The sequence below is a fragment of the Myxocyprinus asiaticus genome, chromosome 38 (assembly GCF_019703515.2).
Source record: "Myxocyprinus asiaticus isolate MX2 ecotype Aquarium Trade chromosome 38, UBuf_Myxa_2, whole genome shotgun sequence".
NCBI classification, from domain to species: Eukaryota; Metazoa; Chordata; class Actinopteri; order Cypriniformes; family Catostomidae; genus Myxocyprinus; species Myxocyprinus asiaticus.
Genome location: NC_059381.1, coordinates 24,532,959 through 25,686,391, shown reverse-complemented (window position 1 = coordinate 25,686,391; position 1,153,433 = coordinate 24,532,959). Strand labels below are relative to the sequence as shown.

The window sequence follows — 1,153,433 nt, the reverse complement described above, 5'->3', positions numbered from 1 at the left end:
GCTTTAACTTTTAAAACTCTAAGATTATTTACATGTCTTTTGTCTGTTTCTTCAGTTGTCCTCTTGATGGGGCAGTTATGGACCACACAAAGCCAAGACATGCTTTGTTACCGAAAATCGCGCGCAGGAGGCAGAAATAGAGAATGCTTGGTGTTCGGGTTGGTTCTGACGGGGGTTGAATATTTGCGCACTGGGTGCGTTCCAGTGTGTCGCGCTCAACGAACATGTGAGCATTTGTGTGAGTGTTTCTCCCTCTCCCTCTCTCTCTCTTTACGAGACGAGGGTGTGCTGTTTCTTCAGTGTGGTACACATTCTTTCGATATGTGATTTAATAGCAATAAGACATATTTGTAAATATCCAACTTTCATTAATAAGTAATTCAATAAACGTTATATAATGCTTAACATTTTTATATGCATTTTCATACCGGCTACTAGAAAATTAAATCAAAGTTTCATTCCATTTCTGCATTACAAGACATTAGATTGACTAAAGATCTGTGAAGCAGTATATAATGTTATATTGCTATTATAATATTTTATCTAAGTTATAATTCTAAAGTGTTACATCATAATTGGACAGTCCCTGTTGAGTTCAGTTACCCTGTAATGCAATTCCCAGTGAAAGAGCAAATAAGGGTTACATGTATTATGTAGCATACTTGTGCTTTGGAGTAATTTAGAGGCTTAATTTTGCACCAGAGCTTTCGCAAATATCTTCATTTACTTTTAGTGACTTGGTCCTTTTTTTGCCATGCAATTATTAGGCCTGTAATTCTAGTGAATAGTAATCGCCAGTGGTAATTCATTGACTGTTTATCAGTAGATAATTAGCTAGAATTTAAGATGTCATTATCCACCTACACTCACTGAGCACTTTATTAGGAACATTATGGTCCTAAAAAAGTGCCCATCCACCTCAAGGTTCAATGTGTTGTGCATTCTGAGATGCTGCTATTCTGCTCACTACAATTGTACAGAGTGGTTATCTGAGTTACCGTAGCCTTTCTGTCAGCTCAAACCATTCTAGCCATTCTCCGTTGACCTCTCTCATCAACAAGGCGTTTCCGTCTGCAGAACTGCCACGCACTGAATTTTTTCTTCTTTTTGGCACCATTCTGAGTAAATTCTAGAGACTGTTGTGCGTGAAAATCCCAGGAGATCAGCAGTTACAAAAATACTCAAACCAGCCCGACTGGCACCAACAATCACGCCATGGTCGAAATCATTGAGATCACATTTTCCCCCATTCTGATGGTTGATGTGAACATTAACTGAAGCTCCTGACCCATATCTGCATGATTTTATGCATTGCACTGCTGCCACAGGAGTAGCTGATTAGATAATCACATGAAGGTGTACAGGTGTTCCTAATAAAGAGTCCAGTGAATGTAATAATAACATTGGATGTTTGTTCCAATAGTTATCCTAAAAATAAGAAAAACAGTGATAATTATTAAGTATTATTAAGGATTATTTAACAAAAATAAATAAATACAAATTGGGCACCAGCAGGGGTGTAAAAAGTACTCAGAAATTATACTTAAGTGAAAGTATGGATACTGAGTGAAAATTTTACTCAATTAAAAGTCCAAGTATCTAGCCACAAAAATACTTGAGTGAAAGTAAAAAAGTATTCACATTAAATTGTACTTAAGTATTAAAAAAAGTTAAAAGTAACTTTTTCCTAGCTAGAATGAAATCAAGAGAGAGGATGTTGTTAAATTCGATTGGTTTGAAAGTCGCCTTTTTACGGTCTCTGACAACTGTCATATTTCTCCCCCACTGGCATTCGCAGCCTGGACAAAGAATCATGTTACAATAACTATATTTTGCAAAATTATTTTTATGTGGCCTGTTGTACATAACACAGCAATTTCCAGGTGAAATGAACACTAGAGGCGCTAAAACAATGACTTTTATCCCCTTTCAGACAAATCACCAGTAAAACAGAAGATTATCAGTCCATAAACACTTATTTTTTGCCCTGTTCCTCACACAATGCTATCTTATGACATCTAAACACTTTTACTATAGCACATGGCTCATTTTAACACTTGCATTACATAACCAACAACATTTACAAGCTTGTTTAAGTGTGATCTAATTGCGTGGTAGCCCAACTGATAGAGTGTTGCATATGCACAGGGCTGGGGAGTAATGAAATACATATAACGGGATTATGTATTTAAAATACAAAATATAAGTAACTGTATTCCACTACAGTTACAATTTAAATCATTGGTATTTAGAATACAGTTACATTCAAAAAGTATTTTGATTACTGAAGAGATTACTTTGCATTTTATTGTCATTTGTTTCATTTAATATTTAGTCCTTTCAGATGGAAAACATTTATCCATATAAATGATGCGATCCAAAGTGCATTCTTTCTTATGATGTTACATTCATACGAGCAGACAGAGAAGTAAGTTTGAAGTAAGTTTGGAGTAGAAGAAATAGAAATAAACCTTGTGTAAATTGTCAGCTTTACGCTAAGATAAAATGCCATTTCTATTATCAAGAAAATTCATGTTAGATCATAATTTCTTTTCTAGTAAGACCTCTTATATTAGGGCAAAAATCGTATTCTTGATAACAATTTTTGTATTGTTTTCCTGTAAAAATATCTAAAAATCCTTAAAACATGATCAGTTTGATTGATCTTGTTTTGGAAACAACACAGCATAAGATATTTAGGTTTTTCAGAGAATGTATTTTTAACGTGTATTTTGTACTGGCAGAGTTTTTATAGTCAAAACAAGTGAAAAAATCTACAGTGCTGAAGAAGTAATCCAAAGTATTTAGAATACGTTACTGACCTTGAGTAATCTAATGGAATACGTTACAAATAACATTTTACAGCATGTATTCTGTAATCTGTAGTGGAATACATTTCAAAAGTAACCCTCCCAACCTTGCATATGCAATACAAAGGACTGGGGTACGAGTCCTGAAGAGCACGCGGATTGACACGTCAGCCCAAAGTGTTTAGAAGCACCACAAAATGACTTGGTTGCTTCAGAAATTGTGTTTTACATCTCACATTTGCTTTTTATGACACTATCAGTTAGGATTAGGTTTAAGGTTTAGGGTAGGGAGGTCTGTTTTGTTGATTTAAATCTTGATAGAACATTAACCTTAAAGGGGACATATTGTGCAAAATCCACTTTTTCCCATTTTTTTTAACATAATTATGTATCCCCAGTGTGTGTAGACAATCACAAAGTATGGTAAAAGACCATCCTCTCGTTTCTTTCCTTTCCCCATCAATAAAAAACAGTGTCTCCAAACGAGCCAGTCAGGTTTGCAGCCCCTTATGATGTTAAAAGGGGAAAGGTACCGCCCACAGCTGGTGAAGAGATCCGCCCGAGTAGCTTAGATAAGCCCTCATTAAAACCTGAGCAAGCAGCGCACACTCCGCCATATTTATCTCCTTGCTAGAGCCACTTGTGCTAACTTGAGGATGTCCCAGCTATGAGGTAAACATGCCAAATGTTCTGTTGTTGGCTGCAAGAGCGAACACAAGAGTCTTTATGTACTCCTGGCATCAGAGCCACTGAAGACCCAGTGGATTAGTTTTATTTTTGATGGCACTGTGCCCACAACAATAGGAAAATCCCTATATGTTTGTGCAAACTATTTTACGTCGAACTGCTTCATCAGCGAGGGTCAACACAAGGCTGGATTTGCTTCCAACTCTCTGTGACCCAACTTCAGATTTGCAAGTCATAAGTTTCACACTTTATACTTTAGGTTTGCAATTTGGCTTTCTGAATTTGCTTGTTTGCACGTTGCGTGAAAAATGCTTGTTGTGAAAACATTGTGCTTTGTGTAACGAGTTGCTACGTTTCACAGTTTCCACATGAGTACCTGTACCATAATTAAAAAATGAGTGTTACACTAAATGTATCATGCCACTACATTGTGCTTAGCAAACGTCATTACAGTACTTAGTGTGTGTTGCTTATTGAAGAAGTACTGTTCCCTACAATGGAAAGCAGAGAAAGCTAAAGTTGGCGTTAGACACCAAACAACACATCATCCATCGTAGCAAAACAGCTAAAATAACACTACAAAAAAGTAACACAAATCATCAAACATGTACAGCTGAACGCCGGTGTTTTCAGTAGCAGCCATATTGGTTCTCCTGCATTGTTGTCGCCGGGGTATCCATGGCACCAGCAGGACAGGCACAGCCCACTTCCAGAAAGCGGTGTGGGGAGCAGCAGCTCTTTTGCATTTAAAGCTACAGACACTTAAACAGCCCGTTTGGAGCAAGGCTACAAAACAGGAGTATAAAGGCATGGTAGAATAAACGATCTGTGAGAAATTTTGAGCTGAAACTTGACAGACACATTCTGGGGACACCTGAAACTTATATTACATAGTGTAAAAAGGGGCATAATATGTCCCCTTTAAAAACCTTGTCTGTTCGGGAAAAAATTTCACTTGCTTTTAGGGCCACACAGTGGACATTTCAGCTCAGAACTGCCCTGGTGTAATGAACCAGAATTTTTGCAAAATCATGCTAATTTTACGCAATGTTCATTGCATGGGAGAAGGCACTCACAAATTGCGATGTCAGAGCACCCAGCCCCTTGAGACAAAGAAAGATAAAAAATTTAAAAATTAAAAATAAGCTATGGAGAAAGCTAGTAACATTGTTGGTTTTGTGAATGGTTTTCTGAGGCTTGATACCAATCCTTGCTGTTGAGCAGATGGATTTTAATTCATATTAATATTTACTCAGATTCCATTATTTTTATCAATATTATCATCATTATCATTGCTGGTTTTATAGTTATTATAATTAATAGTTGTCTAAAAACAGCAATAATAATTCAGCAAATAGGAACTACAAATTCATAGATATGATTTAAATATGAAGGCAAGTGTAGAAATAAATAATATGTACACATTTAATTACGAAAGCCTTTTGATCAATTTGGTCAATATTTCTCACTTCATGCTCATAGTTTTGAATAAATTAAATCACATTCAGTCGGGTGGTCACATACGGTCTAGTTGCACAAATATTTCAATCCGAAATATTTGCCGAAGCTCAAATCAGATCCGAAATTCCGCCTCTGCAGATTGTCAGAACTGTCATTTGTCGAATGCAGTAAAAGGGCGGCTGCAGTGCAGTAAGACAAAAGAAAATGATCTGCAAAAAAGTAACGAGTACTTTAAGTTTAAATAAAATTGTAAGGAGCAAAAAGTACTATTTTTTCTTTGGAAATGTAATTACGTAAAAGTACAAGTATTCCATTTAAATTACACTCAAGTAAAGTACAAATCCCCCAAAAAAAATAATACTCAATATTATACTTAAGTATTTTTACTCAGTTACTTTAAACCCCTGGGCACCAGGGCTAGTTGTCACATTGGGAAGTGGTCATAATGGTAAAAACAAGAAGTTACAGAGGTTACAGTGAGGCATTTACAATGGGAGCGAATGGAGCCAATAATTGGAGGGTTTCAAGACAGAAATGTGAAGCTTATAATTTTATAAAAGCACTTACATTAATACTTATGTTAAAACTCATGTATCATCTTAGTGGTAAAGTTGTTTAAATCATTGTTTTTATGGTCAGTTTATGGTTTTAGTGTTTACCTGTTACATCGTCATGGCAATGAAGTTGTAAAATTTGCTATAACTTCACACAGAAAAGGTTAGTATGTGATTTTATCACTCTAAAATAATGTTAACATGCATATTGTTTACATTTTGTTGCAATACTTTTAAAACAGTGAGTATTTAAATGTTTACGGATTGGCCCCATTCACTTCAATTGTAAATGCCTCACTGTAACACAATTTTTTATTTTTATTTTTTTAAGAAAAGGAGGAACAAGTCAAGATAAATTTTTGTGGTAATCAACATTATGCCACAAATCCTGTCGATTGAGCTTAACTTGTATTTGAACCCGGAATATTCTTTTAAAATATTATCATATGTTTGTAATAGCAGCATTAAGGCAAGGTTCAACTATATTATGAAGATAGATTTAACAAACCAAGAGCCGGCTCTTGCAGGTGAACGTTGGGAGCCGGCTCGCATATCAGTAGAGCCGAATCTAGAGATAAAAATATCAGAAAAATTAAGATATGAATAATCAAAAGATTTAAATGAATAGAATTAACGAATTCAAAGAACAAAAAAAGAAATAAAATAATATAGGCCTAAATGCTCAAGCGCACACACATTCGTTCTGACTGTCTGCTCAGACTAACAGCCTCACCTGTGGTTCCTGTCATTCAGACACGCAGTGTCAACCAATGAACCAAAGATGCGTGAGGGAGGGCGGAGCCAACTTACTACTGTATGTTGTTCAGATTGTATTTGTTTTGAATTGTAACATTTATATGCACTTTGTTTATATACATTAAAAAAGTTATACTTTAAATGCACATGTGTAATAGCATCCTTCTTTTTTACATTTATTTCAGTCTGTGGGATGCTGCAGTTTTGCAAAATGTTATTTATTTTTCTTTGATATGGTGCAATATTCTGTTATGCTGTTCAGATTGTATTCATTTTGAATGGTTAGATTTATATGCACTTTGTTTATATACATTAAAAAGTTATACTTTAAATGTAAATGCAAACCAATGCATTTTTAAATACATTGTGGTTAAGGTAGAGTATGATTTCATTTAATAATTTAATTAGAATTGTTTTAACACCAATCATAGTCAAACTATCGCAAACTGTTTTACCCCTTAATTCTCATTACCGTAATGCATCTGGGCGTTTTGCTTGTACTATTCCCATTGTTTTTTTCAAACTTGAAAAAATACGAAACATTTTTATTTTTTAAAAAGCCGTTTGGAAGCCAAAAGAGCCGGCTCTTTTTGGTGAGCTGAGCCGAACGAGCCGGCTCACCGAAAAGAGCCGGAATGCCCATCACTAGTTCTCAGAATGGTATTTAAGGGTATAAATGTGGGGGCATGTCACATGTCGCAATTTTATACAGTTCATTAATAACAATGTAATAACAATTATGTTAGCCAAAACAATGCTTAGATATTTTTGTATGATTCCCTTGAGGAATTTTGTCAAAAGATCAATATGATCTGTATCTTTTTTTCTTGGGCAATAATGGTGGAATAGCTTGTTTTGTAGTCAAGACTTCAAGGACTTCATGATGTGTCTATACAGAAATGTACTTTAAAAAATAACTCTGCCAATAGAAGACGTCACTCAAGTGAAAAGTGTGACAACTACCCCTGGTCTTCCCTTATAACCAGTGTTGGGTAAGTTACTTAAAAACAGAAATCCATTACAACTAACTAATTATTTTTCTAAAATTATAATCAGATTACTTTACTAATTACTTCATTGAAAATTAATCACATTACTAATTACTTTTAAGTTACTTTATAAAACACTTTTCCACTCAACAATTTCAAAATAATTCTATATTTTTTTCTTGTTCATTGTTACACACAAGTCATACACTCAGCACCTCACATTTCTCCTTCACAATGATTCATTACAGGGCCATAATTTGTGTATTCTACATAAACGAATATTGGAAATAAGCATAACCCTATAATGTACAGTACTTAAAAGTAATAAATTAATTGAAAGTCAGTAACTGTAATCCGATTACAAGAATTTAAAATGTACTGTATTACACTACTTTTTTATTTTTTTAAAGTAATTAGATTACAGTAACAAATTACTTTGTAATTGGATTATACCCAACACTGCTTATAACATATATGAGTTTACAAGTAGAATTCATAAGTTGGCTGACATGCTGACCTATAAGTCGCCAGCATTCATCAAAGATAATGAGCCTCAAAGCTCAAATCAAGACAAAACTTTTGCCATGTAGTGTCAGAATGACTGAAAGAGTGCTAGCAGAGCATGGTGCTTAATTAACAAACTTCCATAAAGATACATGTTGTTTATAATGAAAATGGGAGGTGCTAAGTAACCATATTTTTCAGGTCAAATGTTTCCAGTGTGAGAGAGAAAATGATATGAAAGTGTTTCATTAAAGAGCTGGCGGCAGTGCTTGCTTCCCTGAAGGAGGCACTCCAAGCGTATACTGTTTATTATACTGTAAATGCAAACTGTACAGACTGATAACTGAAAACTTAACATTCAAAAAAGTCTGAGGATGTTCATTTATGTGCATGTTTGCTATTGAAAACAACACAGAATCCATGCATGTGTGTTTGTTTTTGAAAGACATTGGTATGGTCTGAATCATGCATTACTAAGGGCTGTGTGTGTTAACAGTAGACACTGATTCACTAGGTGTTAGGAAGGTATAATCAGCTGCTCTGTCTCTACAGCCTCTGTAGGGCAAATGTTTTGGCTTCAAAGTGCTGATTGATGCAATTACAAATTCAGCTCAGCCCTCTTAATTGTAATTCATGGAGTAAGTTAATATTATGTAGTAATGTCAGAAGAAGAGAACATTATCCATCAATTATAAATGATAGATAAAGTTAAACCATGTTATATCAGAAAGTGTGTGCTTCTAAGCGCTTATTAGTTTAGTGAATACTGGAAGTTTGCTGTTTAAACAGTGAAATGCACTAGATTCATTTGCTTTCATTTGGTTGCTTTGTTCACAGGAATTAGTGCCAGACCAAATATCTCTGTCTGACAGATGTACCATCACTGCTGTTTGCCTACGCAGAGCTCAGATATGTACACTTTTCTCACACACACATGTATGCAGTCGTCACACACACACACACACACACACACACACACACACACACACACATGTTGGTGCGGCTACCATGATGAGGACTCCCCATAGACATAATGATTTTTATACTGTACGACCTATAGATTCTATCCCCTAACCCTAACCATCACAAAAAACATTCTAAATTTTTACATTTTCAAAAAAAAAAAAAAAAAAAACATTATTTAGTATGTTTTTTTAAACGATTTGAATTATGGGGACACTAGAAATGTCCTCATAAAACACATTTATAGCATAATACCCTTGTAATTACCAGTTTGTAACCTAAAAATGTTTTCCTTGTAAATCACCCAAACCCGCCCACACACTCACACAGACACACACACACACGCACACACTTTTTTTGTGGAATGTCCCCAATGTCAGTGAGTTCCAGTGGTTTGTGAACTCTGTGATACTGAACTCCCTCAGTGCATGTAATGACTCGGTGGGTTTACCGGTGTCACAGCTGTAGTGTTTTATGATGTAATTTCCAGACGTGGCTGGAGAACGAATCCAACATGAGGTTATAAGCTGTTGTAACAAAACACATCCTTGACCTGGTTTCTGCTCCAACCTATTTGGTTTGTTCTCTGTTTGCCTTTCAGCTAATGAGCCTCCCGATTCGAAGCTTCAAAGGAAGAAAAATATCAAATATTTAGAAGTTTTATCGATCCATGATTTAGTCTATCATTTGTGTGTATAATAGTCATCCCTTCATGTGCTAATGGGTTTTTCCATTCTTAAAATCAAAGAGATAATCTGTAATTCATCTCAGATAATGTGTATAAAAAGAGAAAATGGAAAGAAGTTTGAATATGTCTGTGCTTTGTGTGGTTGAAGAAGTTCAGTTTAGAGGTGTTTATATAGAGTTATGTTGATTGTTAATGTTGTTTGTATTTGGGTGATTCTCATGAAACCTGTCAAAAAAAAATGTCCTGGCCCTATTTTACTCCAAAATCAAAAGAAAGAAGTAAAAAATTACATTTTGCATATAGACATTGAAGCCTATTTTAGGGTCATTCAGATTTTTTACATTGTGACATTATTATCACGACAGTTACACACATTTTACAAATACTTTACAATTCAAATTATATATATATATATATATTATTTGAATTGTAAAGTATTTATACATCATAACAGTACTTCCGTGGTACTGTCTCTCATTTTCGCTGATAATATAATTAAAAGTAATAAAAATAATTATACAAAAGCATATTTTTTGTAATGACAGTCATCATTGAAAACAATGGGAATAGTACTAGCAAAATGCCCAGATGCATTACAGTAATGAGAATTAAGGGGTAAAATGTGCTTTTGTGTCCTGAAAATAATGTCACAATGAAAAAAATCTTAGAGGGATAGTTTACCCAAAAATAAAAATTCTTTCATCATTTACTCACCCTCTTGCCATCCCAGATGTTTTTGACTTTCTTCTACAGAACAGAAATGAAGACATTAAGAATATTTCAGCTCTTTAGATCCTTTCGGTGCAAGTGAATGGTGACCAGACATTTCAAGCTCCTAAAAGCACATAAAGGCAGCATAAAAATAATCCATAAGACTCCAGTGGTTTAATCCATGTCTTCTGAAGTGATACGACAGGTGTGTTTGAGAAACAGATCAATATTTAAGCCCTTTTTACTATAAATCTCCACTTTCAATTTCACATTCTTTCACATTCTGAAAGTGAAAGTGGAGATTCATAGTAAAAAGGGACTGAAATATTGCTCTCACCCAAAGTGATTGCACTGCTTAAGAAGACATATAATAAACCACTGGCCGTATGGATTACTTTTATGCTACCTTAATGTGATTTTTAGAGCTTCACAGATCTGACCACCATTCACTTGCATTGAAAGGACCTACAGAGCTGAAATATTCTTCTAAAAATCTTTGTTTGTGCTCAGCAGAAGAAAGAAAGTCATACACGTCTGGGATGGTATGAATGTGAGTAAATGATGAGAGAATTTTCATTTAATGATCCTAAATGTAGGCATCATTTTCTTTATGCAAAATATAATTTAATATTTGTTTGAGTGTGTTGATTTAGGGTAAATATGACCAGGACATTTTCTTGAGAAGCATCCAATTAATCTACTAATAAGGATATAAGTGTTGAATAGAAGCACTACATTGGTGTTTTATAACATACACTGGCCCTAGCTGTCACACTTGTGTAGTAGAGATGAGATGAGAGGCAAGGATCTATTCGCAGGCTTTTAAAGAAGGTAATGATGAAGATATCAAACAACGAGGAGAACACAAAGAACCAAATAAACTCTAGACTACACACTAAAATACAAAATAACTGAGAGACATACAGGAACAGATCGAACATTCAAGACCTGACCAAGCGTGATAGAAACTAAAGGGTATATATACAAACTAGGGTAAAGACAAAACATAGAACACCTGGGAACAAAGATGGGGAACACATGGCTGTGATGAGGGCAAAGAATCATGGGAAACGTAGTTCGGGGAAACTAAAGAGAGGACAAAAATCATTTACAAAATAAGAGTCCTTGAAAACATAACAGAGATTAACTGTGACACTAGCAATTATTCTAACACTTAATCTACACTTAAAATGTATGAATGTCACTGCATTAGATAATGAAATACATTGTGTAAATTAATTTTAATTATAGATAGAACGAGTACACTTTTAACAAAAGATTGTTGTTACATTTTTGTTGTCTGTCAGCAATGGCTAAATATAGTAATAACTTTTATTTATATAGCACCTTTCAGGACCCAAGGATGCTTTACAGAGCAAGAAGGATCAAAAGAAAATTAGGCAGAAAAGCAAAATACAACAATAAACAGAAACAACAGAAAAAACAATACAACAGGGAAAATGTACAGGGCAACAATCTTGGATAACAGATGACGGGGGAGGTAATTAGACACAAAAAAGGAACATAAAATAACTTGTGAATAACAGAGTGCAAATAAATGGGTTTTCAGTTCAATTTTAAACTGTTGGATTGAGGACATTTCACTGAGATATTGGGGGAGGGAGTTACAGAGTTTAGGTGCAGTGACACTGACACTGAATGTTAGTACTGCTTATAAATTAGCATTTGAGGACCTGAGAGAATGCACAGGGGTGTCAGGGTGAATCAGTTCTGATAAATAAAGTGGTGCAAACCGTGGAGAGTTTTGAAAACAATAACAATGATTTAAAAATGTATACAATAGGAAACAGGTTGCTAGTGCAGTTGTTGTAAAATGGGAGCGATATGGGTAGACTTCCTGGAGCCAGTTGCACCAGCTATACGTAAGTTACAACTTAGCCTAGTTGTGGCATAAATGGGCTCTAAGTCACAATTTATGCACTACTAAATATGGGCGCATTGCACCATTAATATTCGGTAGAACATAAACCTATGTATGAACTAAATATTTACAGTAGCCTCCGACCAGGAGGAACGGATGGAATAAAAAAGCAGACTCATTTACTGACATCAATGAGCTCATGTTTTGGTTGACAGGCTTCAGTCCTTTCACCATATATGATGATGTTGGCATTTACACTCGTTTATATTACAGGAGAAAACATTATGTAAAAGAAAAAAAAAAAAACGTACTTCTTCAGCATAAAACCGATCTAATGGTACACTTTCCTGTGTATGCCGCCCGGTGTCAAGTTTCAACATACGAAATAGATATTAAAATGAATAAATGTCTATTTTTCCAGCCTGTTGTATTAGTATTCATTTATTGTCTCTTATTCATTTTAGATACAGTTATTGAATATTGTTATTTACATAGGCTAAATTAAATTTGTTTTATTACGTGTTGTATTTTAATGGGGATATAATTTATTACAGCTGACAGTTACGTGAGCAAACAAGGTTTGAACATCAACCGTAACAAGCCAATTCTTGGCTTTTTAACAGTTCTGTGTACAAATTTGAAGGCTGCTTATTGGATCAATACAGGTAAACGTCATATTATGTGACTACGCATTACTTTACAGAGAGCTTACGACCTACTAGTTAAGTCTTGTCTTAAGAACAGTTGGTGCAGCCATACTAAGCACTGACTTAGTTACAAATTAACTAGTAGTTAATAAGCCCTTAGAGTGAACTTTACATCTCAACTTAAGTGAGAACTTACACACAGCTGGTGCAACACTACCCTGGTGTGTGTTAGGATTCAAGCTGCAGAATTTTGCGCTGGAGTGTTTTAGAGGGAAGACCAGCAAGAAGGGAATTACAGTAGTCTAAGTGGGGGGTAATTAAGGTGTGAATAACGGTTTCAGAATCTTTAAAGCTGAATTAGGGACAAAGTTGGGAATATTGTGGAGATGTAAGAAAGGGACCTTAAGAAGGGTGTTTATATCAGAGACCATTTAGCAGAGAAGGCCCACTTCTAATAAAATTAACGGGAGAAATCGGAACACCCAATGGTCAACGGATGCACTTGTATGCCGCTTGTTTACATAGAAAAATAGCTGCCCTGGATAGTTCCAAAGATGGTGCAGAATGGACTGTTTATAAAGACTGTTTATATGTAAAATATACAGTGCATTCAGAAAGTATTCAGACCACTTACATTTTTCACCTTTTGTTATGTTGCAGCCTTATGCTAAAATGTTTTAAATTATTAAAAAAAAAAATTCACTTCAATCTACACTCCATACCCCATAATGACAAAGCAAAAAACTGATTTTTGATAACTTTGCAAATTTATTCAAAAGAAAAAACTGAAATATCCCAGTGACATAAGTATTCAATGTATCCCATTTCTCTGGATCATCTTTGAGATGTTTCTACACTTTGACTGGAGTCCATCTGTGGCAAATTCAATTGATTGGACATGATCTGGAAAGGCACATACCTGTCTAAATAAGGTATCACAGCTGAAAATCCATATCAGAGCAAAAACCAAGCCATGAGGTCAAAGGAACTGCCTGCAGAACTCAGAGACAGGATTGTGTCGAGGCACAGATCTGGGGAAGGCTACAAAAAATGTTTGGCTGCATTGAAGGTTCCCAAAAGCACAGTGGCCTTCATAATTCTTAAATGGAAAAAGTGTGGAACAACCAGGACTCTTCCTAGAGCTGGCTGCCCGGCCAAACTGAGCAATTCGGGGAGAAGGGCCTTGGTAAGAGAGGTGACCCAAGAACCCGATGGCCATACTGGTTGAGCTCCAGAGATCATATGTGGAGATGGGAGAAACTTGCAGAAGCACAACCATCACTGCAACACTCCATTGATTTGGGCTTTATGGCAGAGGGGCCAGACGGAAGCCTCTCCTCAGTGCAAGACACATAAAAAAGCACCTAAAGGACTCTCAGACTGTGTGAAACAAGATTCTCTGGTCTGATGAAATGAAGATTGAACTGTTTGGCCTCAGTTCCAAGCGTTATGTCTGGAGGAAACCAGGCACCGCTCATCACTTGCGTAACACCATCCCAACAGTGAAGCGTGGTGGTGGTAGCATCATGCTTTTGGGGTGTTTTTCAGCGGTTGGGACTGGGGGACTGGTCAGGGTTGAAGGAAAACTGAACGCAGCAAAAAATACAGAGATATCCTTAATGAAAACCTGGTCCAGAGTGCTGAGGATCTCAGACTGGTCCGAAGGTTCACCTTCCAACAGGACAATGACCCTAAGAACACAGCCAAGACAACACAAGTGTGGCTTAGGGACAACTCTGTGAATGTCCTTGAGTGGCCCAGCCAGAGTCCGGACTTGAACCCAATCGAACATCTCTGGAGAGACCTGAATATGGCTGTCCACCAACTGTCCCCATCCAATCTGACAGCGTTTGAGAGGATCTGCAGAGAACAATGGCAGAAAATCTCCAAATCCAGGTGTGCAAAGCTTGTCACATCATACCCAAAAAGACTTGAGGCTGTAATCGCTGCCAAAGGTGCTTCAACTAAGTACTGAGGTAAGGGTCTGAATACTTCATGTCAATGTGTTATCAAAAATCTGTTTTTTGCTTTGTCATTGTGGGGTATAAATTGTAACTTGATGTGAATTATTATTTTTTTTAAGCATTTTAGCATAAGGCTGCATGATAACAAAATGTGAAAAAAATTAAGGGGTCTGAATACTTTCTGAATGCACTATAAAACAATAGATTGTCTTATTTTTGAATAGTCTAAGTATTTGGACACTTACTGGTTGTCCAACATAGTGGAACATTTTATTCTGCTAGAACACCTGTGTGAACTTCAGGGGAACTGACATCTGTAACGTTGGGGCAGGCAGAGCAGGACAGGCAGACAGGAGTAAGTGAAGATGATGAAACTCAAGTGCAGTTTATTGACTAAGTATATCCAAAAAACGTAAATGAAACAAAATAAAACCTAAACATGAACCGAACAGGAACAGATTATGACTTGACTTGACTGAACTTGACTAATGAAAACAAAGACTATGACACAACATTACATGATAACACAATCACAATACTCGACAAAGGACAAAGGCAAACATGAGGGCTTAAATACATAGACTAGGGTTGACAAGATAACAAAACCACCAATGACAAGACTGATCTAATAACATAGGGACCAATGACAGAACTGAACTGATAAACAAGATAACAAGACTAATAAACATGAACCAATGAAAAGACGAGACTAATAGACCAAGAACCAATAAGAACAAGACACATAAAACATGAGGGAAACAGGAAACCACATGACTAACACACATGACCAGAAACAGGAGGCAAACTAAATAAAAAGACATGGAGTCGCGTGGCGCCATGTGATTGTCGGACGTTTGAACGGTGAGCTCTGCGCACTTTGCTAGTTTTTAATACTTTTTGTGTCATAAACCAGTGAGATTAGATATACCCTGTTCCATAACTGCTCTATGAAGACAATATGTCAAAGAATTCAAAATCCTTGGGCTCTGGAGACATTAAAAGACACTTATGTGCTCAAGCTGATACCCCAGACAGGGCCGCAGACCAGGGACTCATTTTGGACGGTGCAGCGGGAGAGATTCAGCGTCAACTGTCGAGCATGTCGGCAATGCTGGCGAAGGTCATTGCTGATTTGGAGGATCTTGCTGTAATACGTCGATCGATCACAGCCATTGAGACAAAATTCTCTGAGGTGGCTACAAGTGTTGGACGTCGAGAAACGGAACGATTATCTGGAATCATCAGAGAGGGAATTAGCTGCTAACCCGCTAGCGACCAAGACAGACTTATAACACATTTGGGAAAAGTTGGAAGACTTAGAGAATCGTAGCCGGCGAAACAGCGTCCGTATTGTTGGAATTACTGAGAACGAAGAAGGCTGAGATATGGTAAAATTCCTAGACAAGCTCTTTCCGAGTCTGCTCGACATAACATGACGCAAGCTGGAAATCGAGCGAGCTCAAAGAGTTCCAGCTTGGAGATCCACTGAGGGAGACAGGCCCGATCAGTTCTGGCCAAATTTCTGAGATCATCCGATAAAGGTCTCATGTTACGTGAGGCAAGGAGTAAAGGACGTCTTTCTTGGAAGAACCACAGCATTTTCTTGTTCCTATATTTTGTGAATTCGACAAGAGAGGAACGTGATTGATTCAAGGAATGCAAGAAACTCTTACATCAATGGAAGGTCGCTTTTGCACTGATGTTCCCGGCCAAATTGAGAATAGATACTAAGGATGGCCGCAAAATATTTACATGCCCACAGGAAGCCTTCATAAAGTCAATGGAATGAGTAAGTTATTGTGTGACACTGTCTATGCAGCCGAGTGGACCTGACTCACTGAACACTCACTTGACCATCCGAGGAACTGAGCGCCTTTTTTGTTTCTTTTTGTGCTGCTTCTGCCTAGCGGCTGGAGTATGTTTTGTGGAGTAACACTCCTTCGGGACAGTTTGTGGATGAATCTACACGTTTTTTGTGCTTATGCCTCCTATTGGTTGGAGTTTGTTCTGTGGAATATTTCTTGCTAAACATTGGAGTGATTAGGGTTTTTTTTGCACTCATGTAACAGCCGAGTTGACCTGACTCACTGAACATTCACTTGACTGTCCAAGGAAACTGGGCACCTTTTTTGTTTCTTTTTGTGCTGGTTCCACCCAGCGGCTGGAGTTTGTTTTGTAGAAGAACACACCTTCGGAACAGTTATGTGGATGAATCTACACGTCTTTGTGTTTATCCCACCTATTGGCTGGAGTTTGTTTTATAGATTATTTTCTGTTGTGTAATTCTGTCTCACAAATTTTGTACAGAAGCACTAGACTTGAGCAATCCAATGGCAAAGTTGTACATGGACATAGGCGTACATGGACTGTTTGAGTTTAGAGGGATGGACGCTTGTTGGAACTGTCGTGTGTGGGGTTAATGCGCATGTTTTTCTTTTTTCTGTTTGTTTGATTCGAGGGGAAGTTCGGGATTTGATTGTTGCATTAATGTTGGAATGTGGTCTTTATAATTTTATTTTTGACACACAGTCTATTTTTTCTAACATGTCAAAATGTCAAATGTTAATATGAGTGGATTGTTTCTCTCCACGTGGAATGTGAATGGATTGGGGCACCCCATAAAAAGAAGGAAGGTTATTTCTTTTCTTAAACGTAAGAAATATGATATTGTGTTTCTTCAAAAAATGCATCTTTCCCCACAGGAAGCTGAAAAATTTGGGAAGATATGGGGTGGGCATGTTTTTTTTAGTGAAGGCTCAGGTAAGAGCAGAGGAGTCATTGCACTGATTAGTAAACATCTACAATTCAAATGTCTCAAACAGATTAATGATAAATTAGGAAGAGTCATTATTGTTTTAGCAGAAATTCAGGGGCAAAGGTTGATTTTGGCTAATATTTACACATCTCACTTTGATGATCAGGGCTTTTTTAAAGATCTTGAAGGGATGTTGCAAGCCGCTGGCACCCTTCATGATATAATATTGGGAGGAGAATTTAATCTTTTGATGGACTCAATCCTTGATCATAGTGAAGCAAAAGTGTGTAAGCCCCCTAGAGCAACATTGACGCTTCACAGGATGTGTAAATATCTTGGTCTTACAGATATTTGGAGACTATTGAGCCCATCTGGTAGGGACTATAAAAAATTTTCATCAGTCCATAAGATTTATTCTAGAATAGATTTTTTTTTATATCTAAGTCCCTCATTTCATCTGTTGTTGATTGCTCAGCTGGAAACATCTTTGTCTCAGATCACGCCTTGGTGAGTTTAGAGGTGTTGCCACATATGGAGAAAAGAATCATATGGTTGGCACTTTAATGTATCCCTTTTGCAAAATCTTGAATTCCAATAAATGTTAAAGGCTGAAATCAATGTTTATATGGAGACGAACTGGTCCTCAGTATCCTCTGTGGGCATGGCTTGGGAGGCACTTAAGGCGGTTCTTAGGGGTCGGATCATACAGTATGCCTCATTCATCAAAAAATCCAAAGCACAAGAACTTGTGGAGTTGGAAGGGAATATTAAAAATGCTGAGGCAGGGCTGAAGCGCCAAATGTTGTCTGATGGCCTCAGAGAACTGACCTGATTGAAATACAGATATAATACTATTTTGTTGCGGAAGGTGCATTTTTGTCTGTTCAGGGCAAGACAGTCATACTTTGAGTTGGGGGATAAAGCAGGGAAGCTTTTGGCTAGATATATAAAGCAGAGAGAGTCTTTTTCTACCATTCCCTCAGTGAAAACTGCTAGTGGTGAAATATTTACCTTGGCCATTGATATTAATAATGCTTTTAAAGAATTCTATCTTGATCTTTATAGTTCCATGTCTTTGTCTACTGATGAAGATATTAGAAACTTTGTGGAACCATTAGATCTCTCTAAACTGACGACTGAGCAAAAATATTTCTCTTGATTCTGAGATAACCTTGAAGGAGCTTGACGAGGTAATTAAGGCCTTACCTACAGGCAAGGCTCCGGGGCCAGATGGCTTTGCCGCTTAATTTTTAAAATCTTATGCAACAGAACTGGCTTCACTTTTGTTAGAAGCTTATACGGAATCATTAAAGAATGGAAAGCTTCCGCCAACCATGACACAAGCCTGGATCAGTCTGATTCTTAAAAAGGACAAAGATCCAAGCGAGTGTAAGAGTTACCGTCCAATTTCCCTGATCCAGCTAGATGTTAAAATTTTGTCCAAAATTTTTGCTAACCGATTAAGTTATGACATCTCTTATACATATAGATCAGGTGGGGTTTATTCGGGGTCGTAGCTTTTCTGAAAACATTAGGCATTTCATCAATATCATGTGGTCAGTGTCGAATGATCAGACTCCGGTCTCTGCCATCTCACTTGACGCCGAAAAGGAGTTTGATATGGTAGAATGGGATTATCTTTTTAAGGTTTTGGAAATATATGGGTTTGGAAATACTTTTATTCAGTGGATTAAGTTACTTTATAGACACCTGGTAGCGGTGGTACAAACAAATGGATTCATTTCAAATTATTTTTCTCTGGATAAGGGCACCCGGCAGGGTTGCCCTCTTTCCCCATAATTGTTCTGTATTGCCCTGGAACCATTAGCAGCCACAATAAGAAAGGAGGATGATTTTCCAGGGGTGATGGTGGGAGGTGTGGCGCATAAGCTTTTGCTTTACACAGATGATATTTTGTTATTCGTCTCCGACCCCACTGGATGTATGCCTTGCCTCCACAGGATTATTAATTCCTTCTCTAAGTTCTCAGGATACAGAGTCAATTGGTCTAAATCCAAAGCTTTGGCTCTGACAGCATACTGCCCAGTAATGGCTTTTCAACCGGGCGCCTTCCAGTGGCCCAAACAAGGCATTAAGTATTTGGGCATTTTATTCCCAGAAAATTTGTGTTATTTAGTTAGAGTTCATTTTGACCCTTTAATAAAAAGTTTTTCGAGTGATGTGAGTAGGTGGGCTTCATTACATTTATCTATGATTGGGAAAGTTAATGTTATTAAAATGAATTGTATTCCAAAATTCAACTACCTGCTACAGTCTCTCCCTGTAGATGTCCCCATCTCTTATTTCAAGCAATTTGATAGCATAGTGAAGACATTTATTTGGAATGGTAAATGTCCCAGATTACATTTCAACAAGTTACATAGGCCGATTGACAAAGGTGGGCTAGACCTACCCAAGATTTTGTTTTACTATTATGCATTCGGTCTCAGACATTTGGCTCATTGGTCACTTCCACCTGAGAGAGCCCTTCTCTGGTTTTGTATTGAACAGGAAGTGATTGCCCCTATTTTGCCATTGCAAAGCCTTTCTATTAAACTAACCGAGAAGTTAAGTAACACCCCGTTATCTCGCATTTGCATGCGGTTTGGACAAAAGTGTCCAGAGTGTTTAATTCGGACATTTATTTAAATGTTGCCTCAAGCATATGGCTGAACCCTAAATTACGTATTAATAAGTCCCCTTTCTGTTGGTCAGAGTGAATTGTGAGGGGGGTTACTATACTCGGTGAACAATATGAGAGTGGAGTGCTGAGATCTTTTGAAAATGTGGTTCAACATCTTAAGATTCCTAGATCTCAGTTCTTTAGGTATTTACAGCTGCGCCACCTGTTCTGTACTATTTTTGGGAGTAGTCTACACCCCCCTAAAGTGGCAGGGGGTGATTAGTGCTTTTGGAAAAGGTCATGAGCCATCGGTGTATTACTCACTGTTAATTCAGAGTCTGGGGGACGGAGCTTCGTCTTCTCTCAAGAAATTATGGGAGAAAGATTTAAATTTGGTATTGGAGGAGGGAGTGTGGGCTAGGATTCCAAAAAGCATCAAGTTTACATCTAGAGATGCAAACGTCCGTCTGATGCAATTTAAGATTTTGCATTGATTCTGTTGGACCCCCTCTAGATTGTATAGGCTGGAACTTAAAGACACACCCACCTGCTGGAGGTGCCAATCAGAAGATGGGATACAACACGTTTTTTGGGGACGTGTTAAAATCCAAGAATTTTAGTTGAGGGTTCAGAGCTTTATGTGTGAGGTATTGGACACTCAATTTTCATTTTGCCCCAGACTCTGTATCCTGGGTGATGGATGGTTATTAACATTGGGGATAGATTTTTGGGTCCTAGCCGGAGTCATGATTGGCAGAAGAGTCATCCTCAGGGGATGGAAGTCGGCTGGGGCACCCTCATTTAGGGAGTGGTGGGAGGTGTTTAATGTGAATAATTGATTCAGTATTTTATGTTGTGTTTGTATGTTTTATGGTTGGAATCAATAAAAAAATTTTTAGAACAAAATAATAGACATGAAAACAAAACATGAACAAAAACACACTTAAACATTACAACCTCATACATCCACTCAAAAATTACCTTGGGACCAGTTGCTTAAAAGTAATTACAAATATGGCTCAGAAAGTGAAGTTATAAAAAAATATATATATCATAATGTTTTGCAGATACCACTTGGTTTGATTTTTTTTTTTTTTTTTTTTTTTTTTTTTTTTTTGATGCAATGACATTCATAAATTTCTAAGTGTGGCTTAAGTATCCAAATACTCTTTGGGGCTATTGTATTGTTCATGCAGGTTATGTAATGTTGCACTATTTATTAAATGCTGATTGTATTGTATTGTCTGTCTCGTACTGTCTTGATGAGTTTTTCTTAGAAAATGGAGGAAAAGGAGTCAGAGAGGAACTTGCATACCTGACAATCCAAAGTTTTATGACTTCTATATTTAAATTCATGAGGAAAAGTCATTACAAATGGTAAGATCTGAAGTAATGGCTCAGTGATTTGAAGCTAAGCATGACATTTGAGGGCCAATGATTTGAGGCAATGGCCTTGTGAGGGAACAGAATGATGTAAACCCATGGCAGGAGTAAATCATAGAATACTCTAAATGCTTAGCCTGTGTTTAATCAAATATGTGTCCATGTGGCATCCCGTCTGTGTCAGTCCGTCAACCGATTGGCTGACAAGGTCCAGAGGATGAGTAAATAGGGCATGTTGATTGGCTTTTCAAGTTACGGAGTTTTGGGGGAACATATATCATGGGTAGCAGGGCAAAGCTATATGTGTCCTATCTTGATGTGGTAACTGCAGTAAAATGTTAGTGGCATGAAAATGTTGTTTCCATTTGCAAACTGATGTGTTTTACATCAAATGTAATTTCTTTGATTACCTACATTGTTTCTCACTGCCATGGCACTTTTATTCCCAAAATAGCTTGTATACATTCTTGGCCATTCATGTTGTTATGCAAAGAGGTAAATGTAATTATTACATTGCTCTTATTGCTGGAGACGTGCTCACTGAAGGTGACAATGTGGAGGTGTGAGTGTGAGAATTGATCGGGGAGACACAACAAATGAAAGAAAAACCTTGTGTACCCTGCATTATTACACAAGAGGAAGAAAAGAAACATTACAGGCTCTGGGCAGTTAGGATTGTCACAGTTTTGTGTCATAGGTCAAAATGTGGCCTCTTGTTCCCCTGTGACAAATTCCCAGGCCAAGCTGGAGGGAACACCCCAGGGCACTCTGTTCATGATTCATAACCATAAGTAGTGTCTTTGTTTACTTTGGACTAGATTTACAGACCCGGCTCTTTCACAAATGCACGGGAGACACAATGAACTCTTTTGATGCAACAAGCTTGGACAAGGAGAATAGATGAAAACTTATAAAAGAGAGAGAAACAGAGAGGAGGCAGAGAAAGCAAGAGGACAAGAAAATAAACCATCTAATCTCTGCCTGAGCAGAATGTTGTCTGACAACATTCTCAGTTTCATTGCTGTCTGATTGTAGGAAAACTCTTCCCAATACAGTTACAACACAATTTAGGTCTCCTCCACAGTCCAAAAATGTTTCTTCAAACTATATTTGAAGAATAAACGATTCATTGTGTATAAATTATGTTAAATTAGTGGACATTCCTAATAAGGGTAGTACATGACTCAAAATCCTGATAAATAAAAGCATATATGAGCTGATTTTTGTGATTTTTTTAGAAACTGGAATACTGGCTTAACCTAGTTATGGAAATCAGGTTAATGCGGAATCGGATTTTGACCTAATTCTGATTAATAATGTGACCATAAAGTTGCAGGAAAAGTATGTGAATACATGTTTATACTACATTGTGGGGACCAACTGTCCCCACAAGGATAGTAAAACCTGAGATCACTTACCTTGTGGGGCCCAGCCAGCGGTCCCCATGAGGGCAATGGCTTATTAAACATACTAAACGATGTTTTTTGAAAATGTAAAAATGCAAAACGTTTTCCGTGAGGGTTAGGTTTAGGGGTAGGGTTAGGGTTAGGGGATAGGAATTTTCGTTAGTGTTACACCTGCGGTGCCTGCTACCTCTCCTATACTCCGCCAGAGGTCGCCATCCCCTGAGTATTAACATCTCACGAACTACATTTCCCATAATCCTCCGCTCAGATTGATTACTCTCACATCTGGTTCACATTAACTCTGGTTATTTAAGTTCCCTGTTTTCTCACATTCAGTGTGAAGTCTTGCTTGCCTTGTCAACATTTCTGAGCGTTATTTACCTATCCTGTTTTCCCTGTGTTTTGACTCCTGCCTGTTCCTCGTATTCCACAGCCTGCTTGTGAGTTTTGTGGATGTATTGCCTGTTTATTGGATTACCCCTCTGCCTATCGGATTTACTTAGTTTGCCTTTCTGGACTGTCTGCCTGTGTACCGAACCCTTGCCTGCCTTTTTGTTTACTATTGCCTGCCTTTTTGTTTTTCCTTATTTTGCTACTTTGTTTTACTATTTTTTCAGTTATTAAAACTGCACATGGATCTTAACACACCTGCCTCGGCGTCCTCGCTACAGTTAGATCTGTAAAAAAATCCATAAAATGCATGGAAGTCTATGGAGAGTCCCCACAATGATATGAAGTTAGTGTATCCTTGGATTTACCTGCATTTCTGCGTAAATTGAGCACATTTTGTCTTATTGTGTGAACAGCAAACTCAAAACTGTTGAGTGCTTTTTTTAGGGCCACACTATTAATGTTTACACTGTGTGTTCAACAAAGACATGAAAATGTATAAGTGTTTGTATCTTATCTGTGACTGTGCAAACTGTTTGTGTGTGTGTGTGTGTGGGGGGGGGGGGGGGGGTCAGGTTTAAGTGGTTTACGAGGACTTTTTTTTAGGTTATAAACTGGTAATTACAAGGGTGTTATGTTATAAATGTGGTTTATGAGGACATTTCTAGTGTCCCCATAATTTAAATCACTTACAAAACATACTAAACTATGTTTTATTGAAAATGTAACAATGCAGAAAGTGTTTTTGTGAGGGTTAGGTTTAGGGTTAGAGGATAGAATCTATAGTTCGTACAGTATAAAAATTATTATGTCTGTGGGGAGTCCTCATAATGATAGCTGCACCAACATGTGTGTGTGTGTATGTGTGTGTGTGGTTTGTGTGTGTGTGTGTGTGTGTGTGTAAGAGAGAGAGAGAGAGAGCGAGAGAGAGAGAGAGAGAGTTGGTTTTTGTGGTTTACGAGGACATTATTTTAAGTCACACACTAGTAATTACGAGGGTAATATGTAATGAATGTGGTTTTTGAGGACACCCCTAGTTCAAACAACTTAAAAACATACTAAATAATGTTTTTTTGAAAATGTAAAAATGCCAAAAGTTTCCTGTGAGGGTTAGGCTTAGGGGTAGGTGTAGAGTTAGGGGATAGAATATATAGTTTGTACTGTAAAAAAATTATTATGTTTATGGAGATTCCTCGTAAAGATAGGAGTACCAACATCTAACAAACCAACAGCTTTCACATACTTTTTCCTGCAACTGTAAAAGGGTTGTTGACAAATAATAATCCAAGAGGATAAAAAGAAAAATCTTTTAAAATCTAGTTTAAAATGCATGTATCAAGTTCGTTGAAATTAAATATTTGTGTCCATGTTGGTTTTATAGATTTTTGGAAAACATTTATAGCATTTTCTTCATTAAAAATAATAATAATTTTATGTCAAGTGGTGTTACTGTCAAGTTACTTGCTCCTTGAATACATGTGTACACAACTTAGTAACTAATTTCTTTTTTCAAGGTAAATAATATTTTACAGATATCATGAATTTTTAAGTCACGAATATCAAGAAGTTTTCTTAGCGTTACTCCATTGATTATTAATATCTTTTCATTTTCAAATGTCCCTTGTTTTATGGTTTTGTCGCATGGAAACAGAATGTCTGCCTCCACGTTGGGAAAAAAATATAAGCAAAAATTTTATTTATTTTTTTTTTTTTTAAAGAAAAAATAATAAAAGATTATTCCAAAAATACTTAGGCCAGTAATTCTTTTTCAAGAATTTCAGCTTTTAATGAGAAGTTTTTTTTTTTCTGTCTCCTTAGTCCCGACAGTTATGCCACTTAGCCTTTAAGCCACTGAAAAAAATATCAAAATGACTTTGAACTCAGATATTGAGAATATGTTCATCATAGCACACTGTAAACCCTAATGTTGTCATTACTGGAAAAATCAAGTTGTCTTCATTAAACATTACTTGAAATGTCAAGTTTTGGGCTTATAACTCAAATATCTAAGTTCCTTATACTTATTTTTCTTAAAAATCAATAGACTTAAGATTTTATGTGTTAATAACTCAAACTATTGAGTATAAAATTGAGACTATGGGGATTACCCATAATGCCTTGCACATGAATTATTTAATTATGTTTTCTTGGTCAAATGGAAAATATGAGGACATTTAAATAGTTGTTACTAAGAATTTATAGAGGTTTTAGTTCTTTTGTACTATTATTTATGTTGTTTTGTTGCAAATAGTTGTTTTGTGTGATGTCACCATTGGGGTGACCTGTCTCCCCTTTGGTCAATTTGGACCTTGTTGACAATATCTAAGATCTCATTGTTCATGTGCATGAAGTACAGGCATATATGCATTTCTGTGGAGTCCATTCAGTTAAAATTACTTAGTTGAAACAACAACATTTAAATAGCAAATTTGACTTAAGTCTACATGCATCTAGTTACCTTAACTTAAATATTTAAATTCATTCTATATGAACACAAAGTTATTTGAACTTAATTATACAAGTTTTGGAGACGCCATTACTCAGTTCAGTTGAGGGAATGAGTTTACTTAATCAGTTGAGTAAAGTCAACTTATCAGGGTTTTCACTGTAGAGGTGTATTCAAGTAATTTTTTGGTGTGAATTGAATTTTTAGTTTTGAATCACTTAAAATAGCCATACAAAACATGAGCATCATATTATTGAACCAAATATTGTCTCTTGTTCCTGACATTCACGGATAAGATATTGTGATAAGGAGGAGGGTGTGGCCGGGCCGTGAGGACGAATGCCCGGCACTGAATTGTCCTAATTAGCTGGGAAGGGGATAAAGACGAGCCGGAGGTGCCAGTTCGAGAGAGAGACACATGCAGCCGATGTGTCTGTCTGTGTGTTTATGTTTTTTTAAGTTAATTAATGTCATTAAAGTTATGTTGAATATTCTGCCGGTTCCCGCCTCCTCCTTGCCCATCGTGTGAACATTGGTGCCGAAACCTGGAATGGAGGAGGGATGCGCTGTCATGGAGTCCTCGCCGCGGCTGTCCGCCAGGGGATGGAGGAGACGTTGCTGGCCGCCAGGAAGGGGAAGAGCCATTACCGTCCGCCAGGGGTCGGAGGACTCGCTGCCTTCTGCCAGGGGAGGAGGAGCTGTCATCCTCCAGAGGGTGGAGGAGTGGCTGAGGACCAGGCGACGGCGTGTCCGGGGACTGGCGAACGAGTTTTTCTCTCTCTCTCCTCTCTCTCTCTCTCTCTCTGTCTCTCCCCCTCGCTTTTTCCCTATCCCTCCCCTTGTCTCTCCCAGGACTCCAGAGGGGCTGGGAAGACCTGCTGGCAGAAGGACGGCCGGAAGGGCAACACCTCCCCTCCAGGAAGGGAAGGGAGTATGTCACGCCGGAGGTTTCCCCAGCCTGAATCGGGCGGTGGAGGAGTGTGATGAGGAGGAGGGCGTGGCCGGGCCATGAGGACACATGCCCGGAGCAGAATTGTCCTAATCAGCCAGGAGGGGGATAAAGACGATTCGGAGATGCCAGTTCGAGCGAGAGAGAGAGAAACACATGTGGCCGCTGTGTGTGTGTGTCTGTGTGTTTATGTTTCTTTAAGTTAATTTCTGTAATTAAATTTATGCTGACTGTTCTGCCGGTTCCCGCCTCCTTCTTGCCCATCGTGAACCACGTTACATTGGTGCCGAAACCCGGGTAGGAGGAGGGATGTGCTGTCGCGGAGTACACACAGCGTTAAGAAACATAAACACACAGACACACACAGCGGCCACGTGTGTGTCTCTCTCTCTGTCAATCTGGCACCTCCGGTTCATCTTTATCCCCCTCCCAGCTGATTAGGACACTTCAGCGCCGGGCGTGCATCCTCATGGCCTGGCCACACTCTCCTCCTCGTCACAGATATTGAACATAATTTTAAATACACAAGACATCTATTGTCTGTAGCTGTATTTAGCACAAAACTATTTCATCAACACAAGCGCATTATAGAGATTTACACATTAAAGAATCTGTCTTCAGTAAGCCAATTACAAACAAAAGATGCTTAATTATCTCCGATTTGAACCCGGAGGAGTCTCTGTCAACAATAATTAACCTGTTTATTTTATTCATTCTGTTTATTGTAGGCTTTGTTGCTTTACACTGTTTGTTGATCATGGCATTTCAAGTGATTTTGAATACAGACCAATGACAATGAAGAATAACTTACTGGTAACATAAAGTCTACACACAACTTTGTTTGAAAATGAAGTTTCATGTTGTATTTATACAAGTCCTCTCTGTACATATACACTTTATAACTTTTTACACCACACAGCCTTGCATTGCACTACTAATCACATGAATATGAATCAAGAGTGAAATTAGAAATATGCTATGGAAGACTGAGATTTGGTGGGTAAGTGGAGATGGCAGTTATGTGTCAAAACACCTCATTACTCAGTCCATGAGCAGAGCTGCAAGTGCATAATGAAAGATTTCCTTCTTTTCTCTGTTACAACATTTCCTTCACCCTTGACCTTCAATCCCTTTTCATTAGAGAAAGGAAATTATTACATTATCAGACTTCTTCTCTCACTGCATTGAGATAATTATCAAGTGTTTGATTTATATAACCTGAGGTGTTTGATTGCTTGAAAACCTAATAACGCAGACACTCACATGCCATTGAAAGCCATTGAATAGCTTTTGGTAGGGTTGTCACAATCATGGCCATTAAAATGAATCCCTCATTTCAAAGCATGAAGCCATTGCATTGGAGAGCTCTCTGGCATGCATCTGCACAGTCAGTGGAAGTTGGAGCGAGATAATAGAAAAACACAAGATGATGGAAAATTTGACAAGCTCAGGCCGTGCAATGCTCAGATAAGTGAATGCAGCACAAGCATCTGTCAGATTTCAGTGGACGCACTGCTAAGATAAGGATGCTGCTAAAGCTCAAGCTTTGAATTTAAGTACGTTCTAATTGAATGATGTAGATTCAGTTTGGCACATGTGGATGATTAATATTTAGAATTATAGAGATAATTATTAGGACTGGGTAAAAGATATTAAATATATATCTAATATTGTATCAGATCAGTGACGTGCACAGACCTTAGCAGGGACAGGTGTCAGAATGTTGGCTTCTGCCATCAGTGTTTTCTGTCTGTCTGTGTCTCCCCTTTTTTGTCTGTGAGTTGGTCTGTTCCGGTGGCATGGCAGCTCTTCCCACTAATTACTTCTCACCTGCACTTCATCTCATCACCTGTCTGCTCTACTTAAACCCGGAGTTCTCAGCCATTCATCGCCAGATTGTTCAGTCTACTAGAGTGGTACTAACGCTACGGCCGACTAAGATTCTAGTAACTCTGCTAATCTCATTCAGTATTTGTTCTTGTACTCATTTGTGTTTTCCTGTGCTTCAGATCTGCTCTCCATCAAGCCTGCCATGCCAAATCATCCAGCTCACCTCTCTGTCATAGTATAACCATGGTATTTTTTTAAAGCACCTTGGAGTACCATAACAGTATCATGAAATACAAACATGATCAATCATTCAGTACCATGGCATTACCCTGGTAACATGGTGCACAGTGCGAAGGCGCGATGAGAGCGCGAGCCGATTGACTGTGTTCAGCAAATGCTACAGGGTCCTTGAATAATGTATAACATATGAGTAAGGGCAGCCGGTGGAGTTTCTGGTGCCTCCTAGGGTATGATGGTGCCCCCTAGGGAGTTGGTGCCCTACACAGACTGTGTAATATGCATTTAGGGAGCTGCGGTACTGTGGTAGCCTAATGGTATTTTTCTGAAAGTGATTAGTCCAATGGCTTATTAGTTTCAATAAAAATAAACTGACTTTGACTGAACCTGACAGCTCCTTCAGTTTATCTCAATATTCTATAAAAGACTAATTTAATTTATATCACTGAAAGCAATGCGACCGCTCCCATTATAATTAATAAATCTGTCTACACCAGTGGTACGTGATGTTGGAAATGCGGTAGCAATCGAGTATTATTCTTTTGATGAACTTCAACACAATACATGGAGTGGACTTTTTATCTGACCTGTTACTCTTCTGAGGTAATGGCACTTCAATGTTCTGGGGCGAATTCAAAACTGCATTTTTTGCTTCCTTGAAGGGCACTCTTGCGGGAGGGGATGCCACACGAAAGCTCATTCAAAACAAAAGTGAGAAAATGAATCTGTTCTCGGAGGGCCCTTCCACAAGACTGTTAGCGAAAGGTACATTCATACAGTAATGCCATGTTTCCTTCAGAGTACCTACTTCAAGGGCTCTGCACTTCGGAGTGAGTATAGAGCATAGGAAGGATCACTTACATCGATCTGCTGTAGCACGCGCTCTTAAAGGCACCTCCGCTTAACTTTCTTTAATACGCCCGCGATTTACAAAGAAATCTCATTACACATTATTACTGTTATTGCGAGACTATGATGAGATTTTAATTTTGTTTTATTAACTATTTTATTTTAATTATTAAAATTTCTCCCCTTTTTTGGATGATCTTTTTTCTGATTAACACTTTTTATTGGTTCACAAAATTGACAAAGAAAAGCAAAACATATATTCACAGAATCAGCATATAACCCCCACTATTACCCCTCCTCCTCCTAATCCCCAACCCCACCCTGACCCTCAACAAAAATCCCTGTGGTCACTCATGAGTATACATATAAAAAAAAAGAAAATATATATAAAAATAATAATAATAATCGCACACATTTAAAACTATACTTCTCTCTCCACTGCCCCTCCCCGAGAGCCCTCCAAGAAGGCCAAATAGCTGCCCCATTTCCTATCAAATAAATCTAGTTTCCCAGCCTTCTAAATTACATTTCCTCGAATGCTGCCACCCTCCCCATCTCTGTGCACCACTCTTGAAATGAGGGTGCTCCAGCCAACTTCCATCCCCTTAGAACAATCTGTCTGCCGATCATAACACTGGCTAGGACCCAATTTTTTATGTGTTTATCCCCAATATTAATGACCGCCCCATCGCCTAAAATACAGTCTGGGATTAAATTTAATTTGAGTGCCCAAAACGTCACACATAAATCTCTGAACCCTCAATCAAAATTCTTGAATCTTAACACACCACCAAAAAACATGGGTTTTGTCCCCATCTTCTGATCCAAAAGGGCATCTTTAGATTTGTGGAATAAAGGGGCAGGGGCTTGCGACCCTGCTGCCCTTGTTCTGTGCATGTCAGTGGATAAGATAATGTATCAATGACCATGCTTACATGCACATAAGTTTCTGATTAAGGTGCTTAATCTGATATGGAATATATTCTAAGAAAAAAATCATATTCATGAGATAGTTGTGCAATATATATTATTCACTTTATTATGTGGTAAATGTTCACCATGTCAATTTGCTGACCAGTTACAGTATGATGAATGAGTCAGAAAATAGACTTTAGCCTCACAATATAACTTAAGCCATTTGGTTTCCATAAAAGCATTGAGTCAATGATGTGATGATGTATTTTCATTTTACATGTTCCATTTACTTTTCTTTGTTATCCTGAATCTGATTTCAGTAAATAAAAGACATTTAAAACAAAAAGGTATTCTTCCATCTTCCTGTTTTAATGGAAATGAGGCCTCAACTTGGCCGCTAAGCTTTTAAACCTATTGATGTTCTTTCAGTAAAATGTATCATGATGTGGAAGATATGACTATGTTTAGCCCTTAGCAGGTGGGAGTGTGTTTGTGGTATTTTGCAGGATTTTCTCTTGACAGTTTCTGTGCTGTCACTAATTCGTTACATCCCACATTTCAAGCACAGTTTATTGAAAAAGCTGTATTCCTTTTAAATGACAGTGATGAATTCAACTTAGATATGATGTGAACTGATGAGCATATATCACTTGATTTCTGGTACTGTTAGAGGCCTATGTTGTGCAGTCATAAATGCATTGACCTCCTGGCTATAATCTTATGCAGTAGCTCAAAACAATCTGAAACAATCCCCCAAAATGAATATTGCTGAAGCATCTATAATTATTTTTAGAAAAACGCCAACATGTAATTTGTTCAACTGGAGTGTTTTTCTATTGTTATGGTAGTGTAATTATAATATAATTAACACAAAAGTACATAAGCAACATTTAAAGCTAAAGAAACTCTTTTCCCTCAGTATCTGTTATGATTTTGCAAATTGTGCTTTCTGAAATTATGAAAACATAAATATGCATGACTGTTAGAAACACAACATAAACACATAAAATAGGCCTAGTCGTTTTACTGCACTAAACTATTACAATGGACTTTTGTACACCACTATCAACAGTCCAAAAAGGTGTTGGAGAAAACTTTGCTCTTCGTTAGTTTTTCCACCACTACGTTGCTTTGCCCGTAAAAAGGCCTTCTTACAGCTGAAGTATGTAATTTCTGCAACACTAGCGCCACTGAACGGAGTTTACTCAGAATGGTGCCAAAAACAAAAAACATCCAGTGAGCGGCAGTTCTGCAGACGTAAAAAACCTTGTTGATAAGAGAGGTCAATGGAGAATGGCCAGACTGGTTCAAGTTGACAGAAAGGCTACAGTAACTCAGATAACCACACTATACAATTGTAGTAAGCAGAATAGCATTTCAGAATGCACAACATGTCGAACCTTGAGGCGGTTGGGCTACAACATCAGAAGACCACGTCGGGCACTTTATTAGGAAAATAGTGTTCCTAACAAAGTGCTCAGTGATTGTATGTTAAGCTATGTATTTGACAACACAAATGCTGAATTCAATACACATGTTAATATTGAAAACCCCAGCCAATATTTTCTTAGGTAAAATTCAAAGCAAGATTTGCATGTTTTCCAGTTCATTGGTTCTCAACCTTTTTGACCACAAGGCCTTCTATTGTCCAAGACAATATTCGAAGTTCCCCCATATAGGCAAAAGATATTTCCTCTTGTACTTTAGCTGTAATAATAACAGCAAAGCTGATTGTTTTCAAATATTAACAGAAATATGGAATGTCGATAAATTAAAATAACTAACATTAATTGTGTGATTACAGAAGTTTCAAGAATTATATGTTCTTCAATAAAAACAGTTTATGTAAATGTAGCAGTGGGGGGGGGGGGGGGCGTGGTCATGTGTCTGTCTGTGGGAGAGGGAAAGCAAAACGGCTCTAGTGGCCAACTCAAAATAGCTCTCTTTAAAATATAGTCTCTGTTGCCGGTCTTTCCTCCGCCACTGCTCTGGGCCACCCTCTCTCTCTCCTCTGCCGCTCTGGCGAGCCTTATTAGGTCTCCCTCCGCCATCACTATAATGAGAGACAGGTGTTAGAGTAATTACAGCCCAGGTGATGAGCATTACCGCTTTCCCTCTCCCACAGACAGACACATGAGCACAACACCCCCCACAGTAAAGTTGTTGAATTAAAAAAAGAAATATTTTGTCAGTTTGTACATCTTGTTTTGTTTTCTTTTTTTGCATTTTTAGATTTATTATAGCAAGTTATATTATTAAATTATAGCTCATTACCTTATTTTAAATCATTTTAAGTCATCTTGAGGCCTCTTTGAGTTTGCTGAGGCCCTCTAGTGGGCCCCGGCCCCCTGGTTGAGAACCACTGTTCTAGTTGATCTGTGTAAAAGCTCTTTAATGCCATCCAGTGTTCATCAAGTGTACTGCAGCTTATAAACGCATTTTAATTATAAAATGTATCTGTATTTTTGAAGATTATATATACAGGTGCATCTCAATAAATTAGAATGTCATGGAAAAGTTCATTTATTTCAGTAATTCAACTCAAATTGTGAAACTCGTGTATTAAATAAATTCAATGCACACAGACTGAAGTAGTTTAAGTCTTTGGTTCTTTTAATTGTGATGATTTTGGCTCACATTTAACAAAAACCCACCAATTCACTATCTCAAAAAATTATAATACATCATAAGACCAATAAAAAAAACATTTTTAGTGAATTGTTGGCCTTCTGGAAAGTATGTTCATTTACTGTATATGTACTCAATACTTGGTAGGGGCTCCTTTTGCTTTAATTACTGCCTCAATTCGGCGTGGCATGGAGGTGATCAGTTTGTGGCACTGCTGAGGTGGTATGGAAGCCCAGGTTTCTTTGACAATGGCCTTCAGCTCATCTGCATTTTTTGGTCTCTTGTTTCTCATTTTCCTCTTGACAATACCCCATAGATTCTCTATGGGGTTCAGGTCTGGTGAGTTTGCTGGCCAGTCAAGCACACCAACACCATGGTCTTAACCAACTTTTGGTGCTTTTGGCAGTGTGGGCAGGTGCCAAATCCTGCTGGAAAATGAAATCAGCATCTTTAAAAAGCTGGTCAGCAGAAGGAAGCATGAAGTGCTCCAAAATTTCTTGGTAAACAGGTGCAGTGACTTTGGTTTTCAAAAAACACAATGGACCAACACCAGCAGATGACATTGCACCCCAAATCATCACAGACTGTGGAAACTTAACACTGGACTTCAAGCAACTTGGGCTATGAGCTTCTCCACCCTTCCTCCAGACTCTAGGACCTTGGTTTCCAAATGAAATACAAAACTTACTCTCATCTGAAAAGAGGACTCTGGACCACTGGGCAACAGTCCAGTTCTTCTTCTCCTTAGCCCAGGTAAGACACCTCTGATGTTGTCTGTGGTTCAGGAGTGACTTAACAAGAGGAATACGACAACTGTAGCCAAATTCCTTGACACGTCTGTGTGTGGTGGCTCTTGATGCCTTGACCCCAGCCTCAGTCCATTCCTTGTGAAGTTCACCAAATTCTTGAATCGATTTTGCTTGACAATCATAAGGCTGCGGTTCTCTCGGTTGGTTGTGCATCTTTTTCTTCCACACTTTTTCCTTCCACTCAACTTTCTGTTAACATGCTTGGATACAGCACTCTGTGAACAGCCAGCTTCTTTGGCAATGAATGTTTGTGGCTTACCCTCCTTGTGAAGGGTGTCAATGATTGTCTTCTGGACAACTGTCAGATCAGCAGTCTTCCCCATGATTGTGTAGCCTAGTGAACCAAACTGAGAGACCATTTTGAAGGCTCAGGAAACCTTTGCAGGTGTTTTGAGTTGATTAGCTGATTGGCATGTCACCATATTCTAATTTTTTGAGATAGTGAATTGGTGGGTTTTTGTTAAATGTGAGCCAAAATCATCACAATTAAAAGAACCAAAGACTTAAACTACTTCAGTCTGTGTGCATTGAATTTATTTAATACACGAGTTTCACAATTTGAGTTGAATTACTGAAATAAATGAACTTTTCCATGACATTCTAATTTATTGAGATGCACCTGTATATATATATATATATATATATATATATATATATATATATATATATATATTGTGCAAAAGTCTTAGGCACATAAGATGCTTCACCTAAACATTTGTCTTAAGATGGTTATTTATATTTTCAGCTTTAGTGTATCAATAGGAAATATACATTTTAAACTCCCGAACATTACTTTTGCAAATAGAAAAGATTAGAATAGAAGAACAGGGAGCCCTGCAACAGATGACATGGTCCCCACGGAGCCCCCCACTGAACATTGAGTCAGTCTGGGATTACAAGAAGAGACAGAAGCATTTGAGAACAGCCTAAATAGATAGAAGAACTGTGGCGAATTCTCCAAGAAGCTTGGAACATCCTATCTGCCAACAACAAAGAAAAAACTGTGTCCAGTTGTACCTAGGAGAATTGGGGCTGTTTTAAAGGCAAAGGTGGTCACACCGAATATTGATTTAGCTTTTTTTTTTTTTTTTTATGTTTACTGGATTTATATGACGTTTATTGATAAATGAAAACTATTTATACCATTATTTTTGAAGACATCCTCACTATGCAACATTTTTCACAAGTGTCTAACACTTTTGCACAGTACTGATATATATATAATATATATATATATATATATATATATATTATAAATACAGCTTAATGTTAAAAGCATTAATTCTTATAAAAGGCCACACTGACATGACACTTTTATCAGATATCACACTCTGTGGTTGACATCTATACATCTCCATCTCATTGAGAACGAGCGTTCTGAAAATCATTGAGTGCCAATTGTCTGATTGTCAAGTCTACAGACATGCCGATACAATAAAGTCAATGAGGCCTATCTCTTTATTATTATTGTCACCATATAAATTATAACAGGTGTTCATAGAACACGCCCACATTTACTTAATGTACTTCCTAAATCTTTTTGCACGACCCATCTTTAACATAACCATTAACAGATCATAATCAATAGCGTGTTTATAACAAATGGCATCTTTGTTGTATTTTTCTCGTCAACATTCGCAGAATTGACCTATTTTTATGACTCCCATTTCTGGCCTGCCTAGCTGGCGTCAACTGTGTCTCGTTTGGAAGGATGCGTCCTCCGGAGGTCGCGTTTCTCGGCCGCATACGTCATAGAGGCTGTCTCGTTTCAGAAAAGCGAGTAGGACACTTCGAATGCGGCCTTCAAATGCGACCTTCTTTCACGTGAATTCAGAGGATGCATGAGGTATATCCTTCTTGGGCACTCACAACCCACAATTCTTTGCTTCAACGGAAATGTATATATAAAAAAAAAAAAAAAAAATGAAGTCATTTTGCCCGTAAATATGATGTTCAAACGCAAGGAATGTTAATTTCCAAGTTGAAGTACCTCAGTAGATGGGTGCAGAGTATATAACATTAATATATAATTAAAATAAAGTATTAGACTAAAAGTACCCCTGTAAAAATCTATTTTCTTTTCTCTTTACATCTTTATAACTCTCCTAAAATGTACCTCATACATTCCCTTCTAGAGGGACTTTGTTCCCTTCTCACTCAAAGCGCTCACGCTTGTTAAAGCGTGGCATGCTGTCATAGCAACCATGATACATTCCGTTTCCGTTTGTCCTACGAAGGCCGTCTCGTTTAAAGGAGGACGCTCAATATACTGCACCCTTCAAAGGACGCGCCCTACCTAGCACGCAGCCTTCGAAACGAGACGCAGTCAGTGTTGAGGCGTCGAGAGGACATGCGTACCAATCAGAGCGCTCGTTTCACGGCCAGCTAATGAAGAGCGCGCTTCTTATCGCGCCTGCAACTCTCACGGCCGCCATGATGATTGTTTGCCATCAGTAAGAAGAGCAGCGGATTAGAAACAAAGGAAACGCGCACTCGTCTTTGTGAACTGGTATGATCTTACAGGTAAAACGAAAACGTGTTCGGGGCATTTTCCACTCTGTTTGAAGGTATATAAACGAGTGAGTGCGTTTTCCTTACGATTACGTCGTCGGTCTAGTTTTGTAAATGCATAATCGCGTGCTAGCCAGTTAGCTATTTGATCAAAAAATGATTTATAGATTACTGTGTCATAATTGTTTTTATTATCTGTAGTTTTGCGTGCATACGCCGAAAAACTGAAAGATTATGGAAAGCATCAGTCACGCAGTCTCGAATGCTGAGGTCTATTTATTTTGTTATTATGTAAGCAGCCTGCTGTGCCTGTGGGGAAGCTAAATATGCTAATAATAATGTAATAATTATTTTTAAAACCCCATAGCTTGATTTTGGGGGTTCCATGCGATTGGTGTCACTCAAATGAAACCGTAGAGTGAAATGTTCAACATTTAGACTAGCGATTCCCTTCAGTAAACGGTTATCTCACATTTTAGGGAGTATAAGCAAACTAGTTCACTTCAGTAGTTAGACAGCAGATCTGCAAACACATATAACGACCTAAAGCTAAATTATTCCCTAACTACTTGCGCGTAATTTGCTCAGTAAGACTCCGAGGAACCTGGATCACACAGCTAGTAGTCCAAGCGCTGTAACGTGGCTCTGAAATAAACACGAGGTGGTTTTGTTTGGGTTGCATTGCACTGTGATTACGAAAGAGCAGAAATGACCCGCGTCTGGCCTGTTGGTTGATTAGTTGGCGATTAATTGCTTGCATTTGTGTAATGGAAACATAGTGGCACTGTACGTTTTAGCTGATGGCTGCAGGGATTTCAGCTGCACCTTTTGTTTCTTGGAACTGTAATATGAATGCCAGTCGATTTGGCAAGCGCTTTAGGTGATACCAATTTTAAAGAGCCAACTTTTTATTTTACCGTAACAGACTAAATTGTAGTCTTTACAGACATTACATTAAACTTTCAAGTTTGTTTCAGGAGAGTCGCGTGTTTCCTAAATTGTTGCCAGCTGCACGCGCTAGTAAAAAGGCACGTCAAGAGCCACGCCGCTATGTGAAAGATTAGTACTAGTCGCTTTCTCAAACTTAGCTCAACGTTTTCGTCTTATACCGTGCCGTGTTTTCGAGTGCTAACATATTGTAGTTACAGTTTCGAAATCTTACTTGTAGTTCGTCTTTTGTGCGCGGAGTTGTTTTATGCTAATCTGTGAAACGTAGTGCTGTTGAGCAGCTCGCGAGTGTACACTTGTCATGGGCATAATGGAAAAGTTCCCTCAGCTATTGATCCTGGAATTTCACTCTGCACTGATCCCCATTCCTGCTCCCATGCACATGTGTCTGCTTCCATTGGCTTATTATTAGGCCTCGCACCTTGTCTCTCAATTCTGTTTAGCTTATATTTTTACTAATTACTCAGAACTTTGAAGTCCCGTCAAGACCCTAAGCAGTTTTATTTATAGAAAGGGCATATCAAGTGGCATTAATTTACAGTAATAGTGTTTAGTAGTGAAAGTGATCATTGATGTGTTTCAGTATTACAGGGATGCCCAAGGAAAAATATGATCCACCTGACCCGAGGCGGATGTACACTATAATGTCCAGTGAGGAGGCAGCCAATGGAAAGAAGTCCTATTGGGCTGAGCTGGAGATTGTTGGTATGTTGGGGTTCTCAAAGGGTGTTTCTTGTTTTGGTAAAGTCGGCATAAAATCAAAGTTGACCCTCTTTTAAAAAGTCACTTCTGGTCTAATTTTGCATTAATCTTATTCCACAATTAATCCGTGCATGTTATTCCAAAGAAAAATGTTTGTCATCTTTCCTTAAAGGAATTTTCTGTGTTCAATACAAGTTAAGCTCAGTCGACAACATTTCTGATTTAATATTGATTACTACAAAAATGTATTTCGTCGACTCCTTTTAAAAAAAAAAAAAAAAAAAAAAAAAGCAAAAAATCTGGGTTCAAGTGAGGCACTTACAATGGAAGTGAAGGGGGCCAATCCATAAACATAAAAATACTAATAGTTTTAATAATATATATACACAAGATGTAACAATGTGAGTGTTAACATGATTTTAGTGTGATATTCACTTACTAACTAGGGATGTGTGCTACGACTAATTTGACTGTCATTTAAATGGAAGTTTTGTAACCGACTAGTCTAAAGAGAAACCAACCTACAGAAAACAGTAAAAAAAAGTTTTTATGCGACCCATTTAAAATACTTAATCTATTCCAAATCCGATGCTAAATTCCACTGAAAAGGGGCATTTATCTGCGATGAGCTCTCCTTGAATTATGATCATTGTACATTAAATATAGAACGTGACACTCATTCACCTTTAGCGAATACAGGTTTATTTATTGAAAACAATTGAATGAATAGTGCAGGATCAATGGAACAACCATTAAAAGCCTGTTCTAAATGGAAATCACAAAGTAAAAGTTACTTAACATAGTAAAACAGTCAGGACATTGTTGAAAATAATTAACAGGTAGACTAAGCCAAATCTATGAAAGAGAAAAAAAATGCTCTGAAAAATTGCGCGTATTTCAGGACGTGCAGTCATGCATTAACCGTTGATCTAATATGACAGCTGTTCGGTAAAGAACGTCAACCAATAACAGTTACGATGGAAAAATAAAATAAAAATAGCTATAGGATTGAAAAAAATAGGCCTGTGATGTAGCCTACAATAAACCTAATGTATTCTAAACATGACGTGCACACAGAATAAAATATAGTTTAACCCATTCAGCAGTCGGCACCTTGTTGAAAATAGCCTTCTTAATCAGCAGATTAAAAAATGGCATACCTAGCCTAAAACAGTTATTTTCTAGGCTGCTTACTCAAAAGCATAATTTTTTTGATGAGTAAAATTAACCCGTCGACATGGTCTGGTGAAAGACGGGATTTGACTCGCCTGAGGCGTCTGTCCTGCGCTTGAAAAAGCCTGAACAGCGGAAAAATAACATCCAAGCATGCACAGATTTAAAGAAGACTCAAATGTGAAAACATCCTTAGGGACTTTCAAACATTTGAAAAGCCGATTCCTGCGTTGAAGTGATTTCATAACTACTTTGCTGAGTTTGCTTGTCTAGTGAGAGGACATTTTCCTGCTTGTGCCGCGCGAGAGAGGGAAGAAGCATGCACAGCCTGAGGTGAAATTAAACTGTATCTGCTCCAGATATCCTCTTTTTATTTTTATTTTTTTTAATAACATTTGTATTATTAATTCTATTTAAAATATGTAACATTAATATGACAGTAATTTAAGTGCAGCCTCTGTAAAAATATAAAGCCAAATGTAAATGTGTAAAAATTATGATCAGTTTAATGGGGGGAAATATTAACCGACTAGTAATTCCAGTGTAGACTAGCAGCATCCGAACCGTTTAGTCGACTAGTCTCGCACATCCCTATTACTAACCTTTTCTGTGTACAGTTATAGCCAATTTTACAACTTATCGTCATGGCAACAAACACTAAAAACGACTGTAAAAAAAATTGATAAACAACTTCACAGCTCAAATAATACATGAGTTTTAACAGAAGAATTAATGTAAGTGCTTTAATAACATTTTAAGCTTCACATTTCTACCTTTTTAAACCCTCCAAAAATTGGCCCCATTCACTTCCATTGTAAGTGCCTCACTGTAACCTCCATTTTTGCTTTTTTTTTTTTTTAAAGAAAAGGATGGACGAGTCAACTTGTGGTAATCAACATTATGCCACAAGTTATGTCGATTGACCTTGTATTGAACCAGGAGTATTCCTTAAAAATATGTAATAACTTGCTCAGCCTTTGAAACAATCAAGCCTTATTGGCTGCTGTTACCTAGCCTGGAAATGAATGGTAACCAACAGCCAAATGGCTATTTAGGCATTGTTTTAGGCTACTGTTGTAGGTAATGCAGTCTCTCTAAAATCTTACCAATTGTTAACACAAGTTTAATGTGTTAATGTAATGGTTACAGCAATACTAGCAATTTAAAAAACAAAAACAAAGCACTACCACTGTATCCACATGTATCCACATCAAGATGCTCTCAGAGATTAAAATGACCATAAGTCTCCACATCCTAGTCAAAAAACTCCCTCAAATATGGATGCAGTGGTATTTAAGGAAGCGACTAGTCCTCCATAATTTTCAACATTCATGAAATATACAGTTGAAGTCAGAAGTTTACTTACACCTTAGCCAAATACATTTAAACTTAGTTTTTCACAATTCCTGACATTTAATCATAGAAAACATTCCCTATCTTAGGTCAGTTAGGATCACTAAGAATGTGAAATGTCAGAATAATCGTAGAGAGAATTATTTATTTCAGCTTTTATTTCTTTCATCACATTCCCAGTTGGTCAAAAGTTTACATACACTTTGTTAGTATTTGGTAGCATTGCCTTTAAATTGTTTAACTTGGTTCAAGCGTTTCGGGTAGCCTTCCACAAGCTTCTCACAATAAGTTGCTGGAATTGTGGCCCATTCCTTCAGACAGAACTGGTGTAACTGATTCAGGTTTGTAGGCACACACTTTTTCAGTTCTGCCCACTAATTTTCTATCAGATTGAGGTCAGGGCTTTGTGATGGCCACTCCAGTACCTTGACTTTGTTGTCCTTAAGCCATTTTGCCACAACTTTGGAGGTATGCTTGGGGTCATTGTCCATTTGGAAGACCCATTTTCGACCAAGCTTTAACTTCCTGGCTGATGTCTTGAGATGTTGCTTCAATATCCATATAATTTTCCTTCATGATGCCATCTATTTTGTGAAGTGCACCAGTCCCTCCTGCAGCATCATGTTGTGGGGGTGCTTTGCTGCCACACCCATGCTTCATGGTTGGGATGGTGCTCTTCGGTTTGCAAGCCTCACCCTTTTTCCTCCAACATAACGATGGTCATTATGGCCAAACAGTTCAATTTGTTTCATCAGACCAGAGGACATTTCTCCAAAAAGGATGATCTTTTGCCCCATGTGCACTTGCAAACTGTAGTCTGGCTTAATGGCGGTTTTGGAGCAGTGGCTTCTTCCTTGCTGAGCAGCTTTTCAGGTCATGTCGATATAGGACTCATTTTACTGTGGATATAGATACTTGTCTACCTGTTTCTTCCAGCATCTTCACAAGGTCCTTTGCCGTTGTTCTTGGATTGATTTGCACTTTTCACACCAAACTACGTTCATCTCTAGGAGACTGAATGCGTCTCTTTCCTGAGCGGTATGATGGCTGCATGGTCCCATGGTGTTTATTCTTGAGTACTATTGTTTGTGCAGATGAACGTGGTAACTTCAGGTGTTTGGAAATTGTTCCTAAGGATGAACTAGACTTTTGGAGGTCCACAATTTTTTTTTTCTTAGGTCTTGGCTGATTTTGTTTTGATTTTCCCATAATGTCAAGAGGCACTGAGTTTGAAGTTAGGCCTTAAAATACATCTACAGGTACACCTCCAATTGATGCCAATTAGCCTATCAGAAGCTAACTGCCTAAAGGCTTGACATCATTTTCTGGAATTTTATAAGCTGCTTAAAGGCACTGTTAACTTAAGTGTATGTAAACTTCTGACCTACTGGAATTGTGAATTGTCAATTAAAAGTGAAACAATCTGTCTGTAAACAATTGTTGGATAAATTACTCATGTCATGCACAATGTAGAGGTCCTAAACGACTTGCCAAAACTATAGTTTGCTAATATTAAATCTGTGGAGTGGTTAAATGAGTTTGAATGATTTCAGTCTAATTGTATGTTAACTTCTGACTTCAGCTGTACGTAAATATAAAAAGATGACATATGTCATATTTTGGAACTAAAATGGGTTTGTTAATGGCATTTCATGTTGATGTAAATAAAAGACAGATACTAAGTACTAGAAGCACTTAAGGTATATAAATAAGTTTAAATCTATAATTTAGATCTAAATGATAAAACATATAAATAGAACTCCATTATTGTAATTTTATGTCACTTTGCAGGTAAAGTGAGGAGTTTGAGTACAGCATTATGGTCCCTCACCCACCTCACTGCTCTTCATATCAGTGATAACTCTCTCTCACGAATCCCACCCGACATTGCCAAACTACACAACTTGGTGTACCTGGACCTCTCCTCCAATAAGATCAGGAGCCTGCCTGCCGAACTAGGCAACATGGTATCTCTCAGGTGAGCAGCTAATGCACTCTTCATTTGCACAATGTAAATTGCATGACTTAAGACATAAAGATCGTTGTTAGGTAGATGGAAGGCCATTGTGTTAGCTTGCAGAGACTTTTAACCCCTCTGAGCATTGCTAATTAAGATCCACCTTCTTCAGAGGTCTTAAGTTTGTCTCCAGGGGCCGGTTGCATATTTGGGTGACAGTGCTTTACTCTGAATCAATTTAATTTGTCACAGTTTAAATATGTTACCACTTCTGCTAGTGTGATTACTGCTGCTCTGTATGGTTATAAATCATGTTCTGAGTATTAAGCAGCTTTGAAAGTGGTTGGAATTTCATCCAACACTCAATGCACCAGGCTGCATATTAGGTTTTGTGTAGTATGGAGGCTGAACCAAATTGGCTTTGCTGTACCATTTGGCCTTTCATGTAATACTTGTTAAATGTGGAAAACACACTGTTTGCTCTCACCCTTTGTGCTTTTTGCTGTATGATCATCACATTATGGCATGCAAATTTTGTCTATTTCTGTTTCACAGGGAACTGCTTTTAAATAACAACCAGTTACGAGTTCTGCCTTTTGAGCTTGGAAAACTCTTTCAGTTACAAACATTGGGTCTGAAAGGTACTACTTCCTTTTTGAAACCTATACAACTTCAACTTCAGCTCTGTTATGTGCAGGCAGAGATGTAATCAGATGACATTTTCTATGCTAATTTTGGGGGGAATTTTTTCTGGAGTAGATTTAAACATGGTAAAATTTCCTAAACTGAGCTGAGAATAGTGTAGCTGAAAGCAAAATCAAATTAGTAAAAATATTTTATAAATACAATTGCAAGGGCCAGGGAATGTGTAGAAGTTTTTGAACGAGGGGTGTTCGTACCATGACGATCATGCAGTATATTTGTTTAGCTGCTCAAATTCTAAATGCATTTAAAGGTGCACTCAGTAAAATGTGTTCATCTTGCACTGACACCTAGTGAGAACTTCTAAAAACATTCATTGTAAATGTGATTTTACTGATTGCACCTTTAATCTTTTAAGACTAAAATTGCATGCATCATAGTGCATTCTAATTAGATGAAAGGTCTGATTCACAAAAGAGCAATAGTGTTGTCCCCTGCGATATTACACTGTTCTGATGCTTGCTGCCATGACATTTTCAATCCTCATGTTTGGCTCTGTTTTCTAGGAAACCCTCTTGCACAAGAAATCTTAAACCTCTACCAAGAGCCTGATGGGACACGTCGGCTCCTCAACTACCTGCTGGACAATCTCGCAGGCACAAAACGTGGTGAGTCGAGCCTCATACAGCTGCCCTGAATGGCTTCTATTCTCATGCATGCTCTTTAGAACCAGTTCGATTCATGCAATTGGATGAGTCATGACATTGTTTTGTATGATTGAACAATTTTTCTGAATTTCTGTGGGGATAATTGCTTGCTTTCTATTGACACTTGCTCTCTATTGAAAGATTAATTCACTTGAGTGTTTGATTTTTCTTTTTTTTTTGCCTCCCTTTCCATAGTATCTATAGAACAGCCACCACCTCGCTCGTGGATACCACTGCAGGAGCCAGAAAGGACACGGCCAGCAGGTGTGACACTTTAAGATTGTTACACAAACTGAACAAAACACCAGTCACTCTTTCAATGTACTTTTCCTTTGCAGTTGTGATGCACTGTACAGGGCTCAACCATAAGGATTTTGTGATGGCCCCGCCAGAGAAAATATTTTATTTTTAGCAACATTTTCAAATCAAATCACTTTTATTGTCAACCATATACACAAGTGCAATAGTGGGTGAAAGTCTGGGGTGCAGTTCCGAGCAACATAGCAGTGATGACAATAAACAGATTTACACATCACAATTTACATATCTAATATACACATAATTATGTATAAATATTTGTGTAACACAATATACAAATAGTAATATACAATACACACAATATAGAATATTTCAATATTTTGAAATATAAGTAATTAAATGTTGTTTTATTTATAAAAATGACCCAATTTACAATTGTTATTAGGTTTAATCAGTAGTAGCTGGCAATTATATAGCTGTGAATTCGTAAACAGACTTTTGCTGAAAAATGATAGCAAACAGAAATGTCATAATTTTCAATCCATTTAACTGATTTTATTTTCCCCAAGACTATCACACATCATTCTTGAAGTTTGACAACCTCTTCAGTTAAGTGACTTTACATTGGTGATTTAAATCGGCAGACTTCTTGTTAAACAGAAAACCAAATGTTACGTCAAGGCATAACAGTGCATGTTCATGATCAATGAACCAGTCCCTCCAAGATTTTATGCAAATTCAGCTACTTTCCACATATGCAATTTAGTATAATTTTTGCAATTTTTCGGCATTAACCAAGTCTGTAATCCAATCACTTTTTCTCCTTTTTTCTGCCATTGTATCATCTCTAAAGTAACAGATGGTGCATCTCAATCAGCTCCCTGTGTTGTAAATCAGTATATCGTGAACACCAATTCGGGCATTGGCAAGGGTGTTCATCCACTGAACATTGGGACACTTATGACTCAGATCACCTGCGACATGATTGAGCTCGCACATTAAAACACAGCTTGTATTAATCAACAACATCACTGCATCAGTGACACTTGTGCATTTTCTTTGTAGATATTTAAAGTGTTATTATGAAAGATACATTTAAATAAAGAAATAAAAATAAGTATTTTTAACCTTCTAACAACTCTAATATTTAAAAGATTGTTTCCCATTCATGGTAATTATGGATGAAAGACATGACAAACATCTCTTTAAAAGAGAAAATAAGGCTTTGACATCATATAATGTATTTACTCGTGCTCGTCTGAAGTCAGATGACTGCAGTCAGGCAATGTAGTCGTGACATCACTAATATTGAATCCTCATTTGTGTTTTTAGTTTATAGTTTCATTGTTAAAATAGAAAACCTACCTGCCTTACGCCGATCAGCCACAACATTAAAACCACCTGCCTAATAATGTGTAGGTCCCCCTTGTGCCGCCAAAACAGCTCTGACCCGTCGAGACATGGACTACGCAAGACCTATGAAGTTGTCCTGTGGTATCTGGCACCAAGATGTTAGCAGCAGATCCTTTAAGTCCTTTAAGTTGCAAGGTGGGGAATTTGAAGGCCAAGTCAACACCTTGAACTCTGTCATGTTCCTCAAACCATTCCTGATCAATTTTTGCAGTGTGGCAGGGCGTATTATCCTGCTGAAAGAGGCCACTGCCATCAGGGATTATCGTTGCCATGAAGGGGTGTACGTGGTCTGCAACAATCTTTAGATAGGTGGTACGTGTCCAAGTAACATCCACATGAATGCCAGGACCCAAGGTTTCCTGGCAGAACATTGCCCAGAGCATCACACTGCTTCCGCCGGCTTGCCTTCTTCCCATAGTGCATCCTAATGCCGTCTCTTCCCCAGGTGAACGACACACACCCGGCCGTCCACAGTATCATAAAGAAAATGTGATTTCATCAGACCAAACCACCTTCTTCCATTGCTCCATGGTCCAGTTCTGACACTCGCATGCCATTGTAGGCACTTTCGGCAGTGGACAGGGGTCAGTATTGGCACTCTGATCGGTCTGCGGCTATGCAGCCCCATACACAGCAAGCTGCGATGCACTGTGTTTTCTGACACCTTTCTATCATGGCCAGCATTAAGCTTTTCAGCAATTTGTGCTACTGAGCTCTTCTGTGGGATCAGACCAGATGGGCTAACCTTCACTCCCCACATGCATCAATGAGTCTTGGGCGTCCATGACCCTGTTGCCGGGGTACCGGTTGTCCTTCATTGGACCACATTAATAGGTACTAACCACTGCATACCCAGAACACCCCACAATACCTGCTGTTTTGGAGATGTTCTGACCCAGTCGTCTAGCCATCACAATTTGGCCCTTGTCAAAGTCACTCAGATCCATTTTTCCTGCTTCCAACACATGAAATTCAAGAACTGACTGTTCACTTGCTGCCTAATATATCCAACCCCTTGACAGGTGCAATTGTAACGAGATAATAAATGTTATTCACTTCACCTGTCATAATGTTGTAGCTGATCAGTGTAAGTTTACTTGCATTGTCTGAGGCAGAAAGTTGAGCCCTGCTTTAGAAAAATTAATTTTCTTTGAAAGAAATATCCTCCAACCACAGCCTTGAGACAAATATCGAGACCTCCTTTGATATGCCCTTTAGGTTACATCCTGAGTATTTTGGAGAGAGAACCTTACTGAAATCTGTCTACTTTTCTCCCTTCAATCCTTAGCACTGTTCTCTGTAATGTGCTACAACGTGCTGTGTGACAAGTATGCCACACGTCAGCTCTATGGCTACTGTCCCTCTTGGGCCCTCAACTGGGAATACAGGAAGAAGTCCATCATGCAGGAGATCCTCAGCTGCAGTGCAGACATCATCAGCTTACAGGTCTGTCAGCCGCACTTGCAGAAGTATTATATATATCTGTTGTCGTCGGGCAAAGTCATCAGTCTTGGACAGTCTAGTTTGGCATGCTTGCCAACAGCCAATTAATTGCCTTTACAATGGATTTTAGGATCTTAAGGATTTAGAAGAAAAGATGGACAGACAGACAAAACCAATGTCATTTGCAAAGAATGCCAGTACGAATTCAAATACTCTGGAAATACGACAAACTTGTCAGGACACCTGAAAAGGGAGCTGCTATGGGTAATGTGAGAGACCCCCTCGCCTGTTATTTTGTTGTGAATGTCCCAATGTGGAGACTGGATTTGCAATTTTCAGAGAGCTAAATCAAACTGTCAAATTAGATTTGGTTGCATTTGTGAGTTAATAGAAATAAAGCTGTGTAAAATAGGCACATAATATAATTTCATATCGATTGCAGGCCCCTGAATCGAAATCGCATTGAGGCAGACTGAGTTATCGGCAAACATCGGATCGCTGGTTAAAGAATTGATGTAAGATTGTGTTGTGATAACTTGTGATTTTCACCCCTGGTCTGAAAGGACACAAACTGTTGACTCAACACTCAGTCGTGACAAGCTAAAAGCCCCAATATACTTCTCCAGAAGTTCTTCATTTAGGGGTAAGAAGAAGTTTGAAAAAAACAGAGCAACGGTATGCTGTTTGCGAACATTTAGACACCAGCCATACCACTGTGGCAGGTGTTTAGAAGTACATTTAAATATGAGGACACTCCGTAAAACCAGTGAATTTATGCCTCATTCTATGAGTGTAATTCACATGAGGTCATGTGATGATTTAAAGTAATATATATATGCAGTAAAAAAAAAAAAATTGTCTTGTTTACTTTCTAAATTCATGGAGCTATTGAGCTAACAATGTGCTATATGCGGCCATAATATGTGCTTGTTACACTATTGTAAATTATGACACTGATACTATTGCTAAGATGGGTGTATAAAAGTGTTAATACAACGGATACAGACAAAAGAATAAGATAGCTTGCTATGAGCAGATGTGTGATGCCACATAAGTGAATGGGCATTTGAGAGTATTTGAGTAGATTTTATTCCTTTTGTAGACCAATAAAATAAAACAAATTGCATTACATGGTCTTGGAAAATGTCTCTACATGAGCGATCGTACAGATGTAGGTAAATTTGCACCAGCTCACTAATGACTCTTGCTTGCCGGTGTGTTCATGTTGACTGATCTTGACTGACTGCACAATGTGAACAAAGTAGGTGGAGCTCCAGGTCACACCTACAGATGATGTGGACCAATGGCAGTAAGAAGGTGTTTAGCAGCATTTAGAAGTTTTCCTTAAAAGTTAGCCCTGGTGGAGTTTTACGAACCACTGGAACAAACTCAAACAACAACTTTTTGGCCAGATTTTGTTCTAAATTAATTCACACCTATTCGTTCTTCGATTTCGTATGAAGGAAATATCACATTTTTGCACCCGGATTAACTCTACTTAATTCTGCTTTAAAGGCTATTATTTGTCATGTTTTTAACAGGAAGTGGAGACCGAGCAGTACTACAACTACTTCCTGGTGGAGCTGAAGGAACATGGTTACGAAGGATTCTTCAGCCCTAAGTCCCGAGCCAGGACTATGTCTGAGTCTGACCGCAAACATGTGGACGGCTGTGCGGTCTTCTACAAAACAGAGAAGTGAGTACAGTAACTGCCGACATTTACTTGCTATAAGACCCGCAGGAATCCTTTCAGAATGGCAAAAACCACCACAATTGTGCCAGCATGCCGGATTTTCAGGTAGCCTTTCGGACCTCACTGTTTGTGTGTTGAGCAGGTTCAGTCTGGTGCAGAAACACACAGTGGAGTTTAATCAGCTTGCAATGGCAAACTCAGAGGGCTCGGAGGCCATGTTGAACAGGGTGATGACCAAGGACAACATCGGAGTTGCCGTACTACTAGAGCTACGGAAAGAGATGATGGAGCAGTCTGGTCTGTTTCTTTTCTGGCTTTTTTTTTTTCTTTTTTTTTTTTTTCACATTTATATTGGTGACTTAAAACTAATTGCATTTTGTGAAGGATAGTTACCCACATGAAAAGGCACTGCCCACGTAATGACACTTTCAAAATGCTGTTTTGGTGATTAAGATTTAACATGCTTCTGTGATAAAGTACTTTATTTCTGTCACATTCAGGTTTTTGTTCAACAAATAACATTAAAAGGTCCTTTCCCCATCACTTGATCACTTGCACAGAATTGCTGTGTGTGTTTGTGGTATGTGTGTCAGTGTAATGAGCCCAGACACATCGCAAAGATCCTGCCCTACACAAACCAGTGTTAAAACTCTCACAGAGCTAAATAAAATGTCAGAATTTTGTCAAATTGGTAAATGGGTTAATCACATTAAAGAGAAATTTATGCGTTAAACATTTTAAATGAATTGCATGCGTTAACCCGTTCATTTTGACTGCACTAAAATCAATATAAAATGTGCTAAAAGATGTTAGTCTTTCCTTACTGTGATGGGATGGCCAAGACATGGAGGCTATAAGAGTCCAGAGTGCAGTTTACTGTGCAACCATAATCTCAATAACCCAAAACAAATACGATTTGGTGCATAATGCAGGAATTTAATTATAAATGAGGCAAGCCCAAAATACACCAGGGACAATAATTTATAATGTATTATATTATACACACAAAATGAACTTTTTCAAAAAAACAAAAATTAATGAACAGTAGATCATCAGTGTTGGCATGTCATAAATGTCTGGTATAAACTAAGAGAGAAATAACCAAATGACTTCAGAAGGGGACTCACCGACGGTTAATTTACAGTTATGATTTCCTGAGACAGTAACTCCAATTCAAACTGCTAACTCGCTACCGAGTTCAAAAGTGTTTTGTGAATCTTTTTTGGCAGATTCATTAGACCTAGTTCAAAAGAGTTATTTGCCCACGATTGGACATCATGGCTCGCGCTGTTTGTTGTTGCATGCAGCAAGTTCATCTCAACAGAAAGGGTGAAAAGCAGTGGAAAACACACGGGTGCATGCTGTAATATGTGATTTCATAACTCTCAAGATGATATCTTGCGAAACTGCATATGAATGCACAAAGTGTTCCCGATTGACGCCAATGGCGACTAGATTTTAAATTGTCACAGTTGTTTAGTTGCAGTCTGGAGCCCTGTTACAGCAACAAGATAACAAGGAACTAATGTTAGAAAAGAAAAAATTGAATTCCCATGCAGTCAGAAGTTTGCATACACCTTAGCCAAATACATTTAAACTCAGTTTTTCACAATTCCTGACATTTAATCGTAGAAAACATTCCCTGTCTTAGGTCAGTAAGGATCACTACTTAATTTTAAGAATGTGAAATGTCAGAATAATGGCAGAGAGAAAGATTTATTTCAACTTTTATTTCTTTCATCACATTCCCAGTGGGTCAGAAGTTTACATACACTTTGTTAGTATTTGGTAGTGAAAAATATTTTAATATTGTGTTCTGCTGTTTTCCAGGTCACATGGGACTGTTTGGTAAGAAAGCTCTCACTCTGAGAATTACAGACTGTCAAGTCCCACTATCAGATCTCAAACCCGTACTGAATATGTATACAAGTGCATCTCAAAAAATTAGAATATCGTGGAAAAGTTCATTTTTATTTTTTCTTCCATAATTTAATTCAAAAAGTGGAACTTTCATATATTCTACATTCATTACACATAGTGAAATATTGCAAGCCTTTTGTTTTAATGTTGATGATTACGGCTTACAGCTCATGGAAATCAAAAATCCAGTATCTCAAAATATTAGAATAAAGAATTTATAATACAGAAATGTCGACCTTCTGTGCCACCAACATGTGTTTTTTGTCAGACACCACTGTCTATAAAACACATTTTACTGGAATGTCCTTTTAATGCCTCTAGGCAACGTTTCTTTTTTTCTTTTTGTGGATGTTTTCAAAAATGTCTCGCCAGGGAAAATTTTACATTTATCATTTTGAAATGAAAGGTCTTATATAATGTTCATTGTGTATATTACTGTATTATATACTATATTGTGTATATTACCTTTTAAAACTACCTTGATCTTGCCATGAAAATAGCCAGTGATGCTGATATGGCAATAAAAATAAATAAATATTTGGTAGCATTGCCTTTAAATTGTTTAACTTGGGTAAACATTTTGGGTAGCCTTCCACAAGCTTCTCACAAGTTGCTGGAATTTTGGCCCATTCCTCCAGACAGAACTGGTGTAACGGAGTCAGGTTTGTAGGCCTCCTTGCTCGTACACGCTTTCAGTTCTGTGGATTGAGGTCAGGGCTTTGTGATGGCCACTTCAATATCTTGACATTGTTCATAAGCCATTTTGCCACAACATTGGAGGTATGCTTGGGGTCATTGTCCATTTGGAATACCCATTTGCGACCGAGCTTTAAATTCCTGGCTGATGTCTTGAGATGTTTCTTCAATATATCCACATAATTTTCCTTCCTCATGATGCCATCTATTTTGTGAAGTGCACCAGTCCCTCCTTCAGCAAAGCACCCCCATAAAATGATGCTGCCACCCCCATGCGTCATGGTTGGGTTGGTGTTCTTTGGCTTGCAAGCCTGAACCTTTTTCCTCCAAACATAACGATGGTCATTTTGTTTAATCAGAGCTGAGAACATTTCTCCAAAAAGTAAGATCTTTGTCCCCATGTGCACTTGCAAACTGTAGTCTGGCTTTTTTATGGCAGTTTTGGGTCAGTGGCTTCTTCCTTGCTGAGCAGCCTTTCAGGTTATATCGATATAGGACTCGTTTTGCTGTGGATATAGATACTTGTCTACCTGTTTCCTCCATCATCTTCACAAGGTCCTTTGCTGTAGTTCTGGGATTGATTTGCACTTTTCACACCAATGAAGACAGAATGAGTCTCCTTCCTCTGAGGTATGGTGGCTGCGTGGTCCCATGGCATTTATACTTTCGTACTATTGTCCGTTCAGATGAACGCGGAACCTTCAGGCATTTGGAAATTGCTCCCAAGGATGAACCAGACTTGTGGAGGTCCTCAAATTTTTTTTTCCTGAGGTTTTGGCTGATTTCTTTTGTTTTTCCCATGATGTCAAGCAAAGAGGCACTGAGTTTGAAGGTAGGCCTTAAAATAAATCCACAGATACACCTCCAATTTATTCCAATTAGCTTATCAGAAGCTAATTGCCTAAAGGCTTGACATAATTTTCTGGGATTTTCTAAGCTGCTTAAAGGAACAGTTCACTAAGTACATGCAAACTTCTGACCCACTGGAATTGTGATATAGTCAATTAAAAGTGAAACTATCTGTCAGTAAACAATTGTTGGAAAAATTACTCATGTCATGCACAAAGTAGATGTCCTAAACAACTTGCCAAAACTATATTTTGCTAATATGTGGATTGGTTAAAAAATGAGTTTTAATGACTTAAATCTTAAGCATATGTAAACTTCTGACTTCAACTGTGTGTGTAGTTCAGAGTAGTATTGTGATTTCATATAGATTATTTTTTTTAGGCCCACATACTTCATGTTTGGTTTGCCACTAGGAGGAGTCCCTCAAGTCTTTTAGCTGTCCTGTTGTGAGCTATCTTATCTAAGTGATTGTTTTGCTCTTTCTGCTCCACAGCTTGGAAGCCACTGCATGGGATGGAGAAACAGCTCCTCCTGGTGGCCAATGCTCATATGCACTGGGACCCTGAGTACTCAGATGTGAAGCTAGTACAGACCATGATGTTCCTCTCTGAGGTGAAGAACATCGTGGACAAGGCCACTCGCAGTCTCAAGCTGTCCTCTATCTCTGGAGAAACCAATGCCATCCCTCTCGTCCTGTGTGCTGACCTCAACTCTTTACCTGACTCGGGTGTGTATGTGTGTACCAAAAAGTTTAAAGATACCTTGTTTTTACCTTTTTGCTTGATTCCTGATTGGGATTTTCATGCGTGCACAGGTGTGGTGGAGTACCTAAGCACAGGTGGTGTGGACAGCACCCACAAGGACTTCAAAGAACTGCGATATATTGACAGCTTGACCAACTTCAACTGCAACGGCAAGAACGGCACCTCCAGCACCCGGATCACACATGGATTCAAACTGAAGAGTGCTTATGAGAACAGCCTGATGCCTTACACCAACTACACCTTTGAATTTAAGGTTAGATGGTCTCTCATACTATGTATTTTTCAGCCTTCTGTGCATATACTCAGTGACACAACGGGATGTTCCCTACTCGCATTCAGGGGAATACATGATTAAGACCAAACTGCTAATGTTATCAAGTAGTTTCAAAATGTTTTTAATGTAAAAAGTAAATAGATTTTACCTTTTTTAACAAATAGCATAAAATTCCATGCGAGGACTTTAAATGCTGCCTTCACTTACTAACGGAATTATCCAATGAGTTTCCTACTTGGAAGTTGTCCGTGAATGCCCTCTCAATTCATAATTACGGCTGGGATACTCCGATCATTTTGATACCTAAATTTCCAAGTTTGGAGGTGCCATAAAATTACAATATGGTAGAGGAGAATACGGTTTCTTTAGGGAATGATGGGTTTTACTTATTTTTCTAAATGCAGCTACCTTATTGCTTGATGTTTCAGTCATAAACATTTGCGTATATCAGTAACCATTTGATGCAGATCGTAATATTTTATTTTTCTCTGCAAATATTTGACAAAATCCTTTATCGTCAGCAAACTGACTAACTTTTACTATCAATAAGAATTCCCCAAGAACAGCGTTTGGTTTGTCATAATTTTAGTCTTTTGACAAATGTCCGTTTAAAATATATTAGTTTTTCGTCATGTTTTTTTTGGGGGGGGGGGCACATTTTCTGATACATTGCGATCTTCATTTAAATGATTGTGAAATCGATTCTCAAATCCCAAGATCGATCTTGTACTCTATGAGCATCCTTCCACTTCAATGAGAGGAAATCACTCATGTGCAAACAAATTTAGCACTATGCAGCTAAAATGTATTTATTTGGTAACTGGCTGGTAAATGTTTACATTTCTCTCACCAGTAATTGTGTAGTATAGTGGTGGAGAATTCAGCAGCAAGATTTTCACTGCGTGTTGAGGGTAAAAGTTGTTCCATGTAATGTGTGCATGTCCAAAGACAAGATTCACGTGACCCATTTGTCATTGAATAATGTTTCTTTTAATCTGTTCTCTACTGTCAGTTGTTGATCAAACAAATTGTACTGATGGCACAGATGAAAGTGATTTGAGTCCTCTCTCTTTAAAATGCGCTCATCTACAGATGCTCTTTACAAAAATGCTGATGTAAATACTTGTGCATATAGGTTAAATTAAGCAATTAAACAAATGTAACAAAATAATATGAAATAAAATAATATTTATTGATTGAATACATGGATTTGTTCATTTTTAAAAAGTCAAAATGTGACATTAAAAAAAACTTAAAGTATAATTAGTCAAATTAATATATTCTTAATGTACCTAGTTAGAAGGTCCCCTGTATAATTAACAGCATTAGCTGGGAGTGAATTTCATATGTAAGCACAAGGGACATTATAACTGAAATATTCCAGTATGATTTGATATCAAATCAAGAGCTTGTGAAATCGAATCGGGAAATCTGTATCAATACCCAGCCCTATTATTTTTAATTTTATTCAGTTTTACTCTGACAAAAACGGCATGTCATTTTAGTCAACGAAAAAAACATCTATAGTTATTTTATGGCAAAATTACAAATGTGTGTCGAGCTGTAACAGGCCAAACTTTAATAAAATTTGAATTTGTTTTTTTTGAAAAAATGTATAAACATTTTTTTTTTAATGTTTCAAACATGTAAATGATAAGCCACATACAAATAAACACATGCTTTTTGCTATGAAAACCTGAACTTCTGAAATAGTTATGTTATGATTAGTGCATAACTTGTTCACCTGTTCACTTGCTTCATTGTCTGCGCTGATATGTTACAGATATGTTGTGGGTATAGTGATTAATCTCATGTATAAATAGGATGCTTTTTAGTGAGACAATTAACTTGTTTAAAGCGGTTCCTTTTGCCTGTGTTCAATGTGTTCAACTCATGCAGCTGAAGCAGGATAGAAATCCCCAACATTTTGGATTGTTGAATATTAGATGAATCCATATTTTATAAATAGATGTTTCTCTACATGTTTTTTCTGATGTTTCTATCTTGCTCTGCACGTCATATTTTCATCAACCATTTGCTTTAATAAAATATTTTAATTATCATGATGCGTCTTTTTCGTCTCTTCGTTATCAACTAAATCAGAAAGCCCTTCGTCAACTAACGCTTTTGTCAGTGATTTCTTTGACGAGATTACACTGCAGAAAGAAAATTCTGGTGGCACATGAAGGCTGTATAAGTAACGAATCGTTGCTTAATGTTTTAAGGCAGATTCTTGAAAACGGATGGTTTGGAAAGCTGAATTATTTCTGCCACTCAGAATTATAAAAAATGTTGCTGCTAAGGACTGAAACGGAGATGCCATTAAAATCGACATTGCACTCCTACAACTGGCCAGATCAAAAGTGAATAAGATCACTGATACTCGGGATGTTGCGTATTGCCTTATCTTCAGCAAAATCACCACATATTCTAAATATTCCATACATCACCCAGCCCTAGTCAGAATGCCTCCATCTTGAAGTCTTAAACCATTGATGGCACAATTGTAATATTGTTTTTCCTTTTATAGGGCATCATTGACTACATCTTCTACTCTCAACCTTTGCTCAACGTGCTGGGCGTACTGGGTCCACTGGACCACCACTGGCTCCATGAGAACAATATCTCTGGCTGCCCCCATCCCCACATCCCATCTGATCACTTTTCCCTGTTTGCACAAATGGAGCTACTCCTGCCCTACCCACCTGCTGTCAACGGCATCCATCTGCCTGTTCGCAGGTAGTTCTCAGAGCCAGCAGGTGGAGCTCCAGCCCGTGCCTCGTTTTGCTTTGGCATGAGAGAGAACGAGGCAGGAGCTGTTATGTATAAATCTGAATCCATTAAGAGAAGGGGTATGGCAAACTTTTATTCCCATGGATTTTAACCGAAGCAGACATCAATGTCAGTTTTATCTATACTACATCCTAAATTTTGTTTTGTTTCCTTTTGGTTTTCCCCTTCCGTTTTTTGGTTGAAATTGTTCATTTTCAAACTGTATAATGCACCCAAGGGCCCTGAGTGATCATGTGAGTTTTACCTTGAGACAAAGTCAAAGCTTTTTTATAAATATATGGCAATATCTTTGAAATACATGCAGGGAGTCCAGATCAAGCAAGTTATCATGAAATTAATCCTTTGGTTCATGCTATTTATGAGACCAGTTAGGAGTGAGCAGCTGCATTTGGAAAAAAAAAGTATTTCACCAGCTCGGCTCAAGTCCCTTAATATAAGGGCTTTTAATGTATAAAGAGAGCAGGTCAAACTCTCATACTTGCACTCAGTGATGCTGTGGCCTCTCTACAGGCGTTATGCCTCACCCTCTAGCTGAACACACACATTGGACCAGGACTATCTCAACGGATGTCTCCATAGGATGCCAGTCGTACCATGTGCAATTGATAGTTTTATTTGTATTAATTATTTTAAGAAAGCAACATTTCAGTTAGCCAATAAATGGCCCACTTATGAAGTTGTCAAGCTTCATGTACCATAGTGCCCTCACTGAGCTGTGGTGCCCACACATCTGGTGTGTACAGCAGAGAGAAGTAAAGAGAAATAACCTGGAATGGGCAGATGTGTTTGTGGCAGTGACTGTAGCTTTTGTACCTGGAGTGCTGTTCCCAAACCTGTTGAGTTTGCTAGAAGATCATGTTAAGACACAGAAGTAAGGGTGGAATATGCAAGCACAGGCGAAGACAAGCACATCCAACTCATAAATGGATCAATTAACCCCTCAATGTGGCCAGTAGATTTCTCACCCAATGAAGACTAGTTAGATGCTTATTTTGTTTTTGTTCTTTTTTTTTTTTTTTCCTCTCTACATGATTGTATACAAGCAACATAAGTCCTTATCTACTGCATTTGTTTCTTTTTGTAAGTACACAGTTTAGATTTGAATGAAAATGATTGTATTGTAAATGAAAGCAAAATTTTTATCCGTTTTAGATGATCATCCTGATGAACATTCAAAAGACCAGCGTGTTTAAGATCTTTTTTTTTTTTTTCAGGTTTCTGCTGTGTAAAATTGCACTTGTCAAGGTTTTCCCCAATGTACCAGTTTATATTTTTCTTATATCCTTCTTTTTTGTTTTTTTTTATTTCTTTTTTTTTTATATATATTGTTCCACTGAGGCAGATATCTGGTGATGTGGTCCTGTTACTTGCATTGATGTTCAAGAACACGTAACATTGCGCCTCACTGATTCTTTTTTTTTTTTTTTTTTTTTTTTTTTTTTTTTTTTTTAAAAAGCGTACCGCCAGTGCTATCAGTGAACACCTGAAACGCCTCAGTCTCTCTACATGTTCACCGTCCTCCAATATCCTCATTTCCGTTCGTTGGTTTTGTGTGTGTGCTATCAAACATGATAATTTTGGGTCTCAAAAAAATCGAGACGTGAATATCTTTGTCCCTTTTAGTTGCTTTGCTATCTGCTCTTGTTAGGCCTGTTTCTTTAACCTGATTTTTACCATTTTGTGTAATCCATTCATGCCATGGTCAATCCCTCAATCCTCCCGTTTATCTCTCTTTACTGCCACTTCCTCTCGACTCAGGCAATTCACTTTAACTGTATATTTTCCTAACTTCTCTACTTGTTTGGTTCTCACTCTCTTTCACTTTTGCTCGACCACTGTTATCTCATCTTGTGTTGTGCCATCCGTTGCATTCTGCCACAAGGCCAGGTGTAAAGCTTAATTTACTACTGTAAAGCCTGCTCTGACCTAATGAAACAAACATGGTGGCGAGTTCGTCTGTTTGTTCTCTTTGTAAACGCAAGAGGTCTAATTTTTAATTTCATCTACAATAGCAGCTGCTGTCAACATGCGTGCTCGCAAAGCAAATATGTGTTTTCCCCCTCCCTGTTGAATATGTCATGTTTTAAAAATTGAATGGATTGACAAGCACTTCTTGTAGATAACTGGTGCAGCTACTCATTGCTTTTTTTATTTTTTTTATTTTTATGAAAACCTACTTTTGCCTTGAGGCAAAGGTCAATTTTAATTACTTTTATCAAGCAAGAGTAAATGGGTGAACTGGGGAGGACCATCTTAATGTTCTCCTTTTTATTCCTCACATCTAAGTCTATGAATTTTGTTTTGTCTTCTGGTTGTTTTTAATTGAAAGCAACTGGTTATATTGGATTGATGGTGTTGTAGTAAAAAGATTTTGTAAAGTGTGAATAAATAATGTATCATGTTTCCTATCTCTGACATGATTTGTGTTGATGTGTGTTATGATTATCTAATTGTTTTTGGTTTGTTTATTTTTGGTCATTTTTATTTTGTAATACTCAAAACCAAATTTTTTGTAATGATGTTGGCACACTGAATTATAGATTTATATTGTTGCTAACCTTCACTTCAAGATACTTTTAAGAAAAAAAAAAATACATCAAAGAGAAATAAAGAGCTGTCATTTGTCACCAAACAAGATTTTCTTCAACTTTGACCCTAAGCTTTGTGGCATTTCACCTGGTTGGAGAGCCAGTTTAGTTGCTTACAAATGTGTTTGGTTTGTGGGATGCATAGCGGACAATTCCTTATCCTGTTTTTCCTACTTTCTTAGGTGTTTTCTTGTCTCCAGAAGAAAGTAAGGTTTTGGGTTGGAGAGAGTCGTTCATATTAGTGTTCTTGTTTGTGCACTCTCTCTGTCTTTGACTCATTGCTCTCTGAAAGCCAGTCACTTTTAATAAATAAATTGTGCATGTTTATATATTGTTGCCATTGCCATATTGTTTAGGGATCTTTTTAATTTCCTTTGGGTCAAAGACAATGCTGTCAGGTGGTGTCTTGTGCACGACAAGCAAAAATAGCATAATGCTAATCATGTCAATGTACTCAACTTGGCAATAATGACTTTCACTACTGTTGTTTTGTTTTTTCCCCATTTCAAAATGACTGGGCAGATATTTCTGGTGTTTACCATTAGAGAATGTTCTTTCATTTCCTTTTTCTGTTTCATAGGCAACTTTTCTCTGTCAGTAGGGGTAGTAGTTCAATGTTCAGGATTGTGGTTGAATCAGCTGAGAGTCATTAAGTATTTAGGTAATGACACTCACTATATGATGCACTGGACCAAACCTGTTTACCATTTAAGGAATACCAGCATAACACTTGCACAATGTTTTAAAAAGAATGTTGCATATATATATATATATATATATATATATATATATATATATATATATATATTAGAAAAGAATATAGATATAAAAAAAAATCAAATAATGGCAGCTGTTTTTAATTAAATATAAAAGCGTTGGGGGATAAAAGCCTAATGGTAAACAAGGCACTTTGGATTTCACTGTTTCTCCAGTTCTCTGAGTAGTGATGTGTTTATAACAGGGTCTGCTTGTTTCCTTTACACCTATGTATTTTTTCCTACTCATGGTTAAATAAATTCTATATCTGTTTCAGCCTTTGTATTTTGTTTTTATTATGATAATTGTGTTGTCGAGAACGGCCAATAATAAAAAAAAAAAAATTGGTGTGATGCCGCTTTCTAAGTCAGGATTCGCACAACTTCTGACCAATGAATTTCCATAACTTTTCCTGTTGTTTTTGATTACTGGTTGTTTTAGGATGTTTTAAAATGGTTTTATAGTGATGGCACTCCCAAAGAATAATTTCTTGCTGATGGAATATTTTAGAGCTGTGCATAACGAGAACAAATTATATTCACTTGAGAAATTTCCAAGACTTTTAAAGATTTAATTACAAGAGATCACAGTTCAAAAATTCCCTTGTATTGACGTATTTTCCATCAATGTGCATATCAGCAGATAAAATGTTTTAAGAATTAATTTACTGAGCTATAAATTAAGTCATTTCTAGTTTCAAAATGTCCTTTTGTGTAAATAACTTCCCCCCCCCCCCCCCCAACCTATTGCAAGTTTTTTCTTAAGACTAGCTTTGGTTGCCCTGATGTGTTTCACCCAGCAGATGGAGTGCATGTTTCATCTGCTGGGTGAAGCCCCCCCCCACCCCCCTAAAATGGTCTACTTGTCTGTTAAAGCAAAAATGTGACAATACAGAGAAATTTCAAAAATAACCACGTGAGATTCCCACGTGTACAGTTGTAAAAGCTGTAAAAACTTTTCAGACAATTACTGTGCATCTTTACCAGACAGATTAATATGTATTCTATTGTCTTCAAAACCCTCCAATTGTCTATGAATATGTAAACAGACATTTCCTCACAGTTCCATTGTGATTTAATGCAATTACCATAGAGACAAACCCTCCTGCTAAACAATCAACACAGGCATCACAAACAGTCAGTGTAGGGTAGCAATGCGGCAAAAATCTGCAGCATCAGGATGAATAAATCATGTCATTTATAATTTGTTTAACTTTGTCAATAAGACATCCAAGTGCTACAAATTTTGAATCGCTGAGAATCTGAGACACATAATCATGTCCATATGCACACTGTGGAAAATGTCATGCATATCTACTCTCGACCTCAGATTAATGTTCCAGAGCTGTCTCCATACTAGGCAATAAGAAAAAGATAAAGTCCAGATGATGACCTGGGTGAAAACAGATCACATTACACTGTTGAGACTGAGACAAAAAGACACAAACAGATACATAGTACTTAGAACTTGCAATGAGCAATCCAAAAGTAATCCGATTAGATAACCATACAAGTATTATCTAAAAGATTATTCTTTACTTTTGATCGATTTTGTGTAATTTGTAATCAGTATCAGATTACATTTCAGTAGTCTAGCCAACAATGTTGACCACAATAGACTGATAGAACTTCTCTATGTTATTTTGCTGTCTTAAAGTCGTACAGTTGTTTAGAGGCTGGGTTTCACCTTGGATAGATTTCGTTAGTTCTGAAGGTTTGGGCCTCAGGGATTCTTTCCAAATTCTCTCTGTATTTCTCTCTTTGTATGTTGGTTATAATGACCCAAAGTAATGATCCCTGTTGAATCCTTCAGACACAATTGGCTCTAAAAGACAGATGCTTTTAGAGCCATGATCAGTTTAGAAATTGGTTGGACTTATATTCAGGAGGGTCTTAATATAGATTGTACAACCACATTGGAAAATTGTTGGGCCCTCTGCCAGCAGAGTCATTTTAACCAACTTTAGGTCTATGTCTGGGCCTATCTTTCTCCCCAGATGAATCTCAATCAAGTTTTGCACAAATTAGTAACTATCAGTAAAGATGTGATTTGATCGTAGGTACAACAACATCCAAGTTACCAATGTTGGGGAAGCTACTCTGAAATAACTTCCTAAGCCACAAATTACTCATAACTTAGTTAAACTCCAAGCTACTCTTAAAAAAGTAGTAAGCTACACAACAAGTTACTAACAAAAAGTATATGACTACAGTATATTGAAGCAATATAAAGAAAATATTTTTAAATACATAGCAGTTAGATAATATCCAATTTGGTGACAACTTAAAATTAATCATATACATTTATAATAAATATAAACTAATAAAACTTGAAAACACTATTTTATATAACTGCATTTAAATATAGTAATAAACAACAGCAATTAACTAAACATTTTGTTTAAAAAAAAAAGCATTAAATTAGTAAATCATTTTTGTGAACTAGTTCATTTACATGAACCATACGAACAAACTGACTCACTAAAATGAATCGGAGTTACCAACACTAAGTATAAGTAAATTGTTTATTATAGCTGGCTCATATACATGAATTGTCCGATAGAACCGATACACTTAAATTATTAGGATTTTAAATATGAGAGAGAGAGAAGATGGTTTAAGGTTTGATTACTCCCTCTGCTCCATTGCTGCGTGTGCAGTACAATGTGACAAATGTAGTGTTTTGTGATGCTAAGTAGCAATACTTTTGCAACATGATCATTGGAAGTTGGCATGTTGTTTCTGAGAGTTCCTGTACTCTAGGATTGGCCACATTATGCAGACTCACTGACAAACACCATCTCACATCAGATATTATCGTCTTCAGCGTGTTTACCTACCCTTGTGGTGCGACAGAAGTGTGTTGCATCAGCTGTGTGAGACCTGGGTTCGGATACCGCGTTGTGATCAGGAAGTAATCACATTAGCATAGTCAGTGACAAGCATGATTCAGAGGTTGCATTTTTCCCTCTAACATTACACTTTTACTCCACTGATGTTTAGGTTTGGGTTGGGGAGTTAATAATAATAATAAAAAAAAATGCATTCCTCTTCACTGTATTACAGCATGTACACAGTAAAACAACTGCTTCACAATTCGCTTTTAGCGCCCCTCTTTGGACATTTCACCCAAAAAAATGGAGCTCACTTATGACCATACACCCAACAACAATTACCACTTTGGTCACTGGGGGCAGTGTTTCGAATTTTGGTAAGCACAGACATATTTTAGCTTAAGAAAAGTCAACCTACTTTTTCCGATTTCACTGTGAGATCAGTCTGACTTGATGGAAAATGCAGCTTGTTACTGGAAGAGCTACACTACTGTAAAAATGGTAAAACTACTGCCAAGCTACTGAAAAATGTAGATAAGTTTGTCACGTCGCTACTTTTAATTAGTTACTTGGGGAGCTTGGGGGTGCACCATCTGGCCCAATCGTTTATCCCAGTTTGAGCAAATGGGAATTAAGTTTGCAGGCCGCTCTTCCAGGCATGAGCTCGGCCTTAATGCAAGCATGTGGAGCTCCCAAGTTCTGAGTGAAGATGGGAACAGCTCCTTGCAGCAAAAACATTCTCTAATTTGGACTTCTGCCAAATACATTGTTTTATAACACAGGTCTTTGGAATACTCGATTCTGATTGGTTAATGGTGGCATCTAGCGGTCTGATATTTCTGAGTAACAACTACACATCTGGGGAGTAAGACATATCAGACCGGTCAGCCAAGTATTGCAAGTCACCTTTCCTACTTCTCTTATCACTCTGCGATCTCTACAAGTAAGCTGATAAAATGGTTTCAAATCTTATTAATGTTTCATGTCCATTCATATATTTATTTCTCAAGTAGTCTTGTAATAAGCTGGACAATGAGTAGTCAGAGCAGTCATTTTCGCAAAATAAACACCACCAGAACACTGACACAAACCAGAGATGCAAATTAGCTGTTCAGTGATTTCTTTCTTCACATAATAACACAGTTTCAATGCAAATTAATATTCAATGTCCATTTACTTACTTATTTGGCTAGTAGTCTTGTAATAAGCTGGATAATGAGCAGTCAGACAGTCATTTTCGCAAAATAAACACCACCAGAACTCAGTTGCAAACAAGAGGTGCAAATCAGCTGTTCTTTCTTCTCACATAATAACGTAGTTTTAATGCAATTTAATATTTAATATCCATTTACTTTATTATTTGGCAAGTAGTCTTGTAATAAGCTGGATAATGAGCAGTCAGACAGTAATTGTCGCAAAATAAACCATCAGAACCGGAGGTGCAAATCAGCTGTTCAGCGATTTCTTTCTTCTCACATAACACGATTTCAATTCAAATGAATATTTCAGGTCCATTTGTTTATTTATTTGGTTAGTAGCCATGTAATAAGTAGCCGTTTAATAAGCGGCACTTCATGTTAGGTGTCATGATCATGCTGTCGGGGTTTATTTTGTGATAACAACTGGCTGACTGTACAGTACATTATCCATTGCTTATTTAATTAGGACTTTGTCACATCCTTTTACTGGTATTGCTTTTTTATTGATGGTTTGTACTATTTTGTTTTCTTCATATGATGCTCAGGATTGGTTAAGTGATTAAAACAGTTGAAAACAAGTTTATTGCTGAAAGTAGATTGTGTTTCCAAGCAAGATGTCCAGGCTATGTATATTTTGGTCCTTTGCTTTTAGCCCTATGGCTCATTAATAGTTAGTGGGTTTCATAGAATAAATTAAGAATCCTGATGTTCAAAATGAGCTACTGGTAGTACTGTATGCATGGATCTTGGTAATTTGGGATTTCATATTCTGCAAACAGATTTCAGCTCATTTGCTCATTGACTTTCAAAGACATGTTAGTTACCAAATTTACGCAATCTTTGGTAGTATGTCCACAATTTTTTTCAGCAATGCGATACTTAATTTAAAGTAATCCAATGTAGAGGATAACAGCCTAAGTCTTTAACTCAGACAGAGACCAATGTTTTTTAAAAGTTGCTGTCTTGCATCCCAGATGTGGATTACAGAGAAGGAATATTTTCCGTGGCAATGCAAATATCAGTGCTTCAAGAAAAGTGCTGCCACACACAAACACAGACATTCACAGATGGGTCTTGACTGCAGTCACCTCACTTGATGTAAATGTCTGTGGACAGCTCCCAAATGGATCTTCTACACTTACTTGAGTTTTGTGCTCCACTCACTATGTCGCCTGTTTTTTCCCTTTTGCTAAAAGCAAAAAAGTTAATTTCACAGAGAACACCCTACACTCTTTACCCAACAAATCCTATTGATTGCTTGTCACCTTGCAAGTTGCCTTCCTTACTTTTGTCACTTCATATTCTTGCCATCATCCATCTAAGGCTCACAAGGACCTGCACTACAGCAACAAGTTATTTAAGCAAACCCCCTCAAATAGAGTTGTTTATGTAGCCATGCTTTGAAACGAGAGATTTAGAGGACTGAAGCTAGACAGCAGCATCTAGAGCCGGGGAGAGGCGTTTGTCTCTGCCACAGTGTTGGCGGGACGTCAAGGACACTGGTGTTTGTTAGTGGGGGAGCGAGGTTCAGCTGGAGGTGCAGGTAGAATGAGGAGATGAGGGGTGACAGCAGTTCCAGGTAGCTGCCGCTGCTGAATCTGTGGGGAAACGCTGAGCTCAGCAGTCTGATGTGAAGTTAACAGATCAGGCAGCTTGCAAAAGTGCAGGGAGGTGTGTGAGGTGAGAAGGCAGAGCAAATATGACTGAGCAGATGGTAATTTTGTATTGTTTACCAGAATACGCGCATAAGAGAATGTGCTTAGTTTTCGAAAGAGCTCAACATTTTAAATATGCAGAGATCAGTGCATAACCTCAATTTATTACACTAAAATGAAGTTCCCTTGAAAGGAAAAGTTTTCAGGGCAGAACAACTATGTTCGTACCCAAGTTACATGCTGCAACATGTTCGTTATGGTCTGGATTTAGCAAGGTTTTTGGTTTAGAATTTTCTACAAGCTTTGATGTCCGTTGCACAGATCCTTAAGCAGCTTTACTCGTTTTTTGACAATCTGGAGAAAAGAAAGATGGGGAAGTTCATTTTATTGCCCATGTTGGGCTTGTAAAGTTTGGCCTTAGAATATCCACAGCATCAGAATGCAATGAAAAGGGTCACTATTCCACCATTAAAAGTGCTTCTTTGGGTGGTAATAAAGGTGATAAGAAAGAATACATGAGTGGGTGTGTTTTAAATTCAGTGATTACCGTTTACAGGGGAAATGCTGCTGTCAATGGAGGAAACAGATGAGTCATGTTTAAGCAATATCACACGAGCAAGTGTGCTGTGGTCCATAACACTGTAAAGCCAAGCAAATCATATTTGATACATGATTTTCTAAAGAATCCACAACAATTACATTTATTTGGAAAAATCATGTTTAAAGTGTATCAAATACAGTAGGCCTTTAAGGTAAATGTATTTGTACATCTCTTAATCATCATCATATTGCATTCCATTATATATTATGCCCACCACATCCAAAAATATAGAGCTTTGAAAATACTGCAATACAACTTTTAAAATACATATTTATATATTAATAGAGTGGGGACTGATATTTATATGCATTTTTCTATGTGCAAAAAAGTGAACCAAAATCACGCACATCCAATGGCAAACAGATGAGTCAAAAGATGCAATATTTGCCACCTGAAATGGATTTTCAGGCTCATTTTTTATATTTACGAGGGCATATATTTTCTTACATAACACATAGTGTCCTCCATTCATATCAGTATTTGACGTTTTGTTCATTCTGAGATGCTGTTCTGCTCACTATAATTGTACAGAGTGGTTGTCCGAGTTACCATAGCCTTTCTATCAGCTCGAACCAGTTTGGGCTGTATTTCTTAAAAGCATCGCAAGCTTTATCTGATCGTAGAGACCATTGGTGCCAATGGTTTCTATGTTCTACTTAGGCTTCGATGCTTTTGGGAAATGCAGCCCTTGCCATTCTCCGTTGACCTCTCTCATCAACAAGCCGTTTCCGTCTGCAGAACTGCCGCTCACTGAATGTTTTTTGTTTTTGGCACCATTCTGTTCTAGAGACTGTTGTGTGTGAAAATCCCAGGAGATCAGCAGTTACAGAAATACTCAAACCAACAGTCATGCCATGGTCGAAATCACTGAGATCACTTTTATTTCCCATTCTGATGGTTGATGTGAACATTAACTGAACTGTATCTGCGTGATTTTATGCATTGCACTGCTGCCACACGAGTCCCTCCTGCAGCAAAGCACCCCCACAACATGATGCTGCCACCCCCATGCTTCATGGTTGGGATGGTATTCTTTGGCTTGCAAGCTTCACCCTTTTTCCTCTAAACATAACAATGGTCATTATGGCCTGTAACGAACTCAGACTGGAGATCGGGTTAGAATCCATTAGCAGAAGAGTTTAATAAACAAATCCAAATCAGACGTCTCAAACGTCGTCAGTATAACAGGCAGTGCTTGATAACAGGCAAACAATCCAATCAGGCAAACAAGACAGAAAGGGTAATCCAGGAACGTAAATCCAATAAACAGGCAGAAGATCATAACATGAGGCAAAACGAGAATACTCTGTTTAAACCCTCAGTAAGGCGGGTGAACTGGCAATACTTTGCAATGTGCATAAGGAAGCACATGGCTTTTAAACCTACAAACAGGAAGTAACTGTAGAAGGAACAGAGTAGAATCAATATTCAGGAGAGGCTCCCTCTGGTGGTGGGATGCATGAGTCTCTGGTTGTGGCCTTACAGAATCCCCCCCCCCCCCTCTACGAACACCTCCCGGTGTTCTTCTCCTAGGGCGTCCCCTTGGTCTAGGTGTTGGGTGATTGGGGTGCGTTAGATGGAACTTGTGGGTCAATGAGGGGTCTAAGACGTCTCTGGCAGCTATCCACGATCTCTCCTCTGGTCCGTATCCCTCCCAGTCCACCAAATATTGCATCTGGCCCCCTCTCCTTCTTGAGTCTAGGATTTCTCTGACCAGGTATGCTGGAGCTCCATCAATCTCCAAAGGTGGTGGAGGATCCATTTCCGTGGTTTCAGGGTCAGAAGCAGGGTGGACCGGTTTTAACAATGATACATGATAGGAAGGAGAGATACGGTAGTTAGCAGGAAGCTCCAGCTTGTAAGTCACAGGATTAATTTGTCTCAGGATACGAAATAGACCTACATACCTGGGGCTGAGCTTCCTGCAGGGTAGCTGCAGTCGAAGATCCCTTGAAGACAACCAGATCCTCTGGCCTGGTTGGTAGTTGGGGAGGGGACGTCTCCTATGGTTGGCTTGAATTCGTTGAGCCCGGATGGCATGTTGGAGCCTGACATGAGTGCTGTCCCATACCCTCTCACTTCTCCTGACCCAATCGTCCACTGCTGGTACCATTGAGGGTTCACCTGACCAAGGGAACATGGGTGGTTGGTAGCCCAGAACACATTGGAAGGGAGTGAGTCCTGTGGAGGAATGGGTGAGTGAATTCTGGGCGAAAATCACTCCATTTTTCCTGTTCACGGCTTCAGTACGAAATGAGATAGCGACCGATCTCCTGATTGAGTCTCTCCACCTGTCCATTAGCCTGTGGGTGGTAGCCTGAGGTGAGACTAACGTTAATGTCTAGCTGTTTGCAGAACGCCTACCATACTCGTTAAGTAAACTGGGGACCCCGGTCCGACACAATGTCTTCTGGTATTCCGTAAACTCTGAAAACATGATGAAACAAGGCTTTAGTAGTTTCCATGGCTGTAGGGAGACCTTTAAGGGGAAAATCTGTCTATAATAGCCAAAACAGTAGTGAAACCGTTAGAACTAGGGAGATCCGTGACAAAATCCACAGATAGATGGGACCAGGGTCTCTGAGGTATGGGGAGTGGTTCAAGTAGTCCAGTGGGGAGTTCTCTGGGTTTTTTTGACTGTGCACAGATGGAGCAAGACTTGAAAAGTTAGTAACATCTTGAGTTAAACTTGGCCACCAGAATGAATTACGTACTAGCAGTATAGTTCATTGGATACCTGGGTGTCTGGTGCAGAGAGACGTATGGACCCACTGGGTGATGTGATGTCTGAGAGTACATGGTGCGTATTGTTTGGTAGGAGGACATGCTGGTGGGGTTGGATCTGTTTGTTGTTCACGCTGAATCTCTTCCATGATGTCCCATCGGATGGGAGCAATAATGACTGATGGTGGTAGAATGGAGTCTTGGTGACTAGGGGCATGTGAAGGGTCATACCTCCTGGAGAGGGTGTCTGCTTTGCTATTTTTGCTGCCGGGTTGATACGTGACTGTGAACTGAAATCTTGTGAAGAATAATGACCATCGTGCTTGTCTTGGGTTCAGACATTTCGCACTCTTAATGTATTCTAAATTCTTGTGGTCTGTTATTACCTGGAATGGGTGAACCACCCCCTCCAACCAGTGTCTCCACTCTTCTAATGCCGCTTTGATGGAGAGAAGCTAATGGTTGCCCACATCATAGTTTCGCTCTGCAGTGGTCAGCTTCCTGGAAAAGAAAGCACATGGATACATTCTGCCAGGTGTGCCGTGTCTTTGTGAGAGAACAGCTCCTATTCCACAGTCAGAAGCATCAACTTCTATAATGAATGGATGGTTAGGGTCAGGGTGTTTGAGAATAGGGGCTGTCGTTAACTTGGTCTTGAGCATTTTGAACGCTGTTTATGCTGAGTCAGTCCATTGCAACTTCTTGGGTTTACCTTTCAGGAGGGAAGTCAGCAGGGCTGCGGTGATACTATAGTTTCTAATGAACCATCTGTTGAAGTTTGCAAAGCCTACGAACCTTTGTAGTTCTTTGATAGTCATGGGACATGGCCATTCTGTTACTGCCTTGATCTTTGACATATCCATCTCCACCCCTTGCTGACTGATATTGTATCCTAAGAAAGTAGTACTGGTGGTATGAAACTTACATTTCTCAGCTTTAACATACAATTGGTTCTCTTGTAGCCAAGTTAGTACTGTCTTGACATGTTGAATGTGCTGTGCTCTGGTTTGTGAGTAAATAAAAATGTCGTCTAAGTAGGCGATGACATACTGGTTTAGGAGGTCACGGAAAATTTTGTTTATGACAGCTGGTGAGTTGCCAAGGCCATATGGCATGACCTGATTTTCATAGTGCCCCCATGTGGTGAGAAAGGCCATTTTCTACTCATCTCCTTCTCTGATTCAGAGAAGGTTGTATGCTCTTCGGAGGTCTAATTTGGTGAAAATTCGAGACTCACGCAGTTGTTCCAGGGCAGAAGGAACTAGTGGCAGTGGATATCTATACTTGACCGTCACTGAATTGAGGCCGTGGTAGTCAATGCAGGGTCTGAGGCCGCCATGCTTTTTCTCAACAAAGAAAAATTCTGCTGCAGCAGGGGACGTGGAAGTGTGTATGGAGCCTTAAGTTAATGCCTCCTCGACATAATTTTCCATAGCCTGAGTCTCAGGAAGTTATAGTGGGTACACCTTGCTTTTAGGAGGAGCTGCATTGGGCAGGAGTTCAATGGCACAATCCCAAGGATGGTGAGGGGGAAGTTGGGTTGCTTTGGTTTTGTTAAAAACCTCAGCAAACTCGGCATATTCCTCTGGAATCTTGATTTGAACTTGAACATTGGGGCTTTCTATGCTGGTGGAGTGACATGGCAGAGTGATTTCAGACTGGAAGCAGTTTTGCTGACAATAACTTGACCACTTGATGAGTTCACCTTGTGCCCAGGATATGTTGGGATTATGTACAGTTAACCATGGGTGGCCCAGGATGATTTGGTTCTTTGGAGAGGATATTACATATAATGAAATCCTTTCAGTGTGGAATAGACCAATTTGTATAGTCAGAGGTATGGTTTGTTGTGTGATGCCTGTTCCTAAGGGTTCACTGTCGACAGCTGTTATGGATGGTGTGCATGGTAAGGTAGGTATATTGAGTTCAGTGAATAGTTCATAATGGATCAGATTTACAGCTGCCCTGGAATCCACTAATGCTGAAACATAGTTAGGACTTCCATTAAAATCAATTGTTAGTTGTAGTTTGAAGCTTTGCCTAAAAGGAAATGGAGAAATCCCCTTACTCACTTCTTTGCTGGAGGGCTTGGTTTTATTGGGGCATGCAGCACATTGGTGACCTGAATATCTACAGTAGAAACACAGCCTTTCGCACTGACATCGGTGGCATTCTTCTGATGACAACCTGGTATATCCTATTTGCATGGATTCTGGTGGTTCTGGAGTTGAATGACTGACTGGTGTGATCGGTGGTGAAGAGGCTTGAGACATTTTCGATCAGGGATTATTTCGAATTAAATTATCCTTCTTGACAATATATGTTGATATAATGAGATAGGGTAGTAGTTTCTTCTCTGCATGTAAGTTCTGCTTGTAAATTGTGATTAAGCCATTCACAGAAGACTGATTTCAAAGCAATATCATTCCATCCGCTTTGAACGGCTAGTGTGCGGAATTGAACAACATATTCAGTAGCTATTGTTGTTCCTGGCGTAAGTGTAACAGTTGTACAGAAACATCCTGTCCCCCCCGCTGGATATTCAAACCCTTCTTTAATCTGTTTCAAGAAATAATCAAATGAGGTCTGTACCTGATTGTCCGTGTCCCAGACAGCCGATGCCCAATCCAGTGCTTTTCCAGTGAGTTGAGTCATCATAAACGAACACTTAGTCTTTTCCAGACGAAAAACCTCAGGCTGATTGGAGAAATATATCTGACATTGGCACAAAAACACCTTGCATTTATCAGCTGAACCATCAAACTTATCTAGTAGGCCAAATCTTACTGGTTCAGTTCTGGTAGGTGGAAGAGGTTGAATGTAATGAGTTAGATGTTTGTTAGCAGCACGCAGACTGTCGAGTTGAGTTTGGAATCCTTGTAAAACTTCAATCTGGTAGTGAAAGGCTGCTTGAATCTGTGACACTTCCACTGGATTCAGATCTGGCGAAGTATTCTGTAATGAACTCAGACTGGAGATCAGGTTAGAATCCATTATGCAGAAGAGTTTAATAAACAAATCCAAATCAGAGGTCTCAAATGTGGTCAGTATAACAGCCAGTGCTTGATAACAGGCAAACAATCCAATCAGGCAAACAAGACAGAAAGGGTAATCCAGGAACGTAAATCCAATAAACAGGCAGAAGATCATAACATGAGGCAAAATGAGAATACACTGGTTAAACGCTCAGTAAGGCAGGTGAACTGGCAATACTTTGTAATGTGCATATGGAAGCACATGGCTTTTAAACCTACAAACAGGAAGTAACTGTAGAAGGAACGGAGTAGAGTCAATATTCGGGAGAGGGCTCCCTCTGGTGGTGGGATGAGTGAGTCTCTGTTTGTGGCCTTACATGGCCAAACAGTTAAAATTTTGTTTCATCAGACTAGAGGACATTCCTCCAAAAAGTAAGATCTTTGTCCCCATGTGCACTTGCAAACTGGAGTCTGACTTTTTATAGCAGTTTTGGAGCAGTGGCTTCTTCCTTGCTGAGCAGCCTTTCAGGTTATGTCGATATAGGACTCGTTTTACTGTGGATATAGATACTTGTCTACCTGTTTCCTCCAGCGTCTTCACAAGTTCATTTGCTGTTGTTCTGGGATTGATTTGCACTTTTCGCACCAAATTACGTTCATCTCTAGGAGACAGAATGCGTTTCCTTCCTGAGCGGTTAGATGGCTGTGTGGTCCCATGGTGTATATACTTGCATACTATTGTTTGTACAGATGAATGTGGCACCTTCAGGCATTTGGAAATTGCTCCCAAGGATGAACCAGACTTGTGGAGGTCCACAGTTTTTTTTTTCTGAGATCTTGGCTGATTTCTTTTGATTTTCCCAGATGTCAAGCAAAGAGGATTGAAGGCAGGCCTTAAAATACATCCACAGGTACACCTCCAATGGACATTGGTATATATATTGCCATTGAAAATGACAAAAATGCCCCAGATATTTAAAATGAACTTATTGATGAATGAACTTATTACTGGGACTTTTATGATTTTTTCCCTGACGCATCCGGCATGTGCATTCTTTTCAAAGAGAAAGCTTTGACGTCAACTGACTGTCGCGATGGGCATTCGATGGGAATTTTAGCCTTGTTTAATTATATGTTGGGGTACAATTTTGTCATATGTTGGGGGTATGATTTTCATTTAATTTGAAATCAGCAACATTTATTCCCAGTGGTTAATGTTTAATCTGTTGTTTATCTGTCTATTTAATCTTTCTGTACACATCCTGCACAGCTGAAGTGACCCGTTTCATTTCGGGTGTATTTCAAGTCTTACAATCATTTTATGTGAAGAATAAACCTAAATGTACATTTTTGGTCACCGATCACGGTCACCTGGCGTCCACCGTAACACATCCTGCACAAGTTTCATTATAACACATTCCAAAATTGGAACTTGTCGAAATAAGACCATAAATAAACCGGTAAACTCCATGATTAAATGTGTTGTGCTTGTCGGGGTCTGGCTTTCTGGGAGAGGAGGATAAGTGGGACTGCTGGAGCAGAGGAGGACGTTTGGAAGAGCAGGTAAGTGAATCCGTATTCTTTGTTGGTCAGTCCTTCTGTAATGTTGGTTCAAGGAGTGGAAGAGGACAAGATGCAGGTGTGGAATCTTTTAATCTTTTAATAATAATCACTGGAGTGGAAACAAATGCTGGAGTGGAAACAAAAAATAAACATTACAAACTAACTACAACAACATAACACTTCAAGGACTGACAAAGGAGTGGGAAAAACTAGAGGATATTTATACAAAAGGAACTAATGAGGGAATGGAATACAGGTGAGGAAAATAAGAAACAGATGGAAGTGATGAGGGCAGTGCACTATGGGAAATAAAGTCCGGGGGAAAACTTCAAAATAAGAGTCCATGAAGAGAATGAGGGAGAACAGACTGTGACACGTATGTTTTGGAATATTGTTAAAGTGCATTTTTAAAAATAAATGATCGTGACTGTACTTTATCAGCTTGTTACATCTTTTCTATTGTTGAGAACTGGTTTTGTTTAGGCATAAATGTGCAGTTGGGTGCTTGAAAATATCTATAAATAGTGTAATATTTATCAAATTCTGTATATCAAAGTGTCTCTTTCATGTTTTATATAGTTGATTATTGATAAGGTTTAGAAATGGGGTTGGGTTAGGGGATCTAAAATATTATATACGATTATATAATGTACCATCACACTAATATATTTGTAAGTATAATAAAACATCGAGGTTTAGCACACAAAATAATATTAAAATATTGATAACTGATAACAAAATGTTCTCGTTGAAACAATGTGGTTTCTCACCACGTCAATGAGAGGATGCCAGGGGGCACCTTTGGCATCATCATGCAGAAGCGGACGAAGGGACTGAGAACGGGTTGGTGAAAGGGCAGTGCAAGCAATAAAAAAAAACTGTTCCACAAACACAGGAAAATTTCAATACTTTAAGCCAAATTTGATTGTGGCATTGGAAGCAGAAGACGTGCTGCGCATTTCAACATAGAGCCAGCAATGGAGGATGCTTCTAGTTAAACAGCAGGATTAAACATTACACTCATGTTTGGTGCACAGCCTGTTTTTCAGTTCATACATTCACATCATGAAAGTGTTACCAAAGAATGGAAAGGCTCTTTATAACACTTTATATAACAGTTCATTTCTGTCCTTTAATCTGATTGGACAAGATTGGGAGGCTTCACTGTTTGTATCACTCCACTTGTTCGAGTTTGTGGAGTTTCAATCTGTGAGTTGTAAGTGACATAAAAAGCTTGATGCTTTAGCTTATTTTGGAACTATTTCCGTTGGAGGAGAATAAAAATGTATCAATTAAAGCTGAAGTATGTAATTTCTGCCACACTGGCGCCACCGAGTGGAATTGCAAATATAAATTTTTTTTCAAAAGAGCTTTCTGAATACACCCTCTGCCTGCCATAAGTTAAACAAAGAGATAGTCCCACCCCAACTCAGGTCACTGGTTGAGTAATGTTGTCGGGGCGGGTCTAAAAGGTTCGCTCAAAACAAAGAGAGGAATTTTTATAGCGACTGTTTACAGTTTTCAAGAAAATTAGCCTATGATGGCTCACTTATAGTTGTATCTGCATATTAAGATGGGATAGGAGGAAAAAAAATTGAACACTAAAAAAGTTACATACAGCTTTAACTGGGCAATTTTTTTTCAGCCATCTTGATTCCGGAAGTATTTTTCTCATACATTTTTTCCATTGGGTTTTCATAAAATTGCTAACAATTCTTAAAGATTTCCAAGCCATGAACCACACCAACCAGCTCTGAGGTAAATCACAACATTACAAACTTTGATTTGAAGCAAAACATTTTTAGAAAATCTGATTAAAAGACAAAGGTACAAGACTGTGTACATAACATCTTTCATAAGGGAAGGAACTACAGTCCCATGAAGCATTGCGAATGACGTAATGGAATTAAAAACAATGTTAAGCATAAAACTACTGATTTAAAGTTGTTGATTATAAGTATAAAAAAAACAATATATTTCAATTTTATTGTAAAATATTCAGACATTTACAAATATATAAGTAGTTTGAGAGTGTAGAGAGAGCAACTTGATTACGTCATTCACAGTGCATCAAGGAAGTGGGCGGTCGCTGCAGAGTTCTTTTGCCACTTTTTTTTTATTATTTTTTGCTGCAATTCTCTGATTGGTAGATCTTTTCTCTTAAGGATCATGGGTAGTGTAGTTCTTCACCAGGAATTCCGCTATTAAACACAATTTTTTAAAATATTATGTAAAAAAATAAATTAAAAAAAACGCAGACTGATGGCTTCAACAGATTGATGGCTAAAACTCCATTCGAATCTTATTTTTACTTCCGGAACCAGACTTTTGCACTCTATTGTTCTGTTGTACTTAAAATTCAGTACAACAACACTATTGCATGTGTGATGTTATTTAAGCCTTGAGCATCAATAAAAAAAGAGCTACTCAGAGGTCCTTAGAGGACAAAAATTTCTGCGTCAAAAAACTGCCATAATAATATTATATATTAATATTATTTTCCACTTTCAATTAGTTAATTAGTCCTGATCATAACTACCAAATATTCATTCATTTTCAGGATTTTAACCCTTAAATGCCAGTTTATTTACAAAATGCCATTGTTGTTTTTTACACACACACACACACAAATTTCTCAATACACACATATAAAACACACTCTGATATCCATACCAACACACCCACACAATTTTAGCTGCATCATTTATTCAATTGGCCTGCAGTGCTCTATAATACAGCTAACAGAAAATAGGAAAAAAAGCATGTATTTGCTCCATAGGCTAAACATGAGAAAAATTGTGCCATCTGGTGGAAAATGTAAAAAAAATAAAATTTTGAAGCCAGGGCTCCGGAATGAAAGCATAATATCATAGAATTCATTATTTTATGTTTTAATGTCACTGGGATCAAATATTGCAGATTTAATGGGTTTCAATGGGGACATTTTTGTCCTTAAGGTCCTGAGTGTAACTATTTTGTGTACACAGTGTATTATAGATATTTTAGGAACTGAGGTTGAAATATCAAAATTCCCCAAAGAATACACACATTTAGCAATATTTATGCCAGCCAAAATAATCGGGGAAAAAAAAACATGAAAAAGACAAAAATGTCCTAAAGGTCACACAAGGGTTAAATAGCTCTCACTAAGTTTCAGAGCTTGTGAAATCCTTTTTTTTTATTTATTTTTTTTTTATATCATCATTGTGTAAAAGCTTATCAAGTATTTGTAATCTTGCAATCCTGTCCCCTCTGTTGTTTCTAATTTGATACCAATTCCTGTGTCTCTCAGCTGTGGTTGCGCATCGAAACGGAGAAGAACAGCTTCAGAGGAGGACACGTTTGCTGTAGGAGACACCTTGTCTAAGAAACACCCTCTAATGAGGAGCGCTGATGACGCTATGTGTATCCACTATGACAGCTTCTCTGGCCCACAGTAGAGACAGATTCCTGTGTTTGCTGTCACAATGTCTCAAACTGCCCACTCAGGTTTTACTTGGAGAACACAGTTCTGTATTGGTGAATTTTCAGTTAATGCAGGAGAAGATCCAGAAGACCCTGTGGTCCTCCTGGACCACAGTGTGCACTGCTGATTGGGCATATGACTGCGCAGTGGATTTATTGTGTGCTACAGCAGGGAGGTGTCCTGATCTTCTTTCATTTTACAGCAGGAAGGGTTAACCTTTACCTGCTAATGCATTAGATGCATTCCTCAAAAATCCCTCGCTAATATTCATAGTCAGCTGAGCACTGATTTATTAACACATCCAGATCTGCTCGTCAAGAATGAGTAAAAGGCAATGCATGTGCCCAAGCACTGTTTATTTGCATGTGCTGTCTGTGTTGTTTTAGCACCCGATTCTCTAAAGGAACTATGCAAATCAGATAACAGCTCAAACGGCTCAAAAATCTGTACTGAATGCAAATTGCACAGTGCAATTCCCCATCTTGCAGCTCAGTTCTGAGTGCTAGGTTGTAGACAGAGTAGAGTAAGTGTCTCAAAAAACGTAGTTGACTACAAATTACTAATTACTTATCTAAAATTGAAATCAGATTACTTCATCGAAAAAGTAACTACATTACAAATTACTTCTAATTTACTTTCTTGAAAAGTTGTAATTTTTCTATAATATTAGTAGTATAATAATATTTAAAAAGATATGTAACTTAAGCAATGTATTTAAAAGTTATTAATGTAACTGAAAGTCAGCAACTGTAATCTAATTACAAGAATTTAAAATGACCAAAAAGTAATTACTTTGTAATCAGATTACCCCAAACACTGGTTGTGGAGGATGCAACACACTACTGTGATCTGGTACACTTTACTGGGACTGTACAGCATTACTCCACCACTGTATTTGATATATTGTCCAGTTATAATACTTTTTTCCATTATTTGCTCATTATTTGATTAATTATTGTTACCCTGATCAATAGAAAAGATTTACAAACATCCTTTTTTATATATACAGGTGGCCAAAAGTTTGGAATAATGTACAGATTTTGCTCTTATGGAAAGAAATTGGTACTTTTATTCACCAAAGTGGCATTCAACTGATCACAATGTATAGTCAGGACATTAATAACGTGAAAAATTACTATTACAATTTGATTTTTTTTCTTCAGAACTTCTTAAACTACTTCAAAGAGTTCTCATCAAAAAAATCCTCCAAGTGCATCAATGACAGCTTTGCAGATCCTTGGCATTCTAGCTGTCAGTTTGTCCAGATACTCAGGTGACATTTCACCCCACACTTCCTGTAGGACTTGCCATAGATGTGGCTGTCTTGTCGGGCACTTCTCACGCACCTTACAGTCTAGCTGATCCCACAAAAGCTCAATGGAGTTAAGATCCATAACACTCTTTTCCAATTATCTGTTGTCCAATGTCTGTGTTTCTTCGCCCACTCTAACCTTTTCTTTTTGTTTTTCTGTTTCATAAGTGGCTTTTTCTTTGCAATTCTTCCCATAAGGCCTGCAGCCCTGAGTCTTCTCTTTACTGTTGTACATGAAACTGGTGTTGTGCAGGTAGAATTCAATGAAGCTGTCAGCTGAGGACATGTGAGGTGTCTATTTCTCAAACTAGAGACTCTGATGTACTTATCCTCTTGTTTAGTTGTACATCTGGCCTTCCACATCTCTTTCTGTCCTCGTTAGAGCCAGTTGTCCTTTGTCTTTGAAGATTGTAGTGTACACTTTTGAATGAAATCTTGAGTTTTTTGGCAATATCAAGCATTGTATAGCCTTCATTCCTCAAAACAATGATTGACTGATGAGTTTCTAGAGAAAGCTGTTTCTTTTTTGCCATTTTTGACCTAATATTGACCTTAAGACATGCCAGTCTATTGCATACTGTGGCAACTCAAAAACAAACACAAAGACAATGTTAAGCTTCATTTAATGAACCAAATAGCTTTCAACTGTGTTTGATATAATGGCAAGTGATTTTCTAGAACCAAATTAGCAATTTAGCAAGATTACTCAAGGATAAGGTGTTGGAGTGATGGCTGCTGGAAATAAGGCCTGTCTAGATTTGATCAAAAATGACTTTTTTCAAGTAGTGATGGTGCTGTTTTTTACATCAGTAATGTCCTGACTATACTTTGTGATCAGTTGAATGCCACTTTGGTGAATTAAAGTACCAATTTCCTTCTGAAACAGCAAAATCTGTACATTATTCCAAACTTTTGGCTGCCAGTCTATATTCAGTCAAATAGCACTAAAGTTTTGTGAATAAGGCACAGTCTATAATAGGTCTAATTAACTCAAAATAATGACATTGACTTAATATAAATATGCATGGTGCAGCAGTATACCTGCACATTTGACACTTGTTTAAGATGGATTGCTGGTGGTTTGTGAATATAATGCAGGTTTTTGTGCTGAAATTCTGGAAATTTTAGAAGGTGTTGCAACTGCACTGTCAAAAATGAATTGTGATGTGCTACATGTGGTAACATCTAAATTAACTGGTTTTATTAAAATTCAAAAATGGTTTTTAATCTGATTAAATTTACCTGAAAAAAATTAGGTTATGTCAACAAAAGTGATTTCTATTGGTAAGATCAGGGTTTCCTTCATCAAGACTCATCAGTGCTCCCTATGTGTGTGAGCGAGAAAAAGAGTGGTTCTTGTGCAACTGACAGTGAGAAAATGGCACTTTTCAATGCAAAAGTAAATTATGCGCTATTATCCATACATTCATGGAACATAATCACTTTCATTACCAAAAACACAATCAGTCATAAACCTGACATTGTTTGCCCTGTTGTCCTGAAAAGCAGTGGATTTGCGCTGCTGTAGATTACCGATAACTGCTTGTGCATTCGTTCAGTTCATTACCGAACCAACCGGAGGCCTCTGCTGGGTCTTAAAGGGATAGTACAGCCAAAAATGAAAATTCTCTCATCATTTACTCACCCACATGCCATCCCAAATGTGCATGCTTTTTTTTCTTCTGCTGAAGACAAACAAAGATTTTAAGAAGAATATTTTAGCTCTGAAGGTCCTCAGAATGCAAGGGAATGGTTACCAAAATTTTAAAACTCAAAAAATCACATAAAGACAGTATAAAAGTAATCCACACGACTCCAGTGGTTTAATCCATGTCTTCATAGGCGATATGATAGGTGTGGGTGAGAAATAGTTCAATATTTAAGTCCTTTTTTACAAGAAATTCTCCTCCCTGCTCAGTAGGTGGCGAAATGCATGAAGAATGTGAATCACCAAAAACAGAAGAAGAAGAATGTGAAATTGAAAGTGAAGATTGATAGTAAAAAAGGACTTAAATATTGACTTGTTTCTCACCCACAACATCATATTGCATTTAAATATAATGGATTTAACCACTGGAGTTTTATAGATAACTTTTATGCTACCTTTATGTCCTTTTGGAGCTTCAAAATGTTGGTACCCATTCACTTGCATTGTATGGACCTACAGAGCTGGAATATTCTTCTAAAAATCTCTGTTTGTGTTCAGCAGAAGAAAGAAAGTCATACACATCTGGGATGAAATGAGGGTGAGTAAATGATGAGTGAATTTATGGGGTGAACTATCCCTTTAAAACTGTCATTTTATGTTTAATTTTCTAAATATATTTCTAAAGGTAATGTCCCAGATTATAATGGCTGCTACAGCCCTGGCTTTGTTATTTCTATGAAAAGTCATTTTTAATTATTGAAAAGGTAAATTTTGGCAATGTTATTTCAAGATATCAAATGTAGCCAACGTACATGACATAAGTTTATAAGATTACAAGGGAAATGAACGAATGACAGATAAAATAGTCCATGATGTAAATTTACAACTTGAAATGCCAGTGGTGAATTAAATCAAATGAAATGTATAATTATTATAAGAAAATAACAATAGGCTGTATGTAGTAAAGGTTCATTAAAATATAACAAGAATTAGAAGTGCAATTCTTAAAATATCAGGGTATACTTCATATTAATAATTTAGGGCAAAGGGGTTCAGCTGACTAAAAGGTTTGGGAATCCTTGGGTTAGATCAAATAGAAAAAGATCCTTGAGGTAACAATTGCAGGTTACCATTTTTTTTTTTTTTTCTTTTTTCACTGTGTGTAGTGAATTCACCCCTAAATCAGATTTCAGAGAGCTGCACAACAGTTTTAATAACATTGCCAGCCTGCTCCCTTTACTAGCCTGCTGTTTTCTTTTTGGTCCTGTAAATGTCATGTGTGAATCAAGCTGCCCAGAAATAAAGCTTTTCTTGACTCCTGAAGGACTCCAAGGAAAACCTTCCAATAAAGTCATTTTTATTGTGGGCTGAACCACTGTATGAAATCATAATTCTTTCATCAAAGTGAGAGCAAAACAGTTTTTGTCATGGAAAATACACTGTTGAGGTAAAAGGCTCTCATGAGAGTTGTTCAAATGAGTAGTGACATGGTATTCTTTGCTCCATATGCAAATCTGTATCCACCAAAACAGTGTGATGTGTGCTTCAACTGAAAGGCATGGCATGATACTTCGCTGGCGTTCAGTTCCACAACATGGTTCTGGGGAAAGCCATAATGCCCTACTATTCAGTGTTTGTGCATTCATTCGTTGGACTCAACAGATTTATAGTTTCCTTAAGTTTCTTGTCAGTACTTGTATTTAGGTGTACTTGTATACCTTTAAAGGGCATGAAAGAAAGTCATATGTGTTTGGAACAACAAGAGGGTGAGTAAATGATGACAAAATGTCCTTTTTGGGAGAACTATCCTTTCAAGTGTCTGTTTGTGTTTATGTAACCTATGCGTCTGTTCAGCAGTGGCAGTTTGTGCAAGAGGAGTTTCAGGAGGAGAGGGGAGAGAGGGAGCGGAGGAACAAATGTGAAACACACGTCCTGGCGGGACACTCTGGCTCAGCCGTGGTCCGTTTGAGGGCCAGCAGTGACAGCAACACAGTTCCAAACTCTCTTTTTCAGTCAAGTCAAGTCATTTTTATTTGTATAGCGTTTTTCACAGCATACATCATTTCAAAGCAGCTTTACAGAAAATTATGCTTCAACAGAAAAAGCTATAATAATAATGTCTTCGAGTCATAACAGTGTGGTATAAAAAAAAGACATGATTGTAAATTGTACCTTAAAATAAATAATAGAAAATAATCATATTTGTATTTAGAACCCCAGTGAACAAGCTTAAGGCAACTGTAGCAAAGAACACAAAACTTCAAAAGATGTTGGTTAAAGGAGAAAAATAACCTTGGGGGAAACCAGGCTCACTGTGGGAGCCAGTTCCCTACTGGCTAAACAGCATGAATATAATGCCTATATTAGTTATTTATGTGTAGAACAAGTCAAGATTTACAATTGTAAACTAAGTAAGTGTTAGGGGCCAATGTTTAAACAAAAAGATATTGTATTAACTGTAAGATTAATGACTACAGTCTTAGAATTTACATTCTTAATTAACTGCGGAAGTGCAAATAGATGCAATGTCTTTTGTTATTTGGCTGATGAAGGCTGCAATTAATTTATTGTCTGTGTATTCCTTTGGCCAAGGTGATGCAGGCAGAGGTCAATAAGGTGCACTGCAGTTTGACTGTAAACCTGTGGCAGATTAATTTCTGGTGGAGTCCATCTTAAGTCCAAGTTTCAGGTGTCCAGTGAAATATCCCATGTCTGATGGTTGGTGCTGGCATCAGTTCATCCTCTTTGAAGTCCATCATAGAAGACTGAAGTGATATCTGGCTTTCACAGACTGCAGTTAGTCATCATCACTCAGCAACACATAGTAGTGGGAGTCGGACATCATGCAGGACCAGAGCTGGATCTGGCAGGCTCTGGCAACCTCAGGATATGCATCTTGAGGTTAAGACAGTGAAATGAATAGAATAATATTAGTGTAGACGCCATTCACTTTAAAACAGGATTATAGAATATGCCGGTTCCAGCAGACCTAACTAATGCAGCATAACTATGAGTTGATAGATACATTTGTTGTATTCCTGGCTGAAAAGATGAGTCTTTAGTGTGTCTGAGTCCCCAACCATCTTCGAAAAACTATTCCATTGTTTAGGAGCCACATAGGAAAAGGATGTACCTCCTTTTGTGGATTTTGATATTCTAGGTATTATTAACAGGCCAGAATTTTGCAATCTTAGTGAACGTGATGGAATATAGCTTGATAGAAGGTCGCATAAGTACTGTGGAGCTAGACCATTCAAGACTTTGTAAGTAGTTAGATGTATTTTAAAATGAATACTAAATTTAACAGGTAGCCAGTGTTCCGACGCTAAGATTGGGCTGATATGATCATATTTCTTGGTTCTAGTTAGCACTCTAGCTTCTGCATTTTGAACCAACTGAAGTTTATTTATGGAACCTGCAGGACATCCTCCCAGTAATGCATTACAATAATCTAGTCTTGAGGTCATGAACGCATGAATTAGTTTTTCGTCATTAGAAACAGAGAGCATGTGTCATAACCTAGCAATATTTCTGAGATAGAAGAATGCTGTTCTACAAACATTAACCAGTAACAAGTTCCTCTAACACTGCTAGACCTGGGCCCTATCCATGCTCTCTCGCAGTAAAACCTGAGGCAAAATAATACAGTAAAGTCATCATATCTATCAGCTCATTAATTTGTCCTCCTCTTCATGCTCTGGTCATCTCAAGACTGGACTACTGTAATGCACTGTTGGCCAGCCTCCCAGCTAGCACGATGTGATGAGGAGGAGGGCGGGGCTGGGCCGTGAGGACACACGGCCGGCCTTGAATAGGGCTAATCAGCCGAGAGGGGGATAAAGACGAGCCGGAAGCGCCAGTTCGGGACGTGTGTGTTTGTCTTATGTTTTATGTTGTTTTAAGTTGGCTTTTACATTAAAAGTTACTTTTACTGTTCAGCCAGTTCCCGCCTCCTCCTTGCCCGACCTTTAACTGTAACAGTGGTGCCGAAACCCAGGAGGGAGGAGAGATGTGCTGTCGCGGAGTCCTCTCTGCTGCCATCCGCCAGGGGAGCAGCCGCAGCCATCTGCCTGGGGCAGAGGGTTAGCTGTTGGACGCCGAGAGCCGGAGGAACTGCTGCCATCCACCGATGAAGAGGAGGTGCGGTTCCATCTGCCAGGGGTCGGACAACTCGCTGCCACCCGCCGAGGGAGGAGGGAGATGTCGTCCACCAGAGGGTGGAGGAACAGTTGAAAACCAGGGTGACAGCATGTCTGGGAACCGGCAAGTAAGTTTTTCTCTCTCTCCTCTCTCTCTGTCACTCCGCCTCACTCTCCCCTAGGGCTCCAGAAAGGCGGGGAAGACCTGCCAGCAGACGCCAGGAAGAGAGGGGAGGGGAGTGCGTCATGCCGGGGGTTTCCCCGTGAGGACACACGGCCGGCTCTGAATCAGGCTAATCAGCCTGGAGGGGGATGAAGATAAGCTGGAAGCGCCAGTTCGAGAGAGAGAGAGAGACGCACACGGCCGCTCAGCATGTGTGTGTTTGTCTTATGTTTTATGTTGTTTTAAGTTGACTTTTACATTAAAAGTTACATTTACTGTTCAGACGGTTCCCACCTCCTCCTTGCCCGACCTTTAACTGTTACACTCGATTAAGCCACTGCACAAGGTCCAGAACACAGCAACCTATCTGGTCTTTAATCAGCCAAAGAGGGCCCATGTCACCCGACTCTTAATTTCACTCCACTGGCTACCAGTAGCTGCCTGCATTAAATTCAAGGCGTTGACTCTGGCCTTCGATGCTGAAGATATTGCTGACTTTTGTATGACAAATATCTTATGTTCCTCATTTGTAAGTCGCTTTGCATAAAAGCACCTGCTAAAGGACTTAATGTAATTGCAAATGTAAATGGATAGTTCACCCTTAAATGAAAATTCTGTAATTATTTACTCACCTTAATGTTGTTCCTAACCTAAATGAAATCTTTTCCATTCTGATCTTGGGCAGAATGTCAGTCTCAGATACCATTCACATTCATTGCATCTTTTTTCTATACAATGAAAGTTAATGGCAACGATTTAGGATTTTGGTCGTGTCTAAGTTCAGTCCAGCTGCAGTATGTATGGTATATCTGTTGGTTTATGTATCTAAAGGTTGTGTTTAGCTGCGGTATGCATCTATTGGTTTTTCCCCTAGGCTCTATTACAGCAAGTTTGCTGACTCATCGTTTTGTCCACAGTGGTCTGTAAATTAGGAATAGCAATAGTCTATTGCTTCCTTGCAATATTGAGTTTGAAATTGCAATTTCCTATTATTTTGTAATTTAGAGTTAATAAACAATATGTATTCTACATTTGCTATTTCTAGGGACTACAGTACATTAATGTGTTTTCTTTGTCATTTTATGTGTGCTAGTTATCCAGTAGCTCAGTGTTATATAATCGATTCAACCTAGTAGAGGTATTGCGATTCTTAAAAATGCTCAGAGAAAATATTAATTTTGCAGATTGCCTCTGAGGGTGTTATTTAGACAAAAATTAATATACATGACCATCTGCTTTCAGACTCTTTTGCTACTTCTCTCAGTTCAGTGAATTAAAACTCAAGTAGCCTTTCCTCATTTGACCCACAATGTAAGCACAAACCACAAAACTCTCAACTCTCCACAGTATATGACCTTCCCCATAAATGCAAATTGCAAAAGCTTGAAATCCATCTTTTGGTGTAATATTCAATTATAAAATGCCGTTATCCCTAAAAAATTTAAACACTTTGCTCCTAGTTTACACTTTGGATGCCAACTACAGGATAGGAAGTAACTCGATCGCTTGCGTAGAGCGTGATAGCATGACCCATCTGGCTGAGCTATGGAGAAGGAATTTAGAGTTTCGATTAAACCACCGTCTGCCTTAACCACAGTGACAACCTCATTTCTTTACCTCATTCAGGGAAGCATGATAAATGGACGGAGTCCCAGCTGTACTAGTGCCACCCCCAACAGAAAGTCTCTCTTCTGCCCTGCACTTAAAAATTCCCACAATCTGAGGTCTCTTTGCAATTATGTCATAAACGTAACCACAGCCGACTTTCGCCAACTGAGTTTAGAGCTTGTTTACTCCACTGACTGTTAGGTTTAGGGTGGGGGTTTTGGTTAGGAGTAGAGCTAAAAAATATATATGCATTCTTGTTTGACTGTATTACATCACTTAACGTAAAATACAACTCTTTTTTGGTGCTATTTTGTGGACATTTAAACTGTAAATTGTTCAACAACACTTTCAGCTTCGGCCACTGGGGGAGCAGTGGTTAAAATTTCGGTAAGCACAGACCAATTTCAGCAGCACAACTTTCAACATCCTGTTGCCAAATTCACAGTGTGATCAGTGTGAACTGGTTGTAGATTAAGATGACTTAGTGTCTGTTGATCACAGTTACAAACTTAGAAGTAGCATTTATTCATCATTTCAAAATTGAAAAATTGAGGCAATTAACACTGCAGTTTATAAGTACGGGTATCTCAATAATCAAAGCAGTCAATTACTGGTACTTAAACCAGATTCAAAAGCCATGTGAGATAGTTAATTAATATTAAAATAAGGTTGTTTGCCCAAAAGCTCTATCCCATAGTAAATTAAAGCTCTTTATCTCATTATAAAAGCACTGTGGTGAAGGATCCTTGCATGTTATTGCTCAGTGCTGGGTAGATTACTTCTGAATTCAAATCAGGTACTGATTAAAAATTACATGATTAAAATTGTTGTCAGTAATTTAATATGTTGGATTACATATTTAAAATAATCCAATCTGATTGCTTTTGGATTTGATGTCACATGCATTTGAGTAGGATAAGCTTGTACCATCTTGACATAATATTGCTTAAATGCATTAAAGAAAACTTGGTTAATGGATCAAAATATGAGAATTGACGTGATTTTTTTTTTTTCACTGTTTGTCTTTTTCTGAGTGTAATTAAAAAAGACACTTAAAATGCTTTTACTCTGGTAATAATTATGAACTGCATCCATGTGTTGTAACAAATCAGGCCAGTTATATTTGAATCAACATAAAAAAATAGTATTTTTTTTTTGTTTTAATAGTTCGCAAAAGGGCGTTTATGTAAGCAATTTGCAAAACTAAAACTAACTTTACTGCACTAATGCATTCGGTTCGGCATTTATGTGTGCATTACTGCTCCATCGTCTGTGTAATTATGGCTGGTGGGTAATATCAGGTCTGTGTGTGCGATTCCATCCCCCCCTCTCTATGAGCTATGAACAATTTTCTGTCTCTGCCTGATTAATATGTAATCATGTAATCCATAATTTTTTTTAATCTGATTACAAGTATTTTGAAATGCAATTTAATATAATAACAAGTACTTAATGTTTGTAATCTGATTTCATAATACAGATTACATATAATCTGTTACTACCCAGCGCCGTCAGTGCACAACATGCACTACAATACTTTGGAGGCCTATCATTGTACTTTTAGAGTACTCGTCTCACAGAGATGGTTGTAGAAGTAAAGGTGTTGACAAAAAGATGGCACATGATCCATTTCCTCTTGTGCCACAGAGATGCATTTGTCATTCTTTTTCTAAGAACCCAGCATTCAATCTCACCAGGTGATTTAGTTCAATAAACCACTAACTTCACAACAGAGCTGTTTCTCTACAGCTTTGTGGTCCTGTAAGAATATAATGTATGATATTAAAAATACTGTACAACGCCGGCTGGACTTATTTTTGGATATAAGACTCGAAAAGGAAGAAATGAGGAATGATTTCTATAACACATCATCAAAAAATTATCCACAGCTTTGAACCTTGTGCTTTCACATAGAAATATTAATGTTACTTTGTCGAATGTCAGTAGATAATACTTACCATCAATCAAATACACAACCATGTGACAGTTTCAGAGAATTCTGAAATTTTTGCATTGGAAATGGACATCTAAATAATCTCTGTGTCCTTATGAAACAACATTCAACAATGAAACATACAGTAATAGCTCTCCATTTGTCTTTCGGGTTTCAAATCAGAAAATCGCCATTATGGTCATAGCCATGAACTTTTAAATCACTGAAAATGATGATTCAGTTCACTATATTGTATATTGGGGTGTCAAGATTTGAATGTTCTTGATTGATTGTTGGTGTATAGCAGTGGCCCATGGGGGTCCACAGCATACTTCCAAGGGGGGCACAAGAGGACTCAAAATGTAATGTAGGACTCAATACTATACTTCTAAACTAAATGTTTTTTGAAAATGTAAAAATGCAGAAAGCTTTTTGTGATGGTTATGTTTAGGGGTAGGGGTAGGTGATAGAATCTATAGTTTGTACAGTATAAAAATAATTATGTCTATGGCGAGTCCTCATAATGATAGCCGCACCAACAAGTGAGTGTGTGTGTGTGTGTGTATACAGTTGAAGTCAGAAGTTTACTTACACCTTAGCCAAATATATTTAAACTCAGTTTTCACAATTCCTGACATTTAATCATAGAAAACATTCCCTGTCTTAGGTCAGTTAGGATCACTAAGAATGTGAAATGTCAGAATAATCGTAGAGAGAATTATTTATTTCAGCTTTTATTTCTTTCATCACATTCCCAGTGGGTCAGAAGTTTACATGCACTTTGTTAGTATTTGGTAGCATTGCCTTTACATTGTTTAACTTGGGTCAAACTTTTTGGGTAGCCTTCCACAAGTTTCTCACAATAAGTTGCTGGAATTATTTTCCCATTCCTCCAGACAGAACTTGTGTAACTGAGTCAGGTTTGTTGGCCTCCTTGCTCGCTCACGCTTTTTCAGTTCTGCCCACAAATGTTCTACCAGACTGAGGGCAGGGCTTTGTGATGGCCACTCCAATACCTTGACTTTGTTATCCTTAAGCCATTTTGCCACAACTTTGGAGGTATCCTTGGGGTCATTGTCCATTTGGAAGACCCATTTGCGACTGAGCTTTAACTTCATGGCTGATGTCTTGAGATGTTGCTTCAATATATCCATTGAGCATTTATACTTGTGTACTATTGTTTGTGCAGATGAACGTGGTATCTTCAGGTGTTTGGAAATTGCTCCCAAGGATGAACCAGAATTGTGGAGGTCCACTATTTTTTTATTTTTTATTTTATTTTTTTTCTGATGTCTTGGCTGAGTTCTTTTGATTTTCCCATGATGTCTAGCAAAGAGGTGCTGAATTTGAAGGTAGGCCTTAAAATACACCCACAGGTACACCTCCAATTGACTCCAATTATCTAGTTAGCCTATCAGAAGCTAATTGCCTAAAGGCTTGACATCATTTTCTGGAATTTTCCAAGCTGCTTAAAGGAACAGTTAACTTAGTGTATGTAAGCTTCAGACCCACTGGAATTGTGATATAGTCAATTAAAAGTGAAACAATCTGTCTGTAAACAATTGTTGGAAAAATTACTCGTGTCATGCACAAAGTAGATGTCCTAAACGACTTGCAAAAACTATAGCTTGCTGATATGAAATCTGTGGAGAGGTTAAAAAATGAGTTTTTATTACTTCAACCTAAGTGTATGTAAACTTATGACTTCAACTATATCTTTACCATTGACAGTGGAGGGGGAGAGGGGGCTGGTCAAGGGAGGGGGAGAATGAGAGCATATCTTCCACAGTGCACTTTGCAGTCAGTCTGGAAGGGGAGGGGGGGAAGGAGGGGGCAGCGCTCGCTGCTGGATCGCTTATCTGAGATTTCAAAGTCCGCCTTTCGCCCGTGTGCTCTCCCCACTCCGCGGACCCGCCATGGATGTTTCTCCTGGATGTGCATTCTTTATTCTTTTCCTTCACTTTCACTATGCGGATACTCTTTACATCGCCGACAGTATAGGTACGTGGAGATGTTTTTATTGTCAATACTGGTCAGGGTTAGGCTACTTTACGCCGGAGATGCCAAACCGTTCAGATATCCACTGTTATAAAGCAGCAACTCAGTTTCTTTCTTTTTCTTCAATGTTTCAGCAACTTATACTTTTATAGAATAGATATGAATGAGTTTTGCGCCCAGAAGAATTTTAGTGTCATTAAAATTTTCCATGACTTTTAAATGTCTGGAACTTTTTTTCACAGCAATTTCTAAATGTAAATATGTCTAACTTTTGTTACAGTAAAAAGAACGCCAGAATACAAAGCCGTTATTTATACATTTATTACAAATGTATTATTCCCATCGTGTGACTGCGAAACTCAAAGTAAGAACAAAAAAAAAAATCCACGCAACCTGTCAATTAATGGAAAACAGCTGACGGATCTTGAGACTCTTGTTTGAAATCATTGGCTTAAAATTTAGACATTACTGTCATCATGTTTCCGAAAGGTATACAGATTGCCAAATAAAACAGAATAACCAAGCTCATTACTTTACTGTCAAATTTGACCTCATAAATAAATCACATTATCCTGGATTACTTTGCTGCAGTCTCTTTTCCTGAATAAAGTGAAGGACACTTTTGCATAGGACGCATAGACATAAAGCAAGCAGAAGTGTTACTGCTTCTCTCATCAGTATAATAGGAATGCATGACATATTATAACCATTTTCATATGTTTTCAAATATTTCCTGTGTTCATTGGCACTGGACTTCTGCTACCTTTATGGAATATGGCTGTACCAGTACTTTTTGAAACAATCTTTACCCCTGTAATCTTTTATGATTTTTATGTATTCTCAATTTTCATTTGTTTGGACAGCTGGACTGCCCGGATAATGTAACCATTGCAGCTAATTTAGAGATTGATTGAGTTTTGACAGTTGGTGCATGGGCTGTGAAACCTATTTACTTTGTGTTTGCCTCTGTGTGTTTGTGTGTGTGTTTGCACTTGCAAATGTGTGCAACTGTGTGCATGCCCTTGGCAGATTCCCTACAGCATGTCTTAAGGGAGTATGGGCTAGTGAGGCCAGTGAGCGTGGATGCAGATGGACACTTCCTCTCCCATGCCGTCTCTGCCAGCCGGCTGAGTGGGCAGTGGTCCCACCGGCGCTGGAGGCGAGAGGCCAACCAGCGTGGAGAGACCAATGAGTCAGAGATGAACTCAGACCAGGACCACCTGAGGCACAAGGAGACACTCTTTTATAACGTAACTATTTTCGGGCAGGAGTTTCACCTTCGCCTCAGGCTTAATTCAAGGCTCGTGGCCCCAGGAGCCAAAGTGGAGTGGCTTGAGGACAATAACCAAACACATTCGGAGCCCTTGCTGCCTAGTGACTGTTTATATGTGGGTTATGTTACCAATGTGCAGGATACATCAGTGGCAATCAGCAACTTCGATGGCCTGGTAAGTCCTTTGCTCTATTACGTAAGGCAGGGGTTCACAAACAACCATTTTAATCAACTGAACTCCATGACCTAAATTATTTTCTAGAAGTACCCCCTGAGATTTTGAGTAGTTTTAAGTAACTAAAAAAAAAAGTGTAATTTATGTTGCAACATTTTTTGCAGATGTGGCGCTGTTGAAGAAAGAAATAAAGAAATAATATATTTTCTTTTTCTTAAACTTGTTTTATGTCTATTATACAAGACAACAGCAGATTTTCATTTGGGAAATTCTTTCATTATTAAAGGGACAGTTCACCCAAAAATGAAAATTCTCTCATCATTTACTCACCCTCATGCCATCCCAGATGTGTATGACTTTCTTTCTTCTAAGATTTTTAGAAGTATATTTTAGCTCTGTAGGTCCATACAATGCAAGTTAATGGTGACAAGAACTTTCAAGCTCCAAAAATCACATAATGGCAGCATAAAAGTAATCCATATGTCTCCAGTGGTTAAATCCTTGTCTTCAGAAGTGATATGATATGTGTGGGTGAAAAACAGATCAATATTTAAGTCCCTTTTTACTTTAAATCTCCACTTACACTTTCATATTCTTTCACAAAAAAAAAAAAAAAAAAAAAAAAGTGGAGTGAAAGTGGAGATTTATATAAAACAAATGACATAAATATTTATCTGTTTCTCATCCAAAGTGATCAGGAGACATATATTAAACCACTGGAGTTGTGGGGATTACTTTTAAGCTGCCTTTATGTGATTTTAGGAAATTCAAAGTTCTGGCCACCATTTACTTGCATTGTGAGAACTTACAGAACTGAGATATTCTTCCAAAAATCTTAATTTGTGTTCAGCAGAAGAAAGGAAGTCACATACACATCTGGGATGGCATGAAAGTGAGTAAATAATGAGAGAATTTTCTTTTTTGGGTGAACTATCCCTTTAAGGTATGTTGCATTAAAGCCATTTAATAATTCTCATTTGCTATGCTTGGGTCTAGCCTGTCATCCTCAGTGTTAATCAAGGGAGATCTGGAGAACGTAATGCGCATGTGCAACAAGCGCTCAATGAAAACTTGAGGGGCACGTTTGAATTTACCCCTTAGCCAATCAAAAGCTTTGATCAGCTAGAGTGCAGACCTGCGTAGTGAACTTAATTAGTCAATTTTAAAAGCAAATTTTAATCTGATGTGTTGCTGGTTGGATTAGTTAAAGAGCATCACTTATCATTTCAGTTAATTGTATGCCATTGCTTTGAGGTGTTGTTGATGTATTGGTTTGTATTAGATTACAATAAGTACAAAATATTCGGTCTTTCTTTTGATTAGTTTTGGTTTGCTGTTCATGTGTGTTAGTGAGAAAATATGCACAGCCTTTGACGATTTGCCTATATCTGGTTTGCTTTCACAGTCACTTGAGCTTTTTGACGTGGATGTGTATGTTTTAATGGTGTTTTGTGCTGAGATTAAATTATTAGGGATGTTTGTGCCTGGCATCATGTTCAGAAGTCACACTAGAAAAAATCTTTATACATCACTCTGACGGACTGAGTTGTACAATTTCCATCATGATCTATTTTTATCTGTCATACTGGTTTTCATTGTAAGTACTAGGGCTACATCCATTATAATGGCATATACATGAAAGTGGATATGATATATGTTTTTGACTCCTCATGCTTGAGCCCGGTGAAACCAAGGAGATCTAGGGTGAAAGTTCTACCTGTCAATCAACCGTTGCGCTACAACAAGTTTTTTTTTTAAACTTGCGCATACATACATGCACAAATTTACTGAACTTTTTCAGTGTACCAGATATCAACATAAAGTGTCACAGATGAGAAGCACACACATCTCTGAAGTTCAGTTAATACATTTACTCCACTTAAATAACTAATCATTTAAAAGAATTCTGCTGTAAACTTAATGTTTGCACTTATATCAAATGCAAATATAATTGACACAAACAATGCACAGCTTTTTCTGTGCCTTCTTTTAGTCATTATACTTTCTTCTGCTTTATTATCATGCATTAACATGCTGACATAATGATTGATGTATGCAGTCATGAAATCAGAGACCCTCTGACACATCTGGTCAAAAGAGACACATTATTACCAGGTTTAAATGGATATGGTTCCTGTTAATATGCATCTTCACCAGGGAATAAATAGGGCGTGCGCACACACACACACAGCGGGAGTGTGTGAGACAGTGTGAAGCAAAAACTGATGCACTAGGTTAAAATGATTTTCTTGTTTCCTTTTTATCTCTCAAAATGACAGACAGCATTCCATTTAAAAAATCTGTAAATGACGTGATGAAATATTTTCAGTTAACTCAACCCCTGACCTGTTGTGTTAAATGATTGTTTGTGCCCACCAGAAAAAATTAGCCTGAGATGCCTCCGTTTATTTATTATTTTTACTATGCAGTTTTCTTTAAAGGTGCACACAATAATTTTGTCCTCATTATAAAAGTGTTACTCCTAAAGAAATTAATAGTACTTTTGAAACATATATATAAAATCATGACCACTCACATGAGATGAATACTGCAGTCATATAAGTAACTTCATAAAATCTGTTTTATTCTTCATGGAGAGGGTCCCCACATGTGGGCTTCCATGTTGGGATCACATTACAAGCCGAATACTACTCTCAGTAATCTCAGTAACCACCCTGTTATTGGACTTTTTCAGTCATGGATCAATAGTGAATTTCAACAATGACATCGGTAAAAAAAAAAAAAAAACTTCAAATATTCAGTTATGCATTGTGTCATGTATACATGGATAGACTGATGGAGACTGTCGCGACTAGGCAAAAACCTGCTGTAGCTCAATTATAATTGCACATGTAAACGTACAGACTGACGTAGGGTATTACTATGTATGATATTCTTCCAATGAAATGTACAAATAGATCAGTGTGTTTTCAATCAAGATTCAGGTCAGTTGTGTGTTGTCATCACCATTGTTGTCTGTGTTGAAGAGGTTATTTAGCAACTACAGAACTGCTCTTTTATTGGATGCCCCCCAGAGGTCCTTCCTGCAGGGCTGTACTATGTGCTTGTCCGTCAACTGGCATGGTTAATGCCATTATTAAAAGGAGGTTGCCAGTCACAACTTATTGACATTGCAAAAATGCTGCAAATGGTTTGCTGTACATTTTGTTTACATGGCAAATAGCACCACTCACATTTTTCTAAGGGATGACGCCAAGGATTTGCTTCCATTCTCTAATGTCAAAGCTCTCCCCACAAATTGCCCTTGAAAAACTATTCAGCTTTGGCAGTTGAACATGAATTCGACATAGATATTAATCATGTGTTTATATCTTGGATGAAATTGATGGAATTCTCGTACCCTTTATTGGTTTGAATGTGGTAGAGAAGGGTTGATTTTTTTATTCCAGCACAGTTCAACTCAGTTCCAGCTAGATGCAGTAGTTCTTAAAGGTGAAGTGTGTAATTTCTGCATCTCTAGTGTAACCAAATGGAATAGTAAAAATAGTAACTGTTTTCAAACAGATTTCCTGAACATTTCATTAGTCAGAAAAAAAAGAGAGCCCGCCCCAAGCTCACGCTATTGGTTAAGACAGTGTTACTATGTCAGGCTGGATGTGATGCTCAAACAAACAGAGCAGTGTTTTGATACTTTTTTGTGGGAATCAATCTACGAATGGCTTACTTATAGTTGTCTCTAAACATTAAGCTGGTATAGGAGAAAGTATTCTAAAATCAAAATAACTAACTAACTGACTAATGTTATTAGCTGCCTCCCTTCTAAAAACACAATATAGTCACACAGCTTTAATTATGACATTAGGGTGTCCCATTTCTCAATTTATGATTTGGAAGCGGGCTCCGAGCACCCCCTTTATAGCGGTGATGTGCCCTCAAGCATTTGTGACAGGGCCATGGACTGGGTTAGCATTAGATTTCCAGTATTTTTACTCTGAAATTAAAGGAAAATTCCAGGTTCAGTAGAAGTAAAGATCAATACACAGCATTTGTGGCAAAATGTCGATTTCCACAAAAATAATTTCATACTTTTTTGCAATAACTTGCAACGTTTCGACCATTTGGTCTTCGTCAGGCCTGATGAAGCCCAAATGGTCGAAACTTTGCAAGTGTAAGCCAATAAAGTATTTTTGGAGCAATAAATCAGTGTGCGGACACTTACATTTTTTTATTTTTGTTGCTTGCGTTGTGTCTTGCACCTGTGCCCAACTTGGGTTGGATGTGCATACCTTTTTTCTTTAAATCAACATTATGACACAAATGCTGTCAATTGAGCTTAACTTTTATTGAACACAGAACATTCTTTTAAAAATAAGTTCCAAACGAAAGCTTGTTCATCTAATCCTGACAAGGATATATAAACTCCACCTTTATTTCTAGCATCTCTATCATTTATTAACTATCTTAAAACTGAATTAACCAATGGTGTGAGTTTGGGGCGGGACTATCTGTTTGTTAAACAAATGAAAAACAACCATTATTTTTGTAAAGCAATACATTTTAATGTTTGCATTACATAACTCACAACATTTACAAGTTTATTTCTACTGTACTCAAGTTCCACAGTAGCTCAACTGCAATTCGAGTGTAGAAGAGCACACATGAGTCAACACTTGATTATAAAGTGTCATAGAAGCACCATAAGCTTCTATGCCAGGGTGTGTAAAGATGATAAAGCTGATGGAGCATTTAAATTTATACGTGTCCCAAAGACATTTAACCTTGGAACTGCTGCGATATGTGTAAGTAGCTACATTTTGAAAAATGTTGCCACAGACATAAATGGAAAAAAGTATATATATATATATATACTGTATATGAACTCAGCAAAAAAAGAAACGTCCCTTTTTCAAGACACTGTATTTTAAAGATAATTTTGTAAAAATCCAAATAACTTCACAGATCTTTATTGTAAAGGGTTTAAACAATGTTTTCCATGCTTGTTCAATGAACCATAACAATTAATGAACATGCACCTGTGGAACGGTCGTTAAGGCACTAACACAGCTTACAGACGGTAGGCAATTAAGATCACAGTTATAAAAACTTAGGACACTAAAGAGACCTTTCTACTGACTCTGAAAAACACCAAAAGAAAGATGCCCAGAGTCCCTGCTCATCCGTGTGAACGTGCCTTAGGCATGCTGCATGGAGTCATGAGGACTGCAGATGTGGCCAGGGCAATAAATTGCAATGTCCGTACTGTGAGACGCCTAAGACAGTGCTACAGTGAGACAGGAAGGACAGCTGATCATCTGTAAAAACACCTGCACAGGATCGGTACATCCGAATATCACACCTGCGGGACAGGTACAGGATGGCAACAACAACTGCCTGAGTTACACCAGGAACGCACAATCCCTCCATCAATGCTTAGACTGTCCGCAATAGGCTGAGAGAGGCTGGACTGAGGGCTTGTATCAGTGTTGTAAGGCAGGTCCTTACCAGACATCACCGGCAACAATGTCGCCTATGGGCACAAACCCACCTTCGCTGGACCAGACAGGGCTGCCAAAAAGTGCTCTTCACTGACGAGTCGTGGTTTTGTCTCACCAGGGGTGATGGTTGGACTTGCGCTTATCGTTGAAGGAATGAGCATTACACTGAAGCCTGTACTCTGGAGCGGGATCGATTTGGAGGTGGAGGGTCCGTCATGGTCTGGGGCAGTGTGTCACAGCATCATCGGACTGAGCTTGTTGACATTGCAGGTAATCACAACGCTGTGCGTTACAGGGAAGACATCCTCCTCCCTCATGTGGTACCCTTCCTGCAGGCTCATCCTGATATGACCCTCCAGCATGACAATGCCACCAGCCATACTGCTCATTCTGTGCATGATTTCCTGCAAGACAGGAATGTCAGTGTTCTGCCATGGCCAGTGAAGAGCCCAGATCTCAATCCCATTGAGCATGTCTGGGACCTGTTGGATCGGAGGGTGAAGGCTAGGGCCATTCCCCCCAGAAATGTCCGGGAAATTGCAAGTGCCTTGGTGGAAGAGTGGGGTAACATCTCACAGCAAGAACTGGCAAATCTGGTGCAGTCCATGAGGAGGAGATGCACTGCAGTACTTAATGCAGCTGGTGGCCACACCAGATACTGACTGTTACTTTTCAGTTTATGTCTTAGTTGTTGAATCTTTTTATGTTCATACAAATATTTATACATGTTAAGTTTGTTGAAAATAAAAGCAGTTGAAAGTGAGAGGACGTTTCTTTTTTTGCTGAGTTTATATACATACATTAAATGTTCAGGTGGGACTGGGGCTTTTAGAATCAAGGGAACGACACATTTTCTTTTCCATTAGAAGTCAGTCTCACAGCGATGGATACAGTAGCCCACCACTGTCTGTACTTGTAACTTTGTGGCATTCCTCACACAGAGGGTGTTATATTTCTGCTCCTGGAGCAGGTGGAGTTCAGAACATGTCTCGGCAGCCTCGGAAAACACTCTGGAGTGATCTCACAAGTACAAGCTCCTGCTCCTCCACTCCAGCTGTCTCCGTCACTGCAGGCTGAGAGGTGGGGTAAGAGTAGCCCCACAGTGAACTTCTTAGACCTATACAGCACCACAGGAGAGCAGGGCCTGGCTTTTAGTGGATTTCTGGATTATTCCATCTGACCCACAGGGATGTCACACCACAGGAGGAATCTGAAAGGAAAACAGTCACCTTTTTAGATTCCTCATAAAAGAGTGAAAAGGATTTAATGTTGCATTTGAGGAGGACTTCCTTGCAGCTCTGAAATGCAGTCTAATGCACTGCTTGTCCTTAGCAGTGCTGGGTAGTAATGGATTACATGTAATCTGTATACCTAATAGGTTACAAAAATGAAGTACTTGTAACTAGAATAAATTACATTTTAAAATGCTGATATGTAAAACCAAGCCTTCTCATGACGAATAATTATGCAAGTTACTAAGCACTGCTGATGTATAGCAGTGAAATACTATGTCTACACCATATCCAGTGACCTTCACTAATTATTGAAATGAAAAAAAAAAAAAAACCTGAAAGACGATAGTAAAAAAAAAATCCTCTTCTTAATAAGAATAATTCACATAGTCTTTTTCTGCTGTTTTTGCCAGAAATATTAAAATCCACAAAATCATTAAATTTCTATTTTTTTGATTAATTAATTGTTCTATAATGCAGTTAAGCAACATTTTGTCAAAATTGTATGGATTGTCCTACTCGAGTTAGGCCGAGGTAATCCAAAAGTAATTAAAAAATAATCAGATTAGATTACGTAAAAAAATATAATCCAAGAGATTACATTACCGATTGCAATTTTAGTCATGTAATTTGTAATCCGTACCAGATTGCAATTCTAAAATAATCTACCCAGCACTGGTCACTAGATAATTGTTTTGTTCTAAAGGCGTGGCAACATTTGCCTTTGCATGGCGAAATTCAGCGGGCGAAGAAGGCGTGGGCAGATGTTGAGCACGATTGAAACCAGCAAAAAAATTATTGCTAAGCAGCCTCTTTTTAATGCTTTATTAAGTTAAAAAGAATCTCGCCACTAAAATTATATCCTTGTTCATTGTGAATTTAAAGCGTAGCTGTGTATGAAGCACCACCCACACAGAGGTCACTGTCAAACCAAGCACTTAAATTCCTACAAGGTCAACATGGCGAATTCGCCTGTCAATATTGAACTCTATGCGAAATCCGCGAGGGGGAAAATCTTCTCCACCAGAAGTCCTTTGTGTGAATTGTGTCACATTTTTTTTTGTGGACATTGCAGCACACACTGTCCTCAGTCATTGCAAAATCACTACACAACTACACTCAATAATATGTTCAAAACATGTAACCTCTCAACCTAACTACTTTTGATGCAGACATGCATATTCAGTTCCATGCATATTTAATGTCTGAACCCATACACGCACACCTAATTCTAATATAATTTTGTTCTTTTACAAACTCCTTTTATGTAATTCCAGGGACTGTGGTAGTGGCTTAGTCACATGCTGGCCTTTATAAACTAATAAATAATAAATGATCTGGATATTCACATTAGGAATGTTCAAATATTAAAGGAGTCATGAAGTGCTATTTTTTGTCATTTTATTATCTTCCCTGAGGTCCACTGATAATGTTATAAAAGTTTTTTTGAACCAAAACAATCATAATTTAGTAATATATGATCATTTTCGACCCTATTTTTGGCCCTCTGTCTGAAACACTTGGTTTTGGCCTAAGCTCCTCCTTAAAACTTCAATGTAAATGCCCACTGTTATGATTGGCTATCATTGTGCAGCCCCTCAAATTCAGCAAACTCAATAAAAGGGAATGAACAAGCCACACAACATTATGAAACAAAATTGCAGGTTTACACATAACGCACATCCAACACATTGCATCTGAATATATTAAACCGGTCATCTCAAGCACAACTGTTAACACAATCAAACAGTCATGACATTTGAAATATTTATGAATGTTTACTTACGTTTTTGATCGGGTCCAAGTGTTTTTAACTGCCCCATTGTTCAATAACAGTTCCTTTGCAAAGCTTGAATGGTATTATGTTCGGTTCACAAGCAATCCACACTGACAGGAGCCAAAAAAACACACACACAGTCCAAAGCACGGTGAAATGATGCACACACATATTGTAGGCGCACTGAAAATGTTATTCTGAATGTTATTGAAAATGTTATTCTCCATTTCATTACCCGTTTAAGACCTCCTCCTTTATTTACTCTACATTCCTGCTGAGTTGAGTTCAAACCTAACTTGAGTGCTCTCACACACTTCCGACCGTAAAGGAAGTTCCATTGCTCATCAACTGGATGATGACGTATAAAGGAACAAATGTGATATTAGAATTTGCTTTGCAGGTGTTTGATTTTCAAAGAAGCCATTAAATGCTATTAAATAATGCTGTACAGTTCTAGTATTTGTTTTGCAAGTGTTTCATTTATCCATCATGATCACACGAGAACTCAATGTTCCAGAATACTCAGTGCCTCATTTTGCCGAGTTACTTACAAGCCCCATCCCCCATCAGAAATATTTTCATCAATTCAACTGTTTATCGTTTCTTGTGGCGCTACTGATAGAGTGTTGTTTGAGCAGCCTCAGTGACACGGGTTCTGGTCCCATATAAACAAGGAAGTAATCTCGTACAGATAATCAATGATAATCTATTCTGAGGTTGCATTTACCTTCTAAAATGACATTTTTAGGTTTAGGGTGTATGGTTAATAAAATATGCATTCCTGTTCACTGTATTAGATCTTTAAAGGTAAAAAGCAAGTACAACTCACATTTGGTGCCACTTTGTAGACATTTCACTCGGAAATTAGAGTTCACATGTGCCCATACTTTAAACAACTCCTCCAGCTTCAACCACTGGGGGCAGTAGTTTGAATTTCTTTAGCACAGTCTGATTTCAGCAGAAGAACTTTCAAACTACCACCACCGAATTCAGAGTGAGATCTGTCTGAATTATCAACAGAAAAGCAAATTTACAGTGTTTTACACAAACATGTCTGCAAGCAGGTTTCATCGTCATGTAACATTGAAATTATTTATGCATTTTATTAGCTTAAAAGTGAATGTGTTTCCAAGTTGGAAGTTGCAAATTCCAACTTTCCGAATTGAATGAAACTCTGCATTAAATCTGCAGGAAAGTAGATTTCAAGGAGTCATAGTTCATGACCGGCTGAGAGCACTTCCTCTGACCATGCCTATTCTACCCCTGAGCAAAACCCTGAAGTTCAGAATTGCAGTCTACCATACTACTCATATGATTCTGTTATGTCATTATACAACAGAAAATAATAAAAGTAGTATGGTAGTAGCCATTCCGAACTCATACATACATGCAATTGACATGATAGAACCTTTAAGTTTCCATAAATCCTTGGCTCATCACATGTATTCAGTGTAAAACTAAACATACTGAACATCTCTCATCCCTTAATATGGCCATTGTATTTTTAATTGCACAATCATTGTACAACCTGTTGCGCAAGTTTTAACAGTCTGTAATGGGTACCAAACATTGGTATTGGCATTGGTATCAGTGACTCATTTCATCCATGCGTTCCTCGTTGTGTTAACCCTATTTTACCCAGACTCAGTCATAACTGCAAAGAACTGCTGCCTCGCTGCCCAGTCAGTCAATGACTTAACAGACAGTGTTTCAGTATGAAGGCACCTTTTAAGGAAACTAGTTTCAGACCATATACAATGTAAGTGAATGGTGACTGAGGTTAAAATTATACCCAACACACACTTTTATGTTCACCAGAGGACAGAAAATCATACAGGTTTGGAAAAACACGAGGGTGATTAAATGATGGCAGAATGTTCATTTTTGGGGTGAACATCTCTCACAAGGAATCATCTTAAAAGAAAGCTATTAACAAAGTTATTGTTTAGGGAAAACATAACCTATGCTATTTCCACATGTGCCATTTGTAGCTAAAATTCGAACAAGGACAACAACCTATAAGCCTTGTTGTTTCCTCACTGTCACGCTTACGTTGTCTCCACAGCAGAGGATCAGGCTCAGAGCTCATTGGTGCAGAGCCTGTCATGGAGCTCAGTAGGGCAGGTGCGCGCTGTGAGGTCTGAACCCCTGCAGAGTGTGAAGTGAGTGGGAGGTGAACCACGAGTGTGTGCCTCAGTTCTCCAGCAGGGGCACAAGCTGTTGCTGGAGCCAAAGCTAGTTTGTAGCAGGAAGCCTGAAATTGGCAGGATACTCCTACGCAATAAAGCTTAGCTCAAAATACAAGGGGATTATTTGGGTTTTTGGGAAAAGTGCAGTGTGGTTGCCTCTGTAAAGAGGTGCGTTTTAGGGAATAGTTCACCTAAAAATGAAAATTCAGTCATAATTTACTCACCCTCATTTTGTTCCACACCTGTATGACTTATTCAGAACAATATTCGGTAATATTGTTTTTTTATCCCCTTTTCTCCCAATTTGGAATGCCCAATTCCCGCTACTTAGTAGGTCCTCGTGGTGGCGTGGTTACTCTTCTCAATCCGGGTGGCGGAGGACAAGTCTCAGTTGCCTCCGCTTCTGAGACCATCAATCCGCGCATCTTATCACATGGCTCGTTGTGCATAACACCGTGGAGACTCCTCATGCTACACTCCGCGATCCATGCACAACTTACACGTGCCCCATTGAGAGCGAGAACCACTAATCGTGACTACGAGGAGGTTACCCCATGTGACTCTACCCTCCCTAGCAACCGGGCCAATTTGGTTGCTTAGGAGACCTGGCTGATTCTGGCTGCCAGGAGTGGTAGTCAGTGTCAGTCCTCGCTGAGCTACCCAGGCCCCCCAAAAGGAAATGTTTTAATATAAATGGCAGTGGATAGTGTCTCACTTTAAAGATTAAAAAAGGAACCAAAAATATAATAAAAGTAGTCCATGTGAGCAAACACAGTAATCGTGAATACTCCTTTCAAAAACGTTGCATCTTTAAATTCATCCCCAATGAAATACCTCCGCAACAGCCATACACGTTCAGATGGATATCTCTGGCCATTGCATAACGTCTCACACTGTTTTTTAAGATGGCTAGTTTAAAATGTTTAGTGTCAAATTAAAAATAGTCCAACTTTTAAAAGCATGTCTTGAGGTCCCGGCATTCTGTTCCATTCAATTGTGGTCAGTTTAGCTGTTTTTGAACGCAAGAATGCATCTTCTGTGAACGTGTCCAATCAGGTTCAGGTAAACCTGAAACAAGCCTATTTGTCAACTTGGTCTCATGAAAATGACATGACTTTAGCAAAATTATATGAAGTAGTTCATTACACATATTGCAGCAGTTCCGAGGTGAAATGTCCACTGTGTGGCACTAAAAGTGAAGAAATTTTCTCCCAAAAATATTAGGTTTTTAAGGTAAATGGTCTATTGAGTTTTAAATCAAAAAACCTAACACCCTACCCTAAAACTTAAAAAAGTAATTCACCCAAAAATGAAGATTCTCTAATCATTATCTCACCCTCATGCCATCCCAGACGTGTATGACTTTCTTTCTTCTGCTGAACACAAACAAAGATTTTCAGAAGTATATTTCAGCTTTGTAGGTCTTCAAAAAGCAAGTGAAAGGGTACCAACATTTTGAAGCTCCAAAAACACATAAAGACAGCATACAAGTAATCCATATGACTCAAGTGGTTAAATCCATATCTTCAGAAGCAATATGATAGGTGTGGGTGAGAAACAGATCAGTATTTAAAGTGTTAGTTCACCCAAAAAGGAAAATTCTCTCATGATTGACTCACCTTTAAGCGATCGCAGATGTGTATGAATTTGCTTCTTCAGTAGAACCGAAATGAAGATTTTTACAAGCACATTTCAGCTCTTTTTGCCCATACAATGCAAGGTAATGGGTGCCATTAGACTGCAGGCTATTTGACGGTCCAAAAGGCATATTTAGGCAGCATAAAAGTAATTCACATTAATCCAGTCAATTAATGTCTTCTGAAGCAAATCGATAGGTTTTTGTAAAAAATAAATAGATAATTAAAACTTTATTAACTTTTTAAAAAATCGCTTCCTACCAGCAGTTGACGCATCAGTGACATAAGCGCAATGTCACGTTCATGCAAGAAGTCGGAAGCGCGCGCATTGTATTCAACAGAGGAACGAATGTCACGCGTGAGTTGGGTCATTTCAAACAGAATTACAGCTCTGGGTGGAAGCAACGATTAAAAGTTAAAAATGTTTTAATTATCTATTTGTTTCTTACACAAACCGATCGGTTTGCTTCAGAAGACATTATTTGATCGACTGGAGTCGTGTGGATTACTTTTATGCTGCCTAAATATGTCTTTTGGTCTGTCAAATAGCCAGCAGTCTAATGGCACCCATTATCTTGCATTGTATGGACATACAGAGCTAAAATGTGCTTATAAAAATCTTCACTTCGGTTCTGCTGAAGAAGGAAAGTCATACACATCTGGGAAGGCTTAAAGGTGAGTCAATCATGAGAGAATTTTCATTTTTGGGTGAACTATCCCTTAAGTCCTTTTTACTATAAATTCTTCTCCCTGCCCAGTAGGTGGTGATATGCACAAAGAATGCAAATAGCCAAAAAAAAAAGTATGTGAAAGTATGTGAAGGACTTAAATATTGATCTGTTTCTCACCCATACCGATTATATCGCTTCAGAAGATATAGATTTAACCACTGGAGTCGTATGGATTACTTTTATCTAACTTTATGTGCTTTTGGAACTTAGAAATTTTGCAACCATTCACTTGCATTTTGAGGACATACAGAGCTGAAATATTCTTCTAAAAATCTTTATTTTACTTAGTTGTTTAGTCTTTCTTATACCTGACTCCAACAGTCGATACAACTCTGTCTCTCCATTCTAACACATTCACCTTTGATGAAACCGAGTGTACATTATCTCTGATTCAGGATCAGACTGATAGCCTTTAATCTTCCAAACACACTCTTTTTGATGCCAGGTTTGTTCATTGTGGGTTTAGGGAGTGCCTTAAGAGTGCTGGTTTTGCGCCTTTTGCACAAGCTTAGCATGCTGAGTGTCTCAAGTGACCTAAGCTGTCTCAAATGAATCAAAAAATGCTTAAATTGGGAGACTAGGCACTGTTTTTTGGAGCCATCTGTCAGACTTAAGCAGCCTTGATGGCACTTTCCAGTGTGTTTGTGTGTGTGTGTGTGTGTGTGTGTGTGTGTGTGTGTGTGTGTGTGTGTGTGTGTGTGTGTCAGCGCACTGCAGCGAGGCATGAAAGGGGAGTACTAGTCAGGTGGGGTTGCTCCAGAAATCTCCTGGCACCTGTCGCCTGGGAATCTTTTGGAGTGCTTTGATAATGTCATTAACATTCCACCAGCAAGGCTCTCCAAAACATAAAGTGTCAGAGAAATAAATAAATAGTTAGAACAAAATGCCAGAGTGCATAGCTCAGTGTGCTGAAGTAATAGAAAAAATGAAAAGTTAAAGAGATAGTTCACCCAAAATTTTTATTTCTTTCACAATTTAGTCACCATTATGTCGTTATAAACCTGTATGACTTTCTTTTTTCCATGGAACACAAAAAGGGATATTATTTAGTTGAATGCTGTCCTCAGTCAACATTCACTTTCATTGTACAGGAAAAAGATTATATGAAACTAATTGGTGACTGAAGCTAACATTCTGCCAAATATCTCCTTTTGTAGCCACTGATAAAAGAAAGTCATATGGGTTTGGAACAACATGAGGGTGAGTAAATTATGACAGAATTCTCATGTTTGGCTGTACTATTCCTATAAGACTCCTGTGATGTGGCAGCTGTGAAAGAAAGAGAGTGGAAGAGTGGTCTGGGCTGCATCAGAGTAGTCTCCTGATACCTTAAACACGCGCCTCTCCTTCCTGAGGAGGGAATAACACAGACTGAACTGACACACACATACATACATGTTCAGGGAGGACTGTGAAGGGACTCAAAAGCTAGATAAGGAGTTCCTCCCTAAGGCTGAACTTGAACACACTTTGAGAAGCTCATACCAGAATTCTTAAAAGTTATTAGATGAATTGAATGGAAATGGTTTGTTGGAGACAAAGAGGTGCTTTCCGTTAAAATGTGAGGGGAATTTAAGAAAAGAAATCTTTGCTTCTCTCTCTGTTTTTTGTTCCGTTTCATGCTCTCTCTCTCTCTCTCTCTCTCTCTCTCTCTCTCTCTCTCTTTCTCTCTCTCTCTCACCTCTGTCTCTCTCTCTGCACTGCAAAAATCTTTTTCTTAAGCAGTATTTTTGTCGTTTCCAATAAAAACATCTAAACATCCTTTTAAAAATACAAATTAACTTACAAGTAGAACCGAATAGGATATTAAGACTTGTTTTCAGAGAATATATCATGAATTGAAGTTGTTTTTTTCTTGTTTAAAGCATAATTCAAACAAAAATCTAGCAAGGTTTATGCTTAAAACAAGAAAGAAACAATAAAACAATACTTTTAAAGGGGCATTCAGTGGTTCTCTAGCTAATGTTAGCCTTGTTCTTCTTTGTGTACTTTAAGTACCAATACGACAGTGGTGTTAGACGCTGTACTGCCATCTATCGACGTGGATCAGCATGATCGTCTCAGCTGCCCCTTCCAGCTCTGTGTAATTTCTAAAGTTATTTATTATTACTATAATATAATTGCTTTGCCTAAAAACAAACATCCGAATTCAAACCGAACAGACTTCCACAGTTAAGGACAGATTATTATTGTCCATCATATCAATAATCTTTAGAAACTGTCTATGTTTTACATCCATATTAAAGACAGTTATTACCTTTATTAGAGAACTGCTTAGTGTAAAATAAACCTCAATTATCTAGTGATACAGAATGTCATGTTAAAAGAAAGATTAGAATTGTTTTTGATGATCAAATTTAGCATGTCCATGAATACTGTATTTGAAGAACTCTTTTTGTTTTCAAGTTTTCAAGCAAACCAACGTCATGGTTTACTCAAAACCCACAACAATCACTGTGCCAAGCTACTAAACGAATTAAGATGTATGCTGTTTCATAGAAGTGGAGGTAGATGGGCCCCCCTTACTGTAGCTGTAATAAAAAAAAAAACGTAAAAAAATTACACGTTGCTTTCAGGTTGCATTTGTAAACTGTCCATTACTAACATACGTTGACCACACGTAATTTTAAAACGTTTGATGTAAACTTGTATGAGTTTTCTGTAAATTCCACTTATACTATTTTAGAGAGTGGTCTAAACAATTAATAATTTCTTACCTGTCCAACAAAACATAAGCAACATCGGCATCACTACTCACTATTTTCTCCGTCATCAAACCTTTCCACCTTGTGTATGCCGTATCGATGTTTACTCTAGTTTTTTGCCATTGCCGGTCTTTCTGTCTTCTTGCTTCTGACCTTTTTTGCATCTTCGGCAGTACAGCTACTGAATCTCCTGTTGTCTCTGCTTCTGATAAGTAATAAGATAATAAGTATGTTCCATTGTGTTCTTTTCGCTCTTCGCATCACCAAACAACACTGCGCTAAGCATAGACAAGTGTATCTACACAGGCGGCAGCCAATTGATGCGAGGATTCTCTTCTTCAACATTTAGTGAAACACAGCTGACCATGTCATTTCAACATGGCGAAACACATTGAAGTTGTGACCTGCACCATGTAGAATAAAGACACTTTTTATGGAAAACTATTATGAGTACAGTCTTCATCTCATGTGAGTGCACACCATTTAGATCACTCTTCTCATAAACACAATTCATTTGTTAATGTGTAAAACTTTTTAAATTAGCCCCAAATTACTGAATGCACCTTTAACTTAAATTAAGATACATTCTCTTACTAACTTACACAATTTTGCTTCTCAAGTGAACTTATCTTGTTTTAAAGATGTTTTGATATTTTAACCATAAAACAAGACAGGTATATATAAAATATCATCTTGGAAAAAAACACCAAGTCCGTTGTGCTGAATGTGTGCTGTATTACTGTTTTACAGTGATATTTTGCAATCTTTCTAATTGAGATTTCTAGTCAAACAAATTGGCTTAGCCCAGTTGATGAGAGTGTTTTTCAAATAAAAATCTACATAAGTCAGTAGACAAGGCCAGCAGGATTTAGATCAAAGGAGTAAACCTACATTTCCTCGTTCCTTGAAATATGACATCAACACAAATGTATTTTTTTTTTTGTGTGGCTTTGATTTAATCTCTTCTTAGAGGATATGTGCAGATTTAACCTTGTTTTAAGTGTGAAAGTGAGGTGTGAGTATCCATTTTCATTGTGTTTAAGAACAAGAGAGGAAAAAGACAATGAATTCCTCTCTGGTGATGATGTAGTGAAGAGCCTGTAAAATGAGATCATAGGTTTCAGTTACCAATAAAGAGCAGAATTCTCCAAAAGCCCATTGAAGTTTACCAGTGAAGGGTAACTTAATGGGAAAAGTTTTGAAAATCACAGTTCTGTTTAAATATATTTAGATTTCCATTTCCAAAGGGATAGTACACCAAAAAAAAAATGAAAATTCTGTCATCCTTTACTCACCCTCATGTCGTTCCAAACCTGTATAACTTTCTTTCTTACGTGGAACACAAAAAGGAGAAATTTTGAATTGTGCTGGTCGCTTTTACATGCAATAAAAATGAACGGGACTTCAAAAAGAATGTAAAAATCACTAAAAAAGTGGTCCATATATACTGTATTCTGAGTCTTTTGAAACAATATAGTAGCATTATGTGAGGAACAGACCAAAATATAAGTCATTATTCACTGTAAATCTTCTTGGCACATTTATGAGAGTTCATGAGAGAAGTACAATGTCTTATTCATGACTGAAACGCTCTTTGGAATCAGATCTGTTTTAATGATTCAGTTGATCCGGTTCATGAACTAGATCTGAATGATTAATTCATGAATCTGATTCGGTTATCACCAACTGAATGATCTGATCGCAGTAGAGGAGCACTTGTTTTTAAATCATCTACACTCACTTGAGATGAAAACTTCAGACATATCAGTGGCCTAATAAAAGCTTGTAAAATACTCCATTGTATTTTACATGGAGTGGGTAGCCTCATGGGGGCTGCCATGTTGAGATTACATGACCAGCTGAATATTACTTTGTTTTATCTCCGTAGCCCACCTATTATCAGACACCTGACTCACATAATAAATCAATCATGACTGACAGTGAATAGCACATTTATACAATGGCATCGTTAACCTAAGGGTGTGTTCCATTCAGAAGTGACCATCCCTATGCCCTATTCCCTTAGAAGACTTTACCATCCACTCTGAGAGCTTTGGACAGTTGAAAGGTGTGGAGCTAAAAAAAAACGTTTATTCTGTATGAAGCAATCGAACAGCATGGGCATCATGATTGTTCTCCATTCTAAGTGACTTTTGGAGGAAGTTTAAGTCTCTGCAGAACAATAATGGGCGTTTTCAAACCAAGATGGGCAGTTTTCAACTATCCAATGAAAGTAGGATATCTCAATGTAGTAATCAGCGGGCATCTCCGAACCAGGATGGTGGTTTCTAAAATATCCAATGAAAGTAGAGAATCTTAATGTATTAGGCAAATCGTGTAAAGTGGTTGAACAATGCTCATCCCGGTTTGAAAATGCCCACTGATTGGGAAATGACCATTTTTGTTCTGCTGAGACACAAGTCTCCCTCGGAGGCTGATCTATCCTGTTTGAACAACAATAGCTTTTACTTGATGCTGCATCCACACCACTAGGTGTCAGTATAAGTCCAAGACAACTGCCAGCTTACATATTAACAGCTTACATAAGTGAAGGATTATCAGTGAAAAATGACTTAAATGTAATTTTATGACCTGGAATAAAGCTCACAAGATGTGTGGACCACTTTTATGGTGATTTTGCATCCTTTTTGAAGCTTGAAAGCCTGAGTTTCCATGTGGACTAATTGTATGGAAAAGTGCAACATGTACCATTTTCCTGTTGTGTTAGACGGAAGAAATAAACTCACGGAATTAGGGTACATAAATAATGACAGAATCTTTATTTTTGAGTTAACTAGTAACTTTAAATAGGTTATAAGTTGTAGCCTAGAATTTGACTGGACTTCCTTATGCTCTTGTTTGCACTTGAGCAAAATGATTCTAAAAGGAATGATTTCCGAGACTCGACCACTGAGATTTGTCCAGACCTCTGACAGAAAACAGTGTGTGTGTGTGTGAGGTCTGACCTGTGATTAAATACAGTGCTTGTGTGCACATGTATATTAAATACTTTCCGGTGTTTAGCACCCGCCATCAATGCTTTATCGCATCAACATTCCCTCTAAAACTCTTTGCCATAATTGAGGATATCTGGCTCTCTTTTCATATTTTTCCTTCATCTGCCATACTTTAATGACATGGTTACCTCCAAAAACCTCAAAAAATCTAAGAAGCAGTCCAGAGCGCTTCCTCCTCTCTAAGAGCTGCCAATATTCCCTGTCAGTTGTTTAGTGAAGAGAATGTCTGTATGAAATACAGGCCAGCCATTGGACAGGCTATGGAAGAGCAGCAGCTTTGGCTCAAAGAATGTGGTTCTCTTTGCCGAGCTCAGGAGATAAATGATCAGATGGAACATGTAAAGCTGTGCCTGTCTCTGAGGGATGGCTCTTCTGGTGGCTGTTCCACTCCACTATGTGTCAGTTCATGCATGCTCATGTTTCTCGGGATCAAGGCCTGTCTTAAATCAGGATTCAGTAATGCTTGTGTAATCTGTCTTGAATCACTGGACCAGCACAATCTGCCACATTGGTAACACAAACTGGCATGGCTCAAACTGACATTCAAAATGAGAACCTTGCATTGTGAATATTAGCAAATGTGTATATAGCACATTAAAGTCTTGTTTCAAAAGAGAAAGGAAAATGTTGTTTATAATGATATGGTGCCTTTAATATATTTAAAAAGTATATGAGCTCAGTAAATGCAATTTTAGGATGTAATGTTATGAAAATATTGCACAAAGCACTGTGTGTCTGTCATTTATTTGGCTTAGTTTATTTGTATTTTATTTTATTTATTTTTTACAGTAGATTGCAATATTTGATATAGATGATAGAGTAAACAGATTTAAGGTAGATCACAGGGAAGAACAATCGGCACTGATGTCCCAACAAACACACACCTGAGAAAGCTCAGTACTTCATAAGTCTGATCTTAAATCTTCAGTAAATGAAGTCATGGATCAATACACTCAAATCCTCAGGCTTGGCGTTGCTTGAAACAAATATTATGAAAACACTGCAAATGATCTGTATGAATGAAAACATGAGTCACTGCTTTAGAAAAGCAGATCCTCTTGCAGTGAAGCAAAGCTTGTTTAAAAACAAGGTTATAATGCTGTTTTCCTGAACCAGGTCTCGTTTGGAGAGCATCCAGATCTGAGCTTGAATGAAACCTTAGCTACCCCTCTTCCTTCCCTAGGCTATTACTGAATAACAGACCATCAGGAACTGTGGAAAAATGGCTCTCATCTGGAAGCCAGAGGGCCAAGAATCATATGCAGCTGGTCTTCTGTACAATATTCAAGGGCATTGGAACAATCTGAAAAGTGTGTGGGGGGGCAGGCATTCTAAACTTTATCAGCTTGGCTCATAACTATTAATTAGGTGATGTAACATTCACTCAGAAGTAGTCATTCTAACTGATTTGATGAAAGACAGATGGGAGCTAGCCATAGTAGGATTACCTCTTACCACTTGTGGGTTCGTTCAGTCCGCTGTGGACACAACCAGTTGGCAGAGATGCTGCTGTTTGGTCTTTAAATCATGGTTTTGTGGGGCCAGATCAATTTTTTCTTTCGCACTATGGCCAAGCAAAATGAAACTCTTAAAGGAATAGTTCATCCAAATATTGAAATTTGACTTTCTTTATTCTGCAGAACACAAAGATTTTTAGAAGAATATTTGAGCTCTGTGGTCCCATGCAAGTAAATGGTGGCCAGAACTTGAAGGTCCAAAAATCAGATAAAGGCAGCGGAAAAGTAATCCATATGACTCCAGTGATTAAATCCATAGAAGAGATGTGATAGATTTGGGGTGAGCAACAGTAGTCCTTTTTTACTATATGTCTCCACTTTCACTTTCACATTATTCTTCTTTAGTTTTTTTGCGATTCACATTATTTGTGCATATCGCCACCTACTGGGTAGGCAGGAGAATTTATAGTAAAAAAGGGTCTTAAATGTTGATCTGTTTCCCACCCACACCTATCATATCAGTTCTGAAGACATGGATTTAACCTCTGGAGTCATGTGGATTACTTTTATGCTGCCTTTATGTGCTTTTTGGACTTGCAAAGTCCTAGCCACCATTCACTTGCATTGTATGGACCTACAGAGTTCAAGTATTCTCCTAAAAACCTTCTTTTGTGTTCAGCAGAAGAGAAAAAGTCATACACATCTGGAATGGCATGAGGATGAGTAAATTATGAGAGAATTTTAATTTTTGGGTGAACTATTCCTTTAATAACCTTTCTGTTCTTTACAGTCAGTTGTTGATAAAAAAAATAAAAAAAAGTAAAATAAACATTGAATTATAATAAAGAATCCATGCAACTTCACTCACGTTAATAGGCACTCAACCAAAACAAAACACTGAACTGCCAGTTTTCTTAAAGAGACAGTACCAGTTTAACACTTGCTCTACATACAGTATCAATGTAAATACTTGTTAACAGTACAAATATATAGTACAATATATATAATACTGAATACAAAAATAACCATAACCAAATTATTTTTTTAATTAATATTTCAGAATGTACCAAGTTAGAAGGTACCCTCTATAATTAATAGTCTGTTGTAATTGTGAATTTCACAGCTCATTTGGTCCTGTTTTGTATTTGTAGATGAATAAACATCATACTGGCAGCTTCATCTTTTCATTTTGTACATCAGGGATATAATAATGTTAATGATAACGTTAAAAAATATTTAGCCTTTGGCACACATCTTTGGTTTTGTTTTGATGAAGGGGTACTTAAGCCTAACTAATGGTGCTGTAGGGGTACTTACAGCAAAAAGGTTGTGAAACACTGGTCTAATCAATGCTTTACTCATCTGCCACAATAAAATAAAGTCTTTGAATAATGTGAATTATACTTATAAGTATTTAGATTTTTATATATTGAATTATCTATATTTTTGGGCATTTCTCAGTAGATTTGATACAGTTTATGTAATTAATTGCAATTATTTTGTTGAATTAATCATCCATTGTGCCTTATGTAATTAATTAAATTAAAAAAGTATTGTTCTAAAGTGACATTAAAGTGCCATGAGTCCACTTACAATATTAGTAAACGTTTCTTGCACCAAAAAGAGTCGGCATTTAGTTTTAAACTATCACATTGGACTTGACCCTTTGCTACTGTGCCTTTTATATTGTCTCTGTAAATTATCTCTGTTATGATAAGCTAATCTCTTTCCATGTAAAATGAGTATCAACGATTTTGTTGTTTTTGGGTTTCAGAGGAGCATTTTAATATCTTCTTTCACATTTGTCATGGTTCACACTCAGGAAATATCCTAGTGTCTTATGGGGCAAGTTGGTATGATAAGTGTAATCTGTATGTCATCACTAGTGTTTAAATAAAATTACACACACACTTTTCTTTTATCAGCTGTTAGGCACTTCTCTTTTTTACACTTTATAAACAGTGCCCCAGTGCTGGAGAAGGGCCGCACTGCACTTCCTCTCAGTATCAAGGGCTGAGCTCAGACTAATCCTTCATCTTTCTCTCTCTCTGTTTGTCTTTCCCTCTGTGTGTGTCTCTGTCTTACACACAAGCACTTTGTCTTGGCTCCATCTCTGTTCTAACTTGAATTGAATCAGCCAGCTAATAGGCAAGAGACTTTGTCTTATGTCTTGATGGTGCAGGTTTTTGTGTTCCAGTGTGAAACATAAATTCAAAGAGAAGCTTTGAAATTGATACTGATTGTATTTTCTCCCTGGTGTAGATTGGGTGTAAATTAAAAATATCTGTTTTTCCTCTTTGAAGTGGTAATTTCTAGGAGGCGAAACATTGAAAACTTCCTTTCTAAAGCATTTAGGTTCTCCTTTAAAATGTGAAAATAAGAGAAGTTATGTTGGAGCTGAATGTCCACATGGAGCCATGAAAACTTGAGCCAGTATGTAGTGGTCACAAGAAATCAGAAATTGTGAAATAAATACCAGCATTGTGAAGAGCCACAGACGTAAGCTGTTCACACAGCATCAGAGTACAGTTGTCAGTCCATCCCAGGCTCATGCAAGTTGTAATAATAGTAAGAGATGGCAAAATCATAAGAAATCGTACAAGTTGGCTCATACAAAGATGGTGCAGCTGGCCTGGCTTGTTCTATTGGAGGTGTTGTTCTGTGTTTCTGTCCAAAATGTCTCATTTTTATTTTTTCTTGTGGATAGACTGCAACAAACCAGAAAATGTAACTATAGATTGTTCCAGAGTTTCCGCTAAGAAATTTTGGTGCTGGCCAACGTGTCCGGGAATTATAACATTTACCAGACAAATTGGAAAAAATCTGGTCAACTCGTTTCAGTGTTAATTTTGCACTGTAACGCAATGAACTATGCATAATATGCTATATAATAATGGCACAATCAAGTCAAATGAACAATAAACGTTTTTTCATTATAGCTGCTTTTTCATTTAAAGGCATGATATGAAGAATCAAATTTTCCTTGATCTTTTGAAATATGAGGTCATTGTACTATAAAAACTTACTGTAAGTTTCAGAACTCAAAACTTCCTCCTCTCTGAAAAAAAAAGCATTTGTTTAAACCAAGTTGCCAAAACGACTCGTTCTCTGCTTCCTCCACATTGTGATTTCACTCTGTGGTAGACATTTGCATCTGACCGCCTCCACAACAACACATCAATGGCTAATTTACCTTATCACTTCCATAACCCCCCCAGTAGCGGTGAGCAGTGAGATGGCAAGGAGAGAGTAGGTCAGTCAAGAGTAGAGAGCCAATCATAACAGTGGGCGTTTACTGTCAAGTCTTAAAGGAGAAGCAGCACAAAATAACTGAGCATTTTGGACAGAGGGTCTGAATGAGGGTTGAAAATTCTCAAATATATGACTGCTTGTTAGGCAAAAACCTTTACTGATATTAAAAGTGAACCTCAAGGAACATGTTAAAATAAAAAAGGCATGTCATGAAAAAACAGCATACATAGAATTAGCTTCTAATTAAAAAAAACATTCAAAGCAAAAACACAGGGCAAAGAAAAAAGCTAAACTTCAATTTGCTGCATATCTTTTCGTTCACAAGAAATATATATAAATAACAAAAATCATTAGGTTATATCATATAATTTCTCACCTTGGCTAATTTCTTTCTCTTTATTTTTATGACAGTTTTCCTCCGATTTTACAGTACATAGCACAGAAGTGTTTTGCTGCCGAAGTGAAGTCAAATGTGTGCAGCGTTTCTCTACAGCTTCTGATGTGCATAAGCCTGGAGTAGTGGTGTGCTATTATCATTGGGTTGGCGGTCGCCCTGTATACTGTACTTGTGGCATCAACTAAAGTGTTACTGATGCTTCGTGTTAATATTTTCACCGAACACATTGTGCCCAAAAAATGTTTTATTTATCAAACATTGGGACATTTTAACGGTCAAAAACCTGTATTTATCGGCTAACGGAAACCCTGGATTGTTCATTCATGACCATTAGAGCCTAAAAATGTTAATGCTCTGCTTGAGAGGGCCAAAAGATAGGCATTAGCCATGGTTTTTCCATGAGGAAAGATTGGCTCTGATTTTAATGATAGGTTCCAATTCAGATTACTGGATCTGGAGATGTATCAAAGGACTCCAAATGGAAAAAATTTGTCAGTTGAAACAGACTTGTTCGATTATCCAGTAAAGCCTGTGTTGACTGGTTTATCCAAGTAGCTAGTGACACAGGCATAATTAATTTTCTGTTTTACATTAACATTCCATTGGAAACAATGTTTTGTGTATTGGCTCAGGACAGGAATCAGAGTTATACTATTGTTTCAAAAGTGCAGAAGTTGAATGTTCTTGTAACATGAACACATTTGAAGTCTGCTCAGATTTATTTATCAATTTAAATTAAAATCTGCGCTGAAATGTATATCTTGCTCAACATAAAGAGCAGACTACAATAATTGTTACTAATTTAAAAAGGAAACTTTAAAAATGATGTTTTATGCTCTCAGAGGGCAGTCTGGGAAATGAATTAAAGAGAAACAGAAATTGCTGTGGCCGAATAAAAAAAATCAAATATCACACCATAATGTTTATATGTAAAATAGTGTCATACCACATGACATGAAAAATTGACCATGAACTTGCGAAACGGTTAAAAGAAAAAACTCAACTTAGTCCAACAAGCCAGACTTTTTGAGTATCAGCATAAAGTCTAGCGCACATTTTATAGTATTCTGGCCAAGAACTGGTGCCAAAGTGCCAATGAATTATGTCAAGAGCTTTATTCCATATCTTTCTAGTAGCCTATCTATTTTTATTTTTAGTTACTACTAAGTATTCAAATAGGGATAAGTATCTTTTTAAATGTTACTAGTATTTATTCTTTGCGACAAATCATTATTCCATTAATGACCAATAACTATTCCATTGTTACTGGTAGCAAATTGCTGAATTGTTTTCATTGAATTCTATGGGAATCTGTGGTTCAGATATCAACTATTCACTTCTGACTAGTATGTATTCCAGTAGTGACTAGTATCTATTCCAGTGTCACAAGTACTAATTTATTAGAGACTAGTGTCTATTCCAATTGTTACTAGTAAGAAATTTTTAACTTAAAGGTGCAGTATGTAAAAAAATTTTTTTTTGCCAATGTGTGAACGGCTTGTAACGCAACTTAAAAAATGAGCCCTTCCCGGACTTTCTAGGTAGCCTATTAAAGCCTGTAGACTGATTTTCATGCGAAGGGAGCGGGTCGCTTTTGCCGGGAAAATCCAAAGGATGTGACGTTTATGCGCGCTCCCGTGAGCCTTGCCTCAGTGCTTCTCTTTCGCTATTCAACAGCGACAACAAACTGCAACACTAGGTAACGTTATCTTAGAGATGAAATCCAGCAAACGTCTGGCTCCCAGCACAACACCGACTCCTACACATCTCCGAGTAAGCCAAAAAAAAAAAATAAATAAATAAATAAATAATAAATTTACTGAATCCCGTCTGGCTAAGCGGGAACGTGAAAACTAGAGTGAACACTTCACTCTACATTTGACATTTGATTCCTGGAGGGATATTCGTTTGGTTTTGGGGTCAAAACCGACCCTGAATTGGCATTCTTCTTATTGGACAGGTAAGCTTACATAATTGCAAAGCATGTGAAATATAGTGCCATAAGGATTGATCTGTGTAATTTCACACTTGCTAACGCTGACAAATTGCAAGCTACCTTGCTTCGTAACTTTCAAATAATTTCAATGATCTTCTCTTTATACTAAAATTCAGGTATGCTGATTCACAGTAACTGACATAATGTTCATTTGTAATTATTCAGCAAGGTAAACTACAGTAACACATGAAATGAATGCTAGACAATGTTCAAGATAATGCAAAAAGACACATTTATTAGTGTAACGTAACTTGGTTATACAGAAAATATATACATTCTATTATTATAAAACAATAGCGCATCGATATATCAAAATGACAGTTGTGATGGAATCACATCAATACTGAATTGTGTCAACATATTTGTAATGTACAGTCTATTTTATAAACAGCAACTGTCATCATCCACCAAATTTAGCTAACAGCTATTGATAAAGCTGGCTAGCTAGCTAACGCCGACATAGGCTATCTTATAAATGCAGTCAATGTATCATGCAAAGAAAAGTGATTACTTCAAACTACAGTCTCGCATAACCAGACCTATATCCACACTTTGTTTTAGCCCTGTTCCAGCACTGGAGAGTCAAATATAATATACAGTCTCAAAGTGTCTAGTAAAACAATCATAACTGTGTAATTTTAATTATGCTACCTCATCTGTGATCATGATGCCGGTGAATCACGTTCAGTCTCACTTCCCTATGGAGTCATGCTCGCTCGCGTCCCTATACATTGTGTGTGTGCGATCACGAGCAACAGGCTGCAGTTCACTTAACGGCCACAGGTGTCATTAATAACAAGGGTTTCCGAATCTTACATACTGCACCTTTAAGGGATAGTTCACCCAAAAGTGAAAATTCAGTTATTGTTTACTTACCACTGTGTTGTTATAACCCCATATGACTTTCTATTTCTTAACACAAAGTGAGAAATTATGAAACAATGTTATGTTCAGTGATGTCATACAATACAAGTTTATGAGGTGACCACCTCTTCGAGCTTCAAAAGGACACAAAAGTATAATTCAGAAGTCTAGTTAATCAATGTATGCGACTCATGTCTTGTTCTGAAGGCATGCGAGAAGTTTTGGTGAGAAACAAACCGAAATTGAACTTATTATTTAGTGAAACTCTTGACCGACCATTAATCTCCTGCGCACATTCATGAGAGTGCACGAGAGCAACAGAATACAAAGCCCCGCTCGCAAGATGGGGCATTCAAGCAAAAACTCTAAAAACAGGTCTGCCTCAGTGATAGAAACAACTGAAAAGTTGAAGAATAGATGCTTCAGCCGTGACTATATTCACAATATAGTATGGCCTCTCATGCCTTTTTGCTTACATAAAGTTGCCATTCTGACTAAAAAACAAACAAACATAAAAACAGTTGGAATTGAGGTGAGAAATGGTCTGTCAGTCCCTAGCATTCTGCATCTCCTCTAATATGTCCTTTTGTGTTCCACTGAAGAAAGTCATATGTGTTGGGATAAAATGTGAGTAAATGATGTCAGAATTTACATTTTTAGGGTGAACTATCCCTTAATCTTTCTCATCGCTCACTTTTTCCCAGTTGTCGGATGTCTGGTAGACCTATTCAGGTCATTAAGAAAGAAACATTCTTTAAGCTATCTGGTGACAATGATGTTTCAGGCTGCTTCAGAGACAACACAGACCTGTTTTGAATGGATTTTGAGGAGAACTAAAGTATGTGGCTCTGCTTTGCTTTCAATCCGGGTAGCCGTGACTACGTGCAATGGCAGCCCTTTATGCAGTGGTGTCGATTTGTGCAGCGCGCAGACATTTCCTCTGTAATGAACTCTCAGGGGACACACGAGGGAGTGAAGGAGGTGGACATGACGGCTCTCTGTGTAATATTTCCTGGGAGACCGATCTAAATGACTAGGTCAGCGTCCTGGCCCGGCCTCTGCGGTCTGCTGGGCTTACATTTTGTGATGACTGAGGGAGCTCCGACGTTACTTTAACGGCCGCACTTGAAGTTCACATTTGACATTCCAGCACATCAGAGAAGGGGTCTAACCTTGCCATCAATTTGCACTCTTGTTGGGGCTGTCTAATTTGCTATGGAAGCAAAGGGAAAAGACCCCTCTTTCTTGCAGGGAAAAGCCATTAAGTCATAGGGACTGCTATGTGTCCCGTCCTTGCTCTTAAATCGATTAGCCCTGTGTGTCTAAAGCCCTGTAGAATCTCTCTCTCTTTCTTTCTCTCTCTCTCTCTCTTTCTCCCTCTCTCTCTCTCTCTGTCTTGTTATGTGCACAATGCCCCTGGCAGTGGATGCAACCTGTCACTCAAACAGAACGAATCTCAACTAGACACAGCACGAACTGAACATGAGCTGTCAAGTATATCTGTCAGTGAGTTTGTTCACTCTGGCAGAGAGATTCGTATTGATTTTGGCTCACGGTTTGAATTTCCCACTTTCCCCTCACGGACTATTCTAATTGTCAACTTTAAGTAGCCTAAACAAGTTTGGTCCATAAGAAACTGGTAGATTGTTCGGAAATACAAGAATGAGTTTGTTTTTGATTGTGACAGGCAATGCCACTCAGTTTTAGGGATGGCTGTGGCCTGAACACATGAATTAGAGACAGAAAGAGGATGGATCGATTCGGAGATCAGGTTGCCTGAGGGTTTTTTCCAAAGCTGATGAAAACATGATATAGCAGGCTTACAGAAATAGCCCTTATAGCTGATTCACTTAATGGACTTGATGTGCAAGCTTTGTGCTGTACCTGTCTTTAAAATACAGTGGTGTTCCAGAGTCCACATTGAAAATCTGTGAATAAAAATCTAATTTAGACCTGGAAATAAATAGATCCCTATCTGTCACTCACTCGATGTTGTGTCGATGTAGTGACACTAGGGGTCACTCTTGGGAGCCCGAAACACCTCTGATCTTTTGAAAAAAGGCCAATGAGAATTGGAGAGTGGAATTTGCATGCCACTCCCCCGGACATACGGGTATAAAAGGAGCTGGTATGCATCCACTCATTCAGATTTTCTCTTCGGAGCCGAGTGGTTGCATTCAGTGCACCGAATACAATTCCTCTAGAAGAAAAAAAAACTCACCTCGCTAAAGACTGCTGGATTTGTTGGCGCATTTCAGCAGCTTCTCCCCCTCTGTGCCTGTGCAGTGCAGAGAACACCCATGGGCACTTCGGCAGAGCAAAAAAAAAAGAGTATATTCTGAAAAGAGTATATTTTCTATTCATAAAAGAGCGACACACACAGAACGTCTTTTTAAAGATGACTTTCTGTTTGTGTGTTATTCCTGGTTGCGGTCGCTATCTCTCCGCTTCCGATGGCCACGATCGCTGTCTTACGTGTCTGGGCGCTGCCCACACGGAGACATCGTTCGTGGATGGATCATGTCCTCATTGCAAGAACATGACCATGGCAATGTTGCTGTCGTGGCTTGCATTCGTAAGAAAGCAAGCCACCCCAGCGGCTCCCCGCCTCAGTCCTTCTGCCTACGGGTATGAGGCCGTGCTGGTTAGCACTGGGGGCGATTTGGGGACCTCAATGGGACCACCTCCGCCGGGTATCCCCCTACGGACCTCCCATTCCCCAGCACTCTCGCTTGGCCCGATCGCGTGCTCAGATGAGATCGCCGGCTCGTCTCAGGGCAGGTTCGACATCTCGTCTGGCACCCCAGAAGATGATGAGTTATTGAGCGCAGCATCGGAGAGCGGGCTCGTCCGGTCTGACGCTGAGGCTTCGGCTGGGCTTCCTCCTTCGGGAACGGTCGCCCAGTCTCAGGCCAACGCGGAAATGACGGACATGCTTTCCCGGGCAGCCGCGAGCGTTGGGCTAGAGTGGAACCTTCCACTCTCCCCTGAACCCTCATGGCTCGACGATTGGTTCCTGGGCTCAGGGCGCCGCTCACAGCCGCGCCCCACCCCCGTTCCTTTCTTCCCTGAAGTGCATGAGGAGCTGACAAGGTCGTGGGAGGCACCTTTTACTGCCAGGTCCCGATCTTTCAGCTCCCCCGCTCTCGCTACCCTCAATGGTGGAGCGGCCAGGGGGTATTCGGTGATCCCCCAGGTGGAAAAAGCGCTCACAGAGCATTTGTGTCCGCAGAGCGCTGCCACCTGGCGTGGGTGCCCAAAGCTCCCGTCCAAGGCCTGTAGGTTTACGTCGTCTCTGACGGCTAAGGCCTACGGTAACCACCCCCCCACCCCCCCCCGGCGAATTCCCCTGAGGAAGGACCTTCTTTCTCAGGGACGGGGCACCATCTGGCACCCGCGACTAGACCTCTGGAATCTCCACGTCTGGCCCTTGGACGGGATGCGGAGGACTTAAGTGGCCTACCACCCGCGGTGGTAGACATGATCTCTCAGGCTAGGGCTCCCTCTACGAGGCGCCTGTATGCCTTGAAGTGGCGTCTGTTCGCTAAGTGGTGTTCTTCCCGACGCGAAGACCCCCAGAGATGTGCAGTCAGATCGGTGCTTTCCTTCCTGCAGGAGAGGTTGGAGGGGTGGCTGTCCCCCTCCACCTTGAAGGTGTATGTAGCCGCTATTTCGGCTCATCACGATGCAGTAGATGGCAAGTACTTGGGGAAGCACGACTTGATCATCAGGTTCCTGAGAGGCGCTAGGCAGTTGAACCCCTCTAGACCGTGCCTCGTTACCCCGTGGGACCTCTCTGTAGTCCTTCAGGGTCTACAGGGAGCTCCCTTTGAGCCCTTGGAGTCAGCTGAGCTTAAGGCACTCTCTTTCAAGACTACCTTCCTGACTGCGCTCACTTCCATCAAAAGGGTAGGGGAACTGCAAACGTTCTCTGTCAGCGAATCGTGCCTGGAGTTCGGTCCGGGTTACTCTTACGTGATCCTGAGAACCCGAACGGGCTATGTGCCCAAGATTCCCACGACCCCTTTTAGGGATCAGGTGGTGAACCTGCAAGCGCTGCCCCAGGAGGAGGCAGACCCAGCCTTGGCATTGCTGTGTCCGGTGTGAGCTTTACGCATCTATTTGGATCACAAGCAGAGCTTTAGAAGCTCCGAGCAGCTCTTTGTCTGCTTTGGTGGACAGTGGAAAGAAGCGCTGTCTCCAAACAGAGGATCGCCCACTGGGTCATTGACGCCATCACGATGGCATATCAGGCTCAAATCTTCAAAGGTGTTTTGCAGAAGAAAGAAAGTCATACACATCTCAGATGGCATGAGGGTGAGTAAATTATCAGACAATTTTCATTTTTGGGTGAACTATCCCTTTAATATCCTATTATGATTCTGATTCAACAATAAACTTTCCTTTTTGTATGTTTATTTTTAAAGGTGGATTCAGTAAGTTTTTGTTCTTATCATCTTGGGCTTACACTGACATCTAGAGGCCTGGATGCAGCATCATTCAAATGCAATATTTTTCAGTTAAAGGGATAGTTCACTTAAAAATATATTTTTTTAATCATTTACTCACTTTCATGCCATCCCAAATGTGTATAACTTTCTTCTGCTGAACACAAACAAGATTTTTCAAAGAATATTCCAGCTCTGTAGGCCAATACAGTGCAAAAATCACATAAAGGCAGCATTAAATTAATCCATACGACTCAAGTGTTATAATATACACTACCGGTCAAAAGTTTTGAGACACTTGACTGAAATGTTCCTCGTGATCTTAAAAATCTTTTGATCTGAAGGCGTATGCTTAAATGTTTGAAATTAGTTTTGTAGTCAAAAATATAATTGTGCCACCATATTAATTTATTTCATTATAAAACTAAAATTTAATAAAAAATAAAACAAAAGTTTTTGAAATTGATGATTTGGACCAAATAATAAAGAAAAGCAGCCAGTAAGTGCCCAACATAGATAGGAACTCCTTCAATACTGTTTAAAAAGCATCCCAGGGTGATACCTCAAGAAGTTGGTTGAGAAAATGTCAAGAGTACATGTCTGCAAATTCTAGGCAAAGGGTGACTACTTTGAAGATGCTAAAATATAACACAGTTTTGATTTATTTTGGATTTTGTTTAGTTACAACATAATTCCCATAGTTCCATTTATGTTATTCCATAGTTTTGATGACTTTACTATTATTCTAAAATGTGAAAAAAGAATGGGTAAGTGTTTCAAAACTTTTTACCGGTAGTGTATGTCCAAAGCAATTCAAGCACTTTGGGTGAGAAACAGATAAACATTTAAGTCCTTTTTACTATAAATATCCACTTTCACTTTCAGAATGTGAAAGAATGTAAAAGTGAAAGTGAAGATTGATATTATAAAAGGACTTAAATATTGATCTGTTTTTCACGCACACCTGTCACATTGCTTCAGAAGAAATGGATTTAACCACTGGAGTGATATGGATAACTTGCTGCCTTTGTAGAAATTCACTATTTACACTCAGTCTGATTCATTTAATCCACTAGTGAAAGTGTCCAATAACAAGGCGAGTTGTATACGGCTGGTCGTGTGATCTAACATGGCAGCACCCATGAAGGGACTCTCTCCATGTAGAATAAAAAAAGCTTTTATAAGGTTGCTGATATGACTGGAGTTTTCATCTCATGTGAGATTTCATGATTATATACATATGTTTATTATATGTATATACAATTAATTTCTTTAGGAGTAAAAATTTTTAATGGGGAAAAAAATTACTGAGTGCACCTTTAAGGCCTATATGGTTAACTCCCAGAGATATGGGTCTTTCAGTATGGTTCAATGCTTAAAATGTTAAATTTTGACAATTTTCAATGATCGAAAAACACGTGTTCATGTGGTATTAATCTAGTTTTTCCTGTCCAACAAAAAGTAAAAATTCTGTTGAAACTACAAGTTTACATTTATTTATTTACATTAAAACAATAATCAGAAATTTTACTTTTCACTCAAATTGTTATGCTGCAAATTTTTTTAATGAAATAAACTGTATTAAATTAGAAAAATGTAAAATAGGAGCATCTTCACCAGTGGAACCTACTGTACTGTAAATGTACATATTCTCTCCCATTACTGGCTATCTTTGCTAATCTCTATCTCCCTCTCTTTCTCTCTATTATTCCCTCTACCTGCCCTGCATTCTGTCAGGCGGGGATGATCCGTGCAGGTCAAGAGGAGTTTTTTATCGAACCACTGGAGAGAGGAGGCGATATGACAGGAGAGGAGGAAGGAGGGCCTGGGCGACATCACATTGTCTACCGCTCCTCAGACATCAAGAGGCCACCCGTCAATCAGCCTGCTGACTTTCAGCCAAGAGGTCAGATCCGTTCACCCTGCCTCTTTATAACACAACACTGGTCATGGAGCTCTGCAGTGAGTCCTGCACATGCATGCTGATGAACAGCGAGTGATGCTGAGGAAACGGATTGGTTAAGTTTCCTGCTGTTGAGTCTCATCTACTTTCTTGACAGTTATTAGCTGAAAATATAGTGGAACATCCAACAGTCTTGAGACCACTAGTGAAAATGCTTCTATTTTGCATTTTTCTAATTAAATACAAACATTTCCACTACAGATTGGTATAACGATTTGAGTGAAATGTTAAAACATTCACATGAATTTTAGATTTTTTTTAGTATTTAATATGTCCCCCTTTTGTTGATGACAACACTTGAGCTGGCATGGACTCCACAAGTTTGTGCAAAACCTGGTGATCCATGTTATCCCTGCGTGCTTTGAGAACGTTCCAAAGGGCTTCATTTCAGCGGAAGCAAAGAAATGTAACCTTTTGTTCAAAGTACTTAACATGGTCAGTGTCACAAATTTGATCAATTAAATACAGGTGCATCTCAATAAATTAGAATGTCGTGGAAAGTTCATTTATTTCAGTAATTCAACTCAAATTGTGAAACTCGTGTATTAAATAAATTCAATGAACACAGACTGAAGTAGTTTAAGTCTTTGGTTCTTTTAATTGTGATGATTTTGGCTCACATTTAACAAAAACCCACCAATTCACTATCTCAAAAAATTAGAATATGGTGACATGCCAATCAGCTAATCAACTCAAAACACCTGCAAAGGTTTCCTGAGCCTTCAAAATGGTCTCTCAGTTTGGTTCACTAGGCTACACAATCATGGGGAAGACTGCTGATCTGACAGTTGTCCAGAAGACAATCATTGACACCCTTCACAAGGAGGGTAAGCCACAAACATTCATTGCCAAAGAAGCTGGCTGTTCACAGAGTGCTGTATCCAAGCATGTTAACAGAAAGTTGAGTGGAAGGAAAAAGTGTGGAAGGAAAAAGATGCACAACCAACCGAGAGAACCGCAGCCTTATGATTGTCAAGCAAAATCAATTCAAGAATTTGGGTGAACTTCACAAGGAATGGACTGAGGCTGGGGTCAAGGCATCAAGAGCCACCACACACAGACGTGTCAAGGAATTTGGCTACAGTTGTCGTATTCCTCTTGTTAAGCCGCTCCTGAACCACAGACAACGTCAGAGGCGTCTTACCTGGGCTAAGGAGAAGAACTGGACTGTTGCCCAGTGTTCCAAATTCCTCTTTTCAGATGAGAGCAAGTTTTGTATTTCATTTGGAAACCAAGGTCCTAGAGTCTGGAGGAAGGGTGGAGAAGCTCATAGCCCAAGTTGCTTGAAGTCCAGTGTTAAGTTTCCACAGTCTGTGATGATTTGGGGTGCAATGTCATCTGCTGGTGTTGGTCCATTGTGTTTTTTGAAAACCAAAGTCACTGCACCCATTTACCAAGAAATTGTGGAGCACTTCATGCTTCCTTCTGCTGACCAGCTTTTTAAATATGCCGATTTCATTTTCCAGCAGGATTTGGCACCTGCCCACACTGCCAAAAGCACCAAAAGTTGGTTAAATGACCATGGTGTTGGTGTGCTTGACTGGCCAGCAAACTCACCAGACCTGAACCCCATAGAGAATCTATGGGGTATTGTCAAGAGGAAAATGAGAAACAAGAGACCAAAAAATGCAGATGAGCTGAAGGCCACTGTCAAAGAAACCTGGGCTTCCATACCACCTCAGCAGTGCCACAAACTGATCACCTCCATGCCACGCTGAATTGAGGCAGTAATTAAAGCAAAAGGAGCCCCTACCAAGTATTGAGTACATATACAGTAAATGAACATACTTTCCAGAAGGCCAACAATTCACTTAAAAATGTTTTTTTTATTGGTCTTATGATGTATTCTAATTTTTTGAGATAGTGAATTGGTGGGTTTTCAGCAGTCTTCCCCATGATTGTGTAGCCTAGTGAACCAAACTGAGAGACCATTTTGAAGGCTCAGGAAACCTTTGCAGGTGTTTTGAGTTGATTAGCTGATTGGCATGTCACCATATTCTAATTTTTTGAGATAGTGAATTGGTGGGTTTTTGTTAAATGTGAGCCAAAATCATCACAATTAAAAGAACCAAAGACTTAAACTACTTCAGTCTGTGTGCATTGAATTTATTTAATACACGAGTTTCACAATTTGAGTTGAATTACTGAAATAAATGAACTTTTCCATGACATTCTAATTTATTGAGATGCACCTGTAGTTCAGATTCTTAAATGCTTCTTGTTAATTTTACATATTGTCTTTTCTTTGTTTTACTTGTTTCAAAATCCTAAAACTTTGTTTTAAGTATTCTATGAATCCCAGATTTCAGTGTGGTCTCAGACTTTTGGTGCCCACTGTAGGTTTACTGAGTGAGCTGCTATATTGAGTTGCTCTCTGTGAGATAAATTGTTTTGCGAGGGTGTAAAAAATGATGTGTGAAGCACATTACATTTTAAAGAATGTTAAATGTACCCTCTTAGCCAAAGTGTGCAGTCTTTGCAAATACTGCTTAGTCTGTATCTGGTCCATTTTCAACTAGTTTAAAACCATACAATAGCTTCAATGTCTTCTGAAGCCAATAGCTATCCATGGCCTGCCTTATAGTTTGAAGGGTTATGATGAGTAAGAGCAGAGACATTTGACATTCTTGATTGAAATAATGTCGGAGCATATGACCATGAGCTTGGGGCAAAGTACGCTTTCAGTTTTGTTTTAGTTCAATTATTCATAAATAGTTTTTATTTCATTTCTATCTTTGGAAATGTATCATTTTAGTTTGGTTTTTATTTTAATTTCAATATTAGCGTATTCAGTACTTTTATCCCTTATAACACAGCAGCAAAAAAAAATTCCATCTGCCCCTGGACTACACATGCGTACTGTGTTTGGTTGTTTTACATGTCAATCAGACCGGCTGCTTCTTCTCTAATTGAGTGGTTCTTTTTTACAAAATAAACCAAGACTGCATCACGATTCGCCTACGTATACTGCACGTTAAAAGTATGTACTCTTGTTGTGATGGAAAAGTGTGTTCTTTTTAATGTATACCAAAAGAGTATGCAAATATTGAGACATTGCCTACTATCTTGTCATAAACATTTGTCTTGAAACCACAGACCCCTTGGTCCCATAGTTACGCTCATGAAATAGGTTCATTTATAATATTAGTAAAGTTGTTTTTTTTTTTACACAAAAAAACAGTAATATCATGAGTTCACCTCCTTGCCTGATCCTAGGAAGAGGTAAATATTATGATAATGGTAGACGTGTTTGGCTTGCTGTCCAAGGAGACGGAGGGCTTGAACGAGAGAGCAGGCCCGATCTTAGATCCCTAATGGATGATGAGAGTAGGGGGAGTTGGGGAGTTGGAGGGTTGCCGGAAGCGATGCGCGCTGGGAGAGAGGTGAGCTCTGCTTATATATGTTTTTGCATAATTGATTTATAGATTCAGATTAGTAGGCTCCTCCCCAACCTTTGTTTACAACTCCATATATTTGTAGAACATGATCATTTTCCACCCTCATTCTGACCCTCTCCCAGAAATGCTCAGTTTTGGTGCTGTTTCTCCTTTAAGACTGAACAGTACACGCCCACTGTTCTGACTTTTGACTGACCTGCTCTCTCTTCTTGCCATCTCACTGCTGCTACTGGGTGGGCTACAGAAATGATAAGGTAAAGAAGGTGTTGATGTGTTGTTGTGGAGGCGGTCAGATGAAAATGTCTATGACAGTGTGACATCACAATGTGGAGGAAGTAGAGAACAGTTTTGGCAGCTTGGTTTCAACAAATGCATTTTTTTGCAGTGAGAAGTAAGTTTTGAGTTCTGAAACTACAGAAGGGCAAGAAAAAAGTATTTTTTCTTTTAACAGCATTCAACCATTAAACATTTGTGACATTTAAATTGTTTAAACATGTGAGAACTGATGAAGCACCAGCGGTCTCACTGCCATTATTGCGGTTTTTGCACATTCACAAATGTACTTCTGAAGCAAACCTTATGTTGAGCAAGGGGTTGTGGGCAATATTAGCTGAAAAGTAATGCACGGATCCACACTTTGAAAATCGTTCGGAAACAGTAGACCATCTGTGCAATTTTGGCACACTCTTTAACTTTCATTTGAGACACACTAATTTTCATCTCACACACTAATTAGGGCGGATAGTATGACCACTGAGACACATGGCGGTAGAGCCCAGTTGTCCCCGCCCACTTTTTTAACCATCTTGGTTCTGGAAGTATTTTTCCCATTCATATTTTTGTATATGGATTTCATAAATTCCTTCATAAAAGAGTTCTAAGCCATGAACCAAACCAACTAGCTCTGAAGTGAATCACAACATCACAAACTTTGATTTGAAGCAAAAAAATATCTGAAAATTAGACAAAAAGACAAATGTACTAGACTGTATATGTATAAAAATGTAAAAACTATGGAAAAATAGAAAACTATTAATTTAAAGTATATAAACAACATATTTAAATGTATGCAAAATATTGAGATATACACAGATATACAGTATAAGTAATTTAAGACTTTAGGGAGACTCGATTGCTTAATTCACAGTGCGTCATGGAATTGTGCGGCCGCTGCAGAGCTCACTAGCTGTGGTTTTGCTGCGATCCATTCAACTCGAAAGTCAGAATATCCAACTTCCTACTAGTAAAAGTGCAATGGAACGTGGGTATGTGATGTCACGCGAACATGGCAGCACCCAGGGAGATGTACAAAGTTATAATCATTCACTTTTAAGCAAATAAAATGCATTACTGAATCAAAGATTCTTCTCTTCTCGATTCTCTCTCTATGTTTTTGCCTTTTTTTAATATCCCCTTTCTCTATTTCTTTCTCTTTATGTCTCTCTCTAAAACACGTTTATCTGTCTGTTTTCTCTATTCAGTTAAGTTTTTTGTTATGTGTGTGATGATAATAGTAATAAAAAAAAATGAATCAAAGTTCCTACAATACAAGATGTATGTTTCCAAAAACAGGTGTGTAAAATATGATAAATGATACTCTCTTTTGATAATTGTACAGCTGTAGAACAAATGCAATGATTACACAGCATTGTTTTTCCTCTGCAGTTCAGTTGCTAGGGAACTTCTCTGTTGATCTTGAACACCTGGTAAGCTAACTGGAATGTTGCAGTTTTGTTTCCTTATACGTCATCTTTCAAGCATCCGGTCAGAGATCGGAGATATCAAATAGGAATGTCCTACATCCGAATTTGAATGGAACGCAGCATTTGTTTGCCACAATTCTCTGATTGGTGGATCTTTTTTCCTCAGAATCATGGGTTGTGTAGTTCTTTACCAGGAAATCCTCTATTTAAACATGATTAAAATAACACAGAATGACGACTTCAACAGAAGCATATACCATTGATTAGCAACCTCCGAACTAAGTTTTTTTTTTTTTTTTTCTCCCAATTTGGAATGCCCAATTCTCAATGTGCTTTTAAGTCCTCATGGTCGCATAGTGATTTTGCCTCAGTCCAGGTGGCAGAGGATGAATCCCAGTTGCCTCCGTGTCTGAGACCGTCAACCCGCTCATCTTATCATGTGGCTTGTTGAGCGCGTTGCCACGGACAGCTTCACGCCATCCACCGCGGCAACCACGCTCAACTCACCACGCACTCCACTGAGAATGAACCACATTATAGCGACCACGAGGAGGTTACCCCATGTGACTCCACCCTCCCTAGCACCCAGGCCAAATTGGTTGCTTAAGAGACCTGGCTGGAGTCACTCAGCACGCCCTGGGATTCAAGCTAGCGAACTAGCGAACTCCAGTTGTGGTAGCCAGCATCTTTACCACTGAGCTACCCAGGCCCATGTTAGGTCTGTCTTTAAAGGTTTATACTTTATCGGCAAAAATAAATTTCCTTATGAAAAAAATGTATTCTTCTTTGGAAGAAAATAAATTTTTATTTCTAAAACCAGACTGTTGTGCTGTATAGTCTAAGGTCAGACTTGGGATATTGATTGAAAATATAAAAACTGTCATTGTCAGCAGTCAAAGTTATTTTCTCTAATTTTGTTTATCGTGTATATTCGTAATATTTTTGTGCACATTTCAGTTTAGTTTTTGTTCTGTTGCGAACTCCTGTTTTCGGGTTTATTTTAATTAACTGAGTTTTTTTTTCTCTTCTTAATAATTTTCATTAACGATAATAACCTTAACATAGCAGGTAAGTTTGACATTCATTTAACTTTCTGAATGGGTCAGAACCAAGATACGTGGATCAAGTGAGCACATATCTCCAGGGATGAGTCACTTCCCAGGCTGTACTTAGTTCCATACTCCCCTCCCCTACCTCTCTCTGTCTCTCCCTCTCTCTCTTTCTTTGTCTCTCTCAGCATCCGGTGTGTGAGATGTGTGAGGATGTGTGCACCAGAGTGACTGGATGAAGTCATAAACTTCTCTAAAAAGGATTCACATGTCACTTTGAGTTTGAGCGGTTGAGTTCAGCCAGGAGATGTGGGGCGGCTCGACATGTGACACAGTCCCTTTGCGTTTTCATTTTTCTTCTCAGGATGGTTGTTTTGGAGGGCTACATGAATTGCTTAACTGCAGTACCATATGACAGAACCCTCTCTGGTAATTTAATAGATTTTTAGTAATACTTTGGGATCATTACATCCTGTTTCTTTGACAAAATACTTAATACTTTCAAAAGGAATTTAATATAAATTTTAAATGTGAATATAGTCAGTTTAAATATTTAGTTTGAAGACAGCAACCCATGTTCACCCAAAAATGAAAATTAACTGTCAGTTCAAACCCATATGTTGTTTTTTATTATTGTGGGACTTGTGGGACAGTGACATTTTAAGTCATTATTCACTGATAAACTTCCCATCAGCAAAAGCGCTCTGCTTGCTTGCACTAAATTTGATGTCATTGACACCAAATGTCATTTGTTCTAACATGTGTCATATATAAAGCACACCAGTTCGAATATGCAGAATAAAAAATGAGATTTGACAGCTACAGCTGATGGAAAAAAATACAATTTCGGTCTATTCCTCACACAAACCTACTTTTGTGTTACTTTTTACGGTAGATTTATTGTAGCAGATGGTCACTATAAACTGTCATTGCATTAAAAAAGAGCTGCAAGAAGATTCTTGGAAAAAATAGCAGCATATAGGTTTTGAACAACATGAGAGTGAATAAATAGTGACATCATTTCCATTTTTGTGGGAACTATTCCTTTAAAGCTATATTAATCAAATGCCAGACGTGTGTGTCTGGTTAGCAGAAAACAATATGCTTCACAATTCACATTGCACTGTGGTAGAACAGATATGCCCAATACAAAAAAATAACAGGACAACATGCGAGCAGGTCTTTAGTGACATCATTTGGAGTGCGTGTGTGCGTATAAGAATGTTGAGAAGCTGCGGCTCTCAGTGAATTCTAGCAGAGGCATGCTGGACTCATGCAGTCAGTGTCTACGTGGCAAGCCTGATGAGAGTTTAAGCTCTACTTGGCAAACGTGGAACATGCAAACTTCAGAATTACTGTAAAAGTGATGGGAGGAGAGACACAGAAAGAACAGTGAGAAGTTTTTTCCTTAACAAATGGCCTGCAAAATTGAGTTTCATAATCAGACCTGCTGGAAAAAGAAAAAAAAACCCTCCTCTGCTCTGTTTACACAATTTCATCATAGTTTAGATGGTTCAGTTTCATTATAGATCTATTTTTGTGAATTGCCATGTGTAGAGCGAATTTGACCATAACTTACCCTGCTGAAAAGACCAGCCTAGTGTAGCAGGAATTTCCATGCTGACTCAGGCTGGTTAGTGCTGGTTTGGTGCTAGTCTAGTTGGTGGACCAGCATAGTCATGCTGTTCACCAGTAACAAAATGCTGGTCAACCAACTGTTCTAATTTAGGGATGCTCTAATAATTTAATGAAGCTCTCATTGTGAGGACAGTGGTGAACATGTGATTTATCAGATTGATGTCTGATATTTATATGACCTCAAAAGTGCACCTAAGCTATAGCAGCACTCATTCTAAAGACCTCTCATTCACAACTGAAAGATCACTTACAGAATCATAAAAGGACTTCCTGTTACGGTAAGCTGAGAAAAGGGCTATCCTTTACAACCCTGAATTTTCAGTCGTTTCTGCTTTGTCTTCTAACATGGCTTCTTGCATTTTTTTTCCACTAACCTAAGAGGATAATACACATAAAGCTAGAGGTTTCCTCTTCTGTGGACCGTTTGTCATTTGAAATCAGTTATTATTAAATGCTAATGATTAAAGTTCACCCAAAAAGGAAAGCTGAATGAAATGTTGCTTACTTCCTTACGTGGAACACAAAAGATGTTAGACACAATGTTAGCATCTGTCACCATTCACTTTCATTGCATCTTTTCACAATGCAATGAAAGTGCTGTTTGTGCTGTTTTTCAATTGTTTTTCTAAATAAACAAGCACCAGACGGACATTATTGACTGTTGCGCAAAGTTCCACTGTTTTTTCAGCATCTCATGCAAGAAGAACTTGAAATTTGAAAAACACGTCTCGAGACCTCCAAGTTCTGTTCCATTAGTTGTAATGCATCAAGCTTTTTTAGCGCCAGAACGCGTTTGGTCTGAACTAGGGCTGACAATCGATTACATTTTTTAATCAAATTAATTACATGACATGCCGATTAATTAGAGAACCTTATTGAGAACCTTTAAACTTTTATTGCAATGCACTCTAGTGTAGGTATCCATTGACTAATGAGAATCTCAGAGAGGCGGGACTAGCTGCGCTGTGAAATTGAAAAACTTGGCAGACAAGCTCAAACATGCGGTGTATTCATTCCTTTTCATCTATTATCTTTCTCTGTCAGGCTAAAAAGATAGTAATTGTGGAGAGAGAGCCTTGAGAAGAGATTCAATGTTTACTGGTACAAAAAGATATATTTTAAATAGCCATCCGTGACCACCTCTGTTGAGCATGCCTTCCAAACAGACCTTTCACAGTCCCATGCGTCCAACGCTCCGGCTGAGCTTTCCCTAGTGTGTAAGCACACTTAATTGTCGCTTATGTACATGCTCAGATGGACGCGTTTGGAGCATCTCACTGGTATTCAGCATCATAAACGCTTCATTTTTAGGATGCTGTGTCAAGTTAAAAGTAGTGGAAACTTTAAAAATCTCAAGATTCCTGTATTCTGTTGTGTTTCGCCCACCTGTTGTGCTTCCTCAGTGAGAAGTTCTCATTCTGTGGCTGCGCTGCATGAAAATTCATACATAATTTACGAGTTGGCTATTTCGTATGGTCTCGCACAATGTTGTTCACACAAACTCGTACGACTTCATCAAGTGCAAATTCCCGGATGTGTAATGCGGAAGCGTGAGTTCCGTGCATGAGGCGTTAAGGACATACTTATTAATATTATGCCCTTACCCAAACCCCTTATTAAAAACTTAACCAGTCAGTAGAGTGTGTAAACATGATAGGAAGCTGTTGTGTGTGACAGAAGCAAGTAACTGTCGCGTAGTAGATGGAAATGATGTCCAGCGACGTCATTGGCTGTAGTGAAAGTCGTAGGAATTCAAACGAGTGCAGTTGCACGATATCATACGAATTAGCCATATTTAGAAAAGTCATGATTTCGCCATGTGAGTGTGTTGCAACAGATGTACTTCAAGCTTGAAAAGGTCCAACATCGCCTCTACAACCGTCTCACATGTATTGAACATTGGAAGGTCTCTCCACCTACTTGTAGCTCGTATTGTAGGAAAATCTGTTATTTATTACTGAATTTACGTTCGCGTCAGGAGACATGATTAACTGCATACATTTTTGTTAATGCAATATTTTTATATAAAAAATCCCACAAAATTGACATATTAAATCGACCGCCCTTGTCTGAACGACCCCTAACATTCTTTTCCAGGGAAGATGGTAATTTGGAACAAGATGAGAGTGAGTAAATTATGACAGAATTTGTGATTGTAGATGAGATGGCTGGTGGAGTTCAGGGCACCCACTTGTCTGTGCTGCCCTAGGCAACTGCCCTTGTCTAAATCCGCCACTGGCGGCCACTATGAGGCAGCCCAGATACTGAAATAATAAAATAGCTTTTATTAGGCTACTGACTGGAGTCTTCATCTCATGTGAGTGGGCATAATTTTAAACATATTTTTCAAAGGTATTTTTCTTCTTGTTAGTTGTAAAACTTTTTGAAATAGGAAAAAATTACTGTGCACCTTTCAACATAACTGAAAGTGAAATGTCTCGTAATCCTTAATACAATTGGAGATGACCTTCCATTCTCTATACCTTCCTCACCCTTACATTACAGCCCACACATCACACCGCAGCATCCCAAATGTGCCATAATGCCTCCGGCTAGCTATCAGAGATCATATAAGTTTATGCATGTGGCTATGTGTGTGTGTGTGTATGGTTGTAGAATATGTGTGGACTGCATATGTTTTTCATTTAACGTTTTTCCCATCCCTGAAACAACAACATTCCGGTTATTCCACTGACTAATAGCTGTTGGCTTGTCCTTGCGTTGAGAAGGAGTGTTCAGCTTCCTCCGGCGCTGCAAATATCTCCATTTGTGCTGGGCCGCCTTTACAGCAGAGCTACTTTTAAATTAGCAGCAGAATACATTTGTCAGTTTTGTTTTAGAATGAAATACGGATCTGTGCACACTCAGTTCATTTATTAATCAGAGTTACAACTGCCTTCTTGATCCTTTGATTTTCATGTCATTTCACTCTGTAAGCCGACCCTGTAAACTGTTGTGTGAACAAGATAATTCAAGAGTCACACCTGTTAGTTAATACAGTTGTCGATCCCGATCCCAAACACTGACTGTGTAAACATTAGACAAGTAAGTAGGAGACTACTGCCTTTCATCTGGAGTGGTAATGAAGACTGATCTTTCCATGCCTTGGAGCAAGTGCTCAAATTCCGGCCTGTAAGACGAGCTAACAGAACAATGCTGGAATAACTCATGGTGCTTAGGTGAATAAGACAGTAACTGAGAGATTACAGGGTTTTCCTGACTCTTTGTTTTAAGATTGATGGGCAAAGTGACTGTGTGTGGTGTGGCGGTGCTGTTAAGATGGTGGTTAAGAGATGTGAAAATGAGGTCAAGAGGATTGCGGGCTGACATCTTCAATGGAGAGGCCTCAGATTCACGGTTTCGTCCTCCCCTGTGACCAGAGGAATGTGTGTATGTCTACATTTGATTGTGTGCTAGGGGTTGTAAGATAAATGCTGTGGTCCTGTAGGTAGCTCAACTGGTGGAGGATGGCGCAAGCAACACCATGGTCACGGGTTCAGTTATCAGGGAATGTAAGGAGTGATAAATGTATTTGAATGTACTGCAAGGGGCGATTCAGACCGAACATGTTCTTGCATTTAAAAAAGCTAGATGCAGTGCAAGAAATAGCATTTGTATTAAAGGGATAGATAACCCAAAAATGAAAATCTCTCATAATTTACTCACCCTCATTCCATCCCAGATGTGTATGACTTTCTTTCTTCTGCTAAACATAAATGAAGATATTTAGAAGAATATTTCAGCTCTGTAGGTCCATACAATGCAAGTGAATGGTGGCCAGAACTTTAAAGGTCCAAAATGCATATAAAAGAATCATAAAAGTAATCCATATGATTCCAGTGGTTAAATCCATATATTCAGAAGTGAAATGAGGTGTGGTTGATCAATATTTATGTCTTCTTTACTTTAAGTTCTCCTCCCTGCCCAGTAGGTGGAAATATGCACAAAGAATGTAAATCGCCAAAAACAAAGAAGAAGAATGTGGAAGTGAAAGTGGAGATTTATAGTAAACAAGGACATACAGTAAACTGATCTTTTTCTCACCCACAACTATCATATCACTTCTGAAGATATTGATTTAACCACTGGAGTCCTTGGGTTACTTTTATGCTGACTTGATATGCTTTTTTGACCTTCAAAAGTCACTTTTTGGGGCCTGGGTAGCTCAGCGAGTATTGACACTGACTACCACCCCTGGTCGAATCCAGGGCGTGCTGAGTGACTCCAGCCAGGTCTCCTAAGCAACCATATTGGCCCGGTTGCTAGGGAGGGTAGAGCAAATGGGGTAATCTCCTCGTGGTCGTGATTAGGGGTTCTCGCTCTCAATGGGGCACGTGGTAAGTTGTGCGTGGTTCGCGGAGGGTAGCATGAGCCTCCCATGCTGTGAGTCTCTGCGATGTCATGCACAATGAGCCATGTGATAAGATACGCAGATTGACTGTCTCAGAAGTGGAGGCAACTGAGACTTGTCCTCCGCCACCCGGATTGAGGTGAGTAACCGTGTCCTCTTGAGGACCTACTAAGTAGTGGGAATTGGGCATTCCAAATTGGGAGAAAAAGGGGATAAAATAAAAATAAAAGCCACTTTCCACCATAGGGCCGAACGGTTCTGAGCACGGTACGAAACGGTTACAGGAGCATTTCCACTTGAGCATGGTTTGGCAAGGAACAATTATAAACCATTCTTGGCCCGGAATTCTCGGCACGGTAAGCTACCACTCTCAACCATGCTGGTGGAATTGCTTTAGTACGTGGGACTCGTTTAGTGTATCGTCATGGTTTTATTATGATGGTTTTTAAGGAATAGTTCACCCAAAAACTAAAATTCTCTCATTATTCACTTACCCTGATGCCATCCCAGACAAATTAAGATTTTTAGAAGAAGATAGAGCTCTGTCAGGTCCATATAATGAAAGTTTATAATGAAAGTGCCAGCACTTTGATAGTCCAAAAGTCATATTTAGGCAGCATAACAGTAATCCATGCTACTCCAGTCAATCAATGAATGTCTTCTGAAGCGAATCGATAGGTTTATGTAAGAAACAAGTAGATAATTAAAATGTTTTTAACTTTAAATCGGCGCTTCCTTCCAGGGCTCTGATTTGGTTTGAAATAGCTGAACTCTCGCATGACGTTCGTTCTTCTGTTGTAAATAAGCGCCGCTTCCGAATTCTTGCGTGAATTCGCCGAAGCGCTTTCATCACGCTTGGAGTCAGCTGCTGGCAGAAAGCGCTTTTTAAAAGTCAACAACATTTTAATTATCTATTTTTTACACAAACGTATCGATTTGCTTCAGAAGACATTCATTGACCGACTGGAGTCATGTGGATTACGCTGCCTAAATATGACTTTTGGACCATCAAAGTGCTGGCACCCGTGTACTTCTAAAAATCTTCATTTGTGTTCTGCTGAAGAAAGACAGTCATACACAAATGGGATGGCATCAGGGTAAGTGAATAATGAGAGAATTTTCCTTTTTGGGTGAACTATTCCTTTAACTGGTATTGTAGCCTACATTTATTTTTCTAAAAGCCTTTTCCATCAGGGAAGTAGATTACTAGCTCTTTAAACTCAAAATACATCAATATATTCTCATATACTATTTTCATATAATACTTATATAATATTTTGTCAATAAATATCCTTTATAGCTTGTCTGAAACCTTTTACCTTTCTGCATGTTCGTGTCCGGTGGGCAAACCCTCAGCAAATGATGGTAAACCTCTCGCCTTTTTCTCTTTACTTTCTTTTTTGTGACATGGTCCGTGTCTTTGCTGTTTGTTAGCAGAGTAAAACTAGAGAAAAAAGCATTCCTAAAAAATGGGATATGCGATCATCCTCCATAGCGCACTCGCTCCAGTGTTTACATCTCACACCATCACCAACAGATGGATCTGTTGCATACATTCTTCTGATTTCACCGCACCACAGTGGAAAAAGTAACTGTAACCGTGCCAGCTGGCCCAGATCGGGAGGGAACTGTATGGTTTCAGACCGATGGTGGAAAAGCGGCTAAAGTTTTGGCCACCATTCACTTTCATTGTATAGACCTACAGAGCTGAGATGTTTTGAGTTCAGCAGAAGAAAGAAGGTCATACACATCTGGGATGACATGAGGGTGAGTAAATGATGATAGAATTTTCATTTTTTAATGAACTATCCCTTTAAAATGAATAGGAGAAATTGGAACAACCAATATCGGGGGTGTAGAAAAGGAAGTCCCGTCTCACAGGTAAAAGAGCCAATCACCTTTCAGATATAGACATTGCCTGTCAGTTAACTTGAGAACTAGCATGCGCATTTGCTGGACCAGCCTAAAAAAAAAGAGCGTGTTTATTGTAATCTGAGATAAAGAAGCACAATTTATGATACCACTGTTTTCAGATTTTACTGCTGATTTGAATTATTTTATTTGATTGTAATCTTGACCAATTGCTTTGGAGAATTCAGTCTTTCCACATTCAAGTAGATAGGAGCTGTACTTTTATGCCACTTGTATCCATAGAAAATAGCTGCCTGGAAGCGTTCCCAAGATGGCTGCCGAGTGGAATGACTTACCTAGAAAGGGGCTTTCGTTGAAGTTACACGGCATTTTAACAACGCTGCGCTCCTGCACGAGTTGCTGAAAAAACAGTGCAGCACTGCACATTGGTCAGAGACTTTCGTCTACCGCCTATTTACATAAAGAATTATGCAAAAGCACGTTTGATCTGAATGGCCTATAAGTTGCTTTAGATGAAATCGTTTGCAAAATGTTTTATATGTGCTCATATTTACTAGTTGTCCAGAAAAGTAGCCGCTGTTTACCTAATATACTGATTCAGCTTTCTATGCTGTATGTGAGATTTATGCCACCTGACACAGTCATGTCCACCTGCTTATCATTTCTGTCAACCTTTAGGTGACAACTAGCCCCCCATACTGTGTCACACATTCATCACTCTCAGTATCATGTAGTCAGACATGGAGAATACTTTTGCTTGTCTAACCAGGTGAACCCTCTTATGAAAGAAACAAGATATAACATTCATAAACAACCCAAAATTCATGCAACATTCATAATCATGGGTTTATTTATCCACGTATAACAAGACTGAGGTACAATAGTTGCATTAATGTGACATTGTGCCCAACTTTGTAGAAGTAAGTGCAGTTTGGAGTGTAAGGAACTTTCCTTACAGCTTCTGTTTGTTTTGCACGTCAAGTCCTGTAACTCACAGTGGTTTCATTTACTTTAGATTTCCATTGTTTTTCCACACTTATCACATCTTTATTTTTAAGACTTTCCAGTGCATATTTTTCCAGGGGTTGCCATAAAGTTAAATCTAAGCTAAAAAAAAGATTTCCACATGGAAATGTGTTTTGCCTCGCAGTGTGTTTTGCAATAATCATTTAGAATTTTGTTCAAGATTAACTTTACGATCAAGAATTTGAAAAGGGAAAACAGAGTTTCTGTGGTATATTTATACGAAAAACAAGTCGAAAGACTCTTCTAAAGTGTATCCAAATTTCCACTGCCATATTCAAAGAGGATTTCTCCAGTTGTTAGCAGATCTGAATGACTTTGATTTCATTTTCAAAGCAAAGATTCTACTTCAAAGATTTATTTTTCATTTTATACTTGCAGTTATTTGTGATGCGCCCATTTCCTGAAAAGGAATAACCCTTTCGAGCCTCAAATGTCAGAACTGACAACCCCAGCGCTCATTGATTCGAGGAATTATGATAATTGGCAACAGTTACTGACTGCCCAGCCTACAATTTAAGCAGCAGTGACATAGGTCAGGGCATAACTAGAAGCAGGCTTGATCTCTCTGCTTGGCAACCAAAAACACAGGATCTGCTTATTTGTAGCTTTCTATTTTTAGTCAATAGCAAAAAAAAAACTCAGTAGCACACTGAATGCTGTTACCCTTGAAATATGATGACTGTGGTATACAAATGGGAGTGAGCTGACATTGTAATACTCACTTGACTGTGGCAATGAGAGTATAGTGAAGTGATGCTGACTGACTGTTTTTTTTTTATTGTTACTTCATAGGTATACCTTAATACCAAACTTGACTCATCTTAGTTCTCAATGTGTATACCACTGTATTGCCACGAACACTTACTAAAAGTCATTACCCTTACTTAATTGAATTTAAGAAAGTTTTTACAAGCAATTACATTTCTTAGTTTTATTCAGCCAACATGATTTAGTTGAATTAGGTCAACTAAATTACCCTTATAGTAATTTTAACTCAACTTTATTAGGTTCATCAAATTAAAAATATTAATGTTTAATTTAATTCATTTTCTTATGTTGGTCCAACTTAATTTGATTTATTAATCATTAGTATATGCCATGTGAGCATGTGTAAGGACAATGAAACTGTTGCACTGTCAATTTAATAGCAACTGCTTATAGAGATGAGCAGCACTCAAATTAAGTATCACTTGAACGTGAAAGTCCATCCTCAACCTGAGCACAAATGCCAATCTTCACCACAATGGTAACCCCCAAAACTCCAGCATAACAGACACTCTTTTTAAATACCCAATATAACATTAAACATGAACAAATCTCCTCCTATTCTCATCTTGCTCAAAAATGCATAAAATAATACTTAATTTCAACATTTGTTCACCCCATCCAGTCCCGAGCAAAGTATGCTGGAAATGAAAATCCCCTGACCAGTTTCTTCAGTGCTATTAAAAGTTTGAATGTAGTTCCAACTCAAATGGAATGAAATCAAGTTGTGTAAAAATGTTCTAGAATTGTGTTGCTTTAGTTCATATAGGTAAAATCCCAACATCTGAAAATACAGTATGTACTTTCCCAATATATAGTACTGGTATGTATAAAGCAGTATATCAAATGTATAAGATTTACAAACCTGCATACGTGCATTTAGACTAGGGTCTACATCTTTGCTCATTGGTCTCACTAGCTGCTTCTTCGAATGACACCTAACCCTGGAATGAATTGCATGGTCAATTCTAATACTACTTAGACAATCATTTTTATTCAAAGCCAATGTTTAACCTTTTGCCATGACCTTTTGTCTTGATGTCCTGGTAATTGGCTTTTGTCCTTATCACTACAAAACTAAAGTCACCCTAACATGCTACAGTAGCTCTTGGTGTCTATTATATAATTTCACTTTATATAGAAAACTCTACAGTTTCAGAAACAGGGAATATCTTTGGTTTTGCTGTTCAGTTTAATCCAACTGTACTGTTCTATTAAACACACAATATGATGATTCAAAATAATGAAAAGCAGATTGCACAAGCAAAACCTGCTCATTTTAATTTTAATTTGTCATGTTAAACAAGCTAATACACATTGTCAATTTGTACCAAAATTTTGAAAGGTCCAAAAAGTATATAAAGGCAGTATAAAAGTAATCTATGAGTCTCCAGGGGTTAAATCCATATATTCAGAAGCAATATGATAGGTGTGGGTGGGAAACAGATCAATATTTAAGTCTTTTTTTACTATAAATTCTCCTCCCTACCCAGTAGGTGGTGATATGCACAAAGAATGTGAATTGCCAAAACAAAAGAAGAAAGTGAAAGAGAAAGTGGGGATTGATCGTCAAAAGGACTATTGATCTGTTTCTCACCCACACTTATCATATTGCTTCTGAAGACATGGATATAACCACTGGAGTCTAATGCTGCCTTTACATGTTTTTTGGACCGTCAAAATTTTGGTACCCATTCACTTGCATTGTATGGACCTACAGAGCTGAAATATTCTTCTAAAAATCTTCGTTTGTGTTCAGCAGAAGAAAGAAAGTCATACACATCTGTGATGGCATGAGGGTGATTAAATAATGATGATGGTGATGATGATGATGATGATGATGATGATGATGATGATGAGAATTAAAATTTTTGGGTGAACTATCCTTTTAAGGCGAAGGTCAGCTGTATAATGAAGGTATATTTTTATTGAAAATAAAATTTGTTCTCAGGACAAGGATATTTTTCACAAATGGAAAATCAGGGAAAAAATTTCACATTTTTATTGAGGCAATTTGTCACATGAATTAATTATTATATTTAAAACATGTATACAGTTTATTAATTCCAATATGTGTTTGCCAAAAATATGGTTTGATACATTTGTACATTAATTTTTAAATTGATGTAGCTGCTTCATAAATCGTTTTATGTTTTTTAATAATTGTTTTAATGTTTACATTTAGCTGAAAAGCCTATAATAGGCCTTTAATGGCAGGTTCCATTGTGACAACTTACCCCATATAGTCTGGCAACATGTCCTGGCATTGGAGTGTGTTGTCACAAACTGTCAGCCTGTGTTCTATGTACGTACTTCTTTCATTTAATAATCTTTGTTCCTATGTAATAATGGGAATGTTCAAGACCCTTTTTTGTGGCCAAAACTTTAAGGCGTGTGTCTATACAGACCCTGAGAAATATTCATACCCTGAGAAGTATAAAAAAGGTGACAACTAACCCTGGTCTCCCCTACATATAATTTGTAGTCAACTCTGTAAATGCAAGACTTTCATTACAAGTTCACCTGATTTAAACTAGATTGCTTAAACACAAGCCAGCTATAGTAGAAAAAGATTTGCTAAGAACTTATGAAAGCTCTAGGGGCCTCTCTTTATCATAATCAGAGAATGTACACTGCTTTTCCTCTCCCTAAACTAGAAACATTAGCCAAGATCCCTCAATTCTGAACCATAATAGACTATATTTACATAAATTACTCTAAAAGTGCTATACTAGGGGACTCCACTCTTAAACAAAGGAACTGAACATTTGTTTGAATTAGGCTCTACACAGAGAGAGAGTCTATTATTTGTGTTCACCAGGTACCAAGTGTACAGTGTCTAATTGGTGTGTATTGATCTGAAAATCCCAATTGCTGATCCCCAGAAAGAATGTCAGTATGAGTTTCTATTTAATTCATGTTTTCCCCGAAAAAGGTTGGTCCAGCTAGGTCCTACAGAGTACATGCATACAGTACATATATATTCATAATGTGTGTATATCTTATATATACACACATTATGAATATATATGTACTGTATGCATGTACTCTGTAGTATATATATATATATATATATATATATATATATATATATATATATATATATACTACAGAGTACATGCATACAGTACATATATATTCATAATGTGTGTATATCTTATATATACACACATTACAAATATATACAGTATGTACTGTATGCATGTACTCTGTAGTATGTATATATATATATATATATATATATATATATATATATATATATATATACACACCTTGGAGTATAAATACCATACTATATGAAAATGGTAATCATTCTGTACCATAGTGCATATCAAAGTGCCATGGTCATCGACATACCAGGCTGCCACCACAGTACTTTTTTTACTTATAAGGGGAGTCAAAGGCAAAGTCATGTTTCATCCGTTTTAGTTCACTCTCATCTCACTCTGTCCCTCACTCAAGCTGTTTTGGTCTGAGAGACATACCTCAGTGGTACCGCATCTGAACATGAAAGCTTTTTGAGTGGAGAGAGCGTTTGTGCTGTGTATAAGGTGACAAGAAGGAGAGCAAGGAAGAGGAAAGTGAGAAAGAAAGAAATATAGAAACAGAGAGAGGAGACTGCACATTTTTAAGAGATCACAAGGACATGTACTTTTTTCACCATTTTGTTTGTTTATTATTGCACATTTCCATATTCATTAATGGGCTGAATAAGGATCTTAAAGAGATAGTTTACCCAAAAATGAAAAATAGTTTACCCCTGTGTTGTTATAACCATATATGACTTTCTTTATTTTTCTTAACACAAAGGGAGAAAGTGTGAAAAAACTTTGTGCTCAGTGATGTCATACAATGGCAGTTTATGGTGACCACCTCTTCAAGCTTCAAAAGGACACAAAAGTATCATTCAGAAGTCTAATAAATTATTCCATGAGACTCATGATTGTTATGAAAGTATACGATACGGTTTGGTGAGAAACAAACTGAAATCTAATGTATTATTTAGTGAATAGGGCACGAGAGCTACAGTTCACATGGCCTCCTCATGACATTGGGGCATTCAAGCGAACATTCGTTTGTTTATCTAAATGCAGGTCCTCCACAGCGATAACACAGCAGAACACAACACAGCTGAACACAAAACAGATGACTTACTAAACATATCTGAAGACTTTATAGTAAAAGAATTGATGCATTTCTATGCCCAGCCTTATTTTTTTATGTTTTTGGACCTGTGTCAGTTCACATTGGACAGAGTTACCCATGCGATGCCGAAAATAGAAAACAAACGATTGATAGAATGTACCATCACTCGTCAAGGGTGGTTAGGACAAAAACTTTAATTAACATAGGAAAGATACCTTTTATCGTGTGTCGTTTTCTGTCAGGTTAGGACATGATGTAACTGTGGCTGCCTTTAGCCTCCTCTATGTTTCTGTTTGATTTCTGAGTACTCCATTCAAAAAAATAAGGCTGGGCATACAAATGCATCAAGTCTTCGACTACAAACTATTAAGACATGTTAAGTAAGTTCTGTTCTGTTTTTTGTGCAGCTGTGTTGTGTTCTGTTGTCATTATTGTTGTGGAGGACCTGTTTTTAGATAAACAAAAAGAGTTACAATAGCTCTCCGTGGCACATTCATGAGAGTTCTTGAGAGAAGTAGCAATGTCTGATTCATGAATCAACAGTGATTTTGAGTCAGATCTTATCAATGAATTGGTTGATGCAGTTCACAAAACTGGACTTTGATTAATTCATGAATTGGACTGATCTGGCTCTCGAGTTCAACTCTCTTACTCAATTATCCAGTCACAGCAGTTATTAGCTGACAAAGAGAGGAGAAGATTATGAGTGAAAAATGGCTTAAATTTGGTGTGTTCCTCCCACGAAGCTTTAGTATAACTTCAGAAGATTTGGAATATAGTGCATGAGGGTAAGACTTTACAATAAGGTTTCATTCGTTAACATAAATGCATTAGGTATTATGTACTAACAATCAACAATATTTTTTACAGCATTTATTAAGCTTTGTTGATGCTAGTTAGTGTTACTGTGCATGAGTCATATGGACCACTTATATAGTACTTTTATTGTGCTTTTTTGTGTGGTAATTTTGGGTTTTGACAGCCCTAGTCCTCTTCCACTTTTTATTATATAGTAAAGAATTTTCATTTTTGGGTGAACTATCCCTTTAATCTACATTCAAAGGCCTTTTGGCAGCAGTCATGATGTCACATTTGAATGATACTCTTTGATTGTAAGGATCTGTGTGTGTTCTGCTTTAAGGTTCTCCTCTGGGTGGTCTGAATGGAATGGAGTTCTTACCTCACAGTTTTAAGAAGAGAGTAAAGAGTAATACACGAGCACGCCGAGAGACTTATGAAGATGACATCTTTAACATCGAGGTTCTGCTGGGGGTGGACTGCTCTGTGGTGATGTTCCATGGCAGAGAACATATCCAGAAGTATCTGCTGACTCTTATGAACATTGTAAGTTTCCCTCAAACTATTATCTATTCACAGTGTTCACTTCTTCACAACTGGTGTTTAGTCATTGCATGACTATGTTCACCCCAATGGGATTTCATAAATATTTTTAGATCTGAAATTTGGGGTGGTAGCCTAATGGTTATTGTTCTAAGATATGAAGGCATTTCCAGGTTTGAATTCAGGTGGGGTAACCCATAACCATTTAACTGAAACAACCCTCCTACCTTATCACTATAGCCCTTTTTACACTTTGTATTACTAGGGTAATCTAATCTGAATACAGGTGTAAACGAGGTGCAAAAATTTTTGTGATCACATCACTCAAACAACATTTGGAAGTATGCTGCACCATGGTAATATCTGACCATGATTATATCAGAAACAAACATTTACATGGATGCCATAATTTGTCACAATTTAATGTTTGGTTAAACCTGGTGTAAGCAAAGTCTTTGGGAATAAAACACTTGGTCCAGGAAAGTAGCATAACTGTACACTTCAGGGTTGGAAACTGAGCAAGCTTAATGCGGAACCTCCATCTGTCTCCTTGACCACTACTCAAGTTAAGAAATTCCACCCACATCCCTGACAAGGTTTTCTACCTTAAAGATTGAAGTAGTTGAGATCTTGGACAAGACCTGACTTGGAAATGAACCTGCACAACCACTAAACTTTCCCTCCATTATTTCCTTGTTTTTCTAAAAACGTTATTTTCCCATTTCATTTCATTTTCCAATTTTAAAATGAATAGCTCACCTCAAACTTAAAATTTTGTCATTATTTACTTGCTCTCTCAGGTCATTCCAAACCCATATGCAGTTATTTTTTCTATGGAACACAAAATGAGAATTTTTGAAAAATCATCTCACAGCTCTTTTCCACACAAGCATAGTTAATTGTGACGACATTTGTCAAGCTTCCAAAAGCAAAAAACAAAAAAACAAAAACCAGAAACATCAAATAATGCTGGACAAAGACAGATTGAACACATGGGGTTTAAACACACAAGTACTAACTAGGCAACAACTGCATCTGGAAACAGTTAAGGGAGACACCAAGAACAAAGACACAACAAGAACTTCAAAGTAAAAGTCATACCTTTAGCGACCCCTACTGTCCACTAGGGGAAAGTCCCATACATTAGAGCTATATTGTGAGCCTTCAGAACCCATAGGATAACTATGTGACAAAAGAACCAAATGTAAGTCATTATTCAGTGATGATGTTTCCCTCCGCCAAAGTTCCGTTTCTTAGTGTGACAAAAACTTCATTGACATCTAAGGCCGCCATATTTGATTTCAAAGCTTTGTTGTATGGAAAACTTTGAAGATTTTATTTTTATTTTTATTTTTTTATTGTGTGCCATGACAAAAATATAAATAAAAATGCATTCAGGTTTGGAATGACATGAGGGTGAGTAAATCATGCCATAATTTGAATTTTTGGGTGAACAATCCCTTTAAACTGGACATGCTACCAAGGTATCAACTAAGAAAGCTCTTTGAATGTCGCTCCATGTTTTATTTATTTTTCAGTTTCTCTCCATCCTCTGTCCAACCGCATAATTCTTTCATACACAGTTTATTCTTGTTTGTGCGGTGGTTCCATTGCTAAGCAGAAGGTAAGCTCAGGTGGAAGACCTTGCTGAATTATTAATTTAGTCCTAATGATTTTCTGCCACTTTGGCCTCATGCATGTCAATTAGCTACCTGCCTGCTACTAGCAGACAACTGGACCAATAAAATACTGACAGGGTCCTGCAGAAGGCCAGAGACAGTGCTAATGAGCTAAGGGTATTAGTACTGTATAAATGTGTGTGTTTGTGTGTGTGTGTGTGTGAGAGAGAGATAGAGAGAGAGAGAGGAGGGCATACAAACAGAATAAAAAAGTCCTAATGAGAGACTTTGTTAAGCATTGCTAATAATAGTCATTTATGTGCTGGGTTAAAGAGCTGTCATTGCCTAGTGGCTGAGAATGTCTTGGGTAGAGACATAGCTTCAGGTGGGTACAGGGTTACCTAGCACTGTTTCATAGATATAGCTACTTACATTTTTTCACCCTTAGCAACAATGGTCATGAACTGTTATATTAACAAGTGGTACAAATGTCATGGGAAATAAGTATATTAATAACAGTGGTTCTCATACTGTGGTTCGTGAACAACTGGTGGTTTGATGAGTCTAACTACTTTCAATGAAATAAGAATAAAACTGGCAAAATTATGGATTGGTAAAAGTGAGGCAATTTCAAGATTTTGGTTGTAAATAAGAATTTATTTTTTGTTGGTAATTTGTTTACCCTTTTTTCCCATCCAGATTTGATGTGTTAGATCAGGGGGTTTCAAACTTTTTGATGCCAAGGACTCCTAAATTCGAAGATCCCCTTGCGAGTGACCCTCTGTGTGAGAAAAATAATAAACATAATATTAAAAAATTAAATAATTGGCTTTTATATTTTTATCCAACTAAAGCCAAAATAAATTAATAAAATATTATCTGGAAAATATTTACTTCCTATTAAGTTGACAGTGTATCTTTCTTAAGATGGAGTTATGTTGTATGTGTAAACATGATGGAATTTTTTTTCAATGCCATTCAATTAAAAAAATTATACAATAAAAATTTTAATATTTTTATATAACTGTTAGTTCCAGTTCTCGATACTGATTGGAAGAGTCACGTTCCATGAGAACTGATGTCTCGCACCATCAGCACTCGGAAGCTTTACTGTTTGTATTACTCCGCTTGTGTTTGTGGCATTCTAAACTAAAGTGTAAGAGCAGCGCAGATATGTAAAAGAGCTCTAGGTGGGTCTCTTTCATTTATCCCTGTGACATTAAAGATTTTAGCCAGCAGTTAGCAACAAAAGACTATTTTTATGTGTTATGAGCCAGTGAAGTTTGACATACATTGAGTCAGCGGCCAGCAAACGGTTACTTTGAAGTCACCTGCATTGTCTCTCACTCAATGATCGCTTGGATTAATACTACAACATTACAGCTGGGCTTATCACAGCTGAAATACAGAGTAATCAAAAACATACTTATGGGGTGGGGCCTGGGTAGCTCAGCGAGTATTGACGCTGACTACCACCCCTGGAATCACGAGTTCGAATCCAGGGAGTGCTGAGTGACTCCAGCCAGGTCTCCTAAGCAACCAAATTGGCCCGGTTGCTAGGGAGTGTAGAGTCACATGGGGTAACCTCCTCGTGGTCGCGATTAGGGGTTCTCGCTCTCAATGGGGTGCGTGGTAAGTTGTGCGTGGATCGCGGAGGGTAGCATGAGCCTCCACATGCTGTGAGTCTACGTGGTGTCATGCACAGCGAGCCATGTGATAAGATGTGTGGATTGACTGTCTCAGAAGTGGAGGCAACTGAGACTTGTCCTCCGCCACCCGGATTGAGGTGAGTAACCACAATCCCACGAGGACCTACTAAGTAGTGGGAATTGGGCATTCCAAATTGGGAGAAAAGGGGATTAAAAACATACTTATGGTGCTTACCTGATACCGGAGCTTCCGTGTTGTGAGGAGATCTAATCAACATGGTGAAGGAAAGAATGGTTTCTGTAGTGAATAACTCTTGCGCACCGGCTACCGTGAAATACTCAGGGGGGACCCCCATTCGGACGGCTATTTTTAACCAGAGAAATTGGATGTATTTGACCAGAATTCCCATTATTTTCAGAAAAAGACTTACACTACACACTGCTTGCCATTTTTGTTTTACTCTTGAAGTTGTCCACCACCTGAAAAGAGAAAACACTGCTATTTAATAATGTATCAGAAGTTATAATGATATAATAATACAATTTACTGAAAGTCTCCCTTGTTAAATTCTCACTGTTAAACAGTGGAGACTAGAGCAAGATTTAAATTCTCCTATTTTTGTCATTTCACCGTCAATTCCTCTCTTTTTCTAAAAAAAATTTATCATTTTACCTTGTTCATACTCTTTTTTTTTTTTTTTTTTTTTTTTTTTTAAATGACTTTTAAACAGATTCTAAAACAGCCCCTAGTCAAGCTGTCATCCATCTGTCAAGGTCTTGTGTGTGTGTGTGTGTGTGTGTGTGTGTGTGTGTGTGTGTGTGTGTGTGTGTGTGTGTAGGGCTTCATTACTTTTCTCTCACTCCCTGGACATCTACCCAGAGCCTCCATGCCTCCTTACAGATGTCTTTCCATGTTGCCCTAAGGCATTGTATAAATGAGTTAGGAGTTGAAGCCAGGTGTGAGCATAATAAAAATTATGTTTCTTTTCTATAGGACCATGTAATAGTGAAATTCAACACTATAGATTCAAAGGAATTGTTTTCATGGGTGATATCAAGTCTATCTTGTAAGAAGGGGGTTACAGATGTGCACACATGTTCAAGCAAAAGAAAATGATGATGAGAGTCCAGACTTCAACACCACATCCTTCTGAAGGTGACAGTGAGGTTAAGTGCTGTGCTTTTTAGCTCACTGGCAGTAAACTGTGTGAGATCTGTGCCTGTTAAACTCTTAAGTGTTCTCAGTTCACCCCTGGCTATGTTTTTCCCACATACTTGATTTTAGTAGCTGTGTTATTGCCCAGATGAATTACACATCCATCCATCACGTCCAGGCACCTAGAAGTAATTTCATGTTTATTTTTTTCTTTTCTCTTTGTTTGTGTTTTTTGTTTTTCTTATGAATTGTTCCACAGGTGAATGAGATTTATCAGGACAGCTCTCTGGGTGCCCATATTAATGTTGTGCTGGTTAGAATCATGATGCTCTGTTCCTCCAAGGTAAGACTGTATTCGATAGCCAGTTTTCTTTTCAAACATTGTTGGAAGACAATGGTTGTATTAACAGAACTTAAAAGTGCAAAAATGTCTCAGATATAAAAGATATGAAAATCCACTAGCTGTCCAGCAGAGATAGTATTGATGTTTCTCACATGTACAGTGGCCCCAAAACGTATTTGGACACTTAAGTGGCGTTGGGCATAATGCTAGTGTGACTGCCTTTTCAACCCAGGTTTGATTCCGTATTTGACGCACTCTTTTTCCCATTCTGTTTCTGTTTCTGTTTGTTGTAACCATGTTTTTTGGCAGAAGCCATAGATTTGATGCAATTTACAATGGTGTTACTATAGTAATATGGTGTTTATATAGTAACCATGTTTATTTTTTTGGTTACTTTGATTTTACTACAAAATACAGTGGTGATACTGGTTACTGTAGTAAAACCATGGTTAATTTGTGTAAGGTAGGGTTAGGTATAGGGGTAGGGGTTGGTGTAGGGTGTCTGTGGGACTCAGCATCTACCATTATTTGCACCTGGGTGCAGATAGCATCTGCCAACAAAATATCATAACAAGTGGCATATATTAAAAGAAAGATAGCACAAGCACACTTTTCAATTGAAATGTTTCAAAAAAAGAAGTTTGTTAGTTTTTAAATGATAAAACAGTAAATATTTATTTCAAAATTAAGACAAAAAGATATAAACTAAGACTCCTGTGTTAACTTGAGGAGGTCTGACTTCATACATCCCCTAAAATGACCTTGGGGCCAGTTGCTTTAATATAATTGCAAATATTAAAGAAAAGAAAAGTGTAGCTAGTACTGAGAAAAGGTCTAGCCTTATTTGTTTGCAGATGCCTCTTGGCTTGATAATGTTAATGTAATGACATTGATAAATTTTTTATTTTGTCTTAAGGGTCCAAATTGTTTTTGAGGCCACTGTATAAGTAAATGGTAGGATTATGGCCCTTTTAACAAACATTTAATTGATAGTTTCCAGGAAGTGGTTTCTGAAAATAAATGTTGTCACTTCACAGTGTTGTATTAACTTGCATTTTGTGTTGTTTTTTTCAGTCCATGGGTTTGATTGAGCTGGGCAACGCCTCTCAGAGTCTAGAGAACGTGTGTCGCTGGGCCTTCCTGCAGCAGAAAGAGGACAAGAATGATGCTGAATACCATGATCATGCTATTTTCCTTACCAGACAAGAGTTTGGGCCCACTGGCATGCAGGGTAAAATTAGTCCTTTGACATTCCATAAATTTACATGAAAACACTAACACCAGGATTTTCAACCTGGGACCTTCTGCAGACTCCTTGGGGCCATGAAGTTAATTCAGGGATGCCATGGACAGATGTATAAAACATAATTGATTCTTTTTCGCAATTCCGTTTGTTGACATTAGTGGCACAGAAATTACACACTTCAGCTTTTTTAAAGACTGTTTAAGTGCTTAAGAGAAAATCTAGTTTTGTATATTTGTTTAAGCTCCAGTCTGGCCTCAAAAGTCTAGTCAACATGTAAATACTTTTAGGTTTAATTCAGAATTTATCTTCCAACTGTTTGTAGGTTATGCTCCTGTAACAGGCATGTGTCATCCTGTGAGAAGTTGCACTCTGAATCACGAGGATGGCTTCTCCTCTGCTTTTGTTGTGGCCCATGAGACAGGACACGTGTGAGAAAAACTTGACCAGCACTTCCACCATAACATCTACCAATCCTAACATAACCTTTAATGTTGTATCTCATAACTTCAATTTGAATGGACAATTAGCACACAGTTCACTAACTTAAGTCTTTTAAAAATGTTTCACACTTTCAACACACACTTTGGATATATCAATCTTTAATGTGGATTAAAAGAAGCTATACAGTGGCCCCAAAAAGTATTTTGACATTTAAAGGGATAGTTCACCAAAAATGAAAATTCTCTCACCATTTACTCACCCTCATGCCATCCAAAGTGTGTATGCCTTTCTTTCTTCTGCTGAACACAAACAAAGATTTTTAAAAGAACATTTCAGCTCTGTAGGTCCTTACAATGCAAGTGAATGGTGACCAGAAATTTGAAGCTCTAAAAATCACATTAAGGCAGCATAAAAGTAATTTATTTGACTCCAGTGGTTTAATATATGTCTTCTGAAGCGATGTAATCATTTCTGGTGAGAAAAAGATCAATGTTTAAAAATGTTTGACTGTAAATCTCCACTTTCACTTCCGAATATGAAAGAATGTGAAAGTGGAGATTTATAGTAAAAAAAGGACATAAATATTGATCTGTTTCTCACCCACACCTATTATATCACTTCTGAAGATATATATTGCACCACTGGAGTCGTATGGATTACTTTTACGATGCCTTTATGTGACTTCTGGAGCTTCAAAGTTCTGATCACCATTTACTTGCATTGTATGGACCTTCATAGCTAAAAATATTATTTAAAAAATCTTCGTTTGTATACAGTAGAACAAAGAAAGGCTACCAGAAAGTACCCAAATATATTTAGTCTTAATTTTGAATTATACATCTAGTGTTTTATCAAATTTGAACTTGTGAAATGGTTGGATTGAAAAGTGTGCTTGTGCTATCTTTCTTTATGCTATACTACGTAATGCAATGACATTCATATATTTGAAAGTGCAGCTTAAGTCTCCAAATACTTTTTGGGGCCACTGAACAATACATAAAAGCACATTCTCACACACAATTTCTTTGAGTACAGAAAGTGACTATAGATTGAGTGAGTTATTTGTGTATGTGTTTTGTGTTCAGGCTGGGGATGGAACATGATGGCCAGGCGAATGAGTGTGGAGATGAGGTGCCCATGGGCAGTATAATGGCTCCTCTGGTTCAAGCAGCCTTCCACCGCTTCCACTGGTCCAGATGCAGTCAACAGGAGCTCAGTCGATACCTCAAGTGAGTTATCGGGCCTCCTATCAGCTGTAGATCTCCTATAACTTGTGGATCACAGGTCTGATGCGGTGTGTAAATGAACTTACACTCTTGATGTACAAGTTTTTGAGTGGTTCTTTGCAGCACCTTCTTATCAAGAAGCATTTTTTTTATTTTTTATTTTTGCATATAGTTGTCTATATGGTTCTTTGGAACTTAAAAAAGTTATCCTATGGCATCAGTTTGCAAAGTTTATTTTTGTTGTAAGCTATGGAACATTGTGGAAAATGTATAAGAGGAAAAAATATGCATTAAAATGAGTAATATCTTAAATATCTTTAAAAAAAATTGCTTGAAAACAAACAAGCAAGTTTTTATTATTGTGGTCTTTGTGGTCTGGATCCAGTAATATAAGTCATTTCCAACAGACATTTCCCACGACCTGGTTTATATTTATGTTTTTCTGCAATAGTTTACAGCTAATTACTGTGAGTAATTAATGACTTTTCAGACTTTTTGGCCATTTAGAATAGTATAATAGGAAATAATTCTGATTTCTTTTCACTACTTTGTACTATAAAAACATATTCTTTTGTTCCTTTTAACTGATTACAAACCCAAAAATAGTCATCTTTCTCCTGCAGTACATATGACTGTCTCCGTGATGACCCCTTTGATCACGAGTGGCCAACTCTGCCCCAGCTGCCTGGTCTCCACTATTCTATGAATGAACAGTGCCGCTTTGATTTTGGAATGGGCTACATGATGTGCACTGCGGTGAGTGAAAGAGAGACACCATCCCACTCACAATGTGACATGCCATGATTTCTCCATTTCACTCCACATAACCTTAATTTACTGTTTGTAAATCTGGTAATGCAGTATATGTGTTCAACATCTTCCCAGAAAGCATTAGAACAAAAGAACAGTGTAAATGTTTTAGGTAAGTTTGGGTTTTAGTGTAAAGTTAACTATATATGGTTAAATAGATGCAAGACAGGAAGATCAATCACAATTTAGTATGCAAATAGATGCAAGAATGAAAACCAGTCATAATTCATATGCGAATATTACAATTATATAATCACTGTCAATTAGATTTTGAATGGCGAACATTCTATCAACGTAAACCAATGGGAGATTTTTTTCATTTATGTTTAAAAACTTTCAAAATCTTACATTTCTTAAAAAGAGTAAAAGTTCCCACAAAAATAAATAAATAGATAAAATAAAATAGACAGCACACCTAAGGCTAAAATTATACAGAAAACAAAGTTTGAATGGAGTCAGTTAAGCAGTTACATTGAACAGTTGAGACTTAATTAATTGTATAACTGTAATACTAAATGTTAGAGGTTTATAAAAAAATCCTAACCAGAATGTTTGAGAAATATCAAGCACTGATATAATATTGTAAAAACAGGTGCAAGCAGAGATTTGACAATTAAGCCATCCATTTAATAAAGCAAACCCCCCCCCCCCCCAAAAAAAAATACATATTTATATATATATATATATATATATATATATATATATATATATATATATAAAATCAATAAGAGTGAAAACTTGACATCTGCTACTCTCTAATGTATCATACATCATGTTGTAATCAGTGCTGGTTTACTTTGCTTGGTAAACTTCATCACAGGTTGCATGTATGAATGCGAGCATGACTGTTTCTTTTAGTACAGCACCTACGACCCATGCAAGCAGCTGTGGTGCAGCCACCCAGAGAACCCTTTCTTCTGCAAGACCAAAAAGGGCCCTCCCATCGATGGCACTAAGTGTGCAACAGGGAAGGTTGGAACTGTAGAGTTCTATTCTACTATTTACGTTAAATATATTTGGAGGAACTAAAGCAGGAAAAAACACTTTTTTTATCTCTTACTATGTAATCTCTGTATCTCCAGCACTGTTTTAAGGGTCACTGTATCAAGTTGACACCAGACATTCTCAGGCAGGATGGCCACTGGGGTCAGTGGACCAAGTTTGGTTCCTGTTCTCGCAGCTGTGGCGGTGGAGTACAGTTCCGCACTCGCGAGTGTAACAACCCAATGTGAGTGTCTTCTACAATATACTTGGAAAAAAAAATTTGGAGTGGGGTTTACTAAAAAAACCTAGGAAACATTTTCTATGCAGAAATTGATAGTAAATTTAACAGACCATATTTTCAAGTAAAGGCTACAAATAATTCATGGTGGCTTTAATTAGGACTTACCAAGCAGAATTTACTTTGCAATACTATTTTTCAAGTAAATTTTATGAACTTTCTATTTGTACATTTTAATCAAGCAATCTAGCACTAAATTAAGCCATGCTTTTAAAAGTATACTAGCATTTCAATGCTTTTTTTAACATACTTAATAATGTACCACATGACACAGGAAGCATTTCACAGGGAAGTTTAATGCATGCTTTGTAGTCTATTAGACAACAATACCTTACTTTAATGGCGATAGAAACATGCTTTGCATGGGACTGGATCAGGAGAGTACATTTTTAAATTAAGTGTTATTTTAATGTATTTCTAGGCTAAATTAAATGAGTAGGAGACTTGTTAGTGTTTAAAGTTCTGTTATGTTGGTTTAGAGGAGATTCTGTCATGTTGAATTTGTTTGGAGGTTACCATTGTGGAGAAGAATGGAGCTAATGGTTAGGTCGAGGTTGGGTACATTACTACTGAAAAATCAGTGTGTATTACTTTTCTCATGAAGCAAATACTGGGGGATTGTGAGTATAATGACTGATTAGGGATCTGTAATCTCTCAGTAAAAAATATATATACTGGTATATAATATGCTAATGTGTTTGTTGTTAGCTAGTAACAAGCTGCAATGTTCAGTAGAGTTATTTGAACAGATCAAATATAAGTTAGGTTAACTCAGTTCATACATATTTGCATTAACTATTTGAGTAGAGTCTACATATTAATTTTCATATCAAAGAGACTTATTTTCATTGTAGGGAACCAGTGTACACAACTGAATTAAGTTAAACCAAAAAAAAAAAAACATTTCTGTGTACAAAATGAACTTCAGACTTCACAAAACATGAAGTTACCAAAAGTAACAAGAAAATCAACAATAAAATAGCTGTAAATCAAATTGCAAACTATTATTAGTTATTAAAGCCCGGTGCATGCTGGGAACACCTGCTAACATTTACTTATTTTATTTACCTTTGAAATTTACTCAAGGTAGCTAAAAAATATGACAAGGTTTTCCCCTTTAGGATTCATACATATCAACAATCATAAATAATAAAGATACAGAAACAAATGTACATAATATTTTCAAGTTCACACTTTAATTCAATGTAGAAAGCACTTATCTGCTATATTCACTTCTCCACAAAGTCATTTTTTTCCCCACCGTAAATCAGTGGTTCTCAGCTTGTTTTGCTTCAGAACCCAGATTTTACATTGGACATCAGATGACATTCCAACACAGTACCAAAACTGTTTAGATTACAAGAGTAACAAAAGATATCTGTTAAATTGCATATTAAGCCCAATATAATGCAGAATTCTTTGCACATCATAAGCTGAATTGGAAAATGGATGATTTTGGATTCAAAATGTCTTTAGAATTTTGCTGCTTTCTTGCTCTCGGCAGTAAGTATGTGAAACCACCCTAATTCTGCACAAAATACATTGTAGACTATACTAGATTATACTATTGCAAGTGAACTTCATTTAATGTAGTCTGGGTTGTATTTTTGTTTTTACCTTTTACGGCCTAGTCAGTGATGGCATCTGTTCAATTTGGATACTTTCAACCAAATGGCAGATGAGTTTGATTGGACGCACAGCCTTCAATGTCAACAAAAAAACACATGGAAAATATTTGTCATTTTAAAAGCAGATAGACTTTTTTCACGATTATTTAATTGTGGCAGCTCTAACTGTAATCTTGACAATTTTTTCGATTAATTGTGCAGCCCTACTATCCGTACGATTATATGGTTAGTTACATGTTATTAATTGCAGTTCAGCATTGCTTTTTCCAAGTTGAATATAACCCTATCAGAACAGACCTGCAATCCATATTTGGGTCACGAGCCATCAGTCGAGAGCCACTGTCTTACACCAGCTCTACAAAAACAGTACCATCATTCCTTTGCATTTTGCCTCTGTTGACTTGAGCAAACCCTTTTTATATTGTAGTCCGGCTAATGGGGGGCGCACCTGTTATGGAAACAACTATGAGTTCCAGCTTTGTAACACTGAGGAGTGTGCAAAGGCCCTGGCTGATTTCAGAGAAGAGCAGTGCAAGATGTGGAACCCCCACTTTGAGCACGAGGACACCAAACACAATTGGCTGCCCTACGAACACCCTGAACGTGAGTATTAACCTGGAGAGAAGCCATGGTTTTTTTTGTATTCCAAAAGCTGTGTATTATACTCTTATTATCTTGTAATTACACGGCCCATTAATCAGCAATAGATGTGAGTGGGTTTACTGTTTTATGGTGGTGAAATATATATTTGTCTGTAGCTGGCACACTCACAGCAGAGACAGGGGTAAATACATTTTATTGCCTCCTGATGTCCGCAATATGTCTTGGACCATTTTCATTCTGAAGGAATGTGCTTTTTAAAATATTATCCACAAGCAACTTTTTCAGGCTTTAATTTTTCCATTGCATAAGTAGATTTGCTATAAACTATATATATATATATATATATATATATATATATATATATATATAGTATATATAGTTGAAGTCAGAAGTTTACATACACCTTAGCCAAATACATTTAAACTCAAGTTTACATACATTTTGTTAGTATTTGGTAGCATTGCCTTTAAATTGTTGAACTTGGGTCAGACATTTTGGGTAGCTTTCCACAAGCTTCTCACAATAAGTTTCTGGAATTTTGGCCCATTCCTCCAGACAGAACTTTCAGAGTCAGGTTTGTAGGCCTCCTTGCTCGCACACGCTTTTTCAGTTCTGCCCACTAATTTTCTATTGAACTGAGGTCAGGGCTTTGTGATGGCCACTCCAATACCTTGACTTTGTTGTCCTTAAACCATTTTGCCACAACTTTGGAGGTATGCTTGGGGTCATTGTCAATCTGGAAGACCCATTTGTGACCGAGCTTTAACTTCCTGACTGATGTCTTGAAATGTTGCTTCAATATATCCACATCATTTTCCTTCCTCATGATGCCATCTATTTTAAGAAGTGCACCAGTCCCTCCTGCAGCAAAGCACCCCCACAACATGATGCTGCCACCCCCATGCTTCATGGTTGGGATGGTGTTCTTTGGCTTGCATGCCTCACCCTTTTTCCTCCGAACATAACGATGGTCATTATGGCCAAAAAGTTCCATTTTTGTTCCATCAGACCAGAGGACATTTCTCCAAAAAGTAAGATCTTTGTCCCCATGTGCACTTGCATTTGGCATTTTCATTGTGGTTTTGAAGCAGTGGCTTCTTCCTTGCTGAGCAGCCTTTCAGGTGATGTCGATATAGGACTCGTTTTACTGTGGATATAGATACTTGTCTACCTGTTTCCTCCAACATCTTCACAAGGTCCTTTGCTGTTGTTCTGGGATTGATTTGCACTTTTCGCACCAAACTACATTCATCTCTAGGGGACAGAATGTGTCTCCTTCCTGAGCGATATGATGGCTGTGTGGTCCCATGGTGTTTATACTTGCATACTATTGTTTGTACAGATGAACGTGGTACCTTCCAGCATTTGGAAATTGCTCCCAAGGATGAACTAGACTTGTGGAGGTCCACAATTTTTTTTCTGAGGCCTTGGCTGATTTCTTTTGATTTTCCCATGATGTCAAGCAAAGAGGTACTGAGTTTGAAGGTAGGCCTTAAAATGCATTCACAGGTACACCTCCAATTCAGTACACCTCCAGAAGCTAATTGGCTAATTATCTAAAGGCTTGACATAATTTTCTGGAATTTTCCAAGCTGCTTAAAAGAACAGTTAACTTAGTGTATGTAAAATTCTGACCCACTGGAATTGTGATTTAGTCTGTTAAATCAATAAAACAATCTGTCTGTAAACAATTGTTGGAAAAATGACTTGTGTCATGCACAAAGTAGATGTCCTAAACGACTTGCCAAAACTATAGTTTACTAATATTAAATCTGTGGAGTGGTTAAAAAATTAGTTTTAATGACTTCAAGTGTATGTAAACTTCTGACTTCGACTGTATATATATATATATATATATATATATATATATATATATATATATATATATACTGCTCATATTATGTAGCAAAGAGATTTTGATGTCGTGCTATAATTTAGACAGCAGCATGAAGCAACCAAAAGCCAAAAATACAGGTATATATAAATTACATATCACAATATGTCTTGGACCATTTTTATTCTTTTTAATGTTGAAGGAATGTGCTTTTTCAGGCATTAATTTTGGCTTCTGGTCTCAATTCAGTATTTTGAGATATCTCACGAGATTTATAGCACACTATCAAAATCTATTTGTTACATAATATGATAATTTGCAGCAAGGATGGAAACTACATTCCTGGAGAGAAAGAGAACAAAACAGCTGTCTTGAAAAAAGTTTTTGTATCTCTTAGCCGTGATTTTTGTGTCCTACAGGATAGTGCATTAATTACATATGGCTTTATATGGTGACTTTAGGAAGAGTAATAAGGTTGAAACTCAGTTGGAGAGCTGCTTGGAAACACTTGACTGAGTTGTTCTTAGAAGGGAAACAGGCATTAGCCAAGCATCGGACAGCAGTAGTTGGAAGAAAGACACATGGAAATGTGATTAAGCAGCAATGGCATCTCCAGTTATCCTCTGAGGCCAGATTATTCTTACATTAGAGAGAATGCCGTTAGCCAGTTTATAACTGTTCCAGCCTCACCCTCAACCACTGAGATCTAGACAGCTTAAACAACATTATAATATAGATACTGATCATATATTTAAATATTTGGTAAGACTTGACAATAAGGTTCTGTATGTTAAGATTAGTCAATGTAAAAGGTATCATGAATTAAAAAATGCACTATGGCTCCAAAGCAGGGACACCAAAAACACTAAACCAGAAAATATATAACTGAACTGAAGAGACAAATATTTCCCAATTATATATACTGTAATTATTGTATTGTATATGGTAATTAAAAAAAAACTCAAACAGCAAACAAACAATCTGCAATATTGAGTCAGAATGCCACACAAGGCAGTTTTCCGCTCAAACACTTTGTCTGTGGTCTTTTTTTTTTTTTTTTATTGTTGTTGTTTTGTTTTTTTACAGCTGAGGAGAGATGTCAACTCTACTGCCAGTCAAAGGAGACCGGAGATGTGGTGTCTATGAAGAGAATGGTGCATGACGGCACACGGTGCTCCTACAAAGACCCTTACAGTGTGTGTGTGCGAGGGGAGTGTGAGGTAAAGGTTATTCAAACACGCACACACACACACAATCCATCCATCACTGAAGTCCATCCTCCAAAATGCCATAGAATGAATAATATCAGGCTTAATCAGATAAACCTCAGTCTGCTCTCTGTCTACGTATGTATTATGATGAGCCCTTTCCAATTCTCTTTGCCATGTGTTTATTCGCTTGAATGTGAAGCTATCTTGCATGATTTGTTTATCTTTCTTTACTATTTTTTTGTAGTTATTGGTGGAATAAACAGGAAGAATGTCCTCATGTTAGAAAGGGTAGGGCAGATTGATTATGTGCATTTAGATACCTACGTTTTGCAATTGGGATTATGTGCATTTCAAAATGTCATTCTTTTTAATCTGAGAGGGATATAAAAGTCTAGAAGAGGACAGGTTTTATGTGTATTGGCAGTAAAGGAAAGACAGGATCTGGGATTGTTTCCATGCAGTTATATGCTCAAGAAGATGGTTTCCATGTAAATACGCAGCACCAACTTGGTCTTTTATTATGCCTACCTGATTGTATGCTGCTTTTATTGATTTTATTGGCAGATATGAGACCACATTCTCTCCAGTTTGTCTCTAAGACTTTAAGACAAATAAGCAAAGTTTAGAATTATCAAGGATTACTTGATGAATAGGTGTTACAGTACTTTAATTTGTTGCATTAATTACTTAATAAATCAGTCATTTAAACATGAACCTGTGATTTAAACCTTCATGATGGATGGCCCTAAAAAGGGCAGGAAAAAAAACGTCTATATAAACTAGCTAGATTATTTTGTCTAAATCTATTTTATATATGCTGCATCTTACATATTTTGGAAATGTAAAATCCTCAATTATAAAGTTAACCCATAATTGAACTTTAAATTTGAGTTTAAAGTAATAAGGAAACATGATTAAAGTTATTGTTATAAAGTTATGTTACTGTAAAACTAAGATCAAAAAGTTGGTGCAAAGGTAGGCCTTACTTTAATACAGGTTAATCCTTATTGGTGTTATCCGTCCTATTACAGCTTTATGTCTAATTAAATGAAAAGTCAGAATTTATTTTTGCTTGTAGTGAATAGACTTTCTGTGTCAGGTTAGGCTGATCTAAGATCAGCACCTTAAACATCTTTAAAGGTCCAGCCAGGTCTCCTAAGCAAGCAAATTGGCCCAGTTGCTAGGGAGGGTAGAGTCACATGGGGTAACCTCCTCGTGGTCACTATAATGTGGTTCTCGCTCTCGGTGGGGTGCGTGGTGAGTTGTGCGTGGATGCTGCGGAGAATAGCGTGAAGCCTCCACACATGCTATGTCTCTGTGGTAACGCGCTCAACAAGCCACGTGATAAGATGCGCGGAGATCTTATCTGAGATTCATCCTCTGCCACCCAGATTGAGGCGAGTCACTATGCCACCACAAGGACTTAGAGCGCATTGGGAATAGGGGAGGAAAAGGGGTGGAAATAATAAAAAAATTAAAAAAAACATCTTTAAAGGAATAGTTCACCCCAAAATAAAAATTCTGTCAGTCACCTCATATCGTTCCAAACCTGTATGGAAGTATATTAATGATAAATGTCTTTGAAACAAAAAAGCACACTGAATTGCACTAACTTAAAAATAAATGCATTGTATTAACAGCGCTTGCATTTGTTGGGGATGCAACTTCGTATGGTTGTAAATTTAAGCTGTGAATATTTCAACTGAAAACATTTAGCACAAAATTTAGGTAATAAATACTCCCCTTCCAAAATTCAGTTCCAAAATATTATTATTATTTTTTGTTTATCTGTATTATTTGACAGGTAATGTTCGGTCCATCATATTTTGCTTTACAAATTTGTCTGAATTTTCAGTGGTTCAAATTCGGTTGAAAATTCAACCTTGCTGCTACTAGTCTTCCTCACTAGGTGGTATAATTGGGTGTTGATGAATATCAAGAGCAACAGGGAGAGGTCCTCGCCAAATTGATCTCTCCTTGATCACAATCAAAAAAGTCATCACATTTTGCTCTGAATGTGACGTACTCGTAATTGCCACTTCAGAAGTGGAAAGTAAGATAATTCCAATGGCACATGTAGCATTATATCCTCCCAGGTTGAGTGCAGTGATTGGAAAAGCATTCCCTAGCAACCAAAAGTATATAACAAAATAAATGGCAATCTGAGTTTGAATTTGTTGGTCCTCATCTGATTTTAATGCAATGTAAATAAACACATACAGTATGTAAAAAAAAATTATAAAAAAAATAAATAAAAAAAAAGATGTAAGTCTTGGTATCTAAAACTGCATTATGCTTAAAATACAGAAGGAAGATTAATCTGACATGTAGACACAATGAAAACAATAACATTTAAAATAAAAGTTGATGTAAAACAGACTCTTCGGACTTGAGTTGTGTACATTAACCATTAGCCACCAGGAACACTTTGCCCTGACAATTGCCTCACTTAGATACTTTTATACAGTACATTAAAATGGAAGATGACACACATTATGAAGTGCCGTGTCAAACTAAAGAAACTGTTTAAAATTACTTTATTGTCAAGTTAGTTTAATTGATGTGTCAAAGCTAGCAATGTTCGTAGTGGTGAAGCCCATTAGCAGCAAATGAAGATTGTGTATCGGCACTCTACAGCTTTTTCTGCAATGCCAGGATGTACAAGGCTGAATTTCCCACCAAATTTTAACCACTGAAATTTTAGAAGCGAATTTACAAAATGAAATAATAATGGGCCTAATATTACCTGTGAAAAACTGACGATAAAATAAAAAAGAATATTTTGGAACTGAACTTGGAAGGTGAATGTTAATTATTGATTTTTTTGTGCAAAATGTTTTCAGTTGAAATATTCACAGCCATAAATATACAACCATATGAAAATACATCCTTAAAAAATGCAAGCACTGTTAATGCAATGCGTATTTTTTTTCCAAACAACTTTTGTCATTAATAAACATTCTTTCTTATGTGGAACACAAAAGATCTTTTAATGAATATCGAATTTCGTCTTTTCAATACAATGGCAGTGGATAGAGTCTCACTTAAAAGCTTAGAAAAGGACCCAAAAATTTCATAAAATTAGTACATGCATCATATTCCAAATCTTCTGAAGGCATACAATAGGTTTTGGTGAGAAACAACCTGAAATTGATGTCATTTTTCAGTGAATGTCTTGATGTCATGTTCACGAGCACTATGAGAGAAGCTCTTTTACAACGAGCTTCTCTCATGATGACTAAATTATGAAAGAATTTTCATTTTTGGGTGAGCTGTCCCTTTGAGATGGACCTACATATAAATAGATATTCTTAAGGGCTATTCTTGGTTCTGTTAACTCTGCTCTCTGCACAGAAAGTGGGCTGTGACAATGTGATCGCTTCAGAGCTTGAGGACGATAAGTGTGGGGTGTGTGGAGGAGATAACTCCACCTGTAAGATTGTCAAAGGCAACTTCACCCGCAGCACGAGGAAACCAGGTGAGCTTCTCTCCCTGGATGCACATGATGTATTGAAGTCTCCCTACAGTCTCAAACTCTTTATATTTATAAGCAATTACTATAAATCCATAGTTTTATATTGCATCATCATTTGTGATTCATTTATATGCTTTATTTAATGAATAGGATATCTTAAGAAAAAATATTATCAATGTTTCAGGGGAGTGAGCTAGTTGTGGGAAACCCAGTTTGAATTTGTGAAATTTGGAAGTACCACAATCTTGTTTTCAAAATGTTTTTCACAAAGGTTTTTTTCCCTTGCATTTACTACACTAAAATAAGTGGTAACCTGCAATTGTGACCGCAAGGATCTATTTCTACTTGATCAAACCCATAACAATTACTCTTGTTGGTGTAACCTAGTTTGTTGGGTTTAAATAGTCAGATTAAATAAAAAATTGTACTTGGAAGAAAAAAAAACAAAAAAAAAAACAGTTAATTTAGGCCTATATGTTGCACACATGAAGCACATTTAAGGTTACCTATTTCTACTTGATCTAACCTTTAAAATGAGTTTTAAAGGTTAAGCTTAAGGTAACAATCGCAGGTTGACATTGTGTACAATAGGCATTGGTAATAATAAGTACGATTATTAGACTTGTATGTTGTCCTGTCAGTCATTTTTATTTTGGGGAATTTTCTTGTTAGGTTTTCTGAAGATCCTGGAGATTCCAAGAGGAGCACGGCACATAATGATCCGTGAATTCAAAGGAACCCCACATATTCTTGGTAGGACCTTCTTCCTACCAGATGCCTGTGTGATTAATTACTCAGACACTGGCACTTATAACTCAAGTGTCTGGCTTCCCACTGTTTGTTATTGATGGAGAGTTTTGGACTCTTCCTGGCTTTGAGAACATTAAAAGCTCCAGCTCAGTGGCCGTGAAGCACCTTAGTTAGTTGGAAGTAATGCCTTCCAATATGATTGATATCATATTATTTTTACACTGTGTAACATTTATTTATTTCTTTTTCTGGGTAGTAAGTGTTATTTTCTAATTGCTTATGCCTCAAAAGTATAGAAAATGGCTATTATTCCCCACAAATTTTGTTTTTGTGACCAGGACAGTGATATTTTGAAATTTACCTATTTCCAATGAGAAAACGGGCGAATTTGTCATCACATAAAGTCTGAAAAAAACAACATATGAATCCAAATTAACATGTATTTATACTAAAGTAATATTCAAAGCTGTGCTGGTCCATAATGGTAACAAGTACCCGTCTCTTCCCCTGCCTCACTCGGTGCACCTCAAAGAGGATTACAACAGCATCAAGACCTTGCTGGACGTGTTGAAGTATGATGAGTATTATTATTATAGGAGACTTCAAAATGGTGGCATTCCTTATGGGTCTCCAAGGTGGTTTTACCAAGTTTCCCTGCTATCTTTGCCTTTGGGACAGCAGAGACACCAAGGCGCACTTCAAAAGGTGGGACTGGCCACAGCGGACCGAGATCTCTGTGGGGAGGAACAACGTCAAGTGGGAGCCACTCGTGGATCCCCGGAAGGTGCTGATACCACCACTGCACATCAAATTGGGCCTTATGAAACAATTTGACAGAGCTCTAGATAAGGAGTTGGCAGCCTTCTAGTACCTTCAAGACTTCTTCCCTAAGCTGTATGAGGCAAAGGTCAAAACCGGTGTCTTCGTTGGACCACAGATAAAGAAGGATTTTGGATACATATGCTGACTTTATGTGAACGAAAAGACACAAATTCCCCCTTTTTCTCATTGGAAATAGGTACATTTCAAAATATCACTGTCCTGGTCACAAAAGCAAAGTTTGTGGGGAATAATAGCCATTTTCTATACTTTTGAGGCATAAGTAATTAACACTTACTACCCAGGAACAAAACTTGTGTTACATAGTGTTTTGAGTTACACTGCATGTAGTGAAAGTTAAACTGTCCTCTCATAGCGGTGAAGAACCAAGCAACAGAACATCTCTTTCTGAACGACGAGGGAGATTTTCCAGAGTCACGTACAGTGATCGAAAAAGGTGTGGCATGGGAGTACACCAACAATGATGACATGGAGACGGTCCAGACAACCGGACCACTCAAATATGGAGTTCTTATCATGGTGAGAATGATAATTACATCTGCCCTCATACCTAACATGCACCATCTGGTGAGTATTACAACATTTTGACCAACTGATTGCTGAGTGTCAGTAGCAGGTGCTAACTGATAGATACTTAGTCTATGTTCATAACTGTATCCTACTAGAACTTATCCTCCAGTATGTAATACATAATTTGTTTTAAATAGTAGGCAGTATACAATGTATATGTTGCAGTATGCAATGAGCAATACGCTAGTATTAAATTCTGAACAAAGTCTGGGGGGGAGAAGAACCTCCGAATTAAATTACACTTGACCCAGCCCATTTGCACTTTGCGTGTGCAATTTCGCCATACCAACTTGCATCTTAGCGCATGCTTGCATGAAAACACCAAAACTTCCTTGCCATGCCCATTGACTTTGCATGTATCACTTATGGCATAGCACTGCGCTTAGCACTAGCGCTCTTAAAATAGGGCCCTATGTGTTGTGAAAATTACATAAGCAGACAATTAAGGATACAAATCCAATACTAACGCTTAACCTAAAAGGGATAGTTCCTTGAATTTACTGACCCTCATGTTGTTACAAACCAGTATGATTTTCTTGCATCCATGGAACACAAAAGGAGATGTTAGGTATAGTGTTTGTCTCAGTCACTTTTCAGGGCTTTAAGGGCAGATAAGACCACTAGTACTATTGCAGTTTTTAATACTAGTAGTAAGAAAAGAACCTTAAATGGTGTTAAAAAGGTTTGTCATTTCAAAAAAGTACAAAAAGTTCTACAATGTCAATCATCTTCACTAGGTTCACTCCCAGAGTACTTTTAAAGTCACACTTTCATACAAGTACATACTGGCGGAAGAGCCGCTTTCATCAATGGAGAATACCCTACCTCAGGATGACACGGTCTATTTTGAGTGGGCTCTGAGGAAGTGGTCGCACTGCTCCAAGCCATGTGGCGGAGGTACATTGCAATATGACACATAGATAAGAGCTTTGTGTGAAATCTGGATCGGTGGGACAGCAGCGTGTATTTTGGCATTGTGTCTGTTTGTCTGGCTTGTAGGGAAACAGTACACGCGTTTTGGATGCCGGAGGAAGTTGGATGGCAAAATGGTGCACCGCACGCTCTGCTCCAACATACCCAAACCTCGAGCCATCAGTCGAGCCTGTAACCAGAAGGAGTGCTCAGAACCAATGTAAGCATACAGGGTTTGCCATGTGGTAGTTTTTAAACCAATATCATAAAGTTAACCTCTAAACGTAGATGTCCAGATAAGAGGCAGAGAATGACACGAGGATACAGGTGAAAGATGATTAGTGTATTAGCTGTAATTTAGTCTTGCATAGCCAGACTTTTGAACTGAGGCAAAAAAGTATTTTCTTCAGTCCAGCTTATTCTGGTCATGAACCACCCACTTTGACAGAGTGACTGACAATAAAGCAGCCAACCACCAATTGTTTTGTGTTTTTGTGCCAGTTAGGGGCAGGGTTATCTAAAATACATTATACCACAATAATAGGCTGGTGTGAAAAACTGAATTCAAATATTGGCACGGCAGACTCTGTAAACGTTTATAGATTTGAGATCAGAATTTTTGTTCTTCCGAAAGTAAAAAGTACTCATTATTTAACAACCATAACTCAGAAAACAAAGCAGAATATAGCTGCAAGCAGCAATTATGGAGCGAAGCACAACAATGGCAAACATTTTTATTGAATTTAGAATTCTGGTGATTATTTTAAGCAGAGTGGTGAAAAAAAGACATTAGTTTAATGACTTTTACTGTAATACAAGTGCTTTTGACCAATAGGTGGTGCTGTCACCAAATTGATAAGGTATTGTCAGGGCTTTTCACAATTCCACACATGAAGTTTCATGTCAGTATGCCAAAGTGTTCATGAAATACAGCCTCAGATCCTTATTGGCGTCTTGCCATATAATTAGTTTATATGTTACACGAGAACGGTTTGGTCTATCAAAAAGATTTTCACAACTTTTGTCATGAGAATCCCAAGATGTTACACAGCAATTTGCAAATCAGTGCAAATCAGATGGACGGCCTAGGAGGAGATTGAAAAAGTATTGGGTATTATTTGACTATGTATGCCCCAAGGAATCTAAAGAGACCAATTTCATGATTTAAGGCCAAACTATTCAGAATTTATAAGCAAAAATAGCCATTTTTCATATTTCTTAACCACCAGGTGGTGCTGTGCTGAAACTGTACAGTTACCCTCATGCCATGCTTGTGATGACAAATACCATGTTTCATGTCAATATGCTAAAGCGTTGCGAAGATACAGCCTAACGTCCATTTTGGCGAGCTCACCGTTGAATTTGTTCATGAGCTATGCAAGAACGTTTAGGTCTGTCATTATTAAAATTTTTGGTCACGAGTAGATGATTTTGTTGATGATACATGCACATTTTCTAGTGAATCGGACAAACAGTCTAGGAGGAGTTCGAAAAAGTATGTTTTTCTGGAAATTAAAAATGGCGGGAAATCTAGTGGGCGGAGCTTAAAAACGATGCAGCCTATTGGGCGTGCTGTCTGATGCTAAAACTATCAGTAATTCTTCAAATATTGCCCTTCTGTGTGTGTGTGTGTGTGTGTGTGTGTGTTTGTGTGTGTGTTCTGAATAACAGCTGGGTGACAGGAGAATGGGAGGAGTGCAGTAAATCATGTGGTAAGACTGGTTCTCAGACTCGACCTGTGCGCTGTGTGAGACCTGAGGTGGACGGATCATACAAAGCCGTCAACGCCAAATACTGTAATGATGACCGGCCAGAGGGACGCCGTTCCTGTAATCGCCACCTGTGCCCCGCACAGTGGAGAACTGGACCTTGGTCTCAGGTAAGTGTGTGTGGGTCAGGTTTTGCATACATTGCCTAATCATTTCCCTTCTCTCCCCCCAATAACTCTCTGTATTCTGTCTATAAAGCAAAAAGCCCACCCACTCCATCATAAAATAAAGAACAATAATTGACATTAATATTGAGAATTAATACTACAATAATGAGTTTTTGCATGTGTAATGAGCTTATGTTCTTTATGTGTGTGTAGTGCTCAGTGACCTGTGGCAATGGAACTCAGGAGCAGCAGGTTATGTGCAGCACACCTGACAATGCCATTGGCATTTGCATGGACACCAAACCTGAGAGCATTAGAACATGTCAGCTGGCGCCATGTCCAAGTGAGTGTCCACTGTGGCTTGTAAAGCTCCTCTTAATGCACTTATGACTCTTAAAAAAAAAAAAAACACCTTATTTTCCTTAAAGGAATAATTCCCCCAAAAATAAAAATTCTGTCATTATTTACTCACCCTCATGTCATTCAAAACTTGTATGCTTTTATTGTTTTCATGGTACACAAGTGGAGAAAAATCTTTACGTAGCTCTTCCACACCTGTCAAGCTCCAAAAAGGACCAAAAGACATCATTAATGCACTATAAAAGTAGTTTATACGACTCATGCAGTAGATTCCAAGTCTTCTGAAGCCATACAATAGCTTTGTGTAAGGAACAGACCAAAACTGATTTCATTATGAGGTTTAGGTGTCAATGATATATACATTATAAATATAAACATTAGGGCTGTCAATCGATTAAAAATCTTCATCAAATTTATTACATGGTATGCTGATTAATTAATCAAATATTTGCAAAGAAAGCTCCTCTAATAACAATAATTTAATATATATAATGATTAAATTATTTAAATAATTACAAATTAAATATATATACTATAAAAATAATAATTCCTATAATTAAAATGCATTTCATTATTGTGGCAGATGAGTAAAGCATTGATAAGACAGGACAAAATGGCTTTAGAATCCAATATATTGTTTATTTCCATATTATTGAACATAAGACAATCATTGGCCCACAGTCCACAGCAATCCATTTTGCAACTGAATTTGTCAATCAGTCCGAAATTTATTTTCTAAGCCTGTGTCAATGTACACCTGCGTCAAAAGGATGCTTTTGGAGCGTCTCACTTTGGTTGTGTCACATCATAAACATAAAACGTTTTAGATTACTGTGTCAGGTTAAACAAGTTTTTCTAGAAACTTGAAAAACACATCTTGAGATTCCTGCATTTGGATTTGCGCTCCAACAAGGGTTTGAATGCAAGAACACCTCCTTGGCTGCATTCCACTTCACTTTGAACATCCACTGGCTAACTCCCCTAAGCACTTCCCCTCAGGGGAATCCCTGCCACCATTTTGAAAGTCTGTTCCACTTTGTTAAATGAGCAAGGGAAGTTTCTGTGGACAGACTCTCAACCCCTCGATTTTGACCGAGGGAGCGAGTCTACTCTGATGTACGCTCCATATACCACAATGCAACTCGATTGTGACGTGACAGCATATCGTGCTTCATAAACCCCACTTCATAAACCCCACCCCCACACAACTCTAATGTACAATGTAAGTGAAGTTAGGTCAATTAAGCAGTTTAGAAAAGTTATATTGAGATTTAACAGCATAATACTTGTAGCTACCTTAAACTATCTGTTTGTCACACAGTTATAGCCTATGTGTTCATTATTATGTTACCATTTTCCTTTTTGCACAGCTTGATTGATTCTTTCTAACAATTAATTCTAATAAAAAAAAAATATTTAAAAAAAATTAAACATAAGAGATTTATACAAAAGCCTCTGAAATTCAACTAAACTTTACCGGAATCTTTGGTTGCATCAACCTCCAAAAACGTTGTTTTCTCAGGTGCAAAAATCATTTAATAATACCACAAATTGACAGCCTTCAATATGCTACAAGTAATCAAGGGTTTAGGGTGTTCCAGTTTAACCCAATGCACAGGTTCTGCTAGTAGTGGGCACTCGCACAACGTAAGCAATGACGTATATCCGAGTCCGTGAGACAGAGGGAAGTTCATTGTTATTTTGTGTTAGTTCATAATGCATTAACTAATTAAAACATACTTTTAATGTAAAAAAAAAATATTAGTACTGTACATGTAGAAATTAGCATTAAGCAAGATTGGTAATGCTGTAAAAGTATTGTTTATTGTTGTTAGTTGTAGTTAAAAGGTTAATGAATGTAACCTTTTTTTTAAAGTGTTACTAATATTGCTTATATAACTTTAAATAAGTCATATGGACTACTTTTATGGTGCTTTATGATGTTTTGTTTTTTTTCCTTTTCGGAACTGACAGATTTTGGGGGGGTGGGCAGATGGGTTTGAAACGACATGAGGGTGAGTAAATGATGACAGAATTTTCATTTTTGGAAGAACTGTCCCTTTAATCCAAAAAATGAAGCTGTTCCTAAATCATCTTGCCCTTCTATCTCAACACTCAGATGACAGAGGAAACTTCCTCATCCAGTGGCTCTCCAGAGCGGACCCTGAGTTCCCAGCACCCAAGATCTCCTCAAGTAAACGGCCACTTTCCAATCAGGAGCCTGCTGTTTGCTGCATGTCTGCTCTTTCCTGGACCCTGTCTCTCTTTCTTACGCTATGGCTTTGTTATACTATGCCCTGACCACTTCTCTGTCTCTGAGTCTGCTCCTTCGCCTAACTTCTCCTTCGTCTAAGGGAATTCTGTGGGCTGTTTCTTTTCTCGGCCCTTGTTCGCTCTGTACAGGGCTGAGGGGTCAACATGGCGACTTAAATTGAGTTGATAGAGGGCGATAAATGCCTATGAGGAAAGGGGCCTTGTTTTGAGGAGCCTTGATGGTAATTCTGTGTCAGGTAATATGATATGATATGACTGTTGTGATGACTTCCAGGGAGAATCAATCAACCAATCTATTCACTAAATGAAACAACCCTTCTGTGTCAGGGAGGTGATCTGGGATTGTTGGTGACGGAATTTGATGTACACACAATTATATGCATATACAATATGAGCGTAAAGACTATTTATCACTAAAAAGACATCAAAGGTCATAACTCCAACTTATATTGACTGTTATATGTTATGTATTTTTGTACATATTCTTTCTGGAAAAAGTTGTAAGATCTTGAGTGTTGAGTATACAGGGTAAAATCACTAGAGATGACGCAGCATCTACAGTGATGTTTCATTCTGTTTAAGCTGGTTTTTACCCAAATGATTTTTCTGTATATTTTCTGGAGGACAAAATGTTATGTATGACGGTGCATGCTTTATCACTCTTGCATTTTTTATTTGATAAATTGGTTGTGTGACATTGTATTGAAGAAAAAAATACCTCATGCTTCTATATAATTTGGTTAAAAGAATAACAAACAACAGAGTTTATTTTTTCCACTCACATCAGACATTTTTGCCTTAATTTCGGTTGAAAAGATATGGGTATCATTTTAGGTTTGTATACCCATGAAATCCAAAAAGAGGCAGCTAAAGGATAGAAGGTAAACAACAACAAATACGGATGTTTACAGCAAAGAGAGTCAGTTGCTGCTATATATCTTGCTAATATATTTTGATTATATCATAGTCTTTTTGCTGTATCATGATTGCAAGTCTGTGGAAAGACAAAACTTTAGCGATGCAGACAATGTGTCTGAAGGCCTTTTATTAACTATACAGCTATTATGTATCTATATTAATGATGTTGAATATACTTAGTAACATTAATATATTCAATGACTGTTATCTCTTACACAAGTTACTAAAATGAAATATTGTATTTATCTATGTATTTTGACCTTGCAGGCAGGTTTCCTTACCTGAAAAGTGATGATTTGATTTTACATATATATATATATATAAAGAATGTATTTAAGGTTATTATGATATTTTAAAGGATTATAACGTTTATTCATGTCTGCCTATGTGTGTGTCAGGTAAATGCTATTATATTTTTGTCTTGTCTTTTAAAAATACCTGAACATCCTTAAAACAAGACACATTTACTTTATAAGCAAAATTGCAAAAGATATTAAAGGGTAATCCAAAAATGAAAATTCTCATCATTTACTCACCCTCATGCCATCCCAGATGTGTATGACTTTCTTCTGCTGAACACAAATGTAGATTTTAAGAAGAATATTTCAGCGCTGTAGTTCCATACAATGCAAGAGAATGGTGACCAGACCTTTCAAGCTCCAAAAATCACATAAAGGAAAAATAAAAGTAATCCATTTGACTCCATTGGTTAAATCTATATCTTCAGAAGAAATATAATAGGTATGGGTGAGAAACAGATCAATATTTAAGTTCTTTTTTTACTATGAATCTCCACTTTCACATTCTTTCATATTCTGAAAGTGAAAGTGGAGATTTATAGTAAAAGAGTTTTGAAATATTGATCTTTTTCTCACCCAAAATGATTGCATCGCTTCAGAAGACATATATTATACCACTGGAGTCTTATGGATTAGTTTTATGCTGCCTTTATGTGATTTTTGGAGCTTCAAAGTTCTAGTTACCATTCACTTGCATTGTATGGACCTACAGAGCTGAAATATTCTTCAAAAAATCTTTTTTTGTGTTCTGTAGAAGAATGAAAGTCATACACATCTGAGATGGCATAAAAGTGAGTAAATGATAAAGAGAATTTTCATTTTTGGGTGAACTATCCCTTTAAGAACTATCCCTATATTTCAGAGAATATATTTTGACTTAAGTTTATTTTTCTTACCACATTATCTTACAATTTTTTGTTTTCTTGTTTTAAGCATAAATGTAAAAAAGAAATTGTGTAGATCTTGTTTAAAATAAGGAAAAAATATTCCCCAATACAGTCAGAAAAATAAACTTAATGCAAGATATATTCTCTGAAAACAAGTTTTATTTTCTTACACAGTTTTGCTTCTTAAGTAAATTGATCATGTTTTAAGGATGTTTAGACATTTTACTGCAAAACAAGACAAGAATACTGATTAAGAACATTATGTTTTGTAATAAAGAGTGAAATGAATATAATAGGGTCCAGGCTAAAAAAATCCTCCTTTATCCAAACACACAAGACTTGGAAACAAATGCTGCAATTAAAAAAAATAAAATAAAAAAATGGCAGTAACGGTAGCATTTATTTTAGACTGTTCTTCCAGACCTTTTCTGGAATTACACATTCTACTCACTTCACATCTAATACATTATTAGCAACATTACTAATCAAAAGACTTATAAAGACTGTTTTGGTTTAAACTGGAAGGTTTGGTTTAACCTAGGTTTGAAAGCCCCTCCATGGATTTGAAGGCAGCATTTGGCTCTATAATGTAGTCAGTTCTCAAATCTTTGTCAAATGCTGGCCCCTGTAGGGCTTATTTGTCAAGGCTGTTGCACTCCAGACTGTAGCATCTCATTTTTGGTACCTGCGATTACATAACGTGATTGGTTAAATGTAGTCCAGGATGTGCCATTTCCGTTTGCAATTTTTTCCAATGGATTTGATGGCGTCAAGAGGTTTTTTACCAAAGTGTTTACTAAACTGTGAATGGTGTGACATTTTCAAAGCAGTTTACATTGTACTGAGCAAAGTTATATGTGTTGTCTTGTACATGCTCTGTGTTTGACAGAAAGTCTCTGTGTAACTAATGTGGTTTCTTGTCAGCTGTGTTTTTGGGAATAAAGAGTCAAGTAAAATTAAATATTAATACTCTCTGAACTTGTGCTCCATACTTTTATGCTGATAATAAGATGCTTGTGCTGTTCCTCTCTGGCTGAATAACTGAATAATTTGAATTTTGCTTCTTTCCTCATTTCCTGGTGTTCTCATTTCTTTCATTTTCATATTGGGTGATTCTCACGAAACCTGTCAGAAAATGTCTAGGGGATATCTAAACCAAAAAGACAATGAAACCTGCATTAAGGACTATATATATAGATAGATATATAGATAGATAGATAGATAGATATATTGTGACATTTTCAGGATCTTAAGCACATTTTACACCCCAGTTCTTATTACTGTAATACGTTCAGACATTTTACTTTACTATTCCCATGGTTTTCTATGATAACTCTAATTATCGTAAAAGTAATATATTTACTTAAACACTGTAAAAAAAAATGTAAACACTTTTTTTAAAATTCATATCAGCTAAAATGAAAGGCACAAAGGGAGTACTAATATGATATTTAAATATTTTAGAATTTAAATAAAATATATTTTTTTCGCATTGCAGTAATGAGAATTGAGGGGTAAAATGTGCATAACTGTTGTGTAAATTATGTCACAATGTTTAAAAAAAATCTCAATGGCCCTAAAAAATTTTTTTAAAAAAAGTCTTCATTTTCTTTATACAAAATATTATGTATTATTTATTTATTTTGATTTTGAATTAAAACAGGTGCAAGTTTTGTGAGAATCTCCCTATTCTACTTATAGATTCTTATAATTTCTTAAAAGGATTGTGCATTCAAAAATTATTCTGATGTTGTTCCAAATCCATATGACTTTCTTCTGTGGAGCATAGAATGTCAGCCTCAATCACTATTCACTTTCACTGTATGGAAAAAAATGCAATGGAAGTGAATGGTGACTGAGACTAACATTCTGCCTAACATCTCCTTTTGTATGGCACAGAAGTAATAAAGTCATGAGGTTTTGGTACAACATGAGGGCAAGTAAATGATTATTGCTTTTTTGTTTTTGTTTTTTTTTTGGGGGGGGGGTGAACTATTCCTTTAACTCTGAGTGGATCTGCACTAAGCCTTTGTTGGTTTGTCTTCCAGGGTTTCGCTGTAAAGGAGATAAGTCTGTGTTCTGTCGGATGGAGGTTTTAAGTAAGTACTGCTCCAATCCTGGCTATAGACAGATGTGCTGCAAGTCTTGCAACGAGGGTAACTATACCACAGAATTCAACGTTACTAGACCCTGGACCTATGCTACTGTTGCACCTCCCGTAACCTCCACTGCAACAGCTCCTGTTCAGACCACACAGATGTACAGGACCTCACTGAAGCCCAGCACTCACAGCAGCCGTTTAGCAGGCACACCATCTGTCAGCAGGTGGAGAAGACCCAGTACCACTGCCACACCTTGGGGCTACACAACCACTGCCAACCCATTGACCCTAAGGAGAGAAACGACAATCGCTTGCACCACTAATACTGTCACTATGGAAAACCAGCATACTAGCACACCCACCTACAAGGAGGACACCAGCGCCCCCTTCTACGAGGAGGAAACTTGGAGCGGTGTCTCAGCAGAACACATCTCAGAATCAGAATCATCTGAGTCCGTCTCATTTTCTGCAGAGCCCTGGCCAGTCACTTCGATATTTACCAGTACTGTTGATGATGAAAGACTTGACACATCTATTATGACAACGCCACCGCCTAGAGTTACAGCAACAAGCCCTCCTGCCATAGTTACTCTCCATAGGTCAGAGGATAAAAAGGAAAATAACTCCATTGATGTGTCCTACAGGATTGTCAGTTTAAACGAAGTTGCACTTAACCACTTTGTTCTCAGAAAGCTAATGCCGTTCCGTGAGAAAATACAAAATAAAAGGATTCAAGAGCTCCTCGCAGAGAAAAGGAGGCAAGACTTTCTCCTACAAAGACGGAAAATAAAGCCAAGAGAATGATAAATTGTTTTCTCTCTTTCCAGTTCCGTTATCCCTGGTGATCTTATGGTATTATGTGAGTACATTTAACATGATTTTACAGGAAGTAACATGAGATCACAGTCTTACTTGTGATATCTGTTCAAGGAATCTTAATACATGTGATCTGGGAAAGAAGCATTACCATATTCAATGTTTAACTAAAAATGACAGTATCCCATTGGTTTACAACATTTTGCTATTTAAAAAAAGATTGAATGAACATTTGAATCTGTCTAATGTTTTAAAGTTGAAGTGTCCATGTTAATGTTAAAATACTTTATCCTATCCCAGCTTAATGTGCAAACACAACTAAGTAAGTTTGTAGGTTTATTCCCCTTAAACAATCAATCAATTTTGTAGGTTGATTCCAATTTAAACAACTGTTTGTTTAAACATCCTGACCAATCTAAAACAGCAATACTGGCTCAACCAATAGAGTGAGTTTGGGGGTGGGACTATCTGTGATCAACCAATGGAAGACAGGGTGTTTAGAGAAACCTTTTTGCAATAGAGCTTAAAAGAGCACATGGGTGCACCCCATTTTCAGCCATCTTGGTTCCCATTTTTTCCATTAATTTTTTCTATAGGCTTTTCTTAAAATCCTTCATAAAAAAGTTCTAATCCATGCACCAAACCAACCAGCTCCAAGGTGAATCACAACATGACAAACTTTGATCTAAAGCAAAAGTATTTGAAAATCGGACAAAAAGACAAAGATACAAGACTGTGTACTTCACGTCTTTCATGAGGAAATGAACTACAATCCCATGATGCATTGCAAATGACGTAATTGAATTAAAAACTATGGAGAAATATAAAACTATTGATTTAAAGTTGTTGATTGTAAGTATAGGATCAATATATTTAAATTATATCACAAAATATTGACATTTGACTTGGTTTGTTTGCTGCGATTTTCTCTAATTGGTTGATCTTTCTCTGCAGGAACATGGGAAGTGTAGTTCTTCATCAGGAATTCTGCTATTAAGCGCAATTTTGTAAAAAGTTGAAATAACACAGACTGATGGCTTCAGCAGAATGATTTGTCAGCATCTGGTTCATCTTACATAAAACTGAAATTTTCCAGCATAAAAAGATGTCCCAAATTGCATTTTAGTTGCACCATGACATCGCAATGAAGTTTTTATGGTGCTAACTCCACAACCTAAAGGGTCCTTTGTCCTGTGAAACTCCTGTGAGCCTTATGTTGAAAAACATTGTTTTCATACCACTAATGTTGATTGCTTTGGCATTTTGTTTTCATTATGAAAAATATTGTTATCACAGAGATTCATCTTGCTTACGACTTCTCTGCACAAATCTGAATTATCTTACTATATGTTGTAAATATTAACTAGAATTATATTTGTTGTATTTATTGAAGTGCCTATTACATTAAAGGAGTTTTAATACACAACTCACCTCATGCCATCTCAGATGGGTATGACTTTCTTTCTTCTGCTGAACACAAAGATTTTAGAAGAATGCCTCAAATCTGTAGATCTATACAATGCAAGTGAATGGTAACCAAAACTTTGAAGCTCCAAAAATCACATAAAGTAAATATTGATCTGTTTCTCACCCACACCTATCATATCGATTCAGAAGACATGGATTTAACCACTGGAGTCTTATTGATTAATTTTATGCTGCCTTTATGTTCTTTTTGGACCTTCAATGTTCTGATCACCATTCACTTGCATTGTATGGACATAGAGAGCAGAAATATTCTTCTAAAAATCTTTGTGTTCTGCAGAAGAAAGTCATACACATTGGGTTTGCATGAGGGTGAGTAAGTGATGAGTTTCCTTTTTGGGTGAACTATTACTTTAAGTGAATGCTTTCTTCAAAGGCATTGTGCATATCAGTCCACTTTGTGCTTTTTGTGCATGCGGCATGAGTGACAATTCTACACATATCCTAGAAACACAGGAAGCAATACTGATATCTTCTCCACACTGTCTGAGCACCGTCTTGAAGAGTCAGTGTACGAATATTTGGAAAATGCAGTGGGCGTCTATGTTCTTGATTTATGACTGTCTGCATTCTTGATTTAAGGGGTATGAGTGAACGCCTACATTCTTGATTCATCAAATTCTTGATTTAATAAAGCTGCAAATGAAGTAACAGTGTTGGTCTTATTCCAGCTAATCACACATTTATTTTAGTGTGTAAAAAAGGATGATATAATGTATTGGCAGTGAGATTTTAACATGGCGAACCACCACAGATGGCCACAAGATGGCTGTGCATCTCTTTTTATCGATCTAAAGATGTTCTAAAGAGATCTAAAGAAAATTACCATCAGTTTGTAGACTCTTGTTGTTTTTCCATTTAAGCACACAAGATGCTTTTCAGAAAATTCTCAGGTCATGCTGGGATTACATGGTTCATCTGGTTTTGAACAAACTTGTGGAGTCCATGCCAGCTTGAGTGGGGCAAACCAAATTCTAAGAAGTTATAAAATTCATGTTAATTTTCAGTTCAATTTTCACTCAAACTGTTAATGCAAAAACAAAGAAAAATGCTAAATAGAAGCATTTTCATAAGTGGTCTCAAGCTTGTGAACACCATTGCACTGTATGATATAAACAGCAGATGGCAGTTTTGTGGCAATGTGTTATAAACACACGCCCTCCTGATGTTTTCCTACCATTTGGTAGTCAAGGTCTCAAAGCTGCTGTTTTCACAATTAAAACAACCTTGTGTCATCAGACAGAAATGAAACAAATTAAGGCCTGACAAAATATAGCTCACATATTATGTGATTGTGCTGCATAGTCAAGGTGACGGTTCCATCAGAGTTTAAGTGATGTTATTACAAAATTCCTGAACACTTTTCTAGTGTAATAAGTACAGCAATTTGGCTATAATAGAGGTTGATTATGATAGACCGTTAGAACTGAAGTTATTCATAAACACTGTAAAATAAACTGAGGTCTCTCCAACTGAAAGATGCATCTAAAACTTATATTTAATAAAAGTTCTGTAAATTCATTAATTTAAGTTGTGGTGAAAATAATATAGTGTAAATAGTAGAAATACAGGTAACGCTTTACAGTAAGGTTGTATTTATTAACATTATTATATACAGTACCTTAGGTATCACAAAGTAACAATTAACACATTTTTACAGCATTTTTTAATCTTGGTTAATGTTACTTTATTAAAAAAAAATTTTTTTTCATTGTTCATATTATCTCATAATAATAATTATGATAACACTCATACTAACTAATGTAATACAACCTTATTGTAAAGTGTTACTAAAATACATATTTGTGTTTCTGCATCTTGCATCCCAAAACAGATTTAACAGTGGAAAATCAGTGTAATGTTTACATTTCTGCATTTGGCAAATGCTTTTATACAAAGCAGCTTGGAATGTAACCCATGACCTTGATGTTGTTAATGCCTTCGCAAGTTGAACTAGGATCACGGTAGCACTGTATCATCCCCAAAGTGAGCTTTGCTGATAAGTCTATTACTCACCGTTTATTTAGCTTTGCTAAAGAGTTAGTCTGGGTTTTGCAATGTTCCTTTCGTGCTGAATTTCAGAGGTTGACTCAGTACAGTGATTTTTATGTACTGAATAGAATCATAATACTTAAGTGGTAAAAATACATAATGATAGTAATAAAACCTATGCACAAATTTTGTGATAGCTATTTTATTATAATCTTATATAACATTGCTTTTTGATTTTTCTAAGCATTCATTTTTTGCAATGTAATGTACAATGTAGCATTAAAACCTATATCATACATAATATATATAATGAACTGTGTGTATAAAGTGTACCAAATGAATATTAAAGTAAAAATACAAAGGTTGCACATGGCAGCATATTTAAGTATATCACAGAATATGACTATAATGTAACATAATGTGTACTCTAATATATGTTTAGTGTCCTTGTTATGTGTAGGAAAAACCCAAAAACATATGGGTATCATAAAATGTCCTAAACAAGCCTAAATTGCCCTGTTCATATATCAGTTTTTTTATGGCATTTGTATCAGATTACAGTCTTATCTATCTGGAAAACACCAACCGAGAGGATAAAAATAAACCTTATCTACCTCAGATGGGTAAACTCTGGTCTCGTAGCAACCACTAAATTGAGCCGAAAAGATTGAGATGAATTTTCTTTTGAATGGTGATTGTCTATTTGTGGCTCAGCATATCAAAGTTGTAGAGTTCCTATTAATGTTTGGCCTGACAGTTAATCTTGACCTACATCTCATTATATGGACTAATGAGTAAAATGAAAGTTTATGCTTTATTGCATCTGAGTCACACATTATATTCATGCAGCAATCTCAAAATTGCACATGCATTCAGTTATTTTGTCCTCATTAAAAAGGTTTACAACTAAAGAAGTGAATAGATTAGAATTTATCTGCAGAGATTTTACTCAAACAGACAGTTTTGCTTGTGGACATCTAGTTAACTTGTTATAAAGCACCTCAAACAAAACTCTGAATATCTTTCTAAGATTTGATGCCACTAACCTGGTAAACTCTGACAAATCCAGTGATTATTTACAGTAATTCTTAAAAGCACTAATTGTATAAATCCGATACCTTGTCGTCTGAGCCTGTAATAGATAGATAGACAGACAGACAGAGAGAGAGATGTCTATCTTTGTCGTGTTTGCTGCTACGAGATCCTGCATAGGTTTGGAACATTTACAACAAACAAATCCATTCATGTCCTCTGATCAATATTTCAAGGATGTTTTCCTTACCACAGAGAGCACTACTGAAACTTTAATGGTCACTCCACTGCATGTCTTACTCTGGAAAAGTTGACTTTGCCTTCCAAATTCCTAAATAATTTATAAGAGAAGGATAATGAAAAAAAAAAAAAACATTGACGCCTTATTCTAACTTCCTTAAACCAACACACACATCTGCAGGGTGGAGTTTTATGTAACCATATTGTGTAAGCGTTACTTAAAATGAACCCTGAATACAAACAGCAAACTTATGGTACTGAGCTTTTTAAAGGTGAATTGCTTTCTGTGGTGCATGAAGTAACATGCCGTTGAGTAATAGTATAAATGTCTGTGTATCCCATTAGCTTTGAGATGTTGTGACCAAATCACTTTACCTTCTCTTTTAAGATGTGTTAAAAGCTGTGTGCAATACTATCGAAGAATTTGATTTCTTAATCAACTGTCCCTGCCTTATAATGTCTACAAAATTACTTTTTGTCAATAAAAAGGAGCAAATTGTCACAGTCTGTCGCCCTCATTTTCTTCAAGGACTCTTATTTAGAAGTTTCCCCTGCACTTCATTTCCCAGAATTCACTGCCCTAATCACTTCCATCTGTTCGTTGTCATCCTCACCTGCCTTCCATTCCCTCATTAGTTTTCTGTGTATAAATACCTTCTAGTTTTGTTCAGTCTTCGGTCAGTCCTTGAAGTGTTGCGTTAATGAAGTGTATTGCTAAAGTGTTTCCTTGTTTTGTTATCTTGTGAAGTTAGCTCCATTGTTTGTTCTACTCCAGCATTTATAATTAAAGGATTTAAAGATTCTACTCCTGTGTTTCCTCTTCCACTCCTAGACACCAACGTTACACAAATATATTTTATAGGATCAGGAAGATGGTTAGACTCTGGCATTAAAGAGACCATTGTACTAACAAATTCAGACTAGAAGTCATTTTTATCTTCACCCACACGAGCAGAATTAATGGAAACAATGTCTGCAGCGGAAGAACACTGTTTAAATGTGTGGTGTCCGTGAGAAAGATTTTTGTTTGTGAGAATTCCCCAAAACATGTGTGTGATATTTCTTGATGAAGTCATTTTGTTGGTTGATGCCTAGCCAATGAAATTGGACATTTTTGTACGCGATGACGTCACGCTACAGCGCCAGCCTGCACCTATTTGTTAGGGCAAAGCAGAGCTGGTGTTATGGATCAACTGGGGATCGTGTTAACTGGAGATATGCACGTGCATGTGAATAATTTCACTTGCCTTTTCAGCAGATTCGTTCATTGTGAATTGCCAAGGAGCAAAGAAAAGACGTTTTGCACATTATTAAAAATGTTGGTATGATTATTAACCTGCTTTGTTTTATTGATGTCTGTTCTAATGAATTTGACATGAATTTGGCAGGGCAGTGGTGGCTCAGCAGTTAAGGCTCTGGGTTACTAACCAGAAGGTCAGGGGTTCAAGCCCCAGCACTGCCAAGATGCCACTGTTGGGCCCTTGAGCAAGGCCCTTGACCCTATCTGCTCCAGGGGTGCCATATCATGGCTGACCCTGACCCCAGCTTAGGTGGGATATGTGGAAAAAATGGAATTTCACTGTGTATATGCAAAAAATGTATAATGTGTGACAATAATAAAGGCTATTTTACAGCTTCACAGGGTAACATCTGGTTTCCCATGTTAACGTGGGACATTGGTTTGAATAGGAATTGCCAATTACACTTGTCAGAATAGTAAATTGCAAGTGGAATTACTTTATTCGCAAATTTAAAGCATCATAGAGTGATGTGTCAGTATAATCTATTGAATTTTCTGAGAATGCTTGAATTACTGAGAGAGAAAAAATATGAACTACCTTTTCCATACATAGTTAAGAGGCTTTTTAAAATGGTCAAACCACTTTAAGATTGAAAATCTTAAGATTTTGCCAGACAAACCTAATTATTAAGTTCCTGAAGAAGTTTCTCATGCTTTCCCAGTTTATTATCATTTATTCTCACCCACTGGTCAATTAGGCATTTGTACTTATTCCCCCCCCCCCCACCCCCCAAAAAAAACACATAACCTTTGAAAAGTAAAGGATGCTGTTATAATAATGTAAATAAAAATACAGATGCTCATGGGGGATTTGAACCCAGGTCAATATGCATGATTAGCAGGCATGCTACCACTAAACCAATGAAAAGACATCAATCATTTAATCAAGATATTATTTTCATAAATAAATAAGTGTAATTTAGGTGTATAGGCCAATTATTGAGACATTTCAGCCTATGATGCTTTAATTTTGCAAATAAAATTAATTCACTTGCATTTTACTGCTCTGACAAGTATAATCGCCAGTTCCCATTCAAACCAATTCTGAAGCCGTTAAAATCGCTCTTAAAATGTGTCAAATTCATTAGAACAAACATCAGTGAAACAAAGTGGGTTAATAATGTTACCAAAAATTTTTATAATGTGCAAAATGTATTTTCTTTGCTCCTTGGCAATTCACATTGAATGAATCTGCTGAAAAGGCAAGTGAAATTATTAACATGCACAGGCACATCCCCAGTTAACACGATCCACAATGGTGGCATTCATTGGCTAGGCATCAACCAATAAAACGACTTCATTGACCCCTCCCCTGCCAAACACTGGTCTTGCTCTCTCGCATCAGCATTTTACAAGTGCACAAGTGAGTTTCCTTAGGATTCAGTACACTTGACAGCTGACGCTATGGGAGTATCCTTCTACACAACCTAGTTGAAACCTTTCTACAATAATGCCAGGATTGGCTATGATGTTTAAGCCCTGCCCTTTTAGGTGCGAAGCTGTCCAGTATAAAAGTGGGAACCGCAAACACCATTCCTCAGAATTTTCTTCCTTCAAGACAGCGATTCATCTCTCGTCTAGAAGCCTTCAACTATATCGCCGTCAACATACACGAGTCAGTGGACGGGATCTTCACGGCAATGAGAAGACTCTCTGCTCCCCTGCAGTGTTCCGGCGAACATTTTCTCCGCCTCACCGCTTGAAGCTTCGCTGGTGAACAGGCCGCTTCAGTGTCCTGATTCCCCACAGCGCTTTAGCAGGAGTTTTGTATCCTTATAAGTAGTGCCCGACCAATATATCGGTCGGCCGATATTACCGATATATATCGGAATCTGCGTATATTTTACAGATATGCGCAGATATGAAAGCTTTTTTCAGAACATATAATGCAGAAAACAATGCTTTAGAATTGGTGTCATTACGTAGTTTGACGCGCGCTTGACTCCACTGTTTACAGAGCTGACTCTGAGCTGACGGTGGCTCTGCAGACAGGGCGGAGTAAGGCAGTGCAGAGTTGAGTGGTCTCTTCTCGGTAAATTGCTAACTAGTTTGTGAAATACATACTGGAAAGTTATTAAAAAATGACCCCATCATTTGCCCTTTTCAATATAACAAATATAATGTTAACCCTGTCCCTGACAACCATGTCACTCATGTCTGTTTGCTGTTAGCCAGCTATAGTTTGTCAGTGCAGTCAGTAATATAGCAGATTGAAAGGTAAGCAGAGCATCTTTTTGCAGCTCAGCAGACAACGGTGCGGTGGTGGATTGTGTCTGTTGAGTGTTGATTTCACACTACGTTGTTACCTAGTTGGTGAGACACAATGCTGGCCCATCTTTTACTCTCCGTGGCAACGAGCTTATAGCTAACAAGCTAATCACGTAGCTACTTTCATTGCTTGTCAGCTGAGTGGAAGCTAATGTGTAAACATGTATTCACCAAGCTGTTTTGTTCAGGATTCACAGTCTAGACCCCCTTCAACCGAACAATTCCAGTCCCTGCATTTATATAATTTAATATTTAAAAGTCTGGTTTTCCACTGTTGAAAGTTTCCCCTGAACTTGTACAGCAGAATAAGGTGTAACATCGCTTGACTCGGCAGGTGTAAATGCTTCTTGTTTTACAACCTGCCAATAATTGACTGGAAGTATTAAAATAGTCAGCATTTGACTGATACTAAACAGTACTGATGTTTATTTAGCTATTTATTTTATTTGAAATTATTCTTTATTTTAATGGTCAGCAACTGTCTGATACTGAACATACAGTACTGATGTTTATTTAGCTATTTATTGTATTTGAATTTATTCTTTATTTAAATGGTCAGCAATTGACTGATACTAAACATACAGTACTGATGTTTTTAAGCTATTTAGTGTATTTTGATTTATTCTTTATTTTTTCAGTGTTCATTTCTAGAATTTGTTGACAATGTATAATAATAATGTCAAATATTCTTTGATAAAAATATTTGTTTAAGAAAGCAGCCTTCTGAGTACCTTTTGTTATGGGGTGTTGGGAGCCGCCCCTAGAGGGGGGGATATGTCACGTCTAGATGTGTTTTTGTTCATGTCTTTTATTTTAAAGTTTAGTTCCTGTTCCTGTTCAGGTCATGTGGTTTCATGTCATGTTATTTCCTGTTTCCATGCCATGTTTGTTCCTGTTTCCTTGGTCTTGTGATTTCATGTTTCCCTCCATGTTCATGTGTCTTGTTTTCATCGTTCTGTCTTGTCATTGGTTATCATTGTCATGTTTCTCCCTTGTACATGTATTTAAGCCTCATGTTTGCCATTGTCCATTGTCAGGTATTGTGAATGTAACTTTGTTGGATTGGTCATGTCATGTCATGTCATGTCATGTCAAGTCAAGTCAAGTTCATGTTTTTGTATTTTGTTCACATTGGGAGTTAAGGTTTTTGAATTTCATGATTGATAATAAACTGCACTTGGGTTCATCACACATCATCAGTAGCGGATTTAGGCCCAGTGCAACATCTTGCGGGGGGCGGCACAAGTTTGTTGTCGCAATGAACGAGAAAAATTGACCATGGATCATTCAAAACGGCAAACCTCCGGGGAATCACCGGTTGTAAAAACAAAGAAACCCCAAACAGAACAGAGTCTACAAGCAAAATGGGAAAGTGATAGAGTCCGTAATATAACCTGAATCAACATCGGCTTGGATTTTCAGAGGTAGCGACAACTCCGAGATCTGAAAGGATTTAAAAGCGACCCAGAGATGGCTTTCTTCTTACTCAACAGGTAAGATATTTTATTGATATGGTTTATGTCTGTGTGTGTAGTGAAATACAATAATTATACTGTAATCGGTGCAGAACATTTCACTTGCTAGCACACATGTGTATTTTTCTTTATAACTGCAATAATTTATTTAAATAAATCCTTTAGTCTTGGGCTTGCCAAGGACATGTGAGTGTTGAAATGATGTTGACCACTGGTTGGTAACAACGACAATCTATAAATGAGTTACTACCTTGCTCTATTTGGCCAGAATATCCTACAGTTATAAAAACTTTAAAACGTTTGACCTCATCAGACTAGCAATCATTATGTCTAATGTTAACGTACATTGCCTAACTTTTGTAACATCATTTATTTCAAAACATCAATGTTTCCAATAAGTCAAAACAACAATATAGGATATGGCACTTATCTGCTCAGATTACATGTTTTCAGATATCCGTCTTTTTCTTTCTTTCGCTATTTATTTGTCCATTTGCTCTGATAAGATGCCCTGTATCCTTGTGTACACCGGTGCCTCGAACCACATTCATCCACGCAGAAGAGCAGAGCCGAAGCACAACTTACGTCATTACCAAAACAATTTTCTTCCGCAAGACATATGCAGTTTTATTTTTTAACCGCTAGAAAAAGTTACATAGTGTAGCTTTAATATTTTCAAGTTCATGCTGAAACTAAATTATTCAATGTAGAAAGTACTTAATCTTTTCTGGTATATATACTTCACCACAAAATACTTTTTTTCAGTGAATATCATCATCTTCCAAATACCTTTTTGTAAAATCCTTTGAAAAACACGTTTTCATTTTTGTTCCAACTCAATAATGGTACCATGTCCATATTTGTAATATACCCAGTCCATCCGCATGCTTAATTTTATGTAATTACAGTGCAATTAGGGAGAAGCACTATCTAATCTATGTTTAATTAAACTAATCTAGTAATTATGTACTTTAAGGTGTTGTCAAATGTGAGTTGCATATATCTAAAGTAAATGCAGGCTACTGTATATGAGTTCAGCTGGCAATGCTGCTCACATTCTCACATACATTGTTTTTATGATCTGTAATACTCAGGTGGACATAAGCAGTCCATTATGGGAATATTACATATTCTTTTTTCTTTCTTTTTTTTCCCAAAGAATAATAAGTTGAAGAAGGCAATAAAAGCATGGAGTCACTTTTAATGTCGTCTTAGAGAAAATAATCTTTAATAACCCCGTAATGGAAAAGCAAGTATTTATTTATGTATAATAATTAAAGGTCTTGTGTGTGTAATTTGAGAATGCAGTCAATTTGCTATAAGTAAGGCATGTTGATTAAATTCCCCGGAAAGTGTAAACACGTTGGCTCTGTGGCGTTATCAAAACATTTCCCTGTTTGTTGGAGCATCCTGACCAGCCCAACATTGGCTCAACAATAGTGTTAGTTTGGGGTAGAAATATAGACTATGTTTGTCCAATCAATGGAAGACAGGGGGGTATTCTGTAAATAATTCTGTTTGGTGATGCTAGTGGCACAGAATAACTCACTTCCCCCTCATATGTGATGTTAGCGATCAGGGTGGATGGTAAAAGTCATGTTCTCACACAGGGGGTTGCACTCTAAAGAGGCTGCATGTGATAAACAAAACATGCACAGTTACGGATCAACCAGACCTTCCAGTTTACAGTACACTTAAGCTCCCTGTATATCCTGCAACAATACAGAGCACCTGTGTCACGTTGTTTACGACATTCGGCCTAGAGCTTGTGCATGCCAATGAGGTTGAAAACGACAAAGAATAAGACTGCTTGTAGATGCAAGCTTACTACCTTTGTAAATATTTATCCATAGGATTATTTAGAGATTTTTCATTATATTTGGACAATAATAAGCACTTTCACATCCCTAGATAATCAAAGTTCAAATAATGATATTAACTTTTGTAAGAAACGTATGTTTGTAAGTCTGTAAAATATACACAATTTAATCGCACACTAAGAGTGCCCTTTAAAGCAGTATTGGCAAGCCAAGAATAACATTTTCTCCAATTTAGATTCATTTTAGTCACATATGGAGTCATTGCATATTGATATCAAAACAAAAGATTGTAACTAGCAAAATAAATACAAGTGACTATCTATTCCATAAAGTACCAGAGGCTACGTATGATATCTATGTTATAATGGCAAGCAAGATCAGGGCAAAAGAGATCATAAATCTCATCTGATGACAATTGATTATTAAAACACTTTCTGTTGGGGAAAAACTGTTCACTCATTGAAAATCCTTTCAATGAATGAACAAAGTACAAAGTAACAACATAGCACATAGTTTGTTTTGGAAAACTTCAATAATCTTAATTGATGGAAAAGAATGTAAACCCATGCAGCTTGGCAGAGAGACACGTGTATTTCAAACCAAACATAAATCAGTGCAATATTAAATTTGATCTTCGTGTCTTAAATTGAAGCAGATGGGAGCAATCATCACATGTGATTCAGAGATATGCTCTGTGCTGGAAATGAAAGGAACGTGTGAATCTCTTCAAAGCACAAGATGGATAGATGAGAATATATCAGCCTGGTGTGACTGTAGTTCATTGAGGGCAACACAGTTCAGTTCCTTTCATTTTTTTGCACATGTTGCCATGGTTTTCTGCCTTCAAGCCCTGACTATCTGAGCTATTACAGACTTTTTTATTTTTACAAAGCACGTTATTGCATCTGTATTCTCAGGGTTGCATCTTTACTCATATTTCTATTCTTCTTTCATTTGATTCAGGTCGACCTACTTGGCATAAAATGACTCCCACTCTGTCTTGTTTATTTTCATTCTCTCCTTCTCCCTTTCATTTTCTTTTATGGATTTCTCTTTCCTAACTCTTTTAGGGGCATTGCTAGGTGGTTGGTAGGGCATAACTAAATGGCTGCTTTCTGGCCCAAGTCAACAGACCTTCCCAAGTTTCTATGACATTCTGATCCCTAGATATGTGTGGGGACCTTTTCAATGAAAGTCTATGGGATATTTTCAATTAATTTTGTTGTCTGTCAGGAAGATGTTTATATTCTGAAATAAAAATGATTTTGAATATAAACCATGAATTTATATTTGTTTCAAATAGATACAATTTGTTAGTAATCTAAATAATATCTAATTCGCATATTTTCATATCATAGGCTCAGTTGGTTGCACTGTCGCCTCACAGCAAGGAGGTCACCAGTTCAAGTCCTGACTCAAATTGACCTTTCTGACCTCTCAGTGTTCAAAGACATGTAGGTCAAGTGAAATGGAGACTCAAAAATTGGTCATTGGTGTGAATGTGTTTGTCTGTGTGTGTTAGCCCTGTAATGGACTGGCCATGTTCCCTGAGACAGCTGGGATTGGCTCCAGCAATACCTGTGACCTTATATAGGATGAGCAGCTAAAGAATGGCTGTCTTCTGTAAAAGAATGGTATCACCATTGGTATATAGGTGATGCTCTTTCCAGATTAAATGAGCTTGTGTTTAGTGTGAAAAACAAATCTATGTTCATATTTATAATCAAAAGGGAGATGCTGTATATCTACTGTACTCTACTATGTCTTTTATACCCATTTAGAATGGTTGTTTGGAATTTTCTACAAAACAGAAGGTTTAAAATCATGGAAATTTCTAGAGTATTTTTTATTTTATTTTTTTTATTTTTTTAGTTATGGTAGACTAAAATATTGGCTATATTTATTTGTGTGGGAACAACAGAATTTCAAATAAATACAATGTAGGAAATAATTTTTTAGCTAGCTTGCTATCCAAGACTTTATTTTTTAAAGAGGAAACATTTGCCTGCATCAGTTAACAAATTCGATTTGTTGTCAAATTTGATGGTAGCCTTTCATATTACCTCTGACCAGCAGTGATAAATGGAGTGGGATTATATTGAATTTAGCAGGGCTGGTGTGTCATTGTGTTGATCTTCAATGTGCTCCACCTTCCCTAATTCAAAACAACCTCCTCCCTCTCAACTCGTTCCTCCCTTTGGCTCTCTCTCTTTTTCTCACACCCTTCCTTGTCAGACAGTTTTGAGAGTGAACATTTATGTTTATGGCTTAAAAAGGCAGTCTAACCCATATGAAGTGTATGTTAATGGTATCACCTTTTAGGGGAAAAGTGCGACAGTTCCTCCAAAACTAGTGAACTATTCAGAACTACTAGCTCCAATAACAGGTAAAGGACTTTGCATGTTTACTTGTTGCATTTCTTGTATATTTCACTCATGTATGTTCATGGGCAGGTTAATCTACAATGAAAATTTTTATTTTTACTGTATAGCATAATACTTGCAATGTATTTTTGTTGAGATTTCCACTGTGCACAAATACATTTGGGCTTGTAAACATCTGAGGCAGCATTATCAGGTGGTGGTGTTTGTGTTTTAGGCACTCCCAAGTTTGCTGTCCATTCACAGCAACAAGTGCCTGACGAAGGTCATTTAGGGTTTCATATACCTGCAGACCTCACCGTATAAACACGGCTAAAAATTCTCTTCACTCAAGATAAGAGCACCATTCAGTGCCCCAAGGTTAAAATGGAGTTATATCTCTAAAATGACTCATAAAACAAACATTTGACTCGACAATTCCCTCTTTTTGGAAAAACAACTTTAGGTGAGCAGTGCACTGTATCGAAAAGTTAAAGGGATAGTGTAGAGCTGAGGAGGGCGGGGCCGGGTTGGAATGAGACACATCCGGTCCCCAATCAGCCTGATGGGGCGCGCGAGGGATAAAGGCGGCCGGGGACGACAGTTCGAGAGAGAGAGAATTACAGACAGCTGTGCTGTGTTTTTAGTTGTGTGTTTTTGGTTGGGTTTTTGGTTAATAAATTATTATTTAAGTTGTCTAGCCGGTTCTCGCCTCCTCCTTTCCTCTAAACCCCCTTACACTGGTGCCGAAACCTGGGAAGGAGGAGGGATTCCTGTCGCAGGATCCTCGACACTGCCGTCCACCCAGGGGAGCGCCGCTGCCGTCCGACAGGGGACGGAGTAGCCCGACTACCCGGACGTGGGGAACGGCCGCCGTCTGCGAGGCGATCGGGGACGGGACTCCCCAACCGCCTGGAGCGAGGGAGCCGCTGCCGGGGGCGGAGAAGTGCCCTGCCGTCTCCCGGGAACGCGGAGGGATCGAGAGAAGACCGCCGTCCGCGGGGGGGAGGAGGGAAGCGACTCCCCGACCACCTGGAGTGGTAGGGCCGCTGCCAGGGGCGGAGGAGAGTCCCCACGGGACGCCGGGAACGCGGAGGGGCGTTCTGTCCGCTGGGGGTCGGAGGTCTGACTCCGGTCCGCCCGGGGAGGAGCGGCTGCAGTCCGCCTGAGAGGGTGGAGTAGTGATCGAGGACCACGCGACGGCGCATCAGAGAACCGGTGAGTTTCTCTGATGCGCCGTCGCGTGGTCCTCGATCGAGGTATAATAAATTATATTTAATAAATTATTATAAATTATTATTTAAGTTGTCAAGCCGGTTCTCGCCTCCTCCTTTCCTCTGAACCCCCTTACGCTGGTGCCGAAACCCGGAAAGGAGGAGGGTGGAGTAGTGATCGAGGACCACGCGACGGCGCATCAGAGAACCGGTGAGTTTCTCTGATGCGCCGTCGCGTGGTCCTCGATCACTACTCCACCCTCCTCCTTTCCGGGTTTCGGCACCAGTGTAAGGGGGTTCAGAGGAAAGGAGGAGGCGAGAACCGGCTTGACAACTTAAATAATAATTTATTAACCAAAAACCCAACCAAAAACACACAACTAAAAACACAGCACAGCTGTCTGTAATTCTCTCTCTGTCGCCTCTCCGGGTGGGGGGGATCCTGCGACGGGAATCCCTCCTCCTTTCCGGGTTTCGGCACCAGTGTAAGGGGGTTTAGAGGAAAGGAGGAGGCGAGAACCGGCTTGACAACTTAAATAATAATTTATTAACCAAAAACCCAACCAAAAACACACAACTAAAAACACAGCACAGCTGTCTGTAATTCTCTCTCTCTCGAACTGTTGTCCCCGGCCGCCTTTATCCCTCGCGCGCCCCATCAGGCTGATTGGGGACCGGGTGTGTCTCATTCCAACCCGGCCCCGCCCTCCTCAGCTCTACAGATAGTTCACCCAAAACTGAAAGTTCTGTCGTCATTTACTCGTCCTCATGTTGTTCTAAACCCATATGAATTCCTTTCTTCCGTGGGACACAAAAGGAGATGTTTGGCAGAATATTATCCTCAGTCACCATTTGCTTTCATTTAATCTTTTTCCCATACAATGGGAGAGAATGGATACTGAGGCTAACATTCTGCCTTACATCTCCTTTTGTGTCCCACAGAAGAAAGTCGCTGTGGAACAACGTGAAGGTGAGTAATTGGGTGATTGGATTGGATTTAAATAAGCAGATACTTAAAAGCCTATGATTGGATCGTTATTGCAGTGATTAATATGTTTCAGCTGGCAACAGTTCTTTTAATCTTAACTGATGCAGTGTGTAGCTTCTCATTTCTTAAACAACCATGTTGGAAGACGTATCCCGTGGTCGTGGAAAAGAAGGGGCAAATTGTTGGCCTGCATCAAGCAAAGAAAACAACAAAGGAGATTGCGGAAATCACTGGAGTTGGATTAAAAACTGTCCAACGCATTATTAAAACCTGGAAGGATAGTGGTGAAACTGACGGTTCATGGAAGAAATGTGGTCAGAAAGACAATCTTGAACGATCAGAAAAAATCTACAGTAGAACTCACAGCTATGTTTAATAGTGTAAGAGCATTTCCACACCCACAATTCGATGAGAACTTACAGGATTGGGACTAAACAGCTGTGTGGCCACAAGAAAGCCACTTGTTAGTGAGGGTAATCGGAAAGAAATCGACTTCAATTTGCTAGGGAGCATAAAGATTGGACTATGGAGCAATGGAAAAAGGTCATGTGGTCTGATGAGTCCAGATTTACCCTATTCCAAAGCGATGGGCGCATCAGGGTAAGAAGGGAAGCACATGAAGCGATGCACCCGTCATGCATAGTGCCCACTGTACAAGCTTCTGGAGGCAGTGTTATGATCTGGGGTTGCTTCAATTGGTCAGGTCTAGGCTCAGCAAAGTTATGAGGCATTAAAATGAAGTCAGCTGACTACCTGAATGTACTGAATGACCAGGTAATCCCATCAATGGATTTGTTCTTCCTTGACGGCATGGGCATATTCCAGGACGACAATGCCAAGATTAATCGGGCTAAAATTGTGAAAGAGTGGTTCAGGAAGCATGAGGAATAATTTTCACACATGAATTGGCCACCACAGAGTCCTGACCTTAGCCCCATTGAAAGTCTTTGGAATGTGCTGGAGAAGACTTTAGGGAGTGGTTCGACTCTCCCGTCATCAATACAAGATCTCAGCCAAAAATTGATGCAACTCTGGATGGAAATAAATGTGACGTTGCATAAGGTTGTCGAAACAATGCCAAGACGAATGTGTGCCGTAATCAAAGCTAAAAGTTTTCCAACAAAATATTAGAGTATGCAACTTTTGTCAATATGTGTCAATATGGATTGGCTCCGATTTTGAGCACCAGTAAAAACTGACATGTCAATGTGAGATTAAGCTGTGCTTTAATCCGTATGTCAGTCTGTATGTTTAGCATCTATTATTCACAGGTAGGATTTACTGCCGCTTCCTTCAACCGATCTGGGGAGAGATTTTGTATTTTCTCTCCTTTTCTACCTCCTATTTCTTTTGTCCTTTACTTTCCAGCTGAAAAAAAAAAAAAAAAACAGCTGGTCACCATGTTGTGTTTTTGAATACTAGTCCACAACATGGGATGCTAGTGTGCTGATGTTAAAACAAGGCTATTTGACCATCTTAACCAGCAAAACTTCCTTTGAATAATCAGCATTATTATCGAAACCATACTGGTCGACTAGAATTTTTTCTGCTGAACAACATGGCTATGTGGGTACTCCAGCTGGACCATCACCAAACCAGCACTAACCGGCATAAACCAACCTAGAAATTGTGTGCTGCTCTTCTTTACTTTCACCAAGGTTTACCCTTTTTTCCCCTTCCTGTCATATCTATTCTCTTCTCCCCACCACATCAGTAAAATCCATTTTGCAAATGATTCTATACAGCACCAGGGATGGGAATGAAGGTGCTATTTTTAGCCCTGACCGAAGGAGGGGAGAGAGTGAGTTGCACGAGAGAGGGCAAGCAAGCAAACAGGCAAGCGAGAGAGAGAGAGAGAGAGAGAGAGAGAGAGAGAGAGAGAGAGAGAAGGGTGGAGAAAATCATTATTTGTGCTTTTTTTGTGTGTAGCAGCAGCAGTTAGAGGTTTCGAACGGAGGCAGGGAGTGGAGGCAGCACAGGGAAGAGGAGACGACTGAAGACAGAAGAGACCCATCGGCCATCACTACACCAGGCAACCAGAGACCCTGCACAGGTGGGACCTGACAGACATCAAACTCAAAACCAGGGGGAAGGAGAAATGACCTACACTGTGTTAGGACAGAAAGATATTTGCATAAAACCTGAAGACTTGACGCACACAAATCTGATGTGCTGTTGATGGAAAGTTGAGGTTGTTGATGAATAGTTGGCAGATAATTACATTATTGTTATTTTTAAAATAGATTTTGAATCTATTTTGGGATCAGATTCATTTAAAGCCATAAAGATTAGGGACAGGTCAAGAGATTCTTTGAATTTTATCAACTGTTATAAGAAACTGTGATGTGCCTGATGTCTGTCGTATGGGTCGTGTAAGGCAGATCTACTTTGATCTGGTAGATTTGTATCCTTTTTTTCTGTATGTTGTTTTATTTTTCTGTTTAGAACTGCGTAGGGGCATTTAAGGGCTCTGAAAATGCTAGTAAGGTTTAGGCAACAAAAATTAACTGAATATAGGTGCTGGATTGTTTACACTGGTCCTCCACAATAAAAAGGGATGTTCAAATGATTTGGGCATGGGGTGTGGGGAGGAGCTGGTTGTGTGCGCGCATGTGTGTGCGTGAGTGAGTGTGTGTGCATGCACTCCAATTGCTATGAAATCTGAGCACAGCCTGGGATGTGATGGGAAGAGGCGTTTCCATGGAGACTGGGCTTACACATATTCCTGTAATCAGTCCTTTCCATTATATGCATCGATTTCTGGAATTATAGTACAGAACATAAGAAATGATATGGCCTGTAATACCATGTTGTTCAATTATGAAAAAAAAAAACAATGGCATAGGTCATTAATTTCTTTTGAGCTAAAAACCAGCAAAATATGTGGGAGGAGTGTGTGAGTAAGCATTTGTGTATGCAAAGAAATTGCAATTTCAGAAATAATCTAAATGCAATTAGTGTTTTCATTATGCATGCAAAATCATGAAATGAATCTTAACGTAAAATATTATAAAATGTATGATCTGTCGTAACAATAACAAAATGTAAGGCTGCACTTATGGTGTATTTCATCAGAACCAAAGCAACATCAGAGTCACCCCTGATACTAGAGGCAAAGGTGGATTAGAGTTGGCATATTTTCGTATCGTGTCTTTACGCAGAATTTGGAGCTAGCACAGAGCCATCTCAAAGCAGCCTTAACTCGCCTGTGTAAAGATGAGTATGATCTCATCAAAAAACAAAAAACAAACAAAAAAAACAATGTGACTGGTGACATTTTTGCTAAATTACATTATGTGGTTCCTTAAACGTATAGCAGCAGTTCCGAGGTGAAATGTCCACTGAGTGGTGTTAAAAGTGAGTTTCTCCAAAACAGATAAGGTAAATGCTCTATAGAGTTTTAAATCAACAAAACCTACTTCCCTAACTTGAACCTAACCAATAGTTTCATAAAAAGCAAATCTAAAAGCAACCACACCATTTTGTGGTGGTTCTTTGACACTTTCAGCTTGCAAGTTGACTCATACCCCGGTCCTTTGCATCGCAAGTGCAACACTCTGCACAATTTGATTGCACTCAAACAAGCTTATCGTAAAAGTGTTTTGATGTCAAGGGAGCATTGTGTGAGGAGAATATATAATCTACCGTTTTACTTGTGATTTGTGTGAAAGGAAATAAGTTATTGTTTTAGCGTCTCTAGTGTTCATTTCACCAGGAAACTGCCATGATGCGTAGATCGAGCCACATAAAAATAATTTTCCGTGTTTTCTGAAACCTTGTAGGTGAAGACGCATTATGTGATGACCCACTATTTCCACTTTTACAGACATGCGACCAAGGTCCAGATTACTGGCGAAACGAGGCCTTCCCACCATCAGGGAGGGCTATGAGGAACTGGTGCAGGACCTGAACCAGACTAACAGCCAACACACTACCACACAGGACTACTTCCTTTCCATTTGCCATCTGGCCCGGCCCACCTTCCCTTTGCATGAGCCCGACTGTGACATCCTTTCCATCGGCCCTTTGGACTCCCCAAAACCCTGCTTACGACTGCACAGCTTGTGCCAGCATCTGCAAACTCCACAGCCGCACACCTCCACAAATAGCGTCCACACTGTTCAGCAAGCCCACAAAGAGCAAAACATCGCCAGATCTGCTCCTTCAGAACCACTGCAGGCCCAGGCCCCAAAGGAGGGCAATGGATGCAGAGGTGACGGCCCAGGCCCTGCGGATCCACTAGAGTACCTCTACAGCCACAGAGGCGCACTAGCGCTCTCCACCAGGAGGGGGAGCATTCCTCCCCGCAGGCCACGCAGTGACACCTTTCCAGGCGTCTCGTCTGCACCTGACACCCATCGCAAAGGCAGCTGTCCTGAGCTGTGCTTGGCCGAGACTGTCACTACGGCAACAGTCCTGCAGCGGTCACCGCTCAACAGGAAGAAGCTGGATGACAGTAGCCTTGCTGCTCGCAATGGCGTGCCCAACAATCTCAATTGCACCCCTGCTGGATGGAGGGGAAAGAGCAATTGCTGCATGGACAAACAGACCATTGTGTCCCACTGGATCACAGAGTGCCGCAGTGCGTGGAAGGAGGCCCGCATTCATGCATGCATGCTGCCCACCATTGCTGAGAAGTAATCTATGCATGCAACACTTGTAAAATGAGAAAGTTGAACAGGACAGGCAAACATCACAGACAGTAACGTGGAATATTGTGGAATTATGACTTTGCACTGCAGGTTTATATGCATATACATTTTTTAAACCTATGACCCCATAGATTGTGCCGTGCACCACACCTTAGTGCAGAGTTACAATGAATGTCGGTTATAAGACTGAGACAGTCTAGTAATGTCCAGTCGTGATCAATAAATGCACTGATTGTTGGATGCCTTTAACATTGTTTAGTGATGTTTAAAAGAAAAAAATTAAAGAAACATTTATCATCACAATTTCAGTTCTAATATAGAATATTCAATACAATAGTTTAAAGGAGAACTGCATAATATTCACAGGTAAGCATCTCACTGCGTCTAAAAACATATATAGCTGGTACTACTTTGAAGACCCAGCTTGTGGCAAATTTGTAAATTAGGCAGCTACTGAGATGCAGAATTAATACACCATGCTTCCAAAACTACATCATCATACATTTGATGGAAATCCAAAATTCCAAGATCTGCAAACAATTAAGTGGTCGAAAGGAATAGAGTACTTATGCCTAAATACAAAAATTCTCTGGGCCTGTGTAGCACAGTGGTAAAAGACGCTGGCTACCACCCCTGGAGTTCGCTAGTTCGAAACCCAGGGCGTGCTGAGTGACTCCAGCCAGGTCTCCTAAGCATCCAAATTGGCCCAGCTGCTAAGGAGGGTAGAGTCACATGGGGTAACCACCTTGTGGTCACTATAATGTGGTTTGTTCCTGGTGGGTCACGTGGTGAGTTGAGTGTGGATGCCGCGGTGGATGGCATGAAGCCTCCACACGCGCTATGTCTCCGTGGCAACGTGCTCAACAAGCCACGTGATGAGTGGGTTGACGGTCTCAGACACGGAGGCAGCTGGGATTCGTCCTCCGCCACCCGGATTGAGGCGAATCACTACTCGACCACGAGGACTTAAAAGCGCACTGGGAATTGGGCATGCCAAATTGGGTGAAAAAGGGGGAAATCCCCCCCACCCCAAAAAAATCTCTAAATCTCTCCTCTCCACATACAGAGATGTTCAGATCATAATAAATATTGGAGACATCATATCTAATTATTATTTTGATATTCATTTGATGTCTTAACAGCAAACTCCTCCTGGTTCACCTATATGGAAGTATATTAATGACAAATGTATTTAAAACAAAAAACATGCTTGCATTTTGAGGGGGTTCAATTTTATATGGTTGTATATTAAAGCTGTGAATATTTCAATTGAAAACATTTAGCACAAACTTTCATCATTAAAAATTCAATAATAAATATTCTCCTTCCAAAAAAGTCTGTATCATCAAATTTCATCTTTTATTATTCAACAGGTAATATTCAGTCCACTATATTTAGCTTTGCAAATTTGCCTCCAAAAATTAAGTGGTTACAATTCGGTTGGAAGTTGAACCTTGTACTACCTAGTAGTGAAGCCTAGTAGCAGAGAGTAAAGATTGTGCATCGACACTCAACTGCTTTTCCTGCAATGCCAGGATGTGCAAGGTTGAATTTCCAACTGAATTTTAACCACTGAAATTTTAAAGGTGAATTTGCAAAGTGAAATATAAAAGACTGAATTTTACCTGTTGAATAATAAAGATTAAATCAAATTTAAAATGTATTTATTTATTTATTTATTTATTTTTGGAAGGTGAATATGTATTATTGATTTTTAATTATGAAATTTTGTGCTAAATGTTTTCAATTGAAATATTCACAGCTTAAATATACAACCATATGAAACTTCATCCCCCAAAAAATGCAAGCACTGTTAATACAATGCGTTTATTTTTCAATTAGTACAATTCAGTGTGCCTCTGAAAGACATTGTCATTAAAATTCTTCCATACCACCTAATATATCACTATTTACTGAAACAAAAAGGGTATGATCAAGGACAGGCCCAATGCATGTTAAATGTTTTGGGCTATGATAATTCATCGTCATCTACTGACTGCAAAGGCAACATTGTTTATGCTCGGGCTCTTGTTTCCAAGTTCAACCAATGGAGCATGGTGTTTCCACTTGCAAGCACAAATATCAGCTTTAGAAATGACTGTAGTCCAGTTGGAGGATAAATAAAGGGACATGATAACATTTTCTGGTAAGGAATCACCTTCAGTTCATCAATGGACCATAGAATAAAAAATCCAACCCTAATATATCATTCTGATATTTTGATTTTGACACTAAGCCAATGTGGAACTGCACTGTTATCATGATTGGACTGTTTGTACACATCCAGAAAATCATGTTTCACTGCATTGATTTGATGTTCCAATATTTTGATCATTTTACTGTTAGAAAATAAATAAGTGGTTGCATGTGACTTTGAAAATTATTTTGTATTCATGCATATGAAGTTTCTGTAAATTATGGATGTAATGATTTGAAAAAACTGTATGTTACACTGTATGAGTAAAGAAAATCTGTCGTTTGTAAATTTTCAGCAACCTTGTACTTTCTTTTCCACTTTTTTAAATGAATAAAATGTCTGTGATAAAACAGAAACATAAAAGTTTGGATGTGGTATTTTCTTGTGGATCCGCTCAATGACCAACAAAAATGGACTGACAATTGTTAGCAGTCTATCCCATTAGCTAGCTCTAATATTGCATTATAGTATATAATATTGTATCAACCTGTAAATTATAGAGCTTATTCTTTATATCTAGCATTTGTAGTTATGTAAATCTTGTAGATAAACCAAAAAAAAAAAAAAAAAAAAAAATTATAATAACCTAGGGTGATATCAGACACAATCCACAAAACATGAACTATATTCTAATGTAAATAAATCAATAAATAACATTAATCTGAAAGGAATTAACAAGTACACGAATATCCAAAAAAGGAATGCATGTGGATTAGTAATGAATATATGAGTAGATGTATCAGGTCATATGTAAATTTTTGCTAAATGTCAAACTTTATATGACAAAATAATACCTACGATGCTATTTGAGTGATTTCAGATTGATTATCTTGTATTTTATGCTTACATAGAATGATTTTATAATTTGAGGCACTTGTTTAAAACAAGAGTTGACTGATGGCTGGGGCAGAGTGAAGACGTCTAAAAACCACAGGCCAATTAATTGGTCAGTAAATGAACAGTTTAAGCTACAGAGTCCGTAACCGTTCAAGTCTTACTGTGTCGGATCGTGTGCAAACTGTACTAAACCACCCAATCAACTGAACAGACTTATCAGATGTGTGATTATTTGAAGGTGACACCGTAAATATTCATGTAAATAATTATTTTAAATCCGCTAGTGTAGATCTTTCACTGCCCCGTGTGGCTAGTTCAGTTACTACAACAGCTGTTGTGATTCTCAGATCGGAAGTATCGCGAGATTACACGAGACTTTCGGCCACAGCTGTGTGGCTGCTGCTGGTTCATTGTCAGAGACCCAAGTTAACGGAAGTTATGGCAGACGCACGGACAAACTCTTTCGAAACATCTTCGATGTGTATTTTAACCGTTCGGTTACAGCTGCCTTCAGTAGATCTTCAGGACTGTTAGCTGCTGTAGAGGAGGCGCGTGAACACTTCAGAAGGTAAAATCAAGCGATTTGCGCTCTGTGTGAGTGTGTGTGTGTGTGGAGCTCGCGAGCGCGTCCCTCAAACCGGTTTCAAGTCGCCGAAACTGGATTGAACAGCCAGTGCGTTTATTTACATATCAATCAACGTACAGCGCCGTACTTTACAAACTCGAGGCATGGCATTCGGTCAGTTGGTCATTATTCATCTTCTGTTTACAAACCTGGACGGAATAACGTTTGTTAAAAAACGGCGATATTAAAATCTGTAGTGTGTATGCAGATCATGTAGCGAAGATCAGTGCAAAGCTAGTGAGCAGCATAATAAAACATCATCCGCCCAACGTCTAGTACTCCTCATTGATTCATTAGTCCTCAAATAACAGAATGCAGTCTTATAAAGGACCGCGTTTAGCTGCATTTGTAAACTATGTCGCCTGCAGGTCTGCATGGTATGAAGTTCATTGACCCCTGCAGCAGTAAATCACAAATGTTTCTTCTGTATCTTTGTGTTGTCTTTAGTCAAAACAGCTGCTCTACTGTGTCGAATCATACTGTTTTATAATAATTAATGACAAGTTTCATATTTAGATTTTGCATCTCAGTGTTGGATTATGAAAAGCTCTTATTAGATAGACATGGTCATTGTGGTTTAACTTTTGATGTTTTGTCGTCTTTTGTTTTAATTTGGCTAGTTTATGTTGTCCTCAGTCATAACAGTCCCATGTTTTGGTTCTTCTCCAGCTCTCTGTGTTTCTTACTGGCCGTGTTTTTCCCGGTGTCCTACAATGCTCAGTGAGCAAACTTTAGTTTGCAAGAGTCTGGTAAGTAATGTCAGATTGTTTCACATCATGTTTGAGAAAACTATGGCAATTAAAAGAATAAATGGCACTCGTATACATTCTTACAATTACTCTTAGTTTAGGGGTTTAAACAAACTCTTAAATTTGTACTGCTTTTTGAGATGACATGGGGTAATACTTACAGATAGAGCCCGACCGATATGGGATTTTGAGACCGCTTACCGATATGGTGGCCGATATAGTTAATTTTTGAGCTGGAATGAAAACAGACCTTTTCTATGTGGATTGTGCACCGATTTTGCACCGATATGACTATGCAAAGGTACTCATAAGGCTGCTTTCTTAAATATTTTTATCAAAGAATATTTGACATTATTATTATACATAGTCAACAAATTCTAGAAATGAACACCTGAGAAAATAAAGAATAAATAAATATACAATAAATAGCTTAATAAACATCAGTACTGTTAGTATATGTCAAATGCTGACCATTAAATAAAATAAATAAAAATAAAATAAATAGCTAAATAAATATCAGTACTGTTTAGTATGTCAAATGCTGACCATTAAAATAAAGAATAAATAAAAATAGAATAAATAGCTAAATAAACATCAGTACTGAATGTTTAGTATCATTCAATGGCTGACCATTAAAATAACGAATAAATAAAAATAAAATAAATAGCTAAATAAACATCAGTACTGTTTAGGATCAGTCAAATGCTGACCATTAAAATAAATAAAAAATAAAATAAATAGCTAAATAAACATCAGTACTGTATGTTTAGTATTAGTCAAATGCTGACCATTAAAATAAAAATAAAATAAATAGCTAAATAAACATCAGTACTGTTCAGTATCAGTCAAATGTTGACTATACTGCCGAGTCAAGAGATAACAGCGGCAGCGGTGTTACACCGTATTGTGCTATACAAGTTCAGGGGAAACATTCAACGGTGGAAAACGAGACTTTTAAATATTACATTTTATAAATGCAGCGACTGGAATTGTTCGGTTGAAGGGGGTACCAAACTGTGAATCCTGAACAAAACAGTTCAGTGAATACATGTTTACACATTAGCTTCCACTCAGCTGACAACAATGAAAGTAGCTACGTGATTAGCTAGTTAGCTATAAGCTCAATTCTAAATCATTGTTTTCTGCATTATATGTTCTGAAAAAAGTTTTCATATTGGCGCATACCGTTAAAATATACGCCGATACCGATATATCGGTAGGGCACTACTTACAGACTTCGATTATCGCCTTGTGAAACTGATAAAATGGGTGTAAAAATCTCATAGACTTGGGCTACATTGAAAGAAGGACAAAACTTGGGATGGGAATCGTAAGGAATTTAATGATTCTGCTTCCTTGCAGTTCCATTAATTATTCTTTTTGTAGCCTACTTTTTTAGGAAGAAATATAAGAAAAAGAAAGACAATTTTTATTGGATTTACTGCCTTCAGCAGCCTGTTACCATGTAATAAGATGATTTCATATATTTAAGGGATAACTCACCCAAAAATTTAAATTCTCATTATTTACTCACACATGCCATCCCAGATGCGTGTGTCTTTCTTCAGCAGAACACAAACGAAGATTTTTAGAAGAATATTTCAGCTCTTTAGGTCCATACAATACAAGTGAATGGTGACCAGAACTTTGAAACAGATTGATATTTAAGTCTCTTTACTATAAATTCTCATCCCTGCCCAGTAGATGGCAGTATGCACAAAGAATGTGAATCGCCAAAAACAAAAGAAGAAAGTGAAAGTGGAGATTTATAGTAAAAAAGAACTTAAATATTGATCTGTTTTTTACCACATCTATCATATCACTTCTGAAGACATGGATTTAACCTCTAGAGTTGTATGGATTAATTTTATTCTGCCTTTATGTGCTATTTGAATGTTGGCCACTTATTTTATGGTAATGATATTTTGTGACCAATTGCTGAAACTGACGCTGAGGAGTCGGGTATACGCTATACCAGATGATTACAGAACTGTGTCGCTTTAATTATTAATCAGAGACTGGCAGTTGATTATTTGCCCCTAGCCTGAAATATTGCTTGGTTAATATGTCACTTACTTATTCCTCTTGATTTCCTCTACAGATTTGATCCAGTCTCTCATCTAATTGGGTTAACCAGCCTCTCTTCACATTTTGGTCCAACACAAACACTTCATTCAGTTGCTATGGTGTCCAGACCTGGAGACCTTCCAGGTAAAGAAGAAATGCCTGTTTCTTTGCCACTTGGCAATGCAGAAAATGAACTTCAAATAGACTTTACTTGTAAAGAGTTTATACCAATTGAACATAACGTATTGAATCATTTTAATCATCATTTTTCTGTTTTAATATTCTTAATATTTCTGTTTCTCCTTTTAAACACATCAGTCTGTGTCTGTTTGAACTGAATGTTGTTGACACAGTGCTGTACTCTTTTACCTCAGCCTTGGAAGCAGGTCCTGGCGTCACAGAGGGTCTCCTCGGAGGGATGTCCATCCCCATTGGGATGACCCGCCGAGCTCTCAGCTATGACGATAACCTAGAGAGGCCTATGTCTTCACCTCCAACTGACATTAATATTAACAACCTGTGGAGGAAACCTGTTATCCCTGAGAGGAAGTTTGCACGACTGGCCGAGGTGTGTTTTCATTTGTTTTCCTATGATTCGCCAGCCTCTTTGAAGGCTGCACCAGGCATATTTAGTTATGCAGTGTGTGCTAATGTTCTAATTTTTTACCTGACCTAACATGATTGAGAAACACAGTACAGTCCAATATGAGGTTTTGATTTTGTAGCCTAGTGCTGACATTTTCTCTGGTATCCCCTTTATATGTGTAGGAGGATGAGTCAGATGGAGGGGTGAAACAAAGTGTGAACTTTGAATCCTCTAAAGCTCCGGTCCCTGTAGTCAAAGCCAAAGCCTCGTCTGTCATGAACTCTCTCATCATCAGTAAGAACTACAAACTTTATGAAGACTATATTTGACAGTGTGAAATGTTGTTTAGGGGTGATCATTGTATCATTTGAGGTCATCGTAATTGGAGCTGTTGATTTCTGTTGTAGAGCAGACCCAGGAGAGCATACTTAAGTTTGAGAAGCAGGCTGGACTGACAGATACGGGCTACACTCCACACAAAGGCCTGACTGCTGAAGAGGCCCGTTACCATCGTCTGGCTGAGTCAATGCATGTAAGAAGATTTGCCCTATACATTAGAGTCACATAGCAACAAGTTTAAGTGGTCTTATTTTCAATTTATTTAACAATTTTTATCCACACTTTAATATGAATTATACCAACATAGGGTACTTTACCTTGCATTATCATCTTAGAGGAATAGTTCACACAAATATGAAGATTTTGTCATTTACAAATGTTATTTCAAACCTATACGATTTTCTTTCTTTTGCAGAACATAAAAGAAAATAAGTTAATGGCAGACAGTACAAACTATGTATCAAATTCTGCCAACAGGACATTCATTAAATTATTTCCTTTTGTCATATGGGTTTGGAACAACATGAGGGTGAGCAAGGCCAAGTCTACACCAGGGTCGGAAATTAATGGGGGCTCGGGGCAAAAATGTCACCTAACTTGACAAAAATGCCCCCAAAATTCAAAATTAGGGGGCAAAAAATGTCCCAGCGATGAGTTCCTGTTATGTTATTAAAATCATCTTATATAGTTACAAATAAATACATCGCAATCTTCATTTGAATTTACGTGGAATGTTATTTGCAGTGCGCTGTCCGTCGTGCAGATGTTGCCGAGAGGCAGATCATCGCACCATCGACGCGCACAGACGGGCACTCCGCATCAGTTCAGTGTCGTGCTCCCATGCTAAATTCCCTGGCCATTTACTCCTCTCATTCAAAATAAACTGTTCTTGTGACTAACACTCACTCCCTGTGCTATACTTCCCTGCTCATCAGCCTATCTTACTTATCTCAAAAATCTCCTCACCTGCTAGAGGCAAAAAGTGCTGGAGGGATGGATGTTATTTATTTAGAAAGTTAATCAGGTATGGGGAGTCACACAATATAATGTAACTAAATGCTACAATTTACTTAATAATATTAGTATGTTAATGAATCTGGGTATGTTAAATTACCTGATGTTAAATACAACTTTATTAATTATACAATAATCCTCTGCTGCATTAAATTAGTTTTGTAGGCTGTTTTAAGTTAATAGCCAAAATATTTGGAAATATGTGAATGAGGGACAAAAGTGATCCAGGAATGTGTTTCAGTCACAATACACATTATGCACTGAAGAGATCTAGCAAAATTTAATTATTGAAACATACCTGTTGATATTTTAACTAAAATATTCCCATATCAATTTACATTGAATCAAATCCAAATTAAATCTATAAATCAATGCGAATATTCAGCCCTACAAATATTAGTTAAGGTTGATTTAATTTGTAGGTAACAGCCTACAGTATCTCATTATTCAAATTTGATTAATTGATTAAATTGAAGTACTTGACATAAAAGGATGACACAGAGTAATTTTATAAGGTTAGAAAAAAATGCCCCTAGAAAATCCCAGAGGGCAAATATTGCTCCCTGATGGTCCACGCTAATACGTTTTCATTTGAAAACGCATTAATCTCACTACATTTTGGCCTTCCGTCCACACTGAGATGGCGTTTTTGCCCAGCGAAAACTGAGCTTTTCGAAAATACTCTCCCAAGTAGATACATTTGAAAACACTGTCTTCACATTGTGGAGTGGAGAGGGAAAACGGAGATATTCGAAAAAGACGAACGACATATTTGTTGTCATGTAATCCATTCAACCCAAAACAATCAAGATTGTGCCCTGTGTTGTAGCACCGTTGTTGTGCCTGCTATTCACTTTGATAGCGTTGTTAAAGATAAATGTTACTGCGCACAACCTTCACATTGCTTTGCTTCAAAGGCGACGGGAAGTTTACTCTGTTGTCCAGCGATGAAACAGGAGGACAGTTGCGTTTCAGACTGTACGTAGAAATGACGCAACGCTTAAGGGTTTTTTTTTATTATTATTGTTGTTGTTGCATGCACAGTAAGGGGATTTAAGCAACTTTTGGAAAACTTTTGAAAATGGCAGTGTGGACAGTGAGCATCTTCAAAATGAAAATGTCGCTTTCAAATTTATCCGGATTAATGTGGACATAGTCTAAAAGATGAATGAGTTTTCATGTTTGGGTGAACTATTCCTTTTAAAAAATGTAATTGTTTCCAAAGTGAATTTAGCCTTAGTAACAAGTTTCACCTTGCTATTAACCAGTCATAGTTTTCCTTGTTTTAGATTTGTAAACTGTGTTTGGGATGTTGTAGAAACTTCAAATGCAAAGTGTGGATGCCAAGGAAGAGAAACAGCCCTCCTCTAGTCAGTCAACGCCCTCCGGGACCCCTCAGTCATCACCTAAACAGAAACGCAGGTACTGAACAAGTCATCAGCTTGACAGTGACATTTGCATTGTATCTATCATTGGACTGAAATGAGGTGTGTGTGTGTGTTTATGTGTGTGATAGGGGCTGGTTCAACAGTCAGGGATCCACTGCCTCCCTTACAGGCTCTGAAATGAGCACCAGCTCCAGTGTAGACTCTGCTGCAGGTGATGGAGCTGTAGAGCGCTGGAGTGCTTTTGGACCTCGACCTCAAGTCAATAAGTCCACCACTGATCCAGGTACAGATTAAGCTTTAACAGGGACATCACACTATGCACATTTACATATACGGAATCCACAATGCATATTCTTTAATTGTAAAAAAAAAAAAAAAAATTATGACTCACATAAATAATCAATTTTAACAATCTATGAAGCAAAGAAGCAGTGTGCTTGACTCAGATAATGCCCATGTTACCATTCCTAAAGCACAAGGGACATGATACCAGTAGATTGTGGCTTCAGATGGTTTTATCATAGTAAGTTGCTCTCAATCTTCATGCCACCATGTACCTACAGTTGACTGCTGAATTATTCAGCTGGATAGCATGGTACTAAGAATAAGCGCCAGATGTTAATCACATTACCGTTTCTACTCTCCTCAAAGACAGATTGCAAACAACGAGTGTTTAAATAAAAGATTAAAATGAATGTCAGACATTCTAAACCCTCATTTATACATTTCAACTCTAAAAGATGATTGGATTAGCCACGTTCAAAGCTAATATATGCAAATATCAGTTGAATTCTATTTTAAAGCTGAAGCGTATAGCACCACCAAAAGGAATTGCAGAATTCATTCATTGTTTAGACCCGCCAGCTACTACTCATGTTATTCCAAAGCACTTTATCTGTGTTTACTGACCATAGCGGGAACAAACCTGTTTTAGAACTGTTGACAGACACAAGGTCCAATGCAACAGAAAGGTATAAAGCTCTGCATAGATTTTTACTGTCATGAGTACACTGCTTCGTTGTTAGTTGAATCATCAAATGATGCACTTCACCCTCTATCATGAAACAGTACAGTGCTGACACACCAGGCTGAACTATCACTCCTGTGTGTTCCTCAGGGGGTTTTGCTCTGCAGTCCTATAAGGGAGCTCAGAAACCAACCCCAATGGAAGTGATGAAGGCCCAGGCCACCCGCCTGTCCGAGGACCCCTCCAACTTCAAACCTCCCCCTAAGATGGAGATCCCCACCATGGAGGGGAAGACACAGACGACCCGACCTCACAAACTTAAACGCCGGGACATGAACGTGCTTACGCCCTCAGGATTCTGAGAAGAACTCCTAATCACCACCTCAGCTTGTACACATTGTGAACCTGTAGCTGGTCTACCCTCTGAATCATCTGTGCTATCTTGCTGATGGGTTACTGCAGTATTAAATGCTTTTTCCCCCATCCAAGAGGATACGATGCCCGCATTCTCTATAGTACCATTTTCTTAGTGTCTAATAAGTGTTAGTCCCCAAATGACATATTGTTTGTGTGTGTATGATCGGACACTTTTGTTGTCAGCCACTTCTTTTCCGTTTAATTTATCGTTAAAAGTGTCACTTAAATTTAGGATGTGAGAGAGTGTGTGTGCCTTGATGTTTTTGTGTCTTGTGGTGTGATTATTAGTTTACTTGCACGTTAACGCTGACTATGATCAAATACTGATGCACATCATGAACTTGTTAACAAATACATTTCTGCCATATTCATTAATGATATTGTGGTTTCCTGTGTATCATCAGTACACAATGGGTTCAGTGATAACTTAATTCTTTAAGTCTTAGCTGTTGTGTATTATGAAGTTTAAAGCATTGCTTTGATGCGATCATGTTGAGGATGGTCTAACGAGGGCACTAAATTGACTGAAGGCTGAATTTTTTGGCTAAAAACTTTATTAAAAGTGGCTGCTCTGCACAGAGGATTTGTTACAAGTAAAAAAAAATTGTTTAAATTATTTCGAAAGATTAAATGCATTTACTGTGATCTTGTTGGATCTGCAAAAACATGAATAAATAAATACAAATAATGCCATCTTGCTCTTGATTTTTGTCAATGTCACTACTGCCTAATATTTTTGCTAATAGTTATGCGTTCAGTTCATAATTGCATACTATCATAGTACTCTTTCTATTTCTGCCATAGTATGCGGTTCTAAGTTTAGCCATGGCCTTTTGAATGCTGTCTGTCAGTACTGACCCTTTTTGTAGTACCCTTATGAAAATAAACCATGTTTTAACTACAGTTACCATAGTTTAACCAGAAATGGGAGGGTTACTTTTCAAATGTATTCCACTACAGATTACAGAATACATGCTGTAAAATGTCATTTGTTTTTTTTGTAATTAACATTTGTATTGATTCATGTGCATATGACAATGAAAAAAACTCAACACATATATAATGAATCAACATTTTACATTTAAACCCTACTAATACAATCCCACCCTGACCCCTAACGAACACCCCTGTGGTCCCACATAAAACACACACAATCCAAATAAATATATATATACACATACACTATATTGCCAAAAGTATTCGCTCATCTGCCTATAGACGCATATGAACTTAAGTGACATCCCATTCTTAATCCATAGGGTTTAATATGACGTTGGCCCACCCTTTGCAGCTATAACAGCTTCAACTCTTCTGGGAAGGCTTTCCACAAGGTTTAGGAGTGTGTTTATGGGAATTTTTGACCATTCTTCCAGAAGCGCATTTGTGAGGTCAGACACTGATTTTGGTTGAGAAGGTCTGGCTCACAGTCTTCGCTCTATTTCATCCCAAAGGTGCTCTATCGGGTTGAGGTCAGGACTCTGTGCAGGCCAGTCAAGTTCTTCCACACCAAACTCGCTCATCCATGTCTTTATGGACCTTGCTTTGTGCACTGGTGCACAGTCATGTTGGAACAGGAAGGGGCCATCCCCAAACTGTTCCCACAAAGTTGGGAGCATGGAATTGTCCAAAATCTCTTGGTATGCTGAAGCATTCAGAGTTCCTTTCACTGGAACTAAGGGGCCAAGCCCAGCTCCTGAAAAACAACCCCACACCATAATCCCCCCTCCACCAAACTTCCCAGTTGGCACAATGCAGTCAGACAAGTACCGTTCTCCTGGCAACCGCCAAACTCAGACTCGTCCATCAGATTGCCAGATGGAGAAGCGTGATTCGTCACTCCAGAGAACGCGTCTCCACTGCTCTAGAGTCCAGTGGCGGCGTGCTTTATACCACTGCATCCGACGCTTTGCATTGCACTTGGTGATGTATGGCTTGGATGCAGCTGCTCGGCCATGGAAACCCATTCCATGAAGCTCTCTACGCACTGTTCTTGAGCTAATCTGAAGGCCACATGAACTTTGGAGGTCTGTAGCGATTGACTCTGCAGAAAGTTGGAGACCTCTGCGCACTATGCGCCTCAGCATCCGCTGACCCCGCTCTGTCATTTTACGTGGCCTACCACTTCGTGGCTGAGTTGCTGTCATTCCCAATCGCTTCCACTTTGTTATAATACCACTGACAGTTGACTGTGGAATATTTAGTAGCAAGGAAATTTCACGACTGGACTTGTTGCACAGTGGCATCCTATCACAGTACCACGCTGGAATTCACTGAGCTCCTGAGAGCGGCCCATTCTTTCACAAATGTTTGTAGAAGCAGTCTGCATGCCTAGGTGCTTCATTTTATACACCTGTGGCCATGGAAGTGATTGGAACACCTGAATTCATTTATTTGGATGGGTGAGCGAATACTTTTGGCAATATAGTGTATACATACACACATATACACATATATATACACACACACATACATATACATACATACACAGATACACATACATACACTTACATAAAATAAAATATATTATATATATATATATATATATATATATATATATATATATATATATATATACACACATACATACACAAATAAATAAAATAATAAACATACATGATTAAACTACACTCTCCACATCCCCTCCCCGAGATTCCCCCCAAAAAACTAAATATTTGCCCCATTTTTTAGCAAATAAGTCCCTCAACCCCAGTCTTCTACTTACCGCCTCTTCAAATGCAGCTACCCTCCCCATTTCCATGCACCACTCCGAAAAAAAGGGTGCTCCACTTGACGTCCAGCCCCTTAAAATTACTTGCCTGCCGATCATGAGACTGGTCAGAACCCAATTTTTTATATGATTGTCCCCTAAATGCATGACCGCTCCATCTCCCAAAATACAGAGTCTGGGACAAAGCAAAACCTGAGTGTTCAAAACGTCGCACAAATACCTCTGAACCCTCAACCAAAACTCCTGGATCTTAACACACCCCCAAAAGACATGGGTAGTGTCTCCAACTTCTGACTGGCATCGCCAGCTAGTGGGTGTGTCTTTAAGACCAAGCCTATATAATCTAGAGGGGGGTCCAATAAAATCTGTGTAAAATCTTAAATTGCATAAGGCGAACCCTTGCACCTCTAGATACAGACTTGACATTTTTAAGAATCTTAGTCCACACTCCATCCTCCAATACCAAATTCAAATATTTTTCCCATACTCTCTTGAGAGAAGTCAAGGCTCCATCCCCCAGACTCTGAATTAGTAGGGAGTAATACACTGATGCTTCATGGCCTTTTCCAAAAGCAGCAATCACCTCTCCCAAAGCACCTGCTGCTTTAGGGGGGTGCGTGCCACTCCCAAAAATAGTGCAGAGTAGGTGGCGAAGCTGTAAATACTTATAAAACTGAGATCTGGGAATGCCAAAATGTTGAACCAAATTTTCGAAAGATCTCAATACATAAAATGTCATTTGTAACATATTGTTAGAATACATTAAGGTGAATAATGTAATCTGAATACTTTGCATTACTTAAGCACTGGCAGATTTTTTTTTATTATTTGTTTTGACTATAAACAAGTTAATAACAAGTGAAAGAACATTTGCCAGTACAGTAAGGCAAAATACACTTATATAAATAAAGAAAAAAAATTGTTTTATTTTTTTATATTTTTATTTTTATTTTTTATTTTTCACAGGAAAACAATTAAAACTTTCTTATTAAGAATCTGAAATTTTTTAGTGTATCCTTGCCCTAATATTAAAGATCTTACCAGAGGGGATATACAGCTGAAGTCAGAAGTTTACACACACACTTGGGTTGAAGTAAATAAAACTCATTTTTTTTTAACCACTCCACAGATTTAATATTAGCAAACTATAGTTTTGGCAAGTCGTTTAGGACACCTACTTTGTGCATGACACAAGTAATTTTTCCAACAATTGTTTACAGACGGATTGTTTCACTTTTAATTGACTAAATCACAATTCCAATGGGTCCGAATTTTACATACACTAAGTTAACTGTTCTTTTAAGCAGCTTGGAAAATTCCAGAAAATTACGTCAAGCCTTTAGACAATTAGACAATTAGCTTCTGATAGGAGGTGTACTGAACTGGAGGTGTACCTGTGGATGTATTTTAAGCCTACCTTCAAACTCAGTGCCTCTTTGCTTGACATCATGGGAAAATCAAAAGAAATCAGCCAAGACCTCAGAAAAAGAATTGTGGACCTCCACAAGTCTGGTTCATCCTTGGGAGCAATTTCCAAATGCCTGAAGGTACCACATTCATCTGTACAAACAATAGGACACAAGTATAAACACCATGGGACCACTCAGCCATCATACCGCTCAGGAAGGAGACACATTCTGTCTCCTAGAGATGAACGTAGTTTGGTGCGAAAAGTCCAAATCAATCCCAGAACAACAGCAAAGGACTTTGTGAAGATGTTGGAGGAAACAGGTAGACAAGTATCTATATCCACAGTAAAATGAGTCCTATATCGACATCACTTGAAAGGCTGCTGAGCAAGGAAGAAGCCACTGCTCCAAAACCGCCATAAAAGCCAGTTTGCAAGTGCACATGGGGACAAAGATCTTACTTTTTGGAGAAATGTCCTCTGGTTTGATGAAACAAAAACTGAACTTTTTGGCCATAATGACCATCGTTATGTTTGGAGGAAAAAGGGTGAGGCTTGCAAGCCAAAGAAAACCATCCCAACCGTGAAGCATGGGGGTAGCAGCATCATGTTGTGCGGGTGCTTTGCTGCAGGAGGGACTGGTGCACTTCACAAAATAGATGGCATCATGAGGAAGGAAAATTATGTGGATATATTGAAGCAACATTTCAAGACATCAGCCATGAAGTTAAAGCTCAGTCGCAAATGGGTCTTCCAAATGGACAATGACCCCAAGGATACCTCCAAAGTTGTGGAAAAATGGCTTAAGGATAACAAGGTCAAGGTATTGGAGTGGCCATCACAAAGCCCTGACCTCAATCTGATAGAAAATTAGTGGGCAGAACTAAAAAAGCGTGAGCAAGCAAGGAGGCTTAAAATCCTGACTCTGTTACATCAGTTCTGTCTGGAGGAATGGGCCAAAATTCCAGCAACTTATTGTGAGAAGCTTGTGGAAGACTATCCAAAACATTTGACCCAAGTTCAACAATTTAAAGGCAATGCTACCAAATACTAATAAAGTGCATGTAAACTTCTGACCCACTGGGAATGTGATGAAAGAAATAAAAGCTGAAATAAATAATTCTCTGTACTATTATTCTGACATTTCACATTCATAAAATAAAGTAGTGATCCTAACTGACCTACGATTAAATGTCAGGAATTGTGAAAAACTGAGTTTAAATGTATTTGGCTAAGTTGTATGTAAACTTCTGACTTCAACTGTATATATGTGTGTGTGTGTGTGTGTGTGTGTGTGTGTGTGTGTGTGTGTGTGTGTGTGTGTGTGTGTGTGTGTGATCGAATGTGGATTTTCTTGATAATTTTTTTTATTAAAATTTTGTTTTATTGGCAACTTGTGCATGTATCGTTCGTCCGTAACAAGCGACGAGGACCACGGACTGGTCAGTCCAATCTGTGCTCGGAAAAGTTTGTTGCAGTCAGGGCAAGGATGCCTTTTGGGTGAGGAGGGGGTGCTGGCTCGGGATTTCCTGGCAGCACACTTCTTGATGGCATCATCGGTCCTTTTCCACTCAAAAGAGGCTACGCCAGCGGAGACTTGTCTGCGCCAAGCTGACCAGTCAGTAGCAAGGTTCTCCCCGCTGTGAAGGTTGATAGCGCAGTCTTTCAGAGAGGCTTTGAGGGTGTCCTTGTACCTCTTCTTTTGTCTGCCCTGAGATCTCTCTCCATGTTGCAGCTCGCTGAAGAAAAGTTTCTTGGGCAGGCGTTCGTCTTCCATGCGAATAATGTGGCCAGCCAATCTCAGCACTGACATGCAGAACATTGTGTGGATGCTGGTCATGCTGGCCTGTGTGAGGACCTCGGTGTCTGGCATTTTTTCTTGCCACTTGATCTTTTGAAGCCTTCTTAGGCAGCACAGGTGGAAGTGGTTCAGCTTCCTGGCGTGACGGCTGTACACTGTCCATTTTTCGCTTGCATAGAGCAGGGAGGGGAGGATGACTGCAGAATATACATTCAGCTTGGTTAAAATTTTGATGCCTCTTCCTCGGACTGCATCATTTATATGGATAAATGTTTTCCATCTGAAAGGACTAAATATTAAATGAAACAAATAACAATAAAATGTATAGTAATTTCTTCAGTAATCAAAATACGTTTTGAATGTAACTGTATTCTGTTTAACAATGATTTAAACTGTAACTTTAGTGGAATACAGTTACTTATATTTTGTAATATAAAAATACGTAATCCCGTTACATGTATTCCGTTACTCTCCAACCCTGAGTTTAAGCATGGTATTTGTAGTAAAACCATAGTAACCACAAAATCAACCATGGTTACTACAATATTACTGCAGTAAAACCATTTCATGGATACTACAGAACTACTGTAGTAAAACCATGGTTAATTTTCATAAGGGTAGTCATAAAACGAGAAACTGTGTTACCAAAACAAAGAATGCATAAACACACAAAAGCTATTGTGAATAGACATATTGACAGTGCTGGGTGGTTTACTTGTGAAATGTAATCAGGTACTAATTACAAATTACATTACAAAAATGCAATCAGTAATGTAATTCAGATTACATGTTGGGCAATCTAATCAGATTACTTTGTGATGAATTTTTGGATTACTTTCAGCCTAATTCTATTTATTTTATGTCACATGCATTTGAGCAGGATAATCATTTTAACATTAAAGTACAAGGAGGAAGAAAATGTACTCCATTCTTTATTACTGACAAAATGAGCTTCATAAAAAGAGCTCGTTATGATATTTTTAAAAAAGTGCATTAAACATTACATGAATGAAATCTGACAGCAATGACAGTGCATGGCCAAAGTTTATAATTCAAAACACTGAGACATCAAGTTCATTTTAAGTACATAAAACAAAAGCAGCATTATGAACATTAATGATTAAAACATCAATATAAAATGATCATAAAATGAAAATTAATGACCATAAAATCAAAAGCAACAACGTTGCCTAGTTCAGAGCTTTCATCTAAAAACACTGAAACACTTTTAACCCTTACTGCTTACTGATGCTCCATCACCTATTCCAAAGCTGAAGTGCAAGATATTATCTTTTGAACAAGAATATTCAAAAAGAGCAGAATATTATACAACAGCAGTTACACCGAGTCACACAATGAACAGTTGTGTCAAGTTTTATGTCAAGTTTCATGCAGTGGACTGCACTGCATCATCAGCAACAGTAGAGCGATGGGCTTTGTTCCATATTCCATAGTTGAACTACTGTGTACCTTTGGACAGGACCCTTAGAGATGGCATCCACTAGATCCTTTGAAGCAATTAAGTTCAATGTGTGAGCTGCACACCATTGGTGAGGTAGTAAGATTTTTTATTTTTTTTAAACATGTCTATTTCATTATAAGTGCATAAAACAATAGAAACATTACATGAACAAACAGTAATGAACCTGAAATCAACAGCAGTGACATTGCTAGGTCAAAACTAACAGCTCAAAACACTGACACACTTTTAACCCTTACAACTTAGTAATAGTCCATCACTTATTCCTTAGCTGAGGTGCATATCTTACTGATATAATGTTAAAGGAGCACATGCTCAAAATGTTCATCTGTGAGACTATTGTGCTTTGATTATTAGCAATTTACTGCCATTGCCTTGTTAATATGTAATCATGTAATCTATAAAAAGTATCTGTAGTCCGATTGCGAGTATTTAAAATTTTAATTTAATCCTATTACATGTACAAACTGCCATTGTATGACTGAACATTTTTTCACAATTTCTCCCTTTGTGTGAAGAAAAAGAAAGAAAGGCATATGGTGTTATAACAACACAGTGGTGAGTAAACAATGACTGCATTTTCATTTTGGGGTGAACTATCCCTTTAATGTGCATCTTTTGATGGTAAGCCTGATTGACTTGTGGGGAAAAGGGACTGATAGTAATTTCCATTAAACAGCACTTAGTGTGTTCGGTAAATGAAAATGACTTGCAGTGGATGAGGGAGATGATAATGATATGTATTAATGAGAGGATTTTGTGAATTAAGTTAAAACTCTTGGCATACATTCCAATGTCACATGGCGGAGGCTTTGGGTGTTGCCTTTCAGTTTGATTGGCACTGAACAAGAAACGTTGGACTTGAACACAGTGGTATGCTGTAAATTAACAATCAAAGAGGAATCCATGTATAATTCTATGTACAGAACAAGAAGATTAGGCTAAATATTTTATGAGTGTTTTACAGAGTATCTGAAAGCCAAAACATGAGCAAAATAAACAACAAATACAATAGTTACAAGACCCACCAACCACATTTTTCATGTGTGTGTGTGTGTGTACTGAGTTTAAAAGAATGCATTTGACATCCAAGACACCCTGATGTGTAAAAGGCATTGCCAAAAGCTAAATGTGATGAAAGGTCAATAAAAAGGGCACAGATAGTACAGAAACACTTTTTATTAGTCTCCTGAAGCCTTTCTTTTTTTATCTGCTTATTTATATTTGTTAATAAATTAAACTGATCATCTTAAATAATACATTTTTCTGGGGGCTATACTCAGTGAGTAAAGATGCTGACTACCACCCCTGGAGTCACCAGTTTGAATCCAGAGCATGCTGAGTGACTCCAGCCAGGTCTCCTAAGCAACCAAATTGTCCCGGTTGCTAGGGAGGGTAGAATCACATGGGTTAACCTCCTTCTGGTCGCCATAATGTGGTTCCCGCTCTCGGTGGGGCGCGTGGTGAGTTGTGCGTGGATGCCACAGAGAATAGCATGAAGCCTTCACACCACGGTAACGCGCTCAACAAGCCACGTGATAAAATGCACGGATTGACGGTATCAGACGCTGAGGCAACTGAGATTCTTCCTCCTCCACCCAGATTGAGGTGAGTCACTACGCCACCACGAGGACCTAGAGCGCATTGGGAATTGGGCATTCCAAATTGGGGAGAAAATAAAAAAATAGATTTTTGTAATCTGATAAAGTAATACAGGTTACATGTAATCCGTTACTATCCAGCACTGCATATTGACATAACTGAATGCAGTACATATGAATCTGTTTTTATCTTTTCAAAAAGTCAATTTTTATTACAATGATTTAGTAAATATTTAAAGAAGGTAATGTATTTGCTACCTAATTTCATGGGTATTAATGTATGTGTCTGTCTGTCTGTCCAGAAAAAGCAGTCTATGTCATTATTTTACGTTTTTGAATGAATGGCAGAATAATGTCGCCACATGATACATTCCTGCCCAATTGGTCATGTGACATTTGTCTTGTAATTGTCTTGTAATACATTAATCTGCCACAAGGAGGCGATGGCCTCCCAAAATTGTTGTTTTCCAGTTTAGCAACTCATCTCATAGATATACTGTACATGCTGTCATGGGAATAGGCTCTCAACTGAATACCATATGAAAAAGGCTAGCTTTCTTCTAAAGATGTCATCCTGCAACATAAGAACTGAACAAAACAACACATATTCTTAAATGCCAGTAGATCCTTCTCACAAACATTAGTAACGCAATTAACATCCAACATTTGCTCCGTCACAGTCTTTTCTCACTTTCTGAGGTTTCTCTAGTTCATGTGCTGCTTCCTTGGCAGTCTCCTCACATCTGATGCTGCCATGGTAAACATGCTTTCCTGGAAGTCCAACCCTCTCCTCTCCTCTCCTCTCTCTCTCTCTCTCTCTCTCGCTCTCTCTCTCTCTCTCTCTCTCTCTCTCTCTCTCTACACACACACACACACACACACACACACACACACACACACACATCTACCTTCCAGAGCCCCTTTCCAATCCCTCTGTGACGCTGTACTTTTACATGCTGAGACATCGTAGGTCATTTCCTTCGTTTGGAGGTCCCACTGGGATGTCTGGATTTAATATGTAGCCTGGCGATCCACCCAGCTCTGTGAGTGTGAGGGGCTCTGTTGTATTTGAGTCACTGTGATAAAGCTCTGAGATCACAGTCTGACCACAACATGTGTACGTGGGTTCAGAACTCATAGATTGGGAGGCTCATAATCTGTTGTGTCTTGATTGTATAAAGTTTGACTGTAGGATTGCGTTGCTGACATTACTCATAAAACAGACACAGTCTTCCAGGTTGTGATTCAAGAGCACAAACCATGATCAATCAAGATCATACTTAATGGGTTTGTTCGCCCAAAAATGTAATTTCTGTTGTGATTTATTCACCCCCATGAACTCAAAAGGAGATGTAGGCAGAATGTTAGGGACTGCTAACCTCAGTCACCATCCACTTTCATTGCATCTGTTTTTCTTTCCAATAAAACTGAATGGTGACTGATGCTGTCAGTGCCTAACATTCAGCCTAACATTTCCTTTCATGGAAGGAAAAAAGTCATATAGGTTTAGAACAACATGAGGGTGAGTAAATAATGATACGATTTCATTTTTGGGTGAACTATGCCTTTAAGCAAGATAAAAAAAAAAAATGTAAATATATATTTTTAATATTACCTTTATGGCTTGTTGGTCATTTATACGCAATGCTTATTTCTAAATAATATTTATTTAAATTTTTCTTTTTCTTTTATGAGCTGTTTTTCTACCAAATTATTTTTAATTGAACATACAAGAAAGCAAGGAACGAACGGATTTTATATTTGCATTCAAGGAATGGACTTTATTTAATTAATTTAAGTTTTTTTTCCCACAGTTTGATTTTCCTCTTTTTGTCATGCCAATTATGACTTGATAATTATCTTTCAGAATGTTGTTTACTCACCCCTGTGTTGTTATAACCCCATATGATTTTCTTTCTTTTTCTTCACACAAAGGGAGAAATTGTGAAAAACATTTCAGTGATGTCATACAATGGCAGTGTATGTTGAATACCTCTTCAAGCTTCAAAAGAATGCAAAAGTATAAATCAGAAGTCTTATAAGCATGCGACTCGTGTCTTGTTCTGAAGGAATACGAGAAGGTTTGATGTGAAACAAATACCGAAATTGAATGTATTATTAAATGAATCTCTTGCCCGACCGTTGATCTCCTGTGCACGTTCATGAGAGTGCACGAGAGCAACAGTAGTTAAGCTGCAGCCACTCATGAGGTGGGGTGTTCAAGCGAAAACTCGTTTTGTTTCTCTTCAACAGGACCACCAGCGATATTAACAACAGAAAACACAACACAGCTGCACACAAACCAGAGAAAAAAACTTCTTGATTTTGGAAGAGAAAGTTAAACCTACCAACGGTTTTCACTCGCCGGTTTTTCCAGATCACATTCCGAAAGCGAAACCTGCAAAACACTGCAGTCTCCTTTTCTCTCTGTCTGACTGTAGCATCTGGGTATGTATGTGTAGCTGTCTTCAGCCTTCTCTATCACACTGTTTGACTGAGGACTCAAACAAACAAGGCTGTGTTTTAGAATTTTTTGTTAATATCTCTTGTGGTCCTGCTGAAGCAAAACAAAATGAGTTTTTGTATGAACACGCCACCACTCGAGCAGCTGCAGTGTAACTACTGCTCTCATGCACTCATAAATCTGCACAGGAGATCAAAAGTCAGTCAAGAGTTTCACATAATCATACATTAGATTTCGGTTTGTTTCTCACCAAATCTTATCCTATTCCTTCAGAACAAGACATGAGTCACATATAATAATTTATTAGACTTCTGAATTATACTTTTGCATTCTTTTGAAGCTTGAAGAGGTATTCACCATAAACTGCCATTGTATGACATCACTGAAATTTGTTTCACCATTTCTCCCTTTGTGTGAAGAAAAAGAAAGAAAGGCATATGGGGTTATAACAACACAGGGGTGATGTGCATCTTTTGATGGTAAGCCTGATTGACTTGTGGGGAAAAGGGACTGATAGTAATTTCCATTAAACAGCACTTAGTGTGTTCGGTAAATGAAAATGACTTGCAGTGGATGAGGGAGATGATAATGATATGTATTAATGAGAGGATTTTGTGAATTAAGTTAAAACTCTTGGCATACATTCCAATGTCACATGGCGGAGGCTTTGGGTGTTGCCTTTCAGTTTGATTGGCACTGAACAAGAAACGTTGGACTTGAACACAGTGGTATGCTGTAAATTAACAATCAAAGAGGAATCCATGTATAATTTTATGTACAGAACAAGAAGATTAGGCTAAATATTTTATGAGTGTTTTGCAGAGTATCTGAAAGCCAAAACTTGAGCAAAATAAACAACAAATACAATAGTTACAAGACCCACCAACCACATTTTTCATGTGTGTGTGTGTGTGTACTGAGTTTAAAAGAATGCATTTGACATCCAAGACACCCTGATGTGTAAAAGGCATTGCCAAAAGCTAAATGTGATGAAAGGTCAATAAAAAGGGCACAGATAGTACAGAAACACTTTTTATTAGTCTCCTGAAGCCTTTCTTTTTCTATCTGCTTATTTATATTTGTTAATAAATTAAACTGATCATCTTATTTAAATAATAAATTTTTCTGGGGGCTATACTCAGTGAATAAAGATGCTGACTACCACTCCTGGAGTCACGAGTTTGAATCCAGAGCGTGCTGAGTGACTCCAGCCAGGTCTCCTAAGCAACCAAATTGTCCCAGTTGCTAGGGAGGGTAGAGTCACATGGGGTAACCTCCTCGTGGTCCCCATAATGTGGTTCTCGCTCTCGGTGGGGCACGTGGTGAGTTGTGCGTGGATGCTGCAGAGAATAGCGTGAAGCCTCCACACGCGCTACGTCTCCGCAGTAACGTGCTCAACAAGCCACATGATAAGATGCGTGGATTGACGGTCTCAGATGCAGAGACAAACTGAGATTCGTTCTCCACCACCCGGAATGAGGCAAGTCACTACGCCACCACAAGGACACCTGCATTGGGAATTGTGCATTCCAAATTGGGGAGAAAATAAAGAAATAAAAAATAAATAAATGTTTTCTGTTTGTTGAAATTAGACACTGATGTTTTTAATATTACTGAGGAGGGCCTGAAGTCAGTCATTCAATTAATCAGTTTGTCCTTCTGTTTGTTTGATTGTTTAACTTTTTGTTAATGAGTACATGTTAATTAACCAAATGATTTCCCTGTATTGTTATGAAATTGTTCTCAACACTACTCAAAGTAGACATAGAAATCTAGCAATTAAAATCTGTATTAGAGAGAGCATAGAATCAGTGTCTGTTTGGCTGGACTGGGTTTAAATGACTTCAGCTGCTGTGCACGACATCATTTACCTCAAAGGTTATGGAAAAAATAAAGTCACACAGGGAGGGTTTGAACTGAGCTATAGTATATTACTGTCATTTTTCTAGAATTCCTTTTTTAGAAGATTTTTAGGACTTTTCATTTACTCAATAGTAACAATACATAATGACTTTGATAACATTTTTTAATAAGTCATTAACAAACATTAGGCTCTATAAAGTTTGACAAATAATTTAATGTACTTTTAATGATCACATGAATTTTGTATGTTAACAATAGTTTGTGTCCGATTTTAAAGGAAAAAATTATAGTTATAAAGGATAGATTGTAATAGATTATAAAAAATATATTGTGTACCTTTAATCACTTTCTCATAATTTTGTGGTATTTTCAGCATTTCCCCTTGCCAAATGTTTTAATTCCATCTCTATAATAAATATATATATGGTGTTGAATCAGGAAAATTCTACTTTGCATTTTTTTTCCTAAAACTTAAAAAAAAACATATCTTAAATTAATTTGGTATATATTTGTCCAATATGATTTTTAAAAACAAACTATCACAATACTGTTGTTATTACCGTCATCTATTTATTTTTATTTTTTATAAGTTTATATTTATTTAACCACAACTTTAAATCAGAAAAGTGAGAAATGTTATAACCATCACACTTCGTTACCATCACACAAAATACCAAATATCCACACCATCACATTTGACGGTTGATCAAGGCCATTTTTTTATTCCAGTGCATGCACACAAAAAAAAATATTTTAGCATGTTTTTAAAATGTATGCATTTCAATTTCATAGCAAAATTCTATCAGATTGAATTATTATTATTATTATTATTATTATTATTTTTACAAAATAAAAATAATGAAACTTATTATTTCGTGTATTAATATATGAAACATATTATTTCGTGAGTGTATATTATGTAGATAAAATGTATGTAGTTATCACATAAACTGCTACCTAATTTATTTATTATTTCGTATCTTACTGAATTGTTGCCAGTATACTAAACAGTAAAATTTAAGATAGCGAGATTAGGAAACAAACTGATATCAGTGAGCTGGGTACAAAAATGGACAAGAAGTTGCAACACAGTCACTACAGCTGCACTTTGGCTCCGTTAAAGAATTATTTTCGGGTGTGACTCTTCGTTTTCCGTACCACCCTTTTAGTGGTCCTTGACTACCCACTCACGACACTGGAAAGTCCTGACAGCAGACACACAGTTACAGTATTTACTGTAACTCCCACCACATGGGACACAATCATCTCTTTAAACGGAGAACAAAATTTTATTTTATTATTCTGAAGCTGTATAGAGTATTAGTAATTCATTTTGGGTTTCATTTAATAGGCTATGTTGCGGTTATAGTGTATTGTGAGAGAGAATTATTCTATTGTTATTTTGCATACATCTGTTTTTCATTTACAATTCAGCAAGCTGGGTATTTCAAAACATTTCTCCCCTTTTTCAGTTTATGAATCACTTTGCAATGGACATTGTTGAAGCATTTTGGAAGATCTTGGGGTTTGTCACCATTTGACAGTTTGTTAAAAATATAAAACCATTTCTAGCCCTGAATCATCTGGGGCCAGAAATTAAAAGATTCAAATGCACATTGAAAGACTTCTTTCTTGTTTTCTATGTTAGCACTGTAGCAAAAAGGGGGATTCAGACAAACAAATAGCTATTTGTTGCAGTCAGTGGAGAATCATCTAAAACTAACATGATTTGTAAATTTTAGGCCTCAAGAGTTCACGACTACATACTCTAATCCTCAATGCTCAAAAATGTCTAAATAGCCATGACTTCCTTCATTGGTCCTCAGTGCATAATTTCACCTGAATTCTGTTCACCTGGTATGGCTTGAGAAAAATGAGTGTCAGGTCCCTTGGCAGTCACTGTGTGAAACATTTTAGTTCCACAAATCCACACAATAGCGCCCTACAACAAGGGGACCACACAGGGCCCACATAAGGGCCTCACATGGTCCGTCTCTTGCTTAGCTATAACGTGCAGACCAGAGATAGTTCCTAGTAGTATACTTGCAACAGGAGTTTTAAAACATTAACACAAAAGTAGAGGTTGTTTTCTGGAATCTAAATAGACAACAATAGGACCCTAAATGTCTTTAATACAATAAGGGCGTAGCAGTCATTTTAAAAGTGGGGGGGACACAGCTGTCAGTAGGTGGCTCGCACAGACCCAACACTTACAGTGCAGTATTTATGTATTACAGTATATTAATATACAAGTATTGTAACGATTGGCTACTGGCAATGACGATGACAAAGATGATAAGAACCCAAGTGCAATTTTTTTACAAAAGTGAAATCCAATAAACCCTAACTATAAACTAAACAAAATATAAACATTAGCAACTTGACTTGACTATACATGGAACCAATATTACCAAACACATACACATAATACTTGACAAAGGACAATGGAAAACATGAGGGCTTAAATACATGGACATGGGAGAGCATAACCAATGAACAAACAGAACTCTAAACAAGATAATTAAACAATAAACCAATGAAAACAAGACACATGAACATGGAGGGAAAACAGGAATCACATGATTAGGGAACCACATGACATGAACCAGGAACTAGAATTTTCAAAATAAGACATGAAATACAAGAATCAACAAAATACACATGACATATCCTCCCCACTAAGGGGCGGCTCCCGACGCCCCAACACATGAACAAAACACATAAAACATGACATAAATTTCAAAGTTCAGTAGGGAGCTGGGGGGTGGTCTTGAGGCATGGCTTGGCAGGGCGTGGAGCATGGGATCAGGGCGGAGCCTGTGGGGGGTGAAGCCATGAGAGGCTCGAGGTGCGAAGCCATGGGGAACTGGATAGTAGCCGAAGAGTCGAAGGGCCAGGATGGAGCCGGAGGCAGGGAGGAGCAAGGCGGAGCTGGGGGATTGGAAGACTGAGGCGGAGCCAGTGGGACTGAGGACCAAGGTGGAGCCGTAGGGAAGGAGGTCCCCGGTAGAGCTGACGGATCGGAGGGACGAGGCGTAGCCAGAGGATCGGAGAGCCAAGGCGAAGCCAGGTGACCGACAGACCAAGGAGGAGCCAGAGGGACGAGGGACCCCGGCAAAGCCTACAGGCTGAAGGACCGCAGTGGAGCCAAGGGAACGTCAAGGGACTGACAGGCCAAGGCGGAGTCCAGGGCTCGGAGGGTCCAGGCGGGGTTGGAGGGTTGAAAGTTCCCCTTGCCTGCTCAGGAGAACTAAGGGTGGGTACATGTGCGGGAACCATCTCCAGGTCCAACTGCTCAGATGTGGCCATGACATGGCGTGGAACAGACTCAGGCGTGGCTGTGACGTGGCATGGAGCAGGCTCAGGCGTGGCTGTGACGTGGCATGGAGCAGGCTCGGGCGTGGCTGTGACGTGGCATGGAGCAGGCTCGGGCGTGGTTGTGACGTGGCATGGAGCAGGCTCGGGCGTGGTTGTGACGTGGCATGGAGCAGGCTCAGGCGTGGCTGTGACGTGGCATGGAGCAGGCTCGGGCGTGGTTGTGACGTGGCATGGAGCAGGCTCGGGCGTGGCTGTGACGTGGCATGGAGCAGGCTCGGGCATGGCTGTGACGTGGCATGGAGCAGGCTCGGGTGTGGCTGTGACGTGGCATGGAGCAGGCTCGGGCGTGGCTGTGACGTGGCATGGAGCAGGCTCGGGCGTGGCTGTGACGTGGCATGGAGCAGGCTCGGGCGTGGTTGTGACGTGGCATGGAGCAGGCTCGGGCGTGGCTGTGACGTGGCATGGAGCAGGCTCGGGCGTGGCTGTGACGTGGCATGGAGCAGGCTCGGGCGTGGTTGTGACGTGGCATGGAGCAGGCTCGGGCGTGGCTGTGAGGTGGCATGGAGCAGGCTCGGGCGTGGCTGTGAGGTGGCATGGAGCAGGCTCAGGCATGGCTGTGATGTGGCATGGAGCAGGCTGAGGCGTTGCTGTGACGTGGCATGGAGCAAGCTGAGGTGGTGCTGTGACGTGGCATGGAGAAGGCTGAGGCGTTACTGAATCAAAAGATGGCGCTAGCTCAGCGACCATGACGTGAAACTCTGGCTCGGCGGCCATGACGTGGAGCGCTGGCTCGGCGGCCATGTCGTGGAACGCTGGCTCGGTGGCCATGTCGTGGAACGCTGGCTCGGTGGCCATGTCGTGGAACGCTGGCTCTGCATCCGCCTCCCCCACAGTGAACATAGAACCAGTGATCTGCAGGGCAAGGTCGATATACTGAGCGAGGCTGAGGGAACTGCGACCGCCAGGCATCAAAGTGGAGATAGGCTCATTTAGTCCAAATCGGAAACAGTCTTTGAGGGCCACCTCATTGAAGTCCACCCGACAGGCCAGAGCGCATTAGTCCTCCACATAGTCCTCCAGGGGACGATTCCAGGAGCTGGATTGCTGGGTTTATTGTTTGGTCAAGTATTTCTGTAACGATTGGCTGCTGGCAATGACGATGACGATGATGATGATAAGAACCCAAGTGCAATTTATTTACAAAAGTGAAATCCAATAAACCCTGACTATAAACTAAACAAAACATAAACATGAACAACTTGACTAGACATGACTAGACATGACTAGACATGATTAGACATGACTAGACATGACTAGACATGGAACCAACATTACCAAACACATACACATAATACTTGACAAAGGGCAATGGAAAAAATGAGGGCTTAAATACATGGACATGGGAGAGCATAACCAATGAACAAACAGAAATCTAAACAAGATAATTAAACAATAAACCAATGAAAACAAGACACATGAACATGGAGGGAAAACAGGAATCACATGACTAGGGAACCACTTGACATGAACCAGGAACTAGAATTTTCAAAATAGAAGACATGAAATACAAGAATCAACAAAATACACATGACAAGTATGATATAAGTATTATATTCATATATAAGTATTATATACTTGTAGTATTTGTAGTATTTTAAAGATTCAAGTATTGCAAATTAAATGCAAAATTTAGCAAAATGAGCTGCAAAAATAAAGGGCATCTTTTGGAGCACTTTTGCTTCTGTTTCACACATGACAATAAAAGACTGAGTACAAGCTGGTCCTGAATAAATTATTTAATCAATGACAATAATGCCAATTGTGCATAATTAAATTTTTTACTCTGTGCTTGTGCATTGTGGGATTTAAATCCAAGTGACTCGAGTGTTTTGACTACGTTCACCATAATTCGTTCAGATCCATTTAATGATTCGTTCAGTGACCATTTCTGGTGATGCCACCTGGTGATGTCTTGTGAAATGAGTTAGTCACTGAATCATTGATCAAAAAAATTTGTAATCCTTTAAAATTTGAATGTCTAAAGACCTACAAAGAGACTTTAGTAGAGGTTTTATGCATTACAACAAGGGTCGGCAACCTATGGCATGCGTGCCAGCATTGGCACGTGGAAGCATAATCACTGGCACACCTGCAACAGCAAGAGAGGAGTAGAATATTTTATTTATGTATATTCTGCACCTGCATTCCAGTCTACATCTTGATGTAATCCTTCTTCGTGATCACGCAGCATGTTTTTATGAGCTGAATGGGAGGCTAAACAATGTTAAAATGTGACGAGACTGCAGTATACCCAACAGACTCGTGCAGCGCGTGCAAGCCATTCGCACAACACCAGCCGGCAGCGCTTCAGTTTCGGAATATCGCACGAGTAAACAGACCCGCTTTGCTTCGGTCAGGCTGCGCGGATGACAGCCTACATTCCTTGTTTCGTTTGTTTCTTTTTGCTTTTAGAACAACACGTAATGCAGTAAGAAAAACACCACTATTAATCCTTGAGATTTCCAACCCAGCAAACAGGTACACCCTCAAAATTACATGGTCACACTCAAAATTACTTTAAGAAAATCTGAGTCTGTTCAAAATATAAATTAAACTTGGAAATAAATTTTAGGATTTTGGTGGTGCGATTCACCAAAAAAGGCTAAATAGTTGATCGGCATAGCTGTGATGCGCGAATGGCTTGCAAACGCAACACGAGTCTCATCACACTTTAATAGTGTTTATCCTCCTATTCAGCTGATGAAAACACGCTGCGTGAACATGAGGAAAGATTACATCAAGATGTAGATTGGAATGCAGGTGCGAAAAACTTCATATAAATAAAATAGACTGCTCGTCTCTCGCTGTTGCTTGCATGCTGGTGATAACCCCTCTGCGTGATTTTGAAAAATGTATGATATAGTATAAGAAATATTTAAGATTCCACACAATTTCGAGATCAGTAATCAAATAAGCAAATTTGTGACAAACTGTGTTAACACGTTTTGTACAAAAGGACAGGTTTCCTTTCATTAAAGCATTTTCACAAGATGCTCTGTGAAAATTCACATGAAGGATCATGATTAAAAATAAACGATTAAATTAGAAAAATGCAAAATGGGGGGGGGGGAGGGGGAGGGAGGGGCTCAGCAGCCATTGACCAGGAAAATTTAAAATGGCACTCCATGTCAAAAAGTTTGTCGACCCCTGCATTAAAAGAACAAAGCAAATCTATCATTTCCCTACAGTTTGTGAGCTACTGAGCATGACTTTTATCAAAAGACAACAGTACTAGCCTTATATTATCATGAGTTTCATTAATGTCCATACGTTTGCATGTATAAAAAAGCGTGTCTACAAATCTATTCACTTCAGTAAAGTGCCGAAGTGTTCTAAGAATACAGCAGATCTATCTTTTTTCTTACAGTTTGTTGACTGCACACCAACATCTAGTTAAAAAACAGGAGCTGATATTAAAAATAGCTTTACATATTTAACACAGATCTAGTAATCTGCTTAAATTGGCAAAAAGAACTGATCAAACTTTTACCTCACAAACATAATGTAAAAAGCATAACTTAATGAAGACTCAGGCACTAACATTAACTCCACTTACAATGTGTGCTTAAAAGAAGGATTGTCCTTTGTTTTTGTTTTTGTTTCTGCAGTGCATTTCACGTAATGCTGCCAATCAAGAACGATATGCCGATAAATAACTCTCGTTTGCGTGTTCCTCATCTCTAGATTATTAATTTAGATCAACATCAATGCTGATAAAAACATGGATAAATGAGCATTGTTGAAAGCAGCTTTGTAGAAATGAATGGAGCCGTGTTGATTAGACTCTCTGACTGATGGCCTGTTACGTAAGGGTTGTTTCAGCTCATGAAACTCACCTGTGATTGGCTTAATGGTTGGTCAAACAACCCAAAGTAACAAAACACAAAGAAAACTGTATTCAAATCCTCCATTTGGACTTGGAAAAGTGTGGGGGACCGTATCACATTTTTTAAAGAGTGTGGGGGATGTGTCCCTCACGTCCCCTCTGGCTGCTACGCCCTTGCTTTACAGTAAGGTTCTGTTTGTAACATTAGTTAACTACATTTGGTTAACATGAACTAACAATGAACAATACTTTAACAGCATTTATTAATCTTGGTTAATGTTAATTTCAAGATGTACTAATACATTTTTTAAATTAAATGTTGTCTACATTAACTAATGTATTATAAACATATTGCAAAGTGTTACTAATTAGCCTTATAAATATCTGTAATATATACTATATGCAGTATATTAGGCATAATAGCTTTATTCAGAAACAACTGACATATGTGGTTTGTCCCACTGATCAGTAGTTTGTCCTCATTTTCATAGGTGTGTGTGATGAGTGTATGCAGCTCCTGGGTCTTGTGTGTTGCGAGAGGGAGGAAGAAGACAAACTGGACCGGAACATGCATGATATATACAAAAAGTGTTTAAACATAAGTACTATTAACTTACTATACTAGAACTATTTCTATAACAAACATGTCTTTCATCACCTCCTTTCCAAATACATGCATTATGTAAACAAACTATGTATGTGTGTGACAGTTCACAGCCTATATTGAGCGTATTTACATTGTCATATTTTTTTAATCACATAAGTTGAAAAACCGGCTTCGGTTTAATATAAAAAAAGGATCATTTGCACTTAACCGGGATGAGACTCACACTCCTGTCAGTCAGCCAGCAGTGGGCGGGGCTCCCGTTGTCAGAGGTGGAGCAGGTTCGATATTATAAGTAAAGCGGCTGTTTGTAATTTCTTCTGGAAGTCTTTGGATCATCTAGTGACTCGCACTCCTCCGCTTCACCACCAGACCCTCCATACTACCTTCAGTTTGAGAGAAGATACTTGAACGATGTGCGGTAAGTTCAGCTTTTATATTATTATGTCACATAATGGATAGGAATACTGTATATTAATCGCGTTGATAAGTGACTACGCTTGCCGTTTGTTCTCTCGCGATTTAGTATTGTTATTGCCGACATTGAAATTATTTGTCACTATATGTGGATGTAATTATAGTACAGTCTGATGGCTGCGTCATTATTTAAATATAAAGTTTGGCTTGTCTGATTATCAATAGTAGTAGTGACAGTTCAGGTGACAGATCCGGTTTGCAGTGACACGGATGTGTCTCAGAACCTGATAAACTGCTTCGACAGCATTTTTTTTGGACATTATTAGTTTCCTTTAACGATTAAAGATATTGTCTAAATAGGTAGCGCACTAGTATTTGAGACAGTCAGCATACAGTCTGGCTCCACCATGCGACGTGGCCGATGTGTCAAATGTGACTTTCTTATCTGCTCCTTCACTTTAACCAGAATATGTCTATAAAATACTGATACTTATCTCTGCCTGTACTGGACATGTAGTGCAATATGTGTCTCTGTATATGTATATTGTATATATATATATATATATATATATATATATATATATATATATATATATAAACAATTATATATTGAATGTTGTATCTGTATTAAGCTTAATTATTGTATATTTACAGTATACAAAGTACTGTATGTATTGTGTGCTGTGTAGATTGTGTCTGGCAGCAATTCCCCTTATGAGATTTATAAAGTATCTATCTGTCTGTCTGTCTGTCTGTCTGTCTGTCTGTCTGTCTGTCTGTCTGTCTGTCTGCCTGCATGTTGTTGTTAATTAGTTCAAATCGTAATATGTTTCTTTACTGTGTAAATATGAATCTACTTAAAAGGATAGTTCACCCAAAAATGAAAATTCCCTCATCATTTACTCACCGTCATTCCATCCAAGATGAGTATGACTTTCTTCCTTCTGCTGAACACAAACAAATCTTTTTAGAAGAATATTTCAGCTCTGTAGGTCCATACAATACAAGTGAATGGTGACCAGAACTTTGAAGCTGCAAAAAGCACATAAAGGCAGCATAAAAGTAAGCCATGCGACTCCAGTGGTTAAATCCACGTCTTCAGAAGCGAAATGATAGGTGTGGGTGAGAAACAGATCAATATTTAAATCACTGTTTACTATAAATCTCCACTTTCACTTTCACATTCTTCATTCGTTTTTGGCAATTCACATGCTTCATGCATATCATCACCTATTGGACAGAGAGAAGAGTTTATAGTAAAAAAAAAAGAAAAGGACTGAAATATTGATGTTTCTCACCCATGCCTATCATATCGTTTCAGAAGACATCTGAGACGGCATGAGATTGAGTAAATGATGAGAGAATTTTCATTTTTGGGTCAACTATACCTTTAAGGTCATATGTTAATCAGATAGATAGATAGATAGATAGATAGATAGATTTTGGCACACATTTACAGAATAAAACTTCTTTTGGGCTCATTGGTTCACTATATTGTCAGAACATTTGTCTTCATCCACCACTAGTATCTTCAAGCATTCTGTGTGACCTTGTATCTGGCAGGAATTTTCGCCTACCTGAATTACAGAGTGCCACGGACGAGGAAGGATATCTTTCAGACCCTCGTGAAGGGGCTTCAGAGGCTGGAGTACAGGGGTTATGACTCTGCAGGTAAGACCGCCACTCCCACTCCTTTGTGAGGGTAACGTTAATGTTCTCCACAGGTAAGAGATACTGCTCAAGATGTGAACACTGGCCTCGTTTCTTGCATTTTGGCAGCACAGTAGGCCAGAGTGTCAATTATTCCATTGCTCTTGCCGAAGCAGTCAGGCGATACTTGTGTGAAGGGGATTATGAAAAGGTTTGGCTATTCTAGTAATTCCAGTGAAGACAAATCTTAATGCTACAGTATAAAGTGACATTCTAGAGAATTGTGTGATTCCAAATTTTCAGCACCAGTTTGGTGAGGACCCTTATTTTCAATGCCCCTGTGCAGAAAGCGAGGATCTATAAAGAATTGGTTTACTGAGTCCTGCTTGCACAATGCCCAGACCTGAGCCCCATTGAACACTGCGAGCCAGACCCCATCGCCCAACATCAGTGCCTGACCTCACAGATGCTCATGCCATGGCTTTGCAGTGTATTTATATGTGTGTGTATGTGAGAAGGTTCCTGTGAGTTGAATACCTTGATGACCTTGTCTTTTAATGGATGCTGTGTATTTTTGGGCAGGTATTGCAGTAGATGGTCCAGGGAAGGATCAAAAAGCTGACATCAAACTCTTCAAGAAGAAGGGGAAGGTGAAAGCTCTTGATGAAGAAATCTACAGTATGTTAACTTTCTTTATCGAAAATCATCTTCTAAATATCTTCTCTTTCTTCTCATCTTTTCTTTTCATCTATTCATGTCTCTTCTCTTTTCGCATATTCAAATCTTTTTTCGTCTCTTCTTGTTTCATCTTGTCTCATCTCATCTTGTCTATTCTCTTTTTGTTTCTTCTCGTCTCTTCTCGTCTATACTCATCTCTTCTCGTCTTGTGTCATCTCTTTTCTTTTCGTCTGGTCACATTTCTTCTTTACTCGTTTTGTAACTTTACTCTTCTATTTTCACCTCTTCTTACATCTTCTCTTTTCATCTATTCAAATCTCTTCTCTTTTCTTCTTGTTGTTCTTCTCGCCTCATCTGGTCTCTTCTCGTCTCTTCTCTTCTCGTCTTGTCGTCTCTTCTCTTTTCTTTTAGTCTATTCACATTTCCTCTCTTCTCGTTTTGTCTATTCTCGTCTTCTCGTTATTCTTCGCATCTTGTCTCGCCTCTTCTTGTATCTTCTGTTCTCTTTTCGTCTCTTCTTTTCTCTTTTCACTTATTCATGTCTCTTTTCTCGTTATTCATCTCGACTCCTTTTCTTTCCTCTTCTTTTTTCTTTTCTTCTCTTTTCGTCTATTCTGATCAATTCTTGTTTTGTCTCTTCTCTTTTCAGTCAATTTTCTCTTTAATGTGTTTTGTATGTTTCTAATGATTAATTTTCTCTGCTTTTTCCCTGTTTGTTTCATTAGAGAGTGACTCCATCGATCTCGATGCAGAACTGGACACACACTTTGGCATTGCACACACTCGCTGGGCCACGCACGGAGAGCCAAGTGCTGTCAACAGCCACCCTCACCGTTCAGATAAGAACAATGGTAAAACATTAAGAGAGATGTGAGACAGCACAATTCAAGTGACTGACTTCAGTCGGAACCTAAATACAGTGCTATGGTGGTCATCCGGTTTATATCCAGTCATTCAGCTGCTGTTGCCATAAATTCACGAGCTCTTAAACTCCAAGAAAAGACGGGATTGGGCAGCCAACAGAGGCTTTAAAGCCATTAAGTTTTGATTGATAACAAAAAGCTTGCAAAGGCTTCAGTGCTGTGAATAACAGTGCAGATGTGAAAGTTCACCTCTGAAAATAAACACCTTAGTATGGGTTAGAAACAGACAGCAGGAAGTTCCTTTCGCCCCAGAGCAGCAGTAAGCAGAGGCTGTTTGGTGTGCCACTGTTCCCAGATTAGGTTTCTCTAGTCCATATAGACATTGAATATAATCTATAATATCGACATGTACAGTGCGGTCCAAAACTCTGAGACCACTAGAGAAAATTATCTTCTAATTTATTGTAACATTTTTTTTTACTAATTATATTATCATTAATTTGAACAATAAGTTTAATTGAAAAATGCACATTTAGCACTGGGTTAGCCCCTTTTGCTTTTTAATGACAGTGTGCACTCAAACTGACATGGACTCCACAAGCACACTGTGCATACTCTCTGAAGGCGTTCCATTGTATGCTGGACACTTGTTGTCTGCTTTTCCTTCACTCCCTGGTCCAATTTATTCATTAACAAATTGAATTAAATTACACAAGGGCACAATTTATATTTGTCTACAAAACAAACTTTAAGCATTCAAGTATAAGCCTTTAGATCAAAGGGTCTTTAAGATCATTAGAAATACAGGTGTCTAATATCGACTGGTACTATAGTTGTTTCAATGAGTAGAAATGGTTACAAACAGTAGTACATATATATAATTACTACACTAAACAAATATTGCATAGATCATATTGTCAAACTGCTATGCTTTACAGAATGCATGACATTCCTTGAGTGGCTTGTGAAAGTGTCAGCCATTTTTGTCTAAGTATTCACTTCTATGTGAACTTCTGCAGTTAATCCAGGATGGACTTCAAAGACAGTGGTCATTAATCTTACAGTTCATAAAAAACTGGACCTTAACGCTTACATAGTTTACAAATCTTAAACCATGACCTGCACTGCACATAAATAACTAATACTGGCAGTAAATTCATGCTGGTTGGCCAGAGGGGAACTGACCCCCACAGTGAGCCTGGTTTCTCCCAAGGTTATTTTTCTCCATTAACCAACATCTTATGGAGTTTTGTGTTCCTTGCCATAGTTGCCTTCAGTTTGCTCACTGGGGTTCTAAATACAATTATTATTAAATTGTTTAATTTTATACACAATTTACAATCATATTTAATCAAACTACACAATGATCACTCTAAGACTTTATACATATTACAGTAAAAAATTTGTTAATTCATGATTTTCTGTAAAGCTGCTTTGAAAGGATGTGTGTTGTGAAAAGCGCTATACAGATAAAAATGACGACTTGATGACTGTTATTTATGTTGGATTTGACAGACTGTTTTACAAGTATGTTGTAAAGAGAAATGTGGCTAATTTTAGCATTTGTATAAGTGTAACAAAAAATGAGAGTATAAATTTGAGGTTAAGTCAGTGAACTTGTATCTTGAATAATTAGACATTATAAACCAATGACTCATTAATTGATTCTCTTTACTTTTTTTCTCTAGAGTTTGTTGTCATCCACAATGGCATCATCACAAATTACAAGGAGCTGAAAAAGTACCTGGTGAGCAGTATTTTTAAACACTCCTTGCTGTCGCTGAAGTGTGATTACAGTTTTTCTGAATTGCTAAAACACTAAACCCCATTCTTGGAACCAAATGCTCAGTGGCCTAAACCCATTTGTCGAATCAATCACTCTTTTCGCAAAAATCTAAACACATTCTCACTCACTAAATCACATTTAGCACTGTGATGCACTTGTGTGCACAACTACAACACAGTTGTCATCATTTACACACAAGGACTCAAAATTGTTTCTAATGATGTGAAAATGTGATGCTGAGGCAGAATTAATCTCTCATTGACTTTGATTTTGCAGTTGCACAACATATTTGAGGGAGTGCACTGCAATGTGTTTTTCATTTATAGTGTTCTTTGGGGTTTTGCACTTGGACTACTGTATTTTTACAGTATGCAAGTGCTGAATTTACGGACATTCAATACTGTATTACTTGCAGTACTTACAGTATATGATATATTCACTGTACTACTGTAAGTTGTGATTACTATACTTTTTTGACAGTAATTGCAAAATGTGCTTACTATATACAATAATATATTTTTTTTAAATCTGTAACTACATGCCCTGGATGCTGTGTTCTCCATTTTCTGATGTAGTGTCTAATGAATGCTCTGTGGTGTTATATATGTTGACTTGCTGTTTTTATGATCTCAAAGCATTGTTTGATTTTGAGCACAGATGAAATGGTTTTGAGGCGATTGTTTGGTTTTGCCGGAAGAGTCAGGGGTTTTGTGAATGTAGTTTGAAGATTTGGTTTTGTGTTTAAAGTTGTGAGAAAATGGGGGAAGGTTTCAAGAAATGTGTTTTAGCAATTCAGAAAAACTTTAATATGTGCAGGGCTTTCCTGTTCATTATTCACATAAAGAGCAAATGTCGCAAGCCAGTCTTCTGATGTCATAACTTTTGTGATAAATTTTATTTTAGGGTGTGGACTCCAAGACAAGAGTCATGTTAGGACAAAGTGTAGAATATAGTATTAGCACTAATTCGGTTAAACGTAGATATGAATGAAAAATGTTTGCTGTAAAAAAAAAAAAAAAGTAAAATAAATAAATAAAAATAAATAAATATATATATATATATATATATATACATACACAGTTGTGCTCAAAAGTTTGCATACGCTTGGAGAATTGGTAATATATGAACCATTTTTAAAGAAAACATGAGTGAGCAGGCAAAACACATTTCTTTTATTTCTTATGGGATTCATATTCAACTATAGGTTATAACAGAATGGCACAATCATAAAACAAAATATGGCAACTATGATAAAAATGAGATGATCCCTGTTCAAAAGTCTGCATACCCTTAGTTCTTAATATTGTGTATTGCCCCCTTTAGCATCAATGACAGCGTGCAGTCTTTTGTAATAGTTGTCTATGAGGCCCCAAATTCTTGCAGGTGGTATAGCTGCCCATTCGTCTTGGCAAAATGCCTCCAGGTCATGCAAAGTCTTTGGTCGTCTTATATGAACCGCATGTTTGAGATCTTCCCAGAGTGGCTCGATGATATTAAGGTCAGGAGACTGTGATGGCCACTCCAGAACCTTCACCTTTTTCTGCTGTAACCACTGGAGGGTCAACTTGGCCTTGTGCTTATGGTCATTGTCATGCTGGAAAGTCCAAGAGCGTCCCATGAGCAGCTTTCGTGCAGAAGAATGCAAATTGTCTGCCAGTATTTTCTGATAACATGCTGCATTCATCTTGCCATCAATTTTCACAAGATTCCCCGTGCCTTTAGAGCTCACACACCCCCAAAACATCAGTGAGCCACCACCATGCTTCACAGTGGGGATGGTATTCTTTTCACTATAGGCCTTGTTGATCCCTCTCCAAACATAGCGCTTATGGTTGTGACCATAAAGCTCTATTTTGGTCTCATCACTCCAAATTACAGTGTGCCATAAGCTGTGAGGCGTGTCAAGGTGTTGTCGGGCATATTGTAACCGGGCTTTTTTGTGGCATTGGCGCAGTAAAGGTTTCTTTCTGGCAACTTGACCATGCAGCTTATTTTTGTTGAAGTATTGTCATATTGTTCTCCTTGAAACAATCACACCATCTTTTTCCAGAGCAGCCTGTATTTCTCCTGAGGTTACCTGTGGGTTTTTCTTTGTATCCCGAACAATTCTTCTGGCAGTTGTGGCTGAAATCTTGCTTGGTCTACCTGACCTTGGCTTGGTATCAAGAGATCCCCGAAATTTTCACGTCTTAATAAGTGATTGAACAGTACTGACTTGCATTTTCAAGGCTTTGGATATCTTTTTATATCCTTTTCCATCTTTATAAATTTCCATTACCTTGTTACGCAGGTCTTTTGACAGTTCTTTTCTGCTCCCCATGGCTCAGTATCTAGCCTGCTCAGTGCATCCATGTGAGAGCTAACAAACTCATTGACTATTTATACACTGACACTAATTGCAATTTAAAAAGCCACAGGTGTGGGAAATTAACCTTTAATTGCCATTTAAACCTGTGTGTGTCACCTTGTGTGTCTGTAACAAGGCCAAACATTCAAGGGTATGTAAACTTTTCAAAATTTCACAATTTCTGCCAGGGTATACAAACTTCATATATATATATATATATATATATATATATATATATATATATATATATATATATATATATATATATATATACACTACCGGTCAAAAGTTTTGAAACACTTACTCATTCTTTATTATAATTTGTTTTTCTTCACATTTTAGAATAATAGTAAAGTCATCAAAACTGGAATAACATAAATGGAACTATGGGAATTATGTTGTGACTAAACAAAATCCAAAATAAATCAAAACTGTGTTATATTTTAGCATCTTCAAAGTAGTCACCCTTTGCCTAGATGGGCACTTATTGGCTGCTTTTCTTTATTATTTGGTCCAAGTCATCAATTTCAAAAACTTTTTTTTTTTTTATTATTATTACATTTTAGTTTTATAATGAAATAAATTAATATGGTGGCACAATTATATTTTTGTCTACAAAACTAATTTAAACATTTAAGCATATGCCTTCAGATCAAAAGATTTTTAAGATCATGAGAAACATTTCAGTCAAGGGTTTAAAAACTTTTGACCGGTAGTGTATATATATATATATATATATATATATATATATATATATATATATATATATATATATATATGTATATATATAGCACATTAATTTCTGTGATTAGCAGTGGACTGTTTTGTGCATAAAAAATTAACGCAATTAATGCAGTTTCTGTTTCTTGCACTTCCTGAAACTTCTAACTTCTACTAACCCACCAACTTCACTAACCACATTTTAGTTCTTTGAGACAAAGTATAAAGTAAATTTATGATTATATTTTCATGTTTGTTTTAATGTACCATGATTAATCACAGAAAATTGTGTGATTAATCATGATTGAAACATTTACGATACACAGCCCTAAAATATCCTCCTGAGACCCCCACTTGACTGCTGGTTGCATTTTTCATATCCCTTTTTGATTTGTAACTAGTAGAACCTAATAAACAAGCATAACATTGTATATTATGTTTCAAGTAGTGTTAGTTATTCATGTTTTTGAGACATTAAGCTGATTTTCTGTAAAGCTGAATAAATAATTCTAATTATAAGTATCATCCTATCATTGCAAACCATATTAAAATAAAATGTTGCATTATAAAATTCTGAATCTATGTATTGATTACTATTGTCCCATGTCAAACATGTTGAGTGGTCCAAACATCATCTGCAGCCTGAAACTGAACTTTTGGTTGAATTTTTGGATTGAATGCACTAAACTGCATAGAAAGCTATAGGATGCTTCCTAACTTCCAGTGTGCTGTCTTTCTACACTGGTCTCAGAACAGTTTGAAATGCACCTTATTTTCAATTTTTCAGCTTTTGGATGAACTCACTTATTCTCAATGTGAAAATGCACAGTAAATACTGTATATAGGATTGCATTAATTAATGTTAATGAATATAATCGTATTGGACAGTGATAACAAAATTAAACATAACAAAATGTATATTAAAATGAAGCGAAATGACCCACAGATGTGTTAAAGTTGGAAGTTATTCAAAATAACTAACATGTTTTTTCTTCTTATGAGGAAATGCAGTGGCAGTTTCCTCATATGTGGACATCATGTTTATCAGGGTGCTGACGTGCAACAGATTTTTAAAAAGCGGCATATCAAATGAAACTAGAGACTTTCCTCTTTACAACCAAACAGGTTTCAATTAAAAAACTTAGAGATTTATTACCAGAGGCACTTTTGTTGGCACTGCATCCATAGGAGCGCTTCAAGGAAATCAACGGCATACTTTTGTGTCATGTGACTCGGTGTGGCAGAAGTTAACCTTTTAAATGACAGTCTAGTGTCTTGTGAACAGTATTCAGTCACTTTTTATTCAATTAAATTATGCATTGTGTATAGTGAAGCCAAAATACAATGTCCACGTATGTAGACACGGGGTCGCACTAGGATATATGTAATTTTTTCTTTTTCATTTTTCATTTATTTTTCAACAATAATTTAGTTTTTCATGACCAATATTTCATGAAATAATCTCACCATCAGTACCTATAATCCCCACAGCCATGTTCCAACATCTAGTGGAAAGTCTTCCTAGAAGAGTGGAAGCTGTTAGAGAGGACTAATTCTCTATTAATCCCAGTTAACAAGCACATATGAGTGTGGTTTTTGGGTGTCCACATACTTTAAGCCTTATAGTGTAACTTGTTAAAAATTTACTTCAGACACTGGTTTCTAACATTAGGATCCTTCAGAATGATACAGAGTTGCAGCCAGAAACAACACAATATGTGGCCGATTTGAAAACATTTTCTCATTGTTAGTTTGTCTGTTTAAGAAAAGTATTATCTATTCTACTTTGTCCTTATTACCTCACCTTGTCTTGGTCGAGCCATGTTTCTGATCACCAAAGAAGCATTGACATGTAAATGCAGGCGGTCACGTTTTAGGTTTCTGATGTCAGAAATCCCAGGATATTATAAAGAGCGGTTTCAATAAATGAACTGGGAAGAAAGTTTTGATAGTATGTTTTCATAGTACAATCACCTCTTTAATTGCAAAAGATCAGTGAATTTTTTTATTTCTAATCATATGACCCCTTTACAGTAAGAGTAGTTTGTGTAGAAACTGTTTTGTAGTAGTTTGAGTTTGCCCAAGGAAGGACATGAATCAATTTTCCAGTAATTGTTTATGATGTAATTGTAATATAATTGTTTATATATGAACAGTTTAAGACCACAGATAGTTTAATGACTCTGTTTGAGATAATAGTGTGACTATCTTGTTTCTGTGGCGCATGTCACATTTTTATGTAAGCAGCATCATAGTAGACATCTACAAGGTTATTGCAGAATGTCTCATAATACTCATTATATAAGTATTGAGGAATTTCAATTTTCTCTGCCACTTTCCACTAAGAAAAAAAGTGTGTTTTGACAATGCTTGCATCTGTAACCATGGCTTTCTCATCCCAACCCATTAATAGGTTTCCAAAGGCTATGAGTTTGAGTCGGATACAGACACAGAGGTCATCCCTAAGTTGACCAAATATCTCTATGACAACCGCGAGAGCGATTATGTGTCCTTCTCCACCCTTGTGGAGCGCGTCATCCAGCAGCTGGTAAGCATCATTAGTGTGTGTGTGTGTGTGTGTTTTTGTGTGTGGTTAGAGGGTGGTCTTTCTCTCATGCCTCTGGGAACCCTCGTATTGTGAAAGTTAAAGACCAGTTGTTGCTCAATTACAGCACTCTGAACGACTCATAGAGAAAGTTCAGAAGCAGCGCTTTGTTTGAATGTTAGTTACATGTTGCTTCATCCCCATGATATATATTTTTTGTTTATTTCTTATGCTGCCAAACAAAGGCAAAACACAGTAACTACAGCAACACTGAAAGAGAAAAGTTTGGTGTGGATTTTCTTGTTTTCTCTGAATCTGAGCATACTTGAACAAACCCATCTGTTACAGCACAGATTATAGTCAAAGAGATCCGATTTTGTTTATAATTCAAAACATTTAAAAAAAAGTGTAGTTACTGCATTTTGCCTTTGCACAACAGCATAGTTCTCGCTTATCATTTAAGTCAGGATAATGTACAATCAGGCGGTCTTTATCGCAAAACAAACCCACACAGGGTGATCAGGACCTTGCTGGAAGCAGATAAATAAAAAAATGGACATAAAATATTAATTTGAGTTAAAATGATTTAATTATGTAATTAGAAAAGAACTGTAGAGTGATACAAGAGACATTAAACTAGCACAGCTGTGTTGGAAATTGGTTGCCTGGGACAACAGTCAATTTTACAGTTTAGCAGTCATTATACGAACATATTTTTGTATAATTGCCATAGAATACTGTGATTGACCAATCAGAATCAGGTATTCCAGAGAGCTGTATAATAATAGAGTTTAGTTTGCTAAAAACGGGGGTCAGATTCACAAAACGTTCTTAAGAAGAAAATTCTTCTTTACATGGTGTTTTATTAACAAAGTTCGGGAGGAGCAAGTTCATTTAATCCAACCAATCACACAGCCAGAATAAGAGTATATAAACAGCTGCTTACCTCTACGTAGCATTGCGAGTTTCCGACATCCCACCACCTCCCCATCTCCTCTTATTTATTCCATCAATACTAATCCAGCCCGGGGGTTCGCCAGGGACAGCAAACCACATGTTTTTCACTGCAGGATTACATTAACTTGCGAACTACTGAATACCATTTTCTTCTTAATTTCTCTCTTAAGAAAAAGTTACGAATATTTCTTATTCCTGAAAAAAAAACTTCTTAATAAAGTTCGTTCTTTTTTTTTTTCTAAAGATAAAAAGAATTCAGTTTCTTAAAAATCATCGAAAAATAACATCTTAAAGTTAAGATAACCTCCGAGTTGTCTTAAACCCCAAATGGTACGATATTTACTGAATTTACGGGGTCATTTCAAATGTTACACGCTCAGTCATGTTGGGTAGGAAGTCGCAATGGACTGTTTATGTAGAAATGTGATTTTAGACCAAAACAAGTTTTTCTATCTTTTGCAATCTTTAGAGTCCATAGAAACATAATAATTATATCATCCACCACACTTTCCTACGCCTGGTGCTGAATTATCCTAATCAGCTGGGAGGGGGATAAAGATGAGCTGGAGGCACCAGTTAGAGAGAGAGAGAGACACACGCGGCCGCTGTGTGTGTGTGTTTGTGTGTTTTATGTTATGTTTCTTTATACCATTAATGTTTACGTTGACTGCTCAGCTGGTTCCTGCCTCCTCCTTGCCCATCCTTATCCGTTACACTGTCCTTTTCTTCTTTTTTTCTTCTTTTTTTTTTCTTCCCAATTTGGAATGCCAATTGTGCTCTAAGTCCTCGTGGTGGCGTAGTGACTCGCCTCAATCCAGGTGGCGGAGGACGAATCTCAGTTGCCTCTGTGTGAGAAAGTCAATCCACGCATCTTATCACGTGGCTTGTTGAGCGCGTTACCGCGGAGACCTAGCACGTGTGGAGGCTCACGCTATTCTCCGCAGCATCCACGCACAACTCACCACGCGCCCCACCGAGAACGAGAACCACATTATAGTGACCACGAGGAGGTTAACCCAATGTGACTCTACTCACCCTAGCAACCGGGCCAATTGGTTGCTTAGGAAGCCTGACTGGAGTCACAGCACGCCCTGATTCGAACTTGCGACTCCAGGTGTGGTAGTCAGTGTCTTTACTTGCTGAGCTACCCAGGCCACTGTCCTTTTATTCTTAAGAAAAAAAGTAAGATGTTCTTAAGAAAATATTTGGGAACTTCTTAAGAATTTTTCAAGAAATACACTTAGGAAAATTCTTACTGATTTCTTATAATTAATTCTATGAACTTATTTTTTCTTAAGAACATTTTCTTGAATCTGGCCCCTGATTTTAAGTTTTGAGAACTTTATACAGTCAGCATCTTATCTGCAAGGCCTTCAATATGTCAATCACACAGTTAAAGTTTGGTCTTCTTCACTATCAGTTATACAACAAATAACATTTATTAGCACAGGAAGGCAGAATAGCTCTCCCTCATCTCCAGGTAATTAATATTAGCTAGATTTTCAAATGAGGACAGTTGAACCTTGTTTTATGAGTCATTGTCAGAACCTTTGAACAACTCCCATGGCAATAACATTCTCTGCTGGGAGCCAAAAGTTCAGCTCTATCCAAAAATTGTTCATCAACGACGCTGTATGATCAAGGGCCATACCCTTTACAATACCCTTGACAGAACTCCAGTCCTTATCATAAGTTTATAAAAGACCAGGCCATCCTATCAGGACAATAACTTTGTGACTTTCTCCCTCTTTTCAGCATGAGACTCTGTTTTATGGCACCTTTGGTAAATTGATTACACTATCTAAACTGCAATGTTAGCCCCCACCATCTTAGTGACGGAAGGCTGGGAGATAAATGGGTAATAAATTTTAAGGCGTACATTTGGATTTTACGGGATCACCACAAGCGTCTAAGCCTGTTGCAATCTGCGCAGCTAAAGGAGGAGGGTGGAAACGTTAACTGGCCATCCTACTTTTAAAGGAACAAAAGAAGAGAGTTAGAGAGAAAGGAAAAAGTCTTACCCTGAGGCTAACTGAAAACAGGCTGAGGCTGTTTGAAGGAATAGCTCACCCAAAAGAAAAAAATTCTGTAATCATTTACTCACCCTCATGTAGTTTCAAACCAATATGACTTGTTCTCTGTTAGGGCTAAGCGCTTAATCGAAATAAAATCGAAATTGCGATATGACTTTTTTTTTGTGATTATCAAACGCATAGTAACTAAAAGTTACTATCCAAATCTAAAGTAAGAGAAAACGGTTTAGCACACATAGGTTTCTGCCAGTGGACCCGTCAACAACTATCTGGAAATAAAACGAAGCAATGGAGAACAAAAAAATTGCGACGTCTTTCTCAGATGCAATGTTCGTTATTTACACCAATGTCACAGGGAAATTGTGTCACTGTGGAGAGAGCTGCTTACTGACCGAGCCGTATGTATACAGAGGTAAAGCAGTCTGATCTCATATTGAAATCGGAAACAGTAGGTTGACTTTTTTTTTTAGTTAAAATCGGTTTGTGCTTTCCAAAATTCGGAAGTGTTGTTGCGCATTTGGGCAAGTGTGAGCTCCATTTTCCGTGTGTAATGTCCACGGAGGGGCGCCAAAAGCAAGTTGTTTTCAGCTGCACAGGCTGTAATACAGTGAAGAGGAATGCATATTTTCTAAACTGTACCCCTCAACCCAAACCCCAAACCTAAACGTAACCATCAGTGGAGTAAAAATGTAATGTTATAGTGAAAAATGCAACGTCCGAATTGCACTCATCACTGATTATGCAAACGCGATTGCTTTCTGGTTTCAATGTGGGATCTGAATTTTGGCCTCCCACTCCACTGATGATACACACTTCTGGTCGTGGCACAAGGGAAGGTAAGCATATTTTAGCCAATGCAAAAATGTTTGATAGGAGATGGCTCTTGTCGGTGAGTTGGCATAATGTGACCGATCGTAGGGTATTGGAACTCTCGGAAACAGCACGCCAAAAATAGTCTGTATTGTCAAAGGGTCCTTTGCTGAACTTAACGGGTTCTTTAAGCTGCTGTAAAGAACCATTGAGGAACACTTATTTTTATCTGTGTGTGTGTGCTGTGGGCAGCGAGTCAGGAGACGCTGAAGGAGGAGGCAGGGGCAAATATTAGTTCCCGCAGCACACAGAGAGGGCCCCTATTCCTCTCAGTTCATTCCTCACTGTGGGGCTCTGTTCCTCTCAGCTCCCCTGCGCCCCCTCCACCTCTCTAGGCCTCCCCTTCAGGCCTGATCCTGAGCTGCACTGGGAACTAGAGAGGGGAGCTGACGAAGAAATGCGAGACTCTTAACTCTGCCCGTTGAACAGAATGATGATGTTTCCATTTAGATCTGTATCATAGCTCTTTTGTTGTCACACTCGCTCTGTTTCAAAACCTTGTTAGCTTCTTCCTAAGGAACCATTTTAAGGCACTATAGGCTCACACCTGATGCAGAAGCTGTTCCAAAAGGTTTTCAGTTTAAAACTTAATTATGCTGCCTCTTAAGATACATTGTTTTGTTCTAAATTATAGCTGAGACACAGTCTTCATCTGTCTGTCCAAGTTGCATGATGAAATTGTGGTCTGATTAAGTTGTATACATGCTGGATGATGCTGAGCTACAATCATATTATCTAGGTCTGTTTGTCTGACTTTGAACAGGCCTTGATAATGGGATTGTAGCCCGGTTCGTCCACAATTGGACTTGGGGTTATGCACATATTCCAAAAGACAGAGGCGGCACGCAAGGTTTATTTAACACTTAAGCATTTACACAACATTTTAGAAAGACAAATTATTGTTTTAGTCCGACTGAAATCAAACTTTTAAAGTGTATGTAAAAATGTACTGGCTGAAAAAATGCATCTAAGATTATAAATATAATTAATACGATACTAAAAAGTATAGATACAAATAATTTAAAACAAGTAAAACCAAATTTAATAAAAATGGGTGAGCTATGTATTTTTATGTTTATTAGAGTATATCTTCTGTGCGCTATTTCTATAATGCACAGATTTGCTTTCTATGTAGAACGTTCCAAATTAGTCACTTATGAGGTTCCATTTCAGGAAGGATGCTGCCTTAGAAGGCAGCAGCCTATGTAGTCAGTAGGCAGATATTCAGCTTACTAGGTTTTGGAACAGAGCGCCTGAATAATCTATACAAATGTTATCTTATTCACTGTTCTTTCTTGATTTTTTCTCAGGAAGGGGCATTTGCTCTGGTTTTCAAAAGCGTCCATTTCCCAGGAGAGGCCGTTGCCACAAGGTCAGCAAGAGCCACGTTTTTTACAAACTGTAAAAACTCAAGTTTCCTTATTTCTTACTACTACTTTCATTTTCTGACTTGTTCTCTCTGTCTTCTGAGAACTATGTCACCTATCCATGATCTGTTGCCAGAATAGATTTTGGACTTTTAGTCACGCTTTACACCTATTAAGACAAAGATCCTGTGCTTGACCAAGAATAAAACTAAAATAACAAAGGTGTTTATTCAGCCATGCATGGTTGGATGGTACTCTGACCCTGTATATATAATTTTGAGTCAACTGTGGCCAAGACTGAAGTTAATTATTCCCATCTGCCCGTCTTTGATTGTAAACTAATGTGTTGTTGGCTTTTGTCAATTCTGTCCTGCTTTGAAGATCTTAAGTCAGAGCTTGTTGCAAGACCCTTTAGTGTGGGTTACTGCACACACACACTAAAAAAATACTTTGTTTTTTTGAGCCATCAAAGAGACTTTTTGATAGGCTATTCATGGAACTGTTTGTTGCTAAAAATGAAATTTGGAATAATTGTTTGTGGTGTTTGCTAAGGCAAACATCACTATTTCAATTGCTCATACTTATTATTAAATCTTGCCCTGCCCCCACACTGCTTGTGCCATGGTTGCCAGAACACCCCAGCAACCGTCTACTAACGCCCTACCAACCACCTACTAACACCCTAGAAACCACCCAACACACTGTAGAATCCACCTACCAAAGTCTTAAAGGGATAGTTCACCCAAAAATGAAAATTCAGTCATTGTTTACTCACCCCTGTGATGTTATAACCCTATATGACTTCATTTCTTTTTCTTAACACAAAGAGAGAAATTGTGAAAGAATGTTGTGCTCAGTGATGTCATACAATGGCAGTTTATGGTGAATACTTCTTCAAGCTTCAAAAGAATGAGACTCGTGATTGTTATGAAAGCATACGATAAGGTTTGGTAAGAAACAAACCGAAATCTAATGTATTATTTAGTGAAAATGTTCACTGACTGTTGACCTCTTGTGTGCATGTTCATGATAGAGCACGAGAGCAACAGTTCACGCAGCGCCCTAGTGACATTGGTACTACATAGTAGTACTAGGAAATCAAACAGAAACATAGAGGAGGCTACAGGCAGCCACAGTCACATCATGTTCTAAACTGAAGGCAAACGATACACGATAAAAGGTATATTTTCTATGGTAATCAGTAGGGATGTGCCCGAAGCCGAATACCTTATTCGGAAAGGCATGAATAATGACTTCAAATCAAATAACAGATTAATCCAAATAATATAAAAAATATTCATATAATTGATTATCCAAGAGGCACAAGGATAAAGCGACATTTTAAATAAACATATACAAAATTACAAAGAATTTATGAATCTGTGCAGCCAATATTTCTAAAGTGTAAACCTTATGAATGAAAATGCCTACGTTTTGCGGTTTGCGGTCTGTGTTAATTGTGCGCATCTGGAGCTTATCAAGTGTAACATTAAGATACGACATCATATACACTTTCCACTTCTTGAAATGTCTATGTTAATTTGTCACACGATTCACATGTGATTTCCATGTATTCGTTTATAGCCTAAACCTGAGAGTGATGTTAACTTCCTGGCCTGAAGTGATGATTTCATGTCGGAGCCCGTCTATCTGTCTTTTAAAGTTGAGCACATTTATATCCACACATCAGCGATTAAGGAAATTATCTGGTTTAAAAAAAAGTTAAAACGCTTCATAAAGGTTTAAATGCTCCATAGAGTATTCATCTATTAGGAATATTCCTCCTTATGTAAATGAAGAAACTGAAACATGCTCCGTCTTTTTGTTCTTCTTCTTTAAACTGTGCTTCATCTGGTAAGAAAAAAAAAGTTGGATAATAATAATAATTATTATTATCATTATTATTAGGCTATTATTATGAAAAGCATATACAAGGCATATTTTATTAATAGAAGCTATAAATGTAAGAGTAACATTTAAAAATGGGCATTTCATTCAGTTTTGACGCACTTACGGTTTAAGCCCCGTCCACACCCGGTTCTATCCGAATATAGAGGCAGATAGAGATAATTTTGTCATATGAACAGATACAGATACAAATACAGATAATGGCATCGCTGCGCACCCCTCGTAATCAGAGTTTTTGTCCCAACCAGCAGTGACGAGCGACGGTACATTCTAACGATTGCTTGTTTTCTATTTTCTGCATCGCGCGGGTAACTCCGTCTGCTGTGAACTGGCATCGGTCCAAAAAAAATAAAAAATAAGACTGGTGCATAGAAATGTATCAATTCCCCAGCAACCACCCAAAACATCCTAGCAACCAGCTACCAATGCCCTAGCAACCACATAATTGGCAAGCATCTTTTTCTTAATTAGTATTTTTGTCTTTTTTTTTTCTATTAGATAATTTTTGATAATATATCTTGAAATAAGTTTATTATTCTTACCCCATTGGAAAATAGTTTTTTTCTTGTTTTAAGCATACATTTCACTTAATTTTGTTAGATTAATACTTTAAACAAGAATAAACAATTTGCCAATGGGGTAAGAAAAATAAACTTAATTCAAAATACATTTTTGAGTCATATAATCAATTCTTATTTTCCTACACAATAATTTATCGTGTTTAGATATTTCTACTGGAAATTGTCTACTGGATATTTCTAAACACTGTAGCATTGTGGCTGCAGCTGGACATCAAGCAAGCACCTCTCAGATTTCTTCAGAAAATGTACAAAATCTAGTTTGTCATTTAGCAAATCGCTTTTTTTGGCCATTCCTAAATTCCAAGAGTTTTCCTTTCATGTGCCCTTTAAAGAATTCATCCCAAAGGGATCTGTCAATGGTATTAACAACAGATTAGCTCAAAACTTTGGCACATCACTTCCATATTCTCATACTCCCTGTCTATCTTCACACTCACCTTCATTTGCTTATCATTTGACTGCACGTGACACTAAAGCTTAATCATTTGTATTGAATGAAATCTGTAGAATCTGTTCAGACTTTGAATACAAAATATACTTTACGGGGTGGTGCACATTTAGTTTGCTTTGCACACTGAAAGGCTACTTGCCAAAGCAGTTTGAACAAAGCAAACACTGAGAAGCTGCTCCAATGTACCTATTTGGCACGTCAGCATAAGGGATTGTGGGTTGTGCCAAGCAAGATAGATGGTGCATGCAAAGGATAGGTCTGAAATATTTCCTCAACCAGAGGGGAGGAGGACGGATCTGAACAAGGTTATGAAAGTGAAAGGGAGAGAGAGAGGTGTGAGCAGCCCCATGTGGATTAAACTGTAATGTGAAAGTCCTGCAGGTGTACTGTTGTTCTGTAGAAACAATTATGGTTCATATTTTTAAGGTGTCGTGTCTGTTTCGTCTGAATTGAAAGAATAGGTGATTAAGACTGCTAGCCTTTATTTATTTCCACTCTTCATACCTTTGCACATACTCAAATCAAGCTTTGAATACCAAGTCAAAAGCAAATCTATTCTTCTATCTCTTCCTCTTTCAAACAGGCGGGGTAGTCCGCTGCTAATCGGTGTACGCTGTCAGTATGAGCTTTCCACAGAACAAATCCCTGTCCAGTACAACCGTGGTAAGTCCGCCTTAATAGTTTCTATCCATTTTTTGCCCATTGTACAACTCCTCAAACCAGTTCCACTAAATGAAAGTGAGTATGTTACCTTTGTGTCTTCTTTTCTTTTGCCCCAAACAAAGAATGTGATCTGGGCACTGTTTTTGAATAAAAGCTTAGAAAAATGACAAAAGGCAGCATTGCCTACTAATGTAATCCTGCTGACATCTGGCAGGTTTTGGGCTGAAGTAATGGAAAGATGTGAAAATAAACAAACTGAAGAATGGAACAAATTTGAAGGTGTGGTGCAGTTGTGGCGAATGTGGCATCTAGACCAAGCCTTACTCTGGAATGTGGTCCTTTGAGATGAAGACCCAGTTTAGCTATTGCCACAGTCATCATCATGGCTGATTTCTGACATCATATTCCTCTGATACTGTCTTTTATATCAATGGAGCAACATATTATAAAAGAATGATTTATATAGTGGGGGTTTAAAATACACTATTTTATACTTTGTTTAAACTTTTATTCAAAGACAATGTTTATCAGGCAAAGACAGCTAATTTTCCATTTCAGTTTAATTTGATTTTATTGTTTTTATTCAATTACTTTGGTAGTATTATAACAATTAAGTGGTACATTTTTTAAACTCGTAGAAACACTTATTTGGTGTGGTTACTTTGTAATTTTGTGTATTGTACTTCATATTTTTAAGTAAAAATATGCCAAGATTTGTCATTATCAGTTTAAACATTTACCACTTAATTAACAGACAAGGTCAGTTAATTGTAATATTACGATTGGATTAGCAATCATTCTCTACTGTTAATATTTCACTGAATGGATATTTAGATGATGAGTTAATGACAGTGATTTTATGTTATTTTCTTTTTCCGGTAGGTGACTCCAGGAAAGATGATCTCCAGGAGAAAAACTTCCGTAACCGAGTGGGCAGCACCAATGCCCTGCACTCAGTCCACGACAGAATGGCAGTGGAGTTCTACTTTGCCTCTGATGCGAGGTAAGACACACAAACACACATATTGTAGCGTTGGGTTCTTGGAGTGGAAATGCAGGAGTAGAATCGTTCAATCTTTTAATTATAATCACTGGAGTGGAACAAACAATAAAGCTTAACATCACAAATTAACAACACAACGTAACACTTCAAGGACAGACAAAGGAATGGGCAAAACTAAAGGGTATTTATACACAAAGAACTATATGAGGGAATGGAATACAGGTGAGGATGATGATGAGCAGGTGGGAATGACGAGGGCTGTGAATTCTGGGAAATGTAGTGCAGGAGAAAACTTCAAAATAAGAGTTCTTGAAGAATATGGAGACAGACTGTGACATATAAACAGTATAAAACACTATTTGATATAATTCACTTGACATAATTGTTTCACACAGCCTGAGTATTTGTTGATAGATATGCAGTGATGCAGCAGAAGTGCAGGTTAGACCAGTCATACCAGTAACAGATCTTGTGATGAAATAATGCAAAAATGTTGTCAGCTTAGCAGTGCACCCTGATAGCCACAAAACCTCATTACACACAGGACTTTGATAGTAAAGGCATCAAGATTGTTTTTGTTCTGTTTGAACAAGCCTTAATGCATGTCATATTTTTGCTGCTTTATCTTGCTTGTATTGTGATTACTGTATTTTCTCTTTCTCAGTGCTATAATTGAGCACACCAACAAGGTGATCTACCTGGAGGACGATGACGTAGCTGTGGTAATGGATGGGAAGTTGTATGTGCATCGTATTAAGCCTACAGCAGGAGAGGACCCCGTCCGTGCTATTCAAACCCTACAGATTGAGCTCCAGCAGATCATGAAAGGTCCCTTATCACACAAAATTTATCTTAATAGACAAATCATATCAAATATCAGGAATGCAACTGTACAGTTTATTTTGTTGCATAATACAACAGTTCAAAAGATTGAAGTGAAATATGATTTCTGTAAGACATCAAATAGGAGGATCTCAGCTTTCTAATGACACCTAGATTGAGCTTCTAATCCACTCAGAGGCCAAGATTTTCATTGAAACAATGGGGCTGGTACATGAACTGAAAATTACACCGATCAGCCACAACATTAAAACCACCTGCCTAATATCGTGTTGATCCCCCTCGTGCCACCAAAACAGCTCTGACCCATCAAGGCATGGACTCCACAAGACCTCTGAAGGTTTCCTGTGGTATCTGGCACCAAGACGTTAGCAGCAGATCCTTTAAGTTGTGAGGTGGGGCCTCCATGGATCAGACTTGTTGGTCCAGCACATCCCATAGATGCTCAATCGGATTGAGATCTGGGGAATTTGGAGGCCAAGTCAACACCTTGAATTCTTTGTCATGTTCCTCAAACCATTCCTGAACAATTTTTGCAGTGTGGCAGGGCGCATTATCCTGCTGAAAGAGGCCACTGCCATCAGGGAATACCGTTTCCATGAAGGGGTGTACGTGGTCTGCAACAATCTTTAGGTAGGTGGTACGTGTCCAAGTAACATCCTCATGAATGCCAGGACCCAAGGTTTCACAGCAGAACATTACCCAGAACATCACACTGCCTCTGCCGGCCTGCCTTCTTCCCATGGTGCATCCTGCTGCCAACTCTTCCCCATGTAAATGATGCACAAGCACCCGGCCATTAGCATGATGTAAAAGAAAACGTGATTCATCTGACCAGGCCAACTTCTTCCATTGCTCCATAGTTCTGACGCTCACATGCCCATTGCTTTCGGCGGGGGACAGGGGTCAGCAAGGGCACTCTGACTGGTCTGCAGCTACACAGCCACATACGCAGCAAGCTGCGATGCACTGTGTTTTCTGACACCTTTCTATCATGGCCAGCATTAAGTTTTTCAGCAATTTGTGCTGCAGTAGCTCTTCTGTGGGATCGGACCAGACGGGCTAGCCTTCGCTGCCCACACAAATCAATGAGCCTTGGGCACCCTTGACCCTGTCGCTGGTTCACCGGTTGTCCTTCCTTGGACCACTTTTGGTAGATACTAACCACTGCATACCAGGAACACTCCACAAGACCTGCTATTTTGGAGATGCTCTGACCCAGTCGTCTAGCCATCACAATTTGGCCCTTGTCAAAGTCGCTCGGATTCTTACGCTTGCCCATTTTTCCTGCTTCCAACACATGAAATTTAAGAACTGACTGTTCACTTGCTGCCTAATATATCCCACCCCTTGACAGGTGCCATTGTAATGAGATAATAAATGACATTCACTTCACCTGTCAGTGGTTTTAATGTTGTGGCTGATCAGTGTAGACTGAATGTCTATGGACAAGCACATCTGTGAGGGCTAAAATGCGTTAGAGTGCCACCTACATTTCAGATGGCATTTTGTGATGGAAGGTGAGAGAGGAAAAATAAAAACATTTTTAGTACTTACTGCCATCTAGTGGAATAAAATAAGACTTTTTTTGGACAGAGATAGAGTAAACAGAACCAAAGTTAGCACAAAAAAATAAAGATTTTCTGTTTCACGAATGATGCAAAATACTGAAATGCAACAAAATATTTGATATATAAAATATGTGGAGTGGAAATTTGATCCAGTGAGATTTCACAACCCAATGCAACAACAAAAATAAAAACCAAGCGACCATGAAAATATCTTGATTAGCAATGTTGTAGATTAATATGGAAAAGAGATGTTTGGCACTTTATTGCATGACAGCTAGTTAGGAACCGGTGTAAGAACACTCCCAAAACTAAGAAACCAATTATTGCTTTTGGCTTCAGAAATGGGCATCACAATGTCCATGTCAGATCTACCAATGTGTTGCATAAATTCCTTGGTTAATGTTGCAGGCTTAACATAGAAGATCTTTATGTACCTTTATGTGTCAAGGTCTTTCATTTGAATTCAGTTGCATGGCACACAACTGTACCTCCGCTTGACTTTCTTAGCACAGCAGATTGTGGTTTTGTGCTAATACTGTTTATCATCTTCAGGTAACTTCAAGGCTTTCATGCAGAAGGAGATCTTTGAGCAGCCTGAATCTGTCTTCAACACCATGAGAGGCAGAATATGTTTTGAAAGCAACAAAGGTAGAGAATGACCTTCTACATTATCAGAACATTACACAGAGAGTCTCCTTTAGTGTCTGCACAGTTAAAATATGCTTCTGTAATTTAGAGTTCTGCTGACTCCTTAAATTGGCAGATGGGAAGAGTGTTTGTAAACCTGTTTGAAAACAAGAATTATTTTTGCAATTTCATTTAGTGATGCTAATGCATAGAAATTACACACTTCAGCTTAACAATGTGGCAAACATGTTTGAGTCTAATAATCTAAAGGTTTAATTTGTGGTTTGTATCGATCAGCATGTTTTTGACCTTGTGTATTTTCTGCATAGTTCTTCTTGGTGGCCTGTCCGACCATCTAAAGGAGATAAAGAGATGCAGACGTTTGATCATGATTGGCTGTGGAACCAGTTACCACGCAGGAGTGGCAGTGAGTTTTTGTGCTTTTTTTTTACTCAACATGATTGGAAATGTATTCCTTTAATCAATGACAATGAGTTATTTTTTTATTGAACACATGAGCTCTGGTTTTTCTCTGCAGACACGTCAGATCCTTGAGGAGTTGACCGAGCTTCCGGTTATGGTCGAGTTGGCCAGTGACTTCCTGGACCGCATCACGCCCGTCTTCAGAGACGATGTCTGTTTCTTCATCAGCCAGTCAGGTAAAGTACAGCTCGTTTCATATTTTGGAAAATTTTGATAATAACGACCTTTGTGCTTGATATGACACTAAATTACGCAAGTATATGGTGTGATATAATCTCCAGATACATGTGGCACAGAAACTTATTGCTTATATTGAGTACAGTAAAATACTGTTAATAGCCAGTGATGCTACAGGTTATCATGTTGATAACACTAACACTTGCATGATTAAAGTATCTGTTTATGATAAGTGATACTGATAGTGTGGGTTTGATCAGGTGAGACAGCGGACACTCTGATGGCATTACGCTACTGTAAGCAGCGCGGAGCACTGACTGTTGGCATCACCAATACTGTGGGCAGCTCCATCTGCAGGGAGACAGACTGTGGAGTCCACATTAATGCTGGGCCTGAGGTTGGAGTGGCCAGCACTAAGGTACTATACATAGCCAAATGAAACTAATCATGTTGGCCACTCTTTGTTCTCCATAAATACAAAGGAGTGATGTATTTTAATTGCAACTGTCTCAAAACCAGGGTTCCCACATTCCCACTGTTTTAGAGACCTGAAAAAGTTAATAAATAGAATCTTAACCTCCTGAGACCCGAGCGTGACTGCTGTGTGCATTTTTCATTTCCCTTTTTGATTTGTAACTAGTAGCACCTAATAAACCTAATAAATTCTAGAGCAAATATTTTAACGTTCCTAAAAAATTATGTCCACATATGTGGACAGCGGTACTAAGTTGAGAAATGTTAAATAATACCATGCTAAAGAAAGTCCGATTTTTTTTAACAAAATTGTTTATTATGTTTCCAGGAATGTTGGTTATTCATGTTTTTGAGATGTTACAGACATTACATCAGAAATTAGCTAAATTAATTCTGATTCAAAGTAATGGCCAGCATCATCCAGTCACTGTCCACCGTGTTAAAATAAAATTATACATTATAAATTCTGAATCTTTGTACTGAACAGTTCTAAGTGCACCTTATTTTCATCCAAACTTCATATAAAACCTCTGAAAGCAAATTTTCTCAGCTTTTGGATGAACTCATTGATTCTCACTTTGAAAATGCTCAGTAAATATAGGATTTCTATTGAAAAAAATGCGCTAAAGTACACTTTAGTGTACATTGTATTTAGCAGTGTGCCGTTTTGCGATAAATCGCTAAAATGTAAAAAATGGTATATCGGATGAAACTAGAGACTCTAATCTTTTGACTCAAACAGGTTTCAATGTAAAAATTTAATTAGGTTTCTTACCAGATGTAGTTTTGTTGGTGTTTCTCCCAAAGACAAACTCCGCTGTGATCGGCACCATGTTGTTTTGTCACATGACTACAATGCAAAAAAGTATTTTCAAGACAAGCATTTTTGTTTTGTTTTCCTGTAAAACTATCTAAACATTCTTAAAACGTCATTTATTCACTTGTCAAGCAAATGGGTTAAGATGTCTTGTTTAAGATAAATCTGACTAAATTTAGTGAACTTTAGACTTAAAACAAAAAATAAATCTGCTAATGGGGTAAGCAGAATACACTTTTTTTCCATTTAAATTAAGTTTATTTTTCTTATCCCATTGGCAAACAGTTTTTTCTTGTTTTAAGCATAAATCTCAATACATTTGCTTGATTTCTCTCAAAACAAGACTTAAAATCTGAAGCCAGTTTGCTTGTCAAGTAAATTAATCACGTTTTAAGAATGTTAAGAGATTTTTACAAGACAAAAATACTTGTCTTGAAAATCATTTTTTGCAGTGTAAGTTTAACCCGTTACTGTCACGATCCTGTCACTCTGTCATTCTGGCTTTTTGTGTGACAGGGTCGTTCTTTGTCTGTCTTGTGTTTTCTGTTCTGTCTTTGTGTGAGTGCACAGCTTCGGTTGTGGTTTCCCTGCCGTGCGCTCTTCGGTCGGTCTCGTGTCTCATTTCTGGGGCATGGTGTCCAGATCCTGACTTCCCTGTCTGGTTTGGTTTCAGTTGGTGTCAGGATCCGGACACTCATGCTCTATGTTCTGTCTTTTATTGGCGTGAGTGCATTGCGCTTATGTCATCTTGGTGGCATGCATTCATGTCAGTCGTTTATGTCTGTCTCTCGTGACCACAAACTCTTTGCGCACTTTGCGCTGCGCGCCCGGTTTGTAATCTGTCTTCACGTTGTGCTGAGGTTCGGTCACTTTGGTCTGAGGTGTCGGGTTTGTTTGTGACCGAATTCTCGCGTGGTTTTCACCTCGCGATGTACGCTCAGGCTTTGTCTAGTCAGTGTCTTCTCTCGACTTACCTGTCGGTTGGCATGAGCACATATTGCCTCATTGTCTTGGCAATGTGCGCTCATGCCATTCGGTTGTTTGTGTCTGTGAGAGCACATGGTTTTGTTTTTTTCTGTTCTGCCATATGTCTCTCAGTCATATGTCTCTGTCATACCATGCTTGTTTGCTTATGATTAGTTCATTAGTCACACCTACCCTGCTTGTTAACCTGTTTGATTTCTCTGCCTATTTTAGTCTTCTCATGTGTGCTTTCCAGTGCCAGTTCGTTTTGTTTCGTGTGTATGTCAGTCTGGTTTTTCCTAGTTCCAGTTTGGTTCCGGTTGGTCCTGGTTTTAGTGCCTCTGCTCCAGCCCAGCTTCAGAGGGTGCCTGCCTGGATTGTTTTTTTCCCCTACGGGGTTGTTTGTGTTTGGTTCTGTTTTTGGTTAAATAAATTAGCTTTTTCTCTCTGCGTATGGGTCCTGCCTCTGCTGATTCCTGACATTTACTGACAGCCCAGAGTCTTCTGAACTGAGACCAGTCCGTTTAAATTAATTTAAATTATGCGTTGCGTACAGCGAAGCCAAAATACAATGTCCACGCATGTGTACACAGGGTCACACAAGGAACAAATTCTTGTAAATTTCTATTGTGAACAGACATTTTTTGTAGTAGTTCTGCTCAAAAATAAGTCATCAGGTAGATGTCGTCGGCTTGTGTAGAGTAAAACTTGCTTGCAAATCTTAGTGATGTCCAATTTGGGAGTGAATCATTCTTTTGAGCTGATTGTTGGAATTAATGGTGATGGAAATGACATTTCAACATTATTGAAATAAAATGACACCATTTTTTTGTCTTGCTACAGGTAATTTCAAAACTAACATTTTCTGTATACTTAATAAACAATTAAATAATATTTTCACACTTTTAGCTTAATTTTGCAAAATTACAGCTTGATTGGAAATAACGGCCAATAAAAATACTCTGCTCACAAGTGATATTTACCTTGAATTTTTTTTTTTAATCACTTGTCTCATATTTTATTTCAAGCATACTCTTCACTGACACTTTTGTTGACTTGGTTTATAAGTACACTAAATAAAAATAAATAATAATAAAAAAAAGCTTTATTAGGGGCAACATTGTTTGGTGTGGTGGAAATGACACCACAACTGTTGAAAAAGTCATGATTTATTAAAAATAAGTAGAAATAATTCTCACACAATAAATATATAAATAGTGTATGTATATTTCACACATAGTTCTAAACAAAATAATTTGTATTTTGGAAATTTTGAAGTATTTTGCATTTTGGATCTTCAAAGTTTCATATTACAAGTCTGGCTCTTGGACAAGGTTAAAACAGTCAAATCTATAAACATAATACATTTGAAAAGGAACAAAAATAAATGATTGCCATTTTAGTTTTACTAACCTTCACATAACAAAAAGTAGCAAGTTCATTTTGATGAAAATCAACCCCTCGGATATGAAATTGCCTGACGTTAAGGAAATACCCCTAAATGATTCATTTGCAAATGCAATTAAAATTTGAATCCATTTAGCACAAATGACTTGGAAGGTCATGGAATAGTCGTGGAAATTCATTGGTCAATAAGTGTGGGAACCCTGCAAAATGCTCTATGAATTAGAGTAGTTGTAACAGTTGTAACTGACTATGTACACTTGTTTAATTACATTTCATGTCTCTTTCTTCCTCCCTCTGTCTCTTTGGCATAATGTATTGCATGTTCTGTATATTAACTGTGTGTTCTGATCAACTGCAGGCCTACACCAGTCAGTTTGTGTCTCTGATCATGTTTGGTCTGATAATGAGTGAAGATAGGCTTTCACTGCAGAGCAGGCGACTGGAGATCATCAATGGCCTCAAAAAACTGCCAGGTGAGTGTGTATAATCACATGTATGCCGTAATGAGCCATGTTCATTTTGCAGCAATTGGCTTTTTGCAGCGAGAGGCTTGAGGTAATATTAACTTTGACACTGTCTGCCATTCAGAGTTGATCAAGGAGGTTCTGGCTCTTGATGACAAGATCAAGAGCATAACTGATGAGCTCCACCATCAGAGGTCACTATTGGTCATGGGTCGAGGCTACAACTATGCCACATGCCTAGAGGGGGCACTGGTGAGTAGAATGGAATACTGTGTATATTGTTGCGAGTACTGTCACCTAACTGAATTGCAAAAATTATGTTTGCCCCAATTGTTGTCTTTGCAAGGTGGGATAGGAGAATATATTTTTAACATTGAAAAAATGACACTTCTCATCTTTTTTAAGTTTTTGAGCGTTTGCAGAATGAAATTAGTAAATTGCAATGTGTTAATTTTTTTGTCCTGTATAAAATACAACTATTTGATGTGTGTGTTCCCTATAGAAAATTAAAGAGATAACATACATGCACTCTGAGGGTATTCTGGCAGGAGAGTTGAAGCACGGCCCCCTGGCGTTGATCGACAAGCATATGCCAGTCATCATGATCATAATGAGAGATGCCTGCTACAAAAAGTGCCACAATGCCCTGCAACAGGTCACGGCCAGACAGGTAATCATCATCAGAAACGTACATAACGACAAAAGCAGATCCCCAATAATGTTATCAGCAGGAGTCCAAACATTCATCATTTTGTGATGGCTAATATCTTGTGTACGTTTCTTAGGGCCGGCCCATCATCCTATGTTGCCAGGACGACCCAGAGATCAGTACGATGGCGTATAAGACCATTGAACTGCCTCAGACGGTGGACTGTCTGCAGGGAATCCTCAGTGTCATCCCACTGCAGCTCATGTCTTTCCATCTGGCTGTGCTCAGAGGATATGATGTACGTTTATCTCTCCAGAGTTATCTATTTATTAAGTTGTTATCCAGAGATATCCTTTTATGAAGTGTTATTGAAACTACTTAGATACAGTTAAGTAATATTCAAGCAAAACATTGTATTTATTACGTTTTTATTTTTTATTTTAGTTAACGAAAATTATATGTTTGAGTTTTTGTTAATGATGATAACCTTTTTTTTTTTTTTCAGGTGGACTGTCCAAGGAACCTGGCCAAATCTGTGACAGTGGAGTAGCTCCTCATAGAAACGTGAAATAATCAGCATAGAAGAGGAAAAGACTTATCACAAAAGTGCAATTACAAGTGTGTGTGTTTACATGTATTTGCATCTGTGTGAATGTGAGAGTGTGGGTATTTATGAATTATGACCAAAACCCTAAAAGCCAAAAGACCTAAATGGAACTAGTGGGGAACTAATGCATTTTGATCCATATGTGCCTAATAACTCAGTATCCAAATGCAAATGTGCCTTACACCCTCCTATCTCGGTTCTTAACTGTGTCTGAAGGAACACAGTTAAGTCAGATGTTTACTTCTTATAAACCAAAGTGCAGTACTTTAATCTGCACAACTGATCTGTGTCCAAGAAATGTGCCTGAAATTATGGGAACTAAACTCCTTTTTTATTTAGAGTATGTAAGGGAGTGATTGACAGTGAATGTTTTACGTATAGTTAACACTGACAAAACTAAGCATGAATTTTTTTAAACCTACATTATATTGAAGGGCCAAATTCTTTATCAGTTGCAACATTAGGATACAGTTTAAAACCATATCGCACTTTTTGCCATATTTTCTTTATCATTAGTATGTCAAATTTTCAGCTGGAACAAACAAGTGTTAATCACATTAACTAACATAAAGCATTCAATCACTTTAAAGAAAAAATTAATATAAATACTGGAAGATTTACTGTACTGTTTCAGTTTACTGTGAAGAGCTCATCTTGGGAACAATCATTGTATTAATAGACATGCATTCAATTTTGTTTTTGTTTTTTATGAATGATTTCAGTGATTTTTCTTAATCTATATATTTTGTGCTGAAATAAGAATTCAAACCCTAACCATAATTATTTTATTTTTTTTTTTTTTTTTTTTTCAGTCTCACTGGGATAAAACTCTTGTTCTTGCTTGGTTGTAAATCATAATTTTCCTGGTATAGGTACTTGTCATATATATCCGTTTTAAGTCAGTTTTATATTTAAAAAAGTTATGGGTTGAGGGTTGTAGCATGAATATGAAGAGAAAAAGTGCCTTTTATTGCTTTAACATGATCACTTGTAAATAAAGTAATTAAATAAATAAATCAAATGAAGTACGATCAGCAACAGTGTCAGTGTCTTGAATCACTCCATTTGATCGTTTGTTCTGATGTTTAACTATTTATCCATTAACCATTAATTATTATGGTACAGATGTAGCTCAATTTGATAACTGCTGTTTAAGTTCTAAGGGTTTCGGAAAACTGTAAAGCACACGATTAAATATTAACGAAAAACTGGTTTTTGTGTCAAAACTGTGGATAATGGGGGAAAAGTGACATTGCATTGGCTCTCACAAACAATTTGAACATCTTTCTTTGTTTTTTGAGCATTTTTGTTTTAAGTCATTTATAGATCTAATAGTAAACTGGGTGTATGAATAAACCAAATGTACAATGATTTTGTCTTTGGCTGACTAAAGGTGAGTTAAAGTAGCTTTAGTGCACATCACTGGCACACAGCTGTACTGTCAGCCCAAATAACAGATACAAACTTTATTGGCTGGCTGTCCTTTTAGCAGCCTTATTTTTTCCACTTCAGTGCATTTTTTATATAACAATGGGCCAATCATTTCCATGATTATTTCTCTGATGATTCAGCTTGTAAGCTTGTCTCAAAAATGAAGTGCAAATGAGCTTATCTACCTAGTGCAACAGCTCAACATCATACTGCCTGTTGTTTCTTTTTGGAGTTTAAATCTGGAAGGAGAGACTGCCTGATCTGCCGAAATGAATCAACCAATCATCAATAAATTAACATCTCAGAAAGTATACATTTGAATTATTTACTCCTTTATTTATTCATTTTGTATTAATTTTTAAATTAAAAAATGTTTTTATTCCTACTAATTATGTATTTATTACTGTATTTATTTCTGTATTTTATTCTTTCATTTATAAATTAAATTCAGTGTTGTGTAATCTAATTATGAAATAATTACTTAATGTAATTAAATTACTTTTTAAATACAAAAAGTAGTGTAGTGCATTACATTTTAAAAAAATACTGTAATCAGATTACAGTTATTGACTTTTAATTAAAGGGATAGATCACCCAAAAATGAAAATTATCTCATCATTTACTCACCCTCATGCATTCCCAGATGTGTATGAATTTCTTTATTCTGCTGAACACAGTCAAAGATTTTTAGAAGAATATCTCTGTAGGTCAATACAATGCAAGTGAATGGTGATCAGGCCTTTGAAGCTCCAAAAAGGAGATAAAGTCAGCATAAAAGTAATTGACTCCTGTGGTTTAATCCATGTCATCCGAATTTATCCGGTTTTGGGAGAGAACAGACCAAAATATAACTCCTTTTAAACTGTACATCTTGCCATTGCAGTCTCTAGGCACGATCATGATTTCAAGATTGATTACACTTCCTAATGCTTGACACATAGAGCACTAGATGCTGCTGTAGAAAGTGTAATCGAGCTTGAAAACATGATCGCCAAGGAGACTGCTGTCAAGATGTAAAGTGAAAAAGGAGTTACATTTTGGTCTGTTCTCACCCAAAACCAACTGGATCACATCAAATGACAATTATTAAACCACTGGAGTCTTATGGATTATGTTTATGCTGACTTTTACTCCTTTTTGGAGCTTCAAAGGCCTTATCACCATTCACTTGCATTGTATTGACCTGCAGAGCTGAGATATTCTTTTTAAAATCTTTGAAAAAAAAATCTAATCTCTTCAAAAGAAAAAAATCATAAACATCTTAGATGTCATGAGGGTGAGTAAATGATGAGAATTTTCATTTTTAGGTGAACTATCCCTTTAAGTTAATTACTTGGGTTGAACATTTTTTAAATTATATTTTGTAGAATAGATTTAAAACATGAATTACATTAATTTGTACATCTGTTTGCAGATGTACAAATGAACAAGGATGAAATATAGATATTATTTGTAATTCGTTGAGCAGAAAAACAAGTTTTTCAGTGAAAAGTGTTTTAGAAAGTAACTTAAAAGTATTTAGTAATATGATTATTTTTCCGATGAAGTAATCATTAAAGTCAGTAATCTGAGTAGTAATTAGTCATTTCTAGTGAATTACTTTTTTTAGTAACTTTCCAACACTGATTTCATTTTATATTCTTTAGATTTCCATTCTCTGAATATTTTATTGAATATTTTCTTACATTTAGTTATTTCCAGTTTCTTCTTATTACCATATTTCTTTGTCTTTTATTTCTGTATTTTTTCACTTGTATGATAATAAGGGGGTGTGGTTTCAAATTCCACACTTTGCAGTATGGACAGGACTCCGGAGTCTTAGGTCCTGTCCCAATACCCACACTTGCGGTCTTGGCCACTTGAGTGCGCGTGCACGCAACAGGAAGTAAGTGTTCAAGACTGTCCCATGTCTAAAACATGCCAAAGCTCAGTGCACTTAACCCATACTAAATCCACACTTGTGCGAATACCACTTCGGAGCGGTCTTTCAGGCTAAGTGTATCCCATATTTCATCACGTTCAGGAGCCACACCCCGCTTACCCGAGCAATCTGTGTATTTTTGCTTTTCAACATAAGTTATTTATTATAATCAGATAGTGAAACGTAAGTGAAGCATATATTTATTTTAGTATAAATGAATATATTCAGCATTATATAAAGTGTTTTGGATAACTTAATAGCAGCATCATAATTACAAAATATTATTTATATGTATATTTATATACCTCTTTGATATCCTTCTCACCCAATAATCACATTATTTTGTTTGTTCTTGCCTAATACTGCTGGTGATTTTGGTCATTTATCAGACAGTGTGGCATACAATATACAGTGTAGTAAATGTTGTTTTAAAATTTAAAAATTATTAACTACTACCAGGGTTTCTTTTTCATCTTTATGTATTTAAAATATACGTTGTAATGCTTTTTATTTGTTTATGAAACCACATACTGATAAGTTGTGTAAAGCAGTCTTTGGTTGTCTTATTTAAAGGTGCTATATGTCATATTTTGACTGTACTAAATCATAAAATGACCATAATATGTCATAAGAGAATTAGGAAACATGCTAAGTTGAAATACTGGCTTCTCCGATAACAATGCTACAGCCAGTATGTTCTACTTTGAAGTGTCCATTCTGGCCGAATTTCTGTTTATGTTTTGACCTGTGTGATCCCGCCCACTCACCAATAGTATTTCGACACCTGTGGGTTGCCAGATTTGAACAAATTTGCAGGCAAACAACACTGTGTGCTGCAGCCATGGAAGCCACCTGACCTAAAAAGCCTCGCCATCCGTCTAAAAACCACCATGACCAGAGGCATAGTAAAACAAAGATAAATATTGGAGATGCTTTGGAGGATGGAGACAGCTTAAAGGAATAGTTTGCTGATAATTTACTCACCCTCAGGCCATCCAAGATGTATCTGAGTTTCTTTCTTACTTACTTGGACATTCACTGGCATTGTTTAAAGGAGGAGGCATGAAATGAAATCCTAAAAATCTTAAATTCTGTTTTGATGAAGAAAGAAACTCAGATACATCTTGGATGGACTGAGGGTGAGTAAATTATCAGCAAATTTTCATTTTTGGGTGAACTATTCCTTTAAAGTCCATAAATCCTTTTAAACATTCTGGCAACCCCCATGAGCTTCCAGTCTGGGGCGGGGCAGACAACTCTCCAATATTTAGAATTTGTACTTCAGTACCCATTTCAAACGCTTGTTGTCAATCTTACATGTAGCACCTTTAAATGACAAGCCAAAGCATATAATTTAAATGGTTTGTTTTAGTAGCTATTAATGGATCAAACAGGTTTATAGAATTATTTTATTTTATTTTTAATCATGTTTTATGCAGTGTATTGTGAAACAAAGTAGAACGAAATTGCTTATATTTCATATTTTACAGCAGTTATGGATGACACAATTTTACAGTTAAACTTTTTTTAATGTGCAAAATATTGAAAATCAAAATGAGTAAAAAAGAATTAACTTTTACAATTATTTTCACACAATAAAACCATTATAAAAATGTACTTACATATTTTCTACAGCACAATACAGTAGTGTGTTAATAAATGAAAAGATGGGTACAATTTATAGTTATTTATTATTTTAACTAGGCTATAACAGTCACCACTACCAAAAATAATCAGTCTTCAGCTGGGTGAAAATACAAAACCAGCTGTTGCAACCAGCACCAACATCGTTACGTCTAGGAGTGTCCCAACATCCAATCAAAAGTCATACACACACTCACATATACTTGCACACTAGCGGTCAAACACCGGAAATATGTAAGACAAGTGGGTAAGTAGGCAAGACCAAAACCGCAAGTGGGGGTATTGGGACAGGGCCTTAAAGTTGCAATACACTACTGTGTAGGCTAATTATAGCACAACAAAGAGTCTCTGAGATTTTGCTGGAGGTGGCAGACAGACTAGAACAATTTGAGTGTTGTAAATATGATAAATAGTTACCTCCAAATAAACACAACAGTTACTGAAGCAATGCTACGTCAACTAGCATAGCAGTAGCACCAGTCTTCTTTGTAAATAATTGCCCTTTAAAAAAGTTTAGTCTTACCTAAGTGAAATCAGTATTTTGTAATAATGACCCTAATAATAAAGAAACTGTATTTAGGTGGTGAGAGATAAAATAGCTGTATTAGTTGCTCATGCAAATATCCAACTATAAAATTAAATTCATTTCACACTCTAGAAAATTTCACAGTGCAGCTAATACAATTTTAAACATTGATGAATTACTTATCAAACAATCTCACTCATCCCAGACTAAATTATATTTCTTTCCCAATGTGTAAACAAACAGTCAGCTTCCATGTCTTACAGTCTCACAGCTGTTGGAGTGGTTTCAGGACAACATCTTCTTGAGCAAGTCCTTACAAAGAGAAGGTTCAAAACTAGAACTAGGACATATTGTTCATTAAACAATATGACTCATGTGTATGCATATTTTAAATGTAAACTTGTTTAGTTCATGATTTTAGAGATGAAACACCCCAGTCTATATAAAAGGATTTTACCCAAGAGAGGAAAACCACATCACATTATTTCTATACAGAGTTGTTTTCGAATGAAATTCAACATTGTTTTAATTATCATAACTCAAAAGGCTATTTGACAGTCTGAAAATGTCACGAATGCAGAGACAGGACCCAGGCGCAGAGTTGAAGAAATAAAAGGGAATTTATTTGATACAAAAGGGGCAAAAACACAAACCGAAACTCCCACAAGGGGGAAAAACAAACATAAGCTACCCAAAGGGGGAAAAGGGTAATCCAGGCTTGTGTACATCACACAATACACAAGACAGACAAAATGACACTAACATAAAACATAAAACACAGCAGAAATGGAGGGAAGTGTCACATATTCCCTGTTGTTTGTTTGGACTTTTAGGTTGAAATTCTGGTTTAGTTCCCTGTTCCTGTTTCCTGTTAGTTTTGTAGTCCTTTGTAGTTTCATTTCATGACTGGTTTTCCCCTGATTGTTTCCCCAGGTGTTCCTCATTCCCTTGTTTTCCCTTCTGTATTTAAGCCCTTGTTTTCCCCTGGTTTTTTCTTCATCTGTATTATGCTGTGCTTTGTTCCCTGTGTTTTGTTTCATTATGTTCTGAGTTATCTGGTTTATTTTTTGTTTTATTAAAAAAGGCTGCATTTAGATCCTCATTCCTCTCCTGTCTCGTCACAGAAAGACTGACCAAGAAATGGATCTAGCGGCTGTCAGGATTCTACTCCTTCAGGAAGTGGACCGTCCAGTTGAGGATCACGCCCTTGAGTTTTTAGAGCTGGCAAATATAGTGCACTATCCAGACCGCTCTCTGGTGGTTTTCTTCCGGGCCGGTCTGAATAGTGCACTGAGGGAACTCATGCCTCCTGCTGATATTCACTGGACGCTCGGCGATTATGTGGAGAAGGCTCTGGAACTTAGCAGTTCCCCTTAAACAGTGGATTATGGCAGGAACCCCAGGCCAAAACCTGCGTCCATGGCCCCTGTCTCCAAGTTGTATGATCTGCAACTGATGTTGGTGTGTAGGTCCATGAAGACCCTACCTCAAAAATTGTCTGTGCCCACGCCTGCCACGGTCAACGAGCCAACGCCCACGCCTGCCACGTCCAACGAGTTGCCAGCCTCGTCCATCCCAGAGCCAGCGTTGCCAGCCTCGTCCGTCCCAGAGCTAGCATTGCCAGCCTTGCCTGTCCCAGAGCCAGCGTTGCCAACTTCGGCCATCCAGAGGAGGAGGAAGAGAAGAAAATTTCCATTCCCAAGTCTCTTCCCATGTACACGACCACGGAGGTTGTTTCCGAGTCTCCTCCCATGCCCACGACCACAGAGGTCATTCCCAAGTCTCATCCCATGTACACGACTACAGAGGTTGTTCCCGAGTCTCTGCCCCTTACCCACGACTACAAAGGTCGTTCCCAAGTCTCTTCCCATGTTCACAACCACGGAGGTCATTCCCGAGTCTCTGCCCATGTTCACAACCACGGAGGTCATTCCCGAGTCTCTGCCCATGTTCACGACCACGGAGATCGTTCCCGAGTCTCTGCCAATGTCTACGACCACGGAGGTCGTTCCTGAGTCTCTGCCCATGTTCACGACCACAGAGGTCATTCCCGAGTCTCTGTCCATGTTCTGGGGAACGGCCTCTGTGGCCAGGAGCGCTGGCAGCGACTGAGGAACAGGAGCCCTTCTCCTCCTCTTCTGGGCTGCCGGGAGCACTGCTGTGGGAGCGGCCATCATGACCGAGGACGCCGGCTCTGGGACGGACGAGGCTGCGGACGCCGGCTCTGGGACGGCCGAGGCTTCAGGAACTGGCTCGTTGGCCGTGGCAGGCGTGGGTGCTGGCTCGTTGGCCGTGGCAGGCGTGGGCGCTGGCAGCGGCAGGGGAACGGCCTCTGTGGCCGTGGATGCTGGCAGCGATTGAGGAGTGGGTGCCCTCCTCTTCCAGGCGGAGAGGGGCACTGCTGCTGTAGCAGCTTCCACCTACTTATGGTCAGCAGCAGTGTGCTCGGCCGAAGCATCCACTTCCATGTGGGGGGTGCCCTCGTCCTCGGGTTTGGATGAGGAATGGAAGTCCTTTGAGGCACAGGCTGGAACAAACTTGTCCCATTTCATAGCCTGCCTGGCTGCCTCGAGAAAACCTCCATCCTCATCCTGATCTGGGACCCAAGATTTAAAAAGTTTATTCAGACCTGCCCAAAAGAGATCGATTATGCAGATCTGAACGAACCTTTTAAATTATGGCACAAATTATGACTTTTTTGAATTATGGTTTCAAACACTTCCCCCATCTAATGTTAAGACATAGAGATAATATTGGTTGAGCCAATGTTGCTATGTTGGGCCACTTAAACAAATCTTATTGTTTATCTTATTTGCCTGTTGTCTCTGCTTGTTAGACAGGGAAAAGAGTAAGTTTTTTTTCATAAACTTTAAATCATTTGAGGTAAATCCATGCTTTTTAGTTAAGGTCCTTACTTGTTGAGGTCAAAATTTGCATCACAAACTGTGATGTTTCAGATCCAGAGGAGCCAGACCTAAACCCAAATGACAATTATGACCTGTGAGTGAATGCCCTGCAGTGTGGAGAATGTATTAGGGAACACTTGGCTACAGCGGTCTCCACCTCCTGCACTCAACAAATACATAACATGTATTTGTTTCAGCTGAATGTAATGTTTACAAAACCAAAGTTGTAACATATTATTACTTAAAGGTATAGTTCACCCCAAACCTCATCGTTCCAAACCTGTGTGACTTGATTTTTCTTACATGTAATAGATGTTCTATAGAATGTTGACGCTGCTCTTTTCCATCCAGTGAAAGCGAATGGGGACGGACACTGTCAACCTTCAGAAACGGCAAAAAAATTATCATAAAAGTAGACCAAACGACTTGTATGCTATAATCTATGTCATCTGAAGCCATGTGTTCTTCTAAATTTCTGCTTTTGTGTTCCACAGAAGAAAGACAACATGGTTGAAAAGACATGAGGGTGATTAAATAATGACAGATTTTTCAAGTTTGGACAAACTATTCTTTTATGTCTAATGCTTAACATACATGGTTCAAAATAGGAGTTTTAGTTAGAAGAATGCTTGTTTGTTAAGACATTAGATGCAAGAAATTAATGTTACTATGTGTTATCTTAAACCAATCTGTAAATTCTAATACATATTGCATTTTTAAACTTTTTACTGCAATCTTTTCTCTCATCACACTCCCTCCTATCCTGCTGAGTCTTCATTGGGACTGAACCGGAGGAACTCAGTGTTTCTCTAATGAGGCAATTAGGGTGGGGTGCTGGATGGATTGCCTTCCACCTATTGCCTCATCCATGAAGTTGTATCAATTCCATGATTAAATATCATAATCAGTGTACTCACCCAACTAAATCTCAAGTTGTCCACAGTGGGTGTCCTCCTTGTCTCAACAATGATTTTTATCTATATAATGAATGTCAGCTTAACACACCTACACAAATAACATAGGACGTGGGGTTGCACAATCAATGCCTATTATTATGTAAGTATAAACATGTATACTAAATCGGCGTAAGTGTAGCAAATAGTAATTGATAAATCTACTCTGGATGACAGTAACGATATCTGATAGATGCAAACAAATGTTGAATGTATATTGGCTAAACACTTAGCAGTGATTTTAAGTGCATTAACCCCTCCTTGGTCTTAACGATCAAGTCCCTACTTTGTCATTAAGGGTCAATTTCTGTTGTTTTCAATTTCAATTTTTATGTTCAGATTCAAAAGATTGTAATAAATGCTCTGTTTGCTCTATCTCTCTACTTTTCGTCTAGGTGCCAGCTAACACTAGAAAAAATATTTTTCTCTCTCTATCACAACATGCAGATCTTTAAAACTCTTTTGATGATTATTTGACCAAATAATCCAATAAATAATAATTTTTCTGGACATTTAAGACATAACAATGGATTATTTAGCCAGAGAAGCTAAGAGACAAGTAATATATATATATATATATATATATATATATATATATATACACACACACACACACACACACACACACACACACACTACCGTTCAAAAGTTTAGGGTCACTTACTCATTCTTTCTTTTTTTTCTTTTCTTTTTTTTAACATTTTAGAATAATAGTAAAGTCATCAAAACTATGGAATAACATAAATGGAACTATGGGAATTATGTTGTGACTAAACAAAATCCAAAATAAATCAAAACTGTGTTATATTTTAGCATCTTCAAAGTAGTCACCCTTTGCCTAGATTTTGCAAACATGTACTCTTGACATTTTCTCAACCAACTTCTTGAGGTATCACCCTGGGATGCTTTTTAAACAGTACTGAAGGAGTTCCCATCTATGTGGGGCACTTATTGGCTGCTTTTCTTAATTATTCAGTCCAAGTCATCCATTTCAAAAACTTTTTTTTTAATTAAATTTTAGTTTTATAATGAAATAAATTAATATGGTGGCACAATTATATTTTTGTCTACAAAACTAATTTCAAACATTTAAGCATATGCCTTCAGATCAAAAGATTTTTTAAGATCATGTTCCATTTATGTTATTCCAGTTTTAATGACTTTACTATTATTCTAAAATGTGAAGAAAAAAAATTATAATAAAGAATGAGTAAGTGTTTCAAAACTTTTGACCGGTAGTGTGTGTGTGTGTGTGTGTGTGTGTGTGTGTGTGTGTGTATATATATATATATATATATATATATATATATATATATATATATATATATAGTATATATAAATTTAGTGTTTGCTGCCATCTAGTGGAATGATCTTAGGATAAAAGTAGGGAGATAGAGCAAACAGAGCCTTTATTACAAGCTTTTGAAATTGAACATAAAAAGGGGTCAATTTGACCCTTAAGGATAAAGTAGGGACTTTTTTGTAGCTTTGTGTATAAAACATGAAAAAAAGACATTGCTAGATTCAGATCACCTCTGTGGTGGATGTCATGAAGATTCAGGCCGAAAACTTAATGTAAATAATTGTTAAAAATTCAAAAGTGTCAAACTGACACATAAGACCAAGAAAGGGTTAAATTTCTAAATATTAATTAATTACACAATTCATAATTCTAGACTGCTGTATTTTTGATGTGGTTTAGTCTTACCACGTTAAGAAATTCATGTTGGCTTTTTGCTTGCAATGCAGCAACATTAATTTTGTTAAAATATGCAAACCACAGTTTTATAATGAATGAAGCGCTTATCATATATTGTATAATCACAATTTTTCCAGTCTATGAAGGAAGGGAAAGTCAATGTTTTAGACACATCCTATCTCAATTTAACAGGCCAGCACTGTATATTTTTAATCCTTCCTTAGAATCCGCACTTCCTGCAAATTTCAGCCTGCATCAAAAGTTACAACTTGACCTGTCGAGTGCGTCATTACGTCATCCCTGCCCAGCGCGAGAGAGAGACGTCGAAAAATTACTGTCCCACCAACCTCCGCCCCTGCAGACATGCCACTGACAGACGTGCAACACTTTGGATAATATTGTCAAACCTCTTAAAAAGAGAGGCCATCTGACAAATCATCAAGTTAGCCGACGGCGTTTAATGCGGATGCGATAAACGCCGACACTTCCGCGGTTCGGAGGATCTGTTTGCTGGCGTATGTATGGGAGTGAACTGGGGAAAGCGAGGAGAAGAAGAGGAGGTAAGCAGGCAGCGAGCTAGCGAAAATTCATTCACCTCAGACAGTCCTAATGCACGCTTTTAATATGATTAACGGTAATACGAAAAGCGACTTTAAATCGTGTGTGTGCGCTCGTGTTGTTGTGTGGCAGTTTGCCGGGAGTTTGACATGGAGTTAGCGCGCAACACATCTGCAGTAGCAGAGTTCTGGCCTCACGTTGGATCAGACCGAAACATGCATGACATACGGTCCAACGAAAAACCCTTTAACTTGTATATTTTAAATAAAATAAAGCGACGACATGTATGTATGTTATGCGTATGTCATACAAGAGAATAATATTTCGCTTGGCCTTAGCTGTTTTCTGGGGACGACAAGCTTGCTGCCCGTGGAGTGCACGAGACCTGGCAGCAGCAGCCTGCCCTCACTTGAAAAATGTGGTGGTGGTGCACTGTGGACATGTTTATTGAATTCTAATTGAATTGTTTTCAAAAGTACAGGTATCTATGACAGTATGGGATCTATGACTGTGAAAGTTATCATGTGTGTTAAAATGCATGAAAACTAGAGTGTGTTGTTGACATACTCAGTTAAGAGAACATTAACTAAACCTTCTGATGCACGAGTTAAGTCATAAAGGAACACATTTCTTAATATTATTTTTTTTTTAATACAATAATTCCATTTCTCCCATAAATTATGTAATTTGAGAGAGTTAAAACATCTGTTCACTGCAATAAAACAATGGTAAACATTCCAGAGGGTCATATAAAATTTTGGGGGTTTGGATGTAACATCACCCTGAATGGTTAAAAATGGCTTTTGAAGATCTGTCCACTGTAGTGGACACCATGTATTATGGGGTTAATGGTGTTACAATAAATAGTCAAAATACTTACGTTTTGTCCAACTGTCTTAAAGACTCCATGAAAGCGGAGTTTAGTTTACGTCAAAGCCATTAGCCAGTGTGATTTGCTACTTGCTATTACTAGTCAAAAGTAGATTGTACTAGGGGGAGGGACTTTCTCATTCTAGAGAGCATTTGATTGGACAGAATTAGTGAGTGCAGTATGAGTCATCAATATTTTGTTCTGTTTTAGACCATAATGTTTTTTTCCTTTTAAATTTAGCTTTATTAATCAGCATGTTATGAGCCTTTAATAATAAACAAAGAGATTTCTGTTTTAACTTTGTGAAATTAATCTGATGTCATCATCTCTGGCATGGATGACAAGGAAATACATTAAAATTTCTAGTTTGTAGCCTAGTTTTTATCACTTTATAGAAAATATAAAAATTATCTGTTCAGACTTTAAAATGTTCTAAATTTTCTCTCGGGGGATATATCTGAACCACCATACAGTATCATTCCTCAGTCACAATGGCTTCTATTCCCATACTTGGGTATCTGAATGTAACAAAATATAAAAATAAAGTGAATGTTAAAACTGTATGCTGACATTATGCTTCAAAACAAACAGATGATCTTTTAACATTCATATCCAACTGCACTTGATTGATAATCTCTATGAAATATTTTAATATTTTGGTAAAAGATTCCTCAGACACCACTGCTTTGGCTGTCTCTGGGCCCCCCGTGCAGTTTTGTGTAGACTATTTTGACTGTTTATTATTTATTTTTTTTCTTCTTTTGCCAACTTTGAAAAAAAAAAAAAAAAGTGCAAATGTGAATGTATATTGTAATAAATATCGATATCAAGCGATATGAAAAAGAATATCGTGATAATATTTTTGGCCATATCGCCCAGCCCTATTGTAAATGATAATATATGTTAAAGGTTCATTTTGTCAACATTTAGCAGTACACAAGCATATAGATGGCTTTAAAGCTACAGACATGGGCTAAAAATCCAAATCTAATTTGGATTCATGGATTTTTAAGCAGTCTTAACAGTCAGTCACAGGTCTCAGAACAACAGGCAGAGACACATATGCTGTTACATGTGCTGCTGGTTTTGGATCTATGATACTGAGTCTTTGTCTAATCTTGTCAACGTCCATCTAATTTTGTCTGGATCATATCTCTTGGCCGTCCTCCCTGAATCCCGTTTATTGGGATGTAGCTCAACTGTAATGGCCAGGGATGCGCTGAAAATGTCTGCATTCTTCTCACCTGTAAGGGGAAACGTGTCCCTGAAACTGCTCTCAGGCAGAGATAAAATTCAGGCAAGTGGTCCTGTTGGGTGCAGCATGTTAAAACAGGCCAGGCCGTTTTGACTGTGATTTAGCACAGCATGGCCTAGCAGCATGACTGTAATTCAGGCTGGGCACAAGCTGACTCATATACTACAGAGAGTGGTTTGACTGTGGAGTGTTTGGGGAGGGAAAGCATCATCTTTTGCTGAAGCTTTTCCCTCTCACGCAGCTTCGAGAAGATAAGAGTGGCCACCCAAATGCATTAGGGCTCGGGTGTACTTTGTTTTTCTGCAATCTGGGTCATTTCAAACATCACCGAGCGCTCCGCCTTTCAAAGTGTACTGTTTTTTTTTTGTTTTTTTTTCCCAGTTTGGAATGCCCAATTCCTACTACTTAGTAGGTCCTCGTGGTGGCGCGGTTACTCACCTCAATCCGGGTGGTGGAGGACAAGTCTCAGTTGCCTCCACATCCTATCACGTGGCTCGTTGTGCATGACAACACGGAGACTCCACATGTGGGGGCTCATGCTACTCTCTGCGATCCATACACAACTTACCACGCACCCTATTGAGAGCGAGAACCACTAATCACAACCACGAGGAGGTTACCCCATGCGACTCTACACTCCCTAGCAACCGGGCCAATTTGGTTGCTTAGGAGACCTGGCTGGAGTCACTCAGAACACCCTGGATTGTAACTCACGACTCCAGGGGTGGTAGTCAGCGTCAATACTCTCTGAGCTACCCAGGCCCCCTCAAAGCATACTGTTTTGATCACGAGTGAATACGAATGTGTCAGACGCATGGGCACTACCAATGCTTTGTGAAACTCTTTTAGTAAGTCAACGGTAGGCACAGGCAGCGACAATGCGGACAGACGAGGACAGGGCTGGGCGATATGGCAAAAAAAATTAAATCTCGATTTTTATCAAACTTATGGATGATTCACTGTTCACAATTAGATTTTTTTTTTTTACTTTTAAATGTACTCCAACATGATTCAAATTGCATGTTCTTTATTAGAATGCAAGGCAACCTGGTTGGAGAAATCCAAGTTCTTTTCAACATAGGAAACAAAGGTGTGCAAGAAAAATGCACCAAGTGCACCACAGGGGCAAGTTGTCAACAGAGTGTATATGTCAAATAAATTCAAATCTAATAAACCCAGGTGTTCAGAAATAATAGAATAAGAAAACTGCAAAATAATTCTTAGCCAGTGTAGGTATTCATTTTATCTAAACCAAGTTTATCTAGAAAGTTAACTAGAAATCAATATCTATAAATTATCAAGTGTATCTAGGAAGTATTCATTGTATATCAAACACTTTGTATGTATATTCATAAATTCCTACAGATAGAGATGCACACTCTAGTGGTTCACGCTGAGCAGTGCAGCAATATGAAATCATTTATCATTACAATTCAACTAGCAAAGTTTGTCAAAATGATCGCTCACCAAATGTTGGCTATAGATGCAGTACACTTGAAACATGTCACAGAACAAAGCAATAATTAGTGATCTATCTGAATCATCATGGCAAAAGGAGCAGCAGATGTTTGATTCTCCCATATATAGCCTCTCCATGATTTGAAATGAACCGCCTAGAACTGTCACGTAACTAACACTTTTTTATGGGTAAAAGAAAAGAAAGGAGAGCGTTCATCAACATGCACACACCGAGGCCAGTTATGGTCTTAAGCCGGTGTATACCTGCATGATGGATGAAGCTGAGCTACAATCACACTGTGTACAATCGTACTGGGAATATTACCGCTGTCTTTAATATCAGTGTCCATGTTGTTAACCTGTCACGTTCATTTGGAGCACGACACGTGCAGCTGATCAGATCGGGAGCGGCATTAAGACAAGCGCTTTTTTTTTTTTTTTTTCTTTTCTCTTCTTTTAGCGTTTGCAATATTTTTTGCAAAATCTCATTTTCTCTATTGAAATTTTTTTTGTGTGTCAAAACGCAAATTCGAATTAATTGGAAAAACCGTCCAGCCCTAAACGAGGACTGTCCTTGTATTGAGAAAATCTGGGCCGCATGCAGTCAGTCTGTGCAGACTGTGATAATAACAAAATTTGCATCACGCATACTGTGCACGTTCCGATCAGCAACACAGACAACTGAAGTTTACTTCTATCTTTAGCCGGATGGCTGGAGCAGAGATAATCATACGTGTGTTTGTATTAGTTAGAGACTCCCTGTGCAGAAACATGCTGAATTGTGGACCAATCAGAAATATCAGGCGCATCCAGCTTGTGTCACAAGATGTGATACTTAAAATCTATGTCCTTAATCAGCTCCTTGCTTTGTTCATAATGTGCATGTGTACGTTTTTCAAACAACTGCAATTTTCAATCAAATTATCAGTCTAATCAAAGGCTGTATTTTAAGAAAGATCGTTGTACCAACACTACTTTAATTTTTCTTGAGTTTCACAGACACAATAGTTCGTATTCAGTCAGAAGCATTGATAAAGATGCATTGAATTAAACCTGATCAAGCAAAATGGTCCAGTTATGCTTTTTATAGCAAATCACTTTAATTAAACCCATTAACCTATAAACAGTAGATTACCAAATTAGGGCTGGGAAATTTAACAAGTTGATTTCTGCGATTAATAGTTGCCTGTTTAACGTTTATAAAAAAAAATTACGCAATTAATACAGTGTCTGTTTTTCCTCACTTCCTGTTAATGTCAAGCAGGGCTTGACATTAACACCCAACCACCCACCAAAGCCGGGTAGAAATCAGCAGTGGCGGGTAACTCCGTCACCCTTACTAGTCACTTTGGTGGGTGGCCACAATTTTAATTGAATACAAATTTAATTGTATTCATCTCGTGTTCAGCGCTTTATAAGCATTAAATATGCTTCTCATATCTGACGCGCATCCCCACGAGGCGAAAGAAGCGCGCTTTCGCGCAAACCACCGCAGCGCACATCAGCGTGATTGGGTCGAATTTATAAGGCTTATTTTTTATTAATAATAATAATTCTGTCATCATTCACTTACCTTTATCTTCATTCCAAACCCGCTGGACTTTCTTTCTTCCATGAATGGGAAAAAAATATTAATATAGTTTTCCATTTATGGAAAAAGATTCAATGAAAGTGAATGGTGAATGAAGAATGGATCTTCTTTTGTTCTCCATGGAATTATTAACTGTGAAAGTTGTATCTAAAGTTTCTAAACATGTTTAGACTATTAGTATTTTTTCATAAAAAAATACTATAGATTCATTTTTTTATTTTAGAAAGACTATATACATTAGCCTAACCACAGTTATGTGTAGCCATCCATGGTCTGATCTGTGGTTATGACCTTTTTATTACAAATGCCACCGTTAAAAAATGGAAGAAAAACTGTAAACTTTCATGAAGGCAAGTACAATTTAAAATGGTTAAAGGGGTTAAAAGGGGTTAAAATCTGGACCTCCATGGACAAATGGACAATTTATTGACAAATGTTACTCTGTTCTATCTTACTCCTTTTCTAACTGGTCATGTTTGCCTTCAGATATTCTAAAGTTGACTTAAATCCTTAGGCCTGTGTCCTTCTAAACTCATATCATTCTTGTTCAAAAAAAATGTCCAAACAAATGCATGCAGTTACAGTCTCCAGTTACTTTTATCACTTTTTGTGGGGCTGTAAATTTTGGCTAGTGAAAATGCTGAGTGGCTAGTGACTTTGAAATACCACTACCTACAGTGGCCAGTGAGCCAAAAGTTAATGTTAAGCCCTGATCGGAAGCCAAAGAAAATAATAGTTTTGAGATTTAAAATTTGTTTTATATCTGTATGTATAGTGTCTAATAATGCACTGGCAATTTTCACTAAAGTTTATCTTGCCAGTTAAGCTTGATATAAATTGAATCTGCATCCTTATTATTAAAAAAGTCCACTGGAAAACGATAGAAGATTTTGCCAAACTTTTAATTACAGCATGTCCACTGATTTTATGGCATGTATACATATACTTTTTTTTTACATATATTTATATTTACATGTCTAATTAACTCTATCTGCAAAAAACGGAAAATGTGTATGTACATATTTAAATAATTAAAATAAATTGACATATACATTTATTTTACATTCTTTGAGACAAAGTATAAAGCTAATATAATTATGATTATATTTTAATGTTTGTTTTAATGTACCATGTAGTAGGACTGATATTGATATTTATTGGGGAAATAATCTATATCGATGATAAACTTGAGTAATTTTTGAGTATATTTGATATATATGTTCCACATATAGACGATCAGATCAGGTACATCTCGCTAAAACGCAAGCAGTTCGGCAAAGTTATACACACAACTAGCTAACCGAATCACAGTCATGGAATCAGCTGGTTAGGGAGTATTCGCTGGCTAGCGGCTACATAGCCCTGCTGTCACGGAAACCGGTAATGATGCTCAGTAGCCGCTACTTTCCGGCTAGTATGACATCATTGTGTACCGAACAAGACCGCACTGACAGTGTAATACAGCTATCAACTGAACACAACAGCAACTCCAACATCAACACCACTGCTGTTTGTTTATGTACTGTTTAGTTTATGAAATGTTTTTTCATGATCCATAGTGCTTTCACAAGCAAGAAAGTGCTGCTGCTTCGTGTGATGTTTATTGGTGGTTGGCAATCCAGTTTATGGTGCATTACCGCGACCTACTGAGCTGGAGTGTGGAGCGTCACTTTCAGTGGAGTCAAATGTCAGCTGAAGATTGGTGAAATTTCGTCGAAAAGAGGTCACACACACTTTATGTAGGATTAAATCCTAAACTGTGTGTATTTTAAAGGTAGCTTACCCTCTGGGGTTTACTTGTAAACAAACAAGTTATGTTTATGTTTACAGTCAAGCATGTGGAATGCATTTCCTCCCCCATTAATGATGTGAAATGTACACTGATCAACCACCTACTTATTCACGCGATTATCTCATCAGCCAATCGTGTGGCAACAGTGCAGTGCATAAAGTCATGCAGATACAGGTCAGGAGCTTCAGTTAATGTTCACATCAACCATCAGAATGGGGAAAATACAGGTGTACCTTATAAAGGTGAGTGTATATCGTAATAAATATCGACATCAAAGGATATAAAAAAAATTTCATGATAATATTTTTGGCCATATCGCCCAGCTCTACCTTGTACCATGATTAATCGCGATTAATCACAGAAAACTGTGATTAATTAGTTAAAATATTTTAATCTATTCACAACCCTAAACCAAATAAAACATTTGGTACACACTAATCTGTTTATTACTGGACTAACAGAGGTACTTCATTACATGTCCGATATATGCCATTTTGAGACATTTTGCAGTACAATAAATATATGAACAGTCCTTTTTGGAGCAAACTAAGAGCACAGTGGTATAGGCCTATGTCTAGTTTCTGGGTCGCCCCCTAGCAGCCCAGAAGTGTAACCATTAGCATTAGGCCACAGATATCATATTATGTTTGCAATAATAAATCCTAATGAAAAATAGTGCTAAGGTTAATAGTTTGCCTCTATTGGTGCTATGCATTTATGTGGCTACACAGTAATTAGGTGAACAATTGTTTCATGTTATAGCTGTTACAATATTCTGTATTTTAGCCAGAGTGGATCTCTGTAATGATCTGTCATTATGAACCATTTTATAATAAATTATAAAGAATTTAATGATTTAGAACAGATTATTCAGATTAGTAAACAAGCAATATAGTCAAATGACTGATTCCTGTGTCAGTCTCTGTAGCCTGATCCTTTATGGCAAACACTGTAATGCTGCAGGTCTGCTCCATTACAATATTGGATTATTGGGCCCGCTTTAAACAGATAATGTTCAGCCATCGTGAAATTGGATCAGATGGCTTTAAGGAGTCAGCTTAACATTTTTAAAGTCCCAGCTCATTGATATCAATGCCAGCTTTGTTTGTCTGTTGACACGAAAGCGGTCTAACTACAGCACTTCAGCTTGGTTTTGTGAACTGTTTAGTCACTGAAGGATGTTGCTTTACCTTCTTAAATATTTCATAATGGAAGTTTCAAATCACTTTGGGATTTTCTTTGATATCGATATCATACATAAAATAACTACATTAAAACAGAAAAGGAGCTGAGGCAACCATCAGAAAAACTGAATCCCACAAGAGAACCTGTTTACATGGTAGCGTGGAAGATCACAAATCCATCTGATATTTGAAGATGTCTCGGCTATGAAGAAGAATGGTTCAGTGCCTGCTGTGATGGCAGTGTCTGCTCTTGCTTTCTGCTAAACAAAAGAGAGATGTACATGATAGGAAAGCAGAAGATTCAGAGATTCAAAACCCACTGTGAGTTTGTTAGATGATGACATAGAAAAAAGCAGTTGTTGACATCTGTACATTGGGGAAAATCGTATAGAAATTAATGAGAGGAAGTGAAGAGAAGAAATAACTGAATTTTTACAATTTCTAGTGTTTGCCTGTGCAAAAGTTGCCACCATGATGCTTAAGTGTTCTGGGTGGTCGCTAGGGAGTTGTTAAACAGGTCCAAAGTTGCTTTGGGTGGTTGCTGGGTGGTTAGTTGCTGGTCCAGTTCAAAAGAGCCCATCTCTAATTGTTTGTGATATTTTGGTCCCTAGACATGGCTTGGGAACCTCCTTCAATATAGGCCTAAAACTATGGGATTATTTTGTTTTATCATCCACCAGGAAAAAAACTAAAGTCTGAGCACTTAGAAAAATTATATCAAACCTTCTCAACAAGCAGCAAGATTTTAGTCATCATGAATATCCACAGTACCATGCAACAGTGCAGGATGAATTATGTGCCAAAGGTTAATACTTTGCGTTACAGGTTTGTTCAAATACCTAACCCCAAGTATGGCAATAATAAGTGATTGTTTTCTTAGTAATCAACTAGAGAATAAAGCTAGAGACAATATTGGTTTTTTAGCTGATTGGAGGAGAGAAAGAAGAATACCACCTTTGCTCAGTCAGTTCTCTTTTCCAATAAGAGAAGAAATACATCACATGTGTGTAGTTTTATGTGTTTGTGTATTTAAACTAATTTAGAATGACTTGTTTTGGTCATAAAAGGACCTGATCCTGGATCATTGCTTATCTCTGTCCTCTATCTCTTGGTTCTCTATTGACATCCTATAGGAATCCTGTGTCTCTCAGTATGGCTATGCATTATATCTGATTATCCTTGGATGAGTCACCGACAATGTCATCCCCCACACAGGGTGCAGTAAACATTGGGAAGTGAGCTCAGAATGCAGTCATCAGTGTAACATCATCTATTTATTTCTCTCCATTAATTGTGTTATTTCTCTTTTAGGTTTGATTCGTCTAGAGGCACTCAGTGGGGGGAGCCATGACTGAGGAGGAGGGGCAGTTCTACAGCGTGCAGGTGGGTGACTCCACCTTCACAGTGCTCCAAAGGTACCAACAGCTCCGTGCCATCGGTTCTGGTGCCCAGGGTATTGTCTGGTGAGTGGACAGTCTTGTAAACCAGTAGAATACAAAGTGCTTTCATGTAGTGGAGTAATATTGATGATGTCATAATCTGACATTGCTTGTCTTCATTTGTCATGTAGTAGTACAGCAAGGTGCAAGAAGGGTAAATCTCACAAAAACATGGCCAGGTCACAATTAAGAAACTATATTTTACATCTAGATAATTAAGCAAGTTTTTAGGACTGTAAATTTTAGTTTGACGTTATTTTCATGGCAGTTAGCCCAGCCCCCAAATTATGTGTATCATAATCCACCGCAAAGGTTTATATTTTCATTACAGTATTACTATAAAGTTTTATTATTTTATTTAAATCATTGTACATTTTTATTTAAAACACGATAAATTACATATAAATATGTTACTGTTTAAATGTCTTTGGTTTTTTACATGAATTTCAGATTCAGTAAGAATGAGATTTTGCATTACATTAATGAGAAAAATGCCAAATGCATTTTCTAACTTTTTTTTTCTTTATTATTTTGGGAGGAATTATGACCCAGACATGTTCTTGGCAGGTTTCATAAGATTCACCCAGTAGGACTTTATGTATCCAGTCTGCCACTGCCTATTTGTTTACCTGTTGAAATGATAATGGTGACCACAGTAATGTCTGTGTGTCAATTTTTCTATCCCATTAAGCTCTGCTCTGGACACCGTCCTTGGCTTCCCAGTTGCTGTGAAGAAATTGAGCCGACCATTTCAGAACCAAACCCATGCAAAGCGGGCCTACAGAGAGCTGGTTCTGCTCAAGTGTGTTAATCACAAAAATGTACGTCGCCTTTATGATGTTTTTTGGTCTTGTCTGCTCAGAACATTCCTTTAGTATGTGTAATGCAGAGTTCCCACAGCCATGGAACACCTGGAAATATCATGGAGTTTATAGTTATATATTATTAATAGGGATGTGATCTATTGACCTTTTGGCTAAAGTCACCTTTTTTTTAAGCTGATTTGCCCAGAAATCACTTGAAAGGTTTTTTTTAAGCTTAAACACTTAAAATATCTTTTAAAACAACAACATAAATCTACTGAAGAAATACCCCTGGAACACTTGCTATGACTTCTCACCTTTTTCAACCCTCATGAGTTTGCTTCCTTGTGTTTACTCTATAACTTGTCATCGGCTAGCTATTGCTCTTGTGAAGAGCTTGTGTAGAGTAAAACTTGCATGCAAGCCAGAATGATGTCCAATTTGTGAGCGAATCATTCTTTTGAGTCGATTTTTTTCAATGAATCCATCAAACTGGTTCACAAATCCTTCTGAATGACTTATTGGTGAATTGGTCTGAATCAAAATAATTCTTAAAAATATTAAGTTTCAACTGTCCTAATCAATTATCACAAATGACTGGAAAGGTCATGGAAAACTTGTTCATCGGTCAAAGTGTGGGGACCCTGACAGTTTATCTAGATTAGTCTTCTTATCACTCATTCTCTCTCCCCTTTCAGATTATTCGTTTACTTAACGTCTTCACACCTCAGAAGTCACTGGAAGAGTTCCAGGATTTGTAAGTTTTGAGATGATATATTTATGTGTTTTGCTTAATTTTTATTGTAAGTAGAGTTTTTATGGCTTTAGTGTGAATTTGGCCCTCGTGTGGTTCTTAATGTTCGTAGTTTCGCTGAGGCTACAATGCGCACTCTCAAGAGGAACTGATGAATTATGCTGTCCTACTACTCCACATGATAATGATAGCTTTAGGATAAAATATTAGGTGCTATTAAATCGAGATTAATTACAGCTCTTGACAACAGCACTTTTTCTGTTTCTGTTCTCACAAAAGTGTTGCTAAGAGTGTGAAGCTTGGAATTGTGGGATTGGTATATGCAAGTCAGTGCTATGCATGTATGGAAGTGTTAGAGATCATTTGATTTGAAAATTAAGTAAGCACAGAAACCCTGCAGAAGCTGACTTGTCCCTGGTTTTGCTCAGGTACTTGGTGATGGAGCTGATGGATGCAAGTCTTTGTCAGGTGATCCACATGGATCTGGACCATGAGAGGATGTCCTACCTGCTCTACCAGATCTTGTGTGGCATCAGACATCTGCACTCAGCTGGCATCATTCACAGGGTGACATATTTTTTTATATACATATTTTTTCAGTTGATTGGCAGAAAAGGTGGACATTGAATGTGGATGTTGTAATCCACATTTGAGCAATAACATGGTAAATTCTAACGTTGAGCAAACATTTTATGTAAAGTATTTGTTACAGTTTCCTCTTAGTTGTTTATTAGATGCTGTGCATAAGAAATGCAAATTAGATGGTGGTAATTGGAATTCACCATGGACACCACAAATCATAGCTGTCTCAAGAAAACCATTTGTTTTCTCCATGCATTGAAAAATAGTTAGCTGGCAGTATCACTTGGCCTAATTAAGGGTTCTAGCTTAAAGTTCACCCAAAAAATGAAAATTCTCATGTAATTACCCTCATGCCATCCCAGGTGTGTGTGACTTACTTTCTTCTGCTGAACACAAATCAAGATTTTTAGAGGAATATCTCAGCCCTGTAGATCCATACAATGCAAGTCAACAGGGTCAAAAACTTTGAAGCTCAAAAAGCATATAAAGGCAGCATAAAAGTAATCCATACAACTCCAATTGTTAAATCTATGTCTTCTGAAGCAATATGATAGGTGTGTTTTTTATTTTTTTACTATAAATCTCCACTTTCAAACAGACCTCCTAAGCGCTCTTTTCTCCTAAGAGTTCTTCTTTTGTTTTTGGCGATTCACATTCTTTGTGCATATTGCCACCAACATGGCAGGGAGGAGTATTTATAGTAAAAAAGGACTTAAATATTGATCTGTTTCTCACCCACACCTATCATATCGCTTCTGAAGACATGGATTTAACCACTGGAGTCATATGGATTACTTTTATGCTGCTTGTATGTGCTTTTTGGAGCTTCAAAGTTCTGGCCACCATTCACATGCATTGTATGGACATAGAGAGCTGAAATATTCTTCTAAAAACTTCATTTGTGTTCAGCATGGCATGAGAGTGAGTAAATGATGAGAGAATTTTCATTTCTGGCTGAACTATTCTTTAAATTCAAGGCAGAATGGTGCTAAACCCCTCCCCTTTAAAGGGACCACTGAGCAAAGGGCACATCCAGCATGACACATCACCAGCTGTGTTTTCTGAGTCATTTGACCATAGTTCCATATCATTGAGATTCAAATGCATGGATGAGATGCTGCATTTTTGATCATTTTACACTACAGTATACCGAAGTGCATGATTCTTTGTACACACTGACAGAATGAGACTGTATCTGTCTCTCTCTGCCCATCAGGACCTAAAGCCCAGTAACATAGTAGTGAAGTCTGACTGCACTTTAAAGATCTTAGACTTTGGGTTGGCCAGAGCAGCCTGCACTAACTTCATGATGACACCCTACGTAGTGACCAGATACTACAGAGCACCAGAAGTCATCCTGGGCATGAAATACAAGGAGAATGGTAACAATGACATGTTTCTTTATAGTAAAATGTTCTTAATATTAAGTACATTTTAAACTTCAGCTAAATTTAGCTTGTGTGTGTTTTGGCAGTGGATATCTGGTCGGTGGGCTGCATCATGGGTGAGATGGTGAAAGGGAGTGTCATATTCCAGGGCACTGATCGTATCCTCTCAATTCAGTTCATCAGCATTTCCAGTTTTGCAAAGAGTGTAAATATAGGTTAAAGTCATAAAGACATGTGTCATCCTTAGTTTTAAGACCCCAAAGTGAAAGGTGTCAGCCAGGATACAAATGCATTCTCACACACATTTGTTCAATGTATCATAACTTCCTTTGATTTGCAACTGAAGTACTGTATAATGCAGGGGTTCCAAAACTTTTTTTGCCTGCTGAACCCCTATAACACAAATTATTTTCTAAAAGTACCCCCTAAGAATTGAAGTAATGTATTTAAATCATTTTAAGTCAAATCATCTTTGTATATTCACTTCAGAAACAATTTGTTATTTTTTCTTATCATTATAACTTTTAAATTAACCTGTTACACAGCAGCTTGACAACTCAAAATATGCATTAAGTTGTCAAATCAATATTTTTATTTAGTTTAATTCGTCATTGCCATTTTTTCTATTAAAATCTCAACCTCCAGGGTTCACAAACACCTTGTTGTAATGCATTAGAAAGCACACAGCTGGCCTGAATAAGTCTGCACAGCCTCTAGTTGTAAAAAAAAAAAAAAAAAAAAAAAAAAAAGAAGGAAAAATAAAAATAACCTGTTCAATTCCATGTGCACATTTTTCACACTTTGTTTCTTCTATAAAAAACTGATAAAACTCCAGGTCTTGCTTTCATCATGACCTCCTTAACTGAGCTCATCTCAGATATTGACCAGTGGAATAAGGTGATTGAGATACTGGGCACCCCCCCTCTAGAGTTTATGAACCGTTTGATGGAGACTGTTAGAAACTATGTGATGAACAAACCCCAGTTTCCTGGAGTCAGTTTTGATGAGCTTTTCCCCGACTGGGCATTCCCTTCAGAGACTGAGCACGACAAGATCAAAAGTAAGCCTACTTTCTGACATTCTTCATTTTCCTCCCTGCCTTCATCTCTCTGTATGTATTTTCCTTATTATTAGTCTTTATGCTGTCTTTATCCCCTCTATACTTAGCAGTACAACTGTGTTCCTTTACATGCACATCCATTTAAAAGTCTGGACACCTACTTTTTTATAATGATTACTATTTACCACATTTTAGAATAAGAGTGAAGTCATCAAAAGTATGGAATAACAAAAATAGAAGAATAGGAATGATTTAGTAACCAAAAATGTAAAACAAATCAAAACATATCTTTTGCCTAGAAATCATCTTTGCACACTATCTTTAAAATATATGGACTTTTATAAATGTATGGGCATTCACTTTGCCAATTTCATGAGGTATCCACCTGGGATTGTTTTTCAGCACTATTGAAGAAGGTTCACATGTATTCTGGGCACTTGTTGGCTGCTTTTCCTTGACTATTCTGTACTCATTCATTACAAGCATTTGAGCGTAAGCCTTTAAATTAAATATATTTAAGATCATAAGTCATAAATTCTGTTAAGAATGTCCAGACTTTTGACTGGTACTGTATCTCTATATTGCAATGCTGAATGTTTACTTTTAGGGGTGGGCGATTTGACCAAAATTCTGTATCAGGGAATGAGTAATTGTATATCACAGTAACGGTATATATCATGATATTGTTTTTTTGTTTGTTTCTTTTCTTCTGGAAAATCCCCAAAAAGGGTTGTATATTAAATAACCATGTGAAATGGGTGGGCGATACAATGAAAACATTATATAGTAGTATTCTTAACATTTTTGGTCAATAACTATGTTTTTGAAAGTGAAAAAGTGGTGTGAACAGTTCGAGTTGGTTATGAAATTACAAAACAAATTAATATTAATTAGGTTATAACTTCAAATAATCTTTTATTGTTTTGCTGTAGTCATTCTTGATGTCCAATTCAAGCGCTCAAATAAATATTTAACATAATTTGAAAACTTTAGCACTTTATCGAAACTGTTGTTCCTGGGATTTTGTTAGTCTGTGGATAAATACATGGAACAACAATTGGTTACATACGGTGACTGACTGATCTCCAAGGTTATTATAGTTAACTGAAACTAAACTGAAAAAAATTCCCAAAAATAACCTTGAAAAACTAAATTAAAACTAAAACAAAATTTTTCAAAAAACTACAATTAAACTGGAACTAACTAATACAAAATAGAAATGATCATAAAATATTTTTAGTTTTCATTTTTAATTCTTTAACTTCTGCATATTACAAAATAGTTTTTTTTTTTTTTTTCTTTAAATGTCTTCATCTGTTACATCACCAACATGCCATCTACTGGCCATGAGTTTCATGTGCATGTGCCCATATTCAGTTATGTGCTCAATGTTTCAAGATAAATGGATTAGTTTGTTTAATGACATCATCCATGGCTGTTCAAAAAATAAAGGGATACATACACTCACTGAGCACTTTATTAAGAACACTTGTACATCTACTTATTTATGAGATTATCTAATCAACCAATTTTGTGGCAGCAGTGCAATGCATAAAATCATGCAGACACGGGTCAGGATCTTCAGTTAATGTTCACATCAACCATCAGAATGGGGAAAAAATGTGATCTCAGTGATTTGGACTGTGGCATGATTTTTGGTGCCAGACGGGCTGGTTTGAGTATTTCTGTAACTCCTGATCTCCTGGGATTTTCACACACAACAGTCTCTAGAGTTTACTCAGAACTGTAGCTGTTGAAATCCCAGGAGATCAGGAGTTACAGAAATACTCAAACCAGCCCGTCTGGCACCAACAAATGCCATGGTTGAAATCACTGAGATCAAATTTTGATTGAATTGACTGATTTGAACATTAACTGAAGAACTGATTTTATACACTGCACTGCTGCCACACGACTTACTGATTAGATAATCGCATGAGTAAGTAGGTGTACATGTGTACCTAATAAAGTGGTCGGTAAGTGTATCTCCACATTTGTAAGTCCTTCTTGGTTGTTTTTCCCATGTTGTATATCAGCCTAGCTATACAATATGTAGACATACGTGTAACCTGGACTGGATAGGGAATAGTTTATTTTAAAGAACATTACACAAAGTTGTTCCCTGCCAAGTAATTTACTCATCTGTGTTAACTGAAATAGAAATAAAACTAAAAAACAAAAATATATTGATAGACTAAAATAAAAATGAAAATTAATTGAAAAACTGAAACTAAACTAAAACTAACAAACACAGTTGGTATAAAAATTAAAACTAAATTAAAACCCCAAAACTATAATAACCGTGTTGATCTCTCAGCAACGTTTTCACCTATAAGGAGTTCCCGGTTCTAATCCACCATAGTATAACTTTTTATTTTAATTAACCAAGATTACATCTGTATGTCAATGGATATCAATCAATCAATCAGTAATTTAATTCTAAAGAACATTTAAAAACAGCAAGTGCTGACCAAAGTGCTGTATAATAAGATGAATAAGACCGTAAGAAAATTACACACAAGTTCACACAAAAGTATTGCACAAACACATATCCACCTACACAGATCTAAAAGATGATTTAAAACATCAACAATTGCATAATATCATGAATCGCATTTTGCTTTTTGATTTAACTGGACAAGAGCACAAGTTATGGAACATCGATGCGAGTAGAGTGGGGGTCTATGTGCAGGAGAGAACATCACCACTCGCTGTCAATCAGTGTCACTGATAACAGTCGCAACATACAAAATAACACATTCCAGCACCAGATCGCCACTTATAACACACACGGATGAAATGGAAACTCCTGCTAAAGAACTGGAGATGTTTCTTTACACTGTGTTGACCTGTTGTTGGGCTCCATCTTACGGCGTTTGTTATCCAATCTGTTCACGCACATGCACACTCTTCAAAAACCTGTAAGCACGCCGCTTATGTGTTTACATGGTCAGATAAGCCACGTTCTCTGGGAGAAACCTGGGTGTGTTAAACCGCTTTCTCTTAATCCCTTAAACGGCGTAAGGAAATCTGCGTTTTCGTTTACATGTCATTTCAGAATTCCGCTATCTGCAAAAACCCTGTAATAAACAATTTTCTTAAGTGCATGTAAACATGGTTATTATGAAAACAGCTTCAGTCCTGCTCTGCTGATAAACAGCAGCACGTATACAGATTGCACCGGTTTGATCATACACCTCATACGTGCAAATAGCTTAAAGAAAATTATGCGTAGGTGCCTTTTAAGAGCATGCGCTACAGCAGATCAGGGCAAATTCCAATCGAAAGTGATCATCCCTATGCCCTACTTACTCTGATTTGCAGGGTTCTTGAAGTGGGTACTGTGAAAGTAACATATCATTACTGTATGAATGTAATCCTCGCTAACCGTCTTGTAGAAGGGCACTTCGAGAAAGGGTTCATCGAAGTGGCGTTGCCTCGCCTCAGACGAGTACCAGGTCAGATAAAAAGTCCACTCTTTGTATTGTATCATAAATTCACCAAAAGAATAATACTGAACTGGTACCACATTGTCGACAGGTACTTGCAAAGACAGGTACTTGCAATCTAGATTTGCAGTGTAGACAGCTTTATTAATTACACTGTCACTTTCAGTGTAGAAAGAAATTCAGTAAAATGTTTATCCTTCTCCCACTGCCCCTGCAGAGGTCTGTGCAGGCCACTGTTTTTGCGGAAGTACAGATGCCATTTGGAAAGCTTTATGTCATCAGCCACAGTAACTAACAGCAGTGGGGCTTATGCAGGAGAACACAGAATTTTATTTAAAAGCTCTTCCTAATTTTTTCTCGGATTGTAAAGTGATTAGAACCTGGGGCTCTCGACATACAGTATTTTGCCATACCGCCCAGTCCTACTTGACTCTTTATGAAACTTGACATTTTACAGTATTCTTTACGTTGTTGAACACAGCTAGTCAAGCACGCGATCTGCTGTCAAAAATGCTGGTGATAGACCCCGAGAGCCGTATTTCTGTCCAGGAGGCCCTCAATCACCCCTACATCCATGTGTGGTACGACCCAGCCGAGGCTGATGCGGTCAGTGCATTCCATATTCTTTCATGTCAATTAGTCCAGTCCACTTAAAACTGTTTTATGGGGGACATATTTACAATGCCATTGAGATGCTCTCTCTTGTGGTTAGGATTTGTAATGATTGTTTTATGTGTTCAGCCGCCTCCACAGATATCAGACAAGCAGTTGGAGGAGAGGGAACACAGCATTGAGCAATGGAAAGGTATAAATGACATTTATCACTGCATCTTGTTTGTAAAGAATGAATGACTCTGGTTTAGAGTACAAAGGTTTAACTTGAGTAAATTGATAACAAAGTTTCTTGCATTGTCAATTGTGCTTTGAAAAGTTTTACAGAGTAACTTGTGGAGTAAAGTAGTTGTGCTATACCTTTAAGGCATAAGTCAGATGACACAATCTTCTATTTCTCTCTGCAGAACTGATTTATAAAGAAGTAATGGACTGGGAGGAGAGGAACAAAAATGGAGTACTGAAAGAGGAGTGTTTAGGTGAGTTACTAAGCCTCATTACTAACTAGTGATAGACCAAAATAAATGCCGGGCTGATTAAACGTCTGATATTTGAATATTTTGAGATTAGCGCATTGGTTAACAACTGTGCTAAATTGGGGCCTGGGTTGCTCAGTGAGTATTGACGCTGACTACCACCCCTGGAGTCGCGAGTTCGAATCCAGGGCGTGCTGAGTGACTCCAGCCAGGTCTCCTAAGCAACCAAATTGGCCTGGTTGCATGGGTGGGTAGAGTCACATGGGGTAACCTCCTCATGGTCGCTATAATGCGTGGTTCTCACTCTCGGTGGGGTGCGTGGTGAGTTGTGCATGGATGCAGCGGAGAATAGCATGGGCCTCCACACACGCTACGTCTTCGCGGTAATGCACTCAACAAGCCACGTGTAAAGATGCGCGGATTGATGGTCTCAGACACGGAGGCAACTGAGATTCATCCTCCGCCACCCGGATTGAGGCGAGTCACTACGCCACCACGAGGACTTAGAGCGCATTGGGAATTGGGCATTCCAAATTGGGAAAAAAAAAAAAAGAACAACTGTGCTAAATTGGCAGTTTAAAGAAGTGGTCATTCCACCACATTTGTCTCATTTTGTACGATGACTGGTGACAAAAATTAGACTAGATTAGGTTTTGATGTTTGTAAAAAAAAAAATTTGATTTTCATATGAAATGAGCCAATAAGAAGGTCTTTTTCCTTCATTTACTGAAAAAACACAAATTTAGCTTATTCAAACCTGCCTTCAGAAATCACCCCAAACAAAATGAAACAAAATGTTGTATTAGGAAAATACATTAGCTGTGTACAATAAATGTAACAACATTAGACATAATTAAGCACAATAACTGTGGAAGCCCTAATTTTGATGCATTGCCGTTTGTGTAGTAGATGGCACGGTGAACAGCAGCGCCACTGCCTCCCAGTCGTCCTCCATTAACGACATCTCGTCCATGTCGACAGAGCAAACACTGGCCTCTGACACCGACAGCTCCTACATCGACACCCTCACGGGGGCGTTAGAGGAGTGACAGTGAGGCCTGGCTTCCACCTCCCCTGCTCTTCACACTTGCGTCACATCCCTCCCCCTCATCGGTGTGGGCCATGCTTTGGTCTTGAATGAAGAGAACTGTGGGTGCATGTTCATGTGGCTTCAAGTTTACACTCTTTATTCTTTACTCTCACTTTCCTTCTGTTCTTTCTTTTTAGCCTCACATATAAAAACGCGGATGTTTAATACTAGCTTTTAGAATGGCCTGTTATGGCTAAAGCTTGAATTATACACCAACAACTCAGTTTTGCCTTTTCAAAGGACCACATTTATCTATTTTACTTTTTAAAGGGAAAGTTCACCTACAAATGAAAATTCTGTCATAATTTACTCACCCTCATGTTGTCCCAAATTTGTAAGACTTGCTTTCTTCCTTGGAACACAAAAGAAGATTTTTGAAGAATGAAGTTCTTAGTTTCATTTTGGTCTGTTCCTTACACAAATGTATTATATGGCTTCAGAAAACTTGGAAAATAGTGCACACGTCATATGGACCATTTTATGGTGCTTTTGTGACCTATTTGAAATTTGAAAGCTCCCAGTCCCCATTCATTGTAATTGTGTGGAAAAGAGCGACCAGCTACATTCTTCAAAACATCTTTTGTGTTCCACAGATGAAAGAAAATCAAACAGGTTTGAAATGACATGAGGGGAACAAGATGGTGACAGAATTTTCATTTTTGGGTTAACTATCCCTTCAACTTTAACTCCATCTTTACCATTTTCTTTTAGAAGTTTTTTTAAACTACTTTTATGGATGGACAAATATGAATTAGGTTTATGTGTTAATGCATTCACGTTCAGTTGCCTTCATATGAACTAATATTAATTGAAATCTTTTGTGGAGTAACCTATTGCAGCAGCATGTGTAATAAGATCTAAGCCGTCATTTGTGTCTTCTCTTTCTCTGGCTGTACGATGCTGATTTTATTGCCTTTCATTTCATCACCTTAAAGAAGCACAGATATAAATTCTTGGACAAACTTTATAGCTAGTCAGCCCCTCTGGAACAAATCCCTGTTACAAGTATTGCTGCATGATATTAACAAAGCTACACTTACTCGAAAGAAAGACTACAATTTGTAACTACAGATCACTGAATTATGCCTGCACACACTTAGAATCAGAACAGTAGTGCCTGCCTCTGTACATAGTCACAGTACACCCATTTTCATAGAGAACCTAATAATGCGTTTCAGATTGTTAGGGTGTAGTCATGTGTGTGTATATATACGTACATGGATTTTGTGTAAATGTTCAGAATTACTTTCTTTGTGCTGTGGAAACACTTTTACAGCAGATATGCTATGAGTAAGCTTTAGCATATGTACTGTAAAAAAATATGTAGATGGAACTTGAAATTGCACATAGAGGTTTAAAAGTGAGCAGATTGCTTTTAAAATGAGCAAAAAAAAACAAAAAAAAAAACACTTGCATCTGGATCTGAAATGGCGGCGTGGATGCAATGTCCTAAAAAAGCTCCTACTCAATGTCATTCCAAAAGTAATAAATCACCGCTGGCAAGTTCATGGCGTATCTCGTAAGATTGTATGTATAATTGCATGAGCTAATGCAACCCATTGCCTTTTTAATCTCCTTTAAACTTGAAAAGCCCATAAGAATGTTTTACGAAGAAAATATATTGTTTCTTTCTTTTTTTAATTAGACTTGTCAGCAGGTTTTTATTTCTTCGTTTTCCTTTACTGAAACACTGAATGATTTTCAAGTACATTTCATTTTATTACACTCCCGCTTGTGTAGTTTTCTTTGTATGTGTCTATCCACCTTGGTTACTGTGTTTGCAAATGTACATTTCAGTGATATACTGTGGCAAACCATGGTGCATCAAGTCAACAACATAAAGAGCTTCTTTGGACTGTGGGAATCTTTAACAGTGGTATTTATGATGGTGATCAATCAGTGTCATCGACCTTCAAGCCCCCCCATTATAGTCCAGTTTTCAGTTTGTCTAGTGTCATTTTAAAAGTTGCCTGTTGATACATCCGACTATATTGTGACGTTATGTATCCTGTACACTAAATGTATTGTTATGCATGGAAACACAAGCCCTATTCATCCCATATAGTCCTCAAAATCCTCAGAAACCTATGGCATCCTCTGGTTATGGAAGAGACCAATGAATTGAAAGCCAGGAGGACAATGTGAGTGTGCTTTAAAGCTTGTGTGCCTCCAGGCTCTTCTGATGGACTGCATCAGGCAGATTGGAAGGAGGATGAACTCGGCATCACCATCATTTTCATGCCTTAAACTTCTCACTATCACCACTTAAAGCTTGGCCTGAAGAGCACAAAACAATTGATGGTAATGGACCTACAATCCAGTTTTGGTTCTTTCTTAGCAAGCATCTCCATTGTACAAGAGTTTTCTATAGAGCTTGAAAGAAAGTCAAATTTCTTGGTATCCTTGAGTATAGCTTGTGAGATCTCATTTGGTGCAATAGTACATAGTGTTCATATCATTTTCATTTCAGAGCCTCATGCACATTAATTGTTGTTTCGAACATAGTGATGGACATCTGCGTTGTTAAAACTCAAGCTAACGAAAAAAGCTGGCTCACTTTCTCAAGGGCTTACTTTCAGTTCTTTAGGTGTCTGTTTCCCTTGGGGGAGAAGGTGTATGTGAACAACAATGTGTGTTTGTCAATGACAATCTATCACTAAAGGGTGGAATCGGAAATTACTTTAATAGATCACTTTTTAGGTCTTCATTTACTCTCCACTATTCTTAAGAAAACAGTTCTCATGATCATTAATCAAAAACCCAGTCAAATACTGTAAAAGGTATAGATATCTAACTCTGTGCTAGTAATATCTGTTAAGCTTTCACGTGTTTTGTATTGTCGTGTTACATTAGTACCCTGTCAGTGGGCTATGATGGGAGCAACCATTCTTGTTTTTAAATCACAAACCTGTCTGAAACATGTAAAACCTAAAATAAGATCCTCTACAATAATATAGAGAGATTATTTTTTTCTGTGTGAAAGGAAAAAAATTTAATCAAGCATCTGTTACGACTGGCCAAATAAAATGCTCAAATAAAAAAACACTGTTGATTTCTTATGTTTTATTGTGGTACAAATACAATTAATCTATGAATGGTATGTTTTTGTACAGGGAATGACTGTTTTGTGGATTGAAACTTTACAGTGACCTCCAGCCAATGCAGTTTATCTGTTCCAATCATTCCAAGGGTCTACTTTTCTTAAATGGCATCCATGCTTACAAGAGATCATGAAACTTGATCCAACTTTTGGGCCATTCCATTGTCTTTTATCATTTAAGTGGCATAAATATGCCTTTTAGTTGAAAATTACTTCACATTGAACATGCTGATCCATACAGTCTTTCAGGCAACTTAACTACACTTGAAAGTGGGGCAATATTTTCCCTCAGGAATGCATCCTCATTTGTACAGGACTGAGACAGATGCAGTTGACTGTTTTGACAGTGTTATTACTCTAAAACATGGAAAACTTTCATATGCTGCTGTTGTTGGTTTTACTGCACATCATGTGAATATTTCAAAAACTCTGAACAATGCGATTAATTTTTCGAGCCTCTGCGTTCAGCTCACCAAATGTTTTAAAGAACTGCTCCATTTCCTGTTGCAGAGTGGCATTGCGCCGGTCAGCGTCAGCTTGTGCTTGTTCTACATTTCGCATTTTGATCTCTGCCACGCTAACCCAGCGACGTTGCTGCTCCAGAGTTGATCGCAGACCTGCAACCTCCCCCTGGAGTGCCTTGTTTTTCTGCTCCAGCCTAAAGACAGAAGAGAATAGAAGAGGGTCAAAAAATAAAATATATATATATATTTTTTTCCTGGTGAAATAAATTATGAAAACCAAAATATGAAATGCCATGATTTAATATTTACCAAGTTATCCATTATTTTATAGAGAGGGGTCAAAATGACAATTTACAGGTAGAGCCACACTGAGAACCCCAATTATCTTGGATTTAACCATAAACAGCCTTGTATATGAAGATACCAAAAGGAAAGTTAGTTCTGAACCAGAAAGTAAAAGGATATTAAGAAATCTTTAATACTTCTGGAGTTATAGGCACACCAACTTGGGAAAAATGACACAAAAAAAGTGTATGCATACCCATAAATTAATGTGATGACAGCAGATTTGGGGGATTTCTCCTTACAAAATTAGCATATCAGGTATTGGGACTACTTATAAGAGTTATCCTACCTGTTGATTTTTGCCTCGTACTCAGCCTTTTGCCTTGCCATCTGTTGCCGAAGCCCTGCAACGAGACAATGTATAGCATGGGAGGCAGGAATGCCAAGGGGTTCTTGGGGGGCATTTGGCAAAAAGACCTCACTGCTGCCAGTGCTTAAAGGTGCATCAGTGGGAGCAGAAGAGGAAGCAGGGGAGTTAGGGTGAGGGTCTTCCTCACCAGAGTCCATTCTGAAAGAGTGGAAGCAAACAGGAGAACCATGGCAAGGACTTCCAGCTCCACCTCTTCTACTGCCTCCATCTAAAGGCACTATCTCACAGGAGGACCAAGAGCTGCTAATGTCTGCCATACTGGTAGTACCACCTTTTGCCTCCACAGTACCACTGCCTGACTCCCTGTCCTCCATACATCCCTCCCTCTGCTGCTCAGTACCAATGTTGTCATAGACTGAAAGGGTACTGTCCTGGACTTCACTGCTGCCTCCACTCTCCCCAAGGGCTCTCTCTTGCCCCCAGTTGGGCTCCCCCATATCAGGCCAGCTCTTTGACTGGACAAAAGTTTCAACTCCAGTTTCTTGCACTCTGGGCATTGAAGAGCAGGCAGGTAATGGGGTGATGGGTGTTGGCACATGTCTTATATGGAGAGATTCTTGTGCTGAGCCTTGTTGACTGTGGTTGTCATAAATCAGAGCAGAGCTGGTTGGTGAAGAGTCCACTTGAAGCTGTCGCTCCGTCACTGATAAATGATGGGCATCACAAGGGCTTTGAAAAGACTCTGTCCCCCCTGTCATGAAAGGCATAGATAGTTTTTGTGGACCACCTACACTCTGATCTGGAAGTGGGGCATGATATTCACTTAACAGTGACTCCCTAGAGTGGGCAGTTGGTTCACCGTGCACCCATTCCACGAGGTTACTGTGTCTGTTTATGGGGTGAATGGCTGATAAAGAGGCTTCAGGAGGGCTGTAGTTCTCTCTGGAGAAAAGCAAACTGTGCTCTCGGATCAGTTCGGACATCAAATGTTGCACAACTGCTGCCCCTAGTAGAAGAGAGAAATGTAATTCCATGGTGCACCTCACAAGTATATAATATCTTTAGATCTATCTAAATATCAGTCAAGCCAAGACTTTTAATTTGCTTTGCTTTTTTTCCCTAAGACCCCATGTACAGAGACCTAAATATTGCTCACCTCCAATGATACTTTCTGGGTCCTCTGCTTTGGGCCGGAGGATATTTGGCCCAAAAACAGTTGCCAAGTTCTCGATGCTCATCTTGTTAATGTTGGAGTATGACTGGACATCATTTAAAAATCTGGAAAAGAGGTGTGTCATTGTTAATTCATCTGAAGTGCTTTAAAGCACCCAATGCCAATAACTAGGTATATAAAACCAAGTCCCCTAAATATTTGGATGAAAATATAAGTTTAGCTTTACTGGCAGATGTATTTCAGCAGGTTGACATTTGCCACAGGAAGCTCATGAAGGAGAATCCTCAACTCCTGCAAGCCCTGAAGTCAGACAAGGATAAGACAAACATTCTTGTCAATCTTTAGAAACTCTGGTTAGCTGATTAGGATACTGTGCACTACATTGCTGTGCACATTGATCAGATCCAAACATTGTATGCTCAAGTAATTTCTAAGTGAATGAGCAAGTTAATCATACCTGCTCTCTGTCTGATGGGATCCTTTTGCCACACACAAGAAACTCCTCATAACAAGAAAATGGCACCAGGGGCTCAGGCAGCTCCCTGAGGTATAGCTTCAGTAGAGAAGCCACTGTGTGGACATCTGTGCTGCTGAGAGAACAAACATGGATTCACTGTGACTAAATTTACTAAGAAATTGGGCTTTTGCAGCATCGGACAGACACAGTTCTGAGCACAGTAAGTTAACGGTTTCCTGTAGCATTTCCACTTGAGCAAGGTTTGGTACGGTACAATTACAAATCGCTCACCTCATAGATTTCTCGGCACAATTAGTTAAAACCAATCAGAATCAAGAACCATGCTGGTGGAGTGGCTGTAGTGACATGGTGACTTACGATTGGTCATTTGCTCAGCCAGTACATTCTAATCCTGATTTCACAGCACCAATTTGGAGAAAGAAACAGTAACCGTGCCAACTAGCCCTGATCAGTTTGGAATGACATGGTTCCACAACGAGAACCGTTCGACCCGGTGGTGGACAAATGGTTATAGAAGCATTTATACAGGTAAATTTGCATATTTCATTTGTTTTTATTACTCTATTTAAAATATTACAGTTTAAACATGGCCTTACATACTGAATAATTGAATCCTTAATTTATTCAATGAGCACATGAATAGTATTACACTGTTACTAGATAATATTTGCCATATGAACTGTACATTTACTGTAATGCTAGAAGAGGATTGGCTTCCACTGCTGACTCCGGTTCCTTCCAACGTCCTCCTTCCTCCACTACCTTAACATATTATGGAGTTTTAAAAATCTTATGCAGTATTTTTCCTAACCACAGTTGCCTTTGGCTTGCTCACTGGCAGCTTTAAGACATTAAGGCATGATTTTCTGTAAAGCTGCTTTGAAACAATATGCTTTGTGAAAAGTGTTATTCAAAAAAATTAAATACAGACTTCATTCATTGTCTTAGTCCATCAGTCCTTGTCAAGCTGCTGTAACACCTGAATTTCCCTACTGAGATCAATGCTACGTCACTTATATAATCTGATTGTGCTTGGAAGAGATAAAATCTTGCTCTGTTAAGTAAGTTATGTCCATTATGCTTATTTAAAAGGTAACTCTCCAATACCTCATTTCCATTACAATCAATCTTTTACCTGTCAAAGGTTGGTTTCTCCCCAGCATCAAAAGCTTCCTGCAGCTCTTTAACCAGCGTGGCCTGGCCGGGCTGCCTGAAGAGTCCCACCTCCGTAAGCCCATGCTCTCGGATGAAATCTACACACTGCTCCACCACCAGAGGAGCCATGTGTTCCCCATACCTCCTCTCATATAGGACAGTCTCCTCCAACCTCTGACCAAACACACCTGTAATAGAAACAGGGAGGTGAAACATAGAGCTGTCCATGACAAACCTTGTTTATCCACTTCCTTCAAGGGACAGTTCGCCCAAAAATTCAAATGTATTATTTACTCATGTTGTTTGAATTTTGTATGACTTCTTTTTTTCCGTGGAACGTGAAAGATGTTAGGCAGTATGCTATAGTAGTTTAAGTCACTGTTCACTTCCATTGCATGTTTTCCATAAAATGAAAGTGAATGGTGACTGAGGCTGTCATTCTGTCTGGCATCTCCTTTTGTGTTAAAGATAGGAAAGACATACGGGTTTGGAACAAAATGAGGGTAAGTACGATGACAGAATTTCATTTTTGGCTCAGTGTAGAGATTGTTTCCATTTATCAAAGCAACTACACTGACTGTAAGTCCTTTTAAGATGAATGCATGGTGCTGGTGCACTGCACCAAAATCTACCTCTGTGTAAGACTGCGTGTGCCTCCCTCTGCCTAACATAGTTGTAATACTCACGTCTTCTGAAGCTCAGCACTCTTTTTATCTTCCTGTAAGCAGAGTGGGAGAGATAGCTTCCAGTGCGCTGGATAGTCTGCTTGTTTTCCGGCATCTTTTCTCGTCTGTCTCTTTAAGCGTGTTTTTATCCTCCGTCTTCCTTTTTTGGGGCATACACACATCAACTATCCCGTCCCCCACCCTGATTCTGTCTTTTCCAAAACTGTGATGTTTTCAGTCTTGGTAGCGATCCTGAAATTGGCAGCAAACTAATGTCCTCATTGAACTCCTGATCACGTTTTGCAAACTCTTGTTTGGTCTAGAACTGGATGTTCCTTTCCCTTCTCTCTTCCTCCTCCCTTTTTCTCTCTCTCCTGTCTGCAGGTAAGGTGATAAGGCTCAGTGTACTGAAGGGAAGCTCACTCCTGCTGATGTGCGACACTAAATCTCCAGCTCAGATATACATGCTTATCGGATATATCAGCATTCCAATTCAGATGACAGTCTTCATCCAGAAAGAGGAGGCATTGTTCATGTGCACACCCCTACAAATTAGACCACATTTCTGTGCACATTCTCCTTCAATTAAAATGCAGAGAAGTTGCATATTCAACAGGCCTGTTTCAAATAAAAATCAAATCCATTCAAAGTCAAAAGGTAGAGGCTCATGTTCTTTGAGATTTCTCTAATAACACAACATGTGTTCACTTTGATATCCACAATCCTGGTAAAAAGCAAGATGTCCCATATCAATAGGCGTCCTTAGTGACGGGTTTTGGACGTGCTTCCTCTTTCCAGTGCTTCTTGCAGGCAGCTCACCAAGTGCTCACCCAAGCTGGTTCTTTTCATTTAAAGAAGAACCCAACAGTGCAGTAAGAAGTGGATGTTCCCTGTCACACTGCCTTTTGAAGTGGGTGGCTGAGTTATATGCGATTGCTGACAGTGGCATCAACACAGACATGTCTGTGTTCGCCTGCTAGGGGAGGTTATGTTTGTCTGGACTTAATTGTCTAAAGTTTCCAGTGACGTGAGTCAACGCCTCCTTGGTTTACTGTCAAATTAAGTCCACCTCCCTAACTGTATGTGGCTCAGTTTTAGGATTTTCTCCTCCCTATATGCCTAAACATTTCAAAATATGTCTCTTTCACTCTGTCCCACTCTCTACCTCTCACTGTGTCTCTTATTTAATCCTGTTGACTGTCTTTTGAAAGCATTATCTCTCCTGTTTTTTATTATCTTTCTTTGCTTATCGTGTTCTGTCCCTCTTTTCCCACCTCTCTCCTGTACCAGAATACTCCACTGCAGACGTATTGGAACATGGCCAAGGTGGCTCCAACACCTTTTGTTTCCCCCCTTCTCTGCCCCTTACCATGAATCATTAACACCACAGTATACAGTTTGACTAAAAATAAATGAGCTAGAACCTTCTGCCTTTTACCCTCTCTCTTTTCTCGCTTACTTTCTCTCTGTCTTTCTCTCTGTCCCCCTGCACCTCACATGGCTTGCGCCTAATAATTTTCCATTAGACACAACGGAGCACTCCTCTCAACCCTTTTTATACATCTGTGCTCGCTAACTTGGCCCCTGATGAGAATCCCAATCTAAAACAGTTCCTCAGACAATGGCCTAGCGTTTTGAGAACAATGAGGGCATCTGAATGTAAATGTGGTTGCGTGTTATCTGAAAGGGGCATCTCTCACCTTTTAGGAGCCCAAGACTGTGAGGAATTATGTTTGAGAGGTAATGCAGGGAATTCATTAAACTCTCCTGGGAAATAAGCAGCAAAATGGATGCTGCAGCTCAAATTTGCATGTATTTACATCGACAGACCCAATTATTTTCTGATGGCACTGAAAACTTTTGTAGAATAATGCCTTATTGATCAGATCAGGTTTGATCAACAGCATTAAATGGAATAGTCAACCAAAATATATATTCTGTCATTATTTACTTATGACTTTCCATATGAATAACTGACTTTCTTCCTTTGAACACAAAGGTAAACTCTTAAAAAGTATTAAAAAGGTGTATTTGTCACAGTCCTGTCTCTCTGTCAGTCTGGGCTTTGGTCTGACAGGACTGTGGAATGTCTGTCTTTGTGTGAGCCTGCGGTCTCTGTTTTATTCCCTGTCTGTTGTGTTTAATGTCTGGAGGATGGTGCCTGGGTCCTGCCTTCCTGTTTTGTTCGATTCCGGTCTGTGTCGGGACCCGGACATTCATACTCCTTGTCTGTCTGTTATTGACGTGGGTGCATTGTGCTTGTGTCATCTTTGCTGCATGCACTCGCGTCAATAATCTATGTCAGTCTTTGTGTCTGTCTCTCATGTCCGCGGGTTGCGCTCGCTTTAAGCCGCATGCCCAAGTCACGAGCTGTCTTCATGTTTGTGCTGAGCTTCGGTCACTTCGGTAAGGTGTCGAGTGTGTGTGTGGCCGAACTCTCACACAAATGTCTTCTTGTGAGAACACATGGCTTTATTATTCTTTCTGTATCGCCACATGCTTCTCTGTCTCACGTCACACCCCACCTCCTTGTTTGCCTGTTATTGTTTCATTAGTCTCACCTGCCCTAAATTAACCCCCTTGACTTCTCTCCCTAATTTAGTCTCCTCATGTTTGCTGTCCAGTGCCTGGTTGTCTTGTTACATTGTGTTCTAATCAGTCCTTTGTATGTTTTTCTGCGTTCTATTCATCCCATTCACCTTCCTTGTTCCAGTGTGGTCCGGTTGGTCCTGTTCCCCGTTTTCCCTCTGCCCGATTCCCTGGATTACTTTTGTCCCCTTCGGGGTTGTTTATGTTTTCCCCCTCGTGGGAGTTTGATTTAATAAAGTTGTATTTTACTTTTTTATTTTTTTGGAGCTTAAAAATGTTGGCACCCATTCACTTGCATTGTATGGCCTAAAAGAGCTGAGAAATTCTTCTAAAAAATGTAATTTGTGGTCTGCTGAAGAAATAAAGTCATTCACATCTGGGATAGCACAAGGGTGAGTAAATGATGAGAGAATTTTCATTTTTGGGTGAACTATCCCTTTAAGAAATTAGTAATTGTTGATAACATCTACATCTAATTGGTTCTTGTGATATGATGTCATGAATTTTGGTAATGAGATGTGATAAGAACCAATGAGGGTTGATGTTATCAATTTGAAAATGATGTTGGTTGACATACGCTTGGTTCTGTTCATCACACAAAGTGATTGTATAGCTTCAGAAGACTTGGAATATAGTGCATGAGTCAAATCGATTACGTTTACTGTGGTTTTATGGTGGGGTTTATTTCCCTTTTCGAGCTTGACAGACTATAGTCACTTTTCACTTTAATTATATGGCAAATAAACCTTTTTTGTGCTCCATGGAAGAAAGAAAATCATACCGGTTAGGAGCAACATTAGGGTTAATAAATAATGACAACACGTTCATTTTTAGGTGAACTATTCCTTTAAAGTAGATATGTTGTGGCTCTGTATCCTGCACAACCAAAGCCACTTTATTGTATGGAATCAGATGTGATGGGGGTTGACGGCTCTCTTGAGAAAGTGAGGTGCACTATAACATCATTATAACCAGGCACACTACCAATACGGACATATGGCCACCATCCACAACCTGTCATACGCTCACTCCAGTGTACACTGGATGTATTAGAAGAAGCAGAGAGGGACAAGGCTTCAAATTTTCAGAGGTGGCCTGAGCCACTAAAGAGTTAACGAGAAGGAACTATATCCAGAAAATACTGTTTATCTCTGAGGGGTTTATTTCCAGTACACAGCAAGAAGATTAGAATGCTTGAACTCTAAATGACACTGAGGTGGCAATGCTGAAAAACACCAACCTTCACAGTTCAGTTTGTGTTTTTCCAGCAAAAATCTTAAGGAGAATTCTCTACATTCGCTGTTTTGAATGACATCAGTTCCAGAGGCATGTGTTTTTCTGTGTTTTGAGAAATTTGCGCCATCGCAGACAAAGCGAAGTCTGTAAAGAGGCTAGTCATTAGAGTATATAATGCATGGCCCATGATTTGAAAATGACTGGAGTATTTGTGTATTGTGTGTGTGGGTTGTTTTGACTATGGCTGAAGCCCTGAAGACTGATTGGATCTGCTGTTGTGTTAAAATAAAAAGTGTTATATTATGACAATAACTTGCGCAAGCCTGGATTTTCCAGAGACCACTGAGTGTAGGAACATGCTTAGTCAGATATTCAGGCCATAAACTAATGAATGTGTTTAGTTTTGTATGTACCTGTAAAAGGTATCCAGATGCCCTTGTTTAGGCTCTTCAGCCACTCCTCTCCCTGACCACAGCTGTTTGATAGGAAGAAATATGAGCCAGGACTAACCAGCACATCCCTGTTTCCTCCTAATTGAGAGAAAAATATATGGAAAGAAAGGTCGTTAGCATGTTTATCCCACATTGTCTGAACTCTTCAGTCATTTTTTAGAGACTCTTGATGTAAAATCCTAAACAAATTGACCTGTGTATTTACCTTTGCTGTACCATAATCTACCCTTGGTTTTTAATATATTGTGTTATTAGCATGTTGCTTCCTTGAGCATTTTCTCTCAATCTTGATTGTTTGTAGCCTTTTGTGATGGTTGTGCATGAGTCCTTGGTTTATTCTGGGCAGTGAATTTGTCCACTGACTTAACAGAAGCCTTCAGGTACTGTACATTTATTGGTTTACTTGCATGTTCTGCATTTGAGTTCTCCCCTACAGTGGCTCAATGATGTTGATCCAGCATTGCCACTCAGGATAATTGAAGAACATGGCATGGAACAAAACACATACAACCCTGACATTTTGTTTGTTATAACATCTTTTGTAATCCGGTCAAAAATTACCAACCCACTAAGATTGTTAGGAAATATCTCATCCTGCATATATTCTCCCATGATATTGCATTAGATATTTTTGTCAACTTATTTTTCCTTATCTTTTTTTTTTTTTTTTTTTTTTTAACCGGATTACAAAAGGTGTTAAAACAAACAAACTGTCAGGGTTGTATGTGTTTTGTTCCATGCCATGTTTGTTCTTGTCATGTGATCTTGTCATGTGGTCCCCTGGTCATGTGATTTCATGTTTCCCCCCCATGTTCATGTGTCTTGTTTTCATTGGTTCACTGTCTTATTATTAGTTCAGTCATGTGATTGGTTGTTTTGTTTACTTGTTACCCATGTCTGTGTATTTAAGCCCTCATGTTTGCCATTTTCTCTTGTCAGGTATTGTGAATGTAACATTGTAGGATTGTTCATGTCATGTCAAGTTTAGTCAAGTCAAGTTACGTCAAGTTCATGTTTTTGTATTTTGTTCACGTTTGGAGTTACGGGTTTTGGATTTCATGATTGATAATAAACTGCACTTGGGTTCATCACACATCATCTTCTTCGTCTGCCTGTCATTGCCAGCACACGCTATACAAACACAACACAAGGGTTAAGTATCAGTCAGGGCCAGTACTAGGATGTGATCTTTGGTGGGGCAATTGTGGGGGGGGGGGGGTGGAGTGTCCTTAATAGTTTCGCTGTCAGTCAGGCAGGGGGCATCAGAAGTGTAGGGGGGGCCTTGAGGCAAATCTACCCAGCCATGGTATCAACTACTGCTCACTCTATTGTAATAGTTGTGTTTGAGTTCTTCAATTGTTCTGAGTGGCAAAGCTGGATCAACATCATTGAGCCAATGTAGGGGAGAACTCAAATGCAGATCATGCAAGTAAACCAATAAATGTACAGTACCTGAAGGCTTCTGTTAAGTCAGTGGACAGATTATATATATATATATTAATAGAAAGATTCAATGAACTCCCTGAATAAAAATAATAATAATAATAATAATAATAATAATTATGTAATAAATTAATACCAACTTGCTTGAACTAAACAAAATAAGTGTTATTTTAAAGCTTAGGATCTGGACTTTACAATGCTTATAGCTGATCCTACTAAATCTTAAATAATGCTGTTTAATTTGCTGACAGATTAGAACTGTTTTGTTCTCATAATATGCTCATTTGTTATCGCAACAATTATATTCAGCGTTGGTAAAAACATAAAGCCATATATCTTTGTTACTCAATTACTATAATGCAATGAGCAAATTTGTTTCACTCAGAGGCCACACTGCAGTGAGGTTTAGTGTATGAAATTCCCACTGATATGCATACTGTAAATATAATAAACAGGAGTATGTTTTTGTCACATTTTTACTTATTACTTCTGAAACATACATATAACATAGACAATGGCATATCGTAACATACAGCAGACTATCCCGATTCAAACGAGCCCAAACACAACATAATATGATGAGTAGATGTTGAAATATTCCTCAAAGAGTGTACATGGAAAAACGATGTACAAAAAAAAGGGTGCTCAACTCCACATATGTGCTCATCTAAATGATTGGGATGCTCCTGAACATGAAATATTTCTGTATTTTGTAGTCTAATCCATTCACTTTCCAATGGCCATTCACTTTTGACCGGCAACACCACAGGTGTAACAATATGAAATAAAACCAATAAAATGTTATGTAAATTATTTAAAATAAAATAGGGTGTTCAGATGCCCTGTGTGAACAAATTCATGGAATTTTATTCCAACTGGATGAAATAAACAACAGTTTTAAGAGAAAAAAGAAAAATGTTAATCTGTCAGTTTTGAGTAGAACACAATATATTAAGATCTAAGGTAACTTTGTCTTGTGGAATGTCTGATAAAATATCTGTTTTGCAGCTTCTCCGGGGAAATAAAAAAAAAAAAAATGTATGTATGTTGTGAGCACAACTGTATTTTTTTCCTTCACGTCAATACAAGCAGTGTAGATTATCATTGTTCAGAAGCACGTGAATGGACATGTACTTCCACCCTAATCCAGACCTTTTCCATCCTGTCACAATCTTACAGACACATGAAGGGCTTTTCCTTTCTGGACATGACATCAAGTCTTAAAGGCATAGTTTAAAGGTGTAAATTCTGTCATAATTTGCTCACCCTCAAGACACTCCAAACCCATATAACTTTATTTCTAATGTGGAACAGAAAAGAAAAATATATATATTTCTCAATACAATGGCAGTTTATTTAAATTTCAGGTTGTTTCTCAACCAAAACCTATTGTATGCCTTTAGAGGGCTTACAATATAGCATAATTACATTTATGATACTTTTGGGTCCTTTTCTAAGCTATAAAGTAAGTCTTTATCCACTGGCATTGTATTAAGATGGACTGGGATATTCATTAAATTATTTCCTTAAGTGTTCCAAAGGGTTGGAACAACATGCAGGTGAGTAAATTGTGATAGATTTTTCATTTTTGGGGGAACTTTTCCTTTAATCTGGGTCCATGCCTGTATTACTGCACACACATATTTGTCTCATGAGTGCAGTCATGCTGAGGAGGACAGTATTCCTTTTTAGTGTGTGAAAAATCTTTATCAGTCTTTAATGGTCACTGTGTCCTTCAAGTCCGTCAGTGAGCAAAATGTAAGTCAGCCTGAGACGAATCAGACGACCATTTCTTATCCTTAAGCACCACAAGTTCAGCAAGGGAAACGGAGAGCATCGATTTTCATAATTTAATTAAAAACTCTTGCCATTTTTTCCTTCATACATTTCTCAGAGACAGTATTAATCATTGGATGGGTCTCAGTCACAATTAAAGTATGCCCCAGATTCCACTCACATTTCCCCATATAGAGTGTAGTAATTAATTCCAAAGAGGATACTTTCTGTAACAAGAGAGCTATAAAATTCCAGCTAAGTGGTTTATCAATACCATGTGCTTGCCAAGGGTGGTCTTTGCAATAATGATATTAAAAGGAGAGCACTGAAATTCCATGAAAGGTCATTTCACAGATTCAGAGCAGGGACTGCCACAATGGGAGCCAATGCTGATCTTGCATTTAACATGTGTGAGTACCTCGTAATCCTACAGCACTAATGACTTCTCTTTTACTCTCTCATGCCTAGACCAGTGTCTCTGACTGTCATTGATAAGGAAGCAAGCAGGACTTTCCAAAGATACCAGCAAGGAATTTGAGCTGTTGACTGGATGGAATGCTGTGTGTAATAAATACTGGCAGGTGTGTTGTAGATATGATGTTTTGATAACTCTTTGATAAATCACTTTTCCTTCTGAATTGGTTTAGTAATAATATTCTCATTGATAGCCAGTTGGTCACTGATGACCAGTTATGTTCAGAATTTTCCCAAAAGTATCATTCTAAGGCCACTCCAAAAGAGTTCCAAATATCGTAAATGCCATTACTATTGGTAATAAGATTATTTTAAAAGCAGAGCAAACTCTGTGTGATCCAATGTCTTTGAGTTTAATGAAGTTCAAATATCCCAAAAAAATTAAATTTTTTTTTTTTTACTTTTGTTTTTTACTTTTTGTGACAAAGATGAGATGATGAAACACCTTTTTTGAGGGGGTAAATGTGTTGAGCAAATAGCCTCTCAGAAAAAAATGGTATCTGACATATGTATTAATGTTTTTGATATGATTTTGTATTATAAGAACAAAAACTCTTATACATTGTCCATTTGTATATTATTTTTGTATAAGTTTTCATTTATATGTGTATATTTTTTGGCAAGAATCCACTCCTCCCACTCTATATGGTTGTTTTTAATTCTTATGTTACATATTTTTTGTGCATTAATAACAAACAAACAAAATCTAACAAAAGTCAATGAATACTGTTGATATATTGCAAAGTCTTCCTAGCATGTCAGTCCACTGACAGCCATCTTTGGAACGCTCTCGGGAGGCTATTTCCAGTCATGACAGTGCAGCTCCTATCTACTTGAATGGAGAAAGACCAAAATCTCAAAAAGGGTTGGTCGAGATTACGATCAAAGAACATATTTCAAATCAGCAATAAAATCTGACAATACTGCAATCATAAATTGTGATCCTTTACGTAAAAACCCCCACAATTTTCCCGGCTTGTATAGCCAATGTGCATGCGCGTTCTTGAGTTGATTGACAGGTGATGTCTGTATCTAAAAGGTGATTGGCTCTTTTAACTGTACAGCGGAACTTCCTTTCTACATCCGTTGACCGTTGGAGATGAGATGGCTGGTGGACTTCAGGGCACCCACTTTTTGTGTGGGTGCCTTGTGCTGGTGAGGCTAACATTCTGCATAACATCTCATTTTGAGTTCCACGGAAGAAAGTCATACAGGTTTGGAACAACATGGTGAATAAATTATTTTGGTTGTCATTTTTGGGTGAACGATCTCTTTTAAAGTCATTGTTCTAGATTTAATAAATCCCTTTTCTTCTTTATTTTACATCTCTCCGCAAATTCAGGCTTATTTGGAGTTTGTCCCAAAAAAAATCGCAATATGTTACTCCGCTTACATGTCTCACCGAAGTCTTTTCAAGCTCATTATTTTGAGTGCCCCTCCCACAAATAACACCAAACCTGCCATATGCCATGATGTTTCTCAGCTTTAATGCATTCATAAGTGACATCTCGGTCAAAACAGCATGGAGTCCGTCCTTCAATTGTAGCTACCCTTCTTGAAATCATCGTTTGACCCACAAACTCCTATAAAACATCTAATCTAAGTCAAGCTGCCGATTTTGAGCGCTGCTCAATGTGTTAATTTTGATGATTGACAACTCTCCACCCAACAAGTAGGTCATGTCTTACCCTTTTCCATATCTTACCTACTGGTGAATGATTTGTTTATAAATCATATAAATTTTATTGTGGTTTCTCACAATTTCAATAATAAGTACCATAAGAATAAAACAAAAATAAGGTTTTATAGTTTTCTAATGGCATTGTATTTATTTTTTTGCCATCTATATGGTGTACAGCAATACTGCAATACTGACAAAATAAAAGTTTTTTAAAACTTTACAATCTCAGATTAACTGAATAAGATCATCAGTATCTGTTGAGATATAGAGAGCCTGAAGGACTCACGCTGGTAGGAAGCAGTGAACCACTCACTCACCTTTCTGTGCAGCGCTGTTGTACTTCCAAGACTTGAAGCAGGTTAGTCCCATCCTGCAGGTGGATGTTTCCTTGGATGCCTCATCTGAGCTCAGATCCTCTGTGGGCGTGCATCATCAGGGCTGGGGCTGGGGCTCCTGCTGCTGCTGCTAATCAGCTGGCGATGACCCTGAGCTTAGGCTCCCCAGCACTGCCATGGCCTGGCCCAAAGCCCCATCTGTCTCTCTACTCCTATCTCCCTCCTTATCCATCTCATCAATACAGCCCCAGCACTATCCCGTTGGCAGCCGCTTTACTGGGCGAGACGGGAGGGCGGGGCGTGGACCCTCTGCGGCAGACTATTCCAGACATGCATGGATACGCGCACACACATTCGCAAAGGCAAAGTCTGGCCTCAGCATCCCTCCAGCAGTTGTAATTACTTCAGTACAGTATACCGTCTCAGGCAGACAGGGCCAATTTCCCTAATGCATCCAACACACCCCTCTACCGCAGACTAGCCCAGCATTCGGTTTAATGGCCATCGACGTGATCGGCCCTCACCCTCACACAATGACTCAAAGAGGTTGTAAAGACATGAGCGGGTGGCCAGCATGTTAAACTTTTGAACTGTCCTCCATTAGGCTGAGAGGAGCTGCTCTCTCTTTCCATCTCTCTCCTATCTGTCCTCTCTCTCTCTGCAAGCCAGATTTATGATTCCTAGCCTGGCAGGTTCTCAAGCATATATTGATCCTGATGAAAGAGGCTCACTTCATTTGGCAAGAGGAATAGACTTTACACATCCCATCAAATCTAGGAGCCATAGATACTGATGTGGCCCCTGACTTGTCATGAATTTCCAGGCACTCATAATACACAGTACAGACCCCAGCTCTGCATCTTTCTTATAAATATAAACATTTTACAGAATTGGAGGAAAAATGGAGCTCTTTGTTATATTTGTTTGCCAGCCATGGAGTTACATTTCCTTTTAAAATATTTAATGCTCTGTTGATGTAGATAAGAGCTTTCTTTCAAAACCCAATGAGCTGCCTTGCTGTTGACTCTCCGTCCATTCATCCATCCATCCAATATGTCTATCTGTCCATCCATTCATCCATCCAATCAATGTCTATCTTTCTGTCCATCCGTCCATCCATCCATCCATCCATCCATCCATCCAATGTGTCTGTCTGTCCATCCATCTAATATGTCTATCTGTCTGTCCATCCATCCATCTAATATGTCTATCTGTTTGTCCATCCATCCATCCAATATGTATATCTGTCTGTCCGTCCGTCCGTCCATCCATCCAATATGTATAGCTGTCTGTCCGTCCGTCCATCCATCCATCCATCCAAAATGTCTATCTGTCTATCCATACATCCAACTTTTAATGTTAGCATGTAGCTAAGCTAACAGTGAGACACTCTAATAAGCATTAAAAACACACACACAATAGACCTTTTGCACACTCTAGGTTTTGGAAAGTGTAAGTAAATGTTTGCAGGGTAAACTTTGACAGCAGTGAATGGGAGATCACAGCAAATATTATTTTCTCTTACCCATTTGCTCCAAGACCAAAAGACAAAATCCACTACTACGTTTTAATGACTTTCAAGAAGAGGAAATAAATAGAGAGTGGTGGATTAAGATGGAGAAGATGCCAAATTGACTGTAGTTTTTGCTGTGGTAATTCGTTTTTTTAAACTAATTCCAGGGTAATATAACACAAAGCATAATGTTATACATTTACACTCAATATTTAAAAAATGTATAATATAAAAATAAATGTGAGATTTAAGTTGCCCCCCCCCCCAAACATTTTATCAAAACAAGCAAGTACAACCCCCCCAATATTTATACCATGATCAATGGAAACATGTAAATGCTTCACGCTGCAACCCCCCAATATTCAAGCCAAATCTATGCCATTGTTTGTGAAGGATACATGCAATACTGCCTTAAGATTTGTGCAAAAAAGTTATCTTAAAAGCAGTGAAACACGGTTTTACAATGTATAAGACACCCTATGCCTTTGGGTATCATACATTATGTCGCAGCTAACTAATAATACCAATTGACATTTTAAAAACACGTACACGCATGTTCCTTGCAATTCATTTTGTTTCGTCGGGGTACACGGTTATGCTGTGTTCCATTCAAGTTGGATGTGGGATATTCCTACTTGATATCTCCGACCATAAATGCATTCCATTCCCGATATTCGGAACTGCAACTCTCCCGTTTATGGCAAGCCGAGTTCACTTTTATTCATTCGCAGGATATGAATTGTTGATTTCAACAATTAAATTTTCACTAGTTAGAATGCTAATTCTTGATATCAAGAATGTAATTTTAACTAGTGGAAATGCCAATTGTTGATATCAATGATTACATTTCCACTAGTAAAAATGTGAATTCTTGATATCAAAAATTACGTCATCACTCGCAGAAATCACATTCTTGATATCAAAAATGGGATTTCAACTAGTAAAAACCATAATTTTTGATATCTATAATTGAATTTTCACTAGTAAAGTTTCTCACCGGTATGTCATTCACTCTTATTCAAAACACAATTATTGATATCAAAAATTAGTTTCTTACTAGTTGAAAGTTACATTTCTCATATCAACAATTCTTTTCTAACTAGTAAAAATAAGAATTTTTGATATCAAGAATGTCATTTCTACTAGTGGAAATGCCAATTTTTTATATCAACAATTGAATTCCAACTAGTAAAAATGCTCATTTTTTTATATCAGATATTCAGTTTTCACTAGTGACAATTTTAATTCTTGATATCTGTAACTGAATTCTTATATGTAAAAAAGGAATTGTTACATGTTGAAATGTAATTTTTACTAGTTAAAATGGTCATTTCAGATATCATACATTCCTTTTTAGATATGTGCATAATAATAAGGAGTGCTTACAAGTTCCTTATGAATATTTAAAAAAGAAAGGTATGGAACCTCGAAAGGGATACGCAAGCGGAAAAGAGAACCACTAATTCATCTCCACGATCCGTTTCCTCTGTCGTTTATAAACCACATTTTTATTTTTCATATCAACACCATAAGGTGTATATTATTTTTATATTTAATAACACTGTATGATTTTGTAATATGTATCAAGGTACGTCCATCTGCAGAGCCGCAGAGCCACAGCAGTCTCAGGAGCAATGCAGTGTTAGCGCCATCTATAGTTTGGAGCATAATTTCTAACGTTTGTTTGCTTTTTTAGATTACAAATGTGCTGTTTTTACATCGATTTTGATTTGATTACTATCTAAAACATTTAATGGTAGCCTTTTCAACACTTTTCAATAAGGTTCCATGTGTTAACATTAGTTAATGCAGTAGGTTTCATGAATTGACAAAGAACATTTTTTTAACAGCATTTATTAATCTCTGTTAATGTTAATGGATAAACCTTTGTTCTTTGTTAATTTATATTTTATGAACTAATGTTAACATTTACAACTTCTAATTCTTCTTCTAATTAAAAATATATTAGTAAGTGTTGAAATTAACATTAACCAAGATTAACAAATGCTGTTACAGTATTGCTCATTGTTTTTCAAGTTAACAAATGTTAACAAATGAAACTTTATTGTACGGTGTTACCCATTTGACTATATTAGGCCTATATGTGATCATTTGATTTCTTTCCTGTTCAAAGATTTCTATAAAGTTACAAAGAGTACTTAAAAAAAGACAAAGAATGGGCATTTAATGTCATATGTATTTAATAAAATCAAATTCAAAATAAACACTCAATTACAAAGCCTAACAAAACATGTACATTGCAAAATAAATTAAAAAACAATTACAAGATAAGAAACTTAAATAATAATAAATTAAACTAAAATAATTATTTAAACAACAAAAGCTTGAGTGATTCAAAACCAAATCATTTTTTAAAAATACAATCGAACTGTTTCCAGAATAATATTCGTTATGAAATACATCTATACAGATCCAGTAGTTAGCTTATAAATGCTTAGCTTAATAAAGTAATTGTTTACCAAAAATGCTAGATTTAATAAAACTTTACATAGACAACAACATACCGTCCTCTCCGGCATGATTGTTCTGTCATTAGCTCCGCCCGTAACATCAGTCTGGAGACTGCGGGCCTGAAACTGCTGTGACTTAAGGCCGATTTATACTTCTGTGTCAAACCACGGCTCTGTGGTTCAGCTGATGGATACTATTGTGTCTAATGTATCTGTGTGCTCTTGATAAATGTATGAAAACGTGTTCCATCACCTTGCATAAAATCGTAGACTAAATTAATGTTTGGGTATTAGGATGAACAAGGACGATTAGATATAAAAATCTAACAAACTTGTGTGCCTGTGTGTGTAAAGAAGCCGTAAATATAATGGTTTTCACGTTTTACTTTTTACTTAACCTTTGAGAAAATACATTGGCTAAATCTTTTTATTTTTTATTTTTATTATTATTTTATGCACTTTAGTTTAAAATGAAATGCACTAATTTAACAGCCGGGACCTCGTTTCCCAATAACGGCATGCACATCAACAGGTTAAGGTAAAAATGATAATTTAGTCATACATATATATATATATATATATGTATATATTGCTTATATTTAAGATTTACACATTTCAATTTCAGAACAATAATTGTGTGATCTTTAGCTAATATTAAACAACTTAAATTTATTCAAGTTTTATTGATTTAATACTGTTAAAGATTGCTAACTATAATTTGATTAAATTTTGTTATTAAATAAAAATGTGTAATTATAATACATATAATACTTTCCATAAAAATAACTGAGAATTTTCTTAGCAGGTAAGAAGACTTTTTCCTTGGGCAGACAGCAGCAGATGTGGGAGGCGTTTAGCGCAGGGAGTGATTTTTTTTTTTTTTTTTTACACTGGTTTCTCATGTCAGAAAAAGCATGAAAGAGCAATGTCACTTTTAAACGCTCATTTAAAACCATCAAACTACAGCTAAGTCTAATTATTCGGACAAAAGGCATCGACTGTAACTCCGTCAGCACGCAGGACTGCACAACGACCCTTATTTATGTATAATGAGCAGTATATTGCAGTTCGAATGAATAAAATTTACACCTGCTCCTTCTGTACTCCCTTGATCCCATTCGCCATTACATTTATTAAAACACCATGAAAACAAATGTATTATAAAATCATATAATTTATTCAGTATAAAAATAATATATTATAGATATGAGACTAAATTCCCAGTCAGCATATGATGTGGCTTGCGATCTCTTACGCGTCGTCCATTAGAGACAACACCTCGCAACAGCACCAGTTTTGTGCCCAGCAACAAGATTTTTCGTTCAGTACAATATATAATTAAAATTGAGCCAAATATGCAGAGCAGTATGAACTGTTATTCTGGCTAAAATGATTAAAGCAGTAGAAGACGGTGTGGGTTGGCCAATCAGATGAAAGGGGCGTTGCAGTGCACATATGCAAATCTAATATTGTTTTTATTTTATTTTTTTAACAATGGACAAAAAATAAAATTTTTAATTAATTCTCATTTTCCGTTTCTGAAGCATAAAAATAAAACTTAATTATCCACATGGAATGTCTCCCTCCATTTTTTAACCTGCTACTATTGGCTCCAAAAGTGGATTCATGGAAAACCAGGTCTCATTAATATTCATAAAGTCATTACCATAGCTATTCTTACCTGTTAAAATTGTATTTCTAGATATCGATAATATTGTTTTTACTTATTAAAATCACATTTAAGATATCAGTAATTCTATTTTCATTAGTTTCAAAGGCTATTTTAGATATCAAGGCAATAATTGTTACAAGTAGAGCTCCCTTTACTGATATCAATAATTACATTGTTACTAGTAAAATGTTAATTCTTGATATCAACAATTGAATTACAACTAGTGAAAATGGTGAATTTTATATCAGTAATTGAATTTCAACATGTTACATTTGGTATTTCTGATATCTGGAAGTGGATTTCAGATATCAATAATTTGGAGTGTAATTAATGATATCTAACAAGACTTTCTTACTAGTAACAATTACATTACAGATATCAGAAATTAAAATTGTCACTAGTGAAAACCGAATTACTGATATAAAAAATGAGCATTTTTATTCGTTGGAATTCAATTGTTGATATAAAAATATTGGCATTTCCACTAGTAGAATTTACATTCTTGATATCAAAAATTCAATTTTTACTAGTAAGAAAAGAATTGTTGATATGTGAAATTGGACTTTCAACTAGTAAGAAACTAATTTTTGATATCAATAATTGCGTTTTGAATAAGATGACATATCGGTGTGAAACTTTACTAGTGAAAATTCAATTATAGATATAAAAAATTATTGTTTTTACTAGTTGAAATCCCATTTTTGATGTCAAGAATGTGATTTCTGCGAGTGATGACATCATTTATTTATATCAAGAATTCACATTTTTACTAGTGGAAATGTAATTATTGATATCAAAAATTGGCATTTCCACTAGTAGAAAATATATTCCTGATATCAAGAATTAGAATTTTAACTAGTGAAAATTTAATTGTTGATAAACAATTCATATCCTGCCAATGAATAAAAGCTAAAACGGCTTGCCATACCCGTTAGCTTAGCAGGGGTTTGACTCTCATTAGAGATGTCTCCTAGGAACCCAACTGATAAACAATGCTGCAGTGCTAGCATTTGTGCATCAGGTGTACGATTATCAAAAGAGATTATAATGTTTTATATACCTGTTTCTGCAGGTGTTTGTTAAACAAGCTTTAATATCATGTAATGTGGAAATGAACTCATTTATCGATATTACTTAATAAAGTGAATGTTTATCACTTTGTATATCTCCCTGAGTTTTGACATGTTTGTGTGAAATCAAGCCCCTGCATCTCGGCGAAATCGGAGTTGAGAATTTTTGCACGAGCCTACAAATTGTAATTCTGACTTCAAGATGCATTCCATTGCACTTTTCCTAGGAGGAAGTTGTAAAATCCGACTTTCCGAGTTGAATGGAACGCAGCACTACTTTTCAAAACTTGATCCGGCACTGAATTCTCCAGCAGCCTCATTTACACTTAGAAAACTCCTGATGTTGCTATAACAATGCAAAAAGCACTTACCAATTTACTTGAAGTGAAAATCAGTCCTCCTTTCCTGTTTTATTAAGCAATCACACGGTCATGCAGAACATCTCGTGTTTTTAAATCCATAAGGATCTCTTTCTCAATGGCGATACCAGCAGCGATAACAGCCAACTCGTCAGACAGCTTGAGCTTTTCGTTCTTGAATTACGTACATCACTTAAAGCGTGATTGCATCACTCAAAACCAGCAATAAGGCCTCGACCGGGACATATTCTAAAGATCACACCCACCAAGAACAAATAAATCAATCTGATTGGCTGATGAATCTGACAATCTGACTTTAGTTGCTCATTCATTTGCACTGTTGAGGGATTCTGTGGAAATTCTGAAGGCCCTGAGGGGGTGGAGCTCAGACTCACGTGCTGCTTCGGGCATGTGATTTCAAATCAAATCAAATCAAATCACTTTATTGTCACACAGCCATATACATAAGTGCAATGGTGTGTGAAATTCTTGGGTGCAGTTCCGATCAACATAGCAGTCGTGACAGTGATGAGACATATACCAATTTACAATAACATCAAATTAACACAACACAATTTAAACATGTGTTATACATAATTACACTCAACTTAAAACATCAAATTAACACAACACAATTTAAGCATCTGTTATACACATAATTACACTCAACTTAAAACATCAGATTAACACAACACAATTTAAACATCTGTTATACATAATTACACTCAACTTAAAACATCAAATTAACACAACACAATTTAAACATCTGTTATACACAATTACACTCAACAATGTACAAATAATAACATACACTGTACTGTATACAATATGCTGTTTTTTTTTTTGTTTTTGTTTTTTTACTATATAGATACACATTATTCAATAAAAATTAAAAATTAAAATATATATAAAAAGTATATATATATATATATATATATATATATATATATATATATATATATATATAGAATGTACAGTATTGTACTGTATTGACATTCAGGCTGTCGGTTGATAGTAAGTTGTTAAGAGAGACATAATATAATGACAGTAATATAATTTATGACAGTCCAGTGTGAGATAAAAGAGTAATAAAGTGCAGGGCTGATGTATTTTGATCGTGGGAGATCAAGAGCTCAGAAGTCTGATTGCTTGGGGGAAGAAGCTATCATGGAGTCGTCTGGTGCGGGTCCTGATGCTGCGATACCGCCTACCTGATGGTAGCAGTGAGAACAGTCCATGGCTCGGGTGGCTGGAGTCTCTGATGATCCTCCGAGCTTTTTTCACACACCGCCTTGTATATATATCCTGGAAGGAGGGAAGCTCACCTCCGATGATGTGTTTGGCAGTTCGCACCACCCTTTTGCAGTGCGGTTGTGGGCGGTGCTATTGCCGTACCAGGCGGAGATGCAGCCAGTCAGGATGCTCTCCACAATGCAGGTGTAGAACCGTGTGAGGATGTGGCGGTTCATTCCAAACTTCCTCAGCCATCTCAGGAAGAAGAGGCGCTGATGAGCTTTCTTCACAACGACTTCAGTGTGGACGGACCATGTGAGTTCCTCAGTGATGTGGACACCTAGGAACTTGAAGCTGCTGACTCTCTCCACTGGTGCTCCATTGATGGTGATGGGACTGTGTTCTCTGTCTTTTCTTCTGAAGTCCACCACAAGCTCCTTTGTCTTACTGACGTTGAGGGAGAGGTTGTGCTCCTGACACCAGTGTGTCAGAGTGTGCACCTCCTCTCTGTAGGCTGTTTCATCATTGTCAGTGATCAGACCTACCAACGTCATGTCATCAGCAAACTTTATGATGGCATTGGAGCTATGTGATGCCACACAGTCATGTGTGTACAAGGAATACAGTAGTGGGCTGAGAACACAGCCCTGTGGGGCTCCAGTGTTGAGGGTCAGTGATGAGGAGATGTTGCTGCCTATTCTAACCACCTGGCGTCTGCTTGACAGGAAGTCCAGTATCCAGCTGCACAGCGAGCTGTTTAAGCCCAGAGCCCGGAGTTTCTCATCTAGCTTGGAGGGCACTATGGTGTTGAATGCTGAGCTGTAGTCTACAAACAACACTCTCACATAAGTGTTCTTTTTTTCCAGGTGGGAGAGAGCAGTGTGTATTGTAGATGCAATGGCATCATCAGTGGAGCGGTTGTTGCGGTAAGCAAACTGCAGCGGGTCAAGATTGAGTGGCAAGACAGAGCAGATGTAATCTCTGATTAGTCTCTCAAAGCATTTGCTGATGATGGGGGTCAGAGCAACAGGACGCCAGTCATTTAAACAAGTTATTTTTGATTGTTTTGGAACAGGCACAATGGTGGATGTTTTAAAGCATGTGGGGACTACAGACAAAGAGAGGGAAAGGTTGAAAATGTCCATAAAAACACCAGCCAGCTGGTTCGCGCACGCTCTGATGACGCGGCCCGGAATGCCGTCTGGACCCGCGGCTTTGCGGATATTCACCCGTCGGAAGGATCGGGTTACATCCGCTACAGAGACGGAGAGTGAACTAACCTCTGTAGCTTCGGCCGTGAGAGCTCTCTCCGCGAGGGCGGTGTTATTTCCCTCGAAACGAGCATAAAAAGTATTTAGCTCATCCGGTAGAGAGGCAGCGGTGTTCATGGCGGAGTTTTTATTCCCTTTAAAGTCCGTGATGATGTTAATTCCCTGCCACATGCTTCTAGAGTTGGTGGTGTTAAACTGTCCTTCAATCTTGCTCCTGTACCGGCGTTTTGCTGTTTTGATAGTTTTTCGGAGGGCATAACTGGCTTGTTTATGCTCCTCCGCGTTCCCGGAATTAAAAGCGGAGGTCCGCACATTAAGTGCCGCGCGAACATCGCTATTGATCCACGGCTTCTGATTCGGATAGATTCGTACAGTTCTGGTCGGAATCACTTCCTCTACGCACGTTCTGATGAAACACATTACGCTATCAGCGTAAAGCTCGATGTCGTCATCAGAGGCGGACCGGAACATCTCCCAGTCCGTGTGATCAAAACAGTCTTGTAGCATAGAGTCTGATTGGTCCGACCAGCACTGGATCGTTCTGAGGGCGGGTGATTCCTGTTTCAATTTCTGCCTGTAAGCGGGCAGAAGCAGAATGGAAGAGTGGTCCAATTTGCCAAATGGTGGGCGGGGGAGGGATTTGTAGCCATCCCAGAACGGAGAGTAGCAATGGTCCAAAACCCGGTCCCCTCGTGTGTTGAAACTAATGTGCTGGTGATATTTTGGTGCGACTGATTTTAAACTGGCTTTATTAAAGTCCCCGGTCACAATGAACACGGCCTCAGGGTGCGCGGTTTCCTGCTCACTTATACTCCCATACAGTTCCTTGAGTGCCCGGTCTGTGTCGGCTTGTGGGGGAATGTACACAGCAGTGATAATGACCACTGTGAATTCCCTCGGTAGCCAGAATGGTCGACACAGAAGCATGAGAAATTCCAGATCAGGAGAACAGAAAGACTTGATGGAATGTACGTTCCTCTGATCACACCAGGATTTGTTGATCATAAAACATACACCACCTTCTCTAGTTTTACCTGAGAGGTCTTTCGCTCTGTCCGCTCGGTGCATGGAGAACCCCGCGGGTTCAATGTCTGAGTCTGGAATCTCCGCAGACATCCAAGTTTCTGTTAGGCAGATAATGCAGCAGTCCCTCGTCTCTCGTTGAAAAGAGATCCGCGCTTTCAGCTCGCAGAGCTTGTTATCCAGAGACTGAACATTTGCCAGTAGAATAGTGGGTAGCGGGGGTCGATTTGCGCGGCGTCTTACTCTGATGAGAACGCCGGCTCTGTTTCCCCTTTTCCTCCTGCGTTTCCGCGGCCGTGCTGCCCAGATAAAGGGCTCCGCTTGCGTGTTTGTAAACAGCGGGTCGGCATTGAGGAATGTGAAGTCCGGTTTTCGGTGTGAGATCGCTGAACCAATGTCCAAAAGTGTTTGTCTGTCATAGACAATAAGGCAGACAACATCTAAGACAAAAAACATAAGAATTGTAAACAAAACAAACAAGCCATTGCTATGTTGTGTCGGAGCTCGCAACGCAGCAGCCATACTCGGCGCCATCTTGAGTCCAATTTGTGAAACTGTTGTCACACTTTGCTTGTAAGCATCAAAGAATAAATTCTGACTGGATAAACTTTTAGTTTTTCTCTGTTTGTTTGTAGATTAATTAAGAGTGGAAAGCGATTAAACATATATAGGCAAAAAGGTGATTGAGAATGAAAGGATGAAAAATATTTATTTATGTGGCATGTTACGCCAGTAGAGAAGGCTTTGCTGGCCCTGAGAAATCGCCATTGCTTAAAAGGCAGTGTTATGTTGTCAGAATACAGTCTACTTATCAGAATAGTCTAATAGCCTTAATAGCATATTATGCCTTAAAATACTGTTTTCTAGCCTGTTTCTAGGGGAAGTGTTTTTTGTACTGTTATATTAATTTGGTCCCCTATTCAAACAATATCATGTAACTAATGATAAACCAGCACTCTGAGAGCATTTAGCCCTTTGGTTTCTCTTCTCTGACCCTGGTTGCACAGTGGCTGGGCAGATTCAGTCCACTGGAAACCACAGTGGAGGCAGTTCCAATTATCACTAAGAGCTTTCAGCTTCCTTTGTGTCGATATGCATTTTTGTGCTGAGTATAGGCTCTTCAGAAAATGAAACTTGTCAGACACATTCAAGTTACACATGACTCCTCCCTCTTCACACACACACACACACACACACACACACATCTCATGACAAGTCCATCTTTTTACTGAAATTAAAATGGACAGCACTAGGAAACTTCAGTTGTGAGAGTGACACATTTTAATCTACACAGAAGCCTTTGCTTTGCTTAAATAATCTCTGATAAAATCTAAACGTAAATCATTCACATCACTTCGACACTGTCGGCAAGAGACAAACAGTAACCTGTTATTGTTATACATGTTATAAATCTATTCACAAGTTTTGCATCACTCATTTAAACATGGCCTCTTTGCTCCAGTCATTTAAGTTTACTTGCATTGCAAACAAAGTCCTTCTGCCCTCTACAGTCTGAAGCACAGAAATCACCTGACATTTATTTGTCTTAGATTTGAAATTAATAACAGAACTTAAAACTAAGGTTTAATGTTCTAAGAACATTTTCGGGAATGTGCAGCCTCCGTGAACTTCAGGTATCTTTACATGTACTGCAAATAGTATTTGTTAACTTGTTTCAATGTAATAATGTAATATAATTAGGTCAGCCAGCAGAGGGCGTCATTGACCTGTTTGTTTTTTTGTTTTGTTTTTTGAGGGGGTGTCAGGGGCAGTTATGACGTAACAAATAATTAAATAATAAAAAATAAAATAAATAAATAAAAGTTAGGAGTGATATTCCAGTGGTAGAGATTCTGTTTAACATGGACCCAGGGACCCGGGTAAAATCCCAAACTAATATGGAACTTTTTTTCTTAGTTTTTTTACATAAACCAAGCAAAATTATAATTGAACTTGACAGTCATTGATCACTATGCATTTTTTGTTGTTATAGAAAAGAGTAATGTTTTGCCCTTTGCATTTTGATAGTTCATTTTGTGTGGGGGGGGGGAGTCACGAGGATGGGTAAATGATGACAGTATTTTTTGATTGGACTTGATTGGACTGACTGGACTGACCAATTTTTAGAAAACATACATTTGAATGGGCATGACGCTTCTGTAAGCAAAGATAAGTTATTTTCAAAGCAGGGAGACTTAAAGGTGTAGTTCACTCCAAAATGAAAAATCGCTCATCATTTACTCACCCTCATGCCATCACAGATGTGTAAGACTTTATTTCTTCTGCTGAACACAAAAGAACATTTTTAGAAGAATATCTCAGCTCTGTAGGTCCATACAATGTAAGTGAATGGTGACCAAAACTTTGAAGCTCCAAAAAGCACATAAAAATAATCTATAAGTTTCCAGTGGTTTAATCCATGTCTTCTGAAGTTATCCAATCGGTTTTAGGTGAGAACAGACCAAAATGTAACTCCTTTTTTATTATAAATCTTGAAATCAACAGTCTCCTTGGTGATCATGATTTCAAGCTTGTTTACACTTTCTAGTGCCATCTAGCGCTCTGCGCATGCGTCAAGCACTATGAAGGGAAATCGAGCTTGTTATGATGATGGTGAGACTGCAATGGCAAGATGTACTGTTAAAAAGGAATTTTATTTTGGTCTGTTTCTGATTGCTTCAGAAGACATTGATTAAACCAATGGGGTTTTATGGATTACTTTTATGCTGCCTTTATGTGCTTTTTGGAGCTTCAAAGTTTTAGTCACCATTCACATGCATTGTATGAACATACAGAGCTGAAACATTCTTATAAAAATCTTTGTGTTCAGCAGAAAAAAGAAAGTCATACATATTTGGGATGGCATGAGGGCGAGTAAATGAGAGAAATTTCATTTTTTGGTGAACTGTCCCTTTAAGATTAATGTCTATAAAATAAATACAAGCTGGGAATATTTAGACATGAAAATCTCAAATTCCAAAATTTTTTTTTACAATCCCATTACAGTAACATTAAGATTATACAATTTCTTATGTGGTTTGTAATATAAATCATGACAAGTAGCTGTGTCAGTTAACAAAATCATGGTCTTAAGAAAACAATTTAGAGTATTAACAGGTCTTTCCAGATAAAATAAATAAATAAATAATGTTTTAATAAATGTAAACTATGTCTTGTTAGTTTATTTACAAATAATAATGCATATTAAATGTGAAACATTTTTTGATAGCAGCTCTGGGCATAGTACATTTTGCAAGTATGCAGTGCTGCCAACTCAGTTCAGGTCTCATTTCACATTTCATATATCAGAAATTATATCTAGGCTCATATATCTAGTCTCGCCTTATTAAACATATGTGGGTCACTGCGTTGCTACACACACCCATACATAGGCAGATCACTTACATAGATCACAAGATCTAACAATATGTCTTTTCACTGACAGACAAGTACAAAGAGCAGTCAAGTCAAGTATTAAGATTAATAACATTTAAAACTGCAGTACAAATGTGCTTGTAGTAGTTCAAGATATCTGAAAAAGAGAAATGTTTATGGTAGTGGAAAGGGTCTTTTTGAAAGTTTTTACTGTTCAATATCATGAATCCTAGAAAAGTGTAACTAGATGAGATAATTATTCTCAAAGGATCATAATGGCCCTTTAATGATGGGTACAGAATAATTTTAGATATCAATTAAATGTATTAACAATAGACTGGACTAAAAAGTTAACACATTAATGTATTTACTTTGTCCTGTGTTACGAGATATGGTTGGCATCTTGAACAGAACTGGATAAAAATACAAACTTCTTGCTGCACTGTTGGAAGATTTTTTTTAAAACACTTCTAATTATATAATATGCACAACATCTTTGTGACATTTTCTCTACTCTAACCATTGGATGCAGAACCCTTCTTAGAGGGTAACAAAGGCAAAACACAGAAAATCATAGAACTCCTTCAAAACAGTTAAACCAAAACTGTATATCCGTCTGTGCTATAGTGAGAAAACTTGAACTGCTGCGAAATCTAAAAGTTAAAACTGCGGAGGGTCACGTGATGCCATGCGAGTAGCAGATGTGTAATCGGCGAGCTCTGCGCACTTTGCTAATTTTGAATAATTTTTGTGTCATAATCCAGTGAGATTCGATACATCCTGCTACATATATGTTCTTTGAAGTAAACATGGCAAAGAAGTCAAAATCCTCAGGCTCTGGAGATATAAATAGACACTTACGTGCTCAAGCTGAAACCTCTGACGGGCTTGCAGACCAGGGACTCGGTTTGGACGGTGCGGTGGGAGAAATCCAGTGTCAACTGTCCAACATGTCTGTGATGCTGACGAAAGTTGTTGCCGACTTAGAGGATCTTGCTGTAATACGTTGATCGATTATGGCGATGGAAGCGAAATTCTCTGAGTTGGTTACAAGAGTGTCGGACGTCGAGAGACGAATCGATTATCTGGATGCATCGGAGAGAGAATTAGCTGCTAATCCGCTTGCAACCAAGATAGATTTAGAACGCATTTTTGAAAAAATTTAAGATTTGGAGAACCGAAGCAGGCGAAATAATGTACGAATTGTTGGAATTCCTGAGCATGAGGAAGGCCAAGATATGGAGTATTTTTTCTAGGACACTGGGAGGATTACGTCATCTGCTGCACTCATGACCAGCCGGCTCACTGAATACTGTACGGCTTCATATATTTTATATATATTTACTTATTTTTTGTGCTGGTACCTCTAGAGACTAGAGCTTTCTTTGTGGAGGAACACACCTTCAAGACAGTTCTGTGAATGAATCTACACGTTCTTTGTGTTTATTCTGCGTATTGGCTGGAGTTTGTTTTATAGATTATTTTCTGTTATGTAATTTTGCCTCACAAAATTTGTACAGAAGCACCGGACTTGAGCAATCCGATGGCAAAGTTGTCGCGGGGGCTCTCGTAGGCGTACATGGACTCTTTGAGTTTAGAGGTATTGTTGCCAGTTGGCGCTGTCATGCGTGGGGTTAATGCGCACGTTTTTCTTTTTCTGTTTGTTTGGTTCTGGGGGAGTTCGGGGTTTGATTGTTGCACTAATGGGGAATGTGGTCTCTATAATCTTGTTTTTGACACACAATCTATGTTTTCTAATATGTCAAAATGTCAAATGTTAATATGAGTGGGTTATCTCTCTCCATGTGGAATGTGAATGGGTGGGGGCACCACATAAAAAGAAGGAAGGTTCTTTCTTTTCTTAAGTGTAAGAAACGCACTTTTTCCCGCAGGAAACTGAAAAATTTGGGAAGATATGGGGTAGACATGTTTTCTTTAGTGCTGGCTCAAGTAAGAGCAGGGGTGTCATTATATTGATAAATAAACATCTACAATTCAAATGTCTCAAATTAAATCAAAGTTTGATTTTGGCTAATATTTACGCACCTAACGCTGATGATCAGGGCTTTTTTATAGATCTCGAAGGGATGTTGCAAGCCGCTGGCACACTTCATGATATAATATTGGGAGGAGACTTTTTCAAGAGAGAATCTTTTGATGGACTCAATCCTTGATCATAGTGAAGCAAAAGTGTGTAAGCCCCCTAGAGTAACATTGACACTTCACAGGATGTGTAAAAATCTTGGTCTTACAGATATTTGGAGACTTTTGAACCCATCTGGTAGGGACTATACATATTTTTCATCAGTCCATAAGAGTTATTCTAGAATAGATTTTTTTTTGTATATCTATGTCCCTCATTTCATCTGTTGTTGATTACTCAAATGGATTCAAATCTTTTCCCCATAATCTCTTGATAGAAGCTAAAGCACCATCCCCCAGACTCCGAACCAGCAGGGAGTAATACACTGATGCCTCATAACCTTTTCCAAAAGCAGTAATCACCTCTCCCAAGTGAGGGGTGGGGGGGTGCTACTCCCAGAAATAGTACAGAGCATGTGGCGCAGCTGTAAATGCTTATAAAAATGACCCAAATTCTCAAAAGATCTCAACACTCCACTCTCATACAGGTCACCGAGTGTAACAACCCCTCTCACAATCCACTCTGACCAACTGAAAGGGGACTTATTGATACATAATTTTGGGTTCAGCCATATGCTAGAGGCAACTTTTAAATAAATGTCCGAATTAAATACTCTGGCCACTCTTGGCCAAATCATGTGCAAATGTGAAATAAAAGTGTGACTTCTCCGGCTAGTTTAATAGAAAGACTTTGCAATGGTGAAATAGGGACAAGGACTTCCTGTTCAATAGAAAACCAGGCAGGGGCTCTCTCAGGTGGAAGCGACCAATGAGCCAAATGTCTGAGACCGAACGCATAATTATAAAACAAAATCTTGGGTAAGCCTAACCCACCTTTGTCAATCGGCCTTTGTAATTTGTTGGAATGTAGTCTGGGACATTTACCATTCCAAATGAAGGACTTCACAATTCTATCAAATTGCTTAAAATAAGAGAGGGGGACATCTATAGGGAGTGACTGTAGCAGGTAGTTGAATTTTGGAATACAGTTCATTTTAATAACATTAATCTTCCCAATCATCGATAAATGTAATGAAGCCCATCTGTCCACATCGCTCGAAAACTTTTTAATTAAAGGGTCAAAATTAACTTTAACTAAATCAGACAAATTTGCTGGGAATAAAATACCCAAACACTTAATGCCCTGTTTGGGCCACTGAAAGGCGCCCGGCTGAAAGGCCGTTACTGGGCAGTACGCAGTCAGAGCTGAAGCTTCGGATTTAGACTAGTTGACTTTGTATCCAGAGAACTTGGAAAAGGAATTAATAATTCTGTGGAGGCAAGGCATAGATCTAGTGAATAATAAAATATCATCTGTGTAAAGCAGAAGCTTCTGCGCCACACCTCCCACCACCACCCCTGGAAAATCCTCCTCCTTTCTTATCGCGGCTGCTAATGATTCCAGGGCAAGACAGAACAATAATGGGGAAAAAGGGCAACCCTGCCGAGTGCCCCTATCCAGAGTAAAATAATCTGAAATTAATCCATTTGCTTGTACTGCTGCTACAAGGTGTCTATAAAGTAACTTAATCCAACCAATGAATGTACTCCCAAACCCATACATTTCTAAAATCTTAAAAAGATAATCCCATTCTACCATATCAAACGCCTTTTCGGCATCAAGTGAAGTGGCAGCGACCGGAGACTGATCATTCGCTACTGACCACATGATATTAATGAAACGCATAATGTTATCAGAAGAGCTGCGGCCCCGAATAAACCCCACCTGATCTTTATGTATAAGAGATGTCATAACCTTACATAAACGATTAGCCAAAATTTTGGACAAAATTTGTACATCTAGCTGGATCAGGGAAATTGGACGGTAACTTTTACACACACTTGGATCTTTGTCCTTTTTAAGAATCAGACTGATCCGGGCTTGTGTCATAGTTGGAGGAAGCTTTCCTTTCTTTAATGATTCCGTATAAACTTCTAATAAATGTGGAGTCATTTCTGTAGCATAAGATCAAAATAATTCAGCAGCAAAACCATCTGGCCCTGGAGCTTTGCCTGTAGATAAGGCCTTAATTACCTCATCAGTTCCTCCAAGGTTATCTCAGAATCAAGATAATTGTTTTGCTCAGTCATCAGTTTAGGAAGTTCTAATGGTTCCACAAAGTTTCTAATATCTTCATCAGTAGACAAAGACGTTGAACTATATAGATTAAGATAGAACTCTTTAAAAGCATTATTAATATCAATGGCAGATTTCACTGAGGGAATGGTAGAAAGAGACTCTCTCTGCTTAATATATCTAGCCAAAAGCTTCCCTACTTTGTCCCCCGACTCAAAATATGACTGTCTTGCCCTGAATAACCAAAACTCCACTTTCCGTGACAAAATAGCATTATATCTGTATTTCAATCCAGTCAATTCTCTGAGGCCATCAGACGACATTCTGCGCTTCAGCTCTGCCTCAGCACTTTTAATATTCCCTTCCAACTCCACAAGTTCTCGTGCTTTGGATTTTTTGGTGAATGAGGCATACTGTATGAACCGACCCCTAAGAACTGCCTTAAGTGCCTCCCAAGCCACGCCCACAGAAGATACTGAGGACCAGTTGGTCTCCATATAAACACTGATTTTGGTCTTTAACATTTGTTGGAAATCAAGATTAGGCAAAAGGGATACATTAAAGCGCCAACTATATGATTTCTTTTTCTCCGTATGTGGCAACATCTCCAAACTCACCAGGGCGTAATCTGAGACTAAGATGTTTCCAATTGAGCAATCAACAACAGATGAAATGAGGGACGTAGATATACAAGAAAATCTATTCTAGAATAAATCTTATGGACTGATGAAAAATATGTATAGTCTCTACCAGATGGGTTCAAAAGTCTCCAAATATCTGCAAGACCAAGGTTTTTACACATCCTGTGAAGAGTTTACACATCCTGTGAAGTGTCACTGTTGCTCTAGGGGGCTTACACATTTTTGCTTCACTATGAACAAGGACTGAGTCCATCAAAAGATTAAAGTCTCCTCTCAACATTATATCATGAGGCGTGCCAGCGGCTTGCAACATCCCTTCAAGATCTATAAAAAAGCCCTGATCATCAGCGTTAGGTGCGTAAATATTAGCCAAAATCAACCTTTGCCCCTGAATTTCTGATAAAACAATAATGACTCTTCCTAATTTATCTTTAATCTGTTTGAGAAAATTGAATTGTAGATGTTTACTTATTAATGAAATGACTCCCCTGCTCTTACTTAAGCCAGCACTGAAGAAAACATGTCCACCCCATATCTTCCCAAATTTTTCAGCTTCCTGTGAGGAAAGATGTGTTTCTTGAAGAAACACTAGATCATATTTCTTATGTTTAAGATAAGAAATAACCTTCCTTCTTTTTATAGGGTGTCCCAACCCATTCACATTCCATGTGGAGAGAGACAACTTGTTCATATTAAAATCTGACATATTGATATAATAAAATAAAAAACATTATGTGTCAAAAACAAGATTACACAGACCACATTCTCCATTAATGCAACAATCAAACCCTGAACTTCCCCCCGAACAAACTTTGCCATCGAATTGCTCAAGTCCGGAGCTTCTATACATATTTTGTGGGGCAAAATTACATAACAGAAAATACTTTGTAAAACAGACCCCAGCCAACAGGCAGAATAACAGAAAAAACAAGTAGACTTATTCACAGAACCGTCTCGAAGGTGTGATCCTCCGCAAAACAAACTCCAGCTGATATAAAGCCGTTCAGTTTCCTCGGACAGACAAACAATTGTTCAGTGAGCCGGCTGTTATGAGCTCAGCAGATGACGTAATCATTCTACTGTCCCTTAAAAATACTCCACAAAAACAAACTCCAGCCAACAGGAGACATAAGCACAAAGAACAAACAGATATATCCACAGCTGTTCCAAAGGAGTGTTATTCAACAGAACAAGCTCCAGCCGCTAGGCAGAGCCAGCACGAAAAGCAAAACCGGCATCCCGGTTCCTCGGATGATCAAGAGCCAAACTAACTCGGAGACCGCACAAAAAAAACAAGAAAAAAAAAAAAAAACAAGAAAAAAAAAAAAAGAAAAATACACCATAACTTACTCAGCCCATCAACTTTATAAAAGACGTCCTTTATGTGAGCATGTAGATATTTTGTGGTCATCCATAGTGTCCATTCTCGATCTGGCCAGGAACTTCAGTGTAAAAAAACAATCTTCCGTCAATGCAAAAGTTTCTTTGAGTCATGCCACAAAACAAACTCCAGCCACTAGGCGGAGCCACCGCATAAATAAACAAAAATGGCACCCAGCTTCCTCAAATTAATAATAATAGAGTTCCTCAACCGCAAGTCAGTCCACTAATATAAGAAACATCAAATGGCTTACTCCAATGTATTTATGAAGGAAAGTGCCTGTTTTGGACATGTAAATACTTTGCGACCATTCTTCGTTTCTATTCTCAGTTTGGCCAGGAACATCAGTGCAAAAGTGATCTTCTGTTGGTGTAAGAGTTTCTTACATTCCTTGAACTGATCGCGTTTCTCTCTTGTCGAATTCGCAAAGTCCAGGAACAAGAAAACATTGTGATTCCTCCAAGAAAGCTTTCCTTTGCTCCTCACCTGGCGCAGCATGAGATCTTTATCGGATGATTGGCCAGAATAGATCGGGGCCTGTCTCCCTCAGCAGAACCACGAGCCTGGACTCTGTGAGCTCGCTCGATTTCCAGTTTATGACCTGTTATGTCGAGCAGACTCTGGAAGAGCTTGTCCAGGAATTTCACCATATCTCTGCCCTCTTCATGCTCAGGAATTCCAACAATTTGTATGTTATTCCTTCGGCTCATATTTTCGAAATATTCCAGTTTTTCCTAAATTAATTCCAAATCTGTTTTGGACGCGGGCGGATTAGCAGATAATTCCCTTTCAGATGACTCAAGATAATCGATACGTCTTTCAACTTCTGTCACTCTTGTAACCAACTCAGAGAATTTTGTTTCCATCGCAGTAATAGATCGACATATTACAGTGAAATCCTCCAAGTCAGCAACAAACTTCGTCAGCATCATCGAGATGTTGGACAGTTGATGCTGAATTTCATCTACCGACGTGCCATCCAAATCGAGTCCCCGGTCCGCAGGCCCGTCAGAGGCCTCAGCTTGAACACGTAAGTGTCTTTTAATGTCTCCAGAGTCTGAGGATTTTGACTTCTTTGCCATGTTTACCTCAAAGAGCAAGTATGTAACTGGGTGTATCGTATCTGACCAGATTATAACATGAAAATAATTTAAAAACTAGCAAAGTTCGCAGACCTCGTGTCTCACACATCTGCTTCTCAGATGGCGTCCGTGGACTCATACAGGAATTTTGTTTGAAGATTCAAAGATTTATGTGGGACGTGTTGGGCACACAATTTTAATTTAAATAACTGATTCCGTATTTTATGTTGTGTTTATTGGTTTTTGTGGATGGAATCAATAAAAATGTTAATAACAAAAAAGTTAAAACGGCATAAAAAATAATCTTTACCAACACAAGATTTGTGTTTTTTTGAGTGTTCACCCACAGATCCCGGTCGTGTCTAGAAGGTAACCGCCCGGCTACCTAACGTCTCGTGAGAGCTGTAAGCGACGTTAATACACTAAGCTCGTTTGAGATGCCAAACGCCTCGCCTTGAAAGTAGACGAGAATAGATGGCTGCAGTCAGAGGAAGAGTGAAATAAGAGCTGTCATGTCGGACAATTCTCACTTCTCGTAGTGGATCAGACACCTTCGAGTTCAAAGGCAGATCGCGGGATTCACGTTCATGCGCTGTTGCTGATAAAGTTATTTAAATTCTGTTGCTTTATATTGAAAATAAAAATCTGAAAAAGACACTCAATGTACTTGTTATTTCATTTCGCCAAATAAGACATGGCTTTCCATCCATTTTTTAGTTTAATAAAGACACTTATTATACATATTTCAGAAATATAATAAAAATCACATATCCCATACAAAGATCACACTGTCAGAGTGTTGGGAATATTCACATATAATTTATACACATAAAACATGATACTAGAGACAAAGAAAAAAAAATCTAACATTTTAGAAAATAACAAAACATCACAGTTGTTTAAAACAATGATCATTAAGCTGTGTCGTCAGCAAGTAATTTCCCATCATGCAAAGCTCGGAAAAAGCAACTGCGGCCACCTCGCTGTCCCGCGACATCTTTTGAAATACAACCTCATGGTATCGCAACAAGTCGGACAGATTTCTAACCGGCAAGCACCTGGCGGTGATCACCGGTGATCGGTTCAGCGCAGAACATGCTCGTCTCAAACGAGCCTACTGTGTTTATTGTGTTTATTTGGAGTCCTACAAAAACCCTACACATACCCGTAAACCCAACCTTAACCCTGTCACTAAATCTAACTCTAACTCTAAATCTAACCTTAGTCATACCGAATGAGACTCTCGCGAGACTTAGGCTAAAGGAGTGTTACCCTCGCTAGACCCAGCCATAGATCCCCGTAACCGGAAAAGAGCGACGAGTGTAGAGCGGAAGTCATAAACAGTTGCGGAGTTAAGTTATCCACTGAAAAGTACAGCGTCTAATTTCAAGGTTTTTTTTAAGGGTGAAAGGTGAGTGTATTATAAGTTTAAATATGTAAGATAAAACTTTCTTTTACAAGTTTTAATTAGCTCGAGGCAGTATTGAACTGCTGTGGGTGACATATAGTGCGTGTTTGTGTGGAAGCTAACCCACTAACCGACCAAGAAAAACACTTATGAAAAGAGCGTATATTACCCGACTGTTTGCATCTTTTCGTCACGTTACAATTCTGTATGTAATTATAAAATTGGACAGTCGTTTGGCAATATGACTCAGCTGAGATGAGTGGGTTTGTTTATATGTGAGACAGAAGGGCGGTAGCTAACTCGCCAGCTCTTTGTTACCAGGTAACCATTATTCCAGTAATTCCATTTAAACAGCGAATGTAAACAAACTCTCGCTACTTATGAGAGTTTAAAGAAATCACATGTTCTCCTGATCTTATCAGTACATCACATCACATTGATTGAGGAACATTGCGTTCAAACTTCCAGGATGAGGATTAGGCCAAACCTTAATATAGAGGTAACTAAACCTAATTGTTAAATATCCTGTAAATAAACTATGCAATATCCGTTAACACGTGTTTACTGCATGGTAAATAGTCCAACTCGGTTCTAACAAGTCAAAACAACCGTAACACTGTTGTGAGTTGGAGCAGTGAGCTGGCATCTCTTCGGCTGTATTGAATTATACAACTCGGCGGGTGTAGGGAATGTTCTTGGATACTGTTTCCGTGTCGTCTTTTTTATAACTTGGATCTTTTTTCTATTCTGGTGTGGTCAGATGCGGCGATCTAAGCGGATGCGCTCGCCGGGTGACTGGATTACGGAGTATAGCTGGGAGGAGAGAGTGGAGGTGCACAAGAGACCGAGGCGCAGCTCCAAGAGCGGGGAAATAGAGAGGCAGCCTGGGCGGCATCATCACTGCAAAACTTACGAGAGGTAAATTAATCAAGAGTATTTATTCACTTTAAAGATGTGTGAAATTTTCTCTTTTTTTCTGTCTGTTTGAATGCAGCTTGTTTGTTAGATTTGTGGTTGAATTAGTGCTGTGTCAACTTTGTTTCTTACAAGATGTACTGTAGCATGTTCTTGGATTCAGTGACAAACTGTCAGGATGACAGATGCTGTAATTGGGCCTGACTCAGTCCGAATCAGTGCCAAGAATTCAGTGAATCTTGCTGATGTAAAATTATTCTGACATTGAGAATGTCAGTGGGACTAGTACCAAAATTTATGTTGTGAGGAGAGGTTGACTGATAGTGGGGTTTGCCGATACTGATAACTAAGGTGGGAAAACAGGCTGATAGCCGATTAATCAGCAGATCGTTTTTTAAAATGTATAATATGAACGAAAACTTTTCACTCAATGTAAAATAGTGCTGAACTTCAGTAGGTATCGATTCGCTTATAATATGCATTTAGAACGGCACCGGAGGTGCATTTTACCAGAATTTGTATAAGAAGCGAATTAAACTACTGTGAATTTGCCTACAAACAGACACATACAGGATTCCTGGAGAGTTTAGAATGTCAAAATAAAAGCATGAAGGTTTAAAAAGTGCGTGATTTAAATATATTACTGTTGTATTTAAAATTACAATTAAGTCAATAATATTAATAACAATTTATTATTATTATTATTATTATTGTCATCATTAGTATTTGTTTACAATTTGAATGGGTTCCAAAAAATAACTGTGTGAATAAAAAGTGGACTGATGTATTACAACTAAATTGAACAAAAAAAGAGATCTGAATCCTTTAAGTCCAGATTTTGGGTGGAAGAAGAAGAAAAAAAGGGCATAAATAAAACACTGGTTTCTTTTCTACTGAAGACTTGAAGACTGGAATTACTGTTAATTTTGCTGCTACATTTTCCAGTATACTAGTTAATAATAAATGTTTCTTAATAAGCTATACATTAATATTGAAATAATGTGTAGATAGAGGTTTGTGTTTCTTTACATATTAAAGAGTACTCCCAATTAGTTCCACACAATAATGTAAAGATATTCTAAACAGATTATGCAAAAAAACAACCGATTTCCGATATCGGATCGGAAGAGAAAAAGTGGTATCGGTGCATCCCTAGTTTACCGATAAACTATTTTCTCCCCAATTTGGCATGCCCAATACCCAATGCTCTCTAGGTCCTTGTGGTGACGCAGTTGCTCACCTCAATCCGGGTGGCAGAGGACAAATGTCAGTTGCCTCCGCTTCTGAGACAGTCAGCCCGCGCATCTTTTCACGTAGCATTTTTAAACAAAAGCTGAGACCTTGTAAATATGCAATCTCATTACTACAGGGACATTTTTTTCTTAAAGCACACCCTGAAGAATGCATCAGATATTCTTTGAATAACAGATCTTATAGCCTGTAAAGGTTCATAATATAAATCAAGAGGTTTATCAGTTGCTATTATGTAGTTGTCAACCTATAGCATAGCGGCAGAATGTTCTGTGATTTGGAATGCAAGTTGTTTAAATCAGACACTGGATTCCGCCATGCCATCAGCTCAGGCATCCTCCTAACTGATTTACTGCTGCAACACTGACAGGTTAAAGCATCGCCTTCACTCATAACCTCTCTCTCAGAGCTTGTTTCTAAGTATAGCCTTGCTCGTTGACTCCTCCCTTTCGAGAAGACACTTGATTATTTTCAGCACCCAGCAGATCATGATACAGCATTCCCCTGGTGAAAGGGTCAATAAATTGCACCAAAGTGAGAAGGACCTTTTATTTTTGCTATCGAAGACCTTGGACACATCCCCATTGTCATTTTATGTGGAGGGGTGTCTTTCTTAGTATCTGATCTGTTTAATTGACAGGTGTCACATAAGCACAAAGAGGCTGGAGTTCCGTGAGCGCAGGGCCAGTGAGGCCAGTCCAGAACATGGTGATTGTGTGGGACAGGCGGAGCAGGTCAGTGAGACTGAGAGAGAGAAAAACGGGTACCACTACAGCAAGTCGTCCGCACGCAGTGGGCGGAGTCGGCGCAGCAGTAGAGAACACCAGCGATCACGCCACCGCAGTCCCTGCTCAGACTCGGTAAACAATTTCTCATTCTATTCCTGCTTGAAACAATGTATTTTGTCAATGCCACTACATTTATGTTTGCTGTCTTTCTAAAAAAGTTAATCTCCTCTGTCATGAATGTAGAAAGTGTTACAGTAATGTATTTATCATAGAAACCATCTGCTGTAAGTCTACAGTTGCGTGGTCGAGGAGTCATTCACTTGAACTTCACTCATTTGCTGCACAAATTGAGGGTCGTGACTTAGCTGTTCTTTAGTGCACTTCATTGTTTCTTGTCTGAAAATGTGTTGCCATGTCTTTCTTCTGTAACACACACTATGGTGGCCCTGTGCCGTTGCTTGGCGATGAATTTGAATTTGCTGCTGCTGTGGCCTGGCGTGGGGTTTTGAACGGGTCCAAATCACTCCCTTCCCTTCATCAACCCCCCTCGCTGAATGAATGAATGGCGTGTGCGGTCCTGATTCTGGTGTTTGATGGTGATGCTGGTGCCAATGAACGTCCCTTCCCCCTCCTCCAGAGAACTCATCGCAGGAAAAGAATCAAGAGTATTGAGGATGATGAGGAGGGTCACCTGGTCTATCACAATGGAGACATGCTAAGAGCAAGATGTATAGAACACATACCTTTCTCTCTAAAACTGTCTGTTATGTGTCTATTAGTGGGAGAATTCAGGTTACACTTGGGGGTAAAATGGGGACTTTTGAAAACTTCTAAATTTAACCACTATGAATTTAACTGTCATGTGTGAAACTTAAATTGAGACTTTAATTCTCAATGATTATGATATAAATTCAATGAACTTGTCAAAGTTCTGAGTCCCCAGTAGTACTATAAATTTGCTTTTATATGTTGCATCCATGCCATGAAGCTGTACTTATGACTGCTTTTTTGTCCTGTTTATAGATGAGATTGTAGGCACCCTAGGTGAAGGAGCCTTTGGAAAAGTGGTGGAGTGCCTCGACCATTCAAAGTAAGCATTCAGTAAGTCAGTGAATTATTTGTCTCTGTTGTGAGTTCATACACCTTTTAACCTGTGAATATGCTTTATTTGCAGAGGTGGTGCAAGAGTGGCCCTGAAGATCATCAAAAATATTGAGCGCTATCGGGAGGCAGCCATGTCAGAAGTAGATGTGCTCGAGCGGATAAACTCGCTTGATGGCGATAAGAGATTGTGAGTATCTGACTTAAGGCTAGAAAATGCTTTTGTGTTCCTAAGTTTATTTGCCATACCAAGGGTCTGTTGAATACTTGATTCTGATTGGTTGACAGACGTTCTAAGGTGTGCAATTGTTTTTTGCATTCTAAGGTGTGCAATTACTTCATAACGCATGGTTATGAAGTAATTCCAGGTCTTGACTACATAACAGTTCTATATCACTTCGGCAAATTATTTCAGTTAGTTCAAAGAGCTGTACAGGCTACAATGGCAAAATAACCAATTAAAACAAAGACAAGTACATCGGATAAGAATGACAAACAATGTCTATAATATCCTACATTTATTTAAATTTCAGTTGAAAATCACCCTTGCGCTCCCTCTCTCTCTTTCGCTCTAGTCTCACACACACTGATAGACATAAACACGCACGCGCGCACACACACACACACACATATATAGAGACTCGAGTCATGACCAACAAACAGAGCCGCACCCCCGAAACTTGATCAATACAACAGTTTCTGTATTATAAGTGTTTCAATATATTTCACCCAAATCAGCCTCCCATAGTGGAAAGCACCTTCGCACTCCCCCTCCCCCACCTTTCGCTCTCATGCAAACTCTTACACACGGACACACACACATACTCCGGAGCAAAGTCAGCGCATGGTTGTAAACTGTTGTTTAGCAATGGAAAAGTTAGATACAAGAATGAGGACACTCGCTGCTGCTGCTGAGAAGCACACTTAAACGTACATCATGGCAATTTGAAGCGATGTTATTGCTGACGAGAGCCGCATCAAACACCAGTAATTCCACACACAATCTCTCTCAGTTTCTCTCTTTCTCTCACTCACACACATACACACACGCACGCTACCTTGTTACTCCAATGCTTAAAAGCAGCGCATTCCTCCGTTGCTAGTTCTAAAATGACATTTTCGTACTAGCAACTGAGGCTTGGGCTGTATCAAAGCTAGACAGTAAACCACTGGCAGAAGATATTTTTTCTCACGAGCATTTTAGGGATGAAAACCAGAAAATGTCTAGATATAAAACACTGAACGATGTCTTAAGGTGTGGTATAAGTGGACTAATTGACCATAGCCCATTGAATTAATGGAAAATCCGCTGCGCGTTGTGGCCGTATTCCACCTAGGGGTGTGCATTATTTTTCAATAATTCAGCGGTCCATTGTCATTTATTCCTTACATATTTGTTATAATGTGCAGTGGAATTTAGGGATGGGACGATATATAGATATATCGCGAACCAAAAAAATTACGAACCATGATGAGTTAAAAATTTTATATTTCGAAATTTGCAGCATTGTTTTCTGTCCATGTGATCATAAATGAAATGACCTGTCAAACATCATAATCTCTCCGTCCCTTGATTTTACCACTACTTTGCTTTTTAATATACTGTTTACAGGGTTTACACAAGGTCCTTGTAGTGCTTAAAGTGCTTGCATTTAGCTTTTAGAAATTTAAGTACTAGAATACCTGGAAAATCAACTTGTTTTTATTGAAAAGTTCTTGAGATTAAAACGGAACATTTCTTTCGTGTAATGTATGTCCATCAAAGATGAGAATCCCGAATTCCACTTTCACTGAATAATTTGAATTGTAATAATCTTTGTGTTCTTTACAGTCAGATAAAATGGTAAAAATGAAAATTATTCTTAATCTCACATAGTACAGATGCTGAGAGTCTTCTCTCTCTTTAATAAACCGGAACATAGTGTGGGAGTCTGTGAGATGCTCGTTGATCTCTTAAAGTGACAGGAACCTTTTTAGCACTTGTAATACAAATGAATGTAAACTCAATGTTATTACTTGTAAATTGTACACATTATTTCAAATAGTGACAGCTTATATCATTATTATCAGTGCTGTCATGACGCGTTAACGCAAAATTTGTTTAATGTAACGATTTTTTTAATGCCGTGAATGCATAATATTACCCTTTGAGTAAACCGTAGTTCATGAGATGCGAGTCAATTCGCACAAGTGCCGCTAATGCCACATGCATTGACCATTGGGAAAACAGATGGTGGGAGACATTATGCTGATGCCTGTGCCAAGCATTTTATCAATTTTGCACAGCAGAACGAACATGCCCGCAAAGCACAGATAGAGCTCGGAAATTTGTAACTTGATTGCAGCGGCGAGACAGCTGCCATTTGAACACCTGCCTTGCACTGCGAGGCGTGGTATGAGTGCGAGGCAATCGTCTGTGTTCCGCGACTGCTACCGGGTCCTTGAATAACATATAACACGCCAGTAAAGGCAGCCGGTGGAGTTTCTGGTCCCCCCCTAGGTAGTTTGTGCCCTATGCAGACTGCGTAATATGCGTATAGGGAGCGGCGGTACTGATTACCGGCTAGCGGAATCCCTGCTGCTGTCTCCAAAGTTCTGTCGCAGTGTCTCTGTTTGATAGTGCACTAGCCAATGCAGAAGTTGGAGACATTGCTGAAACCCTGCAGGTAATCTACACTGTCATTAACCCATTTAATCCCACCAGTTACAAATGTGATCGGGGTCTAAAATGAGTTTTTGATGTATTTTGCACAGAGTTGTCAATTGTAAATGACAGTGCAGACTTTTTTGCAGGAGTCACATGTAGAGTGCAAATAGTCACATGACCAGAGCTATTTAATTCCACTGTGCTCCTGGAAAGATTATGTCTGTCAAAACTCCATAAAAAGAAGCTAATAAATCCTGTCATAATACACTTACAACTACCATATTTTGAACATCAATTGAATTGAGTTGTGCTGTGTTAATTTTCTGTTGTTCAACTCTGTTGGTGGGGTAGGCTTTGTGTGGATGACTGAAAAAAACATCTGGAAGCATATTTTGTCCACTCATGTATATAAAGATATTGCGATTAATCACGATTAAATATTTTAATCATTTGACAGCCCTAATATTATCATGATATAATATTAATTGATATAATCTAGAATTTTTATATTTTTTAAAAGTTAAAATGTGATTATAATAATGATGACAAACAAATTGTTAAAAAGTGAATATACACTTTAACATATTTATTCAAGACAGGTTCAGTTCTATTCCTTGTTCTGCACCTGATCAGCCTGAATGTAGCCCAATATTTTTGAAGGTTTATTTGTTTGTGATCTTTTCTTAAATGAGTTGGCGGAATTGTTATATATTTTTTTAGCATTTATATTGTGTATTAAAGAACTTAATTTTGATAGGAAATTATTATGTGCATTTTGCGCAAAAAATTAATTTTCTGTCATACTTTTATAATATTGAACCGAGATTATATTGAATCATAAACCTCATATTGTATATCGAACCGAATTGTGAGATAACCATATCATCCCTTCCCTAGTGGAATTTAGAAATAGTTAAACACTCTTTGACTAATAATCAGTTACCTACAGTATATGCCTTTTTTTTTTTTTTTTCAGTGCCTGTGTTCGGATGCTGGACTGGTTTGATCACCATGGCCACATCTGCATAGTGTTTGAGCTGCTGGGACTGAGCACATATGACTTTCTTAAGGAGAATGGATTCATGCCCTTCTCAGTGGACCAGATCAGATGTATGGCAGATCAGATCTTTAGGGCTGTGTGCTGTGAGTATAGACGTGTAAACTGTTAAAATACTAAAAGAAATTGCTGTTATAGAAACACTACCTCTCAAATGGGCATTAGGCACTAACCCAGCTTAAAAATAAATCATAATTAAATAATGATTATAAAATGCATAATAAGCTCAAGTGATAAATCATAGTTCTTTTCCGTTAGTTCTGCATGAAAATAAGATGACGCACACTGACCTTAAGCCTGAAAATATTCTCTTTGTGGACTCCACCTATGACATGGAATATAACTCCAAGATGGTGAGTAATGAGATCATGAAACATCACATGTCTGAATAATTACATTGTTTTTGCAGTAATTATTGTAACTACTATGATGTTACAGAAACGAGATGAGAGGACCTTGAAGAGGTTGGATGTCAAAGTAGTAGACTTTGGGAATGCTACATATGACCACGAGCATCACACCTCTGTGGTGTCAACTCGCCACTACAGAGCTCCCGAAGTTATTTTAGGTAAGCTGCTTACTCTCTAAAATTTCTAAAGTTTGAGAATATTAACAAGACTGTAAACACAATATTTTCATGCTGTTTGTGAATGCACTGAAATGTGGTAATGTATTGCTGATTAAAGGTGCACTCAGCGATTCCTGAGAAGCACTGTTGATATTCAAACTCAACTGCCAAAACAAACACACCCCTCCCTTCTGTGCTCCTTTGGAAGCTCTGCCCCCAAATTCATGCACGGGAGACTGTTTTATGCACACCAGCTCCAGACACTCACAACTCTCCTGCTACTAAATCTAACATCACAACAACAGCGTATATGGGTTCTGTGAAACATAGCAAAATTTATGTTACCCACCTATCGAGATGTTGATGCGGCTCCTAGCCCTCGACTTAAAATAATCCTTATTTTTTAGTTTATATTCGTCTGACCTTTTTCTCTTGGTCTGTTTCTCAGCCATTTGTCATCCTTGGAGTTTGCATCAGCCAGATTTGCTGTTGCTCTTCTAATGAATTTCCCTCTCACTCTGCTCCCACCCCTCATCCTGTACACGCGCAAGAACCACCCCCTGTTGCTGATTGGCTGGAGTAGTGTTGTGTGGATCGGTCTGATCCACTTTGTTTTTTGTCCCATTTACAGAGCCAGGGCTGTGTACAAATACTAGCTTTTTTTTCCAGCCCACCTACAGAAAGGACAGCTAGCAGACTGTGAGGAGATATTTGCAGAATTTTACAAAAAAAGTGTATTGGATTAGAATTACTGAGTGCACCTTTAACATCGCACAATGCTCTATTGGCAGAACTAGGCTGGAACCATTCATGTGACGTGTGGAGTTTGGGTTGTATTCTTATTGAGTTCTATCTAGGGTTAACATTGTTTCAGGTAGGATGTTTCCCTTAGTAACATACATTCACATTCTACCAAATGTCTTAAGCATACTTACTGAAAATTCTTTCTCTTTTCAGACTCATGACAGTAAGGAACATCTTGCCATGATGGAGCGGGTTTTAGGCCCCATACCTACTCACTTACTCCAGAAAAGCAGGTGCAGTTGCTTAAAAAGATGAGGAGTTGCTCATTTTTAAATTAATCTTCTTTATTATGCAAATAAAGATGATATTTTTGGATGAAGGCTAAGCGATCTATTATTAAGAGGGTGAGAGACTGATTGTTGACTGTGGTTCATTGTTAGGAAGCAACGCTATGTGCATCATGATAAACTGGACTGGGATGAACTCAGCTCGGCTGGGAGATATGTGAGAAAACACTGTAAACCTCTGAAGGTAAGGATCACTGTATACTGCTCTACTTTAAAAAAAAAAAAACAACAACAAAAAACAAACATTTGTTGTCAAATTTGTTTTAGTCCTGGAAACCAGTTTGTATGATGTCTTTTGCCTCTGAGAGTTGTTTTTGAATTCTTGTACTTTTTTTATGCAAAAGTGCAAAACACCCGGCAGCAAGTTTTTCTCTCAATTAATGGTTGTTTTTCTCTTAATAAATTCCAGTGATCTTTTGAATTTTTCTTCTTCAATCACTCTGTGTTTGCAATCCATAAATTATAAGTCTTCTGAATTTTTTTCTTCTGGAAATCTGTTGATGCCCTTTGATAGGAACTATTTGTACTGAATTTGAAAATGAGTCATATTATTGTTTGGATTACCTTAATTGACTCTCTGCTCCTTGCTCAGCAATATATGTCCTCTAAAACCCCGGAGCACGAGCTGCTGTTTGACCTACTTCAAAAGATGATGGAGTATGATTCATCGAAACGGATTACTCTGGAACAAGCCATCGGACATCCTTTCTTTAACCAGTTAAGAAAAGAGAGAAGAAATTGACATGGAAGGGGACACTGAAACATTACTACTCCCAGGGAGACCTGCTGCTGACTGTATCAGTCTGCTTTAAGAACGCCTGCTTCATTACCTCTGTCCATATTTATTGTCTGTTGAAATAAACGGCCAAATTCCTGTGTACTTTTGTTATATTAAACTTGAATTCTTTGAATACACACTGTTTCTGTCTTTATTTATAAAATTGTATTTTATGATCTGTTATTTTATTGATAAAGTAAAATGGCCTTAGTGAAGATAACTTTTTAGTGTATGGTTTTACTTTGTCATTTATCTTGTGTAAACAAAAAACTGACCGATAATATAACCTCTGTCCTGCAGATGGCATCACAGGACTTTTCTTATTAAAGGAATATTTCGGGTTCAATAGAGGTTAAGATCAATCGACAGCATTTGTGGCAATGTTGGTTAAAACACAAAATTATTTAGACTTGTCCCTCCTTTAAAAAAATAAAAAATAAATAAGCTACAGTGAGGCACTTACAATGGAAGTGAATGGGGGACAATTTTTGGAGGTTTGAAGGCAGAAATGTGACGCTTATAATATTATAAAAACAATTTGTTAAAACATGTTTTATTTGAGCTGTAAAGTTGTTTAAATTGTCATTTTTCGTCGTTTTAGGGTTTATTGACATTGGCATGGCAACAAAGTTGTAAAATTAGATATAACGTTACACAGAAAAGGTTAGTAAGTGATTTTATCACACTAAAACCATGTTAACACACATTTTATGTCTTGTGTATATATTTTTGAATCCTTGAGTTAGTATTTTAACGTTTACAGATTGGCCCCATTCACTTCCATTGTAAGTGGCTCACTGTAACCCAGATTTATTTTTTAAATTTTTTTAAAGAAAAGGAGAAAGTCAACATTTATTTTTGTGGTAATCAACATTATGCCACAAGTGCTGTCCCAGAATATTCCTTTAAGGAGTTATAAGGCGCTAGCAGATCTGCAGTCATTCCTTGAGTGTAATTTTGGGCAAAACTTAAGAACATCATGTGGACGTAATGACTGTTTCGCAAGACCTTAAGTAAATAAGTTAAACAGACATTCTGAGACGTGTTCTTTAATACAGACCGATAAAATGGTGCAATAAACCATAAAACAAAAACAAAAAAACATTCACAGGGTATTGCATTTAAAATAATATCCTTAGCCTTATAAGCCTCCTTGGAGTTATTGTAGTTGTTACCCATTTCATTTAAACAATTCTTCATTTACATTGTTCTGGTGGCGAGAATTCAGCAAGGGAATGGTCCTGAACTCTCTTTGAGATGCACTTAAGAGGGCAACGATTTAACCTGCGCTCGAGACACAGAGAGGCGTGTGACCGACAGCTTGTCTCGTGCAGCAGATTTCAAACAGCACGCGCCCTTCAAGTGCTCGCCACAACGTTGCGTGTCCTGTTAACTTAAGTAACTCCGTTGCCTTTGCTGAAACAAATGTCTACCTGGGTCTCAAAAGAAGATTAAAAAGCAAGGATAATAGTTTGGAAGATCACCACAATGTCAAAATTTGTTTCAACTGAGGCAAAAGACGTGTCAAAGACGTCACCCAGCAATGGACATCATCACAAATCCCAAATGATTCATGGCTTGACAACTCTCGTATGTTTTGCGTTGTCGTTGTTGTCGGTGGCCGTTTGTCTGTTCATGAACGTGAAAACTCTTCGCATTGAGCGTAAAATGGAGCTTCTTGAGATGGAGCGACTGTCGGTTATTCGACCTGTGCACGCGACTATGGATGCTAACGCGACACTTTGGGATGCGATAGAAGAACTTGTGCAAGAGGTGAGTCAACTGCAAACTTAAACACTTCATAGCAGCTTTTATAAATATTAATGAAAATATAAGCCAATGTATTTGGCCTCACGTGTTGTCACATTTGGCTCGTAAGTTCTCTCCACCACGTATTAATTTGCCAAACAAGTCACTACAACGCATTTATTCCAAAAAATTAAAATGAAATTAATTTGTTTTAATAGTCAAAATGTGGTAAAATGATCAATGTTTAAACAGCAAATGTATAAAGACTTTATAAGTCATATTTTACTGATGCTTACAAATAGAGCGTATAATGTTAAACATGAGCTAACTAAAAATTAAACTTCAATAATTTAAATAATTGTAAAAATATATTTCTGTTTTCACAGAGACTTAAAGAGGGTGTGTCAAAAGTTCGCACAGCGCGAGAGGTGACGCAAGAGTGCTCGTGCCCTCCAGGTTTGTTCTTCTGCATGTGTCTGAAATGATTTCTTTCTACTGAAATGTTTTCTCTTTAAAGTATCAACTGAGGCAGCTTCATTCTATTTTAATTTCAAAAAGTGAACCGTGCTGTGGATAAATTATATAGGTAAATAAATGATGTTCAGCTCAATGAATACTACATCAAAGTCTTCCCACCTAAAGTGCTTTGTGTTTGTTTATGTATTTGGTGGGGGTTTTAAGGAGGCTTGTTTGAAATAAGCTTCTGGGCAATTTCTTCAGCATCTTTCCATCTTGTCTTCTCTGTGATCTGGATCAGTGATGCATTCTCTAGACCAGTGTTTCCCAAACTTTTTTCTGCCACAGCACACTTTTTAGGATTAAAAAATTCTACGGCACACTACTATCCCACATAAGCTAACCATCGTAAATATTTTTCCTTTTCAAGAACTTGTCCATGTTTTCTGTCCGTCTTAGTAGCGTGTTTACTTGTAATGTTTGAAATTCAGCTATGCAAAATTATTATTTTTTTTTAAATCACATAGGTAGGCTACGCTGTGTGAGGTCACAGGTGGCAAGAGCGCTAAATGGGTAATGAAAAAACAACAAATTTGCTTCTTTTCTAATTTGTAGATTTGTTCTTGCAATGCCACAACAAATTACAGTGCTGCAAACTCATGAGGGGTGAAAAAGGTAATACATTCACTGGTCCACGAACATTTGTTCTGGGGATATTTTTTTAAAGAATAAGCTAAAAGCACCAATTCCAGATATTTTAGTGATTCAAGTTTATTCAAGTTTACAATTGTGCAGAATTAGCTGCAAATTAACGAGTATTTTGGTGAGGCTTGCTTCTGTTTCACAAATTTGTTCAATTTCATTAACTGATTAGTTCAGTGACCCCTTCTGGAAATGTCACTAGGTGTCGACAAATGAGCATCTTATGTGCTATGAGTGAGTCAGTGAATCATTTTGAGTCGTTCATGACTGAAATCTACCAAGAGACTTTATAGTGTTTAAGCATTAAAAGAACAAAGCAGATCTGTAGTCTTCCTTCAGTCTGAGCATTATTTTTCACCAAAAAGACAACAATAGTCTAATAATAGTGAGTTTCAATAACGTCCTTACCTTCTCCTTTATTAAACCTTGCATGGCTACAAATCTACTGACTTCAGTATAAGAATTATAAACACAAAGCAGATCTACGGTATCATTTTCATACAGTAGCCTATTTAAACTACTGAGCATGGTTTTTATCAGAAAAGAGGACAATAATAGACAAATAATAATAATTTTGAGTTTCGTTAATGTTCTTTTGTCATTGTAAAGTGCATTTTACATGAGTTGAGTCGAGCCATCAATGTTCCAATCAACGCCAGCGTCATGACAAGAGTTGCAGAAAGCATCACAGAGGGGCGATTTTACAAGTTTGCCATGTAAAAAAGCGGGAGGTGTGCACAATAAACATTGAAAACATGTATTTGGAAGAGAGAAAAAAGCTTGCAGTTGCTTTGATTGCAGAAAGTAATAAAAGGACTGGTTTATGTTTAGGTCTAAGCGTTTTCTTGGTGAATTTAAATCAGTTCAATAACGGGTCTCTGATATTCGTAAATGATAAGGTAATATTGAATTAAAAGATATTCAATGTCTCTTCACAAATTTGGACAGTTTTTAAATATTTCTTGTTGCTTAGTACTCTCAAAGACATTATTGGTGAAGCAAAAACGTGTGTGATAAACACTTTGGTGTAAAGCGGTGTCACTTCATAGACTTCAATGTATTCTGCAGCGCTGACGCGAGTTATGTGAAAGACCCTTAACGCGTATAAATATCAGTCACTTTTAAACATTACTCACTGCTCTTCACAATCACAAAAGTGACAGATTATGGTTTCAAAACGGCGAATTTCTCCGAAAGGTGAGGAGTTTGGATCCCTGAAATTATTATTTATTTATTTTTTGGGGATTTTTTCCCCTTTTTCTCCCAATTTGGAATGCCTAATTCCCAATGTGCTTTTTAAGTCCTCGTGGTCGCGTAGTGATTTGCCTCAGTCCGGGTGGCAGAGGACGAATCCCAGTTGCCTCTGCATCTGAGATCGCCAACCCACGCATCTTATCACGTGGCTTGTTGAGCGCGTTGCCACGGAGACATAGCGCGTGTGGAGGCTTCACGCCATCCACCGCGGCAACCACGCTCAAATCACCACGCACCCCACCGAGAACAAACCACATTATAGCGACCACGAGGAGGTTACCCCATGTGACTCTACCCTCCCTAGCAACCGGGCCAATTTGGTTGCTTAGGAGACCTGGCTGGAGTCACTCAGCACGCCCTGGGATTTGAACTAGTGAACTAGCGAACTCCAGGGGTGGTAGCCAGTGTATTTTACCACTGAGCTACCCAGGCCCCAACCCTTGAAATTAATTGTAGTTTTTTTCATGCATTTATTTATTTTGTGGAATTTGATAATTTTCCACAGCACACCTGACAATCTTTCACGGCACACTAGTGTGCCGCGGCAACACTGCTCTAGACCAGGGATGGGCAACTTTGAAGGGTGCGAGGGCCAACATTTTTTCTCCTTTCTACCAAGGGGCCAGATAACAAATCTGCACTCTAACAATGTTCACCCCCTTACTCAGTTTCCTCATTAGTGTGGGCAGGGTTGGGAGGGTTACTTTTGAAATGTATTCCACTACAGATTACAGAATACATGTTGTAAAATATCATTTGTAAGGTATTTCGTTAGATTACTCAAGGTCAGTAACGTATTCTAAATACTTTGGATTACTTCTTCAGCTCTGGTAGATTTTTTCACTTGTTTTGACTATAAAAACTCTGCCAGTACAGTACGACAAAATACACATTCTCTGAAAAACCTAAATATCTTATGCAGTGTTGTTTCTAAAACAAGATAAATCAAATTGATCTTGTTTTAAGGATTTTTAGATATTTTTACAGGAAAATGTTTTAAAAATTATTATCAAGAATATGATTTTGGCCCTATGAATGTCACATATCATAAGAAAGTGTTTCACCGCTGTTCAAATGCACTTTGGATCGCATCATTTATATGGATAAATGTTTTCCATCTGAAAGGACTAAATATTAAATGAAACAAATGACAATTAAATGTATAGTAATCTCTTCAGTAATCAAAATACTTTTTACAGTTACTTATATTTGTATTTTAAATACGTAATCCCGTTACATGTATTTCATTACTCCCCAACCCTGAGTGTGGGTAATCTATGGACAACTAATGCAATGTTCTTTTAAAGATTTTGTTACCTATATTAACATTTTTATTTAACAATATTTATAAAAACTAATATAATTATTTTGTAACTTACACTTTTACTAAAACATGCCGTTCACATATACAAATTCATGTTCAATTGACAAGCAATATACTTAAGACTTACATTTTCAAGAAAATGTATCACATTTGCATTGTCTACATTTGCAACAGACAAACACAAATGAACAGACAACATTTTCAACCACACCTCATAAAACATCTTATAAGTTTTAGTTAAAATCTAAGTATTATCATCAATAACAGTCCTGGATACAAGAACAACATTTCAGTGCATTAATATAAACATTTCAGCACCACAACATACACGCACGGACCGAAAAGTCCCGTGCGACAGAGAACATTCTCACTATTTGCAAGACTTTTCAACAGTCAGTCAAGCATCTCAATCGTGCATTTCTTCAATGTTTCTCCCTCTTATAACAACTTTTTCATTTTTCGCAAGCACGAGCGAAACAGCATTAAATGTCTTTGTTGATTCCTGCACTGTCACAGATTTCGTAAAAACTTTTGATGCCTTTTACCCTTGTATTTTATTTACCCTTTACATCTGTGAGTAGAGCAGCTCTGGTGTATGTATCTCTCATACTGTATGCCTCTTTGATCACTTGATCAATGGTGTATTTGCGAATCTAATTGAAACCTTTAATGACAGATTTTGTATCCAAACAAAAGACATGGGTTCCACCTGTGTGCATTAACAATAGTGTGCAATAGCTCGCTGACAAGCTGAGGTAAAATTGAGCTCAGTTTACCTTATAAATGATAAGCAAGTGTAAGATGTTGCATGCTAGAATTCTAGAGTGATCCGCAGGCCTGCTAAGAACAAGCGACCTCTTCTGGTCAATAGTTGTAATAACATCATAAACTGATGCAATCTTTACATAATCCTTTTTTCAAAGAAATAAAATCCGTCCGACGGGCCGTATTCAATGATACAGAGGGCCGCATACTGCCCGCTGGCTGCCAGTTGCCCATCCCTGCGCTAGACTGACATATCATCAGCATGACCATGTACAGAACCACAGCTTATATTCTCCATGCTGAATTAAATAGCTCACATGTGGAAATTATAAAGATGAATATGTCGCTCTCTCCACAGAGACTCGTGAATGGCATACTGTAGATTTATTGTGTACGCTCAGTTACAAGACATTAAAATTCATTGCTTGCTATCGGTTAAAAGTAGGGGATAAACAGAGAATACTTAACCTTTGTATGAATTTGTTCACTTTGTTATTCTGTTCTCATGTTTTAATCCTTGGAAATTTGCCTGTTCCCCAGGAGAAAATGAAAGTTTTACTCCAGCACTGTTAAAGAGATGTGCCCTCTCAGGTCACGGTTGAATTATGTGTGGAGAAATGTACTACCCTACGAAGATTTTCTGCTATTGGTGCCTACTAAAAGAGGGCCTCCCTTATGCCCTCTGATGTTGTTGCTAAAATGTGGGTATATTTCAACCTCTCCCACAGGACACTACACTTTAAATTCAACTCACTTTTAAATTCTTTTATCTTTGTTCTCTCTCTTCTTTCCCAGGACCGGCTTCATATCTATTAATATAACCTTAGCCTGTAAGTTGTTCTCTTTCCATGCTTAAAACTTTGCCATGCGCAAAGAGCATATTAGAAATTCTCCTCTCACATTTTTGTTTCTATATCTCCATCCTGAGGTAATTTTAGTCACAAATGAAATCCAGCGTTTTTCATCACTGATATCAAAATATCAAAGAACAAAAAATCCTCAGGAATATAGCAACAGAAGAAAGAACATGGAAAAATAAGTTCTTCTGGTCTATAAGAGCTTATCTTAATGCTTAAGGCAGACTTTGTGCTTTTGGAGAAGACACGTGAGATGTTCTAGAGGTAAATGTTCTATAGGAAGTCTTTCAGCATTCCTTTCAGATTTATGAGGTGGATAGGCATTATTGCGTGCTAGGAGATACTGCTATTGGAGGAAACACCTCAGACACCATGAGGAGGAAGAGACAGTCACATCACATTTACCTTATTCATCAGTAACTTGCTACTTCTGTGAGTTAAAGCATCACTATCACTAATGCTCATATTTAGAGTTGGGGGTTTTCTCGAACTCAAAACCCAAAGCATTAACTTTGGCACGTAACTGGTCCCACACCATTAGTGTTACTGACATTAATGATACCTCAAATTGTGTGGCTTGTTGAGGAAAGGTGTGCTATTACATTTCTAAGTGATTGAACTTATGACTTACACCTAGAGGATGGCAAACGGGCTAAAAAAAAATTGACTTGCATTGAAGGAGGGAGTTGAGGGGTGAGAATTGGGGGGTGGAAGTATTTACATGATATTAGTGTGATAAAATTAGGGATGTACTGGCATTACAGTGATGAGTTTACTAGCGTTTACTATCAAAGTTGTAATATTGGATATGACTACACATTTAGCAAGTGATTTTATCACAATAAATCACATTAACACGTATAACGTTTATCTTATGGCTGTATTTATAAAACAGTATATTTTATTGTGTCTGGACTGGCCCTGTTCACCTCTATTGTAAGTGCCTTACTGTAATTGCATTTTTTAAAATTAATTAATTAATTATTTTTTAATTAATTTGTGGTAATCAACATTATGCAACAATTGCTGTCAATTGAGCATAACTTTGAACCCCAAATATTCCTTTAATAGTATATTACTTAACTTTTATTTGATAATTTACTTTTTATGACTAAACAGTAAACTGAATACAATCCTTTCCTTATGGTGCTCACGGGAATTTGTACTGGCAATCTCACAAACTTTAGTTGATGGCACTTGCTGTTCTTAAAATATCTGTATAACTTACAGGCTCATTATTCGTGTGAATACTGTTTGTTATTATTCATGCTTATAAGAATTGGTGAGAGACTTATAAACAAAACATGCATTAACTTTGCTTTGGAGAATACATTTTAGATTTCTTTAAGGTCTTTACAGTGAATAGACATTCTAGGACTATTTCCCATTCTAGGCCTTTTTGTCTACATCACTTATGTTGCACTTCCTGTCTCCAGTTACGGACTCGGGTACTTTTGGTGAATCGGGCTGCTCTCTTGAGTTGAATGGCAAACTTGAGTCATCCGTCTGCACTGTTGACTGTTACATCTTTTGCCTTTATTGGGCTTCCTTTCAGAGCAAACATCAGAAAACACACTTGTACCACAAACACAAAAGAACAGAGACCTCTGGACCATGAACTAATGAGCTCAACAAAGCAGTTAATTGACTCCGGCCTAATCAAACTCAATCCACTCAGACTCTGGCTTCCTCTGAACATGACATGGTGATGCTCTGGTCTTTTAAAACTCAAGATGACAATTAGCTATTCAGACATTTCCATTCACCATGTTAACTCACTCTTACTACCAGTCTAAGTTCAATGAAAATGGATTAAAACAGCCTTTAAGATTGTAATTTCCACAATTTCTGATAATCGTTGTGCAACAACAAGACAATTTGGAAGTGCTAGTGGTCCTTCAATTCTAATAATGTCTCATTCTTGTTTGTTTTTTTTGTCTCAATAACATTTCAAATTGAATAACACAAGTCTGTGAAATATTGATGTGGAGGTCCCCTCCTCTTCTGCTTTTTAACATATGGTGAACACTAAATAAATCACAAGTGTGATTTACGGGTGCTACATGTCCCTACCGTTTTTGCCTTTGCCAATTTTGTTCCTACCACTTTTTGAAACAGCTTTCGTCAGGGAAGTGTGTAATGCAGAAAAGAAATCTCCAGTTCTTGAGCAGGAGTTTCCATTTCATTTGTGTTTGTTATAGTAAGTGCCGATCCAGAACTGGAGTTTTTTTTTTTTTTTTATATTATAATGAGTGCTCATTGCGGCTGTTATCAGTGGCATTAAGTGACATTTGACGGTGATGTTCTCTCATGGATCCAGACATGCACTCTTCTCACTGTACTGTTTCACAGGTCGTGCTGCTTTCCAGTGAAATCGCAAGCAAAATGCAAATCAGATATGATATATATGATATACAGTATATTTACTGTACTGATGCAATCTTCGTTTTTCAAAATAAATATATTAGGGCAGATTAGAATCTGGAACTCCTTGTACTAGAGGCTAAAACCTTACCATGAGACCAAGCGTTCATTCTGGCCGAAATTATGCTGATCATTGGATTTATTCACTGACTAACAAAATCTCATTACTTACAGTGTTGGGTGAATGGGTCAAATTATCAGATTAATTGTGACATATTTTTTTATTTATCAAAACAGTTAAAGATTAATAACAGATGTGTCACTTTGTGACTTTTCCTTTGAAGTTGTTGATTATAAGTATAGAATCAATATATTTAAAATATATCACAAAATATTCGGATACATACAAATATAAGCAGTTTGAGTTTATGGAGACTAATTTGATTGCGTCAGTCACTGTGCGTCATGGATGTGGGCGATTGCACAGGTCTCTGTTGCAGTTTGTTTGTCTCGATTCTTTGATTGGTGGATTTTTCATGGGATCATGGGTAGTGTAGTTCTTCACCAGTAATTTCACTTATTTAACACAAGTTTTAAAAAATTAAGTTGAAATAATGTATACTGATGGCTTCAGCAAAAGCATATACCATCGATTAAAAACCTCGATGTCTTTAAAGAAAGACAGTAGGTCTTATCGGTCTTAAATTATCGGTAATATTCAATTCCCCTATCGAAAACAATTTATGGGATTTTGGTACCAGACTGTTGCGTTTTATAGTGTTTTACAGAGCTTGATAAAGTGATACTGCTGTTTACTTACCCAACCAAAGAAAGATCACATAAAATTCCATAGCTTAGTTTCGCCAAAACATTCAGTATTGAAGTGCCAGTCATCTTCTGTCCTCCTAAAAGCCTTTATACTCTTACCATTGTACAGAGATGGATTGTGTATAAAATAATAATGTCTGTGAATGTCAGATCTGGCAATGTCTGTAACATTTTTTCATGTACAGATCAAAACCAAAAACAAATCAATGTTTTTTCTGATATCACATGACATAGATAGATGAATAGGAGTCTAATCTGTATTTTCTTTTTCTCCTACCTGATATAATGTCAATTGTAGTAGCCCTCTAAAGCTGTTTAGCATGAGTTTCAAACCTTCCTCATCAAGTTCAGTGTGAAATCTCTTTATTGTTTGTAAGTTCATGTTTTCATCAACAGTAAGGTTGAGGAATCTTAAGACTTGTAACAGCTGGAAGTAGTTGCCATTCATACGTTTTTTTTCTTCCAGTGAACATTTTGACCTCGTCATAATTATTATGACTGTTTGTTTGTCCAATACTCTACTTAAGGGCATACAACATTAATAAATCAATATTTCATAGTGCCCTACTCTATATATTGCCTCACAGTCACCACCAGAACTCAGATGTTTGCATTCATAGCAAGTCTCTGTTGATAGATTCCACATTCACAGTAGAGTCCAATATTACAGCTGTGTTTGTTTCACTATTGGGCCTGCAGCTATACTGGCCAGTGCACTGAAAACTGCTGTTATTGTCAGTATAACAAATACATTATTTTAAAACCATGAGCCGAGCATGACTGTGAAGAGCTACAGTAAATATCTGAATGTTTCACAAAACTCTGTGACCCCACACCCCGAGCCTCAGGGCAGCGTAGATATTAAACTTGCCACAAATCTGGACACCTAGTCTCCTTTCTCAAGTTGGAAGGTTGTTCTGGAAAGAGCTGTGATGTGCCTGGATAAATGTACCTCTTAAGAATGTAATCTGCCTCTGTTTTATTGGCCTACCCATTGAGAAGGCTCTAAGCTTTAATACTTCCTCCAGAAGCTTCTAGGGCTGTAACGGTCTCGTTGTGGGTGAGATGGAAGAAGTGCTCAGGGCAAGACTTGTTGGCCTTGGTTATGGTTCTGATCTTTTTCATATATGACGTTAAAAGCCCCTTTCGGTGCATGAGTGTAGGCATATGCTACACCTATGCTTTGATTTAACCAATTCAAGCATGAACAGGGGAAACATGAAAACCAAGCCATCTCTGAGCACCCTGGATGTAGATGTGTTTCTCCATAACATATTTTATGTCTTTTTTCCATGGTTGAGAAATGTCCAGAACTGACTGCCCGACTTTAGTGATTGAATATCTGGCACACATATTGTGTTGCTTTCTAACTTAAAAAAAAAACCAAAAAAAAAAACCACACACACACAGTGTAAGAGATATTGTAGGTACTCAGCTATTTTAAGTGCAGCCTATGAGCATGCATGCAGCACAAGCTTTTCTTATTACTTTCAATTGACATGAATATGTAGCTGCTTGCCTTTTTGAAATGGCCAGTCAGAACTTATCTCCATCAGGATCTAGTTAAATAAATAAATTATAAAGGCAATAGCGGTATGAGTGCTGTACTTTTGGTTTATTGAAAGCATCTGTCTGTAGTTTGTGGGAGGGCATTTTGGCATGCTCTCAACATCATTGCAAAAACTCCCTCCCTGTTTGGGTGAAACATTTCCCAATTTCATTTGAATGAAATGTGAGTCTGTGTACCCGCTAAAAATAGAGAGGATATATGGAAACAATTATTGTATGTTAGGTTTGATTATCTGAAAAAATAGGTGATTGTTTAAATTGTTGATCATGTGGGAGACTCTCTTTCACTTTTTCTATCCTTCTCATCTCACACCTCTGAGATATTGTACATTTGGAGAACATTTACACCTCATTGCTCAATCCTAGATGATTTTCATCTCCAATTACTGTAAAATAAAACCAGCATACTTCAGTATTATTCCATAACTGTTTGATTACTTGCATGCACATGGTTGCAAAGCACATTCTATATTCATCATCTTTGATGAAATTTGAATACCTGTGGAAAAGCCGAAGCCACAGTACTAAGCTGTTGTGGCTGCCAGGGCGTTACTATGTGGTGGCTAAGGTTTTCTGAGTGGCTGTTAGTGCATTGCTGTATAGTTTCCTCCACAATATCTGATATTCTAGACCCTAAATATAGCTCTGGTCACTTCTGCAATGGAAGTCCATGGGAATTTTTCAACTGTTTTATCATCTACCTGGTGAAAAACATAAGTCTAATGGCTTTGAAGTAATTGCTCAACACCCAATAAGATTAGAGGTATCACTCATATCCGAGTTACATGCCGAAGTTTAAAAGAACAAATCCCAAACCCTAAGTTTAAGCATTAATATTGATGTTTGCTATTTCTAACAGCTTACAAACCCCACCGTGGCTGTTAAACTGAAGGCTGTGTTTTACAGTCCTGATTTTCATACCCATGAAGACCTATCTTTTATTAACAACTTGGCTAAGCTGTTTGTTTGTTTATTTTTGTTAGCATGCATGGAAATGTTGGCAGGGCTGATGCTGTTTTAATTTGTTAACAAGTGTTAAAATGCTCATTAAGCACTTGCGGTTGGCAGAGGAGAGCAGTTCTCAGACTCTGTGAAATATAACACGCAGTGTCTTGAGGCTGTCTTCACTGGATGCATCAAAATTGACATTCTAAATGCCATGCAGAAAGCATGAACCCATCAGCTGTGAGCTCGAGTAGACTTCAGCAAGGGTTAAACAGGAAAAATAACCTTTATTTTTAATTGAAATCCACTGCTACAAACATTTACTTATTATATAATTATTATTATGTTATTGTTGCTAAAGCTGGGTAAACAAGTTGTTAGACACAAAATATTATTTAAATAAGTAGAGCAGAGACCAGAAACATCACAAACTGGCATTAATGTAGCAGTCAGAAGTTATTTAAATATATTACAAACAAAATTAATGGCAAAAAGATTCAAACATATGATATTTGGTAAGTAAAATCATTTTATTTCAGATGGATGGGACGATAAAGTGGCTGGAGTAGCTGTGAAGTACGTCAAAAGTAGAACGGATCAGTACTTCCAGTGTACACAGCTTTATTGATTATAATGGAATCTAGATGCTTTTGACACGATGTGTAAGCAACTCATTGTTCTCATAATAGCTTACTGCATTCTGTAATCATATACTCACCCTAATGCCATTCCAAATCATATGACTTTCTCTCTTACATGAAATACAATAAGATATTATGAGAAATCTCCAGTCAGCTCTTTTACATACAATAACCATAATGTGCCCACGGCTGTTAAGCTCAATAAAATTATAAAAACACTATAAAAGAAGTCCATATGACTCGTACACTATATTCCAAGTCTTTGTAAGCTATACAGTAGCTTTGTGTTTTGAGGAACAGCCTGAAATTTTTGTCACTATTCTACTGAAAGTCTTGCCTTCTGCTCTCAAATGTCATTTGTGCATTGTGCAAACTTGGTGCGTCAAGAGCATATTTTAATATTTGAATACAGCGGTGGGTAAGATTTTATGGTGCTTTCATGCTATTTTTGAAGCTTGACATTGTCCATGCTCATTAACTTACATTGTATGAAAAATTAGTTGTGTGAAAATCTCTTTTTTTTTATTCCATGAAGAAAGAAAATCTTAGAGATTTTGAACATCATGAGAGTCAGTAAATGATAACATAATTTAAATTTTTGGGTGAACTATACCTTTAATTACAACAGAGCCTAATTTTTTCAGGCCTGAATCTGCCTGTTCTTAACCAGGATTACAGATTATAAAAGCTAAATGCGGATATTGTGCCCTGGATAGTGTGCTGATAGTGTTTGTGTAAACGGGTAAATGTATCTGGAAGTTTTCTTCATCATCATCATTATCATGTTGACTTTTTCTCAAATTCCTTACCAAACAGACAAGCCTTCAAAACACGACTTCTCTCCATGTCTCACAAAGACTTTATCTCATAAACAGAGAGAATCCATCTTTATTTTCTCTTCTGTCCATTCAACCTTTATTTTATCTCCTTCAATGAAATCTCCATTTCCTCCCCGTCATTGTTGTCCTTACAGTGGGTTCTCACCACCAGTTGAACTGCACATGCCGGACATCATGCTATCTGTCTGCATGATTGTGTGTATTGAAGGAGCCTGATCCTTGCCCTAACATCGTCAGGCCTAATCTTAATTGCAAACCTCCCAAATGTATTTTCTCCCTCCGTTGTATCCCCCATCTGTGTGGCAGCGTGCCACGTCTTTTCACATTTTAAACTTCAATCCTTCATCTCCCCTGACTGTACTTATGGGTTGCAAAATCCATGGCAGAACCATGGAGCAGTGGAGCCTTGTTTCCTGGGATTTTGAACAGGGTGGCACTTTTTTGGTACCATGGGGAGATCTTGCCATTTTCCTGCAATATTTTTTTTATTTTTTTTTATTGTCAAGCTGTGAGGTATTTTGCATCATTTTAACCCAGGGCTTTAAAGGAAAACATTTCACTTACAGACTTGTTGAAGCCTAATGGGGTCTGATGAAATTGAATGTGATCTAATGAGGTCTAAAAGGGTCTGATGTGGTCTTTAGGGGGTCCGATGAGGTCTAATGTGGTCTGATGTGGCCTCTAATGAGGTCTGATGTGGTCTCTTAGGGGTCTGATGAAGTTTATTGTGGTCTGATGAGGTCTATAATAGGGTCTGGTGTGATCTCTTTGTGGTCTGATGAGGTCTAATGTGATCTGATGTGGCCTCTAATGGGGTCTGATGTGGTCTCTTAGGGGTCTGATGAAGTTTATTGTGGTCTGATGAGGTCTATAATAGGGTCTGATGTGATCTTTTTTGGGTCTGATGAGGTCTAATGTAATCTGCTGAAGTCTTATATGGTCTGATGTTGTCTCTTAGGGGTCTGATGAAGTTTATTGTGGTCTGTTGAGGTCTATAATAGGGTCTGATGTGATCTCTTTGTGGTCTGATGAGGTCTGATGTGGCCTCTAATGGGGTCTGATGTGGTCTCTTAGGGGTCTGATGAAGTTTATTGTGGTCTGATGAGATCTATAATAGGGTCTGATGGGATCTCTTTGTGGTCTGATGAGGCCTAATGTGGTCTGATGTGGCCTCTAATGGGGTCTGATGTGGTCTCTTAGGGGTCTGGTGACGTTTATTGTGGTCTGATGAGGTCTATGGGGTCTGATGAGGTCTAATGTGGTCTGATTTGGCCTCTAATGGGGTCTGATGTGGTCTCTTAGGGGTCTGATGAAGTTTATTGTGGTCTGATGAGGTCTATAATAGGGTCTGATGTGATCTCTATGGGATCTGATGAGGTCTAATGTGGTCTGATGTGGCCTCTAATGGGGTGTGATGTGGTCTCTTAGGGGTCTGATGAAGTTTATTGTGGTCTGATGAGGTCTATAATAGGGTCTGATGGGATCTCTTTGGGGTCTGATGAGGTCTAATGGGGTCTGATGTGGTCTCTTAGGGGTCTGATGAAGTTTATTGTGGTCTGATGAGGTCTATAATAGGGTCTGATGTGATCTCTATGGGATCTGATGAGGTCTAATGTGGTCTGATGTGGCCTCTAATGGGGTCTGATGTGGTCTCTTAGGGGTCTGATGAAGTTTTTTGTGGTCTGATGAGGTCTATAATAGGATCTGATGGGATCTCTTTGGGGTCTGATGAGGTCTAATGTGATCTGATGTGGCCTCTAATGGGGTCTGATGTGGTCTCTTAGGGGTCTGATGAAGTTTATTGTGGTCTGATGAGGTCTATAATAGGGTCCGATGGGATCTCTTTGGGGTCTGATGAGGTCTAATGGGGTCTCTTAGGGGTCTGATGAAGTTTATTGTGGTCTGATGAGGTCTATAATATGGTCTGATGTGATCTTTTTGGGGTCTGATGAGGTCTAATGTAATCTGTTGAAGTCTGTTGTGGTCTGATGTGGTCTCTTGAGGGTCTGATGAAGTTTAATGTGGTCTGTTGAGGTCTATAATAGGGTCTGATGTGATCTCTATAGGGTCTCATGAGGTCTAATGTAATCTGTTGAAGTCTGTTGTGGTCAGATGTGGTCTCTTGATGGTCTGATGAAGTTTAATGTGGTCTGATGGGGTCTATTATGGCCTGTGGTTTTTATGGGGTCTGATGAGGTCTCATGTGGTCTGATTTGATCTTTGGGTTCTGATGAGGTCTAGTGTTGTCTGATCTCGGTTCTGATGACCTCATCAAATAATGGCTTCTCCTTAACAGTACATGCCATCCAACAAACATCAGTGAGGACTGATCTTGGATCAGCCCGAGTGAGTTATCGTTGTAAAAAAAAAACTGCCATAGAACACAAATATGTGTGAAGACTGTTTTGCAGAATAAGTCAGAGTTGCGTGCAGTTGTTAGATTCAGGATGATGGTAATCTCCTAATTACATTTGCTATTGTAGCCTGCTCTGATTGGCTGAGAGATATGATGCCTTCCTTCATCAAGACTGAACTGAAGAGGTCCTATACACCTACAGATCAAGAGCAATTCAACATATTTGGTTGATTTTTTTCTTATCTTCAGCAGAGGAAAAACATATTTGACATTTCGTAAGGGTATTGTGTTGACCTTGTTGAAAGTTTTGCTACATTCTCCCAGCATAGACAGACTCCTGATGATACATTTCCTGGCCATATTTAATTTTCCTGTATTTTCTATTAAGCGTATACAGCTTGTTTATGTGTGTTTTGGCTCTTGGTAGGCTGTGTGTGTTTATGTTTTGTTAGTCTGGGTGAATGTGTAGGCCTCCAGCCCCTGGTGGGGGGTTGTGTACTGAATGTCTGGCAACCCTCTAATAGTCTAAGTCAGACTTTGTCTGCTGCTAGCAAGCATCACCATTGGCAAAATAACATTATCCTGCATTTTTTTTTACTTAAATATGTGACCTCAACATATAATTTTGAACATCTCGCATACCACATCAGTCTTTCTGTTTTTCATTTTCAGTTCTAGGTCCTGATTTTGTCAGTTTAAACATTCACATGCTAAATTTCCTTCTGTCAGAATTGACCTTATTTTCTTTCCTACTATGTGTTCCTTTGTCTTATTGTGAATGATTCATTGGTGCACCAATGAAAACAATTTTTTTTGTCTTTATAATTTTTACTATTTTTTTTTTTTTTTTTTGGTCACCAAGCCTTCTTATGTTATAACTAGGGCTGCTCGTTTATGGGAAAAATCATAATCACAATTATTTTGGTCCATATTGAGATATAAATTATTTAACACGATTACTCATTGACTTTGCATGCATTTATTGAACTAAAAAAAAAAAACGTGTCTTTTTAATAGTGGATTTCCTTGAACTCGAAATGTAAACTGCACTGGGTAGGGGAGGAGGCTATTGTCATATGATCATTATTTTATGGTACGTATGGTAGTCAACTAAAGAAAAACCTCCATCACCGTCATTTACAGCAGGGGTGCTCACACTTCAATGGAATGAGATCCACTTTTTCATCATGTTATTGCAGCAAAATCTACCATGTACAATAAAGGTTATACATTATCGCAATACCAAAATTTCAGTAGTCGGTAAAATTTGATGATTCTCAATACTAGCTTCAAAACCACAACAAATAATAACACTAACTAATATGTTAACTATGGAAGAATGGTTTCAAGTAATTATTCAAGACTAGTAAACAGTCAGTAATAAAATAATAAAAAACAGCAATGAATTGAAATAGATTACAAATAATAGAACAAAAAATACAAATTAAGAAAATTCTGTGTTTTTTTTTAACAGCTTTAAAAGTTTTAACAGCAGTAGGCTATCAAGTATTCAAGTATACATTCAGAATGAAATGCAACATAAAACTACTTTTGGTCTTCACTGTATGATTATAATACATTAATACTTTTTAAAGCTACTAAAGTTACCCAGTCAAGAGCAGTGAGTGTTTTCTCATTTTCTTGTTATGGTTGTTTAATTATTATAATGAAACACTAAACAGCAGCAGGTCTATTAGCTTACATTTATACTTACAAGTCTGACATTTTGATACAAATTAACTTTTTTCTCTGCTGTTTACATTCACTTTAGACATCACTCTCTGTGTTTACATGAATACCTCACCATGACGGACATTTTGGCTAAATTTTTTAATGTTTTTGACCGTCAGGTGCACATTAGCATGAGCATTTTCAGAACACGTGCATGTTCAGCACACACACACACATGCCACCTGTCAATCAAATAGGGCGCAGCTGTTACTAGATCGCTAGCAAATTAAAATTACACACTCTGGAATATTTTCAACAGCAGAATAAGAATATGAACTTTCTAATAAGTGACACAGGCCTATGTAACAGTAGCCAGCTGGTAGGTAGCTGTGCAGTGTGTAAACCAAACTCCTCTGGCCTCGAAGCGTACTAGTGACTGATGCTAGAGGCTGTAGCCTTTAACCTCCACGTTAGCGTGCCTGCCTCCCATGCCGGAGACACCGGTTCAAATCCTGCTCAGAGCAGGTCGAATAGAACCGGTAACACCTAATGCTATCACAAATATAGCTGGTTATTTTTTCGTTATTGACATTTTAATCAGTCTGCTTGTCCCGACAGGTAAGTAAAATTCTCTTTCACTTGCACCTTCAAAAATCCACTTGTCCTGGACAAGGGTTAATGTTGAACCCTGATTAAATATTGTATTCAACATTCTCCGCTAAAAAAAATTTCTTCTGCGGTATAGCTCCTAAAGTAAATGTACATTGTTTTAAAGGAGTTTTAGATATTATTTTGGAAAGCAAGCCAAAAAAGACTTATCAAAAACTTGTTTTGTTCCAGTGTATAATGGGCTAAGACTCTCTCACCTTTATGTTCGCTTCGATCCATCTTTAACTCACAAAAAACAATCTTTCTCTTCTTAATTGAGCTGCGTATTCTTTTGAAGTTTGATTATCACATTAGGTCATATCACGATTCCTGTCTTTCCGCCTCAAAATTTAAGACCTCTTTAAATGATAATTAAGACTTTTGTTGTATCATTTGAGATATTGGAAATTTGGGAAAACTTAATTTAAGACATTTTAAGACATTTTAAAGATCTGCAGGAACCATGGATAGATCTTTTTAAAATAATAAAAAGTTTTGGAGTTTATTTTCATAACCCACTTCCTTATTATTTGTACTTTAAAAAAGGATGCTTTAAAGATATAACACCGGGGTGTTTCATTGCGATTATCTTGTTTCACAATCATTGGAAACCAAAATCGTGATTGAAAATAAAATGTGATTAATCGCCCAGCCCTAGTTATAACCCCTCCCCTGCAACCACCTGTCATATAGAGAACAGTTGTCATAATAAGGTTGCTCCGATACCAACATTTTTGCTTCGGTATGATACCAGCCCTGGTACCTCAGCATCAATAATAAATCTTTACTATAATAAACATATAAAAAGCCTCAGATTTCTGATGAAATTACACAGAAAATTACTTGATTATAAGAACTGCATAAAGTCTCACAGATACAAATTATGTGTTATCATTTTCTTTTTTTTTGGATTCCATGTTAATGTTTTAATTAAATGTTATGATCAAATGGTGTTTAATAAAATTGATACATATAGCTTTAATAAAAAAAAAAAAATATGTATTTATTTATTTATTCATTTATTTATTTATTTTTGGTAAAATAAAATGCTGCGCAACAGAGCTTCACAGTATTAATGAAAACAAATCTGATTACCTGTGGCACAAGGCTGCTTTGGCTGAATCACAACATGCTGTGTGTGTGAGCTGATTGCTTACAGATAATAATAATTATAATAAAAAAACAAAAATTATAATAATACAACCATTTAATATTATATAATTGTTATTATAAGTATTATTACTACTTTTTGAATATTACATTTTTATACAGTTGTTATATTTTTCTGTCCTCCATTTCACGCATCCAGTTGAATCGTGCTTTCATTTAAGTGGAACTTTTATTTTGACAGATCTTTGAGTTCTTCCTGTTTTCGAGAGGTTAGTTATATCAAGCTTCCCATTAATGCTGGGATACTCCTGGCATGACACTCTAGCTGAAATCTCAGAGCTGCACCAGAGTTAATTTAAGTGTTAACAACCATTTATATTCTAAACACACTGCATGAAAATTAAGCGCCAGTAGTGTTTGTGTGTGTTCCCAATGGAAAAATGAAACATCCCATGCTACTTTTGTTTTCTCATTGAATATCCTGTTTCCCCGGGAAATTATATGTTGCATTATGGAAGTAAAATGAGATGCGATCACCATTTAATGTTGACTTTTAAAGGTGTCTGTTCACTTGAATTGAGGTTGTGTTGTTTGTATTTTTGTGTTTCTGTGTGTCGCTTAGGGTTGTGCGGTATAATGTAACTAATGAAATATCACAGTACCAAAAATTGTCAAACGGTACAATCTTGTTGCTAATTTCGGTGCAATACTACACTATATTGCTATTAGCTACATTTTACGGGATGTGACATTTTTGACATGAAATAAATGACAATTTGATCATTAATCCAATTGAAATCTTGATATGGCCAATTGTGATTATTGAACAGCAGAAGGATTTCATTTAATGAAATAAAATACAGTCTGCATATGCTGCGCACTTCAGAATGAACGAGAGATTCCACTCTCTCTGTCATATTTGCACACACAATTAAACACACACATACACAGATCACTCGTGATGCTCAATGTGGTATGTTTAGTGTTTGAGCAGCTGTGAACACTTACATAAATTCCTTCTCCAGTGAGATTTCAGCTTGCGATAATTTCAGAATTGAATTTAATGCTGAGCTTTTTAAAAACTACAATCAAAAACACACTTTATTTATAAAAATATACGTTTCACCAAAATAAAAGCTCTGTTTAACTTGGTGCGTGAAAAAAAAGACATTGTGACAGAAAAATATTACTACTGTATAGAAAAATGTAATTGTGGCAGCGGGGGCATGGTCAAGCATCTCTCCGGAGAGAGAGAAAGCGGTAAGGGTGCTTACACCTGAGCTAAATTATGTCTAACACCTGTCTCTAATTTCAGTGAGGGAGAGCGGCATAAAAGAGCCACACCGCTAGTAGACGAGAGAGAGAGCCTGGGTCCCCAGAGTTATTACTGTGAAGCTGTTTATTATTGTGACACTGAAGAGATCATATTGTGAAGCTGAGAGTTTATTATTGTGAAGTTGAAGAGATTATTATTATGAAGCTGAGAAGTTATTATTGTGAAGTTGAGATCAGTGTGGTCATTAAAAAGCCTTACCTGTGATTAGAGCAACCTGCCTCCTGTGTCCTCCTTAACGACTGTCCACTACAGTAATATTCAAAGTAATAGCAAAAAACTACTAATAAGAATAATTTAATAATAAATGGTTTTATTATTAATAATATTACTATAATAATAATTAATTATATTTAATCAGATTTGTTTTCATGAATGTTTTAATTTATACTGGGAAGCTCTGTTGTGCACCATTTTATCTGACCAAAAACAAAATTGCAATTTTTTTCATTTCATGAAAGGCTATTTACTTGTTGCCTATTTATCGGGGGCTTTATTGATACAGAGGTACCAGGGCTGGTATTGTACCGAAGGCAAAATTCTGGTATCGGAGCAACCCTAGTGTCTTTACACAGACACAGTTGTGACTCACACCACAGACTGTCTTCATCACTCTCATCCTCAACTCAGAAAAACAAACTTCCTGGGCGGATGTCCCTTTAGCGTTCATGTTGTCTTGGCGAGAGTATGTGTGTGTGTGTGTGTTAGGGAACCGTTTCCCCTGCATCCTTCAAAAGTTCAGTGACTGGTCATTGTTGTACTTTGTTAGTTTATTTTATTCTTTAGTGGGACTGGGACAGCAAGTTGAATTACGAAAAAACTGAGTAATGAGCCGGAAAAATTCCCCTGTTACGTCGCAATACATATTCAATGTGGTGTAACATATCTGAAATTCTATCTGTTTTGGTTGTGTATTTTGGGGTGGGAATGTCTAGTTTTGCATGTCTGCTTTTCCACTGGCTTTTCTCCTCTCTCTAGTTCTCCCTCTCCCTCTAATCACTACCAGGTGAGAGCACTAACCAAGAGTTCTCCTGATTGGTCTGGCTGTGAGCTGCTGGAGGATAAAAGCTGCTGGAAAACTTCATTCCCTGTTTCCCCTCTCCTGGCTCAGTTCTGTTGTTATACTGTCTTGAGAATTTGTTGTATATCACTTGAGATTGCATTCGTGCCTATTGAGTGAACTGTTAAAAGGTCTTAAGTCAAGCATGCCTTGGACTTATTACTTTGGGAGCATTTGTAGGGAGGTGGGTGCCATTTTGTTTAATATCTGTTTTCTTCAGCTTTTAAGTAGAAGGGAGTTAGAATACATTTATGTTGTTTATTTCCATTTTCTTTTCTTGGTTAGTTGACTCCCCCTTTAGGAATCTCATTTTTTTCCACTTACGCGCACATGGCTTTTGTCGAACATTTAACACGTTGAGTTTGCTTTCAAAAGAAACATCCCATGCTTTTGAGGCATTAGACTGGATTAGAGGTTTTCCTAAACATCATGAATCTGAGCACATCAATGTGAAGGGAGTATCATTTACTACTCCGTTTTAAACCAGGACTAGATCGTGTCAGTGAGGCCATCGACTGTTATCTAGACTGACGACTCCCCCTCCCCTGTCAGTTTGGACATAGTCCACACGAAGTCAACTAAAGGTCAGACAACATAAGTGATGTCATCCAAACAATGCATCAGTGTGGTGCTTTTCCATTCTTACCACTCTCAAAATAGACTAGAGAATAAAATATAGAGAATATATAAGTATCACAAGTTTTTACATGCATAGCTTGTATTATTAACCAAGTTTTTGTTATTACAAATAAATGTTTACATTTTCACAGTGTGTTACTACCAAAAACAACAGTCCTGGTTTCATTGACCTGTCAGGTATTTCTGCTTAACACTGCTTGACAACAGACCATGCCAGTCACTCATTAGCAAATCTGTTCTCCTCAGCACACCCACATATCACACAAGCACACCATCATGGCAACATTTCTTTGAATTACATTTTTTTTCTCCAGTAGTGCCCTTTTAGTTTGGTTGTCAACTGTATCAGTGGTTTGAACACATGTGATAAAGACCAGAGTGGTGTTGTGAAAGAGGTGTTGTTTACAAATGTAATAGTCCTGAGATCAGACATAAGGGGCTCGGAAGTCTCGAAAAGCTGCTTGGAAAAAGTTACCCGCTTGGTCACAGTATATTTGCTAAAAGAGTGGCAAGTAAAATGAAGAGTGGGTGCAATCCCATGAATTTACCATGGATAAATAACAGAGAAGTGAATCGCACATGAGAGAGGGCTTAAATTTTTTTTTAATGTAAAACAAAAGAAATATAACACTATTACCAGTGGTGAATCTTGGCATAGGTTATTTAACCTCTTACACATGCGAACCCACCGGACATATAGCAAACAGAGCCTGAATTACAGACTTTTAAAGACAGGATTAAATAAAACAAATTAAAAAAATTAAATGTATGTATGTTCATCTTAAGATTGTAAAAAACAATATACTGTATATATTAGGGGTGTAACGGTTCGAATTTCTCACGGTTCGGTTTGTATCAAGGTTTTAGGGTCACGGTTTCGATACGGTTTGGTATTTGCTATGTTCAGAAAAAAAATATTACTGCCAAATCCAAAGAATACTTTATTTGGTAAACAGGTTTACCCTTAATAAAAATCATGGTTTTACAACAGTAACCATAGTTTAACCATGGTATTTTGTAGTATAACCATAGTAACCACAATATCAACATGGTTACTGTCATGGTTACAATATATAGTAAAATCATGGTTACTATATGAAAACTGCTGTATTACTGTTATAAAACCATGGTTAATTGCATCAAAACCATGATTTCTGCTTAGATGTTTATTTCTGGTTCATGGTTACTACAATATTACTATAGTAAAATCATGGTTAATTTTTATCAGGGTCCTTAACTAAAGAAAACGTCCTGGTTACTTTCGTAACTTCCGTTCACTGATGGAGGGAACGAGATGTTGTGTCGATGTAGTGACACTAGGGGTCACTCTTGGGAGCCCGAAACACCTCTGATCTTTAAAAAAAGGCCAATGGGAATTGGCGAGTGGAATTTGCATGCCACTCTCCCGGACATACGGGTATAAAAGGAGCTGGTATGCAACCAGTCATTCAGGTTTTGTGCTGAGGAGCCGAGACAAGGTCCCGGGCATTTCAGCGGGTAGTTCAGCGCTGTGGCAAGAGGGAAACAATGTCTCGTTCCCTCCATCAAGGAACGGAGGTTATGAAAGTAACCATGACGTTCCCTATCTGTCACTCACTCGACGTTGTGTCGATGTAGTGACACTAGGGGTCCCTATACAAAACACCACGACTACTGAACTGTGTTACGTGGACTAGCGGTGCGAGATGGGCAGACCTCTGTGTGCCTCGTAGCCAGTGCACCAGGCAGTCACGTAACCTCCCCCAACACTCTTATGAGCGTCGAACAGTCTTTCGGGAACAAGTTGACTGCCCAACAAATAGGGACAGGCTAGCCCAGCCGTGGCCTCTTTTCCTCTTTTTTTCTCCCCAAAAAGAGTGGAATTTGTTAACCGACTGGGGGCCATAAAATGTCTGCGTCGGGGGGGTGTCACTTCCAAGGGGAAGACACCGTGGAGACCACCCCCCGGCCAGAGGGGGGGGGGGGTATTTCGAGTGGAAATACATCACATGGTCTTACCGAGTCTTGTCGGAAGTATGTCATGTGGAGAAGTTGCCTGGTAGGTCCTACCCGAGGACGGAGGAGTTTCTACAAGCATGGTGACCGGGGGCAGAGGGGCCTCTGCCCAAGGAAGATGCAGTTTACCGACAGGGAAACAATTTAGTGGAAGATATATCACATGGGGTCACCTTTGGGGAACCAGCGCATGTGGAGCACCTACCCCAGTACAGGGCTTGTACTGGGTAGTACTGGTCTGGCAGCGAGTTTCTCTGCAAACTCGTCTGCCACAGGGCTAAGGAGGAAAATCATCCAGGGATCACAACTTGTGAACACGACTGGGAGTCAAAGGCGCACGTCTTCACCTCATGGGAGGGGAAAGGTGCTATACGCAAGTGATACACCCGGCCAGCTGTCCCGGAACTTACCTGTTCAGACCTGACAACACACGGGACGAAACCGGCTCAACCCGGAGATTATAGAACCTCGAAAAGGTGTTGGGTGTTGCCCAGCCCACTGCTCTGCAGATTTCTGCCAAAGAGGTGCCACTGGTCAGGGCCCAAGAGGCTGCTATACTCCCTGTAGAGTGGGCTCGTAGCACCACGGGGGGGCAACACATCCTGAGCATTATATGCCATCACAATGGCGTTAATGACCCAGTGGGCGATCCTCTGTTTGGAGACAGCGCTTCCTTTCCGCTGTCCACCAAAGCAGACAAAGAGCTGCTCGGAGCTTCTAAAGCTCTGCGTGCGATCCAAATAGATGTGTAAAGCATGCACCGGACACAGCAACGCCAAAGCTGGGTCTGCCTCCTCCTGGGGCAGCGCTTGCAGGTTCACCACCTGATCCCTAAACAGGGTCGTGGGAACCTTGGGCACATAGCCCGGTCGGGGTCTCAGGAGAGTAGCCCGGACCGAACTCCAGGCACGTTTCGCTGACAGAGAACCCTGCAGGTCCCCTACCCTCTTGATGGAAGTGAGCGCAGTCTTCAAAGAGAGTGCCTTAAGCTCAGCTGACTCCAGGGGCTCGAAGGGGGCTCCCCGTAGACCCCAAAGGACTACAGAGAGGTCCCATGAGGGGATGAGATGCGGTCTGGAGGGATTCAACCTCCTAGCGCCTCTCAGGAACCTGATGATCAGGTCGTGCTTCCCTAAGGACTTACTGTCCACTGTGTCGTGGTGTGCCGCTATAGCGGCTACATACACCTTCAAGGTGGAGGGGGACAGCAGCCCCTCCAGCCTCTCCTGCAGGAAGGAAAGCACCGATCCGACTGCGCATCTCTGGGTGTCTTCGCATCGGGAAGAACACCACTTAGCGAACAGATGCCACTTCAAAGCATGCAGGTGCCTCATAGAGGGAGCCCTAGCCTGAGTGATCATGTCTACCACCGCGGGTGGTAGGTCACTTAGGTCTTCCGCTTCCCGTCCAAGGGCCAGACATGGAGATTCCAGAGGTCTGGTTGCGGGTGCCAGATGGTGCCCCGTCCCTGAGAAAGAAGGTCCTTCCTTCTTTAAAAAGAAAGAAGGTCGCGGTAGCATGAGGTCCGAGAACCATCTCTTGGTGGGCCAGTAGGGTGCTACTAGGACGACCTGCTCCTCGTCCTCCCTGAACTTGCACGGGGTCTGTGCAAGTAGGCTCACTGGGGGAAACGCGTATTTGCGTAGTCCAGGGGGCCAGCTATGTGCCAGCGCGTCAATACCGAGGGGTGCCTTGGTCAGGGGGTACCAAAGCGGGCAGTGGGAGGATTCCCAGGAAGCAAACAGGTCTAACTGTGCTCGACCGAATCGACTCCAGATCAGCTGGACCACCTGGGGGTGGAGTCTCCACTCTCCCCTGAGCATAATCTGTCATGACAGCACGTCCGCTGCGGTGTTGAGGTCCGAAGAGGCGGCGACAGATTGGCGTGATGACCACGTGATGTGTCCCGCGGCGCCATGCCCATCTCGGGACTCGAGTCTGAAGCCAGTGCTGAAGCGATCTCTTTGCATCAACCCGAGCGGTGTGGCAACCGCAGAGGATGCCATATGCCCCAGGAGCCTCTGAAAAAGTTTCAGTGGAACCGCTGTCTTCTGTCTGAACGCCTTCAGACAGTTCAGCACTGACTATGCTCGCTCGTTCGTGAGGCGCGCCGTCATCGTCATGAGTCCAACCGCAAGACGAGAAAAGAGATGCTCTGAACTGGGGAGAGCTTGCTCTTTTCCCAGTTGACCCGAAGCCCTAGATGGCTGAGGTGCCTGTACTGTACACAGTAACTCTCGAGAGTGAGCTAGGATCAGCCAGTCGTCGAGATAGTTGAGTATGTGGACGTCCAATTCCCTTAGCGGGGCAAAAGCTGCAAGGTAGCGGCACTCTTGGCCTTCACCGAGGCGCTGAACCTGGGCAGGCACCTGGCGAACTGAATTGCGTAGACGAATCGGATGGTCCAGGTCAGCCATCGCGACGGGTTGGAAAGCGCAAGCCACGTGTCCAAACTTTGGGCGAGGGAGACCAAGGGGATAATTACGTCGGACGTACCCGCGGCGGGGCAGAGCCTGAGACGCCACATCGCAGGGGCTCGAGCCCCGTGGCCGTGCTGAGTCCAGGAACATCTAAGTGCTTACCTGGCTCCTGATACCCACCATAAGATTGGTCGAGGAGGGGGGAGGAGGAACATCGTCCCCGCAGTCTGTTGGAGCCAACCCGGTGTTGGTGTGTTTGTGCCACAGCTGGGCGCGCAGGGGCAGGGGTTCGCCGCTGGAGCCCCAAACCTGCGAAAATGGGATGGTGGATGGTGGTTGTTATGATGGCTGTGCACACCTGATATGTGACCCAGAGAACAAGGAAACCACTCTTTTGTTGAAGTTTCGGGTACCACAGCCTCTTGGGCATGCGGCGAAAAATGAAACAAAAGATTCTCCTCCCGGCCCTCCACCGGGGGATGGAGTGATCTGTCTACCAGCTCCGTAGAAGCGGACTTCTCGTCCCTGGGTCGCCCGTCTCAGGGGCGCTTCGAAGCCTTCCTAGGGTTCTCGGCGGCCGGCCGTGAGACGGGTGGTGTCTGCTTCCTGCGGTGGGCTCCACGCCGGGGCCGGGCCACGGGGGCGGGCTGCGTCGGAGCTGGTGCTGTTGCTGCAGGAGGACGGCCTTGGCGACAAGCAGATGGGGTGCGGGGTCTTGAGCCGCACCGGGGCAGGATATGTTGAATGGCCTCTGTCTGCTGCTTCACCGCCTAGAACTGCTGGGCAAAGTCCTTGATGGTGTTGCCGAATAAGCCAACCTGGGATATGGGGGCGTCAAGGAACCGTGCCTTGTCGGCCTCTCTCATCCCGACCAGGTTGAGCCAAAGGTGGCGCTCCTGGCCCACCAGGGTGGATATCGCCTGCCCGAGAAACCGCGCCGTGACCTTCGTCGCCCAGAGAGTGAGGTCGGTCGCCGAGCGCAGTTCCTGCATCAATCCCAGGTCAGAACTACCCTTGTGCAGCTCTTTTAGCACCTTGGCTTGGTGTACTTGCAGGAGAGCCATGGCGTGCAGGGCGGAGGCGGCTTGTCCAGCGGCACTGTAGGCCTTAGCCATCAGGGACAACGTAAACCTACAGGCCCTGGACGAGAGCTTCGGGCACCCGCGCCAGGTGGCGGCGCTCTGCGGGCACAAGTGCACCGCGAGTGCCTTATCCACCTGGGGGATCACCGAATACACCTTGGCCGCCCCACCATTGAGGGTAGTGAGTGCGGGGTAGCTGAAAGATCGGGATCGGGCAGTAAAAGATGCCCCCCATGAGCTTGTCAGCCCCTCCTGCACTTCCAGGAAGAAAGGGACCGGGGCAGGGCGCTGCAGTGAGCGGCGCTCTGGGCCCAGGAACAATCATCGAGCCACGAGGGTTCAGGGGAGAGTGGAGGGTTCCACTCTATCCCGACGCTCGTGGCTGCCCGGGAAAGTATGTCCGTCATCTCCGCATCGGCCTGAGACTGGGCGACCACACCCGAAGTAGGGAGCCCAGCCGAGGCGTCCGCGTCAGAGTGGACGAGCCCGCTCTCTGATGCTGCGCTCGATAACTCATCGTCTTCCCGGGCTCCGAATAAGAGGTCGAACTCGCCATGAGACGAGCCGGCAGTCTCATCCGAGAGCCCGACCGGGGCAAGCGAGCGTGCGCGGGGAATGGGAGGTCCGTGGGGGTTTACCCGGTGGAGGTGCTCCCATTGAGGTCCGCAAATCACCCCCAGTGCTAACCGGCACGGCCTCATACCCGTAGGTAGAAGGACCGAGGCGGGGAGCCGCTGGGGTGGCTTGCTTTCTTACAAATGCAAGCCGCGACCGCAACGTTGCCATGGTCATGTTCTCGCAATGAGAACAAGACCCATCCACGAATGATGTCTCCGCGTGGGCAGCGCCCAGACATGTAAGACAGCGATTGTGGCCGTCAGAAGCGAAGAGATAATGACCGCAACCAGGAATAACACACAAACGGAAAGGCATCTTTAAAAAGACGTTCCATGTGTGCCGCTCTTTTAGAATGAAAATATATTCTTTTTAGAATATACTCTTTTTGTTATTCTGCCGAAGCGCCCAGGGGCGTTCTCTGCACTCTACGGGTGCAGAGGGGGAGAAGCCGCTGAAATGCGCTGTAAAATCCAGCAGATGAGGTGAATGAACTCGCGGATGAATTCAGCTTCAATGAATAGAACCGCTCAGCTCCGAAGAGAAAATCTGAATGAGTGGTTGCATACCAGCTCCTTTTATACCCGTATGTCTGGGGGGAGTGGCATGCAAATTCCACTCGCCAATTCCTATTGGCCTTTTTTCAAAGATCAGAGGTGTTTAGGGCTCCCAAGAGTGCCCCCTAGTGTCACTACATCAACACAACGTCGCGTGAGTGACAGATAGGGAACCTTTTCTCTAATTACTGAATCTACATTTAAAATTAATACCTGGATTTAATACTACATGCATCATCATAAAGTGCATTTTAAACTTAACATATATTAATTATTCAGAAGCTGTACATCACTATAAAAGGAATAAGCTTGCTAATAACTGTGTCTGTTTAAAAACGCAAGGGAGTGTGTGCAATTTCAGCTCACCTGCGGCCTGGATGATGTTGGCGTAAATGGCTAATCATGTATCGATGTATTACTATAACAGCATTTTAATGGCATTAATCAAAGCGCAATATTGACACTTGCATACACGGTAGATTACAGCTGTGCAAGGAAACAGGAAGAACTAGCGTGCACATTTTAAACCCTTGCTCGTATTTTTGATATAAATTACCAGTATACGGCACTCTCGTTGAGTGATGTCTGCAAACAGTGCCTGTTTTGTAAACGTTTTTTGACCATCGCTGTTGTAATTGACTGCAAAAAGAAAGTGTTCCCAGAAAGGAGAAATGCATGGGGCTTCTCTCTCAGTGCATCGTTTTCTCCACTTGCCATTTTCAACTACACACAACATGTGCAGAACTGTGATGTCATCAAGTTGACCCACATGAAACACAGGCGGAGCTTGTCTATGTACAGAGCCATACAGGTGCATTAATGGAGGTTGTATCTGTGCCTGTATATTTGACGCTTTGTTTCCTTCACCAAACCTTGTGCTCCAGGTGCATCATTAAACTTGAGGTGAACCGCGGCGCCAATGCTTACCGAACTGTGGGTGGCAAACCGTACGTTTCGTTTTTTTTTACAGAGAACCATTAAACCCTTAATAAATATATATATATATATATATATATATATATATATATATTACACACAGTATATGGGAGGTTTTCTGCAAAATGTGACCAACATTTTGTGTCATGAGCTTTTAAATCTGGGTCTACAAAAACTGCTGGTGGCAGCTGAAATATACAGCAGAGCTGAAGGGGGGTTAGTCCACCCAAAATTGAAAATTCGGTCATAATTTACTCACCGTGATATTTTTTCAAACCCTAATCATTTTCTTTCTTACATGGAACACAATTTTAGCCTCATTTCAGAAAAAAATATGCAATGAAAGTTAACTTTCATTTGGAATAAAAAATGTTGTATCCTGATTTTGTGTTAAAGCCATTCCAAGTATTCTGTTAATCCTTTCTCACATTTCTCATAGCACATCAGACAATCTAGATTGTCACTCATCTGCAACTAAACACACAAACTGTACAGCGTTTACATGTCTGTCTGCAGTTAATCAACTGCATGTCTGTGTTTACAGTTAATCAACTGCATAGGAAATTATTCCTGATGAATGTTCCTTCACATTTGACTATTTTGTCTCTTAGCAAGACAGCACATCTGTCCCAGTTTGGCTTACTTTTCTAGTATCTCTCATCCAAGAATTTAATTGAGCCATCTGCAAATGTGATTATTGTAATTCCAGTGAATCTTCGTTGAGTTTACTGAGCCTATGGGAAGCCCATGCTCATTACTACTGAGGACTGTAAAGTTTATTTAGCTGGATCTGATGTGCATCAGTTCTATAATGGAATTCTAAGGTTCATAACAGTTTATAACTTTATAAAATTATAATAAAACGAATAGTTCTGTTTAACAGGGTAAAAGGGAAAGGAGAACCGGACAAAGCATCAAAGTAATATTTAATTAGACAAAAACACACAAACATAAACACATACAGGGCAGCTGCCTGTAGCTCCCTCTCTCCCGAACTGCCGCCTCCGGCGGCCTTTATCCCTCTCGTCGGCTTGATTAGCCTGATTAGGGGCCAGGTGTGTGTCATCACGGCCTGGCCCCGCCCTCCTCCTTGCCACATTCTGGTCCTGGATTCTGATTGGTCAATAAAGAGGTGCAGTCATGCTAAAGTACACACAATTTTAATAGTTATGACACGAAACACCTGTTCACCTAGCTATTGTGCAAGCAAAAGTAAAATATTGTTCTTTTATTGTTAACATGTCAGGAACTATATCTTCAGGTTTAAGAATGAATAAGCTTAATAAAAAAAAATTATGAACATTTTATATTTTCTTTAATATTTTTAAAAATATTTAATAGTAATGTGCCAGGTTGTTTGGCAACTGTAAACAGCCCATAATTATTGCCCATAAAAATGCCCTTGTCATATTTAACAAAGACAAGAAAAGAAGTTATATTTTTAAAAATGAAGCCTAAATTGGGCCTCCACACGCACTACGTCTCCGCGGTAACACGCTCAACAAGCCACGTTATAAAATACACGGATTGACAGTCTCAGACGCGGAGGCAACTGAGATTTGACCTCCACCACCTGGATTGAGGCGAGTCACCGTGCCACCACGAGGACTTAAGAGCGCATTGAGAATTGGGCATTCCAAACTGGGGAGGAAAAAAAAACAAACACAGTCATATTTTTATTGTATTACTGTATTTTTAGGAAAAAAATGCTGTTGATTTAAAAAAAAATTTTTTATTCAAATCAGTGAAAATGAAAGGCAGTATCAACAGAGAACTACTATGATACTTCAGAATTTAAATAATGTAATGTCACAGTGTTAAAAATCTTAATGGCCCTAAAAATAGGCTTCATTTTCTATATACAAAATATAATTTCTTATTTGTTTCTTTTGATTTTGAATAAAATAGGACATTTTCTTGACCAATTTCGTGAGAATGTTTTTTTTTTTTTTTTTACATTGCTGTTACTGCTGTTTATAAAAGCAACGCCACTTTGCATCATGCCTAACATTACCTCTTAACTGTGGTAAAATAACTGTATCGCAGGGCTGGGCAGTATGGCGATATATATCGTGGTGACGGTATAAAGCAGTGTTGCCTCGGGTCCTTAAAAAGTCTTAAAATGTATTAAATTCAGTTCCCTAATAAAAAGTCTTAAATATCTTAAAAAAGTTCAGCCATGAAACTCTATTGGGCGCAAGCTGATAGGTTCTCTGAATGGTATTCCGTTCAGCCAGTTGGCTCGCTGTCACGTGACATGTTAAACAATCGGTTTGCATGGCGTAGGCTGGTTAGTTCCTTCATGTGTATTCGAGTAGCCAATCAGCTCACGTCTGTCTCTTCGCGTAACATTTAAATAGCTCAGTCTTGCGATAACGGTTCACCACAGCACGCTGAAAGAGCTTCGCTCTGAATCCCACCTCCATTCCCAGCTCCAGCTTAACTAGATCTGCTACATGGGATTGTATGTATCTCTAATTGTACAGCAGCATGTCCTTCATGCTCGATGCAGCATGTCTCACTTTTTGTGCAGCAGCAACGTTCACATGTTAACTCAGTATGTTCTATTTACTAACATTAGCAAGTCTACGTACTTGCTCTGCAGCAGCAGCGCAGCAGACCTAGCCCTCCAAGACCATTATCTTATCCACATGCCTTACTTATATCAACATGCAAACCTTTCCGAGAGTTGTCAAGGTTGAAATGGTATAACAATAGTCTTAATTATCATTTAAAAAGTTCTTAAAAAACACGTAGGGAACTCGAGATTCAGTAGTCGCATTTATACATACAGCCTTTTCCAGAAAATGACTTACAATTTCCAGTTTAGATGTTATGTGTGGACATGACCCTTTTGAAAGTACTGGCAAATTTTGCTCTGGCAATTTTCCTTAATGCGAAGTTGACATTACCTATACATTTCCATATTGATGGTATGTGTGAACAGAGCCATAATATTGCTGGTTTTGTTTTGTATGAGGTCAGGGCGCACTGACGTAAGAACATTCTGACGGACATGACGCAATTACTCAGCACTGTTTAACACCGGTGATTTGGAAGTAAGAATAATGTCAACAAACTGGTCAGATAGAGAAACTAGAGTGCTTCTCTTTATCCGAGCGTATGAATAAATTTCCTTACAGCTGAAAGGTACAGTTAGCAATTTGCCATGTGTTGGGGCTTCAGGAGTGGGTTTGGTTATTAGCAATAATTAGTAATTATCTAATATAATTAATAATTATTAAAATCAATAGAACATTGAATAGAATCAACATTAGCTTATTAATCCTTCAAATCAACAATCATCAAAGATAAGCATTAATATTGCCGGGGCACCACCCTGGAATCAGGGACTAATATCAGTCTCAATATAGGATTGTTCTCTTAGGAAAGTTGATGTCCAGAGAACATCGACATTCAAAAGGAAAACATTGAAGGCTTGAATCCGAGCTCTGACATCCCCTGTCAGCCCTTGGCACAGGTGCATGCCGAACAATACCAAAACACTTCTCTTTAAAGTATAACAAAGTTAATTGATGCAGTAATATCAATTAATAATCAATACAATGCAGTTGATAAACTTCCAACTACAAACTAAGCAGTAACATGATTAGATATGGTAACAGATAAGCCTATAATACATGAGAGGAGGGTAGATGTGTGTGTGTGAATGGGTGTATGTGTGTGTGTGTGTGTGTAAGGAGAGGAGTGCATAAAATGTCAGGTGTGGCTCTTGTGGAGAGTGCGTCATGCAAGGTTTCCAGCCAGAGAATGTGGACGGAGAAACTGGTTAATGACGTCTGCCCGTTTAACACGTGTCTCTGCTGGTACAATAACTTAGGGACAAAGCTGGGCTCTATCGCCAAGTTATTGTGAGGGGTCGTGAGTGTGTGCGGTTAGTATGAGAGAGAAAAGCCGGTTTAGTGATCGTGGGAGAGACGGCAACCATTAATTTTATCACTCAGAGACGCAGTGAACAGCTCGTAATCCGTCCGCCGTGGTCATTTGTTCTTTAACTCAGTGTGCTGGTCTTACCCACGATGGCAGAAATGCACAAACAGCCCAACGTGGTTGGACGCCAACACAGCAAATCTCATTCTTGGTAACAGTAAGTTACAGTAATACCTTGAGTATTATTAGCAGCAATGAGCGGACTTGGCGGTCCGTAAACTGTACAAGCAGTAACCTTGACACACAAGAATAACACTCTATAATAATCTATCTCTGCCCAGATGTAAACCTCTTACTTATGAGGATGTGGGTAGAATGTGTGTTCGTCTGTCGTTTGACTCCGATTCGGTTCCTCGAAGCTCGGGTGATGACAGGAGGCCGTTTTCTCACTCTGTCGATGGGTGGTACAGTGGCTGATTCTCGGCAGGTTGGCGGAGATATCAGCGGAGTCGGCTTGGTTGAAGAAGGAAGAGAAATCTTCTTTCTTCACTTCTGAAGGCAAAAGGGTGAGACGCGGATTGCTCAGCGGTCTCCTTCAGAACACGGAGAATCTCGGCTCGTCCAGCGAGATGGAGATTGTATGGTCAAAGTTCAGGTACATATATTACTTCCTTGGGCAGCGAGGCTACACCTTGGAGCAGCAGAGCTGCAACTAGACACAGCGAATACTGTTTGCTGGAAGCAAGACTTAGGAGGAATTTCCGGGGATTTATACTCTCGATGACATCATGGTTGAAGAACGTGTTCTGTCGTGCATTTCATCAAATAGGAGTTGAGAATTTGATCCTTCAGAATTTCACACCTAGGTGTAACGTGAGTAAGTTTCATGCAAACAGCGTCACATAGTTTAACGGCATTTGGTGCTGATGTGTGAATGATAGCAAAACAGAAAAAAGACGAAAAGTAGTTTAATATGTGAACAGCACTTACCAGTATAGGCAACCCAATGATTTTCCTGTAATTTACCTGGATGCATGTGTGAAAGGGGCTATTGTTTCCAGTGGCTTCAGAGCGTTTTGGAATCAATTATGGACATTTACGGACATTTATGGCATGCGGTCAATGATTATCTACTGTCGATGAATTATGACAATGTTTACTTTAAAATGCTTATATTTTAATACCTTGTAGATGAACGTAAGAGTGCATATTTTATTTTTCTTATCTGTTTGAATGAGCAGCTGGAAACAGTGAAGCACATAAATGTCAAAATAAGAATAACCTGTGTATTCCAGGCTTGTTTATTGTTAAAAGTCCTGTGTCATGCACCAAATCTTATTTTTTTCTTTCCTTTTTTTATTATTATATGTATTATGGTTGCACAATAATCTGATTCTGAGATATAATTCAATTTGAATTTATGTAGCCTCAGTCTGGCCCACCCTGTCACAGGAAGGAAAGAAAGAACTAAGATTTTTTTTTAAACATTTAATATATCGATTTTAAAAACTATAGTCCTAAGTCTTGTTATTTTATTGTCATCTGCACAGATCACACATGGGATAAACAAAGCATTCAAATTTGTAATAGGCAGATTAATCTGTTATTGCCTCTCTTTTAACACATTATTATCGTGTAAGCAAAATCCAATATTGGTCGACCTCTAATTTATATGTTTTGATATATTGGTACATAAACCAAAAGCAAACTTATATTAAACTAGAGAGAAGCCTATTTTTTTTGCTTGAAATGAGTAGATAAAACATCAAATTTAATTTTAAATAATTATTTATTTATCGCTTAAGTTTTTTCATTGCAATGGACATACCATTAAGCTACTTTGGACGTGGTTTAAAATAAAAAAGGGATCTTTATTATTTTTTCAGAAGTTTTTGAATCACTTTGTCAAAATGTGTAGGCTATATCCTCATATATATCGTTATCAACCAAAAAATTTCAAGAATATCGCTATATAAATTTTTGCTTATATCATCGACCCCATCTCATTGTTATTTAATACATAAACCTTTTTTTTTTTTTTTTTTTCAGAAAAATACAACAACTATATCTTAATATACAGTATACTGTTACCATGATATAAAATTACTCATACCATGACATAGAAATTTCTTCATTTTGCCCACCCCTACTGTTTCGCATGACCTTGAATTGCTCTTTGCTTTATTGTAAGTTGTGTGGTTGTATTTTCAGTAATTGTTGTCAGAGTTTTGCAAGAGAACCAAGCAAAGCCCCTGAAGTATAATTCCGCCATCTGTACCACCATCTGCATTATTATTGCATTTTGTTTGTAAGAACCAGTTAGGAGGACTGACCTCTGAGAAATGTTTGAAGGTTGCATTTATTATGAATCTAAACATACTTAGTACCTGGCTTTCCCAGAGCCCAGAAGATCACAAGCAATGCAGGTGTAGACCAGTAGCACAGTACCTCTGATGAAATATAGACCAGACCCCAGACCCCAGACCTGTGTTTCTCATTACCAGAAGTCGAGATGTAAGATTTCTGGAGTAGTGTCTTCTCTCCCTCGGTTCTAATGGAAAGAGTGTGAGACCTGGGGCCAGCAGAGATACCGGAGGAAACTCAGGAGATGAACAAGCCTTCTGGCCTACATATGTTAATGTCGTTACTCCGTCTGTTAAGGACAGACTGGAAGACAAGTAGTAAAAGTAAACCCAGTAGAGCCAAATCCTTCCTGTGGATTTAACTTAGGGTGTTAAACATCAGGTGCAGCTGTATACACTCCATCAGTGACTGTGCCCACCTTTGAAGATCATGTCATGGATATTGACACTTGTTGGTCCGGTGTAAGTGTAATTCTCTTTTCAACAGTCATCTGCCCTTAACCCCACAAGATGAAGTCTCATCAACTGTTTACACGTTGATTTTTTAAGCGCTAGTATCCTCCAGATGTAATTCATTTTTTTTTTTTTTATATATATATTTTTATAGACCTCAGTTACCATTCACTTTTAATTGTATTGAAAAAATACAGTAAAAGTACATTGTAACTGAGGCTGTAAGTCCCTAACATTCTGCCTAAAATCTCCTTTGTGTTCTACGGAAGAAGGAAAGTCATATAGGTTTGAAACAACAAGAAGGTGAGTAAATGATGACAGAATTAACTTTTTTTGTTTTGGTGAACTGCCCCTTTGTCACAGATCGAACATTGATTAGAAATGTTTATTAAGGAGTGTTCACATAGGACATGTTTTATTCAAAAAACAACTGGATGGGATGCAACATCATGGAGCAGAAAGAAGGAATCTCAAGGCACATTTTTAAAACTATTTTATATTGACACATTGTCTAAAAAATGTAATGCTCATGGTGCGATACAGCACAATGGCTTAGACCAGTAATTTAAAAAATTGCAATTTACTTGAAATGTCTTACATTTATTAAATAGATTTATTTTTTATTAATTTATTAGTAATTTATTATTAATTAAACATGGTGTAGGACAGTACATATGCAACAGACCGTACGTCTGTTCATTTCTTTCATTTCATGTCTAATTAAACATGGCGTCTGCTCTTATATAGTGCAACAGTGGGGTTCCAGAATGTAAAAATCCAATTCATTTTCTTCATAGGCAAAGTGATTTTTGAAAATAATTTATAAACTTTTAAAGACAGACTGTTAGCTCAGAGGTTGCTAAATAAAGGGTAATGTACAGTGAGCCGGTTGTTATCGCAGAGGGGTCTTGTATCAACCTGAAGGGTTTTATTTTGCGATGACAACCGTCTGACTGCTCATTATCCAGTTTATTACAAGACTACTTGACAAATAAAGAAATAAATGCACATGAAACATTGTTGAAATTATTTGATTAGCTTACAAGTAGAGAGATTGCAGAGTGACACAAGAAGTGGGAAAGATGACTCACAATATCTGGATGACCAGTCTGATATGTCTTAATCCCCGGATGTGTGGTTGTTACTCAGAAATACCAGACCGCTAGGCGGCACAATTGACCAATCAGAATGAAGTTTTCCAGAGACCCGTGTAATAATTGATGGTACATGCTTATGTTGAAGCCACCAGTCCATGCTATTTCAACCTTAATTTAAAAACAAATCATGTTTAGTAGCTGAATTCCTGGTGAAGAACTACACTACCCATGATCCTAAAGAGAAAAGATCCACCAATCAGAGAATTGTGACTAATTGTTCAAAAAAGAGCTCAGTAGTGTGCGCCTGCTTGCATGACGCACTGTGAATGATGCAATCGAATCTGTCTCTCTCCATTCTCAAACTACTTTTATATTTGTTTGTATCTGCATATTTTGCATTAAAATTAAATATCTTTTTCTATACTTAAATTTTTTTAAATCAATCGTTTTTTTTTTCTGAGACCATCAATACACGCATCTTGTTACGTGGCTCGTTGTGCATGACACCGTGGAGAATCCGCATGTGGAGGCTCATGCTACTCTCCGCAATCCACGCACAACTTACCACGTGTCCCATTGAGAGCGAGAACCACTAATCGTGACCACGAGGATAATACCCCGTGTGACTCTACCCTCCCTAGCAACCGGGCCAATTTGGTTGCTTAGGAGACCTGGCTGGAGTCACTTAAATCAATAGTTTTATATTTTTCCATTGTTTTTAATTTGATTACGTCATTTGCAATGCTTTATGTGATTGTAGTTCATTCCCCCACGAAAGGCTTTATGTACAGTCTTGTACCTTTGTCTTTTTTGTACGATTTTCAAATCCTTTTTGGCTTCAAATCAAAGTTTATAATGTTATGACACACCTCAGAACTGGTTGGTTTACTTCAAGTCTTAAGCCTGTTCACACCAAGTTTTTTTCTTTGGTGCGATTTTCCATTCCAAACTAGCTTTTAACGGGAACAATGGATTTCAATGGCCGCTATTCATAATGGGTCAGACAAATTGTCCGCTGACAATCTGAAGGTTTGAGTGGTCCTCACGGAGAGTGGTCCGATTTGTTTTTTCCTCTGACTGCGATGAAAACTGACTGACCTGACCAATGAGATAAGAGCCCGTTGGTGGCGCTAATCAACTGGAAAACACCGGCTGATACACACCCTGAAAATTATATACTTAAAAACAAATAGCTGCAGTTTATGAATCCTTTTTACTGTAAAACCCAGACTGTTTTTAAAAGTCTACTTATGGTGTTTTGTCTCAATGTAAATGATTTAATATGCACAGTTTATCACTGTGTGTTTCGTAAATCATTGCAACACAGAAAAAAAAAACTTCAGTGGAAAGTGGTCTGCCACAGTCTTTGCCTGTGTCCGCTGTTTTAGGTTTCACGGTGAAGAATTCGACTCAACTTATAGAGCACAACCAGCTGTAAGCTGAGTCCAGAAATATATGATGTCAGTAAGATGCTGTGTGGAAGAGTGGAATTGTCACCCCGTGAGTGATGGCTTAGATGAGTGGTCTGGCTACAGCATCCTGCTGATTGAGGGTTGCCCAGTGTCAGCACCCCTGATGTGAGGAGTACGTCAAACAGGGGTGGAAAGGGGCCTTATGTTTGTGATAGATGTGGGAACAGCACGGACATATGGAACAAGAACACTTAAAATAGCTCCAAATACACAACAGTCAAACACAATCTCACACATTTCTGCTAATGTGACTAACTCCTCTTGTACAGTGCATTCAAAGAGAATGACAGATGTGTGAAAGCACTCAAAGTCATGAATGTTTCTTGTAAGCAGACTCGTACTTCGTAAAGCTGTCAGTTAGAGGCTTAGATTGCTGATCTGGTTGACATTAGATTGAGTCTCAGGCAGATGGTCTGTGCTCGAATACTGTTTCTGTGTATCCAAGTCCCTTTCAGTTTCATTATTGTTTTACTTAAAAATTACAGCTTTAAAAAAAAAAAAAAACATTATGGCCATATATCCAAGAGGAGTGGCTGAAAGAGACAATTTTTTGTGAGGGTAAATGCCGTCCTCACACAGCACATGTTCCTGGATCAACATTGCTATCGTCCAAACAGTTTTTAGCGATAGGGCTAGGTTTAGGACTGGAGTTAGTGGCTTAAACTATATTTTTATTAACCAATAATTTTCTTCTGAATCTTGGGGTAGGTTTAGAGTTAGAGCTATAATTGTTTGATAGAAATTAACCAACATTGTCTGGCCGTCCAACAATTGTCTGGTCGGTTAGTGAGGTTGGCTAGTGAGATAGCTAGATATTTTTTTGTTACTTTATTTTTATAACAAATCTACTGCCTTCAACAATGCATTTCAAGACAAATACTTTCAAACTGACCTCATGATGACTTCAAACTGTCTGCTGTGGCCAATGTTCCCATTACTATACATAATCCGTAAGCTTGTTTGTTTTTGAGGACTGTGATTTGTTTTGTGCAAATAAAGGTTATAGTTAATCTATTTATTTGTTTAATATCTTTCAGTCACCCCACTGAAGAGCTGTGCTTAACACCTATAAATCTCTAAAAAATGTGTGTGATTGGTATCTGGTTGAAAGATTATATGGGTGATTCACACGAAACCTTCTAAGAAAATGTCCTGGTCACATTTAATAAATCAATAAAAAAATGAAGCTTACATTTAGGACTATTAAGATTTTTTGCATTGAGACATAATTTTCAGAGCACTTAAGCACATTTAACCCCCCAACTCTCATTACCTTAATGCTTCTAGATGTTTTACTTTTACAAATCCCATTGTTTTCAATGATGATTCCCATTACCATAAAGCAGTCTGTTTTTTACCATATTACTGTAAAAGAGATCCTGTGTTACGATGATTTTTTAAATTACAATCAGCAAAAATTAAAAGGCAATAACATACTAAAATGTAAATCTTTTTTTTTTTTTTTTACGTTGCTGTAAGGAGAATATAATGGTTTGCATTCCGGTAATGAGAATTTGGGGGTAAATCTTAATGGGCCTAAATATAAGCTTCATTTTCTACACGGGAAATAAAATTTCTTATCTGTTTCTTTTGATTTTAATGTAAAAAAAGGACCAGGACATTTTCTTGACAGGTTGCTTGAGAATCACCCATGCAAGATGCAATAACATTGTAACTTAGCCTCAGATGCAGTCAATTGTATCTGTACCTGCAAGTGTGAACCAAAAGGCCCATGCAATCAGAATTACAAAGGCACAGTTTTATTAAAGAAGAATCATTTGCTGGGTTCTTCTTGGATGGTCCACGTCCCACTTGTGTACAGTTTACCATTAGGGGGAGCAGGGCCATCAATGCTGTCTGTACATGGAGGGCGAGTTAATGACCCTGACCTCTTCTGAAGAGGAGGAATGTTGCCCTCCACCTGCATGACAAAAGCCAGACCGTTAGGCCTACCAACCGCAGTATTTCCGGAATGTAGTCTGTTGGCTTCTTTGGACAGTTACAACTGGGCAGCTCAGGTATACAGGCCTGGCACGTCCAATAGATTGACTTGATCATGCAGGAGAGCAAGATAGCACCAGCTGCACCATCACTGCATTGCTTTGGCCGTACCAATACTGTATCTCTTTCATTCTCACTTTGTATGTCTCTCTCTCTCTCTCTCACTCACAAAACTAATTGCCTTAGCTCTGAAAAAAAAAAAAAAAATGTCTCAAAATACCTTCAAACATGACGATGCCATTAAGTCATTTTAAGAAGCTATTTGTTTCCCATTTCCTCATAGTAAATGTAATTCATTTATTTTTTCTCCCCAAAGTGCTCATGTTTTAGATGTGAAACACCTGTTATCCATTAGGCAGCATCAGTGATGTATTTTGGTAGCACTGAGTATGAATTCAGTTAATTTGGCACATTGATAGATAATCTAATTGAGTAATAAAACTGACAAGATCTGTTGCCCATTATATTCTATTTAACTCCTTTATCGGAATTGGAAGAAGCAACCTGTCAAGAATTTTAATTTGCATAACATTCGTAGCACCATGTTTAATACAGATCTTGTGTAATTCTCTCGTTTTGCCTTTGAGGCTTTTTTGGGTCTTTTGTTTTCCAACTTTTGAGTCTTTGTGGGCCTTTTTTGTATTAAGAACAGTGTTTTCACAGTAAAATACTGACACATAAGAGGTTAACATAAGATGTTGCACAGCTGGGACATAGACTGACGTTTTTGTTCTCATCTGGTTGGTAAAATGCAAAAGACAGTTTAGGATATAATGAGTTAGGTTGCAGCTAGGACTGGGTGAGCTACAATCAGGGGCGGACTGGCCATAGGGAGAACTGGGACTTTTCCTGGTGGGCCAGCCACAAATTGGGGCCGAACGGGCCGCAAAACGGCGCCGCGATATGCAGAAGGGGGCCGCGATGTGCACCTACTAACACCCACCACCACCACTCAACAACTATAAATATAATTTATATATATATATATATATATATATATATATATATACATACACTACCGGTCAAAAGTTTTGAAACACTTACTCATTCTTTATTATAATTTTTTTTGCACATTTTAGAATAATAGTAAAGTCATCAAAACTACGGAATAACATAAATGGAACTATGGGAATTATGTTGTGACTAAACAAAATCCAAAATAAATCAAAACTGTGTTATATTTTAGCATCTTCAAAGTTGTCACACTTTGCCTAGATTTTGCAAACATGTACTCATGACATTTTCTCAACCAACTTCTTGAGGTATCACCCTGGGATGCTTTTTAAACAGTATTGAAGGAGTTCCCATCTATGTTGGGCACTTATTGGCTGCTTTTCTTTATTATTTGGTCCAAGTCATCAATTTCAAAAACTTATTTTTTATTTTTAATAAATTGTAGTTTTATAATGAAATAAATTAATATGGTGGCACAATTATATTTTTGTCTACAAAACTAATTTAAAACATTTAAGCATATGCCTTCAGATCAAAAGATTTTTAAGATCATTAGAAACATTTCAGTCAAGTGTTTCAAAACTTTTGACCGGTAGTGTATATATATATATACATATATACATACACTATATTGCCAAAAGTATTCGCTCACCCATCCAAATAATTGAATTCAGGTGTTCCAATCACTTCCATGGCCACAGGTGTATAAAATGAAGCACCTAGGCATGCAGACTGCTTCTACAAACATTTGTGAAAGAATGGGCCGCTCTCAGGAGCTCAGTGAATTCCAGCGTGGTACTGTGATAGGATGCCACCTGTGCAACAAGTCCAGTCGTGAAATTTCCTTGCTACTAAATATTCCACAGTCAACTGTCAGTGGTATTATAACAAAGTGGAAGCGATTGGGAATGACAGCAACTCAGCCACGAAGTGGTAGGCCACGTAAAATGACAGAGCGGGGTCAGCGGATGCTAAGGCGCATAGTGCGCAGAGGTCGCCAACTTTCTGCAGAGTCAATCGCTACAGACCTCCAAAGTTCATGTGGCCTTCAGATTAGCTCAAGAACAGTGCGTAGAGAGCTTCATGGAATGGGTTTCCATGGCCGAGCAGCTGCATCCAAGCCATACATCACCAAGTGCAATGCAAAGCGTCGGATGCAGTGGTGTAAAGCACGCCGCCACTGGACTCTAGAGCAGTGGAGACGCGTTCTCTGGAGTGACGAATCATGCTTCTCCATCTGGCAATCTGATGGACGAGTCTGGGTTTGGCGGTTGCCAGGAGAACGGTACTTGTCTGACTGCATTGTGCCAACTGGGAAGTTTGGTGGAGGGGGGATTATGGTGTGGGGTTGTTTTTCAGGAGCTGGGCTTGGCCCCTTAGTTCCAGTGAAAGGAACTCTGAATGCTTCAGCATACCAAGAGATTTTGGACAATTCCATGCTCCCAACTTTGTGGGAACAGTTTGAGGATGGCCCCTTCCTGTTCCAACATGACTGCGCACCAGTGCACAAAGCAAGGTCCATAAAGACATGGATGAGCGAGTTTGGTGTGGAAGAACTTGACTGGCCTGCACAGAGTCCTGACCTCAACCCGATAGAGCACCTTTGGGATGAATTAGAGCGAAGACTGCGAGCCAGGCCGTCTCGTCCAACATCAGTGTCTGACCTCACAAATGCACTTCTGGAAGAATGGTCAAAAATTCCCATAAACACACTCCTAAACCTTGTGGAAAGCCTTCCCAGAAGAGTTGAAGCTGTTATAGCTGCAAAGGGTGGGCCGACGTCATATTAAACCCTATGGATTAAGAAAGGGATGTCACTTAAGTTCATATGCGTCTAAAGGCAGATGAGCGAATACTTTTGGCAATATAGTGTATATACAGTATATATATATATTTTTCAGCCTTTTGATGATATTATATATCTAAATATTTATGTGTTTGCTCTAAAATGGCTTAAAAGGGTGTTTTTTGTGTCGAACAGTGGAACCACCAATTTGACTGAACCGCCATTGTAACTAATGGACCCTTTTCACATATTCGGGTTTAAAATGCAGAAGTAAATGATATCAGGGTAAACTTGTATAGCGGTGAATGGATGACTACAGCAAATATAATTTTTCCTTAGGTGTTTGCTCCAATGCTGAAAGCAAAAAGCCGCTATCTGTTTCACAGTCTTCCAAAAGAAGAAGAAGAAGAAAAAAAAATTGAGATCAGTGGATTTCAGCATTCAGAAGAGAGAAAGAGGCCACATTTTCTGTCACACCCTCAGCAGCTGTATTAGAAACCTCATCACAGCCATGGTAACTCTTTTTTTAAAAATGTATTCCAGGGTAATATAAAACAAAGTATAATGTTAAAAATGTACACTAAATAATAACAAAAATTGCAAATATAAAAATGTTTCCTAGATTAACGCTGCTACATAAGGTGGAAACGTTTCACAGAAAAGCGTCTATTAGATGCAAAAAGTAAAATACAGTAAAAATCTACATAGAAAATAATCAAGGCATGTTTTACACACTGTTTTTCACTAAATGAATGAAAGAACAATTATATTTAATTAATCTATTTTGTATATGGCAGTATTTTAATGACAAATGTCTTTGAAATAAAAGGCACACTGAATTGCACTAATTGAAAAATAAACGCATTGTATTAACAGTGCTTGCATTTTTCGGGGGATGAAGTTTCATATGGTTGTATATTTAAGCTGTGAATATTTCAATTGAAAACATTAAGCACAAAATTTCATCATTACAAATCAATTATAAATGTTCATGTTCCAAATTTTTTTTTACATTTATTTATTTAATCTTTATTATTCAACAGGTAAAATTCAGTCCATTATATTTCACTTTGCAAATTTGCCTTTAAAATTTTAGTGGTTAAAATTCAGTTGGAAATTCAACCTTGCACATCCTGGCATTGCAGGAAAAGCAGTTGAGTGTCGATGCACAATCTTTACTCTGTGCTTCTAGGCTTCACTGCTAGGTGGAACAAGGTTGAATTTCCAACTGAATTTTAACCACTTAATTTTAAAAGAGGTGAATTTGCAAAGCAAAATATAATGGACTGAATATTACCTGTTGAATAATAAAGATGAAATCTTAAAAAAAAAAAAAAAAAAAAAAAAAAACAGAATTGTTTGGAACTGAATTTTGGAAGGTGAATATTTATTATTGAATTTTTAATGATTACATTTTGTGCTCAATGTTTACAGTTGAAATATTCAAAGCTTAAATATAAAACAATATAAAATTGTATCCCCCCAAAATGCAAGCACTGTTAATGCAATGTGTTTATTTCTTCAGTTAGTGGAATTTAGTGAATTTTTTGTTTCAAAGACATTTATCATTAATATACTTCAGTTTTGATATGCTCAAATGTAACAAAATAATAGCAATATTTACATTTTAATACATAAAATAATGCTGCACGGGAACTTTCATTAACATTTTTTAGCGATAATGCAAATAAATAATTATCAGTATAAAGTAATTTGTTGAAATGAATCAAATTCTAATGCTGTTTTTGCTAGTGAACTTGTGAATCAGAGACGCTGTTAAAAAATCTCTGTTCTAATGCTCTCATAGTCGAATGTCACAAGACATGGAAGAGGCCTTTCACACTGAATGTGTCTTTGCGCTAAAAGTAAGCTAGACAGTGCTGATTACTCCACAAAGCCTTTATGGTCAATATCCATTGAGTTTATCAGTGTTTATACACAACGCATGTCTTGTTTCCATTTTTGGTTGCAATAGATCTAAACAAGTCAGTTGTGATGGTGGATAATCACACTTTCATTACCGAGCAGGCTTTTCAACAGCTGTATGCTCTCGGTAGTGCATATTAATTAGCACTCATTCTTTGTGATTACAGAGGGGAATGAGATTGGTGGAGTCGGGTTGTGAAGCAGAGCATAATTATGGTAAGCATTTCCTCTGTGTCTAATGGGACTCTAATAGCTGTGGATTACTGTAGGTTTGGAACTGCTAAAGCGGGAGTGGTTTTCTAACACAATCCCCTAGGGGATGTCTGCTGGGGCCTTCAGGGCTTGACCCGGCCCTGAAAGGCAGTGAGGAGGTTACCTCAAGATCTAACACTGCTGATTGGTCGTCCTTGAGAGGCTGGAATGGGTTCATTCTAGTGATGTGGGAAACTACCTTTTTTCAAAACACTTAAGGAAGCCCTGTATAATAAGGTTCACCTGACCCCAATCAGATGTTTTTTAGGGGGTGTTTATATAAGATGCATTCTTGTGTACAAAAACAGCTAGCACTACAGAATGGAACGCACTGGTCCTTAGACATGTTTTTAAAAGTTGGATTGTCTTTAACTTGACACACCATCTCAAAAATGCAATGCTGGAGGCTGAACATGTAAAAAACAGTGCAAGACCCTACGCAAAAACCAGAGATTTCTATCTGAATCTGTATGTATGGCTGTCATAGAGGTGTTTTAAAGGGGATGAATTTAAAGGGTTTTACCATGCAAACTGTATAAAAGCTAAAGCATAGCATGTGGTCAGCACACTTATTAAAGCATCACCACTAATAAAACATAACTTCTAACTAAACTTAAAATAAAAATATAAGAAAAATCTAGATTAACTAGTTGACATCACTAATCAAGTTGGTTGTTGGACAACTAGTGGACCATAATGACCCATTCCTTGCTTGTTCAAGACCAGTGCAATTTTTACATGATATTTCACAAAATGATGGTTTAGGATTTTCGATGCACAACACAGGAGCTTTCATTCTGTGTTTAGTACACATTAGGAGACAACAGACGCAAGACAAAAACTCCTGTCAGAGAGCCTAAACTATCCTACATGTGTCTGTGCCTCATTATGGCCTTGCACACCCACAGCAGCCACAGCCCAAAAGTTAGCTTGTAGTTAAGAGAACTCATGCAGAATAAACATTAACACAGTGGCTTTCTGCCCATCAGAGGAGAGAGAGAAAGAGAGAGCAAACGAAAACAAATAACTATCACCATATGTGCCTTTCCCGTACATATTCACCATAAACTTTCCCTAACTGAGAAGGTTAAACTTTTAACAGCAATAAAAGCCAATATATCCCAAAGACACGGAAGATGAGTAGAAACAGGGCAGGTCATGGGAATGGACCTCATAGAAATAACCGAAGCCCATATTTTACCATATGAAAAAGCAGGACATTTTATTTTTCAATTACACTACATACTTTGAACGCTGGCCATAAGCGCTGTGCTTCTATTTCTGTCCTTTCCAAGTAAAAATGGAGTGGTTGAGTGTTTTGATGGAGCATGTGTGGAGCATGTGTTTTTAATGTATCCTCTTACAGGTCATGTGTGTATCTCTCTTCAAGGCTAATCAGGTATGATATAAGTGTGTTTGCACGGCTCAACAATAAGGATTGCCTGCTGACCCGGGGCCAGCATGAGAGAGTTTCAGGCTTGTTGGCGAAACTGTCACTTGCCCTCTTGGGCCAGTGCAGGGTTGTCAATAAATCGTACATTGTTGATCTTGTAAATGTGTTTTAAGCTTAAAAAAAAGCATTTTTTTCTGAGAATTTAAAATTGTTGTTAAAAATTCTGCTGAGGTTATGATATTTTTCTAGCTAACTAAGAAATACAAGGTTTTATTGAAAATGCAAGTATGACTCATGATAGTCTTTTCAGTATTAATGGGTGGGAAATTATAAACTAATCAGTAATGTTTTGCGATATATGCCATTATATTCAGACTTATCTAACTGGGAATTCAACATCCTTATATACATCTAAGCTGGCGCCGTGGATAGCCACCTTGGTATGGAGCTCTCCACTTCTTTTGCTGTTGTTGTTTGTATGTCCTGTTTTTAGTAATTTATTTCCATTCAGTTTTACCAGAGACGAGCTGCTGAATATTCGGCAGCACACGCCAGACAATCTTTTACCGGTTTTTGAATATTCTGATGTTCTGTTGGACATTTTAGGTGGTGGAGCTGTGGTGCTGTACAAGTGCGCTAAAAGATGCAAACATGGGAAGCGATCCGGCACGTTGGTCAAGCTCTGACAATGCGGCTTTAGAACCGCGCTGCCAAGCATCCATCTAGCAAATCTCTGCTCTCTTCCTAACAAAACAGACGAATTACTTCTCCTCACCCGCAAAAATAAGGACTTTGCAAATTCTGCTGCATTGTGCTTCACGGAAACCTGGTTGAGTGGAGCAATTCCAGACAGCACGTTACATCTACCGGGCTTCCAGCTGTTCAGAGCGGATCACACCGCGGAGTTAACGGAGAAAAAGAGAGGCGGTGGAATGTGTTTTTACTTCAACGAATGTTGGTGTACAGATGTAACAACGCTGAAGAAGATGTGCTGTCCTAATTTAGAGGCGCTCTTCATAAAATATAAGCCTTTCTGCTTGTCGCAGGAGTTTTCCTCGTGTATTCTTGTGAGTGTTTATATTCCTCCACACATGTGTGAATGCAGTGCTGCAACAGCTGGCTGATCAGATCACAGACATGGAGCAACAACACCCGGACTCACTTATTATTATTCTTGGAGATTTTAACAAGGCAAATCTCACACATAAACTGCCCAAATACAGACAGCACATTACATGACCCACCAGAGAAATATTAACCGACTAGTAATTCCAGTGTCGACTAGCAGCATCAGAACCATTTAGTTGACTAGTCTCACACATCCCTACTCACCATTTTAAACAGCACTGTGGCAGCAGTGGAGTCATTCAGGTTCCTGGGCACTACCATCTCACAGGACCTGAAGTGAGAGACCCACATTGACAGAGGTTGTACTTCCTTCGCCAGTTAAGGAAGTTCAACCTGCCACAGGCGCTGCTGATACAGTTCTACTTAGCAGTCATTGAGTCTGTCCTCTGCACTTCTATAACTGTCTGGTTTGGTTCAGCTACCAAGTCAGACATCAGAAGACTTCAAAGGATAGTTTGGACTGCTGAGAGGATTATTGGCGCTCCCCTACCCACCCTGCTAGAACTGTACACATCCAGAGTGATGAAAAGGGCTGGTAAAATCACTCTTGACCCCATTCACCCAGCATACTTCCTCTTGAACTGTTGCCCTCTGGCCGGCGCTACAGAGCACTGAGCACCAGAACAGCCAGGCACAGGAACAGTTTTTTCCCTCAGGCCATCCACCTCATGAACAGTTAAAACTGCCCACAAATACTTTCCTTTGGTCAATACAACCATGTGCAATATTCAGTCCATCCATTCCTACTTATATCCATGTTTCATTTATATTCTTTAACATATCCTACCTCTTCTTCAATATATTACATCACCTGCACATAACTGTATATAAAATATTCTAACAACATTATTGCGCTATTGTATATTTCTCTATTTTTTATCTGTTATATCGTATTTTGTATTTTTTTATGTCACTACATACAGTATATATATATATACACTGGCGGCCAAAGGTTTGGAATAATGTACAGATTTCGGAAGGAAATTGGTACTTTAATTCACCAAAGTGGCATTCAACTGATCACAAAGTATTGTCAGGACATTACTGATGTAAAAAACAGCACCATCACTATTTGAAAAAAGTAAATTTTTTCAAATCTAAACAGGCCCCAATTCCAGCAGCCATCACTCCAACACCTCATGCTAAATTGCTAATTTGGTTTTTGAGTTGCACATTATGCAATAGACTGGCATGTCTTAAGGTCAATATTAGGTCACAAATGGCAAAAAAGAAACAGCTTTCTCTAGAAACTCATCAGTCAGTTATTGTTTTGAGGAATGAAGTCTATACAATGTTTGAAATTGCCAAAAAAACAGAAGATTTCATACAAAGGTGTACACTACAGTCTTCAAAGACAAAGGTTACTTGCGTAACCTCTGTTCTCTGATGGAGGGAACGAGACGTTGTGTCGATGTAGTGACACTAGAGGTCACTGTTGGGAGCCCGAAACACCTCTGGTCTTTGAAAAAAGGCCAATGAAAATTGCCGAGTGGTATTTGCATACCACTCCCCAGAACATACGGGTATAAAAGGAGCTGGTATGCAACCACTCAATCAGGTTTTGTACTGAGGAGCCGAGACAAGGTCCCAGCCATTTCAGCGGGTAGTCCATCGTTGTGGAAGGAGGGACACAACATCTCGTTCCCTCCATCAGGGAACGGAGGTTACACAAGTAACCAGGACATTCCCATCTGTCACTCACTCGATGTTGTGTCAATGTAGTGATACTAGGGGTCCCTATACGAAACGCCACAACTGGCTGAACTGTGTTACGTGAACTGGTGGTGTGTGACGGGCAGACCACTGTGTGCCTCGTAGCCAGCGCACCAGGCCGACACGTAACCTCCCCCAACGCTGTTATGAGTGTGGAACAGCCCTTCGGGGACAAGTCAACTGCCCAAAAGATAGATACAGGCTAGGCCTCTTATCCTCTCTTTTTTTTTGTTTCTCTCCCCAAAAAAAGAGTGAAATTTGTTAACCGACTGGGGCCACCAGGTGCCCAAGGAAGACGCAGTTTACCAACAGGGAAATGAATTAACGGAAGATATACATCGCATGGGGTTACCTATGGGGAACCAACACATGCGGAGCACCTACCCCAGTACAGGGCTTAGTTAGCACATGTACTGAGCCGACAGCGAGTTTCTCCGCAAACTCGTCTGCCACAGGGCTTGGAGGAAGTCATCCAGGGAATACAGTTTGTGAACACTACTGGGAGTCAACAGCACACATCTTCAGCTCAGGGGAGGTGAAAGGCGCTATGCGCAAGCGATACACCTGGCCAGCTGTCCCGGACTTACCTGCTTGTGCCTGCCACTACACGGGACGAAACCGGTTCCACCCGGAGATTGTAGAACCTCGCAAAGGTGTTGGGTGTTGCCCAGCCCGCTGCTCTGCAAATGTCTGTTAGAGAGGCGCCACTGGTCAAGGCCCAGGAGTCTGCCACACTCCTGGTAGAATGGGCTCGTAGCCCTGCCGGAGGCGACACATCCTGAGCGTGATATGCCATTGCTATGGCGTCAATGACCCAGTGGGCGATCCTCTGCTTGGAGACAGCACTTCCTTTCCGCTGTCCACCAAAGCAGACAAAGAGCTGCTCAGAGACTCTAAAGCTCTGCGTGCGATCCAAGTAGATGCGTAAAGCGCGCACAGGACACAGCAAAGTCAGGACTGGGTCTGCCTCCTCCTGGGGCAGTACTTGCAGGTTCACCACCTGATCCCTAAAAGGGGTTGTGGGAACCTTGGGCACATAGCCCGGTTGGGGTCTCAGGATCACGTGAGAGTAGCCCGGACCGAACTCCAGGCACGTTTCGCTGACAGAGAACGCTTGCAGGTTTCCTACCCTCTTGATGGAGGTGAGCAGTCAGGAGGGCAGTCTTCAAAGAGAGTGCCTTAAGCTCAGCTGACTGCAGGGGCTCAAAGTGGGCTCCCTGTAGACCCTGAAGAACTACAGAGAGGTCCCATGAGGGAATGAGGCGCGGTCTGAAGGGATTCAACCTCCTGGGGAATTCGCCGGGGGGGGGGGGGGGGGTGGTTGCTTTGCATTCACATGCACTGGAAGCTTCTGTCACCATGACAAATTCCTTGTGTGTGTAAGCATACTTGGCAATAAAGCTTATTCTGATTCTGATATGAAATTGGTTTTTGCTTACTGTAGTTCGAACCACTGCCCCTAGTGGCCATACCTGGAAGTGGTGTTGAACATACGGGCACTTGTGAGCTCCATTTTCTGAGAGAATTGTCTACAGAGTTGCACCAAAAGTGAGTTTTTAAGTGAGCTGTTTTTAGTTGTAAATTATGTAATACAATCAACGGGAATACATATTTTATTAACCATTTGCCCTAACCCATTTTTATTATGCCTATAGACTACTCAAAAACACAAAAAGAAAACAAATGTGCAACAATTAATATGTAACATGTTGTAATATGGAATTGAGTACACGTGTTTGTGCGGGTCTCCATAAAATGACTTCATTTTACAGTTGTTCATGAAAAAGTTCACTTCCCAGTTGGGCTGGGCGATATGTAAAAAAATATTTGAAAGATAATCGCATTAAAACATATCACAATATCCGAATATATCATCAACCCCCTGCCGAGGGTCAGTGAATATTTTTGTCTTATTGATTTTGTTTAAAAATTAAATTAATTTATTGAAACACGAAAAACTGAAACAAAATACATTTCTAAATTCAAATTGCACTTTAAACAAATTGAAAAAGCAATTAAAATAATGAAGTGATAAAAAAAATCTTATATATAACCACCTCCCCGAATCCAGACATTTACCGTCTCCAACGGCCCCATTTGTCATCACACAAGTATCAGTCAGTGACAACAGGTGAAAAATTACTAATAGCCTTCAAATACCAATAGACACAAGCAATGACAGCTTTTCTTTCATCTGTTTTTATATAATAAAAATTCAAGCACGTGTCTTTGTGACTAACAGCATTTCTTGTCATGTGTCACTCCGAGAGGTCTTACAGGTCACCCGCCTGTTGTGGGTAGATGAGCAAAATTACTCGCACATGAAATACTTGCATTTGGACAAGAAACTCGAGAACTGGATTGAGCCTCGTCACATTTGGTGGGTGGCGGATGCTATTTCACACCCTGGGCGCACATAAAAAATAACGAACATTCGTAAAATCGCTTGTAGAAAATGCTCTTAACTGCTAAGCTCAATTGTTATTGGCAAACGAGGCCCTTTCATTGCACTCGTGAACAGTGGAGCTGTCTAATTTCTTGTCATACAGTATATCACTCCGAGATGTCTTACAGGTCGCCCTGCACAGTGGCTGGTACATCAGCAAAATTACCCGCCACTGTGCATGAAAAATCCGCATTTGGCAGGTGTTCATTTCAAACCTTGTTCACCAGGAGTAGGCTGTACAACAAATTCGGGAGAAAGGAAATCAAAACAGTGTCTATGACTTTCTGCAGTAAAATTATTTCTAGAAAGTTTTAAATGATCATGTGTTGGTGAGACACCCAACGAGCCACTTGATTTTTAACAAAGAGCCACTTGTGGCTCGCAAGCCATAGGTTGCCGACCCCTGCCCTAACCCCAACCCTAAACCTAACCATCAGTGGAGTAAAAATGTAATCTTAGAGGGACAATTTAACCTCCTAGTGCTCATCATTTATTATTTAAACACGATTACTTCCTGGTTTCTATGGGACCAGAGCCCATGTCTCTCATGCTGCTTGTGCAACATGCTATCAGCACCACCACTGGAAAAGGTAGACACATTTCAATTGATGCAAAGATGTTTGATGGGAGATCGCGGTTGTCAGTAACTCGGTAGAATGGGGTCGATGTCAGGGTACGGGAACATTCGGTAGCAACAAGTTCCCATGTGATCAGTTTGTCATTTTTTAGCAGAAGTGGTTTTAAATTTATAGCTGTCATGGGGTTAAATTTATAGGTGTATAATTTCAAGCTATTATTGCCAAGTAAAAAAAGCATAGTAATATTTTTTGTAAAGAAAACAAAGCATTTAATGGAAAATAAAAAAAAAATTCTGGCACAAATAAAAGTACATTGCTTTTTTTTTCTTTTTCTCTCCTCTTTTCTCCCCAATTTGTAATGCCCAATTTCCAATGTGCTCTAAGTCCTCGTGGTGGCGTAGTGACTCGCCTCAATCCGGGTGGCAGAGGATAAATCTCAGTTGCCTCCGTGTCTGAGACCGACAATCCGTGCATCTTATCACGTGGCTTGTTGAGCACGTTACCGTGGAGACATAGCGCGTGTGGAGGCTTCATGCACAACTCACCACGTGCCCCACTGAGAGCAAGAACCACATTATAGTGACCACGAGGAGGTTACCCCATGTAACTCTACCCTCCCTAGCGACCGGACAATTTGGTTGCTTAGGAGACCTGGCTGGAGTCACTCAGCACGCCCTGGATTCGAACTCACAACTCCAGGGGTGGTAGTCAGCGTCTATACTCGCTGAGCTACCCAGGCCCAAGTACATTGCTTAAAATATAGTGCAATTAATTATTTAAAACATAATGTGTTAAAAATATTTACACAATTAAAGGGATATTTCAATTTCCAGAAATGAAAATTCTCTTATCGTTTACTTACCTTCATGCCATCAGATGTGTATGACTTTCTTTCTTCTGCAGAACACAAACAAAGATTTTTAGATGAATATCTCAGTTCTGTTGGTCCTTATAATGCAAGTGAATTGTGACCAAAACGTTGAATCTCCAAAAATCACATAAAGGCCACATAAAAGACAGCAGTTAAATCTATATCTGCAGAAGCGATATGATAGGTGTGGGTGAGAAACAGTCCTTTTTTACTATAAATATCCACTTTCACTTTCACACTCTAAAAACAAAATTTAATAAAAAGTGACTGAAGAAGGCCTTGGGCCGAAACGTCTGTTTTTATTCCCCTGCTGCTGTTTTTGTACAATAAAGAACCAATATTTTTTGTAAGACATTTCCAGAGTGCAGATCTTCCTTTTGTTTCTCTTACATATTATATTTAAAATGATTTAAAAATAATTATTTTACATTAATTCAGTTAAACATTTTAATTGATTGACAGCCCTATTAAAATGTAAAAAAAATTGGTGGTGGGGCCAGTGAAAATGTTGGCAGGGCAATTAAAAATCTGAACTACTGGACCAGCTGGGCTAGCAGAAAAATCCTCACTATTTTGACCTGGTTTGTATGTGTGCATGGAGCTCTACAGTGGTTAGACTGAAGTTGTGCTGAACCAAAGGGCATTTCACAAGTTGTATCTTAGAATCATCGTGGTGCATCACTCATTGACATGCATGGAAAAACAGGATAATAAGACAGGAGCAAGACAAATGGAAAGAAAGAGATGCAGACATACAGACAGACAAGTGAGGAATGCCGCCTGCTGTGCTTGCTGTACTGAATTGTCCATACACTTCAGGTGGAGCCTATGGTGCCCACTCATATATCAGTGGATATGACAGTGTTAGTCCAGATGGAGGTGGTTAGACCTCACTAAACCTTCTGACCTTTCACCTTACTTGACAGGTTTCAAAGGGGGGAAGGGTGATATGGGGTGTTGTGATCTGAGGAGGAATTAAAAAAAAATACATGGCACATTTTGTAATCTGCTTTTGATTTTAGACCATCTTTCTGAGTTTTTCTAATTTGTTGTAGACACTTAAAGGGATAGCTTACCCAAAAATTAGAATTCTGTTATAATTTACTACCCTCATGTTGTTCCAAAACCTTTAAGCAGAATGGTGACTGAGTGTGACAGCCTCAGTCACCATTCACCTTCATTGCATCCTATTTTCATACAATGAAAGTGAATGGTGACATTCTGTATAAAATCTAATTTTGTGTTTCACAGAGTAAGTGATTTTTGATTAACCAACCCTTCAAACTCAGAATTAAAATGATATTATGTAATTGAAAAGTCAAATTTCCAGCTTTTTCATATAATAAAGTTTGTGCTTCAGCTTACTAGTTCTGAACTCAAGGCTGCTGTGTACAGGCTTCATATGACATATTTCATCTTTTTGAAGTGTCTGTTACAGGTATAAACCCTCCAGGACACCAGACGTTTATCTGGGGTTGACATGGCGAATAAAGATGTCCGAGACTGTAAAAAGTTGCGGGGCAGGAGGTTCAATTGATGCTAACCTATATCCTTCACCGCTGTCAATCCACTGGAGGACATGTGGTATGGATCAGTGCGAGAGGAAACAAAGCAGTTTGATGCACTAGGGGTCCATGTCTGTAATAATTCAAAACTTTTAAAAGATCATGGGCAAGGCATTGATTGCCTGGGAAAAGGCAGGGGGAGGGGCCGTTTGCATGGCTTGGATGTTCTGTACTTTCAACATCCAAGCAAATTGTTTTTAAGCTTTGGACTTCAGGGTAAATATCAAAGCATAAAGAGGGTTGTTTTCTACCCTTTAAAATTGAGAGTCATATTTGACTGCAACTTTAACTGTGAAAAATATTTACCACCAGATGAACAGATTTGTAAGCAGAGAAAGTAAACCAAAAGCTTTAAAAGAGAGTAAGGCACCAAAGGGGCTTTGAAAAGAGGTTTTGACTAAGAATGCTCACTTGTTAGTACCAAATTAATCAATACACAAACTTGTGATTTTGGCCTACATTTTTTTTATATTTTTAGACAAAATGGTTTAAACCAAAACAATTAATCTCAATAAATTTCTTCACACAGAGACATGAAATGATATTTGTTCAGTTAATATTTTCATTGTTCGAATGCTGAACAATTCATTTTGGCCTTCAAACCAAAAAAGTAGATTCAAAGGTGACTAGGGCAGTCTAGATTAAGCAGGCACAATCAGAGCTGAAATAGTGCTGCTTCTTGAGTATGTCAATTAAGTCATTGTCAGTCCTTTATGCGCAAACAGGCCTCCGTTCTATGTAAATTTGGCCTATTATAGATTACACTTTTTATTTACAATACTCTGCTATTTGCCCAGTGCAATAAACATTGTTCTATTACCGCCTGAGGAAAACAGGTGGTAAACTTAATTGTTAAAAAGAGGTGCTTGTGCAGATTTCCTATTTATGATGGCAGCTTTAATTCAGCCAATAATGATGAAATTATAGAGTACAGCATTATAACCTGGCATATATCCAGATCTGGTGTATTCAAGCGCACTTTCTGGCACATTTTTGGGCATATTTGTGCCGTGGTCTGATCTGCATTATTCCTTTAGGGAATCGGGGGCTTAACAAAATAAGCACCTCTTTTACCGGGTGCAATTCATTCTTAGTGAATTTGTCCCTCAAATTATTTTATTTTTTGTGTGTGATTGTTTGTTTTTTTACTTAGGGGCAAATAGTTTCTCGCAAATATTTAATACTTTTTGTTTAGCCAAATTGAGTTGGTGACATAAGGTTACGTAAGAATTAAAATAACCCTGTCTCCTTTTCTGCTTCATCAGTCACAATTAAGAGTCACAGCAGCAAAATAAATAAATAAATACAAAGTATTATTTTTATTGGCTGAAAAATGGACACCCCTCCTTGTGTTGCCTTTGTTGACAAAACTTAGCATAATAGGATGTGAATAATCAGAAAGTCAATCATTACATATACTTTTGTCTCACAAGTTCAAAACGCAATAAACAGCCCATTGAGAATATTTGTGTCACGGTTCGGGGAAGACAGGACCCAAAAGCAGAGGGAAAGTTAAATTGGAATTTATTTACAATTCAAACAGTTCCTTTCAAAACTCAAAGCAAGTAAAGCCTGGGGGGCCTGTGTAGCTCAGCAAGTAAAGATGCTGACTACCACCCCTGGAGTCGCAAGTTCAAATCCAGGGCGTGCTGTGTGACTTCAGCCAGGTTTCCTAAGCAGTCAAATTGGCCCGGTTGCTAGGGAGGGTAGAGTCACATGGGGTAACCTCCTCGTGGTCGTCATAATGTTGTTCGCGCTCAGTGGGGCGCGTGGTGAGTTGTGCATGGATGCTGTGGAGAATAGCGTGAAGACTCCACACACGCTATGTCTCCGCGGTAATGCTCAACAAGCCACGTGATAAGATGTGCGGATTGAAGGTCTCAGATGTAGAGACAACAGAGATTCGTCCTCCGCCACCCAGATTGAGGCGAGTCACTACGCCACCACGAAGAGCACACTGGGAATTGGGCATTCCAAATTGGGGAGAAAAAGGAAAGTGTAACAGGATTTGGATGGGCAAGGAGGAGGCGGAAACCAGACGAACCATCAAAATAATGTTTAATGAAAACTTAAAAAGACACAAACATAAACACATGGCAGCTGCACGTGGCTCTCTCTCTCTCAAACTGCCGCATCCGGCTCGGCTTTATCCCTCTCCTCGGCTGATTAGCCCGATTGGGGGCCGGCCATGCGCACTCACGGCCCGGCCCCACCCACCTCCTCGTCACAGGGAGAAGAAAAAAGCAAGTAAAGCCCAGACGAATCTCCCGAGACGTGGGCAGATATTGAGGAATCCTCCTCCACAGTACTGGGCATCAACTGGTGAGAGTGACCACAAGCAGACAGGTAACCGCACCTCTCCAGACTGGCAACCAACTGATACACGAGCACGTTCTAACTAAACAAGAGAGAACTGTTAGAACACAGCGAACAGTCACAGAAACAGTCACAATACAATGATGCGACATCGGACATGACACAAGCGGGGGTTTAAATAAGAGGAACAAACAAGGGGCAGTCCACACTGAGACAGCATTTTTGACAGCGAAAATGGAGCTTTTCGAAAATGCTCTCCCAAGTGGTTAAAATTGAAAACGCCGTCTTTGTCTTGTAGTGTGGACAGGGAAAACAGAGATTTACATATTTTTTTTATCATGTGATACAGTCTTGTGATCCATTCAACCCAAAACAATCAAGATGACAGCCCATGTTGTTCCTGATATTCACTTTGATAGTGTTGTTAAAGTTAAATGTTATTTTGTGCAAACTTCAAGCATTCCTTCAAAGGCGAAAGGAAGTTTATTCGGAATTGCTATCCAGCGATGGGACACAAGGTCAACTGCGTTTCAGATCATACATGGAACGGCGATTTTTCGCATGCACAGTAAGGGAACATTTTTTTTACATTTATTTATTTATTTTTATTTGATCCCCTTTTCTCCCAATTTGGAATGCCCAATTCCCACTACTTAGTAGGTCCTCGTGGTGGCACGGTTACTCACCTCAATCCAGATAGCGGAGGACAAGTCTCTGTTGCCTCTGCTTCTGAGACAGTCAATCTGTGCATGTTATCACATGGCCTGTTGTGCATGCCACCGCGGAGACTCCCAGCATGTGGAGGCTCATGCTACTCTCTGCGATCCACGCACAACTTACCATATGCCCCATTGAGAGCGAGAACCCCTAATCGCGACCACGAGGAGGTTACCCCATGTGACTCTACCCTCCCTAGCAACTGGGCCAGTTTGGTTGCTTAGGGGGCCTGGCTGGAGTCACTGAGCATGCCCTGGATTCGAACTTGTGACTCCAGGGATGGTAGTCAGCGTCAATACTTGCTGAGCTACCCAGGCCCCCACAGTAAAGGGATTTAAGAGTTTTCATCTGTTTCAGTGTGTACGAGAAACTTTTGGAAAACGCTTAAAAAGGCAGTTTTTAAATGTACACTACCGGTCAAAAGTTTTGAAACACTTGACCGAAATGTTTCCCATGATCTTAAAAATCTTTTGATCTGAAGGCGTATGCTTAAATGTTTGAAATTAGTTTTGTAGACAAAAATATAATTGTGCCACCATATTAATTTATTTCATTATAAATCTAAAATTTTATTAAAAAAAAAAGTTTTTGAAATTGATGACTTGGACCAAATAATAAAGAAAAGCAGCCAATAAGTGCCCAACATAGATGGGAACTCCTTCAATACTGTTTAAAAAGCATCCCAGGGTGATACCTCAAAAAGTTGGTTGAGAAAATGTCAAGAGTACATTTCTGAAAATTCTAGGCAAAGGGTGACTACTTTGAAGATGCTAAAATATAACACAGTTTTGATTTATTTTGGATTTTGTTTAGTCACAACATAATTCCCATAGTTCCATTTATGTTATTTCATAGTTTTAATGACTTTATTATTATTCTAAAATGTGAAAAAATAAATTATAATAAAGAATGAGTAAGTGTTTCAAAACTTTTGACCAGTAGTGTATATGGATTGTGGATGTAAGTCTTATTATAAGCTACTTTGGGCTTGTTTTTTGAGTTATTTTCTCCATAAAGTTGTTTATAAATATGGGCAGTTGTAGGTTGCATTTTTGGGCTTATTTCCAGAATACACTTGAGTTTTTGGGCTTACTGTCTTGTGTAATCTCCCCACCTACAGTTTGAACAACACTCTACATAATGCCATTATTAATTGCTGTAGTTTGTATTTATCATCCAATGTTTCTGCCTGTCCCAGTCCCTCCCGTGCCGCATTGATGCGTAAATGCACAACTTTTTCCTTTCTCAAGTGTGTGTGTGTGTTTGTGAAATGAAAATACCCGTGTTGCTTATTTTGGGGAGGCAAGTCAGTTATTTTAGTCCTGTTTTATCAGACCAGGTTGCTTGTATTTCTTGCGAGATCTGGCAACACTGGAACACTTACTAGCTGACTGCATATAATAGAATTGTTTTCAGTACTCGATGTTGGACACTGCTGTAGAATGGCCTAAATATGTGTTTATTTTTCAAAACATGGAAATAGTTTCTCATTATTGTCGACAGTTTTGCCATGTGGGAATACTGTTGCCTTGACACACGAGCGTTGCCTCTTTAGCTTCCTCCATAACTCTTCTTAGCAGACTGTAAATTCATAGTTTTTTTGTAAATAGCTATGTTGTGTTTTTCAAGGCTGCACACATGCTTTTGCTGTTTAGTTCTTTGTGAATGACCTCACACACCAGTCACTGTGGAGTTTAGCAAAGCATCTCTCGCCGAGTGGAAGGCTAACATAGTGACACTGGCTAAGCAATTTGCTCGCATCCACAGGCACATTTATAGGCCAACAAAAGTGTATGTAAATACACATTAATGTATTTAATGCAAGCCCCCACCCACAAATGTATATATTAGCCACCCTCCTCCCCTCCCCCCATAGTTCGACCCTTCATGTTACAGTATACACTGAAATGTGCCAGAAAATTACAAATTGACTATTGCATACAAAAAGTCAGCCCACTTAAAAATGTTATGAGTGGAAATTACCATAGAGGGCCTGAATTAAAACAGTGTTTGACACTCCATTACACATAATGATCTTTGTTGAAAATCTATGTCTGAACTGTGCTCAGGTTATTTTATGCCTCATAAGAGATGAAAAATGATACACCAAACAGAGGGGAGAAATTGACATATGGCTGAAACTACATGTGAATGGAAGAGATTCAAATCTCATTAAACAGCCACATCGATTATACATGTACCATTAGAGATCTACCATTAAAGTGTTTGATGGCTCTGAAAACTACAAGAGCTTAAAATTAGTTTGACCCTAAAACAAATGCTGCAGTTTGGATACAAATGCTTGGTTTAGATTAGACTACAGTATACATTTTTCAAGCAGAACATTCAGACATTGTGTAAAAGGAGACACAGCATCCAAACTTGTATAATTTTTTTTTTTCTTTTTTCCAAAAGGCAAAAATGTTAGACAGCACGTTAGACAGATGTATTGAAAAAACATCCAATGAAAGTGAATGGTTACTGAGGTTGAACGTTCTGTCCAATATATTTTGTGTTCAATAAAAGAAAGTTACATGGGTTTGGTATAACACAAGGGTGAGTAAATGATGACAGAAATGTAATTTCTGGGTGAAATATCCCTTTAAAGCTTGGTCTTATGAAATTAAGAATGTCCTGTACTTCATCTGTCCACATGATCTAAGTTCCCTATCTGTCACTCACTCGACGTTGGTGTCGATGTAGTGACACTAGGGGTCACTCTTGGGAGCCCGAGACACCTCTGGTCTTTGATAAAAGGCCAATGAAAATTGGCGAGTGGTATTTGCATGCCACTCCCCCGAACATACGGGTATAAAAGGAGCTGGTATGCAACCACTCATTCAGATTTTCTCTTCGGAGCCGAACAGTCATGCTCATTGAGCTGAATACTACTGTTCATTCACCTGCTGGATCTGACGGCGCATTTCAGCGGCTTCTCCCTCCTCTGCACTGGTGCACTGCAGAGAACGCCCCTGGGCGCTTCGGCAGAAAAACTAGAGAGTATATTTTCTGAAAGAGCATTTTTCCCCTCTAAAAGAGTATATTTCTCTAAAAGAGCGCACACACGGAACGTCTTTTTAAAGACGCGTCTTTTTAAAGATGCTTTTCCGATTGTGTGTTATTCCTGGTTGTGCTCGTTATCTCTCGCCTTCTAACGGTCACGATCACTGTCTTTCGTGTCTGGGCACTGCTCACGCGGAGACAGCGTTCGTGGATGGTCACATTCTCATTGCGAGAATGTGTCCATGGCAACGTTGCGGTCGCGGCTCGCCTTCGTAAGGAAGCGATCCACCCCAGAGGCTCCCGCCTCGGTCCTTTTACCCACGGGTTTGAGGCCAGCGCGGCTAGCACTGGGGGCGATTTGGGGACCCCAATGGGACCGCCTCCGCCGGGTATCCCCCCGCGGAACTCCCATTCCCCAGCACGCTCGTCTGCCCCGATCGGGCTTCCGGGTGAGTCCGCCGGCTCGTCTCACGGCGAGTTCGACCTCTTATTCGGAGCCCGCGAAAGTGATGAGCTCTCGAGCGCAGCATCGGAGAGCGGGCTCGTCCAGTCGGAAGCCTCGGCTGGGCTCCTCCCTTCGGGGTCGATCGCCCAGTCACAGGCTGACGCGGAGGTGACGACATGCTTTCCCGGACAGCCGTGAGCGTCGGTTAGAGTGGATTTCACCGCTCTTCCCTGAACCCTCGCGGCTCTGTGATTGGTTCCTGGGCTCGCGGCGCCGCTCAAAGCCACGCCCCGCCCCGTTCCTTTCTTCCCGGAAGTGCATGAAGAGCTGACAAGATCGCGGGAGGCACCTTTTACTGCCCGGTCCCGATCTTTTCAGCTTCCCTGCTCTCACTACCCTCGATGGTGGGGCGGCCAAGGGTTATTCGGCAATCCCCCGGTGGATAAAGGCGCTCGCGGTGCACCTATGCCCGCAGAGCGCCACCACCTGGCGTGGGTGCCCAAAGCCCCCGTCCAAGGCCTGTAGGTTTACGTCGTCTCTGACGGTCAAAGCCTACGGCGCTGCTGGACAAGCCGCCTCCGCCCTGCACGCCATGGCTCTCCTGCAAGTCCGCCAAGGCGCTAAAGGAACTGCACGAGGGTAGTTCCGCCCCGGGATTGATGCAGGAACTGTGCTCGGCGACCGACCTCGCTCTCTGAGCGACGGAGGTCACGGCGCGGTCTCCCGGGCGGACGATGGCCACACTAGTGGTCCAGGAGCGCCACCTTTGGCTCAACCTGGTCGAGATGGGTGAGGCCGACAGGACACGATTCCTTGCTGCCCCCATTTTCCAGGCGGGCCTATTCGGCGACACTGTCGAGGACTTTGCCCAGCAGTTCTCGATGGTAGAGCAGTAGATGGATGTTAGCCGGCTTGTCCTGCCCCGGCGTGGCTCAAGATCCCCCCATCTACTCATCGCCGAGGGCGTCCCCCTGCGGTGACTGCACCGGCTCCGCCGCAGCCCGCCCCTCCGGCCCGGCCCCGGCGTGGAGCCCACCGCAGGAAGCCGACGCCACCCGTCTCACAGCCGGCACCGAAGAACCCACGGAGGTCTTCGAAGCGCCCCTGAGACGGGCGACCCAGGGACAACGAAACCCGCTGCTCTGGAGCTGGTAAGCAGATCTTCTTTTTGTTACCTTTTGCATTTAATTGCGCTGCATGCCCAAGTGGCTGCAGTACTCAAGAGCTCCGCAAGAGTGGTTTCCTTGTTCCCTGGGTCACATATTCGGTGTGTACGGCTGGCATCACGACCACTGTCCACCACTCCATTTGGCAGGTTGGCGCTCCAGCGGCGGTCTCCCGCCCTGAGCGCCCAGCTGTGGCACAAATCCGCCCCCGATATGACAGTCTCCACGGGTCATGAGGACAGGCCTCTTCCTCCCCCGTCCCAGGCTGTTCCGGGGGTGGTCACAAGGAGCCAGGTAAGTGCTTCGATGTCCTCGGACTCAGCACGGCCACGATGTGGTGTGGCACCTCAAGCTCCGCCCCGCCGCGAGGCCCCACCCGCCGGTACATCCGATGACGTTGTCCCTTTGGTCCCCCTTGCGCGGAACTCGGGTGCATGGCTTGCGCTTTCCAGTCCGTCGCGAGGGCTGGTCCGGACCGTCTGACTCGGCTGCACGATTCACTTCGCTGGGCATCCGCCCAGGTCCAGCGGTGTCCACTTCACCTTGGTGAAAGATGGAAACGCTGCTACCTTGCACGTAGATCGCTACCCTCCTACGGAAGAACGCGATAGAACCTGTCCCTCCAGCCGAGATGAAGAGGGGGTTTTACAGCCCCTACTTCATTGTACCGGAAAAAAGGCGGTGGGTTGCGGCCAATCTGGGACCTGCGAGTACTGAACCGGGCCTTACACAGACTCCCGTTCAAGATGCTGACGCAAAGACGCATTCTAGCGAGCGTCCGGCATCAAGATTGGTTCGCGGCGGTAGACCCGAAGGATGCGTACTTTCACGTCTCGATCCTTCCTCGACACAGACCCTTCCTGCGGTTTGCGTTCGAGGGTCAGGCGTATCGGTACAAGTCCTCCCTTTCGGCCTGTCCCTGTCTCCTCGCGTCTTTACGAAGATCACAGAGGCTGCCCTTGCCCCGTTAAGGGAGGTGGGCATTCGCATTCTCAACTATCTCGACGACTGGCTAATCCTAGCTCACTCTCGAGACGGGTTATGCGCACACAGGGACCTGGGGCTCTCACACCTCAGCCGACTAGGGCTTCGGGTCAGCTGGGAAAAGAGCAAGCTTCTCCCGGTTCAGAGCCTCTCTTTTCTCGGTTTGGAGTTGGACTCAGTCTCCTTGACGGCGCACCTTACGAACGAGCGCGCCCAGTCGGTGCTGGCCTGTTTGAAGGCGTTCAAACAGAAAACAGCGGTTCCACTGAAACATTTTCAGAGGCTCCTGGGGCATATGGCGTCCTCGGCGGTGGCCACCCCGCTCGGGTTGATGCATATGAGGCCGCTTCAGCACTGGCTCCAGACTCGAGTCCCGAGACGGGCATGGCGCCACGGGACACACCGCGTGGCCATTACGTCGGTCTGTCACCGTCTTTTCAGCCCTTGGACCGACCTCTCGTTTCCACGAGCAGGTGTTCCGCTAGAACTGGTCTCCAGGCGCGTCGTGGTCACGACAGACGCCTCCAGAATGGGCTGGGGCGCTGTTGGCAACGGGCACGCAGCTGCCGGCCTCTAGACGGGTCCGCAGCTGCGTTGGCACATCAACTGCCTCGAGTTACTGGCAATTCTGCTCACCCTGCGGAGGTTCCGGCCGTTGATCCAGGGCAAGCACGTGCTAGTTCGGACAGACAGCACGGCAGCGGTAGCATATGTCAACCGCCAAGGCGGTCTGTGCTCCCGCTGTATGTCATAACTCGCCCGCCGTCTCCTCCAACGGAGTTAGCAGCACCAAGTCGCTGCAAGCCACTCACATCCCGGGCAACCTCAACACTTCGGCGGACGCGCCCTGTAACAACAGGTTACCCTCAAGGGAGAGTGGAGACTCCACCTTCAGGTGGTCCAGCTGATTTGGAGTCGATTCAGTCAGGCACAGGTGCACCTGTTCGCCTCCCAAGAATCCTCCCACTGCCCGCTCTGGTACGCCCTCACCGAGGCCTTCCTCGGCATAGACGCGCTGGCACACAGCTGGTCCCCTGGCATTCGCAAATATGCGTTTTCCCCAGTGAGCCTGCTCGCACAGACCCTGTGCAAGGTCAGGGAGGACGAGGAGAAGGTCGTCCTGGTAAGCACCCTACTGGCCCGCCCAGACGTGGTGCTCGGACCTCACGCTCCTCGTGACAGCTCCCCCGGGCAAATTCCCCTGAGAAAGGCCCTTCTTTCTCAGGGAAGGGGCACCATCCGGCACCCGCGCCCAGACCTCTGGAATCTCCATGTCTGGCCCCTGGACGGGACGCGGAAGACCTAAGTTGTCTCCCACCTGCGTTGGTAGACACATTCACTCAGGCTAGGGCTCCCTCTACGAGGCGCCTGTATGCCTTTAAGTGGTGTCTGTTCGCTAAGTGGTGTTCTTCCCATCAGGAAGACCCCCAGAGGTGCGCAGTCAGATCAGTGCTTTCCTTCCTGCAAGAGAGGTTGGAAGGGAGGCTGTCCCCTTCCACCTTGAAGGTGTACGTTGCTGCCATAGCAGCACACCATGACGCAGTCGACGGTGAGTCCTTAGGGAAGCATGATCTGATCATCAGGTTCCTAAGAGGCGCCAGGAGGCTGAATCCCTCCAGGCCACGCCTTGTTCCCTCATCGGACCTCTGTAGTTTTTCAGGGTCTACAGAGAGCCCCCTTTGAGTTTTGCAGTCAGCCGGGCTTAAGGCACTCTCCTTGAAGACTGCCCTCCTGACTGCGCTCACTTCCATCAAGAGGGTAGGTGACCTGCAAGCGTTCTCTGTCAGCGAAACGTGCCTGGAGTTCGGTCCGGGCTATTCTCACGTGATCCTGAGACCCCCGACCGGGCTATGTGCCCAAGGTTCCCACCACTCCTTTTAGAGACCAGGTGGTGAACCTGCAAGCGCTGCCCCAGGAGGAGGCAGACCCAGCCCTGGCGTTGCTGTGTCCGGTGCACGCTTTGCGCATCTATTTGGATCACACGCAGAGCTTTAGACTCTCTGAGCAGCTCTTTGTCTGCTTCGGTGCACAGCGGAAAGGAAGCGCTGTCTCCAAGCAGAGGATCGCCCACTGGCTCATTGACGCCATAACTATGGCATGTCTCGCCCAAAACATGCCGCCCCCGGTAGGGCTACGAGCCCATTCTACTCGTGGTGTAGCGGCTTCTTGGGCCCTGGCCAGAGGTGCCTCTCTAACAGACATTGCAGAGCAGCGGGCTGGGCAACACCCAACACCTTTGCAAGGTTCTACAACCTCCGGGTGGAACCGGTTTCGTCCCAGGTAGTGGCACGCAACACAAGCGGATAAGCCCGGGATAGCCGGCCGGGTGTATCGCTTGCACATAGCGCCTTCCACCTCCTTTTGAGCTGAAGACGTGCGCTGTTAATTCCCAGTAGTGTTCACAAAGGTTGTTCCCTGGTTGACTTCCTCCGAGCCCTGTGGCAGTCGAGTTTTCGGAGAGACTCGCTGCCGGCCCAGTACACGCGCTAACTAAGAGCCCGGTTCTGGGGTAGGTGCTCCGCATGTGGCAGTTCCCTGTAAGGCTAACCCCATGCGATCTATATCTTCTGCTAGTTCGTTTCCCTACTGGCAAACTGCGTCTTCCTTGGGCAGAGCCCCTCAGTCTCCATGTTGTAGTAACTCCTCCCCCATTGGGTAGGATCTACCTTGAAGGCTCTCCACATGGTTTGAAAGACCATGTGATGTATTCTTCCACTTAAATATCCCCCCCTCTCTTGGGGCGAGGTGTGGTCTCCGCGGTGTCCTCCCCTTGGGAGGGACACCCCCCGACTAGACCTGGCGGCCCAGTCGGATAATCCCCCTTCTTTTTTAGGGAGTGGAAAAAGAGAAGGGGAAAGAGGCCATGACTGGGTTAAGCCTGTCTCTATCTCTGGGTAGTCGACTTGTCCCCAAAAAGGGCCGTTCGACACTCATAACTGTGTTGGGGGAGGTTACGTGTCGACCTGGTGTGCTGGCTATGAGGCACACAGCAAGTCTGCCCACCACACACCGCCAGTTCACGTAACACAGTTCAGCCTTGTGGCGTTTTGTATAGGGACCCCTAGTGTCACTACATCGACACCAACGTCGAGTGAGTGACAGATAGGGAACGTCATGGTTACTGGTGTAACCTCCGTTCCCTGATGGAGGGAACGAGACGTTGGTCCCTCCTGCCACAACGCTGAACTACCCGCTGAAATGGCCGGACCTTATATCGGCTCCTCAGCGTAAAACCTGAATGAGTGGTTGCATACCAGCTCCTTTTATACCCGTATGTTCGGGGGAGTGGCATGCAAATACCACTCGCCAATTTTCATTGGCCTTTTATCAAAGACCAGAGGTGTCTCGGGCTCCCAAGAGTGACCCCTAGTGTCACTACATCGACACCAACGTCTCGTTCCCTCCATCAGGGAACGGAGGTTACACCAGTAACCATGACGTTTCCCAGTGCAGTGCAGAGAAGCATTCTTTTCTGGAACATAGAAAGAGAAAGTAAGAGAGAGGCTACAGATAAGAATAATGCGAGAAAGTGTGTGAGAACGTGAGTGGTAAAGCAAGTAAAGCCCAGACGAGGTCACAAACTGGGGCAAAGCATTAGCTTTATGTCTCTTTCCTGTTGTATTTGGTGTAAAAGCCTGTTTTTGTGGGAAAGAGTGCAGCACTAACATGATAAAACGTCAACTCTAACAGTGTTCATTACTAGGACACCCTGCATGCACTACTGATACAGCATCATAGAAGAAAGCAGGTGACCCAGAGAGTCCATGTCAGCTGAGCTGACTGATGTGGAAAGCTTTATTTATAGACTGTCATGTCCATTTTTCATAAAGCATGAAGGTTTGCATTGGTAGGCTGTGACACCACTCTTCTCCAGGAGTCCCAGGGAATGAGCATGAGTTAATCTCACAAGGATTCACTGCAGTTTCCTCCAAGGAACCCTTGGCATCGGCCTGGCTCCAAAATAAAAAAGACAATCCTTTATTACATGTCCAGTGCAGTGAGTGAGGCTCCTCCTTACGATGAGAGAGGATATCTTGTGATGCTCCTGACCAAATGAGTGATAAGGTTTGCTTAGTCTTAATTTCCCATCAGATTTCATTCCATTGAGGACAGAATACATGGGGGCCATTATTTAAAGCAGCTCATGTGTTATTACTTTAGAGGAGTGCACAAGCTGTTTTGAAGCAGAATTGGTCCCCTGTGGTGGAGCTGTTGGATTAGGAGGTGACTCTGACAGTTGTTGGTCCTCAGCCACTCATCCAGAGGGGAGAATGTTGTGTTCCTGACTTCTGACTTCTCTTCTCCTTTTGTGACTCAGAAGAGTGCAGCCGATATCAAATACAGACTTCCTGTGGAACTGGAACTGAGAAAAAACGTACGAAGCGGGGCCCTGCGTCATTTCCATGTATGGACTGAAACGCAGTTGCCCTCGTGTTTCTCCATCGGACAGCAATTCCAAGTAAACTTCACGTTGCCATTGAAGGAATACAGTGGGAAAGTTGTACATAGTAACATTTATATTTAACAATGCTTTCAAATGGATATCAGGCACAACATGCCGCTGCAAAAATTGGGCACCATTTTGATTATTTTATCATTGAATGGATAACTTGACTGCATAACATGACAACAAATACGTAATTGTTCTCGAATATCTCCGTTTCCCATTGTCCACACTACAACGTGAAGACAGCGTTTTAAAATGTATCCACTTGGGAGAGCGTTTTCGAAAAGCTCAATTTCTGCTGTCAAAAGCACCATCTCAGTGTGGACAGAAGGCCAAAGCCTAGTAAAAATTATTGCGTTTTTAAATGAAAACATATTAATGTGGACATGCCCTGAGTGTCACTCACATAGATTTCCATTAAACTCTTCTAAAATATATATCAAGGGACATACATTATTGACTTTAGCCCAGAAGATACATTTATGTATAGGCAATTTTCCAGTAACAAGTTTAACTTTTTATGGTATATACTACATATAGAGAAAATGCATAATATACGTCCTTGCGCTGGATGCATGCGCAGAGTAGGGCTGAAACGATTAGTCGACGTTATCGACAACGTCGACAATAAAAAATTGTCAACAAAAATGTTCATTGTCGAATAGTCGTTTGATCTTAACGTAACATAAGATCATAAGAAACTCTAATGATTGCACACAAGAGCAGCACTGCAGCTCGCGCCTGACTGAGGAGAGGAAGAAAACAGCTCACAGTCCAGATGCACTCTAAACTTTCCAGTCAGCTTCAGGTGATGTAGATTGCAAAGTATGAGGGAATTATAATGCAAAAATACAAAATAAGTAAATACAGAAGCACTCTTGTTGTGGAATAAGCAGAGCCGGAGCTGACGCTCAGCTTAAGTAAAACTTGCGTGTCGAGCGTCTTTAAAGGAAACACCCCGGCGTTACATCTTTAATGCAGTTATATTTAATGCGTCATAGCTTTATTAAAGTTCAAATAAGAAGGAAACTGGCATTTCTCTGTGCGGTCAGCACCTCTTCTATGAGTTGCACGAAGTGTCCCGATCTAAGGGGGAGAGACTGAAACTGCACCCGGCTGAGGTACACTCTGTTGCGGGGACGCTCAAACCTCGAGTGCGCGCGCTTAATGCAGCTAGATTATAACGCAATGGCAACTTATTGAATCATAATATATGTCACAGTGGATTTCTTATCGTGAAGAACATTGGCAAAACGCAGCTTTATTAATAAGAGAGACTTTTTTTTTTTTTTTTTTTTTGTGAGTTAAAGATGTATTGAAGTGAACAGAAAGGTGAGAGAGGGTAGTCTTCGACCCATTATACACTGCAAAAAAATACATTTTTTATTTGTTTTTGTTTTGGCTTGTTTTCCGATATAAATATCTAAAACTCCTTTAAAACAACATACATTTACTTTAGCAGCTATACTGCAGAATATATATATATATATTTTATCCGAGAATGTTGAATATAATATTAAAAATACAAATATTTTAAAATATCTAAAAATCCTTTAAAAAAGATGCATTCACCTGAGAAGTAGCATATAAGATATTTAGACTTGCTTTTAGAGAATAGATCTTGAATATCAAGTATATTTTGTCTTTACTGCACTCGCAGAAGTATAACCAAGTGAAAAAATACACTTATATACAAAATACACTTATATTTAAGATACATTCTCTTAAAGCAAGTCTAAATATCTTATATGTTACTTCTCAAGTAAATGTATCTTGTTTTAAGGATTTTTAGACAATTTTAAATGGAAAAAAAAACAAATACACTTGATAACAATAGTATTGTTTTGTAGTGAAATTTTTACTGAATTAAACATAATAAAAAGTATTTTTTTTCCTTTAATTCAGTGAATGTCATTTAGAGGTATTTTTAAAAGATGATTTTTTTCCTTCTTATTGTTAGCAAGCATGTTTAATACAACCTTTTAAGTCAGGGCACAAGCTGAATAGTCGGTTTAGAGCTAATGATTAATCATTGCAATAATTGCCCGAATAGTTGAATAATCGTTCTAATAATCATTAGATTAGTCAATTATCAAAATAATCGTTAGTTGCAGCCCTAGCGCAGAGTGCTGTACACATGCTCTGCTCATTCGTCAAGTGCGAGAAAGTGTAATCAAGCTTCTCTCATGAACGTGCCAAGGAGACTGCAGATGTCAAGATTTATAGTTACTTTTTAGTCTGTTTCTCTCCCAAAACTGGTCATATTGTTTCAGAAGAAATAGATTAAACCACTTGAGTATTTTCTTTTTGGAGCTTGAAAGTTTTGGACCAATTGACTTGCATTGTATGAACAAACACACATCATACAGTATCCTTAAATATCCATGTGTTCCACAGAAGAATAGAAAGTCATATGATTTTGAGAAGGCATAAGGTTGATTAAATGATCAGAGAAATATAATTTTTCAGTGAGCTCTCTCTTTAAGTGCCCAATTTTAAGTCATAAAAGTCAGTGGGCATGGCCATGAAGTTTTGGTATATTTATGTAAGCATGTGCTAAGTCAAGGCGCAAGTGGCCAGGTGTAACAAATGGTTGCTGAGATGAGACAGGAGAAGTAGGATCTATGTGCAGGCTTTAATAAAAACAATGACAGGGAAACAACAAACGGGAACTCAAAACAACAACAAACAAGAACTGACAAAGAAGGAACTAAACTAGAGGGTATTTATACATACAAATGCTAATGAGGGAATAGAAATAAGTGAGAACAATCAGGAACAGATGGCAGTGATGAGGGCAGTGCTTACTGGGAAATGTAGTCAGTGAAAACACTTCAAAATAAGAGTCCTAGGAAACATGAGGGAGACAGACTGTGACACCAGGGTCAAGTGCAATTTAATTCTGAGGTTCTTTTCCGGCACCGTCTGCATCCTTCAAGCACCAGTGATATAAACAGACAGCACATTCGAAGTTGGTAGTGTAAATGGGCTGTATGCAATGAATTATCTGCGTCAGGCATATTTCTGTGACAGTGACACGCTCCTTTTATATGCATAGAAAATGTGATTCTCGTCAGAATTTGGATGTTTGCTCCTTTAAATTATAAAGAATGTAAGTATTATTAATAATTTTCATCTGCAGACACACAAATCATGGCTAGTATTAACAGTGATTGTATTGGCACGCACTTCACTTCTACTGGTTGATTTTGAAAAATTTAATTCATGTACTGAAACACAAAAAAATTTAACCAACAATATTTCTAAATTCAAATTACACTTCAAATGAAACAAAAAAATAATAAAATTAATGAAGTGGTCAAAAAAATCATACTAAATCCAAACATTTTACTCTCTCCAACTTCTTCAACAGGCCCCTTTTGCAGTGACTTAAAAATCACTCTCAACAACAGGTGGAAAATTACTAGTCCACAGTAAATAATAAATACAATTGTAAATATGCAAGAATAATAATACATATAAACATAACAATAAAAATAACAATAATAATTGAAAAAATAAACCATATCCTCTAGAAAGTTTAACACAAATCTTAATTTCATAATATTTTGTTTCAACATATGGCTTCAACAGCAATTGAATGGACTTAATTTGATGCTCGGTACTTTCAAAATTTGGACATGAACTTTAATACCACCTGCTGGTGAAATATCCAGACTGCAAATGCAGGAACTGAATTTAGACTTTGCGCTGAGATAAGAGGTGGTATTGAAACATTTTAGCGCAGTGACATATATCTCAGGAAAATAGAAATTGCGCACCACTTCATTTACATACGAAAATTGCACTTAGAATTAGAGCTCTCACGAAAATTGGATAAGATGTTGTGCATGGTCATATTAGGGCTGGGTGATATGGACCAAAAACCATATCTTGGTATTTTTAGGCTGAATGGCGATACACGATATATATCTCTGTATTTTTTAAGAAGTGGGCTTAATGTTCAGTTGTAAGTCAAAGCCGCATGTTAGATGGTAAATGAAGCTTGCAACGCACTTTGTTTCAGAGCAGAAGACTTTTCGGGCTGCAAAGGCTTCGCGGACAGGGTTGCAGCAGCAGCACAAAGTTTAACACATACTGCAGTTTATGGCGCTGTTGTAAATGGTGGAAGAGATTTGAAGTGCTTCCAATTTTGGATGCAACCTGTTTATGGCATTCTCTGCAGATGACATGCAGGGCTCGACATTAAGCATTGTGATGTGCTTGTCCTTTGGACAAGTAAATTGGTCATTCACTTGTCCAAGTAATAAAGTTACTTGTCCAGAGAGAAAAAAGGACATGTATTGGTTACATGCTCAAGTAATATGTCAGAGTTTCTGTTGTATTTTTTCTAAAATAACAACATGGCCAACTTAATAGTATTATACCTATGCAATCAACTAGATTCTCTGGGACAGAAATGTAAACTGCACTGGGTAAGGGAGATTATTTTATGTTACATGTACACATGGTAGTCAAATAAAGCATCCATCACCATCATTTACAGCAGGGGTGCTCACACATCTATGGAATAAGATCTACTTTTCCATCATTTTATTTCAGAAAGATCTACCATACACAATAAATACATTTATCACAATACCAAAATTTCAGTAGTCTTTAGTGAAATGTGATGATTTTATAGTGATGAGAATAGCGTGGGCCTCCACACACGCTACGTTTCCGCAGTAATGCGCTCAACAAGCCACGTGATAAGATGTGCGGATTGACTGTCTCAGACACAGAGGCAACTGAGATTCGTCCTCCGCAACCCGGATTGAGGCAAGTCACTACGCCACCACGAGGACTTAGAGCGCATTGGGAATTTGGCCTTCCAAACTGGGGAGAAAAGGGGAGGAAAAAAAAGAATAATACTTTATTACTTTTATGCTAGAGTTATACAAGTAAATTTATCCAGCCAAGAGCAGTGAGTGGTTTTGTCATTTTCTGGTTATTGTTGTTTGATTAATATTAAGAATACACTAATAGGTGAATTACGGACTGGGCCAATAGGGCCAGTGCCCAGGGGGGGCCCAGGGCTGCAAGGTCTTGGGGCCCATCAAAAAAAAAAAAAAACCCCATATGCCTAAATATGTGGGCCCCAAAGCCTAGACAAGGCCCCTTCAATAGGGCCCTGTGACTGTGAGGGCTTTGTGCTGTGATGCACTAATCTTTTTGATGTGAAATCTTTTCTGATTTTGATAGAGTAAAAGTAACAATAATGTTTATATTGCTACTGATATTTTGAATTTAGTATTTACTGAATTGAAGCAACGTGCTAACTTTTGTTGTACATTATTTAATAGAACAATCATGTTGAAAATGTGATACAGCAGGGTTTTGAGGGATATCTCTTAATCATCATTACATCCATGCCAACCACAATAAAAAATAATAATAATAAAAAAATAAAAAAAAAACAAGCTTTGAAAATACTGACATAAAATTTTATAAGATATATTTAAAGTGTGGACAGATAGTTACTTTACATATGCAGCTTGCTCTGTCATTATAAAGATGTCACAAGGAGACAAAGAGAAAGGGAGAGAAATAACAAAACAAACAGAACAGAACAGAACAACAAACTCACCGAAACCTTGACGAAAGATTTCATGGTTTTATATTACAAGCTATTATGATGCCATTTACTATAACCTCTTGAGACAGCAAACATCAATATAATTTTTGGTATATAAAAACATGATAATAATGAATTTATTAAAAAACATAATATTGTATTTGATGTGCTGAATTGTAATGTCATACATTGCTATAGAGCAGTGGTTCTTAACTGGTTTTGCTTCAGGACCCAGATTTTACATTGGACATCAAGTTGCGACCCACCATAGTAAAAACATAACCTGTATTTAATCTGTCCTGGGTATAAATGCATGTATCAAGTGCACTTTTTGTTTTGTTTTTGATGTCAATGACAAAAGATACAGGAAGCTTTCTCTCCCCCCTTTTAAAAGTTGATGAGCATATTTATTTATATGAGCCGATTATATTTATTATCCAGTTTCTTTCCAAATTTCAAACATCATTCAAACAAAACATTTATTACACAGGAGGAAAACTTTGCTCATAATTTGTCCACAAGTCCTAGAGGTCCAGATTTAAAGCCCTTTATGTAGGCCTACTTTCCATTATATTTACTTTGCAATGACATATAAGCACAGGTAAGTCAGGAAAGGTAACTAGTCTTTCTACTACTACTACTACTACTACTACTAATAGTAATAATAATAAAAACAACAAAAATAAATGTGTTTATGAATAATAGTATAGATTCTACCTAATAGATTATTTAATATAAAACTATTTAATATTTGACTATTTTGGTCAAAATATCACTGTTACTGTTGTAAAATCATGAAAGTTTAGTAAGGGTGATGATGTGTAGTAATAATAATAATAACAAAAAACTTTATTTTGGCGCATAGCACAGTGTTGCTCTGTTCCACTTAACTGCTGTTTATAATGTCAGGGCTGCTTGTTTGAGAGGTTTGATTTCCTCCATAATGATTAAAACTAGAAAATTCTCGCTAGAATTTAAATGACGTTGATGTGCGCGTGAGCGCCAGAGATACAGTAGAGCAGTGCAGATCATTAAGCGAGTTGCTCCTTTACACTCGCGGGAAAAACAAGCTTTAATCGCATCACGAAAATACCACGTTGCAGATGAGCAACGTCCGCGACCCACCCCGAATAGACCTGCGACCCACTTTTGGGTCGTGACCCACCAGTTGAGAAACACTGCTAAAGAGCAAGGAGAGGAAATTATCATGGCCAAATTCATTAATATTTGGTGTCGTTGAACATCCCAGGGTGTTCTCTAAACATGCTGTATCTGCATGTTTTCCCTACATTACAAACAAATAACTTGGCTTAGGTGGTTGAGGAAAATAAAATATCTATATTTTATTTTCACACACAAAAGTGTGTGGAAAAGTATTGATTAAACTAGATACGTAAAGTTTGTTGAGACAAAATCTTGTCTGAAAGTTTAAAATAGTTTTAAACGCTTGAAGTTAGAAATTATTACAGGTCATGCAGTCAGAAAAAAGGCAGCTCATTTGAAAATTCTGTCAATGTAATGTAGTCTTGGGGATTTGTGGCCACTTTGAAAGCAAAAATTATGCCTTCGCAGGGCACTAGGTTGGGAGTAATAATAATAGTAGCCAAGCTGTTGGGTCATTCCAAACAGAATTTCCAATCAAATAAAATGACCACTATTTTTGAGCCCCATACCTTTCAACCTCTGAAGCTCTCACAGTGGAGGTTGATGTCTATGAAGGGAATAGGGTATAGGGATGATCACTTCTGAATAGAATGCACCCCATCATTCAGATGAGCAAGAACAGGTACAGCAGCGTGAGTCAGATCTGCCTAAACTCTTTGCAGAGTTTGTTGGATGTAGCATAAAAAAGTGAAAGTTAGTAATATACAGTTCCATCAACTAGCCTTTAAACATAAGTAATAAAGCAGTGTCTATATTTGAAAGAATTTAGTTTTTTATTTTATTTTGAAACAACGGTATAATCCGATTTTAGTGGTTTTGACAGGTATTTTTTATTTATTTGGCGCTGTTACATTTATGAACAAAATTTTTCATTGTGTACACTGCATTGCAACCCTCTGCAGATACATGATTGGAGATCATTTTAATCACATTTTAGCATTTTAAAAATTTACAAATTCTTCATTCTAGCAATAATATGATGTCAGGAAATTGCATATGGTATCATGATGATGCCACTGTGTGAAATTTCATGTCAGCTACAGATTTTCAACAAAAAACTAAAAAATATTTACAAGATTGGAACCTAAAAATGAAAATAGAATTACACATCTAACATTTAACTTGTGCTATGAACAAAATTGCCTTAGCTGTCCATTGTGACCTGCATGATTTACCTCAGTGGGCTTCAAAAAATTATTATTACTATTTTATACTAATACTATTACTAGGTTAACATTAGGTTTATGGAGCAGGGCTCTGCAAGGGTTTCACCAAACCCATCCATAGATGCTGTAGGAACCTATTTGTTAAATTCTTCAATATTTAAAGTGTTTGATGAAGTTAAAATATTTCATAATGTATTATTGTCCCTTTAAAGTTGCTATATGTAAGACTGACAACAAGCTTTTGAAATGGGTACTGAAGTCCAAATTCATAATATTGGAGAGTTGTCTGCCCTGTCCCAGACTCGAAGCTCATGCGGGTTGCCAGAATGTTGACACGCAAATTATCCAACTCAGCATCTGTTTTAAAGGATTTCTGGGCTTTAAGGTGTCTCTATCTTCCAAAGGCATTAACTAATGTTTTCATAAACCATTTATTAACATTATTTTTAATGTTAAAAATCTACTAATATACAGTATTTTGGAAATAACTTAAAGATAAATATGTGCTGTAAGTGTTAGTTTATGTTAGTTTATATTAATTAAAGTAGTTAACTAATTTTAACAATTGCAGCTTTATTTTAAAGTGTTACAGAAATTTTGTGGTGTTAATGGATGAGAACTAAAACTATACTAAAACTAAATAAAAACTAAAAAGAGCCATTATATAAAAATAAAAACTATTTATGTGCAATTTAAACTAGCTAAAAGAAAAATGAAATTGAAAAACCAAAACACAAATTGAAATAAAAATAAAAATGAATGACATTTTCAAAACTATAATACCCTGGACACAGCACAATGCCACAGACATAGAAACCAAGCAATCAACAAAATGGCCTGTCATTTGTCATGATCGTGGCAGGTTTAAAAAAAAAAAGACTAATGAAAAAGCTGACTGTTATATTGAAACAAGAAGAGATTCAATCATAAAAATCTTTGATCTTGTCATAAAATACAATTCACATAAATCCAAATAAAACTGTCTTCATTGGTTTGCCCATTCTTTTTTAATCAAAGCTGTTGTTGTAGATCAAGCTGAGAGGGGGGAATGGAGCTTTCATTAATCTGTAGTAATTGAGAGCAGATTGTGTCACTATACAGTAACTGAAATAAACATATTTCCTCTTATCAAATTATGCAACAATAATCTGTTGAAACATTTTAAACAACTTTCTCACATAACTCACATAAGATGTGTTCAAACCATACTGTATACGATGTGGCTAAATGACAAAGTATGTAAGGATATAGTAAATATTCAAACTTTTGCACTAACACTGAGAGATTCATTACAGTATTTCCCTTTAAATCTTTTTGCACATATTTTTTGTGCCAAACATTTGGATTTTGTGTATAGGCCTTAGTACTTCAGTCATACTTTACATTAGACAGAATATGTGTTGGACTGCCATGTAAAGTTTCCTCCCTCTAGTCAGAACCTGTGAATACACATCATTCTTCTAGCTTCCTGTTTGTATGTATGTGTCAGAGAGCTGGAAGGGTCCTGGATAAGTCTGTCAGTCATCGCCTCTGATACCCTCTCACCTCTGCTGACACAAAGGCCTTCCCCCAGCATCCATTCCTGGCAGGGTCATGACCTCTGTCCCTCCTGACCTCAGATCTGAGGCTGAATCACAGCAATGCTCACTGGGAGTGCGATAAGATCACTGATGATCCACAAACAAGCCACAGCTAATCACTGACAATAGTCTTCAGGCTTCTACTGGATACAGAATAGCTTATTTAGGCCTCTGAATATGCTTTCATATTCTTTTGCTTTGTCACTCTCAGCTCAGATTGAACTATGTTATGACTGTTCAGTTTTTATTTAAGCAGATTTTCCTTATTTCCATTTGTGTTATTTTATAGTTAACTATACTGCACTACAAATGCAAAATGCAGTAACTACTCTAACATTGAAACTAAGAAAAATGGCTTTAAAAGTTGCTTGGTTTTAGTGTGAAATTTGTGGTTACTGAAAAATTCACACTTAGTTTCCTCTGAACCTGAGTAAAATTGAGCCAAACCTGCCTGTCACAAGACAGATCATAGTCCAAGTTGCTTCTGCATGGCAGTTTTATTCTAAAATGTAGCAAATAGTAATAATAAAAGAGCTGGTGTGTCCAAATTTTGACTGGTTGTGTATATCAGTGTTTCACAACCTTTTGTAAGGCTCAAGTACCCCTTCATCGACACAAAACCAAAGATGTGTACTGAAGGCTAAATATAATTTAATGCTATCATTAATATTGTTTACAATATACATAATACACAAAATGAAAAAAGTTGCCAGTTACGATGTTTTTTTATCAACAACAAAACAAAATCAGGCCATATGAGCAATGAAACATATGAGGCGCATTTTAATAACCACAGAAGCACGCCAAGTCTTAACTATTACTAAAACGCAGAATGAGATGTTTTTGTCTGCAAGTTCTTTTCATATGTAGTTCAAAGCGGCATTGACACCCTGACGCAAATCATGAACGTGGCTTCACAATTGCTGTAACAAAGTGGATAGCCACAGTCTTTAAAAGATTTAACGACTATGGCAGTAAGTATGCAACCTATGTGGGGACTAGTTCTTTCAATTGACCCTTTGCTAAGCCTGGCTTTAAAAGTGTTTCTGACCAATCCTGTTTTAGCAACTGTTGCCGGGCTGCTATTACTCTGATGCACATTTGCTATTTTCCAATGAGAGTCTATGGAAGTAATGTGTTTGAGCAGTTTTAAGTGAGATTTTATGAAAATGATCCAAAAAATTTTATACACGATGTTGCCGGGTCACTTGTAATAGTGACATGGCGTACCTAGAGTGGATACATGCAGTGTTTTTCTTTAATTTCTTTTTTTTTTTTTAATCTTTAAATAAATGTCAAGAAGAGCATACTGTGGATTAAACTGTGTCCATCCTCATTCCCAAATGAGCATATATAACATCAGCAAGGACAACTATAGTTCCTCCAATGTAAATTCAAGAAAATAACTGAACGTTAATTCATTTATGTATTGATTCATAGTAAAAGCTAGAGTAAATAAACAGTTCACAGTATTGAAATTAGTGTGTTATGGGATATTATAAGCAGTTCTGTTATCAGATGTAATCGCTATCAAATGAAGCTTTTCTCTTTTCAAGTGACTGTGATAATAATTTTTAATAATAACTTTATTCTGATTCACAATCTCCACAGTTTTCAGTCAAATGACTGTGTAATTTAACGATTTCTGTTACAAAAAACATCAGATAAATATGTCTTACAATGTCACTCTTCATTCCAGCCCAACTATGAATAATATCCATTACTTTTATGAAAATAATTTGCAAAAAAATGCACCGTTCACGGCAATCTCCCATTCATTACTATGGGGAGTTCTACAGAGCTTGGCAGAGTGAGCAACCATAATCAAGGAGGGCAGAGCTTAGTGAAGGGCCAATTAGTCAACCTCCCACTTAGACTTTGGAAAACATTTAATGTTACTTGAATTGGTGCTATTTTAGTGCATTTCTGTCTTTATACTGTGGAAGGCTTTGTTTGGAAAATGTTAATAAAGCATTACATTGTTACATATTATTTTGTTTTCTTTCCTAAGAAGGAAATACATGCATTTTGACAGGAAAATAAGTATATTTAGAGTCAAATTTCAGCACTTTCAAAATCTGCAATTAATCGCGATTAACTACGACAAATTATGATTAATCACAATTAAAAAAATTTATTCGACTGACAGCACACACACACACACACACACACACACACACACACACACACACACACACATATATATATATATATATATATATATATAATATATTTATTTATTTATTCTTTTACAAGTATTTACTTTGTACTTCAAAACATATTAACGAGTGGAGTCGCAACAGCTTCTTTATTAGAATTAAATATTTCTTTTTTTGTTTTTGATCAACAACTGACTGTAAAGAACAGAAATTGTATTAAAAGAGACATTATCAATGGCAAATGGATTGCTTGGATCTCAGAATGAGTCATACTAAACTTTTACTCTCAACACACAGTGAAATGATCTCTTTTTGTGTAACTTTGCATATTAAAAGACAAATCTTGGGATTTTAAGAATTGACATCGAGATTGTTCAAAGGAAGATTGTGATTAATGGGGAAATATATATATTCACCCAGCCTTAATCCCTATGTTTTATTTAAAATCATACTTTTTGTTTTATAGGTTAAACAAAGCCTAGTCAGATTCTTTTTGTGTACCCACTGGTTCCTGCTTACGTACCCCCGGTTAGGAATCATTGGTGTATATCAATCCAAAGTCAATTGTATCACAAATCACATATATCAACAATCCACCAGCTAACCCCAGCCCGCACCTCAGTACAGATTCAGTAAAGAGCTTGTGGTGGTCATACACAACCTCCTAGAAAAAAAGGTAAACCTTACAATCAGTCAAAGTCAGTTCCATTCCTCAATACTTTCCCAACCAACTCCTTGGCCTTTCCATCACGCCACTCTGATACCCTCATGTCAGAGTTGAGAACTAGGCCTGCCACCTACATGATGTCAAGTGTCCAGCAAGCACAGGAAAATTTATACTGCCAGAATTTAGTGGCAAACTTTCAACTGTGATAGTCTTCGTCAGAGTCCTTTATGTGTGACCTCTGCTCTTTAGTTCTGCCTCCATCTGAAACCCACATACCCACCCCACACACACCATCCACAACCCACTGCTGTCCTCCCTCACTGCCCCACATGAGGCTAAGCAGGCTCAACAGTCACAGGCTCTGCCATTAGCACAAACTGTAATTTCACACACATTCCCCAGCCAGTCTCTGCTGGGTCTGAAACATGGGGAAGAAAAATCAGCACATTCTGGAGTCGGGAATTCAGGATTAAAAATAGATTTTCTTGGTTTTTGAGAGCCTATTGAATTGGAGATCGCAACTAAAACTGCCTGTTCCCCAGATTGCTTATCATAACAGAGAGCAGGGCACTTTTTCTTTACAGTGTATCATTATGACATAAACCTATGGTCAGACTATTAGAAAAGATGACTATTGTGGTGCTTGTGGTCCGGGATGAATAGTGACTTGGCGATTCATTGGTAGAAAAAATGTCTTTGTGGCTAAAAGCATGTATTTATCCTGGAGCATTCATCATTCAGGGTTGAGTGCAATAAAAAGGGAGGCTATAAACAGTTTAGCCAGGCAATAATAAATGTATTCTGCTGTTTATCATGTTACATTCTGAAAAGGCTAAAGTTGCTAAAAGGCCCACCATAATAATAAAAGGCCCACGTAATAGGAAGCTGGTTTGCTGGTTTGATCCCCATAGGAAGGAGGAAAGGAATTTATCATTTCTGATTTAATGCTTAGTTTTAGTTTTGTTTTACCAAACAAAAAAAGTTAATAATACTATTTTATTTTGGTGACATCTTAAAGGAATAGTTCACCCAAAACTGAAAATTCTCTCATCTTTTACTAATGTCATCCCAATTGTGTACGAATTTCTTTCTTCTGCTGAACACAAATGAAGATTTTTAGAAGAATGTTTCAGCTCTGTAGGTCCTTACAATCCATGTGAATGGTAACCAAAATTTTGAAGCTTCAACGTGCACAGAAAGTCAGCATAAAATTAATCCATATGACTGCAGTGGTCAAATCTTAGTCTTTAGAAGCGATATGATAGGTATGTGTGAGAAACAGATCAATTTTATGTCTGTTTTTACCATTAATTCTCCTCCCTGCCCAGTAGGTGGAGATATGCACAAAGAATGCAAATTGCCAAAAACAAAGAAGAAGAATGTGAAAGTGAACGTGAATGTGGAGATTTATAGTTAAAAAGGTTAAATATAGTTAAATCTGGGATGACATGCGGTTGAGTGAACGATGAGAGAATTGACATTTTTGGGTGAACTATTCCTTTAAAGTTTAAAAAAAAAAAGGTTTTTTATTTAAGTACCATTACAACACAATTATGTTACAAATATGTATCTTTAAATACATGTTGTCATATTTTAAAATGTTCAGTAATTATGCTGATTTAAGTTTGAAATCAGACTTCACTGTTGAGGCTTTTTGTGCATGCATGAAACCAGCAAGGACATCTCTATAGAAACCCATGTTGTCTTTGTATCTCATCACGTTCAATTCAGATTGCAAGCACAACCCAGCAAAAAATGTAAATACTTTTGAAATGCCATGGATTCAGCAACAGAGCATGAAACACTCTCAAAGTACTTAAGTGTTCTGTCCACATTGGCAGAAGAATCTAGATATTCAAGAACCATAAATTATTTGGTCTAGTATTTTTAAAATGAAAATGGCTCTGAAAACCCTGCAGTTCTAGTCAAAAGCTACCTCCAACGTGCCCTTGATACAGACACTTAGGGCTCTATTTTCATGAGTGCACAAAGCGCAGCGCTATGCGCTATGACCTAGGGCTGGGAGGTATATTGACTTTTTAAGGTATATCGATATATATTCAAATGAGATATAGGCAATACCGTTTATATCGATATAGTTTGATGTTGTGTTACATAACCCATTTCTTCCGTACAGCTGTGCCATTGTTTGCATCTCTCCTCTCTCACACTCTCCACGCAACCAGGTCCCACTCTGCGTCTGCGCGCAAACCCGGCCCACTTGCTCACATGTTATCTTGCAACATGGAGGGAGACACAGCACCTGTTCACACTGCCGAAGAAGACCTGGTTAGTAAAAAGAAAAACAATGGTTCAATTATTTGGAGATGGTTTGGATTTAAAAGATCAGATAAGCAGCAAAACAGCTGCACACAGTTTGACTGACAGGCGGCTTGTGTGTGTGCGACGCGCTTTACATGCGCGTGTGCTCTGAGAATGCTCGCGCCTAAACGGTCAAATCCATTTCAAAATTCGCCAAAATAAAATGTCTTGGTGAGGTGTTCATGTAAACACAGAGAGTTATGTTTAAAGTGAACATAAACATTGGGGGAAAAGCTGATTTGTATCGAAATGTACGACTTGTAAGTTTAAATGTAACCTAATAGACCTGCCGCTGTCTAGTGTATAGAGGGGTGGATTATGACTAGTGAGGGCCCTGGGGCCAATTTTCTTTTTGGCTTGAACATTGGGGGGGTTGCAGCGTGAAGCATTTACTTGTTTCCATTAACCATGGTATAAATATTGGGGAGGTTGTACTTGTTTTGATTATTGGAGGTTTACCTCCCCCCCCATCCCCCCTGGAATCTATGCCTCTGAACCCCCAAACCCTAAACCTAACCATCAGTGGAGTTAAAATTTAATTTTGGAGGGAAAAATGCGACATCCAAATCGCTGGTTTTAACGCAAGAATCCGAACCAGGGTCTTCCATGCAGCTGACGCAACGCGCTTCCGATCGTGCCACCAGGGAAGGGAAACATGCTGGAGCCGATGCAAATATGTCTGATGGGAGATGCTGTTTGTCAGTTAGGCGGCATAACGGGGCCGATTCTAGGGTACTGGAAGTCATGGAAACAATATTCTCATGTGATCATGTTGGTCGGTAGCCCCATTCACAATTAATTCACATTGGTCTAAAATCCTTGTCCACAAAACTTTATATTAAACATCAAATTGGTTGAAATTATGTTGCGTTTCACTACATTTTTACTTGACTTGTGTCTTGGTTAAATGTCAATGTTCCAAATATCACTAAAAGAATCAACATCTTTCAATGTATTGTAATTTTCCTCTTGTGCTCATATTATTTATTATTAGTTCTTTCTGATTTGTTTATTTATTTACAGTTCAGAAATCATTACAGTTTTGACAGAGTCTGTAAACTTTATTAGCAGATTTAACAGCTTCTTATTTATCTATCCCTCTCTCTGGATTAAAGGTGTAGTATCTCTTGTCTCTCCAGGTGTGTAGAGATGCTGGAGTTCGTTATAAGCTTAGAGAGACCCCTGAAGTTCAGACAGTGGAATGTCTAACACATTTTTAAACGTTTCCTTGTGAGCAGATGCCCTGCGTGATCTCTCTCTGCTTTTTCCTCCCTCTCTCTCTCTCTCTCTCTCTCTTTCTCTCTCGCTCGCTGCAGCATCACAATCCCTTTGCCCTGAGAGAGAGAGAGAGAGAGAATAAAGTTTTATGACACTCAAATTTCAGCCCACTCCCTCACATCCCTAATCTGCTTACGACACACTTCAAGTAAACACTACAGTTTTTAAACTGTTAATAACTTCTCTAGGCGTGTTCACTGAATCAGATATGGTGTAGAAAGAACCATCATACCGGAGGCCGGTTTTAAGCAACACAATTTCTCCTTTTTGTTTTGTGTCACACACACGACTTGCTCTATATTATGTGACCAGACTGCAGTGGGCTGAATGCATATTCTGTTGACATACAGTCGGACAGTATAGCTGCAGGCAGAGTGTTGCTACGGTTGACCTACTTGTAAAGTCTTCCTGGATTAAATCAGGATAAATGGGATATAAGAGCTGTTTTTGGGTGATTTGCACAAGCTGGTGCTAGTTACTCAGTTGCATTGCAGTAGCAGTGTGACATTACTGTAGTTTGGAATGTATACAATTCTTTGGGTTCTATAAGGCACATCTGCAAAGAGGTCCTGTAGAGGCATGAGGCCTTCCCACTGTGAGCAAAGCTGAAAGATAAATAAATGCTTCTCTTTTTTTACACCCATATTTGAAAGAAACTAAACCTAAAGTTAATGACCTCATTTACATGGACACTAGAAAGCTGTTTATTGTGAGAAAGCTGCTTAAGCCTTGAAATCGGCATATGCGTTTACATGCACTGTGTTGTCGGCTTTCTGTTTTCTCCTGTATACATGTGGCTAGGTCAGAAAGCAGCTTTCCCTGCTGCAACATAATTTCCCCTTAACGCTTGTGTAAATAACAAGCATGGGATCCGAGGAAGTCTCACTAGTCTATTCTCTGTTGCTTAGCTTTATTCTGAAAGAGTTGTTACTGTGTTTGTTTCCTTAACTTTCCATCGCAGCCTAGTGGGTTTTCCCTCTTATGTAAAACTCCAGGATTCCCCCAATGTATTTCAGTGCATATACGGATGTGAGAAACAGTAGTTGATAGTTTAAATTGGTGTGTATAATAATCTATAATTAGGCTCTGGTATGTTCACGTGACCCCAATCTTTTAGACGGAAATATGGACGATAAGTGCTGCACTTCAACATGGTGACTAACGGATATTCAACATATACATAGGCTAAATAACTATAACATCTTGGGCATTTTCCAAACGGCATTTTTGACGGCAGAGAATTTAACATCCGACAGTGATCATCTTGAAATGTATTGTTGATGCTTTGCTTTAACAACAGTGCATAAAATGACTAAAATCATTAGAGATGAAACTCCTTGTTTCAAAACTGTGCTGACTGTTATTCACTGTGAAGCACAGCAACCTATAATCACACACAAAAAAACACTCTCTAAGAATTTGTGTCTCTCAATTAATTTGAGAACTGTGTCTTCCATTAAAACCACCACCACTAAAAATATTACTGTTAGTAGTCGACACCACTATTTGGTTTGTAGGTTTTGGACGATTTGTCGACCACCCTGGCCCATCCCTAAAATATACTCATTTATACAACAGTTATTTCCAGTCCTTGAATCTGATTCAATTAGAGGCATTCCATGAGTGCTGATTGCTCACACCATCTGCACTGGAATGCTTTACTGTTTGTATCACTCTGCTTGTGTTCGTGGTGTTCCAAACTAGCACATAATAACAGTGCAGATGTGTAAGGCCAGCTAGATATGTGAATTTTCATTCACTCCTGTGAAATAAAGATTTGAGCCAGCATGTGGCGACTAAAGGCCGTTTGTGTATGTGCTATGAGCGAGTTTAGCTGATATTTAAAAAACTGTGTCAGTCAGTGCACTAGTTTCTTTGAAGTCATCCAGAATTTTCTCTCACTTCATGATTGCTTGGATTACTACTACACTATAGCTGAGAAATAGAGTTAACCTAAACACTTTAGTTTTACTGCCGATCAAAGCTGAGAGTTGCAACAGACAGAGTAATCAAACACGCTCAGGGCACCTACCTGTTACAAGTTTACTAGTTGTGAGAGGACGTAAACTTTCAACATGGCAGAGGAGAATACACTTTTTGTGTCAGTGTCAAAATAAGAGTTCCACAAGAAATATACAAGAATGAAACTGCGTCCTCTATGTTTTCTCTCCAACAACAAATGCCTTCGGCCTTGTTCCTACAGCCAAATCACAGCCGTGCTGATAGCTGGACATACAGCACTTTTGCTCGTGTATTATTGCTTTATTATCCTTAACACAGACAAGTCAACTAGTCGTTCAATCAACCTACCGACTAGACCGACTATAGGGCTTCATCCTATGAAGTTAGTTAAAAGGGCTTGGTGACTTGAAAAGAAAAGTTGTTTCAGAAATGGAGCAAGTTATTATCTGATCTATTCCATCCACATGCACACTCTTCAAAAACCTGTAAGAACGCCACTGATGCATTTACATGGCCACATAAGCCATGTTCTCCGGGTGCATGTAAACATTGTCACTGTTGCTATAACAGGCTGGTTGGGATGGTTTTTATGCTTTTTGAAGAATCAGCCTACAAATGTACTTATTTATATATCTGTATAAAGGAGAAAGTATTTTAGTATTGAAACATTTTCAGTGCTGTCAATGACATAAAGATATAGGTTTCTTGCCAATTTTTTCTTATCCATCAGTGACCACTTTTTGATTTCTGCCTTTTTTGTTTTTTGTTTTTTTTGTTTTTAAGAACACAAGAAAATTCATATTTTCATAATTTACCAAAAGTTTAATTGAAGGATTGCGCTTGAACTTTCTGTTGTTCTCTTTGAAAGAACTGCCAAGTATTATGCCTTTCTTTAAAAGGGTAATCCTTTGGAGCAGCTTAGCATAATCATCCACAGATATGAATATTTTCACATGGATCAGATGCAGTAGAGCCAAATAAAGAGGCATTCATGGAGCCCCACTCGCAGAAATACAGCAGTGGCTCTGGAGAGCTTTATCACACAGAGAAAATTCCCACTTGACCTGCGTGGTTGGACCAGTTCAGCATTTTACAGATATTTTGTGTGCAAAGGAATGAATGCATGTTGTTTTGATTTTGATATTTCCATATAAAAGAGCCTTTCAGATGTAGCCCATTAAACGTATCATGAAACACTGTGAATTTTGTTCAGATGACTTTACTAGGGTAACGATCTTGTTTAAAAAAATTTAGAGAAACATTAATTTTGCTTCTGTAAAGTGACAAAAGTCATTTTGCTTATATTTGGTATATTACATTTTTCAGTGGGAGAAGATACTTAACAGGAAAATAGAGGTTCCCTATCTGTCACTCACTTGACGTTGTGTCGATGTAGTGACATTAGGGGTCACTCTTGGGAGCCCGAGACACCTCTGGTCTTTGATAAAAGGCCAATGAAAATTGGCGAGTGGTATTTGCATGCCACTCCCCCGGACATACGGGTATAAAAGGAGCTGGTATGCAACCACTCATTCAGATTTTCTCTTCGGAGAGGAACGGTCATGCTCACTGAGCTGAATACTACTGTTCATTCCCCTCTGCTGGATCTGACGGCGCATTTCAGCGGCTTCTCCCCCCTCTGCACTGGTGCACTGCAGAGAAAGCCCCTGGGCGCTTCGGCAGAAATAAAAGAGTATATTTCTCTAAAAGAGTATATTTCTCTAAAAGAGCGGCACACACGGAACGTCTTTTTAAAGACGCGTCTTTCTAAAGATGCTTTTCCGATTGTGTGTTATTCCTGGTTGCGCTCGTTATCTCTCGCCTTCTGACGGTCATGATCACTGTCTTTCGTGTCTGGGCACTGCTCACGCGGAGACAGCATTCGTGGATGGTCATGTTCTCATTGCGAGGATATGTCCACGGCAACGTTGCGGTCGCAGCTCGCCTTCGTAAGAAAGCCATGGGTATGAGGCCAGAGCGGCTAGCACTGGGGGCGATTTGGGGACCCCAATGGGACCGCCTCCGCCGGGTATCCCCCCGCGGACCTCCCATTCCCCAGCATGCTCGTCTGCCCCAATCGGGCTTCCGGATGAGTCCGCCGGCTCATCTCACGGCAAGTTCGACCTCTTATTCGGAGCCCATGAAAGTGATAAGCTCTCGAGCACAGCATCGGAGAGTGGGCTCGTCCAGTCGAAAGCCTCAGCTGGGCTCCTTCCTTCGAGGACGATTTCCCAGTCACAGGCTGACGCGGAGATGACGACATGCTTTCCTGGGCAGCCGCAAGGGTCGGCTAGAGTGGAACCCTCTGCTCTTCCCTGAACCCTCGCGGCTTGGTGATTGGCTTCAAAGCGCCCTTGAGACGGGCGACCCAGGGACAACGAAACCCGCTGCTCTGGAGCTGGTAAGCAGATCTCTCCATCTTTTTGTTTCCTTTTGCATTTAATTGCGCTGCATGCCCAAGTGGCTGCAGTACTCAAGAGCTCAGCAAGAGCAGTTTCCTTGTTCCCTGGGTCATGTATCCGGTGTGCACGGCCGTCATCATGACCACCGTCCACCACTCTATTTGGCAGGTTTGGCGCTCCAACGGCGGTCTCCCGCCCCTAAGCGCCCAGCTGTGGCACAAATCCGCCCCCGATGTGACAGTCTCCACGGGTCACGAGGACAGGCCTCTTCCTCCCCCGTCCCAGGCTGCTCCGGGGTTGGTCACAAGGAGCCAGGTAAGTGCTTCGATGTCCTTAGACTCAGCACGGCCATGACGTGGTGTGGCACCTCGAGCTCTGCCCCGCTATGAGGCCCCACCTGCCGGTACGTCCGATGATGTTGTCCCTTTGGTCCTCCTTGTGCAGAACTTGGACGCATGGCTTGCGCTTTCCAATCCGTCACGAGGGCTGGTCCGGACCGTCCGACTCAGCTACGCGATTCAGTTCGCCGGGCGTCCGCCCAGGTTCAGTGGTGTCCACTTCACCTTGGTGAAGGACAAATACGCTGCTACCTTGCACGGAGATCGCTACCCTCCTATGGAAGGGCGCGACAGAACCTGTCCCTCCAGCCGAGATGAAGAAGGGGTTTTTCAGCCCCTACTTCATCGTACTGAAAAAAGGCAGTAGGTTGCAGCCAATCTTGGACCTGTGAGTACTGAACTAGGCTTTACACAGACTCCCATTCAAGATGCTGACGCAAAAACGCATTCTGGCGAGCGTCCGGCATCAAGAATGGTTCGCGGCGGTAGACCTGAAGGATGCGTACTTCCACGTCTCGATCCTTCCTTGACACAGACCCTTCCTGCGGTTTGCGTCCGAGAGTCAGGCATATCAGTACAAAGTCCTCCCTTTCAGCCTGTCCCTGTCTCCTCGCGTCTTTATGAAGGTCGCAGAGGCTGCCCTTGCCCCGTTAAGGGAGGAGGACATTTGCATTCTCAACTATCTCGACGACTGGCTAATCCTAGCTCATTCTTGAGACATGTTGTGCGCATACAGGGACCTGGTGCTCTCACACCTCAGCCGACTAGGGCTTCGGGTCAACTGGGAAAAGAGCAAGCTCCTCCCGGTTCAGAGCATCTCTTTTCTCGGTTTGGAGTTGGACTCAGTCTCCTTGACGGCGCGCCTTACGAACGAGCACGCCCAGTCGGTGCTGGCCTGTTTGAAGGCGTTCAAACAGAAAACAGCGTTTCCACTGAAACTTTTTCAGAGGCTCCTGGGGCATATGGCATCCTCAGTGGTGGCCACCCCTCTCGGTAAGTCCTTAGGGATGCATGACCTGATCATCAGGTTCCTAAGAGGTGCCAGGAGGCTGAATCCCTCCAGACCGCACCTCGTTCCCTCATCGGACCTCTCTGTAGTTCTTCAGGGTCTACAGAGAGCCCCCTTTGAGCCTTTGCAGTCAGCCGAGCTTAAGGCACTCTCCTTGAAGACTGCACTCCTGACTGCGCTCACTTCCATCAAGAGGGTAGGTGACCTGCAAGCGTTCTCTGTCAGCGAAACGTGCCTGGAGTTCAGTCTGGGTTACTCTCACATGATCCTGAGACCCTGACCGGGCTATATGCCCAAGGTTCCCACCACCCCTTTAGGGACCAGGTGGTGAACCTGCAAGCGCTGCCCCAGGAGGAGGCAGACCCAGCCCTGTCGTCACTGTGTCTGGTGCGTGCTTTACGCATCTATTTGGATCGCATGCAGAGCTTTAGAATCTCTGAGCAGCTCTTTGTCTGCTTTGGTGCACAGCAGAAAGGAAGCGCTGGCTCCAAGCAGAGGATCGCCCACTGGCTCATTGACGCCATAACTATGGCATATGTCGCCTAGGACATGCCGCCCCCGGTAGGGCTTCAAGCCCATTCTACCAGGGGTGTAGCGGCTCCTTGGGCCCTGGCCAGAGGTGCCTCTCTAACAGACATTTGCAGAGCAGCGGGCTGGGCAACACCCAACACCTGTGCAAGGTTCTACAACCACCAGGTGGAACCGGTTTCGTCCAAGGTAGTGGCACGCAACACAAGCGGATAAGCCCGGGATAGCTGGCCGGGTGTATCGCTTGCACATAGCGCTTTCCACCTCCCTTGGAGCTGAAGACGTGCGCCATTAATTCCCAGTAGTGTTCACAAACTTTGTTCCCTGGTTGACTTCCTCCGAGCCCTGTGGTAGTCGAGTTTTCGGAGAGACTCGCTGCTGGCCCAGTACACGCGCTAACTAAGAGCCCTGTTCTGGTATAGGTGCTCCGCATGTGGCGGTTCCCTGTAAGGCTAACCCCTTGTGATGTATATCTTCCGCTAATTCGTTTCCCTGTTGGCAAACTGCGTCTTCCTTGGGCAGAGCCCCTCTGCCCCAGTTTCTATGTTTGTAGTAACTCCTCCCCCATTGGGCAGGATCTACCTTGAAGACTCTCCACATGGTTGGAAAGACCATGTGATGTATTTTTCCACTTAAATATCCCCCCCTCTCTTTGGGGGAGGTGTGGTCTCCGCAGTGTCTTTCCCTTGGGAGGGACACCCCCCCGACTAGACCTGGCTGCCCAGTTGGATAATCCCCCATCTTTTTTAGGGAGTGGGCCGTTCGACACTCATAAATATGTTGGGGGAGGTTATGTGTCGACCTGGTGTGCTGGCTATGAGGCACACAGTAGTCTGCCCACCACACACTGCCAGTTCACGTAACACAGTTCAGCCAATTGTGGCGTTTTGTATAGGGACCCCTAGTGTCACTAAATCGACACAACGTCGAGTGAGTGACAGATAGGGAACGTCATGGTTACTTGTGTAACCTCCGTTCCCTGATGGAGGGAACAAGACGTTGTGTCCCTCCTGCCACAATGCTGAACTACCCGCTGAATTGGCCGGACCTTATATTGGCTCCTCAGCATAAAACCTGAATGAGTGGTTGCATACCAGCTCCTTTTATACCCGTATGTCCGGGGGAGTGGCATGCAAATACCACTCGCCAATTTTCATTGGCCTTTTATCAAAGACCAGAGGTGTCTCAGACTCCCAAAAGTGACCCCTAGTGTCACTACATCGACACAAGGTCTCATTCCCTCCATCAGGGAACGGAGGTTACACAAGTAACCATGACGTTTTTTTCAATTGGGAATTGATTGGATTGTGAAAATGCTGTCTTAATACAAGGAGGGGTTGGAGAATAAAAGGGCTTGGTGACTTGAAAAGGAAAGTTGTTTCAGAGATGGAGCAAGTTATTATATTTTGATGAAAGATTACAAAGACATATTTTTAGTATTTGGAATAACATGCATCAATGAATCGTTCACAATAAGACTAGGAATGTTTATTATGTAAGATAAAGGATTAACTTACGTCAACTGATTTCATGTTGACTATAATTATACATTTGTGAAGACTAGGGCATAGACAGAAAATCAACAACTACTCCTACTGTATCTCTCAACGTGAGCTGGTTGACTATCTAACTGTCCACATCATTATCGGTACAGTTAGCAAAAATGCTGTTCCTCATTAGCCCAGCAGAGACCTGCTTCTCGCAACCCTTACAGAGCTGAGTCACATGGTCAGGAGGCCTCCTCCATGCTGTTTCCTCTAAAATTGTGGCTGTAATGCTGGGACCCTGTGGACCAGGGTGATGAGTGGTCTGTTGGCCAATGCCAGGTGAGAAGAGGCACTAATTAAAAACCTGTGTGCTGAGAATGTCTCACACAGAGTGAGTTGACCCTGGGCCATTCTCATGTGAGAACTGTGGAAGTTGTGGAAGACCTGATGATCAGAGCTGTAGGTATACTGTTGTGACATTCTATTAATAGGTTTCACTTTAAACATTTATACAGTAGTTAGTGGTGCTTGCTAAACCAAGCATCCTTTTACTATTGCTCATTCCTTTCAGTACAATTAGTATTAGGGCTGGGTATCGATAGAGATTTCCTGATTTTATTTGATTCTGATTCACAAGTTCTTGATTTGATTTCGCTACAAATTGATTGGATTCTGATTCATTTAGGTATATTTCAGTTACTGTACCACACTTACTGCAGAACCACTAATTACTTGACACTCAATTGAGATTGTGCATCAGGGCTGTAGTTTGGTGTTGTTCTTGTGTTACAGTGTATCTGATTATAATTAGACCTCTGTGAAAGCTTGTTAGTAGTCTCAGGTTATTCTGTTTACTCATTTTCTCTCTTCAGGGACCTTTTTTCCCTTGCCCGCTGATAATAAAATCTGAACTTCGGCGGTGGCAAGGGGGGACATTTCTACTTTCTACCCAAATTAATGCACAGGCACATTTACTTAAAACCTTACGAGAGGGTTTTTTTCATAAGGTCACTTTTACAACAATAAGAAGTAATAATGACTTATATTAATCAATAACAAGGCTCATATGTTTAATTCTAACTACTTCCTGAAAAAAAAAATAATGTTAAAAAGCCATGTTTGTGTATTGCACTTTCGACAAAATCACTAGTTTACACCTTACTTCATAGCTGTGATTAATCAGTGTTTGTTCTTCGTGGTAAAAAAAAAAAAAAAAAAAACAGCAAATGTGTTTCACTTTTGTTCTGAATGTTTTCCTTGCCCTGCCTCTGTTGTTATGGTCTCAAATCTCATAAATTGTGCCAAAATACAATCCTTTATTCTGGTAAAGTGTGAATTTTTTGTCCAAAAGTTGACTTCAAGTGCATGTTGTACTTGTCTGAATATCTGTTGTTAGAATGCAGATGTTATTCAGTATTGTAAAATACTAAATGGACAGGCAGCCTGCAATGTCTTTCTTTTTCATTATCAAGTTTACCATCCAAGGTCCTACCTTTATCTAAGGAAGTAAAGGCGCTGTTGCGCCTTTTTGATCAGAGTGGAGGTGTTTTAGGTCCAGGAAAGATCCTCAGAGATATGGACACCCAGGAACGTGAAGCTAGTCACACGCTCCACTTTGTCCCCATCAATGTAGATGGGAGTGTATGTGTGGCCCTTATTAGTCCGCCAGTAGTCCACAATCAGCTCCTTGGTCTTCTGGGTGTTGAGTGTGAGATTGTTGTTGGCACACCACACTGCCAGGTACAGTACCTCCTCGCTGTAGGCTGTCTCATCATCGCCGCTGATCAGGCCTACCACCATGGTGTCATCTGCAAACTTGATTATGGAGTTGGAGCCATGCTCAGGTATGCAGTCGTGGATGAAGAGGGAGTAGAGGATTGGACTCAGCACACAGCCCTGTGGTGCACCAGTGTTCAAAGTGAGGGTGGAGGAGTTGTGGTTGCTGATCCTAACAGACTGTGGTCTGTTAGTGAGAAAGTCTAAGGTCCAGTTGCAGAGGGAGGGGCTGATGCCAAGATCAGTGAGCTTGGAGATCAGCTTGGATGGGATCACAGTGTTGAAGGCAGAACTGAAATCAATGAATAGCATCCTGACATACACTATATTGCCAAAAGTATTCGCTCACCCATCCAAAAAATTGAATTCAGGTGTTCCAATCACTTCCATGGCCACGGGTGTATAAAATGAAGCACCTAGGCATGCAGACTGCTTCTACAAACATTTGTGAAAGAATGGGCCGCTCTCAGGAGCTCAGTGAATTCCAGCATGGTACTGTGATAAGATGCCACCTGTGCAACAAGTCCAGTCGTGAAATTTCCTCGCTAATAAATATTCCACAGTCAACTGTCAGTGGTATTATAACAAAGTGGAAGTGATTGGGAATGACAGCAACTCAGCCACGAAGTGGTAGGCCACGTAAAATGACAGAGCGGGGTCAGCGGATGCTGAGGCGCATAATGCGCAGAGGTCGCCAACTTTCTGCAGAGTCAATCGCTACAGACATCCAAAGTTCATGTGGCCTTCAGATTAGCTCAAGAACAGTGCGTAGAGAGCTTCATGGAATGGGTTTCCATGGCCGAGCAGCTGCATCCAAGCCATACATCACCAAGTGCAATGCAAAGCGTCGGATGCAGTGGTATAAAGCACACCACCACTGGATTCTAGAGCAGTTGAGACGTGTTCTCTGGAGTGACGAATCACGCTTCGCCATCTAGCAATCTGATGGACGAGTCTGGGTTTGGCGGTTGCCAGGAGAACGGTACTTGTCTGACTGCATTGTGCCAACTGTGAAGTTTGGTGGAGGGGGGATTATGGTGTGGGGTTGTTTTTCAGGAGCTGGGCTTGGCCCCTTAGTTCCAGTGAAAGGAACTCTGAATGCTTCAGCATACCAAGAGATTTTGGACAATTCCATGCTCCCAACTTTGTGGGAACAGTTTGGGGATGGCCCCTTCCTGTTCCAACATGACTGCGCACCAGTGCACAAAGCAAGGTCCATAAAGACATGGATGAGCGAGTTTGGTGTGGAAGAACTTGACTGGCCTGCACAGAGTCCTGACCTCAACCCGATAGAGCACCTTTGGGATGAATTAGAGTGAAGACTGCGAGCCAGGCCTTCTCGTCCAACATCAGTGTCTGACCTCACAAATGCGCTTCTGGAAGAATGGTCAAAAATTCCCATAAACACACTCCTAAACCTTGTGAAAAGCCTTCCCAGAAGAGTTGAAGCTGTTATAGCTGCAAAGGGTGGGCCGACGTCATATTAAACCCTATGGATTAAGAATGGGATGTCACTTAAGTTCATATGCGTCTAAAGGCAGATGAGCGAATACTTTTGGCAATATAGTGTATGTGTTGTTTTTGTCCAAGTGAGTCAGGGCGGAGTGAAGAGCTGAGGCGATAGCATCCTCAGTTGACCTGTTGGGTTTGTAGGCAAACTGATATGGGTCCAGTGTTGGGGGCAGGCGTGTTTTCAAGTGGGAGAGGACCAGCCTCTCAAAACACTTAGCGATGATGGGAGTAAGAAAGGGGCGGAAGTCGTTGAGGGCCACTGCAGCAGCATGTTTTGGTACTGGTACAATGGTGGCTGTTTTGAAGCAGGTGGGGACAATGGCCTGGGCCAAGGAGAGGTTGAAAATGTTGGTGAAGATGTCAGCCAGCTGTTCTGCGCAGGCCCTGAACACTCGGCCAGGGATGCCATCAGGGCCAGCAGCTTTATGTGCATTCACTCTGCTCAGGGTGGAGCACACGTCACTGGTGGAAAATGTGAGTGGCAGATCATCAGGTGGGAGCTCAGCTTTTATGGGTGGCTCTGTGTTTCCACGATCAAAGTGAGCATAAAATGTGTTTAGTTCGTCTGGGAGGGTGGCATTTCAGGTTGGGGGGATGTTGTTCGCTGGTTTGTAATCTGTGAGGACATGGATGCCTGTCCATATATGTCGGGGGTCGTTGTTCTTAAATTTGTCCTCAATCCGCAGTTTGTAATTGTGTTTGGCTGCTTTAATTCCCCTCTTCAGATTGGCCCTGGATAAATTGTAGGCTTCCCGGTTGCCAGATCTGAAAACAGCATCTCGTGCCTTCAGCAGGAGTCGGACTTCCTTGTTCATCCATGGTTTCTGATTGGGGTATGTTTTAATTGTTTTATGGGTGGTTACCTTGACACCAGAGCATATGAGCGAAGCGGAGCGGTGTGACACTCCGCTCAATAACCCGCTCCATGTGTGTGCTCTCCGCTCAGCCGCTCACGGCCCAAGCAGACGCTCCGCTCAAGTACCGCTCCGACATTAAATTTCTCTGTAGTATACTTGGTTCCAAACACGTACACAGGGGGTAGCTACAGTGGCCCAAGCAACTGCCCCTTTTCCCACATGGGCTGAGGAGCCCCTCTAGGTTAAATATAGACTATAGGCCAACATTTATTAAATTATCAAATGATTAGTAATGTACACATCTGAAATTATGTGATTGTATTGTTGTGTTTTAGTATATAAAATCTCGTTGTTTATTTTGGTTTACAATGGCTGTTAGATAATCGGGTCAACCAGACCTTCCTTAGCATTTGTAATCGGTCAAATATTTCTCTGTTAGCACAGATGACATTGAACATATTCAAATAATGCCTTAAAAAAATTGCAGTTCTCGCATACGCGCAAATTTGCACTTTTCAGTTTAAACTGGACCTGAGAGACACAACCGACCCAGAAAAACACAATCTTTTCAACTTTAAAGTTTGTTCCAGTCCTTTATGTCAATAATGAAAACATGGACTGGTACCAGGTAAAAGTGAAATTCATAATTGTTTTTCAGTTGTCTCTACGGAATGATTATAGATTTGATACATTAATAGGTTTCTGATTTAATGCTATCAGACTTTGGGTCTGTAAATTAAAATGAGCAATTTCTCATCCTAATTTTGTGTTCAGTTTTAAAGGGTGTATTAAGTTATCCAGAAAAGAGCAGTGAATGTTTTTCTCTTTTTCAGTGTTGTTGCTTTATTAATATTCCCTACAATTTGATATGTATGAATCATATGCAATCTAAAGGACTGTGGTTATTTATATAATAATTATTATATTAGTAGATAGCATGTGCCCCCTTTGTTTTTTTCTTGATATTTTTAAAGCATTATAAAGTGAATCTGGACTTTATATGCCTCAAAAGATCATGTGTTGTGCATGCACTCTTTATATGTACAGCAAGGTTTAACCATGGATTAAACAAATAAAAAATATTTGTCCTGCATAAAGTGAGATTTTGTCCAATATATATATTAGATGAAATGTTTTCATTTTTCATGTTTAATGATCCTAAAACAAATAAAAAGTATTTAATTCACAAATTACACTGCGTTAGTTTAAGAAAAGTTGTTTTTTTCTAATGTACGATCATTTATAGATTTTTTTTCTCTGCTCATGAATGCAGCAAGCGATGTCGGAAGATATTATCTGCAACCACTAATCTAGAATCATTTTTTTACATTTCACTTCTCGTTAATGTGTGGATTTGGCTTTGGGTAATTGACCAGCAGTTATCCCGAAGCAGAAATCGAAAGCAACAGGCAGTCGATTAAGTGAGATAATTCCGCTATGAAATTCTCTATGGGAGAGCAGAAATCTTTACCAATCAAATGCTCAATTATACAATAGAGGCATGAAAGCAGAATGCTGTGCCTGCAAATTAGGACACACTGATCTGCAAGATCATACATGTTTATTGGTTTTGTGTGTGTGTAAGCCAAGGCAAAAAGCTTTGCCAATATACAGTATTATTAAGCTTACATATTCAATTGAGGGTGCTCTAACGTTCGCAACCCCGCAGAACCGGGCTTGCACCGGGCTGGCAAAACAACAAAATACCTTACTTATCTATTAATTTATTATCAAATAGTAGTGTAGTCTACTAGCTCACCTTTTGCTGCACTACCATGTTCGTGTAGTACATCCTCCTGCTCTCTGGAAATGTGACACGTACGACTCCAAAAGGAATATTTGCTCATTCTCACGGTCTCTCCACACTCCCTTTCAATTTCCTCGTTCTTAGCTTTGATTTATACTTTGCATTTATTTAGGTTAAAAGGGTTGCAAATTCACTAAAACAATGTTAGAGCTCCATAACATCAGGCCTATTGCTTATTTCACAAATTCCCAAACCAGCATATCACGAAGCGCATTCTGGGTTGAACGAGCAGCACTGAGTGGCCTGAGCGAGCAGAGCGGGATCTTCAAAAAGGCGCTCTCCGCTCAGATGAAATTATCACCGCTCCGCTCAACGCTCCGCTCTCGCTCCACACACATGCTCTGTTCGACACACCTGTTGATGTGTTGCACAACAGAATTTGTGTTGGTATTAATGTTCGTGTGTGAGTCCAGGTTGGCCTGAGAAGCAAACGCATTCCAGTCTGTGTTCTGGAACTGATACTGTAGTGAAGAGTCTGCTCCTTCCAGCCACACTTCTACAGTCCTCACTGTGGGTTTCACACGTTTGATGATGGGGGTGTATTTGGGGAGCAGGAACAGGGATAAGTGATAAGACTGTCCAACATGGGGGAGAGGGGATGGCTTTGTAGGCATCAGAGATGTTTGTATAAACATGATCAAGAGTGTTGTCTCATCCTTGATATTATTTCTCTCCACTCCATCCTTGTATTCATCCTTGATATTATTTCTCTCCACTCCATCCTTGCATTCAAGTGGACTCTGATTTGTCCTTGTAATTTGCTTTAAGGCTGGAAGTCTATTGCTGTATATTATTTCTGAATTATGGAGGTAGTATACCAAGAATACGGTTGTCAGGGCCCACTTCAATCTTATGATTTTGTACACTGTTTATCCATTTATTTATTTCAATATATTTTTAACATGGGGAATATGTGTAAAATATAGATGTAACTGGCCTTGATCTTAACAATTACACCATGTTACACCACTTACAGACATGAAAATAAGTAGTCTGAATTGCAACAGACTGCCGCTAGGGCTGCACGATGTATCAAATTTATCTAAATATCACAAATGTACATATCGCGATATGCATATCGCAAGGGCTTGTGATAATGGAATGATTTAATACTTTAAATGTAACATTTATGGCTACTCAGATAGCAGAGAATAGACTGGGCGTGCGATTGTCACTTGGTGAGTGTGCTTGCAGTGTGCATCTGCTTTTCGTTGTTTCTGTTGAGATAAGCTCGCTGCATACAACAATAAACACAGCGCGAGATGTAATGTCCGTTTTGCATGAAGATGCATATTCACAACTGAGTTTTCTTTGTTAGGGAAAAGGGGGGAAAAGTTTTAATAATACTGGGTTATCGGAATACCGGACATTTATGACATGCTATCGTAGATTAACTTGTTGATGAATTAATGCTCATTTAGTTATATGAAAATATTAAAGTTTGTAGTGTTTACACTGTAATATATTGTAAATTATTGTCTCTTATCTGTTTGTGAGAGCGCCTGGGAGGGCAGACATTCCACAATAAGAGTTCCTGGTGTATTTTAGCATTGTTTAAGGTTAAAAGTCCCGCATTATGCACCAAATCAAATTTTTCTGGTTATTATAGGGGTTTTGGTTGCACAATAAACTGCATCTGGGATTTCATTCAATTTGGACTATTGTAGCCTCTGTGTCTGGGCTGCCCCATCATAGTAAGGAAACACTAAGAACATTATATATATATTTACTTTTGAATAACCATCTAAATCAAGCAGTTCTGTAATCTGACCACAAAAACCACCATTTTGGAACTAATTTTAGGAGCTCAATGGTAATTGTTTTGTATGGAGCCCTCTATGTTTGTGATCTCTGGAAGAGACCCTCCCTTTTTTTTGCAATAAACTTCAGAATATTTGGTGGGGGTTCTGATGTTCCACACACTCCTATGACATCATCATACAGTAGGATTATTGCATTGCAGATCACATTATCCTACAATTTGTCGCATATCGCACTTTTCCTCAATATCGTGCAGCCCTACTGCAGAGGTCGGTAAATGCAATAATAATTGCATTCTTTTTCCCTAAATATTTCTTCCTAAAAAGTGCTAAAAGAATAGTTAATGAAGCCATTATGGAACCGGAATTGTTCAAATGAATCAGAACCAGATTGTTAAATTCCTTACAATTCCCATCCCAACTCATTTTGACCATAAGGTCTGCTTATACTGTATCTTCCTGACCTCTTGAGCAGACAGACTCGGGTAGTTGAAGTTCTCAAGGTTGGGAGTTTCCAGATGGATCCAGATGTGGCGACCTGGTATTTTCACAAGGTGTAAACAGCATTCCCATTGGTTGGTCACATGGTCTGTGAGATTCTGTCACCCAGCTGAACAGACACAGCTAACTCTGATATGAAAGCTGCCCTGAGGAAATCTCAGCAGGGAAGGTGTCATTGTTTAGAAGAGTGGAGATGGTGGAGAATGAGCCAGTGAAGACAGAGTTCTGGCCCACAGAGGACAATGAAAGCTGTATATCCAGTTTTTGTGGTCTTCTGCTTTGCCACCCCCTAGAGTTCTAGACAAGATCGAGACTCTAGATGATAGATATAATGTAAACACTCGTCTTTTGTGGACACACTCGTTTCAAGTGGACACATGGTGATATACAGAAGAAGGTAACAGTGTAGTGCTTTTTGTATGTTGGATGCACGCAGGGAGGTGAACATGCATGCATAAATATATTCTGTGATGTGTGCATATGTTTTAAGTTTTGAAAGATTGTCCTTAAGAGGTCAAAGGAACAGAATCTTGTTGAAGTTCTCATAACTATGAGAATAATTCCCGCTGACAGCTCAATAATTCTTCCCCTTCCATTAGGAATGAAACATTGTTATTGTTATGCCACTATAAAGAGGGTTTATATCTGACAACGTTATAAATCATAGAATGAAGATGACATTAAGCAACATGAAGCTATAAAAGAAACGTAAATATTTTGAGCACACAAATGAAATAATATAGAAGTGAGCAGAAGTAGACATACTCGGCAATGTGGCGTTGCTGTTAGCACAAGTGGTGCTTGTGTGGGCGATGCAAGGTTTTTTGCAACATTTACAGTTTCCTATCCTCTCTCTAATGTACCTTTCAATAATGGGACAAAAAAGAGAAATATCAACTGTCCTGTGTCACAAAAACTGAAAAACTGCTTGAAGCAAGGGCTTTTCACTCAGGATTAGGTTCTTCTGTCTGCACTATTTTTTAATTGTTGGTCTATGTACATTTTAGCTTCTCCAGGCACATCAATTAAAATAAGATGCTACGTTTTTTTAATAAAAAGCTGTCAGTGATTCATTTCTATGAGTGGCTGTTTAAAGGACATTTTGTTCAAGCCTTCGGAGAGCCATGGCAAACCCTAAGTGAGAACACCCTTCTATTAGTCAACAGTAAAATAGCCACTTTCAGTATAAGTGCTCAAATTCTCTTCTCCTGTGCTTGGTCATGTACCGCAGCATGTTTCCTTTGGCAGCACAGAGCACAGTTTAGATTTGAAGCTAATCATTATTAGTGAAGAATTTGATCCGTGTGAGTTACTAGGTTAAACAAGGCATGGAGTATTGGCATCTTTCCTGGCGTTGCAGATCTTTCTTTAAAATGAATTTTGGGACTGAGATTGATGTTGAACTCTAAACTTGATCTGGACTGAAGAACAAGACCAGCATTCGTACAGATGCTTCTAAGTTAAATTCAAGGACATTCAAGGACTTTTCAAGCACATTTTTATTAGTTTTCAAGGACTATGCTCGAGATGTCATTAAAACTAATTCTTTATTTGTTCATTTTAAATACAAATATTTTATTCATTCAGTTAATTTATTTTTATAAAACACCACTTATAACATGTACAAACTATCTCATTGAGCATCTTTAACTACATACTCTCACAGTAACAATTCTTGGTTCATTCATGACAAAACTGATGTGCAATTGTAGTGTGCTCCTAACAGTAGTCCATATGACTCATGTGCTATGTTCCATGTTTTCTAAAGTCACACAACAGATTTATGTGAAGAACTGACCAAAATTGCAAATGGGTCATTCTCAAAAAAATTTGACTTTCCAACTTACAAAATATTGACATTTTCCTTTCAGTTCAGTTTTTGCCTATAAACGCTGAGGGTAAACATTTTGTAACATGTTGACATTAATTTTTATTCATAAAGGACAACTTGGCTGTTGTTCTTTCTTTTATTATTTAATTTTGTTTCACGAACGATGCAAGTTAACACAAAGTTAACATTAATGAGGGTTAAATGGGTTACAACGCCACATTTTGAGGGTTCAATGTACCACCAAATATTTTTTTTGTGTGTGTGAAAATATTAGTTAAAAGGTGAATTAATAACTTTTTAATATGCTGTGAAAAATCACTATATGCATATTTAAGCAGCCTCTGAACTTTGACCTTAAAAATTATTTTCCACAACTTTTTGTATTTAAAAACATTGTAAAACATAAAAAAGGTTGTAACATTGATACACACATTACATGAAATCAAGGGACAAACATTCTTTTTAAATTATTAATAATAATTTTGTTTTGCTTTTTTGGACACTTGTTCGGCCTTGCACTAATGCTTATATTAAAAATATGTACAAAATAAATACACAAATAACTTTACATGTCATAGAAGTGGTGTACCAGAATTTTTTAGGCAGTTGACAATTTCAAATATATTTTCTAAAAAAATTGCAAAACAGAGTCAAGCCATTTCATATCATTAAAGGTTAGATTATAGAATGATATCTCTGCAAATTGCAATTTGAAAGCTTTTTCATGACTAAAAACGTCAAGGGACATGTTTGTCAACATATTTTGATATTAACCCAAATGTTGTCAGAAATAACCTCTTTTGTGAGACACAAAGCTGTCTTTACACAGGGGGGCGCTGGACGGCTCACAAAACTGAATCCTCCATTGATCTGCATTCAAATCTCAGAAAGTTTTACATCTCATCTCATTTTTTAACTCTGGAGAGAAATTTTTAATTAAAACTGATAGTTGCACAGATTCATACTTATTAAATCCGCCACAGCGGTATCAATAAAATATATTTTTTAAATCCTCCAGTAACAATTGATTGTGATTGGCCCATTCTGAACAGCGCTGCCAAAAGTAACAGGTGCCACATGACAGCGCCGTCTATGCACTTCAGCAGTGGTCTAGTAGTCTGTCGTCGTGTTTTTCCGATAATAAATAAATATATTTAATTTATTACATGATTTAAGCAACACATTTTACGATTTTCAATAATTCAAGAACTTTTTATGCACCTATTTGTAAAAATGGCTATTTTCAAGGGTTTTCCAGGACTTAAATGTGAAAAAGCCAAATTTAAGTACTTCAAGCACTTCAAGCACACTGTACGAACCCTGGAAGACTTTCCAAAGAAAGTGCAGGCCAGTTGCTGTCGAGCAGCATCAAATTATCAAATTATTAGCGTGTTGTGTTTTAAAGGAATAGTTCACCCTAGGGCTAAAATGGCTAAATTGACACAGACTCTGCTAAACTATTTATACAGCGGTAGCTATATTCGCACAACTATCAGTGGGCAGGACTGCTTCACGTTTTTACATGTGAGAGTGACAACGAAACAAGTCAAGTAAAAGAGGAGTTCAGTTTCTGAATAAAAGTGCAAAATACCCAGATGTCTTTTCTTCCTATTGGAAGTATTTACTTCACTGAATTATCACAAAACTGCATGTGAACTACACTGATATAAAATTACTCACACCGTGATATAAGATTTTGGTCATACCGCCCACCCTCAATCAAAATTCTGTCATTCATTTACCCTTATGTCATTCCAAACCCATAAAACATTTTTACCCCTGTGGAACACAAAAGGACAAATTTAGCAGAATGAGTCTGTCTAATGAATGAAAGCATACAGAGCTCCAAAAAGGACAAAACCACACTATTAATTTAATTTGATTACATATTTACTGTTTATTTTTTGGTGCTTTTTTGGTGCTTTTTTGCAGGGCCCTATGATTTCCACATTGTGGAAAGCATGGGCAGAATAGCAGAATCCAGTTATAAAAAAATGGAATTAAATATAAAACACGGAATGTCATATTTGGGGTGAAATTAAAGTATAAATGCACAAATACGATTAAAATCGTTATATGTCCTAGTGTGATGACTAAACCACAAAAGACTGAGATTTACGGTCTGCATGAGCTGCATGATTTAACAGTAAGTGAATGTGAGAAGCTGTCGCTCATACACTAACTGCATCATTAACATTACAGGTGCAATGTGTGTAATAATGACAAAGAGTAGAGCACTTTATTCACTGTGACGCATGTAACACATGCAGACTATATATTTATTAAATGAAATCATAGCCTTTTGCAATTTAATAAGAACATTCACCCATATAGCGAACTGCTTTTCCGAAGGTGAGAAGTGAAGCAGACAAAAACATCCAGTTTCCGAAATAAAAGCTCCATTTAACTGGATGTGTGAAATTATAAAAATGTGAATGTAAGAAATATATATAACTTCTGTATAGTAAAATGTAATATTCAGTGTAGTAATAGTAATAATAATGATAATTATATCATTAATAATTACATTTTATTTAAGATATATCTCAAGCAAGAGTTTCATCACTGCTTACATTAATACTGTGATGCTCTACTGTGCAGTACTGTATTTGACCAAATAATAATAATAATAATAATAATAATAAATATAATAATAATAATAATAATAATAATAAAAGGGTTTTGCATGCTATTCATTTAATAAAAAAATAATGCAATGGTATGTTGAAAAGTTTCTGTTTTCATTTGATAAAAATTTTATTAATCAATTTGTTTAGAGTTTTTTTTTTTTTTAAATAATAAAATTAAATTAAACTTTATAACCCGGAAATCATAGAAAATTAAAAAGAAAACACAGAATTTGGGGAAAAAATAAAACGGAATTTGGAAAAAAATAAAACTGATTTCATAGGGCCCTATTTTTGAGCCAGACAGCCCATAGTCACTGAAGAAAGAAAATCATATGTTTGGAATGACATGTGGGTGAGTAAATAATGACAGAAATGTACTGTTTTGGTGAACCATCTCTTTAAAAAGGCAAAAAAAAAAAAAATGACTATACCATTTGTTAAACAAAAACTTCAAGAACTCACCAGAGCAGTGAAATGAATGTTAGAAAAAAAAAAAAGAAAACGAAAAATAAATAAATAAATACATAAATACAGCACCGGAGTAAATACATTTTATTTTGGTGGTTAGCATGGTCATTGATCTTTGCATCTAATTTGTCCACCGCATCTACGGCATCTGGATAATTTAGTTTTTCTTTATTCTTTAATTTTATCACAAGATCAGGATAATAAGGGTGTCATAAATGCTGATATATGTAAAAAAATATATATATATATTTTGTGCATACTTATATAGATTATCAATGAATAATGACTTAAATGTCAATCTGATTCTCTCACAAAGTTATCGTATGAGATTCAGAAGACTATCCGAATATAATACATATATAATAGTGGTCCTATAGACCAGGGGTGTCAAACTCCATTCCTGGAGGGCCACAGCCCTGCAGAGTTTAGCTCCAGCCTTGTACTAACTTGCCTCCTTGTAATCTTCAAGCACTCCTGAAAACCTTAATTAGCTGCTTCAGGTGTGTTTAATTAGGGTTAGAGCTAAACTCAGATGGACTGTGGCCCTCCAGGAACTGAGTTTGACACCTGTGCTATTGACCATTTTTACTTTTATGGTGCTTTTGTAGCCTTTTTGAATCTTGAAAGTTCCAGTCCCTATTCATTGTAACTGCATGGAAAATAAAGGCCAGTACACTCTCGAAAATATATCCTTTTGCATTCCATGGAAGATAGTAAGTCATATGGTTTTGGCACAACATGAGGGTGAGTAAATGGTGACAGAAATGTCCTTTTTTAGGTGAACTATTCATTTAATTCCTATTCTTATAAATATTTTTTTTGCATTCAAAAATCCAATGTAAAAATAATTGCAAAAAGGCACCTATCCTTAAGAAAGGTCAGTAGGATGGAAAATTCACAAATCTCACTATGAAGAGGCCCTTGTCTTTTTGAGGTAGAGAGTTGAAGAGTGGAGAATATCAGAATTCCCACATGCTGCCAAGACACATCAAAATGCACTATCACGTCTTGTGGAGAAGAGGATGACATAAATTGTGTGATGTTTTCAGTAAAGTGGTACTATACAGGAAATTTGCTCTGTACCACAACAATGTTTTCTTTGGAATAATTTCCAATATCTCTCCTACTCTTTCTCTCTCACTCTGTTTCTTATGCACACACACAAAATACAAATACAGAAGTGGAAAAATATATCTGGCCATATGCAAAATAGATCTGGGATAAGTCGTCCACAGTATTCAAGACGGCCATCTGATCTTCCTGACTAATTCAGACACCCCGCTAAGGAATTATAATTCAACAACAAATACTGAACGTACCATAAAAAGACCCGAGCATTCTCGATGTCTTTTGATTTATTCTGGTCTATGACATCCAGCAAAGCATGAATTAAGCCACATAATGAAGTTTTAGAGGAATGTTTATCTTCTTTGAACAATGCTATCCATTGTGTTCTCAAAGACACTTGAGAATACTGCCTGTAATTGTGAAATACAAGTTCTTCTATGTGTACATAATTGACTTCATTCCTCAGTGGCTCCAGATAAGGACTAGGGTTTGCACCTAACATGAGGATGCATCAAACTGCTCATCTCTGGAGAGATCAGTTGTGTTGTTAAGTCGACTCCTTTGAGGAATTTAGATCGATGGGGTAGTTTTTACACGCATAAAGCAAACATATCAAAAGAAGAGCGACCAGTGCATTGATGACATCAGAGTTTGTAATCCAACATGATCGCTTAAGAAAAACACTTTTTACCACATAAAAAGCTTTGCTCTAACTGTATCGTAAATGACTGCATTAAGGCTATGAAGAGGCCCTTATAAAAGGGACATTATTCTGGACTCCAGAAATCTGCATTCATCCTCTCTCTTACTCCATGTTTTTCTACATATACACACACTGAAGGAGAAATTACTTACATTACTGTAATGTGAACATGATCTTTTTGTTGCTATCAATCTTATAATTCCGTTTATTTTCAATTGCATAATTGCTAAACCTAAAATATACAATCTGCGAGCTCAGTGGGGTAGCCGTGTGTTTGTGCACAATAATTTGTCCACCTGTTTGGTATATGAGAGTCTGTGGTAGGTATGAGAGCTGCGTAAATATCCGTGCAAAGAGAACAAGCATTTAAACCATTTAATAAGTAATTTTATATTTTTATTTTTTATTTAATTTTTTTTTTAATTTGTCCTTTCAGTTTAGTTTAGTTTTCACTCTATGATTGTTAGTTCCCTATCTGTCACTCACTCGACATTGTGTCGATGTAGTGACACTAGGGGTCACTCTTGGGAGCCCCAAACACCTCTGATCTTTGAGAAAAGGCCAGTGGGAATTGGCGAGTGGAATTTGCATGCCACTCCCCCGGACATACGGGTATAAAAGGAGCTGGCTTCGCAACCACTCATTCAGATTTTCTCTTCGGAGCCGAGCGGTTGTATTTCAGCGAGCTGAATTCCTCCGACGATCCATTCACCTCTACAAAAGCTGCTGGATTTACGGCACATTACAGCGGCTTCTCCCCCTCGCACACCGGTGGAGTGCAGAGAACGCCCCTGGGCGCTTCAACAGTCTAAAAGAGTATATATTCTTGCAATAAAAAGAGTACATTTTCCCTACTGAAAAAGTGGCACTGACGGAGAGCGTCTTTTTAAAGATACCTCTCCATCTGTGTTTATTTCCTGGTTGCGGTCATTACGTCTCCGCTTCTGATGGCCACGATCGCTGTCTTACGTGCTTGGGCGCTGCCCACGTGGAGACAGCATTCGTGGACGGGTCATGTTCGCACTGCGAGAGCATGACCATGGCAACGTTGCGGTCGCGGCTTTCCTTCGTTAGAGGGAAAGCCACCTCAGCGGCTCCCCGCCTCGATTCTTCTACCTACGGGTTTGAGGTCAAGTCGGTTAGCACTGGGGGCGATTTGGGAACCCCACTGGGACCCGCTCTGCCAGGTAACCCCCCACAGACCTCCCATTCCCCAGTACGCTCGTTCGCTCCGCTGGGATGAGACCGCCGGCTCGTCTCAGGGCGAGTTCGCGATCTCATTTGGCACTCGCAAAGTCGATGAGCTCTCGATCACAGCATCGGAGAGGGGCTGGTCCAGTCTGACGCTGAGGACTCAACTGGGCTCCCACCTTCGGGTGCGGTTGCCCAGTCGCAGGCCGACGCGGAGCTGGTGGCCATGCTTGCCCCGGGCAGCTGCAAGTGTCGGGCTGGAGTGGAACCCTCGCGGCTTGACGATTGGTTCCTGGGCTCGGAGCGCCACTCATGGCCGCACCCCGCCCCGGTCCCTTTCTTCCCAGAGGTGCATGAGGAACTCACAAGGTCGTGGCGGGCACCTTTCACTGCCCGGACCCAGTCACTGATCTCCTCAGTTCTCACTGCCCTCGACAGTGCAGCTGCCAGGGGGTACTCGGCGATTCCCTAGGTGGATAAGGCAGTTGCGGTGCACCTTTGCCCGCAAAACGCCGCCACTTGGCAGAACCGCCCGAGACTCCCATCCAGCACCTGTAGGTTTACGTCATCTGTGGTGAATAAAGCCTACGGTGCTGCTGGACAGGTTGCCTCCGCCCTGCACGCTATGGCTCTCCTGCAGTTGCACCAAGCCAAGGCGCTAAGAGAACTGCACGAAGGTAGTTCTGACCCGGGATTGATGCAGGAGCTGTGCTTGGCAACCGATCTCACCCTCCAGGCGACGAAGGTCACGGTGCGGACTCTCGGGCAGACGATGTCCACCCTGGTGGTCCAGGAGCGCTATCTATGGCTCAACTTGGTCGAGATGAGGAAGGCTGACAAGGTACGGTTCCTTGACGCCCCCGTCTCCCAGGTCGGCCTATTCGGCGACACCGTCGAGGACTTCGCCCAGCAGTTCTCGGCAGTTAAGAAGCAGATGGAGGCTATTCAGCATATCCTTCCCCGGCGTGGATCAAGATCCCTCACCCCGTCTGCTCGTTGCCAGGGGTGTCCCCCTGCGGCGACGACACCGGCTCGCCGCAGCACGGGCCAGCGCCCCAGCCCTGGCGTAGAGCCACCCGCAGGAAGCAGACACCCCCCCGTCTCAAGGCCCGCCACCAAGAACCCGAGGAAGGCACCCAGGCACGTGGAGACCTGATGCAGGCCTAGAGATGGTAAGTGATCCACTCCATCCCCCAGTGGAGGGCCGGGAGGAGAATCCTTTGTTGCCTTTTCTTTGAGTTGCTGCATGCCCGAAAGACAGCAGTACCCATATGTTCAGAAAAAGAGCGGATTCCTTATTTCCTGGGTCACACAGCCGGTGTTTACGGCCATCGTTATTGCGATCGCCAGACACCGCACATTTATGGCAGGCACGACACTGCGGGGACGGGCCCACGCAGCTGCAGCACAACACACCTGCCCGGGCGGTTGTGACGGATTAAGAGGATGGTTCACTCCTCCCCATCACTGACTATGGTGGTTACCCACAGCCAGGTAAGTGCTTTGATGTCCCCAGACGCAGCACGGCCACGAGTTCGGGGTCCGAGCCCCCTCAACGTGGTGCCGGTACATCTGACGTGATTGTCTCCTTGGCCCCCCTGCGCTCCCCAACCCGTCGTGATGGCTGACCGGGACCATCCGACTCGGCTATGTTATTCAGTTTGCCAGGGCCCGCCCAGGTTCAGCGGCATCTGTTTTACCTCAAATGCAGGGCAAGAATGCCGCTGCCCTGCCTGCGGAGCCCTGTGGCAGGCGAGTTTGCGGAGAAACTCGTTGCCGGCCCAATACGTGTGCTAACTTGGCCCTGTACTGGGGTAGGTGCTCCACATGCACTGGTTACCCATATGTAACCCCATGTGATGTATCTTCCGCTAGACGGTTCCCCCGTTGGTGATCCCACATCTTCCTTGTGCAGAGGCCCCTCTGCCCCCGGTCGCCGTGTTTGTAGAGCTCTTCCCCCCCTGAGTAGGACCTACCATGGGGACTTCTCCACAAGAGATACAGCCAACAAGACTCGGTAAGACCATGTGATGTATTTCCACACAATTTCCTCCCCCTCGGGCAGGGTGTGGTCTCCGCGGTGTCTTCCCGTTGGGAGTGACACCCTCCCGATGCGGACGCTATATGTCCCCCAGCTGAACGATTTTTCCTTTTGGAGAGAAGAGGCCGCAGCTGGGGCAGCCTGTCCCCATTTTTGGGCAGTCGACTTGTCGCCGAGGTGCAGGGGACCGTATGACACCCGTAGGAGTGTCGGGGGAGGTTATGTTATGGCCAGGTGCACTGGCTACGTGGCACGCAATGGCCTGCCCGTCTCGCACTGCCAGTCCACGAAACACAGTTCAGCTAGTGGTGCCATTTCGTATAGGGACGCCTAGTGTCACTACATCGACACAACGTTGAGTGAGTGACAGATAGGGAATGTCATGGTTACTTTCATAACCTCCGTTCCATGATGGAGGGAATGAGACGTTGTGTCTCTCCTGCCACAACACTGAACTACCCGCTGAAATGGCCGGGACCTTGTCTCAGCTCCTCAGCGCAAAACCTGAATGAGTGGTTGCGAGCCAGCTCCTTTTATACCCGTATGTCCGGGGGAGTCACATGCAAATTCCACTCGCCAATTCCCATTGGCCTTTTCTCAAAGATCAGAGGTGTTTGGGGCTCCCAAGAGTGACCCCTAGTGTCACTACATCGACACAACATCTCGTTCCCTCCATTAGGGAATGGAGGTTATGAAAGTAACCAAGACGTTTTCTTTTTTTTTTTATTCTTTCATTCTTTTTTCTTTTTTCTTTTATTTTTTGTATTTTAGCAAAGTTACTGCTATAACTAATATAATTTAAATATTTTTAATTGCCTTAAAATCCTTAAGGTCTTCTATTGTTATTGATGTATGTAATTTCTTGCATTTTCATGTTTAATGAAGGAGGGTTGTCAAGTTTTTACATTTTATAAAAAACAAGTTTTAATTTGTAATTTTATTATTGTCATGAAAATGTATTTTTGTTTAATTACAGTTTTTCCAGTTGTTAGATTCTGTTTAGATTTTTATTCAGTTAACAAAAATGATTTAATTTAGTTCATGTTTTAGTTTTCGTGAATGACTGGTCTGACATATTTATGCCAATGTTGTAAGTGCAGTCTTTACACCCAAGATTAGATAATTCGTGAAATCCAGAGATTTAAATACTGAGGAAGCTAAGGTAAGCTCACCTGTCCCTCCACATCCTGCTGAACTTTTACCGCTGCACTACTGAAAGTATCCTAACAAACTGCATCACAGTGTGGAATGGCAACTGCACTGTCTCAGACCAGAAGGCCCTCCAGTGGGTGGTGAAAACTGCCCAATACATCACTGGTGTTCAGCTACCCTCCATCAAAGACATTCACCACAAACGCTGCCTAAGGAGGGTGAGAAGCATTATCAAAGACACCTCTCACCCCAACCATGGTCTGTTTACTCCTCTCCCATCTGGGAGACGCTATAGGAGTCTTCGCTGTCACACCAGCAGATTCAGGAACAGTTTCTTTCCTTCAGCTGTCAGCCTAATGAACTCTAAACTCGGGCGCTGAACACTATATCCCACTCGGACTACATTTTTTTTTTTTGCACATTCCCTTGCACATTTCTTTGCACATAATTTCTACCTCTTGATGCCGCTTGCACTGTTATGGTCACCAGCCATATATATATATTTACATATTTATACTTCATTCTGTACAGTGCACCTTCAGTGTTTATACTTCTTCATTTGCACCTTGTACTGTATTCATAGACATTTGCATTGAGCTGGTCTCTGCTTCTCTGCCTCATAACTTGCACTCCATAAAAATCTTTATTGTATATACTTATATATATTTATATATATTTTTTTATATATATACATATTGCTATTTGCACTCCTGGTTAGATTCTAACTGCATTTCATTGGCTCTGTGCCTGTACTCTTCACAACGACAATAAAGTTGAATCTAATCTAATCTAATCTACTGCGGTTCTCCAAATCCTCCAATTTTTCAAAAATTAATTACAAATCTATCTTGGTCACTAGCGGATTAGCAGATAATTCCCTTTCCGATGGCTCCAGATAGTCGATCTGTTTCTCGACGTCCGACAATTTTGTAACCTACTCAGAGAATTTAGTTTCCATCGCAGTAATCGGTCGATGTATTACAGCAAGATCTTCTAAGTCGGCAACAACTTTTGTCAGCATCACAGACATGTTGGACAGTTGACGCTGGATTTCTCCCGCCGCACCGTCCAAACCGAGTCCCTGGTCTGCGAGCCCATCAGAGGTTTCAGCTTGAGCACGTAAGTGTCTTTTAATAACTCCAGAGCCCGAGGATTTTGAATTCTTTGCCATGCTGACTTCAAAGAACAGATATGTAGCAGGATGTGTTGAATCTCACCGGTTTATAACATAAAAATGATTAAAAATGAGCAAAGTGTGCAGAGCTCGTCGTTTACACATCCGCTCCTTGCATGGTGTCACATGACTCCCCCAAGCTCATGTCATCCGTCTCCTGTGAGATAATTGAAACAAGTGCAGGCAAGGTAGAGGAGAAGTGAATGTTGTCATCGATTTTACTGTTCTATATCATTTGTCTGTAACCACATACATGGATATAATAAAAAGTATGCTTGGAAAACTGTCAGAAATTATCAGCATTCTGAGTAAGATTTATTCTTAAATTGATAGATTGTTTGTTTTGTCCATGATATGATGCAATGAGCACTGCTGCAGTTCATATTAAAACACTCTCCCCTGCAGAACTTTAAACAAAACAAATGATTCCTTGTCAAATAAGAATGATATCTTAGTTTTACTGACAATGTATCTCATCTGTGATGAGGTTTTCTAAAGCTGTGGCCAGTTGTGCATCCCACCAATAACGTTGGAGTGACAGCAGTAGGAATGCCTACTAATGACACAGGGTACAGAGACTAGCGACATTCAGTGACAAAGTATGACAATGTGAACAGGGCTTAACACTGTCTAATTTAGTACAGTATTTTGTCTGCTTTGGCAAAACAATTTACGTTTGAGAACCGTTAACGGAACCAAACGTCATGAAAATCATTTGGTTCAGGTTTTTTTAAATGGCTTGGTTTCTAACTCTAAAAAATTAGAGGACTCTCTTTCACTTCATGTGTCCTGCACAGGGTTGCAGCAGAGAGGCTTTCGGCTGGTGGCCAGCATAATGAACAGAGAGAATGTTTTCACAAATGGTGCGCATTATTTTCAGAAAAACAAGCCACATGAGCCACGTTAGTAAACACAAACGTTATCCTTGTATTTCCTCGGCTCTGCTATTTCCCATTTTCTAATGCCATTAAAGTTGGTTTTAGAAAGAATGCAGCCTTTATAGATTTAAAGAAAAGATCTGCAAGACAAAGGCTATATGATGTCATGTTCAATGTCTTTACTGGCAGAGGGGGCTGAATTGTTAAAGAAAAGCAGAGGACTGTGGGAGATTTACAGGGTAGTCACTAAAAAAGAGGTCCGTCTGATAATGAACAGATAAATCAGGTGGGAGTCTGGTGTTCCAGTGTGCAGTTGCCACTGGTATCATAGACTCAGCATCTTTATTTGGAGACTGCTGCTGGCCTCTTGATTAATTGCAGCTCTTTCTCAAAAAGACCTGCTGTTTAGTCCTTAGTTTTTGACTAGGCTCAGCACGCAGTAAGTCATTCCTCCATCAGCCCAAGTTTTAATCTCAGACACCCATAATACAGGATAAGATTTCCAAAATGTTGCGAAACACAGGGCCAACGCTACTCTATCTGTGCAGTGAAAGTGTCTAATTCAACAGGGAGCTTTTTGTTTTGTTTTATGCAAAAATTTATTCTGTCTTTGTTCTGTGGGACACAAAAGGAGATGTTTCGCAGAATGTCCAATTTGCTCATTTCCATGGAACAGAAGTGGACATCATGATTCTTCTTTCTTGTGACAAATTGTGAGGCACCAGGTTTGAATGTGCGCAAGCTGGTGGTGCACGACTACTGACTTTTAATTGTTGACTTGTCAAGCCCATTAGTCGAATCAAATGTAACTAGTCATGACGACTAGTAGCTAAAAGTTAACGTAAGGTTCTGACCATATTTTAGTGTAGCCTGGACTACCTGTGGCTGAAGGCATTTCCCGCTCCTCTTACAGCTGCTTTTACAGATGATTACGGGTGGATGCATTCCGTCATGTCATCATACTCCAACTTGAACTGCTTTTCTAATTGTCGACGAATCGTGTTCTTCAAGGAGCGAACAGCAACCAGGTCAGACATCCAAACACACAAAATTGTGCTGATCTTGTTGAAAATCACTAACTAGCGCTAACCTTTTTAAATGATTTTGCATAGCAGTTGTTTTCCTGTTATATTGGAAGTCCACTTTGCATATATTGGAGGTTACTGTAGCATCTGTGTCATCTTTATCAAAGTACATTTGAGCCATTATGCTCTTTCAGTGCAGAGACATCAGCCTCCACACCTGCTGGCAAGTTTCCGAGATGTAGGATGGCAGGGGAAGAGTATTTTTTTTTCTTCATGATTTTAGCAACAACTGATTGGACAATTCAGTATTATTCATCAGGAAAGCGCTACCTGATTGGTCAGAGAAACTATAACCAAATCCGTAAACCTAACCCTAACAAATCATGTAGAGCTTTCTATATTAATATGAATGAGTCTTCCCTTGCCATCCTATGTTTCGGAAATATGCCACCCACTGTATTTCCTACAGATGCATTTGTTAATCACATGGAAAGCGACTAATCGACTTCAGGGTGACAGTGTCGACTAAATTAGTTGTAGTCGACTAATCTACGCAACCCCTAGCGCAAGTGATAATGAGATCTATGACAAGCAAAAAATACTGACTAATATTTTGTCCTGTTCCTCACATAAAACTATTGCATGGCTTCAGATGGCTTGGAATATAGTGCAGGAGTCATATTGAGTTCTTTTATTATACTTTTACGGTGCTTTTTTGTCCTTTTTGGAGCTTTACAGCCCCTGGTCACAGTATGCTTTTATTGTATGGAAAAGAGCAGTATGAACATTCTACATAATAAATAAGTAAATAATGACGGAATTTTTATTTTTGGGTGAAATTTTCCTTTTAACAGTACAGTAATTACCAATCCATAAGGTTTGAACGACACTTTAAAGTTTCTGTTCTTTTGCATTAGGTGCAAACAAACAATCAAAGTCAATCAACGATTCGCTACATCTGTGCGTATTTTTAATTTGTGTTACTGTAGGTGCACATTCATTGATTCCCTCAATAATGAACTCATTAGTAAAGGGAGAGGCCTGAGGTAAATATTATCAATCCATATATAAACTCAATGGATTTGCCTCCCGTATGTGAGTCTGTACAAATATATGAGAACATTTGGCTAAGCTTGACTCATTCATCATAGGTGTGCTTTTCATGGTATCAAGCTCAATAAAAGTGTGTCCTCCTTTGCCAGAGAGCGATCATTTGTAATTTATTTAAGGCTATGATCCTCTGTCTCACTAAAGGAAAACAGGAAAGATCAGTTTACTCTCCACCACCTACAAGTATATCTTTTCCCTTTTATTTGACAGCTTGTTTTGACATCTTCAGCCATTGTGCCAAAAAACTGCTAATGCAGTCTTGAGATCAGTTCTTTAGTGTTTTTTTTTTTTTACACAAATTACTTTGAATCTGTAAAGCCAAAATTTGAATCTGAACATATGAAACATGTTTTGATGTGTAATGACAGCCTTTGATGTTGCTTTTGATCTGAACATAAACTTTCCTACATAAACAGAATGCAAACCTGTCCTGAATATAGATTCTGAAATGTGACCAAAATAAACAGCAAATTGGCTTGGTCCTAATTGTAAACCCTACAGATCTGTGTACATCTAGACAAGCCCTACAGGTCTGTTAACCTGCACATTCCTGCACAAGTCCAAAGAAATATGCCTGTGATTCAAAAGATCTCAAAGAAAAACAAAATGGCCATGGATTGTTTTAATAAAGGAACATAAAATGTAATTTTTGAGAGAGCCAGGTCATTCTATCCTCAGACGCATAATTATTACCTCTTTTGGTTTGAATATGAATAATCACAATCAATTCAATGTGTATTGCACATTTAAAGGCATGATTTTATACAGCAGATCTGTCCAATGAATTTAAGTTTGATTACATTATCTGATCCAAATGCACCAGTTTAGCTGTTTATCTCGGCTTGTTTTTCTAATCTGCTTGTGTAAGTTTCATGGAGTTTACACCCCATCAGAGCTTTATGATCACTAAATCAAGACCATTTACTGTAAGCTCATACCTTACTGCTCAGACTTTGCAGGGGCTCTTTGAAGTGAAACCTCGGGTTGTCATAATCAAATCCTGTTGCTCAAATGAGCTGTTTATTCCAATCCAATGCCATAAAGTTTAATTTGAGTCCAACCAAGGTCCAAATCAGTTATTATGGCCAAACATAATGTATTCTGTAATAAAGATACCATTTTAGCAATGTATCGTCAAAAGTCTTTGTGCCAGAAACCAACACATTTCAGTTCATGCAGTATGCATTACTAAATACCACTACTATACTACTAAATTCTGTTTTCTACAGATTTTTTATTTCCAGCAGGTCAAGACCTCAGCAAATATTGGGAGATCACAGCAAACACTGTTTTTGCTTACCCATTTGCTCCAACAGCAAAAAAAAACAAAAAACACTATTACTTTTAAACAACTTTCCACAAGAGGAAAATATAGAGAGCTGTGCATTACAGCAGTCAGAAGATAGAACAAACCCCCACTGCAACTATGGTAATTTTTTTTTTTTTTTTTGGGTAACACTTTATAATGAGGTTCCATTTGTGAACATTAGTTAACAACATTAGTTAACATGAACTAACAATGAACAATTCTTATTAAGTCTTTTTTAATCTTAGTTAATGTTCATTTTAACATATAGTAATTTTTAAAATCAGAAGTTGTATTTGTTACCATTAGTTAAGGCATTATGAACTAACATGAACTCACAATGAACAATTCTATTTGTATTACATTAACAAAGATGAATAAATGATGTAAAAAAATATATTGTTCATTGTCATGATACCAAATGCATTAACTAATGTTCCCTATCTGTCACTCACTCAACGTTGTGTCGATGTAGTGACACTAGGGGTCACTCTTGGGAGCCCGAGACACCTCTGGTCTTTGATAAAAGGCCAATGAAAATTGGCGAGTGGTATTTGCATGCCACTCCCCCGGACATAAGGGGTATAAAAGGAGCTGGTATGCAACCACTCATTCAGATTTTCTCTTCGGAGCTGAACGGTCATGCTCATTGAGCTGAATACTACTGTTCATTCACCTCTGCTGGATCTGACGGTGCATTTTAGTGGCTTCTCCCTCCTCTGCACTGGTGCACTGCAGAGAAAGCCCCTGGGCGCTTCGGCAGAAAAACTAGAGAGTATATTTTCTGAAAGAGCTTTTCCTCCTCTAAAAGAGTATATATTTCTCTAAAAGAGCGGCACACACGGTGCGGCACACTCTTTTTAAAGTCTTTTTAAATATGCCTTTCCGATTGTGTGTTATTCCTGGTTGCGGTCGTTATCTCTCAACTTTGGATGGTCATGATCGCTGTCTTTCGTGTCTGGGCGTGACCCACACGGAGGCAGCGTTTGAGGATGGTTCATGTTCTCACTGCAAGAACATGACCATGGCAGCGTTGCGGTGGTGGCTTGTGGCTCCCCACCTCAGTCCTTCTACCTACGGGTATGAGGCCAGCACGGCTAGCACTGGAGGCGGCTTGGGGACCCCAATGGGATCGTCTCCGCCGGGTATCCCCCTGCGGACCTCCCATTCCCCAGCACGCTCGTCTGCCCCAATCGGGCTTCCGGATGAGTTCGCCGGCTCATCTCACAGCGAGTCTGGCTTCTTGTTCGGAGCCCGCGAAGATGATGAGCTCTCGAGCGCAGCATCGGAGAGCGGGCTTGTCCAGTCGGATGCAGAATCCTCAGCTGGGCTTCCCCCTTCGGGGACGATTGCCCAGTCACAGGTCGATGCCGAAATGATGGACATGCTTTCCCGGGCGGCCGCGAGCGTCGAGTTAGAGTGGAACCCTCCACTCTCCCCTGAACCCTCGCGGCTTGATGATTGGTTCCTGGGCTCGCGGCACCGCTCAAAGCAGCCACAGCCCACTCCAGTGCCATTCTTCCCGGAAGTGCACGAGGAGCTGACGAAGTCGTGGGAGGCACCTTTTACTGCCCGGCCCCGATTCTGCAGTTCCCCCGCTCTCACTACCCTCGATGGTGAGGCGGCCAGGGGCTATACGCCGATTCCCCCGGTGGATAAGGCGCTCGCGGTGCACCTATGCCCGCAGAGCGCTGCCACCTGGCGCGGACGCCCTAAGCTCCTGTCCAAGCCCTGTAGGCTCACATCGTCCCTGACGGCTAAAGCCTACAGTGCTGTTGGACAAGCCGCCTCTGCCCTGCACACCATGGCTCTCCTGCAGGTCCACCAAGCCAAGGCGTTGAAAGAACTGCACGAGGGTAGTTCCGCCCCAGATTTGATGCAGGAACTACGCTCGGCGACCGACCTCGCTCTCCGAGCGACTAAGGTCACGGCGCGGTCTCTCGGGCGGAAGATGGCCACACTAGTGGTCCAGGAGCGCCACCTTTGGCTCAACCTGGTCGAGATTGGCGAGGCCGACAAGACACGGTTCCTTGCTGCCCTCATTTCCCAGGTGGGCCTATTTGGCGACACCTTCGAGGACTTTGCCCAGCAGTTCTTGCCGGTGAAGCAGCAAACGGAGGCAATCCGGCATATCCTGCCCCGGCGTGGCTCAAGATCCCGCACCCCGTCTGCTCGTCCCCCTGTGGTGACTGCACCGGCTCTGCCGCAGCCCGCCCCTTCAGCCCGGCCCCGGCGTGGAGCCCACCGCAGGAAGCAGACGCCACCCGCCTCACAGCCGGCGCCTAAGAACCCACGGAGGTCCTCAAAGCACCCCTGAGACGGGCGACTCAGGGACGGAGGAACCCACTCACTTGGAGCTGGTAAAAAGACCACTCCATCCCCCGGTGGAGGGCCGGGCGGAAAATCTTTTGTTGCCTTTTTGTTTGATTTTGCCACATGCCCAAGTGGCTGCGGTACCCAACAGTTCAGCAAAAGAGCGGCTTCCTTCCTCCCTGGGTGAGTGACAGATAGGGAACGTCATGGTTATTTGTGTAACCTCCGTTCCCTGATGGAGGGAACGAGACGTTGTGTCCTTCCTGCCACAACGCTGAACTACCCGCTGAAATGGCCGGACCTTATATCAGCTCCTCAGCATAAAACCTGAATGAGTGGTTGCATACCAGCTCCTTTTATACCCGTATGTCCGGGGGAGTGGCATGCAAATACCACTCGCCAATTTTCATTGGCCTTTTATCAAAGACCAGAGGTGTCTCGGGCTCCCAAGATTGACCCCTAGTGTCACTACATCGACACAACGTCTCATTCCCTCCATCAGGGAACGGAGGTTACACAAGTAACCATGATGTTAACAAATTGAACCTCATTGTAAAGTGTTACCATTTTTTTTTTTTTTTGCTAATTCCAGGGTAATAAAATGCAAAGCAGTATGTTATGAATTTACACTAAATAATAAAAAAATGTAAAATATAAAAAGTAGGGATGTCCGGTCTGATACCATGCTCATTACAAGAAATCGTGCTTGTAAAATTGCTCCGATACCAAAAACCGATCTTCTGACGTACGACTGTCATTACATAAACATTCAATGCTCTAATTAAAATAACGTTATGTCCTAATGAGATCATTTAACCACAAAAGCTGCGATTTAAAGAGATAAATACAGTAAAGGCACGCGACGTGGGCTTTGAGACTGGGCAAGCATCAAAGATTTGTAATATATTATTACACATTGTACGGGTGTGTCTAATGTCGCAGAAATGTTATAGACATAAATTGTAGCCTTAGAACCCACCACTCAATGGAAATAATTGTCACAGTGGTGAACTTCATGACCAAATTGTTTTGAATTCAGGACAGTAATATTGCTCATATCACACAAATTGAAGATTTTTATATATTGAGCCAAGCATGTTTATGTCCATTAAATCATACAATGAACCATAGTGCCAGAAGAGCTTACAACATACAACAAAAAGAAAAAGAAAAGATTGCCAGTTGATAGTTTCAACATTATAGGCCTCACACGTCACTCAACTCAAGTGGCAATGTTCCTCCTGGACCATGGTGCTACATAAAACAACATAAAAACAGACACAGGACTATGTGAGACTACACAGAACTAAATAAGACCTACACATTACTACATAAAGTGCATGTGTGCAAACAGTGCAAGACGGTACAATAATTGCAAATGTGCAAATTGCAAAGGGAGTTGGATGGTGTTCAGTGGTGTGTGTGTGTGTGTGTGTGTGTGTGTGTGTGTGTGTGTGTGTGTGTGTGTGTGCCAGTCCAGTCTCTGAGTATTGAGGAGTCTGATGGCTTGGGGGAAGAATCTGTTACACAGTCAGTACCTTTTGCCAGACGGCAGGAGGGTGAGGAGTTTGTGTGAGGGGCGTGTGGGGTCATCCACAATGCTGGTGGCTTTGCAGATGCAGCGTGTGGTGGAAATGTCCATGATGGAGGGAAGAGAGACCCCGATGATCTTCTCAGCTGTCCTCACTATCCTCTGCAGGGTCTTGCGATCCGAAACTGTGCAATTTCCAAACCAGGCAGTGATGCAGCTGCTCAGGATGCTCTTGATAGTCCCTCTGTACAATGTAGTGAGGATGGGCGGTGGGAGATGGGCTTTTCTCAGCCTTCACAGAAAGTAGAGATGCTGCTGGGCTTTCTTGGTTATGGAGCTGGTGATGAGGGACCAGGTGAGGTTCTCCACAAGGTGAACACCAAGGAATTTGGTGCTCTTGACGACCTCCACAGTGGAGCCGTTGATGTTCAGCGAAGAGTGGTCACTCCATGTTCTCCTGAAGTCAACAAACATCTCTGTTGTTTTGTCTACATTCAAAGACAGGTTGTTGGCTATGCACCAGTTTGTTAGCTGCTGCACTTCCTCTCTGTATGCTGGCTCGTCTTTCTTGCTGATGAGACCCACCACGTTCGTGTCATCGTGAACTTCATGATGTGATTCGAGCTGTGCATTGCTGCACAGTTGTGAGTCAGCAGAGTGAACAGCAGTGGACTGAGCACACAGCCCTGGGGGACCCCAGTGCTCAGTGTGGTGGCAGTGACTGAGGTCTCTCAGTCAGGAAGTCCAGGATCCAGTTGCAGAGGGATGTGTTCAGGCCCAGCAGGTTCAGCTTCCCAATCAGGTGGTGAGGAACGATTGTGTTGAATGCTGAACTGAAGTCTATGAACAGCATTCGAACGTATGTTTTCTTTTTGTCCAGGTGGGTGAGGGCCAGATGGAGGGTGGTGGCGATGGCGTCATCTGTTAAGGGGTTGGGATGATACACGAACTGCATGGGGGTCCAGTGAGGGGGCAGCTGGGTCTTGATGTGCCTCATGACGAGCCTCACGAAGCACTTCATGATGAAGGGTGTGAGTGCAATGGGACGGTAGTCGTTGATGCAGGACACTGAAGACTTCTTCGGCACGGGGATGATGGTGGTGGCCTTGAAGCACGTTGGAACGATGGCACTGCTCAGGGAGATGTTGAAGATGTCAGTAAGAACGTCTGCCAGCTGGTCTGCACATCCTCTGAGCACTCTGCCATGAATGTTGTCTGGTCCAGCAGCCTTCTGTGGGTTGACTCCGCATAGAGTTTTCCTCACATCAGTAAGACATAGCACCTGGTCATTGGGAGGAGGGGTGGTCTTCCTTGCTGCCACGTCATTCTGTGCCTCAAACCAAGCGTAGAAGTCATTCACCACATCTGGAAGGGAGGCATCAATGTCACAAGCAGGTGATGTTGTCCTGTAATTGGTGATGGCCTGGATGCCCTGCCACATGCGCCGTGTGTCGCTGCTGTCCTGGAAGTGGCTGTGGATTCTCTGGGCGTGTGTGCGCTTTGCATCTCTGATGGCCCGGGACAGTTTGGCCCTCGCTGTTCTTAGGGCCGCCTTGTCGCCTGCTCTGAAGGTGGAGTCTATGGTCCTCAGCAGCGCATGCACCTCCACAGTCATCCACGGCTTCTGGTTGGAGTGTGTGGTGATGGTCTTGGAGAAAGTGACGTCATCGATGCACTTGCTGATGTAGATGGTCACTGATGCCGTGTATTCCTCCAAGTTGGTGGAGTCGCCATCGGTGGCAGCCTCCCTGAACATGCCTGAACATGTGCCAGTCATGTGCTCAAAACAGTCCTGAAGAGCAGAGATGGCTCCTGCTGGCCAGGTATTCACCTGTTTCAGAACCGGTTTGGAGCATCTGACGAGCAGTCTGTATGCTGGCATTAGCATAACAGAGATGTGGTCTGAGTAGCCGAGGTGGGGGTGGGGCTCTGCCCGGTATGTGCCGGGGATGTTTGTGTAAACAAGATCCAGCGTGTTCGCCCCTCTCGTTGCAGAGTACACATGCTGATGGAATTTAGGAAGCACTGACTTGAGATTCGCATGGTTGAAATCTCCAGCGACAATAAACAGTCCATCAGGGTGAGTGTTCTGCAGTTCGCTAATAGCCCCATACAGTTCACAGAGCGCCTCCTTAGCATTAGCACTGGGGGAATGTACATCCGATTATGAGGACAGTTGTGAATTCCCATGATAAATAAAATGGTCTGCATCTAACAGTCACAAACTCCACCAGCGATGAGCAGTAACTAGAAACTAGCACCGAGTTCTTGCACCATTCCGTGTTGATGTAAACACATAGCCACCACCTGGCCTTACTGCACAGAGCTGCATTTCTGTCAGCACAAAACAAGGTGAGCCTGTCTAGCTGAATGGTGGCATCCGGTTGATCCGATGTCCATGTGCCATAAAAATCGGGCTAAGAAACAAAAATAGCACCATTTTGGACTCTTCCCACAATTCAGAACCACTGGAATGGACAGCAACAATTAACTAATCTGATCACCAAAGACAACAATCTTAACCTGAATGCACAAGGCAAATGTAACGTATACATGGCAATCTACATTCCTTAATAATTTTTTAAACAGACACTGCGCCCTAACATTAAAACTATAAAACAGACATAACACAAGGAGGACATGATTGCCAGATCACCACTTCATAGCATCAGACTAACCAGAAACAATGACCTAGTATCTATGACCTAGTGTTAGTCACACAGATTTTTAATAAATATATTAACTTACCTTTACTTCAACACAAAATCCATGCGTCTCTCCTTGCAAATGAACATCTCCCTCACTTTGTTGTAAAAGTTGCCCGCTTGTTGACGTTTCATTTGCCTCTCTTTCTCGATTTTTTTTATTGAAATTATCTTTGCCAAATCCACGTAGGTCGTCGATGATGACATGCAGATATCCACATCCGCTTAATAATGCATTAGTTATGTGAACTTGAATGAGTTGACAAAACAAAAATCTAGCCTATCAGATAGCATGACTGAAGGAAGGAGCTTCTGATTGGCTAACTCATTTTGGTAAGCATGCTTACCATGGCCATTTGTAGTAGCGGGCTTGATTCAGTTTGAATGAACGTACAGTGTTGAATGAAAGGGCGGTAAACAATGCTTCGAATCAGAGAAAGCATAACATAAAGTGCTTATACTTGAGGGTGGCGCCAAAGCAATTAAATGAATAACTGTCTGTGCTGCTTTCAACTGAGATGAAAGATGACGAATTTGAATGAGCAGTAGTTTATATTAACAATTATATTTAAATATTTCATAGTGTCATTTTTCTTTTTACCTTTCTGTTAGGTAAGCACTTCTTACCTTGCTTATGTTGACGGCACATCCCTGATACAGTATATAGTTTGCATGTGCTGCACGCTCCAAATGTGAGTGCTTGTGAATGTGTGGAGCTGGTGTTATGCTGACATAAAGACACATATCTTGTGCTCATACCTTTTAGAGCTCCTTGGCTCATACATAGAAAACACCATCATGAGTAGGGTTGCCATTTTTGAAGTTGTACAATAGAGGACACTCTAATCATGTCTACTCGTGTCCCGTTTTCCCGATTCAATACGTGACACATCATTTCATCTTTAAATACGGGACAATTCCGTATTTTAGGGGACGGGTGGCAACCCTAATCATGAGCATCGCATGCTGTGTTCGTAGTGGATGACAGCGAGCAGAGCGCTAATTCACTTTGTAGCGTGAGGCACATACAAACTACATACAGTATTTAATTAAATAGCAGCCTTTTTCAGTTTAATAATCATTTTGACTCATGTAGCGTCCATCTTTTCTGGATTTAGAAGCTACCTTCATAGCAACATAGAAACACATTAAAATAAAAGCTCTGCCAAAATAAAAGCTCAATTTAAATGGAAAAAGTACAACAGAAATAGATCACTACTGTAAAGTTATGTAATATTCACTGTAATACTACTACTACTACTACTACTAATAATAATAAATCAATAGTAATTGTATTATATTTAAGCAATATCTGTGATGCTCTGTTATGCAGCACTTTATTTGACAAAACATAACTCAACTGCTGTATTTTGGAATGTGCTGTGAGATTCTGTATAAATGCAATTCATTTGATAAAAATAATGCAATATTATGTTGAAAATTCATTGTTATATTTTCATTTGATTAACGTTTTAATAAACTGATTTATTTAAGGCAGAGGCTATTTGCACTAAGTGCAAATAGCGATAGATGCTATTTACACTAAGTGCAAATAGCACTTAGTGTAAATATTAAACTAAGTGCAAATAGCAACAGATGCTATTTGCACTCTAGTGCAAATAGTGGCAGATACTCTTACACCCCTGTTTACTAACAAACAGTATAGTGGCATCACTGCAGCATTTTTATTGTGTTTATTTGGAGCCCCACAGATACCCTACACCAACCCCTACCCTTAACCCTACCTTACAAAAATTAACCATGGTTTTACAACAGTAACCATAGTATCATAGTAAATCCGTGGTTAATTTTATCTGGATCAAATCCTTCTCTCAACACCCCAACCTTCACTGAGACAGAATCATTGTGAGGAATCTCTTTTATTTATTACTGTAAGTAGTATTATAGGAAATATTAAGAGTAGAGACATGGGAAAAAGTATGTCAAGGGGTGGGATTCAAACCCGGACAACACATACTCATACCATCATTACACCCAGAGCTACTACAGCTGCACATGGGGGCACAGTTTGCTATAAAATCCTGTGTTTCCACCAGACTATTGGAGTGTAAACAGTCACTTAATTATCCAATCTCTTAATCCACTAAATGTCTAACCCATTAACCAGTTTAATGTCTCTGCCCCATCGTGAAAAATTCAAATATGCCCTCCTTCATTTGATCAGCAGTTGACCCCAAATAAATCTGTCGTGGCTGTCTTGAGTTTGGTCTGAGCAGTGGTGGGCAGAGTTAGTGTAAATAGCCTCTGCCAACAAGATGGGCTATTTGCACTTAGTGTAAATAGACACTCCATTTATTTAAACACCATTTTGATGATAAATTTGAAATTAACGGTTGATATGGAGTTTCATAAAAACTAAAACAAAAAATCAGGTATCGGACTCTGTTTCAATGAGGATCAAAAAGGAAGTATCGGTTCTCGTTCTCAAAAAAATGTTATCGGGACATCACTAATAAAAAGGTTTGATATATTTGCGCTACTAAATAAGGTGGAAATACGTCATAACAGTCTTTGAAAAGGGTCTATAGTCTGTGCTTTCCCACTTTTGATAAGCACCAGCTGCCATTGTTTGACAGATGCTCTGACACCCACATTACATTATAAGTAGTAAGGCCATACTTGTCAGTAATGAAGCAAATAGTAGAATTAGTTTATTTGTGTTACGATTCTGACTATGCATCATTTTTAGATAAAAAATCATGTTCTGTAAGTAACAAAATTAGTATCCAAGTAATCCCAGACAGAATAGGGAGGCCTGACTGTTGCTATCTGTCATTACAATTTACTAGCAAAGCGTGATTCAATAAATTAGGTTGTAAGGCCGTTCGCCTGCTCACCTCGTGGGGCCATACGTTAGCGATTATGATACGATTATAGCAGCCCGAGCTCTTTCCAACCACATCAGTTAATTTAAACAACGGACAGAGAATACAGTGTGCCATTATTCAAAGCTAGTCATGGGAGAGAGCAGACCTTGTTTTGCTGTAGTTGCATATTCCATCCAGCGATCTCTGGTGTTTCTGGGTTTAACTAAGACAGCTATTGTTACAGACAGCTGTAAAGCAAGATGTTTCCATTTTAGTTGTCTTTCCAGATTTTTCATAATACATAATACACTGCTTCAAAAAGAATTAAGCATTTTTGGAGGGTGAATTTTCTGCTGAAAAGACCAGCTTAGACCAAAATGAATTCCTTTTTTCCATTAGTGCTGGTTTGGTGTAGCTGGTGGACCGGCATAGCCATATTGTTCACCAGCAAAAAATGCTGGTGTTTAGCATGGTCTTTCTGATAAAGCTGGGTGACTAAGGTAGACTTGTTAGTTAAACTTGTTAAGGAACCTGGTAGGAACACAATCATACCAGCATCCCATACTGTGGACCAGAGTCCAAAACACAATATATGCTGGCAACAAGCAATGCTGTTTTTTCAACAGGGTTGATATGGATTACAGTAAGTGTGTAAAATACTTGGTTGGAGACTGCAGACAATTTTCAAAAAATCTTTGCCATTATATTTTATTTTATCCTCCAAAGCGGATTACATTTCCTCCTTCTTTTGATCCATTCATTGGTTCGGCGACTTGTTTTTCTTATGTTCTTTGAGGACCTCACAACAGACTGCACACCGTAATATCTTGATTGATTCATTGCTTCAGCTCTTTAACCATGTGTAATTGCAGCTGAACAGCTTATATGGATCATATTATATCACAATCAAGACCATGGTTGTGTTTGGTTGGTTGGTTGGTTGGTTTTTCGCAAAATGTCCAAGCACTTGATATCCATTTATAGCCACCATAAATAACAGTCTAAGCAGAGACTTGATTTAGATTCTTTTATCTATCATGGCCGCTGTGAGCCATTTCTTTGTATACAGTTGCAGGTATAGAGGGGCGCACTGATCTGCACTGAACTTCTAACAAGGGGAATGATATAGCAGAACACTTACTTTTCCAGTGTATTGTGTACTGGGCTATGTTCGAAACAGCATACATACTCTTACTATTTCTGCAGTATGTAGTATGTGTACTGTAAATAGTATGACAATTGCCTAAATACATTTTTCTACTTGCAATGCAAAATTATTGTATTTATTTCTGATAGAACTGGATGCCACTCACCAAATAACATGGTGAAATTGACAATTACAATGTGTTGTTGCATATTATATACTGTTTCACATTGTAAAAAAAAAAAAGAAAGTTGTAGGTAGTAGGCCTACATGTATATAATAATATAGCCATTTTAATGTACTATGCAGCATTTAAAGGCAACATAGCTGTTTAGCTGCCGAGATACACCCTAGTCATTACACAAATAAAAAGAGATCTGTTGAAAGCTATACAGATTAGACCATAAGGTAGATGCTTTGAACATTTGCCATGCTTGCTTTATACATTTTTCGTCTTCTGTTTTTTTTTTTTTGTTAATAATATTTAATTTTGTCACGGTCTTCATTCCAGTCTTTGATCTTTGTTAATTTTTTATTTTTATTTATTTATTTATTTATTTTGTTTTTACAAAAAGCCTAGACTAAAAATATAGTAAGCTCATATCACCCTTGCAGTCTTACTAAAGCCTAATTTATACAATGGAAGCTGCTGAACTTTATTCTGCTGAACGAACTAAAGCAACCTAGGCGAAAGAAGCCGGCGTTTACAGTACACCACGTGCATTTTTGTAAAATTATATTGTTGAAGATAATAAGTGAATAATTTAACATCCAGACCACATCTATAATTAATTTTAACCAATCATCAATGCTGTTTGACTAGCCGAGTTCTCCTAGGTCAGGAATTGCAGGGATGTGCGTAAACTGGAGAAATATCACTAAACAAACACCTTAGCAAAACAAAAAACCTCAATGTGTCATAAAGAGAATTAGTTCAACATTTGAGTGTAAAAAGCACATCCATGGTACAAGAAAAAGCAAAACCTGTTTTAAAGATTTCAACTATTGGTTGATGTTGGCGGCGGGATATCTTAAGATGTGGATCAGCCGTCTTCATCTCAGTCTGGTCTGAATTTGATCCCGGGTGGGTGGGTAAAGACGGGGCAATTAACTGCTCTTTCCTCCCTCTTTTCACACCCTTTCTGCCAAATGAGCCTGTTCTCTTGTGTTAAAAATTATCGACTTAACATGTAACACCTGTTCAATTAATGGCCAAGGAATTTAGAATAAAAGAGCCTATTAATAACACACTCTCACACCGCTAATACAACACTGATGAAGGGCCGGAGCCCTTATCCAAGCACCTGACAATACTTTGCAATCGTAGTTTTAAGGAATTAATTAACGCTAAGCCTTTTTGAAAGCTAGGTGCAAATGTTATCAAGGGGTTGCACCTTTTTAAGTACACTCATGTTGGTCTAAAAGCATTCACAAAGGAAATGTCTACCATGAATGTGCCGGATTTCAATAACTTGCTGCGTTTAAAATTACTGGTTGTCGGCGCAGGATATGAAGAACCCACTTGCTTTCGGTGTGTGTGTAAAGGATGGACTTTAACTACACTAACAATGAGGATCTGATTAAGGTCCATTGCTAATTATTCACTTTATAAAACAGACTGTTCCAGCTCTAAAGTTTGATTAGACGACGTTCAAAGCTATTGTAAAACAGCCAAAAATATGCTCCAAGTTATTTTGTTGATTACTGCAACAAGTTGCTACATTGCTTGGTAAACATCCTATCAATAAAAACTAGGCCGAATGACTCAGCAAAAGAATTGTTTATTATTATTATTATTATTATTATTATTAATTAGGGGTGTAACAGTTCACTCATCTCATGATTCGGTTCGGTTCACGATACTGAACTCACAGTTCGGTTTGTTTCACGATTCTTTAAACTAATCCTGAATCAAGAAAAGTTAAGTTTGAAAGTTTTTTTACAATTATTATTATTACTTTATAGTTATATCCAAAACATTGTTGCCTTAAAAATATAGCTAAAATTACTTTTCTTAAAAGTGCTAAATGATCGATCAGAGATGTATTTGGACTAAAAATCCGCCCAGAACAGGGCAATTGTGACACCAAATAGAAATATTAGCTAATAATTCTGCTTACTGAAAATACAGAATTTTGTTAGATGCATATGCTGCTTACATACTGTCACTGATTATTAAAATTTAAAATATTTTAAATTTAAATTTTATTTTTATTTTTTCAATTTAAATTTTCAATTTAACATCTAAATATAAAAAATAAAAAAAAAAATGCATAGGCTATTTAATGGAAGTGTATGCCTATCCAGTTAAATAATAATAATTTACTGAAGAAATCAAATCAGACATGACATTTAACATAAGGATTATATTCCCCCATAGCATTATTATACATAATATTCAGCATTTTATATATATATATATATATATATATATATATACACACTACCGGTCAAAAGTTTTGAAACACTCATTTTTGTATTATTATTATTTTATTTATTTTTTCTTCACATTTTAGAATAATAGTAAAGTCATCAAAACTATGGAATAACATAAATGGAGCTATGGGAATTATGTTGTGACTAAACAAAATCCAAAATAAATCAAAACTGTGTTATATTTTAGCATCTTCAAAGTAGTCACCCTTTGCCTAGAATTTGCAGAAATGTACTCTTGACATTTTCTCAACCAACTTCTTGAGGTATCACCCTGGTATGCTTTTTAAACAGTATTGAAGGAGTTCCCATCTATGTTGGGCACTTATTGGCTGCTTTTCTTTATTATTTGGTCCAAGTCATCAATTTCAAAAACTTATTTTTTATTTTTATTAAATTTTAGTTTTATAATGAAATAAATTAATATGGTGGCACAATCATATTTTTGTCTACAAAACTAATTTCAAACATTTAAGCATACGCCTTCAGATCAAAAGATTTTTAAGATCATGAGAAACATTTCAGTCAAGTGTTTCAAAACTTTTGACCGGAAGTGTGTATATATATATATATATATATATATATATATATATATATATATATATATATATATATATATACACACACATTCGATCCCTCATGCTGAAAAGGCACGTCTCACTCCTGCTCCTGGTTTCAGGAGAGCTAATACTTTACATAAAGCACCGTTGGTAGCTAATAATGGGCCCTTATTTCAACTCTTGTAAATCAGATTTGAGCTTTTGTCTTTGACCGCACTGAGCCTGAGGAGGCTTTTCGGGAGAGCATTGGAGACTCAAGTATGAACAGGACTGTCTGTAGTCCATCTCTGAGGAATGCCAAAAGCTATCCACAGTACCAAAAGGCCTTAACAGTCAGGCTTTCTGGCCAGACATCAGGCTTTACACTAAAATCTCTTTTCCGCTTTTACCAAATGTAGATTTTGACCGACCATAACTCAAAATTCATTAATTTGTTTATCATTATGTGGATGCAGTTCTTCAGATAAGAGAGTATTAGGTGCTGAAATTGATAAAGCTCCACCGTACTGCATTGGAAAGCACAGCTATAATCGGCCATCGACTGGTTACTAATTGGGCTTAATTGTTTAGTTAGGTATGTTTAAAATTTGTTTCGTCAACCAGCCTTTTTTTGGTTAATGCAGTTTCTGTGTTTAAGGTAAACTTGTGATAGGCATTATAGTGGTTTCAATTTGGCTAGGGTAATTTCAAGAGTTAGAAATGCATAAGCTAAAAAAGGCCTAGCAGCTTTTCTCTGCGATATATTTCCTACGCCCATCTCGTGCCCCGTTGAGGGGAGCTGATGTTTATGCGAGACATTATGAGGGTGTTGGTATAGGTTACCAGAGATCGTACAGTGCAGTGTGCAAAATGTCTTCCATATGCAGTGTTTCCCCTAGGATTTTTATTAGTAGCGGTGCTGTTGTACATGCGTCCACAAGCCTGCAACGCCAGGCCCGTATTAATGCGTGTTGGTCAAAGAATAGATTTAAACATGGGTGTCAAACTCAATTTCAGCCTGGGCCACATCAGGGTTTATTTGTGCCCTCAAAGAGCCCTTTGAAAATGTGGCACCAGCACCTGCTTTTGTAGCACCCATGCAAATAATATTACATGTTATGTGCATTGAAATGCACAATTAACAGTACAGCATTGATTTTGAGGTTGGGATGCAGATGAAAAGTATGATATTAACAACAGTAACATCTGTGGAAAAAATTAACACCTCATTTTTATATGGCTAATTTGAAATATTCTGACAGTGTGAATAAGTTGGGTCTTCTTTACAGATTCCTTTCATCAGGCTCCTACTAATTAAACTACAGTTATCTCTTGGAATTTCTGAAGGCAAACAAAATAACTTACATTTTCCTACAATCAGAGAGAATTACAAGAGTACAGATTTTACACAGATGGAAAACTGATAGCTTGGTCCATAGTTATGAAAATGCACCATACCTGTAGTTCTTCCATAGTATCCATAGTTTTAATAATGATATTTGTAATAGTTCATGGTAACCATGTAAAACCATGCATGGTTCCTCACTACTGTGGTTAGTAACTATAGTTTCTATATAAAGAACTATGGAATTTTTGTAATGAAAAAACACCAATCTAAATACATTTAGAAAGTTTTTCTGTCACAACTACCATAGGTAATACAGTAAAGTTAGTGTTAATGCAGTAAATCCATGGTAAAGTTTTGTAAGCGTTGTGATTTGAGAATGAAAAGCCTTCTAATTTATTTTTTCTCCTGTTTTCTTTGTCAGTGCCATTTAGAATGTGGGGGCTGTTTGTTTTAAACAAGTTTCATCAGTGGGACATAAGAGTTTTGCAAAAGACAATTCTGTACCACATTCAAACTGGTTTTGCGATCCCTGCTGTGCATCTCACTGGTTCACAGGCACATTTAAGATAGTCTGTTGTTCGGTTAAGACCAGTCCACGAATTACTGCACCTGCTCTGCACTCGTTCTGCTTTATCCATGAATGAGCCATGTTGATAACCGATCCGTGAAGCGCTGTTTCATTCTGCTTTTGAAGCGAGCAATATGTGCTCCAAAACATACAGATGACAGGGGAAGGCTCATTAATATTCATAAGGAAAGCGCTATCTGATTGTTCAGTGAAACGTTGCAATACCCTGCCATTCTACATTTCAGAAATGAGCTTGCGGGCCATTTGAAATGAAGTGAGTTTGACACGTGTTGTTATGCGGCTCATAATTCAGCAGTGGCGCAGTGCTGCTGCAAAATGCATATAGGGGAAACACTGCATATGATACCCACATATTCAAAACCAGACATTATGTCTGCCAGTGCAGGTTCATTCAGTGCATGAACCTGTCTCTCAATACTATTTTCAGATGAAAATGTTTGTGTAAGACCCTCACATGATAACTAACACCAGATACAGCGCATTTATGTGATAAAACAATATCGTCCTTCTATATTGATACAACCAAATCTGTTTCATGCAAGTAAAAAATATTGAATGAATCTGGTTCCACATTTAACATGGAGCCTGTTGTGAATTTTGGGGTTAGGGGGAACATTTGGGGGATCAATGTGTTTGGAAGTGTCTGGTGACAACATGTTTATTGTACACCATTGTTTGGCAATACAGAGAAATGCCATACCTCACTTACCACTAACTCAGTCAATTGAATGTACGTCCCAGTAGAGAAAGTGGAACCATAAGGACTCAAAGAGTCCTGTCCATGTGGATCAGATGCACAGCATCTTTGATAAGGCCAGAACTAAGACTAGTAAACAGCTGTAAAATGGTGGTGCATCTTGAGAGAAGTATGCACCTTAAGGTAGAAGTGTCATGTATTTGATACTGTAAATGCTGGGTATTTTTTGTGTTCTGTGTTGGGTTATGACACAGGGAATTGGAGTGATAAATGGATACAGATGGATTATGGAATTGAGAAGTGCAGGGAACTGGGGAGAGGATCCCTCCTCAGACAAAATAACAATATCAGCTTATTTCAATTTGAATTAGTTTGATTATACTTGCTGTGCATCAATACTTGCTGTGTGTGTGGCAAGGATTGCTGTTCTTATTGCTAATACTTATGGTTAGGAATTTGAACAAAACCAAATCCTAAGTGTTAATTAAGCATGTAACTCGTCCCATATCATTTGCGGTATGGATATGAATGGCACCTGAATTTGTGCAGCTTATTGTGAAGAGGTGTGCTTTCGCTTGTCTCAGCGATTGGACCATTACGCACAACACCCTAGCATTGTGGCGTACATGTCTAGTTGTAGTGATCATGTGGTGTCGATAGTTTAAACGAAAAGCATATACTTTCTAGCCAAATGCGGTAACCCCAATTTTAGGAACTTCTCTTAAAGCTTCTGGGATCTTTTGGGCACATCTTCTAAATTCAAGCTGACTGGCAGCTCTTTCTCTTTTATGCTACATTGTGAGAAGCTTGATCGGAATTATGTGATGTCATTCATTGTGCTGAAACTGGAAGGGATGCAAAGATTTCCTTGTGTCTGACACAAGCCGTCTTTTCCCACCGCTCTTATCTGGGATGAACTGATAGTTCTGGGTGGAAACCAGGATTGTCCACCCAGAACTATCAGTCAGCCAACGGAAAAGGATGTGTTGTCTTTCTCACAATGACGAGAGGTTCAACGATATCGGCAGAGCCAATGAAGGACAGTTACAGATTTTATCTGGGCATCAAAGGTGACCTGTGAAAAGACTCGAAGCTAGTGATTCTGCTTGACCCCACCATTCACTTCAAACCATATAATTTCTTGCTTTTTTTATATATATAAACTGTATATATCACAATAACACATATTTCACTCTCTGTCCACAGGTCCTCCAGGAAAGCGGGGAAGAAAAGGCAACCCTGGTGAGTTCCAAGCACAGCTTTCTAAAGATCCTTTCTCTTGTTGTACATCACACACACATTTGTTCAGAGGAAGAACTGTACACATCTCTTTGTTTGAAAGAGAGCCACACCTAAACCATAAAAATTACACTAAAATGAATGTTAAGCAATTTCAGCTGTGTTCCTGCCTAATACACACTCCAAGAGAAAGACTCTCAATACCCTCTCTTGTGTTCCAGACCTTTCATTCTTCTTGTCATGTTTGATTTATATTTCTTTGATAAACCGTTGTACAGATGGAAATGTCCATCTCTATTATGCGGTTGGGAGAAGTCTTGTTCTCATTGGTAGTCACAGTGACATTTCTATCACACTGCTCAGTGGAGGTCAAAAAGAGAAGTTCTTGTCTTTCACTCATTTTCACAGCATGCTGTTTGTTTTAGTGCTGATCTCTTAACCTCTGGAACCTGAGAGTGGTTCTAAGTTGACATCACCATGATCAGACAAAAGTGCCCATAATTAGGCCAGAAATATTGTAAGGAATGTGGATTGCTAGTTGTCTGTCTATTCTAAAGTCATATTATGAATTTTGTGGCATGGTTCTACCTAAACATCTTAATGATTTTTTCCCCTTGCCACAGCCTTTGGCTTGCTCACTGGTGGTTTTAACCTTGTACGACCCCATGTACACATGCATGGACGGTGTATTTTGCTTTGCTGTACGCAACGCATAATTTAAATTAATTTAAATCGACTGATCTTAGTTCACGAGACTCTGTGCTGTCAGTAAAGGGTTAAACTTTCGACAAACGGTGTCTTGTGACAAAACAACATGGCGCTGACCACAGCAGAGTTTGGCTAGTCGTCTCTTTTTTCTCTAGAGTCTCTAGTTTATCCTATATGCCATTTATTTATTTGAGTGATTTATCGTAAAATGCCACACTGCTAAACACAATGTACATTAATGTGCACTTTAGCAAATTTTTTTCCCTTAGAAATCCTTTATTTACTGCGCATTATCACATTGAAAATCAATGGGTTCATCAAAAGGCTGAAAAATCTTGCTTTCCGAGGCTTTATATGTAGTTAGGATGAAAATAAGGTGCATTTCGAACTGTTCTGAGATCAGTGCAGACAGGCAGGATCCTGAGGTTAAGTCATTACCTAAATAGGGAGCAAGGGAGCATCCTATAGCTCTCTATGCAGCTAAGTGCATTCACTCCTAAAATCCGACCAAAAGTTCAGTTTCAGGCAGCAGATGATGTTTGGACCACTCAACATGTTTGTCAGACATGGGACAATGGCAAGCAGTACATAGATTCAGAATTTATAATGTATAATTTTATTTTAACATGGTTGGCAGTGACTGGATGATGCTGGCCATTACTTTGAATCAGAATTAATTATGCTCATTTCTGATGTAATGCCTGTAACATCTCAAAAACATGAATAACCAACACTCCTGGAAACATAATAAAAACAATTTAATATTTAAAAAAAATAAATAAAAAATCTATAAAAAAGTTTCAACATTCCACAACTTAGTCCTGCTGTCCACATATGTTGCTATAAATTTTTAGAAAACAATTTGCTCTAGAATTTTTCTTTAAATCTTTTTTTTTTTTTTTTTTTTTTTTTTTTTTTGCATGTTTAGTAGGTGCTACTAGTTACAAATCAAAAAGGGAAATGGAAAATGCACACAGCAGTCATGATCAGGTCTCAGGAGGTTAAGACATGAAGGCATGATTTTCTGTAAATCTGATTTGAAAAAATATGCATTTTGAAAAGCGCTATTTCAATTAATTTTTTATTTTTATTTTTTTACAATACAAATTTGTAAACTGTATTGCGCAGCTCTATTTACAGACAGCTCTGGTCAATAAAACAGCATTTTATTAGTCCCTTGGAGGCTGTATAAAGTTGATTCATCAGTATCTGGAAATCATATTTATAGCATAATAGCCCATTTTTGATTAATGCTTGGGGGTGGCAGTAAATAAGAGAGATACAAATTTCTGCTGTAGGACCACTGCACTGATGGTCAAATACCTTTGTTGACAGCCTCGCGATGTTCAACTTCAGTCTTACTGTCTTGTTCATGATATAATGAACAAGACAATATATCACACAAAAGAAGTGGTAATGCTAATGGACAAAGCTCAAATTCTTTATGTCATGTTAATCATGTGGAGAGTAAAACTGATCTCAAACAGATATGGACCTCATATACATACCATATGTACACACAGAGATATCCACACACACCGTCAGACAGGAAGAACTGTGTCTTTGTTCTGTGTTTGATCACTTTGGTTGTCAGTGATGATGTATGGACTGACAACCTCCAAAACACACAGCCTGGTCTCAATAAAAAGCTCCTCTCCTGTAGCTCCTGACCTGAACTCACTCTATCACTCACTCACTCTCTCTCTGCCTCCCTTACTCCCTCTATTCACCACGACAGAGTTCTCCTGCATTACTGTGAGAATGAACATCCTTAAAGAGGTCTTATTACTTATCGAAGTTATCGCTTGTTTACTCACCTCTGATTGTGTCCAGGGCAGATCAGGATCCTTGCAGAACTGCATCCATTCAGTGTCACATTCCACAAAGTGATGCACCGAAATGAAAATAATTGGCCAAAACTGAAAATTCTGGACACACTGGGACACATTTTTTATTTATTTTTTAATTAGCCTTGGCTAGTAATAACTAAACACATCTTATTAATATTATAGTATTGATGACAATTATTTTTAGTTATGTTCATTATTTTTATTATTATTATAAATACATACATACATATATATATAATATTCATTATTATTATATATAATATTTAACAACTGATTACACTTGTTTTCCCTTTAGTTGGCAATAATACAAAATCTTCAACTACTTTTAAAATATGGTATAATACAATATATATATATATATATATATATATATATATATAAGAAAAATGTAAAACAATTATGGCTGTGTTGATAAATGCACTATTCACTTTAATGAATTTGCAATTGTTTTTGCATTTTGACCATGTTGTGCTTCCATAAATGAGTTTGTGCTGTTGTGTTTGTCCTGTTGGTTTTCTATGCAAGAGTTTCAGCACACATACAGGGAGGCTGCATGAGCCTCATAAATGCAATCTCTTTTCTGTCAATATATCATCCATCGTCATTTTCATTGTATACAATTAAATATGGATCATTTCACATGCATGCTACTTTACCTTCCTATCAAAGATTCTATAATTGGATATTAAAGTATAGGGCCCAATTCAAATTCACTTGTCTAGTTAAATTGAGCTTCTATTTTTGCGGAAAAACAAATGAACCAGTTTGAGAGGTGCTTCACACCTCAGGATAAGGCAGTTCGCTATATTGCTTAAATGTGCTTACTAAATCACAAAAGACTGTGATTTAATTATGAAAATACATAGTCTACATGTGCTGCGGGCTTCAAGCTTAATGCACGCTCTGCTGTCTGTTATCTATTACAAACAGAGCGCACATGATGCTTATGCTTATGATGAGGTGTCATTAGTGTATGAGCGGATGGCTTTACACATTCCTTTTGAAGCAGCACATTCAGACTGTAAATTAATTTCATTATATTTCAGCCTTTTGTGGTTTAATCATTACACTAGGAAAAAATCACAATTTTAATCAGATTAATTGAACATTAAACATTAATTATCACAAATATGTTAAATTCCGTAACATTCCAAGATTAATAGTTCGTTCCGTTTTTATGACTGGTATTCAAAACATTTTCGGTGGGCAAAATTTTGCTGCAACCCTAATTCCATCCTTACTATCACATCTTTCAGGCATCAAAGCAGAGAAATGTCAATGACTGCATTATGCTCATTGCACTGATCATGAGAAAAGGAAGCTATGCAGCATAGGAAATACTAATCCAGAAGTCTTCTTATGAGACTTGTGACACTCAATCAAGGGTTTGGCAAAAGCATAACCTCTGCATGAATCCAAGTGCATTTTCCATTACAAGCATGATTCAGCTTTGCCAGTATCGACCACATGATTTTGTGAGGCTGAAACAACTTATTGTTAAATCAGAATTGATCATGTTACACTGAAGACCAGCATATAATATGAACTTGTTATTTCACAAGAATGCGCTTTGGGACACAAGATCGTTCACACTGCTGGAATTCCTTGGACTTTCTTTGTACCTAAATTCATTAAGAATTCTCCAGATTCACAAACTGTTGCTGAAATCTGTTGAGTCTGCACCAACTGAGTGCAGGTAAACACGTAGTTCTGTTTTCTCAGAACAACACAATTTGATCTTCTAAGTGCAAAATATCTATGTTAATGCATAGCCTCTCGCTGCACTCATCGCCAAGGATGGGCAATAGGGGGCAGTGCTCCCCAAGGTGACACACTGTGCCCCCCTAAAGCAAGAAATTATTAATTAACAAGGTAGTTTTTGGGAGCTTTTTCCTCTCTTAGCTTAAACATGCCAGAATTTACACACTGCAATAACTCAAAGTAACACTGATCTCCCAAGAGTAACGCAAGATATCACATTGTCATGTAACATAAAATTGCATATTTAACACTGAACTGAACATGAAACAGAATTATAACCCCAAATTACATATAAATAACTATTAATAGCATCCCTAAATAGTCCCCAAACCTTGCACAGACCTGCCTCATTAATTATTTGAATACAACAGCCAATGGTTAATCCCCAAGCATAATCAACAGCAGCAGGGGTGCTCCTCATTTCTTTAATTGTTTATACTCGTTTCCTCGCTCCTCCATCATCGAGCCTGTGTGCAGGAAACCGATCGTGAAGGACGTATTAATTCCCTAAATGCACTGTGAAGAGGAGGCTTGAGCAATGAAGCACAGGAGCATCCTATGTGGAAGACTTTTTTGTAGAAACACATGACATGCACATAAATTCTCCTTCCCCTTCACGTCTGGCACAGCAGTTTTTTTTTTTTATTTATTTTATTTATTTATTTATTTTTTTAATTTGGAATGCCCAATTCCCAATGTGCTTTTAAGTCCCCATGGTCACATAGTGATTCACCTCAGTCTGGGTGGCGGAGGACGAATCCCAGTTGCCTCCCCATCTGAGACTGTCAACCTGCACATCTTATCACGTGACTTGTTGAGCAAGTTGCCACTGAGATGTGGAGGCTTCACCGCGGCAACCACACTCAACTTACCACACGCCCCACTGAGTACGAACCACATTATAGCAACCATGAGGAGTTTACCCCATGTGACTCTACCCTCCCTAGCAACCGGGCCAATTTGGTTGCTTAGGAGACCTGGCTGGAGTCACTCAGCACACCCTGGGATTCGAACTAGCGAGCTAGCAAACTCCAGGAGTGGTAGCCAGTGTATTTTACCACTGAGCTACCCAGGCCCCCTGGCACAGCAGTTTTAATGAATGATTCACCTTTGCAGTTTAAATAAACCATAATTGCCACATTCTTCAACAGTGCATCTTGAATTATTAGGATTTATTATTAATATATTATTAAATCATGTTTAAACAACATAACAGAAAGTGCTCTGAGCTAATGTAGCTACGCAGAGACCCCAGAGACTGCCTGGGAAGCACCCGGTTACGGGACACAAGGCATCGTCATTGACAGAGCGGCAAGTGGGCATGCTATCGTGAATACTAACGATTGGTGTTGTTTTTATTGGCGTTTTATGGTTATTGTTGTCTTATTATTGTGTTGTTGGAATTGAGGAGTTTTTATATGTGTGGCGATTCATGATTACATAGTATATAGGGTTACATAAATGGTTGTGGTGTCATTTATTAATTTATAAATGTTTTAGGCTGGACTATCTTGTTGTAGGCTGGACTATCATGTTTGTGTGTTTTTTTTTAGTGTTCTGAGATGCTAGACAGTGACGAGATTAAAAGGAGAGCAAATTGAGTCCTGCTTCTGAGATTTTTCTCCAGGGAAAAAGACCATAAGATACTGAAGTCTGCAATCAAAAATCTGAGATTTCACTATGAACTCAAGATTTCAAGATTTCTCATTAAATTCTTCCAAGATCAAATAATGTTCATTTTATAGCTCTGTACTCTTACTGTATGTCAACATTTGTTTAATTTGTTTCTTTAAGAAGCTTCTGAGACAAAATTGATACTTAAGTATATTTAAGGCCCCAGTAAGTCTATGAAAGAGCAACCTCTGAGCAATAACATTTTCTTGTGGGTATCCACTTTCTTTAATCATCATACATGTTTTTGGCATATTTGAAGTTGCACACGAGTGGAAAAGTAATTAATTCCTGTATAGATCTGTGCCAATAGCTTTTGATTGATTAATGCTATAATCCAGAACCAGATTTTCTGCATGTGCAGATACTTAAATGTGTTGTTTGTATGTACACATTGTCCTCTTCCTTTCAGAACTCTAGGCAGATACACTCACGTGAACCTCAGTTTCTCGTGTTGACAGAAAAGAGGCAACAGAAAACATATTGATCATTGTATAATTTATTATTATTAGTATCATTACATCCTGCACAGTATTACATTTTGTGTAGGTTACTTTGTGTAGATTAATAATAGTAACATTATGATGTGACTTCTACATACAATTGTTTGTTTTTCTTTGTGTTTCAGGAATTCCAGTAAGTACCTCTGTTATCGCTGGAACTTTAATTCAGAACAAATGTGAGTGAAGCTTGAGGTGCAAATACAGCATGGCATGATCCAGTGCTGGCTTTATATCCATATTTACTGCAAAATGAGGTGAGATAAGAGGGAAAGGCCTAGTAGAGGATATTTGGTCCAGAAGACAATTTCTGAATCAATTTCACTCCATTTTTCACTGTCTGGCATCCATCCTGACCAACTGTTTTCTAATAACCAGACGTGCTTTGCACATCCTGAAAAAAATAAATAAATAAATAAAATCCACAGATGATACAAATCTCACACAGAAAGTATAGGGTACATTAATCACTAGATGTCCATGTGTTTGTATGTGTGTGTTTATGTATTTACATCTGTTTGTGTACACAACTAAGTTCTCCTACATTTCATTATTTAATGCAGCAACACTGCAGCACAGCAAAATTGTATTGCTGCAGTTGCATCATATTTCGCAACATGAGAAGAAAGCCACAGTAATAAAAGGAAAGAGTGTATAAACATACGTGGTTGCCCCAAACACGTTTCATTTTTTTTATGATCAATTAGTCACATAAGCAGTGTTTATGTATTGCAAACTTATTTTTAAATGGAGACTATGAGAACATGTGGTATGTAGCACATTTTGTTAATGTCCTATCCTTACACTGGATGGTAAACAAATGTTTCTGTTTATTACTACATATCTAATGTTTTATTTTCAACTTTTTTCATTTAATGTTTTATATTCATTTAATCCTAACAGGGCACTCCAGGGCGAGATGGTTACCCAGTAAGTGTCCCTCCTTCTCCACTTCCACTGGTCAAGTAATTACATCTTTCATCTGAAATGAACACAAATGTACTGTCTCAGTACATTTGCTCTGACTGCAGCGAAAAGGCAGTGTTAAGTTTCATAGTGTGCCACCTGCTGGTAATATTAGGAATGATCATTAAAAAAAATGTGAATACGTTTTGCACAGAGTTTAGCACCTGTTCTAATCAGTCCAACAGTATCTGTGTTGGGAACATAAGGGTTTCGGGTGTAAAAGCCAATAACATTTAGCATGTGACTTTAAAGACTAAATTAATACTTAAACCTGTTCTTTGTCTTGGACTTAAATTGTCTTGATGTTCACTTTAGATGTGACACAATACCTTCATGCTTCACTTTGGGAAAATGAATTGTTAAATTGGTTATGTTGGGGTGGAATATGTCAAATTATTCAGAAAGTTATTTATTTTTCCCAAGAGTTATGTACAGTATATTTTTATATGGAATGTATTATATATTTAAACAATCAGCTGCATGCCTCATGAATGTGAAAAGACATTTTGAGTTAGCAGTGCAGTAAATGGGTCATTAGTCATAATTAGTACTGTAAAATTGGCTATTTTCATCAATCACATCTACTAATGACAATACATTTATTACTCAGCTCTTACAGTGCAGAGAATTATTGTTCTTTCCACTATCAAATAGCTCTGCTTTTAAAAAAGACATAGTTGTACGAAGTCTCTTTGACAAGTTGGCACGATCCAGATGCGATCAGTTGCATGTGCTGGCAGCCTTTGTGCTGCATGAAGATCAATTTGGAAATATCGGCCTGTGTGAAGTCTCTCCAAGCATAACAAGAGAACTGCGCCAAACTGAACTGTGTGGAGGACTCCACCACATGTGGCCCTTACCGGATTTCCAACTGCAGTCAAAACCATCGCAACACAAGCCATCCGTCTTTTTCATCCCCTCCCTGGGCAGCACGACATGTGCAAGCCCTGCATGCTCTCTGGTCACTTGTCCATTTCGAAAGCCCTTTTGAATTGGTATACAAGCACACGCAAACAAAGACAAACAGCTGTTTTATCTTTGTTTTCTGGCTGATGAAGGACGTGTTGGTCAGCTTAAAGACACACGGGGCAGAGTATGATAAAATATCTGTTTCTATCAAGCTGTATTTATTTTTGTTCAGTGTTATGTTGTTTGTACAATGTTGACACGTTGACTTAATGTTCTTTGTAAAATATTCATTAATGAGTCATTGCATTTAGATCTACCATATGGACATTTGTTGAACATTTGTATCATCATGACATTTGTTCTAAAGGGTCAGTCATTCAGCTTTGTTAAGTGCTTTGCCTTATAGTCAGTGAACTATACACATAGACCTCTTTCAGCACCTTAAGTGCTATGGACAGCGACCTCCATGTGCTGTCGTCTAAACTTACTGAAGGCAGGGATGATGGATGGCGTTTTTCTGATTAAGTTGTCTGTTTTAACTATGTCCCACTCACTGTTTGGAGCCTGTGTTGTGTGGTGGTTAGTAGTGGTTAAGGCCCAGAGCTGGTAACTGAAAGGTTGCTGGTTTGATTCCTGTAAGTGAGCCATAAGCCACCACCATTATGCACTTGAGCAAAGCACTTAAGCCCAGGATTCTCCAGGGACATTTTCCCATTAATGTTCACGACACTGTTCTATGGTAGCCAAATAAATATTGTAATGGAAATAAATAAATAAATTGGATATTAGTACATTTATATTATAGCGTTTATAATATAAATAAATTCATGACCTGGTTGTGTAGAAATAAATAAAGATTTTATTCGGTTATATTATTATTTTTCTTAGGGTGAGTAAGTTACAGAGTAGTTTACAATATATCTGAGCAGGACACGTCCTGTGTCCATTTTTACTTTCACTTTGTAATTCATTGTCATGATTGTCCTGAAATAACCATGTAATAATTCATGTGATTCTCTGAACTTACTTATGCCCTGTTTCTCCCTCTCTACTCTCTTCTTTCTGTCTTTTTCTCTCTCAGGGTCCATTGGGTATGGATGGTAAACCTGTAAGTACTCCCTTCAGTCACCTGTCATGATGCAATTTCATTCAACAAGATCATGTTTCTTTAGAAATCAAGAACAGCAGTGGCTTAAAGGAATAGTTCACCCAAAAATGAAAATATTCTCATAATTTACCCTCATGTTGTTCCAAACCTGTATGACTTTCTTTCTTTTGCTGAACACAAAAGGAGAAATTCTAAAGAATGTCGCAATCACTGATTTCCATACAATAGCAGTTGATAATGATTCATTTTAAAGCATAAAAAAAGCACCCAAAAGTGGTGACTTGACGTGGCTACATGGCATGACGTGGTAACATGGTACGGCAGGATCCTGACTTGGCCATGGTAGGTGTGGATGCTGACTCATTGGCCGTGACAGGCGTGAGCGCTGGCTCATAGAGCGGAGGCGGGCCTGGACCGTGGAGCAGAGGCGGGCCTGGACCGTGGAGCAGAGGCGGGCCTGGACCGTGGAGCAGAGGCGGGCCTGGACCATGGAGCAAAGGCTTGCTTTTGACATGGCATGGAGCAGTCTGGGTCTTGGCTGAGACATGGTATGGAACAGACTGAAGCTTGGCTGTGACATGGCATGGAGCAGACTGAGGTTCGGCTGTGACATGGCATGGAGCAGGCTAAGGCGTTGCTGTGACATGGCATGGAGCAGGCTGAGGCGTTGCTGTGACATGGCATGGAGCAGGCTGAGGCATTGCTGTGACGTTGCATGGAGCAGGCTGAGGTGTTGCTGTGACGTGGCATGGCGCAGGCCGAGGCGTTGCTGTGACATGGCATGGAGCAGGCTGAGGCGTTCCTGTGACATGGCATGGAGCAGACTCAGGCGTGGCTGTGACATGGCATGGAGCAGGCTGAGGCATGGCTGTGACATGGCATGGAGCAGGCTGAGGCGTGGCTGTGACATGGCATGGAGCAGACTCAGGCATGGCTGTGACATGGCATGCAGCAGGCCGAGGCGTGACATGGCATGGAGCAGGCCAAGGCGTGACATGGCATGGAGCAGGCCAAGGCGTGAAATGGCATGGAGCAGACTCAGTTGTGGCTGTGACATGGCATGGAGCAGGCCAAGGCGTGACATGGCATGGAGCAGACTCAGGTGTGGCAGTGACATGGCATGGAGCAGACTCTGGCGTGGCTGTGACATGGCATGGAGCAGACTCTGGCTTGGCTGTGACATGGCATGGAGCAGACTCAGGAGTGGCTGTGACATGGCATGGAGAAGACTCAGACATGGCTGTGACATGGCATGGAGCAGGCTGAGGCGTGGCTGTGACATGGCATGGAGCAGACTCAGGCGTGGCTGTGACATGGCATGGAGCAGACTCAGGCTCCGGGGCAGAAGGTGGCGCAAGCTCTGTGACCATGACGTGGGACCCTGGCTCGGTGACCATGACGTGGGACCCTGGCTCGTCAACCATGAAGTAGGACTCTGGCTCATTATCCGCCTCCCCACAGTGAACGGTGAACCACTTATCAGTAGGGCAAGGTCGATATACAGAGTTAGGCTGTAGGTACTCCAACCGTCAGGCATCAGGGAGGAGACCGGCTCATTCAGCCCAAAACAGAAGCAGTCCTTGAGGACAATCTCATTAAAGTCGACCCTGCAGGCCAGAGCGCAGAAGTCCTCTACATATTCTTCCAGGGGACGATTCCCCTGACGTAGGAGTAGATGTTGAACTGCTGGGTTCATGGTTAGGTGAGGTATTCTGTAACGATTGCTGGCATGGCAATGACAAGCAGACGAAGACGAGATGATGTGAAGAACCCAAGTGCAGTTTATTACAAACATGGAATCCAAAAACCATAAATCAAACGTGAAACAAAACAGACATAAACGAAAGGACCATAGAACCAACATTACACAAACACAATACCTGACTAGGAACTAAACTTAAAAAAAAGACATGAAAACAAGAACAAAACACATAAACGTGACACTGTAGCGTTACTTTAGCGTTACGTTAAGAGAGACAATAACATTGACTCGACCAATGGCGTGAGTTGGGGGCAGGACTATCTGTCTGTTAGATCAACGGCAGAAGGGGGCGTATTCAGAAAGCTGTTTTGAAAGCAAAGTTTATTTTTGCAACTCCGTTTGGTGGTGCCAGTGGCACAGAAATTGCATACTTCAGCTTTAAATTGATAAATTGATATTGATATACTAGTAGTCGATGGACTACTTTTATGACACTTTCGGGTGCTTTAATGAGCGATAAAGTGATTCTCTAGGTACTGCCAGTGTATTGAATTCAGCCAGTTATTTTCTTTTGTGTTCCACTGAAGAAAGAGAGTCCTATGGGTTTGGAACAATATGAGGGTGAAATAAAATTTACATTTGTGGGTGAACTATCCCTTTAATGTTGCTAATCTCTAGGAATAATGCAGTCGTTTACAGCCCTTATGGTTAAAGCATGTGTCTATAAATGACACTATAGAGCATGCTCACTCTTTAGACCTCACAGAAAAAAAATGTTTGTCCTCTCCTCATAGGGGCCTTCAGGTCAAAAAGGCAGTCAGGTAAGATTTTTCGTCATTGCAATATGAAAATGTTTGTATAATTTTTCATGCACTCATTTGCATTATGTTTATGCATTTGGCAGATGCTTTTATCTAAAGTCAGGGCTCTACGCTAACTGTTTTCCCAAGGAGTACATACACTCCTAAATGACAAAATGTAAGAGCACACAAAGAAATTTAGGAACACAGTGCACAATTTATTACATACATATTTATACTGTGTGTGTGAGTGTGTGTGCGTGTACTAAGGGACACACATCTGTGGAACAGCACAACCACCAAAATCACACATTTACCCATGCATACTTGACGCAAAGGATATCAGTTGTCCAGCTGCTTTTGTATGTTGGCCATTTGGCACGCTTAGAGGTCAGCCAGCGGTCCACGGCAGGAGTGGGATCGAACTCCTCGACAGAAGGCCCCTCCAGGCTGATCCTCATCAGGTCTTCGGTGGTGGAGACCCCAAGGCAGCTTCTTGTCGAATTCTTAATCTGGTTCTGCGCAGAGAAGCCTCGCTCACACTGGGCGGCTGAAATGGGCAGCACCAGCATAAGCTGCACCAACTCCAGTATGTTCTAGGGAAAAGATATCTTTCAATTTCATTTAAACTCTTACCATTAACTTATAAAAACCAACCATAGAAGGGTACCATACATAACCACTCAGGACTGTTAGTCTACCTTGTAATCGTGCCTGTAGGGGTCCTTTGTCAACATGGTCTCCCACAGGCCACTGTAGGACTTGTCCTTGAAATTGTGGCTGACCAGGATTTTCAGCCCCTGCCACTCATCCTGGATTGCAGCCATGTTGCACCCCGATCTGCAAGATTGAACAGAGCAAGTGAGTTTGCAAATATGCAAACAGAACATTGTCTCATATGGCAATGCAGTGTCAAATAAATTATTACCTCTCTAGAGGCTCCTTGAAATGCCTCATCAGGTATGCCACACCATCATCACCAAAGGTGAGAAGGCTGGCCTGGTCTTCTGGCCATGTGTCAGGGTTTAGCACTCTGAAAGACACCACTGGGGTCTGGACACCCTCATCCTTCAGCAAAATACCAAACCTGGCTTTGAGATAACCCAATAATAATGGGGATTGATGAGGTCTGTGAAGCCTTTCAGATTCCCCTTCAGTGTTATTCCCTTTAACAGAAATAACACACACACACAGAGACACCCACACCAACACACAATGAAATGTCTGGACATTTTTGTGTCTCCCATAAAAAAAAATGAAAAGACTTCTCCACTGCATTTCCCTCCTTATCCACAAATCGTTCTATTGGGCAACAAATACATTGATTCTCACACTGAGAATCTGTCTTAATCATCTATTTTAATCATTGATTTCTCTTACATCCTAACAAGCTCTCATCCTAACACACCTGGAATCTCCTCTCATCACCCTGCTGCTGAGCAAGCATGGTCTGAATCTTCTCCAGCATGCCTCCAGCCTTTGTTCTAAGCTTTAATGCTTCCAGTCTGGTCACTGTCTTCCTCAACTCTGATGTGGCTTGGGGGAGGATCAGGTCATTCCTTTGCAGGGTGAGGCTAAGTGAGGATAGCTCCTCAAACATGTCTGAGAGAAAATGGCAGAATACACAAAAGAGTGCATTCTCCATTTCCTGTTTTATCTGTTAAGTAGTAAGAAAATAAACTGTCACCTGTCAATTACTTGATTCTGAAAGTTCATTTGAGTCTTGTACATATTTTTTAAAACTAGTGTGGTATTACATTTCCTGTGTAAAACTGACCTTCTTTGCCCGCCCTTGAACTTCCGCTGTTGTTGATGCTATGGCCAGGTGCTCCATGTGCTGCAGAACAACAGAGTACTGGCCTTCGTCAGTGGCAAGGTCCTTGTCTTGTACATGCCGTAGGAACACTTTGAGGACTCTGTGGACATGGGGTATCCAGCGAGTTCCCTTGACGCTAGACAGTGTGCAAATATCCACACCGAGCACTTGCCCGAGAACATAGAGCTCTCATTTGGATTTTCCGCTGAAGTGATACATCTTCCATATCAAATTCAGAAGATCGTACACGACAGACACCTTTGGCTCTTTCTTCTGAATGGTCAGTATTGCCAGCTTTAGTCTGTGAAAGTCAGAACAGAATATTCCAAACAATTCACCGTCTCCTTACCCCTGCCTCTCTCTGCAGGTGGGCATTCACTTCCCCACGGTGGTCCATGTTCACGGAGGCACCATCTGCCCCAAAGGAGATGCACTTCTTCATCCGTGACCCTCCATCCTTCTCTGGGCAAACAGCACGAAATGTGGCCTTGGTGGCATCCAAAATACCTTGAATGACAACACAAAAAAACAATTATACAAAAGTATTTCTGACAAACTAAATGATCTCCATTATGAATAATGATTAAACTTTACACAAGAATAAAGCCTATAAAGAGGAACAACTTACCAATGGCATGGGAGTGCTCAAGGGTCTGTTGTCCGACCAGGAGATTGACTGGCTTCTCATCCTCCAACAAGCGTACGTAGACAATCAACGCATTCGGTGTTGGATATATCAGTGTCTCCGTCTATTAGCACAGCAAGATATTTCGCGGCTTTCAGCTTCGCTGACAGGTTCTCTCTCATTATGTCAGCAATTTGACCGATCATCTCCGCACATTTTACATCATTGTCGTATGTTGGATTAATGTCAACTCTGTTTTTGTGGTGGAGTCTGATAAGTGGCCCAAATTTGACGAAAGGTTCTTCTTCTTTCACAATGAAGTATGCAATGTTTATCTTTATTTTCAGCTGCCTCCTCTTCTCCTCCTCAGACAGCAGCACTTGCCTCCTCAAGGCTGCTGACACCGTGCCTGATGGTTTCTCCTGTCTCATCAGGTACAGATCTCTGCACTGGATATGCCGCCACGAGATGTTATGTTTCGCTACAATATCTCTTTTCAGATGCGGGTTTCCTGACACGAAGGACGAGTTGCTCGCCTGTTTCTGCCCTCTACAATATTTGCAGAACATGACATTGTTTTCGAACTCTAGCCATGGGAACATTTTGAGCCAATTCGCATTGAATCTATATGTTCTCCCTCCACCGGCTACAGTGGACGTTGAAGAGACAGCGGGGGTCACGGTAGCTTTGCTAACGTTGTTCTCAGCATCCCTAACGTTAGCTGCCATGTCAACGTTAGCCGCCTCAGGTAAACCTTGTGAAGAGGCTTCATTAGTTGAACCTTGCGAAACCCCCCCCTCGCCGGATTCTCTTTCTCCTCGTCTTTTTTTTCGCTTAAAATAAAATTGAATGGGCTTCATTTTTAGCGATGTCTGCACATTAACTTATAGCATATACCGATACTTTTTTCCAGTGTTGTTCACCTTTCTCTCTCTGACTGCACTGCTTCATCACAGAAAACTCATGCCGCTTGTGGAATGTGGGTCTTGTAATTTTTAAACAATTAGCAGTGGGCGGGGGGGGGGGGGGATATTTATGGTAGGTTGTATTCTTTAATTGCACACTGTGCTTGTAAATAATTTTTCAGGTTCGCACATATCTATTTTTAGGGGCAAATGCATGTGAAATACTCGCAATGTAGATCCCTGAAAGTGACCTACAAGTTATACATTTGATCAATATATGTGTTTCCTGGGAATCGAACCCATGAATTTGGCACCATCCTCTCCCAGTTGAACTATAGGAACAGAACAGTCATGCACTTATAAGCTGGAATGAGATGCATCTCAGGTTCCTTATAAAAACCTAGCTCAGGGGTACTCAACTCTAGAAAGCCGGGGGTTCGGAAAGCAGGATCCCTTTAACCTCGAGGGCCACACTCTTTTTTTAATTTATTTATTACAACATATTTAATTTGTATTTTTTTTTTTTTTTTTTTTTTTTTTTAATAAGGTGAGCAGACTACGCTATATGCTATGTAATTAATAAATGTAACTAACACAAGTAAAACATTACATATAGATATATAGCAAATTCTTGTAAAAGGGTGGTTCTTTAAAAAAATAAAAACTGTGCTATATATTATAACACAATTATAATGACCATATATAGGCCAATATGTTTTTTGTTTGTTTGTTTGTTTTAAAATATCCACACTTTTACAAGTAGATCACATACTGCTGCAAAAAAGTGAACACACACCAGAGATACAGTACCCACAAAACAAAAAATGTATATCCAATAATAGTTCAATTAGGAAGAGTGAGTGAAATTTAAGATGACATTTATTTGATGAAAATAAAACAGAAATGTAATGTCTCTCTTTGGCGTAAGCCCCGTCTGGCAGTCCGAAGAAGTTGTACTCAGAACCGTCATATCCTGCCGGAGATAGGAGGCGGGGGCGAGGAGCCTACCCCCATGCAGGATGGGACTCAACTGGTGGTGGTGGGGTGGTGGAGGTTGCCGTGTTTAATTCATTATTTTTATCCGTTTGCCATTTCTTTTCCTCTATAATGGCTCAGCAGTTTATCTATACTGAGAATTACTGTAAAGGCAGAAAGTTGACACCTCAAAATTCATACACTTTCAATAATTTTATGTGATGACAACATCATGCAGGCCACAAAAGGATGATTTCGGCCCGCAGGCCGCCTGTTGAGTACCATGGCCCTATTACACCAACATGTAGCCCATACTAGTCCAATCTCTATTAAGAGGCACAGTCAAGACCGCTTATTCAGCCCAGGTAAACTCCACTCCATTACCTCATCCAGAACGGCTTCATGTTTGAGAGAACAACAGCATTCTAAATAGATAAGACCACTCGCATTCCTCAGGTTACTCCAGGTCTCTGGTCCTCCTGATATACCCATGCATATGTTTACACAGGGGATGCCAGGAAGGTCCTCAGAGCTCTGCAATGCCTACAAGAAATGAAGTAGCCAAATGAGAAATAGCCTCTTTATAAAGCAATTAGACTGAAGTCCAAGGGTAAACATGTGAGGCCATTGCTTAGAACTGCTCACAAACTAGTTAAAGCATCCCAGCGAAACACCAAACAGCTTTCAACATTTACATCACAGTTTAGAGTCACCAGTTTTAAATCACACTCAAATGGAAAGTCGTTTTCTTCCTCAAAGTGGAAGAGTACTTTAGTCAAGAGTGTTTACTTGAAAGGTCATTGAAGGTTAAAGACAGCACAAAGATGGGTGTATTTTTGACTGGGCACACATGAACACAAGGAGTTGCATACAGGACTTGTGTAACAGGAGAGATGTGTAACATCTCAACCTAATGTAAATGTTTTCCATCTGTGTATTGTGCGAGAGGCTGTGTTGTATAACTGAGTCTTTAGATAGTCAGTATCATTTAATATGGCTTATCAATCACTACCTCAGAGTATGGGATCAAGCTGTTGATCCACTCAAGTCACCGGGTCCAACAATAACTTCCAGTCCATATTTTACAACATGTCCTTGCAATCTATGAGGTTAAAACTCCAGCCAACTTTAAAAGATCAAAGGTGACACCAGCTCTCCCAGTGTTCTCCTTCTACCACTTTGTTACTGTCCCACGGCCATGGGCATTGACAGCAAATCCATCTCAACACTTAACATTAAGTGCACTTGAGACCAGAGTCTCATGTTTGACATACTTTGAAAATTCCCAGGACACCACTCTGTTGCTTTTCTCTGATGTAGCCCATACTTACATTCATTAGACAGCGCACAAAATTAAAGTGTTTGAAGAACTGCAGAGTATGCTACACCACAAAGCATGAGATGGAACTGTGATAATCACAATGTGTTTTGTTGTTTTTGCGGTCTTAACCACAGTTTGGTGAGCCTTTCTGCTGAGCAGAATAAAGCCAGAATAAATCTTGGAATATCATTTATTCCCTCAAACCAACCATCAACCCTTGAAATAAGAGCTCTTGTGGAAAACTATTTTCAGAAAACATGAAATCTTTGCTGTCATCAGGAATGGAATGCCATTGTGTTATCTTTATTTTTTATATTCCTCTGATTATATTTTGTGATATATTTTGTTTTTGATTTAACCAATGGTTTAGAAAAACACTCAGATTCAACCAATAAAACATAATTTTTAAATTGGTGGTGGGGGTGACTTGTGTGATTTGCAATGGAAAAGGCCTGCACTGATGAGAACCATTTAATCTGTCACATTGCACCTTTTCCTTCTTTTGCCAGGGAATGCCAGGACCAAAAGGAGATAAGGTACATTCATATCACTTTGGAACACATTCCAGCATGATGTATTTACAATTTACTGTGCCATTTAGGCATAATAATGATAGTTTTGGTCTAATAGAAGCTTAAGTTAAAAGAAGCCAGTCTTAAGTGTGCAATACCCTGGGGGAGCACATGCCAGTATTCACTGCATACAATACTGTAAAGGAATAGTTCGCCCATCTTCATCAGCTCATGTTATTCCAAACCTGTATGGTTTTAACCATATGGTTGACAACTTAAATTTGGGTTCTTCACAAAATGCTGTCATATGGCCTAAGAAACTTTGAAAAATAGTCATATCGACTATTTTATGATGCTTTTGTGGTAATTTTTTGGAGCTTGACAGCCCCAGTCTCCATTCATTTTCATTCTGGACATTATGCTAATGTTTTTGTTTTTTTTTACTATGGGAAAAAAAAGTCTTACAGGGGTTGGAACAACATGAGGATGAGTAGACAATGACATCATTTTCAGTTTTGGGTGAACTATCCCTTTAAAATCTCCTCCAACTAACAGTTAAGCTAAGAGTTTCTCTCTTCACAGGGCGACCAGGGAGACATAGGCCCCAGTGTGAGTGTCACAAGCATCCAACCTTGTACTTAATCTCTATAGAAAAATGAGTTTGCAGAGATTGCTCTGCCACACTGATCTGAGGATGCCCCTTAACTTGTAAGGCAATTAAAGCTGTTTTCTTCTAGATGGCAGGGATTGTTGCTATTACAAAGGTGTACATTGTGATATTATTAGAAGTTAAATTTAGATCTATTAAACAAATTCAAATTACTTCAAATTAGCCTCAAAATGCTAACCATCAGCGTTTCCCTGCCTTCACCCAGCCTGTCTTCAGGTTCACTTTATCCGCTTGGAAAAACCATGAGCCTTGACAAATCAGGAATCCCTCAGTAAAGACCGTGCCACTTTTCTGTCTATATCAACTTGAGCTATCATTTAAATCATTTGGCTCCCAAAACCTTTTTTCCATCATATCTCATGACCATTCTGTACAATTAGAAACACTTGCCTTGGCTGGTCTGCTTCTTTAAATGATAAGATTGTGTTGTATGCACTGCACTGGTTTTGCTTTACACCATCATACATTGTGGAAAAATGAGCCAAAGCATTTGGAGTGATGACGTGACCATTCAGGAAAATGAAAACGGTCTCTTCCATGAGCCATGTTCCTCTTTTTTGGTGGAGCCAAATTAGTGCTTTTCAACTACAGTTTAGAAGGAGAGTATTACCCCATAGAATCCATTAAAACTTTAATGGGACAAGGGCCCATTGACCTGGAAGTCGACTGAAGCTGCATTTCCTTCTAGATGGCAGGGCTTGGTTTGTTGTGCAGGTGGATGGTTGACCTTGTGCTCACTCTTGACTTTTGCCTAGACATAAAGCAAGTAGCTTCAGATGAGACACCCAAAGTAGACTTTCTCATCAGATGCAGCCCAGAACAATGTTCTGCGTCATATAGATGAATTTATATTTTCCTTAAAATGTCCCTTTTTTAGTGTGGTTTGCTAATACATTATAATTTAAATGCTCATTCTTAGGGTCAAGGGTTTATGAAAACTCGTCCTGCATAGTTTCACCTACGATCATGAATGATACTCCAAATTGTGTGGCTTGTTGTGTAGAGATACGCTATTACTTGCAATTACACAGACTTTTTATTATATTAATTGCAATTAAACTCCCTGGTAACCACCCAGAAAACCTTGCATTGTGGCGCCGAGTTTTGCACCGCTCACATTTTCTTCAGAACCTGCATAAATCTAGTTTTTTGATTGTACATTGATTGTTCACTCTCCCATTTTAGGATGGTTACTGCAGAGTATGCTTTAGTGTACACAAACAACCACTGATAGTCTGTCAGAAAAGAAAATAAAGATAGATTTTCTCTTGGGAAAAAGTAGCTTTTCTTCATGAAGCTATTGCACTCCTATCTAACCGCAACTCAAAACACAAACCTCATCACCATGTGTACCCATTGAAAGTTAATCATATCCAGAAAGTGTGTGTGGGCTTGAGATCTCAAAACACAAGAATAGCCAGAATACTGTAGCTCGTACAGGATTTGGTTTCAAGTTGAAGCTTAGTTCTTCACAGAAATACAATATGAGATGTCATTCTTTATCACCCTCATTATATGCATTCTAACTAGCATCATTTTCCAAATCATCTCCTCTTTCTCCCTTATGCCATTTCCTTCTATATGACCTCCAACCTCCCAGGGACCACCAGCCTATGCAGCCTCTGCAGGCCTGCTCAGTAATCAGATTCTCACAGTGAAGGTTTGTCCCTCCCAGGCTCCCTGAATCCCTCAACACCTGCGGCCGTCCACATTCATTAACATCCCAGTGTCTTCAAACCTTTGCTCTCTTTCTTGTTTTCTCAAAGTCTCCTTCGTTTCCACAAATCCTTATGCTGAGGGAAAATGAATAAATTCTTTGATTTCTTTCTTATTCACTCTGTCCATCTTTCTCATTATCTGTCCTCTGCTGTCAGATGGTCTTCCCACGCTATGAGCATGGCTTTCTCTCAGCTACAGGTGACCACCACACTTTTCACAGGCGCCTTCTTAAGGTAGAGCACGACTCATGCATGCCTCAGTGCTTTTCTGATTTTCTCCATTTTATCCTTCTCTTGTATGTGGTCTTGGCCTCAAGAATCCTCGGTTAGCTCCTCGGCAGCTTGCAATGTGATGTTGCATGCCTGTTTTGAATTTCAAAGAGAGGACTAATTGCTGTGTTTATTGACATTGGAGACAAAAACATGTTACACAAACCACAGCAAATAAGCAAGCAAAATTGCTTTTTGTCTTTTTAGCAGTAGGAGTGTCTTGAATTATGTTAATATATTAAAAAAGCTATTTTTGTGAGGAACTTCAACCTTAAAATTTTTTTTAGATAGGTGCCTCCTGGGCATTTGGCCCTAAAATCTTTTTACACCAGCTTTATCTCTTTACCTGGAAGTTGCAGCCAAACTTTTCAAATTCAATATATAGATGCAGAGATAAGAAAAATATGCTTTGAAATTAATATGAAACATGAATAGTATGCAAGCAAAAGAAAAGCACGTATTTGAGTAACATTTAGACTAGACAGTAAAACAAAATAAGATCAGAAACAACAATAAAATGTCTTACTTTTCACTAGACAGTTTTCAACATCTTGTTCTTCCTCCACGTTCTCTCTCTTCATCTTGCTCTTTCTGTAGGGTGATCAAGGTCAGGCTGGGCCTCCAGGTCCCCCTGGACCTCCAGGAACACCTGGTCCCAGAGGGCCTCCAGGAAACACAGGCAGAGATGGGCCCCGAGGCCACCCAGGAGAGCCGGTGAGAGACTCACTTTCAATCTCACATAGTCTCTTCTGCCTTCCCATCAGCTGTGCATGTACTGAATTCACTCATTCTACAGCTGTTGTGAGTCATACTGTATATGAGTCACACTTTGTTGAAGACCCCTTCTCAGAAGACCAGGGGCTGCTTCTCACTGTGACACAGTCTACACAGAGATGAACCCTGAGCTCAGTGCTGAGTTTAGACATATTGTATTTGCATTTACATTGTGCAGATGCTCTAGCAGGATGGGTAACTGTGGAATACAGTTTCTAAAAAGGCAGATACTATCTGCACCCCTAATTAAATTCTAACATACAGTATAGCTGCATCACTGCAGCGTGTTTAGTCTAACAAACACCCTACACCAACTCCTACCCCTCAACCTAACCCCAACCTTCAAAAATTACCCATGGTTTTACTACAGTAACCATTGTATCACCATGGTACTTTGAAATAAAACCATAGTAACAACAAAACACCATATTACTGTAGTAACAACATTGTTAATTACATTAAAATTGTGTACATTGTGGCTTCCACCAAAAATCATGGTTACTACAATATTACTATAGTAAAAATATGGTACATTTTACCCAGATCAAACCATTCTCTCATCTCCCCAACCTTCACCGTGACCAAATCACTGTGAGGAATCAACCTTGATATTATTTATTTATTTATTATCAAATATTAAGATTGGAGACTGGGAGCAGGAAAAGATAGGACAAAAGGTGGAATCGAACCCGGGTCGTCTGCATGAAAAAGCACATCCACACCGCTATTACACCCCACGGCAGCAACACTAGGGACACAGTTTGGCTTCAATTTACACCAGACTACTGGAGTGCAAATAGCTGTGCTGTGTGGGCAGGTGCTATTAACACATTGTGCAAACTGTCAAAAAAAAAGAGTTCCAAAGCTTAAAGGGATAGTTCACCCAAAAGTAAAAAGTCTACCATCATTTACTCACCCTCATATTTTTCCAAAGCTGTAAGCAGTTAAAGTGAATGGTGATGGAGGCTGTCAGTCCCCTAACATCTCTCTTTGTTTTTCACAGAAGACAGTTTGAAATAACTTGTGGGGATGAGTAAATTATGACAGAATTTTCATTTTTGGGTGAAGAATCCCTTAAACCCCAAGAGCCTACAAAAACACAATACAAGCATGCTCATATACATGTTTCTCACAGTTATGCATTATATAACGGTCTGTGAGATGGGATACTTAGTGATTGAACACAGCCCTAGTGTACATTAACTAAAAATGCTGAAATTATCATAGCTTCCCTCAGCCAGTTTATCCTTGCATATGTTCTACAATTTTCTGCTAAACTGTTTCCTTTCAGGCTATCACGTAAAATAAAGCATGGTGCAATAATGAATGGCAAAAAATACAGAGCTTCTCACCCTGCTCTGTGCCTCATATTGGGAGCAGATGTTCTGGGGTCATTTAGCTCAAAGGCCATTTCCTATTGTTGTATCTCAAATTTTGTTTATATAAGTGAAACCACCTCATTAGCTGCTTGTGGCCTGATGCTATGCCATGCCCTTCTCAGAAGTGCTGTGGAATAAGACAAACAGACATTGCAATGGCACTCAGGCACATATCACGAAAGTAGATGGTATCTATTGAGTGTCTGCAGGACTCAGGGCTGTCATCAGTTTAATACTGTCATTACTAGCCACCACACATGGTTTGAGGAGACCTGTTTGATGTCTGCAAATGCCTGGCACTGAATTGGGTTTTATTTACAAAAATAGCTACATAAGTCTTGCATGATGTCTTCATTTGATTTCAGGCATGTGTGTCTGTTTATGGGTGTACTCTTTTCTTTTTTTTTTTTTTTTTTTTTTTTTTGTATGCCTAATCCCCAGTTAAAGCTTGAGTATGTCTTACTACTATTTCTGCTAGAACAGCCTGAAATAGTTTTAAAATGGCCATTGTGTGCTTGTTTACTGTTGTTTTGAGTACTGTGTTCCAAAGTTGAGCTTATTAGCTAAATAACCCTGTTTGTGTTTACAAAAATAACTTGTTTCAGTTAAATCTGCGGTAGAGTGACTTCAGAGCCACTGATCCAGATGTATCAAAGAATTTGCACACATCAAAATCACTTTTATTTTTGTTGTAATAAAATTTGATTGAACTAAAGTTGTAATAGTATAAGCAAATTTAATGTTGAGGCCTGACATTTAGTGGACAGTTAACCGAGCATACTTACCTGTTTCTTTAAATTTAAATAATTTCTGCTGTGTTTATTTTCTAAATAATAGGGACCACATGGAAAGGATGGAAATGAGGTACATTTTTATGTTTTATACTGATTTGCTATAATTTTTATATAAACTAGTTTTTTATTATTATTATTTTGAATTCAAAGTATTGATCCAAATGACAATACAATGGCTTATATAATGTAATTTTTTCCCCACAGGGACAAAGAGGGCCACCTGGCACACAGGTAGTACAGTTGATCATTATATCACCTCTCTCTCTCTCTCTCTCTCTCTCTCTCTCTCTCTCTCTCTCTCTCTCTCTCTCTCTCTCTCTATATATATATATATATATAATATATATATATATAATATATATATTGTCCTCTTGCTTTCTCATTAAGGGTATGAACGGAGCAGATGGCATGGCTGGACCACAGGGCCCTCCAGGGCTTAAGGTTTGATTACTATTCTGCTAGATTTTTACCCCCTTCATTTTTTATCATCTTTGTGTACAGACCACATATATTGTTTTTGACATATAGGGAGATCAGGGTGAGCCAGGTCCGGAGGGGAAGAGAGGGATTGATGGATTCCCTGGCATGAAGGTAAGGGTAATTGTAAAAAACAGATGCATTTGTAATGTTCAGGAGATATAGTTGTGTTCAGGTCAGGTTACTGATGTTGCAAATGCAGAGAATACTAAAATAATAACATAGTTCTAATAATATAATGTTAATAATAAGGTCATTATTGATCCTCATGCATAGGGTGAAAAAGGAGACGTTGGGGATCCAGGTCCCCAGGTGAGAGACAATTTACCACCATCTCTTTACTACTAACTCGTTACTTAATGGCACTGTCCATTACCTTCTCAGATGCTCCATAGAATTTGTAATGACTATCTCCTTGTTCATCTGTCTATCCTCAGGGTTTGCCTGGAGAGAAAGGGGCTGCTGATTTTATAGAAAATACTGATATGGCTGTAAGACTCAAAGATCTGCAGGTGAACAAATATAATCAAATCCTATTTAGTCTCTTTGACCCTGTTTACACCTGGTACAAACAGGACCACATATGCACAACCACAAACGTAGTCAATTGGCCTAGTTGTTAAGGTGGGTAGAGTCATGTGGGTTACCTTCCTAGTGGCCGCTCTATGGTGGTTCTCAGTGGGGCGCATGGTGAGTTGTGCGTGGATGCCATGGTGAATAGGGTGAGCCTCCAGAGGTGCTAAATCTCTGTGGTAATACGCTCATCAAGCCCCGTGACAAAATGCAGGGAGAAAAGAGGATTTAAAAATACATTAGAGGACCATCAACTCACCTGTCAATTATCCATTCTGCTAAGAGGTTAAAACTTGTTCTGCTTCAAATGAAAATAACCGTCCAAATGAAACATTTGGAAAAGCCCATTTAAGCATGCACAAAATTTCACAGAACTTCTCCGGTTTGCTTGAAATCAGCATGCACTGACACAGATCATGTGAAGCATGCAAATCCAAAGTACAGTTAATACAGCTGCTTGATGAAATAAAAATGAGCATTCCTGCTCAAAACATCACAACTGCACTGAGAATAGTGAGAAAACATATATTTATAAGCTGCAGTGTGCAGACTGGATTTGTTGATCTTTTTTGTGCATGCAGTGACAGGTGTAAACAGGGCTTTTAAGACCCCTCTGATAGCTCCAACACTTAACAACTTTTTTGTCTTGATATTTCTTCTCTACTTATAGGGGCCTCCTGGCCCTCCAGGACCTCCTGGAGGACAAGGGCCAAAAGTGAGTAATAGATTTACTTTTACATTTCAGGGATACATTTGAAGGGGTCATGACATGCCTTTTTTATTTTTTCAATATGTTCCTTGAGGTTCATTTATAAAATTAGTGAGTTTTTTTTTGCACACACAAAAAAACAAAAAACAAAACAGTCATATATTTGTAAAACATAGTTATTCTCCACCATCATATGGACTCTCAGTCAGAAACGCTTGGATTTGGTGCTGCTTCTCCTTAAAAACTTGACAGTAAACACTCACTGTTATGATTAAATCTCTGTTCTTGATTGACCTGCTCTCTCTACTTGCTATCTCACTGTGCACCGCTACTGGGCGGGCTACAGAACTGGTTAAAGGTCGAGTAGGCATCGATTTGGGGTTGTGGAGGTGTTCAGATGCAAATTTCAACCACAATGTGACACTACAATGTGGAGGAAGTAGAGAACAAGTACTTTTGGCAGCTTGGTTTCAACAAATGCTCTTTTTGCAGTGAGGAGGAAGTTTTGAGTTCTGAAACATACAGTGTGTTTTTATAGTAGAATGACCTCTTATTTGTCAGAAGATCAAGGTAAATTTGATTCCTCATGTCATGACACTGTTATGCAGAGTAACACAAACTGTGCTTTTTTCATGCGTAATTACTCATATTGTTCAAAATGTGCAGAATAGGTCATAAGGCAGTTATCATTGGTGGAACATTTTGACATTCAGACATATTGTTTTGAAACAGGGAGAAATGGGCTTACATGGACCATCAGGCCCTGAAGGCAAGCAGGTAAATATACAGTCTGGTTGTACTTAAGGTCATGCAGTTTAGAAATGTCTTTTAAATGGGTCAGGGACAACCCCAAGTGTAGTGTTTTAAAAAGTGTAATGTGTCTTACCCAGGGCCCTAAGGGACAGAGGGGTGATACAGGAGAGCCTGGAACAGCAGGAATAAAAGGAGAAAAAGGGGACATTGGGCTGACAGGGCCTTCCGTGAGTATTAAGAGATAAGTAATGGATAATGTACAGTCAGTCAGCCAGCCATGATAGCAAAATAAACCCCCAGGGTGATCAGATCAATCTGAAAGGGTTTATATTGTAATAATTTATTATTTAATTGTTCATTAACTTTCAAAAAAATTAAACAAATGGATGAAATATTTATTTGCATCAAAATTATTTTATTATGTTAGAAGAAAGGGACCACAGAGTGGGCGGGGGTGGGGGGTCGAGCACCGGCTTGTGAATGGAGAGCGAGATCGGGAGATGAGAATGGTGAGGGTCATCACCTGTCATTGATTGTCTCTAACAGCTGTTTGTCATTGCAGTGAGAGTGGAGATGGATTTAAGAGCAAGTCAGATGCCAGTGTGGGCGAGAGTGCTACACACACACACACACACCCAGAGACTGTGTTGGTTTTGAGTCCTCTGAAAAGCGAGTTTTGAGTTGTTAAAAAATAAAACTATACCTTTTGAGTTAGATTTCGCCATTTCCCGCTTCCTCTTTGTTGAAGCGCTACGAACTTTGTGACACTGGTGCCAAAACCCGGGATTTAAGGAGGAAGAACACCGCCATGGATGCCTCACCACTGGAGGAAGTATTCAAGACTCTCGCCAGCATCCACCAGTCACAGCACTAGACCCTCCTTGAGCTGTGTGCAGAGCAGGAGCAGAGGTTCATCGCACTTCTCCATGCTCAAGAGGAGGATCGGCAGGTGCTCCGGAGATTACTACCCCAGCAAGGGGCTGCGGCTGTGACCCCGTGACCAGCCGCCCAATGTTCCACTGGTCAAGATGGGTACCCAAGATGATCCGGAGGCCTTCTTGGAGCTCTTTGAGCTGACGGCGGGGGCCTGCTGTCCGGGGAGGCCTAACTCACAGTGCAGCAGTTACCAGCTGAGAACCTCCTGGTGTTACGCAGATTTAAAAAAGTCATCCTGCAACAGGTCGGCCGAACAATGGAGAAACAGTACCAAAGCTTCTGGTCGCTGACCCTTGGTGAGCATGGCCGCCCGTTTGCCTTAGTCCAGCAGCTCTGGGATGCCTGCCAGAGGTGGTTGTTGGCTGAGCAATGCGACATCGGGACTGTGATCGATCTGGTGGTACTGGAGCAGTTTAATCGCTCAACATCTGAGAGGGATGGCTGAGTGGTCTGGTGCCACCGCCCGGCATCACTCTAAGCGGCCATCCAGCTGGCAGAGGAATACATGGCGTCGTATTCGGGAGCCAGCCAGCCCCTGTAGGAGGAAGGACTCCCCTGTCTCCCCCTCTTCCATCCTTTTCCTCCTCCCCGGAAACGGGGGGTTCCCCCTCCCAAACCAGCTCCTCGGCTTTGGGGACTGCACCACCCACCGGTCTCCCCTGTCCCTCTCTGCTCTCACTCCCAGGTTGGTGAACCTGCTGCCACGGGCGTGAAGTCTGGGCTGGCCTACTGGAGCTACAGGGACATTTGCAGGACCAATGCCCGGTGATGGAGGTGGGGACATTGGTTCGGGTCCCCGACGCACTGCATGCCACCTCCGATCGAGCTGGAATGTACCACATACCCGTGAGTATTAAGGGGGGTACATACCAGGCCTTAGTGGATTCGGGTGGCAGCCAAACCTCCATCCATCCGTGCCTGGTTCATGACGAGGCTTTGGGTGCTAGTCACAGGGTGAAGGTCAGGTGTGTGCATGGTGATATCCACGGGTATCCTGTAGTGACTGTTATGATTCAATTCCAAGGACAAAAACATAGTTTCAAGGCTGCGGTTAGTCCCCGCTTCACCCATCCGCTAATTTTAGGTATGAATTGGCCGGTGTTTACCACTCTGTTGAGGGAAATTTGTGTGGTTTGTCCTGTAACAAAGCATCTCAGTGTGGGGTTTGCGATGCACTGGCTGAGGAGGCGGAGCCAGGGCCATCTACGTCAGTTACGCGTCGGGATGACGTAAGGGGGGGGGGTCTCAGCTTCCCCAGCCCTTAGAGGATTCCCCGCTGGGGATTTCCCTCTGGAGCAGACGTGAGACGAGACCCTTAGACACGCCTTTAACCAAGTGAAAGCAATTGATGGTCAGTGTCTTCAGCCAGACATTGTGCTCTCATATCCGTTTTTTTCTATTATTAAGGATTGGTGGTATCGAGTGATGTAGGATACTCAGACAAAAGAGGATACAACCCAGTTGTTGATACCGAAGAACTGTCGGGAAATGCTATTTGAGACGGCTCATCATAATCCGATGGCGGGTTACTTATGGTGAGAAAAAATACTAAACCGCCTAATGGCTTGTTTCTATTGGCCGGGTATTCACGGGGATGTTTGCAGGTGGTGTGCGGCATGCTGTGAATGTCAGCTGGTGAATCTGCCAGCCACCCCAAAAGCGCCTTTGTTCCCACTTGCTTTGATCGAGGTCCCCTTCGAAAGAACTGCCATGGACCTCGTGAGCGGATGGCACATGGGCATCGCTTTGTGTTGGTTCTGGTGGACTACACAATGCAATATCTGGATGCAGTGCCTCTGTGCAATATCTCAGCACATAGTGTTGCGGAGGCACTCTTCAAAATCATCTCCCGAAAGAAATCCTCGTTGATCAAGGCACTACTTTCATGTTACGTACACTACCTGAGCTGTACAAATTATTGGGAATTAAACAGATTCGGACAAGCGTGTACCACCCACAAACAGATGGTTTGGTTTAATCAAACCATGAAAAACATGATTCGTAAGTTAATGCACAAAGATGCTCATAATTGGGATAAGTGGCTTGAACCCCTGTTATTCACAGTTGGAGAGGTCCCGCAAGCCTCCACGGGGTTCTCCCCATTTGAATTATTGTATGGGTGTAAGCCTTGTGGGGTTTTAGACATTGTGAGGGAAAATTGGGAGGAGGGACCTTCAAACAGCAAAAACGAAATTCAGTACGTTCTTGACCTGAGAGCAAAGCTCCACACATTGGGCCAGCTATCACAGGAGAATTTGCTACAGGCTCAGGAATGTTAGTCCCGGCTGTATAACAGGGGAGCTCGACTGTGGGAATTTGCATGGGGAGGTACATTTTTTGATGGGATTTTGATCCCATAGATCAGCACGGCCTCTCTGATGGTTAAGCTAGTTTAAAAAAAACTGCTGGGCACACTAGCACACCAGTATCCCATGCTGGGGTACCAGCACCCAAAACACAACATAAGCTGGTGACCAGCAATACTGGTCTTTTTAGCAAGGTTGTATCTTCAGATGTAAAAAACACTGACCTTTTCACTTTTTGCACCTGGCAGACCTGCCAACCCATTAGACCCTGGAAAACCTTGAAGACCCTAAACACAATGACCAAAATAGTATCAGTCCAGTCATCAGGCCCGTCCAGTCAACAGGCCCATCCATACCCACATTGAGCTCTAAATTAGTCGCAAAGTGGCAAGGGCTCGTCACACGGCGAGTCGGGGAAGTCGATTATGAGGTTAGACGAATGGATAGGGATGGGGCGTGTCAAATTTACACCTCAACCACTTAAAACCATGGAGGGAGGTGGTCCCTGTGGCTTTGGCGATGGAGGTTCCGGAGAGGGAGGAGCTCGGACCAGAAGTGAACTTAAAAGCCAAACGAGGCACCCTGGTCACTTGCGGAGACCACCTCTCACCATCGCAAGTCACAGATGTGGCCCAGTTGCAGAGGGAATTTGCGGATGTGTTCTTGCCTCTTCCCGGTTGTACGAACCTCATAGAACACCATATCGAAACAAACCCAGGGGTAGAGCTCAAAAGAAAAGTGGTTTGGGTAGAATTAAAGGCCATGCTCAATATGGGGTTAATAGAAGAATCCCACAGTGACTCACTTTTACTGAACACTGGATTTGACAAGTGTTATTGGCAGATCCCCTTAACACCAATGTCCCACGAAAAACGGCCTTCTCCACACCGTTTGGCTTACACCAATTCTTGACGCTTCAGTTCAGTTTGTTCGGGGCCCCAGCTCCATTCAAGTGCCTTATGGACAGAGTCCTCCGACCGCACTCTGCTTATGCCGCTGCCTCTCTTGGATGATATCATTATATACAATAGTGATTGGCAGCAGCACATGCAGCATCTGAAGGCTGTTCTGAGGTCGCTGCGATGGGTGGGACTCACGGCAAACCCCAAGAAGTGTGCAGTTGGACGGGTGGAGGTACGATATCTGGGGTTCCACTTGGGTCGTGGACAGGTGTGTCCCCAAATTGATAAAACTACAGTGGTTGCAGCCTGTCCGAGACCCAAAACCAAAAAGGAGGTAAGACAGTTCCAGGGGCTGGCTGGCTACTATAGTAGGTTTGTGCCTAATTATTCAGACGTCACACAGCCCGCTGACTGATCTCACTAGAAAGGGAGCCGTGCCAACAGGCTTTTATGCAGGTGAAAGCTGTGCTTTGTGGTGGGCCATTGTTACATTCTCCTGATTTTGCTTTCCCTTTTGTTTTACAGAACAATGTGTCAGACAGGGGTTGATAGCCATGTTGTCCCAGGTGGTCTAGGGGGAGGATCGCCCGGTGCTGTACATCAGCCGGAAGCTTTAGACGAGGGAGGCGAGGTACAGCACCACTGAGAAAGATTGTCTGGCCATCAAGTGGGTGGTCCTCACCCTTTGGTACTACCTCCTTGGACGGGCTTTCACCCTCTGTTCAGACCGTTCCCTGCTCCAGTGGCTCAATCTCATGAAGGATACCAACGTGCTGATCACCCGTTGGTATGGAGATGGATTTAAGAGCGAGCCAGACGCCAGTGTGGGGGCGAGAGAGATAAACACACACACACACAGAGAGACTGTGTTGGTTTTGAGTCCGCTGAAAAGCGAGTTTTGTGTTGTTAAAAAATAAAAATATACCTTTTGAGTTAGATTTCGCCGTCTCCCGCTTCCACCTTTGTTGAAGAGCTACGAACTTTGTGACACAACTATGTAGGATATCGGTTTAATTAAAGTCAAGTATTACAGAGAGCCATGTAATAACAGCATACAACATACATGTGCTTCCTTCAGCCTTTCAGGATAATGAAAAATGTTGATTTGTTACACCATTTTAGGGGACAGCTGGGCAAAAGGGAGATAAAGGAGACTCCAGACTTGAGGATAATCTGGTTAGTTTAACATGCACTTCATATTGTCTATTTAAAAGGAACATTAATTTCCCAGTCATGTGACAATGCTCTAATATTAAGTGTACCTTGAGTAAATTGATCTTGATATCTCTCTTGTAGGCCCAGATTATCTCTTCGCCTGGCCCTCCAGGGCCTCCTGGACCACCTGGACCTGCAGTAAGAAACCAAGTTTAATACCTCACAACATTATTCTCTTTTAAGGAAAGCTAAGCAAACTATATAAGTATTCCCAATTCATTTCTTTCAGGGATATCATGGATTGCCTGGCCCTAAGGTGAGACTGTGGAAGTACTGCTGAAATGCAAGAGCTTTAAAAAATAAATGACCCTTTTGATGTATTTCATGGTAATGGGAGATGAAATGTTAACACGAATGTGTAATATTACACAGGGAGAGCCTGGTGTAACAGTGAAAGGAGAAAAGGGGGATATTGGAGAGAAAGGTCCACCCGGGCCACAGGTAAGTCTCATACCAACTGAACAATACCGCAAAACCAATTCACAGAAACCACATTAAGACTTGTACACATGGCTCTGATGTCCTGGTCACACAACGGCTGTTTCACAGTGTAGTTATGGGAACGTGCTGTTATGGATGGGCCTGTTGACTGGACTGATACTATTTGGTCATTGTGTTTAGGGTCTTCAAGGTTTTCCAGGGTCTAATGGGTTGGTAGGTCTGCCAGGTGCAAAAGGTGAAAAGGTCAGTGTTTTTTACACCTGAAGATACAGATCTATATATTGCTAAAAAAGACCGGTATTGCTGGTCACCAGCTTATGTTGTGTTTTGGGTGCTGGTACCCCAGCATGGGATACTGGTGTGCTAGTGTGCCCAGCAGTTTTTTAAACTAGCTTAACCATCAGAAAGACCATGCTGATCAATGGGATCAAAATCCCGTCAAATGTATTGCAATCACGGATCCAAAAATAATAACTGTGAATCAAAATAAGTGTGAATCAAAAAATAATAAGCGCAGATAAATAATAAGCACAAAAATAAATAAAAAGCGCAGATAAAAATAATTAACGCAGATCAAAAAATAACAAGCATGAATCAAAATTTTATAAACACATTTAAAATATGCTGCAAAAAAAACAACAGAAAAATTAAAGCAAAGTCATCAGAATTGCAAACGAAATCACATTTTCCTTGGTTATATTACTGTTTTTTGTTCTCTCTGACAATTTTGCTCATATTTAAAAAAAAATTTGTACACTTACACTATATTTTTTTTGCTTTTGTTTCAAAGTTCTGCGCTTGGTTTTCCAAAGCTTGTGAGTAGATTTTCATGTAAATCAGTGGGCGTTTTGCGTCCCTATTGGTCCACTAGTTCTTGATCGACAGCTCCTCCTCTAGCCAATCATTCGAAGAGGGGAGGTGACATAACTCCAATGCAACTCCGATGGCTGCTGCTCAATATTATATTATTTGTGGTTGATAGATACGCTGCTTGTGTCTGTTTTGAGTATTTTCTGCCAGCTCTAGGAAACAATGTGTTGTCCAAGTAGGCCATTATCATAGTCCATTAACACATGTATCGAGTCAACTGAATTTAGTTAGCAGAGTCTTTAGTTTAGGCATTATTTATTCCTTGTTTGTAGGTTATTGGCTGCATATCTAAAAAAAACAAAAAACAAAACAAAAACAAGGCTGGGTTGGAGTGGAAGTTTGATGCATGTTTTTACTAGCTGTACCAATGTAGTTGCGAGTTCAGAACCCAACTTGATCAGCCAGCTTCAGGAGCTAGGTTTTGCTGATGAAAAGCATGGCTATGCTGGTCCACCAGCTAGACCAGCACTAGCCAGCATAAACAAGCCTAGACCTGCTTGGGAATTGCATGCTGGTCATGGTTGTCTTTATTAGCAACAAGTCTAACAAGTTAAAGGGATAGTTCACCCAAAAAAGAAAATTCTCTCATCATTTACTCACCCTCATGCCATCCGAAATGTGAATGACTTTCTTACTTTTGATGAACACAAAGATTTTTAGAAAATCAGGCCTGTTGACTGGACTGATACTATTTTGGTCATTGTGTTTAGGGTAGGTCCTCACAATTCAAGTGAATGGTGAACAAAATAAGACTCCAGTGGTTTAATCCATGTCTTCAGAAGCAATCTAACCGATTTTGGGTGAGAACAGACCAAAATATAACTCCTTTTTCACTGTACATCTTGCCGTTACAGTCTCTAGGCACGATCACAATTTCAAACTCGATCACACTTCCTAGTGCTTGGTGCCTGCGCTAGATGGCACTAGGAATTGTAATCGAGCTTGAAATCATGATCACCAAGGAGACAGCTGATGCCAAGATTTATAGTGAAAATTGAGTTATATTTTGGTCTGTTATCACCCAAAACCAATTGGATTGCTTTAGAAGAAATGGATTAAGCCACTGGAGTCATATGGATTACATTTAGGCTGCCTCTATGGGCATCATTTGCATTGTATGGACCTAAAGAGCAGAGATATTCTTTACAAGAAAGAAAGTCATACACATCTGGGATGGCATGAGGGTGATTAAATGATGAGACAATTGTCATTTTTGGGTGAACTATCCCTTTAGAGGTATTATTCACCTAAAAATGTGTCATTATTTTCTTACCCTCATGATGTTCTAAACCCATATTGATGTTGTTTCTTTTCTCATTATGGTTTATGTATATTTATAGGGAAAACAAGGCGAACCAGGACTAGACGTAAGTCATTATTATGCTGCAAGTTACACTTGAGTATTTGTAGTTAGTCTTACTGAACATGTCTTTGCTATGTCAGGGTTTCCCAGGGCTTCAAGGAGAAAAAGGGGACAGAGGAGACAAAGGAGAGAAGGTTAAAAACTAAAAGACATATTTGCAAAAAAATAAAATAAAAAATTCTTATTCAAAGTGATATTTTTCCATATCTCTGTTACACCTTTGTCTCTCTCTCTCTTTAGGGTGAGAGAGGCACAATGGGAAAGAAAGGCCTGAAAGGACAGAAGGGAGAGCAAGGACCTCCAGGACTTGATCAGCCTTGTCCTGTGGTATGTCATGAAACCATACCACCATCCTCTGTGCAATACATGTATTTCTTGAGCAAGATTAGTAGGCATGTGTGTCCAGAGAGTTTACTGCAACCGAGATTTGACATAGATGGGTTTCACTGACAGGTCACCAATGGGTGTACAGAACCTGGTGGGGAGGCAAGGGCTCCATCAGATGCCCCCTGCCCTTTGGTACAGTATTTTATATAGTATGTGTGTCTGCTTAACTGCATCATTTGTTGTTTCCATCCTGGTGCATTGGGTTCCCCTGTACACAACCACAAGATCTGACTCAGATGGCTTGGCATGAATGAGTGCTTCGGAGCAATTCAGCCAATTTCTTATCTCTAAGGATCCAAAAGTCTTATGCACAATTGAAATCTAACTTCAGTGAGTTCAAATCAGATCTTTGAGAATATAGGTCACAGTACTGCAGCCATCTGGGTTTTGTGCTTTTGTAAGTCTGAGTTATAATGGCAATTTCTTACAGAATTCTTTGAGTAAATACGATAGCAATGTGAAGGAATGGGTCTATTTTACTTGTTATTGTGAGCATGATGTGTGTTGTGGTTAACCTTCAGCCTTCCTACCAAAAGTGTTTCTCTGTGGGTCGGCAGCTCTGTTCCCAAATCTCGTGAGCTACTGACTACACATGCAACATCCTTACCATGATGGAACCTCATAAGTGACTGATTTGGAATGCTCTACATACTGTAGGCAGCAACTCAATAGTACTTGGCATGGGAGATTTGACTGGCAATTGATTCAAATGATGGCTGGCGGTTTAACGCTTTAATTTAGTATGATTAATTATATTAAAAAATAATGCCTTAAAAAAATTAAAGCAATTAACCATGAGTGCAAACTCGTGCAAAAATCCTACCCCCTTGAGCAATTCAAGATTGAAGTAGTTTTTGCAAGTAAAAGTCAGCAGGGGGCAGTGCAACTCCTGCTCTAAAGGCACAGCTACCAAGAGCAGGCAGCACAAAATGAGGAACCTCACGCAGCAAATCATCTTTTTAGCGGACATCGAACTGATTGATGAACTCAGTTCATATGAAATATCCGAATTGTCAAACCATAAATATAATTTTAATCCTATATATTAATTTATCTTTTTTGGAAAATATTGATATTTTGATGAATCGTCACATCAAATAATTAATTTGATTAAAATGTTTAATTGATTGACAGCCCTAAATAAAATACATAGCACACACAGATATTGGGTCAAATATTCGATCAGTAAATAGTAATGTAATTATACAGAACTTTTTTTTTTTTAATCAATATTTTTAAATATTGAATAAAATATAGCCATAATGTATTAATAATCAGCATTTTTCATCTCGTCCACAATCTTGGATTTGTTATTTCACTGAGCATTTAATTATGGTATCATAATGCATTTACCGCAAAGGAGTAAAACGCCTATGATGCCTTAAAATACTTCCTGGGTTGACAGCTCACTAGGTTTTGTAACAAAGCAGGTGTTTAAATCTCATAATCATTGGTGGTTTGATGTGTGATCCTTCTGCCTCCATTGTGCCATGAGTAGGAGCCGTTGAACATGCGAGTCATTGAGTTTATTCTCCTGTCTGTTCACAGGGGCGAGATGGACTGCCCATACCTGGATGCTGGCATAAGGTTTGTAATCGTATGACATGGGTATATTGAAAGTGTGACTCCTAATTGTTTACCATGATCTTTTTTTTTATAATAGTGAAGATATTGCATTTGCAACTGTGACTGCTTCCTCTATGTGTCTCGTAACAGATTTGTCCTCTTGCTCTCTTGCAGTAATGACTAACCTGGAGCATGGAGTTTGAAAATATTGATACATATTTTGCCAATAACATTAGCTTTTTTCTTCCCAATTTTTAATCATCTCTTATTTAATATATTGGGTTTGCATATGGGAGTCCCCTGCAACAAAAAAAAAATATGTGTCTGTATTGCTGCATTAACAAAGGGGACTCTACACTGCCACAATAACAAGTAGGCTAGAAAGTTCAAAGGCAATCAAGAGAGCACCATTGGTGCTGAGACTTGTACTGGTACTGAAAGGAGACATTAACTGCTTGTGGATGCACGGAGAATGCTGCTGCTGACCTTAAGGAGAAAATGGGTCTTAACCCAAAATAACCCTGAACCTTCTAACAGACTGACCAATGTGTCTGCAAATGATGACTTATTCACTGGCTGTTGTCTTACTTCTCGGGCACCAATTGAAACAACCAACCCCATCCACTCTTCATTAAATGTTTGCTTTGAAAGGAGGAGGCTTCAGGGCAGGGGGGCAAAGCCAAGCACCCAGTTCAACCCTAAAGGACACAGAATGGGCTACCCATTGAAGGAGGATACTTTGCCAGTGGTCAGCTGGATGCCCCAAATGAAAGGGCTGGTCTGTACTACAGGCAGGAAACTGATAAGGACGTTGCACTGGATTTGTACTGGTGTACATATGGACAAATTTGTACTCAGGAAATTATTGTCAATAGGAAACAGCATAATATCGTGTTGTTGTTTAAAGTCTGGTGTTCATAAGTACCCTCATATTGAATAAATTACTTTGATCTTTTATCTGTAATTTTTATAATTACCATTTACTTCTTTAAAGCTACTTAGATTCATTGTGTGAATAACTCTGTACCATGCATTATGTGTATTATGTCCAATAATTGTTTCTTTTCTACATTTCCTTTTGTTTAAAGTTTGTAAAAGCTAAAAATTTCATACATTCCTAGTGTGACAAGCAACTCCTAGCATTAGCGATATTTAATTCATATGGAAACAATGTAATCAAACTGTTTGTTTTAATTTGATTTACATTTATCATTCAGTCTTCGACATTGCATCATTATTTTACAGAAATGTTAGATATAAGTTTTGAAAGCTTTGCCAGAAGTCAAACACAGACAACCACTAACTAAGGAGACTTCAAACTACCCATAATTCTAGTTATCATCGTTTCCGTAGTGTAGTGGTTATCACGTTCGCCTCACACGCGAAAGGTCCCCGGTTCGAAACCGGGCGGAAACAACTTTTTTTGTTTTGTTTTTTGTTTGTTTGTTTCTTTAACAAAAAGTAGTAAATATTATCTTGATCATTTTGCCTAACTTTAACATAACCATAAATACTTTGATTCAACATTATACTGAACATGTAAGGACAATATTAATTACATAAAATGGCTATTATCCAAATATTGGTCTTACCATGGAGATCATTTCTGGTGGCTCTGAGAAGCTAAAATCTGAAGAAGCGGATCAAAACAGTGACTTGCAGATCTAGATCACTGATGAGAGATAAGTTTCTTTTAACAATGCACAATGACACAGCATGCATTAATGAATAAAGAAAATAAATAATCTCAATACTGTTGCTAAATTTGTACTGTAGATACAAACACACATTCATTATCAAAATATATCAGCAAGAGCTGGTTTGACAGTTCAATGTGTGGAAGGATAATTCCTCTATATTGTGTAAAATTATGAACGATGTCTTTTTTTCAAAGCGAACAAATCTCGTTTCTGACGTTGACATGCTGAGGAGACTTGACGCTACCCATAACTTTTCAGCTCAATTTGTTGTAGCTACAAGTCAAACACAAACAACGTAGTAAATTAAAGTAACTATAGTTACACTATCAGACTTGAACCTACCCATAATCACACTTATCATCGTTTCCGTAGTGTAGTGGTTATCACGTTCGCCTAACACGCGAAAGGTCCCCGGTTCGAAACCGGGCGGAAACAAACTTTAACATTGTTTTTTCAATGCTTACAGTAGTTTCAGCATATTAACGTAACTTTACTAATTACAGAAACACTGATTCCCGCTCCCTCCCAGTAATTAACAATATAAAAGCATAGCAGTAATAAGCAGATATCGTATTAGACTAGCAAAGTAAAAAAAAAAAAACAATTACAACAATAAACAACAATAAACAAAAATACATTGGTAACACATTACAATAAGGTTCTATTTGATAACATTAGTTAACAACATTAGTTAACATGAACTAACAATTAACTATTGTATTTGTATTAACTAACATTAACAAATATTAATAAATGCTGTTAACAAGTTATTGTTTATCGTTTGTTCATGATCCCTAATGCATTACCTAATGCTAAAGAATGGAAACTTATTGTAAAGTATTACAAATAAATTCGTTTGTTTTTCTTTAAACAACATTCAAACAAGAAACACGCAAACATTCACGATACTACACACGCATAAGGACTTTTACACTGAAATCAGCACTTCTGCTGGAGGAAGAGGATAAATAACATTACTGTACGAAGGCTTCACACTTCTACTGCATATAATCCAAATATGCCTGGTTTTAACTACGGGGATGATCAGGTAATTTTAGCTAAATGAAAATGGATCATATGTCCTAATTATTCAATGCAGCATTAGCATATATGCTGTTCAGAAATTCAGTTGCATCTCTTTAGCAAGCTAACAATAAAACAGTGGGTCACGTCAAATCTGACAGTCTGAATGTTTTGCAAAAAGGTTTAGTTTAGTAAAAACAAAAAATATTAACAATAAGCACTAGTACTAATAAGTACTTAATAATAAGTAATACTTTTAAATCCGTTTGGAAGCGTTTCTGGGCTATTAGCTTAATAGCAGCTTTCAATCTTTATTTTTTGTTTGTTTTGTTTTGTTTTTTTTTTTTTTTTGAGAAACTCACTGTCATTCTGTCGTTAAAATACTTTAAAGGTTTCCTCGTGAAAACTTTCTAAATGTTTTGTCATTCATATGATATATGCACTTGCACATATACTAGTTTATAATATTTCTGTTACTCTTAGATAGGGAAAGAATTCCCCATATAAAACAACCGAAAGATTTGAATGAGAACCCCAGACTGCGTACAGACTGCGCAAATGTGCGCCGCGATGATGCGCTACAACACTTGTCTTTGTTTATGTTGACTGTGCGCGGATGGGATACAGGTTCACTGATGTGCAAAACATCTACACAAATATTTTAGATGTCAGTGTTACATGCATATGTTTTATAGATCAGATCGAATGAGGGCCTAATTTTACAGCATAAACCAGTCGATCTAACAGGGTTTATGCATTGAGTGGCGCATTAGAAATAGAGCTCTCTGTTCCATAATATGGTAACAACTATAGCCACACTGAAATGAGTGTCAGAGATAAAGAGCTTAAGATACATTTCAAACCCGGGCACGTTGAGCTTGTTCAGGTAAGGCTTTTGGTGGAAATTCTCGACAGCAACAATACGGTTTACAAGCTAACTCCACTTTATTAAACAAAGCCTTATAATCCATAGGCATATTGAGGGGATATCCGTTATGTGTCATTACTAGTTTAATAATAAACAGTTATTGTTGTCGAGACGCACATTTCAGTTTTCGCAGAAGAGCATCTGCTGAACACGCATGCAGGTGTCCATGTTTATATTTCGCCAGCGCTTTAAATTAAAATGAATATGAGTGCTGCCTCAAAAACAGAGAATAAAATTGCTTGGGGCTTGATGTTTATACTAAAACTGCAGTGTAATTTATGAAATTCAGATTCAGTGGAATTGCATTTAAACCCTCATGAAAGCTAATTCCGTAAATACGTTTAACCAGTTTCCTGTCTAGATGCGAGTCGAGATATCATGCACACAAGTTGCAGTAAACATTGTGCTTATTGTGCTTGAGGATGCAAAACCAAATTTCATAACTTTACAAATGGCACTGAAATGATAGAATTCAATGCAACTTATTCAAAAATGCTTCTGTTTATAGAGGTGACATATTGTTTTAAAAACGTGTAAAATCTATGATGAGAGAACTTTCAGCATTACAACCTAAATCAAACACAGTTGTACGACCACTAAACCGCCTGAGGGTGGCGCTTGACCACCGAGTTCGTTTGCAGATCAATCATTAAATATATTAGTTTCATTATAAAATTATTTCCTCAATCATGAAGTGTTTAAACTCGTGGAAGGCTAGGCGGGGTGTGTGCGCGTGCATGCATGAGGCTGAAAAAATATATAAATCAAAAGCGATATAAATCTAACCACGATGTTTTTTCAAAATAGGCCGTTTTTAGAGTCTGTATCACCATAGGATTAAATGAATAACTTACTTTTAAACAATAATTATTGTGTAAAAAATCAGATCACAGTTTCATTTGTTAATGCGAATGTCTGTCGAATATTTAGGCAACCATTAACTATCAAATCTTGTCTATTAGCAAGACATTTGCTAATAGTTGTAAGTCATAAGACACACATACACTGAAAAACAAGATAACATTTTTCGAAAATCAAGGTGGTAAATATAATTTACCTCAGACAATAATACACGACGTAACATTAACAACGTCTGAGGTAAACTGTATTTACGACCTTGTTTTTCGTGCTGCACTTAAAACAGTGGTAAACTTTGACTTTATGCGTACTTTAGCTTTAGCTGCACATTTTTAACAAGAGAACATCTGTTCGTCGAAACGACAATGGCGAGTCCAGATTAACTTCCCAAAACCTGTTCCTAGCACGACCCTTTCCATATAATGTTTTTTTTTTTTTTTTTTTTTTTAACCATACGACTCAGTATACTCGACCTAGCGTAGTAACATATGGGGAGTGCCTTCTTACCCGACCTAGTTGAAACCTCTCCACAATAACACCAATGTTCTAATATTGGCTATGGTGTTTGACCTCTGCCTGTTTTGGCGCGAAACAGTCCGCTATAAAAAAAACAGGTGCAGAAACATCTCAGAATTTCTTCCTTCAAGACAGCGATCTTCTTGTCTAGAAGCCCTCTACCTTCGCCGTCAATACACACAAGTCAGCGGGCGTAATCTTCACGGCAGCGAGAAGACTCTCCGCTCCCCTGCAGTGCTCCCGCGAACATCTCGCTGCTTGAAGCTTCGCTGTTGAACGGGCCTCAGCATCATGAGTCTCCGCAGAATGTCGGCAGGTGTAGAGTATCCTTTAAAAGCAATTGTAATTTGTGTGATGTAAATATAAATATATATTTATCCATCTAAAAGACCCACTTAGGTGTTCGTGTCTTTTTCAAGATGCAAGTGTTCATTGTGCGAGAGACACATCCTGCCCTCAGACCAGCATGAGAGCTGCGTTTTCTGTCTTGGCCACGCCCACGCAGAGTCAGCTCTCATGGAGACAGACTGTCCTCACTGTGAGGACATGAGTCTCAAGTCGCTTCGCTCACGAATTGTCCTCCTTCTGAGGGAGGATTCAACCTCTCGCGCTCTCCTACTGTGATACTGTGATACTCTTCTGTGATACCTGAGGATTCACACGAGGAGGCACGGCGGGGCCGCCAGGTCAAGCAGGATGAATTTGTGGTGGATCTCGTGCTGGCACACGCCCTGCGAGTCCCTCAATCTCCACAAAGTTCATGTTTCCCAATACACTATGTGCGAGACGAACTTCGGCCCTCTGGAGGAGCTTGCAGCCTCATATTGTTTGGTGGATCTAATGCAGGGGATGATATGGAGGATAATGACGATGTCATGTATCTCGCTGCATCAGAGGAGTGGTCAGTGGATGATGCTACGCCCCTCCCTCCAGAGGGCAAGGACCCTGTATGGGCCACTGACAGGAAGATGCTTCATGTCCTTACAAGGGCAGTTGAAGAACTCAACCTGGAATGGTCTTCCCCAGAGGAACCTGGGCAGTCTCGCCTTGATGAGTGGTTCTTGCAGTCCGAACGCCGCCAAGTGGCCGCGTTCTACAGATCTGCCACATTTTTCCCCGAAGTTCATAGCGAACTATGTCCTGGCGCGCGCCCCTCTCAGCACGCACACGCAGTGACGCCATTCTCACGAACGTGGACCATGGGGAAAAGAACGGCTATGCCCAACTACCCCCTGTGGAGGAGGCGGTAGCAACACACTTCTGCCCTACGAGTAACAGGGTATGGAAATCACGCCCCATACATCCTTCTAAGCCATGTAGATAGACGTCCACACTGGTGGGAAAAGCTTACTCGGTGGCAGCACAAGCTGGATCAGCACTCCACGCAATGGCAGTGTTTTAGGTATTCCAAGCAAACTGTTCCAGACAAATGGACGAGCAAGGCTTTGATCCGGAGACTTTCAAAGAGCTATGGGCCGCTACAGACTTAGCGCTGCATGCCGTGAAAGTCACGGTGCAAGCCATCTGCAAGTCCATGGGCAACCTGGTCATTCTGGATTGGCATATATGGCTGACCCTCACGGAGATGAGTAACAGAGAGAAAACATCTCTGTTGGATGCTCCAGTGTCTCCAGCCGGCCTCTTTGGCGGTGCAGTGAGTAAATTTGCGCAAGTTACGTCACGACTCGGCAGCAGTCACAAGCTATAAGACACTTTATGCCCAAACGAAGCATAGCACAGACGGCTCGCCCTCACTCTGTTTCAAGCCAGCGCAGGCTAAAAGACCCATGCCTGCTACCTCAATGCCAGCACCTGCCGCCGAGCCACCAGTGAGACCACGCAAGCCGTGGCCCAGACGGAAGCAGCAGAAGCGCTCCTGACGGGCGCAACGCTTTGAAGCGGAAAACGGAGCCCGTGGTTCCCTCTGGTTCTCCGAAGGCGGCTCGATTAGAGACACAGAATACTGTTCCCCATCTACCCACTGCTGTTCATTGGGAAAGGAGTATTGTTTTTCACAATGTTTTGCAAAATGTTGTTCTGTGTGCTATGCAATAAAAAATGCTATACAAAATGCAATAAAAAAAATATAGCATTCGTTGTAAATGCACAAGATGCTCATACATTCTCAAAAAAAGAGCCCTTTTTCTCTTCAAAGCACACACATTATGCACAATCGCTGTCCTATAGTGAAAGTCGCATCATATCATACTTATCGCATGTTCACCCATGCAATTGGTTTGTGTCAATAGATCTGAAGGATTCATATTTTCATATCCAAATTGTACGACATCACAGGATGTTTTTGAGATTCGCGTGCAAGGAAACAGCGTATCAATTCAGAGTCCTGCCCTTCGGACTGTCTCTGGCTCCTCGCACATTCACGAAGTGCATCGATGCACTTCGAACGATGGTTCTCATCCCATTTAGTCTCTTACACATGAGATCTCTTCACTGCTGGCTGAAGCGCCACGTGCCACAACATGCTTAGCGCCAAGGGTGCATGCGCATCACTATATCCCGCCGCTGTATAGCTGCTTTAGCACCATGGACAGCTCCTGCATTTTACCAGCGAGGCGTTGCACTGGGGCAAGTTGTCAGGCGGAAAGTGGTGACCATGGATACTTCCAACACATGTGCAGGGGCAGTGTGCGATGGACGCCCGACTTTTGGCACCTGGACAGATGCGAGGAGGGCGTGACACATCAACTGCCTAGAGCTATTGGCTGTATTTTTAGCCTTAAAGGCTTTTCAGTCAGAAATAGTGAGCTGTCATGTCCTGGTTCGCTCAGACAACATGACAGTTGTGGCATATATAAACCACCAAGGCGGAATTCATTCAGCCACTGTTGAGACTGATGCGTCGCCTCCTCCTGTGGAGATAGCATCATCTCTCCCTGAGAGCGACATATGTCCTAGGCTGCCTGAATTACAGTGCGGACCTACTGTCATGCCTAGGGGTGATGTCGGGTGAATGGAGACTTCATCCTCAAACTGTATTGAGGATTTGGGAAATATTTGGCAAAGCAGAAATTGATCTATTTGCCTCAGTGGAGAATGCCCACTGTCGCCTCTGGTCCCCTCACTGTCCCCTTTGGTACTCGAGTCCCAAGCCCCGCTGGGAACGCACGCAATGGCACACAAATGGCCGCCGAAACGCAAATATGCGTTTCCCCCGGATGCCTGATTCACTCTGTCATATGCAAAGTCCGAGAGGACAAGAAAACAATTCTATTAGTTGCACCGAAATGGCCCAGTCAGCCATGGTTTCCAGAAATTATGGAGATGCTGTACAGCTCGCCATGGGAAATACAGCTGAGGAGGGATCTACTCTCTCAGGCGCAAGGCACAATCTGGCATCCCCAGCCCCAGCTGTGGAAACTGCATGTGTGGCCCCTGAATGGTGTGCACTACACGTGCCAGAACTGACGCTTTCAGTCATGAACACCATTTTACAGGCCGGAGCGCCATCCACGAGTCGCCTCTACACGTTAAAATGGAAGGTATTCGCTGATTGGCAAGGACATGGCAAGGACCCAGTAAACTGCCCCATACATGAAATTCTAATATTTCTTCAAGAGCGATTAGACTCAGGACTTACCCCGTCAACAATCAAAGTGTATATGGCAACTATGTCTGCGTATCTCATGAAGGCGATGCCTCTATAGGCAAGCATGATTTAATCAAATAGTTCCTTAAGGGAGCAAGGCGATTAAACCCACCTCGGCCAGCTACAGTCCCAACTTGGGACTTAACTTTAGTCCTAAAAGCTCTCGCAGGGCTCCCGTTCAAGACTTTGTTGATTTGCGCAAGCTCTCCGTTAAGACTGCACTACTGCTGGCTCTGGCCTCAGTAAAACGGGTAGGTGACCTGCATGCACTATCAGTCGACAATTCATGTCTGGAGTTTGGCCCCGGTCTTTCAAGAGCCACTGTCAAACCCAGGAAAGGCTATGTACCCAAGGTCCTAACCACAACCTTCAAAGTGCAGGTGGTTCACCTTCAGGCCTTCTTCCATCCTCCATTTAATTTGGATGAGGTACAATCATTACATTTGTTATGCCCTGTGTGGGCACTACATGCATACGTTAAGCGTACTTTCCAGTTCAGACTCTCTGATCAGCTCTTTGTATGCTATGGAGGACGCACAAAAGGAATTTCCGTCTTTAAGAAAAGACTCTCTCACTGGATTGTTGATGCAATTACCCTGGCTTATGAGTCGCAGGGTAAGACTTGCCCAATTGGTGTTAAAGCACACTCAACTAGAGGCATGGCCTCCTCATGGGCATGGACGAATGGTGTGTCCTTACAAGACATATGTTTTGCAGCAGGATGGTACTCTCAAAACACATTTGCAAGGTTTTACAACCGAGACGTAATGTCTCTTTCTTCACAAGTCATCTCTGTTTAGAGCACTTGCTATTCATTGGCCAAATATATATACACTTAAGCCCTTCCCTTTAAGTACGGGCTCCCCATCATTTCCCCACTCCTTGTTCTCATTCAGAAATTCTGAGGAAATGGTGTTTGTGCACCTGTTTTTATAGCTTACAGTTTTGCGCCAAAACAGGCGGGGCTCAAACACCATAGCCAATATTAGAATACTGGCATTATTGTAGAGAGGTTTCAACTAGGTCGTGTAAGAAGGCACTCTCCATATGCATTACTACGCAATATATTGTTCCCTATGTCTCAGGGAACCGAGGTTACGTATGTAACCGAAACGTTTTTTCCATCAGACACGACGAGTCATTATTTGTGATCATAGCCAATGAGGCTGTAGGGGCTTGTCCAGATGCTATGATGGTCGGATACCATTGGTTTTAAATCTTGTCAACTGCACATGCTATCCAAAACAGATACTTTTAAAAACATTGCATATTGACAACCTTAAAATGGATAGCTTACCCAAAAAATTACAAATCTCTCATCATTTACTCACCCTCCTGCCATCCCAGATGTGTATGAATTTATTTTCTTCTGCAAAACACAAACAAAGATTTTTAGAAGAATATCTCAGCTCTGTAGGTCCATACAATGCAAGTGAATGGTGACCAAAACTTTGAAGCTCCAAAAAGCACATAAAGGCAGCATAAAAGTAACAATACGACTCCAGTGGTTAAGTCTTTATCTTCAGAAGCGATATGATAGGTGTGGGTGAGAAACGGATCAATATTTAAGTCCTATTTTACTATAAATTCTCCTCCCTGCCCAGTAGATGGGGATATGCACAAAGAATGTGTATTGCCAAAAACAAAAGAAGAATGTGAAAGTGGAGATTTATAGTAAAAAAGGACCGAAATATCGATCAGTTTCTAAACTACATTTAACATATCACTTCTGAAGATATGTATTTAACCACTGGAATCATATGGATTACTTTTATGCTGCCTTAATAGACTTTTTGGACCTTCATAGTTCTGGACCCCATGTACATACATTGTATAGACCTACAGAGCTGAAATATTCTTCTAAAAATCTTACTTTGTGTTCAGCAGAAGAAAATCATACACATCTGGGATGGCATGAGGGTGAGTAAATGTATAATTTTTGGGTGAACTCTCACTTTAAAATTAGACAATACAAACTTGGGAGGTGTATAATGAATGACGCTGTTATATAGAGTGAATTAGGGTAATGTGGGACAGCTAAACACTATATTTTCATATGATTAAGGTATCATGTGTTGGTCTGAACTATTGGGGCGACCCAGATTAACCTAATTCACAAATGTTTTATGCATTTTTTTTTAATGGGATGAGTTCTTCAATAATTATGAATAGTTATGGAATCACACCACTCAAATTCATTTTGCCATGACCTTTGGTCTGCCATCTAGGATGATGTTTACACGCCATACCGGCGTGTGCTTGTGACAGGTGCGACAGGGCTACTTGGGCGTGCTGTTTACAAAGAGTTCAAGAACAATGACTGGGATGCCTTGGGGTGTGGCTACAACCGGGCCCGGCCTTGTTTCCTGAAGTGTAATCTACTGGATGAAGATGCAGTGCAAGGGGTCATTCAGGGCTTTCAGGTGATGAGAACCTTAGTATGTTATTACAACCAGTAAGATCACCTTCTGTTCTACTACTCTCCATCTTTGCCACTAGCACCTGTAACCTTTTCTTCCCTGATGTGTCAAAAGTAAATAAAGATTTGTCTCCATGTTGTGGATATCAGCCTCATGTTATTGTGCACTGTGCTGCTGAGAGGAGGCCAGATGTGGTGGAACGTCACACTGAAGCAGCCATGAATTTGAATGTGCATGCATGCGCAACACTGGCCAAAGAAGCAGGTCGGTAAAGCAGCAAATCACTGTTGGGTATAGTTCAAACAATAGAATATTTCTCATCAAAGTTCTCTATAATACTTTTTCTACAGGTGGCATTTTCCTCATCTACATCAGTACAGATTACGTTTTTGATGGACGTAATCCCCCCTATGGAGAAAATGATGCCCCCAATCCTTTGAATTTGTATGGGAAGTCTAAGCTGGAGGGTGAGAGGGAGATACTCAGACACTGCCCAGGTATGGTCAACCTTTCAACCACATTGGAAAATCTTAACTTTTAATTTTGTTCTTATACAAGATTAAATACATTTATGTCATGGTCTCATGTAAGGTGATATAAAACAAGTTTAAATTATTTTAAGTTTGCTGCTAATACCGTTGAGCACAGTTGTGCCTTTTAATAAATATTCTTTGCATTTGCTCTTCCCAGGTGCAGCTATACTGCGAGTGCCCATTCTTTATGGAGAGGTGGAGAAGGTTGAAGAGAGCGCAGTGACAGTGTTGTGGGACAGTGTTCAGGAGGGAGCTGAGAGCAGCACCATAGACCACTGTCAACAACGCTTCCCCACCTACACCAATGATGTGGCACGTGTCTGTCGGAGCATGGCTGAGAAGGCCCTTCAGGTGAGCCCTTTGGCGTGTATATAGGACTCTGTATTTTACTACATCAGGTAGGTCCACGTGATTTCTGTAGACATTTTCTGTGCTGACTGTGGGGAAAATCAGCAGAATACTGTAGAATGAGTAGAATTAAATATGATACATTTTGTTAAATGGAGCTGAAAGAACTACACTCTTATTTTTTGCTGATATCATTATCAAATTAGTCAAAATATGAGAAATGAAAACACATGGGGAAAAGAACATGTGGAACTTTGTGAATGACAGGTGTTGGAATTCTACGGAAATTTGCAGAGCTTTCTGTGGAATTCTGCAGGCAGATATTCTGTGCTCATAGGTCAGCACTGATTTCAATACAGTATGTTTATGTTGCCCTCAGGACCCTTCATTGCGTGGAATATTCCATTACTCTGGAAAAGAGCAGATGACCAAATATGAGATGGCTTGTGCAATAGCAGATGCTTTCAACCTGCCTAGCAGTCATCTTATACCAGTGAGTAAACAAAAAGCTAAGGGCCGAAAAGATAACATCATCAAATCCTTTGCCCTTACTACAGTCAGTTTAGTCTGCATATTTCTTACCCTTGCATGTATAGCTATAATCTGTATGTGGATACATGAAATATACTTGTCATGTAAACAATATAAACTCAGCAAAAAAAGAAACATCTCTTTTTCAGGACACTGTATTTTAAAGATAATTTTGTAAAAATCCAAATAACTTCACAGATCTTTATTGTAAAGGGTTTGAACAGTGTTTTCCATGCTTGTTCAATGAACCATAAACAATTAATGAACATGCACCTGTGGAACGGTCGTTAAGACACTAACACAGCTTACAGACGGTAGGCAATTAAGGTCACAGTTATAAAAACTTAGGACACTAAAGAGACCTTTCTACTGACTCTGAAAAACACCAAAAGAAAGATGCCCAGAGTCCCTGCTCATCCGTGTGAACGTGCCTTAGGCATGCTGCATGGAGTCATGAGGACTGCAGATGTGGCCAGGGCAATAAATTGCAATGTCCGTACTGTGAGACGCTGAAGACAGCACTACAGGGAGACAGGAAGGACAGCTGATCGTCCTCGCAGTGGCAGACCACGTGTAACAACACCTGCACAGTATCGGTACATCCAAATGTCACACCTGCAGGATAGGTACAGGAAGGCAACAACAACTGCCCGAGTTACACCAGGAACGCACAATCCCTCCATCAGTGCTCAGACTGCAATAGGCTGAGAGAGGCTGGACTGAGGGCTTGTAGGCCTGATGTAAGGCAGGTCCTTACCAAATATCACCGGGAACAACATCGCCTATGGGCACAAACACACCTTCGCTGGACCAGACAGGACTGGCAAAAAGTGCTCTTCACTGACGAGTCGTGGTTTTGTCTCACCAGGGGTGATGGTCGGACTCGCGTTTATCTTCGAAGGAATGAGCTTTACACTGAGGCCTATACTCTGGAGCGAGATTGATTTGGAGGTGGAGGGTCTGTCATGGTCTTGGGCGGTGTGTCACTGCATCATCGGACTGAGCTTGTTGTCATTGCAGGCAAACTCAACGCTGTGCGTTACAGGGAAGACATCCTCCTCCCTCATGTGGTACCCTTCCTGCAGGCTCATCCTGATATGACCCTCCAGCATGACAATGCCACCAGCCATACTGCTCGTTCTGTGCGTGATTTCCTGCAAGACTGGAAAGTCAGTGTTCTGCCATGGCCAGTGAAGAGCCCAGATCTCAATCCCATTGAGCACGTCTGGGACCTGTTGGATCGGAGGGTGAAGTCTAGGGCCATTCCCCCCCAGAAATGTCCGGGAACTTGCAAGTGCCTTGGTGGAAGAGTGGGGTAACATCTCACAGCAAGAACTGGCAAATCTGGTGCAGTCCATGAGGGGGAGATGCACTGCAGTACTTAATACAGCTGGTGGCCACAGCAGATACTGACTGCTACTTTTGATTTTGACCCCCCCTTTGTTCAGGGACATATTATTCCATTACTGTTAGTCACACGTCTGTGAAACTTGTTCAGTTTATGTCTTAGTTGTTGAATCTTTTTATGTTCATACAAATATTTACACGTTAAGTTTGCTGAAAATAAAAGAAGTTGATAGTGAGAGGATGTTTCTTTTTTTTGCTGAGTTTATAAACAATATATAAAGTATAGTATTTATAATATGACTGAGGCAAATAACTTTCTAACCTTAACATTCATCAGTTTTGTTATTTAACCCATTCGTGTGTATGTGTGTATAGATGACAGAGCAGCCTGCTGGAGCAGGGGCTCAGAGGCCACAAAACGCCCAGTTAGAGTGCTCTCGTTTGGAGCTGCTTGGACTGAGCATGGACCCCACCCCTTTCAAAACTGCCATAAGGGACAGTCTCTGGCCCTTCCAGCATGACAAACGATGGAGGCAGACTGTCTTTCACTGAGGCAACAAGGATATCCCACAACAGGGCACACTCTTTACATGTTCAGCATTTATATTATGTCACACTCCTGAAATAAAAACAGGTCCATGCTCTTTACATGTTCAGCACCTTTGTTTTACTGTATGATCAAGTATACATTTATTGTAGCCAAGAGGTATGTACCATTATGTGTTTTGTGTGAATTGCACTGAGGGTAACTGAATCTGTCTTCAAGGCACGTTTGTTTCTTTCCTTATTTGAACATGTATTTCTTTACTATAACTAAACAATTTACATTTAAACAAAGTTGAAGACGTGAATGTAAGATAAAGTAACAGAAGATATCCTCAGTTTCTGTTCTTTCTATTACTTGAAGAAATGAGAATGCACTATAAATAAAGTATCAGGAAGATAAAATATAGCCTCTCTTATTTTTGAACATTAATATTGATGTATATAATAAACAAGATGATTTATATAGCAATATTGTTATTTGATGATAGATAAGGCAACACATTTGGAAATAACCATAGCAATTATAACATACATATACTGTGTTATCGAAGCACAGCATCAACATATTATTTGATGAAACAAACTAAACCAGTAACCTTGCCTCATTATTACTGTGTTAAAGGAATGTTCCGGGTTCAGTTCAGTTAAGCTCAATCAACAGCATTTGTTGCATAATGCTGATTACCACAAAAATCAATTTGGACTTGTCCCTCCTTTAAAAAAAGAAAAAGCAAAAATCTGGGTTACAGTGAGGCACTTACTGGAAGTCAATGGGGCCAATTCGTGAACGTTAAAACACTCACAATTTTAAAAATCTAGTTGTAAGACGTCATGTCAAATTGTATGCCTTCTTTGATATGAAAACGTAACGCTGTAAACACTAAACCTCTAAAATTATAAGCTTCAAATTTCTGCCTTCAAATCCTCCAAAAATTGGCCCCATTCACTTTCATTGCAAGTGCCACACTGTGACCTCGATTTGTTTTTTTTGTTTTTTAAAAAGGAGGAATGATACAAATTTATTTTATTTATTTTATTTATTTATTTATTTATTTTGCCACAAATGCTGTCGATTGAACTTAACTTGTATTGAACCCGGAATATCCCTTTAACTGCAATTGTATAAATGTTTCCTATTGAAATAAACTGATAAAATGATGATAATATTTCATTTTTGTTTAATTGTTACAAATATTACTATACCCCTGAGTTTTTGACATATAATCTGATAAGGATATGGCCATTTCTGAAAATGACTTGTCAGTCCATTCAATGACTGGTTTAGATTCACACCCACTTAAGGAAATACCATGTATCACGGGAAAATATATATTAATGATAAGGCGATTACAGTCTAAGTGAAACGTCCAAGATAAAGTTTTATAATCCTTATGGCACTGAAATTAAATGTCATTCACTGTGACGTGTCACCAAAGGGGCGTGGTCACCGGGTTGTGCCGCACGCTCCGCTATGAAGCGGTCCAGTCAGCTGATGCGAGCGCGAGTGCACGGCTGTCTATAACATCCGCCCATTGTGACCCCATCGACAAGCGTTATTTTGTTCGTGCTTGTAGTCTGAAAGGTTGACGGCTGACTTCAGCGGTTAAATCATAAAACATAAAAAAATAAACATTTCTTAAAGATAACAAAAACCGAGCGGATAGACAAGTGTCACTGTAATTCGCTTTACGGAGTTGGACACTCGTGCTCTTCATCGAAAGGTAAAAAATAAAAAACACCTCCTGTGATGTTTTCCATTTCTATAATTAACCTATTATGTATGTCTTTAGTTATAGACATGACTTGGTCTCTTTTGTTAGCGAATACACTGCGGAATTATTGTTGCTCTGTCAAACATTTACTTGTGAACGGTACAGCTCGAATCCTCATGGTCTTACCGCCGCTCGGGTTTCTTCTAAACAGAAACTGTGGCGCACTACTAATGAATGTATATTTTACTTTGACCATGATATACCTTTATTGTATTATTATTATTATTATTATTAAAGGTCACGTAAGAGTTAATATATTCTATTACCGTTAATACCTTTTTGTTTATGCTGTTGTGTGTTTTCAAACTGTGTGTCGCATATTTATTTGCGTGAGTGAATAAGATAGTGACCTCTGTCTACAGCAGGTGAACGGTCTCCTTGTTATGAATGAATCACATACACACCAGTCGCCTGATTCTCATTACTACTTGTGCAGTTGTCCTAACACTAATGCATTCAGTGTCACAGGGAGTGCACCTGGTTTGAAAAGTGTATCTTTAGGCCAAAAACATTAGGTGATACACTAAGGTTTAAGGTATTGTAAGTTAAATTCTTAAGTGTTAGCTCATTTCGTTTTGGTCTTTGTGTAATCTTGAACTCTTTATCAGGGTGTTTTATGCTTTCTTAGATATTTTGACTAGTCATGTGCCTTCTAATAATCAGACTAAGTGGGTGAAATGGCCTTGTTGATTGTGTGTGCTTATTAATTGAAATGATAATGGATTGACTTTTTTTGAGTTGCATAAACTTAAAACAATATAAAACATATGAAAAGAATAATTCACTACATCTATGTATGTGCAGAGGCCCACAGTAGCTCTTTCTGCCTACCTCTGTTATATATAATATCTTATATATATATTATAATCATCATGTTTAAATAGGTTATATGTCCCTTAATTTCAAAAAGAGATTGAGTCAAGTCATTTTGATTTTGTACAGCGCCTTTCACAACGCACATCGATTAAAAGCAGCTTTACAGAAAATCATGCATTAACAGAAAATTAAATATCTATAATGTCTAGAAGTTGTGAGAATGTTAAAAACATAATTATGAATTATAATAATGTAGCAATATTGTTCAGACAAAGGATTTTACAGAGAACAGATGTCCTGTTTAACACTCAAGTGTAAATCGGCCAGTCCATTTAACATTGTTTTTATGTTGTTTGAACACTGCATTGCCAGTTTGTTCCATTAAGAGCCATCAAGTTAATAATTTACCAACACTGAGTGAAGAGAGTACTGTTTGGTTTTGTCTACAGTCCTGTCCTGGACTACAATGTGGTGGTGTGCCCCCCCCAACAACTACACATTTTGGATATCTCCCTAATCAAACCCACCTGATTCAACTCATCAGATCATTAGTAGAGTACTCAAGACATGAATTGTGTGTCAGAAAAGGGAGACATACAAAATATGCGGGCAGGCTAGAACCAGTGATATAGTGACTTCTCTCGCCGTCTGGCATTTTACTTTAAGTGCATTGTCAGTGTTGATGCCATTTCTGTTCAAGAGCCTTGATATTCAGTGGAGATGCATTTATTTCAATAAGTCATTGTCATCACTACAGATAATCCAGGTAGAAAGCCATAAACAAGGCCTTTGTGTTAAAGTGTTACTAACTTGGTTTAGATGGAGTACACAATAGCTCAAGGCATTTAGATTTTAGCATGAAACATACAATTATTTACTATGAGTAGTGGTACAACCAAAATAGGGACAATACCATATGTCTCTTGAACACTGTAGTCTGATTGCTCCTGAGTTGTGAAAGGATATTTAATTGTTGATTCCTGCCGAGTGTATATGTATATAATATAAATACATAAATTAGACTCTTGAAAAACATGTACCTTTTAATCATTGACTTTTTTTTGCATGGCTTGCCTTCTGTACAGCAGGCTAGAACTGTCCAGGTGAAAGAACATGAGGTGCATTTGATGTCATATGCATCATAAATGTATTGTTTGATTTTAATTGATTTGATTTTAATTTATTTTTTTCATTTTGCTTCATAACTCACAGACAACTCCAAATCTACCTGCCATCTTATGGTATGAGAATCTTTTAAATGTGTCAACAGTTATGGAGCTGTAAAATCACACACAGATTCTAATACTGAATTTAATATAAAAGAAGTCAAAATGGAACAGTTGCACCGGTCATGACAACACAAAGTAAATATTCTTGTTTTAATATTATATTACTGAATACGCTTCAACCTTTATATTTTACTATCAGGAATAATGTGTTTAAGGCAAAAGTTGAATCAACATTATATTTATATAACCCTTAAACGCATACCTCGGATCTTTAGAGACCCGGGACTTCATTTCACCCCATGTACCTCATCCATTTTTTTGGAGTTGTGCCCACACCTTTTTAGTATTCCTCAATCTATCTCTTGTAAATAGTGTAACACCAAAAACATTTCAAAATTGCAACAATTTTGTAATTTTTTTTATAATGGTTGAAGTACCAAAAGTGTATAGGGTCTTTAGAGACCCGAGGTATGTAAAAGTTTTTTTTTTTTCTATAAATTGTTTTTTTTATTACTATTTCATATCTATTTAATTTTACTATCACATGATATCTATTTCTTTATTACAAGAGAAATGAGTACTATATTCTATGAAGGTAAAACTCGAGAGCTCGTAGATTTGAATTTGAGAACTTGTACAAGAAATATATGTACTTAGATGAAATTTACACTCACAGCCCGAAGTGAAAACTTGTTGAATGCTGCAATTTGCACTCAGACAATAATCCAAAACCTGGTTTTGAATTCAAAGTTGCAGACAAATAGTCTCAAATGTGTAAAATGATGTTTATATAAACACAACAACAGACACAAACTTTTATTACATATTTACTTTTGTACTTTCAGTTTTGCAGTACAACCACAAATCGGCAGTTACAACCTCTCAAATCTGTAGGGCTGCCCCCTAATAGTCGACCAAACCTTAGTCGATGAGAACAGTCTTGGTCGACCAAGTTTTGATTGGTCGGTTGGTCCCAGAAAAAAATAAAATAAAAAATCCACAGGAAACCAGTATTACCACTGGTTGGACGCTAGGTGGTACTATGGGGTAATTTTCATTAAGCAGGGTTAGGGTTAAGCCTCCGGAGGTCGCATTTGTTGGCCGCATACGTCATCGAGGCCGTCTCGTTTCAGAAAAGCGAGTAGGACACTTCGAATGCAGCCTTTTGAATGCGACCTAATTTCACGGGAATTCGGAGGATGCATGAGGTGTATCCTTTGTGGGCTCTCACAACCCACAATTCTTTGCTTCAACGGAAATGTCTAAAAAAAAAAAAAAAAAAAAAAAAAATGACGCCAATTTGCCCAAAAATATGATGTACAAATGGAAGTAATGTTAATTCCCAAGTTGAAGTACCTCAGTAGATGGGTGCAGAGTATATAATATGTATAATTATATTAATATATAATTAAAATAAAGTATTAGACTAAAAGTACACCTGTAAAATCTATTTCCTTTTCTCTTTACATCTTTATAACTCTCCTAAAATGTAACTCGTATATTCCCTTCTAAAGGGACTTTGTTCCCTTCTCACTCAAAGTGCTTGCGCTTGTTAAAGAGTGGCGTGCTGTCATAGCAACCATGTTACGTTCCGGTTCCATTTATCCTACCAAGGCCGTCTCGTTTAAACAAGATTTAAGAAGGACGCTCAGTATACTGCAGCCTTCAAAGGACGCGTCCTACCTAGCACGCAGCCTTCCAAACGAGACACAGCCAATAAAGCAAGACACCTTGATTTCAAACTTTGAACTTTATTTTTTATTTATTTTAACAAAAAATTCAAATGAAACTGGAAAAACATTAAGAGCAATTAAAATGTGTGTTATTCAACTTTTTGAAAGATGGCTTAACAACAGTTGTGAAGGGCAACATCTCTCTGGCAAAGAACCTGCTTCATCTGTGCATTCTCTACTGGATGGGTATTTCGTTGTCAGGGAAAAAACATTGTGTGTGAATAAATTCGTTTTCTTCCCTCCTTCACTAATATATATATATATCGCAATATCCAATTACATCGGCAACCCCTGGGCTGAGGGATCAGTGAATATTCTTGCTTTAGTGATTTTGCATTGAAAATTAAATACATTTATTGAAAAAATGAATAACTTAAATCAGATATATTTCTAAATTCAAACTACACTCCAAACGAAATGAAAAAGCAATTAAAATAATGAAGTGATCAAAAAAATTATATATATATATATATATAAGTAACCACCTTTCCATTTACCATCAGGCAAGTATCCGTCTTCTGCAGGCGGAAAATTACTTACACAAATGAAGACATAAAGACAATTATAAATGTAAAAATAATAATTATAGTGATGATAATAATCACTGAAATATAAATCATGGTTCGAGGTGAACATGTTTTTGTATTTTATGTTTTAATCACAGATGTTTACGCTGCAGAGTTGCGTTCACAACTGCACTGTGGAAATAAAACGAACTGAACTCAAAGCACCTCCTGAGCTGAGATGTCTGAAGTTATTTGCAGCACTCATAGATGATACTGCAAAAAAAAATGAATTAAAAAAAATCAGAAGACAGAAACAAAGAAAGAGTGGGAACCTTTTACCTCAAAATCCTTTTCCGACGACCTAGTTGAAAACCTTCTACAATAACGACAATTCTAAGATTGGCTATGGTGTTTAAGCCCCGCCCTTTTAGGTGAGAAACTGTCCGATTAATAAGCGGGCGCGCAAACACCATTCCTTAGAATTTTCTGACTGAGGGACAAAGAGCACATCTCTCACCTCAAAAAAGTCTGTAGTGCGGCCAGCTTACGCAATGTCTCATTCCCTTCATCTCAGGGAACTGAGGTTACATACGTAACCGAGATGTTCCCTTATGATTCAGTTCACTCGACATTGCGTCATGCTGACGCATATGGGAAACAGAGTCCCATCACGCCGCACTACACGACATAACTCTCCAAGTGAGATACCGAAGCATAATACTCTAAAGAACATGATGCCGCAGTCCTGCGGGACGGTGACCGACATGAGTATGCCACAAGTGAATAACCCTCATGGTGAGCCAGGAGGGGAGCACTTGGAATGGATATGAATTATAGTCATATAGTATGAATTAACCCCTTCATGAACCCAGTTGGGAAGGGAATTTTATTTACAATGAAAGTGCTTGTGACTTTATGGGAAATACATGGTCTGAATGCAGGCGGTTGTGTAAAATGATGGGGGAGCCCATACTTAAAAAGGTGGCACAAGTTCTTGTTTGGCCAACGAAATAGCAAGCACTCCAAACAGAGAGGACTTGCGAAGAGAGAGACGTTACATCTTGGTTGTAAAACCTTGCAAATGTGTTTTGATAAGACCAACCTGCTGCAAAACATATGTCTCGTGAGGACACACCGTTCATCCATGCCCATCAAGAGGCCATGCCTCTAGTTGAGTGTGCTTTAACACCAATTAGGCAATTCGCACCCTGCAACCTGTAAGCCAGGGTGATCGCATCAACGATACAGTGAAATAGTCTTTGCTTGGAGACGGACATTCCTTTTGTGCATCCTCCATAGCACACAAAGAGCTGGTCAGACAGTCTGAACTTGCAGGTGTGCTCAATGTATGTGTATAGTGCTTGCACAGGACATAAAAAAATGCAAGAACTGTTCCTCATCTGAATTAAATGGAGGAGGGAAAAAGACTTGAAGGTGAACCACCTGAGCTCTGAAAGGCATGGATAAAACCTTAGGTACATAACCTTATCTGGGTTTGACAGTGGCTTTTGAAAGACCCAAACCAAACTCCAGACATGAATTGTCAACTGATAGCGCTTGCAATTTACGACCCGTTTTACTGAGGCCAGAGCTAGCAATATTGCGGTCTTAAGATAAAGCACACGCAATTCAACAGAGTCCAGAGGCTTGAAGGGGGCTCCATGAGCATTTTTAGGACCAAAGTTAAGTCCCAAGTCAGGACTGTAGCCGGGCGAGGAGATTTAGCCGCCTTGCTCCCCTAAGGAACTTTATGATCAAATCATGTTTACCTATAGATGTGCCAGCTTCAGGTGCGTGATACGCAGAGATAGTCGCTACATAAACTTTGAGCATTGATGGAGGGAGTCCTGCATCCAAGAAATGTAAGAATTTCAGGTATGGGGCAGTTCACTGTGTCTTTGCCACGTGAAAAGCACCAATTAGTGAACACATTCCATTTCAGTGCATAAATGTGTTTCGTAGACGGCGCTCTATCCTGTAAAATGGTGTTCATAACCGACCGAGTCAATTCTGGCACGTTTAGCGCATTCCTGCAGGCCACACATGCAGGTTCCACAGCTTGGGCTGAGGATGCCAGATTGTGCCCTGCGCTTGTGAGAGGAGATCTCTCCTCAGTGGTATTTTAGATGTGAGAGAACAGACTTCCGGTGCTGGGCGGGGGTGGGGCCAATTAAGTCGTGACCAATCACAAGAGCTGGAACAACTGAGGCCGGACCTGAGTCCAAGTTTTATTCTAAATGGATAAATATACGAACAGAGTCTCATTTCAAACAAGAACACTGTGCAAAATATTATCTTTATTTCACAAGTGGGTTTCTTACAGTAATTACAGTAGCATTGCAATTCATCTAAGCAAGTACTGTATGACTTCTGCATGACTGAATAATAAAGGCATGATTTTTAATCTTCTATAGATAGTCAGCAAGTATGATTAATATAGTTACCCTTTCATGTGAAAATGAGGAGAATTTTTGAAAAGAATAACACTCAAGTTGTTGTGTGTTTTACACGTAATGCTTTTTCAATAATACAGAATGGGTCGGCAACCTATGGCATGCGTGCCAGCATTGGCACGCAGAGGGGTAATCACTGGCACGCCAGCAATAGCGAGAGAGGAATAGACTATTTTATTTATATGAAATTCTGCACCTGCATTCCAGTCTACATCTTGATGTAATCCTTCCTCATGATCACGCAGCATGTTTTTATGAGCTGAATGGGAGGCTAAACAATGTTAAAATGTAACGAGACTGCAGTATACCCAACAGACTCGTGCAGTGCGTGCAAGCCACTTGCGCATCACGAGCAGGTAGCGCCTCACTTTGTTAATCGCACGAGTAAACGCGCCCGCTTTGCTTCGGTCAGGTTGCGCAAATGACAGCCTACATTCCGTGTTTCATTTGTTTTTTTTTTTGCTTTCAGAACAACACGTAATGCAGTAAGAAAAACACCGCTATTAATCCTTGAGATTTCCAAACCAGCATACAGGTACGCCCTCCTTAAACCATGGACATTCAAAATTACATTAAATGATTAAAAGAGAAAACATAAACCCACATGGTGGGGTTCAAAAATCTGAGTCTATTCAAAATATAAATTAAACCTGGAAATAATGTTCTAGGATTTTGCAGGTGTGATTAACTGAAAAGGGCTAAATAGTTAATCGGCTTGTGATGCGTGAATGGCTTGCACACGCAGCGCGAATCTCGTTACACTTTAATACTGTTCAGCCTCCCATTAATCTGATGAAAACACGCTGTGTGATCATAAGGAAGGATTAGGCTACATCAAGATGTAGATAGGAATGCAGGTGTGAAAAACGTCATGTAAATAAAATAGACTGCTCCTCTCTCGCTGTTGCTTGCGTGCTAATGATGACATGATTACAATAATATAAGAAATATTTAAGATTCCACACAATTTCGTGATCAGTCATCAAATAAGCAAATTTGTGACATAAACTTTGTTAACTCGTAACACAAAAGGACAGGTTTTCTTTCATTAAAGCACTTTAGATGCTTTGAAAATTCACATGCAGGATCATGATAATATCATGATCATCGGGTTTTGCACAAAATTTTCACTTCAACTGTTTAATATCATTTGTAATGAAAAATAAATTATTAAATAAGAAAAATGAAAAATAGAAACGTTGTCGGCACAGTCATTGACCAGGAAAATAAAAAATGGCACTCCATGTCAAAAAGGTTGCCGACCCCTGATACAGAAGATAAATAAATGTCAGAAAATGACTGAAATATAGCAGAACGCTGCACTCTGACAATTTACAGACTTACCAGCTTTCATGTCTCTGGTGTTATCAATAATTCACTGTATTTTATCTGTTGGAACAGTTCTCTGGTGATAATTGAGATTTTCTTACTTCACTCTTAGACCTAACCGATATTTAACCTCTGTTTCATTTTTTCATGGAAATATGCAACTTGTGGCATATGACAGCTGGCTGGATTGTCACATCCCATGTAGTTTTACTGAATGCAAACATCCTGCAGAAACATTTCTTCAGAGAATTCTCTTATTGCCATCCTTAGGAATAAAATGTGCAGTCTGTAGGTGCTGAATTCTGCATAGATCAACGTGATCAAATAGTCTAATTTTGTTTGTTACGATAAATTCACTCTTAATCATTTAATTGTCAAGTTATTTAACTTATCCTGCCACTGCATCAGCCAGCAATTGCCACTGCTTGACTTGTTTTGCTTACAAAAACGGCACTGGCGCTGTTGCGTGACGTCATCGCATTCTAAGATGCGATTGGTCACAACTTCATTGGTCCTGCCCCCGCCCAGCACCGGAAGTCTGCTCTCTCCCATTTTGACTTACAAGTGCACAACTGAGTTTTGCTACAGGTTTTTTGCAAAAGTTGTTGCAAAAGTCAAGGCGGGAAGATTTGAAGTTGCAGTGGCAGATTTGAGAGGTTGTAACTGCCAATTTGTTGTACTGCAAAATGTAATTAAAGTACAAAATTAAATATGTAATACAAGTTTGTGTCTGTCGTTGTATTCATATGAACGTCATTTTACACATTTGTGACTTTTTCTGCAACTTTTAATTTAAAACACAGGTTTTGGATTATTGTCTGTGAGTGCAGATTGCAACATTCAACTTCAAATTTTTATTTTACAAGTTTTCACATTAGGCCTGTGAGTGTAAATTTCATCTTACAAGTACAAATGTATTGTACAAGTTCTCAAATTCAAATCTACAAGCTATCGAGTTTTGCAACAGATTTACCTTCATAATATTCATACAAATAAACACTATATCACGCTGATTTTCTGTGCAAAAATGAATTCTCAACAATGGTGAATTATCTGTATCCCATATGTGTGTACACATACATATTATACTTGTTATTTCTTACTCAAGGTGGTGCTGATGTTTCAGTGATTGATTTGATTTACATTTTGATATTGCTAGCTGATGTAGAAACAACATTGAAGTAAACTATAGCAAGTGTAACACATGAACAGTATGATATGACTGTTGTCATTTGGGTGTACTACTGAAATAATGTAAGTTGTGCATGTAGACTCCGTAAGTGCCTGAGAAAATACATATGTGTAACTTGTGTAACTTAGGTGTAGCTGATGTGTATCTTATGTGTAGATTTTGTGTTATGTGTAGCTTAGTATGTGTTTGACAGCCAGTTGCATCTCATGAAATTTCAGTGTGAAAATAATGAATCCTGTTCTAGATTTGTTGCATTATCTTTTTGATTTATGAAAAATAAAACAGACACTGTCTGGCCGAACAAAGTCGCCATTTGGATTTAAATGAGCAGATACTTAAGAGTCTATGATTGGATCTTATTGCAGTGTTTAATATGTTTCAGCTGGCAACAATTATTTTAACCCTAACTGATGCAGTGTGTAGCTTCTCATTTCTTAAACAACCATGTTGGAAGAGGTATCCCGTGGTTGTGGGAAAGATGTTACTGTGTTTCAGAAGGGGCCAATTATTGGTCTGCATCAAGCAAAGAAAACAACTAAGGAGATTGCTGAAATCACTGGAATTGGGTTAAGAACTGTCCAACACATTAAAACCTGGAAGGATAGTGGTGAACTGTCAGCTTCACGGAACAAATGTGGTTGGAAAAAAATCTTGAATGATCATGATCAGAGATCACTAAAACGCTTGAAGTCACATCATAAAAAAATAGACAGTAGAACTCGAGTCAGAGCATTTCCACATGCACAATGCAACAAGAACTTACAGGATTGGGACTAAACAGCTGTGTGGCCACAAGAAAGTCACTTGTTAGTGAGGCTAATAGGAAAAAATGACTTCAATTTGCTATAGGGAGCATAAAGATTGGACTGTGGAGCAATGGAAAAGGGTCATGTGGTCTGATGAGTTCAGATTTACCCTATTCCAAAGCGATGGGCGCATCAGAGTAAGAAGGGAAGCGCATGAAGTGATGCACCCGTCATGCATAGTGCCCACTGTACAAGCCTCTGGAGGCAGTGTTATGATCTGGGGTTGCTTCAGTTGGTCAGGTCTAGGCTCAGCAAAGTTATGCGGCAATAAAATGAAGTCAGCTGACTACCTGAATGTACTGAATGACCAGGTTATCCCATCAGTGGATTTTTTTTCTTCCCTAATGGCATGGGCATATTCCAGGACAACAATGCCAAGATTAATCGGGCTAAAATTGTGAAAGAGTGGTTCAGCATGAGGAATAATTTTCACACGTCCTGACCTTAACCCCATTGAGAGTATTTGGGATGTGTTGGAGAAGACTTTACGGAGTAGTTCGACTCTCCCATCATCAATACAAGATCTCAGCCAAAAATTTATGCAACTCAGGATGGAAATAAATGTTGTGACATTGCATAAGGTTGTCGAAACAATGCCACGACAAATGTGCGCTGTAATCAAAGCTGAAGGCGGTTCAACGAAATATTAGAGTACGCAACTTTTTTTTTTGGCCAGGCAGTGTATATCAAAATATATTTTATTTTATTATTTTCTAATTGTCTTGAAAACATTTTGAACATTTTACACTATCTGGGCATTTTGTACATCCATTTTTGATAGATATGAGTGCTGGGTCTCTTAAGACTTGAATATGTAAGAGTGTTTGGGAAAATTACCATGTATTTTGGTTAAAATGGCTTAAATCCTTTTTACATAAATATATTGATTAACTGTTGAGTCAAGAACAGTCTTCAACTTCTTTTAATTAAAGAATGTTCATTACATATTTTAAAGATTTAATCTTTAAATTCAGTCATTACATTTTTATTTCATAACTAGTTACAACCTTACAGCCATGATGAAGTCTTGTATGGTAGCTACAAGTAAATAGATGTTCAGCTAGTAGTCCAAAAACACAGAAGAGTATTTGCCATGGGTTACCTCTGGATTTACCTATGGGTTTCTATAATGGGTTTTTTCAGCTTATGATAATTATTTTTTTTTTTACATTTGAGGTATGAAAGTGTGTAATTTATATTGTAGAAAAAAACATCCACGTATCAAGTAATATTTACCACAGACCTTATTTTACTCAGGTTGGAGAAAAAAAAATTTTTTTTAAACCGATAGGAAACATCCTGATAGAACCCATGGTGAATTAGACTTCCGGGTTCGCTTACAAATTGACATCATGGCTGACCAGCACCATTAGCATATGTGGTGTTAAACCAACAAACTGGAAATAAAATAGATATTAATTTAAATTCAAGGGCATCGAAACTCAAGATCGCAGAAGAAAAATATTACTATTATACTACAAAATTGGTCTTTTGTTGAAAATTTCTCACAAAGTGAACTTCTCACTTATTTTTCTCAGACACAGAGAGAACTTTACAAAGCATACGCTTGTTTGTGATTTTAGAAATTTTGAGCATGACAATTGCCCCGTTACAATTGCTCCTGGTCTCTACCACAACCCTCGAATGTGCAACAGGAAGTAGTTATCATCTTAGTGTTGTTTTTACTCCTTCCCAGGTAGCCAGCTCACCTCCGGTGTGTAGATGAATTACGAGCAGCCTCCACCGTACACAGGGCCTGGACCCACGGCTCCAGGATACCCCCCACCCAATGCTCCAGGATACCCACCTCAGGGATACCCACCTCAGGGATTCCCACCACAAGGATACCCTGCACAGGGATACCAAGGATTTCCAGCCCAGACTGACCAGCCCAACCCTGGTTACCCAAATTACCCTCCTGGTCCCCCTGGATCATTCCCAGTCCAGCCAGGGTGCCAGGGATACCCTCAACCACAGTATGGAGGCCCAATGTATGGGGAACCTCCCAAAAATACAGGTATTATTCTAATTTATGCATTAAATGGTTTAATGCATAAACTCTCTCAAACCATTTCCTCAGTAGTAAAAGGCAGTTTGAGTTAAGTAAACAGATTTACTCAACTTTTGACCTAAAAAGAGAACTACTGTTAATGGAAATATCCACCTACTCCAGTTTTTTGTGTTGAGTCACAGTCATGTGTTTATTTGGGTTTTATTTATTTCTTGGTTGTCTTCATTGTTTACAAAAATCATCGGTTCTCTTCATTGTTTACAAAAATCATCAATAGTTTGGTAAGAGATTGGTATGAATTTGAATTGGGGCCAAAAGGTCACAGTATGTGTGTTTCTTTTTTTTCTTTATTTTTTTTTTGTTTTTTTTTAGCAGACTATTACAGTTTGTTTTAGATGCTGGGACCCGCTAATCTTTTTTGTTTTAATTCAATATTCAGATAAGATTTCAATAAGTATATGAAATTTTTAACGGGCTTTTAAAATGCATATTTATATGCTTATAGTCTTATTTATAAGACTCCACATAGTTTATGTTGCAACTGTATAAAGTGAGTCTTTAAGTCTGTATAGTATTTTCTTCACGGTTCTGTCTTGAGCATATTTAATTATTATTATTTTTTTAAAATCTTTTTTTCTTTTCTTTTTTTTGTGGGGTGCAAGGAAAGTATTTTAATACTTTAAAGTCATAAAATCAGAGTTTTGTAGAAAACTGTAGCCTGCTTTTGCTAAAATGCGTACAAAGATTACATTCTAATAACTTGGCTGCACATGTGTTTTAAACTATATTTGTGAAAGATTTCTCCTCTTTATAATCTTGGACAGCCTTATTAGTCATTGACCCATATAGATACAGTAAATATGAAACCACTGAAAAAATTTAGTGTTGTTTGTTTTTCTGCAGTGTATGTGGTGGAGCAGGGGAGGCGTGATGATTCTGGGGATCAGGCTTGTCTAACTGCATGTTGGACGGCTCTGTGTTGCTGCTGTCTCTGGGACATGTTGACCTAGAATAATACCAATAATATGAATGCACTGTGAGCCCAGCCTTCATTTGTAACAATATTTTACTCCACATTTCAATCCTTATGTATGACTACTGAATAATGTTTTGTTGTTGTTTTAGTCACTTTTCTGTAGCCCAACCTGGATGATGAGCATGATGTGCACTGAGAGAGATTTACACATGATTGCATTGATCTTATTTGTAGAAGCATATTAAACGGAATGTTTTTATTATTTGTCTGTTGAGAAAATAATGTCATCTCTTTATTAATGAATGCAGAAGTTAAAATTTTGCTTGAGCATAGACCAGATTTGGTAATCAAAAATGGCCTTGCAAAGTCTATGAATGTATTTAATCTAGTCTTGTTAAGAAATTTGTGGTGAAACATCAATCAAGGAAAAATGTTTCTGTTAATAAAATAATAGAAATTATCTTTGTTTGCTATTTCAGATGTTCTTTAAAAACATTTACAAATGTGTCCACTATGCCTCTATGAATGGATTCAATTGCATATCTTGTGATAATTTTAAATATGAGGCAACAGACAGGGCCTGTGTATAAAACTTCTCGCAAATGCTCATAAGAATTGTCTTAAGCATTGACCTGTGTCAAAATTCTTTGCAAAAAGTAGGAGTTTTGTAAGAGCGAGATTTTTATCAAGGAGCTAACAGCAACCTTCGGCAAAGTTGAAGCCTAATTCTTAAGTGCTGACTAAAGCAACACAAGATGAGTTTGGAATGGCATGCTACCATACTGCTCTTACTTTTTCTGCCAAAGGCGTATTTAGCAAAAGTAGTACGGGTAGTATACCATTCTGAACTCGGCCACAGTAAAATAAGGACTACAGTGATGTCTAACCAAAATGGCCACCCTCAAACACAGAATCAGCTAATAGTGGGCCAGCAAAGAGTGGCATGACTCAATTTATTAATGATTTAAATCAGTGCATTATAAACAGCCACAGCCTTTATTTTTGTCACACAATATACATTTTGAGCATATACAGTGAAAATTATTTATTTTGGCATATCCCAGCTAAGCTGGGGTCCGAGCACAAGGTTTTTGATCATAGGGAAAAAAAAAAAAAACTTTCCACATCTCGCCCAATGTTTTCCTCCAAACAATGCGCAAAACATTGCAATATAAATTGAATATTGATTTTCACATGATCAAAAAATAACTTTAAATTCAACTCTTGTAATTTTTATAGTTTCAATGTATTTATTAAATGAAAAAAATTTGATGCATATGGATTTGACTTGTTGGCTGAACTACAAATCACATTTGCTCAAATTCCACTATCATATAAGTGCAACACATTCATTTCTTTTTTTTTTGTTTTTTTTGAGAGAGAGTGAGTTTGTGGTCTCTGCATAACTCATCGTGCTGCTCTTAACTAGGCTGCGATACATCTCCAGCACTCTTAAATAATTAAGGAGCTGAGACCAAGTCTTAACACTTATTAACATTTATGAATCACACATATTCCTAAATAAGAAATAAATTATGTCATTCTAAGAATTTTGATACAGTTAAGACAAAAAATGTACTCCAAGCGGCTTTAAGCGACAAAGATCGCCCACAAGTAATTGGTTTATTTGTTCTGTGTAATTGTAATCATACACAGCAAATTAATATTGTTTCACTATCGTTTGACATAGCCTATTTCAGTCATGCAAACTCTCGGAAAGCTTTAGCATGCAAATATGAGTATGACATATTGATAGGATATTGGTCTTGGCGGACTAGACATGCTATGCTGCTGCTGCTGCAGAGCAAGTACGGAGACTTGCTACTGCTAGAAAATAAACATACATGCTGAGTTAGCATGTAGACATGCTGCTGCTGCTGCTGCACAATGAGACAAAACGCATGCGTTACATGCTGCTGCACAAATAGACATAAACAATCCCCCAACAAAGCAGGGAAGCTGCATAAACACAAACCCCCAACCAAGCAGATCTTTCGCCAATACTTCTGTACTGCTGATTCTCCGAAGAGCCGTGTGCACCGTGTGTATGCTAGCTAGGTATGCATAGGCCACAGGCCAAATGGCATAATGCTAATGAACTAAATTTTTATGTGTGCCTTGGCCTGCTTAGCCAAATAGCTTAAATGCTAGTGACCTAACTCATAATGTGTACCTGAGCTAAGAAAGCCCAAGATTATTTAACTAGTGACATAAACTAGCTATGAGATTTATTTAATCTAATGACCTAAGATAGCGATCTATGCCAGCCAAATTTGGCTAAGGCTTACCTTGTTAAAGACGCACTTCTATGTGTCATGGCCAAAGTAGACCTTAATGTGCAAGCTGGTAGAAGAAAAAGCCCCAGCACCACCTGAGCAAATGGTGTTTTCAGAGAAATAGCTCTGTGCACTGGAGAGAAACCAGCTTAACTGCAAAACTGAATCATTTAAATACAAGACAAGGAGAGAGATGGAAGATGATTGGCTACCCGATAACAAGTCAGAAAACTAACCAGCTAACGCCAAATGAGCCGATTGGTTTAACATATCACATATGAGCGAGCCAACTGACTAACAGATAACAAGTCAAACAACCTATCAGCTTGCACCACATACAGTTGCATGGCTAAACTTTGGTCATTTATACAAAATTTATATGGATTTATCCCACATTTATTGGCTACATGAACTTCATAAAACTTGACTCGAAATAGTATGCTGGGTTCTGTCAGTTTATCGCTCAAAATTTTTATCTCTGTTGTAATTGGGTTGTTTCATTTGAGGGAGAGGTAATTGCATCTCTAACTAAGTTTACAATAATTAAAACTCCCTCATGTTTTTTTTTAAAGGTCAATGTCATAATAATATTCTATTACACTGACTCGATTGTGACATGGATTGATGTCCAGGAGAAAAAAATTCAGCTTCCTCCATAGTATAAATTAGGCTTAAGGTGGGACTTTCTTTTGTACATCCTCCATACTGGGCATTCCAATTTCTCCCATTCATTAATACAAAATTAATACAAATGCTCCATCTTGGGTTAAATATACTCTGGAGCTACTTTTAGCCTTAAGATTTTTTGTGAGTAAAAACCTTTGCCAAATACGTGTTGGACTAATTATTGGCTAATTTATTATCTGCTTTTTTGGTCCGCATTGACCGCATTTAGTCAATTAGATTGTATTGACTGGGAGCCTGTAAGGAATTGTTTGCTTGCGCCCAAGGCACCACACAAATAAAAATCCCATTCATTTTTTTTCCATCTGTAAACTGATTTTTAATGATAACATAAAATTTTACAGAAAGACCAACCTTGAGCTCAGAGGTTGTTGATTGATGGTATATCTCTGTTAAATCCATCAGTCAGCGTTATTTCAACGTAATTTTTTTTAGAAACAGCATTTAATAGTGCTGTTCCTGCTGAAGAACTACCCTGCCCAAAATCCTGAATAGAAAATGTCCAGGAATCAGTGAATCAAGGCAAACATGGTGACCAAATGCCAATCACATTGTCAGATGCATAGATTTTCTGGTAATTTCCTGGTGTATTCCATGTTTTGAGTTCTTTCAGCATGTAGGCCTGCAAAACTAAATCTCTAGTGAAAAGTGCAACACTCTTGAGTATTCCCTCCACCAGTACCTGTGTGCATCACAGTTCACCATAAAAGACTCCTATGGGTGTAAACTTAACACCCGCACAGCAACAGGCTGTTTAAAGCTGAGCTGCGTCAACCATTTTCTCACTGTCAGCAGTGACAACTACATTGGTTGTGGTTGCTATATCTTCAGTTAGAAACGTCTAGGAGTAAGAATGCATAAATGTCTACAAAAGTTGTAATAAATCTGTAGCAATGTATAATTGTCACTCTGATCAGATTTATATGTTTTACATTAATCTGTGTTCTTCATGAAAATAGATGCTAGACTCCACAAAAATCTTCACTTTCTGAGGTTCTCAGCTGACTGTCATTCCACCTTGTAAGGCATTTTAAGCACAATTCTGCTATGGGGAAGAAAAACAAAACAAAACAAAAAAACAGTGCAAATGTTTTCTGCGCAAACACATTCTAGCAGTGTTATGGAATGAGCTTGTGCTGAGCTAATCAACACATTGTGGCCAGAATTAGAGATATAGACTCTTTATGGTGACAAAACAGTGGGGTAGCTATATTGATTTTATTGTACAGTGGTCCAGAAAAGGAGCAGTTTTGATGAAATGTTGGGAATTTAGATTTCTGCATGAAAAATGAGGACTGACATTTATGCAAGTCATTCTACAATTGACCCTTCGGTAAGCCCCGCCTTAAAAGCATTACTTACCAATCATATCTTAGCAACTGTTGCCATCCGCCATTTCTTTGACAAGTGCTTGCTTTTTTCCAACAAGAGTCTATGGAAGTAATGTGTGTTTGAGTAGTTTTATACTGAATGTTATAGAAATGATCCAAAAAAAAAAAAACTTTGCTGGGTCACTTGTGAAACGAGAAGAGGATATACATATTTTTTCTTCCTTTTATTAAAATCTTTAAATAAATCTCTAGAAGAACGGTGTCAGCCCTCATTCCCAAATGAACATGTATAACATCAGCAAGCACACTTACATTTGCTCCAAGGTAAATTAAAACTAATAACTAAACATTAATGAATTTATGTATTGATTCAGGTCTTAACCCTCATGTTGCGTTCTGGAAATTTTGACCCAGACAACTTTTTTTTTCTTACATTTTTTTTCTCACATTTTTTTTTTTTTTTTTTTTTTTACTTAATGCAACTGGAATACAATTCCCTGACTTTGTTCACATATGGTATCTGAACAAATTGAAAAAAATTGGACCATTTTCTTTAAAAAAAATAAATAAAAAAAAAAAAAAAATATTTCACTTTGTTACACTTGTGTTCCTGGTCAAAAAGAAATGCCATTGGAAATGAATGGATTAGACTACAAAATACAGAAATATTAAGTGTTCAGGAGCATCCCAACCCTTTAGATGAGCACATATGTGGATGTGTGTTTGCACACACAAAGTCCTCAGACACACACACACAATGTGTGTTGAGCGCCTTTTTGTGCATCATCTTTCCATGTACACTCTTTGAGGAATATTTCAAGATCTATTTATATTATTATGTTGTATTTGAGCTCATCTGAATCGGGATAGTCTGCTGTAAGTTACAATATGTTATTGTCTATGTTATATGTGTTTCAGGAAGTAATAAGGAAACACGTGACAAAAGGACACACCTATTTATTATATTTATGTGTGTCTGTGGGCATTTCATACACTAATCCTCACTGCAGTGTGGCCTCTGAGTGAAACAAATGCTTATTGCATTCTACAAATAGAGACCTTTGCAACGATATACAACACATGGCTATCTCATCTTTTTTATGGTTTTACCAACTCTGGATATAATTGTTGAGATAACAAATTTGCAAATGATGAGAACAAAACTTATTTGACAGCAAATTAAAAAGCAATATTTAAGAATTTGTAGGATCAGCTATATGCATTATAAATTCCAGATTCTAAGCTTTAAAATTCTAAACTGGTTTAGATCAAGCAAGTGATTTTTAATTTATTAGGTAATTATTATATATATATATAGTAGTTTTCTGCAGGGAGTGCCCCCCCACTAGCCTAGTTTAATGACTCATTCTATCAATAAAAAAAATATTTATTTTTAAATATGTTCAAAAAGGAGTGCAAGGAGTGTCATAATTGCTAAAAAAGAAGTTGATAAAAAAGATATAATGCAGTATCTTGTAATAATATATGCAATATGAGAGATTTATAAACAATTTTAGCAGACACAAAATGGGTTAGCACAAAACAAACACAGCACAAGGGTTAATAAAGGTGATAGTAGGATAAAGAGCTCACAGCATTGTAGTGTTTGTTATGAGATGTAATGAGCAGTTCTGTTCACTTACATAATTGTTATCAGGTGTGTAATCGCCATCAAATGGCGCTTTTCTCTTTTCAGTTGACTGTTATAATCGTTTGCCTCAATTCTGAGTCTCCACAGTTTTCAGTCACATTACTGTATAATTGAACAATTTATTTGACAAAAAAACGTCAAATATGCTTTAAAATGTCACTCTTCATTACAGCCTAATTAAGAATATTATATGTTCTGTTTATAAGAATATTTTGCCAAAAACCGTAAGAGGGCAGAGCTTAATGAAGGTACAACTCAGGTTACATTTTTGAAAAAATACAAAAGATTCACTAATGTTTGCCTCACAACTGTAGAAGAACCAATGAGTGTGTTAACATGCACACCAATAAGCTGATAACCGGCAAAAATCTGTTTATTTAAAAAAATAAAAAACAAATACAAATAAATAAGTAAATAAGTTTATATAAGAGTTTAAATCACTGATTACTCCAGAGCTCTACAAACTAGCATAAAATAGCATAACATGGCAGTCCCATAGACATTCTGTGGGCGTTACACTGGCGAGGAGACCATAGGCCGTTTTTTTAATGAATGTCTATGGAGGAGATGCTTCAATGTGCAGAATAAACTGCTTTTGTGAGGAAACAGCTCATCACTTAATGAATTGACCGCCTGCTCAATAATCTTTTTGAAATGAACTATATGTGGAGTTTACTAGGATAAAATTGCTGTTTTATAAGAGAACACACAGGCAATTTTGTGACAGGTAGTTGACTAAGAAAAGGAGGGATAGGTCAAAATAATTTTTTTGTGGTAATCAACATTATGCCACAAATGGTGTTGATGGAGTGTAACTTATATTGAACCCAGAATATTCATATAAATGTGTTTACAAGACCACACAAATTGTCAGCTAATGAAACATAATTGCTGTGTTCATGGAAACATCCATCCAACTTCTATAGCCGCTTGTCCTATGTAGGGTCACGGGTAGTGCTGGAGCCTATCCCAGCTGTCTCTGGCCGAAGGCAATTAAACATCCTGGACAGGTGGCCCGTTCATGCTGTGAGGTGACAGTGCTATCCACTGAGCCACCGTGCCACCCTGCATGTAAACATGCTCAGTGTTACATCTCAAAAGTAGATTTTTTTACATTTCAGGTGCTGTATGCAATTTTTTTATTGAAAGGTATGTAAAACATTTTTAAAACCTGAAAGATATTAATGAAAGTGTTGTCAGATATCTCACCTGTCTCTGTCACAGCTCTAGTCTCTGTAAACAGCAAACAAAAATGTGTCTGTGGGCCGCGGTCAATGACGCTTTCGACCTGTCAATCATTTTTCACGTTCTCATAGTATTGTCGTGTCAGCGAATTATTGAGGCTTAATGTCATTTTCATGCCATGTTCAAATTACTGATGCTTAATGCCATTTTTATTCCATGTTGTTCATAACAGTTGTCAGTTGAGGGTGCTATTTTGCTGCTGTTGTTTTAGACAACTGCTCCTGCTTGATGTCGGTCTCAATAAAGCAAATTTTGTATCTTTGGAGTGCAGGGTTTTGGAAAGAGGGGGTGTGGCTAATCCAGCAGCTCAATTTGTGGGAATTCCAGAATGGCCAAAATCGCTTACAGCACCTTTAAAAACGTGTGTTGCCCATGCAATACTTGACACCACGATGCAAAGATGTTGTGGGTGGTCGCCAAAGTTTTTTGAGTGTTTTTTAGCATGTTGCTATGCGGTTGCTACTTGCTTGGGTGTTTTGGGTTGTTAGGCTGTTGCGAGGTCGTTGCTGACTGGCTCCAGTCAAAAAAGTCCCAAGTCACTTTTCTGGTCCTCAGATATAGCTTGGGTCCCTCTTTCAATAGAAGTTTTGAGTATGAGAAGCAGTGACACTTGCCACTAATCATTTCTATTTATCAGTCCCTATATTATATTTGTTGAGGGAAAGTGGAGATTTGACAGAAACACTCAAAAAATGAAGTCGTTACTCTTAATTGAATTTGAGAAAGTTTTATAAAGCAACATAATTTAGTTAAATTAGGTCAAATCAATGTACTATAATAGTTTTAACTCAATTGCATTAGGTTAGTCAAACTCAATTTAATAATGTTTAATTTAATTAATCTTCTGTTGTTCCAACTTAATTTATTTTATGAATCATTAGTATATACCAGGTAAGCAAGTTTAAGGACAGTGAAACTATTGCACTGTCAATCTGATAGCATCTATCAAGCAGTGTTGGGTTAAAGGAATAGTTCACCCAAAAATGAAAATTTGCTCACCTTCAGGCCATCCAAGATGTATCTGAGTTTCTTTCTTCATCAAAACAGAATTTAAGACTTTTAGGATTTCATTTCAGGGCCTCCTCCTCTAAACAATGCAAGTGAATGTCCTCCATTTATTGACGGTCCAAAATGCATATTTAGGGTGCATCAAAATAATCTGCATGACTCCAGTCGACAAATAAATTTCTTCTGAACCCAAACGATTGATTATTTTGAGAAACAAAACAATACTTATATACTTTTTAACTACAAATGTTTGCTTCCGTACATCTCTGTGATGCGCGCTCATGAGAGGGATGACGTAAGCTCGTTGGTAAGGTCACGTATCACGTGGAGGAGGAGGCAGGAAGCGCATCATTGTTTACAAGAGAAACTTGCACAGACCACAGACCAAGCGCCGTTCACAAATCAAAACAGTCCAAAACAATTTCAAAACAATATAAAATAAAAAATAATTTCCAAATAATAATTAAAAAAAAATTACTGCAGTAAATAACCATCGTTTATTTCGGAGCAATGCCGTTGCTTTATCTACTTGTGCTTTTTCTTAAGCAGAAATATATAGGCTATATGACTGTCAGGAATTCAAGCCATACAAGTTGTAGTTAGTGAAACCAAGTGCGAGAGCATTTACTGAGATTCACAGGATTTACACAGTGAGATCAATGGTACAGGTGATATCACAGAAGAGAAGCGTCACAGACTTATTTATGCAGGCAGTGATGGGTGAGTGAATTGAGTGCAGGTGCGGTGAATTAGAAATCAGATGATGAGGAGCGGAGCGCTGAGGGAGGTGCAGAGCCCGAGGGAGGCGTGACAATGACAAAGTTTTCACACATACCTGAGTTCGCTGGAAAAACAGCACGGGCACACCCGATTAATTCAGATATTGACCCTTTGTTTCTTTCAATAGTCTAAAATCCTCAGGGGTAAAATGTTCACTGCACACCCTCCAATATTTGAGAGAATGTAGGGGTGTACTGATATCCAGATTCAGCGTGATAAGCCTGAGCTTCAGTCGCTCATGATCATGTATAGGCAATCGATGAAAAGTTCATATTTTTCCCGGCATGCATTTTCTTTGGGGTTTCTGAAGGCTGAAGCATCCAGGATATACACACCAAACGACCATTTTGAACAATACACTTATACAAATACAAATCTACAGCAAAGACAATTAAACTTTTGTACAGCGCCCCTTCTCTTGTAAACAACGACGCACTTCCTGCCTCCTCCAAGTGACACGTGACCTTATCAACGAGCTTACATCATCCCTCTCATGAGCGTGCGTCACAGAGATATACGGAAGCGAACATTTGTAGTTAAAAAGTATATAAGTATTGTTTTGTTTCTAAAAAAAATCAATCGTTTGGGTTCAGAAGAACTTTATTTGTCGACTGGAGTCATGTGGATTATTTTGATGCACCCTAAATATGCATTTTGGACCGTCAAAAAATGGAGGACATTCACTTGCATTGTTTAGAGGAGGAGGCCTGAAATGAAATCCTAAAAGTCTTAAATTCTGTTTTGATGAAGAAAGAATCTCAGATACATCTTGGATGGCCTGAGGGTGAGTAAATTATCAGCATATTTTCATTTTTGGTTGAACTATTCCTTTAAGTTACTTTCAAAAAATAATCCACTACTGATTACTAAATACTTGACTTTGAAGTTACTTTTTAAACCAATCAAACCTGTGAAAAAACAAATGTAACACTAATAGCTCTTTTAGTACTTAAATATTGGCTGAAATATTAACCAAATTACAGCAATATGATAAAGACAGCATCTTGGCTAAAGAGATCCAATGCATTTCTAAAAATGCAACAACTTTCTTATCTCAAATATGCTGTAGTTGTATCTTCAGGTATTTGTGTGTGTGTGTCTCCCCGCTATCTACAGCCTTCTTAGCTGTGTGGCATGTATGTGTACATTAAGCTTGTTTACCTGTGTTTGTGTTGGTGTGAAAGACAGAAAAAGAATACTGATGAACTGAAAACATTTGTGAAAACATTTGCAAACAGCTTTGATAGTAAAACCATTGTGTATTTGAATGCTTGTTGTTTCTTTTCAGTGTGCATATACAGGTTTGCTTGTGTGTTGCATCATGCATGTCTGTGTGCATGTACGTCTGTTTGTGTGTGAACATGTGCATCATGTGTGTTTTTACACAACTTTACAGCAAGTGGATTATTTCTACCTCCCTGCTTGACGAATTGAGTATCCTTTATCACTTGCGTATCTGTAACGCTATAGCATTGTGTTTGTGTTTTATTGTGTACAGTACATAAAGAACATAAAAAGCCGTTTGCTTAGCGTTCTGCAAATGTTTCCACCTTGTGAGTGATATATCCCTCTGTCAGATGGGAACGAGCGCTGTTTTCCATATACACCTGAAACCAATCCCCTCTCCTCCCGCGGCAGCTGCAGAGGGACACCCAAGGCAGAGGTGAGAGGATGGGATATTTAAGCCAGGGCTGGGAACATGCTGACACAAAGCTTGCTGAGATTGATTGTGAGCCAATGAAAACTTGAAACGCTTCACTTTCATTTTCAATTTGAATAAACAACTACACTCCACTACGTCCATAGTAACGCCACTCACTCATCTGCCATCGCCTCGATACGTGTCCTCTATGCCATGGTGGTTTGTTAGAGCGCATGCTCATTAGCTGACACAGCAACACACATAAAAGTACCAACATAGGAATGTAATACATTTTAAAATGCATTCTACTTAATTAATATTATTGTTTTAGCAATAAATGTGTAATCCAAGTAACTTAATTTTATTCATGTTTTTAACTGTAATCAGATTACTTAATTTCGTTAAGTAATGCGTGACATTACTGCGTTATCGCAAAATGTAATCAGATTACAGTAACGTGTTATTTTGTAACGTGTTACACCCAACACTGTTTGTGAGTATACTCTTCTGACCAACGCGTTTGACACATGCCCACTACAACTTCTTTGTGACACTCTTTTAGTACAGACAACAGCAGGCGCAGGTGTCAATGACTCGCACAGCCGAGTACCACGTGCACGGGTCAAGAAAATCTAGGTTGTGCGCGGTCCAAACTCAAATGGATTACGTAAACTTTAATTTTACAAATTTAATTGAATAGAATGGAATGAAATCAAGTTATGACAAAATGTCCTAGATGTGTGTTGTTTTAGTTCATTTTAATTAACTAAACTGAGCAACCTGTAAAAATCCTTTTTTATGAGTGAAGATTTGTTGAGGTTAAGGTTGGCTTTATGATAAATTGGCTTTTTTAAATTTTTTTTTTACATAAAATAATAATTTAGCAATCACCTCATATTTTGAACCAGAAATTATTAGTATATAAAGAGAGCCTTTTAGTGTCTCCTTTGGCAGTAATGGAACACAAGCATTTTGCTCAGCTATTATGTAAGGAACTCACTCATGTTCAAAAATTACAAATGCAAATGTTTTATTTCCATAGAACTCCAAAGAACCCCCATCCACAGGTCACTGTGTGTGACTTTGCTCTAGTTGAAGCTGAAATCCACACTGACTTACCAGTCAGAATTGATTCTACCATGAAGAAAATAAATAAAATAAAAAGTCAAAGGCTGCTTTAGTTTACGTAATATTCAAATACAACATGACCTTTGCGATGAATCTTGCTATGGATTTTCACATAATGTAACAATGAAGCAACTTCCTCAAAGAAATGTCCTTATTTGAAACAGTCCAACTGCTTAATGAGTTAATGAGAATATTTTACATGTGTTTCACAGTTTTAAAGACTTAAGTAGAAACAATATAAAAAACAATATATATTACTCTTTCATCTGTTATCACTTGCCAAGTTGAAGTAAAATTAAAAGAAAACAGAATATAATCTCTCTCTCTATCTCTCTCTCTCTCACACACACACACACACACACACACACATTTTATACAAAATGGTTGGCTCATGTAAAGTTTTTGATCATTGTTTGTCTTTGTGAACAGCCCCTGTGATTGTCATAAAGTATTAGGTGAACAGAAGAGTACAGATGGTGTGAACTGCTCTCAATCAGCACCTCGATGTTGACGTCCAACAAACGGCTTTTCAGAATAGCTCAGCCTTGCGTGAAGCCATTGGAGTCTTACACAATACATAGCTACAAGATCACCATACCTATTGAGTAAATTCAAGTGGAACAAGAGACTGAAAATGTAAAGACACTGAAGTTTCTTTTGAATATGTTCCTAAAGGGAATCCAGTTACTGTTTTCTGGTCTGAGACACAGCGATTAACTGCTGTGGTGTGATTTTAAATTTATGGTTTGATATGCAGTCATGAAAACCAAAGCAGTGAGCCATCACACTGCCATCACAAATGTCTGTCCCTCACAGCCAGTCCAAAATAACAAAAAAATATTCACCACTTTCTATAGTCAAAATGTCACTACAAAATCATTGTTCGCCTTGTGTCACAAGGACTTACAAGTGCTTTTTTACATAGTGTTCTGGCTGCTGGCTGTAATTTCTCCATTTGGATTAAGTTTTTAAACAACGTCTTTGCAGCGCGCTCTATTTTGCTCTCTTTGTAGGAGACTGCGTGGCATCAGAAACAGCAAGAACTCTGTTACCTCTTGCCCATCTCATTCTGTTTGAGGAACTGGATGTTTGTGCTGCTGTCTGCCAGTTCAGGGTACTGCTCCACCGGTAGCACATAGTAGCCTTCGTAGCCTGGTACCTTCCCCATGGCTAACAACTGTTGCTTTTCATTGTCAGCCCATATGCGACCTCCTTCCCTGCCTTCACGTACTTGGTGCTGCTCTCTAGCCCAGGCTCCAGACAGCGCCCTCTGGTGGGCCTGCTCCAGAATGCGGCTTCGCTCCTTTTCCAGAACCTCTGCTGATAGGCCATATCGAACACTGTGGGTTAGTTTTGAAGAGTGAATCTCTAGAGTGACACCCCGGCGTGAGCGTCCACTAACAGTCACATTGATTCCACTGTCTAGTGTCTTGTGTCCACTGCTGAGACCCAGGGCCAGCAGATCGCTGTCCGGTAGTCCAAGCTTTACAAAGAAGTGGCAGTCACGGCCATCAATGGTGTAATGAGTCCCCTCCAAGTAGATAGCATTGCTAAGAATCTGTGAAATTTTGCGACTATCTTCACTAGCTATGCTGGATAAGTCTGTTAACACGTGGCCATCCCTGATAGCAAACATCATGCCCTTGCCCACGATAGGTGTGCTGGTGCCAAACCAATAGCCGGGCTTTTCCCGCTTGGCACGCCGCTGTTTATTGAGCAGCCTCCCCTCGAGAACCATGAAGGCCTGGTTATGTCGTTCCACTGAATGCTGAACTCCAGTGAAAAGCTGTAAAATTGGATAGTTCAAAAGTCAGTGACACCGGTTCAGTAGTAATCTGCTACCTGGGTGATTCAAACAAAACCTGATAAGAAATGTCCTGGTCATACTTAACTCCAAATCAATCAATACAATAATAATTATTATTTTCAGGGCATTTAAGGACATTTTACACCCCAATTCCCAATTATTTTTACTCTATTACAGTACAAAAAGGCTGTTGTACCATTTTATAAATTAAAGTCAGCAGAAATGGCAGTACCAAGGTAATACTACCATGATGTATGAAATTTTACATTGTGAAAATAATGTCACAATGTAAAAAGTCTTAATTCCTCTAAAAATATTTGTTTTCTAGATGCAAAATATAATTTCTTATTTGTTTCTTTTGATTTTGGAGTAGAATAGGACCATGACATTTTCTTGACAAGCTTTGTGAGAATCACCCACCTATGTTATGTGAGATCACTTTCAGATCAATTAGTTAATCTAATCTAAGGGCTCAGCAAATGTTGACAAATCATTTTATTTGAAAAAAGAATGACAAATCAAACTCACCTGAGCATTATCAGAGTCTAGGCTGGAGAGTATTTCATAGGGAGGGTCAACAAAATAGAGTGAGTGTCTAGGAAACCCTGGTATGATGTTGCTGAGCTGGAAGCCAAACATAACCAGCCAACTCTTCACATCTGCAAAACAATGAAGAAAGAAAAACAAAATGAACCATTATCATATATACCAATGGGAGTAATTTAGAATTTAGGGCTGCACAACTAGTACAAAAATCAGAACTGTCAATTATTTCCCTTGATATTGTAATTCTTTTTGATTCATAGAATTTATTTAAAAAAATTACTTTGTGTGGGGCATCTTCATGTCATATGCTTTATATAGGCTGCATATCCAAAACGAGATGAGAACTGTGACCTTGAATTAATTTATTGCTGTTTTATACAAACGAGACAAGTGCCTAAATGGTCAACTTCACGTTGGCCCTCTTAGCAACATGAAAAACAAAACTGTTATTAAATTTTGAATAAATTATACACAGAAAGCGAGTAGCCATGATTGGTTAGAATGCTCAACTGCTGCAAAAACATGTAAATAGAAAAATAAGTGGTCACCTAAATGGAATGCTGTAATTGACACTTTCCTGATTAGTTAATTGTGGCAGCATTTATTTATTCGACTAATTTAGGGTTACCACACTTTTTGATGAAAATGAATTTCAATAAAATTTCATGAACTTTTCCATAGTTTTTCCAGTCATTTAATTACTGGTTGAGGACTTTAAAAATCATTTAAAGACCAATTTCTAGCCAATAAAATATTTTAGAGCAGAGCTTAACAACAAAAATGTTAAATTACTATAAAAATTTCCATGACTATTAAGAATTCATTTTTCCACTTTTCCAGGCCTGGAAATCACTATTTTAAAATTGCCTGATATATTTTCAGATTTTCCTTAACCATATGTCAGCTCATTGTGCAGCCCTGTTAGAAATAATTATTTGTTCAGTCTATAAATACAAAGTAGAAACTTCAAGCGTGCTCTTACCTGTCACATAGTTTTTAATATCAATCATATCGCTGAGTGGATTATTGTTCTTGAACATATATATGTTGAAAGGAGCTGGCTCTTTGCCTATCTTTGACCACAACGTATGGTCAGGTGCAGTCCATCGTCCTGCCAGCACATCATAGTCTCTCTGGGCAAAGTGAACTAGCTTGGTGAGAGGATCATAAAGGCCTCCATGAAAACCCAATATGAGTTGGAAATCCGGGTTGGAGTCATGGTAGATTTCACCATATGCAGTGTACAGCAGCTGCTTGACCATCTGCCCATTACTGCTAAAGACAGCCAGTGGAGTGCCTACGTTGTCCGAAGCGATGTAGTATTCCTCGCCACCACTGACCTCCATAGCAAACAAATGGCCCTGCAGGTCATAGTAGAATGAGGTGATCTCTGCTCTGGAGTGGTTGTAGACATGAGTGACCCGAGTGGGGTAGTTCAAGTCGGCATAAAAGTACTGCTGATGCTCACCATCGCTGGTTCTCCGGGAGACGCGGCGACCCAGACCATCATAGCGGTAACGAATGCTCCAACCACCCACTGTACGGCTGTAGGCTCTCTCCAGAAGCCCTTTGGAGTTGTACTCAAAGATGTCTGCGCCCCTCTGCGCAAGCACGCCATCCTCATCAAGCTGATACTGCATATCACCAAGCCGCGTGATTCGGTCTCGAAGATCATAGCGTAGCGGTAGTAAACGGGCGCTGTTACCAGGGTTTAGCAAATGCAGATTGCCATTTAGGTCATAGCTGTAGCGCCAAGTAGACCAGTCATCAACTTTGACGCCCACAAGCTGGCCGTCACCATCATATTCGTATCGATACTGTGTGGTATTAGCATAGGGACCAATCTTCAGTTCGCGTTTGATAACACGGCCCATGCTGTCATACTGCACCGTCATCCAATACATCAGTGAGCGGAAGATCTCATACTGCACTTCCTTTATGCGGCCATGTGCATCAAAATGCTTACTGAGCGTCATAACAGCTGTAGTGATGATTTGGTTGATGTCATAGTATATGATGCCAAACTTGCCAAAATGCTCAACCTTCCCGGATATCTCGTCATAGCGGTACAGGTCCACAGGAAGTGGGGTCTCCCCTATTACTGGCTTTATGCTGGCCACCCTGAAGCTGTTGTCATGGTAGGTGTAGTCAAAACGAGCATTGACCATTCCTTCCTCAGAAAACCGATACATCTGTTTGTCCACTAGTGGGCCCAGCTTGCGATAGCGTATGGTGCAAGAGAAACCTCCGCTCTGCAGGTTGACCATCTTGAGCACTCCAGTAGTCTCGTCATAGCCAAAGGTGACAGAAGTTGCATCGTATAGCACCTCAGAAAGCTTTCTCAGCTTTCCATATTTGTACAGCACACGACGGCCCGTTCCGAGGTAGAATGTGGCGTGGGGGCGGCCGTCCTCACGGAAGTCATGAATAACTGTGGCATTGCTCTCAGGAGGATTGTAAGTGTTGCGAATGTAACCGACAGACACATGGGTGGCCATTGTGTGTCTGGCCATACTTGGCATGGTGACTGCTGTGACCCGGCCCGCTGTGTCAAAATCAAAGACGTACTGTTTCTGACTCTGCTGCAGGAGCAACACAATGGACTGTAGAGTAAATCAGAAAGAGAGAGAATACAGTAAAAGATGAGCAATAAGATTAAAGGGATAGTTCAACAAAAATAAATATTCTGTCATTATTTACTTTTTCATTTTTGGATGAAATATCCCTTTAAAGAAAAGGAAAATTAGTATATACCCAAAGTACAAGCCCGATATGACTTCATATGATTAAAAAAAAAAGCGTCACCTTATCCAGGTAGCTGAAGCTCCAAACTTTCCCATCGACAAAGGTTCGAGATAGGATGCGTCCAAATGTGTCAAACTCACTTTTCTCACTCATGCTGCCCCTCTGCAAGCCCACCAACCGGCCTGTAGGTGAATAGCTCACATTGACCAGGGCCAGGCTACTGCTGGGCAGCCAGGTAGCTGGTCGGCCCTGTGCGTCATAGATAATGCGCAGTGTGAACTTGCGATGGTCATCATAGATCTTCTCTGTTCTGGTGTTCCGGTCATAGTCAATGGAAAGTAGATTTCTGCTGTGGGCCTGGAAGATTTTTGAGAATGAAAGATTTTCCAAGGATTTTAAACTCTAAATTCAATGCCATACATCATATTTAACTATAGTAGTATAATGACAAGCTTACACGCAACTTCTTGCCAAACACTGTGACCTTGCCCTTGGTCAGCTCTTTTCTCATGCGCCACTCAATGGAGTTGAGTCCGCTGTCAGTAGGAAGTGTGATATTGCACCTCCCGATGGTAGGGCTCACCGACCCCGCGAGGATGTGTGGCTCAGTGTGAAAACTAATACCCATTCCATTAGCATATGTCACCTGCAGTGTGCCATTGTTGTACAGCTGATAGTTATTCCGAACTTGATCTGTGAAAAGACAAATGTAGAAGAGATAAAGGATTATTATAAAATAGACAGATTATTATAATTATTAGATCATTGTAAAACCAGGCTACGCTTTATCCTTGTGCAACCCCGCGTACACACGCGTGGACATTGTATTTTGGCTTCACTATCCGCAACACATAATTTCATTTAATTTAAACCGACTGATTTCAGTTTAGGAGACTCTGGGCTGTCAGTAAAGGGTTAAACTTTTGACAAAATGTGACAAAATAATGATCACAGCGGAGTTTGTCTTTGGGAGAAACGCCAACAAAACTACATCTGGTAAGAAATCTAATTAAGTTTTTACATTGAAACCTGTATGAGTCAAAAGATTAGAGTCTCTAGTTTCATCCGATATGCCATTTTTAAAAGTTGAGCGATTTATCATGAAACACCACACTGCTAAACACAATATACACTAATGTGTACAATAACCCAAGGTTTTCATTAGAAATCCTATATTCGCTGTACATTTTCACACTGAGAATTTATTTTTTATATGGAGTTAGGAAGAAAATATGATGCATTTCTAACTGCTCTGAGACCAGTGCAGACAGACAGCATACATTTACTAAATAGGGTGAAAAGGAGCAAGATAGCATCCTATAGCTTTCCTATGAAGCCAAGTGCATTCAATCCAAACTTCTTATCAAAAGTTCAGTTTCAGGCTGCAGATTATGTTTGAACCACTCAACATGGTTGGCACACATGGGACAATGTTAATCAGTACTTGGATTCAGAATTTATAATGTATAATTATATTTTAACATGGTTGGCAGTGATTAGACAATGCTGGCCATTACTTGTATCAGAATTAATTATGATAATTTCTGACTGGTAAAATGCTTCAGCACTGGCTATCAATTGTTTGTTTGACACTGCAAAGAGAGAACTTTGAGATTTTGTTGCCAAAGTAGCAAAACACATTGTAACATAAAAGTCAAATCAAGTTAAATAATTTTTATTTGTATAGTTTTTTATTTGTGCTTTCCCCAATAAACATTATTCCAAAGCAGCTTTAAAGAAAATCAGCTGAAATGTCTCTAATATCTCAAAAACATGAATAACCATGAATAACTCCTGGAAACATAATAAACAATTTGATGATAAAAATCTGACTTTCTATAGCTTAGTGTTTTTTTTAAATTTCACAACGTAGTCGCACTGTCCACAAATGTGGACATACATTTTTAGGAAAACTATTTGCTCTAGACATTTTTTTGGCATGTTTATTAGGTGCTAATAGTTACAAATCAAAAAGGGAAATGGAAAATGCACTCAGCAGTCACACTCGGGTTAATATAACATTTATTAGTAAGTAATTACAAACTGTATATAATACTTAACATATAAGTAGATTATGTGCATTCAAATATGAATATATATGAACTTTTGATCTGTGATGCATTATAAAATGTAACCTAAAACCAACCTCATTTTATTTAGTTTGGGGCATTAGGCCTGAATTGAAATTGTATAGTATGTTAGGCTAAAATGCAGTACAGTGGGGTGGATGTGTGTAATATAGTAATGCAGCTTTTGGATTTATAGGAGCTTTAGCTTTCACTAAAAGCAGCATAAATATCTCCATTTCCATTTACATGCTACAATTTGATCAGACACTGCTTTCCACAGAAATGTACCTGTGAAACACAATTAAGTACACATTCAAAGTCTTAAAAAATGCAAGTACATTTTGAAACATTGTTAACAGGCAGAGGGCACCCAAGGGTTGGTTTTAATGTAATTCAGCTTGAGTAAACAGCAAAAGCATATTCTTTACAGGAAGTAACAAATACGTTATGTGAGAGAATCCATTATAACACACAACCCACCGAAACAGGGATATATAAAAAAATACTTTTAAGCCTTCAAGCTTTGCATCCTCCTGGAACCCCTAAGGGAAGCCTATAGTGACTTGTAAAATGGTGATTTCTCTGCTCTGCTGGACTCCACACATTCAAAGAAGGTGGCTTCCCTGTATCTAGTAAGGAGAAACATCAGACCACTTGCCTGCTGCATGTTTTGTTCTTAATGGATGTGATTTACTGGGGAAATGGGGGGCAACAGCATGCAATCTGTACTGAGATTCATTTGTTGTGTGCTTGCACATGTGAGTTTGTGTGTACCTTGAACCACAGTGTAGGATGCCTCTACAGAGGAAAGATTAGTGATGACTGTGACATCATCATCTCTGTTTGAGCTCTCCATGTCAGTGTTGATGGTCTCCTCCATCTCACGATGCAGGCTGGTCACAACACCAGTGGGGTATGTGACGTTAGTAAGACGACCCTCACTGTCATAGCTGAGAAGGAAAGATACAAGACAAAAATCACTAACATGCACATCATACATTGCCAACTACATCTGTTGGAATGGAATTATATTTTTTGTCCATAAAGATGATTAATTATTTTTAATTACAAGCATCATCCCCATGTTTTGAAAAGTTTGAGACAGCAATCATAACATCTTACATATAGTTAAAGCTATAAAGATGTCTTTGAAGTTTGAAAGCAATTCTTAGATACATACACTAGATGGCTCCAAAACTCCAAAGTTATGGTGTAAAGAAATCTATTGATAGTGCCAGGAAATTAGAAGCTAATCTTTCATGAGATCTACCATGAAAAAAAAAAAAAAATCCCAACAGACAACAAACCTAAAGTTATTCCACCCATAAATGACAATTCTGTCATCATTTACTCATTTCGTTCCAAACCCATACTTTTTTGCATAGAATAAGGAAGGAGAAATTTTATCTTTTTTCATACAATGAACCTTCCTTAACATTGTGTCTATCATCTTTTGTGTTCCAAAGAAGAAAGGAAGTCATAAGAGTTTTAAAAGATATTAAGGTGAGTAGATAAGAACAGAACTTTCATTTTCAGTTTTTTGGACTGACTCAAAACATCCACAGTAATATAATTGATTGCTCAGCTCCCAGAGTTCTGTTATCACATCTCATACTCACTCATAAAAGTTTGTCCATCCCGTTTCATCTGACTTAGAGACCAAAAGTTCCATATTAGCAGCATAACTGAGTTGTGACACTTCCTGGCTGAGCGCAGACACTGAACGTAGACTTCCAGCTGGGTCCATGCCGAGTGTTACCACCTGATTCTCCGGTAACAGCACAAGCCTGATAGACCCAGATGCCTCCCTCCTCACCCGTAGTGTATTGTTAGAGGCATCAGTAACTGCTGCTAACTCCCCATCCAGCCCGTAAGTAAAATTATACAAGGCCAAGCCTGTGATGAGGCTGATCGTCTGTTTGTGAAGGCCATCTGAACTAAACACATACAGCTCCTGTTCCAGAGATGAGCCCACTTCATATTGTCCGCCTGCCGTTGCATTGGGGCGGTTGCTGCGGACCGAACGCACACGGATGTTGTTCAGGTCGGCGATGTAGAGGGTACCGTCTGGTGAGACAGCCAGCGAAGCAGGACAATTTAGGCCAGCGTCTGCAGCGTAGCCCTCATCTCCTGAGAAACAGTTGCAGTTGACGTCATTCTTGCAGTCGCATTCAGACGCTGCGCCGGCTAGCAAGGAGATCTCGCCGCTGGTGCTGACTTGCCGAATGCGGTTGATGCGCTTCTCGTCAGTTTCGGCAATATAGAGCACACCTGTGTAGGAGATGGCGATGGCTGTTGCACTCTCCAAGGCAGAATGGATGGCTAGCTTGCTGAGTGAATAATCAATGCCAGGCACCTGGCAGTGCATGGGCCGTCCTGCGATTATGCTGACCTGGTGGTTCTCAGAGATACGCAGGATGACGTTGTTCTCCAGCACGTACAGAGAGTTGTCCATAGGGTTGATGGCCAGGTCTGTAGGCCACTCTAGACGTACCTGAAACATCAAGCATTAGATTCAGTTTTAATGCAAAGAAAATTTTAATGCAAATACAATACAGGGCAGAACCCAGACCAGTTTAGACAAGCATGAATTTGTATGCTGGTTCAGACTGATTTATTGTGGATGGTAGTCATTTGATGGTGGTATAGATGGTCAACCAGCCATGCTATTTATCAGCCAAACTTAGCTAGCAAAGCTGGTCAACCCGCATAGTTTTTTTTTGGTGATGGTGGATGACCAGTGAGGTTTTGCTTGGTAAGCTAATCAAGAATCCTTGTTGGAACAGGAAGCTAGCTTCCTAAGCTACAAGCTACTCTTAACTTAAGTCAAGCTACTCTTTTAAAAAAGTAGTTAGCTACATTACAAGTTACAAACAAAACGTAGCTAACAACATTGAAGCCATTTAAATAAAATAAAAAATATAACAGTTAGATGATGAAATTAAACAATTAGGATGACAACATTAAATTGAACATATAAATGTATACTAAATACAAATTAATAAAACTAAAAAACACCCTATTTTGTATAATTTAATTGAAATGTAGTGATGAACAGCAGCAATTAACTAAATATTTCTCTTAAGAAAAAGAACAAAGTTATTTCTGGCAGAGTCTGCACAGGGGCTCAAATGACTTAAGTGAATCATTTATGTGAACTAGTTCATTTACATGAACCGTCCAAATGAACCAACTCACTATAATAACTTCTAGAATCACTTATTTTAAGTGGTTAATTTACATTAACTGCCAAAAGAACAGATTCACTTAAATTATTTAGATTTCCAAGCTCCACATAAACTATAAGAAGGGAAAGGACTATTTAGATGAGTGTGTTTGATAACTCCCTTGGCTACATTACTGCGTACAAAATTAAAAGTGACAAATGTAGTGTTAGTAGAGCGCTACTCTGCAAAAATGTTTTGCTCGTTACTGGAACAGCTACACTATTGTTAAAATAGCTAAACTACTGTCACACTACTAAAAAATGTAGTTAAGTTAGTAGCGTACTTAGTTTTAGTAAGCGAAAATAATGCTGGTGACATCCATGCTGTTTTTTTTTTTTTTTCCATTGAGAAAAATATATCAGAGAGAGAGAGCAAGAGAACTGAGGAAAATATGTATAACCTGGCTGACGTCCATGCTGGAGTCACAGCTGAGGGGTCTGACTGCAGTCAGGTCATTGGTCTTTATCAAAGTGGAGATGATGCCATTCTGATCCACCTTTCGTATCATAGTAGCATCCACAAAATACATCAGGCCATTCTTATCCAATGCAATACCTACATGAGAGAACCAACAGTGGAGAAACTCTTCTTGAGATGGCCCTCAAGACTTTGCATTCCATTCATTGTAGGTTGGCTAGAATATTAATGAGAATTATCAAAAGTTTTAATGGAGTCAGAAGTGTTTAATGTAGAAAACATTATCTGGAATCTCAAAGACAGTCTTCTAAGGACAGTTCAGATGAGACTTGGTACATTTTCAGTGATGGATGCTGGTGACGGTTTTTATCACTCAAACTAAAACTTGTCAGTGTCATAGATATCACTGCAGACGCTCCCAAAGAATTTCCCCTCGGATCTGCTTTACTTCCCCTACCCTGACAATCCCAGGAAGAAAGTTGTTTTTAAAAGCAAAATAATTAGTAGTCTGTGCATGTAGGAGCATTGACCTGGAAAAGAGACACTCGACTACTTAGATTCACGCTGTTAATGATGACCATGTCAGAGTGTGTTTTATTCTGAGATAAGAAAGCTGAGTCGGTTTCTGAGTGCATTCTGCTCACCTTAAGATCTGTTTAGCTGATTTGTCACTTATTTTCTTCATATCAGTGGGCCTTGCTAGTTTAAAAATTATGTTTGAAGAATTACAGGTTATAGTGAAGCAGAGGTTTATGATATTGTAAAAAGTGACAGTGTCAGGTAATTGTCTAAGGGATTAAATATTGACAATTTCTAGGTACATGGGAAATAAAAATGTCTCTGACTTGATCATGAAGCACATTGTTCATGAGGTGTTTTATTTTTTAATTTTTAATTTTTTGTCTTGTGTAAACTTCAGCTAACATTTTCCATGGAGGGAAAGTTCACCCAAAAATGAAAATGCTGTCATCATTTCTTCAACCTCATGTTCTTCCAAACCCTTATGAAATTTTTATTTTTCCACGGAATACAAAAGTTGATGTTAGGCAGAATGTTTACATGAAAGTGAATGGTGACTGAGGTTGCCATTATGTACATCTCATTTTGAAAGAAAATGGATGGATGAAAGAATGTCTCAATTGGAATTTTAAAAGTGCATTATGTAATGTATACGTCACTAGGACGAACCACTCAAGCAGAACTATAATTTTTATAGTGCCACAGAGCCACAGTACAGACAATTAATTATTTATATTTATTTATTTTATTCTAAATAAGCTGGGATCTGAGTAAGTATTTTGACATTGAAAGAATTACACACAGCACCCTTAAAACATCGTGTTTTACCCTTGTGCGACCTTCAGGACATTTTTGTCTTTTTCATTTTAGTTTTTCGATCATTTTGGCTGTGTTATTTCAACCTCAGTTCCTATAATACATCTATAATACACTGTGTACACAAAATAGTTACACTCAGGACCTTAAGGACAAAAATGTCCCCATTGAAACCCATTAAATCTGCAATATTTGATCCCAGTGACATTAAAACATAAAATAATGAATTCTATGATATTATGCTTTCATTCCGGAGCCCTGACTTCAAAATGTAAACTTTTTATATTTTCCACCAGATGGCACCATTTTTCTTACATTTAGCCTATGGAGCAAATACATGCTTTTTTCCTATTTTTTGTTTGCTGTATTATAGAGCACTGCAGGCCAATTGAATAAATGATGCAGCTAAAATTGTGTGGGTGTGTTGGCATGGATGTCAGAGTGTTTTTTGTATGTTTGTACTGAGAAATTTGTGTGTGCGTAAAAAACAACAGTGCCATTATGTAAACAAACTGGCATTTAAAGGGTTAAAATCCTGAAAATTTATGAATATTTGGTAGTTATGAACTGGACTGATGTTGGTTAAAAAAGTCAGTGAAAGTGGAAAATAATATTAATATATAATTTTATTTTTTTGATGCAGACATTTTTGTCCTCTAAGGTACTGAGTTTTTTTTTTTTTAAATCTGACACTGCACAAAAAATAATAATGCATCAAAATCAATGTTGTTGCTAATCATTGACATATCCCAGACTGTGATAAATAAATAAAAATAAATTTCCCCTTAGCATTTAGTATATGGAAAATAATTAATTTTGTATGTAGTTTTTTCATAAAAAACAACAGTGGCCTTATATAAACAAACTGGCATTTAAAGGGTTAAAATTCTGAAAATGAATGAATATTTGGTAGTTATGATCAGGACTGATGTTGGTTAAAAAAATTAACTAATTGAAAGTGGAAAATAATATTAATAGTATAATATTATTAAGGCAGTTTTTTGACGCAGATATTTTTGCCCTCTAAGAACCTCCGAGTAACTTTTTTTAATTGACGCACAAGGGTTAATCACCTCAAAGAACAAGAAGAAAACTGGTATACTGTATATGTCTTAAAAAGCATCACCTCTTGGGCTCATTAGTGTGGCCTCCACTGCCTTGCCCCCATCACCACAGCGAGCCTCATCGAACGGGACACACTGCTCTCCCGTTCCTGCCACCACCTGAGCATTATCCAGCAGCGGTCGTGCCCCATTCAGAGAGCGAACATGGAAGATCTGTCGGGTGTTAGTGTCTGACAGGAACAAAGAACCTGACACCGGATCCACTGCCAAGTAGTACTTGTGGCTTGGACTGTTGCTATGGAAATACAGCAAATGGGAGAATGTCTGTTAATAAAATCCTCTGACAAACAACATGGTTACCTTGGTGAACATGATGAAGTTCATTGCTGGTAAGGTAATTGGTGCTCAAAAAAGAAACCACATTGATATAAAAGAAAAAAAAAAACTGAGTGAAAGTCTGGAATCAAAAGCAGAATCCAGAGTGCTAAAACACTATAGAAATTCTACACAATGTAAATGAGTTGTTAGTTATCTGTGAAAGCAAAGCATGGAAGGATAATTCAAACTGGCATGCAATTTATATTATGTAGTACACATTGCTACAATCACATATGATGTATATTTTAAAGGTGCACTCTGTAACTTTTTCCTCATTAAAAATAAATAAAAAGTTATTTTGAAAAAATATTATATTTAAAATATATACAATTATATTATATTTAAAATGATGTCCACTCACATGAGACGAAATATCCAGTCATATTAGTAGCCTAATAAAAGCTGATTTATTATACATGAAGCATATTGCTTCATGGTTGGCTGATAAGTTGAGATCACATGACCAGCTAGATACTCACTTTCTCAGTAAACACCTGTTATTGGACACTTTCGTTTGCGGAATAAATTTAACATGGCTGACTGTGAATAGCGCATATCTACAATGCCATGAAAGCAACTGCTTTTTCGTGACATTGCATCCACGCCAGCAGGTGTCAGTGTAAGTCCAAGACAACTGCCATATTGGCCAGTGCAACGTAAAGTTGCATAAAAATTATAAACATACGTAAATGTTAATGAGTGCACCTCTAACATTTTACATTTATTTTACCTGTATTTATATTACCTGTGTCTCACATCTTTATTTCTTCATGAAGCAGGGACCACAGAAGAAAGAGTACATTAATTCCAAAATCCCATACACTAATATAACAGCTATTCTACTTATTAAAGACAACATGAAATCAAACTTGACCCTTATTATTGCCTTAATTAATGTCCCTCGTCTAAATGTGCATGCGCATGCATGCTATTTTAAAGAAAAAGATTGTTCATTTTCCATTTCCTTCATATAAGTACAATAACTATTTACATCTCAAAAACACCCATTCTTTTCTCCTAACATAACCAAAAGGGGCAGGGAAAAATAATATTAACCAATAATATTATAGCCTACTTTTTTAACAGTTCAATCAAATCTCAATGGATAAATCCCCACCCTACATTATTTAAATATTAATTTTCACTCATTTTCTCACTTTCATTTTCACTGTTTCTTGTAAGTGTCTTTTAAGTGTGCAAGCTATCAGCTTTACCTGAGCTCCAGTACAGCTGTTGTATTGAGGGATGGGTAGACTCTCCGCACAAAGTTTAGGTCACCCACATACAGGTTGCCCTCTCCGTCACAGGCTAAAGCCATTGGTGCCAGCAACTTGTTGCCCTCAGCCATTCCACTGCAGCTTGGGCAAGAGATGCTGCGTCTGCGCCCATTACCCATTATACTATTGATTATGGGCGGTTGCTGCTGGGACAGGAAGACGTTCTCCCCACTGCCCTTATGAAGTATGCCTGCATGAAAATAAATCAAACACTGTCACTAACTGTAATTGAGTGAGATTTCAAATGTGACATATTTTTAATGATCTTTACACCCACAAATGTGATGCTTAAATGAAGGCATCAATTCCTAGACTATGACATATTTATTGTACTTCATGATCAACAGCCTGAAACCAGCAGTCTTTAAAGACCTTATAATCATCAATTATGGCCAGAAAAATTCTCTAGTTCACCAAACACACCAAATTTCCCCCTAATACTGCATTGAAATTATGAGCAATGAGAAATGTGAATAAAAAGGGTGATATTAGCGAGAGAACGTACACTATATTGCCAAAAGTATTCGCTCATCTGCCTTTAGACGCATATGAACTTAAGTGACATCCCATTCTTAATCCATAGGGTTTAATATGACGTCGGCCCACGCTTTGCAGCTATAAGAGCTTCAACTCTTCTGGGAAGGCTTTTCACAAGGTTTAGGAGTGTGTTTATGGGAATTTTTGACCATTCTTCCAGAAGCGCATTTGTGAGGTCAGACACTGATGTTGGACGAGAAGGCCTGGCTCGCAGTCTTCACTCTAATTCATACCAAAGGTGCTCTATCGGGTTGAGGTCAGGACTCTATGCAGGCCAGTCAAGTTCTTCCACACCAAACTCGCTCATCCATGTCTTTATGGACCTTGTTTTGTGCACTGGTGCGAAGTCATTTTGGAACAGGAAGGGGCCATCCTCAAACTGTTCCCACAAAGTTGGGAGCATGGAATTGTCCAAAATCTCTTGGTATGCTGAAGCATTCAGAGTTCCTTTCACTGGAACTAAGGGGCCAAGCCCAGCTCCTGAAAAACAACCCCACACCATAATCCCCCCTCCACCAAACTTCACAGTTGGCACAATGCAGTCAGACAAGTACTGTTCTCCTGGCAACCGCCAAACCCAGACTCGTCCATCAGATTGCCAGATGGAGAAGCGTGATTCGTCACTCCAGAGAACGCGTCTCCACTGCTCTAGAGTCCAGTGGCGGCGTGCTTTACACCACTGCATCCGACGCTTTGCATTGCACTTGGTGATGTATGGCTTGGATGCAGCTGCTCGGCCATGGAAACCCATTCCATGAAGCTCTCTACGCACTGTTCTTGAGCTAATCTGAAGGCCACATGAACTTTGGAGGTCTATAGCGATTGCCTCTGCAGAAAGTTGGTGACCTCTGCGCACTATGCGCCTCAGCATCCGCTGACCCGCTCTGTCATTTTACGTGGCCTACCACTTCGTGGCTGAGTTGCTGTCATTCCCAATCGCTTCCACTTTGTTATAATACCACTGACAGTTGACTGTGGAATATTCAGTACTGAGGAAATTTCACGACTGGACTTGTTGCACAGGTGGCATCCTATCACAGTACCACGCTGGAATTCACTGAGCTCCTGAGAGCGGCCCATTCTTTCACAAATGTTTGTAGAAGCAGTCTGCATGCGTAGGTGCTTCATTTTATACACCTGTGGCCATGGAAGTGATTGGAACACCTGAATTCAATTATTTGGATGGGTGAGCGAATACTTTTGGCAATATAGTGTATGTTATTTTATAGTCTGCTGGCATATTCTCCACTTTTGTGTCCTCATTTGACTTCTAACTAGCCAGATTTCAATCACATTACATTTTTATTTTATTTTTTATGTGTACCTCCATCTTATAATGCAAGAAAACAAGTCGGTAACACTTTACAATAAGGTTGTAATCGTTAAACATTAGTTAATCCAATAGTTAACAAACTAAAAATTAACAATATTTTTTACAGCATTTAATAATCTTGGTAAAGGCTAATCCCTAAATAATTCCTAATGAATTTTTAAATTTCAATCATGACAACTCTCAAAAAGATTTATCATGTTAATATGTGTATGACATATTGATAGGATATTGGTCTTGGCGGACTTGATCTGCTATGCTGCTGCTGCAGAGCGAATAAAGAGACTTGCTACTCCTAGAACATACACAGACATACTGAGTTAAGCATGTGGACATGCTGCTGCTCCACAATTAGAAAAACAGAACATGCTGCATCAAGCAAGTATGACATGCTGCTCCACAAACAGACATTAACACAATCCCCCAACAAAGCATAGAAGCTGCGAAAACGCATAATACAAAACACCAACCAAGCAGATCTACCACCAAGACTTGTGTACTGTTGCTGCTCCGAAGTGCTATGTGCACCGAATATATGCTAGCTAAGTGTGCTTTGCCCTGCTTGGCCGAATGGCATTATGTTAATAAACTAAGTCTTTATGTTCCTGGGCCTGCTTGGCCGAATGGCTTAAACATCTAGTGACCTGACTCATAATATGTATGTGGACCAGGAAAGCCCAAAGCTTATTTAACTACTGACTTAATCTAGCTATGTGTTATTTAAACTAATGACCTAAGATAGCGAAGTGTGCCAGTGCCTTAATTGGCTACTGCTTATCTTGTTAAAGACGCACTTCTATGTGTCATGGCCAAAAGCAGACCTTACTGTGCAAGGTTATAGAAGAAAAAGCCCAAGCACCACCTGAACAAATTACTTTTTTTTTTAGAGAAAACTCTCGCAGAGCGCTGCACTGTAACTGGCTTACTTGCAAACTGAGCAAATTTAAATGTTAGGCAAAGAGAGATTATGTTGATTAGCTACCCAATTACATGCCAAAGGACCTATCAGCTTCCACCATGTAATTATATCATATGTTAAAGAGATAACAGATAACAAGTTAAAGATCATACCAGCTTGCACCATTTAGAGTTTCATGCCTAAACTTAGTTATTAAAATTTGTTTAAATTAACCAAGATTAATAAATGCTTTACAAAATCTTTCTTCCTTGTTAAATTGTGATACCTAATGCATTAATGAATGCTAACAAATAGAATATTATTGTTATGTGCTAATGCTACCAATAAGTCTTTGGAAAGAGACACTTGGTTGTTGCAAAAAGTGTTAAATGCCGTAATATAAACAGGTGTGAAACAGCATGCTGTTACGTCTGCTCTATAATGGCGCTTAACTTTTCATACAGTCAATAATGGATGGTTCTTCTTGGAGAAGCTTGTTAGACCTGCAGCCAGAGGGAAGGACTGTGTCTTTTTCATTTTCAACCATCAAGCCTATTTCACAAGAAGTGCACAGCCGTAGCTTATGGGAATACAACTCAGCACAGTATAATTAAGTTGGCTAGAAAAGGGTTTGCTTGCTGTTTCATTTCCACTTTCTAATTGGCCACATATCAAGGATGTTCTTAACTTGTAAATATATCATTTAATATATCACTCAGTGCCACTGTGTTCTCTTTACATCTATTGGCGCGCACGCTAATGTATGCAAGGAATGAGCTGCAAGTGTGTGAGCAGAATTGTTGCTAGTTTGTGAAGTAATACTCAAATATACATGTATGTAGGGTTATGTAAGTCTGAGGTGGCCAACATTTTAATGGTTTTGTTTAAGATGTCTTCTGATGAAAATGTAGTTAATATTTTATCATGTCATATTCATTCATTTTTGTAATTTTTACTCTGACAAAAATGACATTATTTTAGTCACCTAAAATAAAATGTATGTTGACAATAATGTGCAAAATGATGAAAATGTGTCTTTAACCAAATGTTAGTTTAGAAATGTATGAAAATTCAATTTAAACATATTAACATATAAAACATTTATCAACATAAACAAAATACATCAATAACTGGACAGTACGTTTTTTTAAATTGAAACATACTGCTGACAAAAATATGATGCTATTTTTTTTTATTTTAAAAACACTGAGTGTAGTGTAAATATTTACATTGCTGTGTTTTTATAAAAAAAATATATTGCAGTACTTTTTCATTGAAAACGTTTAATTATTGTCTTGATGCACATTTTCCATTTTGCTTTCAGTATCTTTGATGAAATCCAAACAACACTTTTGCCAGTCATTTCATTGATGAAATTAACACTGGTGGCCAACAGTGTTGGGTGTAATTTAATAACAAAGTAATTAAATTAATTAGAGTACAGAAATTAATTACAAAATAATTAATTACTGTAATCTAATTACTTTTTTAGTAGTCTAGTGCATTACATTTCAAATTCTTGTAATCAGATTTCAGTTACTGACTTTCAATTAAAGGTGTTGTATGCGATTTTAGCCATTCTAACTTCCACAAGACTGAGCTGCTGATTTAGCCACGCCCCTTATCTTCAAAACACTGCACCGATACCATAGAGACCGACACAAAGCATGTTCCCACAGTTGTCAAACACAACAGTGGCAAAATAGTACCCTCAACAGACAAATTATAAATCAGAATATGGCATTAAGCCTCAATAATTCGCTGCAAAGACAACACTATGAGAACACACAAAATGATTGACAGGCAGAGACAGCGGACACATTTTTGTTTGCTGTTCACAAAGTCCAGAGCTCTCACAGAGACTGGTGAGATATCTCATGACACTTATTTCAGTGATATCTTTCAGGGAGTAGGAAAATTTTTTGCATACCATTCCATGAAAAAATCATTTACAGCACCTTTAGGTTAATTATTTTCATTACTTTACTTGGGTTACACATACTTCTAATATAATATTAAATTTTTAGAATACATTTAAAAATTTATTCATTTATGATGGGGGGGGGGGGGGGGGTGATGCAGTGCCCTAATGGGTGCCCTTCCAATGAAACAATTGTGATGCAGTGCCCTGTAGGATGCCTATGTGTGAGGAAATGTGGTAAAGTGCCCTCTGGGTGCCCTTCCAGTGGAGAAAACTAGATGAAGTGCCCTCTCGGTGCCCTTCCAGTGGAGAAAATGTGATGCAGTGCACTAATGGGTGCCCTTCCAGTGGAAAAATTGTGATGCAGTGCCCTCATGGGTGCCCCTATGTGTGAGGAAATGTGATTAAGTGTCCTAGTGGGTGCCCTTCCAATGGAGATAATGTGATGCAGTGCCATGTAGGCTGCCCTACATGCTAGAAAATTAGTTGGCCTCTACGTGCTCTTACATGCGAGACAATGTGCCCTCATGGGATGCCTCTATAGTGGAAAATGCCCTCCTGGTGTCCCTGTTTAAAAAATAGTTTAGTGGCAGCATGATTCTACCTCAATTTAATTTCTGTTTGGAGCCAATAAACTCATCTAGACAGTTTTTAGAATCGTCAGCATGTAGAAGTTAAAAGTTAGAATGGAGAAGTTAAACGTTTCTTTAGAAAGAAAAAAAAAGTGTAAAAATTGTCTGTATGAGTTTACTGGTTCCAAAAGAGAGTGCAAATGAGGTAGAATCCTCACACACACACTCAGCCACACCCCCTTTAGAATGTTCAGGTGTCAGTGGGTTTAGCGCAGTCTGAGCTGTAACCTTCACATCCCACTACAGTGTGTGAGGTAGGTTACATAGCAATATGTTTTACATTTAAACCAACGGAAAGATTGCCTACTAAAGATGCATTACTAATGTGTGTAGACTGCATTTTCTGGTTTGGTTTATTTTTTAAGCTGTATACCATGTGATGCCCGGATGCTCTTGCGTAGCATAGATTTTGAATGTATTCTATGCATGGAGATCGCCACACCTGTCTTCACTTAGACTGCCATTGCTTCTGCACTCCAGAGAAAGGACCTTGATCTGTCAGTGTCATACACCATTGTGGAAGGGGTCATGGGAAGGGTGAAAGCAATGAGGAAAGATGAGGAATTCAAGGTCCTCTTTTCAAAAGCCAAAGAACAAGAAGGGGCAGCTGGCATTGAGGTCCCTGATGAAATACATGGACAAGCCAGAGAGAAAGGTACCTCAGAGGTACAAGTTCAGCTCTCAATCTTCTACAGAGGACCATCAAGCCCAGAGCTTGGAGGAGCACTACCGGGGAAAGGTGTTCATTACTTTTATTGACATCCTCTCCAAGGAGCTAAACCAGAGATTCAAGGGGAAGGATGACACCCCAACTGGGGCAATCCCATCGGGTCTTCACTGCCTTACCATCTCAAGTCACTGGAAAGGCATGACAGATGACAGAGCTGCTCTCTGTTAGAGATGTTTGCTAGTTTTATGATGTGGAAGAAGAAAATCTTGTCACTGAACTCAAGTTGTTCTACTCATCCTATGCTCTTCCAACCAGCAACATGCAAGTTATGCTAAGGTGCCTTAAAGTCAACAATGTGGACACAGTTTTCCCTACCCTGACTAAGCTCCACAAAATATATGCCACATTGCCAGTGACAACCGCTTCAGTAGAGCGGTCATTCTCTAAACTGAAGCTGATCAAGACCCAGCTCAGGAACAGATGTGGGGAAGGCAGGCTCTCAGATCTTCTGCTGCTATCCATTGAGAGGGACATCCCAGTTGACCCAAACGAGGTCACTGATATTTACAAACACATGGTCAAAAGAAGAATTCTACTCTGATTCCACCACCCTGACTATCTCCCTACCCTGACTAAGCTCCTCAATATACAGCTCATTCTCAGTGACATCACTTGTGTCTGTGTGGGCGGGTTTGGGTGGTTTACGAGGACTTTTTTTAGGTTACAAACTGGTAATTACAAGGGTATTATGCTATAAATGTGGTTTATGAGGACATTTCTAGTGTCCCCATAATTCAAATCGCTTAAAAAACATACTAAACTATGTTTTTTTAAAAATGTAACAATGCAGAATGTTTTTTGTGAGGGTTAGGTTTAGGGGTAGGGTTAGAGGATAGAATCGATAGTTCATACATTATAAATCATTATGTCTATGGAGAGTCCTCGTAAGGATAGCCGCACCAACATGTGTGTGTGTGTGTGTGAAATAAATGGTTAAATACTTAATAGTTCCCTGTGTGTTTTTATTACAGAGGTGTAGTAGTTATACTTAAAATCTGAGTCACATAATAAAACAATTTTAATCTTAACCAGGGTTTGGGACTGTTTCACCAAAAATGCATCATGAATTTCTGCGCGCTGGTGTCCCACCACATGCAGCTGGTGCCCTTTTTATTTATTTTTTCCCCTGCCCCACAGACAGCCTGAGTCAACCACTGGGCATGTGCCCCCTAATGAGTCAATGAACAAGAAGCAAATATAGACATTATTTTGAATTCGTTTAGCAAAAAAAAAAAATAATAATAATATTTTCTGTGGACAGTGTTTTAAAAAAGTAACGTAATGTGATTACTTTTCCGATAACGTAATCAATAAAGTGAGTAATCTGATTACAGTGTTAGAGTAGTAATTTGTAATTAATACATTTTTTGAGTAACTTACCCAACACTGGTGATCAACTGACAAAAAAATATCACTGTGTGTCAATAATATTTGTATATTTTTTTCTGTATGAATGGGTGTTTTAGGTAAGTACCGCTGTGGATGTTCAGCATATGATGTTTGTCTAGAGACCAGCCGCCCAAGTTTGAGGGGTTGAGCTCGTACCCCTGAAGCACAGCAGTCCTCTTTTCCCATAGGATCTGACTTGGACACGTCTCATACTCGTACCCCACAGACACTATAAACAGAGAGACAGACAGCAAGGATGTGAAAAAGAGGGATTAGAAAATAACGTGAAGAATTAAAATGACAGAGAGGGAAGACACATGGTAAAGCAAACACACACATATACAATCTCTCACACCTCGCTGTGCTATCTTAATTAAACACTCCATCACAGAGCGGGGACAAAACAATTAATTAGTTCACAGGGGGAACTTTATGCCGCTGGCATAGATCATAATGGATGAGAGACAGAAAATCACATTAAACTCTGAAACAATCAGTGTTTTGGAGCTCAAATTAAGAGAATACATTTGAGAAAAGACAATAGAGAAAACAAAAAACACTATAACAGAGAGACACTTAAAATGTACATAACTGTCTCTTGGCACATGTCCATCTTGCCCCAAGATCATATCCCACTTACCCAGGGCCTCGGTCTGGCCATAGACCCTCTGCCTGTAGGCATCAGTCTTGTCCCAGATGTAGGTGTACGCCAGGTTAGGGGAGGCATGGAACCATTTCTGGAGGAGATGGCCCTCCACTGCCACCATCAGGTGCACCTTGGCCAGGCTGAGAGGCACTAGAGAAGGGGTCATGATCACCTTGAGCAGCGAGAGGTAGCCTGAGGTCCTGGAGCTTAGATAACACAGCTTAAGACCAGTGCCAGGAATCTCCACCTGCTCATGAAGGACCTGGACAGTGGAAGGAAAGACAACAAAACAGAAACAGTAAAATGTGGATCAATGGCTTGGCGCTAGTCTAGTTAGGGGTTAAACGACTAGTCAATTAGTTCTGCCACTAGCTGACATGCTGGGTCTGTTTTAATCTGTCTGGATCACAAGACTCAAAAAAATTACAATTCTTTTCATGGCAAAATCAGGAGGAAAATTCCTTTTTCCACAAACTGCCACTCAGCTGGACTCTCTGTCTGCGGTAATCATTTCTGGACAACTAGTCGACTAAGAAAATGAGTAGTCATGCAAGCCCTAAGTCTAGAATTTTCTAAAACTAATTTTTTGCTGCTGCAAGAAATTAAAAATGACCTAGAAGAAAAGATAAGAGAGATGCAAAGTGAGCAGTGGAGATAAGCAGTGATTGAGAGAAATGATCAAAACATAAGTGAGTGAAAGTGAGTTCAAGAGAGAAAAGGGAGGATAAATGACCAGCTGAGAGTGAAGAGGGAAAGTAAGAGAGAATATTGAAGTGAAATAAAGAAGGTTGAAACAGAAAATCAATGGAAGAATGAAAAGAATCTACATGAAAACGATATAAATGAGAAGTGATATGTGGTATGGAATGTGGCACCTGGCTCTCTGGCAGGATATGTCTCTCTGAAGGATTGGAGCTGAAGAAGGAGGACAGCGGGGAGGGCAGCACGATGGGATCAGGCCTGACGAAACCGCTCAGGTCACAGCTGGTTGTGATCTTCTCCTCCGTTTGCAGCACCAGTGTGTCCATGATGTAAAAGCGATTCCAGGGCAGCCACACCAACCGCTCCTGACTCAGAAATGGAGCCCGTTCGAACCGTAGGGTCAGAGAACCTCCACCGTTGGCCACCAGATCAAATCTGTAGAGAACCAGCAAAAAAGTAAGAACACAGCTATTTAAAAACCAATTAAAGCTTACTAGTATTGTATTGGAGTTCTAATCCATTCTTCATAACTCGGATGTTAAGTGAGTGTGAAACATAAAAAAACTACTTGAAACTTCTTAAACCCCATGTGAAATTTGCACAGGGAACCATAGTCCATCAGGTGAAATACGGATTCCCATTGGGATAACTGCATTTCACCATGCAAATGTATTTGTGACCGAGCCTTGATGGGTCAGAACACGTTCTTACATTAAAAGAATCTAGATGCGAGGAGTCGCATGGCACCATGAAAGGTTCAGACGTGTGAACGGCGAGCTCTGCGCACTTTGCTAGTTTTAATACTTTTTGTGTCATAAACCAGTGAGATTCAATACACCCTGATTTTTAACTGTCCTAGGAAGACAATATGTCAAAGAATTAAAAATCCTCGGGCTCATTAAAAGACACTTACATGCTCAAGCTGAAGCCCCAAGCCAGGGAGTTGATTTGGCCGGTGAGGTGAAGGAAATTCGTTGTAATTATCTCGTAATAATTATCTCGTATTTGCACTCGGTATGGACAAAAGTGTCCAGAGTGTTTAATTCTGACATTTATTTATATGTTTCCTCGAGCATATGGCTGAACCCCAAATTATGTTTTAATAAGTCCCCTTTCTGCTGGTCAGAGTGGATTGTGAGGGAGGTTAATATGCACGGTGACCTATATGAGAGTGGAGTGTTGAGATTCTTTGAAAATTTGGTTCAACATTTTGGGAACACCAGATCTGAGTTCTTTAGGTATTCACAGCTGCGCCATCTGCTCTGTATTATTTTTGGGAGTAGCATACACCCCCCTAAAGCGGCAGATACTCTGGGAGTGGTGATTACTGCTTTTGGAAAAGGTCATGAGGCATCAGTGTATTACTCCCTGATAATTTAGAGTCTGGGGGATGGAGCTTTAACTTCTATCAAGAAATTATGGGAGAAAGATTTAAACTTGGTATTGGAGGAGGGAGCGTGGGCTAGGATTCTAAAAAAACGTCAAGTCTGTATCTAGAGATGCAAGAGTGAGCCTTATGCAATTCAAGATTTTACATAGATTCTATTGGACCCCTTCTAGATTGTATAGGCTTGGTCTTAGTTACACCCACCTGCTGGTGATGTCAATCAGAAGATGGAGACACAACCCATGTTTTTTGGTGGTGTGTTAAGATCCAAGAATTTTGGTTGAAGGTTCAGAGTTTTGTGTGTGATGGGCACTCAGGTTTTGTTTTGCCCCAGACTCTGTATTTTAGGCGATGGGGCGGTCATCAAAATAGGGGATAAACACATAAAAAATTGAGTTCTGACCAGTGTTATGACAGATTGTTTTAAGGGGATGGAAATCAGCGCGAAGATGGGGAGGGTGGCTGCTTTCGAGGAGGTGTCATGTAGAAGGCTGGGGATCTGGGATTCATTTGATGGGAAATGGGGCAATTATTTTGAGTTTTTGAGAGACTCTCGGGGAGGGGCTGTGGAGAGAGAGGCATAGTTTTAGATGTGTATGATTATTATATTCTTTTGTGTGTGTGTGTGTGTGTGTGTGTGTGAGTGTGTGTACTTATGTGTGACCATGGGGATGTTCGTTGGGGGTCGGGGTGAGTGATTGGGGAGGGGGAGGAGTAGTAGTGGGAGTTAAATGTTGATTCAGTGTATATTTGTTTTGTTTTTCTTTGTCAACTATTTGAATCAATAAAAAATGTTAATAGGAAAAAGCTAGATGCAGCTCAACCAGTGGAACATGTGGAATTTGTAAAAGTTAAAGTTCTTTTAACTTGACACAGTGTCTTAAAAACATTTGCTCCTGTTCGAAACGTTTAAAAAAAATAATATTTTGAACCTATAATTAAATTATTATGTCTCTAAACATTATTTAAACATCTTAAAAAAAAAAAAAAAAGGTTATGTCACTCACGTGCCATCTTGCCGGGTCATGGTATAACCGTAGTGAGGAAACTTCACAAATGTAACATTGACACCGACCAGAGGAGTTCCATCTGAGGTCAAAACCTGTCCTCGAATCATAGATGCCAGGCTACACACACACACACACACACACAAGCGCAAACACACACACACACACACACACACACACACAAGCACAAACACACACACACACACACACACAAGGAATATGAGAGCACCATCTACAAACACAAATTCTGATAATGAATCATGTCATGCATTTTTACATATCAGAACTGGGCAGTTACCTGGCATTAAAAGGGTTGATCCCTGGGATGCTGTGAGTGCTGTCTTTACCCACAAGCATCTTGATTCGGTCATAGAAGGAGGGCACTTTCTGGACCTCTGATTGGCTCTGCTGAATGACCTGGAGCGGGTCACGTGATCCACGGCAAAGAGGATTGGTCAGACAAGAGCTCCGCGTGCAGCAGTCCGGATCCATACAGTCCACCAGACCATCTAAGTGGAAGGAATGTTGTAGCATGTAATGAGAATTAGCATGTGGCATGCATTAGGAGTGTGACATACATACATTTTTTAATGAAGCGTTAAAATTAACCCACACACGCACGCACGCACACACACACACACACACACACACACACAGACACACACAGTTTTGCAGTTGTTGATCGGCAGATGGTTTAAGGAGACATTTGAAGTCTTTCAGTTCGCCTGCCACCTTATTCTCAAAGCGTGTACTTCTGTTGAACCCCTCTCAGTTCAAACCCCTGTGCTGCTTTGATGTCAAGACATAGAGCCAACTAATATGAATCAAAAACCATAATAAGCTCAAAAGCAGAACTTCATATCATTACGGAAATGAAAATGAACAAAAATATTTATTTATGCCAATGCTGTAGTGAGCTCAGCTGATAGAAGTGAAGTAGATCCTTGAATCGAACAATGCTCTAGTTTATCTCTCTCTCTCAGTTTCACTTTTAGAGAACTCACATCAAAGTCATGGAGGGCATCGCTCATGCCCCTGAGTGCTTCCTCTCTTGTTTCAGCTTTCTCTCTTTCTTTCCGTCTTTTATTTCCTACATCTCACTCAGTGCACTACACACACACACACGCACCCATTTAACACTCCCTAAATGGATGGTTCTTGATTCTGAACAAACACACAAGAAGTGTTTGTTGCCAAAGACTTTTTCTCTATGTTGTTTTGACTTGTGCTCTCTGATCTCTGAGTCCCCTGCGAAATAACCTCCAAACAATGCGTAAACAAAAAGGAGAGAAGAAAGAAAGCAGGAAGATGTACATCCATGGAAGATGGTGTTCTTTATCTGTGCCGTCCCAGTTTGGCTCTTGAAGGATGGAGGTCAGATTAACCAGTGATTGCAGGAGTACACAGAGGGATGCATGGGTGAGATTTGCCCAAGATTTTAGGGTAATTATCCTTAAAATGCAATGGTGGACAATTACAAAGTATTTTTACCTCGTTACTGTACTTAAGTAAATTTTTCAGTTATCAGTAAGTTCATTTTGGAAAACATTTATGTCATTGCTTGTTTTTTACTATGTTTCAAAGCATAATGTCTTCACTACATTTTAGAAAAAATTATAATAAATAAATCATGCCGTTCCTTGTTATTCTGAAGTTACAAAATAAATACTAGTAGACTGATACTTTTCAATTAACTGTTTGAGCCAGCTTAAAAATAGGATTAATATGATTCATTTGCAATTCAGACTGATCCGGTCACAGAGGTTCAGATGCCATCAGATGCATCACCTTTTCATGCAAATGGCTTAAGTTGCTCTGGCCTGAAATCTTCTCTTCAATTGCCACAGAGCAATATGGAGATGGAGAGGAGTCTTTTTCTAAATATATATCCACAAATCTTATATAGTAATCTTTTCTCTTTGGGAGTGGGGAGAGGACAGCAAGGCATTAATTCAATTAGAGAATGACAGTGAATGAGTAAGGAGATGGATAAGGTAAGTGTAATGGATGCTACTGAGGAATGATATTCAGAGAAATTCTAAGTTTCAGATTTCTTTAGAAAGTTTTTAGGACAAAAAGAGGAAGAGCAATGAATCTGAGAAAGCTCTTTTAAACATTCTAGGAGAGAATGTGTCATCTCCTGAAAAATTGTAAAGGGTCCATACTATACAACATGATGCATATCTTTTGAAACAGTTAAATGTACTATGTAAACTTACATTCATAACACAAAGCTATGCAAAAACATGTCATTGTTACAATAGCACCCTGATTTGGAGGGAAAATCAGTGGAATTCTGCAGAATGTTTTCAAACATGGTAAAACATGTTAAACAGAGCTGAGAGTACTACATTCTTCTTCTACATTAAAACAAACAAATTAGCCAAAATATTCCATAAGCAAACATGCAAGGTGCAGGGAATGTGTATAACAGCGAATTATGGATATTTGAAGTTCTACTGTGGAACATTCTGCAGACTTCTACAAGCACAGATTGCGTGTGGGCCTGCTCAGTTAATTTCTTTTCTTTAAATCTTGACAAGTGAAATACATTTGAGACCAAATGTGGATACAATTTATGATTTATCCCTTCTTACCGCCTTCGTTGTCCTTGTTATCGTTGCAGGAGGTCTCCATGGCAACACTGCAGCCTGGGCCTCTCCAGCCAGTGTGACACTCACAGTGCCAGCTGTTCTGACCCATAATGCACTGCCCGTTCCCGTTGCACAGCACTGGACACCCATCTGAGAGAGAAAAGGGAGTCAGAGGTCAATCAGTCATGTGATTCTATTGAATTTGTGCTAAATTAAGTTTGATGCCCCTCAGAAACAAGGAAAAATGTTACTTGTCACTTAAAACTGGTACACTATGACAAACACTGCTCAGACACCACAAACTGAAGAGATATTGAGAAAATCTATTAGAAAACGCTTAAAATTATTCATGATGAAAACATAAAAAAAAATAAAGTGTTTTGCTTGTGTTTCATCATAGCTGAATTATCAAAGGCCTATGGGCACATATTTGGTTCACTTTTGACAGGTAAGTTTTACAGTCCAGAACTATGCAACTCTACTGAAATTATCAGCTGTAACTGCCTGAAAATAAAGAAATGAAAATGGTGGCGGAAGGGGAGAACTGTGCTCATTAGCAGTAAAACACTAAAATGTTGCCAACTATTTCTCATGGGAAGTCACTAAAAGCTCGCGGAAATTTTGCTAAAAGTAGCTAAATCACAAGATGACGTCATTTATTACATAAGACGTCAAATTTACATATGTAAATGAACTGGTGTAAAGAGCTATGGCAATTCTTTAAAGGTGTAGAACCATACGTTTTTATTTTTTTTATTTATTGAACTAATGATTTAACAATTAGTATTTAACTACTAATCATTTAGCTATCACTACTAAAACTTGTCAAACAATCAGACAGTGGGGGATTTCTATTTATTTATTTTGTTTTGTAAACTGCATTATTGAACATTGACAAAGTCCAAAATTATCCTAGCAATAACAACCAGGGGTGTAGTGTTGGGGATATTTTATTATTATTTACTTTTAAACATGGATCTATATGCCTTATAATGCCTCACATGGAGCTGTTTCGGAGATAATATGTAATATATCTTTTTTTTTTTTTTTTTCATATCTGTTGTGTGATGCTGAACCATCAGTGTGTATTACTTGTGCCAGTGTTACTATGTCACAATGACTTTTTGACAGTAACACCTCATCTGTTCATATCACCTATCTCTACACTTTATTATAGATCATCGGGGGTTCATATCCATTCCATTGTCTCTCTCTCGCCCTACTAAATAATTTCCGGATGCTTTTCTATTGCTCGTCAGTCATTCGATTTATAAAACATCCGTCTGCATAAATCCAACTCCTGATGGCATGCAGGTCAGTCATGTTACTTGATACACAGGGGGCGCTAGAACACCGAAAAAATGTGACATTATTCACTATAGAGCTGATGTTTTTTGTGTTGCCAGATGTGGAAGAATGTTGCTAAAGCGGACTACAAAAATCACTAAAATTGTCGCAAGTCGCTAGATGGCTCTTTTACTCGCTAAGGGGGTCAAAAAGCCTCTAAATCTAGCGACAAAGTCACTAAGCTGGCAACAAACATGCATACTGACACACGCACGCACACACACACACACACACACACACAACCAGAGCAGCATCCATTAATATTCTTCCTAAGGCTGGACTCCAGAGCTTAAAAGTCACTTTGTATTCTTATAGCTGGAATCACAGGGTGAGGACCATATGTCCTTTATTCAGAATGCATATATAAAAGAATGACACCACACACACAAACACACACGTACAAATTAGTTTATTTATATGCACTGATGCAAACATGAACAAATCACACTAGACCTACCAACAAAAACAGAAGCCTAAAAGTCTTTGAAAGTCACTGTGACTTAAAAAGAGCCATGTAACCAAGGGGAGAAAAAATATCAGTGACTGTTAAGCTACAAAAAGAAAGAAAAGCACCATACGTGCACCATAAGTTTTGTGTGAAGAACGGACCAAACTTTAAGTTGTTATTCACTGAAAATCTTCCCCTCCACTGTAGCTCTCAAATCTCATGTGTTCACGGACATTTAAATATGGCGCATCAGTATCAGTTATGAGAATGTGAGAACCAACAGTGTTTGGTGTCAACCTGGTATCCTGATGTGCCATATTTATGCAAACGCAAATGGGATTTTAGAGCTATGACAGAGGACATATTTTTAGTTAGCAACACAATTTCCATCTCCATGAATGCATAACATTTATGGTGCTTTTCTAATCCTTTTTGGAGCTTCCCCATCCCACTTTTATTTTCATTGTATGGAAGAGAACAGTGTTACAAGTATTTAAAAAAAAAAAGAATGTCTTATGGGTTTGAAACAGCACAAGGGTAAGTAAATAATGACAGGATTTTCATGTTAGGGTGCACTGTCCTTTTAAGAGTGTGTGTATATGTGTGTGTGTGTGTATTTACCGATGGTGCAATGTTCTCCGTTCCAGCCCTGCTCACATTGGCACTTGCCGTCCCTGCAGGTCCCGTGTTTCACACACTGTGGGTTACACAGTCTTTGGTCACAGCTTGCGCCTTTCCAGCCCTCCTCACAGTGGCAAACGCCCCCTACACACACGCCATGGCTCCCGCAATCTGCCGAACACACCTCTGGAAAGAGAAAAAGGGAGGTTAAAGAGAAACTGTGTTTCAATAAACTTACATTATTACTTCTGAATATTATTGTATGTTACTTCCTTAATTTATTTACTTTGCTCTTTTATTTTATTTTACACAATTATTGTTTATTATTGTACTTTGCACTGTTTTAGTTGTCTGCAGCCACTAAAGCTGCAAATACTTTGGCGAGGTGATAATGGGAAAAAGACAGCATGATAAATGTATGGATAGATGAATGGAAATGATTGTGACATATCACAGCACAGCTTGTGAAGAGAGCAAGTGAGAAGGGAAGGTGGAAAATGATGGAAACACACCCGTAGAGCAGTCAGGGCCAATCCAGTTGGGGTCACAGCTGCAGAGGCCTGTGTCAGGATTGTAGGACCCGTGGCCGTTGCACTGATCTGGGCACTGGGCTCTGGACACGTCACATAGAGGCCCAGACCAACCCGGCTTACAGTGACACTGCCCGGACACACAACTGCCATGCCCAGAGCAGGTGGGGTCAAGACAATCCACTGGAGAAAGAAAGAGAGAATGTAAAATGAGTTTCACTCGTTCTACTCAAATCCATTTTCTATTTTTCCCTTCCTTCTCCTCATCTTTCACCTCTTTCTTCCAAACTCACCTCTGGGATCTCTCCACTTTCAGAAAGCAGCTGCTGCTTGTATGAACATGTGCTCAGAGACTCCATTTCTCCACAATTTCTTAAAACTCAGATCAATAAACTGAATTTCATCACTTCATCAATAATAAAGATTATAGTATACAGTGCATCCGGAAAGTATTCACAGCGCTTCACTTTTTCCACATTTTGTTATGTTATAGCCTTATTCCAAAATGGATTAAATTCATTATTTTCCTCAAAATTCCACAAACAATACCCCATAATGACAACGTGAAAGAAGTTTGTTTGAAGTCTTTGCAAATTTATTAAAAATAAAAAAAACGAAAAAAATCACATGTACATAAGTATTCACAGCCTTTGCCATGACACTCAAAATTGAGCTCATGTGCATCCTGTTTCCACTGATCATCCTTGAGATGTTTCTACAACTTGATTGGAGTCCACCTGTGGTAAAGTCAGTTGATTGGACATGATTTGGAAAGGCACACACCTGCCTATATAAGGTCCCACAGTTAACAGTGCATGTCAGAGCACAAACCAAGCCATGAAGTCCAAGGAATTGTCTGTAGACCGCCGATACAGGACTGTATCAAGGCACAGATCTGGGGAAGGGTACAGAAAAATGTCTGCAGCATTGAAGGTCCCAATGAGCACAGTGGCCTCCATCATCCGTAAATGGAAGAAGTTTGGAACCACCAGGACTCTTCCTAGAGCTGGCCGCCTGGCCAAACTGAGCGATCGGGGGAGAAGGGCCTTAGTCAGGGAGGTGACCAAGAACCCGATGGTCACTCTGACAGAGCTCCAGCATTTCTCTGTGGAGAGAGGAGAACCTTCCAGAAGAACAACCATCTCTGCAGCACTCCACCAATCAGGCCTGTAAGGTAGAGTGGCCAGACGGAAGCCACTCAGTAAAAGGCACATGACAGCCTGCCTGGAGTTTGCCAAAAGGCACCTGAAGGACTCTCAGACCATGAGAAACAAAGATTGAACTCTTTTGGCCTGAATGGCAAGCGTCATGTCTGGAGGAAACCAGGCACCGCTCTCACCTGGCCAATACCATCCCTACAGTGAAGCATGGTGGTGGCAGCATCATGCTGTGGGGATGTTTTTCAGCAGCAGGAACTGGGAGACTAGTCAGGATCAAGGGAAAGATGAATGCAGCAATGTACAGAGACATCCTTGATGAAAACCTGCTCCAGAGCGCTCTGGACCTCAGACTGGGGTGAAGGTTCATCTTCCAACAGGACAACGACCCCAAGTACACAGCCAAGATAACATAGGAGTGGCTCCGGGACAACTCTGTGAACGTCCTTGAGTGGCCCAGCCAGAGCCCAGACTTGAACCCGATTGAACATCTCTGGAGAGATCTGAAAATGGCTGTGCACCGACGCTCCCCATCCAACCTGATGTCCTGCAAAGAAGAATGGGAGAAACTGCCCAAAAATAGGTGTGCCAAGCTTGTAGCATCATACTCAAAAAGACTTGAGGCTGTAATTGGTGCCAAAGGTGCTTCAACAAAGTATTGAGCAAAGGCTGTGAATACTTATGTACATGTGTTTTTTTTTTTTTTTTTAAATAAATTTGCAAAGACTTCAAACAAACTTCTTTCACGTTGTCATTATGGGGTATTGTTTGTGGAATTTTGAGAAAAATAATGAATTTAATCCATTTTGGAATAAGGCTGTAACAACAAAATGTGGAAAAAGTGAAGCGCTGTGAATACTTTCCGGATGCACTGTATGTACCTGCACACATTTATAACCAGAACTTGATGCTGAAAACTGAGATTCTCATTGGAAGAGGTTTTTCTCAGAGTGCTGTATCCTACAACATCCCTGAGTTTTGAAAAACATCCGGTACCAATGCCGATATCTAGAGTGTAGGGTGGCCAATGTTCGATATATACAGTGGCTTCAAAAAGTATTAGGACACTTTTGTCACACTTAAAATGTCTGAGATTAAATTTTTCATGCTTAAAAATGTCACTGCATTAGAAACAAAATCATACCAAGTGACATCTCAAGGTCATTTATAGTATAAAGTCAGTTTCCCTGAAGTTCACACAGGTAGCAGAGTAACCACATGTGTAGTTTATCACATTAACTATGGACATTAAAATGTTTACTACATTTGACAACCAGAAAGAGTCCTAAATGTCCAAATACTTTTTGGGATAATCTCAAAATAGCCAAATACTGGACAATTAATTGGTCTATATTGCTCTATCACTATATAGATACAGTGATATATCTTTTCTCATTCTCTCCCTGTTCCTTTGAATTTTATGTATTTGTGAACCTGCTATCGTGAGTCAAACTCTCTTTGAACTATCGACACGCTTTTTACCTTCCTCACAGGACTTGCCACGGTAACCTGCTTCGCAGATGCAGCTGCCTTGAGCACAGGTCCCATGACCGCCGCAACTGGGGTCGATGCACTGGCCCTGTGGCACGTCACACTCCAGCCCCTTCCAGCCACTGTAGCATATGCACAAACCCTTGCTGTACTGTCCGTTCCCGCTGCACAGCACAGGGCACGCCACTGCAACGGAGGCGAATGAAAGGATGCAGGCAGGAAAAACAGATGAGGGTGAGAGGGAAGAACAGAAGAGGAGGACGTTCGACAGGAATTAGTGAAAACCAGCTTCATTAAAAGGAGTTCAGAATGAAATGTTAGATAAGATAAGAGAAAAATGAGGAATAAAGTTAATCCAAATTCACTGATTTGTATGAAAACACCTGTAACTGTATGTCAAGGGTCAACTAGTTTTTTTCTTATTATATATATACTTATTTAGATTTGATATTTTAAGAAGCGAAATTTAAATTAGTGCTCTGTGATTTAGATGTTAGACCCTTCGGTTTTGTGGGATTTGTTTTGTTTTTTGTTTGGGTCAAAAAGACTCGGTAGAGTACAGTAGATTTACAGCACATTTGATTATATATTGATTATAAATTTGAACATTGAAATAGTCTTGTTTTTCACACTGAACACAAGCTTTTATATAGTAATGCCCTAGCAACCACCAAGCACCCAAGCAAACACCCAAGCAAAGCCCTAGTACACACTCAAGATCAGTCAACTAGTTGCTCAGGCAACCTCCTGACTAGTCGATTTTGAAAATATGTAGCTACGAGCATCTCCAACTGAAACTGAGCAGAGACCAACAAACAACTTTGCAGTTTCGCTGGGAAATTGCCTAGACTGAATGTACGGAATGGAGAAAGTAATCACGGCAAACATATTTCCCTCTCTTTTCGCTCACAATGTTCACTATTCACCCTCAAAGGCGGTACAAACGCTGTGCAATCTCTCCTGCATATGGTGCTAAGATCGACTATGTCATGTGTGATCAAGCCAAAGAGATTCAGAGGCATTATCAACAGCAAACTCTGCTACTCAGTGGAGACAGCATTCAACAGTAATAAACTATCTATTTATAGCCTCAGGTGGGCTCACACACATATCTCTGTGTGAAGCCTCCACTGAGAGCATACCATCACTCAAAAATATTTCTCTGCACAGTAAAACCAACAAATGCATCAGACATTTGGGCATAACTGAGACAGAATTAATAGTAATGTTGTAATTCATTCGTCTGGATCTCAGAGTGATATGACAGCATAGAGCTGTTAGGACAAATGATTGGAGCCTATGTACAGCGAATATAATAACAGATGATTTGATGTCAAATGCTGAATTCCTAGAAAGATCCTGACGAATGTTTCAAGCATCAATAACATGAAGCACATGCATCAATAATAGCTGAAATTAAAAGTTTAGTACAGTATCTATGAGATTAGTAGTTGGGCAATTCCACAGAAATGTTTGTTTTAAGCAAAGGATCAAAACTCTTTTTAAATTGTTCCTTTATGTCTATAATTTACTGTATTGTAGTACTATAATGGATAGTTTAAGGAAATTCTATTGTTTACCCACCTTACTTCAGGTGTGCACCACTTCTAAAACAACAGCCATATTTCATGGATCCAAAAGGGAAATCAAAGGTCTCTTTTATTTTCACTTTATGTTAACAACAATTATTTTCTAGAAAGACATGGAAATGTCTGAGAAACATTTACACCAACTCTGTCATAACAGCGTTTCTTTTTGAATTTATAAGAGCCACATTTAATAAAATGACGATAAATAAAAATTAAATGTCCTAAAATGTTTTTAGGAGTGCCAACTTCTCCATTCTGTGGCTACTATTATTTCTGGATTGTACATTATAAAACACAGAGTTTTTACAAAGTGTGTGGTCTCCCAAAAACTCATATCCATTTTGTCACGTTCATAATGCTAAAGTTATGCTCCTGATCTAAACTGGAAAAAAAACTTGTCTAGACTGAAATTTTATTATAATGTTATTTTAATAGTCATAGTCTGATGAACATTTCTGACCATTTGTGAAATACATTTTTAAGAATCTACAGAGTGCCAGAAATGTTTTTTACACAATATATTATTATAAATTTTTTAATATATGTCATTAAAAAAAACTATGTTTTCACAAAAGTTACAATGAAAAACATGTAAGACGTAGTTTGACAGTAAAAGGTACCTTTAGAGCAGTCAATGCCGTGGAACCCTGGGAAGCAATGACATGCTCCTGACATGCACTCTCCGTTGCCATGGCAATTCTCGGGGCACTCTTCCACAGAGTCTGAGATGAGACATGAGGAAAGAAAGACGAGCAAATTTTACAACCCTCAGTTATTAATGGGGGACAGTGGAACGTAAAATCCTGAAGACTTTTTAAACGCCGTCATCTGAGAGAAGCAAAATCATAACGTTATGAACTGTCATGAGTTTTGTGAGATAATCTTTTTCACAGCATGGTGCAATATGAACTTTCAGCCAACGTTATTTTTGTTCAGAGGCAATGTGAAAATTACTGAGACATATTTCACCAAAGCCTTATGGGAAATATAACATTATGATCACGATAAAGGCCACAATAAATTATGTATGCTATTCAAATCAACACTGGCCAATGGTAGCTAGAAGAAATGCGTGGGCATTCACATGTGATTATTTGATCTCCAGATCTTCAATGATTTTGAGGCCTCCAGAGCAGAATGTGTGTGTGTGTGTTTTTCCTAAAACTGAATAGTTAAGTAGAAACTAAGTAAGTAAGCAGCCCTTTTCCCATTTACAGTTTCGTACTTGGTCTCTATGTTGCTTAAAGCGCAAAAGATGTAAGGACGACTGTCACTCACACAGATTCACTTTTATTTAAAATGCAAACATCTTTATTACTGTATCCTTGCTGTCTTATGAAAAATTATATTTCTATGCCTGACATTTTCCTTTTATTTTTGTAAAACCACAACAAACGAAAGTAGAAAATTTAAATAGCTCACAATCTCGGTTCTGCACTGCAAGAACCAGCATTAACCAGCATTTTTGCCTTGTTTTCAGATCAAACATCTAAATATCCTAAAACTACATACAGTGCATTCATAAAGTATTCAGACCCCTTCATTTTTTTTCACACTTTGTTATGTTGCAGCGTTATGCTAAAATGCTTTAAATTATTTATTTTTTTCACATCAATCTACACTCCATACCCCAAAATGACAAAGCAAAAACCAGATTTTTGATAACTTTGCAAATATAAGTACTCAGACCCTTTGCTATGACACTTTAATTTAGCTCAAGTGCATCCCATTTCTCTGGATCATCTTTGAGATGTTTCTACACTTTGACTGGAGTCCACCAGTGGCAAATTCAACTGATTGGACATGATTTGAAAAGGCACACACCTGTCTATATAAGATCTCACAGCTGAAAATGCATATCAGAGCAAAAACCAAGCCATGAGGTCAAAAAAACTTCCTGCAGAGCTCAGAGACTTGAACCCAATTGAACATCTCTGGAGAGACCTGAAAATGGCTGTCCACCGACGGTCCCCATCCAACCTGACAGAGCTTGAGAGGATCTGCAGAGAAGAATGGCAGAAAATCCCCAAATCTAAGTGTGCAAAGCTTGTCACATCATACCCAAAAAGACTTGAGGCTGTAATTGCTGCACAAGGTGCTTCAACTAAGTACTGAGTTAAGGGTCTGAATACTTATGTCAATGTGATATTTCAGTTTTTTCTTTTTAATACATTTGCAAACTTATCAAAAATCTGGTTTTTGGGGGCCTGGATAGCTCAGTGGTAAAATACGCTGGCTACCACCCCTGGAGTTCGCTAGCTCGCTAGTTTGAATCCCAGGGCATGTTGAGTGACTCCAGCCAGGTCTCCTAAGCAGCCAAATTGGCCCGGTTGCTAGGGAGGGTAGAGTCACATGGGGTAAACTCCTCATGGTCGCTATAATGTGGTTCGTTCTCAGTGGGGTGCTTGATGAGTTGAGCGTGGATGCCATGGTGGATGGCGTGAAGCCTCCACACGTGCTATGTCTCCGTGGCAACGCGCTCAACAAGCTTGATAAGATGCGCGGGTTGACAGTCTTAGACACGGAGGCAACTGGGATTCATCCTCCGCCACCCGGACTGAGGCGAATCACTACGCAACCACGAGGACTTAAAAGCACATTGGGAATTCTGCATTCCAAATTGGGAGAAAAAAGAAAGATCTGGTTTTTGCTTTGTCATTATGGGGTATGGAGTGTAGATTGATGTGAAAATAAATAAATAAAGTAATGGGGTCTGAATACTTTCTGAATGCACTGTAAATTGTGTAAGCAAAAATGTGTAAGATAATAAGACTTGTTTTCAGAGAATATATTTTTCTTACCCCACTGGCAAAGTTAGTTTTTTTTTTTCTAGTTTAAAGCATGAACCCACAATATTTTTTTAGATTTCTGCTTAAAAAAACGTGCCATTGAAATGAAATGTAAAATAAACTTAATTAGGATACATTATATCATACACAGTGTGACAGAAATGTGTCAAAACAGTGCCCTGCTTGTTTGAGCTTCCCAAACAGCTCGACACTGCAGCATTGGCTCAGCCAATGGAATAAGTTTGGGGTGAAACTATACGCCATTGCCATGACGAGTTAATGCTGTAAACTAGGGATAGACCGTTATATTGGTTTTACCGATTAATCGCTGCCGATGGTTGTTTTTTGGAACAATCGGTTAACAGCAAAAGTCTATGTCGATATTTTTTATTTCTTTTTATTGATGGGGGAAACGTGCATATTCACATTGATAAATGAATATCCTGTGAATAATAACAAACCTTATTCCTTTTTTAACCGTATCTGGTGAAATATCAATATACAAAATCTTTATCTGGTGAAATATAAGCTATGAAAAGCTTAATTTGGTAAATATTTACATATAGTGCATGGTAATGGAGCTAAGCCTACATCATTTCAAAATAAGAGTCCCCAGTGTATTTTGGACTTTTCTTTTAGTTAAAATGGTCTTGTTTATGGTTGGTAATGCACCAGATCTTCATTTTTCCCCCTGGTTATTATTGGGATTTTGGTTGCACAATAAACTGCATCTGGGATGTTATTCATTTTGGATTCTTGTTACCTCTATGTCTGTGCCTGTCATAGAAAGAAAAGACTAAGACATTTTTTAACATTCTATAAATAAATTGTAAAAACTATCGGCCGATTAACCGGTTATCTGCCTTTTTCATCACCTTAGTTATCAGTATCTGCAAAATCCACTATTGGTTGACCTTTACTGTAAACCTTAGAACCCTAAAATGACTGTAAAAACAACGTTTTAAACAACTTTACAGCTCAAGAATTAATTTAAGTGCTTTCACAAAATTATAAACCCTTCAAAAATTGCCCCCTTTACCTTTTTTTTAAGTTCCATACCGTAACCTCAATTTATTTATTTTTTTAAAGAAAATGAGGGACAACTTCAAATGATTTTGTGGTAATCAGCATTATGCCTCAAATGCTGTTGATTGAGCATAACTTGTACTGAGCCCAAAATATTCCTTTAAGGAGACATTAGTAACACAGAAATTACACATTTCAACTTTAAGTACTTTTAATGAAAAAAAAAAAAAAAACAATTAAGAAAATGATTTTTTTTGCAGTGTGGCCTCTGGCTTTCAATCAGAAACAACACCATATTTCATTGTCTTTTCATCCTGACCAGGCAAGAACTCTTTTCTCCTGCTCTAAAGAGTGGATATTTCAGTGTTTCAGTCAGTGTTCCTTTGATTTTAAAGAACGATTCCTTGTTTGGCCTGAAGATGAATTCACAGTGAAAGCCATGAAAACATCTCCATTTTCATCTCTGTACTTAGCTGATCACATCCACACCGAAACAAGGTTAAGAGGTGAAGCAGGTGTACTGTAAGTTGTTCTGAATGAAAAGCACCTTTTAAAAAGTATGTAACCAAATAACAGAGATTTTATTTTACTATCTTCCTTTAAAATGTTGAACTTTGCATGTATATAAAAGCTGGAGGTGTGTACCTAGAGCCACAGTGCTGAATGAGATGGGCTCTTTCTCTTTGCCGTCATTGTAGAAGGCCAGATGCCAGGTGCCGGGGTCTAGATACTGCACAAAGATAGCCTCGTTCTGGACTACGGTCTGAATACTGCGCCGCTCACGAGTAGACTCTATCACGCTCCACTTTTCTTTTCCATCCAGCCTCTCCATGTAGTCATACTAAAGAAAGACCAACAGGGAGAAAGAAAAAAGCGAGAGAAAGAGAGGTGAGGATAGATGAAAAACAATCAGCAAGACAAGCGGCTAACGGACAACATTTTCACCTTCAACATTGTAATGACAATCAAAAAAGTCTAATTAAATGAAAATCTATGAATAATAACAACTCTGAAATGTGACAAGGCAAGTGTAAAAATGCTAAGGAAAAATATGCAGTGATAATTTGAAAATAATTAAATCAAAAACACAAAAGGCCCAACTACACAGATGATCTCTTCATGGTGATTAGCAAAAAATGACTGTTTTGGGGGCATATAAAAGGTTTTTCTTGTTCTTTAAGAAATAGAAAGAGATTGATGTACTATATAGATGCACTCTTTCACAATGCAAAGCTTCCTCCCCTGCCAAGACCGTTAAAAGTTGCAAAAATGGGTTCCTAAGAAATTAGCAATATAGGATCACATTATCAAATGATCGCCTCATTTAGATATTAAGGCCTATTCAGGATTTAGCAACTTGGTTTGCCCTTATGATAAAAATGTGAACTACACTGATACACATAGGTTAGCCAATTATAACAGAGGTCATTATCATACAGATGTCTTAAAGGCACAGTAGTAAAAACAGTCTGTTTAAACCTATAAGGTCAGAGAGAGAGGGTGTCAAATGGTCTTGTAAAACTAAACACGGGGTCTTCAGATGTTTTCAGGAGCCCTTGATGGATAGAGAAACAGAGTAGGGCCCACCTGTTGCATATTGTATAAATTCAGGGTTGCATTTTAAGCCTGGCCTATAATAACATGCATTTAGTACCATATTAATGCATTTACATACTTTATTATGATGCTCACATTGCAAAGCTATTAAAATAGTCATTATTAAGGTACCGAGTCATATACTTGTACATTACATATTAATTTGACTTTATACATTTTAATGTGAAAAGAACAAAGAAACATTTAGCTGTACACATATGAACATTTATTTCCAAAATTTAGTTTGAGACACCCTGTTAAAGACCCCTGAAATAAATTATAGTTTTTAGTGCAAGAAACCCTGACATAATAAGTGGAAAAATAAGAGATATTATAATAAAGAGATTTTTTTTTTAAATAAAAAGATTAAAAAATAAAATGCTTCAAACGTTTAGGACATGGAAGACATGTTGGCGATTTGCTCACCTGAGCATGTGATGGAGGCAGGCCTTTTCGCATGTAGACCCCAAACAGCGCATCCTTGCCCAGGGAGATGTTAAACTTGAGGAAGTGTGGATGACGCAGGTGAAGCAGGGACCTCCAAAAGATGCCCGGAGGAACGTCCTGACTGACACGCTGCCCCAGCTCTAGATCCCCGCTGTTTATACTGCTGTTCTTCAGCACCCACGGCCCTGAGACGACCGAGGCCAAGAGGAGAGACAAGATTTATTTGACGAAGAAAGGAAGACAAAGGCATAGAGGAAGGGGAATATTCTCTGCTCTGAGTGAAAATATTTGCAGAGCGTAAGAAAAATCAACATGTAATTCCACTGAGATGGAGCTCTGCACTAATGAGTGTGCAGCGTGGCCTGCCAAAGTCATCAACCCTTACTCAAACCCTACCTTCTCCCGTGAGATTATACTACCACTGTATGACAGAGCTAGCCACATCCCCAAATTTTTTTTAATAAATAAATAATACACATATTACCAGGTACACACACCTGCTATGTAAAAAAAAAACTTTTCATGTTGACAGCGTTGATAGATCGCAACACTCCAATCAGAAAATAACACAGTACAAGGCCCATAATGGTTTTAGAGGCAACACACACACACACAAACTAGTGTATCTAAATGGCTAGTGCAACACAAGTGTGCTTGGTGTTAACTGTCAGTCTACTTGCTGTTCTCAGTGTTTGATGTGCCCTGATATGCTGAGACAATCTGTTTCCCTGCCTGCTTAACATCTGCATATAAACAAGTGAGAGAGAGAGAGAGAGAGAGAGAGAGAGACAGAAAGAGAAACAGCAGGCTCTTTCCCTAAATGGATCAAGCCCTCTATTTGCAGGAGAACACACACACAAACACACTGTCAGTTTGGTTAAAGCAGCCAAGTCTGACAACGAGTGGGAGCCACACCAACATTCATCATTAACAAGGGGTGCAGATGGACAGATTTGCGCTTAATGAGAGCACTATACTGAGACTGAGAAAGATGGTGAAAGTTAGACAGATAGATTGAGAAAAATGGGTGTAACACAATTGAAAGGAGGCGGCGAGAACCGACTTGACAACATAAATAATATTTAATGATTAACAAAAACAAAAGCACAAACACACAGGTGTCGGACAGCTGTCCATAACTCTCTCTCTCTCTCTGACACATTGCCGTCTCCGGTCGGCCTTATCCCTCTCGGGCTTAATCAGCCTTATTAGGGGCCGGGTGTGCGGAATCACGACCCTGCCCCGCCCTCTGCCCTGCTACAATGGGGAAGCACAGAAAGAAATACTGAAAAAAGAGGGAGGAGAGAGAAATAGACCCCTGGAGAGCATACATGAGAAAGGTCTTCTGCTCTGGAACATAAGTTAACACTCTCGGGAAGAGTTCAGCCAGCCAAAACTGCTCACATCAGAGCCAGTGGAAAAGAGGTATTTTCCTTTCCATCCAGATCTTGGTATTGGTGGTCTGCCTAGTAAAGTCTGGTTTCATCTAGCTCTGACTTCTCAGATCTTCAATTTTAATGGAGTTATTAAACATCATCTAATCTGCCAATCAACCCGCAGGATATAAGCCAACACTTACCTCACTCTAGCGACAGTCTTTCCAGCATACCTCCACCTCCCCATTTCCATCCTCAAACTTTTAAAAGTTCCTGCCCTGTAGTTACCTCCTTATATTAAGTAGTCCCTTAGGGAGATAAATTTGAGCTCAAGTCTAGCCCCTCCTTTGCGGACAGCAAGCCAAATACGTTTACCCTTTGTAACTCAAAGATTAGGTGAATGCGTGAACTAACGTTTTTAGGGACTAATGTTGCATTAACATCATGTTGGAATACTACGCTGATGACACGCAAATCTACTTGTCTTTCCAGCCCAACGACACCACAGTGTCTGCTCGAATTTCTGCCTGCCTGGCAGACATCTCGGCTTGGATGAAGGAACACTACCTGCAACTCAACCCAGCCAAGACAGAACTCCTTGTCTTTCCAGACAACCCTGCTGTTGAACACAACATCACCGTGCAGCTGGGTGCAACTACAGTAACGCCTTCCAAATCTGTCAGAAATCTAGGGGTAACCATCGACAACAGACTAAATTTCACAGACCACATCTCAAAGACTGCAAGATCATGTAGATTTACACTCTACAATATCAGGAAGATAAGACCCTTCCTCTCTGAACATGCCAAACAACTGCTTGTCCAGTCACTTGTCATAAGTAGACTGAACTACTGTAACGCTCTCAGTGCAGGCCTCCCTGCATGTGCAATTAGACCCCTGCAAATGATCCAGAATGCAGCAGCACATCTGGTCTTTAATGAACCAAAGAGAGCACGTTACACCACTCCTTGTCTCTCTCCACTGGCTGCCAGTTGATGCACGTATCAAATTCAAGGCTATGATGCTGACAAACAGAACAGTCACTGGGTTTGCTCCAGCATACCTAAAATCATTTATGCAGAGCAACGCGCCCACTAGAAGCCTGCGGTTGGCTAAGGAACGTCGCCTTGTTGTACCAACACAAAGAGGCACCAAAACACTTTACCGGACTTTCAGCTTCATCATACCACGTTGGTGGAACGACCTTCCCAACTCCATCTGTGAAGCTGACTCACTCTCTGTCTTCAAAAAATGACTAAAAACACATCTTTTCCATAAGCACTTAACCAATCATAAAAAAAATAAAAATAAAATGTTTTTAATTCCTGTTGCACTTTATTCTGTTTTGAATACTATTCTGATGCTAGTGAAACTTTGTAATACGGCACTTTTTCATACCACTGTCTCCTTAAGATGATTCGCTTATGTTTTCCTCTTTTGTAAGTCGCTTTGGATAAAAGCGTCTGCCAAATGAATAAATGTAAATGTAAATGAATAATCATAGTTACGAGGAAACTCAGAATTTTATGAAAGTTCTGAATAGAAAATTGTGCCGCCATGTAAAAAGATCCAAAATGCAGCAACGTCAAGAGTTAAAGGGAGAGTTCACCCAAAAATTTTAATTGTGTCATATTTTTTATGCACCATCATGTCGTAGATATATTTTAAAGAATGTAGTGATCATTGATTTCCTTGCACTTGTTCTTGGTTCTTGTGTGTCTCATGACCAAACATCATGGCACAAGAAAAAATAAGGTTTGATGATATACATTGATTTGGTTTCTGTATACAATTCATTGATTTGATATGATTTGAGAGTCAGTAATTAATTTCAGTCTGTTCATCATGCAAAGTCGTTGTATGCCTTCAAAAGACTTAGAACTAGATTTTTTTGGACATTTAAGACATCTTGGTCTTATTTTAGAACATGTTTCAGCCATATTATTTTAGCCAATGTTTCCTAGAGTTCTTAATCACTTTGTTAGAGCATATAGAAGTGAATTAATGTGTTCATGTGAGTGAGTGAGCGATTAAAGCCGGGTGCACACTGTACGATTTTGACCACAATTTTGCCATCTGAGACAAATTTCAGATATTGCAAAGGATTTCTCTTGTTGTAGGGCAAAATCAGCAGCCTCTGATTGCTTAGTGAGACATGTTTAGCATTTGTACATTACAAACTAACAAAGTAACACTTCTTAAACTCAACGTAACACTACAATGACTGACAAAGGAGTGGGTAAAACTAGAGGATATTTATACAAAAGGAACTAATGAGGGAATAGAATACAGGTGAGGATAATAAGAAACAGATGGAAGTGATGAGGGCAGTGCACTATGGGAAATGAAGTCCGGGGGGAAAACTTCAAAATAAGAGTCCTTGAAGATGATGGAGACAGACTGTGACAGAACTCATATGGTACAGTCTGACAAGCAATAATCGCAAAGGACCGTAAAATCGTACAGAGTGAAGTGCACAATGCCTAGCTATGTTTCTGTCATCAACAAAGCAGAACATGGATCCATTTTAGCATAATGAGCATTGCCATAAAAACAAATCATTTACGAGTCTAAGGATGTGACCAGCTCCAAGTAGAATCAATCAAGAGTTTTCATGTCATAATGACATGAACATGAACACAGCATTACTTAAATCCACATTTTCTAGAACCCTGACATATTATTGTAGGGTTTTTGTATCTTTTGGTGTTCTCCATGGTTTTTGAGACATAAGCTTTGCATGTTTTCTTAGTTATCTATCTAAGGCCATGTCCACACAAATACATTTTTGAATGAATACGTTGAAAATGCATTGATTTTGCTACGTTAACACCTCATCCACACTTGAATGATGTTTTCCTCCACCAAAAAGGAGACTTTTCGAAAATAATCTCTAGTACCGCATAATTTGGAAAACGATGATGATAGGGAATAGAAAGCAGAGTTTTAAACTGAGAACTCCTTAGTGTGGATGTGGCCTACGTAAATGCCATTTGAGTCTTTCTAGCAAGTCAGTCCACTGGTGGCCATCTTTGGAATGCTCCCAGGAAGCTGTTTCCAATACTTGAATGGGGAAAGACCAAAATCTCAAGATTACAGAATCAGAATGAGCTTTATTGCCAAGTATGCTTACAAATACAAGGAATTTGTCTTGGTGACAGGAGCTTCCAGTGTACAACAATACAAAAACAATACAAAAACAGCAGCACGACATAGATAATAACAAAAAAATAAAACCTAATTATACACATACGTACAGACACACACATACATACATACACACATACATATATACGTATATACATACATACACATGGGTAGTGCAAAGAACATATTTCAAATCATCAGTAAAAAACACCGGTATCATAAATTGTGCTTCTTTATCTCAGATTACGCTAAAAAATGCTATTTTCCCAGCTTGTATAGTTAATGCGCATTCCCGAATTGATTGACAGGCGATGTCTATATTGAAAAGTTGATTGGCTCTTTTTCCTGTAAGGTGGGCTTCCTTTCTACATCCATTGACTGTTGGGCATTCCAATTTCTCCCATTCTTTTTAATAGAAGTGGCCCATCTCGGCTAAATAGTCTCTGGTGATATGCAGGTCCAAACAGAATCTCCAAAGAATTCAAACACTAGTTATTCTTAAAGTTCTACCTATTTCCTGCCTATTGCATGTTTATGTATTAAATATTTGGGTTAATTTGATAACGCTTTCAGCAGCATGTTTCCTCTTCCTTGAGGAAGCACTGTTTCAGACAGATCTAATGGGAGGGGTATCTGTTCTGTGTGCGAAGAATGTCAATACCAGCACTCTCTAAAGGTCAGCTGCAGTCTTTATCCTCTGAACGTGTTGACACTGATAATGATAAATCATGAGGTGAATGTAGAAAAGACGGGGAGACTCTTTGGGTCTGAGCCAGTGAGAGTTAGCCACAGCTTTGAACCATTAACTAAGGTTCCACTGAGATCCAACACGCCTAGTCTAAACAGCTCCGTTTATCAAAGGTCGTCGTGAGAATAAGGAAAGTGAAACTGTGATTTTACACTAATGTGCTCTCTCATGTTATTATAAAGGGCAGTCACTTGTAGAGCTCAGATGATTCTTATAGAGCCTCAGACTAATGTGTTATATAACATTGACTACATTCAGCAATCACTGAATATAACTGCATTAGCAATAGTATTCTTATGCTGCAGATGCTTTTAGCCAGAGTCGGAACAGTTAAAGACAACATGAAATGGCATTCACAAACCTTGACTTATCCATCAAATTCATCGAGATATGACTTGATTTTATCCATCAGAATTTAATTATGTATTGGGAAGTTATGCTACTGGTGAATATTATTTTTCTTTGCGCATGTAATTTTGGTTATGTCAAGAGAAAAGTTGCTTCAAAGGCAGAGAAAGTTATTAAATGTTGATAAAAATTTTTTAAAAATGTTCTGTTCCTTCAGAATACTATGCATGGATGAACTGACCACTATAGGACCATTTAATAAAAGGGCATTTATTAAAGAAGTTAATATGGTCATGTTTTCTCTAAAGGAATAGATCACTCAAAAATGAAAATTCTGTCATTATTTACTCATCCTTATCCAAAATCAAATATGGTACCCATGACGCAGGTTATATGTCAATGATATCAAATGCCATTGGTTCTCATTGGTCTTGTGACCAAACATCATTTACACAAAACCTAATGTGACACATAGATCATGCTTATTTTATTTGATAGCTGTGGCAGAAGGGAAGATTCTGAAAATAATAAATGTAAAAGTTATTAGTAATTACTTATTTCTGTTACACAAACCAATCGTATGGCTTCAAAAGACTTGGAATATAGCGAACAAGTTGTATAAGATAGTTTATTCCTTTTTGGATTTTGCCAAACACGGTCACTATTATCTGTCATTGTATGGAAAAGAGCTGCATAAAGATTTGTCTAAAATTCTCCTTTGCTGCTTCATGTGGAAAAAGGCATCCAGGTTTAGAACAAAGACAGAATTTATTTTTGGGTGAACTATTCCTGGCTCTGGCTCACACTATAGATTTTTACCTCTGCCTCCGGATGGCACTGTTGCCACATCGCCGATGCCAGGTACACTCATGCTAAGGCCAGTGTTCACTAGATGCCCTTCAGTGGGCTTCAGCCGCCAATTCAAGCCAAGCAGATTAAGAGCTGTGAGAGAGAGAAAGAGAGAGTTAAAAAATAGAACATGACACTACATTACACCTTCCAACCAATTTATTTACACACGGATGACACGTCCCGACAGCCGAGAGTCTGCGACACCCATACAACTATAGCTCTCGCTGACAGGAGACTTAAGAATACAAATACACTCATTATAGCCAATGACATTTTGACTACAGTCTGTGCTTTGTTTGGGCTCAGTGCCAAAGCAGGTTTAGTTGGGCCGGGTTTAATCCACACACTACAGGAATGCTAAACTTGGCATAGATATGAATATGTCAGGCAGAGCAGGTAGACCATGAAGAAAAAACAAAATGTCAAATGCCACACAATGAGATGTCAGGAAGCAAGTAACATCTTGATACTGCAAAGCAAGGTGTGAGGGGACAGGAAAATTGTCTTCGAAAAAAAAAAAAAAAAAAAAAAGCTAGTTTAAAGTCTATGACAGATGCCAAAAAATTCTCACCACTTTCTTGTCATAGTGTTTTTTTCTTTGCTAGAGGGGAGTTTGGCTAAGCGCCTACATTTCTCTCCAGACTCCATATGTACTATAATCACTACTTCCAAGACTTTGTAGAGACTGATTAGCTGCAGTGGAGATCACTCGATATGCAATATTCAAATATGTCAAGTCCTGTTTAAATTTATGATAATGATTAGAGAAAGTTAGTCTTGGGTTGTGCTGGAGGAAATTATGAGAGAGATACTCAGTATGTCCCTAGGGGAGAATGAGTGCAGTCATACACACCCACACACATCTTCGGGAAAACGCTGACGTTTGCAGTATCAACCATAACATTTCACCTCTGCCCCTTGTTCTCCAAGCCCTCCCTAAATCTCATCCATGCAAAATCAATGCCAACTCAGTCTTTCCCTCCCTCCTGCTTTCTCTGCAGAATGTCTGCTGAGGGCATCTTATCATTCTCGTAGAGAGGGGTCAAAAGAAAAAGCTGACACCAACAGGCTTTCAACTGCTCTGATTTCAGCTACTTTGAAAATTTACATTGTCCCCAAAAACACTACTTTTCATCAATGCATCTTATCAATCCATCCTCTAATCAGCCTTATCACTCACTGGCTTGTTGTTCTTTTCACCTTCCCCTTGTCCTCAGCCCCTCATGCTTTCTCTCCTCCCGGCCTGTTATGACCTGGCACATCTTGTCCCACTAAACAGTGCAATGGAGAAATTCTTAAACAGAATTTCTTTAGAGTATTGACTTTAAGTGGCATGGTGAGATTCTCTACATGATGGTTTATTTGTATTGTTGGTAAGGGGCAGTAGTGGACAGTATCCATTGAGGTTGGAGCTCAGAGAAGGGCAATCTGATCAGAAAAGAAGAAAATCACTGAACCTTTAAATATCTCTGAATAGCGTTTCAGCATCAAAATTTCACCTAGTGTTATAGTAACTGTGGTCAACATAATGAGAATAAGGCCTAAATTTCAGAACAAAGTGGAGGATGAATTTATTTTTTTTCCCACACCACAGCTGGGTAAGAGAGGTTGTTATTGTGCACATTATTTCACAATCAAAATATATTCTGATAACGAATGCTGCAGTCTAATTAATTTAAATACGTTCAATACAGTATGTCAACACAGGATATTCAATAACAGCAACAGATGTAATAGTGGAATAAATAAATACAATTTAAGTAATTAAATTTACCTTACATGGGTTACAAAATTAACACTGCCAATCAGAATTGTGGATAACACTCTAGCAGCACAGGAAGTACCTGGATGTTTCTGATCCACTTCGGGTTGTTGCTCACCAAAATTTTGTATAGCCTCAGAGAATACTTACAATATGACGCACGAGCCGCACTATTGACTATTTTATGACACTTTTGAGTCTTTTTTAAGCTTTAAAGTTAGTCACTATCAAATGCCATTGTAAAAAATGTTTTGACAATTTTCATTCTGGGGTGAGCTATTCCTTTAAAGGAATATTTGATGTTGAAGCTCTATAGACAGCATCTGTGGCATCCTGCTAAATACCAAATAAAATAACTTTAGCAGTTTATAAAAACATGCAAAACATTTTTAACAGAAATGCACTTACAAAGGAAGTTTACAGAACAACCACTGTACTTTACCATTGTAAGGAGTGCAAGTCAATTTTGTTTTTTTTTCAAATTGTCGCATGCAAGTAAACAAGTCGCAAGCTGTCGATACAGCTCCACTTCTATCTGGAACATTTCTTTAACATTGCGGTCGCTAGAGTACACTTTTTTCTTGCTAATCAAATCTGGTGGATATCTTCAACAAACAAATGTTATTTATTATGTAATCTCTATGTATAATTCACCTCTTCAAAGTGATGAATAATATTACCTACGTAAAGCTCGGAGAGAGAAAAAAGGAAAAAAAGAGAGAGAGAGAGAAAAAGAAGGACAGATGGGGACACGAACGACAAAATTTCCCGTCTTGCTTGAGTAAATCTTCCATTCTAATGCAGTAGACAAAAACACACTCTCTGCAGTATGGAGTTTTGCTTGGCTTTAAAGTCCTTGTCTATACCTGCCATGAGCTGCAGTACTAAGCTTGCTGTCACTGAGCTGTACCAGTCGAGTTGGTGCTGACAGCTCTGCAAAACTGGACAAACGCTTTTTTGATTGCTTTCTTTAACAATCCCTTTCGACCATAGAACCATATGCATTTTCAGTGTAATACAAACATTAGGTTTACCATTTGAAGTTTCAGTTTTTATGGTTTTAGAGACTTCCAACTTTGTTAGATTACATAAAAAACTGTGAGATATATGGCTAAATGTACAGAGTGCTCTTGTCCATAAGAAAAAAAATGGGAACTGGTAATGCTCCATAAATTACAAAAAAGTACCATAAAAGTCATAAAAGTGGCCTGTATGACTTGTGCACTGTATTACAAGTATTTTAAAGTCATATGATAGCTTTGTGTGATGAACGGACCAATATTTTAAGCTTAATAAGCAAAGATTTATATTGCAATTTATTTTTTAATTTTGGTCGATAACGATACAGCATACATTAATGAGCCAAAACATTATGACCACTCACAGGTGAAGTGAATAACGTTGATCATCTGCTAACAAGGCCACATTTCAAGGTCTGGGTAGATAAGATGGTAAGTGAACAATCAGCTCTTGTAGTCAAACTGTTGAATGCAGGAGAAATGGGCAGGAGTAAAGACCTGAGCGACTTTGACAAGGGCCAAATTTCAATGACCAGAAAACTGGGTCAGAGCATCTCTGAAACAGCAAGGCTTGTGGGGTGCTTCCAGTCAGCAGTGGTGAGTACCTACCGACAGTGGTCCGAGGAGGGACAAACCACAAACTGGTGACAGGGTGTTGGGCACCCAAGGCTCATCGATGCGTGAGGGCAACTTAGGATATCCTGTCTGAGATGTTTTGGCTCATTGGTGTATTTCACGATATACACATTTTTATGGAAGAATAAGTTCCTCTGTGATTAAAAACAATATCCAACGTAATGGTAGACCAGTCATGTCCATTGCAATTAAACTTTATTAATTAGTTATCTATTTTATCATTGTTTTTCATTTCAAGTACAAAATGAGGCATGAATAAATCGAACACTCTGGACATTCTGCAATATATCTATAAAGTCAATCCAGTTTGGAAAGACATGAGGGTGAGTAAATTAGCTTAATTATTAGGTGAATTAAGAGACTTCTGGTGTATGTGCTTATAAAGGTGCTGCACTGATGTAATTGCTGTGAGCTAAGGCGTGAAAAGCGCTGACTTCAGCCAGGGTTCTGAACACTCAAGACAAGGGGGGTTAGCGTGCAAGCTGCAAGAAAGTCAGGTGATCTCTTCCGTGAGCTTATACTTGTGGAATGACTGCAGAAGAAAGCTGACTCACTTCTGACAGCATGAGAGACGCCTGCAAATTGAGCACGGCACTAAACAGATAGTGTTGTCAGCTTTACGAAACATGTATACGTGGCCATCGCACTGCTGAGGCGATCTGGAGAAAGTCTCTGGAGGTTTGACAGTATGTGTAATGGTTTGTGTGCATGTGTGTGTGTGATTCAAAGCCTTTGTCTATCAGCAATGTCAGTGCTGAGAGATTCAGAAATTTGAAACCTGCACACAAATTATACGCAGTTCTAGCAACCTTTGACATGCCGCCACCCACTGGACCGCAGCTCAGTGCCAAACGTTCTAAATCAGACCCACCAATATTTGCCCACTGTTTAATTATTTATCAGGCCTTATGTTGCATTTATACCTTTGAGAGATATGTATGGATAAAATAGGCTGCTCCCTATGGGCACCATTCCAGTAAAAATCAAACAAATCGCTCAGTCTGAAGCGGCTTTGAAGTCCGGCTACAAAGAGAGGGAGGCCAGAAGGCAGCGAGATGGCTGACGAGCCCAGCAAGAGGGAAGCTCACTGAAAGAGTTGGAGCTCTATTCCTGGATCTCCAAAGCTTCATCTCTCCCGCTTTCTTTGGAACATTTGCTACCTGAATGTGCTGTGTGAGTCCCTGTGGAGCTCGTGTGTATATACACACACTCACCGTTGCACCTCAATCAACCTGATGCAACCCATCCTCATTTCACTGTAATTGTTGAGAGATGTTACAGAAGGCCAACAGGTGTTTAATGTCTACAAACCACACCTATAACACATCTCACCTTCAAAGACACACACAAATGCACACGTAGATACAATTAGCATCTTGCTGAAGGTGGAAATGTTGTTTTCATTGCTTCTGATCTCCTTTGAGTGTGTGTGCCTTTGATGTGTTTTTGATTTGAGGTGCACAAGTTCTTTTTCCATAAATATAAATGAAAGGTTACACTGAACTGCAGAACCAGAGGACCAGCTCTAAATGATTGCATCAGCTCTGTCAGTCTTGACTGTTGACCAAAGAAACTCTCAAATCACCCAGGGAAAACTCCAAATCCCTAGATAAAACCCGTGCCAAACTGCTACACACACACACACACACACACACACACACACACACACACACACGTATGCACACACAAAATCAATTACATTGCTTCAGGTATGCAAGGTCTGTGAGTTTAAGAAACACACACACACACACCTCTGCACCTCCTGCGTGGGTGTTCTGAATGGCATGACGAGATGGATCCAATCTATTCCACTCGGCTTGTCAAATACTCAGAGCACAACAATCACTCCCCATGGTATAAACGCACACATGCACGCAAGCAAACTCACCTCTTTTCCTTCTCTTTGTCAAATAGATATGCAAAGTGCACGAGCAGAAAAGCTGATGCTTTGATTGACATCATTTTCTATCACAGTTCTAGAGTGACAACAGGGATCCCATGATCTTTTTGCCCGTGAACGATGCGTACAGGTACACACACATATCAAACCGCAGCTGTAATCGAAGCCTTATTTTATGCCCCTGCCACTCAGTGACTTTAATATCATGCAGATGTCAGAAAGAATGGAATAAAGGGGAAAAGTAAACATAAAAGTGAATATAAAAAAAAAGTGTAATTTTAATTAGCTTCAGGCATGTATGGTGAAGTGTGTCAGTCTGAGTCAGGCAGGTGGCAGAGGGCTGCGAGTTAGAGATTGGCTGGTGAACGTATTGTTTCCAAGAGACAGAGAATCTCCAACATCTCGGAGTGTGTAGGTGTGTGACTGATTGTTGTGAACGTTTGCATACCCACATGGGCAGAGGCAGTGTGTGATGAGGCTACCGGGTTGAGGCAAATATAAAACAGGAAGTTGACAGTTAAAGTTCATGGTGATAGAGCGGCAGTAAATGGACAAATAATGAGTCACTTTGACATGGTGTGTTACCACAGGCCTGATGGAGCATTGACTTGTTTTCATAAATGAGTCATTGTTTGATTGGCAGGATGCTGGAAAAGCGAGTCATTATTCTTCCTGCTCGCATCACTCTTACCTGGATGGAGCCTCTGGCCACAAATGGGAAATAAAGTCAAATATGCTGGATAAATTGTTCTAGTGCTTTAGACAGGGTTTTGTGTGTTTGTCATGTTTACAAGGTGTCTGAAGCACTGTTTTACGCAATCCTATGATGTCTCTTACCCTTGTAAGAAGTCATGACCAATTTAAAGACAATATTAAATCAAAATTGACCCCATTTACTTTATTAATTAATTTCAATTGTCTGATTGTGCACGATTCATCAGTGCATGTTAAAAATGTTCATTTTTATAATAACTGTCTTCACCTCTTAAACAACATTTCTTTTCTGATGATATAACCAAGGCCATGTGGGTGGGGGGAAACAGTATTAAGTAAGCGATAATCTACAGTCAGCCGATCATTGTTGCAAAATAAACCCAGAGAGGGTGGTCAGGACTTCAGGTCTTGTATCCCCCTGAAGGGGTTTATTTTGTGATAAAGACGGGCTGATTGTAGATTATTCCACGTTTAACACAGCTACCTATCAAATAAATACTAAAATAGACATGAAATTATGATTTGAGATGAAATTCCATTATTATGTGTGAAGAACGAGCACAGAGTCTCCAGAAACGGCTGAATTCCACCTCTGGTTTGCATTGGAGTTTGACTGCTCAATATACCACTTATTACATAATTACTTGCCAAATATCTGTATTTATTTATTTATAAAGCACAAATAAACACAACAAAAGTTGACCACTGTGCTGTGTAGAACCAGGTTTCAAAATAAAACAAATAGAAAATAAATAAATAGAAAGAAAATACAAAAATAATTACATAGTCAATTTTTTTGATTGATTGTGCTGTAAAAACCAGAAAACAAGAAATAAAAATAAAAAGTAAATAAGAAATAATTACATAGTCAATATATGGTAAGTATATATAGGTAAAAAGGTAAGACTTTAACTTATATTTGAACTCATGTATGGAGGACAGACAGAGGTAGGCTGTTCCATAACTTAGGGCCAGCAATCGCAAACGCACGGTCACCTCTCAGGTTTAATCTTGATCTGGGAAAGGACAGGATGTTCTGATCAGCGGATCATAAACATCTGATAGGCTTTATTAAACTTAGCAGATCCGACAGATAGACAGGTGCCAGGCCATTTAGTGACTTAAAAACAAACAATAATACCTTAAAATCAATTCTATAACACACTGGCAACCAATTTAATGAGTTATATGCTCACGTTTACGCACCCCAGTTAAAAGTCTGGCAGCAGCGTTTTGGACCATTTGAAACCGTAAGATAGAGGACTTGGATATTCTGGTATATAAAGAATTACAATAATCCAAACGCAAAAAAAAGAAAACATGGATAACTCTCTCAAGGTCTTTAAAAGATAAGAAAGACCTAACTATGGCCAGAAGTTTCAGATGCAAAAACTTGAATTCACCACTGAACTAATATGTTGATCAAGCTTGAGGGAAGAATCAAAAATCACTCCCAAGTTCCCTATCTGTCACTCACTCGACGTTGTGTCGATGTAGTGACACTAGGGGTCGCCCTTGGCCCCAAACACCTCTGATCTTTGAGAAAAGGCCAATGGGAATTGGCGAGTGGAATTTGCATGCCACTCCCCCGGACATACGAGTATAAAAGGAGCTGGCTTGCAACCACTCATTCAGATTTTCTCTTCGGAGCTGAGCGATTGTGTTCAGCGAGCTGAATTACTCTGCCGATCCATTCACCTCTAATATCCAGTGAAGCTGTTGGATTTACGGCGCATTACAGCGGTTTCTCCCCCTGGGTGCTTCAGCAGCTAAAAGAGTACATTCCTTCCTCACAAAGAGTATATTTTCCTACTAAAAAGTGGCACTTACGAAGCGTCTTTTTCAAGGTTGCGGTCGCTATCTCTCCGCTTCTGACGGCCATGATCGCTGTCTCACGTGTTTGGGTGCTTTCCATGTGGAGACATCTTTCGTGGGTGGTTCGTGTCCTCATTGCGAGAACATGACCATGGCAAACTTGCGGTCGTGGCTTTCTTTCGTCAGAGGGAAAGCCACCCCAGCGGTTCCCCGCCTCGGTCCTTCCACCTACGGGTATGAGGCAGTGATGGTGGGATACTCTGCGATTCCCCAGGTGGATCAGGCAGTTGCGGTGCACTTGTGGTTTCGCCGCACACCCAAGGGGCTACAGTTCCCACAATTTCAACAAAAGAGCGGTTTCCTCACTTCCTGGGTCACACATTCGGTCATCACGACCACTGGGCACCGTTCCTTTTTGGCAGGTACGGTGCTTCGGAGGCAGGCCCCCCGCCCCCGTGCGCCCCGCTGTGGCACAATCTCGGCCACGACAGGACGCTGTCGGCCCAGTACGTGTGCTAACTTGGCCCTGTGCTGGGGTAGGTGCTCCACATGTGCTGGTTACCCGTAGGTAACCCCGTGTGATGTATCTTCCGCAAAACAGTTTCCTTGTTGGTAAACTGCGTCTTCCTTGGGCAGAGGTCCCTCTGCCCCTGGTCACTGTGTTTGTAGAGCTCCTCCCCCCTCGGGTAGGACCTACCACAGGACTTCTCCACATGAGATACTTCCGACAAAACTTGGTAAGACCATGTGATGTATTTCCACTCAAATACCCCCCCCCCCCTCCGGGTGGGGTGTAGTCTCCGTGGTGTCCTCCCCTTCAGAGGGACACCCCCGACATGGACCACTATATGGCCCCCAGCTGAACGATTTCTTTCTTTTTGGGGAGAAAAATGGAGAAGAGGCCGCAGCTGGGTCAGCTGGTCCCTATCTTTGGGCAGTCGACCCGTCCCCGAGGTGCAGGGGACCCTGTGACACCTGTAAGAGCATTGGGGGAGGTTACGTGACGGCCGGGCGTGCTGGCTACGAGGCACACAAGATCTGCCCGTCTCGCACTGCCAGTCCACGTAACACAGATCAGTTAGTTGTGGCGTTTTGTATAGGGACCCCTACTGTCACTACATCGACACAATGTCGAGTGAGTGACAGATAGGGAACATCCTGGTTACTTTCGTAACCTCCGTTCCCTGATGGAGGAAACGAGACGTTGTGTCCCTCCTGCCACAACACTGAACTACCTACTGAAATGGCCGGGACCTTGTCTCGGCTCCTCAGTACAAAACCTGAATGAGTGGTTGCGAGCCAGCTCCTTTTAATTCTGTATGTCCGGGGGAGTGGCATGCAAATTCCACTCGCCAATTCCCATTGGCCTTTTCTCAAAGATCAGAGGTGTTTGGTGCTCCCAAGGGCGACCCCTAGTGTCACTACATCGACACAACGTCTCGTTCCCTCCATCAGGGAATGGAGGTTACGAAAGTAACCAGGACGTTTTTGACAGCTGGTTTGATGTAAGATGTCAGATTGCCAAAATTAAGGTTTGTATTATCTTTAACCACAGTGGGCCCAAACACAATAACTTCCATTTTGCTCTCATTTAAATGTAAGAAATTAGATGAAATCCAAGATCTAATATCGGCCAGACATGCAAGCAGGATTTCTAGACCTTTCTTGTCATTTTGTTTCATTGGCAGATAAATTTGTGTGTCATCTTCATAAAAATGGAAAGCCACTCCATGCCTCCTTAAAATTGACCCTAGTGGGAGCATATACAGGAGAAAAGGGTGGGAGCAAGAATGGAGCCTTGAGGGACACCACAGGTAAGGGGAGCTACAGAAGAAACAGAACATCCAATACCTACTGAAAGTTCTATTGCTAAGATAAGATTAGAACTAACAAAGGGTTTAAATCTTATAAAAATATATATAAATACATTGAAATGACATCTATTCTGATCTATCGATCAACATATTGAGTTGATGTTATTTTATTAGCTTCCTTGTAGAGATCGCAGAATGTTATGAGAAGTATGAAAGATCACTCGCAAAACCAGGATGACCGGTGAGATATCACTATCCCCAGATGTGCGGCCATTATTCACAAATATCGGAACACTGGATGGCACAATTCACAAATTAGAATAGAGTATTCCAGAGAGCTGTATAATAACCAATAATATCGTAGCCTACTTTTCACAGTCCAATCAAATTCCGGTTAATAAAATCAAGTGTCGTCCTACATAATTTCTATCTTAAAATACTGTGCATCACATTACGGAAGTTAAACGCATTATGAATGCCATTTTCTATTGTCTTTAAAAGAATAATTCACCCCAAAATTATAATTCTCTCATCATTTACTCACCCTTATGCCAACTCAAACTTGTATGAATTTATTTCTTCTTCTGAACACAAACATAAACCTTTTTATGTTCTATTCATTTGCTCTAAGACATTACAGATATTACAGCTTAATTTTTATGTTAAAGCATAATTTTCTTTAAAGCTGCTTTGAAACGATGTGTGTTGTGAAAAGTGCTATACAAATAAAAATGACTTGACTTGATTTATAGAGATGATGTAAATAAAAAAAGTGATGTAAATATATCCATACAATGCAAGTCAATGGGGACCAACATTTCCAAGCTCCAAAAAGTACATAAAGGCATAAAGAAAGTCATATGAGTGTAAGATGGTGATAATGTGGTAAGTTGATGAGAGAATTATCATTTTTTGGTGAACTATTCCTTTAACCATTTCTAAAAAATAGTTCAGATCTCTCTCTCTCTCTCTCTCTCTCTCTTTCCAGGTAAGATCATTTAAACATTCTCCTGAGCTTCTCCTGACCTCAATCATCCAGACAGCTCTCAGGTCCGGCTCTCACTTAACTCTTCATTACGACTGGACTGATGTTCATATGCACAGAATGCGACACACTCTGCTAACTGCTGTGCCCATGTATGTAGTGGGGTATGTAAGGAGAGGGATGGGCCATGGACCAATTCACTTAGCCTTTAGAAATTCATCATTTATCTCTCCTTCTTTCATCTGCTTCTTTTGCCAATTAATCCAGATTATTCACAGTGGCCTTATGGCAGCCAGACGCAGCCACTGCGCCCCATGCAGAACCCTCAGCATTACCTCCTGCATCAGGACTACAAAATCGACCTGGTTACTTTCGTAACCTCCGTTCCCTGATGGAGGGAATGAGACGTTGTGTCAATGTAGTGACACTAGGAGTCACTCTTGGGAGCCCCAAACACCTCTGATTTAGAAAGAAGGCCAATGGGAATTGGCGAGTGGAATTTGCATGCCACTCCCCCAAACATACGGGTATAAAAGGAGCTGGCTCGCAACCACTCATTCAGGTTTTGTGCTGAGGAGCCGAGACAAGGTCCCGGCCATTTCAGCGGGTAGTTCAGTATTGTGGCAAGAGGGACACAATGTCTCGCTCCCTCCATCAGGGAACAGAGGTTACGAAAGTAACCAGGACGTTCCCTATCTGTCACTCACTCAACATTGTGTCGATGTAGTGACACTAGGGGTCCCTATACAAAACGCCACAATAAGCTGAACTGTGTTACGTGGACTGGCAGTGCGAGAGGGGCAGACCGCTGTGTGCCTCGTAACCAGTGCGCCAGGCCATCACGTAACCTCCCTCAACGCTCTTATGAGCGCTGAACGGTCCTTTGGGAACAAGTCGACTTGCCCAACAAATAGGGACATGCTAGCCCAGCCGTGGCCTCTTTTCCTCTTTTTTCTCCCCAGAAAGAGTGGAATTTTGTTTACCGGCTGGGGGTCATAAGTGTCTACATCGGGGGATGTCACTCCCAAGGGGGGGGGGGGCATTTCGAGTGGAAATACATCACATGGTCTTACCGAGTCTTGTCGGAAGTATGTCATGTGGAGAAGTCTCATGGTAGGGCCTACCCAAGGGGACAATCATGTCGGACGTACCGGCGGGTGGGGCCTCGCGGCGGGGCAGAACCTGAGGTGCCACGTCGAGGGGGCTTGAGCCCTGTGGCCGTGCTGAGTCCAGGGACATCGAAGCACTTACCTGGCTCCTGATACCCACCATAAGATTGGCCGGGGAGGGGGGAGGAGGATATCGTCCCCGCAGTCCATCGGAACCAACCCAGTGTGGGCGTGTTCGTGCCACAGCTGGCACGCAGGGGCAGGGGGCCCGCAGTGCGCATCAGATATGTGACCCAGGGAACAAGAAAACTGCTCTTTTGTTGAACTGGGTCTCCTCGTTCCTGGTTCGCCCATCTCAGGGATGCTTCGAAGCCTTCCTTGGGTTCTTGGCAGCCGGCCATGAGACGGGTGGTGTCTGCTTCCTGCAGTGGGCCACGGGGGCGGGCTGCGGCGGAGCCAGTGTTGTTGCTGCAGGAGGACACCCTTGGTGATGAGCAGACGGGGTGTGGGGTCTTGAGCCATGCCGGGGCAGGATGTGTTGAATAGCCTCCATCTGCTGCTTCACCGCCGAGAACTGCTGGGCAAAGTCCTCGAAGGTGTCGCCGAACAGGCCAACCTGGGAAATGGGGGTGTCAAGGAACCGCACCTTGTCAGCCTCTCTCATCTCGACCAGGTTGAGCCAAAGCTGGTGCTCTTGGACCACCAGGGTGGACATCGCCTGCCCAGGAGACCGCGCCGTAACCTTCGTCACCCGGAGAGCGAGGTCGGTCGCCGAGCGCAGATCCTGCATCAATCCCGGGTCAGAACTACCCTCGTGCAGCTCTTTTAATACCTTGGCTTGGTGTACCTGCAGGAGAGCCATGGCATGCAGGGCGGAGGCAGCTTGTCCAGCGGCACCATAGGCCTTAGCCGACAGAGACGACGTAAACCTACAGACAATCTGCGGGCACAAGTGCACCGCAAGCGCCTTATCCACCTGGGGGATCACCGAATACCCCCTGGCCAACCTACCATCGAGGGTAGTGAGAGCGGGGGAGCTGAAAGACCGGGATCTGGTAGTAAAAGATGCCCCCCACGATCTCGTCAGCTCATGTACCTCCGGGAAGAAAGGGACCGGGGCGGGGCGCGGCCCTGAGCGGCGCTCTGGGCCCAGTAACCAATCATCGAGCCGCGAGGGTTCAGGGGAGAGTGCAGGGTTCCACTCTAGCCCGACGCTCATGGCTGCCCGGGAAAGCATGTCCGTCAGCTCTGCGTTGGCCTGAGACTGGGCGACCATACCCGAAGGAGGAAGCCCAGCCGAAGCCTCCACGTCAGACTGGATGAGCCCGCTCTCCGATGCTGCGATCGAGAACTCATCATCTTCCCGGGCTCTGAATAAGAGGTCGAACTCGCCCTGAGACGAGCCAGCGGTCTCATCCGAGAGCCCGATCAGGGCAAGCGAGCGTGCTGAGGAATGGGAGGTCCGTGGGGGTTACCTGGCAGAGGTGCTCCCATTGAAGTCCCCAAATTGCCCCCAGTGTAACTGACGCAGCCTCATACCCGTAGGTAGAAGGACCGAGGCGGGGAGCCACTGGGGTGGCTTGCCCTCTACGAAGGAAAGCCACAACCGCAACGTTGCCATAGTCATGTTCTCGCAATGAGGACATGACCCATCCATGAACGATGTCTCCGCGTGGGCAGCGCCCAGACACGTAAGACAGCGATCGTGGCCGTCAGAAGCGGAGAGATAATGACCGCAACTAGGAATAATACACAAACGGAAGGGCATCTTTAAAAAGACGTTCCGTGAGTTTTTTTTGTTCTGCCGAAACACCCAGGGGCGTTCTCTGCACTTCACGGGTGCAGAGGGGGAGAAGCCGCTAAAATGCGCCGTAGATCCAGCAGTTTGAGGTGAATAGTAGAGAGACTGAATTCAGTGCACTGAATGCAACCGCTCGGCTCCAAAGAGAAAATCTGAATGAGTGGTTGCGAGCCAGCTCCTTTTATACCTGTATGTTCGGGGGAGTGGCATGCAATTTCCAATTCCCATTGCCCTTTTTTCAAAATCAGAGGTGTTTGGTGCTCCCAAGAGTGACCCCAAGTGTCACTACATTGACACAACGTCGAGTGAGTGACAGATAGGGAACTGTCTCCTAGCAACCCACATCTAGATCTCAGGCAAGGGATGCTGAAATGACACAAGAATGTCAAGAAAGACATACCCTGGAACAACCATCCGAGATGGAAAATGCATGAAGCAGAGCTTGATGCTGTAATGATGGCACGGGTGTACTGTAGACAAATTGCAGGAATGTTGGGACTTAATGGGAGCACAGTTGGAATTCTGGAAGTGGATGTTCATGCAGTCCAGCTCCAAAGTGAATGTGTGCACACAGTAAAGGTGTCACTTATATTATTGATGTTAGACAGCAACTGTGTTTTTAAGCTAGTTTTATATCACTGATTTAAAATATTTAACACAAAATACTGACAGAAAATATTAAAAGAACAAACCTTGGTTTTCATATGGCGCAGCACATTTTGGATCAGAAGTGTGTGTGTTACAACAGGACATTGTGTGGAGCAGGGTCAAAAATGAAAGGAATAGGTGATTCAAAAATTAAAATTCTGTCATAATTCACTCCCCCTCATGTCATTCCAAACCTGCATGACTTTCTCTCTAACGCAGAAAACCAAAAGAGATGTTTTGATTAAGATCTCCCTAAGTCTATGCAATATAAGTGCAATGGATAGTACCTCACTTTCAAGCTTAAAAAAGCATAATAAAAGAAGTCCGTGCATCTCATGCATCTTCTGAGGGCATACAATAGGTTTTGGTGAGAAACAACCCAACATTTTGGGTAATTATTCAGCTGTAAAGTGAGTCTCTATCAACTGCCATTCCATTAAGAAGACAGGCCGATCCTTTTCCAATCCTTTTGTTTTCCACATTTGGAGCAACATAAACTTTAGTAAGTTATGACAGGAATAGTACATTTCTGGATGTACTATTCCTTAATATTTGCCAAAAATATTAAAAATGTGGAGGCAAAAAAAAAAAAAAAAAAAATCACTGTAGTGAATTCCTCTGTTTCTTATCTAATATACAGTATTTGATTATGTTTAAATCTAGGCTTATCTAGTAATGGTTTTAGTGCCAATGCAGATACAACAGTAACCTGTAGCTGTCAGATATATTCAACAGCAAGTGTTGTTGAGTCCTATCTTCTCAACAAAAATCCCTGAGGTTTTGGAATATCTAACAGAACACTTTACAAGCCGATGCACAAAAAATATACACACAAATATATGCTCATTCCAACACACACTCACATGAAAATGCACTGTGTATATTGTGTGTGTGTATGAGAGAATGCCTGACAGTATCATGGCAAAAACAGATGAGATGTTTAACTTGTAAATGTGGGGATTATTTGAGCAGAAAAGATAGACGGTTGTTGCTTTTTACTGCTTAGTAAAGGTGTTACTCTCTCGGTGGCTGGCACAGACTCAAGGTGCTAGCTGACATTTACCATCGACTGTGTTGTTGGAAAAAAAATCTATTGGCAGAGCCTTATCGGACTCTACATGCAGAGTCTCTCTCACCTTCTGTGGCACTTTTCCGTTCCAAGTGCAACTCTACGCAGCAACGAATGCTTCCAAAAGTACGAAAATACACAGAGACATGGGATGCGGTTTTCTTTTTGAAATCTTGCTTCAAATTCACAAGAGGATGCATCAGAAAGCTCTCTACAACTTTTTGCTGTTATGCTCTGTTACTAAGAACTTAACCAAACTCTTTTTTAAGAAAAAAGAGAGGGAATTTAGACTTAAAACTAAGCGGCATTCCCCACAGTGAGGTGCCTTGATAAGACCAAACCCTCCATCCCCAAATACATCCGAATCACAGCCCATATCAAACAGCAGATGAATCAAACATTTCCGTCTGAAGTAAACGTCCACATGCTGAGGCTTCTTCCGCCCCTCTGCATGGGTATTTGCTTTGCTACAATTGTACCACAACAATAACACACATCAATGGTTTATCAAAGAAGCTTTGAAGTGCTCCGTTCTTCGCGATAAATGTCATTCTTCTGAGCGAGTGATCTCAGGGTCATTTTTTGAGCTTCGAAAGGCCACGGTGTGCTATAGGACATAGAGCACTGGCCAGCTAAACCTATACTCACTATGCTAACTCATGCTAATGACATTTAAGAAGTGTCTAATTAAATTAATTGATTTATCATGGCTTGGTTGCCGACTCATTGTTTAGATGGCAATAAATGATGCATTAATGATCCGTTCAGAGTTCAGGACCTAATTATGTATGACTGAATTTTATTATGTGAATTAAATATCACAGATTGCATCATGAGTAATTGTTGAAGTTAATAAAGTAAGGAACAACTTTTTTACTCCTCTAAGACATCCTTGTGCAAAGATAATAGATGGTTTTAGTATAATATATAATATACAGTATAATAACATTATACTATATAATAAATAATAACGGTTTTACTTTATTCATAAATAGCTAACAAATACATGAAAATGTATTCTCTTCATATTTTTAACAATTAAATCTTTCAGCATATGTGAAAAAAGTTGAGCCCCAGACAATAAAACTTCTTAAAGATATAGTTTTAAGAAAAATTAAAATTCTATCATCATTTACTTACCCTCAAGTCGTTCCATACATTTATGACTTTTTTTCTTATGCCAAACAATTTAAATGAAAATTCCAGACAGTGTTTTTTTTTTTTTCAATTTGAAGTGATTTGATATGGACTCGCTTATAGCTTAAAAAAGGAATTGCATTTCTTTCTCTCTCTCTTTTTTTTTTTAGCGCTAAAGAATGCAAGTTCTCGTTTGAACTTGTTAGCCAAAATGTGGGGTTGTTTCTTTTTTGGGTCCCTTTTTAAGCTTTAAAGTGAGTCCCCATCAACTGCCATTGCATTGAAAAGTTTCCTTTTACACCCTTATTTAATATCATAATATATATATATTTTTTAATAATTTCTCAGTAAGAAACATGCAAAGTAGCTATACTGTATGATAAAAAGTGTTATAAAGCATTATACGATGTAATGAAGGAAAGTAAGTTTGAAGAACACACCTATGACATAAGAGAGCAGGACGGCCAGCAACACAGCGGCCGTGATTGCAGACACGGCCGCACATTTCCAGCTGCAGTACTTAGAGGGCTTCTTCAGCTTGAAGGAGCTCCTGGAGAAGGTGTTTCTGGGTAAGAGCCGGGGTGGGGGGGAGTAGACGGTACCACCAGTCAGAGGATACCCAGGTGAAGAGCTGCTGAACAGAGGAGTGCTTCCAGATGGGGTCTTCAAAAGAAAGTGCCTATTAGAAGAATGAAAGAGAGAGTTATGATCCAAAATAATGTACAGTGAAGCTCTTGTGAGACAAAAAAGTAGTTAAATGTTACAGCAACAAAGCAAAGACTTCTAAACTAAACATCTGCTATGATCTGAAAATTGTCCATATACCTTTAGCTGTACTGGACTTCTCTAAATGTTTACTTAATTGTTTCAAGTTATAAAAACTTACTAATCTAAGAGACTAAAAGCATGTATAAGCTGTTTTAATGGATAATTTGGAGTTTGGCTCAACAAAAATTTGTGTTTAAATCTGAAATGTGTAATTTTCTACACTCTATAATTTCTCCTATCCCAGCTTAATATGCAGATACATCTATAAGTAAATCATTTGTAGGGCGATTTCCCTTAAAAGTGAAACACTGTGTCTCTGTGGCACTTTCAAAACATTACTGTTTCTTTTAGTGGCCTGACCAGCCTTAAACAGTACATTTGCTCAACCAAAGGCACGAGTTGGGGGGATGGGACAAACTGTTTTATAACCAATGGGAGACAAATGGAGAGTGTTCAAGAAACCTGTTTAAAATCAATCAATATTTTTGCAATTCTGTTAAGTGACACTAGTGGTGGACAAAAGACATACTTCAGTTTGAAGTATTTGTTTCATTCACATTTTCGTACTTACTACACCCCAGAAACTCAAGTGATTTATTTAATTTTGACAGTGCTGTAGTTGTTGATTTAAACTAACACGAGTTCAATTTGTACAATAATGGCTTTAAATGGACCCCATTTAACACAAAACCAGTCTTTGAAAAAGCACCAGGCACAAAACTAGTGCTCTGTGTACCAGCAGTAAAGATGGAATGCATCATAAAGACGATTCCAATCAAATGGTCAGCAGAGAGAATTGATTTTTGTTGCAGTTAAAGCCCTGTGCTTGTTAAGACTCAGCAGGATACTTAGTAACTCGGCTCTGAGCACCCTGGATGCATTAACACGCTACAAAAGCTTCAGATTACCACAACATGAGAGGTCATGAGAGTGGTAAAGTGGTTGGTAAAGCTTTGTTTTTGACATGACGGCAGTTTGGTGTGTGTATTTTGTATGAATACATGTGTGTGTAGTGCCACTTTGTAATTATCCATAGTGCCAGATCTGGTTGCTTTGGTGTATGGAGTCACAGGTGGGCTGGGTGTGAGTGTGTGGCTGTGTGTGTTTGGGGAAGGGGGCAGATGGGAAGGGGATGAAAGCAGACGACAGTTGACCAGGCAGCTTTGATGAGCACTAGGTCTGGCTCAGGCTGTGGTCCTATGCTAAACCAGCCTCAGATCTTTGTCCATGTGTCTTGTTCAGGGCAGGAGGTCCGGTCTGACTCCACCAGGCCTCTCTGTCGCCCCCCTGCCAAGCATCCAACTGCTCCCTGCTGCCCACAGCCAGGACCATCTATGAGTGCTGGGCAGCATCTCAGCCATGCTAAACTCATCTAAATCTGCAGCCTCAGCTGCTAGCTAAATATCTGAACTAAACTTGCTTAAAGAGATAGTTCACCCAAAAATGAAAATCCTGTCATCATTTACTCACCCTCATGTCCTTCCAAGCCCCTATTGATTCTTTATATTCCATGGAACAAAAAAAAGCTTAGCAGAATGTCCAGAATGCTTTTTATTCTAAAAAAATGACAAAATAATAGCATAAAAGTAGCCCATTTGACTATATTCCAACACTTCTATAGCAATACAACATGTCTGTGTGACGAACAAACCAAATTTGAAGGTGCAATATGTAATATATTTACTGTACTAAAGCATAAAATTATTATAATATGTTATCAGAGATTAAGGAAACATGCTAAGTTGAAAAACTGGCTTCTCCAAAAACAATGCTATAGCCAGTATATTCTACTTTGAAATTTCCATTCCGGGCCAGAATTTCTGTTTGTGTTTTGGCCCTTGTGATCCCACCCACTGCCCATTTCCCAGGAGTATTTTGACATCCCGGGTTGCCAGATTTGAAACAAGTTAGTGGGCAAACACAGCGCGCTGCAGCCATGGAAGTCAGCGATACATCTAGCTAACATTGACAGAGTTATAAAAAAATCCACATGAGCTAGTTTATAATTTGCAAACAACAAAAACATTGCAAACGTATACATTAGCTGATCAGCTTACAGTGTAAGGCTCGTCGCTTGCCATTGTCAGCTTGCTCATTCCTGTTGCGTGTCCTCAACCTGGCAACCCACTTGAACTTTGAGTCTGGGGAAGAGGGGGCGGGGAGACAACTCTATCCAATATTTTGAATTTGGACTGTAGTACCCATTTTAAATGCTTGATGTCAATGTTATATATTGCTCCTTTAATTTGTTATTCGATTTGTATATAAAAATCCTCCCTTCTGCCATAGCTCTTAAACCCTTATTCAATTAAAATATGCCAAATCAAGATGTGTAGTGAAAAGTACAAATCACGTTTGACACTGATGCTCCGTATTTAAATTTAACGCGAGTGCAAATGAGATATGAGAACTACAGCGGAGGGGATGAATGTAAATCTGTCATACAGTTTCAGAAGACTTATGAAGCACTCACGTTGTATGGACTACTTTTACTACGTTTTTTTTTTGTCAGTTTGGAGCTCACAGCCCCCCCTCCCATAATGAAAAAAGGCCTCCCAGGACATTCTGCAATACACCTATATCTTCTTTAGTGTTACACACAGGCCTGTCGTGATTATTAAATAATCATCTAATCATGATTATCTGATCTAACTGATTATTGTGCACTTCAAATTCCAATTATGTGTCATTCAGTTGAACTCTGAACGTCACTAAGCTGAACCATGGACATCAACCAGATCAGCTCCTGTCTGGAAGAGCGTGTGAAGTGGTTCTCAAGTGCACTGATGCATGCGCTCAAAAGAGGCTTGAGCAAACTTCCACGAAAATATAAACTAACAAAAATAACTTTGATATTGAACGCAAACTGTTCCGGTTTCACTTTAATTTAACGATCGTGTAATGGCAAATGTCCATGGTCAAAGCAGGTTCATACACAGTGGTAATGGCACACAGTGGAACACAGAGAATGAATGATGAAAATTCAAAATTCTGAAAAGAAATCTCAAAGGTTTTGCTTCATGAGAAATGAGGACTCGTGGGTTTAATCAAAAAGCATTAAATAATGTATGAAAGTAAAGAAATTAGGGCAGAAATATTTTACTATAAAATAATAGAATAGAATATGATATAATATAAATATAATACAAATATATCATTTTTTTTAATAAAAAGAAATATAATTTTTATGAGTTTCAAAAACAAGTGTAAATGTAAAACTGACCAAAACTAAAGTTGACCAAATGTAACGTTGCTTGCAATGACAAGCAGACGAAGATGATGATGAAGTGAAAAAACCCAAGTGCAGTTTATTTACAACGTGAAATCCAAAACCGTAAATCCAAAGTGAAAACAAAACAGACATGACATGACATGACATGACATGACATGACATGACATGACATGACATGACATGACATGACATGACATGACATGACAATGAAACAACATTACACCAACAATACTTGACCAAAGACAATGGCACACATGAGGGCTTAAATACATGGACATGGGCAAACACATGACAATGACAACCAATAACAAGACTAAACTAATAACAAGATAGCAAGACTACTAAAACATGAACCAGTGAAAAGACAAGACTGATAACAAGATAATCAAACAATGAACCAATGAAAACAAGACACATGAACAGGGGAAACACATGATAGGATCACATGACAAGATCACATGCGGGAACAGGAAATCACATGACACGAACCAGGAACAGGAACTAAACTTCCAAAATAAAAGACATGAACACAAAACATGAACAAAAACACATTTAAACGTGACACCAAAAAGAGAGACATATGTTAAGAATTTATAACTATTTTGATATTGAAAACATTATTTTTCATGTCATCCATAAGTTTTTAAAGCCTTAAAAGGAAATCATATACGCCTATTTTATTATTTGATTTATACTGTATATATTTGAAGTTAAATATGTAAAAATGACTTCTGGCAGCTGTTTAGTGCGTAGAGAGAAAATTTGTGTGTGTGTATGTGCAGCCTCGCACTAACAACAAAATCTGACTGTGCAGTCATGGTCAACTGTGGACAAGCTCCGACTCAAGGTAACTCTATGGGGTTATTTTTGTTTCATATTAACATACAAATGGAAAGAGATTTACAAATAAAAAGTTGGTTCACAATTAAATGGAATAAGATCCACAAATAAACAGTATGTTAGGCGTTCCACAAAAATAAAGTGGATTAATAAATAAATAAAATAAGACTTGCAAATAATTTTTTTAACTCACAAACACAACACTGCCCTGCATTCATTTGTGAATCATGCGCATTTATTTGTGGATCGCTTCCTGTGCATTTGTAGAACGCAGCACACAACTGTGGATTCTGAAATATTTCTAGCTGCAAGATGTTCACACAATCCACAAATAGGTGGACTCCACCCATCGTCTCTTCAAGCCAATCAGATAACGGCAATATTACTCTGACCAATCCTAGCACATTCTAGCTTCAACCAATCGCATTTTGTTTAGAATCAGGGTGGGATAAAGTTCTCTTTTCAAAATGGTCTCTTGACAAGTAAAGAACTTCAAAGAAGCAGACGCAATCAGTGGAATAATTCAGTGCGACTTAAGCTTTGCCACTGCATAGTGTCATGTCAGTTGTCTGGGACTGTGCTAACTTGGACTGCTTCATCAATGATGGTCAACACAAGGCTGGATTTGCTTCCAAGCTAAGGATCAAGGATGGATCGATATCAACTCTCCGTGACCCAACTTCAGATTTGCAAGTTGTACGTTTTGCACTTTCTACTTTTTTAATGTTTGCAATTTGGCTTTCTTAATTTTCTTAACTATAGCTGTTTTTCATATTTCATAACTCAACCTTTGTTATGCACAATACAGTAAGATGATTGACTTAGTGTGTTTTCCGTGTTATTTATAATTTTTTAACTTTAAGTTCTCCTGCATTATTGTTGCCGGGGTATCCATGGCACCAGCAGGAAAGGCACAGCCCACTTCCAGAAAGGGGTTTGCATTTAAAGCTACAGACACTAAAACAGCCCGTTTGGAACAGGGCTACAAAACAGGGTGTGACGAGGAGGAGGGCGTGGCCGGGCCGTGATGATGCATGGCCGTCGCTGAATCAGTTGATCAGCGGGAGAGCGAGATAAAGGGGAGCCGGAAGCGCCAGTTCGAGAGAGACGCACGTGGCTGCGTTGCATGTGTGTCTGTGTCCTTATGTTTTATGTTGTTTTAAGTTCATTTATATCATTAAAGTTTATGTTTTATGTTCAGCCAGTTCCCGCCTCCTCCTTGCCCGTCCATATACTGTTACAGTGGTGCCGAAACCCGGGAGGGAGGAGGGATGCGCTGTTTCATAGTCCTCGCCACTGCCATCCACCAGGGGAGCAGCCGCGGCCGTCTGCCTGGGGACGAAGGGGTCGCTGCCAGCCAGCAAGAGCTGGAGGACCGCTGCCATCCACCGAAGCAGGGGAGGAGCAGTTCCATCTGCCAATGGCCAGAGGACTCGCTGCCATCCATCAGAGAGCAGAGGAGCAGTTGAGGACCGGGCGACAGGGCGTCCGGGAGCCGGCAAGCAAGTTCTTCTCTCTCTTGCCTCTCTCTCTCTCTCTCTTTGTCTCCGCTCACCCTTTCCCTCTCCCCATGCCTCCCCTCGTCTCTCCACCAGGTTCGCAGGAGGCGGGGTGGACCACCAGCTGACAGAACAGCCGGAAGGGCAGCATGTCCCCTCTTGGGGGGGGGGGTCAGACCGGAGGTGTCCCGGCCTGAATCGAGTGGGGGAGAGGAGTGTGACGAGGAGGAGGGCATGGCCAGGCTGTGACGATGCACGTCCAGCACTGAATCAGCTGATCAGCGGGAGAGCGAGATAAAGGGGAGCCGGAGGTGCCAGTTCGAGAGAGAGAGAGAGAGAGAGAGAGAGAGAGAGATGCATGCATCAACGTTACATGTGTGTCTGTGTCCTTATGTTTTATGTTGTTTTAAGTTCATTTATATCATTAAAGTTTATGTTTACTGTTCAGCCGGTTCCTGCCTCCTCCTTGCCCATCCTTATACTGTTACACAGGGGTATAAAGGCATGGTAGAATAAAGGATCTGTGAGGTATTTTGAGCTGAAACTTGACAGACACATTCTGGGGACACCTGAAATGTATATTACATTGTGTAAAAAGGGGCATAATATGTCCCCTTTAAGATAAATGTGTAAGAATCAAGGTTTTTGAAGACACAAACATATATTTCCCATCATGTAGCCAGGTGTTTCAGTCTAGAAACTTATTTAAGATTAAAATAGCAGACTCTTTTTTTTTTGTGTGTGTGTATATTCAAGTGTGACCACAGGGATATTTGTTGAGGGTTAGGCTGGGGTTGGGGATTGGGAGGGGGAAAGGGAAAGGGAAAGGGAATAATGGGGGTTAAATGTTGATTCTGTGAATATAAGTTTTGCTTTTCTTTGTCAGAATCCACAAATGTGTGCTGCGATCCACAAATACATGCGCACGATTCACAAATGAATGCAGGGCAGCGTTGTGTTTGTGAGTTAATTTTTTTTTTTTTTTATAAATAATAGGAATGCACCGATACCACTTTTTCTCTTCCGATTCTGATATCTGAAATCTCAGTATCGGCCGATACCGGTCCGATACCAGTGTTGTTTTTTTCATAATCAGTTTAGAATATCTATACCTCACTGAGTGATGCTAATTATATGTAAAGAAACACAAACCTTTAACAACACATTATTTCAATATAAATGTACAAACTATTAAGAAAAACTTTACTGTTAACTAGTCTACTGGATAATGCTGCAGAAAAATGAACAGTAATTCCAGTCTAAGTGTTCAGTAGAAAAGAAGGCATATTTTTTTTATTTTGTATTTGCAAAAAACATTCAACTTATATCTGGACTTTAAAGGATTCAGATCTTTTTTTGTTCAATTTAGTTGTAAGATATCAGTTCACTTTTCATTCACAGTTATTTTTTGGAACTTAAATACTGTTATAAGTTGTAAACAAATAATAATAACAATAATAATAATAATAATACATAATCATTATTATTATTATTATTATTGACTTTTAGAATTTTAAATATATTTCAATCGTGCACCTTTAACTTTAAAACCCTCTGGCTTTTATTTTGACATTCTAAACTCTCCAGGAAGTCCTGTATGTTTCTGTTTGTAGGCAAGTTCACAGTAGTTTAATTCGCTCCTTATTCAAATTCTGGTATCATAATCCGTTCTAAATGCATATTATAAGTGAACCAAACTATTGAGCATCTGAGATGCTGTTCATGCATGAAGGCTAAAAATAGCCGCGAGTGTGTGTAAACAGAGCAGCACCATTCAATAACGCGCTAGCGCTGCACGTGCATATTACATATTTACTTATTAAACACAGCCTTTTGTGATTCACAGCTATTGCACGTCTTCAAGTGGCTTTGAATAAAATGCACGAGTCATATGAACTACTTCAATGGTGTTTTTATGGTTCATTTATGTCATTTTTGGAGCTTGACAGGAACGAACATGACTAACACAGTATCGGATTTGGATCGGGCTCGTCGGACCAATACCTGATCCATCTAAAAACATCAGTATCAGAGCCGATACCGATCCAGGAATCAGATCGGTGCATCCCTAGTATATAATTTTTTTATTTGCAAATCTCATTTTATTTATTTGTGAATTCACTTTATTTTTGTGAAATGCCTTACATATATTTGTGGATCTCATTCTATTTATTTGTGAATTCATTTCATTTTTGCAAAACTCTTACATTTCTTTGTGGAACTCATTCAATTTAATTGTAAACCAACTTTTTATTTGTAAATCTCTTTCCATTTGTATGTAAATATGAAACAAAAATAACCCCATAAAACTCATTCAAGCCTTTACGATTCATCTGAAAGCAGGTTGGCAATCTGTATTCCACTCCAGCTTCATAACACACAGCACAGAATATGAAACAGAATGAAACTCTGTCTTTTTAAAGCAAGGACTTCACAGGAACTTCATAAAGGGTTCCTGTAGCTCAACTGGTAGAGCATAGCGCTAACAATGCCAAGATCATGGGTTCCATTTGCAGGGAATGCACAAACTGATCAAATGTATTGCATGAATGCACTGTAAGTTGATTTGGATAAAACCCTCTTCCAAATACACAATATACACATATACAATGAGAGACATCCAAGAGCCTGTGGCTACCAAATATCTGACTCAAAGCTACATCATCCCCCCCAAGTCTGATGGACACTAATAGCAAAATGGTGAGCAGAAGGTAAATTAATTGATACTCAATCTTAAATTTTTCATTGTATCTTTGATCACTGTTGTCTGGGGTTCTTGGTCTGACGGTTGAGCAGGGAGCACAACTTCCTTCCCCAAATGGACGTAACAGTGAGCCATTAAATTGGAAGTGTTATTATTAAGGTGCTATAAATATATTGACTTAAACTCACTTGCTCGGCAATATTGTCTTCAAACTGCTGCTACGCCATGACAGTAGTTGGCTTGAAAGAGGAAACTCATTGTAGAAGCGGACAGTTGACACTAATGTATTATAGCACCCCTTACGGACACACTAAGACTGCAACACTTACTTGCGTTGTGCTATGAATTGCAGTCTTACGCCTCTTGCACACAGCATGCCGAAGCAGTGCGTGAGCAACACCGAAGCAGTACACCAGAACAACTTTAGCAGCAAACAACGCTTGTGCTTTTACACCAACAGTGTTTCTGCTGAAGACACTGCTGCTCTATGCAGAAATTTGTTATAAAATGGTGTATATGGGAATTGCTGTTAAGCCTGTAGACATGCTCTCTATTTAATAGTATATGATAGGCAGTTTTATTTAGTTTGTTTTTATTCTGTGTAATTTCAAATTTTTCATGTCAACCCATATTCATGATGTCCATCAACAGTAAACTGTCACTTTAATTCAGCTTGAGCAGCACAGCAAAAAAAGACTCTGCAGCAAAATGATCGCAGCAGTGCTGCTTCTGCGACGCTCTGCCTTGCAGTGCTTCTGCTTCCAATGTAAAAATTCTAACCTGTTAACATGGGCGCAGAAAAAAATATGCACTGCTTCGGCGTGCAAAAGGCATTATACATTTTGGAACACAAAAACGCACAAAATTGAGCTTGCGTTGCTAGAAGCATCTGCGTTCACTTGCGAAGAATATGTTTCTGCCTTAAAGGAATATCCTGGGTAAAGTTAAGCTCAATCAACAGCATTTGTGCCATAATATTGTCTACCACCAAAATAAATTTCGACTCATCCCTCCTTTTCTTTAAAAATAGCAAAAATCTGAATTACAGTGAGTCACTTACAATGTAAAAGAATGGGGCCAATTTTGGAACGTTAAAATACTTTTTCAAAAGTTTAGCCACAAGACATAAACAATATGCGTGTTAACATGATTAATTTGTGATAAAATTGCTTACCTTTTCTGTGTAAAGCTATAGCCAATTTCACAACTTCATTATCATGACAATGTAATGTCAACAAGCCCTAAAACGACCATAAAAATTACAATTTAAACAACTTTACAGCTCAAATAATACATGAGTTTTAACAGAAAAATGAATGAAAGTGCTTTTATAAAATTATAAGCTTCACATTTCTGCCTTTAAACCCTCCAAAAAACTGGCCCCAATGGAAGTAACCATTGTAAGTGCCTCAATGTAACCTTTACTTTGGCTTTTTTTAAAGAAATGGAGGGACGAATCGAAATTAATTTGTGTGGTAATCAATATTATGCCACAAATGCTGTTGACTGAGCTTAACCTGTATTGAACCCAGAATATTCCTTTATGAAATGACAAAATTAACTACCTGGAAAATGGTGCAAAAATATTTCAAAAACTACGCATAAACTTTATTTTCTCAAAAATACAAACATGTACATGCATGTTGTTCACATATTATTGTAGCCCAGTTTGTGCTGAATACAGTGATATCAGACTTTAGCCATTAATATGTTTTTAAGCAACTGAAAAAAGCACAAATATCAAGGCATGTCAAAACTTTTCCAGGGCCCAGAACACCCTCAGACCCCAGAGGGTTAAAATAGAAAAGGCCAATGAAAATTGGCGAGTGGAATTTGCATGCCACTCTCTGCCACAGACATATGGGTATAAAAGGAGATGACATGCAAAATCACTCATTCAGATTTATGCTGAGGAGCCGATAGAGAGTCCCGGCCATATCAGCGGCCAGTTCAGCAATGCGGCAGGAGGGACACAACATCTCGTTCCCTCCATCAGGGAACAGAGGTTACATCAGTAACCAAGACATTCCCTGTCTGTCACTCACTCGAAGTTATGTCGATGTAGTGACACTAGGGGTTCCTATATGAAACGCCGCAGGCACTGAACCGTGTCACAAGGCACGGAAGAGTGGACACGGGCAAGCTGCTGTGTGCCTCGTAGCGAGCGCTCAACCACGTCGTGACCTTCCAGCGAGTTAGGTAAAGCATCTCCCTAGTCCCATTAAGGGGGGAGGAGGCACTTACCCAAGTAGGCTACCGGTGGTGCCTTTCTTAATTTGCTGTTAAGAAGGTAGGACCACAAAGAGATCCCAAGAGGGGATCAGGCACGGTCTAGGAGGATTCACCCTCCTCGTGCCTTTGAGGAATCTGTTGATCAGGTCGCGCTGTCGTGAGGGTCTCCCGTCCAGTGTAACGTGGTGAGCTGCTATGGCAGCCACATACACTTTCAGGGTAGAGGGAGACAGCCGTCTCTCCAGACTTTCCTGATGAAAAGACAGCACAGACCCGACGGCGCATCTCTGTGGGTCTTCCCCACAGGAAGAACACAAGTTAGCGAAAAGATGCCACTTCAAAGCATACAGCCACCACGTAGAGGGGGCCCTGGCCTGAGTGATCGTGTCTACCACAGTTGGCGGAAGCCCCGACACTGCCCCGTCCAGAGCCCCGACACTGCCTGCCCGTTGCACACGGCACCATAGCCTGAGTTTGAGGCATCCACGACCACGATGCACCTTGAGACCTGCTCTAGGGGAACACCTGCCCATAGAAATGCAAGGTCCGACCAATGGCTGAAAGTCTGACGGCACTGTGGCATGATGGTCACATGCCGAGTGCTGTGGCGCCATGCCCACCTTGGGACTTGAGTCTGTAGCCAGTGCTGAAGCGGTCTCATATGCATCTACCCGAGGGGGAGAACCGCCGCCGAGGATGCCATATGCCCCAGGAGCCTCTGAAATTGTTTCACTGGTGCCGCTACCTTCTGCGTGATGGTCTTCAGAAGGTCAGCACTGATTGAGCACATTTGGTCGTAAGACATGCCCTGAGAGTGACCGAGTCCAACTCCATACCGAGAAAAGAGATGCTCTGTACAGGGGAGAGCTTGCTCTTCTCCCAGTTGACCTGAAGCCCGAGTCAGTCGAAGTGCTGAAGCACAAGGTCCCTGTGCGCACACAATAGATCTCACGAGTGAGCTAGGATTAGCCAGTCGTCGAGATAATTGAGAATGCGTATACCCTTCTCCCTCAGTGGGGCCAGGGCAGCCTCTGCGACCTTGGTAAAGACACGAGGAGACAGGGACAGACTGAAGGGGAGGACCTTGTACTGGTATGCTTGTCCCTCGAAGGCAAACCGAAGAAAGGGTCTGTGTCGAGGAAGGATATGTGAAAGTACGCGTCCTTCAGGTTGATGGCTGCGAACCAATCCTGATGTCGTACCGACGCCAGGATGCACTTCTGTGTTAACATCCTGAACAAAAGCCTGTGTAAGGCCTTGTTCAGGGCATGCAGGTCCAAGATTGGGTACGATCCTCCCCCTCTCTCGGGCATGATAAAATAAGGGCTGTAGAAGCCCTTGCGCAACTCGGCTATGGGGACGGCTCTATTGCTCCTTTCACCAGAAGGGTGGCAACCTATGCCCGGAGGACAGAGGCACCCTCGCCCTGCCCCGCAGTGGAGAGGATGTCACTGAACCAGGGCGGGCGTCTGGCGAACTGGATCACATAGTCAAGGTGAATCGTCCTGATGTGCCACCGCGAGGGGCTGGGGAGTGGTAACCTGGCCTCCAGCCTCTGTGACAGCAGCACCGGGGGGACGACTGGACTTACCATGCCCGGGCAGGGTGGTTCGCTGCAAGGCAGAGCAGGTGCCCCATCTGGAAGACAGCCCAGGAGGGGATGTGCTGCTCCGCAAGCCCGCAACGGTGGCCGGTGACTGGGGCGGGCGAGCGGCCCCAGAGACCAGCACACTTATCTGTTCACCGGCTGTCTCTCGACGGAGAACAAGGGAACGGGAGGTACTCGCGTTCGCCTGATTGACTGGAAAGACTTCCAGCACCTGGCCATTGCGAGTGCACTGGCCCAGGGAATGAGGAAACTGCTCTTTTATTTTACATGTGGGTGCCGAGGCCCAGAGGGCACTCGGCGATGTAATACTCACCACACGCTGGCCCTGGGGCGATGGTGGGGCTGGAGAGATGCCCTGGGCTAGACCGGTCAGGAGAAGTTGCTCATCCCTGGGCGGCCCATGTCAGGGTCTGGGGTTCTTGGGGGCCGGCTGATGGGCAGATGGAGCCGACTTCACGCGGGAGGAACTTTTTCTCTGAGGCCGGCGTGCGGGCTCCGATAGTACAGGAGCCGGGGCCGGCACCACAGGGGAACGGCTCTGGTGAGAAGCAGACAGGGTGCAGGACCTCGGTGGCCTGAAGGCGGCCGGGTCGCGCCGTGGCAGGATGTGTTTAATCGCCTCGGTCTGCTTCTTCACCGTCTAGAACTGATGGGCAAAATCCTCGACGTGTCGCCAAAAAGCCCATCATTGGGAGATGGGCGCATCAAGAACTTTCTCGGCGTCACACATCTCCGCAAGGTTGAGCCACAGGTGATGCTCTTGGACCACAAGAGTGGACATCGTCCGGCCCAAGGCACATGCCGTGACCTTTGTTGCACGTAAGGTGAGGTCGGTCTAAGTGCGCAGTTCCTGCATCAGCCCTGGTTCGGTCCTACCCTCGTGCAAATCTTTCAGCGCCTTGGCCTGGTGGACCTGCAGGATGTCCATGGCGTGCAGGGCGGAAGCGGCCTGACCCGCGGCCTTGTAAGCCTTCATTAATAAATGCACCGCTACGGTGCACTCTACCTGGGGAAGCCCGACATATCCCTTAGGCGCTCTGCCATCGAGAGTAGTCAGAGTGGATGAGCCCACGAAGCATGTATGGGCAGTAAAAGGTGCCTTCCACGACTTTGTTAGCTCCTCGTGCACTTCCGGGAAGAAAGGCACCGGGGTGGGGCACGGCCATGAGTCGCGCTCCGAGCCCAGAAACCAATCATCCAGCCGTGAACACTCAGGGCAGGGTAGAGGGTTCCACTTCAGCCCGATGTTCGCAGCTGCCCGGGCAAGCACGGCTGCCATCTCAGCATCTGCCTCATCCTGTGCTCTACCGCCCGTGGGCGGGAGCTCAGAAGATTCGTCCGCTTCCGATAGCAGAAGCCCACCCTCCGATACTGCGACTGAAAGCTCATCCTCGTCGCGAGCCATGAACGACACATTAAACCCACCCTGAGGCAGACCGCCTGCATCGCTCGACAGCTCATCCGGACAGAATGAGCGTGTTGGGGGATGGGAGGTCCGCGGGGGCTGAGCCGGCAGAAACGCTCCCATGCCCACATCCAGATTGCCTGCGGTGCTTGCCGACCCAGCCGGCTGAGCGTCAGCCCAAGACGGACCGGGTTGGGGAGCAGCCGTCTTGGCTCCTTGCTTCATGAAGAAGGAAGTGAGCCACGACCGCAACGTTCTCATGGGCATGTTCTCGCAATGAGAACACAACCTTCCACGAAAGCCGCCTTGGCGTGCTGGCGCCCCAAACACTCGAGGCAAATTTCATGGGTATCCGGAGGGGAGAGATAACGGCCACATCCAGTAGCGCAAACATGGAAGGACATCTTTAAAAAGATGACAAGCATTTGCGCGAGCTCTTTTAGAGAAAATATACTCTTTCGAATATACTCTTTTAGCACCCACAGACTCAGGCTGCTGAAGCACCCAGGGGAAGCACCACACTCGACCGTGCGAGGGTGACCGCTGATATGCGCCATAAAAAATCCAGCAGCGTAGCAAGAGGTGAGAGGACGAACACACAAGCTTTCGGCTCTGGAGAAAAATTCTGAATGAGTGATGCACACCATCTCCTTTTATACCCGTATGTCTGGGGTGGAGAGTGGCATGCAAATTCCACTTGCCAATTTTCATTGGCCTTTTCTATTTTAAGCAAAGGTGATTGGGGCTCTCAAGATCGAACCCCTAGTGTCACTACATCGACACAATGTCGAGTGAGTGACAGACAGGGAACCATAGATATCTATAAGTATATACATTATTAGCAGCTGTTTCTATGGACCGTGATACGTTGGTGCATCCGCCATATTGGATAGGTCAAGAGCCATCTGTCAACACATGAATGTAAATTGACAGATATGGTCTGCAAAAGTCTATTGTCTTTTCCAGCAAATTTTCAGATTATCTGATTTTCCACAAATATTGGGCAATATTTTAAATTATATAAAAAATCCTGACTTCACTTCTAAAACAGTTTTTTTCCCCATAGCGAACTGCACATAAAGTCCTCTACAAATGAAAATATCATGGCAAACATACTGAAAATTAGCACCCAGTCAGTCAATTAATTACATGATGAATTATTTCCATACAAAAGCAGTTTATGCAGCGGTCTGAGGCTTCTTCTCCATTCACTTACATTCAAACAGCTCTCCTTGTTGACCGTTCCAAGATGGCGGTGCTGTTAACATATCCAAACCAGCCGAATGAGGCATCTACGTATGTATACAGTGCATTCTGGGGCATACATTTGATTTATATGACTTTTCTGTGACATTTCTATGACTTTTCTGGCTCTTCATGATTGCTGGATTTTTAGAAATCATTTAAAAAATTTAAACTTACAAAAAGCTATTTCTAGCTAATGAAATATTCTAAAGCTGAGCATAACTACATATTACATTAGCATAACTTATATTCGCTACAGAAATTCCAGGAATGGTCCATGACTTTTTAAGATTTTACCAGTCCTGGAAATCACATTGAAATCACAGTTTTGTCAGCATGTCCTTGGTTGCACAAAACTAAATGCTATTGCTATTAACAAATTGTATTTTTTTAAGTATTGTGCTCGTCAAACTATTTAATGGGTTCTTTAAAGCATCGCTGTTAAAAAAAAAGAAGCCACACACACATTACTTCCTCAAGATGATCCTCATAATTTATTTTTATTACAGTTTATGCAAGAACTGTAATTTCTGTAGCTAGTTCATAGTGTATTTTAATAATTTAAAATTCCCTGTTGTATGTATGCTGCTTTTAATCACTTCTGAAACTTTTCCCAATCTGTGTTTTTTGCACATTTTTAATTGTAAAGAAAATAATCGGCCACTTGTGTTAGAAAACATCTGCAATGAGCCAATCAGAGGATGCCCACACCCTACTGGGACATCTCACCAGCCAACCATCCACACCAAACAGCGCAAACAGAACACGAACGAAAAACACGGTGATATGCAAAAACAAGACAAAGCCACAAAAAATCTCACTTTCACAGCAAACACCTTTTCTCTCCTTCTGTGGGAGAGGCAGCAAGGGTCAGAGCAATTAACAAGTGAACAAGAGATTTAACAGAGAATGTAAACAAACACACACATCTCTCAAGGTGTTATTAGTATTCCACTCAAATACTGTATATAAACAGTTTGAACTGTCCAAAGTGTTTGGCTTAATTAGAATTTCCTATTCTGTGGCAAAGCGTTTGGTTTGTTCAACACCTTTTAAAGGGCTAAGGTCCTTTGCTGATTGCACTGTTTATTACCACAAACTTAACGGGATAGTTCACCCATTGATTAAAATTATGTAATCTTTTACTTAGTCTTATGTTGTTCCAAACAGGTATGATTGTCTGTCCTTAGTGGAACACAAAAGGAAATGTTTGGCAGAATGTTGGTGTAAAAAAGACGCAATAAAAATGAATGGTGACTAAGGCTAAGATTCTCTATTACTTCACCTTTTGTGTTCTAAGAAAAGGAAGTTACACGGGTTTGAAACAACATGAGGGTGTAAATGATGACAAGTTTAATTATCGTGTTAATTATCCCTTTAAATATCATAACAAATATCTTCAGTAAGCCTAGACAAACAAAAATGGTTTTGTGTTGATGTTCATTGAAAGTGCCCATTGAAGACTGTCTGTCTCTCTCCAACACAAACATGCAGCGTATCAACCTTTCACTGTACCCACAATATGAGATGTGGTGGCGCCATTGAAAAAACTTCATACTGAGGCTGTAACATTCTGTCCACTTTATTCTCATCTATCTCCAGCTAGTGAATTGTGCTCAGATAAGAACTATTCCAATCCACTTAAGAAAATGTTGCATAACACGTCTCTATTCTGTTCCATGTGGATATTGAGGCGGCCACAATTCGGCCACTGAGAGTGAAAAAAAAAAAAAAAACTGCTGTTCAAATGAGTCTTATCAAAAATGCATTTGGATACACAACAACACACTGAAATGTAAACTACAGCTCCCAGGATAGACAGTATTAATACACTCTCAAAGACATTAAAGTCAAATTCCTACATTATAGGACATAATATTTGGTAAAGAACAAAAGCAGTTAACGATAGCTGAGATTCAGCACAGGAAAGGGGAGTATTTCTTCCCGGTAATTTTCGATGGAGAAGTTAGACACCAGTTAGGGGATGACAAGTCATTTGCGGTGCTAGTGAGAGAAATGACACCGGTGCCTCAAACAAGCCCAGAGGGAGAACAATAGAAAGGAAACAGAAAAGAAAGAGACAGCAGGCAGACATGCAACGTCTTCCCTGACGCTTAATAGAGAATCTTTTCCCATTTCTGTCCACTAAGATGGAGCACACCGTCATTAGTTCCAGCTCAGGGGGGCACTGCAGGAGTTTTAGCCCAAGCAAACCATCTCTAATTGGCCCATTTTTTCCTGGATAAATACTGAGCTTCCTGAGCATGAGGCTGAAAACCTTAGACTACAGAGCAGAGGAGAGTTCCCAGAGCTCCAGTGCTCTGTGCACTCTGATACTCTAATATTAACACACACACACACACACACACACACACAGGGAGAGGTTGGGATTTTGATGGTGGTGTGATGTAATGTCCTGGAGGAATACAGGTCGAAAAAACATTCCTCTCTGCTGCTCCTCAGAACTGGACCATTTCTTATGCACTGATGGGAGATAACAATGGAGATCATATTTCATCAGACAATTAGTCTTGAATAGCTACGTTAACACTGTAAGCCTTCTTTTTTTAAACCTTTGAGCATCTGGAGTTTCCCTCTGTGCACTGAAACCGAGCAGCACCAACTAGGAGCTTTAAATGAGTGCCACAAATTATTTTCATTTCAGTGGAACAACCAACTTGAGAACATTTGAATACTGTATCACGCTCCAATTTTGAGACTGACCAGCGCAATAACATTTTTTATCATTTTTTTTTAATCTGTCACTCAATTAACTGAAAATAATTTGCCTACCAAAAAAGTAGTATTTGCCTTTTGAGATAGGTATTTCTAGGAGAAAGAAAGCTGTAGTACATATTGTATGTCATAACAACCTTACAACAAAGCAGGCAGAGGCAATAATCAATAACAGTCTCCTCTCTCTCTATTTCAAGTGGTGTTTGCAAGTACGATTTATTTTAGTGAATCAGTTGGTTCAGACAATTGTTTTAGTGAATTAGTTCTTTCAGATTGTTTATTTAAAAAATACATTCACAGATTAATGTGAGTCGCCACTCATATAAAGTTCAAAAAAGTACCTGTGCATAATTATTTCTTTCAGTAGCAAAATATATATTTAAATAATGTGTTTATCACTATACTTTTGATTCAATGTTTTTGTTTTGTTTAATTAGTTGTATTTAGTGTATTTTTTTGTGTTCAAGTCTGATGCTGTGACCCTAAAGATTCTTATAATTTTGTGCCAGATTTTTTTTATATATAAAATAATAATAATGGGTGTGTGTGGGGGGTGGTGCTGGGTAGCTCAGCGAGTATTGACCCTGACTACTACCCCTGGAGTCGCAAGCTTGAATCCAGAGTGCGCTGAGTGACTCCAGCCAGGTCTCCTAAGCAACCAAATTGGCCCGGTTGCTAGGGAGGGTAGAGTCACATGGGGTAACCTCCTCGTAGTCACGATTAGTGATTCTCGCTCTCAGTGGGGCACGTGGTAAGTTGTGCATGGATCGCAGAGAGTAGCATGAGCCTCCACATGCTGGGAGTCTCTGCGGTGTCATGCACAGCGAGCCACGTGATAAGATGCACGATGTAACATGTGAAAGGAAGTATGAGAGCTGGATCTAGGTGCAGCGAAACAGTTCATTAATAAAATAAACAAAGTACATAGTAATGGTGAAAACACAGGAACAAAGTAAACAATCACGATGGGAAAGCACAGGAACAAAGGAAACATCCACAATGGGAACAGGTATACACAGGAGGTCAAAACACATAACAACTGACAAGGAACAAGCAAACAACAGGGCATTATATACACAAAGACTAATGAGTTAATGAAACACAGGTGAGGACAATCAAGGACAGGTGGCAGTGATGAGGGCAGGGAATTATGGGAAATGTAGGAGGAGGTCAAGGAGACCAGTGCAGATCACGCGGGTAGCCATGAGACCAGGGAGACCAGAGCAGATCAGGTGGATGGCCGAAAGACCAAGGGGACCAAAGCAGATCAGGCGGATGGCCAGGAGATCAAGGAGACCAGTGCAGATCAGGCAACAGCCATGAGACCAGGGAGACCAGAGCAGATTGGGTGGACGGCCGAGAGACCAAGGAGACCAGAGCAGATCAGGCGAACGGTCAGGAGACCCAGAAGACCAGAGCAGATCAGGCAGATGGCCAGGAGACTCAGAAGACCAGAGCAGATCAGGCAGACGGCCAGGAGACCAAGGAGACCAGAGCAGATCAGGCGGACGGCCTGGAGACTCAGAAGACCAGAGCAGATCAGGTGGATGGCCAGAACACCGAGACGAGAGTATATCAGGCGGATGGCCAGGAGACCAAGGATACCAGAGCGGATCAGGTGGATGACCAGGAGACCCAGAAGACCACCTCAGGGTAGGGAATGGATCAGGAGGCCTGGTTGGCGGCCACAGTGCTGAAACATGATCAGGAGGACTGGGTGGCGACCACAGACTAGAGACTGGAGCTGTGGAAGACTCGGAGGGCGGCGCCGTGGAAGGCGGAGCCGTGGGAGGCTTGAGGGGCGAAGCCGTGGCAGGCGGAGCCGTGGGAGGCTCGAGGGGCGAAGCCATGGCAGGCAGCTCAGAACTGGAAAATTCGGGGATCTCTTGATACCAAGCCACGGTCAGGTAGACCAAGAAAGATTTCAGCCACAACTGCCAGAAGAATTGTTCGGGATACAAAGATAAACCCACAGGTAACCTCAGGAGAAATACAGGCTGCTCTGGAAAAAGACAGTGTGGTTGTTTCAAGGAGCAGGATTCATTATTTTCACACTGAAATTTCATTAAATGCAACTGGCTTTCAGACACATTGTAATATAGACTCAGGAGAAACAGAAGTTAGATCCATTTGCAGGTTTACTAATAAGGTCACAGAGAATATACCACAGGCAGAGGTCAATATCCAAAATATACAGCAATGCAGGCAAATCCAATAAACGGCATTGTCCTCCACTTCCTCCCTCGGACCACCAGCAGGTTTGAGCAGCGAGACATGAAATGTGGGAGAAATGATACGGGAGTGATTTGTTTTATGATTTTGAAGGGACCCATATACCTTAGTTTTTTGCAGGGCAGATGGAGGCATAGGTCACGAGTGGAGAGCCAGACCCATTGTCCTGGTGTATACTGGGGACCTGGGCAACAATGCCGATCAGCCTGCTCTTTCTGTCTCCTCACAGCTCGCTGTAGATGGACATGCGCCTGTTCCACACTTCCTCGCTCCACCGGAGCCAGTCGTTGATGGCTGGCAATTCCGTGGGTTCTCCGGACCAGGGGAATAAGGGTGGTTGAAATCCCAGCACGCATTGGAATGGAGTCATGCCCGTGGATGGTTTCTGTAGTGAGTTTGGTTTTGATGGCAATACATCCTAAGAAAACTAGTAATTTCTTGATTCAGACATTCGGTTTGCCCATTGGATTGAGGATGGTACCCAGAGGTGAGGCTGATGTTGACATTTAGTTGATGGAAGAAGGCCGTCCTGACCCGAGCAGTGAATTGTGGACCCCGGTTGGATACGATGTCTTCAGGTAACCCGTAGAACCGAAATACTTGATGTAATAGATGTTCTGCTGTCTCGAAGGCTGTGGGGAGCTTGGGTAGAGGGATTAATCAACATTGCTTTGGAAAAACGATCGATTACTGTTAAGATTGTGTTGTTACCTTGAGAGACTGGAAGATCAGTGATAAAGTCAATTGCGATGTGTGACCATGGGCCCTGCGGGATAGGAAGTGGTTGAAGCAGGCCTGCCGGGAGTAGTCTGGAAGATTTGGTTACTGCACAAGTGGAGCATTGGTTGACATAAGAAATGGTGTCTGCCTGCATGGTTCTCTACCAAAATTTGTTCCGAAGTAGTTGGAGTGTAGCCGTGATGCCGGGGTGCCCAGAGCTGGTGGAGGTATGGACCCCCTGTAAAACCTTCTCCCGTAATGATTGTGGCACATAGGTTTTGCCTTCTGGGCAATGGTGAGGAACCGGATCTTGAGACTGGGCCTGGGTAATTTCTGTCATGATGTCCCATTAGACTGGGGCTACGATTAGAGATGTGGGGATTATGGGTTCTGGTGTCTGGTTCTGAGCTTCGAATTGACGAGAGAGGGCATCAGCTTTAACATTCTTGGTGCCAGGGCGATATGTGAAATGTTAAATCAAATCGTGTAAAAAATAGTGCCCACCTGGCCTGCCGTGGATTCAATCTCTTTGCTGAGTGCAGATATTCCAGGTTCCGATGATCTGTCAACATGAGAAATGGATGCTTTGCCCCCTCCAGCCAATGTCACCATTCCTCCAGGGCTGCTTTCATGGCGAGTAATTCTCGGTTCCCCACACCGTAGTTTTGTTCTGCTGTGGAGAGTTTTCAGGAATAGAAGGCACAGGGGTAGAGTTTCGGAGGTGACCCATGGTGTTGTGAGAGAATGGCTCCGATCCCGGTGTTTGAGGCATCCACCTCGACAACGAATGGATAGTCTGGATTCGGATGATGCAGAATGAGAGCGGAGGTGAAGCGGGCTTTGAGGTCCTTAAAGGCTTGTAATGCTGATGCAGACCAACATAGTTTGGTGCCCCCTCCTCTTTGCATGGATGTAAGGGGTGCAGCAATCATGCTGAAGTTCCTGATGAACCATCTGTAGAAGTTAGCGAACCCCAGAAAATGTTGTAGTTCCTTCAGAGAGGATGGTTGAGGCCAGTGTAAGACCGCCCGCACCTTGTTGTCATCCATGGCGACCCCATCAGAGCTCAGGATGTAGCCCAAGAACGACACAGATGTCTGATGAAACTCACACTTCTCGGCCTTGGCGTAGAGCTGGTGTGAGATTAGACACTGAAGAACGGCTCTGACATGTCCGATGTGTTCTTCCAGGGTATTGGAATAAATGAGAATGTCGATGTATACAGTCACCCATCGGTTCAATATATCTCTGAAGACATAGTTGATGAAGGACTGAAACACTGAAGGACTATTGGCAAGTCCAAAAGGCATGACCAAGTATTCATAGTGCCCACTGCTGGTGGAAAATGCTGTCTTCCATTCGTCCCCCTCTCTGTTGCGAATGAGGTTGTATGCGCTGCGCAGATCCAGTCTGGTGAAATACTTGGCGGTTCGTAGCTGTTCCAGTGCTGCTGGGACTAATGGTAAAGGGTAATGAAATTTTACTGTGATATCATTGAGAGCATGATAATCGATTCAAGGTCTGAGACCACCAACCTTCTTGCCCATGAAGAAGAATCCAGCTGCAGCAGGTGAAGTGGATGGTCGTATGAAACCCTTGGCCAGCTCCTCCTCAATGTAACTTTTCATGGCCTTGGCTTCAGGTTCAGATAAAGGAAAAATCCTGCCTCGTGGTGGTGTCGTGCCCGGTAATAGTTCAACGGCACAGTCACTGGAACGGTGAGGGGGGAAGTTGTGACGCTTTGGTTTTACTGAAGGCTTCCACCAGATCTGTGTATTCATTTGGTAATTCGGGTACCTCAGCAATTTTCTCTGTGACTGATGCAGCTCCAACAGATATTGGAATCACTGACCTCAGGCAGTTGGAGAAGCATGTAGAATCCCGTTGTGATATCTGTCTCTCTCTCCAAGAATGACAGGATTGTGTGGTGAGTGAATGATATAGAGAAGTGTGAGTTCAGTGTGTTTGATGCCCACTTGAATGGTGATGTCTGTGGTGGTGAATTGAACATGGCTGGTCCCCAGAGGACATCCATTTAGCGCTGCCACTGCCAAGGGAAATTTACAGGGAATTAGTGGTATCTCAAATTCTCTGGCTAATTCTTCATCAATAAAGTTGCCTGCAGCCCCTGAGTCGAGCATGACGTGAGTGGTAAATTACTTAAATGCGAAGGAAATTATTACCGGCACATTAATGCATGAGGTTAAATGGAGAGGTAGAGAGACATTACTCGCCACCGGTTTAGATGGTTGTGCTGGTCGTACAGGACAGGTTGCTCGTAAATGTCCGGGTTGACCGCAATATAAGCATAGGCGTTGTCTGATGCAGCGTTCTCTCTCCTCTGAAGTCAGATGTGCCTGCCCTATTTGCAAGGGCACCGATTCCTCAGCGGTGCATGTCGGCTGATAATTCTGCAGGGGAAGTTTAACTGGTCTCCACGAGTGAATGAGATTGTCAATACGGATGACAAGATCAATGAATTGGTCCAATGTTCTCCCTTCATCATGACATGCCAACTCCGATTGCAGTTCAATGTTTAATCCTTTTCGAAACAGCACTTTGAGCGTGTCATCAACCCATATAGTCTGTGCAGTGAGAGTGAGGAATGACAGGGCATATTCGGCAGCTGTGTTTCATCCTTGTTGGAGAGAGAGCAGCTGATCGCAAGCACTTCTCCCTCCCTCGGGATGTACAAACACCTCACGAAAGCGTTGTCTAAAGCTGGTGAAGGAAGTGAATTCCGTACCCTCGTTAGACCACACAGCAGTAGCCCAATCCAGTGCCCTCCCTGTGAGCAGCGAACATATAAAACAAATGCGACTCTCCTCCGTGGGATAAAGCGTAGGTTGTTGGCCCATGAACATCGAGCATTGCATCAGAAATACCTTACATTTAGAAGGTGTGCCGTCAAATTTATCTGGGAAGGCGAGTCGTGGATTGGCAGTGATGGGATTCGGTTTTGTCAGATTCAACGCTGGATCTGGTTGAGGTGTCGGTGGAGACGGGTTTGTTGCAGGTAGGCGAAGGTTTTGCAGCGTTTTCACCATCTCTGTCAACGAGGTCAGCCGTTGTAATTGTTGCTGATGAACTGGCAGTACACCAGCCTGAGTGGAGAGTTTGTTAGAGAGCTGAAAAATTGCTGCCGGATCAGAAGGTGGCGAAGTCTTCTGTAACACTGACTCAGGAGAAACAGAAGGTAGATCCATTTGCAGCTTTACTAGTAAGGTCACAGAGAATATACAACAGGCAGAGGTCAATATCCAAAATATACAGCAACGTACGCAAATCCAACAATCATGGTCACAAAACAGACAGAGGGTCGAGGCAGGCAGAAAACAATGACAAAGTATATTCCAGGAACAGATCTAGGTCAAAAGGCAAGATGATAATAACAGGCAGTAGTTCAAACGCAGACAGACTAGAATAGAAAAATGCTCAGAAATGTTAGCAGGGGCAAAAACAAGACTTCGCACTGAGCCCTGTGTTTGCAGTGCTTAAATAGTCAATGAATTGGGTACAGGTGTATTGTAATCAGTCCAGCTGAGGATGATGGGAATAGTAGTTCATAAGAACACTTAATACTCGGGTGATGGCGCTCTCTGGTGGTTATTGAGGGGAGTGTTCATAACACACATATTAAGCTACACATAACACATAATCTACACATGTGTAATTTATGTATAACTTATGTGTAGCTTATGTGTATTTTCTCAGGCACAGGTTGAGTCTAAATAGATGCACAACTTATATTATTTCAGTAGTACACCCAAAAGACAATAGTCATATCATACTGTTCATGTGTTACATTTGCTATAAGTTTACTTCGATGTTGTTTCTTCATCAAACAGCAATGTCAAATGTAAATCAAATCAATCACTGAAACATCAGCATCACCTTGAGTAAGAAATAACATGTATATTATGTATGTGTATATGCATATAAAATACTGATAATTCACCATTGTTGATAGTTCATTGTTGCACAGAAAGTCAGTGTGATATAGTATTTATTTGTATGAATATAGTACTCATTTCTCTTGTAAGACACAAATAAACTTAAATAGATATGAAATAATTATAAAAAATATAATTTATGGAAGTGCAAAAAAACAAACAAAAAACAACCTGACACTCTTACATACCTCGGGTCTCTAGAGACTCTATACACTTTTGGTGCTTAAACCATTATAATTATTATTATCATTGTTTTTTGTTGTTGCAATTTTGGCATTTTTTGTGTGTCACAATATTTATAAGAGATAGACTGAGGAATACTAAAGAGGTGTGGGTACAACTCCAAAAAATGGATGAGGTACAGGGGGTGGAATGAGGTCCCGGATCTCTAAAGACCCGAGGTATGCATTTAAGGGTTAATGGACTCATACACAACTATTACAAATGGTGCAAACATTCATTGATGCTCACAAAGGCAACACATTATTTTAAGAACAAAGGGGACTTTAACTTTTTGGATAATTTGTGTAAACTGTTATTATTTTGCCTTGTGGGATATATGCAAATGCCTGTTATGTAGCTTCTGAAGGGAAGTACTAAATAAACTAGTACTAAATAATAAAAAATGATCTTTTATCTCGTACAGTATATTTGTATAAATTCTGAAAGGGGTGTGTAAACTTACAAGACAAAAGGGTAATGAAAAAGTATGCACTTAACTCTGTGTGTGTGTGTATTTATATATATTACACACACAAAACAGTTAGTTTCGGTCCTCGAATCTGATTGGACGAGACACGTTCCATGAGTACTGATGGTCTCACACCATCAGCACTCGGACGCTTCACTGTGTGTATCACTCCGCTTGTGATCGTGTCATTCTAAACTAAAGTGTAAGAGCATTACAGATGTGTTAAGAGCTATCTGTCTTTTTACATTTCATTTTGTGACATTACATATTTTAGCCAGCAGGTGGAGGCAAAAGACCATTTTTGTGTGTAATATGAGCCACTTGGTGACGTGACGCGAGTCAGCATCACTCAGTGTTTACATTCAACAGCACTACGTGATCGCTTTTATTTATACTACTAAAGCTGGGAAATAGCTTTAAATGGCTTTACACTAACAACTTCAGCATTAAGGCTCATCACAGCTGAGAGACACAACAGACTGATTAATTACACAAACTCAATTACCTCTTACCAGAGTTTCCACATTGGAGAGGACATACTGTTCAAAATGGCGGAGGAGATTGCAGTTTCTATAGTGAAAGACTCTTACGCACCGGCTACCGCAAAATAGGGAGGAATACCCCCGCTTGAACGGCTGTTTTTCCACTTCCAAATAGATGAATTTCACCAAAATGACATTATCTTCAGAAAGCTGACTAACAGACTACAACATCATCAACAGGTGATCGCACACGCTCCATATCTCTCTCTCTCTCTCTCTCTCTCTCTCTCTCTCTCTCTCTCTCACACACACACACAAACATCCTTGTTTCTCCAATAACAATTTAGAAACAGCCCAATCCATGATACTAGTAGTTCTAAAGTGATGTTTTTGAGAGGCTTGGATGCATCATTTGTTCTGAACCAGCAATGGCATAAATAAGCACTGTTGTGATTACCTACAGCCAAATCACAGCAGTGCTGATGAGGGCCATATCACACTCTTGCTTGTGTGATATTGCTTAAATATATACATATATATACATATACATATATATATATATATATATATATATATATATATATATATATATATATATATATATATACCTATAATTTTATGTATCTAATATACTGTCTCCTTTAAATGCAGTAGCTTTATCTAATATGTCCCCTTTAAATAGCTTAAAGGAATAGTTCACCCAAAAATGAACATTTGCTGATAATTTACTCACCCTCAGGCCATCCAAGATGTATCTGAGTTTCTTTCTTCATCAAAACAGAATTTAAAACTTTAGGATTTCATTTCAGGCCTCCTCCTCTAAACAATGCAAGTGAATGTCCTCCAAATTTTCATTTTTGGGTGAACTATTCCTTTAAATCCATTTGATTTTTCAAAAGGGTGGCTTTACCGTAGTTGAATAACTTTAAATTATGAGCAGCTTTTCCAGTTTCAATGTAGGTTCCACGACACTGGTGTGATTCATGCATTTGTTTGCATGTACTGTATATGCATGAATGACACTCTCTCTCTATTTCATACACACACACACGCACTTACACTTATCCCAATAGCTATGTAACAGACAAGTAGTGGGTCAAATAGGCCCAACAACTCTCCAGTATATATATATATATATATATAAAAACCTGGCAGAGCTGAAAGTAGCTCAAAATTGCCTGTAAACACCCAGTGGTATTAATGGACGAAAGTGTTCAGAAAAGTGCTGGCTTTGCACTTTCTGGCAGACAGGGCTGTCTAACAGACAAAGCGATATGAGGCAGAGGGTGTTTGAGGTCAGGTCCATATGCCCTGACAGAAGTCATTCTAATCTGCCAGCCAAAAGTAGAGCTTAAAAGTGTCAGGGTATTGTGGGTAGTCCGTCCAACTTCTGGAAGCTGCTTGATACATTTGAAGGATCAGGGAGTACGTTTGTCTGTATGTGTAAGTGTGTGGCCATGAATGTCTGTTAAGAAAATTTGGTGCTGGACAACACATCCGGGAATATTACAGTCTGCCAGACAAATGTTAAAAAAAATATTATGTCATTTGTGCTGTCAAAATTAATGTTTGTCTGTAATCAAGACAAATGAATGATAAACATCTATTATAGTCAATATGCCACACTTCGCTTTTCAATACAAAAAAATGTCATGGGATTATTTCCTAATGAAAAAACAAAAAAAACAAAAAAACAAAAAGGCAAGGCTACCATAAGTTAAACTGCAATTTGCCACATTTTTATGTCATATAATTTTTCACGTGTAATTTATCTGTATGACTATTTTCTATGAAAACACGTACTGCTGACAAAGTCAAATTTGTCCAGCTTTCTGCAACAACTTGAGATGTGCATAAGCCTGGAGACCTTCTCTTCCAGAAGGCGGCAGTTTTAACACAATTCTACAGTGAGAAGGCAGTCACTGTAATCGCGAATTAGGACTTCACAAGCTGCCAGGAAAATGAAACCTCTGTGGCTGCAAAGCACTTTTAACATTGGGATGGAATTGGCTGTGTTAATATTTTCACAGTAAACATTGAGCTTATTTCCATGCACAACAATATGCTGATAACTATCAAAAATCAGCTTAAACACACAAAAAAGATAACTTAAAGTCACCATGAATTCAAAATTGACAATTCTTATTTTCTTATTGGATGTTGCTGTTTTTATTATAAACTATCAGTGCATGCTGTTTTTTCCCCTCAATGGTTTGCCCTCTTAATCTTTAATCAAAAACAACAACTGGCTTGAATTTTTACACTTCGAAGGAGGAATATCGGAGAATTCGCGTTTATGTTGCGGGGACAAGCGGTTTGAGTTTATTTATATTTTTTTGTGCAGCCAGAGATTTCTTGGGATGTACAGTTCGAGTAAGTGTTCTTTATTGATTATGTTTGGTGTACTGTGATTAAAAACATGGATATATTGTTTTTAACTCACTTGTTTCACATTCATCTGTATTGGCACAACAGCTTCCGCCTCATTGTAAGCAAAGACCACAATGTGCCGTGTGCGTTTGTGGGCTGGTTATTTAGTAATGTTGAGAGTTATAACATTCGATTCTCAAAATTTTTGAAAAGCTGGCCGGTATCGCTTCACAAGTTTTCCCGGTAAGCGATTCTGACATGAGCAGCAGGGTGGAAAGGGGTGTGTGTGTGTGTGTGTCTGTGGCTGTAAACTTAAACCTATTGGCTATTTTTAAAAATGGGATGAGTTGTCCTGCCCCCAATTCCTGTTTCAGTAGGAAATATGTCAAATCAGCAAATCGAACAGTGCTGGTCAAGGCACTTCAGTGCGACTTTAAGAAAACCTCATTTTATGTGAGCTTTGACAACAAAGTGTAAACAGGTATGATCACAACACTTGCACAATGGATAAGCAGGTAAGAACGCAGGTAAAGTTGTTTGCATGCAGTGCAAAATTGGGGTAATGGGCAAAAGTGTCAATCAGTTTTGTAATCCTGAAAGAGGGATGCCATTTAAAGCGTTACCATGACCATACACAACGTCGGCTTATTAGGCCTAATCAGTGTAAGAACGTGCGTGCAAACATGCTCAATGAGTCTGATTGTGTCTGATAATGTTGAACTTGTCAGACATTGGGATGTTTTAACACTCAAAACCCAGCTATCGGAAACCCTGGTGAGTGTGTTTGGGAACCATGCAGTCCCTGAAAACTGGACTCTGCTTCATGATGAACTAGGATGCAGCTGCACATTGGGACAAAAATTCCAATTGTAACTCCCTCCAAAAATCCTGCCCGCCACCCCACCTGGGTCCCCTCCACTCCAGACTCCCAACCACTGAGACACTTCATCTCATGTGACAGCTGCACATTCCTCACTTTCTGTGACTCTCAACCAATCTGTCATCATATGGCCCCATTCAGCACTCTAGATTTCAAAGTAGAACTTTGCGTATCCCGAACACGCTGTTGCAGCCCTTTTTTGCATGCATGCCATTGCATGACCTATTTTTCAGGCATCACTTGCTATATCTGAAAGCAAGTTTCAAAATTTTTAATGGGAAAGAGAGACAGGGAGACAGAGAGAGAGACAGCGAGAGGAATCAGTGTGGCGGTGATGGACATGGTGGGTGTGTGTGGCCTTGTGATGTAGCATGCTGCTCATGGAATCAGTGGTGTGAATGTGTGCCGACAGGGTATTGGACACACAGCGTGGTGCTGGGTGGAGTACGTAAGGAACTGGGCTGTGGTGTGTATCAGAGCACCTGGTGAATAAAACATCTGAATGAAAGGGGGATGGAAAATGAAGAAAGAGAGAGAATGAGAACAAGAAATAGACACCAAGAGAGTGTGTCTCATAAATAGTTCATATTGCATAGAGGGGTGTACTGTTTAGTCAAGGGAAGTGAGCCACCACACTGCCGATAAGATATACTATACTAACGTAAAAAACAAAAAAACAAAAAACACAACCCACAGAGACGCAGTAGACACCTCAGTGTGACAGAATTTACCGTATGTGTGATATATGAATGGTGTGTGTGTGATGGCGTGTGACTAAGTGTTTGGTGAGGGTCTCTGTGGGCTTTGTCTCTGGGTGGGTGTCTGAAATGGGTTTGTGTCTTTTGTCTCTGTGTGCTTTAGACTGGAGACTGAATCACATGCAGCAAATGCAGAGATCCAAAACAAAATCTATATTTATTAAATGCTATTAAATATTTAAAAAAATAATTAGCAATTAAAACATTTTTAAATAAGCAGTTTTGTAATTTTTAAAATAATAATAAAAAATGAATGTTTTAGTCTGCAAGCAGACTAAAGTCTGTTTTTCATTATTAGCGAGTTTTCATTTGCTTCTTGTATTTCCCCTTTTCCGTTTTTTATGTATAAATATTTTTTTATATATTTTACAAATTTTAAAATGTATATTTTTAAAGATTTTTTTAAAAGTATAATTCTAAACAAAACAAGCATAATTTATATTCTTTCTTATAATTTATTTTATACAAATATATAAATAATTTATTTTCTACCATTTAAGTAATATAATTATGATTATATGTATGTGTGTGTGTGTGTGTGTGTATATATATATATATATATAAATCATTAATTTTCTATAATTTTAATGTATATACACTACCGGTCAAAAGTTTTGAAACACTTGACTGAGGGTACGTTTACACAACTGTGATGTACTAAAAACGGAAAAGTTTTTCCTTTGTGTTTTTGAAAAGTTTCGCGTATAGACGACAACGTTGTCAAAACGATCCCTGTTCACACGGATCCACGAAAATGACTTAAAATGCTGTATTATGCATGCCAGGCCAGTAGTTGCCGATGTCACTTTGTAAAGAAACACTACGCGCCTGTGTACATAAGCATTCTTCCACAGAGCGGTGAACACAAACAATGAAGATGGCGAAAGCATCGAGCAATTTTGTCTGGACGGACAATGAGATTGCTTTATTACTACAATTACTTTGCTGGAGAAGCGTCAATAAACTAAAAATCTTGAGCAGCACAAACACAGTCCTGTAGTCCACCACTGTTGTTTTTAATGTCTCGCACGTTGTTTTGAAGTACTCACGCGCATGCCTATAGACTGAACTCTCAAGATTATTCAATAAACTCCGCTCATTTTTACCATCACTTCATCTCCTGCCTTCTTCTGTATTCCCCCTGCTGACTCTTGGGCTGGTAGGAGAGTAAGTTAACATAACAAGCTGTTGATATTGACTGGTTTTGGATGTCAGACAGAACTCTGATATATGGATATCTTCTGATGGACAGAGAGGTCTTGTGTACACTGGATCTAACACGCATTTTCACTGCCTCATGTTTTCATATTCTAAGCATATCACTGAATACTGTACATGGCATCACATCTCTGTCTATAGGCTATATACATAAGCGGTGGGTGAATGAATTGCAGGGTAAAGGTACATCAAATAAAATCAAGTAAATAAATAAATAACATTTAAAATACAAATACATTTTTCCCATCTGAATTCATACATTAATTTCAAGATTTTCAAATTGCAGGTTCTGCTTACTGTGCAATGTTCACACGCCATACAAAACACTCCAGATTAATAAATTGTTGATTATTGTTATTTGCACAGACATCAGTATTCATATTGATAATTATACATCTCAAATTGATGCCTATCAATCCATCATTCTTTATATAACATGTAATAGGCATGCACATGACGTCAACGTTTTCACAAATTCACATTTTTGTATGTTTACACGGAGACGATAACGGCATCGTTTTCAAAAATGTGCATTTTGAAACCCGTTTTCAAAAGTTTGGGTTTTCAGGCCCCAAAACGCCGTTGTCGTGTGTACACGAACAGCCAAAACGCATAAAACATTTTACGTTTTTAGTTGAAAACGTTGTCATGTAAATGGCCTCTGAAATGTTTCTCATGATCTTAAAAATCTTTTGATCTGAAGGCGTATGCTTAAATGTTTGAAATTAGTTTTGTAGATAAAAATATAATTGTGCCACCATATTAATTAATTTCATTATAAAACTAAAATGTAATAATAATAAAAAAAGAGTTTTCGAAATTGATGACTTGGACCAAATAATAAAGAAAAGCAGCCAATAAGTGCCCAACACAGATGGGAACTCCTTCAATACTGTTTAAAAAGCATCCCAGGGTGATACCTCATGAAGTTGGTTGAGAAAATGTCAAGAGTACATGTTTGCAAATTCTAGGCAAAGGGTGACTACTTTGAAGATGCTAAAATATAACACAGTTTTGATTTATTTTGGATTTTTATAGTCACAACATAATTCCCATAGCTCCATTTATGTTATTTCATAGTTTTACTATTATTCTAAAATGTGAAAAATAAAATAAAAATAAAAAAAGTGTTTCAAAAATTTTGACCGGTAGTGTATATATATATATATATATATATACTGTGTATAGGGTTTAGCAACAAAAACAATGAACGCAATAATATCACCTTTACCAGGGCACAAAGGTTAAAAGATCATTAACTAATCAACATGAAGAATGAATGAAGTCATATTAGTTTGACTGCAACATCACAAAACGTATTTTCATTACACAGTTAATGACGATTAAAAAACAGCTTTATTTTTGCAAAAAAGGGAATTTAGGCAATCCTGGCAGGCATGCTGCTGGCTTATTTGTGAAACTAACCGTGTTTCCAACGGGACACTGCTGTTGAGTGCCCAACTGTCCTGGAGCTGGACGGACTCAGGGGTTGAAGGTCCATCTGCCGGGGCCATATTTGGCACATGGCTCTGGTTCCGACGGCTGGCCTGGTTGTTGCGGTTGAGGGAATTAGCTGACGACTGGTGGTGGTTGTGTGGAGGGTGCAGAGGAGGTCGAAGAGCAGACTGACTGTGATGACTTGATGCACCTGAGAGAGAGAGAGAGATGAGAGGTTAATCACAGAACATCTTTTTCTTTATGTTCCCTCATAGGATACTGTTTGTGGCATACTTTTTAGACAATTCAAACGAAAAGTATTCCAATGTTCAAGTTAATTTGATTCAAAGCAGGAGTTTACTGTTTCGTAGTCAAGCATGAAAGATTTCAGCTGAAGTACTGAGAGGTAAAATGTCTGCAACAGACATAAAAATCGATTATGAATAATCAGATCTAAGCAGACACAAAGGAAGACTGTGATAAAATCCATTGCTAGGAGGAGAACTAACACATATCTAGATTTTAATTAGGTTGAATACTCTGCAAGCATGAAAACCTTAAAGCAAAAATTTGATTTGAAATGTACATTTTTTTAAATAATACATTTGTAATGCCTTTTAGATCCTGACATGTTTGTACACTAAATCATTGATTTAATATTTATAATTTAACAAATTAAAACAAATATATAGTTGAAATATAGTCAATATTTGCATTTTTTATTATTTTTTAATAAAAACCTTTTAAAATTATATTTTAAAACTATAAAAAAATATATTAATAAAAATCTAATCAAACATGATTTTATTAATTGCACTGAAACAAAATCTAGTATAGGTGAGAATAATTATAATACTATTTTAAACATATTCAAGTAATATTTAATAAAAAAAAATTCAAATTGCATTAGTAGTAAAACACATTTTTCATAAATTAGGAAATTCCATCACAAGTAGGAGAAATTATTTATTTTGATTTAGTGTTTAAGAGTTGGATACAATAAGGTGTTAATTTTTATTTACTTAAATGTGGAATTGTATCATGCTATCTTTATCAGGCAACTATGAATCTGAGTGGACATCCATGACGTGCGGAGTCCCACAAGGCTAAATTCTTGCACCGCTCCTGTTCAACCTGTATATGCTCCCACTAGACCTCCCATAGAACCAAATTGCATTCCATAGATATGCAGAAGATACCCAGATCTATCTAGCCCTATCGCCAAATGACTACAGCCCCATTGACACTCTGTGCCAGTGCACTGATGAAATTAACTGTTGGATGTGCCAAAACTTCCCTCAGTTAAACAATGACAAGACAGAGGTCATTGTATTTGGCAACAAAGGCGATATTCCAAAGGTGAATACATACCTTGACTCCAAAGGCCTAAAGACAAAAAATAAAGTAATCTTGGTGTCATTTTGGAGTCAGATCTTAGTTGCAGTAGTCACATCAAAGCAATAATTAAATCAGCCTACTATCATCTAAAAAATATAGCCAGAATTAGATGTTTTGCATTCAGTCAAGACTTAGAGAAACTTGTTCATGCATTCATCACCAGTAGGGTAGACTACTGCAATGGACTCCTAACCGGCCTTCCCAAAAACTATTAGACACCTGCAGCTCATTCAGAATGCTGCTGCCAGGATTCTCACCCGAACCAAAAAATCTGAGCATATTACTCCAGTCCTCACATCTTTACACTGGCTTCCAGTTATATTTAGAATTGATTTTAAAGTATTATTACTCGTTTATAAATCGCTCAATAGCCTAGCACCTAAATACATTTCAGATATGCTTGTTGAATATAAACCTAACAGACCTCTCAGATCATTAGGATCAAGTCAGTTAGACATACAGTACATAGGGTTCACTCAAAACAAGGTGAGACAGCGTTTAGCTATTATGCCACCCGCAGCTGGAACCAGCTTCCAGAAGAGGTTAAATGTGCCCCAACAGTCGCCACATTTAAATCCAGACTGAAAACATCTGTTTAGCTATGCATTATCTGACTGAGCATTGTGCTGCAATTATTGATTTCACTGAATCATTTTGCTTTTGTCTTTTTTTCATTTTAATTATTCTATTTTATTCTTTTTATTTTATTTTTATATAACTTTTTTTTGGTTATCCTCTGTTTGATCAAGGAAGGTTAACAACAGTTACGGATGGTGATAACAACTTAGTTATCCTCTGTTTATTCAGGGAAGGTTAACAACAGCTATGGATAGTGTTAACAATTTAATATTCTTTTTCTTCTTACTCATTTTAATCATTTTAAATGTTTTCCAAATTTATTTTATTACTTTTTACTCTTATTTCTTGTTCTTAATTGTTTTTTTTATTTGTTTTTTTATGTATCTTGTATTTCCTTTAAAATGTATATGTAAAGCTCTTTGAATTGCCATTGTGTATGAAATGTGCTATAAAAATGAACATGCCTTGCTTTGCCTTTGTAGCCTGCAAACAAAATAAAACATAATAAACAGACATACAGGAAGATTGGCTCTTTCCATACATCTGACAACACACACACACACACACACACACTTTTATCATTGTGGGGACTCTCCATAGACTTCCATGATATTTATACTACATTTGGTCCCCACAATGTAGTATAAACATGTACACACACACACAAAATATTTGCCCCACCCCATGATATCTGCAAACAATGCAATCAAGAGTGTCCAGAGATTTAACAGATGCTTAAAATAGTCCAGAGTGCTTCCTGTAAAAATTTAATTATCAGCGCCGGCTACCACAAAGGCCTGGGTTTATAGGTGTTCTTTATTTCACCTTTATTTGTTTAAATTTTAATGACTGTACATTTTTCAAAGATCACACAGCAAATATGATAATGCACATTTCACACCATCCACTGCACCTCCTGACATCAGTGCATAAGGCCAAACGGAAGCTAGTTTTTCAAGGGGCCTGTGAAAAGAGAGGGAAAGCAAGAGATTCAAAGCGCCTTTGTGTCCCGTAAGAAGAGGTTCAGAGATAAAAAAAGGATTTGAGACCGACGGGAGATCGGCTACGGTCTGAGGGCCAGGCCTGTGTAATCTCTCCACATGCAGTATGTCAGAGAGCTCTAAAAACAGAGCGCGACAAACCAGGCCAGGCACAAAGCCCCATTCTTTCAGCTTACAGTGCCAGAGGAACTCTGGAGGAACTCTCTGGCTCCAACAATGGTGCTCAAAACACTGGATTATCGCCCAATGACATGCCCATCAAAGCCAGCCCGGCTACTCTCTATATTCTCACACAAAAGCATGGAGGAACTTGTGCTTTTAATATGCTTAATGCACTGCCACGACCATGGCATCTTTCTTTGTTTTTTTATGGCAACCGGGCGTAGTCGGCCGAAATTGATGCGACAGCCACAGAAGAAGGGGGCTCATAATGGACTGATGTGACAGTGGCCTTCAATGGAGAAAGGCTCGGGCAAAATAAAAGGAGAGCATAGTGGGATTCTTTTCTCTTTCACATGTGAGAACAACCTGACAAGGGCCTCAGTATGAAATGGTGGAATCAAAGAGGGACAATAGGCCGCTCCTGTGCCTCCAATATACAGAATGTGGATCATACGGTGCACAGCAAGGGAAGGGGGCTAAAGTCAGTTGAGTTATGCAGAGATTACAGGCGACTGCTGTTATTAGTACTGCGTTATATAGAAAAGCTTAAATAGGAAACCTCTCACTATAACATGTAGGTCTTGCCCAAACAGGAGGCAGAAGATAGGGGGCCGTTTCAGAAGTCTGTGGAAGGAGATACTGCATTGATTGCCGCACAGGGTGTGTAGGAATGGCTGGACTGTCCATGAATTTGTTGTATGGAACTTTTTTACGATGGATGGTATGGCCACTTAAACATAAAAGAGGAGACAAAACAACATCAAGTTCATCTGACATTTTCCTCCATGGGATATTCAGTACTCATGGGAAAATTGTATTTTGGTTCAAAAACATTCCTGTAATGACTTCAGAAACAGAAAAGTAAATATAGCTGGTGATTGAAATCATACATCACATGAAAAAGGAAAGTATGAGTAAGAGACAGGCCATTAAAGCTCATACCTTTAATGGCCCAATTTCTTTATTTTTTAAATGTATGCCTCTTAAAAATTACATAACCCACAATAAAGGAAATGTATTATTCCTATCCCAAGGCATTTAGACAAAAGCAGCTAATGTAGGCCATTTTCTATTGAAATTACTTTAATAAAGGCAATAACAAAATTTCAACCTGGATTACAGTAGTTTATGAGGAACGGGAGGTTTGTAAAACAGTCCTATTGGTTCTATATAAGATCGTAAACTTCCAAAATAGATTCATTTCACAGTTTCACAACACCAGCATTTGTAAGGCCTCACAGACTGCTCTCTTACAGTGTGAGCTCATTCCCTCATGAAAATTTCCGCTTACAACACTGGCTTCATTATATCTGATTTATTAGGACACGAAACAGCTGTGAATCTATTCTGTCCTCTGCCACTCATTTATTTCCCACCAGCCTCCATCACTCTCTTTTCACAAGGCCGTGTTTCTTTTTCTCTGAGCTTTTCTGTTCTTCACCATTTAGCAGTGTTTATTAATAATTGAGTTTTGATTCAGTGAGCAAGCGGCGGAGGCAAACAAAATAGTCGACAAGCAACAGAGCAAAAGCGACACTATACAGCCTCACTAAAGGCCTATTCGTCTGACTTGAGAATTCCTGCTCTGCCACCCAGGCTTTATCCTTCTCAAAAAAACAAAGAGATGCATTTACATTTAAGGCATATCAATAAGAAACTGAAGACATCACATTGAAAATATCCTCTCTTTGGCTTCCTCTGCATATGTAAATAGACAAAACAAAGATATACAACATGCATCTCTTCCCTGCTCCCCACTGCACATAGATGATAGTAAGCGCTTGGTTTAGTTACTTTTACATAACCATAGGGTTCCCACACCTTTTGACCAACAAATTTCCATTACTTTTCCAGTTGTTCTAGATTACAATATATATATATATATATATATATATATATATATATATATATATATATATATATATATACACACATATATAATACAAAATACCACGGCACACCAAGTAGTCAAGTCAAGTCAATTAGGTATGCTGTGTAATGAGGTCACAGGTGGCAAGAGCACTAATTGGGTAATGAAAAAACAACAAATTTGCTTCTTTTCTAATTTGTAGATATGTTCTTGCAAATTAAGAAATGCAAGCTCATGAAGGGCAAAAAGGTGAGAGAATCACTGGTCCACGAAAAAAATTTCTGGAGATATTTTTTTTAAGAATTAGCTAAAAGCACCAATTCCAGCAATTTTAATGATTCAAGTAAAGCAAATTAACTGCACAATTGTGCAAAACTAGTTGCAAAAACAGAGGGTATTTTGGTGTGGCTTACTTCTGTGTCACAAATTTGTAATTTTATTAACTGATTAGTTCAGTGACCCCTTCCGGAAATGTCACTAGGTGTGAGTGAGTCAGTGAATCATTTTGAGTCGTTCATGACCGAAATCTACCAAGAGACTTTATAGTGTTTAAGCATTAAAAGAACAAAGCAGATCTATAGTCTTCCTTCAGTCTGAGCATTATTTTTCATCCAAAAAGACAACAATAATCTAATAATAGTGAGTTTCAATAACGTCCTTACCTTCTCCTTTATTAAACCTTGCATGGCTACAAATCTACTGACTTCAGTATAAGAATTATAAACACAAAGCAGATCTACAATATCATTTCCTACATGACTTTTATCAGACAAGAGGACAATAATAGCCTAATAATAATAATTTTGAGTTTCAAAAATGTTCTTTCGTCATTGTATAGTACATTTCACATGAGTTGAGTCGAGGCGTCAAAGCTCCGTTCAATGCCAGTGTCAAGCGCCACATTGCCCTCCACATGACAAGTGTTGCAGAAAGCATCACAGAGGGACGATTTTACGAGTTTGCCACGCAAGAAAGCAGGAGATGTGCACAATAAACATTGAAAACATGTATTTGGAAGAGAGAGAAAAAACTGGAAGTTGCTTTGATAGCAGAAAGTAATAAAAGGACTCGTTTATGTTTAGGTCTAAGCGTTTTCTTGGCGAATTTAAATCAGTTCAATAACTGGGGTCTCTGATACTCGGAAACGAAAAGGTAATATTTAATATAAAATAAATTATGAAACATTCAATATCTCTTCACAAATTTGGACAGTTTTTAAATATTTATTTTTGCTTTGCACTCTCAAAGACTTTATTTGTGAACCAAAAACGTGTGGGAAAAACACTTTGGTGTAAATGGTGTCACTTCATAGACTTCAATGTATTCGGCAGCACTGACGTGAGACGTGAAATCCTTTAACGTGTATAAACATCACTCAATTTTACATATTAATCATAGCTCTTCCACCCTTTTCTCTCCTTGATGAACAAGGAAGACAAAAGAAGCCGAAGTGAACAAACAACATGCCCCTCTCATTCAGACGGACGGTACATGTACCAGGTCATTCAGCTCGTTTACAAATGAGATGTTTCACGAGTGCCTCTTCTTCAGAGTTCAAGCTCAATTCCTGTCAGACACAGATTCACTGTGCACGCGCTGCTGTAGCCAAGCGTGCGATTAGCCATAGCTGTAACCAATCAAACGATCTGCCTTGGTAGGACTGTGGTTGCCAAGCACGTGACTGACTACTGCTGTAATCAATCAAGCAGGAGTCTGACCTGGATTATGTTTTTTATTTTTTTTTATTTATGCATTTATTTATTTTGTGGAATTTGATAATTTTCCACGGCACACCTGACAATCTTTCACGGCACACTATTGTGGCATAATGGTTGGGAAACACTGGCTTAGAAGTTTACCCTACACAGTGTTAATAAAAAATAAAAATAAAATGTTGTTTTGTTTTAGTCATAGTTATAATCTTTTGAAAATGTTCTTGTAAAATCTCCTTTTAAATTAGTCGATATTTCATCATGTCATATTTATATATTTGAGTCAGTTTTACTCTGACTAAAATGTAATGTTATTTTAGTCAGCGAAAATAACATATTAGTTTTTTTTGTGGCAAAAGGACAAAAACGTGTCAAACTTCGAACAGACCACACTTAAATCAAACATTTGAACATTTAGCAAAAAAAAATTTTTTTTAAATGTTCTTAATTTAAACATGTATTGAACCTATAAAAGATATTTACAGAAATACTGTACAACTTTTCTTGTTGTGAAAACCAGAGCTCCTGAAATAATAGCATATAAGGAATACACTGAAGTATTATTGCAACTCTTTAGAAATTAGTCTACTATATTCTTCACGCTTTAACAACTGTTACTGATTTTCCATGTTTAGCCAGTTTAGGATATTGCATTGCATGTAGCATTTTTTATTTTTATTTTTTTAAGTAGCCAGTGTATTCACAACACAAGTTACGCAACGTAATTTCCTAAATTATGACTAGCTCATAATTTAGTCCAAGTTCACCTGTTTATTCGCTTCATTGTCTTTACAGATGTAAGGATTGTATTATTACATATATGTGGTGGATATAGTGATTAATCTCATGAATAAATAGGATGCATTTGAGTGAGGCAATTAACCCATTTTAAAGCGGTTTATTTTGCCAGTGTTCAACTCGTGCAGCTAAAGCGGGGAAACACACTGGATTATTGGATTAAATTAACCATACCTAATATCTTCTTCTAAAAACAGATGTTTCTCTAGATGTTTATTCTTCCGTTTATATCTAGCACTGTAAATATCTTGCAGCATTATTTTTTCCTTGTCATATTTTCGTCAACGGTATGCTTTAATAAAATCGTTTAATTATCGTCATGATGCGTCTTTTTCGTCTCAGATTCTCGTTTGTCAGTGATTTTGTTGATGAGATTAACACTGACCCCACAAAAGTTAAAATTCATACTGCAAAATTGGAAATATGAAAAGGGTCCATTTCTAGCTGGTAAAATATTTCAGAGCAAAGTATACCTAAAAAAATTAAAAGATAATTTTCCATGACTTTTCTACGCCTGGAAATAAAATATTAAAATTCCCTACTATTTCCACGTTTTCCATATCTGTGGGAACCCTGGAACCAGGAACAACAGAGGTGTCTCTCTAATCTACAAAGACAGAAGCAAGTGTGAACGGGCCCGAAGAAAGGAGTCTGTGTTGGTGAGACGGAGACGGAATGGAGGTAGGACAACAGCTCTGCGTGGAGGCTTCTTGTTTCCAGCGCATGGCAATGGTGAAATTACTGCAGCCAGGCTCTGCTAGGCTATAGGCCATGCCATGACAGGGATTAAAATAAATTGCACAACATGAGCGGTGGGAACGGTGGAAAAAACAATAGGAGTAAAAGCATAAATGTCAATTTGGAATGATAAAATACACAATCTAAATGTGCCAGGAGGAGCCTGGAGACAGAGCAGGGGTAATTGAGCTCTGTGCTACTGAGTCGAGTGTTTATAGAAAGAGAGAGAAAGAGAGAGATATGAGGTGTCATGATTGGTGGGCAACCATCTTCTGTCTTTCATCCATCCGCAGACTAATTCTCCACGCACGAACCAGGTGCTTATTTCTCTTGCACGACAAATCAGGCTAGACGGTATATGACAACCAGCAATATTTCAGTATTTCACTGAGTGGGAGTGTGGGAACCTTGTCAACAGCATGTTCACACTATTATTCAAAGGTATGAATAAAGAAAATTTAACTGATATACAAAAAAAAACGTATATAGTATTTCCTAAACATAACAGGGGAGAAAGGCTACTTGTCACATTTTTTATTTCAGTGAATATTTCTAAGAGTATGTTTATTTGGAAATCAATTTCTGCATAGCCATATACCTTAAAGTCTTAGCTACGAAAAAGTTTTGAAAGGTTTTACTGTTTTTGCCCAGGAAAAAAAGATACAGTTCATCGTTGACCTTTTGTGAGCATGTTGTCACACTATATGGGGCAAGCTGTCACAATGGAACTTGACACTAAACCAGTGAAGTAGGTTTCATGTAAACACTGATGAAGGTTTCCCCCATAACAACCACCAAAACAAAATCTATGCCTATATTTAAATCTATGCCTGCACTAAACAGCATTATAGGCTTTCCAGCTAAATTTAAAAGTAAACAATTATTAGGCACAAAATGATTAATGAAACAAAACAAAAATAATTTTTTAAAAAGTAACTTTAAAAAATATGAAAACATTGTTTTGGCTGACAAATACTGTAACTGACAAATAATAATTTATGACATGAATTTAACATGTGACAACATGCCCCAACTGACTTTGATAAAAAAAAAATACATATGTCCTAAGAACACATTTATACCTTTCAGTAAAAAACTCTCTTCATAATATAGTTGATGCTTGCCTTTATGTTTTCCAGTGTGATTTGAATATATTCACTTGTTTACCCAATTACTATAGCAAAAATCTGATGACAGTGAAAAGAAAATTACTTGTAAAATTCACAAAGATTCTCCTAATTTATGAGGACTTTGAACTAGGTGTTTGAAACCAACATACAAAACCTCTGGTAGAGAACACATACTTTTTTTACATTAGGACTTTGACTCGAAATCGTAATGTTAATGAGATATAACCCATAACAACTAGCCCCTGTGCCCACTATATATGTACAAAATAAAAAAATGTTGAGCAATTGTACACACTATAATGAAGTCAAAGCTAAATACATTACAATAGCTATACAATAGAATAGCTTAGACTGTCTTGACATATAAAGCTGATTTATTCATTATTATTATCTCCATGCAGAGAGATACTCTGTGAAACCGGCTGAAATCTTCCTCCTGCACTATTAAAGAACTGAGAATCTAGAATGACCAAAAATAGCTCAGTGCTGGACACTAGTTGGCCTGTCCTTCCTGATCTTTCTCTTCTGTTCTAGGATTTAATTAGCAAGCCAGAGATTATAATGCTTTAAAAGAAATAGTGTATAATAAAAAGTGCAAAAGATGGTGAGAGAGAGATCTTCTGATTCTGTCTCCACCACATTTTCACTGTTGTTCTTTCTTCTTATTTCTATTATTATTATTATTATTATTATTATTGTTCACTTTCCTTGATTTGTAACGTATTATTTAATGCCATCCTTTTTATAATTTTTAGTCAGTTGCTGTGTATATTTTCTCTTTATTCTTTTCTTAATTAATTTTTTTCTGTTTTTACACTATTGTTTTGCATGGTTGGATTTATATGCAGCTCAGCTAAAAACGCTTTGGCAATCCGAATGTACAAATATTTGTTTAGCCAATAAAGAACTTCAAACTGAAACAGAGAGAGAGAGAGAGAGAGAAAGAGAGAGAGAGAGAGAGAGAGAGAGAGAGAGAGAGAGAGAGAGATCCTCAATATTCTAAACACATCCTATGGTCAGTCTCAGACATTTGCCTTCCTTAATTAGGGAGTAATAACATTCTACTCTGATTACAAATTCAACCCAAATTCATCCTCCACGCATTCACGAACGCATCACAATTACATTCATTGAACAGCTAATGTTTAGGCCCCTTAATACATCATTTATTCAGGCGATTGAGTGGCACAAATGAAGCCTCTTTATTCATCTCACAGACTTTTGATGAAAATGTAGAGATCAAGCCATACCACAAACCTCCACCAATTTTCTTCTTATTGTTTTTCCCCTCAACAAGTCAAGACACTCCAGAAATAGCGAAAAGAGCAACACAGAAACTACATATGAATAATTTATCGCTGGCATTAGCACGCTAAGAGCGCAGCTCTTTCCAGGAGCAGGGAGCACCGAGCCACACAGCGAGCTAAAAAATGAGTGAACAGGATGACTCGACAGGGAGAGGATGACAGAAAAAGGAAGGATGGACAGGAAAGCAGGGCTCAAAATAAGGAAGGCCCTGTGGCCCAGGGCCTGTGTTTGAGAGTTTTGGGGCAGTGGACAGAACTATCACTTGTTTTGCGTTGTCACTATATCTTACATTTACTGATCTTGCAAACTTAAACAATTGGTTTTCTGTGATGTTTTTTAAAAAAAAAAGTGAATTCTGCTGATTTAAATATGCCACCAAAGTAAGTTATTAAGTTGGCTAACCTAGTTTTTATAAGAACTGTGAAAGTGACTGGTGCATATTGGAAGCATCAGTAAGACTGGGTTGAAAATGTAAAACACATCAGTAATTATTCAGCATTTTTTCAATTTTGCATTTGCGGCATTTATTTGTCAGCAAAAATTTAATATAATACCCTTTGTTCACCTGATGCAACCAATGACTTGTAAAAACAGCTTCAAATCCATGGATACAAAAATATATGTATTATTTAATATAATGTTATTGTTGCAACAGCTGCATATACAAATGTTAGAAACAAAAGATGGTTTAACCCTAGAATGAATATGTGACCTTATGCCCCTAAAATGCATATGTAGGACGGAAAAAGACCCAGGTGAAAATTAGATGCTTATTCTATATAAAACTACTTATTTTTTCAAGGAAAAATAACTGTAATGATACATTTATTAATAATTTAATATTTTAAATGGTTTATATATTTTTTTATATTCAATTCTGAAGAGTTTCGCACACAGCATAAAACGCCCTGTATAACAATAATGTAGGGCATTTCCATGTTTGGTGATGACATATAAAAATGTTTTAATAACCCTACCCACACAAACACATACATACTATAAGTACAAAGGACTAGGATATATATATATTTATTAATGTATAAATGTTTTTATTATAAAAAAAAAAACAAAACAAAAAAACATAAACCTGAAAAACGTATGAACTTAAATGTGAAACAGCGAATAGTTTTGTTTGTTGTTGGGTTTTTTTTAGGGTTAAATTAGTAGACTAGAGACCAGAAACATTACGAGCTGGCTTTGATGTAACAGTCAGAAGTTATTTAAATAAATAACAAATAAAATGCATCATTGATAATAATGAAAGCTATTTGCTTTTAATGTGCCGCAAAGCACCGCTCACATCTGGTGTAACAAATTTTTTGCGTCAAATATACAAATATGTTTCTTAACATAGTTATTTATAATATTTATGATGGAGCCAGTGAATATGTTCGCAGGGCAAGTAAAAAATGTAAACTACTAGCCCAACCAAGCCAGCAGAAAAAAACTTTTTGTAGAGCCCTGGGAGAGTTTTGAAGCACCAGAGAAAGTCGCTGAGGAAGGTGGAGCAAGACTGAGGGAATAGCTGAAGGAGTGCAGAACACGAAAAGAAGCACTGACAAGACAGGTCTGCCAGGCGCACGTAAATCTCAGGCTCCCGAGCACACCTCGCCCACGTGGATGACACCTCTGAGACCAAGAGGCTTGAGCACGACCTGGCTCACTGCAGCATAATCACACACATGCACGCACAAGGGAGAAGAACATCAGTGCATACCAATTATACTTCCTTCAGGGGTGGGAGGAAGGGAGGGGCTGCAGTGAGAGCACAGGCGAAACAGACAGCCTGGCACACCAGCTTCAATGTATGCTGCCACCACAGTCCTGTCCTGTATACTGAATAGCTTGTCCGCTTTAGCCGTGCTGACACTACTCAATGAATTGTAATGTTAAGCAAGAGTAGAATATTTCTTTTTTTTAATACTACATAGGAATTCACGATAGATGGGTGATCATATCAATATCAGCCGAATTAAGCACTTTTTATTGGTATCTGCTAGAGTTTGGGATAAAAACAATATTTTATATTTAACCTTACAATACTGTATCAATATTCTCACGGCAAATATCAATATTTTTTGTTACATTTAAAAAAAAAAAAACAAACATTAATCACTGAAATGTACTGTGGCATTCAATTAAATCAGTTTGGCCAAAATCCAAACAAAGAACAACCTAAGAATTAAATTGCGCAAAGTTATGACAACAGATATTGAACTAAAAAAACAAGTGAGTTAATATTGCAATATGTATATCAGATTTTAATCACAATTCACAAAACATAAAAATTATAATATTTTCATATATCCTGACCCAAATATTGAAATAATATCATATCGTCAGGTCTCCTAATATCACACCCCTTGTGTCAGTCTGATTAGGCTGAAACTGGAAGCAGATAATATCAGCAATAATCCAAGCTTACTGCTTTAAACAGTATACTCCTTTTCTGTGCCAAGTTTATATTATATATATATATATATATATATATATATATATATATATATAAAGCCATACTATTGATAATATTACAATAATAATAATAATAATAATAATAATAATATTGACCAACGTATCGGATACTGGTCAAAACATAAAATAATATTATTATCTCAGCCAAATACTACTACTAAAAATAAATAGTCACCAAAGCGATTATGCTGTTTCTTGTGCCAATGAGGAATAAACAGTTATAATTCATACATGCACTTTGATGTATATTTTTATAGTAGACCAGTTGTCTAGATCATCTGTATGTTAAATATCTGTATGTTAAGTGTTTCACATACACAGAAGAAAAACAACTGCCTGGTGTCGTGTAATGAACCTTAATTATGAAAGGATTACGGAACATGAAAGGCAAATATCCATGCCATATAATTGTGGATTTTTTTCCACTTTCATGACCCATTTCACAAAGAGGCAGCACATACCGTATGATCAGTCTGTTTTTTTCACTGCACTGATTGATAAAATTATGATGTAAATATCAAAGGATTCATTTCTGCCTATTTTTAACAAGTAAGGAAAGCATCCCAGTTAATTAACTCTTGTAGCTTAAAAAGAGTTAGAGCTTGATGTTAAAATAATATGACTGGAATCACCATCCCATACATAATTTCACAAAACACAAATACCTTTGTCTGCCAATGTGTGAAGTGCCTAAAATATCTACATGATCATGCAGCAGGTCTAATTATGTAAAGGAAAACGGTGAAAAAATATTTCTAAAACCTGATCTAACAAATTATATAGATAACATGCCTAGATGACTTACGCACACACACACACACACACACACACACACACACACACACACACACACACGAAGCACACAGACTCGCACACAGACTCCCACATTAAGTACATTATAAGACACAGACACATGGCAACAACAGTAAGTAAAAATAAAAAGAGAAAGAAGGAAAATAAAAAAAAAATAACTCTGAAATCCAGGTTTTATAACAAACACATGAAGAGAACACACAGAGACTAAATCTATTTTTGGTTTGTGTAGTGTGAATGATGGTTGTTGCTGAATTATGAGCTGTAAACCAATTACATTAAATGCAAATAAATTCAAATAAACAGCAGTTACTTCGAGAAACTTGTCTTGTTAATTATGGTCTGTATTCAAAGGCTAATAATAAAATCATTAATTGACCACCAAATCTAATTTAGACTAAAAATATTAGGAAAGCGTGATTTTATTTCCATTTTTATATCACGTCCAATGTCTATGATGTACATCAATCTAAACTTTAAGATTATAGATCATTTTCAATGGTGTGAAACTTTCACTTTTAATTAAATTTTTTTTTTTATATTTTTCACTAAAGTCAAGGTCATTTTCCTATTGTGCTGTTCTGCAGTGAAGGTCACAACACAGCCCATTAGATGAATAATAATCACAATTACTATTTTTATTATTATATAAAATATTTACAAATAGGCAGAAGAACCCCTAACCGGATGACTAGTACTGACAGCTGATTTGATACTTTTAAATGAATTTTAATCCCACATGTGAATTTAGTAATCTATGAAGTGTTGTATTAGAAAGCATGATGAAAGGATGAAGTAGATAATCATGTGTGTCAATTAAAAACACTACACTTAATTAAATTCTCGGAAACACAAAATTACCAGTTTATATCTAACTCAATTTTATAACATGAATTCAGTAGGGATATTTTAGAAAAAAATAAAATAAAAAGGTTATTAAAAGAATCAGTAGAATTTCTTATGTCCAAGTTTAACAATACAAGCTGCACTGTCAGTATGAGTGTAAGGTAGGGGAGAGAGAGAGAGAGAGAGAGAGAGAGAGAGAGAGAGAGAGAGAGAGAGAATAAAGGCAGATGGTGTAAGGGTGGGAGCAGAGCAGTACAACCATCTCAGAACCCTTTCCCATGGCAGACTGCTAAGTACACTTAAAAATAACACTCAACAATCACAGACATCTATGCCAGTGGTCATAATTTTAGGAAGACAAAATCCAATAAAATAAAGGTCAAATGTATTTAGAATTTTACAAACGTTATGGGTGTAAAATATGATATGAACCAAACACTCAAACAGACTCTAAAAATTATAATAATACTATTTAATTAAAGTCTAATCAAGCACATCACTATCCTCCTACAGTAATTAAGAGTCATTGATAAATAACAACCAATGAAAATGGTTGTTAAATGACAATGCAAGAAATGCGTGACATCTTTTGCATGTTATCGCACTTCACTTTGAATTCTGAGGCCACTGCTCTGCTAAACACACAGACAATTATTGCACTAATTTATGAAAAATTTAGCAGACAATGTCCATCCACAGTGACAGTGAAGCCAACTGTACATTGTCCCAGATCAACCTGAGGTTAAATGCCATGTTCAAGAGCACAAAGTAAAAAAGCAGAAAGACTTGAGTCTGTTTCATTTTATTATGGCTCTTTTTTTTTTAAAAATGTTAGTAATCTTTTTTCTTTTATGTGCGACTTCATTTTTATTATTTAACATTATCCTTTTTACCTTATATGTCAAGTTTACATTGTATATTTTGTCTTTTTTATATTATGCATGTACGTTGTTTTGCACTCCCTTTGTTTTGCACTTGTACGCAGCTCAGCTGTAAAAGCTTTGGCAATATGAATGTACAAATATTTGTCATGAAATAAAGCACCTTAAAAGGGAGAGAGATTTGAATGAATAAATAGGCGAATCTAAGCGGGTGCAAACTCGCATGGCTGGTTTATTAATATCCTATCGTAAAGAACATGCCTCTCGTGTTGACATATTTCCCTCCTCGCTCTTGTGCACGCTGTAACTGGTCACAAAGTCATTTCTGAGGTGTTTCCCAAGCCTTGATTTTTGGATCAAACTTTTTAAGTATATGTAAATTTCTCTTATGGAAAAAAGCGGTAAATGATAGTGTAATTGAAAAAATAAAAATAGAAACACACTGTGCTAGTCAGTTTTAAGTGCAATATTTATTATAATATAGCAATGCTAACATAAAACATAAATAACAAATAATAAATATTGAAAAGCAAACTATATACAATAACAAATGAACAAATTAATACACATCATTTTACAGCGCAATGGCAAAAACGAATGCTGAAAGACAGAAGGCATTCAGGGAGAGGAAGAAAAATGATGAATGTATCAAAGAAATGGAAAGGAAAAGAAAAAAGGCAGGAAGAATGAGAAAGAAGGAAACACAGTTCAAACAAGAGGTAGATAGTGTCAGAGCTCTTGCAAGACAAAATCCCAGGTTTCTAGCTCACCCAAGAGATCTCAGTTTAAAACAAGACAGTCTCTAGGCAAAGCAGTGAAACGAGCACTCAAAGCTTTCCCAAATATCCCTCACAACATTTTTTTATTTTTTTTTATTTTTTATTTCCATGTTAATGGGCCTTCTTCCAGTGGAAAATAAATAAATAATGTGATTCCAACTAGCACTACATATGATTGTATCAGGCATTTCTATTAATGAGATGACATTTCAAGACAAGCTCCAGGGATGAGGGATGTGATCACTGTGAGAGAGGTTGGGCTAAAAAAGAAGATTCAGAAATGGCATTTGACAATGTCCATCCTAGTGGCCTACCGCTGTTTCAAAAGGGAACATCCAGAGCCTGCAACTGGGAAATCAAAGTTTGCTGAGCTCCAGCCATCCCATGTACTCCTGTGTTCAGACATGCCAAGGAATGAGTGCCTTTGCCGGTACCACGGAAATATCAAATTAGTTTATTGAGGCTGTAGTCTGAAGCCCAGACAGGCCTCAGTGCATGTTAGGCCAGTGTGCTGAGTGCAAAAATAACGAGCTCTTGAAATGCATACCCTCTGTCACATCCTTGAGGAAGACAAACAAATTAAGGTCACCTGGTATTCATGGGAAGCATCAGGAGGGCTGCCATGTAAGGTACAAAAGAATGGCATACTGGGTGATGATTTTCATTTTCTCAAGGCAGCCTCTTCTAAGTTTTTGCAGCACTGTTTCATCAAAAGACAACAAAGTGTCTCTTTTCAGACAAGAAAATCCCAATCAAAGTCAAACAATGAAACTGTGGTGCTGCAAGTTGACTTTGCAGAAAACTACACAGCTGCCTACCAAGATCAAATCCAATCTGCACACTGGCATCAGAAATAGATTATAATATTTACATCTGTTCTATGGTCTGATGGAGATCCAGAGTCATATGCCATTGTGAGTGACAGCTTGGAACATGACAAGAGGTCTGTTGCAACATTCCTCACCAAGATCACAGAACATGTTCAAGAGAAACATCCTGAGATGAGACAGCTTCACATATTCAATGATGTTGCTTCTTCTCAATTTAAAAGCAAGTTTATCTAGTGTTTCTTGTCAACCACTTTTCAGGAGTTGTTCTCAAATTTAAGTGTAGAGTGGCATTTCTTTGCCAGATGCCATGGCAAAGGTGCTGTTAATACACATGTTCTCAGCAGACAGGCAATCCTTGTTACAGATGCTGCATCATTTGTAGACTCTGCCAGAAGAAGTTCAAAACATTGAAATAAAACTGATCACATCCATTGACATCAGAGATTTCACAGAGCAGCACAAGCTGGACGACAGTTGGGCCAATACTACAGCTGTTCGAGGGACTCAGTCCATCCATCACATTGAGCCAGTCTCCTGGGGAAAAATGTATCACAAAATCTACACAGAGGCAGAACAGTCAGGCGTCCACACATTTCTGCTCTCAGAGGCCACATCTACTGATGCCGCTGAACACCAGTCCCCTGAGTCCCAGTTAACTGCTGTAAAGAAAATAAAAACTGGAGATTGTATCTTGATGCGGTTCAAGGCAAAAAATAAATCCTTCTGCCAGTTTGTTGGATTTGTACATAACCAAGACCATGAAGCACTTGCAGTACTTTTTTTTAGAAGAAATTATGACGCTGGATTGGTGTACATCTTGCCTTTGGTGGAGGACAAAGCTTGGGTGACACCAGACAAAGTTATTCAGACTTTGAATCCACAAGTCGACAATAGGTGAAGGTATCACTTTGAAGAGACAGTTCTGGCAGAGTAGAAAGAGAAAGATCAGAGGAAAAAAGACGTTAAAGGAATCCTGAATGAAATGTCAGTCACTCACATTTGTTCATATTTGTTTACGTTTTATTTAAAATGTATTTCCCTTGTTGTATTCACTACCTCTGATTTACATTAACAATAATACTTCAGATTTTCTGCACTTTAATAGGTAATATAATAGCTTTAATAGGTTCATCACTACAAAGTGTTGGGAAAGTTTGATATGAAATTTATAGTTGTTTACAGTTCAAGTGTGTGGATAAGGTTGTTTTTGTCCACTACTACTTTAAATTGTCATTGCTAAAATTATTTCTGAAGCATGTTCAGGTTTAACAATAAATTATAAATTTGAAACGAATATGAATACTTAATATGAAATATTAAATGTATGCTGACCTTGTCGTTGACATCTTGATGTTATTTCAGATCGTGTTGCTGTGTCTTTTTTCCTCTTCTTAGAATCCAAAGTGCCGAAAGTGACATCTTGCATTGCGAGACATCATTAGACTTAACATGACTGGAATAATTCTGACACAAAAGCATAGTAGGCTAATGCGATCTTTTTGACGCATGATTGCGACTTAAACTGAGATAGACTAGATTAAATATAATAGCGTGATCATTTTGAAACAAAAACATAGACCATGTGATCCTTTTGACGTACTCGTGATTTGTTCGGTAACATTTAACACTCATGTAGCTGTTTAGAACAAAGTAAGCATTAGCCTACTATATGCATACCTTTGCATCGTCTTCACTTTGACAATAATCACGCAACACCATATAGCATTTTCACACTGCAAATGTCAGTTTAATTTAACATTATTATACAGCCTTAACCTAATGTCTCAGACCTTATAATTTAAATACCCAATAGAGTTCACTGTTAATTTTTTCTCAGCAATTTACATGTTTTCCCATAGTCATGTAGACTGTAATAGAGAGATGTCACGTCCTTAACGACGGGTTTTCCCCATTTATGTGAAAACGACAATCATGTTACTATTTGGGCCAACCCTTCTACATTATGTGGCTAGTATTATTTCTGGTTTGTTCATTTTAATTCACAGAGTTTTTACAAAGTATGTGGTCTCCCAAAAACTCATGTCCATTTTAGTCACGTCCATAATGCACATTGATTTCCTGATCTAAACTGGAAGAAAACTCGTTTAGAATGAAAATTTTCTGACATCTGGACTTTATTGGAAGAGGTTTTTGATTATACATACAAATGGTTCTGTATACTGGTACTGAGTACTTTCTATAAGTTCAAGTTCACGTTTTCACTGCAAATGTTATGTCCATAATGCTGGAATTGCAGAGAACAATAATTTCAGTAACGCTTCAATTCAATGTTCAACACCAGCTGGGACTGAACATGCAACCTCTAAGTAAACAGCCCATATCCTTAAAGACAACATGAAAACTAAAATGATCTTATGTATTTAATTCTCAAACAACCTTTCTTATTTTGCTGAAGTAACCACAGCTGGACAGGCAGGGAAAATTAATATTTACCAGTAACATCATAGCTTGCTTTTCACAATCCATTTAAATCCCTTTTGATAAAATCAAGTCCGATCCTACATTATTTCCCGCTGAATATTCCATTTCACTCAGGAATGCATCATATTATGGAAAGAAATGCAAAAACAATTTAATGTTGTCTTTACAAATGAAAGAAATATTCTGGTAATTAAGTTCAATAAACAGCATTTGTGGCATAATGTTTATTACCACAAAAAGTCGTAATACTAGATATAACTTTACACAGATTAGCTAGTGATTTTATCACACTAAAATCATGTTAACATGTATAGTGTTTGTGTATTGTGGTTATAGTTTTGAAACGGTATGTATTTTATAGAGCTGTCAGAATAAACACATTAATGCATTCGATTAATTAAAAATGCACACTTCACAACACACACACAACAGCGCTTCAATGTCATTGATAAAATTATGGATAAAGGACCTCTTAATGCTATTTGATGTACAAAATAAGCCCAGATGGGACTTGTGATAGAAATTAAGTATTTTTTAGCCTATGTAAGTCACATTTTAATTACCACAGAAGCACATTAAGGGCCCTATTTTAAGTATGCAAGCATTAAGAGCAGCGCAATGCCTTAACTCATAAGTGCAAAGTCAATGGTCATGGCCATGAAGTATTGGTATTTTCGTGCACGCGTGCGCTAAGTGTAGGCGCAAGTGGGTTTGACGAAATTGCCAGCACAAGGCGCTAATCGGGTCAATGGAGGTTCTTCTCCAGCACCGTCTCTGTCCTATTAGACAGTCCAATCCCTGTCAAGCACCAGTGATATAAACAAAGACAGCACATTCATAAGAAGTATGTAATGTAAATAGACTGTATGCAATGAACTGGAAGAATAAATATATGGATTTATATTATTTTGTTCGTCATTGTTAAATGGGACTCTTTTATACGCATGGAAAATGTGGTTCAGGATATAGATGTAGGCTACGTTAAATTACAGAGAATGTAAGTATTATTTGTCATTTTCATCTACTGACACACAAATCATGACTAGTATAAATAGTGATTGTATCAACACACACTTCACTTCTACCGGTCAACATTGATTTAAAAAAATTAATTTATTTATTGAAACATGAAAAAATTAAGCCAAAAATATTTCTACATTCAAATTACACTTCAAACAAAACAAAAATAACAAAATCAAAATAACGAAGTGGTCAAAAAAATCATACCAAATACAAACATTTTCTCTCCTTCCACCGCCCCCTTTTGAAGTGACTTAAACATAACAATAAAAATAATAATAACTGAAAAAATAAACCATGACCTCTAGAAAATATAACACAAATCTAAATTTTTTTATTAAACAAATGGCTTCAACAGCGACCGTCAAGGACATTATTTGATGTTCTGTACTTTCAGAATTTTGACATGACCTTTATTACCACCTGCAAATCTCCAAACTGCAAATGCAGGAACTGAATTGGACTTCGCACTGAGTTAAAAGGTGATATTGAAACATCTTAGTGCAACGACCAAATTCTTAGGAAAATAGCAAATTGTGCTTTGCACCACTTCATTTACATACACTACACCCACAGTTTGTGCGCCAACATCCACGCATTTGCACTTTGCACTGGCACAAAAATTGCACTTGGAATAAGCGCTCTCACGAAAATTGGATAAGACGTTGTGCACAGTCGTAGCGCATTGCACTGCACTTTGTGCACTCATGAAAACAGAGCCCCAAGTCTTTCTTAACAATCACCAAAATGCAGAATGAGACGTTTTTTCTGCAAATGTTTTTCATGTGGAGTTCAAAGCAGCATTTGACGCTGGCGTTGACGCCCTGATGCGAATCATGAATGCGGCTTCACGATTGCTGTAGCAAAGCAGATAGCCACAGTCTACCGGCAAATTAATATTGTGGAAGATGAGATTTTAAGAGATTTAATGCCAGCTGCAATGAAAATGCAACCTATGTGTGGACTAGTTCTTTCATTTAGTCAACCTCACAATTATTCTTTGGGAAACATTTCACAATTCACATTACTTGAATTGGTGCTATTTTAGTGCATTTCTATCTTAATACTATGGAAGACTCTGTTTGGAAAATGTTATTAAAGCATTATATTGTTACATATTGTTTTGTTTTCTATCCTAAGATGGACATAAATCCATTTTGACACAAAAATAAATATATACTGTTTAATGTCAAATTTCAGCACTTTCAAAATCTGTGATTAATCGCGATTAACTACAAAAAAAAAACGGTGATTAATCGTGCTTAAAAATGTCATCGACTGACCGCACTGGTATTTACAGTGTAAATTATTTTTTGTGGTAATCAATATTATTCCACAAATGCTATCGATTTAGCTTAACTGGTATTAAACCCAGAACATTCCTTTAAGCTAATATTCAGCCAAATCTACTTTACAACCCATGCCTAAAATCTGGGTTATGGCAATGGGACGGCCGCCAAGTACATCGGATAGTTCAGTGTCGAGGTTGCAAAGAATTAAGATGGTGGAAATAGGGCCTGAGAAAGGTGATGGTGAGGTGGTGATTACAATGGAGAAAATGGCAGTGCAGTGATACGCTCTTACCGGTGGTGGGGGGCTGTGCGCGGAGCAGGTAGGAGTTGGGGGAGAACTCGTCATCGGGAGGGTGATCCAGTATGGCATGGGAAGAGCCGCTGTCCAAAAGGGGCATCTGACACTCCCTGATGGAGGTAGCGGCCTGGTTCAGGGGGGCAGAGGGGGTAGGAGGGGCTGGGGGGAGCAGGCTGGATGAAGGCGTGGGAGGGAGGGGGCGACCTGAAGGACAAACATACATACACACACACACACACACACAAACAAGTGGGAAAAGTGTGTTACTTAATGGGGTGAAATTGTCGTTGATCTTTGAGAATAAAAAACAAGTAAATCACAGTTGTGTTCTTTCGTTAATATGCAACATAAACCTAATAGCACAGACAGCAACAACCTCAGTTTCTAAACCATGTTTGTCGCCAAAGACATTAATTTTCTCCTCTTAGGGTGGGCTGCACCAACAAGGATTAATCTTAAATTTAGATTAAATTAAGGTTTATCTGATAATTTTGTTGAACCAAACTTTAAACCTTGTTTAAAAATAATCAGGGTTACATTTTAACCATCGATTTGATCCTGATTTAAATGTTACAGTAAATCTGAATTAACTTTAATCCTGTTGCTCCAATACTTTAAACTCTTATTTAAATCTCAGTTAGGGATTAATTTTAAACTTGCAGCTGAGGTGGTTTTTAAAAAAAAAAAAAGACCTACAATTAAACATGAATGACTAGGTAAATGAACAGTGGCTGTGCAGTCAGCCCTCTGAGAGATGTTTATCATATTATTTATGTTTATTATGGTCCGAAATGCAATGTTTGCTTTCAAATTCTGCATACGAGTGCGGACGCTCGTCACGGTTATGGTGCGATTACTCGTTTCCACATCCTTTACATGCAGAGACGGGTCTCTCGAGGAGAAGCGAGAGTAAAGCGTATGTTCGGCATTTAACGAGAGCGGTTCCAAGCGACAGGTGATCTTTATTGCTCCCCCCTTAATTTCTAGCCAAAACAGTGGCGCTGACTAGGGGAGGCGGTCTATTCGAGACCTGTGTGGTCCTTTTGTCTTAAATTATAATGCCATATTTTAAAGCTTGTTACATTGTACATGCTGCTGCGACATTTTCTTAACCTCCTTGATCGGCCCTGTGTACTAACGACTCACAGCTGCAGAATCCATCATGGCAGACAAAATTAAATAGCAGGTGACCGTTTTAATCACGGGTTAAAAGTTTAATCTCTGATTTGTTAAACTGTATTTAAAATTAAGTGGTGCAACACAACTCAAATTCAAATAAAACTTGGATCAACAAACCCTGGATTAGCTCTAAACTCAGCTTAATTTAATCCTGATTGGTGCAACCCACCCTTAGAGTTCTGGCTTTTCAATCTCACAAAGTAATCTTTGACATAAATCCAAAAAAATAAACAAGACACACAAACAAAAGACAACATTGATGAAAACTCAGAAACAGGGCACAGACAAATAAGGTAGAGATACAGCTCATAGAGTAAAATAACAGAGAAAAGAGACAAATGTGGAGCTTTCACTCTCTAAAAAACCTCTATATGATTAGACTGGAAAGAGGTCAGTTTGATGTGCCTTTAAAAAGAATGAATACAGAATACACTACCGGTCAAAAGTTTTGAAACGCGACTGAAATGTTTCTCATGATCTTAAAAATCTTTTGATCTGAAGGCATATGCTTAAATGTTTGAAATTATTTTTGTAGACAAAAATATAATTGTGCAACCATATTAATTTATTTCATTATAAAACTAAAATGTAATAAAAAAAAAAATAAAAAAAGTTTTTGAAATTGATGACTTGGACTAAATAATAAAGAAAAGCAGCCAATAAGTGCCCAACGTAGATGGGAATTCCTTCAATACTGTTTAAGAAGCATCCCAGGGTGATACCTCATGAAGTTGGTTGAGAAAATGTCAAGAGTACATGTCTGCAAATTCTAGGCAAAGGGTGACTACACAGTTTTTTTATTTTTTTTATTTTTATAGTCACAACATAATTCCCATAGTTCCATTTATGTTATTCCATAGTTTTGATGACTTTACTATTATTCTAAATGTGGAAAAAAAAAAAAAAAATTATAATAAAGTAAAAATAAATAAGTGTTTCAAAACTTTTGACCGGTAGTGTATATAGCAGGGCTGAAACGAATAGTCGAAAATTTGTAGATGAATATTTTTTGTTGTCGAATAGTCATTTGATTTCATTGGACATAACATGAGATCATATGAAACTTTAATGATGATGCTCAAGAGTGCTGCTGAGGAGCACTGAAGACTGAGTGCCTGATAGAGGCAGGCAGAAGAAGACACAGCTCATATCCAGACGCACTGCAAACTTTCCAAACAATTTAAGGTGATGTAGATCGCACTGCACTGCAACTGCAACATTTCCAAACAATTTAAGGTGATGTAGATCGCAAATATTAACGGAATTATGAAATAATACAAAATAAGTATACAGAATCAGTGTTGTCGTGAAATAAAGGGGAGCAGAGTGTATTTTGTCTTATTGCACTGGCAGTAAGTATAAACAAGTGAAAAAAATACATTTTACACAAAATGCAAATATACAAAATACACTTTCTTAAAGATATGTTCTCTGAAAACAAGTCTAAATATTTTATACTGTATGTTGCTTTTCAGGTAAATTAATTTTAAGGATTTTTAGATATAGTCATGGAAAACAAGACAAACACTCGATAAGAAAAGTTTTTTTATTATTTTATTTTTTATCCCCTTTTCTCCTCAATTTGGCATGGCCAATACCCACTACTTACTAGGTCCACGTGGTGGCGCTGTTACTCACCTCAATCCGGGTGGTGGAGGACAAGTCTCAGATGTCTCCGCTTCTGAGACAGTCAATCTGCGTATCTTATCACGTGGCTCATTGTGCATGACACCACAGAGACTCACAGCACGTGGAGGCTCGTGCTATTCTCTGTGACCCATGCACAACTTACCACGTGCCCCATTGAGAGTGAGAACCACTAATCACGACCACGAGGAGGTTACCCCATGTGACTCTACCCTCCCTAGCAACTGGGCCAATTTGGTTGCTTAGGAAACCTGGCTGGAGTCACTCAGCACACCCTGGATTCGAGCTCGCGACTCCAGGGGTGGTAGTCAGCATCAATAGTCGCTGAGCTACCCAAGCCCCCATTTTATTTTATTTTTTACTGAATTAAACAATAAAAATCCTCAAGTTTTTTACATGCAATTCAGTGAGGGTCATTTAGAGGTATTTTCAAAAGATTCTTTCATCCTCTTTTCTTTATTGTTAGTAAGCACATGTTTAATACATCTTAAATGCATTATTAAAGCTGAATTGTCGGTTAAGAGGTGATGATTAATTGTTGCAATAATCGCTCAAACAGTCGATTAATCGTTCTAATAATTGTTAGATTAATCGATTATCAAAATAATCTTTTGTTGTAGACCTAATATGAAGGTCTACATGCAGCATGAGTTATTTTCGTTTTTATTTTGTTGCGAGTAGTAATGAAACAAAACAAAGAGATTCAGATACAGGATCAACCCATTCAGCACATGTTGGGAGGGAGCCAAGTTGATAAAGGGTACTTCAGAACCAAGTCAATATAAGGCTGCTTTAACATGTTAATTCAGTGTGATTAAAGGTGCTGGAAGTAATTTTATTTTAAATTATATGCAGAAAATGGCTCTATTATCACGGAAATAGGTGGCATAAATTATCACACCTGTCTCTTTAACAACCCTAGGCTGGGTAAACAGCGGGGGAAAAGATGTCCACGGGCCGCAGTTGATTGTTTAGCAAATCAGAAGACTTTCTGCCTGTCAATCATCATGCACATTCACAAGACAGCCCATATTTTCTCATACAAGTGCTGGTACAGTGTCCTGCTTCCACGAAATGCTCAGGGTCGGATGGTGAAATGCTCAGGGAGACTCTCTCCCCTCCATCTGCTCCAACACAACTGGCTCTAGTGTGTTTGTGTGTGTGCGTGTCTTTGGAGTGCAGTGTTTTGGAAAGAGGGCACATGGCTAAATCAAATGCTAGTTTGTAGAAGTTCCAGAATGGCTAAAATCACATACAACACCTTTATTTATATAAAAAATAATGTGTTAAAAATGGATGTAATTTATCATGTCTCGTGACCGTACATAAATTGGTTAATAAGAAATGTTCCTACCAACAGAGCAAATCAAGCTTGAAGCTTGAAGTCACAGTCAGCAGGGGGTAGTCAGCGCAAATCCAGCTGTACAAGAAACAACCACACTTACCAAGGGCAGGAAGTACAAAATGAGTAAAGGAGCCTCACAAAGCAGGAATCGTTCTTAGACAGCTAGACAGAGCACAACTCTGAATGCAGGGGTCATGATACACGTTTTTTAAAGTTTCAAAGTGCATTTAACTTAAAAACAGTGTCCACAAAATGAAGTGTTTATGCAGACGCTGAAAACCAGTTAAACGTGACACAACCACACTGAGATGCTACAAAAATGTTTGTCTGACGCATATGTGCATAGACTAACAACAATAGAGCAGACAAACGCAAGAATGTACCCTGTGAGAACAGTGTCTACCTCAGACAGATTGACAAACTCAGTTGCAATATGGATTGCTGTGAACTGTAGGCCAGTGATAGGTTTATGGTCAATGACAAGGAAATAAAACAAACAATATATTGTCTTTTAATGGCATTTTAATTTTGTCTAATTACTCGTCTGCCACAATAATGTAATGTCTTCGAATTATCTCAACATTTATTTTTATTAGGCTATACATTATTATATACTGAATTATCTATATTTGTAGGCCTTCCTCAGCAAATACTGATATATGCAATTAATAAATCAGCATCTCATGTTATTAATTTGATTATACATTTTCAGCGATTGACAGTCATACTAAAATTCATACTAAGATTGTCTTTCTATAGTTCTGTATTGTCGACTCGTTACCTGAGTGCGGTGACCTTGATTAGCAATCTGTGTTTCGAATATGCCTGTCAAGTCAGCGGCAATATTTTTTTCATTAAGCTGGCCAGCTAATCTTTTAGGCTAGTCACACACTGTTTATTAGCAGCATGTAACCAACAGAGTTTGAACAACAACAGTGTCACAGTCTGTCTCCCTCATGTCTACAAGGACTCTTATTTTGAAGTTTTCCACTGGACTACATCTCCCATATTTCACTGCCCTAATCACTTCCATCTGTTCATCACCATCCGCACCTGCCTTCCATTCCCTCATTAGTTTCCCTGTGTATATACAGTTGCAATCAAAATTATTCAACCCCCCTGACCAGCAATACATTCTGGTGATGTGAATTAAAACAAATCAACTAAAACCTCAGTAAACAAAGTAAATTTTTAATAAACAATTGGAGTGATTTTGAGAACAAAGAGTTCAGTTTACCCAAATTTTAAAATAAAAAATAACTAATTCTCTCCACAAATGTCATGTCAAAAATATTCAACCCCCAAAGTCAATCATTTGTGGAGCATCCTTTATCCTTAATAACAGCAAATAAATGTTTCAGGTAAGTGTTCTCAGGCTTCGGACACCTCTCTATTAGAATTTTTACACATTTCTCATGAGCAAAAGCTTCCAGCTCATTGACATTCTTTGGTTTCTGTGCTGCCACTGCTTCCTTGAAATCCCAACAAAGGTTTGCAATGGGATTTTAATGATGGACTGAAAGGGCCATTTAAGGACATTCCACGACCTATCCCTGAACCAGATTTTGGACAACTTGGATGTATCCTTGGTGTTATTGTCTTGCTGGAAAGTCCAGTGATCACTGAGCTACACACTGAAGGCATCACAATTTTCATGCCAAAATGGCCTGATACCTAAAAGTTTCCTGCAGCCACTTTAGTAAAACCATGGTTAATTTTCATTAAGGACCTTAACTAAAAAAAAAAAAAACTTTTCTCTAATTACTAAATCAACATTTTAACTTAATACCTGCACTACTGTGCTACATGCATCAACAGGAAGCTGTACATCATTACAAAAGGACTAGGCTAACCTTGCTATTTAAATGGATAAGAGAAGGGATGTGGTAACACAGCTCGAGTGTTTTAATCATACCCTGAAATCCCACATCATTTTCAACGGAGAAGGGCAGCATAACTTCATGGCAATGAACAGCCCAAGCAATTTGGTTTTTGTTTCATATCTGTCAGAATTACCACAGAGTGCTTGCTTAAAAACGTAAGGGAATTCATGCAGTTTCGGCTCAACTGTGGCTCAGTGCTCATCGCGTGCTATCTATCCCCGGGTGATGTCTGCGTAAATAATTAATCATATATTGATGTATTATCAGTACATGGCACTCGCATCAAATGATGTTTTCAAACAGTGACTGTTTTGTAAATGTTTTTTTGACTATCGCTGTTGTAATTGACAGCAAAAATAAAATTTTCATAGACAGGAGATTTGAATAATGCAGGGGGCTTCCTCTATCAGCGGTTCATTTTCTCCACTTGCCATTTTCAACTACACACAACTTGTGCAGAACTGTGATGTCATCAAGCTGACCCACGTGAAACACAGGAGGAGCATATCCATTTAGATCCATTCAGGGGTATTAGCGGAGGTCGTAACTGTATGTGTCTATTTGACACATTGTTTTATTCGCAAACCTTGTGCTACAGATGCATCATTAAACTTGAAGGGAACTATGGTGCCAATACAGTTTTGTGTGCTAGTGCTTCAATTGATAAGACATGCAGCAAACAGTGAAAGAAACTGCTGTGCTGGATTCAGAGATCAAGATGGCGCTGCAGCTGGCTGCCTCGGTGTGGAGCTCTCCAATTCTTTTGTTGTTTTTGTTTATTTGTCCTGTGTTTAGTAATTTCTTTCCAATCAGTTTTACCAGGGATGAACTGCTGAACATTCTGCAGCACATACCAGACAATCTTTTCCCAGTTCTTGACTATTCAGATGCTTTGCTGGACATTTTAGTCAGAGGCTCAGCTGTGTTGTTTAAACACGCTATGAGACGCAGGTGAGGGAAACGAGACGTTGCGCTGGTCAGGCTTCGTCAGTGCAGCTTTTGAACAGTGCTGCTGAGTATTTATCTAGCGAATCTCCACTCTCATCCTAACAAAATGGATGAACTACATCTCCTCACCAGTACAAACTAGGACTTTTCAAATTCTGCTGCCTTGTGCTTCACAGAAACCTGGCTGAGTGAAGCCATTCCGGACAGCACGTTACATCTGCTGGGCTTTCAGCTGTTCAGAGAGGATTGCATTGTGGAGTTAATGGGGAAAACGAGAGGTGGTGGAACATACTTTACATTAATGAAAGTTGGTGTACAGATGTAACAACGTTAAAGAAGATGTGCTGTCTTAATTTGGAAGCGCTCTTCATCAACTGTTAGCCTTTCTACTCGCCACGGGAGTTTTCCTCGTTTATTCTGGTGAGTGTTTATATTCCTCAACAAGCGTGTGTGAACACAGTGCTGCAGCAGCTGGCTGATCACATCACAGACATGGAGCAACAACACCCGGACTCACTTATTATTATTCTGGGAGATTTTCATAAAGCTAACCTCACCCGTGAACTGCCAAAATTCAGACAGCACATTACATGCCCCACCAGAGACAAGAATATACTGGATAATTGCTTCACAACAATAAAGGATGCATATCGCTCTGTCCCTAGAGCAGCTTTGGGACTCTCTGATCACTGTCTGGTTCATCTTCTTGCAACCAACAGGCAGAAACTAAAATCAGCCAAACCTGTAGTAAGGACTTTAAAAAGATGGACCAATGAAGCAGAGCTGGAACTACAAGCCTGCTTTGACTCCACTGATTGGAGTGTATTTAGGCTGCAGACACCAATCTGGATGAGCTCACAGATAATGTGATATCATATATCAGTTTCTATGAGGATATGTGCATTCCTACTAGGACTTATTTAACATACAGCAATGATAAACCATGGTTTACAGCAGAACTCAGGCAGCTTCGTCAGGCCAAAGAGGATGCTTACAGAAGTTGGGATAAAATCTTGTATATTCAGGCCAGGAACACACTGAATAAGGAAATCAGAGTGGCTAAAAGAAGCTATTCTGATAAGCTGAAAAACAAGTTCAGCTAACGACCCTGCATCAGTGTGGAGCGGCCTGAAAGACATTACTAACTTCAAGAGACCTTCCCCCAACACTGTAGGGAACCAACAACTGGCTGACAACTTGAATATGTTCTACTGTAGATTTCAAAGGCCCAGTCTCACACCCTACACCCACTCTGACCTTCACTTCACACAAACATCAACACCTCCTGCAACCGCCCTCCTTCCCCCTCCTGCCAATCTACCTGCACTTAAGATCTGTGAAGAGGAGTGTGGAGCCAAGCGACAACTGTGTGGAGCGAGGCCGGGATGGACACCTGGAATGAATTATCTCGCCCAGCTGTTAGTGATTGCGGTGTTGGCGGGTGGGGGTTAAAGCCGCAATGAGAGCTGCAGTCGAGAGAGACCCAGGGAGAAAGAGATACAATGAAGCTTTGTATGTCTATGTGGAGCTGAAAAGCACCCCGTTAATATGTGCTGCTGAAAAGCAGTGGTGTTGAATGTCTTTGTTACACTGAAAAGTGCTGACAATAAAGTGTCTTATGTTGGATGTTTGACCGCCTCCCGCTTGCTTCAGAGGGTCCATAGGTGTGCCGTGACTTCTGGAAACAAAAGACAAGGAAAGCACAGGGCCCAGATGGTGTTTCACCCACTTATCTAAAATTATGTGATGACCAGCTGGCCCCCATCTTCATACAGATCTTCAAAAGATCACTGGAGCAGTGTGAAGTTCCCTGCTGTTTCAAATACTCCACCATCATCCCTGTCCCAAAGAAACCCAAAATCACAGGACTCAATAACTACAGACCCGTCGCTCTGATGTCTGTGATCATGAAGTAATTTGAGAGACTGGTGTTGACCCACCTGAAGGATATCACTGTATCCTTTCTAGATCCCCTTCAATTTGCCTATCGAGCAAACAGGTCTGTGAATGATGCAGTCAACATGGGATTGCATCATATCTTGCAACATCTGGACAGACCAGGGACATATGCAAGGATCCTTTTTGTGGACTTCTGTTTGGCTTTCAACACCATCATCCCAACTATTGTCCAGACTAAATTACACCAACTCTCTATTCCCACATCTATCTGTCAGTGGATCACCAGCTTTCTGACGGACAGGCAGCAGCTAGTGAGACTGGGGAATTCACATCCAGCCCCTGTATGATCAGCACTGGTGGCCCCCAGGGATGTGTGCTCTCCCCACTACTCTTCTCCCTGTACACAAATGACTGCACCGCTAAGGACCCCTCTGTCAAGCTCCTGAAGTTTGCAGATGACACCACTGTCATCGGCCTCATCCAAGATGACAATGAGTCTGTATACAGAAGGGAGGTTGAATGGCTGGCTTACAGGTGCAGTTGAAAAAACCTGGAGTTGAACACACTCAAAACAGTGGAGATAGTGGACTTTAGGAGGAACACCCCAACATTGACCCCGCTCACCATTCTCAACAGCACTATGGCAGCATTGGATTCATTCAAGTTCCTGGGCACTACCACCTCACAGGACCTGAAGTGGGACACCCACAGTGACTCCATTGTGAAAAAGGCCCAACAGAGGTTGCACTTCCTTAGCCAGCTGAGGAAGTTCAACCTGCCACAGGCGCTGCTGATACAGTTCTACTCAGCAGTCATTGAGTCTGTCCTCTGCACTTCAAAAACTGTCTGGTTTGGTTCAGCTATGAAATCGGACATCAGAAGACTACAAAGGAAAGTTTGTACTGCTGAGAGGATTATTGGTTGCCCCCTGCCCTCCCTTCAAGAACTGTACATTTCCAGAGTGAGGAAAAGGGCTGGAAAATCACTCTGGACCCCACTCACCCAGCCCACTTCCTTTTTGAACTGTTGCCTTCTGGATGGCGCTACAGAGCACTGAGCATCAGAACCGTCAGGCACAGGAGCAGTTTTTTCCTTCAGGCTATCCATCTCATGAACAGTTAAAACTGCCCCATTGAGCAATAATTATGTGCAATACACAGCTTAGTCTATTTATATTCATCCAACATATCCTACCTCTTCTGCTCTACATTCCCTTGCATCTTGATATAACAGATTTGTATTTGTACACACACACACACACACACACACACACACACACATATATATATATATATATATATATATATATATATATATATATATATATATATATATATATATATATATATATTGTTCTTATTGTGTATTTATATATATACTTATATTTATATTCACTTTATTTATATATATGTATATTTTATTATTATCTCAGTCTTGTTGTTGTATTGTTTGTGCACTGGAAGCTTCTAAGACAAATTCCTTGTATGTATAAGCATACTTGGCAATAAAGCTCATTCTGATTCTGTGCTAGTGTGGGACCGTGACATCTGTGCCTTTGACATTCCATGTCCTCTGTACTCTCAGCCAGCGCAAGCACTGTGGCTAATAGGGCTGAAACGATTAGTCGACATTATCAACAACGGCAAAAAAAAAAAATTCTCAACAAAAATTTCTATTGTCGTATAGTCGTTTGCTCTCATTTAACGTAACGTGATCATATGAAACTCTAATGATGGCACGCGAGAGCAGCACTGCAACTCGCGTCTGACTGAGGAGAAGAAGAAAACATAACTCACAGTCCAGATGCACTCTGAACTTTTCAAACAGCTTCAGGTGATGAAGATCACAAAGTATGAGGGAATTATAATGCAACAATACAGCAAAATAAGTAAATACAGAAGCACTCTCATTGTGGAATAAAGCAGAGCCGGGTCTGGCATTCCACTTAAGCAAAGGTTGCATATCAGAGCATCTAAGAAGCAAACAAACTGGCATTATATCTTTAATGCATCCTTTATTAAAGTTCAAATAATAAGGAAGTGGATCATAAACTCAGAAAATGGCATTTCTCTGTGCAGTCAGCGCCGCTTCTGTAAGTCGCGTGAAGGGGGAGAGATTGAAACTGCACTTGACTGATGCACACTCTAGCACAGGGACGCTTGTCCCTCGTGTGGTTTTGCTGCAGCTAGATTATAACGTGATGGCTTGCAACCTATTGAATCATAATATACAGTATGTGCCACGGTGTGTATCATATTGTGAAGAAAATCAGCAATACACAGCTCTATTAAGAAGAGAGAGTTTGTTTTTGTGAGTTAAAGATGGATCGAAGTGAATATAAAGGTGAAAAATGGCAGTCTTAGCCCATTATACACTGCAACAAAAAGTATTTTTTGGCTTGTTTTCCAAAAACATTATCTAAAACAACGTACATTTACTTTAGGAACTATAATGCAGAAAAAAAAAAAAATATATTATTGGAGAATGTTGAACACAATATTTAATATTTAAATATTTAAAAATAGCCTACTTAAAACAAGATACATTTACCTGAGAAGCAACATATAAGATATTTAGACTCTAGACTTAGAGAATATATCTTGTATATGAGTATATTTTTTCTTTACTGCACTGGTAGAAGTATGAACAAGTGAAAAAATACGCTTTGTCACAGTCCTGTGTCTCTGTCAGTCTGGGTTTTGGTCTGACAGGGCTGTGGCATTATCCGCCCATGTCTGTCTTTGTGTGAGCGTGCGGTCTCTGTTTTATTCCTGGCCGCGCGGTCTTCTGTCTGTTGTGTTTCATGTCTGGAGTATGGTGTCTGGGTCCTGACTTCCTGTCTAGTTCAGTTCTGGTCTGTGTCAGGACCCAGACATTCATACTCCTTGTCTGTCTGTTATTGACTTGGGTGCATCGCGCTTGTTTCATCTTGGCTGCATGCACTCAAGTCAATAATCTATGTCAGTCTTCCTGACTGCCTCTCCCGTCCGCAAGTTGTCTTCATGTTTGTGCTGAGGTTCGGTCTCTTTGGTAAGGTGTCAGTTGTGTGTGTGGCTGAACTCTCACACAAGTGTCTTCTCTCGTTGTGTTTGTCGATTGCCATGAGTGTATATCGCCTCATTGTCTGGGCGATGTGCACTCATGCCAATCGGATGTTTTGCCTGCTTGTGAGAGCACACTTTGTTATTGTTTCTGTAGCGCCACTTGCTTCTCGGTCTTATGTCACAAGAAGACGTCACCCACCTCCTTGTTTGCTAATTATTGTTTCATTAGTCTCGCCTGCCCTGAATTAACCCGCTTGATTTCTCTCCCTATTTTAGTCTCCTCGTGTTTGCTGTCCAGTGCCAGTTTGTCTTGCGCTCTAGTCAGTTCTGTATGTTTGGTCTAGTTGGCCCTGTTCCGTTTTCCCCCTGCCCCTTTTCCTGGATTACTTTTGTCCCCTTCGGGGTTGTTTAGGTTTTCCCCCTGTGGGAGTTTGATTTATTAATAAGTATTTTTGTTTTTTGAACTCTGCATTTGGGTCCTTATCTCTCCCCAAAAGCCTGACATTACGAACTGGCCAAAACATGGACCCAGCAGAGATTTTTTTTATTTTTTATTCTCCCGCTCCAGTCTGGCAGGAACCGGCCTCCTGTTACCCACCCTTGAGCCACGATCCAAGGAGTTGGCATCAGGGCAACCGGCCTTTTGGCGTTTTCACCAAGGCACTCCTCAATGCGGCTCAGGGTTTGGGTTTTAGAGTGTGCGGTGTCATGCACAATGAGCCACATGATAAATTGCACGGATTAACTGTCTCAGAAGCGGAGGCAACTGTGACTTGTCCTCCACCACCCGGACTGAGGTGAGTAACCGCGCCACCACGAGGACCTACTAAATAGTGGGAATTGGGCATTCCAAAGTGGGAGAAAAGGGGATTAAAAAAAAAAAAAAAGATACACTCTCTGAAAGCAAGTCTAAATATCTAATATGTTGCTTCTCAAGTAAATATATATTGTTTTAAGGATTTTTAGACAATTTAAATGGAAAACAAGACAAAAACTCTTGATTACAATCAGATTTTTTTGCAGTGAATTTTTTACTGAATTAAACGTAAAGGTTTTTTTCCCCTGTAATTCAGTGGTCATTTAGAGGTACTTTTAAAAGATTATTTTGTCCTCTTTATTGTTAGTAAGCACGTTTAATACAACCTTTTAAGTTGAGACACAAGCGGAATAATCAGTTAAGTGCTAATGATTAATCGTTGCAATAAATGCCCAAATAGTCAAATAATTGTTCCATATTGTATAAAATTGAGTGTTTTGTTTTATGCCAATAAAAAAGTGTATGGTAGGCTACCATATTATTGTATATACATACTTCATTATGTTTACATTGCAAAGCCATTGAAATAATCATTAAATACTGCCCTGCTGAAAAGACCACCCAGCCTGGTCATAGCTGGTCATTCTGATCTTAGTTGGTCAGGCTGGTCTTGGCTGGTTTCCCAGCCTGACCATCTAAAAAGTGTCCAAACCCCCTCTGAAACCAGCTAACTGACCAGCCTGACTAGGCTAAAACCAGCCAATCAGCTTATGCTGGTTTTAGCTGGTCTTTTCAGCAGGGTGTATAACAGGGGTCTGCAACATTTTTGACATGAAGTGACATTTTAAATTTTCCTTGTTAATCCCTTTGCCAAACCTCCTCCAAAAATAAAGAAAAAGACAAACAGATAGTTAGCCAGACAGACAGACAGAAAAACAGACTGATCCTGTCCATGTAGAATAAAACAACTTTAATAAGGTTACTAAAATGGAGACTTCATCTCATTTGAGTGGTCGATTTTATACATATATTTAAAATTACTGTTCATTTCATTGAGTGCAAATTTGTAAGGAGGAAAACAATAACTGAGTGCACCTTTAATTATGTTGATTTGGGAGTCACCGTCTTGTGTGTGTGGAACGTTAAGGTCATGTATGCCAGCTTGATAATCTCAGTGGTAAATTTTTCACCAGACAAGTGAGCTATTGTTCTGAAAACAAAAAGTAACTAATAATAAAATAAACTGTAGGCTGTCATCTGCTCAACCGCACAGCACGACCAACGCAAGCAGACGTATTTACTCATGCGAGCCTCTACTGCAGCGCCGCTGAACCTGATGTGTGTAATGCTTTGAGTGGCTCGTGATGAGCAGTGGTCACGTGAATGGTTTGTCCGCACTGCACGCTTCTGCTGACTAGCGCAGTTTAGTCACACTTTAAGATTTGGTATGCAGGTGCAAGGAACTTGCCAATAACATGTGGATGGATTAAAATACATACTCCTCTCTCTCTCTCATTATCGCTCGTGTGTGAGTGAGTGATTATTACAAATGTCAATGGTGGATCAAACAATAATTTGCAGACCCCCTGCGATAACACTGCGGACACTCTGGGGGTCACAGACCCCCCTGTTGAAGACCCTTGTTCTAGTTAGATTAGCCGATTATCAAAATAATCGTTAGTTGCAGCCCTAGTGGCTAATTTAATCAGTCCCTCTTTTTGGGTCTATGACACAGACCAGCCATGTAGTGGACAAAATACACTCTCACACACACACACACTACAGATGTAATGCGATTTTTGATTTCACATTCTTTTTAAGATGAGAGGCGGAAAAAGCTAAATATGTGCAGATAAAGGGACGGGAAGGAACGTGGTCAGACTGTGGGAAAAAGAGTGACAAATCACACCATAACGTGCAATTTATCACTTGCCACACTCATTCTCTCTCTTTTATATGCCATTTACACAGAGCAGACACCTGTAGCAGGCTAGAAGAGCACAGCACACACAAACAAGTGCTTCAAAATACACACGCACAAAAAAGCGATCTTGATGCCTCACACTGTCCACTGTGAGTGTGTAAGGGTGACAGTTAGCTGGTTCATATTGATTTTTGACCACTAAAACATCATGTCCAAAATTTCCCAATTTTTCCCCCAAAAAATTACAATTTCTGGACAAATTGATCAGCACCACTCTAGTGTGTGTGTGTGTGTGTGTGTGTGTGTGTGTGTGTGTAAGTGTGTTTGAGTGTTGGCAGGGCTTCTGGATGGAATGCAGTGGTTAGCTCAGTTTCAGGACTGATCCTCTCAGGCAAACACAGCACAATCTCTTACAATTCCTCCTTCAATCCTGCGCGCTCATTCTCCATTATGCCCCTCACTAGTGCTACCTCTTTCTTCTCATCCATCTTCTCTGCTACAGTCTCACTTATCCTCCCCTTCATCCTCTTGGTTGGTGTCCTGCTGCGTCTACGTTCACAATGGGTTGGTCAGTGACATTTGTGAAGATTTATCACTGTCCGCCAACACAACAAGCATAGGGAAAAAAGGGCCATCCACTCAGAGGGGGGTAAGAAGACAGTGAGTCTGTGTCATACACACAAAATGGGGAGAGTCATAATTCATGCATCATTCAAGCAGCACATAAGGCCGCCAAACAAAATAATGTTTATTGCAAACTTTATTTTGCCAAACACAATCAAAAGCCTTAAAAGTTTAAAAATAACTAACCTAATCAATTTATATCAACTGCGAGCAACAATTAAACCTAGCTGAGACACATTTTTGTGCTCCTATTATTCTCACTGGCACAACAAACTGAATAACACTTGTGTTTATACACTTTGAGCGTGGCTCCAAATTTACTGAAAGCAACAGAAAATAACACATAATAGAATAAAAGCACTGAACCCCTGTTGGGGAAGTTACTTTGAAACTGTAGCTAGTCAAGCTATACACTACATTAATAGTCCAACTAAAGTCAAGCTATTCTTTTTTATTTTCTTTTTTCTTTTTTTTCCGCACAACACAGCTATACTACAAGCTAAAAATTATAAACTATCAACATAAAATACATAAAAGCAATATCAAGGCTATTATGGGGAGGGGATATCTTTTTAAATATATAAAGAATATTTTTAACCCATGTACCGATTAGCTGAAATTCACAACTAGCATGTAAATCAAAATAATGATTCATGAGTTATAATCTAAAAGGAGTTTTGTTTTTAGATATATTCATCCAAGAAATAATGGTGTTATGGAGCATTACAGCATTAAAAGGCATGTTTCGTTCTTTCGTTCGAACATTAGGTGTGTTTCATGTTCATTTATTCCATGTACCCATTTGAACTGCATTCACAGATGTGTTTTGCTGTCTTGCGCATGTTGTGCTCCACGATTACGAGATCACACATTGTCCCAATATATAAATCCCTTAATGTCTCATAATGTCGTAATTAGGAGCAATATGTTTGTGATTTCTCACTTCCTCTTTCCACTATGTCACGTTGTGAAGAGTAATGATGCCGTTATGGGGCATTGCAGCGTTAAAGATATGTTTTACTCTCTCCGTGGAACTGAGTCTTGTTGATTGATTCAGTGCACATAAAGACACAATGCAGACAAACTACATCAGCTACATTAGCATAATCAGACTTCTACTTCTTCTATGATTGCCTTTCATATTAAGTACTGTCATGGAGGAGCAAACGTTTGAAGAGAATCTTGCAAGTTAAATTGTTTTGTTAAACTGACGACATGTTTATGGCTAGCTACCTAAATAACAACATATAATGGCACAGGCATTGAAGGTAACTCTATTGCCCGCTTGAGTTTTACCTGCGTTTTTACTGGCTAATCTAATGTGAGTGTGTTGAACGCTGATTTTTGGTACTCATCAGTGTATTGGTGTGTATGTAAACACACTCATTGAGTCCTACCTCTGAAGGGGGTCGCACACTGCCCAAAAAAAAAAAAAAAAAAAAGAAAAGAAAGAAAAAGAAAATTCAAAACAATTGTTTTCAAAGAATGAACGCACACTGGCGCCGTTAGGCATCTGTCGGCGGCACACAACTACGATTCTGGAGGATGCTCAAATTTCTGCCGCGCCAAGGAGTGCAACTCGTATAATTTTACATTAAATTCCACCTAAATCATTATCAAAGGACATAGATTATTTACTCTTGCCATCACTGGATGATACAGTATATTATGTATATGTGTCTTTCATACAGACTACACAATGTTTTTTCAGTTACAAGTATGTCTTTTGTGGTTTGACAGCTTGAACGAAGCCCCATTCAATGCTAAAGATAGAGAAATTGCATAATAAACATCACCATTTCTAATCATTCAGTTTGTGCAGTTACACCAATTTCATACACTAACCTGCAAACTCAATGTCACTTTGTTTATTCTTGAAAAAGAGAAAAACCTTGGTAACTTTTGTGTTCTGTCTGTAACCCGAACTGCAACAACTTGCGCTGTGTTTGATACCTGTGTCGTGTCCTAGCTGTAACACACCACTTCTCGTCTGGTGTGCGACCACCTGTCTGAATTTTGGTAGTGCCAATCACACATTGGGCATCTAGAAATACAGCTGGCCAGGCTCTCGTGTGGACTGAGCCCTATTTGGGTAACCTCTTCATAAATGCTGTATTTTCCATAGTGACTGAGCACCTGTGGTTTGCAGATAAATTAGAAAAAAATGGAGTGGGTTCCCTTGATAGCACCCATAAGTGATATGTTCAAAGCAGCACACTGCTTCAGCCTCCTGGACCATTTGTGGAGTTATGTGTGGGGGTAATCATGTAGTCATTAAACTTGAAGAATATCTGGGGGAAAATTACTGCGTATGCGAATCACAAAACAGCAAATATCAAAAGCTGTGCAGGTGTATGTGAGGATTTCTCTCGTCTTTTCCAGGTTGGTGGAAAACAGGTGTGGGAGCTACCTTTTCATCTCACCGTCTGCCTCAGCCCATCTGTGTTTTCTTTTATTTCTCTCACTCTCACTGTTTGCTTACAGAGAGTCTCCCAAAAGCGTCTTCATTTCAGTGCCGTGGGATGTGTGACTGCCCTTGACCGTTCAGTCTCTGTTCTCTATTCAATAAAATTCAACCTTGAATGATACCAGAGTGAGAGGCGTTGAAATTACTGACTCGTTTGTGTGTCATTGTCAAACACCAGAAGATTTCAATAACCAAACTAGGTCCACAAAAAGGACCTTACCAACAACAGTCTAACATCATCCACACCTAATCCTGGAAGTCCTTACATATTGTAATGGTCATAGAATGGAATGAATTGAAATAAAGCCACAAAACAATGGGGAAACGTTCAGCATTTGTTTTTTCAACACATGTACTTCTAAAGACAGCTATACCCTCAAAGGCCACATGGACTTCAAGTCCTACTCCTTCAGTTCTTTGCTTCTTGCAAGACATAATGCACTCCAACAGTATGTGAAAATCATAATGTAATATGACACACGGTGTCACAGAGATTTGTCTCTTTTAAGAAGCAGACTGCTGCATGGGAGAAGCTCTCTATTTTGGGGAAAAGCGCAACACTTGGGGGGTACAGTTAAATAAAATGTTCCCAGTTTTTGTGTAATTTAACAAAATTACAGCTTGATTGAAAATGACACCAATAAAAATACTCTGCTCACAAGTGATATTTACCCTGTACATCACTTGTCTCATATTTCATCTCAAGCATGCTCTTCACTAAAACTTAGTTAACAAGTACACTAACACTAAAAAAAGTGTTTGTTTTTTTTACACTTTTTTTACAAAAAAATTAAGGGGCAAGTTGTGTGATGGAAATTACACCACAACTTGGGACAGCTGTAATTTGTAAAACATTTTTAGAAATGTTCTTTTTTTTTTTTACACCATAAATATTGAAATTGTTTATCATAGTTTTAAACATGTAATTATTTGTATTTATATAATGGATTTTCATAGCTTGAAGGAATATTCCGGGTTCAATAAAAATTTAAGCTCAGTCGACAGCATTTGTGGCATAATATTGATTACCACAAAATTGATTTTGACTTGTCCCTCCTAAAAAAAAAAAAGCAAAAGTCTGGATTCCAGTGAGGCACTTACAATGGATGTGAATGAGGTCAATCTGTAAATGTTAAAACCCTCAGTTTGAAATATATAGACACAAGGTGAAAACAATTTGCGTTAACATGACGTTATTGTGATAAAACCCCTTGCTAACATTTTCTGTGTAAAGATATAGCCAATTTTGCACCTTTGTTGCCATGAAGATTTAATGTCAACAAACCCTAAAACGACTGTAAAAATGACAATTTAAACAACTTTACAGCACAAATAATAAATAGGTATTAACAGAAGAAATAATATAAGTGCCTTTAATTTATAAGCTTCGCATTTCTGCCTTTAAACCCTCCAAAACACTGGCCCCATTAACATCCATTATAAGTGCCTAACTGTAACCTTGATTTTTAATTTATTTATTTTTTTTAAGAAAAGGAGGGACGAGTCTAAATGTTTTTTGTTTTTTTTTGGTAATCAACATTATGCAACAAATACTGTCAATTGAGCTAAACTTTTATTGAATCCGGAATATTCCTTTAATATGAAAATCCAGGTGTTTGTCTGGGACAAGGCTAAAACAATAAAATCTATACATAAAAGGCATTTGAAAAGTACCAAAAAAAAGATAAAGGCTTGGTAAAATAGAAGTTTCCAGTTAAGTTTAAAAGAGACCTTCATATAAAAAAAGAAAAAAAAAAGTTTAAATCTGTTAGTTTTAATAAAATAATTAATCCTTGGGACATGAAAATGTCAGCTGAAGAAACAACCCATCTACAATCCCAAAATTCTGTTCTCACACAAACTCGTGCACATGAATATGCAAATTGCTTCCTGACATATACAACAAACATGGAGGAAGGGCATGTGGTTGTTTCTGAACTGATTTTTACAGAACAGAAAAAAAGCTGAAAAACATGGATGAGAGTGGTTAGGGATACCACAGATTTCCTTTTTTATTTGCGGGTGTCCGCCACTGTCTCGCCCTCCTCTCACACGCAGTTTCATTGGCTGTTGTTTATTGCTGCTCTTGCATGTCTGAGACTATGCACACACCTAAAGAGAGGTCGGACAGATTTGAAACAAGTCTGAAATTTATCGTAGCATCTGCGACTAAAAGATGGCTGAGAAGTGCATACACTAGAAAAAAGATGATTGCAAATTGGCTATGATCTAGACCTTTTTGTTGCAGACCAAAAACATAAAAGGATGACAAGCTTTGGTCTTGTAGTGTCTGCTAGGCTTGCAAGTATTTTCCTCAGATCGATTTCTGCCAGCTATTAAGTCTTATGGTAATATCACTACTTATCAGTCAATCTTGACCGGTTTGTCATACAGGAGAGTCTGCTTGTAAACTGCTGAGCCTGCTTTCATACGTATAACACAAAGCACCAATTAAGACTTCTTCCTCCGTCATCAGCTTTTGGCTCTTCTGTGAGGGAATGAATTACTTACTGCACCAACTAACCGACTGCAGCCTTGTATGGCGTCTGCTAAAATGAAGAGATGATATTCATAACTGGTGTCGCAAACAGAACAAAAGTGTCCTACTTTTGTCACCCTCTCCACCAATTTTTCTTTCTTTCTCTAAAGCTTCCTCCCCTCTCCTCCATAAAACATCCTCCCACCAATACGCCTTCCCATGTCTCGAATCTTAACTCCTCAGCCTTACCAAGGATCAAAGAGGGATGAGCTTTATCCAATGAGAAAGTGCCTCTCCGCATGACGACACTTGGCTCATCCAATCCGCTAGCACAGTTTTTCCTAATTCTGTCTGTCGGTCAGAATCACTGGCATAACAAAATACGATTTATTAGTCTCTGCTCTCACATTGTTCCAAATGTTAACAGGGACATGTTGTTTTTTACTCTTGAGCAGTTTATTTTCTGAGCATCGCAGACGGTGAGGTACTTCTAATCCATAAAAAGGGATTACTAAATTTAACTGAAGCCTTTGAAGTTTGTGCACTAGGTTTGGTCACAGACACACCATATTGCCTGGAGTTTTCCACATCAGGTCTCAGCGGTAATGAGTTTATGAATCAGTGGCCTTGCAGGATGAGATTATCAACAACCCAACATCTTCATACATTTTTGTCTCTACGAAAATAGAATATTGCATCATTTCAAACATATTGCATAAATGTAACTAACACAAACATCAGATCACCCTATTGGGTGATTCTCACTAAACCTGTCAAAAAATGTCCTGGTCATATTTAACACCACATCAATACAAAAATAAATATACATGAAATTATATTTTACATAATGAAAATGATGCCTACTTAACCAATAAGATTTTTTACATTGTGACATTATTTATTTTCAGGCACGTTTTATCCCCCACCCCATAACCATAATGCGTTTGGACCATTTATTTTTACTACTCCCATTGTTTATTAAAGATGATTCTGATTACTGTGACACTGTCATTTTTACCATATTACAATAAAAAAAAAGATGCTGTTGTACATTGATTTTTAATTATTTTTAATAAAAGGAATATTGTAGGTTCAATACAAGTTAAGCTCAATCGACAGCATTTGTGGCATAATGTTGATTACCCCAAAAATTATTTCGACTCGCCCCTTCTTTTCTGTAAAAAAAAGCAAAAATCGAGGTTACAGTGAGGCACTTACAGTGTAAGTGAATAGGGCCCATTTTTGGAGGGTTTAAATGCAGAAATGTGAAGCTTGTAATTTTATAAAAGCACTTACATTAATTATTTGTTAAAATGTATATTATTTGTAATGTTATTTAGATCATCATTTTTACATTCGTTTTAGGGTTCGTGATGGCAAAGAAGTTGTAAAATTGGCTATAACTTTACACAGGAAAGGTTAGTAAGTGATTTCATCACACTAAAATCATGTTAACACATGTTGTTTATGTCTTGTGGCTATACTTTTGAAACAGTGATTATTTTAATGTGTAAATATTGGACCCATTTACTTCCATTGTAAATGCCTCACTGGAACCCAGATTTTTTGCTTCTTTTTTTTTTTTAAAGAAAAGGAGGGGCAAGTCAAAATTAATTTTTATGTCAATCAATATTATTGAACAAATCGATTGAGCAAAACTTCCAACTAACCCGGAATATTTCTTTAAAATAAGCAAAAATGAAAGGCAGTGCCCAAGGGAGTACTGCTATGATGTATACATACTTTACAATTTAAATAATATATATATTAAAAAATATATTGCACTGCAAAAATAAGAATAGTGACCATCTTTTTCGCACTGTGTTAATGAGAACTGGGGGATAAAATGTTTGTAACTAACTTTCATGAAAATAATGTAGAAATGTAAAAAAAAAAAAAAAAAAAAAGGCCCTAAAAATAGGCTTCATTTTCTGTATCCAAAATAAAATTTCTTATTGGCTTCTTTTGATTTTAGAGCAAAATAGATTAGGACATTGTCTTCACAGGTTTCATGAAAATCACCCTCTAACCGGCAGTGCAGTGATACAATTTACGTCTTCAACTCCACACATATTTTAAACCTCCCTGCTGCCGTAACTGCAGAAACTAGTGCTGTCTAAGTGATGAATTATTGAAATAAGCTGTGCCTAATCTAATGGAGATCAGGGCTGTTCAAGTGCTGGAGCTGGGAGGCAGATGTCAGTCAGAGTTGACACATGTCACAGCAGTCTGTGTCAGTGTCCAGAGGCAATGAGAGGAGCCCAGGGGACCAGCTGTCTTGGGTCATTAGTAAGGAGATGGCTAGTGGGCAGGGTGGCCTGCCCTGGATCAGGCTGGACAGTGTGGGGCAGTGACAGCTGACACATGGGCTGGGCTAAACCTCGAGTCCGGTACAGATGAGGAACATGCACTGAGGCAAACTCGGCAGTGCTTTGCATCATCAGACCCAGAGGAAAAAAGCAGCCGGCTGTTGTTCAGCATAGCTCCCCCTATAGAGTACCAGAGCCGGGAGTGATGCAACTGCTGTACAGCTAGGGAGCCATCACAAACACACACACATGCACACACTTGCATTTACCTGTAGGTCAAAAAGCAAAACACAAAATAACAACGTAAAATGGTCAAGTGATGTTTAAATCCTGAAAGCAAACTTTTCAGAAGTATATTATGCATTTACTTCAGGTAACTGTATGAGCATGGAAAGGAAACATCCAATACACGTGCACAACAGAATTTTAAGGAATATTTTGGGTTCGATGCAAGTTAAGCTCAATCGACAGCATTTGTGGCATAATGTTGATTACCAAAATTATTTCGACTAGTCCTTCTGTTTAAAAAAAAAGCTAAAATTAAGGTTACAGTGAGGCACTTACAATGGAAGTGAATGGGCCAATTTTTTGAGTGTTTAAACAGAAATGTGAAGCTTATAATTTTATAAAAGCACATACATTAATTCTTCTGTTAAAACTTATGTTTTATTATTATTTGAGCTGTAAAGTTATTTAAATTGTTGTTTTTATGGTTGTTTTTGCAGCATAACAACACCATGGTAACAAAATTGTAAAATTGGCTATAACTATAAGGTTAGTAAGCGATTTTCTCACACTAAAATCATGTTAACATGCATATTGCTTACGTCTTGTGGCTAACCTTTTGAAACAGTGAGTATTTTAACATTTACGGATTGGCCTCCTTCACTTCCATTGCAAGTGTCTCACTGTAACCCACATTTTTGCTTTTTTTTCTAAGAAACGGAGTGACGAGTCGAAATAAATTTTTGTGGTAATCAACATTATGCTGTCGATTGAGCTTTACTTATACTGAACCAGGAATATTCCTTTAAATACAGCAAGACATATTCAATTGCTGTTTGGGGAACTCTCCAGAGATTGAACAAGAAAAACCGGTTCAGAAAAGGATAACAGTGTGCAATGAAGTCTTAATGAAAAAGAGGTTATAAATATTAATATTTTAATTAGGAATGTATTATTCCCAAGATTAAGAAAACTTGTTCTGTAAGACGCTTAATTAAAATGATTGTTGAAATGCTGCGTATTAGCATGGCAGTGATAAATGCTACAAAACCCAGATGTCTTAATTCTATATATGAAGCTCCATACATTCAGTTGAGAGACTGAGACACAGAAAGAGAAAAGGCTAAATCCACACTGCTGTAATTAACATAAAGAGCCGACTGGGGATTTAACAGCAAAAACTAATTCCATATGACCTATATATTCAAAAAGCATTTCCTGATTACGTCTGCTTTAGATGAGTCATCAAAATAGCAAACCAAGCAGCCAATCCAAGCACTTGTTTGCTTACCAATCCTAATATTATTTTATACACGGTTCTCAAAAAGAACAGAAAGAAAAAAGGTATGCAACAAAGCGCAAAAGGCAAGACAACAGCAGACGGACTAAACTTATTCCAGACTAAACTCCTGTCCATTAGTGATGATGGAGTGGGTCTTTCAGACACAGGCCATTAGGCTGGAGGAGTATGTGCAGAAAATGGGCACCATTTCTCACACACTTCCTCTTAGACAGCACTAGTGATGATACTCGAAGCATGGGTAGGAGCGAGGGAGGCAGGGATGAGTGTTTAAGAGAGGGAAGAGAAAAAAGATGAGTGTGTCCCAAGAAGACTGTGAGTGGTGGACAGCAGTGAAGGGAGAGGGAGTGCTCCCCTGTCTCTAAGCCTGGCTGCTGTATTGAAATGTAGGCCAGCGTAGAGCGGAGATGAGGGGGCACAGAGGCAACTGCTCTATGACTCTTCATAAATCATGGAATATGTTCAGCAGTTAAAGGCAGTGTCATAGCAGAACAACATCAGAGACACACATGTTCATTTGGCAGAGATATAATGGTGGGTTTCTATTTATTGATACAAATTTCTATAATAAAGCAGCAAAACCAAAAAATAATTCTGAATACTTTCTTTCCTCAGATATATAATAATAACAGTAAAGTTTGATTGCAATTAGGATATCATAATATGGGTGTGTCTCTGGACATAATCAAAACTCAGACAAATATAAACGGTCCAAGTCTTGCTTTCCAGGCTCATCAGTCTGCATGAATGGAAATGCACTGGAAACTGTGGAGGCAGCGATTATACTCAAAAAATGAATTATTAGTCAGTGTGAAAGATATTTGATTATTATGAGTAATAGCCTATGAAGCATGAGTCATTTCTTGCCGAGATGGTTTCGTTGCCCGTGTACGCACACACACACACACACACACACACACACACACACACACACACACACACAATCTATAAATAATTAACGCAATTGTTTTACGCTGTTTCACGCACTAACACATTACATGCATTTTTTCCCCACTTCAATGAAAACAACTATTCCGTTATTTATCTTTATATGAATCATTTGATACACATATACACATCTGATACACACACACACACACACACACACACACAATCTATATATAATTAACGCAAATGTTTTACGCTGTTTCACGCACTAACACATTACATGCATTATTTCCAATTATTAATAAACGAAATCGTCAGTAACGTTTATTAAAACAGCTCATGTCCAAAACCCAAAACAAACGGCGCGTGCGGGCATCCCATCGGCACGCGCTTCTCTATTTATCAGTGAACTTATAAAGTCTCGCCTCAGGAGAAGAGAAAAAAACAAAGCCAAACTAAAACTCTCCATTCAATGCGACTCAAATGGCTCTAATCTCGAGAAAAATAAAGTATTCTTTCAAATGAGAATACATTACCTTTCCTTTTCTCCATAATGCGAGTAGCGTCCTCTCACTCAGTCATACTCCCAGCATCATCGCCGTTAGAGTTCTGCTGGGCACAAGCGCTTTCTTCTCAACGGCGCGAATTTTGAATTTTTCCGTTGTATTCGTATCGCTGTTTGTCAGTCGGACGGGTTCGGCTGTGAGGTGTAAATCAGGAGCTGGAGAGATGTTCAGCAGCGTGCGGTTCACCGAGACGCGGGCGAATGAGCGAGCGACAGGTTGATGAGGTGAGCTCATCGGGTGTAATAGTCACTGAGCTGATTTGAATCTGGGCTCCTCCTGCGCGCCCCTCATGGCAATTCCTTTCTCTCTCCTCCCCAAAATGTACATATTTTCTCATGCTCTGTGTCCCTATGTTGGGGCTCTGTCAAAATCTGAGAGTCAGGAACCCAAAGTAATCTTCTGAATTGTATTTGGTATGCAATGTTGTTTTATCGACATTTTATTACTCTCACCCTATCCATCTAATTTATTAAAAGAACAGTTCACCCAAAAATAATATTCTCTCATCATTTACTCACCCTCATGACATCCCAGATGTGTATGACTTACTTTCTTCTGCAGAACACAAAGATTTTTAGAAGAATATCTCAGCTCTGTTGGTCCTTACAATGCAAGTGAATGGTGACAAGAATTTTGAAGCTCCAAAAAGCAAATAAAGGCAGCATAAAAAGTATCAATATGACTCCAGTGGTTTAATCCATGTCTTCTGAAGTGATATGATAGATGTGGGAGAGAAACAGATCAATATGTAACTCCTTTTTAACAATAAATTCTCCTCTCTGCCCAATAGGTGGTGATATGCACAAAGAATGTGAATCACCAAAATCAAAATAAGAAGAATGTGAACGTGAAAGTAGAGATTTATAGTAAAAAAGGACTTAAATATTTATCTGTTTTTATCACCCATAGCTATCATATTACTTCTGAAGATATGGATTTAACCACTGGAGTCTTATGAATTACTTTTATGCTGCCTTTATGTGCTTTTAGTGCTTCAAAGTTCAGGCCAACATTCACTTGCATTGTATGGACCTACAGAGCTGAAATATTCTTTTAAAAATCTTTGTTTGTGTTCAGCAGAAGAAAGAAAGTCATACACATATGGGATGCCATGTGGCTGAGTAAATGATGACCCCATTTCCACCTGGAATTAAGATGTGTTTCGGGTGATCTGATCACATGGTCAGCGCTAAATCTAAACAAGGTCTAAAACATTTTGTGATCAGATCGTATTTGAGGTTTAAATGCTAATCCGTCCAGTATGCATCCCTGCAGCAGTGAAGCACCACCCCTCACCTGTCAATCAACCGCTGCGCTAAAACAAAAGTTTAAACTTTGCCGTTTACGAGCGGCTTTAAAAGGTAATAGCTGTCCGACCGGAAAATTTGAAAAAGCAGATACATAAACAATCCCGAGAGCTTCATGGATCTTCTTTAGTGTGTCTGATATCAACGCAGATGACAAGCACAAACACCTGAAGCTCCTTTAATACAAGTTATCCACTAAAATAACGGATAATTCTGCTTGACATGTTGCATTTGTGCTTAGATGAAATTTCAGCCGCATCTGGGAGGAACAGCGTGCTGTTTTTTTTTTCCTGCTTTCTTTGTGTTTTCTGACTTTGTTGCGCTTTAATATCATGCAGTAACACACTGATGTAGTGACTGATGTATGTTGTCATGAAACAGAGACCCTCCCCTCCAAATCTGAACACAAGTGGTCACAGGAGACACATTTAAGTGACCAGGTGTAAACAGCGATGTGTCTCACCTGAATACATGTGATCAGATCACCCGAAACGCATCTTAATACCATGTGTAAACAGGGTCGATGAGGGAATTTTCATTTTTGGCTGAACTAACCCTTTATTTAGGTGCAGAAAGGTTGAATTCATTTTTGATACTCTAGCTGCCTAAAAGCACAGTTATGAGAATGTACGTAAATGCCTGCAACTGTGTTTTAAAAAAAAACACAATTATTATTATTATTATTATTATTATTATTATTAATGGCAAGCCTTTGTGGACAAACTGTAATGCTCATAAACATGTCAGGGGCTTTTCACACCAAACACATTTTTCCATCCGTCTGCGCTATTTTTTGTAAATTATTTTTCTATGCTTTAGACCAGTGTTTCTCAACTGGTGGGTCGCAACCCAAAAGTGGGTCGCAGGTCTATTCGGACTAGGTCGCAGACAGCAGGGAAAGAACAATGCCATGGTTCTCCCATTGAAGATACTTCGGCGGCCACTCAAGTGATAGGCTATTTAGGACTGCCGAGACAGATTTAATGATAATCTCACAATCAGCTAAAGGCTTCTCATCTGCACTTTCGCATGAGTGTAACAGAGCCAGCTCGCGATCATGATCTGCTCTTCTCTCTGGAGCGCACGCGCGTGCATCACCCGGGCTTCCCTCGATATTGTGGAGCGCAGACCTCAAAACTGATGTGACCAATTTCAATTCTAGTGAGACTTTTCTAGTTTAAAGTGTTACGGAGGAAGTCATGTTGAACCTCTCAAACAGTAGGCAGACCCGACATGCCAAACAGCACTGATGAGGAAAAGAGCAACACTGTGCTATTGTAATATCTGAGGTTGTTACCCATCCTACCAACCACCAGAGGAAGCCCTCTCCCGAATACTGATCTTCACCCATTTCTTCACCCATTTGCTGTTTGGGACAAAGATCCTTAAATCCAGGACTTGTTTGACTACTTCGTTCAACAGATCCACGAAATCTTCGAGTATCCAGTGGGTGGTCAAGATATCTCTGTTCAGCTGCTTCATTTACGCCAGGGCAATCGATCAGCAGCAGATTATGCAATTCTGTTCAGGACGTTAGCGGCTCAAAGTGGGTGGAACGATGTCGATCTGAAATGCAAGGGTGATGGTTCTACTCTTTCAGAATTCATAACCATGGCTATCAAGATAGATAACCTGCTTCGTACTCCACTTCTAAGTCTACAGTCTCAGTACAGGCCCAGGCATCCACCAAATCACCCAAACCTATTCAAGTTGTTTACGCCCGTGTTTCTATGGAGGAATGCCAACGTCGACGTAACGAAAACTTTGCTATTACTGTGGTGAACCAGGTCATCTTAATGCTGCATGCCCACACAAGAAATCAAGTTCCCTTGAATCTAGGCTGAAGGTGAGTACCATGAACTTTGTATCACCTATCCTTCACAGTTTTTGATGTCTGTAGAGATCTCCATAGGGGATCATGTAAAAGATTTTACAGCATTAGTGGATCCTGGGGTTCCTGTAAATATCATAAATCAAGAGATCATACAAAAACTCAATATACCCACCATTCAATGCATTCCAACGATTAATATCACCACAGTTGACAGCGCTCCCATTGGTACTGGTATAACCCAACAGACTGTTCCCATAACCATCAAGATTGGACTATTTCATGTGGAGAACATTTCATTGTATGTCAAACTCACCCAATTACACACTTATCCTGGGTCATCCTTGGCTGGCCGTCCACAACTCTTCTATATCCTGGAACCAGGGTGAGCTCACGCAATGGTCTAGTTTCTGTTATGAACATTGTCTCCATGTTGCTGTCTCCATGCCTTGTCTTACCACCAGTATTGAAAGCCCTGAATTCCAAACAGTAACCATGATTCCAGAGGAGTATGCAGAATTCAATGAAGTTTTTAGTAAAGTCAAAGCTACTCAACTTCCTCCTCATCACCAATGAACTTCTATCTAATACATCTCCATCGAGAAGCAAGGCTTATCCATTGTCACACCCCGTGACCCTAGCTATGGAAACTTACATTGAGGAAGCCTTGCCTCCGGTTACATCCATCCCTCCACCTCTCCAGCAGCTGTAGTTTTTTCTTCGTGGAGAAAAAGGATGGAGGTCTACGTCCATGTATCGACTATAGAGGCCTGAACTCTGTCACCTGAACTCTGTCACCACTTATCCCCTCAGCCCTTGAACAACTCCGTGAGGCTAAGATTTATACTAAGCTTGATCTAAGAAGTGCTTATAACCAACATGTCAGGACAGTACTATCACTTCTCCAGGAACACCAGCTATTTGTCAAGGCAGAGAAATGTGAGTTTCATATCTCCCACACCACATTCCTAAGTTACAATATCAGCCACCAAGGTGTAGAAATGGATGTCTCTGAAGTAACAGCATTTACCGAATGGCCTCGACCTTCCACATTCAAAGAACTACAGCACTTTCTGGGCTTTGCCAATTTCTACCGCTGCTTCATAAGAAACTACAGTATCATTGCAGCATCACTCACGTTATTGCTCAAGGGAAAACCCAACAAGTTGCCATGGAACGACGCCGCATACCAAACCTACATCTCCCTCAAGTCAAGCTTCACGACCACTCCTATGCTGAAACACCACAACCCCAATCTTCCTTTCGTTGAAGTAGATGCTTCTGATTGTGGGATTGAAGCAGTCCTGTCACAATGTCATGGTACCCCAGGCAAGCTTTACCCATGTGCATTTTTCTCCAGAAAGTTAAATTCAGCAGAACAAAACTATGATGTGGGGAACAAGGAATTACTTTCCATGAAGGCAGCACTCGAAGAGTGGCATCACTGGTTAGAGGGGGCAGCCCACCCGTTCCAAGTTATCACTGATCACAAGAACCTTGAATATATCAAGGCAGCCATGAGACTGAATCCACGTCAAGCCCGATTGTCATTGTTCTTCATCAGGTTCAATTTTAACGTCACTTACCGCCCTGGCAGCAAGAATAGCAAAACAGATGCACTTTCACGCAGGCATGATCCACCCCACATTCAACCTCATCCTGGATCAACTCTACCCCCATCTGTCATCATTGCACCTATTAGTTGGGATATCATGGAAGAAATACAACAAGCACAACAGCACGAACCGTCACCACCTGACTGCCCCCCAACCAAGCACTTTGTACCACAAGCTCTACGTCAGAGAACTATTCAATGGGTCCACACTTCATTGAGCACAGGACACCCTGGCATCCAAATAACAATCACTCTGGTATGTAATTCCTTCTGGTGGCCATCTGTGATACGTGATGTTACTAACTATGTGAAGTCTTGTCAAGTGTGTGCACGATCTAAGACCCCCAGGGATCTGCCCACCGGATTACTCCAACCACTGCCCATACCCCAAAGACCATGGTCACACCTGTCCATCGATTTCATCACCGACATGCCAAACTCCAACGGATACACCACCATTCTGGTTATTATCGATCGATTTTCAAAATCATGTAGACTACCCTGCAGGAAGCAGGGTAGTCTAGCCTGCAGGAAGCTCAGTCCAAGGTATGTGGGTCCATTCAGAATTATCCGTCAAATAAACCCAGTTACTTACCGATGAGAGCTTCCTACTAACTACCGCATCTCTCCTTCCTTCCATGTGTCCTTGCTGAAACCAGTCCGCCCAGCGTCTGGCCCTGGAATCATGGATCCCAAGCCTCCGCCTCCATTGGAGGTTGATGGAGCACCAGCGTATATGGTCAAAGAGATCATGGACTCAAGGCAACGAGGGAGCCAGATGCAATACTTGGTGGACTGGGAAGGCTACGGACCGGAGGAGAGACCATGGGTAGCCACCAAGGACATACTAGACCCGTCCCTGATCCAAGAGTACCAAGCTCATCCTAATCATCCAGCACCATGACCAAGGGGACGTCCCAGCAGAAGAACACCAGGAGTTGTTTGTGGGGGGGGAGGAAAAGAGCAACACTGTGCAATTGTAACATCTGAGGTTGTTACCCATCCTACCAACCACCAGAGGGAGCCCTCTCCTGAATACTGATCTTCACCCATTTCTTCACTACTCATTTCCTGTTTACCACATGTATATACAGGTGCTGGTCATATAATTAGAATATCATCAAAAAGTTGATTTATTTCACTAATTCCATTCAAAAAGTGAAACTTGTATATTATATTCATTCATTACACACAGACTGATATATTTCAAATGTTTATTTCTTTTAATTTTGATGATTATAACTGACAACTAAAAAAAATCCCAAATTCCGTATCTCAGAAAATTAGAATATTGTGAAAAGGTTCAATATTGAAGACACCTGGTGCCACACTCTAATCAGCTAATTAACTCAAAACACCTGCAAAGGCCTTTAAATGGTCTCTCAGTCTAGTTCTGTACGCTACACAATCATGGGGAAGACTGCTGACTTGACAGTTGTCCAAAAGACGACCATTGACACGTTGCACAAGGAGGGCAAGGCACAAAAGGTCATTGCAAAAGAGGCTGGCTGTTCACAGAGCTCTGTGTCCAAGCACATTAATAGAGAGGCGAAGGGAAGGAAAAGATGTGGTAGAAAAAAGTGTACAAGCAATAGGGATAACTGCACCCTGGAGAGGATTGTGAAACAAAACCCATTCAAAAATGTGGGGGAGAACCACTACGCACAGACGTATGCAAGACATGGGTTTCAGCTGTCGCATTCCTTGTGTCAAGCCACTCTTGAACAACAGACAGCGTCTGAAGCGTCTCACCTGGGCTAAAGACAAAAAGGACTGGACTGCTGCTGAGTGGTCCAAAGTTATGTTCTCTGATGAAAGTAAATTTTGCATTTCCTTTGGAAATCAGGGTCCCAGAGTCTGGAGGAAGAGAGGAGAGGCACACAATCCATGTTGCTTGAGGTCCAGTGTAAAGTTTCCACAGTCAGTGATGGTTTGGGGTGCCATGTCATCTGCTGGTGTTGGTCCACTGTGTTTTCTGAGGTCCAAGGTCAACGCAGCCGTATACCAGGAAGTTTTAGAGCACTTCATGCTTCCTGCTGCTGACCAACTTTATGGAGATGCAGATTTCATTTTCCAACAGGACTTGGCACCTGCACACAGTGCCAAAGCAACCAGTATCTGGTTTAAGGACCATGGTATCCCTGTTCAGCAAACTCACCTGACCTTAACTCCATAGAAAATCTATGGGGTATTGTGAAGAGGAAGATGCGATATGCCAGACCCAACAATGCAGAAGAGCTGAAGGCCACTATCAGAGCAACCTGGGCTCTCATAACACCTGAGCAGTGCCACAGACTGATCGACTACATGCCACGCCGCATTGCTGCAGTAATTCAGGCAAAAGGAGCCCCAACTAAGTATTGAGTGCTGTACATGTTCATACTTTTCATGTTCATACTTTTCAGTTGGCCAAGATTTCTAAAAATCCTTTCTTTGTATTGGTCTTAAGTAATATTCTAATTTTCTGAGATACTGAATTTGGGATTTTCCTTAGTTGTCAGTTATAATCATCAAAATTAAAAGAAATAAACATCTGAAATATATCAGTCTGTGTGTAATGAATGAATATAATATACAAGTTTCACTTTTTGAATGGAATTAGTGAAATAAATCAACTTTTTGATGATATTCTAATTATATGACCAGCACCTGTATAGCCATGCAGTTCCATTATTCATTGCGAAGTATTGCCAGTTTACCCTGTCTTACCAAGCATTTTTCCATTGCCATTGCTTACTGATTCATGTTATGACCATTGCCTGTTTTTCTGGGTTTACTGCTTTTTGGATTACCCTTTTTTTTTTTTTTTTTTTGCCTGGTTGGACAGTCTGTTTGGTTTATTGGATTTATCTGCCTGCTTTATGACTACGTCTCTCTGCCTGCTGTTTTGGATTGTTTGCTTGTGTCTATTTAATAAACTTCCTGCACATGGATCCTAACACTGTCTCCATGGCCAGTTCATTACAGCTATGCGCACATAATTTTTTCATTATACATCATCACCTTTACAAAATTGTTTCACGATTTTACATGAGTAAAAGTAACTGTTATATTTTGACAAAATGTTATAGTTTCATATGAAATAATCTAAAGGTAGAATCTATTAGACCTCATTTTATATCAACAGTGGCAGTTGTAGTTAAAATTTCAAGATGTGTTTCAGCTAGTATTTATTTTTTCATAAATACTATAATTTGTTATTATTTAAGACTAGCTACACTGGCCTAACCATGGTAATGAGGAGCCTTTCCTCCTGTGTAATATGTATGTTCTGTTTGAATTATGTTTGAAATTAGGAAACAAATGGGATATAATGGGCTCATATAAGTAAATATGCTCTTCAGTTTTTAAAAGGGGGGGCGGGGGGGAGAGAGAAAACTTCCTGTCGCTTTTGTTGACGTCAACAGCAAAAATAATGTCACTTGATGCATGTCCTTGTACTTGAAAACCATGAACAAACTATGCAACATAAAAGGAAATGCGACCCAGGATACATTAAATACAGGTTAAATTTTTACTATGGTGGGCCACCACATGATTTCCAATGTAAAATCTGGGTCCTGAAGCAAAACCAGTTGAGAATGTTTTTTTTTAGATGGCGTGTCAAGTTAAAAATAACTTAAAATTTCAAACGCATTTTGAGATACTTGCTTTCTAATCTATTCTTTGCACTTCTACACTCTTACACTCTTTCAGTGAAAGGTTCTTAAAAGAACCATTTTTGAAGAACCTTTTTATAGTCTAAAGAAGATACAAAAAAACTTTTTTGTGGAATAGGAAGGTTCCATGGATGTTAAAGTTTCTTAATTGAACCATACATGCCAATAAAGAGCCTTTGTTTTTAAGAGTATTTTTGTTTTCTGTGCAAGAACATGTTAAATTTACATTTACATTTATTCATTTAGCAGACACTTTTATCCAGAGCGACTTACAAATGAGGAGTACAACAGAAAAGAAGCGATTCATCCTAAGGAGGCAGTAATAATAAAGAGGTGTAATGCAAAGTTGCAAATTGCTTAGAGAAGCACAAGTAGAGAGGAAGGTGAGAGACAGTGGTGAACAAGAATGAATTAAAAAAAGTTTTTATTTCTTTTCTTTTTTTCTTTTTTTTTGTAGAGAAGAAAGAAGACAGTTTTTGCATTAGTAGGATTGGGTCAAGTGCTCACGAAAGAAATACATTTTAGATGTTTCTTGAAGGTGGTTAGAGAATCAGCTGCTCGGGTGGGGTGTTTGGTCTGAACGGCCCCTTTAGGAATTCTCTCATTTACAGTCTAAGGTTGATCTTATTTAAGGTTTCATAATTCTTATTACTGTCATAATGTAATGTAATTTCATCTGTTAAGCAAGGGAAATTGTTATTAGAGGCAACTGAGAGCATTTACTTTAAATTTATTAATGACTGTTTTAACCCCACTTAAATTAATAAGTTCAGGAGCATAAAGAAGCGTAGCTTCTGTTTCCTGTCACACTCTGAAAATAAAATCAATTTCCCTGACATGTTCTGGGATGCTCCCTGGGATTTCTGGGATGTCACAGTGTCCTCGCCGCGGGGTTGTCGTATTTGCACTCTTAATGGTATGGTTACAGTCATGTCACTGGATATTATGATAAAACAGTTATTATATGTGAGTTAGATATTATAAAGGAGCACAGAACATTACCCATGCATCATCCTTAGCACTTCCAGGTGGTGTCACTTGCCTCCCAGACCAATTTGAAGGCACACCCTCCCTTTTAGATTCACTGGCTGTGAACGAAGAAGTGATCTCATTAAAGCTTAATTCAGAGACAAACTGTCTCGCCTAAAACTGACATTCTTTTGGTGTGGGGGATCTATATGCTGTGTAGTGGTGCCGCACCTCGACTGTTTCCAAGAACCTCCGCATTGTGCGGTGAGACACTACAAAGCAACTGGCTCTTCCCACGTGCGGGCATCCGTCCTCATTACCCTAGCATGGGCCCTGCTGCCAGCACTCAAAAAGAAGCCAAGCGCCCAGAGACAACACAACTACTGCTGCTCTAGCACTCTGAAAAATAAGATGGAGATGGAGGAAGAGAAGAACAATGGAGAGAGAGAGACAGTAGGAGATGTGTGTGTGTGGAAGGGAGAAAGAGATTGTATGTGCACATTTAAACAAGTGGGAGATGAGGCCAAGCTCAACCCTTTGTATATGCAATCACCATGAACCCATTTCCAAATTTAGTGGAAAATGTGTAGGCATTACTGTGGCTTGAAGCCCTACACCAGAACCCAGACATACATTTGTATGTATTGTTTTGGAGGTATGCCCATCCTATCAATCTTTAACACAAAGGAAATGGAGGGTGGTGGAAGAACATGGGCAGGACGGTTGCAATACTGCATCTATTGTCCTGTACACAACAGTTTTGTACAGTTTATGAAAAAATGAGACTTTCTCTGTCTTGCTAACAAGGGAAAAGATAATGATGACAGATACACAGACACACACACAGAAACCAAGCTTGAATATACTTAGTCCCATTGGTGGTCTTGTTTCACTGAGATACTGCATGCACTGACAATCAAAGCTCCTGAGTCTCCATTAGGGGGTGAGAGAGTCAGCCTCAACTCTGCTCAGAAAAACACACAGAAACACCTTCATACATTCAAAACTCAAAACATAGATCTTGTGACGAGGAGGAGGACGTTGGCGGGCCATGACGATGGACGCCCGACGTTGAATCAGCGCAATCAGCAGAAGAGGGATAAAGAGGAGCCGGGGATGCCAGTTCGATCGAGAGAGAGAGAGAGAGAGAGAGACACACACGCGGCCGCTGTGTGTGTTTATGTTTGTTAAAGTTCAGTTATGTAATTAAAGTTATGTTGACTGTTCTGCTGGTTACTGCCTCCTCCTTGCACATCCTTTACCCGTTACATTGGTGCCAAAACTCAGGAAGGAGGAGGGATGTGCTGTCATGAAGTCCTCGCTGCTGCCATCCACCAGGGGAGGAACTGCAGCCGTCTGCCGGGGGCGGACAAGTCGCTGTTGGGCGTCGGGAATCAGAGGAACTGCTGCCGTCCGCCAGGAAGGGGAGGAACCGTTCCGTCTGCCAGGGGTCAGAGGACTCGCTGCCATCTGCCAGGGGAAGAGCCGCTGCCATCCACCAGGGGATGGAGGAGTCGCTGCTGGCCGCCGGGAGTCTGAGGAACTGCTGCCGTCTGCCAGGAAGGGGAGGAGCTGTTCTGCCTGCTAGGGGTTGGAGGATTCACTGCCATCCGCCAGGGGAGGAGCGGCTGTCGTCCACCAGAGGGAGGAGGAGTGGCTGAGGCAAGCAAGTTTTTTTTTCTCTCTCTCTCTGTCTCTCCCCCTTGCTCTTTCCCCCTCCCCTCGTCTCTCCCAGGGCTCCAGAGGGGTGGGGAAGACCTGCCAGCAGAAGGATGGCCAGAAGGGCAATACCTCCCCTCCACGAGAGGTTTCCCCTGCCTGAATCGGGTGGCGGAGGAGTGTGATGAGGAAGAGGGTGTGGCCGGGCCGTAACGATGGACACCCGGCGTTGAATTGTCTAATCAGTGGGAGGAGTTCGCTGCTGGCCGCCTAGAGCGGAGGAGCCGCTGCCAGGGGCGGAGGAGCTCACTGCAGGCTGCTAGGAGGCTGAGGAGCCGCTGACCGGAGGTGGAGGAGCCTGCTGCCATCCACCAGGAGGCTATGTCCAGTGCCATCGCCTAGCATTGCGGAGAACCGCTGCCCAGCTGGCCGAGGACCAGGCGACATTGTGTCCAGGGACCGGCGAACCACTTTTTATATCTCTCCTCTCTCGCTCTCGTTCTGTCTCTCCCGCTTGCTCTTTCTCTCTCCCCTCTCCCTCCCCTTGTCTCTCTCTTAGTTTCCCAGGAGGCGGGGAAGGCAGGACGGAAGAAGGACAGCCGAAAGGGCAACACCTCCCCTCCAGGAAGGGAGGGGGGAGTAGGTCAGGTCGGAGGTTTCCCTGGCCTGAATCTGGAGGTGGAGGACTGTGACGACGAGGAGGGCGTGGCCGGGCCGTAATGATGCATGCCTGGCACTGAGTTGTCTAATCAGCAGGAGAGAGATAAGGAGGGGCCGTGACGCCATTTCGAAAGAGAGAGAGAGAGAGCGAGAGAGAGAGAGACGCATGTGTTGTGTGTGTGCATCCATTGTTTTGTTTGCTGCAAAGCACTTGTATGTTTTGTTTGAGTTATTTTATGTCATTAAAGTTTACGTTGCTGTTCAGCCGGTTTCCGCCTCCTCCTTGCCCATGCTGTGAAACTCATTACAGATATCTATCTAAATTAGCTAAAACGGAAGGACCTGCATACACTGAATAGATTTTATAAACTAAACAAATAAATTTCCTGCCCTTGGCCCAAGAACGTAAATCACAAACACACACACACACTACTAGTATTGGATGTGACCTGACTACAAAGCACTTAGTTACTGTAATTAATTACTTTCCGTAATTAATGAAGTGTAACACATTACATTTTAAACTCTAGTAATAAGATTATAGTTACTGACTTTCAATTAAGTAAGTTATTTCTCAGTACATTACTTGGGTTACACATTTCTACAATAGTATTATGTAGAATTTAACATTAGTTATGTTCATATGTATTTCTGTTTGTGTTTCTTTGACAGCTGAAGGTCATATGCCTCCTAACAGGCAAAAAATGCAACAGTGAACAAGAAGAAAATATAGACAATTTGAATTTGAGCAAAAAACTTAAATTTTCTGTGAAAGGTGTTTTATAAAGTAAGTAATTAGTAATGTGATTACTTTTAATGAAGTAATCAGTAAAGTGCTGCTGCTTGAGACACTGAAAAAATAGTGAGACGCACAAAGATGTCCATCTAGTGCAACAGAAAAACAGCATGGATGGACACAAAAACACGCCTGGAGTGAACAGAATAAGGTAAGTTGGACCTCACTTTAAGATATGGAAGGCTTCTGTTTAATGACTATGAACAAAAAATATGCAATGCTTTAAAAATCAGTCACATCAACCTGTCCTCAACTTGTGAACTGAAGAGCAGGTTTGTCCGCAAGTTAAGTAACAGGCTGATCTAATGCGGCGTGGGCAGAATCTTCCTGAGCTCAAACGCAGTGAGTGGAACCAGAACATTAAAGAGCACCTATTATGGTTTTTCAAATATTACCTTTCATGTAGTGTGTTATATAGCTGTTTGTGAATGTAAAAAAGTCTGCAAAGTTTCAAAAATCAAAGTGCACGACGAATGGAGTTATTGACTCCCAAAAGAAAGAACCGATTCTGAACACCTGAAACGAGTCGTTAGTAATTCCAGACTTACTTCCTGTACTAACTTATGTAATTTGGTAACAAAAAACCCGGCTCTGGTCTTCATTGGCTGCTCGCGAACAGCTTTGACCTGCCCTCAAACATTACACTAAGCGGTAGACCAATCACAACAGACTGGGACAAGTAGGCTCTCTGAAAGGAGGAGTTTAGAATGAATCCTTTAGAACGGATCATTGAACGAGTCGTTTTTGACACTGGGAGAAAAAGTTAATGCTGCAATTTAAATTATGAGCAAATTAAAGTGTTTTTTGACCTTGGACGCATGTAAATCTATTGTATGAGACCTTTAAAACAAAATTAGGCACATTTAAAAAACCATAATAGGTGCTCTTTAAACATTCTAATGCAGTGTATTTTTACGACTAAAAAATTCTACGGCACACTACTATCCCACATAGGCTAACCATCATCAATATTTTTCCTTTTCAAGAACTTGTCTGTCTTAGTAGCGTGTTTACTTGTAATGTTTGAAATTTGGCTATGCAAAAAAAAAAAAAAAAAAAAAAAAAACAAGTCACATAGATAGGCTATGCTGTGTGAGGTCACAGGTGGCAAGAGCGCTAAATGGGTATTGAAAAAACAAAAAATTTTCTTCTTTTCTAATTTGTAGATTTGTTCTTGTAATGCCACAAAGAATTACAGGGATGCAAACTCACGAGGGTCGAAAAAGGTAAGACAATCACTGGTCCATGAACATTTTTTCTGGGGATATTTTTTTAAAAGAATAAGCTAAAAGCACCAATTCCAGATATTTTAGTGATTCAAGTTTATTCAAGTTTACAATAGTGCAGAATTAGCTGCAAAATAATGAGTATTTTGGTGAGGCTTGCTTCTGTTTCACAAATTTGTTAAATTTTATTAACTGATTAGTTTAGTGACCCCTTCTGGAAATGTCACTAGGTGGCAACAAATGAGCATCTTATGTGCTATGAGTGCATCAGTGAATCATTTTGAGTCGTTCATGACCGAAATCTACCAAGAGACTTTATAGTGTTTAAGCATTAAAAGAACAAAGCAGATCTGTAGTCTTCCTTCAGTCTGAGCATTATTTTTCACCAAAAAGACAACAATAATAGTCTAATAATAGTGAGTTTCAATAACGTCCTTACCTTCTCCTTTATTAAACCTTGCATGGCTACAAATCTACTGACTTCAGTATAAGAATTATAAACACAAAGCAGATCTACGGTATCATTTTCATACAGTAGCCTATTTAAACTGCTGAGCATGGCTTTTATCAGAAAAGAGGACAATAATAGACAAATAATAATTATTTTTTAGTTTCAATAATGTTCTTTCATCATTGTAAAGCACATTTCACATGAGCTGAGTCGAGCCGTCAATGCTCCAATCAACGCCAGCGTCAAGCGCCGCATTGCCTTCCACGTGACAAGAGTTGCAGAAAGCATCACAGAGGGGCGATTTTACAAGTTTGCCACGTAAAAAAGCGGGAGGTGTGCACAATAAACATTGAAAACATGTATTTGGAAGAGAGACAAAAGGCTTGCAGTTGCTTTGATTGCAGAAAGTAATAAAAGGACTGGTTTATGTTTAGGTCTAAGCGTTTTCTTGGTGAAATTAAATTAGTTCAATAACGGGTCTCTGATATTCGTAAATGATAAGGTAATATTTAATTAAAAGAAACTATGAGACATTCAATGTCTCTTCACAAATTTGGACAGTTTTTAAATATTTCTTGTTGCTTAGTACTCTCAAAGACATTATTGGTGAAGCAAAATCGTGTGTGATAAACACTTTGGTGTAAAGCGGTGTCACTTCATAGACTTCAATGTATTCTGCAGCGCTGACGCGAGTTATGTGAAAGACCCTTAACGCATATAAATATCAGTCACTTTTGCACATTAATCATTGCTCTTCACAATCACAAAAGTGACCGATTATGGTTTCAAAACGGCGAATTTCTCCGAAAGGTGAGGAGTTTGGATCCCTGAAATTATTATTTTTTTCATGGATTTATTTATTTTGTGGAATTTGATAATTTTCCACGGCACACCTGACAATCTTTCACAGCACACTAGTGTGCTGCGGCACAGTGGTTGGGAAACACTGGTCTAATGAGCCACTCAGGTGTTCAGAACTGACCAGAATGCTGAGGAAGATTGGTCTTCATTCTGCCCACGACACTCTCCCTCTAATAGCCTACTGTCTGTCCAAGGCTGAAATTTGGAAACCGATGGAAAGACACCCATCTTTGACCTCACATATGAAAATTGTGTGATAATGGTGAATGCCTCTGTGTAAAGATCAACTAACATAATGTGCTGCATTGGATTTTGATGAGTTAAGGCGCTTACACACTAGAAAAAGCTATGACTGAGCATATGAGTGGGAATGTGTAAATCTGTTTTGATGGAGTGAAAAGAGCCTGGTCAGTTTGATATCAAGCGGGAATACAGGGAATTGTATTTCCAAAAGCACATTTGAACCCACCTCTCTACATTTTTTATTGGTCAACAGAAGCCTAAGTAGGGTGACCAGAATGGTTACCATGACAATCACGTCAAACATTTGGCGCTGCTTTCTGTCATCCTGTCAGCCAGCACAAGATAGAAATGCACAAATGAAAATGTGTTTTCAGCTGCAAGCCGAAATAAGATGATACTTTTCTTTGCACAGCACTTGAAAATGCAAGTGGCGTGCTTTGATGTCACTGGAAATGTTCATTTTCCGACAGCAACGGAGGTAAATCAGACATTGCAGGTGATATTCCAACAGCTAAGCCAGACACACTGCACTTTTTGCATAGTACAAGCACTTAAATATTATATGTGGAACTACTTAAATATTAGATGTAGAACTATTTTAAATTTTAGGTTCCATTTTGTGTAAAAAAGTCGTTGCTCATAATGAAATTTCAAGCAGTGACAATTATACAGGCAATCTGACATCCCTCTATGTCCTTGTGACACATTATCCCCACTGAAATTATTGGATTCCAAGTGCTCAATTAGGTAGTGTAAACTGTTACAGTATACCCCCTTAACATGGAATTATTTAATGCTCTCCATGTCTCCTGAGCATTTCAAATCTGCACACAATGTTCATCACTCTGTTGTACAAAGAAGTTGACATCTGACGTTCTTATCCATAGTCATTTGGCTTTGATGAGAGGATCACCACTTTAACAAAGGTTGAGTCTGCCTGTCCTTCCTCTCTCTGCCTAATAATCACTCCTCACATGGTGACTCTCCGCAGGGATGCTGAGCTTCTCCTTCTGCTTCTAATCCTGGCAGTGGCCCCTTGTGCACAACGCTCCCCTTCTCTCCTCACCTATAAGTCTCAAACACATTCACATTCCAGGAGCAGACTCTGTCAGAATGGCATCAATAGCTATACTGCACAGAACGGCCTTTGAAAGCACCTCAGCATTATTCCCTCTATTCTCTCCCATAATCGAAAGAGATGAGAAAGTGGGGAAAAAAGAAATGGGAAAAGGAAAAGTCACTGTGGTGTCAGTGGCTGGTTTGTTTAAAGTGCCTTTCCCTAAAGGAGCATCAGTCTCTGTTTAAATTCCAGTTATCTTCCTCGGTTCTGTCTTTTCTTCCTCCGTGAGGCACTTTTTTTTTTTTTTATTACTTCCTTTTTTTTTAAGGCAAGTTTATTTGTTTCCATTTGGTCCATGTATGTGGAGTAATTTCTCCTTTTTGTCCTCCCCTGCCATGTCAAACGTCCCATGCTGGGAACCACTCCCCTATCAAAAAATGGCACCAGAAAGCCTAATTTTTTCCCTAAATGGAATCTTTCCACACTGCTGAGCATCAGATAAACAGATCCAATTTGGCCTCTTGCTGATCGTCCCATAATAAAGTCAAAATGCAATTATCAGTAATGTTTTAGAAAGGAGCAGATATGGAGGAATGGGGTGCGCACACACACACACACACACACACACACACACACGCGCGCGTGTGCGTTCAGCGATTTGAATTGTTTGCTTGTACTAATATGCCTGGAAATGATGATATAAACAAATAGAGAAGAACACAATGGACCAATACCCTGTGTTCCATGGGAAACATTTTCAAGCAACATCATACAGTTTTTGTTTCACAGCAGCAAGATTTGCCGCATGTAACAGTTCTTTTGTGATGACAGTGAGCGGAAAGCAATTACGCCAGCGTTGTTTGAGTAAACCACACGCCTGCGCCGAATTTGCAAGCTGCCAGGTGCTATGGACTTGTGCAAGTCTTTGTGCCATCCAAGCTAATAAAATGCTGTTGTTATTCTCTATGCACTGTTTTTATAATTTTTTTTTTTTTTTTTTTGCTGAATACTAATAGATCCCTCATTCTAGTTTTTTTTTTTTTTTTTTTTTTTTTTTTTACAATTAAGCTGCTTTGTTTAAGGTTCCAGAGCAACAATGAAAGCTCAATAATTTTGCAGCACTTGGGAGAGCTTGTGGTTGTGAGTGCTTATGAATTTTACTGTTTACATCAAGGCTGAGTATTGTGCAGGAAACCTTGAAGTTAATGCAGACTATTCTAGAGATACAAGGCTTTACTGTTAGTTTCTTTCCACAGCTATTAAAAAGAAAATAACTTCCATTATAAATGTTTTTCAATACAAGCACAGTATACTCAAGTAATAACCTACATCCTTTTTCAACTACAACGTCTTCAAATAACCCTTTGTTCATAAACCATATGTGCACAGGCAGAAATCATTAAATTCAGCAGAGCAGCGTCTACCAGAACATCGCTGTTACATTTTGAAAGCGGTGGCGAACTCTAATTGAAGGTTCCGTACATTCCTACTCCACTCGTCCTCAAGGAGTGTGTCAGAGAGCATAAGAGTCAAAGAATCACTTTATGTTTCTCCTATGTTCTACGCCCCTGGAGTCCTCACTCCCAGTCCAGATTTCTGCCCATAAAGTGGATGTCCCCACTCATTACATTTCACTTAGCCTTGGAACACAGGCCTGGATGCAGGCACTGAGTCATGCCGTCTGCTCTAAAGAGGAAAAGGAAGGTGTTGGACCGGAGGGAGAAGCTTCCCCAAGCACTCTGCCAGGCTGCCATCTACGCTCAGTCTTCCGGCTTATTAAAGGAGAGAGAGAGTGCGAGAGCAAAACACTGAATGAGACCGAATGGAGGAATGCTGGATGAAGAAACTGAAAAGCCCCAGAGATGGAAAAGAGTAGGAGCAGGGCAAGTGTGCGTGTGTGTAAGTGAACCACTGAGAATTAAGTACTGTAGAACAAGTGTGTAATGCCTACTAGGCTGTGGAGGAGATTATAGAACAGACGGTGGTCTCTGTAGGGGTAATGTGAAAGGGCCACAACGGAGACCAGATGTAAAGTTAAACACACATCTTATAACGCTGTTCTCACCAGGCTAGCCGATGGCAACGGAGCTAGTGGAAAAATAACATGCCAAAGCTCCCCTGGAAGTGCTCTTTAGATATCGGCAGCTTTTGGTTTGCACAAAAAAATTGCAATAGTCAATATTTACACAAGACAAAATACAAATTAAGCAGCTTTAGGCCTATTTCCAGTCTGTCTTTTGCAGGGCAAGATATTTAAATAGCAAAGTGACATTCTAAATAATTCAGATTGTACAGTACTACTTAAAAATGACTAGTCTACACCAAAAAAAAAAAAAAAAGGATTTGAGACCAAATACCACTTAAAAAAGTATACCGTATTGAAAAGAGATGCTTTGGAGCTTCAAATGGAATAATTTTTATTCACCTTGAAAAGTAGGTTGATCTGTTTGGAACTGAGCTAGTTTAGCTGCTATCATTTTATGCAGTAATTTTACTGTCTGTGTTGCTACAAATAACGTCATGGTTACTGGTGTAACCTCCATTCCCTGATGGAGGGAACGAGACGTTTGTGTCGATGTAGTGACACTAGGGGTCACTCTTGGGAGCCCGGGACACCTCTGGTCTTTGATAAAAGGCCAATGAAAATTGGCGAGTGGTATTTGCATGCCACTCCCCCGAACATACGGGTATAAAAGGAGCTGGTATGCAACCACTCATTCAGGTTTTACGCTGAGGAGCCGATATAAGGTCCGGCCATTTCAGCGGGTAGTTCAGCGTTGTGGCAGGAGGGACCAACGTCTCATTCCCTCCATCAGGGAACGGAGGTTACACCAGTAACCATGACGTTCCCTATCTGTCACTCACTCGATGTTGGTGTCGATGTAATGACACTAGGGGTCCCTATACAAAACGCCACAAGGCTGAACTGTGTTACGTGAACTGGCAGTGTGTGGTGGGCAGACTTGCTGTGTGCCTCACAGCCAGCACACCAGGTCGACACATAACCTCCCCCAACATAGTTATGAGTGTCGAACGGCCCTTTTTGGGGACAAGTCGACTACCCAGAGATAGAGACAGGCTTAACCCAGTCATGGCCTCTTTCCCCTTCTCTTTTTCCACTCCCTAAAAAAGAAGGGGGATTATCCGACTGGGCCGCCAGGTCTAGTCGGGGGGTGTCCCTCCCAAGGGGAGGACACCGCGGAGACCACACCTCGCCCCAAGAGAGGGGGGGATATTTAAGTGGAAGAATACATCACATGGTCTTTCCAACCATGTGGAGAGCCTTCAAGGTAGATCCTGCCCAATGGGGGAGGAGTTACTACAATATGGAGACTGGGGCAGAGGGGCTCTACCGGGGGCGGCATGTTTTGGGCGAGATATGCCATAGTTATGACGTCAACGAGCCAGTGGGCGATTCTCTGCTTGGAGACAGTGCTTCCTTTCCGCTGTGCACCAAAGCAGACAAAGAGCTGCTCAGAGACTCTAAAGTTCTGCGTGCGATCCAAATAGATGCGTAAAGCGCGCACCGGACACAGCAATGACAGGGCTGGGTCTGCCTCCTCCTGAGGCAGCGCTTGCAGGTTCACCACCTGGTCCCTAAAAGGAGTGGTGGGAACCTTGGGCACATAGCCCGGTCGGGGTCTCAGGATCACGTGAGAATAGCCCGGACCGAACTCCAGGCACGTTTCGCTGACAGAGAACGCTTGCAGGTCACCTACCCTCTTGATGGAAGTGAGCGCAGTCAGGAGGGCAGTCTTCAAGGAGAGTGCCTTAAGCTCAGCTGACTGCAAAGCTCAAAGGGGGCTCTCTGTAGACCCTGAAAAACTACAGAGGTCCGATGAGGGAACGAGGCGCAGCCTGGAGGGATTCAGCCTCCTGGCGCCTCTTAGGAACCTGATGATCAGATCATGCTTCCCTAAGGACTTACCGTCGACTGCGTCGTGGTGTGCTGCTATGGCAGCAACGTACACCTTCAAGGTGGAAGGGGACAGCCTCCCTTCCAACCTCTCTTGCAGGAAGGAAATCACTGATCTGACTGCGTATCTCTGGGGGTCTTCCCGACCGGAACCTCCGCAGGGCGAGCAGAATTGCCAGTAACTCGAGGCAGTTGATGTGCCAACGCAGCCGCTGACCCGTCCAGAGGCCGGCGGCTGCGTGCCCGTTGCCAACAGCGCCCGAGCCCGTTTTGGAGGCGTCTGTCGTCTGTTCCGCGCAAGGGGGACCAAAGGGACAACGTCATCGGATGTACTGGCAGGTGGGGCCTCGCAGCGGGGCGGAGCTCGAGGTGCCACACCACATCATGGCCGTGCTGAGTCCGAGGACATCGAAGCACTTACCTGGCTCCTTGTGACCACCCCCGGAACAGCCTGGGACGGGGAGGAAGAGGCCTGTCCTCGTGACCCGTGGAGACTGTCACATCGGGGGTGGATTTGTGCCACAGCTGGGCGCTCAGGGCGGGAGACCGCCGCTGGAGCGCCAACCTGCCAAATGGAGTGGTGGACGGTGGTCGTGATGCCAGCCGTACACACCGGATACGTGACCCAGGGAACAAGGAAACCACTCTTGCTGAACTCTTGAGTACTGCAGCCACTTGGGCATGCAGCGCAATTAAATGCAAAAGGTAACAAAAAGATGAAGATCTGCTTACCAGCTCCAGAGCAGCGGGTTTCATTGTCCCTGGGTCGCCCATCTCAAGGGCGCTTTGAAGCCTTTCACGGGTTCTGGGCGGCCGCGAGACGGGTGGCGTCTGCTTCCTGCGGTGGGCTCCACGCCGGGGCCAGGCCGAAGGGGCGGGCTGCGGCGGAGCCGGTGCAGTCACCGCAGGGGGATGCCCTTGGCGATGAGTAGATGGGGTGCGGGATCTTGAGCCGCGCCGGGGCAGGATATGCCGGCTAGCATCCATCTACTGCTCTACCATCGAGAACTGCTGGGCAAAGTCCTCGACGGTGTTGCCGAATAGGCCCGTCTGGGAAATGGGGGCAGCAAGGAATCGTGTCTTGTCGGCCTCACCCATCTCGACCAGGTTGAGCCAAAGGTGGTGCTCCTGGACCACTAGTGTGGCCATCATCCGCCCGAGAGACCGCGCTGTGACCTCCGTCACTCGGAGAGCGAGGTCAGTCGCCGAGCACAGTTCCTGCATCAATCCCGGGGCAGAACTACCCTCGTGCAGTTCCTTTAGCGCCTTGGCGGACTTGCAGGAGAGCAAGTCCGCCAAGTCGTCATCTCCGTGTCAGCCTGTGACTGGGCGATCGACCCTGAAGGGAGGAGCCCAGCTGAGGCTTCTGACTGGATGAGCCCGCTCTCCGATGCTGCGCTCGAGAGCTTATCACTTTCGCGGGCTCCGAATAAGAGGTCGAACTCACCGTGAGACGAGCCGGCGGACTCACCCGGAAGCCCGATCGGGGCAGACGAGCGTGCTGGGGAATGGGAGGTCCGCGGGGGGATACCCAGTGGAGGCCCAAATCGCCCCCAGTGCTAGCCGCACTGGCCTCAAACCCATGGGTAAAAGGACCGAGGCGGGAGCCTCTGGGGTGGCTCGCTTTCTTACGAAGGTGAGCCGCAACCGCAACGTTGCCATGGACATATTCTCGCAATGAGAACATGACCATCCACGAACGCTGTCTCCGCGTGAGCAGTGCCCAGACACGAAAGACAGTGATCGTGACCGTTAGAAGGCGAGAGATAACGAGCACAACCAGGAATAACACACAATCGGAAAAGCATCTTTAAAAAGACGCGTCTTTAAAAAGACGTTCCGTGTGTGCGCTCTTTTAGAGAAATATATACACTTTTAGAGGGGAAAAATGCTCTTTCAGAAAATATACTCTCTAGTTTTTCTGCCGAAGCGCCCAGGGGCGTTCTCTGCAGTGCACCAATGCAGAGGAGGGAGAAGCCGTTGAAATGCGCCGTCAGATCCAGCAGAGGTGAATGAACAGTAGTATTCAGCTCAGTGAGCATGACCGTTCGGCTCCGAAGAGAAAATCTGAATGAGTGGTTGCATACCAGCTCCTTTTATACCCGTATGTTCAGGGGAGTGGCATGCAAATACCACTCGCCAATTTTCAATGGCCTTTTAACAAAGACCAGAGGTGTCTTGGGCTCCCAAGAGTGACCCCTAGTGTCACTACATCGACACCAACGTCGAGTGAGTGACAGATAGGGAACCATGTTTCTACAAGTGTAATTTACTTAAAGGTGTTTTTCAGGAATCAGTTGTAATTTGTCCACTTTGATACTATTGCTTTATGAGGCTAATTCCCTGAATGCATTGACCACTTGCCTGTGCAGCATAACAAGATAGTCGAGTGATAGCTGCCTAAAGCACAATGATGATAAAAAAAACACTTTCTCATTACTGACATTAACAGACAGAGAGAAACTGCAGGCATAAATATAAGCAGATATGCACTGAAAAATCAATTATAGATGCTTGCATTTGTGTTTTCCCACCTAAATACTGCACACATTTCACAATTTCACCCCCAAAAAAGACTCAGATACTCGACTGTTATCTGAATCTCAGTGGTCTCAATACTGCATACAGGCTATGAGAACCTGTCAGAGAAAACACAGTTGATCTAGCACAATGGTGTAACTACAGGCAGTGCAGGATGTGCATCCGCACTTGGGCCCAGGATGAAAGTGGGGCAAGAACGAACTCTGTTCCAACTGGGGGACCGTAAGTTCCAAGTAACACCACTGATCTACCGCTGCCTTACTAAACAAAAGATAACCATACAATTAGTGCCTCTTTCTTTTATTTTTCACACTGATGTCAATTTGAATTTTTTTGTGCATATACTAAAAGTATGCCATGAAAACATTAACTGCATTCTAAAAGGCTATAATAGGCTATAGCTCTTTGTTGGTTTGTTTATATTTGGAATTCCAGATTATTTTGTTTTTATTAAAAAAAAAAAGTTTTATTATATTATGTAGTTTTCCTTCTTAAATGTAATACTTCTTTTCATTTGAAATCTTTACCAGCACTTACACCTTTTTTCTATTCATATCTTCAAGTAAATCTGTGCATTTACATCTATTTATTTCATTCTTTATGTTGTGGTTTTCCTTAACAATTTTCTGCATCAGTTGTCTTAAGATCAATTAAGGGTATAACAATTGTAATTATAGTGTATCAATTATAAAACTGTATTCATATGACATTTTATAGCATTAGTATTCTTACTTAAAAAGGTAATTAAATTATAAAAAAAATTAAATAATAAAATAAAAATAAAATCCTATTTAATAACACTGAGCACTAAATTTGACAGTAAAATAAAATGTTCCACTTCAACAACATCTCCTTTTCCCAGCAGGAGAGGCCACACCTGTGGGTAAAACTGTGTACTAAATGACTATCCCTGTGTGGCATGAATAAAGGCTGTATGTCATCAGTCTGATGTAATCTGTTGCCTCTTATTGAGACTGCTCTCAATTAGACCATTAATTGGTCCACAAGTCACTTCACCTTTCCCTATACAAAAAATAAATAATAATAAAAAAAAAAGTAAAAATGCTGATTGCATTCCTTTAACTTCACCCTAATTAGCTCTGATGGCACCTGGGGAACACATGAACAGATCACAAACCTACAGTACAGTAATTTCTCCTTCCTTGTTTAAGATTACACATTAGTGAATATGATGACGTGTGGTTGGTATGGAAGTAGATGCCACCTGGAACAACATCTATTGTGAAAAGTGCTATACAAAAAAAAAAAAAAAAGAAAAGAAATCGACTTTGTGTTAACACTGTGTTAATGTGCGGTCTTTTACTTTCATTCATGTTTATACGGACATGGGAGAGTTTGCTCATGCAAAGAACTTTCATCTTCTGCAGAATACCAAAGTTCAAGTTTGGTAAACTCTGACCTGCGAAATTCGCACATTTAAAAGGTGTTTGATCAATAGAAAACCTAAACGTCACAGATTGGAAAGGTTCCAACTTTTTGACCAATAGATTTCCAGACTTTTCCACTCCACTGATGGTTAGGTTTAGGGTTTGGTTTGGGGGGTTCAGTTTATAAAATATGCATTCCTCTTCACTGTAATACAGCCTGTGCAGCTGAAAACAAGCTTCACAACTCACTTTTGGCACTTTTCCGTGGACATATTTTACCCAGAAAATTGAGCTCACGTGTTCTAATTCGCCCAACAACAGTTATCGCTTTGGCCACTGAGGGCAGTGTTTCAAGTTTTCTAAAACAGACAGATTTTAGGTAAAGAAAAGTCAGCCTACTGTTTCTGATATCACTGTGAGATCAGCCTGCCCTAAATCATGATATAATATCCTATTACTGATATTCGTTGCGGGATCTAAAGTAATTTTGTGTATTCAAACCAAAGTGATGCAAATCTAGGGTGCTCAATCCTGCTCCTGAAAAAAAACCTGCCTGCAAAGTTTAGTTCCAGCCATGCTCGAACACACCTGCCTGTAATTTTCAAATGAACTCGAGCACTTTTGACAAGCCCCTTACCTTGACATCAGGTGTGTTTGATTAGAGTTGAAACAAAACTGCAGGAAATTAGAGCTTCAGAAGCAAGATTGAGCACCCCAGGTATAAATGGAAAAATCACAAACCTGTTCTAGTATGTGTGGTTGTGAAGTCATGAGCCACGTGAACGGTGTCAAAGTGATCCTAATTCTGCCAGTATAAACCCTGTGAATTACAGGGGCCCAGCACAGATCTGTGAAACAATCAAGAGTGCTCAGAGAAGTACAGTGAAGAGAATCTGATTAGACCCACTCGAGAGTCCAGTCCAGCTCCACCATTATCCCATTACTGCAGTGTGTCCTCTCTCTGCTGCAATTAAGACAAACCTTCAGAGACATAAGAGCTTCATCTCTTTATGGCAAATGCCATCCATCAAACATTTAGCTTCATGTCAAGGGAGTGAGCGGTTGATGCTCTTTATCAGTATGTCCACTCACTCCAGATTGTTGTGCACTAAGCAGCAATGTGATTGTGCAGAATTAAAGCATGGCAGTAAAGCTCTGGGCATCTCTGTGGAGAGTCTGCCAGGCCAGTGCATCCTACAGGGCTCTATGGAGGGTAGAGAGGCTGGGTTGATGAGATAGGATCTGATGTGACCTTGCCAGCTGTGGAAGTTTGATTAAAACCCACAGTCACGCCATCGTGGGAAGTGTGAGTGTGACAGAGGAGAAAGAGAAAGCTGGAGTGCTCATTGTCCAAACAAGCAGATAAATAATAGGATGACTTCAATGGGCACAGGACGTCATGGATACTGTGGAAAGCAGAGCATGAAGGGGCAGTGATTTACATGTAAAGCACTCCTATCTGGTGGATGGCTGGGGGATGTTAATGAAGGTTGTGAAGGGTCTTGTTAGTGGCTAACGAGTCAAGGCACTGATGTCACCCCTCAGAATTAGATAAGAGGCAGGGGGAGACAGGTAGCAGCTTCTGAATTCAAGCATGATTTACAGCGGTTCATCGTTCTGACTGCCAGACTTGGTGGTCTGTTCCATTAGCCTGCACCAAAATGAAAATATCAAGCTAGTTACAAACGATAGATGTTCGACTAGGTTACGAGATGAACATTCTATTTACCAGACAAAATTCTTCCAGGACATGCAAATGCAAAATGCAATAACTACAGCAAATAAAATAAAAAAATGGCGTCAAGGGGCTGTGATTTCCCAGACAAATGTTTTGTACATGCACACATGGTAATGCACTGATTATATATGTACATTAATTTGAGCATAGTTGAGCCAAACATGTCTGTCACAGGACAGATCAAAGTCTGAGTGTTTCCCAACCTTTTTTGCCATAAGTACCCCCACAGCACCATCAGTAACAACATCTCTTTACTAGTAAGAGATAGTAGAGTGACAAGAAGTTAATGGGGAGAGAGATGGTGAATGGGATCAGGGCCACCACAGGCCAGACTTGAACCTGCATCACTCACATGAGCACATAGCTCAATATGTCTGGAGCATGTGTGCTAACTGCTGTGCCATGGCTCAGACTGGATTCTGTATTGTGTTGGAGGAGAAAGAGAGTGCATGCAGTTAAGACAGCAAGAAAACAGAAGTGGGGGGCCTGGGTAGCTCAGCAAGTAAAGACGCTGACTACCACACCTGGAGTCGCAAGTTCGAATCCAGGGCATGCTGAGTGAGGCTTCCTAAGCAACCAATTGGCCGGCTGCTAGGGTGGGTAGAGTTACGTTGGGTTAACCTCCTCGTGGTCACCATAATGTGGTTCTCGCTCTCAGTGGGGCGTGTGGTGAGATGTGCGTGGATGCCGTGGAGAATAGCGTGAAGCCTCCACACGTGCTAGGTCTCTGGGGTAACACGCTCAACAAGCCACGTGATAAGATGCGCAGATTGACGGTCTCAGATGCGGAGGCAACTGAGATTCATCCTCCGCCACCCAGATTGAGGCAAGTCACTATGCCACCACGAGGACTTAGAGCGCATTGGGAAGAAAAGGGGAGGAGAAAAAAAAGAAGAAGAAAAAAGAAAACAGGAGTGACGGTGTACAGCAAACCCTCATGCTTACTTGAGAAAGGCAAAAGCAAACCTCCAGAAAAAATTGTCTGGAGGGGAGGTGAGCGAGATGACAGAAAGCTGGGAAGAGGATGATAGGGGCTTTTGTGAGACAGATGGAGGAAAGAGACTGTGGAACCATAACAAAGGTCCGATCCTGTCCAAATGAGAGCAGTCAGAAATAATCCCGAAGAGAGAGGCTCTGATTTATGATCTGACAATATCTGCCTGGAACACTTCTACCTCAAACACCGTGCCCCCAGTCACCATTTACAGAAACCCTAACATAGAAAACACACTGCAGCGAGGAAAAGACAGCTAGTGCACATTAATTACCTGCAACAGCAGGGCAAATAATAACCGAGGAGAGGGATTAAATACTACACATCTGAAGTATACATTTTCAGTAACACAGACTAGGCTTGTTTTACAGATATCTGAAACTAATTGCTGACCTTTCCTTTCATTTCATTTGTCTGGATCAAGCAGCTTCATCTTATTGAGGTAATTCTCTCTCATTGAGGTCATCTCTCATATATCATGATGGCACCGCGAATGGCCGCTTCGGTGTGGAGCGCTTCTATTGTTTTGTTGTTTTTGTTTGTTTGTCCTGTGTTTAGTAATCTTTTTCCAGTCAGTTTTACCAGAGACGAACTGCTGAACATTCGACAGCATATACCAGTCAATCTTTTCACAGATTTTGAATATTCGGATGTTTTGTTTGACATTTTAGTCGGAGGTGCTGTTGTGTTTTTTAAACGCGCTATGTGACACAGGTGAGGGAGACAAGCAGGCGTGCTGGTCAAGCTCCGTCGGCAGGGCTTTCGAATCTTGCGAATCTCCGCTCTCTTCCTAACAAAACGGACAAACTACATCTCCTCACCCGCACAAACAAGGACTTTTCAACCTCTAATGCCTTGTGCTTCACAGAAACCTGGCTGAGTGAAGCCATTCCGGACAGCACGTTACATCTGCCAGGCTTTCAGCTGTTCAGAGCTGATCGCATCGCGGAGTTAACGGGGAAAACGAGAGGCGGTGGAACATGCTTTTACATCAATGAAAGTTGGTGTTCAGATGTAACAATGTTAAAGAAGATGTGCTGTCCTAATTTGGAAGCGCTCTTTATTAACTGTAAGCCTTTCTACTCGCTGCGGGAGTTTTCCTCGTTTATTCTGGTGTGTATATCACGCCAAACGTGTGTTAGAATGCTGCGCTGCAACAGCTGGCTGATCAAATCACAGACACAGAACAACAATACCCGGACTCAGTTATTATTATTCTTGGGGATTTTAACAAAGCAAACCTCACACGTGAACTGCCCAAATACAAACAGCACATTACATGCCCAACCAGATACAGAAATATACTGGATCACTGCTACACAACAATAAAGGATGCATATAGCTCTGTTCCTAGAGCAGATTTGGGACTATCTGATCACTGTCTGGTTCACCTTCTTCCAACCTACAGACAGAAATTAAAATCTGCTAAGCCTGTAGAAAGGACTGTAAAGAGATGGACCAACGAAGCAGAGCTGGAACTACAAGCCTGCTTTGACTGCACTGACTGGAGTGTTTTTGAGGCTGCAGCCACAGACCTGGACAAGCTCACATATACTGTTACACCATATATCAGTTTCTGTGAGGATATGTGCATTCCTACTAGGACTTATTTAACATTTAACAACGACAAACCATGGTTTACAGTGGAACTCAGGCAGCTTCGTCAGGCCAAAGAGGATGCTTACAGAGTTGGGGATAAAGTCTTGTACAATTAGGCCAGGAACACACTGAATAAGGGAATCAGAGTGGCTAAAAGAAGATACTCTGAGAAGCTGAAAAACAAGTTTTCAGCTAACAACCCTGCATCAGTGTGGAGTGGTATGAAACAACTTACGAATTACAGGACCCTATGGTGGACCAACAACTGGCTGACGACTAGGGATGTGCGCTACGACTAATTTGACTGTCGTTTAAACGGAAGTTTTTAACCGACTAGTTGACTAGTCTAAAGAGAAACCAACCTTCAGAAAACAGTAAAAAAATAAATGTAAAAAAAAGTTTTTATGCGACCCATTTAAAATACTTAATCTATTCCAAATCCGATGCTAAATTCCACTGAAAAGGGGCATTTATCTGCGACGTGCTCGCCTTGAATTACGATCACTGTACATTAAATATAGAACATGACACGCATTCACCTTTAGCGAATACAAGTAGCTATAGGACAGAAAAAAATAGGCCTGTGATGTACCCTGCAATAAACCTAATGTATTCTAAACATGACGTGCACACAGAATAAAGATAGTTTAACACATTAAGCAGACGGCACCTCGTTGAAAATAGCCTTCTTAATCAGCAGATTAAAAAAAATTGCATACCTATTCTAAAACAGTTATTTTCTATGCTACTTACTCAAAAGCATAAATTTTTTGATGAGTAAAATTAACACGTCGACACGGTCTGGTGAAAGACGGGACTTGACTCACCTAACTTGTGCTTGAAAAAGCCTGCTCAGCGGAAAAATAACATCCAAGCATGCACAGATGTAAAGAAGACTCAAATGTGAAAACATCCTTAGGGACTTTCAAACATTTGGAAAGCCGATTCCCGCACCACCACTAAAGTGATTTCATAACTACTTTGCCGAGTTTACTTGTACAGCGAGAGGACATTTTCGCGCACGCCACGAGAGAGAGGGAAGACGCACGCGCAGCCTGAGGTGAAATTATACTCTGTATCTGCTCCAGATATCCTCTTTTTTAAATAATATTTGTATTATTAATTCTATTTAAAATATGTAACATTAATATGACAGTAATTTAAGTGCAGCCTCTGTAAAAATATAAAGCCAAACGTAAATGTATAAAAATGATGATCAGTTTAATGGGGGGAAATATTAACCGACTAGTAATTCCAGTGTCGACTAGCAGCATCAGAACCATTTAGTCGACAAGTCGACTAGTCTCGCACATCCCTACTGACGACCTGAATGTGTTCTACTGTAGATTTGAAAGGCACAATCTCACACCCCACACCCACTCTGACTTTCACTTCACACAAACACCAACATCTCCTGCAACCCCCCTCCTCTACCCTCCTGCTACTCAACCTGCACTTAAGATCTGTGAAGATGATGTGAGCCACGTCTGTGGTCATGAAGTCATTTGAGAGACTGGTGTTGGCCCACCTGAAGGACATCACTGGACCCTTTTTAGATCCCCTTCAATTTGCCTATCGAGCAAACAGGTCTGTGAATGGTGCAGTCAACATGGGATTGCATCATATCCCGCAACATCTGGACAGACCAGGGACATACGCAAGGATCCTTTTTGTGGACTTCAGTTCGGCTTTCAACACCATCATCCCAGCTATTCTCTGGACTAAATTACACCAACTCTCTGTTCCCATGTCTATCTGTCAGTGGATTATCAGCTTTCTGACAGACAGGCAGCAGCTTGTGAGACAGGGGAAATTCACTTCCAGCACCTGTACAATCAGCACTCGTGCCCCCCAGGGATGTGTGCTCTCCCCACTACTCTTCTCCCTCTACACCAACGACTGCATCGCCAAGGACCCCTCTGTCAAGCTCCTGAAGTTTGCAGATGACACCACTGTCATCGGCCTCATCTGAGATGACGATGAGTCTGCATACAGAAGGGAGGTTAAACAGCTGGCTGTCTGGTGCAGTCAAAACAACCTTGAGCTGAACACGCTCAAAACGGTGGAAATGATTGTGGACTTTAGGAGGAACCCCCCAACACTGTCCCCCCTCACCATTCTAAACAGCACTGTGGCAGCAGTGGAAAAAATAAATGGGAAAAATACTCTGGAACCAAGACGGCTGGAAAAGTGGGCGGATACTGTTGCTTTCTATTCCCTCTCCAAGTTTTTTTATTTTTTTTTATTTTTTTTTTACAATGATGTGCCTATGCTCTATGCTATTTTGATGGCTCTATGATGAAGTAAAGCAGTAAGTTCAGCATGTGTTGCACAAAACACTGAAGTCTAATGAGAAACTAGTGAGTAAAATATCACAGTACATCACAGTTTTGAATCGCAATACACGACAGATAAAGAATCGCTATATTATGGTATCACTGTCCAAATTTCAATGTAATATCGTACTGCCAGATTCCTAATTATTTCCACCCCTAGTCCCTTGTATCTTTACTAGGAGCACTTAACTTCCTTCAACTGCAAAGGAGGGATTTCCTATATAGTTGAAGTCAGAAGTTTACATACACCTTAGCCAAATACATTTAAACTCAGTTTTTCACAATTCCTGACATTTAGTCATAGAAAACATTCCCTGTCTTAGGTCAGTTAGGATCACTACTTATTTTAAGATTGTGAAATGTCAGAATAATAGTAGAAAGAATGATTTGTTTGATTGTTGAATTGATGTTTAACTTGGGTCAAACGTTTTGGGTAGCCTTCCACAAGCTTCTTACAATAAGCTGTTGGAATTTTGGCCCATTCCTCCAGACAGAACTGGTGTAACGGAGTCAGGTTTGTAGGCCCCCTTGCTCACACATGCTTTTTCAGTTCTACCCACAAATGTTCTATCAGACTGAGGTCAGGGCTTTGTGATGGCCACTCCAATACCTTGACTTTGTTGTCCTTAAGCCATTTTGCCACAACTTTGGAGGTATGCTTGCGACCAAGCTTTAACTTCCTGGCTGATATCTTGAGATGTTGCTTCAATATATCCACATAATTTTCCTTTCTCATGATACCATCTATTTTGTGTAATGCACCAGTCCCTCCTGCAGCAAAGCACCCCCACAACATGATGCTGCCATCTCCATGCTTCACAGTTGGAATGCCTCACCATTTTTCCTCAAAACATAAAGACGGTCATTATGGCCAAACAGTTCAATATTCGCTTCATCAGACCAGAGGAAATGTCTCTAAAAAGTAAGATCTTTGTCTCCATGTGCACTTGCAAACTGTAGTCTGGCTTTTTTTATGGCAGTTTTGGAGCAGTGGCTTCTTCCTTGCTAAGCAGCCTTTCAGGTTATGTTGGTACAGGACTTGTTTTACTGTGGATTTGGATACTTGCCTGCCTGTTTCCTCCAGCATCTTCACAAGGTCCTTTGCTGTTGTTCTGGGATTGATTTGCACTTTTCACACCAAACTATGTTCATCTCTAGGAGACAGAATGTGTCTCCTTCCTGAGGCTGCGTGGTCCCATGGTATTTATACTTGCATACTATTGTTTGTACAGATGAATGTGGTATCTTCAGCCATTTTTAAATTGCTCAAAAGGATGAACCAGACTTGTGGAGGTCCATAATTGTTTTTCTCAGGTCTTGGCTGATTTCTTTTGATTTTCCCATGATGTCAAGCAAAGAGGCACTGGGTTTGAAGGTAGGCCTTAAAATACATCAACAGGTACACCTCCAATTGACTCCAATTAGCCAATTAGCTTATCAGAAGCTAATTGGCTAATTGCCTAAAGGCTTGACATCATTTTCTGGAATTTTCCAAGCTGCTTAAAGGCACAGTTAACTTAGTGTATGTAAACTTCTGACCCAATGGAACTGTGATATAGTCAATTAAAAGTGAAACAATCTGTCTGTAAACAATTGTTGGAACAATTACTTGTGTCACGCACAAAGTAGATGTCCTAAACGACTTGCCAAAACTACAGTTTGCCAATATGAAATCTGTGGAGTGGTTAAAAAATTAGTTTTAATGGCTTCAACCTAAGTGTATGTAAACTTCTGGCTTCAGCTGTAGGTAAGAGATACAGGTAAGAGAAACTTTCGAAGCTTTACTGCATACAAGACACAAGCCACTAGAAATCATCTCAGCACAACTGCCACATGAAAAGCCAATGGGTCCGATTCCAGTTAACCAGCACAGCTACTTCTGTAGCATAGTTTATGTACCAACAAAATTGGCATAGCAATGTCAAAAAGTACAATAATTAATTTGCTGAGGTTTTAGTCAGGCTTTACCACAGAGATCCCTGACTCGCTTGTGTTTCTTGTTCCCGAGCAGCTGAGTGGAAAAGAGTGACATGGGTGAAGCTGAACGATCTGACAGCACCATGTATTCTCTGGTGAATTTAATCGTCTGTGTGCATTCATTCATCAATTATAAATTTAAACTTCTTTTTTTTTTTTTTTCATAAGAATGAAAAAAGAGAAGGCTGTAGCTTGATGAATAATATCTTGTGCAAGACCAAATGTTGATACTTACTGTTTTGTACATTATGTATTTTGTTCCATTCAGTCAACAAATTTAATAGATATATGAAGCCAATTACATTAACAAAGATAACTTTAGGCATTAACATTTAGCAGTCTGAAAGTAGATCAGGAATAAATTGACATCAACTACGTTAATACATGGGTAAATAAACATTGTTTACAAAACAGCTTTCTAAAAACAATCAAACAGGTATATAGTCCGGCCCCCAACTCATGCCATTGGTCGAGTCAATGTTATTATCTCTCTTGAGATGGGTCACTGAGGAATTTTCATAGAGTCAAAGAGACATACTATTTACAGTTTTCAAGAAAATGTACCTATAAATGGCTTTCTTACAATTGTCTCTGCATATGAAGCTACATAGGATAGGAGAAAGTATTTTAACACCGGAAAAGTTACATACTTCAGCTTTAAGTGCCTTTATCTCCAATTTAGTCAACAGCTTTACTTTACATTTCAGTTTAGCATCTTTGATTAAGCTGCATGCTATTAGTTCACTACCGTAGCACTACACGCTGTACAGCTTAATATGTCCCTTACTGTATGAGTTTCTTTGAACTACTTGATGTTAGCAGTCTTACTAGCTTGAAGCCTAAGATCAAAGAGAGTGAGATTATTTGATGGTGTTGCCACTGCGACAGTGCTGCCCACTCTAGGTCTGTTTGACTGGAATGGGGTGGCTTAGAGTGCAGTGAAGGAATTGTCAATTGGCTCTTGAAGAGATTTGCTCAAGAAAAACGATCATGTTGATGGGTTGGCAGGGGGTGATAAGCTATCTCTCTTGCAACCACAGTAGAACATTTTCAAAACTGTTTTTGATGATTTGTTTGATTTTAATTTGTTAGATTTGTTTTTAATGATTATCTTTTTATCCATTGGCATGCATTTTTGTATTTTCTTCTACATTGTCTTCACAGTGTAATTCATGAATTGTGATGTAATTTGCTCTTTACTAGAAGCAAATGACATGCTGGAGGTTAGGTTTGACAGACATCTAGTAATTAAATTAGGAAAATGGTCATGTTACATTTACATTTATGCATGGCAGACACTTTCATCCAAAGTGACTTACAGTGCATTCAGAGTATACCTTTTTATCAGTATTTCCTTTATATATGACACACACACAGTATATAATGTTTGGGTTAAAATATATTATTTTTTATGGGCTTTTGGCCTTTAATTGGACATACAAGTTATCTTCCCGTGTTTCAAGCAGGTAAACTTTTTTTTTAATTTCCATTTAAATGGCAATTACAAAAGCCTTAATTACAATAATTCATTTTCACAATTCAGCTTACCCATTAAATATGGAGAGCCAAATTTTTCAAAATTAAATAATTTAATAAATTCATCATTACAACATTAAAAACATTATAAACTATTATATAATTAAATTCATCCATTTTAATTTACCATTAGCTTTATGTTCATTTTCAGCAAAAGTCTTTTCATTTTCAAGGTTACAGTTACCGAAACGTCACTCAACCCAAGTGGGCATCACCTTTTAAAATCGCTTTCTAAGTGCCATTCTCACAGGACACATTTGTCTGTCTGCACTCTTTTGGGATGATTTTTCTGCATAAACATGCGCTGGACTAACGTCTTTGATGTACATTGCGACACATCTCACTGATTTTTCAGCATTTTCTGCCATGAGCTAAGCATTTTTAAGATATTGTGTCAAATAAAATAAAATAAAAAAAGTTTTAAAATGCACCTCGAGACACCTAAATGTTTAATAATAGATGCAAAGCTAGGGAATTGAAATACATAGAACACATTTATTTATTCAGTGATTTAATGTTTAATTTAATTATTTAATAGTTATAACCATTTTAATATGATTTTTTTGAAATATTTAGCGATTCATTTATTACATTTTGAGATATTTGGCCCTCCATAGCAAAATTGGAGAACCTGTTACTGAATGACAACCAGTCAATTTCTGAAGAAGTCTTGGCATGCAATTTTCATTACAGTAATAGGGGAAATTTTGGTGGATAGCCTCATATGCCTTCTTACATTTTCAGGTGTAAAGTGCATGATCCCATATCCCAATTACTTACTGAGAGCCCTAATGCTACAATATGGTTTAGGGTTCGATCTTGTAATATCTGACACCCAATCTACTTTACCCACTCCGATGGGTGCACCCACAGTGAAAGCCATATGATTCCTTTCAGTTCATTGACCTCCTCTCTCCCTCCTATTCTTTCCCCTCTTCTCTCCCACTCCCTCATCACAGACAGGCATTGTGAGGACGTGCCCGGCAATTAAAGCCAGCCTGGCGCCGGGGCTAATGAGATTCCAGAGCCACACTCCCTTTTCCTAACACCTCGCCAAGGTTATCGGCTAGCGAGCTCACCCCGCACAGCTCCCTACGAACCCCGGTCGAGAAGCTCTCTACTGAGGCAGAGCTACAGTAAGAGCCAAGATAATGTTAACTCCTGAAATTCATTTGCTTTTCAAGGGAAGGCAAGTGAGAGAGAGTGGCAGAGGAAAATAATGTGTGTGAGAGAGACAGAGAGAGAGAGAAAGTGCTGCCTCATTTGTGTTTCAGTCACAGCATCCCTTTCTGCTCACACCAGGCTTACATACTGACGAGAAAAGCTGCAATGGAAAATCACCTAACCTCTGACAAGTGCTGTTCAACAGGCAGACACAGAACAATAACGGTGTCTTACAGCGAGGCCTCCACCTCTCTGTTTCGCTCTCTCTCTCTCCCTCCCCTTTTCACTTTCCGCATGCTGTTCAATCTTTTATCCACTTATCAATAATGGACATGGTTTGAGAAACTGTGGATTTAAAAATTCCAAATAGTAAATTGTAATACACTTAATGAATGTAATGTTAATATTAGTATAATATAAAGGTAAAAAGTTGAAGTTCCTTTTAACTTGACACAGTGTTCCTGCGTGAGATGCTGAAAAAAGCAGCAAGGCATGGCGTAACGATCTAAATATATTGTACACATAGGAAAAAAAAACTGGAAACAGCAAGGATGGGTGCAAAAATGCATTCGGTGTGAATGGTCCCTTATACTTATCCAAGGTTTCTTGCAGCAAAAACAGTAATTTAGCTTTACATGGCCCATTACCACCCTCTTTCTGACCCTTAGAATTAAATAGGCTTTAGATCTATCTGTCTATCAGATTCTAAACCGGGGGTACGTAAGCAGGTTCCAGGGGGTATGCCAAAATAATTGGATTTTGCTATGTTGAACCTAACAAAATCACATGTATGGCTTAAAATAAAAATAATACAATTAGAGATGGGTAAAATCCTCAATTTTCCAATTAATCGCTATCTATATTTGAACAATCCCGGTATCTATCTTTTATGGTATGGATCTTTTTAGATCTTTTCACTGCGTGTTTAGATTAAAAGTTCGATTTGACTATTCCCGTGTAATGTGTGTCCAAAGACGAGATCCACGCAATCCATTTTTTATTGAATAATGTCTCTTTTAAAACCATTTACAGTTGATCAAAAACAACAAAAAATAAACATTATTCTGATAAAACATAGCAGGGATGCACTATAGAAACCATGCACGTTCTCTCTTGTTAATTTGCATTCACTGGTTGAACTGCCACTGCTAGTCTTAAAGAGACAGTACCGTTTTAGCTTTTGTTTCACATATCAATCTAAATACTTGTAATTAGTACAAATTATGCATGAAAACAATAAACATGTAATAAAACATTTGCATGCAATATCTACATTTATTTTTTAAGACATTACATTTACTGATGGAATACATGGACTTTTAACATTTTTAAAAAGCTAAAAATGTGACCACAATTATGAAAACTAATGATAAAATTACATTTTCTAAATTAACATTTAGTTAGAAGCTCCCCTGTATAATTAACAGCATTAGCTAAGAGACTATTTCTTTCATATGTAAGCAAAATGGTCATTATAACTCAAATATAATTGATTATCATTAATAATAATCAATATAAATGATAATGCTTAATGATATAGTCTTTGGTACAAATCTTTAGTTTTGTGTCGATGAAGGGGAACTTCAGCGTCTATCTGACTATTCACCTGTCTTTCTGCCTATCTTACATTGATTTTGTCTATCTGTCTGACTCTTGGGCCTGTAAAACCCTCAAACTTCAAGCTTTTAAAACCATTTTGAACTGTAGGGCCAGGCTTTTTCAAGCCAACGTCAAAGTTTTTCTTGACAAACTTTAGCTATCTTTTTACTATTGCACTTTTAAGCTTAGATAACCTCTACCGATAAGCATTGTGCACACTTTCTTTATTCTTTATGTATGTATTCATATGGTAATATGCTCATGGTTGAGCATAATGTTTTATAGCTTAGGTCAATAAATGAGATATAACTAGCTTGTGTCAATATAGTAGATCAAACTTTTATTGCAAAAGAGCAACAAGTCCCCTTTATTGTTTTGACACTGATGTGTTGCAACCTACATATGCTTATTTACAATTGAGGGAACACAGATTTTAACGACTGTAGCTTGTCCGTTCTGGAACTAAAGCTGAACTCTTCTGTACACATAAAAGTCTAGCAGGGGAAGGGAAACAAACACAAACAAAGAAGAGCGCTTGCTTCCCAAAAAAGAGGCGAGGGCTATTCTTCACAGTACAGAGAGCAGCTGGGGGTGAAAAGCCCTAGTCTCACCAGATTTACTGTTGTGAGTCACATCAAAAGCAGAAAAATATCCACTATAAATAACTTCAGTGGCTACTGCTCAAACCCGTGTTTTTCAGCTTAGAAGAGGCTGTTTATGGGCGAGAGGAATGCTGTGGGGCCGACTGTGAAAAGTAGCTGCTCAATGCCAGTTTGCTTCAGTCAATGCAATGCAGAAAAAACAAATTCAAAAACACTGGGCAAACTACTAGGAAACTCAAATAACAAGTCAGAGGTTCCTTGAGGATCAAACTTGGAATTTTTGGGTCAGATATGATCACAACATGCCGAGTCAGTGGCCAGATGTTGGAGGGATTTGGTGACCTGGTTTCAATGAGGTCTATGAATATATCAAATGCTGGCTCTAAAATGACAAAGCAAAACCAGGAAGATGACGTTGTGTCATGTTCAAATGCTCAGGTGGTTATGCATTATGAGGATGATACAGGAACTTATATACATATGAATGGAAGAAATCGAAATGCTAAGGCTGCTTGGTCCTGAATTACTGTTAAAAGAGCCAATCGCATTTTTGATAGAGATATCGATATCTGTTTATTAGAAGATGCAAATGTGCATTAGCTAGACCACACTGAATTATTATTTTATTTTTATTTTTTGCGTGATTTGAGCTAAAAAAAGCACAATATATGATAACATTGTTATCAGATGTTATTTATTATTTCAAATATGTTATTTGAGTGTAATTTTGACCAATGGTTTTGGAGATTTAGGTCTTTCCCCATAAAAATAAATAGGAGCAGTACTTCCCTTAATGAAAATAGCTACCCAGAGACAATACCAATATGGCCACTGAGGGCTCTGACTTACTTTAACCCTTAAATGCATGGTAATTTTCCCAAACACTCTTACATATTCGGGTTTTTATAGACCCCACACTTATATCTATCGAAAATAGATGTACAAAATGCCTAGATAGTGTCAAATATTTTCCAAAATATTTTCAAGACAATAAAAGAAAATGCAACAAATCAGAACAAATCTAGAACAGGTTTCATTATTTTCACACTGAAATTTCATGAGATGCAACTGGCTGTCAAACACATATTGAGCTACACATAACACATACTGTAATACACACATCAGCTACATCTAGGTTACACATATGTATTTTCTCAGGCACTTATTCAGTCTAAATAGATGCACAACTTATATTATTTCAGTAGTACACCCAAAGACATAGTCATTATATATTTTTCATGTGTTGTTTCTACGTCAGCTAGCAATATCAAATGTAAATCAAATGAATCACTGAAACATCAGCACCACCTTGAGTAAGAAATAACAAGTATAATATGTATGGGTACACGGATATGGGATACTGATAATTCACCATTGTTGATAGTTCATTGTTGCACAGAAAATCAGCGTGATATAGTGTTTATTTGTATGAATATAATACTAATTTATCTTGTAATAAACAAAGAAATTGATATCCTGTGATAGTAAACTTAAATAGATCTAAAATAATCATAAAAAACATAATTTATGGAAGTGCGAAAAACCAGACACTCTTACATACCTTGGGTCTATACCCTCTACACTTTTGATACTTAAACCATTATAAAAATAAATAAATAAAAAAAAGTGTTCCAATTTTGGCACTAATACACTATTTATAAGAGATAGATTGAGGAATACTAAAGACGTTTGGGCACAACTCCAAAAAATGGATGAGGAATAGGGGGTGGAATGAAGTCCCAGGTCTCTAAAGTCCCGAGGTATGCTTTTAAGGGTTAAAAGAATAGTTCACCCCAAAAAAAGAAAATTCTGTCATAATTTTGTCAAACTCATGTCAGTCCAAACTTGTACAGCTTTCTTTGTTATGCAGAACACAAAAGGAGAAATTTTAAAGAATATACTGGTTTGTCTTTACAATACAATAGCAATCACTTTAATGCTTTAAGAGGGGAGGGGGTGTCAGTGTGTTGATGGGGATTATGATTTTGTGATTGGCAACACTTCATGACAAAGTTGAAAACATTAACATATGCACATGTAACATGTTTTATATTCTAAATTAGGTAACATTAATATTTTTTTAATGTTAACCTACAAATACTATATACTATTGTTGATTGTTAGTTTATGTTAGTTCTTAATGATGTTACATCACTTTATTTTAATATTATTTTGATTTAAATCTCAGTGCAAAAGAAGGGCTCTAGTATTTGGGGCAAACATCACTCCATGTTGCTATAATTTGCTATCATTATAGTCTAATTGAACTTCACTTTTTTATGGTTCAATCATAGAGCATTTGTGACTAAGGGGGTTGTTTCTTACAACACTACCATTGGAATATTTAAACGAGAAATATGAATTGATTAGCTTTATTTCTTCATTATTTTAAGTTGTTTCAGCAGAAGGTTTGCTTCATACATTCGCTTCAATAACATTAAGTTAAAGAGGGTAAATTTTATCATTCAGTTGAACAGTTTTAGTGCATTTTAGACACTTACATTATGTTCTGCGCTCTGTCCATGCATGGAAAGAATGCGCATCCTTGATAAAAGCAGGGTTTTGTTTTGTTGTTTTTTTGTGCATTTACTTGAACCGCTCAATGGTATGACCCATTTCAGGGGTGGCCGAAAGTACAACTTAAAATCAAACAGAACTATAGAGAAGTATCTTCATATATGACAACTTATTCTATTCATCATAAGACTGTAAACAGTAGCGGTTTTAAACACCACGCAATTGCGTGGGGCCTCGGACGTCGGGGGCCCTCTGGCCCAAGTAGGAAATCTCTGCAAAAACCGCTTGAGGGGTGACATGTTGTTCTGTGTACACACGCGAATACGCTGTTGTCTGCGGTCTCAGAGTGGTTCACGAAGCCACCGGGTTTGGGTCAGTAGGACTTTGGGTTCGTGTTTGCGCGCTCACTCACACATATACGTGCAAATGGATGAGGGGCCGTTCACACTGAATGTGTTTTTGCGTGCTTCTACTCTGTGTTTCCATTGTTTTTCTATGTAAATTTGCTGGACGAATGTCCTTGACTGCTGTACCGCGTCTCGCTGTTTCTTCAGTGTCTCATGTAGGACTGGCACATTTTTAGACACTGTGTCAATTTAAAAATAACTTCAGATTTAAAAAACGCATGTTGAGACACCTGCGCTCTGCTTCATTCATTGCGCTGCGTCTAGACTGTTTTTAGCGCAGGTGTCACAAAGATTTAACCTTCTGAACAAGTTCATGCTGCAAAGAGGTGACTGTTACAATTTTTAACATTATTCCAGATTATTCTGCACCAAGCAAAGTTTCAGCACTTGATAAACGGCAATGTTGTTTTGTTTTTTTTTTTCTTTTGTTCTAGTGTGCGGAGGGGCCGCCGTGGCTTGTATTTTTACCGTTACAATACTGTAAAGAATGTTGCCTACGATGCTTAGCCTACATAAAATACAGCCTTTTGCAACATGATGAACAATTACACTGCAGCATTAGAATATAAGCTCCAGGTGAAAGTAAATAAGACAGAACTATTTTACTATTGTAATCAACAAATCCTCAAAGTAATAATAATAATTATAATAATTATATTATAATGACAATCTGGACAACAATAAATAATTGTTGGGAGATAATATTAATATATACTGTAACAACTGAATTTCAAAATGTTACTGGGTGAAGTAGTGTTTTGCACACCCTGTTCACACACGCGCGCACACACACACACACAAAGTGTTTTGTAAACATATATGTAGGTAAATATTCCTTTTTTTATCACTGTATTGTGGAAAAACTGGAAAACATGCATTAATTATCTTCAACTAGATTTGTATTTCATTAAACATTTTGAATGTACTTGCTACAACGGCTGATAGGAAGAATTTAAAATTATGATTTAAAATAAATTTTGTCATTTTTTTTAAGCAAACTTTTTCAAAATGGGGCCCCGGGTTGGTTGGTTGCTTGGGACCTCAGAAATCGTAAACCCGCCCCTGACTGTAAACATATACAATATTTTGTATGAATAATTTGAGTCTTTTTTTTTTTTTTTTAATTGGGAGGGTTTTGTGAACAAATTAGACAATTTGTTGGCAATTTTCACAGTATGTGTAAATGGTGAGCTTTTAAATTTGAGTGTGAAAAATTGCAGGTGACTGCCCAAAAATGCCCCAGAGTTGAAGAGGTTAAAGGTACTCTGATATGCAAGTATCAATTAGTAATTTTTACCCACAATGTCTTTCACTCTTTTTCTTTTCTTTGTCACTTCCCGAATGTGGCCAGCACCAGGGACTTTTCTCTGCAGGGACTTTCACTGTGCCATTATGGTACATCTCTCCTGGCAGCTTCACACATCAAAGGGTCTCAAAGAAGGAATTCCAGTGGGTATCAAAGGTGATGCCTTCAGTCACCTTCATTCAAACATGGCATCAAGCAGTAAGGATAGCTCACACTGGATGACTGAGAGACTGTTCTCCATTAAGATTCAAATGCTCTTTAGATTCACATGACATCCTGAGGGTATCTTACAATGTGTTAGAGAGAAACAATAGATCAGTGTAATCATTAGCATTATTCTTAATGTGGCTTAAGTTTCATTAGCTTTGGGCTATTCACACCACTGTGTAGCAAGTAAGCTCACTCTTGCTACAAGGCATTTTGAGATGTTCTCACTATTGTTACTATAGTGTTTCGCTGAACCAAGCAATGGCTGTAACTTAACGTGACGTGATTTAAGAGTATTAGGAGAGCTGGTCATTACAGCTAAGACAGATGTGAAGGAACCCATCGCTCACTCTGGTTAGCATGCAAAGTTTGGCATGCAAATTTGGTTATTCAATAGGGTGACAAACATGCACATTAGCATTGCCGACACTCAGAACAAACCTTCTCACTCTGTTCTCAACATGACACGTTCCACCATCCAAAAACCCCTGCAAACAACTAGGCATCCACACAAGCACAACAGCATTTTAAGTTTACTCATATTTTGTTTGAGTTACAATTGTGAACAAAACAGTGTTCTTACAGATAAGCCTGACTGAAAGGTTTATTATACTATTTAACAAAGGAGTGAATTGCCCCCTTTTCTCTAGGCAAATGCCATACGAAGCGCTTGACAAAGAACGCTCTGGCCCGACAGGCTCAGTTCACCTTCACGATGGCTCATTTTAATATTCCCATTATGCTTCATTTCAGGGTTCAGCCAGGTGGCAAAAAGGGGTAAACCAAACACTTCCAACTGAGAGGCTTTCTAATGCGTACTAAGAGACCTCTCTTATTTTCATATTTCAGATCAACCTGTGACTTTGTGGCTATAATTTGCATGAAACAGAATTGTTCACCTAATACAGATGGGGCCTGATTGAATCTTTCCTTTTCATTTAATCAAAAAGAGGACAATTGTGGTATTCTTCTCTGGATCAAACAGGCCTTACCTTTTGCCCAAAATGAGATGGTCCAAAGAGTTTTTCATGTAATATTTATTTCATTTACTCATCTACTTATCCATAAATGTTTTTATTTACCATTTTATATCAGTATCTAAGAGCTTTCCCCTATGGTACTGCAATTGAGATTGTTCGAGAAGACCACATCCCTCTGATCCTGTCACATTCATTTCCTGCTTGTGCCTCACAGGAGAATACCAATTACACCTGCTGTCTCTTTGGTAGCCTCCAAAGCACCGTGCTGCTTGCTGTTTATGCAGGCAAAGTGTTTGCACCGGTAAAAAAAAGCAAAGGCTTTAATCAAGAATAGGATACAAAAAAGTGATTGCTAGGCGGGAAGATTGTTGAAATGTTAACATGAGAACGTGCATGTGCATTAGCTGGACCAGCCTAAAAAAATAGTTTTGGACATTTCAGACTTTCCCCATTCAAGTAGACTGGAGTTGTACTTTTATGCCACTTGTATCCATAGAAAATATCTGTCTGGGAGCATTCCCAAGCAGCCTGTTGTGTGGATTGACTTGCCTTAAAAGGGACTTTGATCTGAGTCTGTACCCATCATACACAGAACTATGCGATTTTCTGTGAAATCTGTCAACTCCAACTGGCCCAAAATCTGCAGACTGGAGCCGACTAGCACGAATACTGCCGACAAGCACCGACTCAGCCCGATTATAAATTGGGGCTAAGAACATTCAAAAATGTCCATTTAGTGCATTGTAATATAAAAAAACTATTGAAAAACAGTGCAGAAAATGGTCACAAAAGTGCATTTGGTGTGAACAGCCCCTCAGGCAGTTTATGTGTGTACTGTATGTGTGTGTATGTACCTGTGTTTGTCTAGCTAAAACATCAACTCATTCCAGCACAGAACAGTACATCCCAGCTCAGTTCCAAGCTCAACCTATTGAGTCTGACTTTCAAGACATGCTACAGTGAGTGTGCTCAGTAACAGCCTATATCAAACTCAGTAAAACCCATATCAATCATCACATTTATGACCTAACACAACACTACATCACCACATTACTTACAATGTGAAATCACTGCAGCTACTTATCATCTATTTTAATCTTTTGGATCTGTCTGTGGGTTGTGCTTTGGGCAGTGGGGGCACTAACTGGCAGATAAGTACTCTTTGATGGAGCGGCTCCTCCTCCTGTCTCGTTGTCATGCATGAGTGCGTGTGTAGGACTCTTTATGCATGTGGCAGAGGCAGTAGACTGTGAAACAACCCTTCTTCACTCAAACTGAGAGCTAATTGGGTGTGGCTGAAACAATATGGCTTACCACGGCTCAGTAGAGACAAATTTTGCTCTTTTAGGGCATCCAGTCTGCTTAGGCAATCAACAAGCTAATCGGCCAATGGGGTGCTCCATTGTAAATCTTGCCTCTGACAGGCAGTGTAAATGAGAGATTTTTACTCAAAGTGACAATAACTGTCAAATAGAAATAGGAGCTGATTTTTGGCATTGGAGGCTAACATTGCACATAGTGAGTGAAAAACATCATCATGACTTGGGCCTTGCTGTTTGAATTGAGTCATTTTTCAGCTTGAGTAAGGACAACCTCATGCTATTTGAGATCCAAATAACACTGGAATCTAACGGCACATTACTCTAGAGCAGATGCAATGAAAATTGAATGCTAGTTTCTTTAAGCCCTCATTTCTTTTGTTAAAAGCTGTAGTGTACATTTTATGTTAAACATTACATGTTAATCTTTACTTTGCATTGGGTTACATTAACCATTCTTCCATTATGTTAACCATAATTGGTTTTACTTTAGATCTATCAGCACTGTACAGTTTAGAACTGAGTCCAGTATACTCTCTAGATCTCTGTGAACAGAGAGTAAGTGAATCAGGACAGAAAAGTATGTGCAATGAGTACCCACAAACATACAGAAACTACTTGTTGCAATGTAATGGCACTAAACCATAAAAGCCAATAAGTACTAACACTTGCAGTCAGCAACAAGCCACAGTCTGGGTCTTCAGTCTCCAGCTTAGATCTTATCTGTGCCCTGTGCAGCTGCAAAACCTAACTTATCTAAATTTGCCATGGACTCAGCAAGAGAAATCAATAGCACACTATCTTTGTGCACAGCAACACACACACTAGGACCAAAGAATAACACACATTACAATATTTTGAGTCTTCACTCCACACCTCTAGTACAAACAGTAAATACCAAGGAGAGACAATAAGGAGGCCATTCTAGTTTATCTTAGCCGCCTTAAGGGATGCAAAATAGCAGTTGTACAATCACTTTGTTTTCATTGTTTGGTTGAAATCAAAGTGATTGCACTTTGCAATCCAGTATGACCAATATGATAATTACTTGCCCCCTCTAAATAATAAGGACATAACGCCTTAATGATAACCAAAATGTAAAATTAGGCAGAATGCCAAAAAATAAATACAAAATTGCCCCTTGGTTCATATTCTATTGTAAAATTATTTTATCCTGAATTTTCCAGAATCCATGAAGAATAGGGATGTCAATATTCAATGATTTTTATAATTGTCATTAAAAATAACAATCTGTTAATCAATTAATTGTTAACATACCACAAACTGATATGGAAGACTCCAAATACTAAAGTTGAAGTCAGAAGTTTATATACACCTTAACCAAATACATTTAAACTCAGTTTTTCACAATTCCTGACATTTAACTGTAGAAAACATTCCCTGTCTTAGGTCAGTTAGGATCACTACTTTATTTTAAGAATGTGAAATGTCAGAATAATAGTACAGAGAATTATTTATTTCAGCTTTTATTTCTTTCATCACATTCCCAGTGGGTCAGATTTTTACATACACTTTCTTAGTGTTTGGTAGCATTGCCTTTTTTAAATTGTTTAACTTGGGTCAAACGTTTTGGGTAACCTTCCACAAGCTTCTCACAATAAGTTGCTGGAATTTTGGCCCATTCCTCCAGACAGAACTGGTGTAACTGAGTCAGGTTTGTAGGCCACCTTGCTCGATCATGCTTTTTCAGTTCTGTCCATAAATGTTCTATCGGACTGAGGTCAGGGCTTTGTCATGGCTACTCCAATACTTTCACTGTGTTGTCATTATACAGGACCTTTGGAGGTATGCTTGGGGTCATTGTCCATTTAGAAGACCCATTTGCGACCAATATTTCCAAATAATTTTCCTTCCTCATGATGCCATCTATTTTGTGAAGTGCACCAGTCCCTCCTGCAGCAAAGCAACCCCACAACACAGTGCTGCCACCCCTATACTTCACGGTTGGGATGGTGTTCTTCGGCTTGCAAGCCTCACCCTTTTTCCTCCAAACATAACGATGGCCATTATGGCCAAACAGTTCATTTTTTGTTTCATCAGACCAGAGGACATTTCTCCAGAAAGTAAGATCTTAGTCCCCATTTGCACTTGCAAACTGTAGTCTGGCTTTTTTATGGCGGTTTTGGTGCAGTGTCTTCTTCCTTGCTGAGCAGCCTTTTAGGTTATATCGATATAGGACTTGTTTTACTGTGGATATAGATACTTGTCTACCTGTTTCCTCCAGCATCTTCACAAGGTCCTTTGCTGTTATTCTGGGATTGATTTGCACTTTTCGTACCAAACTACGTTCATCTCTAGGACACAGAATGCGTCTCCTTCCTGAGCAGTATGATGGCTGCGTCATCCCATAGTGTTTATACTTGTGTACTATTGTTTCAGGTGTTTGCAAATTGCTCCCTTTTGGACTTTTGGAGGTCCACAATTTATTTTTCTTCACTGATTTCTTTTGATTCTCCCACAATGTCAAGCAAAGAGGCACTGAGTTTGAAGGTAGGCCTTAAAATACATCCACAGGTAAACCTTCAAATATCAATCAGAATCTAATTGGCTAATTGCCTAAAGGCTTGATATAATTTTCTGGAATTTTTCAAGCTGCTTAAAGGCACAGTTAATTTAGTGTATGTAAACTTATGACCCACTGGAATTGTGATATAGTCAATTAAAAGTGAAACAATCTGTCTGTAAAAAATTGTTGGAAAAATGATTTGTGTCATGCACAAAGTAGATGTCCTAAAACACTTGCCAAAACTATAGTTTGCTAATATGAAATCTGTGGAGTGATCAAAAAATTTGTTTTAATGACTTCAGCCTAAGTGTATGTAAACTTCTGACTTTAACTATATGTTTATATAGCAAATCTGTTTCTACAATTTAAATAAATATTGGTATTGGTGTATATATATATATATATATATATATATATATATATATATATATATATATATATATATATATATATATATATATATATATATATATATATTAGTTCTGTGCAAAAGCTTTAGGCACTTTTGAAAAATGTTGCATAGTGAGGATGTTTTAAAAAAATAATGCCATAAATAGTTTTCACTTATCACTTAACGTCATACAAAGACCAGTAAACATATAAAAAACTAAATCAATATTCGGAGTGACCATCTTTGCCTTCAAAACAGCACCAATTCTCCTAGGTACACCTGGACACAGTTTTTCTTGGTCATTGGCAGACAGGATGTTCCAAGCTTCTTGGAGAATTCGCCACAGTTCTTCTATCTGTTTAGGCAATCTCAATTGCTTCTGTCTCTATATGTAATCTCAGACAGACACGATGTTCAGTGGAAGGTTTTGTGGGGGCCATGACATCTATTGCAGGGCTCTCTGTTCTTCTATTCTAATCTTTTCTATTTGCAAAAGTAATGTTTGGGGGTCTAACATTTATATTTCCTATTGACACACTAAAGCTGAAGATATTAATAACCATCTTAAAACAAATGCTTTTGTGAAACATCTTATGTGTGTAAGACCATTGCAGAGTACTATATATATATATATATATATATATATATATATATATATATATATATATATATATATATATATATTTTCAGTCTGCTGTATTTCAATGCATTTATTTTCATGTATTTTAATGAATTTCTCCAGAATTCATGGATACTATGTATGTCAATTTTCATAGTTGTCATTAAATAAATTATTAATTAATCAATTAACCAATTAATTGTTAACTTTAATACCACAAATGCATTTGGAGGTATTAACAGTAAGATTGATTAATGAATGCATTTGTGTTGATATTCATAAATTGAGTCTTTAAGTTTAATCAGTTATAAAAATGTTATCAATTATCCTATTAACCCATCGTCAATAAATCATTTACATCCCTAAACAAGATGATTACTGATATCTAATTTCATATTGCCCTTAAAGACCTAAGGTCACTTTTGGTCAGACATCAGTTGGCCAGCTCATTCAACATCAAAACGTCCTGTAAGGTCTCATTCTAAATCATGCTGTGGCGAGGCAGTAAACGGGTTTTGTGCTCCAATTAGAAGTGTGCATTTTTATCAGAGCAGGGCCTCTGAGTCAGGGACAAGCATGTGTCTCAAGCTAACATCATATGGTATATTATGTTTCGCACACCCAAAAGAGGCATCACATGTCCCTGTATACATTACATCATTCTTCATACATATGGTGTAATATCAGCTAGCAAAGAATGCACAAATGAATGATGTGCATTGGTATATGTAGTTTAGAAGGCAGGATCAATTAGTAGTATATGTTGAGTAGTATAGTCTCAAAATGTTGGCAGTGCCCATCCCATAGCTGGCTGAAACCCATTAAGACATAAACATAGAGGCAGACAGACAGAAGAACATACACCCTTATCCCAGTGAGGGCAGTTAGGAAAAGCAGCACAGACAAAGCATCTCGGGTAATTAAACTCCATTCGTGCTGTTAGCGAGGATCAATATCGCCAGTTAAACCGCACACTGTGCCTAGTTGGCTTCCCACTACTGAACAAGGCCAAGAAGCCAGAATATTAAAAAAAGGTGTCTTTCATCTTTTTAATAATCTGAAATCTCATCCCGCCATTAAAAGTGGGCAGAGCGATCTGACTGAAGACACCAGTTTTTCTCTAAGGGGACCCTGAGAAAATGAACTTTTGTGTGGCAGAATCCACCCATGCCTGGATTGCAAATGCAGATTACAGTCATTGTGCCGTGTGCTTCCCCCTCCAGGGCTAAAGTGGTGCTAAACGCACTTCAGAGGCAGAGGCAGAAGAAAGCGGAGGCCAAGCCCCCTGCATGTGCCAGTTCCTACACCCGTGCGGGGGGCAACGTGGGCAGATTGTTTGCGGCTGCGGGGTGCCCGCATACAAAGGTGTATGAACCGCATGCCTACTGCTTGTCATTTACGCTGCTAGGTTTCTTTAAGCCAATCAAAACAACTCAGATGTTTAGGTATTTACCAGGACAAAGCCATCTGCTTTATTAATAAAGCACAGCAATATCGTGATCAATACTGAGACTGATAAAATAGAGATGTGCCATAAAGATCATGGGAGGAGGAAGAATTCAATCATAATTAAGAGAAACACCCTACATTTCAGCTAATGAGATCTGGTGCCTTGTTGGCATGGAAACATGACAGCACATGCCCCCCCAAGCCTTTGGCTGGAACTGTTCAGTCTCAGCGAATTGACTAAACAACAGGCTGACTAGTCTATAAAATAAAAAAGGAGGACAATATTTAACAGATCCTCTATAAAACCGTGCATATTACAGATACATTATTATGGATGTGTTCTTGTGTGTGCACGTGTGTGTATTGACAGCATAACTGTTGGAGGTGTAGGAGCATGTCACTAATCATTAAGTTAATGACTGGAACAATTATCAAACGACATAAATGACAGCCTATGTGTTGCTCGCCCATTACAGCTCAGTTTGACTGATGTCTATTCTGTCTCTTTCTCTTAGCTCTTTCCGTACAGCTACACCAACGTACACCACTGTTCAATCTAATCTTAGCTGTTTACAAAGAAATAGTATCAAAATGGAAAACTATGAAGAGCTGAAAAATTAACAGTTCATTTTGGATATTTATCACATTTGGTGCACCACCTTCTTCCGTTTCATTTTATTGAGTAACTAAAAACATATAAATACTGTAGTATTGCAAATATTTAGTCTAATTGTTCCAGGATCATAGTTATTTAATATAAGTAAATTATAAATGATTAATGTCCTTTGATTTTTAGCTTTCTGTCTAGTTTGCTCAAGACAAAAACAATATACAGTTGTGCTCAAAAGTTTGCATACCCTTGGAGAATTGGTCATATCTACCATTTTTTTTTTAAAACATGAGTGAGCAGGCAAAACACATTTCTTTTATTTCTTATGGGATTCATATTCAACTGTAGGTTATAACTGAATGGCACAATCATAAAACAAAACAATAAAGAAAAAAATGAAATGACCCCTTTTCAAAATTCTGCATACCTTTAGTTCTTAATATTGTGTATTGCCCCCTTTAGCATCAATGACAGCTTGCAGTCTTTTGTAATAGTTGTCTATGAGGCCCCAAATTCTTGCAGGTGGTATAGCTGCCCATTCGTCTTGGCAACATGCCTCCAGGTCATGCAAAGTCTTTGGTCGTCTTGCATGAACCGCACGTTTGAGATCTCCCCAGAGTGGCTCAATGATATTAAGGTCAGGAGACTGTGATGGCCACTCCAGAACCTTCACCTTTTTCTGCTGTAACCACTGGAGGGTCAACTTGGCCTTGTGCTTAGGGTCATTGTCGTGCTGGAATGTCCAAGAGCATCCCATGAGCAGCTTTCGTGCAGAAGAATGCAAATTGTCTGCCAGTATTTTCTGATAACATGCTGCATTCATCTTGCCATCAATTTTCACAAGATTCCCCGTGCCTTTAGAGCTCACATACTCCCAAAACATCAGTGAGCCACCAACATGCTTCACAGTGGAGATGGTATTCTTTTCACTATAGGCCTTGTTGACCCCTCTCCAAACATAGCGCTTATGGTTGTGACCATAAAGCTCTATTTTGGTCTCGTCACTCCAAATTACAGTGTGCCAGAAGCTGTGAGGCATGTCAAGGTGTTGTCGGGCATATTGTAACCAGGCTTTTTTGTGGCATTGGTGCAGTAAAGGCTTCTTTCTGGCAACTCGACCATACAGCTAATTTTTGTTCAAGTATCGTCGTATTGTGCTCCTTGAAACAACCACACCGTCTTTTTCCAGAGCAGCCTGTATTTCTCCTGAGGTTACCTGTGGGTTTTTCTTTGTATCCCAAACAATTCTTCTTGCAGTTGTGGCTGAAATCTTTCTTGGTCTACCTGACCGTGGCTTGGTATCAAGAGATCCCCAAATTTTCCACTTCTTAATAAGTGATTGAACAGTACTGACTGGCATTTTCAAGGCTTTGGAAATCCTTTTCCATCTTTATAAAGTTCCATTACCTTGCTACGCAGGTCTTTTGACAGTTCTTTTCTGCTCCCCATTGCTCAGTATCTAGCCTGCTCAGTGCATCCACGTGAGAGCTAACAAACTCACTGACTATTTATACACAGACACTAATTGCAATTTAAAAAGCCACAGGTGTGAGAAATTAAACTTTAATTGCCATTTAAACCTTTGTGTGTCACCTTGTGTGTCTGTAACAAGGCCAAACATTCAAGGGTATGTAAACTTTTGATCGGGGCCATTTGGGTGATTTCTGATATCATTATGATTTAAAAAGGAGCCAAACAACTATGTGATAATAAATGGCTTCATATGATCACTATCCTTAAATAAAAGACAATATTTTCTTATTTTCAAAATCAATGCCAAAATGTCACAATTTATGCCTGGGTATGCAAACTTTTGAGCACAACTGTAATTTAAGTCAAAATCACAAGAAAAATTACTTGTGATCTCTAGGAAAAAAGGACAGAAAAATAAGGGCTGCACAATTAATTGAAAAAATTATCGAGATTACAATTTTGGCTGTTGGGAAATACGGACATTTACAACATTCCATTTAAGTCTACTCCTGTTTTGTTTCAAAGGTTTCTAACTACTGTACTATTTTCTATTTGTCTTTTTTTTTGCAGCAGTTGAATATTCTAACCAATTCCATACATGTCCTTTTACCAATGAAATGGCAATGATGAATCAGAGACACTTAAATTAGTCTATAGTCCTATCAGTGAGGACAACGGATCTTAATGCGCAAGTTTTAAACAGTCTGATGCTCAAGATGCTTGTTTTATGTTTCTGTTCGCAGTGCCACACTAAAATTAGTGCTGAGGACACTAAAAAAAGAGGCTTTAGAACAAGTGAAAAGCATAGTCAGTAATTTGGAATTATTTTGGATTTGTTATGTTGCGCATCACGCTTGCAAAGTATACGGTAAATAAACTGCAAATGAGCGATGCGACAAAACTAGAACGATCCCATTATAATTAACAAGGTTTAGATGCAGTGTAATTGACTTATTGTGAAATGTAGACAGCTTAATTTATAATGAGAGCATTCATGAGTGTGCGGCCCTACGTTTCATTTGGTGCCACTATGAATTTAAAACCTCTGTTCTGTTCTAAGATGTGGTCTTTATCTCATGCATTATTCAGCACTGTGTACTTCCAAAAAGACAGTTCCACACTCCATTTAATTCTGATAAATCTCTAGCTTATTTCCCCATAGTTCTGAGTCTGTCTTCTGCACAGAATTTTTTTGGTGTGCACAGGAGCAAGATCAGAAGTGCATGGTCATTTCAGCTTTGAGAGAACATTGCTGAACAGCATTATGATTTCACGAGAATGAGCATTGAGAACAGGAACTGAACAATTAAATTACATGAGTGACTTCTCCATTATGACATTTATGAGCAATGACGCACAGACATCACCTTGTGTGCTAATCTATATTATTCGATGCCCAGTCAGCGTCATGAGCAGACAGAATGCAGTGTGACACAAAGAGAAATGCTTCTGCAGATTCAGAGACCCATAAGTCTACACATCCCTATCTGTCACTCACTCGACGTTATGTCGATGTAGTGACACTAGGGGTCGCCCTTGGGAGCCCTAAACACCTCTGATCTTTGAGAAAAGGCCAATGGGAATTGGCGAGTGGAATCTGTATGCCACTCCCCTGGACATACGGGTATAAAAGGAGCTAGCTCGCAACCACTCATTCAGGATTTTTTCTTCGGAGCTGAGCGGTTGTGTTCAGCAAGCTGAATCCTCTGAATTTCCTTCGTTAGAGGGAAAGCCACCCCAGTGGCTCCCTGCCTCGGTCCTTCTACCTACGGGTTTGAGGCCGCGTCGGTTAGCACTGGGGGCGATTTGGGGACCCCAATGGGAGCAGCTCCGCCGGGTAACTCCCCCGGTCAAGTTCTGGGATGAGACCGCCGGCTCACCTCAGGGTGAGTTCGCGATCTCATTCGGCGCTCGCGAAATGGATGAGCTTTCGATCGCAGCATCTGAGAGCAGGCTGGTCCAGTCTGAAGCCGAGGACTCGACTGGGCTCCCACCTTTGGGTGCGGTCGCCCAGTCGTAGGCCGACATGGAGACTCCCGTCCAGTGCCTGTAGGTTTACGTCATCTCTGGCGACTAAGGCCTACGGTGCCGCTGGACAGGCTGCCTCCGCCCTGCACGCCATGGCTCTCCTGCAGGTGCACCAAGTCAAGGCACTAAGAGAACTGCACAAGAGTAGTTCTGACCCGTAGTTCTGATGCAGGAGCTGTGCTCGGCGACCGATCTTGCCCTCCGGGCGACGAAGGTCATGGCGTGGACTCTCGGGCAGGTGATGTCCACTCTGGTGGTCCAGAAGCGCCACCTATGGCTCAACTTGGTCGAGATGAGCGAGGCTGACAAAGTACGGTTCATTGATGCCCCCGTCTCCCAGGTCGGCCTATTCGGCGACACCGTCGAGGACTTTGCCCAGCAGTTCTCGCCGGTTAAGAAACAGATGGAGGCTATTCAGCATATCCTGCCCCTGCACGGATCAAGATCCTGCACCCTGTCTGCTCGTCGTCAGGGGCGTCCCCCTGTGGCGACGACACGGCCCAGCCCCGGCGTAGAGCCACCCGCAGGAAGCAGACGCCCCCTGTCTCACGGCCCGCCACCAAGAACCCGAGGAAGACTTCTAGCCACCCCTGAGACGGGCGACCCAGGCACGTGGAGACCTGCTGCAGGCCTAAAGATGGTAAGCAGACCACTCCATCCCCTGGTGGAGGGCCGGGAGGAGAGTCCTTTGTTGCCTTTTCTTTGGCTGCGGTACCCAGTTTCCTCATTTCCTAGGTCACACACCTGGTGTTTACGGCCATCGTTATTGTGATTGCCGGACACGAGGTCGTGGACTCTGGATGTCCTTCCTCCTTAGCCCTGTGGCAGGCAAGTTTGTGGAGAAACTCGATGCTGGCCCAGTACGTGTGCTATTATGCCCTGTACTGGGGTAGGTGCTCCACATGTGCTGGTTGCCTGTTTGTAACCCCATGTGATGTATCTTCCGCGAGACGGTTTCCACTGTTGGTAAACCCGTGTCTTCCTTGGGCAGAGTTTCCCTCTGCCACCGGTCTCCGTGTTTGTAGAGCTCCGTCCCCTCTGGGTAGGACCTACCACAAGGACTTCTCCACTGCCAACAAGACTCGGTAAGACCATGTGAAGTATTTCCACACAATTGCTTCCCCTTCGGGCAGGATGTGGTCTCCGCGGTGTCTTCCCCTTGGGAATGGACACCCCCCCAATGCGGACATTTATGGCCCCCAGCTGAATGATTTTCATTCTTTTTTGGGGAGAAAAAAAAAAGAAGAGAAGACGCCATGGCTGGGGCAGCCTGTCCCCATTTTGGGCAGTCGACTTGTCCCCAAGGTGCAGGGGACTGTACGACGCTTATAAGAGCATTGGGGGAGGTTACGTGATGGCCTGGTGCACTGGCTACGAGGCACGCAATGGTTTGACCGTCTCGCACCGCCAGTCCACGTAACACAGTTCAGCTAGTTGTGGCGTTTTGTATAGGGACCCCTAGTGCCACTACATCGACACAACATCGAGTGAGTGACAGATAGGGAACATCCTGGTTACTTGTAACCTCCATTCCCTGATGGAGGGAACGAGATGTTGTGTCCCTCCTGCCACAACTCTGAGCTGCCCGCTGAAATGGTCGGGATCCTGTCTTGGCTCCTCAGCACAAAACCTGAATGAGTGGTTGCGAGCCAGCTCCGTTTATACCCGTATGTCCGGGGGAGTGGCATGCAAATTCCACTCGCCAATTCCCATTGGCCTTTTCTCAAAGATCAGAGGTGTTTGGGGCTCCCAAGGGTGACCCCTAGTGTCACTACATTGACACAACATCTCATTCCCTCCATCAGGGAATGGAGGTTATGAAAGTAACCAGGACGTTTTTAACTATCAGAAAAATCAAAATGCAAAATGACACCCTTGCTCTGAAGCTTTGAAGTCAATGTGGGGAAGCAGACTGGGTTCTGCTCCTACTTGGGAAGAAGAGACAATGCTACAGGTTTCTACTCCACACCTCAGACAAGAACTGTCATCCAGGCGTAATGACAGATATCATATGATTCTCTCCACTCTTTCTCTCTCGCTCACTCTCTCACTTTTTCTACATTGATCTGTTTGAAATCCAAACCACATGCACTTCTCATCAACAAACCACCTCTCTTCTGGACAGTCACATTAGCCGTAGCTCTCCCTAAACCCTACAAACACACAGAAAGATACATACAGGTATAAACCTCATCCCCCCACTCTGGTAATAAACACAGCTCTTGAGCTAATGGAGGACAACATAGAGTCCTGATGAAGGTCGAATGTCAGTCTCCATCACTGTGACATACGAAGGAGACAGTGACAGAAGCGATGCTAAAAGCTCTCCTCCCAAAGGTGATGAAGCCGTTTTGTTCAAGAAACTGAGTGTTTGTATGTGTGTGTGTGTGTGTGTGTTTCTGTTAGTGTATGTGTTTGTGAGTTGGCCAGTGATGGATGACGAGGCCAGTCATCTCTCCCCCAACACCCCCCTCCCCCAAACAAAGTTTACCGCGGCTTATTTGTCAATGCCATCATTGGGCCAGTGCTCTCACTGTGGGATCAAGCCCTACTTTATCTCTGTCTTTCAAAAATAATGGTCCCACAAAAACTACACAAAATATCACTGAATCCTTCTCGTCTTACCAGTGACCATTCAGTGCTAAAAGACAAGCCAAAAATGCAGTGCTCAGAGAGACCTGGGTGCAAAATCTCCTTGTCCCTTGTTGTGCAACTCTGGACCCTTACTGTGCTGAATATCTCAATAACACCGTGTCCTATCCAGGTATAATGCGAAAAGATTCAAGCAACATTCAATTTGTCTGTCCACAACACTACATGACACTCAGAACTTAGAATCACTGCCAATCAGAACTTTATCTGATATTTAATGTACAGTTATGTGGAGTGGGATTTTGGACCAATAAGATTTCTGTTTGGCAGGAGATACCCAGCGAGACACCGCAGAAATAGAAAGCAAGCGATCAATGCTCGGAATGACTGCTCAGGATTAACATGGAAGAGATTTTATCACTTGTCGCTTTATTGCATCACGCCTGGTAAGGACACTGGTGTCCCCCTGCCTAACGAAAATTGGGGAGACCCGGGTTAGTTGTCACATTATTCCAGTGAATAAATTTATTCTCAGGGCAGGTTAATTTTTTTTAAGTCATTTTCATTATAGACATACACCTTAAAGTCTTGACTAGAAAAAAACTGTGGAACATTTTCACTGTTTTTGCCCAGGACAAAGGATACATTTAATTGAACACACATTGACCTTTAGTTACAACTTGCCCCAATGTCGAGGCATGTTTGTCAAACTGTATGGGTAAAATTGTCACAATGGAACCTGCCATTTAACCAATGGCAAGTTTCATGTGGACATTAATGGGACACACGTTCCTCAATCACCACCACCAAAACAAAATCTACACCTCTCTTTTCATCTAAGCCTGCAGTAGACATGCAAACAGACTTTTATAGGGTTTTCAGATAAATTTAAAAAGTAAAACAATTATGAGGCACAAAATTATTATGGAAACAACAAATGGAAAAGGGAACATATAAAAATATTTTAAAGCATTGTTTTTGCCAACAAATACTGTAATTGATAAACTGTATACATTTATGAAATTTACAACCTGTGTGACAACTGGCCCCTAAAACATGTTTCAACATGCCATGATCTGACTTTTATGAAGAAAAAAAAAAGACTTTGTGCTAAGGACACATTTAAACCTTTCAGCAAAAATCTGCCTTAATAGTATATTTGACCCATGCCTTAATGTTTGTCAGTGGTGTTTGATTATGTTCGCTTGTTTTTCCAATATTGATCACAAAGTTTTTGGAGCACAGAATTCACAAAAATTCACAAAAATGTATCTAATATAAGTGGGTTTTGAACTACATGTTTGAAACTAACACACATTTGGGCAACTGGACTTTTCACTCCAAATCTCATTGTTACTGAGATATATATAGCATTTGTGCCAACTTCCTTATGTGACAACTAGCCCCAGTCTCCCCAATTTACTAATATCTGTTATATACCCTCTAAACAGTTTTTCTCCCCATGCTCATATGATTGCGTCCTCAGACAAATCCAGGGCAATGATTCAACAAGTAAGGACATGATCATATGAACATGTAGCAAAAGTACAAGCACAGACATGATCATGCATAATTTTCACCTCTGCTCTCACCTGTGTGATTGAGAGGTGCTAATGGGGGAAAAAAGTGATTAACGCAGAGGAGAGGAGATGACGAGAAGAGGCTTCAGGAGGAAAGCTCTTGCCATGTGACCAAAAGGTGGAAAAAGAGCGAGGGCATACCTTCCCCCATCCCCTCAGACTACACAGATAAACGAAAAGGATGGCAGGGACTGATCATAAAGGGCAGAGTGGACCATGTTTCAAGTGACATTGCAGCTGTGCCCTTCAGTATTGAAAGGTCCCAGAAGAATGGCAGCCGTGTAACGCTCTTCTACATCTCCATCTGTGACCCTTTGAGGACGTGAGCACACACACATACACACAAACATGACATCACAGCAATTTATCACATCAAAATAGCTCTCCAACCCTTACACTTTTTCCATCTTGTCTTAGCAACTCTCGGCTCTCTCTCTCTCTTACCCACACCAGTCTGACCCAGGAACAGTGGCCATAATGTGCTGAGTTTAACACATAAAGACCTCAAAGCACAGAGGCACCTGGATATACATACATACTGTACTCCTAATCTGTTAGCCTGTGCTCACGCACCTGCATCACAGATCTGCTTTGTTAGACTTCCGTTAGTCTCCTTTCTTTAAATTATTGTGCGTATTAATAATCACCAATGGTGAAATCTAATAGTCACTTCAAGTATTGCATTGAAGGAATATTTCGGGTTCAATACAAGTTAAGCTCAATCGACAGCATTTGTGGCATAATGTCACAAAAATAATTCATCCCACCTTTAAAAAAAAAAAAAAATCTGGGTGCAGATGAGGCGCTTAAAATGGAAGTGAATGGGGTAATCCGTAAATATTAAAATACTCACTGTTTTAAAATTATAGCCAAACTATATGTGTGTTAATTTGCTTTTAGTGTCATAAAATCACTTACTAACCTTTCCCATGTTATTTCCAATTTAAAAATTTTGTTTCCATGAAGACATAACGCTGTAAACTCTGTAATCCCACAAAAGTGACAATTTAAACTTTACAGCTCCAATAATACCCAAGTTTTAACAGAAGAATTCATGTAAGTGCTTAAATAAAATTATAAGCTTCACATTTCTGCCTTTAAACACTCCAAATATTGTCCCCATTCACTTCCATTGTAAGTGCCTTACTGTAACTTCGATTTTTGCTTTTTATACAGAAAAGGAGTGACAAAAATATTTACTGAATTTTAATAATAATATAATAATATATTTATTAATAAGATTTTTTTTTTTTTTTTTTTTTTTTTTTTGGTAATCAACATTATGCCACAAATGCTGTAGATTGAGTTTAACTTCTATTTTGCACACGCAAAACCACTGAGGCAAGACTACAGACCGATCAATAATCTTAAAATAATCTATTAGATACTTTATTGTTCAGATTAACTAAAAGGTGTGCAAGATGACCAATCAGATAAATCAAAATCATAGCAGTGCTGCGGTGAGCCCTTAATCTGAGTGTTAAGTATAAGGCTTGCTGTGGTACTGATGAATTAAACACAAATTTCCCAATAAGAGCAGCATAGGAGGCCAGCAGGTGAGCTAATCCATGCATACTGCACACACACATACACACAAATACTTTGGTCAGCTGCTTTAATTAAAAAACAATAACAGTAGCAGTATGCTGTTTTTAAAATTGCCAAGTGCACCACGAGTATTAGCACAATTTCCATTTATACATGGCAGGACGTGCTTCTGGAATGTGCAAATCAGTGTGTGTGTGTCTTTGCCGTGTTTATTAAGGCTATCCAAAACACTCTAAGCTGCTCCCAGTGTGCCTATCCCTTTGTGTTGATATTGATGAAAAACTGCAGTTACACTTTACATTAGACCCTGTAAATTAACAAACTGTTGGCTTATTAAAACAATAATGGATTTTCTTGTGTTGCTCGATTTCCTCGCCTCTAATGAGATGCCAGCAAGTGGCCCTAGCCTGCAAGGTTAATGGATTCCATATTTTTCAATTTAAAAATTGGGTACTTTTAGTTCAAGAACCGATGCATAAGTGCTGTTTATTAGACACTGAAGACTCAAAAGAGCTTAAGGAGACTGTAGAAAAAAGACAAGCAGCATGCCATTCCGCATCCACTTCTGTGGCTTTTTTTTTTTTTTTTCAGATTTACTAGATCTAGTAGATCTTTTTTTCTCAAACTCTACAGATCTTACCCCACTGCATGTTTAAACCACATCTTCTCATGTTGCTTTGTGAAAACAGAACATGCCCTGTTCTGTAAAACAAGTTCACCAGGGGCGGCGCCAGCAAATTTTGATTGCTGGTGCTGAAGACGTGCTAAATGATTGACAGGGGCAGCTGAGCTTTGGTCACTAAATATGTGCAAAACCCAGCATGTCCAAGCAATTTTATTAAGATCAGTCTGCACATGGTGACAACAGAAGTGAAATCACTACGCTGCAGCCTAAAACAGGCAACACACTTTCAGGGGTGTTTTCAGCTTTTTACAGTACTGTCTGAAGCACAGGTAAAGCAAAACTGTGTACCCTTATTGGGGGTCTGGGGACATGCTCTCCCAGGAGAAACTTTTTGCAAAACTGGCACTAAAGCATTTAATTCTGGTGACTTTAGGAGCAGCATTTTTACCTTTTCACAAGTATACAGTATATCTTGTATAGCAATTCATGTAACTACGGGCTACAAAGCATTGATAAAAGACTTATTCACACAGCACATCCAGCACTATAGTTAAAGTTTCTCAAAATCAGCTACCTTAAAAATAAATAGCCTGCTTTGGCAGGACCATGGTAAAGTGATGGTATCAGATGGTAAAACTGCTGTGCACTGATGTACACCATGGTATTTACGCAGAACTCCAATGTACATGTAAAACATGCAATGATACTTTTTGATACCTGTTTGGTAGGAAAAATGGCTTTATCTTGAGTTGTTAAAAAGCTGCACACGCAGGTGTTGAACTTAATAAAGACATTATTCATCGCTGTCAAAAGAAGGATGCACTTGCAGGTTTTGATTCAAAATATTTCCGTCCCCGTATGAATGGGGAGAGCCGTAAACTGACACCTAAATGTTGCAAAATCGTTTGTGCCATACAGCCATTTTTATCATATTAAACTCCACATTTTGTTCACTCCAATAGGATTGTTGAGTGTAAAACATGTTGAAGATTAGTGGACAGGTGGCCAATTCATTAAGTTATGTGCTGTTTCCTCACAAAAGCAGTGTATTATTCTTGTCTCTTGTCTCCTCGCCAGTGAAACACCATAAGAATGTCTATGGGACCGCTGCATTATGCTTTTTTTTTTTGCTAACTTTGCAAGCTCACCTTGGTAGAAGGGTTCTGGTTGTTACAAAGTAGGGTCCAGGGTTGTGAGGTTATGGGGGCTGCTCCACCATTACTGAGAGAGAGTTGTTGTGAGACATGCAGTTGGACTGCACTTAATAAAATGTGAACAGTTATGTTTACCTCCTCATCTGCTCTGTGTATCATGACAGTAAATATTCCACTTGACTGTTTTCTGTTCTATTTATTTCATTTCTGTTTTTACGGAGTGAGAAACGCTCCAAACGATACAGTGCGTGAGCTGTCTGAACTATTCAGACCATTTTGCTAAACCATTTGAATTATTCTTTGAAGGAATCGACTCAAATGAGTAATTCATTCGTAAATCGGGCATCACTAGTTCTGATTCTAAACAGGTGACAGAAATATGGGACACACAATATGATTGCTAAAATATTGTCAGGGAAAATGTTTCTTCATACAATCTTAATATAGAGGATAATCTGCTGGCTGTTACAAACATTTGCTGGGGGTGTTACAGGGAGCTACAGACTTTCTTGGGGAGGCTGAAGCACATGCTAGCCCCTCCCTAGAGCCGCCTCTGAAGTTCACTGATCCTATTGTCAAACCCTTCCCTTGCTGCAGTGTCTTTCTGTCTTTGAGGGGTGATTGCCCACTGAGCCCTGAATTGATACAGACAGGTGGTGAAGGGGAGGGTCGAACTGCTTGCCATTGATCACACATTCAGGACAGGAGGCTTTTCAATCACCTCCTCCTCTCTCCCTGTCTCCAACATCTGTGGGCTAAGAGGCCTGGGCCGAGGTAAATTGCTTCATGCCAGTCTTATTTTAAGAGGCTTGTAAAAGCAGAGATATGCTGCGCTCTCTCACATTCTCTCCCCGGCTCCCCGAAGTGCACAGCAATGCTCTCGTGTTTAGATGAAGAAGAGTTCTTTGGAAGGATCTCGTTCTCTGCTGGAAGGAGCATGTTTTTACCACACACGAGCAAAGACACACACTGACCATAGCATCTGCTGGACTTGTCTTGGCGGAGAGCATTTAATTTCAGTTTCAGCCTCTGGGCAATTTATCCAGCCCTCTTTCTTTGTGTGTCCTCTCTATTATACAACTATATATGACTGCATATATCTCACAGCCATTGGGTTTTTGCTCTGTATTAATTTATACTCAATAAGCACTATGTTTCACACAAAAATATAATGGTGCCTCATAATGAGAGTTACGTGGGATGCATTATGGCACATAAAACATTGTGAAAACTAATTTGCCCTTCTCTGCATAAATCAAACTGAAGGTTAAAATGGCTCAATGTGATACATTATTAACTATATTGTTTCTTGGGCACTGTTTGCAGTATGTGGGTGAATCACACTAATGCAGATAAAACAGAAACAGAATGAAAAGAGAAGTTGGAAACTTCATTGCTTGGTCATTGCCTACTCAAATCATTCACTTTATTGTCTTAAGCACTTGGAGACAATACACACAATATAATTTTAGTTTTGCTTGTCTCCTTCTGATTAAAAACATTTGTTCTAAACATGCAAATGTGATCTGAACAATGGCATGTCTCAATAAATCGAATATGTCTCATCAATTACCTGTTCAGTGTTTCTCTGCAACTTCACAGCATGGTGATGATGATGAAACTGGGGTGAATAGACGATTTCTGAATAATACTTATCTTAGCGCAATTTACAAATTAAAGCTAACTACTTGATTTATATATATATATATATATATATAAGCTTGATGCGTTACGTCGAGTCTACTATATGTTTGTAAACAGAGGTTTTGTGGAGTTTCAGAATTCGCGGGTTTTGGTAAGCTGCGCTATTTTACGTCAAATGTAAATAGAATTCATTTAGTCAGTAGAATTCGTCGCGAATAACAAATAATTATATTCGAGTGTAGAAGTATACGAATATATACGTAATATTTTCCAGAGAGGTGTCGGTTTACCCGTGACAGAGAACAGTTATCGTTCGTCTCACTTGAGCGCCCGCGCTTTGCCCGTGGCACTTTCGCGCGTCTCACACGAGGCTGTCTCTGCTGACCGTTCACGGTGCTGATGTCAGCGCATGAGTGAACCAGTTCTGCTCTTACCTGGATCGTGATGGAGCGCTTTAGCCCTGTGCATGCCCGGGTGATGCATCTCTCCACGGCTTTTCTTAACGCCGCCGCTCCCGGCTCTAAACTCTAACAGAAATCCTTTAAAACGATAGAAAAACGGAACCTAAAATTTCGCAGATCTGCACGACACTAACGATATCTTGACTCTCCCACCAGCAACAGCGTGTGCTTCTAAACACCACTGACGTTCAGTCTGTCTTTTTCTCCCCTTTTCTTTTTATGTTTTATTTAAGAGGTAAACGTTCAGAAAGGCAGAACAGATATATTTCCTGCAACAAAAGAGTGTAGTTGTGTGCCGGTGGAAGAGAAAGCGCGTGGAGCTCTGATCCCCTTTGACTCGACACAAAGCAGATGCTTGCAACTCGGATTGGAAGGGAGGGGTGGGATGTGGTCGGGAATGCTCATGAAGAAAATAACAGTGAGTGAGGAATGACTTGAATTTATTTATTAATTTAACTCATGCCTGGATGAGATTTTCATAGGGCAACTCATCAGCTATACTATTTTCTGTCACTATTTTAACCTTATAATTTTGGAATCTCCTCAGGTGTTTGCACAGACAGATCCACGGACACCCCATGTGGTGGTAGCTTTTGAAGCCCAGTCACTAAATTTGGTTCAAGTGATTATGTAATTTTCAGGTGGTGGTAATGGTAAGGACACCAGTGACCATTTCATGGCCAATGCTCCTGCAAAGCTTCAAGCTTCCACTCTGTTGCCCAGTGCCTGCTGGGTTTCACGTATAGCCAAGCTACTCGCCATCCTCTCCCATATGGGTCAGCTTCCTGTTCCTGCTGGGCAAAAACCCACTACTGAAGAAGCATGTCTATAGCAGAACTTGTCGTTTCATGCTGACCTATGAGCAGTTTTGCCCACCCAAATCCTAGTCTGACTCTGAGCAACTACATAAACTACATAAACATAAACTGACTCTGAGCAACTAATAAAGCCGGTCTACTTGATCAGTGCCCATTAATTTTCAGAGGAACAGGCAGGTGGAAGTCCTGAAACTAGAGTTTGATTTTGGATCATGCCAGCCAATAGCTTCTAATGCTGGCACTTCACATTTGGACCAAAGTTTATATCTAGTCAGCAGGATCTGTTACTTACGGTGGTGCAGTTATTCATGCATCAAAGTATTTAAAGTGGTGGTACTTAGAGACTCAGAGGTGTGTGCATTTGCATATTTATGAGTAGATGATAGACTAATAAGGATTTTTTCGTGATTTTAAGTATAATTTTAGTCACATATACAGACTCGTTCTTAAACTCAGCCTCGAGGCCATATTGTTATGGTCTTGGTTTTGTCATGGACTCGAGTCCCTTAAAAAAACACACACACACATCCTGCTTTTTTATTTTTATTATCATCTTTCCATTTCTTACACTAAATAAGAAAACTTTTACTATATCGTGATAAACTGTATATTGTTATCGTGATTTAAAATTACACATATTGTGATATAAGATTTTGGTCATATCACCCACCCCTACTTGCACCTTTAATTTGTGTTTTTTACTGACACATTGTTAACGTTGACATGTCATAACTGTAAAAAAAAAAAATTGTGTTTACTTAACCTAGGATGTGGCATTTATTTCATTTTTATTCTCAACTGGTAATATTGTTTAAACCAAGAAAAGCCTATAAGCAAATAATATATGATGTTTATTTGATATATGAACTTTTAGTCAATTTAGTTGTTAACACTGTAAGACTGCATTAGGCCTGCAAGTCATGTCTCAGACTCTTCTCGGTCTTGGCCCAGACCCAAATTTTTCATCCTGGACTCATACTTGGATGAGCTGGTCTCAACTACAGCACTGCCTGAATGTTATTACCTAAACATAACCTGTCTAGCCACCACTATGGATTTTGCATGTACATGATATAAACAGTTTCTCTCTGGACTCATTGGTCCACAAAGCACATCCTGCATATATCTAGCATTCAAATGTTTTTATTTTTTCTTTGGTATGCAAGGCTTTGATCAGGTAGACATAATTGGGTCAGCAATTCATCCCTTTTTTTATGAGATAAGTTTCAGGAGTAGAAGGAGAAATACAGACAGGCTGTGGGATAAACAAAAGCCTAAAAAGAGTGGAGGCAGCTGTAGACACAATGGAAGACACTACATAAATAATAATATGAACAATGATTTTTGGACTTTCCCTTCTGTGTTACAGATCCAAGAGAGAGATTTTTCAGGACAATGAAAATTTAATCAGAATAAATTCCAAGATGTGTAATATTAATTATAATGATGATGTTTATTGATGATGTCAGTTATAAACACAAGCAGATATTACAAATCTGTGTTTCGTACATATTAAAAATATCCCTAATAGATGTGAGATTTCCAGCGCCAAGGGAAAACCGACATCTCCTGGGATGCGGCAGTTCATTCCCTTGTGCATGTCTTTTCTTACTCTGTAGGCTGTTATGGGTTTGGGCTAATCACTGCACAGGTGTCTGCCTGTAGCTGTCACTCATCTAGCTTGCCATGATATGCACATGATATTGAATGCTGTTGGCTGGGTTATGCCATTGTTGGATGAATCATCCAATACAATGTAATTTAGCACGGATGGGTTTATCCAGTTGCATCTGTTATGATTTCCCAGCCTACCCCAAGCTGTGAGCCAATCAAATATATCAAAAACAACCATTAATATACACTGTCCTCTAGATTTCCTCAAGCAAAATGCCTTACTTCTCCAAGTCTCCAATTAAGCACAAAACTGAACATAGACATCCCCCTTCCTTGCCATACCATGCTCTGAAAAACTGCACTAAAATGCCGCTAACCATGTACTTGACAGTCCATGTATATTGCAAATTACTTCCAACATACCAACAGTAAGAGTGAATTCATGTGGTTGAACCAGTGACATAGTTACAATTCATGGCCAAGCCATACTAAAGTGTTTTTGCACCATCGGACCGAATGGTTCTGAGCACGGTTAGTAACGGTTCCAGTATCATTTCGACTTGAACATGGTTTGGTATGGTATGATTTCATTTCTCAGCACTGTTAGCAAACCGTACTCAGGACAGAGAACCGTGCTGGTGGAACGGCTTTAGGGACTTGGTGATTCACAATTGCTCACTTGCCCAGTCAGTCCATTCTAATCTTGATTTCACTGCACTGCAGTAGAAAAACTATAACCATGTCAACAAACTTAAATCTTTACAGAACAGCACAAAATGTAAGTTTGAAAATGTTAGTATCGTATCATATCAGTATGTAACTTCAGTATGTTTTCATGCACTTCAAAAGTTTGATTTTAGTCTAAGGAAAACAATAATCAATCTTTTTAAAATGTAAACCCTTTAGTCTGACTGAAAACATATCAGTCCGGTTTTTACGAAGTTGGACTAACAGACCTAGATAATGTAATTGTAGCTGGGCTTAATCAGAAAAACAAAACAAAATTGGCCTCAGTGTTGCACGTGTGCCCCAAAAGACAGAGGTGATGCCCTATGTGTATTTAACACTTCCTAAGCTGATGTCCTTACTTTAAATATTTGATTACGTATTTTGTCATGTATACTTGGACAGACAGATGAAGACTGTAACTTAAACCCACTGTAGCTTGATTATGATTTTGCATGTGAACGTACTGACTGAGGCTGAGCAATAGTTGAACAATGATCCAAAATATGCCTTGGAAATACTGGTGTCATATAACTGAGCAACAGTGCGACAATCACCCAAACAAAATGTGATTTCTATTTAAAAGAACATTTCGGGTTCAATACAAGTTAAGCTCAATCAACAGCAATTGTGGTATAATATTGATTACTACAAAAATAAATTTCGACTTGTCCTTATTTTTCTTTATAAAAAACTAAAATCTGGGTTACAGTAAGATCCTTGAAATGGAAGTGAATGGGGCCAATCCGTAAACGTTAAAATACTCACTGTTTGAAAAGTATAGCTACAAGATGTAAACAATATGTGTGTTAATATGATTAGTGTGATAAAATCGCTTACTTATCTTTTCTGTGTAATACGTATATCCAACTTTACAATTCGTTGCCATGACGATGTAATGTCAACAAACGCTAAATGACAGTAAACATGACTTTTCAGCTCAAATAATATGAGTTTTAACAGAATAATTAATGTAAGTGCTTTTATAAAATTATAAGCCTCTAAACCCTCCAAAATGTGGCCCCATTCACTTCCATTGTAAGTGCCTCACTGCAACTTCGATTTTTGCTTTTTTTTTTTTTTTTTTTTTAAGAAAAGGGTCGAGTCAAAATACATTTTTGTGGTAATAATATTGTGTAACAAATACTGTCGACTAAGCTTAACTTGTATTGAACCCGTAATATTCCTTTAAGATCTTTTGAAAACAAACTGTAATCAGTAGTGGTTTTAAACACCACGCAATTGCATGGGGCCCCGGATGTCGGGGGCACCCCAGCCCAGTAGCAAAAACCGCTTGAGGGGTGACATGTTGTTCTGGGTACACACACGAATACGCTGTTGTCTGCGGTCTCAGAGAGGTTCACGAAGCCGCCGGGTTTGGGTCAGTAGGACTTTGGGTTTGGGTTTGTAATTTATGAAAAAAAAAATATACAGGCCTTCCGAACTTGTTTCGCTTACGTGCGCTACTCACACAGATACATGCAAATGGATGAGGGGCCGTTCATACTGAACGTGTTTTTGCGTGCTTCTACTCTGTTTTTCCATTGTTTTTCTATGTAAACGCTCTGGACGAACGTCCTTGACTGTTTCTTCCGTGTCTCATGTAGGACCGGCACATTTTTAGACACTGAAAGTTAAAAATAACTTCAGATTTCAAAAACGCACGTAGAGACACCTGCGTTCTGTTTCATTCGTTGCGCTGCATCTAGACTGTTTTTAGCGCAGGTGTCACAAAGATTTAACCTTCTGAACAAGTTCATGCTGCAAAGAGGTGACTGTTACAATTTTTAACATTATTCCAGATTATTCTGCACCAAGCAAAGTTAACGGCAATGTTGTTGTTTTTTTCTTATTAGTGTGCTGAGGGACTGCCGTGGCTTGTATGTTTACTGTTACAATACTGTAACGAATGTTGCCTACGATGCTTAGCCTACATAAAATACAGCCTTTTGCAACATGATGAACAATTACACTGCAGCATTAGAATATAAGCTCCAGGTGAAAGTAAATAAGACAGAACAATATTACTATTGTAATCAACAAATCCTCAAAGTAATAATAATAATACTGTATCATATTATAATGACAATCTGGACAACAATAAATAATTGTTTGGATATAATATTAATATATACTGTAACAACTGAATTTCAAAATGTTACTGGGTGAAGTAGTGTTTTGCACACCCTGTTCACACCTGCACACGCGCGCACGCACACAAAAAGTGTTTTGTAAAAATATATGTAGGTAAATATTGCTTTTTTTTATCACTGTATTGTGGAAAAACTGGAAAACATGCATTAATTATCTTTAACTAGATTTGTATTTCATTAAACATTTTGAATGTACTTGACTACAACGGCTGATAGGAAGAATTTAAAATTATGATTTAAAATGACTCATTTCATTTTTTTAGCAAAACTTTTCAAAATGGGGCCCCAGGTTGGTTGGCTGCTTGGGGCCTCAAAAATCGTAACCCGCCCCTGACTGTAATGATGATGCTTTCACAATGTTACTTTCCAATCAGAGATTTCTCACTTACACTTAAAAGATCACACTGAGATTTGGGAGATGCTAACTAATTACAGCCCACATTTCAGTGTCATCATGCTGATGGTGGAATAAATGTGGTTCTCTACAAAACTGACAGAGTGGTGGCCCTGATCAAATATTCTCTTTTAGCAGAGGAAAAACAAAGGCTATTAATGGCGGAGGGATTACTTATGCCTTTTTCTCTTGCTTTGTGTCCAGTTTTTAGCATTCTCTTTTTACGTGAGATTCAGCTTTTCATTATGTATATAAAAGAAAGATCAGTCTGATTAGAATAACCCGCCATTCATATGCATACATGGGACAGAGAAAAAAGTCAAATAAGATACAGACTTTGGATTCTAATTTGAAATGGTTAAAAAACATTGCATGACAAACGTAATCATATATCTCATGTTATTCTATCAAGATATATTTTTAATTTATTTTTTAAATGCATGAACCTTGTAGAATTAATCAAATGTACCCTTTTGCACAAAGAAATTCAAGCTAAAAGGTGTCATCATAGAGACTGACCATGTCAGTTGGCCTCACCTTTAATGGGACGGTTCACCCAAAAATGAAAATTCTGTCGTAATGTACTCTCCCTCATTTCGTTCCAAACCTGTATGACTTACTTTCTAATGTGGAACACAAAGGGAGATGCTTTTATGAATGTCACCAAATGTTTCAATAACATTGCAATGGATAGTGCCTCTAAGGGAAACAATCATTTCACATGTATTATTCTTATATTTAACCTTTACTCTAGTTACACTCTAGTTTCTAGCTTATTTTATCTGTGTTGCTGAATTACTGTGTCTTAGATGTAGGACTTCTAGGAGATACTGCACTAATTGTACCAGACATAGCCATCTCCAATTTTAATTGATAGTTTCAGCTTAGGCAAACACTTACAAGTGAGATGGCATAGGTCAGATAATGAGTTAGCCACTGGGTCAACCTGACATAGTGACATAATGTGTTTAGGCAAGTAACCAATCAGATAGGTATAAACCCTTTGTGTAGTGAGATGATCAAACTTCTTTTGAATGAGAGACTTCTTCTCCAGCCGAATAAACTTTCTTCTGATGGTGAAAACAAACAAAAAACTTCACTGTGTTATTTCTCTTTATTGGAAAATTCCCTGATATGCCTCACTTGAAATCTCATAATAGGACCAAAATGTATCCAGCAGTTTCTGCGTAATTGTTCAAGTCTTCTGATGGCATCCAATAGGTTTTGATAAGAAACAACCTGAAATTTTTTGTAATTTTTGGTGAAAATCTTGATGTCTGTTGCGCAGGATATGGTTGAAAACTTTCTACTAGCCAAACCACTGGACATTCCAGCTCAAAATGTCTCACTTAACATGAAAGGAAATAACAATCACATTAAGCATTTGAACTAAACCTGTACTTAACCTTTGTATTAAAAGTGCCACAGTTTTTCTCAGCTCATGAAAGGTGTCTGTTTTTCAAGTCCATTTCTCTTAATTTGTTTTCCATTCTTATCTGTAATTTTTAGGCATGCTAAAAAATATCGATATACAGTTGTGCTCAAAAGTTTGCATACCCTTGGAGAACTGGTAATATATGTACCATTTTTAAAGAAAACATGAGTGAGCAGGCAAAACACATTTCTTTTATTTCTTATGGGATTCATATTAAACTGTATGTTATAGCAGAATGGCACAATCATAAAACAAAACATGGCAACAAAGAAACAAATTAAATGACCCCTGTTCAAAGTCTGCATACCCTTAGTTCTTAATACTGTGTATTGCCCCTTTAGCATCAATGACAGCTTGCAGTCTTTTGTAATAGTTGTCTATGAGGCCCCAAATTCTTGCAGGTGGTATAGCTGCCCATTCGTCCTGGCAAAATGCCTCCAGGTCATGCAAAGTCTTTGGTCGTCTTGCATGAACCGCACGTTTGAGATCTCCCCAGAGTGGCTCAATGATATTAAGGTCAGGAGACTGTGATGGCCACTCCAGAACCTTCACCTTTTTCTGCTGTAACCACTGGAGGGTCAACGTGGCCTTGTGCTTAGGGTCATTGTCGTGCTGGAAAGTCCAAGAGCATCCCATGAGCAGCTTTCGTGTAGAAGAATGCAAATTGTCTGCCAGTATTTTCTGATAACATGCTGCATTCATCTTGCCATCAATTTTCACAAGATTCCCCGTGCCTTTAGAGCTCACACACCCCCAAAACATCAGTGAATATGGTATTCTTTTCACTATAGGCCTTGTTGACCCCTCTCCAAACATAGCTCTTATGGTTGTGACCATAAAGCTCTATTTACAGTGTGCCAGAAGCTGTGAGGCGTGTCAAAGTGTTGTCGGGCATATTGTAACCGGGCTTTTTTGTGGCATTGGCACAGTAAAGGCTTCTTTCTGGAAACTCGACCATTCAGCTCATTTTTGTTCAAGTATCGTCATATTGTGCTCCTTGAAACAACCACATCATCTTTTTCCAGAGCAGCCTGTATTTCTCCTGAGGTTACCTGTGGGTTTTTCTTTGTATCCTGAACAATTCTTCTTGCAGTTGTGGCTGAAATCTTTCTTGGTCTACCTGACCTTGGCTTGGTATCAAGAGATCCCCGAATTTTCCACTTCTTAATAAGTGATTGAACAGTACTGACTGGCATCTTTTTATATCCTTTTCCATCTTTAAAAGTTCCATTACCTTGTTATGCAGGTCTTTTGACAGTTCTTTTCTGCTCCCCATGGCTCAGTATCTAGCCTGCTCAGTGCATCCACATGAGAGCTAACAAACTCATTGACTATTTATACACAGACACTAATTGCAATTTAAAAAGCCACAGCTGTGGGAAATTAACCTTTAATTGCCATTTAAACCTATGTGTGTCACCTTGTGTGTCTGTAACAAGGCCAAACATTCAAGGGTGTGTAAACTTTTGATCAGGGCCATTTGGGTGATTTCTGTTATCATTATGATTTAAAATGGAGCCAAACAACAATGTGATAATAAATAGCTTCATATGATCACTATCCTTAAATAAAAGATCAATGCCAAAATGTCACAATTTCTGCCAGGGTATGCAAACTTTTGAGCACAACTGTATCAATTACTGATCGGCGCATTGTTTTATTTATATATTATTGAGGCATTGATATATTAACATTAGCTGACATTTAAATTAGAAGCCTAATTTGCATTCTTTCCAATTCACTCAGTTGGGCTTCTGTTGACTGTGTGGCGTAATAGGGTTGGGAGACCATAAGGGGGTGATATAACATTTACTGAAGCAGGTCGCAAGGCACAGGTATCACAACATAGGATGGATATATTAGAGCTCCTTGCACATTACGCATACACACAAAAGTTAAAAACGTTTTTCTACTTCTTTAAGAATGAAAGTGATGTTCATGAGTTTGCAGCTTAGTGTATGAAACACAAACTGAATGATTAGAAATTATTATGCAATTTCTCTGTATGTATCTTTGAACAGGTTTTATTCTAGCTGTCAAACCACAAAAAGACATACTTGTAACTTAAAATACATTGTGTAGGCTATATGAAAAATGCATATACACAATATATCATCTACTGATGGCTAGAATAAATAATCTTTGTTGGTTGAAAATGATTTGGGTCGAATTTAATGGAAAACTATGCAAGTTATGCTCTGTGGCGCTGCAGATTTTTGAGCAGCCTTGAGAGACTGTGAGACTGTGCTGTGTTTTAGAATGCACCATGTCATCCACCAAACACGTCTGGTGTACATCCCCCTTTAATTTACCTTTCCGCTCACACTATACCAAAGTTGTGTTGAGAAATATGTTTGAAAAGACAAAGACTATTGTGCAACAGGTAGCCCTATTTATATCTGAAAATTGTTTTATACATATATTGGTAATCATTGGGAAAAATATTTGATTATCGATGCATGAAAAAGGCATCGACACAAACCTAGTAATTACAGTATTAACATTGACAATTGTATGTGAAACTAATTCAAATGCAAAAAAACTTCTTTGCTGTTTTGGTACAGAACAAACTATATCCCTTATGTATTTAATATGCAATGCAATTCTGTTCCCTTAAATATGAGAAGATTTCATTTTATACAAAAGATTCCGTATTATACAGGAAAATTCTTCATTATACATGGGCAACTCTAGTTTTGAGAGAAGCTCGACCACAGTGGCTTGCATTTTCATGTGAGAACTTGCATTGTTAAAGAGCTAAAAAACTCTATTGGTCAAAGAACATAAGCCATCAACATCAGCATACGGCATGGCTTATACTGTTTATTTCATTTGCTTGTGTTTTGGCGAGGAACAGTTCACTCTGCAAGCATCTTTGTCACATCACATCTTCTCATCGGCGAAACCCCCCAGTCTTCACTCCCAAGAGTGATTAATCTTCTAACACTAATTAGATATTTGTTAATTAGCATCTGACATATGAGGGGAGGAAGAGAAACATTTGCATGAGGACACGCATGGCTACAGTCGCCAAGTGCCGGTCTCAACCTTTCCAAAGTGCTGTCAATACAGTAGACCCAACGTACCTCACTGAGCAGGCAGTGCTAATGTCAGAAATACCTGCAGGGTGACCTACCTGCATATAAGAGAATGTCAAAGTCCAGAGGCTCAGGCATTATTTTATTCATTTTCAAATGAAGTCACGCCCTACCTTCCAAATGAGTACTGTGTGGATTTTAATGACCATCGTAGTGGAAACCTGGAGCTGAAAGGACATTAATCTGGATATTGCCAATTTAGTAGGAAACCTAGTGGGAGAAAATCAGCAGGACTTTAGTCCTCTGTCTTTGCCTACACAGTCTCCTTTTTGTCCATATTGAATTCATTTTATATGCACTCATAAATTAATGATGATGGCTTAGTATAATTTCATTGTGAGGGTTAAAGATTCAATGGAGAGATGCTACATGTGTGAGTCACTGCGTAACACTGACAATATGATCAAACCCAGGTGTAATAAGACTTGTAGATTATAGATCAGTAATAACTATTGCTTTGACCCTGATTCCCGCTGTGCTGAGAGAGAAACAGCCAATTCTTTACAGCAAACTGGCACTATGTGGATGATATTACATTTGGCCTGATAAAAGTTATTGGACGTCATTCATAACATTACAGAATGGGAGCAAAACCGAAATGCTCTTCCATTAATTTTTATTAGCTGGTTTAAAAAACAAAACACACAACTGTGTCTAGTTGGTGAAGGCCTCTTTTCCAGTCTTGTGTCTCTTCAGTGCTAAATCACCACAAATGGAGAGCCGTGGGGTTGGCATGATTTTTGAAAAGCAGTTATGTCAAGAGCAATTATTTGTCCTTTGCAATTGCACGTTTGCAGCAAATAATAAAGGCACCTTGTTGTATACCGCTGAAAACACCAAAAAGGAAATCAAACAACAACATTAATTCAATAGCTTTGATACTCGTGCTTGTCAGAAGATCCTATTTCCTTTTTCTGAAGTTGTATTTATAAGTATGCCACATGCAAATACTTTGGAGTAGGTGAGAGCTAGCCAGCTTGTTCACAAATTGGATTTTTTTGTCCATTGGAATAATAAGTCCAATAAGTTAACCAATATTCATGAGTTTATGTATTGTATAACATTGCTGTAGTTTCTAAGTTCCCTAAATGTGTGTGCGCCTAGACTACAAATAATGATTCAGAGCGGTCATTAATTAATCTAGTCGCAGCAATAAAGCTGCATCAGTTTCCACTGCACTTTTTTGCACAGATAGTTTGTTTTTAACATTTAAACAATTTGGATTAATGATTATTATTGTAATTGTTGTTATTACTCCTTATTGTTTTCGCCTTTAAAAAATAGTATTGCATCCCCATCATTATTGAATCCTCATTTTTGTTTTTAGTTTAAAGTTTAATTGTAGGTCTCCTATTTTAACGTTACCAGCGTTAACTAGCATTGTCTGCAGAGTCTGTATATTTTAATATAAAAATATTTACAGGTAAATACACTTATACTGTCATTGACACAAATAACATAACTATACAATGATTACTTGTGAGTTTTCACTGCAAAACAACTGAAAAAAAGAATCCTCACACACACACACACACACGCACGCACGCACGCACACACACAAAGCTGAAAATCCTGGTGGGGACTCATATTTACTACAATTCTGTTTGCATGTTCATGCAGCATAATATCATGGTCTCATCTTTGAGATAAAATGACAGAAAAAGTGACTGACTTTTGCCATCTTTGAGCTCTTAAAATTAGCGTGATTCTGACAATCTATTTGTCACAAAATGTTGGGGTGATCACAGCAAACATAAGGCCACAAGTCTGCTTTTGAGGGGCTCTCGAAGTGCTGCAGACGATTTTCATCCCCAGTGAAATGTGTTGGAGGATTTCACAGCGTAATTAAATCCCTAACTAGTGAAAACATCAGGAGGAGAGAAGTGCTGTCGTGAGGGGGGCAGTTAGCTGGATTGGGGATGTGTTTTAGCAGTGAGTTTGTGAAATATATGATTTCACAGGGAAACAGGCTCACAGATGTCTCATTAACTTCATGTCATTTGCACCCACTTCTACGTCATTATGGAAATTTGGAAATACAGAAAATGACAAGCTGTTGTCAAAAAAAGTTCTTAAAAGGTTCTCACTGTGATGTGTCTGGTTCATTAGCATTTCTGGCACAGGACCTAAACCATTTAGCCGTGTACAAAATCATTTATCTGGTGCAGAATTTGTAACAAATCAATTGACCAAATCAGGTGTTTGTCTTGCCACAATAATTGATGGTTTAACTGAAACTACAGCTGAACACCATTTTGAAATGAACAAAGTAAGGATGGACAAGTATTGATACTTTCAGTACTGATATTGTATTGAGAGGATTTATCTTTTTTTTTTACTAGTGAACTGTAAAACCTAATCGCGTTAGTAAATTGTTAAATAGGAACTACAGTATTTCTCCTTACTCTCATCTAAACACAATTCATTCAAACAGAGAGACAGGATACATCATATGGAGTTATTTCATACAAAATAATGACCAAGCTAAATGTGACATGTATTATAATGTGGAATATTTGTTTGTTATAAGTTTATTTAAATTAAAAGTTGTTCAAAGAATGATAATGTTCTGTAATTGCATTTGATAAATGATCAGAAATCTAATGATTTGCAGTATAGACCAATGAAATGTAAAAACTATAATTACATTATTTCAAATAAAATGTTAAATAGTTATAATTACCCATTTTATCCTCAGAAATCACAAAAAACAAACAAACAAAAAATAATTTAATTTAATAGATGTATCAGTTTTGGTATTAATATCACAGATATTGAACTTTATGGTAATTCTCACGAAACCTGTCAAGAAAATTTCCCAGTCAACTTTAACCCCAATATCAATAAAAATATATAAAAAAAAATTAAGCCTACATTTTGGACCATTAAGATTTTTTTGCATTGTGACATTTTCTGTGCACATTTTACTCCCCAATTCTCATTACCATTTTACTTTCACTATTCCCATTGTTTTTAACGTTATTCAGTAAAAAAGATGCTGTCGTACATTGATTTTTTTTATTTTTTATCAAAATTTAAAGGCAGTACCAAGTCTTTGTATAATCTACAAATACTTGCTTTAAATAATATATCGTCCTGGTTACTTTTGTAACCTCCATTCCCTGATCGAGGGAACGGGAAGTTGTGTCGATGTAGTGACACTAGGGGTCACTCTTGGGAGCCCCAAACGCCTCTGCTTTTTTGAAAAAGGCCAATGAGAATTGGCGAGTGGAATTTGCATGCCACTCCCCCGAACATACGAGTATAAAAGGAGCTGGTATGCAACCACTCATTCAGGTTTTGTACTGCCATTTCAGTGGGTAGTTCAGCGTTGTGGCAAGAGGGACACAACGTCTTGTTCCCTCCATCAGGGAACGGAGGTTACACAGGATGTTCCCTATCTGTCACTCACTCGACGTTGTGTCGATGTAGTGACACTAGGGGTCCCTAAACAAAATGCCACAACTAGCTGAACTATGTGAACTGGCGGTGTGTGACGGGCAGACTGCTGTGTGCCTCATAGCCAGCGCACCAGGCCATCACGTAACCTCCCCCAACGCTCTTATGAGCGTCGAACGGTCCATCAGGAACAAGTCGACTGCTCAACTACAAGGACAGGCTAGCCCAGCCGAGGCCTCTTTTCCCTCTCTTTTCTCCTCAAAAAGAATGGAATTTGTTAACTGACTGGGACCATAAGTGTCTGCGTCAGGGGGTGTCCCTCCCAAGGGGAAGACACTGCGGAGACCACACCTCGCCCAAAGGGGGGGGGTATTTTGAGTGGAATACGTCACATGGTCTTACCGAGTCTTGTCGGAAGTAAGTCATGTGGAGAGGTCCCATGGTAGGTCCTACCTGAAGGGGGAGGAGTTTCTACAGAGCATGGCGACCGGGGGCAGAGATGCCTCTGCCCATGGAAGACGCAGTTTGCCTCCAGGGAAACGATTTTGAGGAAGATATCACATGGGGTCGCCTTCGGAGAACCAGCACATGTGAAGTGCCTACCTCAGTACAGGCACTCATTAGCACCTATACTGGGCCGGTCAGCGAGTTTCTCCGCAAACTCAACTGTCAGAGGGCTAAGGAGGAAAGTCATCCAGGGATCACAGTCTGTGAACACGACTGGGAGTCAAGAGCACATGTCTTCACCTCAAGGGAGGGGAAAGGCGCTATGTGCAAGCGGTACACCTGGCCAGTTGTCCCGGAACTTACCTGCTCGTGCCTGCCAATACACGGGACAAGACCAGCTCAACCCGGAGATTGTAGAACCTTGCAAAGGTGTTGGGTGTTGCCCAGCCCGCTGCTCTGCAGATGTCTGCCAAAGAGGCGCCACTGACCAGGGCCCAGGAGGCCGCCACACTCCTGGTAGAGTATGCTCGTAACCCCGCTGGGGGTGGCACGTCCTGAGCCTGATATGCCATTGTGATGGCGTCGATGACCCAGTGGGCGATCCTCTATTTGGAGACAGCACTTCCTTTCCACTGTCCACCAAAGCAAACAAAGAGCTGGTCAGAGCTTCTAAGGCTCTGCATGCGATCCAAATAGATGCGTAAAGCTTGCACTGGACACAGCAACGCCAAGGCTGGGTTTGCCTCCTCCTTGGGCAGGGCTTGCAGGTTCACCACCTGATCCCTAAAAGGAGTCATGGGAACCTTGGGCACATAGCCCGGTCAGGTTCTCAGGATCATGTGAGAGTAACCCGGACCGAACTCCAGGCATGATTCGCTGACAGAGAACGCCTGCAGGTCCCCTACCCTTTTGATGGAAGTGAGCGCAGTCAGGAGGGCAGTCTTCAAAGAGAGTGCCTTAAGTTCAGCTGACTCCAAGGGCTCAAAGGGAGCTCCCTGTAGACCCCGAAGGACTACGGAGAGGTCACATGAGGGGACGAGGCATGGTCTGGAGGGATACAACCTCCTAGCACCTCTCAGGAACCTGATGATCAAGTCGTGCTTTCCCAAATACTTACCATCTACTGCATCGTGATGAGCCGAAATAGCGGCTACATACACCTTCAGTGTGGAGGGGGACAGCCGCCCCTCCAGCCTCTCCTGAAGGAAGGAAAGCACTGATCCGACTGCGCATCTCTGGGGGTCTTCGCGTTGGGAAGAACACCACTTAGCGAACAGATGCCACTTCATGGCATACAGGCACCTCGTAGATGGAGCCCTAGCCTGAGTGATCGTGTCTACCACCGTGGGTGGTAGGCCACTTAGATCTTCCACGTCCCGTCCAGGGGCCAGACGTGGAGATTCCAGATGTCTGGCCACGGGTGCCAGATGGTGCCCCGTCCCTGAGAAAGAAGGTCCTTCCTCAGGGGAATTCGCCGGGGGGGCTGTTGCGAGGAGCATGAGATCCGAGAACCATGTCTGGGTGGGCCAGTAGAATGCTACTAGGATGATCTGCTCCTCATCCTCCCTGACCCTGCACAGGGTCTTTGCAAGTAGGCTCACTGGGGGAAACGTGTATTTGCGTAGTCCAGGGGGCCAGCTGTGTGCCAGTGCATCTATACCGAGGGGTGCCTCGGTCAGGGCGTACCAAAGCGGGCAGTGGGAGGATTCCCGGGAAGCAAACAGGTCTACCTGTGCTCGACCGAATCGACTCCAAATCAGCTGGATCACCTGAGGGTGGAGTCTCCAGTCTCCCCTGAGGGTAACCTGATGTGACAGCGCTTCCGCTGTGGTGTTGAGGTCACCCGTGATGTGAGTGGCTCTTAGCGACTTGAGAAGCTGCTGACTCCAGAGGAGGAGACAGCGGGCGAGTTGTGACATGCAATGGGAGTGTAGACCACCTTGGCGGTTGATGTACACTACCGATGCTGTGCTGTCCATCCAGACCAACACGTGCTTGCCCTGGATCAATGGCCGAAACCACCGCAGGGCGAGCAGTACTGCCAACAACTCTAGGCAGTTGGTGTGCCAACGCAGCCGTGGGCCAGTCCAGGAGCCGGCGGCTGTGTGCCCATTGCATACAGCGCCCCAGCCTGTCTTGGAGGCGTCTGTTGTAACCACGACGTGCTTGGAGATTTGCTCTAGGGGAACCCCTGCCAGTAGAAATGCAAGGTCGGTCCAAGGGCTGAAGAGGCAGTGACAGATCGGCGTGATGGCCACGCAATGTGTCCCGTGGCGCCATGCCCATCTTGGGACTCAAGTCTGAAGCCAATGCTGAAGCGATCTCATATGCACCAACCCGAGTGGTGTGGCCACCGCTGAGGATGCCATATGCCCAAGGAGCCACTGAAAAAGTTTCAGTGGAACCGCTGTTCTCCGTCTGAATGCCTTCAGACAGTTCAGCACCGACTATGCACGCTCATTCGTGAGGCGCGCTGTCATCGAGACTGAGTCCAACTCCAAACCGAGAAAAGAGATGCTCTGAACCGGGGAGAGCTTGCTCATTTCCCAGTTGACCCGAAGACCTAGTCGGCTGAGGTGCCGGAGCATGAGGTCCCTGTGTGCGCACAGCAATGCTCGAGAGTGAGCTAGGATTAGCCAGTCGTTGAGATAGTTGAGGATGCGGATGCCCACTTCCCTTAGCGAGGCAAGGGCAGCCTCTGCGACCTTCGTGAAGACACGAGGGGACAGGGACAGGCTGAAAGGAAGAACCTTGTACTAGTATGCCTGGCCTTCGAAGGCAAACCGCAGGAAGGGTCTGTGTCAAGGTAAGACCGAGACGTGAAAGTATGCGTCCTTCAGGTCTACAGCCGCAAACCAATCTTGATGCCGGACGCTTGCTAGAATGCGTTTTTGCATCAGTATTTTGAACGGGAGTCTGTGCAAAGCCCGGTTCAGTACTCGCAGGTACAGGATTGGTTGCAACCCACCGCCTTTCTTCGGTACGATGAAGTAAGGGCTGTAGAACCCTTTCTTCATCTCGGCTGGAGGGACAGGCTCTATCGCGCCCTTGCGTAGAAGGGTAGCGATCTCCGCACGCTAGGTAGCAGCGTTCTTGCCCTTCACCGAGGTGAATCGGATGGCACTGAACCTGGGCGGGCGCCTGGCGAACAGAATCGCGTAGCCGAGTCAGACGGTCCGGGTCTGAAACCATGACGGGTTGGAAAGCGCGAGCCACGCGCCTAAACTTCAGGCGAGGGGGACCAAGGGAATGATCACGTCGGACGTTCCGGCGGGTGGGGCCTTGCGGAGGGGCAGAGCTCGAGGTGCCACATCGAGGGGATTCGAGCCCCGTGGCCGTGCTGAGTCCAGGGACATCGAAGCACTTACCTGGCTCCTGCCGCCCACCATAAGATTGGCCGAGGAGGGGGAAGGAGGAGTCTCGTCTCCGTAGTCCACCAGACACAATACCGTGTGGGCGTGTTTGTGCCACAGCTGGGCGCACAGGGATGGTGGTCATGACGACAGCTGTGCGCACCGAACATGTGACCCAGGGAACAAGAAAACTGCTTTTGTTGAATTTTTGGGTACCGCAACCTCTTGGACATGCGGCAAAATTAAATGAAAATGAAACAAAAGATTCTCCTCCCGGCCCTCCACCGGGGGATGGAGTGGTCTGCTCACCAGCTCAGGAGAAGCTGGTCTCCTTACCCCTGGGTTGCCCGTCTCAGGGGTGCTTCGAAGCCTTCCTCGGGTTCTTGGCGGCCGGCCGTGAGACGGGTGGTGTCTGCTTCCTGCGCTGGGCTCCACGCCAGGGCCGGTCCACGGGGGCAGGCTGCATTGTTGTAGTTGCAGGAGGACGCCCTTAGCGATGAGCAGACAGGGTGCGGGGTCTTGAGCTGCACCGGGGCAGGATGTGTTGTATGGCCTCCGTCTGCTGGTTCACCGTCGAGAACTGCTGGGCAAAGTCCTCGACGGTGTCGCCGAATAGGCCAACCTGGGAGATGGGGGCATCAAGGAACCATGCCTTGTCAGCCTCGTGCATCTCAACCAAGTTGAGCCAAAGTTGGCACTCCTGGACCACCAGGGTGGACATCGCCTGCCCGAGAGACCACGCCATGTCCTTCGTCACATGGAGAGTGAGGTCGGTCGCCGAGCGCAGTTCCTGCATCAATCCCGGGTCAGAACTACCCTCGTGCAGTTCTTTTAGCGCCTTGGCTTGGTGTACTTGCAGGAGAGCCATGGCGTGCAGGGCAGAGGCGGCTTGTCCAGCGGCACCGTAGGCTCTAGCCGCCAGGGACGATGTAATCCTACAGGCCCTGGACAGGAGTTTCGGGCGCCCATGCCAGGTGGCGGCGCTTTGCGGACACAAGCGCACCGTGAGCGCCTTATCCACCTGGGGGATCACCGAATACCCCCTGGCCACTCCGCTATCGAGGGTAGCAAGATTGGGGTAGCTGAAAGACAGGGAATGGGCAGTAAAAGGTGCCTCCCACGATCTTGTCAGCTCCTCATGCACTTCCAGGAAGAAAGGAACGGGGGGTGGGGTGTGGCCGTGGGCGGCGCCCCGAGCCCAGGAACCAGTCATCGAGCCGCGAGGGTTCAGGGGAGAGTGGAGGGTTCCACTCTAGCCGGACGCTCGCAGCCGCCCAGGAAAGCATGTCCGTCATTTCCGCGTCGGCCTGGGACTAGGCAACCATTCCCGAAGGAGGAAGCCAAGTCGAAGCCTCTGCGTCCGACTGAACGAGCCCGCTCTCCCATGCTGCACTCGATAACTCGTCTTCTTCCCGGGCTCCGAACGAGATGTCGAACTCGCCCTGAGACGAGCTGGCGATCTCGTCCGAGTGCCCGACCGGGCAAGCGAGCGTGCTGGGGAATGGGAGGTCCGTGGGAGGATACCCGGCGGAGGTGGTCCCATTGAGGTCCCCAAATCGCCCCCAATGCTAACCGGCACGGCCTCATACCCGTAGGTAGAAGGACCAAGGCGGGGACCCGCTGGGGTGGCTTGCTTTCTTACGAATGCAAGCCGTGACCGCAACGTTGCCATGGTCATGTTCTCGCAATGAGGACAAGACCCATCCACGAACGATGTCTCCGCATGGGCAGCGCCCAGACACGTAAGACAGCGATCGTGGCCGTCAGAAGTGGAGAGATAATGGCCGCAACCAGGAAGAACACACAAACGGAAAGGCATCTTTAAAAAGACGTTCTGTGTGTGCCACTCTTTTAGAAAGAAAATATACTCTTTTTAGAATATACTCTTTTAGTTGTTTCTGCCGAAGCGCCCAGGGGCGTTCTCTGCACTCTGCACTCTACCGCAATGTGAAAAAAAAAATGCACATTGCTGAAATGCACTGTAGAATCCAGCAGATGAGGTGAATGAACTTTGTAGATGAATTCAGCTTCAATGAATAGAACCGCTCGGCTCCGAAGAGAAAATCTGAATGAGTGGTTGCATACCAGCTCCTTTTATACCCGTATGTCCGGATAAGTGGCATGCAAATTCCACTCGCCAATTCTCATTGGCCTTTTTTAAAAAAAAGCAGTGTTTGGGGCTCCCAAGAGTGACCCCTAGTGTCACTACATCGACACAACTTCGAGTGAGTGACAGTTAGGGAAATATATATATATATATATATATATATATATATATATATATATATATATATATATATATATATATATATATTCACCTCATCTGCTGGATTCTACGGCACATTTCAGCATGTGCATTTTTTTTTTCACATTGCGGTAATATCATAATGATCATCTTTTTTCTTTTCTTTTTTTGCATTGTGTTAATAATCTCAAATTGTAAAAAAAAAAAAAATTAATGGCCCCAAAAATAGGCTTGATTTTCAATATGCAAAATCTAATTTTTCATTAGTTTCTTTTGAATTTAAAGTAAAATAGGATCAGGAAATTTTCTTGGCAGGTTTAGTTAGAATCCCCCTTATACTTGGTATCTGACTGAAAAGTAAATAAAGTGGTATTGCTCATCCATAACACAAAGGAACCCTGATGTACAATATGTGCAACAGCACAAGCAAACTTGTACCTGTAATGATCTGTCTTGTTTTATAACTGTGTATATAATACATGTGGTGCTGTTTGTGTGTGTGTTTAATTTGTGCCATTTACGCTTGTTGTTGCTGTTGATTTGCATCTGAATATCCCATCAGGGATCAATAAAGCATGTCCGTATGTCTGCTTGTCTATCTATCACACGTGCTTTTGCAGACTCCAGCTATACCATAATGTGCTACTGCTGTGTGTTTTGTAAACAGGAAGAGCTCCTGCTGACCAATAAGATTATTCAGAGGATACGTTGTTTTTTGCTTACAGCTCAAACTGTGAACATAATCAGCCAGCTTCTGATTCCCTCTCTTCACAATCACTCTCAAACACATCAAGGTCAAGTGGCTACAGACACTGTCATTACAGCACTGGAAAAAGTGAGATTCATAAGCGCTATTTCAAAAAATGATGAAAGATGAAAGTGGTCCCACACTGTTTGTGCTACAGATATGAAATTACAAATTATTCAGCTTGTTAAATGTGTGCTTTTAATTTCCTAAGTGATCAGACTTACAATTTTCGCTGGTGGATGATAAAACAGGTTGCTTTTACTGGTAAATGTAACACATATGCTGTTCACACATACCATCAATATGGAAATTTATGATACAACTCCTCATTAAGGGAAATTGCCAGAGCAAAATTTACCAGTATTTTCAAAAGGGCTGTGTTCACACACAATCTCTAACCTGAAAAATGCAGTAAATTTTCTGGAGAAGGCTGTATGTTTGAAAGGGGCTAGTTTCAAATGTATAGCCACAAGACGTGAACAATAGCCCCTTTCACACATGCAACCAGGTAAATTACAGGAAAATCGTTGAGTTGCCTTTACTGATAAATGTACTACAGTTCCCACATACCATCAAAAAAGACATTTATAGATACTAATGATACAACTTCTCATTAAGGGAAATTGCCAGAGCAACATTTACCAGTATTTTTAAAAGGGTCGTGTTCACACATGACCTCAAACCTGAAAAATGCAGTACATTTTCTGGAAAACACTGTATGTATGAAAGGGGCTAATATGCGTGTTAACATGATTTTAGTGTGATAAAACCACCTACTAACTTTTTCTGTGTAATGTTATATGATATTAAATTTTACAACTTCGCCATGATGACATAATGCTGTAAACCCTGCAATCCCACAAAAAAAAAAAAAAAACTTTTTTAACAATTTTACAGCTAAAATAATCCAGAAGTTTCAACAGAAGAATTACTGTAAGAGCTTTTAAATAATTATAAGCTTCATATTTCTGCCTTTAAAACCTCCAAAAATGATCTTAACTTGTATTGAACACGGAATATTCCTTTACCAATGTTCCTTTAACTATCCAGATAGTGCACATTCATCTCCGAAATGTCTGTTTAATCTGGAAAGCATCACATTCTAATGAACATTTAATGAACATCTTCAAGTTCATGTTCTTAGGTATTATTTTAGATTCACAACTCTAACACGTAAAGAAACTTTCAAAGAAGGTAAAGATTAACTTGCATTGTTTCAAATATATAAGACAGTACATCTCAAAGCAGGTGGCACAGCTTTTTATGCATGCAGTGATTTTGTCTCATATTTCATATTGCATCATGGTTAGGACTCAAACACATGAATCCACAGTAAATCGTATAATGTCACTTTACAATCAGGCTTTAAAAATCATGGACAATAAACCAAATCGTGTGCACCACTGCAATATATATATATATATATATATATATATATTTAAACATAATATTCTTAGTTTTATTTTTTTTTTTAAATAAATTTAACATAATTTTACATAAAATTGGTGTTTAAATGTCTGCACAATAAAGCCCCACAAATGTCTAAATAGACAGGATGGTAATAGAATAACAAGAAGCACAGCAAATGGTAACTGTAGGGTTGACTATCACAGAACAACTCAGGGACAAAGGGCTTTTTCTGTGAAGGGTTCCCAACTCTGGAACATACTACCATCTGAAATAAAATCAACATAAAATCAAATGCATAAAATCTTTCATAATATTGGTTAAGCGCTGGTTTAAAAAAAAAAATCTTTAATTCTCAACGAATTTTTGGTCTAATACTTTATGCTATATGTTACCAGGTTTGGGAGTAACCTTAGTATTTATTTATTAATTTTTGTATACGATTAAATTTATATTGCTTGATTTATGTAGTTTTTAATGAATAAAGCCTATCTATGGACCTGAGATGCAAATAAGCATGTGCTATAATCTCTATGTACAGTGCATCTTTTTTAGTTTTTGTGCTGAGATCATGTTTTTGTACTGTCCCAATACAAATAAACCAATAAATAAATAAATCTTAAAAAGAGCAGATTTTCATACATTCTAAATCATAAGCGTCTCAAAGACATCTGCTAAATGCCTATTTGATATCTGAGACCAAACGTCTTAAAGTATTGCAGATGAGCAAACAATCTAAAAAATACATCTTCATCAAATAGATGTCTGGGTGATGAACGTGCACTATCAGGGTATCCAGAACAAACAAGTAAATGCATAACAGTTTTTCTTCATAAAATGGAAAAATCTAGTTTAATTCTACACTAGTTTCACTGATTTTCAATCTGAGACTGCCTACAGATGGCCACCTATACATTACATATTAATTACAGTAGAAGACCTAATACATGCTTATTCTATGATATTTTGGTGTTCAGGTATGTGTTGTGTCAATCTCAAAATTTCTCTGCATATCCAAGTGGCCAATTAGTGTGTGAGACAGATCCTCTGTCAGGCTTCTACATGGAGAAACCACACTATGTGTGTGTGAGAGAGAGTGCGAGTCAATGACTACAAACAACACTTGGTGAGAGCAAGTAGCTTCTTTTTTGCACCTGCTTGTGAACAGTTGCAAACATATCAGATAAAGCAGAGAAGTAGCCTTGCAGAAAATCAATAATTCATAGGTGACGATCAGATTTCCTCTCTGCCCGTCGTCAAGGTGAGAGCACGCCAGGCTCTGGGCTGAGCCAGTTTCTGCAGTAGCTCAGAAAATGACAACAGCCTTGTCAGGGAGAAATGCCTGCTATTGACGCCTGCCTGTGTAATGCTGTGAATGTCTGTGTGTGTGCTTACTTGCATGCATTCGTGTGTGTGTTCTCTCAGTATTGCTGACTGACAGGACATGTCTCTTGCTATGACACTAAGAGCTCCACAGGCTGAAGTTTCAGACACTTTAGACCAGAACCTCACAGAGATCCAGCTCGAGTCCTGCTGAGTGTATTCCCAGCAAGAATATTTTAGGAGGCCTCATCTCAGTCAACCCACCAGGCCATTACCGAGACCTCTGGCTCTCTTTCTCTCTCTCAAAGTGTTTCCATTGACTTTGCATCTCGGTGATTGATAGAGTGAGGGTGTACTCGAAACTGGCTCGGTATCAGATCCTGAGATATGATTCTATGTGACAGGCAGTTATGAAGCCCCTTGGAGACCCCAAGGAGAACTCAACTCATTCTAGCGTCCACAGTTCTTCAAACATGAGCAGTGGACCAGAGCCAGATGGCTGAGCGGCAAGGACAACCCACCCACCGCAGGCCACAGCCAATCAGGTGTAACGAGCAGAACTCTGTAACAGTATCCATGGAAACTGCAGTTTTCTTGGCCTATGGCACACAAGTGACAGAGAGCTCAGGTATAAGATCTCACAGCGGTCATCAATCACTTCAAAGCAGAGGCTGCTACACCTCCGCAGCGCAGTGAACTTTAAACAGAGAACACCAAAGAGACAGGCTTTCAATCAATCATAATGACGTGCTTTTCCATGACCCTGTTCAACCAGCAAACCTACTCGCACTAAACCACACATCATTCTTCATTTAGTGCTTAACATCCAACTCATCTGCTGCAACATTAATGTATCTCCCCAGCCCAGACATGGGTGACTTCTCATATGCAGTTGGCGGGAATGTTATGGTGGGAGGGGGAAAGAGAGAACAAAATAAGACTAGATTTGCTTTCCCAAAAGGAAACACCAATACTTTACAAAGCAACAAAAGAATATTAAAGTTTTCAGGCTTTGGTTCTATGTACTGTAAGGGTTTTTCTTGAATTTTGGGCACTTTTAGAACTGTGGAATTCTAGTAAGCAAAGACTTGTTTAAACGTTTTTCACACTCTCACTAGTTTTTTTATTTGTCTACTAAAAATGTCCAACAGTGTATGTACATGCATTACAAGATATTTGTTATTTTTGTAGTTTTTTTTTCTTCTGAAAGTCATGAAAATTCTCAGTGTAATTTTCACCACATTTCAAATTCTGGATTGTGTACAGTATAACAGAATTAAATGATGGAAATTACATTTGTAAAGTTTTTGAAATAAAATGTCTGTGTCCTTTGTGTTGCTAAGGCTAATTTAATTGCTAACATTTTATCTATCCTAAATATGCACAATTAAATAATTCCACAATTTTTGCAAAATTTGGCAAAATTAGAGTGATATTTGACATTTAATTTTCTTTATTCTCTTCAAATATCACTTGTCTCATATTTCATCTCAAGCATACTCTTCACTGACACTTTTGTCAACTTGGTTAACGAGTACACTAACTAAAAAAAAAAAAAATACTTTATTATGGGCAAATTTGTTTGGTGTGGGACAGTCACATAAAAATGGTGTGGGACAGATAAAAATCATTTTCACACAATAAATACTGAAATAGTTTATGTTCATTTGTCTTTTTGTTTAGATTATCATAGTTTTAAAGATGTAAAAAGATTTTCATAGTTTAATATCAAAAGTCTGGGTCTGCATGGGACAAGGCGAAAACAGTAAAATCTATACATAAAAGGCATTTGAAAAGTGCGATAAATAAATGATGAAGGCCTGGTAAAACATGGTAAAAGTTCTGTTTTAGTGAGACCTTCATATTAAAAAAGAAAAAGGTGAAATCTGTTCATTTTAGTCAAAATCAGCCCCTGGGACAAGAAAGTGAAACACAGTCGTAACAGTCTTTGCAGTGAAAAGGTGTCTATAGATGGTTAAATACATGCAAGAAAGTGAAGACCAACTGTAATTCATCATGGAAATACTGGGATGACCTCATAGCTGTTGGTTAGATTTTGAATGGCGAACATTCTAAGGGGCCATTAAGATGGAATGCATTCTTGCATTAAAAAAGGCTAACTACAGGTGCATCTCAATAAATTAGAATGTCGTGGAAAAGTTCATTTATTTCAGTAATTCAACTCAAATTGTGAAACTCGTGTATTAAATAAATTCAGTGCACACAGACTGAAGTAGTTTAAGTCTTTGGTTCTTTTAATTGTGATGATTTTGGCTCACATTTAACAAAAACCCACCAATTCACTATCTCAAAAAATTAGAATATGGTGACATGCCAATCAGCTAATCAACTCAAAACACCTGCAAAGGTTTCCTGAGCCTTCAAAATGGTCTCTCAGTTTGGTTCACTAGGCTACACAATCATGGGGAAGACTGCTGATCTGACAGTTGTCCAGAAGACAATCATTGACACCCTTCACAAGGAGGGTAAGCCACAAACATTCATTGCCAAAGAAGCTGGCTGTTCACAGAGTGCTATATCCAAGCATGTTAACAGAAAGTTGAGTGGAAGGAAAAAGTGTGGAAGAAAAAGATGCACAACCAACCGAGAGAACCGCAGCCTTATGATTGTCAAGCAAAATCGATTCAAGAATTTGGGTGAACTTCACAAGGAATGGACTGAGGCTGGGTCAAGGCATCAAGAGCCACCACACACAGACATGTCAAGGAATTTGGCTACAGTTGTCGTATTCCTCTTGTTAAGCCACTCCTGAACCACAGACAACGTCAGAGGCGTCTTACCTGGGCTAAGGATCTCAAAAAATTAGAATACTTCATAAGACCAATAAAAAAAAAAAAACATATTTAGTGAATTGTTGGCCTTCTGGAAAGTATTTTCATTTACTGTATATGTACTCAATACTTGGTAGGGGCTGCTTTTGCTTTAATTACTGCCTCAATTCAGCGTGGCATGGAGGTGATCAGTTTGTGGCACTGCTGAGGTGGTATGGAAGCCCAGGTTTCTTTGACAGTGGCCTTCAGCTCATCTGCATTTTTTTGTCTCTTGTTTCTCATTTTCCTCTTGACAATACCCCATAGATTCTCTATGGGGTTCAGGTCTGGTGAGTTTGTTGGCCAGTCAAGCACACCAACACCATGGTCATTTAACCAACTTTTGGTGCTTTTGGCAGTGTGGGCAGGTGCCAAATCCTGATGGAAAATGAAATCAGCATCTTTAAAAAGCTGGTCAGCAGAAGGAAGCATGAAGTGCTCCAAAATTTCTTGGTAAACGGGTGCAGTGACTTTGGTTTTCAAAAAACACAATGGACCAACACCAGCAGATGACATTGCACCCCAAATCATCACAGACTGTGGAAACTTAACACTGGACTTCAAGCAACTTGGGCTATGAGCTTCTCCACCCTTCCTCCAGACTCTAGGACCTTGGTTTCCAAATGAAATACAAAACTTGCTCTCATCTGAAAAGAGGACTTTGGACCACTGGGCAACAGTCCAGTTCTTCTTCTCCTTAGCCCAGGTAAGACACCTCTGACGTTATCTGTGGTTCAGGAGTGGCTTAACAAGAGGAATACGACAACTGTAGCCAAATTCCTTGATATGTCTGTGTGTGGTGGCTCTTGATGCCTTGACCCCAGCCTCAGTCCATTCCTTGTGAAGTTCATCCAAATTCTTGAATCGATTTTGCTTGACAATCATAAGGCTGCGGTTCTCTCGGTTGGTTGTGCATCTTTTTCTTCCACACTTTTTCCTTCCACTCAACTTTCTGTTAACATGCTTGGATACAGCACTCTGTGAACAGCCAGCTTCTTTGGCAATGAATGTTTGTGGCTTACCCTCCTTGTGAAGGGTGTCAATGATTGTCTTCTGGACAACTGTCAGATCAGCAGTCTTCCCCATGATTGTGTAGCCTAGTGAACCAAACTGAGAGACCATTTTGAAGGCTCAGGAAACCTTTGCAGGTGTTTTGAGTTGATTAGCTGATTGGCATGTCACCATATTCTAATTTTTTGAGATAGTGAATTGGTGGGTTTTTGTTAAATGTGAGCCAAAATCATCACAATTAAAAGAACCAAAGACTTAAACTACTTCAGTCTGTGTGCATTGAATTTATTTAATACAAGAGTTTCACAATTTGAGTTGAATTACTGAAATAAATGAACTTTTCCACGACATTCTAATTTATTGAGATGCACCTGTACAGTGCAACAAATGGAACAGAATGTAGGTGTTACACTTTTCACGAGATGTGCTTTTAAAAGTTGTAATTCTTTGCACAGCACCTTAAAAATGCAGACTGTGAAAGACACTGAAAAAAACAAGCGTTCCCTGTCTGTCACTCACTCGACGTTGTGTCAATGTAGTGACACTAGGGGTTCGCTCTTGAGAGCCCCAATCACCTTTACTTTTTTCAGAAAAGGCCAATGAAAATTGGCTAGTGGAATCTGCATTCCACTCTCCGCCCCAGACATACGGGTATAAAAGGAGATGGCATGCACCGCAGACTTGTTCTTTGGAGCTGAGCGCATGTGTGTTAAGGTGCTGTGCAGCGATAGCAAGGTGATGGGACGAACACACACATGCGCTCAGCTCCAAAGAACAAGTCTGCGGTGCATGCCATCTCCTTTTATACCCGTATGTCCTGGGTGGAGAGTGGCATGCAAATTCCACTCGCCAATTTTCATTGGCCTTTTCTGAATAAAGCAAATGTGATTGGGGCCCTCAAGAGCGAACCCCTAGTGTCTCTACATCGATACAACATCTCGTTCCCTCCATCAGGGAACAGAGGTTACATCAGTAACCAAGACAATATGCTACATACATTTATCTAGTGCATGTTTACATACAAAAACAATGGATAAACAGTGCAGACATATGCAAAAACATTTTCAGTTTTAACGGCCCCATCTATGTGGCAAATTCAATATTTAAAAAAAACAAAAACGGACTGGGGAATTGCGCCATGCATATTTTTTTGGGCATGTTTGCGCCATTACCTGATTTACATAATTCCTTTTGTCAATCAGGTGGCACAGTAAAACAATGCAGACAGCTCAAATAAACAATGCTATCAGCAGATGCAATTCTTTAAATTTCTTAAAAGCATAAGGTTTATAAAGACCCAAAATAGTTAGCACAACTGAGACAGAAATTATCAACAAAACTAAGCATGAATGGCAGAAAACTGTGGAGAAGATAATGAAGAATAAAAACAAGAGGAATTTCAATACAGTGTTGCCCTGCAAGCACTATGATTAAAAATAACAGAAATTATTCTATATACCCTCAGCAATGAAAGCTGCCAAATCAGATGTTTGTTAAGTCTCAGTAAAATATTCAAACACAGTAATGACTCACTATGTTGTTCTGTCTGAGCTTACTGTTTTAGCATGTCAATACATATTCACAAGTCTCGAAAGAAAAGAGCAAATAATTTACTGTGCAAGCTACAGCTGTTAAGTTTTACATCTGAATGCAAAACAGTGCGAGCAATGAAGGAAAAAAATAACCTTTTGCTCAAAGAGCGACTAAAATTAGATGAAGACAGAAAAAAAAACATCAGTTGTGAAGAAAAGCCTTTCTGGGTCTCGGCGAGACTTTGAGCTGGCTGGCAAGGCTTAATTACACTTGTTAAAGCAGTTGTTTTCAGCATACTTTTCTGTCTCCCGCTGCTGCTTTACCTGTAATCCCTGTGATTTAAGACAGAATGCGGTTGTGCATTTTGGCAGACATATCAAACAGTTTGGAAAAAAATCAGACATAAAAAGGAAAAGAGAAAAAGAGTGAGAGCTTGGGAAGAGAGAATGAAAAGAGATAGATAGAGAGGGAGAGAGACAAAGATAAGGATACATCCACAGTGACATTTTTGCTTGTTTGATATGGCTGCACTCACAGTTGAAGCTGTGCCAGAGCCTCTATCTTCACTGGTACACATTGGCAATGGGGTGTGATGCTTCCCGGGCAAGAGTGTGTTTGTGTTGTGCACCCTTATGTGAGTGTGTAAAGTATTTTCGTTTGGATCTCTGTGTGTCCTCTATGGGTTGATTCAACAGCAGATCTGGGCCAGTGCAGGGTCACAACACACTGTGTCCCATGCGGAGCAGGTTAGGAAGGGTTACACACCACATCAGAGACCCTGCCAAGGCTAAACTGAGGTCTTGATGTCTCAAAGGCAAACAGAAGAGTTAAAGGAGAAGTTTGTTTGAAATCTGTTGCCTTTAAGGCTTTGTGGATGTGAGGATTTCAAGACTTCATGACAGATGCTCAGAGAAGGAAATGGTAAATGGTGTCTAAATTATCCTTATATGATCTTGATGAGTTTACGCTCAAATTGTGCTTGCAGGGAATAGAGCCTGATTATGTAACCACAGTCTTTCCGGATCATGAGTAATCCTGAGTATATTTTTCTGCTGCTAAGGTAAACTTTGCTAGAATGCTCCATCAACTCAATCATGACCTGATCGTTTACATTGGAACGCTGATCATGCCAACTTTCAGCAGACGAGTGGCATCTGATCATGATTTGTTTTCTGCTTATATTTACCCCACCTCTGTTTCGTGTTCTTTGCTAGATTGTTGTTGTGTTAGTTGCTCACCATTCTCTCTCTGCCCTAGTCAGTCCTGTTGCTTGTTTTCTATTTTGATTGCCAGTCTTCGCTGTAGTCCCTGGATTGTGGTTACCATCCTGCTGGTTACTTCGCTCGCCTTGACACTTCACCTGAGTATTCCTCATTGGTATCTCTCTGCACTGGATCTGCTCTTCACACTACCATGATGCACACAGACCTATGGACACACTATCCTCCAGAGGATTCCTCGTGGACCTGCGCTCCACACTACCACAACACACACAAGCCTACGAACACACTCTCCATCTCCATGCTGTAGTTGGTGCCGGGTTCCCCCCACGCTTCATTAGCTCTGCTGTGTTTAATTATCAATAAAATATGTTCCTTTGCCTCCGCACTTGGATCTCTGGTTTCATCCTGCTGACAGAACAATCTAGCCAGGATGGATCCAGCGGAGGAAGGGAGTTTTCTTGGGTCACCAGCAGGACCAGATCTCTGCCTCCAACCGCGCCATTGAGATGATGGTGTCCCAGCTTGCGGAGCTCACGTCACTGGTCCAACAACTTCGCCTGCCTCCCCACACTGGTCCCACTGTGGAAGCTCCAGCACTGGCCCCAGCAGTTCCCTCCAGCATCGGGCGCTCAGAACCCCATCTTAACCCTCCTGCTCCATTCTCAGGTGAGGTGGGGTCATGTCGCACATTCCTCTCTCAGTGCTCACTGTTTTTCTTGCTGCAGCCCTCCGCATTCCCCTCGGAGACAGCTAAGGTGGCCTTTGTCATAACGCTCCTGTCCGGGAGGGCTAGTAAGTGGGGAACCACTATGTGGGACAATGGCCGCCCCTGCTGCTCATCTTTTCAGGAATTCTCTGCAGAGCTCCATCGAGTTTTCAATTGTTTGGCCCAAGGCCATAAAGTGGCGAGGGTTCTGGCCGGTTTGTTCCAGGGTAACCGGTCAGTCGTGGACTATGCCATCAAGTTCCGCACCCTCGCTGCATCCTGTGAGTGGAATGATCGAGTGCAGTGGGATCAGTTCCTGCATGGGTTATCCAATACTATCCAGGATGAAATCTACGCCTTGGACTTGCCTCCCCATTTAGATGACCTGGTGGATCTGGCTATAAGAATGGACCAGCGTCTTGCACTTTGACGCAGCCGATGTCGTCCTCCACATCCCAAGATGGCTGACCGTCACCACCATCCCACTACTGCTGCCGGGTCACTGGAACTGCAGTCCAAGGCAGAACCCATGCAGATCGGGAGGACACGGCTGTCACCAGAAGAGAAACAGCGGTGCATCACCAAGGGACTCTGCCTCTACTGTGCTGGCGCCGGTCACGTCTCCGCAAACTGCCCAGTAAAAGCCAACGCTCCTTGGTAGGAAGGGGGTTACTGGTGAGCGCAACTATGAACTCCGCACTATGGACTCTTCTCATGGCCCGACTGCAGTACGGACCAACCTGCCATTCTGTCTCTGCCTTGGTGGACTCTGGAGTGGAGGGGAATTTCCTGAATATTGCCATGGCTTCCAGATGGCAGATTCCGGTGGTTAAGCTGAACGAGCCCATCACGGCATACTCCATCAGCGGCATGGCCCTGGCCATCATCACCCATTCCACTAAACCACTCACCCTCGCCTCCGGCAACCATTCTGAACAGCTGTCCTTTCTCCTGGTCCAGTCTCCGTCTGCACCAGTGGTGCAACGGCACCCATGGTTGGTAATGCACAATCCTCACATTGACTGGTCAACCAATTCTTGCCTGGAGTCCATATTGTCTGTCCTATTGTCTTAATGCTGCTGTCTCTCCTGTCCAGTCTTGTGTTTCACTTCAGGATGAACTGGCGGATTTATCCAGAGTACCTGTGGCATACCATGATCTGAGGGTGGTGTTCAGTCAGTCCTGCACCGCAACCCTTCCTCCTCATTGCCCGTACGATTGTGCAATCGATCTGCTTTCTGGTACTTGTCCCCCACAAGGTCAGTTATATTCGCTCTCTGCTCCCGAGAGGAAGACCATGAATAAATACATTAATGATTCTCTGGCAGCCGGTCTCATCTGTCCTTCCTCTTCTCCTACAGGGGTGGGGCTCTTCTTCGTGGATAAGAAGGATGGCTCGCTTAGACCCTGTATAGATTATTGGGGGCTGAATGACATCATGGTGAAGAATTGTTATCCTTTGCCGTTGATGTCTTCAACTTTCGAACTCTTGCAGGGAGCGTCTGTCTTTACGAAGTTCGACCTACGCAATGCTTATCACCTTGTTCGGATCAAGGAAGGGGATGAGCGGAAGATGTACCACCTCACCCCAGCAGAACGGAATTACGATGTCGGTAATAGAGAATTGTTGGTTGTCAGATTGGCCTTGGGGGAATGGCGCCACTGGTTAGATGATTCAAGGGTATCTTTCGTGGTCTGGAATGATCATAAGAATTTGGAATACATTCGTGGAGCAAAGCATCTAAATTCCAGACAGGCTCGTTGGGCACTATTTTTTACACGCTTTGACTTTATCTTGTCATATCGTCCAGGCTCTAAAAACGTCAAGCCCGATGCCCTGTCTCGATGTTTTGAAATCGAGAGCTCCACCGCCCCCGGACACCATCCTACCTGCCTCTCGGGTGGTGGGCATGGTGTCCTGGGACATGGAGGCTAAAGTCACCTCACCTGCCGAGTGTCCAACGGGTCTGTTATATGCTTTGAATTCGTTCCGGACACACATCCTCTGGTGGGGCCACTCGTCCAACGTTGCCTGCCATCCAGGGGCTGCTCATACCCAGGCGCTCATTAAACAGCGATTCTGGTGGCCGTCGCAAATGCCGGTTCGTGTCCATTTGCCCTATTTGTGCATCTAACAAGACTTCCTGTCAGCCTCTGGCCGGGCTCCTCCAACCGCTGTCAGTCCCTTCAAGACCCTGGTACCACTTTGCCATGGATTTTGTCACTGGTCTTCCCCTGTCCCATGGCAACACAATCATCATGACCATGGTGGACCGGTTCTCGAAGGCAGCTCATTTCACTCCCCTCCCCAAATTACCTACAGTGAGGGAGACAGAGGTTGAAGTCATTAATCACATCTTCCTCATTCATGGCCTCCCGGTTGATGTGGTTTCTGACAGGGCTGACAGCTGGGGGCTACCGTGAGTCTGTCTTCTGTGTTCCATCCCCAGATGAATGGGCTGCCGGAGCGAGCTAATCAAGAGCTTGAAAATACCCTGCGTTGCGTCAACTACCGTAATCTGTCTTCTTGGAGCTCTCATTTAGTCTGGGTCGAGTATGCCCACAATTTCTTTCCGTCATCTACGGGGCTTTCACCCTTCCAGTGTTGCCTAAGATACCAGACCCCTCTGTTCCCTGCCCAAGAACTTGACGCCCAGGTCCCATTCGCACACGCATTTATTCATTGGTGCCATCGCACCTGGTGGATAGCCTGGTGCACAAGTTAAGAAGTCGGCAGACCATCACCGATCTGAGCCTCCAGCTTATGTCTGCAGGCAGAAGTTCTGGTTGTCTTCTAAGGACATCCCACTCCAACTCCCCTCTCATAAGCTGGGGCCCAAATTCATCTGACATTTTCCCATCATGAAGGTCATTAGCCCGGTGGCGGTCCGTCTCAAATTGCCCCCCTTCCTCGGTCACGTCCACCCTGTGTTTCATGTCTCCCGAGTTAAACCTGCCATTCGGTCTATTTACATCCCTCCACACCAGCCTAATGGAGGGCATTCTGGCTTATTCCATCAAACATCTGCTCGATGTCAAACACAGGGGCAGAGGGGTTCAGTACCTGGTGGACTGGGAGGGTTATGGTCCTGAGGAGAGATGCTGAGTCCCGGCTCGGGACATTCTGGACCGCGCCCTCATCAATCAGTTCCATCTTCATCATGGTAACTCTTCTGGGTACGCAAAGAGGCATCCCTGAGGGGGGATACTGTCACGGTCTCAGTGAGTCTGCTGTTTTTTTCCATTTGTGTTTACGTTCTCTTCATGTGTTTTAGGTGCCGCTGGCTCGTGGAATCAGCATTGCCATGATCATGATTTGTTTTCTGCCTATATTTATCCCACTCTGTTTCATGTTCTTTGCTAGATTGTTGTTGTGTGTTAGTTGCTCACCACTCTCTCTCTGCCCTAGTTGGTCCTGTTGCATGTTTTCTATTTTGGTTTCCAGTCTTTGCTGTAGTCCCTGGATTGTGGTTACCATCCTGTTGGTCGCTTTGCTCGCCTTGATGCTTCACCTGAGTATTACTCATTGGTACCTCTCTGCACTGGATCTGCTCTTCACACTACCATGACGCACACAGACCTACGGACACAATCTCCATCTCCACGCTGCAGTCAGTGCCGGGTTCCCCCCATGCTTTGCCACCTCTGCTGTGTTTCATTATCAATAAAATTGGATCTCTGGATCTCTGGTCTCATCCTTCTGACACTTAAACATTTTTTCTAAGGATTAAGAACCAACTCTAACCACACATATGCCAAAATGACCTTACATCATGTCCTTACCAGACCTGATGCATTAATATTCCAGTAACAAGCATTGGCATCATTTATGGGTGGGATGGGTGGGTCATGTCCCTACCACTTTTAGCCTTTTAATAAGTGGTGATCTAGCACTGGAATTTGTTATCTTCTATGCTATAATGAGTGCTTGTTGCAGCTGTTATCAGTAGCATTAAAAGAAAGCGGGTGGCAATGTTCTCTCGAGCACAAAACCACAAACTCTACTCGCTCCGCATGCTCCTTTCCAGTTAAATCCCAAAGCAAAATGCAGTGCAGCATATTTGAACACATACTCAATGAACACTTTATTAGGAACACCTGTATACCTACATATTCAGGTGATTATTTAATCAGCCAATCATGTGGTAGCAGTGCAATGCATAAAATCATGCAGATACGGGTCAGGAGCTTCAGTTAAAGTTCACGTCAACCATCAGAATGGGGAAAAATATGATCTCAGTGATTTCGACCGTGGCATGATTGTTGGTGCCAGATGGGCTGGTTTGAGTATTTCTGTAACTGCTGATCTCCTGAGTTTTTCTCACACAACAGTCTCAACCCCTCAACCCCAAACACAAAAAACATCCAGTGAGCGGCAGTTCTGCAGATGGAAATGCCTTGTTGGTGAGAGAGGTCAATGGAGAATGGCCAGACTGGTTCGAGCTGACAGAAAGGCTACAGTAACTCAGATAACCACTTGTACAATTGTACAATTGTAGTGAGCAGAATAACATCTCAGAATGCACAACACGTAGAACCTTCAGGTGGATGGGCTACAATAGCAGACCACGTCTAGCACTTTATTAGGAACTTAGTGTTCCTAATAAAGTTCTCAGTGAGTGTTTTCAATGTTTAAGCTATAGTAATGAGGAGCAAATTCTGGAATGGCAAAACATCGCAAAAAAAGCAATTAACAGAATGTCCTGTCTTTTGTCGCTATTGCAGCTGGTTAGGACACTGTGTTAGAACCAGAATGTGTTAAGTCCAAAATTTGGATGGCTGGACGGACAGACAGACAAACAGACAAATCACTGTTTTTATTCATTTTATATACTGAATAGCTAAGTGTAACTCTTTTCAGAGTTACAAAAATAATGTGTGTTACAAGCATAATCTGGGATTGGTTCTGCATAAAAATGCAGCCAATCTCATGTAGTCTGGTCTAAGTATCTAGACAACCTTTTAAATGTTCTACATAGTCTAGAAACCTTTCTATGCACATAAGAAAAACGTGTAGGTAAATATTAATGAATGATCCCCTTTCTCTTCAAGAAGACTGTATGCCTGTGGTGGCGTTCACCTCTCTCTGTGCTCCGAGCCACACTTATCTATCTGCAGATGCTCAGAATAGCATGAGAGAGGCCTGAACTGCCCGTTCAGCTCTTATCAGGCCACTGCAATTGGGAGGCTGCTCCTGTAAGGCAGAAATGGGAAAGCTGTGCACGCCAGCACAGCCCATGGAGTCATTACTCAGGTGGAGAAGGAGGTGATAAGTCCTCACACGTGTGCTGATATGGCACAGACACACACATATACTTCCACAGATTAACATAAATGCCATAGCAATGAGAGCTGCACACTACTCGTGTTATAACATGAATTTAGAGGATAAGTCCATTTCTAAATTTTCCAGAGTTAATCTTTTCACAAGCTTCTCAATTTCCATAATAATTGCTGTCAAATTGCAAGCGGCTTTATTTTGCCTCACACAATGCTGGAGACACATAGGGAGACGCTGACCGCTCAAGATGGCCTCTCCTTGGGGTATGAGAGTTTATGACTGTTTGTCTGTGTGTATCTCCTCCCTGGAGATGGCTGGTTAAGGCTTTCTCCGCCCTATAAACAGGCCGGCAGACAGACTCATTATGCTACAATTTTCCAATTTATTCAGTGCCTTCAACTTCTCATTAGTTTCTGCCTCCCTCATAAAAAGGGCACATTATCAGAAGCTGTCAGCAAGCTCACTGGAGCTTTAGTAAAATGGGCGGCTCTAGGGCTGGGCTACCAGGGTTTAATCCATGAATGTTTTCCGTGAAGCCATTTTTTTATCTTTTAGTGATTTCAAAAGTACCATACCAGTGCTTCGGTATCAAGGTGATAATAAAACATACACTCACTTAGCACTTTATTAGAAACACCTGTACACATACTTATTCATGTTATTATCTAATCAGCCAATCATGTGGCAGCAGTGCATAAAATCATGCAGATACGGGTCAGGAGCTTCAGTTATGTTCACATCAGATTGGGGAAAAACTGTGATCTCAGTGATTTTGACCGTGGTATGATTGTTGGTGCCAGATGGGCTGGTTTGAGTATTTAGGTAACTGCTGATCTCCTGGGATTTTCATGCACAACAGTCTCTAGAGTTTACTCAGAATGGTGCCAAAACAAAAAACATCCAGTGAGCATAAGTTCTGCGGACGGAAACGCCTTGTTGATGAGAAAGCTCAACGGAGAATGGCCAGAATGATTTGAGCTGACAGAAAGGCTACGGTAACTCAGATAACTAGCTTGAAACAAATGTAGTGAGCAGAATAGCATCCCAGAATGCACAACATGTCGAACATTGAGGCGGATGGGCTACAACAGCAGAAGACCACGTTGGGCATTTTATAAGCACCATAGTGTTCATAATAAAGTGCTCCGTGATTGCATATATATATATATATATTAATTATACCTGTCTTTCTACAATATCGAAAGTAAATACTGTAACTAAATACTGTACAGACTCAATTCAGTACACGTTCGCTGACTTGTTGGCGGCTGCTTTCCAGCAGCCAGAACTTATGTATGTGTGCTCATGCAAGAGGTGGCTGGTCAACATTCCTGTCTTGGTGAGATATTGAGTTGGTCCATCCAGATACAATAAGTACCAAATATTTAGATACATAATCCTGAAAACAAAGAGTAATATATACAGATGTGCTCCAGGAATCTGCAAACTTTAAGTCACGAGCTTGGACATTTGCATTTTTTGTAAAATACTTTTATTAAGACACAATGCCGTAAACCTCGCAAACTCTGGAAAAACAAGCAACCGTTCTTTTTTTCTTCTCATATTCACCTATTTAAGACTATTTATAGCCTGTATTTAGTCCTTTTTTAAATTACGTTTTAAAGTAGTGTTAAAAGCACACAATATCTGCTGACTTTCAATGTAGTGATTACAAACTCATACTGAATGTTAACTGGTGTGTTTAATGAATCATTAGAGATGGGAATCAGCAGGTATCTGGCGATACCATATTGTATTGATATCTGTGTCACGAATTGCTATTAAAATAATATTGCAATTTTTTATGTTTAGTGTATTGCGATTCAAACTCTGATATAATGTGATCTGTTACTCACTTATCTCATTCATCTTCATTGGACTTCAATACTTTGCACAAAAATCTGCTGAACTTCCTGCTTAACTTCATCTTAGAACTATAGAAGTACTGTAGCATAGAGGCATATCAGTGACTATGTTTCCATCCAAGCTGCGCATTTAATTTTTGAGCATCTCATGTTCAGCGTTTCCATCTCATGTTTTTAAGAGAACAAAATTGCTATTCTAGGGAAATTGGGCGAAATAGAAATAAAAATTGAAGTTGTAGCCAGTGTACGTGGCTCTTTTATTAAATGTAATAAATTACTTGTGGTTACAGCACACAGACAAAACACTCATAAAACTTTCAAATTTTTTTATGGTCATCTGTATTCCTTTATAAATACTAAAGGAATATATTTGGTAAATGTGTTTCCATTGTAGTATATGCACGTCCCTGTAACGAGTGATAGTGAGAACAAACAGACCCAAGAGCAGAGGAACAGTTCAAAGGATTTATTTACAACAAATAATAGTCTCTGTGCGTTCTAGAAGTCAGGAATAGAATAGTGCAATCCTCCGTTGAAGCTTAGCTGACACGCAGAAAACTGGAAGGCAACCACACGCCCGACACGCAGGCAGAGATGAGGTATCCTCTGTGGAAGCCCAGCTGACACGCAGCAAACTGGAAGGCAACCACACACCCGACACGCGGGCAACCAACAGATATACGAGGCAGGGCCAACTAGGCAGAGAGAGTGAGGTTAGTACTCAACATCAAACAGCTATCTATAATGTAAACACATTACAAACTACAACAAACTACACTCAACATTAAACAATTCAGCAAAAGACAAGACACACGAGGGGATTAATATAGGCATGAACAAACAAGGGTCAGGTGCCGCTTGCAGCTGAAAGTCGGCATGATCAGCGTTCCCATGGAAACAATCAGGGTTCTCATGGAAACGCTGATTCCACGTGCCAGAGGCACCTGAAATGCATGAGGGCAAAAACGACAACACGCTTGGAACAAAACAAACAGAAAACGATGATGCCACAGTCCTCGTCAGAAAAAAACCCAACCTGAGAAGGTGACTGGATCGTGACATCACCAGAGAGCGCACAGCGGTAACTAATGCAAGGCAGTAATCAACAACTGGACCCATGCGCTCACACAAAGAATGAACACGAAACACGAGACAGACAGGGGACGATAATGCAACGGTCCTGTCTGACAGAAACCCAACCTGACAAGGTGACAGGACTGTGACAGCTTTCTTACCACAGATTCCATTCACCATTTTTTTGTAACATCCCAAAATTCACATTAAAATATGTGGATGGAAACCCAGCTAGTGTCAGTAAAAAAAAAAAAGAGTAATAAAATAGCGTAACTTAGTTCCTACGTCTTTATCATTACACAAAAACCTTTGCAGTCTGACCGCACAGAGGATCTGAACGGACAACCTTGCAAATGAAACAAGTTTCAAGACTCACATTTCTGGCATGTTACGAGTTTGCATTTTGGTTGAATAGATATAACTGAGTGTGTGTTAATCTAATGTCACAGTATGTTTCGTTATCTCACACACTTGCTCTGAATGGTCCTCAAAATATTCAGGTGTAAAATGTAGCTAAAAATATTGATTGTATCAATAGAGTATGAGATAATATATAGCAATACTTTAAAAAATATAGATTTTTCAATATTTCTGAACTTTTTGAATCATGTGAGGTTCTTAAAATGTTTTATGATTAAAACATCATCTTCTTATGTTTTATATTTTGTTGAAGCAGTCTAGCGGTTAGCACGCATTCTCTGACATGTTGAGCCTTGGTGCTCAGGCAGGGCGAGGCAAAAAATGAAATAAAACACAAATACATTTTATATTACTCTCTGATGTTTGTAGCGGAGCAAAGCTATTGTGCTATGTGACAAATTTGATATGCGACTTCTGTGTCTTTCCTCTTAAAAACAAGAGCTGAACAAACAAATTCCAAAACAACTTGATATAAAAATGTTTTAATGCTGCTTATCTGCTCACCAGATGCCAGTAGAAGAGGAGGCAAAGTTATTCATGGAGATTTGCTATCATACGGGTCCTTCTGTACAACCATATCAATTTAGACATCCACCTGATCGATTCAAAGCTCTACAGGTGTGTTCAGCTATTCATCAGCGTCAGGCACCAGACAGAACAATGCTACCTCCTTGTGCAAAAAAAGCTTGTTTTCTGAGGGGATATTTAGCCATTAATTAAATTCCCAGAGCTCAGTGCTGTAGAGAGACAGAGAGAGAGACAGAGCATGGAGATTTGCTTTCTACGTCTGCTTCCTTGACACACATTTCATTTGTTCCTCTTGTTCAAAGAAACAGTTAAGAGGTAAAAGTAAAACAAAGGATGAGTATCGATGATGGTAGTTGAAAATAAATAGAAGGTAATGGATTTAATGAAAGATAATGAGAGTAAATGACAACCTGCATTTATTTGGTAAAGCGCTCTCAAAGATCAATGGCACTTTGATTCTCCAAAGAAACTTTTCTCCCTGGTCTCCACAAGTACACAAACAAGAGAATTTTGCACACAAGATAACTGTAGTGTCCAATGGGTTTGATTTGACTCAGTGGTATGCAAAAGGGCAGGGATGAAAGGATGAAAAAGGGCACTAAAAAAACAACATAAACTAGTATAAAAAATTTACTGTTTTTGAATTTGTATTTGAACATCTATCTATCTATCTATCTACAAAAGACCCCAAAAATGTATAGTGTATACAGCGAATAATAAAAATAATAATAATCATTTTGTGAATGGTGACAGAAGCTGTCAGTACCTAACATTCTGCCAAACATCTCCTTTTGTGTTCCATGAAAGAAAGCGAGTCATACGTATTTGAAACAACACGAAGATGAGTAAAACATGGCAGAATTTTCATTTTTTGGTATTCCTTTTAGTATGTTTTTAAAGCCATAAAAATAGCCTCAAACAGAATATGAGAGTTAAATCTTCTTAAAACAGCACATTCTCACACATGTCCAGCACTTGAGTAATTGTGGTTCTTCCTCTTTGGGCTGAACTCCAACTAAATAAAAAGACAGCAACTCAAGTTCTTAGAATAAACTCAATAAGCTACTCACTACAAACAGCCTCACTGACAGCTCATTTCATTTCATTTTTGGCACAGTGAGAGTGGGCTGAAAGAATTGCCTCGGCGTGTTTCGCATTCATTTATGACACATTTAGGTGTAATCATCCACGCATGATCTGTTGCAATGTTTTTCCACCCTTTTAACTGTGGAAGAAATGGTGGCAAATGAACAAATATGAAAATAGGATATTTAGACATTACGTAACTGACTACCGATTTAAACACAAAATTGAATATTTGCTCTGGCCTGGAGTCAGATGGTTGAAGCCGTGGCCCCTTTGCAGCTCTGTACAGCCATCTCAGCTTCCCTTTAAGCAAGAACACTGGGGCAGAATGAACTTGGAGAGTAGTCACACAACTCCATATGACCTTCAGGCTTCAACACAGTGAACGTGTATGAAAAACGTGTTTGGAACAAGAAGAGGGTTGGGGGGCTTTGACTGAGTGACAGAAAGGACACTTCATATATGAAGTTCTTGCATTAAAAAAGCTAGATGCAGCATAACAGATCTAACAGAATGCAGGTGTCTCGAGACGTGTTTTTAAAAGTTATTTTAACCAGGCACGCCATCTTAAAAATGTGGTGCTTCTGTGCAAAATGCTAAAAAACAACAAGATGTGATGCAACGGTCAAAGACATCCATCTAAGGCATGTTTACATAGAAATCCAACAGTTAAAAAATAAATACAAAATACAGCACTGAAGGACGCAACGCATTTTATGTGAACAGCCCCTTAGGCTCTTCATAATCCAAGGGGGCCTGCAACTCCAGTTCTTCTTTATATTTTGACAGTTTTAAAGACTTCAATATTTATATGGCTGGTGAAGTATTAGTTGCTCATCAGAATTTTTTCTGGCCTTGCATCTCATACTATATCACTCTCACTTTGTTTTCCATATCTCTCAGCACAAACAATTGTCACGTTTTTTCACTGCGCTAGTGTCATCGTTCTAGATGGTATCTTTACTTTTGGTAAATGATGACTGTTAGCAATGGACTAGGAGAGTAAGTTAACTTAGAGGATAGTTCTGCCCAAAATTAAAATTATCATCATTTACTCACCGTCATGCCATCCCAGATGTGTATGACTTTCTTCTGCTGAACAAAAATGAAGATTTTTAGAAGAATATCTCAGCTCTGTAGGTCCATACAATGCAAGTGAATTTTGGCCAAAACTTTGAAGGTCCAAAAAGCACATAAATGCAGCACAAAAGTAATCCAAATGACTCCAGTGGTTAAATCCATATCTTCAGAAACAATATGATAGGTGTGGGTAAGAAACAGATCAATATTTAAGTCCTCTTTTTACTATAAATTCTACTCCCTGCCCAGTAGGTGGTGATATGCACAAAGAATGTAAATTCTCAAAACAAAAGAAGAATGTGAAAGTGAAAGTGGAGATTTACTGTAAAGAGGACTTAAATATTGATCTGTTTCTCACCCATACCTATCATATACTGTAGCTTCTGAAGACGTGTATTTAATCACTGGAGTTGTATGGATTACTTTTATACTGCCTTTATATGCTGTTTGGACCTTCAAAGTTCTGGCCACCATTCACTTGCATTGTATGGACCTACAGAGCTGTGTTACTACACTTACCTTTTTGCATAACGATTTTTGCATGGCTCGCTGTACGTAATATGGCAGTTCCTAGTGAAATAAACACTAGAAGTGCTAAAACAACAATGACCTTTATTCACTTTTACACATATCACAAGTAAAATGGCAGATTATAAATTCATAAGCACATACTTTTCCCTCTGTTCCTCACACAGCGCTATCTTATGACATCAAAACACTTTTACTATAGCGCATAACTTGTAAGGCGATACATATTAATGTTTGCAATGTTTACAAGCTTGTTCGGGCACGGTAGCTCAACTGATAGAGCATTGCATTAGGACCTGGGTACGAGTTCTGAAGAGCACATGAGTTGACACATGAGCTGAAAGTGTTATAGAAGCACCACAAAATGATGTGGTTGCTTCAGCAATTGCATTTTTCATCTCACATTTGCTTTTTATTACCCTATCGGTTAGGTTTAGGTTTAGGGTATTGAGGGGTATAGAGTATTTAAGTTTGATTGATTTTAGACTCAATCGAGCATTAAAAACATAATCAGTTTGGGAGAACATTTAACTCACTTTAAGCGCTACACAGTGGACATTTCAACGCGGAACTGCCGCAATACCTGTAAGGAACCACGTAAAATCATTTTTCAAAAATGTCACCACAGCAATGTAATTTTCATGAGATACAAGCATCACTTTTGTAGGATGATAGCCATAGATGTTTTTGGTCATTGTAGTTCCCTGTCTGTCACTCACTCGACGTTGTCTTGATGTAGTGACACTAGGGGTTCGATCTTGAGAGCCCCAATCACCTTTGCTTAAAATAGAAAAGGCCAATGAAAATTGGCGAGTGGAATTTGCATGCCACTCTCCGCCCCGGACATACGGGTATAAAAGGAGATGGTGTGCATCACTCATTCAGATTTTTTCTTCGGAGCCGAATGCTTGTGTGTTCGTCCTCTCACCCTTTACTACACTGCTGGATTCTTATGGCGCATATCAGCGGTCAACCTCACACGGTTGAGTGCTGTGTTTCCCCTGGGCACTTCGGCAGCCTGAGTCTGCAGGTGCTAAAAGAGTATATTAGAAAGAGTATATTTCCTTCTAAAAGAGCTTGCGCAAACGCTTGGTGTCTTTTTAAAGATGTCCTTCTGCATTTGCGCTACTGGATATGGCCGTTATCTCTTCCCTCCGGATACCCATGAAATCTGCCTCGAGTGTCTGGGGCGCCAGCATGCCAAGGTGGCTTTTGTGGAAGGGTTATGTTCTCATTGCGAGCTGTTACAGGGACGAGCTGTCGAGCGATGCAGGTTTAATGTGTCGTTCGTGGCTCACGACGAGGATGAGCTTTCGGTCGTAGCATTGGAGGGTGGGCTTCTGCTATCGCAAGTGGACAAATCTTCTGAGCTCCCGCCCACGGGTGGTAGAACACAGGATGAGGCGGATGCTGAGATGGCAGCCGTGCATGCCTGGGCGGCTGCGCACATCGGGCTGAAGTGGAACCCTCCACCCTGCCCTGAGCGTTCGCGGCTGGATGATTGGTTTCTGGGCTCGGAGTATGACTCACGGCCACACCCCGCCCCGGTGCCTTTCTTCCTGGAAGTGCATGAGGAGCTAACGAAGTCGTGGAAGGCACCTTTTACTGCCCGTACACGCTTCACAGGCTCGTCCACTCTGACTACCCTTGACGGCGGAGTGGCTAAGGGATATGTCGAGCTTCCCCAGGTAGAGCGTGCCGTAGCAGTGCATTTATGCCCACAGGGCACAGCCACCTGGCGTGACCAACCAAGGCTCCCATCCAAGGCCTGTAAGTTCTCTTCCTCTTTAAAGACAAATACTTACAAGGCCGTGGGTCAGGCCACTTCCGCCCTGCATGCCATGGCCATCCTGCAGGCCCACCAGTCCAAGGTGCTAAAAGACCTTCACGAGGGAAGGACCGACCCAGGGCTGATGCAGGAACTGTGCACTGTGACCGACCTCGCCTTACGTGCGACGAAGGTCACGTAAGTCACGCTCGGAGCAGCTCTTTGTCTGTTTTGGAAGACAGAAGATGGGGAAAGCTGTCTCCAAGCAGACACTGGCCCAGTGGATTGTGGATGCCATTTCTCTCACATACCAGTCTCAGGACTTGCCGTGCCCCTTGGGAGTCCAGGCACACTCCACTAGAGGCGTTGCATCCTCCTGGGGCACTGGCAAGGGGGGCCTCTCTAGCAGACATATGCAGAGCTGTGGGTTGGGCTATGCCCAATACCTTTGCGAGGTTTAATAACCTATGCATAGACCCGGTTTCAACCCGAGTGTTGAGCAGGTAACAGCAGGTAGACCGGGTGGCCGGTTGGGTGTACCGCATGCATTGCGCCTTTCACCTTTTTTCAAAGGTGATAATGTGTGATTTTTGTCCACAACAGTTCCCCATACCGGTGAACTCCGGATGCCTCTTTAATTCTTTAGCACTGTCTGGTGACGAACTCGACGGAGGAGTAACGCCAGCAGGCCCAGTACTTGTGGTATTCCCCTTTTTATGTGAGCCTGTGTGCTTGGGCTCAGTGCTCCATGCGTGGTGATTCCCCTTTGGTAATCCCGTATGATAAGTTTCCACTGTTCGGTTTCCCTCTTAGGTGAAACCTGTGTTTCCCCTCGTCAGAGCTTTCTCTGTCTTGGCCACTGTGCTGCATACCCTCTCTGTAGATAGGGTCCTCCTGTGGTATCATTCCATATGTGTACTTCCCCGTTGGTAAGTCCATGTGAGGTATGCTCCACATGTTAATCTCCCTCCGGCAGGATGTGTTCTCCATAGTGCTCTCCTTCCTGGAGAGGGAAGAGCACTTCCCAGCACTATTCTAGAAAGTGCTTGGCGGGAGATTGCTTAACAGCAAATTAAGAAAGGCACCGCCGGTAGCCTACTTGGGCAAGTGCCCTCTCCCACCTTAATGGGACTAAGGAGACGCCTTACCTAACTCGCTGGAAGGTCACGACATGCAGCAGCTTACCCGTGTCCACTCTTCCGTGCCTCGTGACACGGTTCAGCACCTGCGGCATTTCCTATAGGAACCCCTAGTGTCACTATATCGACACAACGTCGAGTGAGTGACAGAAAGGGAACGTCTTGGTTACTGATGTAACCTCTGTTCCCTGATGGAGGGAATGAGACATTGTGTCCCTCCTGCTGCAGCGCTGAACCGGCCGCTGACATGGCCAGGACTCTCTATCGGCTCCTCAGCATAAATCTGAATGAGTGATGCACGCCATCTCCTTTCATACCCGTATGTCCAGGGCGGAGAGTGGCATGCAAATTCCACTCACCAATTTTCATTGGCCTTTTCTATTTTAAGCAAAGGTGATTGGGGCTCTCAAGATCGAACCCCTAGTGTCACTACATCGACACAACGTCTCATTCCCTCCATCAGGGAACAGAGGTTACATCAGTAACCAAGACGTTTGATGGTGTGATTTTAAAATACCAACATTACAGTTATTTAAAAATGATTATAATTATGTCATTTCACACACAATAAAGTCTAACAGGTTTACTCTATTTGCAAAATTGTTCTTTGAGGGTTTTGAATGCAATCAGAAAAATATGTCACTTTAAAATGGCTTTTCATAGACAGTCACTCAAGTTTTTGAGTGGCGCGACAGAGAAATGGACTGAAGAGACTGGCTTTATGCCAAGTGAGGCTAATTGGCCTTGGGTTTGTTTAAGGCATTGTGATTAATAAAGTTTCTAATGAGAGCTTTATGAAGAAGGCAGCAATCTGTCAGCTGGTGACTGGGGTTTTAAACAGTGATAGTTAAATGAACAGTTAAGAGATGATTTGAGCAAGGGAATTCTCCTGACACAAAAACATTATTTTTAACAAAACAAAACCTTTTTATTTTCTTAGAAAACTGTGGGCATCCAATTTGTAACACTCCTGCTAATAGCTTAAAAGTCTGAAAATACATTAAATTAAATCTGCGGCTGTTATTTTAAAAGTGCTTATTAGCAGATTTGGAGACTGAACAATAGATGTTTTTTATGGCACCACAGATTCCTAATTAGAGAATCCTCAGATATATCACCATTACCCACAAAAACACTCTTCTGTCTATATGGCAAACACGAAATACACACTAATACAGCAAACACATGAATACACATTTAACTTATGGTAACTTACTGAAATAATGATCACCAAACAGATCTTCATCCTCGTCATCAAAGTACGCTTGTAATAAAAAATGAAATTTAAAGTAAAAATAATGGCAAATTATAAAAACAACAACAACAACAACAACAATGTAGCAAACACATATGCACACATGTATAAAAACCAACAAAAACATGAGGGACTACAGACCTTAAAATGGTTCTGTTTTGTTGCTGAATATTATTTCATGCTGTGAGATCAATGCCCACAGTAAAACATTGTTTTCATACATGACTGTCATTGTTGTTCTCTGTCATTTTTGTGGGATGTTAAGGTTATTCAGATTGAGGTAGCATTTGAAGAGCTCAGAATACTGTTTTGGATTTATTTCAGTTAATTTCACACAATGTGCTTCTGCGAAGCACAAGAAACAAAGCATGTGTTGACTGTGCCAGAAATATAATTAAACAAATAAATAAAAATAAAATAATAATAATAATAATAATAATTATGTGTAGACAAACCATGTAAGCACAGAAAATTTAATTACAGAGTCCTTATGCATGAGGCAACTTGATAAATGCAACATGCAAACAGAACAGAACAGAGTATTGGCATGTTATTCACTCCTTCAAAATTGTACTACCTGCTATTCATTTTTGCTACCTTTGCTATTTTCAAACAGCAAATTCAGTGTTTCCACTTTAATCAAACAATGTTGACTTTAATAATCAATAGATGTGGTGAGTTGAGGGTAATAATTCATATAACAAACAAATCATAAATCTGGTTATTTCCCAAAAAGTACAAAGTAAGGGATTACAATTCAGTCTCGTTTGAAAAACTCTAATAGTGTCCTTAAAGTAATGGTTTACATATTGCCCGTATTTCTATCAACTTTGATGGCAACACTTATGTAGAATAAAGACCTTTAAGCAGAATAAAAACTCGTCTTTTAAGTAGAATAAAGTAGTTTTTGCAAGGCCACTACTGGCTGGAGTCTCATGTGAGTGTGGCACAAATAGTTTACAAGTTTTTGAAGAAAATAAATCTCCGGGACCAGGACTGCTGAAAAAGTGGGCAGGCACTGTTGCGCTCTTTTGCTAGGTCAATTTTTAAGATTATTTTTACGTTTATTCGAACATATCTAATAATTCTCATAACAAAAAAAGCATAGGAGTGATGCCTCTGATACTTAAATTTTTTTTTTTTTAAAAACGAAAAAATCATGGGACACCAAAATGTATCGTATTTGTGGAACATGCTGTGTTTGCCATTTTAAACATAATTGTCAGAAGTTCTATTCATTTCTTAAAGTGTAAAGCTTTTTTAAGTGTTTGTGCATCTTTAACATATTGGAGGCTTAGGAAACAAACATAGCATTAGTATCACTAGCTGCAGGAGTTAAGGCATGCAGAAAGCTGGAACTAAGAAACTTCCTCTACAAAGCTTTGAACAGTTTGAAGAGACAAAACCATGAGCAGATCAAACCACAGTAAATAACTCAGATGCGGATGGCACCTCCGAACCATGTTCCTTTATTGACACTTTTCAAACCGGCAGTTTGTCTTGTGCAAAGGACAAGGGCAGACCCTATTAAGTGGCAAATAGACGTCTCATGGCTTAATCAGGCTGCATCAGCATTCTGTTGGGAACATATGAAAAGCTATTATAGTCAAATCAATTTTCAATTACCTCTTTGTTGCCACCATCGACACATTAAATAAAACGTTTAGTGCTGTCACAGCTATTTTTCCTCGTCGGCGATGGTGGAATGGCTGTGCACGCGTTATTCGAGCACCACACGAATGCTAATGGATGTAAACAATCTGGAAATAACAGCATGATGAGCATCGAGAGGAACAAGTGGCATTAGTAGATTCATTAGAGCCCGTCACACTCGGACCAAAGTAACGCTTGCCTGGGCATTCGTCATGGTGTGCCAAACTCTAACACTAAAGCACATACATGTATGTGATGTCACTGAGCTACTAACATGCAATAGTACCTGCAAAAATTAGGACAATCAAGATCCTCATATAGATTCTACATTGAAAATAAGGTAAATAATAACTTTTATAGTTGCCTGTCAATACAATAAAAATATAATTGAAATATTTACATGATACGCTGAATATTATATAGAAATATTTGCTAAGAAAACATTAGCCATGAATCAAAACATTATGACCACCTATTATACCTAATATGCTGTTGGTCCTCCTTGTGCTGCCAAAACAGTGCCAACCCACTGAGGCATGTACTCTACAAGACCCCTGAAGGAGTCCTGTGGTATCTGGCACCAAGACATTAGCAGAAGATCCTTCAAGTCCTGTAAGTTGCGAGGTATAGCCGTCATGGATCGGACTTGTTAGTCCAGCACATCCCACGGATGCTCAATCAGATTGAGATCTGGGGACTTTTGAGGCCAGGACAACACCTTGAACTCTTGATCATGTTCCTCAAACCATTCCCGAACAATGTGTGCTGTGTGGCAGCGAATTATCCTGCTGAAAAAGGCCACTGCCATCAGGGAATACCATTGCCATGAAGGGGTGTACCTGGACTGCAACGATGTTTAGGTAGGTGGCACGTGTCAAATTGACATCCACGTGAATGGCCGGACCCAGGGTTTTCCAGCAGAACATTGCCCAGAGCATCACACTCCCTCCACCAGCTTGTCGTCTTCACACTGTGCATCCTAGTGCCATCACTTGAACAGGTAAACGACACACACGTACACGGCCGTCCACCTGACTCATCGGACTTGGCGACCTTCTTCCACTGCTCCAAGGTCCTGTTCCCATGCTCACGTGGCCACTGTAGGCTCTTTCGACTTTGGACAAGGGTCATCATGGGCACTCTGACTGGTCTGCGGCTACACAGACCCATACACACGTGTGTTGTGACACATTCCTCCCGTAACCTTCATAAAAATTTTCTGTGACTTTTGCCACAGTAGACTTTCTGTTGGTTCGGACCAGACGGGATAGCCTTCATTGCCCTCGTGCATCGATGTGTCTTGGGCTCCCAACACCCACTGTCGGTAGGTACTCACCACTGCTGACTGGGAGCACCCCACAAGCCTTGCTGTTTCAGAGATGCTCTGTTCCAGTCGTCTGGCCATAACAATTTGGCCCTTGTCTTTACTCCTGCCCACGAGACTACGAGAACTGATTGTTCACTTACCATCTAATCTACCCAGACCTTGACATGTGGCCCTGTTAAGAGATGATCAACTATTCGCTTCAGCTGTGAGTGGTCATAATGTTTTGGCTCATCAGTGTATTTTTGGCAGATGAGCACAGCATTGAATTAGACAAAAAGTGGCTTTAGATGACAATATATTGTTTGTTTTATTTCCATATTATTGAACATACGCCGATCACTGGCCCACAATACACTACAATCCATTTTGCAATTGAGTTTACCGAACTGTCTGAGGTACACTTAGTGGCTGTTCACACAGAACTCATGCGCACATTCCGTCTGTGATACTTTTGGATTGTTGGTCCATGTACACATCAGATGGATGTCTTTAGTCGTTTAAAACAGCGTCTCTTTTTTGCTGTTTTTTCATCGTCCTGAGCATCAACCTGTTTTTACGACACAGTGCCAAGTTAAAAGTAATTCGACTTTAGAAAAGGTGTCTCGAGACCCCTGCAATCTGTTCCATTCTGTTGCACACTGTCTCACTGTTTTTAAAGTCAAGAATGTTTTCTCTGTAAAAAGTTTCTCATTCATTCTCTGTAAGTATGGTTTGGGGACCAAGGAGCATGATAAAATGTGTTATTTATATAACATTATTTTTTTATATCTACTGTAATTAAATGTACTAAATGAACATGTTAGTTTACACATTTGTGTTTCTTGTGGCATGTTTCAGATTGCCAGATTCCATTCAAAATCACAGTCATATTTAACTCCCATGATTAATTTAACTTACAGTAGTTCCTTAGCTTCTCTCCCTTATTAATTTGACTTCAGTAACTTAGTGTCCAATAACAGAGGGGACCTACTGAGATAAAGTCCTGTCAGTATGGAACCTCCAATATAATTATTATTATTTTTTTTTTTTTTTTTTTACTTTGGCTGACTATGTTTAACCTTTAATTGAGAACTAGTTGTCTCTCTTTCAAAAGTTGTAGTTAAAAATGAGGTGGCATCTTACAGCTCAGATGATTTTTAATTTGGCGGACTCATTCTTTAATTACCTGTATATTATAGCATGTGTCAAGTTGGCTGACACTAACTCTCATGCTGTCCTTTCTAACAAAATATCTATGAATGTGTTAGTCAGTGAATACACTCTGTCTAACGGTTGATAAAGTAAAGACGTATGCTAATCAAAGACCAGCGTGACGAATGCCAAACCTCTACCTGCTCATTTTGCAGGTGCAGATAAATTCCAAACATCCACCCTGCCAAGTTTGCACAGACCGCTCATAACAGCACTGATATGGAACTGAGCAAACATATCCACCCTTCTAATTATACCAAAAGAATTATGATCTAACAATCAAGACTGAAGGAAATGTAAATTTGAGTGTAGCTAATGTTACCTGATATGGTTGGTACTGCAGTCGCTCTCTCCGGTTCATTAAACTTTAATATCTGGACTCATAATCTATAATTTGGATTAATTTAAATAGTGTGCTTATAACAGGTGATTATTTAAAAGTGAAGTGTGTCATTTCTGCCCCACTATTTGTGCCAAATGAAACTGCAAAAATAATAAGGTTTCCCTGTTTTATACACCAATATTATATACACCAAAACACAAACAAAGAGCAAACTGTGGCAATTTAATGAGCGTTCTTTTTCTAATAATTTAGCTGTAATCTGCCAAGGACGTGAACTCTGTGTCTGACTCAGTAACCAAGGCCCCAGAGTACAACAGAAGACAGGCAGAGATGAGTGGGGGGAATTTGGATAGAAATTGTCACACTGATAAAGAGAATGCCTGATGTCAATCGGGCATTTCTTGTTTTGGCAAGCAGGCTTTCTGACCCATGAATGCCAACGAAAGTAAGTAGTAATGAGTTTAAGTATTGCCTGAAGGTGCAGTCTTTATTATACCATCATGCCACACTCTTCACACACACATACACAGACACACACGATGGCTGAATGCAGTTACTCACGACTTCTGTAGCTAGTCACCCAGCATTCTCTTTGTCAAATCCTGAATCTTGACAAAAATGACAAAATCTTGCTGTCCCAATTAATTTGTTCACGTGGTGGAAACCCATTAGTCATTAGAGCCTTGCTGTGTTTGTATTTAATTAAATGTACACAAACACAGCAAAAACAAAATCACACATACAAATGGAGAAACCTTTTTTTTTTTTTTTAACATGGTACATTTACCCTGTTAAAAAAAAATAAATAAAATAAAATAAAATATTAAATGAAACAAATGACAATAAAATGCAAAGTAATCTCTTCAGTAATAAAATACATTTTGAATGTAACTGTATTCTAATTACCAATGATTTAAATCGTAACTGTAGTGGAATACAGTTACATATATTTTGCATTTTAAATACATATTCATGTTACATGTATTCCGTTACTCCCCAACAGTATATATATATCTTAATTCAGATCATTAAAATATACATTACATTATTGTGGCAAAGCATTGATTATGCAATACAAAAGGTTACGTTAGAATGCAATATATTGTTTATTTCCATATAATTAAACAACCTTACTGGGGGGGCTGGATAGCTCAGCAAGTAAAGATGCTGACTACCACCCCTGGAGTCGCGAGTTCAAATCCAGGGCATGCTGAATGACCCCAGCTATGTCTCCCAAGCAACCAAATTGGCCCAGTTGCAAGGGAGGTAGAGTCACATGGAGTAACCTCCTCATGGTCGCTATAATGTGGTTTGCTCTCAGTGGGGCACATGTGAGTTGTGCATGGATGCCACAGAGAATAGCATGAAGCCTCCACACACGCTATGTCTCCGCGGTAACGTGCTCAACAAGCCACGTGATAAGATGCGCGGGTTGACGGTCTCAGACGCGGAGGCAACTGAGATTCGTCCTCCGCCACCTGGATTGAGGGGAGTCACTACACCACCACGAGGACTTAGAGCACATTGGGAATTGGGCATTCCAAACTGGGGAGAAAAAAAAAAAAGCTTATTGGCCTACAGTTCACAGCAATACATTTTGCACTTGAATTTGTTAATCTGTCTGAGATAAACTTAGGCCTATAAGGGCTTTTTTTATGTGCATGCGTCGTGTCAAAAACAGCATTTTTAGGGTGCTGTGTCAAGTTAAATGTAGTTTGAAACTTAGAAAAAACATCTAAAGACCCCTGCATTTGGAGTTGCGCTCCATCTAGCTGTGTTTGAATGCAAGAACTCGTCCTCATCTTGAGCTGTCTGCTGTGGTTTGATGCGGTTTGTTGACTGTACAGCTGTGTGTTGCCTGTAGAGCTGAAGTTGCGCTTACTGCCCCCTGCTGACTGAGACTGGTAAAAACAGAAAGGTGGTACTTCAAGCTTGAATTGCTCCTATGGTAAGACAATTCCTTATTACGGTCCGGTGGAATAATCTTCCTTATTTTTATACTGTATAATTAATCACAATAAATTAACGTCTTAAATCTATAGCCCTAGAAGAAACCATTTTTTAACGTAGTGCATTAACCCTATTGAAAAAACAAACAAACAGCTTAAACCAGCCTAAGCTGGTTTTCTGGTATTAGCTGGTGTAACACGGTCTCCAAGCCTGACCAGCTGAAAAGTGCCCAAAAACCAGCCAACACACCAGCCTGGACAGACTAGCAAACCATCTTAGGCACACAAATGGAGAAATCATTTCTTGAAAACATGATGCATTATACCTGTTGAAAAAAAATAAATAAATCACAGCTTCAACCAACCTACACTGTTTTGCTGGTCTTAGCTGGTGTAGGATTGTCTTTAAGCCTGGTCAAGCTGGTCTCCTAGCCTGATCAAGCTGGTGTTAATCTGATTTAGCTGGGAGGTCAGCAGGTCTTCAAGCCTGAATAAATGAAAAATCCCCCAAAACTCTCTAAAACCATTCAACAGACCTGCTCTGCTCTCTTTCTCAGTGGGACTCTGGAACTGCCAGTCAGCTGTGAACAAAGCTGACTTCTTTCCATCCTTCGCCACATAGTCCACCCTCAGTATCCTCACACTGACAGAAACATGGATACGTCCAGAGGATACAGCAACACCTGCTTCTCTCTCCAACAACTTATCCTTCTCTCACAACCCTCGACACAGTAGGGGTGGGGGAACAGGTTTGCTTATCCAAAACAACTGGACATTTTCACCATACTCCTCTCTATGTAACAATACTTCTTTAGAATTCCATGCTATTACTACAATGCAACCCACAAAAATCCATGTTGTTGTCATCTATCGCCCTCCAGGTCAGCTGGAGGAGTTGGATGTCCTGCTGTCCTCCTTACCGGAAGATGGTAGGCCACTTGTGGTTCTTGGTGATTTCAACATACACCAAGACAAGCCTCAGGCCACTGAACTTCATGCTCTTCTGGCCTCGTTTGACTTGGAAAGACTAAGCAATACAATAACTCACAGATCGGGCAACCAGCTGAACCTCATTTTTACACATAATAATTATAATTTTATATGATCAGTAACCCAGAGCCTTAACCGCTGAGCCACCACTGCCCCTACATAACTGTACCAACTCTGAGCCACCACTGCCCCTACATAACTGTACCAACTCAAATATTCTTGTTACTCATTTACATGTCTCTGATCACTACTTTGTTCAATTCAACATGACTCTCCCATCTATATTAAAACAGACTCCGCCTTTGGTTTCCTTTTGCCGTAACCTCCGTTCTCTTTCACCCTCATGCCTTTCCACTGCTGTCTCTAACTCTCTTCCCACACTCTCTGATGTCCTTCGTGAACATCGGACTGACCTCAGGGCGGCTGAGAGGAGATGGCAGAAATCTAAAGATCCAGCAGATCTGGGTAAGTATCAAATTTTTCAGATAATGTTAAATCTGCAAAAACTTCCTATTACCAGAATGAGATCAACAGCACCACAGACACTCGCAGCTGTTTATAACATTCAACACACTTCTCTGTCCTCCCCCTCCACCACCTGACACATCACTGACAGCAGATGTCTTCACCACACTTTTTACTTATAAGGTTACAGCCATCAGCAATACATTCTCAGCACCACACCCTGTCAAACACCTGCCTCCTGTATGCAGCTCTGCTATCTCTATGTTCTCTCCTCTGACTGACACTGAGGTCTCTAAACTCCTCCTCTCCATCCACCTCACCACCTGTTCCCTTGACCCCATTCCTTCTCACCTTCTCCAGGCAATCTCTCCGTCCATCCTACCTGCACTCACACACATAATTAACACATCTTTACTTACAGGCATTTTCCCCACTACATTTCAGCAGGCTAGAGTAACACCACTGCTGAAAAACCCTGCACTTAACCCCACACAAGTAGAACACTACAGACCAGTCTCTTTCATCCCATTCATGGTTAAAACACTTGAAAGGGCAGTTTTCAATCAGATCTATGTCAATCTCTCACAGAACAAGCTGCTGGATGACAATCAGTCAGGCTTCAAAAGTGGACACTCCACCGAGACTGCCCTGCTGTGTGTCACTGAGTCACTGAGACAGGCGAATGCTGGATCCAGATCATCTGTCTTGATTTTACTGGACCTTTCTGCAGCCTTTGACACAGTCAACCATCAGATCCTACTCTCCACCCTCTCTACTCTGGGCATCACAGGAACTGTGCTTGGCTGGTTTAATTCCTATCTCTCAGGTAGGTTCTTCAAGGTAGCCTGGAGAGGTGAGGTGTCCAAGTTGCATCAGCTACTTACTGGGGTACCTCAGGGCTCAGTGCTTGGGCCACTTCTCTTCTCTATATACACAATATCACTGGGACCCATCATTCAGGCACATGGTTTCTCTTACCACTGCTATGCCGATGACACAGCTCTACTTGTCTTTACAGCCCAATGACACCACGGTGACTGCTCAAATCTGTGCCTGTTTGGCAGACATCTTGTCCTGGATGAAGGAACACCACCTGCAACTTAACCCAGCCAAGACTGAGCTCCTTGTCTTTTCAGCCAACCCTGATGTTGAACACAACATCACCGTGCAGCTGGGTTCAACCACAGTAATGCCTTCCAAAACGGTCAGAAATCTATACCATCAATAAAACCATCGATAACCAACTAAATTTCACAGACCACATCTCAAAGACAGCACGATCATGTAGATTTACACTCTATAATATCAGGAAGATAAGACCCTTCCTCTATGAACATGCCACACAACTTCTTGTTCAGTCACTTGTCATAACCAGACTGGACTACTGTAATGCTCTCATTGCAGGCCTCCCTGCACGCACATTTAGACCCCTGCAAATGATCCAGAATGCAGAAGCACGTCTGGGCTTTAATTAACCAAAGAGAGTGCATGTTACACCACTCCTTGTCTCTCTTCATTGGCTGACGGTTGATGCACATATCAAATTCAAGGCTCTGATGCTGGCACACAGAACAGTCACTGGGTCTGCTCCAGCATACCTAAAATCATTTCTGCAGAGCTACGTTCCCACCAGAAGCCTGCAGTTGGCTAAGGAATGGCGCCTTGTTGTTCCAACACAAAGAATCACCAAAACACTTTCCCGGACTTTCGGTTTCATCGTACCATGTTGGTGGAATGACCTTCCCAACTACATCCATGAAGCTGAATCACTTTCTGTCTTCAAAAATGGCTGAAAACACATCTTTTCCATGAGCACTTAACCAGTCACAAAAAAAAAAAAAAAAATTCTTGTTGCACTTTAATCTGTCTTGAATACTACTATTCTGATGCTATTGAAACTTTGTAATACAGCACTTTTCATACCACTGTCTCCTTAAGATGATTCGCTTATAATGTATTCCTCTTTTGTAAGCTGCTTTGGATAAAAGCATCTGCCAAATTAACAAATGTAAATGTAAGACCTGTCTGACCAGGCTGGGGGACCTGCAAACCAGCTTATGCTGGTTTAGCTGGGAGGTAAAAGCTGAACTCCAAGCCTGACCAGCTGAAAAGTGCCCAAAAACCCTTTAATACCAGCTAACAGACCAGCCTGGGATACCAGCTAAAACCAGCAAACCATTTTAGGCTGGTTTAAGTTGTTTTTTCAGCAGGGAAAAGTTATCCACACAGACTTGACGTGGTCCTCAGACTCAGTAGGAGGAAGAAGCAGTGGAGGAGAGAGGGATTCAATTTCTGGTTGTGGGACTGAAAGGGAAGTTTCGAGAAGAAAAGAAAGAGTAAAAACAAAGATCAGTGGGCCCCCACAAGGGCGTTTAAAGACTACGTGGCACAGAGCAGTGGTGGGAATAATGTAAACGATTCTTCTGAGTGCACCAACGCCATGCTGCTCCCAGCATGTGCGCACGCCAACGCTCTTCTTAATGCCTGTCACAATGTAACATGGCCACCAACGCTCCCCACAGGCCAACCACGCATCAAGCTTAACTACTACACTTTGTGAACACATGGCATGACTCAGATGTCTATTACCTAAGCTAAGAACCAGTGTAGACAACACCATTGCTTCAAACCCAACAGTGCTCCATTGCTGAGAATGTAAGACACTGGAGGTGGGCAGCAGATGGCTAGGAAAGCATGTCAATTCTGAAAAAAAACTAAATGCTTTACGAACACAGCTGGACACAAAGCAGATGCTCTCATATGGATGAAAGATATTCACTGAAGCAGTCATTTAAGTGGGTGTGGACCACAAAGTAAAGACTTAATTATGTGACTGAAAAAGTTAGTTTGAGTGGGAAACAGAATCTACAGTTGTTCATTTCCAAGAAGGATGCAAGACTCTGTATATATGCTCAAAAGACTGGGTTAACCAGGCCAATTTAAAAAACAACAGGGGCCATATATATGAAGCCACTTAAAGTGAAATTTTAGTCTTAAGTGTGTCAAAATTCTAAGAATGACATCAATGTTTTGGACAATAGTGGAAGTAGGGCAAATGTGATTCGTACAAGTGAAATCCATCAACATTATTTTTTTAATTGCTTCACATTTTTTTCATTTAATGAATACACTGAAACTTACTGCTGTGAATTAAGCATTTGAAAAATGCTACGTCTAAGCTTTCAGAGGGCAGCAACAACTAATCAATAAAATCTAAATACATTAAAATTATAAGAATAAATTATAAAAATAATCAGTTATTATTTAATTATGATTATTTGGCCATTATATTTAATTATTACTATGTTTGCACTAGTACGGGGAACCTCCATCAGTGAAAACTTTATAGTACTTAAAACACATTTCTATGGGAAATATATACATTTGAAAATTTGTACTGAGCTTCATCTGAAAAGAGCCCAAACCAGGCATTTATATAAAACGTTTTAAAGAAGCTCATAGTTTTGTGTGGGGTGTCAGGTGCTTTGACAGATTCCTTCTGCTGTTTAATGTGCTCACAAGATGTTTAGCCCCAGCTCATAACTTGCATTTGACTGATTTATTAGTGTTTGTAAATATAATAAACTCTAAGTAACTCAAGTTTCCATTTCCATTTTGCAAAACAACCTGTCCTAACAGCAAGCGAGTCATTGTAACTTCAAACAGGCTTACTTTGTGGAGTGTGCGCACATGACAACCAAATGAAGCACAAAGACAGAGAAAGGGACCGCAATCATCTTAACTAAAATGTTGATTTTGATAAAATGTTGAACTGAACTGAACTTTATTTAACTAAAATCATACATGTAACTGTAATGTTGACTATAACAAAGAGTTTGTTTTATTATCATTTGATTTTGTGACTTAAACTGAACATTAAAACTGTGGACAAACGCTTATTATTTTGTTTTGATCATATGCAATTTATATTGCATTTTTTTACACACAATACATAGCATACGCTTATACATTTAGATTTTTTTGTATCCTTAAATTTGAGCATTGTTTAGAGGACAACATTTGGCAAGATGTGGAATTTAAAAAACAGGAAATAAAATGTGGCTTTCTCATTTAATCAATCAAAGAATTAATCATCAGAAAATAACCTATTATCAAAATATTGTTTTATGTGTTGTATTAAATCATGAATGAATGAATGGTGTCATGGCGCTCTGACATAATTCCCTTGCAGGCCCACTATTGGCTGATTCAGTGATTGAGGACAGACATTTTGGGTAGACATCACTGTAGCTCTTATTTCACAACACTTTAGTGTCACCTCAGTCAGCACTTAAGAACCACTTAAGTTGCTTTTAACTTCTTTATAAAAAGCTCCTACTCTTACACAAGTCCTACTTTTTGCTAAGAATTTTTTGACACTTAAGACAAATCTTAAGACTATTCTTAAGAGCATTTCTGAGAAGTTTTATACTTACGGCCCCAGATGTAAGGTCCAATGATTCACTGGACTGCGTAGGTTTTTTTTGTTCCATATTTCTATTTAGATCGCCTTGTTTTCCTTATTTTCATTTCTTTTTCTCATTTTTAACTGAACAAATCTCTGTCATATACTCTAATCCATTTCTACAATTGTCCACTTTGTTCATATGGTTACAGTCACTTGAAGGAAAGGGCAAAAGGGATCATGAAGCCTGTTGAACTTATTAATTTCTGACACGGTTGGGGAGAGTTAGGACTCAATTGCATATAACAACTAAAAGTTTATTTGATGGATGTCAGTATTCTGACACAAAGAACTATAAACAAAGGCGATTGTTGTGACAGGATCCTAAGACTACATCCAACCTCAAAGAGAACATCCAACACAGGACAAGACCAACATAAACACAAACATGGACAGGAAGATGGTCAAATCTGAGGACAGGCAATTTGAGTGCAACTGTCGTGGTTGTGGTAGGGAGATCTTATAGCTGAAAAACAGCTTCCATAGCCGAGACAGGGAGTTCGGGTGGCAAAGGAATGGCCTCCGTGGCCGTAGCCGGGAGCGCAGGTTACAGGGAAATGAGCTAGGGGCAGTGGTAGCTCAGTGGTTAAGGCACTGGGTTACTGATCAGTAGGTTGGGGGTTCAAGCCCCAGCACCACCAAGATGCCACTGTTGGGCCCTTGAGCAAGGCCCTTGACCCTATCTGCTCCAGGGGTGCCGTATCATGGCTGACCCTGCACTTTGACCCCAGCTTAGCTGGGATATGTGAAAAAAAGAATTTCACTGTATAGGTGCAAAAATGTATAATGTGTGATAAATAAATACAATTATTAATTAATTATATTATTATTACAAGGGAAAAGGAGGGAGGGAAACCAAGAAGATTCTGGAGAAAAAGACCAAGGGGATCCAACAGAGCAGGAATACAGGAAACTGATCAGGATGGGGCGGGAGGAACAAACCAGAGCGGGGAAGGCAGAACAGACCAGGACAGGCTGGGCGAAACAGATCAGGATGGGGCTGGCAGAACAGACCAAGTGGGTTCTAGCAGAAGAGATCACAGGGGCACCACCAGAGCTGGAGACATCAGGGTGCCGACTGAACTGGAGACAATGGGGTGCCGGCGGAGATGGCCAAGAGAGACAGGACCAGAGCCCCGAGGAGGAAGCATGGAAGCGGGAGTGGCCCAGACACACAGGAGAGCGATGGCCATTTAGAAGATGGTAAGTTCAAAAGGAACACCAGCCTCTGTGGCCAGATCTGGGAGGACAGGCAATTTGAGTGCAACTGTCGTGGTTGTGGTAGGGAGATCTTATGGCTGAAAAACAGCTTCCATAGCCGAGACAGGGAGTTCGGGTGGCAAAGGAATGGCCTCCGTGGCCGTAGCCAGGAGCGCAGGTTACAGGGAAATGAGCTATGTGACTGCAACAGAGAGTGCTGGTGTCAGGACAACAGCCTCCGTGGTCGTGATAGGGAGCTCTGGAAGCAGGGGAATAGCCTCCGTGGCCAGGGTCTGGAGTGCTGGAAACTGGGGAACAGCCTCCGTGGTCATGGCAGGAGGGCTGGACGAGGAGAGAACTTTCCTCCCCCCACTTCCTTCTCTTACGGGGGTGAAGCGATGCTGAGGGCTCTAGGGAAGCTGCAGCAGATGTGGGTGCCTCCCCTTGAAGTGGGTGTTTGGGCTTTCTGTGATGGAGCACATAGTCCACAAAATCCCAGAAGGAAAGCGTCCCCAGTCCTCTCATTTCCCAAGGGCTGAGGGGCTTGTTGAGATGGCTATTGAAGATGCCTTTGAGGGATGCATCATTGAAGTCCATCCCTTCCAACGCAATGAGGAATTTGCAGACAACGTACCTCATGTCAGCCTCTCCCTTATCGGGTGACCGGGTCAACCAGATCGGGCAGGCAGAGTCAAGTGGGGAAACATGTGTGCTGAAGAGGGAGAATTAAGGAAGGGGAGAAGAGTATTGAGTGTCAGGATCCTGACAACTGCAGTATTGCTCCACCATGCTATATCTTTTTGGTATTTTAAATGTCTTCAAAGTTTTTTGACACAGACTTAAGAGGTTTCTTATACACATCATGCAGGGCAACTTAAGTGCCAGTGTCAGCTAAGTTATATAATGATTTTACTCATGATATAAAATATCAACATCATGAATATCACAATGATTGTAAATCGCTTTTATTTGGCTGTTAGGTTTTATAGAGCGTTTCATTAGACTACTTTCACAATCCCTCCATGTCTTGCGACTTGCAAGTAAAAGCAAGTTAAAACACAGTTGTTTTAATAGCGTCTCTGATTGAAACATAAGTAGCAAAAACGTTGTTAGAGTTGGTAAGTTTGATTAATTTACATGAATCAGTTCAAATGGGCAGTTGCAATGAATCGATGCAAAACTCTCATTCAACAATCTGGTGGTTTCATCACTCAAATATGTTCACAGAGGTCTCAAAGTGGCATTTTACATAGACAATGAAAATGATTCAATGTGACTGCCCAGCTATTGCACAGCCCTGGTATCAGCAACCACCACATCAAGGGCTCAGAGACCCTGCTTTCAAAACCACTCCAAAGACCCTATGAAAATATCATCATCGTTCTGGCCCTCGTACCACCAGCACATATAAAGGCTCACAATGGGAGCACGTCACTTGAGGTAGGGGAGCAAAAATGGAACACTGCTGGCAGTGCGTGATGAGACACCTGGTGCTTATTGTGTCTCACCGCAGGCATCATAAATCCAGCATTGTGTCTCTCCTTTGCAGAACCAGCTTCCATTCTTGCATGCAGTAACCTTGATGTCCAGGAAAAAAGCAGCTTAGCTGGTCTGCCTTTGAACAGTGACTGCTTGGATCCAACCCTCTAGATCTTCTTCACCTTTCTGCATATAATCTTGCCACATTCCCTGCTCAACTAGGAAATCTTGCTACTTTTCTGTTAGTATCCCCTGAATTTCACACCTTGTCACTAAACACTACATTCGCTTCTTGTGTTAGGTTTTTTTTCCTTTCTTTTTGCATGATATATATATATATATATATATATATTTGACCTCTAATCTCAACATTTTTGGAATACATTAAATTCTGTTACCAAAGGTAAACATTACAAAACAGTGGACCCGAAAGTATTTGAAGTTCCACTTAAAAATGTCAGATATGTCTGAATGTCATTGCATTAGATAACAAAATATCAAACCAAGTGGCATCTGCACACAAATTAGGCTAGATCTTTTCTCAGAACTAAATTCAATTTCTTGGCAATTATTGCAATTACTTTGAATCAACTGATCCCAAGGTGCTTTTAGTGGATGTATGAAGGTAGTTTGGCACAGGTGTCCTAGCAGTGTAACCACAGGTATAGCTCCCATCACAATAACTATGGGCATATTACACTCATTTTGAAAAGCAGAAAATGCCCCAATCTTAATTTGGAACAGTATATTTGTTGTTTTGTCACTTAAAATCTAAAGAATTTCTATTTGTGAAAGGTTTTACTTGAAAAGTGTGCTTGTTTGGGCAAACTTTCTCTAAAATAAATGTGTCTTGGTTTGATATTTTGTTATCTAAAAACATTCAAAAATTAAGTGTGGCTTAAGTGTCCAAATACTTTGATCTTTCTCATAATAATAAAAGACTGATAAAAGCAGCTTAATTGCAATTGTAAATTCATTGACTATAGATGTCTTTGAAGTTGTGTCTTGTACTGTATGAAAACATGAAACTAAAACTCAGCTTTAGCACTCAAGTTAAGAGCATCTTATAAATATGACCTTATACGCATATAATGTATAACACGGTACTTGACATTGGTAAGTTAGACAGGTCTGCTTTGTTGCAATAATGTCTTGTGTACAACAAAGAGAAAATGCCTCTTGAGATTGCAGGCAAAAGCTTAAATCCTCTTTGGTCTGTAAACCACTTTGATCTCTCTGACGCAGTGAATGCAGTCTTTGAAATACGCCACTGCTTTACTAATATTGACGCTTCCATGTTGGGGATAATCTTAATAGTCCTTATTCAATGATTCAAATACACAGTATGCTCAATTTCTCGGAAAAAGACGTAAAGGCCTTTGGGAAATGAGAACATTCAATTTGTCTCATTAAACCGGCATCCCTTGTTGGAACTAATGTCTCACCAAATTACAGATTTTCCACTTAATTTAAATACGCTACTCTTCTGACAAATCTCCAATCTTCAGTGTGTTTTAATTTGTCTGTTCATTTATTTCTTGCTCTCTTTCTCTCTCTCCTACCTGATTCGTCATCAGTCTTGTGTTCATTCTCCGAGTCAGTGAGAGTGAGAACAGAGTGGTTGGGGCTGGACAGACAAGAGCTGAGTTGGGACTTCAGGGGCTGTCCGCTCCACAGCTGGATGGCACGCTCAGGGGTCATAACCCCCTCTGGGTCAGAGTCGGCATCAGATCCAGCGCTCAGAGTGTATCCGTCCTGCAGCAGGCTTACATCAGAGCAATACACAGTCGACGACGGAGAAGGATCACACATGCCCAGATCAGCCAATGTGAAGCTCCCTGTAACAGGAATATAAGTATTAATAGAGTATGTGTGTTATAGGCTGCCGGTCATCACAGCTCTCCAAAAACATTTGGACCACTCTGACTAAAAAATGGCATTTGTTACATAAGGAATACATACATCTTCATTCTAGCATGCCTTTTTAGTATGCAAATGAATTTAAACTCTGCACTGTCCAAGTCTTCTTAATTCAGTGAAGCAATGAAAGAAATACATGCAAATTATATTAAGGAGGGATAAAGACTACTGGTTATTTTCAAAAGTATCGGGACAATAATATGTACTAAAACCTTTCTTTATATATATATATATATATATATATATATATATATATATATAAGTCATCGTCTTAGTAAACAAATTAAAGATCATAATAAGTTTTATTATATAAATGTTATGTAAAATAATTTAGAATGGCATTCATTATCATAATAAAAACACATTTATATAATAGCACAGTGCCTGGGCAAAAATTAAAATGAATCACAATTGCAGTACTAAAACATAAATGAGAATAACACATTTCTTGTTTTAAATTAATCAACATTTAACAGTAAAAAATTTATAAAAAATTAGTTGTGAGTGCAATGTCTTAATATCAATTAAATATGTGAATTCTGGTAATACAAACATCAGTTAACTAGAGGACTATGCATTAATGAGGTAACAACATTAATGGGACAAAATTATTGGCCCATAAATCCGTGCGCTGCATAAAAACACAGCAATTCATGACCTCAGAGCAATAAACTTACATTACAGGGATGCATAGCATGGCACCAGCAACATTTAATAATAATTTCATAAGCAGCTAAAAAACATTGTGCTGAATGGGCTTTGCATCCCCTATTTCAGCAGGCAGGAGAAGCATTTTGCCAAAACAACATATTGAATATTTGCATTCCATTCAAATAATGGGGGAGGAAAAGAACAATGCACATTCACATAATGTGAATCCACAACACAATAGCTAATCAGGGACTTAGAGTAGAGAGCCCAAGAGGATTTTAAAAGGAGTAGGGGGTGTTGGGGGCGGAGTTTCATCCTGCACTGTGGCACATACCTATATGCATACCTTTCACGTAGTAACCAACAGCAACCGGTGTCAGCTCCACGTAAGCTGTATAAGAATAAAATTGTTCTCCATAATCTAAAAACATCACTTATTGGGTTCCTTAAAAGAATAGTTTTCACAAAACTATAATAATATAACTTACCCTCATGTTGTTTCAAACCCTTTGGTGAAACAGAAAAGGAGATATTATGCAGAATGTTAGCCTTAGTCACCTTTTCGTACATGAAAGTGAATGGTAATTGAGGCTAACATTCTGCCTAACATCTCCTTTTGTGTTCTGCAGAAGAGAGAACGTCATCTGAGTTTGAATTTGAAACAACATGAGGATGAGTAAATGATGATAGAATTTTAATTTGTGGGTGAACTAACCCTTAAATTGCTTTTTCCACTCATACACAAGCTACACAAAGCACAACGTTTCATAGCGTACAATAAGCCTTTGCTCTATATTACAGAAACTTTCAGGCTGTTTTTATGTGGAAAAAATCATGTGGCGTACTCTGCTTTCCCGCTGTGCTGTGTCGACTCCAAAGAGAAAAATCTCTCAAGGTGTAAATTTGATATAGTGTCTAAATTAACAGCCAGAAGGCATTCTGAGAAAAAAAGAAAAAGAAAAAAAAAATCTCCCAGAAGGGCCCATGTTTTAAAAAGGGCAAAAACCCTGCCTCCTCAAGCGCCTTGTCTGTTTAGACAATTTCCCCCTTTTTTTTTTTTTGACACGTTGGACTAAGTAAATATACCCTATCATGAGGTGCTAAAATCAGAGAAAGTAGCAAGGTCATTTGTTGAGGGAGCGGTTGCCATGGCAACATAGCATTTTTAGCATGCCTTTAAATATAGTGAAGCGTTTCAAAAAATGTATGAAAATCACTCTTCACTTCAATTATCTATTTTCAGGCCCCACACATAGCCTGATTGACAGAGATCCCTGCTGTGAGGTATATGCAAATGTTAATATGGCCGAATGGTTGGCATGTTAAAACTGTGAGGTCCTATCAAAACATTCCAGAATATGATAAACAAGATACATCCTGTTTCAGAACCCCACAGATCTGAAATGTCTGCCTCTCCATGCACAGACAAAAGGGGAAGGTTTCAAAGAGATTTTACACATCTTAGCTATATGGTGCTAACAATATATCAACAAATATGAACATATGTTTGCTGTTAAAGGAACATTTTTGGAACATCCAAAAATGAAAATTCTGTCATTACTTACTCACCTTCGTGTTTTTCAAAACCCGTATAACTTTCTTTCTTTTGTAGAACACAAAATGAGTTATTTATAGGGAATGTCCAAGCAGCTCATTAACAATGAAAATTAATGGTGACCACAGCTGTAAAGTAAGATTTTCAATGCAAGATTTTTAGTGAATAACAACTAAAATTTCAGTCTATTCCTTACACAAAAGATATTCTATGGCTTCAGAAGACTTGGAATATAGCGTACAATTGGTATTGACTACGTTTTGATGCCTTTATTGTGTACTTTTGGAGCTTGACAGGCCCACTTTCACTCTATTGAAGAAAATTAAAACTTCTCCTTTGGTGTGCCACAGAAGAAAGAAAGGCATACAGGTTTGGAACAACGTGTAAATAATGGATGCGTAAATAATTACAGATTTTTTTTATTTCTGGTGATTAACCCTTTAAGATTCAGATGATACACGAATATTTGGTGGACTAGAACATGTTTCTGGTAGATGAACCTCGGGTTGTCAGCCAAACACCAGACAAGAGGCATTCATAAAAACTGATTGGAATATAAAATGTTATAAAAATTAATTATTTATTTTTCTTCTTGTATTCTATCCATTGCTCTCATGAAATAATTTTTTTTTTTTCATCTCTTGCTGGAAGAACAAGTCCTCCCTCACCAAGATTAGGCAAAGTTCAATTCATGAGTTCATGAATTTGTATTGAATTGGTCATACGCCCTTGAATGCCGAATTGTAATGACAGGAAGAGGAGTTTACTGAATTGCTGTTCAAAGAAACCTAACATTTTCATTGTCCAAAACAAGCTTTGTGACAAATCAAATAATTAGGCATATATCAATAGTTTTTACTAATTGTGGCTATGTATTCCTTGATATGTAGAATATGTATAATACTGTATGTAGTAAGTTCGATGATATAATACCAATTAACAGCCATCAAAACAGATTTTAATTTTGCAATAAAGCAGCACAAAATATCAGCCACATTGTTTTTAGATAACATAATAAAAAAAAGTGATGATATCAAATTGTGATACTGCAGCTGATTACATAATATATTAAGCTATAACCACACATAATATTTTTACTTAATATATATTATATATTACAATACATAATATATTTAGCTATAACATGTTCTAATAAAAACATAATATAATGAAATAATAATATTAAAATAAATATTCTATATAAATAATATATATCTATATATACAGTATATTGACATATAAATTAAATAAAAATTTCTATACATGTCATTGCAAATATTGATTATTAATATCATCTAATGTTTCTGGAAATAGCCAGAAACAATAGAATGTTGAGTGTATGATAACATGTTTATACTTGTGTTTATTTCTTTAAATTATATTAAATTACCTTTCTATTTCCTTAAATTCAAATTCAGATTGCAATTTACATTTACATTTTCATTTAGTCATTTAGCAGAGGGTTTTATCCAAAGTGACTTACAAATAAGGAACATAACAAGCAATTGTTTTATGACAAGTTTGCAATTCTGCATCCTGTTTGCTATCTCAATTCAAATTCAATTCAAACTCAGGAATTTGAAAGGCCCTGATTCAGTTCTGAATGATGCACAACCCTCTCCCTCACAAAGACAAAAAACGATTTTGCGAAAAAGCTGTGGTGTACATTATTACTCCTAAAAAGGCTAGACTTTATTAATGATGTTTGTATTACCAAATGTCAAATCACCCTATTTCAATAAATCATCTGACCTTTATGAATTCCATACCAGATGCTTTGCTCTTCAGTTATCATTGTCCATCTTGCAGTTCTTTTTTATGAAGCCAAGCAGTCGTGCTTTCCATCTAGAGAGATCAATGCCATCAGGGTATAGAGGGAGGAAGCAGTCAGCATGCCCTTAATAATGTCGGACTGCTTGACTGAACTGTTGGAGAAAATAGCTGCTGTGGAAAGGATTCGCTGATTCCTCTAGCTCCAGCGTGGGCCATTTAAGTCATTTTGCTGTGTATTGCTTGGTGCTTGAGCTGACTGTCTAACAGCTATTTCCTCATCTGTGGCTTTTATTCATGAGAGCTTCTCTAGCTGGCACTTCTCCTTAAACACCTGTGGTAACATCAGAGCATCTCATCCCTTTGTTATGCCACCCTTATTAATTCTCCCATTGCTTTCTTATGTTTGGCTTTCATCCTCACAGCAACTGTTAAGACAGCAGCTGCTTTAAGTGTGTTTGAATGTGTACTGGAATGCAGCATGGTCATCTGTGAAAACATAAACAGTGGGCTCCAAAAGTCTGAGACCACAAAGAAATCTGGAATAAGGATTTTGAAAAAAATGTAAACAAAGAAACGTTATGACATAAAAGGAATATGAAATGTTTACGATTCTGCACTATTTCTAGGTCACTAATAAAATAAGCAAATATTGTGTTATAGATCAATGATCAACTCCTTTGTACAATAGGTCAGATTTCCTTGCGTCCACTGAAGCTCACAAAATGCTTTCTTGAACATTCTCAAATCATGCTGGGATAACATGGATCATCAGGTTTTACAAAAAGTTGTGGTGTCCACGCCAGCTCAAATGCAAATACAATCGTGTGGCTGCAGTGCAATGCATAAAAATCATGCGGTTACGGGTCAGGAGCTTCAGTTAATGTTCACATCAACCATCAGAATGGGGAAACAATGTGATCTCAGGCATGATTGGCATGACTGTTGGTGTCAGACAAGCTGGTTTGAGTATTTCTATAACTGCCGATCTCCTGGGATTTTAATGCGCAACAGTCTCTAGAGTTTACTCAGAATGGTGCAAAAAAAACAAAACAAAAAAACAGTGAGCGGCAGTTCAATGAACGGAAACGCCTTGTTGATGAGAAAGGTCAACAGAGAATGGCCAGACTGGTTCGAGCTGACAGAAAGGCTACGGTAACTCAGATAACCACTCTGTATAATTGTAGTGAGCAGAATAGCATCTCAGAATGCACAACACGTCGAACCTTGAGGCAGATGGGCTACAGCAGCAGATGACCACATCTGGCACTTTATTAGGACCATAGTGTTCCTAATAAAGTGCTATGTGAGTGTACTGTATGCAGTAGATAATGTGTAGTTTGTAATGTTTACATTCTGCATTCAAGGCACTAATGCTTAATTTATATTTATTAAATATTTCATTTATATTTAATAAATAATAATACGAATAATTTAATAATAATTTGTGAAAACAGACCATGTTAGTTCATGAAAACATTTTTTTATTCTTTTTTTTTTTTTTTTAAAGCAAGACATTTTTTTTGGGTGGGGGGGGGGTTTCCCTTTTTCACCCAATTTGGAATGCCCAATTCCCAGTGCGCTTTTAAGTCCTTGTGGTCGCGTAGTGATTCGCCTCAATCCGGGTGGCGGAGGACGAATCCCAGCTGCCTCCACATATGAGACCGCCAATCCATGCATCTTATCAAGTGGCTTGTTGAGCGCGTCGCCACGGAGACATAGCTTATGTGGAGGCTTCACGCCATCCACCGCGGCATCCACGCTCAACTCACCACACGCCCCACCGAGAACGAACCACATTATAGCGACCACAAGGAGGTTACCCCATGTGACTCTACCCTCCCTAGCAACCGGGCCAATTTGGTTGCTTAGGAGACCTGGCTGGAGTCACTCAGCACGCCCTGGGTTCGAACTAGCGAACTCCAGGGGTGGTAGTAAAGCAAGACATTTGATGCTTCTGTATCACTATGGCAGACAGATTAGAGGATTAGACAATGGGCAGAATACAGACAAAATAATAATAAGTATATGCACATCAATGTGTCACAGTTGTGAATGGTTTACAGACTGCAGATCTGTCCAAAAATTAAAATTTCTAGCATTAGCCATGAGAGAGGGTGTGTTACATTCAGAAGTGATCATCCCTATGCCCTATTACCTACAAAGACTTTACCATCCACTGTGAGAGCTTTGGAGGGCAGAAAGGTGTGGGGCTCAAAAATAACGTTTATTCGGAACTCACCTTTTAAGTCATTTATACCAGAAATTCTGTTTGAAGCTATCTCACAGCATGACTATCATGATTGTTCTCCCTTCAAAGTGTGGAGGCTGATTTATTCCATCTGGTATGCAGGGACATTTGTGTTGTTGTTGCTCCTCTTCTCGGCTTTGTGTTATGTTCGAATTCCGGGTTAAATACACGTCGCGTGGCACTTCTGTTTTTGGAGCACGCGCATAACGCCAAGGCCAATTGTCCTCTGATTAATGTGTATACAGCTGGACGAAGTCGAGCTACAATCACATTATCTAGGTGTGTTAGATCGATTTGCCAAAAACCAGACTTTTACGATTTCAATCGGACTAAACATGACATTTTAAAAAGACAAATTATTGCTTTAATTCAACTGAAATCTAAATTTTAAAATGCATGTAATTGGACTCAATATTTAATTGAACCAACAAGATGTTTTGGTAAACGAACTGTTGCCACAATTGAAAATATATTCAATTCACTGAACTTTCATTGAGTCAAGTAAAAAATGTAGGTGGATATTCTTTATAGTTTGATTAAGAACATTTGAAAATAACTACAATATTTCCAAATCATCAATACCCATTTGATACATCAAAAAATTCCCTATTTGGCCCTTCTATATGTAATCAATACTGAGGAATATTGAGTATATACAGGTGCATCTCAATAAATTAGAATGTCGTGGAAAAGTTCATTTATTTCAGTAATTCAACTCAAATTGTGAAACTCGTGTATTAAATAAATTCAATGCACACAGACTGAAGTAGTTTAAGTCTTTGGTTCTTTTAATTGTGATGATTTTGGTTCACATTTAACAAAAACCCACCAATTCACTATCTCAAAAAATTAGAATATGGTGACATGCCAATCAGCTAATCAACTCAAAACACCTGCAAAAGTTTCCAGAGCCTTCAAAATGGTCTCTCAGTTTGGTTCACTAGGCTACACAATCATGGGGAAGACTGCCATGACTGTCCAGAAGACAATCAGTGACACCCTTCACAAGGAGGGTAAGCCACAAACATTCATTGCCAAAGAAGCTGGCTGTTCACAGAGTGCTGTATCCAAGCATGTTAACAGAAAGTTGAGTGGAAGGAAAAAGTGTGGAAGAAAAAGATGCACAACCAACCGAGAGAACCGCAGCCTTATGATTGTCAAGCAAAATCGATTCAAGAATTTGGGTGAACTTCACAAGGAATGGACTGAGGCTGGGGTCAAGGCATCAAGAGCCACCACACACAGACATGTCAAGGAATTTGGCTACAGTTGTCGTATTCCTCTTGTTAAGCCACTCCTGAACCACAGACAACGTCAGAGGCGTCTTACCTGGGCTAAGGAGAAGAAGAACTGGACTGTTGCCCAGTGGTCCAAAGTCCTGTTTTCAGATTAGAGCAAGTTTTGTATTTCATTTAGAAATCAAGGCCCTAGAGTCTGGAGGAAGGGTGGAGAAGCTCATAGCCCAAGTTGCTTGAAGTCCAGTGTTAAGTTTCCACAGTCTGTGATGATTTGGGGTGCAATGTCATCTGCTGGTGTTGGTCCATTGTGTTTTTTGAAAACCGAAGTCACTGCACCCGTTTACCAAGAAATTTTGGAGCACTTCATGCTTCCTTCTGCTGACCAGTTTTTTTAAAGATGCTGATTTCATTTTCCAGCAGGATTTGGCACCTGCCCACACTGCCAAAAGCACCAAAAGTTGGTTAAATGACCATGGTGTTGGTGTGCTTGACTGGCCAGCAAACTCACCAGACCTGAACCCCATAGAGAATCTATGGGGTATTGTCAAGAGGAAAATGAGAAACAAGAGACCAAAAAATGCAGATGAGCTGAAGGCCACTGTCAAAGAAACCTGGGCTTCCATACCACCTCAGCAGTGCCACAAACTGATCACCTCCATGCCACGCCGAATTGAGGCAGTAATTAAAGCAAAAGGAGCCCCTACCAAGTACTGAGTACATATACAGTAAATGAACATACTTTCCAGAAGGCCAACAATTCACTAAAAATGTTTTTTTTATTGGTCTTATGATGTATTCTAATTTTTTGAGATGGTGAATTGGTGGGTTTTTGTTAAATGTGAGACAAAATCATCACAATTAAAAGAACCAAAGACTTAAACTACTTCAGTCTGTGTGCATTGAATTTATTTAATACACGAGTTTCACAATTTGAGTTGAATTACTGAAATAAATGAACTTTTCCACGACATTCTAATTTATTGAGATGCACCTGTATAAAAAAGTTTTTTTTGAGTGATGCTTTATTTCTGAGGTAATGGTACCAAAGGTACCCTGCCATTATTTAAAAAAAGTCAATTTTAGATTTTGAAAAATAACAATAAAAAAAAAATAAAAAAATTTTCACATGCATGAGGACAATCATTCTATTGAAAGAGGCTTTTTTAAGACAAGTTATTAGGCACAACCCTTTCTCACAAATAGAGCCAATTTTCATTGCCAGGCTAATTTGCAAGGCTTATGAACCCTTGGACACCTGCATTAGAGTCCATTAGGGTCTAGAGGGGGTGAGATATTAGGGTTCACTCCATTGGCTTACCATTTGCCTTGTGCAAAATAATGAGCTACTACTTGAAACTACTTAAAAGACTCAGAGAGTCCAGCTGCTGGGTGTGACTGGGTGTATCTAATAGGCTGCCCTTAGTGCAAGGACAACAGGGACTTATGCAGCAAAATGCCAAAGCCCTTTTCTTTGGAGAAACAATCAAGCCTTTTTCCCCCAAAGTTAAAGGTTTTATTCCTAAATAGTTGTGAATTCAAAGCTGAACTGTGTAATTTCCGAACTAACGAAATATCAAATAAATAAATACATACATAAAAGTTATTAAACATAGTACACACTTCAGCTTTAAGAGAGAACAAAATGAGAGAGAAAAAAACCTTGGTTACCATTGTGATTCAACAACGTAATACAGCTGGATTTTTTTTTTTAAAATTGGTAGAACATCTCAAAATATCCACAATGAATAATAAAACAAATCCCCTTTCTCATACTTTTTGTTTTGCGCACTCAATATGGAAAAGTTGCCAGCTGTCCTTGAAGGAACAAGAGACAAATATCTCTAAAAGATGGGTTGAGAAGAGATGAGATGCTCTCTCGCATAGCTTGTGTCAGGTCTACCCTTGAGCCTGTGCTTCACTAGATAACCATATTAAAGCCCACACTGAGAGAGAAGAGATAAAGCGCAGGACGTTGAAATAAGACTTTATCCCTGTAGAAGAGAGGGTATGCTATATGGAGTTCCACAGGGAGCAGTACTCGGCTCCCTTTAAATGTAAAAACACCAGGAAGGATTATGTTAAGCTTAGAATTCAAGGTTAACATCTATATAATAGGAGACCTTCTGCATTTAGCCCAGGGTATTCCAAATATGCCAGTAGATCACTAACTACAGCAGCTAATGAACATACTCAATTATAGGTATTGTAAATGGATTCATGATGCACAATATATAACATTTAACTTGTTAAAATGTAGATACATTTATAAGATAAAGTGTTTATCTTAGATCCTGTAATTGGTCACCATTTCATTTAAGTTGTTACAAACTAGCCTTCACTAGTTCATTTAAACGGTTTTGTAGTGTGACAAATAAATTAACTGGCACAGGACAGCAAACACGAGGAGACTAAAATAGAGAGAGAAATCAAGCGGGTTAAATCAGGGCAGGTGTTAACAATGAAACAAAATGGCGCTCTAAAAATGATAACAAAGCTGCATATGCTCTCACAAGCAGGCAAAACAACCGATTGGCATGAGCGCACATCGCCAAGACAATGAGGCAATATACACTCATACCAATTGACAAACATGACGAGAACAGGCACTTGTGTGAGAGTTCAGCCACACGCACACCCGACACCTTACCGAAGTGACCGAACCTCAGCACAAACATGAGACAGTTTGCGACCCGGGCATCCGCGGTCGCAACAGACAGACAAGGACTATGAATGTCTGGGTCCCAACACAGACCGGAACCGAACTAGACAGGAAGTCAGGACCCAGTCACCATACTCAGACATGAAACACAACAGACAGAAGAGCGCGTGGCCGGGAATAGAACAGGGACCGCGTGCTCACACGAAGACAGACATGGGCGGATAATGCCACAGCCCTGTCTCTCTGTCAGTCTGCGTTCTGGTCTGACAGGGCGTGACAGGGACCAAGATGGATGATTTTAAAAATTCTTCAGATGAAGTCCACATAATTCATGTGTTTGTCTTGGTTTAGTTTGCAGTTCAGTGATTTGAGTTTAAATGTTTGCCTTGCTGTGAATTTGGCACCTTCAGGCCACAGCAGCTAACAATATAGTTAGAGCATATGGCTGACTAAATAATATTTTAACTTCTTACAGAATGTCATTACTCCTGGAGTCATAATGTGATTAGATATTAACAAAGAGATAATTATTCCACAAGTTTTAATTGTTTGATGTTTGTTTGTTTGTTTGTTTGTTTGTCAAGAACAACATGGAATATAAACCAATAGACAGACTTAGTCACATGCAAACAACAGAATTATATTATTATACAGTATAATTTGATATGAAGCTGCCTGACGAAAAGCAAAACAGACGAGTAATAAGCATTTCTGGCAAATTACAATATTGATGTTTAAGTGCACTGCTCAGTGTGTAGCAGTTTGCTGCTACCAATCTATTTTAATACTGTTCTTTAAAAATAAATAACTGTTGCAAAAACTCTTCTAAGCAACAACAAACATTGTGGAAAAAAATATACTGTGCTTTCAACATTGGTTCATCATACAGGGTTGGGCATAATACAGAATTTAAGAATTGGCTCCCTTTCAACAAATGGGTTGAAATTTGAATTGAATTGGCTACGCCTTGTAATCATACCACGTTTTAGCATTGAGATGAAATATCATCAACCTTTTAACCATTACCTTTTAATTTTCATTAATAATTAATCCGGATGTAATCTCTAAGATTTTTTTTTTCATCCCGATATGATAAATAAAATGTATTAAACCTTTTAAACTATTAAATTTATCATTGGCGCATTGATTTTAAGTTTTTTTACATTTAAGTCTTCTGAAATCACAGTTATTTGTGTGACATTTGCTCTTTTTGCTCAATTAACAAGCACAAATTAACAAAACATAATTCGTTTGATAACTTTGTCCTTGTAAAAGTAAACTTAAATTTAGCTTAGAAATATTAATTAAAATATCGTGTACTAGAACTATAGCAATTATATCAGAAATAGCGAGCCAACACAGGTAGACTACATATTTTAATATCATCCAAAGGAGATGTGGGCTATAAAATGGGTAGGAATTGGATCCAGTGACCTTGTGACCTTGTGTCAAGGGCATCATAGAACAGATGCAGGGGGGTAGAGGGAGAATAAGGCTCATAAATTAAATGAATAAGTGGATATACACATATGTCACTGAACACTAACATACACCTTTTTGCTACACATAGCCAACATCAACATGAATGGAAAATCACCTGAGCCACCAAAAACTTCTGTATGTCACTAATAAGAAAGCTGTTTAATTTGTACACCTGCGTATTAATCTTCACAGTTTCATCTTTCCATTACAATTGCTACAGCTCATTCTTATTCCAGTAGGGTCTCCAGTAAGAGTGCTGTTGCCCATCAATATTACATCTCAAGCACTGCCCATTACACATCACTCTGAAGCAGAGGCCTAATGTCCCTGTTCAACATGGAAATGGTCTCTAATTGAGATGGAGACTCACCTGGACCCCCAAAATACTTTAAAGTTGCAGTAACAGGCAGTGGGTGTAGGGAAGAGCTAGAACAGCTTTCAAACATAATCGGTGTTTCATTGTCAAAGACCATGAGTGTTGCTGTACTATTGCCTCTCTCTGCTGGCTTTGATGGCCGCCGGCTATAATATGGAAGAAAATCCTACCAAGAGCTTGTTAAACTACCTACTCTTACTCGAAACAAATCGAAGCCTGCAAGTGATGCAATCACATAATTATTGATCTTAAGCGACAAATTCATACAATGCAGATCTAAAATTAGCCATCATATGGTAAAAGAGATTTGTAAAGAAATACTTTAGTATTGGTTATTCCTTTCAGTATTGTGGACCTCAAGCATTGTAGCTAATGCACTTAAGGCTTGTTAACACCTGCTATTAACATCTCAGGTGATTGGATCAAAAGTGGATAGCATTCAATTAAGTTGTACAGGGGGTTCAATGCATTAGATGATCCGATCACAGGAACTCATGTGGCCTCATCACATTTTTAGTGTAAACACTTATGCATTCTGATGTGTCCCAGAGAACATCAAAGGACCATTTACTCCAATAACACATAATCACTGGAACAAAACAATGATTTTAATAGATGCAATAATGTATCGGCCAAAAATCAGTATCGGCTGATACAAGCAATTATCTGCACTATCTGACATCTGCCGGTTGTTTAAAAACAGCAGATGATCAGGACCGATTATTTACTGTCAAAAGGGTGTGTAAAATCACGACGGACATGTCGGATAATTAGCCTACAACTCAGCATTACATATTCAGAATACAAAAATAATGTAACTGTATTCAGCCCTCAGTATGTTTTAAAGCACCTGTGTTCAGAGTACAGTTACTTTATAAAATTTTGTTAGAATACTTTTAGAATACTTTTCTCATCTATTTACACTGATTTGTAGAACACATGCTAAAACATTATGATCTCTTTAAGAATACCAGCAGATCAGTGACTGTCAAAGAAGTGTTTCGCTTGAGCGCATTTTAATGAGAGCTTCTTTACCTTATCTGTACTATATGTGATTGATCAGCAACTGGCCTGTAAAGAACATAAAGGGTAAAGACACATTATTTTATGACACATGGATGTCATGAAATGCGTGGATCTCATCCTTGGACTAGGGATGTTCTACGGTGGTCGATTAATCGACTAGTCGTCCAACAACTGACTAGTCGATTAGTAGGGTCAACTACTAACATTCAGATTTTTAATGGTGGTGGTGTATTTAATGGGAGATGCAATTCTCAAATTAATAGAGACGCAACTTGGAGAGAGTTTTTGCATGATGATAGCTTGCTGTGCTTAAAAGTGAATAACAGCCAGCACAGAAAAACCCTCTGCAGGAACTTTTGTCTCTTTAATGCTTTAAGTTTAGTCCATTTATGCACCGCTGCTGTTACAGCCATCAAAGCGCTACATCAACAACACATTTCAAGACAATCACTGTCGGATGTTAAATTCTCTGCTGTGAGTAATGTTACTATATTTGTAAGGTGTTGTGGAGAGATTAAAGTACTTTGCTGATTCTGTCTGACACTGCTTAAATAAATAGTTGCAGTTAGAAAGGTTAAACTGCTTTATGTCATGTACTAAATGTGTACATGCAATATTATCTTGAAGTTCTGTGTTTTTGACTGTTCAGCAAGGATCGCCCAGAGATTCCCAAGCTCTCAGTTTACATTGAAGCATGTCATTCGGCTTTCAAGATGCGCATTAGCGGTTTTGTGCCATTCTTTATTGTAGCCTTTCTTATTTCTTACTTTTCTTTCTTTGATAGGTCTGTGCAATAAGGTGTTATAGTTATTTAACCTTTTTATTGGTTAAATATCAATTAGTTACCATGTTGAAGTGCTGCACTTAGCATCCGCATATCCCTCTGAAACGTGTATGATCGGGGTCACATGACCATTATAAATAAATTATACATTATTATCCTTAACACCAACTAGTCGATTATTCGTTCAAACAACCGACCGACTAATCAATTCTGAAAATTGTTAGTTTTGCACATCCCTACTTTGGACACACATTACATCAAACAAGTCAAACTAAACTTTATTCTTAACACGCAGTGAAAGGATCTCCATGTTGAACTTCTTCGCCCAATTACCAGACAGTGGCTAGTCACAAACATTTTAGTCACATAGGATTTAAGAAACAATATCAAGATCGTTCAAATGAAGACTGCAGTGCATAAATGGGTCCATAGAGATAGAGGGCTCGTTAATGGATATTGTTGATGTAATCCCCAAAATGCTGGACGACGACTTCTCTCTCTCTCTCTCTCTCCTCCATTTCTCCTTGCTCACTTCTGTCTAATATTAGCCATACTATAATCTCAATGCTCTGCTATGTTTGGAGCAAGGTACGAATGGAGGACTATATGTGCATGGTAACAGATGTTGTGCAAGAACACAGTGCACTAAAGGGACCATAAGTGAGATCAGGCTGCCTGAGTGCCAGAATACTCCATCCCGCAAACGTCCATAACGAGAGCCCCGTACCTCCCTCGCCATATGGCCTTTACTGAGGCAGAGCCGCCTGCTGAGTCCTGTACCCTCACTTTGGCCATGGACCACCAGCTTGGAGCTTCCTACAACTCAAGACTCTTCCCCTGACTACATGTGCACATTCTAATAGGAAATTATTGGATAGCAATTATAGCGTGCAGGATGGCCAAGTATGCTGTTATGTAAATGTGATCAAGTGAGACACTCCCATAGTGAGTTTGTCCAGATGTAAAGTGGAGCAAACTACAGCTGGCAGGTAAAAAAACACCTTGTCAAAACATGTGGAATGAAACACCTTAGGTCACTAATGAATGGGAAAGATAGAGGTCTTATACCTGGAGAAAGCTTTCCATTAGTATTCCCATTCATTTCAATGGCAGTTGTCTGGACAGCTGGTGCAGGACACCCCGGAAGTACGTTATTTGAAATCTGCCATCTTTGCTTATGGGAACTAAGTTTTACAAATGATCATAATCCACCACTTTTAAAGACTGGTACATTTTCCACCTTGCTCTATTTTTATCCATCAGTAAAATATTGTAACGATCAGTATTTTCAAAGTGACATTAATTTCACAGGAGCTCTTTAAATGTTTTTCCCCATTTCTTCACTTGTAATCCCTATGAACATCCAATTTTGAGGGAATGTTTCAAAGGTAGTGACATGCAATAGACACTATATTCTGTAGATACATTATATTCTGTCTGTCAAAATGTTGGAAAGCATTTGGATCGCTGGTCAGAATAAACAGCTACATTTGAATGACTGCCAGATGAAAAATATGCCTTTTTTCAGCCTGATGGAGTAGTTACAGCATCAAGTCAAGTCATTTTTATTTGTATAGCGCTTTTCACAACACACATCCTTTCAAAGCAGCTTTACAGAAAATCATGAATTAACAAAAAATTTTACTGTAATATGTATAAAGTCTTAGAGTGATCATTGTGTAGTTTGATTAAATATGATTGTAAATTGTGTATAAAAATGAAACAATTAAATAATAATTGTATTTAGAACCCCAGTGAGCAAACTGAAGGCAACTATGGCAAGGAACACAAAACTCCATAAGATGTTGGTTAATGGAGAAAAATAACCTTGGGAGAAACCAGGCTCACTGAGGGGGCCATTTCCCCTCTGGCTAACCAGCATGAATATAATGCCAGTATTAGTTATTTATGTACAGTGCAGGTCATGGTTTAAGATTAGTAAACTAAGTAAGTGTTAAGGTCCAGTGTTTAAAAAAAATATATATATTTTTATGAACTGTAAAATTCATGACTAATGTCTTTGAAGTCCATCCTGGATTAACTGCAGAAGTTCACATAGATGCATTGTCCTTTGTTAGTTGGCTGATGAAGGCTTTTGCTGGCAATTCAATTATAGTCTATGTATTCCATTTCAAGAGTGTAGTCCATCAATAGACAAAGGTGATGCTGGCAGAGATCAATGAGGTGCATCGCAGTTCAACCGACAGGTCATTTCAGTGAGGTTCAGTGGGGTCCATCCTAAGTCCTAAGTCTACTGTACTAGCAGTGGTAACTAAAATGTTCTAACTAAAGCTTGACCCCTTGGTAAGAAAGTTAGCCTCTGCAAGTCCTGGTTTTGTGATGAAAACTATTTTTCTCACTATTCTTCCATCTCTATGTGCCTCTCTGTATCTCTCCTTCTGTCTGATCAGCTCAGAAGATGAGACAGCATTGTGCAGCTCGATTTCAGTAGTCTGTGCTATTTTTACAGCCCATGGTGAAGGAGAGAAGTGACGACAAGGTCGCCTCTTGCTTGGATAAAACTTTGCTCTAATGAGATGTGGTCTCTGCTAGTGGGGAAAATCTCATCTCTGACTATTAAAAGAGTCTCAGTTTTGTGTCATCTTTGATCTATGCCTGAGCCAGTATCTATGGAAAACACAAAACCAGTGAAAAAACAAAACAAAACAAAAAAACATGAATGACAGGCAGCAATCCTCTCCAGGACATTCCAAAATCAAAACCTGACAAAAAAAAAAAAAAAAAAATTTTTTTGCTTCAGGCTGTATTCTGAATTTGGCTTATTCTCCACAGAACTATTGTGCTGGTGTATAAAAAATAAAATAAAATAAAAAAATACATTCAATCTAGATCCAAGAACCAAGAGTGAAAATGACCTAACCATAATCTGAATACATAATAATAAATGGTAGTTGACAAATTACATGGAAATTAACTTTTTTGGTAACACTTTACATTAAGGTTGTATTCGATAATATAAGTAACTATAGTTTACATTGATTAACAATAATGAACAATACTTTAAAAGCATGTATACATTTTGATGAAATTAGATTAATTAATTTAAATGTATTTCAACATACACTCACTGAGCACTTTATTTGGAACACTATGGTCCTAATAAAGTGACCGATGTGGTCTTCTGCTTTTGTAACTCATCCGCCACAAGTTTCGACATGTTGAGCATTCTGAGATGATATTCTGCTCACTACAATTGAGTGGTTATCTGAGTTACCGTAGCCTTTCTATCAGCTCAAACTAGTCTGGCCATTCTCTGTTAATATCTCTCATCAACAAGACATTTCTGCTGGCAGAACTGCCGCTCACTGGATGTTATTTGTTAATATTTTGAGTAAACTCTAGAGACTGTTGTGTGTGATCCCAGGAGATCAGCAGTTACAGAAATACTCAAACCAGCCCGTCTGGCACCAACAATCATGCCACGGTCGAAATCATGGAGATCACAATTTTTCCACATTCTGATGGTTGATGTGAACATTAATTGAAGCTCCTGACCCGTATCTGAATGATTTTATGCATTGCACTGCTGCCACACAATTGGCTGATTAGATAATCACATGAAAGGTAGGTGTATAGGTGTACCTAATAAAGTGCTCGGTGAGTGTATATTAATTTCATACATAAATTACATTAAAATGTGCATATGTTAATGTGATGAGGAGTAGGGCGGGGCCGGGCCATGGGGACACACACCCAGCCCTGAATTTGTCTAATCAGCCAGGAGGGGGATAAAGACAAGCCGGAGGCACCAGTTTGAGAGAGAGAGACACAAACGCGGCTGTTGTGTGTGTTTGTGTTTAAGTTAAGTTCGTTTATGCCATTAAAATTTACGTTGACTGCTCAGCCGGTTCCCACCTCCTCCTTGCCCACCTTAACCCATTACACTGAAACCCGGGAAGGAGGAGGGATGCACTGTCGTAGAGTCCTCACTGCTGCCGTCTGACAGGAGAACGGCCATCCACCAGGGGACGGAAGAGCCGCTGCCGGCCGCCGGGAGTCAGAGGAAACGCTGCCGTCCGTGGGAAGGGGAGGAGCCATTTCGTCTGCCAGGGGTCGGATGACTCGCTGTCGTTTGCCAGAGGCTGGAGAAGTGGCTGAGGACTAGGCGACAGCGTGTCCGGGGACTGGCGAGCGAGTTTTTCTCTCTCTCTCTCTCTCTCTCTCTCTCTCTCTGTCACTCCGCCTCACTCTTTCCCTCTCCCCTCTCCCTCCCCTCATCAGGGAAGACCTGCCGGCAAGGACGGCCGGAAGGGCAACACCTACCCTCCAGAAAGGGAGGGGAGGGAAGTATGTAATGCCGGAGGTTTCCCCGGCCTAAGTCGGGCGATGGAGGAATGTGACGAGGAGGAGGGCAGGGCCGGGCCATGAAGACACACGCCTGGCCCTGAATTGGTCTAATCAGCCGGGAGGGGGATAAAGACGAGCCAGAGGTGCCAGTTCGAGAGAGAGAGAGAGACTCACACGGCCACTGTGTGTGCCTGTGTGCTTGTGTTTAAGTTGATTTAAGTTCATTTATGTCATTAAAATTTACATTGACTGCTCAGCCGGTTCCCGCCTCCTCCTTGCCCACCTTTACCCGTTACATTTAACATTAGTACATATTTTATGGACTACATGAACTCACAATTAACAATTGCATTTCCATAAATTAATATTTACGATTATTAATAAATATTGTAAAATACTGTTTATTATTAGTTCATGATACCAACTGCATTAACTAAAACTAACAAATACGATAAGAACCTTTTTGTAAAGTTATTTATTTATTCAACATTTTTGGTTAAAATGTATATGACTGCATAAGAGAAAGTGTATATTTTAGGTGCTATAATTGGTCACCATTTCTTTTATGTTTTACACCATTTTAATGGTTTTTAGCTTTTTTGCATTCACTTACAGGAAACTGTCCTGCATTGTGACAAATTAATTAAAAAATGTACAAATATTTAATGCATCCTTTTAATTAATATGAGGTCATAAAAATCTCCATCCATGATAATATCAAATTAGTTTTAGATGGAGTATATCTATTCATAATGCTACAAGGGCACTGCTATCATAGTGAAGTACCCTAAACCACCTACGATACCATCTATAATGAAAATACTTTAAGGCTACATTATATTCACTGTCCTTCCACGCAATTACTCACACACATAAACACACCATTCCAACTAGATGAGATATAAAATGAGAGAAATAGACCATGTATCGAAAGGATGAAGATTTCTGCATCAATAGCTCACCTCTATTACTGATATTGACAAAACTGGCTTAAGGTGTGTTTGTAAGGACAGCTTTCAACATGGAACAAAGTTTTCAAAGCCTTTCATTCTCACTATCTATTTTCAGTGCTGCAATTGAATATGGCCAGTTGGACGAACAGTAATTATCACTGGGTCTCACACTTCATAGAAGATCAATTGAATGAAAAGCAAAAACCTTGTAACACAATGCTGCATGTACTTCAGCAAAGTTGTCTTTGGGCAAAACAGACACAGAATGGACCAAAATGTTCAGCACATGTACATACCACATTGCAGTGTGCAGTGATAATTTGTGTGTGATGGTTTATTCCATTCATGTTTTGTACATTATTTTGAAGTGGTAATTAAACAAGTCAAGACTGAGAAGTTGCAAATAACAAATAACAGATGTTCAAATAACAGATTCCTGTTACAGGAACAATATCATACAGAATATCTTAATACTTAATAAAAGCTGAGGTGTGTAATTTTTCAATGTTTAAATGTTCATATCCCAGCTTAATACGCAAAGTCAAACAATAATATGATTAAATTCAACATTTACAGTATATTATTTATTTACTTATATCTGTATCATATTGGCTATTGTCCACCATGCTCTCTAGCCTCGTACACATGCGTGGACATTGTATTTTGGCTTCGCTATCTGCAACGTATAATTTAAATTCATTTACACCGACTGATCTCAGTTCAGGAGACTCTGTGCTGTCAGTAAAGGGTTTCTCTTTGTCTCTGGGAGAAATGCCAACAAAACTACATCTGGTAAGATACCTAATTAAGTTTTTACATTGAAACCTGTTTAAATCAAAAGATTAGAGTCTCTAGTTTCATCTGATATGCAATTTTTTTTAAATTTGAGCAATTTATCGTGATACGTCACGCTGCTAAACACAATGTACACTAATGTGTACTTTAGTGCAATTTTTCCTTAGAAATCAAATCAAATCAAAATCAAATCAAATCACTTTTATTGTCACACAACCATATACACAAGTGCAATAGTGTATGAAATTCTTGGTTGCAGTTCCGAGCAACATAGCAGTCGTGACAGTGATGAGACATATACCAATCTACAATAAACATAAAATTTACACAACACAATTTAAAATCTAATATACACATAATTACACACAACACAATATTCAAATAATAACATACAATGTACATTATACAATACACCTTCAATCTTGTTCCTGTACTGGTGTTTTGCTGCTCTGATAGTTTTTCGGAGGGCATAACTGGCTTGTTTATGCTCCTCCGCGGTTCCGGAATTAAAAGCAGAGGTCCGCGCATTAAGTGCCGCGTGAACATCGCTATTAATCCAAGGTTTCTGGTCCGGGTAGATCCGTATTGTTTTGGAAGGAACAACATCCTCTACGCACTTTCTGATGAAACACGTTATGCTATCAGCGTAAACCTCGATGTCATCATCAGAGGCGGACCGGAACATCTCCCAGTCCGCGTGATCAAAACAGTCTTGTAGCATAGAGTCTGAATGGTCCAACCAACACTGGATCGTTCTGAGGGCGGGTGCTTCCTGTTTCAGTTTCTGGCTGTAAGCGGGCAGAAGCAGAATGGAAGAGTGGTCCGATTTGCCAAATGGTGGGCAGGGGAGGGGTTTGTAGCCATCCCGGAAGGGAGAGTAGCAATGGTCCAAAACCTGGTCTCCTTGTGTGATAAAACTGATGTGTTGGTGGTATTTTGGTGCAATTGATTTAAAATTGGCTTTGTTAAAGTCCCCGGTCACAATGAACACGGCCTCAGGGTGCGCGGTTTCATGCTTGCTTATAATCCCGTACAGTTCCTTGAGTGCCCGGTCTGTGTCGGCTTGTGGGGGGATGTACACAGCTGTGATAATGACCGCTGTGAATTCCGTCAGTAGCCAGAATGGTTGACACAGAAGCATGAGAAATTCCAGATCAGGAGAGCAGAAAGACTTGATAGAATGTATGTTCCTCTGATCACACCAGGATTTGTTGATCATAAAACATACACCACCACCTCTGCTTTTACCTGAGAGGTCTTTCGCTCTGTTCGCTCGGTGCACGGAGAACCCCACGGGTTCAATGTCTGAGTCTGGAATCTCCGCAAACATCCAAGTTTCTGTAAGGCAGATAATGCAGCAGTCCCTCATGTCTCGTTGGAAAGAGATCCGCGCTCTCAGCTCACAGAGCTTGTTGTCCAGAGACTGAACATTTGCCAGTAGAATACTGGGTAGCAGGGGGTCGATTTGCGCGACGTCTTACTCTGATGAGAACGCCGGCTCTGTTTCCCCTTTTCCTTCTGCGTTTTCACGGCCAGGCAGCCGAGACAAAGGGCTCCGCTGCCGTGTTTGTAAACAGCGGGTCGGCATTGAGGAATTTGAAGTCCGGTTTATGGTGTGTAATTGCAGAACCAATGTCCAAAAGTGTTTGTCTGTCATAGACAATAAGGCAGACAACATCCAAGACAAAAAACATAAGAATTGTAAACAAAACAAACAAAAAACTACAATGTTGTTCTGGCGCTCGCAACGCAGCAGCCATATCGGCGCCATCTTGAGTAAGATCCTATATTTACTGTGCATTATCACATTGAGAATCAATGGGTTCATCCAAAAGCTAAAACATTTTGCTTTCAGAGGTTTTACATGGAGTAAGGATGAAAATAAGGTACATGTTCTGAGACCAGTGAAGACAGACAGCACATTGAGGTCAAGTTATTCACTAAATAGGGAGCAAGGGAGCATCCCATAGTGCATTAATTCCTAAAATCTGACCAAAAGTTCAGTTTCAGGTTTCAGTTTCATGTTTAGCAGACTTGGGACAATGGTAATCAGTACAAAGATTCAGAATTTATAATGTATAATTTTATTTTAACAAGGTTGGCAGTGATTGGATGATGCTGGCCATTACTTTGAATCAGGTTTAATTATGCTAATTTCTGACGTAATGTCTGTAACATCTCAAAAACATGAATAACCAACACTGCTGGAAACATAATAAACAATTTGATAAAAAATAAATAAAAAAATCTGACTTTCTATAGCTTGGTATTATTTACAATTTAACAACATAGTCCCACTGTCCACATATGTTGCCATCAGTTTTTAGGAAAACTATTTGCTCTATAATTTTTTTATTAGGTGCTACTAGTTACAAATCAAAAAGGGAAATGGAAAATGCACACAGCAGTCACGCTCGAGTCTCAGAAGGCTAGATATCATTAACAACCTTTGAGAAACTCACATCAGTCGACCAACAAAGTTCTACGATTTTATAAATATACCTAAGAGCAAGAGTAACTAAAATTCAGCTGAGATCAGTTTGTGCTGTTTTTGTTTGTATTTAGCAGATCAGTGTCACTTGCCTGATAGGAACAATAGCTTTTAATATTTGTCATGAAACTTCAGCACCATTCTATGCACACAGATCAATAGTTCCAATAGCTGCATATTAAAACTTAGCACAGAAAATCATGTTCTCTGTTTTTATTAAGGGGGATTATGTGGGTTAAAATGGATAAAACTCTTCCATGATGGCATTTGTGTTTAAGCCCCAACTAATGAGAAAATTCTGGCCTTAAGACTGCAGTATCAAACATGCACTTACTGTACGAATTGCACATACATTTGTGAGACACAATTTTTGTTCTAAGCCTTTTCAGGGTGTGTATCTTTTATTACATGAGAGTGAAAAGATAATGAAAAAAGAAAAGTATTACTTCAGTGTTTATGTTACTGTGAATATGCATGACTACTGAGTAATACTAATTAACTATATGTGGGTAGTTGACGGATTACGTGTCCATGGACTTTTTTTAATCAACATCAAGATTTTAGTATAGAATAGGAATGTATACGGCAAAGTGTATATCTTAGGTCCTGTAACGTCACCATTCTTTTTAAATTTTAATTTACTGTAATGTAGTAATATATGTAGCCTTTTAATTAATATGAGGTCTTAAAAACTGCAAGCATAATAATTATGCAAATGTTTAAATTAGTTTTGGATGGATTATAGCATGTCAAACCGCAGCACATGTCAACTTCCCAAAAATATTTCATGTCAACTATCCATATATATAATGTGTAATTTTTTTTGTGTGCATTTCTCACCTTGTCTGACATACTCTTCTGTCTCCTGGTGTACCAGTTCTGCGACACATCCTCCATAACGTAGGCATCTGTCCTGCTGGTAGGCCTTTAGCGTCTTGCTGGAGCTGTAAGATTTCTGTGACACTACATGGCAGTTCTCATTGTCCAGAGAGGATGTAGCATAGTGCAGGTCCTTTCTGCACTGGCCCCGTGTCAGAGAGCGCTGCTGCCTGTCCTTCAGATCCATTACTGCAGGGAACCAATCAGCTCATAGGAGCTAATGGCAAATTATATCAATTACCTGCAGAGGGAGGCAAGGAGTTATTGTGTATTGTAGATCCAAATGGGTATTGAGTCACTTTCCAAGCATGTCACACTCAGTTGATGTCTACAATGTGAATGGATACATTCACCCTTTTTTACATTATCTAATTATGTTGTTCCAGGTTGTAAAAATCCCAGATGTAGACAAACATATGTTATACATTTTTGAGTTTTGATTAGTTTGACGCCCTCTATGCCCTTTGTTCTATAACAAGGAGTTCTAATATACAATTGTGTTCAAAAGTTTGCATACCCTGGCAGAAATTGTGAAATTTTGGTTTTGAAAATATGACTGATCATGCAAAAAAAAGCCATTTATCATCACATAGTTGTTTGGCTCCTTTTTAAATCACAATAATAACAGAAATCACCCAAATGGCCCTGATCAAAAGTTTACATACCCTTGAATGTTTGGCCTTGTTACAGACACACAAGGTGACACACACAGGTTTAAATGGCAATTAAAGGTTAATTTCCCACAGCTGTGGCTTTTTAAATTGCAATTAGTGTCTGTGTATAAATAGTCAATGAGTTTGTTGTGGATGCACTGAGCAGGCTAGATACTGAGCCATGGGGAGCAGAAAAAAACTGTCAAAAGACCTGCGTAACAAGGTAATGGAACTTTATAAAGATGGAAAAGGATATAAAAAGATATACAAAGACTTGAAAATGCCAGTCAATACTGTTCAGTCACTTATTAAGAAGTTGAAAATTCGGGGATCTCTTGATACCAAGCCAAGGTCAGGTAGACCAATAAAGATTTCAGCCACAACTGCCAGAAGAATTGTTCGGGATACAAAGAAAAACCCACAGGTAACCTCAGGAGAAATACAGGCTGCTACAAAAAAGCCCAGTTACAATATGCCTGACAACACCTTCACATGCCTCACAGCTTCTGGCCCACTGTAATTTGGAGTGAAGAGACCAAAATAGAGCTTTATGATCACAACCATAAGCAATATGTTTGGAGAGGGGTCAACAAGGCCTATAGTGAAAAGAATACCATCCCCACTGTGAAGCATGGTGGTGGCTCACTGATGTTTTGGGGGTGTGTGAGCTCTAAAGGCATGGGAAATCTTGTGAAAATTGATGGCAAGATGAATGCAGCATGTTATCAGAAAATACTGGCAGACAATTGCATTCTTCTGCACGAAAGCTGCTCATGGGATGCTCTTGGACTTTCCAGCACGACAATGACCCTAAGCACAAGGCCAAGTTGACCCTCCAGTGGTTACAGCAGAAAAAGGTGAAGGTTCTGGAGTGGCCATCACAGTCTCCTGACCTTAATATCATCGAGCTACTCTGGGGAGATCTCAAACATGCGGTTCATGCAAGACGACCAAAGACTTTGCATGACCTGGAGACATTTTGCCTAGACGAATGGGCAGCTATACCACCTGCAAGAATTTGGGGCCTCATAGACAATTATTACAAAAGACTGCACGCTGTCATTGATGCTAAAGGGGGCAATACACAATATTAAGAACTAAGGGTATGCAGCTTTTGAACAAGGGTCATTTCATTTTTGTCTTTGTTGCCATGTTTTGTTTTATGATTGTGCCATTCAGTTGTATGAATATGAATCCCATAAGAAATAAACGTGTTTTGCCTGCTCACTCATGTTTTCTTTAAAAATGGAACATATATTACCAATTCTCCAAGGGTATGCAAACTTTTGAGCACAATTGTACCTGAGCAACAGTGTCAGAAAGGACAAATATTTGTACCCTTGGATTTTATTTTCAGTGGCATTTTTCTTTCCTTTTTGAGTTTTTTTTTATATCCATACAAAAATATACTGTATGGCATATTCTTTTATGTAAACTACTTCAATTTCATCAATTCATTGACATAAATTCTCAATCTGAATAATTGGATCTTTTATTTATGTGATAATATGTATACCTAGGCCTAGAATAGAATATTAAAGGAATAGTTCACCCAAAAATGAAAATGTTCTCATCATTTACTCACCCTCATTCCATCCCAGATGTTTATGACTTTCTTTCTTCTGCAGAACACAAATAAAGCTCTGTAGGTCCATACAATGCAAGTAAATGGTGCCAATTTTTTTTACGCTCCAGAAAGCACATAAAGGTAATCCATAAGACTCCAGTGGTTAAATCCATATCTTCAGCATTGATATGTTAGGTGTGGGTGAGAAACAGATCAATATTTAAGTCCATTTTTTATATAAATTATTCTCCCTGACCAGAAGGTTGCGTATACATGAAGAATGTGAATCAACAAAATCACAAGAAGAAGAATGTAAAAGTGAAAGTTCAAGTGGAGATTGGCTGGGCAGGGAGGAGAATTTATAGTAACAATTTACTAAAATATTGATATTTTTCTCACCCACACCTATCATATTGCTTCTGAAGACATGGATTTAACCACTGGAATCCTACGAATTACTTTTATACTAACCTTTGTGATTTTTGGAGCTTCAAAATACTGGCACAAATTCACTTGAATTGTATGGACCGAAAGAGCTGAGAAATTCTTCTAAAAGTCTTCATTTGTGTTCTACTGAAGAAAGAAAGTCATAATCATCTGGGATGGCATAATGGTCAGTAAATTATTATTTTTATTTTTTATTTTTGGTGTACTATTCCTTTAAGAAATATATCAGATGTAACAAATAAAACACAGAAGAAATCATTACAGGGCAGTTTTTGTCCCTACACATTCAATTTTGGGGGCCTTTTTGTCACTTTAAGATGCATTTTTGTCCCAAGCCTCTGTTAATTTCAACCCTGCTGGAAAAAGCAATCTGTTTGCATTCCCATTCATCTCAATGGCAGTTGCTCAGCTGGCTCAAGCCCAAGCCTCCCGACACTGGCAAAACATCTACTTTAATATAATTTAAAAAACGGTGAATTGTGTAGTTATGGCCAATGAATTATACAATCATTTAGGGTGAAAAAAAAGGTAAAATTTTCAGAAACTCTAATTGAAATATGCCTTTCATCAACCAATTTTCTAAATATCAAATCAAATCCCTTTATTGTCACTCAACCATATACACAAGTGCAACAGTGGGTGAAAGTCTTGGGTGCGGTTCCAAGCAACATAGCAGTATGGCAATTACAATAAACATCTGATTTACACATAACACAGTTTACACATCTTGTTACACAACGCAATATACAATATACACCTAATAATATACAATATACAGTATGTATACACAACCCCACCATGTAATCAGTGGAAATAAATATGAAGTGTTGTGTTGACATTCAGCTGTCAGTTGACAGTCAGTTGCCAGTGTGTTATTGAGTGAAGTATAAAATGTGGGTCCAGTCTGAGGCTAATAAAGTGTGGTGCTGATATATGTATCATGAGCGATCAAGAGTTCAAAAGTCTGGTCTTTCACTATGTCCGCTTGGTGTACAGAGAACCCGCGGGTTCGATGGCTGAGTCTGGAATCTCCGCAGACATCCAAGTTTCTGTAAGGCAGATAATGCAGCAGTCCCTTGTCTCTCGTTGGAAAGAGATCCGCACTCTGAGCTCGCAGAGCTTGTTGTCTAGAGACTGAACATTTGCCAGTAGAATATTGGGTAGTGGGGGTTGATTTGCATGACGCCTTAGTCTGACGTGAACGCCGGCTCTCCTTCCCCTTTTCCGGCTACATTTCCGTGGCCGGGCTGCCCAGACAAAAGGCTCTGCTGTCGTGTTTGAAAACAGCGGGTCGGTATTGAGGTATTGGGGAGACATGTCAATCATTGATATCACTGTCAGGTTCCCAACACTCTTGTTGTGTTTTCAATTAGTGTATGGATCCTGTCACCTGTTCTAGTGTTTTGGTCTTGTGCTTGTGTGTTTCTTCTCATGTACTCTGTCTTGTGTGTTCTGCAAGCTGCAAGATTACAGCCACAACGAGCACTCATTATAACATTAAAAATAACAAACTCTGGTGCTGCATCGCCACTTATTATAACACACACAAATTAAATGGAAACTCCTGCTAAAAACTGGAGATGTTTACACTGCGCTAGATGCTATTTCAAAAAGTGGTGGGGAGAAAATTGGATAAGGCAAAAAGTGGTAGGGACATGTCCCACCTGTCCCACCCATAAATGATGCCTTTGTATCTGATTATTTGTTAATTTACCCCACCTGTCCTTCTCGTTTGCTTTCCTGATTTCTCCCCCTTTTATATTCCCTCTGTCTGCTTTGTTATGTGGTTCCTCCCTCTTCTTGTGTCACATTTTTGGTCTTGTTCTGTCGGTTTGTTACCGCTGCCCCTCTTAACCCTTGTCGGATTTGATTTCATAATGTCTGTTCTCAGTTTTTGGCTTTTTGTTCTGATTTTCCCTGGCCTTTTTGTGTTGGTGTTTGTTATTTTCCCCTCCCATGGGTAGTTTTGTTTCCATTCCATTTGGCTGTAGTCTGAGCTGCATTTGTATTTTCTGTGCCCAGTTTTGTGTTGTATTTTGGTTATTGTTTCTTTTATTTATTTATTTATTTATTTATTTATTTTTACGACTGTCTGCGACTGGGTTCTGTCTCCTCACCTAACCATATTTTGGGGGAAATACACAATGCATCGAACCTCCCAAACAGAACCTGCTACCTTCAGCTCAAAAACAGACATTTCCTCATGATTCCTTATTATCAGATTGACTCTACAACACCCTCCCACTCTACATCTGTGTCACTGTGCTGAGTTAGCCATGCTTGGGAGCCACCAGAGGATCCAATCACAACATTATATGTATGGCAGAGAGCCTGTTGTTTAGGACTATCATATGATTTAGTCATGAGAAAAAACACTTTAATGTTACATGTTGGAAAACTAGAGACACTGAAAGAGATACAACACTATTCAAGTACTTTAGGCCACTATTGTACATCAAGCAATTGCAAGCCCAATAATTTCACTTCAGTCTATAAAATGTAAACCCATGGAGACACCTTTACCACTTAGAGGAAATTACAGTTTGGTTTCTCTAAAAAGAGTTAAAGTGGCAGTTTACAGAAAACTATTACAGTATGAATCAATTACTTACATCTTGATAGGCGAAGTATCATGAGTCTGATTCATTCGGCCAATTTAGGGTACTTTCACACTAGCACTTTTGGTGCGCAACTTTGAATGACGTCAAAGTTCAGTTCGTTTGGGTGATCATCATTCCAAATTCAATGCATCCACAAGTGTTGTTCTGTGCATGTAAAGTTATGGTGGTAAATCAAAAAAGACAAACTTTAATACTTGACATCATCTTGAGTTGTTACCTAGTTGCAGCGATAAAAAAGCTGCTGTTTGTACTCATGTTGATGATATAATCGGACCATGGTTCGGACCCAAATAATATGATGTGAACAGAGGCCAGCGGGGGCAGGGGGAGGAAGGTGGAAACAAACTTGGGTTGGATGCAAGCAATCAAACCAAGTGTGAAAGCACTCTTCATTTAAAAAAAAAAAGTCAGTTTGACACAGTTTGAAGTGTTCTAAATGTAATGACCCCAGTAAGGCTAATTTGGGTTAGAACTAAGGTTTTTTATGAATAACTTCAAAAGAGAAGCTTCAAAGTAGCAACTGCATTGCACAAGTCTACATATAAGTTACTTTGTCATTTAGTACTGTAGATGTGTTTATAATGGAGGAACATATGTGACATGCACCATCAAAATGAGTTGCAAGTCGCAATGGGCCGTTTTTGGAAAAACTTGAAATTTGGTCAAAAACTAGATTTTTCGACTGTTATAAGTTTTCTATTGTTTTTAATAAAACAAAGTCTGAGCTTTCAAATTATTTTGAACCATTTTTAGAGAAATGTGAAATTTGACCAAACACTTGATTTTTGACTGTTTTGGGTTTTCTATTGTTTTTGATAAAACAAAGTCTGAGCTTTCAAATTATGTCAATGTTATCATGAAATCCAAACTATAAATGTGTTGTTGTTTTTATTTGGTGTGTCAAATCGCTCCAGCTGCTGTCAAATTTAAATGGCAGCGATGCATACAATGTTTCCTCCGATCAGCACTCCTCATTCGCCTCAGGAAAGTTATCCAATGTCCATAGTTTGTTAGCTTGGAAGAATAACCTCTAGAGATGAGCATTTTGCTGCAATTCTAAATACCATCACTCTCATAGATGCGACAACAGGTACAGAGTGGATACAACTCATTTCAGAGTATTTTAGCAGGTGGATGCTAGGATGTTAGGCTAAATGTTAGGACTGTCAGGCTGAGTAGTCATTCACTTTAATTGAGTGGAAAAAAAGATGCAATGAAAGTGACTGCTGACTAAGGTTGTTATTCCCTAACATTCTGCCTAATGTCTCCTTTTGTGTTCCACGGAAGAAAGAAAGTCATAAGGATTTGAACAATGAGAATAAATGAAAAACAAAATGTTTATTTTTGGGTGAACTTACTTTTTAACCTACATTCTAACACATTTCTTAATAATCCATTATTATTAGGTTAGAGACATGTGGTGAACGATGAGTCTGGGTTACTGGTGTAACGCCTGTTCCCTGATGGAGGGAACGAGACGTTGTGTCGATGTAGTGACACTAGGGGTTCGATCGAGAGCCCCAATCACCTTTGCTTAAAATAGAAAAGGCCAATGAGAATTGGCGAGTGGAATTTGCATGCCACTCTCCGCCCCGGACATAAAAGCAGAAAAAGAGCTGCTCCGAGCATCTGAAGCTCTGCGTGCGGTTCAGATAAATGGGCGCGAACTGGACATAGCAACGACAAGGCCGTGTCTTCCTCCTCTGAAGGGAGCACTTGCAGGTTCACCACCTGGTCTCGAAAGGGAGTGGTGGGAACTTTGGGCACATAACCGGGCCGGGGTCTCAAGATCACGTGAGAGTGTGCCAGCCCGAACTCCAGGCATTCGCTGGTGACATAGAGTCTCTGCCCACCTCGGGACTTGAGTCTGTAGCCAGTGCTGAAGCGGTCTCATATGCATCAACCCGAGGGTGAGAACCACCGCCAAGGATGCCACATGCCCCAGGAGCCTCTGAAATTGTTTCACTGGTGCCGCTGAAGCTTTTCAGGCAGGTCAGCACTGATCGTGCACGCTCGGTCGTAAAAGACATGCCGTGAGAGTGACCGAGTCCAACTCCATACCGAGAAAAGAGATGCACTGCACATGGGAGAGCTCTTCTCCCAGTTGACCTGAAGGACGGAGGCACCCTCGCCCCGCACCGCAGTGGAAAGGATGCCACTGAACCTGGGCAGGCATCTGGCGAATTGGATCACATAGCCTAGGCGAATCGAAAGCTCTAACCAGGCCTCCAGACTCCGCACCAGCGGCACCAAGGGGACGACTGGATTTATCGTGCCCGGGAAGGGTGGTTCGTGGCAAGGCAGAGCAGGTGCCCCACCTGGAAGACAACCCAGGAGGGACGTGCTGCTCTGCAAGCCCGCAACGGAGGCCGGTGGCTGGGGCTGGCACGCAGCCCCAGAGACCAGCACACTTACCTGTTAGCTGGCCGTCTCTCAACGGAGAACGAGGGAATGCGAGGTACTCACGTCCGACTGTTTGACCGGAAAGACTTCCAGCGCTTGGCCGTCATGAGCGCGATGACACAGGGAATGAGGAAACTGCTCTTTTATTGACCATGTGGGTGCCGAGGCCTAGAGGGCACCCGCCGATGTTATACTCACCACGCGCTGGCCCAGGTGCGATGGTGGGTCTGGTAAGTTTACTCGGGCCAGACCGGTCGGAGTCAGTCACCTTATCCCTGGGTCGCCCGTGTCAGGGCCGCCTTGAAGCCCGTCCGGGGATCTTGGGGGCCGGCTGACAGGCGGGTGGAGCCGCCTTCCTACGGGAGGATCTTCTTCTCAAAGACCGGCGTATGGGCTCCGATGGTATGGGAGCCGGGGCCGGCACCACAGGAGGACGTCCCTGGGGAGAGGCAGACAGGGCACGGGACTTCGGAGGCCTGAAGGCGGCCGAGTCGTGCCACGGCAAGATATGTTTGATCTGCTTCCTCACCGTCGAGAACTGTTGTGCGAAGTCCTCGACAGTGTCTCCAAAAAGCCCCCCTTGGGGGATGGGCGAATCGAGAAAGCAAACCTTCTCGGTGTCACGCATCTCCGCAAGGTTGAGCCACAGGTGCCGCTTTTGGACCACCAGAGTGGACATCGTCTGGCCCAGGGCGCACGCCGTGACCTTTGTAGGGCAAGGTCGGTGGCAGTACGCAGTTCCTGCATAAACCCCGGGTCGGTTCTACCCTCATGCAGAACTTTCATCGCCTTGGCCTGGTGGACCTGCAGGATGGCCATGGCGTGCAGGGCTGAGGCGGCCTGACCCGTGGCCTTGTAAGCCTTTGTCATCAACGAGGAAGAGAACTTACAGGCCTTGGAAGGGAGCCTTGGTCGGTCCCTCCAGGTGGCTGCGCCCTGCGGGCATAAATGCACCGCTACGGCGCGCTCTACCTGGGGAAGCTCAACATATCCCTTAGCTGCTACGCCGTCACGGGTAGTTAGGATGGACGAGCCCATGAAGCATGTACGGGCAGAACAAGGTGCCTTCCACGACTTCGTTAGCTCCTCGTGCACTTCCGGGAAGAAAGGCACCAGGGCAGGGCGCAGCCGTGAGTTGCGCTCCGAGCCCAGAAACCAATCATCCAGCCATGAACGCTCTGGGCAGGGTGGAGGATTCCACTTTAGCCCGATGTTCGCAGCCACCCGGGCAAGCACGGCTGCCATCTCAGCGTCCGCCTCATTCTGAGCTCTTCCGCCCGTGGACGGGAGCTATGAAGATTCGTCTGCTTCCAACAGCAGAAGCTCACCCTCCGATACTGCGACCAAAAACTCATCCTTGTCACGAGCCCGAACAAGACATCAAATCCATCCTGAGGCGGACTGCCTGCATTGCTCGATAGTTCCTCCGGGAAGAACGAGCGTGCTGGGGGATGGGAGGTCTGCGGGGGTTGAGCCGGCAGAAATGCTCCCATGTCCACATTCAGATCGCCCGCGGCGCTCGCCGACCCGGCCGCCTGAGTATCAGCCCAGGATGGACCGGGCTGGGAAGCAGCCGCGGTGGCTCCCTGCTTCATGAAGAAGGAGGTGAGCCGTGACCGCAACGTTCTCATGGGCATGTTCTCGCAATGAGAACATGACCCCTCCATGAAAGCTGCCTCGGCGTGCTGGCGCCCCAAGCACCCAAGCAGATCTCATGGGAATCCGGAGGGGAGAGATAACGGCCACATCCAGTAGCACAAAGGCAAAAGGCCATCTTTAAAAAGATGGGAATGGTTTGTGCGAGCTCTTTTAGAAGAAAATATACTCTTTAGAATATACTCTTTTAGCACCTGCAGACTCGGCCGCCGAAGCGCCCAGGGGAAGCACAACACTCGACCGTGCGAGGGTGACCGCTGATATGCGTCGTAAATCCAGCAGCGTAAGCGTTGGTGGCAGGGACGAACACACATGCGTTCGGCTCTGAAGAAAAAATCTGAATGAGTGATGCACCTCCATCTCCTTTTTTAGCCCTATGTCCAGGGCAGAGAGTGGCATGCAAATTCCACTCGCCAATTCTCATTGGCCTTTTCTATTTTAAGCAAAGGTGATTGGGGCTCTCAAGATTTAACCCCTGGTGTCACTACACTGACACAACATCGAGTGAGTGACAAACAGGGAACAATTATGTAGGAGGCAAACATCCATTTTGCTACCGAATACTTCAGTCTGTCATTTACCAAAGTATGACTGGACCCTTAAAACCCTAAAAAGACTATTAGGAAGGAATTTAAGTTTCATTATAACATTAAATCAACAGTGTTGAACACATATTTTGCAGTTTCAAAGAGAAATCAATTTCCGACCAAGGCAGCAGGGAGCAGCTCTGTAATTGTTGAGGCTGGCAACAGTCACTGCACGGTCAATATGTTTAATGATTCAGACGTGTGAACATACAGTATGGATAGTTATGTTTATTGATTGACAATTGGTATTTACATTAATAAATACAAATAAACTTTTGTGGAGCAATAAGAATAAACATAATTTACGGATGTTTGAGGTCATGCTTACAATTAATCTGTGTGCTCGTACAGGAAGTGGGAGAGCAAACCAAGCTACCTTATTGGTTTAGTATCTATTTTGAGTCCTTTTGTACACACCACACTGAGACTGAGTGGTGCTCTCGCCTGTCGCAGAATGGACAACTGTTAGCTGTCACTTTTCAATTAGAAATGCTTAGATCCAGGCGGCAGGGAGGGGAATGATAATTATATCTGGAAATGAGTGGGGAGAGGGTGGTAGATAGGGTAGAGAGGAAGATTTATAGTGGTGTGAGAAGGAGATGGTGTGATGAGGAAGGAGCAAGTTTGATGGGTTAAATTTAAAGGGACAGTTCAGCCCAAAATGTCATCATTTGCTTACTTAACTGTTGTTTCAAACCAGTATGTTTATCTTCCATGGAATTCAAAAGGAGATGTTAGGCAGTATATTAATCTCAGTCACCATTAACTTTCATTGTATCTTTTTCCACACAATTAAAGTGAAGATACACTGCCTAATGTCTCTGAACCTCCTTTCCATTTCCTGTCATTTCTTCACTCTGACTTTCAATAAATTGGCAAAAAGCCTAAAAAAGTAATAAAAAAATAAATTTAAAAAAGCTGTAAACTGTCAAGTAAAGTGTTTTTGAAAAGATGTGGTGCATTAGACAAAAAGTGTTATAAACAGTTGGGAATTAATTCTAGCCAATGCAAGGTGCCAGGTTTAGTCATTTGCAACATGGTGTGGAACGAACTTAATAGGAAAGAATGAATGGGCCTTATTCATGAAACACGATTTGAGAAGAGAACAAATTGGTGTGTAAATCGTTCATGAATCAATTCTTACAGAAACTGTCCTATTGAATTCAAAGGGACAATTTATGTGAGAATGGTTTTACCATCAGTTTACAATAAAATTTTGTTCTGCTGTTGTTTCAAGAGTAAGATCCAATGAGTGTGTTTACATGTGCAACAATCAAAAATCATCCTATAAACCTGAAAAAACACAAGAAAACCTTGTTTATATGAGATTCTGAAATCATCAGGAGTTTTCTTCCATTCTTGATGTGAAAACTTGCACACATTGTATAATTTGACAGAACGCAGGAAAAGGCGCTGTTTACATGAAATGTGAAAATAGTTTTAATGGCCAAAAATGTAGGTGTGCAAATCAGGTTTTTCTTGTCTTAATATTCAGAGGCTGAATGTCTGATAATAGAATGCTTTGAGCGGAGGGGAAATTGTTGTCACTCCTATCCACTCACATACTTGGGTCCTGTGTGCATGGTTTCTTATTAAGCATAATCAGTTTAAGATTGTGATTGTAAATGCACTCAATGAGCCCATTTACATGCACATTCTTACACCGGTTATTCTTAATAAGCCAACAACGCATGCGGTCATGTAAACGCAATAAACCACGTTCCTTTATTGGCATAAAGGCCATAAATGGCTTATGAATAACCCGATCGACACGGGTAGATTTGAGTGCCATGTAAACACCTTACTGATGTTCTTACCGGTTCATCCAATGTGCGCACGTATTGAGTGCATACCTCTTCACGGTTTGAGTAGTAGAGAATAATGCGATTATTTCAAATGTCATGTAAACGTGGATTTCTTGCCTGGTCAGATTTTTTAAATAAGCAGATTTTAGAGAGTAATCAGCATATTGGTGTGCATGTAAATGGGCTCAATGTCCACTATCCTGTAGCTTGATGACTCAGTTTGGCACAAGACCATGTAAAAAGTGCTGAAAAGAACTAGTGAGCTTCTTACAGGTTACTACAAGGGTTTAGAAACCTCAGTGAGATGGCCCTGAAATATGGCAGGGTGGACATTCAGGTTATACTCCAAGTGATCTCATGGAAATAGCCCTTTCACATGAAAATGTCAAAACTGTGGGAAATTATATTAGAGCTAAAACTTAGAAGGCTATTCATCTCTTTGATCCTCTGAGCTGGAATCACACCTCCATGATGCTCTGAAAAACTTTCCAAGAGAAGAACAGAGTCTATTTTCGACATGGCAAACCGGAGGCAACCCCGATGTCAAAATCTCCTCCCACTCTGTGGCCACCGGAGGCAGTGTAGAGTTCCTTTGTGCCGTTCTGATGTCTTTGAAGGTACAGTAGCATGGTGCAGAGCATGCAGTCAGAGTGCAGTATACCCCAGAGCGAGAACAGAACAGTTTTACTTTACCTAAAGCCCTGGGGTGAGAATGTTCTCGGTCTCCTGAGTTGGGATGGATCAGGGAGGGACGGTGTGGTTTTCTAAGTTTATTTTTATGAGCATCTCTAGTGAGCGATTCATGAAAAAGAAATAAGCATACTTGAAGAAAGGCTCTAGAAACCCTAGCCAGTGAGCAAAAAGAGCTTAAAAGGATAGTTCACCCAAAAATGAAATGTTGGTAATCATTTACTCATCTTGTCATTCCAAACCCGTATGACTTTTTTCTTCCATAGAACACAAAAGGAGACATTAAAGGGATAGTTCACCCAAAAATTCTTGATATGGATTTAACCACTGGAGTCCTATGGATTACTTTTATGTTTCCTTTATGTGATTTTTGGAGCTAGAAAGGTCTGATCACCATTTACTTGCATTGTAAGGACCAACAGAGCTGAGATATTCTTCTAAAAATCTTTACACATCTGCGATGGCATGAGGGTGAGTAAATGATAAGAGAATTTTCATTTTTGTGTGAACTAACCCTTTAAGTAGAACGACAACCTCGGTCACCATTCAATTTAATTGTATCGAACAGGATTCCCATCCTTTTTAAACAATGAATTGCCATGACAATTCCAGTCATTCTAATTTCTGGTAAAAAAAATTTTTACAAATAATTTTGATTCAGACTGATTTGCTCAATTATTTAGACAAATATGTGAACCACTTCAAACAATTAACTGAAAAGAGCCAACTCAAAAGAAGGATTTACTCACAAATCAGTCATAACTTTGGCTAGCAAACAAGTTCTACTCTAAAAACCTCAAACCAAGAGCAATATTTAGATGATGAAATATTTCAGAGCAGAGCATAACTGTAAAATTTCCATTACGTTTCCATGACTTTTTAGATTTTGTTAATTTCCATGATTTTCACAGGCCTGGAAAACAATTTTAAAATTCCCTGATATTTTTTACACATCTTCAGAAAATGTCAAAATATTTTTTTCCATGAACCCTGATGAAGTTAATTTTAACTGAGGCTGTCAGCCTATTAGATGGTGAAGGTGAGTTATCGATGACAACATTTTCATTTTCTTTAATTGTCTCATTTAATCAAGCAAAGGAAAACAAGAGGAAATCCACTTGCTCTTTTATCTTCAAACTTACTTTTGTTTTCTTACACTGTGCTCAATATAAAAGACTGATCTCACAGTGAAATCGGAAACAGTGGGTAGACTTTTCTTTAGCCAAAATCGGTCTGTGCTTACTAAAATGCGAAACATTGCCCCCAGTGGCCAAAAAAGTACGTGTTGTTGGGCATATGCACACATGTGAGGTCCATTTTCTGGGTGAAATGTCCACTGAGGGGGGCCAAAAGTGAGTTGTTTTTATCTGTACAGGCTGTAATACAGTGAAAAGGAATGCATATTTTCTAAACTGAACCCCCCAACCCAAACCCCAAACCTAAACCTAACCATAAGTGGAGTTAAAATGTAATGTTACATTTGTCAATGTTATCGGCCTGTTTTATAATACAAAAACTTATAAAGAAACACTTCACTAGATAACAGTAAATTTTCTTTGCATACTAGACACAAAATTAGACAAAAGTGAGCTGAATACCTGATTTTCACAGCCCCCTCTATTATCACATTCAGCATAACCTAGTGTCATTTAGCTCTCCAATGAAAACAATGACACTTTAGTCCTGTTTCAATGTATAAATGTCTGAACGGCATAACAAACCTGATTTTACAGGGGGATTACACTCACATAAACTCATAAGTTGCAATAGTTTTAACACTGGCTCACAGACTTGAAATTAAATAAATGTAGGTAGAGGTAGAGATCCGTACAAATTGAGAGACAGTGTGAGAGCTCTTCTTGGTGTTTGCTCACTGGTTTGCTCTCACTCGACCACAGCGTGAGAGGTTGTTACGAGGAGCGCACTAATAAAGATAGAGGCACTGCTTAGAAGTGGCTCAAACACACATACACACACAAATAGTCCTGCAGCAATAGGGCTGCTCTACTGGCCACTTCAGCCCCCTTCTCCCCAGGCCTGGATAATAGGGCTGCTCTCAAAACACATTATATTCCATGGCAGGCGGGCAGCACGAGTGGCAGGATAGGTCTGTACTCTCTACTCCCAAGTGCCATAAAATTAGAATGCAGACTCTACATGGTGCTTCAGCACACACTCTGTGAGCATCTCTCTGCCTTATAAAATCTCATTATTTGCCCTGCTCACAATGTGAAAATTATGTGTTTTTCACTCTACCTCTAAAATGAGAACGATCAGAGCATGCTATCTTTCTCTCTCTCTCTACATCTCTCCCTTTTTTCTTTCTGTCCCACTTACTCTTTGCACTTGTACAGGTGAGTGGTATTTTGGGGAAATTATTTGATACACTATGATACACTGTATATATATATATATATATATATATATATATATATATATATATATATATATATATATACACTGATCAGCCACAACATTAAAACCACTGACAGGTGAAGTGAATAACATTTATTATCTCGTTACAATGGCACCTGTCAAGGGGTGGGGAATATTAGGCAGCAGGTGAACAGTCAGTTCTTGAATTTCACTTGTTGGAAGCAGGAAAAATGGGCAAGCGTAAGGATCTGAGTGACTTTGACAAGGGCCAAATTGTGATGGCACGTGGGAAGCGAAGGCTAGCCCATCTGGTCCAATCCCACAGAAATGCTACTGTAGCACAAATTGCTGAAATTGCTGGCCATGATAGAAAGGTGTCAGAGCACACAGTGCATCGCAGCTTGCTGCGTATGGGGCTGCATAGCCACAGACCGGTCAGAGTGCCCATGCTGACCCCTGTTCACTGCCGAAAGTGCCTACAATGGGCATGTGAGCGTCAGAAGGTGGCCTGGTCTGATGAATCACATTTTCTTTTAGATCATGTGGATGGCCAGGTGCATGTGCATTGTTTACCTGGGGAAGAGATGGCAGCAGGATGCACCATGGGAAGAAGGCAGGCCGGCAGAGGTAGTGTGATGCTCTGGGCAATGTTCTGCTGGGAAACCTTGGGTCCTGACATTCATGTGGATGTTACTTTTACACGTACCACCTACCTAAAGATTGTTGCAGACCACCTACACCCCTTCATGGCAACGGTATTCCCTGATGGTAGTGGCCTTTCAGCAGGATAATGCGCCCTGCCACACTGCAAAAATTGTTCAGGAATGGTTTGAGGAAAATGACAAGAGTTCAAGGTGTTGACTTGGCCTCCAAATTCCCCAGATCTCAATCCAACTGAGCATCTATGGGATGTGCTGGACCAACAAGTCTGATCCATGGAGGCCCCACCTTGCAACTTACAGGATTTAAAGGATCTGCTGCAAACGTCTTGGTGCCAGATACCACAGGAAACCTTCAGAGGCCTTGTGGAGTCCATGCCTCGAAGGGTCAGAGCTGTTTTGGCAGCACAAGGGGACCTACACGATATTAGGCACATGGTTTTAATGTTGTGGCTGATCAGTATATATATATATATATATATATATATATATATATATATATATATATATATATGCATACATACATACAAACATGTGCCAGTTTTTGTACTTCAAAAGGTGGATAGACCTTTCTATGTTCTATTTTCTATATTTATGTATGCTATTTATTTCTCTATTCTGAGTGAAGAATAGTTCTCGAGTGAACACACAAGCCACTGTGAACAAGCTTCTCTTATAGTGCTCATGAGAGCGCAATAGATATCAATATTTACATTAAAATCTGACCTACATTTTGGGCTGTTTCTCTCCAAAACCTATTATATGCCTTTAGATGACTTGGAATATGACACACGAGTCAAATGGACTACTTTTATGAAACTTTTGGGACCTTTAAGAAGCTTTAAAGTGAGTCACTATATCAACTGCCTTTGTATTGAAAAGATGGTCTGGAATAATAATTCAAACATCTCCTTTTGTGTTCTGCATAAGAAAGAAAGTCATACAGGTTTGGAACAAGTGAACTATTCCTTTAAACCTTTAAGCTCTGAAGGTGTTTTTAAAGATTTCCTGTTTCAGTGGCATACCAAAAATTAAAGGCTTACTCTTATTAAAAAAAAAAAAAAAAAAGAACTAAGGAGTGTTAAAATTTGGTATAACTGTAAAAGAAAATGTTTAAACAATGTATAATGATATAGATTATGATACATTCTGAAGCTCTCAGCTAAAAAAAAAAGTTTTTTTCTTATTTTTCTGATTTGACATTATATATCTCTGGATGTAAACACAGTGGCTCCAAAAACTGCTTTTGTTTTGTTCCCAATCATGTCAACTCCAACAGAGAAATTTTTTGGTGTTGATATGACAAAGCAATCAAAAATTATAGCATTACAAAAATTATTTATCCTAGTGTCAAAAAAGTGTCCAGAAGCCTCTCCAAAAAAAAAAAAAACAGTACATGACACATATACGCCCAACAACGCTTACTTATTTGGCCACTGGGGGCAGTGTTTCGCATTTTGGTAAAAATAAAAAAAACATGATAATTGTTCATAAGAACTAATTACACATGCAAACACAACAATGGCTAAAGGTATATATCATGATATGATTTTAGCAATGAGATTTCATAGAATGAGTGCCATTTAACTCAATGAGTCTGCATCGAGTCTGTGCCATGTACTTAGCGCCAATTCCTGGTGGCCATATGTATGTCACCAATCACGTCTTTATGCCCAAATATGGATGATTTTTGTACCTATATGAACCCAATCCAACTGGTTTAGCATTCCATGATGCTACATTATTTCCGATGACAGGAAGCTAACATGTTTTCAGCCAGATTGCAAGATGGCTGATACTGTGTGCACACTGTGCAAATTGTGCTTCGTGCAGATTATCTAATGATCTATGCATCCGATTACCTTGTTTGTGGGCTCGTTTGAAAGATAATCACCTCCTCTAAGTAATTTTATCTTCTGCTTATTTTTTGTGAAGTTATAAGCAATTAAGCAACACATGTTCGCATGACACATAAATGTCAAAGATACTGTATATACTTAGCTATTACTAGGTAAAGATTTTTCTGTGAGTAAAAAAAATAGGCTGGTTGTATTCTACTCTTTGAGAGCTTTCCAACAGCATATGCCACATGGCTATTTGATGAGTTTGATGTTTTAACCATTTACAATAATATGTACAGTGTAAAATTTGTAATAAATTATCAGAAAGGAACACTTCTGATTTGTCTGCAAATTTCAATGCTCTTTTTCAGTTTTGATCATAATGCCTACATGCATTGTAAAGCAGAGCTTCAAAGCTTTCAAACGATACATATTTTGTGTTGGTCAACACTGTAGTTATTCATATTTTGATGATTATTTTTTTGTTCTTGTGGGCCAGGCCCATCTGAGCTTAAAGGATTAAAGCACCAGTTCAGATGCCTGAATCACAGTGGAGGAGTGATGCTGTACAGCATGGGCACCTGCAGGATTTATTATGAGGGTACGCACAGAAATCTGCCTAATTGAACTTTATATGTACGGGGATACAGGTGTATGCTCCCCTGGTAATTTGTAATTTGTATTTTTTTGCAAAAACAACACCAATTCATTCAATTCTGGTGACTTTGAGAGAAGCATTTTTGGTATTTTCTCGAATATAAGTAGCGTTCATGTAACTATTGGCTAAAGCATTTCTTTCAGTAACCATTCAGAACAAACGCATTCTTGCGCTAAAAAAAGCAAAACGCACCACAAAAAGTAGAGCAGAATACAGGTGTCTTAAGATGCGTTTTTATCAGTTGAAGAAGTTCTTTTTAACTTGACAGCGTCTAAAAATGCAGTGCTCCCATGAGAGATGCTAAAAACGCAGAGAAATATGACGCAGTTGTCAAAAGAATTCCTTCTAGCGAATGTTTATATGGAATACGAATGAAAAACAGCACGAGTGGATGCAAAAACACATTCGTTTTGAACAGCCCCTTGTTCACATTACACAGCACTAGCTGAAGTTTCTCAAAGTTACCTCTCAAAAAGACAGCATTTTGTTTCAGTTGATTGTAGGGACATTTCCACTATATCCAGCACTGTTTATTCTCTGTGTTTGTAAATATCCCGGTACTGTTTTACTGCGTGAGAAACCTCTCCAAATGATTCAGTGAGAGTGCACTTTGAACAAATTGCACTGAATCACGAATCGATTCAGACCATTTTGCAAGCCCGTTTGGCCAATTCACTGAAAAGAACCGACTCAAAAGAATTATTCATTTGCAAATTGACCCAACATTTAGAACCAGCCTGCAAAACATGGAATTTGCGTCCTGCAAATTGCATTCAGCACAGATATTTTGGGCGTGTTTGCACCCAATTTGCATAATTCCTTTAGTAAATCGGGTGCTAAAACAACAGCTCTGTGCAAATAAATAGTGTTAATAAATGGTCACACAGTGAATTCCGCCTGTGTGTCATCCAACAACAGTCCGCCAAAGAAAGTATGGCAGATCACGGGGATTTGCTTGTGCAGATCCAATTACTGCCTCTGACCGCCAGAGAGCAAAACACAAAAGTACCTTTGTTTGCTACTAAATTAACAGATTTATCTGCGGGAATTGTTTTGGTTGATTACAATTTAGCAGACTGTTTTCATCCAAAGCTACTTGGAGTGCACTAATTGCAGCACAGTCTCTTTGGAGCAGCCTAAATATAAGTGATTGGCTTTAACTTTCCAGTTGTTGTCTCGCAAGTTCTGCAAACTTGCGTTAACAGCTCAGATCCTCTACTATTAGCTTATCACTTCGCTTATCACTAAAACCAAGTGTGTTTTAAAATGCAACATTGGCCTTCTAGTATTTTAAGCAAGTTCAAAGCAAGCAATTTTAACCAGATTTTTGAGATTTTAATTTGAAGGTCTTTATCAACAGTGGACTCTTGATAAGATTGTTGCTTTCTTAAGCAAGCTTCACTATTACCATTGCAAACCCTATTACCATTTAAACAAACACCTCAACCTCAGTATTAAACTTTAGCATGTAACTTGTCCATCATTTGTGCTTTGATACCTCAAATCATGTGGATTGTTTAAGAGAGATATGATCTTACTTTCTAAGCGATCAAAACTCATGATTTGTGCCTGGCGGGAGATAAAACGGTCGAAAAGTTTCCACCTCTAGGAAATTTCACAGAGACTAGGGGGTGGCCCAGTAAGCAACCACCTAGCAACCACAGAGAATACCTTAGCAACCATATATTGTAGCAACACCCTAGCATCATGTCAGGGAGTTTTGCACAAGCAACCACAACCACTTTCTTCAGAAAACATAAAAATTACATTTTAAGTGTTTTCACAAAACATCCATGTGTGAATCTTATTATGACTTGCATATAGTACATCAGTCCCTCCTCTCTACTTTCTAAAGTTAGGACTCCTAAACATGTCTTCTCTCCTGACCTCTCATTTCATTCAGGTCCCTCTCTACCTCTTCCAGGAGTCCTAATTATCTCAAAACAATTAGCGCCAATTTGCTGCTACGCGCCACTGAGAGATGAAAAAGAAGCTCTCTTTCCTGTTCTGTGCCAGATTCAGCATGGCTGAGAGGGGAAGTCGAAGGTCAGGAAATGACAAAAGAGCTAATTAAAGAACTGTACAGCTATTTCAGTTTTGTTCACATTATCAGGGATGTTGGCAAATAAGCCAGCACAAAGAGTGAAACTCTGTGAAAGATGTTATTCTACCAAATACAGGGTCAAAAAAAAAAAAAAAAAAAAAAAAAATTGAAATTATGGTCCATACAGTCAGCTTTTTCTCTTTGTATCCCTTATTTTTGTGACCAACAACAGAAATTTTTACAATAGACTTGTCATCAGTGTCACAGTTCATGCGTGATCTCTTTGAGCAGATGGCTGGAGGAGGTGGGAGCAGTCACTTAACAGTTCCACTGGCAGCCACATACCGCCTTGTGGGTGATTTTTCCAGTGAATGACTCTACTGTACTGAGATAGGATTGTTCCACCATACAGTAAGTAGTGAGCACTCCATGGGACTACCTTCAGAGAAATTGCAACATGTCATTGGTCCTAGAAAGTCAGTTTGCTTCCTGTTCACAGTGAGGAGGGTTCCTATATTAAGTTCCTATATTATATCATGATAAAACTAGTTTGCAGATACAGGTGGGCAGATGTTTAAACAGAATGGCTGAAATAAACCACAAAAGTGAACAAGAGGTGCACAGTTACCTTGCACAATTTAGCAACTAACCAACTAGTCATGTACATGAAGAACCTCTCTTAAAGCTCAAAAGGAAGAAGGTTTTTGAGCAGATGTTCAAGGAATGTTGCTGATAATGTTGTTGCCGCACTCAGCAGTGCGGATCAAGCAAGCAACTCTTTGCTGTGAAACAGACAAACTAAGTCACACAATTGTATTCAGTCATATTCCTGTGGATTGCTTTTTAATGCCCCAAGACATGAAAAGGCATCCGCATCAACACAGTTGCAATGTAAGCACGATAATATGAAATACTCTGCACTCTCTCCTGATTGATTAGTCTCAGCATTGAGGACAGAAAAGGTTCAGCATCATAATTGAATGAAGTCTCAATAAAACATCAAGTTGGACAAAGAACTTAAGTTTGAATATGTATTAAAATGATCTGGACCTCACTAAAGTTGTCAGAGGTATTTATTTATTTATTTAATATTTTCAATAAGCCACTTTTACTTCATGGATAGACAGAGACAAGACTGGAAATGGAGAAGGGGGAACACAATGCAGCTAAGACTGGAAATGGAGAAGGGGTAACATGATGCAGATCAGACTCAAATCCACACTCTTTAGCAACATGATTACACAGGAAGTATGCATGTTGTTTCCAAGAGTTCCAGTACCCTAAGATCGGCCACATTATGCCAACTCACCGACAAGCGGCGTCTCCTATTAGACATTTATGCATCGGCTTCAGCATGTTTACCTTCCCCTGTGGCGCGACCAGAAGCACGTTCTGTCAGGAAGTAATTACGTTTGCATAATCAGTGATGAGCACGATACAGAGGTTGAATTTTTCCCTCTATCATTACATTTTTAATCCACAGATGGTTAGGTTTAGGTTTAGTGTACAGTTTAAAAAATATGCATTCCTCTTCACTGTATTACAGCCTGTACAGATAAGAAAAACTCACTTCACAACTCGGTTTTATCAGCCCTCTGTGGACATTACACCCAGAAAATGGAGCTCACTTGTGCACTAACACCCAGCAAAAGTTACCGCTTTGGCCACTGGGGGAATTGGAATTTATTAATATTACCATGAACAGTAAAGGCCCAATAATATGCATGTTATGCAATGTTAACTGTTAACATGACATAGATATAGTGGAAATTAAAAGTGTATAATTTTTATAGCTTTCATGTTAACGCATGCAATTAATTAAAAATGTTTAATGCGTACATTTTTCTTTAAAACAGTTAATGCATTTACCAGTTTTCACATTAGATTCTGACATTTTATTCAGCTCTGTGTGAGTTCTGAACACTGTTCAAGATGGTTTAAGGAAGTGATTTCTTTTTGTTCCTTAAACATTTCCTGCTAATTGTCAAACTCAGACTGCGTTCCAAATGGGATAAATCACTCTCCAAAGGGCACTTCGAAAGGAAAACAATCATGATAGCCATGCTGTAAGATCGCTTCAAAATGAATTTCAAATTAAAATGACATAAAAAATTAGCTCTGAATGACCCCTTTTTTTTTAGCCATCACACCTTTTAGCCTTTCAAAGCTCTCACAGTAGATGGCAAAGTCTTCGAAAGGGAATAGGGCAGATCTTCGAAAAAGCTATGACAAACGGACACATGAACCGCTTCAGTGAAGAGGGTCGACTGAATGGATAAGTGCAGTAATAACAACTGTTACACACAATCTTATCTCTGGTAGGTGAACGAAGTTTAAGAGGTAGGGCTCTGAAAATCGCTCTCATTATAATGAATAAAGCTCGCAAGTCATTTGCTTTTACATTTAGTCATTCAGCATACACTTTTATCCAGAAGAAAGAGACAACCTTGTCCGCAGGTCATGCAGACAGCTTTATTGAATGGCTTCATTGATTGTAACAGGAGTGATCCAATATTCCCGATCTCCCCACTGAGGAACTAACTGTGAGCATCTAAACTACTATAGCATTTCATCACCTCTCTTGCGTAGACACGCTCAGTATCAAAAACACATCTGGATAACTCACTTCAGATAAAAGTTTGATGTTCTTTGAGAACTTATTTAAAGGATCTGGTAATTACACCTCATTGTTTATTTTCAGTTTTCGCAAATATCTTGTTTGTTCTGTTTTAGCTAGACTCTAAAAGGACATGCTAGTCATTTTATTTTCACATTTCTGGGTTGCCGTTACGGAAATGCTTCAGGGCCAGACATGCGCAGTATCGTTCTGATTCCTTTGTTATTGTTTACGTCCTTGAAATAGTCTATAGGGTGGAAAATTTGCAAAGTTTCTCAATGTGTGTTCCTTTGTGTTCTTACATTCTTGTGGACTCCTTCGACGTCATCATTTACTGCTGAAGTTCAATTCCAATCTTCAATAACACATAAAATTAGCTGGATGTGTTCTTGAACAGGCCGAATTTCGAGGATGCATCAGATGGTGACTTGTGGTCCAAGAAACCATTTTAAGTCCCATAAGTCATAGTGGCACTACGGTGGCAGACAAAGGACAATGATCAAGTGACAGAGAAAGGACCGCTTAACCTTATTGTTTGAACAAAACAAGCTCTCAGAACATAACAAAACGTTTTCTGCAGCGCTTTTAATGTGGAGTTTAAAATGGCACAAATCTTGTGAATGCAACTTCACGATTGCTGTAGTAAAGTAAATAGCCACAAAAAATATTGTGGAGGATGTGGGTTTAAGAGATGAAATGCTCATTGCAATGAATACTCAACCTATGGAGACTAGTTCTTTAAAATAGTCAAACTCCCACTTAGACATTGGGAAACATTTAATGTTACTTGAATTGTTGCTATTTGAGTGAATTTCTATCTTCTGTTGTTTTGTTTTAACATTTACTAGTTCTTCTAAGAAGGAACTATTTGAACGGAAAAGACATTATACAGTATATAGAGTCAAATAACTTTTACAATCTGCGATTAACTATGAAAAACAATACAATTAATTACTTAAAATATTTAATCGACTGACAGCACATAATTTTGGTTTCTAAATGTATCTTGAATTTCGATGGATTCATGCTCGTGTCAGGAAATAATTCAACCCACGTAATACATTGTGGACAGCACAAACCATGTTCATGCTCACTACAAGTGAACCCGTATGTAATGTAGTCTGGGTCATATTTATTGTTTACCTTGCATAGTTTTGATCATGGTTTTTGAGGATGTCAAGCAAACTGTCCATGTTGGCATCTACCTAATTTGTATAGCATCTCGAGAGAAAAAGGCAGCAAAATCCCATGCTGTAAATACAAAGTTTGATTGGACATACAGCCTTTTTTTACATCAAAAAAAGATATGAGAAGTATGTTCTCCTCCATTTTAAAAGTTTATAACCCTATTTAACTATATGCAATCTAACTAGGGTATGCATGGTTATATGGTTGGCTGCATTTTATTATTAGCATTTAGCATTGCTTTTTCTCAGCTGTCCATTACCCGATCAAAACAGACCTACAATCCACCGGTTGAGAACCAATGTTTTACAGTATATCGTGTTTGTCATTAGGTAGCTGGACAGGTGATCAGTAAAGTAACAGCCACTGTCAAAGACACCTAATTCGTTTTTTTTTTTCTCCCTCACCCATTGCTTCTCTCTCTCAGTCTGTTCTAATGGAGTCTCCCAGCATCTGAAAAGCTGGCCTGACAGTAATCAGATTTGTTCATCCTGCAAAAGTGCTCAGAGATAAAACCGTCTGAGGCTTTCCACACTTTGACCAATTACAAAGAGGCAAAGGGATAGCGAGTGAGACCTGTCCACTTTATCATTATCACAGTGTCGGTCTCAGCACAGCGTTCAAATGAACATGGAAATAAAGTAAAGATCGCTCATCTGTTTAGTCACTCTGCTGATCTGAGAGGCTGGTACCATCAGGCAGGTGCATTTGATGTTGGAGTGTTTAGAAGGACGCAGCAGGTACAGCACTTCCATTAAAGAGCATCTGTCACAACCCCGACAAAAGAAGTCAAACAGAGTCATCAAATGAAAACCCACAGAGCAAAAACTTCATTAAAATGTTAATAACCATTATGCTGAAACATTGTTTCGCCATCGACAACCGCTCCAAATTTGCTTGATTGACTGAAAACAGGGGTTTCAGACAGTCAACGACCAATTTGCCACTTGAATTTTTTTTATTTTTTTTTTTGGCTAATGACTGCTTTTTCAACATTATTTAAAATAAATTTCACATAGCAGTTTAATTTACATGCTGAGATGTGGCAACAATTAACACCTCACAAAAAACAGTGAAATAAATCTTTTGACTGACATATGTAGAATATTATAAGACTGTCTGTTTATCAACCAAAAAAAGGGTGTGGAGAGTGTTCAGGAAACCTTTTTTTTTCTATTCCATTTGTTGCCAAAGAAAGTATACACTTTACTCTTTAAACAGAAGAATATATTTAGAGATACAATACTTAGCTCCACATTCGTCCAAAAAAGATTTTGGAAAGTGGGGGATTAAGCAGAGAGACCTTTACTATTGACCAAACCCAGAGACAAGACACTGGTGGATGGAATTGGGGATCAATTATTTAGATCTTGATATGAGAACTGCAGAGAATCCCTTGCTATCTAAATGGCAAAACAGAGCGTTGTATAAAAGGATAGGATCTGTGATTTTGGAGTAGATGCTGATGTAATTTTTTCGATGTTAAAATACTTTTTCGGATCCCAGCTTAAAATACAGAGACGACAAAGTAATTCATATTGGGGTTTATACCCCCAAAAGTGTAAACACTGTGGCTCTGTAACAAAACATTGCTCTTTGTTGCGAGGTGGCCGCAGTTTTTCCGAGTTGTGCGAACTGCAAGCACGATGGGAAATGACTGGCTGACGACACAGCTTAATGCTCATTGGCTTAAACAACCATGATGTTTCGTTATCATCTGAAATGTTAGATTTGTATCTATAATATCATGTTTTTATGTGTATAAATTATATGTGAATATTCCCAACACTATGACAGTGCAACCTCTGTATGGGATATGTGATATGTATCATATTTCTGTGCCACCTGCCTGCTACAACTGCGGCCACCTCGCTCTCGCAGGAGTATTTTTGACATACGTGGTCATGATATCACAGCAAGTCGGACAGATTTCTAACCGGCATGCACATGTCAGTGATCACCGTTGATCGGTTCTGCACAGAACTTGCCCATCTCAAACAAGCCTAATGAAATGCATGCTGTTTTTCTTCAATCATTGGATTGAATCATAAGCAGAGAATGTGAAACATAAGTAGCCTACTGTCGCTCACATGTCGCAAGTTTTAAAAATGCACTCTTTTAACAATTTAAAATATGTTTTCACTGTAATGTTCTAATTGCAAAATAGACTGCAGAAGATGAAAGTTGAGTTTTTAAATGTAATTTGATACCAAGTATGTGAACACTGATTACATTTTTTTTATATAAAACAAAGCATTTGTTTTTTAGCCACAATCAAACGGCCCACCTGTTGGCCAGTGACAGTTAACAGGTTTAAAATGGGTGTGTAAGACGGCCTCTGTAGCACCCCCATTTTCACCTACAGTCATCAAATTGGTAGGTATATAGTTCTCATCAAGCTTTCATAATTATAGTCATTAGGTCCGCTCAACAAGAAGTTGGCCATTTTGGATTTTTTTATATTGCAGTCTCTGAACTTTTAAATACTCTTTCTAGGGGATTCTTGAAACTGTCACCACATTTAGACAACATTATGCCAAGACATTGATGATGCTAAATTGTGAACAGATTTTTTATATATTGAACGGTGTTGTCATGGCGAGGCATTAAATTAATGGTGAAAATGGGAAACAGGAAGTGTCTCATATCTTCTGTGTGCAATGTGTGATTTACATCAAAATTTAGTTGTATGTTTAGTCTTGGGGGCTAAACACATGGATGTGACTATTTTGGGAGACAGCTATAGAGACTTTAAAATAGTACTTGCATATCTTCTGCGTGCAGTGTGTGATTTAGATAAAAATTTCACACTCAGGGTTTTGGAATGCGGAAGTAAACATTTGCAGGGTAAACTTCGACAGCGGTGAATGGGAGTGGAGTGAATGGGAGATCACAGCAAATATTATTTTCACTTACCCATTTGCTCCAAGACCAAAAGAAGAAATCCACTATTACGTTTGAATGACTTTCCAGAAGAGGAAAAAAAATAGAGAATGGTGGATTAAGACAGTAAATTGGGAGAAGATGCCAAATTTACTGTCACTCTCTCAGCAGCTGCAATAGAAACCCCCTCGCAGCTGTGGTAATTCATTTTTTTAAACTAATTCCAGGGTAACATAACACAAAGCATAATGTTATAAATTTACACTCAATATTTAAAAAAAATATATAATATATATTTAAAAAATGCGAGATTTTATGCTGATAAATAAGGTGGAAACGCGCCATCACAGTCTGTGAAAAAGGTCTATTGAGCTGCATGTTTGGTAATGGGAGATGATCACAAGGATGTGGCTATTGTGGGTCACTGTCATAGCGCCACCAACTGGCAGCAGAAAGTGTGGCACTTAAAACAGACTTTGAAATAGTCCTCTTACATTTACCCAGATCGCTTCAAAATTATTTAGAATAGTGTCAAGATACTACTGTAGGAAAATTGTGAAGGGATCCTTGATATCCTAGACCACCCAGTCAGACTCCTTTTACTGGAACTGATTGATGTACTTCTCCACTGACTTACAATATCTCATGACTGACAATAGCATACATAGAGATTAAGTTATCAAATGTATTATGTTAAATATTTATTTTAGAACTTGAATTGGTCATCATGAATTACTTTTTTTCTTAAAGCAGGCTGTGACGAGAAGGAGGGCGGGGCCAGGCCGTTAGTGCGCACGGCCGGCCCCCAATCGTGCTAATCAGCAGAGGAGAGGGATAAAGCCGAGCCGGATGCGGCAGTTCGGGAGAGAGAGAGAGACTGTTCAGCCGGTTCCCGCCTCCTCCTTGCCCATTTTAAACCCTGTTACACAGACCATTTAAAATAATCTTTTACTAGTGCTCATCGTTGCTTACTTCAAACGGCGTGTATCATGAGCATGCCGTTGTTATTTTGCTAGCCATCTTAAACTGATCTTTAATTTCTGTGTTGTTCTTTTGATAAACACAGTTAACTGATGAACACAGTTACACATACTTAGACTATACATAACAGACTGCACATGTGCGAGAAGTTGACGAAAGAGGGATACTTTCTAGACATGACCGATTTTGCGATCTTGCAAATTCAACAAATCTCCACATTATTTGAGGTAGCTTGCATTTTTTATCATTCCTGCAAACAAAAAAAAAAACAAAAAAACGTAAATCTGAGGGAATCCCATCGCTTTCCGGCAAAACAAATGCTTGAAAAGCCTGAAGCAGTCGCAACATATCCAAATGCACAGCAGCTATTGTATCATCTCCATAGTAACAGTGTTGCATCTCCTCCATGTTGTGCATTCACTATCAAAATCCTTCTAAACATTTGCGGGACCGCAGACAGCACACACACATCGCAGCTAGCGTTTAATCTTTACCCTGCGTGCTGTGAATGAGACACAAAAACACGCGTTTATACAAAGAATCCCTAACATTCACTTAAAATCCCTATTACTTGTATAATAAAATGTGATTCGAATTTGAAGTGCTATTAATACAGTAGGCTACGAATCTGAAAATGGCACTTGTATGCTGAAAGTAAATGTCAATTTTAAATAAAAAAATGTCAATTATATAGATATATGTAATATACATAATATGACAAAAATGACAATTTTCTTATATGTAACATGTTTACACATGTGGAATCACACTTGTGGAATTTAAATGAGTACATAAATGCTCAAATATATGAACTCTAATTGTATTTGTTCGTATATGGCCATATATCATATTTAAATATCAGACAATTTAATAATGGCAACAGGCCTAATTATTGAATCCTCATTTGTGTTTTTAGTTTACAGATTTATTATATGTCTATTTTAACCTTAGAAATGTTTTCTTGCATTCTCTGAGGCAGAACATTTTAATACAAAAATAATTAAGGGTCTTCCACTACCCACAGGTTTCACCTAAATGTATGTTTTTTTTCTGTGTGTGCATTTTAATTTTTTATTATTTAAATTTTTTTGGTTGCTAACTGCATATTCAGTTATTATGCACTAAAATATTTACAGTTGAAGTCAGAAGTTTACATACACTTAGGTTGAAGTCATTAAAAAAAAAATTAATTATTTTTTAATTTAATATTAACAAACTATAGTTTTGGCAAGTCAATTAGGACATCTACTTTGTGCATGACACAAGTAATTTTTCCAAAAATTCTTTACAGACAGATTGATTCACTTTTAATTGACTATATCCCAATTCCAGTGGGTCAGAAGTTTACATACGCTGAGTTAACTGTGCCTTTAAGCAGCTTGGAAAATTCCAGAAAATGAAGTCAAGCCTTTAGGCAATTAGCTTCTGATAGGAGGTGTACTGAATTGGAGGTGTACCTGTGGATCTATTTTAAGGCCTACCTTCAAACTCAGTGCCTCTTTGATTGACATCATGGGAAAATCAAAAGAAATCAGCCAAGACCTCAGAAAAAAACATGTGGACCTCCACACGTCTGGTTCATCCTTGGGTGCAATTTCCAAACGCCTGAGGGTACCACGTTCATCTGTACAAACAATAGTGTGCAAGTATAAACACCATGGGACCATGCAGCCATCATACCGCTCAGGAAGGAGACACATTCTGTCTCCTTGAGATGAATGTAATTTGGTGCGAAAAGTGCAAATCAGTCCCAGAACAACAGCAAAGGACCTTGTGAAGATGCTGGAGGAAACAGGTAGACATAATATATCAACATAACCTGAAAGGCTACTCAACAAGAAAGAAGCCAATGCTCCAAAACCACCATAAAAAAGCCAGACTACAGTTTGCAAGTGCACATGGGGACAAAGATCTTACTTTTTGGATACATTTCCTCTGGTCTAATGAAACAAAAATGGAACTTTTTGGCCATAATAACCATAGTTATGTTTGGAGGAAAAAGGGTGAGGCTTGCAAACCAAAGAACACCATCCCAGCCGTGAAGCATGGGGGTGGCAGCATCATGTTGTGAGGGTGCTTTGCTGCAGCAGGGACTGGTGCACTTCACAAAATAGATAGCATTATGAGGAAGGAAAATTATGTGGATATATTGAAACAACATCTCAAGACATCAGCCATGAAGTTAAAACTTGGTCGCAAATGGGTCTTCCAAATGGACAATGACCCCAAGCATACTTCCAATGTTGTGGCAAAATGGCTTGGATAACAGGATAACAAAGTCAAGGTATTGGAGTGGCCATCATAAAGCCCTGACCTCAATCTAATAGAAAATATGTGGGCAAAACTGAAAAAGCATGTGCGAGCAAGGAGGCCTACAAACTTGACTCCAGTTTTTACACAAGTTCTGTCTGGAGGAATAGGCCAAAATTCCAGCAACTTATTGTGAGAAACTTGTGGAAGGCTACCCGAAACGTTTGACCCAAGTTAAACAATTTAAAGGCAATACTACCAAAAACTAACAAATCGTATGTAAACTTCTGACCCACTGGGAATGTGATGAAAGAAATAAAAGCTGAAATAAATAATTCTCTCTACTATTATTGTGACATTTCACATTCTTAAAATAAAGTAGTGATCCTAACTGACCTAAGAGAGGGAACGCTCTCTACGATTAAATGTCAGGAATTGTGAAAAACTGAGTTTAAATGTATTTGGGTAAGGTGTATGTAAACTTCTGACTTCAACTGAACATGTAATTGCATTTACAATGTAATTAACACAATTACAGATGTGTATAATGATGATTTGTGAGTTTTCACTGCAAAACAACCCAAAAAAATGCAGCAAATTGCATCGCAAAATTTGAGAAAAGCCACAGCAAATTCAGTCATTTTGTAATCCCAGCTAGCCAAATGATGTGGCCATTTCCTAACTGCACTGTAATTTGATGACCAAACTTTCATCGTGGCAATGTAACTGATTATGTTGTGACAACCGGAAAAGTTAAATTCCTGGATTCATTGCCACAGCGTAACTTTGGAACAGTGCCAGTCCATCATGACAACGTTGTGGCAACGTCGTGGATCAATAGTTGTTTGTTGGTAATCAGTTGGTAATTTTTGCTTTTAATAATTATTCTAGAATATAGAATACATGCAGAATTCTAACCTAATTTATGTCCTCGTTTGCCCAACATTAATTTAGAGGCTATTTAAACAGTTGGGCATATGAATAATGATTGCCGACTCAAAGTTAATGTACTTAATTTATTTTGACAGTGATCAGAGAAAAAATGCAACAATAAAATAAACTGAAACCTATTGCCACAGAACTGCAACAAAATTACAAGCCTAAATGACTTCTGTGCTCATATTAAAATCTAGCAATTACAGACAGACAGACAGACAGACAGACAGATAGATAGACTACCATTCAAATGTTTAGGGTCACTTACTCATTCTTTATTTTTTGTATTTTTGTTTTCACATTTTAGAATAATAGTGAAGTCATCACAACTATGGAATAATAGAATTTCAAACATTTTTCAGATGAAAAAGTTTTTAAGATCATGAGAAACATTTCAGGCAAGTGACCCCAAACTTTTGAACAGTAGTGTAGATAGATAGATAGATAGATAGATAGATGGAAAACAGGGAAACAGGAAGTGTCTCATATCTTCTGCATGCATTGTGTGATTTAGTGCTTGTGCTTGGGCCCGTCATCGCTGCTTGCAGCTATATTTCAACCTTAGTTTTATCAGTCCACAAAACATTTTACCAGTAGCGTTGTGGAGTGTCAAGATGGTCTTTGGCAAACTTTAGGCATACAGTAATGTTGTTGTTGGAAAGCAGCAGCTTCCTTCTTGGAGTCCTGCCATGGACACCAAGCCTGTTTAATGTTTTCTGTATAGTAGACTCAGAGATGAACAGAGATGTTTACCAGTTCCAATGATTCCTTCAAGTCTTTAGCTGTCACTCTAGGGTACTTTTTACCTCATTGAGCATTCTGCGGTATGCCCTTTGAGTCATCTTTGCTGGACGGCCACTTCTAGGGAGAGTAGCCACAGTAATAAATCATCTCCATTTATAGACAATTTGTCTAACTGTGGAAAGATGAATCTCTAAGCTCTTGAGATAACTTTGTAACCCTTTCCAGCTTCATGCAAAACAACAATTCTTGATCGTAGGGTCTTCTGAGATCTCTTTTTTGTGAGGCATGGCCCACGTCAGCAGATGTGTCTTGTGAATAGCAAACTCAAAATGTTTGAGTGCTTTTATAAGTCAAACTAGCTCTAACCAACTCCTCCCATCTTGTTTCATTAATTGAATACCAAAAAATGCCTCAGACTCAACAAGGGTTAATGCAGAAAACCAGCTAATTCTGAAGGTTTCACATACTTTTTCTTGTTACTGTATATGACTGTTTTTTTGTGCAAAAAAACTTTACTAATATCATAGGTGAACCTCAAGGAACAAATATTAAAATAATTATAAGGCATGTCATGACCCCTTTAAAGCTGAAGTGTGTAAATTTTTCAATGTTCATCTCCTATCATAGTTTAATATGCAGGGACAACTATAAGTAAACAATTCGTAGGTTGATTCCGCTGAAAACTGTAAACACTATGGCACTTACAACATTGATCTGTTTGCTTGAGCAGCCCAACATACAGTAGCATGGCATGAGTTAAGGGCAGGACATTCTGTTTGTACATCCGATGGCAGACTGGGGAATATTTGCAAAAGCTGTTTAAAAACATTTGTAACAAGGTTCGGGAAAGGAGGATGCGTGAACCGGATTAACAATTAACAAGACTTTAGTCAACACAAACGCTGAACTGAAACATAACAACTTACGTCGACACACACACACACAGCTCCATGTGTTTCTCTCTCTCTTTCTTTCCCCCCGGTCCCTCCTTTATATCTCTCCCACTGATTGGGCCCCTTCGGCCATTCCGTCGCCGGCTGGTTTTCCCCACCTCCTAGGAATCTGGGTAGGATGAGGGGAGGGAGAGGGGAGAGAGAAAGACTTCAGGAGAGACAGAGAGAGAGAGAGGGGAGAGAGAGAGAGTGGAAAGAAAAGAAAAGAAAACGCTCTTCTACGACTCCGCGGGAACACTGCCCACCTGGTCCTCAGCCACTCCTCCGCCCCCTGGCAGACTGCAGTGGTGAGTTCTCCCAGACAGCGTGCTCTTCCTCCTTTCCCGGGTTTTGGCACCAGTGTAACAAGGTTCAGGAAAGGAGGAAGTGGGAACCGGATTAACAATTAACAAGACTTTAATCAACACAAACGCTGAAATGAAACATAACAAATGTCGACACACACACACAGCTCCGTGTGTGTCTCTCTCTCTGGCATCCCCAGTCCCTCCTTTATCTCTCTCCCGCTGTTTGGGCAACTAAGCGCCAGGCGTGCATCCTCTCGGGCTGACCACGCCCTCCTCCTGATCAAAACATTGTTACTTTTGCAATTCCGTTTGATGACACTTGTGCCGCAAAAATGACACACTTCAGCTTTAAGAGCACGTGAGCACAATACATTTCGTAATAAATGCTTGAATTTCTGTGTTTGATACCTGGTGCTCCATTGATCTTCAAACAATCATTAGCCGTTTTAATTTATTTCCATATAAATGTCTACATATTTCTGATAATCAAAAATTCATTAGTCAAAGAGAAAAAACTATCCTCCCGAGGAATCCTCTTTCAATTTTCATCCTTTCAACCATTCCTCCAACTCAATCTCACTACTAACACTCTTTCTTCATAAATATTTAAGTGCAGAACCGGGACACTGGTATTGTGCCACAGGAGGTAGAGAGGCTTGGTTCTTTGGCATCGATCAAATAGGTTCAGGCTAAATAATTAAAAGCTCACACTCCCCAGACAAACGAGGGAGGCTGCTGGCAGCTTTCTCCACTCCGGCGTGCTAACAATGGTCAGGGCCCAATTACATCTGCACATGTGCTTTTTGACCTTTTCATGTTTGTAATGGAGCCTCTAATGGTAAAAATAACCCTGAACAAATCCCCAGACAGAGGCAGCCTAAGGAGACATGAGGCAGATCAGGAAAGCGAGCTCCACGGGCCTCACCAACGAGAGGTGGACAATTCTGCGCTCTGCTGGTTCCTAGTCTGCAGTTTGTTTTGGTAAGCATGTAGCACGCTAGGCACTGCAGCCAGCAAGCTCTTAGTTTTAATCAGAGAGGAAAAAGACTTGCCTCAGTACACTAATGAAATGGGGAGCAGCTGTGCTCAGGAAAGTGCAGCAACCACAATTTCAGTTTGGCAGAATGTCTGCCAAAGGCAACTGTATATTTTGAGGTGGGCGAGGGAAGCTGAGAGGGCATTACGGGATATTTGAAGCTAATATGAGCCTTTTGTCTAATACTTATAGAAGTGAATGATTCCCAAATGGTTGATTATAGTAATATACATTAAATCAGGGGTCATCAACCTTTTCCAGGCCAAGGGCCCCTTGGTGGATAGAGAGATAGAGAAGACACACATTGTTACATCTTATTGCATATACATAACTCTCTGGCCTTTAATAATAATAACAATAATTAATTTGCTTTGGTTGGGCGGCACTGTTGCCTCACAGCAAGAAGGTCCCCTGTTCACCCAGGGCCTTTCTGTGTGGAGTTTGCATGTTCTCCCCATGTGCATTTCCTCCGGGTGCTCCGTTTTCCCTCACAGTCCAAAAAACATGCAGGCTAAGTGAATTGGAAAGTTTAAAATTGCCTGTAGGTGTGAGTGAGAGTGTGAATGTGTATGTCTGTGTGTGTTTGCCCTGTGATGGAATGGCCACCTGTCCAGGGTGTTTCCCTGCCTTCGGCCAGTGACAGCTGGGATAGGCTCCAGCACTACCTGCGACCCTATATAGGACAAGCGGCTTTAGAAGATGGAAATTAGCTTTGGTTAATTTATTAATGTATTTTTGTTTAGCACAATTTTTTAATTTTTGTTTAGTTAAAATTAGTTTGATATGAAAGAATAATTGACAGGCCCCTGCAATACCGCTGCAGACTCCCAAAAGTTCATGGACCCCCTGTATAGGACAAAGTGTCTGAAAATTATTTAACACAAGCCTCAAATTCTGCCATCTCCTCTTACTAGTTTTCTATGAAAAAATGTATGTAAAGCTTATTATTGTACAACTTAGTGTCTCATCACTTGAAATGTAGTTGAAAGCAGAATCTGAAAATGATGTGCCTTCACAATGCAGGATTCCATGAATCCATTCAAGAAATTCTTTGCAGAGAAGTTATTGCACTTGATAAAAGTGGCTGGAACTAGCGAGACAATCAGCATGTGACCAAACCTAAAGCTCTAGTCATGCTGTTAATAAAATATTTTGGCAAATATTTTTAGTTTTCTATAAAGACTTGTCCTTGTAGTGATTCTGACTCAAGCTCTTTAAATGGACCTTATTTTACTTTCACAAGACTGTAAAGTTAATGAACAGTAGGGATCTTCTCACACATACAGCAACACCTATACATACTGACTTGACTAGGAATACTTGAGTCCATTAGAAGACATTACCAAACCATCCACAGACTATTAAAAGAGGACTGCTGTGGTTTAAAGATCATATCACTGCAAACTACAGTAGTCTAGGGAGATGGAAGATTGATGCCGGATGTAGGGGGAATACAGGTAAAGACAATTTTGGATTATTTACTGTATGTTGGCACTGTTGTTTAAAATTGTATCCAAAAGGCTATATGAGTGTTATCCAATTAAAGTTTACTCAACCTTACATTGTTCCAAACCTGTCTGAATTTCACTGTGAAAAATAATGCAATGAAAGTGAATGGCGAACATTTCCTCTCGTGTTCCATGAAAGAAATAAAGTCATTTGGTTTTCAAACAACATGAGGATGAGTAAGTGATTTCAGAATTTTCATATTTGGAAGAACTATCCCTTTAATGCTGATTTTTATAACGGTAGAACTCACACATAATTATGATAAAGCTTAATTACCTGTATTCACCTCTACTTAAAATAATCAAATGAGAAGCAAAATTTCAGAAGGTTCAATTTCAGAATCGTCAAGCTGTACATTCTGAGACCAGGCAGTGCTTCCTGTTCAAAACATGGTTCACCGAACTCCTAAAAAATCAATGTGATCACTAGGTGCCGTCAAATCACACGTCCAATCAAGATTTTGTCACAAGTGCATCTACACCAGTTGTTCGAACACGGTCTAGGATGTTAATAGACTTTGGACATAGAATGTACATGTAATGCCATGTGAAGTCTCAGAGCACTGTTCCTCATTTCAAGCACTGTTCCTAAACCATTACGTTCAAGCACAATGACTTAGAGAAAAGTTTCATTGCTCAAGAGACTTACACCTTGTGTATGTATGCATTAAACATAAAACTGTAGAATGTTATTTTGGACCAATGAGATGTCACTGCAGGACTACAAAGTGTGCCACCACAGAAATAGAAATCAAGTAACCAACAAAATGTAAGGCCAGCAGAAAAATTCTTTACTGTTAAGCCCTGAAAATAAGATGTGATCTATATTGCTCTTGAGCCCTAGATCAAATGTTTGAGACTGTTGCTATTTATACATATTTTTAGGGAAAATAATAGAGATTTGATATGTGATTTTCCTTTCTTATGGGACTGCACACCAACCAAATACATTATCCATTCCAGCCCCCAGTCTTCCAACAAGTAGAGGGCAGAGACAGAGAGAAGGTCAATGCTCCCTCTCCAGACAGCACTTTTGTGAGGAGACAGGCCAAGGCAGATGTAAATATACTGGCCAGACTTCCCCAATTAAACAGGTCAGGCTTCCTCTGCAGCAGAGGCAGAGAGTGAATTAGAGCTGCAGGAGAAGTGCTATCTGCCAGGGCTGATATTGATGGAGTCCCTCAGTACAAAATGCTTGGCATGCATCCAGCTCTCGACGCTATCCTCACGTTCAGTAACAGATGACAGACTGGACGTAGTCCAGCCTTGGCTCTTGACACAATGCCCAGCTAATCTATCGCCAGGCCATGGCACTTTTCACACCAATTAGGTCTTTAATCGAATAAGAACTATAGATTGTTCACAAGGATTTCAGAAATATTGTACACTATTAGGAAAGAAAGGCAGGTTGGGGGAGGCTTTGTCTGCTAGCGAGCCAGAGGGAATTATCATCTCTCAGTGGGAAGAATCAGACTGGAAAACAACAATCCACAGCAAAATGTCCCATATTTTCCTGTCCTTTCCTTATTCAACTAGTCCTTCCTTATGAAAAGCAGGGCTACATTTAGGTTACACAAAAAGATAACAATAAAAATCAGGGCTGAACAATACAAACAGCCTGAGGTCAGTGTAATGGAACTGCTGCCTAATTTGTTGATCTTGTGCATTTGTGTTTATGTCTTGAAAACTAAACCATTTGGTTTTCTGTGATGCATTGAAAACATTGAATGCATGCAAATTCTGCTATGTAAACTTCAAACCAAAGTAAAGTTAACTAGTTGGCTGATATTAGTTTTATGAAATTGTGAGAAATTGTGAGAATGACTTGAGATCTTTGAAGCATTAGTAAGAAATGGTTGAAAATTATAAACCAATTATTAGTAATGTTTTGCATTGTATGCCATCAATTTCCAAAGTGTGTTTATGAGTTTATAAATGTCAGAGAGTTACATTTTAGATATACACTCAAAAAGGGCGGAGCCACGGCCACCCCTGGCCACCCCCTAGCTCCGCCACTGACACTCACTGAGCACTTTACTAGGAACACCTGTACAAACAAGTTACTTATTCATGATTATCTAATCAGGCAATCATTTGGCAGCAGTACAATGCATCAAATCATGCAGATACGGGTCAGGAGCTTCAGTTAATGTTCACATCAACCATCAGAATGGGTAAAAATGTGACCTCATTGATTTCGACCATGGCATGATTGTTGGTGCCAGACGGGCTGGTTTGAGTATTTCTGTAACTGCTGAGCTCCTGGGTTTTTAGTGCACAACAGTCTTTAGAGTTTACTCAGAATGGTGCCAAAAACTAAAAAAACACCCAGTGAGTGGAAGTTCTGTGAACGAAAATGCCTTATTGATGAGAGGGGTCAACAGAGAATGGCCAGACTGGTTCAAGCTCACAGAAAGGCTACGGAAACTCAGATAACCACTCTGTACAATTGTAGTGAGCAGAACAACATCTCAGAATGCACAACATGTCAAACCTCAAGGCAGATGGGCTACAACAGCAGAAGACCACGTCGGGCACTTTACTAGGTCCATAGTGTTCCTAATAAAGTACTCGGTGAGAGTATAATTTCTGACTATGATTGCAACTTAAAAATCTAGCAATCTTTTTTGTACAGAAAACTTAATTAATGAAAAATCGTTTTGATATATAAACTGCAAAAATATTTACTTAAAATTAAAAAGAATATTTTTTGGGGGGTTGGGGCCAGTGAAAATGTTGGCAGGGCAACTAAAAAGCAGAAAAATTCTTTACTGTTATGCCCTGAAAATGAGTTGTGATTTATATTGCTCTTGATTCCTTGATCAAATGTTTGAGACTGTTATTATTTATACATACAGTACTATATTTTTAGCACATTTCATCTGTCTAGATATTACTGTGTGTGGCATCCCTCTAATTTCCCCAAAGGACAAAAATGACTCATAGCACAAATCCACACACAAACACCCAGCTCATCAAATAGCTCAATATACAGCGTAATCTGAAAAAGAAATCAAAGCAAAGTGTGTCCTTGGGCTATAATACGTGCTTGAAATATTTGATGAGTTTGATAACACAGTTTTGATACAGGATTTCAGCATTCATATTTCACTTGTACCCTTTTATAGGGGGTTGTTTGTAGAAAGTGTATTGTATTGGCCTGAAGACATCCCATTACCATAGCAACAGGTGTTTAGCCAACATGGGGTCTCGCTGCCACAGCATTCAGCCTATATTCCCTCTTGATCCAGTTCAAAAAGCTAAAGCTACAAAGTTTCTTAGGCATGTAGATATGTAGACAAAGCTGACAGTTACTTTAGTTCTAAAAACTGTTGTTTTGTGACAGTAATGAGTCAAACCACCTGGTTTAGGCAAAGACCATGTTCTAATTCCATGTTTGATTAAAAAAAAAAAAAGTTTTTTTTGTTCAGAATTAAAAATGTTAATATTATGGTTGTCATTTAGTCCATTGGGATATGGCCATATGCTTCATTGCCTAATATACGTATATTGAGTAGATTACTAATTAATCACAGTATTTCTATAACAAAAAACATCCAGTGAGCGGCGGTTCTGCAGATGGAAATGCCTTGTTGATAACAGTCAACACTCAACAGAGAATGGCCAGACTGGTTCAAGTTGACAGAAAGGCTATGCTAACTCAGATAACCACACTGTAAAATTGTAGTGAGCAGAAGAGCATCTCAGAATGTACAACATGTTCGAACCTTGAGGCAGATGGGCTACAACAGCAGAAGACCACGCTGAGCACTTTATTAGGACCATAGTGTTCCTAATAAAAAGTGCTAAGTGAGTGTATATGCATGTACATTGCTTGTACAAATGTGGGTAATGGAAAACCATATATTTAAATCAATTACCTAAAAAGGAGTAGTACCATCCTTTTTGTGCACTTTTGTGGCATTTAGCAATTATCTTATATGTCTTCTTATCTCTTAGCGCATTTATTGCACACCAATATACTGATGATAACTACCAAAAAAAACAACAATGTACAGTAAGAAGCATACATTTACAAGACATTTGAAAGTATCTGATTATTCCCTGCTTTTGATGTCAAAATGTAAACAAGCATGAATACAACACTTGCACACATTGGATAAGCCGGAGAGAACGCTTGTAATGGTGTTTACATGCAATGCAATATCGGGGTTATGGGCAAAAATCTTTTTGCTTAATATGTTTATGACCTAAAGTTTACTCTGTTTAAGGCATTTACATGACCTTACACATTGTCGGCTTATTAAGGATAATTGTGTAAGAAAGTGCATAAAAGACGCACTCCATGTCAGTGAGCTTTGACCACTATTACTCTTTCAAAATGCTAATAAGCCATAAGCCATCACCTATGCGATTTGTCCATGTTTGGAATGTGCTCTTATAACTTTTAAGAAATGTTTTCTATCAATGCATTTTTTTTAAAGTTGAAAAGTCATTTTAAAGTAAATTCAGACAGTTAGCAATCAACTTAATGAGACTCACCCCAGTTGCCTTTTTGTAACTGTAATTCAGTCATTTTGTTTTCTGTTATTTTCTTTTATTTTTTAATAATTCTGATACAGATAGATTTACTCTGTAAACGATAAATGAAAAAGATCACAAAAGATTAGGAGGAAAGCACTACATTTAAAAACTGTTCTTTACTCCATGAACAGCAAAAGTAAAAAATTCATGATTCAAACTTCATAATCAAAGTTGTAGTGTATGTACATCAGTTTTCATGTACATTTTCTTGTCATCTTCCTAATATTTTTATATGTGCACATATGAAGAGAACATCCTTAGGTAGCACATTACATGTTTGATTCAGAAGCATATAGGGGAACTCTTTTTATCACTGGGTCATAATTAATTTTATAAGACTCAATTTACAGAGCAATCAGGGATTAATATTCATCCCTGTCTATAAATCAGTGTTTTATCAGACCTGAGCCCTTCTCAGCATGCTAATGGCTGGCATGAGTGCAACCGTGTTTGAGAGAGCTGGGCTCCTGCACTGGAAGTAACAAGCCCATGGCAGTAATTGGAATGGTCACTCCACAGGCCATGAGGAAAGAAATGACAGAGTATGGAGCATAAACACAGTTTTAGGAGGGAGGGAGAGTCCTAAGTGGCAAATGGCATTTGCCTTGACAGACAGAAATCAATCAGACCTCCAGCATAAAGAGAAATATATACAGTATACTGTGCAGATTAGAAACTGTACGGGTGACTAATCAAACAGATAAAACAGGTGTTTTCGATAATGAAAAGTTCTATGATAGCCTTCACAATCTAGCTATCAAGGCCAAGTTTTTATGTCCTGAGGTTGTTTTATTCCAGAATTTCTTGGAATCGGCTCAGTTTACAATTCCATTCCTGATAAAAAGACAAAAACCAGCCTAAGAAAATTTGCTGGTCTTCAGCTGGTTTATCTGGTCTCCCAGTTTGCCAAAACTAATGTTCAGATGTTTAGCTGGTTGGCCAGCTGGTGTCCTAACCTGACCTGCTGACCTGTAAACCATCTTAGGATGGTTTAAGCCATTTTTTCCAGCAGGGAGGTTTCCCAAAATTGATGGATCATTAAAATTGTATAGCTGCTATCTTTTTAAAATCTGTATTTTAAATTACTGCTATTATGGCGTTTCGTTCATGAGTTTTTGAATAAATCTGTTGAGTGAATGATTCAATGATTCTACTGGTGTAATGATGTATCAGATAAATCAGTGAACAGTAAGGCTATCAAATAAAAATTTGAATTCTAATTTTCATCGTATTTAAGATAAAAATGCACATTAAAATGCTAAAACTGTGCATTTGAATTTTGGATGTGTGCCAAGCACTGACAATGACTTCAGACAGATCTCATTCTTGTGCTAAAAAAGGTTAGATGCAGCGTAACAAATACAGTTTAACATAGCGCAGGTGTCTCGAGTGTTTTTAAAGGTTGAAGTTGAAGGTTGAAAAACACAGCGCTCTTGCACAAGATGCTGAATAAACAACGAAATGTGGCAAAACCCTCAAAGACATTTGTCTAGCGTATGTTTACAAAGAAAAACTAATCTTAAACTGGATGGTTCCAAAGCGTTCGTTGTGAAAAGCCTCTTGGGTGGAGGTCTTTGGCTGTTTTGTCTTGCTCTTGTATCAGTGTCTCTCCAATTAAGCAATGGGTTTTAAAACACTTTTTCAGGAAAGGAGTTCAATTTTTAAATGTGTGTCTCGAGGTCTTCATGATCTGTTCCATTCTGTTGTGCTCCGTCTCTTTGAACAGCTCCTGCCAGGGCTCAGAGTCTGAGCTGCTTCACCAATGAGTTCAGGTGAATACCACTACTATCTGGGAATATTGCTACTGTACATACAACTGTAATGAATAAAAACACTGTGGTATCACTGTTATTATAAAGCTAGTGTCTGGGGTAGTACTGTGACACCATGTTACCATAGAACTATCTACGGAAGTGTTTATCCTCATTTTACTTTTTTCACATTTGAGAATATAAACCGACTAATCTTTTTATTTATAAATTGTTTTATGTACTTTAGTTTAAATGGACTGCTCTTTTTTTAAAAGCCAGGAATGTTCTTTTGCAATAATATAACACGGTGCTGTATGGTTTATATGTATTCATTGCTCTCTCTTGTGAACTAAGGAAACAACATCAGTTAAAAAAAAAAAAAACTGGTGACTTTCAAATTCAAATTTTATTCACATTTGGGTAATACAGAAGGCAACAAATTTGAATTTAGTTTCACAGCCCTGTTGACAGCCCTAATGAACAATGAGTCACTAAATTAATGACTCTCTTTGGTGAATAGATTAAAAAGATTCAAGTCATAGATTAATCTAAATTTCTGCTACTTGTTGTTAAGACTCTTCTGGGATGTGTAGTAGTTGGGTGTGATAAGTCTCTAGCTTTCTTTTGAAGGAGGAAGCGAGGGCCAGGTAAAATGTCCAACGTAAATACCTTATTGCACACACAAAGACTGGCAGAGAGAAGTCAGGCGAGTGCAATAACGTCCTGCCCCAAAGTGCAGCTTTCACCTGTGGGAACGCCTGCTGACATGGCTTTGTCCACTGGACAGATCTGGTGCCTCCTTTTTAGTCAGATCAGTCAGCAGGCTGGTGACAATCGAATAATTAGGTACAAACCTACGATAATAGCCAGCCAGCCCCAGGAACTGTCTCACCTCCTATTTGGTCTTAGGTCTTGGGCAGGCTGCAATCGTTGCGGTTTTATCAATTTAGGGCTGCACCTGTCCATGACTGAAGTGGAAGCCCAGATACCATACTTCCACCCATCAATTATGCACTTCTTTGGGTTTTCCGTGAGTCCCGCTCGTCTCAACGACCTCAGGACTGCCCTCAGATGCTGCAGGTGCCGCTGCCAACCATTACTGTAAATAATGATGTCATCCAGATAGGCAGCGGCATAAGCAGTTTGCGGTCAGAGAATTCTGTCCATGAGCCGCTGAAACGTAGCCGGGGCCCTAAACAAACTGAACGGAAGTGTCGGGAATTGGTGTAATCCGAACAGTGTGGAAAATGCCATCTTTTCACGGGATATGGGAGTTAAGGGAATCTGCCAATATCCCTTCGTTAAATCCAGTGTTGAATAAAAGTGAGCCACGCCTACCCGATCAAGCAGTTCATCAATCTGAGGTATTGTGTTCCACTTTTTTTTTGTGCTTGGGTAATTGGTAGGGACGACTGCATACCACTACCCCTGGGGTTTTTTTGATATGGTGCTCTATATCATTTGTATGACCGGAAAGAGGCAAGAACACGTCGGAGAATTCTCTTTGCAACCTGGCAACCTCCATATCTTGTAACAGTGAGAGGTGGTCTCCACAAGTTGCGGGGTGACTCAATCAGTGGCTTTTAAGTTCACATCCGGTCCGAGCTCCTCCCTCTATGGAACCACCATTGTCAAAGTCACGGGGACTGCCTCTCTCTACGGTTTAAGGAGATTGAGGTGGTAAATCTGACGTGCTCTGCCTCTATCCGTTCGTTTAACCTCATAATCGATTTCCCCGACTCGCCATGTGACCTCAAATGGCCCTTGCCACTTGGTGAGTAATTTAGAGCTCGATGTGGGGAGTAATGCAAGAACTTTATCTCCTGGTGAAAATTCCCGTAGCCGAGTACCCCTATTATACAGCCAGCTTTGACGTTCTTGAGCCTGGAGAAAATTCTTCTGTGTTAACTTCCCGAGTGTGTGGAGTTTTGCTCTCAGATCAAGAACGTACTGAATTTTGTTTTTGCTGTTTGAAGGTCCCATCCTCACAATTTTCCAGTAGGACGTTGAGCACACCGCACTGTCAACACCCGTACAATAATTAGAATGGGGAGAACCCCATGGAGGCTTGCGGGACCTCTCATACTGCAAATAATAGGGGCTCGAGCCACTTGTTGCCAATTTCAAGCATCTTCATGCACAAACTTATGTTCTTTAGTGTCTGATTAAATTGTTCGACCAAGCCGTCCATTTGGGGGTGATAAACACTGGTCCGAATCTATTTAATCCCCAATAATTTGTACAGTTTGCGTAGTGTACGTGATATAAACATTGTGCCCTGATCAGTGAGGATTTCTTTCGGAATCCCCACTCGGGAGATTATTCTGAAGAATGCCTCCAAAACACTACATGCTGAGATGTTGCGCAGAGGTACTGCTTCCAGATATCGCGTTGTGTAGTCTACCAGAACCAACACAAAGTGATGCCCACATGTCCATGCCAATTCTTTTGAAGAGGACCTCGATCAATGGGAGGTGGTGCAATGGCACTTTTGTGGTGGCCACGGGATTCACCAACTGACATTCACAGCATGCCACACACCACCTGTGAACATCCCTGCAAATGCCCGGCCAATAGAAATGGGCCATCAGACGGTCTAGTGTTTTTCCCTGCCCTAAGTGACCTGCCATCGGATTATAGTGAGCCGTCTGGAATAACATTTCCCGACGGCTTTTCGGTACTAACAACTGGGTTGTATCCTCCTCTATCTGAGCGTCCTGCGTCACTCGATACAACCGATCCTGAATAATTTAAAAATACGGATATGCGAGTGCATTATCTGGCCGGAGGCGTTGACCATCAATCACCGGTCCAGGGACCGGTGGCACTGGACCCACTCCGCCGTTCCTTTCAGTAGCTGTGTGATGAACTGCTCCAATACCACCAGATTGAGCACTCCCTCGCCATCGCGTTCCTCAGCCAGCAGCCACCTTTGGCAGGTGTCACGGAGCTATTGGGCAAATTCGAATGGGCGGTCGTTCTTGCCAAGCATCTGCGAGCAGAAGTGATGCCAATGTTGTTCTGGGCTTGATGCAGGGAGTTGTTGGGCTGTGAGTTGGGCTTCCCCGGACAACTGCGGCAGCAGGCGGACCGCCGACTGGGTACTCGGCCAGTTCTACACTCCAGCCATTTGCTCAAAAAGCTCAGTGAAAGCCTCCGGGTTGTCCTGAGGTCCCATCTTCCCAAGCGTGACTTGCGGCACGGTCATAGGTGGGTCCAGGGTCACGGCTTATGACCCCTCCTGGTGTACCAAGCTCCGTAGCACCTGCCGGTCCTCCGCTTGAGCCTGGAGGAGCACCTGGAACCACTGCTCCTGTTCCATGTGCACGTCAAGCAAAGCCTGATGTTGTGCTTGGTGGATGCCGGCGAGGGCCTTGAACACTTCGGCCAGTGGCGAGGACTCCATGATGGCGTTTTCTTCCACCTAAATCCCAGGTTTCGGCACCACCGTGATAAGTCTCTAGCTTTCTTTTGAAGGAGGAAGCGAGGGCTGGGTAAAATGTCCAATGTAAATACTTTATTGCACACACAAAGATCTGCTTTTCAGCATAACATTAAATGTGCACACAATCAGATCAACTCGATTCCTTACCATGAGCTTCCCCCTGAAATGCTTCTAGCAGTCTGACAAATACATCATACGCTTTCATCCACAGTATCTGGAAACTAGGCCACAAGCAGTTCAGGTAGAATATATCTCAGACTTCTCCATTTACAACCAATTACTGTAATAGTTACACTGGCCAACTTCATTCATTTAAATGTCATGATTACATTTGTCTACTGAGGTAGAGGATGGAATGAGAGGATGGAATGAGATGACAAAATGAGCGAGATCTCTTATAGGGCACTGCACCATTATGTGGAAGATTGCCCTGGAGACCAGTAAGATACATCCTACTGAAGTGATCAGATTCTACTCAAGTAATGAAGCAGTCAGACATTTTAATGGCTTTGAAATGACAGAAAGGAAAATGGCTATTTAAATGCAGTACTTGACCATGCTGAAAAATGACTCTCTCTCTCTCACCATTACCCAGCCTGACTCTCACATTAAGCAAAAGTCACCTCAGCTACATTCATGGTGAATGCAAGATGATATAATATCTATATATTGTACTATACTACACTATACCCTGATGAGCCAAAATATTATGACCACTCACAGGTGAAGTGAATAATGTTGATCATCTCCTAACAAGACCACATGTCAAGGTCTAGGTAGATTAGATGGAAAATGAGCAATCAGTTCTCATAGTCAACATGTTGAATGCAGGAGAAATGGGCAGGAGTAAAGAACTGAGTGACTTTGACAAGGGCCAAATTGTTATGGCCAGACAACTGCGTCAGAGCAGTGGTGAGTACCTACTGACAGTGGTCTGAGGAGGGACAAACCACAAATCAGCGACACGGTGTTGGGCGCTTAAGGCTCATCAATGTGCGCGGGCAACGAATGCTATCCCGTCTGGTCCAAACCGACAGAAGGTCTACTGTGGCACAAGTCACAGAAAAATCTTATGATGTTACAGGAGAAATGTGCAATTTTCTGCTGGGAAACTCTGGGTCTGACCATTCATGTGGATGTTAGTTTGACACGTGCCACCTACCTAAACATCATTGCAGATCAGGTACAGCTCTTTATGGCAATGGTATTCCTTGATGGCTGTGGCCTCTTTCAGCAGGATATTGCGCCCTGCCACACTGCACACATTGTTCGGGAATGGTTTGAGGACCATGATGAAGAGTTCCTGGTCTTGCCCTGGCCTCCAAATTCCTAAACATAAGCATCAGTGGGATGTACTGAACCAACAAGTCCAATCCACGGCGGACTTGTATATATATATATATATATATATATATCTTCAGCTTTAGTGTGTCAATAGGAAATATAAACTGTAGGCTTCCAAACATTCCTTTTTCAAAAAGAATAGAATAGATGAACAGGGAGCCCTGCAACATATGGCATGGCTCCCACAGAGCCCCCCCACTGAACATTGAGTTAGTCTGAGATTACATGAAGAGACAGAAGCAATTTAGACAGCCTAGATAGATACAAGAACTGTAGCAAATTCTCCAAGAAGCTAGGAATATATTTTCTGCCAACAACCAAGAAACACTGTGTCCAGGTGTACCTAGGAGAATCAGTGCTGTTTTGAAGGCAAAGGTGTTCACACCAAATACTGATTAGCTTTTTTATGTTTACTGGACTTTGTATGACGTTCAATGATAAATTTAAACTACTCATGACATTATTTTTGATTAAATCTTCACTATGCAACATTTTTCTCAAGTGCCTAAAACTGTAGTATAGTAAATTTACTTAATTTATTGTACTGTAATATTACAAAATATTCATCTGTAAGGTAAAATACAAGAGATGACAAGAGATGGCTTAATCTAGCTGACCTCTTTATGAACTGTGGTAGTGGTCGACAGATGGCCAATGAGATGGGATTTTTCAATGGCCAATACCAATATCTAGATATAAGAGTACTATATAATAATGTAATATATTCAGTTTATTATAAATTAGAACTGCTCTATCAGTCACAGTCAACCCAGAAACACATTTATCATTTTATGCAAAGTAAAAAGTACTTTTTTTTACTATTCCTTCTATTAATCAGCCAAGTGGGTACGGTTATTGCCTGATGCTAATAATATCAAAATGGCCAAATTTTGGCTGATTAATCAGCCTGGAATATGATCAATACTCTATAGATAGAAATTTAGTGATTTTCAAATTCAATTTAACACAGCATAAGTGCACAGGAGCAAACAGCATGCATAATGCACACAAAGATCTTTGCAGATTCATTTAGGAAAAAGACATCTGTGTTATGAACCTATTATACCGTGAAGCATTAACCTCATGCTGTTAATTGAAAGATCTTTTGCACCCATAAACACTTGCTGGGCATTTTAAAACACCACTGGGTATATGTGAAATGTGTTATGGTGGTGGAGGAGGAGGCAGCATGCTAGTTACACTGAAAGAGATATTAAAACCTTTTCATTAGTTTATTTTCCAAACATCTTTACTTTTCACCACAGGTTTCCAAACTCCATGACCTGACAATGAGATCGGAAGAGAAATAACTGGCATACAGTGTGACCTGCAGTGTGATGTATTGATTGCGATTCATCAGCCTTTTTAACATCACTCATTCAAATCCACATCCACATCCGTCTTCATTTTCAGCCTCAGTGGGTACACTGACTTTTTTCACACTGCACATTTGCTTGTAGATTTGGGGCCTGCAATGGTTGCCAGTGTTAAGTGGATTACTTCCAAAATGTAACTGGTACTGATAACAAATTGGATGACTAAAAAGTAACATAATATTTTAGACTAGGTAATCAAATCTGATTACTTTTGGATTACTTATTGGGCCTTACATGAGCCAAAAAAGTTCATTTATATAATGCAAAACAAAGCTGCATTAGATCAACACAGCTACAAAACATAAGTGTGCAACAAATTTTTTCAGAAAGGTTCATCTAACGCAGGTTTCTAGAAAGGAAAAGAAGCATATTCACCTTCTCCGAGGTTAAAGCATTGCAGAATGGAATAACTACTAGGCTTGGGGTTGATGCATTTTTCACACATCGATAATCAGAAGATTTTCCCAATGATTATCAAAATATATTGGGTTTTTTTCAGATACAGTATAAATAGGGTTGCTTGTTGCACAATAGTCTTTGTCTCTTCAGACATATCTCTTAACACAACTTCAATCAAATTTGAGTGGCAGGGTAAATGAAAGGGGGTTGCACACCGGACGCATCTGGCGGACGACAGGGCACATTCTAAAATGTATAATGCAATTATTATTTATTTATTTATTTATTTCTACAAATTGTACGCACACACCACCAATGCTCAACTTTAACATTCTGCAGCACCAAAGCGCAACTCACAAAGTTTCTATTAAATTCGACCCAAATCATTATCAAATGACAAAGATCATTTACTCTAGCCATCACTGGATCTATTGTGAATATGAATCTTTCATCTAGCCTATACAATGTATTTTCAGTTACAAGTATATCGTTTTGTGGTTAGATAGCTTGAATGAAAGACCTTTTCAAGGCTACACACAGAGAAATTGCATAATAACCATCGCCATTTCTAATCGTTCAGTTGTTGTAACTGCGCAAATTTCACTAACCTGCAAACTCATCAGCGTCACTTTGATAATCCTTGAAGAATTACCAAAACTTCCGTAACTTTGGACCACCATCTCCCGTGCCACTTCAGCGTGTCCTGTGTGTGTGCTTCAATAAATGGTACAGTATATCAACCATTTGTGGTCTCCCAATGCTATTATGCCAGACTGTTAAACAGAGGCCAACTGAGTGTATTGGAAAGCATGCAAATTGGCCTTCTAATTCAAATGTCGGCTAATTTTAATATATTGATGCCTCAAAAATATATCAATAAAATAACGTTCCGATCAATAATCGATATATTGATATTTTATGACATGCCTAATAACTACTGAAGGGGGCTGTGTTTACCCCTGTCTCTGCGGTCTATTATTGAGTTGAATACATTCAAACTATTGTTTAAATAAAAAGGTAATCATTGCCTTCTTAATCATGTCCATTTATTCAGGTAATTTGGGCCAAGTGCCAAAGGTGCGTAGACACCTATTGTTTCTGTTAGTGTTCTTTTTAGGGGCTAAGCACCGAAGCTGCGTAGGCACCTATTGTATTTGTTAGTGTTCTTTTTAGGGGCCAAGCACCGAAGGTGTGCAGGCACCTATTGTTTCTGTTAGTGTTCTTTTTATTATTATTAGGGGCTCAAGCCCGAAGGGCTGAAACCCTATTGTATTTGTTAGAATTTTTTTAATTATTATTATTCTGCCCTATAACTGATCGTGCAGACCAAACCGTAAGGTCTAGAGACGTGAAACTTTCAGGGATGGTAGTGCTCTGGCTGGCTTGCCATACACATTGAATCAGCTCAATCGGCCCATAGGTGGCGCTATAGTGAACAAAAAAAACAAAACAAAAAAACATTTTGGGCCATAACTCTTGAACTGTAAGGGCTAACAACAAAATTATTTTTCCCCCTGTGATTCCTTGCAACATGGCGAATCTTTTAAGATCTGACCATTTTTGGCTCCACCCCTTTGTTTTCCCGCTATTATGGATTTGTGAAAAAAATTCAAAACGAACTCTTCCTAGGCCATTTGCCTGAGTATATTGTAACGTTGGTTAGTGGAGTGGAAGAGAGGAAAGGCAGGATCAACTTTCAGGCTTTTAATAAGGAGACGCCGGAGTGGAACAAATATCATACATGGAATTAGTCAAGGAAACACGCTGGAGTGGAACAAATATCATACTAAACATAACAACGTAACAATTCATAATCATAATAAAGTAGCACTTTAAGAACTGACAAAGGAATGGACAAAACTAGAGGGTATTTATACACAAGTGCTAATGAGGGAATGGAGGACAGGTGAGGAGGATTGGAAACAGATGGCAGCGATGAGGGCAGTGCATTATGGGGAATGTAGTTGGGGAAAACTGAAGACAGAGGACAAAAACCATATCAAAATAAGAGTCCTTGGAACAGAATGGTGAATAACTGTGACAATACCCCCCCCCAAAGGGCGACTCCTGGCAGCCCAAAGACGGATGAGGAGGGTAGGATGATGCAGAAGGAGAGGAAGGATCCAGGAAGACAATCAGGTGGCCAGGGAGAAGACCCCAGGGCAAGGACTGGGTCCGGAGGTTTGGGGGGCAGCCTCAGGGCTGGGACTAGGTCATGGGGCCTGGGAGGCAGCCACAGGGCAGGGACTGGGTCAGGAGGCCTGAGAGGCGGCCACAGGGCAGGGACCGGGTCAGGAGGCTTGGGAGGTAGCCACAGGGCAGGGACTGGGTCAGGAGGCCTGGGAGGCAGCTCTAGGAAGGGAATGGGGTATGGCGGTTTGGCTGCAGGAGGTGGAAACATAGGGGGCAGAGCCATAGGCGGATCCAGAGGTGGAGCAGCAGGAGTAGGGACTTGAGATCCCCTTGGAGGAGCCGGAGATGGGTCCGGAGACGGAGTCACAGGAGGAGGGAAGATTTGGGTCTCAAGAGGAGGAGCCATAGAAGGATCAGTGATTTGAGACTCAGGTGGTGGAGATAGTGGCAGAGCGGGCTGAACCACAGGAGGTGGAGATCCAGGGATTGAGGGCAGATCTGAGGGAGACACAGAGGGCAGAGCCATGGAAGGGTCGACAGAGGCAGGTTGAGCCGAGAGAGGCTCGACGAAGGCAGGCGGAGCATGGAGAGGCTCGACGAAGGCAGGCGGAGCCATGGAAGACTCAGGTGGAGGAGCCAAGGAAGATGGAGCCATGAAAGGCTCGAGGGGTGAAGCCGTGGAAGGCAGAGCCATGAGAGGCTCGAGGGGTGAAGCCGTGGAAGGCGGAGCCGTGAGAGGCTCAAGAGGCGAAGCCGTGGAAGGTGGAGCTGTGAGAGGTGGAGCCGTGGAAGGCTCGAGGGGTGGAGCCAAGGAAGGCGGAGTCATGGGAGGCTCAAGGGGTAGAGCCGCGGAGGGCTCGGGACTAGTAGCCGCAGAGGGCTCGGGAAAGGCAGAGCTGTGGAAGGCTCGAGGGGTGGGGCCATGGAAGGCGGAGTCATGGGAGGCAGAGTCAGAGAAGGTGGAGCCGTGGAAGGCTCGAGGGATGAGGCCGTGGAAGGTGGAGTCATGGGAGGCTCAAGGGGTAGAGCAGCGGAGGGCTCGGGTCTAAGAGCTGCAGAGGGCTCGGGAATAGGAGCCGCGGAGGGCGTGGAGCAAGGAACTGTGGACGAGAGCACAGGGGGGAAACTGGGGAACAACCTCCGTCGTCGTGAGTGCTGGCAGCGACCGGGGAAAGACCTCCATGGTCGTGAGTGCTGGCAGCGACCGGGGATGACCTCCATGTTCATGAGCACTGGCAGAGACCGGGGGACGACCTCCGTGGTCGTGAGCACTGGCAGTGACTGGGGAGCAAGTGTCCTCTTCCTTCTCCTCCTTTTCCGGACAGCTGGGAGCGTTGTTACGGGAACAGTCGAGGTAGAGGGTAGAGGGGTAGAGCCGCGGAGGGCTCAGGTCTAAGAGCTACGGAGGGCTCGGGACTAAGAGCTGCGCAGGGCGTGGAGCCGTGGATGAGAGCACAGGGGAAAACTGGGGAATGACCTCCGTGGTCATGAGTGCTGGCAGCGACCGGGGAATGACCTCCATAGTCGTGAGTGCTGGCAGCGACTGGGGGATGACCTCCGTGTTCGTGTGCACTGGCAGCGACCGGGGACGACCTCCGTGGTCGTGAGCGCTGGCTGCAATTGGGGGACAACCTCCATGGTCGTGAGTACTGGCAGTGACTGGGAAGCAAGTGTCCTCTTCCTTCTCCTCCTTTTCTGGACAGCTGGGAGCGTTGTTACGGAAACAGTCGAGGCTACAGGCGATGGCACTGGGACAGTCGATGCTACAGGCATTGGCTCTGGGATGGTCGAGGCTACAGGCATTGGCTCTCGGATGGTCGAGGCTACAGGCATTGGCTCTGGGACGGTCGAGGCTACAAGCATTGGCTCTGGGACGGTCGAGGCTACAGGCATTGGCTCTGGGACGGTCGAGGCTACAGGCATTGGCTCTGGGACAGTCAAGGCTACAGGCATTGGCTCTGGGATGGTCGAGGCTACAGGCATTGGCTCTGGCTCATTAACCGTGGCAAGCATGGGCACTGGCTCATTAACCGTGGCAGGCATGGGCACTGGCTCGTTAACCATGGTAGGCATGGGCACTGGTTGTGGCTCGGGGTTCCCGCCATAATTCAGTGTATGGGGGAAACGTCACCTCCGTGGTCACTACTGCAGACTGCGGCGGGGAATCAACCAATGGAGCTTGGAGTGGGTGAGCCCCCCAAAAATGTATTTAGGGGAATGTATGGAGAGGAGTTGCCTTGGAGACAGGGGCCGTGGCAGTCTGCGAGGGGTGATGGATGGACAGCGTGGCTCAGACGTATTCCACAAAGGGAAGATTCTCCACTTCCGGAAGAGCTGTGGGACGATGAAAGTTCAAGCCCATTCCGTAAACGGCAATGAGGTAAGGGTCCAAGATAGTGGTGGAAGTGACAAGTTGACAGAACTTGACAGTGTATTCCAGGAGAGGAAGGTCTTGTTTGAATAATTCCATAAATGAACCGGTCAGCTCCATGACTCTTGTCAGTCTGGTCTTGTAGGAGAGGAGGATTAGAGGGATCACTGGAGTAGAAGGTGGAGAGGAATCACAGAGGGTCTTGCGAGGAGGACGTTGGGAGGAACAGGTAAGTGAGTCTGTATTCTTTGTTCGGTCAGTTCTTCTGTAACGTTGGTTAGTAGAGTGGAAGAGAGGAGACGCAGGATCAACTTTCAGGCTTTTAATAAGGAGACGCTGGAGTGGAACAAATATCATTCAAGGAGATAATCAAGGAAAACACGCTGGAGTGGAACAAACATCATACATGGAATTGGTCAAGGAAACACGCTGGAGTGGAACAAATATCATACTAAACATAACAACGTAACAATTCATAACCAAATAAGTAACACTTTAAGAACTGACAAAGGAATGGACAAAACTAGAGGGTATTTATACACAGGTGCTAATGAGGGAATGGAAGACAGGTGAGGAGGATTGGAAACAGATGGCAGTGATAAGGGCAGTGCATTATGGGAAATGTAGTTGGGGAAAACTGAGGACAGAGGACAAAAACCATATCAAAATAAGAGTCCTTGGAACAGAACGGTGAATAACTGTGACATATATAGACCTAACAACATAATTTTTTCATTTGGTAATTTATTTATTTTAATTTAATGCTTTATTCGTGTGGTAATTTATTTAATTTAATATAGGGAATTGTAAGCTAAACAATAACTTTATAGAATTGGGCTGTTAGTGTTTCAGAAAAGCACACTGAAGCTTTTCTCCTAGTATTGTGTATTTATTTTTAATTTAAAACATATTTGTGCACAGAAATTATATGTTTTTTTTGTATTATGGGCTAATTCCATGACTGCCATCTATTATTTTGAATGGTGTGGAAAAGCAACTTTAATAAATAAATGGATAGCTACCGTGATTAAATTAATCACAAACAGTGGCCATTAATGCACACTTGTCGATGTGCATGATACAAGATATTTGTGTTAGCACTCCTAGAAGTGTCATGTTTGCATCATTGGATCTATATGCAGTTAAGATCAATCCATAATCACATACAATAAATTGGCTTTCAAGGATGTATACCGTCGTCATGATTAACACAGGCTAACGACTGGGATAAATTCTGTCATGTGACATTTTTGCATTAATGCCAATTCTCTCGATAAAAAGTGTTTCCAAACCAGTTTTTCACGACATTTGAAGTAATCGACGTAGAGTTTATGCGCTAGAGTTAAATGGAAAAATACTATGTAGACACATGTCCGTCAGTTTTATTTTGATGCAAATCCTTGGATGGAAACATAGTTATTGCTGCACATGGAGGATTTATTGATGAGAACTCTTTGAAGTAGTTTAAAAAGTTCTGAAAAAAAAATGCAAATTGTAATAGTAATTTTTAATGTTACTAATGTCCTGACTATACATTGTGATCAGTGGAATGCCACATTGGTGAATAAAAGTAACAATTTCTTTCCATAAGAGCAAAATCTGTACATTATTCCAAACTTTTGGCCACCAGTGTATGTATGGGCTCATTCTGAGGACACACAAAAAATTGCACATCTTTGCCTCTTGGTGGCACTATAATAGTTAAACAACTAAAAATGGCTCTAACTTTAGAACCGTTAGCATGCTGTGTCTTTGTCCAAGGTGCCATCATGTTCTATAAGTACATTCGCATATCTTTAAAAACATGGCCACCATCGACCAATCAGCTTTCAGCAGCTTTTATATTGGGTTAAATAAGGCTGATCAGAACTAAACTTGGTAGGCCTATTTGTCTCTTGGCCCAAGAGATCTGTGCAAAATTTGAAAAATTGAAAAAGATTGGCCACCGGGAGGTGCTATCGCATTTTACATGTGTGTAAATCACTGTATACCGCTATGTTTCACAAAGAAACATGTTATTCATACCAGATTGTAGATCTCCTCATTCTGAACAAGTTTGCCTTAAGGACCATTGGTGTGAAACAAAACATTCAATAAATACTTGAGATTATTATAAAGATTACTTTTTCGAACTAGTCCTAGGCCGTTCACCCGATCGGAACCAAACCAGTGAGAAAGATTCTTTTGAGTTCCAAAATGAAAATGTATCAAAGGAATTTTGAAATTTTAATTTATCGTCAAATGGTACACCAAAAAGTTTGTAATGGCCGTGGCCACTTTTAATAAAATAGTTATAACTGTTCAAGTTCAATTTCTTTTATTTATATAGCACATTTAAAAACAGCATCAAGGCTGACCAAAGTGCTGTACAATACAAGATTATAAAAACACAACGATTCAAGACCAGGACATTACATACTATTAAAAGCCAGTGAAAAGAGATGAGTTTTAAGAGAAGATTTAAAAACAGATAATAAAGGTGACAATCTGATACTGATAGGCAAACTATTCCATAAATTAGGACCCACAACCAAAAAGGCTCTCCCTCCTCTACGCTTTAGCCTTGAGCGTGGGACATTGAGGAGATATGTTTAACTTTAGAGAGTAGACATAGCTGAAAGAAACTGGAATCTATGACAGCACTAATATGATTGTCAAATTTCAGCTGGCTATCAAACTGGACACCCAGTTTCCATACTTGAGGAGAGAGGAAAGCATTGAAATTTCCGCAATCAGCATTACTGATATCAAAATTGTCTGATTTTTGAACAGAATCAGATATTGTCACCAAATTTGGTACACATATGTATGGAGTCATTCTAAGAACACACAAAAGCAATTCTGCATCTCCACCTCTTGGTGGCATTATAATAATACAAAACATTCAAATGGATCTAACTATGGAACGGTTAGGCCGATCAACTTGAACATTTGCATGCAGTGTCTGTGTCTAAGGTCTATCAAGGTCTATGAGGACAGCCGCATACCTTGAAAAACATGGCCCCATCAACAAAATTATCTTTTAGCAGCTATTTCAACTAGTCCTAGTCCGTTCACCCGATTCGGAACTAAACCAGTGCAGAAAGATTCTCTGGAGTCCCATTATTAATAATTATCAAAAAAGTATTAACTTTTGATTCAACGTCGCAAAGCTACACCAAAACGTAAGCAGTGGGCGTGGCACCTTTTACTTAAACAGTTATAACTCTTGAACGGAATGAGATATTTTCACAAAATTTGAGACATTTATGTATGGGGTCATTCTGAGGACACAAGCAAAACATTGCATAACTATGCCTCTTGGTGGCGCTATAACAGTCAGGAATGTAAAAAAATACCACCTGGTGTTTCTCAAAATGAAGGCACTTTAACATTGTTTAAGTTGCTTTCAGGATATCTAATTAATACTTAATATCTGTTGCATGTAAACTTAAAGGACCTTAAAGGCTTGAACCCCGTTAATCGCTGCTTGCAGCTATATATATATTTTTTTTCTGCCCTAAAATGTCTGGGTGTCAGAGACCCTAATTTGTGGAGACACCAAACTTGGCAGGATGATTCCAAATCCTCCTCACTACTCAGGTGCACAATTGTACACCCATCTGACCCTAGGTGGCGCTATAATAAACACTTTTACATTTTGGTTCATATCTCTGCAACCTTAAGGGATAGAATCGAAATTCTTTTCCTATGATTCCTTGAGTCAAGCCCTAAAAAATGTATATCTCCGATTTTATTTCTGTCTATTATTTTTTCCGCCATTTTTAATTTTTTGAAAAACCTACTTTTGCAAACTCCTCCTAGACTGTAAGTCTGATCAATATGCAATTTGATATACATCATCTACAGACCCTCCGGACAAAAAAAATTCAAAAAAATTTCGATACGTCAAATCGTTCCAAAGATATTAACGATACAATTCCTTCGGCTTAACTCAATTTGAGTAACTGATCAATATCTACTCATCGCAAACTCCAAATGTAACCAAACTTGATACACATAGTCAACAGAATGTTTAGAAGATGTCAGCAAAGTTTCATACAATTCCACCCAGGGGCACTACAACAAAAAACTGTCATAACTTTGCAGCCGTTTGAGCGACATTGTTCAAATTAAATATGCATCTTCTTTGGTTCAAATGCTAACATATTCTTAAAAAAATACATTGGACAGGAAAGAGCCACGTGACGCCATGCGAAGGGCAGGCGTGTGAGAGACAGCACTGCGCACTTTGCTAATTTTTAAAATTATTTTCATGATATAATCCGGTGAAATTCGATACACCCAGCTACACATTTGCTGTTTGGGGTAAACATGGCAAAGAAGTCAAAATCCTCAGGCTCTGGAGACATTAAAAGACACTTACGGGTCAAGATGAAAGCCCAGACAGGCCTGTGGACTGGGGACTCGATTTGGATGGTGCGGCGGGAGAAGGAATCCAGCGTCAACTGTCCAACATGTCGGTGATGTTGACGAAGGTACTAGCAGACTTGGAGGATCTCGTTGTAATATGTCAATCGATTATGGCGATGGAAAAAAATTATCTGAGTTAGTCACAAGAGTGACAGATGTTGAGAAACGAATAAATTATTTGGCGTTATCAGAGAGGGAATTAGCCACTAATCCGCCCGTGACCAAAGCTGATTTGGAACGTGTTCTTGAAAAGCTTGAAGATCTTGAGAATAGAAGCCTCAGGAATAACATTTGAATTGTTGGAATTCCTGAGCATCAGGAGGGCAGAGATATGGTGAAATTCCTAGACGAGTTTTTCCCGAGTCTGCTCGACATAACAGGCCACAAGCTGGAAATCGAGTGAGCTCAAAGAGTCCCAGCTCACAGATCTGCTGAGGGAGAAAGGCCCCGATCGATTCTGGCCAAATTTTTGAGATCATCCGATAAAGATCTCGTGTTGCGCCAGGCGAGGAGCAAAGGAAAGCTTTCTTGGAAGAATCACAATATTTTCGTGTTCCCGGACTTTGAGAACTCGACAAGAGAGAAACGCGATTGGTTTAAGTAATGAAAGAAACTCTTACATCAGCGGAAGATCACTTTTGCTCTGATGTTTCCGGCCTAACTGAGAATAAACACCAAGGACGGCAACAAAGTATTTACATGTCCCAATCAGGCAATGTCTTTTATTGAAACAATGGGTGACTAACCATTGGGTGTTTTTCTTGTGAGTGGATTGACTCACTGTACATACTCTGGCTTTCGGAGGAAGCTGGGCGCCATTTTTGTTTCTTTTTGCGTTGGCTCTGCCGAGCGGCTGGAGTTTGTTTTGTTTTGTGGATTAACACTTTTCCTTAAAGAAACTTTTGCATTGACGGAATCCACTTTTACAGTGAAGTTCCCGTGCAGATTGAGAATAGACACTACGGATGACCGCAAAATATCTACAGGTATTTGGAATTTTTGGGGGGCTCTCGGGTGGGGTGTGGAGAGAGTACTGTAGTATAGTTTTTAAGTGAGTATGATTATTATGTGTGTATATGCATATGTATGTATGTATGTGTATAAATATATACGTATGTGTGTGTATGTGTATGTATATATTTACTTATGTGTGACCACAGGATTGTTTTTTGGGGAGGCAGGGTTGGGGGTTGGGGGTTGGGGGTGTGGGGTGTGTGTGTTTGTGGGGCTTAAATGTTGTGTGTGTGTATATATATATATATATATATATATATATATATATATATATATATGTGTGTGTGTGTGTGTGTGTGTGTGTGTGTGTGTGTGTGTGTGTTTCTTGTTATTATAAGATTTAATAAAAAATGTTCATTACAAAAACAACAAAAAAAGAAAGAAAAAAGAAAAAATACATTGAACAAATTAACAAAAATGACCGCCACCAACCAATACAATTTCAGTACCTTATAACTCGCATTGGGAATGGCTGGGGGTTATGGAAATTACTATACACAAGCAGGGTGTCAACTCGAAGCCGCATATAAATTTTTTTGGACAATCAGCCACACGGTGGCAGTATAATTAGCTAATTCGTATTTTTGCTCATAATTCCGGAACCATATAGGCTACAATACAAATTTGTATCTTCTCTGAATCCATCAATGCCCCGCAATAATATGGTCACTTTATTTTCCATTTCCACAATAAATTTTTTTTTTTGCAATTTCGATTTGTTCGAAAAACCTACTTTTCTGAACTCATCCTAGGCCATTTGCCTGATTATCACGAAATCTGATCATCTACAGACCCTCCTGAAAAAAATTTATCAGAAGTATTTTGATGCGTTGAATCGTTCCAAAGATATAAGCGAATATGTTTTGGGTGTGGCCTATTATGACTAATTAGCCTGTATCTTGTGAGTGCAATTTTCAAACGTAACAAAATTTGTACACATAGACAAGCGAACACTCTGAGGTAACATGCCGAGCTTCATTCATTTGCTGATGCTAGAGGGAACTATAACTTAAGAAAATCCTATTTTTGCAACTGTGCTCAAAGCAGATGAAATGTCACACCAAAATACTGTATCTGTCCACAGCATCTACAGGATCTTTTCTGTCAAATTTGTTTGTTTTGGTCATCTCACCATATGTGCTTGGCCTCCGACAATAGTCGCTTGCGGTTATATTTATTATTATTCTGTATAAGTTTCATATGGCAGCCCATAGTCATTCGTGGGAAAGTTATGAAATTTTGCACACAGGTAGAGGACAGTATGAAGTGCTACCATAGCAAATGTGGAGTCTTTATCGCAAACTCTCTTGCGCCACCAACAGTTCAAATTTTTACTCATGTTTATACTAATAACTTTTGGGCTGTAAGTCCTATAGACAAAATTATTTTTTTCACCTGTTTCCTGAGCTCATGTCAAATCAAAAGCATACAATTGTTTACATTTCTACCCAACTAGGTTTTCTGCCATTTTGAATTTTCAGAAAAAACTACTTTTTCGAACTTGTCCTAGGCCGTACGTCCGATTTGTATGAAAATTGGCATGCATCATCTGCAGACACTTGGGAAAAAATGCAATTAAAATAATTTTGATAGACCAAACAAATTTTGAATGGCGCTTCAACAAATTCAACAAAGAATGCGGCAAATTGTATTTTAGGCTGTATCTCCACAATGCTTTGACGGATCTTGACAAAACTTGGTATGTGTCATAGCCATCATGCCCTGAGGTGACCTGCAGTGTTTCGGCACAGTGACCCCTATGGGTCAGGAGATATAAAAAATTGCTATTTTTGCTTATAACTTCTGAACGGTTTGTCCTAAAATCACGAAACTGGACTCTTTAGATTCTGTGGTGCGTACCGTGTCCAATGATGCCAATTTTATACCTATGTCGGCCATTTTGAATTTTGTTGTAAAATGCTGTATTTTACAAACTCATTGGAGTATCGTTACAAAACTCTGTATGTGTCATCGGCATGATGCCCTGAAGGTGCTCAACAAGTTTCAAGACAGCACCTCCTTGTGGACAAAAAATATAATGAAATATATAAAAATGCTAAAAACTTTTGATAATTTTAGCCTATTGTTATGAAACTGGTCTTGATAGTTTCCTTGGGTCAAGCCGAGTTCAACGACTTCCTGTCGGCCATTATTAATTTAATTGAGAAACTACTTTTTCCAACTGCTCCCACAGGGATAATCAAATTTTCACAAAATTTTGCTCAGATCATCTTCAGATCATGCCATTCATAAGTTTTTGTGAGCTTGCAGTCTAAACTGAATATAACAACACCAAAAAAAAAAAAACATGTACCACAAAATAATACCAAGAAACTTCTTTCTTGTTGTCATTTTCATTTCTCATTCTGTATTTTCATTCAGTCTGATAAATCGTTAAACTGAATGAATGGAATCACTCAGGGCTATGTTAACCAAAAGCACTGTTAGCCCAAGTTGCTCGTAAAGGCTATCGGTGCCTATGGTACCTACAATCAAATTACACTAATGATGCTTTTGGAAAACACAGCCCAGAACAGTTAATAAATGAACATCTGACTCACTGCACTGCATTTCTTTGCTCTCAGTCATCTCTGACTTCAAAATAACAAATGTTTGGTATACTATCCCCTTAACTGGCACTCCCCTTTTTTAGCATTTACCAGAAAATTATATTTTCAACTTTAAATGGTTGTTAATCTTGAATGCTTGTGACTAAAGACCTAATTTTGGTCTCTTTTTAAAAAAGACACTTGGGAGATTATTGTGCAAGTGAAATAAGTTAAGTCAAGCTCTAGATGTTTAAGTTTATTGAAATGAAAATGCACTACAATTTTGTTTCATTTATTAAAAAAATATATAAAAAATATATGTGGTGGCCAAACAAATTGCAGAAAATTAAATCCATACATCAAACCAAGTTGTGTCCCAAATTTCATGTAAATAAATAATGAAATACCATATTTATCAAACATTTACTAGGCACAGTACCAAAAGTGGCCACAGGATGAAATCAGAACTCCATTGGTGCAAGAGTGAATAAAATAAATTTCAGAAATTTTTGGAAAAACTAATTTCAGAAACACCACTCAAACCACATATGAGGAAACACTACTTTATTGCAAAATATTATATAAAATTCATTACAGATTATAATTATTATAATTACATTTATAATGCATGGTTACAGTGTAAGTATTGTTAGCAGTGGAAGCCAGTAATTATTCACATTTCTAAAAAACATATCATATTTTTCTGCCATAAATAATATAATAGTTTGTTTACACCACTAATAAAAATAATAAATTATCCAAAGAGCCCATTCATTCACACTGATCAGTGCCTGTGCATTTAGCTTTAGCCCTATAGCTGTTATGAGTCCAAACACAGAATATGCGCTCTTGCCGGTTTGGCGTTTATTCCTCCTCAAATCTGCGTGGAACTTATTCCAAAGTACTCAAATCTAGCTAGATTGTGGTGTTTTTTTTTCATAGATCCATTTAAAGAAGCAGCAAAAATGTTAGATTTTGTCTCCGATCGGTCATCAGAAACAGCAGAAACTGGTGTTGTTAGCAGTGGAAGCCAGTAATTATTCACATTTCTCACAAACATATCATATTTTTTTTTGGCCATAAATTATATAATAGTTTGTTTACACCACTAAATAAAATAATAAATGATCCAAAGAGCCCATTCCTTCACACTGATCAGTGCATGTGCATGTAGCTTTAGCCCCATTGGCTGGATCTATTCTAATCACTGAAACAGCCAATGCACATTTTGGAGAGGCCACGGAGCCTTTGATCTGGTTTGACTGACAGCTCCAGCTGTGAATCACAGAGAAACTTATCAGAATCAGAATCAGCTTTATTGCCAGGTATGCTTACACATACATGGAATTTGTCTTGGTGACAGGAGCTTCTATTGCACAACTATACAATACAGAAACAAGACAGAGATAATAATAAAAAAACTAATTAAAAAATAAATAAATAAATACAAATAGAATAAAAATAAAAATTGGAGAGAAAATGAAGTATATACAGAATACACAATAAGACAATATATATATATATATATATATATATATATATATATATATATATATATATATATATATATATATACACACACACACACACACACACACACACACACACACAGACACACACACACATATATATACATATATATATATACATAGTGCAAATACAAATCTGTTATATACAGTGCAAGAGAATGTAATGGCAGAAGAGGATGTGTTGGATAATTATAAAAAGACTAAACTGTAAATTGCACATAATTATTGCTCAATGGGGCAGTTTTAACCATTCATGAGATGGATAGCCTGAGGGAAAAAACTGTTCCTGTGCCTAACGGTTCTTGTGCTCAGAGCTCTGTAGTGTCGGCCAAAAGGTAACAGTTCAAAAAGTAGTGGGCAGGGTGAGTGGGGTCCAGAGTGATTTTTCTAGCCTTTTTCCTTACTCTGGAAGTGTACAGTTCTTGAAGGGGGGCAGGGGGCAACCAATAATCCTCTCAGCAGTCCAAACTCTCCTTTGTAGTCTTCTGATATCTGATTTCATAGCTACACCAAACCAGACAGTTACTGAAGTGCAGAGGACAGACTCAATGACTGCTGAATAGAACTGTATCAGCAGCGCCTGTGGCAGGTTGAACTTCCTCAACTGGTGAAGGAAGTACAACCTCTGCTGGGCCTTTTTCACAATGGAGTCAATGTAGGTCTCCCACTTCAAGTCCTGTGAGATGGTAGTGCCCAGGAACCTGAATGACTCCACTACTGCCACAGTGCTGTTTAGAATGGTGAGGGGGGTCAGTGTTGGGGTTTTCCTCCTAAAGTCCATAATCATCTCCACTGTTTTGAGGGTGTTAAGCTCCAGGATGTTTTGACTGCACCAGACAGCCAGCTGTTCAACCTCCCTTCTGTATACAGACTCATCGTCATCTTGGATGAGGCCAATAACAGTGGTGTCATCTGCAAACTTCAGGAGCTTGACAGAGGGGTTCTTGGCAGTGCAGTCATTTGTATACAGGGAGAAGAGTAGTGGGGAGAGCACACATCCCTGGGGGCACCTGTGCTGATTGTACAGGTGCTGGAAGTGAATTTCCCCTGTCTCACTAGCTGCTGCCTGTCTGTCAGAAAGCTGGTAATCCACTGACAGATTGACGTGGGAACAGAGAGTTGGTGTAATTTAGTCCGGAGAATAGCTGGGATGATGGTGTTGAAAGCCGAACTGAAGCCCACAAAAAGGATCCTTGCATATGTCCCTGGTCTGTCCAGATGTTGCAGGATATGATGCAATCCCATGTTGACTGCATCCTCCACAGAAAAGTTTGCCCGATAAGCAAATTGAAGGGGATCTAGAACAGGTCAACCTATCTAAGAGTATCTTCTTTTAGTCACACTGATTTCCTTATTCAGTGTGTTCCTGGCCTGATTGTACAAGACTTTATCCCCACCTCTGTAAGCATCCTCTTTGGCCTGACGAAGCTGCCTGAGTTCTGCTGTAAACCACGGTTTGTCGTTGTTATATGTTAAATAAGTCCTAGTAGGAATGCACATAATCTCACAGAAACTGATATATTATGTAACAGTATCTGTGAGCTCGTCCAGATTGGTGTCTGCAGCCTCAAAAACACTCCAATCAGTGCAGTCAAAGCAGGCTTGTAGTTCCAGCTCTGCGTCATTGGTCCATCTCTTTACAGTCCTTCCTACAGGCTTGGCAGATTTTAGTTTCTGCCTGTAGGTTGGAAGAAGGTGAACCAGACAATGATCAGAGAGTCCCAAAGCTGCTCTAGGGACAGAACAATATGCAACCTTTATTGATGTGTAGCAATGATCCAGTATATTTCTGTCTCTGGTTGGCCATGTAATGTGCTGTTTGTATTTGGGCAGTTCACGTTTGAGGTTTGCTTGTTAAAATCTCCAAGAATAATAATAACTGAGTCCGGGTATTGTTGTTCCGTGTCTGTGATTTGATCAGCCAGCTGTTGCAGCACGGCGCTCATGCACGCGTGTGGCGGGATATAAACACTCACACTCAAACCAGAATAAACGAGGAAAACTCCCGCGGTGAGTAGAAAGGCTTACAGTTAATAAAGAGCGCTTCCAAATTAGGACAGCACATCTTCTTTAACCTTGTTACATCTGTACACCAACCTTCATTGATGTAAAAGCATGTTCCACCACCTGTCGTTTTCCCCGTTAAATCCGCAATGCGATCCGCTCTGAACAGCTGAAAGCCCGGCAGATGTAACGCGCTGTCCAGAATGGATTCACTCAGTCAGGTTTCTGTGAAGCACAAGGCAGCAGTTTTGTTTGGAAGAGAGCAGAGGTTCTCTAGATGAATACTCAGCAGCGCTGTTCGAAAGCCGCGCCGAATGAACTTGACTAGTGCGCCAGCTCGTCTCCCTCGCCTGCATTTCTTGAACAGCACAGCTGCGCCTCCGACTAAAATGACCAGCAAAGTGTCAGAATAGTCAAAAACCGGGAAAAGATTTTCTGGTATATGCTGTCAACTATTCAGCAGTTCATCCCTGGTAAAATTGATTGGAAAAAGATTACTAAACACAGGACAAACAAACAAAAACAACAAAAGAATTGGAGAGATCCACACCGAGGTGGCCATCTGCAGCGCCATCTTGTGTTCATGGGTGGGCTCAAACAACACGGAAGTTTCACCAGTATAGCGGAGACCTTAAGACCTCGGTACTGATTGATAAAATAAGTTTTATAATCAATATTTTATTGATAATATACATTTTAATTTACGTGATGACGCAAGCAAAGGATGATCAGTCAGTTTTTCCTCAATTTTCGCTGTTTTGGATAAAATGTTCGAGTCTACTTTCGATCGTGGACATTTACCACGGATTATATGCATGAATTTCCTGCCATCATCTGATCGGATCATGACCAGAAGATATAAAAGATAAGTAATACTGCTCACATGTTCCATGTTTTAAAATCCACTCTTTCAGTATTTTAATGCATTACTGTAATGACGTCATTCAGCTGGCAAAGCAGTGGGCATATTTAGAAGCTGGAGACTTGTAGCTTTCAAACGATATAAGGTTTGTCAAGATTAAAGTTGGATATGAAGGTAATATAGTCCAATAAACATAAAAAAAAAAAAAAACACTAAAATAAGCAGAAAAACGTCTCATATATGGGAAGGTGCCAGTTAACGGGCTAAACTAGCTCTTCAGTGTACTTACTGTCTGATTGTTCATATGACAACTAAAGAAGAAGACATTTGCAACATTTTGTAAGGAATTTATTTCAATTTGAATTTATTGTATTTAAATGTTTTATCACTTTTATTATGAAATGAAAAAAAAAAAAGATTTCACATCTATCTGAGTGTGTATTTTGATCAAATAACTGAAATACGATAAGATGTATCATGCTGCATAAATCATAATGATGTTTCTAAAAATGCTAATATATATATATATTTTTTTTAATTTTAGTCTATTGTCATTGATAGACTCCTTGGCTGATGCCAAGAACAATGTATATTACATTACAAGTGATTTTATTCATTGCTTTTCGAACAGTTTGCCTAAAATGTTCACAAAAATGCTATTTTCAAAAATGTTTGCCATTCCTGTGCTTGGCCCTGATAATTGCTGCTTGCAGCTATATTGTTATAATTATGATTGTTACAGGTCATTTGTGTATTTGACCTCTAAGGGGTGAAGTGTCTAACCCATGTCAGGAATGCAGTAACAGTGCTTACTCAATTAGCCCGGCTCCCAGAGAATGAATATACATGTGAGTTGTAATAAATTCATTGATCATTGATCAAATTAAGCGAGAGTTTTATTGTGTTTAAATTTTAGGTCACTAATGCAGCACATGCACACTCACCGGCCACTTTATTAGGTACACCTGTACATCTACTTATTCATGCGATTATCTAATCAGCCAATCAAGTGGCAGCAGTGTTATGTATAAAATCATACAGATATGGGTCAGGAGCTTCAGTTAATGTTCACATCAACCATTAGAATAGGGAAAAAATGTGATATCAGTGACTTAGACTGTGGCATGACTGTCCATGAACATCCGCTCGCTAGATGTTTTTTTGTTTTTCGCACCATTCTCTTTACACTCTAGAGACTATTGTGCATGAAAATCCCCGGAGATCAGCAGTTACAGAAATACTCAAACCAGCCCATCTGGCACCAACAATCATGCCATTGTCTAAATCACAGAGATCAAATTTTTTTCCCTATTCTGATGGTTGATGTGAACATTAAGCTCCTGACCCATATCTGTATGATTTTATACATTACACTGCTGCCACACGATTGGCTGATTAGATAATTGCATAAATAAGTAGATGTACAGGTGTACCTAATAAAGCGGCCGGGAGTGTATTTACTGACACAAATGCATTCTTAGCATTCATCACTAAAAGTATATTTCTGCCTAACTTTGCCCAGTTGCGTTTTGACGTATTGTTCTCTCGTCATGTTTGTTTGTGCTGGATAAGGCCTATTCCAATGAGGCCTGACTCAGCCTTGAAGGAAAGATAGCCCTCTGTTTGTTCTGTCTAATGATGTCATTGTAGGGATTGTTTGGATTTTTGAGAGTCATATCACTAAGTCAGAGGGACTGGACGCCAGTGTATCTAAAAGGATACTCACCTCTGACCTGTTTTTGCTGACCAACTTAGTGTTTTAAAAATATAATCTTTGAATGATTGCATTCACATAGTTCAATAGAACACCATGTTTGGACATTTCCAGAATTATCTGTACTGTTCACCTATCAGAACTCAGTTCTTTTAAGAGATGATGTCAATTAATTTGCATATGCTTATAATTACTGATGTTTCGGTAATCGGAGTAAGTTAAAGGTTAAATCCTCAGATCATTTTCAGTTTCTGTCTTTTGCCTTAGGAAATGTGGAGAACTTTGTCTTCAGTAGATGCTCTCTCAACTGATTGAAACTCAACTTTGATTACTGGTCTTCATTGTTTATACTGGTCTCTCTAATGGGAATAATCTTACACTACGTGACCAGCTAAAAACCCTTTCCGACTGCTTGTCGCAGACACACACAAGAACTTTCAGACTGCAAGACATGAGGGAAAAGCGAAGAATGTGATGCCAGTTCTGCCTGCCTGGTGATGGTTTTAATCATATTTTTTAATGTTTCTTTGTAATATTTTTTCATCTTAATTATTTGTATTACTTATTACTTGTGTCAGGTAGGTAATACGTTTGCATCAGTGTTTCTCAACCTTTTTTGCAGTAAGTACCACAGCACTATTTGTAATGCTCAAGTACACCCTTATAGACATAAAACCAAAAATAGGTACCAAAGGCTAAGTATCATTTAACATTATCATGAATTTTGTAATATGAAGTTGCCGGTTATGATGTTTACTCATCAACAACAACAAAAAACAAAACCAGGCTATATAAGCTGTGAAAATATTGGAACAGACTTATGCTGTTTAATTATACAGGAGACTTTTTAAATGTTTGAAATGTTTATTGTTTACATGCATAATTCGAAAATAATTCTAGCATATTGCCCAGCCATAAATCTGACTGTTCCAAAAAAGAAATAATCACATTTTAATCTGATTACAAACCAAATATGGATGTGATTTGGATCAGGTTTGTAAACAGTGTGTTTTTTTTTGTGTGTGTTTTTTTTTTGCTGTTCAGTCTACAATAACAGATTCTAGTCGCATGCGCATCACATTTTTGCTGCCTTTCTGAACTGAAACTATTGTCTGAGGTACTCTAAAATCTCCATTTTAACTTAATGCTTGTTGTCTAATTGTTATTCCTCAGGGCATATTAGAAGTCTATGGCTAGACCTCTATTAAAAACAAACAGCTCTTTGCATCAGTTCAGTGGTCCAAAGCCTGTCAAAGCCCACAAAAAGCACTAATGAAATGTGTTCTGTGGATCGTAAGTGGCCTAACAGAGCACTAACGGTCTTGTTTGGCATATGGAGCTTCAGCTTGGAGAGTTCTGGAGTTGAATGAGGCTTCTGTAGCAGTCGGGCACACAAGCCATGATCTGATCACCTTCTGGCATGTGTCTCTTCATCCCTTCTGTTTTACAATAATTCACCATTTCAGTGGCAGCACGCTGCCAAGCAAGCCAGATCTTGCCCCACCACCAGCTGGTCCTAAGACCTGCAGTTCCATGTCACAGAAATGGGATTTCAATTAAAAATTCTATTCTAACAAGTTTTTCCCCCTCAAATGATGCTACTCATTAAAACCTGTCACTGATATGTGGTACACCAAGTGAAGTATGAACGTTTTTATTTATGTGGTGATTTATTTTAAATAAAAAAATAACTTGATAAAAATGTCAACGCACCATTAGAGGCTGATGAAATGAACCATGCTCTGTTGCTCTCAAGCTTTACAAGAGAAAAATAGTTGAGACCAATATAAGCAAATACACAGACACACACACTCACACACACACAGCGATGCAAGCACACAAATATGGCCCTATTTTTTATTTATTGCTTATGAATACTTGATATCCACTGTTAAACGGCTTGTGTGCATGTGTCTGTGTGTGTATTTGTGTGCAATAGTGTACTAGACTATTTTTGCAAACACAACCACTTTATATTTGATAGCTTGCCGGAACACTTGTCTGTTTAGGAATCCATAAAGCCTCTCTCATTTGCGTGAACAGACTTGTTCACAGTCATGCAGAATAAATACATAACCAAGCAAAATGTTTAAATACACATACATGAGCAACCCCTGCCCACTGCCTCTGAGACGAGGAAATTACTCTAGACTACTAAGTGGGCACTAGGCAGGGCTATTATTGCCAGGCACACAGCGGGTCTCTGAGGCCAGTGATGGCTAAACAACCACAACAAGTTGGTGACAGCCCAGGAGCTGAACAGACAGGTAAGATGTTTAGGTAATCTAAAGGGCTTTTCACACTTGAAATTGTTAACCCCGGGAAAACAGAATCCAGGAATATCCTGTTTCATGTTTCACACTTTTCATGCTTTACGCTGGGTTAATAATTAATCCTGGGTATTCATGTTCCTATGTTTCACACTGTACATTAGTAAACTGGGTTAACTTACTTATTTGCATATTTGCGGTGTCGATAACAATGATTGGACAAATACAGCTAGCAACAGACACGCAACCTGTCAGTGGAGCTGCACTTCTGTGGAAATGTCGCCAAGCAAATCAGCTGTTTGTCTTTCGTCTTCTGAAATATGCCATAAAACAAAGAATGCTGTCTCTTCATTACGCCACCAGTGTTTGCCATCAGTGTTCTAAACTTACTGGTTTCCCCCAGACAGAGAAGGTAAACAGTCTCAGCGACTGTACAAAGCACATGAATATTAAATGAGGTAAGCACTGAAGCATTGTATGATTGGTTATGTGTTGCTAAACGACTTTCTGAAACATTCTAACACTGCATCATTTTGCACTGTATACCTTTGGCACTGCAATGCAGGGTTGCGGTGCTAACCCTGCTCTGGAACAGGGTTTCATAACCCCGGGTAAAAAGCGGTGCTAACCCCCTTTCAAAATTCCAAGTGTGAAACATTGCTTTACTTGGGGGTTAAAAGCAGGGTTTAAAAAACTTTAACCCCAGGTTCTGCTGGGAGTCAAACCATGATTTCATTTGAGAAAGGAATTGTTAGGGCAGACTGTTGCAGGGTTAATCTACATAGAGGTGAAAAGGAGAAAGAAAGGGAAAGAGAGAAAAAGTGAATAAAGTAGGAAAGTGGTTCTTTTAATTGAGCAAGTCATTTTGTTAGTTGTGCTCCAGACTCCAGACTGAGCCGCATAGAAATGACTGAACAGAATTTTGATTTTCACCTTTGAATAGCTAAAAGTTAACACGGTCGATTTGAAACAGGAAGTGAGTATCTCAGCAATGCTTAGTCCAATCTAGTGTTGTCAAAAGTACCAGTACTTCGGTACCAAGTTGATTTTAAAATAAAAAAGTGTAATGATCCCAGTGTTTCTGCAGTACCGGTAGTACCGAGCACCGACTCTATCTGGTACCAGCACGCAGTATGACTGACACATCACTGCTTTAAAATGCTCACAGGCTTATTTTGAATGCGTGCTCTGTTACTCCTTGTACACTAAAATGGACAATTAATGAAATTAAAATCGTGACATGTCCTAGTGTGATTTATTAAACCACTAAAGGCTGCAATCTTACTGTGGAAGAGCTGCGTTCTTTGAATAAATCCGAACGCTCATCCACTAGAAATTCCTCAGACACTGAGAATCATTCACGTTGTATAAGATGACAGAGCAGAGCACTTATCCATTGTGAACCACACAGCACATGTAAAATATATATTTAAATAATTAAAATCACAGCATTTGCACTTTAATCTCAGCTCAGCTTTATTTATATTGCATTTAAAACAACAGAGTTGACCAAAGTGCTCCACAGTAATAAAATTTAAAACATAACATTTGAAAATTACTACATACACAAACACCAGTATTCTAAAATACAAACACTCCTACACAATAATAAATACAATAAATTCCACTGTCCTACATTTCATTTTTCAGACTTAAAGGCCAGTGTAGACAGATGAGATTTCAGATGTGACATAAAAGTCTTCAATGATCACACTGGGCTGTGTTGCGAATTGTTTATCCGGAAAAGTGAAGCATCCGGCAAAAAACACATCATAATAAAAGCACGATTCAAAACAAAATCTAGATGCCTGACACTGAAGAAACTGAATAAAAATATAATACAACTGTATAGTAAAATGTTATATTCACTGTAATAATAATAAAAATAATTAATCAAAATATTTGGCAATATTTGAATAAAAGTTTAAAAAAAATGCAATGACATATTGACAAGTTATATTTTCACTTGTTAAAAGTTTTAAGAATGTATTGATTAGACACCATTTTGATGATGAGGTTAAATTAAACTTTAAAAAAATGTTCTGGAAAGTTCTGGAAAATAATAATTATTAAACTATAATTATTAAAATAATTATTAAATAATTAAAAATAACTAAATTAGTGTGTTCAATAGCACATTATAATATTAGCATATTGTTGCTGTGGTAACGAAGTTGGTATCGAGAACCGTGAAATTTCACTGGTATCGGTACCGACTACTGAAATTTTGGTACCGTGACAACACTAATCCAATCGAAACGAAACTTGCTATGATTCATTAGGACCATGATCTGAGGGTACATGCAAAATTTAGTGACAGTGCCACCTATGGGTGTGCCTGTAACTTTTGAACTGTTTGTGCTAAAATTATGAGGTTGGTGTCTATGGATTCCTTGCATCATACGGAATCCATCAATACCACATTTTTCTTTCATTTTGCACAAATTACCCTTCTGCCATGTGGAAGTTTTATATAAAGTGATATGTCTTTTGAACACTTGGTAGAATTCAAATGAATATTAGTATGTGTCATCGACTTCATGCCCTGAGGGTACCTGAGCAGTTTGAAGACAGCATCGCCTTTAGTAAAAAAAAATCTGTTTAGCATGGTAAGCATGCTACAAGCTATGATATCTTAGCATGCTAATCAGTTAGCATGCTAACTGGTTAAATAATATTTTTTGATCACTTCGTTATTTTATTGCTTTTTTCATTTAAAGTGCAATTTGAATTTAGAAATGTCTTTTATGTTTTTCATGTTTCAATAAATGAATTAAATTTTTAAAGCAAAATCAATAAAACAAAACAAAAAATCACAGACCCTCGGCAGAGGGGTTGGCAATGTAATCGGATATCGCAATATTTTTTAAGGCAATTATCACAAAAATATTTTTTGCATATCGCTAAGCCCTAACAAATTCCAATGCAAATAATGCAATATGACTTTAAAGTTTACTAGAAGCACAAGTACAATTCAGTACCATATAAAAAATAAACATTTCCGACCCTGGATGGAGAGGTGAAGATGAGAGATGTAACAGGTGATTAAGTGCCTCTCTTCATCATGCAGCTGGTATGTGCTGCATTATTACTAATGATGGAGCGCCAAGATATAAAAGGCGTCAAAACTATAGATCACTCCAACATCAAGCTCTTGCAATGTTAATGGCTTTGTTAATTATAAACAGGAGTGATAGTTTTATCACGTCGTTTGTTAACAGTGACACATAATAACACCATTTGCATGTCAAATTAACAGGTTTCGAAAGGTTTATACACCTGTAACATCATAGCGACAAAGCTCTCCCTCATTGCGCGTGCTCACATTAAACTCAGCAGCGCTCAACGTGCTGCTGACAGCTGCACATGAGAGAGGGAGAATGAGCGGATTTTCCTCGCACATCTTCTGGAATTACAGTTTGATACAAAAGCAGGTTTATTGATTTGATTTGTTCATTTGTATCTATTGGTTTAATAATTCGCAGCTGCACTGTAAAGTGAATAAAAGTGTACGGGAATTTCCCACCATATGAACATAGAACTTGCGGGAATTATTCAAATTGTGCGCAATAGCCGCAAACCCACGCCGAATTTCAGGCCCTGATATGGATTACATAATTAGATTACAGAAATCACAAACTTGTAATTATATTATATTACATTTATGAATTACAGCTACATTTTATGGATATTTGATTGGTTTGGTTGCGTGTTTACTAATGTTCAATGAAAGTGTGTAAAAGAGTGTAAATTGAAACTTAATACACTTAAAATTAGATTAAAAAAACATGCAATAAGTATTCCAAGAGAACTCAGGTTTGATTACCTAAAATGTGTAACCTAAAAGACTGCATTACTGATTACAGTTTTAGTTGTGCAATTTGTAATCAGTATCAGATTACATTTCAGAAGTAAAATACCCAACACTAGTTGCCGATAATGTTATCTTGAGAGTAAGGTGGCAAATACAATGCTGAAATTCATAATAAATTTAACAATAGCTGGGCGTTACAGAGATAATGTGAGTAGTATACTATTCAGCTGATCATGTAATTTCAACATGGCGTACCCCGTGAGAGTGGAACACCTTTATGTAGAATAAAATAGCTTTTTCTAGGCCTTTATCAAAAGTATTTTCCATTCCTTGAGGGGTAAAACTTTTTCAACACTCAAAAACAATTTGTGTGCACCTTTCAATAAATACATTTCTGGTCTTCTTTTTCTGCAGATTAAATCTCTCCCAGAACAATACATTTAAAGATGAAGTTTAAGATCACAGATCAAAGATAGCTTTTATTCATACAAATCATTGGAGGGAACCAAATGCGTGAAAGCACAGCCCTCATCCACAAGCACCCTAGCAGCAGCCAGTGCGTACCAGTAAGCTGGGCCTAACCTTGTTTGGGGGAGATCTGGAGCAAAGCAACCAGGCAACCGTACAAGACCTCTGTCGATGTCCATGCAGCTCAACTGTCTGGGTGAGGGATTAAATCAGATAGCATTTTACAAAATAGAGGCCCCATTCTGTTTAGGGATCAGGTCTGAAGGCCATGCAGATGTGTGCTGTAATGCTGTAGTAGGATTGACTTGAGAGCAGCACAGGAATTGCTGGACCTTAGCACTTTTGGCGAGGTCTTGGTGATGGGTCAAAAAATGACAGCTGAAATGGGGTTATGTCTCTCCAGCTGCCATGTAACACTGTTTTTTGAGGTAATTATATTTTAGGGTCTTCAGGAACAAATACTGAAATGCTTTCGCTGCATGTTGGCTGTCAGTGTTGTTAGCTGCCAACTTGGTTTAGTTTCTATAACAATCTCCTGAAGCTGAATTTATAACCTTGGTTTATTTTTTGGAGAGCCAGTTAAGCTCTTGTTTCAGGCCGGGTTCCAGATCAAAATCACTGAGGGTGCTTCTGAAAAGAGTGAGGGTGCTCTGTATAAAGTGTATGTATCGTAATTACTATTTTATTTTTTTAAATACATTAAATCATGTTTAAATACTAGGCTACTAAAACAATGTAATAAACAATTTTTTTTTTATGTACAAAACACTTATTGCTTTTTTTTTCTTCTTCACATGATCTGTCGCTGAAAATGACAGCAAAATGCTGCGCCTGCAGATAAGGACATACTGATTTGCAAAATCATACACGTTTATAAGTTTTGATGCAGCATTTTGTGTGTTTGCTGGGATTCAAGGAAATCTGCTTGCCAGTTATTAGTCTTACATATTCAGTTGAGCAGAGGTGTGTGATTATTTTGGTACAGGGGCCACATCAGCCGTTAAGTAGAACATGGAAGAGAGAAGATAAAAAGTTCTGCATATTTGTATTTTTTAAGCCCAGAAGTAGAAGTGCACTCATGCACTTAATGAATGATGCACAATTTTCTGAAGTGTGTACTGACTGATGGGATCATTCTGCGATTGCTTGAAGTTTTGCTGCTACTTCTCTATCATGTGTTAGTAAAACTGAATAAAGGCTGAATAAAATAATTAATTATTTATTTTACCATACTTCACTGCAGTGGTAATTTAGTATTCAATTTAACACTCTACATCAGGAGTCTGGTTTAATAGTAAAATAAAATATTCTGAAATTATATATTCTAAAAGCTTATTTTAATGGTTTCCGCAAAGTGGATGAAGTTGTTTTATTCTGAAAACATTATCAACCTGTTTACACGCTCATGGGTCATGATGTGGGTCTCGTCAATGGTTTGTTTGGCATCCCATTCAGCACACAACTGAATAATACAGGCTGCATGACACTGATAAATGATTACTGCCAGAGTAACATTCGCATACAGGTGTGAGGGACATTTTACAAATAACAAAAAGAACAGTCCTTTTTCTCTCTCGTTCGCGTGTCCCCTCCGTGTGCGAATGATGCAAAGATGTATTGGGATTTTACTAAAGATCATCACTGTAAAGGTTTGCTCGCAGACTTGCCACTCAACAGCACACGCAGCCTCATGAATGGACACGGAGTGGCTACATCACACTTTTCTTTGAGCAGAATATTGTACTATTGAGCGCTAAGTATTTTATTTTATTTTTTCGAAGAGGAGAAAGCGCGCACTCGCATACATAGTTGCCAGATTGCATAAATTAAGCGAAATATTTCCAATTTGTGCAAGTATAAATCTCTGATTGGGATGTTGCATCTATTATCTGGCAACCCTGAGCATATTAAACACTTGTGGATGCGCGATAGGTCCCAAAGCCAGATAAATGAAAGATCTAATAAAAAACATTCATGATAAATGGACCCGCGGGCAGTAGTTTGCCCTGGTCTGCAATTGAGGGTGCTCTAAGGTTCGGTTGAGGGTGCTTAGCACCCACAAGCACCCCCTGAGAACCGGGCCTGTCTTGTTTAAGCCTCTGTAGTTTAACCTGTTAGTTGCAACAATCACAGATGTCCCAGCAACTGTTGTTGTTTAAGTTCACTGCATGCTATTACCACAATATTTTGTATTTAATTTTAACAAAATTCTAATCCTCTAATCTAATTGGAATTCATTACAATTCGTAGAGTGCTGATAATTGGAATAATTTACCAACGTTTTACTGGTGAGTGTAATCAAATCTGTGAAAGATGAACCGAAATTCTAATCAAAGTTATGCACAGTTTTCTTTATATATAACTGTATGCAGAGACTATTGTGACATTATTTAAATAATCTTGATGATTATTGTGGTACAATCTTATTCAGATAAAACCACCCATAAATAGTAGGGATGCACTGAAATATTGGCCTTCAAAAATATTTGCCCGCGAAAATGGCAAGAAATGCTACTTTCAGTTTTCGGCAGAAAAAAAAGGCAGAAAATCTTGGCTGAAAATTTGTACAGAAGAAGAAAACACATCACATGGAGAAAAGGTATTGTTATGTTGCACATTAAAGTCCACATCCCCAGAATTGAAGGGATCACTCTATTGGTTATTAGCACATTTAATAAAGAGCATTTTACAGCACTCCGTTATCGTGTTATTGTGTGTCATGGCCGTTACTGTCAAGCTCCAATATGACAATAAAAAAGAATAAAAAAGCACCATTAAAGTAGTCCATATGACTTGTGCATTATATTCAAAGTCTCTTGAAGCCATTCAATAGTTTTGTGAATTGCAAAGGGTGCATTTAATAAGTAAATATATATTGTCTGCATGTGCAGCATGCTTCAGTGAATGACCGCTGCTTTGTTGCTGACACACACTCGTAGCACACACAGGACTACTGATGTGCTGCTGTTTTCATTGCTGTGGCTTGCAATATGTGAGTGCTCCACCTAACTCTATCTCAGATGTAGATGCTTGATAGTTCGGTTCACTTAAAACATACTTTGAGAACAGCATCGGAGCCGCATTTCACTTGATAAGAAGCATATTAAAAGTACTATGAATTAGAGAACCACATTATAGTGACCACAAGGACGTTACCCCATGTGACTCTACCCTCCCTAGCAATCTGGCCAATTTGGCTGCTTAGGAGACCTGGCTGGAGTCACTCAGCACGCCCTGGATTCGATCTTGCAACTCCAGGGGTGGTAATCAGCGTCTTTATTCGCTGAGCTACCCAGGCCCCCCTCATACTTGTTATTTTTAACTTACATGTTAAAATCATGTACGAGTAATTGATTGCTCGTTTTTAGTGGGTTAGAGTACTCGACTAAAAAAAATACTCGAAAATGCACATCCCCACTGTGAACAAGCCTTCACACAGAAACTTTAAGTTCTTCCTGGAGTGTTCTGTCAACATAAAAGCCAAAGGATTTTAAAGTTAAGAAACTCTGACTGTAACTGTATTATTGTATAATATAACTATATTTTATTATTATCATTTTTAAATAGTTTATTTTCATTAGTTCATTATACAATAATAATAATAATAATGGTAACACTTTACAATAAGGTTCCATTCGTTAATATTAGTTAATGCATTAGGTATCATGAACTAACAATGAACAATATATTTTTTACAGCATTTATCAATCTTTAATAAATATTTAATTAATAGTTATTTAATAAAAATACAATTGTTCATTGTTAGTTCAAAGTACATTAAGTAATGTTAACATACACAACTTTCGTTTTCAATATGTATTTGTATATGTTAAAATTAACATTAACCAAGATTAGTAAATGCTGTAAAAGCATTGTTCTTTGTTAATTCGTTAACTAATATTGTTAACTAATGTTAACAAATGGAACCCTATTGTAAGGTGTTACCATAATGGTAATATATTACAAATTACAATAATATTTAAGATGACTGGGTGATATATCACATCTAAAGTGAACAAAAAAGAGATCCACTAAAGAATCTATTCCACATTCCAGGTCCCCAAATAATGTTGAAAAAATGTGCCAGTAGACTTATGTTCACTGAAGATTTTTACTGGAATTACTGTTAATTTATAAACTGTTATCAATGAAGGTTTTCTCACTAGGCTTCACATTTTTTATGTAATTACATAAAACTCAATGTTATAATGAAATGTTTAGTTATAGAAAAAGTGGTTCGGTCCATCCCTAATAACAATATTTAGAATTTGTTTAATTATACAATAATTTAAAATAATCATTTTCAGTTTCAGTTTTCTGCCCAGTGTGTCCAGAATTTTTGGTTTCGGCCAAAAAAAATTATTTCTGTGCATCACTTAGCATGCAAAAACAAAATGTAGTTGGTCACTTTGCATGTCAGTCAGACATTTCTTCCTGTCTAAGGGGGTGGTTCTTGGCCAGAATATGCTGCAATGAAAACCAGGCTTCATGCGGCAATTAAAAAGTGGACTCCTGTAAGGTTCACAATTGATGTGAAACGCTATTGACGACGTAAGCAGCCTGAGTTAAATTCAACATAATCAAAATTGACTGTATTTACTTTCCGTAATTTAATGCATATTATTCCAAATAACAAAAGACCCCCCTTTTCCATTAACCAATAGCCAATTAGCTATTTAAGCATTGTTTTAGCCAACTCAGGTCTGTCTACATTCTTGTATGGAACACCCACTTTTCAAGATCCAATCAAATCCCTATGGATGAATTTAAGTCTAGTCCTATTTATTTATATTTGAATATTAAAATAAACCACATTACAGAAGTTAAATGGGTTGCAAACAGGGATTCACGTTGGCTTTAACTGTCTTATCCAGGGAAACAACAATACCATAGGGTCTGGGACCAACATTACCCAGGATGAAACCAACAGCAAACACATACAAGCCACCATGCTGGAGCTATAAAAAATAATGGAAATCATGAGCACTCAAAAACTTTAAGAGTTCATTATCCAGCCAGTTGCAAGACAAATCCATTAGCACAACAGAATTAAGCTGTCAGATTTTATGTATGTTTCTAGTGAGATTGTAATATGAGTGAGACTGATTGGAAATGCAACATTTTGACTTTAATGAAAAATATTTGAGAAGTGATTTAGAATGCCTTGAATATTAAGATTAATGCATAATGAACAGAATATATTGCTTGCGCTTTAGGAGTCTTTCCCTTTTTTCAATGGACTATAACTTTTCACTCTGATAAACCATTCACAGTTTTATTTGTATTTTGAAAAGATCCAAGACCTGGTCCACAAAGCACATCACTCTCCTGATGAATATAAATGAGTATAAAGCCTCAAATGGTCTAAAGCCAGAGCATAGTGAATCTCCTTCCAACATCCTAGTAACAAGAAATGTCTAATGCACTCTAATTAAGTAGGAGTAATCTGTAGTATTAATATTATTATTTATAAACCTATAATAAATCTGAACAATAACAGCAAACAATTATGCATTTTGCCCTTCTTGTTTTTTTACTGCTGTGTAGACCTAACTCTATGGAATATTTTTGTACTATTCCAAGAATATTATGTAGACTCCTATTTTAGTTTACCAGTAAGAGGCGGTGTTAACTGACAATTTCCCATAATTTACAGAATTTTTAAAAACATTGATGGATAACTTCACATGTGGTCTGTAATTTTGTCCAATAAAACAAAATATTTATACCTCACACATCAGTTTTCATTTGAAACATTTTTATGGGGCATCACTTTTTTCCTCTGTGCGCTACTTTCTATATAAAGTAATTATGTAATTACACCGATGAGCCAAAACATTATGACACGAATAATGTTGATCATCTCCTAACAAGGCCACATGTCAAGGTCTGGGTACATTAAATGGTAAGCGAACATGTTGAATGCAGGAGAAATGGGCAGGAGTAAAGACCTGAGCAACTGGAGGGCCAAATTGTTATGGCCAAGTCAAGTCATTTTTATTTGTATAGTGCCTTTCACAACACACATCATTTCAAAGCAGCTTTACAGAAAATCATGCATTAACAGAAAATGAAACTGTAATATCTATAATGTCTTAGAGTCATCATTGTGTAGTTTGATCAAATACAATTGTGAATTGTGTTTAAAAATAAGTAATTAAATAATAATTGTATTTAGAAACCCAGTGAGCAAGCCGAAGGCGACTGTGCCAAGGAACACTAAACTTGGGAGAAACCAGGCTCACTGTGGGGCCAGTTCACCTCTGGCTAACATCATGAATATAATGCCAATATTACTTAATTATGTATATTGCAAGTCATGGTTTAAAATGATTAAACTAAGTAAGTGTTAAGGGTCAGTGTTTAAACAAAGATTTTATAACTGTAAGATTAATGACTAATGTCTTTGAAGTTCATTGTGGATTAGCTGCAGAAGTTTACATAGAGGCATTTTTCTTTGTTAGTTGGCTGATGAAGGGTTTTGTTGGTAATTAATTGACAGTCTATGTATTCCATTATAAGAGTGTATTCCATCATTCTGTGATACAGGCAGAGATCAGTGAAGTGCATCGCAGTTCAACCGGCCAGTAATTTCGGTGAGGTCTATCCTAATTCCAAGGTTCAGGAAATGGCATGTGATGTATCCCATGTCTTATGGTTGGAGTTGGCATCAGTTCATCCTCTGAAGTCCATCATAATAGACTGAAATGATGATTGGCTGGCACCGGCTGCATTTAGTCGCCATCACAGAGACACGTAGCAGTGGATTCCAACACGAAGCAGGAATGTAGCTGGATCCAGCCGGTTCTGGTGACCTCAGGATAGAAGTCCCGAGGTTGAGACAGGGATACAAATAGAATAATATTAACATAGATGCCATTAAATTTATTGCAGAGTTATAGATCATGATCAGTGTTTCTGGTCCCGGCAGACCTAACTAAAGCAGCCTAATTGTGAGTTGAAAGATAAATTAGGTGTATGCCTGGCTAAATAGATGAGTCTTTAGTCTAGAGACTCTGAGTGAGTGTGTCTGCATCTCGAACAGTGTTAGGGAGACTATTCCATAGTTTAGGAGCCAAATATAAAAAGGATCTACCTCCTTTTGTGGATTTTGATATTCTAGGAACTATTAACAGGCCAGAATTTTGCGATCGTAATTAACGTGATGGAATATAGCATGGTAGAAGGTCACTTTAGTACTGTGGAGCTAGACCATTCAAAGCTTTGTAAGTATTTTAAAATTAATACGAAATTCAACAGGCAGCCAATGTAACGACGATAAAATGGGGCTAATATGATCATATTTCTTGGTTCTAGTCAGCACTCTGGCTGCTGCATTTTGAACCAATTGAAGTTTATTTATTGATCTTGCTGGACATCCTCCCAGTAATGCATTTCAATAATCTAGTCTTGAGTTCATGAATGCATGAATTAGTTTTACAGCATCAGCAAAAGAGAGCATGTGTCGTAATTTAGCAATATTTCTGTGGTGAGCAGGGTAGAGCCGAGCGGCGTCTGGGTAGAGCGAGGCCGGGAAGATAAGTGGCGAATGACTTTCACCTGCATGTCACACTGGTCTCTCGTTCCAGCGAGGGGTGGCGGAAGTACTTAAGGACAAGAGATAGCAGCAGATGGGAGAGAGAGAGATGCATGAAGCTGTTTGTATGTTTTGTATGTCCTGTGTTGAAAAGCCAACAGAGTTTGTGTAGCGAAGCTGAAAAGCAAACCTTTTGTGTACTGCTGAAAAGCGGCCTTATTGTGTGTGACTGAAAAGTGCAACAATAAATGTCTACGTGTTTTGTCAAGCTGGCCCCAGCATCCTCTTTTCCACGAACTGTTACACTGGTGCCGAAACCCGGGAAGGAAGGATGCACCGTCCAAGGAGTCCTCACCGCTGACTGGGGGTCGCGACACGGGCCGAGGACTACTCAGCGGCATATCTAGGGCCAGCGAGCTCCTTTCTCTCTCCTCTCTCTCCCCTCTCTGCTTTCTCTCTCCCTTTTGTTATCCAACCCCACTCCCCACCCCCCTTCTCCTCTCTTTTGTTCTGTTCCCCCTCCCAGGCATACACAAATTGGATCCAGAGACCGGTGTGACCCGTCGATGCTCCCTCCCTAGAAATGGGGGGGGGGGTTGAGGTCACAGGCCGGAGAAATCCCCGACCTGAGTTTGGCGATGGGGAGCCTAGCAGCGTCTGGGCAGAGCGAGGCCGGGAAGATAAGTGCCAAATAACTTTCACCTGCAGGCCACACCGGTCTCGTGTTCCAGCGAGGGGCGGCGGGAGTACTTAAGGAGAAAAGATAGCGGCAGAAGGGAGAGAGAGATGCATGAAGCTGTTTGCGTGTAGTGTGTTGAGCTGGAAAGCCAACAGAGTTTATGTGTAGTGAAGCTGAAACGCAAACCTTTTGTGTACTGCTGAAAAGCGGCCTTATTGTGTGCGACTGAAAAGTGCAACAATAAATGTCTACGTGTTTTGTCAAGCCGGCCCCAGCATCCTCCTTTCCATGAACTGTTACAATTTCTTAGGTGAAAGAATGCTGTTCTACAAACATTGGTAATTTGATTTTCAAAGGACAGATTGGTATCATATATAACACCTAAGTTCTTCACTGTTGAAGACAATGTATCAGTACATCCATCGAGAGTCAAATGATATTTTAGAGGCTTGTTTTTAGAGGTTTTTGGTCCAATAATTAGTACCTCTGTTTTGTCAGAATTGAGTAGAAGAACATTTCTGGCCATCGAATCTTTGATTTCATTGATACACTCTGCTAATTTGGAGAATTGTGAAATTTCATCAGGTTTTGAAGAAATATATATCGTCGGCATAACAGTGGAAACTTATTCCACGATTCCTGATAATATTTCCCAGGGGAAGCATATACAAGGAGAAAAGCAGAGGCCCTAAAACTGATCCCTGTGGTACTCCATACTTAACTTTGGTTTGGTTTGACAGTTTACATAGACAAAGTGGTAGCGGTCTACTAAATAGGACCTAAACCATGCTAACGCAAGTCCACATATGCCAACATAATTCTCTAGCCTATTCAAGAGAATGTTGTGATCTATCATGTCGAAGGCAGCACTAATATCTTAAAGCACTATAAGTGAAATGTAGCTGCAATCAGATGATAAGAGCAAGTCATTTGTAACTCTGATAAGTGCAGACTCTGTACTATGGTGTGGCCTAAATCCTGACTGAAATTGTTCATATATACTATTTCTCTGTAGAAATTAACATAGTTGGGAGGACACAATTTTCTAGTATTGTTGACATAAACAGGAGATTTGATATCGGTCTATAATTAGCCAGTTCTCCAGGATCAAGTTGTGGCTTCTTAATAAGCGGTTTGATAACTGCCATTTTAAAGTTTCTTGGGACATGTCCTAAGGATAGCGAGAAGTTAATATTATTAAGAAGAGGTTCTGAGATTACAGGGAATGCCTCTTTTAAGAGCTTAGTTGGTATTGGATCTAACATGCATGTTGTGGCTTTTGATATTTCGATAAGTTTTGTTAGCTCTTCATGACCTATGACTGCGAAGGGTTGAAGTTGCACGTGAGGAAAATTATGAGAGACTGTTTTCTGAGGTACTGTGACAGATGATTGCATAATTCCAATTTTATTTCTGATTATATCAATTTTATCAGTAAAGAAATTCATGAAGTCATTACTACTGTGTTGTGAAAAATATATGGTTCAGTTGAGGCTTTATCCCTAACCAATTTAGCCATAGTACTGAATAACCACCTAGGATTGTTGTGGTTATTTTCTATGAGTTTGCTAAAATATGCTGACCTGGCAGCTTTTAGAGCCTGTCTGTAGCTACAGACACTATCCTTCCATACACTGCGAAATACCTCTAATTTTGTATTCTTCCACTTGCCCTCCATTTTCCGAGCTGCTCTCTTGAGAGCATCAGTGTGACCATTGTACCACGGTGTGGGGCTTTTTTCTTTAATTTTCTTTAATCGAAGGGGGGCAACACTATCAAGAGTGTTAGAAAAGACTGTATTTATATTTTTTGTTATTTCATCAAGTTCTTCTAGACTTTGGGGCTTATTGAGTGGATGAGATAGATCTGGAAGATTAATAGTGAAGCTATCTTTAGTGGTCGAAAGAATAGTTCTACCTGAATGATAGCGTGGTGTAGATTGAGTAACATTAGCTGATCGCAGCATACAAGAGACGAGGTAATGATCTGAGATGTTATCGCTCTGTGGAAGAATTTTTATAGTATCAACATCAACTCCATATGACAGAATTAAATCTAGCATAGGATTATAGTGATGAATTGGTCCTGTCACATTTTGTCTGACTCCAAGAGAGTTCATATATGCTAATCACAATGTGTCATTTTCATTATCTATGTGAATGTTGAAGTCACATTAAAGCTTGATCTACAGTAACTACAAGATCTGATAAAGAATTAGCAAATTCACCAAGGAAAGAGGCCAAAGAGGATGCTTACAGGGGTGGGGATAAAGTCTTGTACAATCAAGCCAGAAACACACTGAACAAGGAAATCAGAGTGGCTAAAAGGAGATACTCTGAGAAGCTGAAAAACAAGTTTTCAGCTAATGATCCTGCATCAGTGTGGAGTGGCATGAAACAACTCACAAATTACAGGATTCCTACCCCCAACCCTGTGGTGGACCAACAACTGGCTGACGACCTGAATGTGTTCTACTGCAGATTTGAAAGGCCCAATCTCACACCCCACACCCACTCTGACCTTCACTTCATACAAACACCAACACCTCCTGCAACCCCCCTCCTCCCCCCTGATGCTACTCAACCTGCACTTAAGATCTGTGAAGATGATGTGAGCCGCGTCTTTTGTAACAAAAGACGAGGAAAGCTTCAGGCCCAGATGGCGTCTCACCAGCGTGTCTTCGATCCTGTGCTAACCAGCTGGCCCCCATCTTCACACAGATCTGCAATAGATCACTGGAGCAGTGTGAAGTCCCATGCTGCTTCAAACGCTCAATCATTATTCCCGTCCCAAAGAAACCAAAAATCACAGGACTTAATGACTATAGACCTGTCGCCCTGACATCTGTGGTCATGAAATCATTTGAGAGACTGGTGTTGGACCACCTGAAGAACATCACTGGACCCTTTCTAGATCCCCTTCAATTTGCTTATCAAGCAAACAGGTCTGTGGATGATGCAGTCAACATGGGATTGCATCATATCCTGCAACATCTGGACAGACCAGGGACATATGCAAGGATCCTTTTTGTGGAATTCAGTTCAGCTTTCAACACCATCATCCCAGCTATACTCCAGAATAGTGTTCCCATGTCTATCTGTCAGTGGATTACCAGCTTTCTGACGGACAGGCAGCAGCTTGTGAGACAGGGGAAACTCACTTCCAGCACCTGTACAATCAGCACTGGTGCTCCCCAGGGATGTGTGCTCTCACCACTACTCTTCTCCCTCTACACCAATAACTGCATCGCCAAGGACCCCTGTCAAGCTCCTGAAGTTTGCAGACGACACCACTGTCATTGGCCTCATCCGAGATGACGATGAGTCTGCATACAGAAGGGAGGTTGAACAGCTGGCTGTCTGTTGCAGTCAAAACAACCTTGAGCTGAACACACTCAAAACGGTGGAGATGATTGTGGACTTTAGGAGGAACACCCCAACACTGACCCCCCTCACCATTCTAAACAGCACTGTGGCAGCAGTGGAGCCATTCAGGTTCCTGGGCACTACCATCTCACAGGACCTTAAGTGGGAGACACACATTGACTTCATTGTGAAAAAGGCCCAGGAGAGGTTGTACTTCCTTCACCAGTTGAGGAAGTTCAACCTACCACAGGCGCTGCTGATTCAGTTCTACTCAGCGGTCATTGAGTCTGTCCTCTGCATTTCAATAACTGTCTGGTTTGGTTCAGCTACGAAATCAGACATCAGAAGACTACAAAGGTCAATTCAGACTGCTGAGAGGATTATTGGTTGCCCCCTGCCCCCCTTCAAGAACTATACACTTCTAGATTGAGGAAAAAGGCTGGAAAAATCACTCTGGACCCCACTCACCCTGCCTACTACATTTTTGAACTGTTGCCTTCTGGCCGACGCTTCAGAGCTCTGAGCACCAGAACTATCAGGCACAGTAACAGTTATTTCCCTCAGGCTATCCATCTCATGAACAGTTAAATTGCCCCATTGAGCAATAACTATGTGCAATACACAGTTTAGTCTTTTTTTATATTTATCCAACACATCCAACCTCTTCTGCTATTTCATTCCTCTGAGAGAAAAAAAAAACAAAAACAAAAAAACATTTGCACTGTACATAACAGATTTGTATTTGCACTGTACATAACAGATAACAGATTTGTATTAGATTGCACTATGTATGTGTATGTGTGTATGTATGTATGTGTGTGTCTGTACGTATGTGTATAACTATTTTTTATTTTTTATTATTATCAATGTCTTGCTGCTGTTTTTGTATTGTTGAACACTGGAAGCTCCTGTCACCAAGACATATTCCTTGTATGTGTAAGCATACTTGGCAATAAAGCTGATTCTGAAATCAGAATAAGGCCCAGGTGATCTATATACTGTAGCAAGGGCAAAAGATGACAAAGTTTTTTATTTATATCTGATGGTGTCACATTAAGCATTATTAGTTCAAAAGACAAACTTATATCCTGTTCTCTGAGTAACACCAAAATCTTCACTGTATATTGTAGCAACACCTCCTCCTCGCCCCTTCAGACGAGGCTCATGTTTATAATAATAACCTGGGGGAGTAGATTCATTTAAACTAATATATTCATCCGGTTTAAGCCAGGTTTCGGTCAAACAGAGTGCATCCAAACTATGATCTGTAATAATTTCATTTACAATTAGTGCTTTGGTAGAAAGAGATCTAATGTTTAGTAGACCTGCATTCATATGATGTTTATCTTTAATGTTTTAGTTTTTTTTCCCCAAGTTTGACCTTAATCAATTTTTTTCTAAATGATTTAGTGAGAATTTTGTGTTTGGTAGTTCGGGGAACAGACACAGTCTCTATGTGATATCTAGGTGATACAGTCTCTATGTGTTGTAGTCTGCAGCTAGCAGACATTCGGATTAACCAATTTGTCTGCTTCCTGAACTGGGCCGCAGTTAGTCAAATACTATCATTATTAAGACTATGAGCCAAATTACTAGAGAGGAAAGCGACACCTTCCCTGAAGGGATGGAGTCCGTCCCTCTTTACATGCAGTTGAATCGCAATAAGAGAATAATGTGGGGGAAACCCCGATGTGCACTGAAAAATGGTAGATGCTATGGATTAAAAGCTGAAAACAGATAGATAAGTGATGCTCAGGCTGGAGTCACGTGACGACATGCAAGGTTCGGATGTGTGATTGTCGAGCTCTGCACACTTTGCTAGTTTTAATACTTTTTATGTCATAAACTGGTGAGATTCGACACACCCTGATCCTTAACTGTCCTGGGAAGACAATATGTCAAAGTATTCAAAATCCTCGGGCTCTGGAGACATTAAAAGACACTTACGTGCTCAAGCTGATGCCCCTGAGCAGCAAGCCGCAAGCCCGGAAACCGATTTGGCCGGAGAAGTGAGGGAAATTCGGCGTGAACTGTTGAACATGTTGGCAATGCTGACGAAGGTCGTTGCTGACTTGGAGGATCTTGCTGTAATACGTAGATCGATCACTGCCATGGAGACAAAATTCACTGAGGTGGTTACAAGAGTTGGGGATGTCGATTATCTGGAGTCATCGAAGGGGGAATTAGCTGCTAATCCACTAGTGACCAAGGTAGATTTGGAGCGTGTCTGGGAGAAGTTGGAGGACTTGGAGAACCAGTGGAATAACGTCCAAATTGTTGGAATTCCTGAGGACAAAGAAGGTCGGGATATGGTGAAATTCCTGGACGGGCTCTTACCGAGTCTGCTTGACATAAGCCATAAGCTGGAAATCGAGCCAGCTCACAGGGTTCCGACTCAGCGATTCACTGAGGGAGATCAATTCTGGCCAAATTTCTGAGATCATCCATAAAGATCTCATGTTATGCTATGCAAGGAGCAAAGGAAGGCTTCCTTGGACGAACCACAGCATTTTCGTGTTCCCAGACTTTGTGAACTCAACAAGTGAGAAACGTGATTGATTCAAGGAATGCGAGAAACTCTTACATCAACGGAAGGTCGCTTTTGCACTGATGTTTCTGGCCAAATTGAGAATAGATGCTAAGGATGGCTGCAAAATATTTACATGTCCCCAGCAAGCGACATGGACTGAGTAAGTTATTTTGTGGTACTCACGTTGCAGCCAAGTGCACCGACTCACTGAACATTCACTTGACTGTCCGAGGAAAAGGAGCGCCTTTTTTGTTTCTTTTTGTGCTGGTTCTGTTGTTTTGTGTAGTAGCACTCCTTCAGGAAAGTGTTGTGGATGAATCTGCACGTTCTTTGTGCTTATGCCTCCTATTGGTTGGAGTTTGTTTTGTGGAGTATTTCTTGCAGGACATTGGAGTGACTGGGTCATCTGTTGCACTCATGTTGCAGTCGAATAAGCCAGCTCACTGAACATTAATTTGACTGCCCGAGGAAACTGAATGGGCTTTTTTTTTTTTTTTTGCTGGTTCTGCTAGCAGCTGTAGCTTGTTTTGTGGAGGAACACACCTTTGGTACAGTTATGTGGATAAATCTACACGTTCTTTGTGTTTATTCCGCCTATTGGCTGGAGATTGTTTTATAGATTATCTTCTTTTGGATAATTCTGTCTCAAAATATTTGTATAGAAACACCGGATGGCAAAGTTGTCATGGGGGCTCTCGTAGGCGTACATGGACTGTTTGAGTTTAAAGTGATGGACGCCAGTTGCCGCTGTCGTGCACAGGGTTAATATGTCCGTTTTTCTTTTTTCTGTCTGTTTGGTTCGGGTGGAAGTTTGGGGTTTCATTGTTGCACTAATGTTGCATTGTGTTCTTTATACATTTTTTTTTTTGACACAATCTATTTTTTCTAACATGTCAAAATGTCAAATGTTAATATGAGTGGATTGTCTCTCTCCTTGTGGAATGTGAATGGGTTGGGGCACCCCATAAAAAAAAGGAAGGTTATTGCTCTTCTTAAATGTAGAAAATATGATATAGTGTTTCTTCAAGAAACACATCTTTCCCCGCAGGAAGCTGAAAAATTTGGGAAGATATGTGGTGGACATGTTTTCTTTAGTGCTGGCTCAAGTAAGAGCAGGGGAGTCATTACACTGATAAGTAAGCATCTACAATTAAAATGTCTCTAACAGATTAAAAATAAATTAGGAAGAGTCATTATTGTTTTAGCATAAATTCAGGGGCAAAGGTTGATTTTGACTAATATTTACGCACCTAATGCTGATGACCAGGGCTTTTTTATAGATCTTGAAGGGATGTTGCAAGCTGCTGGCACCCCTCATGATATAATATTGGGAGGAGACTTTAATCTATTGATGGACTCAGTCCTTGATCATAGTGAAGCAAAAGTGTGTAAGCCCCCTAGAGCAACAGTGATGCTTCCCAGGATGTGTAAAAATCTTGGTCTTATAGATATTTGGAGACTTTTGAACCCATCTGGTAGGGACTATACATTTTTTTCATCAGTCCATAATATTTATTCTAGAATAGATTATTATTTTTTTTATATCTAAATCCCTCATTTCATCTGTTGTTGATTGCTCAATTGGAAACATCTTAGTCTCAGATCACACCCTGGTGATTTAGAGGTGTTGCCACACACAGAGAAAATAAATCATATAGTTGCCGCTTTAGTGTATCCCTTTAGCAAAATCCTGAATTCCAACAAATGTTAAAGGCTGAAATCAATGTTATATGGAGACCAACTAGTCCTCAGTATCCTCTGTGGGTGTGGCTTGGGAGGCACTTAAGGTGGTTCTTAGTGGTCGGATAATACAGTATGCCTCATTCACCAATAAATCCAAAGCACGAGAACTCGGAGTTGGAAGGGAATTCTAAAAGTGCCGAGGCAGTGCTGAAGCACCGAATGTCATCTGATGGCATCAGAGAATTGACCCGATTGAAATACAGATATAATACTATTTTGTAGTATTATATACTTTGAGTCAGGGGACAAAGCAGGGAAGCTTTTGGCTAGATATATAAAGCAGAGATAGTCTTTTTCTACCATTCCCTCAGTGAAATCTGCTGGTGGAAAAATATATTTACCTTGGCCATTGATATTAATAATGCTTTTAAAGAATTCTATCTTGATCTCTATAGTTCCACGTCTTCGTCTACTGATGAAGATATTAGAAACTTTGTGGAACCATTAGAACTCCCTAAACTTACCACTGAGCAAAAAAATTCTCTTGATTCTGAGATAACCTTGGAGGAGCTTGACGAGGTACTTAAGGCTTTGCCTACAGGCAAAGTCCCGGGGCCAGATGGCTTTGCCGCTGAATTTTTAGATCTTATGCTACAGAACTGGCTCCACTTTTGTTAAAAGTTTATATGGAATCATTAAAGAATGGAAAGCTTTCACCAACCATGATACAAGCCCGGATCAGCCTGATTCTTAAAAAGGACAAAGATCCAAGCCAGTGTAAGAGTTACCATCCAATTTCCCTGATCCAGCTAGACATAAAAATATTGTCAAAAATTTTAGTAAAGTTATGACATCTCTTATACATATAGATCAGGTGGGGTTTATTCGGGCCACAGCTCTTCTGATAACATATGAGGGGTTTATTAATATCATGTGGTCAGTGGCGAATGATCAGACTCTGGTCGCTGCCATCTCACTTGACACTGAAAAGGAGTTTGATATGGTAGAATGGGATTATCTTTTTAAGATGTTGGAAATATACAGGTTTGGGAATACTTTTATTGGATGGATTAAGTTACTTTATAGACACCCGGTAGCGGTAGTACAAACAAATGTACTACTCAAGTAGTACTCAAGATGGCGCCGAGTATGGCTGCTGCGTTGCGAGCTCCGACACAACTTAGCAATGGTTTGTTTGTTTTGTTTACAATTCTTATGTTTTTTGTCTTGGATGTTGTCTGCCTTATTGTCTACGACAGACAAACACTTTTGGACATTGGCTCAGCGATCTCACACCGTAAACCGGACTTCACATTCCTCAATGCCGACCCGCTGTTTACAAACACGCAAGCGGAGCCCTTTGTCTGGGCAGCACGGCCGCGGAAACGCAGGAGGAAAAGGGGAAACAGAGCCGGCATTCTCATCAGAGTAAGACGCCGCGCAAATCGACCCCCGCTACCCACTATTCTACTGGCAAATGTTCAGTCTCTGGATAACAAGCTCTGCGAGCTGAAAGCGCGGATCTCTTTCCAACGAGAGACGAGGGACTGCTGCGTTATCTGCCTTACGGAAACTTGGATGTCTGCGGAGATTCCAGACTCAGCCATTGAACCCGCGGGGTTCTCCATGCTCCGAGCGGACAGAGCGAAAGACCTCTCAGGTAAAACTAGAGGAGGTGGTGTATGTTTTATGATCAACAAATCCTGGTGTGATCAGAGGAACGTACATTCTATCAAGTCTTTCTGTTCTCCTGATCTGGAATTTCTTATGCTTCTGTGTCGACCATTCTGGCTACCGAGGGAATTCACAGCGGTCATTATCACTGCTGTGTACATCCCCCCACAAGCCGACACAGACCGGGCACTCAAGGAACTGTATGGGATTATAAGTGAGCAGGAAACCGCGCACCCTGAGGCCGCGTTCATTGTGACCGGGGACTTTAATAAAGCCAGTTTAAAATCAGTCGCACCAAAATATCACCAGCACATTAGTTTCAACACACGAGGGGACCGGGTTTTGGACCATTGCTACTCTCCGTTCCGGGATGGCTACAAATCCCTCCCCCGCCCACCATTTGGCAAATCGGACCACTCTTCCATTCTGCTTCTGCCCGCTTACAGGCAGAAACTGAAACAGGAAGCACCCACCCTCAGAACGATCCAGTGCTGGTCGGACCAATCAGACTCTACGCTACAAGACTGTTTTGATCGCACGGACTGGGAGATGTTCCGGTCCGCCTCTGATGACGACATCGAGCTTTACGCTGATAGCGTAATGTGCTTCATCAGAACGTGTGTAGAGGAAGTGATTCCGACCAGAACTGTGCGAATCTATCCGAATCAGAAGCCGTGGATCAACAGCGATGTTCGCGCAGCACTTAATGTGCGGACCTCCGCTTTTAATTCCGGGAACGCGGAGGAGCATAAACAAGCCAGTTATGCCCTCCGAAAAACTATCAAAACAGCAAAACGCCAGTACAGGAGTAAGATTGAAGGACAGTTTAACACCACCAACTCTAGAAGCATGTGGCAGGGAATTAACATCATCACGGACTTTAAAGGGAATAAAAACTCCGCCATGAACACCGCTGCCTCTCTACCGGATGAGCTAAATACTTTTTATGCTCGTTTCGAGGGAAATAACACCGCCCTCGCGGAGAGAGCTCTCACGGCCGAAGCTACAGAGGTTAGTTCACTCTCCGTCTCTGTAGCGGATGTAACCCGATCCTTCCGACGGGTGAATATCCGCAAAGCCGCGGGTCCAGACGGCATTCCGGGCCGCGTCATCAGAGCGTGCGCGAACCAGCTGGCTGGTGTTTTTACGGACATTTTCAACCTTTCCCTCTCTCTGTCTGTAGTCCCCACATGCTTTAAAACATCCACCATTGTGCCTGTTCCAAAACAATCGAAAATAACTTGTTTAAATGACTGGCGTCCTGTTGCTCTGACCCCCATCATCAGCAAATGTTTTGAGAGACTAATCAGAGATTACATCTGCTCTGTATTACCACTCAATCTTGACCCGCTGCAGTTTGCTTACCGTAACAACCGCTCCACTGATGATGCCATTGCATCTACAATACACACTGCTCTCTCCCACCTGGAAAAAAAGAACACTTATGTGAGAATGCTGTTTGTAGACTACAGCTCAGCATTCAACACCATAGTGCCCTCCAAGCTAGATGAGAAACTCCGGGCTCTGGGCTTAAACAGCTCGCTGTGCAGCTGGATCCTGGACTTCCTATCAAGCAGACGCCAGGTGGTTAGAATAGGCAGCAACATCTCCTCATCACTGACCCTCAACACTGGAGCCCCGCAGGGCTGTGTTCTCAGCCCACTACTGTATTCCCTGTACACACATGACTGTGTGGCAACACATAACTCCAATGCCATCATTAAGTTTGCTGATGACACGACGGTGGTAGGTCTGATCACTGACAATGATGAAACAGCCTACAGAGAGGAGGTGCACACTCTGACACACTGGTGTCAGGAGCACAACCTCTCCCTCAACGTCAGTAAGACAAAGGAGCTTGTGGTGGACTTCAGGAGAAAAGACAGAGAACACAGTCCAATCACCATCAATGGAGCACCAGTGGAGAGAGTCAGCAGCTTCAAGTTCCTGGGTGTCCACATCACTGAGGAACTCACATGGTCCGTCCACACTGAAGTCGTTGTGAAGAAGGCTCATCAGCGCCTTTTCTTCCCGAGACGGCTGAGGAAGTTTGGAATGAACCGCCACATCCTCACACGGTTCTACACCTGCACTGTGGAGAGCATCCTGACTGGCTGTATCTCCGCCTGGTACGGCAATAGCACTGCCCACAACCGCAAAGCACTGCAAAGGGTGGTGCGAACTGCCAAACACATCATCGGAGGTGAGCTTCCCTCCCTCCAGGAAATATATACAAGGCGGTGTGTGAAAAAAGCTCGGAGGATCATCAGAGACTCCAGCCACCCGAGCCATGGGCTGTTCTCACTGCTACCATCAGGTAGGCGGTATCGCAGCATCAGGACCCGCACCAGCCGACTCCATGATAGCTTCTTCCCCCAAGCAATCAGACTTCTGAACTCTTGATCTCCCACGATCAAAATACATCAGCCCTGCACTTTATTACTCTTTTATCTCACACCGGACTGTCATAAATTATATTACTGTCATTATATTATGTCTCTCTTAACAACTGACTATCAACCGACAGCCTGAATGTCAATACAGTACAATACTGTACATTCTATATATATACTTTTTTTCATATATATTTTAATTTTTATTGAATAATGTGTATCTATATAGTATCTATATAGTAAAAAACAAAAAAAAAACAAAAAAACAAAAACAGCATATTGTATACTGTGCAATGTATGTTATTATTGTATATTGTTGAGTGTAATTGTGTATAACAGATGTTTAAATTGTGTTGTGTTAATTTGATGTTTTAAGTTGTGTACTTATGTATAACAGATGTTTAAATTGTGTTGTGTTAATTTGATGTTTTAAGTTGTGTACTTATGTATAACAGATGTTTAAATTGTGTTGTGTTAATTTGATGTTTTAAGTCGAGTTTAATTATGTATGACAGATGTTTAAATTGCGTTGTGTTAATTTGATGTTATTGTAAATTGGTATATGTCTCATCACTGTCACGACTGCTATGTTGATCGGAACTGCACCCAAGAATTTCACACACCATTGCACTTGTGTATATGGCTGTGTGACAATAAAGTGATTTGATTTTTTGATTGATTTGATTGAAATGGATTAATTTCAGATTATTTTTCTCTGGATAGAGGCACCCGGCAAGGTTGCCCTCTTTCCCCATTATTGTTCTGTCCTGCCCTGGAACCATAAGCAGCCACAATATGAAAGGAAGATGATTTTCCAGGGGTGGTGGCGGGAGATATGGCGCATAAGCTTTTCCTTTACGCAGATGATATTTTGTTATTCGTCTCCAACCCCACTAGATCTACGTCTTGCCTCCACAGAATTATTCATTCATTTTCTAAGTTCTCAGGATACAGAGTCAATTGGTCTAAATCCGAAGCTTTGGATCTGACAGCGTACTGCCCAGTAACAGCTTTTCAGCCAGCCGCCTTCCAGTGGCCCAAACAGGGCATTAAGTGTTTGGGCATTTTATTTCCAGAAAATGTGTGTGATTTAGTTAGAGTTAATTTTGGCCCCTTAATTAAAAGGTTTTTGAGAGATGTGGGCAGGTGGACTTCATTACATTTATCTATGATTGTGAAGGTTAATGTTATTAAAATGAATTGTATTCCAAAATTTAATTACCTGCTACAATCTCTCCTTGTAGATATCCCCTCTCTAATTTCAAGCAATTTGATAGCATAGTGAAATCCTTCGTTTGGAATGGTAAGCATCCCAGATTACTTTTCAGTAAGTTACATAGGCCGACTGACAAAGGTAGGCTAGGCCTACCCAAGATTTTGTTTTATTATTATGCATTCAGTCTCAGACATTTGGCTCATTGTTCACTTCCACCTGAGAGAGCCCCTCCCTGGTTTTGTATTGAATAGGAAGTTCTTGCCCCTATTTTGCCATTTCAAAGCCTATCAAACTAATCGAAGAAGTTAAGTTACACCCCGTTATCTCGCATTTGCACTCGGTATGGACAAAAGTGTCCAGAGTATTTAATTCAGATATTTATTTAAATATCGCCTCGAGCATATGGCTGAACCCAAAATTATGTATTAATAAGTCCCCTTTCTGCAGGCCAGAGTGGATTGTGAGGGAGGTTAATACGCTCAGTGAGATCCTTTGAAAATTTGGTTCAACATTTTGGGATTCCCAGATCTCAGTTCTTTAGGTATTTACAGCTGTGCCATCTGCTCTGTACTATTTTTGGGAGTAGTATACACCCTCCTAAAGTGGCAGATACTCTGGGAGTGGTGATTACTGCTTTTGGGAAAGGTCATGAGGCATCAGTGTATTACTCCCTGCTAATTCAGTGTCTGGGCGACGGAGCTTTAACTTCTATCAAGGAGATTATGGGAGAAAGATTTAAGCTTGGTATTGGAGGAGGGAGTGTGGGCTAGGATTCTAAAAAACGTCAAGTCTGTATCTAGAGATGCAAGGGTGCGCCTTATGCAATTCAAGATTTTACATAGATTCTATTGGACACCCTCTAGATTGTATAGGCTTGGTCTTAAAGACACACCCACCTGCTGGTGATGCCAATCAGAAGATGGAGACACAACCCATGTTTTTTGGTGGTGTGTTAAGATCCAAGAATTTTGGTTGAAGGTTCAGAGTTTTATGTGAGTGTGGGCACTCAAATTTCATTTTGCCCCAGACTCTGTATTTTAGGTGATGGGGCGGTCATCAATATAAGGGATAAACACATAAAAAATTGGGTCCTGACCAGTGTTATAATAGGCAGACAAATTGTTTTAAGGAAATGGAAGTCAGCTGGAGTGCCCTCATTTCGGGAGTGGTGTGCGGAGATGGGGAGGGTGGCAGCTTGAGGAGGTGTCATGTAGAAGGCTGGGGATCTTTGATTCGTTTGATGGGAAATGTGGCAGTTATTTGGCATATTTGGGGGACTCTTGGGGAGGGGTTGTGGAGAGAGAAGAGCTTTAAATGTGTATAATTATTAAAAAAAAAATTTTTGGGGGGGGGGGGGTGTTTATTCTTATATGTTGACCACAGGGATGTTTGTCGAGGGTCAGGGTGGGGTTGGTGATTGGGGAGGGGGAGGGGTAATAGTGGGGGTTAAATGTTGAATCCCTCAGTGAATCAGGCCAGATGAATGGGTCAGAGCATCTCTGAAATGGCAAGGCTTGTGGGGTGCCCCCGTCATCAGTGGTGAGTACCTACCAACAGTGGTCTGAGGAGGGACAAACCACAAACTGGCGACAGGGTGTTGTGCACCCAAGGCTCATCGATACCTTGGAGCAGTGGAAGGAGGTCACCTGGTTCGATGAGTCCCGTTTTGTGGATGGCTGTGTGCGCCATTTACCTGGGTAAGTGTTGGCACCAGGATACACTGTGAGAATACAACAAGCCGGTGGAGGGAGTGTGATGCTCTGGCAATGTTCTGCTGGGAAACCCTGGGTCCGGCCATTCATGTGGACGTCAATTTGACACGTGCAACCTACCTAAACATTGTTGCATACAGGTACACCCCTTCATGGCAATGGTATTCCCTGATGGCTGTGGCCACTTTCAGCAGAATATGCGCAATGCCAAACTTCACACATTGTTCAAGAATGGTTTGAGGAACATGATGAAGATTTCAAGGTGTTGCCCTGGCCTCAAAATTCCCCAGATTTCAATTCGATTGAGCATCTGTGGGATGTGCTTGACCAACAAGTTGATCCACGGTGGCTCCAAATCACAACTTACAGGACTTGAAGGATCTGCTGCAAATGTCTTAGTGTCAAATACCACAGGACACCTTCAGGGGTCTTGTAGAGTCCATGCCTTGGTGGGTCGGTGCAGTTTTGGTGGCACGCAGAGGACCAACAGCATATTAGGCAGGTGGTCATGATGTTTTGGCTCATCAGTTTATTTATGTTCACTATCATTAGCGCAATAACAATATAACTCTTTACTTTTAAAAGTAACATTCTCTAATTCTTTGAATTATAAAATGGAATGAACCTCACACTTATCGTTCATCCATTAAGTAAATTCCACATTCAAACATGTCAAAATTAATGCTCTAGCTTATAAGTAAATATGATTTATGATTGTTTGTTGTTGCGGGGTGATGTTGGCATAGCATACATTAAGTTTCCCTATAGGAGGCTTCCAAATGTCATGTAGTTCATGGTTAAACATGTGTGACATGTTCTAATAAGATGTTTATTTAAATTGTATTAATTTTATTTAAGTGCCATGTATATCGTATTTTTAAGTAAAACTTACAGAATTTACTTAAATGTTTAAGTTAATTTTACTTACTTTAATCAATATTATGTCATAAAGTTATTTTGTACCATTAAGATTTACTTAGAAAAACTATGTGCAAAAACTTGCAAAATAAAAATTAAGTAAATCTTACCAGTCACTTACGTGTATTTAGCTATGCCATTTTCAAAATTTTGATTGAAAATATTAATATTGGCTATGGAAGCGCCGGCTTGTGAATGGAGAGCGAGATCAGGAGATGAGAACGGTAAGGATCATCACCTGTCAATGATTGTCTCTAACAGCTGTTTGTCATTGCAGTGAGGGTTGAAGACGGATTTAAGAGCGAGCCAGACGCCAGTGGAGGGAGAGACACAAAGCTGATTGCATGTGTTCTGAAGCTGAAAAGCTAGTTTTATTTGTTGTAAGAACAGCTCAAGAACAGCAAAGCTGACTGTATAATAGAGGCACTCGACTACAAAAATGTACACCGAGAGATAATGTTCTTATATTACTCCCCACATCGAGCTCCAAATTACTCGGCAAGTTTTAAGGGCCCTTTGAGGTCACACGGCGAGTCTGGGAACTCGACTATGAGGTTAAGCAAATGGATAGGGGCGGGGCACGTCAGATATACCACCTCAACCTCCTAAAATCATGGAGAGAGGCGGTTTCCGTGATGTTGGTGACGGTGGTTCCCGAGAGGGAGGAGCTCGGACCAGAGGTGAATTTAAAAGCCAATCAAATCACCCTGGTCACTTGTGGAGACCACCTCTCACCATCTCAACTCGCGGAGTTTGCAAAATAATTCTCTGACATGTTCTCGCCTCTCCCTGGTCGCACAAATCTCATAGAACACCACATCGAGACAACCCCAGGGGTAGTGGTATGCAGTCATCCCTACCGCTTACCTGAACACAAAAAACAGGTGGTACGGGAAGAATTATAGGCCATTACTCGGTATGGGATTAATAGAAGAATCCCACACTGATTGGGCCAGCCCGGTCGTTCTAGTGCCGAAGAGCAATGGCTCTGTCCGGTTCTGTGTGGATCATAGGAAAGTCAGTGCAGTGTCTAAATTTGACAGATATCCAATGCCTTGTATTGACGAACTGCTCGATCAGTTGGGCACGGCTCGCTTTTACTAGACACTGGATTTGACAAAGGGTTATTGGCAGATCCCCTTAATGCCAATGTCTGGCGAGAAAACAGCTTTTTCTACACCATGTGGACATTCGGTTTGTTCAGGGTCCCAGCTACATTTCAGCACCTTATGGACAGAGTCCTCAGACCACACTCTGCTGCATATCTGGATGACATCATTATATACAGTAATGATTGGCAGCAGCACATGCAGCATCTGAGGGCTGTTCTGAGGTCGTTGCGATGGGCAGGACTCACAGAAAACCCTAAGAAGTGCGCAACTGGACAGGTGGAAATACGGTATCTGGGGTTCCACTTGGGCCACGGGCAGGTGCGTCCCCAAATTGATAAGACAGCAGCGATTGCAGCCTGCCAGAGACCCAAGAAGGAGGTGAGACAGTTCCTGGGGCTGACTGGCTACTATAGAATGTTTGCGCCTAATTATTCGGACGTCACACGCCCGCTGACTGATCTCACTAGAAAGGGAGCCCCAGACCTGGTCCAGTGGATGGAGCCTGCCAACTGGCTTTTATGCAGGTGAAAGCTGCGCTTTGTGGCTGACCATTGTTACATTCTCCTGATTTTGCTCTCCCTTTTGTTTTACAGACCGATGCGTCAGACAGGGGGTTGGGAGCCATGTTGTCCCAGGTGGTTGAGGGGGAGGAACGCATGGTGCTGTACATCAGCCGGAAGCTTTTGGCGAGAGAGGTGAGGTACAGCACTATTGAGAAGGAGTGTCTGGCCATCAAGTGGGCAGTCCTCACCATTCGGTACTACCTCCTGGAATGCGCTTTCACCCTCTGTTCGTGCCACACTCCAGTGACTCCATCGCATGAAAGATACCAATGCGTGGATCACCCGTTGATATCTGGCTCTTCAGCTGTTTAAGTTCAAGGTGGTCCACAGGCTGGGGGCGAAGATGGCTGTGGCTCCATCGCATGAAGGATACCAATGCACAGATCACCAGCTGGTATCTGGCTCTTCAGCTGTTTAAGTTCAAGGTGGTCCACAGGCTTTGAGCAAAGATGGCTGTTGTGGACTGGGGTGTACTGGGCAGGATGGATGGGCGATGGGGGTATGTGGTGGTGGGGGCGTGGTCGAGTGCCGGTTTGTGAATGGAGAGTGAAATCGGGAGATGAGAACGGTAAGGATCATCACCTGTCAATGATTGTCTCTAACAGCTGTTTGTCACTGCAGTGAGAGTTGGAGACAGATTTAACAGTGAGCCAGACTCCAGTGGAGGGAGAGAGACACAAAGCTGATTGCGTGTGTTTTGAAGCTGAAAAGCGAGTTTTATTTGTTGTAAAATAAAATTACTTTTTTGAGTTGGATTTCGCCATCTCCCGTTTCCTCCTTACACCTTCACTTCGAACTTGTTACATTGGTTAAATCAAAAATATATTAAATGAATATACATAAATACAGTGGTATACCTCTAAATAACTGTCAGAGAAATGAAAACAAATATGACAGAAAAAAAATACCATGATGGAAATTTTACAACTCAGTCCCTCAGATCCCTCAGCTACCAGTCAGATTCAAAAGCTGAACACCCTGAAAAACATTTCATTTTAGATGTATAGCCATGACTAAAAGAATAAACCACAGAATATACTGTATATTGAATATGTAACAAGAAAAATTGTGCCAGAGCTGTCAACACATGCATTTGCTGCTATTTTAGTCTAAAGGCCCCAAACATTTTACCTGTCTTGTGCTAGCTGTCAAGTTTTCACATCTTATTTTAAAGAAATGTAGCTAATCAAAAAAGTTACTATGCATTGAAGAAGAGCCTGGGCAGGAAGGGAGAGACAGGTAAAGAAACAGACCAGAAAAAAGATATGAAAGTGGAAACTGAGTCAATCAAACAGCCATTACCAGAAAAACTATGCACAGAGTCTAACTCAATTCACTTTGAAAAGTCATTGTCACTGATGAAATATTGCTAAGACTCTCCATTTTTTAGCATCTGTATTTCTTAAAAGAGAAATATGATTCCTTTGTGACCAAGAAAAAGAGGAAATCACTGTTCTTTTCAGTAGTTATTTCCCACTTCCAGCCAGCACCATTAATTAATTGTGTGCTTTTATTAACTTACAACTAACAATATTCCATTACCTCTAAGGCAAGGCAACTAGTCTGTTCCCTGGTAAGAGTTGATTGAATAGGATCTTTATGAAGCCTACTGAGAAAGTGGCACTAATTGTACAAATGCTAAAACAAGTCTGGTATTATCTTGAAAGTGAAGGAGCATTTAAGATTAGTTTAAAGGGTTAGGGTAAGGGATGGTGGCCTGGTTAGAACAAACCAGTGACTGGAAATTACTGTGAACTTCCTGCCATTTCACCATTGACCTCCTGAGCAATGCACTTTTTGTCTTTGTAGATAGAAAGTTAAAATGTTTGTTGGCTTTTAACAGTGGACTTGTTAGTATTCTTCTTTTTTTTTTTTTTATTTGACACTGAAAGGTTATATCAAATAAATGACTTATTTAATCTCATTCACTTAAGAAAAAATGCATAAAAGCAATGCCTTGTTGCCATGGCAAATGCCTTCCAAACAAACTATAATCTGGAACCCAAGCGATGTATCATCAAATCCTCTATTGTTTCAGCATGCTGAATATGATTTGGTCCTCTGCATGAAGAGTTCTCAGTCTCACTCCTTAGAAACAACGATAATGAACAAACCAATCAGTGCATCAGCACAGAATTCAAGCAAACTGGCCATTTAATTTGCCTCAAAGGTTAGTACAAAGGTTCATTTAATACAAAGGATTTAATAAGAGAGAGAACTGAAATGAAATAAAATGATGCATTAAAAATTAAAACCCAGCCTTACAGTCTGGCATTCAAGGCTACAAGTAAGCCAGTCTTAATTCAAAAACCTGTTCCTAGCTCTAATGAGTGCCTAGCAAATTAGCCAAATGGATTTCTTGATTTGCAAGCCAACACTACAGGGTCAAATCAAAACACTGTGTCCGAATATGCAAACTTCCCTGCTGCACAGTAAGCAAAAAGCAGCACATCAAATGAGAAAGATGTCTGAATACTCATTATTTATGATACAGAAGGTGAGCAACACCCGGATGACGCTATTCTGAAGTGTGCAGCCAATAGACACTTTGCTATCCTATAAGGCCAAGGGAGCTAAGAAGCCGTCAGATTTGAAATTGTTGGGGGAAAAAAACATCCCCCTCAGAGCATTTCGCTGTTTATCCGAGAGGTGCATGGCCCCCTTGAGCATTTCATCACTTAAATATGGGTAATCAGGCATCCTGTATGGGACATATTTATTTTGGCCAAAATATGTGACGTCACGGCTAACACAGGACAGTTGGCAAACCTAGTTCATGCAAAGGAATTATATGGGTGAGAAACAGATCAATATTTAAGTCCTTTTTTACTATAAATTCTCCTCCCTGCCCAGTAGGTGGCGATATGCACGAAGAATGCATATTACCAAAACCAAAAGAAGAATGTGAAAGTGAAAGTAAATGTGGAGATTGATAATAAAAAAGGACTTTATATTAATCTTTCTCACCCAAACCTATCATATCGCTTCTGAAATACGGATTTTACCACTGGAGTCACATGGATTACTTTTATGTTGCCTTTATTTGCTTCTTCAAAGTTCTGGCCACCATTCACTTGCATTGTATGGACCTACAATGCTGAAATATTCTTCTAAAAATCTTTGTTTGTGTTCAGCAGAAGAGAGAAAGTCATACACATCTGGGATGGTATGAGGGTGAGTAAATGATGAGAGAATTTTAAATTTTGGTGAACTATACCTTTAAGTGAAGGCCAAACCTGTCTGACTGTAGTATTTTCAAAAAACACAACAGGGTTACCACCACAGACAAATAAGTAGGTCAGTCAGTGATCAAGTGTATAAACAATACTGGCCAGAGGAAGGGAGGTCGGTAATCAAGGGCAAACGGCTGGTCATGAATGTCTAAGGAGAGTCGGCATGGTATACTCTTTCCACCAGTGTCTGTTACTGTTGAGGCATTATGGATATTGCACAAACTCTAGGCTATATCTCTTAATCCTCTAATCTGCAGAGCGCATGGAATAGCTGGCTACATCTGTAAGACCCTGGGATGCTGGGGGAATGCTCTTAACATAAAAATGTCATATTTAGTTCTCCTGGCATAGATATGTTTACACAAGTCGCCCACAGTCATGCATTGTAATTTGATGTAAGCTGTTCTGTTGATGTGTGAGAGTGTGCTCTGAGAAGTGGATGTATGAATTTCCAAGGTGAGTTGAAAGTTCCCTGTCTGTCACTCACTCGACATTGTGTCGACGTAGTGACACTAGGGGTTTGATCTTGAGAGCCCCAATCACCTTTGCTTAAAATAGAAAAGGCCAATGAGAACTGGCGAGTGGAATTTGCATGCCACTCTCCACCCCAGACATACGGGTATAAAAGGAGATGGCATGCACCACTCATTCAGATTTTTGCATGCTTGTGTTCATCCTCTCACCTTTCACTTACGCTGCTGGATTTTACGGCACATATCAACGGTCACCCACGGACGGTCGAGTGTTGTGCCTCCCCTGGGTGCTTTGGCAGCTGAGTCTACGGGTGCAAAGGAGTATATTCAAAAGAATATGGTCCATGAGCCACCATGGCTGCTCCCCAACCTGGTCCGTCATGGGCTGATGCTCAGCCAGCCGGGTGGGCAAGCACCGCGGGCGATCTGGATGTGGACATGGGAGCGTTTCTGCCGGCTCAGCCCACGTTCTATCCGGAAGAGCTGTCGAGCAATGCAGGCAGCCCGCCTCTGGGCGGGTTTAATGTGTCGTTCACGGCTCGCGACGAGGATGAGCTTTCGGTTGCAGCATCGGAGGGTGGGCTCCTGCTATCGGAAGCGGAGGAATCTTCCATGCTCCCGCCCACCGGCGGTAGAGCACAGGATGAGGTGGATGCTGAGATGGCAGCCACGCTTGCCCGGGCGGCTGCGAACATCGGGCTGAAGTGGAACCCTCCACCCTGCCCTGAGCATTCGTGGCTGGATGATTGGTTTCTGGGCTCGGAGCGTGACTCACGCCCGCACTCCACCCCGGATCCTTTCTTCCCGGAAGTGCACGAGGAGCTAACGAAGTCGTGGGAGGCACTTTTTTCTGCCCAAACACGCTTCGCGGGCTCGTCCACTCTAGCAACCAACCAAGGCTCCCTTCCAAGGCCTATAAGTTCTCTTCCTCTTTAATGACAAAGGCTTACAAGGCCGCGGGTCAGGCCGCTTCCGCCCTGCACGCCATGGCCATCCTACAGGTCCACCAGGCCAAGGCGCTGAAAGATCTGCATGAGGGTAGGAGGAGCGGCACCTGTGGCTCAACCTTGCGGAGATGCGTGATGCCGAGAAAGTCCGCTTTCTCGATGTGCCCATCTCCAAAGGGGGGCTTTTTGGCAACACCGTCGAGGATTTCACACATCAGTTCTCGACGGTGAGGAAGAAGACCGAGGTGATTAAGCACATCCGGCTCTGTCTGCTTCTCACCAGAGCTGTTCCCCTGCAGTGCCGGCCCCGGCTCCTGTACCATCGGAGCCTTTACGCCGGCCTCATAGAAAGAGATCCTCCTGTGGGATGTCGGCTCCACCTGCCCGTCAGCCAGCCCCCAAGAACACCAGATGGGCTTCGAGGCGGTCCTGATACAGGCAGCCCAGGGATGAGGCAACTACTTCTGACCGGTCTGGCCCGGGTGATCTCTCCAGCCCCACCATCGCCCATGAGCCAGCGCGTGGTGAGTATTCCACCTTAACCTTCAGTTGGCAGTATTGCTGGCCCTGAGGAGGCTTCGGCCATTGATTCAGGGCAAGCATGTGTTGGTCCGGACCAACAACACAGTGACCGTAGTGTACATAAACCGCCAAGGCAGCGTACGCTCGCGTCGCATGTCACAACTCGCCTGCTGCCTCCTCCTTTGGAGTCAGCAGATGTTGAAGTCTCTGTGAGCCACTCACCTCCCGGGTGTCCTCAACCATCTGTCACCAGTGAATGCCTGGAGTTCGGGCCGGCACACTCTCACGTGATCTTGAGACCCGGTTACGTGCCCAAAGTTCCCACCACTCCCTTTTGGGACCAAGTGGTGAACCTGCAAGCGCTCCCTTCAGAGGAGGAAGACCCGGCCTTGTTGTTGCCGTGTTCAGTTCACACCCTGCGCATCTATCTGGACCGCACGCAGAGCTTTAGATGCTCAGAGCAGCTCTTTGTCTGTTTTGGAGGGCAGCAGAAGGAGAAAGCTGTCTCCAAGCAGAGGCTGTCCCATTGGGAGACACCTTACCTAACTCGCTGGAAGGTCACGACGTGGTTGAGCGCTCGCTGCGAGGCATGCAGCTGCTTGCCCATGTCCACTCTTCCGTAACTTGTGACACGGTTCAGCACCTGCAGCATTTCCTATAGGAACCCCTAATATCACTACATCGACACAACGTCGAGTGAGTGACAGACAGGGAACGTCTTGGTTAATGATGTTCCCTGATGGAGGGAATGAGACATTGTGTCCCTCCTGCTGCGGAGCTGAACCAGCTGCTGACATGGCCAGGACTCTCTATCGGCTCCTCAGCATAAATCTGAATGAGTGGTGCACGCCATCTCCTTTTATACCCATATGTCCGGGGCGGAGAGTGGCATGCAAATTCCACTCGCCAATTCTCATTGGCCTTTGCTATTTTAAGCAAAGGTGATAGGGGCTCTCAAGATTGAACCCCTAGTGTCACTACATCGACACAATGACTCGTTCCCTCCATCAGGGAACAGAGGTTACATCAGTAACCAAGACATTTCTGATGACTGTCTGTCAAAAGCAGCAGAAGGAGGACTCTTTTAACTGCTGAATACATGAATTCATGGGTGTAAAGGCTGGATTACACTACCCAACTTCTAAAATCTGAAGAGATTCTAAAAATACTAGGTATCACTCACTTACCAACTACATAAATGGCTACAGAAAAAATGGGCAGCACATACCAAACGACACTACCCAACTGTTGAGTCAATCCGAACACAACAAACTCAAAAGGAGATGCATGACACAATCCTGGATGTACAAAATTGCTGCTATTGTTCTTTCAAGTTGAAAAAGAAATGGGCCAAACGCATTTGGGTATGGTACTGAGTGGGAAGATGTGGCCAGTATGGCCTTTAGAGACTGCAATGCCAGTTGGATGTGAGTGACTTTAAAAATTAGCTAATGATTGTTCGCCATCACCATTTCTTGATCTTTGTGGCCCCGCTCGATATCCATTGACTTTAGATTTGAGTCATGGGTAGGCTTGCCAACTTTCTATCAGTCAAATACGGGTCATTCCAGCTTTAAATACGGTACTTTTTTTCAGCGAGACTCCGGCATGAGATGCCGTACAATGGTTAAAACGTCCACCTAGAGCTTGTTTACATAGGAAAAAAATAGAAAAACAGTGCGGACAGATGCAAAAATTAGTTCGGTGTGAACAGCCCCTAATAAGCTTAAAATGAAAACCACTTTAATACAATGACTAGGAAGAACCAAATTTCTATAAATCTTTACTTTTTAAACCTTTTCCATTTTTAAAGCTCAAGACAAGTATGTGACTTAATATTATATCACAAAAAAAATGGCCTTACAGGATCACTGTCTCATTAAAAGTAACCATGCATTATAATTAGTGCTGTCAGTCGATTACAATTTTAATCGTGATTAATCACACATTTTTTAAGTGCTGAAATTTGACACTATATTTCTTTCCCTGTCAAAATTTATTTATTTACATCTTAGGAAAAAGAACAAACCATTATGTAACAATGTAATGCTTTATTAACATTTTCCAAACAAAGACTCCCACAGAATAAAGATAAAGAAAATATCAAACACGTTTAATTTACTCTGACTAAATCGAAATCTGAGTCTGTTACCATCATATACCATGTAATATTTTGTGAAATCTATCAACTGCCACTGGCCCAAAATCTGCTGACTGGAGCCAACAATCACAGACTCAGTGTATTAGTCCTGTAGTGCACCAGCTTTAACACTACATCTCAATGAACAGTTGCTATAAGTCTGTGTTGTTAATCATGCCATCAATGTGCAAACAGGATGAACAGGGTGTAGACAGTGTTAAACATTCGTCCACCTGCTTGTGCTTGTCTGCTGTTGTTTTGCAATGCAATTAGATATAGCGAGTCTCGTTTGAAGACTTCCTTTGCCTTAGTTGTAAGGCTTTTCAAAAAAGTATAATTAAAGTGACAACTCTAAGACAAGAAAATGGAGCCACTTTCTTGTATGCCTATTTGATGGGTGTTTAGAGATTGTTTGAAATGGCAAAAAAAAAAAAAAAATTACGCTTATCTTCATTATGCATTGAATATACAGTGGATAAGCACGTTCCATTCCTCTAATCTTCTACGCTAAATGCCTACAGATGTCAAACCCGTGTTCTTTGTTAAGAGTCCAGCGGTGTTGGTGAAGGCACCTTATACAGGGTTTCTACACTTTTTGACCAGTTAATTTCTATGAATATTAATATTTTATTCATTCCAATATTTTTTTATTATTATTATTATTATTTTTCACTTTTCCAGTCCTGGAAAAACAGTTTGAAAATTCCCTGTTTTTTAACTACAGTAAATATAGATAGAAAATCAGAGAAAACAAAGAATGATCAGTATGTTTTCTTTCTTTCACAGTATATTCTTGGGATGTCTTTTAGGTGCAGAGGATAACAGTGGGTTAGCCTCTTTTACAAACAGCACCTTCAAAGGAGAGGCTCCAACTTGATGGATGTGTCAAAGGTGGTGATAAATGAGCAGGTCACTTAAACCCTGTAAAGCCATTACTAAAGCTTTTACTGATGCAGCGGACCACCAGAGCTTAAAACACAAAACAAGCAGCCTACAGCAGTGTATATCTGCTCTTCTTCACAGCTAATGCCACAAAAAGCAAGATCTACAAAGTGCACCTCACCTGAGACCAAAGAGATAATATAAAATCTTACCAGATCCTCTCTTTCTATTAAGACCATGTCTACTACATGTAAAATAGTGTCTCATTACTTAGTAGTATCATGCATAACATAACAGACTTGATTTTTGAACTGTCAAGATAGGTGAAAGAGATTACCAGACTTTATAGTTTATCTCTAAAGGTGGAAAAACACCAGGGTCTTGAACACACTTGGTTACAGTTTGATTTAAGTCTCTTTCAGCAACCACTGTAGAACGTAGTCCAATATAGACAGTAGTGGAGTTGTAAAAATAATAATAAAGGTCTACATTATATTGTGTTAGGCCTGTACAAACAGGAATTCGGCAAATGCGTTATGATGTCCCGTTCGTTCACTGCAGTCTCGGCTTAGTAAAGCTACTAAAGAATGCTCTGGATGATGCGATAACAGAGCCGTACGTACTGATACAGCGGTCGTGTAAAGGAATTTAAACTGACAGACAAGAAAAAAGAGATATGGAGAATATTTACCTGTTAAGGGTGTTTTTTTCTTCTTATAGGCACATGTTCTCTGTCTTGTTGAGAAGTTTTAGACCGCGCTCTGATCGCGTGTTTGTTCTCGCGCTGTTTCTCCTTTCAAGTCATGTACTGCACTTGTTTTCTTTCAGTCTTTTTTAACGCTGTAGAATTACCCCGTATCGTCGTCCTTCGAATGCCTAGAAAACTAAAAGGAATAACCCATTCTGGTTTGAATGTCTTCGGTGTCTCGCAATGGAAGCAAGTGATTAGATAATAGAGCAAGCACATGTGTAATGTTGTCATTCGTGAGAGCTGTAATCATCCACGCGCAAGGGGGGGTTAAGGAGATGTTTGCCTGAATCACGTTCACGTTAACATGATTTAAAGGTGCACTCAGTAATTTCTTCCTCATTAAAAAAGTTGAACTCCTAAAGACATGAATTGTAATTTTTAAATATATGTAGGAAATCATGGCCACTCACGTTAAAATGAAGACTCCAGTCCTATCACTGACATTATAAAAGCCGCTTTATTCTACATGGAGAGGGTCCGCACATGGGGGCTGCCATCATTAATCACAAGATCAGCCGAATACTACTCGCTTAATCTCAGTAACTGTATTTGACAACTTCATTCACTGATTAAAGTAATCATGGCTGACTGTGAATACTCAATTCCTACAATGGCATCTGAAACTGAAAATGACTGATTTTAAAAGATGCTGCATCCAAGTCGTTAGGTGTCAGTGTAAATCCAAGATGACACAAAGACAAAAGTTACTGAGTGCAACTTTAAGTATGATCAAATCACTTACTAACCTTATCTGTGTAAAGTTTTATCCAATATTACAACTTCGTTGTCATGACAACATAATGCCAGTAAAACACTGATTTTATCACACTACAATCATGTTAACAAGTGCAGTGTTTACGTCTTGTGGCTGTACTTTTGAACAGTGAGAAGCTTAAAGGAATATTCCAGGTTAAAAACAAATTAAGCTCAATCGACAGCATTTGTGACATAAGTTTATTACTACAAAAAATTATTTTGACTTGTTCCTCTTTTTCTTTAAATAAAAAAAGCAAAAGCCGAGGTTACAGTGATGCACTTACAATGGAAGTTAATTTTTGAAGGGTTCAAAGACAGAAATGTGAATTTTATAATTTTATAAAATTACTTACATTAATTCTCCTGTTAAAACTTGTGTAATATTTGAGCTGTTAATTGTTTAAATCGTCATTTTTACAGTCATTTTATGGTTTGTTGACATTACATCATCATGGATATGAATTAGGAAATAGGAAATATTGGATATAACTTTACAAAGAAAAGGTTAGTAATTTTATCACACTAAAATCATGTTAACACACATATTGTTTACATCTTGTGGCTATATTTTTGAAACAGTGAGTATTTTAATGTTTACGGTTTGGCCCCATTCATTTCCATTTTAAGTGCCTCACTGTAACTCGGATTTTTACTTTTGTTTAATGAAAATGAGGGGCTAACCCTAACCCTAAATCAAAATAAATTTTTGTGGTTATCAACATTATGCCAAAAATGCTGTCGACTGAGATTAACTTGTATTGGACCCAGAATATTCCTTTCACTTCCATTGTTAGATTTTTAATAAATAAGGGACGAGTTGAAATTCTATTTTGTGGTAATCAAAATGATCCCACAAATACTGTCCATTTTGCTTAACTTGTATTGAATCTGGAACATTGCTTGAATCTTCATTTAGAAGATTACACTTATGTGTAAGGTGACGCATTTGTAAGTGCACAAAATGTCAGCTCATGTTTTTGTGGTGTAAATAAATATCAAACAATTGTTTTATCTAATAATCCGGGCACGTTTCATAAAATCCACTCTTGCAGCATCGTTGCATTCAGCGTGAGACAAACTAATCCAGAGAAATCCGCTCAGGGTATACGATTAAAATTCTCTTTCTTTTGGTTATGTAACTGTCTGCCCTGTGTCTACATAACTGATGAAAATCAATTGACTGAACCTCTGCCCACGGATGTTAAGCTGGATTTGGGGAGGAAGTAATCACACATTTCTATCCAGAATATCTGACTGCAGTATGATGCAAACATGTTTTTCTTCAAAACACTGTTGGAAAAAATGGTCTGTGCCCCTCTTGATAATGACATATTGCATGAGCAGAGACACCCTTCCAGTGAAATATAGCTAATGGAAACAGAGGCCAGAGATCAGAGAGGCAACACAAATACACCACTAATCTAACCCAATTATTCATTATGCCAAATAATACCTGCCTCGGAAAATATTGGATTCAAAATATCCTGAAAACAGATGAACAGTGTAAATAAAGATTTATCTTACCCATATGGCAATGATCCTTAACAGAGAGAACTTAAATTGAATAACCAATTTGCTTTGAAAAATTTTCTGTGGGAGTCAAACATTGTTGTAAGATAATCAAGCATTTCACCTTTGTGTCTGTGTTAGACCTTTATCTCAATGGGATACAAAGCACCTGAGGCTAAACAGTATGGACATAATGTCTCTACAATCCAGCTGCTGTAAAGGTGGCCCTATCCAAATGTATTTTTGGGAGAGACATCGTCTCTATTCTGGGGAAGAAATGCTGGTGGCTGACACCTGTGGTGAGGTGCTTGGAGCATTTTAGGCCATATGGGGTAAGGAGGTGTGGGAAGCAAAGCACAGTGTGTCACTAATTGCTGTGTTTTTTGCATCCAGCAGCGATATGTTGACACAGGGCTACGACACAAAGCCACAACACTGTTTCCAAAGCAACAGAACAAACTATTAAAAAAAAAAAAAAAAAAAAAAACACACACACAGAAAGAAAAGTTTTCCAAGGTGCCATTGATTGGCTGTTATAATAATAGTGCCATTTTTTATTTTTGTCTTGATAAGGAGAGAGGAATACAGGAACATGATCGTTTTTGGAAGGAAACAGAACAGTACTTTTACTGTATGTTTCCCAAATATACTGTAGTTTGGAATAAACCCTATGTGGTGATGGGGGCGTGGCCGAGCGGCGTTTGCAGAGAGCGAGGCCAGGGGAGACAGAACAGTAAGGACTGGCACCTGTGGGAAATCCCCTCTAACAGCTGTTTTGTGTTTGCAGTGGAGAGGGATAAAAAGGGCAATCCAGACTGTTGGAGGGGGAGAGAGACTTGCACGCAGCAGTGTGTTTATGTGTGTGATCAGTTTGTTGATGAAAAGCAGTATATGGGTTTTGTGTGAGACACTGAAAAGTGTGAGAAATAAAAGAGACTTATGTTGGAGTGTTCACCCGGCTCCCGCTTCCTCATTCCAAGAGAACTCAACAAAGTCACAGACCTTGACACAGTGGTATCGAAACCCAGGAATTTGGAGGAAGATACACCATCATGGAGTCCTCGCCCGAACTGATCAAGGCCCTTGCCAGCATCCACCAGAACCAACATCAGACTCTGCTTGAGCTGCACCAGGAGCAGGAGCAGCACTTCCAGACCATCCTGCAAGCTCAGGCGGATGATAGATAGGTGCTGGGGAGCTTGATACCCCAGGTGGGTTCTACGAACGCGACCCTAACCGCCACCCCTGCCATCTCCCACTTCATGCTTATGAAGATAGGACCGGAAGACAATCCAGAGGCATTCGTGGATTTGTTTGAGCAGGCGGCGGAAGCCTCAGGATGGCCAGAGACCCAGTGGGCGGTTCGTCAGAGTGGGTCCAGTGCAACCGTCTGGCGTCACTAGACCACGCGGTCCAACTGGCAGAAGACCATCTGGCAGCATATCCAGGGACCGACGAGCCCTCTTTTCTCTCTCTCTCTCTCTCTCTCTCTCTCTCTCTCTCTCTCTCTCTCTCCCCCTCCGGCAGTCTGTATTGCCCTTCTTATCCCTCTCCACATTCACTGCAAACACAAAACAGCTGTTAGAGGTGATTTCCCACAGGTGTCAATCCTTACTGTTCTGTCTCTCCCGGCCTTATTCTCTGCAAACGTCGCTCGGCCATGCCCCCATCACCACACCCCATGATTACAGTTTTGTTGCTTTTCGTCCATATCTGTGTAACAAATGGTAAAGAAGTTGTAAAATTGGCTATAACTTAACACATAAAAGGGTTGTACACATATCCTTTATGTCTTGTGGTTATACTTCAGAAAAAGAGAGTATATCACTTTCCATTCACTTCCATTGTAAGTGCCTCACTGGACCTCGATTTTTGCTTTTTTTCAAGAAAAAGACGAACGAGTCTAAATCATTTTTGTGGTAATCAACATTATGCCACAAATGCTTTCGACTGAGCTTAACTTGTATTGAACCCAGAACATTCATTTAAGGCTATATTAGAGAAAGCTCATGGTGGAAACCAGCATTGCTTCATCAAACCAGCATTTTTTACTAGCTGTTTATATTTGTGCCTCCATGACAGTGTGGTATTCTTCTGAATTTTGGTTCTTAACTAGTGGGTCACAACTTGAAAATGGATTTAAGGTCTGTTCTCATAAGTTCGTGGACAGCAGAGAAAAATCAAATCTAAATAAAAAATGCAACTAACCATTTCATTGTACATTGGTAGATAAGAAAATACATTAGGTTATTATCTTAAAAAAAGGATGGATTGTTGACATCAAAGACCATGCGTCTAATCCAACTTTGACAAATATATATATACATACAGTTGAAGTCAGAAGTTTACATACACTTAGGCTGAAGTCATTAAAACTAATTTTTTAACCACTCCACAGATTTCATATTAGCAAACTATAGTTTTGGCAAGTCTTTTAGGACATCTACTTTGTGAGTGACGCGAGTAATTTTTCCAACATTTTGTTTACAGACAGATTGTTTCACTTTTAATTGACTATATCACAATTCCAGTGGGTCAGAAGTTTACATTCACTAAGCTAATTGTGCTTTGAAGGAGCTTGGAAAATTCCAGAAAATGATGTCAAGCCTTCAGGCAATTAGCCAATTAGCTTCTGATAGGCTAATTGGAGTCAATTGGAGGTGTGCCTGTGGATGTATTTTAAGACCTACCTTCAAACTCAGTGCCTCTTTGCTTGACATCATGGGAAAATCAAAAGAATTCAGCCAAAAAAATTATGGACCTCCACAAGTCTGGTTCATCATTGGGAGCAATTTCCAAACACCAGAAGGTACCACGTTCATTTGTACAACGATAGTATGCAAGTATAAACACCATGGGACCATGCAGCCCATGCATACCACTCAGGAAGGAGATGCATTCTGTCTCCTAGAAATGAATGTAGTTTGGTGCAAAAAGTGCAAATCAATCCCAGAACAACAACAAAGGACCATGTGAAGATGCTGGAGGAAACAGGTAGACAAGTATCTATATCCACAGTAAAGTGAGTCTATATCGACATAACCTGAAAGGCTGCTCAGCAAGGAAGAAGCCAGTGCTCCAAAACTGCCATAAAAAAGCCAGAGTACAGTTTGCAAGTGCACATGGGGACAAAGATCTTACTTTTTGGAGAAATGTCCTCTGGTCTGATGAATTTGTATTTATTTTATTTTTATTTATTTTTTGCTTTTTGGCCATAATGACCATCGTTATGTTTGGAGGAAAAAGGGTGAGGCTTGCAAGCCGAAGAACACCATCCCAGCCGTGAAGCATGGGGGTGGCAGCATCATGTTGTGGGGGTGCTTTGCTGCAGGAGGGACTGGTGCACTTCACAAAATAGATGGCATCAAGAGGAAGGAAATGTATGTGGATATAGTGAAGCAACATCTCAAGACATCAGCCATGAAGTTAAAGCTTGGTCGCAAATGGGTCTTCCAAATGTACAATGACCCCAAGCAAACCTCCAAAGTTGTGGCAAAATGGCATAAGGAAAACAAAATCAAGGTCTTTGTTGCCATGTTTTGTTTTATGATTGTGCCATTCTGTTATGACCTACAGTTGAATATGAATCCCATAAGAAATAAAAGAAATGTGTTTTGCCTGCTCACTCATGTTTTCTTTAAAAATGGCACATATATTACCAATTCTCCAAGGGTATGCAAACTATGAGCACAACTGTATATATATATATATATATATATATATATATATATCAGAATCAGAATCAGAATGAGCTTTATTGCCAAGTATGCTTACACATACAAGGAATTTGTCTTGGTGACAGGAGCTTCCAGTACACAATAATACAAAACAGCAACAAGACTTTAAAAAATATTTAAAAAAGATTAATAAAAAAATAAATATTGAAAATAAAATAAAGTATATATAGAATACACAATAGACTAATATATATATATATATATATATATATATATATATATATATATATATACACACACACACACACACACACACACACACACATACACATACACACACACATACGTAGTGCAAATCTAAATACATACAAATTGGTTATATACAGTGCAAGGGAATGTAATGGCAGAAGAGGATGGATGTGTTGGATAATATAAAAGGACTAAGCTGTATATTGCACATGCTCAATGGGGCAGTTTTAACTGTTCATGAGATGGAGAGCCTGAGGGAAAAAACTGTTCCTGTGCCAGACGGTTCTGGCGCTCAGAGCTCTGAAGTGTCGGCCAGAAGGCAACAGTTCAAAAAGGGCAGGGTGAGTGGGGTCCAGAGTGATTTTTCCAGCCTGTCTGGAAGTGTATAGTTCTTGAAGGGAGGGCAGGGGGCAACCAATAATCCTCTCAGCAGTCCGAACTGTCCAAAATGTCCTTTGTAGTCTTCTGATATCTGATTTTGTAGCTGAACCAAACCAGTTGAAGTGCAGAGGACAGACTCAATAACTGCTGAGTAAAACTGTATCAGCAGTGCCTGTGGCAGGTTGGAATTCTTCAAGTGGTGAAGGAAGTACAACCTCTGCTGGGCCTTTTTCACAATGGAGTCAATGTGTGTCTCCCACTTCAGGTCCTGTGAGATGGTAGTGCCCAGGAACCTGAATGACTCCACTGCTGCCACAGTGCTGTTTAGAATGGTGAGGGGGGACAGTGTTGGGGTGTTCCACAATCATCTCCACCGTTTTGAGCGTGTTAAGCTCAAGGTTGTTTTTTACTGCACCAGACAACCAGCTGTTTCAACTCTCTTCTGCATGAAGACTCAACGTCATCTCGGATGAGGCCGATGACAGTGGTGTTGTCTGCAAACTTCAGGAGCTTGACAGAGGGGTCCTTGGTGATGCAGTCGTTGGTGTAGAGGGAGAAGAGTAGTGGGGAGAGCACACATCCCTGGGGGGCACCAGTGCTGATTGTACAGGTGCTGGAAGTGAATTTCCCCTGTCTCACAAGCTGCTGCCTGTCCGTCAGAAAGCTGGTAATCCATTGACAGATAGACGTGGGAACAGAGAGTTGGTGTAATTTAGTCTGGAGAATAGCTGGGATGATGGTGTTGAAAGCTGAACTGAATTCCACAAAAAGGATCCTTGCATATGTCCCTGGTCTGTCCAGATGTTGCAGGATATGATGCAATCCCATGTTGACTGCATCATCCACAGACCTGTTTGCTCGATAAGCAAATTGAAGGGGATCTAGAAAGGGTCCAGTAATGTCCTTCAGGTGGGCCAACACCAGTCTCTCAAATGACTTCATAAGCACAGACGTCAGAGCGACGGGTCTGTAGTCATTAAGTTGTGTGAATTTTGGTTTCTTTGGAACAGGAATGATGACTGAGCGTTTGAAGCAGAAGGGAACTTCACACTGCTCCAGTGATCTATTGAAAATCATTGTGAAGATGGGGGCCAGCTGGTTAGCACAGGATTTAAGGCATGCAGGTGAAACGCCATCTGGGCCTTGTGCTTTCCTTATCTTTTGTTTTCGAAAGCCACGGCACACATCATCTTCACAGGTCTTAAGTGCAGTTTGAGTAGCAGGAGGGGGAGGAAGGGGTTGCAGGAGGTGTTGGTGTTTGTGTGAATTGAAGGTCAGAGCGGGTGTGGGGTGTGAGACTGGGCCTTTCAAATCTACAGTAGAACACATTCAGGTTGCCAGTTGTTCAGTAGCAGTAGTTGCCAGTAGAACACATCAGCCAGTTGTTGGTCCACCACAGGGTTGTGGGTAGGAGTCCTGTAATTTGCAATTTGTTTCATGCCACTCCACAATGATGCAGGGTCGTTAGCTGAAAACTTGTTTTTCAGCTTCTCAGAATATCTTCTTTTAGCCACTCTGATATCCTTATTCAGTGTGTTCCTGGCCTGATTGTACATGACTTTATCCCCACCTCTGTAAGCATCCTCTTTGGCCTGACAAAGCTGCCTGAGTTCTGCTGTAAACCATGGTTTGTCGTTGTTAAACATTAAATAAGTCCTAGTAGGGATGCACATATCCTCACAGAAACTGATATATGATGTAACAGTATTTGTGAGCTCATCCAGATTGGTGTCTGCAGCCTCAAAAACACTCCAATCAGTGCAGTCAAAGCAGGCTTTTAGTTCCAGCTTTGCTTCATTGGTCCATCTCTTTACAGACCTTGCTACAGGCTTAGCAGATTTTAGTTTCTATCTGTAGTTTGGAAGAAGATGAACCAGACAGTGATCAGAGAGTCCCAAAGCTGCTCTAGGGACAGAGCGATATGCATGCTTTATTGTTGTGTAGCAGTGATCCAGTATATTTCTGTCTCTGGTGGGGCATGTAAGTCCGGATATTGTTGTTCCGTGTGTGTGATCTGATCAGCCAGCTGCTGCAGCGCGGCATTCAAACATGTAAACACTCACCATAATAAACGATGAGAACTCCCGCGGCGAGTAGAAAGGCTTACAGTTAATAAAGAACGCTTCCAAATTTGGACAGCAAATCTTCTTTAACATTGTTACATCTGTACACCAACTTTCATTTATGTAAAAGCATGTTCCACCGCCTCTCGTTTTCCCTCATTAACTCCACAATGCGATCCGCTTTGAACAGCTGGAAGCCCAGAGGATGTAACGCGCTGTCCAGATTGGCTTCACTCAGCCAGGTTTCTGTGAAGCACAAGGCAGAGTTTGAAAAGACCATGTTTGTGCGGGTGAGGAGATGTAGTTCGTCCGTTTTGTTAGGCAGAGAACGGAGATTCGCTAGATGAATACTCGGCAGCACTGTTCGAAATCCGCGCTGACGGAGCTTGACCAGCGCGCCTGCTCGTCTCCCTCGCCTGCGTCTCTTGAACAACACAGCCATGCCTCCAACTAAAATGTCCAGCAAAATGTCTGAATATTCAAAAACCGGGAAAAGATTGTCTGGTGTTTGCTGTCGAATGTCGAATGACCAATTGCAGCATGTGCCAGCCAGACTTCACTTCAATCTACTAAGAAAGACTTCACAGAGGATGAATTGATGCAAAAACAAAGACATGGGATTCTTCATGAGCCTCTGTCTGAAGCATGGGCTCAGGATGGAATTCACCAAAATTACCTGCCATAAGTTTCCAGCCAGACTGCGATGCTCCTAACTGAATGATCCCTATATCAAATTGGTCAAAGGAGAGACAACACTCTCCTAAGAAAAAAAAAAAACTACATAGAAAATAAATTAACCACTAACAAAAGCCTTCGTCGGCCAAAATCAAAGGACAATGCCTCAACGTGTATTTCCTCAGTTAATTCGGGTTGACTTCAAGGATTTTAACACTAAAACTTTTGTTCATACAAAATCATTTTGTTCAACCACTAACCCACAACACTTACTTAGTTTACCAATTTTAACCACTAATAGTTCTAAACATAAATAACTAATATTGGCATTTTATTATTCATTTTCTTTTATACCATAATTTCTTGCACAGCTGCTTTGAAACAACACCTGTTGTGAAAAGCGCTATACAAATAAATTTCACTTGACTTGACCATTTATACCTGGTAATATGTGTCTCTTTTGACCAACTGTGTTCGGATTTCGAGAAGAGAGTCTCTGAATTAATGACTGCATACATCAGTCATCACATTCAGCTGGCTCCACACTAGCAGACTCAGAACAACTCGATTTGGGAGGGGGGTGTCACACTTAGTGACTGTTTTCGCTGATTTTGCCCTCCTAGTCAGTGGCCTGTCACACTTACCAATTAAAAAAATGGAGGGAAGGTGTCACACTTAACAACTGCCTTTGACTTTCCTCAACGCTTCACTGTCACGCCCCCATTTTCATAGCCAATCAACCTGAAGCTTTTGAATACACAGGTATTCTTCAATATTACTCCAAGAGTGTGCAGCATCTGTTATGTTTGGTTGTTTGTTAAAGACATGTCCAATTGAGAACGCATAGCAAAACTTGTACAAACTTGTAAGGTATGCATATTTATCCATAATGTTATATAAATGTAGACTACAATATAGTATTTATATAATATAAAGCTGTATACGAATATAAAGCTTATGTTTAAGTTATATAAAATAATATTAGACCCAAGTATTAAATGTAAAAGGTTTTATACATTTATAGTCACGTTGTGCAAAGATCTGGGCAGCAGAATTTTTTTTCTTTTAATAGTCTGTCATGATATGACATATTAGATATGTCATACAAACATTCTTGTTGACTACAGAGAGCAATAAGCTTCTCATCCAAATGCAGGTTCGGTCGGCTTTTGCAAGGTTATATTTTAAAACTGGAACTGGATATTCTGAAACTGGAAAATTTACTTGAAAATTTTTATTTTTATCTGTCATTAGTTGCTTTTGCATTATTTTTGCATTAAAAAGTACCTGTTCTCACAGACACAGAGCTCTCTCTCTCTTCCTGTGTCTTTTCTGCCGCAATACTAAAGAAGTGATCGTGAAGATGGAGTGGAGCGGTGATAATTCCACCTGAGCAGAGAGCGCTTTTTTGAAGATTCCACTCCGCTATCTCAGGCCCCTCAGTGCCGCTCGCTCAACCCAGAATGCGCTTTGTAATATGCTGGTTCGGGAATCTGCAAAATAAGCAATAGGCCTGAGGTTATGGAGCTCAAACATTGTTTTAGTGAAGTTGCAAACCTTATAGCCTAAATAAATGCATAGTACAAATCAAAGTTAAGAACGAGGAAATCGAAAGGGAGCGTGGAGAGACCATGAGAATTAGCAAATATTCCTTTTGGAATCGTACACGTCACATTGCCAGAGAGCACGAGGATGTGCTACGTTTGAAACGAACTGCAGACTGGGAGCAGTCTGGGTCACTTGGTAGAAGCTAGTCAAATTAGGCAGAAACTAACATGGACAGGTTTAGTGACATGCCCCCATCCTCAATCCACGTGTAACTGAATGCTCTGTTGCACAGTGACCCGCATAACTGATGAATGAACAGAAAGGGTTAATAGGCCGGCACATTAGAGCTGCCAACAGTGGATTGATATTTCCCCTTGAGATGCAACTCACCTGAAAAGCTGTTTTTGATGTTATTGTTTTGTTCACCTTTATCTCTTTCATGCTACATAATCAATGCCTTTTGTGGGGTACAAAGGCCAGATCTGTTGACTGGACAGGTTTTTCTACTACAGCATTGAAAGAGCTTATTAAAATTTCCTCTCCTGTCTCGCCGTGATTGTGAGATAATGGAGAAACTGAAAGCATTAATTCTGTCGTACTGGATTTGTGACAGTGGGTTATCCACTATTCATTCATATTACAAGTCACAAAGTTTAAGAGAACTCCTCTCAGTTTTTGAAGTACCGTAAATTACACATGCAGAGCAGTTAAGTGTTTCCAATAAGCCATTCTATTGTGCTTTTAAAAGGTCCTTAATTAAAGTTGCAGTGTGTAGCATCTGATTTTTCTCCTCTGTATGCCAGAATTAGCTCAAACATTAGCTTAACACAGTATCTTTACCATGCACAACACTACAAAAGCAATAAAAGCTCTCTCATCCTTGTTAATCCAAATATTTGTCCTAACCAGCCGTGACAAGCAGTAGTTGGTCACTTGGTTTCTCTATCTGCGCCGTTGCACTGGGTAACCCCAGACACAGTGAAATCTCATTGGTCCAAAATCCCACTCCACATAACAGAAGCCTACTTTATATTATCTCTTGGTGAAGAAGCTCTAAAATACCTGGAGAAAGCTATCTGTTAGCATTCCCATTCATTTAAATGGCATCTGCTTAGCTAGCGCAAGGTTCCCTAAAATTGCCCAATCTGAAGGCTGACATCTTTGCTCATGGGCACTCAGTTCCGGGATCAGCTCTCATGTGACTCATCACTTGTTAATGTCAGCAGATAGGGGAAAATAGAAGTCCATTTGACACTTTTAAGATCTGTTACTGGAAAAAAGATATACTATAATGTAATGAAATAATTGTGATTCAATTATATTTAATACAGCTACATTTGAATGGCTGTCAATGGAAGAAACATGCATTTTTGCAATCACAAGCATCTACCAGCGGGGGCTAATGGTGACCTGCTAACTGGCCAATTCCCTAGTGTGGACAGACAAATTGCTTATTGCTTGAAACTTAGCGTGTTGGACACTGTGTAACAGTTTTGATGTGATTTCCATTCTCTTCAAAACCAGGTTAGAGCTTCCACTTCACCTGTATGATGGGCCATAGGTGCAGAAAATACACTTCAGAAGAGACGATACACTTCATTAAATTGATCAGTTTGATGAACTGTTAAATTCTTCATCTTGTGTTGATGTGTTTCTTTCTGAAACAGGAAGTTGGGGAGGGACGTATCAAAGGGTTTGTCCCTATTATTTTTTTAAATAGCAAATAATCTTTAATTTATGTCACAGTCATATTTTGTTATTTGCTATTGCTAGTTGATAGCAAGTGGTATTGGGAAAGGGGTCATTCTCATTCTGGAGATAAAAAAAAAAAAAAAATGGTATACACCCTTTCAAACAAGATAAGTTATGAATATTTTTGGTCCATTTTTACAGAAAGACAAATACTACAAATTTTAGCTCTCTGCTAAAGGTTAATTTTGTTAGTGCTTAGGAGTACTAGCATATAGATAGCCTCAAAGCTAAAAATCATAAGCTACAAACTACAATTTTGAACTAGCTTGAACTAGCCTTTGGTTCTATCCACTTAGATTAAAAATTACAACAATCTGTAGTCTGTTATTGGTACCGTTTTAACAAATCTCTCTAAATACAGTAAATGCTTATATTGTATACTGTATATCCACAGCATATATCAAGTGTAACTCATCTTCAACCAACTTATGCAGGGTGCACATATCTTCAAATCAAAATGGTTGTTTTGTAGCTTATAGCTAGCCTCAGAACTCAATGCTTGTGCATTGCATCCAAATAGCAACACACCTAAAGGTCTAAACTTCAAAAATACAGACTGTTGCAACCACATAGTTATGAGGTTTAAGCTAGATCTTGTAATTTCCGTAGTCTTTAAATTCCCTAAAGGTTTTTTTTTTCTTACACTCATCAGTAGGCTATTCAAATGTCAGCAACAGAGAGGGCAAACACTTCTTCCTTATATGTGAACTCATAAAAGACTCCATTAGCTAAATTTAGTTCAAAATTTTGCAACCATGAGAAGAGCTTTGAAATGAAGGTCAATGAAAGATCAAAAAGAGAAAGTCAGTCAGCTTCATATTTGCAGTAGCTGATAGCAACACAGTTGTTTTGACAACATTGTTTTAAATGCTCTATAATGATAGTATAGAAGGGAACTTGACTCGGTTTTACAGAAGGCTTCTGTGAATGACAAGCAGACACGAGTGCATCATAAGCAGTTCTTTGAAAGTCATTACCATTTTACGTTAATCTGTGTTTGTCTGACCATGTTCAGTTATCCATATAAAACACCATGTGTGTTCATTATTTGTATTCATATACAGTGTGAAATATAGCTGTAATATGATCAAGAGGTAAATTAAATACTGATAGTTCATTATGAGGAAATCCACTGAGGCAGAACAGAATCTTACCATATTTAGACAAATCTCATCAAATCTCATTTCATATTGGCACGCATAATGCCCCTTTATCGTTTGTATAGTTAAAGTTTGTCAGAACTTGATATTTATTGAAGCAAAGTTGTAAAATGATATCCAGAAAATCCAAATTAAATGCTTTAAATTATTTTATGATGCCAAAAACACCTTATGTAAAAGTTTTAGATTTGCACTAGACTAAACATTTTTAAACACTTTTTGGATTTTCAGGTCTGAAAAATAGAAGGGTGAACTTCGATAGAGATGAAGGGGGACCACAGCAAATATTATCTTGCGTTCCTATTTGCTCCAACAGCAAAAGAAAAAATTACTCTTTCGTTTCCACAACTTTCCAAAAGAGGGGAAAATGTAGAAAGAAATGGAGTACAGCAGTCAAAAGAGAGAAAAATGGAAAAATGGACGCCATGCAAGGAGCAGACGTGTGAGCGACGAGCTCTGCGCACTTTGCTGAATTTTTGATTATTCTCATGTTATAATCTGGTGAAATTTGATACACCCAGTTACACATTTGTCCTTTGTTGCAAAACATGGCAAAGAAGTCAAAATATTCGGGCTCTGGAGATATTAAAAGACACTTACGTGTTCAGGATGAAAGCCCCGACAGGCCTACAGACCGGGGAATCGATTTGGATGGCGCGGTGGGAGAGGAGATCCAGCGTCAGTTGTCCAACATGTCGATGATGTTGACGAAGATTCTTGCTGACTTGGAGGATCTCGCTGTAATACGTCGATCGACCACGGCGATGGAAATAAAATTCTCTGAACTAGGTACAAGAGTGTCTGATGTTGAAAAACGAATCAATTTTCTGGAATCTTCGGAGAGGGAATCATCCGCTAATCCGCCCGCGACCAAAGTTGATTTGGAACATCTCCTTGAAAAGCTTGAAGATCTTGAAAATAGAAACCGCATGAATAACGTTCGAATTGTTGGAATTCCTGAGCATGAGGAGGGCAGAGATATGGTGAAATTCCTGGACGAGCTCTTCCCGAGTTTGCTTGACATAACAGGCCACAAGCTGGAAATCGAGCGAGCTCACAGATCTGCTGAAGGAGACAGGCCCCGACCGATTCTGGCCAGATTTCTGAAATCATCCAATAAAGATCTTGTGTTGCGCCAGGCGAGGAGCAAAGGGAAGCTTTCTTGGAAGAACCATAATGTTTTCTTGTTCCCAGACTTTGCGAGTTGGACAAGAGAGAAATGCGATCGGTTCAAGGAATGTAAGAAACTCTTACATCAGAAAAAGATCTCGTTTGCTCTGATGTTTCCTGCCAAACTGAGAATAGAAACGAAAAACGGTCGCAAAGTATTCACATGTCCAAATCTGGCAATGTCTTTTATGGAAACAATGGCTGAGTAAACCATTGGATGTTTCTCATGTGAGTGGGCCTGACTCGCTGTACCTATCTCTTGAGGAAGCTGGGTGAAATTTTGGGTTTTTTGCGTTGGCTCCGCCGTGCGGCTGGAGCTTGTTTTATGAATAACACTTTTCCTTAAAGAAACTTTTGCACTGATGGAAGATTACATTTGCATTGATGTTCCCAGCCAGTTTGAGAGTGGACACTACGGATGACCGCAAAATATTTACATGCTCACACAAAGGATGTCTTTTATAAAGCTGACGGATTATGTAAGTCATGGTATATACTTTTATGCAGCCTCCGAGTGAATTGACTCAATCATCCGGGGAACTGGGATGCCGGTTTTGTTTCTTTTTGTATTGGTTCCGCCTAGCGGCTGGAGCTTGTTCTGTTGAATAACACTCCTTTGGAACAGCTGTGGATTAATCTGTTCGTTCTTCGTGCTTATTCCTCCTGCTGGCTGTAGTTTGTTTTGAATTTTTTTTTTTTTTTTACGGGACATTTGAATGATTACGTCATCCGCTGAACTCATAACAGCCGGCTCACGGAACATTCGTTTGTCTGTCCGAGGAATCTGAACGGTTTTATATCAGCTGGAATTTGTTTTGTGGAAGATCACATCCTTGAGACAGTTTTGTGAATGAATCTGCACATTTTTTTGTGCTCATTCTTCGTAATAACTGGGTTTATTTCACAAAGTATTTTCTGTTATGTAATTTTGCCTCACAAATTTGTGAGGCAAAATTGAGCAATCCGATGGCAAAGTTGTTGTGGGGGCTCCTGGGCGTTCATGGACCTTTGGAGTTTAGAGGGATTGTCGCCGGTTGGCGCTGTCGTGCGCGGTTAATGCGCACGTTTTTTTTTAATTTTTTTCGAGCGATGTCAGCAGGTGGGCTTCATTACATTTATCGATGATTGGGAAGGTTAATGTTATTAAAATGAATTGTATTCCAAAATTCAACTACCTGCTTCAGTCTTTCCCTGTAGATGTCCCCCTCTCTTATTTCAAGCAATTTGATAGCATAGCGAAGTCCTTTATTTGGAATGGTAAGCGCCCCAGGTTAAATTTCAATAAGTTACATAGGCCAATTGACAGAGGAGGGCTAGGCCTACCCAAGATTTTGTTTTATTATTATGCGTTCGGTCTTAGACATTTGGCTCATTGGTCGCTTCCACCTGAGAGGGCCCCTCCCTGGTTTTGTATTGAAAAGGAAGTTCTTGCCCCTATCTCGCCACTGCATAGCCTTTCAATTAAACTAGCCGGAGAGGTTAAGTCGCATCCCGTTATTTTGCATTTGCACTCGATATGGACAAAAGTGTCCAGAGTGTTTAATTCTGATATTTATTTAAATGTTGCCTCGAGCATATGGCTGAACCCTAAACTATGTATTAATAAGTCCCCTTTTTGTTGGTCAGATTGGATTGTGAGGGGGGTTAATGCCCTTGGTGACCTATATGAGGGTGGAGTATTGAGATCTTTTGAAAATTTGGTTCAACATTTTGGCATTCCCAGATCTCAGTTTTATAAGTATTTACAGCTTCGCCACCTACTCTGCACTATTTCTGGGAGTGGCACGCACCCCCCTAAGGTGGCAGGTGCTTTGGGAGAGGTGATTGCTGCTTTTGGAAAAGGCCATGAAGCATCAGTGTATTACTCCCTACTAATTCAGAGTCTGGGGGATGGAGCCTTGACTTCTCTCAAGAGAGTATGGGAAAAAGATTTGAATTTGGTATTGGAGGATGGAGTGTGGATTAAGATTCTTAAAAATGTCAAGTCTGTATCAAGAGATGCAAGGGTTCGCCTTATGCAATTTAAGATTTTACATAGATTTTATTGGACCCCCCTCTAGATTATATAGGCTTGGTCTTAAAGACACACCCACTTGCTGGCGATGCCAGTCAGAAGTTGGAGACACTACCCATGTCTTTTGGGGGTGTGTTAAGATCCAGGAGTTTTGGTTGAGGTTTCAGAGGTATTTGTGCGACATTTTGAACACTCAGGTTTTGCTTTGTCCCAGACTCTGTATTTTGGGTGATGGAGCGGTCATGCATTTAGGGAACAATCATATAAAAAACTGGGTTATGACCAGTCTCATGATCGGCAGGCAAGTAATTTTAAGGGGTTGGAAGTCAAATGGAGCACCCTCTTTTTCGGAGTGGTGTGTGGAAATGGGGAGGGTAGCTGCATTTGAAGAGGCGGTAAGTAGAAGGCTGGGGTTGAGGGACTTATTTGTTAAAAAATGGGGCAAATATTTAGTTTTTGGGGGGGAATCTCGGGGAGGGGATGTGGAGAGTGTAGTTTAATCATGTATGTTTATTATTTTATTTATTTGTATATATATATATGTGTGTGTATGTGTGTATATGTATATATATGTATATATATATATATATATATATATATATATATATATATATATATATGTGTGTGTATATATATATATATATATATATATATATATATGTGTGTGTATATATTTTATTTTATGTAAGTGTATGTATATGTATCTGTGTATGTATGTATATGTATGTGTGTGTGTGTATATATATATATATATATATATATATATATATATATATATATATATATATATATATTTCTATATATTTATTTTATTTTTTTGGATTGTGTGTGTGTTATGTGGGACCACAGGGGTGTTCGTTAGGGGTCAGGGTGGGATTGTATTAGTAGGGTTTAAATGTAAAATGTTGATTCATTATATATGTGTTGACTTTTTTTCACTGTCATAGCACATGAATCAATAAAATGTTAATTACAAAAAACAAAAAAAAAAGAAGAGAGAAAAATTACAAGTATACTGTCTCAGCAGCTGTCCATTGCAGCAGTGGTGACTAGTTGGAATGTGTGTGTGTGTGTGTGTGTGTGTGTGTGTGTGTGGGCAGGTTTAAGTGGTTTACGAGAACTTTTGTTTAGGTTACAAACTGGTAATTACAAGGGTATTATGCTATACATGTGGTTTATGAGGACATTTCTAGTGTCCCCATAATTCAAATTGCTTAAAAAAACATACTAAACGCTGTTTTTTTGAAAATGTAAAAATGCAGAACATTTTTCGTGAGGGTTAGGTTTAGGGGTAGGGTTATGGTTAGGGGATAGAATCTATAGTTCGTACAGTATAAACATTATTATGTCTGTGGAGAGTCCTCATAATGATAGCTGCACCAACATGTGTGTGTGTGTGTGTGTGTGTGTGTGTGTGTGTGTTTGTTTTTTAATTAATGCCAGAGTAACATAACACAAACTGTAGTAATATAAATGTACATTAAATAATTAAATAAAATTAAAATAAACAAAAAGATTTGCTAGATTTACCCTTCTAAAATAAGGCAGATATGCGGCATCACAGTCTTTGAAAAGGGTCCATTTCACAACTTTTTTCTTTTAAACCAAACTTCTGCATAATGCTTTATTTTGGGCGAGGTATGTTTAGCAAGCACAGCTGGTTATCCTCTCTCTCTCTCTCTCTCTCTCTCTCTCTCTCTCTCTCTCTCTCTCTCTCTTTCCAACTTACTCATCCTCTCAGTCACATCCACACGGTCTTTTGCTCCTTCCTGGATCTGTCTCAGACCTGTGTTTGCTCATCTCATGCTCGGATCTGTCTTAGACCTGTATTTGCTCATCTTATGCTCTGTTTACTGTGGAGCCCATTGAGAAGGCCTCTGTAGCAGAGGTCAGACTACAGTGTGTATGTGTGTGGGTGTGTGTATGTGTGTGTGTGTGTGTTCACCCATACATACATTCACCCAGTGTTATTTCCGTTAATGGAAACTAAATGCTCAGTAGCATTTCCTCCATTTCTGCAATTAAACACACATTTTATATATATATATATATATATATATATATATATATATATATATATATATATATATATATATATATTATTTATTTATTTATTTATTTATTTTTTTACAGTACTTTCCCCCTACCTCTTTATTTGATATTAGCACTATATGGCTGGTTTCCAAGTTGTCACTCTGTTGTTATGTTTTTTTTTTTTTTTTTTTTTTTATTCTATTGTAAAGCTACCTTGAGTTATGGGAAAGGCAAAAAATGACCACAAATTAATTTTAGATTTAGTTTTCGATACACAATATATTTCTATATTTGAAACATTTACAACCCATGTTCATTAAACCTGAATATGCCATATTTAAATTGCATCAGTTAATGCATTAACTTTAGCAACCCTGAAATACTAAAACTAAAAAATAAGTATAAAAAAAATTAAAACTACACTCACTGAGCACTTTATTAGGAACACTATTGTCCTAAAAGGTTCCTGACGTGGTCTTCTGCTTTTGTAACTCATCCGCCACAAGGTGCGACGTGTTGTGCATTCTGAGATGATATTCTGCTCAATACAAGTATACAAAGTGGTTATTTGAGTTACCATAGCCTTTCTGTCAGCTCGAAACAGTCTGGTCATTCTCTGTTGACCTTTCTCATCAACAAGGCGTTTCTGTTCACAGAACTGCCGCTCACTGGATGTTTTTTTGTTTTTGGCACCATTCTGAGTAAACTCTAGTTTTGTGTGAAAAATCTGCCCATCTGGCACCAACAATCATGCCACGGTCAAAATCACCTAGATACATTTTTTTTTCCCATTCTTATGGTTGATGTGAACATTAACTGAAGCTCCTGAACCGTATCTGCATGCTTTTATGCATTGCACTGCTGCCACACGATTGGCTGATTAGATAATCGCATAAAAAAGTAGGTGTACAGGTGTTCCTAATAAAGTGCTCAGTGAGTGTAAATCACTAAAAAAAATATAACAGTCATAGAGTAAAAATAAATAAATAAAATAAATTAAAAAAAATGTTTTTTAACTTAATTTAATTTTTAAAAAATGTAATTAAAATAAATATATACATTTAAATAAATAAAACTAAATGAAAGGACAAATTCAAAATAAAATAGAATTAAAAACTAAATTCAAAACCACAAGAACCCTGATACATCCACCACACTTTGACAGGACATGCTGCAGTGCTCTGGATAGTGCAGGTAAGGCTATGACATGCAGGATAAATTGATTTATTCCACTAAGCTAACACGTTTTGCACAAAGAAGAGATTATTTCTTGACAATCCTCTGCCATAAAGGTTAGCTAAAGAAATGTGCTTTGGGAGGGTTTGTTGAGTGCGTTGTATCTACAAGAGTGGATCCTGCAACATTAACACTGTTATTTAAAGTGACCTTTGTGCAAAGATGCAGTATGTGACATTTTGAGTTCTGTATCACAACATTTCCTCAGAGACAATGGTAAGAAGAGAACCTCATTAATGTTGCACAGGACATTATGGCTTTTTTTTTTTTTTTTTTTTTTTAGTTTAGAAAGTGATACACTTACAGTGACAGTGAATATCAGTTGAGAGATACAGTTTTGCAGTCACTGTCATTAATGCTGACTCTATTGTATTGATTTGGGTTCTCTAACATCCAGTCGCTTAACAAACACACAGTACTGTGTTATTACAGGTTTTTGCCTATGGATATATTAACAATAAAAGAATCCAAGAAACAATAACTGAATTGACTGTAGCAATGGGTCAATTACAAATAAAACTATTTGAAAAGGAAATAAATATTTAATCTATTTTTAAACACATTTTTAAAAGCTCTTAGAAAGGTAATTGCTGTAAATAAAAGCCTTAACTAACCTTTTCTGATATTTTTAAGAAACTCACCATGACATCATGAGGGTCTGCAGGGGTCAACTTTGTGAAATAATTTACTGTTTTATTGTTTTCTTGCCACATGACCACAAAATGGGTTCCTGCATGTTGGGTACACCACATTACCTTTGATTTGGCGGACAAAAGTTTCTAAAGTATAAATAATATGGTTTTAATAAATTAATAAATCAGAAAAAACATAATTGAACATAAATGTTAACGTTAAATTGTTAGCATTAAACAATACACTGTAAAAAGCGAAAATGTGAATTGTTAACTGGACCTGACCCTCGAGAATCACTTACATCGATGTGACATTTTTAGTGGAATGTAAATGTGCTTCCACTGTAAGCAATGCATGCATGCTACCAAAGTAGTTATGGAGATTCATCAGGTCTTGTTGAGGATCTATATTTGAATCAAATGTCTGGCAACTCAGGATTTCTATTTGGCTGATCTTCAGGACTGATGACACAGTCATCAATGAACTCCTACTAATCGCCTCTGAAGTTCTCATGATCATGAGCCGTCTGTGGGTTGCTGGCAAATCTGTAGACCTCCATGTACATGATGTTCCCTTAGTGACATCTGTACATGAGTTAAATTGACTCATAAAGTAGTAGTTAATCCAAAAATTATGTTTTCATGTACTCACCCTGATTGTTCTGAACCCGTATGACTTTCTTTCTTTCGTGGAACGCAAAAGGAAATGTTAGGCAGAATGACCATAACTCCTGTAAAAAAAAACACCTCACTGGCCCAATGACGGAATCCAGTAGAGTTGTGAAGGTATCTGCGCATTCATCTTTTCTGCCGCGTGTGGTTAAAGCGTCTTAAACTATTTTGTTTAGTTAAGACTAAATCTGACTCCAGCAAAGTATGTAGTGTTGGCACTACGGGGATTTCTGGCTACAGAAAATTCCGCTGATCAATGTGCTAAGTTGCCTTAAATACCCAGACCAGAGTAAACAGTAAAACCAAATGGTAAACAAAATGAATTGGGGAATGAATTGATTCAGTGACTCAGGAGGGAATAATTTACATTGAAGACACACCCACAGCAGAGACATAATTTCTCTAAATACCTAATCTTAGTTATGAGCAGGTCTATGGCTCTGGGTTGAGACTATAGTACCAGAGACCTGATATTAATACCATTAATACCTGAGACATGATATTAAACATAAATATTTATATTTGCTGTGTAAATTCAATAAAGTATTTTTTCACACAAACATTAGGTGAGCTTGAGGTGATTTTTTAATGACAAGGGACATGATTGGGGATGAAAGGAGTGGGGTAGAAGGGAACAGATGTGGAGGGACAACAGTTATGCAATTTGCATTCAGTGAGGTGTGATGCTTGAGACAGAGATGCTAACTTTTTAAGAGACTTGATTTTCTCTAAAGTTCTTTGTTTTCTCAGGACTCAGGAGGCGATACTCACTGAGCCCAGACTACTTGGAATTGCTTTACACTCCATATCTCTTTTATGCAATGAAGCTGTCAGTCCGTAACATTATGCCTAACATAAGTCAAAGGGGTTTTGAACAAAATGAGGGTCAGTTAATGATGACAGAATTTTAATTTTTGGGTGAACTATTCCTTCAAGATGATAATGACAGGGTAGTGATTGATTTATAGTCATTCCTAGAAGTAGCCCTTTGAGAGGAGACATTGAATGTATTTGAAATAGCATACTACCGTACGTACCAGTACTATTTCTGCAGTATTGAGTATGTATAATAAGCATAGTATGCACATTTTTTGTATGAATGGAATACCTGTATAACCAAAGTAAAACATTTGTCAAAATGTGCAGTAAATGCATCACGGTGCAACCCCCAAATGTTCAAGCCAAATCTACGCCCTTGCCTGTGTGCAGTGACGGGCCGTGCTTTTAAAGTCTAGGCCTTCAGTGTGATTTATGCCATTAAGAAAACATAGTTTCACAGTGAATAAGACACCCTATGCCTTTGGGGCGTCATACATTATGTCGCAGCTAACTAGTAATACCAATTGACATTTTAAAAACACGTCCACACACGAAAGCCAGAACTTGAAACGACACTTAATGCTCAAGCAAGCCTAATTTTAACTGCAGCATGACTGTTTTGTGAAATCTCCCGAACAGACATTCAAAAATCATAATTTTTCATATGAATCAATCAAGGAGGTCTATAATACCTGGAAAAATATATCTATTAATATTTGCGATTTAAATGTTGCTTGCAATAAATTTCGTTTCATCAGGGTACATGGTTATGCTGCGTTCCATTCAAGCTGGATGTGGGATATTCCTACTTGATATCTCCGACCATAAATGCATTCCATTCCACGATGTTCGGAAGATGATGTTTAAGGAAACAAAACTGCAACGCTCCCGTTAGCTTAGCAGGGGTTTGACTCTCATTAGAGATGTTTCCTAGCAACCCAACTGATAAACAATGCTGCAGCACTAGGATTTGTACTACAGGTGTACGGTTATCAAAAGAGGTTATAATGTTTTATACACCTGTTTCTGCAGGCATTTGTTAAACAAGCTTTAATATCATGTAATGTGGAAATGAACTCATTTATCGATATTACTTAATAAAGTGAATGTTTATCAATTACTTTGTATATCTCCCTGAGTTTTGACATGTTTTTGTGACATCATGCCCCTGCATCTCGGCGAAATCGGAGTTGAGAATTTCTGCACCAGCCTACAAGTTGTAATTCTGACTTCAAGATGCATTTCATTGCACTATTCCAACATTCCGAGTTGAATGGAACGCAGCCCTACTTTTCAAAACTTAATCTGACACTGAATTCTCCAGCAGCCTCATTTACACTTAGAAAACTCCTGATGTTGCTATAACAATGCAAAAAGCACGTACCAAAAGATCACACCCACCAAGAACAAATAAATCAATCTGATTGGCTGATGAATCTGACAATCTGACTTTAGTTGCTCATGCACTGTTTAGGGATTCTGTGGAAATTCTGAAGGCCTGAGGGGGTGGAGCTCAGACTCACTCACGTGTGAAACAGTTGTCACACTTTGCTTGTAAGCATCAAGGAATAAATTCTGACTGGATAAACTTTTCGTTTTTCTCTATTTGTTTGTAGATTAATTAAGAGTGGAAAGCAATAACAAATACATAGGCAAAAAGGTGATTGAGAATGAAAGGATGAAAAATATTTATTTAGCATGTTAGGCCAGCAGAGAAGGCTTTGCTGGCCCTGAGAAATCGCCACTGCCTGTGTGGCAAATGAAATTGAAGTAATATCTGCCATCATATTTACAATCTTTTTATTGACTCATTATTTGATAATACTGCCAAAAGTTATAATACTTTTACAGAAAATTGGATAAAAGAATGCTAAATAAATGCACTTATTTTTTAGATGACAACTTGACTCCAGTTGCTGAATTAAAACATATAGTGTGGTCCCAAACTGCATACAAAAATAGTATGCATTATATATTATGCAGTAAGCAGTACGCTGTTACATTCCAAACATAGCCCATCATTTTAATCAGCTTAGCCAGATATAAAAGTTAAATAAGATCTCTCACAAACATGCTCTCAAGACCTGGCACGTCAACATCTGTATCTGACTAAATTCTAGATTACCTGTATACTGTATATCAGGCAGCTCACATGATCTTACATTCTCAGTGGTGAGAGGACAGCGGAACATATCAAATGGAGGAAACTGATGCTGCGCTATTTGATAACATCAGACTGGACACCTCCACTTGCCAGATCAGTGTGGATTCAATGAAATGAGGAAATATAAGAGTCCAGTTCCAATGTTAATCCCCCAGCTGCAGACATGGAAAGCTGGCCTACATTAAGACTGTGTTTTGTGTGTGTGCATGTCCAGAGGATTACATAAACAACACAGCCAGATGGCACAGCTAGAAGAGAGACTTTGAACTGAGCTGCTCAAAGAAAATAGAATTTGTGGAAGAAACAAAAAAAACAAAAATAAATTCACTCAATAAACCCACCGGTCCATTCAGTCATAATCCGTGGAGGTAAACAGTAATATCCTTAAACACACAGTAGTTTTACGTGATTAAAGTAGATCAGAATGGATTTAGGTTGAGAGTAGAATGCGTAAGGCTCTAACATCATGACACGCTCACCAGTAATGATACCAAGAACAGCAGTTGCAGAGGCATGGACATCTATGCTCACTTGCTCTTTCGTTTGCATCCTGACCTAGTTCCATAACTGCTAACTCAACTGGCATATGAATTTACTGAGTTGCAGTGATACATGAGAATCGATCTGGGTCATATTTATCATGAAGATATGCCTTGCAGCCCGACATCTCATACACCGTTCTGCTTAAGTCCCTGCATTTACACACACACACACACACACACACACACACACACACATACACACACACACACACACACACACACACACACACACACACACACACACACACACACACACACACACAGTGGCAGGACTCTAAGGTGCATCTTACTGTGTCTACAATGAAAATAAGCAACATCATTAGCTTTGGTGATTGTAACAGGTGCATTCTAATTTTGTTCACCAATAAAATTTCTTTAATACCTAAACTGTGTCTCCTATGCAGCCATGAGATTAAATGGAGAGCAAATAAACACTTTTGCTTAAAGGCACTAATACACTCACTGCGAAGTTCTTTTTCATTCTTCATTCAGAGCTTAAAAAAAGGTCAAAACAGACACCACCCAAGCTGCTGTGGCCGGTTTTGTGCCAAAATCTGACTCCCTGCCAGATTCTTACTCCCCGCTACCTGATTGGTCCCTATCCCTAAAGTCCACCCCTAACCCTAACCATAGGAGGGAGTCATTGATCCCTATGTCTGAAGCCCAACCCTACACCTACCCCTAACCATAATCATACTAGGGAGTCAGGAATCAGCATGACACCTGTGTTTTGAGGAGCATTTGAAGATGAGACACACACTATCAAAAGACATGTAAAATGTTAGCCAATGTGACACTACAATGTGTTATCAATTACTCCATGGCTCATTCTATGAATAGAATCAAAATGAGATCAGCAAAATAATCTGTTTTAACCACTCGAAGATGATATAAGTAATATACACTCACTGAGCATGTTGCAAGGAACACTATGGTCCTAATAAAGTGCACACGTGAACTTTTGCTGTTGTAGCTCATCCGCCTCAAGGTTCGACGTGTTGTGCATTCTGAGATGCTGCTATTCTGCTCTCTACAATTGTACAGAGTGGTTATCTGAGTTACTGTAGCCTTTCTGTCAGCTCAAACCAGTCTGGCCATTCACCGTTGACCTCTCTCATCAATAATTCATTTCTGTCCACAGAACTGCTGCTCACTGGATGTTTTTTTGTTTTGGCACCAGTCTGAGTAAACTATAGAGACTGTTGTGTGTGAAAATCCCAGGAGATCAGTAGTTACAGAAATACTAAAATCAACCCATCTGGCACCAACAATTATGCCATGGTCGAAATTACCGAGATCACATTTTTTCCCTATTCTGATGGTTGATGTGGATCATGATTTTATGCATTGCACTGCTGCCAAACGATTGGCTGATTAGATAATCACACAAATAAGTAGGTGTACAGGTGTCCCTAATAAAGTGCTCAGTTAGAGTATATATGCAGTAGATAATGTGTAATTTGTCATGTTTACAATCTGCATTCATGATGCTAATGCTAATGTTAACATGCTACGCATGGCCATTATATATACCAGTTACCATCTGGTATTGTATTTTATAGACCTTTGTAGACTTAATCTATAAAAAAAATCACACTATATGGTCTTGGAAAATTTCTGAGACAGTGCGCAACCACGAAAGCCATTGGGGTAGCATACGTTGATGGGATAACTGTATCAGTAAGGTTTTGTGGTGTCTCAATGTGTGTGTCAATTGCGCTCACTCCGCTGCGCTATGTAAACAAAGATGTTTTTGTGCACACCAGATTCAAATAGTTGAAGAGGTAAACAGAGTGCAACATTCTGGTCCTGCAAGTAAACATCTCATTCATTTTTTTCCATAGACAAATTGATTTTCTGATTAACAATTTTTATTGATTTACAAAACATATATATATATATATATATATATATATATATATATATATATATATATACACAGAATCATCAATTAACACCTACAATCACCCCTCCCCCTCCTAATCCCCAACCCCACCCTGGCCCCTAACAACATCCCAGTGGTCGTACATGATTATAGACACACACACACACACACACACACACAAAACAAGTAAAACATTTTATAAAAAATAATAACAATCACACATCCAGCAACATCAGATATCTGCCTCATTTCTCCATAAACAAATTCAATTTCCCTAGTCTTCTAAATGACCCTTCTTCAAAGGCCGCCACCTTCCCCATCTCCGAGCACCACTCCTGAAATGAGGGCGCTCCAGCCGACCTCCAACCCCTTAAAAGAATCTGTCTGGCGATCATGACACTGGTTAGGACCCAACTCTTTATGTGTCTATTCTCAACATCGATGACCGCACTGTCACCCAGAATACAGAGTCTGGGGCAAAATTAAACCCGAGTGCCCAATACATCACACACAATACTCTGAACCTTCAACCAAACTCCTGGATCTTAACACACCCCCAAAAGACATGGGTAATGTCTCCATCCTCTGATTGGCATCGCCAGTAGGTGGGTGTGACTTTAAGACCAAGCCTATTCAATCTAGAGGGGGTTCAATAGAATCGATGTAAAATCTTGAATTGCATAAGGCGCACCCTTGCATCTCTAGATGCAGACTTCACGTTTTTTAGAATCCCAGCCCACACTCCCTCCTCCAATACAAGTTTAAATCTTTCCCCCATAATCTCTTGATAGAAGTTGAAGCTCTGTCCCCCAGACTCTGAATTAGCAGGAAGTAATACACTGATGCCTCATGACCTTTTCCAAAAGCAGTAATCACCACTCCCAAAGTATCTGCCGCTTTAGGGGGGTGTATGATACTTTCAAAAATAGTACAGAGCAGGTGGCGCAGCTGTAAATATCTAAAGAACTGAGATCTGGGAATCCCAAAATCTCGAACCAGATTTTCAAAGGATCTCAATACTCCGCTATCATATAGGTCACCGAGTGTATTAACCTCCCTCACAATCCACTCTGACCAGCAGAAAGGGGACTTATTAATACATAATTTGGGGTTCAGCCATAAGCTCGAGGCAACATTTAAATAAATGTCTGAATTATACACTCTGGACACTTTTGTCCATACCGAGTGTAAATGCGAGATAATGGTGTAATTTAACTTCTCCGGTTAGTTTGATAGAAAGGCTTTGCAATGGCAAAATAGGGGCAATACAAAACCAGGAAGGGGCTCTCTCAGGTGGAAGCGACCAATGAGCCAAATGTCTGAGACCGAATGCATAATAATAAAACAAATCTTGGGTAGGCCTAGCCCACCTTTTTCAATCAGCCTATGCAGCTCACTGAAATGTAATCTGGGACATTTCCCATTCCAAATGAAGGACTTCACTATGCTATCAAATTTCTTGAAATAAGAGAGGGGGACATATATAGGAAGTGACTGTAGCAGGTAGTTGAATTTTGGAATACAATTCATTTTAATAACATTAACCTTCCCAATCATCGATAAATGTAATGAAGCCCACCTGCCCACATTGCTCGAAAACCTTTTTATAAAAGGGACAAAATTAACTCTAACTAAATCACACAAATTTGCTGGGAATAAAATCCCCAAATGCTTAATGCCCTGTTTGAGCCACTGAAAGGCACCCGGCTGAAAAGCCATTATCAGGCAGTACACTGTCAGAGCCAAAGCTTCAGATTTAGACCAATGAACTCTCTATCCCGAGAACTTAGAAAAGGAATTAATAATTCTGTGGAGGTAAGGCATAGATCTAGAATGGTCAGAGACGAATAATAAAAAAATCATCTGCGTAAAGCAGAAGCTTATGCGCCACACCTCCCGTCATCATCCTCCTTCTTATCGCGGCTGCTAATGGTTCCAGGGCAAGACAGAACAATAATGGGGAAAGAGGGCAAACCTGCAAAGAGGGCAACCCTGCCGGGTGCCCCTATTCAGAGTAAAATATGTCTTTTCTCCTGAAGTCCACCACATGCTCCTTGGTCTTACTGACGTTGAGGGAGAGGTTGTGCTCCTGACACCAGCGTGTCAGAGTGTGCACTTCCTCTCTGTAGGCTGGTTCATCATTGCCAGTGATCAGACCTACCACCATCATATCATCAGCAAACTTAATGATGGCATTGGAGCTATGTGTTGCCACACAGTCATATGTGAACAGGGAATACAGGAGTGAGCTGAGAACACAGCCCTGCGGGGCTCCAGTTTTGAGAGTCAGTGATGAGGAGATGTTGCTGCCCATTCTAACCACCTGGTGTCTGCTTGACAGGAAGTCCAGGATCCAGCTGCACAGCAAGCTGTTTAAACCCAGAGCCCAGAGTTTCCCATCAAGCTTGGAGGGCACTATGGTGTTGAATGCTGAGCTGTAGTCTACAAACAGCATTCTCACTTATGTGTTCCTTTTTTCCAGGTGGGAGAGAGCAGTGTGTATTGTAGATGCAAAGGCATCATCAGTGGAGCAGTTGTTGCGGTATGCAAACTGCAGTGAGTCCAGTGAGGGAGGCAGCACAGAGCAGATAAAATCTCTGATTAGTCTCTCAAAGCATTTGCTGATGATGGGGGTCAAAGCAACAGGACGCCAGTCATTTAAGCAAGTGATTTTGGATTGCTTTGGTACAGGCACAATTGTGGACATTTTAAAGCATGTGGGGACCACAGACAAGGAGAGGGAAAGGTTGAAAATGTCCGTAAAAACACCAGCCAGTTGGTTTGCGCACGCTCTGATGATGCGGCTCGGAATGCCGTCTGGACCTGCGGCTTTACGGATATTCACCCGTCGGAAGGATCGGGTTACATCCACTACAGAGATGGAGAGTGAACTAACCTCCTTAGCTTCGGCTGCAGGAGCTCTCTTCGTGAGGGCAGTGTTATTTCCCTCTAAACGAGCATAAAAAGTATTTCGCTCATCCGGCAGAGAGGCAGCGGTGTTCATGGCAGAGTTTTTATTCTCTTTGAAGTCCATGATGATATTTATTCCCTGCCACATGCTTCTAGAGTCAGTGGTGTTGAACTGTCCTTCAATCTTGTCCCTGTACTGGCGTTTGGCTGCTCTGATAGTTTTATGGAGAGCATAACTGGCTTGTTTATGCTCCTCCGCATTCCCGGAATCAAAAGCGGAGGTCCGCGCATTAAGTGCCGCATGAACATCACTATTAATCCATGGTTTCTGGTTCTGGTAGATCAGTATAGTTTTGGTCGGTACAACGTCCCCTGTGCACTTACTGATGAAACAAGTTACGCTATCAGCGTATACTTTGATGTCATCATCAGAGGCAGACCGGAACATCTCCCAGTCTGTGTGATCAAAACAGTCTTGTAGCACGAATCTGATTGGTCTGACCAGCACTGGATCATTCTAAGTGTTGGTGCTTCCTGTTTCAGTTTCTGCCTGTAAGTTTCATGCTCACTTATACTCCCATACAGTTCCTTGAGTGCCCGGTCTGCGTCAGCTTGTGGCAGGATGTACACAGTTGTGATAATGACCACTGTGAATTCCCTCGGTAGCCAGAATGCATGAGAAATTCCAGATCAGGAGAGCAGAAAGACTTGATAGAATGTACGTTCCTCTGATCACACCAGGATTTGTTGATCATAAAACATACACCACCACCTCTGCTTTTACCTGAGAGGTCTTTTGCTCTGTTCGCTCGGTGCACGGAGAACCCCGTGGGTTCGATGGCTGAGTCTGGAATCTCCGCAGACATCCAAGTTTCTGTAAGGCAGATAATGCAGCAGTCCCTCATCTCTCGTTGGAAAGAATTCTGCGCTCTCAGCTTGCAGAGCTTGTTGTCCAGAGACTGAATATTTGCCAGTAGAATACTGGGTAGCGGGGGATGATTTGAATGATGTCTTAGTCAGCATTAAAGCCAGTACTAAAGAAAACATGCCCATCCCATATCTTCCCAATTTTTTCAGCTTCCTGCGGGGAAAGATGCATTTCTTGAAGAAACACTATATCACATTTCTTACGCTTAAGAAAAGAAATAACCTTCCTTCTTTTTATGGGGTGCCCCAACCCATTGACATTCCATGTGGAGAAAGATAACCCACTCATATTAACATTTGACATTTTGATATAATAGACAAAATAAATTGTGTGTCAAAAATAAGATTATACAGACCACATTCCAACATTAGTGCAACAATCAAACCCCGAATTCCCCCCCGAACCAAACAAACAGAAAAAAGAAAAACGTGCGCATTAACACGACAGCGCAAACCGGCATCAATCCCTCTAAATTCAAAAGGTCCATGTACGCCTACGAGAGCTCCCGCAACAACTTTGCCATCGGATTACTCAAGTCCGGTGCTTCAGCACAAATTTTGTAAGGCAAAATTACATCACAGAAAATACTTTGTAAAACAAACCCCAGCCAATAGGCAGAATAAACATAAAGAATGTGTAAATTCATTCACAGAACTGTCTCGAAGGTGTGTTCCTCCACAAAACAAATTCCAACAAATATAAAGACATTCAGTTTCCTCAGACAGACAAACAAGTGTTCAGTGAGCTGGCTGTTTATGAGTGCAGCAAATGACAAAAAGTACTCCACAAAACAAACTCCAGCCAACAGGAGGCATAAGCACAAGGAACGAACAGATTCATCCACAACTGTCCCGAAGCAGTGTTGTTCCACAAAACAAACTCCAGCCGCTAGGCAGAACCAGCACAAAAAGAAACAAAACAGGCGTCCCGGTTCCTCGGATGGTCTAGAGTCAAATTCACTTGGAGTCCACATGAAAAAATACACCATGACATACTCAGTCCATCAACTTAAGAAAAGACATCGTTTGTGTGGGCATGTAGATATTTTGCAGCCATCCCCAGCATCCACTCTCAATCCGACAAGGAACCCCAGTGCAAAAGTGATCCTCCATCAATGCAAAACTTTCTTGAAGGAGAAATGTTATTCCACAAAACAAACTCCAGCAGCTAGGCAGAACCAACACAAACAGCAACAAAAATGGCACCCAGCTTCCTCAGACAGTCGAGTGTATGTTCAGCGAATCAATCCACTCACATAAGAAACACCAAATGGCTTACTCACTCCAATGTATTTATGAAGGACAGTGCTTGTTTGGGACATGTAAATACTTTGTGGCCATCCTTCGTATCTAGTCTCAGTTTGGCCGGAAACATCAGTGCAAAAGCGATCTTCCATTGATGCAAGAGTTTCTTACACTCCTTGAATCGATTGCGCTTCTCTCTTGTCGAATTCGCCAAATTCGGGAACAAGAAAATATTGTGATTCTTTCCTTTGCTCCTCAACTCGCTCAACATAAGATCTTTATCAGATGATCTAAAAAATTTGGCCAGAATTGATCGGGGCCTGTTTCCCTCAGCCGATCTGCGAGCCGGGACTCTGTGAGCTTGCTCGATTTCCAGCTTATGGCCTGTTATGTCGAGCAGACTCGGGAAGAGCTCGTCTAGGAATTTCACCATACCTCTGCCTTCTTCGTTCTCAGGAATTCCAACAATTCGGACATTGTTTTGCCGGCTACAATTCTCTAAGTCTTCCAATTTTTACAAAACGCGTTCCAAGTCTATCTTGGTCGCTAGCGGGTTAGAAGCTAATTCCCTCTCCGATGACTCCAGATAATCGATCCATTTCTCAATGTCTGACACTCTTGTAACCACCTCAGAGAATTTTGTCTCCATGGCATTGATCGATCGACGTATTACAGCAAGATTCTCCAAGTCAGCTACGACCTTCACCAGCATTGCCGACATGCTCGACAGTTGATGCTGAATCTCTCCCGCCGCACCGTCCATGCCGAGTCCCTGGTCTGCAGCCCTGTCTGGGGTATCAGCTTGAGCATGTAAATGTCTTTTAATGTCTCTAGAGCCCGAGGATTTTGAATTCTTTGACATATTGTCTTCATAGAACAGTTATGGATCAGGGTGTATAGAATCTCACCGGTTTATGACATAAAAAGTATTAAAAACTAGTGCGCAGAGCTCGCCATTCAAACGTCCAACCCTCGCATGGTGCCACGCAACTCCAGACAAATTGATTTTCAACTATAACTTCAGAATCAGCTTTATTGCCAAGTATGCTTACACATACAAGGAATTTGTCTTGAATTTGTCAGGAGATTCCAGTGCACAAACAATACAGTAACAAGACAGAGATAAAAAAAAAAAAAAAAATAGAATAAAAATAACAAGTGAATATAAAATAAAGTATATACAGGAATACACAATAGGACAATATATATATATATATATATATATATATATATATATATATATATATATATATATATATATACGTATGTACTATATACAAATACAATCTGTTATATACAGAAGCAAGGGAATGTAATGGCAGAAAAGGTATGGTATGTTGGATAAATATAAATAGACTAAGCTGTGTATTGCACCTTAATTATTGCTCAATGTGGCAATTTTAACTGTTCATGAGATGGATAGCCTGAGGGAAAAAACTGTTCCTGTGCCTGACGGTTCTGGTGTTCAGTGCTCTGTAGCGCCTGCCAGAAGGCAACAGTTCAAAAAGGTAGTGGGCAGGGTGAGTGGGGTCCCGAGTGATTTTTCCAGCCTTTTCCTCATTCTGGAAGTGTACATTTCTTGATGGGAGGGCAGGGGGCAACCAATAATCCTCTCAGCAGCCCAAACTGTCCTTTGTAGTCTTCTGATATCCGATTTCATAGCTGTACCAAACCAGACAGTTACTGAAGTGAAGAGGACAGACTGAGTAGAACTGTATCAGCAGCGCCAGGAACCTGAATGACTCCACTGCTGCCAAAGTGCTGTTTAGAATGGTGAGGGGGGTCAGTGTTGGGGAGTTCCTCCTAAAGTCCACAATCATCTCCACTGTTTTGAGCGTGTTCAGCTCCAGGTTGTTTTGACTACATCAGTGAGCCAGCCGTTCAACCTCCCTTCTGTATACAGACTCATCGTCATCTTGGATGAGGCCGATGACAGTAGTGTCATCTGCAAACTTCAGGAGCTTGACAGAGGGGTCCTTGGCAGTGCAGTCATTTGTATACAGGGAGAAAAGTAGTGGGGAGAGCACACATCCCTGGGGGGCACCAATGCTGATCGTACAGGTGCTGGAAGTGAATTTCCCCTGTTTCCCTAGCTGCTGCCTGGATTTTGCTGCCTGTCCGTCAGAAAGCTGGTGATCCGCTGACAGACAGGAACAGAGAGTTGGTGTAATTTAGACTGGAGAATAGCTGGGATGATGGTGTTGAAAGCCAAACTGAAGTCCACAAAAATAATCCTTGCATATGTCCCTGTTCTGTCCAAATGTTGCAGGATAAGATGCAATCCCATGTTGACTGTATCATCCACAGACCCGTTTGCTCGATAAGCAAATTGAAGGGGATCTAGAAAGGGTCCAGTGATGTCCTTCAGGTGGGCCAACACCAGTCTCTCAAATAATTTCATTACCACAGACGTCAGAGCAACGAGTCTGTAGACATTAAGTCCTGTGATTTAGGGTATCTTTGGGACAGGAATGATGATTGAGCGTTTGAAGCAGCATGGGACTTCACACAGCTCCATTGATCTATTGATCTATTTACCGTGAACTCTGAGGTTGATCATCGATGTTATATGCCTTTGTTGTAGCCATCAGTCCATGTTATTTAAACTTGATTGTTTAAAAATAGTGTTTATAGCAGAATGCCTGGTAAACAACTACACTACCCATGGTCCAGCAGAGAAAGATCAACTAATCAGAGAACCGCGACCAACAAAGCCTTACAAACAAGTCCCGCAGTGACCGCCCATTTCCATCATGCACTGCGAATGACGCAATCGAGTCTCCCTACATCCTCAAACTACTTATATATCCCTATATATCAGAATATTTAGCAGTAAACCTAAAAATATATTGTTTGTATACTTAAAATCAACAACCTAAAATCAATAGTTTCATATATTTCCATCGTTTTATATTACATTATATCATGCGCAATGCTTCATTGGTTTGTAGTTCGTACCCTCGTGAAACACAGTAAGTGCACAGTCTTGTACCTTTATATTTCTGTCAGATTTTTAAATACTTTTTTGCTTCAAATCAAAGTCTGTAAGTTTGAATGTTTTTCTTGTATTAAAGGAGGGCCTGACCAAACAAAAACTGTTCGGCCATTCGACCCTGTTTTGCGGCCGGCCCACCGGGAAAAGTCTCCCTATGGCCAGTCCACCCCTAGGAGGCGGGTTTGTGCTGCATGGGGCAACGCTATACCAGCATAAATAGCACCTGGTGTAAGGTATGCTGGCTGCTGGCAATGATGATGACGACGACGAAGATGATGAGAACCCAAGTGCAGTTTATTAATAAACATGAAACACCCTAACTACAAACATGAACAATCATAAACTTGAAACTTGGCTTGACATAAACTAGACATAAACTTAGCTTGCCAGGAACAACATACCATCACACTCAATACTAGACAACCACACAATGGAAAACATGAGGCTTAAATACATGGACATGGGGGACCATAAACCAATGAACAAACAGAACTGATAACAAGATAATTAAACAATAAACCAATGAAAACATGACACATGAACATGGAGGGAAAACAGGAATCACATGACAAGGGAAACAAGAACTAAACATTTCAAAATAAAAGACATGAATCAACAGAATACACATGACACCTGGTTAAATTTGATTGCGGGTGGTTAGTGAAAAAGGCAGGCTTTTGCACTGTGTGTGAGTGTGTGTAATGTAGGCTAAGCTGGTCCTCAGCACACATCTTGCTATCAGAGGAATAAAGCTGAATGAAAAGAGAGGAGGACATGGTGAAGAAACTTCACTTACAGCTCACTGTTCATCCTTATTTATTCTGTTGGATATCCCGCTTTTTATTTAATGATTGAATTTCTTTCATTTATTCCTATTTGAAGATGTGCATTCAGTTTGAGCAGAGCCATTGCAATCCACCATTAACGCTTAAGGCTGCAAAGCCTTTTTTCCAACATATGGCCACAGTTTGAAGTGTATCTGTAACATAAAAGTGTATATGGAAGCAAAGCAGCAAGGATAGTGCAGTGAGCACTCGCCGTAATCTATCAATCACACACAATTTATGAAACGACAAACCTCATTGTCTTACCTCGCAAAAAGCAAAAAATCAAAGCACCTCTAAGCCTGATATGAGAGTTTGACTGAAATTCAATTTAAGTGGGTGCTTGCCTAATATGACCTCACTACTATCTGTATTCATATGCTAACCCAACAGTAAGCTTTTCAAGAATAGACGACTGGGATGGCTTAAGGGTTGTGAATGGAAAAAAGTAAAAAAAGGGAATAGAGACAAACATGTAAGAAATGAAATTCTAAGGAGAATAGCTAAAATGGTCCCTGGTAAAAGTGTGCGAGAACACCAGCTTTGCACAAGCTGACAGTCATTATAACAGATTTGATAGGCGCAGATATTGCTATAATCTGATTAAAGCATCATCATGGTTTAATCTGATAAATGTGGCATGGTTTTTTTTCCTCATCCAGGACCACTAAAACCAGTTAAATGACCATGCAAGACCTTTATAGTTTCTTCCAGGCTCTACATCCCTAAATAGCCCAGTGTTTAATGCAATATTTGTTCTTTTAAGGTGCTGATGATATTAATTAATAGGTTTTATGTTTTCTGAATAAGCAAAACACAATTGTTGCCTGGCTGATACCAGTTGATTGGCTGGTACTTTCTTAAATGGGAATGTTAAAAAGTAGGAATTCTGTTTAATTAAGCACAGCACTTGAATCCAGTGTTCAGGAACACGGATAGCTCAGCTATGACCTCAACGTTAAGACATAAGCTAAAGCCATGTGAAACATATTTTTATTGCACTGTTTCATAATAAATCTGTCTTGAAAACTGAAGCTCAATTAGTTTCTGTCTCTTTCTGTATCAGTAAGAGATCTTTGACCACAACCTTTTCTCCATTTCACAGAGCCAGGCATTTCCATATAGGACAAAGTAGTCTTACTTAATTCATATATTAGACCACTGATTCTCAATTGAGGGTATGTGTACCCCAAGGGGTACGAAATCAGGTTCCAAGGGATATGCAAAAATAACTGGATTTTGCTGATGCTTTAAAACAAAATGTATGGCTTAAGACAGGGGTTTTCAAAGTCTTAGACAGTAAGCCCCCCCTCTGATAAAATTTACAAGACTACGCCCCCCTTGAACAATCTCCGTTTCTATGTGAAACTGCACTTGTCACAAACACATGAAGACACATCGACCCGATATCATGTTGAACTCATAATAATGGACACGCATGATGTTCCGTTTATTTCGGATTTTCTGTGCCCTAGATTAATTCGTGCAGCTGTTTTCCACTGAGGTGACAGAAGATGTCATTCCCAGCAGATGTTTCATTGATGGTTTTATATTTTCACATCACTTACATCATCAGCGAGCATCAGAATAGCATTCTTACAATACAAATGTAACCATATTATGCTGCATTTTCTAAATATAAAAAAGTTACCAGCCAAATTATGAGTTGATTACTCAAACTCCAGTATCGTTTCTCTCTTGATATAACACGTCTGCAGAAGCATATGAATGAACAGAAGGGGAGCTGTGTGACTTTATAATAGATTTTTGAATGTAGAGCAGCGTAGTTTATTTGAGAGTGCACGTCCAGTTGAGCAAGAGTTGCCCGCGTGCGAGCGGAGAGATTTGCACTGGTGCAACCGGTACATGGATGCGCTCTCGCATGATATGCTCTCGACATTAACAATATTTTAACAACATAGAGCTGTGGTCTATTAAGCAGGACTATTATGTCAATAATTTTCATTTATCTTCACAATACATTTTTGTTGTATTTATGTATCTTTTTATTTTACTTGGTGTAATTATCATCAATCTCCTCACCTCCTGACATGCTCTGGCGCTCCCCTGGGGAGGCGCACCTCCCAGTTTAAAAATGTGGGTTTAAGATGAATATAATTCAGATTAGAGATGGGTAAAAATATAGATTTTCAGATTAATCACGTCTTCATTTGAAAAATCCCGATATTGATTCTTAAAATCCCAAGATTGATCTTTTAATTTACTCCTTTCAAAGTTACGCACCAAGATCCTTTAACTGTGTGTTGAGAGTACATTTTAGTTTGACTCGTCCTGTGTGTCCAAAGACGAGAACCACGCCATCCATTTGTCATTGGATAATGTCTCTTTTAATACACATTTTTGTTCTTTACAGTCAGTTGTTGATCAAAAACAATAATAATGGCATTCTTAAAGAGACAGTACCATTTTAGCACTTCTACACATCAGTGTAACACTTACAAATAGTAACAATTATGCATGTAAACAATAAGCATGTAACAATATATACTGTATAATATATATATATATATATATATATATATATATATATATATATATATATATATATATATATATATATATATATAACATCAAAAAATCTTCCACGTGCAGCAATGACAGCTTTGCAGATCTTTGGCATTCTAGCTGTCAGTTTGTCGAGATCCTTGAAAGTAATGCAAGAGATGCTTGGAGGGGACTGAACATAATGACGGGCAGGGAACAGAAAGCAGCCCTCCAATGCGATGACCCTTTTAGCCTTTCAAATGATCTGAACATGTTCCACTCTAGATTTGATAAACATGACTTCAGTGATAAATGTGACTCAGTCTGTGCAGGAATGACACCTGCTTTTGTGACATTAAAGGAAAAGGAAGTAATTTCGATCATCCAGGGAGTCAACCCTTGCAAAGCTCCAGGGCCAAATGGGCTCAAGGGAAGGGTCCTGAGGGAGTGTCCTACCCAACTGGTACCCATCTTTACCCAGCTATTCCAGATGTTCCTCAACACCAGTTTTGTACCCCAGGCCTGGAAAATGGCAACTATTGTCCCTGTGCCTAAAACATCACATATAAAATTGCTTAACGATTTCAGACCCATCGCTCTCACACCTCTATTAAGCAAATGCATAGAGCGCATAGTGAGTAAGGAACTCATATTGCAAACAGCTAAGCTCATGGATCCCATGTAGTTTGCCTACTGAGCCAGCTGAGGTGTGTAGGATGCTACTCTTACTCTTCTGGATAAAGTGCATGGTCACCTAGACAAGGCAAATACATATGTCTGTGTACTTTTTATGGATTTCTCCTCTGCTTTTAATACGGTACAGCCCCATCTTCTCCTGAGACGCCTATGTGACATGAACGTCTGTAGCAGCCTTGTCCTGTGGATCAGGGAGTTCCTAAGAGAGAGGCCTCAAAAAGTCTGTATTAACAACACCTTCTCCGACTGCCTTGTCCTGAATATTGGCGTTCCTCAGGGGTGTGTTTTATCTCCCCTTTTATTCTTTATATACATAAATGAGGTCAAATACAATAGTAAAGACCTCACACTTATAAAGTATGCTGATGACATGGCCCTGGTTGCCTGCCTGCAGGATGTCACCAGCCCTTCCTACCTCCAGCACATCAATCACCTTGCCACCTGGTTTGACGGCAGCTTCCTTGACCTTAATGTCAGTAAGACCAGGGAGCTGTGTCTGGGAAGTAGAATGGGAGCAGACTGTCTTTAAGCCAGTCACTATGAAGGGGCAGGAAGTGGAGCAGGTCATATATTTTAAATATTTGGGAACAATAATTGACAATAAACTTTCCTTTCAGCTTAATGCAGAATTTATATTTATAAAAAGGCACGGCAGCGGCGTTCTCTCCTCAGGAAACTGAGAAGTTTTAATGCCAGCAAACACACTCTAACCATGGACTACAGGTCACTCACTGAAAGTGTTCTCACCTTTAACATTGTTTCCTGGTATGGGAACCTCTCAGTTAGACACAGGAATAAGCTGATCCAGGTGGTCAACCAGGCTAGTAAGATCACTGGAGACAAACAACTGCAACTCCAGAACATCTACACTCATTCCCTTTCTAAGAAGGCAACCCATGTCTACAATTACCCTACTCACCCCCTTCATTCATCATTTCAGCTGTTACCATCTGGCAGGAGACTCAAGGTCCCATTAGCCTGGAAGAATGGGTACAAAAAAATTATTTGTGCCCTCTGCAGTGGCTATTTTGAACAATGATATACTAAAAAAAAAAACTCCCCCTTCAGCCCATGAGCACTGTTGCTATTGGAAATGTATTTTTATGTATTTTATGTATTTTAGGTGTTTTTAATTGTTGTCCTGTGTTGGGCTGCCAGAATGCCGAAGGCAAAATTCAATTTTATGTAAATTTAATGGACAATACATTTTTCTAATTCTAATGCTAATTCTAATCCTCAGGTGACATTTCACCCCACGCTTCCTGTAGCACTTGCCATAGATGTGGCTGTCTTGTCGGGTACTTCTCACACACCTTACAGTCTAGCTGATCCCATAAAAGCTCAATGGGGTTAAGATCATGACACTCTTTTCCAATTATTTGTTGTCCAATGTCTGTGTTTCTTTGCCACTCTAACCTCTTCATTTTGTTTTTCTATTTCAAAAGTGTCTTTTTCTTTGCAATTCTTCCCATAAGGCATGAGTCTTCTCTTTGCTGTTGTGCATAAAACAGGTGCTGAGCAGGTAGAATTCAATGAAGCTGTCAGCTGAGGACATGTGAGGCATCTATTTCTCAAACTAGAGACTCTGATGTACTTATCCTCTTGTTTAGTTGTACATCTGGGCCTTCCACATCTCTTTCTGTCCTTGTTAAAGCCAGTTGTCCTTTGTCTTTGAAGACTTTAGTGTACACCTTTGTATGAAATCTTCAGTTTTTTGGCAATTTCAAGCATTGTATAACCTTCATTCCTTAAAACAATGATTGACTGACGAGTTTCTAGAGAAAGCTGTTTCTTTTTTGCCATTTTTTACCTAATATTGACCTTAAGACATGCCAGTCTATTGCATACAGTGGCAACTCAAAAGCAAACACAAAGACAATGTTAAGCTTCCTTTAATGAACCAGATAGCTTTCAACTATGTTTGATATAATGGCAAGTGATTTTCTAGTACCAAATTAGCAATTTAGCATGATTACTCAAGGATAAGGTGTTGGAGTGATGGCTGCTGGAAATGGGGCCTGTCTAGATTTGATCAAAAATAACTTTTTTCATATAGTGATGGTGCTGTTCTTTACATCAGTAATATCCTGACTATACTTTGTGATCAGTTGAATGCCACTTTGGTGAATTAAAGTACTAATTTCCTTCTGAAACAGCAAAATCTGTACATTATTCCAAAGTTCAACATTCAAGATGGCGCTGAGTATGGCTGCTGCATTGCAAGCTCTGACCCAGTATTGCAGTTTTTTGTTTGTTTTGTCTACAATTCTTGTGTTTTTTGTCTTATTGTCTGTGATAGACAAACACTTTTGGACATTGGTTCTGCAATAGCACACCAAAAACTGGACTTTAAATACCTCAGTGCTGACCCGCTGTTTTCAAACACGCCAGCAGAGCCCTTTGTCTGGCAGCCCGGCCACGGAAATGCACCCGGAAAAGGGGAAGGAGAGCCGGTGTTCTCATCAGACTAAGACGTCGCGCAAATCGACCCCTGCTACCCAGTATTCTACTGGCAAATGTTCAATCTCTGGACAACAAGCTCTGCGAGCTGAGAGCACGGATCTCTTTCCAACAAGAGATGAGGGACTGCTGCATTATCTTCCTTACAGAAACTTGGATGTCTGCAGAGATTCTAGACTTCGAACCCATGGGGTTCTCCGTGCACCGAACGGACAGAGTGAAAGACCTCTCGGGTAAAAGCAGAGGAGGCAGTGTATGTTTTATGATCAACAAATTCTGGTGTGATCAGAGGAACGTACATTCTATCAAGTCTTTCTGCTCTCCTGATCTGGAACCTCTCATGCTTCTGTGTCGACCATTCTGGCTACCGAGGGAATTCACAGCGGTCATTATCACAGCTGTGTACATCCCGCCACAAGCCGACACAGACCGGGCACTCAAGGAACTGTATGGGAGTATAAGTGAGCAGGAAACCACGCACCCTGAGGCCGTGTTCATTGTGACTGGGGACTTTAACAAAGCCAACTTCAAGTCAATAGCACCAAAATACTACCAACACATCAGTTTCAACACACGATGGGACTGAGTTTTGGACCATTGCTACTCTCCCTTCCGGGATTGCTACAAATCCCTCCCCCGCCCACCATTTGGCAAATTGGACCACTCTTCCATTCTGCTTCTGCCCGCTTATAGGCAGAAACTGAAACAGGAAGCACCAACCCTCAGAACGATCCAGTGCTGGTCGGACCAATCAGATTCTATGTTACAAGACTGTTTTGATCACGCGGACTGGGAGATGTTCCAGTCCACCTCTGATGACCACATCGAGGTCTACGCTGATACGGTAACGTGTTTCATCAGGAAGTGCATAGATGATGTATTACCTACTAAAACTATACGGATCTAGCCTAACCAAAAACCATGGATTAATAGCGATGTTCGTGCGACACTTAATGCTTTTAATTCTGGGAATGCGGAGGAGCATAAACAAGCCAGTTATGCCCTCCGCAAAACTATCAGAGCAGCCAAACGCCAGTACAGAGACAAGATTGAAGGACAGTTCAACACCACTGACTCTAGAAGCATGTGGCAGGGAATTAATATCATCACAGACTTCAAAGGGAATAAAAACTCTGCCATGAACACAGCTGCCTCTCTCCCGGATGAGCTTAATGATTTTTATGCTCATTTCGAGGGAAATAACACCGCCCTCACGGAGAGAGCTCTCACGGCCGAAGCTACAGAGGTTAGTTCACTCTCCATCTCTGTAGCAGAGGTAACCTGATCCTTCCGACGGGTGAATATCCATAAAGCCGCGGGTCCAGATGGCATTCCGGGCTGCGTCATCAGAGCGTGACTGGCTGGTGTTTTTACAGACATTTTCAACCTTTCCCTCTCCTTATCTGTGGTCTCCACATGCTTTAAAACATCCACCATTGTGCCTGTACCAAAGCAATCCAAAATCACTTGCTTAAATGACTGGCATCCTGTTGCTCTGACCCCCATCATCAGCAAATGCTTTGAGAGACTAATCAGAGATTACATCTGCTCTGTGCTGCCTGCCTCACTGGACTCACTGCAGTTTGCATACTGCAACAACTGCTCCACTGATGATGCCATTGCATCTACACTACACACTGCTCTCTCTCACCTGGAAAAAAGGAACACATGTGAGAATGCTGTTTGTAGACTACAGCTCAGCATTCAAAATCATAGTGCCCTCCAAGCTAGATGTGAAACTCCGGGCTCTGGGCTTAAACTGCTCACTGTGCAGCTGGATCCTGGACTTCCTGTCAGGTAGAAGCCAGGTGGTTAGAATGGGCAGCAACATCTCCTCATCACTGACCCTCAACACTGGAGCCCCGCAGGGCTGTGTTCTCAGCCACTCCTGTATTCCCTGTACACACATGACTGTGTGGCAACACACAGCTCCAATGCCATCATTAAGTTTGCTGATGATATAACGGTGGTAGCTCTGATCACTGACAATGATGAAACAGTCTACAGAGAGGAGGTTGTGCTCCTGACCCACTGGTGTCAGGAGCACAACCTCTCCCTCAATGTCAGTAAGACCAATGAGCTTGTGTGAGCTTCAGGAGAAAAGACAGAGAACACAGCCCCATCACCATCAATGGACAGTCTCCGGCGGTGTGTCAGCAGCTTCAAGTTCCTCGGTGTCCACATCACAGAGGAACTCACATGGTCCGTCCACACTGAGGCCAATGTGAAGAAGGCTTACCAGTGCCTCTTCTTCCTGAGATGGCTGAGGAAGTTTGGAATGAACCACCACATCCTCACATGGTTCTACACCAGCACTGTAGAGAGCATCCTGACTGGCTGCATCACCGCCTCGTACAGCAACAGCACCGCCCTCAACCGCAAAGCCCTGCAAAGGGTGGCGCGAACTGCCAGACACATCATCGGAGGTGAGCTTCCCTCCCTCCAGGACATATATACCAGGCAGCGTGTGAAAAAATCTTGGAGGATCATCAGAGACTCCAGCCACCCGAGCCATGGGCTGCTCTCACTGCTACCATCAGGCAGTCGGTATCGCAGCTTCAGGACCTGCACCAGCCGACTACATAACAGCTTCTTCCCCCAAGCAATCAGACTTTTGAAATCTTGATGTCTCACGATCAATAACATCAGCACTGCACTTTATTAATCTTATTAATCTCACACTGAACTGTCATAAATGATATTCTCTCTTAATAACACACTGGCAGCTGACTATCAACCGACAGCCTGAATGTCAATACAGCACAATACAACCTACTGTATATTTTATATATACTATTTTTATTGTATACTGTGTATTCTATATTGTGTGTATTGTATACTGTACATTGTATATTATTATTTGTATATTGTGTTGTGTGTAATCATGTGTATATTAGATATGTAAATTGTGTTGTGTAAATCTGATGTTTATTGTAAACTGGTATATGTCTCATCACTGTCGTGACTGCTATGTTGCCTGGAACTGCACCCAAGACTTTCACCCACTGTTGCACCTAAGTATATGGTTGAGTGACAATAAAGTGATTTGCTTTGATTTGATTTGAACTTTTGGTCACCAGTGTGTGTGTGTATATATATATATATATATATATATATATATATATATATATATATATATATATATATACAGTACTGTGCAAAAGTCTTAGGCACATAAGATATTTCACAAAAACATTTGTCTTAAGATGGTTAGTTGTATCTCTAGCTTTAGTGTGCAAGAGGAAATATACATTTTAAACTCACGAACATTACTTTTGCAAATAGAAAAGATTAGAATAGAAGAACAGTGAGCCTTGCAACAGATAGCATGGCCCCCACAAAGCCCCCCACTGAACATAAAGTCAGTCTGGGATTACATGAAGAGACAGAAGCAATTGAAACAGCCTAAATAGACAGAAGAACTGTTGCGAATTCTCCAAGAAGCTTGGTACATCCTATCTGCCAACAACCAAGAAAAACTGTGTCCAGGTGACCTAGGAGAATTGGTGCTGTTTTGAAGGCAATGGTGGTCACACCAAATATTGATGTAGCTTTTTTTTTCATGTTTACTGGAATCTATCTATCTATCTATCTATCTATATATATATATAGCCCATCCACCTCAAGGTTCCACATGTTGTGCATTCTGAGATGTTATTCTATTCATTACAATATACAGAGTGGTTATCTGAGTTACCATAGACTTTCTGTCAGCTTGAACCAGTCTGGCTATTCTCTGTTGACCTCTCTCATCAACAAATCGTTTCCGTCCGCAGAACTGCCGCTCACTAGATTTTTTTTGTTTTAGCACCATTCTGAGTTGACTCTAGAGACTGTTGTGCTTGAAAATCCCATGGGATCAGCAGTTACAGAAATACTCAAACCAGCCCATCTGGCACCAAAAATCATGCCACGGTCGAAATCACTTAGATCACATTTTTTCCCAATTCTGATGGTTGATGTGGACATTATCTGAAGCTCCTGACCAGTATCTGCATGATTTTATGCATTGCACTGCTGCTGCATGATTGGCTGATTAGATAATTGCATGAATATGTAGGTGTACAGGTGTTCCTAATAAAGTGCTCAGTGAGTGTATATTATATATGCAAAATAATATATGCAATTTCAAGACATCATATTTATTGGAATACATGGAATTTGTACATTTTTATAAAGCTAAAATAAAATACAATTTGTAAAATTATTATTTAATAATGTGTCAAGTTAGAAGGTCCCCTGTATAATTAACAGCATTAGCTGAGAAATAATTTCTTTTATATTTAATATTATACCCAAATTAATCTGAATTTATTCAAAATTGTAATGGATTCGAATTGAGAGCTTGTGAATTAGAATACAATCAGGAAATCTTTATCAATACCCAGCACTAATAGGTATGTCAGTAGATCAAACCAATACTGATTGATAAATAATAATCAATATTAATAATAATGTTAAATTATATTTAGTCTTTGGTACACATCTTTGGTTTTGTGTTGATAAAGCTGTACTTGAGCCTTACTGATGGTATTGTGGGGGAAATTAGTGCAAAAATTTTGGTAAATATATTATTAAAAACCTTTGTCCATACAGGGGGGTGTAGTGGAGAAGGTAAAGTCCAAGGTTAATAATCAGAAAGTTTCTGGTTCGTATCCCACAAGGAGCAAGTCATGAACAAGCACTATTGGGCCCTTTCCACTTAACCCCAGGTTAGTATAGGTTCAGTTATCCAGAAACGAGTTTATTGTACTTTGTTATTGATAAAAGTATCTGCTAAATAACTTATTTTTGTGTGCATGTGTAGACACATTTATGTGTATAGATGCATGAGTTTATGTGCTTGTGTGTGTGCAAGGTTTAGAAACCCCTCTCTACTCACACTGCTTTATATCAGAATTCTCCACATCTCCATCTGTAACCTAACAATATCTCTTCTGTTCTGATGCCGCTTGTGTGAGGAGATTTAAGTAGCTGGATCATTGCTGGAGATAAGGAGCTCTGATTTCCATGATTCCAATGCATAAAATCTGACTGCTTCAGTAAATTGTGATCTGTGATGTATGCATTAAGGATAACTGGACACTCTCATATCCACATTTATGAATGTGCAATTGAGATGGAAAATCACATTGCTTACTAGGGGTGTAAAAAAAAAAAGTACGGTTCGCCACCCACGATTCGGGAAGCATTGGCACCGCGGTTCACCTCAAGTTTACTGACGCATCTGGAGCACAACGTTTTGTTAAGAAAATAAAGCGTCAAATAGACATGCACAGTTACAACCTCCGCTAATACGCCCCGCTTGTGTTTCACGTGGGTCAACTTGATGACATCACCGTTCTGCAAGGGTTGTGTGTAGTCGAAAATGGCAAGTGGAGAAAACGAGCTGCTGATAGAGAAGCCCCCTGCGTTATTCAGGTCTCCTGTCTGGAAACATTTTGTTTTTGCAGTCAATTACAACAACAGCGATGAAAAACGTTTACAAAACAGGCACTGTTTGCAGACATCGCCCGACACGAGTGCTGTGTACTGGTTACATCAACACAAGATCATTTACGCCGAAATCACTGGGGAAATATAGCGCGCGGCGCAGATGAGCCGAAACTTCACACACTCCCTTTTATTTTTAAGCAAGCACTCAGTGCTTATTCGGACAGGTATAAAACAATAACTAAAGCGTTCATTGCCAACGATATGTTTCCATACTCCACCTGACGAAGATGTGTGATTTCTGCGTTTGATTAAAACACTCAGAATGATTATGCAGAAATCATGGTTTTGATACAATTAACCATTTTTGTACAACAGTAATACGGCAGTTTCCATATAGTAACCATGATTATACTATATAGTGTAAACATGACACTAACCATGTTGATTTTGTGGTTACTATGTTTTTACTACAAATACCATAGTTAAACTATGGTTAATGTAAAACAATGATTTTTATTAAGGGCAAACCTGTTGAAGTGTTTTGTTACCAAATAGAGTATTCTTACTTTGGATTTGGCAGTAAAACACATTTTTTATGTACATTGCAAATACCGACCTGTACCAAAACTGTGACCCTAAAACCGTGAAACAAACCGAACCGTGGGAAATTTGAACCATTACACCCCTATTGCTAACATTGCAAAATTAAACAGCCAAAGACAAAAGACTATTTAAAATATTGAAGGGAGAGTGCTAGAGGACAAACTATTGAAATACAGAACAGAAATAGATGAAATAGCTGATGATGGTAGGTACAAGGAAGTATCAAAGTTTTTCTCTGTATACTGTTTTACAGATTCACAATCAAGGCAAAGAAAATGTAGCTGTCATCAGAATCAATCTGAGTGATAAAGGTCACTACTGTAAAAATACATATAGTTCAATTTGCATTATTTAAAATTTTCAAGTTTGTACTATAGCTTTTCAACAAGAACTGAGCTTTTGCGACTAACTAACCTATATTTTCAACCTCTGTCTCTAACAAGGGTTTGACAACACAAAGCTATGAAACAAACAACTAGGCATTCTACATAGCATAAGTGGAAATTGCAATGTGATTCATATTTGATGAAGCACCAAAGATGGCTAGTAATTAAATAAAATTGTATGATCAATAAAAGCTGTCCTATTCTTAAAAGCTGTCCAGTCATCTGACTAGATAATTGAGCAGGTAAAAAAGTAATCAGAATAGCTTCAACAATCTAGATTGAATTAAAAAAACATCTAGTAATTTGTGAACAGAAAGAGCGAAGCCATAATTACACCTAGCAAATTTAGAGTGCTGGTGCTTTTCAAAACAGCTTCCCTTTCCTTATTCCTATTCATCTTACAAACAAATAAAAACATTTCATGTTTTCTTATAAGCCTTTCTCATGATGAACTGCTCCCCCTTGGGACAGTTAATAACAACAGATTGAGCTACAGTTCCCTTTCGTAGGAACTCGAGCTGTGTAATCGCATTGGGACATGCCCTGAGTGTCATGTGGTCTGAAGCCCTTATAAAATCATTCCAGTTTATTGGTTGGTGGCGCTTAAGCGACACCCCTATGGAGCTACGTCACGGGCTCCATAAAAGTGCTCACTTTGGCGCCATCGATTCAGATTTTCTGTTCTTCAGATTTTTCGTTCTGTTTTTTATTTTATGTTTATGTTCCAACGACTCACGTCGAAGAGAGGACTATTAATCCTCCCTTTTGAGTTGCAAACACACAATTTGAATGTGTTTTTTTCTAAACATTACAAGGGTCCATCATGGACAGCTGCACTTTTCAAGGCTCGCAATTTCTCACCACAAGGTGTTATCCCCACTTGATCCAGTTCCACAGCCTCCAGATTTGGAGCTCCATGTGCGGGAGCCATTTGGGATATCGGCTTTGTGTCAGAAGTTTGGAGTACAAACGGACATCGGGTTCTTCTTCATGTTTGTCACCCTCACCCTGAGCGAAAGCGCAAGTCTCGTCGGACATGCTCTGGGGCCTAGCTCAGTGACCATTTTCTGATGAACAAAGCATGCAAAAGAGTTACCATATGCGTCTTGAGCTGTCGCCATTAAAAAATGCTGTATGAGAGATTTCGTCGTTGGAAGGTAAGGAACAAATTGACCCCTTTGTCCCTATTGTCTTTTTCTGTGTTGTTCTGTGACAATGCACATGAATAAGGCAATAGAGGAGTGGCCTCGGCCTTTGAAGCTAACTGCTCGCGGCGGAGGGGATCATGCATGGGCCGGTGAGCCAGGGGCTGGAATAAGAGAATATTCCCCAATGGATTGATGGCGAACCAACACGTGGAGTGCTTCGTCGGTGCCATTATTCTTTCGGAGATGCAAGGTATTTTAACTCGTTTCTTTTGTCTTTCTGGAGAGACAAGAGATGCGCACTACTATCTCTGCTTGATTTTTCGGTGGCGGCATGGATGTTGCTCTTTTCAGTCAGCTGTTTTTCAGTCCAACCAAGCGCATCATGGTAAGGAATGACTTTGAGCTAATATCGGCTCCATTTGGAATTTCCCTCATGTTTTCCCCCCACGGCTCGTGCATGAGAACGAGTTGGTCAAGGCGATGCTTTTATTCGTGAGGGTTTTTCGCACTATCCGGGTACTACACGTTGTTCCTCCATTATGTGGTGGGATTGGTTTAGTGTGTAACCCGTTTTTAGTACACCAATTTAGCTTAGTTTCCCCCCTAATTGATGCTGGCGAACAAGCATTGAATATTTCCATCTTGAGTTTGGCCTCCATGACGAAGCGTCCCTGAACACGCATAATATAAATGTATGATATAAATAGGTTTACACACGAACCTGATGGGCTTACTGTGTAACAAAGGATGAGCCCCCATTCAGTGAATGAAATTGGACCATATGAACGAATCCGTTTCTCTCCTGTTTTGCCCTTCGGTCTGTATCAGAATGAGTTCGCCATTGTACGCACCTCGAACGTCCGACAATCAGAATATAGTTCAGTTTTCCCTGCAGCTTACTGGGGAGTGAACATAAATTTTTTTCTAAAAACGCTTCCGGAATTCAGGCTCTGTCTCCATGACCAAGGGTCTTGAGAGATGCATGACAGAATTCAGTGTTCATCGAGCACAAGTGTACACAAAACACACAGTGAACATAAACACCACATGTTGTACCCCTATAAAGAATGCTGGGGCCATTGTGGCGAACCAGTTTTCTCAAATAAACATTCCTCCACAATGTTCATACACTTTTCCCCATTCAAATACCAGGGCAAATGTTTATTCTGTCAGCGTCCCTGCTGTAGATACATTTCAGGGCACCCATAATTTATGCCTACATACAATAAAGGCAAAAACATTATCAAATTCCCATCAAACAGCCACAGTGTTGGAGGAGTGAAGGCTTCCCTCTGCTGTGCCGCTGGTTCTGGGGCAGTCACCAAAAGTAAGCCAAGCACGGCATCTAGTGGTTACAGGTCACACTGCAGGCAAGAGCCATGCATTAATCCCTCTATATGCCCATCTGTCAGCTTGGCAGCAGCTGTAGGGCATTTTGAACTGGGTACTTGGAATGATAAAGCATAGTTATGTAATTCAATTCAGGCGGGCTCCACCGGTGTTCAATGGGGTTGTTCCGACAGAAGTTTCTGTTCGGGAAGCCCCATTTTTGATTAGGGAAATACACTCTCTCTTAGAAAAAGGGGCAATAGAGGAGATTCTCCCTTCTCAGAGAAAATGCGGCTTTTACAGCTGTTATTTTCTGGTTCCGGAAAAAAAAAAAAGATGGCGGCTTGCGTCCCATTCTGAATTTTGAGATGTTTGAATTTCGCTCTAATGAAATGTCAATTCAGAATGCTGACACAGAAACAAATAATGTCACAAGTGCAGCCAGGGGACTGGTTTGTGACAATAGATTTGAAGGATGTTTATTTCCATATTCAGAATGCGCCGAAGCACAGGCGCTTTCTCAGATTCGCTTTCGGGGGCAAGTGTATCAATTTTGCATCCTTTTGTTTGGACTTCCACTGGCACCACGCACATTCACAAAATGCATAGATGCAGCTTTGACACCCTTGAGGCTTCAAGGCATCCACGTTTTGAATTATCTTGACGATTGGTTGGTGTTTACCTACTCGGAGACTTTGGCTGTCCAACATTGAGATGTCATTCTCAGCCATTTGATCTAGGGCTGTGTGTAACCTAGACAAGAACGTCCTGTTGCCAGGGCAACAGACTCTGTTTCTAGGGGTGGAGCTGGATTCGCGAGCGATGGAGGCGCGTCTGTCTCCTGTTCGCGTTCTGTCATTTTGCCAGTGTCTAGCGATGTTCAGAGTGGGACGCGTTCTCCTTGTGAGAACATTTCACAGGCTTTTGGGGCTCATAATTGCGGCTTCCGCTGTCATTCCCCTGGGCATATTGCACGCAAGAACTTTTTCAGTGCTGAATGAACGCCACAAATGGACTTCAACCACTGACGCATGTATTCCATCTCTTCAAAGTGACGCTTGGGTGCTACCTTGGGTGGAAACGGTCCTGCCTTTTGATGTTGGGCGTTTCGTTGGGACAGGTGTGTCGCCGCAAAGTTATAACGACAGACGCCTCCTTGACAGGTAGGGACGATGTATCCTAGGGTCATCCAGCCTATGGGGTTAGGACGGGCCAGCGTCAATATTGGCACATAAACTGTCTGGAGATGTTCACGGTGCTGCTGCCGTTAAATATTTTCCTTCCAGAGATTCAGCGCAGCCACGTCCTCATCCGGTCGGACAACATCGGTGGTGTCCTACATCAATCACCAGAGAGGAGTGCATTCTCATGCCATGCTGAGACTGACACGTTGCGTTCTTCTGTGGGCACGGGCAATGTGCTGTCTCTACGAGCCGTGCATGTCCTGGGCCGGTTGGATTTGGGGGTGGATCTCCTGTCCAGACAGGGCTTGATGCCCGGAGAGTGGACATTACATCCTTAGATTATGGAACAAATCTGGAGAAGGTGCAGCAGAGCAGAAGTGGTCCTGTTCGCTTTGAGCAGGAAGTCACACTGTCTCCTCTGGTTTTCCCTCTCACCCCTGACACTTTGGGCATCGATGCATTGGCGCATCAGTGGCCGACAATGCATCTTTACGCATTCCCACCAATCAGTCTGCTGCACGCATGCATGTTCTAGACATTCTCTTGTCTCTCGTTTTATGCATGGGGTACGCAGGCTTAGACATTTTCGTCCCGTCCACGTTCCCTTATGGGATTTATCTGTTGTTATCTATTTGAGCCCTTGGCAATAGTCACTGATAAGTTTCTGACTCTTAAAACGGCCGCACTAGCCAGTGGTATAAGTCAGAGCAGTTGTTTGTGTGTGTAACAAGGTTAAAATGGGAAAGGAGGAGGTGGGAACCAGCTGAACCGTCAAAGTAATATTTTAATTTAAACTTAAAAAGACACAAAACATAAATGCACACACGGCAGCTGCGTTTGGCTCTCTCTCTCTCGAACTGCCGCATCTTACTGCACTTAATTCTCTCCTCAGCTGATTAGCCCGAGCTGGGCCGTTACTACGCACACCCAGCCCCCAATCGGGCTAATCAGCCGAGGAATGGGTAAGGAGGAGGCGGGAACCGGCTGAACAGTCAAAGTAATATTTAATAAAACAAAAAGACACACAACACAAACGCACACACGGCTCTCTCTCTCGAACTGCCACATCCCGCTGCACTTATCCCTATCCTCGGCTGATTAGCCCGATCGTTTTAACTCTTAAAATTACTTTTGTTGGTGTAACCTAAAGTATTTAAGTTGATTCAGTAATGTGTATATATATATATATATATATATATATATATATATATATATATATATATATATATATATATATATATATATATATTTTTTTTTTTTTTTTTTTTTTTTACCTCAAACCAGTTAATTTAGATGTTACCACATGAAGCACATTTTTTAGGTAAAAAACAATTCAGTGTCGAATCAAGGCTTAGTGGTTTAAAGGAATATTCCTGGTTCAATTGACAGCATTTGTGGTATAATGAATCACCTCGGAGCTGGTTGGTTTGGTTCAGAGCTTTTATGAAAAGCCTATGGAAAAAATTAGTTTCACACACATTTGGCACAGCAATGTGGGGTTAACCCAGTGGTTCTCAATTTTTGCGGTTCATGCCCCACTTTAAAACAAGAAATACTTCCTCCAGGGGGCGCTCGGCCGCTCAGAAAACCGAATCCTCCATTCATCCGCATTTAAAGGTGCAGTATGTAAGATTCAGAAACCCTTGTTATTAATGACACCTGTGGCCATTAAGTGAACTGCAGCCAGCTACCTGTTGCTCCTGCTCGCGCTCGTGCACACACTCCATAGGGACACGAACGAGCGAGCATCGACCAAAACGATGTAACGTACAAAGAGACAACGTGATTCACCGGCATCATGCTGACAGATGAGATAGCATAATTAAAATTACACAGTTATGATTGTTTTACTACAAACTTTAAGACTGTATGTATTTGACTCTCCAGTGCTGGAACAGGGCTAAAACAAAGTGTGGACATAGGTCTGACTATGCGAGACTGTAGTTTGAAGTTAGCACTTTTATTTGCATGATACATTGACTGCATTTATACGATAGTCTAAGTCAGCGTTAGCTAGCTATCCAGCTTTATCAATAGCTGTTAGCTAAATTTGGTGGATGATGACAGTAGCTGTTTATAAAATACACTGTACATTATAAATATAAAAAGTTGAACTCTCTTTAACACAGAACACATCGACTGGAGTCGTGTGGATTACTTTTATGCTGTCTAAATGTGACTTTTGGTCCGTCAAAGTGCTGGCACCTGTGCACTTTCATTATAAGGACCTGACAGAGCTCCATCTTCTTCTATAAATCTTCAGTTGTGTTCTGCTGAAAAAAGACAGTTATACACATCTGGGATGGCATCAGAATTTTAATTTTTGGGTAAACTATTGCTTTAACATTTACCGATTGGCCCCATTCAATTCCATTGTAAGTGCCTCACTGTATAATCTAGAGTCTAAATAATTTTTTTGTGGTAATCAACATTATGCCACAAATGCTTTTGATTGAGCTTAATACTGAACCAGGAATATTCTTTAAAAAAAATTTTTTTAATCTTCTCGTTGTTTTACAGTTGCTTTGTCATAATTATATCTCTGTATTGGCTACATTTATAGCCACATTTTGAACTTAAATGAATAAATGTATAAATCAATGGTCAGTAGATAATGTAGTATTAGAAAGGGAGATAGTTTGGGTTTTTAGTGTTCAATCAAGGTGAACATAATTTTAAATGTTAAAAATGTATTTCTGAAATCTTATTTGAAATGTAAGTTCAAGAGCTAAAATGGATAAACACCCAGAATTGGATAGACAGACTCCATTCCTGTGTGTTGTGCAGAACCCTCTTCAGTTTTGTCTGCCAAAAAATATTACTTTATTCTGTATTCTATGGCATGATGAAAAATGCACAACATCTATTATCTATCATTAACATTTATGATTCTTTGGCTCTGTCTTTTATAAAATTCACTTGGAACACATTTTTTCTCCCTCCAGATGTCAGGGATGACAATAGAATTTTTAATTCATCTCGGCATGACAATGAGATCTGTCAAAATCTGCACATGCTAGTATTTTAATGTTACCCAAAGCAATCAAAATAAATAATATACTAAATATCTTTTGTGCTGCATACATCACCATATTCAATGATGCGTCATGCTCAATTTTCTATTCGTGCTTCCATTCGATACATTTTTAACACTAAAAGAGTGGGGTACATTTAAAGCATGCAATTTCTTACTTTTTCATTGTGAGAAAAAAATCAATCAAATATGACATCAATCAGATCCCTTTCATCTCCTTCAAGCTGAAATTGTTCCTTTTGGCAACCCCCACTTCTGTTAAAAGCATACTTTGAATTGAAAAGAGCATTATTCAAAAGCAAAATACAATACATAATTTACTGTATATAATCATCTTATCTGTGAAAAGATGGAATAGGTTTGGCTGATGAAATGTTTGCAACAGATGTAACGTTTATTACTTGTTGCTGTTGGCAGTCCTCTGCTAAAGAGAAATCACTGCATGTTTGCAATCTGTTAAAGATTCTGTTTATTTGAACTGATTGCTTAAGTCTTGCTGCACTTTTTGTATCCAAAAATGGACTGCTAATGAAGAGAATGAACCTCAAACAGTTGTGCAGTGTGATGAATCCAAAAATTCTGGGAACATTTTTATTGTCAAGCACAAGGAATTTTAGCTTTCTTGTCCACTCCCTTGGTGTTGCACCAAAATAGACTTATGAGTTCATAATAACATTATATATATATATATATTGAACCAGAGGATGGTTGTCAGTCCAAGTCTGACCTCATTGTCATATCCTCTCGATCTGTTGCCACAAGATCCCCTTCCCCTGAGTACTAATCTCACCCGGACTACACTTCCCAGAATCCCCCTCTTTCCGCCGTTGACTCTCACACCTGATATTCATTCACTAATCAACTCCCTGTGTATATAAACTCTGCTCTCACCACACCTCTCTGTGAAATATTGCCAATTCACCCTGTTGTTTTGCATTTCTGAGCGTTATTGTTATCTGCTGTCTGCCTGTTATTGATTACTGCCTTTCTCTTGGATTACCCCTTTGTTTACCATCTTTGTTTTGTTACTTTGCCTGGATTGCTTACCTGGTTTTGACCTCTGCCTGTTTGACTATGATTATTATTAAACTCTGCACATGGATCTTCACTCTGTGTCCAACTCATTACACTCCCATGCATGTGTCCTACATATTTCTCCTATATGAAACAACCTTATGCAACATCTTATTTCTCAAGGACAGTGCATGTTATGCTATACAAATGAGTTGACCAGTGTTTTTCTAACTGTGTCTTTAAAGATCTTTCACTTCAAAATATTTGTTTCACAATGGACATTGGACATAAATAATGTTATTATAGTTAATGAAACTAAAACAAAAACTTCAGTAAATTAAACATTTTCATTAAATGTATAGCAAGTAATAGATAAGTATATGTCTTTGACTTACATGTAAACAGGTGTTGCTTATATGCTGCAATTTCACTTATAACTTTATGAAAAATAAACAGAACATAAAATACCACATACTTAGTGGAGATTTGCATTAAAATGAGCCCACACACCATTTAATCTGATGCATAGATAATTTGATAATCCACAATGTGCACACAGTACATAATGTGCTGTCTAGCAAAAAACACGTTCGCTTTCCAGGATCAGATGACTTCATTGGAAATGATGTAGTACGTTTTTCCAATGTCACAAAATGTTACACCAATCATATTAGGATTCAGATCACTGTAACCAGAGGTGGAAGTCATCCAAATATGGGTAGAGGATCGTTCACTCTTATGTATGGCCACCAGGAGATGGCATGGAGTACATGACACCTCATCAATGATGGCTCAAATGACACAGAATGAACTGAATGACATCTCATTACTCATGCCTGCATGCTTTGGAGAGAGAGCATATCTTTATAATTATTGTACCTGCATGTAATTGTATAGGTGTAATTGTTTCTTACAGTGCATCCAGAAAGTATTCACAGTGCTTCACTTTTTCCACATTTTGTTAAGTTACAGCCTTATTCCAAAATGGATTAAATTCATTATTTTCCTCAAAATTCTACAAACAATACCCCATAATGACAACGTGAAAGAAGTTTATTTGAAATCTTTGCAAATTTATTAAAAATAAAAAATGAAAAAAAAATCACATGTAAATAAGTATTCATAGCCTTTGCCATGACACTCAAAATTGAGCTCAGGTGCATCTTGTTTCCACTGATCATCCTTGAGATGTTTCTACAACTTGATTGGAGTCCACCTGTGGTAAATTCAGTTGATCGGACATGATTTGGAAAGGCACACACCTATCTATATAAGGTCCCACAGTTAACAGTGCATGTCAGAGCACAAACCAAGCTATGATGGCCAAGGAACTGTCTGTAGACCTCCGAGACAGGATTGTATAGAGGTACAGATCTGGGGAAGGGTACAGAAAATTTCTGCAGCATTGAAGGTCCCAATGAGCACAGTGGCCTCCATCATCTGTAAACGGAAGAAGTTTGGAACCACCAGGACTCTTCCTAGAGCTGGCCGCCCGGCCAAACTGAGCGATCGGGGGAGAAGGGCCTTAGTCAGGGAGGTGACCAAGAACCTGATGGTCACTCTGACAGAGCTCCAGCGTTTTCTGTGGAGAGAGGAGAAACTTCCAGAAGAGCAACCATCTCTGCAGCACTCCACCAATCAGGCCTGTATAGTAGAGTAGCCAGACGGAAGCCACTCCTCAGTAAAAGGCACATGACAGCCTGCCTGGAGGACTCTCAGACCATGAGAAACAAAATTCTCTGGTCTGATGAAACAAAGATTGAACTCTTTGGCCTGAATGGCCAGCGTCATGTCTGGAGGAAACCAGGCACCGCTCATCACCTGGCCAATACCATCCCTAGAGTGAAGAATGGTGGTGGCAGCATCATGCTGTGGGGATGTTTTTCAGTGGAAGGAACTGGGAGACTAGTCAGGATCGAGGGAAAGATGAATGCAGCAATGTACAGAGACATCCTTGATGAAAACCTGCTCCAGAGTGCTCTGGACCTCAGACTGGGGCAACGGTTCATCTTGCAACAGGACAATGACCCTAAGCACACAACCAAGATAACAAAGGAGTGGCTACGGGACAACTCTGTGAATGTCCTTGAGTGGCCCAGCCAGAGCCCAGACTTGAACCCAATTGAACATCTCTGGAGAGATCTGAAAATGGCTGTGCACCGATGCTCCCCAACCAACCTGATGGAGCTTGAGAGGTCCTGCAAAGAAGAATGGGAGAAACTGCCCACAAATAGGTGTGCCAAGCTTGTAGCATCATACTCAAAAAGACTTGAGGCTGTAATTGGTGCCAAAGGTGCTTCAACAAAGTATTGAGCAAAGGCTGTGAATACTTATGTACATGTGTTTTTTTTTTCTTTTTTTTTTTTTTAAATTTGCAAAGATTTCAAACAGACTTATTTCACGTTGTCATTATGGGGTATTGTTTGTATAATTTTGAGGAAAATAATGAATTTAATCCATTTTGGAATAAGGCTGTAACATAACAAAATGTGGAAAAAGTGAAGTGCTGTGACTACTTTCCGGATGCACTGTATGTACAATGTTTTATTTGTTTGGAGAGGCTTTTGGACACTAGGATAAATTATTTTTGTAATGCTATAACTTTTGATTTCTTTGTCATATCAAAACAAAATTTTACTCTGTAACAGGTGACTTGATTGGGAACAAAATAAAAGCAGTTTTCCGTAGCTACCATGTTTACGCCCTGAGATTTATAATGTCAAATAAGAAAAAAAAATTCTGCTGTTTTTCAGCAGTTTCTTTAGCTGAGAGTCTCAGAATTTATAATCTGTATCATTAAAAAAATTGAAAAGTTTTCTTTAACCTTCTGTGACCCCCGCGTGACTGCTTTGTGCATTTTCTGTTTCCCTTTTTGATTTGTAAATAGTAGAACCCAATAAACAAGCAAAAAATAAAATAAAAAAATAAAAATTCTAGAGCAAATAGTTTTCCTAAAAATGTATGTCCACATATGTGGACAGCGAGACCACTGCATTGTGAAGAAAAGAAAAAAAAACACTAAGCTATAGAAAGTCAGACTTTTTTCATCAAATTGTTTATTATGTTTCCAGGAGTTATTCATGGTTCCCTATCTGTCACTCACTCAAAGTTGTGTCGATGTAGTGACAATAGGGGTCACTCTTGGGAGCCTGAGACACCTCTGGTCTTTGATAAAAGGCCAATGAAAACTGGCGAGTGGTATTTGCATGCCACTCCCCCGAACATACGGGTATAAAAGGAGCTGTATACAACCACTTATTCAGATTTTCTCTTCGGAGCCGAACGGTCATGCTCACTGAGCTGAATTCCCACGACTGTTCATTCACCTCTGCTGGATCTGACGGCGCATTTCAGTGGCTTCTCCCTCCTCTGCACTGGTGAGGCATTCTCTGCCCTCTGTCCTCCCTTCGGGTGTGGTCGCCCAGTCACAGGCTGACGCGGAGATGATGACATGCTTTCCCGGGCAGCTGCGAGCGTCGGGCTAGAGTGGAACCCTCCGCTCTCACCTGAACCCTCGCACCTCAGGCTCCGCCCCGCCGCGAGGCCCCACCCTGCCGGTACATCTGACGAGATTGTCCCTCCGGCCGAGATGAAGAAGGGGTTTTACAACCCCTACTTCATTGTACCGAAAAAAGGTGGTGGGTTGTGGCCAATCTTGGACCTGCGAGTACTGAACCGGGCTTTACACAGACTCCTGTCCTAGATGCTGACACAAAGACACACTCTAGCGAGCGTCAGGCATCAAGATTGGTTCGTGGCGGTAGACCTGAAGGACGCGTACTCCCACATCTCGATTCTACCTCGACACACACCATTCCTGCGGTTTGCATTCGAGGGTCGGGTGTATCAGTACAAGGTCCTCCCTTTCGGTCTGTCCTTGTTCCCTCGTGTCTTCACGAAGGTCGCAGAGGAAGCCCTTGCCCCGCTAAGGGAAGTGGGCATTCGCATCCTCAACTATCCCAACGGTTGGCTAATCCTAGCTCACTCTCGGGATGTGTTGTGTGCACACAAGGACCTGGTGCTCTCGCACCTCAGCCGACTAGGGCTTCGGGTCAACTGGGAAAAGAGCAAGCTCCTCCCGGTTCAGAGCATCTCTTTTCTCAGTTTGGAGTTGGACTCAGTCTCGTTGACGGCGCGCCTCATGAACGAGCACACACAGTCGATGCTGACCTGTCTGAAGGCATTCAAACAGAAAACAGCGGTTCCACTGAAATTTTTTCAGAGGCTCCTGGGGCATATGGCATCCTCAGCGGTGGCCACTCCGCTCGGGTTGATGCATATGAGACTGCTTCAGCACTGGCTTCAGACTCAAGTCCAGAGATGGGCATGGTGCCATGGGACACATCGCGTGGTCATCACACCGGTCTGTCACCACCTCTTCAGCCCTTGGACCGACCTCACGTTGCTCACACTGCGGAGGTTCCGGCCGTTGATCCAGGGCAAGCACATGTTAGTTCGGACAGACAACACGGCAACAGTAGCATATGTCAACAGCCAAGGCAGTCTGCGCTCTTGTTGTATATCACAACTCACCTGCCGTCTCCTCCTCTGGAGTCAGCAGCACCTCAAGTTGCGAGCCACTCACATCCTGGGCGACCTCAACACTGCAGTGGACATGCTGTCATGGCAGGTTACCCTCAGGGGAGAGTGGAGACTCCACCCTCAGGTGGTCCAGCTGATCTGGAGTCGATTCGGACAGGCACAGGTAGACCTGTTCGCCTCCCAAGAATCCTCCCACTGCCCGCTCTGGTACGCCCTGACCGAGGCATCTCTCGGTATAGACGCGCTGGCACACAGCTGGCCCCCTGGACTGCGCAAATATGCGTTTCCCCCAGTGAGCCTACTTGCACAGACACTGTGCAAGGTCAGGGAGGATGAAGAGCAGGTCGTCCTGGTAGAACCCTACTGGCTCACCCAGACATGGTTCTCGGACCTCACCCCCCCCCCCCAGCGAATTCCCCTGAGGAAGGATCTTCTTTCTCAGGGACGGGGCACCATCTGGCACTCGCGACCAGACCTCTGGAATCTCCATGTCTGGCCCCTGGATGGGACATGGAAGACCTAAGTGGTCTACCACCCGCGGTAGGGAAGCACGACCTGATCATCAGGTTCCTGAGAGGCACCAGGAGGCTGAACCCCTCCAGACCGCGCCTCGTTCCCTCATGGGACCTCTCTGTAGTTCTTCAGGGTCTACAGAGAGCCCCCTTTGAGCCTTTGCAGTCAGCTGAGCTTAAGGCACTCTCCTTAAAGACTGCCCTCCTGACTGCGCTCACTTCCATCAAGAGGGTAGGAGACCTGCAAGCGTTCTCTGTCAGTTCGGTCCGGGCTACTCTCATGTGATCTTGAGACCCCGACTGGGCTATGTGCACAAGGTTCCCACGACCCCTTTTAGGGACCAGGTGGTGAACCTGCGAGCACTGCCCCAGGAGGAGGCAGACCCAGTCTTGTCGTTGCTGTGTCCGGTGCATGCTTTACGCATCTATTTGGATCGCACACAGAGCTTTAGGACCTCTAAGCAGCTCTTTGTCTGCTTTGGTGCACAGCGGAAAGGAAGCGCTGTCTCCAAGCAGAGGATCACCCACTGGCTCATTGACGCCATAGCTATGGCATATCATGCCCAGGACGTGCCACCCCCAGTAGGGCTACAAGCCCATTCTACCAGGGGTGTAGTGGCCTCCTGGGCCCTGGCCAGGGGTGCCTCTCTAACAGACATTTTCAGAGCAGCGGGCTGGGCAACATCCAACACCTTTGCGAGGTTCTACAACCTCCGGGTGGAACCAGTTTCGTCCCGGGTAGTGGCATGCAATACAAGCGGATATGCCCGGGATAGCCGGCCGGGTGTATCGCTTGCACATAGCGCCTTTCACCTCCTCTGAGCTGAAGACATGCACCATTAACTTCCAGTAGTGTTCACAAACTATGTTCCCTGGTTGACTTCCTCCGAGCCCTGTGGCAGCCGAGTTTTCGGAGAGACTTGCTGCCAGCCCAGTACACATGCTAACTAAAAGCCCTGTTCTGGGGTAGGTGCTCCGCATGTGGCAGTTCCCTGTAGGCAAACCCATGCGATGTATATCTTCCGCTAATTCGTTTCCCTGTTGGCAAACTGCGTCTTCCTTGGGCAGAGGCCCCTCTGCCACAGTCTCCATGTTTGTAGTAACTCCTCCCCCGTTGGGTAGGACCTACCATGAGACTTCTCCACATGATTGGCAAGACCATGTGACGTATTTTCCACTTAAATATCCCCCCTCTCTCTAGGTGAGCTGTAGTCTCCACAGTGTCCTCCCCTTGGGAGGGACACCCCCCGACTTGACCTGGTCGGCCCAGTCGGATAATCCCCCTTATTTTTAGGGAGTGAAAAAAAAGAAGGGGAAAAGAGGCCACAACTGGGCTAGCCTGTCTCTAACTTTTTGGTACTCGACTTGTCCCCAAAGGGCCGTTCAACACTCATAACTATGTTGGGGGAGGTTATGTGTCGGCCTGGTGCGCTGGCTACGAGGCACACAGTTGTCTGCCTATCACACACCGCCAGTTCACGTAACACAGTTTAGCCAGTTGCGGCGTTTTTGTATAGACGTTTTGTCGAGTGAGTGACAGATAGGGAACGTCATGGTTACTTGCGTAACCTCCATTCCCTGATGGAGGGAACGAGATGTTGTGTCCCTCCTGCCACAATGCTGAGCTACCCGCTGAAATGGCTGGACCTTGTCTCGGCTCCTCAGCATAAAACCTGAATGAGTGGTTGCATACCAGCTCCTTTTATACCCGTATGTTTGGGGGAGTGGCATGCAAATACCACTCGCCAATTTTCATTGGCCTTTTATCAAAAACCAGAGGTGTCTCGGGCTCCTAAGAGTGACCCCTAGTGTCATTACATCGACACAACATCTCGTTCCCTCCATCAGGGAATGGAGGTTACGCAAGTAACCATGAAGTTATTCATGTTTTTGAGACGTTACAGACATTACAGCTGATTTTCTGTTGAGCTGAATAAATTATTTTTATTCAAAGTAATATCCAGCATCATCCAATCACTGCCAACCATGTTAAAATAAAATGTTGCATTAAAATTCTGAATCTATGTATTGATTACTATTGTCCCATGTCTGTCAAACATGTTGAGTGGTCCAAACATCATCTGCAGCCTGAAACTGAACTTTTGACTGGATTTTAGGAGTGAATGCACTTAGCTACATAGAAAGCCATAGGATACTCCCTTGCTCCCTATTTAGTGAATGACTTACCCTGCATTGTGCTGTCTGTCTTCACTGGTCTCAGAACAGTTTCAAATGCACCTTATTTTCATCCTAACTCCATATAAAGCCTTTAAAAGCAAAATTTTTCAGCTTTTGGATGAACCCATTTATTCTCATTGTGAAAATGCACAGTAAATACTGTATATATGAATGCATTAACTAATGTTAATGAATAGAATCGTATTGGACAGTGATAACAAAATAAAATATAACAAAATGCATATTAAAATGAATCAAAGTGACCCACAGTTATGTTAAAGTTGAAAGTTATTAAAAATAACTAACATGTTTTTTTTACTTTTGAGGAAATGCGGTACGAGTTTCCATATACACTACCGGTCAAAACTTTTGAAACACTTGACTGAAATGTTTCTCATGATCTTAAAAAACTTTTGATCTGAAGGCGTATGCTCAAATGTTTGAAATTAGTTTTGTAGACAAAAATATAATTGTGCCACCATATTAATTTATTTCATTATAAAACTAAAATTTTATTTTAAAAAAAGAAAAGTTTTTGAAATAGATGACTTGGACCAAATAATAAAGAAAAGTAGCCACTAAGTGCCCAACATAGATGGGAACTCCTTCAATACTGTTTAAAAATAATCCCAGGGTGATACCTCAAGAAGTTGGTTGAGAAAATGTCAAGAGTACATTTCTGCAAATTCTAGGCAAAGGGTGACTACTTTGAAGATGCTAAAATATAACACAGTTTTGATTTATTTTGGATTTTGTTTAGTCACAACATAATTCCCATAGTTCCATTTATGTTATTCCATAGTTTTGATGACTTTACTATTATTCTAAAATGTAAAAAAAACAAAAAACAAATTATAATAAAGAATGAGTAAATGTTTAAGAACTTTTGACTGGTAGTGTATGTGGACATCATGTTTATCAGGGTGCTGACATGCGAAAAATGAACTGATTTCTTTAATGCGGCATATCAAACGAAACTAGAGACTTTCCTCTTTACAGCTAAACAGGTATCAATGAAAAAAACGTAAAGAGATTTCTTACCAGAGGCACTTTTGTTGGCACTGCATCCGTAAGAGTGCTACAAGGAAATCGACGGCACGCTGTTGTGTCACGTTACGTGGTGCAGCAGAAGTTAACCTTTTAAATGACAATCTAGTGTCTTGTGAACAGTATTCAGTCGGTTTTTATTAATTTAAATTATGTTGCGTATAGCGAAGTTAAAATACAACGTTCATGTGTGGACGTGGGGTCACACGAGGTTAAAATGATACCAAACACTTGACCCTCCATATATATATATATTTTTTTTAATGAAGTTATAAGCCTTTAGTTTTGGGTATGCCACTAAAACAGGAAATCATAAAAACCACCCTCAGAGATTAAAGGGTTAACTGTTTTTTTGTTTTTGTTTTTTCAATAAAAGAGTACCGCTATATGGGGAAATTATGTCACTTTTGAGGCCATCCAAATCTGCTGTTATACTTGAAATATCACATAGTCATCATACTACACGTTTTTGAAATATTAGCAATATTAGTTTTATTTATCTGTTCGAATATCTTAAACGTAAGAACTGTGTCATGTGAAATTGCATTGATGAAGTGAATATTTTTTTTTTTTTTTTTTTTTTGAGAATACCCTACTGTGTTCGCATCTACTCACAGAGGAGGCCACAAATACAACCACGCACAACAATTAACTGATCTTGTTGCACTAAGTGAAGCCTTTCAAACAATTCCCCTCTGAGGACAAATAGTAATTAAGAAACTGCTAAACTGAAGCCTGTGCCTCCAAGGCTATGTGAAACAATCTAGTAGATCTGTTAATTGATGTTTACTCGTGACAGTGGGCATCTTTCCCAACTGAAGAGAATAAGAATTAGGATAAACTGGATTTTGTATAAACTGATTTAGTTTGGATTACTAGAACAGAAAGAATTCATTGGCTTGTATTGCCCACAAACATGTTAAAGCATGAATACACAAAAGGGCCTAAGGTTTGCAGTAAGTTTTACTCTCTCTCTCTCTCTCTCTCTCTCTCTCTCTCTCTCTCTCTCTCTCTCTCTCTCTCTCTCTCTCTCTCTATATATATATATATATGTATTTTTGAACAAATGGTCATTTAAATTAGTTGTTTAACCTTCAGAATATGTTGATCGTCAGCATCAGGAGGTCGAACTAAATATTATATGAGCTGTTATTAACTTTTCATTTTAAATGAGATTTGCAATTCTTACAACCCTGTTACTAAAAATTGACATTGACTTGCGTGGTTTTGTGATTTTCTAGCAATAAACATTAAATAAGCATAAAAATTAGAAAGAAAATTTTTTCAAATATAAAAATAAAAAACCCTACATCAAAATGGGTTACAAGGTTGGAAGTTTAGCCTAAATTAAAATAACAATTATTGGGGGCTACATTTAGCTTATTTAGAACCAAATGTTGGATTCTTTTTATTGAAACAGGATATCAGGGTTTCATACAGAATGTGGGACACAGCTAAATATTACTTTTTTAAATATTACTAAAACTCTATGGCACCACCTGGAGCAAACGTATGGGGTAGCATGTGATGACTAAAACATTTTCAACTAGTTTACCCTGATTGAAAAGACAGTTAAGACAACCCACACTTGTCTATACTGTAACTGTGCCTGAATGTGAACACCTTTACAGTAAGTCATCTCAGAAAGTCCAATTGCTTTAATTCTCTCATTTGCCTTGTATAGAAAAGAGAGTGCTTTCTAGCTACAAGCAGTTTAGTGGCTTCAGTCAGGAGTCTTTAATCCTGTAGCTTTTATTAACACCTTCTTATAAAAAGTCACACAGCCTGTCTGCCAAGGAGGACTCCCTCTGTATAGTGGCATCTCCCAATCTAACATCTATTATGTATGACTCATGGAAAAGAGGTCAAACATCTGCTCCCGCAGATTAATGTTCACATAAATATTAATAAAATGTGCTCCTAGGTCTATGCTCCCGTAATCTGCAAAACATTTTGAAATCCTGGGCAGCTCTGTATGAACAGGAAAATTGCACCGTGAGACTCATCCCTCCGGAAATGTATGCAATTCTATAAGGAAAGCTTAATCCAGCTCGTACATTTATTTAAAAAAAAAAAGTGAACAATCATTAACATTGAAACACTATTGGGTTGTGAATGTGGGTTGATTACTACATTTCTAGTACAATATATGGCAATGCCAAAATGTTTATCACATAATCATATAAATATATACAGGTGCATCTCAATAAATTAGAATGTCGTGGAAAAGTTCATTTATTTCAGTAATTCAACTCAAATTGTGAAACTCGTGTATTAAATCAATTCAATGCACACAGACTGAAGTAGTTTAAGTCTTTGGTTCTTTTAATTGTGATGATTTTGGCTCACATTTAACAAAAACCCACCAATTCACTATCTCAAAAAATTAGAATATGGTGACATGCCAATCAGCTAATCAACTCAAAACACCTGCAAAGGTTTCCTGAGCCTTCAAAATGGTCTCTCAGTTTGGTTCACTAGGCTACACAATCATGGGGAAGACTGCTGATCTGACAGTTGTCCAGAAGACAATCATTGACACCCTTCACAAGGAGGGTAAGCCACAAACATTCATTGCCAAAGAAGCTGGCTGTTCACAGAGTGCTGTATCCAAGCATGTTAACAGAAAGTTGAGTGGAAGGAAAATTGTGGAAGAAAAAGATGCACAACCAACCGAGAGAACCGCAGCCTTATGATTGTCAAGCAAAATCAATTCAAGAATTTGGGTGAACTTCACAAGGAATGGACTGAGGCTGGGGTCAAGGCATCAAGAGCCACCACACACAGACATGTCAAGGAATTTGGCTACAGTTGTCGTATTCCTCTTGTTAAGCCACTCCTGAACCACAGACAACGTCAGAGGCGTCTTACCTGGGCTAAGGAGAAGAAGAACTGGACTGTTGCCCAGTGGTCCAAATTCCTCTTTTCAGATGAGAGCAAGTTTTGTATTTCATTTGGAAACCAAGGTCCTAGAGTCTGGAGGAAGGGTGGAGAAGCTCATAGCCCAAGTTGCTTGAAGTCCAGTGTTACGTTTCCACAGTCTGTGATGATTTGGGGTGCAATGTCATCTGCTGGTGTTGGTCCATTGTGTTTTTTGAAAACCAAAGTCACTGCACCCGTTTACCAAGAAACTTTGGAGCACTTCATGCTTCCTTCTGCTGACCAGCTTTTTAAAGATGCTGATTTCATTTTCCAGCAGGATTTGGCACCTGCCCACACTGCCAAAAGCACCAAAAGTTGGTTAAATGACCATGGTGTTGGTGTGCTTAACTGGCCAGCAAACTCACCAGACCTGAACCCCATAGAGAATCTATGGGGTATTGTCAAGAGGAAAATGAGAAACAAGAGACCAAAAAATGCAGATGAGCTGAAGGCCACTGTCAAAAAAACCTGGGCTTCCATACCACCTCAGCAGTGCCACAAACTGATCACCTCCATGCCATGCCGAATTGAAGCAGTAATTAAAGCAAAAGGAGCTCCTACCAAGTATTGAGTACATATACAGTAAATGAACATACTTTCCTGAAGGCCAACAATTCACTAAAAATGTTATGATGTATTCTAATTTTTTGAGAGTGAATTGGTGGGTTTTTGTTAAATGTGAGCCAAACTCATCACAATTAAAAAAACCAAAGACTTAAACTACTTCAGTCTGTGTGCACGGAATTTATTTAATACACAAGTTTCACAATTTGAGTTGAATTACTGAAATAAATGAACTTTTCCACGACATTCTAATTTATTGAGATGCACCTGTATATATATATATATACACACACTACTGGTCAAAAGTTTTGAGAAAAGTTTTTTCACATTTTAGAATAATAGTAAAGTCATCAAAACTATGGAATAACATAAATGGAACTATGGGAATTATGTTGTGACTAAACAAAATCCAAAATAAATCAAAACTGTGTTATATTTTAGCATCTTCAAAGTAGTCACCCTTTGCCTAGAATTTGCAGACATGTACTCTTGATACACCAACTTCTTGAGGTATCACCCTGGGATGCTTTTTAAACAGTATTGAAGGAGTTCCCGTCTATGTTGGACACTTATTGGCTGCTTTTCTTTATTATTTGGTCCAAGTCATCAGTTTCAAAAACTTTTTTTTATTAAATTGTAGTTTTATAATGAAATAAATTAATATGATGGCACAATTATATTTTTGTCTACAAAACTAATTTCAAACATTTAAGCATACACCTTCCGATCAAAAGGTTTTTAAGATCATGAGAAACATTTCAGTCAAGTGTTTCAAAGCTTTTGACCAGTAGTGTGTGTGTGTATATATATATATATATATATATATATATATATATATATATATAAAACTGTACTTAAAAGAATATTCCTGGTTCAATACAAGTTAAGCTCAATCGACAGCATTGTTGATTATTACAAAATATTATTTTGACTCGTTGTCACGGAAAGGGGTGTTTGAAGGGAGGAACCAAACGGAGATAGCAACAATGAGCTTTTATTTAAATAAAAAGAAAACAAACATAACCAAAAACTCCCACAATGGAGAAAAAGGAAAAACAAAACCAAACTAAAAACTTGAACTGATAGGGAAGGTAGACAGAAGACACAAGCACTGGATGACAGGAGAGAACGAAACAATCCAGCACAGGACAGCATACAGGAGAAGCTAATATAAGGAGAGAAATCAAACAGGTAACAAGGGGCAGGTGAAACAAATGCACTAATAATGAGCAGACAAGGAGGCGGGGTATGATGCAAGACTGAGAGACATGTGGCAATACAACAAAACAAAGCCATGCGCTCTCACAGACACAAACACACAAATGACATGAGCGCATATCGCCAGAGACTACAAGGCAACATGCACCCATGCCAAACGACAGACGAAATGGGACATTTGTGCGAGGATTCGGCCACAAATAAAAAGGCACCAAGACAGAATCAGCCGAACCCCAGCACAACATGACAATGGATTGCGACCCGGACACGAAGCGCAAAGCGAGCGCAAAGCGAAGCACGCCCGAGATTGCGAGAGACAGACACAAACAATTGACATGAGTGCATGCCGCAAGGATGACATAAGAGCAATGACTCGTGCCAATAAACAACAAGACGAGAACACATGACAATGCCAAAAGGGCGAGCCATGCATTATAACACAGACTAGACAAGACACTAAACATGAGTGTCAGAATTCAGCCACAAAGACAATAAAAACATAATCAACAGAAGTGGCTGAACTCTAACACTTGTCCCTCCTTTTCTTTAAAAAGGCAAAAAAAAAAAAGTTACAGTGTGGCTCTGACAATAAAAGTGAATGGGGCCAATTTTTGGAGTGTTTAAAGGCAGAAATGTAAAGCTTATAATTTTATAAAAGCACTTACATTAATTCTTCTGTTAAAACTCATGTATCATTTGAGCTGTAAAGTTGTTTAAATAATTTTTACAGTCATTCTAGGGTCTGATGACATTACATCGTCATGGCAATGAAGTTGTAAAATTAGATATAGCTTTACACAGAAAAGTTTAGTAAGAGATTTTATTACATTAAAATCAAATCATGTTAACACTCATATTGTTAATATCTTTTGGCCATGCTTTTGAAATAGTAAGTATTTTAATGTTTATGGATTGGCCTCCTTCACTTCCATTGTAAGTGCCTCACTGGAATCCAGATTTGTGTTTTTTTTTTAAGAAAAGGAGGGACGTTTTTTTTTTTTTTTTTTTTGTGGTAGAAAATATGCCACAAATGCTGTCGACTGAGCTTAACTTGTATTGAACCCGTAATATTCCTTTAATACTGTAAATCACTCATTGTTGGGTGTTAGATCAGAGCAAAATAAATAAATAAATAAATAATTTTATATATATATATATATATATATATATATATATATATATATATATATATAAAAATTTAAATGGAGCCCCTGTTATTGCATAAAACTGAGTGTGGCATTTTAAGTCTGGCCTGTAATAAAATGTGTATAGAACCATATTAATGTATTTACATGCTTTGTTATGATGCTTGCATTGCAAAGACATTAAAATAATTAGCATCAGTTAACATAATATTATAATTTTGTTTAATGCATATTTTCGTGTTTGTGACAAAAACAATAACTGATGAACTGAAATTATTAGAAACATTTACACTAGGCTTTGAGCATGCAAAGTTAGTTCGGACACAGCAAAAGACATGATACAATATCACACTTGAGGGCTTCTGGTTTTAGTTATTAATAAATCACAAATAACAAATAATATTATATTCAAAATATTAAAATATCACTTTCCTGCAACAATAAAAACACGCAGCTTTAAAATATGCATTCTTTTTATTGAGCCAAGAGGTCAGTGTGTGATATTTTGATTTTCTATTGGTCACGTGTCTTCCCGTCCTCCAGATTCGCAGGTCAGAGTTCATCAAACTCTAACTTTTTTCCTATGAGCTTCCATTTCTGGTCTCCGGCATTTGGATGCATTTGAATGGAAGTGAATGGAGCGCAAAGTGTAGTATAGAAAAGGAGAGGTACAATTTCTGCTTCAGTTACTTAGACTTGGGATATCATTAGTCTGTGAATACACCGTATTTTAAAGGCCAAAATCAAAGATGTCACGTGTTGGCGGGCTTTTGCAGTACGCCCATTTCCCGATTTGCCTACACAAACACAAAACCTTTCTCAAAATCATGCTTCACCGTGATATTTTTGCTGCCTAACATTTTTCTTGTTAATGGCTGTGCTGCAAAAACAAGACATCAGAGTGCGTTCATCAAATCTCCCACTAACCCATCACTGCTGCATTGGTACAATCTATTTGTTATGCCTGCTGGTATTTGTGCCATTCTTAAAGTGCAACAGTTCTGCCATTATGCTAATGCCAGTGTGTTCGATGGAACACTGAGCTAAATTGAGAATCAGAGAACGGCAGATGGGAGAACAGGGCCGCTGCTAATTAAATGCGAAACAGTGCGATGCAAAACTGTGCTTATTAAAAAATGTCACTAAAAGCCGAGGCCTGAAACACCAGTGTAATTATCAGGTTCACTCTTCAGCAGAATGGTGGTAAATTGATGTTACGGCATACACTCAACCCTCATTAAATTGGCTACAGTCCACAACAATGCATTGCGAGAAAACAGAGTGTTAAATTCTCTTTGCATTACCCATTCATGAGCAAATCACTCAACACTACTGCAGCATCAAAGCTCAAGTTAAGTACGCAATTGAAAAAGGGCCGGATTGAACCGTTCACCCTGTGGGTAAGTGATGGTCTCTCTGCAAGCTGTCATTGGATAAAAGCACTTTTGCACATCTTCCTATTACCTATTTATAGATTCTCTAAATGGAAGTGAAATAGTCGCACGATACAATTTTAGATTATTTTAATAAACTACCCATTTTACACATGGTCACCGGAGGACAAATGTTTTAATTGGGGTTGAGGTTCACTAATTGTTGATTGTTAGAAAAAGCTGTGGCTAATTATAACTCTCATTTTCAGATAGGATGTTTCTGGCCATTTGTTTCAATGAGGCAGAGAATTGCTTTTGAAATAAAAAAAAGAAGGAATGGTTTTCATTATTTTAAATGTGGTCTTTGGGTGTGTTCTTCATGTTAACCAAGATAAAGAATAAAAAAAAGTTACAAGTATAAATTAGCAGAAAATGGATAGAATGATTAAAATAATAGTTCACCCAAAAATGAAAATTCTGTCATTATTTACTCACACTTATGTAATTCTAAACCCCATATGACTTTCTTTCTCTTTTAATTATAATCGTAGGAGTAGAACAATCGCTGGAGTGGAAACAAACGCTGGAGTGGAAACAAACAATAAACCTTAACATCAAAACTTAACTCAGCGTAACACTTCAAGGACTAACAAATGAATGGGCAAAACTAGAGGATATATATACACAAGTAATTAATGAGAGAATGGAATACAGGTGAGGATAATAAGGAACAGATAGAAGTGATAAGGGCAGTGAACTATGGGAGATGTTGTCCAGGAGAAAACTTCAAAATAAGAGTCCTTGAAGGACATAAGGGAGACAGGCTGTGGGGACCTGTCTCAGGGGAATGCGCCAGGGAGGTGCTACTACCAGGAGCATCAGATCCGAGAACCAAGTCCGTTTGGGTCAGTATGGCGCAATGAACAGGACTTGCTGCTCGTCCTCCCTGACTTTGCACAGATTCTGTGCAATGAGGCACACTGTAGGAGACATATACTTGCGCGGCCCCCGAGGCCAGCTGTGTGCCAAGGCACCCGTGCCGAGGGGAGCCTCGGACAGGGAGTACCAAAGGGGGCAGTGAGAGAAATTTTGGGAGGCGAACAGGTCTCCCAGGAGCCTCTGAAATTGTTTCACTGGCACCACTACCTTTTGCCTGAATGTCATCAGGCAGGTCAGCACTGACTGAGCACGTTTGGTTGTAAGATGTGCGCTGAGAGTGACCGAGTCCAACTCCATACCGAGAAAAGAGATGCTCTGCACAGGGGAGAGCTTGCTCTTCTCCCGGCTGACCTGAAGCCAGAGTCAGTCGAGGGCACGATAAAATAAGGGCTGTAAAACCGTAGTGGAGAGGATGCCACTGAACCTGGGAGTGCGTCTGGCGGACTGGATCACGTAGCCAAGGCAAATTGTCCTGTTGAGCCACAGCGAGGGGCTGGAGAGTGCTAACCAGGCCTCTAGGCTCCGCACCAGCGGCACCTAGGGGACGATTGGACTTACCGTGCCCAGGCAGGGTGGTTCGCGGCAAGGCAGAGCAGGCGCCCCACCTGGAAGACAGCCCAGGGGGGATGTGCTGCTAAGCAAGCCCGCAATAGTGGCCGGTGACTGGGACGGGCGAGTGACCCCAGAGACCAGCATACTTACCTGTTCACCGGCTGTCTCTCGACGGAGAATGAGGGAACTGGAGGTACTCGCGTTCGCCTGATTGACTGGAAAGACTTCCAGCGCCTGGCCATCACGAGTGCGCTGACCTAGGGAATGAGGAAACTGCTGTTTTACCGACCATGTGGGATATAATACTTACCATGCGCTGGCCCAGGGGTGATGGTGGGGCTGGAGAGTTCACTTCTCTGAGGCCGGCATACGGGCTCCGATGGTACGGGAGCCGAGGCCGGCACCGCAGGGAGTGGCTCTGGCGAGAAGCAGATGGGGCGTGGGACTTCGGAGGCCTGAAGGCGGCCGAGTTGCGCTGTGGCAAGATGTGCTTAATCGCCTCGGTCTACTTCTTCACCATTGAGAACTGATGGACGAAATCCTCGACAGTGTCACCAAAAAGCCCCACTTGAAAGATGGGCGCATCGAGAAAGCGGACTTTCTCGGAGTCACGCATCTCCGCAAGGTTGAGCCACAGGTGCCGTTCTTGACCACAAAAGTGGACATTGTCCGGCCCAGGGCACGCGCCGTGATTTTCGTTGCCCGTAAGGCGAGGTCGGTCCCAGTACTCAGTTCCTGCATCAGCCCGGACGGCTGAGCATCAGCCCAGGACGAAGTGGGTTGGGGAGTAGCTGCGGTGGCTTCTTGCTTCATGAAGAAGGAAGTGAGCCGTGACCGCAACATTCTGATGGGCATGCTCTCTCAATGAGTACATAACCATTCCACGAAAGCTGCCTCGGCGTGCTGGCACCCCAAGCACTCGAGACTGGCTGTTTTATGGCTGTCCAGAGGGGAGAGATAACGGCCACATCTAGTAGCGCAAACGCGGAAGGACATCTTTAAAAAGACACCAAGCATTTGCGTGAGCTCTTTTAGAAGGAAATATACTCTTTTGAATATACTCTTTAAGCACCCGCGGACTCAGCCGCCGAAGCGCCCAGGGGAAGCACAACACTCGACCGTGCGAGGGTGTCCGCTGATATGTGCCGTAAAATCCAGCAGCGTAAGCGAAAGGTGAGAGGACCAACACAATACATGCATTCGGCTCCGAAGAAAAAATCTGAATGAGTGGTGCACGCCATCTCCTTTTATACCCGTATGTCCGGGGGCGGAGAGTGGCATGCAAATTCCACTCGCCAATTCTCATTGGCCTTTTCTATCTTAAGCAAAGGTGATTGGGGCTCTCAAGATCGAACCCCTATTGTCACTACATCGACACAACGTCGAGTGAGTGACAGACAGGGAACCCTGATTGCACATGTACATCACTAAGGCGTCTATTTGATGTTGTGTTTACATTTGGAAGATGTATTTTTTTAGGTTGTTTGCTCATCTGTAACATCTATAAGAAGTTTCCTCTCGGATGTCAATAAGATCTAAATCTGTAAGATGTAAATCAGATTTTTTAAAGATGTTTAGCAGATGTTAATTAGAATGTGATGCTTTCCAGAGGAAACACTCTTAAATAGACATCTCAGAGATATGCGTGTGCTGTCTGAGATGAGGGTGAGTAAATAACAAGCAAACCTATTAGCTTAACTACATTTGTCAGTAACAAGGTGATAGCTTCGCTAGGTTTTAAAAGTAGTTTTCAGTAGCAAAGCTATTTTATTGATTATGTTGCGGTGTAGCGATGACAAAAGCTACACCGCTACATCATGCTGTGCACCCAGTATTTACTGTCGCCGGTTTTGAATCAGAAATAAAGATGTTGGATTCCTTACAATGAATTGGTCACATGTGACAGCATAGTGCTCTGAATTGGTTTGCAATTCAATCTGACCAGCATGCTAACGGAATACTTTAAAAAATTGAAAAAAGATATCGCTGGTTGAAATTTGTCATATCGTTTGCCAGTGATGAAGAAAGTAAAAAATGTGCCATTACCCGGAAGCACTGTGTAAATACAATAGTATATGAATATGGTAACATATATCAAAGTTCTTTGGTAATACCATAGTATTATTTGAAGTACTTTGGAGCACCATGTAAATAATGGTACATAAATATGGTAATTATGCTGTAAAAAATTATTTTGTGGTTTTGTTATTTTTCAGCTTATTTTTTTGTGTAGACATAATTATAATTTTAGAAAATTTAAGTTTCATTGTCTTTAACTAGGCGGTAAGTTGAATAAACGAGTATAATATTTGTTTCAACTAAAAAAAGCATGTTAAAACAATGGCACTAGATTTTTAGTGGGCTTTTCTCCATGTATCGTGAGATCTGCAAACAAGATTGAAGTAGGTTGAAAGATCAACCGTGGTGATGACTAGACATCCTCCGCCATCTCTGCATGAGGTAAGTACATTTTAATCAATAAGGGTTTAATAACTGTTATTAATTATGATATTAATTAATCTCTTTGAATTATCATAATGAATAATATGGTTGCAGTTTTCAGATGGTAGCCGCATTTCTGTTGCTTTGGAAAAAAATGGTGCCTATCCACAACCCAAGTTTTCCATTTGTATCTTAGTAGCTGTGGTATCAGATTAAATTATGTTAATGAATGTCGATAAATGAAATTTCTTAAACCTCAATATTAACCCTAGGGTAATGAATGTTAAGTTGGCTTCATTAAATTTCACTAGTGGTTGACAGAAAATAATCTGTTAAGAAGGACATCTGTATTTTACAAGGGTGAAACTTTTACTCCACTGTATTCAAAAGCATAATATCTTTCTTTTTACTCCTATCACATTTCAGTCAGAAAACATGCCGTTCCTCGTTCTTTCAAAGTTAGGAAATAAACTATAGTGATGTCCGATTCAGGAGGAAAACGATTCATCTTGGTTCATGATTCATTCGTTTGAGCCGATTCTTACATGAACTAGCTGAGTCGGGGTTTAAAACGGAGTGAATAGTTCTTTCGTAATTTGGACTGATCCGGTCGCTGTGGTTCTTGAGTAAACAATTCACTGATTCAGGAAGGCATTCTCACACTAGAGAAAGCTTTGACTGAGCGTTTGAAGGATAGAAACATGTAAGCTCCATTTTGATAGAGCCCTGTCAGTTTGCATTCATGCGGCATACAGCATATTGGATTTCCAAAAGCACAACCGAAGTCGCATCTCTGAATTTCTAATTTTTGTAAATCTTTGCATTTTCCCTCTCCATTCTACCAATTGCAATCAGTGCTTTCGCAGCGTAAATTCTTTAGGTGTCATGTGGTCGGCGCGGAATTTGTCTGTTGGTGCTATCCTGTGGAGTTATAGTTGTGCCTAGGGCTGCACAATTAATCGAAAATCTAATCGCGATTACGGCTCCACGATTATGTAATCGTGAAAACTGACGATTACAGCGTTCAATTTAAGTCTGCTCCTGTTGTCAAAACTTTTTGCAGCGGTTGAGTATTCTAATCAATTACTAACATGTCTGTTGAGCAATGAAACAGCAATGGCCAATCAGAGCCGCTCAAATTAGTCCTCCGTCCTATCAGTAATGACAACTGATCCTAATGCGCAAGTTTTAAACAATCTGAATGCCCAGATGCTTGCTTTATGTTCCACCTCTGTTCGTGGTGGCACACGAAAATTAATACTGAAGAAACATCACCTGACACTTGAAAAGAAGCTGTAGAACAAGAGCGAAAAGCACTTTGGAATTATTTTGGATTCATTGCATATCGCACAGCTCGCTTTAAACATAGATTTTAAATACACTGCAAATGAACAACACGACAAAACTATAATGCTCCCATTCTAATCATGGCATAGAAGCAGCGTAAATAATTTATTTATTATGCTGATTAGACTGCTTCATTTTTAATGAGAGCATTCGCGAGAGTGCAGAGCTTTGTGCGGAGCGTCATTGAGCTTGCGTTGAAATGCAGGTTTCAAACAGTGTAAACCTGCAGTGAGTGACCGCTTCAGTCATTGTAATGGGAGAGTTTGTCGCGTTGCTCGATTTCTGTATACAATTTATTAAAAATGTAATAACAGTTTTATTTTGTGATGTTAATAAGTAGGCCAATGTGATTTTTAGTAATTTGGTAAGTAATTCAGCTTAACTGTTCTAAATTTGTTTTGGAGGTGTAGCCAACATAAAGAATATGGCATGAATAGCATATTTCAGGAATCACCGTGATTGTTATGGCGTCTGCTCTAATAAGACCCATTTGCCACGCAGCTGGTATTAGTGCACCACTGAAGCCAAAAATGATCTAACGATGATCTTACATGAACAAGATCACCAATGAAGTACTAACGGGATGAATGGACCCCTGTCTCGCCACCAAAGGGCTTACTGAATGCAGTAACTTTTAAATCGGCTGTTAATAAGTTTGAATATTGAATATGTAATATTATTTACTGTATGTGGACTAATAATTTAAGCAGTAATTTAGCAATAATTTAATTTATTCTATACAATAGATATTCATTTGAAATAATTTTTATTTGGCCTAACATTAACAAACATTATTACAATATTTAATGCTTAAAAGATGCTTAAAAGAAACTGGAGAGCAGCTCATATCCACCATTGAAATCTGCTACTTTGAAGAACCGCACGGTTGCTTACTTTGTGACATCACGGTAATTAAATATTTTAATCTACATTAATAATCACAATTACAATATCAAGGGCAATAATCGACAATTATGATTTTTGCTATAATCGTGCAGCCCTATTTGTGCCAATATTCTGCGCGTGCCAAATTGTATTTTGAGCTTGAAAATCTTTATTTTGAGTGCAAAAAAAGAATTTTGTATGCGCAAGATAATATTTTGAGTGCACAAAAAAGTTCTGTTTGCAAGATGATATTTTAAGTGCCCAAAAAGTTATTTTGCATGCGCTTAAACTCAGTTTTGTAAAGTAATGTATCTTCTTGCAAAGATGAATAAATTTTTTGCGTGTGCAAGAATTTGCTCTCTCCTCTTATGCGCTCTGCGTGCGCTCAGAACTTTAGACTGCTCGCTTGCTTTTTGTAGACTAAAATTTTCATGCTGATCAGTATTATTAATCATTATTAGTATTCATAATCATTTAGTAGCATTATTGATTATTTGATTATTTGTATTACCTTATTAAACGTATGTCTTGTTATGTTGTGTAAGTCAAGGCATGTCTTAAGCCTAGTGTAATTCAAGGTCGCATATGTAAGCTTTATATAGGTTGCATATGTAAGCTGTCAAGTTTGTATGAGTAAGCTTTCCTTATATGAGTTGAAGTTGCATGTGTTGACGTGTTTTTTACATTATAAGGGGAAGGGAAGTTTTTTTAAACTGCTACGGCATTAAATACATCCTGCAAATGTAACTCCTTCAGAGAAAGATGAGAAAGACAGAGCGAGGCCGAGAAAGATGAGGAAGAAAAAGAGAAAGGTGGGAAAGGTAGAGAAGACCATAGCATAACATCATTATAATTAAAATTTCACTTTCTCTCCTATGTCTGATAGCTAACAGAATTAATAAATGTACTTTTTCTTGGCAAATTTAACTGGTGTGGCTCTGTGATACGTAACGGGGGGAAATACATAAATTTAAAGTCTTCACTTTTACACTGTATTCCGACAAGTCCCGCCTCCTACGTCAGGATTGTCTATTAGGAGCTGCTTACAAGCGCTCTGTGATTGGACAGTTGAGGTAGCTACAGCAACCATGAACATCTAAATATTGCATGTAAATATTGCAGAAGAGCCAACAGGCACAATGCTCCAAGTTCAGTACACACTTTATATACTATATGCATTGTTACCATTACAAATTATATTTACCCCATGGATTATAGACATACCAGGAATACTGTAAGGCTTAATTTACTGTAATGTAAGTTTTTCAAAATATGGCAGCCTGGGATCATGCAATGCTAAGGAGTTCTTTCTATTTTTTTATTTTTTTTTTTATTTTTTTTTTTTTTTTACTTTTTGCAGTCTCAATCAATTGATGTTCAATATACTGTACATTTAATTTACCCCAAGCTATGACAGGAGACATAATTAGCTGCTTTTCCTTTTCTTCCATTTCTTCTTATTAATAATTTTTGCCATAAGGGTTGTGGTAGGATGCATAAATGTCATAAAATCAGAATACTGAACATTTCAAGATACCCCACAGCTTTGAAATGCTTGCAAGCATAAACAGCTTCTCTAATTTATTATCAAGAATAGAATATGTTAATTTAGGCAGTATTTGCAATATTCATAATATATCTTAATACACAAGGCTGACAAAAAAAAAAAAAAAAAAAAAAAAAAAAGGGGGAGAGAACACACTAAAGAAGGTGAACAAAATAACATGTTTATTAAATAAAATAATATTTCATGTAATAATAATAAAAAGAAGAAGATTCAGTTGTTGCAGATACATGATAGACTGTAATCTGTTCACATTTATGTTAATAAACTGATCTCTCAGAATATGCTTTGGGATAGACAGAAGTAAAAAAAAGTTCCCCCAAAACAACACTATTACGTTTTACAATGTAGTTTTACACATGGGAGAGATTATATTAATATACAACCCATTCTCATTCCCTAAGCATCCAATTTTGATGCTTGTGCAGAAGCTGTCCACGTCCGCCAAAGGTGCCCCCTGGCGTCCCCTCCTTGACGCGGTGAGAAACCCCATTGTTTTCAACAAGAAAACTTTGTCGTTAGTTATCAACCTTTGAATATTATTTTGTGTGCTTAACCTCAGTGTTTTATAATACTTATAAATATATTAGTGTGATATTACATTATACAATCATTTATAATATTTTAGATCCAATGGCTTCTGTTTCCCACCATTATTTCACAGAGCCTCTGACCTCTTTTTAATGGTTGGAACCTGGCTTTTAGTTCATTTAAAAAAAATAACATTTTAAATTAATTTATCATGAAATTATACCATCTGAGCTTTTGCTGTGCTTCCCAGAGTTTTCTTGTATCATTGCATCATTGTCTCTGAGGACACAGAGTGTTTTGTAACATCAGCACTTTTAGTAACCTCATATGCCCTCTCCTGGGTCACACAAAGTCCAGGCTTTCTATGTTAGTCTTTTTCTATGTTTTTAGTTCATGTTGATATAAAATCTACTATAGTAACAAGCAGATAAAATACAGTCACAGTCATTTATTTCTAGAAATGCACTATAATAATATTCCAAACCATACAATTGCACTGTGTAAGTAGCGGAGTGAAACTGAAGGTTTTAATCAGTGAAAATATTCCCCCTCCATAAAGGCACTGTCATCCTGATTCTCCCGGCACGTCTCATTCAAAAAATGAATACAACTGAACTTGAGCTCATCACAACCTGTCACAAGACACGTGAGAGCCAATGGTAAAAACTTGAGCTTGTCACAATGGGTTACAAGACACGCGAGAGCCAATGGTAACAACTTGAGCTTGTCACTATGGGTCATAAGACACGCTAGAGCCAATATAAAATTGCTGAGTTGCTAGTGAAACCCATGTCATTACACTTGAGGCGGCAATTTTTGAATGTGTTAGAACAAAACTTGTGCAGGATGTGTTACGGTGGATGCCGGGTGACTGTGATCAGTGACTTAAAACTTACATTTGGGTTTGTTTTTCACATAAAATGATTGTTAGACTCAGAATACACCCAGAATTAAAAGGGTCACTTCAGCAATGCAGGATGTGTACAACAGATTAAACATTAACCACTGTGAATAAATGTTGCTGATTTCAAATGAAATGAAAATCATTCCCCCAACATATGTCACGATGACAAAGTTGTACCCCATGATGCTAATATTCGAATGCCCTTCACGTCAGTCAGTTGACGTCAAAGGTTTATCGTTGAAAAGAACGCTCTTGCTGGTTGCATCGGAAACTGACATCAGAGGGCAATTTTGGCGTCTATAGATTAACATGCTGGGCTCTTGCACAAGCATCAGTTTTTGACACCTTGAGAGTGAGAACATGTTGTAATATAATTTCAGATAAAGTGGTAGCTAACATGGCCAAGCTAGTAGCTATGTAAGTGTAACTTGGTAACCTAGATAACCAAATACTAGCTAAGAGAACCAAATACTAATTTAGACCAAACTAAGAGAGCTAGACAGATAGTTACAGTATCTAGCTAGTAAGCCTATTGGCAGTGTACAGACTAAAAAATATATTTCATTATGGTTAAAGGGGTCATGAAATACTCTTTTTTTTTTATATAGTTTCATTATCTTCCTTGAGGTCCACTGATAATGTTAGTAAAGTTTTTTTTAACCAAAACAGTCATAATTTTGTAATATATGATAATTTTCCACCCTGTCTCTGACAGTCTTTCTGAAAAGCGTGATTTTTGCCTCAGCTTCGCCTTTAAACTTCAATGTAAAAACGCCCTCTGTTATGATTAGCGAACAGCGTGCCGCCCCTCAAATTCAGCCATTTTTAAAACTCAGTCAGAAGAGAATGAACAAGCACCAAAACATTAGAAATGTACATTTCATGGTTTACACATAACGCACATCCAACACATTGCGTTCAAATATATTCCACTATTCATCTCAAGCACAACTGTTAACACTCACACCCTGTCTACACCAGACGCTATAATCAATGATGCTGTCTACCATGGAAGCATCCATTGCGGCGCGTCACTCCAACAGGAAACAAACAGGTGTCCCATTCCATTTTGCGGTGCCGTTACTACTGCCAACAACACAAAGAAACATTTCAGAAAGTTCGTGTCGACGCACCCGGTGAAGACAGCCTCAAGATGTCACGTTGCGTCAACGGACGTGCCTGGTGTAGACAGCGTGTCAGCATCATAAACAGTCATGACATTTGAAATGTTAATGAATGGAACTGTTAACTTACATTTTTGATTGAGTCCAATAGTGTTTATAACTGTGCCATAACCTTCAGTGACAATTCCTTGGCAAAGACTAGTTTTATGACTGCTTTAATCACAAGACGCACACATCCAGTTTATCATCCTGCACTGAGGTGCACATCAACGGAAACAAATCAAAACCCTCAAAGACATCCATTTATGGGGGCCTGGGTAGCAAGTGATGATGATTTTAAAATAGGCATTGATGTTGTTTCTGTAGATGCCGTCTTGAATTAATGAGTACCCCAAGTAACGTAGGGTTGTCGCGGAAGTAGAGAATGGGGTGTTTTGCCAGCTTGGTTCAATAAATGCTTTTATTGCATTGGGGTTAAGTTTTGAGTTCTGGAATTTACAGTATTTTTTTAATAGTAGAATGACCACTTATATGTCAAAATATCAAGGAAATTTTTATTCCTCATGACATGACACCTTTAAATAAGAACAGTTAACCCTTTAAAGCCTGAGCCCAAAATTCCGAAAATTCCATTCTGTGCCAGAATATGATATTCATATCCATATTCATATTACATTCATATTCACATAACATCACACACCTGAACTGTATATACCATATTGAAGAGAACTAGGGCTTTCAAATGATATAAATATATGTATGATTATTTAAGGCTAATCATCCTTTATCAACAAGATTTCACACAGCAATTTTTACAAAAATCTTCTCCGGCCACCATACTTCATCAGACAACTGCATTTTCAACCATTTTAATTACAAGCTAAAGGGAAACTTAGAGTGTATGAAATATACATAATTTTGTGGGCAGTGTAGAATAGCAGACAGATTAGAAATATAATCTATTGTTTAAAAGTTATGACCATTCAAGTGATTAGTGGGAAAACAGAATAAAACAAACATTTAGAATGTTAAGATACATTTCAACTGACCACTCCTCAAATACTCCTTTTGAGCACCTGTAATAATAAATTGAGATTGCATCTGAAATTGAAGGACACAAACACTGAAATATACATTTTATGTGTTCAATAAAACACACAATTTATGTAATTTGAACATTAGAATTACACACGAATTACACAGCAAAACATACAAAATCAAACTTTCGAACTATCAACATTTTTAATAAAAGAGTGCAGGAACAGAATATATATAAATTCATAAATACTCAACAACTGCAATACCTGTGGAGAGAAGAGAGGGAGAAAAGAGGGAAGGGGGAGGACAACAACACCAGTAAACACAGCCCAACCTAGGCCTCTTCGCGAAACTGGTCACAATCAGCTGAGTGCCAAGACTGAAAACAGTTCCTATCGCGAACCAAGCAAAGTCTTTTGCCATTACATACCGGCGTGCAACAAGCTACTTTAGTTTTATTTTCAGTCCTACTTTTCCGATAGCATAGCTAACATCTCTTAGAGGACTCTTCAAATTTAGGGACATGGGCTGTGTGGAGTGATGTGGAAGGAGGGACTACAGGCTTTAGTGTATGCAAAGAGAAACTTGCTTGAATATCGATACCTCCCAGCTGACGAGCCAGGTTTTCTCTGAAATCTATCTGGGTTAAGTTCACTGGTCTACGCTCATCCCCTGGTGCCACATGAATGTGTTGCCATTCCTTAAACAATATGAAACTATTGATGACGGCAATGTCTATGAAGTGGAAAAAAGTGTCTTCTGCCACTTCTGAGTTTTTTGTAGGATGTCGTAAGATTTTATCATTTGGTCTCACCTATCAACACTGCCCATGTTTTTGTTATAATCGCTGATGACAGTGGGCTGGAGGGCTACTTCTTTTGTCCAGTCACCATAATTTTTTACAAACCTAGTAATTTCGGTTGAGCCATTCGCATTGTGGAAATTGGAGAGGCATGTAACTGCACGTGTGTCCTTCCACTGAATTACAAGTATATTCCCCACAATCCTACACCACCTCATATCCCCACAAGCTGACATGCGTTCCCATCATTTGATGTCTTTAAATTCTGCAGGGAACAGTTACGATTCACCCTGCATGTCCCACAGGCATTAGTTCCTATTTCTAACAACTTAACCATATGAGCTGGGGATGTGAAAAAATTGTCAAACAAAACATTGTGGCCCTGGTCATTGAATGGCTGCAGTAATGATTCAACTACTTTGGTGGCCAAGTCAGTGACACGCCCATCATGACTACCTGTGTAAACATTAAAGTCGAGAGTATACCCCAAGTCTGATGTTGCAATTACCCATAATTTAAAACCCCACCGAGTAGGCTTGCCCTTCATGTATTGTTTAAATCCTGACCGAGCTTTAGGCTTGACCATACATTCATCTATTGCAAGATTTTGGTTAGGCTGAAAGAGCTGCTGGCATTTTTGTTTGTGGTGGTCCATAAGATAACGCAACTTCCTAAGGCAATCCTGATTATACTCTGTGGTAGGTTCTACAACATGTAGAGCTGCTAAAAGAGCCTTGTAGCGGTCACGCGACATAAATCCCCTTGCCCACGAGCCCTGAAGTGACTGGGTTCCCCAATGATGATGGGAATCAGGGAGAATAGAAACCCCATGTAAATGAGCAACCCAAGAAATTTGTAAAATTCATCAGGGGTCACCTCCATCCAAGCTCCTTGGTAGCTGGAATATGATGGACAGTTTAGGACGAGCTCCCACCCCTGACGGTTTGTAAAGCTGCATATCTCAGCAACTACAGCATGAGTGAAAATCAGCATGAAAAAGTCAATTTCTCGCAACATCATTTTGGAGGTTGACCGCACCGCCTGACCCATGCTACCTAAGTCAATACCGAATGGACGGCTAGGCTTAAATGGGAGAGGTTTTGGTGCCTGTGAATCGATGTCAGAGTACGAGGGATAAAAAACAGAGTCAGGGAAGTGTTTACGCTTTCTAGCTGACTTGGGACCTGTGTGAGAATGGCTAGCCATACCCAAAATAATAAGAGTAACAGTGTTAGTGTTACTATGAGTATCAGTCATATGAGAAATAGAAACAAACAATACATACACATTCATACGTACCCAGTTGATGGTCTTGGCTGGGGATCAGGTTCCATCTCATCATCCATTTCCTCGTGGTCCGGGACTTCCTGCAGTAGTTACTGGTCCAGCAGATCTTCCTCCTGTGTGCTCATGCCCTCATGAGCCATGTCCTCCTCTGCTATGAACCTAAGCTCATCAGCAGTCAGCTACCTCCTCCTCTTGAGGGTGCTGAGCAGGGAGCCATAGTCTCTATCCATCTCTACAACAGAAAAAAAGTACAACAATTGGTAGCCAGCAGTGTGTTCTTCACAAATCTATACACTGAATAGTCACCAAAGGCTTGCAGACTAAGCAGAATGTCCAACTGCAGACAGCCCTCTCACACTTTCCTTGTGAACAGGGAGCTACACACAATCTAAAATCATGTCTGTGTGGTGGATGGGTAAGGCTATCTGCTAAATTATAGAAAGATATCTACCATTTTTTTATTACATTGGAAAATCAACAAGCTAGATAACTATATAATCTAATTAGCAGGCCAGTTTCCAGGCAGGTCTGAACAGCGTCAAAAAAAAAAGAAAAAGAAAAAGGTCTGAACAGCGTCTGCTCTCTGCCTCACATTACTTCAGGCGGATTTTTCACAAGCGACAAAATTGGCAAAAAAAGTTATTGATATTTAGTTAAAAATTTACATAGTATTGCTAGCTAATGTTTATTTAGCAAGTTTCACAGAAACTGCCTAAAAAAGGTTGATATAAAAAGAGGCTCACTGATGACGGTCACATACATTTTTCCAGAAAAAAAATAGCTAGCGCTACTCTTACAAATAAATGCTTCATAACTAAAAAGGTTTGACTATCTTCCACAAATGACAAAATTGGCCAAAAAAGTTATTGATATTTAGCTAAAAATGTACATAGTATTGCTAGCTAATGTTTATTTAGCAAGTTTCACAGAAATTTGCTTAAAAATAGAGGCTAGCTGCCTGTCCGATGAACGCCGGCGGTCATGTAATTTTTTCCAGAAATAACTAGCGTTACTCCTATAAATAAATGCTTCATAACTAAAACGTTTTGACTTTCAATAGACAATATTGACAACACATGTTAAATAACTTGTCTTACCTCGAAAGATCGCCTCAGTTTTCAATTTTAAGCAGTAAGTCCAACACTGGAGGTAATCTCCCAGCGTATCCTCTCTAGCTCCGCTCAGGCAAATGGAGGATGAGGCTGATGATGATACATTTATTATTCATACCCAGTAACCCCTTAACCAATCATATGTGCTTTAGCTTATATTGTCATGAGTATCTGGCAGTTTTCAGAAATAAAATCGGTGATTGGACAGCAAAGATACTGAGACAGGAACCATGGGAATAATTGTTCCCAAATTTGAATGCTCCGGCTGGTAAGGGTTAAGTCAACAAGAGCTGCTTTCGTGTGGTCATAGTGTGTTACACATTTTCTATCTTGAAAACAAACTATCCCCTTCTCCTCTTCCTCCTGTTTTGATTAGCAGTTTGATCTGTGATCTAGCCAGCCAATCAAAATGTATCACCTCATCTCTGATTGGCTGAAATTTTGGCTCATTATAATGCTGTAAACTTGTTGAGCATGTAAGCAGTCAAAGCTATGAGTGCATGCAGAGTGGGTAGTAGGAGAGAGCAAGTGAGATCTTGCACATGCAAAAAACAGTGGAGCTACATATATTTCAGACATTTGTGCAAATTCACATTCAAAGAAACTTTATTCAAGCACAAAATATTTGTTTGCTCAAAATGGAGTCATCTTTGCAAGAAGATACATTGCTTTACAAAACTGAGTTCAAATGCATACAAAATACCTTTTAATGCACTCAAAATATCATCTTGTGCATGCAGAACATTTTTGCATATATATTTTTGCAGAATTGTGGCACATACATAACTCCATACTATCCTACTCGAAGTGAGCCAAGAATGGGAGAAATATGATGGATTGAGAAGTTAACATTTGAATGCAGCACATATGTATAGAATACATTCTCACAATTGTTCAAATTACAGTTTTATTATCAGCACACATACTACAAAGAGTTTGGTTTTAACAAATGTATTTTATTTAACCCTGTGATGCTCACTGTTGTAATATTACAACATCAATTTTAGCTCTACTAAAATAAACCTGCAAATGTTTTATTTCTCTCTAAGACCACATTTACACAAATAATAGGTCCTATTGTTAAGCCTTGCAATGCTATTGGATGGTAGATTTTCTGGTCTTTGATAAAAGGCCAATGAAAATTGGCGAGTGGTATTTGCATGCCACTCCCCCAAACATACGGGTATAAAAGGAGCTGGTATGCAACCACTCATTCAGATTTTCTCTTCGGAGCCGAACGGTCATGCTCACTGAGCTGAATACTACTGTTCATTCACCTCTGCTGGATCTGACGGCGCATTTCAGCGGCTTCTCTCCCACTGCAGAGAATGCCCCTGGGCGCTTCAGCAGAAATAAAAGAGTATATTTCTCTAAAAGAGCATATTTCTCTAAAAGAGTATATTTCTCTAAAAGAGCGGCACACACGGAACGTCTTTTTAAAGACGCGTCTTTCTAAAGATGCTTTTCCGATTGTGTGTTATTCCTGGTTGCGCTTGTTATCTCTTGCCTTCTGACAGTCACGATCACTGTCTTTCGTGTCTGGGCACTGCTCACGTGGAGACAGCATTCGTGGATGGTCATGTTCTCATTGCGAGGATATGTCCATGGCAACGTTGCGGTCGCGGCTCACCTTCGTAAGAAAGCAAGCCACCCCAGAGGCTCCCCGCCTCGGTCCTTTTATCCACGGGTATGAGGCCAGAGCGGCTAGCACTGGGGGAGATTTGGGGACCCAAATGGGACCGCCTCCGCCGGGTATCCCCCCGCGGACCTCCCATTCCCCAGCACGCTCATCTGCCCCAATCGGGCTTCCGGATGAGTCCGCCGGCTCGTCTCACGGCGAGTTCGACCTCTTATTCGGAGCCTGCGAAAGTGATGAGCTCTCGAGCGCAGCATCGGAGAGTGGGCTCGTCCAGTCGGAAGCCTCAGCTGGGCTGCTCCCTTTGGGGATGATTGCCCAGTCACAGGCTGACGCGGAGATGACGACATGCTTTCCCGGGCAGCCACGAGCATCGGCTAGAGTGGAACTGACTGCTCCTCCTTGAATACTCACGGCTCGGTGATTGGTTCCTGGGCTCGTGCCACCGCTCAAAGCCACGCCCCGCCCCCGTTCCTTTCTTTCCGGAAGTGCATGAAGAGCTGACAAGGTCGCGGGAGGCACTTTTTACTTTGCCCAGCAGTTTTCGATGGTGGAGCAGTAGACGGATGCTAGCCAGCATATCCTGCCCCGGCATGGCTCAAGATCCCGCACCCCATCTACTCATCGCCAAGGGCGTCCCCCTGTGGTGACTGCACCGGCTCCGCCGCAGCCCGCCCCTTCGGCCCGGCCCCGGCATGGAGCCCACCGCAGGAAGCAGACGCCACCCATCTCGCGGCAGCCCAGAACCCATGAAAGGCTTCAAAGCGCCCTTGAGACGGGCGACCCAGGGACAACGAAACCCGCTGCTCTGGAGCTGGTAAGCAGATCTCCATCTTTTTGTTACCTTTTGCATTTAATTGCGCTGCATGCCCAAGTGGCTGCAGTACTCAAGAGCTCAGCAAGAGCGGTTTCCTTGTTCCCTGGGTCACATATCCGGTGTGCACGGCCGTCATCACGACCACCGTCCACCACTCTATTTGGCAGGTTTGGCGCTCCAGCAGCGGTCTCCTGCCCCTGAGCGCCCAGCTGTGGCACAAATCCGCCCCCGATGTGACAGTCTCCATGGGTCATGAGGACAGGCCTCTTCCTCCCCCGTCCCAGGCTATTCCGGGGGTGGTCACAAGGAGCCAGGTAAGTGCTTCGATGTCCTTAGATTCAGCACGGCCACAACGTGATGTGGCATCTCGAGCTCCGCCCCGCCACGAGGCCCCACCTGCCGGTACGTCCGATGACGTTGTCCCTTTGGTCCCCCTTTCACGGAACTTGGATGCATGGCTTGCACTTTCCAATCCGTCGTGAGGGCTGGTCCGGACTGTCCAACTCAGCTGTGCGATTCACTTCGCCGGGCGTCCGCCCAGATTCAGAACTAGGCTTTACACAGACTCCCGTTCAAGATGCTGACGCAAAAACGCATTCTGGCGAGCGTCCGGCATCAAGATTGGATCGCGGCGGTAGATCTGAAGGATGCGTACTTTCACGTCTCAATCCTTCCTCGACACAGACCCTTCCTGCGGTTTGCATCCGAGAGTCAGGCGCTTTCGGCCTGTCCCTGTCTCCTCGCGTCTTTACAAAAGTTGCAAAGGCTGTCCTTGCCCCGTTAAGGGAGGTGGGCATTCGCGTTCTCAACTATCTCGACGACTGGCTAATCCTAGCTCATTCTCGAGACATGTTGTGCACACACAAGGACCTGGTGCTCTCACACCTCAGCCGACTAGGGCTTCGGGTCAATTGGGAAAAGAGCAAGCTCCTCCCGGTTCAGAGCATCTCTTTTCTCGGTTTGGAGTTTGACTCAGTCTCCTTGATGGTGCGTCTTACGAACGAGCGTGCCCAGTCGGTGCTGGCCTGTTTGAAGGCATTCAAACAGAAAACAGTGGTTCCATTGAAACTTTTTCAGAGGCTCCTGGGGCATATGGCATCCTCGGCAGTGGCCAACCCACTCGGGTTGATGCATATGAGGCCGTTTCAGCACTGGCTCCAGACTCGAGTCCCAAGATGGGCATGGCGCCACGGGACACGTCACATGGTCATCACGACGGTCTGTCACCATCTTTTCAGCCCTTGGACCAACCTCTCGTTTCTACGGGCAGGTGTTCCTCTAGAACTGGTCTCCAGGCGCATCGTGGTCATGACAGACGCCTCCAAAACTGGCTGGGGCACTGTTTGCAACGGGCATGCAGCCGCCGGCCTCTGGACGGGTCCGCGACTGCATTGGCACATCAACTGCCTCGAGATGTTGGCAATTCTGCTCGCAATGCGGAGGTTTCGGCCGTTGATCCAGGGCAAGCACGTGTTAGTTCAGACAGACAACACGACAACGGTAGCATATGTCAACCGCCAAGGTGGTCTGCGCTCTGGTTGTATGTCACAACTCGCCCGCCGTCTCCTCCTCAGGAGTCAGCAGCACTTCAAGTCGCTGCAAGCTACTCACATCCCAGGCAACCTCAACACTACAGCGGACGCACTGTCATGACAGGTTACCCTCAGGTGAGAGTGGAGACTCCACCCTCAGGTGGTCCAGCTGATTTGGAGTCGATTCGACAGGCACAGGTGCACCTGTTTGCCTCCCAAGAATCCTCCCCACTGCCCGCTCTGGTACACCCTGAGCCGAGGCCCCCCTCAGCATAGATGTGCTGGCACACAGCTGGCCCCCTGGCATGCGCAAATATGCGTTTCCCCCAGTGAGCCTGCTTGCACAGACCCTGGGCAAGGTCAGGGAGGACGAGAAGCAGGTCGTCCTGGTAGAACCCTACTGGCCCACCCAGACGTGGTGCTCGGACCTCACGCTCCTCGCGACAGCTCCCCCCTGGCAAATTCCCCTGAGGAAGGACCTTTTTTCTCAGGGACGGGGCACCATCTGGCACCCACACCCAGACCTCTGGAATCTCCATGTCTGGCCTCTGGACGGGGTGTGGAAGACCTAGCGGTCTACCACCTGCAGTGGTAGACACGATCACTCAGGCTAGGGCCCCCTCTACGAGGCGCCTGTATGCCTTTTAAGTGGCATCTGTAAGTGGTGTTCTTCCCGTCGGGAAGACCCCCAGAGATGCGCAGTCAGATCAGTGCTTTCCTTCCTGCAGGAGAGGTTGGAAGGGAGGCTGTCCCCTTCCACCTTGAAGGTGTACATTGCCGCCATAGCAGCACACATGACGCAGTCGACGGTAAGTCCTTAGGGAAGCACGACCTGATCATCAGGTTCCTAAGAGGCACCAGGAGGCTGAATCCCTCCAGACCGCACCTCGTTCCCTCATCGGACCTCTCTGTAGTTCTTCAGGGTCTACAGAGAGCCCACTTTGAGCTTAAGGCACTCTCCTTGAAGACTGCCCTCCTGACTGCGCTCACTTCTATCAAAAGTGTAGGTGACCTGCAAGCGTTCTCTGTCAGTGAAACGTGCCTGGAGTTCGGTCCAGGTTACTCTCACGTGATCCTGAGACCCTGACCGGGCTATGTGCCCAAGGTTCCCACCACCCCTTTAGGGACCAGGTGGTGAACCTGCAAGCGCTGCCCCAGGAAGAGGCAGACCCAGCCCTGTCGTCGCTGTGTCCGTTGCACGCTTTACGCATCTATTTGGATTGCACACAGAGCTTTAGAATCTCTGAGCAGCTCTTTGTCTGCTGTGGTGCACAGTGGAAAGGAAGCACTGTCTCCAAGCAGAGGATCGCCCACTGTCTCATTGACGCCATAACTATGGCATATGTCGCCTAGGACATGCCGCCCCCGGTAGGGCTACAAGCCCATTCTACCAGGGGTGTAGCGGCTCCCTGGGCCCTGGCCAGGGGTGCCTCTCTAACAGACATTTGCAGAGCAGCGGGCTGAGCAACACCCAACACCTGTGCAAGGTTCTACAACCTCCGGGTGGAACCGGTTTCGTCCCAGGTAGTGGCACGCAACACAAGCGGATAAGCCCGGGATAGCTGGCCGGGTGTATTGCTTGCACATAGCGCTTTCCACCTCCCTTGGAGCTGAAGACGTGTGCCATTAATTCCCAGTAGTGCTCACATACTTTGTTCCCTGGTTGACTTCCTCCGAGCCCTGTGGCAGTCGAGTTTTCGGAGAGACTCGCTGCTGGCCCAGTACACGCGCTAACTAAGAGCCCTGTTCTGGGGTAGGTGCGCCGCATGTGGCGGTTCCCTGTAAGGTTAACCCCATGCGATTATATATCTTCCGCTGTTGGCAAACTGCATCTTCCTTGGGCAGAGCCCCTCTGCCCCAGTCTCCATGTTTGTAGTAACTCCTCCCCCATTGGGTAGGATCTACCTTGAAGACTCCCCACATGGTTGGAAAGACCATGTGACGTATTTTTCCACTTAAATATCCCCCCCTCTCTTTGGGCGAGGTGTGGTCTCCACGGTGTCTTCCCCTTGGGAGGGACACCCCCCGACTAGACCTGGTGGCCCAGTCGGATAATCCCCCTTCTTTTTTAGGGAGTGGTAACAATGATTTTTCAGGTCAGGGCTATGAACAGAGCTAAACATTGTAAATGTCAAAGTTTTCATACAGTTCATCAGGTTTTGTAAATACAATCTGAACATATTTTTATAATAAACAAATTTTCATAAAAATATGACTTGTCTGATTATCATTATTGTGTGATTATTAGTGTATAGATATATAGGCTACTGTTATGGGGCTACATAAGCAGTACACACTACAAATGAACCATTAGATGTTCTCTACATTTGTTCAGACAGTGAGTAACATCATTGAAATTCTGCTACCCAGCAGGCTCAAAGTTGCAATATTACAACTTTTCCCTAAAAACTTACTAAAATGTAAAACATTTAAAAACCCATTTATTTCTGCATTAGAGGCCTCCTACATCAACATATAAAAGGTGAATTTTTAAAAAAAAAAATTATATTTGGGTCTCACAGTGTTAAATCTTGAGAGGCATATCCATGAGTGACTTTAATTAAATATCAGACAACAAAAATAATAAATGGTAGTCCTAATAGACCAGCACATTTGCTACTGAAGTATATTCTAAAAAGTACATACTTGTTACTCAAGTAACATTTAAAAGTCATTTTACATTTACTGGACTATTACTTCAGTGTTAACATAGAGCTGTCAACATTTACACTGATAGCAGAAACATTAGACAAAACAGTCCCTCTTTCATTCTTGTCAAGGACTGGTCCATTGGGCACTGACCACAAGAGGTCTGAGCCCCCTCAACATGGCGCCTCCGGCTCTGCCCCGCCGCGAGGCCCCACCCGCCGGTCGTCCTCCTTGCTCCCCCTCGCCCGGAGCTTGGGGGCATGGCTTGCGCTCCCCAACACGTTGCGATGGCTAACCGGGACCGTCCGACTCGGCTATGCAATTCAGTTCGCCAGGCACGCGCCCAGGTTCAGTGGCATCCGTTTTACCTCAAGTGCAGGGCAAGAATGCCTCTGCCCTGCCTGCGGAGATCGTGTCCCTTCTGCGGAAGGACACAGTAGAGCCTGTCCCTCCAGCTGAGATGAAGATGGGGTTCAACAGCCCCTACTTCATCGTACCAAGGAAAGGCGGTGGGTTGCGGCCAATCCCGGACCTGCAAGTTCTGAACCGGGCCTTGCACAGACTCAAGATGCTGATGCGGAAATGCATTTTAGCGAGCGTCCGGCATCAGGATTGGTTCGCAGTGGTAGACCTGAAGGACACATACTTCAATGTCTCAGTTTCTCTTCGGCACAGGCCCTTTCTTTGGTTCGCCTTCGAGGGCCGGGCGCACCAGTACATGGTCCTCCCCTTCGGTCGGTCCCTGTCACCTCGTGTCTTCACGGAAGTTGCAGAGGCAGCCCTTGCCAAGGGAAGTGGGCGTCCGCATCCTCAACTGTCTCGATGACTGGCTGGCTCTAGCTCACTCTCGAGACTTGTTGTGTGCACACAGGGACCTGGTGCTCAGGCACCTCAGCCAGTTGGGGCTTCAGGTCAACTGGGGAAAGAGCAGCTCTCCCCAGTACAGAGCATCTCATTTCTCAGCTTGGAGTTAGACTCAGTCTCTATGATGGCGCACCTCACGAGCGAGTGCATGCAGTCAGTGCTGAACTGCCTGAAGTTGTTCAGGCAGAGCACGGCATTCCCACTGAAGCATTTTCAGAGGCTCCTGGGGCATATGGCATCCTCGACGGCAGTCACACCGCTCAGGTCGATGCATATGAGACTACTTAAGCACTGGTATCAGACTCAAGTCGCGAGATGGGCATGGCACCACGGCACACATCGCGTGGTCATCACGCTGACCTGCCGCTACCTGTTCAGCCCTTGGACGGGCCTTGCATTCCTGCGGGCAGGAGTCCCCTTAGTGCAAGTACCCCAGGCGTGTCGTGGTTACAACAGACGCCTCTGAGCTTGGCTGGGGTGACGTGTGCAATGGGCACACAGCCACAGGCTCCTGGACAGGGCCGCGACTGCATTGGCATGTCAACTGCCTCGAGTTGCTGGCAGTGTTGCTCGCCCTGCGGAGGTTTTGGCCGTTGATCCAGGGCAAGCATGTGTTGTCTGGACGGACAACATGGCGATGGTAGTGTACAGTAGCCGCCAAGGCGGCCTGCACTCGTGTCACATGTTGCAACTCGCCCGCCGCCTCCTCCTCTGGAGTCAGCAGCGACTCAAGTCATTGCGAGCCACTCACATCCCTGGCAACCTCAACGCACTGTAGTGACAGGTCACACTCAGGAGAGGGTGGAGACTCCACCCCCAGGTGGTCCAGCTGGTTTGGAGTCGATTCGGTAAAGCACAGGTAAGCCTGTTCTTTCCCCAGGAATCCTCCCACTGCCCACTCTGGTACACCCTGACTGAGGCTTCCCTCAGCACAGATGCACTGGCATACAGCTGGCCCGGGGGCCACACTAGTATGCGTTCCCCCCAGTGATCCTACTTGCACAGACCCTGTGCAAGGTCAGGGAGGACGAGGAGCAGGTCATCCTAGTGGCACCCACGCCCAGACCTCTGGAATGTTCATGTCTGGCCCTTGGACGGGATGTGGAAGACCTAAGTGGCCTACCACCCGTGATGGTAGACATGATCACTCAGGCTAGGGTTCCCTCTATGAGGCGCCTGTATGCCTTGCAGTGGCGTCTGTACACTAAGTGGTGTTCTTCCCGACGGAAAGACCCCCAGAGATGCGCAGTCAGGTTGGTGCTTTCCTTCCTGCAGGAGAGGTTGGTGGGGCGGCTGTCCCCCCCACTTTGAGGGTGTACGTGGCCGCTATGGTGGCGCACCACAATGCAGTTGACGGTAAGTATTTAGGGAAGCATGACCTGATCATCAGGTTCCTTACAGGCGCGAGGAGGTTGAATCCTCCCAGACCACGCCTCATTCCGCAATGGGATCTCTCCGTGGTCCTGCGGGGAGCCCCTTTTGAGCCTTGGAGTCAGTTGAGCTAAAGGCAGTCTCTTGAAGACTGCCCTCCTGACTGAGCTCATGTCCATCAAGAGGGTAGGTGACATGCAGGCGTTCTCTGTCAGTGACACGTGCCTGGATTTCGGTCCGGAATACTCTCACGTGGTCCTGAGGCCCCGAACGCACTATATGCCCAAGGTTCCCACGACCCTGTTTAGGGATCAAGTGGTGAACCTGCAAGCAAAGCTGCTCCAGGAGGAGGCAGACTCAGCCTTTTCGTTGCTGTGTCCGGTGAGTGCTTTGCGCATCTACTTGGATCGCACGAAGAGCTTTAGATGCTCTGAGCAGCTCTTTGTCTACTTCGGAGGACAGCGGAATGGGAGCGCTGTCTCCAATCAGAGGATCGGACACTGGGTCGTTGATGCCATCTCTTTGGCATACCATGCCCAGGACGAGCCACCCCCCTTGGGGCTTTGGACACACTCCACCAGGAGTGTGGCGGCCTCATTGGCCTCGACCAATGGCGCCTCTCTGGCAGACATCAGTAGAGCAGCGGGCTGGGTAACACCCATTACCATCGCGAGGTTCCTCAATCTCAAAATTATGATATTTTCTGGTTGTCAAACTAAGTGCAACATGTCCATAGTCAATGAGATGAAATACATGTGTGGTGGTTACCTTGCTTGGAGAAGTACTGACTTAATACATCCACTAAAAATTCCAGTGGGACCAGTTGGTTAGTAGTCATTGCAAAAATAGAAGAAAAGTGAATTTAGTTAGTATAAACAGGTAATCAAGGACATTTTAGATGCCACGCCTAATGCAATGACATTCAGAAATTTTTATGTGTGGCTTAAGCATCCTAACACTGTATGCACACACATACATTTTCTCCCTCTTTCTTTTCTCATAGACACACACATCACACATACAGAAGCAAACAAGTACACATATGCACAGATGCAACTTCATTGCATGTGCCAGCTTTAAATATGCTGGATAACATGTGCGAGCTCACCAGCTGTGTATTTACAGATAAGTATTGTTGATCTGTAAGAGATTATTTGCAATGCAAAATGTCCCATTTTCAAATAGACCTGGTTCTGGAACTGAGGCATGCTGAGGCATTTTTGTTATCTTGATTTTCCTGTCCCTGGTGTTCCGTAATCCTTCTTCCTCTGACATAATGGCCACTTGCATCATCCTTAGGGTACACTTGCCTGGACAGACTTTTTATACTGTAAGTCACATCTATCCCTCTAATGATGTCTTGACCGTAGGCCGAATATACAGCAATTTGCTACAATTTACAGCTGGCTATACAGACATGCTTTATACTTTCATCTGTGCTGTTTTTATGACATCTGGTATAGGTGTGCATATTGTGTGCATGGACATTTTTGGCATGTGACCTCTGCTTCATTCCTCACAACTATAATTTTTCTAAAATAAATGAACCATCAACATAAATTCAACAAAGATAATTAAATTGCCAGAGGAACTTGGAGGCTGAAAAGAAATATGAAATACTATTCGGTTTGTTGTCAGAGGGAAAACTGCTAAATGAACCATCCTCCTCATCTGTCAGCTCACTGGAATGATGGCTCTCTCATGGTGTTTGGCTCTGGAGAAAATATATTCCCCCTCCAACCCATTAAAGATTCAATCTCATCTGCAAACCAAAGACAGTTTGTTTCTTCCTCTCATGTATCAAATATGGCACAAAAAAGTATTAGCACACAAAAAGACTAATTAATTTATTTGTATTATATAACAAAATATTTAACCAAGTGCCATTTATTTTAAAGGAATATAGCACAAACAGAATTTTCAAGCAGAACTTTTCACAAAAAATACATTTGTTATGTTTCAAATAAAACAATAGGTATAGCATATTGTTAACAAAATTTGTATTACATTTGGAAACCTTCCTGGTTATCAAAGTTACTACACCTGAGAACTAAACATGTGGTTATTCTGCTAAGACACCTGTGTGAACTTCAAAATCAAATCAAATCAAATCACTTTATTGTCACACAGCCATATACACAAGTGCAATGGTGTGTGAAATTCTTGGGTGCAGTTCCGATCAACATAGCAGTCGTGACAGTGATGAGACATATACCAATTTACAATAACATCAAATTAACACAGCACAATTTAAACATCTAATATACACATAATTACACTCAACAATATACAAATAATAACATACACAGTACAGTATACAATACGCACTATATAGATACACATTATTCAATAAAAATAAAAATATATAAAAAAGTATATATAGTATATATAGAATGTACAGTATTGTACTGTATTGACATTCAGGCTGTCGGTTGATAGTCAGTTGTTAAGAGAGAATATAATATAATAATAATATAATTTATGACAGTCCGGTGTGAGATATAAGAGTAAGAGTAATACAGTGCAGTGCTGATGTATTTTGATCGTGGGAGATCAAGAGTTCAGATGTCTGATTGCTTGGGGGAAGAAGCTATCATGGAGTCGGCTGGTGCGGGTCCTGATGCTGCGATACCGCCTGCCTGATGGTAGCAGTGAGAACAGCCCATGGCCGTGTGAGGATGTGGCGGTTCATTCCAAACTTCCTCAGCCGTCTCAGGAAGAAGAGGCGCTGATGAGCCTTCTTCACAATGACTTCAGTGTGGATGGACCATGTGAGTTCCTGAGTGATGTGGACACCCAGGAACTTGAAGCTGCTGACTCTCTCCACCGGTGCTCCATTGATGGTGATGGGACTGTGTTCTCTGTCTTTTCTTCTGAAGTCCACCACAAGCTCCTTTGTCTTACTGACATTGAGGGAGAGGTTGTGCTCCTGACACCAGTGTGTCAGAGTGTGCATGTCCTCTCTGTAGGCTGTTTCATCATTGTCAGTGATCAGACCTACCACCGTCGTGTCAACAGCAAACTTAATGATGGCATTGGAGCTGTGTGTTGCCATACAGTCATGTGTGTACAAGGAATACAGTAGTGGGCTGAGAACGCAGCCCTGCGGGGCTCAGGTGTTGAGGGTCAGTGATGAGGAGATGTTGCTGCCCATTCTAACCACCTGGCGTCTGCTTGACAGAAAGTCCAGGATCCAGCTGCACAGCGAGCTGTTTAAGCCCAGAGCCCGGAGTTACTCATCTAGCTTGGAGGGCACTATGGTGTTGAATGCTGAGCTGTAGTCTACAAACAGCATTCTCACATAAGTGTTCTTTTTTTCCAGGTGGGAGAGAGCAGTGTGTATTGTAGATGCAATGGCATCATCAGTGGAGCGGTTGTTGCGGTAAGCAAACTGCAATGGGTCTAGAGATAGAGGCAGCACAGAGCAGATGTAATCTCTGATTAGTCTCTCAAAGCATTTGCTGATGATGGGGGTCAGAGCAACAGGATGCCAGTCATTTAAGCAAGTTATTTTTGATTGTTTTGGAACAGGCACAATGGTGGATGTTTTAAAGCATGTGGGGACTACAGACAAAGAGAGGGAAAGGTTGAAAATGTCCGTAAAAACACCAGCCAGCTGGTTTGCGCACGCTCTGATGATGCGGCCCGGAATGCCGTCTGGACCCGCGGCTTTATGGATATTCACCCGTCGGAAGGATCAGGTTACCTCTGCTACAGAAATGGAGAGTGAACTAACCTCTGTAGCTTCGGCCGCGAGAGCTCTCTCTGTGAGGGTGGTGTTATTTCCCTCGAAATGAGCATAAAAATCATTAAGCTCATCCGGGAGAGAGGCAGCTGTGTTCATGGCAGAGTTTTTATTCCCTTTGAAGTCTGTGATGATATTAATTCCCTGCCACATGCTTCTAGAGTCAGTGGTGTTGAACTGTCCTTCAATCTTGTCTCTGTACTGGCGTTTGGCTGCTCTGATAGTTTTGCGGAGGGCATAACTGGCTTGTTTATGCTCCTCCGCATTCCCAGAATTAAAAGCATTAAGTGTCGCACGAACATCGCTATTAATCCATGGTTTTTGGTTAGGGTAGATCCGTATAGTTTTAGTAGGTAATACATCATCTATGCACTTCCTGATGAAACACGTTACGGTATCAGCGTAGACCTCGATGTGGTCATCAGAGGCGGACTGGAACATCTCCCAGTCCGCGTGATCAAAACAGTCTTGTAGCATAGAATCTGATTGGTCCGACCAGCACTGGATCGTTCTGAGGGTTGGTGCTTCCTGTTTCAGTTTCTGCCTATAAGCGGGCAGAAGCAGAATGGAAGAATGGTGGGCAGGGGAGGGATTTGTAGCAATCCCGGAAGGGAGAGTAGCAATGGTCCAAAACTCAGTCCCATCGTGTGTTGAAACTGATGTGTTGGTAGTATTTCAGTGCTATTGACTTGAAGTTGGCTTTGTTAAAGTCCCCAGTCACAATGAACACGGCCTCAGGGTGCGTGGTTTCCTGCTCACTTATACTCCCATACAGTTCCTTGAGTGCCCGGTCTGTGTCGGCTTGTGGCGGGATGTACACAGCTGTGATAATGACCACTGTGAATTCCCTCGGTAGCCAGAATGGTCGACACAGAAGCATGAGAGGTTCCAGATCAGGAGAGCAGAAAGACTTGATAGAATGTACGTTCCTCTGATCACACCAGAATTTGTTGATCATAAAACATACACTGCCTCCTCTGCTTTTACCCGAGAGGTCTTTCACTCTGTCCGTTCGGTGCACGGAGAACCCCATGGGTTCGAAGTCTGGAATCTCTGCAGACATCCAAGTTTCTGTAAGGCAGATAATGCAGCAGTCCCTCATCTCTTGTTGGAAAGAGATCCGTGCCTCAGCTCGCAGAGCTTGTTGTCCAGAGATTGAACATTTGCCAGTAGAATACTGGGTAGCAGGGGTCGATTTGCGCGACGTCTTAGTCTGATGAGAACGCCGGCTCTGTTTCCCCTTTTCCTTTTGCGTTTCCGTGGCCGTGCTGCCCAGACAAAGGGCTCCGCTTGCGTGTTTGTAAACAGCGGTAATTAAAAGTCGTCACCAAAACAGCGGAAGGAAGGGGAGATTGTGAGGGAAGTCAAGATAAAAGGAGAGAAAGAGGTAGAAGAAAAGAGGAGAGAGATAAGAAGGAGAGAGGGGGAAAGAAGAGAAGAAACTGCGTTGTCAAAGTTCTGAGAAGCTAAGCTAGAGACACAATGCAACGTCATGCAATGTAAAGCTCTCGCTGCAAACGAGATCGTAAGTAAAGAAATTAACCTCTTCACTGGCTGCATCGCTACAGAGAATGGTAGTCGAGATCGGATCTTGATTATCTCCAGACACAACGCCAACTCCGAGCCATGTGTGGGGGGCTGCGAGAGAGATGCGAAAATGGTGAGAGTGTCATCTTTTCTTGTTGCTGGCCGTAGAGAGTCAGAAAGAGTGACTGTAAGCATCTAACTTCAGGTATGAGCCCAGATGCACTTACTCCTTGCCCTCTATAAGCCTGTTCATATCCTCCCCATAGCTGACTCCTGTGTACTATATTTCTGCCTCACAGCTTTAGCTTGGCATGGGATAACACCCGCATTGATAAACAGCACAAATACACATCACACACAAACATACATTAAAGCCAGTAAAGGGTATTGTTTAATGGTAATGTGCCTTTTAAGTGAATTATTTGTGTTGTTTTTTTTTTATTGTGGTCTGTTAATTTACTGGGACTGAGAAGGGCTGTAGCACAGCCCAACAACCTTGTTGGGTAACCTTTCTAAAGAGAAGGACTTGCACTGCTTTGTTTCCCTGTTGGTTTTTATTGAAGGCAGGAGATATTTTGGTAGTATTTTTTGTTTGATTTGTGTGAGATACATTTATGTTTTTGGACTTACTTTGTTTTTTTCCTTGAATGAAAACAAACCTGTTTCAAAAGTGAATGCATGTACTAGAAAAATCACACCTCCCGGTAAGGAGCTAATTAAAAGTCTTTATTTCTTATTCAACACAGAGTTTGTAAATTGTTTATGTCCCAATTTTCTTTTAATTATGTGATGGCTGTGAGCAGTATCTGGGTAAACTTGGCGTTCTACATACATAAAGAGCGGAATAAATTGTAGATGAATTAATTTGTCTACTCAATGACTCATTTTGAGTCCGCCACCATTACAGAATGGCACCCAAACAGGGACATGAACACTTTAACTGAACATTTTAATTGAACACTTGAACACTTGAACACATGGACACTTGAATGTTTGTAAAAAAAATTGTCATTTGACGCTTGAAAATATGTTTTTGTGAAATTTTTGTTTGAAAAAGTAAAACTGTGAATTTGTGAAATAATAACTTAAGACCATTATAGAAGTGGCATCCAACATGTTATCTGAAATTGTGAAAGTGTGAATTTGTGACAATGTGACTTGAACATTAAATGGCGTGAATATAGAATGTTATGAGTATCTGCAAGACTGGAAACCTCAGATCTTTAAGTATGTAAATAACAGATAGTTATTCCTGCTTTAAAGTCATGGGTGGAAATAAACTAAAGTGTGAGGTCCATTCTGAGTTCTGAATTGTTTATTGTACAAAACTAATAATGTGAATTTTTGGCACCTGAGACACTTGAAACTGTTGAAATGCAAGGATGATTAATTGATTGATGTGGAGTTAGTTCAAGTGGGTGTGGTCATCAAATTACCACTAAATTACTTTAATTACTGAATTAGCTTTGACTCTGACTTTGAACTATGTAGTAAACCAATGTCCAGTGCTTGTATGTGTGTTTAAGTTGAAGTGTGAATTGTGACTTGCCCATTGATTTAAATATTTACCGGTGATAGGTGTAATTGAAAGACATTTGAAGTGGAAAACTGTACATTTATTGTTTTGCATTTTTCCTTTCTTCAAATACTGACAGAGTTTATTTCATATAAGAACCTATCCTACTTTTTCAATAAAGTAAACTTTTTCAAAATGGCAGATGCTTTACACCCACAGTCGACTCTTTTGTATATTGAGGCTCCAGATGTAGCAACTCCAGTCTGGACACCTGCCCCACAAGCTCTTCAGCCTACTTAACCCTACACCCCCACTCAAATCAATACCATACAACCAATACAGCCAAGAGCCAATGTACATTTTGCTCCTTCAGACAAGGCCCGTAACACCATAACCACCTGGCGTGAGTTTGAGTCTTCCTTTCTTACCGCTTTCCTTTCTGAAGACTATGAAGATGAACTTGCAGAGCGAGTCAGAATTAGAACTAAAGGTGAGAGAGAGCCATTAGGGATTTTGCTTTTATGCACAGAGCACTGTGTAAAAGATGGTATCCTGTCTTGACTGAGCCGGAACTGGTCAAAATGATTTTGAAAGACATCAAGGCTTATTTAGCCAGCTACCTAGTCGAGTAACAACAGTGGAAAGACTAGTATGGCTGGGACAACAAATCGAGAAAGATCACTGGCAACAGCAAGTGCAAGACATTGTCAAACTGGGCCTGAAGAACCTAACCCTAGCCGACCTATAGATAAACCGCAAGTGCAGTGCTGGAGGTGCAAAGGGAATCATGCAGCTGGTAATTGCTCACAATTTGCCTTACCCTCTCAGTCTACTTCCCCTTCAGCTCAGCCTTCTACTAACATGCATCAACCTTTTCCTTCTGCAACCAGTGGGAAATCTACTAACAATGTAATATCAACTGCAAATACTGTACAGGTGAAATCAACAACTGCACATGAATCCGCTGTTGTACCTCAACAGTTAATCGTGCCTATCAAAATTGGCACCTGGGAGGTACAACCATTGTAGAAACTGGTGCAAGTTATACCCTAATCCATGAGTGCCTATGGAAAGACCTGGATTGCGCAGAAAGAGGCCTTCAGCCTTGGTCTCTTGAACATTTGTACTTAGCTAATGGAGAGATGGAAGTACCCCTAGGATGGCTGAATGTTTCAGTCCAAATGCATGATCAAGTGGGCACCCTACCTACTGCTGTGATAGCCACTAAAGGCCTTGCTTATTCAGTAGTCCTAAGACTAGACTTCATTTTCTTCAGCGGTATGCAAATAAATGTATCCTATGGGAAGTATTCCTTTAACACTGTCTCATGTAGATTACCTCTTTCAACCAGGACCTGCAAGTGTGCCGCAGATCGGATACCATCATCTGCAAAATGGAAAGCCACTCTACAATTTGCTTCCAAGTATCTCCCTGTTAAGTTCTATTCCTCCTTTAACCTCATACCTAACCTCATAGGTTGAAGCTGAGGATGATAACTCCCTTATTAATAAAGCAGTGGATGCAGCTCACTTACCATCTCATAAGAAGCATCAGTTAAAACACCTTTTGGAAGCTAATCCTTGAGTCTGTACCCTTTGTCTTGGACGGACTGATGTCTCCAGCATCGTATCTACACCCACCATTAAATACCCATAGAGCAACGGCTGTATCGACTTTCATCTATTAAACAAGCCATAGTCAGGGGGGCCTGAGTAGCTCAGCGAGTAAAGATGTGGACTACCACCCCTGGAGTCACAAGTTTGAATCCAGGGCATGCTGAGTGACTCCAGCCAGGTCTCCTAAGCAACCAAATTGGCCTGATTGCTAGGGAGGGTAGAGTCACATAGGATAACCTCCTCATGGTCGCTATAATGTGGTTCGCTCTCGGTGGGGCGCATGGTGAGTTGTGCGTGGATGCTGCGGAGAATAGCGTGAAGCCTCCACATGCGCTACATCTCCATGGGAACACGCTCAACAAGCCATGTGATAAGATGCGCGGACTGACCGTCTCAGACATGGAGGCAACTGAGATTCATCCCAAAAATTCCCAAAAAAGGATGAACATCTTTGATTCTGCATTGAATATCGCAAACTGAAAGCCATAACTGACAGTGACGCATATCTTATGCCAGACCTTACAGAAATCCTGGAATCCCTGTCAGGGTCGGCTATATTTTCAATGCTTGATCCTAATAGTGGATACTGGCAGGTAGCCATGGACCCTACAGTTAAACTAAAAACTGCTTTCACTACCCCCTCAGGACTGTTTCACTTTAATGTGATGCCCTTTGGCTAAAAAATGCTCTTGCCACCTTTCAACGGCTTATGGAGACTATCTTGGGAGAGTTACATGGTAAGAACTGCTTGTTTATATCGATGATATTATTATCTATTCACCATCAATTGCCCAGCACTTCCTTGATCTCCAAGCTGTTTGTCATAAGTTGCAAGAGGCCGGCCTGACAATTAACCTTACCAAGACTAAGTTCTGTCTGCAAGAAGTAACCTTCCTGGGGCATGTCATCAACCTTAAAGGCATTACAGCTGACCCTAGTAAAGTAGAGGCCATCTGTACTTACCCTGTGCTGAGAAACCTCAAGGAAGTTCAGCGGTTCCTGGGACTAGCCGGGTGGTACCACCGGTTCATGCCAAATTTTTCTAGGATTGCTGAACCACTTAATGCTTTAAAGAAGAAGGGCTGGGCTTTTCAGTGTTCGCCCCAATGCCAGCAGGCATTTGAGCAATTAAAAATGTGCTTAATGTCTCCACCCATCCTTGGTCATCCTAATCTAGAACATCCTTTCCTTGTGTATACAGATGCCAGCAAGACTGGACTGGGTGCAGTGTTGACTCAAAAGAGGGGACAAGGTGTGGAAGAGGTGATAGCCTACGCAAGTAGAACTCTTAACCGAGCTGAAGCAAATTACACTGTGACGGAGAAGGAATGTTTAGCCATAGAATGGGCATTAGACAAGTGGCAATATTACCTTGAGCTCAGGATGTTTATTGTTGTTACAGATCACTCTGCTTTACAGTGGTCGATGAACTCCCCCAAAACAACCAGCCATCTTATTCGAAGGGCCTTACAATTGCAGAAATTCGACTTCATTGTCAAATATCGAAAGGGAAAGTTGAATGTGGCACCTGATGCCCTTTCATTAATTACACCCCCTGCTAGTTGTAACTTGTATTCAATAAAAAGGATATGGAGGCACTACCAGTTTCTACTGAACAGATCTGGGAGGAACAGCACAGAGACCCGGAAAGTGCAAAAATATTCCATAATCTGGCCGAGAACAATGCGGACCAGAAGGAGAAGTGTGAAGTCAAAGGACACAAGCTTTAGCATAAAACTCACCTATTGGAGAACATCTACCACTACCAGATCTTCATTCCCAAAGGTCTTGTTCCTTTCATACTGCAACACTATCATTCATGTCACATAAGTGGTCATGTGAAGATTTACAAAACTTACAAAAGAATTCAGGATGTAGCATTTTGGCCTGGGATGTGGTCTGACATCAGACACTTCGTGAAAGGATGTGTGAAATGCCAAACCTTGAAATCTGACCACAGGAAACCTGCTGGGAAGATGCAGAAAATTACTACTAATCAACCAAATCAAATATTGGGAGTAGATATCATGGGTCCCTTGCCCAGTAGCACCAGTCAGAACAAATACTTTTTGGTATTTGTGGATTACTTTACCCGCTGGATAGAACTCTTCCCCATGCATAAAGTTACAGCCAAGATGGTAGCCACTTTTCTCAGGAAAGAGATCCTTACCAGATGGGGTGTCCCAGACTTCATTGTGTCTGACAGAGGTACACAGTTCATATCCACTATATTTAAGGAACTATGTGAAATCTGGAATGTAACAGCAAAAATGACCAGAGCTTACCACCCGCAGACTAATACAATGGAAAGGACTAATCGTATCCTTAAAAGTATGATTGCAGCCTATGTAGAAGACAATCACAGAAGATGGGACCAATATCTACCCGAATTAAGCTTCACCATCAACTTTGCTGTACAAGAAACCCCGGGAATGTCCCCTGCAGAACTTCATTTGGGAAGTTTACAGGGTCCGATGGACAACATTCTCAAATGCAAGGATCTCATATCTGATGCACCTATCTATGATGTAGTCCATCACTTGAACCAGTTACAGGCACAAGCAAGAGAAAACTGTAAGAAAGCACACATAAGATAAATTTGAAACTATAATAAGAACCGGTGTGATGTGCTATACAAAGATCAATTTCTGGGTAAGAAATTTTCCGCAATCTAGTGCAAAGGAAAACTTCACTGCTATACTTGCACTGAAATGGAAAGGTCCTTACCGGATAATACAAGGGAGGGGACCAGTAAACTATCAAGTTGCATTGGAGTAAACAGGTGAAGACATCCACATCATACAGGTCTGTAACCTAAAATCCTGTTTTCCCAACACCAAAGAATTAAAGACACAAGAAAAACTAAAAGTCTTTGACCTCTTCAAGGAATCCTTGGATGAGGAAGAGGAATTCTTAGGATTTTAATCTTCCCACATCTCACTAATAACCATGATTAATGCAGCAAAAGCAGAAATCTTATTATTATCAAAATTACAGTGACCACAATTCAATGGGATAATTAGGAGTCGTCGAAACACTGGAAGAAAGGGGAGATTGTGAAGGGAAATCAAGATAAAAGGAGAGAGAGTTAGAGAAAAAAGGAGAGAGATGAGAAGAAGAGAGGAGGAAAGAAGAGAAGAAACTGAGTTGTTAAGAGATGCTAAGCTAGAGACACAACACAACGTCAAGGAATATAATGCTCTCGCTGCAAACGAGATGACGAGATCATAGGTTAAGAAATTCACCTGGCTCTTCGCTGGCTGCATTGCTACAGAGAATGGTGGTCGAGATCGGATGGTGATTATCTCTAGATGCAAGGGCAACTCCGAGCCATGTGTGTGGGGCTGCGTGAGAGATGCGAAAATGGTGAGAGTGTCGTCTTTTCTTGTTGCTGGCCGTAAAGAGTCGGAAAGAGTGACTGTAAGCATCTGACTTCAGGTATGAGCCCAGATACACTTCCTCCTTGCCCTCTATAAGCCTGTTCATATCCTCCCCAAAGCTGACTCCAGTGTACTATATTTCTGCCTCACAGCTTTAGCTTGGCATGGGATAACACCCGCATTGACAAATAGCACAAATACACATCACACACAAATACACATTAAAGCCGGTAAAGGGTATTGTTTAATGGCAATGTGTCGTTTAAATGAATTATTTGTGGTTATTTTTTTATTGTGGACTATTAATTTACTGGGACTGAAAAGGGCTGTAGCACAGCCCAACAACCTTGTTGGGTAACCTTTCTAAAGAGAAGGACTTACATTGTTTTGTTTCCCTGCTGGTTTTTATTGAAGGCAGGAGATATTTTGGTAGTATTTTTGTGTTTGATTTGTGTGACATACATTTATGTTTTTGTACTTCCTTTGTTTTTTTCTTGAATGAAAACAAACCTGTTTCAGAAGTGAATGCATGTATAGAAAAATCACACCTCCCAGTAAGGAGCTAAGTAAAAGTCTTTATTTCCTATTCAACACAGAGTGTGTAAATTGTTTATGTCCCAATTTTCTTTTAATTATTTGTGATGGCAGTGAGCGCTATCTGGGTAAGCTTGGTGTTCTACATACATAAATATCAGGTTAAACTGTAGATGATTTAGTCTAGTCAATGTCTCATTTTGAGTCTGCCACTGTTACATATGTTTTAGGGTTATTGTACATCTCTGATATTACAATACTGATAACATTTCAGGGTTTGTACCAAAAATGTGGCTCCAAAAATTCTAAACCAAAGGGATAAAAAAGCTTTTTTATGCATGTGCTCTGTTTTCTCCTTGCCATTTGTGGTTGATTTTTATGTGCACCATTTGGAGATGTAAATGTTGGGTCATTCATGACTGGGTGTGACCACGGCAGCATAGAGAAAACTGTCATGCCCACTCAAGTTGCTGCAGTTGGCCCAGAGATTCAGATGGTTTAATGCCTTTGGTTTAGGAGTTTGGGCAGCTGTGCTTAGGTGATCAAAAGCCAGGATTTACCCTTCTATGGTTTGGTTGGATTCAACATGGATCAACTAAACCATCTGAGAAGGTTATCTGAATTTCAATTTCTACTAAGCAGCAGGCTGGAAATGTAAAACACATTAAGGGGATCTTCTGATTTTTAAGGATTTACAGTCCATGAACCCTTAAAAATGAAAAGACCCATAACTTATTCTGAGTCATAAAATCTGCTTGCTTGGAGTGATAAAATTTCATATGTTAAATGCATAAAGTAGACTTTAAAAACAAAAAAAAAGTATAACTCTGGTTAGTTTATGCCCACAAGTAGTTTTTCCTGATTTAAGTTAGGTATGTAGCAATGTTTGAGGGAAACACTTAATGCTGTAAATCTTCTTAGTTCAATTTCTGTTCCCCTGGAGCTAGGTAGAACTCAGCTGCATTATTTATAGGATTATGGTGTATATGCCTGAAGTTTTCAGTTAATGAGAAACAAGGTTTTGTACAATGAATTAAATATTGGCTATAAGAACACAAAACTTCAATAAACATTTAGAAACCAACAATAAACTATTTATAAATTTTAATGTTTGATTAACATTTTTGTATAATCAGTATTGGTATTGTGTTTGGTCGCATCTTGATGTCTAAAATAAAATCTGGGTCCTGAAGCAAAACCATTCGAGAACCACTACTTTATATTAAGTATAAATTAATGTATCAGAAAGAATAGGCATAGCTGCCAATGTATTTCATTGGTGGATTTAATTCTTGACTATCATGTACAGTAGATGGTATATTTCCATATAGCATCAGCTTTCATTGATAATGCAGGATTCAGTGTCAGCTGAGAGCTGAAAACCATGTTTATACTCATTGTAAATGAACCATATTTAATGTAGTCTGGACTGTATTTTCTTTTACCCTGCATACTGTAGTTATGTTCATGGTTTTCAGGGATGAGGGCATGTCACACAACCTGTCCATGATGGTATCTGCCTAATCTGGCCAGTTTCTACCAAGAGACAGCCCAGCTAATAAATGTATGTTAAAAAATATTTCCAAATGGTACATTGTCATTGTGGGAACCATGAAAATGTCCAGTTTCTTAGGGTGCTTTCAAACTTGGTTTGATTGCTTGATCCGAACCAGAGTTTGTTTCCACCTCCCTAAATATCAAATACGGTTGGTTAAAACTACGATCAAAGAACATATTCAAATCAGCTATAAAATCATGTTCAAATCAGACACACAGAGGAGGTGCTGTGAAGTTCTCATCCTTGGGTATGTAATCGCTTTTTCAAGTTTTCTGATCATCAGTTATTTACTTTTAAATCTGCATGTAAGTTTAAACTCTGTTCGGCGGGTGATTGACTTATGAGAGGTGGAGCTTCGCTGCCATCCGGGATGAATCAGGACAGCGTTTTAAACCTCAAATGCGAGGTGGTTTTGACTACCTCTGTATGTGCTTTTTGTGACCCAGTAACAAACATTTTCCACCCCGTTTACATATATATTTGGTGCTGACCATTTGCAAAAGGATCATCAGAAATTCGTCTTTTTACCAGCTGTAAACAGGGCCGCAAATGACTGCAGCCAGAGCTAGGGAATTCCATAGAACATCCCATTCATTTGAATAGAGTTGCATATCTGCTAAATAATCTTTATAATGCTAAATTATTCAGCGTGCATGGCTCATAATAAGATATTAGCATATCTTAAGGTGATTGATATATATAAGGAGGTACTCCTTCCACATACGTGGACCACCCGGTGCTAGAGCTCCTTTGTTGGGCATTCCAATCCTCACTTTATTTCAAAGAAGTGGCCCGTCTCAGCTAAATTGTCTCTGGTAAGACTACCTTCAGATGCAGCAGCCATGTATATCTGATACACAATCTAAGTGGCTGGATTTTCTAGAACAAGTGCAATTGACCTTGTATTACCTATGACATTGTTGTGTTGATTACAGCCGAGCCTTTAGAGGAGTAAAGCTTTAGCATAAATAGCAGAAGTGATGCTTCATTTACTGTTGTGCATGCCAGCTAAGGAATTGTTACCCAAGTTACTAAATGGATAATATTCAAGATGTCTCTCAGAGATCAGGCATTATATACTTCATATGATTCGCAGCACAAACTCCAGACAGCGTGCGTGGTCACAACAAGGCGTGGAGAGAGATTGGAGTTTTTTTTAACTCAGATCATCACAGCCGCTAGGATGTCAGCCTTCCGGGACATCTCCTTCATCTAACTATTTTAATCACTCAATGAATTGACCGCCTTCAGCTAATCTCAACTGTTCACACAACCATGCTCGTCATGAACTAGAATGGTGCATGCTGCTACTAGAGAGTGAAACTGTAGAAACCGAGCAATTTCAACCTATATTGGCGCATTCTATGACTTGAGTTCTGAGAAATGAAAAAATAAACTCCAGTCATAGAATGCGCCAATATAGGTTGAAATTGCTCGGAACCTGGGAAGGAGTAGGGATGCGCTGTCGTGGACTCCTCGCCACTGCCATCCACCCAAAGGAGCAGCCGCGGCCGTCCGAGCAATATTTTTTCTCTCTCTCCTCTCTCTCTCTCTCTCTCTCTCTCTCTCTCACACTGTCGCTCTGCCTCGTTCTTTCCCTCTCCTCTTTTCCCTCCCCTTGTCTCCCTCCCAGGGCTTGAGGAAGGTGGGAAAAGCCTGCCAGCAGGTGCAGCTGGAAGGGCAAATATGGGGTGGGTAGAGTCACGTTGGGTTAACCTCATCATGGTCACTATAATGTGGTTCTCACTCTCAGTGGGGTGCGTGGTGAGTTGTGCTTGGATGCCGTGGAGAATAGCGTGAAGCCTCCACATGCGCTAGGTCTCCGCAGTAACGCGCTCAACAAGCCACGTGATAAGATGCGCAGATTGATGATCTCAGATGCGGAGGCAACTGAGATTCGTCCTCTGCCACCCGGATTGAGGCAAGTCACTACGCCACTATGAGGATTTAGAGCGCATTGGGAATTTGGCATTCCAAATTGGGGAGAAAAGGGGAGAAAATCTGCGAAAAAGAAACTGCGCGCTCTTTTAGTGCTGGCTCCGCCTAGTGGCTGGAGTTTATTTTGTAGAGTAACACACCTTCAGGACAGTATTATGGATGAATCTATATGCTCGTTGTGCTTATTCTGCCTATTGGGTGGAGTTTGTTTTGTGGAGTATTTATTGTAAAGTCATTGGAGTAAGTCATTTGCTTGCACTCATGTTGCAGCAGAGTGGACCGACTCACTGAACATTTGCTTTACTGTTTGAGAAATTTGCATGCTTTTTTTTTCCTGGTTCCACCTAGCGGCTGGAGTTTATTTTGTGGAATGTCACACCTTCAGGACAGTTTTATGGATGAATCTACATGCTCTTTGTGTTTATTCCGCCTATTGGCTGGAGTTTGTTTTATAGATTATCTTTTGCTGTGTAATTCTGTCTCACAAAATTTTTATAGAAACAACGGACTTGAGCAATCCGATGGCAAAGTTGTTGTGGGGGTTCTCGTAGGCATGCACGGACTGTTTGAGTTTGGAGGAATGGACGCCAGTTGGCGTTGTTGTGCACAGGATTAATGCGCATGTTTTTCTTTTAACTGTTTGTTTTGTTCCGGGGGATGTTCGGGTTTTGTGGGTTGCACTAATGTTGGAATGTGGTCTTTATAATCTTGTTTTTGACATACTATCAATTTTTTCTTATATGTCAAAATGTAAAATGTTAATATGAGTGGATTGTCTCTCTCCACATGGAATAGGAATGGGTTGGGGCACCCCATAAAAAGGAAGGAAGGTTATTTCTCTTTTTTTATCTCCTTTTCTCCCAATTTGGAATGCCCAATTCCCACTACTTAGTAGGTCCTCGTGGTGGCACGGATACTCACCTCAATCCGGGTGGTGGAGGACAAGTCTCAGTTGCCTCTGCTTCTGAGACCATCAATCCGCGCATCTTATCAAGTGGTGTGAGGAGGAGGAGGGTGGGGTCGGGCTGTGACTATGCACTATAGAGGGATAAAGGCAGCCGGATACGGCAGTTCGGGAGAGAGAGAGCCACACGCAGCTGCCATGTGTGCGTTTATGTTTGTCTTTATGTTTTAATTTTACATTAAATATTACTTTGACTGTTCAGCCAATTTCTGCCTCCTCATTGCCCATCCTTATACTGTTACATTGGTGCCGAAACCTGGGAAGGAGTAGGGATGCGCTGTCATGGACTCCTTGCCACTGCCATCCACCCAAAGGAGCAGCTGCGGCCGTCCGAGCAATATTTTTTCTCTCTCTCCTCTCTCTCTCTCTCTCTCTCTCTCTCTCTCACTGTCGCTCCACCTCGTTCTTTCCCTCTCCTCTTTTCCCTCCCCTTGTCTCCCTCCCAGGGCTTGAGGAAGGTGGGAAAAACCTGCCAGCAGGTGCAGCTGGAAGGGCAAATATGGGGTGGGTATTTTTTTATAGTGCTGTCTCGAGTAAGAGCAGGGGAGTCATTACGCTGATAAGTAAACATCTACAATTCAAATGACTCAAACAGAGTAAAGATAAATTAGAAAGAGTCATTCTTGTTGTTTTAGATGAAATTCAGGGACAAAGTCTTATTTTGGCTGATATTTATGCACCTAACATTGATGATCAGGGCTTTTTTATTGATCTTGAAGGGATTTTGCAAGCTGCTGGCACCCCTCATGACATAATATTGGGAGGAGACTTTAATCTTTTGATGGACTCAGTCATTGATCATAGTGAAGCAAAAATGTGCAAGCCCTCTAGAGCAACACTTCACAGGATGTGTAAAAATCTTGGTCTTACAGATATTTGGAGACTTTTGAACCCATTTGGTAGGGACTATAAAAAAATTTTTCATCATTCCATAACATTTACTCTAGATTTTTTATTTTTTATTTCTAAGCCCCTCATTTCATCTGTTGTTGATTGCTCAATTGGAAACATTTTAGTCTCAGATCATGCCCTGGTGTGTTTAGAGGTGTTGCCACATATGGAGAAAAAGAAATCAAATAGTTGGCGCTTTAATGTATCCCTTTTGCAAAATCCTGAATTCCAACAAATGCTAAAGGCTGAAATCAGTGTCTATATGGAGACCAACTGACCAATTGGAAGGGAAGATTAAAAGTGCCGAGGCAGAGCTGAAGCGCCGAATGTCGTCTAATTGTCTTAAGGAATTGACCCGATTGAAATACAGATACGATACTATTTTGTCATGGAAGGTGGAGTTTTGGCTATTCAGAGCAAGAGTTGGGGGACAAGGCAGGGAAACTGTTGGCTAGATATATAAAATGCGTAATGTGTTTCATCAGAAAGTACGTAGAGGACGTCATTCCAACCAGAACATCACGGATCTATCCGAACCAGAAGCCATGGATTAATAGCGATGTTCGCGCGGCACTTAATGCGCGGACCTCCGCTTTTAATTACGGGAATGCGGAGGAGCAAAAACAAGCCAGTTATGCCCTCCAAAAAACTAGCAGAACAGCAAAACACCAGTACAGGAACAAGATTGAAGGACAGTTTAACACCACCAACTCTAGAAGCATGTGGCAGGGAATTAACATCATCACGGACTTTAAAGGGAATAAAAACTCCACCATGAACACCTCTGCCTCTCTCCCGGATGAGCTAAATACTTTTTATGCTCATTTTGAGGGAAATAACACCACACTCGTGGAGAGAGCTCTCGCGGCCGAAGCTACAGAGGTTAGTTCACTCTCCGTCTCTGTAGCGAATGTAACCTGATCCTTCCGACGGAAGAATATCCGCAAAGCCGCGGGTCTAGACGACATTCCGGGCCACGTCATCAGAGCGTGCGCAAACCAGCTGGCTGGTGTTTTTATGGACATTTTCAACCTTTCCCTCTCTTTGTCTGTAGTCCCCACATGCTTTAAAATGTCCATCATTGTGCCTGTTCCAAAGCAATCAAAAATCACTTGCTTAAATGACTGGCATCCTGTTGCTCTGACCCCCATCATCAGCAAATGCTTTGAGAGACTAATCAGAGATTACATCTGCTCTGTGCTGCCTCTCTCTCTAGACCCATTGCAGTTTGCTTACCGCAACAACCGCTCCACTGATGATGCCATTGCATCTACAATACACAATGCTCTCTCCCACCTGGAAAAAAAGAACACTTATGTGAGAATGTTGTTTGTAGACTACAGCTCAGCATTAAACACCATAGTGCCCTCCAAGCTAGATGAGTAACTCCGGGCTCTGGGCCTAAACAGCTCGCTGTGCAGCTGGATCCTGGACTTCCTGTCAAGCAGACGCCAGGTGGTTAGAATAGGCAGCAACATCTCCTCATCACTGACCCTCAACACTGGAGCCCCGCAGGGCTGTGTTCTCAGCCCACTCTTGTATTCCTTGTACACATGACTGTGTGGCAACACATAGCTCCAATACCATCATTAAGTTTGCTGATGACACGACGGTGGTAGGTCTGATCACTGACAATGATGAAACAGCCTACAGAGAGGACATGCACACTCTGACACACTGGTGTCAGGAGCACAACCTCTCCCTCAATGTCAGTAAGACAAAGGAGCTTGTGGTGGACTTCAGAAGAAAAGACAGAGAACACAGTCCCATCACCATCAATGGAGCACCAGTGGAGAGAGTCAGCAGCTTCAAGTTCCTCGGTGTCCACATCACTGAGGAACTCACATGGTCAATCCACACTGAAGTCGTTGTGAAGAAGGCTCATCAGCGCCTCTTCTTCCTGAAACAGCTGAGGAAGTTTGGAATGAACCGCCACATCCTCACACGGTTCTACACCTGCACTGTAGAGAGCATTCTGACTGGCTGCATCTCTGCCTGGTACGGCAATAGCACAGCCCACAACCGCAAAGCACTGCAAAGGGTGGTGTGAACTGCTAGACAAATCATCGCAGGTGAGCTTCCCTCCCTCCAGGACATATATACCAGGCGGTGTGTGAAAAAAGCTTGGAGGATCATCAGAGACTCCAGCCACCCGAGCCATGGGCTTTTCTCACTGCTACCATCAGGCAGGTGGTATCGCAGCATCAGGACCCGCACCAGCTGACTCCATGATAACTTCTTCCCCCAAGCAATCAGACTTTTGAACTCTTGATCTCCCACGATCAAAATACATCAGCACTGCACTTTATTACTCTTATATCTCACACCAGACTGTCATAAATTATATTATTATTATATTATATTCTCTCTTAACAACTTACTATCAACCGACAGCCTGAATGTCAATACAGTACAACACAACCTACTGTACATTCTATATATACTATATATACTTATTTTTATTGAATAATGTGTATCTATATTGTGTGTATTGTATACTGTACAATGTATGTTATTATTTGAATATTGTGTTGTGTGTAATTATGTGTATATTAGACTTTAAATTGTGTTGTGTTAATTTGATGTTATTGTAAATTGGTATATGTCTCATCACTGTCACGACTGCTATGTTGATCGGAACTGCACCCAAGAATTTCACACACCATTGCACTTGTGTATATGGTTGTGTGACAATAAAAGTGATTTGATTTGATAAAACAGAGAAAAAAAACTTTTTCTACCATTCCCTCAGTGAAATCTGCTGGTGGTGAAATGTTTACCTTGGCCATTGATATTAATAATGCTTTTAAAGGATTCTATCTGGATCTCTATAATTCCATGTATTCATCTGCTGATGAAGATATTAGAAACTTTTTGAAACCATTAGAACTTCCTAAACTGATGACTGAGCAAAAAAATTCTCTTGATTCTGAGATAAACTTGGAAAAGCTTGGCGAGGTAATCAAGGCCTTGCCTACAGGCAAGGCTCTGGGGCCAGATGGCTTTTCCACTGAATTTTTTAGATCTTATGCTACAGAACTGGCTCCTGTTGCTAGAAGATTATATGGAATCATTAAAGAATGGAAAGCTTCTGCCAACCATGACACAAGCTCGGATCAGTCTGATTATTAAAAAGGACAAAGATCCAAGCGAGTGTAAGAGTTACCATCCAATTTCTCTGATCCAGCTAGACATTAAAATATTGTCAAAAATGTTATCTAACCGATTAAGTAATACACATCTACATCTCTTATACATGTAGATCAGGTGGGGTTTATTTGGGGCCGTAGCTCTTCTGATAACATTAGGCATTTCATCAATATCATGTGGTCAGTGGCGAGGAGGATGATTTTCCAGGGGTGGTGGCAGGAGATGTGGCGCATAAGCTTTTGCTTTGTGCAGATGATATTTTATTATTCATCTCTGACCCTACTAGATCTATGCCTTCACAGAATTATTAATTCCTTTTCTAAGTTCGCAGGATACAGAGTTAATTGGTCTAAATCTGAAGCTTTGGCTCTGACAGCATACTGCCCGGTAACGGCTTTTCAGCCAGGCGCCTTCCAGTGGCCCAAACAGGGTATTAAGTATTTGGGTATTTTATTCCAAGCAAATCTGTGTGATTTAGTTAGTTAATTTTGACCCTTTAATAAAAAAAAATATATATATATATTTTTTAACAATTTTATTGATTCCAAAGATAAAACATACAAACACAACATAAAAAACGGAATCAATTATTCAAATTACCCCCCGCCCCCCCCAAACATGCACTACTGTTAATGCAACAAATGGATCATCAAAATAAAATAAAGACAAAAAATACATAAAAAAACAAGATATACATTCAAACAAAATCAATAAAACACATACCCAACTAAACTACAAATCCTTCTCCACAGCCACTCCTCGAGAAGCTTCCAAAAAAGCCAAATAACCCCCCCCCCCCCCCACCCCCAACTTCCTGACAAACAAATCCCATTTCCCCAGCCTTATTAAAAAATCTCCTCAAACACCGCCACCTCGCCCATCTTCCCGCACCATTCCCTAAATGAGGGTGCCCCAGCTGACTTCCAACCCATGAGGATGATTTTCCAACCAATCATGACTCCGGCTAGGACCGAACTTTTTAAAAATTTGTCCTCAATATGTGTCGACCCATCGCCCAGGATACAGAGTCTGGGGCTAAATTAAAGTTCAGTGTTCAACACCTCACACATAAAGTTCTGAACCCCCAACCAAAATTCTTGGATCTTTACATATCCACAAAATACATGTATTGTGTCCCTGTCTTCTGATTGGCACCACCAGCAGGTGGGTGTGTCCTTAAGACCCAACCTATACAATCTAGAAGGGGTCCAGAAGACCGATGCAAAATCTCAGATTGCATCAGACGAACCCTTGCATCTCTAGATGTAGACTTCATGCTTTTTAGGATCCTAGCCCACACTCCCTCCTCCAATACCAAGTTTAAATCTTTCTCCAATAATATCTTGAGAGAAGACGAAGCTCCATCCCCCAGACTACTCCCAAATATAGTACAGAGCAGGTGGCGCAGCTGTAAATACCTAAAGAACTGGGATCTAGGAATCTTAAAATGTTGAACCAAATTATCAAAAGGTCTCAGTACTCCACTTTCATATAGGTCACCAAGTGTAGTAACCCCCCTCCCAATCCACTCTGACCAACAGAAAGGGGACTTATTAATATGTAATTTAGGGTTCAGCCATATGCTTGAGGCAACATTTAAATAAATGTCCGAATTAAACATTCTGGACACTTTTGTCCAAATGCGAGATAACGGGGTGTGACTTAACTTCTCTGGTTAGTTTGATCGAAAGGCTTTGCAATGGTGAAATAGGGGCAAGGACTTCCTGTTCAGTATGAAACCAGGGATGGGCTCTCTCAGGTGGAAGCGACCAATGAGCCAAATGTCTGAGACTGAATGCATAATAATAAAACAAAATCTTGTGTAGGCCTAGCCAACATTTGTCAATCGGCCTATGTAACTTATTGAAATGTAATCTGGGATGCTTACCATTCCAAATAAAGGACTTCACTATGCTATCAAATTGTTTGAAATAAGAGAGGGGGACATCTACAGGGAGAGATTGTAGCAGGTAGTAAAATTTTGGAATACAATTCATTTTAATAACATTAACCTTCCCAATCATAGATAAATGTATGATTGTGCGAAAATGGAGCGCCAATCCTGCAAGGAAAAACCCGTAGATGGTAGTCGTGATGACAACCGTGCACACAGGGTATGTGACCCAGGGAGGAAGGAAACTGCTCTTTTGCTGAACTGTTGGGTACCGCAGCCACTTGGGCATGCAGCGAAATCAAACAAAAAGGCAACAAAAGATTTTCCACCTGGCCCTCCACCGGGGATGGAGTGGTCTTCTTACCAGCTCCAGGTGAGTGGGTTTCTTCGTCCCTGGGTTGCCCGTCTCAGGGGCGCATTGACGACCTCCGTGGGTTCTTAGCAGCTGACTGTGAGACAGGTGGCATCTGCTTCCTGCGGTGGGCTCCACGCCAGGTCTGGGCCAAAGGGGTGCCCTTGGCGACGAGCAGACGGGGTGCAGGATCTTGAGCAGCGCCGGGGCAGGATGTGCCGGATAGCCTCCGTCTGCTGCTTCACCGCCGAGAACTGCTGGGCAAAGTCCTCGTTGGTGTCGCTGAATAGGCCAGCCTGGGAAATGGGGGCAGCAAGAAACCGTGTCTTGTCGGCCTCACCCATCTCGACCAGGTTGAGCCATAGGTGGTGCTCATGGAGCACTAATGTGGCCATCGTCCACCCGAGAGACCGCACCGTGAACTTTGTCGCTCGGAGAGCGAGGTCAGTCACCGAGCGCAGTTCCTGCATCAAATCTGGGGCAGAACTACCCTCGTGCAGTTCTTTCAACGCCTTGGCTTGGTGGATCTGCAAGAGAGCCATGGCATGCAGGGCAGACGCGGCATGTCCAGCAGTGCTGTAGGCTTTAGCCGTCAGGGATGACGTGAACCTACAGGGCTTGGACGGGAGCTTAGGGCGTCCGCGCCAGGTGGCGATGCTCTGTGGGCATAGGTGCACTGCGAGCGCCTTATCCACCAGAGGAATCGCCGTATAGCCCCTGGCTGCCCCGCCATCGAGGGTAGTGAGAGCGTGAGAGCGGGGGAACTGCGGAATCGGGGCCGGGCAGTAAAAGGTGCCTCCCACGATTTTGTCAGCTCCTCGTGCACTTCCGGGAAGAAAGGCACTGGAGTGGGGCGTGGCTGTTTTGAGCGGCGCCGCGAGCCCAGGAACCAATTATCAAGCCGCGAGGGTTCAGGTGAGAGCGGAGGGTTCCACTCTAACCCGACACTCGCGGCCCCCCAGGAAAGCATGTCCATCATTTCGGCATCAGCCTGTGACTGGGCAATTGTCCCTGAGGGGGGAGCCCAGCTGAGGCTTCTGCATCCGACTGGACAAGCCCGCTCTCCGATGCTGCGCTCGAGAGCTCATCATCTTCGCAGGCTCCGAACAAGAAGCCAGACTCGGCATGAGATGAGCCGGCGGACTCATCCGGAAGCCCGACTGGGGCAGACGAGCGTGCTGGGGAATGGGAGGTCCGCGGGGGTATACCCGGCGGAGGCAATCCCACTGGGTTCCCCGAATCGCCCCCAGTGCTAGCCGCACTGGCCTCATACCCATAGGTAGAAGGACCGAGGCGGGGAGCTGCTGGGGTGGCTAGCAAGCCGCGACTGCAACGTTGCCATGGTCATGTTCTCGCAATGAGAACATGAACCATCCACAAACACTGCCTCCATGTGGGTCGCGCCCAGACTTGAAAGACAGCGATCATGACCATCCGAAGTTGAGAGATAACGACCGTAACCAGGAATAACACACAATCGGAAAGACTTTAAAAAGATGTTCCGTGTGTGCCGCTCTTTTAGAGAAATATACTCTTTTAGAGGAAAAGACTCTATCAGAAAATATACTCTCTTTGTTTTCTGCCGAAGCGCCCAGGGGCGTTCTCTGCAGTGCGCCGTCAGATCCAGCAGAGGTGAATGAACAGTAGGATTCAGCTCAGTAAGCATGACTGTTCGGCTCCGAAGAGAAAATCTGAATGAGTGGTTGCATACCAGCTCCTTTTATACCTGTATGTCCGAGGGAGTGGCATGCAAATACAATTTGCCAATTTTCATTGGCCTTTTATCAAAGACCAGAGGTGTCTCGGGCTCCCAAGAGTGACCCCTAGTGTCACTACATCGACACAACGTTGAGTGAGTGACAGATAGGGAATCTATTCTAGAATAAATCTTATGGACTGATGAAAAAAATGTATAGTCCCTACCAGATAAGTTCAAAAGTCTCCAAATATCTGTAAGACCAAGATTTTTACACATCCTGTGAAGCGTCAATGTTGCTCTAGGGGGCTTGCACACTTTTGCTTTACTATGATCAAGGACTGAGTCCATCAATAGATTAAAGTCTCCTCCCAATATTATTTCATGAGGGGTGCCAACGGTTTGCAACATCCCTTCAAGATCTATAAAAAAGCCCTGATCATCAGCATTAGGCGCATAAATATTAGCCAAAATCAACCTTTGCCCCTGAATTTCAGTCAAAATAATAATGACGCTTCCCAATTTATCATTAATCTGTTTGAGAAATTTGAATTGTAGATGTTTATTTATCAATATAATGACTCCCCTGCTCTTACTTGAGCCAGCACTGAAGAAAACATGTCCACCCCATATCTTCCCAAATTTTCAGCTTCCTGCAGGGAAAGATGAGTTTCTTGAAGAAACACTATATCATATTTCTTACGTTTAAGAAAAGAAATAACCTTCCTTCTTTTTATGGGGTGCCCCAACCCATTCACATTCCATGTGGAGAGAGACAATCCACTCATATTAACATTTGACATTTTGATACAATAGAAAAAATAAATTGTGTGTCAAAAACAAAATTATAAAGAAATTAGTGCAACAATAAAACCCTGAACTTCCCCCTGAACAAAACAAACATAAAAAAGAAAAATGTGCGCATTAACCCCACGCATGACAGCGCCAACCAGCGTCGATCCCTCTAAACTCAAAGAGTCCATGCACGCCTACGAGAACCCCCGCAACAACTTTGCCGTTGGATTGCTCAAGCCCGGTGCTTCTATACAAATTTTGTGAGGCAAAATTTCATAACAGAAAATACTTTGTAAAACAAACTCCAGCCAATAGAAGGCATAAGCACAAAGAACAAGCAGATTCATCCACAGCTGTCCTGAAGGTACGTTCCTCCACAAAACAAACTCCAGCCACTAGGCAGAACCAGCACAAAAAGAAACAAAACAGGCATCCCGGTTCCTCGGATGGTCAAGTGTATATTTAATGAGTCGAGTTGACTCAGAGGCCACATAAGAAACACACCATGATTTCCTCAGTCCATCAACTCTATAAAAGACATCGCTTGTTGTAGGCATGTAGATATTTTGTGGTCATCCTTATCACTGGCCAGGAACTTCAGTGTAAAAGCGATCTTCCATCAATACAAAATTTTCTTGAAGGAGTGTCACTCCACAAAACAAACTCCAGCCGCTAGGTGGAACCAACACAAAAAGAAACAAAAATGGTGCCCAGCTTCCTCAGACAGCCAAGATTAAGTACAGCGAGTCAACCCACTCACATGAGAAACACCAAATGGCTTACTCACTCCAAGTATTTATGAAGGACAGTGCTTGCTTGGGGCATAAAAATACTTTGTGGCCATCCTTAGTATTTATACTCAGTTTGGCCGGGAACATCAGTGCAAAAGCGATCTTCCATTGATGTAAAAGTTTCTTGCATTCCTTGAATCGATCACATTTCTCTCTTGTTGAATTCGTAAAGACTGGGAACAAGAACATTTTGTGATTTTTCCAAGAAAGCTTTCCTTTGCTCCTCACCTCGCTTAGCACAAGATCTTTATCGGATGATCTCAGGAATTTGGCCAGGATTGATTGGGGCCTGTCTCCCTCAGCTGATCTATGATCCGGAACCCTGTGAGCTCGCTCGATTTCCAGCTTATGGCCTGTTATGTCGAGCAGACTCGGGAAGAGCTCATCTAGGAATTTCACCATATCTCTGCCCTCCTCATGGTCAGGAATTCCAACAATTTGGATGTTATTCCTGCGGCTCCTATTCTCAAGATCTTCAAGTTTTTCAAGAACATGTTCCAAATCAACTTTGGTCACCAGCGGATTATCAGATAATTTCCTCTCCGATGACTCCAGATAATCAATCCGCTTCTAAACATCTGCCGCTCTTGAAACCAACTCAGAGAATTTTGTTTCCATCGCCGTAATCGATCGACATATTACAGCGAGATCTTCTAAGTCAGCAACAACTTTCGTCAGCATCACAAATATGTTGGACAGTTGATGCTGGATTTCTCCCGCTGCACCATTCAAATCGAGTCCCTGGTCCGCAGGCCCATCAGAGGTTTCAGCTTGAGCACGTAAGTGTCTTTTAATATCTCCAGACCCTGAGGATTTTGAATTTTTTGACATATTGACTTCAAAGAGCAAATATGTAGCAGGGTGTATCAAATCTCACCGGATTATAACACAAAAATAACAAAAAACTAGCAAAGTGCGCAGAGCTCATCACCTACACGTCCGCTCCTCGCATGGCGTCACATAATTAAATGGTTTTTGAGCAATGTGGGCAGGTGGGCTTCATCACATTTATCTATGATTGGGAAGGTTAATGTTATTAAAATGAATTGTATTCCAAAATTCAACTACCTGCTACAATCTCTCCCTATAGATGTCCCCCTCTCTTATTTCAAGCAATTTGATAGCATGGTGAAGTCCTTCATTTGGAATGGTAAACGTCCCAGATTCCACTTCAGTAACTTACATAGGCCGATTGACAAAGGTGGGCTAGGCCTACCCAAGATTTTGTTTTATTATTATGCATTCGGTCTCAGACATTTGGCTCATTGATTGCTTCCACCTGAGAGAGCACCTCCCTGGTTTTGTATTGAACAGGAAGTTTTTGCCCCTATTTCGCCATTGCAAAGCCTTTCTATCAAACTACCCGGAGAAGTGAAGTTACACCCCGTTATCTCGCATTTGCACGCGGTATGGACAAAAGTGTCCAGAGTGTTTAATTCAGACATTTATTTAAATGTTGTTTCGAGCATATGGCTGAACCCAAAATTATGTATTAATAAGTCAGTTTTTGCTGGACAGAGTGGATTGTGAGGGAGGTTAATAAGCTCAGTGACCTAAATGAGAGTGGAGTTTTGAGATCCTTTAAAAATATGGTTCAACATTTTGAGATTCCCAGGTCTCAATTCTTTAGGTATTTACAGCTGCGCCACCTGCTTTGTACTATTTTTGGGAGTAGCATACACCCCCCCTAAAGCGGCAGATACTCTGGGAGTGGTGATTACTGCTTTTGGAAAAGGTCATGAGGAATCAGTGTATTACTCCCTGCTAATTCAGAGTCTGGGGGATGGAGCTTCAACTTCTCTCAAGAGATTATGGGAGAAAGATTTAAACTTGGTATTGGAGCAGGGAATGTGGGCTAGGATTCTAAAAAATGTCAAGTCTACATCTAGAGATGCAAGGGTGTGCCTTAAGCATTTTAAGATTTTACATCGATTCTACATGACCCCCTCTAGATTGTATAGGTTTGGTCATAAAGACACACCCACCTGCTGGCGATGCCAATCAGAAGATGGGGATAGATCCCATATTTTTGGCGGTGTGTTAAGATCCAAGATTTTTGGTTGAGGGTTCAGAGTTTTATGTGACGTATTGGACACTCAAATTACATTTTGCCCCAGACTCTGTATTTTAGGTGATGGGGCGGTCATTAATATAGGGGATAAATACATAAAAAATCAGTTATGATCGGCAGTCAGGTCTACTGTGTGTATATATATATATATATATATATATATATATATATATATATATATATATATATATATATATATATATATAATTATTATTATTATTATTTTTTTTTTTATTCTCAAGTTGGACCACAGGGATATTTGTTGAGGGTCAGGGTGGGGTTGGGGATTGGGAGGGGGAAAGGGAATAATGGAGGTTAAAAGTTGATTCGGTGTATATATGTTTGCTTTTCTGTTTAATTTGTGTGAATCAATAAAAGTGTTAATTGGAAAAAAGAAGAGGTTCTGAGATTACTGGGAATACCTCTTTTAAGAGCTTAGTTGGTATTTGACCTATCATACATGTTGTGGAAGTTTTGTTAGCTCTTCATGACCTATGATAGCGAAGGATTGAAGTTGCTCGTGATCAAAGTTATGAGACACTGTTTTCTGAGGTGCTGTGACAGTTGATTGCATAGTTACAATTTTATTTCTGATTATTTCAATTTTATCAGTAAAGAAATTCATGAAGTCATTAGTATTGTGCTGCAACGGAATATCTGGTTCAGTCGATGCCTAATCAATTTAGCCACAGTACTGAATAAACACCAAGGATTATTGTGGTTATTTTCTATGAGTTTGCTAAAATATGCTGGCCTGGCAGCTTTTAGTGCCTGTCTGTAGCTACAGACACTATCCTTCCATGCACCACAAAATACCTCTAATTTTGTATTCTTCCACTTGCACTCCATTTTCTGAGCTGCTCTCTTGAGAGCATGAGTGTGATCATTGTACCACGGTGCGAGGCTTTTTTCTTTAATTTTCTTTAATCGAAGGGGGGCGATACTATCAAGAGTGCTAGGGAAGACAGCATTTATACTTTCTGTTATTACATCAAGTTCTTCTAGACTTTTTGGCTTACTGAGTATGTGAGACAATTCTGGAAGATTATTAGTGAAGCTGTCTTTAGTGGTCGAAAGAATAGTTCTAACTGAACGATAGCTTGGTGTAGATTGAATGACATTAGCTGATCGCAACAAGCAAGAGACGAGGTAATGATCTGAGATGTCATCGTTCCTCGGTAGAATTTCTATAGTATCAACATCAACACCATATGACAGAATTAAATCTAGCATATGATTATTGTGATGAGTTGGTCCTGTCACATTTTGTTTGACTCCAAGAGAGTTGAGAATATTGATAAATGCTAATCTCAATGTGTCATTTTCATTATCTATGTGAATGTTGAAGTCACCAACAATTAAAGCTCTATCTACAATAACTACTAGATCTGATAAAAAATTTGCAAATTCACTAAGGAAACTAGAGTAAGGCCCGGATGATCTATATACTGTAGCAAGGGCAAAAGACGACCGAGATTTTTTATTTATATCTGACGGTGTCATATTAAGCATTATTAGTTCAAAAGACTGAAACTTATATCCTGTCCTCTGAGTAACACCAAAAACTTCACTGTAAATTGTAGCAACACCTCCTCCTCGACCCTTCAGACGGGGCTCATGTTTATAACAATAACCTGGGGGAGTTGATTCATTTAAACTAATATATTCATCTGGTTTAAGCCAGGTTTCAGTCAAATGAAGTGTATCCAAACAATGATCTGTATTAATTTCATTTACAATTAGTGTTTTGGTAGAAGGAGAGCTAATGTTTAGTAGCCCTAACTTTATATGATGTTTATATGATTTTTTTTTTCTTTTTTCTTTTTCAAGTTTGAACTTAATAAAAAAAAATTCTAAATGATTTGGTGAGAGTTTTGACACAGCCTCTATGTGATATCTAGGTGATACAGTCTCTATGTGTTGTGGTTTATGTGACCTGTGTGACGTCTCAAGGCAGCTAGCAGACATTCAGATTAACCAGATTGTCTGCTTCCTGACCTGGGCCCCAGTTAGTCAAATACTAATCTATATTAAGATTATGAGCCAAATTACTAGAGAGGAGAATGGCACCTTCCTTGGAGGGATGGAGTCCGTCTTTCTTTAGCAGGTCAGGTCTACCCCAAAAACTCTTCCAATTGTCTATAAATCCTATGCTATTCTCTGGACACCATTCAGACATCCAGCCATTCAGTGACACTAATCTACTATAAACCTCATCACCACGATGAGCAGGGAGGGGGCTAGAGTATATTACAGTGTCTGGCATCATTTTTGCAAGTACACACACCTCTTTAACATTATCTTTAGTGATCTCCAACTGGCAAAGCCAGACATCATTAGTGCCGACATGAATAACAATTTTAAAAATCTACGTTTAGCATTAGCCAGCACTTGTAAATTTTATCTGATGTCAGACATCCGAGCCCTGGCTGGAGTCTCTATTTCCACGTTTCTTACAATAGAATCACATTATTAGGGCTCTTTCAATATGATTCTCAGTGGGTGCATCACTGAGTGAGGAGAATCGATTGGAAACCCTAACAGGAATGGGAGAGTGGTGTCGCTTTGCTGAACGAGTATGCCGCCGAGACGTCACCCAGTCACCCTACGGTGAGGGCTCTTCAGCCAGAACCAAAGTGTGTGTGTTGCTTACTGTACTACCCGCATCTGAAACAGTATCTACTGGTTTCTCTTTCTCACTGACCTCCACTTGCTTTCGGATGCGTGTCTCTAACTCATTAACCTTCTCTGTCAGTCTGACTAATTCCTTACATTTGTCACATATGAATCCCTCACTGCTGATGGAAGAAGCTATAGTAAACATGTGGCATGCAATGCAGGAAGAAATAACATGAGCGGATGCCATGACTTACTGCAATTATTTGTTGTTGTTGTGGTTATTCTTGAGCGGCGAGGGTTTGAGATCGATGTGGTTCCTAATCAGCAGATGTTTGAGATTGATGCAATAATCCGTGTAAAACAGAGTGGAGAAAACGAATGCATGCAGTCGAGACGCGAGATGTAGGCAAACGGGTAGCATGCTACCACCCCCTATCAAATGATATACTTCCCGATGGGTTACCTCAATTCTCCAAGAGAATTATACCTCAAGGTGCTGTAAGAAACATAGCATACGATAAATCCACAGCTGAACTATTCAATCAGCATTGTCTTTTCCATCCGTACTCCAAGATACCAAAATGAGCTTTAAACACCAACCCGAGCAGGATGAGTCACATTTCCCCGCAGCTGGAAAAATAGAGGGCTGCCTCTCTGCTGCTTTCTCCATGAGGGGCATGCTGCCCTCTCCCCCACTGCTAAAAAAAAGGGGAGGGGCACCCCTCTGCTGCTTTCTCTACAAGGGGAAAGCTGCCCTCTTCCCTGAGGCTAAAAAATGGGAGGGGCACCCCTCTGCTGATTTCTGTACAAGGGGCATACTGTCCTCTCCCCCGCTGCTATAAAAGGGGAGGGGCACCCCTCTGCTGCTTTCTCCTCGAGGGGCAAGCTGCCCTCTCCCCCTATGATGGGAGGAGGGGCACTCCTCTGCTGCTTACAGGCACATCACTTTCTGCCTTTTGTTAACTATCTCTCTCTCCTCAGTAGCAGCCACGTCGGTATGGTTTGGGGGGTCGTTAGGCAATTTGGAGCTGCTCAACTTAATTTACAGTGTTTTTGGGGAGGTTCTTGTAGAGCTTCCCTCTACTTCCCTTAACTGCAGGAGAAGACCCCCCCCCCCCCCATAATGGAACAATACCGCCAAAGCTAAATTATTGTATCTAACATACAATAAATTGTTTATTGCCAAAGTGGTCCTGGCAAAAAAATGCATTATACCATAATGATTGCAATCGGCAGCCTCTAAAAATGCTAATTATATGTTGTCACAAGTGGTTCACTTCCGTGATTTGGTACAATTGCGTACATATCAACAGCGAACCTTACCAGAGGTCACATGAACCATACCCCAGACCACCTTTTCAAACAGACTTGGGTGCGGTTTGCGGGTGCACACCTGACTTTGGAAAACAGTGTTTACAACATTGACGTCATTCGAACCCGGGTGCACACCAGAAGTGCCAGTGTGAAAGCACTCTTTATGTGAGTAGAAAGTTATGTAGAGTTTAGAACATCATTCTTGAAAAAAAAAAAAAAAAAAATTCCTGTAAACTTAATTTCCTAACTTCTTTATTAGTTTTCACTCTCATAAAAATAAAATGTAAAGAAATTTCCCAACTTCCTTATTAGTTTTCACTCTCAGAAAAATACAATTTAAAGAATTTTTCCAACTTCTTTATCAGTTTTCTCTCTCAGGATTTTTTAAAATCTATTTTAAAGGATGAAAAAACAATGTGGTTACACTATATTTTACAGTGCCCTTGTTAAACATATTACATATATTGACCCTTACCCTAACCCTAAACCTATAGTAAGTACATGTTGTTAATTAGTAATAATCAGTAATTACTTGTGTAAATACTCTGTAACAAGGACACCATAAAATAATGTGTAACTAACAATGATGCACTCCAAATGTTTTCTCTTAACATTGTGAGAATCTACAACAAATACTAATAACCAATGCTGGGTGTAATCCGATTACAAAGTCATTAGTTAAATTTTTTTGTCAAAAAGAAGTGTAACACATCTGATTTAAAATTCTTGTAATCTCATTAGTTACTGACTTTCAATTAATTTGATTACTTTTAAGTACATGACTAAGGTTACATATTCCTAAAATATTATTTATACAATAGTATTTATGTTGAATATATTTAAAAAATGAGTTATGTTCATATGTATGGCTGTTTGCATTTCAGTTGAAGGGTGTGCACCCCCTAACAAGTCCTTGTAAAGGAGAAACATGAGGTGCTGAGTGTATGACTTGTTACAACAATTAACAAGGAGAAAATATAGACATTATTTTGAATTTTTTGAACAGAAAAGTGTTTTAGAAAGTAACTTAATAACTTAATAACTTACCCAACACTGCTAATAACATCGAATGTTGCAGTAACATAATTTTAATATTTGTTCCTTACCTTTACATAATGCTAGTCAAATTAGTTGGAACGTACCCTGTAAGGTGGTTTTAAAAGAGTTTTACTGGATGCAAAGCCTTTGACGTCAACAGCTAAACATATGGGAATCATTTTCTCCTGCTTTTAAATAGTTGATAAGTCTATATATTTTGCTATCCTACCTATGCATGATTTTATGGCTAGTTGCATTTTATTATTTGCATTTAGCATCATTTTTTCCATGCTGTTCTCAATTTAAAACAGACCTGTAACCCATTTGTGGGTCACGACCCACCAGGAACCACTGATCAGGAACTGTCCTAATCATTTTTATTAAGTGTTTTAGAAGAATCATAGCAGGATAAAAATACCACTGGGTATTAAATAGCACGTATATGATATCCTCCACTTTAAAATAATCACCTTGAATGCTTCCCCTCAAAACTACATTTAATCTTGCACTCATAGTGAGAGGAGATCTCATTGGAATAGTAAGCTCAATTCTCAGTTCTTTAAGTGATGACAAGCAGACAATGGTGTTTAAAATGCCAGTATGGTGGAAATTAATTTTAAGCACTTTCACAGGTCCATTCCCTTCTGACCACAACTTGACAGCATTTCATTGTACACAATTTGAGTCACTGATCAAAGTGACAGTGATATAAAACCCCTACTCAAACGATATTTACAATTCAGCTCTCTAGTGTTCTGATTCCTTGTGAAATCACCTCTAATGAGTTAAAGGCCCGACCCATCAGCAAACATGGGGGGATTCAAAATCGAAAGATGGGGGGAAATGGACGGCTGTGTCTATTTACCCTCTGAAATATTAAGGAAAAGATCAGGCTGTCTAACTGTGAGACTGGATGTAGCAGAGGGTAATTATGATGAGATTCAATCCAAGTGGAATTAACTGTGACGTGCACTGACATTTATGGATGAAACAAGTGCAGTGTTCATATGCAAAATTAAATACTGAGTCTGAAAAATGGAAAACTGTTGAAACCTTATGATTCATTACTTAAAGCAAAAGTTCACCCAAAATGAAAATGTTGTCTTATTTACTCACCCTCATGCTGATCCAAACCCAACTCGTACACTATATTCCAAGCTTTCTGAAACCATATGATAGCAGTTGTGTAAGGAACAGAATACAGTTTTAGTCATTATTTACTGATAATCTTCCCCTCCAGTGTGTTTTTTGAACTGCTACAGCTGAATCATTGCGTCAGTGAGTTCAACTTAAGAACCTAATCATTCTGATTCGTGATTGAATAATTCAAACTGGCTTTGTGAACTGGATTAATCGAGTCATTAAAAAAAAACTCAAAAGAGTGATTTCTTCATTAATCAGACATCGCCACTTCTCTAATGACCATGTCTAGGGTCTAGAGCTAGGGCGGATGTGAAGATTTCCTGTAAAAAATTATGTAGATTTCCATCTGTTCCTCCCAAAATCACTACTGAATGTCTTCAGAAGACTTGGAATATAGAGCATGAGTCGTATGGACCACTTTTATGATGCTTTTTTTTTTTTTTTTTCATTTTGGATCATTTTGGAGTGGCCAAGTCTTTTTCAAATACTCAGCTTTTACATTCCATGGGAAAGAGAAAGTCATACAGATTAAGAGTAAATAATGGCAGAACTTTCATTTTGGGATGAAGTTATCTTTCAATTTATTGTGTGAGAATTATTTTTAATTAAATAGAAAAACTTTTTTCACAAATCAGCCTACAGTCATCATCACAGGACCCACAGAGGACACATCACCATATGGTGCGTTCATCTGAGGCAGAATGTCAATAACTGGATCCCAAAAGTCAACCTGTGGACCCAGAGGAATTAAGCAATTACAGAGAATGTGTGGCACTGTGTCAAACGCATTAGCAAGTCAAACATTCTAATCATTGATGACCTCTCTGCAGTGGATGGAATGCCTTTTAGCTATGGATTTTTCTCGGCAATGAAATACAAAGCCCTCAGTGTTCATGGCTGTGTGCCAACGCATGACACGCAGGCACTGAAAGTCCTTTCAAATTGCGAGAGAATGACCTGAGAACTACAGCTAAGACTGTCTGGAAATATTAAGAGATTACTGAATGGGACTTTTACAACAGCGGAAGTTCACATAGCTGCACGTGCTGTCACAGACTGTCACTCAAGCTGAGTCCATTACTACTGCAGCATCATGCTTTTCTAATTAAATGAAACACTTTCTTAGCTCTGCACAGTGAAAAAAAAATAGTTTCATCATGCAACACCATTTAACACCAAGTCAATATTTCAAGATTAAAATTGAAGCTCCAACTTAAGGCAGCACGCTGAGGTAAGTTGTGGCTCTAATGGTAATGCGGGCTTTTATGTGACATGGTGATGGTCATTTTCATGGTGATTCTGTAAATATGGACTCTTGTGACATCAGTTTTTAGGTGTACATTTTAAATCTGTGCAGCAATATATCAGTGCGCTTTGTCCCGCATCCTGCATGTCATAAGCATTATTTACGCATTCACCCCGCACCCTCACAGGGATACTGGAAACTATCGCAGCTACTTCGGGTTGATTAACTGTATAAATCCATGTAAACTTCCACATTAAGTGTAAATGCCTTTTGCTCTGCCGAATGTGTAATTGACAACTGGAGCGTGAACAGAAAGCATTTCTGCGGGTGGTGCCCTACGCATGCTGCGTACTCTGCGTTTAGGGAGCGGCGGTACTGTGTACAGAACTAATTATCTAAATTCTTTAGACACTGAAAACTGTAACTACACTGAACTAACAACTAAAAGCTATGAAATAGTGAAAGTAGGCATTAATAAAACATGATCTTGCTTTGGTTTATATTTCAGCATTACATATTATGTCCCTGTGGGACATTGTTCACATCTTCACCATAATAATTACTAGAAAGGTTTCCAAACCTCTCTTCTTATGGAAAAATTCATCCAGATCTGACAAGAGCCCTTAAAGGGATAGTTCACTCAAAAATAGAAATTCTCTCATCATTTACTCACCCTCATCCCAGATGTGTATGACTTTTTTTCATCTGCTGAACTCAAATGAAGATTTTTAGAAGAATTTCTCAGCTCCTTTGGTCCATACAATGCAAGTGAATGGGTGCCAACATTTTAAAGCTAAAAATATCGCACATCAGCATAAAAGTGATCCATAAGACTCCAGTGGTTAAATCAATATCTTCAGAAGCAATGTGATAGGTGTGGATGAGAAACAGATCACATTCAAATTCTTCTTGTGTTTTTGGTGATTCACATTCTTCTCTGCATATCACCCCCTGCTGGGCTGGGAGAAGAACTTCTAGCAAAAAATTACTTTAATATTGATCTGTTTCTCAGCCACACCTATCATATCACTTCTGAAGATATGGATTTAACTACTGGAGTCCCTACTTGGCACCCATTCACGTGCATTGTACTGACCTACAGAGCTGAAATATTCTTCTAAAAATCATAATTTGTGTTCTGAAGAAGAAAGGAAGTCATTCACATCTGGGATGGCATGAGGATGAGTAAATGATGAGAGAATTTTCATTTTTGGGTGAACTACCCCTTTAAAGTGATAGCTCAGCCATAATTTAATATTCCATCATCATTTCCCTACCCTCATGTTGTTCCAAACCCGTGTGACCCTTTGTATTCTGTGGAACACATAATATGTTAGACAGAATGTTAGAGACTGACAGTCTCCATTCACTTTCAACATATATATATATATATATATATATATATATATATATATATATATATATATATATATATAAAAACACATTCACTGAAAGTAAATGGTGACTCAGGCAAATATTCTGTCTAAAATCTCCTTAATGTGTTGTATGGAAGAAAGAAAGTCATATGGGTTTGGAACATCAGGATGGTGAATGATGACAGAATTTCCATTAATAATAATAATAATTCTGTAATACATGTTAAATATGTATTATGGAATGGAATGTAGGGAGTTAACATCCATTATGTCATTTGTGAAATTAACAAGTTACTCATTGCTTGAATACTCTTTTAATTGGATACTTTCTTACTCTTACTCATGTAATTATTTATGTTAGCACTTTTACTTCTACTTGAGTAATATTTTTTTTAAAATAATTGTACTTTTACTTGAATAATGGCATATACATGGTTTCTGGACAAACGGCCATTCAAATACATTGCCATTGGGCACAGTCTTTGGCTACTCTACCCACCTACTCTACACGCCTAAAATTAAGAGAATGGTGTGTGTCAGTAGTGTTTTCTGAAGTGAATGACTAAACATTCAGCAATATGGAATAGAGAGATAAAGGCCATAAAATGAAAGCTTCAGCTTTATTACTCTAGGAAGGTTGTATTGGTCTCAGGTGTGTAGGATTAGCAAGAGAGCACATGCATAAACTGCTCAGAGTATTTAAGACAGAAAACAATACACATATTGTAATCCCTTTCATGTCTTTGAAGTTGAATTTACAGACCACCACAACAAATGAGTGTAACAAGTCAGAGTCATACACAGAGTGAAGATCCATGTACAGAGTTTAATAATAATCGTAGTCAAACAGGCAGAGGTCAAAACCAGGTAAGCAATCCAGGCAAAGTAACAAAACAAAGATGGTAAACAAAGGGGTAATCCAAGGGACAGGCAGTAATCAATAACAGGCAGACAGTAGATAACAATAACACTCAGAAATGCAAGACAACGGGGTGAATTGGCAAGACTTCGCAGAGAGGTGTGGTGAGAGCAGAGTTTATATACATAGGGAGTTGATTAGTGAATGAAGATCAGGTGTAAGAGTTAATGGCGGGAAGAGGGGGATTCTGGGAAGTGTAGTCTGGGTGAGATTAGTACTCAGGGGAAGGGGATCTTGTGGGAACAGATCGAGAGGATATGACAGTACTCCCCCTTAGAGGACCCCCTTTAGAGTGCCCGGGGGGTCTGCCCTTAGGCCTGGGAGCCAGATGGTCAGGATGGGCTAGGTGAAATTCTGAGATGAGGGAAGGATCCAGAATGTCCTCCGAAGAAACCCAAGATTGTTCCTCTGGACCTTAGCCCTCCCAATCTACCAGATATTGTAGGATTCTGCCTCAGTCAGCTTGTGTCTTCTGCTGACAGACAGCTCTCTGTAGATGAATATGGGCAGACTCCCAGACTTGGTTGCTGCGCTGCATCCAGTGGTCAACTGCTGGTAACTCGGATGGTTCTCCTAACCATGTTTAGTAAGACCAAGGCTACTCAATTACCACCTCACCGCTCTACTGACTGCGCTATCGACCTCCTTCCAGGCACTCAACCTCCCAAAAGCCGTATCTATCCCCTGTCTATCCCTGAGACACAAGTCATGGAGGATTACATTGAAGAGGCACTACAGATGGGCTTCATTCAACCCTCCACATCACCTGCAGCAGCTGGCTTCTTCTTTGTGGCAAAGAAAGATGGCAAACTCCGGCCCTGTATTGACTATAGAGGCTTAACCCTCTGGGTGTCTGAGGGTGTTTTGGGCCCTGGAGAAGTTTTGACATGCCTTGATATTTGTGCTTTTTTCAGTTGCTTAAAAACATATTTATGGCTAAAGTCTGATAACACTGTATTCAGCACAATCTGGGCTACAAAGATATGTGAGCAACATGTATGTACATGTTTGTATTTTTGAGAAAATAGCGTTTATGTGTGGTTTTTGAAAAAACAAACATTTTAAGTCACTGAAATAAGGCCATATAACACATACTAAACATTTGTTCACAAGAATTTTGAGAACTGGCTCTTGTAGCCTAGAGTTTTTGCTACAAAATGATGTGAAAACCAACCTGATCACTCATTCATACAAAACATATAGTCATTTAACTTTTGTAAGACATTTTTAGTGTTAGAAAGGCCATATGCGAGGAGGCATGGATGATCATGTATATTGATGTGATTCACACCTGAGGAGACAAAGACCCCTTCCCCTGAGAGAGAATGAATGTGAGGAGACTTAATGATTGAATGTATTGTTTGTACCTTATTCACAAAATCAAGTTTAAGTTAAAAGAAGTAATCTGACTATACATTTTCTTTACATAAAGATTTACTTAAAAACTTTAGACCTACACTACCATTTAAAAGTTTTAGATCGGTAAGATTTTTTTATGTTTTTAAAAGAAGTATCTTCTGCTCACCAAGGCTGCATTTATTTGATCCAAAATACAGCAAAAATATTGATATTGTGAAATATTTTTACAATTTAAAATAACTTTTCTATTTGAACATATTGTAAAATGCTATTTATTCCTGTGATTAAAGCTGAATTTTCAGCATCAATACTGCAGTCTTCAGTGTCACACGATCCTTCAGAAATCATTCTAATATGCTGATTTTCTAATATGGGCATATTTACAGCACATTTTACACATTTACACCCAAACAGATATTTGCAAGCACAAGCTTCGTTGATGATAATGAGGCAGCATAAACACTAGTTAAAATATAATCTAAACATTCATATTATTTTTATATCATATTACATATCATATTTATATCATAGAGCATAAAGTTTAAATACCTGCTTTAGCCGAAACAGTATTTAAATGTAATTAAAACTTGCCTATTAGGACATATTTCAAATTTCAATACTTTAAATACTGGCTGGCAAGTCTGGAAATAGTCCAACTAGTAAAATATGTACATGTTTATATAAAATAGCATGTCAACTAATGTAAGTAAAGACCTACTCATCCAAAATTGTATCCTCGGTTGGATCAAGTCGCTCTTCAAACGTTCATCGTCGGAGTCCCACTCTTCTTCTGAGGAAAATGTGAACTCTTTATCACTATCTAGGAGCTTCCTCACCTGTGTAGCATGCCATCTTCCAAACGCGCAGGAAAGTGAATGAACTTGATGCTTTTTAAGGCATTGTTGGGGGCGTTTACCATTTGCATAGATCGCCTCAGCACATTACCGTATGAATAGCGCACTCTGCTGGTGGGTGGGATCACATTAGCAATAATTAGCTGAGCCAGGAGAAACTGTACATCGCTTTGTTTCATACAGATTACATTGCAGGAGAATAATTTGTTTTAAATTTGAATTGTTTTATTTAAAAGTAGACATTTTAAGCTTTCTTTAGACATATGTTTCTTGTTTGTCTGATCAGTATCCATGGAGTTTCAGTTCATTTTTGTGAAGTGTTTGCTCATGGAGAATGATGCTCACGGAGACAGAGATGGCTGAAAGCGCACTCTGTTTGTTTTCTTTATTTTACAAAAGCACAAGGTTTTGTTGTTATTGTGAGTGTACACAAATAAAAGTGACCCTTTATAGTCTCTAATGATGCCTTACACTTATCTGTATGCCCAAAAATGACGGAGTATTTTAAGTTGTTTCCGCAGTTATGAGGAAAAAATCCAGCAGGACGCACCGGCGCGTCCGTCGACCCCTGAGGGTTAAATGCCATTACTGTTAAGTTTCCCTATCTTCTCCAACTGGTGCCTGCAGCACTCAAACAGCTACGGGATGCCAAGATCTTTACCAAACTGGATTTGAGTCATGCTTACAAACTTATTCGCATCAAGGAGGGGGATGAGTGGAAGACCACCTTCATCACCCACTCGGGGCACTACGAATCAAGCCATATGGTCTTGCCAACTAGCCTTCCATCTTCCAATCCTTCATGAATGAGATCTTTCACGACCTTATGCTCCGAAGTGTCGTAGTCTACATAGACGACATCCTGGTTTTCTCACCTTCCCTGAAGCTCACGTTCTGCATGTATGCCAAGTGCTCCAACGCCTCCAAGATCATCATCTTCATAAAAGCTGAGTAGTGTGAGTTCCATGTCTCCACCACATCTTTTCTGGGTTACGTGATCAGCCCCGAGGGGGCCTACATGGACAGTCTCAAAGTTGATGCCGTCAAGAACTGGCCTCGACCGGGTTCAACCAAAGAACTCCAATGCTTCCTGGGCTTTGCTAACTTCTACAGGTGATTCATTTGCAACTTCAGCACCATAGCAACCCCTCTCACCTCTCTCCTCAAAGGAAAACCTAAAACTCTTCAGTGGATTCTCCGGCCATAAGGGCCTTCCAGGATCTTAAAATAAGATTCATCACTGCACCTGTACTCCATCATCCTGATCCTTCCAAGCCTTTCATAGTGGAGGTGGACGCCTTTAACATTGGTATTGGAGCGATTCTCTCCCAACAACACGGTAACCCAGCCAAGATGTATCCCTGTGCTTTCTTCTCTTGCAAACTCAACTCAGCAGAACAGAACTATGACGTGGGAAATTGTGAGCTTCTGACCATGAAGGATGTGCTTGAGGAATGGCGTCACTGGTTAGAGGGTTCCCAACACCCATTCACCATTCTCACATATCATTGCAACCTGGAGTATTTATGTTCCGCCAAGCATCTCAATACAAGACAAGCTCATTGGGCTCTGTTCTTCACCTGATTCAACGTATCGGCTTGGATCTATGAACACTAAGGCTGATGCCCTCTATTGGATTTATTCCCCTGAATCTCCTGAGTCCCCTCTGACCATCCTGCCCGAATCTGTTATCACAGCCCCTGTTCAGTGGGATATTATGAAGGACATCGAGCAGGCCACTCTGACAGAACAACCCCCACCCGGTTGCCCTAGAGACCATGTCTACATTCCTGCCCAGCTCCGTCCTCAAGTCATGCAGTGGATCCATACTTCCTTGAGCTCTGGTCACCCTGGTGAGAACCGCACCATACAACTGGATCAGAATAAATTTTGGTGGACATCCCTGTCACAAGATGTTGCTCAACATGTTAAGGGGTGTTCTGTCTGTGCCCAAACTAAATCTCCCAGACTTCTTCACCCCTTACCCATCCCTCAGCATCCCTGGTCTCATATTGCCATAGACTTCCTCACTGATTTACCTGCATCTCAAGGCAACACCACCATCATGGTGGTGGTGGATAGGTTCTCCAAAGCCTGTCGTCTCGTCCCTGTCCAGAAGCTACCTACCGTTCTAGAGACTGCTGAAACCATCTTCCATCAAGTGTTTCGTCTCTACAGTTTGCCAAAAGACATCGTCTCTGACAGAGGACCTCAATTTACTTCCCGGATTTGGAAGGAGTTCTGCAGACTTCTGAATGTCAACGTAAGCCTGACTTCTGGATATCATCCCCAGTTGAATGGCCAAACTGAATGCACCAACCAAGAAGTAGGTTGCTATCTCCGCACCTTCTGTCTCTCTAATCAGTATGATTGGTGTCAATTTCTCCCCTGGGCAGAGTATGCCAGGAGCTCCCTTCGCAGTTCCTCTACTGGTTTGACCCCCTTTCAGTGTATCCTGGGATGTCAACCTCCGCTCTTTACCTGGACAGGAAGTCTTGGTAGGCTGCCGGGATGGTAGACTGCACAGAGGCCTCAGCGGGGTTGATGTGAGTGGTCAGGAGGGAAACGGGTTGCACTGACTGTAGGCAGGAGGTAAAAAAAAAGAGGCTCCCCACTGTATGATCTCTCCATCAGTCCAAGAAATGTGAGGGTTGTGTTTAGCAAGCCAGGGGTATCCAAGGATGAGAAGTTCTTAGGAGTGCTGGAGACGAGTAGTTGTAGTGTCTCATGATGAAGAGCCCCCACTTGCACAGAGATGGGTTGAGTGATGTGAAGCTCTGTGTAAGCGTGAAGAGTGCGACTGTCTAATGCTGTAACAGAGAGAGAAGGCACACATGGGGCAGTATCCAGAGATAACAGATTGCAGAGATCAGAGTCAATAAAATTGCCTGCAGCTCCAGAGTTGATAAGAGTTTTGACAGAAATGGAATTCTGACTGGAACAAAGTTTTACTTCAAGTAAATTTTGATTTTCTAAATAAAAAGAGCCATCGGTACTCACCAAAGTATTCGTGGGTAAGGAGGAATGTGAGGGACAGGAGGAGAGGAAATGGCCGGGCTCTCCACAGTACAGACACATTTTGTAGCGAATGTATCTTTGACGTTCCTCTCTTGACAGACGAGAGTGACCCAGCCACATGGGCTCCTGTTGAGGTGTAGTTATGGCAGGTAGCAGAGGAGGGGGTGATAGGGTTGTTGGGGTGCGGCTCCACTTCAAATTCTCCAGTTTGATGGAGAGAGTAATAAACTGGTCAAGAGAAAGGTTATCATCTCAATTGGACATCTCTACCTGTAGTTGAAGCGAGAGTCTGTTGCGATAAATGGTTTTGAGCGGTGCATCAGCCCATCCAGTTTGTGCTGCGAGAGTACGAAACTTAAGTGCGTAGTCAGCTGCCGTTGAACTCCCTTGTGTGAAATGAATGATGCAATCACACACGACCTCGCCACCCACTGGATTCTGAAAAACACTCTTGAAATGGGAAAAGAAAGCTTCAAGAGAGTTACGTATCACGCTACTACGATTCCAACAGCTGTAGCCCAATCCAGTGCTCGACTTGTGAGCAAGGAGGTGATAAAGGCCACCTTGGATTCCTCAGTGGGGAAGCAGGAGGAAGCTTGAGCGGTATAAATACTACATTGCAGCAAAAAACCATCACACTGACCTGGTGTGCCGTTGAATCTCTCTGGGAGAGCGAGATGCAGAGAGGCTTCCGAGGGAGCAGTCAATGATGGTGTGGGGACTGGATTAGCGGCTGGTAAGGGAGACCTGGTTGAGGAAGCAGTGCGTAAATAATTTAACACCTCTTACATGGTTGAGGAAAGCTGTCCCAGTTGACAGTGGTGAGCAGCCAGCTGTTCAGTTTGGAAAGTGAATGCAGCTTGAAGAGAAGAAAACTCTGGATCTGACAATGGTGAAGTCTTCTGTAAGGAGTCAAAGTCAGACACAGAGTGAAGATCCAGGTGCAGAGTTTAATAATAATCGTAGTCAAACAGGCAGAGGTCAAAACCAGGTAAGCAATCCAGGCAAAGTAACAAAACAAAGATGGTAAACAAGGGGGTAATCCAAGAGACAGGCAGTAATCAATAACAGGCAGACAGCAGATAACAATAACGCTCAGAAATGCAAGACAACGGAGTGAATTTTCAAGACTTCGCAGAGAGGTGTGGTGAGAGCAGAGTTTATATACACAGGGAGTTGATTAGTGAATGAAGATCAGGTGTGAGAGTCAATGGCGGGAAGAGGGGGGGATTCTAGGAAGTGTAGTCCGGGTGAGATTAGTACTTAGGGGAAGGGGATCTTGTGGGAACAGATCGAGAGGATATGACAAAGAGGGCACATCACATTTGTTTGTAGAGGAAACACAAGGGTATTAAAGGAATATTGGGGACTAGATATAGAAAATTACATAAATATTCAACAAAGTTGTCCTAATTCTAAATTAAATGCAGACCACCAGCTGTTAATAAGCAATTAGAAGAAGCAAATGTGTTAAAGGGTTAGTTCACCCAAAAATAAAAAATTCTGTCATCAATTACTCGCCATCATGTCGTTCCATATGACCCCAATGACTTTCTTTCTTCCATGGAACCCAAGAGTAGAACATTTTGAAGAATGTTTATGCAAAAAGTTAGCAATGCTATGCCTAACATAAATCAGACATACTGTAAGGTCGAACTTGTTTGGACAACATGAAGACAATTTTCATTTTGGGTGTGCTATCTCTTTAAATTTCAGATCAGCAAGGCAGATCCCATCTGGATGACCTTGGAAATTGCTCTAGGACGCTCTGCCAGCTGCATGGAACCTTGAGGCATGCTCGTGTCATGTTAGCGGGTGCTGAGCGTGGGCACGCAGTCCATATGGACAAGCAATGAAGCGCACAAGACACCTGCTAAAACCCATCCACAAGCTTACTCAGCTATAGATTTTCAACCACTTCCAACATCTCGCTATAAAATCCTAATAAAAACCTAAAGGACATTTCACCAGAAATTGTAACCGAAAGAGAAAGCTGAGGAAAAAGTAATAACCTGCCATTGGGTGGGTCAATGCTTGGCTGCACAAAGAGATAGAAGGGGCAAACAGCAGTGTGGGAAACTGGGTCGGGAATGGTTTGGGAATAGGTGAGCTTTAACCTTTCTCTCTGCAGGAGGGGAGATGAGTGCTCTCGTTGGGGACACGGGCAAAGCGCGAGGGGAATGTTAAACACAAGTACCCCGCGGAGCACCAAACACGGCCGATGAGATCACACCACACATTCTGCTAATGTGCTGTGACCACTCTCTCCCTGATAAGGAAACTTCTTAGAGATGAATTTGCTTTGTGCAAATTTAATCATGGCACTGATAATCCATGTCTCAGTATCTTTCCTACCTGCAATATTGTCAATTTTCATAGATTGTTGGCAAGCACATATCTGGGTTACTGAGATATTCTCTGTAGCCTTTGGACAGTTTACCATGTCTATGCATCTTTAATAACTTGCCAACCATTTGAAGGCATTTTACACAAATTTCAGGAAAGGGTTATTCATATTATTTAGAATTACATGGTAAAGGTTTTTATAAATTTTTAAGCATATAGGTACTATACACTGCAAAAGTGCTAATCTGCAATTGATATTTTAAGGATTGATCTATAGCCCAAAGTATACTTCGGTTAGATTCTAATTCCAGGCATCTGTGTACAGGAAGCGTGACACAAATTCCGTCATCAGCAGAGTGCTCAAGCACTGAATGCGTGCGGCTGTATTTTTCTAACCATGCATACTTTAAATGTGCAGTATGCTCATGCGCCTGGAATTATTTGCACTAATTAGTGGGATCAAAAGGAGCCAACACTCACAATTGAGCCATTGCTGTCACAAAGCAGTGCAAGAAGGAGTAATCACCAGTAAACAATAAGAGATGAAGGTGCTGCGCTCATTTAGCGGTTGATTTACTAAAGAAATTATGCAGATCAGGTGACGGCGCAAACACGCCCACAAAATCGCTGTTGAACTCAATTTGCACATGCAATTCTGATCTTGCGGGCTGATTCTAAGTTCTATATAGTGACGAATGCCAGAGACCACTGTATTTGACACATTCTGCCAACTGAACAGCATCATTGTACTTTTGCTGCACTTTATACATGTTAAAGTACAATTGTACTTTTACATGACGAAAGTGTGCATGACTACACCGTGCATCTGGACAATATAACACTCTTCTCAATCATTTTAACATTATTTGATGAATTACTGCTGATATGATCAGTTGAAAATCTTCACAAACTTCACTTTTAAATAAAATTCTGTTCCAGGTAATTTTTGTGAATGAAGTGCAATCTAAAATGTGCCTAATTTACATAGAAATGTGTGTTTGTGTGGGAAGGAATTACAAGGACTTAATTTAAATACTCAAGACGCAGCGCAATTTCAGTTCTGATTGAGCCTGCAAAAACTGAGAAATAAGACGCAAGTTTTTGCACTGAAATACCACACGCAAAAGTGGCGCAACTGTTCAGTGAATCTTCCACAAATTGTCCAGTATCTCACTGCAGTTGTATCGTGCATGTGCCAACTGTCTGTGTATGCACGCACAGTCAAATCGAGTTTACTTTGAAAGGCTGAGTGTTCAACTGTACGCATACCCTGATCGTTTGCATCAAAAAAGAAGAATATTTTGGCCTTAACCCTTAAAAATTTCCTTTAAAAAAAATCGAGAGTTCTGACAAACTTGCTGCAAGCTTTCCACAAATGTCCCACTCATTATTTTCACATGCAAATGAGCTTGCGATTCACCGCAAATGTTTTTAAAAAGATTGCAGCTCTTCACCGGTAGTGGTGAACCTGCAGCAAACCTTTGACGACAGTGAAGAGTTTGCTGCAAAGCTCATTTGCATGTGAAAATTATGAGTGGCAAATTTGCAGCAAGTTTGCCAGAACTCTCGATTTTTGTAAGGGTTGTTTTGTTGGTGTAAACTAAAGTAACCAAATGTTTTGTCAGGTAACCTTAAAATCTGCTTCAAATTATTACATCTAAATTAAATGTTTTATTTAAGTAAAAAAAAAAAAAAAAAGATATTTATCATGATTAAATCAACCTGACTTCAATAGGTCCCACCCACAAATGTAATTTTTTATGGTTATATTAAATAAAAATAGCCTTAAAGGGATGGTCTGTGGAAATCGGTCTGCGCTTACCGAAATTCAAACCACTGCCCCCAGTGGTCGAAAATGGAAGTGTTGTTGAGGTGAAATGTTCACAGGGTCCACTAACCCGAAACGCAACCCTAAACCTATTTTAGAGTCAAAATGCAACCTTCAAATCATGTTCACCATTGTTTAGGTGAATGCAATTACTTCATGATTTTCATGGGACCAGAATATTTGTCTGAGTATGAACACGATTACTTCCTGGTTTTTCATGTAGTCAGAACACTATCAGTAGCGGAAAGGGGAATATGTTTGAACTGATGCAAAAATGTCTGTGCTTTTCAGTAACTTGGCAGAATGGGGTCGATTTCAGAGTACATGACCACTGACAAACAGCATGCCATTTTCCTGTGTGACCATGTTGGTTCCAAACCGGAATGGCTTTCTTTCTTTCTGTGTAACACGAAAGGAGTTTGTGAAACTAAAGATTCTGTCTTTTTTTGGACTAAGCATCTCCTTTTTATGTTCTATAGAAGAAAGAAAGTCATAGGGGTTTGGAATGGATGAGTAAATGATGACAGAATTTTCATTTTAGGGTTAACTATCCTTTTATGGGAACAACTGATAATTACAGTGTAGTTTCCATGGTAAAATTTTTAATATTTTCATGGAATCCAAGAAATATATAATATGACCTCCCAGAAGAAAAATAACCCTGCCATCCTCAAAATATGCACTGCTATGACTTTTAAATTAGGTGTTTTATGCATTGATCCTTTGAAGGCCATGTGAAAGTACCTGTTGATGTGATAAAGGGGTGAACAGCGGAGGTTAAGCTGAGCACTTGCTTCTGATTTGATTGAGGGGTTTCAGTTCTTTACTAGAATTCTTCAGCTCCATCTTAGCCCAGCCGTGCGACATCATCAAAGACTTGCCTCTTTGATCAGCTGTTCAAAAGCCTTCACTCGCCTCTTGTCAGGGTCTGCTCTGCTTGTAGTGTACGTTCTGTTCCACTGCTGTTAAAATGGCCCAATTAATTCACCATACTCTTCATATCGAGTTTCTACTCTCAGTGGATGAGAAAGGGAAATTCCACCATGCTGGTTTTTAGTAATATTCATTTAGTTGCTCCTAATTGCTCTTTATTATTTTTAAAAAAAAAAATTTTTTATTGTCTTTTTTTCCTAATGACTTTCAAAACTGTGTTTACATATGTTTGCAATGAGTTTGGCTTACAAATAACTGTAAATGTAAAGACATAACTGAATCCTTTGGTTCAAAATGAAAGTCTCTGGGTCTGTTCCAAAACCTAGAGAGCTTCTTCCAAAGACGGCATTTTAAGGCATCTTTAACGCGCTCCTGGTGCGAAGGCCATTCCAAAAGGTAGAACGAGATATCTTATGAGATATCTTGTTTTGGCCCAATTCTAAAGTGTCATCGTATGTATCCTTCCCAGAGTAGGTGATCCTAGAATCCATAGTTTAAAAATAATTTTTGATAGCGGAAATCAGAGAACTGCAGCCAACAAAACCTAAGAAAACATGCCTCAGAGCGAGCACCCACTCCCATGATGCACTGTGAATGACATAATCGAGTTGGTCTCCCTTCACTGTTAAACTATTTATATATTTGTACATATCGGTATATTTTTCAATAAACATAAAATATATGGTTTCTATACTTATAATAAACAACCTAAATTCAATAGTTTTATATATTCCCATCGTTTTTTATTCAATGACATCATTCACAGTGCTTCATGAGATTGTAGTTTGTGCCCTCATGAGCGATGCTGTGCGGTAAGTACACATCCTTGTACCTTTGTTTTTATGTCTGATTTTTAAATACTTTTTTGCCTCAAAACAATGTTTGTGATGTTGTGATTCTCCTCTGAGCTGGTTGTTTTGGTTCATGGCTTACAACTTTTTTATGAAGGATTTTATAAAAAGTCTATGGAAGAAATGAATGGGGAAAATACTTCCGGAACCCAGAGGGCTGAAAAAGTGGGCGGGCACTGTTGCGCTCTATTTGAATGATGCGTGGAGCTGCTGCCTTTGGAGAACATTTGAAATCGCTCTCATGAGGCTAATTTTCAGTTAGGAAGCTGCAATAGAAGACAGCTGCCAATGTAGATGGGAGACAGTGAAGCAGCTTGCTTGATTTATTTATTTATTTTTCTTCACCCAATTTGGAATGCCCAATTCCCAATGCACTTTTAAGTCCTCGTGGTCACGTAGTGATTCGCCTCAATCCGGGTGGCAGAGGACAAATCACAGCTGCCTCCGCATCTGAGACCGTCAACCCGTGCATCTTTTAATGTGGCTTGTTGAGCGCGTTGCCATTCACCACGGCATCCATGCTCAACTCACCACGTGCCCCACTTAGAACAAACTGCATTATAGCAACCACAAGGAGGTTACCCCATGTGACTCTACCCTCCCTAGCAACCGGGCCAATTTGGTTGCTTAGGAGACCTGGCTGGAGTCACTCAGCACACCCTGGGACTCAAACTAGCGAACTAGCGAACTTCAGGGGTGGTAGCCAGTGTCTTTTACCACTGAGCTACCCAGGCCCCCCAGCTTGCTTGGTTTTGGAATAAACCCTTTGTGATGCTTTGAAACGTTGTTTTGTTTGTTTGAGCATCCCAACCAACCCAAAATAGCAACATTGGATCAACCAATGGCATGAGTTTGGGGCAGGGATACCTGTAAGGTTGCCAACTGTCCCGTATAATACGGAATAGTCCCGTATTTGAGGGAACAAAGTTGCATTCCGTATGTCGCCATTTGTCCCATGATTTAGTGTCTCACATCCAAACTGCTGAGAAAAATAGACCTGAAACACACTCCTTTCAAGTGAGTTGTGTGAGATACCAGCTGTTAAAGCTACACATACACAACACTTGACAGAAGCAGCCGGGGAAAAGATCAGTGAAAATCAGTGCACGTCTTCTGTTGTGTTTTCAGTCAGAAGCAGGAGAATTTTGTCAGACGTAGCATTTGAGTGCATGATAATTGATTCTCACCATTATGATTTTAAAAACACCAGTATTTCATGACATTCCATTACATTGCATATTTCAGTGCTCATTCTGGAAGAGAGATTCAGCTAAATGATGGTGAGAAAAACTGCAGCACTTTTGATAAACACTATTTACTGCCAAAACAACAACACTGTAATCCAAGGAGAAATACACTATTTAAAGGTTTTTTTTTTTTTTTTTTTTTTTTTTTTTGTGAAATGGCCTGTAATGCAACTTAAAAAATGAGCCCTTCCCGGACTTCCTAGGTTGCCTATTAAAGCCTGTAGACTGATTTTCATGTGAAGGGAGCGGGTCGCTTTTGCCGGGAAAATCCAAAGGATGTGACATTTATGCACGCTCCTGAGAGCCTTGCCTCAGTGCTTCCACTATTCAACAGCGACAACAAACTGCAACACGTTATCTTAGAGATGGAATCCAGCAAACGTCCGGCTCCTAGCACAACACCGACTCCTACACAAACTCAGTAAAAACATTTATCTACTGAATCCGTCTGGCTAAGCGGGAACGTGATCGTGGTTGAACAAAAACTAGAGTGAACATCGGCAGGGCATTTGATTCCTGGAGGGACCTTCGTTTGGTTTTGGGGATCAAAACCGACCCTGAATTGGGGTTCTTCTTATTGGACAGGTAAGCTTACATAACTGCAAAGCATGTGAAATATAGTGCCATAAGGATTGATCTGTGTAATTTAGCTAACTTGATCTTGCCTGCTAATGCTGACGAATTGCAAGCTACCTTGCTTCGTAACTTTCAAATAATTTAAATGATCTTCTCTTTATACTAAATGTCAGGTTAATGTCAGTGTTAATCTGTAATTATTCAGCAAGGTAAACTACAATAATACATGAAATGAATGCAAGACAATGTTCAAGATAATGCAAAAAGACCTATTCATTAGTGTATTGTAACTTGGTTATACAGAAAATATATACATTCTATTATTATAAAACAATAGCACACCGATATATCAAAATGACAGTTGTGATGGAATCACATCAATACTGAATTGTGTCAACATATTTATAATGTACTGTCTATTTTATAAACAGCTACTGTCATCATCCACCAAATTTAGCTAACAGCTATTGATAAAGCTGGCTAGCTAGCTAACGCCGACATAGGCTATCGTATAAATGCAGTCAATGTATAATGCAAAGAAAAGTGATTACTTCAAACTACAGTCTCGCATAGACAGACCTATATCCACACTTTGTTTTAGCCCTGTTCCAGCACTGGAGAGTCAAATATAATATGCAGTCTCAAAATGTTTAGTAAAACAATCATAACTGTGTAATTTTAATTATGCTACCTCATCTGTCAGCATGATGCCGGTGAATCACGTTCAGTCTCTTTGTTTTGGTCGATGCTCGTGTCCCTATGGAGTGTGTGCGCGCGATCACGAGCAACAGGCAGTTGGCTGCAGTTCACTTAACGGCCACAGGTGTCATTAATAACAAGGGTTTCTTAATCTTACATACTGCACCTTTAATGTAATGCGTTTTCTCTCCCATAAAAATCCATTAGAATGCATGGTTACTACTAAGACTTGTACTCTTATTTTTTTAGTGATAAAAAAATACTCTTTATTATACGAAATATATATATATATATATATATATATATATATATATATATATATATATATATATATATATATATATTTAGTTTTATTTTAAAAAAATTTTCCCATTTTCTCCCAATTTGGAATGCCCAATTCCCACTACATAGTAGGTCCTCATGGTGGCGCAGTTACTCACTTCAATCCGGGTGGCTGAGGACAAGTCTCAGCTGCCTCCGCTTCTGAGACCGTCAATCCGCACATCTTATCACGTAGCTTGCTGTGCATGACACTGTGGAGACTCTCATTATGTGGAGGCTCATGCTACTCTCCACAATCCATGCACATGTATTTGTCTGGTAGAAAGTTGGCAACCCTAGATACCTGTATACCCAACCTATGGTCCAACAGGGGGAGTGTTCTGGAAAACTGTTTGAATACAGCCATAATTTTTACAATTCCGTTAAGAACGCAAGTGATGCAAAATTACTGACATTCTGAAATCCATTAATAGCTATTTGCAAGGTGGCCTACATATTCTGTTTTGACATTGGCTTAAGCTTGTAAAAGGTCACATACACTACAACAAACTGATATGGACAAATTTGCAGAAGTCGTCTCTGACTGTACAGCTTGCAGGATTAGACAGGTTCGGGACTGTCCGAAACTGACCTAACACAATCCGGCTGTGGAAGAGGAAGGCAAGTGACACGGAAAGGCTTTTTATGGAGTCAGGGGAGTTGTCTTTCACTGTGCTTGGCTGAAGATGTTGAAGTGTCTAATGCTGACAGGGATCCATTAAGGAGTCTGGCCTCTCCTCTGTATGGGAGAGTAAAGGAAACAACTTAGTTCTCTCCCTCTCTCTCAGTTTAGTCTCTCTTTATTACTCTCTTTTTCTGTTTCTCATTCTTACGGCCTAGCGGTTATTCTGTCGCATCAGGCAGTCTTTGAAGTTGCTACTCAAGGACATTTGACAAGTCTTATAAGGCTAATAAGGCGAATCTCGCTCTATCTACCCCCTGACTTTGTCTAAAGGTTTTTTCCCCTTTATGTAGAATATTACTGTCAGTGAAGCTCACACCAGAAACTCCCTCAAAATGCTTTATCATTTTAAGGTCATTTCGTGCAGATGAACGGATGGATGGGGACCAGCATGAGTAAATATTTATGCACTAGGGTTGTCAGTGCTGAAGTCATTAAATCGATAGTTTTATATTTTTTCATAGTTTTTTGTTTTTGATTTGATTACATCATTCACAGTGCTTCGTGTGATTGTAGTTCATGCCCAAATGAAAGATGGTAAGTATACAGTCTTGTACATTTGTCTTTTTGTCCGATTTTTGCTTCAAATCAAAGTTTATAATGCTGTGATTCACCTCAGAGCTGCTCGATGTGGTTCATGTCTTAGAACTGTTTTATGAATGATTTTATTCCATCCCTATGGAAAAAAATGAAAGGGATAAATACTTCCAAAACCAGGAATTATGTTGCTAATGACATGATAGGCAGCAGGTCTATAGGCTGCATTTTCACTTCGTGTACAGATCCAATTAATTTTTTTCATCCCATCTTCCTTCTCACAAAGACTGGCTATTTGGTCAGGAAGTCCACTGACGCGCAGCTGCATCATCAAATGGGATCCCGGAGTGTTGCTTCCGAATTTTCTAGTACTCTGACATCAGTCCTATTAAGCCGAGTTACTGACAAGCGCCATGCTTGAGTGATCTTCACAGAACATGCACGCAAGTATATGCTAGCATTTGAAAAAAAAAGGTTGTCAGGCAGGCAGCACGTGGGTACTGAACTGATTCAGTACGCAGTACTACTGAAAGATTTGTATTGATCAATTTTTTTAAATTTCTTTTAGTATTGGTACCAAAGAACAGGTACTTTTGGCATCCCAAGTATGCAGGAACTCTTCAAACTCATATGCAAGCAAAGCAACCAGATAGGTTGGCCAACAGTTCTTTCTCCAGGGCTGTGTTTTCAGACTAACTGGAATGGCATGTCTGAAGAATTACATGCTCACTGCAACAAAACATGGAGGTGCTCTAACAGGTCATTTTTAATGAGGGACTGTCTATTGCAAAAGTTTGCTTTCAAGACTGGCATGAGTGGTTAAGATAAACAGTTCCAGCCCTGCTAATTAACATCTATGGATTGAGGTCTGAGTTTAACAGTCTGACTGACGTGTGGTGCGGAGTCTGTGCAGCTGGTGATGTGATTTTGACTGTGATAATGGGAAAAATATATATATTTTGACAGCACTGTGAAAATGTATGTCTGATTGGTTTACATGCTGTATGCAGCTATTAGTTTGTCAAAAATATTAACTGATGACTAAATTATTTTTATTAAATTAACTCATTCTTTTTTCTTTTTTGACACTTATGCAGCATGTGCACTACGTAAGATTTTTTGGTTAAAAATTAACAAATTGCCATTATTGATTGAGTTAATAAACAATCAGTGTTCAAAAAAATGTCCTTACTTTACTCCGATTCACCTGTCGGGTCAGATTTGGTGTGAAATCGCTGCTAAATGACATACATCCTTGCATCATTACGTCATGTCCGTAAACACAGGAAAGAAGTACCGGCTGTCTCTCTGGCTGGAGAAACTAAGTTCAGTTCCATCAGTCACACTCACACAGTTCAGGACAGCATCACTGTTTATCTGTTATCCGTTTGGCAAAGTTGTTTACCTGCTATAATGCTTGGATATGTTGTCTGGTAAGTTGTAGAAGCTTATATTGGTTGTCATGATTTTATGAATCGAACATTACTCGTGTGTTAACCAATCATGCTGTACATGACATGTTTACTAATATTTATGACTTCTGAAACTGATTTCTTGTAATTTTTATATTGAATATTTAAACATATTATTTTCATGTTTAATAAAGTATATTTTATACCCATCATTATTGAATCCTCATTTTATGTTTTTAGTTTACGGTGTTATTGTGTGCATTGCATAGACATGCTATTGTAGTATTACGGTTCACTTGCATTATCAACTGAGGCTGTACAATATAATACACATATAAATACTAAAGTGTTCTTCCAAAAATTGCTTGCAATTTTAAGTTTCAACCACAGATGTCGCTAGAGAGCACAAAGTTACGTAGCGCAGCTTTAATATTTTAATAAATAAAAATAAAAAATAAGCTAGTTGATATTCTAAGCATCTTTCAGATGCAACCGTACAATTTTTGGACAATAGACATTTTCTGTTGCATAACCTACAATTCATAGTAACAGAAAAGATAGAGCCGTGGTCACACTGCTTGTGCAAGTCAGGGGCACAACTAAATTTGGTAGAGTCTAGTAGCACTTACTAGGAAGTGTCCCACTTTTTTATTGCAATGGTTTTTCTCAAAGCAACATGCACTGCCATTAAACAGGGCCGTAGCTAGGCACCACCTACATTTTCTGTTTCTCTTGACAGGGACAAAAGCAAAGAATCCATTTCACAAACACACATGGTCAGTGAAATAATTACAAAACAAAATATATAGAATAAATAAAATAAATACACCAAAAATATATATATACTGTGGTGGCCAAAAATATTGGCACCCTTGGTAAAAATACTGTATGAGCAGAGAAGGCTGTGAAAAATATATTTTTATCGTTTACCCTTTTTATCTTTCATTCAAAATATTCACAAAAATATATCCTCTAATGGATATCAAACAATTGCAAACACAACACAAGTTTTATTAAAAAAAATAATATTTTTTGTCAAATATATGTGTGGCACATTTCTTGGCACCCCTAGAAATTCTTATGAGTAAATTATATCTGAAGGATATTCCCATTCATATTTTACATTTTTTTAGTACACCTGGGTGACTAGGAACATGAAATTATTCAGCCATGACTTCCTGTTTCAGAGGGGTATAAATATGAAGTAACACACAAGCCAAATTCCCTTAGTCATCTATCACAATGGTTAAGACCAAAGAATAAAGTTATGATGTGCGGCAAAAGGATGTTGAGCTTCACAAAATGGAAAATGGCTATAAGAAAATAGCTAAAGCATTGAAAATACCATTTCCACCATCAGGGCAATAATTAAGAAGTTCCAGTCAACTTGTGATGTTAAGAATCGACCTTGAAGAGGACGCATGTCTATATTGTCTCCAAGCATGGTGAGGAGGATGGTTCGAGTGGCCAAAAATTCTCCAAGGATCACAGCTGGAGAATTGCAAAAATTTGTTGGGTCTTGGGGTCAGAAAGTCTCCAAAACTACAATCAGATATCACCTACATCACAACAAGTTGTTTGGGAGGGTTTTAAGAAAAAAGCCTCTGTTCTCATCTAACAATATATTCAAGTGTCTTCAGTTTGTCAGACAATACTGGAACTTCAAATGGGACTTGGTTCTATGGTCAAATAAAAGAAAAATAGAGCTTTTTGGCAGCAAACACCAGTGATGGGTTACAAACAGAGAGGTAGCCATATGGATAGACAGAGAGGTAGCCATATGGATAAGTTCCCTGTCTGTCACTCACTCGACGTTGTGTCGATGTAGTGACACTAGGGGTTCGATCTTGAGAGCCCCAATCACCTTTGCTTAAAATAGAAAAGGCCAATGAAAATTGGCGAGTGGAATTTGCATGCCACTCTCCGCCCCGAACATACGGGTATAAAAGGAGATGGCGTGCATCACTCATTCAGATTTTTTCTTCGGAGCCGAATGCTTGTGTGTTCGTCCTCTCACCTATTGCTATGCTGTTGGATTTTTTACGGTGCTTATCAGCGGTCACCCTCGCACAGTCGAGTGTGGTGCTTCCCCTGGGCGCTTCGGCAGCTTGAGTCTGCGGGTGCTAACTGCAACTTTTGTATATTCAAAAGAGTATATTTTCTCTAAAAGAGCTCGCGCAAACGTTTGATGTCTTTTTAAAGATGTCCTTCTGCGTTTGCGCTACTGGATGTAGCTGTTATCTCTCCCCTCCGGATACCCATGAAATCTGCCTCGAGTGTCTGGGGCGCCAGCACGCCGAGGCAGCTTTCATGGAAGGGTTGTGTTCTCATTGCGAGAACATGCCCATGAGAACGCTGTGGTTGCGGGTCACTTTCTTCTTCATGAAGCAAGGAGCCACCGCGGCTGCGAACATCGGGCTGAAGTGGAACCCTCCACCCTGCCCTGAGCATTCGCGGCTGGATGATTGGTTTCTGGACTCGGAGCGTGACTCACGGCCACGCCCCGCCCCGGTGCCTTTCTTCCTGGAAGTGCACGAGGAGCTAACAAAGTCGTGGAAGGCACCTTTTACTGCCCGTACATGCTTCGCGGGCTCGTCCATTCTGAATACCCTCGACGGCGAAGCGACTAAGGGATATGTCGAGCTTCCCCAGGTAGAGTGTGCCATAGCGGTGCATTTATGCCTGCAGAGCGCAGCCACCTTGCGCGACCGACCAAGGCTCCCTTCCAAGGCCTGTAAGTTCTCTTCCTCTTTAATGACGAAGGCTTACAAGGCCACGGGTCAGGCTTATGCCATGGCCATCCTGCAGGTCCACCAGGCCAAGGCGCTGAAAGATCTGCACGAGGGTAGGACCGACCCAGGGCTGATGCAGGAACTGCGCACTGCAACCGACCTCGCCTTTCGTGCAACGAAGTGACGATGTCCACTCTTGTGGTCCAAGAGCGGCACCTGTTGCTCAACCTTGTGGAGATGCGTAATGCCGAGGAAGTCTGCTTTCTTGATGCACCCATCTCCCAAGGGGGGCTTTTTGGCGACACCGTCAAGGATTTTGCCCATCAGATCTCGGCAGCGAGGAAGCAGACCGAGGCGATTAAACATACCGGCCGCCTTCAGGCCACCGAGGTCCCGCAACCCATCTGCTTCTCACCAGAGCCATCCCCTGCGGTGCCAACCCCGGCTCCTGTACCATCGGAGCCCGTATGCCGGCCTCAGAGAAAAAGATCCTCCCGTGGGAAGTTGGCTCCACCTGCCTGTCAGCCGGCCCCCAAGAACCCCAGATGGGCTGACATGAGCTGCCCAGGGATGAGGCAACTACTCCTGACCGGTCTGGCCCGGGGCATCTCTCCAGCCCCACCATCACCCCTGGGCCATCGCCGAGTTCCCTCTGGGCCTCGGCACCCACATGGTCAAATGAGCAGTTTCCTCAATCCTTGGGCCAGTGCAACGGCCAGGCGCTGGAAGTCTTTACGGTCAATCAGGCGAACGCGAGTACCTCCCGTTCCCTCGTTCTCCTTCGAGAGACAGCCAGTCAACAGGTAAGTGAGCTGGTCTCTGGGGCCGCTCACCCGCCCCAGTCACCGGCCACCGTTGTGGGCTTGTGGAGCAGCACGTCCCCCCTGGGCTGTCTTCCAGGTGGGGCGCCTGCTCTGCCTTGCCACGAACTACCCTGCCCAGGCACGGTAAGTCCAGTCGTCTCCCTGGTGCCACTGTCGCGGAGGCTGGAGGCCTGGTTAGCGCTCTCCAGCCCCTTGCGGTGGCTCATCAGGACGATTCACCTCGGCTACGTGATCCAGTTCACCAGATGCCCGCCCCTGTTCAGTGGCATCCTCTCCACTACGGTGCAGGTCGAGGGTGCCTCCGTCCTTCTGGCAAAGGGAGCAATAGAGCCCGTCACCATAGCCGAGTTGCACAAGGGCTTCTACAGCCCTTATTTTATCGTGCCCAAGAGAGGGGGAGGGTCGCGCCCAATCTTGGACCTGTGTGCCTTGAACAAGGCCTTACACAGGCTTCCGTTCAGGATGTTAATGCAGAAGCACATCCTGGCGTCAGTATGAAATCAGGATTGGTTCGCGGCCATCGACCTGAAGGACGCGTACTTTCACATATCGATACTTCATCGACACAGACCTTTTCTTCGGTTTGCCTTCAACCAGTACAAGGTCCTCCCCTTCGGTCTGTCCCTGTCTCCTCGCGTCTTTACCAAGGTCGCAGAGGCTGCCCTGGCCCCGCTGAGGGAGCAGGGTGTATGCATTCTCAATTATCTCAACGATTGGCTAATCCTAGCTCACTCGTGAGATCTATTGTGTGCGCACAAGTACCTTGCACTTCAGCACCTCAGCCAACTCGGGCTTCAGGTCAACTGGGAGAAGAGCAAGCTCTCCCCTGTGCAGAGCATCTCTTTTCTCGGTATGGAGTTGGACTCGGTCACTCTCAAAGCATGTCTTATGACTGAACATGCTCAGTCAGTGCTGACCTGCCTGAAGACCTTCAGGCAGAAGGTAGCGGTGCCAGTGAAACAATTTCAGAGGCTCCTGGGGCATATGGCATCCTTGCGGCGGTTCTCCCCCTCAGGTTGATGCATATGAGACAGATTCAGCATTGGCTACAGATTCGAGTCCTGAGGTGGGCACCACGGCACCCGGCGTGTGACCATCACGCCACAGTGCCGTTAGACTTTCAGCCCTTGGTCGGACCTGGCGTTTGTACAGGAAGGTGTTCCCCTAGAGCAGGTCTCAAGGCGCGTCTTGGTCATGACAGACGCCTTGAACTCGGGCTGGGGTGCCGTGTGCATTGGGCAAGCAGTGTCGGGGCTCTGGACGGGGCCCTGACTCCAATGGCACATCAACTGCTTAGAGTTGCTGGCGGTATTGTTGGTCCGAACTGACAACACAGCGACCGTAGTGTACATAAACTGTTAAGGTGGCGTACACTGCAAGCCACTCACCTTCTGGGCGTCCTCAACCATACAGCGGATGTGCTCTCACGACAGGTAACGCTCCGCGGAGAGTGGAAACTCCACCCCCACGTAGTCCAGCTGATTTGGGAGAGATTCGGGGAGGCACAGGTAGACCTGTTTGCCTCCCAAGACTCCTCTCACTGCCCCCTGTGGTACTCCCTGTCCGAGGCCCCCCTCGGCATGGATGCGTTGGCACACAGCTGGCCTCGGGGGCTACACAAGTATGCGTTTCCTCCTGTGAGCCTTATTGCACAGACTCTGTGCAAAGTCAGGGAGGACGAGCAGCAAGTCCTGTTCATTGTGCCGTACTGGCCCAACCAGATTTGGTTCTCGGATCTGATGCTCCTGACAGTAGCACCTCCCTGGCGCATTCCCCTGAGGCAGGACCTTCTCACTCAGGGGCAAGGCACGCTCCAGCACCCACGGCCGGACCTCTGGAATCTCCACGTCTGGCTCTTGGACAGGACGCGAAAGACCTGCTAGGTGGTAGGCACGATCACTCAGGCCAGGGCCCCCTCTACGAGGCGGCTGTATGCCTTGAAGTGTCGTCTTTTCGCTATGTGGTGTTCTTCCCGTGGGGAAGACCCACAGAGCTGCGCCATTGGGTCTGTGCTGTCTTTTCTTCAGGAAAGGCTGAGAGATGGCTGTCTCCCTCTACCCTGAAAGTGTACGTGGCTGCCATAGCAGCTCATCACGATACACTGGATGGGAGACCCTCACGACAGCGTGACCTAATCAACAGGTTCCTCAAAGGCGCAAGGAGGTTGAATCCTCCTAGACCGCACCTGATCCACTCTTGGAATCTCTCTGTGGTCCTACCTGCCCTACAGAGAGACCCCTTTGTTCCCCTGGAGCAGGCCGAGCTCAGCACTCTGTCCCTGAAGACGGCCCTCCTGGTGGTGCTCACTTCCATCAAGAGGGTGGGGGACCTGCAGGTGCTCTCTGTTACCAGCGAATGCCAGGAGTTCGGGCCCGCACACTCTCATGTGATCTTGAGACCCCGGCCCGGTTACATGCCCAAAGTTCCCACCACTCCTTTTTGGGTCCAGGTGGTGAACGTGCAAGCACTTCCTTCAGAGGAGGAAGACCCGGCCTTGTCGTTGCTGTGTCCAGTTCACGCCATGCGCATCAATCTGGACTACACGCAGAGCTTTAGATGCTCGGAGCAGCTCTTTGTCTGTTTTGGAGGACAGCAGAAGGGGAAAGCTGTCTCCAAGCAGAGATAAGCCCATTGGATTGTGGATGCCATTTTCCTCACATACCAGTCTCAGGACATGCCGTGCCCCTTGGGAGTCCGGGCGCACTCCACTACAGGTGTTGCGTCCTCCTGGGCACTGGCAAGGGGGGCCTCGCTTGCAGACATATGCAGAGCTGTGGGTTGGGCTACACCCAATACCTTTGCAAGGTTTTATAACCTATGCATAGACCCGGTTTCGACCTGAGTGTTACGCGGTAACAGCAGGTAGACCGGGCGGCTGGTTGGGTGTACCGCTTGCATTGCACCTTTCCCCTTTTTCAAAGGTGATAATGTGCACCATTTTGTCCACAGCAGTTCCCCATACCCGGTGAACTCTGGATACCTCTTTAATTCTTAAGCACTGTTTGGTGACAAACTCAGTGGAGGAGTAACGCCACCAGGCCCAGTACTCATGGTATTCCCCTTTTTTCAGGTGAGCCTGTGTGCTCGGGCTCAGTGCTACATGCGTGGTGATTCCCCCTTGGTAATCCCGTATGATGAGTTTCCACTGTTCGGTTTCCCCTTAGGTGAACCTGTGTTTCCCCTCGTCAGAGCTTTCTCTGCCTCGGCCACTGTGCTGTGTACCCTCTCTGTAGATAGCATCCTCCTGAGGTATCATTCCATATGTGAACTTCACTGTTGGTAAGTCCATGTGAGGTATGCTCAACATGTTAACCTCCCTCCGGCAGGATGTGGTCTCCGTAGTGCTCTACTTCCTGGAGAGAGAAGAGCACTTCCCAGCGCTATTCTAGAAAGTGCTCGGCAGGAGATTGCTTAACAGCAAATTAAGAAAGGCACCGCTGGGGGGGCCTGGGTAGCTCAGGGGTAAAAGACGCTGGCTACCACCCCTGGAGTTCGCTAGTTCGCTAGTTCAAATCCCAGGGCGTGCTGAGTGACTCCAGTCAGGTCTCCTAAGCAACCAAATTGGCCCGGTTGCTAGGGAGTGTAGAGTCACATGGGGTAACCTCCTCGTGGTCGCCATAATGTGGTTCGTTCTCGGTGGGGCACATGGTGAGTTGAGTGTGGATGCCGCAGTGGATGGCGTGAAGCCTCCACATGCGCTATGTCTCCGTGGCAACGCGCTCAACAAGCCACGTGATAAGATGCACGGGTTGGCGGTCTCATACACGGAGGCAGCTGGGATTCATCCTCCGCTACCCGGATTGAGGCGAATCACTACGCGACCACGAGGACTTAAAAAAGCACATTGGGAATTGGGCATTCCAAATTGGGTGAAAAAAAAAAAAAGAAAGGCACCGCCGGTAGCCTACTTGGGTAAGTGCCTCCTCCCCCCTTAACGGGACTAGGGAGATGCCTTACCTAACTCACTGGAAGGTCACGACGTGGTTGAGCGCTCGCTGCAAGGCACGCAGTAGCTTGCCCATGTCCACTCTTCCGTACCTCGTGACACGGTTCAGCACCTGTTTCCTATAGGAACCCCTTGTGTCACTACATTGACACAACGTCGAGTGAGTGACAGACAGGGAACGTCTTGGTTACTGATGTAACCTCTGTTCCCCGATGGAGGAAACGAGACATTGTGTCCCTCCTGCTGCGGCGCTGAACCGGCCGCTGACATGGCCGGAACTCTCTATCGGCTCCTCAGCATAAATCTGAATGAGTGATGCACGCTATCTGCTTTTATACCCATATGTCTGGGGCGGAGAGTGGCATGCAAATTCCACTTGCCAGTTTTCATTGGCATTTTCTATTTTAAGCAAAGGTGATTGGGGCTCTCAAGATCAAACCCCTAGTGTCACTACATCGACACAACATCTCGTTCCCTCCATCAGGGAACAGAGGTTACATCAGTAACCAAGACGTACCTCATGGCCATGGTTAAATATGGTGGTGGATCTTTAACGTTGTGGGCCTGTTTTAATGCCAAAGGTCCTGGACATCTTGTTCGGATACATGCCATCATGGACTCTATCAAATACCAACAGGTAAAAAATCAAAACCTGACTGCCTCAGCCAGAAAGCTTAAAATGGGCCCTGGTTGGATCTTCCAGCAAGACAATGATCCAAAACACAAATCAAAAGCAACACAAAAATGGTTCACTGACCACAATATCAAGGTTCTGCCATGGCCATCCCAGTCTCCTGACCTGAACCCCATAGAAAACCTGTTGGGTGAACTGAAGAGGAGAGTCCACCATGTGGACCTCGGAATTTGAAGGATCTTGAGAGATTCTGTATGGAGGAATGGTCACAGAACCCTTGCCATGTGTTCTCCAACCTCGTTATGCATTATAGGAGAAGACTCAGAGCTGTTATCTTGGCAAAGGGAGGTTGCATAAAGTATTGAATAAAAGGGTGCCAATAATTGTGCCATGAATAAAAAGGGTGCCAAAAATTGTGCCACACATACGCATATTTGACAAAAAATTTTGTTTTTTGATAAAACTTGTGTGTTTGTAATTGTTTGATATCCATTAGAGGATATATTTTTGTGAATATTTTGAATGAAAGATTAAAAGGATAAACAATAAAGACATATTTTTCACAGCTTTCTTTGCTCATATTTACCAAGGGTGCCAATATTTTTGGCCACCACTGTACTAATGAACAATGAACCTTGTATTGACATTAAAATAATGCTGTTGGTATATCTCTCAAAAATTTGATTAAACAACATCACTTTATTTTACAAGAAAGTCGAACTGTAAGGTTAATATTTAATTAATGCAATCCAAGGGGTTGATAGAAGCTAATACAAACTAGATTAAACATATTTTACTCTTACTTTCTTCTCTCTCTGAAACAGGGTTGTTTTCTGGCAGTTGCTGGGCAGAGGGTCCAGGCTCTGTACACAAGATGTGCATAGATGATGCAAGTTGTCTTCTAAATCTATTTCGACCAATCATCACCACGTTAAAATATTTTAGATAATCTAAATGTAATCTAAAATAGTCTAAGTCAGATTAACTATCAAATTACTGACAACATGATAGCAGTTCAATTACCGGTCAGTTGTCCTCACTCACCTTCTGATGCCGGACTGGAGGACTGGCCATGGGGGTCAGGGGAGGCCACAGATGTATCTGCATTAAATACAGGTTTACTTAAATTGTATAATGCTTGCAGATGCTTTCAGTATTGCAGTTGAAACAACTGATAAAGAATAAGCCTGTCTTGTTTGTGTTGACATTAAAATAATGGCACCATTGGTATGTGTATTCCCATATCTATGATGTAAATTTTCATTTTGATCAACCTGAATGGTGATGTAAGACATGGTCATGCATGCCAACATCCCCAAAATATTTATTATATTACACTGATATTATATTTCCCAAACGATCTACACTCATCTAAAGAGTTAAATAAAAAACAAAAAAACTCAATAGTTTTTCATAATTAGCTATAGAAAGTTGTGTGATCAAATGTTGCCTAGCTTACCAATGAAAACTCCACTAGCTTAACATTTTTTGAAAATTTTGTTTTTTGTTTTTTTCTAGTTTATCCATAGTTCAAAGGCTCATAAAAACACCAAATGTTCTCAACATGTATGTTAAATATGTGCCAGAGAACAGCAAAAGGCTTCAAGCTGAACTCTGTTTCAGTATTTTAAAAACACGGTGATTAGGGGATGGATACTGATAACCAAATGTAACCAAGGCTGCTCAACAGATAAAAGTTTTAACTTGAAATGGTTAACGGCTAAAATGTTACATCTATGTCCGAGAAATTAATGGCTTTGCCCATGCAAGCCAATATAATGTGCACTTTACATAACATAAAGTACTCACCTTTCTTGGAAAAGAACGCTGTCTGGGCCCTTTCGGCACCTCGCTGCCTCTCTCTCTCTCTCTCTCTCTCTCTCTCTCTCTCTTCTCCTGTACATCCAAAAAAAAAAAAAAAGACGTATGCTTGTCTCTTCAGCAGGGAGAACTTTTTCTAGAATGTAAGCGCCCTGTTTTAACCAAATGTTAATCTGACATGGGCAGCATTTCCAAAAAGTAAAAATGGCAGGATACAAGAGTCTTCTGCCTCAAATAAATCAAGGCTCTAACTTTTTGCTGATGTGATATTGTCAGTTTGACACCACCGATTACTGGTTCTGCAGTTTGTAAGACCCACTTCAGCTGTGCAGGCCATAGCCTCAAACTTTAATCAACCATAGCTGTTTTATTAATCTTATCACAGTGTTTATTAAGAAGCTCTGGTTAATCCACCTTTGCCTTGTTTTAATGCAACTCTCTCATTTATTTCCCAATCAGTTGCTGGTCTCAGAGCTGTCTTGCATTTAGTTAAAACTCAGCTAGTGTTATCACACAATCAGACTCCTGCCTAGAGTCTATTAGAGTCTGACCTCTCCCTATCAACATGGATGTTAATTACATTCACACACATACTCACTCTGTCTGTACCTCATATGACTGTCCGGTCACTCCAAAAAGTAAACTTCTACAGATCTATGAAGCTAAGGTCAGCTTCATTTTAGAAGGCTGTTGTAATCTTCTTTCACTTGAATCTTAGATGTCAGTCAGACCCCTACATTCAGACTAGGAATAACTTCCTTGACTTTAAGCTGTCCTGGGAAATTGCACATTGCATTGCCTTGATGGAACTGCTATTTCCATATGTTCTCTCTCTCTCATACAGATTTTTTCACATACACACACATATACACTTAGATAAACAAGTGGATAGATGCATAGGCTGTGTGTAACCAGAGGCCGAGCAAACTGAGCAGGGGAAAAGTGATTGCTGCTCTGCGTTTGTGACCATTAACTTTTTTTTTCTCTTCTGCCCTCATCAGCTACAGTACAGAGCCACTCACTGCCTCACCGATATTCAGAGCAATCTCAGAGAGTGAGGGGTGAGAAGACGAAAAGCTGACCTTTGATCCAGGACAGAACTCAGTTTGGGTAAAAGACCTTGGTAGTATCAGCTTTGTTTGAGATCTCATCATTACCGGATATATAAACAGACCAGCTTGATTAATGCCTATAAGATTTTTTGGCAAGCAGGAAACTGTTAAGAATACAGACAAGGGTATTGTCGACAAATTGTCGACACATGTGGCTATAGTTGGCCATAGCTATTGGGGTGAAAGGTGGGAATAAATTTAGGGGTCCACAGATCCATGATGGCTCACGACCATTCCAGGATTAATGAAGGATCCAATGCAATTACTTCAATGTATTTTATGTCAAAATAAAAAAATCATTTATTGTGCTATGTAATACAAATAGCTTTACTATCTTAATTCATGGTCCCTTTCACCCTCTCCAAAAACATAGTCTGGTCCTCTGCACTACAATACATTCTGAAACTTAACCCTTAAACAGTCTTCGTTACAGGCCGACACTCTTAGTATTCCCAGTCAAATTTGACTGGATACAGTAATCATAAATTTTTTTTTTTTTTAAATAAATGTAAGAAAACTAATTTCACTTAAGTAGTAACACTAAAGATATAAATTTCTTTGGGAATTGTTTGCTATTTAGACCTAATTTATCTCTAAATTTTCATACCATTTTTAAAGAAAATATGAGTGAGCAGGCAAAATACATTTCTTTTATTTCTTATGGGATTCATATTCAACTGTAGGTTATAACTGAATGGCACAATCATAAAAAAAACATGGCAACAAAGAAAAAAATGAAATGACCCCTGTTCAAAAGTCTGCATGCCCTTAGTTCTTAATACTGTGTATTGCCCCCTTTAGCATCAATGACAGCGTGCAGTCTTTTGTAATAGTTGTCTATGGGGCCCCAAATACTTGCACACCCCCAAAACATCAGTGAGCCACCACCGTGCTTCACAGTGGGGATGGTATTCTTTTCACTATAGGCCTTGTTAACCCTTCTCCAAACATAGCGCTTATGGTTGTGACCATAAAGCTCTATTTTGGTCTCGTCACTCCAAATTACAGTGTGCCAGAAGCTGTGAGGCGTGTCAAGGTGTTTTCGGGCATATTGTAACCAGGCTTTTTTGTGGCATTGGCGCAGTAAAGGCTTCTTTCTGGCAGCTCGACCATGCAGTTCATTTTTGTTCAAGTATCCTCGTACTTTGCTCCTTGAAACAACCACACCGTCTTTTTCCAGAGTAGCCTGTATTTCTCCTGAGTTTACCTGTGGGTTTTTCTTTGTATCCCGAACAATACTTCTAGCAGTTGTGACTGAAATCTTTCTTGGTCTACCTGACCTTGGCTTGGTATCAAGAGATCCTCAAATTTTCCGCTTCTTAATAAGTGATTGAACAGTACTGACTGGCATTTTCAAGGCTTTAGATATCTTTTTATATCGTTTTCCATTTTTATAAAGTTCCATTTTTACACCGAGTACCTTGTTACACAGGTCTTTTGACAGTTCTTTTCTGCTCCCCATGGCTTAGTATCTAGCCTGCTCAGTGCATCCACATGAGAGCTAACAAACTCATTGACTATTTATACACAGACACTAATTGCAATTTAAAAAGCCACAGGTGTGGGAAATTAACCTATAATTGTCATTTAAACCTGTGTGTGTCACCTTGTGTGTCTGTAACAAGGCCAAACATTCAAGGGTATGTAAACTTTTGATCAGGGCCATTTGGGTGATTTCTGTTATCATTATTATTTAAAAAGGAGCCAAACAACAATGTGATAATAAATGGCTTCATATGATCACTATCCTTAAATAAAAGACATGCATGATCAGTGATATTTTCAAAATCAATGCCAAAATTTCACAATTTCCACCAGGGTATGCAAACTTTTGAGCACAACTGTAAAATAAACACATTTTATATTACTTTCACTTAATTAAAAACAAACACTTTATTAAACTGAAAAAATAAGAAAATATCAAAACGTGTCATGCATTTGGAGCATCTGCTGCCATCAGCTGAAAAAAAAACAAAAAACATTTACATTAAATGACAGTTATTACCGGTAGATGGCTGCAGCGATTCACACATGCTGCCTAGTCACTGTAGACCAGACCTAGGAAAACTAGATCTGGCCCACCACGTATAAATCTGGCTTGTGGCTCATTTATCCTAAAAATGTTTTTTCATTAGATATTTCACTTATCTTGCATTGGGACCTAACACACCTCCACAAGCTTTTAACATGCTCAGGGTTGCCAGATAAGAGATGCAAACCCCTGAATTAGAGATTTATGTTTGCACAAATTGGAAATATTCCGCCTAATGTTATAATTAATTTGTGCTGTCTGGAAACCATGCATGCCAATGTGCTTTTTCTAGCTCTTGCTTTCCCCTTCTATACTTAGCAATATCTTGTGCAATTTGTTGATCAAGGAAAATAAAAAAAGTGTGATATGGCCACTCCATGTCCATTCTTTAGGCTGCTTGTGCTGTTTATTGCTACTAAGTTTTCGAGCAGTAATGGAACTTTAATAAAATCCAATCATAGATCTCAGCATCATTGACACCCAGAGGGGTAATCATTGACATGTGAGCAAAAGCAAGCAAGAAACAAATATGTTTTTTTATTTGTGTAATTTGAAATGTTGAAGTTCCTCACACCTACTTGTATGCAAATCTAACTTTGGCAGTAATCATTTATCATAGTCAAGCAGCCTGTTTTATTCAGTTGTGTACTAAATGTAAAGCCAAACCATTGGGGGCCTGGGTAGCTCAGTGGTAAAAGACACTGGCTACCACCCCTGGAGTTCGCTAGTTCAAATCCCAGGGTGTGCTGAGTGACTCCAGCCAGGTCTCTTAAGCAACCAAATTGGCCCGATTGCTAGGGTGGGTAGAGTCACATGGGGTAACCTCCTTGTGATCGCTATAATGTGGTTCATTCTCGGTGGGGCGCGTGGTGAGTTGAGCATGGATGCCGCAGTGGATGGCGTGAAGCCTCCAACCCACGTGATAAGATGCGTGGGTTGATGGTCTCAGACACGGCAACTGGGATTCATCCTCCGCCACCCGGATTGAGGCAAATCACTACACCACCACGAGGACTTAAAAGCGCACTGGGAATTGGTAATTCCAAATTGGGTGAAAAAAAAAAAAAAAAAAAAAAAAAAGCCAAACCATTGGCAGATAAACCATTGATGAGACCCGAATCATGACCCTTTTAGCGCATAAACAGTTCACGAGTTCATTTGCCCATATAATTTTAAAGCTATTAAGGTTAAATTTATTTGGCTTGCTGTCCACGGAGGAGGGGCTCAATGAAGCAGTTTCAACTCGAGCTCTGAAGTATCCCCCCGGGACTATTAATAGGAGATGATTAAGTGGGGCAAGATGCCTAGGGTAAAGGTGGAGTTGGGGAGGTGGAGGGATGCTGGAAACATCTGAGACCGAAGAGAGGTAAACAGCTGCTTATATACCCTGGCTGTTAATTGAAAGATTAGATGGACTCGCTCCGCCTGAATTTACGTTTAGGAACTTCATTTAATGTTTTGGAAATAAAATAAGTAAACAGGCCCCCTTCCCATCTGTAGCGAAGACGCCGTGGAAGAAATGTTAAGATCCATATGCAGTTTAATAAAAGTATAAACGGTACAACAATGTAGCAAATAAAAGGGTAAATGAAAAATCAGGCAAGGGTTCGGTACACAGGAAGAGTGTCCAAGAAAGGCAAACCAAGTAAATCTAAGAGACATAGGGGTAATCCAGTAAACAGGCAATAGGTCCAAAAACACACAAGCAGGCTGGGAAATACGATGAACAGGCAGGAGTCAAAACACAGGGAAAACAGGAATGGTAATAACACTCAGAATTGCAGACTAGGCAGAACAAGACTTCGCACTGATTGCATGTAAACAGGGAACTTAAATAGACAGAGATAATGTGAAACAGGTGGGTGAGTAATCAGTCTGAGCGAAGGATTATGGAAATGTAGTTCGTGAAGGAAGGGTTAGTACTCTGGAGATGGCGACCTCTGTCGGCATTCAGGAGAGATAGCAGGCGCTGCAGGTGTAACACCATCAGTCACATATACACTTCAGAAAATTGTGCATCATGCATTAGAATGAGTACACAACTATATCTCGACTTAAAAGAAACAAATCCGGAAACCATTTGTATTACAAAAACAAAAGTGAAAAATGACCAAACAATAATGTAAGGAACACTATTTCTTCATCGTGCTGCTGAAATAGAACTGTGAGCAAGGCCACGTGTATAATTTTATACGAAATTTTGTTTTTCATAACAGATGAAGTGTTGGATGGTGTGTTATATATGTGTAAGCCTGTGTGTGCGCGTCTATGTTTGTATTAAAGTGTGTTATAGTCTAATTCTTTGTTTTTCTTATGCTTGTTCAAAATTGAACACAAAAGGTGTAACGTTGTTTGATAACACCACCTAGATTCATAGAATCAATAAAAAAATAAAAAACAATTGTGTGTTCAGATGGTAAATGTAGGAAAAGTCACCAAGCCGTTGTACCGCTCTGATGAAGGAAACCAATTTTATGAAAAAGATAATAATCAAATCAGTCAAAAATAACTGAAGACAGTAGAAGGGTTAAGAGTTGAGAGAGGTTCATGCAGTGAGCAAGCTGATGTCAGGAACTAAACAAAAATCTGCTCAAAATAGAAAAAAAGGAAGGAGGAGTTCAAAAGCAATGTTGGGGCACAATGTAAAACCAAAATCAAACTCCGGTTAAAATGCAACATGCTGAAAATGAACACTATAAAAAAAATTCGTAATTTTAATGGAAAAAATTTAAAATGATACAATAAAAATTTTAATATGATTTACCTTAGAGTTAACAGTGAAAATGTATATTATGTTAAACAAGACAATTGTATTCATTTAAAACTATTGTAAAAAATTACAGTGAAAAACAATAAAAGAACGTTCCCAGTGACCCATCACATAGGTTTATAATTTATTGAAATATTTATGTTTCTTCTTATTTTTGATGTCTGTACATTGGGGTGTTTTAAGTTATGTTTTATGCTGTTTAGTTCATGTTTATTGCATAAATTCAATGTAAAGTGTGTTACCTACTCCTGTTTTGTGTTTGTCTGAGTGATACTGTGCACTGTATATACATATTTATTTGCCATTGCTCCAGAAAGGGTCACTCTTGATTAAATTTAAGTCATAATGTGGCCTTTAGCTTTATCACTTGTGTTATTATGGTGGTTAAATTAAAGTTAAAAGAAATGATAAGCCATGATAAATTAGACACTCAAGAGCAGGATTAAAGTAACTAATTAAAGAACACAAATAGGTCAAAAATTAAAAGGAAAAGAGAATGAGAGAAATACTGATAAATATTCAATTTCGTAATATTGCACATAAAGCGGCAAAACTCAGCGTATTGTAGCATTACAAATGTCCACCTACAGTTGAAGTCAGAAGTTTACATACACTTAGGTTGAAGTCATTAAAACTAAATTTTTAACCACTCCACAGACTTTAGATTAGCAAACTATCGTTTTGGCAAGTCATTTAGGACATCTTCTTTATGCATGACTTTATGCAAGTAATTTTTCCAACAACTGTTTACAGACAGATTGTTTCACTTTTAATTGACTATATCACAATTCCAGTGGGTCAGAAGTTCACATACACTAAGTTAACTATGCCTTTAAGCAGCTTGGAAAATTCCAGAAAATGATGTCAAGCCTTTAGACAATTAACAAATTAGCTTCTGATAGGAGGTGTTCCTGTGGATGTATTTTAAGGCCTATCTTCAAACTCAATGCCTCTTTGCTTGACATCAGCCAAGAAATCAGCCAAGACCTCAGAAAAAAAATTGTGAAGGTACCACGTTTATCTGTACAAACAGTAGTACGCAAGTATAAACACCATGGGTCCACGCAGCCATCATACCGCTCAGGAATGAGACGCATTCTGTCTCCTGGAGATGAACATAGTTTGGTGCGAAAAGTGCAAATCAATCCCAGAACAACAGCAAAAGACCTTGTGAAGCTGCTGGAGGAAACCGGTAGGCAAGTATCTATATCCACAGTAAAAATGAGTCCTATATCGACATAACCTGAAAGGCTGCTCAGCAAGGAAGAAGCCACTGCTCTAAAACCGCCATAAAAAAGTTTGCAGGTGCACATGGAGACAAAGATCTTACTTTTTGGAGAAATGTCCTCTGGTCAGATGAAACAATATTGCCATAATGACCATCGTTATGTTTGGATGAAAAAGGGTGAGGCTTGCGAACCGAAGAACACCATCCCAAGCGTGAAGCATGGGGGTGGCAGCATCATGTTGTGGGGGTGCTTTGCTGCAGGAGGGACTGGTGCACTTCACAAAATAGGTGACATCATGAGGAAGGAAAAATATGTGGATATATTGAAGCAAAATCGTGACCATGACCCCAAGCATATCTCCAAAGTTGTGGCAAAATGGCTTAAGGACAACAAAGTCAAGGTATTGGAGTGGCCAACACAAAGCCCTGACCTCAATCTGATAGAAAATTTGTGGGCAGAAATGAAAAAGCGTGTGCGAGCAAGGAGGCCTATAAAACTTACTCAGTTACACCAGTTCTGTCAGGAGGAATGGGCCAAAATTCCAGCAACTTATTGTGAGAAGCTTGTGGAAGGCTACCCAACATATTTGACCCAAGTTAAACAATTTAAAGGCAATGATACCAAATACTAACAAAGTGTATGTAAACTTCTGACCCACTGTGAATGTGACAAAAGAAATAAAAGCTGAAATAAATAATTCTCTCAACCATTATTCTTACATTTCACATTCTTAAAATAAAGTAGTGATCCTAACTGACCTAAGACAGGGAATGTTTTCTATGATTAAATGTCAGGAATTGTGAAAAACTGAGTTTAAATATATTTGGCTAAGGTGTATGTAAACTTCTGACTTCAACTGTAGCTATGCCCCTGTTTAATTTCTATTTAGAGATCTAGAGCAATATACACTCAGGGGCCACAGAATTCCTAGCTATGGCCCTGTAGCAGGGATGAGGGAGGAATGTGGTACGTGTCCGTCTACCACATGCTGAATTCTGCTTTGTTTCTGGATAATATATCAGCTTTGGTGAATTTAGAGGCTAATTAGGATCACCAGAAGAGGCAATGTTTCACAATATCTCTGATCTTTACTTCTAAGACTAAAACAGCTATTTATGTCTTGAAGTTAATTATATGTTATAATGGTACTTTAAAGGTTAATAATCTGTGCTTAATCACTGAAAAAGAGTTCCTGGAGTAACACAATAAAAAGTCACAATAGCAAATGGATTCCATTTTTTAATGTGGTGGCAAAGCTTTAATTAGGGTACATTTAAAACCAAAACTGATAAGTCCAAATCCTCATTAGTAAGATCTACAGTAGGTGTCTATACTTTCCAAACACTCTTAAAAAACTTAAGGGATATGTAACAATTCAAAGATGGCAAAGGAGGAAGCTGGGACCGGCTTGACAAACACGTAAACATTTAATAAACACTTTTCAGTGTGTAACATAACAAAAACACGTACTGCTATTCAGCCAGCTACGTATGAACATAAAGAGACACACACAGAGACAGGCTTTGTGCATCTCTCTCTCGCCTGCTGCTGTCTCCTCTCCTTAAATACTTCCGCCACCCCTCACTGGAATGCGAGACTGGTGTGGCACACAGGTGGAAGTCATTCACCATTCAGTCATTCATTATCTTCCCAGCCTCACTCTGCCCAGATGCCGCTTGGCCCCACCTGCTCGCCACAGGATAGTTCACCCAGACTTGAAAATTCTGTCATCATTTACTAAACCTCATGTTATTCCAAATGCCTTTCCATATTCCTTGGGACACAAAAGGAGATGTTACGCAGAATCACTCAGCCTTAGTTACCATTCACTTTCATTGTATGGATATGCAATGAAAGTAAATGGTGGCTGAAACTAACATACTGCCTAACATCCATCCATCCATCTTCTATAGCCGCTTATAATATGTAGGGTCATGGGTAGTGCTGGGGCCTATCCCAGCTGTCTTGGTCCAAAAGCAGGGAAACACCCTAGACAGGTTAACACACACAGACATACACATTCACACTCTCACTCACACCTATGGGTAATTAACAGACTCCAATTCACTCAACCTGCATGTTTTTGGACTGTGGGGTAAACCGGAGCACCCAGAGGAAACCCACACAAACACAGGGGAACTCCACACAGAAATGCCCTGAGTGAGCCGGGAGCCGGGATTTAAACCAGGGACCTACTTGCTGTGAGGCAACAGTGCTACCCACTGAGACACCGTGCCACCTGCTGCCTAACATCTCCTTTTGTATTCTATGGAAGAAAGAAAGACATGTAGGTTCGGAACAAAATTAGGGTGACTAAAAGATGACAGAATTTTTATTTTGGGGTGAACTAACCCTTTAAAAAGACTTAAACCAAGTTTAGACTTACTCTGTGGTTCCTAGTCTGTGCATAAAAGTTTGTCGAATTTCAGACTTCCAGGCCTAGTTCGCATCCTGAATCATCAGTGTCTACAGCACACCCTCCTCTGGTCCTCCCCCACAGGGTGATAAAGCTGAGATGTACCACTCAGTGATGGCACATTTAATCAGCACTTTGAAATGTATGATCAAAAGAGACGCGGCACCATGCCACACGTCTCCACACACCACTCTTACAAGTATGGAATAACCATGCGTGATCACACAATCAATCCACCAGCAGCTTTTAAATTATCATCTCAAACCCTCAGCACATGTTTTGTCACAGACTGCCAAGCAGTAAAATTTATATTAAGAATATTGACTGTTGCGCACGACACTCTATTAATAATGGCAGGGGTGAGTAGGTATGAGGAATACTGAGGCCTATAGCTCCGTCTGAATACGAGAGAGAAAGGCATGATGGGACGGGTGTTCCTCTGTCAGGTGATGGATTATAGAGTGTTGTTCATGCCCTGATGGCATTGGCTTCAAGCAATAGCAATATATGCAGTCTATTGTTGGAGACAACAAATTGATCAATGAATTTTCAATGTAATGGTAAAAGAGGCAGCACTATAATGTGAAAATCAGGCTCAGATAAATCACAGAGAAGCACTCTTACAGTGTAACATCACCAAAAATAGGATCAAGTTGAAGCATAAAAAAACTAACTGAAAATGTTTGTACATTCATTGAAAACTGGTCTTAAGACGTTAGGCCGCAAGACAAAGCAAAAATATTCCTTGGCTGGTTACTTAAAGGGATAGTTCACCCAAAAAATGTAATTCTGTCATCATTTACTCTACCCTCATGCTGTTCCAAACCTGCATGACTTTCTTTCATGAAACACAAAAGGAGATGTTTGGTAGAATGTAAGCCTCAGTCACCATTCACTTTTATTGTATGGAAATAGGATGTAATTAAAGTGAATGGGTGATGAAACTGTCCCACTGAAAAAATAAGTCATATAAGTTTAAAACAACATGAGGGTGATTAAATTATGGCAGATTTTTAATTTTTGAGTGAATCATGTCCTTGACATTAATAATCTACCAGTTATAGGTCTCCTTACAATCCAGATATAAACATCCTCTCTCAGCATGTCTTAGCCTCACCAAATCACCAGCAGACACTAATAAACTCAGGCATTGAAAAATGGGGCCTTCCTCCATGAAACAAGGTATCATCGACTGCTATAAATTTGAAAGTTTCCTAACCTTGGGTCTGAGATGACGCTGGAGGGGTGGAGCAATGAAACATTAATATTTTGAAAGAAATGTTTTATTTAAGCACCTCACAGTAGTGCAAGGGAGCTGAAAACATTTACCCATTTAAATGATATTATGACCCTGGCAGAGGCCATGTGATGGTATGTTATTTAAAAAAAATATGATAGTATTTTTTTAAGAGTAGTTCCAGAGAGCCATTATGAGATGTGACAAGTGGACTATGTGTGGCTGGGAGAACAAGGAATCGCATTCGTGTAATACAATACTATTTTATGTTTTCAGGTACTGACCTGATTTTGCATTGTATACAAACCAAAGCTGAACTTTGAACAAGCACTAAGGTAGGGAGTTTTGTCCTGAATGCTGTTAACTGTGACTTAAAGGGATAGTTCACCCAAAAATGAAAATTCTCTCATCATTTACTCACCCTCGTATCATCCCAGATGTGTATGAGTTTCTTTCTTCTGCTGAACACAAATGAAGATTTTTAGAAGAATATTTCAGCTCTGTAGGTCCATACAATGCAAGAAAATGGTGACTAGAACTTTGACGGTCCAAAAAGCACATAAAGGCAGTATAAAAGTAATCCACACAACTCCAGTGGTTAAATTCATATCTTCAGAAGTGATAAGATAGGTGTGGGTGAGACACAAATCAATATTTAAGTCATTTTTTATTATAATATCTCCTCCACCCCAGTTGGTGGTGATATGCACAAAAAATGTAAATCGCCAAAAACAAAAGAAGAAGAATTTGAAAGTGGATATTTATAGTAAAAAAAGACATAAATATTGATCTGTTTCTCACCCACATCTATCATATCACTTCTGAAGACATGGATTTAACCACTGGAGTCATTTGGATTACTTTTATGCTGCCTTTATATGCTTTTTGGACCTTCAAAGTTCTAGCCTCCCTTTAAAGGGATAGTTCACCCAAAAACAAAAATTCTGTCATTATTTATTCATGTCGTTCCAAACCTGTATGACTTACTTTCTTCTGTGGAACATAAAAGGAGAATTCAGCACTTGCACTGATTATGCTTAGTAAGCCAACATGTAAGGTAATACTTTAGCCTTTATCTATTTTGCGCAATTGTTTTGTGCTTGCTTGTTTATGTTTTGATGTCAAAAGCAGAAGGTAACCAGATGATTTCCAATCTCATGTGAACTTGTTTTTCTTGTGTTGTTGACTTTTTGAATAAGCTGCTTTTTGGTAGTTATCAGCGTATTGGCAGGCATGTAAACACACTCAGTATAATGGTGGGCATGTAAATGCTCTCAATGATGACAGATTTTTTATTTTTGAGCTATTCCTTTAAATGAGCAAAAGTAATCATATTTGCCAGGTGTTAATGGATGTAATGATTCAATGAATTATTAAAGAGCTGTTGATTGTTAATTCAAATGGGAGACATATTGCCAATACACAAGATGCCTTTGTTTCAATTAAGATGGATCTGGATTCTTTGTTAAATTACAGCACATGAGCACCTACGATTTGTCAGGACTCTAGTTGTCCTCATTTGTTCTCCAATCTCATGGCTCACTCCAACTGAATTAAAACATCAAAGGAGGTAATCAGACCTTCGAACACAAAACAGAAAGCCTATATGCCAGACGACTTTCAGCCAAGTGTAACCAATAACCATTCCATTTGAAGTGTGCAGCTGAGCTTAAAATTAATACAAATCTCTTTATTTCAAAAGTGAGGACTATGAATTGCCAGCAGCACTTCCAGGTGATCTATACTGTATTAGGCAACTTGTGTCGAGAAGCCCAGTTTTGCCTCTGATTGATGTCTGACCTCTTGGGATCCTTGAAAATCACTTGCGCTGCATTCTGCCGGGCCTCCCTGGGACCCTGATGAATGGCGACCTAAACAAATTAAAATGTTTATCGTCCTCTTATCAAATTAACCACTCCTTTGCACAGTTAATTGTTTATTAAAGGACTTAAGATGGAATCATATAATGAACCTGGTACTGGTCTTAAGCTTTTTTCCAATTAGGAAATGCATTGACTCATGTCAACAGAATGATGTCACTCTGAATCTGAGGCTACAGGAACTTTTATTTATATAATTTGTATTAATATTTAAGGGGAGATTGGTATTGGGCTAAACTGTGTTTAGAAAAACCACAGCGCCCTCTACTGTTGAACACATTTCTAGACCGCCATCAGAGGTTCAAATGTACTCGGTGATAGAAATAAAATCCCAAAACTGAGGAGAATGGATTATGGATTATGACTGTTGTCACAATGTGAAAAAAGGAAATAAGAAATGCATTTTCCCCAGTAAGATTGTCATCACTAATTGTGCTTATTTAAATAAATAAATTAATTAATAAAACTATTATTGCAGCTTTGATGGTGTATGCATGTCTGCATTGTTTTCACCATTACAAAGTAGTAAACACTTTGTAATGGTGATAATTTCTCGTTATTTGGATATCACATCTTGCAATTAAGATACCGGAGTATGATACTGCAATTATAAAGTTTTTGCATTTGCAAAATATAAATTGGAATTATGAGGCTCTAAAGTAATTTCATTTTTTCACAAGTAATTTTTTTAAATATAAAGCCGTAATTATAAGAAATAAAGTTGCAGTTGCATTATATAAAGTTGTATTTACAAGACACCATAAGATAAAGCATAAGATCTTTTTTTTTTCCTTTTTAAAGGGATAGTTCACCCAAAAAATGACAATTATCTTATCATTTACTCACCCTCATGCCATCCCAGATGTGTATGACTTTCTTTCTTCTAATGAACACAAAGATTTTTAGAAGAATATTTTAGCTCTGTAGGTCCATACAATACAAGTGAATGGTGACCAGAAATTTGAAGGTCCAAAAAGTACATAAAGACATAAAAGTAATCCATATGACTCCAGTGGTTAAATCCATATCTTCAGAAGCTATATGATAGGTGTGTGTGTGAAAAAACAGATCAACATTTAAGTCCCTTTTTAATATAATCATCCTCCCTGACCAGTAGGTGGCGATATGCACGAAGAATGCAAATCTACAAAAACAAAAGAAGAATGGGAAAGTGGAGACTAAAAGTAAAAAAATACTTAAATATTGATCTGTTTCTCACCCACACCTATCATATCACTTCTGAAGACATAGATTTACCACTGGAGTCATAAGGATTACTTTATGTGGCCTTTATGTCAAGTCATTTCATTTTTATTTTTATAGCACATATCACAACACATTATTTCAAAGCAGCTTTACAGAAAATTATGCTTTAACAGAAAAAGCTGTAATAGTAATGTCTTCGAGTCATAATAGTGCGGTTTAATAAAATACATTATTGTAAATTGTGCCATAAAATAATTAATAAGAAAATTATATTTATATTTAGACCCTAGTGAGCAAGCTTAAGGCGACTGTGGCAAGGAATACAAAACTCCATAAGATGTTGGTTAATAAAGAAAAATAACCTTGGAAGAAACCAGGTTCACTGTGGGGCCAGTTCCCCTCTGGCTAAACAGCATGAATATAATGCCAATATTAGATATTTATGTGTAGTACAAGTCAAGATTTAAAATTAGTAAACTAAGTAAGTGTTAGTGTCACAATCTGTCTCCCTCATGTTCTTCAAGGACTCTTATTTTGAAGTTTTCCTTCTGTTCCTTATTATCCTCGCCTGTCTTCCATTCTCTCATTTAGCTCCTTTTGTATAAATATCCTCTAGTTTTGACCATTCCTTTGCCAGTCCTTGAAGTGTTACGTTGTGTTAAGTTTTGATGTTAAGATTTATTGTTTGTTCCACTCCAGCGTTTGCTCCACTCCAGCAATTGTCATTAAAGTATTTACTCCTGCGTCTCCCCTCTTCCACTCCATGTACCCAGCATTACAGAAGGACTGACCTACAAAGAATACGGATTCACTTACCTGCTCATCCTAATGTCCTCCTCTACTCCAGTGATCCCACTCTCCTAGAAATCCAGACCTCTACGAGCACATCACAGAGCATGGAGCTAACAGGTGTATACATGGAACTGTTCAGTCAGGATCTTCCCCTCTTGGAATATTCCACCAAGTTCATCCAACTCGCTGCTTCAACCCCTATATCGGACATGTACCACAAAACCATTTATGGTATGGGCTTAAACTTTCACCGACCTACAGCGCTTCCGGAGGCGGAGAAACTTTCTCTAGCGGATTATATCCTAGCTACACTGAACATCCATTATCCCTCACTATCTTCCATTACCACGGTTACTCCTCTCCCAGCTTTCTCCCCTCACATTGTGGGTTTTGGTGGGAACCCCATGCCACCTCCTTGCTCCACGCCTTCCATGGCTCCTTGCTCCACGCCTTCCATGACTCCTCCTTCAAAGCCATCCACGACTCCTCCTTCCACACCTGCCACGGTCAACGAGCCAGCGCCCACGCCTGCCACGGTCAACGAGCCAGAGCCAGTGCCTGTAGCCTCGACCGTCCCAGAGCCAGTGCCTGTAGCCTCAACCACCCCAGAGCCAGCTCTCCCCAAGTTAATAGACCTGGACTTGCTCCCCGCCCTGGTTCCCACCCTGACTACCCTTCATCCTCTGCTGGTTCCAGCCAGCATAATGGACACCTTTGTTCCATCCAGTGCCCTGTCCCTTCCTCCGCTGGCTCCACTCAAGACATTTGCTCCTCCTCCTCCTAGTCAGCCGGCTCCTCCCACGTCACCGGCTCGAACTTTGCTCCCTGCGAAACCATGCTCAAGGGGAATCTCAAACCCTCCAACTCCGCCTAGACCCTCCGAGCCCTGGACTCTGCCTTGGCCCTTCGTTCCCTCTGTCCCACCTCGGCTCTATGTCCCTTTGGCTCCACTGTGGTCCTTCAGCCAATCTGCTTCTCCGGGGTCCCTCGTCCCTCCAGCTCTGCCTTGGTCAGTCGGTCACCTGGCTCCACCTCAGCTCTCCGATCCTCCAGATATGCTTCGTCACTCCAAGCCTCCAGCTTCACTGGGGACCTCCTTCCCTACAGCTCTACCTCAGTCCTCAGTCCCACCGGCTCTGCCTCTGTCCTCAGATCCCCCAACTCCACCTCGGTCCTCAGAGCTTTCGCCACTACCTCGGTCCTCCGGACCTTCTGCTCCACCCTGGCCCTTCGAGCAGTTGGCTACTCTCCAAGCACCAAGTTCCCTGGCTCCGCCCCTCGGGTCTCTCACGGCTCCGCCTCCCATGGCTCTCTGCCCTGTGACTGCTTCCCAGGCCTCCTGACCCAGTCCCTGTCCTGTGGCTGCCTCCCAGGCCTCCTGACCCAGTCCCTGCCCTGTAGCCGCCCCCCAGGCCTCCGAATCCATTCCCAGCCCTGAAGCCGCCCCCCAGGCCCCCGGATAGTCCTCCTTGGATCCTTCTTCACCTTCTGCATCACCCTACCATTTAATGTCACAGTCTGTCTCCCTCACGTTCTTCAAGGACTCTCATTTTGAAGTTTTCCTCCTGACTACATCTCCCATGTTTCACTGCCCTCATCACTTCCATCTGTTCCTTATTATCCTCACCTGTCTTCCCTCATTTAGCTCCTTTTGTATAAATATCCTCTAGTTTTGCCCATTCCTTTGCCAGTCCTTGAAGTGTAACGTTGTGTTAAGTTTTGATATTAAGATTTATTGTTTGTTCCACTCCAGCAATTGTCATTTAAAGGATTTAAAGGATTTACTCCTGCATCTCCTCTCTTCCTCTTCCCTTCCACATACCCAGAGTTACAGTTAGGGGCAATGTTAAACAAAAAGATATTGTATTAACTGTAAGATTAATGACTAAAGTCTTAGAATTAACATCCTGAATTAACTGCGAGCTGCACACAGATGCATTGTCCTTTGTTATTTGGCTGATGAAGGCTGCAATTAATTTTTTGTCTATGTATTCTATTTTAAGAGTATAGTCCATACTTTGACCAAGGTGATGCAGGCAGAGGTCAGTAAGGTGCACTGCAGTTTGATTGTAAGTTTGTGGCAGATTGAGTTCTAGTAAAGTCCATCTTAAGTCCACGTTTCAGACAGTGTCCAGTGAAGTATCCCATGTCTGATGGTTGGTGCTGGCATCAGTTCATCCTCTGTGAAGTCCATCATAGAAGACTGAAGTAATATCTGGCTGGCACAGGCTGCAGTTAGTTGTCATCACTCAGCAACATGTAGTAGTGGGAGTCGGACATCAGGCAGGACCAGAGTCGGACATCAGGCAGGACCAGGGTCGGACATCAGGCAGGACCGAGCTGGATCTGGCAGGCTCTGGTAACCTCAGGATATGTATCCCAAGATTAAGACAGGGAAACAAATAGAATAATATTAGCATAGAGGCCATTCATTTTAAAACAGGTTTATAGAATATGAGATGTGTTTCTGGTCTCACGGCGAGTTTGACCTCTTATTTGGAGCCCGCGAAGGTGATGAGATCTCGAGCGCAGCATCGGAGAGCGGGCTCGTCCAGTCGGACGTGGAAGCCTCAGCTGGGCTCCCCCCCTCGGGTGCAGTTGCCCAGTCACAGGCTGATGCAGAGATGACGGACATGCTTTCCCGGGCAGCCGCGAGCGTCAGACTAGAGTGGAACCCTCCGCTCTCCCCTGAATCCTCGTGGCTCGATGATTGGGCTCACAGCACAGCTCACAGCCATGCCCTGCCCCAGTTCCTTTCTTCCTGGAAGTGCACGAGGAGCTGACAAGGTTGTGGGAGGCACCTTTTACTGCCTGGTCCCGATCTTTCAGCTCCCCCACCCTCACTACCCTCGATGGTGGGGCGGCCAAGGGCTATTCGGCGATCCCCCTGGTGGATAAGGCGCTCGCGGTGCACCTAAGCCCGCAGAGCGCCACCACCTGGCGTGGGCGCCCAAAGCTCCCGTCCAGGGCCTGTAGGTTTACGTCATCCCTGACGGCCAAAGCCTACGGTGCCGCTGGGCAAGCCACCTCTGCCCTGCACGCCATGGCTCTCCTAGAAGTCCACCAAGCCAAGGCGCTAAAGGAACTGCACGAGGGTAGTTCCACCCCAGGATTGATGCAGGAGCTGCGCTCGGTGACCGACCTCACCCTCCGGGCGATGAAGGTCACGGCGTGGTCTCTCGGGCAGGCGATGTCCACCTTGGTGGTCCAGGGGCGCCACTTTTGGCTCAACCTGGTCGAGATGGGAGAGACCAACAAGGCATGGTTCCTTGGTGCCCCCACTTTGCCCAGCAGTTCTCAAGCGGTGAAGCAGCAGACGGAGACTATCCGGCACATCCTGTACACAAGTAACCAGGACGTTCTTCACTGTGACAGTACTTCCATCGAGAGTCAAATTCTATTTTGGCATCTTATTTTTTAGAGGTTTTTGGTCCAATAATTAGTACCTCTGTTTTGTCGGAATTGAGTAGTAGGAAATTTCTAGCCATCCAATCTTTGATATCATTGATACACTATGCTAACTTGGAGAATTGTGAAATTTCGCCGGGTTTCGAGAAAATATAAAGTTGGGTATTGTCGGCATAACAGTGAAAACTAAACATTCCACAGTCCCTGATAATGTCTCCAAGGGGAAGCATATATAAGGAGAAAAGAGTTCACAGTTTATATGATTTTTGGAGCTTCAAAGTTTTGGTCATCATTCACCTGCATTGTATGGACCTACAAAGCTGAGATATTCTTCTATAAATAAATGTATTACTCCTTGTAAGTATGATCTACTCTCTATTGTCTGGTAAATAATTCACAGAGTGAAATAATAGTAAAGTCATCAAAACTATGGAATAACATAAATGGAACTATGGGAATTATGTTGTGACTAAACAAAATCAAAAATAAATCAAAACTGTGTTATATTTTAGCATCTTCAAAGTAGTCACCCTTTGCCTAGAATCTGCAGACATGTACTCTTGACATTTTCTCAACCAGCTCCTTGAGGTATCACCCTGGGATGCTTTTTAAACAGTATTGAAGGAGTTCCCATCTATGTTGGACACTTATTGGCTGCTTTTCTTTATTATTTGGTCATCAATTTCAAAAAACTTTTTTTTTTAAATTACATTTTAGTTTTATAATGAAATAAATTAATATGGTGGCACAATTATATTTTTGTCTACAAAACTAATTTCAAACATTTAAGCATACGTCTTCAGATCAAATGATTTTTAAGATCATGAGAAACATTTCAGTCAAGCGTTTCAAAACTTTTGACCGGAAGTGTATATTGGATAGAATATTAAACCGGACTACAAAAATCTCATCATTCATTGTCCATGAAGGGACAAGACATTTTTAGTGGGAAAACAATGATAATATAATGAAATCAAAATTCCAAAAGATAAAGTCTTTTTTTTTTTCACACAGGAAGCCTGAGCTTGACCAGTGCATATTTCTGAAAGCCTGAAATACCCTTTTATAAAAATCCTTCCTCAAAGGTGCACCTTAAATGTAATTTTTTCCTGATTAAAAAAGTTTTACTAGAAATTAAATTAATAGTAATTTTGAAACAAATGTATGAAATCATGACCAATCACATGAGATGAGGAATCCAGTCATATCAATAACCTTTTATAAAAAGCTGTTTTATTCTACATGGAGAGGGTCTCCTCATGGGGGCTGCCATGTTAGAATTACATGACCAGCCGAATACTAGCTAATAATAATAATAATTTTCTTTATTTATCACACATTATACATTTGCACATATACAGTGAAATTCTTCTTTTTCACATATCCCAGCTAGGCTGGGGTCAGAGTGCAGGGTCAGCCATGATACGGCGCCCCTGGAGCAGATAGGGTCAAGGGCCTTGCTCAAGGGCCCAACAGTGGCATCTTGGTGGTGCTGGGGCTTGAACCCCTGACCTTCTGATCAGTAACCCAGAGCCTTAACCGCTGAGCTACCACTGCCCCCTACCACTAAGCTACTCGCTTAATCTCAGTAACTGTCCTGTTATTGGACACTTTCACTCATGGATTAAATTAATCATGACTGACTATGAATGGTAAATGTCTACAATGGCATCTGTAACTGAAAACTATTGTGTTTGAATGATGCTGCATCCACGTCGCTATGTGTCAGTGTAAGTCCAAGATCACAAATTACAAAAATTACTGTGTGCACCTTTAAATTACATCGCATTGCATGTTAATTTTCAAGAGTTGCAGTTCAAAAGGTACTATATACAGTAAAGCAGGAATGACCCAGCGACTACAAAATTAGGTCACTAGAGTATAATTAATTAATTTCTCTAATTATCTACTCTCCTTTTGTTACCTACTGTTTACCTTCCAGTTCATTCACTCGTAATTACACGTCAGTGCTATATGATGTCCATAAAATGGAGTCATTCCATCTTGACTGGCTAAAGCCCAACAGGGCAGACCTTCATGCTGAGCTGACTTTAATGATTTTTTAATTGGTCTCTCCATTTTAACGATGCACTACAACAGCTCTAATCATTTTATTGGAATGATGAATAATTGAGAAAAGGCTAACATTAATTTAATTTACAGCATAGGCTTCCCATCTATAAAAGCCTAAGAAGGCAAGAGGCAAAGAGAGCGAAAGAAAAAAACATGCATTCATTATGTTGGAAAATGCTTGGGTGATTTATGATAGCAGCACTGTTGTTTTCCCTTATCTCTAATTAGACGCTTTTGTCGAGCTAATTGATATCAGTGTCAAAGAAAAAAGACATGGTTAACAAGGCAGGCGGCCTTATGCTGTCAGGATCCTGTCACTTTGTCAGTCATGTTTATTGTTGTGACAGGATCCTGACACCCATGTTCTGTGTTTGTGTTTGCATGTTCGGAGCATGGTGTCTGGGTCCTGACTCTTCAGCCTAGTTCGGTTTCCGTTCAGTGTCAGGATCCGGACACTCGTGCTCCATGTCTCGTCTTTGTGAGCACATGGCTTCGGGTTCAGTTCAGTTCTCTTGCCATGCGCTCTTCTGTCAGTGTTGTGTGAGTGCACATGGCTGTGTTTGGTTCTTTATTGCCATGTGCACTCGTGTCTGGCTGGTCTTGTATTTTAACACATGGCTTTGTGTTTTTTCTGCCAAGTGCTTCCCCGACTCCGCCTCCTTGTTTCCCTGATCACTCTCCCTCATTGAGTCCTTGTTATGTTAATTTGTTTCACCTACTCCTTGTGTGCCTTCCAGCCTATTTATTGTGCCCTCTTCCCTCATGTCTCTGCCAGATTGTCTTATGTGTGTTACCCTGTCAGTTGGTTCCTGTCTTCTCCAGTTTCTTAGTCAGATTGCTTGTTTGTTTTGTTTGCTAAGTTTTTGGTCCTGTTTTTCGTGTTTTTCTCCATCGTGAGTTGTATTTTTGTGTTCTTTAATAAAGCCCTGTTATTGTTGCCTCTCTGAGTTTGGGTCTGTTCCTTACAAACTGTGACATAACAATCTGGCCAATACAGAACGCAGCAGAGGCTACATGGGCATTTTTCTCGACCCAGCTCACGCCTGGAAGGAATCGGTCTCTCAGGGCACCATCCAGTACAACAATGATCTGGTCAGCTGGTCGAATGGTCGGCCCTGAGTAAATGATAAGAGAATTTTAATTTTTGGGTGAACTAACACTTTAAGGTCTTTAGACATGAGGTTGCTATGCAATTTTGCATTTATATGCATATACAATATTAAATATAATTAAAATAAATCTTTGTATATGAGGGATTTAAAAGGATAGTTCACAAATGTAAATTCTGTAATCATTTACTTACCCTCATGTTGCTCCGAACAGTGTTAGTTACTCAAAAAAGTAATGCAATATAAAGTTAATAAAAACTTCCCTAAAATTATAATCAGTTTACTTTACTGATTAATTCATCGAAAAAGTAATCAAATTACTAATTACTGTACATTATCAAATAAATGAGTAAAGTTACTTTCTAAAACTCTTTTAACAGAAAGGTTTTTTCCACTCAAAGAATTCAAAATAATATCTATATTATCTTCTTGTTCATTGTCGCATTTCTCCCTTACAATGGGTCACCTTGTGCATTTCGTTTATATTGTCTGACCTCTTCAAAGTTCACCATTTTTTTTTAAAGGATTAGAATCTAAGACAGTATCAAAATAATTGAGTTTTATTTGTAACATTGTTCACTGCAGTACAACAGTTTACTAGGAAGACCAAACCACAGAAAATCACAGTTATAAGGCTAAACTGGATGGGATGAAGGGTCTTATGAATGCACAAGTTCAAGTTCAAGTGTTTTTTTATTGTCATTCAACCATATACAGTTAGTACAGTACACAGCGAAACAAGACAACGTTCCTCCAGGACCATGGTGCTACATAAAACAACATAGGACAAACACAGAACCACATGAGACTACACAGACTGAATAAGACCTACACATTCCTACATAAAGTGCACGTGCAAACATGTGCAAAAAGTACAGGACAGTACAATAATTACTAAAAAGGAAACAGGACAATAGGCACAGTAAGAGACAGTGACCAGTACATATTTCTAATCTGAGTAGTGCAAAAAGGTGACACTTTCTAAAAATGCCGAATGTAAACATAACATACTATGAAATAGTGTTCTATGGACATAGCAGTTATTGAGGTAGCAGCCAGGTATAAAGTGACAATGAATTAAGTGCCACTCTGGACATGTGCAAAAGTTGGATGGTGTACAGGTGTGTGTGTGTGTGTGTGTGTGTGTGTGTCAGTCCAGTCTCTGAGTATTGAGGAGTCTGATGGCTTGGGGGAAGAAGCTGTTACACAGTCTGGCCGTGAGGGCCCGATTGATTTGGTACCTCTTGCCAGATGGCAGGAGGGTGAAGAGTTTATGTGAGGGGTGTGTGGGGTCATCCACAATGCTGGTTGCTTTGCGGATGCAGCGTGTGGTGTAAATGTCTTTGATGGAGGGAAGAGAGACCCTGATAATCTTCTCAGCTGTCCTCATTATCCTCAGCAGGGCTTTGTGGTCCAAAATGGTGCAAGTCCCAAACCAGGGAGTGATGCAGCTGCTCAGGATGCTCTCAATAGTCCCTCTATAGAATGTGGTGAGGAGGGGGGGTGGGAGATGTGCTTTTCTCAGACTTCGAAGAAAGTAGAGACGCTGCTGGGCTTTCTTGGTAATGGAGCTGGTGTTGAGGGACCAGGTGAGGTTCTCCGCCAGGTGAACACCAAGGAATTTAGTGCTCTTGACGACCTCCACAGAGGAGCCAGCGGAGAGTGGTCACTCTGTGCTCTCCTGAAGTCAACAACCATCTCTTTTGTTTTGTCCACATTCAGAGACAGGTTGTTGGCTCTGCACCAGTCCGTCAGACGCTGCACTTCCTTTCTGTATGCTGACTCATCATTCTTGCTAATGAGACCCACCACGGTCGTGTCATCGGTGAACTTGATGATGTGGTTCAAGCTGTGCATTGCTGCACAGTCGTGAGTCAGCAAAGTGAACAGCAGTGGACTGAGCACACAGCCCTGGGGGGCCCCAATGCTCAGTGTGGTGGTGGTGGAGATGCTGTTCCCGATCCGGACTGACTGAGGTCTCCCAGTCAGGAAGTCCAGGATCAAGTTGCAGAGGGAGGTGTCCAGGCCCAGCAGGTTCAGCTTTCCAATCAGATGCTGAGGAATGATTGTGTTGAATGCTGAGCTGAAGTCTATGAACAGCATTCGAACATATGAGTCCTTTTTATCCAAGTGGGTGAGGGCCAGATGGAGGGTGGTGGCGATGGCGTTGTCAGTTGAACGGTTGGGACGATACGCGAACTGCAGTGGGTCTAGAGAGGGGGGCAGCTGGGTCTTGATGTGCCTCAAGACGAGCCTCTCGAAGCACTTCATGATGATGGGTGTGAGTGCGACGGGACGGTAGTCGTTGAGGCAGGGCACTGAAGACTTCTTCGGCATGGGGACGATGGTGGTAGCCTCCTGGTCGTTGGAAGGATGGGTGGTCTTCCTCGCCGCCACATCGTTCTGTGCCTAAAACCGAGCGTAGAAGTCGTTCAGCGCATCTGCAAGGGAGGCATCTTTGTCTGTAATTGGTGACGGCCTGGATGCCCTGCCACATGCGCCGTGTGTCGCCGCTGTCCTGGAAGCGACTGTGGATTCCCTGGGCATGTGCACGCTTTGCCTCTCTGATGGCCCGGGACAGTTTGGCCCTCGCTGTTCTTAGGGCCACCTTGTCGCCTGCTCTGAAGGCGGAGTCCCGGGTCCTCAGCAGCGTATGCACCTCCGCAGTCATCCACGGCTTCTGGTTGGAGCGTGTGGTGATGGTCTTGGAGAAAGTGACATCATTAATGCACTTGCTGATGTAGCTGGTCACTGATGCTCTGTATTCCTCCAAGTTGGTAGAGTCGCCATATGTTTCAGCCTCCCTGAACATGTGCCAGTCAGTATACTCAAAACAGTCCTGAAGAGCAGAGATAGCTCCTGCTAACCAAGTTTTCACCTGCTTCAGAAGCGGTTTTGTGCCCCTGACGAGTGGTCTGCAAGCTGGGATTAGCATAACAGAGATGTGGTCTGAGTAGCCGAGGTGGGGGCGGGGCTCAGCCCGGTACGTGCCTGGGATGTTTGTGTAAACAAGATCCAACGTGTTCGCCCCTCTCGTTGCAAAGTCCACATACTGATGGAATTTAGGGAGCACTGTCTTGAGATTCGCATGGTTGAAATCTCCGGCAACAATAAACAGTCCGTCAGGGTGAGCATTCTGCAGTTCGCTATTAGCCCCATACAGTTCACAGAGCGCTTCCTTAGCATTAGCACTGAGGGGAATGTAAACTCCGGTTATAATGACAGTGGTGAATTCCTGTGGTAAATAAAAAGGTCTGGGTCTAACAGTCACAAACTTCACCAGCGATGAGCAGTAGCTAGAGACTAGTATAGAGTTCTTGCACCATTCCGTGTTGATGTAAACACACAAGCCACCACCGTGAGTCTTACCGCACAGAGCTGCATTTCTGTCAGCACAAAATGGGGTGAGCCCATCTAGCTGAATGGCGGCGTCCAGAACTCTGTCGCTGAGCCACGTCTCTGTGAAAACAAAGACACAGCAGTCTCTAAACTCACACCACGTAGTCTGCTGGAGTCAGATGTAGTCCAGTTTATTGTCCAGAGAGCAAACATTTGAGAGCAGGATAGATGGGAGAGCCAGCCGGCTAGGGTATGTTTTTAGACTAGCATGGACCCCCGCCCTCTTGCCGTGCTTCCGCTTCCTCGCACACCACTTATGACGTCCCCTCCCCCGGCCACCGGCATCAGGCAATTCCGAGGACTGGAGGCCTGGTCTCTGCAGCAAGCCGAGGTCGTGTAGCTTCTCCTGCAGATCATCATGCAGCTTGGTTGTTGCATGATTCTTGTATTTGAGCAGTGTCTGGCGATGGTAAACACGAACACCGGCTGCTCTGATGTCCATGTGCTGTAAAATTCGGGCTAAAAAACAAAAAATAGCATCATTTTGGATCCGAAGCGGCCGCTGCGTGTTACCGCGCCGCCATCAATTGTCCAAAAAAAACAAAAAAACAAAAAAAAAGTGGACAGCGGGTAATGTGAAAACGGGAAACTTAAGGTGCCCTCTCATTCAAGCACATGTTCTGCACTCATTAAAACCTACCTCACCAATGTAGGTGATCAGAAGGGGAAGTTAGATGGCTCACCAACTACGAGGAAATACTTTGCAAATCAAAGCCTGGCATATGACCGCAAAATTAATAAATTGGTTGGTTAATGACCACCATCATAACTTTGGTTCTTAAAACCGCTCTGAACCTTAGCTTCAAGTCACGGATCTGAATACCTTCCAGCAGAGGTCAATAGAACTAGTTTCATCAGGCTGTTCTCTCTGTTCCAGGTAAGTGGTGCTATAAGAGCCAGTTTTCTTGTAGTGATACATGTTAAGGTGAGAGCACTCTGGATGGTTTGTACCTGGAATCATTCTCTATAATTTGCATAGTCATCCTTTTATGTATCACTAAAGCAAATTTCTTGTTTACAGTTTACAGTTGAATGGTGATGGAGAGAAATGTTCTTTATATTGGATGGCCTTAACTACTATGTACTAACATTAAATACATACAGGACTATGTATTTACTGTGTAACTACAAGCTGTTCTGCAAAATTCCCACATTTGCTGCTACAGAGGTTGAGGTACGGGTAGGTTTAGGAGTAAGGATAGGGTTAGGGTTAGGATTAGGGGTTAGAGTTAGATTTTGGGGTAAGGGTTGGTTTAGGTTTTGGGTAAAGTTAACAGTGTAACTACAAATGTAATTAAATGCAAGTACTTTAAATGTAATTACAATGCAACAACATATATGTACATATTAAGTACATTGTATCACATGGTTAAGTACATAGTAGTTAAGGCCACCTAATATAAAGTGGGTCCAAAATGTTTCATGATAGATTGTTTTTAGGATAATATGCCACATAAACGTCCTCAATAATAATAATAATAAATAATTTGTGTGATTCAGAGCCTAGTAAATGGAAAAAGCGTTTTCCTAATTGTGGAGGTCAGAGTCAATCACCCATCAACAATGTCACACGCAAGGTGAAATATGACCGAACTTTGGTCCCTTTCATCTTTAAGGGTCATGAGGACATTCTCAATATCACTGTGGAAAATCATGGACACTCAGATGAATATGAAATTCAATTTATTCGATTTAATTCAGTTTAATTGATTCTGTTTGACTTTGACAATTACAGTATTTGCCATACTTTTAAAGTGAATATTGTCACAAAGTCAACATGATCATACAGGAAATGCTGGTTCAGAATGTTCATGTACCCTGAAATTGACCATTTTGGCGAATTACTGAAAAGTGTCATCCCCCATCAGATATTTTTGCATCAATTTGTACATGTTCTCCTTTCCCTGTGGTGTTTTTTTGGTGGTGTGTTAAGATCCAAGATTTTTGGTTGAAGGTTCAGAGTTTTATGTGACGTATTGGACACTCATATTTCATTTTGCCCCAGACTCTGTATTTTAGGCAATGGGGGGGGTCATTAATATAGGGGATAAATATATACAAAATTGGGTCCTAGCTAGTGTTATGATAGGCAGGCAAGTCATCCTTAGGGGACGGAAGTCGGCTGGAGCGTCAGGAGTGGTGCATAGAGATGTGCAGGGTGGCGGCATTTGAAGAAATGTCATATAGAAGGCAGGTAAACTTGGAGGTATTTAATAAAAAATGGGGCAGCTATTTGGCATTTTTGGAAGGCTCTCGGGGCGAGGATGTGGAGAGAGATGTGTAGTTTTAAATGTGTGTTGTTGTTGTTGTTTTATATATATATATATATATATATATATATATATATATATATATATATATATATATATATATATATATATATATTTTTGTATTTTATTTATTTTTTATTTATTTTTTTGTGTGTGTGTATTCTCAAGTTGGACCACAGGGATATTTGTTGAGGGTCAGGGTGGGGTTGGGGATTGGGAGGGCGAAAGGGAATTATGGGGGTTAAAATTTGATTTGGTGTATATATGTTTGCTTTTCTGTTTCATGTGTCTGAATCAATAAAAGTGTTAATCAGAAAAAAAAGGAGAAAAAAACATCTCAAGACCCCTACATTCTACAGACTGGCAAAAACATGCTTCGCATTAAGGTGGTGCTTCAAGTTTGAATTGCTCTGATGGTTGAAAAGTCCTTATTAGCGAATTTATATATATATATATATATATATATATATATATATATATATATATATATATATATATATATATATATACAGTACAGTGCAAAAGTCTTAGGCACATAAGATGTTTCACAAAAACTTTTGTCTTAAGATGGTTATTTATATCTTCAGCTTTAGTGTGTCAATAGTAAATATACATTTTAAACTCACAAACATTACTTTTGCAAATAGAAAAGATTAGAATAGGAGAACAGGAAGCCTTGCAACAGATGTCATGGCCCCCACAAAGCCCCCCACTAAATATTGTGTCAGTCTGAGATAACAAAAAGAGACAGAAGCAATTGAGCCTAAATAGATAGAAGAACTGTGGCGAATTCTCCAAGAAGCTTGGAACATCCTATCTGCCAACAACCAAGAAAAATGGTATCCAGGTGTACCTAGGAGAATTGGTGCCATTTTAAAGGCAAAGGTGGTCACACGAATATTGATTTAGCTTTTTTTATGTTTACTGGACTTTGTATGACATTAAGTGATAACTGAAAACTATTTATGTCATTATTTTTGAAGACATCCTCACTGTGCAAAATTTTTCACAAGTGCCTAAAACTTTTGAACAGTACTGTTTGTATATATATATATATATATATATATATATATATTGTTTGGCTGGCATCAGTGGCACAGCAGCTATTATTTGAAACAGAAAAGCACTTGACTGGAATATTCCGTCCCGTGCAGGATCTGTATGGACGAACTGTGTACACTACACATCTTTAGCAAGTCACAGTCCCCATACACAATCAGGTCTAATCACCCTGTTGTCCAACAACAGTGTATTCATTGAATGCTAGAGAACTCAGTCAGCATATTTAAACAGTCTCTTCTGACACAGGATTTTCTGTATCTCACCATTTTTGTAGTGAACTCCTAGAAACTAAATACAGCAAATCAACACTAAACAAGATCAGGAATAGTGCTATGCCACTCTTGTTTGGCTACTGATGCAATGGCAGGCTGTAATATTTGACCATTTATTATCTAGTTAATTAATATATTTTTCTTTTTTGTAATTATTTTGTAATTATTTATATTTTTTTAATGTTCACAACTATTCATTGTCTCACTCGCTGGTACCTTTTTCCATGTCTTCCAATAGTTAATATTCTCCAATAGTGGCTGCTTTTTTAGGTTTCAATTAATTGAGAGTTTCATATGATTATTTAAACTTTAACAAACATGTAAGTTTAAGTTGTATGCATGATGTGAGTTTCCAAAAATGTCAATAAAACTTCAAAATAAATAATGGCACAATTTCTTCTTTAAATATTGAATGATATTTGCCATACAAAAATCTGCATTTTGAAGCAATGGAGGTAGTGTTGGGTTCGAGTCAAATCCAAGTCTAACCAACTGAGTCTGAGTCCAAAGGAAGTCAAGTGTCATGATCCTGCCATTTTGGTCTGGTTTTATTCACTATGTGGCAGGATTGTGACAGTTTCCTCCACCTCTCTCTCTCAGGTTGTCCATGTGCTTTTCTTTTCCTCCTTCCCTTGTGTTTCTCACAGGTGCTACTCAGCAGGCAATCAGCGTTGTCATGGCAGTGCTGATTCGCGCTGCCTGTGATTATTGGCAGCACCTGTGTTCAGTCTTCCCTTCCTCTTTATATTCTCTCCTTTGTCGTGTCTTCCCCGTCAAATTGTTGTGTTTTGTTTGAGTCTCCAGTCAGGTCGTGTTGTTCTTATTCCGGTCCAGTTCTCCTGTTGATCTGTTCTTGGTTCCTTTTGTCTTGTAGTTTTGTTTCTCCCTTGTGAGTTTTGTTAGTTTTGTTTAAATAAAATGCCTTTCATTGCCATCCTGCATCTTGGGTCCTACTTCAAATATTCCCTGACAGAACGATCTGACCAACTTTGGACCCAGCGGAGGCATGAGAGGTGTGTTATTGAACCCAGATCTGCCTGGTTGCCTGATCCCTTGGCCTGCTTTCAGCATGGTCGTCCTGTTGACGTCTTTGCTGAGGAGTTGACCTCTGGGTGGGGTATTGATGAGACTGTCCTCAAGCTAAAATTTTTGGCAGGTCTGGATAAGCCCATCGGTCCAGAGGAGCTGGGTTGGTGTGGTTTGTTTTCATTTTTTTTATTTGGTGGACCACCTCTGCCGGTTGGTAGAGATTGAACGTCTACTGCGAGGGTGGAACACCAAATCCCAAAGTTCCCCTTTGTTGGTGTCTTTGGAGAGGCCCACTGAGCCCGTTATTGTCCACCAGGAGGTGGCCAAGTCAACGGTAGCTCCTTCAGGCGCCTCTCAGGATTTTTGTCACCAGAGGAATCATTCTGCCAACCGCCAGGAGGTGCAAGATATGCACTAATAATCCATTATTAAACTTGTTCAAACTTGCATGAGAGGGGAAATATTCAGCTGCGTTAATCACAACCAGGGTTATAGTTTTGAATTTTAATTTCATTTTTATTTAATTTTCAATGTGTCCTTCAGATTAGTTTACCTAAAAATATCCCTATCTAAAAAAATAGTCTATAGCCTACTGAGATTTGTTTAATGCCTCTATTGGGCAGGAATGTAGGCTATATACAAATGATTAAATATAGTTCAAATTAGCACTATATTGCAAATGCTACATCCAAAACACTGGAAAAGCACAGTGCTAACATTATTAGGGCCTTTTCACACAGGACATATCAGTTGCAAGTGCCAAGGCAATCTTTATGGAATATTCAAAAACCAACCAAAGAAAATTTCACTGAACTCTTGTTAGACTGCAGAAAACATTGAAGATAATTCAAAAATACAGCAGAATTGTCTTTGTTAAATTAAAATTTTATTAAAAAAAAAAAGAAATAAAAAGAAAAAAGTGAATCCGTTACCCGGTCGTATATAAAAAGAAAAAAGAAAAGAAAAAACGTTGTCACCTACTAAATTTAACTCTTTACATGACGTTTAGCTTCATACACACTCTGCTATTGAATAATAAATGTTATAGTCTATAATTAAATTAACAAATTAACACGACATTTTGCTGCCCATAATATCCTAACATTTTATTGTTTATAATATTTTAAGCAGCTTGTTAATGTGTTGAAGATACAGTAAATCAATAATAAATAGGTGCTGTTTTACTTAATCAGTTTAGAGTTGCTGTCTGCTTTAGCAGTAATGATTTACAGACTATGCTATTTAAAAAGTTAGAGTTAATTCGTTAAGCTGTTATGGACCTCCCAGATGTGGCTTCAAGTTCAAGTGGACAACACTGTGTGGACCACAAGAGACTACAGAAATAATGGCCTACATGTGTGTCTACATTATGCCTAAAAATACTTTATTACAGTTAATATTACCTAATATTACAGTTTTTCTCAATGTTACACATTTCTACAAACTCAGGTCACTGCTTTCAAAATAATGAACACATTCTGAACACTTTGTAATTGTCCTAAACAGATTGTACATTTTTTATAATTTTCTCGAAACACTACACACAAATTTCTCTGATTCAAGATTCTTGCTTTTAAAACAGTTAACACAGACAACTAATTTAAAGTCATATTTTCAAATGCACGTCAGGTTGTCAAATGCCTTCGTATTGATATCTGCTGTGTTAGTAATGCACACAGCAGAGAAAATGCAATCTACTAAATTCTATAAAAGGGGTAAAATATGAAAACTCAGAGCAAACAAGGAGGAAGAAGAACAAGAAGAAGAGGTGCAAACTGAGAAGAGGTAGAGTGGGTAAAGAGGAAATAGGAGGAAGAAGTTAAGAGAAATGGGGAAGGTTTTCTCAACTCTTTCAGAGGTGAGCAATGCATTGAAAGAGTTGAGGAAAGTTCAAATGGATATGGTGTTATGATGGTGAGCAGAGAGAAAGAGGACAGCATGGTGGAAGAGTAGAAGAAAGAAGTCACAGAAGAGGCTCAAATGATCTGAAAGTTCCTCTAATTGGTAATATTATGAATCACGTTCTCTCTGAGACACACGATGTTTGGCCTAATGTAAGCAAATCTACAGTGACTTCAATCTCAACAAAAAAGAAGAGGGAGAAATGGCATTGGTCTGCATGAAACAATTACTGTACTATTACAGTGCTGTCTTACGTAGGTCCATACAATAAAGCAAGACTGCTTCTTCTCAGTAAACTTCCTCATCATCTTTCCAGAGGAAGAGCAGGAACAACTAGTAATTTAGAGACATTTTATGAAAACAGAAGGAAAAAGGTCGTTATTGTGGATTTTTATGATAATTGTGTTATTTCAATAGTAGACTTGTGTGTCTATAACTGAAAATGTTATGATTCAATAGAGAATGCATCTATAGTTTTGATGTTTTTAGTTTTAATAAATGCATTATTAAAAAGGAATACATTGTTCAAGTCAAAAGTCAAAACTGAGTGTCTGTTTCGTCACCTGTGTGAATTGTTTTGAGAGCAATGATTATAGGGGTGGGAATCACAAGGTAACTGGAGATATTATATAATATCGATATTTAGGTCATGATATGATGTTATTGCGATTCTTTATTTTTGGTGTATTGCGATTCAAAACTCTGATATATTGCTATATTTCACTCAGTGTTTCTCATTTGTCTCCATCGGACTTAAGAGAACTGTTTCCAAATCACCAAATGCATTGTTTTTTGTAATTAAAATTTTTATTGATTCATAAGTTAACACAAAGAAAAAAACACAACATATATATAATTAATCAATCACCTTTAACATTAAACCCCCACTATAACCCCTCTCCCTACCAATCGCCCACCCTGACCCTCCACGAACACCCCTGTGGTCAATAGAATATAGACACACACACATAAAAATAAAAAACACAAAAATAAAACAACAAAAAAAAGAGAAAATACAATAACCAAGTATAATTAAAAACTGAACTCTAAATTGCTCACTCCACTGCCCCTCCTCGAGATTGCCCCATTTCTTATTGAAAAAATTCCTAACTCCCATCCTTCTGCTCGAACCCTCCTCAAAAGCAGCCACCCTTCCCATCTCCGCACACCACTCTGGGAACAAGGGTGCTCCATCTGACTTCCATCCCCTTAAAATAACCTGCCTACCAATCATCACACTGGTTAAAACCCAATTTTTTATGTACTTATCGTCCAAATTTATGACCTCCCCATCTCCCAAAATACAGAGTCTGGGGCCGAACGAGATTTGAGTGCTCAACACATCACATACAAAACTTTGCACCTTCAACCAAAATTCTTGGATCTTACGACACCCCCAAAAAACATGGGTTGTGTCTCCATCTTCTGAATGGCATCGCCAGCAGGTGGGTGTGTCTTACTGACTTAACTTCTCCAATTAGTTTGATAGAAGAGCTTTGCAGTGGCGAGATAGCGGCAAGAACTTCCTTTTCAATACAAAACCAGGGAGGGGCTCTCTCAGGTGGAAGCAACCAATGAGCCAAATGACTGTGACCGAATGCATAATAATAAAACAAAATCTCGGGTAGGCCTAGCCCACCTTTGTCAATCGGCCTATGTAACTTATTGAAATGTAACCTGGGACGCTTCCTATTCCAAATGAAGGACTTCACTCTGCTATCAAATTGCTTGAAATAAGAGAGGGGGACATCTACAGAGAGAGATTGTAACAGGTAGTTACATTTTGGAATACAATTCATTTTAATTACATTAACCTTCCCAATCATAGATAAATGTAATGAAGCCCACCTGCCAAAATCGCTCAAAAACCTTTTTATTAAGGAATCAAAATTAACTCTGACTAAATCAGTCAGATTAGCTGGGAATAAAATGCCCAAATACTTAATGCCCTGTTTGGGCCACTGGAAGGCGCCCGGCTGAAAAGCCATTACTGGGCAGTACGCTGTCAGAGCCAAAGCTTCGGATTTAGACCAATTAACTCTGTATCCTGAGAACTTAGAAAAGGAATTAATAATTCTGTGGAGGCATAGATATAGTGGAGTCGGAGACAAATAATAAAATATAATCTGCATTAAGAAAAAGCTTATGCGCCACACCCCCCCACCACCACCCCTGGAAAATCATCTTCCCTTCTTATCGCGGCTGCTAATGGTTCCAGGGCAAGACAGAACAATAATGGGGAAAGAGGGCAACCCTGCCGGGTGCCCCTATCCAGAGTAAAGTAATCTGAAATTAAACCATTCGTTTGTACCGCTGCTACCGGGTGTCTATAAAGTAACTTAATCCATCCAATAAAAGTATTCCCAACCCCATATATTTCCAAAATCTAAAAAAGATAATCCCATTGTACCATATCAAATGCCTTTTCGGCGTCAAGTGAGATGGCAGCAACCGGAGTCTGATCATTCGCCACTGACCACATAATATTGATGAGACGCCTAATGTTATCAGAAGAGCTGCGGCCCCGAATAAAACCCACCTGATCTATATGTATAAGAGATGTCATAACTTTACTTAGTCGGTTAACCAAAATTTTTTACAATATTTTAATGTCTAGCTGGATCAGGGAAATTGGACGGTAACTCTTACACTCGGTTGGATCTTTGTTTTTAAGAATCAGACTGATCCGGGCTTGTGTCATGGTTGGTGGAAGCTTTCCATTCTTCAATGATTCTGTATAAACTTCTAAGAAAAGTGGAGCCAGTTCTGTAGCATAAGATCTAATAAACTCGGCGGCAAAGCCATCTGGCCCCAGAGCCTTGCCTGTAGGCAAGGCCTTAATTACCTTGTCAAGCTCCTCCAAGGATATCTCAGAATCAAGAGAATTTTTTTGCTCCGTCGTCAATTTAGAGAGTTTTAATGGTTCCACAAAGTTTCTAGTATCTTCATCAGTGGACGAAGATGTGGAACGATAGAGATCAAGATAGAATACTTTAAAAGCATTATTAATATCAATGGCTGAGGTAAATATCTTACCACCAGCAGATTTCACTGAGGGAATGGTAGAAAAATACTCTCTCTGTTTTATATATCTAGCCAAAAGCTTCCCTGCTTTGTCCCCCAACTCAAAGTATGACTGTCCTGCCCTGAATAGCCAAAACTCCACCTTCCACGACAGAACAGTATTGTATCTGTATTTCAATCCAGTCAATTCTCTGAGGCCTTCGGACGACATTCGGCGCTTTAGCTTTGCTTCGGCACTTTTAATATTCCCTTCCAACTCCACGAGTTCTCTTGCCTTGGATTTGTTGATGAATGAAGCATACTGTATGATCCGGCCCCTAAGAACTGCCTTAAGTGCCTCCCAAGCCACACCCACAGAGGATACTGAGGACCAGTTGGTCTCCATATAAACTTTGATTTTAGCCTTTAACATTTGTTGGAAATTAGGATTTTGCAAAAGGGATACATTAAAATGCCAACTACATGATTTATTTTTCTCCATCTGTGGCAACACCTCTAAACTCACCAGGGCATGATCTGAGACTAAAATATTTCCAATTGAGCAATCCACAACAGATGAAATGAGGGACTTAGATATAAAGAAAAAAATCTATTCTAGAATAAATCTTATGGACTGATGAAAAAATGTTATAGTCCCAACTAGATGGGTTAAAAAGTCTCCAAATATCTGTAAGACCAAGATTTTTACACATCCTGTGAAGCATCACCGTTGCTCTAGGGGGCTTACACACTTTTGCTTCACTATGATCAAGGACTGAGTCCATCAATAGATTAAAGTCTCCTCCCAATATTATATCGTGAGGGGTGCCAGCGGCTTGCAACATCCCTTCAGGATCTATTAAAAAAAACCCTGATCATCAGCGTTAGGTGCGTAAATATTAGCCAAAATCAACCTTTGCCCCTGAATTTCAGCTACAACATTAATGACCCTTCCTAATTTATCTTTAATCTGTTTGAGACATTTGAATTGTAGATGTTTACTTATTAATGTAATGACTCCCCTGCTCTTACTTGAGCCGCACTAAAGAAAACATGTCCACACCATATCTTCCCAAATTTTTCAGCTTCTTGCAGGAAAAATGCGTTTCTTGAAGAAACACTATATCATATTTCTTACGTTTAAGAAAAGAAATAACCTTCCTTCTTTTTATGGGGTGCCCCAACCCATTCATATTCCATGTGGAGAGAGACAATCTACTCATATTAACATTTGACATCTTGACATATTAGAAAAAAATAGATTGTGTGTCAAAAACAAAATTACAAAGACCACAGGTCAGGGGGGTTGAATAATTTTGATTGCAACAGTATAATAGATTTCACCTAAAAGGTTAGCCTATTTTATATGATTTTGTTTAAAATACCTCAACGTTACTTCTGTAAAACTGTGATACATTTTAGTAAGGGAGGGTGATTTGTATAAAGCATGATAACTGCACCCTCTAAGAGACTGTTTTTTTTTTTTTTTGTTTTGTTTTTTTGTTTTTTTAATCAACTTTTCTCCCAATTTGGAATGCCCAATTCCCACTACTTAGTAGGTCCTCGTGGTGGTGCGGTTACTCACCTCAATCTGGGTGGCGGAGGACAAGTCTCAGTTGCCTCCACTTCTGAGACTGTCAATCCACGCATTTTATCACACGGCTCATCGTGCATGACACTGCGGAAAATCCGCATGTGGAGGCTCATGCTATTCTCCGCGATCCATGCACAACTTACCACGCGCCCCACTGAGAGCGAGAACCACTAATCGTGACCACGAGGAGTTTACCCCATGAGACTCTACCCTCCCTAGCAACCAGGCCAATTTGGTTGCTTAGGAGACTTGACTGGAGTCACTCAGCACACCCTGGATTCGAACTCGCGACACCAGGGGTGGTAGTCAACGTCAATTCTCACTGAGCTACCCAGGCCCCCTAAGGGACTGTTGTTGAATTCCTAGATTGATTTAGCAAAGAGAAAATCTTTGCCTATCACCACAATATTAATGTGGAAAATTTTAAATAATAATATCGATATTTGGCATGCAAATATTGATACAATATCACAAGGAAAAATATCAATATTTTTTCCCACCTCTAATTGATTATAGTTTGGAGAAATGTGTCAAATCAATTGAGAAAAACTGTAATACTACTTTTCGCTTTTTTATTTTGTGACATTGTTTTTAGTTAATAGTGAGAGATACACTATATTGCCAAAAGTATTCGCTCACCCATCCAAATAATTGAATTCAGGTGTTCCAATCACTTCCATGGCCACAGGTTTATAAAATGAAGCACCTAGGCATGCAGACTGCTTCTACAAACATTTGTAAAAGAATGGGCCGCTCTCAAGAGCACAGTGAATTCCAGCATGGTACTGTGATAGGATGCCACCTGTGCAACAAGTCCAGTCGTGAAATTTCCTCGCTACTAAATATTCCACAGTCAACTGTCAGTGGTATTATGACAAAGTGGAAGCGATTGGGAATGACAGCAACTCAGTCACGAAGTGGTAGGCCATGTAAAATGACAGAGCGGGGTCAGCGGATGCAGAGGCGCATAGTGTGCAGAGGTCGCCAACTTTCTGCAGAGTCAGTCGCTACAGACCTCCAAAGTTCATGTGGCCTTCAGATTAGCTAAAGAACAGTGTGTAGAGAGCTTCATGGAATGGGTTTCCATGGCCGAGCAACTGCATCCAAGCCATACATCACCAAGTGCAATGCAAAGCGTCAGATGCAGTGGTGTACTCTAGAGCAGTGGAGACGCGTTCTCTGGAGTGACGAATCACGCTTCTCCATCTGGCAATCTGATGGACGAGTCTGGGTTTGGCGGTTGCCAGGAGAATGGTACTTGTCTGACTGCATTGTGCCAACTGTGAAGTTTGGTGGAGGGGGGATTATGGTGTGGGCTTGTTTTTCAGGAGCTGGGCTTGGCCCCTTAGTTCCAGTGAAAGGAACTCTGAATGCTTCAGCATACCAAGAGATTTTGGACAATTCTATGCTCCCAACTTTGTGGGAACAGTTTGGGGATGGCCCCTTCCTGTTCCAACATGACTGCGCACCAGTGCACAAAGCAAGGTCCATAAAGACATGGATGAGGGAGTTTGGTGTGGAAGAACTTGACTGGCCTGCACCGAGTCCTGACCTCAACCTGATAGAGCACCTTTGGGATGAATTAGAGCGAAGACTGCGAGCCAGGCCTTCTCGTCCAACATCAGTGTCTGACCTCACAAATGCGCTTCTGGA

The 1,153,433-nt window shown here is 39.9% G+C and overlaps 15 protein-coding genes and 2 non-coding genes across 37 annotated transcripts in view; 12 read left to right on the top strand and 5 right to left on the bottom strand.

Annotated features, from left to right (window-relative positions):
* LOC127429403 (alpha-2Db adrenergic receptor) overlaps nt 1–121 on the bottom strand; it is a 1,870-nt gene extending 1,749 nt beyond the window's left edge. Inside the window, exon 1 of the mRNA XM_051678429.1 lies at nt 1–121. This exon is cut by the window's left edge and continues 1,749 nt beyond it. The gene's annotated coding sequence lies outside the window, so the exon portion shown is untranslated.
* A 36,057-nt stretch (nt 122–36,178) lies between these two features.
* Nucleotides 36,179–59,552, top strand: cnot6a (CCR4-NOT transcription complex, subunit 6a). 2 transcript variants are annotated; one of them, XM_051678425.1, is made up of 12 exons: nt 36,179–36,359; nt 37,887–38,000; nt 42,315–42,501; nt 43,036–43,121; nt 43,689–43,790; nt 44,025–44,093; nt 46,789–46,946; nt 48,485–48,639; nt 48,779–48,933; nt 52,595–52,828; nt 52,916–53,118; nt 55,670–59,552. In XM_051678425.1, exons 2-12 carry the CDS (start codon nt 37,889–37,891, stop codon nt 55,880–55,882), a joined length of 1,674 nt encoding a protein of 557 aa, XP_051534385.1. In that variant the 5' UTR covers nt 36,179–36,359; nt 37,887–37,888; the 3' UTR covers nt 55,883–59,552. The 2 variants fall into 2 exon arrangements, with proteins under 2 accessions (XP_051534385.1, XP_051534384.1); XM_051678424.1 differs by having other exon boundaries at nt 37,879–38,000.
* Nucleotides 59,553–88,921: 29,369 nt separating this feature from the next.
* Nucleotides 88,922–178,203, top strand: LOC127429398 (A disintegrin and metalloproteinase with thrombospondin motifs 2-like). Of its 3 annotated transcripts, none has more exons than XR_007895273.1 (23): nt 88,922–89,096; nt 90,123–90,541; nt 123,437–123,605; nt 144,752–144,954; nt 149,635–149,718; nt 150,793–150,949; nt 151,287–151,392; nt 152,491–152,634; nt 153,255–153,387; nt 154,300–154,413; nt 154,524–154,669; nt 156,779–156,954; nt 159,875–160,008; nt 163,354–163,477; nt 164,147–164,227; nt 165,420–165,583; nt 166,372–166,531; nt 166,634–166,766; nt 168,218–168,425; nt 168,636–168,765; nt 170,902–170,976; nt 175,209–176,120; nt 177,032–178,203. XR_007895273.1 is itself a non-coding variant. In XM_051678410.1 (22 exons), exons 1-22 carry the CDS (start codon nt 89,012–89,014, stop codon nt 176,063–176,065), a joined length of 4,002 nt encoding a protein of 1,333 aa, XP_051534370.1. In that variant the 5' UTR covers nt 88,922–89,011; the 3' UTR covers nt 176,066–178,203. The 3 variants fall into 3 exon arrangements, 1 of the variants encoding a protein (XP_051534370.1); XR_007895274.1 differs by having other exon boundaries at nt 175,209–176,929; XM_051678410.1 differs by having other exon boundaries at nt 175,209–178,203.
* A 6,844-nt stretch (nt 178,204–185,047) lies between these two features.
* On the top strand, nt 185,048–199,447 carry si:dkeyp-72g9.4 (uncharacterized). Of its 5 annotated transcripts, none has more exons than XM_051678432.1 (3): nt 185,051–185,887; nt 194,181–194,304; nt 196,078–199,447. In XM_051678432.1, exon 3 carries the CDS (start codon nt 196,080–196,082, stop codon nt 196,890–196,892), a length of 813 nt encoding a protein of 270 aa, XP_051534392.1. In that variant the 5' UTR covers nt 185,051–185,887; nt 194,181–194,304; nt 196,078–196,079; the 3' UTR covers nt 196,893–199,447. The 5 variants fall into 5 exon arrangements, with proteins under 5 accessions (XP_051534396.1, XP_051534392.1, XP_051534391.1 ...); XM_051678431.1 differs by lacking the exon at nt 185,051–185,887 and adding an exon at nt 189,930–190,075; XM_051678433.1 differs by lacking the exon at nt 185,051–185,887 and adding an exon at nt 189,930–190,075 and having other exon boundaries at nt 196,034–199,447.
* Nucleotides 199,448–200,319: 872 nt separating this feature from the next.
* kiaa1191 (KIAA1191 ortholog) lies at nt 200,320–208,777 on the top strand. The gene is made up of 9 exons (XM_051677864.1): nt 200,320–200,505; nt 201,232–201,311; nt 203,413–203,522; nt 203,753–203,946; nt 204,147–204,258; nt 204,372–204,496; nt 206,636–206,739; nt 206,834–206,988; nt 207,823–208,777. The coding sequence occupies exons 3-9, from the start codon at nt 203,495–203,497 to the stop codon at nt 208,032–208,034; spliced, it is 930 nt and encodes a 309-aa protein (XP_051533824.1). The 5' UTR covers nt 200,320–200,505; nt 201,232–201,311; nt 203,413–203,494; the 3' UTR covers nt 208,035–208,777.
* Nucleotides 208,778–229,523: 20,746 nt separating this feature from the next.
* Nucleotides 229,524–259,969, top strand: gfpt2 (glutamine-fructose-6-phosphate transaminase 2). The gene is made up of 19 exons (XM_051678079.1): nt 229,524–229,663; nt 231,223–231,330; nt 231,892–231,987; nt 232,713–232,838; nt 234,539–234,597; nt 240,117–240,251; nt 245,419–245,480; nt 248,999–249,078; nt 249,961–250,081; nt 250,746–250,909; nt 253,045–253,140; nt 253,449–253,546; nt 253,658–253,778; nt 254,040–254,197; nt 257,799–257,913; nt 258,029–258,156; nt 258,407–258,574; nt 258,690–258,851; nt 259,059–259,969. The coding sequence occupies exons 1-19, from the start codon at nt 229,657–229,659 to the stop codon at nt 259,101–259,103; spliced, it is 2,049 nt and encodes a 682-aa protein (XP_051534039.1). The 5' UTR covers nt 229,524–229,656; the 3' UTR covers nt 259,104–259,969.
* Nucleotides 259,970–270,552: 10,583 nt separating this feature from the next.
* mapk9 (mitogen-activated protein kinase 9) lies at nt 270,553–293,647 on the top strand. Of its 5 annotated transcripts, XM_051677260.1 has the most exons (13): nt 270,553–270,800; nt 280,083–280,184; nt 280,261–280,412; nt 281,080–281,209; nt 281,890–281,948; nt 282,374–282,512; nt 283,744–283,909; nt 284,002–284,073; nt 284,793–284,975; nt 288,906–289,030; nt 289,166–289,229; nt 289,444–289,515; nt 290,419–293,647. In XM_051677260.1, exons 3-13 carry the CDS (start codon nt 280,297–280,299, stop codon nt 290,559–290,561), a joined length of 1,269 nt encoding a protein of 422 aa, XP_051533220.1. In that variant the 5' UTR covers nt 270,553–270,800; nt 280,083–280,184; nt 280,261–280,296; the 3' UTR covers nt 290,562–293,647. The 5 variants fall into 5 exon arrangements, with proteins under 5 accessions (XP_051533220.1, XP_051533223.1, XP_051533222.1 ...); XM_051677263.1 differs by lacking the exon at nt 280,083–280,184 and having other exon boundaries at nt 289,178–289,229; nt 290,422–293,647; XM_051677262.1 differs by lacking the exon at nt 280,083–280,184 and having other exon boundaries at nt 289,178–289,229.
* On the bottom strand, nt 293,647–315,394 carry LOC127428708 (rho GTPase-activating protein 24-like). 6 transcript variants are annotated; one of them, XM_051677258.1, is made up of 8 exons: nt 315,377–315,394; nt 302,532–302,648; nt 297,609–297,816; nt 296,453–296,585; nt 296,222–296,295; nt 295,978–296,099; nt 294,801–295,827; nt 293,647–294,360 (listed from the first exon to the last, which is right to left on the bottom strand). In XM_051677258.1, the coding sequence occupies exons 3-8, from the start codon at nt 297,755–297,757 to the stop codon at nt 294,123–294,125; spliced, it is 1,743 nt and encodes a 580-aa protein (XP_051533218.1). In that variant the 5' UTR covers nt 297,758–297,816; nt 302,532–302,648; nt 315,377–315,394; the 3' UTR covers nt 293,647–294,122. The 6 variants fall into 6 exon arrangements, with proteins under 6 accessions (XP_051533218.1, XP_051533213.1, XP_051533217.1 ...); XM_051677253.1 differs by lacking the exon at nt 315,377–315,394 and adding an exon at nt 308,262–309,941; XM_051677257.1 differs by lacking the exon at nt 315,377–315,394 and having other exon boundaries at nt 294,801–294,855; nt 295,009–295,827; nt 302,532–302,867.
* A 15,468-nt stretch (nt 315,395–330,862) lies between these two features.
* Nucleotides 330,863–341,270, top strand: LOC127428861 (dual specificity protein kinase CLK4-like). 2 transcript variants are annotated; one of them, XM_051677501.1, is made up of 13 exons: nt 330,863–331,000; nt 331,758–331,915; nt 333,804–334,023; nt 334,529–334,619; nt 334,915–334,981; nt 335,066–335,182; nt 338,616–338,782; nt 338,955–339,049; nt 339,135–339,264; nt 340,056–340,138; nt 340,222–340,301; nt 340,449–340,539; nt 340,948–341,270. In XM_051677501.1, the coding sequence occupies exons 2-13, from the start codon at nt 331,758–331,760 to the stop codon at nt 341,095–341,097; spliced, it is 1,449 nt and encodes a 482-aa protein (XP_051533461.1). In that variant the 5' UTR covers nt 330,863–331,000; the 3' UTR covers nt 341,098–341,270. The 2 variants fall into 2 exon arrangements, with proteins under 2 accessions (XP_051533461.1, XP_051533462.1); XM_051677502.1 differs by lacking the exons at nt 330,863–331,000; nt 331,758–331,915; nt 334,529–334,619 and having other exon boundaries at nt 333,875–334,023.
* Nucleotides 341,271–342,369: 1,099 nt separating this feature from the next.
* On the top strand, nt 342,370–513,798 carry LOC127429049 (collagen alpha-1(XXIII) chain-like). The gene is made up of 30 exons (XM_051677799.1): nt 342,370–342,906; nt 343,269–343,338; nt 476,579–476,614; nt 483,230–483,237; nt 484,005–484,031; nt 486,058–486,084; nt 488,581–488,607; nt 494,738–494,764; nt 495,323–495,349; nt 497,011–497,070; nt 497,996–498,112; nt 500,389–500,415; nt 500,550–500,576; nt 500,733–500,786; nt 500,874–500,936; nt 501,099–501,134; nt 501,260–501,334; nt 502,066–502,110; nt 502,837–502,881; nt 502,995–503,084; nt 508,124–508,177; nt 508,298–508,354; nt 508,446–508,472; nt 508,589–508,657; nt 508,838–508,900; nt 510,868–510,894; nt 510,971–511,024; nt 511,131–511,217; nt 512,826–512,864; nt 513,495–513,798. Exons 1-30 carry the CDS (start codon nt 342,622–342,624, stop codon nt 513,543–513,545), a joined length of 1,701 nt encoding a protein of 566 aa, XP_051533759.1. The 5' UTR covers nt 342,370–342,621; the 3' UTR covers nt 513,546–513,798.
* LOC127429044 (uncharacterized) lies at nt 384,721–437,765 on the bottom strand. The gene is made up of 2 exons (XM_051677791.1): nt 437,593–437,765; nt 384,721–385,743 (listed from the first exon to the last, which is right to left on the bottom strand). Exons 1-2 carry the CDS (start codon nt 437,631–437,633, stop codon nt 385,161–385,163), a joined length of 624 nt encoding a protein of 207 aa, XP_051533751.1. The 5' UTR covers nt 437,634–437,765; the 3' UTR covers nt 384,721–385,160.
* Nucleotides 488,633–492,018, bottom strand: LOC127429046 (zinc finger protein 862-like). The gene is made up of 5 exons (XM_051677794.1): nt 490,364–492,018; nt 489,995–490,243; nt 489,515–489,752; nt 489,288–489,426; nt 488,633–489,182 (listed from the first exon to the last, which is right to left on the bottom strand). Exons 3-5 carry the CDS (start codon nt 489,541–489,543, stop codon nt 488,892–488,894), a joined length of 459 nt encoding a protein of 152 aa, XP_051533754.1. The 5' UTR covers nt 489,544–489,752; nt 489,995–490,243; nt 490,364–492,018; the 3' UTR covers nt 488,633–488,891.
* Nucleotides 513,799–514,186: 388 nt separating the features above from the next.
* trnav-cac (transfer RNA valine (anticodon CAC)) lies at nt 514,187–514,259 on the top strand. Its single transcript has one exon. It is a non-coding gene; the product is annotated as a tRNA-Val (tRNA).
* A 646-nt stretch (nt 514,260–514,905) lies between these two features.
* trnav-aac (transfer RNA valine (anticodon AAC)) lies at nt 514,906–514,978 on the top strand. Its single transcript has one exon. It is a non-coding gene; the product is annotated as a tRNA-Val (tRNA).
* A 470-nt stretch (nt 514,979–515,448) lies between these two features.
* Nucleotides 515,449–528,359, top strand: mat2b (methionine adenosyltransferase II, beta). Of its 2 annotated transcripts, none has more exons than XM_051677789.1 (7): nt 515,449–515,591; nt 523,704–523,898; nt 524,045–524,159; nt 524,246–524,392; nt 524,586–524,779; nt 525,156–525,269; nt 527,030–528,359. In XM_051677789.1, the coding sequence occupies exons 1-7, from the start codon at nt 515,562–515,564 to the stop codon at nt 527,204–527,206; spliced, it is 972 nt and encodes a 323-aa protein (XP_051533749.1). In that variant the 5' UTR covers nt 515,449–515,561; the 3' UTR covers nt 527,207–528,359. The 2 variants fall into 2 exon arrangements, with proteins under 2 accessions (XP_051533749.1, XP_051533748.1); XM_051677788.1 differs by lacking the exon at nt 515,449–515,591 and adding an exon at nt 516,253–516,452.
* Nucleotides 528,360–528,668: 309 nt separating this feature from the next.
* Nucleotides 528,669–542,483, top strand: LOC127429048 (cysteine-rich and transmembrane domain-containing protein 1-like). 3 transcript variants are annotated; one of them, XM_051677798.1, is made up of 4 exons: nt 528,669–528,921; nt 540,733–541,053; nt 541,951–542,083; nt 542,173–542,483. In XM_051677798.1, the coding sequence occupies exons 2-3, from the start codon at nt 540,759–540,761 to the stop codon at nt 542,055–542,057; spliced, it is 402 nt and encodes a 133-aa protein (XP_051533758.1). In that variant the 5' UTR covers nt 528,669–528,921; nt 540,733–540,758; the 3' UTR covers nt 542,058–542,083; nt 542,173–542,483. The 3 variants fall into 3 exon arrangements, with proteins under 3 accessions (XP_051533758.1, XP_051533757.1, XP_051533756.1); XM_051677797.1 differs by adding an exon at nt 536,179–536,244 and having other exon boundaries at nt 541,951–542,483; XM_051677796.1 differs by having other exon boundaries at nt 541,951–542,483.
* An 11,190-nt stretch (nt 542,484–553,673) lies between these two features.
* Nucleotides 553,674–849,230, bottom strand: tenm2b (teneurin transmembrane protein 2b). The gene is made up of 30 exons (XM_051677764.1): nt 849,005–849,230; nt 835,275–835,281; nt 825,468–825,739; nt 673,702–673,911; nt 651,327–651,549; nt 618,768–619,006; nt 601,886–602,008; nt 595,427–595,632; nt 594,050–594,245; nt 590,210–590,311; nt 587,992–588,186; nt 585,335–585,535; nt 584,823–585,008; nt 582,410–582,556; nt 580,111–580,321; nt 579,813–579,932; nt 577,592–577,853; nt 576,711–576,978; nt 576,156–576,299; nt 568,571–568,823; nt 568,102–568,122; nt 567,041–567,273; nt 564,563–564,717; nt 562,555–563,429; nt 561,710–561,885; nt 559,324–559,559; nt 558,927–559,223; nt 557,104–558,724; nt 556,104–556,234; nt 553,674–555,554 (listed from the first exon to the last, which is right to left on the bottom strand). The coding sequence occupies exons 1-30, from the start codon at nt 849,228–849,230 to the stop codon at nt 554,817–554,819; spliced, it is 8,274 nt and encodes a 2,757-aa protein (XP_051533724.1). The 3' UTR covers nt 553,674–554,816.
* Nucleotides 849,231–1,153,433: the final 304,203 nt, after the last annotated feature.

Coding starts and splice junctions, on each gene's coding strand:
- cnot6a (XM_051678425.1), top strand. CDS start 37,889: ATGCCCAAGGAAAAATATGATCCACCTGACCCGAGGCGGATGTACACT. Junction 42,502..43,035: donor GGCAACATGGTATCTCTCAG/GTGAGCAGCTAA, acceptor TCTGTTTCACAG/GGAACTGCTTTTAAATAACA. Junction 43,791..44,024: donor TCTCGCAGGCACAAAACGTG/GTGAGTCGAGCC, acceptor CCCTTTCCATAG/TATCTATAGAACAGCCACCA.
- LOC127429398 (XM_051678410.1), top strand. CDS start 89,012: ATGGATGTTTCTCCTGGATGTGCATTCTTTATTCTTTTCCTTCACTTT. Junction 154,414..154,523: donor CTAAGTGTGCAACAGGGAAG/GTTGGAACTGTA, acceptor CTGTATCTCCAG/CACTGTTTTAAGGGTCACTG. Junction 168,766..170,901: donor TCAGCTGGCGCCATGTCCAA/GTGAGTGTCCAC, acceptor CTCAACACTCAG/ATGACAGAGGAAACTTCCTC.
- si:dkeyp-72g9.4 (XM_051678436.1), top strand. CDS start 196,080: ATGCGACCAAGGTCCAGATTACTGGCGAAACGAGGCCTTCCCACCATC.
- kiaa1191 (XM_051677864.1), top strand. CDS start 203,495: ATGGTGTCCAGACCTGGAGACCTTCCAG. Junction 203,523..203,752: donor CAGACCTGGAGACCTTCCAG/GTAAAGAAGAAA, acceptor CTTTTACCTCAG/CCTTGGAAGCAGGTCCTGGC. Junction 206,989..207,822: donor TAAGTCCACCACTGATCCAG/GTACAGATTAAG, acceptor TGTGTTCCTCAG/GGGGTTTTGCTCTGCAGTCC.
- gfpt2 (XM_051678079.1), top strand. Junction 253,141..253,448: donor ATGTTTTGAAAGCAACAAAG/GTAGAGAATGAC, acceptor TTTTCTGCATAG/TTCTTCTTGGTGGCCTGTCC. Junction 258,575..258,689: donor AACAGGTCACGGCCAGACAG/GTAATCATCATC, acceptor TACGTTTCTTAG/GGCCGGCCCATCATCCTATG.
- mapk9 (XM_051677259.1), top strand. CDS start 280,297: ATGACTGAGGAGGAGGGGCAGTTCTACAGCGTGCAGGTGGGTGACTCC. Junction 281,210..281,889: donor AGTGTGTTAATCACAAAAAT/GTACGTCGCCTT, acceptor CTCCCCTTTCAG/ATTATTCGTTTACTTAACGT. Junction 283,910..284,001: donor CATGAAATACAAGGAGAATG/GTAACAATGACA, acceptor GTGTTTTGGCAG/TGGATATCTGGTCGGTGGGC.
- LOC127428708 (XM_051677252.1), bottom strand. CDS start 302,703: ATGTGGGATAAACATGCTAACGACCTTTCTTTCCATATATTTTTCTCT. Junction 296,586..297,608: donor GAGAAACCAACCTTTGACAG/GTAAAAGATTGA, acceptor TTGTTCTCTCAG/CAGCACAGATGTCCACACAG. Junction 294,361..294,800: donor TACGAGGCAAAAATCAACAG/GTAGGATAACTC, acceptor TTCTGTCTTTAG/GCTGGAGCAGAAAAACAAGG.
- LOC127428861 (XM_051677501.1), top strand. CDS start 331,758: ATGCGGCGATCTAAGCGGATGCGCTCGCCGGGTGACTGGATTACGGAG. Junction 331,916..333,803: donor CACTGCAAAACTTACGAGAG/GTAAATTAATCA, acceptor TTTAATTGACAG/GTGTCACATAAGCACAAAGA. Junction 338,783..338,954: donor GATCTTTAGGGCTGTGTGCT/GTGAGTATAGAC, acceptor CTTTTCCGTTAG/TTCTGCATGAAAATAAGATG.
- LOC127429049 (XM_051677799.1), top strand. CDS start 342,622: ATGTCAAAATTTGTTTCAACTGAGGCAAAAGACGTGTCAAAGACGTCA. Junction 508,355..508,445: donor CTGGACCACCTGGACCTGCA/GTAAGAAACCAA, acceptor CATTTCTTTCAG/GGATATCATGGATTGCCTGG. Junction 511,025..511,130: donor GAGGAGACAAAGGAGAGAAG/GTTAAAAACTAA, acceptor CTCTCTCTTTAG/GGTGAGAGAGGCACAATGGG.
- LOC127429044 (XM_051677791.1), bottom strand. CDS start 437,633: ATGGGAATTTTTGACCATTCTTCCAGAAGCGCATTTGTGAG. Junction 385,744..437,592: donor TCCAGAAGCGCATTTGTGAG/GTCAGACACTGA, acceptor TGCATTTGTGAG/GTCAGACACTGATGTTGGAC.
- LOC127429046 (XM_051677794.1), bottom strand. CDS start 489,543: ATGAGGCATTTCAAGGAGCCTCTAGAGAG. Junction 489,427..489,514: donor TTCAAGGAGCCTCTAGAGAG/GTAATAATTTAT, acceptor TCAATCTTGCAG/ATCGGGGTGCAACATGGCTG. Junction 489,183..489,287: donor CCTACAGGCACGATTACAAG/GTAGACTAACAG, acceptor TCTTTTCCCTAG/AACATACTGGAGTTGGTGCA.
- mat2b (XM_051677788.1), top strand. CDS start 516,390: ATGAGTGTCAGAGATAAAGAGCTTAAGATACATTTCAAACCCGGGCAC. Junction 524,780..525,155: donor TGGCTGAGAAGGCCCTTCAG/GTGAGCCCTTTG, acceptor TGTTGCCCTCAG/GACCCTTCATTGCGTGGAAT. Junction 525,270..527,029: donor CTAGCAGTCATCTTATACCA/GTGAGTAAACAA, acceptor ATGTGTGTATAG/ATGACAGAGCAGCCTGCTGG.
- LOC127429048 (XM_051677798.1), top strand. CDS start 540,759: ATGAATTACGAGCAGCCTCCACCGTACACAGGGCCTGGACCCACGGCT. Junction 541,054..541,950: donor GGAACCTCCCAAAAATACAG/GTATTATTCTAA, acceptor GTTTTTCTGCAG/TGTATGTGGTGGAGCAGGGG.
- tenm2b (XM_051677764.1), bottom strand. CDS start 849,230: ATGGATCTGAAGGACAGGCAGCAGCGCTCTCTGACACGGGGCCAGTGC. Junction 580,322..582,409: donor TAACAAGGACAACGAAGGCG/GTAAGAAGGGAT, acceptor CCTTCCACTTAG/ATGGTCTGGTGGACTGTATG. Junction 559,560..561,709: donor ATCCTACACTGTGGTTCAAG/GTACACACAAAC, acceptor GTCTTTTCACAG/ATCAAGTTCGGAATAACTAT.